This window comes from Podospora pseudopauciseta, chromosome 4 (genome assembly GCF_035222475.1).
Source record: "Podospora pseudopauciseta strain CBS 411.78 chromosome 4, whole genome shotgun sequence".
NCBI classification, from domain to species: Eukaryota; Fungi; Ascomycota; class Sordariomycetes; order Sordariales; family Podosporaceae; genus Podospora; species Podospora pseudopauciseta.
The window spans coordinates 2390864-3437820 of record NC_085894.1 but is presented as its reverse complement, the minus strand read 5'-3'; the positions used below and the strand labels follow the sequence as shown (position 1 = coordinate 3437820).

Genomic DNA, 1046957 nt, shown 5'->3' with positions numbered 1-1046957 from the left:
TCCAGTACTGGTTACCTCGAGCAGGCCCATACAACGGCTGTTGAGGCGCCGCCCGATTGTAGAAAGCTGCGAATCATATTCCTCCTGTGAGATTAGTTGATTGTCCATCTCGATGGCATGAGAAATATTTTCTGTGTCTGCGAGAAACAGGATTCGCGCTTCTAACACGCCTATGTGTGCCTTTTTCAATTCAAAATATTGAGCGGCATGTTTAAAGTAAAAGGTATACCATGTTTTGATGATTGCGTCATAGAGATCTTCCAAGTCAAGAGGCAGGGCATCCAGCCTTCCTTGGAGATCGCTGATTCGGTCGTCATTGTTCAGTCCGGTCAAAAGCCATTTCACAACAAGACACACCCATAAGAAGACACCATCAGCCTTGTCCACAATATTCCTCGCGAGTTGCTCCGCAAAGTCGGGCTCGCGCGCTCGAAGGCGCCTAAAACCACGGTTACCTCGTAGCGCGGACTGAGTGTTCTTTCCGGTCGAGGGAAATGTTTTGCCGTTTTCGGACTCACTTACAGGGAGGGTCGTTAAGGAACAAGCGGCACCCCCGCCTCCAACCGCCAATGCTCTCTTGACTTTCCAAGGTTATTTTCAGTTGTTTAAATTCCAAAGCTTTCGACGGTGAAGCCAGCGGTAATCGACCACAAAATCTTCAGTCGGGTCAGGGAGCATGCCTAGGCTTTTAATGTGTAGAGGGAACGAGTCCTTAATAAATCCATCTAGACTTAAAACCGGCACTTCTGTATCGCCATAATAACCTTACTATACGGCCTTTCTACTAAAAGCACCTTCATTCTAATAAAGTTGGTATATTACTGATAGGTAGAGATAATTAAAAGTAAGGCGATAAAGTCTCAGATCTATATTCAAATTCCGTACCTAAAATAAATACTATAAACTAACGTAAGTACTATTACCCTAGTTTACTATATAATCTTTTATATAATAAGTATTTAGGAATATAAAGTCTAAATATCTTTCCTTTGGTACCGCGCGCTAACGGCCGACCTTAATCTCTATTAATATCTCTATAAATACTAGTTTAATATTTTACTATAGCTGTTTAAATAAGCCGAGAAAGGTATTATAGTTTATTTGGACGAAGTTTTATATATATCTTTTATAGCGAAATATAGCTTTATAATAACCGTACTCTTTAAGATATTAGGGCTAATAAAGATGTAAAATAGAGATAATATAAAGAGCGTTAAGATTGTAACTGAGATATACTACCGATAGTAAAGTAGTAGCTTTATATTTCTTAAGGAAATTATAACTTTAATCTCAAATATTAATTTTTATAAAATTCTCTAAAAAAAAATTTAAGTGGAGGAGTTTAGATCTATATAAAGGGTAGAATTCTTTATGTAATAAGCGAGGTGGTATATTGTAAGTAATTAGGCTACTTTGTAAGTATATAAAATATAAAGAATAAAAAGACGAGAGATATAATACGTAATAAAATACTTTTTTGTGTACATATTTATATAAGTTTAACTAGAGAGGGGAAAAAATCCGAAACTTAATAAGCCTATTGTGATTTAGTTATAATCTGTGTTTATAACTTGACTTTATATTCGGGAAACTATTTTTCAACTCTTTGCAGGCTAAGGAAATATATCAGCTCTATTTATCAACGTCGAAAACGTTATATAACGTACTAAACAGTATTAAGTTATAGTAAGTAAGTATATTGCTTAACTATATCAATTGTATTTCGGCTATATATGCGTACTAGACGGCTGATATGGACTCCAGAAACCGTATAATATCGTCCAGCTCCTCTGGTTCCTTAAGCCAGTGTCCTTCCTGCTCTGCCCCTGAATACTCGCGCCATTCAACCCTTAGGCCAATTTTGCCCAGAACAACAGCTGCCCGCCGCCCCAAACTAACATCCACATAAGCATCGTCCGTCCCATGGCCCAGGAACACTGGAACTGACAACAAACTATGCTGGGAAGCATTCGGCTCCCGTAGCGTCCCCCGTGTCGCGCCAGCCATCTCCTCCACAAAAGCATCAGAGTCAACCTCTCCGGTGTCAGCAGCCCGGGTGGTGTCTTGCTGCGCCTGAGCCTCCCGGCCAAGGTGCCGCTCAAGCTCGTCAGCGAACGGGAGCCAAGTGCTCGCCCCGACAAATGCCCCCAGACGTCCGGCTGCGCCGTCGGCACCCGCACAGAGCAAAGACCACAGCCCGATAGCACCTCCCTGGCTGATTCCGCCCAGCACCACCTTGCCAGAGCCACCGCCCAGCCTGTCAACCTCTTGACCAAGCAGTCGGGTCAGGTAACGCACCGAGTCTCTGATCCCAGCCATCTGCAAGTCTTGTCTCGCCGTGGGGTCCGTCAAGGAGTGCGCCTCAAACCACGCCGGTATGTCTTCCTCAAACGCCGTGCTCCACAACTCAGCCGACGACGGGAAGACCCAGCGCCAGGATCCGAGGTGTTCTTGCAGTGTCTTGCCGGTAGAGAGCTTGGACTGAAAGAGCTCCTCGACGAATTCTTCGCCGGTACTACCACGGCCGTGAAGGAGAATGATGGTGTGGGTGTGCGGAACGCGAGGCTCTACGACATGGATGGGTCCAAAGTCGGTCATGGCTGGCTTCTAAATGATGTAGTTTGACGGACGGCGAGTTTCATATAGCCGTGTTACGTGTGGAATGCAAAGTTGAGTTTAATTAGGTTAAGAAAAAGGAGGACTAGAAGTTTACTAAGGCGAGAAGATTAGAAAAGCTAGCGGCCCAGGGACGTAGCGGACTTTACTTTAGCACCCTAAGAATAGAAGGCGTGTAAGAATAAAGAGAGGTAATGTGAAAGATAGTAAACCGTAAAGTGTCACAGTTAACCCAACGGCAGGCCGCGCAGTATGTGGGGCGCAGGACGTCCCCAGCTAATCATTAGGAAAGTCAGGAGACAGCTAATTAGGGCTGGCCAGAGAGTGCTATGGCGCCAAGGCCCGCGAGCACTCTGCAGGATGCAAGATGCTCGGGGTGATCGAAGGCATAGCACGACGAGCACTCTGCAGGATGCAATGTGCTAGGAGTGATCGAGGGCATAGCACGACGAGCACTTTAGGGTCTCAAGGTCTATATATACGGAGGAACTGGCTGGTGTAGATAGATAGTTCTGTAGTATGTAATTTAAGTTGTATTCACGGTATTTAGTATTTATATTGAGACAAGCTATTGTTGTACACTATTTAGCTATACCGAACCAGGATTGTTCAGAAATGCCTTTAACTAGTATCCCTTTCAGAAGTTCTAGATAGGAGTTCGTTACAAGTTGCCGTAGCACTAAAGGAAGGAGGATTATAGGGGCGGCGCCTTATAATATATAAAAGAAAATCACTGTAACATAGGCTTATGAGGCACTAATGAATGTGGTGAACCAGTATATTAATTGAACCTTATAGACCAAACAATACCACAGTGGATAGGGTGTAAGGCAGAGGTCTTATAGGCCATCGGTGCTTTACTCGCTCCCTGAGGGTAACTCCGTTCCCGGGCTTAAACGCGTGTTTCCGGGCCTAAACGCGCGTTTCCCGGGCCCGAACGCCCGCTAAATGCGCTAACTAAATATAAGGTTAGGGGCCACGTTACAGGCCACGTTGCCGCTACCGCTTAACCACTGCAGGGCACCGGCCTTAGCGCTCGGCTTTCCGGGACCTCGGATTGCTTCCGGAGGCCGGGCTTCTGCTCCGGTAACCGCAGTCCCTAAACACTGCTGATTTAAGCCATCGTATTGCTTTTGAGGCCCTGTAATATACAGGGTTCAGATACACTGTAAAATCCACAAACAAAAGCTGTATTTTAATATCTTTTAAGTTAGTAATATAAAAAATCGTTAAATTATACTTTAATCTTAATCGCGTACTTATTTAAGCGTTACTATCCCTTTATATCCTTATAGATAGTAAATATAAAGCTAAACCTTATTTTATTAAGCTTTATGTCTTTATTTATATAGTTTAAGCTCTTCCAAGCATATATATAAAATTTCTATGAGCTTTACTAAATAGAGCCTTCCTTTTCTTTTCCTGATTTAACTTATAATTTAGGTAATAAAAATAGTAATATAATAACTTTACCTACGATACTTGCTTTACTATAATAGTTTTAAATTAAAATCTTAAATATAACTCTTGTTTTTTAAGAAAGCTACGGACTCTATTTTAAAGAGCTATAGAGGGAAAGATAGTACGGACTTTTCTTTGATAGATAGTAAGGAAGTACGTTTTTTAAAGTATAAGTATATATTTTCTAAAGTGCTAAAGTATATATTTTTTTAAAAAAAATTTAACGATTTAATTGTTTACTTCCCTTTTTTTTTAAAAAAAAAACGTAAGTAATCCGGAAGTTGTAAACGAAATCCACGTCTAGTATTGAGGTAAGTATATTAGCCTCCCTCTAAAATTATTATTATTTACTTTAAACCTAACTCTATTACCAAACGCTATTTCGCCTCCTTATTTTTGTAAGAGCTAAATCTAATATAAACATATACAAATATATAAACGTAATCCAGTCTTTTGATTAAATCCTTACTAAGGCGTATTCTTTATGATAGGATATAGATAATTATAATTTCGGCTTTAAAAATCGGAATAGTAAATGTCTAGATATATAAGAAAGTTATATTTTATAAATATTCCGCTTAATAGCCTAAAAATAGAAAATCGATATACCGAAATACGTATATTTTTTACCGCCCGTTTTATTTTCCAATTTTGTTTTCTGTCGGCGCTTACATGCTTCAGGTTCATTGGAAGACTGAGGGGTGTAAATATAGAAGATAGGGAAAGGAATCTTCCTCAGTTTTTGGCAATATATCTTCCGAAATCTGCATCGGATTTCCCTGGAAATGACAGTCTGGATGTACTCCTCCATGTCCCGACGAGTCAAGTTTTGAAGTAGCAGTTGTGGCTTTTAATAGAATGACTCCTCAAAAGCCACCCAAGGACGGCTGGCAGCGCAAACCTTGATGGAATGCGAGGTGAAAGCCTCAATGGTGTCAGGGACATCATCTTTACCCCCCCGAACTCGTCCAAGCCATCAATGATAAGACAGATCCTCGAGGTTTTGCCCACTTCACGAACCGTAAAGCCCAGCATTCTTCGCAGGTCATCGGCCTGAATCATTGGCATTGGCGCTCCGAATAGATAGGTCCCCTCCCATGTCGGAGGCGCGAGTTTAGGAATGATGTGTTTGTGCTGGTCCAGCAATTGGTAGAGCAGGGGCCGAAACAGTCCTTCGGAAGATGCTTGCATCGCGGTTCCCGACGCCCAAAAATAAAACGAAGCAATGGCGACTGGCGCACCATTAGACCAGACCTGGAGGTGCTTCATGAGTTGGGGATGTTGAGAGGTGAATTTCATCAGTGTTGACTTCCCAGAGCCAGCCTTGCCTGGAATCCGGTACAGCAGGGAATCCTACTCGCACCATTCGACAAAATTGTCCCATGGATGAACTGCTTCACCGTTTTCGTCGAAAATCCACTCAAATGTGCGCTTGTGAGCTTCATAGATTTGAGACTGTCGTTGATTTTTGCTGTGTGTGCCAAGAAACGTAGACAAGAACTGCTGTTGAAGCTTGTGTTCTATCGCTGGGGGGATAACCATCTCTCCTTGACCTGTGGCGACACGATTGAGGGTAGAGCTATGCAGAGTTTTCCATCGGATAGAGTCTGTCGCGTAATTATTCAGTCCTCCTCTGTGGGCGAGATGCTGGAATAGCGCGTGGGCTGGAGCGCTTTGTTCTGGTCGTGGCACCTGAGTTGCGTCGTCAAGTCTTTGAAGAATGGCCTCCTGATGATGAAGTGACTGCATCGCAAAGTTTCTAGATCTGTCATCTCATTCCCAAAGGGACCTGGCACTGAGAGACAAAGTAGGTACACACCTGATGGTTACAAGATCATCAAGAACAAGCTGCTGACGAAAACTTTCGATTTGTTTCTCCAAGTCCTCAAGTTTGGAGCGATTCCACCGCGCCCTAAATGCGATCATGATGGACTCTCTTTTCCCCGGATTCTCTGGCATTTCCGACAGCATCTTATGGAGATCCTTGGAGATACCGCGAAGATCGTTGACCTTGCCCAGTGCGGCCGGGCCTGAACGGTAAATCTCATGGGCCTGGTTAATGAATGATCCTACCGCTTGGCAGAACTGAAGGATATTGGCTGCGAGGCCGAGGCTCTCGAGGGTCTCCATGTCGATGAGGTTGTAGTTTGGTGTCAAGCATCACAACACAAGACGTTGGGTTGAGAGTATCAGAAATCAGAAATGGCACTGGTTCCGTGGCTGTGTTTCGAGCCCGTAAGGCAACAATCCAGTCACATGATGATGAGGGGTCACAGCAGCTAGCAGGTGCTTGCTTGCATGAGCAACCTTGCGTCTGTGATCATAACTCTAGTGGGACCTTTGTCTGAAGCTTGACAAGCATTGATTGGTATCTTTGGCTGAATTCAGGGGCTCAGGGGCTCAAAGGCTAGTGGGTCAGAGCTAAAGTGGAGGCAGTTTCCTGTGGAGATTGCCCGAGGACATCACAGAAATACTGCTCTTGTAAGCACCAAATTTAGCTCGGTTAAATATCCAAACCTGGTTTAAGGCGCGATGGCAGAGTGGTCTAATGCGTGAGACTCGAAATCTCATCTCTTCGGAGGCGTCGGTTCAAATCCGGCTCGCGTCGTATGCTTTTGCCAAATTCCCAATTGTCCACACAAGATTGTGTGTGATGATCAAATTGCTTTTTAATTTTTTAACTTTAAGTTGCACAAGTGAATTTCCTTCTTCGTTGCTGCCTCTGTGAGGGACAATTAGAAAGCTTTAGTAGCCCGATGGCTGTATACCTATGCGCCGCCTTTAATTTATTCAGTGAATCGACACCTATATTTGTGATTCCTGCTGTGACATCCTGAAATAACAACTCTAAGTCCAGTGACGGTGAAAGGGCTAGACCGGTCTAAGGTAAGTATATAGCTGTGATCATCTCCTCGATTTTCACTATAGCTTACTAACGCCACCACATTCGGAGCATCATATAAAGTGACAGCCTAGGACTGGATGTTAGCATCCCTGCAGATAGATATGCGTGTTCGGATGCTTTCGGTGGCCTGGTATAGGTTATCTGCCTTGCCTATGACCCGTACCACGCCGCTCAAAGAGAGAACTGCTCGTATCGCAATTTAGGTGCAATCTAAGTATAGCGGTACCTGACGGTCAGTCCCTTCTGAACAGCATGGTTCATCTGCACGTATTTAGACGCAAATTCCCAAATGTGAGCATGACCCACGGAACTCCAGACAAGGATCATATTCTCCAACAACAAGAGCAACAAATCGAGAGATCATGATGAATCACGTCCAAGGCTTCAACATCGAGGACCTGGCTCCAGGAACACCGGCTTTCGAACTTTCTCGTGCACTGCCACAAAACGCTGCAAACCCAGTATCAGGCAACGTGACCCGACCCGCAATGGAATGTGCCGATCACGATGAGATGCGTGATCACGGGGAATGGCGCCCATACCTGCTTCAGAGACGAATGTTTCACGCCTTCATTGCTACATATTTGCTATTGGGTATCGGATTGGAAACAATTTTTGTCATCTCTGAGAGGCATCAAGGCCTGAAAATAGCGTCTGCTAATGGTACATTTCTCTACATATGGACCTATGGTCCCACACCCCTCCTGATACTTATCACTGGTGTCTGGTCTTATATCGACTTCCTCGCAAAATTTTTGTCTCCTTGGATCAGACTTCGCGGCACGAAAGCTGGGCTGGATGTCCAGGAGAGTCTTACATTAGACTATCTTCCCTCGCTCTGGATCCGCGCACCCTTTCAAGCGATGCGGAATCGGGATCGCCTTGTTGCCGGAACCACCGTTGTATCGTTGTTCCTCAAGATCATGACCATCTTTTCGTCTTCGATGATCAGAGTCAAGAGCATGGAAGTCGCCACCGCTGTCGAGCTACGCACTTCCTTTCTCGATGACCCCTCACGTCTGGCAAACCCAAAGGTTCTGTCACTCTTCAACACTATCGGCATACGCAAATACAGGATGAACTATCCTCGTGGGATCGTGCAAGACTTTGTATATCAATTAGTTGAGCCCGATCCCGACTCAGTCTTGCGATGCATGCGCAAATCGAAGGCATGACTTCGAATTTAGAATGCCAGGCGGCAGATCTCAGTGGATTCCACCCAGATAGCATGATTCGCCAGTCCAATTTGAGCGGCGTCTTTGACTTAGGTTTGAGTTTCAGGGCCTCAAATTGCTACATAAAGATACCAAGTCAAGCCTTTTCATTCCGGGTACCTATGGAAGCAGCCTCGCCGCAAGAGAACTTGCCATATGTCCTTTCTAGGGTCAGGGTTGTCGCGTGGGTATTGGCTGGCCGATGTGAGTCTTATCCCAGCGATAATAATAAGAAAGCGGACCAGGCTACACATCAGGTATACGCTGATTATCTACGGTTGGTGTGGGTTGTTTTGGAAATCGATATCATTTACAGCTACTCTCCTGAAAGCAACGACACGACTATTGTTCTTCGAAAAAGCCAACAAATTGTCTGTCAACCCAGTTATGCTGTATTCGATCTTCAGGTGCACCGTGGCCGTGGTACGGGCAGCCAAGAAAACGCCTTTTTGTCAACACAGTCCCAGATGAGGAGGCTTGGTCGTCTTCATGCCTGGGATATATGTCGGGCTTTTCGCGACGTTCACCCGCAAATAATTGACGAAACCTCGCCATTTGAGCCTCCCTCTATCACAAGAGTTTCTGGGTTGTCCGGGTTTGATGACATTGATCTGGGCGTTGACGGAGTCAGTCTGATCAACCTAGGGCTCGGCCAAGAAGCATTTCCAAAGTCTTCATGGATTTTTAACTACACCACACTAGCCTCTTATTTACAAGACTATTACCGCTTGCATACAACCTTTCTGATACACAGTACGCTTATAGAGTCGACTCAAACCCCCTCGGCCGCCATAACTTATGTCAAAGTTGATCGCATCATCGTTCAGCGTCTATCGTCCCAAATCATCGCTGGATTGTGCTTTGCCTCGGCGATCACTGGAGTCGAAGCTTTTAGCACAACTACCTGCACGCTCTACTTCAAAGCCTTGCCATACATACCAGCCTTTTACCTTACAGTGGTACTTGCGTATCCCGGCTTATCTTGTGGCTCTCAGTTTCATAGTGATCCTCGAGTTGCTGCTTCAGATCTCAACACGCAATCAAGGTATCCGTCCAGCAATTCAAGCTCAAGAATATCTCAACTACCTTTGGACAATATTACCGGTCTTTGCCACAAGCCTATTGAATATCTTTTTCGCTTCGTTGGACTTGGAAATACGCACCCTCCCACCTTACTATGGTATGCTCGAGAGACCCGCGTCGAAACGGTCATCTACGAATTTAAATCTCCGTGGGCTTCTAGGAATTCACACCTTGATAAAGGAACTGAAAATACGAAACTCAGCTTCGGCCGCATCAACCATAGCCGCGTTGCTGGCGAGCCTGCTAGCCTTGGCATCACTTACGCTATTCTTCGAAGCTGACAAACCGATGGTTTTGAAGAAACAACTTCGATTGGTCGGTTCCTTTTCATCTGCCATCTATCGCGATACAGACTATGGCAACTGGCACTCTGAGAAGTCATGGATCGGTTACGAGGAGCTTGGCATTATTATGACTTTGATGCTGCAAAGCAATCTATCATCACCACACTTGTCATACAATGAGCTAGTCTACCCAACCCTGGCCTTGGAGGGGCTGAACGCGGACGAGAAGCAACTAAACCAGTCTGAGTTGGAGATTGCGGCGGTGATACCTGTTTTGTCGGTTGTTTTCGAATGCCATTTGTATCGCCAAAACGAAATCGCAATCGATGTTCTGGTTGCAGACACTATCGGAGACATAGTCATCCATCACAGGATCGCTTCATCTGAGCTGTTCCCTCGTAAAGACACTATCAGAGTCAATGTCACCGGGGAATATTGTTCGAATAACAACATCACGCCGCCTGAGCTTACAGCGACAGCTCTCTTTACCATAGGCGATGCAGACACATCCGTCAACCTGTTTGCTGGCGCCGTCGGGCCAGCTGAGACATCGAATATACAGGTTCGCGTGTGCAGCAACTTCTTCTATGTTTGGGGCACCCACACCAGGCCTACTACTGGCGGTTCCCTTTGAATGAGCGTCTCAGCCCTACGCTGCAATAACTCGATAGATGTTGTCGAAGCTGAAAACCACCTTTCTTGGCATTGAACTTGCCATTCATCCTGATCTTCCCCCGCGAATAAGAGAAGAGTCCAGAAGAATGATGATACCTCCACTACAAGCGTCCAGACCTAAATTCCCGCCAGAGGTATACCCCAAGTACATGTCTTTGCCAGCAGCGCAGCCTGGACTATGCTTTGATCAGTTCTTTAACTATTTACGTCTATCTCAACCCACACTACCCATCTCGGTATTTTCTGATGCGTCACAAACATCAGAGGTCATAGGCGCTATCAGACGCCAACATATTATGTTCATGTCACAAACCATCAACATCAAAGCTCGCATCTCACGGGACGGGTCTGGAGAGCGAGCGCAGCATGACCGAGGCATCTTCTACGCCACGGGTTTGGGAAAACTGAACTTTACCACTTATGAGGCAACTGTCAAGATCACCTCTCGGCCGCCAACAAGTATCGCTAATGTACTCGCGTTACTCGTGGACAATATCTTTCATCTTTCCGAACTAGAGTCGAGAAAAGTCCCTGAATCACCCGATGACCAGAATGAGAGTAAGATACAGGCCACGAATCATGATAGTCTGTACAGGTTAAGCACGGGCAGTTTCAAGTGTCCAGACGGAAAGTTTCCTGGTAGCGATAGCGAAGATGGTGATGAGGGACGGTTCACAATATGGGTTGTGGATGGGGCAGATATAAAAGCGGCATGACGCTGCCTAACCCTTTGTGGTTGAGCTCTACCTAGGTCGGCACCTAGGCATGCAGTCACTAGGTACTATGTAGGTAGTTGATAATCCCCCCAAGAGAATCTGGAAACCGAAATACCTCATCTATTTTGGGCGTCTTGCTAAAGAACGGGAATGACCTGTTCCCATATTCCCGACTTCAAAACCTGGCTATTGTCAGGAGCCGACCAAAACAATGCCGCAACTAAGAGAGCCCTCCAGACAAGAAGATCATCCAATACTTCCTCGAACGTTCTTGTCTCGCTCTCACCGAATTGGATGTCTCTGTCTGGAGGTTGGTAGTTGAGACCTTCCCCATCAGTCTCTACTTCCGGCCCATCATTATGCTGTGCCTGGGAACCCTGAGCAGTCGTCGAACCACCACGACCAAGACGGGTTCCCGGGACCATGCCCTTCCTAGGCCCATGGTTGCGGTGACATTTATCCAAAAAGTTTTTCAAGGCTTTGACGACCGAGTTATCCCAGTCCCACGGGTGTATCTTTTCCATGGTTCGATTTACACCTGGGAACAGATGGTGGCTGTTGGGGTCACTTGTCGCTTCGAGCAACCTGTCAAGATTTTCCAAAGTGTTAAGGTGCTTTGCAGTAGGCGGCGGGTACGGTGACGAGTCCACAATGTCATGATTCCACTGTCGGTGTGGGTGTGATCCAACAACCACTCCCTCCTCTTCACCATGTTGAACCTGGGTTTCCACGTCCAGTAAAATTGCAGTAACAACAAGCAGCCGCAAAGTTCGTGCTATCGGGAGGTACTCGCCACAAACCGCAAGAAGCCAATAATCGAGCATCTTAATTTGCAGATAGATCAGAGCACGTAAGTACTGACGCTCGAGCGCGGACATGGCGTCAAGCCTTGCCTGAAACTTGTCCAACCCAAACACAAGGTCCTGGCAGACATCAAGAAGTGGAGTTCTAACCACTACGTGAGTGACAGGTCGGTCGCCTTGGGGTTCTTTTGATTTGTTTCCTAAATGTAAGCGAACATCTGACATGAGATTCATGGCTTGAATTTCGGTGAAGTGAAAGTTGAATTCGTCGCTCCATCGGAGCTGATCAATATCTTCTCCGTCAATGAATTTGTAGATACCAGCAATCATTTTTGCTGTGACATCCGTAGGGAGAACTGAGGTGTCCATAACAAGACGAATTCTCAACCTTGAAGATTCAGAGCCCCGCATGCTGACGGTGACCTCTTCTGGAAAGGCAACAAGGGTTGATCTGGAGCTCTGGGAGACCGAACTGTCCATTCTGATCCCGCCTGAATGACACCAGAAATTGTGGTGAAGTGCAAGGAGCGAAAGGAGGTTGGGGTTGCGTCTTGACAGCTTCCCAGGGAAGATTGATGGAATACCGTTCAACCTATTAAAGATTTAGCACAGTCGTTATAAGTATAACTAGACCCTTTTCATCATGAGGTACCTAGTTTATGGGACAAGTTGGATTGCCATACTCGATATCAGCCCCCAGTAACCATTGCAGTTCTCCGTAGCCATCAGCAAATCTGCGGCATAACTCCTGCCAATAAATGTCGTGCATCGATTGGGTGATACCGATAGGTAGCCATTTTCTCAGTGTTATGGTATTTAGCAATTGACACCCTCGAGAACGATGATTCCACTGAGGCCAGCAATACACCTCGCCCCGGGCGTGCAGTATAGCTACTATGGCTTTGGTGCTTTGGCGATAATCATGCCAGATAGGACGGCTTGCGAAAGGCTCATTCGTCTTTTTATCGTGCTCCTTCAAAGGTAGGCGAGAAAGCTGCCCGTGCTGAGAAAACACGCCCACGATCCCCAAGACGGGGTGTTGGCGAAAGTCGAGCTGAAAACTGTCTCCAATGATAACCGGATAGTGCGATGATTCGGACCCAGTGAATATCATTGAGTGGGCTCCGGATGCTGCTGCTGCTGCAATGAGAAAACCAATCTCGGCATATGCTGGCGCAGCCACGAGATCGGCTGGGAGGTAGTCCGCCATAGTCGTCTCGACAAGTGCCGTTCCGAATGTGATTCTATGGAGCTTGACGTGGCTCAGGAACCGTAGCCAGGTCGCGCTACACTGACCGGGTTTCTCGGTACCGAAGAATTTGTTGTACTCCTCACCAACCCGTTCAAGTCTTCTCAAGCACATCGTTCCATAAAGGGCCCGGGCGCCTTCTGTGCTGGAAAGCACTTTGTCTTGGGATTCGCGAGATTCCCGAAAGATATGCCACTCCCTCCGCCCTCCCATTGTTTGCAAAAAATCATCGGCGCGAAGGACGGGTGTCGAAGCAATGGACAAGCTGTTCAAGTCCCTCCAACTCCATTCTGTTTTGGTCTTCAGAGCCCAGGGACCAATCGCTCGACGATTGGATTTTCGACGTCCCGGTCCAGAAGACAGGACTGCTTGATAGATAGTAATGGCAGCGAATAGCGCGGCGAAAAGACCGATGGGTGCAGTGAAGAAGAAGGTGAGAGGGTCCCAGTTGAATTCTTCCGCTGTGTTGGCTGTCTGTTTATCAAGTGCAGCGAGGACAAGTCGCAACAGGCAGTCGGTTGAGTTTGCGTCTTCGGGACAAGTTGCACTGTCGACATTGACTTTGTCGGTCATGATGTATCCATGCCCTCTCGAGGGCCGTGTAGCGAAATGGGACGGATGGAGAGTTGGTGATGAGTGACAGGATCGAGAGGGCAGGTTTGGGCAGCCTCAGCATATCGCTTCCGATTGGCTGGATGCAACACCCTGGCACACTGAATAAGTAGGTAGGTAAGCAGACCAAACGCGTGCACAGATTCGGCTTACGGGTGGTAAAACATCCTAGAATTCACCTCAGGCAACTATGACCGGCAGAAAGTAAGGTAAGGAGAACCGGGAAGAGATAGCCTCGGCCCTGCTTTCTCTCAACCATAGGTCCAACCTCCCCCTTTCCTGTCCTTGATGATAACCCCTACCGCCCTCCAAATACGGGCCCCCATAAGCCCCCTAGCTGACCACCTTGTAGAGATATACATCACCTGGCTTACGCTATGGTGGGTAGGATGTCCTTTTGGTTCCACGCACCTTCAACCACCCTATCCCCTACTCCCTCATAACAACCACCACAACCCCTCTGCCCCCATAATAAACCCCCTATATCCACTCCACAACCCCCGTATCCCCCCAAACCTTTCCCCCCTTCCCCGACTCCGGCACCTACTCGCCCCTAACGACCGCCGCCCTTCCTCTCCTCCCCATGATAAACCCCATACCCCCACTCCACCCCCCTCATATCCTCCCTAATCTTATACCTCCTCTCCAACCCCCTCCCCCGCCCAAGATCAACCTCCACAACCCTCATCTCCTCCGTCTCAACCCCCATAACGCCCCCCTGATTCCCAACCCCCGGCAACCCAACCTGACTCAAACCCCCAGCATTAACAAACACAACCGCAGCCGTATTCTCAAACGCCCTCGTAACCACCACCCCCCGTAAAAACTCCTCCTCCCCCCTCCTCGCCCTCTCCCTTTCCCCTTCATCCCCCTCCCCAAAATCCTCCGTCACCAACCAAAAACTAGGTATAACAACCAGTTCCACCCCATCCCCAATCAACTCCCTAAACCCCTCCGGAAAAACCATATCCCAACAAATCAACATCCCTCCCCTCACCGGGGTTCCGTCAGGGAACATTAACCCAGGGATATCAAACCCCCTGTGACGACCCCCCTCCTTCCCCCAGGCAGTCAAATGCTCCCGTTCGGGGTGCCACAGATTCCGCTTTTGATACCGTCCCACTACCTCCCCTGTCAACCCCGAGATGAAGTAAGCCATGTTCCTCACCTCCACCCGACGTTCTTCATCTTTGCCGGTGCTAGAAGTAGCAGTGACCTCCTCAGCCGAAAGCGAAGGGTGGACCTCGCAGATGGTTCCAGGAACGATATCAATTTTGAGTTCCTTCGCCAATGATTGGTACTGAGAGAGGTAAGAGCAAGACTCGACGCAGGAGGAGAGAAAGTCTGGGTGGGAGGGGCACCAAGAGGTGAGGTGATACTCGGGCAGAACAGCCAGCTGGGCCCCTTGGGAGGCTGCCTTGCGGATGTACGAGGCCGAGAGGGAAAAGTTCTCCGAGGGGGACACATCCTATCAGGGGGTTGGTTAGTTTAGCCAACAAAGCTGAGCTGAATGGTTTGGGACGAATAGATCGGAATGATGACATCACCGGCTCAGAGAGGCTCATTCATACCTTTGGCTGGAACTGGATGAGGGCGATTTTGTAAATAGGTGCCATTTTAAACGATGGGTTTCTAATTGCGTGCTGCTGTAGAAAAGGTTGAGAGTCCTGGGTTGTTGAAGTAGTTCTTGGAGCATTGCAAATCGAGGTGTGTGTGAAAGCCGATGAGGCTCTGCGATGATCATCACCCCGCGTCTGTGGAGACCAAAACTGTCGTGACATAAGACGCCTCACAATCTGCCTTACCACTGGCCCAAATCAGAAGTATTATGCATCATCATTTCTCATTGGCTCTAACTGTGTGCGCCGCGATCTGTTCAAAATCCTCATACCCATCCGCCCAACGCCGTTTTCCCCCTTCTGGTCCCGTCCAAGTCCTTAAAGAATGGTGCCAAAACCAAAAGTCCTCTTGATGCTGCGGACGTAATACTCGAGCCAATTCTGCTTGGTGGGCTCCTCTTGGCCGATGGGCACGCCGGTCCACTCGACGCGCATGACCGTGACATGGTCAACGTCGTTCTGGTCAAACTCAATGCTGAGCTTAGAGTAATGGCCAGCGGGCCACTGGTCCAGACGCCAGCTCTGGACAATCTTCTTGGGCTCCTCCAACTCCAGGTACTCGCCAGACACGTTGCCACCAAACAACTCAAACCTGCCGCCCTTCTTGGCGCCCTCAAAAACCTTGGGAGGGGCGCGGGTGAATGCAGCTATCCGCTGGGGATCGGTGAAGGTCTTGTAAAGCTCCTCAGCTGTGGTACGGAACTCCTCGTTATCGGTCACGGTCGTGGTGTTTACGACGCTTCCGGCATTGGACTGGGTGGCTGTGGTAGTAGCCTTGGTGGCTTGGGCGCCGGTCGGGGGGTGGTACTTGGGGGTCGTGAAGCCGCTGGATGGGTTCGACCCAGCAGGGTGCTGTAAGTCCTTGCCGTGCTCAGCGATGAGGGCGGGAGCCAGCTTGACGAATTCGCTGCGAAGCTGAGGGACGATCTTGGACTTGACCAGATCTCTGACAGCCTGCTTCTCCTTGGACTCGGAGTGGACGTCGATGTCAAACTACAAGGGCGACACTTAGTCGACTGTTACAACACGTTGTGGCCGGGAAGAGTGCAACCTACCACAAATTCATCCTCATCAAGCTCGTGCGACACCTCGGGCACCGTGATGGTCCCCGAAACCTCGTCGCCATCGGCAGTGGAGCCTGCAGGACAGAGTTTTAGCCTACGAACACGACATGGGCAGGAGTCACAGGACGGAATGATTGGCAATGGGTTCTCAGGAAAAAGTGATATTATTCTATGGAAATACGTACCTGTGAACTCCAACGTTAACTTGACATCAAAAATGGTGATAACCTTGCCCTTGCGCTGCGCAACATCGCAGTCGCCGTCCATGCTGACGACCTTGCTAATCTTGGCCGATACATCGCCCTCCTTGGCCTCGATCTTGGTCAGGTTGTCATCAAACCATTTCTTGGACCACACCGACACGTCCTTGTTGACCCAGTGCCAGTTGTTGGGGTTGTGGAGGACCATTTTCGCGGTAAATTAAAAAAAAAAAAAGTATGGAATGGAAGTATGGAATGGAACGGGAACTAAAAAAAAAAAAGAATCAGATCTGTGTTCTCCAGTCAGCAATTTGCTCGGTACGAGAGAAGAATCGCGCAAAGGAAGAAGAGAGAGGTGGTGCTAGGTCAGAGTTGGTCCTGGTAGACCGCAGCTTCGTCATCAAGGGAAGGGAGTACAAGTCGCCCTATGACTGGTGCCAGCTGAACAATCATCATGCAAGCAAGCGATTGGGAGGTTGGTCGAGGGAAGAAGGGCGCGTCCTACCTTTGAAAGGTCGTGATGGTCTTCAGAAGTTGTTTGTTGATGTTTGAAGAGAAGGGGAAGGCTTTAAGAAGTGGGCGAGCGCCCATTGAAGAAAATGGGGAAGGGTCAGAAAGAGCAGTTTGGAAAGCTCTAGAAAACTTAACAGGCTCCAGTTGGGCGGGGAGCAGAGGCAGAACACTGACCGCCTTTAGTGGGGTAGCTCTCAGTATGGGGCTGGAGCTCGGTTTCTGCCGCCTGATCGAGATCTGACATGCCGCATCAAACACCACCAGAATCAGATCGACAGGGACAACCAGGAGCTTGATCTTTTTGCTATTGATGAATCAGATTTACAATGACCAATTGATCCTGCTGAACAGCCTTGCAGCCTTCCTTCTTGGACATCAAAATATGTGTCACTTGGCAACTCGATATTCCAGCTAGCCATGGGCAATTATTCAGGTACACAAGGGCCATGGCTGATGATCACACTGGACGCGATCCACAAACACAGCACAGCAGCTCAACGCGTCCGCGTAACCTCCGCCCGGTATCACGGATTTCCTGCCATGTTTTGATGTTGATAGCCATGGCCAAATTGGTTTGCCAGAGAGAACTTTCGACCCTCATGACACAGCAGCTGTTGACACCCGACCGGAGCTTTCGACCGGCACACATGCTCAACTCATGGTGGTTGGGAATCAGAAGTTTGTGTGTTACTAGACATTACACACAGGGCAGCGAGTCTTCGGCACCAACCGGATGGGGAGGTGACCTTGAGGCACATATCTGGTCTTCCCGAGACCGCACACACACCGAGTGATCATCCGTAACCACCGCTATCATCACCATTGCATTCCGTATGTATCATTGAGGCACCGGCAGGTTTGCAGACACGGGAAGTCTTGACCCGAATGCCCCGCGATGGCGCGAACCCGGCGCACCAAACTCGGACTTGAACACAGTCCGGATCTCTGTCTTCCCGGGCTAGGGTGCCGCATACTAACATCATCAACTTTCTCATGACGCCCTTCAACCTCGAATCCACATGGAAAACATTCACCAGTGAGAAACCACTGCTATTTATAGGGACCCGATCACATCCTGTTCCCAACGATCGGGCCCGATGTGGGGAAGCTACGGTTGCCCAGCTTGTTCGGTGTTGACCTTACAGGTCTCATTGGGCCATCACATCACCAACAATCCGAGCCCATGCAGAGCCGCAGAAGGGGGGCAAACACCACTGACATACAGGTCACGGCAGGAATTTCTGCTTGGGGGTGTCACTTGTTGTGCTGGATGCCATGCGGTTCTATCGTCAAATCATGTGGTTATATCTTGAAAGCTCGGCATCAAACCTTCAACTCACCTCACGACAGTGTGGGGGTGGAAGCGGTCACCCCACATTCAACACAGCTGATCCGCCCACCCTCATCTCACCAACAGCTTCCCTCTTAGCTAGTTGTCTACGATTGCTGAGAGAGAGGACGTCAACAGGACTGGCCCACGGCACCATGGAGAGGTTATCAATCCTATTCAAAACATATGAGATTCCAATTCTAAACACTCTGCTTTGCTCGATCCCAAGGGGAACAACGAAGGCTGCGTTTCCGTCCCAGCTGGAGAGAACGCAGCTGCAGCCAGGAAAGCGATCAAGACCTCATGTTGGGGTCTTCCGGGCTTGAGTTGGGTGCCTGGAGGCGGAACAAATCCCTTACGACAGCAGAGACAGAGACAAGGTGAATTGTCCAGAGTGGTGTGGTGATTGATGCTTGCAATGTGGACTGTTCATGGTGTTGTAACAATTATTATCAAGGTGTGAGTATAGGAGGCCCGAGCACTCGGACCCCAAGAGTCTGGGTCATCGGTACGGATAAAAAGCGGTGGAAAAGACAACGAGATCAAAACATACAGAAAAGTCACACAGCCTCAAGACGATATTTTGTCCAGAACTCATGAAGCCCAAGCCGGGAGACGGACACCATTCCAAGAATGGACTAACGCGTACTGCTGATGGAAGCATGTGCCATCCGCTAATGCGTCGACAGCAGCAGCCGAATCATATGGCGGAGAATCAGCAAGGGGGTTAAGCGCCGGCAGCACGCATCACCGACCATTTCACAGCGTCGAGCGAATCATCGCGGGGAATCTGAATTTTGCCCACAACCAAAGGCAACCAAGAATAGATTACCGGCAGACTACGACAGACGTGCCCAATCACCGTCGCACCTGTCTCGCAGTCAACAGACCCCTCCTTTCGCCCTTCTCGCTCTCGGCCATCCCATCGCCACTATGGTCCAGTTCACGCCTGTTAATCCGGAAGCCAAGAGATCAAAGATGGCACAGGTTAATGCCAGGCCGTGATTTGACCCGTTCCTGATAGTAGCAAATCGACGGTTCTCTGTAACCCCCCCGCTACCGCAGGAACCATCACCAGTTTTGAGGAGAGGGAGCAGAGCAGGCACCTGTAGGTGAAGCCGTGCGAGGATCCAGGAGGTGCCTCCTGCATGTCTGGTCTGTGTCTTGCAGGTCCAGGCACAGGGCAATCCGGGTTTGAACCCCGTCGAGGAACCCCCTCCCTCTCTGCCATCCTGCCTGGGAAACAAGCAGATCGAGAGCAGTTGCAAAGGACTGCTGCAGAATACAGACGGGGCATGATATTGTCCCAGCGGGTGCCTGCCTGAATGCTTACGTTTAGCACGCTCCAGGGTCACCAGCTGGCTGTACGCAATATATTGCAATTCTCGGAGTGAAGCCCCTCTGGAGAAGGCCCGTCTGGGAGAAGAGTTAAAGCGGGTGGCCGGCTCCCGCTCTTCTTCCATGCAGGAGGTTTGACTGTTAATATACGTACCGTAGTACCACTCCGGGGCTAGCACCGTGGTCCATAACAGCAGCAGTAGAAGTGGGAACACCACCAGCGGGCAGCATGCAGGGGTCTTGATAGGTTGGGCATGTTGGGGCATAGTCTGGTCTTGAGGAATCCCTCTTTTATCTCCTGCAACGCTCCCAACCCGCGCCGCGGAACCACACCACGTTCCATTTGCTGCTTGTTCAGCGCAGTTGCACCGTCCCTTCTTTCAGCCGCGCATTTTCTGATCACGACAACCTCAACTGCGACTGTGGGAATTCGAGGGCGGGCGTGAAGCATCACGATACAGATAACTCTCAGCAACACCTATTTGAGCTCTGACCATGATCGTGTAATCAACAGCCCCGCGAATCGACAAACGACCCACTTGTGTATGGCGAGGTGGCCAGCACCACAAAACCGCTGCGTGGTGTTGGGCTGTGAGTGTCTAGGAAAGATCACACTGGGTGTCTGCTGGAGATAGGGGCCCTCAAGAGACCCGAGGGACTGACTATTCGAGGCTCACATTGGGGTCCTTCTGAGGTTCAGTCCTCACTAGAGATCAGGACGACATCGAGATGCAACCTATGATGAGCTCTTCACGGGATCCGACCGCGCGCCTTCGTGCTGGACTGAATCCGCTCCTCACAGCATCGTTGGGTGTATACCACCCTCAGCACAACAACGGCACACCTCATTCGGCGCTGTCAGTCAGCTCTCATGGCGCCTTTTCATCCAACCAAACTCCATTGAGCGCCATCCAGCCATACAATCCGCAGCAATGGATCACTTCACCGACTGCGGGACCTGGCCAGGAACCGATGCAGACGACTGCCATCCAGGAGCCTCAAGGTGAGTGTTTTTGGGACGGTAATCTGAATACAAGACTGATGAGCTGGTAGGATCACCGCTGCCACCGCCGCCATATTCACCCCCCCGCAGTGCCAGACCGATGAGCATGAACTTCGATCAGGGTCCAGCTGGCAATATCTCAGTTGCTCGAGCACCACATCCCCCTTTGCAGAGAGCGGCTACCGAATCTCCAGTGGCCAACACATCGTTTCCGCCTCCGCCTGGAACGAGGGGCCCTTCCCGAGAAAGACGATTCGGCCTCCCCTCGCTGACAAGACGTCGTGAGCCCGAGCCAGCCATAGCACCACTTGATCCGAGTCCGCAACAATCATCCCGCTCGCTCAGCGGGCTGTTGTCTCGTCCGGCCGGTGGTCACCCAGGGCCTTTGACGCTGCAGATACCCCACCAAGTGCCACAACGAACAGATTCCGACTCCTCCCAGAACATGGCCCCGGGCGCTCGACGAGCTGTCTCGACACCCGCGGTGGCTACTCCCACATCAGCTAGATCACGCTCTTCGTCTCAGCATCGATGGGACCCATCGATGCCAGTCCCCCCACCACCACCTGGGCCACCACCCTCGTCAAGCAGATCTCAGAGCATGCAGCGGCTACAATCTGGAAGTGACCCTATTGTCTCACCGCCAACCCGCCGACCACCACCAACCGGAGTGGCTGCTCTGGGTCCTGTGCCCTTGACACCAGCCAACTGGAGAGAGGGCGACAACCTCCCTGGGCCACCAGGGCAACATCAGCAGCAGCAACAACAACATGCTGACTCACCAGCCACGGTCGGCGTTCAGCTTTCAGAGACGTCCAGTGTTGCAAGCTCAGGAACTGGAGCGCAGACCGAATCTGCTACATCTTCGGCGCCCAGTTCAGCAGGTGGGCTTGTCCGAAGGAGTCCTGTGGTCAGGGGAGACAAGACGCTGCTGGAGCGGCGGAGCGAAAGCCGGACCAGGCTAGCTACACGAGGGTCTATGGACACAACACACTCGCCTCATGGCCTGTCTGATATTGTGATTCCTGGTTCGTCCTCCGGTGGGCTGCAACGGCGCCTAACAATCGGAAGAGGCACGCCAAGGACCGGAAGGACGAGCGAGACGCCAAAAACCGGTGAATCGATTGACACGCCAGAATCTAGGACCCCCCGAGCTTCCGGTTCTCAAGGTGTGTCTGGCCAGGTGACACCAACAAGACTCTCGCCCAGTTCCCAAAAACATCCTGAAAGACATGCGGTTCCAAGGGCGTTGCCAACTCCGCCCACTGGCAGCAGGTCGTCCTCGACACACCGGGGCATGGGGCCGGACATGCCGATGTCGGCTCCTCTTTCGCCATCACACAATTTTCCCGTGTCCAAGCATATGGTGATCACGCAGAGCAGCGAGCAGTTTGCTCGTGGTACTGTTGACCGCTTTGCAGCCTTCGCCGACCGAGAAGCATCTGCCGCCAACGATGCCGAGCGAGTTAGATTGTTTGCCGAGTTCTTTGTCAACGAGTCAAGGATACGGAGGGAACGATACGGTGCTGCCATTGGGGCGATGGGTTCTGAGGTACTGGACTTGACCCGTGATCTGTTTAGGCCGATGCCAGTCCGGAGAGAGTCGATCAATTCGGCCACCAGCGGGACCGTGGAGTTGACACCACAATCGTCAGAACCGAGATCGCACCGTGGGTCGATTGGATCTGCGTTTGAAGGAAACCATGGGGCTTCGTCATCAGCGGTTCAAACACCGACGTCTGTGAGTCAGCAGCAGCAGCAGCAGCAGCAGTCACCATCACCCTCTGGGAACCAAAACTGGCCTTCAAACAACTACATGCCATCGTTGTCGCCGATTCTCAGCATGAGCGTCAGTGATGCTGTGGATGAGCAGGACTCGAGGGGACGGCCGGCTAGCAGGTGGTGGGAGGCCGACTCTACAGGTGCTCCGTCGTCCAGGATAGAGAGGTCAAAGCGGGAGTCAAAGTATATGGGTGTGCCTAAAGAGGCTCGAGAAGCACTGCAATGGATCGATGAGCCGCAATTGTCGCCTGCTGGTTCAAGCAAGCGGGCCTCCCACGGGTACCCCCCTGAAAAGACAGGATGGCACGATACAGACCAATCCATGACACCGCAGGCTCTTTCTCGCAACTCGGTTGCTTCATCTTCGACAGCCCCCAACACACCAAACCCAGATCACCTCGACGTATCCCGTCTAGTGACCCTCCCACCTCCTTATCCCCGACATCACCCAGCAGTCAACAACAACCACCCCGAGTTGACCGAAATCCGCACCTCGATCCGCACCGTCAGTGACCTCACCGAGGTAACCGCCATCCAAGAAGCCTACAAGCAATCCTCTTCCCAAAAACGCCTCGCCCTCGACGAAGCGCTAAAAAAAGACCGCGTCACCCTGCGCCAAAACCTCCACCAAGACATTTCCTCGGGCGCGCTCTCCTACGCAGACGCAGCCCGCATCGAAGCCGACGCCACAGCCGCCGAGCACACCAAACTCAAAGACCTCGAAAAGTCTGACTTTGACGAATTCCAAACCGTCGTCGTAATGCCCGTGAACGAGATCCTTCAAAGCAGGATCAACACCGCCACCGAACTCTTTGACAACCTCCGCTCCCGCCTCTTCGACGAAACCCACAGATCCAACCCCAACCTCCCCCAGGAAGAAGGCGACGAGCAGCCTGAACTCTTGGAGAAACTAACCCTCCTCAAATGGATCTTTGAAGCCCGCGAAACGTTACACCGGGCGTTGTACGACCTCCTCTCCTCCCGCAACGACCACTACCGCGACCTCGTCCTCGTCCCCTACAAACTCGCCCAGCAAGACGATAAAGTCGCCTCTGCCAAGGCCTTCTTCATCGAAGACGCGAATAAACGCCAGCTAGCCTTTGCAGAGGAAGTCCTCCATCGCACGCAAGAGTTTCGCGATGTAGTCGAGGAAACCGTCGTTAGGGGTGTGGAAGTGCAACTCAACGCCTTTTGGGACATTGCGCCCGACCTCAAGCGTCTCCTCGACAAGATCCCGACTGATATGGAAGGTTTCCACATCCAGATACCAGCGTTGGAGATGGCCGAGAACCCGAGCTACACCGAGCACCCTTTGCAGTATCTCTTCAGTTTGTTGCTGCATGCGGAGAAGAGCACGTATCAGTTTATCGAGAGTCAGACGAACTTGCTTTGCTTGCTGCATGAGGTTAAGGAGGCGGTGGTAGCTGCCAAGGGGAAGGTGATGGAGGCGGAGGGGAGGGATGGGGGGAGGGTGGAGGAGATGAGACGGGAGGAGGCGGGGAGGTTGACGGATGATTTGAAGGATAAGGTTAGGGTTGTGCAGGATCAGTGGAATAGTGCGCTGGGGGAGACGGTGGGCGGGGTGAAGGAACGGGTGGGGGGTTGGTTGTTGGAGACGGGGGGGTGGGATGAGAGTTTTGAGGAGGGAGGTGTCGGTGGTGTTTAGGGGCTGAAGATGACGATCGGTTGGAGTTCTTTGGATAATTATTTTGGAAGAGGGAGAAAGGGGGAGAAATGGGAGGAAGAACAAGAGCAGACGGACGATGTTGATACCCCCTGATTTTTACACGATTTTCTGCAAAAGAAAAGCACATGGAAGAAGCGAGCATAACGAGGATGGCTGACAGAAGACAAGAACTTTATTTGTACATGGTTCAAAATATTACGGTTTCATACGCGAGCAACAGCTGCCTTAAATACGCTGCCTTTACTATAGATAAACATCCCACTGGATGTAGAGCTCCATTTTTGCTTCGATGAATCCAACTGTCTTCGACCCAGAAAGCATCAATCTCCAGGCGTGGGCTGTCACCGGTCCGAGAACCAACTCTGCCTGATTTGGCTTTGAGTCTTGAATCCTGGCACAGATAAAAGATATCCGTTGATTGCGGAACCCAGCGTGTACGTACCACGCAACAGCGACATATCCTAGCCGGCCACCATAAGAGGATGGAGGATTGTTTGGAGAGAGACAACGACGTCAGCTAGAACAGGACTCCTTTGTCTTGGTCATCCTCTGGAAAGATGCCCGCAACACATCCCCTTCCACAAAGTGATCCGCCAATTGATTGACAGGAATTGCCAATGCCTCCCCCAGTCCTGTACAGTCCAGATATCTGCCAAGCAAGGCTACCTCTGTCGTGGCAGCACGAGCATTTCCCTATCGTACACTCCTCCACATCCTACACAATTGTACACCCCTCCAGCTTGTCCAAGACGCCCAAAGCATCCCAGCCAAATGATTCCAACACGCCAGTCTAGATTCCCAAAAACGCCATGTAAATGCCGCAACGCCATGTCCCAATAATCACTTCTGCCCCTTCTCAATCCCATACTCCTTGGGAAGATCCATCCCCACCCTTCTGGCGGTGAGGCGCACTCTTTCTTCTTCGTCCATGCCCATGCCGGGGTTGTACCGCTCGACCAGGGTGACGTATGTCCTTTGGGCTTTGAGGTAGGAGAGGTACTGCTCGGCGATGTCGGCTTTCTTTTCAGAGGAGGAGGCAAAGTTGTCGCGGAGGTGCTGGTGGAGGTCGGCGCGAGGGGAGGAGAGAACCGGTCGGGGGGGCAGCTCGCGGAGGAGGGAGCGGTAGAGGGTGCGGAGGTGGGACATTCTGAGCGGGCTATCGGGCGGGTTGTTGGTGGTTATAGGAAGCTGGAAGATGGAAAGCTGTTGGAGAGGAGCTCGGAAAATACCCCAGCTTGGCGGGGAGGTGCTTACATATCCCCAACCCTTATCGGATCAACAGCCAAAGATAAGCACTTCCGGCAGGCAGAGTTCCTGTTTTTGGAAGCGATTGACATTGAAATCGCATCCCGCTTTGCGACGGCAGCGACCGACAGCAGCACTCTCAACAACCATGCCGTCGCCGCCAAACCAATCCCCACCATGGCGACCCTCCGCGCAACCCCCAACCTCCTCGCCATGCCCCCCCCCCTCCGCTCCCTCCTCTTAACCCATCACATCCTCCTCCCAACCCGAACCTTTGCAACCCGCCCCGGGCCCCGCCGGCACTCCATCCCCCCCTTCCCCGGCTTCGACCCCGAACCACCCCTCTCACAAACAACAGAGGAGTACATCCCACCGCTGGAATCAACCTCCTACCTCCCCCCACCCTCCAACGACCCCAACGGCCTCCCCTTCCCGGCCCCCCCCCCCTCGAAATCCTCCCTCGCCAAGGCAACAGGAATCTTCACCTCCAAAGGCGGCCCCAAATTCCTCTATTCCGCGGGCAGATTTCTCGAATTGCCAGTCAACACCCACACGCCGGAAATCTGCCTCATCGGCCGCTCCAACGTCGGAAAATCAACTCTGATCAACGCCCTCTCTGGCCTTCTCGGCGCATCCGCCCGTAACAGCCATGGAGTGGTGGCGCGAAAACAAGGAAGCGCGATAACCTCCCGTAAAGCAGGCTGCACAGTCACCCTCAACGGCTACGGGTTTGGCACCCCACCCCCCGAACCCCCTTCCGCGCTTGAAGAGATCAAAGCCAAAAGAGAAGCCGTTGTGAAGGGAGCGACACGACAAGCGAGGAGGGAGGCGCAGAAGGAGTATATGCAACGGGAGAAGCCGAGGAGATACGCCCTGATAATGGTTGACATGCCTGGTTATGGCTTGGGGTCCAAAAAGGACTGGGGGGTGGAGATTCAGAAATATTTGGCGAAAAGGCAGATGCTCAAGGGGGCTGTGGTGCTGATTGATGCCGAGACCGGGGTTAAAGAGCAGGATAGGATGGTGTTGGGGAACTTGAGGGATCATGATGTTAGGACTGTGGTTGTGCTCACCAAGGGGGATAAGGTTGTTGATGCGGCGGTGGTGGAGCAGAGGAAACAAAATGGGGAGGGAAAAGGGGGGGCGGAGGAGAGGATAGGGGAGGTTTTGGTGGGGGTTTGGAAGGAACTGAGGAGAGCGGAGAGGAGGAGTTTGACTTGGTTGGAGGGAGGAGACAAGGGGTGGGAGAGGGAGGTTTGGGTTACGGGGGCGGGGGATCCGAGGAATGGGGGGTTGGGGGTTGAGACGGCTAGGTGGGCGATTTGCAGGTTGGCTGGGTTGGTGGAGGATAAGAGGAAGATTGTGGTGCCGGGGTTGGATGTTGCGGTCGGAAAGGGGAAGAAGGAGGTGGTGGAGGTGGAGCAGGAGGAGCCCGAGATTGTTTCGTTTGATGATATTGAGGCGTTGATGGAGAGGGAGAAGGCGAGGCCGAAGAAGAGGCTTCATCCGTCGTTTTGAGGGTGTATTTATTATGTACTGTAGTGTTATCATATATGGATGTGTGCATGAGAGTTCGGGATAGATGTAGATTTGATACCCAGGGAATTTTGGATCAAGAAATTTTAACTCCCAGGAGCTTAGCTACTCAACCGGCGCTATGCAAACCACCGCCAGCCCGTCTCAAGCCAAGTATATCCTCCTCGCCCTCCTCTTCTTCCTCTGCCTCAGCCCACCCCTCTGTCTCTTCCCACTCGGCTCATCGCGAAAATTATACCCCGGCACCAACACATCCACCAAATTATCCCCAAACCCGATGTCATACAAATTCTCCACATCCTTCAACCCCCAAACCGCCTCCCACGGCCCATACCCGGGCAGCGTCTGGTCATCCTCCGCCGGACACTGCCCGCTCTCGGTCCTGACCAAAACCTGCTCCGTCTCCGCCGGCCACCTCGTCCACGCCGGCTCGACCTTCAGGTCCTTCTGCCTCTGCCCGTGCATCTTCCTCTTGTACGCAAAGCCCTCCCTCATCTCATAACTCCAATCGCTCCACTTCATACTCTCGTTCGTGGTCGTCCCGCAATAGACAAGCCAGGCGTGATACCCCAACAGTCCCCAAACCAACGGTGACGTCAGCCCCGCCAGCAAGGTAACCGCCCCCATGCCGACCTGGTTCTGGAAACCCCACGACCAGATGACGAGCCAGTCTTTCAGCGGCATGCCCTCCCCTTTATTGGCGTTCCAAGGCAACAACGCCCAGTAGGGAAAGAAAAAGTTCATTCTTTTGGCCATGAGATAGACACCCAGAATACCGCCGTACGCCGTCAGCACGGCTGTGGAGAGAAGAAGCAAGATGAACCAGTGCTGGTTGTTGGCCCCGACGCAGTTGTTGATGAAGATGCAGTGGTGGTCGTTTTTGGCTATGCAGCGCTTGCAGACGGAGCAGTGCTTGCTTCGGGCTGGTTTGAGGAGGTGGCAGGTGTGGCATTCGTTGCCTGGGTGGAAGAGGGTGAAGTCGTAGGGGTAGCGGGACATCTCCTGGGGGTGGTTGGCTGGGGTGATGTACCCTGGGTCGGTGAAGGCGGCGAGGTACAGGAAGAGGTAAGGGAGGATGATGGAGACGGTGCCGGTGAGTTTGACGAGGGGGGTGAGTTGAGGCCAGGCGGTGGGGAGGTAGAGGATTTCGCCTATGGAGAGGAGGAGGAGGAAGAATATCTGTGGGGGGTTAGTGAGAAACCAGCACAAGAGGGGTGAAAAGGGGGGGGCGTACCAGGACGGATGGATGTCGGTCGTACATCATGTAATTCCCGAAGCGGACACAAGCTGGGGAGATTCGGCCGCCGGTGACACGGCGGTCGATGGATTTGAGGAGGTTCGGGAAGTGGACCCATATTACTTTGTGAAGCCATGATATTGGTGTGCCTCTGGGGTATGTATTAGAGATGGTCCTTGGTCAACAGTCTGGGGTGTCTTACCTGAGTGCTGGTAGTCGGCCAAAAAAGGTGACAAAGACCATGAATGAGATGGCCAACACCACAGTAGCCACCGTTGCGATGACGCCCATTTTGACGCCGAGTTTGAGCACCCCTCTTGACTATTATTACTGAATAATATAACAGGAGACTTTATTGCATTTTTCGGTGTTATGTGGATGGAATACAACCCATGGTGGTCAGCTTCAAACGGCGGACGTTGGTTGTGTCCCTTACGGATGAGTGAGCGAGTGGCGTTGTGTGGAGCTGAACTTGGCGGCGCAAAGAGGAATCTCGAAAAAGCTTAAACGAATAAGAGCTCGATAATATATATATGTGTATATATATATATATATATCTAAGATGTCAAGAAAAAGCCGCGATTCTTATTTTCCGTTCTCATTCTCAAGTCCACCGGTTCGAGTCGTGAGAACGAGTTGAAAACGAGGCCTCAATGAACTGAAGAAGCGGTGCTTACATCAGCAAACCCAAGAAACCCAGCTTGTTCGAGAAGCCCCGTTTTTCTTCGACCTTTTGACACCCCCACTTCCAACGTCTCGTGATTGCGCGACGCGTGCCGACAGATAGCATGAATAAACGGAAAAAAAGCAACTTCGTTCAATAACCCAACCATCGACAGCTTTTTGGCGACGTGATTCTACTGGATTACTTACAACTAATCACCCATTTCTCTACAACCGAAGCAGTGTCAATAATATTCAAGCCGTGGGACAGAAAGCGCAGACACTTGGCTTGCGAATCGCTCGGCGCCACAATTAACCCTGGTCACTTCCACATCGGGTCTTTGACGGCAACCAACTGCTCGCAACTCCTCACCCTCAAGACTGCTTGCTCGACTCTGCTACGCCACTTCGGCCATCATATGCAGTGGAATAGGGGATCTCCCATGATGCTCTGAGCGATCAGCGGCCCCTCCCATTGCATAGCTGCATCGAGCACCACAGTCTCGTAAGCGACAACCCTGAAGGGTTAGGGTTAGCCGCCACCCCGCTGCCATGCCACAACCAATTGTCTACGAGGGGGTCAATGGATGTTACGAGGGTACTCTGTTCAATGGTCTCAAGTTCTTCGTATCCAGGCGGTTGCCTCTTCGCAGTGAGGTTCTTGGAAAGATCAAGGTAGGTGTTTCCACCACCATCTGTGGTTGACAAAGACTAACAGATGACACAGAACAATGGCGGCAAAATCGTAGAAATGGAGAAGTTTGCCGATGTGCTGATCTGGGACTATCTCATTACACATGGTGCTCCGGCTGGTGCTGTATCTTCCAAATTTGTCGAGGATTGCGTTTCCAAGGGGGAAATTGTCAACAAGGAGGAGTATCTTGTTGCTGTTCCAACTGCGACTCCAGTCGGCTCTTCTGCTCCCGTCAAGAAGGGTACGAAAACCCCCTTCACACCGAAAGATGATCAGATGCTCCTGAGCTGGATCAGGCAGAAGGAAGAGGCCGGGGAGAGCATCAAGGGCAATGCCATCTATCGAGAACTGGCTGCAAAGGTACGACGGCTCGTTGACCACAAATAGCGGCTGTTTCTGACTATCCGTTTCTAGTACCCTCACCACACTTACCAGTCCTGGCGGTCACGATACGTTGAGAAACTTTTACACCTCCCACCACAACAGTCTGTCCACCCGCTTCCGCCTCCCATCCCGACGCTAGTCAAGTCTAAATCGTCAAGTGATGCACGAGCTGCACCGCCATCGACTGCATCGTCGACTATCGGAAAGAAGTTGGTTAAGAGGAGGGAATTCACAAAGCAAGATGATGAGATTCTCCTTCAGCATCTGGGTAGGTGGCAAGGGTCAGAGTCTGGGCAGAATGCATACAAAGAGCTGGAAGAACAGTACCCACATCATACCTGGCAGTCGTGGCGGAATCGATACGTCAAGACCTTGTCGAAACGAAGGGATTCTGGCTCCGGCGATGAGCTGCCGCCAGCAAAGCGACCGCGGAAGTCTACCGCCAGTGATACTGTTCCATCCCGCACGCCCACGGCACCGCCCACAACGCAACTGGAATTGAGCCAGAAAGACAAGGAAAAATATGAGGCACTCCGGGAAAAAAAGAGAAAGATGGCGGAGGCCAAAGCTGCAAAACAAGCCAAGTCAACCAGCCAAACGAGTACAGCAGACCAGGCCCAGGCCTCAAGCTGGGTGGAAGAGCGGGAGAAACAGCCCCGAGCTGCCAGTGCGGCATCGTCGCCACCATTGCCATCAGGCAGCCAGAAAGAGGAGCTGAAACGAAAGCTGAAGCGGATTCGAGCGGAAAAGGCACGGAAAGGGGCGTCTACCCCGCTAAAACCTACTCAGGGGGGGCAATCCGAGAGAACAGCGGGTGCTTCTAGCAGTACACCACTACCGCCGGCGACCAATGAGACCTCTTCTGGGTTCCTAACGCAAGTCTCTGCCCCCAATATCGACAGCCCTGCCTTTTCAACTCAGGTGTCCGCCGCAGTAGCGGAAACACCGCAGGCTCCGACGCCTGCGCAGCGGAAAGAGCTCGAGCAAGCTAGGATTCGATCACGGAAGAACATGAATGGGTTGATAACCTCGAGGGAGTCCTGGTTGGAGTTAAGGCGTATGTTTAGTGAGTTTAATGAACTACCTGAACCGAGCGAGACTGTGACGGTGTTTGGGCGGGAGGTGGACTGTTGGGATTTGTGGTCTGAGGTTGTGGAGGTTGGGTACCCGCCTTCGCCGGCCGCGTGGGTGCTTATTGCGGAGGGGTTGGGGTTTGTGGATGATCAGGAGTTGAGGGAGGAGGGGGAGAGGAGTGTGGTGCAGGCGCTGAAGGAGGGGTTTGAGGGGGTTTTGGAAGAGTTTTGGTTTGCGGTGGAGTGGTTTGCTGGTGAGAGGTTTCAGGGGTTGGAGGTGGAGGAGGAGTAGGAGGAGGAGCAGGAGTGACGTTGGGTGGAAGAAGGGCGATGTAGTTTTTGAGGAGGTTAGTTGCTGTGAGGATATCTGTGGAAGAGTAGGAATTAACATTGCTCACTGGAGACAATATGCCCGATAGTCCCCCCCGCTGAGTATGAGATATGTACTTGCTAGGTTTCACATCTAGTTCTTTCTCTGATGGCACTGGAAATTAGCCATTCAACTTTTTCGCCCTCCCGTCGCTCCGGTCTTGTTGGCGTCGCAGTGGGTCCGGAGCCGGCGACGTCGAGGCCGGGGGCACGGAACGGCTTCTGATTGGCCTGCTTTCGCCTTCTTTCACGCTAAAATTATTCCCAAAGCAGCAGCAAGCCATAGAATTTGGAGTTCGTCTACTCGAGGCAGACTGGGAAATCTTGTGCTACAACCGGACGTCGAGGGACCCATGAAAGCCGGTTCACGGTCACCCCTTTCATGTTACACCCACCAACAGTGCGGCGACAAGGCAGACTTTGTGCGAGAAAGTTTTGCTGAGGTGTTGATTTTCAAGAATCAAATCTCGTCCAAAAATGATGGATATTTGTGGGTGCGGTACATACACTCTTTTGAATAGCTCTGTCTTAGGCCAATATGGCCAACCTCAACATATGTGAATTTCACAGCAACTGGCTGCCTTGCCTTTCCTTTCCTTTCGTCTTTTCCATGTTGCCTCAACTACAACCACCTGTGTGTGTTTAAAAACCCTCAGTCTCTCCCTGTACATATCTCGTTATTCATACACCTGTTTCCAGTGTACTTTGCTCAAGATTCACTCCAGCCATGGTGGCTAATGAGATGGGACGGTCTCATCCTACCTATCTGATGGGATGGTACTGTGGGATAAGCCAAAATTGCTTTATTTTTCTGTGGGGTTGGTTACATTCAACGCCCGTTGTATCTTACGTTGTTTGGTATATTTCTATATTTCCTAAGGCTTTTTAAATCTCTAGAATACTGGTAGTGGCTAGGTTTGTGGTGTCGAAGTTGTCGTTAGGTCGACCCCTGAGCTTAACTTAGGGGATCCCGGACTGTCACACGTCAATGGACCAACCGGCCACACCACGGCCGAACTGCTATCTACCTGCATGTCGTGAGCCAGTGGTTGGAAGTGAGGCAGGCAATCAAGGGTGAGGGCACAGGGCACCGACCACTTGGTGATGGATAAATACGTGTCCTCTGGACCTGTTTGTATTCCTAGATCTTCTTCTTTTCTTCACCAAGGACTTCGAGGCTATTGAAGATTATTAGCTGAATTGAACTACTGTTCCAAACCCTGATATCCAGCCCTTGTCACACGGACTACAGTCTCTAGTTGGTGAGGGTGAGGGTGAGGGCGGCCGTGTGGTTAATAACCCTGCCAAGAAAGATGGTGGACTGGAAAACCGCCCGGAAGCTTCATGAACCGGTGAGATGAGCCAAACAGCGATGGTTGTGGGATGAGCCGAAGGTCCCAGAGCCGTGGGATGGGATAAATCGAGCATCATCCCATCTCAACTCAGTTTATTACCCTCCCTGAAGTCTGCAGCATCCGGGATTACTGAGTATCTCGAGGGGACAGTTTGGCCCTTTGTGTCAACTCATTGAGCAACCTATTCAGATAACTGTAGCCGCGATAGGCTGAGGTCACTGGTCAGCGCCAAGTGCCACGTCGCTACCTTTGGGACCCTTGAGGTTGTGGTGTATGTCAGTATATCAATGGCACGAGAGGAAGAAATGGCTATCACTGGTTGTTCAAGACACTGAATCTGCAGCCATCGTACAACCAAGAGATTTGGACTGCGTCCGCGATTGGTTGTGGTGACCAAAAGGGGGGTTGGCTGCATTTTTAGAGCCTTACATGCATTATTCTCTTTTCTCCCGGCCACGTCAACAAGGAAGGCACTTGTTCCCCACCTAGAGGTTCTGTTGTTGGGTTGCTGGGAGCTGATAAGATGTCCCGACTCCGGCCACTTGAGGATTTGTCTCCCAACAGCTCGGCTTTTGGCCCGTTGATCACTTTACACACCAACCGCGCAGGAGCAGCCCAACCTTCGTTATCATGACTGACATTCTGGGGGCCATTGACGCTTCTATCAGCCTGGCCGAAAGGCTTCGCAGTTTTGTCAACAGTTACACGGGGGCTGAAGAAGCGGCTGCCACAATGCGTCTTTTTGACGGCCAACTTGGAACCATGAGGCTGAAACTCTTGCGCCGCGGTTTGAACAGCTACCAAAACAACTTCGCCAGTAACGACATAACGACTATTCGAAGCGCCATAACAGAGCTCCACAGCAAGCTCGATAAGGCTATTGGATTGGTGTCGGATCTGCAACAGAAAAACAACACGACCCTGCGCGTGCAGTGGGCAACTGGGTTAGAAACCAAAGTCATGAACGAATTTGAGACCATAAATGGTGGGATCGACCACCTACAGAGCATCGTCAATCTCGCCATGCACACTCTCAAGCTGAAGCCGCTCAACCACGGACGCGAATTCAAACTTATTTTACACCAGGGTCATGAAGAGCAAGACTTGGGGCCAAGGGGGTATTCCACCCTGGCGGTGCTGCCCCCGAGTTATCGTTCCGATCATCCGGTGCGAGTCTTTGTGGAAACCTACAGAAACTCTTCAAAGGCAACAGCGCTCGCCAGACACGTTGCCACGAGACTGTGGTGGACGTCCGACAACTTGGAAAACACGGACTTTTTGCGGGGAGTTCTGCCCTGTATTGGTTTTGATGGGTACAGGGTGATCTATTTACTTCCTAAGGACTCAAAAGATCGACAAACCTTGAGGAAGCTGATCGACAGCAAGAAAGTGTCCCTCGAGGCGCGGGTCTCCCTGGCACTCCAGCTCGCGAAAGCGGTACTCAAGGCCCATTCCGATGGGTTGGCTGCGCACTGTTCTATCCGCAGCGACACCATTCTGTTCCTCACCTCTGGCGGAACGCGGGTTTCAGAGGTACCGGCGCCGCCCGAGCCGCCCGAGGCAGCTGCACCACCGGGGGGAGGACTTGCCAGACGCAACACCTTGAAGCAAGGCATCAACCGGGTTGGTACGGGTATCAAGGAAATTGGCACAACCATCAAAAGAACAATGAGCTTCAGTGCAAGAAAAAGGGACAGAGAGGATATCGAGGATAGGAGGTCAAGAGACAGAGGTGCGGGTAGCAGGGCGGCTACACGGAAGAGCAGTCAACAAAGCTTACGGAAACGCAACGTACCGCGGAAAGTGAAGAGAAAGGGGGCTATCTGGCCGGGAGCCCGGTCAAACGACAGCTCGGAGGACTTGCCTGACTCGGTTCGTGACGAACAGGATAAGATGGCAAGCAAGAAGGACTCGGTCGCTCTCAGCTGTGAGGTATCAAACGCCCACGCACCGCCCGGATTTGGCAGTCTGTATCTCACTCATTGGCAACACGTTGTGCACCGCGGCGCTCCCCTCGGCAACTTTCCCAAAGATTGGACGAGAGATGTCTATCGACACCCCGAACAACACGGTCAGACCGAAGCAACCGCCAAAATGGGCCACGATATCTACAGCATGGGCGTTTGCCTCCTTGAGATTGGGCTGTGGAGGTCATTTTCGGTGCTGAAAGATGGCAGCTTGGAACCGAGTGCGCTGGGGGAAGCTGCCGGCATGAACATAAAAGAAAACTACGAGGCGGTCGTCGTCAAGCAGAAGCTTGGGGAGATTGCGAGGAGGGAGCTACCAGTGCATATGGGGGAAAGGTACGCTCAAGTTGTGGCTGCGTGTTTGACCTGTCTAGATACAGACGAGATAGGTCCAAATCCAACGTGGGGAGAAGGCTTTGGAAGTGTCAATACTTCCGAGGGAGCAAAATGCAGCAGATTCAGGAAGGTTGTCGTGTCTCCCCTTGAGCACCTTGATAATGCATTGACCAAAAGGTCTGCGGACCATGAGTGAGCGCTGAAGGGTGCATATCTGTCACTGTAGGTTTTAAATAGAATCTTCAATGTTTTGGTAGATGCACGTATGTTTTCATTCTCTTCCCAGAGCCTCGAGATTGGACAGTTACATAAGAAGCTCCCTCGAATTTGCTGTGTAGTCTTGAAAAGTCCATCACCACCACACGAGAACATATATTTGAAACAAGACCCTGGCATCTCTCTCCTGTGCTTTTGACTTTGGCTTCGTTTCGCGAGGGGGAATACATGTGGCATGATTCCCACGCTCTCATCAACAACAAGCGATTCACCGCTGAATCCGGTATAGTGTAACGGTTAACATATCGCGTTTTCACCGCGAAGCTCGGGGTTCGATTCCCCGTACCGGAGTTCAATTCCATTGCCAACATCTTTTGCAGTGTGTGCTGGCGATGTTCATTTTTTGCGTTTTGCCCCCTTTCTCATAAAGTTTTGTGATCATGCACTTGTTCCTTCCACCTTTGCGAAAGACAAGGTGCGTTCGTTCCGTCCTCTTCTTTTCTGCGACAGACGGTCCCACTCCATGTGGGCTCCACTTCTCTGCATTCGATCGTTCTTCAACAGACTCAAGAATCAAGATGCAGGACTACTTCAATTTGACATGGAAAGATGCATTTCATCTTTTTTTTTTTCTGACAGCCTGTATATGACCATTCATTATCCTGGATTAAGCCACTCTATTCCAATCTCATCTTCTTGCGAGTTTCAAACAAGTATACCCGCAGTTAAAAACCCGCTTGGGTCAGTATTGGAAAGCCAAGAAAAAGTTGAGAGGTATGGTGCTGGGAATAGCCTCACTTTGAGCAGAGCAGACAGAATCCGCACCATCTGCAAAAAAACTGACCACCAACAGCCAAAAAGTTATGGTTTCCCCACCAGGTAACTTCAATCTTCATGTTGTCAGGTATGAGCAGGAGAAAAAGATATCAGAACTCCTCCGGGAAGGCTCGAACTTCCAACCTCCTGATTAACAGTCAGACGCGCTAGCCAATTGCGCCACAGAGGATATCTTGCGATATTGTTTACAGTCAGATGTAGCCCTTATATTATTGCTGCTCTTGTTGTCTGTTATGATATCACAATAGGGGTGGAAAGGGGGTGGTCCTGTGCGCTGTCCGACAAAGCCAGAGCAAAATTATTCTACTATTATTAGGCTACCTGAAGCACGAAAGATATGAACTAATATCTATTCGTCTTCGTCTCGTATAAACATTGAGGGTAATAATGAGTTGGGTTGCATGTGCTTAAAGCAGCAGACCAAACACACCTACCATCAAACCCATGACGCACCCTGCCAGGGATACCTCCACCGATCTGATACCGGCGCCAGTTCCTCCATTACCATTAACATTATCGTTACCGTTCCCGCCTCCGGGAAGAGCGTTGGTGATGGCAGGCGGGATCGGAAGGGTCCCTGTGGCTGTTGGGCTTGTGGTGGTGGTTGTGGTGGCATCGATCAGGTCATCAATTCCACCAAAACTAGCAGTTGGCTCCGGTGCTCCGCTGTCGACGTCGTCATCGCCATCGGGGGTTGGAAGAGCCCTTGGAGTCGACGTGGTAGTGGGCGTGGTGAACGTGATAGGGTCCTCTGTGAGAGACGTGTTTGGTCGGCACGTTCTTCCGTCTCTGCAGCAGCCACTTCCTGTGAGGCAGTAGTAGCCATCCTGACATCAAGGACTTAGTTAAACGTTCGACCAACTGGAAACTGGATAGGGGTTAGAAGAGAGCATACGTACCTCGCAGTAACGTCCAGTTCCTCTGTTGCAGCACGTCCCATCTTCAGGGATGCAGTAGCCAGTGTCACATCTCTTGCGTCCAGCACCGCAGGTTGTGGTGCTCCCTCCGCTAGAACCGCCACCACTGCTTCCTCCACCACCACTGCCAGCGCGTCGGCATGTGTTGGTTGTTGTGCATTCGTAACCGGCATCGCAATAGCCTCCGCCTGGGCAGCAGACACCACTGGAGGGCATGCATCTGTTGAAGAAAGGTTACATAAACATATCAAGTGTGAGATAAAGATAAGAACATACCCCCTATTGCACATCACTTCCCCCGGATCGCAAGTCCCGCCGACGCCGCTGCATGTCCGTCCCTCCTATGGTCTTCGTCAGTATCACTTCGTAAGTCATTGTACAACAAAAGTCAACATACCCGGCAGCACCCAGAAACAGCCATGCAGTAGTAACCAGCATCGCAATATGTGCCTCGTGATATGCAGCAGACACCGCTGAGCGGAATGCACCCATCCAAACACCACTTCTCTCCTGATCTGCATGTGCCGGTCTGTCTGGTCAACCTCAAGAATCTGAGACCGCCCGGGTTGGGAGACGTCTCGGGGACCATCTCGAGGTGGTTCATGGCAATGCCGCTGAGGAGGGCGCGAACGGTAGTCTGTCCGACGAGCATGTTGGCGGTTGTTGTCCTTGGAGTCTTCTATGCCGTGCCGGATAGAGATGTGGTAGCTATGAGATTCGCTGGCGGCTTGGAAAGCAGGAACCGCACCAGCGAAACAGAAGAACGAGAAGAGAACCACCCAGCTCAAGAACCCGAGGGCGCGTCTCTTTATCACTTCTTCCCCAAAGTTCCTACCTTCCATCACTCACCCAAATCACCCAGCCCCATGTGCCCTCTCCATATGCACAATCCCTGACCTTCCCATCCAAAAACAAGGGCCCAACTCCGCACATCCCCTCAAAGCTGAACTTTCCCATGGTTCCATTCTCCCAGAGCCTCGCCCTAGCCAGTCGTGTCGGTGTCCAGCCCAACCCATCGGTCAGTGGTCACTGCCTGCCGTGCTACCAGGAACCCAATCCTACATCTCCACCCACCATAAAAGCCTCTTACTTCATAGCTTAAGCGGAAATAAACCGCCCTCTGCAGTAGCGTCAACGCCTGCTGCCCAACGGCCAGCCACAGGCACACGTCCCCAGATTACAGGACCAAAAGAGGCTTATTCCCTGGTGCCAAGACCAGAGCTGACCCGCGTCCTTGTAAAGGTTTATCAACCTCGGACAAGAGTTGGGCCGTGGAATGAGAGGTATTACTGCTTGAGCCGCAATAACCCTGCATAGGACCCCTGCATGGTTCGCTGTAGCCTTCTCTTGGCGGTGCCAGCGTGTCGGGGGGCTGTGTCCTTTACCTCGAGCGTTTGATTGGTGACAGTGATGAGGGGAGAGTTGCTAGTTGTTGGGGAAAGGTTGTTGATCTGCATGTGTCTCGGTCATTGAATTTGTGATAGCAGGTATCGTGGCACGTCAGATTGTGGACAGGAAAAGTTGAGGCAGTGACATTGCGCGAAGGCTTGTGGAAGATGGCGAATACCTACCTTGCAATACGCATCATCTCAGCTCTTTGAAGAAGCCGCCAAGTTGATATTGATATTGTCAAAACCACGAACTGAACTGAACCAGCAATATTGGGCATGATAGACTTTCAGCCTCATAGGTACTAGGCTGTTCATGTTATTTGGTATAGGGTACACTAACATATACAGTCACCTATCCAGTCCCCCTATCCCATCCACCAACTACTTTTCTCCAACGCACTAACTACACCTGCACTCCGCAAAATCCAGTCCATCCATCCAGTCCACCACCGCCTCCCACCAATCCCGAAATAACCTTCCGGATACTTCGTTGATTATCGCCGCGTCGTCCATCTGGGATATGCCTCAGAATTCGCAGCATCTTCACCTGTTAGTGTTTTATTCCGCAATGCCAGTTGAAGGAACATCTTGAAATGAAGGAACATACAGGTCCTGCACTCTCGGTAAGTCCAGTGGGCGAAGTGCCCGCACTCGAAGTGATAGTTTGGGATTTGAAGCACGTTATAGATCTGACTGGGTTTAGCGATAGAACCGGTGCTTGTTGTGGTGTTGGGGTCTGTTGCTCGCAGTAGACTTGCCTGGGTGGTTTGTCTTTGAGCAGATGAACTTGCAGAAGAGAAGATTTCAAGGTCTAGTTCATCCAGAAGCTGTAAAGGTGTGCTTCAGATGTTCAAAAGTCCATGGTGATCAAAAGGCTAATCATTTGTGGCTTCAATATGTGTACGCTCTGGTAAATTTCTGCAGTGTAGATCCTTGTTTCTCCAAGTGATGGGAGTGGTTTTTTGTCTGGGCGTTGAAGCTTCAGTTGATCTGGGACAGTCGAGACATGTTTAGATCCTGGATGGCACGCACACAACTGGAGACCGTAGCTCAGTGGCGGAAATGCTGCGGATCTCAGGCTGTTGGACTGAGATGATAACTTCCTGATTGTTTAGCTGCAAAGACAGCAAGGCTTAGAACATCAAACATCAGTTCAACAGCAAAATAATTGCTCTCCAGATCAAGGTATGTGGCTACCTACCCAGGTACCTTGGTTTAAGCCTTGCTTTTTTCATACCCGTGACCTTCTAAGCCGACTCACTCAGAGCAGTGGCCGTTATCCAGGTCCCCGGTCCCCGGTCCCCACTTACAAGTAAGTCATCGAACACTCACACGGACACTTTCAAAGGCCAAAGGCATAACTTTATCGGTTTTAAGCGTAAAAAGATGGTTAAAATTGGGAAAGAAGCGCGTTTAGTATAAAAGTGCTCTTGAGTTTGCTATATATCGATTTATCTGCTTTGAAGAAGGCCATTGACTTTAGCATATTTTAAAGCTTTAAGAGGGCCCGTGTATTTTTATAAGATAATCGTAAACCACTTGGCGTGGACCTGGATAACCAACAGCCTCAGGGCAGACCATCAGACCTACACCACAAGCCCGCTCATCCCAAATCCATCCCTTGACCCCCCCATGATCGTCATAACAAAGAGGTTCAGGGGTCAGCAGCCGCCCTTATTAACCCTAACCCCACCCACCCCGAGACACCATTGCTCCTCCCCTTACATATGACCCCATCTAGTCGGTATCTCAATCACACAATGTCTCAGATCGGACCCCTGAGCTCTTTTCGTCCAAGAAGACGCGCAATCAACCACCCACTCATGATACCGTAAATAGCATCATGTTGTAAGAGCAACACACTGTGTTGTGCGCAACTCGGGAGCAGCTCCCTACCAAGTGGGGTCCACGTCTGATGCCAACGATCCCACTCGTTCTATTCGCTCCTCCCTCGCTCAGAAGACTTGGCTGAGGATTCCAAGTATAAACACCTACTTTGACGGGACTGTGTTTGCCTTGTGCTCTCCCCTCACAATCAAGAATAGGTATCTTGCCTGTCATAAACATCATGCCCGACGCAACCGACCCCGCTCCTGACACAAACATGACCCCCTCCGTCAACAACCCCAGCTCCGGTTCTAGTCCGGCCCCGATCATCCTCCGCTCTGCCACACCAGAGTCGGAGTTCAACTCTTTGATCTTCTCCCGCATCTTCAACCACCGCCGCCCCGATCTATCTTCCTCTACCATCCCCTGGCAGCACTCCCGTCACCCACACGCCTATTGCAAGCCGCTGACTGTCTCTGACGTTGTGGCGTGTGTTGATTTTGCCAGGAAAAAAGACAAGCGAATTGCCATCCGCAGCGGGGGCCACAGCTGGGCCTGTTGGTCGATTAGGTATGACTCGATCCTGCTGGACATGATCGACTTTGAGGGAGGGGTTGGGTCAATCAGATGGGAACGCGAGATGGGTGAGGGGGTGGTGAGCTGTGGTCCGGCTGTGACGTCGGGGGGGTTGAATGAGTTTTTGGCGGAGGGGGGCAGGATGTTTCCTGGGGGTCATTGTCCTGATGTCGGGTTGGGGGGTTTTTTGCTGCAGGGAGGGATGGGGTGGAATTGCAAGGTTTGTCACGGTGCCCGGCTTGTTCGAATGTTGTTTTTTGCTGATTCAAACGACAGAACTGGGGTTGGGCGTGTGAATATGTGGTGGGAGTTGATGTCGTGACGGCTGGGCTCGAAGTCTTGCACATAAACGAGACCAAAAACAGAGACTTGTTTCACGCTGCTCGGGGTGCGGGGCCAGCCTTTCCTGCTGTCGTGACGAGGTTTTATATGAAAACTCTGTCTCTGCTCCCGATGTGGCAGTCGCTTTATTTCTTTGATATCACCAAGTTTAAAGAGGTGCTGGAGTGGTTGATCGAGGTATCCTCTCTTCCCATCTTGTCGATCTTCCCCACACTAACACCCGCCACAGCTCTCCCCAACCGCCTCCCCAACCCTCGAAATCGTCCTCGTCTCGTCCTTTGTCCCCCAATCCTCCCCCACCCCAACCCTCACGGCAGTCTTCACCTCCTTTGCCCCCTCCCACACCGCTGCTCTTTCAGCCTTAACCCCCATCCACACCTCCCTCCCCTGCCCCCCCTCCGCCAGCCCAAACCACCCCAGCCGCTTCTGCGAACCTACCTCCCTTCCAGAAGAATACGCAGCCCAACTAGCCGGCAACGCCGCCCCCGGCTTCCGCACCCGCTCAGACAACGCCTACCTCTCCAACGACCTCTCCCCGGCACAAGTTGCTGCCGCGCTTGACCCAGCGTTTTCATCCCTTCCGACAAAGCAGAGCACCGCGCTGTGGTTCTCGATGAATCCTACTTCGAGGAGGGCACGGAAGGGGGACATGATGCTTAGCATGCAATCTGATCATTATTTTTCTGTGTATGCTGTTTGGGAGGAGGAGAAGGATGATGGGGTGTGTGATAGCTGGGTGAGGGATGTTTTTGCCAGATTGGAGGAGCAGGAGGGGACTCTTGCTGGGAGTTATCTTGGGGATGCCGACTTTCAGTTTAGGAAGGCGGGGGGGAAGTTTTGGGGGGAGGGGAGGGGTGATCCGGGGGATGTGAAGGCGAAGTGGGATGGGGAGGGGAGGATTTGTGGGCTCTTGGAGGGGCATGAGGCGTTGGGTGAGGGGGTGAGGGGGTGAGAGTTGGGATGAATATGAGTGATCTGGGGAGGTGGTGAGATCTTAGGGGGTATGGTTCGAGGGAGGGAGAGGTGGCGTGGGGGGTGGTGACGGGTGTCTTCTCGTCCTTGGTTACCTAGGTAGGTAGGCGGCATGTGGTTAGTCATGATGTGTCGACTAGAGAATTGGGAACAGAGAAAATGGACTTGAGACTATGCCTACCATTAGTTAGCCAGCCTGTGTTTCAAAGACCATCGCACGGTCTCGATCTACTCGTCCAATATGGATCGTGCCAGAATGAAACTTGATGGCCAGGCAGCCAAGTGTCAATGTGCAACCCAGAAACCAAGGTGACTTTGTCCTCTTTGGCAGAGAGACGCAACTTATGCCAACCACGTATGGGATCCCTTTGAATCTTCCCTATCTCCGCCTTTCCCAGCCAGCGTGTCTCGCTCACCACGGAAAACTCCAACCAACTCCAACAACCCAATCCAAAGACATTCCATCCACAATGTGCACAAAAATCGAGGTCGCACTCAAAGCGTGCGGACAACTTTCAGAAGCGGAAGATTGATAAAAAAGAAAAACAAATGCGGTAGGCCTCTTGTTTCCAGCCCTCAATCAAATCTGGCGTCGATATAGGTACTGACAGACAATGCGGATCGTCGACTACGGTGTCCCCGGTCCCCATAATTACACCATTGACCCTGCCAAAGTTGAGGTAAGCAACATTGGGAACCGGATGAAAGAGGGTTGTCCCTACGTTGAGAAGGATGCCGAGAGGAGAAACGAGGATTTGCTAGCGTATGGGGATACGTTCCAGCATTGATGGCAACATACTACTCGGTGACGGGGGCGGGGGGAGGATATAGGGTTTGCAAGGATAACACCTGGATGAACACACTTGTTTGAACTTCAGTGCCTAGGAGGAAAGAAATTCATGTACTGATTTTTGAATAAGTGGTATTTGTTTCATGATCATAACCATATACACCCCTCTTCCAAACCCAAGCCAACCCCCAAACCATCCAATCAACCCCAAACTCAAGCCTTCCCCTCGGGCTTCACCAACTCCCTCAACTTAAACCTAGTGATAAAATTATTCTGCTTCACAAACCAAGCATTCACAATCTCCCACTCCGAGTTCGGATCATCAAATCGAATCTGGTTTTTGTTTTCATGTCAGCATCACCACACTCGCTCCCCGTTCCTTTTGATTAGGAAAAACATACCTCAAACCTCCTCAACATACTCGGTACCAACTTGTAAATCTCCAACAAGCTGATGTTCTTCCCAATACACGTCCGACTCCCCATCCCAAACTGCAGCATGCACCCATTCATCCCCTTCAACCTCTCCCCATCCGTCTCATCCACCCACCTCTCCGGCCTGAACTCCTCCGCATCCTCCCCCCAGACTTTCTTATCTCTGTGCAAAACCCAAGCATTACACCCAACAATCGTCCCACCCCTCACCCAATGTCCTGCAATTTCAAGCCCCGGCTCGGGCACGATCCGCTCCATCGGCAACCCAGGCGCAGGATGAAGCCTAAAAGCCTCCTTGACGCACGCATCAAGGAAAGGCAGGGTCTGGCTCTCGTGCCAGGTCACCAGTCCAGTCTCGTAATCCGAAAACCTCCCCTCCCTCGCAGCGTCATCAATCTCCCCCAGCAACCGCGCCAACGCCCTCGGGGTCTTGTGCAAAAAGTAAAACACCGCCGACAGGGAAATGGCCGTCGTCTCCGAGCCCGCAAAAGCCATGCTCACCGCCATTGTCTGAACCAGCGTATCGGTCATGAAGTCAGGTCTGTTCTCCCTGGCGGCCAAGAACTTGGACAGGAGGTCAGGGGATTTCACTCCCAACGGCGGCTTCTCCGACGTGGGCAGCAGAGGTTTCGTTTCAGGTGACGCCGACTCCAGCTCGGGAAGCCGCTCCGCCATCCTTGCGCGGGCGAACTTGGCGACGGGAAAGGTGGTGTCGAGGATGCCCCATTCGCCCAGCTTGAGGTAGAGGGGGTTTTTGAGGAAGAGCTTGTCCAACAGGGGGATTTGGCCGATCTGCAGCATGTCAGAACCGAGTCTTGGTGGACAGAAAAGAAAAGGGGACACACAGGAGCGACATAAAGGAATAGCTTGGTGAGATACGCCACAATCCCATCCACATCCTCGTTCCTCTCAATGAACCCGTGCCTCTTGCTGTAGGTAATCTCCCCAATCACATCAAACGCGTAAAACTGCAGCCACTGCGTGAAGTCACAGGCCTTTGGGGTGTCAATGTACAGCTTCTCCGTCTGCTTCAGGAACAACCTTGTGGTGTTGTCGACAAAAGGCTCGTACTGCACCAGCTGGGACATGGCAAACGCCCCGTTGACACACCGGCGGAACTGCATGTGGAAGTCGTTGTCTGTGGTGCTGAACAAGGACGGGAGGCTATGCCCTTTGACGACTGATTGTTGAACGACATAGAAATCAGACTCGCCAAATTGTCAGCACATATTCCCCCCCTTCTTCGTCACGAAAAAAGACGAGGAGATAAAAACCTTGACAAATCCCTTATTCAACCCGTAAATCGTCTTCAACGCCTCCGGGTCCGCAAACGAGAGTGTGTTCGGCCCTAGCCTCACTACCGGCCCGTACTTTCTGTGCAGTTCAATTTGCGTCCTTTCTGGTCTCCGTCTGTAGACATCATAGAACCTCCACCAGTCCGTCAACGATGCCAGGAACGGCCCCGGGTATTTGTTCAGTCCATTGTGATACCTGTTCTTGACCAGCCAGGCGAGAACGACCGTGACAAGAACCGCAGGCCAGTGCTGGACCAGGAGGTGTATTATCTGATCTGTGATCATCCTTGTGTGTTATGTAGGCATGTGATGTCCTAACCTGCAATGATCGAAAAGAAAATGGTGTGCCCTGTTGAAGAGGGGTCTATCACAGTAGAGGGTGTTGAAGTTAAACGAAAGAAGAAATAAAAATGATGACAAAGTGAAAAGGTAAAAGACAAGAAGAAGAAAGATGTCGTGATGATGTATGTATGTATATAGCCACGCGGGAAAATCTCTAATTGAGCCCACATACCTACTACCTACCTGACCACCAAACACACACCTGCCGCCCATGCCGTTCAATGCCGAGAATGTCCAAGGTCAAGGCGAAGAAACAGGCAGGGGGGGCGGGGGGTTGGAAACCGAGTTGGAGTAAGGTTGTCCCCCCCCTCACCCGGGTAGCAAGACGAACGACCACTCTCAGTGATGAACTGGGCGTCTGTCCCTCGGGAAATTAATCTATTTTGGTCCTTGCCCGCCATCAGACAGTTTCCCTGGATGGCGGTCCTGCAAACAGACGATCCCCGACGGCCAGCAGATATACACGGGAGGATATTGCATGTAGGACAGACCGTGCCGAACTAGCGCAGTGTATATGGCTGAAGAGTGTCCCGGGAATCGTCAACTCGGGATGATGGGTAGGTAGCATCTACGATATCTCTCAAAAGATGTGCTCCATGACGACAGCACGAGGGGGAGGGGGGTTTTTCGAAGGATCGCGGAGCCGAACGGAACCAAAACTCGCCTTTTCCCTTCCCAACTCGGAAACAGTGGTCACGCTGAACTTGACACGACACACACCACCCCCAACTTTTTCGATCTGACCTGGGGAAAAGATACCGGGGGGGGTCCGAATCACCATAGGGCGATGCGGAGGAGGGGTGGCACAAAGGGTCAAGGTGAAAGAAAACCCCACGTCATGAGCTGAAGAGGCGTGTAAGTCAAGCGCCGCCAAAAACTTGGGGAACCGTCTGCCGGGAGACCTGACATTGGGTGGTGGGGCCGTGGAGCCGAGCGCATGGAGAGAGGGGAAGGGAGGCAAACCGACATTTCCCCTAATATAAATCGGCAGATGTAAGGTCCAATCGTCAATCTTGAGATATCAGCCAGACAAGAGAGAGAGAGACAGTCGATGGTTTCAGTGACCGGTGGTTGCTGCTGGAAATGTTCATTCGAATACTCACGATGGTTGCGTCCTCTATGGCGGGTTTTGTCTCGTCAGCTGCTAGAAAACGCCACAACTCTCTAAACTCGCTATTCTTTACTGTTTTGTGATATGACGACGAGCTGAAAAAGAGGGTCGTATTATGTCCTGTATGCACACACACACACACAGAGAGAGTGTGTGAGAGAGAGAATAAGATCCATGGTAGCTGCTCCCCCAGAAAGGGAGGGTTACTCTCAAGATTCCCAAACTTCTGCTTGATGGATGGTGCGTGCTCCATGGACAGATATGTCCTGTGTACGGCCCATGGTAGGTAAGCTATGCCGAACCGCCCTCCCATCTCGTGGTTCGATATATCGATAATACACATGCAGCCATCGGGAAGTACGCCATTCGCCAGCACCAACCTGCAATGCATGCACCCACCTCACCTCCTCCCTATGCCAGCCCGCCAGCCTCAGGATGGGGAACCGATGAATACATGGGCTAAAAACTGATCAGAAGCAAGGCAAGGCAAGGCAAGATCCGCTACCACCAGGTACCGCCATCACAAACACCAACCAACCTTGTTTTTGCGTTTCATGGGGGAGGAGGAGGCGATTAGTTCCGAAATTTGTTGGAGAAAGATGCCGGTGTCGTCAAAGGCGGAGCGATCAACCCAAAGCTGAGATTCCGCGGGAGAACACACACAAAAAAGAAAAAGGGCGGGCAGTAAAACATGTGCCGAAAAACCGTTGAGGCACATGGTCCACTAGCGCCGCCGCAGTCATGGCCACCAACTTCTTGGGCTGTTCGGCAGATGTTTTGGAGAGATACACGGCCGGGAACAAACGGACCGGAGTTGTTCTCTCTCTCTCAGCCGGGGGGCGATCTCACCTTGCTTAGTAACACTTCCATTTTGAACAACACCAACATCAAACATCACCACCAAGCCCAAAACATTGTCAAACACAAAATCACAAACCAAAAAACAAAAACAACCATGCAATTCCTGTTAACCCCAAAATATCTATCACGACCTCCCCAAATGAATCCCCCCCAACCCTCCGCCACTCCCCCCTGCCCCCGCCGCAAAAGCAGCCTTGACCTCCCCCCTGGGCCACTCAAACAGCACATCCCCCCCATACACATCCGTCGTCACCCTCCCAACCCTCATCTCCACCTCCCCATAAAACTTCTCACACTCCCTCAACACCTTCATCACCAACCCACTATTACTCTGACTCGAACCCCCACCACCAAACTTGACCCCATGATGCCCCGAAACGCCCGAACTAACACTCAGCGTGTCGCTGCTCCCCTTCTTCCCCTCCCCTCCCGCTGAAGAAGAGTCCTCATCCCCAAAGTGCTTCTCCACCCTCTTCCTCAAAGCCTCAATCCCCTTCCTCACCTCCTTCGCATCATACCCACCCAGCACCTTGTTAAACGTGCTCTTCGAGTTCGACGGCTGAGCCGCAATCCCGGCCGCCGACTTGCCCCCCGCGAGCTGAGCCTCGATGTTCTCCAAACACTCCAGCAGCTTACCCAACGGCCGTCTCATGACAGCATTCAGATACAACCCCATGTGCTCCTGCAGCTCCTGGTTCGCCTGCTCCTTCCAGTCATCCAGCACCTCCAACCCCCTTGAGTTCTCCACCTCCTCCAGGTAGTGGTTCATATTCTCAATAAGCAGGATGTGGAAGTTGAGCGCCTCCTTGTCTTCCGGATCCGCAGAGTTGGCAATCGCAGCAGCCGTGGCGGCTGCCCCGCCGCCGCCCATGGCCGGGTTCTCTCTCGCTATCACCTTGAGCGAGTCAAACATTGACTTGAGGATGCGGTCGTACTCCCTATCTACCATCCGCCTGACACCCAAGTTGGGATCAACATTCGTAAGCATGTTCTCGACTGCGGTGGAAAACTGGGGGAAGATGCGGATGAAGTGGATGACGCCCTTGCGCTTCTTGATCTTGACCTTTGTCTCTTCAATGGCGCGGATCTGATCGTCGACAAACTTTTTGAACTTGGCCTCGAGGTTGCCGTGGAGTTTTTGGAGCAAATTGTTGAGAAAGTCCTGGTTGGATTGTGACATTTCGGCCATCTTGCGTTCGAGCGTGGCCAAGATACCCACTCCCTGTCTGTAGACCTTGTTAGCACACACACCCATCCGTAAACCGAAAGAAGAAATCACATACAAGGGATCCATCCCCAAAACCCAATCCATCAACTGCTGCAACCCCATCTCCATAAACCCAAAAATACTCTCCATCGCCTTCGTCACCCGCCTCGCCAGCTCCCGATCCGGCTCCATCAACCGATGCCTCTTGAGGTCCCCCCCCCGTCTATTCACCGGCCTACACGCCGCCACCAAATCCGGAAAATCCGCCTGCTCCAACGTAGTAGCGTGGAAGAAATCCACGATGAAGTTCTGCTCCATCTCCACCAACGGCAGCAAATCATCCAGCACCCCGGCAAAAACCTCGTACGGCAACGCCCTCCCATCCGGCGTCTTCTCCGCCGCAGACGACCTGCTCCCCCCATCCCCCAACGGGCTCCTCAAGCTCCTCGCCAGCGTCTGGCTCCTCTTGACCGTCAACTTCCTCGCCGTCGTCGCCAGCCCCTCCTCCTTCTTCTCCTGCTGCGAAGTAAACAGCAGCTCCGCCTCATCCCCCGTCACCTTCCTCGCATTCTTCTTCCACGCGTCCATCGCCTCCTTGAACTCAGTCCTGTATATCGGGTGGCACTTGTCCTGGTAAACCTGCAGGATCCGGTTCCAGTTGTCCAGATCCACGTCCCTTGCGTACAGAATCAGCGGGCCGTACATCCAGAGGATGTCCCGTCCCACCTCGTGATTCCTCGGATCAACTTTCTTGCTCAGCGCCCCATCCAGCGCCGCCTTCGTCTCCCTGAACGCCTCGCTAAACTGCTTCTCCATGAAAATCACCAACCTCCTCATGAAAAGCGAGCTTTCGGCAAGGTACATCTCCTTCTTCTCCTGCACGATCCGCATCTGGCCGTAATTCTCGTCCAAGCCAAGTGACTGGTCCGCACTGCTCCCGTCTTCGCTCCTCCTCCCCTCGCTGTTGCCCATCGTGGGATCAATCTTGATCATGGCCTTGAACAGCGTGACCAACGAGGTCTCGATCTCCTCCACCCCGGCGGCATGCTCCAGCGGCGCCGACTTGAGCGCCTCCAGGTCGGCCTCGCTGATGGCGCAGGTCTCCAACAGCGACTCAAGTTCCTTTCTCAAAAGCTTCTGATTGGCAGCCTGCACCTGCAGACCTTGGCCTTGCGCCTCGATGTAGGCGATATCATCCGAGAGTGTCTACCACAAGTGTCAGCAACCAACCAACCAACCCTCTCCAAAACCACAGAAAAACTCACCGACAACTCAACGCTGTAAAGCGTCAACAAATTATCCAACTCATCACACTCCCCAATCGCAAGATCGATCCCCCTCTTGATCGCATCCACCCTCTCATCCTCCTCCTGAAACCTCGCCAGCCACCCCCCCGCCTGCGCCTTGCCCATCTCCCTGTCCAGATCCGCCCTCATCTCCTCAAAGTTCCTCTGCCTCATCTGCTCGCCCGGCACCCACCCAAAGTAATCCAGCCACTTGGCAAACTCGGACGTCTTGCCGTCCAGAATCGATGGATCAATCCCCAAAGTAGCCAGGTACTTGACATCGTTCCCCGCCACGACCGACCGCTGCGGTTCCTCTGGTACCTCCTCCTTCTTCTCCTTGAAGGCGACAATACTATCCGGTCGGCTGTTGGGGTCTGAGCCCGTGACTTTCAGCTCGGGAATGCCAGACGCAGTAGTGGCAGAGGATCCCCTGTCGGCCGCCGTGGGGGGTGGTTCGAGAACAATCGGCTCCGGAGTCTTCACCGGGATGGGCTTGGGAGGCGCCGGCACAACGCTCGTGATACCGTCTGGCCCGTCATTGCTCTTGTTCTGGTTTTGACGCAGTCGCTCTGCTGCACCGCCCGGTCTGGGCTTGAACGCACTGACGGCCGCGGCGGCCTTCCAGATCGCACCGGCGATTTCTCCTCTAGATTTCTTGGACTTGATTCCAAAAACACCAGGCTTCTCTTCGTCATCCACGGGGGTCTTGGGTGCCTCTGGCGTCGGTTCCTCGGCTGGCACAGGTGGAGGCGTGGGGACAGCAGCCGGCACGGCAGGAGCAGGAGCAGGAGCAGGAGCAGAAGCAGGAGCAGGAGCAGGAGCAGGTGCTGGGCTGGCAGTCTGCGGTGTTGGGACACGTGCCGGACTGGGCGCACTCACTGGCGTGCCTGCTCTCGAGATCTCTTTTGGTGTTACAGGTCTCTGGTCCATCCGAAGTGGTGTCGGGTCCCGTCTGCTCACCGAATTCTTGCGGGGGGACATGCGGTCTTGACTCCGAGGTGGAAGTGGAATACGCGCCGCAGGGCTGTTCAAAGGAGCCGGCACCAAATCTCTGTCGACCTGCGTCGGCCGCAACGGATCCATGGGAGGTCTTCTCCTCTCCGGCGGCCTCTCATCCAGAGACGGAGGTGCGGGTGACGCCTCAGGGGTGCCATAGCTAGAGCCCGGCCCATTTCTCGATCCTGGCCTGAAGCTGCTGGCCCCTTCGCTCCGCGCAACAGACGAGGCCACCACTGAGTCCTGGCTCTTATTGTTGGATGCTAGCCGTCGAAGGGTAGGCAGCTCTTGACTCGGCCGGCCCGAGTCGACGCTTTGCACTGGTGAAGCTCTTCCATTCGGCGCAAGCGCGCCACGCGAGGGCATCCGTTCTGGGTATGTGGGGGCAAGGGCTGGTGTGGCCTGGGCATTGAGCATTTCCCTTCCATTATAGCCAAGAGACGAGATCGAGTTGTTGGCGCTGCTGGGGGCAGAATCGGGGAGGCTCGGACGGGGAGGTGGTCGGTCTTGTCGTTCCTGTCTTCGGGGTGCCTGTGCGCCACCCAACACTTGATCAAGTTCGCGCTGATCAAAACCCGTCAAGGTCGGCATGCGACCACCCGTGTATTTGGCATAGATCTTGATTAGACTTGCAATAAAGAATTTCTTTTCCTTGTCCGTCTGGGCCTGCCAGTAGTACGGCTTTCCAAGCGTCACCACAAAGCCCACGTCTCCCGCCCATGCTTGGTAGTCGTTGTTGTATGTACAGTTGGTGAAGGATTCGATCGCCGAGAGGTCATCGAGAAACCACGTTTTGCCTATTGAGAATGTTCCGTTTGGGTTTTCCTTTGATTTGTGCACACGTACTCGGCCAGACTTGCGCACGCCGACGATGATGACGCGCGGCTTCTCGGCATTAGGGGTTCTCGCGTTGGGTGCTGGCGGTGCTGTGGGCGAAGTTTGGAACTCTGTGATCTTGATGTGTGTAATGTATGTTTCGAGCACTGATGCAGACAGATGGAGGGTCAGCAATGGTCACATGGCAAGTCCAGCACTGACTCGAAGCTATCAAGAGCTGCCGGTCTGGACGGCAACATAAGGGGAAGCTCACAGGAGCCGTCTTCGTCGCGTCTGCTGAAGCAACTTTCGACGATCCTCCTCTTCTCATCCTCAAACAACTCGGCCCGTGTCATCTCGCGACCGTTCATGGGCATGTCGTCGATGGCGGCGGGGTAGCGCTCCCGTCAAGCGTCGGACCAGGGGGGCAGCTCATCAACGAACGGGCGGCGACAGCGTTTGATGGCGAGATCGCCAGGTCATGGTTCGGGGGAGAGCGGTGTCGCGATGATGTGGTGCCCGGCGGGAGCTGGAAATAAAGCAATTCTATAAGCAGATACAGGCAGTTTCAATACGATAAAAAGCTTCCCTCCGCGAGTGTGTAGCAAGGAGCTTCGTCGAGGCTTGAGGCGGAACGGCAGTCCAGCGGAGTCGTCCAGTTGGAACACCGTCACAAGCTACGGTCCGTGCGCCACCAATGCGCCAGCACTCAACCCTATCAGGGTTATGTACGGAGTATAGGAGACCATACTGGAAACATATCAGCACAGAGAAACCCAACTTTGCAAGTCAAATTCCATAGAGCACATCTTCAAAAACGGTCAACCCCCTAATTACAATATACACCGTAAGTCCCGTGTCCCTCATCGTCTAATTGGTAAATGCCCTACCATGCCAGTGCAGCCAGACTGCTATCAGCCAATGTATCCCAATACCTCACCCACCCATTTCTACTCCCCATTATTATCCTTCTTCACTGAAAACCCCCACAAAAGATGACCCTAGCAATAACAGATCCCAATCCTACTCCTTATCCGAATCATAAATAACACTCGGCGGCCGTCTCACATTCTCCGCACCTATCCCCAAATCCAAACTATCCTGCGCCGTACCAAACACCTGCGAAGACGAAGCAATGATTCCCCTCGGCACGGGCAGCTGGGTCTCCCCATCATCGTCCATCTCGACACCCAAGTCCGGCAGCGACAGCTCGCTCGACCCAGGCATATGAGGTCGTGGCACAGATGCCCCCATAGACTTTTGAGGAGATGTAGCAGGGCTAGAGTAGTTACTCGCCGTTGTCGCCTGAGACAGACCGACGGTGTTTCTCGTCGTTTCAACCCGACGAACTGTGGACGGTGTGCTAGGCCGTCGCTGATTCCGGATCCTTTGGCTGGATCGCGGTGCACTTGGCCGGGCGAAATCAGTGACTGGCATCGGCGGGAGTGTCTGCTCTGGACTGGCGGGAATGACAGTATCATCGTTGAGATACTCCAAGTCATCGTCCTCCTCAAGAACACTGACGCTCTTTGTCTTGACCATCTGCGTCGACTGAATGATATCGCTTCTCAGCTGCTGCTCCAACTGCTGTGATACCGTCACCCCAGTTGTTCCCTGTGTCTCCTCTTCTTCGCCCCCCTCTTCCTCCTCCTCCTCCTCCTCCACCTCCTCCACCGCCTGATACCCATCCCTCAAAAACTGCTCCGCCTCCGGCACCTCCTGCCCCGGCTCCAAAAACAACGCATTCCTCAAGTTAGCCATCAGCTGCCCCACCGCCGTAGGCGGCAAATAATGCCACCTCACCGGCGCCCCCTTCCCCATCCCGTGCTCTTCCATATCCTCCAACGGCACCGGGTTGTTCAACCGATAAACCTGCACCAACTCATACGCCCACTTGAACTTGGTCTCCCCGGCATTAAACTCTGCGTTTCCGTTGTAGCCACTGTCCTCATCAATCTCTCCCGGCTGCTTCGGAGGTCCAAGCACAGCCATATACTTGACCTCCTCCACGGGATGAGTGGCAAACATCCATACCCGGAGGACGGTGGGAGGGAATTTATACTCCCTAAACTCGTGATCGCGACGGCCTTTGGTGATGTCCTCCAAGGTATCAGGACCGATGGAGATGACGATGTCGGTGCGGTCAGTCTGGGGACCCAGAGACCGAATTACGCTCATGGGCACACGTTGGCTTTCCCAGCCTTGTGACCAGAACTGGGATCTGGCTTGTGTCATCCGCTGGGCGGCTCGGTTGGGCGTGGGAGAGCATGTCTGAGGGTAGACCTTCTGTGGGGTCTCCTTGTAGACTTCCAGCTCTTCTTCCTCATCATCTTCCTGCAGTGGTTGCCCCTCCGAGCTCTGCCCTAGGCTGGCTGAAGGTGGCGGTGGGAGCTGAATCTGAACCATCTTGCGAATAGGGGTTGGAGTGGTGGGTCCTTGGTCAGTTGAGGACTCTGATGTCAGGAACTGAGGAGTCATGTTCCCTCCTTCACCCTTGGCCGGACTCGTGTGGGCAGCTCGCTCAGCAGTCTTCCGTAGAATAGACCGTAAAACATTGGGCTCCTTGTTATGCCTCGGGGTTGGTGTTTTCGCCCTTGGACTTGACGGCTTAGGTGGAGTGCAAGACAATTCTGACAACCCATCCTCACTAGCAGTCGAGTCGTCATCCTGCGCTTGCTCAACCGGCGCCGAAGCCTTGTTTTGTGGTATTGGTGTTTTGGATGCTGATCTCTGTGACATACGCCTCTGTGACGACCGTTGTGTGGTCGGTCTCTTTTGTGAAGACAATCTCGTGACCCTCTTATCTGGTGGTGTCGGTGTCCCTGGCGCTTCGTCATCACTTGTGGCGGAATCTCTCGAGTTCTTTTGCCCTGAACGGGGAGTCCGATTCTCCTTGTTCGATAAACCACTGCTGGGAACACCACCGGGGTATCGCAGCTTAGAACCAGATCCCGCCTCACCAACCGTCCCTTGATATTTCTGGGGAGTCTGGAACGGTGTTGAACTAATGCTCGCCAGCTCGTCGTCGGAGTCTGGTATTTCTCGGCAGCTCTTCTTCGTTGGGGTGGGCTCAGTAGTGGAATTGTCATCATGTCCAAGCTCCATACTAGGGAGCGATATTTCGGCCAGGGGCTGCCTCTTCCTCTTTTGGGACGACCTCGCCTGTTCAGGAGTTCCCTCCAGCATTGACGATGAGGAGGGGAGCCCTCCGCCTGGGCTGAAGCTGTCTTCGATAACCAGATCTCGAGGGCGTTTGGTCACCGACTCCACGGTAGGAGCTGGAGCATCAACATTGGTGGACTTATCCTGAAGCGGAGAGAGTACAGAGCCCAGTGTGTACTTTGCGAGCATGGGAGTGAATGGTGTTGGCTGGGACGAGGGAACTTCATCGAGATTGACTTTGATGCGCTTGGTTGAGGGGGTCTGCGGATCGGACAAAGCCGTCCTTGGTGCTTTCTTCTCCGGAGATCGTTCCTTTTTCATTATGCTAGCTGATGGCAGCTGTGGTAGCCCCAGCTCATCCTCATCACCTTCGTCTTGAGAGTTCTCGATACGCAGCTCGTTATCCTGCTCCTCCTTTGTCGTCATGGAATACATCTGGGTCATGGTTTGGGTATGCAAGGTCGAACTCGGTGCGTCGCCCAGTGTCTTTCTTCTCTTGCCACGAGTCTGCTTTTGTTTCTTCGGCTTTGGCGCTGCCCTGGGCACTGTTCTGGGTAATTCATCCTCCTCATCTTCCACTCGTAGGTCCGCCGGTGGTGGGGTTTGCTGTACATAATCGAGCTGGGTCAGTGTTTGCTGGCGCAAAAGGCGGGACATTCCCGTGGGAGTCGAGGTGCGACCATATGTTCGGACATTTCGCCTTCGAGGAGGAAACTGGACTTGACGAGCAGTGGGTGTTGATTCATAGACTCCTGATGCCGGCGCAGCGGGTGTTGCCCGCGCGCGAGTTTGAGCTGGCATTTGGCGAAATCTCAGTCAGATATAGGTTCAAAGTACGGTTGATTCAGTCGCTTGTATCCGTATTCATCTTCAACGGAATCGAGCTGGCAATGGTGGGTTCATAGGAAAGTGACTGACTGATACCCAATGTAGCTGGAGGTCTGGATGTTGGCCGCGCGTTAGCTTGGGCAGAGCGTGCCCCAAGACGCGTTTAGTGGGGCGTCGGCATACCCGCGACACCCCTGTGGCGCGGGGATCAATTAAACTCGCCGCTGGAACAACAGTGACATCAGAGGCAGCGAACCTCTAATCGTCTGACCGTGTCTTTGTCATACTGGACGGATGCATTCTTTTCACCGCAGACTTTTCTCTTCAAATATCCGTATCTCATGACCAAGGATAATGTGTCTTTCTTCGTCATGAATGGTATCATGCTTCGAGACACAGTTACGGTCGCGGTGCCAAAGATAGCCCTCGTCCGACCCAACATTGATCAAACACTCCTCTGGGAGCAATATCCCCACCCGTTGGACATCTTGGCTCAGAAAACTAGCCCGTAGTTTTCTGTCTTCAAGCCCGAGGATGACAAACATTGCAACACGAGCGTGTGTCTGTGTTGGAACCTTTTCTCATGTGGCACCAAACTATTTGCAAAACACGCGAGTAGTCGCCAGGCTCTTGTGACAAGCGGGCAAGATATACTGTCTCCGTGTGTTGGTGAGAGCAAGGATTTGAATCATGCTTTATACTAGCTTCATGATACGAAAACCTGTGCCTGGAGATCTTCTGTAGATGCCCAATGTGAATGCCCATTCCCAGAGATGCACCCAGCCTTCCGGTGCGGCGTTCGTTGGTCCGTGCTCTGGGTCGTCACGGGCCAAGAACGCGCTGACAAGGATCTAGATGGGCTAAAGAGCCGCTAAGGACGGGGTCCAGCACACACAATCGCCCTCTCACCTCCGTAAAGCATCATCTCCACCGGCCACCATCTCCGCCTCCTCCACCCAGCAAGAAGCGAAGAATCTCCTTCCACCTTCCGCCATCATCCGCTGCTGCTGTGGCTGGTGCCGACTATATTCACATAATAAGCTGATGACAATAACCCAAATCGCTCCCATCCGAACCGCCGCCTGCCAGCCTCCCCATGGCGTAATCCATGGCAGAACGACGCTCTGCAAATTCGCGGTCCAGATCGGCTCTCGATAACGATCCAGCACACCTGCCCACGGTGTCGTCGGTGTCATCTGTCTCGTCCCCGACCGTGACTGCCTCCTCTGCAACTCCTCCTGCCTCCCGCAAGCCATCCGCCGCTGCTCCCTCATCCTATCCGTCGTCAACTTCTTCCTCTTCCTCTTCTTCATTAGCCAGGTAAATCCAACAATTTACTTATTACAACCGTTGCAATCCACCACCACCACCACCAACACCTCCACCACCCATCCCCCGCCTCACACTGCACACCTTCCCCGCCTGTTTGTGACGTCTTGCTTTCTCTGTCTCTTGTCTTTCTATCTATCTCTGTCTCTCTCTTTCCCAGTCAGTGTCTGCCGGATTAAGGTATTCGTCTGTTGAGCTTCGACGACCTGCCTATCTGCCTCTCAGAATCAGTCTCCGGTTCCACGAATCCCAAGGGCCGAAACCGCGCAGTCAGTCGTCAGTCGTCAGTCAGTCAGTCAGTCAGTCAGTCAGTCAGTCAGTCAAGTCAAGTCAAGCTAGCCAGCCGAGCCAGTGCTGCAACCATCAAACACCAGGCTTCACTGCATTCCCGGCGCCTCCTCTGTCGACAGAGGCAGTGAATTCAGATACCACTGCTGCCGCCGGTCGCTTCTTGTCGTCGGAGATTGAGCAGCCTCTGGTCAGAGCGGCAAAGGCCCGCAATACACAGGCACCGGTTCTATCAGCCCTGCAGCAAGCTCCAAAGTTCTTACTGGCATTCACATCCTCGGGAACTGACTCTCAATCAAAAACTTTTCTGCTTTCTACTAAACCCTCTCTTCTTTTTTTGCCCCTCCACCTCACCTCTTCACCATTCCAGCATCGACCTGTCAGCAACCTCTCCCAGGGTTGTTAGATCTGGGCACATATTTACTCATGTCGTTCAGAGTCACTCGCTCGAGAGCCGCGACCCAGGCGGCTTCATCAAATCCGAACGCTTCGTCGCCCTCCGCCGGAGCGCCTTCACCTGTCGTCTCTACCCCCGTTACGGCCCGAGCCGCCAGAAAACGAAAGACTACTTCCGAAACCAGTCCGTCCCAGGCTGCCCCGGAGCCAGCCTCATCGGCACGCCGTTCCAAGAGACAACGCGTGGCACAGGCTGCTACCCAAGCACCTCCAGAGCCTCCAATCCCTGCTCCAACACCTGCCAGCTCCCGCCGGAAAAAAGCAAAGAACTCTGCCACCATGTCGAGCCCACGGTATGTCGAGCCAGCCAACACGGACACGGGCGGGGCAGAATCAGGGGTTTCGCTGACAATTCGATCCAGGGCGCCAGCAGGTTCTGCTAACCGTTCAGAGCATCCAGAGAATACTACCCCCTCGGCCTCGTCCAGCAGACGATCCAGCCGTCATAAAAAGAAGGTTCAAGGTAAGTCCAGACAAAGCCCCTGTTCTTTTCGGAAGGCCGTGTACTAATCTACGTTCTGTCTCTAAAGATGATGCTGCCCCTCCATCCGCCGGGCCTTCTCGCCGGTCCAAGCGCAGTGCTGCCGAGTCGCCAGATCAAGACGTCGTTATGGGTGGTACCGAAGAATCTGATCGAGGTGCAGCCGCTCCACCCCCACCCCCGCCTCCCCCGCCACCCGAAGACAAGTTCCCCGGAGATAGTGACGACAACGAGGATAATGACGAGGATGACCGGCTCAACCGATACGACGAAGACGACGACGATGACGATATGGACCCCTTTGGTGGCTTCCCAGGTGGTGGAATTCCGAGCAGCATTCACCATACACTCAGGGCGTTGACTGGTATGGTTTCTGGCATATCGTCCAGACTAAGAGAGATTTTGAACAATCTTCGCCAAAAAGACGATCCAACGATCCAGCTCATTGCGCTTCAAGAGCTCTCGGAGCTCCTCCTGGTGTCCAACGAGGATAACCTATCGGGCCATTTTTCACCCGACCAGTTTGTGAAAGAGTTGGTGACGTTGATGCAGCCTAACGAGTTGACAGGAGAGGAAAATCCCGAAGTCATGCTGTTGGCTTGTCGCTGCCTGGCCAACTTGATGGAAGCCCTTCCGGGCAGTGCCGGTAACGTGGTGTATGGGCAAGCTATTCCCATCCTATGCCAGAAATTGCTGGAAATCCAGTTTATCGACCTCGCGGAGCAGGCCTTGAGCACTCTGGAAAAGATCTCGGTCGAGTATCCCCACCATATCGTCAAGGAGGGAGGATTGAATGCGTGTCTCTCGTACCTTGACTTCTTCGCCACAGGCACCCAACGGGTTGCGGTGACAACAGCCGCGAACTGCTGCCGTGGCATTCACGAAGAGAACTTTCCCGTTGTGCGGGATGTCATGCCTATCCTGCTCAATGTATTGGGTAGCAACGATCAGCGGGTTGTTGAGCAAGCCTCCCTCTGCGTGACGCGAATTGTGGAAAGCTTCAGGAGGTATGCCGCAAAGTTGGAGGAATTGGTGAGCCCCGAGCTGCTCAAGGCCATCCTTCGTCTGCTGCTCCCTGGTACCACCAACCTGATCGGATCTCACATCCACACGCAATTCCTCCGTGTTCTTGCCATCACGGCAAAGGTGAGCCCAAGGCTGTCGGCTGAACTCTTCAAGATGAATGTGGTTGAGACGCTCTACCAAATCCTGACTGGCGTTTCGCCCCCGGCCGGGACCGAGGATATCGCCTCCAAGCTCGACAGTGTTTTGATCATGCAGGCTTTAATTCACCGACCCCGAGAACAGATCATCGAGACGCTCAATGTCATCTGTGAGCTTTTGCCAAGCCTGCCTCCCTCCAGCGATCCGTCCGGTCACGATTACGTCGACATGCACTCGCCAATGGATCCTATCACGCCCTCTTCACCTGGTTCTGACAAGAAAACACCCAACGAGAAACGGATCGAGCTGTTGGAAGGGTGCAAAGACGAGGTCCGGCGCTTCGCCATGATTCTTTTCCCCACCCTCACGGATGCGTACTCGAGCACGGTAAACCTGACGGTGCGTCAAAAGGTGTTGACTGCCCAGTTGAAGATGCTTTGCAACCTGGACGAAGACATTCTGGTGGAAGCCTTGAAGCCCGTTTCGTACGCCTCCTTCCTGGCATCTATCCTCTCGCAGCAAGACCACCCCTCTTTGGTCATGTTTGCTCTGCAGGCCACTGGAATCTTGACAAGCCGTTTGGGTTCGGTCTATCGGTACCAGCTGTATCGCGAGGGAGTTATTGCCGAGATCGAAAAATTGGCAACGCCCGAACCGGAACCCGAGGTCGAATCTCCTACGGCAGAGCCTACCGAGCCGCAGAACGAACCAGAGTCGGGAGCAGAGGCCGGTAGTGAGGAGCTTGTTGTGGACCAAACCGTATCTGATGGCGAAAATGACGAGGACCACGATGACGACGAGGACCGTTCGCACCAAGATTCGGATGAGGATCAGGAGGAAGACGACGAAGACGATGGTGACGAGCACGATCATGACCATGACCACCATCATGACGATTCAGGATCCCCAGTTAGTTCTGAGGGTTCCACCATGTCCCTCGATGGGCCCGGCCGCCGTCTGTCGGTCTCAGACTTTCCCTCTTCAAAGACCAGGATTGCGCAGTTGGCCAAGAAATTCCTCGAGACTCATGAGACCGAGAAGCAGGGCAAGGCTATGAAGAAGAAGGCGACTAAGATTCTTGCCAACCTCTCAGAGCTGGCCACGGAGCTCGAGGCCTTTTACTTGCACCGGACACCTGGAAGCTTGCCCGTTGGTGACGGTACAGAGCTGTTTACACGACTGGCCTCCTATTTTGACTCGGATGTGTTGGAGAGTGTGACCAGCGCCGAGCTTCTGGCCTCTGGCGTAGTCCGGGTGCTCGAGGAGATTTTTGCCAATCCCGATGAGGATCTTGCAGCTGCGGCGCAGTCGACGTTCCTCCAGGTCTTTATGGGATACACTGTGAAATCGAAACCCAAGACTGCGACTGCAGACTCCCCTGCGACACCCCTCAGCGTCCTGGTTCACAAGCTTCAGGACCTTTTGAGCAGATCAGAGCACTTTGAGGTTCTTACAGTTCATCACAACTCATACGATGGCAACCGCAGCAGTGCCGCGTCCATGCTCGCGAAGCAGATTCGCCTCAAGCTGGTCGCTGATGAGGATTCGGATATCCCTCGGAACTTTCGCAACATTATGGTTTCGATCCATGCCATCACGACCTTCAAGTCTCTGGATGACTACCTGCGGCCGCGGATCAGCATGTCTGACCGTCCTCGTCAGCATCGTAAGGATGCGGTTTCGCGTGCTCTCGCGGTCATGGCTAGCTCAGGCTTGCCCATGAGCGCTGCCGCCGCCCGCTTGATGGAGCGGTCATTCTCTCCTTCGACTCCTCCCGCCCCTCCGGCTGCTTCCTCGCAGCCTTCGGGTTCGCGGTCAGGCAGAAAGTCCAAGTCCAAGACGCAGCCCTCTGGAGACGTTCCAGCCACACCGGAGCCATCGTCGAGGGAAAAGGCTGCTCTCCGTAGGTCGGCACGCCGCCAACCAGCTAGTGAAACTGCTCCTCTCCCGCCACCAGAGGATGAGGACGATCTCGAAAATGCCCTTGAGTGCGCAGATGAGAAGCAATTGTCTGATGACGATGAGGACATGGAAGAGGAGAGCGCCTTGGATGTTGTGGGTGATCTAGAAGAAGACATGGGCGACTCCCCCACCCCCGACCCTTCCGCTGTCAATGTCGAAGTCGCCGCAGGCGGCAAGGTCATGGCTCGCAAGGAGGACGGGACTAGGGTTCCCACCCCTTCTCAAAGCCGGCAGACATCTTCGCTTCCCAGCAGAGCCAGCACGCTCGCCGCCGCTCTCCAGGGCTCACCCACTTCCTCATCCTCGAGGCCCATGTCATACGCCGCCGCCATTCAAGCTGTGCCCCAAGACTGGCACATCGAGTTCAGCATCAACGGCAAGGTGATTCCCAACGAGACAACTATTTACCGCGCGGTTCACAGCTCTGCCACTACGTCTGATGAATACCTCGGCCGAAATGTTTGGTCTGCTGTGCATCCCATCAAGTTCCGGCGCGTCCCTGGCCCCCCTTCTGCCGAGACCATCGCATTTGGAACATTAGCCGACACGGGGGCGGAGGTCGAGGAGGGTAGCATTCCCGGATCTCTTGCTAAGTCGCCCACCACAGCATCGATCTTGCGCCTGCTGAAGAAGCTCCATGACCTCAACGCCAACATTGATGACGTTCTGGTCGAGAACAAGGAAACACTCAAGGTCAATGTCGAGCCGCTCTCCCAGTTTGTCAACACCAAGCTTACAGCCAAGCTCAACCGGCAATTGGAAGAACCCCTCATTGTTGCGAGCAACTGCCTTCCAAGCTGGAGCGAGGACCTGGCGAGGCTCTATCCCTTCCTTTTCCCCTTCGAGACCCGGCATCTCTTCCTGCAGAGTACTTCGTTTGGCTATGCCAGGTCTATGAGTCGATGGCAGAACGCCCAGTCTCAGGAGGAAGCCCGGAGAGATCGCCGTGATGAAAGGCCGTTCCTGGGAAGACTGCAACGTCAAAAGGTACGCATCGCTCGGCCCAAGATTCTCGAGTCGGCCATGAAGGTGATGGAGCTCTACGGGGCGTCACAAAGCATTCTGGAGGTTGAGTACTTTGAAGAGGTCGGCACTGGCCTTGGACCCACGCTGGAGTTCTACTCGACGGTATCGAAAGAGTTCTGCAAGAAGAAGCTCAAGCTCTGGCGCGACCATGATCCCAGCGACAATGGAGAGTTTGTCTCTGGGCCAAATGGACTTTTCCCTCGACCCGTGAGCGAGGATTTCCTTGCAACTGAGGAAGGCGAGAAGACCCTCCAGCTCTTCAAGATCCTTGGCAAGTTTGTGGCACGGTCCATGATCGACTCTCGCATCATTGATATCAACTTCAACCCCATTTTTTTCCGCATCGGCAATGAGCACAATGCCGTCCGCCCCTCTCTGGGGGCTATCAAGTCTGTCGACCCTATGGTTGCGCGGTCGTTGATGGTGATTAAGAAGTTTGCCATGGCCAAGAAGGCCATCGAGGAGGATCCCAACCGCGACGCTGCGCAAAAGGTTCACGACTTGGAGAATATCGCGTTTGACAAGATCAGGCTCGACGACCTCTACCTCGACTTTACCCTGCCTGGGTACCCAGACATTGATCTAATTCCCAACGGGTCTCAGACTAGGCTGACGATATCCAACGTGGACCTCTACCTCGAGAGGGTTATTGACATGACTTTGGGAAGCGGTGTTCGCCGCCAGGTCGATGCCTTCCGGACCGGCTTCTCACAGGTCTTTCCGTACTCGGCCCTGAGCGCTTTTACTCCGGACGAGCTGTGCTCCCTGTTTGGTAGTGTGGAGGAGGATTGGTCCCTTGAGAGTAAGTTTGTCGCTCGGTGCGGGATGCAAAAGACAAATGGCTGACAGTTTTCTAGCACTTATGGATTCGATCAAGGCCGATCACGGGTACAACATGGACAGCAAGAGCGTTAGGAACTTGCTGCAGACGATGTCTCAGTTGACGCCGGCGCAGCGTCGTGACTTTCTGCAGTTTACCACTGGCAGTCCCAAGCTCCCCATTGGCGGTAGGTTTTTCTTTTCTTTTTCTTTTTTTTGCTCTAGTGAACTTGAGAGAGGTGATGCTAACAACGTGGCTGTAGGTTTCAAGAGCCTGACCCCCATGTTCACGGTGGTGTGCAAGCCAAGCGAAGCACCATATACATCGGATGACTACTTGCCTAGCGTCATGACTTGCGTCAACTACCTGAAGCTCCCCGACTACACAACTATCGATGTCTTGAAGAAGAGACTGTTTACTGCCATCAAGGAGGGCCAGGGGGCATTCCATTTATCGTAAAAGGCAAAAAGGGGGCGGAGTCCGGTTCTGTATTGTTTGGGGTTTTTGGGTTTTGGTGTTGCACTGACGGGATGGCTTGCATTGTTTTTCGTGTGGGCCGGTATCAAATTTATCGGTATTTCGGTTGTGTTCCGTCCCCAGAATAAAGTTCACTGCATGGACGGCGCGTGGGCATTGGGGAGGAGAAAGCAGGCAGAGAAGGGAAGGGCAAACTGAAGCGGTAATGCTCAGCGGAGCAGATATTATCATCGGGGAGGGAAGGGAGTAGCGGAGATTGTTCTTGTGGAAGTAGTTGTAGTCTTGTTGCGCTGATTCATTTTGGTTTTGCATCTCCTGGCAGCCATGTCAGCGGGTGTAATTTATAGCTAGCTGTGTACTTGTCTTGATGTTAACACTAGACTGGGAGGATGCCGGATGGCGGGGGGGTGAGTTAGACTTGCTAGTCTGGTTAATTGACGTTCTATTGACGTTCTGCATCAGCCTACGACATAAATGTGTGAATGTGAGATGGAGGTCTAACGTGGCATCCGGTCACAAAAAGGTCACAGGCCAACTATCAGGCAACAAGTACGATAGGTTTTGTCAGCAAAAGTTGATGTGTTTTGATGACGATTGAAGGAGAAGAAGCTGAAACTACGAGGAGGGATTGGCCGGACATTCACCGGAGCAGGTTAGGTATTAAACACAACACCTCCCACCCATTCGCTTTGCCTGGGCCCCAAACTGCTCCAACGCCGCAACACCAACGCTGGCCGGTTTTCTTTTTTCTTTCCCCACCCTTGAACGCCGACTTGAACCATGAACAAAACTCCCTTGCCCCGCGCCGGTCTAGTAATCGACAAGAGCATAACATCACCAAAATACCACTTCCGTACCTCTTGAGGTGGGTACTCAAGAAGAAGTCTCCTCCCACCCGTCCGCATCAAACAAGCTTCCCGTCCCTGAAGCGGACAGTGCGGTTGGTGTAGGGCAGGGTGTTAGGGTGGAGGGTGGAGGGGGAGGTAGTCCAACTGCTGTCGTTGTCGTCGTGGAAGTCGGAGTGGTGCTTGGATGTCTGGACAGAGAGGGTGGTGCCGAAGTGGGAGGCCAGTTCTCCTTCGGACATGTCGGCTGAGTAGTCGCAGAAGGCCTGGAGTTTGTCAGGGGTGGGGTCTCAAGTGGTGGCAAGGAAAAGACAAGGAAAAAAAGAAAAAAAAAAAAAACACCCACCTTGCAAACATAGGTACAATCAGACTTGAGACGCTAGCTCCGCCCAACACAATCATCATCATCATCATCATCAGCCTTCCGCATCAGCAGATTGAGGGGTGAAGGGGGGGACACACCGCTCTGTTGTGACTTTGCGACAAAACTATCGGCAGCAGCGGCCACGGATGGAGAAACAGCCTCCAAAACGTGGTAATCTTGTTCGTCCTGCACTTTGCCACGCAGGTGTCGCCGCAGCCGCGCTTGGAGTACCTCTTGCCCGCGCGGCCCCAGCGCCAGGGGCCGTCGCCGTCTTTCCAAGGGTAGACGGGGGTGATGGCGCCGTGGTTGTATTCGTAGGGGTTTTTGTACTCGTGTTTTTTGGGGGGTTTGCTGACTGCTGCTTCGGCGCGGGGAGTGAGGTTGTGGTCGGCGGTGGTCAGGTTGAGCGGGGGACGGCCGAGGGCGCCGCTGGCGAGTTTGATGGGGGAGTCTTCATCGAGGGAGGTGCTGGGGAGGGCGGTGGTGAGGGTGAGGAGGTGGATGAGGGGGAGGGTGAACCTCATTTTGGCGGTTGGTGGGGAGGCGAGGGTGGAAGGTGAGGAGGTGCCTTGGAACAAGTCAAAGGCCAGAGTGAGAGAGGATGGAGGGGAGGGGGAGTATGTAGGCAGGGAAATATCTCCATCTTGTTTTGTTCATGCGGGGCGCTGGGGAAAACCCGAGCATGGTTCGTATCAAAACAGAGGCAAAAGTCAGTGGGGGGTTTGTCCGGAAGGCTTGTAGCTTAGACGAGATGTGGAGGACATTGAGCGATGTGATTTGATGGACTGCCCGTGTCTAAATGATAAGCATCTGCAAGGCGTGAGTGAGCTAGCCCGAGCTTCCAATGGGCTGGAACCATGAACTGGTGTCTGACACTTTGGTTTGGGAACTGCGCTGCTGATACAGGTGTTGGCAGCGAAGCTGTAAGTTGGCCCTATCAATATCTCAATATCTGAGGAATCCTCCATGGCAATCTTTTGAGTTCCTAGCGGGTACAGCCTCCTTATTGAACGAACAATACAGCGGACCATGGCAACATCCTTAGACAACCTCAAAAGACATCCAGACAATGTTGACTTTATCAGTCTTAAACATTCACCTCCGAACACGACATGTCAACGACAGCACAACCAAGTTGAGCACAACGCTAGTCAGGTCCGGCCATGCGGAGTACGTTCTCTCGTTGGGGAACGTTGGTTGTGCTTATCTGGGCAGTGGTAAATAAGGAATCGACGACCTGTCACATCAACCATCTCCTTCTCAAGAGTCCTGAGGGCTGAGACTTGAACTTCTTCACCTCGGTCAAAGATCCATGCCAAGACCAAGACCGGCGCAAGGAACGCCAACCCCAACCCCGCGTTTACCCCTGACAGCCAAGACTTGGGGAAAGCCAGGTGCCGCCGGTTTGCGTCGGCACAAGTGACGTCTGTCCACTCTGCCGGGTGTTCCTCCCCGTCTCACCTCCTCTTGCTACCTCCCGCCGCCAGATTCCAGTGTCAACGGCAGCAATGTGATCTGTTTGCTCTTTTTTCCCGAACCTCACCTTCATCAACTCTCCTTCCCCCCATCCTAAACCAGCCAAAAATGAAGCGAATCCGCCCCTCCTCCCTCCTCCGACGCCCAGTAAGGGTATCACCAACAACCCTCCAACATGTCCACCGCCGAACAGCCGCCTCCCTCTCCCAGCGCCCAGATTCCACCCATCTAAAGTTCCCCGGCGCGCTCACCTCCCCCTTCAGCAATACCATGAAATACGAGGTCCCCTCCAACTATCCCGCCCTACCAACCTACCGCGCTATCGATCAGCATGGTGTGGTGGTGGATCCCAACTTCGAGCCTGACATGACAGAGGAGGATGTCATCAAGCACTACAAGGATATGCTGACGGTCAGCATCATGGACCTGATCATGTTTGACGCGCAGCGCCAAGGCCGACTCAGCTTTTATATGGTATCAGCTGGAGAAGAGGCCGTTAGCGTCGCTACCGCTTCGGCGCTGACAAAGGACGACGTGGTCTTCTGCCAGTACAGAGAGCAGGGAGTGTTCAAGCAGAGGGGTTTCGAGCTGAGCGACTTTATGAACCAGTTGTTTGCGAACGTGAAGGATCCCGGGAAGGGGAGGAATATGCCGGTGCATTATGGAAGTAGGGAGTTGAATATTGTAGGTTTACTTTTCCTGGGTGACGATGGATGAGCTCTGATGCTAACCATCGACGGCGAATAGCACACAATCTCCTCCCCACTGGCGACACAACTACCCCAGGCCTCTGGCGCGGCCTACGCGCTCAAGATCCAGAGGATGCAGAACCCCGAGATGCCCCCTCGGGTTGTGGCGGCTTACTTCGGCGAAGGGGCTGCTAGTGAGGGCGACTTCCACGCCGCGCTGAACATTGCCGCGACGAGGTCGTGCCCGGTCATCTTCATCTGCCGCAATAATGGTTATGCCATCTCGACGCCGTCGTTGGAACAATACCGGGGTGACGGCATCGCTAGTCGCGGGTTGGGCTACGGCATTGAGACCATTCGCGTGGATGGCAATGACTTTTGGGCTGTCAGAGAGGCCACCAAGAAGGCAAGAGAGCTTGCGCTGCAGGATGGCGGAAAGCCCGTGTTGATTGAGGCCATGACATACCGGGTCAGTCACCACAGCACTTCGGATGATTCTTTTGCGTACCGGGCCAGAGTGGAGGTCGAGGACTGGAAGAGAAGAGATAACCCCATTGCCCGGTTGCGCAAGTGGATGGAGTCCAAGGGGATCTGGGACGAGCAAAAGGAGAAGGAAGCGAGAGACAGCATCAGAAGGGATGTTCTCAAGGCTTTTGCGGAGGCAGAGAAGCTGAAGAAGCCGGCGATCAAGAACATGTTTGAGGATGTGTATGAGGAGATGACACCTGATTTGACGGCGCAGATGAGGGAGTTGAGCGAGCATCTTGATAGATACCCAGAGGAGTATGATTTTGGGGAGTTTGAGGGAGGCAAGGCCAGTTTGGAGCAATAGTGTCGCCAGGAAGCAAAGCCGGCGAAGTGAATTTACTGTGTTTACTGCGGGCCTTGTGGATCTGGCAGACCAAGTGAATGTGTTTTGGTCTTCTTCGACACCCGGGACATGTTGTCGACCATTTTGCCTACCTGTGTCTGTCTTTCTTTGATCAAGCTTCCGATCTTGTCAGCTTTCCTGCTATCCAACGCCTCGACACCCACTCTTGCCATTCCCTCTTCAGATCAGAGTATCGACCACACGGCAGGACAGCTGCAAAAATCGAAGAACACAACCCAAAAGATTAAAGGGTCAAAATGACTTCCGGAGCGAGCAAAGTCCTGATCGCAGTCTTGGTCTGCTTCTTCGTCACCATGTTTATCGCCCTGTTTTGTCTCAAGCTGCCCCAGAAGTGGGCTCAGAATATCGCGGAGCATCGGAATGCCAGGGCAATCGAGTTGGCCGAGTCCAGAGCAGCTGCTCGCAGACGGCCGAAGTCGACCATTACCGAGTCCTCAAAGTGTACAACCGCTACCAAGGCGACCACCAAGTGCACGACTTGCATCTCTTCAAAGCGCACGACTGTTCCTTCCACAGCTCCTTCGACCATAGCTCCTAGCTCCTCGGTCAGTCGACCCAAGACTGCCGATTCTTACTCGGCGGTTTAATCATGTAAGTTTCTTTCCATGATGATACTCTGCACCCCAGAGTGAAGTGGATGTCGATGTGAGGCGGAGGAACGCCAAGATACGGAACGGTGGGGCCGGCTGGGCGATCCCCCCACGATCCCCACAAGGCTGAAGAACCATGGTGGGGTTGGTTGGTTTTCTCAAGTGGTCTTCACAAGCCACTCGAACCAGCTCCACCAGCCACAATTCTCCGGCCCCGTCCGAAATTTCGCAGCATCTCCGTCCCGAAGTCCGCGACGCCCGCATCCGAGCTGTCTTTCTGTTTGATCTCGAAGCTTACCGTCCACCCTCTCCAGACCTCCTCCCTACGCCCTTCCGGTCAGCCATTCCTATTCGTCACAATGGCCGCCGCTGCCCGACCGGCTCTCAAAAGGGCACTCCCCTCCCTCCGCAGCAGCACATTTCTCCCCCACCAACAACAACCACATTGTCACCACCATGTACCAACATCACGACGATCTCTGTCCACCACCCCCTCCCACCGTAATGATGCCCAACCCACCAACCCCTCAGACAAAGAAACCCACTTCGGCTTCTCCACCGTGACCACCTCCCAAAAACGCGCCCTCGTCGCCTCCGTCTTCACGTCCGTGGCAGACTCGTACGACAAAATGAACGACCTCATGTCCTTCGGCTGGCACCGCATCTGGAAAGACCACTTCGTCTCGACCCTGAACCCGGGCTTCTCCCCCCTTTCTTCCACCTCCCCCACCTCCCCCCAGCACATCTTGGACATCGCCGGCGGCACAGGCGACATCGCCTTCCGCCTCCTCCACCACGCCCACACCGTCAACTCCAACCCCAACGTCAAGGTCACCATCTCAGACATCAACCGCGCCATGCTCTCGGTCGGAAAATCCCGATCTGCCGCCCTCCCAGCAAGCCAGCAAGCCGCGCTCAGCTTCGTCGAAGCCAACGCCGAGGACTTGCGCAAAACCCGGCCTTTGACCCCCATCCTCTCCCAGACCGAACAGACTTTTTTCGATCCCGCGACCGCCACGTCGGGGTTGGAAGATGATTCGGTTGACTTATACACCGTCGCGTTTGGGATCAGGAACTTTAGCGATATTCCCGCCGCGCTGGCGGAAGCGTACAGGGTGCTCAAGCCGGGGGGGGTGTTTGCCTGTCTTGAGTTCTCCAAGGCGGACAAGCACCCGTTGTTTAACAGTGTGTACAAGGAGTGGAGCTTCCGGGCGATTCCGTTGATTGGGCAGCTGGTGGCTGGGGATAGGGATAGCTACCAGTATCTGGTCGAGAGCATTGAGCGGTTTCCCAGGCAGGAGGAGTTTAGGGATCTGATAAAGGGGGCGGGGTTCAGGGTGAGTGGGGATGGTGGGTGGGAGGATTTGACGGGGGGGGTGGCGGCTATTCATAGGGGGATGAAGCCTAGGGAGTAAGGGGGGAAGGAAAAGGGGAAAAGGGGCTGTATTATATGTATAATAGTGTATATCGATTTGATGTTGAGGGGGGGGGGAATACATTTGGTCGTTCGGTCGGGATGGGGTAATAGAGAAAAGAGCACCCAGAAGAAAGAATTTGCGTAACTTGGTGTTGTTGGGTTCTACGGTGGACTCGAAACATCGAAATGAAGACCGCTGGTGTACACCAATGTGGGCATTAAACATCAGACACACCTACAGACATAAGCTCAAGGCAATCTGCACAAGCCACGACAGCTCTCTTGTTGACCTCACGGGCTATATCTCTTGACACAGACAAACTTAATTTCACGTTTTAACCTACCTTACTCACCATCATCATCATCGCCCACACCACCCCTACACATCATCTCACAACTCACACCACCCATCTCACACGCACATCAACAAACCCTCCCCCCCCCCAAAAAAAAAGAACGGACAAACAACTCGATTACCTCCATTTGTCCGTGACTCCATATCTACCTCAAGACAATTACATACAAAAAGAACAAAAAAAAACATTCATCAAATTATTTCTCATAAAGTGAAGAAAAGAAGACTCGAAAGACGCAAATCATTTTCTTTTTCCCATCCACCCATCCCCCTTCTGTGCCAAAGAAACAACTCAAATCAAATCTCAAGTACCATCTCCGTGTATTTCCCTCCCCTTCGTCATCGAAAAGAAAAGCAACAAGTCTAAAACCACTCACACTCAGGCAAGAGGTCATCGTGGTAATCGCAGCAAAAGCAAAACACGCAACGTGGCACATCACACAACACAAAGCACAACACTACTTCTTGAAAAAAAAAAAAAAAAAGGTTGGTTACAGCAAGCCAAAACTCGCTCCGTAAAATAACACCCACCCCCTTTTCTTCCGCTGTATTTTCCCACCACCCACCACCGAGAACCATGACACCACCCCCAAATCAACACCAAGATTACAAAAGTTCGTCTCTTAATCCTCGTACATTTACTGGGCCTCTCCCGCCCCACCGGCCCCCCCTTCCTTGGGGCCGCCCCGGCCACCCCTACCACGACCGCCCCGTTCACCACCTCTACCGCCACGGTTGCCACCACGTCCACGGCCGCGACCAGCACCCTCACTGTCACTGGCACCGCCGCCGGCACTTCTGTAGCCGCTCTGAACGTTGCCAGAATCTCTACCACCACGGCTGCTGCCCCAGTTGCCCGCACCACCACGGAAAGACCCTCGAGCAGCAGGGGCCTGGAAGATCTTGACCAAAGGCTTTGATCTATCTTCTTGACCGGGAGCACGGTTCTTGACATCGTCTGGGAGACGGTTCAGGGCGTCATCGCGATCCTCGGTCGTCTTGAAGTGAGCAACTTTGTTCTGGCCCCACTTCTCAATCCTGACAATCTTGGCCTTGTCCTCCTCGGAAAACAGATCACGAATCTGATCCTCGCTCTGGGCGTTCATGATGAACAAACCGATGGTGTTTTCGGCAGAACTGCGGGGCGCCGATGGCTCACCAGAAGCTCCGTTAGAAGCGGCGGCGGCAGGCTTCTCCTCTTTGGGTGCTGGGGAGGCCGAAGGAACCGGGGCTGGGGTGGCGGGCTTGGTAGGCACGGGGACAGGTGAAGGGACGACGGGCTTCACGGCTGGGACCGCCGGAGCAGCCGAGGGGGCGGGCTGAGAGGGAGCCGCAGGAGGAGGATTGACAGGGCTGTGGCCGGTGGCCGCGGCGGCTGGCTGAGCGCCGGGCTGCTGCTTGGCCCCACGGTGAGAGAAGTTAAATCCCTGAGCGCGCATCTCAGTTCCGATTCTGCCATCCTGAATCTCCAGTACGAGCCAGCCGAATGCCGCATCAGCTAGGTTGAAATTCCACATGTTTTTGAATGCGCTTTCGTCGACCTGACCGGCACCAGGAGCGTTGGCAGGAACACCACCGAAGGGGTTGCCACCGGCAGCCATGGTAGGCATCTTTTCCACTACGCTGAGCGCGTTCTTGAGCAAAGTCTGCTGGGCGTCGTTCTGCTGAATCGCGGGCTCGACCTCAGCCCTCACGGTATCCCAAACATCGTTGAACGAAGCCTTGGAAGCGGCAAGCTTGCCGCGGTAGTGGTCCAGACTCGGGTTGACGCTGAACTCGTTGTACGAACTACCATAGCGGAAATGCAGGCCAGCCGAGATGGAGAAATCTGCCTTGAGAACCACCGAGAGCTGGTTGAGAATCCCTTCACGGGCGGGCGAGGCGTGTGTGATGAACACGCGAGTTTCGGTAGGGTCATAGACACGGTTGGCCGTGTCTACCAACTCGCCCATTTGCAAAAGCGTGGTCCACATAGTACCCTGGCCGCCAGCGATGGTGGTGCGGCCCTCGCCGTTGTCGAAGAGTTTATGCATTACCACAGCTCCGCCAAGGCCGAGAAGACGGAGCTTGACGCCCGAGCACTCGAGCAGCATGGACTGAGCCTCATCAATAATGAAGAGATTGGGAACCTTGTACTCCTTGGACCGGAACTTTTCCAACACGCGGACATCTTCGCACGCGCCCCAGACGGTGTAGACCGGGACATCGAGCTTGAGCTCACCGGTGATGAGCTGAGGGAGTTCGGACAGGGGCAGTTCGGAAGCTTGGAATCGTGACTTGACAGGGCCGGCGCCACCTGCCGCAATCGCCTTCTTGACTGGCTCCGAAATGAGGGGGGAATACTGGGCGACATGCTTTAGGGTCCTAAGCGTGTCAAGGTCAGTACATGTCCAATCAACAAACCACCAAAGGCAACTGACTTATCCGCAATGCGCTCCAGAGATGTTTCGTCGTAGAAGCCAAAGTCACCAGTGTGAATGATAAAGTCGGCACGGGCAGAACGGGCAAGGTCGTTCAGGGACTGGAGGTTGCCTAAAAAGAGCCGTGGTCAGCATGCAACCCCACCTATGCTGGCAGGTTTGTGTTTCCCCGACATACCTCGCACATCAGCGATGCAAAGAATTCTGTTGGGGCCGGTCTGAACAATACGGCCCTGGTTGGGAAGGAGAGGTTGAGCTCCGGGGAGAGGAGCTGGGTGAGGTGGCACGGCGCCGTTTGGCAGGTAGCCGCCCTGACCATACGGACGCGGTTGCTGCTGGAGAGAACAGTCAGCATTCGCAGCAAGAGAAGCACACAATCATGGCAGCCAAGGCAGTCGTTCCAGCGGGAGCTCGACCAAGCGCAAGTCGATGCTCGCAATCGCGATGACGTTGGGTGGGGACCGAGTCGCAGCAGTCATCTCGATCGCAGGAAGAGGAGGAGGGCAGCTCACAGAAGCCATGGCTAGAGCGGAAGCCAGCGAGGGGACGTAAGAGTAGTGAGGGATACCGTCGTCGGGTGCTGGCGGTGTTGGATGGGGTTCCTGCCGTTGCTGGCTGATCAGCAGTCGGAGTCGGAAGCTGAAAGAAAACACAGCGTCGGGCGAATCGCAGCTGGAGCCGGGGTTGGGGAGCGAAGCAGGAGGTCAAATCGACGGGAGCTGGCGCGGCCAGGAATTGGGTATCAAAGAAGGGGAGAAGACCTCTGCAGCGACTTGCTGTTCAGTTGTGTTGCGGGAAGGCCGAGTGAGGTGTTGGAAATTTGGTCCAGCTCGCTCTCTCTGTCTGCACTGGCAGCTTCAACAGCCTGCCGCCTGCGCCAGGGGAAGGACCCCGTTTGGTTTGTGTCGCGTCCAATTGGGTACTAGCGCCATTGGGCCTCGGCGGGGTGACAGGGTTGCCAGGGTTGTTGCCAGGGTTGTTTCCAGGGTTGTTGCCAGGGTTGACTGACAGCCATCCATCACAGCGTCCATCCATCAAAGTCCAACTTACGTGGAGTGATCCTCTGAAGAGCCCACCAGGGCCATATCCACCGTTAGTCGGGTATGTCTTCCATCTTCCATTCTCGCCGTAGCCACCGCGGCCATTGTGTTCCATTCTCGGATGGTCTGCGTAGTTTCGCCCGAGTCCAACGTTGATTCGGGGGAGAGTTTCGGAAGTCGGTGGCGGCGAGGCCTGTCGTTGAGAACCTATGTAAGACTAGCCGATGTATGGGTAAAAAGAATTCTGTAATTGTCAGAGACGTGTTTTTCTCAACCGTGAGAAGTTGGCCGAGTTTTCCGCTCCGGGAAAATCAAAGAAAATGGGAGACAGGAGCCACCTGCCGTCGGGCCCAGCTCTTACTCACCTTACCTATCACCCCGTCTCCAATTTCGTGAATCGTGCCTTCTCTTTCTCGGGTCGTCGGTGCTCGGGGAAATCGCGACTTGTCTGCCGGTTGTTGCAACTATATACCTTAGGTACTTGATCTTACACCGTACTCCTAGCCTCCTGGTTATGTACATTAGGGGAAAAACCACACAGATAACTCGAGACATGACATGATGACCGTGCTGGAGAAGAAATCATCCGGTATCATCTTTGCCGGGTGACTCTTGTTTTAAAGGGGTGGGAGGAATTGACTTCCAGTTCCGAGTTCCGGGGGTGAAGGCCCGGGCCGGCCCTAAGCAGGCGTGGACCATTGTGGTGGCCGCTATATGGGGGCATGACGCAACATACCCAGTCCGGGATTTCCGCAGGCCGGAGAGCTCATCGTTACTTCTCATGGTTGTTGAAGAGAAACAGTTTTCGGGTTTGGGATGTCATAGGTTGCGAGACGATCAAGTTGAACCACGAGCGTTCTTGGCATGCCGGGAAAGAGATGACAACAGGTGCGGCGCTGTTCAACAGTGCAGTGCTCGAAAAGATGGACTTCGTCGATCGTGATCCATTTGAGGATATCGGGCATCTTGAGAGCGTCTGCAAGGTTACAGGGACAAAAAGAGAATACGAATGCAGATATGGAGCCCTTGTGAGAAGGCAACACGTTAGTTAGGGCTTTGTATGTTGCAGCTCTGCGCCATAGAACAAAATACCCATACCGGGCATCCACCAGAACCATCGGGAAAGGAATGGAATGCTTGCGGACTCTAGATTGTGGCGTTTCAAAAGACCCGCTGGATGGCTTGAAGGCTGCAGCTTAAAACCCATCTGACATAATTTGTCACCTTGTGAGCAAGATGATAGACTTCCACACCAGGCGGATGACGGAAGGCAGTGTGGGCTAACGGATGGGCCACTGAATCTCAACTGTGGTATCATCAGCCTTGACTGAGACTCCCCAATGCTTGATCAGGTAGCTAGTTAGCCACTTCCACGACGTGATACTCAGTCATCATGACCTCAGTAGCTCAGGTAATCCTCATTTCATAGTTGCTTATATTTCTCTCACAGAGCTATCATATCGTCCCACCCCCTCACTCCTCAACACCCTTCCCCCATATACCTCCCTTTCCCCCATCCCAAAATCCCAAAACCCAGGCTATGCTATGCTAGAGCATTCAAACTACCAAACACAGAAGGAAAAACAAAAATAAAGGACACTACCATTGTTCGAAACATACAAATATGATACGAGAAGAGAACCCCCCCTTCTCTCCCCAGAAAGAAAATAAGCCACCCTTTCCCGAACCACCACCCAAACCTCTCTTCTTTTTGAGACACTGGGAAGGAAAAACATGGAGCTTGAGTGGTGATAATACACATATTCTAACCCTTTCGACCCTCAAGGCGCCAGTATAAAGACAAAACCGCCTACTCATAAAAAGCAGGGCAGCAGCGATAGCAACAGTGTCGAGAAATGTGGCCATTCTTCTTGCCGATATCATTGTGGGGTGGCTTCTGTTGTAAAGGTACCGGTCTGGATACGGCGACATTCCATGGCCGTAGACGTTTATACAGCTGCAAGGAAGACCAGCCGTTGCCCTGGTCCACTCCCCCACCTTGGAGCTTCCTCCTGCTCCTCCTCTTCTTCAGACGTCTCATCGAAGCTTGGCGCCGGTAATGGTGGTCCTACCACATGTCGTTCCTCTCGTTCCCATTGCCATCACCCTGCGCGTAGTAGTAATTCTGGTCGTGCTGATGTGCATGGCCGTTGCCATTGGCGCCGTTTTGCTGGTATTGCTGCTGCTGGCCCCCGTGCTCGTACTCGTATATCTGAGAATCGTCCACATATTGGACGCTGTCATCGCCCTGCTGAACAGGAGAATCACCGTACTGACTGCCCGACTGTCGTTTGCTCGTTAGTGAGGTTCTAGTGTGTTGTTAACAAGGGATACATACCCGATGGTACTCAAAGTCAAAGTTCCCATCCTGGGCAGCCTGCTGAGCGGCCATCTGCTGCTCCAACGCCTGTTGCTCCGCTTCGCGACGTTTCCGCTCCTCTTCCTGCCTCTTTTGCTGCGGCGAAATCGGCACGTTAAGCTGCGGGTGCATAGCCTGCACCTTTGCGAGGTACGAATACATAAAGTTGCTGAGCAGAACCTGGCTGTGGAGGGGACGTCGAGGGTTTGCGAGCTTGATATGAGCCATGCGGTAAATGGCACGCTCTTCGATGATGGGGAACCGCGTCCAGTGGTAATCGATGTCGGGACGCAAAATACGTGCCGGTGGCTCTGGACTAAGTGCCCGCTGCTTCTCCTTCTTGTGCGCAGCCTCCTTCTCCGACTTCTTCTTTGAACCTCCGAACAGGCCGCCAAAAAAGCCGTCTCCTCGCTTGCTGTCGCTAGACTTGCGCATCGTCTCTTTCTTCTTGTCGTCCTGCGGTAAGCCCTCGATGCTTTCTCGGTCCAACCGGAGGCTCTCGCGGCCCTTGGGGTTGTCGATGGAGTTCTGCAAAACATCAAGACGAGCATTATCATGGCCCTTCTCATTAGCTTTGCTCTTGGCCTTCCTAGCCTGTTCTTCCCTCTCCCGCTCCCTCTCCCTCTCCCTCTCCCTCTCCCTCTCCCTTTCCTCTTCCTTCTCCTTCTCCTTCTTCTTCTTCTCCTTATCCCCGCTCTTGAACCACTTCCAACTCGAGGTCGACTTTGTCGATGCTATGCTCTCGGTTTCATCCTTATCTTTGCTCTTCCTATCCGCCTTCTTCTCGACGTTGTCAAATGTGGGGATAAATGTCAAGCTGCTCGTGGTAGAGTTGCTGTTATCAGGTAGCGCCTCTGGGTGGCTGATTTTCTCGAGAGGGTTAGCGCTCGAGCTCCCGGCCGACCCAGCAGCCGACTGGGCAGGTTTGCTGGGTGATGGCCGTTTGCTGGAGCGAGCCGGAGGGCCATCAGCAGGAGGCTGATGAGCCTGGTCTTTTTGCGTCTCCTTCTGGGACGTCGATCTCTCCGGTGATGAGCTGGCTTCTTCGACCGGCGGCGTCTCGACAATCTGAGGAATGGCTGGCGCGGTAGCAGTCCGTGCTGCTGCTGAGGCTGCCCTGACCGGTAATGACTCTTTGCGGGGGGGCGACGAGGGAGGCGAGGCGGCTGTCGTTTCACCCTCCTGAGCAGAACCGGCAATAGAGTCCAAGCCATCGCGCGAGAAGTTCTGTTGTCTTCTGACAGTCCGCGTTGGCCTCGAGTAATTCTCGGCGATTGGCTCCGACATGACCCGCGTCAAGGGCTTGCCAATGGATGGGTCCACCGGAGGAAGCGGTGGCGATTCCTCAGAAGACATCTTGCTGGCCACCTGTTTCTCCCCAAGCTTCTTTGCAAACCGCTGACTGCCGCCCTTTCTATAAGTCGTCTTGGTTGACCGCCGAAGCCCCATGCCTGGTGCCACAGGCAGGATCGGACTATCTGCCCCACCATCCTCCCCTCTGGTCTCGTGTGCCAGCTTCTGCACCACGCTTGTTGGGTCGTTGACGAGTTCGTTGAGACTAAGCTCGGGAGTTGAGTAGTCTGGGAGGGAGCCATTTCGTCGAAGCCGTTCGGCACCGTCGGTATAACTGTCTCCGTTTTCAGTATGAGTGTTGACCTGTCTCGATAGCATCGACTTCTTCCGTCTCAGGCTTCCCGAACCACCACCGACTTGTGCCCCATCAACCGAGAGAAACGAGTCTCCCGACCTCCGCTTCATCGTTTGCACCCGATTTTCAAGGAACGTCTTGAAAGCACCGGTGTCGAGTTCGGGGTGTACTCGTGCTGGCACCCATAGCAACCGGCTTGGATCTGCTTCGTCGTCATCGCCGGTGGGGGCTATTGACGGCATGGCCATCAAAGACACGCCAGAAAAGGGCAGGAGATCGGGGTCGTGTGTGTTGGACACATCCATAGACATGCGTCGCAGCGCCTGAAGGTTGCTGAGCTCCTGTGCAATGTCATTGGCATTATCGATGTTGGTCAGCGGAAATCCAGAGTCGTCGGCCTGGACATCGCGGAGGGAGGGCGTCGGGGACAATGGCGACAGGGGGGATCGAACGCCATCATGCGAGTTGCTTCGTTCTGTGGGGATGCGGGACGGGACTGTCTGGGTTTTTCGAAGGGGGTTGCCGTTGGGACTGGCATTACTCGGAGTGGTCACGGTGCTCGTCTGGTCCGAGGTGGTGCGCACCAGTCGTAGTCTGTCGTCGGCCGGGTCGTCCGGCCTGGGGGCCTTGCCCAACTGCTCGCTGGAACTCTTGGACGCGATAAAGCTAAGTGGCCGGTTGTCCTCGGCGCCAGAATCTTCGTCGTCGCCGTACATGGTGCCGATCGCTTCGGTGACGTGATGGCTCGGGTCTGAGATGGATAGTTGACTGGCGTGGCCTCGACGGTTGGCAAAGCTGCTGCCAACATCGCGGAGTCTGGAAGTCTGTTGAATCGTCCGAGGCGATTGTCAGCGATCGCTATTACTAGCCACACATCAGGAACAGCCCCTGGCCCACTGGGGCCCATATTTTTTTTCCCTCCATGCGCTTGCACGGCCGTTCGGGTCTCGCGACACGAGGGCTCCCATGCCCAGCATCCAGGAACTCGGCAGCGGTCAGCGGCCGAAGACCCCGAGCCTGACATCCGACTTCCCAGCACTCGGCGCCCGGAACCCGGAACGGAAGGTGTTCGGAAGCTTTCTTCTACGCACCATCATCCCGACTAGTATTGAGCCTCTAGGAGGGCCTGATCCCACCCACGAGCTGTGTGTGCTCTTCTTCGCTTCGTTGTACCGATCGACCGCTTGCAGTAGTGCTATCGTCTATCTATCATGGGCGGAGGATGCGGCTGTTGCTCGATGCACTTGAACTCAAAACAACCAAGTCTTTGATGCGGAGAATCCTGGGCGCAACGGTGCTTGGCAACTGAGGCAGATCGTCGGGACGTAAGATAAGAGGGCCGGTGCCTTGAGGAGGGGTTCGAGCTTGGGGGAGAGAATTCGAGGAAAAAAAGGAAGATGTTCGGCCGGTCGGATTTGCGCGTCAGTCAAGCACCTGGGCTGAGTATGTCTCTGGACTCTGGTGGGGAGTAGACAACGGATTCGACCGATCAAGGTTCCATGCGAGAAGGGTTTCGAGACACGGGGATACGCGGGCGTTTCAATGTCTTACAAGGCCTCCGATGACCGTGGAGAGGCTCTTGCGGTGCTGCTGGCGACGGGCAGTCCTCGCTCGGTCTGGAGGTGAAGCAGGTAGCAGAGTCTTGGGAAGGAGAGGGGAACAAATGGCGTAGGCAAAGGCAAATCAAAGGCACAGGCGGCTGTTCTCCTCTCTTCCCTCAATGGTATGGTAACGAGCGAACGGCGGGCAGGCCACTGGCTAGTAAATTGAAAGCGTTGCCCAGGTGGGTGCTAGGGGAGGCCGGGGCGATGGTCCAGATCAGGCGTAGATTTCCTTGGCCCACCGCTCTGAGAGCCTGCATTAGCGGCAAACAACAGTGGGTGCTGTCACGTGCAGCCACTGTTGACACGCTGAAGCCGTGCATTTTGGCGCCCAAATTTGTCTACTTGGGGGCTTTCACATTCTCACATCCACATTCCTCTCCCCTCCTCCTGTCAGGACCACCTCTCACAGCTGCAGGGACAATGCCGTCAGCTCCTGTGAGGGTCTTCCCAGCCTGATGGTTCAGGTACAATGCTCTCAGGGCAGCGGGCCCCCCCTTTGTGCGAGCTGAGCCTCAGAGATCGATACATACAACAATGTACAAAAGACCCGGCCAGTCGGATTCATCGTCATATCTAACAGGGGACAGAGAAAGACCTTGTATTGTCTGTTCCCCTCTCTCAGCTGAATAGGCAGGTGTCATTCATTCTTTTCCAGAACAGGTGTCCACTCCATTCCATCAACAATCTGTATAAGATAATATACGCATATACGAAGTAAAATCGACCCGAAATGACCGGCTGGATCCGGTCCACGCGCGCAAGAACGGGGGGTTTCACTGGAGTGGCGCTGACGATGTCATCGGCCAGATCTCCCTGATCCCTGGCCTTTCAAGGCTGTTTTCTGTTCCAACAACGCCAAAGAGAACCAGGACAATCCATCGAGAAAAACGGGCTGAGTCTGCTTGATCGTCACGGCTCGCTGGCCTGATGTTTCCAATCCCCCCTCATCCATAAACTTTCTCCAAAAAGAACAAATCTTGATACGGAGTATCAACCGGGGAAAAGAAAATCCCCGATTCATCCAACCCTCAAATGTGTGCCCCACACTGTTATCGGGTGCGAAGCTTGGTACTTTTTTTTGGAAGCCCAAAGAGAATAAAAAGAAGCCTCTCTCCCCCCTCTCCCTCCCTCTCCACTCCGCTTGTGACTGAAGCCCCATTGACAATGCAATCAATCAGATTCATTTTAAAAAAAGAATCACAAAATGAACCATTCACATCTTGGAAGCGGCGTGCGATGCATGCATGATATTGTCATCTCGGGCGGCCAATAAAGAGAGCGGGCGCTACCCAACCAACCACAGGGACTTGTGTATCCCGCTGCCGCCAGCAACGGCCGGTGGCAAGGGGTCACTATCACGTTTTCGCCAAAGTGAAGATAAGGGGGTTGTAAAGGGGCTGGCTTTTGCTCCAAAAAGCAAACAGTCGTCTTTTGGCTTTGAAACTGCCTCACAGCTGTGGACTTCTTAAGAGACTCCTCCAAAGTGGCAACTCATCACTCACACAACCTAGGCCCGACGGTCTCAGACCTGGCAGTTTTTTAGGGCCCGTTGCCTTGCCAAAGACACCACGACCTGTTCGTTGTCCAGTTGACTGCTGCAGAGTACGATGCGAAATAACGTTTGATAGCTCCGATCGGACGGAGAAATCCGATCTTTGCCTGTAAACGCGCGTTGACTGTCAGAGCGCAGGCACTTCGGATGTCCTCATGATAGCATGTTCATCCAAAGCCGCGTATGGTTTTGCCTTAAAGTCCCATGTCGCCGGAGCATCACGACCTGACCTGTCGGAATGCAAATCGAGAGACATCTAGAACTTTTCCCGAAGTGACACAAAATCGGGACGCACTCAACATGGCCTAACAGTACAAGGTAGCGTGGGTAGCAATGGATGTACTCTATTTCTACAGCACACCTACCATTGAATACCCCCACAATATCTACTCGCTATACACATTGCTCAACCCCCCCCCCTTCCCAACACCTCTCGACATCACAATACCCCCCCTACTCCCCCCCCACGAACCCTAACCCCCCTCGCCCTCCCCACAACATCAACCCACCCCCCCGGCCTCCTCCCCCTCCCCTCCCGATTCACCACCCCCTCCACCACCCCCCCAAACCCCATCAATTCCCTCTCCGAACACCACTCCCCCGTAGCCATAACCCCCACCGGTACCTCCCCCCCCTTCCCTTGCACAAACCCAACCGGACAGCTCAAGCTCGGCAACCCACAAAAATTCCCCAACCACACAAACTCCATACTCTGCATCGTCCTATCCCCATCATTCAACCCATAACTCAACTCCCCCGTCCCACCCCTAATCTCCCACCCCTCACACGCCGTCGTCGGAGTGACAATAATCATACCCGGGTGCTGTTCCCACAACCACGCCAAATGCTGCATCAGCAACCTTCGGAGTTTTTGCGCGAGCATGTAATCCGTTGCCGGGGTTGTTCGCCCAAGCGCCAAGAGGATCCTATTGGCGTAGGTGAGGTTTTTATACTCCGGTAACAAAGTAGCCGCGTCTGTTAGGACGGTCATGGCGTGTGCGATTTGCCCTTCTTGCAAAAATGGGATGGTGACGGGAACAGTGGTGTACCCGTGTTTGGCCACTAAAGTGCGGATGAGGGTGTTGACCAAGGTTTGGATCGCGGGTGTGGCTTGGGATATCCACGCCTGAGGGATTCCCAACACTTTTGCGTCATCGGGCGTCGGGAGTTGGATTTTCAACGGAGAGGGCAGAGGTGGGAAAGGGGAGGATGAATGCGGGGTTGAAATGACGGAAAACAAAGCGGCGAGGGAGGACATATCCGCTGCGATGGGGCCGAGACAAGCACAGGTGACGCAGTGGTTGGGGCCGGGGCGGAAGGAAAGACGGCCGTGGGTGGGTTTGAGGCCGTAGACACCGCAGAGGGAGGACGGGATGCGGATGGAGCCTCCGCCGTCGGAGCCGAGACCGATGGGGATGAGACCTGCGGCGACGGCGTAGGCTGTGCCGGAGGAGGAGCCGCCGGTGTAGTAATTGGAGTTGTGGGGATTTCGTGGAGTGCCGTAATGGGGGTTGTTGCCTGTGGTGTCGAGGCCGAATTCGTGCATGGAGAGTTTGCCGAGAATCAGAGCACCAGCAGCTTCGATTTGCTGGACGCACCAGGAGGTGGTCTTGTTGGTGGAAGAATCGGCGTAGACATTCGGGGAGCCGAGGGTGGTGGAGTAGCCTTCCATGTCGTACTCGTCCTTTACGGCTGTGGGAACACCGTCGAGGGGCCCGAGAGACCGGCCTTCTTGGTAGCGAAGAGTCGATTCCCGGGCTGAGGCGAGAACCCGTTCGGTTCGGACTTGGAAAAAGGCGATGGAGTGTTCCGAGGCGTTTTGAATGTCTCGGCGGATTAATGGCAGCAGAGCCTCGGCCACATCGAGAGGGGTGATGGCGCCGGAGAGATACAACTTGCGGTAGTCTTCAACGGAGTAGTACTTTGCTTCCGGATAGAATACGGCAGCATCGGGTTTGGTGTCTTCTTCTGCTGGCTCGTTCTGCAGTGGCTCCTTGTCGACTTCTTCTGGTAATGGTACAATCTGTGGTTCGAACCATGGCTCATACTCCTCAATGTATGGGATAATCTTTCTCAGTGAGCCGAATCCGGTGTTGTTCCATATCAGTTCTCTCAGCAACCGGAACCATTCCATACTGCGTTCTGTATCAGTAAGGCGTCCAAAGATGATCAACTGGGCCCGCAACACTCACAGATTTGCAGCTATCATAAGAAATACGCCGCTGATGGCTGGGTTGCTGCCTCTTTCATTTTTGTATGGTACCTCGGGACTGTCGTAATGTGGTCAGTTTGCCTGAACTGTCAAGAGTGATATGGCTTACTCACCCCTTCAAGGGCTCCGGATAGTTGAGGAATCGTTGACGGTGGGCCATCACTTTGTATGTCTTGGCATAGGACTTGTCCTAAAAGATGTCCTGGCAAAAGGTGTAAACAAAGTCCAGGCGGGGATAAGCAGCTATTTACAAGTTTTCCTCTCGTGTCCTCGTCCGGCGAATTTCCGGAAACGCGTGGTTGAGAACCTGGAATGGGTGCCGAGGGAGGTGCTGTCAAGCTGGAACAGGAACAGCGTGCCTGTAACCCCTGTCAAATTATCGGGCGGCGCGGGGCGTCCGATCTTCAGCGACCACGAGTCGGCCGATGACAGCTCATAGTTTCATGTCATTAGTTTTTCCGTCTCTTGGATATGTGGTGGCAGATGACAAATGTTCATGCTGTGAAGATGCGATGTGTCCAGAGAAACTTGTTGCTGAGACCGAGGTATGAACCTCTCTGTTTATTCAAGTCGCTTGGACAACGGTATTTGTGGACGTTGTGATGTTAAAACTGGACTGCTGCACAGTGACGCCACAGATAGATCGTCCCAGCGGTTCGTCCCATGGCCTTCGGTTCTGACTTGGCGCATGGCGGGTCATGTGATTCATATCTTCAGGGCTGAATAAAGGGAAGCTGGCAGCCAGAAGGTGTCCGAAAGGGAGCCACGAAGATGACCTCTTTGTTCTCCAGGAGCATTGGTCTACCTGACTTTCAGGTTGGAGAAAGCAGCCGTTGGACTGTGGGGATGGCACGCTGTTGGACATGCTCCGGTCCGTCACACAGCGTTGCGTTCGGCAGACACAAGGCGGTCCCAAAATCTCTAATGGCAGAGAAAAAAACATGTCCAGTTTAGCTCCATCATTAAGAAGCTATTTTGACCAGTTTAATTGTCTACATGATATCATATTAATACATTGCTCATAAAAAGCTTCTCTTCTTCATCATGGATGCTCATCAACCCTGGTCTGTGCGCTGTTACACAGGGTTGGGCTGGAACTGATAAGATAAGGATTCCGTTTGTCGTCGGCAACATCCACAAACCCCACAGCCCTCAATCACAGCTCCGTTCCACTCCACTGCAACATGTTGTTGTTTTTTTGGCAACGGGCAGCGCTATATAGCGGTTGAAGTTGTAAAGCTTATTTTGTTTCTTATTTGAACCTAGACACATTGTTCCGTGATGGGGGGAAATGGCCCGCTCGACGCGGGCACACAAACATGTGCAGAACGGAACCGCAAACAGCTGATTGTAAGTGCTTCTTCATTCCGCCTCTCCAATGCCATGTCTCACCGAGACACAACTCACCGGTGTAAATATAAATGCAAAAAACTTACCCTTCTGTTTGTTGTTAGGATGACTTTGGTTCAGTGTTGGAAGAATCCCTGATTATCCTTCTGACTCAGGACTATGACATTGAGAAAGATTATGATGAGATCACGAGAGTCTTGAGAGGACTGGCGGAGAGCGCAACCGCGGAAGCGGCCACCGGATTTGATCCATCAGGCCTCGGATTCAGTGTGCCGGACCTGGATGAGCCTCGTCTTGACGATGCGACAACGACAAGCGACAACCGCATCTCAGATGGTTCAGGCGGTGACTACACTGGCACATCGCCTTCTGACTTTTCATCTGACTCTCTTGAGAACCAGATCCTTGTCGACCCGGCAACTTTCACCGAGGACCACAAGATCGCAGAGCTTCGAGGGATCTTCATTGACCGGTTTACCGAGCACACTCTTAGGCGCATTCTCGGGGAGAATGGTGGCGACTTGAACCGTACATTTGACGATTTGCTCAACCGACAGTTTCTCGAGGACTCGGGCGATATCACGAAAGGCATCGATGCATTCTTTGTGGGCGACAATGCACAGTACCCTCCCAAAGGAAAAGGCAAACGTCGGAAAGGATTACCAAAGAAGAATGTGTTGGCAGTGAACTACAAAGCAACGTCGGTGGCAACCGACGGCGAAGAGCTTCACGGCGCAGGAGACTTCATTCAGCCATCCTCAGGCCGGGCAACACCAAAGCGCATACAACCATATTCATTACCGGCCATCAATACCAACTCATCACCAGCATCGAAGAAGACTGCGGCAACTCTATCACCTACACCTCAATTGGACTTCGGAACCTCTCACCTGCATTCAGCTGCCTCGCTTCGACGCCAAGGACCTCTTGCAAGGCAAGGCGCGGTGGTGTATGTGGAACGAGCGCGGGAACAGGCCAGTGTAGCGTTCAGACAAGCTTCGGAATACGCAGATGAACGTGCTCGACAGCAAAGCACAGCCATCATGGTTGATCTTCACGGGGTTCACGTTCTGGACGGTGTTCGCATCGCGAGGGAGCATGTCTGGAGGTGGTGGAACAATCTCGGAGAAAACCGGGCAGCAGAAGCAAGAGATCCGGGCTTTACTGTGGTCACTGGTCTTGGGAGGCACTCTGCCGGCGGGGTTTCACGCTTGCGCCAGGCTGTTGGAGCCATGCTGAGGAATGACGGATGGAGGGTTGAGACCTTGACAGGCTCATTCCATATTAGGGGAAGGGTATGATTGTTGGATTGTTACGGCGCTCTGTCGGGATATGTGTGCATACTGGTTTGTCTGGTTGATAATATGGGAGCGGCGTTTGTTGGGATATACGGTCATGATGGGATGAACGGGCATTGTCTGGGTAGTATAGCGAGGGAACTTTTTGGAGTGAGCTGACAATGTTGGTATTCTGGACAGTGTTTTGATGGCATGAGCGTCATGTAATTAGAGATACCATCATCAACGTTTGAAATGCAGTGTGCGAACCGACCATTTGGTCGGGCAGATGGCCCAACGACTGCAGACGAAACCCTCCATGAGGCCATGATGGTAGGTTAGTTCCAGGTCACAAGCATGGGCTAGCGGACATTTTCACTTTGTGCTCCTTTACCACAGCCCGGAAAATGCGTTTACAATCACACAAAGATATCTCAAGGCTGTCGACAATACAAACACCAGATAGATGGTTCTTGTATATCGTCAAACTGATATAGATGAATGTCTACTAATTCCAGAGTAACAGATGGCTGACTGCAGACAAGCCGTCTTGGCATCGCTCCAGCCACCCCATCACGGATCGATCCTCAGGCACAGACTTCCCAATGCGGTTTGGTGGCTTCCCCAGAACAACGCAGCCAATTGGCGTCGGCCATTCTGCGACGCATGACGGCATTGGATGCCAACGCAGCGAGGCACCAGCTGCATCCGCCGCTCCTTCGTCTCGGCCATCCCCAACTCCCCCAACATTCAACACAACACCCGATTCTTCATCATCACCGCTCGCTTTTCCCTGGGCAGTTCCACGACTGCTTTTGGGATTTGTGATACTTTGCAATACAGAGCACGAAATCCCGATATCCCCACCGTTTGTTGACGGCTCTCTCAGCCCCTCTGTCAGCCCGCCGCCGAGCGGCCTTATCGCGCACGATGACGAAGCTATCGCAGCTGTTCGCATCGGGCGGACTCTTACTCACCGCACTCAGCACGGCCGTCGACGCTGGCTACACCCCGAAACACGAAGCCGGTCGCTGCGCAATTCGCGGACATTGTGGTTCCAAGAGCTTCTTTGGCTCTCAACTACCTTGCCTCGACAATGGCCTTGCCGAGCAGCCTGACGATAAGCTGCGCAAACAGCTGGTAGACTTTTGCGGTCCAAAATGGAGCGAGGGCCCAGTATGTTGCGATGCCGAGCAGGTCGACGCTCTCAAGTCAAACCTCCAGACCGCCAACCAGATCATTTCGTCGTGCCCGGCATGCAAGGACAACTTCTTCAACATGTTCTGCACCTTTACCTGCTCCCCCGACCAGTCGTTGTTCATCAATGTGACGAAAACAATGGAAAAGGGAGGAAAGACGCTGGTGACAGAACTGGATCAGTTAATATCCAAGGAGTACGGGACAGGTTTCTACGAAAGTTGCAAGGATGTCAAGTTCGGTCCAACAAACTCGAGGGCGATGGACTTGATTGGAGGCGGTGCCAAAAACTACACACAACTGCTCAAGTTTCTTGGGCAAGAGAGACTGGGCGGTTCGCCATTCCAGATCAACTTCCCAGTCGACTACCCTGAACGTGATATGAAGCCACGGCCGATGGTACCGAAAAAGTGCAATGACGAGGACCCAAACTTCCGCTGCGCCTGTATCGATTGCCCTGCGGTTTGCCCCGAGCTTCCGGATGTCGAAGAGGCGGGATCATGCTACGTCGGTGCTCTGCCATGCTTGTCGTTTGCGTCTATCTTTACCTACACCGCTCTGCTCTTCTTGGCAGCTGTTCTGGTGGTTGGAAATGTTGCTTGGAGAAAGCATGCTAAGCGCAGGAGCGAAAGGCTTAGGTTATTGACAGATGCTGCGCCGAGTGATGATGAGGATGAAGGAGATTTGACACAGAACCCCGCCATGCTCGATCGCCCGCAAAAGACATACATCATCAACACCTGGTGCGATGCCGCCTTTAGCAGACTAGGACACGCCGCGGCTAGGTTCCCGGCGATTACCATCCTCACCAGTGTTATTGTCGTCATGATTCTCAGTGCTGGTTGGTTAAAGTTCGATATTGAACAAGACCCAGCTCGTTTGTGGGTGAGCCCAACTTCTGCTGCAGCTCAGGAGAAGGCCTTCTTCGACACTCAGTTCGGGCCTTTTTACCGGGCTGAGAAGGTCTTCCTCGTCAACGACACCAACCCCGAAGGACCTGGCCCAGTTCTCAGTTACGAGACGCTGCTCTGGTGGATGGAGGTAGAGGAGAGCGTCAGGAAGCTCAAGGGACCGCAGTTTGACAGCTCTTTCCAGAACCTGTGCCTCAAGCCTACTGGCAGCGCTTGTGTAGTTCAGTCTGTGGCTGCATACTTCCAGAACGATCCGGATCAGGTCAGCCCAGACGGCTGGAAAAAGACTCTGCGGCAGTGTGCTCAGTCGCCTGTCGAATGCCGCCCCGAGTATGGCCAGCCTCTCGAGCCTTCCATGATTTTGGGCGGTTACCCAAAGGGCTCCGCGGACCCGACAGAGGCGACTGCCATGACGGTCACATGGGTGCTCAACAATCACGCCGAAGGATCTTTTGACGCCGAGCTCGCCATGGACTGGGAAGAGGCACTCAAACAGCGTCTTTTGTTGCTTCAAGAGGAGGCCAAGGAGCGTGGCCTTCGCCTCTCTTTCTCTACTGAGATCAGCCTGGAACAGGAGCTCAACAAGTCTACCAACACCGACGCCAAGATCATTGTCATCAGCTACATTGCCATGTTCCTCTATGCGTCCGTTGCCCTCGGCTCGACAACCTTATCCTTTAGGGAGTTCATCAATAACCCCTCGTTGGCATTGGTGGAGTCCAAGTTCACTCTCGGTGTGGTCGGTATCCTCATCGTCCTGATGTCCATCACTGCGTCCATTGGTCTCTTTTCCTGGGCAGGGCTCAAGGCCACACTGATTATTGTCGATGTCATCCCCTTCATTGTGCTCGCCGTTGGTGTCGACAACATCTTTCTGATCGTTCACGAATTTGAGCGCGTCAACTTGAGCCACCCAGACGACATGGTCGAGCAGCGGGTGTCGCGGGCACTTGGGCGGATGGGCCCCTCGATTCTCTTTTCTGCCATCACCGAGACCATCTGCTTCGCTTTGGGCGCTTTCGTTGGCATGCCTGCCGTTCGGAACTTTGCCATTTACGCTGCCGGCGCCGTTTTCATCAACGCCATCCTCCAAGTCACCATGTTTATTTCGGTTCTGACGCTCAACCAGATCCGGGCTGAAGATTCTCGTGCCGATTGCTTCCCGTGCATTCAAGTCAAGTCTGCTCGAATTCATCTGAGCGGCAACAATGGGAGTCCTGGAGCCAGATATTACGAGTCGCCGCCAGAAAGCTTCCTGCAGCAGTTTATCAGGAAGACCTATGCACCAAGGCTGTTGGGTAAAAAGACCAAGGCCGCTGTCGTTGCCATCTTTCTTGGCATATTCGCTGCCGGTGTTGCCCTGCTCCCCGAAGTTGAGCTTGGGCTAGACCAGCGTGTGGCAATCCCCGATGACTCGTATCTTATCCCATACTTCAATGATCTCTATGCCTACATGGAAGCTGGGCCTCCTGTTTACTTTGTCACTCGAGAGTTCAACGGCACCAAGCGGTCTGAGCAGCAGAAGATTTGTGCTCGCTACACGACTTGCGAGCAACTGTCCTTGACCAACATCCTTGAGCAAGAGCGGAAGCGCTCCGAGGTCTCCTATGTCTCTACTCCCACTGCCAGCTGGATTGACGACTTCTTCCAGTGGTTGAACCCTGACAATGAAGCTTGCTGTGTCGACCGCCGGAAGCCCTGCTTTGCCAAGCGCAACCCTGCCTGGAACATCACCCTCTCTGGCATGCCCGAGGGCGAGGAGTTTACTTATTATCTCAAGAGATTTCTCAGCGCGCCCACCGACGAGGACTGCCCTCTCGGTGGACAAGCTTCCTACGGATCGGCCGTGGTGGTTGACTCGGCACGCAACACCATCCCAGCCAGTCACTTCCGCACCAGCCATCGCCCCCTCCGCAGCCAAGAAGACTTCATCAAAGCCATGGCCTCTGCCCGCCGGATCGCCTCCGACATCAGCGAGAGCACGGGCCTTGATGTCTTCCCTTATAGTCTCTTTTACATCTTCTTTGACCAATACGCCAGCATCGTCGGTCTCACCACTGCCCTGCTCGGTTCCGCCGTCGGCATCGTTTTCATCGTCTCCAGCATCCTCCTCGGCTCCGTCCTCACCGCCGCGGTGGTAACTCTGACGGTCATCATGGCCATCGTCGACATCATCGGCGCCATGGCCGTAATGGGCGTGTCCCTCAATGCAGTCTCCCTCGTCAATCTCATCATCTGCGTCGGCATAGCCGTTGAGTTTTGCGCCCACATCGCAAGGGCGTTCATGTTCCCCTCCCGAAGATACATGGAGCGTGCCAAGAACAGGTTCCGTGGTCGGGATGCGCGGGCGTGGACGGCGCTGGCGAACGTGGGGGGGAGTGTCTTTTCGGGGATCACGGTGACCAAGATTTTGGGGGTGACGGTGCTGGCTTTCACGAGGAGCAAGATTTTTGAGATTTATTACTTTAGGGTCTGGGTTGCGCTGGTTGTTTTTGCGGCGAGCCATGCGCTGGTTTTCTTGCCGGTGGCGTTGAGCTTGGGTGGGGGGGAGGGGTGGGTTGATCCGGAGAGTGAGGGAGGGTTGGAGGCTGATTTGACTAGTCGGAGGTATAGGGCTTTGATGCCGGAGGAGGAGTCGGATTCGGATGCTGATGCTTGAGAGGAGAGGAGTTTTCAAGGAACATGGGGAGAGGAAGGGTGGAGGGTAATAAATGCATGGCGGTGGTGTAGAAACATATTTATGTCTTTCTAGAGCGTTGAATATATATTTGAGGGATGTTGGGGTGGTTTTTGGAGATTTGGGGGGGGTTTGAAGAGGCTTTTCAAGGGATGGCTTTTGAAATATGAGAGGTGTATGTTGACAGAATTGTAAACATAGTAAATATGCTTTTGTACAGTTTTTGAGTGTCTTAAAGATCGATTTGGACGGCCTTGATTTTCTTCAGTTCTAGATGCTCCCTCGGAGACTTGATTTAACCACCCAGAGCCCCACTGATCATGTCCCATAAATATCCTCCAATCAATGCCCAGAGCCCAGGACCATCCTTCATGTCTTTGGTGATGGTGAAGAGGTTGGATAATTGAGATGAAGTGGGTGATGCCAAGGGGGTGATGGTGTCGTGAGTACTTGCTGAAAGGGGGTTGCTTTGATGTGTGCAAGTGGAGAGATATGCGTACAAGCCGAGGGATCCATTGCCGAGGACGCCTACCAACGTGCGCAGGCTGAGGGCATGCGCGCGTATTAACTGAAGGATGCGTGTACAAGATGATGGGTGCGCGTGTCAAGGGGAGATGCCCGTGAAAAGGGTCCTCTTGACTATTATCCTAAAGCTCTTGATCTCTGCTCAATAAATATGCTCCTCCCCTATCGAGAATCTGTCTGTGTCTATGTATACGGAACACCGACAACGAGATTCATAGGCAACCTTACAAACTTCCTCCAGATCCTCTGGGTTGATTTTGTTCCACCTCCATTCCACCACCCCGGAGGCTTTTTCCTCCATCAATTCAACCAACGACTTGCGCAGCTTCTCCTCGCGGTCTCGGATGTACTTTTGTTCTTTTGCGAACCAGTGAGCCGCGAGCTTGTCTGGCGTTATGTTCTCCACCCAGGTTGAGCCCGGGCCTGGGGGGGGGGAGGTCAGTGGGGGAAAAGCCGTCGTAACCGCCTAGTTCTCGCTTGAGGTCTTGAGCGAGGGTGAGGTATTCAGTTCGCCAGTCGGGAAGACGGCGAGGGTGTTGAGTCGCGAGGTAGGGGTCTGGCTGTTGGCCAAAGGCGGCGTTTTCGCGGGCGGAGAGCGAGAAGATAAACTTCAGGGCTCGGGAAAGTGTTGTGCGGATGGCGTGCTTGCCGATGGTGCAGAGGTTTGCTTCTGGTACTTGGGTTGCTTCTTCCTTGATCAGGCCGTCAAAGAGGATGGGTGTGCTTAGGTTGGCTTCTCCTTCTTCCCCTGTGCGCACAATCCAGACTGGGATGTTGGCGGCGGGGCAGGCGGCGAGACCTTTTGAGCTAAGGTCTTTTCTTCGAATGACGAGAGAGAGAGCGCCGAGGAGGGGGTGAGGGATGTAGCGGTCGACATCCTCATGGAGGTAGGCCGAGAAAAGTCCCTCTTCCAGATCCAGTTCGAGAGCCAGCTCGTTGTATGCGTATAGTAATCTATGGTATTCTTCACTGTTGTCATGTTGCTGACTGATCCCTTACAAAGTTTGACGATGATCCCATTCCCATGACCGTCGTGAAATCATGAGGGGTTAAAAGCTAAGATTACTGACATGCGCATAGGAAGTATCGTGTTCGTGTGAGAGATGGCCGTTACCGGCCCTCTGTGTTTTGTTTTCTATGAGCTAATACTGACCACTTCAGGACCGGCTTCAAACGATAGAATCTCCACGTGAGTTGCTTGGCTTAATTGCCGAGTTTGAATAGTTTTTTTTCTTTTTTCTTTTTTTCTTTTTTTCCTTCTTCTTTTTTTCGTTGTGATGGGTCTTCTATTCCTTGGAAAGAGGAAAAAATGAAGACAAGAGCCTCGTTCTAAAAACACCACATTTTTGGAACAGGCGCACTTTGAACACAGATCCCTTTCTGAACACAGACCCCTTTTGGAAACAGGCCCCTATGAACAGATTCATCTTGGAAGGACCTGCACTCTCTTGGGCGGAAAGCAATAATTCGGGTACTATCATCAAACATGATCCGGCACTTGAGGGATAGATGGGTGGCATGGAAGCTTTGATGGCGATTTGGGACCCTTCCTTGAACGTCTGAACTTTGGGCTACTGGCTACCAATTGTTTGTAATGACACATATGAGAAGGTTATTTTTTCATGGTCTTTCCAGGGGTATTTCAGGGGCTAATTTTCAGGAGTATTATACTACATGCAGCGGTTGTCCAAGGAACCAATAAAACCGCCAAAGGACGTTTCCCTAGCGGCTTGGCACGCTCGACCCCAAAAATAGAACCTTAATTCAACGACACTTCAACCGCAACCGCAGCCATTGAGATTTGCGAACAAAGCAACATACACATCACGGGACTTATTTTCCCGCTTAGACTCTCAGCTGTTGATTCGGCTCCTATGTATTTAATGCTGTTTTCTCGGTATAATGTCTAATTCTTGAGCGACTTTGGTTGCCAAGCTGCTGTTTAACCAAGGCCATCAAAGTGGCCTAAGCTGTGCCTCCCTCTGTGACATGACGTCGGCATCTCCCGCACAGCCTGCAGCTGATCTCTTCCACACGACCGGACGATCCGGCAGGATTTGCAATGGTTTTCACCTCACTTTCCGGCTCTTCTCACTAACCACCGTCCTCCATATTCCATCTCATAATCATGAATAATTGAACCCCGCAAAACCAACGCACCCGAAACCCCATAACGCAATCATACAATCACCAACCATGCTCCCCCCACTCCCCTCTCTCTCCCAAGCAGCCCTCGCCTTTTCCTTCCTAGCCTCAACAATAGGCACATACTTCGCCTGCCGACAACCCAACCCCAACCCCAACCCCCCAACCCGCTCCAAATCCGACTCCCTCACAACCTGCCACATAACAGACAAACACGCCACCAAAATCATGCTCTCCCCCCTCGGCCTCCTAACCCTCCTCTCCGCCCGCCTCGCCTACCTCTACCCTGCCCTCCCACCAAACCAATGCCGTCACCTTAACCCAGACCTGGTAACTTGGTCCCCCTCAACCGCCATCCCGTTAGCGCTCATCCTCTGCGTTGGAGTCCCCCTCCGCTTAGCATCATACGCCTCCCTAGGCAAAAACTTCACCTTTGCGCTTGCCGAGCCGGATAGGCTCAAAACAACAGGGCTGTACAGATATGTTCAGCACCCCAGTTACACCGGCGTGGTGGTTTTGATTTTTTGCAATATCGCGCTCATGGCGAGGGTGGACGGGGTGGTGAGCTGCTGGGCGTCGGAGAGGTGGTACAGGTGGTTGAGGGATTTGGGGTGGTCGTTGGCGCCGGTGGGGGTGTCGGTTGTGCTCGGGGCGGTTTGGACTAGGGTTAGGCAGGAGGAGGAGATGTTGAGAACAAAGTTTGGGGGGGAGTGGGAGGGGTGGCATTCGAGGACGGCGAGGTTTGTTCCGGGGGTGTTTTGAGGTGTGGACAAGCCGTGGGAGTTTATGCGGCCGGGGAATGAACTTGGTTGCATATGGCTTCGGACACCGAAGGGCGAATTACTATCTGCTACGTGGTGCTGCATGATATACCCAAGCCCCTATCCACACAGATAAACCGGCGTCTCGGTATTCCAGTACGCATACAAATTCTTGTTGCCCTTCCGATCAATCTTTGCCCGCTGTCTTCTTTCCTCAGTCTGCATCTTCTCCTGGTGTCTCTGCTGGGTTGCCAGTAAGGCCCGTTGCTGAGACACAGGCAGGTGCATCAAGCTTGTCCGATCATTCGCGCTCATCCGCGTCAATTGATATGCCTCCATGTCCCTTGCCCGCTTCCTTTCCCTCTTTGATAAAACCACTTGCGCGCCTGGTGTTGTCTCCGAGTTGCTTGGCTGGACCGGCTCCTCCTCGTTATCGCTAGACTCTTCTCCCATGGCGTATCTTATCTCCGCGGCAGCAGCTGATACCCGAGTCCGGTTGTGTCGCAACCGAGAAGCATTCGTCGCTGAAGGTGATGGTGGCATCACGGATGATTTCTTTGATATTATCCTCCCCGAGGGTAACCGAAGTGAATCTTCATCAACTTGAACTGCCCGAGCCTGATTCCAAGGATTGGAAGTGCTCTCTTGGTCATCTTTCTGGCCGTCTGTTTCTCGTCCCTCCAATAAACCGCGATAGAGTTCGGCAAACTCGGATTCTGGGTCCGAGATGTCAAATGTGCAGTGCCCTGGCTTGCCGGTCATGTGCTGCTGCATCGCTTGCACTGAGGATCTTGTTGTCCCGCATTTGATGCATTCGTGGTATTCGAAGATGATGAGATGGAGGTGTTCAAATAAAGCCTCGAGGTTTTCGGTAGAAAATAGTTGTCGATGTGGGATGAATAGCCCGTGGGACCTTTGCATGTGCTCTATGCCGTCGAGGAAGGATGATGATAGATGGAGACAAAAGAGACATTGGCCCGGGATGAATGGTGGTATGGTGGAATGGGAGAGATTACTCTCAGGGGTTGATGCCCGACTGTTCGGTGAGCTTGATAGAGCCATGTTGGTGGTAGTCGCTGTGGTGGTTGTGGCAGTTGCAGTGTCTGGCATGAGTATCAGGGAGGTGTTGGTGCTGGAGTGATTAGGGTGGTGTGGTCTGCTGGGTGCAGCTGCTGGTGATGGCAAAGTGGTGATGTCTTGTGAAGATGATAGTCCGAGTTTCTGCCTGAAGTGATCCTCTACTTGTTTTATACCCCTACACTTGCTTGAAAGATGGACCATGATCGTGTGAATCGGTTGTCCAAGCGGCTTACACCGGGATCGTGCTAGCCAAATGTGGTGAAGCGGCATACTGCATCGCCACCGAGTTGTGCTTCTGACCAATGAAAGGGCTGCACAATGGAAATGATTCATCATGAATTCGAAGCATCACCAGTTCACACCAGTTGAGGAGGATATCATCGCAAGGGAGCTCACCAGTGCTGAAATTGATAGTAGCAGTTGAATTAGCCAGTGATACCTTTTGCAAAGAAATTGAGTGTACAGTTATTGTGGGAAATTGCATTGGGCACAAGCAGATATCAACTCATTATACAACCCTAACCCTTGCCTACCCTGTGACCAGAGACGTAGCTCGAACTCTCCAGCATCATCTTAGACCATTGTATATTTGGCTTCCAATGAGGAAAACTCCTTCTTGAGCTATTATTTCTCCGTAACAAACGCCATTGACTTCCTGGACTGTTCTGTGCGTTCTGTGACTCACACTCGGGTTAAGGGTCGTGGCTGTGCAATCAGCGGCTCTCCCGCGCGGGTGTCGACAAGCTTCCTTCCCTCTGAGCCTGGGTCTAGATTGTCTACCCAAACACTGGCAGATCGCCGTCAGTTTAGAAGCCCCGAAATGTCACCACCACACCCAAAATTCTACCTCCTCCCTTTCTCCCCCGAATACAAATGCACCGACCGCTTCAGCCTCCACCCAACAGGTGATCAAGCCGAGGACGAGAATGGACAAGTCCCATTCTGGCCCGTCCTTGAGGCAATCCTCTGCCGGCCTGTCAACTCTACTACTGGATTAGTCGACATTCTGGACACAATATCTGTCATTCTGCGCGCAACATCACAGCCAGCGGGGGATTATGAGCTTCTAATAGATGCAATCGCCACGTCGTTCGACACTGCCGAGGTCTTCTTCGCAAAAGTATGGCCTCGTATCGTGGATATAGCGCTACAAATGCCAGGTCTGTTTCAGAACGGCCGAATCCCTGTGCTCAGCAGGGAGAATTACAGCTTGCCCTTCTCCCGCAGGCAAATAGCTTGCTTGGTTGTGCACCAATTTCTCCGCACACTGAGTTTACCACCATTTCGGGACGACGACGGGACGCACGACTTTGGGATATGGTATTCTTCTCAGCAGAGGCATCCTGTTGCCGTGAGGGGATATCTCCGGGCCTTGATGCTGTACTTTGGGGATGTTCTTTGTGACGAGAAGAAAATGGACGGTTGGGTTGTGGAATATTCTTTGCATTCCTTGCCAGAGAACTACGACGAGATATTTGCGCAAGATCGACCACTTAGTGAACTGAAGGTCGTGGTGGTGGAGACATATGACACTTTGCCGGGTAGCCTAGGAGTGGGTGATGGCGATAGACAAGCTGTGGTGATCTCGGCAAACAGGGTCGTTGGGTTTGGGCAGTCTGCTACTCAGGAGGAGGTTCATGTTGGGATATCGCCTGAAGCGTGTCCTATTGTCTTGTTTACCCCGCCACTTGGAGATGAACAGGTGCTAAAGGTGCGTGGGGCACAGGCTATGGTCAATATTGTTGGCAAGGGAAGAGATATCATTGTTGGAAGTATGTTGGATCCTCAACAGGGTGGTGATGCAGCTTGGAAGTTCCGTACGATGCTTTTTATGGATGCTCTAGAACTGGATCTGGTGAATGATGGGAGACTTGCCGATTTGGACCCGAGGAATATGGAACGGGAAATAGCAAAAGCGTATACGGCGTTTTCTTCAAGCTTGGACGGTACCATATCCGAGATCAAAACCGGTCCATGGGGCTGTGGAGCTTTTGGTGGCGACCCGGAAGTCAAGATGTTATTGCTGTGGCTCGCTTCAACGATGGTTGGGGTAAACCTTACGGTTGTTTGTGATTATGAGCTACAAGTATTCGCCCGGAAGCTGGAAGACGTAGGGCAGACGCTGAAGTTCACTATGCTGGGAACAGTGTCCATGAGGAAGCTTTTGATGGAGTTACCGCAAGCCCTCTCGCGAGGCCAAACTCTAGAGTGGTTAGAGAAGAGAAAGTAATTAAGTGATAATAGTATTTTAGTAATCCTTTATAGGAAGCCGTAAGTTATTTATTGATTTATTGATGTCACAGATCAACCATATAGCAAGACCGAGCGAAGACTGCAGTGGGCCGGGGTAGCCAACCAGGGAAGAAAGGCACAACGGCGGGGCTGCAGGGTAATGCGAGGCTCACCTCTTAGCAGAGGTGAGCCAGGTACGGAGGTACCTGGGGGATCAAGGTCTATATATACGGAGGAACTGGCTGGTGTAGATAGACAGTTCCGCAGTATGCAATACAAATCACAATCGTTGGTATCTAGACTGTTGTGATTGAGACAAGCTATTTGTTGTACACTGTTTAGCTGTACCGAACCAGGATTGTTCAGAAGTGCCTTCAACCAGTATCCCTTTAAGAGGTTCTGGATAGGAGTTTATCACAATTTGATTCCTTATATATATTTATTTAACTTACTTAACACTATCGGTTATTCGACTTTATAAAAAAAAGTTATAACTAATAATAATGTTCATTACTGGGGTTCATTATATAAGTTAGAGTTATCGAAAATTATAATATTATTTTAGTTTAGATTTATTAATAAATGATAAAGTTTAGTATTTCATTTTTATTCTTTAAGTTTTTTTTAAAATCCCTTAGTAAACTAGATACATATTACTTCCTTTCTTCTCGATATTTATATATTACCTAGCCAAAATAATAGTATTATATTTACTTTAGTAATAATATAGCTGTAAGGTAAAGCCGAAAAATGAAAAAATTCGGGTATACTTCATCTCTACCGGCCCGTTACTAAACCCTGATTTACCTTAGGTATAATCCGTATATTATCTTCGCGGAAATAACTAAAGTAAAACAGTACGATCTAATAAATAGCGTCGCGCATAGCAACACTCCTCCGGAGGCGTAACCGTCTATCCATATCGTCCAATATATTTCTAAGCACCTCCCCCCTACATAGGCATCGGTTAAGCCATCCCACATTACTCCAGTGGTTTATCTCTTCTATTAGACCATCCGTTTTCACACAGCGAGTCGATGCACTATCTTGACTTGGCAACCTTCTCAGGCAAAACGGACGTGGCTTGTGCCACGGTTGATGTTACTCTAGCCGCAAGTTCCATGCTGTCGCAGACGGCATGACAAAACACCATGGCATCCTCCTTAAGCTTATCGAGACTGTCATATCGGGGAGAGAATTCGGACAAGTACTCCTATCGGATATTATAGGTTTGAACAAGGACTTTCGTACCCATCTCATCGATGCAGAGTGCTATCTTCCTGAGCTTTTTGCTTTTCTTTTCGATGACATTGAGCTTTTGCTGTTCGGCGTCGAAGAGCTCTTGGAAATGAGGGAAAGGCAAACGTGAGGGTTCCATGCTGAGCTTCAAAACTTTGAAATGTTGGTGTAAATAGTGGACCTGTATTTTGGAAGTTTGTGGGAGAGAAAAGATACCTGACAGGTCGCATTTTGCAGGTGATTTAAACAAGCCGAAGCCGGCATGACTTGGCTTGGCACATCGACCACCTGGTTTTAACTGGAATAGCAAACGCTTAACTTGATTGAAGGCTTACCTAATCTTGAAAGTGTCTACAAGTTTGGCAGGACCCGTGCTCTACTGGCACGTCATGAAGCCACGGCGCAAAGATGTGAGCCCATCCTCCTAGAGTTACCTTATTTGAAACCCTCAGCCTTTGTTATTGGTTTCTGCGTGCTGACCAATCACACGCCTTCAAAGCAACCGGGGTTAGGGTACTTGAACCACCACCCATTTGCACGGCTCACCATCCGAAATTCAGCCAGACATGATTGCACACGATTGAGAGCCTTCGGATATATAATCCTCTATGTTAACTCCTTGTTGGTGACAATATTTGGAAATGCTGGAGTTTGCAATCGCTCCATCCGTAAATTTGGGATTAAAGAAATGTAGATCAATTCAGAATCAGGCATTTGGGTACCTCTTATTGACCTCGTGATCAAAATCCGTTCCTTTCTTTATCAATTTATATAAGTTTTTCTATGAAGATTTGTTGATAAGCGCGATTAGGCCAGAGGGAAAGAGAGATTCGGAGTCCGGGTTAGGAGTTTCAACTTGATTCTTTTCCACAAGGTAAACCAGGGTAATCTTAGGGGAAAGAGTCAATTCAACATCAAACTTTGGACGGAAGGAGCGAGTGATAGCATAGGCTCGCAATATATAGCGAAGTCGGCGTCAAGCTTTGCATTTAGAGCAACCACCCAAAGAGAGCCCCAAAGAACAACCGCGTCGAGGTGGCTATCTCGCGTCAGGACGCGCCAGGCTACTGGTCAACTCTCTGCCGGCCTCCATGAAGAAGTTGGCTTTTATCTCCTCTTCTGGCTTCATTTCTCCCGCCTCGCAAGCGCACACATCTCCAAATATCTGACACTCACATTACCACTAAATCAGACCTGTTAGGAACATCATCATCAAACCCGACACCTACATTGTCATCAGGCCTAAGGTACCATCTACAACTGAATTCCAAGCTGGCCACCCTCGCCTCTGCAGCCTGGCAACAAATCGCCACCTCCGCGAACCCCAACGCGCTCCTTCTCAAGCAACCCCATCCAATTCTTCGCTCCTACGGCTGAGGCTGCCTTCCGGCGCCGGTACGTACCCTTCACCTGAGCGCGTGGCCTCGCGATCTTTTCTACAAAGTCGTGTATCAATTCTAACCAGTAGTTGATTTCGATGTTCTAAGGATATTGGCCGTCAGTGCTCAATAAGGATCGTTGCGGTCGAAATCAATACCATGGAGCACTCACTGTTCAACCCCCTGATAATTGGAGAAGAGGATCCCTATGCCGACTCCTCTGACTCGGAGGCTGAGTCTGTGGTTTAGCGTCCCGCCAACAGTCGCAAGTACAGGCTGATTCCAGCGACTTCTTTTACATAGAGTCGCTAAGTTTCTTCTGAGCATGTGAAGTATAAAACCATGTGGAACAGGACAAGCATTTGTGGGAGAAAGTGCAGCTCGTAGTCGATGCCTACATGTATTGAGACGAAGAGCGGGGAGGTTTAGGTAACAGAATGACAAGATAATGCACCGCAAGTGATTTCAAGTAGGTCATGCTGGTATATCTAGATTAAAAAGTCGTGATTGGAACATTTCCTGGGTATCTTTCTGAATGACAACTGGTGAACCTATACTATCATGACGCACCGTACCTTGGCATCCCCTGCAAGTTACTTATACTAACTGTTCGCAGAATCCAGAGCAGACATAGCTCCATCGGGCTCGTCCTTCTCGAGAGTGAATTGATGAGTGGCGAATTGTTTGATTCCATCCTGGTTGGAGGGGAAGACAATTACGTCGACATCTCCGACTCGGAGGCGGAGTCAGTCTTTTAGAGCGCCATAAACAGGAGTTAGTCAAAGCCTGCCAACCATTATGTTCCATGTCGTCGCTAATTCTTCAACCTAGGCCGCGATCCATCTGTTTACTCCTGGAAATGTTTACGAGGCTGTGGTATCTTGGTCACTTGGATTCTCAAAAGGCGCGGAATACGGCTAGATTCAGGAGGGGCAAAAATGTATTTTGTGTTCTTATGGTGAGTTCCCCCCCAGAAACCGATCCTAATGGTCCGTTCCTTTTCTGATTTAATCGTTGTTTCTAGTCGTATGGCCGAAATGTCAAGACCTCCTCAGTTGCGGGCTCCATTGGACGTTCGCCGGGAGTCCAGTTCATATTGGACGATAGTGTCTTTTGCGCTTGTTGCTTGGTATCTGGAGTTTGAAACAGATGATGAGGAGCATGAAGTCTTGCGTCGAGTTTGGAGTTAAGACTTCCAGACGTATGCCGGAGTTTACTTGATAAATAGGCAAAGCCATTTGCTAATCGCTTCTTGGGGCTTTAGGAGGAGGGCACGAGCGATTTGATTCATGATAGAGCAATCTCACTATGTTGGGAAAGCGCCAAGGATTGGAGCGACATTAATAGAGTAATAGACATGGCTTTCGTGACAAAGTTTTCCAGCTCCGGAACTCTCTGCATGGAATTTGTTGTGGAAAGGAGTGTCTGTGAGCCTACCAAATAGCCACAAGCCCAATCGTCAGAAAGGTCAGAAAACTGGAGCACATCTTGGCCGGACCTTCAGATAATAAGGTTCAGAGGCTTGCAAAAACTTCGTCACAGACTCACAACCTAAATTCATGTCTAAGATTAAGAGAAATACCTGGAACAATGCTTCATTCCCTCTAAAAGTTCAAAAACGTTGACACCTCCAGTTCAGCATCCGGAACACCTCCATCGTTGTCTCCCACAAAAGGTCTTCAACATGTCTTCATCAACCGTCAACACCGTCGCGGGTTCGCCCACCACCAACCCTCTAAACCAAGCCACCGCACTCTCTGGTGGTGTCATTCCCCCACCACCATCTACCGTGACAGTCAGCACCGTCTCCCGCCATACATACTCACCTAACCGGGCAGACAACGCCCAGAATAGTCTCTCTCAGCAGCAGCAGCAGCAACAGCAGCATCGGCAGTCTTCATTCGCAGCCCCCCGACGCACTGTTACCAGAAGCACCCGACCAAGGACACAAATCCCTGGCCCAGCACCCCAACAAACCAGAAAACACACAGGTCGCTGGCCACGAAGGACAGACTGGGCCGAGTATGACGAGTACCTACGATCAGGCATCAGGCATGAGGCGCGCGCGTGGAGGGAACGAGCAGAAGCGTTCCCCAAAGAGAGAGAAGCGTGTTTACGACGTGTAAATGAGATCTGGGACCGCTGGACAGCTGTATTCGAGGACCAGGTCCGTAGGTCGGACATCAGATCGTCTATCGTGCGTGTCAGGGATGACACGGCGGATTTGACAGCTAGAAATTGGTTGAGGAAGTTTGACGAGATTATGGGTGCGGATGATGGGGAGGGGGGGTTTGTGGTTGATGCGGAGTCTGATGCTGATTCGGATGAGGAGAAGGGGGATTTCTGGGCTTGAGGGGCGGATGTCGGAGTCTACCTATGCTTATGGCGCTGGAAACATGATGAAGCGGGAGGAGCTGACGCATTTATTGGCAGTTGTAGTTAAGCCTAGATGTTGGGTGTGATCTTTAAGCTCTGCTTCGCGCTATGCCCATGCTGCCATGCAATGAAATAAGTGTCCGACCTATAAGCTGCTGATATTTCATATATAATTCAAATGTAAATCAGGGCTTTCGTCTCCAAATTTCACTGGCCGAGACTTTGCAAACATGGAAGTAGCTGTCTTAAAGATTTCGAAATCTCCTACATGTCCATTCCTGACACCTACCACTTGATCACAGTTCATCGTTCAAAGACTAGAATCAAACTTAAAACCTCCTTACGTCCCTAGCTCATACGCCCTATTTAACATCCCATCTATTCACATAACCAAGACTATTAACACGACAAGTACCATATAGACATCTGCCGTTATACAAAAGTCATAACCTTGATTCCCCCAAGACGCCAAACTTCCCATCACCCAGACTTTACACAGTTATATCAAATACCACCACCGTCCAACTCCACAACATTAACTCCCCATTGCCCAAACCCCATCTATCCCCATCAATTACAACCCCCATCCAGTTCATGGACACGTAAACCATCTCTCCCCCTCTCTCCCGACCCTACACACCTACTCTGGCTTTAAACCAACACAGCCAGAACGACAACATCACCCCCCCCCCGGCTCATCTCCCCCAGCACTGATTAATCCTCATCGAATCAAACTAAACCCTTCCTGCCTCCACCCCTTCAAAAAGGGTTCAACCCCCATTCGAGACCAGCCAAAAGTTATCGTGTTTCCAGTTTCTCCACCCTACACTCGCGCGTCGAATAATATATCAGCAGGTGAGCTATGAAGGAGAGGGAATACAGACAATGCGAGCGCAGACTTCTCCATGACTGATAGTAGTATTTCTCTCGCCTTGGGGAATCACCAAAGCAACGCAGTCGTTGCGGTCAGTGTTGAAATGGGCTGGGAGCCGTGCATTGTGCCTCCGGCATGGGCCTGTCTCGTCCTCCTTACCTAGGCTCGGCCAATCGCTTACGGAGCACAACAGAGGGATGGAGAGCAGCCGCTCCACACATATATAGACTGGGGGAAACAGATGCAGTTGTGCCCGGCCCATTCCAGGGAACAGCGCCATGCTGGGGCAGCAACAACTGACTGGTTGGACGCCTGCGAGCTGATGGTTCTTTCTGACCTCAGGTAGGCAACAAGTACCTAGGTAGTAAAAGGTCCTCGGGCTCGTCGCATGTTCTGGTCTGGTCTAGTCTTGCCCCGCGCCCGCTCCCGAGCGCTGTTAATTACCAACCGGAGCGCCTGTGTGGGTGAGACCGGTCGAAGGAGTTGGGTAGGCTGAGAGAGAGAGAGAAGAGAAAGTGGTCAAGCAGAGTGATGGCTGGGTTGTGTGCAATGTCTCTAGGCTTGTTGGGTATATTCTTCTGTACCTGCCTGAGGCTGTCTGGCTTTACGGTTAATGCACATACCCATATAGTCACACCCGACAAAATTTTTGGCTCAGTCCGTATTGGTCTCACGAGGTGAGCAGAAGGTAAGCGCAGTAAGCATCACCCAGAGCTAAAGTGGGTCCAAGGACCGTTCGGCTATACTTACCGCAACCAAAACTGATCATGACTTCCGTTTTCTCCTTGCGCGTGCTAATAGCCCGTTATTAAACCCATTAGAACTAACGTTAGATATAGTTCAGTTTTCAAGGGTTCATACCTCAGCCCTTACGCTAGTGCGGGAGGTGTCCTGGGATGTGTGGTTGTCCTCGCCGCTTTGATCAGGCCCTGATCAAGAAGGCTATCAAGAAAATATCAACTTTCGCGAGGGAACACGTTCCAAACACGGTGAGAGATCCGGCTTTCAAGTTCTTCCAAGCTCTAGATGCAGCCTCCCGCGCGTAGCAAACGGTGCTAGGCAGTGATATCTTTCATCCGCGCTGCGGGAAATTGAGAACTTGACATCATTGACATCGCAGTTCACTTCTATTGACTTTAATTCTTGAAGAAAGTTCTGTCGGTTTGTCGCCATTATGGCCGATACCTCTGATCCCCGCGAAATATTTAAGCCCTCCAAGTACCCAGAGCTCGCAGCCGATGCCCCGATTCGTATCAAACGAGGCGCAGAGAGTCTGTAGATCAGGGCCGAGGAAGAGCAGCAAACGGAGAGCGTTGGTCTAGATTGGTATTATTGGATCGAAATTGCTGGTTGGCTGAATCACTGCTCCGTGTTAAGGTCCAGAAGGCTCCCGAAGGCAGGGCACATTCAAGGTTCACCAACGGTGTCGTTGTCGAGGGATGCTGCCCATTCGCCGGGGGGGCAGACGGGTTGGCTTGCGGGCCGTCGCAGGCAAACTTGCGCCAAACAGCTGATACCGGATTGGATCGGCCGGGCTTCAGCAAGTTTCTTAATAATCTCTCCCTCTAACGCAGTGATTATGATGAGGCCCGTCGATTTGTTGGCTTATCTGTTTTCTTATAGCTTCCTGCTTAACCTGTTATCGTTGAAAATAGCCGGGACGCTGCAGTGACAAACGGACATGAGAGACACACCGGTGCTGCAAGACGTATTCCATGGGTTAGAGGATTAGGACTCCACGTCTCGAATCGAGGGGGATGCCGTTAATGAATATCCCGGCCGGCCTCTGTGATAACGGGCTTATAACTGGTGTAATGCCCTTCACTGGGGATCTCCGACACGTCTATCTTCGTGCTTTATTCAGTCAAGACTTACCTGCACTGACAACCTTACGGAGCATTCATTACACGTATGCCAGCCTTATCTACTCATTAGAATGATAACCCGTTACTAACATCTATATCTCTTGAGGCCGGGAAACATGTCGACTTCTACTTCTATTCAGAATCCGAACATCGGGGCAAACTTACCGATACCCACGGAGAACACGGGTACCCACAACCCGGATTCCGGCGGCCTCATCGACACCGCTACGGCTATGTCCGCCCTCGTGGATATCCTTAATGGCCAGCCCATCACGCCTCCCTCGCTGTACATCGACCTCGAGGGAGTTAACCTTTCCAGACATGGCACTATATCCATTCTTCAAATCTATGTCCTGCCCCTTCGCAGGGCCTACCTCATCGACATCCACATCCTCGGTGAAAAGGCGTTCTCCACCCTCAGTTCAACCACGGGCCGTACCTTCAAGGACATCCTGGAGTCAGAGACTATCCCTAAGGTCTTCTTCGACGTCCGTAACGACTCAGATGCGCTATTCAGCCACTTCCAGATCCGTCTCGCAGGCGTCCAGGACCTGCAGCTGATGGAGCTCGCCACGCGCACGTTTTCGCGGAGGGTCGTCTGCGGGCTGGCCCGGTGCATTGAGCACGATGCCTCTCTGAGCGCGTCGGAGCGGAGTTCCTGGATGGCCACCAAGGAGCGAGGCACCAGGCTTTTTGCGCCCGAACGTGGGGGCAGTTACCAGGTGTTTAATGAGCGGCCTCTCAATGAGGAAATCAGGCGCTACTGTGTTCAGGACGTCCATCTCCTCCCCCGGTTGTGGGCGCACTATTACAGTAAGCTTACGAAGGCTTGGGAAAGAAGGGTGTGTGAGGCCTCGCGGGACAGAGTAGCGCTGTCTCAGACGCCCGGGTTCAATGGCAAAGGACGGCATATGGCACTGGCACCGGCGGGTTGGTCTTGGCTGTAATCTGGTTGATTCTCAGATTGTGCGGCATTCTGGCAATCTCATGCGGCGCGGACGTGGAGACGGCACAAGTCGCGTTGTGGTCCAAATTTGACGGCAACTGATCGATGGCAGAGCAGATGTTTTTGAAGTGAGTGGGCATCCATGTGTCGTAGATATTTTCGTGAACCGGTAGTTTGGCGCAGTGGTCTGCCCTGCCGTGACACCTCCTGAGTGAATATCACATGAATTACACTTTATAAGTGAGCTAGAAGAGATTACAGTTAGGATATTGTTGAGATACGTCGCCTGCAGGCTAGTTGATTAAGCCCTGCCGGGCAGATCGGAAGCAATTACCTGGAGACTCTGGAGTCCTTGGACTGCGAGGTACGACGGTGTGAGGTGACACCGAAGGAAGGGAAGTATAGGGAACTTATGCCCTGCAAATAGAATGGTGGACACTGAAGCTGTGCCCTGGAAGAGAGTGTGGTAAACCAGTATATTGTCTTTGACTGTTTGACTTGACCTTAAGAGTGGAGAGAAAAGACCATTCCAAATTCACTGCGAGGGGAGCCTTTTATAGGCATCCAAGACCTCGTTTTTCTCCTTATCGTTCCCCACATCTACCATCGGTTCAGTTAGTCACAATGGCTTATACGAGAACTTTGTAGCTCCTCGTGACCGTTGTGGGCGTTGTGGACGTTGTGGGCGTTGTGGCTTGAAGCCTTTGAGTGCTGCGAGCCACGGGAAATAACATCTGTAAAATCCACAAATAACTGCTGTATTTCAACAATAATCAACAGAGGATAAGGGATATTGAACCTGTCAAGTAGATTCCTTATGCTATTGAAGATAAACTCAAATGCCTCTGTATTTTCGTTGTTAGCAAGGGCAAAGAACTGTGAGTAATTCGAGCCAACAGGTCATCGAGTTGGACTGAAAGAAGAGAAATTTGTACTTGTTGGTGTTGTATGTAACATCGAGATACATCACTTCCGGGAATCGCTCCATCATCTTGATCATTTCAGGGTGACAAAAGACAAGTGCCTGAAGTCTATCGGGCTCATCCTCTTCCCAGAGGGCCACATATAGAATTTCTTGATCGTCGGACTTTTTGATCAAACTGCCGGTAGCAGTATACCCCGCAAGGTCTTTGCGTCTGAGAGCAGCGCGTCTATTTTAGACATCCTAGCGAATAACGGCATCGGGATCTTGGTTCTCGGCCATGATCGCAACCTCTCGCGCTGGTATAGATGGTAGCTATCTTTAAGAGTTCGTATGCCTGTATCTATAGTAAACGCTGAAAGCAATATAATATCTATCAGGAGAACCCGGGCACAAGGATGCGCGAATGCCGCGATAATAGTCTTACTCCACTTATGACTATCAAGAAGACTTCCTCGACTCAAAAGCTAGCTTAACCAGCCTTAAGTTTACGAAATCTGGCTCTCAGCTTCTCCAAGACTTCGGCGCGGCTTTTTCGCCTCGGTTGATGAGTTTTAATAGATAAGCCTAGCGAAGACCATTAGTTAATGTTGCGACAGGAATATATATCGAAGGTACCTTGTGTTTGCTGTAAAGATTCTATACTCCGTATGGCACGTTGAGATTTTGAATGAGATGGCCCCAGAGTAGTCTGAAACCCGGATAGCGCCCGTCGGCACATCGCCTCGGCCTCCCCTAGTCGGTCCTGATTTACGTAAAGGTTGCCTAAGTTGTTGACTGTACTGAGAGTCGATGTGTGATCTGGCCCGAGCGCCTTCTCCCATCCTTCCAGCGCCCGCTGGTACATCGCCTCGGCTTCCCCTAGTCGGTCCTGATTTACGTAAAGGTTGCCTAAGTTGTTGACTGTACTGAGAGTCGATGTGTGATCCGGCCCGAGCGCCTTCTCCTTGCCTTCCAGCGCCCGCTGGTACATCGCTTCGGCTTCCCCTAGTCGGCCCTGATCTACGTAAAGGATGCCCAACATATGTGTTGCGCCGGTGGTATTAATGCCTTCGAAGTCGCTCTCGCCCCCCCGGAACCCCCCAGCCCACCATGAGCATCTCTCCGCATGCGGGAGAAGCCGCCGCTGGAGCACCCAATAATCCTCAGTCTTGCTGTCGGGTACTGAGAATCCAACCACCATCACCGCCAGCTGCAGAAACAGTCTTTTCTCGTTGTCATCCTGTATGTGCGACGTCCACCTGTGCACCACCGGGTGTATGCTGTAGCTGCTGCTGCCGCTGCCGCTGCCGCTATCCTGCACGGACTCTCGGGCCTCGATCATCGAGTAGCGGAGCAGCAGTCTCGCTGCGTCCAAGAACCTGACTTCGTTGCACGCTATATCGCAGAGCCATCCGGGCCATTGTTCCCCACCGTATGCCGCAGCTTGCAGTAGACCGAACCATAAGTCTTTGTTGTCAATAAAAGCCCAGAGCCGCAGCAGATTCGAGGCGTTCCCGTTCCTCGCCTCGATTGCCTTGAATGATATCGTCCACGTTGTCCCAATACTTCCCTGCTCGTAATCCACTAGCGGTAAGCTAGACTCGCTGTCAAGCCTCATCAAGTCGTCCCACTGCTGCTTGTAGAGCCGAACGTACGACGTAATGTCGAGCCCGGTCTCGCGGAGATATGACGCAGCCTGAGCCAGCGCAAGCGGCAGGCCATCGAGCAAACCGAACAGCTCGGTCGCAGTCTCGTCCATAACTGCCACCTATCAGCCTCAGCCTTGAAACTACGAAGTTAAAACCTACCCAATTGTTGCCCATACCACTGCGTAAATATAGTAGTACCCAATTCTTGGCCCACCTTGTTCAGTCGTTTCGAGTTACCGAGCTGTGCTAGCCTTGATAAACGTGTAGTAATCAGCACCAACCCGTGATCGCCCGGAAGGTACTGCCGAATATCGTATGTGCCTGTCGACCCGCCTTGCTCGTGGTCTTGGTCGACGTTGTCGAAGACTAGCAGCCAGTCGGTATTGTCCGGCCGCGCAAGCCACTCTAACACATCCATCACCACGAGATTAAGATCGTCCTCGGTATTTAAGGCGCGATTCTTGCTCCTGTCTGGAATCTGACCTTCTGGTATCCTGCTTACACAGCCAGCAAGACTCTGTCTCAGTCGGTCCTCCGACCTACCATCTAGCCAGAAGACCGAACTGAACGTAGCTTGATGGCGTCGAGCAAAGTCGGCAGCCAGCTGTGTCTTCCCGATGCCACCAAGTCCGTAGAGAACAAATATCTTGCGTCCGTGACTCCGCCGGGAATGCGGCAGGAGATATCGTTCGAGCTCGGCAGTGTCGGACGGTCTATCAACAAATTTACTCGATACCGGCACGCCCCGTAGTGTGAATATCGTCTGGTAGCGGCCATAATCTAGCACCGATCGGATTAATGGGGAATAGGAACTAGGAAACGATGGAGTAAAGCTAATAAAAACTAGACTAACACTTTCGTCCCGCAAGGTTATTTGCGCACGCTTTCATCTGCTTGACTACGCGCTGCGACGCAACGTAGCGCCTAGTCGCCGCCGCAATCTCTTTCTTCTTCTTCGACTCTTCCAAACCGACATCCTCGAGTCCGTGATCGACATTAAAGCGATAATAGCGTCCTTCGTCGTCGAGGTTCGAGTGGTCGCGGCGGAACTGCTCAGCTGTCTTTTCCGTCTCGGTCGCAAGTTCTTTTAGGGTAGCCCAGATCCCGAAGACGTCGTCGCGCACCGGCTTCAGCGCAGGTACTCCTGTGCCGATCGAAACCACGCATTTAAGCCGCCTGCCCGCAGCTGATCACCCCACACATCTCGGGCCTGGGTCCACAGCGCGTAGACAGGGTTGTTTGCTCCCAGCGCGCCGTCGACGAATTCCTCATCAAAAGGGCCGATGGCAATGGGGTCGAAGAAAGTTGTGGCGGCAGACGTAGCGCGGCACGCCTGCCATATTTTTGTAGAATTCAGGAGGTCGGTGCCGCCACGGGGGGATCGATAGCTCGTTAGGCAGACGGTGTCGTTAGTTTCTTTGCTTGTCGCGCAGACGAATCTAATAGGTTAGCAGCGTACAAGCCGAAAAGGCGATATAAAACATACACCTTGCAAGGCGCATCGGGAGCGTCCTTGAGTAGTGCGTTTTCGTCGAACCCGCGCTCTACCAGGATCTTCTTCACGGCTCGCTCGAGCTCGGCGGCGTCGAACCGACCCTGGAGCTTGCCTTTAATCGTAACCCGGCGGCTCTTTTTCTCGAAAACGCTATCGGACAGTGAAGCATAGGCGTGGATGCAGTTGTCGACGGTCATTTGCAGACGGCCTAGCATGATGGCAATAAGGCCGCCGGTGCTGGTGCCGCCGATCATGTCGAAGTAGTCGCAGGGCTTAGGTGGCGACTCAGCATCGATGGCGGTCATGAGCTGCTGGAGGATCAGGAGCGAAGACAGGCCGCGCACGCCGCCGCCGTCAAGGGCGAGCAGGCGGATGTCGCTGCCGGGCATGACGGCGCAGATGCAGCTGATGTAGCGGATGCAGTGGGTGCAATATGGTATTCGAGACGGCAGTGAGATAGGGCTAGGGTGTGGTTGGAAGAGGAATCCGAGCTATCTAGGAGCCCAGGCCGACAAGGCTGCGGGGGCTGAATTGCTGGCACCGCGGCTGAGTTGGCAGCGGCTGGAACAAGCAGATGTAAAGAGAGCATAGAGCTTTATTTATTTATTTATTTAGTCGTTTCTTAACGTTTCTTACCTTCACCCTAGCTTTATCTCGCCTATGCGAACGGCCTAGCAAGAGGTTCATCACTCGATATTCGAATCGCAAGGGAAACGCAGGTCGTCCCTACTACAAATGGCAGCCTTGCGGCAAGTTTCTTTGTTTCGCAGACCACCGAGGCAACGATCCCAACAGCCCGCCATGTTACTGCGGCGTTTCGAGTAACAGACAGTTGGCTGGTAGGGAGACGAGCGTTCCCCGCGGAGTACACTACGTGTGTAGGCTGGGAGTTTGCACGTTCTACCAGCCGCACATTGGCGGGAACGGGGGGAGCAGGTCACGGTGGATGATGACGATCTTGTACATTGCATGCCAAGCTTGGTATCCTGTAAGCTCATATAGCGCAGCCGTAAGGCCCTTCTCCCGACAACCTGCCCGTCATCTCCTTGAGCTGCGTGTCTGCGTCGAACCGCTATTCCCGAGGATATGCCGAGAGTGATTCAATTTGAATAGGGAAAGGGGGAAGGACATTGAGGACGGAGGCCTCCGAGCCCTAGGGAACAAACCACCAGACTCCTTCGCCGTTATGAGCCTGGCAGTCGAAGACGCTGCAGTAACGACGCCAAAAACCCGCCATCCTGCCCTTCGCACCCTCTGCTAGTACATTTACTGCTTCCTTTCTATTTACCCTAAGCGAGATTGAGATTGAGGAGGGTCAGAGATGAGCCCATATTGAGACAGCTCTGGGCCAAAAGGAGGAAGCAACGACAATAATTAACTGGCTCTTTCAACGGGAAGGCTGGAAGAATACTGGCTCGCGAAGGAATTAGAGGAGAAAAACTGGAATCTACCACAGGGACAGGCTGCAGAAGAAAACGCCCATCAACGCCCACGGCGCCGCGGCGCGAGAATCCCGGGGTTCTAGGACCGGGAAGAGCCTTAGCCAGGTCATGAGAGGCAGACTCACCCTAGGAGGGAAGGGGTGGACTCCGCAATCAAGCACACAAAAACTTTCCAAAGTGGCATCGGTTCTGGGAAGAGTCCAAGCTCCTTTGTCACCAAGCCGGGTAGAGGAGACTCGGACAAGTGGATTGTAGGAGACATAGAGTTGGCTGCTATCTCCACGCACCGGTCCATCGGTCCTCTTCTGATTGGTTAGCTACATAGATTGTCTCTTCTCGTGATACCTCTTCTGATTGGCCCATCTATTGTGTCTGCGTCTGTCCGTGTTCATGGTCGTAATATAATGGGACTGTAGGTTGGCAGCATCAGATAATGAGTTATACGCTCCTTGACATCCTCATGCTGCAGCGGATGATGTATCAAGAGAAGAAGAGAACCCATAAGAGAAATAACCGTAAGAATCCAGAAGCGTGGTTTCATCCACAATTGCCTATTGTACAGACTTGTTGTGTATTACCATTAGAAGCCATTTATGGCTTCAGTAGAGGCAGCGATTCCCTATGCTTGTTGCTTAAGTAAAACGTAGAAGCTGTTTCTGGCTCCAACATAGGCAGACCATCGCTGCCTAAACAGACAAAATAAAAGAAGCCGTTTCTGGCTTTAGCAGAGGCTGAGATTTCATATCATAATCCTAGCGCTGCCTTAGGCTCAATGGTTTGCATTATAATCATGTGGAAGCTATTATTGGCTCTGCAAAGGGCAGAAGTTCCTTTTTATAATATTTGTCAAGCTGACTGGCTATGCTCCAAAAATGGCTCTACTTCAAAAATGGCTCTGCTCCAAAAATAGCTGTGCTCCAAAAATAGCTCTGCTTCAAAAATGGTTTTTGGAATCAAACAGACCTATTTAAAAGGTAGTATTCGATGGCTGGCGGCTCCGTAAGGCAAGTATAAACTAACGTAAATATATAATCTTACATGCCTGATTAAATTAGAAACTATCTAAAGTTTCGGTAAACCGGGATAAATAATGTTTAGAGGGAGATAGTTTGCTCTATTTAGACGAATATAAAAACTGATCCTGGATTAGATATACTACGCTGCTTCTGACTCTAATGAAGGTAGAAGTTACTTATTATAATCCCTACCTGCTTATCTACGCTCCAGAAATAGCTCTGGAATAACTTAGTGTTACGTAAATTTACTTATTGCTTACCCTGCTCAGAGCCTTTCTTACTATACTTAGGGCTTCTCTACTTCCGCTCAGGTAAACGCAGTAAGTGCTTAGATCTAAGAACGGAAATAGAAACTGTTAATGTCGGGATTCCGATATTGTTTGTAACTCGACTGATGCTGGTTTGAGGCGTGTGCTACACCACTGCGTGGAAAGTGGAGTTAAGGTTTTGAGTTTTTCCGCGAGTGACCCTTATCCTAACTTAGACAAATAAACGACTTCTGTTTATACTACCGAAGTCCCTATTATAATCTAACAAAACTTAAGGGTAATATAGCTTGGTAGTGAAGGATAAGATTACTGTTATATTTAACCAACACTGTAAGATACTCGAGGGTGCTCGGCAGTATAGCAGGACGAGTACTCGGGAAGAATTCTAGTATAGAGTCGTTCGGTTAGGATGGACTCGGAAAAGTTTATCAGTATACAATCACAACACTAATATATAATTCCGTTTGAATAGGTGTAGAAGCGGTGAGTCTGAAAGCGGTGAGCCTGAAAGCATTAAAAGTGGTTTGAGGTGGCAGAATCCTTATCTAATCTACCTAAATAGGTAGATTAGATCCCAAGATCCGGCATAAATGAAATACAGCACGTATTTGTGGATTTTACACTTCTTCCGTGTGGTTTCCAGCACTTGCACCACTAGCAGCACTTACGGTTTGAAACCGCAGCTCTCACAGCGAGCCAGAGTTTTCTGCCACAGCTACCACAGCGAGCCACAGTGCTCTCTGTCAGAACTCTCAACAGATTGAAGCCACGGCAGCCACAGCGTTCTCAACGGCCCAGGACCCGGCAGCCACAGCGTTCTCACCCACTGGAATCAATCGAATACGAGGGACTCAACAGGGCTTATTAGCGATACAAGCCACTGTGGGCCACTGAACCGATAGAAGTTGTGGGAAGCGATAAGGAGGAAAACGAGGTCTTCAATGCCCATAAAGGGCTTGGGTGAGCGGTGGTGAGCTCAAGGTGAGCCGAGGGTGAGCCGAGGGTGAAGCGAGCCTGATTTTGGGCTAACCATGTTTGGACGAGACAGAAAAGTTTTTAGAGACCGACTACCCAGGTATGCAATCTCGGATAGATAACGAGACAAGCTGGGATTCATAGAAGAGACATTGGGCCTGATATTTCAAGACGCTTAGACTGATAGGAAGGGAAATTAAGTCGAATATATCGAGATCCGACCTTGTCAAGGAAAAGGTTAAGCCCAACAGACTCCAGATCTATACCACACGCAGCGCATTGTAACCCCCATTATCCATTCTGAACTGCCGAATACAATCCAAGTCCAATTTGCTACCAAGACCTACATCACCTGCAGAAATATTAAAAAACATCGCAATTTCACGCTATCCGGCTACAATCCGCTCGTTTAAAGCCTCCAAACCCCTTCCCAAACCCAGAACCTAGCCCATAAGAAATTAAAACTCTCCATTTGTACCAAGGGTATCATTCCACCTATGTGTAATTTTCTCTTTCTCTTCTCTATCTCCCCCCTTCTTACACCATTTCTCTACTCCCCAACAACAAACCTCCTCTCTCTAAACCCCAACCACCTCCACCTCAACGCCAAAGAACTCAACACGACACTAATACTACTCAACGCCATCGCCAACGCCGCCCACGCAGGGTCCAGACTAACATGCTTCCCCTGGCTCACAATCGGATAAAACACCCCCGCCGCCACCGGGATCATGACCGTGTTGTACACAATCGCCCACCCAAAATTGAACTTGATCCTCCTAAACACCACCCTCGACAGATCCAGCAGCGTCACCACCGTCTTGAGGTCCGACTTGACAAGCACAAAGTCGGCGCTGCTGATGGCTACGTCTGAGCCTGAGCCGATGGCGATGCCCACGTCGGCTGTGGCGAGGGCGGGGCTGTCGTTGATGCCATCTCCTACCATGGCGATCATGGCGCGTTCAGTGGAGGACTCGGAGTTTGTACCCCTGCGGGCCTTGACGGTGGACTGGAGGTACTTGATCTGGTCGGCTTTTCCCGCTGGGAGGACGCCGGCGATGACTTGGTCTGCGGGGATCCCGAGTTGTCGGGCGACGGCGGTGGCGGTGGTAGGATTGTCACCGGACAGCATCCAGACGCGTGTGCCAGACTCTTGAAGAGCGGCGATGACAACCTTGGCTTCCGGGCGAACGGGATCCGAGATGGAGAGAGCGGCAGCGAGTGTCCAACCGGAAGAGGGCAACTTGGTGGCAGCCAGAGCGATAGACTTGGCCTCCGTCTTCCACCTCTCAAGACTCTGTGAAGTTTCGGGTGAGATCACGACACCAAAGTCCTTCATCAGAGCCTCGTTGCCAACGATCAGCTCAAATGAAGTCTCAGGAGCAGCAGCCTGGCACATCGCTTTCATGCCCTTCCCAGGAAGCTCCTGTAAATTGTCGGCTGTGACCTGGGGCAGCTCCTTGTTGATGGTGCAGAATCTGATAATCGCCTTGGCAATCGGATGGCTGCTATTCTCCTCGACACCCTTCAAAGCAGCCAAAAAGGTACTCTCCTCCGGTGTTCCCTCACCGTGGATCTCAGCGTCGGTAATCCTGGGCTCCCCTCCCGTCGTCAAGGTTCCCGTCTTGTCAAAAACCACACAGTCGATCCGACTCGCCTTCTCAAAAGCCTCACCACCTCCCTTGGCCAAAATGCCATGGTTCGCCGCCAATCCACTCCCAACGAAAATTGCCGTCGGAGCCGCAAGCCCAAGACCACAAGGACAAGCCACCACAAACACGGCAATTGCAAACTGGAGGCTGAACGCAATCCACCCTCCTGTAGTCTTGCTCAGAAAGTGCTCCGGCAGCCTACCCCCATACCCCAACGAAAACCAGACAATCCACGTCAAAATCGCAAAAGCCGTAATGGCGGGCACGAAGTACGAAGTCAGATAATCCGCCACTCTCTCAATCTTGGCCTGCTTCGTCTGCCCCTCCCTCACCACATTGACAATCTGATCCAGCAACGACTTGCCCGCCACCCCTGTAATCCTCACCAGAATCGACGACCCCTTATTGACCGTCCCCGAAAAGACCCGATCCCCCGCCCCCTTCTTCACCAACCTCGACTCCCCCGTCAAACTCGACTCATCAAAGCTACTCTCCCCACCAATCACCACGCCATCGCTCGGCGGGGACGCCCCATGTGGCACCCTGACCACATCCCCAAAGTCAAGCAAATCCGCCTTGACAACCTCATCCCCTTCCTTCTCGGACCCAAACCCGCTGACTAATATCGCCGTGGTAGGCCTCAGCCTCCCCAGTAGCTCCACCGCGTCTCCCGTCCTCTTCTTGCTATAACTCTCAATGTACCTCCCCAGCAGCAAGAAGAAAGTCAAAAACACCACAGTATCATAGTAAAAGTTCCCATCATGCGTCTCGGTAGCACGGCTTGCTGCAGCAGCAATCATCTGAGCAACCGACGCAAAGTAGGCCACCGACGTGCCAAGCGACATGAGCGTATTCATGCTGCCAAATTTGTAGAAGCGCTTCAGAATCGGCACTCTGCTGCCGCGGCGCCATAGCGTGGCGATTTCCTTGACGGCGCTCCTGTGGAAGACATCGGCGGCGCCAAAGTAGACTGGGGTGGCGAGGATGAAGAGCGCGATTTGGGCCCGGTTGATACCAGAGGTCCAGGGTTTCATGAGAGTGTGCGCCTTTTCGTGGGGAATCAGCATCATGTAGACGATGCCAATGACAAAGGTGGGGATGCAGACGAGGCCGGTGAAGATCACCCGATATAAGATGGCCCTCTGGTGCTTTCGTAGGATGAGCTTGGATCTTTCTTCCAAGGAGGGAGGATGGTAAATGGATGCCCTGAAGCCGGGGTCGCTGGCGTCGATGGCCGCGAGGATTTGTCGGACTGTGAAAAAAGGGGCGTCAGGGACGTAGGTGACCCTAATGACAGGCCAAGAACGAGTGGGGGGGTTGTTGATCTCAAGCTGACGTCGAAATCCACCAAGACAGTTTACCACCCGTGCTGGACAAAGATCGCAATGTAAACCATCTATCCTGATCTCCACCGCTCTTTCGTTGTGTTCTGTCTCCTTCTCACCCAAGCTGATCACACTGTCGGCAACTGCGTCAAACCCTAGCTCTTCGATAGCCTCAACGATCCTCGACGCGTTGTGCTGACCATGGAACTTAACCGTGGCGCTGTTGGAGAGCAGGTTGACCGCAACATCATCGATCCAATCCAGCTTCTTCAAGCCCTCCGTGATCCCGTTGGTGCAGGATGCACAAGTCATCCCGCCGATGGCTACTGTAGCTTGCCATGTGTCCGACTTGTTTTTCCGCTTGTTTGGTTGGACAACAACTACTTGGCTGAGCGTGGCCTCGTATCCCAGTTCTTCGATAACTCGGACCAGGTTGTCTGTTCGATTTGGTTCTGTCAAATCAACAATGGCGCTGTTGTTGAGAAGATTGACAGTGGTCTTGGAGATCCAGTCGTATTGCTTCAGTCCTTCCGATATCATGTTGGCGCAAGCTCCACAGGTCATCCCTCCAACGGCAAGGGTGGCTCTCCATATTGGCTGTGGTGACAAGGCGTCGGCACTTTCGATCGCGACAAAGGTGTGTGGATCCTTTTCCTGGATGACAGACAAGCTGGTACGATTCGTGTTTGTCTGCACGGGAACAAGGCTCTCGATATGGTGCATTTCTTCCAGTTCATGCTCCTTCGAGTTTTGGCAGTGCGCGCAGTTTTGAAGATGGGCCTTTACTTTCTCGGGTTTCGAGGCAAGGGGTCGAAAAGGGTTCATCCATCGGGCCAGTGCGGAACCGGACGGCTCATTCTGAGAGGAGCTTCCCTCTCCGTAGGGGTTGAGGTCTCCCATTTCCATGCCCATGTCGAGATCCGAGATGCTACCAGACGATGTTGTGACACCGCATACCTCGAAGCCGTTCTCCTCGAGCAGCTTATGCATGTGCTGGAGGGAGGCGGCTGGACTGTGCTCAACAGTGACCACGGACGTAACGATGTTCGGTGAAACCCATTTGACGATGTTGCTGCCATACTCTTGTAAGACAGTCTTTATAGTCGAGACACAGGTGGGACAGTGCATGTTTGCGAGGAGGAATGAGGTCGTGGCAGTCTCAGTCGGCAAGGCGGGCGCAGGCGTGCCGCTGGTGGGTGCCATGGCGGATAGATTGGGCTTGTCTGCCGGGTACAACGACGGTGGGTGACACGATGATGTATCAACGGTAGGCTGTCGTCCGTCGGCTACCTGATGCCGAGCCTTGGGCAACGGCCAGTAGCGATGTGAGTGGTGATGGGCAACGGCGGTATATTAATACTTGCCGTTATAGGAAGTGCGGACCTCTGGCGAGCAGAAGCGCGATATAGCCTGAACTCGCCAAGGTTGTCAAAACCTGCACACAAGTGTCCTGTTCGGGCTGTGGCCGAGAAGATGCCGGAAACAGGTCGTCGTCAGGCTGGAATGTACCCAGTATAAGTAGTTCGGAGTGCTTGCGCCTGGTGGTGTACGCTGGGCGACGAGATGAGCTGTGAGAGGCAAGCTCAAGCAGATATAAGCAGATTGCAAAGATAAAAACCTGAGCAAAGGGGTCGAGTGGCGGGCGCTGATGCAGCCATCAGATTTGTCAACTGGCCGACTTTCCGCACAATTGACGCAGTCGATAGAGTCACCCTGCAACCTGTCGTTGTGGCGGCACGCTTTTGCGCAAGACTTTGGGGACTCGCGGGACTGCAGTCGACCACGCCTTCCATCTTCGATCTGATGCACCACCCAGCCAGCCAGCTCCACAGTAGCCATTGGCAACCGAGATACCTGTCCAACATGTTGAAGTTTATCTTTGTAGGCATCGGATCGAGGTCAGAGAGCATCACCGGAGACACGGCCCCTGTCCGGCACCTACCGACCGTGTCCATCATCATGGCTGTCTTTGTTCCCCATCTTCCGTCAGTCTGGGCCTCTCATTCTCGCGGCAGAATTAGTCATTGAATGGGACCCGGGCACATCTTCTCGGAAGAGTCTCGAAGTTGGAAGACATGTCGTCGGGTGCTGACAACGCCAAGGCCATCTACAATTGATGGGCGCTGTTTGTGGCTTGCATTTTGACAGAAACGTTCTTGCGGCAGCCGGGGCCTTATGCAGTTGATTGGCACAGCGCGCCGCACAAAAGTCGCAGGCTTTGCTGCCGAACCGGGAAGTGTGAAATCGGAATCAGTGACGCATGGGATTGTTTGCCGTCCCGATAAGCATATGGCTCACGGGACCTCGACGTCTTGAACTCATGTTTCCATTTCCAAGCCGGGTGCCATATCCGAAGCTGCGGTGGTGTGCTACCTTCCCGGTTCCGCAAGATACCTATTTCTGCATTCTTCCGAGCTATCTTTACAATTGCCATGTGGTGATGGGATGAGACATCAGGTTGGACGGAAATGTATCTGGAAGACGATGGTGTTCCCGGCGATGATTGTGGTGGAATATCAGACTGTTTCTATTTCACAGGCACAGCATCCAGGTAGATTGTTTCCATATTGTCTTACCATCACCATCATGCTGTGCTGCGAATAGTGAGGAGAGCAGATGATGCCCACTCCCCCGCAGAATGGCATTACCCCACATCAAAAACGTGCCCCGCCTGACAGTGGACAACCCACATGCCAAGAGATGGAGGGGCCAGGGACATCCTGTCTGGCACACCTTTCCTGTCAACGACACATCGCCATGAAGGCATCTCCGGCTGAAGCAGCAACAGATGGTTAAGGCCACAAAGGACAGAATTGAAACTCTCTTCGTCAAGATCAACGTGTCTCTTGGATTTCCACCCCAGTACAGTCACACGAGACCTCACATTCGCCGCCGAGATCACGTCATTGCCGCTAGAGTGCGACATCGCAAGGTCTCCAACCAGTTGAACATGGATCGTTTGATCTGTTCAAGACAGGCCGTTTTTAATCCTATCTCGTGGGTTCTTCCTACAAAGAAATCGTCCTAACAAAAGCAAATTATGCCTGGTCGGCTGTCGGTCAAAGAAGCCGAACAATCACCAGCACCGACAGCCGACATCGCCACGAGATACAGACATCTTGTCAGGCATAACCCCAACCCTGACCGTGCTGCATTACAAACCAACGTCCCCAAACCTCCAAGTCCCCCCACATTTCCACCAGATGCGGTTAGCTCACAATCACGCAATCGACATCCATCAACGCGAGCCTCGAATCGCAGCAAGGGTCCAACGCCCCAAAGACTGCTTTTACCAAAGATTTTGGCTGTGAGATGCGGCACTTATGGGGAAGTTGCTCCGGCCAAGGAGAACGGTAGGTTGTTATTTTTTGTTTTTAATTTTTTCCCAAGACTCATCTCCAATCTTTCTTCTTTTCGCCTTCTTCAAAACCAGCTGTTCCCGCTGGCGCCGTCTCTTCTTTCTATCTACTCAGTTCGTGAGCGCTTCGAGGCAACCCCTGGGCCCCTTACTACGCTATTGCCTCGATATTTCGCGAGCGGCCGAGTCTTTGCTCTTGAAGACGCCTTCAAGAGTACCCCTCCTTCTTCTCCCTCCCTTCTTGCCATTGAACCCCCCGAAACCGACATTAACATGCAGCTGAAGCACGAAGAGACCACCGGAGGCGTTGTCCCGGTCGTCGAGACTAGCACCGTCTCCTCCGGCTTCGAGAAGACCGTGCCCCTCAGCTCCATCTCCGGCCCAACCTACGTGACGAGCCAGCTCCTCGTCCAGCAGGCTGCTTACAAGCTTTCCGACAAGATCTTCTCCTTCTCCCCCGAGACCTTCGATCTCGATGCGGCCGTCAAGGACTGGTCGCAAGCCCAGGAGAAGAACATCCATGGCGAGACCACCACTGTTGTCCCTCTCCAGACCAGAGCCGGTGCCGGCACCTTTGCGCTTGGTTACATCTTCTCCAAGGACTTTGACCTCAGCAAGAGGCGCATTCCCCAGACCCTCCTTGCCCCCTCGCTGAGCCTCCGGCACTTGCGCGCGGCCTTGGACCAACTGTCTCTCCTCTATGGCGTCTCGAGCCCCTTCGTTGCCCACGTCGCCGCTGCCGACTACTCCAATAACGATGGCCTCATCACCGAGTACGAGAGCGCCCTTCAGCTGGCTGAGGACCTCGGTCTCGGTCTCGTCTCGACCTCCTCGGCTCAGGAGGTCCAGCACATGGCTCTCTTCGCCACTCTCCTGGCTTCCCTTCTGCCTACCCTCCACGTCTACGACGGTCTCCGCACCGCCAGGGAGACTTTGAGGGTGGTGGATGCGCTCAGCGAGTCGAGCATTGCCGAAGTCTACAAGTGCATCTCCCAGGAGGCTGGTGCCCTGAACAAGAGGTTGGACACCGCTGGCAAGGTTGTCGAGCTTTTGCGCCTGTTCAACAGCCAGCTCGGCACTTCGTATGCTCCTTTCGAGTACCACGGTCACGAGGCCGCTGAGACCGTCCTTGTTGTCTTTGGCAGCGCCGAGGCTCAGCTTGCCAAGCAGGTCGTTGATACTTTGGCTGCTCAGGGCCAGAAGGTTGGTGCTCTCAATGTCCGCATCTACCGCCCATTCATCGAGGAGGCTTTCCTCGAGGCCCTCCCGGATTCGGTTCGCCAGATTGCCGTTCTTGGCCAAGTCCGTGATGCTTCGGCTGTGGAGGATGCCTCTGTCCAGTCTGCCCTCTACTCTGATGTCCTGACTGCGGTCACCTTTGCCGATAGATGGTCGCAAGAGCCTGCTGTTGTTGATTTCAAGTACCCTGCCTCCGCCGTCCACACCCCCAGCTCCATCGCCACTGTTCTCAGCAAGATCACCAGCAAAGACGATCACGCCGAGGTCTCCTTGACCTTGAGCTCCCTTGAGCAGGCCCAGCAGTACATCTTCTGGGATGTCGACAACTCCGAGGCCGTTGCCTCGGCTTCCGTCCTTGGCAGGCTCCTCTCTCGCGAGTCGTTCAACAACATCTCGGTTCACGAGACTTACAACAGCCTCATCCAGGGTGGTGTTGTCCGCACTGAGATCAGGAGTTCCGAGAAGCCAGTCGATGCTCCTTTCGCTGTCGAGAAGGCGGATGTTGTTTTCGTTGGCGAGGAGAAGCTTCTCAAGGAGGTTGCTATCGTCAAGAGTGTAAAGGCTGGCGGCAAGTTGGCCGTTCGTCTGCCCAACTTCAAGGCTGAGGAGATCGAGAAGCGCATCCCTGCCTCCGTCAGAAAGGAGATCCAGGAGAAGAGTCTCCAGCTCTTTGCTCTTGACTCTTCCTTCTCCCCTGCTTTGGAGAACCGCGCCCAGCTTCTTGCCGAGCTTGCCTTCTTGCAGGTCGCTCGCCCTGACCTTGAGGCTGAGAAGCTCGTCAAGCTTGGTGGCCTCTCTGGCGACCAGGTCACTCTCGTTGAGGTTGCCGATGCCCTCGCCCAAGCCCTTCACAAGGTTGAGGTTCCCGCTACCTGGGCTGAGGAGGACGCCGCTGCCATCTCTCTTGTAGAGGAGCTCAAGCCCACCAGCTTTGTTGCCTTTGACAAGGGGGAGGCTGAGTCGGCTCTGCAGGTCAGCACCTGGCAGGAGATTGCCAAGGGTCTTGCTTTCCAGGAGGCTTACGGCCTCAAGACTGAGCTTCGCCCTGATCTCACCGTCAAGACTCACACCATCCACGTCAAGGAGAACCGCAGACTCACTCCCCTCACCTACGATCGCAACATCTTCCACATCGAGTTCGATCTCGGCACCTCTGGCCTCACCTACAACATCGGCGAAGCGCTCGGCATCCACGCCGATAACGACCCCAAGCAGGTCCAGGACTTCATTGAGTGGTACGGTCTCAACGGTGATGACCTTGTCCAGGTCCCCTCGCGCGAGAACCCGGCCGTCTTCGAGACTCGTACCATCTACCAGTCTCTCCTCCAGAACATCGACATTCTCGGCAAGCCTCCCAAGCGCTTCTTCGAGTCCCTCGCCGAGTTCGCCACCGATGAGGCTGAGAAGAAGAAGATCGAGTTCCTCGGCAGCAAGGAGGGTGCCGAAGAGTTCAAGAAGCTCTCCGAAGTTGACACCGCCACCTACGTTGATGTCTTCCAGACCTTCAAGTCGGCTCACCCATCCTTCCCTGACCTTGTCCGCATCGTGTCCCCTCTCAAGCGCAGAGAGTACTCCATCGCGTCTGCTCAGGCCGTCACTCCCACTTCCGTTGCTCTGATGATTGTCGTCGTCGACTGGGTTGACAGCCAGGGCCGCACCCGCCAGGGTCAAGCCACGCGCTACCTCTCTGGTCTCAAGCCGGGCACCCCCGTCATCGCCTCCGTCAAGCCCTCGGTCATGAAGCTGCCGCCCAAGGACACGGCTCCCTTGATCATGGCCGGTCTCGGTACCGGTCTTGCTCCCTTCCGTGCCTTTGTCCAGTACCGCGCTATGCAGAAGGCTCAGGGCAAGGAGATTGGTTCCATTCTCTTGTATCTCGGTTCCCGTCACCGCAGAGAGGAGTACCTCTATGGCGAGGAGTGGGAGGCGTACATGGACGCCGGCGTGCTCACCCTCCTCGGCGCTGCCTTCTCTCGTGACCAGCCTGAAAAGATCTACATTCAGGATCGCATGAGGCAGACGATGAGTGATATTGTCAAGGCTTATATTGAGGAGGAGGGATCTTTCTACCTGTGCGGTCCCACTTGGCCGGTGCCGGATGTTACTGCTGTGTTGGAGGAGGCGATTGCTACTGAGGCTAAGCAGAGCGGGCGGAAGGTTGATCCCAGGAAGGAGATTGAAAGGCTGAAAGAGGACGGAAGGTATGTGTTGGAGGTATACTAAGTTGCCGTTTTTGGACATGTCATTTTAGCGAGGGTAGTTTTGGTAGATACAAAAAGGCGTTGTTTATTTTTGGTTTGCTTCATCTTGGGATATCTTTCCCCCCTGAATTGATGATGGATGGTGTTGTTGCTGTTGAACGGTGCGGGGGAATCTCCACTCGGTGGGCCATGATCTGCAGCTACCCCAACCCCGGATAATTGGTGGCCAATGGTATTACACAAAGAAGACGCGGAAGACGCCAGCCGGAGTGTGGGGTAAACCGGGGTTGTTTGGAGGAGGGAGGGGGGGGGGGGCGGCCGGTGGAGGGGTGGACTTGGGACGACCTCGGGCCTCACCGGTTTGCATCGCATGCAGGAGCTGGAACCTACATCATCACTTACTTTGTCTCCCATTTAAATAGGTCTTGTCTTGGTTGTCCATTGGATGTATTTGTCGTCTTTTGTGACCGTTGACTCACGCGTGCCTTCGAATAGGTAAGCTTTTGGAACCATCACCATGTCCGGCGCTATCCGAGCCCTGCCCAACGTGAGTTCTTTATCGTCAAGGTCATGAATCATGGAAGGAGAACTGATGAGATGAACAGCGGGCAACCAAAGCCGCCTCCCTCCTCCGCACAATTCAATATACTCATCCCCCAAACTGCCCATGCCACTCCAACCCCGGCCATCACCACCACACCCAGCACCAACAAAGAACTCAGGTCACCCGCTTCGCGGATAGGGTTCAGAATGGCAGCAAGAGGGGATATGCCACCCCGTCTCAGGACCCTTCCAAGCTGAAGGAGTACGCCTTCGAAATGGCTGCCTCTTCCATCCGGTTCGGTCCCGGGGTGACGAGGGAAGTAGGCATGGATCTGAGCAACATGGGGGTCAGAAAGGTCGCCGTCGTGACAGACAAGACAGTGGACCAGCTGCAGGCGATGAGGGCGGTTCGGGAGGCACTCGACAGCCAGCCAGGGATCGAGTACAAAGTCTTTAACCAAGTCAAGATCGAGCCCAAAGATTATTCGCACGTCCCTCCCCTTTTCTCCCCGCCTTCCCTCACTAACCCCCTCCCAGCATCAAAGAAGCCATCGCCTGGACCCTCCCCTACAACCCCGACGCCTTCCTCGCCGTCGGCGGCGGCTCCGTAATCGACACCGCCAAGCTAATGAACCTCTACTCCTCCTACCCCGAAGCCGACTTCATGGACTTTGTCAACGCCCCGCTCGGCCTCGGCCGCCCGATAGACCGCAAGCTAAAACCCCTAATCGCCATCCCAACCACGGCCGGAACCGGCTCCGAAACAACCGGCACCGCCATCTTCGACCTCGCATCCCGCAAGGCGAAAACAGGCATCGCCCACAGAAACCTCAAACCCACGCTTGGGATCTGCGACCCCCTCAACACGGCAACCATGCCCTCGGCTGTTAAGGCCGCTTCCGGTCTGGACGTGTTATGTCACTCCCTAGAATCATGGACCGCAATCCCCTATTATGAACGCACACCCCGCCCTACAAACCCCATTTTACGGCCGGCATACCAAGGCTCGAACCCCATTTCCGATATTTTTAGTTTGTCCGCGCTGAGGTCAACGGTCAAGTACCTCCCCCGCGCGGTCAGAGATCCGGAAGACACGGAGGCACAGTCGGAGATGCTCCTCGCTGCCACCCTTGCCGGTGTCGGGTTTGGCAATGCAGGTGTTCACCTCTGTCATGGGATGTCGTACCCTATCTCGGGGCAGAACAAGGGGTATAAACACGCCGGTTATGACGTCAGCGATCCGATTATTCCCCATGGGGTCAGCGTGGCGGTGACTGCGCCTGCGGTGTTCAAGTTTACGGCGGCGAGTAACCCTGATCGACATCTCCAGGCGGCGGAGGCGTTTGGGGTTGATGTGAGCAATGTCAAGAGGGAGAGCGCGGGGGAGGTGTTGGGCGAGGCGATTAAAAAGTTTTTGGAGGAGCTGGGGGATCAGCCCAGGGGGTTGGGCGAGCTGGGGTTTGAGAGGAAGGATATTGAGGGGTTGGTCGAGGGGACGATACCACAGGCTAGGGTGCTGGTTTTGGCTCCCGGGTTGGCGAAAGAGTTGGAACAGGAGAGGGAGGAGTTGGGGCAGCTGTTTGAGGAGAGCTTGAAGCATTAGGGCAGGGGAAAATGGAAATGTGAATTGGGCAAGTAGGTGAAGCAAGTGGGATCTTGAGATGATTTATGCAATCGAATCATGGGACTTGAAGCAACATCATAGAGTCGCCGGTTTGATACCAACTACCGCATCTCTTCTTGACATTCTCCGTCCGACAGTATTTTCCACGTCATATATATATCACACTATGTAGCCCCCATCCACCGCGTCTCTAGTCAAGAATCCCTTCCCATCAACCGCTCCAAAATGGACCAAACACACTCTCCTTCTACCCAGTCTTCAGCGGCCAGCTCTTCCACTTCGTAGCCCACCCGTCACTCCCAACCGTCACGGCCTGCGGCCACAACTTTGCAAAAATCTTCCAAAACAAGTTGTCAGATTCGATCCCCCCCACCCGGTCCCGATTGAAAGCAATGTCCAACTCCCGGATGGTCGTGCCTCCCAGTCCCCTGTTGTCAAGAAAATACGTCCTCTGAAGTCCACGCCCCCATCGATCGAGCTCGAGATTGCTTCGAGAACCAGCTAGCCAGAACGACCCGTCCCACAGGAGATGGGGTATCCAGAACAATTCAAAGCCCCGGGTTCTCAGTAGCATTGTTTTCAGTTGGCAGGTGCTACCGCTGGCGCAGCTGGCTTGGATGATGGTGTGAAAGATGGCTTTGGCCAAATCAGAATCCACGGCGGCATTCACCATAGCTTCCATAATGTGGCCATTGGTGTAGTGGCGCCCCAACTTACCAGGCGCAAGCTTTCGGCCGAAACTGTTCTGAAAATGGGACGTGGCAAACGCAGGGCCCGATGTTGGTCTATTGCGAACCACGGATCTCGAGGGCGAGGCATCCAACTCCAACGACAGCCTCTTTAGCATCTTGAAGCTACCACCGATAGCTCTATATCGAACAACCTCATCCCTATCGCCCATCGACCGCTTCACCGAAATTGACAGGTCCTCAACAGCAGGGTAGCGGTTGCCCAGCTCGATGATCTGTTGCTTTGCTGGGGGCGGGCCCAAGTTATGTCCATCCGCGGCATATTCGTGCGATACAGGTGCAAACCACAACCTTTTGAGTCTGTGATTCGGAAGCCCCGAGATGTTGCCGTCATGCCCGGCTAGTGAGACGACCCCGTGGTTCCATCCAAGCAGATGCAACCTTTTCAGCTGCGCCAGGGTGCTTAGAAAATGTCTGGCCGCTTTGTAATAGTCGACTGCCTCCAAGTCTTCCTCCCTTAGTGCTCTAAGATGGAGGGATAGCGACGTCAGCAAAGGGAAGCTCAGTGCCGAGAGGCTCTCGATTGCGTCTTGGCGAAGAGGCGCCAACAACGTCAGGCTTTCAAGCGCAGACATATCGATGCGAGCTCGCCATTCGGCAACATGTCTCTTTTCAAAAGGTTCACCTCTTTTCATGTCACTTCTCGAACTGCAGGGCCGCGAAAGTTGAAGGTTTCGAAGGGGAAGAAGCCGAGTTTCCTTCCCAAGCGCATTCTCACAACTTTGTTCTGCCCTGAAAATGAAGGGATGGTCTCGTGGGACTGGTTCGGGATAGTGACACTTGCGAAGGTCGCGCAGGTTGGGTGCCAACCCTTTCGCCGTTAACATCTGATAAACTGCCTCAACCTGGGGGCATCGTTCAACTGGCCGTGCGTATGGTTCCAGGCACTCAGCGGGAGACAACCAGATGCTGTAAAGACTTGATGACCTGATGAGCGCGAGCTCGTGGGGGTCTTTCACCGTCCAATTGTCGAGACTTCGCAGATGCCAGGTTCGCAAATGGAGGCGTGCAATTCGCTTCTCGTGCACTACCAGCAAAAGGGAGGGTGGGAACTGGCTAAGACACTGGAACACGAGATCCGTTAGACCCGAGAGCCGTCGAACCAGCTCGACGACCGGTGTCCAAACGTGATCTGTTTGGTACATGTAGTCAAGAGAACTTGTGCTCGGGATGTCGCGAACGTCGTGTCCGAATTCGAAATCGGCACCCATAATCTTACTCTGCTCGAGCTCCCATTCGGTGTCGTTTCTCAACTTGGCAGGAAGTTGCCTTTCGAAGAGACTACAGATCTTAGGAAGGGCTTGGTCTGTTGCAAAATCGTGGGGTGCTTGAACAAGCGGCACAAGACTGTAACGACGCTTTGAATTTTGAATCAGGGAGATGTTGCGAACCTTACCCCAAGCCTCATGACGGAGGAGAAGGGCTTCGCATTCTGATACTTGTCGAGCGAGTCGAGATGGAGTTGAGACGTAAAATATGATGGTGTGAAATAGACTGTCCTTCGCGCCTGCATGGGAACTTCTGCTGGTCTGGGCCAAGTTCCGAAGGCTCTCCAAGTCGTCATCAGTTCGGAGGTGTTCACAAATGAGAGTCTTGAGCTCCACGGGAAGCCCATCAAACGTAGCGCTCCCCATGTTGAACCGTCGAGCTTGCTGTTTGAGATGAGATGTGGGAGAGTGAAAAGTTGAAAGTCGCAGCCGAGTTCGCAGCCACGCAGGAGGATATTTAACAGCTGAAAGTTTGGGATGGAGCGAGCTTTAAGGGCCCGCGTGATGCTCTCTGTGTGGCAACCGCTAATAACGTGATAGGCGGTGCCTAAAAGTTTAATCGATTGAAACCTACGTTATCGAAATCTCTGTCTCTCCGTCGCTGCCTCGTATCCCATTTGACTTCACGCCTCGCACGTCAATCAGAAAATAAACACTAACCCCAACATCACCCCATTACACCAGCGCAGGAAAGAAGGCCAGGGACCCCAAGGTGTTTCTCAACGGTGGCCCTTGGACTCACCTCTTGAGAGCACCCTGTTCAGCTAGTTTTTCTCCTTCCTCCTCAGGCTCCCGCAACATTCGAAATAGGCTTTTCGACACCGGTGATAGTAACAGCATCTCGCAGTCACACATACATCATTGAATAAACAACCATCCAAGAATTGGCTAAAAATACCACCACTTTTAACATCTCCTTCCCCCGCGCTAATCATGACCCTACGCAAACCCAAACCCCCTCGCATTCTCCAACGCCATCCCCAACCTCTCCCTCAACGTCTCCTTATCCTTATACTCGGGCAACAGCAACGTGCTATAACAAGTATAGCTCGTCGGCAACCTCCCTCTGTTCCCCGTCCCCCCCGGTCCCAGCTCATCATTCTCCACCCCGTTCTTCTGAATATTAAACACCACATACTTCATCCCCCCGACAGGAACCCGATCGCTCGCCGTCACAAATTCGAGCAACTTCCTCTTCATGTCCTCGTCATACCTCTTCACAATCGACCAAAAATCTTTGATTGTCCGGTGGTGTTCATCATAACCAGTGTATTTCGCGTAGCGTTTTAGTTCAGAGATGTCAATTTCCTGCACACCCTCGACGAGTGACTGAAGGAGCGAGGGCGTGAGGAGGGATAAGGATTTAGGCTGGAGACAAGTGCGAAACCCACGGGCGAAAGCTTCGAACTGAGGGCGGACAGAGACAGTAGTCAGGTAGCGAATGTAATCAGCAATGTACTCGTCCCTGTTGTGGATAGTGACTGGCTTGGACTCTTCTTCCGGGTTGTACTCATGGGGAGCCGGATTCCACGAGGCGTGGGAGGCAGTTTTGGAAAACTGAGGCCACTCCTCCTCCGAGGGGGTGTGGGTGTCCCAATCACCGCCTTCTTCGTCACCCCCCGAAGCAGACGGCCGCATCTCCCTGATGACGTGGTGGCCAAAGGCCGACGTGGAAAAGTCGTACGTGATGCAAAGGTCTTCGAGCTTTCCTTTCGAGCCATTGTCATCCCACTGCTCAACTTCCGTAAGCGAGCTTGCAATATCTGGCCAGCCGTCGGCGATATGGCGGAGCTTGTCTACCGGCTTGCCAAGTAGCTTGCGGTAGAGAGCCTTTGGAAACGTCACCGGCAACGTCAACCCGTTGTAGACCGCAAGAGAAACAAGCAGCCCAATCAGCTCAAACTTCCACTCGTCCTCCAGCGACCCGGGCACAAACCACGCCATCCGACTTCTCTCATCGACCGTAAACGCACCATAATCCGGGTTCAGCGCCTCAGCCAGCGCCAAGCGGAAAAACTCCTGCTGAACACCACCCAAATCAAACCCTTCCTCTCCCGTAGACTCCCCAAGACGGACCTTGAGCGGCCTCAACAACTCCCTCTCCTCCCTCCTCCACAGCTGGTTAAACGCGTCCTCGATAACAGCTTCCCTACGGATATCGAGAACCAAGTACTTTGTAGCCGCCGCACGCAACCGCTCCGTCAGCACCTCCTTGTGATGCCGCGTCAAGCTGGAGCGTGAAGCAATCACGTCAATCCTGTCCTGTAACGATGTCGACTCCTCGTACGACCTGCTCATGCGCGAAAAGTTGATGGACCGGAAATAGGTAACCAGAGTAGAAGGGTTGAACAGAAACGGATAGTCGAGAAGGTGGATCTTTTGTCTTGTTGACACGTGCGATAACCACGCGATGGGCATCTGGACTGTGTCGAGCCTCTCGGCAAAGTACTCGGAGCGGAACTGAGCATCGCCCAGCAAGAGCTCATGACGTTTGTTGTCTACAGGTCTGTCAGCATTTGACCAGGTCAATCTTCACAATAGAGGTGCTCACATATAGCCTGCATCAACGCCAGTGCGCCACCAAAAGGTCCATCCCCCTTGATCACAGGGGAGCCACTCCAGTCGCTAAGCATGACAGCCCTCGCCCAGTCCAGCAAAAGGATCGGAACACGGGTCTCATGCAGAGCCCGCTCATTGAAAGAAAAGTCTAAGACGTAATACACCGCACCGGCATGAAGAAAGTTTAGTTGAGAGAAGAGAGGCGCCAGCACATCTGGCTCTGGCTGCGAGTCATCACCGTCTAGGTCTCCATTGGATTCGCACAGGGCATCAAAATATCTCCTGGTGTTGATGGCGGTAAACAGCCGTCGAGCCAACCTCAGGGCCAAGTCGTCCGTGAAGGCGTCCTCGTACTGAAGACACAGCTCCGTGGGCTGGTCAGCAATGGCGCCGCTACGGGTGAGGCTCAGACCGTGCGACCGAATTCTCGACATATCATACAGCCGTTGGGTAGCCTTTTCTGGGTCAGATGGATCCGGAGTTATGAGTGGCGCAGCGGCAATCAAAGCGTGGAGGCATATCGACATGAGACGACCCGCCTCTGTGTTTGAAAGAGATTCCTTATCCCTAAATAGCTTCGCCGTCGGGGATCGGGGCGCCAATAGCGACTCTGGAGGCGCAAATAGGCTTCCCGCCGCCATCCAGAGACTGTGGAAAACCAGGCTTGGGGCAATCCGGGTCATCCTGAGCATACAGTACCATAGTGTGTGAGAATCATAGAGTTGTCCTTGTTTCGAGAACGATTGAACAGCGAGTTGTGGATCGCTGAGGACGTTGAAGAGAGTCTGTTCAATGAACAACTTCCACTCTAGTTTGAAGTTTGGGCACCCAGAGGCAAGCTTCTTGCGCTTGAGCATCTTGCCCCGGCCGGGGTGTCCGTTGTGAAACTTGGTGACTGATGGCGGCTCAAGCATGTGTTTCTCTGCTGTTCCATCGTCTTGCAGGACATCGCAGATGAAGTCGACAACGTCGGCATGTAGCGTCGATAGTGCCTGTGGAAGAACGCTTTCGTCGTCAGACTCTGGCTCTGGGTGAACCATCTCTCCGGATCCGCTGCTGCACGATCTGTCAGAGGACCCCCCTGAGGGAACGCCTAGCTGCTTTGGACCACTTGGATCAGAAGTCCTCGTCCCGTCTAACTGACTTCGCCCAAGATAGTTCTTCAAATCAAGGGTTTTCGGCGGCGGCATCTTCTCCAAAGCAACATGGTCAAAGTAGCCAGCCGATGAGAGCTGCGAGATTGGTCTGGAGAGTGTCGACCCTGTTGGCTTCGGCCCCCTTGGCCCCCTATCTGTGCTACCAGAGTTTCCGCGTGGCGATCTGAGTAGCCCAGGGTAGGGGTCATCGACCAAAGAGTCTTGTGTGTAAGGGTCAATGGAAAGCTGCCGCTTAGGCACAGGAGGATTTGATGTCCTCAACTTGGCGTTGGAGTTGCGGCGGGGGTGTGCAGAGCGAGAAACGGCCGGCGGGTCGCGAGAGTGGCGATCATCTTTTGAATCTGAGTCTTTCCCAAGTTGTCTGCCCTTTGGTAGCGGTCGACTGTTAGCCGACGCACCGTTGGGCTGGACCGACGACGCCCTGGTCCGTGGCTTCCCCCCGTTATCCCGGTTAGCCTCTGCTTTTACTGCTTCGGCATCACGCCGGTCTGGAGCCGACTCCTCCTGGAAAGCTTTTGTCCTTTGCGTCATGTCCTCTAGCGCAGCCGGCGTGAGCCACTCCAACATCTTGAAAGCCACAGTACCAAAGACGTTGGCCGCAAATGATCGGTGGTCTTTGCTCACTGGCTCCTCCACCACCTCAAACCCAGGTTGCCATTGTTGTTTCGGGCTTTCCACATCTTTCCCAATATTCATTGACCTGCTTTTTTCCCTCGCATCTCCCGTTGATGGCCTGCCGTTATATCCATTCCTCCGTGATGACACCGGGCGAGAATTGTTGAGCTGTGGTTTCGGAGACGTTCCCGTAACACGATCGGTGTGCAACCGCTGCTTGGGCACAAACAGGAGCGAGTTGAGCGCAGCCGGCGGGGCCTTTGGGGTTCGCAGGTTGGGACACAGGCCATTCTCAGGGTTATCTTGGCTAGCGAGGTAAGTAGCCAGCGTTCTCGCGCTCGTTGTGTTGTATCGTTTGATCGGGGCCTGGCCAGCGGCTCTCTTCCGGCAGGTGAAGCAAGTCGGCGTTACGCAATGTTCGGCGCCGCAACCTTCGCGGAGCTGGACGATATACCTGGGCAGCAACAATCGTCAGCCAAGACATCTAGGTCCATTACCCTATCATGACATACCTCTGAACTATTTGCTGAAAGTTGTGTCTTCGACTCGCTTTGTGGACGGCATAGACACGCTTCGGGTTGTCGATGTCCTCCACCAGGTCCTTCAGCTCGCTGGGCGCATCGCATGGTAGTCTCGCGAAGGGGGCCTCCTCCCAGAGCCCTGCCAAGACGTCGAGGTCATCGGTGCCGCTGTAGCTGTGGCTGCTTCCGGCCGCTGGCCGCATGGTATCTCGAGTCATGACATGGAAATCGATGGTTGTAGAGTTGGGTGGTAGGAAGTGGACGTCGGGTTGATATCGGGATGGAGGATGCAGAGGGCTGGCTGCTTGTGGTGCGGTGCGCGAAGCGACAGCGGGGAGGGCGAGATACAGGCGATGATGGGACACAGCAGGAAGTGCAAGGGTTGGCTCAAGTCCTGAGCGATCAGTTTGGCAGCGGATGTTCTCTGAGCAACGTGAACAGGTAGCTAGTTTGAATGCTGGGAACAGAAGACGTTAGAGGGTCTCTTCGATGGGTGATTCCAAGTTGGAGCGGGTTGAGGATGGTGAATGGCTCTCGGTCAGCGACTACGGTGCGGCATTCGCACTGGACCCTCGCTCAGCTCGCTCGCAGCGTTACGCTATGCGGCCTTGGCAACCTGGAACCCGTGCAGCGGTCCCACCTCTAAGCCAAGCCTGGAGCCTTGGCAACAACCGCACGGTTTGAGTAACAGCACTGAGAGCACGCTTGACTCGGTAAACGCCAGACTTGCTTGCCACCATCAGAGCTTTGAGAGAGTTCCAATCTGGGACTCATTTGAACGTTGTGTTTGGAGCGTTGTCGCTGCAAGGTTGAAAGCTGCAAAGATCAGGTCGGGTGGGGTTAGCTCAACCTTCTAGAGTTCCAAATCCATGGGTTCAAGGTTTGCTGGAAGTGCTTGCAGACTTCACCCGCTATTTTGACACTGCAAACAGCAACTAAACACGAGACCCTGGCCATCTGATTTCGATTCTTCCCAGAGCTCGACAACTTTTGGATTCTTCTCGTTGCATCCGTCTTTCCCATCCCACCACCATCACCATCTTATCTTCCTAACGCCTGTGGTGGGGGTTGAACAGTTGCCCTAGAAACAAGGTTACCCTGCGCCGCTATCAATTTCACACTGCCGAAGCTCAGCGCTCATCACTTTTCAGCCCGCGACAGCAGCCCACCAGACCTACCAAATCGAAGCGTGGGGAAGCACCGCGGCGCGCGCGACTTTGCAGGTTACCACACCAACTTTTTGCCCACCACTCCCGGAAAATCTACGCGCCCAGCCATTCCCCTCCATTCAACATGAACGCAACAGTCAAACGCAAGTTCAACGCCCTAGTCCAAGGCATAGGAAACACCTCCTCCCCTTCCTCCACTCCCACCGACAACACCAACAACAATCACAACAACCCTGATTCCCCTCTTTCAACACCCGGCCTGTCACTATCCCGAACAATGACAGCAGAAGACATCCTCTCCAAAAAGCGACGCGTCAACGGCGGGTCAACTCCCACACCCCCATCCCGATTCGCGACACCGCAACCCCAGCGCTCGACAATCCTGAATTCCAGCCCGGGAAGTTCGATTCGTTTGAGCAGTAGTAATAATGGAGGGCCAACAACGATATCAAACGTCATGCTCAGGAAATTCAGCCCAGCTCCACGAGGAAGGGCCTCAGCAAAAGGGGACACAACAAGAGAAAAGAATCAACCGCCTAAATACTGCCCCGCCGACAGAGGGGAGTTACTCAGGAGACTGGCCACGTTTCAGGAGCTGACTGATTGGACCCCAAAACCGGAGCGGATATCAGAGATTGAGTGGGCGAAGAGAGGGTGGGTTTGTCTCGGCAAGGAGAGGGTGAAGTGTACGCTCTGTGAGAGGGAGGTGACGGTCAAGATTGGGAGGGGGAGGGACGTCGAAGGGGAGGTGGGGAGGGAGATGGAGGCGGAGGTTGTCAAGAGGTATGAGAGCTTGATGCAGGGGGATGGGCACGGGGAGGGGTGTTTGTGGAGGGGAACGGGGTGTGACGATTCGCTGCTGAGGCTGCCGTTGCCGAACTCGAAGTGGGCGTTGACGGCTTTGCGGGAGAGGTATGATGAGTTGTGTCAGAGGAAGGACTTTTTGCCGTACGAGTTCAACTTGAGACTGCCGGAGGGGTTGGATTTGGAGGTGGTGGTTGGATATTTACCAAGGACGTTTTTTACGGAACCGGCACCAGCAGCAGAAGGGGAACAGCGGAGGGAGGGGAAGGTGAATAGGCCGGCGTTGGCGCTGGCGCTGATGGGCTGGCAGGGGTTGACGAACCCACGGTTGGGTAACGCGCCGATTCCTAACAGTGCGAGTTGCCATACTTGTTTGCGGAGGTTGGGGCTGTGGATGTTCAAGTCGCGGCAGATCAACCCTGAAACGAACGAGATATTGGAGCCGGCACCAATGGATCATTTGGATCCGGTAAGAGAGCACAGGTTCTTTTGCCCTTGGAAGAACGGGGAGGTGCAACGGAATCCAGGGGCCAAGTTACTACCAAAAGGAAGCAAGGAGAAGCCAGCTTGGGAAGTGCTTTTGGAGGTCCTGAAGAATGAGAGTTTTATCCGAGAAAGGGTGGAGGGAACGGCTGGAGGGCATCATGGGAGGAGTAAGAGCAGTGCTGCTGCTGTTGGGACGTCAAAAACACCCGAGAGACCACGGCCGACGACTGCGGGTGGCACACCGATGGCAGATGGGGAGGATGACCGGGATGTGCAGGAAGAGGATGAGGAGGCGAGAAAGAAGAAAGACCAGGATGTCATGAGCCGGTTGAGGCGGGTGAAAAGCTTGTTTAATACCAAGGGAGGGAAGTTGTCGAAGAGGCTGGGTAGTAGTAGGCCCGGGACTTCCGGATCAATCGCACCTGGGGAGTAACATGGAGGGCTGGCTATTTGCACGGACATGGAAGCGTTCTTGCTGATGAATCGTTTGGTATAGTTGCAGAAACAGTGTGAGGGCGTTATCGCGGTGTTTGTTGAGTTAATTGATGGCGGGACATCTCTGAAGTTATGCACAAAAGAATAGCTATACATACAGCTCCGGGTTGAAACTGCAGTAAGGAAAAGCCACGCGGTGATGTTGGGGTGATTTGAACTTGCTGCAAAATGTATCCAAGGCTCTCTTAGCCTCCGTCTAAGTACGTGTGATCATTTGGGTATCGCAGTTCGTAGCCGACATCCCATCAGCAACCTTGAACCTAGCCCTGAGAAGCCGGCATTGACACTCCCACTTGGTCAGTAAACCAAAACAAACCTCCTTCATATGTTGATCAGCTCATGCTAGGGCTGTGTGATCTGCGCGGCAGGAGGAGGAGGGGTGATGTTTGGTGTATTGCCGGAAGAGGTAGCAGGTGGCACAGTTTCCTTGGGTGTCATAGCCTGCGCGGGAGACAAGGCGGTTGATGTATGATTAAAACAGACGCATGAGGTTCCTGTGGCCTCGGCTCCGGCAAAGCCGCTGCCTTTCTATCGCGCTGGCTCTTGCGGTGAAGCCACAGTACCAGAGCGAGGCCGAGGACGAGAGCAGCTATCCCGCCGATGACGGTGCCGGCGATGGCGGCAGGGGATATCTATGATCCCATTTCGTTGCTGCCACCGCCGCCATCTCCAACACCAGTGGTACGGTGCACGCCGACATACTCAGGAGAGCAGCAGAAATACCCCCGATGGCCCAGGGCTGTCCTTGTAGAGAACCCAAGTCGAGTTGGCGCACGTTGTCAGGCTGTCCACGGCGTTTTTGCAGTCGCTCTCTAGGTACATGGTCGGTAAGTTTTCCATTACCCCGACTTGAGGATTCTAAACACATACCTCCTGGACAGCAGTAGTAGTTGAATCTGACGCCGAGGCTAGTTGTGCTGTAGCAGGTATCGCCCGAGGGACAGCATTGAGTGACACTTCGGGACCGATTCCTCTTGCACGCCACCGGAGCGTGGTCCGGGCAAGTTCCATCGTCTAAGGAAGGTATCATGCCATGGGGAATTCCCCCTCGATATTTTTGACGGGGCGTGATCCTCTGGGGGACAGGCTGAGTTTGTTGGCGCGACATGTTGACATTTGATAACAAAACTGGAATTGATGAACCCCTCGGCTTCTCGTGATGTTAGAGCCAACGGAATTTCAAAGAAGCAGAAAACTGAGGACTCTCCACGCTTTAACTTCCAGACTGGTGGGTGTCCAAGCCCAAAACTCGCGTGCACAGGCTCTGGCTGAGAATCGCTTCCCTCAACTGGAAGCAGAATGAATGACCAAGCCAATAGCGCTGCTTATTGCATTACTTATCCCCCAACACCGAACCAAACACCCTCGCCACAAAATAATTGAGACACTAAGGTAGGTTAACATGCCTTGAAGGATAGTTCATAGGCCTTTAAAGATAGGTAGTTTATACGCCCTTCAAGATAGTTGATAAACTTTCAAGGATAGTTAATAGGCCTTAGAAGATGGCTTAAAGGCCTATTCATTAACTTTTAAGGTATAAGGTAGTTCCCAGTATAGTATGGGTTAACCTACTTTTGTGTCTCGATTATTTTGTGGCAAGGGTGCCAAACTAAAGGTCAACCAGTGGAAGAATGAGACATGGTTACAGCTCTCGGCGCAGAGCGTGATACCTATTCATGATTAACAACGGCACCAGTGTGACGGGCCATAGCGACGGTAGGCGAGTTGTGATGATGGGTCTCGAAGAGGTTGAAGAGAGATTCAAGTCTTCTGCCAAAGATAGATTGTGGCACAGTGGCTAAAAAAAGTGCCGAACTCTTAAAACTGCGTCAGCGACAGCCTTGCTGAAGACATGCTCTTACACAAACAACAAAGGTATTGTCAACAGATGCCCAATCATGTGGAGACCAAAAAGACCAACTCATGCAACATACATGTAACCATTTCTCAGTTCTAAAACCCCAATGCACAAAGGAAGTGGCACACCCCCTCTATCAAGCGCTCTAACGCAAGTATGTAGCCGGATGAGGCGCCTTCTCCTTGATGCCCAGTCTCGCCTGAAGCATGCCTCTGTCCTTCTGGTCCTTCCACTCTTGCTTCTTACCCTTCACCACCACAGCCCTGTGCTTCTCCAGCTCGCCAGCAGACCTGACACCCAGACCGGCAACGTCTCTGCCCACCACCGCTCTCCCCCTGGCCTTGGGGTTGGGATCCCGCAGCGGGACAACCGTCTGCCCATTCCCATCCTCGTCCACGTCCATGACACCCTGACCTTGCTCGTTGGCCTTGAGCAACAACCTCTCGGCCCTCTCCTCTTGCGTGGGGTATTTATACAGATTTTGCCTGTAGTACTTGTTGAGCGATCTGTGACCAACAGCCTTCCCACTGCCGAGGTGTAACTCATAATCATCATAGAACACCGCGTGACTCTTCTTGCTGTGAGCATGGAACCCATCTGCCTGCTGGTGCGTCCTTGGTGTGCTTGACGAGTGGTGATGATTCTTTGACAGCCTCTCATACTGGTGAAGATGTAGCTCCGCGGGAACGGCGTGCAAATCATCAGAATTCAGAGACGACTCGTCAGAATCTGTCTCCCATCCTTCTCCATTCCCATCCTCCATGATCTCATCACCATTCTCGTCGACTGTAACTGTCCTGGTTGCGCGGTGACCACCAAGTTTGGCACCACCGTTCGTGTCAGCATCCTCCATCTCCTCATCCTCATCCTCCCACTCTCCCTCTTCGTCATCAGAATAAGTGGCGCGGAAGTCGTAAAATTCACCAATTTCGAGCTGTTCATCTTCGGTTGTGAAAGGAATTTGGACGTGGGCTTTGTCGCGCATGTGAGTCTGGACGGCGTAGGTGGTGTTTCTCATCTTGGAGCAGGTGATGCACTCGTTGAGGTCATACACGCGCTCTTGGAGGTAGTTTATCAAGCCCTCGAGATCAACGAGGTATTGCTTCTCCGGGATGAACATGCCGTGGGTCTTTTCCATGTGCTGGGCGTTGAGCTGAGGATTCTCGGACTCATGATTGCAGAAAATACAAGTATTGATTGTCCGGGCAGGACCAGCTTGTTGTTGTTGTGAAACCACTGGGGTAGCAGATGAAGGGGTAGCGGATTCCTCCTCCTCTTCACTGGGTGTCTCTGACACGGGGTGCTCAGTCTTGTGCTGGGCAGCGGCTGACAAGTGAGGGTTGGAGGGACGTCTAAGTGGGGAGACGTTCTCGTTCTCTTGCAGCTGGGTGTTCTTGATACCCTCAACCACCTCGTTAAACTCCTCCTCCGCGTCCGAATCAACCACAGAGTCTGTAGGGGCTGGCTCGCCAAGCGAGAAGGTCATGGAGCTGGCATCGTCAGGGATCTTGCCCTGTGGGCGAGCCGCCAGAGCAGCGACCTTGGCCTTGTGCTTGGAGCTGGTAAGATGGTTCTTGTATGCGCCCTCGCTGAAATAATTTTTCTGGCAAACTTCGCAGGCTTTCTCGAAGCCGGCCTTGTCCGCCTGCGCAGTGGTGGCAGCGCGGGCCTGGAGGACCTTTTCGGTGAAAATTTCCGAGGAGATGGGGGGCAGCGAGGCGACACGGCGCTTCAGGTTGTAGCGACTGTGGAAAGTAAATGTAAGCCTGTGAACTCTATGCGCCAACATGATTATGACAGGGAGACAACTTACTGCCAGTCACTGCGCATATGACCCCTCTGCAAATCGCCATTGCGGAAGGCGACCTGGCAGGTATTGCAAGTATAAGGATGCGAAGATCCAATATCTGCGCCAGGAGCAGCGCCTGGAGCAGCACGACTACCACTAATAGTCGCCATAGCTGAAATATATCTCGTTTCTCGAATCGGAGGTGATCGCAATTTGGTGGTGGTGATGTCGTGCTCGACGGATGGCGGGGTTTTGGTCGAGTCAGACTTTTGATGTCTCCTTTCTTCGGCCAAAACTGTCCGGGGAAAAAAAGAGCAATGGGCGCTTCGATTTGTAGATGCTGCGTGAGAGAAAGCAAAGATTCTCTCAGGATGTTTGAAGGTCGAGTGATGAATAATACACAACCACAGGCAAAAAGGGTATTAATAAAGAGGCGGCCCGTCAGAACAGTTCCTCGCAATTTTCTGGTGGCGGTCCCAATAGTGGGGGGTGGTCGTGTGGGCAACTGTGGACGTCACAACTCTTGGCAATGCGGGAAGCCCTGGGTCCAAGAGCCCCACTTTGTTTTCTAGAAGTGAACTGTGACCACCAGTTGCTCCGGTCAAGTCACTTGTTTACTCAAGATGAAGATGTCTTTTACGAGGCCCATACAAGTGGTTTCGACCTTTGGCTCAGTACTCGATTGAAACGGGCCTCGCCTAGTTGACCGGCTAGCTTTCTCCTCATGACAGAGCCAGTTGGTTACCTAATGTGGCCAACTGTGAGGAAGATGTGACACACCTCTCACCCACCAAGACAACGACCAAGACTGCGCAAACCATAATTGCATCCTTCTTACTAACATCATCACGTGTGAGTCAGACGCCGAGAACTATCGTCAATCAGTTGATATGAAACAGAATCATGGCTTCGCAAAGGATATTTCGTTCCCAACCCTAACCCCAACTTCAGTCTCCTATTCTAACATCAGGTCTGTCACAAGATGCTTTTTGCTCGCCAGATTCAAGTTCACTTGTGCAATGGAAACACACTTGCAGGCTACAATCACTATTCCAACCAGCCAACTCAGTTTCGTGCCGTGAATGAATATCCAATGTGACAGGCTTTGCCCAGTCTTTAGACCTGCTGATCTCAGCGTCATAATTCACTGGTTGAGCCTCCCAAGTCCCCGAGTCTCGTGTCTTGAGGTTTCCATGCTCAGCTCCTCAGCCTCACAAAGCTCACCAAGACCCCCGTAGTCCAACAATCACCTACCAACCATCAATCCATGCCGCAGCTTCCTCTCCCTCCTTCACACCATGCCAACTCCCCAAAGTCCCACCCCAGCCAAAAAGAAAGTGCTTGCTCAACCCAACAGCACCACCACAGCCAAAAACAACAAAAGGAACGGGCTCAATCGGGATTCGAACCCGAGACCTCGCACAAGGCTTGAACTGGTTTCCCAAGTTCTGGATTTGTAAAGAAAACCCGAAGCGCGAATCATACCACTAGACCATTGAGCCTGTGTTGTTTACTTTACACAAACATAGCCATCATGATTGATCCATCCCCAAACCACCTTGTCACATCAAACACTCCCAAGTCCCAACCCACCACACTCCAACCAACACATAGCCTCTATTTTGTGGCAAAATTGGCCCAAATCTTCAAGAGTTCACAATCAAATGAAGAAGTGAAGCAAGTGATGAGTGGATTAAGTGATAGATCAGCGATATGCCGGTGTTGGTGAGGATGCAACCAAAGACGCAGCGACAACGGTTGATATCTTCGAGGCTGTCACATCATCACCACGATGCTACCTGCATCAAAGCCATGGCCAACCACTGTTCTTTCCTGCAATTACGAATGTCAGACGTCCGGTTCCAAATAGCCTCCATCATGCTCTTTGATGACATCGTAGCACATCCCATCGAACATTGCCAACTTCTATTCAACCAAGATTCAGCAGACAACATTCACATCATCATCTTGGGACATTCGAATGTTTCAAGTAGGTTCTTTTGCTTTATACTTCATACATACTTTACAAAAGCCCGCGATGCGCCCGCCACCTACTACAACCGACACACACCAGACTATCACAGAATAATATGCCCATCCTTCCTTCCTATGACCATGATGAATATACCCATTTCACCCAACCCGAAAATCACAGAATACCACATCCACAAACATACGACACATCATCTCTGCGAGAACCTTCATTATGTGATGATGATTCTCTCTTTTTTCATCGAGCCATCAAAAAAACGCGAAAAAACATTGGGGGAATCTATGATGCTACGTTACTCCTTTAAAGCTCGTCATGGCCAGCGGGCTCGTCGTCCTCGCCACCGGCACCACCGGCGCTGTAAAGCTTGCTGGTGATGGGGTAAGCAACGCCAGACAGCTTCTCCTTCTGCTCCTCGAAATCCTCGGTGGAGGCAGTGGCGGCATTCTCCTCAAGCCAGTCCTGGGTCTCCTTGACGGCGTCGAGGATGGTCTCCTTGTCCTCCTCTGAGATCTTCTTGCCCATACCCTCCTCATCGTTGACCTGGTTCTTCAGGGAGAAGGCGTAATTCTCAAGACCGTTGCGAGCCTCAATGCGCTCACGGGTGGCCTTGTCCTCCTCGGCGTACTTCTCAGCCTCGGCAACCATGCGGTCAATCTCCTCCTGGGTAAGGCGGCCCTTGTCGTTGGTGATGGTGATGGACTCGGCCTTGCCAGTGCCCTTGTCGTGGGCGGAAACCTTGAGAATTCCGTTGGCGTCGAGCTCGAAAGAGACCTCGATTTGAGGAACGCCACGGGGAGCGGGGGGGATGCCAGTAAGCTCGAACTTGCCGAGGAGGTTGTTGTCCTTGGTCATGGAACGCTCACCCTCGTAAACCTGGATCAAGACCACGGGCTGGTTATCAGCGGCGGTGGAGAAGATCTGGCTCTTGCGGGTAGGGATAGGGGTGTTGCGGGTGATGAGCTTGGTCATGACACCACCAGTGGTCTCAATGCCGAGAGTAAGAGGGTTGACATCCATGAGAACGATTTCCTCAGTACCTTCCTCACCGGAAAGAACACCAGCCTGGACAGCAGCGCCGAAAGCGACGGCCTCATCGGGGTTGATGCCCTTGGAAGCCTTCTTTCCACCAAAGAACTCCTCAATGAGGGCCTGGACCTTGGGGATACGGGTAGAACCACCAACAAGAACGATGTCATCGACCTCGCCCTTGGCAACCTTGGCGTCCTTGAGAACCTGTTTCACAGGCTCGAGAGTCTTGCGGAAGAGGTCGTTGTTGAGCTCCTCGAACTTGGCGCGGGTAAGGGTCTCAGAGAAGTCCTTGCCGCCGAAAAGGGACTCGATTTCAATACGGGTGGACATCTGGCTGGAAAGGGTACGCTTGGCCTTCTCGGCCTCACGCTTGAGCTTACCCATGGCCTTGGCGTCAGTGGTGACATCAACACCGTGCTTCTTGTTGAAGGTCTTGGCGAAGTGGTTAATGACACGCTGGTCGAAATCCTCACCACCAAGATGAGTATCACCGGCAGTAGCCAAAACCTCAAAGACACCTTGGTCGATGGAGAGGAGGGAAACATCGAAAGTGCCACCACCCAAGTCGTAGACAATGATCTGGCGCTCGCCATCGGTCTTATCAAGACCGTAAGCGATGGCAGCGGCGGTGGGCTCGTTGACAATGCGAAGGACGTTGAGACCGGCAATCATACCGGCATCCTTGGTGGCCTGGCGCTGGTTGTCGTTGAAGTAGGCGGGAACGGTAACAACGGCGTGGGTGACCTTCTTGCCGAGATAGCTCTCAGCAGTCTCCTTCATCTTGCCAAGAACCATGGCGGAAATCTCCTCGGGGGTGAAGGTCTTGTCCTCACCATTGACCTTAACGGTGACGGCCGGCTTGTCATTCTTGGAGACGACCCTGCAAACGCAAGTTAGTGGTTGTCAGGAGCGACTCAAAAGTCATTGGGTACATACTTGAAGGGGAAGTGCTTGATATCAGTCTGGAGCTCCTTCTCAGAGAACTTGCGGCCGATGAGGCGCTTGATATCGTAGATAGTGTTGTGGGGGTTGGCGGGAGCCTGGTTCTTGGCGGCGTCTCCGACTAATCTCTCCTCATCGGTGAAGGCGACATAAGAGGGGGTAATACGGTTTCCTTGGTCGTTGACGAGAATCTCGACCTTGCCCTTCTGCATCACACCAACGCAACTAGGGTTTAGTTAGCTTCCTGCTTCCCAAGTCTGCTTTTGCTCCCGCACACCCCGCACTGCCGATCTGTCAAAGTTGACACCGTGTCACAAGTGCTCGCAGCTGCGCCAAAGACCAGAGCAGCAGCGGCGGGGTGGTTCGAGAAATCGACGACGCCGTCGTTTGTATAGAACTTACGAGTAGGTAGTTCCCAGATCCTGTAGAGAATGCTCGTTAGCAATTGTCCTGACCGCAAACCAAGGAGGGCTGTGGAGGGGTAGAACATACAATACCGATAACAGTGCCATATTCCGAGACATCGTCCGCTTTTACTTGCTGGACAAAGCCAGCAGAGAAGAGAAGGGCGAAAAACCCAATGATGCTGAGGCCGAGGGCCCAGCTCCGCGATCGACGTTCCATGCCGAAGGCTGTGTGTGTGACTGACGTGTAAAGAAAAGAAAACCTTTCACTCTCCTGCTAGCAGGTGTGATAAAGAGTATGGAAAAAGGATGAATGCCAACTATGGGCTTGTCGTCAAATACCAATCCTACCAGCTGACCAGTAAGAGAGGACGTTGATGTACCGGAGTGGTGGATCAATCGTTGGGATTGGGGAGAGGAAGAGGAAGAAGGAAGAGAGCAGAAGCTGACTTGTATCCTTAAATTTTCTGGTGGTGAATTGGGAAATCTGTCCTTATTCTGGGCTCTAGCCACCTCACACTTTAGCACTGGCCGCCAGCAGCCCGCGCCCGCCTTCCGAGCCTTGCAGGGCCTGCCCAATCGATTCACTTGGTTGGTTTGCCCCCGCTATTGCAACTTTCCATGGGAACAAAAGGTAGCGGTGACTTGCAGCCTTGAGCTGCTCCCACCAATTACCCCGCCGCTTGATATTCTCCCACGAGTCACTGTTACTTGAGCCTCCCCCGATTGTTCCTTTTTTGCCATCCATTCAACTGCACCTGAAGCGCGCCTAGAGCTCCGAAATGTACCGCCTAGATACAATGGATCGAGCTCTCATCAGCACTTGCAAGATCATCCAATACGCTAGCTGATTCCAGATCTGTCTCTCTGTCCTCAACTACTTCCCCTACTTGAATCATGTGCTCCTCCAATGCTGTCCATATCTCATGTTTGCCTCTGTTTAGTCACTTCACCCAAGTGTTGCTCCGACACTGCATTGCTCAACGTCCACCTGAAGCTTCTACACGATTCTGTCGTCCAACAGAAGCTTGGGGCATGGAACTGCAAGCTGTTCACTGGAGTTTCAATAACCCCACATATTGGCAACTCACGGACCACTCATCGGCACCAATCCCTGCCTGCTCAAGTGCCAGAGTGGCCTTTTCCCAAAGTTGCGGCTTGCGGCTATCCGCCTCCCGCTTTTGGTAGCGCCAAGACGCCCCACTTGTATCAACACCAAGCTGGATTGATTGATGAGGCGGCATGCCAATTCCAACGACATCTCTCTGTGCCCAGGAAATACAACGTTGCTCAGCTCGAAGCATAGGATAATTTTCTTGAAAAGCTGAGATAGTGTCTAATAATCTCCGCTCGTGGGGACTAATCTTTAAGGTGAACAAGTCTTTTGAGGTTGTAAGATGTCTTCCTGCCAATTTCTAGATACCTCCGGCAACCTCCGACGGGCGAATTGTTTCACCTTCTTTGCAGTAGGCAGGGCCACTGTTCAGCGTACCTATCTTGCGTTGGCTTCGGGTTTTTTTTTTAAAATCACTTACACTCACACTCATACTATCTAATGAAAACTGAGCTGCTGTCCAATGAAAGCTCAGATACTATCTAACATGAGTCCAAAGACTAGCTAGTAAAAGCTCAAAATCATTGTTACTAAACGCCTAGACATACAGTTTATAAAGTAGATAGTATTTAGAGAAAACTTGGATACTATCTGATAAAAACTCATATAGTGTCTAATTGGAACTAAGAGATTGTCTAGTAAAAGCTTAGAGACTATTTGATGGACAGAGACTTTGTTTTAGACGAAGCCAGTGTGGCACTCCAAATGATAGGTGCAAGATAATTGATTTGGGAGAAGGTTGTCAAGCGGACGGGCACTGGTGGAGGACTGGCATATCATTCTTCATACTAGCTCTCCTGGATATCTCTCTTTTTGATCCATCAGCTTTGCACCTCATATATGGAGTGCCACCTGGGTTTCTATCCATTAAACCTGGAAGATTGCGGTGTGTAGCGGAAGCTACCTTTTGTATTTAGTCTACATACGTCTATGGGCCTCTTCCACTCCCACTGCAAGGCCTTACCTTTCCTACCTCTATTTAATGCAATATACTTATGTAGTATAACGCACTCAGTATAAAGATGGCGAGATTGTAAGTATGGGATAACTTACAGGTTTCTTGAGAAGCTCAGATACCGTCTAACAAAAGCTCAGATACTAGCCACGAAAAGCTCGGAGATTGTTTCACAAAAGCTCAAAAAAAAGATTTACATGCCCCTCCTATCTAAGGATTCCCGAGAGATATCTGGTATAGCTTGCTTTGACATAAGAAAACTGATTAACCCCTGTAGCATCCCGATCTTGTCCCTCTATCGATATCTTGATAATCACTCCAGCAAACCAGCAGCAATAGTCTCCCCACCACTTCTCAAAACCACCCTCTGACCAGCCTCCAGCGGCACCTGATCGTCCAACTCCACTCGCACTCTGGCAACCTCCCCTGGCTTCACCAGCCTTGGATTCTTCTTCTTCACCCCACCGGTGGTCTTATCCAGCAGCGCAGGCATCGCGATAATCTTCCCTGCCGAGTGTAGTCGTCCCCGGTGGACATCCACTTGCATCGGCATCAAAAAGTCAAACGCCAGCGCCTTTAACGTGAACGTCTTATCTTTGGGGATTGGCTTGTTGGGGTCGCAGATAATGTCGCCGGATTTGACATGCATTGGGTCGATGTGGCTGAGATGTAATACCACGCTCTGTCCGGCGACAGCCCAGTCAGCCGGGGCCTCGTCCACAAGGATCGACTTGATGAAGGCCTTCTCCGTGGCCGGCTGGACCAGAACGGCGTCTCCCATTTGCAAAGATCCGGCGTCAACACGTCCAGAAACTGTGGCCTGACTTTGCTGTGTGCGGAAAACCTCGGAAATGTTGACTCTGAGAGGTTTCTTCGTAGCTCGAGCACTTGGTTCCGAACGCTCAAGTTCTTCGATGAGGGTGGGTCCAGTGTACCACCCAACAGCAGGGTTCTCGGATTTTTTGACCATGTTGTCACCGTGCAGGCCGGATACTGGTACGAAGGCGATATTCATTTTTTGAAAGCCGGTGGCCGACAAGAATCCGGAGACTTGGTTCTTGATCTCGTCAAATCTCTCCTGTGACCAATTCACCATGTCAAGCTTGTTGACGGCCACAATAATACGCGCCACGCCCATGCTTCGAAGCAGGAGAGAATGTTCCTTGGTTTGACCCTTGAGCCCGGACTCAAAGGCACCCGTGCTGGCGTCGATAACAAGAACGGCAAAATCAGCCTGGCTGGCCCCAGCTATCATGTTGGGGATGAAGTCTCTGTGTCCTGGGGCGTCAAGGATGGTGAAAGCTGTCGTCTCTGTCTCGAATCGGTTCGTGGCAATATCAATGGTGACACCGCGGGTCCGCTCTTCTGACCCCTGATCCAAAACCCAAGCAAGAGCAAATGATGATTTGCCTATCGTATGGGCTTCTTTTCGGAGTTTCTCGACAGTACGCTGGTCAACAACACCAAGGTCAAGTAGTAGCCGACCCATCATGGTGCTCTTGCCAGCATCGACATGGCCAACCACAACAAAACTGGCACTCTTCTTTTTGGTGCTCTTCTCGAACTCGGAGAGAACGTTGATGTTTCGACTTTTTGGAAGAGGGGTATCGTCGATCTTCAGCTCCGAGACCGAACTGGATAGTGAATCTGTATTGCTTGATTTTGACTTTTTGCTCTGACCGGCTGGGGGCTTCTTTCCGGCTGTATCAACTATCAGCATCAATGTTAGCACCCGCTCTTTGTCGAAAGCGAACCTTTCGCTTGAGCCGCGAGAACGATGTCATCCGGACTGGGCTTCGAAAATGCTTCAAGGACAGACGGCGCGAGTCCCAATGTAACCACATCCTGTCGGATGGTGATGGCGGGGGTATGGCTGCTAAAAAGCGTCTGGGCAAAGGCGGAAGGTTGAGCTTTCTTGACAGGCGGGGCCTGAGCAGGCTCTCCGACCGCCTCTGGTTCTCTTGTGATGGGATTGGCGCTCTGCTGCTCAGACTCTGATCTCGGCTCTGTAGGAATGATAGGCACACGCCCCTGTGCAGTTGACGAAGAGGTCTTGAGACGCTTGCTGAATGCACCTGACAAGGGCATGTTTTCCTTCTCTGTCGAACTGCTACTGACAGAAAGGCCCGTCATCTGAGCTCGAGTTTGTTCCACCTCTTGCTCCGACGATTTCTCCTGAGCCTTCTTCTTCCTCGCTGCAGCCAGTGCTTGGAGCTTGGTCATCTTTGGCGCCGCTCCTGTGCCTCCAAGAAGCCCACACCGCGATCGCGGTACCACGGGCGGAATCAAGACACTTTCTCTATCCTTTGGGATGTTTCCCCAAGGCATGTCGTGAAAGAGGGCAGGCAGGGATGCCTGGGGCAGGGGATATGAAGGGCATGATCCCGACACCCAGAAGCCCACATCGTCTTGTCGAGACCCCGTCTGTGGTGAACATCGGCCGCCCAGTCCGTGTCGGTTGTTCTCGGCCCAGTCTGACGAGTCTTCAAACTCGCAGGAAATTGTAGCTGTTGCAGGGGTTAGGTACTTACCAGTGGGCTTCTGAGTGGCGGGCTTCGGTGCCTTTGGTGCTGGGCGGTTGATGAATTTGTTGGTCAGATATGTCACCGATTTGTCAACGTCAAAATAGTAGTGCCAAAGAGCCTCCTCGATTTGCTCTTTGGTGACCTTTGACGCCTCCGTGTCGAGGGCACTGCGAACATCGACCACGCCCTGTTCCATAAGAAGTCGATTCTCCTCCTCTTCCTGTAGATCCACCTCGTACTCATCCAGCACCTCCTCATAGTCCAAGTTGCGGATAGCTCTGTGACGCGACATCTTGTCGGTTGGTGTAAATCAGTGTGTATCTGGCTAGTGTTGGTGGGAAGTGCGGTTCAGGTGTTGATGACTTGGTCTAGGGTGAAAGAAATCTGAGGCTGGAGCGAGGGAGTCCTCTGTTTAAGTAGTTGTTTGAGTGGCGAGTGTGAATTTCGAGTTGTGGTGTGAAAAACTCTGTTGCGGTGTGAAGTACTCTGAATTGACGCCAATACAGTCCCTGATCTTAAAGAAAGTGAACCTCTCAATTAAACTCTTTTGAGTTCTGCCCAGGCGCATTGATTTGGCGTTGACCTTGCTTGGAAGCTTCTCTGGACTGTGATGGGGACAAGTGATGTCGATGGCGGGGTTGTCCTGCCGTTTTGCCAGGTTAACCCCACCATCACAGGCACAGTGCCCAAAGGCGGTGAACACCCAAATCGCGGGGCTCCTAGGGGCCGGGCTGTTGACAGCCAACCACAGGGCTGAGTCGGACTTAGATTCTGCCGTGGCCGCCAACTGGAAGGGTCAATTTTTTGAGATTGCGTCTGAGCTCTGGCGATAGCGAAAGCTGCCTAGCGGTGGAGGAGCAAGCCCAGGAGCCCTGTTTATTGACCAACCTCTGGAAACCGTCTCGGAAGCCAGCACCACCACGACCCTGACCTTGGCGCATCTTCCTACAAGAGACAAACAAACAATCCTTCAAGATGGCGATGAGTATGTCCAGGAGCACCCTTACCGCTTTATTCCTAAGCAGACCCCAGCGTGCTAACTACCCGGCTTATAGATTTGGACTTGTCGAACGGTATGCGACGACACCTCCCCCAGGGTACGGTCACCGCGTTACTGACGGATGCATACCATAGCGGCGGTGATGAAAGATGAACAGGGACGGCCTTTCATTGTAGTCAGAGAGTCAGTACCGCCCTCGATTCTTTCAAGTCCAACACATCCTCCCCCACGTTGCCCCGCTAATACCCCTTTTCAGTCAGGGCAAGAAGAAGCGCCAGTATGGCAACGAAGCCGTCAAGTCCCACATCCTCGCCGCCCGCACCGTTGCGAACATCGTCAAGACCTCGTTAGGCCCCCGTGGTCTCGACAAGATCCTCATCTCCCCCGACGGCGATATCACAGTAACGAACGATGGCGCGACCATCCTGCAGCAGATGGAGATTACAAACCACGTAGCCAAGCTGCTTGTGGAGCTTTCCAAGTCCCAGGACGACGAAATCGGTGACGGCACCACTGGTGTTGTCGTCCTCGCCGGTGCTCTCCTCGAACAGGCCGCCGAGCTCATCGACAAGGGTATCCACCCCATCCGCATCGCCGATGGTTACGATCAGGCCTGCGACATTGCCGTAGCGGAACTCGACAGAATTTCCGATGTTATTGAGTTTGACAAGGAGAACACAGAGAACCTGACCAAGGTTGCGAGAACAAGTTTGGGCAGCAAGATTGTTTCCAAGGCTCACGATCAGTTTGCCAAGATCGCCGTAGATGCGGTCTTGTCTGTGGCAGATCTGGAACGGAAGGATGTCGACTTTGAGCTGATCAAGATGGACGGCAAGGTCGGCGGCTCTCTTGAGGACACACTCCTCGTCAAGGGTGTTATTGTCGACAAGGACTTCTCACACCCACAGATGCCCTCTGAGGTCCGGGACGCCAAGATCGCCATTCTGACGTGCGCGTTCGAGCCCCCCAAGCCCAAGACCAAGCACAAGTTGGAGATCAGCAGCGTCGAGGAGTTCAAGAAGCTGCAAAGCTACGAGCGCGAGAAGTTCGTCGAGATGATTCAACAAATAAAGGATGCCGGTGCCAATCTGGCCATTTGCCAGTGGGGTTTTGACGACGAGGCCAACCATCTCCTCCTCCAGAACGAGCTCCCCGCCGTAAGATGGGTTGGTGGCCCAGAGATTGAGCTGATTGCCATTGCGACAAACGGCCGTATTGTTCCCAGATTCGAGGACCTTAAGCCAGAGAAGCTTGGCACCGCTGGTATCGTCAGAGAAATGACCTTTGGCACTACAAGGGAAAAGATGCTTGTTATCGAGGAGTGTGCCAACACTCGTGCGGTAACAGTCTTTGTTAGGGGCAGCAACAAGATGGTATGTACATTCTCTAGAGATCTTCACCGAGAACCGGATTTCAACTAACACTCCCATAGATTATCGATGAGGCCAAGCGCTCCCTCCACGATGCCCTTTGTGTCGTAAGGAACCTTGTCCGTGACAACCGCGTTGTCTATGGTGGTGGTTCCGCCGAAATTGCATGCTCTCTGGCCGTTGAGGACGAGGCTGTCAAGACCCCCGGTCTCGAGCAATACGCCATGCGCGCCTTCGCCGAGGCTCTTGATGCCATCCCCATGGCCCTTGCCGAAAACAGCGGTCTCAACCCTATTGCCACTCTTGCCGAGGTCAAGTCTCAACAGGTCAAGGACCCATCTGGCCGTGGCCGTCTGGGTGTGGACTGCATGGGCCGCGGGTCCAACAACATGAAGGAGGCGTTTGTTATTGACCCATTGATTGGAAAGAAGCAGCAGCTCATGTTGGCGACACAGCTGTGCCGCATGGTGCTCAAGGTGAACAATGTCATCATCTCGGGCTCAGGGGAGGATGACTTTTAAGATGGGCGGAGTACATATAAAAGCTTAGACATGCTGAGATACCTACAATGCTGAGAGGGTTGTAATGACTATGTTGATTGCTCTTAATAAGTTTGTAGTACTGGATTAGGTCTGGGAAAAGCTTACCCTTGGGGCTCTTATGGTGTTGTGCGTTTCTACCAGGGCGTCCTTCCGGCAGGAATCTTGTGAGGGAGTGAGGTTGAGTGCATGGGGGCCTGTTAAAGTTCCCATGTGAGTTGAGCTACATCCTACCACCCTTACCGCAAAATAATGAGATGCTAAAGTAGGTTAACATGCCTTGAAGGGTAGTCTATAGGCCTTTAAAAGATAGCTTATAGGCTTTTAAAGATAATTTATAGGCCTTTAATGATAGTTAATAGGCTTTAAAAGATCGTTTAAAGGCCTATTAGTTTACTTTTAAAGTATAGTTCATAGTGTAATATGGGTTAACCTACCTTTGTGTGTCAACTATTTTGTGGTGAGGGTGCCTACAACGCCAGAGCTCAGTGACCGAGCTTCTGGACCATCTGATCCCAGCTTTATCTGAGTATCTACAAGTCCTATCCCATGATTCTAATTAAATCATCTATTAGATCATCTCAGCTTAAACTCACGACACCTTATACATCGTCATCCTCTCTCGGCCTGCCATCGCAACCCTAACCCTTGCTTACCTGCCATCAGCGCCAACGGCCAACAACACGCAAGCAAGTGGAAGTATTCGTACTTTTCTTTCTGCACAGCCCCTGGATTTGATAATGTTTGGTAGCGTATGGCACTTCCTCTAGTTCTACACAGCCCCAAACACGCGTCATTCGACCCCATCCCTTCAATGTGGTCGTGCTGACCAAACCCTTGAAGAGCGTCGAGTCCACGACAACCCCAGCCGCATCATCAAAAGGGGAGAATGTCCAAGGCCGACTTTTTATAACACTCTTTGCATGTAAAGAATTTGAGAATATACCCTTGATCAAGAGCCACTTGTGCATCGTCAAACAAGGATGGACAACCACCACCCATCACCAACCTCTGACCACTGGGTTCCCTGCTCGACATGTTCCCCTGGGGGTGTCCCCGAATCAGCAGAAGACTCATCCGGGCCAGAGACTGCACCGGTATCAACCCCACATACCGGCACACCCCACACTCAAGAACCAGGAACCCGAGCCCGCCGAAGGCCAATCCCGCGAAAGGGACACACAAAGTCCCGGCTGGGTTGCTTCCACTGCAAGAGGCGAAAGGTCAAATGCCAGGAGACGATCCCCTCCTGCTCGAACTGCGCGAGGGTCGGACTGGTGTGTGAGTACCCTGAGCGGCCGAGAATGGCGTCGGCGTTTTCGGCTTCGGTGATAACGGTGGTCCCAACGAACAGCTTGCAGTCATCGACGGCTACGGTGTTTACGCAGGAGGATATGAGGTACTTTCATCACTTTTTGGTGACTGCGTACCCGCCTTTGCCGATACAGGGGGATCAGATTTGGATGCAGACGGCGTGTTTGTCGCATAGCGTAAGCTCTCAAACTTGGAGAACCCTCGGGAGTATCTTACGCTGACTGGGCACCAGTATGATTATCTTATGCATGCCATGCTTGGGCTGGCGGCGTCACATCTTGATTTGCATGGGGGGAATTGCTCTTCGCAAGCGCTGGCTCACCGTGTCAAGGCGATACAGTCTCTTAACAACAGTTTGAGTAAGCCTTGCTCTTCACAGGCTGAGGGGGATGCGAGGTTTGCTGCTATGATGGCTTTGGCGTTTCAAGCGAGCTGTATGGCTGAGGGTATGCCTGAGTTTCTCGCCATGTCTAGGGGGTGTCATATTATTGCAAATACCGCTATGGGTAGCATGAAGAACTCGTTGTTCCGTGAGTTTACACAGGAAGGGTACTGTGATAGCGTCCGACGAGTCATTGGGATCGTTCCCTTGGATTTGAGCGAGGATGAGGAGATTCTCATTGGTGACTTTTTGAAGTCTCTGAGGGCACTCGGACCTCTGTGTAAGAGCCCGCTGGAGGTCAAGTTCTTGGCTTCAACAGAGGCGATTGCAAAAGCTGCCAGGACGTCGGCGTCAGAAGGTCAGTACCAGTCCAGTCTTTCTGGGAGAGATCAAATGCTGACTTGCTACCTATACAGCCTTTTCTCAGTTTGCCGCCCTGTATTCCTTATTCAACCACTCCAGCAATGAAGAGTTCGCCCCCTTTATCGACCCCAACAACCATCCAGCCCAACTGCTCTTCATCCACTTTGTTCTCATCGAGTTTGCCATTGGGCACATTGCTCTCACTACGTGCAACAAAGGTGGGCGTTTTGCCTATCGAAAAAGAACCTGCATTGCCTGGATGGAGAAGCTTGCTGCCGGGCTGCCTATCGAGTACGAAAAATACGCAGAGTGGCCGATGAATTATGTCAGGAGGCTAGCTGCTCGCTAGGTGAACGGCCATCTCTTGACAACAACCTCACGCCTGAGTGTCACTTCCCCCCTCACTCTTCTTCCCCTCTGTCACCTCCCCCCTCTTCAAGCAAGCCCCCGGATGCCAAACACAAAACATCCCTATCGCCAGTAGCATCCCCGTCCCCTCAAACACCCAAAACAACCACTCATTCCGAAAGGCATACCCGTCAATCCCCTCCACGAACTCGACCAGCCGGTAAATGCACCTCACCTAGGTATTATCCATCATTAGCACCCTCCCTCCCTTTCCCCAACCAACCATCTCCAGTCAATTGAAGTACTCACGAAAATCAACCCACTCGACACCCAAACCGCCACCAGCAACCCCCCCCAACCTCCCCCCTTGCTCCCCAGCTGTTTCACCAGATAATTAAACCTCCCCAGAACCAAAAGAAAAACCCCCACTCCCGCAACCTGCACCGCCAGCCCAGCAACAAGCACGTCAACTCCCGATAGTGCCTTCAGTCCAGTCCAGTTCGCCGACGCGGCGATGGAGGTCCCAGACCCCTGGATCGCAGCGGCGAGGATGTCGAACCCGACGAAGAGGCGGGTTATGAAGCGGGTGGGGATCTTGAGGAGGGTGTGCCGGGTGGGGAGGGAGTGAGAGATCAGCCGGCCGAGGAGGAGGTAGTTCCCTGCGGCAAAGAGGAGGGGGGCGAGGACGTGGAGGGTGAGGGTTGCTATGAAGGCGGCCTTTTTTTGGGTTAGAAATTAGAGACAAGAAGAAGGGATGAGTGGGGTTGAGAGGGAGGGTTGGGCTGTGTTCGGGGGTAGGAAGGGGGTCTATAGGAGGGGGGCGTACAATGTTTCCCTGGTTCTTGACCGAGTATATCCTCACCGCGTAGCCTGCCACTTCCAGCAAAGCACCAAGAGGGAAGACGGTCATGTGCCAGGTCTTGTACCGGCAAAAGGTGAGGTAGGTGATGTAGAGACAGGCGAAGAAATAGAGGATCAGAAAGAGGATGGCGGGTGGCAGGGAAGGGGAGTACATCCAGACGGAGCCCTTTTGGAAGACTTGGGTGGTGGGGATTTTGGCCATTTTGACGGCTCCCTACGAGAAAAGGGGGAGACTTGCGTTGATGGAAAGGATCAGGCAATGAATTGAGAGAAGAGGGCGCTATATACACGGACATGTGTGTTGACATATTGTTCTTTTGGTTGTATAAGACGATACAAGGAGATATAAACGTTGTCGTCGGATCCATCCCGAGCAGAATCGTCATCATTCTCACTCTAATCCCTCCTAGACTACCAGTATGTGGTGTTCAAGTCTCCCATACGCCTCTTTACATCCTTCCAGCCAGACTTCAACCACCAACTCAGTCTTGGCCACAGCCCAATCTCGGGTTCCCTTGGTTAATCCGATTGGTTTGGCGACACTCTCATCTTTAAGCTTATTGCCTTCAAGCCTTGGCGGCCTCGTTTTAATGGTTAACGTCAAACAATTGGAGCAGTAGAACATTGCTGGACGATCAGACCGGAGGTGGTTGGCTGACAGCTTGTGTGACCTCCCATGCGAACGGTTTGCGTGTCCCGGCTCTCCCAATGCGAGGAATGCGAGTCAACAACCACGGTATTGGTGCGGCGCAGGAGCCTCCAAGATACTAAGCATCTCTTAAGGTATTCCGCCCGATGACGGGAAAGAAGGTTAATAGAGCTCGTATATTCCGCATTCTTCAACCTGTCAGGTCTTTTGTTGTCCTTATTTCCCATTACAACTTGTGATGTCGGCCATCGTATGTATCCTGCCAAGACTTAGTCGAAAAGGGGGCATAAATAGGGGTAGCGGTATCTTCATAAGAGGCAAAAACAAATGCACCAGCGAATTATCTATCCACAACCTTTCAGATGAAATTTGCTTGGAACAAGTACACAATATTTTCCCCTCTTTGGTTGTATATATCTGTTCTCTTGCATAGAAGGTAAATTTTATAAGCTTGCGATCAGTCTCGGATAACATCTAGATCAAGCTGAGACGATGTTGAAGCAAGTCAGGACAACACTATGGCAAAGCTAGGGCGTAACGATTAGAAGCACCGAGACGTAACACTGGTTTGCAAAGATGGTGTGGTCGAGCGTAGATAACATAGTCTGTTACAACTCTCCCTCACTCTTTGCGCAACAGCTCTTAGGCCAGGTAGTCTCAAGCGAGGACAACATTCCCATTGGCATCAAGGTAAACCACATGCCAACCTCATCCAAGTCCGACGGCTTCTTTCACTCCCATTCTCCTAACACCAGCCAACCCAGAAAAAGCCGACTCCTTCCATCAAAGCAAGCCCGAGCACCACCCATCCAACGACACCCTCCGACTCTTCCCGTCCACCAGACCCTGCACGTCATTACGCTGGCCGTGCCTCTCCGATCTACCCCTCGACCCCCTGCCCCATGATTCTCCCCATCCGTGCGCTCATGCATAGCCAGCCAGGCGAGAGAAATGCATAGCTAATTCAGCGCCAGGTTTGACAGCTCAGGTACGTAAGCCGCCCCATGGAAGAACACAGCCTAGTTTGGCATGTGAAGATGGGCCACCACCACAAACTGAGTGAAGAAGAGCATGGCTTCATCATGGAGCAAAAGCCCAACTCCCGGTAACTCGGTGGTCAGCCACAAGAGTGTCTGGTACCGAAGAATGAACAGTCAGGAAACAACATGAATACACACCAACAAATGCTCCAGACTACCGGGCAATATGCTACCTACCTCAACATCGCGACCCTGGATGGCCCGTTTACCCGCAAACCTGAAGCACATGCTTCCGGTCTTGCACTCATGTCGACGCTTGCACGTGAGTTTTCGCATCATCAAGGGCCAGAAGCCTGAAGGAAGATAGATAGCCAGACCCCTTACGGCCCGCCGTGAGTCCCGTTGGCTTGCGTTGGTGTCTGTTTCCACGATTAAAAGACATAGTGCTCTGACCAAGAAAACAATAAAGTCAGAGATAAAGCGATAAGTTCATAAAACGAAAATTGAAAGTGAATTGATCTCGGGTGATGAAAATTACTAGCCGTCATGATATCATCTTATTTTCTCACACAGAATGTCAAAGTTATGAAGCGGAGAGCTTGAAACAGCTTTCCTCGGAGACTACCATTAGATCTCTCACTGGAGAGACGCTTCAAGTTCATTACCTGGTCTTTGTGAACCTCATCCAGTAACACCATGAGAATAAACAACAGATTGTAGGTGCCAGTGAGGCTAGCCCTGGCTGTCAGTTGGTCCAACACATAAATGTCTTATCAACCGCAGGGTCATTGGACCACATGCCAAATTTGGAGGCCACTCAACCCTTCCGAGGAAAGACATCAAAAGACAACAGATGCGAAGCCAGAGCCCACGAGCTTACCTTTTCCCTGCAAAAAGCCACGATCTTGCATACCTCTCCGACAACTTGACTTCAAGCACACCACGTGGTGACCCACCCCTTCACTCTGGAATCTGCAAAGACACACAGACTGGCACGGTGCTTTCCATCCCCGGTTTGTTCTCTCCATGTCCTAACACTCCCGGGTGTACAGCTTTACTGCTAAAATCATGATGTAAACCCAGGCCCTGTGCAGCCCTGGCTCCATCATCCGGCATTCGCCAAGCTTTGGCCGAGGCAGAAGAAAGGGTGTGTGTGCTGTCAGGTTGCCATCCTTTACAGTAATGGAGGCTGGAAGAGTCCAGACGAACGTCCACTGTGACAAGCACGTGGGCGATACTGGTGGTCTCAGAAGGGCTCTGAGCTCTCGCCACGTCGTGCTTTCGGTGGACCTGACCTCGCCATTAACCCGTCTGAGGGCCCCAAAGTACCGTGTACATCGCTAGATGTACACTCAATGCCCAGCGTCTCGTTTGCCCAGCAGCAAGAAGAACCGAGTCAGTCGCCATCCCAACTCTGGTCATCGACTCTAGGTGAAACGGCTTCTTCCTCAATACCAAACTCGTGCCCGTTGTGGCCCTGTCATCGAGTCAGTCTCCTCAGTGGCGGGCGGGTAGCGGAAGACGTTTCAGGGTCAAAATGAACGGTAGCCTCGGCGCTCGTGGCCAACTACTATTCATGTTCATGTGTCAAGAGTATCCCATCCAAGTCAGAAACGTGGTGTGGACGGCGAGTTCTTCTAGAAGCCTTCCTAACACGGAGTTGGTTACCGTTCCGATTCCAGGATGGATGCCGGAGACCTAACCGAGGTTTGAAACGCTGACCGGAGCGGGGAGAAGATCCAATCCTGACTACACCTTGATACGCCGATGACCGACAAAGGGCCGACCCATCAGACCGGCCGAGTTCAAGCCGTTAACTTTGACAAACAGAGCATATTGAATCCTTGTTGATTGCATCATCCATTTTAGACGATGCCCAATCTGTGTGTCGACGTTTTGGGACATTGATTTGAGACTCCCAACCTGCTCACCGTGCCCAATCTTGATGAACCAGTACGTAACGGTTATTCAGACCATGTGGAAGCGAATACCTATTATCGCTGTCTCTCGGCCGTAGGTTCGTTGTGTGTCGAGGTGAGAGTGGGAAGTTGACCAATGAGGTGTAAGAGAGGGTTTAGTTCGGACTCCCGACTAAACAGTGTGTATTCAAAACATCCGGGACCAGACCATGGAAGTAGGCGCGCCAAGTATACATATGTGCTGCAAGACGGCGTCGAAGAAGATGCTGCAAGCAAGATGTCGATCAATTCCTGTTGTCAGCAGTTTCTTTAGCTTCCTCTGCGAGAGAACCAGAGGACAGGATCCAAAACCGTGAAGCTTCTGTTGGCCGTGGATGTGTTCCGGATGGCGATGACAAATCCCCCACGCTGGCATCCGAGATGGCTCGCAGAGGACAGGCCAGCTGGATATCACCATGACCGTGGCAGTGAGCATTGTTTGGCTCGGAATGGCCTGGGGAGGAGAAGAGTTGGCCGAGCGGAGGGGCAAGACATGAAAAAAATGCAGCATTGCAGTCAGAAAAAAAGTCGGTGAGCGGGCAGGAAGAAACGGGCCACGATGATTTGTACACGATGGCTGGCGGGGACGGGCAGCAACAAGTCAACGGCAGGGTCGTTAAGGCTTATCAGCGGGAGTGATGCAACTCGACACCTCCTTCCCGCAAAGCTCCCCTCCTGCCTCCTCCTGCCTCCTGTATTGCTGCTGCAATGCTCCTGCCTCGATGCAGCTTCGTGCGGGGCTTGCTGCTGTCGTGCATGGAAGGCGTGCTTGCTGCGGAAGCTACGATCCAACCGAAGGCCTGATGCGTTGTTGCCGTCTCCATTCGCTCTTATGGTTATTTTGAATAAATCATTTTTCAAAAAAGAATATTCCGGTTTTCTGATTGCTGGGGATATCAATATGTACATACCGCCTCACTGCAAGCCTCCTGCAACAACCTGCCTGTTCCCTTTGGAGTCTCTCGCGGATCTCATCCCCGCCATCCACATGGAACCCGTTCTGAAACTGTTCAAGATGGACCGTTATCTATCCATCTCCGAGGACAACACCCGATCATGCGAAGTATTTCGACAATCTCGTCGAGGCGTCTTAGACGTGGGATGAGACCGAGACCAAGGCCGTCAGCGGCAGTCCCAGCTTGGTCGATATGACGGCGTGACGTTCATTCTCATTGGGGCTCTTTTTACGACACCTCATCTCAAGTCTCTTCCGATCACGGGGTTACAACACCAAACTCTCTTGGTCATGATAGTGTTGACGTGGTCCTCACGGAGCCGGGGACCCCCATCTTCCATCGAGATCTGTCTGATCTTGAGATCTGCGCCCTTTCCGAGAATAATGCAGGCAAGCGGTAGGTAAGCGCTGCTCGAAAAACGGGATGCTCACCGACTGTTCCAGTGTTCATGTGTTGAATGCAAGAGAAGCTCAGCTTCCCGGCTTCTCACCGAGTTTAGGGCTGTGTCATCCCCGCAAAGCTCCGTAGCGTCTCCCAGTTTCCCCGCGTCTCTTGGGTTTAGCGATTCCAGCACGAGAACATTGTGAAATTAGCGCAGCTTTGGGCGTCTATTTTAGTGCTCTGCCACAATTGGCATCGAAACGGACTAGCAGATAGCGTCACCTCCAGTGCCGTTAAATCAAAATCTCCAGTTGAGTCTAGCTAGGGAGCAAGGCATAGCGGCTTTTACGCAGCGTAGTCTAACTGTCTTAGGTAAAATATTTGAAAACATAAAAATATATTAAAACTATAGCTAAAAATACGTCCAATTCATATCTAGAAATACAGTAATCTTTTAACTTACTTATATATAAATTAACAGCGTAGAACTACTTGATTCTTATATTTTTTTGAGAACTATTAAAGGCTTTATAATTGCAAAGCTTTATCATTAACCTACTAGATAATCACTGTTGAAAATTTTGTTTGTTATAGATCAACTATATAGCAAGGCAGAGTAGAGACTGCAGCAGGCCGTAGAGACCAATCAAGTAAAATATAACGTCGAAGCTGCAAGACAACGGTGCGCTCGCCTCTTAGCAGAGCTGAGCTGGATCAGTAAGCTCAGCAGGTGAGCGTGGTAAGCTAGGTACGGAAGTACCTAGAGAATTAAGGTCTATATATACAGAGGAACTAGCTGATGTTGATAGATAGTTCCACAGTATGTAATACAAGTCACAATCGTTGGTATCTAGATTATTGTGATTGAGACAAGCCATTTGTTGTACACTGTTAAGATGTACTAAACCAGAATTGTTTAGAAGTGCTTTTAACCAGTATACCTTTCAGAAGTTCTAGATAGAAGTTTGTCACAATGTTTCATATATATATATAAGCTTAAAAATCCTGTAACGAAATGCACTTACAGTGTCTATAGTGCAGCAAAAATAGCTTATATAATATCTGTAGCTCACTACTAAGTGTATTAGGGCCACAGCATTATAGACGCGGTAATAATAAAGTAATAGAGGGTAACCTTCTATAATTTAGTAATAGATTGCTATATACTAACGTAAAACTCTATAGTAGGGTTCGTACTTAACTACTACCTTATATCTCTAAAGTCTTTGCACATTACAATAGGTAAATAAGCTAGAGTTCGACTTAGAAGACGATGATTTAGCTGTGTTTCGCTAAAAAACGTGCTCACGCCTATACAAAATAAAGAAAATTTAGCTACTAGCCTACTGTAAATGCGGGTAATCGTAAGCTTATTGAGACACATCTTCTACAGAGCACTTATAGGGCCTTTAATAGTGTAAATATAAAATCTAAGCTATTTTGGTTTATAGTAGCGCTGGATGCAAGGCCTTAAAAAGGCTTATAGCATTAGTAAATACTTTGTAGGGTTGCCGGGTAGGTGCTATACGAGATATCTTAGCTGCCAGCACTAATTTTATCTTAACTAACGCCACGTTATAATAAACCTTTATCCAGAACCTCTAAAAGAGATACTAGTTGAAGTCACTTCTAAATAATCCTAGTTCGTTATTAGTCTATTTTATTTACCTAGACTGTAAGCTCCGCTTAATCGCCTAGTCTAGTCCTAATTGGTTTTTTGCGATTACCTATTCCCAAAACCGTAACACGTAGTATTACAGCAGTAAACTCACTGTAAAATAGGCTTTACAACGACTAATTTTAATAATTATATTAAAATAGATGCTATTAAAGCCTGTAAAATATAGGCTTAAATAGCTATCGGTGTAGTATACTGAGGGCGAAAAAGACTTTGACTGCAGCATTCGATAGTTGCCGAGGTACGGAAAGAAGGTAGATTATAGGAACGGCGCCCTGTAATATACATAAGGTAATTACTATAATATAGGCTTGTGAAGCACTAATAAATATAGTAAACTAGTATATTAATTAAACTTATAAGCTAAGAAATATCACAATGAATAGAGTATGAAGCAAAGGACTTATAAGCCGTCGGTCCTCCTTTCGCTCCCCGAGGCTGACTCCGTTTCCGAGCTTAAAGGCCTGCTAAGTACGATAGTTAAAATAAGGTTACAGGCTACGTTATAAGCTACGTTGCACTACCGTTTGACCGTTGCAGGGAACTAGCCTTAGCGCTCGGCTTTCTAGGACTTTAGGTTGCTTCAAGGAGCCGAATTCCGATCCGGTAACCGTAGTTCTTAAGCACTGCTGACCTAAGCTATTATATTGCCTCTAAGGCCCTGCATTTTACAAAGCTCAGATATACTATAAATCTATAAATAAAAGCTGTATTTTAATAAATTACTTAGATATACGTACTTATGAAATCCCTTAACTTAATTAATATTATAACTTCAGTTATATTAGTTATTTTATGCCTAAATTTTTAAACTACGTTATAATTAATTAAGTAACGCTTAAGATATATATTAGTAGTATGTAGCCTAGGCATCTATAAATAAATTAAAAAAATATTAATTGAAAAATAAAAATTTGAAAATCGCAAATAGGCGCAGGCCTTAGGTATAGCAGGTCTAGCTAGGAGCTAGTCCAAATTATCAGTCATCTAAGAAAGTCCCATGTCAGCAAGTAACCAAACGGGTGAACAATGGGGCTTATTCAAAATGCTGTCTCCCATTGGCCCCACCTTTAGCTACTGCCTTCAACATCCGCCATCGACATCTCCGTCAATAGCTGCCTGTTTTCGTAACTCGTACCGTTTTCCCATACACACGATAACCGCCGCAAGCTCTACCGCTTCTAGGTCCGTTTTGTCAGCCTTTCACCATTGTACTTTGACTTTCCGGTTCAAAGTCTTTGAGCACCCTCGTGGCCTTGTCTGTTCACCCCGCAGCCGCCCGATGCGGGGCTCCGGAGACCCCGGATCGGTGGACCGATTGACCCCAGACTTCACTCGGACATCATCGCGCTGTGCTTACGCTGCCATCGTCAAAGTTGATATTCAGGGGTCCTACCTATATGGGTTGTGTAACAAAAATAATACACACTCACACTAACAGCCACGCAAAATCACCAACAAAGAAAGGCTGAGACGGTGTCTATCGACACCGGCAAACACCGGCAGCCGCGAGCTCTTGATCAAGGTGGATCTGACGGCGAGTATGTTGTGCAGGCAATAGAGGCGTCGCTTCAATGTGGGTCAAGCAAGCAATGTATGTCTCGGGATCGCGTTTGCTCTTGTGCCGCATATATCATATCCACCCTCACCTCTGCCCAACTGACAATTGGGCCTAGTCTCATCAGATTCCTGGCGAGCCTGCATGCATTGACATTCTTCAAAATCTCTCATAACCTCATGACCTCTTCTCAGCGCTACCCCGACCCCTCCCCTTTTTGACACCTTTGCAAACAACAATGGTTGAACTGGCGTTTCTTCCACTGACCTCCACGGCCCGGTGCCCCTGAAAGACAACGGCCGGGAGATGTTGCAAACCATGGATCAAAGACCGCCACATTCCGGGGTAAACAATAAGGACAGCCAGGCATGGACAATGACCGAAAACGTGGGCATGGCAAGGCACCCTCCGCCGCCGCCTCCGGGCTTCACTTCTTCACGCCGGCAACCCAGAATTCTAGACCCCGGGGAGATGCGCTCAAACGGTTGGTAGGGTACCACCCGCCCTCGCATTCAGGTAGTACCGCAGGGTTTTTCAATGCCTATTCTACTACCCTAAGGCTCTGGACAACTCAGCAATACACTCTCATCAGTTCTCATCATCTTGGGTTTCTCCCAAACCGAGCAATTGAGAGGGTATACTGCCCGGCAGTGGAGATGAATGCAACGCACCCCTTTGGACAACAAAGATATGCTTCTGGTCTGAAGTTTTCGAACGGGGGGTGTTCTGGACCCTTGGGAGGAGCAGCTGGCAGCCTCACCAACCGGCAAAATGGAGGGGATAAAGTCGTACCCGTTCGGTAGTGCGCGTAGCTTGAAAGCCACTGGATGGTGGAGGGAGGCAGGTACCGAAGTACCTGTCGTGGGAAGAATTAACGACGCCCCTGGTAAAGTGACATTTGCACACACCATGCCGGGGAAGGGTTGGGTAGGAGGGGGAGGTGTCCGAGTAATTTATTTGTATTCATGGTTTGTACCATTCGAGGTTGGTGTACGGATTTAGAGATTCATATCAAAGCAACGGCACATAATAATCCTCGCAAAATGGTCAAGATATTCCGAGGCCAAGATCCAGAGCATGGCCACTGGCTGTCCAGATCTCAGAAACTTGTCATTGGACAAGCCCAAAAGCCTAGGGCAATCAGATCTCAAGACCCTGATCGAGGCGGCATCCCCCATCCCAAGGCTTGATTCCTTTGTTCACCTAAAGTCCACCACAAATACACGTGGTCCTTGATATAGGTAAGCAACTGGTTTTGTGGAGGATCCGTGAAGAAACAAAGAAAAAGCTTCTTTTTCTTTCCCCGTGACAGGAAGGAAACGGTTACTAAGTTGCAGCAGACAGCCACCCCTTCGTGGGAGAGAGAAAGAAACAAGAGCTTCACATGTCAAAACTTTCACGAAACATGACGCAGCCTGCTTAGCAGCAGACCGACGACCATCTGAAGTTCGAAAAACACAATGAGAATATACCGGGATAAAACGGAGACCTACCTACCTGCCTACCTACGAGCCGTTAAACTAACTCACACGCTCCCCTATCTTCATCACAACTACGTGCCCATCACAAGATATGGAATCTCTTTATCACGAGTCCTCATCAATGCAAAAGGCAACCCTCTTTTGAAACTCACAAACAAAACATCGCCCATTTGTACACACTGTGACCACAGCAAAGAAACATCGTACCACTACACCCACCACCACGGGAGGCGTTCTCGAACACCCCCTTCTTTCCCCGTCGAAGCCTTCCCCCGCATCGTGCCAAATGTCAAATGTCAAGTTGTCAAAAGACATTAGGTACCAGAGACATGTTATGTGTAAAAGTCCATGTAAAATGGAATTTCACATGCTTTTCCCAGGCTTCAAGATTGGAAAAACGTGGATCATGGCGCCCCTCTCATCATGGAACAGACACTACACTTCCCCGCATTTTCATCATGCCATGCACCACCAAGACGTTGTTGACATTTGACAGTGCCGTATGTTCCCGGACCTAGGATAAGGTGACACACAATACCGCTTCTTAAAGGATCATCAAATCACAGCAGCAGTCACAATCAAGCAATAAGCACAACTAGTTGTCATAATAATTTTCATTTTGTTTTGTTCTGTTCTTTTTGAGTTAATTTTCTGTTTTTTTTGTTCCATTTTCCTTTTCATAATCAAGGAATTTAGTTTCCTATTCTTTCCCCCCCATCTCCCTCCATCCATTTAGCCCGCATTGTTTTGCAACACGCAATTCTTTTTTGTCACCATCACCCACCACCCCTTCCTCCTTGCTAGCTCTGCGTGCCCCACACAACTTTGCCAACCGCCACCACCACCACCACCAGGAGAAGGGTCCGATCCGGCTCAGCCATAACGTACATACACCCCCGCCCACCTAAAGTCCACCGCCAGTCCGTCCGACCCTTTTTCGTTGCTCCTCTTTTTTTTTTGATTTTTTTTTTGATGCGTGGTGTGTTGTGTGTGCATGTGAAGAAAGAAAAAACTTGCAATGGCCCAATCCCATGACCAATTGCTATGACAGAAGATAAAAACAGTCGATCAGGTTGGGAAAAAAACAATGCTGACTGATCGTGGTATCATGTGACCCCAAAACCAAAAATAAGAAAAAAAAAACGCCGGTTCAAATGTTTGCACAATGATGAAAAGCAGAAAAGCTCTCCCAACCAAAGAGAGCTCGAGGGCAGTGATGCCATCCATTGTAAACATCGGTCAAAAACCATAGCCACGCCAAGCCCAAGACCATTCGACCCCCAAATTAGTTTCCCCTTTCCCACCTCCCAGATATTAAGGGGTCGAATTGATGAATGCAATGCCGGAACGAAAAGATGCCCATTAAACTGCAAAACGCCTTCCGATTCATGCATGATGTGTCGTAAAACCGTAGCCGCTTTCGCAAATGCTCGAATCAAAAAATAATACACGACAGCATGACCGCTTGCCAGATGCCACGGTTGCTGCCTCCCTGGGTATCTTAAAAGTAAAGACGTGTGTGTTATGTGCGATGATGGGTTATATGTCGTGGTTGATGTGTTTGGCCGGTGGGTGTTTACCAGCCTTGAGCATGGTAGCCGGTGAAGGCGTTCTTGTCGAAGACTTGGTCGTCCCAGACCCGGTTGTTGGTCTCGTTGTCCTTCTTCATGTAAGGACGTTCTGGATATTGCTTGAGATTGGCAACATCGTGGGAAGTGTGGCGTCGCTTAAGGACGGCATTAGCAGTCGACGTTTTTTGCGACCGTTCGTGGAGAAGGTTTCTTCGGAGAGACTCTGTGAGCTCGGTAGCCAGCATGTTGCGCCGAGTGGTGCGCGGGGAGAAGGCGGCCTGATGGTGCATCCCCATGGCCATTGTGTTGATGGGCTGAGCTTGGGACCGAGGAATCTCGGTGATCGGGCGCATTGGGGGGGCGCGAGAAGGGCCCCTGTTCTTCATCATGAGTGGCGCGTCATCCGAGTCATTCGGGGAAGCGACGACGGATGGTCCGTTAAGTGCGGCTCGAGTGCGGGGGATGGCCGAGGTAGACTGCGAAGCAATATTGGAGTACTTTTGAGCACGGCTAAGACCGCTGTTGCCCGCCAAAGCGAGAGTGAGGAGAGATCGCCTTGAGGTAAGGTTGGCAGTTGAGTCAACGCGCTTGAAGTGGATCTTGTCCTCCATGCTTGACTTGCCACTCTCCTCGGCCGACTCGTCCTCCTCCCAGTCATCCTCATCATCATCAATTGCACTCTCGTCAAGATACTCGGACTCAGAGTCACTGATAGCAGAAGACTCGAATGTTTGGGTAACCACCTCGTTGTTGAAGGAAGCAGTCTTCTTGTGCGCGTTCATCACGGAGGGGGCTCTGTTGAGGACTTCGGGGACCTTGAGAGATCCATCCTCGTCTGACGAGGCAACTCCAAGCTGGAACATCTTGGACTTGGCCGGGACCTGCTTTCTGATCTCGACCTTTTCGGGGCTGTAGGAGTTATCTGAGCCCGATGAGCACGACCCAGAACCGCCAAGAGCAAACCTCGCAGCTTGCTTCTTGGGCTGGACAAACTTGGGCGCTGGGGCCTCAGTAGGAAGAGGGATGGCGTCATTGTGAGAAGCGGGAGAAGCGGCTGGCGAGGTAATACGGCACGCAGGCAACGGAGAGGTGGAAAAGCCACGGGTCACAATTGTCTGCATTGCCGGCTCCTCGGGAGTGTTTTCGGGCTCTGAGGGCAGGGAATGAGGAGTGTTCTGTTCGGAGGTCTGGGGGGATTCGTCGGTGGTGGAGCCGGAGTGTTCGCTGTCGGGTAGGCACGATGGCTTCTCTTCGATCGATGCAGGGAGCGTGTACTCAATGGGTTGAAGAGGGGCCTTTCCATCCATGATTTGAACGACCATCTTCTCCAACTCGTCCGAAGTGATGTGCCTTTCACGGCCTCGACTACGGCTGCTGGCGCAAGAATCCTGTCTGAGTATCCTTGGGCGTACAATGTCCAAGGGGGCTTGCTCGGATGAAAGGTCAACGGCCTCTTCGTCAGCGACCGAGTCGACGCTGGCGGAGAGCTGCGGAAGCTCCTCATCGCTCGCGCCGCGAGGATATTGAATATCTCGGGGTTGGCTTGTGGCGGAGGACGAGACGAGAACTTCACCGTTCTCGCAGCAAAAGGTTTCTCTGTTCCAGAGGCGCCAACTGAGGTTTTCTAGTCTTCTGCCGTGGGCAACTGAGTCACGGCATCTGGCGAAAACTGCGATAGTGTGTTAGCACGACTTGGGCCGCAGAGAGCCGAGTCGAGTCAGAAACTCACCTGTCCACATGCTGAATAGGTTCTCTGGTTTGGTGGTGTCCACCTTGTGAATGACATTGGCGTCCACTGTGAGGACGGGTATCTCTAAGGACTGCGGCATGATGACTGCTGTGGCTGCTCGGGTGCTCGAGCAGATTCTACAGTGCAGTCAGGATGAATCGTGGCAAATTATTCGCGACGGTTGATCGCGAAGGTCGGTCCCACGTATTTGAAGGAATCAAAGGTTTTCGAAGCGATCCGTACGTTTTTGGGGATCTGCTCTTCACCAACGGCGCACGTTCGAGACCTGGCGGATTGCTCGTATTGGCTCGGATGGACGTCTGGAAACTCTGGTTGTGGTGATTGTAGTCGAAGTCTGTTTCTCCTAGTCGATCTTCCAGCTCAAACTGTTGGTGGACCCGTCGACGTTTTCTCTTTTTCTGTGCGGCGACGACTGATGGAGTGAGTCGCAGCGAAAGTCTTGTTCGTCGGTAACACTGTAGCTTCGATTCGAAGAGCAGGTAGTTGTTACTGGTGATCGAATATCGAATGTCGACGATGTTGGTTCAAGGTCGGGTGGTAGACCAGAGATGGAGAGGGAAGGGAGGTGTGTGTGGTGGGGAGCGGATGTTCATGTAATAAAGACAATTGTAGGGACGCCGGGTGGTGGATCGGCCCTGGGTGCGTGGGAGTTGGGTGGGAAGTGGATTTCAATTGCGCGGTGAATAAAACCAATTGCCTTGGGCAGGTACCCACGACCTGAGAGAGCCCCCCTGTCAGCGTACCTTATCCCTGTCGCTCGCAGTCGCCGGTACATGTACAAGACAACAAGTTCCCGACGTACCGACAGGGACCTGAAAGCAGGGGGGGGGGGTAAAAGGCACCTGAAGGTTCCAGGTTCTCTTCCAAAAGTCACTCTTTCCCCGCAAAAACTGCCGTCGTTATTGTCAGCAAAAGCCCTCCTTTTCTTCCTTTTCTTTGATGCCCCTTGTGAAAACGGATGAGCTTGTGATCTATGAAGGGCACACGCGGCCACCTATTCTTGCTGGGACAGACAGGACGCTTGCTCTGACGAACTCTTGAGGGCAGTTCTGACACCTGGGCAGGGGGTTTTGGCTTCTCGGGACTCAGGGATAAGTGTGCAATTCGCACGCACGAACGGACCGAAAAGCCTTGAGCTAGAGTGGGTTGACACTTATCCTTATGGGGCAAGAGTATGAAGAAGATGGTGCCCCAGATAGCTTAGCGTTATGCAGTTCAAGCTAACCATTCTGGGCAGTTTGTCTTGCCGTGGGGTTCGGGCTCACTCTCGGCTTGTGTGGGATCATGCGCGTTTTCGCAAAACGGTGTTCTTCTGCCAGGGGAAGATGGTAACTTTCCCAAAAGGTTTAGCTAATACCCGGAAAGGAATGGAGGTCACGTTGAGATGGCGCCAAGCATCCAAAAGAGAAGCAATTCCCTGAAAAAGACAAGACAGAGAGCGCCCGGGGAAATCTGCCGGCTCAAGCCAGCAGCGTCTTGTTTTTGCTGTGCTCATGAGAAACGTTTTGCTTTGCCGTTGCTCACATTTGCGTCCATCTGAGCTCTTCCCAGGTCCTCAAAACGGCCATCTTCCTCCGAGAGTGTTCAGTCAGGAGGGAGCCTTGCGTCGGGTGCCCTGCTGTCTGTCGAGCCAGAAGTCAGGTGCTCTGGCTGGGGAAGCCTAGGCCTTTTTTCCCCACAAATCGCCACCAGCGCTCACCTGAAGCCGCCGTCTCAGCGGGTCGCTGGTCCGCCAGTCAATTCGGCCCACGGCTTTCTGAGGCGCGCCAGCGTGCCTGTTGTTGATCAACCCGTGATCACGAGCCGGCCTCGTGAATTGCCCATTCGCCGTCCCCAGCCTATGGCATTTCCCCAAATTACAGACACAAAGACGTCACCATCAGTCAGCAGCCCCAAGCTCACTTCTAGGCTCAATGCCAGTGGAAAATCAACACACGCCGTGACGCCTGTTGTTGAAAGCGCTCCAAGAGACCAGAATAGCGAGGCCAGAGGACCAATTCGCCGGTTAGGACAAGCCTTGACAGCATCACTCTCGTTTTGCTGACACGACCTGTGATGGCGACCGCTGAGTGGTCGGTCTGGCAGGTGATGTGTTTGGTCACCTCCAGAGTGTTTTTGCTCCAGGCTTGGCTCTCCTTTTGTGCCCCCTTCATCCCGCTGGGCCTCGTGATCCCGCTGGGCCCCATTCCGATTGTCGCAACCAATCCCTCACGCCAGCTGTTCAAGGCGATGAACGCATTTCGCGCGGGGCTCGATATCACGTCGCTTCTCAAAAACCATCAGGCAGACACTCATAATTCATATGCGCCCCGTCTCTCCTCCTATCGCAACACCAAGCACGGGATATCTGACGACCCCAGCCCCTCGGCACCACGATATCACATACTGACTGGACCCTGGAAGCATCTGCTACCAACAACAGCCCGAACATCGGCCTGAAGTCACAGTCTGGGCCTGACCTGGCACAGCGTATGATGATGGTGGACCGCCAGGCACAGATTGCGTCTTTTGTCTTGCATTGATTCGCAGTTCTCAGATTTGTTTTTGGGATATCTGACCTTTCTTCTGCCAGCTCTGAAATGGTTTCATGCTCCTCCCCTTCGCATGAGCCAACACGCGCACCACCCCACGCCGAGGATTGACAACAGCCTTCATCACTGCCAAAACTGAGTTAGAGATGCTGTGGCCAAGACCTCTTCTTGCTCACAGGCAGCTGTGCCGCCGCCACGGTCCCTGTCAGCGGAAGCGGCCCTGCTGTTCCGGTAGTTTGGGGGTGGTTCATCCACTCTCTCTTGCCAAAAACAGGTCGAATTTCCCCCTTGTTATCTCACAATCAGCACTCGTCGCTTTCCCCAGATTCTTCCAGCGCAGTGGTTGACGGAACCTGGTAATATCGACGTCGTGGGCTTGGGAACGGGGCGCATATGCTCCCTGAAAATAGGGTATTCTGATTTTCAGCCTCGTGACATGCGCAAGACAGGGGCTGGTTGATGCAAATGTTGAAGTGGCTTTGCAACCAATGATGGGGAAAGGGATGGGAACACGGCCATGGGATCTGTCCAACCAACCTTCTCGCCATGTTTGCGTGGCTGAGAACAAGAAATCTGCGCTGTACTTTCTATCAGGTAAATGTCCCTCTTCGATAGTCTTGTTACAGGTCTCTCAACGACTTCAGCCGGACTAGGAAAACCACCTGTCTCTACAAATTCCCTATCACAGAGGTACTGGTACCAAGGACCCTGATGGCCAATTCATGAAAACCGGGAGCGCTAGGTTCGCGGAGGCTAGGATGAAGCAGCCGGAGAGAGAAAAAAGCAACAATATCAAGACTCCAACAAGCTGCTGCCGGAGGCCACCGCAGGAACAAGTCCGGTTTTCCCTTTATTACAACGCGGGGGTCCGTCACCTGTGTGTCGGTTGCAGCTTCAATCTCCGGAGCTCTGGGACGCTAATCGGGTTAGACAAGCGAATCTGATCTCCCCATCAAACCCCAGCGTTGCACCAAAAACCCTCAGGCCATATTCATATCATATGGGACATGTCAGTTTCTGCCATGTTCTCCTTTGCAGAGCTTGGGTTTCTCAGCCGATGAGCCAAGATGAAGCAAACAGGCTTTGCTGTCTTTCTGGTCATCAAAAGAAACCGCGGCTCACGACAGTCGAATGTTGTGTCTTTGCATTCTCCCCTCTTGGTGGCGAATTGCAATTCGGGTGCACACGGACTGCTCCCGTTCGCTTGCGGCTCGCAGCGGTCACCTGCTCTGAGGAGAACTGCTGAAGTGTCAGCCTGCGTCCCCGGATGCGCCGGCCAATCAGAGCGAGCGTTTTCGTGCACATGGCTGCCCCTCGAACCCCCACGTTTTAATGAACTTCCCCCGCATTCAAAACACCCCGGTCCCGCAGGCGTCCTCTGTAACCACACCTGTTACCTGCCTCATGAGGGGACCTTGGACCGTGATGGCCATCAATCTCTCGACTTCTATCGCTCCCTACCAGGCTCGACAGGGAAGGTCCAGTCTCACGAGTTTCATCTGACCTTTTTATCTCCCCTTCGGTGTCCGAAATGATCCAAGAGAGGCAATTCCGTATCCCAATGCCACGGAACGGCGCACGTGGGTGGCAGGTTAGGATGACCCTATTCCCCTATCGAACCACGCCATCATTAGCTCTCTGAATTATTGACAAGTATCAAACAGGTTCAGTTCCTTGTTTTTCGATACCAGACACCACAATAGTTTGCAAGCCGCGCATGTCGACACCAACGGGACTCGGTATGCTCACAAGCATGCCGGCAGGGCATTGACTCGGGATTGCAACCATAGAGAGGGGCAAAAGGGCCGCAAAGCAGACATGTGAAGTGTGATGATTTGTGATGATGTGTGATGACCAACCCCTGGATTTGCTCGCTGCGGATCGTCCCAGAGATCTGTCCGCGCCGGAAAACTGGATTCTTCCCCGGCCGGTTGGTTTGATTCAAACATATCCCGCCTGTCAGCTGAAGTCAGATAAATGTGAGAACTGATATGGATTGGAAAATAAACCACAAACCGGAGCCGGAGTACGGATGTCACGACATGATGTAGCTTCTCGGGCGAGGAGTCGACAGGCAAACAGGCACAGGTTCCATGAGTTGCATTTTGTCGTAGGTGGCTGCAGTCATCTATCGCAAATCAATTTAATTGCTTGCAGCGCCGAGTCCTGCATCAGATAGATTGATCACCAAGCCGGCAGATTGGTTCAACTTTGCAGGACACACCCATCCAAGTTCCCGGAACACGATGGCACACGTTTCTTGCTTTTATGCACACCAAGCATTTTCTCGACTCAGCTTTGTTCCCGGTTTTGACAGCTATCATAAGAACACTCTCTTATAACCTGCGAACGCAGATCGTGTTTCGACCTCTGTTTCGAGATTCTAGACCCCTTGGGTAGTTCATGTCAGTCTCACAACACAGACTCTGATCTCTAAGAAACACGTTTTGGTAAATCGAAACGGTCTCCTATCACTACCAACATCTAGACCTCGTTTTCTCATGGCGCGATACAAGACAGTCTGTGGGCAACCGTTGCCCTCGTTTTTCATGTGCCCTCATCACACTCAAACAGACAGAGACAAAATAAAACCTACATTTTCTTTCTCGTGAGAGTAACCATGGGAGGGTGTGCCAATGCGGCTATATCAAGAACAGGGGATGAGACAACATGCGGACGCCGCAGTTGCCCTCCCTCTTATGCAGCCTCTCGAGGCTGCTAGTAAGTACTACTACGGCTAGTTGGTGATTGATTTGCTTGCTTGCTTGCTGACATACAGGTTAATTGCAGGACTATGCATTGGTAGTGTGTTGCACTCAATACGTACTTGGGAGAGATGCCAATGACCGAGTAGTTGGGTCTACATCAACCTCCTGTTCTCAAAATCGTCGAGGGCTGGCTGGAATGCACTCTAAATCCGGCCACCTACATCGGATAGATCACGCCGTTCGACGATCTGTAAGACCTGTCCTTTTTTTTTCTTTGTTTCTCGTCATGCAGCTACCCCCTCCGAGGTCATTAAATTTCCCACCGCAGCCCTCGATAAAAATGTAGGTACTGTTTGCTTTTCGCAACCATGACCCAAATTCGGAATAACTAGTAAATGGCTGCCGAGTAGTAGCGGCGTTGTATACCGAGCTTTTAAGCTCCCATCTAACCGAACTCCCGAGGAAAGAAAGCTGGCCCTGCCCATTCCGAGAACCCCGGAGCCGCCATCTTCCTTCCCCGCTCCCCGCAGCGGACTGTCAAATGGGACCCCGAAAACGATCGACTTACCCTCCCCGCATAATGATGAACGGTTGCCAGTCTCCCGTTGGTTGGAGTTTTGATGTCTATCAAAAACGCAGAAAAAGCAGGGGCGCGTCAAAAGGTGAATCATACAGATGGAGAGACACATACAGTGGACTGTCTTGGTCTCCCTTACATCATCATAGCGCGGGGATATATGATATCAGATTTTGCAAAAATCTGGGATGTTCAAAACAAAACCACGGGTAGCTCTTCCTTTTTTTTTTTTTTTTTTTTTTTTTGCGGAACATCTCCTCCCTGCGCTGATATTCACGATTAGCGAGACTTAGACATATGTTGGTGTATACGACCGAGACTCTCCCCGAGACCATCTCAATTGATAGTAGACGGTGACGGCATGGCAGTGAGTGAAGCCTGTCTCGTTCACTGCCACCAGGTCACCACGAGAGATCACCCCTTTGCCCAAACATCAACTCATAAACTTGGCAGTCTTTGCCGATCTTGCACTGTTCCTTAGACCTTTTCCAGTTTTCAATGACGATACAAAAAAAAGCGGTGATCAGAAAAGTCGACAAAATGTTGTGCATATCGCAAAGTGTATGTACCGTTTCGTTGATCAGTGACGTTACGTCTCCACCAAAAGCCGAACCACCTGTGTGGAGAAAACCGTTAATACTCACCCAAAAACGGTGAGCTGGTTAATCATTCACGCCAAGCAAAAAAATACCAACCCCCAATATCAACACTCATTCATCGTCAGGAGTCCCTCCCGCTCACCAAAGGCCACATCCACCACTTCCTTCCTTCCTCCCTCCGAAGGGTCTTCATCGGTTTTGACAGTGACATCGTCAAACCTCCTCTCAGCCCTGGGCAACGGTCGCTCGTGTCTGGATCGCTTGGAGGACCTACCAGGGAACGGATACCACCTTATCATAATAAAGCTCCGAAACCTACCCCCAAGGATGCACTGTAGGGAATTCAGTCTCAGGGTTACATTTGCGTTCGAGGTAAATTTTTGCATGAGCCTTATTTTCAGGTATATCGGTCCTTCCAGCCGAGGAAGAGCAAAAGAAAAAATCCCGAATCCGTGGGTGGCAGCAGCAGAAGCGAGCTGTCGTTTGCGCAGAACCGAAACCCGAGGTGGAGGGTAAGCGAGTGCGATTGACCATTCTGTTGGTGATGGGGGGATATAAGGTATTCAAGGTCAATGAGATGTTGGAACCTGTTGTTGGGAACTCCTCAGCCTTGCGAAATCGAGTGTCCTGGTGAGGCTCCATCCAGATAGGCGATACCTCGGTGCGTCTGTGAGATGGGCTTGGAAAGTTGAGTAAGTGAAAGAGCGGTCACCGTTTCACCATCAAAGTGCAAGAGACTTCAATAGCGGCCGTTGCATTGCAGCAACTGCAGGACTCACGACAGACTCGCATCCGCTACCTATCCGCAGCAGCTAAAATAAACGAGTGAGAAAAAAAATAACACTCCTCAACCGGCCGTATGATGTCGTACGTAGCTAGCCTCGCAGTGCCGTCCCGACGGTTATTTTCATCCATGTCATGTCTCTTGTTCATCAGCCTCGCATCGCAGCTGTCAGTCATTGCCGGAGGTTATAGCTTCAACGAGGTAAATTAACCGGCACGTGGTCGACCGGTTGAATTGCCTAGGTATACGATACTTTGTTAAAAATTGATGTTGATATTATCCTGATGAGCTAGGAAGAAGGGATTTGAAATCGGGTTTGGGTTTTCCAGAACAAGTGGAGTTGTACTTGATCCCGGGCAATGGGCATTATCGTAGTCGTCATCGCCGCGCCGTCGCCGTTATATTCCTTTTTACCGCCGTCGTCCCGTAATGAAGCCTCCGGCTCACCGTCTCTCTGTCCGGCACGGGTGGTCGTTGGTAAATTACGCCGTGGCATTTTCACCAATCCCCCGGGTGCAATTAGCATTCCTCACCTTTAGGATTTTGCTCTTCCCCATCTGGTGGACCTTTGTGCCCCCCGGGCTGGCGTGCGATGCAATGCTAAATGCTGTGCTTGCCTCTGTCTCTCCACCTGCCACGGCCCGACTGCCTAGTGCCGACCCATGTTCACGATGCAAGAAACGGCCCCGTTCGCGAGGCTAGCAGAGTTTTTTGAAGGGTTTTCTTCCCCCGGCCAGCAGAAATTGAGGCTTTTGTCAGCCTCGGAGGTTGAGGGAAGTCTGTGTCGAGCCTTCTGCTTTTGGTATAGGACTCAAACATGCCGCTGTCCTGAATTGTGATGGCCAGGTGGACATGAACGGAAGCTCCGAACGGCAGCCTGTTGAGTTGAGGTTCGAAAGGCATTGAACAGCATGAATGATCCACAGCGTCCACGTGCCTGTCTGTCGGTCATGTGGCTGGTGGGCCTTGGCGATAACTCGGGAGGAGTTCGGGCGATGCGGGTGTGGCGCTGCCGAGTGCTTGACTGCGCCGCATTTTACCCCAGATCTAGACCCCAGCTTGGCGAGTCACATGAACGAATAGCCACACACTCGACATGATTGATGCGATTCGCAGCACTCAAGCTTTTCGACTGGCGTTTCGCGCGCTGGCAATGTCGATTGGAAACCAGGCTTCTGACGCTCAAATAAATCCCCTAATGCCATGCCGCCGTCCCGCGCTCCTGCCTTACAATCTTACCTAACCGTCTCGTCCAAACTCCTCCTGCCAAAACCAGTCTTTCCTTGTCCGAGGGGTTTTCCTTGCACGTTGGGCCTTTGCCAGCTCACAAGTCGCAACCTTGTGACCACACGATCTCTGGTAACAAAAGCTTTTTCCCTGCTTCCCTCCTGATACAACGGGCCGACAGGGACAACCCTGAGGGACACAAACAAACCGAGAAATGGAATCCCACCGCAGCAGCGCCTTACCTCTACCTCTACCCCTCCCGCCCCGCCCGGCCGTCAACCCCGCCTTCGCCGGAACCCTCCCCCCCGCTCATTGAAGGCCTCTCACAGGCCCGGATGCCCGCTGATGAAAAGAGTTTCTCTGCGAGTCCGCCTGACTTCTTTTTTCATGAGCCCCCCTCCCCCCCACGACCTCCATGCTTGGATTATGTTTACGTGTTTCTAACTGCTGTCTTTATTATTATCAACACTATCCCGCGTGTAGGCAGGCATCGCGAGAGTTGCATATGTATTGCAGAGGAGCCTGACCGATATAAGCCGAGAGAGCCTGAAAGCGGAGCTGCCCTGCCCCTCTTTCTCTCAATGTTGTTTCTTTCAATTTGACGGGCAGAACCGGTTTATTTCAACAACTCCGTAGTCGATGTCGTGCTGTGGCGGCCATGGCGAGAATGGGAGGAGGGGGTGATCAAATGGGTGTCCTCCATCTAGCCCACGTGAGGCGAGGAGGAAACAGCACTTGCTGTTGTTGTTGTTGTTGTTGTTGTTGTTGTTGTTGTTGTTGTACATAGCCCCGTGAGAAGGTGTCATGCTACCGGGACGTGTTTTTTTCTAGGTCCGCATGTTGGACCCGTCTTGGTGTGGATGCCCTCACTTGTTCAACCACCTCTTGCCTGCAGACTAAGGTAGGAAACACCCTTACTGACGGGGCCGGTGGGGTTGGGATTGTTGATGCCATGACGATGTCTTGCCTGCTGGTGGTGGAGAGAATCCACGATGACGAACACAAACAAGAGGCTGAGATTTATTGTTTAATTTAGCTGATCAATTAGCAGCCTGTTGGAACGGAAGCAGAATTGGAATTCGTGATGGGTAAGTTTGGTGGAGTTGCCAAAACGGTCAGTAAGTCTCTCTCATTTCCGGTCTGAACAACAACTTTGTCAACTATCTCGACGATCATTCGTCGTGGATCAACAGTCCATCATCAGAAATATCTCGTCATCAACCCAACTGGCTCAATGCCACGCCGACAATCCTCTTACCTCCACAGTCATGTCAGCCCCTCTGTCTAAAACTATTCCTTTGAGTCTTTGATGTAAAGACTCAATTGGATTGGCCAAGCAACTTTGAGCCACAAAACCTGAGGTCAGCAGGCCAACGACACCAGGGGCTGAGTTTCACTGGTACCTGTGGCTTAACTCAGCTCAAACTCTTTTCCAACTCAGCTCCGAAACACAAAAAAAGATACCGTTTGCAGTTTTTACGGATGAGCGGTGCAGCCGCCGAGCTTCGCGTGAACAGTTCGGCTTTTTGTAATGCGTGGCCGTTGGGTAGCCGTTGAAGCTACGAATGGGTGAGAATAGCCGGCGCTTATGACAACGTGCTGTCACTGTCACTGGCGCCGGAGCAGTGAACCAAAACAGATGAAATTCAAGGCCTCGTGATGGAGAAATGATTCTATTCTGGGGGGGGGGGGGGAAGGGGGGGGTTTGGTTTGTTCACTGCAGCCCTGTCGTTTACGCTGTGTGATGCTACTCAGAACTACCTATTTACAAGTTCATCACAGCTCTCATGGCAGAGCTAGTTTCGGTAAAGTAGAGAGGAGGGTGTAAGCCATGCGTATCGGTGTCTCAGTCGCCCTCCTAGGAGACCACTGATGGAAAGTCTCGGTCTTGGCGGTAAAACTACATGAACTTGTGACCTTTTGACATTTCCTATCTAGCAGTTCAAAGGGTCCACACGACGGTATATTCAGGGTCTTCAGGGTCAACACTCACCCGAGCACCCGACAAAAGGGTGTGGGAACTGAGACAAGAAACGGATAGACTAGACTTCCCCGTTTACCGCTGGTGGATGGACCCTTTGGCAGACCCTTAAGGTACCGCCGCCGCGCAAAAGTCATCCAGGCAACGGCTGTGTAAGTCACGATGCCTACGGTAGGAAGGTCGGGAGTTAGTTCCGGCTTTTTTCTTCGGGGCTTGGAAGCTGGACCCTGATATCCGTAGACCCTGAGAAATACAAGTGTGTGGCAGCTGACAGCTTTTTGAAGAGTCTTGGCTATGGTTTGATGGTTTTAATTTTACCCCGGATTTTCCACCTTATTTTCTCTCGGCTGTTTTCCACAAGTGTGACTCTCTATCCGGCGATCACGTTGCTTGGGTTAGATCCGCAAACACAATATGGGAAAGTCGGGAGTCGAGTAATAAATGGCAGTTGCCCTCGCTTATACAACAGCACGTAATCTATATATATGCAGAGCCTGGGGCGGAATGGATCGCTGTAGGTGTAAAAAAGGAGAATGTGATGTTGCCGTTCCCGTGTTTTGTTGTACCTTAGGTCGTCTGTGTTCCATAGTCCGGGTGTCTCGCCTCCGAGTAGAGCGGTACAGGCCTTACCGAGGGGCAAAACGTCCTGCAAAAAAGGGGTCATGTGCACAATGCTGTGTCTATTGCATTGCTGTTTGAGGATGAGTAAAACCACCGATAGGCAAAGACTCGGATTCGGGGGAGAACCGGCCGATCTTGTTCATTTCTGGTGTGCTTTACGCCTCATTTGTGGTCGTCAAGTGACTTTTAAAAAGTTGCAGCCTTGGGGATATTTTGAGGGGGTGGGGGTGATGGTGCCTTGTGTGTAAGTGTATCACTGCAGGAAGAGCGGTGCGCCTTTCGTAGATCGTCGTCTTACACTGCTTTCCCGTAGGCTACCTACATTACATATAGACCAGACAGATTTGAGCGAGGTGAGTGGTCAGGTTTGACCAGAGGGGAACAGTCAACAGGGTAGATAGAGGTGAGATGTGAACCCCCACTGAAGGGAGGTTTGTGTTGGACGAATTCGGTAATGGTAATCATTTGCTGACTATAGTTGGAGATGTGTACGGATCTGTACCTGGACTGATAGGCTGGGTGGCTTCGGACATATAGTGCGGTGTTGTAGCTGCCGGTAGTAAATTCCCATGAAATGTTTATGCACTGCAGCTTATCATGAGAATGGTGTGCGTCAGCGCCGGCGGCATCTATAGTGTTTCCCCGGATGGCATTGCTGACAGGTTTGGCTACGAGGTATCCGGAGAAAGTATGAGTGACTGGGTCGAGTCAGCCACTGCGAACCATGGATGAATAGTGAATGGTGAGAGGATTTGCTATAGGCCTAGGATCGTGTGTAGGTTGGTTGCTGGCGTTGGCTGACGGAGTTGTTAGCAGTGATCCCGTGAAGAGTGCAACAGTGCCAGAAGAGGCAGGCGGGTTGTCTTTCATCCTCCCACGTGGTAGAGATAGGTTGTATACGGAAGTACGGGACTTTGACGATGTTGGTTCGGCGATGGCGGGAACGAAATATGCTGCAAGGAATGGGATGCTGCGAGGCCAAGGCTCAGCGGGGGTTTACAGCGCCATCCCATTCATCGCGAGGTTCCGTCTTTCCACGGAGGCGAGATTGACGTTGATTGTGCTTCGGACGGGCCGATTGCCATGGATAAGAAAGAAGTACCTGTGAACTGGCCCAGATGTATCTGGCATTCTGCGATGAAGTTCCTATGTGATGGTGACCATGCCGTTGATATTGCTGCTAGGGTTGTCGATAAATTGAAGAATCCGGGGAAGCTGGGTCACTGCTCCATGGGGACGGAGACGGAATTTCCAGGCCATGCCCACCTGAAAATCTGGGGAAGCTCCCCTGTAAATTGGTGAAAAGTGGAGCATCGGTCTTTAAAATCATCCACAGTATGTTTGTCTACAGCACTCTCAGTTCTAAAGGGCTCTGTATCACCAGCATCAGTCTTCTTTGCATCGTGCCTTGATTATAAGATAATTCAGGAATCAAGAACTGTATCATTATGGACCCGACGTCGAGTGCATCTAGATGTCTCTCCAGTTGGGCTGGCCTAAGCAGTAGTGATTTACCAAGACAAAGTGGGAAGTACGTCATATTTTCGGTTTGCTCTTTCTTGAGAACAAAACACACGGAAGACAGCGCTCCTTCCATCTCTTCGATTCGCCGCTCACACAAATATATAATTATCGATTATCTGTGAATTTATCAATTTTTTTTCTTTTTAATTTTGCCTGTCTTCGGAGGGCCATCTGGGACAAAACGTTGATTCACCGCCCCCTTGTGCCCATGGCACCGCATATTGCAACAGCACTTCACGGATCGTGGTGGTCAGCCCCCCAAGAGACTGGACGGTGACTGGCAGAGAAACGGAACGCAAGGAAGACAATTCAGGAGAAGATGGGCTGAGTCTCCTGCTCTGTAACCTTTGACACAGACAGCTAATTTCCAGTCGCACTTCTTGCCCGACCGTGCCGGTTTTCTCCTTGGGGGCTACAACGGCACTTGATATCGTGGCGTCCTCACCTCATGGCATGGCTCCTTCGGCTGCAAGTCATTGCATTCTCGGGCCCGTAGGATGTCTGCCCGCGCCGGTTTGACCACTTATCCTCCCAGCGAGGCATCACGGACACCGTTCGACCGACCCATCCATCTCAGCAATCCCTCGATCCTACCAACCCGTTGCTCCCGACGCGGACATACAACGGTCATAGATTTGACCCCGAATTAACGCATCGCCAAATCCCGGCAGTTTGGTGCCCAGGCAATCCTGGTTGGGTCGGCTCTCTTGACGATTGGTTCCAAGTGGCGTCCAGGAGACTTACAGTATATTGCTCTTACACCCTCTGTGCATGCTTCGATGCAGCAGTCTATTGTACATCCTGGGGCGCCGTGGTGTAGCCTAGGCCAAGGCTGTTGGTGCCATCAGCTCATCTCGAGGGCGACGAGGCCTATACGAAGTTGACTTTTCCATCTGACCCCTTATTCACCGCAACGGGATGGAAAATCCGAGAGGTTATGTGTCACCATCTCGAACCCGGGACCATGGGTTGCTGCACATCGGTATCACAGATTCTTCCTTTGAGCGGCCGGGATTTCAGCTTGCATTTATCGGTCCCAATGGTGGCGTCACTGCTGTCGATGTGAGACCAGCTCACCTTAACTCGAAGTCATGGGAACATTTTGTGCTCTTCTATGGCGAAGTTGTCTCGAAGTTTCAGAGAACTCAAGTCTTTGATCTTGGGCTGAACCGAGACACGATGCCTCCCGCCTTAACTTGCCTCCGCCGGTGCGCTTAAGGTTTCCTATTCTTCAGGGCCTTCTTCACCTTGCCAAACGTGTCAATGGAGATCGTGAAGGGGCATCAACCCTAGTCTGGTGGAAATATCAGTGGCACATGGCTCGGTTTAGTATCCGCGAGTATGACGACTGCTCGGTGCAATAACACGACCTTCTGGGGCAACACCGCGATGCCGGCCAATCTCCTGCGTTCTCTGTGCAACAGTAGCTGAGATGATTTGGAGCCAACGCAGACCTCCCATGACCTGTTGGTAGCTGCACATGGCCACCAGACTCCGGACGGTTGATGCCATTCGAGCCTGCTCTCGCAGGCCTTCCATTTGGAGGTCCAAACTGCGCCGTATTACAGTATGTGTACAGATGGTACATCTGATACCAACTGTCGAATTCCCGCGTGGGGTCAATGACTGGGGATAGTCATCAAGTCGTCTACGTGATGCAAGGCATAACTGCTTGTCACCGCCAAAATCTCAAAATCCGGAATGATAGACAGAATGGCTTCTGTCGTGGAACCCCTGTTCCAACCCCTCTCCAGCTCTGTTGCTCACGCGACGCTCTCACCGATACCGAGTACATGATCGATATTGATTCCAGAATCGTGCCGCAAGATCGACCAAGCCCAGCCCTACGATTTGACCAGATGACAAGTCACTACAACGTGTCTGGGCTTCTCTACATCGCGCGGGATAGAATGCTGACATCAAGGGCTCCTTTCACCGTAACACACTTGTCTCAACCAGCGGATCACATCTCAGATTATCATCATATCGCCAACACTCCGGCGAAGCTAGGGAGACAGGGTGTCTCTGCCTCGGACCGTTCCTTTTTGTTCCGGTAGTCGATTGTGATTTGTGAGTTCCCGGTGGGTGGTCAGACCAACAAGCCCACTATCCAGAGGCCTTCAGCTTACACAGGCGTAACAGGATAACATAGAGTGGGATTGAGACGTCCCATGGGGACATGTTTCCAGGAGGGTGAATGTGACTGTTGCCAGTCTCTGCCTCACCCTTACCTTCCATATGGACCAATTACAACCGACCACTGGCGACGAATCAGAATAAAGCTTCTATACGTGAAGCATTAACCCTTTCGCCAGGCCATGATTCTCGTACTCGACAGCCCTACGCAAGAGGGTTACAGTTTCCTGGCCCCGACACCAACAGTCAGTTCCAGACCGAGCTGAGGCACAGCCAAGTACCGTAACTGTCCCGTTATGGGACCTTCTTTTCATCTCTTTTATTTTTTTTTTATTTTATCTTCTCCGTTTTCATTCATCCCACCTTCCCTGACTCGGCATATCCATGCATTACGTGCCCGCAACCTCCTGGTCACTGGAAGATTCTCATTGCAAGGACCGGACATCCTGTACCAAGTGACCGGCTTAGCATAACCATCTGACGATTTTTTTTTCTCAGGAATATCGCGCCTATGCAAGACCTTGACCGCTTCTCGTTTCTTCTGTCATGACATGGGAATGCCATCTGATATGCAGATGGTGGTGGTGTAGTGCAGCAACCGAAGGCTGAGGCGCACCCATCTCCCGCAGGCTAAATGGCCGGTTAAATGTTATTAGGGGTCTCTGAGGCCATTTAGTGGGAGGGACTGCCGGCTTGTTAGGGGCTGGGCAAGCAGCTGGACAGCCTCAGGGGGGTCTTTACTGGACCCTAGATTACTGTTTGTTCATTTATCCGGCATACACAATATGGCGGTGCAAGTGATCCGGGGGATGTGTGATGCTTGCGAGTGGACTGGGGAAAGTCATGAAGAAGCGTCTGCGATGCAAGCCTCACTTACATGGCATGTATGTAAGTAAGCTATGTACGACAATGCCGGTATCATCCACTCGATGATCGCAATCCATTTCTGGTTGCCGCCAATATCAACTTTGTGGTCAGAAGAAGACACACGCAGTTTGTTGAAGACCTACACACGCCTCTTCCTTTGCGGAACAGGGACTTGGCTGGTGCGGTTGCGGATCTGGATACCTCGGACATGTCGTTGCTGATGAATCCTCTCGGCCCTTGCTGGTGGTCATGAATCCTCGCTGGGTCAGCCTGGTCGGGCGATTTACCAGCGAGGTCACGAGTTTCGTTTCCAATCATGCGCGTCCGCCTGTCGACTGTCGCGGACGCGCGTGGCAATAACTGAAGACGCGGGGAAGGAGATGATGCGAGGGCGGGGAACCATGGTTTTGGTGGCAGGGGTTGTTTGGACCTGGACCATGGGAGACTTTGATATCACGACCAGAACCGCGGAATGCGTTTCGCCTCCTCAGCGGTGAACCAACGAGAAGGTATTCGGCTTCATGATTGAGACTGCAAAGAGTAGGTACCAGGGCCTCCCAACCCCTTCCGTCAACTCACAAGCCGAGAAAGGCAGGGGACCAAAATGAGATGATGGCATCATCTGTTTCTCATCACAGTCAAAGAGAATAGATATCTGCAGGGAACTTCATCTTTTTCTCAGAGAGCGCTATCCCAACCAGCTGGTTCCTAGGCTCTATCCCGGACTTGTGAAGGGGGTTTACTATTGAACTTGTAATGAAGGGTGGTGAGAACTAGTCGACCGGCAAGACTCCCTATTTGCTAGAATGGCTGTTGTGTTACACAAGCCAGCCGTGCCCGCGCCTTGCCGCAAACCTCTCACACCACGCAACCGGTCACCCGTCACCTACCCGCACCTCGCTGCTGGCTTGAGAGGTGGTGAGAACAATGCGCCGGCGTGGGGTGGCAAGAGCCGAAGGTGAACGGCACTCATGAGGGGGAAGGGGGGATTGCGCCGCTTGATGTCGCCATTTTCTACCGTTTTGGGGGGCTGGGAACGGTTGGCAAATATCAAGGTTGAAGTGCCTCAATGAGTCCTTCACGTGGTCTGTGGAAGTGGAAGGGGAGATGGTGGGTGACTGAAACATGCATCTTTCAACAATGCCTATTGTTGAAGAACCACTCAGCACACCACTACGCTATGTACTACTACTGCTACTACTACACACCACACTCTCGGTGTGAGGATGGCCACCACCACCTATCGCCATGACCGACAAAGACATTGCAACCCACCTTTGGGGGGGTGTCAAGTCGGCTGGGCTTCCGTTTATGGGCCAAAAAGATGGGATAATCACCCTTTTACGGAAGAATTACACATACCAAATGGTCAAGTTGGTTTACCGAGCTTTAAATTCGGCAGTGAAGTGGGTGTGGTAGTCTTGTGAGATTTTGAGGGGGGAAAGAAAGGGGGAGGATGATGTTCAGGGCGCAGTTCCCGACTCTTTGGTTCGGCGCTTAGCTCTCCTCCCTTCCCCCATTTTTTGGCTGCACCCCTCATTGTATGACGAACAACAACCTCAATGGCATGACGATTTTCGGGCCCGAAACGGAAATGGTGGTGGTAATGTAAACGCCCTTATGCTACACAATCATCAACCCAGCAGCAAATGGTTCTTGTGATCAAGGCCTATAATCTGGCTGGCCTTGATATGATCTCCCGGTAACAATAGGGCCTTCATGACACAAACAAATTTGTGCTGGTATTTTTGGGCGGGCCAAAAAGTCAATCGTGAGGCGCAGAGGGGGGAGGAGGGGGCGGCAAGGCGGCGGGGCCTCACGTCAAAAGACATCACGAGGTGAGTTTTGAAACGGGGATTGGACGGCGGGGGGTTGAAGCCGTGCCCGATTGTACTGTAGGGAGCTGCTCCCTTTTTGGTAGCCGCTTGACGACGATTGACGCTTCTGCCGCGGGATCTGGTATGTGATGGGTTATTTACGGCTATTGATGCTGTTCTTGTGGTGTTGTTGATGTGAAATGTGATGACCACCGCCCTTTACTGAGCTCACAATGGGGGTTGCATGGGATGATTCAGGGTCGATGTTTATCCCTCACTGTCCTCGTGGGTTGGGTTGGATGGTGGTGTCTTGAATCGAGGATGTCTTAGTCTAGACTGAATGAAGGGTTTGGTGAGGTGAGGGTGGTAACCTGACTAAGAGGTCAGAGTTGTGGCGGCCTGGTTTACCGTGGCAGCCTGGCCTGATCTGACTGACCTACCACCTATCCTGTTGACGATGGGTTGGCTGACTGTTTGTGTATCGTGGCAGGAGGGGATCGTTGTTCCCTTTAGGCTGATCAACGCCCCGGTAGGCTCTGAGTGCTGACAGAGTGAGCATTAAGGAACAAGCAAACGGGGAGTCGGAGAAACGAGTCCAGAAAAAGATGCGAGTTCTGGGTTGCCGGAAGATGCCAGGTGAGATAATGATCCTCATGCGTACCTATGCAGGGAGGTATGTAGACTTACCACGTCGTGGACAAAATGATAGAGACTGCAGTATGGGATCAAGACCTAGAAAGACGACGGAAACACCACCGACCACCTCAGCGGCTCTCTTAACTATCTCCAAAGGCCTATTCATACATGCTTAAGCCTCATGAACTGTCTTTGAAGGCACACTGCCTAGCTTTAAAGGTCTTTATTCCCAGCAACAATCTTCATCTTTTTACTTGCAACGTGCTCGTCCATCAAAGTCCGAGAGATCAGAAATATGCATAGTTGTGGTGGTTGCAAAAGACTGAAGTCTGATGTCTTAGTGAGAACTACATGTCAACACCTCTCAAAGAGCTGGAAAGGGGTGAGTGGCTTAAGGAAAGGGGGGTCCTCATCGCTGTGACTACCAAGAGTGGTTAAAGCTAGACAGAAGAACGATGACATGGCGCATGCTATCCAGTCAAGCCTTTTATGTTCTTTGACAGTGCAAGTAAACAAAAACTGTGCCAGGTCGGAGATGGAGACATGAGCTATTGGGTACCCCATATAGAAGCAAGTGAGTTAGGTTGACGGGAGAACATCAAAGGAGATAGAGAGTATTATGGCTTGAAGATAACACAACTCATCCCATCTTCATTAATATACCTTGCCCACCACTACCCCCTGTGCCTAATGAGATTACCAAGTACCACAGAAAACTTGTCACAAACGTTCTATAGATCGGAAAAAGATAAGCACAGATGCCTTAATCAAGATAGGGATAAAATCATCCCCAAAAAGACACAGCAGGCACAGAATTGATGACAACAAAATCTGATGGAAAAGGGAATACCAGGTATGTCTCTTCACGTCGAAACACCCACTTAAGATCATCATGCCCAACTTCAACACAACTACCAGGATATTTTGGCCTTTACGGCTTTCAACCTGCAAAATTAGATTACCACCACTACCTAGATACAGAGCTACCTGCTTTTATCAAAAGAATAACCCTCCCATACACCCCTAAACTCTGTGGAGATTATCCTTTCCATAAATGCCAGTAACCCATCTCATAGATCGTAGGTAATCCTCGTAAATCCTCATCATAGTCATGTCCCCAAGACGTATACCTCCCACCACCACCCTGATCCCAACGCCAGACTCCTTCAAACCAAAGAAAGAAAACAGATTTCCATACCCATGCCCCCAATCAAACTCTCACCCAACAGCCTGCACCATCACCACCGGCAGCACCGTCGCCCCAAGCACACTAGCAACCAAGGGCCAACTAGCAACCACACCCCACGACCCAACCGCGCCCTCTCCCTTACCCCTCACAACCTCCTTCACAACCTCCCCCAACTTGTCCCCCTGTCCCACAGCCATCACCACCGGCTCCCCAGCCATACTACACCAACCCATATACTCCCCCAAAACCAACATCGCAACCAACGCCAACCCCGAACCAACGCTAACAACCTTCAAATCCCACCCCTTATTCTTCTTCTTCTTTTCCCCTTTGCCCTTCCCCTTCGCCCACAACCCCTCGAAAAACCTCACCACAACCGGCATCATAACCACCACAACCCCAAAGCAAACCAAATACACCCCCAAGACAAACATCCCCCCATTTTCCCCCTCAACAACAACACACCAAGCCTGATACCCAATCCCAACCCCAGCCTGAAGCATAGGAAACAACCTGTGCAAAAACCTCCGGTGCCTCCCCTCGCAACGATTCCCCAGCTCAACACCCGCCATCATCGCCAGAACAAAGCTCGAGAACCCCTTGACCGCCAGAAGCGAGGGCAGCGGGCTCACACAGAGCGCAGAAGCGACGCCGAGAAACAACACCCCATGGGCCGCAGCATTGACCATTTTGGGGGGGAACACTCCAGGCTCAGTCGCGATTCCCTCGTCGGCGACATCGACAAGCTTCTCATCCAGAGATGCATGATTCGTCTCGAGAGAAGCGGCGGCGGGTGTGGAAAACGCCTGACCGAAGCGAAAGATGGAAATCATCAACGGAAGACTCAACCCCATGCAGGCCAAAAACGCAGCACGGTCAACCGTCGGCTCGAGGGTGGGGGTGAACACAACCGTCGACCCAGCAGAGATGATGCCGCCAATAAGGGAAAGTCGAAGAGCAGCCTTTGGAGCAGTTGGTTCCTCACCTTCCTCCTGTGACGTAGCAGCCGAGGGGATGGTAAACCGAAAGATGGGAAAAGTAACATAAGACCCCAAAAGCCCAGCACCAGCAGCCTGGAGAGCAACCCAGGCAATGCTGTGCAGCTCCTCCTTGGAGCTCGTGTACCCAGAGCTGGACCCGTAGATCGCAAGCGCGGAAAGCTCCGTCAAGGCCAACCCAACACCCATGATCACGCCCAAAAGGTGGATGCTCCATTTGTCTGCAATGATGAACCTCGCCGGGCGGGTCATGTCAAGGTTGATAACCCTAAACCTTCCAAGCTCCCACGTTGTGAATTGGACCATGTACAAAATGTACACCAGTATCGAGCCAATCGTGACGAACAGGCACACTCCATAAGTGTTGCTCTGAAGGGTCCAAACAATTGACACAACAGCAGCTGTTATCCGTAAGGCCCATACGAGGAAGCAGTTGACAGCAGCCATCCACCACGCCAGACGAGGCGCCATGACATCATGGAGCTTGAACAACCGTCTGGCATTGCCGAGAAACTCATTCCAGAGACTGGCCCACATGAGGTAGAGCGGACGACGAGGAGCGCTGTAGGCCAGGATGGTACACATTGCAACGATACTAAGGATGTGATGGATAACCAACTCGGGCACAGAGCTCAGGTCTGGCAGCTCCTGGATGTAGAGGACGGCCCGGCAACCCCAGCACCATTGCTCCGCTGTGTTGAGTGGACGCACAAGCCCGTAGAGGTCCCCCTCGGCCGGGGTGCTCGCCAGGGCTGCTGTGCATGAGACAACCGAGATGACCTTGGCGATGGTACCCAGCCAAGTGCTGAAGTAGAAGTTGTACCTGCGACGGATGTCCTCTCGAAGAAATTTGTCGAACTTGGGGTTAAACCGCTTGACGATGCCTTCAAGAACGTATCTGACCACGGCCCAAGCCGTTAAGCCGGCGAGGAACGGTATGAACGGAACCTCTGGTCGGTTGTTTGTGCACGTGGCGTTTGGATCCATGGTAAAGGACGAGTCATGCACCGTTGGATCAAAGAGTATAAGAGAATAGAAGGGGAGAAGGTAATGAAGAGTAGGGAGATGGTTGATGAAGAGCGAGCTGTAGCGTTGATATCTTCGATGAAATCGGTTCGAGACACCCTAGACGTGGGATAAAAGAGCCCGGGTCGAAGAATTGCACTCTTTCCTTCAACGTGGAAAGATCGCAGTCAAGTGGGATGATCAAGTGTGGTCAAGTGTTGACCGGAGACTCATCAAGGTGTGGACAGGACGCAAGGTGAGAACCCTGGCGGTCAAGCAAGCGGCGGAAACACGAGGCTTTGGGCGACTCGGAAAGCAATACGACCTATTAGAGTTACGCCCGGAAACAAGAAGTCCGGTGCTGTGTGGGTTTGTTGTTGTCGTTGTAGTCCGGAGGTCCACTGAACGATGACAGTGATTCTCAAGATAGCTCTCTTGTACTGAATGGCGGCTCAGCTGTCAGTCTACTATCCCGTGGCAAAGCGCCCCGGATATAGCAGTATGCTGTCTCATGTGATTAGATCGGATCGAACTGATGGCTTCTTCAGATCAGGCTCAGTTGCTCTCAAGATCATAAGTAAACAATGAAATATCAGACGGACGTATTCTCGTGGAAGGGTACCCCCACCCAACAAAACCGGAACCTCTTGATTGGGCGTCACTGGCGTATCCATCCCACAGCCACGTGCAATTGTCCGGTGCTCAATAGTCCATGACCGGCCGGGTCTTGAAAGCCGCCCGAGTGGCTGTTGCTAGCCCAGATCCGCAGGCAATGGGAAGCATCGGATATCGCTGCTAGCTCCATCGATCTTCCGATTAGGTTCCAACTCCAAGTCAGCTTCAAAACCAGGTAATCCAGCAATTTCTCGTGTTGTTTGCAGTGTTGGGACCAGGTCGGCACAGGAGGAAGTAGCCTTCTTATACAAAGGCGTGTCTCTGTCAATACGAGAGTGAATTGAGTTTCTGGTTTCCATGGCACGCCTTCCGCCCTTGGTTGAGCCTCAAGAACCATATTTCGACCATCAAGGTAACAGGCAGGTAAGTCCGCCACTATGGATAAGGAATCTCCATCAAGTCAGACGGAGCCGTTCTCCGGCCGAGGTTCCATTGTCATGCTCAAAACAACAGCGGCCTCAATCATGGCTGCGACGCCTACGCAGGATGGGGAACCGGGGCACCACCGTGTTTCTCGCACACGGCGTGCGGCGATATTCCTGTTTCTTCTCCTGATACAGTTCGTTGTTCATCTTGACATGACCTCGGTAGCTGTGGCCGTGCCGGTAGGGACTCTTCCCTGTGTTGACTCCAGCACCGCAAGACTAACAGCAAAACATAGGATATTGCGAGAGACTTGAACGCGACGAGAACGGAAGTGTTTTCCATGGGCACCATATACTACCTGAGCGCCACCATCTTCCAACAGCCCGTTGCAGAAATCTCCCATGTCGTCGGAAGAAAGCCAGCGTTTCTGCTAGTATTGACTTTTGCAGCCGCCGGGACAGTCATCGCTGGAACGGCAAACAGTATCGCCGTCCTTCTTGCCGGCCGTGCTTTTCAGGGATTTGCCAACGCCGGCTCGGTTCTCTCTGCTATTATCCTGACCGACCTCGTGCCTATCCAAGATCGAGCCATCTGGCTGGCAACCCAAAATGCTGTCACCGCTGTCGGTCTTGCCTGCGGACCAATCATCGGAACGGCATACATCAGGCTCAAATCTTGGGTATGTATCGTGCGGGATGCGAACCTGTCGGTGGCTAACATATCAATAGAGAATGTTGTTCTTCATGAACCTCCCGCTGCTTGTCATCTCTGCTATCGGTCTGGCATTCCTGCTCGGGTTTGACAGACCTGAGCTAGGCATTCGAAAAAGTCTGAAAAGTGTCGACTGGATCGGTATCGGAATATTCATCCCGTCTGCCCTGTCATTCCTCTCGCCATTTGTCATGGCTCCGACGCTTTTCCCGTGGATATCCGTCCAGGCTTTGGTACCGTTAGCATCGGGCGTCATTGGGTTGGCGACACTGGCGGTGCATCAACGGTTCTTTGCGAGGCGCCCAATGTTCCGGCCCGAGATTTTCAGTAAGCATGTCACCGTCTCAGCCATCCTCGGCCTAACGGTCTGCGGCATCTGTCTGAACATACTCTTGTTCCATCTCGTCCTCTTCTGGGAAGGTGTGCGGGGCTATGGTAAGATGGAAACCAGCGTCGCAGTCCTTCCAGAAACAGTGAGCATACCCATTGCGGCCCTGGTGTGCGGCTTGGTGATGCGTCGGACGAATCGAATCCGGGAGGCTGTCTCGGTAGGCTGGCCATTAGCTGTTCTCTCACTCGGCCTTCTGTGGTTCATGGACGACAACACCCCTCTGCCATGGTTGGTCATCGTCAACTGCGGTGTTGGTTTGGCGGCAGGCATCTTGATGGCAGCGCTCAATGTTTCGCTTCTCGCAGCGACAAAGCGTGAACTTAACGGCCATGCAATTGCCATGGGCTTACAGGCCAGGTCGGCTGGAATGTGTCTTGGTATTGCCATTGGCACAACTGTCTTCAGCTACACCATGAACCAGAGGCTCCGGCAGGTAGGCGGGGAGATGAACTCTGAAGAAATCTTGAGAATGATTGAAGAGATCAAGCGGGATCCCAACTGCCGGAAAGCCATCATAGATGCTCTTCGCGTGCTTTGGGTCATTTGCTGTGCCCTGTCCGGGATAGTTGGTCTCTACAACTGCGTCTGCAAATTCCCTCTTCTGAGGGATCCCTCCGCCGAGGGCCCAGGCACAGAGAGAGTTGCAGCCAACGGACCGGAGAAGAGGGCAAACTCGAGCACCGTCGCTTCTCAGGACTCCAAAGTCTGATACCTAAGAGACGATAAAGGCATACCGAGAAACGAATTGACAACTGGGTGGCTATTTTGTTTACTTGGAGTTGATTGGTCCATCAGAAGCTTGTTGATACCCGGCATGACTGGCCAACTACATTGGGCGGCGTTCTGGAGCAACTTTGGGATAGACAGGTAGGTAATGATTTGATGCCCTATCAGATCACGATCTAGCATAAGCACATATGAATACATGGCGCAATGATCACGAATACAACACGATCAAGAACACATGCGTTTCAGCAGTATGGCGAGAGGACCACAGTCACCTTGGGACTAGTTTCGGCATACCGGTACTTCGTACTGGATGACTGTCGCCAGAAGAATTGACTCTTTCGAGTATCATCGTCGATGGGGAACATCTACGTCAGAGGGGTGGTCGCGTGCTTGAAGTTGGTTGACAGCTGACAGTTCCCAAAAGGCGGGGTGATTGGGCGGCCGAGCTGTGGCATCGGAGCAAGGGAAAGAGCCTCCCATTCAAGCGGTGCAACTCCGGGAAGGTGCACCGAGACACGTGAAGCATCAGTCATGGCCGATGAAGTCGCTCAGCAATGCTCAACACCACCTCAATTCATTAGCACACCACTTATTTCCTGTCTCTCATTCATTTGCTTGTCACCTGTATACACCGTCAAAGGTACCGTTATCATCAATGACCTCAGCATCCAAAATCCACGTGGTTCATGTGTGAGGCCCAAGGCAGTGGTTTGTGCCACCCCACTCCCCTTGACGTAGGGCTTGCCGGCAATCTGAGACGAAAGAAATGAGGGTGGAGTGATGGAGAAGCTTGTGATCTTGTGACAAAATGTTAAAAAAAAATCAAAAAATGAAATAAAAAATAAATAAAAAAAAAATCAAGAAAACGGTCCCAATAATGTCATTCGCCCTATTATTTCATTTTATCTCCCCCTGAAGATGTTTTGACACCAAACACCAAGGCGCCACAGAGCCTCGAGGAACCCCTGTCTTCCCTAGCTCGACAGCTTGGGACCAATAGGATGTAAAGGCTCACCTTCCGGAAACGGTGCAAGTGAAGCTAATGCCCCTGCTATCACCACTCTCGGGCCTTCCAGAAGGGCTTTGGAAGTCCAACCACTCGAGGCCTGAGCGGCGAACAGCAAGGGGTGTTGACGACGGCTTCATTTTAAGGCTTGGCTGTTGTGGTCACTCGGCGCTTTTTGCTTGTTAGGGCAGCTTTCGTTTCTGTTACGCTTCACCTAGTTCAACTCTTCGTGATCAGATGCGCCTAAGCGATGAATCTGAATCACTTCCATCCCTCTTCGAGAAGCATTTCCGTTCTTCGGGTTCATGGTGCCCGAGTGTGGCTTTCGGTGATGCCGCTTTGATGCCTTAAAAGACTCATGTGCCAGAATTCTTTACCCTGGCGAAGAAACTCGGCGACCGTTTTTTGAAGATCTTGATGCCTGTAAAACGGGCACAGCGGTGTCTGGACGGTCACGCGGAGCGAGTGTGGGAGTGAAGATCACTGCTCACTCAATCTCCGGTTGAGTTGCTTCAGCATCGAGATACTCAGAGTGACATTCGATATATGAGGCTCTTCCTTGCAGCCGATTCACTCACCTCTTGTGCTGTGTAACATTTGGTGGAGCTCACCATGGTGAGGAATGACAAGATGATGTCAATGCTGGTGGGTTTGGGCTGCTGCACCCCCCGTCCCGGATTTGACCGCGTGGTCGGGACGATCCCAAGTTACACATGAAGTAATTGGCGTTTCCGACTCCTTCGATGCCACTGATTGACGGGGTTGACGGCATAGACCATGATTTGCAGTGCATGGCCGTCAGAACTATATCCATCTACAAGCTGGTCGGCAGGAGAAAAACAGAAACTGCGTTGTTCAAAGCGGTCATTCGAACTCGATACCAGATAGCCAAGAGCACCTTCTATAAAGCGCTGGTCTCGGATATCTTATCTATTATCGCAGTGGCTTCCGGCGCCGGCACCGGCACGGAAGGTGGGGGCCTCGGCGTCCAGGCGGACAACGACAGCATAAGAACTCCACAACATATAATCACAACAACAACCTTTCATTCTACGAAATCATCGGCATCAAAACTCTCGGTTCCAAAACGGGCAAAAGAATCTCTCCATTATGTGATTATCTTGCAGAAATCCGGGTCCTGATTGCCGTGTACTCTGCACGCCTCTATCCTCAGCCTTTGTACTTCGACATTGACACTCGTACCTCGCAAGATCTACCACCCATCAATCCGTGCCTTTCCACCCCTCACAGCAGCCCTAGCCCCAAGAAAGCCATCCAAGAGCCCAAGACTTGCTCTTCAAAGCCAAACATGGAAAACTCGACGATCAATTTCCAATTTTGGGTAACCTGTCAAAACCCACCATGTACCCCCTCGCCAACCTTATTCCCAGTTTTTTTTTTTTTTTTTTTTTTTTTTTTTTTTTTTTTTTTGGAGATACAGAAACGCCAAGCCGTGATACAACATCACTACTGCGAGATTCGGCATCTCCCAATGAAATATCCAGTAAGACTGACGGCATTTTGACTTCCTTTTTCTTTTGTCTCTTCACATGTACCAAGATATCGAGAAAGAAACGGCATTCCCTGGCCGATGTTTTGTCGTGATCTCGATGACAAGTAAAGCACACCATCTTCGATTACAGGACTATTTGCTTGCCAACCAAAGTCTCAACTTCCAAGCCGGCAGCGTTGCATCCCGTTCACCCATTCACCAAGGTTTGGACATTCTCAATTCCCAGTTCGACTTCGTGATGGGACCTCAACATCCCCAATCTGGATTGTCAAGATTCCCAGACTGCATTTTGCCCGCCGCTGTCATCCTCCCCCAAAAACCTTCCCCACATTCCCTCCGCCTTGCCTTGACACAATATCGCAGCCAACCAACCGCCCGGAATTGGTCCCAGGCGTTCCCCGGATTTTGATTTCTCTGGTACCGGCAAACGTTGATTGTTGGTACATGGCACTAAAAATGAGGCGGAACGCAGGCCCAGCGAGCCGAAGCTTTGACCTTTCAGCTTTCCCAACCCTCAACTCTCACAGGTCAACTCACGAAGACATCCAAACACAGACAGGGTTTGGGAATGGTCACCGGTCAGCGGAAAGGAAAGGTAAGTAGGAGACACGGGAAAGAATGGGCACTCGGTCAGCCCCTCTCGGCCACCTTGGCTGTCATTGCCTGTTTTATCATCAAACAAATGAGGCGCAGACATCAAGACTTTCCAAGAAATTCCATTTTGTAACGTTGCGGGCCTGGTTTGAATGAAAATCAAGAAACAACAACGGACAGCGAGATATTTTATTTATTATTCTATTTTATCTCACTGGCAAAAGAATAAAATAAAAGAATCTGGATTTAATGATTCGTCCGTCCAAACCCATCACAGATCAACACCCCAACATTCCCCCATCCTTCTCCATCCCCTCTGCACCCTCATCACATCTCGATTCCTCCGCGATCGAGATACCTTTTCCCGTACCCATTCCCGTGATTAGCAACAAGCATCAGATCAATTCCCCTTTTCTCTTTTTAAACCCCTCCAGCGTGACTTGAACCTGACAACCATCAGTCTCCCAACCAATCAGATTTTTTGTACTTTTTATCCCACGCTAAAGCGGGTAGGTGGGGGAGGTGAGACATGATGACGCTGAGACTCTGGCCTTAACCGCCGGTAGTGGTGTGTTAGGCGCGGCGTTTTCAAAAGGTGAAAATGATAGTAAAAGAAAAAAAGGGGGTGATGTTGATGCAAGACATTGTACCAGTCGCCAGATAAATTATAACTTGCTTGCATATGCATACGTTTGACTGCCGCCAGCCGAGCGAGCGTGTGCCGAATCCAAGAGTGCGGTAAATGGTAGGCGAGAAGGGGGTTGCATATGGGGCTGCAGGTTGCTGGTGGTCATCAAGATAGTTGCAACTCTGTAACAGAGACTTATGAAGGCATCAGAATTTTGCTCTAAGTATAAGAAATATTTCCTTCTAGGATACCCCGATGACTTTCATCTCAATCCTTCCTCGTCTCCCCCCCTCCCACCCGTCTATACTTTCTCTTATCCCCCCTCCTCATCAACCTCTTATCCCTCGTCCCCTTCCCCCCCTCCCAATACCCACTGCCCCTCTTCCCAATCACGCTCCTTCCGCAAAACGCACAACTCTCCACACTGTAATTCTGCTCCCGTGAACACCACCCGCAAATCATCCTGTTCGCCCACTCATTGATGTGCTCCTCAGCCGCATCGTGGCACTTGTCACACGGATACACCTTTGAGCAGCACGAAAACCGGAACCATCTGTAGCTCTTCTTGTAGTGCTGGCAGGACCCCTTTTCCGGGAGAGGTTCACCAGCGTGAAGACCCAGTTTTTCTGTCTTGCGGCGAGGACCAGAGGTAGGCGGTAGCCTAGTGTGCATGCCGGGGGCGTAGTCGAGGAATTTGACGTCGGGGATCTTGAAGGCGAAGCGGGCGTGGCATTCCCGGCAGATGTTGGTCGTTGTCTCGCCGCGGACGGAGACGAGGCCGAGAGAGGGGTGGGAGCATTTGCCGCATGTTGGGACAAAGGTGCTGTGATTGTGTCAATCAATGTCTCACGAGAGACTAGAAAGCAGAATAAGACATACCTTGGTAACAAATCGGCAACTGTACACCCAGTAGCATCAATGAAGCCCGCCCTTGTGGAGTTCATGTGCACCAGCTCTTGCCGATACCCAACAGTAAAAGCAGTGGCACACTTTTTGCAGCTGCTCGCCTTATCCAGGTTATTCTTCAGCCCCGTGACTTCGTTCAGCGTCTTGCAACGATCGCACTTGACATTGAGGCTCAGAACCGACACCTGAAGCAGCTCAATCCCATGCAGTTCAATCGAAGGGAATAACATCGCTGTCCCCTTCTCAATCGTCCGAGTAGGCAGTGGCGACCCCCCCATTTCCTCGCTATCCTTCCCAAGCTCAGCACCACCCTCATCATCCTCATCCTCAGAGTCGTAGTTAGAAGATTCTGTCCCATCATCTCCAAACCCCCACTCCGGCGGCCTGGGAATAACATGCAAATGCCCCCTATCCACCTGCCCAACCCTCTCAACACTAGCAGCATGCTCCGCCTCCCTAACCTCAACCTCCTTCACCTTCCCCCTCCCCTCCTCCCCCTCCTTCCTCCTCTTCTCCCTCTCCCTCACCACCTCCCTAACCAACAAATGAATCCTCTGCGCCAACCAATTCACCATCGCCACCAACCCCATCTTCTCCCCCTGTTCACTCCCCTCCTTCTTGACCAACTCCCCCGCCTTCCTACTAAACAACTCCTCCACCCCCTCCGCCAGCTCCTCCCCTTCCTTCCCTCCCTCAACATCATTCAGCAGCACCCTCAAATTCTGCAACGGATACAACAACGGCACAACCAACTGCACCGACATGACCCCCTTCAACTCCCCCGGTAACTCGGCCCTCTTCTTCGGATCAAGAGGCAACGTGTAAATAATCCCATCACTCGACCGGTGATAATGCTGTAACCGCCCCATTCTTGCCTCGAGCTGTCTAACTTCCTGCGCGCGCCGGGCTTTCGCCTCTGCAATCTGGGCTTGCGTGAAGGTCTCCAAGGGGATATAAGCTCTCCTAACAGGAGGCACAACAACCGGTTCAGTTTTTGACACCTCCTCCTCCTCCTCCTCCACTCGCTGTCGATCCAGGTGTCTGGTGTCTTTAAAAATCGTCAATTTCACCGTCTCGGCCTTCTCCTCGCTCAGCAACCCCTCTAATCTCTTGTCAAGCCCATTTACCAGACTCAACAGCGTCCCGCCTCCCCCCTTCCGTTCCTCAACCAGCTTGTCCCATCCCTTTTCGATGTTAATCGCGAAGCCTCGGGGGATATCAGAGTTTTTGACGTGTAATTTGGCGGGTGACTTGGGGTATTTAGAAGGAATGTGGAGGTCGCATTCCAGCTGGGGGAGGTCAAAGGGGAAGTCGGGGTCTGACGGGACGAGGTTGAAGCTGAGGGAGGTGCCGGTGCCGCCTGGCAACGAGGTTTCCTTGTGGGAGGGATAGCGGCGTTTGAGCTGGTTGATTTGGTAGGTTCGAGTGTCGAGGGTTTGTTGAGGGGGAATGGGTTTTGGGACGACGCGGGAGGGGCGTGGGGGGGAGGTTACTGCTTGGGTGCTGTGGGTTGTGCTGGTGCCGGGTTTGGGGTGGTGGGGTATCATTATGTCGTCTTGTTGAACTGACGTCTCTAGATATTGTTTTTGACAATAACAAAATAAAAGGGATGGTGTTTTGTTCGTTGTTGATGAGGTATTGACCGTCAGTGGTGAAAATGAAAGATGGTCGTTAAGTGAGCAGTGGCAACAGCGCCAAGACCAGTTGTTGTTGAATAAGACCAAACTGGAAAGCGAAACCCCGAGAAAGAATAAATAAATAAAACCCTTCTACCCTTTTGAGTGGCAATCGAGCTTCTTACTCAAAATGAATCATACAGAAACGATTGCTGATGCGGCGATGTGAAGCTCTCGGCATGTGACTCAGATATCCGAATGTCTTTCGATTGTTCAAGGCCAAGAGCTCGCTGCTTCTGGAGTTCGTGAAGCTGCAGCACCACCCGGACGTCAACTGTGGGGCTGCCGAATGTGGGGCTCCGAGGTAAGACATCCACGCTAAGCTCATCTGAGACAAGGTGAGGCTCGGTGAGCTTCAACACCATCAAGACTTCTCCAGTGGTGACCCCCTGAGCCCCTTTCTTAAGTGTAACAAGGAATGTCTGGCGGATGAATGTTTATTCTTCAACGGTTGGGTGGTATTCTTGATGGTGTCTTCTTGGCGGACCAACAGCCAAAATCGGTTTCGGGCCTTTGCAGGCACACTAAACAAGGAGGTATGGTGCAAAATCCATACAAGCGTACCTATCCCCATGTTTCGGTACGTCAAGGTTGACCTCGAGCCATGTGAGCATAGCGACGGCCCGGTAGAAACCAAACTCATCTTGGCTTCGGGAGAGATTCCTCAACCGAGCGACAAACCCGGCTCCCGTGTACAGAGGTGTAAACCGTGGATGAACGGGAGGCATGGAGGTCTGGATATTCCGGATAAATCGTCTCAGTCGTCGGCACTTCCACGTGGAACGAGACAAGGTAATCTAGGTACCCGAGAAATTGGCGTTGATATATAGAACGAATTGTATTATTTGCAGCAACATGGGATGGGCAGCATATAGAGCTATCCGGCAGACTCGAGACAAGCTTATATTGCTCGGTGAGCCCTCCTGTCTCGCTTGTCGGATGGCTTCCGGTATTCCACCCCCGACGACTGAGCTTACCAGAACAACATCTTGTACTGGACTTTGGTTACAGGTCGTATCCTGAATAGTTATGGCAACAATCGCGATGGTTGCTAGAAGATGCTAGAAGTATCATTGATCTCTCTATTCTTCAATGTAGCAGGTCACTTTACTAGGTACGTATGATATCGGAGTCTCGATTGCTATTCCACCTACAGTATGAGGAAGGAAGCTTACGAAGTCAAGGTTCAATCTCGCTGCGTCCAGAATGCATTCACCTGTCGCATGCATTGCATGGCGGCCGCACTTGCAGAAGCAAATAGCTTTGAAGCCAAAGGTGCTGCCCCGGGGACAAGTAGGCATGTACTGGGCACTGATGGAATGTAACTCAGAGATCCCGGCTTTGTCCCTGGATATGTCTTTGGTACTTCTTCAAAAATCAATCCAACAATGGCCAGCCGTGCTTTGCCGAGTTCCAGCTGCATGGCCAAGCAGCCATCAATCCCAGGCCAGTCGATATTCTAAAAGTCCAGCATATAATAGCCGAGTATGGCAGATGACGAAGGCTCCAACCATGTAACGAAACTAATTGGCATGGTGCTCAATGGCTGGTTGTCTTGCGATCTGTAAAACTCGACGTGATCAGAGTCCTAAAAGCCTTGCTGTGTTGGAAGAGATAAACATTGGAGAATAGAAGAAATTGCCGAAAAGAGAGCCCAAATCAACCGCATATTCGTATGCCCAGGTGACAGCTGGCCAAGAGGATCAGCAATGGAATGGCGGTTGAATGCGGAAGTACCAATTGGCCTCTTCTGAATCCGCCTTCAGCCTCTGCATACGATACCAACATGATCGAAGATCACGATCCCTAGCGTCTCGTCGCAAAGAAGAAAAGAAAAATCCCGAAGTCTGTCAGCGGTGGCAAGTGCAGCATCAAGTGCTGAACGTGCAGACGCCATGCAGCTGCATCTGAGGCCTCAAATCGGACTCATCGACCTCACTGCCGGTTGCATGGCTCCAAAAGGTGCCAAAAGAAAGAAAATGCATGGTGAGAGATAAAACAGCAAGACATGTGGTCCAACTGCCACGTCAAGCCATCCATCTCCCATATTGGCCCGACCTACCTTGCCCACCTATCTTTACACCGAGGCGTGAGTGGTGACCTGCCAGTTAGACATCGTGTCCAAGTTCCAGCCCCGTCCGGGCCAGCACCAACTGATCGTGACGACAGCCCCGATTGACGCTTCAACGTTCTGACAGGTGATAAGGTGATGATGGCGGACGGGTGAGAGTGCGGCAGGTTTGGCGCCCAACCGCAACCGCGCGGCCGGGACAGCGTCATGTCATGTCATGTCTTAAGCGTTCCTATCAGCGTCTGTACCAGAGCCCTACTGACTTGACGCCTCCTTTTCGCAGCGCTGTTGTTCGCTAGTCATGTCAGATATCAACTTTGTGAGCGGGTTTTGGCAGCTTCGGCAGATAAGGGATAGGATGAAGGGCAAGGCTGCTTGCTGCTTGCTTCCTCGTGTTTGTTGCCCGGCTGGAGTGACCGAGTTTGTGTAGGTGAGGCATGCAATGATTGCTGCGAGCAAGGTGGTCGTGACTTGGGAGAGCGGGAATGTATGACGACGGTGGTTGTCAAACAAGAGGCACAATGATTTGACAGTGATAGCATTGGCATTTCCATTCGTCGGTGTTTGTCAAATTCCCTGCTTTCGGAAGAAAAGACGGTCAGTAACTTCAGCCTGGATTCGGGATGGCAGCCGGCGGAATGGAATTGGGAACTCCATTTCCATAGGATGGCTTGATATCATGGATGGATGGATGGATGGATGGGGGACGGGGCTGCGACTCACCTGGTAAAAGAGTTGATGAGTTGGCAACCAGATGACCAGCATTTTTTCAAGGTACCATGGCCCGAGGGGCTGTCGGCCACACACCAACTTATCCCGAAAGTAGAGCTTTTGGGGCCGAGTGCGGGGGGGCGTCAAGCTCTTGGGGAAGGGCGGGACGGAGGAGGGATAAACGGGACGGCGAAGCGCGTCCATGTGATGGTTAAATCGTCCTATCAATATGCTTCTAGAAGTCAGTTGTGAGTCCACCGCGGGATAAATCATTTTATTCCAGTATTTATTTCCAGTCTATCATTTGATTTGCCGTTAATTTTCAAGTGTGACTTTGCGATCAAGATTTGGAACGTCACCGTTGATGACAAAGAGCTTCTCGTGGCCGGTCTTGCTACCTATCGGAGCAGCGCCGGAAGCCACAACGAGGTGCTTACATGTCGTTGCATATACGGCGACACACATGATGAAGAGGTTGCTGAGAGTATTCTGAAGAAGAATGATGGCATTGACTATGGGTGTCCTGAGATATCTTTGGTGTCTTCAATAATGTCTGGCAAAGGCAAAGTCCAGCTATCTAATTTTGGCCATTTGCAGACCATTTCAGCTCGTCCATCACTTCCCCAGGAAACTAAAGTATGGCTGAGCATCCAGCACCGCCTCACTCTTGTTGGGCTGAGTGGCTTGGGGTGTTACAGATCGAAAGCTTCCGTTTTGCGCGGGGTAGCTATCGTCAGTATTCCCACCACCTGACAACTCCTCACCGTTATCTCCAAGCAAAATAATTCCCATAGAATTTATCTCATTTTATCCTGCCCACCATCAGTAAACTTCAGCAACACCAACAGTGACTTCGAGAAAGGTACCATTACGAAAGCCTTGGACCCGGGTGGCACCCCATCAGCATGACATGAACAACCTTCACCACCACCACCACCACCATCAAACTTGTTTGTTCCCGCATATCGTGGGAAAAAAGACAATGACCGCCCTAAAAAATGGTAGTCACATTCTTCCCTATCAGATTGGACCCTAATGTCTCACCCCCAGTGCTTGTTCCCATTGTCGGTTTCACCTGACAAACCCGCCAAGGGAGTCGAGATGCTCTCAACTCGAGGGCATGACTTCAGACTCAAACCCCAAGGTCTGGACCCCCATTGACGTGGACATCACCCAGACCCTACAGCAAATGCAAGCAGTCATCTCCCCCAAATGTCGTGCATTTTACCACGTCTCCACTGCATACTGCACTTTTCTTTTGCTCTGCAGCAACGGAGATCAAGTCACTCCTATCATTTATTCCCCATCCTGTTCTCCAAAAGTCTTGTCCCCCACCCATGACCATCACAAACTAGTTTACCCCTTTCCAGTGGAACAAACAGCTCATCACCACCCCCCCTTTTTGTTTACCCATTCCACAGCCACTCCCCGGCAGGCATCTGTTTTCTCCTCGAGACAAACACCAGCTAGATAGGTATTCTGATCCATCACACACACTCTCCCCTCTCTCAACATCGAAAGAACCATCGTCACACATCCACCATATCCCCTCCCGGTCTACCGTTCCCAGATTTTCGTGTCCCCAATCCCTCCAAAATGACAAGCACACGACATCAAGTGCGTATCCACAGCAGATAGATACCCACCCATAGTATCACCATCACACAAAAACACCTTTCAAGAACTTCTCCTGCCAAGAAGCGGGGTTGTTGTTGTTGTTGTTGTTGGACTCCCCTTATAGCTTCTGCTTTCCCATGGCACGAATACTATTTTATGAGATTTTACACAAATATTCGTCACGAGGTACACATCGTAACGTGGTTGTGTACGGGGGCATCACCCCACGTTGATATCATGTACACCAGTAGAGGCTCATGATGTTGGTTCATGGTAGTAGCCATTTGCACTGATATTCTTCCAAAAACCACTGAAATAGTAACGAAAGAGTACAACGATATAAGCAAAGCGAGCCCTTGAGGCAAGCCTGTGTCATGCTAAAATATATAACTTGTGTTTACTTGGATGGAAGTCCTGTTTTGTGTAGCCCATCTTCCATATATCAGCCTTTGTCCTACATAACAAATCTCAAAAGGGAGCGATATCGGCGCAAGATCAAGTGAGCATTAGTAATTCCGCAACAGTCAGGAATACCATATCAGGGGCTGCAATGCTAAGGCCATAATGTCCATTCTTCACCAAGATCAGTCACCCAACAAGGAAGGGATATGTCACGAAGCTGGGGTGACGACCTTTCTTGCCAAAGGTTTGCCCTTGAGATAAAAGTACCCAAATGATAGTAATCCGCTTCAAACAAGTCTTCCAAGATCGCTCACCCTACCAGCCATGACTTCCCCGTCACCAATCCTCATGCTCACTCCGCCTTAAGGACGGCATTCCGGTCAGCAAACGGGTTGTCATCTTCCTCTTCCTCCGAGTCTTCATCATCGGACGGCTCAACGCGGCGTTGAATAGACGGTTTGGGTGCGGATGGCCGTGGTGGAGCTGATGGTCGAGCAGGAGACGTAATGTTGAGACTAGCCATACCGGCAACTGGAGATCTGGGCCTCGATGGCGAACCTGGCTCTTTGCCTTTTGCCTTTTCTGTCGCCACTAAAGAATGGGTTAGCATTTGAATCAGACCATTGCAATGGAGAAAAAGTACATACTTCGGTACAGGTGCGCTTGCTCGGCAAGTTCATCGTCAGAATCACTGTCCGCATCAATGGAGCGGTCAAGCTGCTCAAACGTCATGAGTGCCGTGACGAGCGTGTCGTTTGCGTATAGAAGGCTGCCGAGCCATTCCTCGGATTCCACATAATGGATCTAGACTGCTGTTAGACAATAATCTGGCGAAACTGGATGTATCAGTGGACTCACATAACGCAGAATCTTCCTGCGAAGATTCTTACAAGCCTCAAATCGCTGCACCGCCGCCTGATTTTCCGAGATGCGCTCCTTTTCTCGGTTGATGGTCTGCAGTGTGTTGGTAAGATTGATCGAGGCAATGGAGGCTTCGGCGATATGGGCCTTCATCTGCTCCTTTTCAGCCTCGAGATTGAACGGCTGGCGTCTCTTGCCCTTCTTATCCTTCTTTTTCTTGTCGTCCTTGGAAGTATGGCTAAAAGATTGAACGGTACCGGCTGTCCTTGTTTCAAGGCCATGGCGAGGTCCAGACTGGGATGGACCTGCCGCCGGTGGGCTTCTGAGTTCATCGTCATCATCCCCAAAGGGGTTTGATGTTTCCTTGATCACCTTGGACCTCTCCTGAGTCACTACCTGCTTCCTCTTAGGAAGCTCGTTGTGAAGAGTAGCAATCTGTTCCAGTCCGCGGACGCCCTTGTATTGGACGGCCCAGCTGCGGAAGAGCTCTGTACACTTCTTCCTCACCTCCGGGTCAGACAGCTGAGCCTTGCCGCAAAACCGCAAACGCTCAAGCAGAGCCTCGTCAGCAAAGCTTCGCTGGAAGCGGGGACCGGCATTCTGAATGAGACCGTCCAGTAGGGTGAGGGCGCGGAGTTGCCGGTGGAGATTTCCGTACTTGAGCTTCTTTCTGATGGCGCGTGCGGCTTCTGAAGGACCTGAATCCTGGAGGTTGATGACTTCAACGAGTTCTGGGATTCCACTGAGATCATTTTCCGGTATCGCCTCACTCGTCAAATGTTCGATGGTGACGGTGACGGCCGTGTAGGGTTTCTTTTGGGAGAACATGATGGTGGAGAGTAGTTTATGTGTGCCGGATCACTAGCACATCAGTCAGCTATTGCTTTCACATGTTGAGTTGTTTCACATCACTTCACTCAGGGAGACGGAACACACCCTGCTGAGATGTCACCTCATCGAGATGCTAACCGAGGTTTAGAAACGGTATTAGATGGCCTTCAGAAAGAAGCAAAAGATGAAAAATCCCTTCAAGCGACGTAAATAGCAAAGTTTCGGCGAGACGATAATGAGGCTCCGGGCATGCGCAAGCGTCCTGTCAAGGCCAGCTTGGGCGCACCTTGTGGTTGTTGCGCGATAAGATAACACTGGAGATGGCGGGGTAGCTTGAGGGCAGTGAAGTGCTAAGCCCCCTCACACAACGTTCAGAACACCTGGAGGAGAAGAGGTTGACGCGAATATTGTACGCTCACAATACATTGGATATGACACGGTGGAAAGTTGGCCATCAACAGACGAAAAAGCCGTCTCAAGTGGCTGCAGCAGGCAAAGGTGTCACATTCCCGGGAAACTCGCATCATGGCAACTGCCCCGCAACTCCTCGGTGATCATCGTCAATGGCGCCGAAGCTTGGGCCATTCAACAGCTCCTGGTTGCGCCTGCCAAGCACAGTCAGCTGTTAGGCGGCTGCAGCTGCCAGCCAGCTGTCTAGTCGTCTCAGGGGCCTTGCCAGGGGGGAGTTGGACAAGATAGGAAGGAATGACTTACACGCAAAGGCAAGACCACCCCACGAATCGCACAAATCTGAAGAGAAAATGTGTGGGAGAATGGCGGAGACCAAATTTCACTTTCTTGAGGAATACTTTTCGGGTGTCTCTGAGGTCTGTCACAGCTGGCTCTCTTGGCCTTTGTCACAAACCTGCGTCGACAGAATACTCGCACTTTCTTAAAGCAGTGTACACCGGGACAGAGGCTGGTGACGATGGAGCAACGGCAGTCTCAGCTGGCTGGGAAGGTCACCAAAATGTGAGTCGTGTCCACCATTCCCACGCTTCTTTAATTCCACTAACTGACATTGCAAAGGCTACCGAAGTCAAGACATGCCCAGACTTCGGTCTCGCACCAGAACGGAGGCCTGTTTCGCCCAGAAGAGTTGGGTTCGGAATCGAAGGACCCCTACGACCTGTCCGAAGACTCTCAAGATGATCACGAAGAGCTCGGGCTCCGGCGGCCCGCGAAGAAAGCACGGCTAAGCTATGTTGATCTCCCTGCCCATTCGTCTGCACAGAATTACCCAAAGAATGCCTCCGTCGCCGTCGACTATCCGACGCCTAAGCCAACGAGTGAGCTAGCCAATGCCTCATCCACCGTCAACTTGTGGTCCTTTTCGACCACAGACGATGTGGATGCCGCAAACCCCAGGTCGTTGGCAGCGACGGTCTCCAAGTTGGACCAGTTCATCGATGAGACCTACCTTCAACAATGTCATCCCGCAACACCTGGGGCAACTCTCCAAACAGACGTCAATGGTGTGCTTCCTAGCGCAAGGCACACTATGAGTTTGTGTTCTCTTCCAGACTCAACTCGAACATGGGGACATAGCGAGAATGGCAACAAACAGGAGGATGGTCCTGCCAACCACAACGGGCCCCAACGCAACCAGGAAACCCAGGAACTACCCTACGCAGATTGCAACATGTTTGACCCTCGAGGTGTCGCTGTCAATCTTATGTCTTTTTCCAACATGCCGAAAGTTGAGGGCGAAGACGAAAGCTACTCGGTGGCGTCGCTCGATGAAGAGGATTTGGTGAAGTTGGCAGACTCGATCGACCGACCATCACGCCAATCACCACCGACCAGCGTGCTACGAGATATGAGCAGCATCTCTTCTGTGGGGACGTACGATCCGGACCTTAAAAGGTCTTCTCACGGCAAGCCTGCAGAGGGGCCAGAAGAGGATGAGGACCTCATGGACTCAGATATTGATTGGAGCCCGATCGTGGACCAACTAGCCTCACAAGCCAGGTCCCATTCCGCTGACCCGCCTAAATCTCAGCCAGTACCTGAAATTTTGTCAACTCATTCGCAGAAACCTGAGTTGGCTCCATCTCACCAGCTTGTGGTTCGGCCATTCAATCGACCGCCCTTCCCATCGACACTTCGGGACAAATCTCCCGTGTGCGGACTCTCAAATAACACCGTTTCACGCACTTGCTTCCGCCTCGGGCATCTCATCGCGGAGAACGTTCGGAATTCATCCCAAGACCGAGATGTCGTGTACGAGCTCTACGCGCGAGTGAACTACTCACACCGAAACCGACCCTCTGCCACTCAGATTCCACTCTTCAATGTCATCAAACATGACAACTCGTTTCGAACGCAGCACTTTCTGTTCATGGACCTGTGGAAAGATTTGAAGCCCCATGTCTGGGGTGTGTTGGAGAATTGGAGGCCCGACGGGGTTCTTGATAAACTGAGTAGCATCTTCCTTTCGGCTGGGCCACCTCCGTCGCAATTCTCGCAACAAAATGAGGTCGAGCGTGAGAGAAAGCTGTGCCGGTGTATCTGCCGCATCTCTAAAGCGCCCAAGGGAGCGTCTCAGGCTGGTGGGCGGAATAAGATCAACAATCCTGAAATCGGAGGTTGGTCTATGAAGGTGTTGTGGATAGAAGAGGTTGGGTGGGATACTATTGAGAAGATGAAAAGCATTATTTGTCAGGAATGAAGGATGATGTAAAGGAGGATGAGGAGATGCGGATCGACTTATCAGGGAAGGGTATGGGGTGATAATTTGCTGGACATGGAAATCTTTGCTTATTTGTGGGGAAATGATTAAGTGGTGATGGGTCAGTTTATGATGAGATTATAAGTCATCTCTTGTAATTCAGTTTTACCTGTTTTTGATCCTCGCTCTCCAAGTCTTAAGAGTCCTGGCCTTTCCAATCTGCATTCGTAACCTCTCTCCCTCTGGTCCTAGCTTTTCCTATCTCTGTTCCTAATAGCCTTTGTCCTTGATTCTATTTTGTTTGCAGGCTACTGGACTCGTGATTATGGTTGAAGGGCTGTTATGATCGAGATCTGGGGAGGTCGAATGGAAGTCGCGGGGCTGGCTAGGTAGATAGTCACTTGATTATCTTTAATAACAAGCACCATGCACAGGTATATCGTGATGTGGTACAAACTGGGAGCATATCGACTACCTGGATAACTTCTCGAGGTAAAGAAAATCAGCCCGATCTGCATTTTTGCACCTGTCCGATTGGAAGAGCAGGAGCCCATGCATGCAAGCCACCTGGCATTGCGTGCTATTACAGAAGCTAGGGTGAACTTGCGTTTCTGCTGAATGAGGTATGGCCATCATCATTTGACACCCACTATGAAGAACGCTCGTCCTAACCAGGTGTTAGCTGGAAACATTACGGGTGATCCTCGCAAAGATTGAAAGACTGTTAAAGAGATTCGACGCAGATTCCTCGTCCCCAGGTCCAAGCTCAGGTCAATCAGAGAACGGGACCTGGTCCGCAACTTCCGATGATTTTTCAGACCTGAAAAAAGCAACTCTGGAGCTTCAAGTCCTGGTCTCCGATCTCCAAAGCCTTCACGACAGCTGCTTTGGTGGGACAGATGTCAAGCATGCGAAATGGATGTGGAAAAAGAAAAAGGTGACACATCTCTGTGAGCGTGCCCAAACTATTCACCTACAACTTCAACTTGCCGCTTTGAATATATCGATGGAGGAACCTGAGTGAGCATTTTCCAGGCTCTCATTACTACTATCCTTTCAGCGAAACTGATTTTGAAGCTGCCAGGAAACAACACCATGAGATCATGCTCGAAATACGGGCAGTGACCATTCGTAATCATTCCGGGATAGCAAAGCTGTTACAGAGCCACGCTTCAAACCCAACTATCGTCCCAGAAGCGTCAGCAAATGGCGATGCAGACTCCGCATCTACCGAGATATTAGTTCATACACCCACGTCACAAAGCCTCCCGGAGAGGTGTGGTCAGAATGGCCTGATAACTGTCTTGTTGAGGGCTGCTGGCCAATGCACACAGGATTGCAGTTGCAGATGTCATACCTCGAGGAAGCAGGCGCGGTCTTCCTCATAGCTAAGGTCAGCTATCGGTTCTTTCATGCTCGAGTACGACATCAGCGCCATTAAAAAACCATGGAAATGCGATCGCCCGGGCTGTCAACCTTCACGTTCGTCAACAAGCTTTGAGTGCAACTTTCTATCATGGCTTTATCACTATTATCGTGGCTTCAGAATGTCAATTGGGAGCATGGGCGGCTATGGTGCACACTTACATCTTTTAATTTCACGCCAAGCTCCTTATTATGGGGAACTTGTGGATTTCTTGTATGGGGAAATGGACTTCCAGCGACTTGAAATACACTCAGAAGCTGGTGCTCTATATCACCCAAGTGACCATGTGCCTACGTTTGGCGAGCCTATGATGAATGTGAGTGCCTTTTTGTGGTGTTACTCTACATCGGAATGCTGTTAACCATTGCGTTACTTAATTCTAGGTGGCGTTGATATTTTTGGGAGATCTAGAATTGCAAACCTTGGTAAATTACTGGGAACGACTTTTTCCAACTACCGGACTTCCAAAGTGAGCGATGAACCTCCTTTCGGTTGCCATCCCTACCTTATGCTTCACCTCGCAATACGAACCGTTGTTTTGTTTTGGTAACTAATGCATGCAAAGATCCAGCATAAAAGTAATTCATCTTGTTCGAAGCGGTGGCTTCTATCCTCCCGCGACAGATTCTACTTCCACACGTATTACCTCCACCCGTGAAGCATTGTTCGAAGAATTCATGATTCTGTCGGGAGAAACAGATGATGTTGTTTCATGGCCGCCATTACACAATGCAATCCACACTACTGACGACGTTCATTCTCTTATAATAGCGCACCAGGATGCTATCAACATGCCAGACTCTTGTGGCTTAACGCCTTTGGACACAGCGGTAGGTGCACACGCACATGTCGCCATGAAAGCTTTGATCTGCCATGGGGCAAACATCAATTACATCAACGAAATTAGCGGCAATACTGCACTGCATAAAGCTATGCTTGTTTTGTGCAAAGAATGCATGGGGATCCTCCTCGATGCAAACTGCGATGTTGGTAATTACAACAACGGAGGTTTTCTTGCCATTCACTATTTATTTGTACGTATAGTCCGCCACGATTGGGATAGACGAGAAGAGATTCTTAAGATTACGGTGCTGCAGCATCCTTGGCTGGTGAATGCCTTGACAAGGGATCTTCACATATGCTCGCCTCTAATAATATTAGCTGGGAATCCTCAAGTCGAAGCACGGAGTCTCAGCTTGATCTTGGCCTTTCTTTCTCAGGGCCGCTTTGGAGTGGATCTCGAAGCTCGTGATGATTCTGGGAGGACAGCTGCACTCGTGGCTCTGCGACAAGGCAACCTCACATGTCTGCGACTTTTGGTTGAAGCTGGGGCTCGACTGGATGTAGTATACAAACAGGGGAACATCCTCCACATCGCCGCTGTCTATTCCAATGCCTGTACACTACAGTACTTACGAAGCCAGAGCGTGGAAGTCAGCTGGGTTCTTGGGGTGGGGAACCAATCCTGAACCGCGTGGCATTGCCTTCGAGATTGCATGACGTCCACCGACTCTGAGCTTTCCGATACGGGGTAGCGGCGGCCCTCAGTAGTCGAAGCTCATGAGTTTGCACTGTTGTACAGTGAGGTGAGAGACAGGTGCCTGCAAAAGGAGCTCGGGTTTTTGGAGGAAGTAATGGAGGCACTGGCTCGGAGGGATGGCGATGCGGCAACGAAATGCTTGAAGCCTCTGATGGAATACATGAGCGCAATGGGGTGGGATTGGCCATATTGAACTTATCGGGTCGTGGTTCTTCAAATCAAGGATCAGATGTGGGATGCTGCAACTGAAGCGATCGAAGAAACGAGTGGATGTTTGTCAGGTGGATATGCGGACTTCACCTTGGAGATATTGGCCTAGCTTTGATGACAAGCCAGATCAAGAGGACTTTTCAGAGGCTTTACAAGCAATTTGACGAGTTGCTTGTGAAAAAGTATGGCGACGAGGCGGTTTTGTTTTACGACAATGAGACAAACGAGGAGACTGACACCGCGGAGGAATGGCATGAGGCCCAAGAGGAGGTAGCCAGCACTGATGAGGAGTTGGAAAGCGACGAAGAATGAGTGGGCTCCTTTTGGGGTGAAGTACGATGTACGGCTCCCATGTACAAATATTTTTCGCATCTTATACCACAAAACCATGGAGCTGATTGAGGGCCAGACTGCACCTGGATCCTTATGAAATTCTCCACCTTGTCGACAGAGTAATGAGGTATATCACAGGACTTCAAATGGCCTGATGTTCGAAATCCTTGACAGTGCGCCCCTTTACTTTACCGGCATCTCGGCAGAAAATAGATACCACCCTGATTTTCCTTCTCTTTCATCTGTTCTATGAGTGCTTCTCTTATCTATTCGGTGAATGAGACTTTCCAGCTGACCTGATGTAAACTGCAACCTCATGAACCTTTCCCAGCAAACAATCGATGACATCGTGTGGTGGGGACATCGTTCGACCCTGTTCCTTACACCCCACATTGGCGTGCTCATAGGGCTGAAGCAATCAGGGTCATTTCAGCATTCTTCACCAGGCAAAACCTTTCCCATGAAGGTTATTAGATCGAGAAAAGCTTTTTGCATAGTATGCTGGGAATACCTTCAGTCAACATCAGAAACGGTTCAACCCGAGAGCCGCGCGGCTGAACTCGACTGACGTCATCTGTGGACATGGGGAGCTTGGACCAGGTGGGGTTCTAGCGCACCTTGGCAAGGCAAGTTCCGACACAGTGGGGGACCCCCCCTGAGTGGCCTGTCATGTGCCGTCATCACCCACCTCAGTTGCTTGGGGCCTTTATATAGAAGGAGCGCGCGGCTCAAAAATCGTTGAGGTCATTGTGTACGACCCTGTGGAAAACAACCGATCAAGGCATTGAAACAATAAAAATGGAGACGAGCTCGCTTGCGCTGGACACCTCAAAACAGCCAGCTCCCCGAGTTGAAACTGCTCCCATGACCCTGAACCGAGGCATCTCAACCCGGCAGCTTCTTTTCTTTGACACATCCTAAAAGCTTCACTTGTGCTCCTTCTCAACAAAATTCAAAACGCCTCCTTGGCATACCATACTTTTTTTGACGAACGTAACCAACCATCCAATACAAGCCGCTTGTCTTACACGGCCCCCCAGGTCACGCTACCAAAAGCAGCCTCGCCGTATATGCAAGCCACAGTTTGGCCGACTTACACAAGTCAACTTTATTGAAAGCCGAGGTATCGATATCACAAGCTTTGGAGATTGGGGCGTTTGGTAAGGACAAGAAACGAGCTTTTAGGTTCTCCGGATTCCGCCAGTTTGGCTAGTTAACCAACGGACTTGCAGAGGTGTTTTCGACCGACTTGGAGCAAACTAGCTCTGACAAGCTTCGACTCGCAAGTTTGACAGCTTGCCGGTTACACGACGCAGTTCAGACGACCGCTGTCTGCCTTCTTCGCCTACCTGCGAACCTATTACATCTCACCCTGTACCTCTCCCTACACAGGGTAACAACTCAAAATGCCCACCTCCTACAACACCTCCCCGATCCCCCTCAGGAAGGTCCAACATCCGCCTTACACAATCCCGGTGCCAAACCACCCTCAAGTTCCCAACGAGACCATCCCCCGTCGTCATCCCAAAGCCCGCGATGGCCTCCTTGAGCGCCCCGCCCCGGATGTTAATACTACCTTCGACCTGTTGAAGCGCTCGGCAAAGCTCTACCCAGACGAACCGGCCATCGGTAGCAGAAAGCTCATCAAAGTCCACAAAGAGAACAAGAAAATTCCCAAAGTGATCGACGGAAAAGAGGAGCTGGTGGACAAGGAATGGACCTTTTTTGAGCTGAGCGACTATGGGTATTTGACCTACGGGGAGTATTTTAAGCAAGCTCTCGAGGTGGGAGCAGGGTTGGTGAAGCTGGGTTTAAAGGAGAAGGAGAGGGTGCATATTTTTGCTGCCACCAGGTAGGTTCACTCCGTAATAACATGATACTGGAAGGTATTAACAGTGAAAATAGTCCCGAATGGCTAACTCTCTCCCACGCCTGCTCCTCCCAATCACTCACCATCGTCACCGCGTACGACACCTTGGGCCCGTCGGGAGTAGAGCACTCACTGCTGCAGTCAAAAGCCTCTGCTATCTTCATCGACCCTCACCTTCTCAAGACAGCGAAGAAACCGCTCGAAGCAGCTGGTGATCAGATTAAATTCTTGATCTACAACAACAACTCGCACCAACCAGTCCCCGACTCTGAGATTGACTCTTTCAAATCTGCCCATCCAAATCTCAAGGTATTGAGCTTTGAGGAACTGCGGCAGCTGGGGCAGGATAACCCCGTCGAGGCGAACCCGCCAAAGGATCCGGAAGAGGTTTACTGCATCATGTACACCTCTGGCAGCACCGGACCACCAAAGGGAGTACCTGTTAGTCATGGGGGGTTTGTTGCTGCGGTGGCGGGGTTGTTTTCTGTCATGGAGGAGAGTGTCTCACAAAAGGAGTATGTTCTTGCTTATCTCCCTCTGGCGCATATCTTTGAGTTGGTGTTGGAGAATCTTGCCATATTTGTTGGGGCTACTCTTGGGTACGGCAGCCCACGGACGCTGTCCGATCAAAGCATGAGGAACTGCTACGGAGACATGAGAGCTTTCCGACCGACGGTCATGGTTGGTGTCCCCCAAATCTGGGAGACCGTCCGGAAGGGAGTAGAAGGAAAGGTCAACAGTGGTGGGGCTATCATGAAGAACCTGTTTTGGGGGGCGTATGCGCTCAAGGACTTGATGGTTAGGACTGGGCTACCTGGTCAGGGCATTTTGGACAAGCTCGTCTTTGACCAAGTCCGGGTTATGACAGGAGGCAGACTGAGATTCATCGTCAATGGAGCGAGTGGGATAGCCACCGGTACGCAAAAGTTTATGAGTTTGGTTGTGGCGCCGATGATGAATGGGTATGGTCTCACCGAGACGTGCGGGAATGGAGCACTTGGGTGCCCGCTGCAGTGGACGACGGAGGCGATCGGGCCTGTTCCTGCTGCGGTGGAGATGAAGCTTGTGAGCTTGCCCGAGCTGGATTATGTGGTTGATCACCCTACCAATCCGCCCCAGGGAGAGATCTTGCTTAGGGGGAAGCCGGTTCTCAAGGAGTATTTTGAGAACCCGGAGGAAACCGCCAAGGCTGTCACAGAGGATGGGTGGTTTAGGACGGGAGATATCGGGCAGTTTGACCCGGATGGACATGTGAGGGTGATTGACCGGTTGAAAAACCTGGTCAAGCTGCAGGGAGGGGAGTACATTGCGCTGGAGAAGCTCGAGGCGGTGTATAGGGGTGCCGCGTATGTGCAGAACATCATGGTGCATGGGGACAGCGGGAGCCCGAGGCCGATTGCGGTTGTGCTGGCGAATGACAAGGCGCTGGCGGAGAAGGCGAAGGAGTTGGGGGTTGGTGAGGCGGATATGCACCGCGACAAGAAGGTGAGGGATGCGGTGCTCAAGAGCTTGCAGGGAGTGGCGAGGAAGAATGGGTTGAGCTCTATGGAGACGGTGGCGGGGGTTGTGGTTGTGGATGATGAGTGGACGCCGAATAATGTGAGTTTTTTCCTTTCGACAGAGTATGAAAAGAGAACGGATGGCTAATGATGAGGTGTAGGGTCTTGTGACGGCGACGCAAAAGGTCAACAGGCGGGCGGTTAGGGAGAGATACAAGAAGCAGATTGAGGAGGTTGTGGGGAACAAATGAGTGATGAACGGGGCGTTTTCATGTCTTTTGTTGGTTTTCAAGCCGATGTTCATGCTGGGAGGACATTGCTATGGAGTTTTGGAGTGCATGTTTATTTGATATTTGATGTTAGTTAGGATTAATCAATGGAATTACTTTACCTGAAGAATAATGCGTCATGGTTGGAAGCAATGGTTTTGAGGATATGGATATTGCCCTGATTCTATTGAGGGACTTTGTAAGTTTTGAACGTCTAGTTATAACTTGTGGACAATTTGTGTTGTCAAAAGCATTAAATGGAAGAAAGCCGTGGAAGTCAACTGTAACGTGGATCCATTGAATCAAGATGAAGAAACTTGAAGTGAAGTATGCTGTCGTTCATTATGGGAACAGAAACCATCAGATTTTCGATTGGTATCACTAGCAACTAAACAACAATCCTCCCACGCCTTTGCTACCAACAAACAAGCAACCCGCCAAGTAACCACCCATGCTCCACCCATCACCTATCTAGGTAAGCACCCTGATGCTTTCCAAAAACAGCACAAAACCCAAATACATCGCCATTTATCCTCCGCCACCATTCTCAAACCTGAGTACCCTGATCATCTAGTTCAGTCTTCCAACTTCTTCCAAGCTCCAGAATTAGAAAGGGGCCACTGCCACCTGCCCAAACTTCCTCTTCCTCTTCAAACATCTTGATTCCTTGTCCCCCTCCTCTCATAAAACACCAAATACGCCGTAGCATTCGCCGCCGAATCCCCATAAAGCTGCTCAAGATTCCTTGGGTTCTTCGGCCCGACCTTGAGCGGCGTGACATCCCGATCGTTGCACTTCCACCAGCTCTCCGGATCACTGCTCCGATCATCCCTGACGTACTCGATATAATGTCCCGAGGTAGTTGTCTCGCCAATGTGCACCGTCACAGCATAGAGGTCATACACCATGTCACCCTCGTAGTGTTCATCGCTGGGGTCGACGTGTTCGTTTGCCGCGCCGGCAAAATAAGGACGCACGTCAAGCCCTTGGGTCGGGAACTGTACTATGTTTTGCATCTTGTCGAATTGATTAATGCTGCGCTGAAAGGAAAAGACAAGCCGATCCGGTAGTCGGGCGAACTTGCGGGCTCGAGTGCGGTGCTTTGTCGAGTTGCACTTCTCACATCTGGCACCATCCATTTTCTCTGGCGCGGCGCTCTGTTCAAGCAGCTTCAGCATGCTGATGGGATCTGACGCGCCATCAGGGAAATTGAGGATTCGCATGTCGGAGACCTCAAACTTTTGGAACTGGTGGTTGCACTTGGAGCAGGTGTTGATGTACACATCCACACCACGGAAATATTTGGTCACCAAAGAGTTGTGACCTTCAACGTAGTTGTTCCAGAATTTTACTGCGTTTTGGACAGCGGTGCCTTCGTTAGGTGTGTATTCGTCTCGCACGTTTGTCACCCGATCTCGACGAGTGTTTGTCTCATCGTCAATGGTTGTGAGGATGAAGTTATAGAACTCTTGTGCGTCCTGTTGGCGATTCCCCCCGAAAAGATCCCCGTCGTTTTTTGATCTGGTTGATTTGGAGTGGATGTAACGGATGTATTGCTACATGCACTGTTAGTGACTGATGCGCTGAACACACTTGAACTGTTTTACGTACCATGAAGGTCTTGGCATGGATATACTTGAAAGATCCGGTGTTGATCCACTGGAAGAGATTTTCCAAACATTTCATCAAGAGTTGGGGGTTGTCAATGTTTTCGTCCAGCTTTTTCGGAGCTTTGTAGTTGTGCCTCCACGATCCATCGTATACCTCTTTGCAGAAACCAGGCGTGGCAAACAATGACTGAAGTGAGCTGTTGGCAAAGCAATGAACTCCTGGGTTGTAGAGACCGGTGCGATTCTTCCGCACTTCGGGCCTTGCGGCGCCGGGGGCGATTCCGACCGCCTTTGCTAGAACAGGTTCATCTGACAGTCCGCTATGACTACGGCGAGGAACCGCAGGGGCGGGACGAGCCGGTGGGGATGGTAGGGAGCTGTAGAAATTCTCATCGCGGGATATTCGATCATAGAGGGGACTTTCTAAACTTTGGCTAGGTGGCGACGGCGCAGACGAAGAAACCATGGACTCTTTCTGTCCTGATACCGGCGGGTAGCGACGAAGAAAGTCTTCGGTTGTTCGGATGGGTATTATGGATGCGGGATCGGAAATGTGCTTTTCCCAGCGTTTGGCTTCCTCGGGATTCTGGATGGGTCGTGCAGCATACTTCTGTTTTTGGTTCAAGAATGACCTGGTCATGGCAGTGGATGCCTGCTTCGCGGTCGGATCAATGGTTGATGATGTCTGCAAGCTGGCCTTTCCAACCATGCTCGTCCATGCGTCCAGCCCGCCTTCGAGCAGTTTAGGCCGTGATTTGGCAGCTCTTTCGCCGACAAAGTCATAAAAGCTGAGGGCGCCGAAAAAGTTGAATACGGTGTGCTCTATGCTGTTTGATGGTGTTGCGGGAACCGCGGTCGAGTCCTGATCATAAAAGACCACCAGATCAAAGTCGGCCCGTTTCTCAAAGAGAAGCTGTTCACTTGCAGGTGCCAGTACCATGCTATTGGCAATGTCCTCGCCCGAGATGTGCGGTCTCGATAGTACCTCGGGCTCCACGCATATGGTGGCCTGAGATAGAATGTGACCTTCGTCAAATTCTTCACGGCTCCTAATGTCCACTATTAATATTGATATCTCCTTGGAGCCTGCCTGCTGGTACTGGAGCAGATCCTTGACGGAAATTGTTTCATCGTAGAAGTTGGGTAATGAGAGTTTTGTTCTCTTGTTTGATGTCGGCCTGTCGAAGCTTTGAGCTGTCGAAAATATCTCTCCTGCCATGGACGGTCTTGGGGCTTTGGTAATGTTGATGGACGACACCGAACCTGTCCTAGAGAACATGGCACGGGGAGTACTGGAAGGCAGTGCGGCTGCCTCCTTCGAAACGGTGCCCCTGGGTGGATTGTAAATGGCATCTGGCATTCGCGGTAACCCGCCGAGAGATGTTTGCGAGAACAATGGAGGTGGACTGCCGGGTGCTACCGCCGTTGTTGGTGACACGATCGGCTGGGTTCGGACGCGGGGGTCTTGGGTCGTCTGTACTGTCGTTGTCCTCAGATTCGCAAACCGTTGGGCCAGGTCCTGCGCTTTGGCCGAGGGCTTGGAGATTGCATTGCCATGGAGGCCCTGTGGTTTAGGACCCACCACCGGCTTCGTTCTCGGAGGCGACAAGGGGGAGAAACTCTGGTCCGATGACGTGCCATTTGTTGCGCCGTTTGTCCTTTCGAAACCGTTCCCGCTGATATGTCCCCCATTCCGACTCTGCCTCTGGGCGGTTGGTTGGACACAAGTCCTAGCATTGTCTGCCTTGATTTCCATCTTGATCCTCTCGAACTCGGTATGCGTAGCATCAAGCTGCCTTAACACACGAGTGTACCGGTCATGAAGCGCCCTGGAATCCCTCTGCATCGACACCCAGCCTTTGTTCTTCTTGATCAGATCCAACACAATGATACTGGCCCGTATATAGTCTTTGAGGGCAAGGTCAGGACGACCAAACGTCTTTGATGATTCAGCCTGTCGAAGGTAGTTTTCGGCCATTTGCACCACTCGCTCAATCGGAGCATGAGGGTCGAGGTCGACTTCAACCGACGTGATGTCGTCAATGTGTGGAAGCGGCCTCCTCGTCCCATTTCCTCCTCCATTTGGAAGCCCACCATTTGTTGGCCCCGCGCGCGAGGATCCTGCATGGTCCATCATGGTGACAGCCCCTGTCATGGAGAGGACGTTGGAAGGTGGACCTTGTACCTTGGTCTTGCTTTGGAACACTCGAGAAGTCGAAAGACGGGAGAGAACCGTGTCGCGAAGAAGCAGATATGTGGGTGGGGGATCAAGTCGTCGTAAGCAGTCGTCGAGGGCATGAGGTCGTTAAGTAAGAGCGGCAAGTCTGGTCGAGGGCGAAAAGCGAGGAGTGAAGCTTGGGCGGAAAGCAGCGCATTCTTTGTCTCGAGATCAAAGGGTTGTCCATCCATCCATTGTTTGCGCGGTGGGGAATCCCGCCCGTGGCAGTTGTGTCGTGAAGTTGTGACGAATGCGGTCGTTGAGATGGTGGAAGCCCACTGTCGTTTAGACCCCGGTTCCCCGGTCGTCGAGGTACTTGCAGTGCTCTTGGCGCCCTGCCTGTTCTTGGGGGGGCATGATATGCCCCACACCAGCTACACGCACTCCCGTCAATCTTGAATTCTCAAATAAAGGAACGGGCTGTCTTGGGCTCCTCTGAGAATACATCGAATTCTTGATACCATAACACACCCATGTGTGCAATGGGAGTTAGAAACTTCAGAAGTACCTAGAACTATTTGTCTCCAAAGCCCGCCTGCCTGGCACAAGCCACACCTCAAGATGGCGGGGCGGCTGTCCTAAGCCACGGGCTGACAGGTGTAGGTAGTCCACTGTTTCGCTTGGCAAGGCGAGCTCCTGGGGCGGCCCATACGTAACCAACAGGCAGGCAGAGACATCCAGCAAATAACCCATGCATAATCCATCATCCACCCATCACGAACACACGTTCGCACCTCCTGTCTGGCCAGTGCGCAGATCTTGACTGGACACAAATACTTTTCTTGCCATCGTTCGACCCTTTGGACTATCTGCCAGGTTTATTGTCCTACTCCTACCGAAGACGCCGCCGACATCTCCCCGCCCCAGCCTCCCGAGAGAGAGCCCACTGCCCACGAATTCCAGGTTGTCGCGCCAGCTTCCCTACCTCAATTCCATAGAGAATCTCTCACGATGATGGGGTGGTGGTCTTCCGGGGCAAACACTGCCCTGGACGAGCAGGTAGAGAAGGCGACAAGCAGCAGTCTGTAGGTGTTGCGTCATGCTCCCCGCTGTCCCCGCTGTTGGTTGTGCGACAGAGCCATGTGCTAACAACAGTGTGTCCGCAGCGAGGATATCGCTCTAAACCTCGAAATCTCCGACGTGATTCGATCCAAGACGGTGCAGCCCAAGGAGGCGATGCGCTCGCTCAAGAAGCGCATCAGCAACAAGAACCCCAATACGCAACTCAGTGCGCTCAGTGTAAGGGCTGGTTTGGGCATCTGTTTGGTAAACGCATAGCTGACCAGACGTCTACGCGTAGCTCACCGATACGTGTGTTAAAAATGGAGGCGCCCATTTCCTGGCCGAGATTGCCTCGAGAGAGTTTATGGAAAGCATGGTTTCGCTGCTCAAGGCCGTTGGACCGGCTGCCGTCAATGCGGACGTGCGCGCAAAGATACTCGAGCTTATTCAGTCATGGGCCACGGCCACCGAGGGGCGCTACGATTTGTCATACATTGGAGAGGTCTATCGAAACCTTCAGAGAGAAGGGTTCCAGTTCCCCCCTCGCGTCACCGTCGCCAGCAGCATGATTGACAGCAGTGCGGTATGTCTCCTATGTGCGGGCAAGCTCTACTCTCTGCACCCCAAACTGACATCTGATACAGCCCCCCGAGTGGGTCGATTCCGATGTGTGCATGCGATGTCGAACCAACTTTACCTTTACCAACCGAAAACACCATTGTCGAAACTGCGGAAACTGCTTCGACCAGCAGTGCTCAAGCAAGACGCTCCCCCTACCCCATCTTGGCATCCTCCAAGCCGTCCGCGTCGATGATGGCTGCTACGCAAAACTCACAGACAAGTCAACCCCTTCGAAGGGGAGCGGCTCTGGTAACGACCGCTCCTCGTTGTACTCGTCGTTTCCCCACAAGAACAAGAGCTCGAGCATGCAACCGCGTAATGCTCGTGTTGACGATGGATTCGATGAGGATCTCAAAAAGGCCCTTGCCATGAGTTTGGAGGAGGTTCAGAACCACAACCGTGCCTATGTCCCTCCGACAAGCAACGGAACGCAAGCGAGCAAACCAAAGTCGGGTGAGCAAGTATCGGCAACCAAGGCGTTTGAGGATGATGATGAAGATCTCAAAGCAGCCATCGCCGCCTCGTTGGCAGATATGGAGGAGCAAAAGAAGAGGCACACCGCAGTCTTGAAAGAACAAACAACAAATGTCGGCGCGTCTTCATCAACAGCACCGCTGGCGCTCCCCAAGAATGACTACGAGCTCACGCCTGTGGAGGCGGAGAATATTAACTTGTTTGCCACGCTGGTTGACCGATTGCAGACGCAACCGCCGGGAACCATTCTCCGAGAACCACAGATTCAGGAGCTGTACGACAGCATCGGCACACTCCGGCCAAAGCTAGCCCGAACTTATGGAGAAACCATGAGCAAGCATGGTATGTCAAGTATCCCGACCCATCCCAAGTGTACCCTGCTAACCCACTACAGACACTCTGCTTGACTTACATGCCAAGCTTTCGACCGTGGTGCGGTACTACGACCGTATGCTTGAGGAGCGCCTATCCAAAACCTACAGCCAACACAGCATTGGTGGCTACAGTCTTCCCCCACCCCGTCAGCCCGCGGGACCATACCCGTCCCTTCCAGGGAGCGCCTCAGCCTCGGTTGGGCCAGCCGAGCACTTTTATACTGGCGAACAACAGCCGCAAGAGTACGGGAGGCCGGTGGGCCATCCCTCTTACCCACAGCCAACACCTCAACCTCCAACCCAGTATGCTCCTCCCTACGACAGACGAGAATCGGTAGCAATACCTCCCAATAGCCAATATGCCCCACAGCAAGTGCCGCAAAGGACGGGAAGCTGGGCAGCAGCACCGTCTGCGCCCCCGTCACAATATGCTCAGCAGCCTAGCTATCCCACCGAGGTTGCGCAGCAACAGGCACCTCAAGCTCAGCTCGCTGCACCCAGCACGGGAGACTCTGTTGGGACCACCCCTACGGCCGACCCACATGCTTCCTTCTATTTCAATTCACAGCAGCCACAACAACAAGGGCAACAGCCCGCTCCTTCTGCCCCTGATCCGGCAGCGTCGCCGTATCCCAACTTGGCCCAGCCGATGCATTCTTCATACCAGCCCTCACTCCCACAGACTCCCGCCTCGGCTCCTGCTCAGCCATCGCAGCCACAGCAGCAACATCAAGCTCCACCGCCCCAACCACAACAACCATACTGGCAGCATCCGGCTGCTCAGCAAACTGCGCTTCCGCCTGTTTGGCAACATCAGCCCAGTCAGACCTTTCCGGGCTACAACCAAGAGTCTTTCCCCGCCGCTCCTCAGCATGCGCCTAAGCAGCCAGTAGTAGAAGAGAGCTTGATTGATCTGTGAGACAGGATATGACTATGAGATGTAGCGGATCGGTTGGCAGGCGGGGAGACGGGACCATGATACATAGATAGTTTTAACTATGTGTAATGAGGTGTGAAAACCGACATTTGAGTACCTAGATGGTTTTGTTTCTCTGTTGCGAGTGCCTCTGAAGTGTCCCATGTCGGCTACATAGTTAAATGGGTGAAGCGCTGACGTAATAATGTGGATGAGAACCAGTTGCACCCTATCAAAGCTGTCCGTGGAACAGATCAGTCAGAGTCGAGGCACCATGCCACGTGTGAGCGCGGGTGTCATGGGTACTACACGTAGGTCGGATCCGACAATGGCGGGGGCTCCAGAAGCAGTGATTCCGTCACCGGTCCGGGGGATTGGCATAAAGCGGAGGTGGGGTTGTGAGTGGGTGAGAGATCCGGTTTCTGAGTCACCAAGGAAGCTGGCGCGGATATATAGCGGACAAAGTCTTGATTTATATTTTCCTTCCATCGTTTCAAAGTTTGGGTTCAATTTGTCTGCTTTTCTGAATAACATTGGCTGTAAGCTGAGTCGGTTTGTTCAGTCTGAGCTCACACCCACCGTATACGCTCATCTCATCTCAACTTTCATCCCCATCTCTTCACCTCGACTGTTCATCTCAACTTTTTTTTTCCCGAAGATTGGATAAAAAAGGGGAAGGGAAAATGCCAACCTACGTCCACCTTGTCCGCCACGCGCAGGGTTACCACAACCTCTGCCAGGAAAACCACGCGCTCCCCGACCCGGACTTGACAGACCTTGGCAAGCGGCAGTGTGAGGAATTGTATCAATCTTTTCCGTATCACGACAAGATTACGCATCTGGTGGCGTCCCCGTTACGTCGCACGATTTACACTTGTTTGTTGTCTTTCAACCCGGATATCGCGCCTGATAAACCGAGGGTTATTACCTTGCCTGATATACAGGAGGTCTCCCCCTTTCCATGCGACACAGGCTCCGAACCTGCAAAACTACTGGACGAGTTTCCTGATGATAAGGTGGTGGATTTGGGATTGGTAAAAGAGGGGTGGAATGATAAAGGCCCGGGGAGTGAGTACGCTCCTGAGCCGAGAAAGTTGTTTGAACGGGCGAGGAGGGCGAGGGAGTGGTTTAGGGATTTGGGGAGGGATCATGCGGGGGAAGGGGAGGTTAATATTGTTGCTGTGACGCATGGGGGTTTTCTGCACTTTTTGACCGAGGATTTTGAGGGGGTTGATTATGGGCGGGGGACGGGGTGGGGGAATACTGAGTGGAGGAGTTATGAAGTGGTGGAGGAGAATGGGGAGGTGAGGCTGAGGGAGACGGGGGAGAGCGCGAGGCGACGGAGGGGGAGTAAGGAGGGGTTGACGGAGACGGAGCAGATGGAGTTGAGGGCGGCGTTTGCGGGGGCGGTGGAGAGGGAGTTTGGGATGGGGGAGGCTATTGAGGAGGAGGAATAGGAGCTGGTTGGGATGGTGGTTGGGTTGCTGGATCGGTGGTGTGGTCTACCGTCCGGTTGGGTCTCTCGGGCTCGGACCGTGTGGAGGCGGGAACGGGCCGGAGAATGGGTGGATTCTCGGTGAGGATGTTCATGCTGGAGATCATGTGGGAATTCAAATGATAACGTTGGCTTCATTGGTTTCGTAGACCGAGGTGAGGCCTCTGGGAGTATGCCATTGTGTGGCTTAGAGTTCTGCTAGGAGGAGGTCAGATGTGTGGCTATACACAGTAGACACAAGCATTTTAAAAGACAATGATATTTTCCGACTGGTAGTGGAAGTACGACGTGGACATGGAATGACCCAGCTCTCTTGTTTGTGACTTGTTTGATGACTGAACCGGGCTGAAGTGGGCTGTTTTTGTGACTTGCGTGGATGTTTTACTTGTGGTCCCGGTGAAGCGCGCGGCTATGGCTTTAAAGGTTGGTAGTGAGGGCAGCTGTATGAGAGCCGAATGCTATACTGTATCAGCGCAGCATTGCATGCCGCTGGGAGAGGTGGCATTTAGCTGTCGTTTGTCTCTGTTTGAGGTCCATTGTATATGCGGAATCCATGGTTCATATGCAAGTCCCGGAGTGGTTCCGCCGTGCATTGCCGTGCTGGTGGAGTGTCATTAATGATGGGCAATCTGAATTTGATGAAGAGAACAAGCTCCCAGGTCGGAATAGCCTCACTGATGATGTTGACATCTGGTGGCTTGCTAAGCTAAGCGCCACCATGCTTCGCTCCCGCAATGGCGTGCATGCGTCTTTTCTTCGAAGCCCAAGAACTCCGTGTTTCATTCAGGACTTGGGTTTGAGTCCTCCCATCGGTGGTTGGTGAGCTGTTTCATGGCTGCACTCTCCCAGTGGAGGCGTGCAACGGCGGCGACATGATCCAATCAGGAAAGCGAGAATGCTCCTTCGGGGGCAAGGGGTTGGACAAGCGATAACCAACGGAGGGGTACCTGCATTAGCGCCAATCCTCGTCCAAAATATTCATCCCAACAGTGACTGACCAGCATCATTTCTTGTGTATTCCTTGTCGCGGCGTGGTGCTGTTCCCCTCCCCCGCGTCTGGCAACGGAGGCTAGCCAATCATCCGTCGAGATACAAGTCAGGGTCGGCCTGCGAAGCCCAAGTGGTAGACCCCCTGCATCTCGGTTCCTCCCTGCGAGCCAGGACGGCATCTTCTTCCGTTGGGGCCCCTTACCCTCCAGTCCTTTTTGTCGCGAGTTGACCTTGACGCTCATCCCCCCGGACTTCCACTGCGGAAAGGCGGCCTCTCCGGACAACTGTCGAAAGCTAACCACGAGCTATTCAGCCATTCATTCATTCATCAGTCGCCCACAGCGAACAATAGCATCACTCCCTCGAATCAGACACCGCGACAACTTTCCCTATTGTGCTTTTACAGGGCGACACCCCGCCCACGCCTGATCTTTTTCCCCATCGGTCAACTTGATACCCGCGACTGGAATTCTACCCAGCCGATCAAACTCGGGATCCATTACCAACCTGCCACCTTTCGGCATCACCACCGACCTGTGGACCGCGCGCCTATTCAAGGATACTACTGTTGGGTTTCTGGAAGTGGCAGGGAAAAGGACTGGAAGTTGGGCCATCAGGACTGTCGATCAACGAAACTACTTCCCACTCAGCAATCAGCAATGCAACGATAGCCTGCAAGGCGATTCTTGAGGCCATCCGTGGCCGAACTATCCTCCTCGATTTATCCGGCCCTACTTCCTGCCGGCTTCTGACCTCCCTTCTTTTCAGTCATTTTGTTTGCTGGCAGGCATCTCTTTGCTTTTACGGCCGTTGAATTCAGGAGAGGGAATTGAAGCTCCTTGGTCGACCTAAGCACAGTCGACTCTCGCAGGCGAGGAGCGACTTTGTGCGAACGGCGGACTGGAGCCTATGATCTTTCACCACACCCGAACGAGCGACGCATTAGGTTGTGTCGACGATATATTTCGCCATTCTTTGGGTTTATCGACGGTGTCGATACCCTCATACTCTTTGCCGGCCAGTCTGGATATTAGCGCCTGGTTTGCGCAATCGATATTATGGGATTTTTAAGTCATAAAAGGAGGGATGTTGTGATCCAGCCAACCGAGAAGTGGGACTTTATTGTGAGTTGAGTACTGAATGCAGCAGGGCTGGGTAATGCTAATGTCATGCAGAGCTTGAACGATTTCAAGTCGACCTCATGTTGGACGCCCTTCGCCTATGGAATCCTTATTGCTTCCATGTTCCTGTCGTTGTCTGTGTACGCCGTCGATGGTTTCACAGCGTACCAACTCATTGCGTTCGACAGATGGTCTTCCCAAATCGAACCGGCTCAGTTTATCCCATTCCAAGTCACGAAATGGGTATTCGCCGGCTGCATCATCCTCTCCGTGGCCAATCTCTGCTACGAGCACCTTCGCGCCAACCGAATTATGCGAAGAGGAAGTGTTGCTGAGTGTTTCCTCGATCATATTGCTCAGCGCATGGAGTGCCTTCGACCAACCAGCGGTTGGAGGAGGTTTCTCGTTTTCGCCGAACTAACCAAGAGCAAAAAGGGCGTCGACTACGTCGCCCTCTTCACTTTCTTCAGCTTCCAGTCATGGATTCGAGTGCTCCTCTGCTCCGGGCCCCGTCAGGTTCTCAACGCTCTTACGCTCTATTCTATTTTCAGGGCGAAGCTCAACATCAAGGGAGACAACTTTGATGCTTCACTCGCTGATTTCATCGACAAGATCCAGGCTCTTGCGACGGAAGACACGAGGCAATCTGTCATTCTCTGTGGTATGATCTTCACTGTGGTCGTTTGGATCTTCTCGTTTCTTTCGTTGGTAATCTCAGGGGTACTTTTCGTGCTGTTCTTGTGGAGTTACATCCCCCGCGAAGATGGAGGTTTGACGGGTTTCTGCGAGCGCAAGGTCAACAAGCGTCTCAAGCAGATTGTCTCGGTCAAGATCAACAAGGCGATGGAGGAAGATGAGAGACAACGGAAAAAGGCGGAACTCAGGGCGGCCAAGAAGAACGGGGAGAACAGACCAGTCACCATGAAGCCATCTCTGCCCGTTTTCGCCGACGATAATCTGGCTGAGATGCCGAGTCTGAAGAGAGCCGAGACCTTCATGTCTATTTCCGAGAAGACCGACCGTCCGAATACTCCTGGCAGCTTTGAGATGAATACTCTTGGGCAAAAGCGACCAGTTCCATCTCGGTCTGGAACTACGGCGACGTCGGTCAGCAAATACTCGGCCAGAGCATCTCTTCTCGGTGGGGCTGCCGCCATGGGTGTTAGCCGTTCAGATTCACCAGGACCGGCGATGCCAGCCGGTTTCCCTCCCCCTCCCAGGACTGCGACTGCTCAATCCAACCGAAGTTACGCATCAAGCCAGCAACTCAACAAGATGCCTTCGAACGGTTCGAATCTCAACGCGGGCTACACTGCTGGCCAGGCAATGTATTCTCAAGATGCTATGCCCAGCATGCCGCCCCCGGTTAGGCCACCAATGAGTGAAACGAGCAACTACAGAGGTCCAGGGTCAAATCAGCAGCAAAATAGATGGCCAGGGCCCAATCAAGGAAGACCAGGATATGATGACTATTCGAAAGGACGGGCCAGTCCTGCCCCATCGACCATGTCGTATCGCAATGGCCCAATGTCGCCCCCGAGAATGGGACCAGGAGGATATCCAATGCGCAGCGCCACCGGCCCAATGCCACCTCGGGGACACCAACCACCATTCCCACCCCAGAGGAATATGACTGCTCCCACTCAGCCTTTTCACCAACGGGCCGATAGCAACGGTTCGGGCGTGTCTATGGGTATGGGTGGGCCTCCTCGTCAGCCATATCATCACCAAAGTGCTAGCAACAGTTCGCTGAGAAATATGACCATGCCAGGCGCCTACCAACCGCAAGAGGTCGATGAATACCGACAACCGACGCTGCCAAATCTCGCTGGATTTGGTGGGCCCCTCCAACCACAGCAGAACGAGGATTACAGGCAACCGACTCTGCCAAACATAGAGGCGCCACAACAAGACAACGATTACCGGCAGCCGACTTTGCCAAACCTCGACGGTGTTGCGCCAAATTCTTCACAGAGCCATGACGAATACCAGTATACGAGTCGATCACTCACAGGGAGCAACAAAACGCCAGCCCCGTACCCGGCAGAAGACGATGCGATGAAGTATGAGGATCCATCAAATCCTGGGAGGAGCGATTCGCCTGGCCCATTCCAGGCACTGCCTGCGGAAGGTTCTGGGTACCTTGATAGATCTAATACTGGGAGGAGCAACTCGCCCGGACCTTTCCAGGCGCAGCCCATGGGCGGTTCTGGTCAGCTTGACAGGTCCAACTCCGGGACGAGCAACAATTCCTTTCAGGCGTATCAGCCTCGGGCTACGAATGGTTCCAACGAGAACCTCTCGAGATCTGCCACGATGTGGAGCGACTCACCGGGCCCATTCCCCGAGCAAAGCACCAGCCAATCTCAGTCCATGGATCAGCCGGCAACTGTCTCGCACGCCATAACAACCGAGTTGGCTTCCCCGGTGCCCATCCAGCCGTCGGCCACTAGCCAGTCTAGCTATGTAAGCAGGTTGGATCCTGGGCCATCATCTGGGTACGTCAGCAGACTGGAGCCCGACAGAAGTCCGTCACCAGAACTCGACATTTTTGCGGCCCCGGCTCGGGCAAATACCGTGTCAGGGGCGTTCTCCCTTGATGACTACGATTACGATCGTGGTCCCCAACGGGCCAATACAACCGTTGGCAACATGTCCGGTAGTAGTTCTCGGGATCCTGCCCCTCATAACAACAACAATGGCTGGAGCGACGACTTGGAGAGAGGCAACCAGTCGAGATACTGAGCCATTTAACGGGTTCTTGAGAAATTGCCCAACCAGTTTTTTTTCTCTTGCATTTTCATTCTCACGGTTGTGTAAAATTTCAACCAACGATATAAACGCGGAGATGATGGCTTTTCTTTTGATCTTTTTTTCTCCTGATTTCCTTTTGTCTTTCTTGATGATTTTGCTCGACCCAGCGCCAGCGAATTTTCTACTTGTAAATACTACATACCCACCCACTTGCATGCATATATCTTGTTTTTTTCTTTGCATCTTTCTACTTTCCCTCACACGTTTATACCCCGGGGAGAGTTTGGATTGAGGAGAGAAAAATAAGGGGAGGGAAGGAATGGAGTTGATGGGCTTTCTAGGGGGTGATAGAAAGGCGTTGAATGATGATGATTTACACTCTTTTACATGTTGTGTTGTTTCCCTTGCTGTGATTATTGTGCGAGGTGGTGTTGGTTGGGTGGAAGAAAGGTTGAAAGGGTGGTGTGGAAGGTTGGGCGGAGGTTGTTGATGTTAGTGGGTGATTTTGTAGAATCTGTCATCCAAAATCGGACCATTCACGATTTGTGCAAATCGGGTATGGTGTAGCGGTAACATCGTTGACTCTCACTTCTCAGAAGTGTCTTTCCTCTCAACAGCCCCGGGTTCGACTCCCGGTATCCGAGTCCATATTTTTGGTTTTGGTTTTTTTCACTACCCGCCTATACATTGCCAACCCTCTCTCTCTTTTTTTTTCTTTCTTTTTTTTGTCAATTGAGAGGCATTTTTCTTGTGGTTTGCGAGTGATAAAAATGGAGGGGAGCAACATATGAATCCCCCGCTCTTGTAGCTGACTCTCGGTTTCTCTCCCCGCCTTAGTCCCTTTCGGGGGTGATACCTTTCAGCTTTGCGGTCCGCGCGCCTTGAGATGTCCAGGGTCTGGCGAGGATGGCGAGGCTCAGTACGACGCTGTCTTTTCTCCTGCTTTTTCTTTACATTTTTGTTTTGTTTTACTTTTCATGCTGCTGTGTCCTTTTGCCTACCATCATCGTACAAGTGCGACCTGCCAAACGATCAAGAGAATGGCAGTGTATCTCGTGGCTGCGCCGCCTGTGGGTGGTGGTGGCGGGCGGTATTGGAAACGCCTCTTTTCGAAGTGTGCCAATAGTGTGACGGCTTGCAGAAGGCTTGCAGATGGGGTCTAACCTGAAGGGATGGAGGTGCTTTTGAGCTGAGGCGTTTTTTTATCGGGTTTGGGCAACTATCTCTGGTTGTGTTTTGGGGGCAAAAGGTAGGGTAGGTAGGGGGTAGAGCCTTGCGGTTGTGCCTGGGCTGTTCATCGATTCAAATGTCAATTTCAGCTGCAGGTTAGACAGATGCTGGGCGCTTGGGGGTTTTGGTAGGTAGGTACATAAGAACTTGGGGGCGCCGCCTTTTCGGGAGGAGGGGGGGAATCTTGGTGGTTTTCTTTTGGTTGCTTGCGATTTTCTTTTGGTAGTTTGTCACAATCTTTATACCTACCCTTAGGATCCGTTGTACCTCGCCCAGAGATTGATGCAGAAAGAAATAACAATGGCACCACCAATACGATCCATCACCGCTACTGCGGCCGCGCTTCTGCTTGTGATAGGAGCCCACGCGGCGGAAAACGCGCCCTGTTACTTCCCCGGTGAAGTACACGCTTTGGGGTACTACCCCTGCCAACCGTTCGGCGCCGAGATATCGCTCTGCTGTCCCCAGGGGTGGACGTGCTTCAGCAACGCGCTGTGTATCGCGACGACGGAGACGAAGAGTTTTCCGAATATTACTCTGGGGGAGGTGCAGAGGGGGGCTTGTACGAGTCCGGGGTGGAATAATGCCCTTTGCGGGGGCGTTTGCTTGAGTAAGTCTCGTCTCACAATGAACTGTTGATGGTGGATGCTGATGGGTGGTGTCATAGCGGGTGATAACATATACGGGAAGCTGGCTGCTTGTACTCAGGAGACGTTTTGTTGCGAGGATGATTACAAGAAGGGGAAATGTACCTGTGAGGAAGGGGGTGGGAGCTTTGAGATTAAGAGGGGAATGGGGAGCAAAATTATTGAGGTTGACAGTGAGACTTTTTTTGGGACGGCGACGGTAATAATTGCGGAGCCGGTGACGAGTTTTGTTTCGGATGCAACGACCACGACTGGGACGGCGACGAGTACGGGGGAGAGTTCGGTGAGTAACACTGCCGATGGGGCTACTACCACGCCGACTTCGACGGAGCCAGCCGAGGTTGTGGAGGGGGGTGGTGGGCTGTCTAAGGGGGCGACGATTGGGATTGGAGTTGGGGCTGGCGTTGCTGGGCTGTTGATCTTGGGAGCGTTGGCGTTTTTTGTGATGAGGTGGAGACGGAAGAATAGCCAGATGATTGGGACGAATAATGGTGGGAAGGTGACGGAGGATCCTATTGAGAGTCATCAGTATGGGGTTACTTATGGACGTGCTTATGGTGAGCAACCCTAGATGAGGGAGTAGGTGGTGAGGCAGGTGCGGGATCAAGTTGGCCCAAAGGATAGACGGAAAAGTGTGAGGTCGAATCCAGTTTCTGTTGTTGGAGGCTACTCATTCACTGCTGGATTTTCAGGAATAATGGTTTAATCGCGTTTAGCCTTCCTCTGTAATTGTTAGTTTGCTGATATATATACCTCCCACAAGTTCAAGACCTTGCTCTCTTGTCCTCCATCCAATCCTCATCCTCCCTGATGGCCCCCTTCAACCACTTCACCGCCAAAGCTTCCTCACTGCCCCTTAGTCCCCACTCTCCAATATCATCTTCCTCCTGCTCTTTAACTTGGGCACTAAGCTCCATGGTCTTTACTCTCCTTAGGGCTTCTCTGTCCCTTGCCTCCGGCTCCGCAAATTCCTCATCGCCCTCCTTAGCTAATGTCTGGCACTCGAACATGCTCACACTCCGTCTCATGAGCCCCGCTAGCTCTATGGCCTGGACTTTGAAGGAATTCCTGGGCGGTATCCTCTTCTCGTCCCCTGAAGCCGGGATATCGTCAGAATCGAATAAAAGTAGCGTCTCCGGAATTCGAAGGGTTGATTTCCGTGACGGGAAGACTAGATACCCTTTTCTCGGGCGCCTGGATGCCATAGCTTCGGCTGTCTTCTGGGCCAGAATCACATCAATTTCTTGGGATGTCAATTCTGCCAGCGGTTTCGAGCTTAGTGCCTGTGAAGAAGATGGGTCATCAGATTGAGGCGGTTGAGGCTCGGGGATGCCCATCGTGTCAGCCAGGAAATTGTCAACTGCCGAAGATAATGCCGGCGGTGCAGGTAGGTTGTTGAACCGGGATGGGTTGAAGAAATCTTCCGGTACGTGCAGAGGCGCGTTCTGAAAGAACAGAGTCGGGGAAGCGAAGGGGTCAAAAAGGTTTGATGGTGAGGGAAAGAGGTAGGGCATTTGGGAGTAGAGGAAACCAAAGGCCGTGTTTTCGTCGAATTCCTCGAGCTCAAAACGTTGTGACTGGACTTTGTTGGTGTAGAATGGGCGTATTCCGTGTTTAGGGGGCTTCAACTTGTAGCTGTGTATTGGGTGGTCGGGAAGGAACATGGGCCAGTTGTATATCCCGTTGTGAGCGATAAGACCACGGACGGTCATGCCGCCTTGGCCGAGGTTCAGAAAGGGGTGGTGAGCTTCTGTAAAGGCTAGGCCAGCACCTAGAGTGGCGCCTAGATAGGAGCCATAGACATAGGCTGGGCGACCAAAGACATGCTTTTTCTTCTCCGGACGAAGGCCGAGGTTGGCTGACAGCCAGGAGTACCCAAAGGTGAGGTCGTGAACTGGGCTTGGCCATCTGAGAGGTGTCTTGTCCTCTGGGTCTTTCACGTTGTTCCACCGGTAGTTGATGACTGCTGCCGGAAACTCCCGGAGCCATCTTGGGAGCGAGCTATGTGGTTCCCCTCCGGTATGGGGGATTGGAGGTATGACAATAACCAGAGGTTTTGTCGATGCATGCTTGGCGATGTTGTGAAGGCTGGCTCGGTCAGATGGTGGTTCCGGTTCATGAAGTGTAGCAGACATACCTCACAGTTATCTCACCAGCTGATGCGCATTGAACTTGAACATTCTCAACTGACTCATTAGTGCTATAGAAGCGAGATTTGCGAAGCACTCTGCAAGTGAGAGCTGCTGGACGCCAGCGCCTTGCTCCCAGTGGCCATCTCAACATCGATAACAGATTCTGAAAAGACAAAAATCTTAGCCTTCCCATCCCCACTTCATCACAGAGTTTCCATTCCTGGTTCGTCAAATGAGTTTGTCGCAATTCTAGTGATGTTTTGGTCGATCCAAAACAGTTAAAACTGTCGTTTGAAGTCGATTCTCAAAGCTATCAAACAAATTTGACCAATCGCAGCGCTGCATCCGATAAGATCGTGACCCCGGCTCTAGACGGGCAGGGCGGCACGACGTCATTGTCATCCCAACTTCGCATCGTGTAAGCCCTGGAATGCCATGCCCTTTGTCTCACCCCAACCCTCTCCTGATGCTCATGCATTCATTGTCTTTTATTTCAAGCACCGAGAACTTCGAGATCTTCCGGATATGAGTCTTGGCAATATCATCCAAACTCTCGGGTCTTGACAAGGCCTGGAGAGACTCAAGATGAACGATGCAGGCGGGGAAAAGATTGATGAACATCTCCGCGCAGCTGATCCTGACGGTAAGAAGCTGCCAAAACAACAGGAGCATGAGCAGATGCATCTGGACCCGAGGTCAGTTTCTCCGTAGACACGATATCACAGACCGTCACTGATATTACCTACCTCAGCCGATGGTGGTTCGCCTCTTCTGCCTTTCCCATGATAGCAGGCACACTGGGTCCAGTCGCGTCAGCATTCAGTATCTGCGCGCTGGCAAGACCATGGCGACAGAACTACCTCCCCGGCTCCGACCTGGATGCGGCCCCGTTCATCAGGGACCCAATATGGCTCACCATTATCAACGCCATCCAGCTGCTCATCGCGCTCATAGCCAACATGGCTCTGTTGCTGAACATGACGCAGCGACTGAGGTTCTCCATCGCCCAGCCAGTCACCATTGTGGGATGGTACATCTCCTCCATATGCCTAATTTCTCTCACCGCAACCGCCTCTGGCCCACTGATCATCGAGCCCACCAGCCAATACATCTGGTCCCAGGCCTTCTACTACGGCATCTACGGCGCCGCTCTTTACTTCCTCGTCGCTTCCCTCATGGTCATCACATTCCTCGGGGCTCAAACAGAGCACTACCCCAAAGACTTTGTGCTCACCCCTAGCCAAAGGACACTGATGATGCAGACTATCTTGCTGCTCTTCTACCTCCTCCTTGGCGCGTTGTTATTCGGTAGGATTGAAGGCTGGAACTATCTTGACGCGGTATACTGGGCGGCTGTCACCCTTTTTACCGTAGGGTTCGGGGACTTCTCCCCACAAACCGGTCTGGGGAAGGGACTGGTCATGCCGTTTGCTTTGGTGGGGATCATCAGCCTCGGTCTTGTCATTGGGTCGATTCGAAGCTTGGTACTTGATCGTGGCAGGCGTAGGCTTAGCGCCCGGATGGTGGAGAAGAGAAGGCGGAGGATGCTAAAGCAGATGACGAAGAAGGGCAAAGATGGTATTCTCGTGCCTATAAAAGAGGGCGAGGAGCTCAGGCAGACGCCTTCCGAGGTTGATCGCGGCCTGACCGAGTTTGAGAGGCGAGAAAAAGAGTTCAAGCTGATGAGGGATATCCAAAAGGAGACGTCAAAAAAGAGGAGGTGGTATGCCACTGCCATTTCAACGTGCACATGGGCTGCGTTGTGGTTAGGGGGGGCAAGGATCTTCCAGGCCTGTGAGGAACCATACCAGGGGTGGACGTATTTTGATGGGATATTCTTTTGCTTTGTGAGCTTGACGACTATCGGCTACGGGGACATTGTCCCGGTCTCTAACGCGGGGAAGTCCTTCTGGGTGTTTTGGGCGTTGTTGGCTTTGCCGACCATGACGGTGTTGATCTCCAACGCCGGTGACACAGTGGTTAAGGGTATCCGCGACGCCACCGACGCCATCGCTACCATCACCATCCTCCCTAGTGAACGCCCCTTCAAAAAGGACCTCAAACGGTTTCTCAAACATGTTTCGTTTGGGGTGCTCTTCAAAGAAGAAATCATTGAGGAAACACCCACTGGCATTTTAGGCGAGACTCAAGACCGCGACAACACCAGCTCAGACTCGGAAGAAGAAAACGACGCCGAGACAGCCCTTCAGCGGGGTCAAGCCGAGTCATCGAATTCATCACCTACCTCCCCCAGAGTTAGATTCAACCCGCCCTTTCGAAACGATGACGCTCATGACAAAAACATTGACGATAACACCGCCGATGAGAACCACCCCCACGGTCCTGGTCAACATCTCCGGGAAAGGAAGAAAAGAAGGAAATCTACCCCGTTTACTCTGCCAAATCGCCAGCAGGATTATTTGGTCATTTTGATCGATGAAGTTGCGAGGGTTACAGCGCATTTGAAGGAGCACCCTCCGAGAAAGTACTCGTTTAAGGAGTGGGCGTGGTATTTGAGGTTGATTGGGGAGGATGAGAGTGATGCTGGTCAGCATGGGAGGGCGAGCACGCATGTGAGGACGAAGAAGGATAAGTTTAGGGGGGGGAGGCCGAATGAGGGGTTGGATGATAGAGGGGAGGCGAGGGTCACGGAGAAGGTGGTACCGTGGAGTTGGGTGGGGAGTAAGAGTCCTTTGATGGGGGGGAAGGAGGAGGCGGAGTGGATTTTGGAGAGGTTGATTGAGCGGATGGGGGAGGAGTTGAGACGGGGGAGGAGAGAGGGGAATGAGGATCAGGAGGGGGAAGGGCAGCGTGATGAACACGAGGGAAGATGGGGGCGTGATGAACTGTAGTGGGAGAGTGATGTTTTGTGGAGTTCAAGGCAGGATGAGATGAAGAGCTGGTTGAGTGATACCCATCTTAAAGTTCGGCGTAATGGTAATTTCTGGTACAAGATAATGGCGATCCTACGGTACAAGTATATACTAGCAAGCCGGGCGATTCTAGAGAGCACTGATGCTCTCATCACTAGATCCTTGTGCTCTTAGAGCGCTCCCGATGAAGACGACCTCGATTGCTACAAACCTATCATGACCAAAGCGGTTAGCAACAGGGTATCAAAGATCACGGCAACAAAGGAAAAACCAACCTGTACTTACGTAGCTGTTGCTGCAATGATCTCTCAGACCTTTTGGCGGAGCCGAGGATCCCCATCAACATAGCGGAGGTGATGATGAAGCCAGCAGTGGCGCTGATACGTGCCTCGGTAGACGGAATCTCAGTCAATGCATAGATAGATAGCACCGGGAGAGCGGAAGCCATGATCGCAACAAAGACATTGCTGGCACGGTTGACCCGGTTGCTGCTGTAGGATTTGTCGCCCGTTTCCTCGTCTACCATCTCTCCGGACCCGATATATCAACCGACGGCACGGTCGTAGGCCTGTATGACGGAGTTGAGCAGCCGCCTGGTGAATGGGTCGCCTTTGGCGGTCGGTGTTTCGAGGCATAGACAGGAGCTGAGTTTGTCGTCACTCCACGTTTCGGTTTCGAAGTCTGCGAGGAAGGAATTCCCTCCTTGGGTGTCTCTGAGCCATGATTTGAGACTTTTGAGTTGTGATTTCATGGGTTTGTCTACTTGGTTGAGTGTGAATGTTTTCAGTTTGATAAAGGCCAAAGTCAGATAAGTTTCTTTTGTGTGATTGAGAAGGCAAAGAATAAGTTTGGTTGACGTTCACTCACCTTGCAAAAGAAGTTCATCTGGAGCTCATCAGATACCGCATCAGTCTATTGTGGTAAAGGGGGGGGGTGGTATTCAGGTAACTGACTATACTCTTTTATTAATCCCCTGATAGCCCCAAGCTTCATGTGTTGTGAACTTGATGCATCAGGCGAGATCTTGAAGCTTCTGCAATAATTTGCAGCCTGAGAACTCGCAGACACTACATCCGCAAGGCGCTCTGTTTTAAGCTCTTTCTCAAGCTGAATGATTTCAGCTTGAAGGGAGAGTAGGCAGTGAACTTCTTGGGCTGTAAATGCCATGTCATAGGCTCTTTGCAGCTGCTGTGACTTGCCCAGGCCAAAGCCAGGCAGCAATGTCTCAAGAGGGCGGCCACACAGCCTCGTCCCCTACAGCTAGCGGTGACTGGCTACAATTAGGTGCTATGTAGTAAGACTGGGGCGGTTGTTGAACGTAGCTGTATCCCATCGTCATTGAATCCACCAAGAAGGGAAAACTGTTCAACTAAAACCTTGACAATGGATGCCGCTTCGACAGTTCTCCTCGTCTTAGCGGGGCTTTCTCTTGCCACATCAATTAGCACTTTACTCTCCGGTGTAATCCGTTCAATCGGGACCTTTCCTCAGAAAGTCCACCTCTTCCACCAGGAGATAGGCACGATGCGGGGCATCATAGACGAATATTACGAAACACTTCACGGCGGAATAGTCCAAGCTCCCCATTCACGTCAAACAGATGCTAGTGGCGGATCATGAGCAACAGCGAAAAGTCGAGATGCTCATCTCTCAGGTGACCCGAGTCCATGAGAACGCAAACGAGGAGACGGGTGAAGTTGGTGATTTTTGCTGCAAGTAAGGAAAAGGAACTCGCCAGTGAGCTTGCAATCCTCCACGACAAAGTTGGTCTGTTGCGTGATGCCTATTCCGAGTGAGTAGAATTGCAACCCAGAAGAGTCAAGCTTGTTGTTTTTCTGACACTGAAATCTTCTCATACAATAAGTGTACGGAGTGAACTTGTGGAGTTGAGGTAAAAGCCTTTTTTCAGTCCCTCAAAGTCGTTGGGAGAATCCAACGGGGGTTCATTACCAGGTTGCGTTACTGACACTGATGAATTCATAGTGCGGCAAACAGCCAAGCTCACGGCACTGTCCGTTACAGCTTCTCTGAACACGAAAACAGGCTCATTCGAGTCTGAATCAGAAAGGGGTAAAAGCAGCCACCCTGAAGGCACTGGCTTCAGCCTATCAGACGAACAACAACTGCAAATAGCCAAGGCGATCCAGAAGTCCGCCTTGCAGCCGTTAAGAACACTGCCTTGCAGCCGTTAAGAACACTAGAGGCAAGACAACTTCTTCATCAACGGAACGGTACAGTTGATGGACCCTACACTCGAGCCAGGGATGGTTCTTGTCGAGGATCACACCCAAAGCGGGGGCAAGCGGTTTCGATACAAACCCGCTCGAATCAAGATCGATACCGGGTCAGCAGCCGATTTCGTCACTCTCGAGCACCTGAAGCAGATAAAATACAATCTCGGAGACATGGCGGAAATTCCGGAGAGCGAACGAGAAGCTGTTAAGGGCTTCAATAAAACAATGTACTGGCCATCTCACAGAGCGGATGTACAGTGGTATCCTCGAGGAGAAACACAAGTTCAGGTCACCTCTTGCCTGGTCGTGGACTCGGGCCCGTTCGACATGCTGTTATCCTCACGAAACTTCGTCCCACTGGTCTCCGCACTCACTCTTGTCAGAGGCTCCAGAGGGCCGCGTAAAACGAGGGGTAAGTATCCCACGGATATTGCGTGTATGAACTCGAAACTAACATTTTGGGCCCCAGAACAAATCGGAAAAGAGTGAGAAATCGAGAAGCGAAAGCTGGCGAAGGCAAAAGAGTTGGCGAGAAAGAACTTACTCGCAGCTGTGGCAATGAGAAACCAAGAACGTGGTCGAGCAACCACAATGCAGAGCTCGGCGGTCCCGGCCTCTGATGGGCAGGAACTATCTGACCTAGAGAACGGGCAAGGGGTGGTGGGTGGTGCTTCGGGGACGTCAGCTTAAAACCGTAGATTCGTTAAAAGGCGCGAGCGGAACATATCGACTGCGGGGTTCACGGTGGTGGCTATTTAAGTAAGGTAGTGATGTATAATGTACGTTCCGCATTACAAGGGAGCTGGACACTATCCAGCGACAGATCCCTGCATCTTTCTCTACCTTGGCTATACAAATGCTTCGCCATGTTTCTAGACTCGGTTCTTCCTCAAAACCATCCTGTCCATCCCACTCATATACATCCCCACAGTACCACAAAACAGCAAAACATCTGAGTATCCCCCAAAACAAATCATAGTCATATCATGAAATCCGTGTTTCTGAATCATCCCAACCAACATCCTTTACAGACCAGCAACAACCCCCACCGCCAAAGCAAGCGCCGCACCCAGGACACCAACCTTGAAGCCAGCAGTCTGGCCAGCCCCGGAAGGCTGATCCACATCCCCATCCTCATCCTCATCCTCGCCACCATCCCCAGCCTCATCATTCTCACCCGGAGGTTGCGTCCCAGAAGGGCTAGGAGAGGTACTCGTCTCCGTACCCGTAGGCGTATACTGCGACAGCCAGTCACTGACACTCTCATACAGCTGATTGCAGCCCTCAAAGCAAGTATGCTGCCCAGCAAAAACAGTGTACGAAGCAGTTTGAATCTCGGCAAAGATGGTGGCCCCAGACTCGAGGCTTGTCGTTCTCGTCGTCGTCTCAGTCCCGCCAGTAAGAGCGTCCGTCACAGTGACAACCTCGCCCGCGGTGAGCTTGGCCGTGCAGGCGGGCATGTTGATGGTCCAACCCCCATACGGCGTCCCAGAGATGGTAGTTTCGAAGAGGATGTCTTCCGTCCTGGTGCTGAACAGCCCAAAACTGAGACTGCCAGAAGGGCAGCACTCGAGATAATGCAGGTCGACGTTGTTTGTAGCGGTGGAGCCGTGGCTGGCCTCGCTGTATCCCACGGGACAGCTGGCAAAGTAGTGGGTGATGGTCTGGCTGCCGGTGGCTTTGGTCACGGCGCCTGAGGGGCCGTACTTGTTCTGGTAGCACTCGTCCTCGTAGCCGCGGGTGGTGGTGGTAATGGCGATGTTATTATCATCAGAGCGGGTGAAGTGAACGAGCGGGCGACCGGCGTTGACCACGGGACCACAGGTGAAGCCGGGTAATTTGCCAGTTACAACTGCGGGTGGCGCACTCGCAGTCGAGGCATAGGTTTGACGATTGAGGATTGCACAGTCGAGAGTGGCGAGCCAGAGGTCCTGGCCAAAGCCACAGGTAGCTGCGGGAGTGAACTGCGTCGGAGAGTAGTTGGAGGGCCATGTCGGCGAGGGGATCGCAGAGGTAGTTGTTGCCATTTTGAGGAAGGAAGCTGCAACGATGAGCAGAGAGTATTGCCGAGCGCGAACTACGACATTTCAACGAGAGAGGCGGCCGGACTTACATACTCATTAACGTTGTATTCTCAAGATATGCTGGTCCTGGCATTAGCCAATAATCACTATCACCATGGCTGAGCACACTTGGCGGTTGATGTTGGAACTTGTGTCGACTGGGTAGCCAGCTCGGCAAGGGCTCTGCCCATGCTCTCTTGATTGACTTTATCTGTAGGGCATATGCGACTGGCAGGTATCCGGTCTTCCTGTAATCCAGTACCAACATCACGAAGGCGATGAAATGGCTTTACTATTTTCTTAATGAGTGCCCATCCCAATCGTTAATACAGCTTGCACGAAAGATCGCGGGGAATAAAACGCCAAGGTTCTTCTTTATGCCCCCTCGCCCAACACACAACAGAAAGTCTTCGCATTGATCAGGCGTCATATTTATGGGCCGTCCAAGGCGGCTTCGAAGAGATTTGAAAGAAAAGAATTGGTTGACATGTGGTCCATGCCACGTCCACGTACGTGTTGCTGTATGTTGAAGGGAGAGAGAGCGGCTACGAGCTACTCGAACAGTCACGAGCTACTACCAAACTGGAAAACAACTAGCCAAGCCAGATCATGTAGCCGTCTCTGCCCCTTCGCAACTTCCACTCTTAGGTTCGCGCCTTCCCCAGCTTCTCAACCTCCTTCTCACAAGCCACACCTTCCAAAACTCACCCGCCTCATGCCCCCTCATAAACGAGGCTGGTGATCCGTCGTCGTCCCCAAGTGTGGAGCCATCATCGGTCCACCACGTCTCCAAAATGGCCCGTGCACCCGCTACCCCTGCATACCTAAACCAACCCAAGGTGGTTGGGCAGGCGCAGAGCCAGCCAGCCAGCAAAGCTACGACACCAGCCTCTTCTTTTCTGTTGACTTGGAATAATCAAGGTGGCGGGGCAACCAGCTCCTATTTGACCTGCATGCCCGCCCGCCGCGTGCGCATTCGCGCGCAAATGTGGTTCTCGCTTCTGCATCTACCGTATTTTGCATTCCGACGACCATCTTGCAATTGTCGCAACTGTTTGACGAAGAATCCGATTCCCACGTTTTCCTTTGAAAAGTCACGAGCGCCACCGAGGAATTGGGTCTAACGACGAAACCCCGCAATTTTTTGCAACGAACGAGAAGCTTGACAGCTTGAACTGGTAAGTCTGATCTCCTCAGCGGTCTTTCCGGCAGCCTGAAAACTAACAACCCAGAAGATTGCTCCAAATCAGCTTTTCGATCGGAATCATTCCTACCTAAAAAGCGATATTTTGATCCCCAGAAGCCGCCATCTCACGAACTTTGTCACCGCCCGCCAACCTTTGAATCCGAGGCTCCACCCCAAAAATACGTGGGACCAACTGACACAAGCGTCCCCTTCACCACCACCATCACACCAGTGTTGTTCCGTCCCAGGGTTCAGACCCAAAACCGCCAAAATGAAACAAAACGACGTCATCGCCGTAATCATCATCATCCTCTTCATCGTTCTCGCCCTCATCGCCTTTGGAATCTATCACCTCGTCTCCGTCGCGCGAGACAACGTGCGAGGGTCGGTAACGACCAGCTCGGACACCACGAGCAGTAGGGACTAAACCTGGAGTGCTACAAATAGTGCGTTGTTGCGCCGATTATTCAAGAGACGTTGGGAGTGAAGGGGCTGAAAAATGCCCTTGATCTCTTGGGTTGAGGAAAATATGAAGTGCACGCACCGCCGCTGGGAAACGACAATGTCAAAAGTGTGAAATGATAATGGATGATGGGAGGAACGGAAAGATGATGTCCGGGTGGCTACAATTTTTTTTTTTTTTTTTTGATTTTGCAGCATTTTGCATTACTATGGGCTTGAATTTTTTGAGGATGTGTATGGAGTTTGGCGTTTAAGGGAATCACTCCTGTTTCTGTGGGATGGGAGCTATGAGCGAGCTATTTTTTTCGACATGACAGCGAAGCGAAAGTCAATCTAGGGAACAACGACAGACAGAGCTTTTTGGATATAGCTGCCTGGGGGGTGGTTTGCATGTAAATGTGGCTTGGGGAAGGGGGGCGGGAGAAAGCTTTTGGAACGCCTGCACATAGAGATCTTCGTAGATTTATTGGTTATTTAGGCTCCTCCAATGGGGATGGGGAAGCTGGTGGTATAAAAATCTCAAAGCAACTAGAACCAAAAATCTGTTTGTTCCTTCCTGCCATTGTGCTCACCTGTGTTGACCTTCCTATCTTTCTTCCCCCCAAGCTTCATAATCTCGAGAGACTTATAAAAGGTGGTAACACCAGAAGCTTGACCCAAGCCATCGGTATTCAGCCACTTGCTCTTGCATACCTCCCGCTTACTTTCACCTACCGCCTTGCTGCAGCCACGAGAACCCCCAAGAGACACGAGCCCGGACCCTTGTTTTCACAAGATGACATCATATTTCCCTGCTCAAATACTTCTTCAAAATACTCATAATCCATGCAAAAATGGTTCCCCTCATCTAACTGCCCTCGCAAAGTTGCGCGAGAATCACACCATGCCATAAACTAAAAGCCAAAAAAAAAAAAAAAAAACCAAAAAAAAAAAGACCTCCCCCAATCTATCCAAAAGAGAAAATTAAAGAATAAAAAACCCTCCCCAACCCCTCTACACCTTTCTTAAAAGAATTTCTTGCCGCCTCCCCACCTCCCATTATAATCATAAACGCCGTAAAATGATATTGTCAAATATGTTGCCCACCAACACTCCCTTACTTTGATCTTTCCTTCGCTCTTCCTCTAAACCCCTGAACTGAACTCCCTCGCTAGTCGCTTGCTTGCTTGGTGTTTGTGTATCCCCTTTTCCTTCGCTACTGGGCAAGACAGTTCCCCACGCCAAATGTCATGAAAAACTCCCGGCGCCATTGTCCGTCATCATTCATTAGCTCTGCGCTGTACCTGTTCTTGCGGAGGAGCATGTGATGCAGTCTCTGCATCTGGCGTCTGTTGTTTGGTCGTCTCGTCGTGTGGTGACGCTTGTCTTTTTGTTCGGCCGTATACCATCATTTCCCGTCATGTCGATCTTGTCCAAGGCTTCACTTAGCCCTTGATGAGCTTGCCATTGGAGGATTCGGGCCCTGGGTCCTTTGACCCATTGATCTTCTCCTGCTTCTCCTTTGGCGGCCCTTCTTGGTACAAGTGGTGCTCGTTGATGTACTAGGAGCAAGTCAGCACATGGCCCCAAAAGCATCTGTTTTCAGGCAGCACAAACCTCTACAACCGGATCTGGAATCAGATACCGCACGCTGAGGTCCTTCTTCAAGAATAGACGGACTTTGGTCGAACTGTTCAGAGTTAGCAAACCAGTTCTGTCACGAGAGAAGGTGCCACAAACCTGATATCGTTCTGGATCACTTGACCAATAACCCAGATGTTATTCTCGTACTGCTTAAGGGTCGAAAGTGCCAACTCGATATCCGTCCCGGAGCGCTCCACAATGAAGGCACCATACTGCCCGAGAATCACGCCCAAGTCGATTGGCGACCAGAGACCAGGCTCGCCCATGGACATGACCAGATCGGCTCCGGCCAGAAGCGCAATCTTGGCCTTGTGCATCTTCCCGTCGGTGCCCTCGATGCCGCCCAGCACCGTGTTGATCTCGTGGTCAAAGTGTCGCAGCACCTTGGCAGTAGGCACATATTCCGGCTCACCCTTTTCGTTGCAGTTCACCGTCTCAAAAGGGTCGACCATCAGCCACGGCGAACTTTCAATCGCGCGCGAGCACATCTCGACTCGGTGACGGCCCGGCGCAAGACCCGCCTTCTTGTATGCGTCACTGACGGGCGACAGGTATCCGGCGCAAACTTCAAAGTCTGTGTTGAAGCGTACAAAGTCCGAGGCCATCTCGAACATGCGCATGTGGAGAAAGGTGATGGCTGTCCCATGCCCAGCGTTAGCAAAACCCTCAAACATTCCTTACAAGACTCTCAAAGGGTCCAACTGACGAGAAAACGACCCGCAGGCCACCAAGACCAATGGCGTCTTGCCTGGTCGGGTTTGTCGGCGCTTTAGCTTGTCGACTGGGAATGTGTAGGCCTCTGTCGGGACGCCCGAGACGGCCACGGGCGTCGCCGTGCCTGAAGCGGTGGTGTTGTGCGAAGTCAAGGTGTTGAACATTGTTTGCGCCTGGTTGGCGGCAGACGCTTCGAGCTCGAGTCGGAGAGCATGTTCGCGGGCCTCAAGGAGGTTCTCGCGGGCGGCCATGAGGATACATTCGGCCTCGCGCTCTGCAACCTCTGCGCGGATGACATTGTCGCGGGCGGCGATGATGGCGGGATCCATGCCGGCAGCGGAAAGTGTTCTCGGGGAAGGGCTCGGAGGGAGGCCAGGCAGATGGCAGATGGCAGAGGCTCTGCCGGTGGTGGATGAATGCGGGGCACTCGAGATCTCTTGTCGGCAAAGGGAAGCCGAACCGTAACCTCGGAATTGTTAGCGGGGAAGGGAGCGATCGAGATTCAGATTGTGTTCGGAATCGGGCGGGTGTGTTTTATACAGGATTCCTGGGGAATTCGCAGATCGGCGCAGGAATCGGAACTTTTTGACAGTGGGCGGGCGCAAAAGAGAGGAGTTGTAGAGGAGTCGATCGGGGGGCATGGGCGGAGTCCCTTCTTTTTACTTATTAAGAGGAGCTCTCACGCGGGGGGCCCCACGGGTACCTGGACGGAGATGGACAAAGTTTTGCCTGGGCGCTGTGTCTTGGCTGGCGAGTGCCGCTGTCGGGGGTGGGCACTGGAGGAGCAAAGCTAAAAGACGCAACCCACTTTTAAACTCGCGCAATGGTTGGTGTCAGTCTGTTCTTTTTCGTCTTGTTTTCCCGGTGTTTCGCGTCCAGCTCGGCTTGATGGCCTTGTCACTCGGGATTTGGCTGTTGGTTTTGGGATGACTGGCCGTCCTGCGGGGGACCCAGCCACATGCACGATGGTGTGTAAGAAGACAGCTGCCGCATGTGCTGTAACGCAGCTCCCGTGGGGGTAGGGGAAGAAGGGAACTCGAGCCAACGGCTAGCCCGAAAAATATATAGATTATCGTGAGGTAGGCTGATTTAGGTTCTAGGGGTTCTAAGTTGACGTTGTTTGTGTAAGGCAACAGTATCATGTCTTACCTAGAAGATACCGATCGAATGACCCTGACGGCTTGCCGCATTGTTCTTTCCCAGGCCTAGAGCCCTCCTCAGGCCGCCTGTAGCAGCAGAATGGACCACCCCGCAAATTTTGACGACTCCAATTCGCTTTACGGGTTGCATTGAGATATTGCTTTGTAAATCTATGTGTAACAAGTGCTGGGCTAGGGGATCTGAGCTTCAAAGAACTTTTACTTCCGGTTGCAACTCCGGTTCGTACCCATAGGTAGGCTGCCTGCTGCTGCTGCCTCAAAGCCTGGAAAACCAAAACCGAGACTCAAATCAATGAATGGTCGAGTGACTCAAAACACCTGGGTGGCTCGCACTCTCAACGAAAAAGTCCGAATAAGTCACAATTCAATTGGTGTTACTAGAAAATCACAGGCAGTCGGTTCATACCCCACGTAAGCTGTCTCGAAGACTCATCATCGTAGCTCTTCTTCAACGGCTGGCTGAGTGAGTCTCTTCAAAGCCCCGTCTTCGGAAGCACACCACTGGTTGGGGTAGTTTTGACGAGGTCTGAGCACCCCCAAAAATGCGGGGCGAAGCTGAGCCACCCCACCTGACGTCAAAGGCACCTGTCCGCTGGGGATCCGCTGGGACATCAGTGGCGATGGTATCGCAAAACGACGACGCCAAGCTGCCCGTGAAGATAAACTGCTGCTATTCATGCTCGTGATGCTCTATGTTTCATCACCCTCACCGTCGTGACACAGGTGTCTAGTTGGATTTCGCCCTCGATTACGTACTGTGCGACGGACAGTGCCCAGTCCCTGTGAGACATGGTTGCTGGGCCATGGCCGCGTGTCCCCATGTCGACTCGCCTGCCAAAACACTACCCCTGAACAACCCCTGAACAGCCTCAAAAAAATCAATACTCAAAACTCTCACTAACAACCTCCTCCCCCTCCAACCACCCCCTCAAAACCTTCATCATCCCCACCCCAGCACACAAGAAATACTTTTTCCTCTCCTTATCAAACCAGTCCCCCTGAACATCTTTCTTGGTCAGCCTCCTCATCTCAACCTTCACCCCCTCCAACCCCTTGATTTTCGCCATCTCCGCCTTCCCAGCTTCACCGCAGCCCCCAGAGAGGAAAAGTCTCACCTTCACTTTCTTGATACCCTCGTTCCTGCCCAGGACGTCCCTCGCAAATGGCAGGTCGTCGGCCCTCAAACTCCATATCAATTCCACCTCGTGATCAGTGGCAGCGATCTCACGAACCTGCCCCAAGAAAGGCGTGATCCCTACCCCGCCAGCTACAAACACCTTCTGTTTCTCCTTTCCCGTGCCTATCAGCCTGAAGTTCTCCTCACCACCAAACCCCAGCACCGGGATTTCTAAACGTGCTGCACTTGGGGAGATGTGATACCCCCACAGAAAACCCGTGACAGGTCCATGTTTTCTTGCCGTGATTTCGAATTTGATCTCCTGTTCCGCGTTGGACGGAGGGCTGTTAGAAATGGTGAAGGTCCGGACATAGTCATCGTTGAGTGACTGCGGATCAGAATTCTTCATATGCGCCCAGCCATTGTCCAGCTCGCCGCCAAAGTCGAGGGTGATGTGCTGCCCTGGGTTCCACAGCCTCTTTTCCTTAGGGTTGTTGAAGGCAAGAGAGAATGTAAAGCGGGATATGGTAGGTGACAATGACGTTTTGCCAACAAGAGTAGCTGTGGCGGCTGGTTTGGAGGCAGACAGAGGAGCAGGGGCCTCGGTGGTGAGTTTGCGAAGAGGTGGGTTATATGGGCTAAATTCACCGGGTGTACCTCGGAAAGGGAGGCCATCCTTGACGAAAATGGCAGAGCGGACTGTGATTTTGACTGCGAGTTTTGTGTGTGGTAGGTAGGCGGCTGCTGTGTCACCGACGAGAAGTTCCGTTGTGCCTGTTAGGTACAGGACATCCGATGTGTCGAAATCGGGGATGGCGAGACCGATCAGGGGGTTGGTGTGGAGGTTTCCGAGGGTCTGATAGAGGCGGTTGCCGGAGTATTCGGGGTAGATGAGCACTGCACCACTGACACCTCCCGGTGATGGATCGGTGTTGCTGATGACTCTCATGAAGCCAGGTGGACCGCCTCGGTGGTTTGTGTCCATCGTTTGGCCGTTGGTGGAAGACAGAAAGAATAGATCTGCTTTGGCAAGCAACGAAATAGCCTCCTTAGGTAACGGGAGTGATGATGAGACTAGCTGTGGGGAGGGAAGATGAGCCCAGATGACCTTTTTGTTGAGATATTTAGGGCAATTTCCAAGGCTCTCTTCGACTTGGAAAGCAAGCTGCACTTGGGAGACAGCCTTGTCATTCGGCCTTCCTACAAGTGCCCCAACAACCACCTTCCCAGCCAACTTGACCCGATCTCGAGACTCCAGATCAATACTCAAAGCACTGATAGCTTTGTCTCCAGATGTCTGGCCCACTTCACCATCCGCAAGACGATCTAAGCCGAGCGATTTGACGACGGGGTCGTGGCATTTGTCGACAAGACTTGCCATAGCAAGCCTGTCATGGCTGATCTGTCGTGCAAAGTTGCGCTCACCACCCCAGATGGAAGTCCACGGACGACCTTGCTCATCTACTGTCCCAATGGCAACAAGGGGTGAAGCGCTGACTCGGTCGCCATGAGACCAGGAAAGGCCGACATTGGTAGGATTCTCTCTGCTCGAGGTAGGCACCTTGAGCAGCGTATGGATTGCTCGCTCGCCTTCATGCCAACCCTTGACTTGTTCGTGGAGCGTCGCCATTCTGATGAGATATTCAAAACTCGAGGTACCTGCGACGATTCCAGCTTTGTTCAGGAAATCGACAGCTAAGGGTTCAGGGGAGAGTCCTAGTATGGTTGGCACGATGCAAGAGGAGGTGGTCAAGCAAAACAGCCTGAAAGAATAAAACAACATATATGTTGAATGATCACGAGATAGATATGAATCGAGTTCAATAATTTAGGCAGCTACCCGTCTGGTTTTGTATGAATCCTTCTGACTTTGTTGCATTTGGTAAGCTGCTATGGTACCATGCTGGAAGGCATGGCGCGGTCTGACAAATCGGGCCTTGTTAGTTCAAGGGCGTGCCTACCCCAACCCACGAGACAGCGGAACAAAGTCCGGCCAGGTCAACGTCACCCCTCATTTTGAACCCCCACCGCCGCCAAATTTCCAGGGTGACTTCCGGCGTTGCCTTTCGCCTTCGCTGTCGGTTATTTCCTGGACTCTGCTCTGGGCTCAGTGTTTTCTTTCGTAGCGTGTACATCAACCTCTTGTGGTGATGATGGCTGATGTGCAGGGTGATAAGTTAACCGGTCTGGTCTGGACCGAGACTTTTGCTGAGAGGTGGCTGATGGCCGCTTTGCATCCCAGAAATCATATCAGAAGCACAACAATGACATTTGGTCATATTCGAGCACATCTATTGTCGGTCTTCGGTCATACCTCATCTTTGACCTGGCAAGCCTGTAGATGAAACACTGGCCTTGGATCGATGGCTTAGAAACACCATTGGCTCAATACTTTCAAATCTAGACCACAAAACAAATATCCCACTTTTAGCCAGCCATTCATGGCAACAGTCTTCGCGGAGTCCTCGGATAGTAAGCCGCGAGGTGAACGCTCGGGAGGCCCAGGTACCACGCAACGATGCGGTCAAGGCCAATACCGCCACCGCCATGGGGCGGCACACCAACCTGGCGGAACACCTGAACATAACCATCGATACCAGGACTCGCGGGATCAATACCTTTAGCCCTGATGCGGGCCTCCAGCTCGTCCGGATGGTTGATGCGCTGCCCACCAGAGAGGATCTCCTGTCCTTGCAGAAACATGTCGAACGCATTCGTGACCTTGACAGCACCTTTAGCTGAGCCTGCCGCTGTCGTGTCGTCCAGCTTTGCGTAGAACGGCCTGGCAGTTTCGGGAAACTTGTCGACGACGTAAAAGTCCGTATTGAACTTCTGCCTCACCAAGGCGCCGAGTGCCTTCTCCTGTGGTGTAGTCATATCCTCGTCATCGCGCACATGACGGAACTCCGCCGGCCCTTCCTCGCGAAGAAGTTGTTGAGCCTGTGTAAACGTTAGGCGAACCTTCTGGCCAGGTTCGGGCAAAAGTATCTCGCTAGACGGGTAGAGGGAGCGGACGAGTTCAATCTCGTCCTTGAAAATCCGGTGGACTTGGCGGAATATATAAAGAAGAACCCCTTCCAGAAGATAGAGAACCTCACTGTAGTCGTGACGAATTTCCATTTCGAGATCGAGGCCCGTAAATTCAGTCATGTGACGGGGAGTGTTGGAATTCTCAGCGCGGAAAACTGGTGCGATGCTGAACACGCGTTTTCTCCCCCCAGCAATCTCGAATTGTTTGTAGAACTGCGGCGACTGAGCAAGGAAAGCCTCCTAGCAAAGTACGGCATACGGAAAACATTGCTGCCACCTTCAGATGCTGCGCCAACAGAGAGGGTGGTTCGAATTCCTTGAAGCCCCGAGCCTTGAGGTACGACCGAAACAGATGTTTCATTTCCATGCGGATGTCCTGGCAGAAAAAAGACTGGTTTAGTAACAAGAAGATCACTGTGTAGAGAACTGTTACGACCTTACCGCAATGGCCTGTTGAACCGGAGCTCGTTTGTGCATGGCGATATTGTCCAAATGCACAAGCATACTTGCGGCTGGGGGCCCCTCCTTATCGGTCTCTTCTTCCTCTCTGACACCAGCTTTGGCCCCGATAACTTCATCATTGAAGTCAACAACTGGTCGGTTGGCGGCGGCCAGTGTCATGCCCAGAATAACCGGTGCTGGTGCCAGCAAATAGCATCTTGTGATCCGAAGCTCAAAGTTCGACACCCGGCAGCGCTTGACAGGTTCGATCGGTCGCTGTACCCCGGCCTCAATCACCACGAAGCTCTCAGGGTTGATTCCAGCGATCCACCTCACCATCGGTCAGCTGATGATGGGTGACTCCTGCTCGGGGGGCTCCAATGTGGCCGTCACGACACCCTGGATCGTCCTGATTCAATGGAGGAAAGTTAGGTTATGGACACCCAAGAGAAGAATGGTGATCTGCCATCACATACCAGTTGCCTTCTTCCCGTAGTTCAACAAAGGCCATCTTGGCACTCTGAGTCCGGGAGGTTTGGAGCTATGCTCTGAGAATGATACTTTTGCCTTCTACATTTCCATCGCTAAAGTTCCGAAAACTGATGTCTTCGGCACTGGACGAAAAGACGATGGGCGTGGTAGGAGCTTGTCCATAAAAGCCCTTGGCAGGGTCATCAAGTTCGACAGCAGAGGAAGGTGCCTGGCGTGCTTCGGCGCGCTGTGCCTTCAATGCCTCCTTTCTGGCCTTGGCTTCGACCTTTTTCGCCGCCTTTTTGGATGGAGGCGCAGCTTCGTCCACATTGCGTTGTTGGTGCTGGCTGACTGTGTAGGTGAATTGGAACTGTCGTCTGAACAAAGGTACCAAGGTGCCGCGGGGTAGATATGTAGCAGATTCATGGTGCTTACCTGGCTCGACCAGACAGGTAGGGATAAGCGCTTGATTCCAGAGACAGACGGGCATGGTCCGCACGATATTATCACCCTGATATAGACTGCGCGGATGTAATCACCCTTCCGAAATTTGATACTCTCTTAAATCCGCGAGAAAAACAGACGCCTGCAATGCTTTTAACCCTTCCAACTCCGTCCGGCCCCAAAGTTCGTTTTCTATTTGCCGGTATAATCTATATCTGCCTTTTCAGACGGCTTCACATAAACTCCTCCTCCTCCACCTCCTCCTCCGTCTCATCCCCCTCCCCACCCCCCCCAGGCCGACTATTCATCGCCAACCTCGCCGCCTCATCCGCCAACGTAATAATATCCCTCAACAACTCCTCCGACCGATTCCTCGGATGAGTATTATTATTTCCCCCCATCACTCCACCTTCCACCACCCCCACCCCCGCCCCCGCCGCAACAGCAGCAGCAGCAGCCTGCTCATCCGCCAAAGTCATAATATTCCTCAACAACTCCTCTGACCTATTCCTCTCCCCTTGTTGACCACCACCCCCCCTGATCGGAGGCAGTATATGTTCCTTCAGCGTATCCCTATCAATCTCCCCATTCTCATCCACCTCCACCTCCAACACCGCCGTGACAGGTACATGTCCCGGTGGCGGCGGAGGAGGAGGGCCCCCTGGATTCCCCGGCCCAGCATTCGTCGCTACCAGGGGAGGCAGGGACCTGCTTGAAGGGGCGTGGACAGCGCTCAGGTTAGGTCTCGGAGGAGGAGCGGCTTCATCTTGCGTCCCACGGGTGCGAACTCTAACATCTGATGGCAGACCGTCTACCCTAAGACCCTGTTGAGCCGCCTGTTGCGCGAGTTGTTGTGGGCTAGGCTGGGGGTTCATGGCCACCAGATCCCTCAGGAATTTGTTAGCCGCGTTGGAGCCGTCCATCAACCACTTGAGACAGATCTGAACCCGCTCTCTCGCGAACCGGTTGTGGTCGTCATAGACGCAGCAGTTGAGTAGGGGGACGAGACCGTTGTGGCGGAGGATTTGGTCTTGGACCTCCGGGTTGCCGGGACCGTTTCGCCCGTTGGGTGGTTGGAGCAGACCGGCCAGAATATGGAGGATCTGGCCTTTTATGCCAGCCCAGGGGAACTTGTGTGCTGGCTCCTGAAGCGGGGGAGGGGGAGCGAGAGGGTGGTCCTCTGAGTCGTAACCGTGATCGTCATGGTCGGGGGTATCGTGCTGCTGGCGTTGGGCAGAACGGGCAGGCACTGGCTGAACCATGGTTGCCTTTTCTACACCGGCCTCAAGTCCCTTGAGCAATACGATCAGCTCGTAAGCCGCCTCCCACTCGATAAGATAATGCCTCGTCTCCTGCAGCTCATTGACCGTTGACAAGAGTTCCAAAAATTGCGTCAGCCCATCCTTTGCACGCTCCATATCCCAGCTGTCGACGGGGAAATCCGATGGATCACACAACTCGTTCCTAATCTGCGCCTGAAGATGCATCAAGGCAGCGCACTCGGGTACAATCCGACTACGGAACTGAATAAACAGGAAATGCAAAAGCTTGACATCTCGAAGATGCTCCTTCGACTCTGCCTTTGGTGGATCGGCATTCCGAGCCCGGAACATGTTGTTGACCAGCCGCAGCAAGACTGTCTGAGCGGGTGAGATTATATCCTTTGGTATTCTCAACGACTGCCAGGCGTAGGGGATCAGGGCACTATGGTGAATCGCCTCCACAATCTGCGTCGTGAGCTGGAAAATGAGTGATTGCTCCGACTTCTCCCACACGGCAATGAAGACGAGTATTTCCCGAAGCAAACTCCGTCCGCATTCCAGCGCAAGAAACATTCTGCACCTGGTCTTTTGCAGATTTTCCCCCGCGTTACTAAGCGCGAGACCGGCGTTGTCGAGAATACACGACTTGACAATCATGTGGAGGGCTTCGATCTGCTTGGGATCCAAAATGTTGGGCACCTCGGTGAGGAGGCCACTCATGGGACCTTCCCCGTAGGACTCGTCATCGTCAATGTCTTCCTCTTCGATCATGTCGTCATTATAGTCATGAGCGTAATGGCCACCCTCCTTGGTATCTTGCTCTCCCGATCCCTCGGGTGGTGGGATTCCTTCAGCAGAGTGCACCGAGTCCTCAACCTCGTGCTCTTCTGTCCTGTAGGCATGCGCGTACCGGTTGACGAGATTGGCCTTGCAGTTTTCTGTTCTCTGCTGGGCAAACTCGACCGTCGGCATCGGAACCACCCAGCTTTCGTAATTGGGATCGCGGATCTTGAGCCACCAGACATCCACCTCTCGTGACACGCGTCCATAACGCTGGTCTTGGGTGAACTTGTCGGGCTCGTCCTCTACCCATTGCGGCGTGATCTTGGTGTTGTCTGATGCCTTGTCCGCACGGGCCCTCACCGAGCCTTCTGGCAGCCAGTTCCAGGCCAGTGGTGAGATGCATGGTAAATGTCCTGGAGGAATGCCATGACGTGCTACCGTCTCCTCGTATTCAACGAGGAGTTGGCGAGCTTTGGGAGAAAACTCGGAATTGCGCTCATACCAGTTTTGCACCTCCGTTTTGGCGACATCAGGCCGGAACTCTCCCTCTCCATACAGGCTGCTATCTTCCATGGCGTCCTCATCGAAAAGAACAGTCGACCAGAACGACATTTTGTTTCTGTCATTTTTGGCAATCCAGTTGTGGGCTTGTTGAAGACACGTAACCAGCAGTTTCTTATCTGTCTTTGGAGTTAGTGATGGTATCCGTAGCTACAGGACTTGGGGTTAGAGGACTTACACAGCTCGGTGATCTCGCTCAACTTCAGCCTGGCACCCTCTTCCAGAATATCGCCGTCGTAAGCCTTACTTGTGACATTAACACAAAGAATGATGGTTTGGTAGAGCATCTGGTCGAACTGGGCCGCAGCACATAAATCTTGGGGGATCTCAGGCTCGGGCACAACCAGGAGATTTCTAGCAATGTGCATCAACTTGATCAACAGCTGAAGATCGTCCCTCAAAGATTGGTAATTTTTGGTGATCAAAGTTGTGCTCTCCTGAGCCGTGACGCCCTTGTCTGGATCATTCAAGCTGGCCAGAGGTCCAATGGAACGGGTTGTTAAACTGGGGATGGCAGCGGCAAAGTCTCTGGTTAACCATATCCAGACCTCGACGCTTTTTGACAGATTTTCCCTGACATCCTTGAGGGCATGTGTTTTTTCCAAAGTCCGTGAAATGAACTTGGTGACATAGAACATGGTTCTTGTGCCGATGGCGGGGTCCAGCTTTAGCAACCCCTCGAAGCAGGTCATGGCCGAGGTGAAGCATACCTCCTCGATGCTGAGTGGCCGGCGTCCATTACTGTTTCTAGGTAATGGTTCGAGCTCGAGAGGTGGTGGTGGTGGTGGTGGTGGTGAGTTTGCCGCAATGTTTGCGGCCTCGGCTCCTGTCATGGTTGATGGAGATGGATGGCCCAGTCGAGGCAACAGTTTTTTGAAGCTTGTGAAACTTGATTGAATCGATGGTTTGACCCTAGCCGTACACGTACAGTAGCACCACGTTGAACCGATGAAGGGAAAGAAAGGGAACAAGCTGACAAACTTTAATATGAGATCAAAGTTAAAGAGAGTCGATCAACCACCCAACCTTTGGCCGTTGCTCGAAATCGACCTTCTGCGCTAAACCCCTCCGAGTCTAGCGTCACATAATAACCCCTGCCGAATCCCCGTCGACCGCAACGTCTCTCCAACGGCGGGGTAAAATTCGCATCGAGAGCCCCGCCATAAATTGTCAGCCAGGCAGGGTGTCTTCGGCTCAGTGGTGGTCTTACAAATACCAGATATCTCGCGCGCATTCTTGTTTTGCACTTGGAAGCGTTGTGGTTCTGTTCCCTTAACTCTCTTCATTTTCCCAGATTGTCTACCCATCGCCCAATCGCCCCTATCCGCCCATCATGACCGTCTCGGCTCTCCCCACCACCTTTGACCGTATGCACCCTCCCTCCAATGCGACAGACGATGCGCCTCGTCCAATTCGCCCCCCTTATAGACCTCTTATGGCATGATAATCACTAACATAACCACCTCCCCCCAGGGCCCGTCCACATCGCCGTTATCGGCGGAACCGGCCTCTCCCAAATCCCAGGCTTCGTCCCCATCGCCTCCGTAACCCCCACTACCCCCTGGGGCGCCCCCTCCTCTCCCATCCTCATCATCGAGCACTCGGGCGTCCCCATCGCCTTCCTCGCCCGTCACGGCGCCCACCACCAAATCGCCCCCCACGAGGTCCCCGCCCGTGCCAACATCGCCGCCCTCCGCTCCCTCGGCGTCCGCTCCATCATCGCCTTCTCCGCCGTCGGCTCCCTCCAAGAGCATATCAAGCCCATGGATTTTGTCGTCCCCGACCAAATCATCGACCGCACCAAGGGCATCCGTCCCTTTACCTTTTTCGAAGGCGGCGTAGTCGGCCACGTCGGCTTCGCCGACCCCTTCGACGCGAAGCTCTCGGCAATCGTCCAGAAGTGCGCCGCGGCCATGAAGGGCGACGGAGTGGTTCTCCACAAGGAGGGGACGGTCGTCTGCATGGAGGGCCCCCAGTTCAGCACCAGGGCCGAGAGCAACATGTACCGCTCCTGGGGCGGTTCCGTCATCAACATGAGCGCGCTTCCCGAGGCCAAGCTCGCAAGGGAGGCCGAGCTGGCCTATCAGATGATCTGCATGGCTACTGATTACGACTGCTGGAGGAACACGGAGGGGGAGGATGTGGATGTGGCCATGGTGATGAAGTATATGGCTGCCAACAGCGAGAACGCCAAGCATCTTGTTGGTGCGGTGCTGGATGAGCTGTGCAAGCAAGAGAATAGCGCTTTGGTGCTGGCGAAGCACTGGGAGGGGAGCGCGCAGGGAGCGGTCAAGTTTATGACCAAGCCTGAGGGGAGGGATTCCGAGGCGATGAAGAGGGTCGAATTTTTGTTTCCGGGTTTTTGGGAGAATTAAGGGGTGATGTCAGTATTTGGGATAGATGGGTGGTCATTTTCTTGTTTCGAGATAGAAAGCAAGGGCGTTTGATAGATGGGTACCCGTAGAGGGTAGGGAATAGACACTCTGAACCAATGCTATCCACTTATTCATTGTTATAGACAAATTGTAGGCTATATATCCTACACATGGTATCCATTCATGCATTCCAACACATCTACCCCCCTCTTTCTCTCTCGCTAGACAAAAAAGACAAAACAAACAATGCACGCACACTTTGTCCCGTAACCCCTAGCATCTCATGAACAGAGAAAAACAAATTACAAAAACCCATATCCATACCCCCGCCATTTCAAAACATGAGGGAAAAAGTGTCCGCTCCATACAAAACATATCTACACTTTCATTCGATTCGTTCGCACCCCCCCCCCTCCCTCCAAAAATAAAAATAAAAAATAAAAAAATCACATCAACAACCCTAACACCCTACACCCCCGTTCAACAACACCCACATGCCAAGGCCTGAGATCCCTCTCCTCCGTCATACACCCCCTCGCCCTCGCCAACGTCCCCAACCCCCTAAACTCCCCCATCACCTCCCTCAGCACCCCCTCATACCCAACACCCCTGGCATTCACCTGTTCACACCACACCAACCCCACCTCCATCACCCCAGGCACATCCTCCCCCCTACTCGCATTCCTCCTCACCAAATACCCGCTCGCCCAAGCAGGATTAATCTCGGTCAAACCCAGACTATTGCTCAGCCTATGCGCGACAACAACAGAGTAAACACTATCCCAAACATCAACCACCGTCCTCTCGACCCCATTCCCTTCCCCCCCCTGCCCACCATCATTATTGGTATTATCATTCGGCGTCGCCGGGTTATTATGACTACTACTCACAACCGTCGGCGTAGGCGGGTTATTGTTTCCCTGTTCAGGCGACAGCACCGAAAACGGCTGCGGCGTCGACACAGGCGTGGTATAAAACGCGGCATGCACCCCAGCAGGCGGCATCCTCACCACCGGCGGCACAAGCTGCAAGCTCGGGTTCGCATCCACCACCACGAGCGTCAAGCTCGTCACAATCCTGTGCTCGTCCTGACTTTTTGCGATCCACAACTCCGCTTCCTGGGGTTCCATCACGCCTGACTTGGTGACGATGATTTTCCACGAGACTTTACACGACGAGATGAGGTCATAGGTCGTTTCCCAGATTTCAGATATCACCTCGCTAATGTGGCGGGTTAGCGGTTTGTTCCTTCGGCCTAGGCAGTACGAGGCCGTCATTTGCTTTTGGCCGCGGGGGTCGGTCCACGCTGCCGTCACCCAGCGCTCGTCTGTGCTTTGCGCGTAGGCGACATGCATGTGGCTGTTTTCGTGGAGGACGTCCGGGGACGGGGTGGGGGATATTCGAAAGGGGACTTCCCTGGGCAGGGCGCTCTCGAGGATGATTGCCGGGGCGGGCATAGGGCCACCGAATAGAGTGCAGCGGTCGTAGGTTTCGATGCAGAGGCGCATGCACTCTGGCGTTGGCAAGACAACCATCGAGGTATCCGACGCAATGAGGTCGAGCGGGATGAGTTGGAGGACGAGTTCGTTGAGGATCTGCTTTTTCCTCTCTAGCATGCAGCGTTTGTAATGTTCAAATAACTCCTGGAAGGCGCAGCAGGAATCCACGATGGACGTCGGGTTTTCCGGGTTGTATGCGAAATACACGACAAAGTTCTTCTCCGTCATTGGCACGTTGGCGAGTGATAGGGCCAAGTTGGCCATGTGGTCGGTGTAGATTGAGTGAGGCCTGGAAAGATGCATACCGGGAGAGACAAACCCCTGATCGATTGGGACAGAGACAAGCCCGTCCACAATACTCGCCGTCGTGGGCAGCTTGGCATGACTTCCAAAATTCATCAACTCGTACATGCTTCTCATCCTCTCCAAGAAGACGGTAGCATTGTCCCGCATGCCTTCTCCGTGTGGAAACACACACACAGCGACAACATCTTTGGCACCTTGCGCTGGACCAAGACCCAAGCTCTCCCAGAAGGTAAGTGCTGAAGGTAACAGCGCTAGCTGGCCATTATTGCGACGGACTTCAATATGGGGTACTGGCAGTATTTGAAATGTTGGCCTGCCTAGATCAGCCGGCCTCATTTGCACCCGACTCTGTGGCTGGACTGGCTGAACCAATAATGGCACATCCTGAACCTCAGCAAACGCCCGAAAATGGCACTCAGTCGCACCCATCAGTGCCCGTGGCAAAGCCCGTTGAAGTCCCTGAATAGAGTATCGAATGGCATCTACCAACCCCTGACGTGTGTCCCGGATCTCGGAGCATGGTCTTTCTGGCTGCAACCTCAAAGTCCCACCAGCCGCTTGCTCGGTAAGGACCTGCGCAACAGTAATAAAATCATCGTCCGAGACAGATATACGGAGCGGCACCGGCTCCGGGTCTGCAAACCACCTCGTCAGCGACAACTCTGGCACTTCCGAGTTGGAAAGGCGGATCATGTCATTCGGAGAATAACCGGGGGAGTCGGTGGCATAATTCTCCAGGTCCTTGAACGAAGCCGCCATGGAAATAACATCATCGTCAGGCCGCCTTCTCAGCACAATCGACTTTGCTGGAGAAGAGGCGCGTGCGCTGACATTGCTTGTCGTATCATCATCCGATTCCAAACTACTTTCGTCGTCATCCGACAGTCCTTCGTCTCTTTTGGCTGGACTGGCACCTGCACCGTTGATCCTCTTCTGTAAGCCAAGCAGATCAAACGACAACTCTTTGATGTTTCGCCGTTGTTTGGCAGATCCGAGCAGGCGACCGGTGGTTAGAGGGCCCTCGTTTGGCAGATAGGTGTTGAGTGTTGGTGGCTGGTACGTAAATGGTCCGCTCGCTTGATATTTGACGCTATCAAGTGAAAGGGCAGGGTTGAATTCCACCCTCTCAAACACGCTCCGGCGCCGCGGAGGACCGCCTTTGGGTGCCACCCGTGAGGGAGGTACTGGCTGAAGGGAGGCTTTGATTTTCTTGAAGACAGTTTCTGGGTTGAAGGGACTGGTCTGCCTCTTGATACCCACTGCCGAATTATGATTAAAATTTTGGGCGTTTATTTGCTGTCGACTCTCAGCGAGAATACTGCGAGCGTGTTTAAGTTCAGGTTTCGTAAACTGTGGTTGTGCATTTGTAGGGCCTGGTTGACGACTATTCGGTCCTTGGGTAGCTCGTCCGGGTTCTTGAGCCGCTGTGTTATTCGTTAACTGGAGGTCCATAGAAGGCCCGGTGCCGTCCACTTGATGAGAGTCTAGATCCAGTTTATCCGCTGGCTGATCAAAGAAGCTGAAGTCCGCATCCGTGAGTTCGTTTCCTCCAAACATATCCTCGTCCAAATCGCCATACATATGCTCGTCTGTGAACCCAGCCGTTGTTGGTTCAGGTTTCGACTCCTGACCATCCCATCCAACACCGAAGCCATCCGTCATTGAAACATCCTGTTGTATATTTACTTCCATATCGACCACCACATTTTGGGGGGGGAGATTCGCTGGGCTGACCGTTGTCCCATCGAACAAGGGCATAACTCCTGGCTGAAGAACTCCATCCGGCGGTGTCGGGTACATGACGCCTGCTGCTGTTAGAGCTGGTCCTGCGTTACTTGGTCGCCGGGGGTTCATTGGCGAGTGACCGTTAAGCTGGATATTTCTGCCGTCCACTTCGGCTTTATCACGAAGAAGCGCAGCTTCCCGTTCCTTTTTTCTTTGTGACATATCCTCCTCTCGCTTAGACAACCCTTGACACCAACTCTTCACCATGCTCAGAGGATCACCATGCTCTCCAGTATTCCCTGGCACCGCCTTGTCAAAGTTGACATCGCTCACTGGCTCCACCCTTGCTCTTCGAAAACACAAAACAGATGGCCATGGCGCATTTGGACCCGAGTTGACGAGCGGTGTATTCTTTCCGTCGCCCCGCTGTTCGTATGGTTTCCTTTGCGAAAAGTGGACATTTAACCACGAGCATCCATTCAAGATGCTGGATGACATGCCATGCATTTTCAAGACTTCGCAGACCAACGTCTTCCACTGAGAAAACCTTTCCCCTGACCCAGACCTTAACCGGCCAATCTGGGTATCTGGGGACTGAACGAACCCATTTTCAGTGCCCTGGTTATCCGTATCAAGAATGCCCTGCAAGGATCCAAAATGTCCAAATGGGGCGGCTAGAATTGGACTGGGAGGCATCATGCTACCTTGAAAAGGCCGTGAACATGCAACCAGGCTCTTGGAGAGGGAAACATTGAGCGAGATAACAAGTGTTCCAGTGGTGGTCAAATACACCCGAAAGGTCGCCAGGGCCGAGACATGGTCGGCATCGTCCGTATTGAGAGCCTCGGGTGGAAGCAGGACAGCACGGGGGTTCAGGGCGATGGCACCTATTTGTCGGCAGAAATAGGTCGTCAGGGACTCTAACGCAGCTTTCATGAAGTATCGGTGGATCTCGGGAATAGGCACCGAAGCATAGCCCTTGACGTCAGCCAGAACCACATTTCCAACCGTTGTTGGTGTCGGCATGTTGAAAGACTGGGCTCTTTGCAGCCCCATATCGGCGGCAAATCCGGCCGAAGACGAGCTGCTCGGCGTGTTGATGGGATCCCCGCCCGACATGCGACTCTTGAACAGATCAACGGGCCTAAAGTGCCCCTCTCCCACAAGACCCAACGTGTAGCCGCAGACCACCATCCTCGCAAAAAGGCCAATCGACTCCGGATTCACGGCAGGGTCGGCAGTGGAGAGGTAGAAGCACCAAATTCCATGGCGGACACTGTCCATATATACCAGGTGGCCATCGTTGCGCAGCGCATCGTGGACATCGGAGGCGTTAAAAGTGTAAGCGTGGGACGCAATGGGTTCATAGATACGATAAGAAACGGCAGAGAGGTTGTTCTAGGATAGGTCCGACATGTTAGCATAGGATCGAGGGGCCAAACGGGTATGCGCAGCGTTCTTACAATTAACAGAGTATTGGTGTCATAGTCCCCAGCCTCCATATCGGTGGTGTCGCGCAAGGCGTCGCGTCACAGGGGGAGCAGCGTCCACCCAAGGCTGACGTCGGAGAAGCGGTCGTGTGGTAAGCCGGGACATGCGCAGAAAGCACCATCCGGATCAAGCGACGAGTATGGGCGGCGCGAGGGTGTTGCCGGGCAGTATGGGACGGTGTGGTCTCCCGGGGGCAGCAGCGGGAGACAGTTTCGATGGATGACTTGGTGCTCTATGTGACGGAGTGCCGAGCTCCATGGCAGCAGCGGAGGAGCCCCGGGATGTTGAGGGCGTCTCCGCGAATCACGGGCTCCTCGTGGCCAGAGACATGAAAAGGTGCAGATTGCGCAAATGGGGTTTCGTGGTCTCGGTTCTCGAATCAGTCGACGGGCGGCGCGTGGCAACACGGGTCCTGTTGCGGGCCAATTCGGGGTGGTATTGCAGTATAGCTCGGGGCGGTATCCCAGAAGGGTGTTCGCGATGGAATCGATCGGCGCCTCGATGCGATGAGGTTGAGAGAGGGCGCTGGTGTCGGAGGGCCTGGTGCAACTTCAGGCTGTTCTTGCGTCGTTGTACAGATGCTGCACAGGTCCCCCCGTACCCGATATGGCGGAGAGGGACTAGCTGCGCCAAGCCCACTGCCCCACCGAGCCTGCATGGGTAGCACATGGGGGCATGACCAATCTGGGTCTCATCAATGCTCGCTCACTTCTACTATTTACCGTGTTCTTCTATGTTGAAAAGACTACGTTTTATCTGGAGTATTGAGTTTCGTAGCTATCTTTACAGCTATGGAGATACCAGCTGTTGTCAAACATACATGGCTCACGCTACAGCAAGCCACAGTCCAGGGTCTAGAGTAGCTGAGAGAGAGACACCAAAACATGAGCAGGTGATAGACTCATGATACACCGTGGGCATCCTCTCCCTCTCTAACAACAGAACCCATTACTGACAACAGAACCCATTACTGCGGCTCAACAAGGACCTATGTCCTCAAGTCTTCAAGACACTTAAAAACAGGCGGGGATAAAACAAGCTTCAAGATTCAAGACCCACCTTCAACTGTCACCGTTTTGACCCACCTTTGAACGCTGGGAACGGAGGTTTCCGGCGCTAGAGGAGTGCAAACTCCATGGACCGTGCAGCAGAAGAATTCTGTCCGCCTTCCGTTTCGGGCCCCAATGATTGAAACTTTTTGGTTTCTGCCCCCCCAGAGCCAACCAAGTCCATCCCAGAGCCTTTGCGACGAGATTTCTTTTCTTTACCTGCAGCATCACCACACACCATGAAGTTGACAAACCCGGGAGCGGTTCCTGTGTAAGTTTCAATCTCTCTTTCTATCTATCCCTCTTTTTCAGGGAATTACAAGCAGAACTAACCGAAATCAGCTACACCGTCGCAGGCCCCTCGACAGCTCGGCCGCTGCCAGACTGGCTTGCGCGCCGCAGGAAGAGATCCTCCAAATATGACCCCGAAAACCTCAATAATTTCGAGCTGCTTCAGGAATTCGAGTTCGAGGAGGCAAGCAACTGCGTACGGGTCAGCGAGGATGGCAACTGGATCATGAGCTCGGGCACGTACAAGCCCCAGTTCCACGTTCACTCGACCGCCGAGTTGTCTCTTTCCTTTGCGCGCCACACCAAATCCGAAAATACGACGTTCATGCTTCTCAGCTCCGATTATACGAAGAGTGTTCACCTGCAGAACGATCGATCACTCGAGTTCCACACACCTATGGGCTGCCACTACGATGTTCGCCTTCCAAGATTCGGTAGAGATCTGGCCTATCTCAGACAGAGCACTGAGGTGCTGGTACCAGCTGTTGGTGTGAGCTCTGATGGTTCGGGGTTCGGCGAGGTCTTCCGGTTAGATCTCGAGCGTGGCCAGTTCCTGCGCCCATGGCAGGTTGATGTAGGAGAGGATGATGCGGGTGTTGGTTTGCAGGGTGGAATCCATGCTGGTGCGGTCAATGTGGCGGCGGTAGCGGAAAGGACACACGGCCTCTGTGCTTTCGGTACTACAATTGGAACCGTTGAGTTTTTCGATCCACGCAGCAAGGGGCGCGTGGCTGTTTTGGGGAACCAAGACGGCGAGGTCACGGCACTCGATTACAGCAACGATGGGCTTTCGCTGGCTTTGGGAACGAGCACGGGCCAGATCAGAGTGTTTGACCTCAGAAACCCGCGTCCATTAATGAAGAAGGATCAGGGCATGGGTCTTCCGATCAAGAAGCTGATTCACATGAGGACACCCACAGAGGAGCGCAAGCTTCTCTCGGCCGACAAGAGAATTATCAAAATCTGGGATGAACACAGCGGCGATCTCTGGACCTCGATTGAGCCAATGGTTGACCTCAATGATGTAGTCCATGTGCCAGATTCCGGTATGCTCTTGACGGCTAATGAGGGCAAGCACATGCACAGCTTTTTTATTCCAAATCTCGGCCTCGCACCCAAGTGGTGCACGTTCCTCGACAACCTCGTCCACGAAATGGAGAACGAGACCCAGACGGAGACCTACGACAACTACAAGTTCCTCACCCTGCCAGAACTCAGAGAGCTCAGCCTCGACCATCTTATCGGCAAAACCAACCTTCTCCGGCCATACATGCACGGTTACTTTGCACATGCGAAGCTCTACGACCAAGCCCGTCTTATTGCCAACCCGTACATCTGGGAAGAGGAGCGTGCCAAGAGGGTCAAGGAGAAGCTCGAGAAGGAGCGCAGCAGCAGAATCAGAGGCACCAAGAAGGTCAAGGTCAACCAGAAACTTGCCGACAAGGTGCTCCAGAGACAGGAAAACAGAGGCAAGGTGGACCCCGAAGCTGGGATCCTGGGTGACGAACGTTTCGCGAAGCTGTTTGAGGATGAGGAGTTCAAGGTTGATGAGCTCAGTAGGGAGTTCAGGTCTCTTAACCCCAGCACTGTTGTTGGTGGCAAGCCTGGTCAACAACAAGATGTTGACATGGCGGATGCCAACTCGACGGACTTCAGTGGTAGCGAATCTGAGGAGGAGGAGGAAAAGCCCAAGAAGAAGAGCAAGGACGAGGTGGTTATGCAGGTTTCTTCGTCGACTGCTCCTCGCGGTGGGAAGATTAGGGATCTTGCGTTTGGGGATAGGACGCAGAAGGATACCAGGGAGTCGAGGTTGGCTGGGAAGAAGGAGATTGTGGGTGAGCAGGCGATCACGTTTGTGCCGGAGTCCAAGAAAAAGAAGCAGGAGCCGCCGCCGCCGAGGCCGGAGGGGAAGAGGAGGGATGATGGGAGGAGGAGTGCGAGCAGTAATGTGTTCCGGAAAATGTAGATGGTCAGATACCCTGAGGTTTTATAACTGTTGTTCATTATACAAGTGATATTGGTACATGTCATCTGTCTGTTGTTTGCATCGAGTGAGAGCCTCATGATGCAAAATTGTATCGAAATCCGTTCCTTGTCCAGCCATAACCCTTCCCCAAATCATCGTCTACCCGCCTCATAATTCCAGCTACCCCTTCTCTCACACATCGCCTCATCCCTCCCTACGCCTGACCTCTACTTCCGGCTAAAGTTTGACTTTTTATTCTTCTTCTTCCCCTCGAGCCCCTTTTCCAAATCTTCCAGGCGTTCAGGCGTAAGTCTAGGGGTAGGCGGGACGTCATCGAGCTTTACCCTTCCGTTCCTGCTCCCGCCGCCTTCTTTGACGCTGCGAGGGAACTCGGAGCGGCGTGGGGTGAGGGCGGTGACGACCTTTCTTGCGGAACGGCGAATCGTTTCCTTGACGGTCCACTCGCGCTTTTTGGCGACGTAGAAGAGGACTGAGGAGGCGACTGCGGGAGATGTTAGTGATGATCAGAAAAGGGGGGGTTGGGGTGAGGAAAGGGGAAACATGCTCCCTGCTAAAGCAACCACGACGACGACAACGATGATGGCTACGAGGGCACCCCGGGAGATGGTGATGCCGCCTGAGGAGGTGCCGCTCGCACCGGCGAGGGAGCCATCGTCTGGGGTGCCGTGGCCAGCGACGTCGTCTTCGGTTGGGGTTAGGGGGAAGGGGGAGTTGTCTGTTTGAGGGTGGGGTGCCATATTTGCTGTTGTGCTTTTGCTCCGCTATTGTTCGTGTCTTCTCAAAAGAACTACCTAGGTTTCGGAAGGGAAGTGTGAAATGCGCGACCAGCAGCGCGAGAGTTGGATAGATGAGGTTATTCACAGAACTGGATAGATTGGAAAAGAAAAGGCAGCAGCCGGGATTGTACAAACACCAAAATATGAGAAGGGGAAGAAAAGAAAAAAAGGCGGAAGCGCCGCAAGTGTGCGGCTTAGTGAGGGTAGGGGCCGGTATTTAGGACTGAGCAGCAACACACTGCCCGACGACGGCGGGAAGAGACATCAGGGGTGCTTGGGTGGAAGAGGGGGCCAAGCAGAGATCGACCTTCAATCACTTGTCCGGTATAGGATGGGGATTTTGGTATTATAGCATGAACACCACCACCCTTTTCTCGCTACCTATCACCTATCACCTATCACCTATCAGTTCTTCCTCACTACGCAAGGAGAGGAAGAGGTGACTGTGACGCCTGCTGCATAACTCCCCTGGTAGTGAACTGGAGTTTCCCCACATGGGAGGTGAACTCACTCGGCACTTGCGAAGCACAGAGGGCTTTGTATAGCAACTGGCATGCATATCAGAAGGTTTCAAAGTAAAGGTTGCATCTCATTGGACTTGCAAGCGCCCGGGCTTGTAGCCTGGACCCTGGTCTTTTGGATGTCTTGGCGGGCTGTAGGGCGGGAAGAGGTGACAGGGGCTCAGGGGGAGGTCGATGGGCCGACGAATGGGAGGAGGGAATGGGCAAGAGGGGTGGGCGGCTCGAGCGCTCGAGGGACTTCACCCTCGTGAAGAAAAGGAAAAGAAAACGAAGCGCCGTTTGGGCACATGTGCATGGTGGTGGCAATTGCAGGGCGAGATCTTGCATGGTGATGGTGATGGTACCTGAATATGAGGCCTGGTTGATGGATAACGTCAACTGAGACCGCAAGCCTGCGATGTTGAAGTGAGACCAAAGTCGATTTTGCTGAACGGTTCGCATAGATGGCTCTATGTACCTACCTTGTGCTAAATGTGAGCGATCAAACCATGCCATTCTCTGTGTAGAAAACCGCTCCAAATCACATCACACCTATCGAGATGCTGTCTTCTGACTGGATGTCACCAAGGCATGTGTGATGCTGTAAAGAGCCTTGGCATATCACACCAATAGCTCACTTGTAGAGGTGGTAGTGATGGCTGCTTGTCACAGTGTACCCCTCACTCTTATCCGAACCTCACACTCTGTTCAACTTTTTTTTCTTTTTGCTCTCATCACGAGAATCCAATGCTGACTGTGGTGTTGTTCTTGTCGCATTTTTGGAATAAGAAGGACTGGGTCTGTGGCTGGAGAGTGTGTCGTTTGCCGCTTTGCTTCAGAGTCGGGGCTGTCGGGCTTGGTAGGATTCCCGGCGGCAAGCAGTCTACTGGGCTTCCATGAGCGCTTCGACAGACCGTCAAAGAAACATGAAGTTTTAGGTTTTCCGGGCACTCTTCTTGCTGTTGCAGATGGCATGAAGGAAGAGGGTTGACAAGCATGGTTCTATTTTCGGCAACATTGTCGAACATGCCTTTTGGCGTTACCCCACTATCATTTCCCTGTCAACGCCGCCCGTTTGTTTTCTTTTCGAGAGGTGCAAAATCAAGGGGGGAGCATCATGGCTCAGGGGTAAACTGTCTATGAACTCCCTCATCCATAACCTCGTGAACAGAGAATAACTCTAACTATCGATCGTGGGAAATAACCAACTTGCCTCGGAGATGAGTTCTGATTGTATCTCGAGTCCTTACCTCACACCAGACAACTCATTCTGCCGCCTTTGACCTCACAGCGCAAATATGACATCGGACTTGGAAGTTTTTCTTGATTTATTTAATGCCACCGGAATACATATTCATGGCTTCCCGAAGTTTCAGGCAGAAAAAGGGTCCGATGGCGGGGGTCGCCCGAGCTCCGGTCTCCCTGCTGGGAAGGCACGACAACTTGAAGTGCAGGGACAGGCAAGAGGCTACTGAAGGAAGTCACGCTCTTGTTCAACTTTGCCTCTGCCAAATTCTTCCATGTCCCCCTTCCATTCGCTCATCCAGAGTGCAACTGTCAATCAACGGCGTCAACAATCCACAAGCCTGGGCGGTATCATCCATGCAGGAGACAATCGCCATTTGACCCCTTTCTCGCTCTTGAGTACACCATCTGTGTAACATACTCCCTACTAATTTCTGCGCTGGGCCTGGAGTCCTCCTCCTGACTGGCTGTATCAGGCCTTAGGACTTGCTGGCCAATCCAACACCCTTCTCGTTTCCCAGACACCATCAACACCATGGAGCAGCCTTTTCCCACCGAATTCGATACATCCCACGGGCGTGGTCAGATGACCCGGAAACCATTTGACAGCTCCCCGAACGACGGACAGTCCCCGAATACGGAGCCAACGCTATCGGCAGAGAAGCCAGCCAATCCCAAGAACATCGTTGATTTGACTGATATCGAGAACGGTAAGCTTCCGCAGGTCCCGGAAGACCCTTCCACCGAGCCAGATGCCACCAAGAGTTTCTCTTACGGCCCTCCTGTCACTGTCGTCCCCAACCGGTTTACAGCACGCTCTCCTGGAAAGCCAACCACGCCGACTGGCCTACGTGAACAGCATATCAAAGCCCCTCCGCAGGCTCATATACCCAAGTTCCCTACCATCGAAGGGAAGCCCGGACTAACGCGGTTCTCTGGCCGCAACCGACGGAATAGGGTCATTCCCAACCCATTGGACGCCCGAAGAGTATCCCCTATCCAGAGCTTTCGTCCCTTCCCTGATAACGGTGACTTTCGCAACAATGATCCAGCTGCCCACGGGCCCAAACAACCCTCGCCACACCCCCAATTTCAACCACACCCGTTTCCCGATCTGCCTTCTCCCAAGGTCGCAACTGCTCATGCGACGTATCCTCAGCCAGCATATGTTGAGGACGCAGTGAGCACTGGCCATGGTGCCGAACCTTCAATTATTGATGTCACCTCACCTGTCAAGCCCAACGCAATGGCTACCGACCCGGGATATGATGATGAAGACTACGGTTTCGATAACAATGCGGAGTACTACGCCGAGATGCCTGATCAATATGTTCCGCAACATCATCCGTTGCCGAGTGATTTCGCAATTTCATCGCCGCAGGTAACACCCCAAGTGAAGAAGACATCTATCCATCCTTCGGCTCCAAAGCACACCACAGGTGATTCTCGCAGCTCTCGAGGGTCTCGCAGCCACCGACACCCGGGTGATCGGCCGGCCCATCGACACCGAATGCAGCCAGCCATCAAACCATTTCGAAAGACGAACTCAGCAAGCAGGAAGGCAGAAACCATGCGAAAGGTGGATGAATCCATGCGGAATGTACGTGCTCAGTCGCATAGTTCAAACATATCAAGACGCAGAGATGCACCGGACACCAGAAAGGCCCAGCATCAACATTTCCTTAGGTCAGAGAAATCATCAGCCAAGTCCGTCACATCCAGCCCTGAGCTGAAGCAACAAACCGTTCGTGTACGCCACAAATTTGCCAGTAACATGGCTGAAGTGCTCAACGAGTTCAATATGGATCAGGAGACTGCCTTGCTGAAGCAACGGGAACGCTACCGCGAGAATATCAAGTCCCTGAAGCTGGAGCTGGAGAGGGCGGCGGAGGAGTCCTCCGCTCTTGTTGCACAAAGCATCGAGAAGTCCAAGGAGATACAAAATCTTCAAGCATCTGAAGCTGAAAAAGATGCTCGCATTGTGGAATTGCACACCAAGCTTGAGAACTTTGAGCAGCAAAACACAACGCTGGCAGAAAAGTTTGCTGCGTTCAAATCTCGATGCAACAGTATCATTGAAGAACAGCGAGCTCTGTACAATGACACCAAGTCACGGTGTGAGGAGACGATCACCGAAGTGCGCAACATTGCATCAGCCAGGATATCCGAAGCAGAGGCAGTTGCCCAGAAAGGCGAAAAAGTTCGCAAAGCGCTCATGGAACGAGTGCATCAGGACATTGCTCAGAACAAGAGAGAGTCTTCCGAGCGTGGGTCTCCAAACCATCTTACATCCATGATTACTGGCTGACTTTCTGTAGTGTACGAAAAAATACGTACTCTAACACAACAGGTTGAAGAGAAGGATCATCAGATTGCCCGCGATCAAGAGACCATTCGTGGCTTGTCTACCAGAATACAAGATATCCAAGCTTCATCGGAAAGGTTCGAGAAGCTTGCCGCCAAGAATGAGGAAGTTCTCTGCAACATTGGAGAACTGATTACGGAGGAGTCCTCTCGACGTGAGGAATCCGCGAAGGAAACTAATGAGTGGTTGGATTCCATCTCCTGTCAGCTGGAGAAGGTATCGCAGACAGTGGTCGACCAACCTGAACTGACGACTAGTCTGGGAGAAACACAAGCAAAAAGCCTCAACGAGTAGGTTCATTCATATTCGTGTATTTGTCCTTGCTGACTGGTCTCCTCCAGCATCAATGCCAAGCTCGAAGTGATGCTGGTATCTCGAGAGTGTGTGAGCGATGCCACCAGTCAGCTGTCAACTTGCATCGAGACACAGATATGGAAGGTCCTGCAGCGTCTTGATAGCCAATTCGACACAATGGGTCAACAACTGGCGCTCAAGGCGGAGGAGAAGGCCGTACTGTCCACCCTTCTTGAAGAGAAGAAGGCTCGTTGTGGAGCACTCGAGCAAGAGATTGTGACCTTGCAGCAAAAGTCCAGGGAGCAAATTGAGCGTATCGACGCACTCCAACAGAATATTTCTGCCATGGAAAGTCAGCATGGCAATGATCAAGAAGAGATTCAGCGTCTGAAGGATATTGGCTCCCGGCTGGAAGACGAGAATGAAAAGTTCAGCGATGAGGTCGAGTTAAAGACCGCCACGATCAGAGAGCTCGAAGACAAGCTTAGGTCTAAGGGAGAGACATACTCCGCTGAGGTACGAACATTTGGCATCGAAGTCTCCAAGCTCAACCAGGCCCTGCGGGAACAGGAGCACTCGAACCAAATCACCGTCAAGCAGGTTTCGGAAGCTGCGAGGAACCAGGTCAAAGTTGAGATGGAACGCATAATTGCAGACACCAGAAGGATGCTTCAGCAGACTGAAAGACAGAGAGATACCTTGGTTGGAGAAATCAAGATGTTGAAGGGGACGATTCAGGAGAATGAAAGCCGGCACCAGACTGCGATCAGAAATGCCACGGAAACTGCTCAGAGTGAAACTCGCATTGATATGGAGCGCACCATGTCGGCAGATCAGAGGCTATTGGCCGAGACACAAAAGCACAGGGACAAGCTGATCACCGAGGTCAAGAAGCTGGAGGAGGCGATTCAAGAAAGGCAACAATCGACTCTCGAGGCCGTTCAGAAGGCATCTGACACCGCGCGTCGCGAAGCCAAAGATGAAATGGAACGGGTCGTTGCCGACACGACAAAATTCTTGGAGCAAGCCCAGCAGCACTTGGAAAAGGTTGTTCAAGAGAAGGAGCAAGAAAGGGAGCGCAACTCGCATCTAGTGGATTCATTGAAAGGGATGCTGGCAGCTGAGGAAGCTACCAAGAACAAAGTCATTCAAGAGTCCACAGAGCGTTTGGCAGAGCGTAGTCAGCAGATTGAGGATCTGAAAGCTCGGGTAACTTCGCTGGAAGCTGAGAGAGATGCAGCGAGAAAGGCAGTCGCTGAGCTATCAAGCGAGCGTGATCATCAACGTGTTCGGTGCGAAGCTATGGCTTCAGGTTTGATGGATTGGGCCCGGCAATATGGGCACCCTACGGATGCAATTAGAGAACAGTTTGCGCATGGGAAGGTCGAGGAGATCAAAGCCTGCGTCTTGCATACACTGGCCCAGCTTGCACTCTCGCAGAGGCTAAAGGCGCTCAATACGGAACCTTCATCGGAGCATTCCCAATCACAGGACTCATCGGGGCAGGCTGCCATCTCTCGTCAAGAACGCCCGCGAGTGGAGGTAGAAACAGCCAACATGGACGACAGTACCACTTTGCTTGGGAGCCCCGGATCCCTGAGGGGAGAGAGCCCCGGCACGCTGCTGGGTGGTGCATCTGCCACTCCTCTCTCCAGCCCATCGAATGATCCTGGATCCCAAAGGCGGCGAGTTGTTATCCGAACCCCCATGAGCGAACCGGACCCGGTTCCGCCAACAGTAGACCAGGAGAAGATTCGAAGAAGGGAAGCTCTCCAACCCAAGTCAGTCTTGAGGCGCGTAACCCGAAGCGCTTCCTCTGGTAGGTTGAGCCAAGAGAACATTGCTGGCGTTACTGAGGCTGGCACCAGTCCGGCTCCTTTGGGTATCCAGCACATTGTTCCAAACATTCCGACACCAACTCGGCCAACACCGGTGGCCACCACTGTCAAGCCAGCGACAAAGCGTCTGACCAAGAGGAAGGCTCCAGCGAGCGGCGGTTCTCGAGCCACGCGAAGCAAGACGACTCCGTTAGCAGCGCCTGATGAGCACCCCATCTCTGCCCTAGGGGGCTCAAGAACCCTCAGTTTGGAACCAAACTCACCAGATCAGCCACCGAAGTCAACAGGTCCTCAGCAGGGGCAAAGTGCCTTACAGGCAGCTGGCCAAACTAACAGCTCAACCCTCGGAGGACCTCAGAGACCCAGCCCAGAAGAAAGGACCCCGCTGCCAAACAGCGCCGGTTCATGGACGTCAAGCCAGCCCCAGCCCGCAAACGCAGAAGACTATGGCATACGAAGGCGTCGTAGATCATTATCCCCTGCACTCGAGACAGACGCATCCGGTCTCCCTATCTTGAGATCGCAGCCACGATTCTGGTCTCGACCACAAGTGCCCTCAACAGCATCACAGCCACAAGAGCTGCAGACCTATCGGAATATAGGGGATTATCAGGACTCGATTATTGATTCGCAGGAAACGCACGAAGCCTAAAACGGTCGTGGTTGGCGATGAGTGGGATGTTGAGAGAATTGCTCGCTGAGATTTGCTCATGATTTGGTACTATCTGGAAGGACGTAGGAGAGTACATTGTTAGATCTCCATTTGGCATGTTCAAGAGCACCCCTGCTTTATCACACTATATGGAAAAGGAAAAGATCAAACTAGGAGTTTATATGACTTACTTTTATAGAGATATGTGACTGAGCTGACGGAGCTTCTGGGGGGAGTCAATAACTATCTTTAGCAAAGCGGTACAGAACTGCTGTTGAAATTCATCAATCTCTTGACCCTTTCTATTCTCGAAGAGCTCCAAATGATACTTTAACTATGGCATCATCAGGGAAGATGGGTAGATTGACTCGTTCCTCTATTTGACTTAGTCTCTCTCCCAAACCGATAAGCGCCGGTTATGCTATGTGGTGTCTTTTTTCTCCTTGTTTTTTGGATTGATAATGTACAATGGCGCAGAATTTCGGTGGTATCGTACACAAAAAGGCCCAGCTCTTTTCCCCAAACCTCCTTCTTCTATCATCATCTTTGAGCCGTCCATTTCCCCATTCTTGTTCTGCCGTATATGATGGTGTATTGGGTTCGGTCTTGATCCTCGTTCCCAGCCATTTTTTTCCCCAGGCCTTTTTTGCTTTTTTGCTCATTCGGTTTAGATGACTTGGTTTATTTCCCCTTTCGTTTTTGTTCTAGGAACAGGACCCTCCTCCTCACTGTGGTTAGAGCCCTGTTAGCATTTTGGGTACCGGTTTGGGGAGGTGTGGTGTCTCGTACCAATCGGATCGTACTTGATCATGCTCATTGGGATTCCGACACGGGGGCGGGTGAAGGTATAAAAGTAGCCCGTTTGTGCCATGGAGAGGAGGCGGACGATGATAACACGGGATTTTGCTGTTTTCGTGTCATGTCAGCAGCGTTTCTCCTCCTTGGGTTGGTGAGGAGAGAAAATGGAACGGACCCTTCTTGGCCATTTTAACTTATTTTTGACCAGTTCCCGGGTTATGGGACCTGGTGTATGGTTGGTCGGGAATGGGGGTGGTGGTGGTGGTGGTCGTCGTCGTCGTCGTCGGGGGACTCGGCAATGGATCACGAAGTTTGGAGCTTGGAGGATGGGTTTGGATTGGATCGGGGGTGCACGGGCCAGGGATTGTGGGCTGGATTTTGGAAGGGTTGGGGTTGGTATCGATAAGATAAGACACAGTGTGATACGGGGTACCTTTATGGACAGTTGGGCTGACCTTCAACCGAAGCTAGCCATCGGGTGGTCATCTCATGTTTTTGTTGAGGGTTTATCAGGTGAGAATGGGACATGCAATCAATTTAGGAGAGGGGGTGGGGGAGGGGGGGGGGCTTGTGCGAGTGAAAGGGTCGGGAATTGGGGGAGGAGGTCTGGAACGTGGTGATAGAGCTACATTAATACCCCGCGGTTACACTCACTGGATATGAGCGCTGGAGGTGAGGGTGTCGTGTGGTTATTGGTATAACGTAAACTTTCGGGCATTGGGTCTCGTGAGGTTATGAAGATGGATAGACATGAGGGAGCAGGGTCTAGGCTTGAATGTCTCAGGTTTTTGCCTGCGATAAGAGAAGTTCGCTGAGTTGTTGGTTGGGTCACACAATTCTGTCTTCTAACCCCCACCTTGGCCATATCGTGAAAGTTCGAGGGAAGGCGCAACGCAACGATGTCAAAGAGATATTCGGTTGCCATGCGGCCTTTTTCGAGACAGCCACATCTCTTCTTGCTGCTACTATTCTCATCTGGTCTTAAGCCGCACCCGCCGGCCAACCCGGTCCTAGTACGGAAACGAAGCGACCCAGACAATCGTGGCCTTCTCTTATTACACCGCCCGAGGGCTCCATTTTCGGAGCCGCGCCTCCCGCAGAAGAGAGACAATAAAGGTGTGACCACGAGGAGGAGAGGTTTCGGTTTTTTCTCTTTGCAAGAAAGAGGTTCTCACACCGGCAACCGGCGACAGACAGCAGACCACCAGACCAGACCGAATCAACTGATCGTTTGACCGACCCCCCGGAATCGAACGAAGGACGAAATTGCTTCTGGCGCCCAACGGGACGGATGCTGGTGACAGGTTTTGTGGGATAATTCGTTCAACCACGCCAGAAAAACCGCCCAGAACCGGGCGTCCGCTCCATCTCCGCTATCCCCGGGTCTTGTTGTTCGATATTCGATTCGAAGCGCAAACGTCATATCGGAAACATGGCGCCCTATCTGATGCGAGTCGCCCGCCGTGGGACAACGATAAATAACTCAGCGCTGAGCCACAGCGCCAGGTTCATCCCGGGCGCACTCCCGAGGGGAACCCCATCCACCCGCGCAGGTAAGGCACAAAAGACCGAACAATACAATTCGTCTTTCCATTTCCCCTTCTTTTTTCATGATGGCCATGCCCCTTCACCTCCTTGGCGGGCCATGCAGAGGTCATTTAATCCTTTGCTTGGCGTTTGCAATTCCTCCAACAAGAAAAGCTGGGGTGATCTGAATCTGGGGGATAAACACGGGGACCCGATGTCCCAGCCGGTTTCGGCCGGGCAGGGACCATTCTTGCATCCAACACCCGGGGGGGGCAAACATATGGAACTCGGATGACGGGGACGGAGAAGTGTGCTGATTCCCACATCTTTTCATGTGTGCCTGGGTCTTTTAGGGGCTCAGCAGCCAACCACCTACCTCTCTCTGCTCACCCGCCTTTTCCCATTTGTCAATTTGATTGTTGATACACTTCACCCCCCCCAAGTTTCCTTTCTTCGGGATTGTCCGCTTTCCCTTAGTCCAGTGACTTTTAAGCTGTGGGTGTGAGAGAAGGAAAAAGGAAGCCGTCTATCCTTTGGACCTATACTCTTGCTAGCCTTGCCTGGGTTTTACGAAAGTACATATACGAGACTAGGTTGACATCTTCCTCTCTGCTTGAAGGCCGGACCTCGCGTTCTTCTTTCTCACATTGTCCTCGAAAAGCCACGGTCGTTTGTGTGTTTTTACACCAAGGGAAAAGCACACAGGCGCGCTCTCTCTCTCTCTCTCTCTCTCTCTCTCTCTCTCTCTCTCTCTCTCTCTCTCTTATTGTCTTGTATCACACACTACATTCTTTTCTCTTACAAGAACTGTTTGATCTGATCCAACCAATCACTCTCTTACATTTTGTGCCCATTGCAGACGTCTCGGGACTCGCTCCAGCCCCGCCATTGACTGCTACTACCCCGCTATCGTCGGCTGCTGCTCGTTGCGCAGGTCGCTGCTTTTCGTCCATTACTTCTACCGGCAAAAGAGTCGGAGTCATCCCGGTCGCTGCCACTGCCGCCGTCGTTATGGGTCAACTCTCGAACCAATCTCAGTCGCAACAACAGCAACAAGTTCGCAACATGGCGTCTTCATCCACACCATCGTCGTCGGGTAGACGACTAAATATGAACAACATCAACCCCCACGTCAAGGCTGCCAAGTATGCCGTGCGTGGCGAGCTCGCCGTCAAGTCGGAGGAATATAGGGCGTACCTCCAGGGCGGGATGACGGACCTGCCGTTTTCAGAGGTTATTTCGGCCAACATTGGTAATCCTCAACAGCTGGATCAGAAGCCTATTACTTTTTTCAGACAGGTGCTCAGTTTGCTGGAGAACCCCGTGTTGCTGGAGAAGGAAGATGTGCTTATTGAGCATTTGGGGTACAAGAAGGATGTGATTGAGCGGGCGAAGAAGCTGCTCAAGGTGGTGGGATCGGTGGGTGCGTACAGCGCCAGTAACGGTGTGCCTGCCATTAGGCAGAGTATTGCCGATTTTCTAGAGAGTAAGTTCTTTTTCAGTACCTGTCAGGCCAATTTCATGCTGACTGTTTGTTGTAGGGAGAGATGGCTTCCCCGCCTCTCAATCCGACATTTACCTCTCGGCCGGTGCGTCTTCCGGTGTCAACACCCTCCTCCACGTCGTCTGCCAGGACTCCAACACGGGCATCCTCGTCCCTATCCCCCAGTACCCATTGTATACCGCCTCCCTCGCCGTCCTGGACGCCCACTGCGTCGAATACCACCTTGACGAGTCGAAGAACTGGGGAACCGACCTCGAGATCATCAAGTCTTCGTACGAAGCCGCCAAAGCCAAGGGCATCGACGTCCGTGCCATTGTCATTATCAACCCGGGCAACCCCACTGGCGCTTCCTTGTCAGAATCCGACATTCGCTCCGTGATTGAATTCGCCCGCCAGGAAAGACTAGTCATCCTCGCCGACGAGGTCTACCAAACCAACGTTTTCATCGGGGAGTTTGTCTCCTTCAAAAAGGTGCTGAGGACCCTCCAAAAGGAGCGTCCAAACGACGGGTTTGACCAGGTGGAGCTCGCGTCGCTGCACTCGGTGTCAAAGGGCATGGTGGGCGAGTGCGGGCACAGGGGGGGTTACTTTGAGCTGGTCAACTTTGACCCGGACGTGCAGCAGGAGATTTACAAGTTTGTGTCCATTATGCTCTGCGCCCCGGTCATTGGGCAGTGTCTGGTGGACCTGATGGTCAACCCGCCCCGGCCCGGGGAGGAGAGCTATGAGCTTTACAAGAAGGAGTATAACGCTATTTATGACGGGTTGAAGGAGAGGGCTACGGCGCTGCACAAGGCTTTTGAGCAGATGGAGGGGGTGGAATGCGGGAGTCCGCAGGGGAGCATGTATTTGTTTCCTACCATCAACCTCCCTGAAAAGGCGGCCGAGGCGGCGAAGAAGGAGGGGAGGACCCCGGATGAGTTTTACTGTTTGAGGCTGCTCGAGGCGACGGGGGTTTGTGTCGTTCCCGGGAGCGGGTTTGGGCAGAGGGAGGGGAGCCTGCATTTTAGGACGACGTTTTTGGCGCCGGGGACGGAGTGGGTGGGGAGTATTGTTAAGTTTCATAGGGAATTTATGGAGAAGTATCGTTAGGGAGAAGAGGGTATGGATGGGGCGGGGGCGTTTTATGCAGTTTTCAAAGTTTGAATAGCGAGCAAAAGCGTTATTTGTTTCTCTTTTTTTTTTTTTTGTTCAGTTAAAGAAATGGGTTATTCCTGTCTTGGTTGGGTCATGTGCTTGTATAACATCCTCCTCCCTTCTCTTTTCTTTACTCTCTGGATATCTCTCCTCTCTTGTCTTGAAAGGGTTATGGATGGAAATGTACAAAGAGGCGGGAGTGTGGTTGTATAACATACCTAGACAGCAGGGTAGGATGCCTCAAAATAAAACAAAACTCAAACAAAACTTGATCACTGATTGTGGATTTTGACCACAGATACACTTGCAACCGGATCAAGAATCAATATTGACGCTGCCATTGTCTTAACACAACTCTTTACTAACCCAGCCCAACATTAATTAGACCAGGCCCCTTCTACCACATCTACTACATAAACCAGTATTCACTTTCCTCATCCTACCACACCCCCTCGAGTTTCTAAGCTCTCTCACTCCCCCTCAGCCTAACCGCCTGCCCATACTTCTGCAGCTTGGTGATCAACTGATCACCCTGGCGCACCACATCCTGATACTGTTTATTCTTGTCATCTGGGCGGTTCGTCTCAATCACACCACGCCCACTGACACGGTCAATCGTGCAGGGAATGCGGCCAGCGGCAATGAACTTGGCGAGGTCACTACACAATTTCCATATTAGCACACATCTCCCAGACTAGTGCCTCCCGGAAAGAAAAACATACCGATCCAAAAAGTCCACCGTAATCCCAAAGTCATTCGCCATGCTGTCCAACCCCACAACCCTATAACTCTGCAGCAACTGCTGATACGCCCTCAGCCGCATCTCCCGCACAAACCAGTTCTTGTGCTCATGAAGGTAGCGATCTTGCGTAAGGAACTGCTCCTCCACCAGGGCCAGAGCCTGGAAGAAGAGCTTATACCGCCCGTTATACAAGGAACTAACCAGCTGGGCCAAGCTCCCGAAATCAACAGACATCTCCGCCTCGGCCTGCTCAGTGCTGGATCCCAAGGTGGTAAGATTGACGACGGTAGTCTTGGCCGCAGAGGGCGCACTGCTAGCATCTTGCATCTCCGCATCCACACCAGGACCGGCAGAGATAGCCCCCGACAGAGCAAGGAGCTTGTCCTCGCCATCGCCAAGAATAGCCTTGATCTCTGGGGCGTCGACAACCTTGGACTTGAAGTCCACACGCTTAAGAGAGACGGAGCCGGCCAAGACAGCGTAGACGACCAGGTTGGAGTAGGTGCAGAGTTCGTACGAGGTAAAAGTAGACAAGGAGTCGAGGAGGAGGGGAGCGGCGAGATTGTAGCTGCGAACCGTGAGATTGTGCAGACCTTCATACGCCTTAAGTCTGTTGCGTCTATCCCAATCACCACCCGTCTCGACCAGGGTCTTGGCCCGCGCGACTTGCTTCTTGACGAGCTGCTTGTCGCCGTAGAAGAGACCCATGCGGATTATCGCGAGGACGAGGTCGATCTTGGTGCCGAGGACGCCGATTTTCTCAAAGATGTCTTCGTGGGCGGCGATGGCTTTGTCCTGTTGAAAAAATACATGTTAGATATTGCTTGGCTAGTGCTGTGTTGAAGAGCAGACGCACCTTGTCACCAACCCGAGCCCAGAACTCGGCCCTCTTGCCCCGCGCAGCCTGAATCTCGGTATCGCCCGCCTTCTCAACCGCCTCATCCTCCTCCTTCTGAAACTCCTCCAACTCCTTCTCGTTATCGGCGTGCAGTTGTTGGTACAGGACCTCATCCCAGGGTAGGTTTATGCTCGAAGTGGGGTTCTTGGTGTTGATCATGCCGGCGGCGACGCTGTTCTTTCTGCTGGGGGCCTTTCCGGGCACATTTGAACTACCCTCCCCTACGGAATTCAAGATGCCTTCTGTGGGGTGTGCAAGGTACTTGTAGAAGGGGGCCATCTTGTGCTCAGTGATGGCATCCTGAAGGGCCTTGGCGGCGGATTGCTGGAGGGGCTTTGAGGCGTATGGGTTCGTGAGGGTGAAGACATGCTGGGCGAGGGGCAGAAGAGGCCATTTCGCGTATTGAGGATCTGAGCCCATGGCTGCGGTGGGTTTATGTGAAGTTGGGGTTGAACTTGGAGTTGTAGTTGTAAGTTTAGTGGTGACAGATGAAGCTGGATGGAATCGAGGCTCAGGTCCCAGAGTGGTTGCGTCAGCTTCAATGGGAAGCACGACAGGGCTGTATCGCTAGAAGTTCAAGTTCGAGACGATTCAAGTCGCTCGTAGTTCCGTCGTCGGCAACGGAAAATAAAAGGTCGTCGTTTGGATTAGAGTTGGAGGTTGAACAGATGGAAAGTGGGAGCTTCGTTGCTTGCCTGTCTGGGTGTCCGTCTTGCTGGGTTGGGTGGCTCGAGCGCGAACTCTCTCTCTGCAAGGCTGCCAAAAGCTCGCGTCAGTCAGCTCCCAGCCTACAGAGGTGCTGTCTTGGCATCTGCGACCGGACCCGGCAAGCATCCCCTTTCCCTTCCCTGTCTCGGCTTGCTCCAAAGTAAATTCCTGGACCTTCAACCTTTTAACAACGACAGAAAAACAACAAACGAAGAGATTTTTTGTCTCACTTCAAGTCTTCTCACGCTCGCTGATTTTGTTCAATTCATCTCGAGGGATCGAAACATCTAATCAACCAAACCATCAGCCGAAGCGACATCGCTTCACCCATCACCTCGCCCATCATGGCTGACAACGACCAATCCGACCTCCCCCAACCCTTCAACGCTCGCAACCTCGTCACCGCCAAAAAGCGCCAACGTTCTACATCCCCAGGCAACGGCTCCGGCTGCGGCGCCCCCTCCGGCGAAGCCCCCAAAAAACAACTCAAACGCCCCGGCCAACGCGCCCGCATTGACGATGCCGCCCGTGAACAAGCCCGCCAGCGCGCCCTAGAACGCCAGCGTCAACTCCAAGCCCAAGAAGCCGCCGGCGCCGCAGCGAACACTCCCACCTCCTATGGCCCCTCCGGCAGCAGCAGTGGCTCTTTCCCATCCAACCACAACTCCCGCGGCAACATCAACGACGTCGTCCGCGCCCACTACAACGCCGTCCCAGAGCGTGGTCGCGACTGGAGGAAAACCGACAGCAGGATCAAAGGCCTGAGATCGTTCAACAACTGGGTCAAGAGCTGCATCATTCAGAAATTTGCGCCAGACGAAGATCACTCCCCTGGCGCCAGGGAAAGAGGCCAGACCTCTAATAACCGGCTTTTGGTTCTTGACATTGGCTGCGGAAAGGGGGGTGATTTGGGGAAATGGCAGCAGGCTCCCCAGACGGTTGAACTCTACGTCGGTCTCGACCCGGCAGATGTCTCCATCGAGCAAGCCCGCGACCGCTACAGAAGCATGAACCGACCTGGTGGTGGTCACCGGGGAGGGAGAGGTGGTCATAGGGGTCGCCCTCCACCCCGGATCTTCGAGGCGAGGTTCCACGCGAAGGATTGTTTTGCCGAGACGATAGGAGATATTGACATTATTCGCCAGGTTGGGTTCAACAATAACAACGTCAGCGACAACAAAGGGTTTGATGTGGTGAGCATGATGTTCTGCATGCATTACGCGTTTGAGACGGAGCAAAAGGCGAGGCAGATGCTGAAGAATGTGGCGGGGGCGTTGAAGAAAGGGGGGAGGTTGATTGGGTGCATCCCAAACTCGGATGTCATTTCGGCAAAGGTGGTGGAGTTTAACAAAAAGCAGGAGGAGAAGAAGAGGCGAAAGGCTGAAAAGGAGGCGAAAAGGGCCAGGGCGAAGGAAGATGGCGAAGCGGACGACGAGGACCCTAGTAAGGAAGACGGGGAGCTGGATTCTGATGAGGGAGAGGCGGAGGAGACTGCTGCTTGGGGGAATGATATCTACCGAGTAAGATTCCCCGGTCCTACGCCAGCGGACGGGATCTTTAGACCGCCGTTTGGGTGGAAGTATAACTTTTTCTTGCATGAGGCAGTGGAGGAGGTGCCGGAGTATGTCGTTCCGTGGGAGGCCTTTCGCGCGTTGGCTGAGGATTACAACCTGGAGCTGCAGTATCACAAGCCGTTTGCGGATGTGTGGGAGATGGAGAAGGATGATAGGGAGTTGGGGCCGCTGAGCGAGAGGATGGGGGTTAGGGAGAGGCATGGGGGGAAATTGCTTGTTAGTCCGGAGGAGATGGAGGCGGCGAGCTTTTATGTGGCTTTTTGTTTTTATCGGGTTTAAGGGCGGTATACCGCTATGGATTGGGAGGAAAGTGTGGGATGCTCTATCAATGGAGCAGAGGGGGCCGAGGCTCTGTTATAGAGCAATGAGAAACCAAACATGCGCTGCTGGTTTAAAAATCATCTCTTGCCAATCATCACAGTGACGCTTCTGGTTGTAGAACAGCAAAATACTCTGGAATTCCGCTGAAGATACAAGGTAGAGTAGAAAAAGGGATTTAAAATGCTATATAGCGTGCGTATACCTCAAGGTGTAGGTGTGCATAGGACGGGTATCAATGTAAAACGCTCTCTTTTTCCTCTTGCCATTGAGAAAAAAAGGGGGGGCCAAACGATGGGGGAATGGAAAAAGAACTGACTACAAAACATATGTTTAAACAACCCCCCTATCAAACTCCCATCCATGCACCTAACCCTACTCCCGCTCCCAAAAGAAACCCCAATCTGATATACACATTTCCCTTCCCTCACATCGAACTTGTCGACCTCCTCCAAATCATAAACGCCGCCAACGCCGCGCAAGTCGTCGCGCCCAACGCCATATACAAGCTCGTCCGATCCGGCGCCTCCTCCGTCTTCGGAAACGCAGTACTCGGGTTCGTCGCCGCCTCGGCCAGCGCAACAAACAGCTCACTGATACTATGCCACGTAACACTCACATGCAGCGGCGCAGACATATTCAGCGCCGCGGTATACGCATCAGGCTGCAGCTCGCTCCTTTGCGTCGTCTTGTCGCAGTCGGCCTTGAGTGCCGTGTATATAGCAGGCAGTTCGTCAAGCTGCGGGTACCGTTTGCGCAACTCGACAATGTGAGAAAAAGATTCCGGGTCGGAAGAGTCATAAGCGTAGCAGATGAGATCGCACGCGTCGAGTTTGGCTTGGTTTTCCAAGATGGCGGGCTCGAGCTCGCCGAGTTCTTCGAGGATGAGGTAGCATTGCTTTCCACCTCCCAGTTCGACGCTGTTGACTGCGCGGCGGGGTTTTATGGTGGGATGGTAAAGGGCGTCAAAGGGGCGGTTGAGGAAGGCGTTGAGCAGGGTTGATTTCCCAGAGGCAGAGGAGCCTAGGATGTAGCAGAGGACGATGTTGCGGTCTACACGGCCTGGTCTGCGCCTTCGTTTGCGGGGTTTGGTGATTTTGAGGGCTGCTGTGGTTGAGTCCCGGGCGTTTGGACCCTCAAAACCTAGGTAGGCAAGATATTCGAGTGTTGTTTTTGGTTCTAGGAACGTGGTCATGCTCCATTGTGCCAGCCATCCCTGAAGCGTGATGTGCCCGGCCTCGTTCCGGACAGTGGAGGATGGGAACGATGTTTCCACCCATGATGGTGGTAATCCAGGGGTGGGAGCGAACAAGGCTGCCAGCTCCTGGTCGTTGAGACCTCCGTCGTTGTCCTTGTCAAAGATCAAGAAGAGATCCATGAAAAAGCGGTAGCCAGCTGGACTAAGCTCAGTCGAGGCATATTCTGGCACGTCCAGCTTCGGTTGTAAAAAGCCATCCTCCAAACTTAAACTGTCAGTGTAATGGTGTTTTCGGAGAATAATCCAAATGGTCTCATGGCGACCCTTCTCAGCGTAAAGCTTGTTCAGCTGCAAGAAGCATTGTAAATCTAGCCCCTTGCTTATGTCGCAAGTTGGTACGGCTTTGCTGACAACAGCCTTGATGTTCTCCAGCTCTCCTGGGAGCAGCGGCTTATCGAACGACTTTGCCTGGAAATCGTGCATCTCCTTATCGTTGAGATAACCGTCTTGATCCCTGTCGCACAGATAGAAGACCCTCCTCAAGGCGTCAACGCAGGCTGGTTTGAGTTGGCTTTCTTTGTGGTCGTACAGCGGGGCTATTGGATGTGTCACGGCCTTCTGACATAACCAAAAGACCTCAACTACGTTTCGTCCCTCCTTTGCGCTTGTACGTATGCAAGAATCGATCTCCCTAAACTCGGCCATGACTGGTAGCATTTCCTCCTCAAGCACCTGCGCTGTGTTCCCATCACCGGTAAGATCTGACTTGTTGGCGCATAAGACGACGGGGACGTTGACGCCGAGGGAGCGAAAGTAAGGCATCCAGAAGAGGGCAACACGTTCGTAGCTGTAGTGGTCCGAGTAGACCAGCATGATCACGGTGCATTTTCGGATCTCTCTCCGGAGTGTGGTTCGGTCTTGGGGTCGTGCTGAGGTATCGACGAGGGTGGTGGTGACATTCTCGTGGCCGGGCGTTGGAGGGATGGTAATCTGGGGCAGGACGGCTTGTATTTTGTTGGAGACGAAGGTATCCTTGACGAAGGTAGCGATAAGACTTGACTTGCCCGTCCCCTCGTCGCCGCAGATACAAATTCGAACTGCTGTAGACATATGGTCAGCTTCGTGGAAAATTGCATGTCCAGGAAAGGTGCGGTACCGGTCGCCATGTTTAAGGCTGTTACTGAAGCTTTGATGTAGCTCGTCTAGCGAAGGGCCATGATCTAGAGCCAGAGAGATGTGGATTCTCAGTAAAAGACCAGATGGCAGATAATAAAGCTACCGGGAAGCAACTGTAGTGGTAAAAGTGTCAGGCCATGCATGATATTGGACCATTGACGTCTGGTGGCTTTAAAGTTGAGCTGTCCCCCTTCCCGGCGGTCATTTGCGCTAGCTTTCCCACGAGCCCCGCCATTGACGTCCGCTGACAAGACCCAGCCAACCAATTGGCTAAAAAGTTAGCAGGGTTACATTCCTGAGCGGCTGCCCCACCTTCGAACGAATTGGTGAAGTCTTTCCAAGTTCTCACTTCAGCTTCCACTGGATCTCTTTGAACAGCTTGGACAGTTGAGGAGGTATTCAAGAGGCCTCTTTGTGGATGAGTAGACTGGTTGTTGATCCATACATTTCACAGGGCCCCAATCGCCTTTCAACTATTGAGATATAGATCCCAGCCAGGCATGTCGTTGTAATTTAGACAACCCCTTTACTAATTGCTACCTGTATTCGTCTGCTCTCAGCTCTATGTCTGCCAAGCTGAAGTAAGGGAGCACTGTATCCGGTTCCAAGAGATGCAGCACCGCCGCTCTGCTTCTCTGACATCGTGGAATCGCAGAAACTCGCTGATGTCCACCACCCGGATGATCGGGACGGCCCTCCAGTTCCCCACAGCAGCTTCGCTCCCGTCCCGAACATCCTGGTGGATGACACTTGTGCCTGTTTGCCGGGTCGTTAAACACAGACCCTGCTTGTTAGTAAGAGTTACAGTGCAGCGAGCTAAGTAGGCTAACTGGGAGCCTCTCATGCCTCGTCCCGGGAAGCCGACGCCGTGCGTTGCAAACCTCTTAAGACGGTGAAGTTCACATAGAACAGCAACTTGTCGACAGCTTCACTTTAGACTTGTCTCTACATACCAGCCTCCCAACACAATTCCTTGGTACAAGCAGGCAGCCCCCACAGTCCCCCCGAAGCACGTTTGTGTCCTAGCGACCTTGGCAAGAAGCTCCCCCGCATTGTTAAGCGCGTCACCACTAAAACGGGAAACTAGCCCGCCATGTTGTAAGATAAGCAAGAGCTCGGAGAGAGAGCCAATAACGAAGACATCGCGGTTCATGGCAATTGGCAAGCACCACAGGCCAGCGTCACGAATCACGTCGTTCTTATCACTTGCCCTGCCCAGCTGTCGTAGCTGCACAATGGCTGATGTTTTCCCTCAGTGTCCTCCCGCCCCCACCAAGATATCCCTCTCAGCCAGGAGGGGGATACAATGGCATCTCGGCAACTGGCGGCGTCTTACCAATGATTGAGACGAACAATATTCTCACCACCCCGACGGGGCCCGAATATCAGTTTCTCGTCGGCGAGGGTCTCTACGTCTTGAAAGAGGACCTGCATCTCGCGACACCGCCACCGCATCCATCCGAGGCTCCCATTCAGAACCCGAATCCCCTCTCGACGGCACCTCAGCCTGCCACAGCCGGGACCCAGCTCTCCCTCATCAACATCGACGTCGGCCCGCTACCGCCTTCCTTTTACCGGTCCAACTCCCGCTCCGACGGCGTCTCAGGCAGCATCCAAGAGCACCCCGACGAGCGAAGCCAGTCCTCCACCGAAGTCCGCGAGAGCACCAGCGACGGAGGCCGTCTCAACTCTAGCGATGGCGGAGGCGGTCACTTTGGCTCCCACGCTCCCGCCTTTGGCGAGGGCAACACCCTCCTCACCCCTACCCCAACTAAAGACTCCAACAAGCGCAGGAAACCAAAGAACAACATGACGAAAAGCAACTCGTCGTTCATCTCGAGGGTGATCAACCACGAGACCCTGAGCAAGAAGCTCCAGGAGAGAGCCAGGGATGGGATGTTTGCCTTTGCCAATGTGAATAGGGCTTTTCAGTGGCTGGACTTGTCGTCCCCGACCAAGGCGGAGTATCTGACCAAGATTTTGTTTACAAAGGCGCATTGCTTGTCTCATGATGTGAACAGGGTGACCAAGAGCGCGGCGCATGTTGATGTGGTGATGGGGTTTTCGACAGGGGAGATTATTTGGTGGGAGCCCATCTCTCAGCGGTATACGAGGTTAAACAAAAACGTACTTACTCCCCCCTTTTTCCTGTCCCCTTGTACTGATATGTTACTGTGATAGGGGATAATCAACTCGACCCCCGTCTCCTGCATAGCCTGGATTCCCAATTCGGAGAACTTGTTTCTGGCAGCTCACATGGACGGCACCCTCATCGTTTACGACAAGGAAAAAGAAGACGCCATCTTCTCCCCCGAAGATGAGGGCACCCCTCTCTCCTCACCTTCAACGGCCGTCCGATCAAGCAGCGATGCTCCTCCCTTGCCCCGGCCCACCTCCTCAACCTCGTCATCAAACAACAAGACCACCACCAGCAGCGCTATTCACAAAATCCACATCCAAAAGTCTGTGCATTCCAAAAACCAAAAAGTGAACCCGGTGAGCGTCTGGAAACTTTCCAACCAGCGCATCAACGCCTTTGCCTTCAGTCCAGACAACCGCCACCTGGCGGTAGTATCAGAAGATGGCACCCTCCGGATAATTGATTATCTGTCCGAAACACTGCTGGACCTGTTTTACTCGTACTATGGTGGTCTGACGTGTGTGACGTGGAGCCCGGACGGGAGGTATGTGCTCACGGGGGGGCAGGACGATTTGGTGAGCATCTGGTCTCCTGGTGTGGACGGGACGACGCAAGGGCATTTGGTGGCAAGGTGTCAGGGGCATCACAGCTGGGTGACGGGGGTGAAGTTTGATTTGTGGAGGTGCGATCTTGACGAGACGACGACGGGGCCGGGGAGGAATTACAGGTTTGGGAGTGTGGGGGAGGATGGGAGGGTTTGCTTGTGGGATTTTAGCTTGGGGATGTTGATTCGGCCTAGGGTGGGGAGCACGACGCATGGGGTTGTTGGGGGGAGGCCGCTGGGGGAGGGTAGTAGTAGGGGGAGGAGCAATTCGGGGTTGTCGGGGGGGGAGACGGTTAGGGAGGGGGGGGGGGTGAATGGAGATGGGGAGGGGGATAGGGGGAAGGGCGAGGGGTTGAGGAAGGGAGAGGTGAGGCCTAGGGCGGTTGAGCCGAGGGCTAGTACGGCGGTTTTGCCGCCTGTTTTGGTGAGTTTGCTGTGGGAGAAGGGGTGAGATTTCACAGTGGTGTGAAGATTAACTGACTGTGTGGGGGACAGAGCAAAATTATTGATGACGATCCGCTTTGCTGGTTGGAGTTTACGAGGGATGCGATTATCACCAGCTGCAAGTCCGGGCACATCAGGACCTGGAGTAGGCCGGCCGAGTTGACGCCTTTGGGGGAGCAGGAGAACAAGGTTGAGTGAGCGTGTGGTTGGGTGAATGTGCATTTGAGACTGTGGGATAAGAGGTGACGAGTATCGTTTACGTGCAGGTGACAGTTATGGTATTTTTTGGGGGTATTTTCTTTAGCGTTTTGTGAGAGCTTGTATATCTTTGACGATAAACTTGTTTGAGAGTGAGTCACAATTTGAAGGCCATTAGGCTTTCATATTTTTGTGTGTGGTTGTGTAATGTGGTTGTGTTTGGTTGTCATGTTATGAATATGATCATGGAAATTGGACCATGATATCGTTTGGAAGTGAGTCAGAATGTGAGGTTCGTGAGCTACCGTATTCTTGATGGTCGGTTGTCATATTATGAATATGATGGTTCTAGGGTGGTTTATTGACACACGATGTGGTAACACGATGGCACCCAGGAGGACGACTATGGACTGTGTGGGTCTGCATGTAAACCACCAATCAAGCCAAGAGACCGTCATGGAGTCATGGATATGGTAAACTTATTAAATGCTGTGTATGTGATTAATTGGTGATTATACATATCACCCACGTCATGTGATGGCTCAACTATCGTGGTTTACAGTCGGATTGGTTTATGACATCAAATGGTATCACAGTCTCGGAAGGTTTGAAGTTGAGGGTGGGGGACAATCATAAATTATACATATATGATCTCGGCCCTTTCCAAGCCTTGACACACATTGGCTCTGCCCTATCGGGCTCACTCCCGACACTATCTTTTGTGTGTGGATCGCGTTCCTGCAGCTTGATGGATGCAAGATTCGGCAAGAGACCGAATAATATCGAATACGATAACTACGAGAGAACCTCGCGTTTTGAAGTGGAACCCGAGTGGCCGAGGAAGGGGGGTATACTTTTCCTGTAAGTTATTCCTGTTGAGGCGTGTGAGTCTGCTATAACTACTGCGAAGGCGCGGCTCGTCTGCATGCAACATGCACAAGAGTATCATCGAGTGCCGTGATGTGGCGAAAAGTTTTCATGACAAAATGAAGAGTGGGTGCAAATCCCGTTGCCGGGGGACAAGAGTTATTCCCTCAGCCGTTTGTGGAGTTCTTGCAATGCTTGTTGAGTGGTATCCATCCGTCTAGTTTTTGGCTCTTTGCCAGGGAATTTTCAAACCAGTAGAAACGGATCTTTCATGCATGTGGTTGACGAAGCATGTGAAAAATGCACCTTCACCGTGCGGGACTGACACGGGATGAGGTTGGCATTGTCGGTATGATCCCAGTTACATGCCCATGCCCGGCTTGCCTCCAGAAAAGGTTCAGTGAGTTGGAGGGTGTGGCTTGAACGTGTGTCATCGAGATCGACGCAAGGATCAGTCGATGTATCGTTCTGTACAGAGCCATGACATGGACTTTGGTGAGGGGTATCGTCTGATGTTTTCCCTTATGGAGACAAGCTTCTAGAAGGAGAAACACATGAGAAAAATAAAATAAACGGTCGCTCAAACCTTGATACGCAGCAACCGGTTCTTTCCGCAAGACGTCCGCGGCCTCTGCTCACCGTTGGGGTTTGTGGGTTGATGTTGATATCTAAAGTCCGACCGTTTCGCCTTGCCTGGTTGATTTTGTTGATGGTGGACAGAGCCTGGGGGGCTTCGGGAGCTTCTTATGATGGCATTATTGACAGGTCCAGACCACACTCGCATTAGGACGCGCGCTATGCTACTAGACAGACACCAAGCAGACGGATGGGCTGTGTGTTCGCGATAAGGCTGATGGCGGGAGCGCCGAGAAAAGCCTCAGTCTGGGATACCCTTGGGCCCAATCGATCGTGGCGCGATAGCTTCATCGTTGGCGGAAACCCACTTTTGGCCCTAGGGATTTTGATATCAACAAGAAACTGGGCGACAACCCATGGTAGGACTTGCGGTGAGGGCTCAGGTTTGCGGGCCGAGGCAGCAGGCGGACGTAACAAGTTGGGTAATTTTGCAGATTTCCTCGGCCATTCTTTGATGGTGAAATTCTTTATCCGAAGGTGAGGGTCCAATGGTGTTCTCGAAGTCGATGAACCATCCTTCGTGTTGACAGTGTAGGGTGGGATCTGGCGGCAAACATGGAAATCTGTGACTTCATAACTACACTACGTCGTCAGAGCGCGAACATGGTGGGCAAAATGTCGTTATCAGTGATGATGACTCGACTGAGGTTTGGGGAAAACCGGATTTTACCAACCAATCAGATTGACTCAAGACCTCAAGCTCCGAAGCCTCTGTTGTTCTTATCGCCGTTATCGGTGGGGTCCGGATTCGGGAGTCTGGACGCTTGGCGTTCTTGATTCCCGGCATCCGAACGGAAGAGTCCACGCTATCCCTGCATCTGTGTGGCCTCATCATGAGCTTGTCCCTTCACGGCCAAGCAAGTCACAGAGGTGTCACATTTGACATCCTGCAGAGCAGCCAGTCAGCAGGTTCATGCCGTGGCCCTTCGCGCTGGGGTCCTTTGGGTGCCGACCTCCTGCATTGAGAAGGGAGCCCAGCCGATGCCGTCTCGAGGCTCAATCACAGTACTCCACGCCCGGTCGAGCAGGCAAGAGGTATCATGGTGGCCGCCAGCCCCAAATTCCATATTCACAAGGCTGTCAGGAAGTCACCTCGGCGAATTACCTGCCAATGTCTGGGAGAGCGCCTGCCCAAGGCGGCCAGGTTTGTCCACGTCAAAGTGAAAGTTGAAGATGTGATCCTGCCCAGTTAGGCAGTTTTCTAGACGCATTTTGGTGGGGGCCAATCAAACCTTGTCGAATCTCACTGTGGCTTGATTCACGCAGGGATTTGGTTTCTCTACGACCATCCATTTTTGGTCAATGAAACATTGGCAGCGTTGACGGCACAAAGCCAGCTGAGCAATTGGTGTCACATTGCGACAGCGTGGACAAAGAGAGATGAAAGCAGAGGCGTTTTGAAATGGCAACTTTACGTACTTGTAATTTTGAGAGCGGTCAAGCTTAGAGATGGCGTTTTGGCAGGCCACTTGGCACACCCCACGCTAGACCCCACCACTTTACAAACCTCACCCTCTGACGTGCCATGTTGAACAATGCGGCCTTTCGTGATCCGCTATCGCACGACTCACAGGCCCCCACTGGAAAACGTGGATGAGGAGTAAGTTTTGCTTTTTTATCAGTGGGATGGCAGGCCGTTGAGGTGACTGCCTGCCCCGGGCTGCCGGTAGCTCCGGCTTCGTTCTGAATCCAATGCCACAAGGCGGTGCCATAAACGTCCTCGTCAGCTTGCCCATTCTATGCTGCAAACAGCAGTAGGTAACATGAGATGGAAGTGAAGTGCTGGCATAATGCATACCTACGGAGACGGACACTACATTTCTTGGGGCTTACCTATTATTGGGATTCTGCTTCGGCGGTTCCCTATCGTGATTTGTCTGGATCAACGGAGCGTGCATGAGCTGGGTCTCGCTTGCTGTTGTCTGTGTGGGATGGTTGCGGTGGTGGTTGGTGGGTGCGCACCCTTTGTGGCTCAGCACTATTCAGGTACCTCCAAGTACCTCGCAAAGTGTCTCTTTGTTGTGGGACATGCAGGCTTGTACCTGACTCCCTGATCGCCGGCCCCCGGCCACGGTGCTCTCCAATCCCGTCCCAGTGGCCCGATGCTTCCCAGCTCATACTTTTGAACAATTGCGAAAATAATACGCCTCTGTATTCTTCCTGGTTGCTTTTCTTCTCAATTTCACTCCGTCCCTCCTACCTCGTACCTACAAACACGACCCGTAATCACGCCATTCGCTGCCATTCACCGTTCGCCTATCTAGTACCTAGACTTAACAGGCACCTTTCCAAATCTTACCAACTTCGAAGCGAGCCTTCGCCGCATCGTGCCGTAACACCGCCCCCGAACACCACTCCCCTACATACGACACGCCAGAAGCAGTCGGGGTAGATGACTGCTCTAGACCATATCTCTACCCGACCGGGCCTCTCCTCTTCCACTTAATTTTCTACTGCTCTCCCTCTCCTCGACAGTTTGGGTACATATCTGAGAGATGCCTCTATTCACCCTTTCCACATCCAAGAAGAATGCCTGTACGCTGTTCGACATCAGGTAAGCTATTTTTTATTTTAATTTGGAACACCCTCGGTTATTTGCATGACAACCACTGACCGGGTAATCTGGAACACAGGCTCGAGAACGACTTTATTGTCTTTCGCGGTAACGATCATGAGGCCTCTGGCCAACTGCTCAAAGGAACAGTCGTGCTTTGCTTGTCTGCGCCATTAAAGGTCGAGACGATCAACTTGAAATTGACCGGCACAATCCACTATGGGTATGGGATTTGGCCAGAGAAAGCACCAAAGTACAAGTCACTGACGCTGTTGAGTAGTTGGACCGATCCCAGAGTAACCGCGACAGGAATTAACCATCACAGAATCGATAAGACTGTGAACTTCTACGAGCACCGATGGCGACCATTTGCTGGAGTCGGCGCTTCCAACCATATTCCGACTGGCGACACACATCATTCGAGGGGCACCACGCTAGGCCCTGGCAATTACGAATGGCCCTTTCAAGTCATGCTCCCTGGTAATACCACGGAGAGTGTGGAGGGCTTGCGTGAGGCCAGCATCACTTACAGACTGAAGGCATCAGTAGTGCGGGGCAAGTTTGCATCCGATTTGAGCGCTTACAAACGGCTACGCATCATCCGAACCCTCGAATCCTCCGCCCTCGAGTTTCTACATGCGATGAGTGTGGAAAATATCTGGCCCAACAAGATAGATTACTCGATTCTGATCCCTCAGAAGGCGGTGGTCTTCGGCACATGCATCCCTCTAGAGACGAGATTTACCCCATTACTGAAGGGACTGGAGTTAGGCGACATGACCGTGAAGCTGGTCGAGGTCCATGACATTGTGCTTCACTCGACTAGGTCGTCGGGTGCCTCTTCGGTTAAGGAATACCGGAAAGAAAGAGAAATCGAGACATGGCGACTTCCCATCACGCGCGAGGAGCATTGGCAGGACATGATCAACGATAGCGGGCAGGAGGGCTGGGTTCTCAATACTTCGCTTAACCTGCCGAAGAAACTTTCGAAATGCTTGCAGGATGTCAACACCAAGGGCATTAAAGTCCGACACAAGCTGAAGTTGGTTGTGGCTTTGAAGAATCCCGACGGTCACATTTCGGAGCTTAGGGCGACGCTGCCGGTAACCATTTTCATATCGCCAAATATGCCACTGGACGAGGACGGGAATCTGGTGCGACAAGTACCGGTCGGAACACCGTCCCTGCAAGTAGCCGCGATAGCACCACCAGGCTACGGCGAGCATGTTCTTGACCAGCTGTACGAGGATATGGATCCAACCGGGCTACAAACACCAGCTGGTGGCCTGTCGGCTGTTAATAGCCCAATCTATGGAAGGTCGCGCGCCAGCTCCGTGGAGAATCTGAATGCACTCTATCATGGTGCCAGCAGTCCCGTTAATGGTGTGCCATTCAGTGCCAACCAGCTCACTGCTAGGTTGCAGACTCAGCTTAATCAGCACAATCGTAATCAGTCATGGCCCACGATGCGGGCTGCGGAATCGGCACGCCACATGCCCAGCTACGCATCAGAACTTGATACCGAGGATGCCCGTACCGATGAGCAGTCGGCGCCGCCGTCATTACCGCTTACTCGGCACAACAGTGACGACGACGAATCTGCATTGCAGCACCTCGACTATGCAGAGCTTGAGGAGCTCAGCAAGGTTCCTAGTTACCAGACAGCCGTCAAGACACCAGTCCGGCCGCTGGCGTACAATGTTCTCCCAGACTACGAAACGGCGACGAGCGTACCGAGCACACCTCAACCAGGTTCGCCGGAACGATCGCCGCCGTTGAGAGCTACTGAACTCACCCGGTCCGACAACTCGTTTCTGGGAAGCATCGCCGAGGTCCCTCAAGAGTCGTCGATTCAGGATGACGACATGAACCCGCAGAGTCGGCCTGGGACACGCAGAACATCACCCATCCGTTGGCGGCAATTGTCGGTGGGATTGTACCCACACCACTCGCTGCACGGGGAGGGCGATGAGCACCGACGGCTTCACCTTCTCCGTGCCCAACGCGGCTTGGCCTAGAGGTCCAATAGCTCGTCGGCACGCACACCCTGATGAAGCATAAGGGGCGTTCTGAATGGAGATGGAAATTGAGATTTCCTTTGTATTATAAATGTCTGTTCTGTTGCTTTTGCCTGGATTCCAGGGCTGGTGGACAGCAAAGGGCATTCGGCAGCTGCAAAGCGCAGCTTTTTTTTAGGCGTTTTAATGACCAATACATGGGGGGATATTGACACACATGGAGGGGGGTAATGGAGGCAACATGTCGTTGGCGTTTGGGATTGCCAAAGGCGGCTCATTTGCGATGGGAACTGACATCAAGAGGAGGTCTCCGGTTTGTTTCGGAGTTGACGGTCATTCTCTTCTCTTTTTTCCTTTTGGTGGTGGGCTGGGTTCGAGGGCTCGATCAAAGAGATTGAGGATCGGGCAGCGGTGGATTATTTGAGGCGCTCTGTGTTTTCGGTTTGGGGATTGATGAAGAGGACATTATCTGAACCAGTTGCTACTTTATACCTTCGATACCCCCTATAGTCAAAAGTCAGCAGATGAATCTAGACCAATGAATAGCCAGTAAATGGATTATTTGCTTGTGACTGGTGCTGGTTGTGAGATTGAGGCCGAAGAGATGAGATGGGAGGAGTATCTGGCGGTTTGTACGTAGTGAGATGTCGTGTAGGACAGTACATGTCTAGGGAGGAAAAGATCGACTGGGTTCTAGACATTTGGGATAGCATCTGGAACACAGATGTGTGGTGTATTGTGAGACAAGAAATGTGTTGTGGGCTTGAAACATGGGGGAAGTTGCCTAAAGAGGCCTCACACAAGAAGATATGCAATGGAGTCGGATAAGCCGAAAGCTGGTGCAGATTGGCATTTCATAAGCTCAGCTCAGCTGCGGACGTTTTCAAGACGGGACCATTGGCGATCGATCTACCACTCTTGAGAACAGAGATAGCTATTCCCACTTTGGGTGGTTTGCTTTGCAGTAGCATGGAGGCCCGATTGTTTGTTCACTTGATGAGGCTACGTCATGCAATTGGGCCCTTTTTTTATTGAAAGAAGATTGGAAAAAAAAAACCCAGCTGAGCTATAACTTCCATCTGCAACGGCCGGCCGAGCTATTCAACGGCGACCAAAGAGAAGGAGAAAAACCAAACCATGCGCATGATATTGTCTCCCATGGCGAGCTGATTTTTTTGTTTAAACGAGACATGGTCCACGATGCCTTCACGCATCTGCCAGCTGGACAAGGGTTTTGCTGTTGATGTGGGGCAGCTTCTTGGCTGGAAAGTGGAGTTACGTCATGGCATGATGGGATTTGATGGTTGCGTCTTGGCGGGACCAATTGAGATCGGCGTTGGTCGATAGACAGGATCCACTTTTGCTCGATCTCTTGGCAGGGAGGAGAGGAGAGGAGGGGTTGTTTGCTGCTGCTGCTGCTACGCAAGAGGCGCTGGTGTGTTGGTTGTTGTGTGGATTGGGTGAAGGGAATACAAATACCTACTGCTGCTGGCTGGCGCGGTAGGTGGTGTTGATCTTATGACCTGCGGTTTGGTTTCAATGACCTCATACTTTTTTGGTTAGTGTAAGAGCTTCTATATCTTTACTTCTAGCTGCTGCTGCACGGGCTTGTAGTTGGGAACGAACCTCTTGTTGGTTTTTTTTTTTTTTCATTTTAGGATCCTAGGAAAAAGGAAAGGGACCCTTACCACCAACAGCCAACCATCCAATCTTGTGTTTCTCCACACTTGTTAACTCGATCCCTCCCCTCCCGTCCCCCCGGCTCCAGGCCCAACAACCTACCCACCCCAACACCGCTTCCTTTTATTTTTATTTTACTTTATCTCTCGATGCATTTCAAGCGACTTTCGAGAGGACATTCTCTCCGCAAACCAGAGACGTCCGCCACTGCCTCTTCCGCCTCCGCTCAGCAGCAACCGGAGAAGTTACAGACTATCACAGCACCAGCAGAGAGTAGTGTTATTCGGGAAGAACCAGCGTCAATGTCTACTGTTACTTCGCCTGTTGAGCCCTCGAGGCAGAGCACGCTTGCGAGCAACCTTAGTGACGAGGCTGTTCCTGAGCACGATCCCAACACCGTGAGTGGCTCGTTTTAGGGCAGAAGGTATCAGGGGGAATATGCTGACATGTTTGCGATTTAGACGGCTGGCCTCCTTGCGCAGAGGTTGCAGGCATGGAAGCATGCTGTCGGTTACCTCGAGGAGTACGTCGAGGCGGTCGAGAAGGTGCACAAGAACTCGTCCAAGGAGTATGAGAGGGTTTTGAAGGTGCGGCGAATCCCCCTTTATTTCTACAGCTTTCCTAGACCGCAACTAACATGCCCTCCCCATCATCAGACCATCTCCAAACCCCTCCGCGAAGGCGAGCACTTTGATCAATCCCTCGGCGGCGTCGCCGGCTTCTTTGAAAACATGCGCGTCAACACCCAAGCCCTGATCAACACCAACGCCGAGACGGAGAAATCCATCAAGGGCTCTGTCCTGCCCGTGCTCGAGCGCCTCCACAAGGAAATCAAGCACAAGGCCAAGGAGCTCGCCCACGGCGCGGAAAAGGGCGCCAAGGAAGTCGAAAAGGCGCGCAACACGACTCAGAAGCACATTGAGCTCCTGGGCCAGCACACGGCTGCTTTTGAGTCTAGCGGGGCCAAGCACCACCCTAACGACGACCCATATGTCATCCAGCGGGGCGTGCTGCACAGACTGAACAAGCAGGTCCAGGAGGAGAACAATCAGCGTAACGATCTGATTGCTGTGCAGGCGAACTTTCAGGAGTTTGAGGCGCACGTCATCGGGACGGTGCAGCAGGCCATGGAGGCGTTTAACAGCTTTGTTGGGGGCCAGGCGCTGAAGGTGCAGGCGTTGTATGCGGACATGCTTGGTTCTGCCCAGAGGATCCCGCCCGATTTTGAGTGGAAGGGATTTGTCAAGAGGTCGGGGGATAAGCTGGTTGATCCGGCGGAGGGGCCTAGGACAGTGGAGGCGATTCAGTTCCCGAATCAGAATCATGCTTCGACCAAGGCGCTGATTGAGGGGAGCTTGGAGAGGAAGAGTAGGAATAAGCTCAGCTGGGGGTATTCCACGGGTTACTATGTGGTTACCCCGGCCAAGTTCTTGCACGAGTTCAAGGATGATGATAACTACAGGAAGGACCCGACGCCGGAGTTGAGTATTTACTTGCCGGATGCGATTATTGGTTTGCCGGCCGGGGAGAAATTTAACGTCAAGGGGAAGGACAAGAGTGGTGGGTTGGGGAGCAAGTTGTCGGGGAGTAGCGAGTTGAGCTTCAAGGCGCACAGTCCGGCCGAGGCGATGAAGTGGTTTGAGGTTATCAAGAAGGTGGCGGGGGCTACGCCTGGGAGCCCGACGGTGCCGAGTCCGGCGGAAGAGGTGAAGGTCAATCCGGTCGAGGCGGCGGCTGCGCCCGCGACGCAGGGGGTTACTGGTGCGGAGGAGAAGCCGAAACCGGTTGTGGCTGTTCCCGAGGCGAGCACCTCGGCGGCGGCGGATGCTAAGGCTCAGGAGGCGGGGGTTGCGCCTGCTGCTGTTGCTCCTGCTGCCGCACCTGCGGCGGCGGATGAGAAGGCTGCCGTGAAGGCTTAGGGGGATCTTCAGGGTGGTGGTTCTGTTGAGAGGAGGGTGGCTGGGAGTTGGGTTGATGGAGTTGGGGAGGAGGGAGTTTGGAGCGTGGAGGGGTATGAGGATGAGGAGGGGTATACCATGTTCTCGAGGGAGTGATGTTTGTTCCTGGGCGGGAGATTGTCATTGTTGCTTGCTGTTTTTGTTTCATGAGTTGAGAGAAGCCTAATAATACCCTGAGTTTTGTTGTTGTTGCATGTTTGTCTGCATTAATTATGATACTTCGTGCATGGGCCATGAATTCGATAAAGATCAACGCATATGACATGTCCAGCAAAAAATACGGCATCTCCCTTCTTACACCCCTTCTCTAACGCCAACCTCCGGTGCTATATCGCCCCCATTTTGACCATCATTACCCCGTGGTGACCTCGCACCGCTCATCGCCCACTTCAAGCTCCTATTCAAACTCCTCAGTGAGCGTGCATCGAGCTCATACCACACCCTCGGCACGTCCAGTTCGTCATAATCATGGTGTTCGCCCATCTCTTGAAGCGAGCCCTGGGGATTCAGGAAGAGGACTGGCCTTCCTCCTAGTAACTCTAACTGCTGCTGCTGACGAGGGGGATTGAGTAGTGCTGTCCTTTTGACTCGACGGCTCCAGTATGCCATCCCCAGTAAGAACAAGAGTAGGACGCCGACTATTATGCTGATCATTGTGGTTATTGTGATGGTGTTGTTGTTGTTGTTGTTGTTGCTGATGGGAGTGTTTTTTTCGGGGGTTGGTATATCTGTTTTTGTTTTGTTTTTCATTAGCAAAATTGCAAGATGGTTGCGATGAGCAGATTCACTTGTTGTTATTGGAGTCGTTGGTGCCGGGCTTAAGGTGGGAGACAGGCAGGATGTTGTGGTGATGGGAGTTGGGATAGAAATGGGTTGGCTGATGTCGGATGGTTCAGAACCTTGGGATGTCGTCTGGGGAAGCGTGCTTGTGGATGTTATGACAGCCAAAGTTGTAGGTGAATGTTCTAGGTAAGTCGTTGCTGGCGATGGTCTGGTTGTGGTAGAACTGGTGTTTATCGAAGGGAAAGGGGGGAGTGGAGGAAGACCGACAAGTGCTGTGCAACAGTCGATGTAGTGCTGGAATTTGGGTAGGATGATCGTGTCTGGCTGTGATTTTCCTTGGAAATACACAACGCAAAGCCTGCAGGCTTCATATAAGTCCCGGAATGCCGAACCTGCCGTGCAAAGTTCTGGCTTGGTCCCAGTGCGTTGGGCCTCGGTACGAGCGTCGCCTGTCAATTCACCAGTCAAAATCTCCGTGTGCTTTGACGAGAATGAGGTTTATCAACCATACCACACACATCGAAGCAAGATGCTGGCACGATAATTTCGCTGTCTTCTCGTTTATCATGAAACAGACCCATAGCGGTTCGATCTTTGCCAACTGCCGTACCGTAAAGATGGCTAAGAGGGACTTTTAGGTGATTGAAGAAGAAGTCATCATCTAAATACTAACACAGGTAAGGCCGGAGGTCCACTGGAGTTCACACATCAGTGCGTAAGTATTTGAAGCTGATGATGAGGCTAAAGACTCCGAAGGTGTCGTTGACCAGAGATGACCAAGCCTAAGGCCCAAGTAACGTTGTGGGTTGTGCTCTGCCTCTGTCGACGGTGTCGGGAATGGACTGCCCCGGGAAGTTTGGGGTGCCATGGTGCCTGCGACCTGGGTGGTTAAATGAACGATTGTATCTTGGCATCCAGTAGAGCCTGCTAACTCTTCTCAATAATCGTGTCTGCTACTGTCCTTGTATCCAGGTTAGTCTTCATATGAAGTTGGAAGTGAGGAATAGCATCATGGCAGCCTCTCAACGTTTTCCTGTAAGCTCACCAAAGATCAGATAGTCTACAATACTGACTAAGATCGCATCTTTCCAAAGCTCTGGCCCCCAAACTAAACAATACCAGTTGACCAAATGCTAGAGTCCTTTGCTTAGAGGATGGACGAAGCTCTGAATGGGTTTCGCCGTAGGCCCATCACGATCGGGTCACCATGCCCAGCCGCACCAAGAGCTCCCCCGACGCTCAACTGTATCCGAATCTTTGGGGTGATATTGTTCTGGGAGGTAGTTTGCTTGTGAGTTTTGTCATGATGGGTAGAAAGCTTGCGTAAGTTTTCCGTGCTGGCTAGATTGTTTGCTTGAGCATTAACCCCCAACTCATTACTTGCAATGTGTGGCGTCGATTGAGCCTCAATAGAGGCGTGGCACAGATAAAATTAGTCTTTCCCATTGAAGTTTGGCCTTGTGTCAAGTTGAAGTAACATGGTCGCATCTCAACGGCCCTCAGTACAGGGTTGCCAAGCCGGCGCCGATGTCAACACCAAGCCGGCGTGGAAGATGCCAAGCACGGCGCTCTCGCAGCAATGGGGCCGAGTGGGGCCGTGTATGACATGCAACGTCAACTCGGAGGACTCATCCTTTCTGAAGGCGGGTGATGAACCTTAGCTAGCCATAGATAATTACGTTCTTTTCAGGGGCCGGATTGCCATCGGGGAGAGTGTAGATCCAGACCGTTAAAGAGGATTTGGTGAGGATGGTGAGGGGTCAGTGGGGGTTTTGTGTGTTCGGAGATGTCAAGGAAAAGCCGTTGCAAAAGACAGCCCAGATCAATTATTAGTTCCGGCAAGTCAAACACAGGCAGAAACTCTAATCTCTTGGTCCACCCCGAATCATCCCCGTGCCTGCCTCTATCTCCGCGGGTGTCTTCCTTCCACATTGGATACAAGTTGGAATCTGCGGCACCTGATTGGTCCGATAAGTGTTATCATTGCACTGATATCCGCTATCAAAGATCACCATCTCCCGCGCTGCAACGTCTACCTAGGAATCCGCAAAAGCAGAGGAGTCCCACGGTCGCTGAACGAAGTGGCTGCTGCTTCTCCGGTGCCTTTCATGCGTCATTACATATTGCACTATGCTCATTGGTACACCAAATGGTCATGAATCGCCCCTGGGGCCTGTCCGCGGCCGTCTTCACACACCAACCTGCACGGCTCCGGAGATGTGCATTTCCTTGATTGCCTCTGAATGCCTACCTTGATGAGAGATTAGATATCGTTCGCTGTGTGTCCGGCCAGATGCTCTGACGATGGCAGTGCCACCATGATAGACCATGTCTACCATCCCCTCTTTCTTGTTCCTCTCCTTTTTGTCACTTCTCTGTCCTCTGATGTTCTCCTGGTTAGCTTTTTGACGACATTGATCCAGCCTCGCCAGCCTTGATTGACTCGGGTTGGCTTCTCTACGACTCCCGTCTTATCTGGTCATTGCTCAACTGGCTTGTTTCTCTTTCGATAACCCCCATTCTGGACGATCCTCCTCACAGCCTGCCCACAATGGCAGTCGGGCGCAAGAAGATTGTTGTTGTTGGTCTGGGGATGGTGGGCATCAGCTTCATGTGAGCAATGAGCCAGTTCAAGTCCCCGGAATGCGGATATCTCTAACCTCCCAACAGAGAAAAACTCCTCAAACTCGATGCCAGATCGCGCGAGTACAACGTTGTAGTAGTTGGCGAAGAGCCACATTTGGCATACAACAGAGTTGGCTTGACCAGCTTCTTTGAGCATCGCAAGATTGAGAACTTGTACCTGAATCCACTAGAATGGGTATGTCTCTGCTCTTGACGTCCATGAGCAACACTGACGCCAATGCTGCAGTACACAGCTGTACCTGACGGAGCTCTCAGCTACCACCTGAACACCAAAGTCACCAAAATCCACCCAAACAAAAAGAGCATAACCTGCGCAAATGGTGACGAAGTCAGTTACGACATCTTGGTTCTGGCTACTGGCTCGGATGCCGTGCTGCCAAAACACACGCCCGGTCATGATGCCAAGGGCGTCTTTGTTTACAGGACTGTCGAGGACCTGGAGAAGCTCATTGCTTTCTCAGCGAACCAAAAGGGCACAGTTGGTGCCGTAGTAGGAGGTGGCTTGTTGGGACTCGAAGCTGCTAAGGCTATGATGGACTTGGGATGCTTCGAGAAGGTCAAAGTCATTGAGCGCAATCGATGGGTTCTCAGCCGGCAACTGGACGCTGACGCAGGCGGCATGGTTGTGGAACAAGTGCGAAGCCTCGGTGCTGATGTTTTGCTCAGCAAGAGAGTGGGCAGGATTGAGGTGACGGAGGACAACAGCGTCAAGGGTGTTCACTTTGAAGATGGCGAGTACATGGAGTGCTCGACCATTTGCTTCGCTATCGGTGTCCGACCAAGAGACGAGCTGGCCAGACAATCAGGCATTCTGTGTGCTGACCGTGGCGGCGGCATCGTCGTTGATGACAGCCTTCAAACCAGCCATCCAGACATCTACGCCATTGGAGAGTGCGCAAGCTGGCAAGGTCAGACGTTTGGTCTAATTGCCCCGGGAGTGGAAATGGCTGACGTTCTCACATTCAACCTCACACAATCACAACATCATCAGCCACGATTATACAAACGCCCTGACCTGAGCACAAAGCTGAAGCTGCTAGGCGTCGAGGTTGCCAGCTTTGGAGACTTCTTTGCTGACCGTGACGGGCCAAAGTACCTTCCCGCAAAGGCAAAGAAGAAACCCGCCTCGCCGTTATCAGCAGTCAAGGTGCTCACCAATGGCGCCCCTCCGGCCCCAGTCAAGGCCTTGACCTACAAGGACCCGTTTCTCAACATCTACAAGAAGTACATTTTCTCGGTGGACGGCAAATACCTCCTTGGTGGCATGATGATCGGTGACACATCCGACTACGTCAAGCTTGTCCCCTTAGTCAAGAACCAGAAAGAGCTCGACGTCCCACCGTCACAGCTTATCCTTGGTGCCAAGAAGGATGGTGCTGACGATGGTGATGATCTCGACGATGACACCCAGATTTGCAGTTGCCACAATGTCACCAAAGCAGATGTTGTCAACACTGTCAAGGACGGTACCTGCAAGTCCATCGGGGAGGTCAAGTCTTGCACAAAAGCTGGCACAGGCTGCGGAGGTTGCATGCCTCTTGTGACCTCCATCTTCAACAAGACTATGAAGGACATGGGCAATGAGGTCAAGAACACCATCTGCCCTCACTTCAACTACAGCCGTGCTGATCTCTACAACATCATCATGGTCAAGCGGTTGACCACATTCCAGGAAGTGATGAAGGAAGCCGGCGTCGACCCAGAGAGCATAGGGTGCGAAGCCTGCAAGCCCACGCTGGCCAGCATCTTTGCAAGCTTATGGAACAAGCACGTCATGGATAAGCCTCACCATGGTCTGCAGGAAACCAACGACAGATATCTGGGCAACATCCAGCGGAACGGCACATACTCGGTTGTACCTCGAGTATCGGCTGGAGAGATTACCCCTGAAAAGCTTGTGGTTATTGGAGAGGTGGCGAGAGACTATAAGCTGTACACCAAAATCACTGGCGGTCAAAGAATCGACATGTTTGGTGCCAAGAAACAGGATCTTATTGACATCTGGAAGAGGTTGGTGGATGCTGGCATGGAGTCTGGGCACGCCTATGCCAAGTCCCTCAGGACAGTCAAGAGTTGCGTAGGTACCACTTGGTGTCGCTATGGCATCGGTGACAGTGTCGGCATGGCTGTCCGCCTGGAGGAGCGATACAAGTCTCTTCGCGCTCCTCACAAGATCAAGGGTGGGGTGAGTGGTTGTGTGCGCGAGTGCGCCGAAGCTCAAAACAAAGAGTATGTCTTTTCACTTCTCCGTTAAATATCCCATTTCTGACATTGTCTCCCAGCTTCGGCCTCATCGCCACCGAGAAAGGCTTCAACATCTTCGTGGGCGGTAATGGCGGTGCCAAGCCCAGACATTCTGAGCTCCTCGCCAAAGACGTGCCGCCCACTGAAGTCATCCCCATTCTGGACCGCTACCTGATGTTCTACATCCGCACAGCCGACAAGCTCCAGCGCACAGCTCGCTGGCTCGAAGCCCTCCCAGGCGGTCTGGCCTACCTCAGGTCTGTGATCCTCGACGACAGCCTCGGTCTCAACGCCTCCCTCGAAGCCCAGATGCAAGAACTGGTCGACAGCTTCTTTGACGAGTGGGCCGAAGCGATCAACAACCCCGAGATTGCCGCGCAGTTCAAGCAGTTCGCCAACACGACAGAGACAGTCGAGACAATGGAGCTCGACACGGATCGCGGCCAGCTCCGCCCGACTTTCTGGCCGAGCGACGCCTCGGCCAAGGAAGATTTCGCCGGGCTGTCCAAGACGTGGTCATCGTTGACCTGGCAGCCGATGCTCGAGTCGTCGTACTTCAAGGGCGCGGATGACATCCCCAACGGCATCTCGGCCGCTGTCAAGCGAGGTGACACCCAGCTCGCGCTGTTTAGAGTCAAGGGGAAGTACTACTGCACTCAGCAGATGTGCCCTCACAAGCGGGCGTTTATCCTGTCTGATGGTCTGGTTGGGACCAGCTCGTCTTCTCCCAGCACGGGTGAGGCGCCGTATGTTTCTTGTCCGCACCACAAGAGGAACTATGACTTGTCCAATGGTGCTTGCAAGAATGATTCGGAGCTGTCGATTGCTACCTTCGAGGTGGAGGAGAGAGACGATGGGATGGTTTATGTTAAGCTGCCACCGGTTGAGGAGCTTGATGAGAAGTTGGGGACGAAGAAGTGGATGGTTAAGAGTGGAGAGGCGGGAGAGGGGCAGTTGAAGGAGTTGGATAGGAAGCTGGGGTTGGAAACGCCGGCGGGTGGGAACTGGAAGGGACATAGGGCGAAGAAGCCTGGGGTGAAGCCGCATGCGGAGAATAGGATGAGGAGGCCGGTGGAGGTTATGGCTGGGGGAGGGGGGTGTGGGAGTGCACCGGATTGGTGAGGGAAATGGGTGGTTTTTTTGGATATTGATGAGATGGTAAAATGCAACGACGGCGGATATGGTGCTGGGAGTAACATGATCTGGGATTGCTTTGGTTATGTTGATGAAGCACATCTGGCTTTCAATGGAGAACACCTTGAACATAGAACGAGTATATTCTTGTGTTTTGAGAATGACGATGTTTGCTGCCATAGTAGTCAACTGTACCGGGCACGCAACCCTAACCCTCTCCTTGGCTTACATCTCTCGCTCCAACCCTTCAACCTTTCAACCTCTTGCAAACGCAGTGAATGCGTTTTCATCATCTTGCCCAAGATCCGGCAACATTTCCTGTATTTCTCGACTCGCCTTTCTCAAGGTCAGAGGGTTTTGGAAACCAAGATCATCTCGCACTGGTACCTCAGATTCTACGGCTACCTAGGTAGCTAATTGCTCGGACGCCGCCATGCAGGACCCCCTGTCACCATGGAACACTGGTACCGCGTGCGGCTGAGGTCTCGTTCCTCGCTTGCCGATGAATATGAAGATCAACCGGTTGAAGGCTTTTTAACTTCTTGTCATCAACATTTATACATAACCCCACCTGTTGTCACTCCTTTTCATCTATCATATGTTGATGTTTCACACTCTCTAGTATAATAATCTCCAAGCAGATCATCTTCAATCCCATCTTCACACTCACTTATTACTTTGACCTCAATTTCACGCGTTCTTTCACTCTGCGCAATGTCCGGCTTCCATGAATCCGACAACGGCGGCGGCAGTCACTCAGCAACAGATATAATAACCTACATCGGCGTCCCCCTCGCCGTCCTGGGCGTCCTCCCCATCCTCTACAACACAGCCGTCACCCTCGCCGCCCTCTCCCGCATCAAGCGCATGCTCCGGCACTCCCGCCTCCCGGCCCTCACCCGCTCCGACGTCGTGAATAGGATCATCGAAGTAGAGCTCCCCCGCTACGCCGTCCGCCCGATGGACCGCTTCACCGATCGCCAGGAGTACTGGAGCGTGTCCTCGCACCGCTCCTCCATCCCGGGGGGTTCGTGGACGACGTTCAACTGGAGGACTAACGTCATTGGGTTGAACACTCAACGGGTGGAATATGCCGACCAGCTGAGGCAGCCGCAGGTGGAGGTGGAGTTTGACCAGCTGGTTTGTTACTTGTTGGATCTGGGGGCTGTGCCGGATGGGTATGGGTGGAGGATGTTGAGGGGGAGTGGGTTGTGGACGCCGGTGGGGTGTACCTTGATGACGGGGCCGGGCGGGAAGAAGGCGTTGAGTGTTGGGCCTTTGGATGGGAGTGATGGGCATTTGAGTTTGGTGGTGAATTGGGAGGGGGGGTGGACGAGGAGGAGTTGGGGGGATTTGCCTCCTTATTGGGTGCGGTTGCCGCCTCCGCCGCCGCCGCGGGTTGTGGAAGGGGAGGAAGAACGGGGGGAGAGCATGGAGGAGGTTGTTACTGGAGGGGAACATGCTTCTTGTGAGAGTCTTCACAAGACGGAGACGGAGATGTCGAGGCCGAGGACGCAACAGAAAAAGTCGGGGGAGTCGAGTGTACCGATTACGTGCCAGATTTCTACGGAGGGGATTGTTACTGCGCTGAGGCAGGAGGCGCAGTTGACTAGCACGATTAACTTGGACTCGTTGCCTGTTGATCATATTAGGGTGCGGTCATCTTCTTCGTCGGGGGCATGGTTTGCCTCTGCGGCGACAGCTTATGGGACCACCTCACAGACGATCCTCTGGTCGTACAAAATCCCGGATGATATTCTTACTTTCTCGAGGAAGGAAACTGTACCATGTGGTGTTTTGGTCTTGCTCAATGTGGTCGAGCAATCTGCCACACCAGAATGGGCGACGACATACAACGATGGCGCTGCTGACTTGGACAAGTTTAGCGCGAGGATGAGGGACCAACGGGCTGCCATGGCAGCCGAGGCAAAATTACCACCTGCCCAGAGAGCGCAAGCAGCAATGGAGAGAGTAAGAAGGGAGAACGAAATGCGGATGCAAGACAGTATGTCGCCCTTTTCACCTCACCTACCTGACAAAGCTAACACAGCCCCCCAGTGAAAGATCAGCAACGTCTCCGAACCGCTCGTCAAGAGGCCCGACTCCTCGAGGCGCTCCAATCCCCCAAATGGGACACCAAGCTCGTCGCTGAGCACAACCTGACCTGGCTCAAGAACCAATCCAACAGCAACCCGAAAGAAAAAGTAGCGCCCAACATGGAAATGAAAGAAGTGGTTGGGACGCTGCTGTACCGAATGGTGCTGGACAGCCAGTTTACGGCGAAGCTGTGCTCGATGCTGGAACTGTGGAAGAACTGGGCCGAGAATGGGGGGATGAGAAAGAGTGATTTGGAGAGGTTAAGGGAGGAGCAGGTGGTGTGGGCGTATGCTACATTGCTGGTGGCCATGATTAAGGATTGTACTGGTTTGGCCGAGGGGACGCTGGCGTTGGACTTGCAGGAGTGTCTGAGGGTTTGGAGGAATGTTAGGTTGGGTTAGGGGAGTTTTTTCTCCGTGGATGGGTTCATGGCCACGTGGAGGTTGGTCACCCGGGTGGTGAGGGGGTTTGTGATCAGTATTCTCTCCGTCTGATGGTGATGGTTGGGGAAGCGTTTCACAATGGGGTCATGTTTGGTGGTTTTTTGGGTAACCGGCGACAAGGCTGGAGTGGTGTGAGAGGCGACCATCCCATTCTGTGGGAGGTCGTGCTTGCTGGTTTGGTCACACACTTAAAGCCTTGCGCACGATGTTTTGGTCAAAAGTGCCAGCAGAGCCTTGCTTCGATTTTTTGTCTATTTGGCTGTTGTCTAAGTGCATCGATAGCACCGAGCTTACCATGCTCTTATCACGCAGCGTCAGGTTGTTTTGCGCGTGCTTCTCAGTTACTGCGCTTGCTCAGTTTGTCCCCTTACAAGATGCCAACTTGACAACACTAAACGCCGCACACGACCCAAATATCACCATTTCCTACAAAGTTCCGAAGGGTGCCTGCAAGACGGCGCTCGACGCACAGAAGCAGTTCTCTGGCTGGGTCAACATCCCAGTTGAGGGTCGGTCGACCAGCTTGTTCTTTTGGTTTATCGAAGCACGGGAGCCGACTTCGGCACTCACAATATGGCTGAATGGCGGGACTGGAGGGAGCTCCATGTCAGGCTTTTGGCAAGAGAATGGTCCTTGTGAGGTGGTAGAAAAAGATAAAGATCACCTCGAGGTCAAGGCAAGGGAATGGGGATGGGACAGGGCATCAAACATGCTGTATATCGATCTTGTAAAGTTTATTCTCTCCGCGCCAGAGTTCGTGATATTAACCAAGAACGACAGCCCTCAGTAGGCTTCTCCTACACCACCCCCATCACCAACGGCAGCTACGATTTCTACAATGCAACAACCATCTTCCCTCCTGAACCCGTCCCCAAATGGAGCAGCCCTTGGGCCTTCATGAACGGCACATTCTCTTCCCCTTACCCGCTGAACTCATCAGCCAACACCACAGCGACAGCCCGACTAGTCTGGCATCTCCTCCAGACCTTCCTATCAACTTTTCCCCAATACAACACCCCCTCCAACTCTTCCACAGGGATATCCCTCTTCGCAAAAGGCACCACCGCCCCCCTCGCCGCCCTCCTCGCATCCTACTTCCACTCCCAAAATCCCAGCACCTCATCCACCACCCTATCCACCACCCTCCCCATCAAAATCACCTCCCTCGGCCTCCTCTCCCCCTGCGGCCTCGACCCTTTGTCCCAAGCCCAATCCTACGTAACCATGGCCCTCAACAACACCTTCCACCTCCCGCTACTAACCCAAGATCAAACCACCCCAATCATGTCAGCCTACCACCGCCGCCGCGGCTGCTCCGACCTCCTCCTCCCCTGCCGCCACCCCTCCTCCTCGACAAACTCCGAAACCCTCCTCGTCTGCCTCCAAGCCTGGGAGTGCATCTACGGCCTCACAATACCATACCAGCAACACACCTCAAGGTCGTTATACGACATCTCCTCCCCCTCCTTCGACCCCTTGCCAAACCAGACTTACCTTACCTTTCTCAACTCACCCAAGTTTCTATCCGCTATTGGCTCACCAATAAACTTCACCGATCTCCCTCCCCCCCTCCCCGCCCTTCGGGACGACCCGCTGGTAGCCATCAAAGAGCTACTATCCCAAGGGGTTCGGATCGCCCTGCTGTCCGGCGACAGAGACTACCTCTGCAACTGGTACAGCGGGCAATCAACCTCTCTCTCTATCGCCGGATCCTTCTCGCGGTATAATGCTTTTCATACAACCGGCTACGCCCCCCTCCTCACCAACAAAACCTACACCGGCGGCTCAACCCGCCAGCTCTCCAACCTCTCCTTCACCCGCGTCTACGACGCAGGTCACTTCCCCTCTCACTCCCAGGCCGAAACCACTTTCGAAATCTTTTCCCGGATCATCCTCGGATCCTCAATCAGCACAGGCGAAAAAGTCAATCTTGCCTCCTTTGCCACAAAGGGCACCCCCGAAGCGGACAAGACAGGGCCGGAGCTGCTCGCGACAAATGTCCCCAATGCGAGGTGCTACATCCGAAAGGTGGCAGATACATGCGATGATGAGTCTGTGAGGGCCGTGTTGAGGGGAGAAGGGGTCGTGATCAACGGGGTTTGGTATAATTCTGCCGGTGATTGGCAGTTGCCGGGGCAGAGGAGTGATGGTGAGGCTGCTGGGGAGGAGGCCGCGCCGACCTCAACGATCATGACGGGAATATTTACCACGTCACTTTCCGCGGCGAAGCCAACGTCTAGCAGTGGAGGCTCCTCTGCTTGGGACAACCCCGCGCGTGGGCTATTGATGGTGAGCGTGTTGGCTGGGTTGCTGCTGTTGTAAATCGCGTTGCCGGGGACGCGATACAGCTGGCGACAACGGGAGACGGCCGAGCACAGGACAGAGGGAATCAAGAATACTTTAAACTCGACAATTTTCATATGGTACTGTAGAGCAGAATATTAAGCTCAATACAAAAACCAGTATTCTTCCCCATCTCACGACGACAGAGTCATGATTATAGTGAAAAATGAGCCCCAGTAAAGCAACAACACTGAACACTTGGACGAGTTAGCCCATGAACATTCACAAGACAAACATCAAGAAGGTGATGATGGATGACTTTATCAGAAATCTTGCCATGTCACTGGCCATTTCATCAAAGCGATTGCTATGTAGACCGTCGTGATAATATTTTAAATCATCATAAAAGTCGGGGGTGGTGGTAATCAAGAAGGAAAGTGGGTGCTTACGTTGAGGATCGGGTCAAAAGGACAACAGACCATCGTGCTCATCATCATGATCAAAACAATCTGCGACAGTTAGCCAATGATCACTGCAAGTGGTCAAAAGGTGATGTGGCATGGGAACATTCAGACATAGACCTTATCATCAACGCTTGAAGGGCTCCGACATATGCTTGTCAATTTTTTTGTCATGTCATCATAATGTGCAGTGGTGCTTGGGTGAGGAGTGGTCACATCGACAACGTACCAGAAAATGAGAAGAGGTCGAATGGGTGTCGAGCAATCGTCAGATGAAATGTCTTAAAATCTTGAAGTTGGTCAGCGAAAGCTCACTCCTGCGACTTTCAAAAGGTGATGGAAGTGTGTAATTTTCAGATAGGCATGAATGGTATAAAAAATAGGTTGTCCGCATCGGGAATCCCGTATAGGACTCGTCATCTAGAGTCATCATAAAAGTGTGATGGGGAAAAAAAAAAGTCGATAAAACTTACCCTAAAGACAACCCCAATGATGCAGGTGCATCAAACAATCCGATCAACTTCCAGGAGAGTTAGCCCGTACTCTCTGCCATGCGGCGTGTGCAAAAGACAGAGATGGATGTGCTGATCAGTGGACGAGGTTTTCTAGGCCTGTCGCAAAAGTGGCGTGTCTTGCTCATGGAATTTCGGAGCCCAGTGCCGTTTCATCATAAAGCACAGCGAGTGCTGGTGAAAGAAGCTGTCTACTTACTCAGTGACAGGTATGGATGATCTGCTTGATGGATGTTAGCGTCTGAAAGCCGCACAACCAATGGAGAAGTGAAGAGGTAAGAAGTGTTGGATTCAATCAGAAACAGCCATTTGTGTCTTCATTAAAAGATATTTCAGTCGGTAATTCCAACTTGCCGAAGCAAAGTAAGAACATCATGAAATCCGAGGATGGGAAGAGGTGAGGGTGACGAAGGGCACTGACCTGATAGCGTTGACGCCTCAACCGGTGGTGAGAGTTGTTCAAGGTCGGTTGGTCGGTCGTGGTGCTGTGTCCCCATCGACCTCCACCAGGCAAATGATGCCCATCAATCAGGTGTTATGATTCTCACCCGCGACTGTGGCTCGTAGGAGGCCAGAGTACTGTTTGCTGGTTAGTCTTGTCTGGATTGCAAAGGTCGGGTGGTTTGCAGCGCGGCGACAACAGCAACAAAGTTCAGACTGACGTGACAATGCTAGTTTCATACCCGAAGGTCAAAGACTCTAGTTTGCGGTATTGGTTGTGTCATCATAGAAATGTTGCTGTTGTCAAGCGCGTCTGCGGAAGCAAATGCGACTTACCAGAAGCAGATTGGTTGTGATGGTTGTGGTCTGATGTTGGAGAGGAAGAAAGAGAAAAAGTTGCAGTCGCAGAGTTTTTGAAGCTGCCCAGTTTGTGTGGGGCAGTGGAAAAACCCGCTGCGGCAGAGTGGGGCTGTCGAAAGCTTGAAAGCTTGGCCAGTTGCCGGGAGCATGGGCGCTTTGACCACATCACGTGAAGTCGCAGAGCACTCGTGTTTTGCCTTTGATTCCTCGTCCATAAGAGCACGACGCGCCGACGAAGAGCCAACGCTTCAGGGGCGCAACCACCTGTTGGAGCATCTGCAGCAGCGTACCTGTGAAAGATATGTGTACATTTGGTTCCGCCGCAAAGCTGTCCCTCCCATGTATATACACCCCCCAATATTTCCTGGAGCGTCTCTCCCAAAATTTCCTTTCCCATAACATGCAACTCTCACCTTCGTGATCGATCAACTTTCTGTCACCTCCACATCAAAAGAAGTCTTCCATCTTTGTAAGTCTGCTTCCAACAACTTTTGGTATCTCTATCTTTGGTATCTCTATCTGGTCTTATCTGACATCTTTGATGCCTCAGCTGCTTTCAAGTAGTTGGACTCGCACTCGCTGGTCTCCAAATCACCAAACCACGCGAGTCACATCTCGCACTTTGACTTCTAGACAGAGATCATCACATCTCACAAACATGCCTGAGATAGCTGAAGGTAAGTTTTCATGATTTCTGTTCTGTATCATTATGATAACTAACCCCAAACCCAGTCGCGCGCATCGTGCACTTTCTGCGCCTACATCTCGTCGGCAAGACCATCAGAACCGCGTCCGCTGTCGACGACCAAATTGTCTTTGGCAAGGCGGGCACGACCGGCGATGCAGTTTCGGCTGCCTTGACCGGGAGGAAGGTCATCTCCTCCGGGTCGCAAGGCAAGCTATTCTGGCTTGTCCTTGATAAGGCTCCGCATGTGGTGATGCATTTTGGCATGACGGGTTGGCTTCAGATTAGGGGCGTCCAAACATCCTACTCGTCCCTTTACCGGGACACGGACACACGCGTCGAAACCTGGCCTCCCAAATACACAAAATTCCACCTCACGACCACCTGCAACCCCGCGGTGGAAGTGGCTTTCACCGACTATCGGCGCCTGGCTAGAGTTCGTCTCGTGGACTGCCCCGGCGCTGACATTCGCAGCCATACTCCTCTCAAAGAAAACGGCCCCGACCCTGTGCAAGACACGGACAGGTTTACGCTTGCGTACTTCCAGTCCAAGTGTTGCGCCAGTCGCGCCGCGGTCAAAGCTATGCTTCTCAACCAGAAGTTCATCAGCGGGATCGGAAACTGGGTCGGTGACGAGGTGCTGTTTCAGTCCCGGATCCACCCAGAGCAGAAATGCAACCATCTCACCGACGCGCAGACTAAGACTCTGTACGAGGTGATCCGATACGTTTGTCAGACAGCTGTTGGCGTGCTCGGTGACTCTCACCAGTTCCCCTCTGATTGGCTTTTCAAGTATCGATGGAGCAAGGGCTCGGAGAACCCTACACTCCCTGGGGGAGAACCGTTGGCTCACGTCACAGTTGGTAACCGGACAAGCTGCTATGCTACTCGCTTGCAGAAGATTACTCTTGACGGTGTTCCTGTGGTCGTTGAGGAGGAAAAGAACAAGGAGGAGGTGGTGGAGGAGGAGGATGGGGGGAGGCAGGAGGAGAAGAAGCCATCGCCGAAGGGGAGGAAGCGCAAAGCCGAGTGGGGGTCTACGGACATGCCAAAACCCAAGGCTAGACGTGGCCGGCGCGCCGCTGTCAAAAAAACCGAGGAGGAGGAGGAGGAGGAGGAGGAGGAGGAGGAGGGTGTCAAACCTTCCAAGCCAGTTGCCAAGCGGGGAAGAAAGGCGCTGATGAGGTGATTGTGATTCAGGATTAGGGGGAAATGGTGTCCTCAAATAAGAAACCTAGTACCATTGATGATTCCATCGAACTGCATCCTCTTCCGACACTTTTGAGGCGTTGGACGAAGTTGTTGGGTATGCATTGAGCGGGTCTGTTGGATTTATTTTTGGGGATATTGGATGGGATTTATTTTGGGCGTTCGGGAGTTGTTGGACTATGGGTCAATGTATTGATCGGGTGGTTCACTCTTTTCCTGACTGAGGGTACCCAGTAAGGGGGGGGCTCGGCAGGTTTTTAACGAGGGCCACCAGCACGATCGGGAATTGAGGGGGTTTTTGTTTGGGCGGCGAGCATGGAATTATGGATTTTGATTGTGATACCCCGAATAACAAGGAGTGATTATGGTGTGTGTGTGTATCTCGTGTCCCTTTGAATTGTAAAGTGATTGTGAAGTGACTTAGTGCGTATCTACATGCTGCCTAGTGGTATCGAAAGCCTTTCAACTATGTGACCCTGTGTGTTGAAGGCAATGCTCTGGGAAATTCGTCCTGGCCATCTGAGTGGCATTTGTTTCCCCCCCCCCCCGAGCTTGCTACACTTGAGTATGAAGCTGTCGGCCAGTATGCGCGCGCAGTCCAGTCGTAGCACAACAGTTCCAACAGGACATTGTATCATGATCATTTTACTTTTTGTTATTCTTCAAATATGTACGTATACACAACAACAAAGCTATGGGTATATAACTTCTCCAGCCAGTACCACCACCACCAACCACCCCATCAACACCCTTGCACGCATTCCGTCATCCTATCATGTTGCCCCAGGACAGAGAAGACAGAACGAACGCTTGCTCACCAGGCCAGACATACAATCAACAACAACAACAACAACCCGCAACGAAAACCCTAAATAAACAACCGCACACGCAATCAAAGAACACAACACACGCACATTCAGTATCCACACACAAACCCTGTATTTCTCTTCCCCCATCCATTCTCATTCCCACTCAACCACACCAACTAGCAAATATAAAAGGAGATGACCCCCCCATGCAAAAAAATATACCACCCTATTTGCCCCACCTACCACCCACCATAAGAGAACAAAAGCAAAAACAAAAAAAAAAAAAAATAACAGACTCCTTTTCTTATCCCATAAGGATAGAATATGCAACAACCACTACCTCTTCCCTCCCCACCCCCATCCCCTTCTCCAGTCAACAGTGTATGTGAAAACAAATTAAGAACGATAGTGTAGATGTGTGTGCAAAAATGTACCACGACGACGACAGAAAAAAAAAAGATGTTCAACAAAGAAAAGATGATAACGATAGAAAAGCAATCACCCAATCACCACTCTCGCACCCTCCTTGCCCAATACACCCCTTTCTTTAGGCTTCGGACTATTCCCCCTCCCCTTCTTCCTGCTCAAAAACCCAAAGACACCCCCACCGCCGCTTTCCTTTCCATCCAGTTCGTTATTCGCCCCAGAGGCGTCCGCTGGGAGTGTCGCGTCCTGTCTGGCAAGGTCGCTCCAGCTGCCGCCCCCGTCGAGAGTAACCTGTACGCCGCCTGTTGGGGACTCGACAATCATTCCTGGTCCCGAACGGTTTCCAGCGCGGGGGTTGTAAGACTGGGGGTATGGCGGCAGCGGGGGAGGGCGGCCTGGGGCGCTGCGTCGCGAGTGGTTTGACGGGGGGCGGGTGAGTTTGTTGCTGTCGGTTGGGGAGTTGCCGTTTGTCGTGGCGGGCGCGGCTGTGGCCGTGTCGGTTGTTTGGGCGGTGCCGGGCTGGAGGTTCTCTTTGCCGGCAGCGGCTGCTGGTGCTGCTGGTTGCCCGTTTGGTTGGGTGGTTTGTGATGCGATTCTGGGAACGGTTGTTAGCCTGAGCACCCGCAGGGAAATGGTGGAGAAACATACTTCTTATAAGCGGCCACAGTGTAGTCAAAGTTGCGGAAATCCGTCTCTATCATCCTGTAGAGCTCGTCCTCACGAATCTCCTTGTCTGTCGCGTCGTCCTTTAACCTTTCCCTAGGTTTCTGTCTCCGCGCACGAGCCTCAAGCGGCGCCTCCTCCAAAAGCAGCTCTTCCAAGTCGTAAGTAGCGTCAAAGTTGGTCTTTTCGGATGATGGGATAAACACTGGCTCAATCTCCTTCCTTTCCAGGGCCATGAAATCGATCATGGAGAAAAAGTCATTGTGAATGAAGCTCTCCCATGTGTGGCCCATACGTTTGCTCGGATTGGGTTCCAGGGCGGCCTGGATGGCGTACATGCATGTAAGCGACACCGGAGGATTTGTTACGGGAAACCTGGGCTTTGCAGCTTGAATAACGGCGCTCAATGATGATTCGGAATTTCCCTCGAACGGCCTCTGCAACGGGTGTTAGTCTTACTCATGCGGCTTCCCGGTGAACTCCGCGATGTGGGGCCAGCGTTGAAGAGAACAAAGACATGGAACGGCTGTGGGCTTTCTCGTACCTTGTTGTAAATGCATTCGTAGAATAAGACACCCAATGACCACCAATCAGCGCGTACGTCATAGCCGTTTCCTGCGTAGACTTCGGGGGCAAGATATGCCAAGGTGCCGGACTTGCTTGTCAGGTTTTTGCCTGGCATGATATCGGAGGCGACGTTCTGTGAGTAGGTTAGCAGACGCTCGTAGCTAGCCCTGTCATATGGCTCATGAAACCTACAAAATCTGTCAAATGGACGTGACCTTCTCCGTCCAAAAGGACGTTGTCGGGCTTCACATCGCGATGGACAATGCCTTGCCTGTGCACATACCTCAGAGCACAGCCCAGCTCGGCAATCCAAAACCTGACGGCATCTTCTGTGAATGTTTTTCTTGAAATGTGGAACCGCAAATCACCGCCGCTCATCAGATCCACCACCAGGTACATATACTCGATGTCCTGAAAGCTGTAACGCAGGTTGCAGATGAACGGGTGGTTCACGTGCTCCAGCATTCGCCTTTCCCGAATAATGTTGCGTACACTTTCAGATCGCACAACTGTATACACGCATGTCAGTCGTCGTGTCCTTGATCTGTGGTGTCAGGACCTTGAGGGATCCCAACGGTGCACCAACCTTCATCTTTCCGAATGTACTTGAGCGCAAACGACAGCCCAGTGTCCTTTCTCTCGACGATCCGTACTTTTCCAAACGCTCCTCGTCCGACAACTCGCAATAGGCGGAAGTGGTTCAAGTTCACTGTTCGTTGTTAGTATGACCGCTCCTGATATGCGCCGATTCCTTGTTGCAACCCACCTTCGCCATCGAGGTCAACGGGCTTGCCCTGGCTGTTGCCCATGGCTACCGCTTCTTTGCTCCCTTTTCCGTGTTCTTTTTGATAATGCTCCTACTCAAACGACCATGCAAAAACCTGAGGATATGCACTTTGACGGCGCTCAAAACGGCTTTGGTGATTCTGGGACACTAGAACACCAAACCTGATCGTCATTCGGCTCCGGTCTTGGCGTGGGAGAGCGGAACCGGGAAAGCTGGCGGGAGAACCGGCCGCTCGTCGTCGAGGTGATAATACAGTAGAGAGCGTCGTCAAAATCGGCGTCGCTAAGTTCGTCGGATCTATCAGGCGCACTCAGTTTTGCGTTGTTCGGCGGCGGTGGTGTTGTTGTAGAGGTGGAGGAGGGGAGAGGCGAGTGTTGGGGAAGAACGGCAGGATGCGGTACGCATGCAGGTCGGGCAGTCGGCCAGAGGCTGAGGGGTATCGACAACAAAGAAAGCCAATTGCTTGCTTGCTCTGTTCTCTTGGGGGGAGAAGACGAAAAGATGGAATTCGAGATCGATGGCACAGGCGCACACAAACAAGGGACCAAGCTAGATGCAGTTACACAGCACTGGGAAAGGGCATCAGCAGCTGTTTCGCATTTAAGGGGAGGGGGAGGGAGGAGTGCTTGTTGCTTGTCGTCGGTCCCTGTTTATTAGAAGGGGAAAGGCTTCGACGAGAATGGTGCTGGCCCGCCCAGTGGTGGAGGAAAGCCAGCGCTGGTCGCTGGAGGCGTGGTAGCGGCACCCCTGGTCGGATGGACAAGCGGCTTGGGATGCACAGGGATCACTGGGATCACTACCCTTGAGGGGGTGGAGCTGCCGTCGCGATAAAGAGAGGGAACTGGTGACCATTCCTCTGATTAACTACCACCATATACGACGGGAGGCTCCCTGGCGAACAATGCTTTGAGGTCTGTCGTTATCATGTATGAGATATGATACTTGATGTCTAGGGGCCGTTTGTCTCCAACTAGCGCCACTAGGGGTGAGTGAGACCTTTTTTTTTTTTTTTTTTTTTTTTTTTTTTTTTGGATTCTGGAATTGAGTGCGCTTCCGATTCACTCATCAGCGCGCAGATCTCGCCCGGAAACAAGCTGTGGCTTTTTCCTCGCAGTGGGCACAAGTTTTTCGGACGAGAGCTATTCGGTGTCAGTGTCTCTGTCTTACCTCCATGAGGTGTAGCGGGCTCCAGCAGGCAATCAAAGGCCACATGGCGACCCGTCGACTTTACGTACATTATGGCCCCCCCTGGCCTGCGGTGTCTGCGGTGGAATATTCGCACAAAGATGGGACGCATCGTGGCCCTCACGCAGCCCAGCGCTGAACAGCCAGCCAGCCCTGGCCCGGCAGGCTAGCGCCAGAGTCATAAAATGGCGTCTTCTCAGCCGGTGGAGGCACCCGCGATAAGACTCCTCGGGAAAATTCCATTCATTTGATCCGTCCAGCTCGAGCCAGCCGTCCCAGCTTGTCCCAGCTCGTCCCAGCCCGTCCCAATGTCTCCCCTCCAGGCATGTTGCTTCCATCGCCGATATTGCAACGCGCTGGGTCGCTGGGTCGCTGGGTCCCGCTGTGCGGTGAGCCCGGACCCTGACCATCTCTTTTATGACGAGTGCCGTATCGTTGGATCGCTCCCTCTCTTTCCCACATGCCATATGCCACATGCCACATGCCACATGTTCGGAACTTTACGGCCCTTGTCCTCACTCTGGCGAAGGGTACGGTGCGAGGTCACTCCACCACACAATGGGGGCGGGCGGGGGGGTGAGGGCTGTTTTGGCAGAGACCAGAGGGAAAAGAGGTTAGCTGATCTGTGCGTGCGCAGCAATTCCAAGCCATCTCCTGGCCTAGCATCTGGCGTTGCTAGCCGAACGGTGAGATTCCTCCCTCACGGCATCACAGGTTGTGCGTGTCTTCACATGCGGGGGAGGACCACGGGAAGAGGCCATGTACATCTGCCCGCATCTATACACGACAGCGGCAAGGCGGCGTGGATATCAGGCAGAGGTGCAGTTGTGCGGCGGCCTGTTCTTGACCTGTATCACGGGACACGAATAACACTGAATATCAACAGCAGCGGCACCAAACACCACCTCAAGCCGCACGCCGAAACATCACGGGCGAGAGACACACACACTGCGTATCCGTACACCTACCTTCTGTCAATTCCCGCGACACCGCACACTAAAGCACGCAAGTTATCCTGGGTTTTCCACGTGCGGTTTGCGGTGAAACGGGCTTGGTGTCGCTGCTATTAGCTACAAGCGGTGTACTAAATGTGCGTGAGGCGCGCTGAGGACCAATGCGGAAAAGCAGTGTGGAATCAACTAAGACTTAGGTTTGGGGCTGGTCCAAGCATCACGACCACACGACCCCGCTACAAAAAGCTCAGGTTCGCAATCGCGGGTGGTTGTCTCGGGTGAAAATGTCTTGTCGTTCCTGATGTGGCTATCGCCAGGACACACTGATCAACATTCCCGTCAGCGACCCCGCGGCGCACTCAGGTCTACTAACGGCACTTCACCACCAAACGTTTGTCTTCGTGTCATTATCCCCCGAGGCTTCATCCACATCACTGGACCTTCCGTCTACCCGCCCGAGGCCCTACCATTTCGCCACGCCGCCTGAGAGCTCGAATCCACCAAGCCAACCGAACTTCGGCCATGTCCGCCCTCTCAGGTCCCGAAGATGTGTTGTGCATGACGCTACTGGCTTCCTGCGGCACAACCTGAAACCAGATGATCGAATCCGGACAAGGGAAAAGAGCTTCTGGAAGCCTTCTATTGCATGCCGAACCAGAGTCTTGTTTCCTTTGCCTGCCATCCGCCAGCCCGGTTTTTCTTTTTCTTTTCTGCTGATTGATGGATGGATGGTCTGCTGCGGCTGCGGCCTTGCGGCGTCTTATTCGTCCCCCCTTTTCGGTGTTGACTACATACATTATACATTTTCCACTCCTACCACACACCCAACACCCGGGCCAACGCACGGCACGGAGCGACGAATAGGATATCGGCCGCGTTATCTATCGCAACCAATCGAGCGATGAAGGAACCGAGGGGGGGGGAAGGGGAAGGGGGTGGTAGATCTTCTAGAACTTCCAGCAGAGAAGAAGCGAATGAATCCTTCCCATGGGATTGGGACGGTGCGACGTTGCGGTATTCCCGTGTTGGGTGTTGTTTGACCGCCCAAGGGCGGCGTATTCAGGGCAGAACACATTGGCTCATTCTCTCTCGCCACCAATTATGTACTTGGGGCAAGAGGTATACAGCGGTGGAAATTTATTGACTGATAGACACCGGAGCACGTTTCGCGAGCCAAGCTGAATTGGAGAGATTTCAGGGACGCGCGAATAGGCAGGGTTCGGAGCCGGAGGACCGTACAATTGGAAGGGCGATCTGAGGTGTGGTCGATGTCGGAGGGTTGGCATTTGGCATACGCAAGCTGCGTATGGGTAAGCCGGCACTGACTGGTGGATCAAGATGCGGGGACCATTGCAAATGGTTGGTTATTCACAAGGACTGACGACCAGCAGATCCCAACGGCTTGGGAATGTGGCTTGTTTAACAATAGGTGAGGAAGGCAGGTGATGAATGTTGATGCTGGACATCTGAGCTGATGTTCGATGGATGAACTTTGATGATGCTGCCAGGCTAAGACACACCAGATCTTCCAGCCAGAACTTTCATTCCACGGTTGACCTGATTGATTTTCAGCTCTAAAACAGAGAGAAGCCTCTCTTTCCATCATTTTCCTTGAAAACCCCAACAGTAATAAACAGTCTCGCATCACTTGTGGTCGAAACAAAATGTCACCCTCCAATACCATCCACCCCAACAACCGCTGTCACAATTTCTTCTTCCCCAGAAAACAAACCCAAACATGGCAATTCCACAATCCGCTAAAAATAACCACCTTCATTTTCTTTTTACGATCCAAGTCGCATGCCGCACTCCCACACTCAAAGAAAAAAAACAGATCTCCATCCAACTTTAACCTCCAGCCCTGAGCCCTGTTGTTGGTGTGGTATTGCTTACATACGAACCCGAGAGAAAGCCCCTGAACCTGAACCGCCTACGGAATAAAAAAGAAACGACAATTGAACAAGGCTGCCCCACTGCGGGGAAACCACGATTCTCTAGCCCTTTTCAGATTGATGAGGCGAGTTGATGAAAGGGGGGGATAAAAGTGTAACTGTAATTTTAGGCGGGAATGTTCAAATGTGCGGTCGTCGTCATGACGTCAGAGGGGGATCATTTGTTTTGGTTTGGGGGGCACCACCACTTAGACGTGGTGGTTCGATTATCTCTGTGCAACACCATCAATTCATCATCCCTACTGCACGATACTTGATCAAATTGAATCCTTTCCCCAGGCGGGAAACACCTGTTGACCCCCGCTCCAAGAATAACATATATTCCAGCACACCAGGCATCATGTCCCTCCTCCGCACCACCCTCCGCCGGCCCCTGCCTCCCCTTCCCATTTCCTCTTCCCTTTCCCTAACCCGCCAATACAACCCCTCTCTCCCCCGTCAAGCCTACAAGGACGACCAAGACCGCACCTCCCTCAAACCCCGACCCAACGATTCCACCAAATCTGGTTCGGACGACGAAGCCGCCGAGTGCGCCACAGCCTTCGACCCAACCGTCACAGACCCCGACTTGGAATTCCAATCCTGCTGGAAGGGGCCGTACGACAACCCCTTGGAAGCCTCGGGAGCCAACCGGGAAATATCAAAGGAAACAAACGAGAGGGCAGAGGAGAAACAAGCACCGCGGGATGGTAAGACGAGGGAGAGCCACTCTAGTAAGGAGGGGAAGAAGGCGGGGAGGATGACGAGTTCTTTTCCAAAATGAGAACCGCAACAAACAGAAGAAGGAGGATGGATGGGTTGTTTATTGGCTGAGCATCAGGTGTGCATACTTTCGTCTCAGCAAACAGGAGAGTGAAGGGAGTATAAAAGCTCAGGTTGTTGAATAAGGGCATGTTGCCTTGTCTCGCCGAATGCCATTTCACATCTTTGCATCGGGTTATTGGGAATTGCAAGCATTTTATACAGACCACAGAGACAGATATCGCATTGTTAACTTCCCATATTCTTTCCCAGCGCTCTTTGTGCATGTGCCACCCACATTAAGCATACAACCCATCCATATCGTCCTCCTCTTCCTCCTCTTCCACCTCTTGTTTCTTGCCCTTCTGCTTCTCCCTCTCTTCCGCCTCCTTCCTCTTTTTTCGCTCTCCCAAGTCAGCCCTACAGCAAGGGCACGTCCCCTTTGTTCTCAACCATGGGCCGACACATTCCAGATCCAACCTGTGCCTCCCCCCGCAAGGAAGCTCAGCCACCAAGCAGTAGGGGTCGTCGAGGAAGTTCTCCATGCAGATGGGACATTTGTCATCGGGGGAGAGGGACTTGCGCGGGATGCGATCGAGGGAGTCGACGAACTCCTGGGAGGTGCCCTCGAGGGAGGTCGGGGGGTGGAGCGTGTCCTCCTCGAGAGACTGGGCGAGGGAGAGGAGGAAGGACTGGTTTTCTTGGGAGGGGGCCGAGGAGGCAAGGGTGAGAAACTGGTCTTGGACTAGGCGGAAGGCGGCGGAGAGGTCGACTGGGTTTGGGATGGAGTGGGGGTTTGTGATGTGGTCGGGGGTGATGGTGGAGGTGAGGTGGGAGGTGAAGGTGGACATGTCTATTTGGCGGCGGCGGGTGGGGGGAGGGGGGGTTTTGATGTTGTGTTCGACTGTTGGGGGAGGTTAGCATATGTAGAGGGGTGGATGGAATGGTTGGTGGTGACGGTGGGGGAGCTTGCCTTCGTATTGGGAGGCCATTATTGTGACTGATTTTTGGGTGTGGTTGTGGGGGATTGGAGGTTGGATTGGGTTGGGGGGATGGAGGTGAGGATGTTAAATGGGTTGAATTAGCTAGTGTCGAGGCAGAGAAGTTGTGTCGTCGTCGGGTGGTAGTTGCTACCAGGCAGAGCTCAAGTGACGCGGTGCTCCCTTCCTCTCTGCATCGCGGGGCCCGGATGCTGAAGCTGTCGTCCGAGGTGGGGGTGGTCAGTGCGCCCCCAAAAGCTGGGGTACGCATCGCAGCTGTCAAACAGCGGTGGGGCCGCTGTAATTGGACCCCTTCTCAGGGCTGCCCCCTACTAACAAATCTCATTGTTCCAGGGGTGTATCAAAGATGCGACAAGGCGGAAAACCAGTAGAAATTGGAGTGTTTGGTTTTACAATTCGAATGATAAGTTTCTCTCTTCGTGCCATCATTATTAGAATTCCAATCATATCGACCCCTCGGTTCAAATCCAAGAAGCGGCACGTTGCCAACTAGTCAGAGGCGTCCAGTTTGTGAAACACAAGGCAGCCAACAATAACTTGCGATTGTGTCGGTTTCACTTTTCAGGGCGGATCTAGCCAGCTTTACGAATCACCAATTACCCACGATTGGTCCCTGAGAGAGTGTTGCTACACGCCTGAAAAGCTCGTGGTTGATCTGGGTGACTGCCACGATTTTCCCGTTGGGTGGTGCTGCAGGTTGGGTGGCATATGACATCATGCAACAGAAGATAAATACCGGGTATTAGATCGACTGCTGTGAAGATCTAGACGCGCCGACCGTGTTCACCTTTTGCATAATTTTTCATTTTTTTTAATTTTGATTTTTTTTTTACCATTCAGCTGTTACATATTTTCTTTTCACAAGTCGTCGAGGGATGAAGGAGGAGTAACGCAGAGTTAGCAAACACAAGCAGCAGCAACATGAACACTGCGACAGTGGGTTTGGCGGTTACGCCAACGGTCATATCCACTCTTTTATCGCATGTAAGTGATCCCGTTCAGGAGATAAAAAGGACCAACAGCTAGCTGACTTCACAAAAGTACCTCAGTCGGAAACCACGGGCCAAAAAGCCCACGGCTCACCTGTCGTATGACGAGGGCCTTCATCTTATTCGCTCGTTTCTTCAGTATGCCTCGCGTCACACAGTCGAGGATCTCCAAGCCTTCACCAGCCAATGGGTCCCTCACCCTCAATGGGTCAAAGTCGACGTGGTCGATATTCCAGAGCGCGATCTCTCGAGGTCGGCCGATCTGCTGGCTGAACAACTCGGCCCGGAAGGTCTTCGTCAAGTAGGCGGAAAGCAATGGTGGCAGTGGCGCAAGGAGAAGCATGCGCTCAGGGCGGAGTGGATCGAGATGAAGGCTGATTACCAGGAGCGGTTGAAGGCAAATGACCCAGGAAACCGCGTCATGCTTTATGTTCATGGGGGAGCGTATTATTTTGGCAGTGTGGACGAGCATCGGTATCAGATTCAACGACATGCGCGAAAATTGAAGGCGAGGGCTCTCGCGCCGCGGTACAGACTTGCGCCGCAGTATCCTTTTCCTTGCGGTCTGCAGGACTGTTTGGCGACGTATCTCTATCTTTTGACGCAGCAGGAGTCCAGCACTATTATTCTCGCGGGCGACTCGGCTGGCGCGGGTATGATTTTGTCGGTGATGGTTATCCTCAGAGATGGGGGGCTGCCTCTGCCAGCAGGCGCGGTTCTGATCAGTCCCTGGGCTGATTTGACGCACTCCTTTCCGAGTGTTGCGGGTGATTGTCCGATGGATTATATTCCACCTTCCGGTTTCCACCACAAGCCATCGCCTGCGTGGCCTCCGCCGGATGAGGATGAGCTGAACGAGCTCAAGAAGGTTGCAATGCAGCAGAAGCAGGAGATCGCCGAGGAGAAAGAGATGGACGAGAAGGAGGGCGGGTCGGATGAGGCTCATGTTCCTAGTCAGAAGGATGTCAAGGAGACTACGCATAAGCTGATGTTTGATATTGACGGGGAGCAGATCACGGTCAGGGAGCAGATTCAGGTATATTTTTCAACCTCTTGAATATCTAAACAACACACTAACCATGACACCAGATCTACACCACAAACGACCTCCTAGCCCACCCTCTGGTCAGCCCGATCATGCAACCCACTCTCGGCGGCCTACCGCCTCTCCTCATCATGGTCGGCGGCGGTGAAGTCCTCCGCGACGAGCAAATCTACCTCGCCCACAAGTGCGCCAATCCCTCGCAGTACCTCCCACCAGAAGCCCTGATGGACGACCACGCCAGAGCCCAGGTGGAAAGATACAAGCCCACCGACGTGTATCTCCAAGTCTGGGACGACATGTGCCACGTCGGCCCTACACTGAGCTTCACCAGGCCGGCAAAATACATGTACCGCAGCGTGGCCCAGTTCTCGGCCTGGGCGCTGGCGAGGGCACAAGGGACCGAGATTGCGATTTTGGATGATGATGTCATCTCCGTCATTTCGAATGATAGTTCTTCGAGTGATGGTGAGGAGGATAAGACAAAGCCCGAGGTGGTAAGTGCTTTCCCATCTTCCTATTCCTATCAGATCCACTAATGTTTCCCCTCAAGAAGACCGAAACCACTGAGCAAAAAACGACTGACCAGGAGAAGAATACCCCTACCCCGACAAGCCCCCTCTCCATCGGCACCGCCTCCTCCCCCTTGCCCCCGTTCAAAAACAACATGATCCGCCACCGCGTCACCCGCCACGGGGACATCTTCCCCCTTGACCCACCCTCCGCTCTGCCAGGGTGCACCATGTCCCGGGATCTGGTTGGGGTAGTCAAAGTAGGCACTGTCAGGAAGTGGTACGAGCACAAAAAGAGGTGGGATGTGAAATTTGCAAAGACAAAGGCGCGTGTGCATAAGCAGCGGATCAAGGACATGAAGGTGGGGTATGAGGTGTTTGGGGAGGGGGAGGTGCCGCCCCCCACGGCGCTGGCGGGGAGGAGGAAGATTGATGATGGGGGTGCGGTGGAGAGGAAGAAGAAGGGGAAGGGGAGGAGTTATGGGCTTAGTCTTTGGGGGAGCTGGGGGAGCAAGCATGACGAGAGGACGAGGGGAAATATGGCGTTGGCGGAGGGCGGGCTTGGGAAGTCGGTGGGGAGGGAGTACAAGGCGGGGAATAAGGCTGAGGGGGAGGGGGCGAGGGAGTGGGAGGATATCAGGTTGCAGGGGGTTGAGCAGGAAAAGGAGAACAGAAAGGTTGGGGGGAGTCCGGTGAGGAGCAAGATTAAGAGTTGGAAGAAGCTGGTGAAGGATGAGAAGGAGGATGAGAAGTTGCCCGAGGTGAAGGGGGGGGAGGAGAAGAAGGAGGCGGATTTGAAGCCTGCTGGGCCGATGGTGCCGGAGGAGGAAAGGAGGGGTGATGATGATGATGATGCAAAGGGGACTGAGGCCGATGCTCAAGACACTGACGAAGGGAATTCTGGTCTTTTGTCTCCGGAGGACAACAGCACAGGCGTGACTGGCAAACGGCTCTTTCTCGGCGGGGTGGCCATGCCATTCTCTATGCGCAAAGAAGCGGAGACGGCCTCCATGATCACACTTGCGCCTGCCTCGCCTATGGAACAGAGTTCCGTCCGGTTGTCGACAGCTGATTCCGTCAGTTTGACACCCGCGAGAACTGCGCCGCTCGAGGCGCCGGCTATCAGTGTCCAGGGGGTGTCGGATGATGACACCATGTCTACTCCGAAGAGAGCAGCTGAAAGAGCGTCGAATATTACTGTTGCGACTGAGTGGACGACGTTGGATGAGCCGGGAGTGAGTGATCCGAAGGCGTCCAAGAGTGAGGTCGGCACGGTGTGGACAGAAGAGGATGAGGGGGAGGATAAGGCTACGCCGTTGCCGACGCCGAGTGTGCTGACTGGGAGCATGTACACTACTACTCCTGGGCAGAGCAGGCCGGAGCTGGATCGGTTTGTAACTGCTGATGAGGTGCCTAGGGCATCGTACTGAGACTGGATTTTTCTTTTGTTTCTGTTTTGCTGGATACCCTTTCGATTAGTGTTAGCAAAGATTGTTTGGTTAGGGGGTTTAGTTTTAATGGTAATTGAAAGTTTCGAAATTCTTGATATAGTTTTGATAAGTTTGGTGTGATTTTGTTTTGTACAGTAGATAGATATACAGCAGCATGATGGATGGATGCTCCTTGGAAGTCAGTTGTAAAACAACGCCCTGAACGCCAGTCCGAAAAATTCCACGCCATATATGTACAACACTTCCCATCCCAGATCTTCTTCTTCTTCTTCTTCTTCTTCTTCTTCTTCTCCCACACCATTTAATCAAGACCGTTCTCCGACTTCCACCTCGCGAGATACTCCTGGGGGTCCCTCGGCCCGAGCTTGGTGTCGTACTGTCCGTATGTTCTCTTGACGGCGTTGGTGACAAAGGGGGTGAGCTAATTAGATCTTCGTCAGCATTTATTCATCTAATTTTGGCGGAGGGGAGAGGAAAGAAGTAGTAGGAGAGCGAGTGAGTTACCTTGAACCCAGTCAAATCGGGACAGACATAGGTCCGCACCTTGTTCCACTCGATGATGTAGCCGCCGCGGGAGGTGTGACGGCCCATGGAGCCGGAGCCGGTGCCCTTGTAGAAGCCCTTGTTGACGTCCTTGGTTGTGAGGCGGAGCTTGCGGTAGCGCATGCCCAGGAGGGCGCGGGTGGGTTGCATTTTGGCAGCTGGGTGAGGTTTACTGCTTGGATAGGTGGTGATGTCGTCGTCGTCGTCGTCGGCGTCGGCGTCGGCGTGGGGCAGGTCAGTGGGAAATAATTTTGGCACTGAGGTGGGCTTCCCCCGGCCGGCAAGGAAATGCCAAGACTTTTGATGGGACGCTCTGACCTCGCAGAAATTGTGGGGTAGAAGCTCTCACCGCCCAAAAGTTCGAGATTTTGGGAGGTGGGCAGAAAATAATCTTTGAGTGTCTGGAGAGAAAGAGAGCACGGCTGGTTGATGTGGTTTGCGCAACCGTTTTACAACACCCGTCACAGCAAATTTACGACTCGCCCACGCGACGGGCAATTCTTGATCGCGCGACACCCATTCCTCCCTCAGTATCGCCTCCCCAGAGTACAGCGGCACCACGACGACCATAAAACATGCCAGGCCGCCAATCCCACGGCCGCCCCGTCCTCGCCGGAGGTGGCAGCGGCAAAAACAAGGGCAGCAGACATCAACCAAGCAGCAGCAACAAACCATCATCGTTTCCCAAATCCCGCTCCAAATCCCAATCCAAAGCCCTCGACGCCTTCGCCCTAGCCGAGGAATCCCTCGGCCCAGAACGCCGCCAAAAAGGCGTGCGCTACCGAGATCTAGAGGAAAAGGTAGAGAAGCCCTCCAAAAAGCGGGCTCACGAGGAAGACGAGGACCAAGATTTTGACGACGAGGATGAGGAGGAGGAGGAGGAGGAGGGAGCGCCGCCGCAAAGGAAAAAGGCCAAAAAGGACGAGTTTGAAGGGTTTTCGGATGATGCCGCGGGGAGTGAGGACAGTGAGGAGTGGCATGTGGGTGTGGGGAGTCAGGATGAGGACTCGGAGCTGGATTCGGACGAGGCGTTTGGGGAGAGTGATGAGGAGAGGTTTGAGGGGTATAGTTTTGGGAAGGGGGGGAAGGATAAGAAAAAGAAAAGGGGGGAGGAGAGTGAGGAGGAGGATAGTGATTTGGAGAGCTTGGGATCGGATGCGATTGATTTGGCGACGGCGTTGGATCAGTATTCTTCTAGTGAGGAGGAGGGTGGGGAGGGGGGGAAGGGGAGTGATAGTGAGGAGGACGAGGACGAGGACGAGGACGAGGACGAGGATGACGAGTCAACGGATGGGGATGATGAGAGTAGTGAGGATGATGAGGTGGATGAGGAGAGGTTGAGTGAGCTGAGGAGAAAGATTTCTGCTTTTGGCGGGGAGGACAGTGAAGAAGAGGAGGATAATCAGGGGTCGGGGAACGCAAAGCTCAGTTTGGCCGATCTTGGGTTGGCGGGGATCAACGACGAGCATATCAAGAAGTCGATCAAGTTGATGAACAAGGAGGACAGGGGCGAGAAGAAGACGAGGCTTGATGTTCCTCTTGCGAAGACATTGCAGGATCGCAATCTGCGAAGCGCGGCTTATTCCGAGACAAACAAGACGCTTGATCGCTGGATTGATACCGTCAAGTCGAACCGTCGAGCGGATCACCTTATTTTTCCACTTGCGCAGAATGCCCATGATAAGGGCCTTGCTAGCGAAGAGCTCATGCCGGTAAATCAGAAGACATCTGGGACGGAGCTTGAGAGCGCTATTTTGAGCATCATGGAGGAAAGCGGTCTCGGCCCTAGCGCTTCCAAGGAAAAGAAGAACGAGGGTGGTCTCATTGATGAGTCAGAGAGGCTGTCAAAGGCCGAGCAAAAGGAGATCACACGGCAGAAGCGTCGGGAGAGAGAATTGCACGATCGCGAGATGGCCCGCCAGAAGCGCATCAAGAAAATCAAGAGTAAGGCTTATCGACGCATTCACCGCAAGGAGGGTCTCAAGGACGAGCAGGCCGCTTACGATGCTCTTGTCGAGGCTGGTGAGATTGACTCAGAGGCCGAGCGGGAAATGCAAGACCGGAGACGTGCGGAGGAGCGCATGGGTACCAGGCACAGAGAGAGCAAGTGGGCCAAGCTGGGCAAGAAGGCTGGTCGTGCTGTCTGGGACGAGGACTTCCGCGCTGGTCTTACGGATATGGCACGGAGAAAAGAGGAGCTTAGGCGCCGTGTCGAGGGCCGCAAAAACTCCGATGATGACTCTGATGTTTCAATGGGATCTGGCGACGAGAAGGATGAGAAGCAGAAGCTGTTGTCTGAGCTCGACCGGGCGGCTCAATACAGCGATGACGATGAACCAAAGTCTGGGCTGATGAGCATGAAGTTTATGCAGAGAGGCGAGGAGATCCGGAGGAAAGAGAACGATGATCTTGTGGCACAAATACGTCGTGAACTCGACTCTGAGGCGGAGGAGTCTGGCGAGGAGATGGATATTGGCCGTCGCCAGTATGGCATGGGCAGGGCGGACGCTAAGCTCCCAGCCAACTCACCCAAGTCAAAGAAGAAGGCGGCGAAGTCCTCTGAACCAGTCGTCTTCAAGGACGACGTGGAAATGACTGAAGCACCATCTCGGAACCAAAAGAAGGCTGTCGAAGCTGAGCCAGTAGTATCAGCACCCAGCGCGCCTGGAGCCTGGTCTCGCGTGCCGCAAGAGGGTCGCAAGAGCAAGAAAGCGGCCGGCAAGGCCCCGGCACCGGAGCTCGATCTGTCCAACTCCGTTGCGCTTGCTACCAAGTCATCCAAGCCAAAGTCCAAGACTGCCGAGGCGGATGATGGCAATGACACTGACGGCTCTGACGCCATCCACCTTCCCATGGCCATCCGCGATCAAGAGCTTATCAAGCGCGCCTTCGCCGGCGAGGACGTCGTAGGTGACTTCCGCAGGGAAAAGGCCGAGATCATGGACGAAGACGACGACAAGGAAATCGACAACACTCTTCCTGGCTGGGGCAGCTGGGTGGGCGAGGGTGTCAGTGCTCGCGAACAGAGGCGGCACAAGGGGCGGTTCGTGACCAAGGTGGAGGGTGTCAAGAAGACGAGCAGAAAGGATTACAAGCTGAAGGATGCTATTATCAGCGAGAGGAGGGTGAAGAAGGTATGTTTGCTGGCTCGGTTTTCAATATTTCAAGGGACGACGATGCTAACAGACATGATAGAACGATGCCTACCTCGCTACCTCGCTACCATTCCCATTCGAGTCTCAACAGCAATACGAGCGCTCGTTGCGTCTGCCTGTTGGGCCGGAATGGCAGACCAAGGAGACGTTCCAGAGCGCTACCAAGCCGAGGGTTATCGTCAAGCAGGGTCTTATTGCTCCCATGTCGAAGCCTATCGTTTAGGGTGGTGGTGATGTTGCTGTTCTGGTTGTTCATAACACTAGAGGGTCACTTAAAATGGGTTCAGTGTTGGATAGGGTACATGATCATTTGCTTTTTTCTTCTGTCTAAGAATGACATCTCTGCGGAGAACAGAAACCCGCAACCATGTGCTATCATCTGATTTTGCGCCTCTGCTTTCAACATTTTATTTCCCCCTACAATAGTGATGCGGCATTTCTTGCTTTTTATCCACCCCCGTCCCGCCCAGGTCATAATCATACACAACTTCCCTCTCTCAATTCTGAGGTAACCCCCCCTGGCCTAAACCAACCTCTGCACACCAAAGAAATAATTCCCAAGCTTCTCACTTCCCTTGACCTCCTTCCACCCACACCCCGGCACAAACACCACCCCCATCACCCTCGCGTCTCCCCAAACCTTTTTCCCTTCCCGTGAGTTTTCCTTGCTAAACCACTCCCGCAGCTCATACTCATGAAGGTATTTGTCCCAGTCGTGCGTCCCCTTTGGCACCATCTTCAAGATATCCTCCGCCACAAGATTGGTAGTCACCCAGCTCGTCCACGTCCTCGCAATGGTGCTCATGACGACCCACCCGCCCGGCCTGACAAACTTTATCAGTTCCCCCAAAAACTGAGAGGGGTAATCGACGTGCTCGATTACTTCAAAGCAAGTGACGATGTCGACTGGGGGGAGGACGAGGGACTCGATTGGGGAGTTGAGGTAGCTTAGCTTTTGGGCGAGGGAGGGGTCTCGTCTGGCGTGGGATTTGGCGACGGAGATTATGACGGGGGAGGCGTCGATTCCGGTTATGGAGAGGGTGGCGGGGAGGCGGGCGGCGGATTCGGCGAAGATGCCTCCTCCGCAGCCGATGTCGAGGTAGGTTAGGGAGGAGTAAGGGGGTGAGGTTGGGGAGGAGGAGAGGCAGGAGCGGATGAAGTCGTGGCGGTGGGGGTTCATGAGGTGGAGGGGGCGGGAGGGGCCGTGGGGGTCCCACCAGGAGGAGGCTAGGGAGGAGAAGTGGGAGATTTCGGTTTCGTTGACGCTGGAGGTGGTGGTAGTGCTGTGGGGGCGACATGGTGGGGGGTTTGGTTGTTGTGATGGGTGGGCGAGGAGGGGGAGGAGACGGCGGGGTATTTGTGACGGTCTTCGGAGAAGAGCCCGGGGAGTGGCTGGGCGGAGGAGGGAGGGCCGCATGGTGATGATGTTGGCTGGCGGGCACCTTGCAGGATGCTGAGGTTTTTGAGAGAAGAGCTGGAATTGGCTTGCGCGCGCGCAACGTCAGATGCAGATTCCCAGCGACATGGGTCTTACTGCCAAGGACTTGCAGGGTTCCAGAACAATTCTAGCGTTGGCTCGGCGTTTGTGCCCCGCAGCCGTCCATCCATCAGCCGCGGGGAATCTGTTCCTGTGAAAGCCGAGCCGCCGCCCGCAGCGAGGAGCAGATGAGAAATTCCATGTGGGCATGCGGTCAATGGCATGGCGGTTGTTTGTCAGCGAACCGTCATCTTGTAGGGGACAATGTTATGTAAAGGGACCTGGATAGTTGGTAATTGGTGACATATTCATTCTCTCTCACTATCCCTCCCTTGAATTTGTAGATTTGTAAAAGCCATAGCAAATAGTGATCACGTCAAACAGACCAACTCTTCGGCATCGTCAGTGTGGTGTAAGTAACCCCACAATCGGGATACCCTGCCGCCCGCTGCCGAATAAAGACGTCCTCGTGTGACTTGTACCGAGCGACTGGGTTCACCGTCATAAATTGGCAGGTGATCACCGAGCTGTATATACATATATACCACTGTCTCGTCCCAATCCAGACGCCTCCTAAGGAAGCCGAGTAATGAAAGTCGCCGCCGCTATACAATAAGACCCTTGGTGCATTCGCCCCGAAGTCGCTCTCCAACTTTATAATTTTTCGGGGACCCCTCACAAGTCGCAATTGAGCCGACTGAACCCCCACTGCAACCGAACGACGTACCGAGCGCCAGCCAGACAGCTAACTCGGTCCCAGCACCACCATCATTGCGCGCGCGCATCCTGCTTGACCGTTGTCGCCGCAAACCAAACAAAATAATCTGAACGTTTATACCCTTTCAACTCTTGTGCCGTAGCGACTTCCAGTTGGAAGCGCACATAACAAAGCCCCAACAATGCCCTCCACCACCACCGCAGTCGACAACATCGACTCCTCACAGTTCGACTCCATCCCCGACACAATCGAGGCCTTCCGTATGCTCCCCCTTTCCCTCCCCTACCCAAACCCCCTATGCTAACTCCCCGCCCCCCGCCCCCCAGGCAACGGCGAATTCGTCGTCATCCTCGACGACCCCTCCCGCGAAAACGAAGCCGACCTCATCATCGCCGCCGAGTCAATCACGACCCAACAAATGGCCTTCATGATCCGGCACTCCAGCGGGCTCATCTGCGCCCCCATCCTCCCCGACCGCTGCTCGTCCCTCGACCTCCCTCAGATGGTCACCCACAACCAGGACCTCCGCACGACCGCCTACACCATCTCGGTCGACTCGGCCGACCCGTCCGTCACGACGGGCATCTCGGCCCACGACCGCGCGCTGGTGTGCAGGCAGCTTGCTGATCCTGCCTCCACCCCCGAGACGTTCAGGAGGCCGGGACATGTTTTTCCGCTTAGGGCGAGGGAGGGGGGTGTGAGGGATCGACGGGGGCATACCGAGGCTGCTATCGACTTGTGTAGGTTGGCGGGGAAGAAGCCTGCGGGAGTGATTAGCGAGTTGGTGGAGGATGGGATTGAGGTTGAGGGACGGGCGGTGAGGGAGGAGCCGGGGATGATGAGGGGGCAGGCGTGCGTGGATTTTGCGAGGAGGTGGGGGTTGAGGGTGGCGACGATTGCGGATATGGTTGAGTATCTTGAGAAGACGGAGGGGAAGTTGGTGAAGGAGGGGGTGAATGGGACGCAATAAGTTTGCGGGGAGACAAGAGTGTTGTACAAAGTTGGAGAGACGGCTCCCCCAGGGTGTGGTATATTGCTACGCTTGTGCTTCCGATATGGCTTTTGTCTCGTCTTTCTCTCCTACTTTTGCTTCACTGCAAGGTTGGATAGTCCCTCTGGCTTCTTGGCATAGAACACACATCACCACGAGGAGGCTGCTTTCTGCTGTCTTTGAAATCATGTAAATGCAAATTCTGTGGTATTTTAAGGTCTGGGGCGCATTGCGGGCATTTGGAGAGGTTAGGTGCTTTGCGGTAGATAAAAAAAAAAGAAGAGAAAGTGTTTTCCTTTTCGTGTGTTTCAGCAGGCGTGTGTGAAGTCGTTGGCGGAATCTTAAAAGTGGTATGGTCGGCGATTTGACTAGGTCTTCATCAGTCACTGCAAACAGGATTGCATGGAAGCTTGGGAGAGGAGCATCCCGATTACCTGCTCCGGGAACAGCTATAACAAATCAGAGGATACAAAACAACCACTCGTTATGTATGCAAACTAGATCGCTACCCATAAACCATGACCTATATACCTAACATAATCCCAAAAACGAAAGAGGGGGTATCACGCTCCTATTCCCATATTACCATCAGTTGTAGTGTCCGAGAGCATGACCCCGTGACCTATAACCATTCATCCTTACACATATAATCATTCCCAAACATCCATCACACAATCATTAACCTCAACATCCATCATCACCATCATCAAGACTCATCAAGCCTGCCCCCGCCCCCCAGCCTGAATAACCAACAAACTAGCCTTGATCCCCGTGGTGATCAACCTCTCCGCCACCTCCCCAACGGTATTCTTCAGGTCCGGCACCCCGCCACCAGCAGCGCTACTGCTGCTCCCACCGACCTCAGCAAACCCCTTCTTGGCATTGCGTCGGCCCAAAACGACAACATCACCGGCATTGTCCCTCGTGTTGCCCACCGCTTGTTGAGCAAGCAGGATAATCTCCTTGAGTTCCTCTTTCCCAGCGGGGACATCCGCCTCAGAGAAATTCACTCTAGTAGCTAGGTCTTCCGGGAGAGAACTCTTGAGCGTGGCGTAAAGCGCACCATCCTCAACGTCAGTTCCAGAGACGGGAGAAGAAGAGACAGCAGTCTTGTTGGTCTCGCTGTTGTCTTCCGTCGTGGTGGTCGATGCAGCAGCGGATTTGGCAGTGGAGGACAGTTTTTCTTTTTCGCTGCTGTTGATCCGGACGATGGTGGCCGAGACGTGGGGGTTCTTGGCTAGTTGAAGAACGATGCGCAGCGCGACGCGGTCGTCGGCGCCGCCGAAGAAGGGGAAGAAGACGTGGTGGGACTTGTTGGCGACGGGGAGGACGGCGACGTCGGCTTGGTTGCGGATGGAGATGGCGGATTTGGTGCGTTGGAGCTCGGGGCGGTCGACGGGCTTGGTGATGCCGCCGAAGCCGTTGTCGATGAAGATGCCTGCGTTGCAGATGGCGGAGGCTTTCTCGAGGGTCTGGCTGATGAAATCGAGATGGGTGAAGGATTTGAAGCGCTCGTTGGTGTCGGCTGTGACGGGAAAGGACTGGTCTTCGGACATGGAGCCGCTTTCGCCCCAGGGGATCAGGGCGAAGTCGGAGGAGACTTCGTGGGCTTGGGTCATGAGAGTTTCGGCGTAGGAGTCGGCGGGGACGACGGCGACGCGGCCCGAGACGGCGACGTCGTGGAGCTGGGAGAAGGTGCGGAAGGCGTTGACCACGGGGTCGCGGAGAGAGTAAAAGTCTTCGCCTTCGGTGAGGTGCATGACGGATGAGGTACGGTCGGTGAGCTCGAGAATGCGCATACCGTGGACTTCCAGGGGGCGTTTCTTGATGATGACCTCGGCGGACTCGGCATTAGGGGTTTCGGGCTCGACCTGCTTCTTGGTGACGCTTTCAGGGCTGAGGATGGTGATGAAGGTGAAGAGGCTGGGGAGACTGTCGAGACGGAGATGAACCATGAGACGGCGGATCTGAGAGTCGACGCCCTTCTTGAGACCGCCCTGCAGGCTCTCAGAGGGGTTCAACTCGTTGCCGTCCCAGTCGATCTCACCCTTTCTCCATCGCTCAACCTTGGTTTGGTACCACTTGGGATACAGCAGCTTTGTCATGGGGGTCGTGGCTACGGTTGTGACCAAAGCCATAACAACGAACATGCTGAAGGTGGTTTCGGACAGGATACCTGCCTGGTAACCAATGTTCTGCATTATTGTCAGTATGCCCGTTACCAAAAGTTCCAGATCGTCACGCGACACTCACAAGCACGATCAACTCGACCAGACCCTTGCAAGACATCAGGGCGCCAATAGTGAAACTCTCACGCCAGAGCAGCTTGTTGGCGCGAGCTGCGAGGGTGCCACCAATGATCTTACCAGCAAAGGCGCAGGCAATGACCCCGATGCAGTAACCCCATGTGATACCATCGTTGAGAAGACCTAGGTTGGTCTTCAGCCCAGACAGGGCAAAGTACAAAGGCAGAAAGAGGACCGAGATTAGATCCTCAATCTTCTCAGTAAGCTTGATAGCGAAACCGCCATCGTGGGGACAGATCAGTCCCACCAGGAAGGCTCCAAAAATGGGATGAACACCAATGATTCCTGGTCCAGTTAGCGTATGTATGGGATCCTCGGGATATGATACCAACCCACCAGTAAACCAAGAGGAGGCCAGAACCATGAGCAAGGTCAGCGCAACCATTCCCTGGGTAGGGCCATTATGCAAGCTTCCGGTCCGCTTGAGGATCCAAATGAAGGGTGGCCGGATGGCGAAGATGAGGAACAGAGTCCAGCCAATGCAGCAGAGCAAGGCCCAGAGCGCGGCCAAGCCACTGCTGTTGTTGGTCAAGGCGACGCAGAGCGCGAGAAGCACCCAGCCTGTCACGTCATTTCCAATGCCGGCAGCCAGAACGGTGACACCGACACCCGAGCGGAGGAGGTTCAGCTCGGAGAGAATGCGGCAGAGGACGGGGAAGGCAGTGATCGCAAGGGCTGTACCGATGAACAATCCGAAGACGCCAAAGCCAATAGCTTCGTCGACGTGAAACTCCTTGTACAGACCCCAGGCAATGGCAAAGCCAAGGCCAAAGGGCAAGATCATGCCGGCCATGCCTACACTTAGGGCGGCCTTCCAATTTTGCGTGAAGAGACGGATGTCTACTTCCAACGCAACGAGAAACAAGAAAATGATGAGACCGAGGTTGGCGACATTGTTGAAGACTGGCATAGACGCAGGCGGGAAGATTGCTGTTGAATATGGTCAGTAACACCAAACACATCATCTTCACTCTAGGAAACATGCCGGCCTCAAACCCGGGTATCCTCATCATCACCGTGGGGCCCAACAGAATGCCGCCGAGAACCTCGGCGATAACACGAGGTTGGTGAAGCCATCGTAGCGGATCTGAACGGTTGGTTAGTCAGCATAAACTAGCTTCGTGAGATGACTAGGTAACTTACAAGCTAGTAGTTGACAGAAGATGATGACAATGATGGCCTGTGTGTTGTTGCACGCGTCTATTGTTAGTCAGGCCGAGAAACACGACGGCCCGGTCACCGCGTGGGCCGTGAAACGAAACACGGCCCGCGGCTCTGGACCTGGGAGTTGGTGAGGTCGGACGGCGGAGGTGTCAACGACATACCTGTACGATGAAAAGAGTGATGGGGTTGGAAGGCGTATACACAATCGGGTTGACGCCCTCGAGGACACCAGCTTGCGGAGGGGCTCCGGTGCTGTTGCCCGTAAGCTCACCGCCTGCCATCGTGTGTGTGGTACGTCCGTTTTGTGTTGATGGACGTGTCAGACGACGAGCGAGCACAACAAGAACAAAGTCACCGAAAAGAGAAGAAAAAGGTCGAGGGAAAGAGGGCCGGTCTCGTCTCCAGATGTGGTCGAAACAAAATGACCTGGGGCACGGGGACCTGACCTGGAGGAGTCGGGGAGATGGAGATGACTATATATCACTTCTGACAGAATATGCCCCCGGACCGGGCTGTTTGCTGCATGTCCATGGGTAGCTATCTTGGGCAGGTAGCTCTGCTTGGTATCGCCATTTCCACGTGACGGCGCACCGGGCTGAGTCGAGAAACAAGCTTCATTAGCCTTTCTTGTGTGGTTGATGAAACAGGATTGATGAGGCACCCACAGCTGCCTGAGTGATCCATCAGTACTTGGCGGGCAATTGACGGGCAACGAGGGAGCGGGCGCTGTGTCTCGCTCAGTTCGCTCTGTTCCCGCCGCCCTGGCCGCTTTCGCCTTTGTTCAGCTGATGCTTTTCTCTGGTAACCCTCCTCTCCTCTTCCCATCCCTCCAACAAGGGGTCAGCAGAGCAACCGGGGGGCAGCGCCGGGACATCGTCAGGCATCACAAGCAAGTCGCTGTCGGGTCAGATATCAAGAGTCTCGATCTCTGAATGGCTGCTCCGTTTGGCGTTCCATCCGACACCCCTCCCCGGGTTCTGCGCAAGCGGGAGCCAAGATCCGCGCTAACGGTGGTGCCAATTAATGCCAAGGAGGTCCGGACCGGCTCCAACCTCTCTGCTCCTGGGCGAACCGTTTTGCCATCATCGCCGCCTCCTCTTTTGTCGCCAATTGCGCTTCCCCCACAAGTGACACGGAACTTTTGATGGGGAAGCACAGCAGAGAGCCTCTGAGATATTTATTGTCATCTAGAGGCCTGTCAAACACGGCAAACACCCGACCACGGAGCTCTGATTCCACCTGAGCATATGCTGTGAACCCTAACCCTCATGCATCTCTCCCAGAAGAGCATCTCTTGAGTGGTTAGTTCGTGCTCTGCAGCCTGCCATTATCGCCCATCGTTCATCTTAACCAACAGGTGTACAGCTTCCGCCCTGCATCGACCTGCATCATCACCACCCACTACCAACAAGACCCGATATCAGAAATCAGTCAGAAATCAGCATGCTGCGGAACGTCGTATAGTGTGAATGATTCTCGCCCATCTCAGCGTCTTCCAAAAACAATGGCCTCCACTTCAGCACGTGCCCATAGAATTAGTTTGGCGGACTGTTGAATTTAAGGCCTGAGAAATAAGGTAGTATTGCATGGCGCTAGGCCGCCAGGTCTGTGGAGGACTAACGGAATTACGTGAGGTGAGCTATATAAGAAAAGGAGGTTTTGGGGTTTATAGGGTATTTAAATACTTCAGTATTACTCTTTTATTAGTTTTTGATTGCTTTAGTTAATTAGTATTATAATCAATATTATATTTACAAACATAATTTAATTAATTTATAAACTGTAGTTTTAATAGTTATAATTTCCAATAATAATGTTTTATAAATAAGCTCTAACTTTATTATTATTAAATTAATGTCAATTAACTTTATTAATAATAACTTTATCATTATTATAGCTATCTTCAATTTAAAATGTAGTATATTTATTAAGGTTGCTAATTAGAATAAAGAGAATTAATAATTTATAGTAAATATGTTCGACTATGAAGTTCTAGCGTAAGTATGATAAAAATAAATTTGAAAAACTAATAAATATTTAAATGATAAACTGAAAAAGGAAATTTATACATTAAATATTATTGTGTCACAGCACTAAAGCGAGGCTTATGGGAAAATAGGGTGTGAAGCTTGGGAAGAGCAGCGCCGCTTCGGCAGTATTTAGACATTGCTTTGTAAAGAGCTTTGCCTCCTTTTTCCTTTCGCTTGCGCAATAACAAGACATTTACTTTAGTCTTTAGTCGGCACTGTAACATATTATTATATTAACAATTAAAATAAAACTATTAATATTTCTATAAGCTAAAAAAAACACTTTTTTAAAAATAGAAAGTTTGAAAACTAAAAATATTATTAATAATTATAGAATTTAATGACTTAAAAATAGACTCTTAATATATAAATATTTATAACTAGCAATTATATTAAAATTTATAAACTAAATAATGTTAAGGAATATTATTAATTTAGTTAGTATGAAAAAAAGTTAGTTTATTATAAAAACTAAAACAAAAATTAAAAATATAAAAGATATAAAATAAGTTATAAAATAGATGAAACTTTTGTTAAAAATAATTTTATGAAATTTACCAGAAAAGGTTTATTTAAATGGATATACTAAATTTAAAGCCTAAAGATAAAGTAATATTATATAACTTTAAATCGCTAGGTTTATAAAAAACAAACGGGATTACGCAAGGTAAATTTTAAGAATAAGAAATCTTAGCTTTTATAAAATATACCAACACTCCTAATACTACCGTTTCACTAAATTTCGGCTTTTTGGGCTAACTAATATTATAACTAATAAGATACCTATAATTATAACTAATAAGATACCTATAATTATAACTTGTTCAAGTTGTAAGTCCTAGTTTTAATAGGAATAGCTCTCAATCGACGAGCATCAACATTGTTATTTGTTTATTCCAAGACTTTTGCACTACAAGGAAACCACCCTCCCAAAACACTTGGCCGTTATTGGAACGCCATGTTTCTATCTTGAGCTGGAACAAACCGAGAAGCCCAGAAAACAAAACCGAGGCCTTGACCTGCAACCAGAGAAATCCAGAGCTTGGCGTTTCCAAACATATCCGAAACGACCTCCTCCGGCCATGGACTTTGGAACATGGGAAAGCCGTACTCCTTCCCAGTCTTTTCTTCTCCCAGAGAGGCTAAAGGTGACATGCCAAGGTAAGCCGACACCTCGGTGCCGCACGGCGCAGTCCTCCAACCGCCGCAGATGATCTGTGCCGCTCTCCCGCGAGGCCAGCCAGGCCAAACCGCTTCCAAGAACGTCTTCCGCAAATTTATGATGGCAGGCGGGAAGGGGAGATCTCAGATCTTAGCTTGCCACAGCCCCCAGCTCCCGTCTCCAACCGGCACTTTAGACTTGCACTTGGACACTGCCATGCTTGTCTCATTTGGGGTCTGTTTGTCCAGACCTCTCTTAGTCATTATATCCAACCAACACGACTCACATCTCAAGTGAAGCCAACTAGTACAGATCTCTCATCGTGAATGTTCATCTGGTCCTAGACCTAGCCCAGTCCGGAGCCCGGGCCGGCCGGTAATCCAAGTCCAAACAGATCAGGCCCGACCGGCCTTGGAAGCCCGGACACAGCGCACATTAGTGGTTGGCCTGCCATACACAGAGCTACTGAAACCGGCTAGCAGCACATCCCACAGCCATACTTTGGAGAAGTCTCCAACGGAAACTCGTTCTCCCTGTTATCCATCATCTACACAGCACAAATGCCAGCAAGTGCTGTTAGTCCCCATCACAGGACGGCCGGGCCGGGGTCCCCATCTGGTCCCCAGTACCAAACTTGTGGTCCTTTGCCCTTCTCATCTAACCTGTTCCGTCTCTACTGAAAGCAAGATAGAGTTGCTCAGACGAGGGTCAACTTCAAGCCGACCGCCACTTTATCTTCACATTATGCAAGGAACGTTATGTAAGTTCTATGCTAGGAATGGGCTCTCAACCGTTGACCAGGTTGATTGTATCAAGACCTTGTGCTTGTTCCATTTCGTCCGCGTAGTGGTCCGTCACGACAGGTCGACCTTGGCTTGGTATCCAGGTTAAGTGAGGTGATATTCAAGGCGGCCTATCCCCAGGACTTTCTTTCTCCTTTCATCCCATCATTCAGAGTTTTCTTCTCTCTTCGCATTTTTGAATTCGCGATTGACCAAGTATCACAAGAAGGAATTTAGTTACGTTTCTCTTCTCCCTATGCTTGGTAACACACCTTCATCTTTTTTTATGGATATACTTTTCTCTTTTGTCTCTTTATCTACTTGACATTACACGACATCGTCTTATCTCTGCTTTGGTAACAGAGGGATAGCGGCCCAAAATGAAACTGCTGCCCGTTTTTGCCGTCTTCCTCTTGGGCTCTACAGCCCAAGCAGGGCTTTTCTCTCGTGCCCCGGGAGGTGGGTTCTTTGGTGGGAGCTTTGGGTTTGGGTTTGGAAGTGGCAACAATGGCAACAATAACAATAATGTCGACGGCCCTGGTTCAGATGGCGAATTCAACACAGCTGTTGACGGCCCTGGTCGAAACGGGGAGAACTTTGACCCTACCGCTGCCGGTCCTGGGTTTAATGGTGGTGGCGGTGGTTATGGGGGTGGATATGGAGGAGGGTACAGCGGCAGTGGAAGAGGTCAAAGCTGGAGGAGTAGATGGAGAGGGAGATTCCGTGGCGGATCCAGCAATGGAAATGGCAACGGCAACGGTCAAGGACAAGCCGGCAACGGACAAGGTGGTGAAAATGGCGCTGGCGATGCCCAGCAGCCGCCCCAACCAAAGAATGTCCTCATGAAAATCGGGAATACTATCCTCCCGCCCGGAGGGCAATGCACCTTTGACGGTATAACCCCCTTCCTCCACTCCTTTTGTTTCTTCCTCTGATAACTAACCCCCCCTGTAGATCTCACTCAAGAACCAATCCTCCTTTTTCCTCAGGGAGCCCTCAACAGAACTTACCTCGCCGTTGGTCTCTCCATGTCTCTTAATATCTCCTCCTTTGCAGCCTTCGATCCCACTTCGCTCGTTGCAGCAGCACAGTTGTCCTTGACGTACCTCCAGTCGGGGCTGAGACTGCGGGATTTTGAGAACCCGGTGTTGACGTCGGAGACGAACCCACTGGTGCCGTTTATGATGGTCAATGGGGGGAATGGGACGGGGCAGGTGATGATGATTACTATGCTGTATACCCAGCCTCAGCCGTTGGTTATTGAGGAGGGGGTTCAGATTGGTTTGGCGGAGATTGCGGGGAGTGAGACGGGGGAGGGGAGGGGGGGATTTGACTTGCAGGGCTTTTTGGAGGGGTGTGGTGTTACGAGTGGGGTTGTGGGGAGTGGGTTGGTGATGGTTAATGAGACGATTAATGGGAATGCTGGAGCGGGAGCAGGGGGTGAGGCTGGTGCTGGTGCCAGTGCTGGTGCTGATGCTTCTGCCACTGCTGGGGCTACGGCTACAGCTACAGCTGGGGCTGATGCTTCTGCCACTGCTGGAGCCGGGGCCGGTGCTGCTGGTAACGCAACTGCTGGGGCTGGGGCCGAGGCTGGAGCAGCTGGCAATGCTACTGCTGGTGCTGGTGCCGATGCGAATGCCGGGGCTGGCGCTGCTGCCGGAGGAGAACAAGTCACCACAATCATCACCACCGGTGGCGACGGTCAGGTGGCTACTCTCACATCTACCATCGCTGCTGCCGGAGCGGGTGCCACTGCTGGAGCTGATGCCTCTGCCAATGCTACAGCTGGTGCAGGTGCAGGTGCTGATGCCAACGCTGGTGCCAGTGCCGGTGCCAGCGCAGGAGCTGGGACAGATGCCGCGGTGACAGTCATCACCACCACTGATGCCGCCGGCTCGGTAGCAACCCTCACTTCCACCTTGGCTGGTGGTGCTGCTGGAGCCGGAGCAGGAGCTGTCACAGTCATCACAGCAACTGATGCTGCTGGAGCCGTCGCAACTGTCACTTCTACTCTCGCTGGGGGTGACGCCGATGTTGCCGCCAATGCTACTGCCGGAGCAGGAGCCGGGGCTGATGCCAATGCCGGAGCTGGGACAGACGCAGCAGCAACTGTCAGCGCCGGAGCCGGTGCCAACGCAGGAGCTGATGCTAACACCAGTGCTGGTGCTAATGTCGGAGCGGCAGCCAGTGCAAATGCTAGTGCTGGGGCTTCTGCGGGTGCGAGTGCGGGCGCTGACGCGAATGCTGGTGCTGGTGCTGGTGCTACTGCCACTGCTGGAGCAGATGCTGCCGCTACCGCTACTACAGGTGCTGGTGCCGGAGCGGAAGCCGGGGCCGGGGCCGGAGCCGATGCAAATGCCGGGGCCGGAGCAGCAGCAAACGCCACCGCTACCGCCGATGCTGGCGCCGGTGCAGGAGCAGCAGCAACAATCGCCACCATCAGCACAACCGACGCCGCCGGGCAACCTACCGTCATCACCACTACCGTTGCCCCTGGTGTCCTCCCTAACCCGGGGGTTGTTGGCACTGGAGATGCTGGTGCTGGTGCTGGTGCTGGGGCAGGTGCTAACGCTACGGCGGGGGCATCAAGGGCTCTTACGACGCTCACGCAGGAGGTTACCATCACTGTTACTGACGAGGCGAACGTGGCGGTTACGTCTACGATTACGTTTGTGTCGACGATTATGGTCGCTGATACTACGGGAGCAGGAGCAGGATGTGAGGCTACTCCTGAGCCGGTTACGGTGACGGTTACTGTTACTGCTGGGGCGGAGGCGGGGGCGAGTGCTACTGCTGGTGCTGGAGCTGATTCTGGGTCGGAGTCGGGATCTGGGTCTGGATCTGGTAGTGGCTCTGGATCAGGATCTGGCAACGGGTCGGGGTCAGGGTCAGGATCGGACCCTGGCTGTGATGTTTGTGACCAGATCAACGGTGGTGATAATAAAGACAACAACGGCAATGGTAACGGAAATGACAATGGAAACGGTAGAGGAAACGACAACGGAAATGATAACGGTAACGGCAATGGGAATGGAAACGGTGATGATGAGCCCTGCGATATTTGCGACAGCGTGAATGGCGGTGGGGATAATGACAACAAGGATAACAAGGATAACAAGGATAACAAGGATAACAAGGATAACAAGGATAACAAGGATAACAAGGATAACAAGGACAACAACGAGAACAACGACAACAAGGGCGGTTCTAACGGCTCCGGCTCCGGCAACGCCGGCTCTGACGATAACAGAGACGGTGGGCGCAATGGTGGTGACTCGGGATCTGACAACAAGGAGCCATGCGATATCTGCGAGAGCATCCACGGTGGTGACAACAAGGACGGAAAGGACAGGGGCGACTCTGGTTCTGGTTCAGATCGTGGCAGCACCGATGATGGTCGTGAGAATAAGGATGATAAGGACCGAGATGGCAACAACCGTGACTATGGATCTGGTGGCTCTCGAGGGGGCTTTGGTGATGATGACCAGAACGACCGTGATAACAAGGACAATAAGGATGGCATGGACGGTATGGACAAGGGCAATAAGGATAACAAAGACAATAAGGATAACAAGGACAAGAATAACAAGGACAATGATAACGGCAACGGCGACGATAGAGGCAGCTCTGGGTCCGGCTCTGATAGCCCGTGCCAGCGCCCGGGAGGCGACTGTAACAACATGGGCGGTGGCCGCGGAAACAGCACATCCACTGGCGGCACTGACTCCAAAGACAACAAGGACAACAAGGACAACAAGGACAACAAGGACAACAAGGACAATATGGGCAACGGAGGCAATCGCGACGGCCAAAACGGAGAGAACAACAACGGCGAGGGCAAAGACGCCAACAGCCCATGCAGCACCTGCAGCGAAGGCGGCTCGAAGACCACAACAGACGCCGGATCCAACGGCGACGACGACAACAACAGGCGTCCTGCGCCCACGTCAACGGCATCTGGTGGGGGTGAGGGAAAAGACGGTAAAGGTAGCAACGGCGGAACAGGTCCGATAACCTCCTCCATGACTGATAACACTCCTTCCCCGACGAATGCTGACACGGCTGGCAGCGCACCAACATCAGTATTCAAACTGACGGTAATATACCCGATCGATGCCACGACGTCGGCTGGGAACGGAACGATACCTGCTGGTGCTGCGGCTCAGGCAGGGATGAACGACTCGCCCAGCGTTGAAACGGCTGCCGCCACCGCTTTGGGGGCCGAGAGCACCGATTTAGCTTCTTCTAGTAGCTCTGGGCCGGCGATTGTGGTTGTTGGGAGTGGAGCGATGAAGGAGGCTCATCCTGGGGCTGTTTCGGCGTTGCTTCTTGGGGGGGTTGCGGTTGTTTTCTTTGTATTTTTGTAGTTTTGGGAAAGGAAAAGGGGATTGGACTGGGAGGATGCATTGCATTGGGATGGTGTCATGGTTGATTGTTTTGTTTTGGTATTGGGAGTTATACTAGGGCTGGTTGCTATAGATAGATATCCCTTGGGTAGACTAGAGGTCTGATAGTCTCTGCGGTCCAGAGCACCGGGTTTGGCGGGATTTGATTTGGGCGTTTTAAAAGGTTACTATATTGAGGCCTGGTTCAGCTCTCAGTATTTCTCTTCTTCCTATTAGCTATCTATTCTGGAGTGATATTTTAAACTAGATGCTTTTTACAATGACACTAGATCGGATGCAAGTGATTAGAGAGCAAGTGAATAGGGAGCAAGTAGATAGGACGACAGAAACCCTGGCCACATGATGCAATGCAAGTGAGGAAGATGACCAGCTGCTGCAGACGGACACAGGAAGGAATTCTCCGGACGATACACAAAGAGCAGACGGACGAGCTTTACAAACGGCCAGTCCCATCTTGGCTGCCAAGATAAAGGAGCAGCCCAACCCAATAGGCCCAAGCCAAGGAGCAAGAGAGAATCCCCCACAGTGGCCCGTGCTCAACAGCCGAAAACCGCCGTCAAAGTGCGGCTCTGAACTCTGGACGCTTCGATGCATCCTCCACCCAGCAGCAACCCTGCCCGACAAGAAACTCCCATCTTTAACCACCCCTCCAACCACACTTCCACTCAACCACACAAACCACCGACCGACAAGCACCCAGCTCATGACGTCCGCGCCCACTCTCGATACTGTCCCACCTTCTTCTCAGCAAACTGGCCATACTAGATAACAGAAAAGAAACCATCATACCCATCTTTGTCTGCTATCTCCACAATTTCACATCGCGCAACCGCTACCTGCTACCTACCCCCGTCTTCATCTGCCTCTCTCGCTACGCCAGCACAATCACGCGCTTCCACCGCCGACAAGATGATGCCCAACCCGCACGTATATGGCCACCACCAGTATCCCCAGGCAGACTCGGCCTGGATGCACCAGCAGACATCGCACCAGCACCACGTCCAGGCCGCTGCTCAGGGTGCTGTGAATGTGGCCCAGCAGCAATATCACAACCGCCTGGCTGGCGCTCACAATGGCGTCAATGCCCTGGCGCAGAGCCACGCGCAGGAGAGCTCGTTGGATGCGTCCGTCTCGGAGGACAATAGACGGACACTGCAGTACATCGCCGATCTGCTTGATGAGAACACGCGCGAGGCGGCCTTGTTGGAGCTCAGCAAGAAGCGGGAACAGGTACCCGAGTTGGCACTTATCTTGTGGCACTCGTTTGGTAGGATATCTTCGCCTCTCTTTTCTCTGGCATACTTTAGGCTAACAAGTGACATTAGGCGTCATGACCTCGCTCCTTCAGGAGATCATCAGCGTGTACAGCTTGTTGAACCCATCGCAACTCACTGCGGCGGCTTCCAACAGAGTGTGCAACGCGCTGGCTCTCCTCCAGTGTGTTGCGTCGCACAACGAGACACGCACATTGTTCTTAAGCGGTAAGGCGCGCCGGCTATAGTTTATTGTTTTTTGATATGTTTGCTGACATACCCTCCAGCTCATATTCCTCTTTTCCTGTATCCGTTCCTCAACACAACCTCCAAGTCTAGGCCGTTCGAATACTTGCGGCTCACGTCGTTGGGAGTGATCGGTGCGCTGGTTAAGAATGACTCGACTGAGGTGATCAACTTCCTGTTGACCACCGAGATCATTCCTCTCTGTCTTCGCATCATGGAGACGGGGTCCGAGCTCAGCAAGACGGTGGCGATTTTCATTGTCCAGAAGATTCTGCTCGACGACAACGGCCTCAACTATATTTGCGCCACATACGAGCGATTCTATGCGGTCGGGACAGTGTTGAGCAACATGGTGGGCCAGCTTGTCGAACAGCAAACGGCTAGGCTCCTGAAGCATGTTGTGCGGTGCTTCCTTAGGTGAGTACCCCTTGGTCGCTGTCTACCAGCGTCACGCTGACTAGGTGCGCAACAGGTTGAGCGATAATGCGAGAGCCCGTGAGGCGTTGCGTCAGTGCCTCCCAGAGCCTCTGCGAGACAACACTTTTGCCGCCGTCCTTCGGGATGACGCCGCAACAAAGCGTTGTCTGCACCAGCTCGTTGTCAACCTTCAGGAAAATGTAGTCGAACCCAGCGGCCAACTTGGAATCTGAACCAGCATGTGCTTTCAGCAACACCGGAGCTAACTGAGAATAAGTAACAGGGAAAGGACATGATGCTCGACCGCCTCTATAAATAAGCGGGGATTTCTTTCTTGTCTCTAGAACTAAGCGACAGTCCTACATGGGACAGCACGACGACGCGGCACTGTTTTTTATTCGATACCACAACGATACCAACCACCGCCACCATAAACACTCATGCACACACACGCAAACACACCAATGTATATCCACCTAAACAGCACACATTGCCGATTCAACGGTTTTTCACAGGTTTCATCGATCACGAAGGGAAAGATTCTTGGGAGGGGGGGACTGGAAAAGTGTCTTTTTTCTTCTTCTCTTTCTCGCTTTTCAACAGCGACGGTAGGCCAGCGGGGAAGGGGAGTATAAGAGAAGGGTAATCGGGGTTTGGCTCCTTTTTGGGTTTCTCTTTGTTTTCGGGAAAGATGACGACAACGGGGCACGTGTGTTTTTTCAAAAGCATACCAGCGAGTATATGAAACGGGAGGGCTGCTTCATCCCGAGTGATGAGGCAAATGGCGGCGGGGAAACAAGGGATTATGGGAAGCGACAACACATATTCATTGCACAAGGCGAGACAAGGAGGCGTTTATGGGAGTTTTTTTTCTTTTTTCTGGGGGGTCAAGGGCTTCATTCTCATTCATAACACCATGTATATTTCCTAAGCGGGACATGTTTATCATTCTTTACATAGTCTTCGTATTTTTTTTTCGTGGCTTTCTTTTCTTCTCTTTTCTTCTCTTATCGGAGTGAAAAGGACGGGGGTGGCAACGGCTTTTAGCATAGCAAGGGGCTGGGAAATCTTTTTAGTAGCTTTTTTTTATTATTTCCTGTGGTTTTATTCTCGTTTTGTTTTGATAATTGTGAGATGAGTTGGAGTTTGATGTGAAAAGTGGTTTTGGAGGATAAAAGGTGGAGGGGGGGTGTGGTGAGTGGGATGGATGGATGTTACAAGGTTGGAAGGTTTGGTGAGCGACTGACTGAGGAGAAGGAGATTTACCTGCGCGGTTACTTATTTTTGCTATAACATATACCATATATCTTATACCGCTGTGGAAGGAGGGAGAAGGTGGGGAACGGATCAAGAGGAGGAGGATGCTGACTTAGTGCGAAGATGGGACTGTCCAAGTGAGAAGAGGTGGGTGGGTGGATTGTGGGAAAGTTGGCGGTTGTTGTGGTGCTGCTGTGTATGATCTGTAGAAGGAAGAGAGGTGCTGTATCGGTAGCGTATATGCTGATTGAACGCCTGAAGATGGGAGGGAATTGAATAGCTGTGATACCCTCACTATTTTTCTGGCCATCGAATGCAGACCACGTGAGCAAGTGAGTGTGATGGTATTGTGAGCGGGGTTGGTTTGCACCTCCTCCTCCCCGCCGCTGGCCCGTCGCGCAAGCGAGACTTCAGGGACGGTGTCATCGGAGAGACTTGGCTTTCTTTGCAGTCGAAGCAAGGGTTGGAGCTGGGGTAGGGAGGGATATAGGCCAGGGTTGTTGTTGGTAGTCGCACGACCACCAACTGAAGATCAGAAGTTGGGGGGACATTTCGAGGATGATTCTAATTTTACTCTGTGAAAAAAAATGTCATTCTCGACGAGATGCTCAATACCGATAGGTTGCGCTTTTTCAAAAGTTATTTCACCCCTTGCCACTGCCATGGTGACAAAACCGTGACAAGAGCATCTGGTTGGCTTGGGCAGAAAGACGTTGAAGATTAGCACCCACACGACACCACCACAACCAGCCTGCTGGCGTACAGAGTGCATACACGGGGCTGGTCGCTAGAAATGGGAAAACCAGCGAGTGGCACCCAGATAACTACCTATCTACCAAATCTGTTTATCGAAAGGGGACAAGAGGTAACAGCATGGGTTCGGATGGTCAACCACCAATTCGGATTCGGGTTATATATCCGCATGACCACTTCCAGAGGGTAGGTAACAAGCCGCCTACGGCTAGATGCGGATTTTCGTTACGACATCACTTTGAAGAAAGCCGCTGTGCAAAAGAAGGGAGAAGGGTGTCCCCGCAGTTAAGAGAGTGTAACGGTTCTTTGTTCTTCAGCTGCCAACCTGGAAAAAGAACAATGGATTTGTTGAAGACGGGAAGGAGGCAGGTACACCCAATGGGATGTGGTTCCTGAACTGCGAGATTGCATCACCGGACATGCCACTTCCACACCACGAAGACGGGAAAAGCAATAAAAATCAAGGTGTTGATCGATGCTGCAGGCGGTATTGTTCATTGGACGGGAGGGGGGGGGGGCGGGAAGCGAATGCGCTAAGGTGATAGGTTTATGCTGTCAGGGGTGCAGGAGCAGCTGCCGCTGTAGTTGCTTCCTTGTGGTTGAGCAAGTGGTGTCTTGGGAAGGGACTAAAAGTGCAAGAACTCTCGGCGGGAGAAGGAGCGAAGGCATCACGCGGATGGAAATAGGAGGCAGGAGTAAAAAGAGAAGGAAAGAACGAACGAGTGACTGACTGTGGGGTTGGCTGCTGAAGAGCAGAGGGGAGGATGGAACCAAGTGCAACGTTTGTCCATATGATGTCTCGATAGGTATGTGTGTGTGTGCACTTACAGATAACCGCTGCAAGCAGAGTTACATTCTCGACTCACTAGTGTCCTGTCAAGGCTGTCATAAGTGGAAAACACGTCCGATCGACATGCCTTTTTACTGAGCAGGGCTTAACATGGTGATGATTTTGCTGCCCACTTCCCGGAATATCTTTTTGTGGGGAAGGCACATTACCACGTCGTGGAACCAATAATGCATCGACAACCTTTTAGCTTTTTTTTGAAGATACCCGAACTTGTTGGACCGGGAATAGCTGAACAATGGGGAGGGGGAGGTTACACTCAACTTGGCCTTTTGTTAGCTCCAAGCAGCGTGTGCAAGTGGCTACTGAGACAGGTTGTATGAGCTACCTTACCTATGGTTACTGTCACGGAACTTTGTGGACCAATCTCGTTGGGGAAGCGGCCCGGGTAAGGTAGGTGGTGGTCGAGATTGGGGAATCATGGGAGATCGGTTGGATTAAAAGGTGGACGGCTTCCCCCCAACCACACTATCGCAGGATACCACCTCTTCCCTTCCTCCTCTCTTTCTGTCTTTCTCCAAGTCGGTCGTTTGCTCGATCGGTCTGGTCAAGTCAGTCAGTTGCAATGTCGCCAACCAGAGGACAGACTATTGTGTCCACGTTTGCCAGCATTTTCCTGTTCGCTCTTCTTGCCTTCACGCAGCTAGTTACCGCCCTCCCCAGCAGCAGTCATGGCTCCCAAAAACGAGAAGTCGGCGACAAGTATCTTATTGGTGTGGGCAAAGCAGATATCACCGGTCCGGTGGTAGAGATCAACTTTGCTGGTTACGCCGACACAGCTCAAACTGGTACTGGTCTCCGCCAACGATTGTACGCTCGCGCGTTCATCATCGGGGAGGTGTCCAACCCCGCCAACCGGTTTGTTTACCTTGTTCTGGATACCATGTCTGGCGACACCGCCGTCCGCCGTGGGATTTTGGAGGGCATCACTGCCCAAGGGACGGGGTACAGCATGTACAAAGCCGGCAATGTGGCTGTTACCGGCACACATTCACATTCTGGTCCCGGAGCCTGGTTCAACTACTTGCTCCCCCAAATCACGAGCTTGGGTTTCGACAAGCAGAGTTACAAGGCTATCGTCGACGGCGCCATTTTGGCTGTCAAGCGGGCGCACGAGGGCCTTCAGGAGGGTTACCTCGACTTTGGCACCACCAGAATCGAAGACGCAAACATCAACCGGAGTTTGTACTCGTACTTGGCCAACCCTGCCGCGGAACGGGCTCAGTATGGGGATGACAGTGTGGAAAAGATTATGACGTTGTTGAGGTTCCAGAGGGCGTCGGATGGGAAGAATATCGGGGTGTTGACTTGGTTTCCGGTCCATCCTACTTCAATGCAGGGGAATAATACCCATGTGACGGGGGATAACAAGGGGTTGGCGGCTTATTATTTTGAGAGGAGCGTGAGGGGTGACAGTGCGGTTGCCGAAGGGTTTGTGGCTGGGTTTTCGCAGGCAAATATGGGGGATTCGTCGCCGAATGTGTTGGGCGCTTGGTGTGATGATGGGTCCGGGCAGATGTGCGATTTTGAGACGAGTACGTGTGCGGATGGGAAGAGCCAGGCTTGTCGGGCGAGGGGACCGGCGTTTGAGAAGTTGGATTTGGGGGTGGCGAGCTGTGAGATTATTGCGCAGAGGCAGTTTGATGGGGCTAAGAGTCTCTATGTGAGTTTTCTTTTGGCGACGTCAGCAGGTTCTTTGAACTGACAGCTCTAGACTTCTCTTGCTTCTTCATCGACTCCTGTCACAGGCGCCTCTGTCCGCTCGTTCCACTACTTCCAGGATATGCGCTACTACACCTTTCCCCTTGCCAACGGCACTCTCGTGCAAACCTGCCCTGCTGCGTTGGGACACTCCTTTGCTGCCGGCACGTCTGACTGGCCCGGCGCATTTGACTTCACCCAGGGCGACTCCGGTGCGCCCAACAACCCGTTCTGGTCTGTTGTCGGTGGTTTGCTCAAGGCGCCTTCTCCCCAACAGAAGGCCTGCCAACAGCCCAAGCCTGTCCTCCTCAACGTAGGCGAGATGGATGTCCCCTATGCCTGGAGCCCCAACATTATGGATATTCAATCTTTCCGTGTGGGGCAGTTCATCATCGTTGTCTCCCCTGTCGAAGTCACCACCATGGCTGGCAGAAGGTGGAAGGCTGCTGTGAAGAACGCGGCTGCTTCTGAGCTGTCCTTGGGAACCGAACCCTACGTCGTATTGGGAGGTCCAGCAAACACTTACTCCCACTACTTGACAACCCCAGAGGAGTACCAGATCCAGCGATACGAAGGAGCTTCGACTCTCTTTGGTCAGTGGGCGCTCCCCGCATTTGTCAACCTCACCCTCCGCGGCCTGCCGTATCTCTCATCGTCTTCCAGCTCCCAGCCGACTTTCGGCTCTCCAGCACCCCCAGACAACCGCGAAAACTCGCTCAGCTTCATCACTGGCGTCGCGTTTGACGCCGAGCCCATCGGGAAGAAGTTCGGGGCCGTCCTCACTCAGCCTGCTGCGTCGTACACCCGCGGTCAGGCAGTGAGTGTTCGATTCCAGGGTGCGAACCCGAGGAACAACTTGAGACTTGAGGGGACGTATGCCGCGGTCGAGAAGCAGGTCAATGGGCAGTGGACGAGGGTGCTGAGTGATGAGGATTGGAAGCTGGTGTATACTTGGAAGAGGACGAACTGGGCTTTGGGGCACAGCGAGGTGACGATTACCTGGGAGACGAGCGCGACAGAGGACAGTGCGGGGACGTATAGGGTGAGGTATCATGGTGATTCGAAGCCGTTGATTGGGAGTATTAAGGCTTTTGAGGGGGTGTCGAATAGTTTTACGCTGAGTTGAGGGGGATAAAGAGGGGTTGATGGGTAGATGAGATGATGACTAGAATGAACAAGACAATAAATAGCCGTTAAACAGAACACTCGCTGCGACTTTGTGGTGTGAAGGATGTGGAGGAGGGTAATGAGGGTATATGGAGCTTTAGTAAATAGCAGTGTGCGACCTACAATCATCAAAGATGAACTATAAAGTAAATTGAATCGACGATTAACTCGGTAACCTAGGTACTTAGTAGACTACGGTACTTTAAGATAAGTCTCAACTGGTGAGATGATGGGGACTTGGCCGCTGAAGCAACCGACAACATTAGTTCAAAGAATTATTAGCTATCTTGTCGAGATATTTGATCAATCGCTAAAGTAATCGACAGCTCTATCGCCAAAAGGACCCAGCACCGGATCGACGACATCCTCCGCAGTTTAACTAGCCATTGTAAAACACTTCGATCGAACAAAATAAGTAACTGTAGTGTTGATGAAGGAATAAAATGCGACCTAGGTATCTAGCTGGCAGTGCTAAAGTAGCCGATGGTCCTTTATTAAGCTGATAAGTCCAGCAAGCCCTGAATAATAGGCTGGTTAATGGAGAGAATAAGAAAGCGGTAAGGGCTGCTCAGAATAACTACCTCAACCGACTGACTGAGTTGACAGGCAGCTCAATCGATAGACATCTCAATCAATAGACATCTCAATCAATAGACAGCTCAATCGACAGACAGCTTAATCGACAGACAGCTCAACCGACAGACAGCTCAATCGACAGCAAATCACTTGGCAGACAGCTTAATCGGCAGACCGCTTAATCGATGGCAGCTCAATCGATAGACTACCTTAGGTATCTAATCCAATTGATTGAAGCTAATCGATAGACACCACAGCCAACAGGCAGCCTGACAACCGCAGGCTTACTTGACTAGTAATTACAGCTCAACCAAAGAGCTCAATCGACAGCCTGATCGTCAGTCTCCATGTTATCTCTATTAGAAGTTCATTCGATGACTTAATCGAGTGATTTATCGATAAGTTTAGCGACAATCACCTCTCGACCTTGATTCCAGCTCTATAGGTAGACAGCTCAGTCGATAGTCTAGCCAAATATGCCTCTTAACTATCGAAGGACCTACCCTAAGTCTGCCTAGCAAACCGAATCGAATTTATACGGATTGGAGTACCCCAGGTTAACCAATTCCAGAGCAAGAGAGCTAACCACGAGAGCAAAACAGACCTATGAAGGACCGATCGCAGCTTGTTGCCTGCCTGACATCATCCCCATTCGCGCCTACACTCCAGTCCTGCCGCACAAACAAATCTTTCTTTCTTCTTACCTGCCTTACCTATCTAACCTACCTACCTATTCTCACCACTGTGTAATCTCCAATAAGGTAAAACAGCAGTGGCCAAAATCTCATCCGTTCTTGTTCGTGCCTGCCAACTGGGAATGGCCTGGTAATCGATCATCTCCTGTTACCTTACGAAAAGTGCTACCGACTCTTTGTCAGTGTGCGAGAATATGATTACTAACCGCACATCGTCGATTGTCAGTCGTTGGTAGGTAGCTGACAGTCGCTTTCTTGTAGTCGAGAGGCTGTAGCTGCTTGAGCAGATGATGGTGTGATCATACAGTCAGTCTTGTCACATTTATGCGATCGACAGCAGTCAAGTAAGTTGGGTAGGTTGGAGAGGATATCTGGCAACGGAGGTTTTTGTAGATCGGCAGAGGTATGCGATCGACCTAGTTGCTTTGCTGGACAGGCTTGGTAGGATAGATAGGATGGGTCTGATGGGTCTCTTGGAGGGAGGGAGGTGAAACGGGTCGACGAGTGTGGCGTGGGTGGGAATTTTTGTCGCTCAGGTGCTTAGGAGAAGATTCCTTCGGCTTGGCTGTCGATGTGATGTCTTTGAATGAGATGCGGGCGAGGAGATGTCGAGGGAGAGGTATCGGTTCTTCTCTCTTTTCGTTGCGGTAAAGGAGTGTGAAGGAGCGATGGATGGCATCGGATGATCAACTGTGTGTAGCTGTGTTGGTGAGAGACGAGGAGACCTGTAGGTGGAAAGATCGATCGCTCGCTTGCCGTTTGCAAGTGCGAGCTGTAGGTGGGACAGAACAGTCAGTGTGAGGCGAGGAAAATGGCCTTCGATGGCTCGCATTTGCGTTGTGGTATCTCGGATCTTTCTGCGACTGTACAGGATTAAAGAGCCCGCCAGAATGAGAAGAAAGGGCTGTCAGTTTCAAGGTGGAAGCCGACCCGTCAAGATTAGCTGGGGTAACTTGAAGATGTTCTCAAAGACGTGAGTGGTGCGGCTATGGTAACCATTACGTTTCAGCAGTGGAGGTGCTGAAAACAACACGAAAAGAAGGAGAAAGCAAGACCAAGGGAATACGAGAGAGAAAGCGGGGACACCCGCCGAAGGAGGTGAGGTAAGCGGAAGTCTCGGCATGGGAAAAGGGGCAAAAGGGGGTAAACCAAGGGTTGGGGTTATAGCCTACAAGTGTAAACAAAACATTTGACGTCAGCCTCCCCAAGCACACCCTTATCAAACTACCACAATAGGTCTACCCCTATCAGTTTTGCTCCTTTTTATCAACTTCAATATCCAGACACTTGTAGCTGAAACGTCACTGTCCTGCGTGAACAGCTCCCCTATCAACCTTGCCTTTCACCCCCCTGCTCGCCAGTGCAGTGCGATTGACGTACGTACTTCCCCCCTATGATCAGTCATCAGACCATTATGCCTAACGTACCTAGCCGTCACTGTCACCCCATCACCCGGCAAACAGCGAGGGCTGCTACAGTAATTCCCTCAATTTTCTGCCAGCAGATACAGGTTGTGCTTATCCATTCAAGTGCCGACCCGTGTTTGCCATCTCTTCTGCGCTGGCCTAACAGTTTCCTTGATCATCGCAGCTGGTATCAACTTCCATGATCGCCAAGCCTGATTTTGGTTATTTCTCATGTTTCCCGCGTCATGCTTTTTCCACTCGATGGTAAGTCGTATCGGCTGCTCCCGCTTCTGGACACCGAAAGATGTAAGGGAGAAGGGTGGAATAATAACCACAGAAAACGTGTGTCGGGGACCCCGGGAAGTGACTTGTCCGGCTTAGTTCTCCGTGATGTGTTTTTTCTCTTGGGAAAAGAGGAATTACGTCTTGCATAACCTGAGATCAGAAAAAGAAAGTCAAAAGCGAGATGTAAACGGTTTTGCTGAGCTTGGCTTTTTGCTTGGGATGTGAGTGATCGCAAGAGGGAATGTTGAGGGTGCGATCATGACTGAGCTGGGGTGGATACATGATCAGGGGGGTTGGTCAGGGGAGCAAGACTGAGAGCGGACGGTTTCGTCCGCCGATGGCGTCGGAGAGGGGCTTTCGGCAGTTGATTGTTCTTGCTTCTTTTTACCAGCATTTTTGAGCCATTGTCCAGGCCACATGACGGGATATCCAAAAGCTACACCTTTAGGAGAGTAAGGTCTGGCGGTCAGCGACAGAGATCTACTGGCACATTTCATTCTGGCAGCATTGTTCCGGGACAAGGTTCTATCACTGGCGATAATGCCAGTAACGACAGCTCGATTTTGCCTAGTTGTACATGTATCCCGTATCCCGAGTAGCAACGACCCCTCCCATCATATCGGTGAGAATACAAAGGCCTATCATCCATATTCCGCCCATCCAGCTGTCTGTTTCTGCCATTGAACGTATTTCCCATTCCAATGCTAAAAAAGTCCCCTGACCATTTCCAAAATCGGCCATGTACGGCTTCCATATTCTAGGAGTCGTACCAATCCATTCAAGCCGTAACGCCTTCCCATGTTTGTGTGTCTGGTTCGTTTGTACCCTTAACGTCTTTGCTCCCAAGGAAAAACACCAGTAATGTGTACATGTCGAATAAAAATGTAGTAAATAAGAACCAGACGCCCGTCCCTACTTGCAGTAAAAACCCTGCAAATCAATAGAAGCTGGAGAGAAAGGGTCGTGTGTAGACCCTGTCAATGGGGTATCATAATGCCTAAAAGCACCTTGTTTTAACAGAGAAGAAAAGCAAAGACAAAAATCAGATTGTCGCTCGATGCATCCGGAACGCCGATCCCTGCTGTGTGACACAATTTGAATAAGAAAACAATGATCCTGAGCGAATCTCGATGATGTGGTTGCTGGTGAATGTCTCATCGTGGCATCGCTCTATTTCGAAAGCTCGATTCATCCGTCCATCTCGCACTGAAACCCGACCGAGATGTTGAACTGGTGGCTGTTGAACTGTAGCGGAATCATGGTCAGGTAGTTGGTGAATCTTTGACCATCTTTCTTGAAATTGATGACTGGGATCTGCAGCTCAGAGTTCCGGTCGACCGATTTCCGCATCTTCTTGATTGTCTTTTCGTCGACATATTTTCGTGCCGATTTGGGCTTGACTTGCCCACCAGGGGCCTGCATGAACCGGCAGTTTCTCTCCAGTACCTCTGGTCGGTTGTATCCTGTCAGTTCCAGGAAGGAGTCTGATGCGTAGATGATGGGCTGATCGGGTCGCAAGAGGTCGCAGACGATGATGGGGCACGACATGTCGACAGCTCCAATGTCCACCTGGGGGTTTGGTCTTGAGTGGAGAGAGATCTGTTACACATTGTTAATGATCTGAGACCGAGCTAGGCAGATGGTCAGGGAATACGAACCAGCACCGACATGATGTCAAGACCGCTGTTGGAATACAACCCAGGAAAGATGATGGGATCGTAGATTTGCGTGTCCAACTGCCGGCCACCATAGTGCTAGAATAACCTGGTAAGCAGGGGCGGACAATCAGGATCTAGAATGCTGTCTACCTCGATAGCACGACCCTCCCACGAGTTGCCTTCCCATGTATTGACCTGGTTGCTCATGCTGGGCGTCACAGTGGATTTGAAAGCTAGTGGCACTGTGGTGTACGAGGCTGGTTCTGGAACGAGTAAAAGTCCCCTTCACTAACAAGACATCCAGGTAAAGGTGGGTGACTGGGTATATGTCCGAGGACTCGCTGTTCGTGTGCTGGATGATGGCTTGACAAATGGGTTAGGGAACCCGCTGTGTAACCTGTGCCGTCACTTGTTCTTGTTGACTTGTAAGCAGGGCGCTGGGCTCTTGGTCTGGGTGATGATGATGTTGATTGTGGGCTGGCGAACAAAGGAGAAGGGGATGATGGATTGAGGAACGGAGCATGAAGATATTTAATCAAGAGGTCAATACGGTGGTGCTCCGACACAAAAGCATGGTCCAGTGGTCTGGGTAAGGCGACCACAAAATCTGCGTGGAATCGAGATCCACGGAGGTTTGTTGGCAGGGACGGGGGCCGTGTGAAATCGGACGGGATGACGGAAGGTTTGTGACAAGGCGGCCAAAGCTTCCCGAGCTTCAGATGAGCAGATGGGCAAGGAAACTAAGAACCAAAACTATATCGCCAGGCACAGGCCCGGAGAACAACAGGCCATGGGCCAATTGCCGCGGGGGACGAGGGAAAGAGGGACTGTCCCAGGGCCGACACCGTTGGATGAATCACGATCCCAAAAACCCATACTGAGCTGACCGAGTCGCTGTGTCCCCTACGTGGCCCAGGGTGGCATTTTGGCCCATATTGGAGGGGCCAGCAGGCCAGGGGAGCGAATTTGGTGCTTTCGATGCATGTCCCTGATCGCTGAATGCATCGGCAGCTGTTGTGATCGGAGTGATCTCAAAGGACGGTCTAAGAGCCCCAGCCATGCGGGTGCTTGACGATCTGGACCCAATGGACCCTCCACCCTAGACCCCTGCCCTGAGGAGTGAACGCCGTGAGAGCGAGAAAGTATTGGGTCCCGATGGGGACTAGGGGAGCTTGGAGTTATCCATTACCGGTGTTTCCCACCAGGATTTCCCACCAGGGGAAGATAGGGAAAACAGAACAACAGCATCTGCACCTCAGGCCATGCTTTCTTCTGTCCGTCGGCCCCCCGGAAGCGCGCGAAGCGACAGCCAAGGAGCGGGAAATCGCACCTCTGCACGACTGACAGAGTGTCCTGCTGCGTGATGAGCAAAACAGGTCATTGGCAGGGGTGGAATGTGAGGGCGCTGCGGGAATGACGACGAGGGTTGCGCTGATGGGCTCGGCGATCGCTGCAGCAAAACGGTTCTCATCCAGATCTGGGGCCATCGAGCTTTAGCCTTGGATCGGCCCAAGGAATTGGTTCCACGCTTCGTCAAAGGCAACGCTCACAAACGGCGCCAGCGCTCCACCACCGCAAACCATCCGTATGGCCTATGGCTGCTGGATAGAAGTCCGGCATCGACCCACATTGTTCACCGCATATGGCACTTTCACTCTGAGCTGCTGAAAAGAGCTCTCGATTGACCCTTGGGGGGAGCTCGTGCCAACCCAGCCATAGCTGACCATGGTATTGGCACTGAATACGAGCCTGAGCAATTCAGGCAGGTCAGCCATCACAGATCTTCTTCTCTAGCAGGACAGCATGGCGGAACAAGCCGCATGACAGACGGGGAATGTAGACCGCCATCCTCCACGAAGGCTTGGATCTTCTGCCTTGTTTCCTAGATATGAGATGCATAAAGGCAGGCGCCGTGCATCACAATGTCACATGGCCCAGCCCAGGAGTGAGAGGTGAGCGGGTGACAAGCTGACTTTGACTACACTCGGCGCTGGCAGTTCTGTCTGATGGAATCGGCGATATCAACAACAAGAGGTTGGCCGCCCTTTTCGACAGCGCAGCTAGGGTATCACGACGCACGGGACATGGCTGTTGCACATCTGGGCATCTATCAAACGACACGACCACAATAGAACTGGTCGGACCGACGCTTCGATCAGGCGGGGACGGGTGGTGAGCGCACAAAGAGATGACGGTAAACTGTCAGTGTGCCGTCGGTCGCGCGACAGGCGAGCGGATCGCAGTTCTCGATAGATGAAGCGACGGGGGAAACGGCGGGAACGGAAGCGAAAGAAATCGAAGAATCGACCGACCTTCGCCGCGCCCTTGCTTTTTGGTGATGGCGGCGGCGTTGTGGGATGAGTGTCTCGGGCCTCTCATATGGGCAGGCTGAGACAGGTGCCGGAAGAGGCAGCCTTCACGTTTTTCATCAGTACCTTGCCTTATTCCGTACACCTGGTTCGTGGTACAATTCAGGATGGTGAAGCAGCGCGATGTCGTCAGAAGCAGCTCCGAGGTCTCGGCTTTCCATCGACATGAGGCTGAAGATGACATGGGATTCTGGCAGTTGCTTCACCTTCGGCCAATTGAGGTTGACAGCGGTGCAACTCAACCAACGGGGAGGGCCCAGGCTCTCGGTCAGTTCCGACAGCCGACCATCCCTGCCAATGACACTGCCCGATGGAGGGGATTTAAGCCACATCTGGTAAGGTGGCTTGCGGGGTCCATCCCTCTTGGCAGCCAAACCTTATCTGGGCCAAGAAATCACTTTGGCAGGGGCGGGGCATACGCGCCTGAGAGTATCGTTGCACACGCGTTTTCAGCTTCCCAGTTCCTCAATCAATCAATCGACGAACGAAAAAGTACCGATTTTTCCAGAAGCCGTCAAATATCTGATTTGTTCCGATCTCCAGTCCTCGGCGAACCCCCCGTCTATCTTGTTTCTTGAACCGATAAACGCAGTCAGCCGCGCTCGGGTTCTACCCGACAGAATAAGGCCAAACAATTTCGGGATACACGACAGTGATTGAACTCGAGTCCGTCGACTTACTTTACCACGATTCAGCGCTCTAGGAAACCATAACTCGGTGATCTTGTCTATCGGACCCCACAACTTCCAAGGTGACCATGCCACGTCTACTGCAACGCTCGCGGCCCTCTGAGCCAGCACCAGCTACGTCGGTCGGGTCCGACGACGTCTCCCTGCCCGAGTATGAGCCACCGGCATTTCCGATGAACGATGAAAACAAATCGAAATTGGAAAGGCTGGTCGCCGCTCAGCGAAATGACAGCGATGCGAGGCAGTACGAAAAACACCTCAACGAATGTTCAAAGAACCTGATCAAGGCTGTCGGCAGTATCAACGATCTGCTCTTTCAACGGCGAAGGCAACTCGCTCGGCATGTGGAGAAGCGTCGATCAGAAGGTGTCGACGACAAGAGCGAGGCTGAAAGAGAGCTCGAAGAATATGTCGCTGAGCTGGAGGCAACCATCAGCACACTGACAGACAAATCCGAACAAGCCTTGCGGCGTGTAATAGACTGTCGTGCCGAATTCGAAGATACCAAAACAGTTCTTGAGTCCGTGGTAGTGACAGTCAAGGCTCAGCAGCCTCGACCTGAACCGAAACCTAAAAAAGAGAGACGGCAGCAACGGCGCCCTGCCAACGATGACGACGACGACGACGACGGCGACGACGAAGAGGTGGACGAGGCTGAGGATGTGCCCCCAGTCGTTGGTGTCATCGATGCTCTAAGGACAGCTCGAAAGGTCAAGATGATAGAGTACTCCAGATTATCTGCTTACGATAAGTATGCTGTCCACAACGACTACATTCCTTTCAAGAGGACGTGGCATGATGCCATGCACCCCGACAACGAGATCCCGCTGCCGGATCCCTCCACTTGGTTTGACGAGGATGGCAACCCAGTCAAGAATGTCGCCGACATTCAGGAGGATGACGATCTTGTTGTCGAGCGTGAAATTGTTGACCTCAAGTGCCCCTTGTCATTGCAGGCCTTCAAAACGCCATTTAGCAATCACAAGTGCAAGCACACCTTTGAGAAAGATGCCATCATGTCTTTCATCCGATCTTCCGGTGGCAAGGCACAATGCCCTGTTCCGGGCTGCTCAAAGGTACGGGTCCATGTCCACGTTATGTGTTGAGTTTCCTACCCATACTAATTTTTGCTCTTTAGGACTTGACAATCACCGACTTGTATCCAGACGAAGTCATGCTTCGGAAAATGAAGCGAGTGGCAGAGGCTTCGAGACGTAATGCCGACGCAACCTCAGATGTTGAAGAGGAGGAGGAAGAAGATGACGACCCCGATGCGAGCATAGTCATTGGACGCACAAACAACATCAAGAGGGAGAGGAACAACCGCCGTGTGGAAGACATCGAAGAGGACTAAGAACGACGATTGAATCTATGACTATCACTCTACTATGGAAAAAATCACACCAGCCCCGATTTGCTCCAGAAACAGCTCAATGCCGCCACAAACGTCAAAGAATGAAACAAGTTTTGTCCCCTGGACTCCGAGTAGCTCACAACTTGCTGTCGCTTCTGTCGAATTATTCTGCGCGTCCTGTTTCCGCGGATCACCTGCCCCGAGCCGCCTGGCTGCGAAACCACCAGTTTAATAATACAAAAGGTTTTGACACCGAAATCAGAGACATGACTTATGCAAAGGAAGTTGGAAGTGTTGTGGGAAAACATGTAGAAACCGGAAGCGATCAGGGTTCAGTGCCTGGAGTAGTCGAATGAGTACCCATAGGTCATGTGGGCGGCAGACGGCTCCTGGTAGCTCTGGGGATCTGGCGAGGCTTGGGCCGAGACAAGAGCATTGCCCGCTCGGTGATGATAGGTGGACATCTGGTCAGATGGGTAACCAATGGCCTGGTGATGCGAATATGTATTGTATGAGATGGGTGACAGGTGGGTATTTGCCTCGGCACTCGGATGGATGGGCATCATGCTGTATTGGCTGTACTGGACTGTGGGTTCTGGCTTGATGAAAGGGCTAACGGGATGAGATTAGCTATCCAAATATGGGCAAAATGGTCGGGAATTTCTGGAGCATGGAGCTTCCAGTAACCAAAAGACTCACTCTCTGTACTCGTTCGAATGTGTCGTCGCGCTGGATCCTGGGTGGTACAGGTCGCCTGGGGTCATGGCTGGCGAGCTTGCCTGGTATCTGTTGTCTTCGAGTTCTGGGCTTTGATGAGGCGAAAGATATCGGGTGTCGTCTCCTTCCCCGTCCTCACCCATGGAATTCCCACGCCTGCGACGAGAATACTTCTGGATGCCCCATTTGTCGAACCGCGATCGATAGGCCCGGGTACTGTTAAGAATGGTCAGAATATCATATTCATCTAACGTATGTGACGCCATGAACACAAGATCAGATGATGATCCGTAGGGACGGACAATCACCACATCTCAAAGGACCGAGGGAGGGCAACATACGACGCCTTGAACCGGTACTGCTGCTCCATAAGCTTCTTGACCTCATGGAGTGGCTTCCTGTTGTCCCGGTACTCCGCTATGATGATCTCACGGTATTGTTCCCACGGCTTCGTCATGATGGGCAGCAAGTGGCGAGTCTGATTGAAAATGGGATGGTTGCTGATTTGACACGATTGTCTTTCAGAACTTCTAGGTTTGAACAAACCACACGTACGAGGCTGTCGAAGGAATGATGTGTTGTTTCTGTTGGATGAGAAGACGACGATCTTGAACTGGTTGTCTTCTTCATCGTCCACTTGGTCAATGGCGGCCATACACGAAGTGATATAGACGGACCGGCGGCTGTCTTTCTGCAGATCAAAGACGATTGACGTGGTCCGTCTATCTCCAGGCCGATACATCGACCTGGGCTGAGCAGGAAGTCGTGCAGCTGCGTTGGGGGTTCTCATACAGGTCAAGGCAGCCAATAGCGGAAGACAGGAGAGCCTCGCAGTGGCCACTTGGCGGCACTGTCGAGGAATCAAATGCTCGCGGGGCTCAGATAAACAAGGCTGTGGTGGTGTGTAAAACGCCGGTAGGACGGCGGCGACATCCAGCAAAATCCAGAAAAGGCACATCGGCTTCGATGCTGTTAGTTGACCTCCACCAAGTTCCATCATTTCCCAATGTCATTGACAATGATGAGGCTCAGGCAGAGAGCCTCTCAAAAAACACTTGCAAAGGGCATATCGAGGCATTTCGGGGTGGCTGCAAGCAATTTTGCTAGCTTGTCTACCAAGACTGGTCTTGGCCAGGGAGATGACGCCGGACCTGGGGAAGGAGGGTCGGAAAGGTGCCAAACGCGGGCCGTGAGGGCCAGCGGCAGACGGAAGCCAAAAGACTTGACAAGGCTGTATGAGCCTCCCCCTCACAGTCGAATGCCCATCTGGGATTTGGCTCGATTTGAGTGTTTCGTCCCGTCACAGCTTGAGTGGCATGCTCCCGCAGTGACAGCAACACCCCCCTTTTCGATCTAGCGGCGAATCAGCTTCAGGGCCTCGGAGTCCCGGTGTACACGTCCACAGCCAGCCTCAATTGGGGAACCCCTCATATACTGGATTGGCTGCTAGATATTGATACGTGACACCGGTACCAGTATTTACTACTACCATTTTCGCCTCAATTCAACGAATCGATGAGAACGGTCATGCTCCCTCGGGACTCACATGCGGGAACCCGCGATACAACTCATTCTTCGGTGAGCTGCAAGTCTTCGCAAGAAGTTTCGGACCGGTGAATTGGGACGTCGTCAAAAGGGGCGCGTATGCCGTTGTACCTGATTGATACCCAACCCATAGAAGACTTGTTCCCTTAAATGCAGGGCACATATATGACAACGCACAGGGAAACCGTAGTCATCGTCACTGGGAGTTAGAAAGCTTAGCTAAAGCAACGACATCATCCCACCTTGAATAGGTCTCTTCACCTCAGAGTCACACGAACACACACACCACTTCCTGTTCCGTCAAGGTCGCCAGCAGGATCTACAGGAGCAAGCCGATCCCCTTGGCTTTTCGTACCTTGAATTTTCAGAGTATCGACCGTCACTGGCCAGCTGTTGAATACACCCGAAACTGTCATCTAGGCTCGATACAGTCAAATGAGATGTGGCTTTGAATCTTCAGACAACGTCATGATGCCTTCTTCGCTTTCCGCACCTAACAACGAACCTGCATTCCAAGTAGCCCAAAAGTTAACCTTGGCGGGCGTAGTTTCGGCAGAACCAACCAACTACCGAACAACCTCGCCCTTCTTTTTTCTTCAACTCACCACCATATTTTCGCCTTTTGCCGTCATTTTCACGCTCTCATCCCCTCTTACAGCCACATCCAGACAACAGGCAACGCATCTTGGGTCGTATCACCTTCTAGAAAGAGGCAGTCAAAATGCATCCCTATCACGATTGCTTTGCAGCGGCCTGAAACGCATTCTCTCTCGACTAAGCTGTGCCCTGGACGTGCGGGAATAGCTGCACTTTTCTCGTACGACGACTGCCTGAGATGCCCAGCTATGGGTAGATTCCAGAAGTCATTTTATGAGCTGAGAGAGGCCGGACCCCATGAATTGGGTATCCCGGCGCAATTCGCGCTGTATTTGTTTCGAATATCCCGACGCCCCCAACGCCGAGAGTTTAAGCATATCTGTTGCGCCGCTGATCCGCACGCTGCCTTATGGGAAGAGGACGAGACCGCACGAGGTGGGATGGGCGCCGCGGGGAAGTCGGTCCTGCAGGAGTCCTTGGGCCTGCCGCTTGGTGTTGAGCTGGCTGCCTTCTCCGAATGCCTTCTCTTGGTGGTTCTTGCCCTGCGCTGCCTCTTTAGGTAGGTATCCAGATATCGGGTGCACCCTTCTTGCCAGTTCATAATTCTGAGGCTTGCAAGAGGATGGAATGGCATTCTTGCCAAGATCTCACTAAATGAAGGACAGTACACCGATTTAGAAGAAGACTGAGGAGACACCAATCAATCTCACACATGATCAAACGACGAAAAGAAGGCAGTTTCCAAGACTGACTAGGCTCAGGGCAACCGGCCAGATCAAGATCTTGTTTCTAGACGGCAGTCAAAATGCACAATCGCCCAGGCCCGATGCCTGCCGCGGTTGCCCTGCCGTATCTCATGCTAGGTTTAGGGGGCTCCTTTTCTCAAGTAAACAGAGCATCTACCATTTGCCAGATCGTAAATCTTGGACACTCACATCAGATCTCACCGAATGTCTCTTTCCGGACTTTTTTTGATGGCAAACCATGAGCCTTCTTCAACTCCTTCCTCGACAAGAGCCTCCCCACCACAACCGCCAAAAGCGCTTAATTTCCACCAAGACTCTCATCTCCTCTCGGATACTGACCGCTCCTTTTCCCTCATGACGAGTACAATCTCTCGCAGTTTTGAGCCTCCATTCACTAACCCAAAAGCAACACCGAACAGCCAAGATTGAGGTTTGTCAACGAGCAAATGATAGCATCATCCGCTCGCCGTTTCATTAACACTAGGCCTGCTCACGGGCGGCCACCCACCCCGCAAACAAGCATTCCGGTCTCTAAGTCAGCACAGATTAGGTAGTCCATTTTTGGGCCTGTCTTTTTACTGCCATCTACTTGAAATCAGCGGTGAGAAACAGGGTGTGGCCGCCTATGTAGGTCGCACACCCACACTCATATCACGAGACTTGCAAGGCCACCAATGAGAAGGACTTACGTATAATGTCAGGCTGAGAGAAAAGAGATTTGTTACCTCCGTCATTGATCGACAATCTACAGGCTGTTGAACACACGTTCGCACCGGACATTAGGTATTAACCTGTAACTCGCTTGCCTGATGATGAAAGTAGGTGAGCTTATGCAAACACTCAGCCATGATTCCAGCGTCGAACCTGCATCTGGATGGCATACCGAACTACCCTACTCACCAGGCTGAGAAGGGGGATTTCCCAAGCTATGAGACCGACAGCTGGATGGGACATCGAACACGTCGTACAACAACCGCTGGCTCGTCAGCTTATAGGTTAGGCAAGCGAGGTAAGGTGGGTTTATGCAAACATGTAGCTCAGCCATGATAGCCATGCATCACGATGGGTGAATACCCTCAACGGGGAGGCGGTCACTTACTTATTTCAGGTCATTGACCAATGAAACATACCGTCCCGTAGCTAATAGGGACGGATAAGAGATCAGATATTTTCGATCATAACCCCAGAAGGTGAAATGACTGGAGCAAAGAGGAAACACAGCCATGATTGACGATACGTACGTGTCTGACACAGCAGTCAAAAGGGGGGCCAGAACAGTAGCACAGTAGCCCGACAGGCTACATCAGGCCCTCCCAGGATCTGAGTTTCACGGAGATGTATCTCCACAAACTGACAATTTTTTACTATGGAGGGAAGAGCAGGGCATAGGGCTGGCATAGCCATTGTCTATATGCAGGAGGACATGTACGTAAGCAGGCAGAAGTTACACAAGCTCACTCTAGACTATCAAATCATTCCTCATACAATTCCAGGTCGACCACACACATCCCATCTTGAGATGTAAGAGACTAACCTTGGTGAACAGTTTGCCCTATGCAAGTCTCTTACATATGCAAACACAGCCCTCCTTCTTGCTTCCAATACCAGCCTAAGGCAGACGTAGATCCTCATCATAAGATATCACCAATTGAACGAGATACCTAACCAGGGAGATCTGCCGGGCAAAGACCACATACTCTCTTACCTCTCAGACTACCTACGGCACCGGCCACGTATCAAGCCCAGTCATTTTATCCTATAGCACAGCCATGAAGCCCCCTGCGGGCAAACCTGAGGTACCTACGCCCCAGCACTCATCTCCACGCATCATCAACGACAAAAGACTTCATCTTCAAGACACCTACCTGAGGCTGACCAAAGATTTCACGCCTCTTCATGGTCAGCCACACACTCATACAAAGCCTAGACAGCTACCTACCTAGAAGCACAGCCACAGGAGAGAAACCTCGTATGAACATGAGCTCATCTCCGCTAGACCAGAGGGGGGAGGTAGACATCTCAAGCGAGATGATCGGGCCCCTCGTCTATCAGCCTGTAAGGCTTCATACGCCTAGGTGATTCAAGCCACCACAATTATCACGAAGTGATCCACTGTATACAGCACATTCGGAATCTTCTCTTCCAACCAAGCCCCAAGAAGGGCGGCAAAAAACACCTACCCACCCCATCATCATCCAAACCACCTCCGGACGCATATCAACAGCACAGCCATAGGTAAGGTGTTCCCCTCCGAAACAGCAAGACAAGGCAACCAGCGTTCATTAACCTCAACCATATTCTTCCCACCAAGCAGCCCCAGACAACAAGAAACTCGACCTCAACTCTCAACAAATTATCATCTCTCAGAGTTCTGAACAAAAGAGCCCAACACTGATCTCGAGAAATAACAAGATAGGGTAGAGGTTGGATGCTCATCATCAAAGACATACTCAATATTCTGGCCATTGAACCAAACATACATAATCATCAGAAACAAAAGCCAGAATCAAATTTTTGTTTACCTAGAATGTGAAAAGCGAATCGCAAGTTAACTGATTGAACACGAGACAAACAGACAAGAAACCTAGCACATAACCTCATACCAAACTACTGATATTGCGGCCCAGTTCACACGCTGACAGAAAACGAGGACAAGCGTAAATCCAGAAAGGCCATTCTCGTTACGGATAATCATCATGTAGGAACTGACTATGTTGAGATTTTCTGATCCCTATGTAGCTAAATATACCAGAACAGATGGAAAGTTTGGAGATATCAGCACACAAAATTGAACGTGGAAACGACATAAGCAGAAGAGTATGGATTCCTAAATGATATACACAACCTCATCCACCCTATCATACCAGCCAACCCCAATTTTCTTCTTTAAACATACAAAAACAATATTCATGACATAGCTAAAAATATTTATACGACACATCAACCCCCCTCCGGAATAGCATCAGGCAAACCATCCGCCCAAGTGCCGTAATTTATCAACATGATAAAGAAAAAAAAGGCAAACACATCAAGATATTATCGAGCGAATATTCACCATTTTTGCCTTCTTCAGCCTTCCTTAATAGACCCCTTCGCCCCCACGCCCCCAGTTCAGCAACTTTTCGTAACTACCGTTTGCCTCCCAAATCATTAGTGACCATCAAAGAAAACAATTTACTGCTCCCTAGGCGCAGATCTGCTGGCAATACCTTCCTTAACGGCAGCCAGAATCAAATCCTTGGCCTTCTCAACACCCTCCTTGCTGCCAACAACCTCGATGGCCTCACCCTTAGCTTGGTCACGGGGAACGGTGATCTTGCAACCGCTCTGCTTGCGGATGGAGTTGACCTTGCTGCCGCCCTGACCAATAACGAAGCGGTACGTGCGGGGATCAGGCAGGATCAAGTAGCCTGTGGCATCCTGCTTCTTGGCCTGTTCCAGCGCAGCCTCGATGGCCTTCTTGGCCTTCTCGATGCTTTCAGGGGAGCCGCGAAGGACCCATGGAATCTCACCCTCCTCGGACGACGATCCGCTTTCGACAACCTTCCAGGAGTGAGCATCGGCAGTGGTTTCCTCGTCGTCAGTGATCAAAGGAAGGGCACCGTTGGAGCGGGCATCTGGAGCCGCAGGTCTGGGTGGGACGGCCTGGCCAGCATGGTCGACAGTAACACCGAAATCGTTTCTGAACTTGCGGAAGATTTGACCATTGTTTGAGACGGCGTGGTGGAGAGCACGAGGAACCTGTACAGTCTCGCCCTGCTGCTCCTTGACCAGAGACTCGATGTGAGCCTTGGCCTTCTCAACATCGGGAGCCTGGCCGGCAATCTTGACACCAGTCTGACCGCTTCCCTGGCGAGGAATATCAATCGAGACCTTGAATTGGTTCTCAAGGCCACGCTTGATGTCACCGCCGCGGCCAATCAAAGATCTGTGCTTCTCAACAGGCACCTCGAGAACCTCGGTAACCTGGCTCTCGCGCTCCGACACAATAGCCTGGATCTGCGCAATGATCTTGTCGACAACCTCGGTGCGGCCCTCGACCTTGATAGTGTTTCCGTCAGCATCCTGCTTGGGGAATTGAATGGCGCGGGCAAGCTCGCGGCGGTCATCGGAACCGCCAGCCTTGACGACGATGTCCCGCAGATTGGCACCTGTAACCGTCAGTAAACATTTTTCAAAGGGCATACTCATGTATCAATACTTACCGCCAGTCCCGATAAGAGCTTTGTGGTACTTGCGATCAACATCGATGGTCTTGACTACAGTGTCATCAAACACGGCCTTCTTCTCCTGAAGAGCCTTCTTGGCAGCAGCAACCTGGGCCTTGGTACCCTTGATCTGGATCTCAACCTCAGCGTCAGCATCTTCCTTGGCGCCGGGGATGTCAATCCTGGCACCACTGGACTGGCGAAGCTGCTCCAACACAGCACCTCCAGATCCAATCAAGGAAGGAAGCTGCTTCTGCTGGAAAGTGATAGAGTCGGTGAAGGAGGTATCCTTGAGATACTGCAACAGCGAGAGAATCTCATCACGGGCCTCATCAGCTCCGCGCTTGGGACCTCTAACGATGACCTCATCAGGGGCCTGTTGACGACGGTGCTTCCCGGCATCGCTCGAATCCGCAACGGATTCGTCGTCCTTGGCAGGCTTAGCAGTGCGAGGGAAGTTAATGATGACCTTGTAGCGGGTCTGGAGACGGTTGATCTGGGCGCCCTGGGCGCCGATAAGCTCACGGTGGAACTTGGGCTCGATCTTCAAAACGTGAGTAGCCTCATCCTGGAGCTGACGGCCGAGAGCAGAGATATGAGCTCTGGCGGCCTCGGCCTTGGCCTTGGGACCCTTGAGCTGAACCTTCCCGTCATTGACCTGGATATCAACGTCGAACTTGTCGCGGAGTTCCCGAATGTTGCTTCCACCCTTGCCAATGAGGTGGTTGGCAAACTTCTGGGGGAATTCAAACTCCAAGATGAACCCGCGCTCCTTCTCGTCCTCCTTCTCCTGCTCAATGAAGGCCTGGCACTTAGCCACAAGCGACCCCACGGCAGAGCTAGGACCTCGGAAGTTGATGATCGACCCAGTGTTCGACACGCGCACAGGGATCTGGTTCTCGGGGCGATTCTCCTGCTCCTTCTTGATGAATCTGCGCAACTTCTCATGGAACTTGGTGGGAACTTCCATGGTAGCGGCAGTCAAGGGATCCTGCTTGGCGATCAAGCCAGTGATATAGGCTTGGGCCTCGCTGAGCCACTTTTGCATTTCGAGCAGATCGGCCTGGCTGGGCTGAGCGCGAGGAATCTCGTAGGAATCAGGGCTTGTGCGGCCCTCGTAGACAAGAAGAAGAGGGGAGTCGGCCTCAGAGCCTTGGGGAATCACAAGGTGGACACCATAATCTTGTCTAACCTTGGGTCTAGCCTCCTTCTGCAGGTAAGAGTGAAAGAAGGGGTCGACCGCAGCCGTCGCAATGCGGGCTGGAGGGTGGCCCTCGACGATGCCCTTGACTTCGTTGGAAGCCCGGATAGCATTCTTGCCATCACGGGCATAGAGCTCCCAAGGAAGAGCGCCGTTGGCATTGAAAGGAGTGTTGAAGTGCACATGGTGCAACTTCTCCAGACGCTCAATCTCTTTTCTCTCGCGGAGATAGCGGGTGACGTTGCGGGCATGGGCAGCAGCAGAAGGAACCTGGCGGAAGTAACGAGTGATATCAAGGTTGGAGCTCTGCATGTTCATAGCGAGATCCATAGCCACGTCGGAGGCGGGAGTGATCTTGTCAGAAGGCCCGATAATGGTGACGGTCTCGTCCTCATCGTCGGCGGGCAAGACAACAATGCATCCGGTCTGGTCGAAGAACTGATCCTGAGGAATGCCCTTATCGCCAACAATGAACTGATGACGTCCCTTGTTGAGAGAGAACTGGTCGACGGCGAGTTGCTGGCGGAGCTCCTCGGCACGTCTTTCGATCTGCTCCTTGGCAGCCCTGACAGCATCGCGCTCACCAGTGAGCTGGATGAAGTTGTCAACAGCGGGATAGAAGACGGGAGGCTGTCCACCCTGAGGCGCCTCTGGCGGGTGAGGCACCCGGACGGGGTGCGAAGGCACCTGGACCTGAAGATCTCTACCCTGTTCCAGGCTGCTGATCAGACCGTTCTTGGCAATGAAGGGAAAGAACTCGGCAGGGATGCCCTTCAGGCGTGTGTTGACGTTGGCAGCCCGTTCACCAGCAATCTTCAAAATGGCGTTACGGGCAGCAGCAGCCTGCTGGGAGTTGCCCTCGATCAAAACATCGATCGTGCTGTCATCGTCCTCATCCTCAGCGGCTGCAGGAGCGTCCTCTACCCTAGGCATCTGGATCCGGGCGCCAGTCTTCTCCTGCAGGGCCTTGATGGTGGAACCGCCCTTGCCGATGACATGGGCCCTGGTAGACCGGGGAATCGACACCTTGATGGAGAGCTTAGTGCCGATCTGGTTGATGAAGTCCTTCAGAGCCTGGGTCGCAATATCCTGGGCGCCAGTAGCCTCAACCCTGACCTTGCCATCCGCCATGGTGCTGACCTTGATAGGTGCCCGCGACCTACGGTTAAAGTCCTTGGCGATGTCTGGCAGGGGTTTCTTCAGCTGGGCACGAGGAAGCACGTGTTGAGGTTCCAAAAGTGTGTACTCAACATTGCGGCCTGGGATCGAGATATTCGCAGGACCCCTGACAGCCGGGGGAGTAGGAGTCGTTGCACCGGAGGGAGGTGCGGATGTTGTAGGAGTGCCATTGCTTTCGCTTGTGCCATTGGCACCGGTTCTCTTGGCCCAGATACCGGTGGGACGGGCAACAGGAGCGGGTGCAGTCCCGAGTTCTGGGAAAAGCTCACGGGACTGGGTAGCAATGTTGGTCATCGCAGGATTTGGTGCGGCTGCTGGGGGGGCAGACTCCATGGTGGTAGCCTCGGTGCTGGTAGCAGACTTGGGTGGGAGCTCTTCGTCTACAACATCCTCGACCGTTACGTGGTGCGTGGCATGCTGTTGCAAGAGCTGGCTAGCAGCTGAGGGCTCAGCGGGAACGTTATCGGCCATGGTTGGGGGATAGATATCGAGATGTGTAACGTAAGACGGGAGAAGCTTGTCGTGAAGACAAGTGAAGAGCCTGGCGGAGTCTGGCAAAGGTTAGATAAAGTTGACTCCATCAGATACGACGTCCACCCAGCACCCAAAGGCTTGTGTGGCGAGGGCGTGGGAGAGCGGGGACATCACAACGCCATGTTACTCACGCCTGGATTAACGGACAGATCGTTGGAGAAAAGAGCTATTAAAAAAACTGTAGCCAGCGAGGGTCGACAAGCCCAATCAGTGACAGCCGGTCTCACGGAGAAAGACTGTAGTAGAAAGAGGTCGTGATGACGGTGTGTGTTGGTCTGCGGCAGGCAGGGGAAACCAGCGGAAACGAATATTAAAACGGCGGGCGATGATGATGATGGGGATTTAGAGCATCATGCGCAGGGAATTGACGCAATTGCTGTTCAGCGGCTATATAGGAGGGCGGGAGGGAACGAGCAGTGCGACGGCCGTGTGGAGGGCAGTACAGAGAAAAGGCCAGACAAGCAATCGATGAAGTTGCTCACAAATGGGGTCTCGCGGTCTGGAGCAAGCTGGAGCCAGGTGGACATTCAACACTTTCTCCAATCGAGCTTCACCAAAAAAATGTTTGAGCAAGGGGATTGGCTTGGTAGCGCCATCGAACCCCCCGGCGCCGAGGTGGGCCAATCTTCCAGGTTGCTCTCAAGCCACACCATCCGCCGCCCCATGCCCCGCACCACTTGCGGCTGCCACGGCTGCCACGTCCGCCAACCGGCCTTGAATCGCATCTTTTGCAGCTGTCAAACCCCATCTGCCAAGCCAACATTCGAGAACAATCCAACCATGCATCATCTTTGCTTGATCTGGTTGCTGTGTTACAGCTAGGCAAGGACATGCCTTTCCATCTTGTCAAAGAGACAGAATATTCTCCGAATCTCGAGTGCTTTCTGAAATCTGGTGTTTGGGATGAGGATGAGTGTGGGTGAGTAACAGATTGGCAAGGTCTGAAAGATATCGAGATGATGAGAGAGGAATGAACACAGAAGGACGGTTCGGAAGGAAACTGGACGGGTCTCAGGCAATATATAGTGCCAGCTATCAGAGTGCAACTGGGAGTCGATGTCCATTTATGTCCTACATGGATCTAGCCAGCTGAGAGCCAGATCATCTCGTATGGCTTGTGGCATCTATAGCTGAAACTAATAGAGTGTGTTGAAGGCTTTGGTCCTCGACAGGCGATTTTCGGATACGACTCTATACCAACCTATAAAGGACCAATATGAGAACAAATTTCGGGTCCGCGATGCGCCGTCCTAGTCACGATACACAAAAAGACCGAGCTGATGTGCTTTTTTACCTGTTATCAACGGCCTCCAGATCCTACCCCCAAGCCTTGCAACACTGGCATCGGCTCGATCCAGTCGGCCCCCAAACCACGCCGACCTGTGCACTCCCGTTTTGCGCGCCGAAATGTTGTGTGAAGTAGAGTGCCCGACTCTGTTCCTCGCCTGAGGGCCCGTCTCATCACTCTCCAGAGGGCAGGTGGACGAAGGTGGCGTCTGCCGTGTGCCGAGCAGCTAATAAGGAGACGTGGATGTGAACACAGCGTTGCTAACCCCGGTATCGTCATCTCCCCTCATCGCATAACGGCGTATATCTGTCCAGTCAGGTCATTCCGGGGAAGGCCTCTCCTCATGAGGCCAGGTCCGTGTCCATAATCCATTGGTCTCATTCAGATAGCTTGTCAGTAACTGAGACTCGGAACATGCGTTTCATGATGGTCTGGATGGCCGCGTGTGAGTTGAACTCGTGATTATTTACCTAAATGAAAGAGACATATGGGTTAGTTAAAAGAGAAGCATATTGGCAAGTCCATCAACGTATGAAGGCAGTTTTTCACGGGCCAGAAACAGTGACATAGACTGCTGTTGAACACCAAAGAACAGAGGATGGAAATGAAGCGTGCCAAGTCAGCTCAGATCTTGGTGTTTCGTAGTGAAGTCTATGTCTCGGGTTCTCGAAGCCTATCTCCGGGGAGAGCGATTCATCGTTTTCTTCCGTGGTGCAGCTGCCCGTTATTCCCATATGCTGCCCAATCTCGCTGGCTTCCGTTGATGTTCTGGAAGGTCTGTCCACTGTAGGCTTGCTCCAACAACACAGTGTACAAACTGGTACAGTACGAAAATGTGCCGGCTCTCTTCCTCCACGGTTCCAAAAACAGACACGGAGTGACGAGGGCTGGTGCATTGGCTGCATACCTGCTGCAGCAGCCGTTCCGTTGACAGGCGATTGGGGAATTGGGGCTCATGGCCATGGTAGCAGGTGGATGTAGGTGACAGCAGGTAGTCACTGTTGCTGTTGTATTATGGGCGGTAGCAGTGCGACCTATAACAGATCCTAGTTAATACCGACAGAATACAGAAGTTTTGGCCGCGTGTCTGACTAGGAATGGCTACCAGGAGTTGATCAAAATAGAGATGCCATTATACTGATATCGAGCCCAATGATATCTAACGTTCATTGATAGGATCTTCAGACAATCACCACCTTTGCAGAGACAGTTGTGATGAAGGATGAGGAATATTCTTCTAGACAAAGCCAAGTGTAAAGCGTCAAATAGTAACGGAAGGGTTAGGGTTTCATACATCTTCCTACTTCCTAACAGAGCTGTCTCCTTGATAATTGATGTCGTAATATGCCATTGCGCCCCCCTAAGATTTTAAATCAGCCGTTTATGATCGACAGCTTGCTGCGGGGTCTATCACCCGTCGATGTGATGCATTTTAGGATGGTTACTGGCATCTGTCTGGTCTGACACCAAGCATCCTAACATCTAGCCTGTCATGTCACTACCTATTCTCTTCTCTATCGTAGCGGTGCCCAAATGCTTCCCGAGCCCCGGTCAGCATGTTGAGAAAACAATGAAAACTATGCGGTTGACCCAGATATCTCGGAGACTTCGGTGTTCGCTGACATGCAACGGAATAATCGAGAAAGTGTGGCAAGACGAGGTACGGGGTCGATGTATGTACAGCGCCCCATGTGCAGGTTTCTGCACGAGAGAGGAAGGGTTCCTCGGGAGCAACCTTAGATATGATGCCCTGCCGGCGGAACCGCCATGGCATCGTGATTCCATGCAGCTTTGATGGGCAGCTGGACGTTGCTGGGTAGTTTGAAACGGAGAGCAAAAGCACGGGCGAACCCTGATGGTCGGGTAGGCTGGTGTGGGGTCAAAATGGGACCCTCTTAGGCGACCCTTGTCGATCGGCGGTCATTTCCAACGGTTTTCCTGCCACTTTGCTGGGCACAATTCAAGGAAACCTCGTCGGCGGTTCCAACCACCACACAAACCTGATAATCCTATCTCTACACCACTACCTTTATCTCTTTGTGTATCGCCCTCCGTGAAATTAAGCTGAACTGTGGGTGTTGAACTCAACTGGCTCGCATGCTTCTTCTCCATCCCCCCCCCACCTCTCCACAATCCCATCATCAGGGTTATCGATCAGTCGAATTCCCACTGTGCCCCTTCAAAGCCGATCTCCCCACTCTCGTGTCCCGCTCAGACCCAGAAGCAGGACATGTTTGCTCCAAACCCATCATCCTGCCATTTTAAACTCATGCAAGCACGGTCCGAATCGACAAGGCTTTGTCACAAGCCTTGAGAGCTTGGTGGCTGGTTACGAGGCATTAAGGCCCCCTAGGAAACAGGAGCTGTGACTGAGGGGTAACCTGACTTTGGATAAGGGTCACGCCAGACCTCACAAGTTGAGCAATGATTTGACTAGAGGAGAGCAACAACCGATAGTGCGGCAGCCTCTCGCGCCTGATTGCTGCTTGGTGGTTCATGCGCTGCTCATAGTAACCTGCCTGCCATCCCATCTTTTTCAATTTTATTTAACGCGCGGGAGCTTGTGACTGCTGTCGTCCTGTCACCACCTTGTCGTCCGCCTGAGTTCTAGAAAACGGTGGCCCGGGAGGGTTAGTCCGGTGTCCGTTCTGACAAGGCCCCCTGTTCCTTGGCTGGGTCTCGTCGTCTTGCCCGCTGCCCCTCCTCTCCGTTCGTTCCCTTTGCCGCCGACGTTGCGTCTGGCTCGCACTGTGTCCGGCAGTCTCAATCGCGCTGCGTCTCCGCCAAATGCCACCATGATGGCCCGGGGGAAGCCAAGGTCTTCTCTGTAGCAGCATGTACAAGGACTGAACTGAAGCACAGCCAAGCAGAAGGCGAGGAGGACGACAACGAAAAACGAGAGGCCAAACCGCAATTTTGCACTCTGCTACCCTCGCTCCGTACCTCAATTACTGTGACTGCCCCCCCTCCCCCTGGAGTCACCTCACATAGAATTCGTACGTTTCCATGGTTTCTTCTCTCCCTATTATTGCTAAGTATTATTATTATCTGATTGTTTAATGCTGCCACCCCATCCGCCCGTGTCCCAGTCCCAGCCCTCCTTTGTGCCGTGAGCCTGTCTTGAGACGGGAGACCGGGAGCAACTGGAAGAGAGAGATGGACAGTCCCAAGACTTCTTCTTTCAACGGCAACGGCAGTTCACACCGTCGCAGGCTCACCAAGAAGCCCCCGCCGAACCACCATCATCCCTCCAGCGTCTACAGTAGTGTCAGTGTCAGTGTCGATGGTCGTGGAGTTGACGCCCAATCTTTAGGGAGCAAACGAAGCTCGACGAGCTTGAAGCGGGCCCCAAGCGCCCCCCTAGCCAGAAGTAGTCCCGCCGCCCCAAAGCACCTCCAGCATCGAAACGCGTCCGACAAGCAGAAGCAGGCCTACAACAAGACCACCTCGCCACGCATCCCCGCCGCACCACCGGCACCCTCGTCGGCCCTCTCCCCAGCAAACCGATCGCATACCGCGCCCATCCTTCCCGCCCGCGACTCTACGGCACCTGCACCTAAGCCGCCAAAGCTGTCGCTGTCCAAATCATCGTCCACTGCCCCCCGCGCTCAACATCGACCCCTCAGCACCAAGACCTCGGACGAGCTAATTGGCGCTCCCTTTGACGGCACTGCCATTCTCAATCGCATTGAAGCGACGAAGTCACCCACGCACCACACCACACCCGTCGCAACAAGCACAACCACCTCGCACCACCTCCACTTCCACAATAACACCGCCAAGCGTAACACATCCCCGCCGCGATCAACTCCTCACGCCTTGTCGCAAGCCAATTCGGACGCCCGAGTCATGGGCAACTCACCTCCGCCCCTCCGCCAATCGGCGAGCTTCTCCGCCACAGAGGCATCGTCTCTAAATGAGAAGGCCAGCGGCTCGTCAAAGACGGAGAGCTCGACCGGGCCGAAGAGGTATTCAGACGAGACGAAGGAGACCAAGATGCCCAGTGTCTTGAGGAAAAAGTCGGGCTTCTCAGGCTTCATGAACAGTCTGGTCGGCTCGCCAAAGAAGCCATTGATCTCGGCGCCAGAAAACCCAGTGCATGTCACCCATGTTGGTTATGACAGCACGACGGGCCAGTTTACTGTTCGTAGCCTCCTTTTTAGCTTTCTCGGTAGCTTTCAAACGGCTGGGCTAACCCTTATTTACTGACAGGGCTTGCCAAAAGAGTGGCAGCGATTAATCAACGAGAGCGGCATCACGGAGAAGGACACACGAGAACACCCCCAGATACTTGTCGATGTTTTGACATTTTACAAGGAGACTACAGAAAAGCCCCAGGAAGACGTACAACTAGAGAAGTTTCACGATGCGCGAGCAAACGATTACCGAGGACTATCTGGGAGCACACCCTCTTCGGCGGCCTCGACCCTTCCCTCCCCAAGTGTGCTCACTTCTGGGTACACATCGATGTCGCCTTTGATAAGCCCTCCTGCAAGTCCGAGATTCCCAACTGTCACCCACGAAGGCAGTTTCGAGAACCCTCGCGCACCCCCTCCGGTCCCCAAGGGGCCTGCTCCTCCAGTCAAAGATGCCAACCTTATGCCTAGCCGACCGGCGCCAAAACCACCAACCAGTCTCCCCTCGAGGACGCAGCAGCAGCCTGGATATCCAGCAAAGGACTCCGGAATTGGCATGCCACATTCAGGAGAAGATGGTGCCACACCATATCTCCCACCAAAGGACAACATCCCAATGTTGCCGGAGGAGCTCCGGTCCAGATCAAACTCGCGAGCGAACGGCACCTCCCCTTACCTGCCGTCGTCATCACAGGCTACAACGGCTGTCACCACCCCCAGCCAAGCAGCTATCTACCAGCAGCAGCTGATGCAGCAACAACAGGAGCAAGCCATGGCACAAGCCCAAGCGGCCATGACGGGCCAGCTGGGTCGGGCGACCAGCAAGCGACAACAACACCAACAGCCCACCCCGCCATCCTCCCAACACCCCCATCTCCGACAAGCCGAGCAAGCGGGTCGGGTACCACAATCCCAACAGCAAGTCGCACAAGCCAACTCAACCCGCCCACGACACCGACCACGACAGTCTAACGGAGTTGACGTGGTCGCCGCCCTCAAGAGGATATGCTCCGAGGGCGACCCGCGGGAAGTCTACCGCGGGTTTACCAAGATCGGCCAGGGTGCCTCCGGCGGAGTGTTTACTGGACATGAGCGAGGGTCTAACAGGCTGGTGGCGATCAAGCAGATGAACCTGGAGCAACAACCCAAGAAGGACTTGATCATCAACGAAATCCTGGTCATGAAGGAATCCTCGCACCCAAATATCGTCAACTTTATCGACAGTTATCTCTGTGCTGGCGAGTTGTGGGTGGTGATGGAGTTTATGGAAGGCGGCAGCTTGACGGACGTGGTGACGTTCAACATTATGACCGAGGGGCAGATTGCGAGCGTGTGCAGGGAGACGCTCAGGGGATTGCAGCATTTGCATTCCAAGGGTGTGATTCATCGGGACATCAAGAGCGACAACATTTTGTTGAGCATGGAGGGTAATATCAAACTCAGTATGTAACCTCACAATTACCTGGGTACTCTTGGGTTCTTGGGCTAACCAAAATCAACAGCCGACTTTGGCTTCTGCGCCACCATCAACGAGGCGCAAAACAAGCGTACGACCATGGTGGGAACCCCCTATTGGATGGCGCCAGAGGTGGTTACGCGAAAGGAGTACGGACGCAAAGTCGACATTTGGAGCTTGGGCATCATGGCCATCGAGATGATTGAGGGGGAGCCGCCGTACCTGACCGAGTCGCCGCTGAGGGCGCTGTGGCTGATCGCTACCAACGGGACGCCCACCATCAAGAACGAGCAGGATCTGTCACCCGTGTTTAGGGATTTCTTGTACTTTGCGCTCAAGGTGGATCCGGAGAAGAGGGCGAGCGCGCATGATTTGTTGAGGGTGAGTCTTTTATTTCTTCCCCGCTTGTTTCTTTTGTAATTTTGATGGGGGTGGTTGTTTTCCGACTGTTTTGGGAGACCGACGCTGATACTTTGTGATGATAGCACGACTTCATGAAGACATGCGTTGAGTTATCTTCCCTGGCGCCGTTGGTGAGGGCGGCGAGGGAAGCGAGGGCTCAGGAGAAGGCCCGGAAGGGGCAATGAATGATTCATCTCTGATGTGGGATTTTCTTTTTACCGGATCACACAGACATCATCACATGGCCAAGCGGAGCCAGACAGACACTTTTTTTCACCGAGCGAGTTGTTTGTTTGTTTTTTCCCTTACTATTACTTACTACCATGTTGTACTGAAATGTACTTGTGATGTTTTGGTTGGATCTAAACAGGGTGGATGGGGGGTTGGGGCGTAGGGGAAGCGGTGAGAGTTATTTACTTACTATGATATTTTGTGTCTTGAGGAAAAAGACATCATACTATTCAAATTTAGCGGTTTTTTTTTTTTTTTTTTTTTTTTTTTTTTTTTTTTTGGCTTTCTACTTGGGCTGTTGTTTAGTGGGGCTTTTGCAAGGGAGTTTGGTTGGTAGTTTTGGTTGGGGGAGATAGTGCTATAGCTGGTTTTTGGACGAAGGATGAAAGGCAAAGCAGAGGGATATGTTTTGCTTAAATTTTACAAAAGGCCAGTTTTCTCAGATTCTTTTTACTTTTTGACTTTGATCGTGAGGGGTTTTGGTGAGAGGTTAAGGGGAGTTGGCGAGGTCTTTTCGATGGTGTTTTGTAAGAAGGGAATGGGGGCCCATGCTTGGGGTCCGGGCGGGGGAAGGACGGTGTTACACCAATCGCCAAATTATGATCATGCTTGAGGCACCTACAGTGCTTGCGTTTCTTATGTCGGTGGGCGTTTTTGTGTATATATATCTATGGCATGGAATGGATGATTGGGACTTGTTGAAGCAAGAGCTGATTGAGCTGTATGAAATGCACGTTAAGGCTTCCTCTCCTGTTTGGTATGAAATTGAGTAGGGGAGAGAACTGAATCTCTTTCTAACTTTTAACTATAAGATTTTTTCTATCCCTGCGGTTGTAAAAGGTATCAATTGATGAAACTAAATACGGTGGTAGGTAGCAAAATGGTATAACTACCTAGTGATGAGGCGGTGATGCCCAACAGCAACGAGTGAGGAGCGGACGTGGGGGGCTCGAAGCCACCCTGTGAATCGGCCTACCAACCAACGATCATTCACATAAAAGGCGCAAACAGCAACAAATGGAGTTTTGTGCTACCTGATTTTGGCATGAGCATGTGATTTGCTGTGGTGGGTGGGTGGGTAGTTTGGATGAGATGGAGATATATGCCTATATGCCTTGGCTATGGATTCTATTCAGGGGGTGGAATACCGATAAAGAAGGAGCAAAGCCAAGCCATCAATTCGACAAGACCAAACAATCGTCTGTTCCAGTCGTCACAAAGGGCTACTGTGAATAATCAGATCAAGTCTAGCAAATCTCTCGTATTTGCGAAATGTTGTTACACACACACAACACATTTCAGACCCTCCACCACCCTTCCTCCACGGTCTGTCTCCCAGTCTAGAACCTCTTGCTAAATCGACTAAGAAGCATATATCATTGATAATGAAGAAGAACCTCGGCAACTCCCGAATCTAGCTCCCATTCTTTGTCAAGCTTTTCGGAGATCTTCTAGACTCATACACGCGTGCATCCCTCCCTCCCATCAGTCTCGAAGCTCGCTAGAACAAACCAAGACAAAGACCTACCACACCAACCACCACATGGGAAATATAAGCCAGCACATTGGCCAGAACAAAAACCTCGACACCACATCACGAGCAAACCCAAAAAATTCTGGAAATAAATCCATATTCATATTAATTAGTCCTTTGTTTGCGATATCCGATTTTGCCAGGTAACGAGCCTAAAACCTTAAGTCGTTATTGAGGATTCCCCATACCTCGGAACTTAAAAAAAAAAGAGACGAATCCAGTGAAAAATGAGCCCCCGATTCTTTTTAATGTTTGCACCCATATCGTGAGAAAGAGAAAAAAAGACCCCCATGAAAAAAATCAAAATATCATCGCTGTACGCCCCCAAAGTAAACAAAATCCCATCGCTCATGAAGATAAAAACCCCATAATCACTATCCATCCGTCCACCCATGCCATTGTCAGAATCCACTAATTTTTGCTGCTGCTGCCCATGAGGAACACATAAAAAAGCCAAAACCGTCTATAGGGTATCCCGAAGCCGATAAAAGCAGCAAATTATTTCTCGTCGTATCATAAACTTAGTAGAGACTGTAGCCACCGTCAATGATGACGTTGGACCCGGTCATGAAACCGGAGGCGTCAGAGGCGAGGAACACGCAGAGACCGTTGAGGTCATCCACGTTCCCGAGGCGGTCCTGGGGAGTCAACGACTTCCAGATCTTCTTTTGGGCGTCGAGAGCGGGAACCTTGTTGAGGGCCGTGTCCATGTAGCCAGGGGAGATGCAGTTGACGCGGATCTGGTACTTGGCCCACTCAGCAGCGAGGGACTTGCCGAGCTGGATGACACCAGCCTTGGAGGCGTTGTAGCAGGACTGCTCCTGTGGGTAGTTGACGATGGAGCCGGACATAGAGGCGACGAGGATGATGGAACCGGGCTTGCCAGCGGCCATCATGGCACGGCCGACCGACTGGGACATGAGGAAAGAACCAGTCAGGTTGATGTCGATAAGACGGCGGAACATGGCTGGGTCGTATGTCTCGGCGGGAATGTTGGAATCGGCGATACCAGCAGAGTTGACTAAGACGTCAGGGGTTCCGTAGAGATCGACGACGTTCTTGACGGCGGCATCAATGGCATGTCCGTCACGGACATCAACCTTGAAGAAGGAGACGGGCAGGCCGGTCTTCTGGTGAAGCTCGGCAGCAGACTCGTCACCTAGCTCTTGGTTGGCATCGAAGATGGCAATGGCTTTGGCACCAGCTTCAGCGCAGGCACGGGCCATATAGTTTCCAAGACCACGAGCACCACTAATTTCTTGTTAGCAATTTATGACTTCCATCGTTCGAAGTTGTGCAAGTTGAACATACCCAGTGATGATGATGACCTTGCCGTGGACGCTCATCTTCTGCAGCGTCTTTGGGAGCTGAGAGTAGACCTTCTCCTCAAGGGGAACAACCTCCTCATCCTCCTCAACGACGGGCTCAGGAGCACGCTGACGAGGCTTGACGGGGATGCTGAAATGGTCGGCATTGCCAGAAGCGACGCCCTTAGCGTCGGGGTTGTAGACAGAAACGGGAACCTCAGTCTCCTTGATCACCTCGGACTTGAAGCGGCCGGCCGAGACGGAGAAGGCGGCGCGCTGGCAGACCGAAGGGGTTGTGCGAGCGACAGCGGGCCGAACGAGGACCGAAAAGCGCGGGGCCATGCGGGCGGCACGAACAGCAGAAGCCATTTTTGCTGATTTGTGGTGTTGTTGCTGATTTTGGTGGTTGTATGGTAGACTTTGTGAAAAAGTCAAAAAATGCTCAAGAGCAAGAAGTGGCTTGAGCGAACGTGAGTAGCGAAGGTTCAGCGAAATAAACGAAGGTACGAACGAACTGAGTGTTCGGCCAGAAGCACTTGACACGAAGACAAAGGGGTCGTTGGGTGTAAGTGAATGAAGAGGCTGGGGGAAGGAGATTCGGCTGATGGGTTCAAGGTACGTTAAATGTACCTGGGCTCCTCAATAGCGACCACAAAACTGCTCGTTGGTGAATCAAAGACCTGACAGCGTGAACGGGGCCGCCAGGCTCTTGTTATTTATAGGATGAATGGGATGGGATAAGATGGAGCAGGGGAAAAGTCTTTCTGCTAGGAGCGTGACGTGCTGGCTGAAGCTAGGGAAGGCCGGAGGGCGGATGAGGCAAAGGACCAGTCAGGGGAGCGGGGCCAAGATGGTGGCGGAGGGGCGAGTCGAGATCGTTCTTCTGAGAGGGTTGTTTGCGGATCAGCAACAAATTCTCCACGCAAAGTCGCAACCGCGAGTGCCGATTATGCGCCTGTTCCAAGTATATGCTGCAACGCTGGAAAATAAGCTTCCGGTCTCGACGTTTCCGTGCGTCTTTCCGCAGCGAAACGACCGGCCAGCAGCCCTCTCGCAGGATTCAGAGATGGATGGTTGATATCGACATGCCACCACACCACCACTCCCACCTCCCACAGACAGGGACAAGCGGCACAGCATTGTCTTTTTGCGGGGAGCGGCAGAGAGCGGCATGCTGCGGACGTTCGTCTAGACCCTCTAGACCAGCAACCATCTCATCTATTGTTCCCAGGAGAAGCGTGATGCCAGGTTATTGTTGATGAGGCCTTAGCCTGACGTGATGGGTCTCCACTTGGAAGCCCCGCCAGTGCACCGGTTGGTTGGACGAAGTCTTCAACAACGGCAAAACTTAGAGTAGCAGATCCACTGGACGTACCTGGGTTGGAGACGTTCACCGGTTGAGGCTGATGATTTGGTGGACAATGGACGAAAGCTAGAGATTGGCGTCTGTGTTCCCCTCCAACTCTGGTGGTTCAGTGCTCTGGTATTTATCTGCCCACCATCTAACTGATAATCAGCAACCACCCACCCCCTCGAGGCCGAGCATTTGCTGAGCGGGATCCTCGAGCGGTGAGAGCACATTTGGTGGGCCCAAAGATTGGGATTCAGTCACAAGACCAGCAGTAATTTCTCGGGAAACATGCAGTGCTCCAGAGTGCGGAATCGCTGGTGTCAGGGTCGCGGATGATGGTCACAGGTCGCCTGTCCTGACACTTTTCCAAAAGGGCAAGTGATTGCGACAGCATCTGTTGTTTCAACCACGCTTGCTGCGACCGCTAACTGGAATAGGTAAGTGGAGGTTAAATAGACGACAGGGCTGGCAAGGGCTGCGTGCCAGGGCCAGCCTGGGAGCTCTTGGACGATCAAAACCCACCCTCAACAGCATCAAAACATCCGGCACTCTCCAAACGCACCTCGCTGTGCTCGTCCAGACGTGTCACACACCCAGCAGGTATTTTACACCCGCCTTGGCTTTGAACTGATCAGCAACACGTTATCTTGAGATACGAGACATGCGGCACACGCCGGACCTCTGGTACGGCTTCATCTTCTTGTCTCCATTCTCTCGGTGGCCGTCGTTGCCGGAGATGGAGCTGCAGCACCCATCGTGTGGGGTTACATGCAGAAAAAAAGTGCGGTCGGAAACCCCGGTCAATTGGCGTCGTGGCAAACCACACCATCAACTTTCTGGCGGTGCGTGGGGGCCCAATTTCTGAAAACCCATCCTCTAGTCCAGGGGCTTCCTAAACCCAGATATCACCAACTAAAACATTCACAAAAGATAATTGACCCCCGAAACACTTCACACCACTCAACATTCCGCAGAGCGGTGACCTACCCCTCAGAAGCCCCGCAGACCCCGCACTCAACAGAGACACAATCGGAGCTTGGGCTTGGACCTGCATGGCTGCATGGGACTGAACCGGTGGTTGGGCTTTTTCAGGGTGAGTTGGACATGACAGTCGATATCTCGACATCTACCAGTAGGAGATGCAGCCTCTCTAGAGCAGTAGCACATACCGCTTACCTTGCATCAAGAGCCGTCTCACCGAACTTTGGAGCCCGAGCTTTTGGTTGGTGGTAAGGTCCATGTTGCTCGATCGATTCGAGGAACACAACACCATCGCCGATGATGAACTCATGCCGCACACGCCATTGGCAAAAAGAAACCAAAGGTGCGGGATGCATCAGCAAAATATCTCGACATTAGGTCATGTGGTTGCCTATGAAACTCGACTTGCCGGCTCAATCGGCAAGGATAGTAGTGTTTGATGAAAAGACATCTACACCATCAACTACCTAATTCACATGGCCAAGACACCGAGCGGGGAGGACCGTTGGGCTATCAATTCGGGAGGACCTGCAACGTAACCTGCGGTGCACAGCCTTTCGGATTTAGGAGGCAGCATCCACGATCTGAGGCTGTCTAGGGGAGCACCCTTGCCACAAAATAATTGAGACACTAAAGTAGGTTAACATGCCTTAAAGATAGTTTATAGGCCTATAAACTATCTTTAAGGCATGTTAACCTACTTTAGTGTGTCAGCTATTTCGTGGTGAGGGAGGGGAGCTCCAGCTCCTATCTCGACCGGTACATTGTCGATCTTCTGCCTTTATGATGGTCCGCTATTCGGAGCAGTATCTCAAGAAACCAATGAAGCCTACCCTCCATCAGGTACCGTCGACCCAACCGCAGGCAAGAATCAACCAAGCAGCACAGTCGTTGCATGAGCGTCTGCATGCCCCGCCCAGCCGCCATGCAGCACGGCTGTACGAAGCCCCCTCAAGCAACCCAACCCAACCCATACCTCTGCATATATTTTCGCAGCTTCCGAGTGACGCGTCAAAAATGGTTATCAACGCCTGCACCACGCAAAGGCACGCTAGGTAAGGGAGGGGGAACGGTAATGCATAGTCAAATCCTTCGGTCGAGACTACTGAAGTCGAGAACGTCAACGACCTGGTGCCCCTTGTTTGCTGTGGCCTATCGGAGTTGCTGAATGCATCATCTTGATAGGGACTTTTTTTCCTGCTCTGTTGGCCTGAGACGAACTCCATCAAGAAGCCCTTCCAGAACCTTTCGGATACCCCACCTGAGTCGGGACTCATCCACGGGTGCGGGGATTTGGCTTGTTGGCCATCCCGCGGCCGTCTGCCCATCGGTCGTTTGGGTTCATCAATCACCTCATCACCAGCAACGACAAGAACGCCCACCTGTCAGACAGGGTAAATCAAGGCCCCCCATGGTTTGGCAACATGTTCTCCCCGTCTCCCCCTTCATCTCATCCCCTCACTGTCTTTTTCTCCGTAGTTGGTGGTGTTAACACCAACCGCCAACAAAAATCCACCACCCAAAAACTCACGATCCAAGGCATGTCGTTCAAAAAAAGGTACGGGGTAACCTCCGCCAGCTCGAGCCAGCTCCGTGGGACACGCCAACGCCAAGCGAGCCCCATCCAACGGCTCACGATAATCTTCCCGCAGGGTCGAAGCGAGCCGCCGCCAGTCAGCCACAGCATCGTATTTTTATTTCCCGGCCATTTGGGTCGGCAAGGGCCTAGCCCGCCGCCTTTTTACCCCAGATCAGATCTCACGATGGCCTCAAACTCGCCACCATTGGACCCCTGAATCCGGGGCGCCCTGTGGCCCCAGAACGCTTGGACCACAGACAGTCTCGGTCGCAGCAACCCTTACCCTCACGATCGATCACGCAGGTCACAGCAGCAGGCATGACATTGACGTTCACGATGTTCCCGCTTTCCCGGTTTTCTCTTCGTCGCCACAGCACAGATTGCATAAAATTGCTGTCGCAGCGGGAGAGCCCGTTGACAGCGGGTCGTGGCCGCATGGCACACAGAAAATCCGACAATCTAACGTTCCTCTCTTGGCCCAAGGAGTCGAGACCGCTGTCGCCCGGAGCCAAGCGGACCATTTTAACTGCTCTTCAGCGTAAGTTACATTTGGTGTGCGTCTGATGTACAATATCGAGTTCTCCAACCTCTGGAGTCGTTGCTTTATGAATATCACATCTGGCAGCCAAATGGCGCTCATCCACATTAACCTCGAGAAACACATCGACCTCCCCCTTTTTCGATTTCCCCTTCCAGCTTGCTTGCTCATGGAAGATCGCATACATATCTGGCTTTCAGGGCTTTCTCATTCACATAAAATACAGCAGTTCACTTTCTTCAGCGACTGCTCTCAATCTTACAAGACTGGATATCACTCAATCCGAGTCGACCTCATTCCCCAGTTGCTCCTGTTTGATCATCACAAGGTATATAGCAATTCATCTTTCAGGAAATCACTCCGCATTTTTTAGACTGATTTAATTCGCATTCCATACTATGAAAAACGCTAGTACACACTCTCACATGAAGCTTGGATGAGAAATAAAGGGTATTATCGTACAGTATTCAGCCACAAGCGATACATCCTAAATTTAGGACAAGAAAGAAAGAACAATCACCACCCTGAAGCCCTTCCAGTGATCCAGCCATCCACCATATCCTTCCCATCCTCGCCTCAAGAGGAAGAAATGTCTCCGTCGAACAACCCAAACCATTGTTTCTCCCAAATTCATCTTTCTTTTCCATGAAGAAACGCCCAAACACAGTCTCTCTCTCTCTCTCTCTCTCTCTCTCTCTCTCTCTCTCTCTCTCTCTCTCTCTCTCTCTCACACACACACACACACACACAAAAAAAAAAAAAAATCATCTCCATCTTACTCCTCCACCACAAACCTCCTAACCTGCTGCCTCTCCTCCAAAAGCCCAAACAACCCCGCCAAATGCGGCGTCAGCAGCCTATTCTCGGTAAAAACCTCCCACAACCTCCCCATCACAGGCCTAAACAAAATCTCGTTCCAACCTTCACCCTCCTCCCCCTCATTCTTCCTCCTCCTCAACTCCGCCTCCGCCTCCGTCCTCGGGACATACTGCGCAATATTCCTCAGAATCAAAACCGCGCTAAGCGGCACTCCTGCCGCCTGCGCCGGCGCGTTCGGGTTCCGTTCATCCCTCGCGCTCGCCGTCTCCTCAATCGTGATCGTTACCGTCTTCGCCGGCCTGACAACCCTCGACTTTGAGGAAGACGAAGAGAAACTCCCACTCCTGGATCTGTTAGTGGTCGAGGTCGGGGATGGAGGGGGGGGCGGTAGGGGGGCCAGAGGAGAAATCTCCGATGGCTTGGCCGCGTGTCGGATCTCCTCGCTGCGGAGGTGGGTTTTGAGGTGAGCCATGTACTGAACGAGGAACATCTCTGTGGGGCGGGGGAATTTCTGGCAGTTGTTCCAAGCGCAGGAAAACATCCCTTCCTTGTTGACCAACTTCCCATCTTCAGTGCGGGAGACGCTGTCACCTAAATGTTCGGCAACAATGTGATCCCACATCTTCTCTGCTGTGAGATTCCATGCGCCGCATTTGGCTCCCCCGGGGGGTTTGCCATGAGGAGCAGGAAGTTGACACTGGAAATACCCCCTCCCGTCTGGGCTGATGGGGTACCGTCTTGGCCTGATGCCCCTAATCAGGTACTTCTGCTGAGACTGCCCTCCCGGCCCCTGCTCGTGCACAATCTGGGCCCCGGCCGATTCATAAACGCTCGTGATGCTCTTGATAAATTCTGGCGCGCTGATCATACTACGGCCCTTCCGCTTGAGGGGTTCGAGGAATTCCGTGTTGTACGCCTGCCAGATCGCAAGCTGGGTGATGTTGGAGTCGGGGTCTTCCTCAAAGAAACACCGGATCCAGGCGTAGCAACGCTCCGGTTCTTCAATGGCAAGAAGCTTCTCCAACAGGTCCTTCGGTGTAGGAACGACCGTCTCGTTGGGGGGGTCGTAGGCAAGACGCGCCTCACTGACAATCAGCTCCCGCATTGATCGCTTGGCGCCGTGGGAGAGCAGTCGGACGAGGTGCGTGACGAGATGCTCTATCTTGATGTGCTTGAGCATCGTGTCAAGGTTCTCGACTACGGCTGTGTACTGGTAGAGGAAATCGGTGGTAATGTCCAGCAGGTCCTCGTCGTTGAGGAGAAGCCAGTCCATGATACGCTGGAGGACCGAAGGAGGGACATTGCCGAGTCTGTTCGTCTCGATTGGGTGATTTAGTGCGATTTTGTTGAGCGCCTTCAGGGCAGTCAATATCACACCCCGATCGTCCGACTCGAGTTTCGCAAGTAGTGACTGATACAGAGGGTCGTCTGATCTAAGGACAAGGTAAGGGAGAATCGATTCGGCGATTTCGAGAGCGAGATGCTTCAACTCCACGACGCACTCCAGTTCTGGCAAATTGAGAATGACGCAGAGGAGGTCCTTGACTGGAGGGTACTCGGACATAAAGTAGGCATTGTCCGGCATGTTGACCATGTTGCGGATGGTCTGTGTCGCCTCCAAAACCAGCGTGAGCTGGTCGCGGAATTCGGCGGGAAGAATGTTGTCGTCGACATCCTTCCGACGCTTGAGCTGGGCAATTCGTTCCAGGATATCTGGGGTGCCCTCGAGACCATCCAGCTCACCAATGTCGGTGTTGTCGGAATCGGGGTCGTAGGAAACTGTCCAGTTGACATGGTAAATCATGCCACCAATACTAAGAGCAAGCTCCGTCAAGCCCTCAGCGAGGCCACAGAACTGAGAGAACTTGTATTTATCACCACGCTCGTGTGAGATTTTGAGGAGATGATGACAGCCAAACGCCTGTTCTGACCGGATGCCTGACCGAAGCGACAAGAGACAACGCTCGTAGATGTTGGGCCCATCCAAAGCTCCTGGAAACCAATGTTAGAGTCGAAAAATACCATGAACAATCCTAACAAGTGCTTACCAGGTGGTAGACAAGCTCTTACAAGCATCCCCGGATTAGGGGCAGCGACTGGCGGCTGCTTCAGGAGTCGTTGTTTCCTGGCAAACAGCTCCGGGTTGCTGGAGGGGGTGTCGACAATACGCAACGGCATCTGCTGAACAGGCTGGGGCACAAAGCCCTGAACGATGGGATTGTTCATGTCGGGCCCTGGAGGGTTGAAAACATATGCGCCACGGTGGGAGTTTCCAGGATTTTGAGCAATCGCAGAGTTGTTGTGAGAGTGGGAGTTGGACGAGGGGGTACCTATTTGCTGCGCTCCAGATGCGTGACGGGTCTGGCGTGAGGAATTGGTGTCGGGATGGAAAATAACCCTCGGTGCAGGAGCTTCCCTGAGGCCCCGGGAGGCGCGGCCTGATGCAGGAGTCTCGGCGACAGGACGCTCTCTGCCCGGCGTACTTCCATCCTCAGAGTCCTCCCTATCGTTTCTCCCCTTTGCGACAAAGTTCTCCAATGTGCGTGTCAGTAGCGATCCTCCCTTGGCGGTCGTAAATTCGAGGATCTCTGGCGGAGGAGGCTCCTTGTTGTGGATTTTCTTGATCTCGAAGGCGGCAAGGTTCTTGTAGAATATTTGTTTCAACGTATACGCGTCGGCCGGGGCGTTGTGTCGCATGAGTCCCAACCCTTCGCACATCTTCCGCCACATCAGCTTCTCATCCGAGACCTTGTCATAGCCACCATTTTGCACGATGTAGTTGAACAGCTTGTACAGGTCGACACTCAGGTTTCCCATCTTAGGCTCGGGGTCAAGATGGGTCCCACGCTTCTCATGGAAGTCGCGAAGCTCCTCGAGGAACTTTTCATATTCGGGGGTTCGGTCGACAGTATGCTCAACGATGGGTTTGGTCGGGGCCATCTTGGCGCATCGAGACGCAGCTCAGCGTCCAGATGCTGTCGAGTGTGCTGGGGAATTGACAGTGATAGGGTTCTAGTGTTATAAGTCGCTATACCATGCGGTAATCAGTTCCGCTACCTGGGATCGGAAACGTGACTGCTGTGAAGAATGTGGAAATGTTGGTCGAGAAAACAGGTGGTGTTTTGTCTCCAGCCAGCTGCCGTGATGCGACGCGGGTTGCTGACTTCAATTGACGTGCACTGGGATTTTTTGACGAGCAACGATGGCTGGAGATATATGCCAAGAGACGCACAGACCATCACCGTCGTGTTACATGCACAGACCATACAGAGGAGCATCTCTCCCCTTAATGCTCTCAACCTCTCACACCTGCTCTCTTGACCATTTTGAGGCCTAAGGGTGAGATGAATGAAATGGGGTTCCAAGGGGGATTGTTCTTTTATTTCCCATGTAATTGGCATCGAATGGCTGCATACGTATTTGGTAATTTACCTACTCCAGTTGCTAAGCTAAGGGCTTACCATCAACCCCCCTTCCTCAGACCTTCGCTCCACATGAAACTCAGTCGTGCCTTCCAAGATGACGAGATGGCCTTCATCGTACCTTCCCATAAAACCTGCTGTGTGGGGTAATAAAGTCCGGCTGTTCAGTTTGAAGCGCATAATTGGGGGGCCAGCAATGAACTGAGACCTTGTCTTTTGAACATGTCATGAATGTTCTTCGACTTGCATCAACCCTCTCTCCCAATGTTCCTCGCGCTCCAAATATCCGGCCATGCCTGCTGCGAAGCCCACGCCACAGCCTAGAAGACCAATACGCAGATTCGAATTGCAGGATGTCCGCTTTAATGGCAGATCAAGCTTCTATAAAGACCCGCAGCTGGTGCTGAAGCCGCAACTCGATCTTGTTCCTCGTAGACCAGTCGATGGCTCGCGACTTCGGATGCCTCTATGGCGAAATTACTTGATGGTCCATGTTAAAGACAGGGCTGAGGAACTGGTCAAGCTCGACCTTGCAGACTTTCGTCCGTCGGAGGAGCCTACAGACAACGGTGCACCAGAGCAATTCATACGCCGCGCCCAACATGAACCTGTTCTTTATGTTCGATATCCTTCCAACACTCAAGATGTAAGTATTGGTGGCATGTCGTATATTCAGATACTGATACTCAGTGCCCCAGGGATCCTCAATACTCAGAGCCACTCTCAAAGTTGCTTCGGACTTTGAGACTGTCTTGAAGGAATTTGATGATTTAGGGATAAATGTCGACTGTTATCAAGAGGAATTGCCGCAGGATCAGAGTTATTCTTGGAGCCAGCCTTACAGCCAATCACAAAACGTCTACTACCACCCGACTCCAAACGCCATGTCTCCCCCACTGCCACCACGCAGCTCGCCATACAGCTCATCAAATCACTCACATCCTTACAGCTCAAGCCCACCATATTCAATTGCACCAAATCCACCATATCACTATCCCAACGCAGCACCAGATCAACTCACCTATGAGCGATCTGCAAGTCAACCGGTGGGATATCCTGGTGGTTATCAATCTCAAGGACAGTGGTCGCCTCCAGTGATGCCATCCCCGGCAGCAACAACCATTGGAGTCCCTGGAGTACTCGGAGCGGGCATATACAAGGTTAGCAAACTCGGGTCATTTTCGTCTTCTCGGTCAAGGTCACGGAAAAGCCAAGCCTCTCGAGGAGGGCACGGCTCTGCTCCTGGGAAACATCTCGACGATAACCACCAAACAACCCAATCGCCTAGCAGTGGAATATCCAGCCCACATCCTCTTCCGGACTCTTCCTATTCTGTATCCGTGCCCAGGAGGCTTCTCCAGCGAGTGCAGACAATTATTAGTGAATCAGAGAGCCAAGAGAACATTTCGCAAGCGTCGACTCTTACGTCAGACTATGAAGACCCTTCGTCACGGCCGTTTGGGGGTTTGAGAATACCAGAGGAGGAAGAAGCTGGAGAGGCATCTAGCCAACAGACCGCGATCACCACGGTGGCATCGACTAGGTCAGCCACGAGTACTGCAATGGTGCCTGCACATCCAAATACCTCGACAGAAATAGTTCCCTATAGGCAAGCACAACAAAAGCATACCCCTCCGGACTCGGGGAAAATCAACATGCAGGCACTGCTGCGCATCTCGCAGATACAACAGGAAGGGCTGGTTGATGCGACGAGGTTATGGGAGGATATGATGGAGAAGGGGAGGAATGCGATTGCTGGGGTTGATGATCCGGAAGAGGCATTTAGAGTGTTGTCGGGCTTCCAGGAGGAGTTCATCAGAAGATGGACTAGGGTGGTTGCTTCGACAGTGAGGGAGATGAGGGATGTGGAGAATAAGAGCGCAATGTAATTGTAAATGAGTGTGTATCTGGCTCGAATTTCTTGAGTTTCATTTGAGGAGAGACAGCTGGAAAAATCACGGCTGGACACATAAGCAGACAAAAACAAAAGTAACTATTAATATCAACCCTTATTACACCTTACTCTTGTCCTCCCTTTCTTTTGTCTCCTCCTGCTCCTTCTTCTTGACAGGCTCATCATCCGGACTAAAACTCAGACTAACACTGTTCACACAGTGACGCTCGTCAGTAGGGGTGGGGAAGCCTTCCCCCTTGAAGACGTGGCCGAGGTGGCCGCCGCAGTTGCTGCAGACAATCTCGGTGCGGAGCATGCCGAAGGCGCGGTCCTCATGGCGGGTGACGGCTCCAGGGATGGAGTCAAAGTAGGCGGGCCATCCGCAGCCCGAGGAGAACTTGTGCGAGGCCTTGTAGAGGGGGGCGTGGCAGCCAGCGCAGGTGTAGACTCCGGTTGTGGGGTAGTGCTTGTCGAACTTGCCGGAGCCGGGGGGTTCGGTGCCCTTTTCGCGGAGGATGCGGAATTGTTCCTTGTTTAGGACTGCGCGCCACTGGTCTGGTGTTCGTTGGTCTGGGTAGGATGATGATGACGACATGTTGGAGGCGGCGGTTGTTCCGAAGAGGCTGGCGAGGAAGGAGGGGATGACGGGCATGGAGGATCTCAGTGGTGGAGGGCCGGAGCGGAGGGAGCAAGTGTTACGAAGGGGTGCAGAGGTGCGGGTTAGGTGGGAGAGGGTGAAGAATAGACGGGTGAGTGTTGAGCGCATGAGAATGAGTTTAAAGAATGTGTGAGAGGGGTTGGGGTTATGAGATGCGGTTTATATGGATGGGCTGGGGGGCCTCAGATCGGAAGATTTAGAAGCTGTGAGTGAGAATCGGTTGAAATACAGCGGGGCTGATCACTGACAAATCGGTGGTTTTTAGGGGCGATGAGACAAAGCCGGTTTGGCTGTGAGTTTGGAATCAACGGGTATTTGGATTTGGAGAGGGTCTAATGTGGCAGTGAGAGTGAACGTTGGAGGGTGCCATTTATCAATATTCTTTGAAGGTCACTATTTGGAATCTCGAACTGGTTGCGTCACTGCTCGCCCCTCGGGAGGAGCAGTGTTGTCTGTTTAAGCTTTTTGAACATACATGGGTAGGTCTACAGTGACTTTGTTGTTGTACAAACTGTCCGCGTCTGTGGCACCTTGTTGAGAATGATTCGAAATTGAATCGCAGGACTACTGAGATCCCAAAGAGAGTATAAGAGCCGTGATACGGATTTATACTGTCCATGTTGGGTGGTGGAAACTGGGCGAAGCTTGAAGGTGGTGGGGAATATGCGGCTACCTAAATATCGTTGTATCCATCTTATAGCGGTCTATTCAAAATCCACTTAGCGGGTTATCAATAAGGGGCGTTGGGCGGCCCCTCTTCAGCCGGTGACCTTGTCGCATTGTTTCCAGCGCCATCTGGCTTCAGGCACCTGAAAGGCACGCCCGCGATTTTGAATCTGCCCACGAAATTATCTACCTGTTTCGAGATTCTTCGGTTTCCTATTCTACATTGCCAAAACAAAACAGCCCGCCATGTCTCGACGGCCGGCAAATCCTGGAGCCGATCGGGCACTCCAAAACCAGCAAACCATCAAGAGCCTTCTGAAATTGGAGGCCAATAAGGTGTGCGCTGACTGCAAGCGCAACAAGCGTAGGTTTCCCACCCACCATTCCTCTATGGTTGTCAAGCCATATTGACCCCTTAAATCAACAGATCCAAGATGGGCCAGTTGGAATCTGGGCGTCTTCGTATGCATCCGATGCTCGGGCATCCACCGTGGCATGGGTACGCACATCAGCCGTGTCAAGTCTGTCGACCTCGACTCCTGGACCGATGAACAACTACAGAGTGTATTGAACTGGGGAAATGCCCGCGCGAACAAATATTGGGAAGCAAAGTTGGCCCCTGGCCATGTGCCCAGCGAAGCGAAGATCGAGAACTTCATCCGCACCAAATACGAACTGAAGAGATGGGTAATGGACGGACCGATGCCGGACCCTGCTACGTTGGATGCCGATGGCGATGACGATGTTCCCCTGAGCGTGGTCAAGGAGAAGCAAAATATTGAGCGGAGGGAATCGACTCGAAAGAGCTCTATCGGTCAGTCGTCGGCCCCAAGACGTGCCGCCCCACCACAAGAGGACTTGATCGGTGGTGGCCTTGCCTCTGTACCACCACCGAGAGCTAGTACCGCCGGACCAACAGCGTCCAAGGTGCCTCCCAAAGCCGACCCTGCTCCTCCGAAGGCGACAAACACCAAGGATTCGCTGCTGGGTTTGGATTTCTTGGGCTCGGAAACTGCGGCGCCCCCTCGACCAGCCAGCACGACTGGCACACCAAGCGCTGGAGGCCAATCCCGACCAGACCTCAAGCAGTCGATTCTTTCACTGTACGCAGCCGCGCCACGACCTCAACCACAGGCTCCTCAACAACCAGTATCTCATGCCTCTTCGGGATCATTGAGCGGTCTGGGATCCCCGACAGGGATGTCACAGACCCAGGGTTCTTTTGGTGGGCTCAACGATGCCTTCAGCAACTTGAGCTTTGGAAACTCTGCTGCTCCCAAGCCCGCCCAAGTCGATGCGTTCTCTAGTCTTGGAAGTTTCAGCTCCCCTCGCCCTGCGGCTCAGACAACCAGCAGCTCTTCGGCCTTCTCTGGTTTGAGCGGCGGCAGCTTCTTCAACTCCAAGCCAGCCGCATCAACTCATCAATCCAAGTCGTCCATCGGCGGGCTTTCTGGGTGGGGCTCGGTCTCCTCCCCCGCGGCTGCTCCTAAACCGGCCGCCGCACCGGCCTCTGCTACCCTTGGGGACCTCTTCGACTTTTCCTCGCCAGCACCTTCTCAGCCAGCCCCCGCCCCTAAGCCTGCGGTGTCATCTCCCCCAATGACCTCTTCCTCCGTATTCAATCTCAGCCAGCCAAAGCCCGCCCCAGCTCCCGCCCCCGCGCCAGTAACCACCTCTAACACCCTTGGCTCTATTGGCGGCAGCGGCTTCTCTGGTGCTGATGTCTGGGGTGGAAACGCCTGGGCTTCTGACGAGCCCGCCAAGCCAGAGCCCCCAAAGGCGACGACCTCGACCTCGAATGACTTTGGCTGGGGCTCCTTCTCCAGCCAACCCATCGTGCCCAGTGCATCAGGTGGTTTTGCCCCTGCTCCGAAGGTCACTGCGGACGAGGAGTTTGGCGGTTGGACAAGCGGCACCACTTCTACCAGCACATCCAAGCCGGCTGTGCCCGGTGGCGACAGTGACTTGTTCAACAATGTCTGGCAGTGAATGGATTCCAGGGGGCTGGGAAGACTACCCCTGAATCTACATCTCAAGCCAGGATAATCCCTATAGCCAACTTTTAATCATGACGTTCGTTTATACAATGGGGCCCTTGCATAGTAATTTTTTTGGTGCGACTTGGTTGGGAGAAGAGGAGGGCAGACAAATCAAAAAGCGTGGCATCGTGTTTGTAATCTTATTTGCATGTGTAGTTGTAGGGCGGGTAGACTGGGTTCAGGATGTACGAGATATCACAATGTTACTGACATGCACCACTATTAGAAATGAAACCAAAAAGTATTGGTTGATATAAATGAGTTTACTGTAACCAACCGCCCCGACCCAAACCCCAAACGCCATGTGCTATGCCCTGCGCTCTCTGTTATCAGGAGCGCGATCCCATAGAAACAAATACAAACGATATAATCTCGAGTGGTATATCCCCGTGTCAACGTCGTCCTGCACTCCTCGCCTTCATCCCGGCTTCGCTTTCGATATTATCCACCCTGCGTCCTCGCCTTTCCTTCCTGATAAAGCCCAGTGTTTTATTGCCGATGTATGCCCTCATTCGACGACTCTGCTTCCCCTCCATCACACCATCTCATCGTATTTGCATGCTCAGAACATCAACCTCCAGAGGTAATACAGCACCAGAAACGCGCCGATCAATATCCCTGACAGTTTGAGAATGGCGACTTTGTTCCCGCTGGCGGCCATGCGGCCTAGTCTGCCGGCTGAGCCCTTGAGTTGGGTGCCCATTGAGGAGAAGGTTTCGGTCTATGAATGGGAGAATGAGTGTTAGTTTGCTTGGTTGTTTGGGTTGTGCTGGGAGGAGGAAAAGGGACGTACGCTGGAGTCGATGAGCTCATGGTTGCGGGCGTGGTCATAGATGTCGATTGTTACGCCGCGGAGGGCGGAGACTTTGGCGGAGAGCTCGTCGAGGCGGGCGTTGTTTTGGCGTTCGCGTTCGTAGGATTCGGACATTTTGACTGAAGGTGTGGATGGGAGGTGTGGTGGTGAGGGTGGTGCCTGGGGGCTTTGTTCTTGCGGCTTGTCGGGAGGGGAGAGGCAGGATGTTTCACAGTTGGGCCGTTCGTGGGCGCGGGCCAGGGACTCGGGGCAGGATGATCGCGGGGTCTGGGCGGAAGACGGGTTCGTGTTAAAATCTCGCGATAGTGTTGCGCGCAGTGGGTGTCGTCGTGGGTTCGTCTGGAGTTGTGGCAAATGCGTCTACGCAGCATGCATGAACGGGGAGAAAGGGGGCTGAAAGCGCTGGCGCCAGTGACTTGCCAGCCGGAGACGGGATGAAATGTTGGGGTCCCTGCTTGAAGCCGCTTTTCTGTGGGGCCCGGAGCAGGCCACAGTGTGGCGCGTTGCCTTGCGTACTGTCGGCGGCGGCGGGCGGCTGTGGGTGGGGACTGCGCCTATGATGTCAACTACGGACGGGCCAGGTGTTGAATATTTTTGGGGTTGAAGAATGTCGTACATGAACGGGGCTTTGCACGGGGGTTGTGTTCAGGACATGCTGGTTTCAGAAGAGCTGGGATACTGTAGAGGCTCTCAGTAGAGTATCTACACATGTCAAGATATCAACCTGTTATCTCCGCCGACAAGGGATCCGGAAGCGCATTCCGTCTTCCAAGCCAAAATGGAGGCCGTCGCTCTAGCTTGGCATGTGCGCGAGGGAACAATTGCGGGGAAGCTTCCAGCTGCCACTCAGCAACCACGAGCGGGAGAGAGAGTCGATCACAAGGCAGAGTAACCGGAACATCCACCACAAACTCCAAACTGTCACCTTTCATACACAGCCCACTTACTGGACGCGCGGCAATGGCAATTGCTGCTTTGCATTCTTAGAAAGGCCTTCGACATCGTTTATCACCCTTGAAATATCTTTGAGATCCGCTGACAAGGACACGCCTGCTGGGAGCTTTTTTGATAGTTGATCAATCCACCAAGCATTGGCTACTTTTCTGCCTAGACTGCAGCACCCCCCCGCGCAAGCCGGATTGCCGTAACGAGACCACAAAGCAAAAAAGCCTCTTCTTTCACCACTCGAAATATTTGTTGTTTTCTTCGTCTTCTACCCTTTGGTCATTGAGGATCACCTGCGCCCGACACAGCAGCAGCCATGGGAATCAACAATCCGCTCCCTTCGAGCTTATCCTGTGCGTACTTACATCCCGAGCATCCCGCAACTCAAAGATGATGGCGCAATCTCTGCTTCGACAGATGGCTGACACTTTCCTCCTCCCACAGCCGAATGCAAAAAGTGCGGCAAGATCCTCTCCTCGTTCATCGACCCTAGACAAGCCTTTGGACCCGAGAAGGTCATCCCGCCATCTGTCCTCGCCAACGCCAAGGTAAGCAACCAACTGCCATGCCCTTGTCGGGCTCCGTCAACTCCCCGGCTAACAATTCTTACACAACAGGGCCTCGCTATCCTTACTGTGATCAAAGCAGGCTTTCTCGGATCCGCCCGTTTCGGCTCCGGCCTCGTCGTCGCCCGCCTCCCCGATGGCTCCTGGAGCGCCCCATCCGCAATCGCAACCGGCGGTGCTGGCTTTGGTGGCCAGATCGGCTTCGAGCTGACAGATTTCGTCTTTATTCTCAATGACGCCAGCGCTGTCAAGACCTTCTCCCAGGCTGGCTCCCTCACACTCGGCGGCAATGTGTCAATAGCTGCTGGTCCTGTAGGCAGAAACGCAGAAGCTGCCGGCGCTGCCTCGCTGAGAAGTGTGGCCGGTATCTTCAGCTACTCCAAGACAAAGGGATTATTCGCCGGTGTCTCCCTCGAAGGCTCAGCCATTATCGAGCGCAAGGACGCCAATGCTAAGCTCTACGGCCGACAGATCTCGGCGAGGGAACTCCTGTCTGGAGCCGAGCGCCCACCGTCGCAGGCTTATCCCCTGATGAGCATCCTCAACACTCGAGTTTTCAACGGTATGGCGGCCGGTGGATCGATGGACAACAGAATGTACAACGATGTACCGGTGTATGACGACCACGAAGACCCGGTTGTCTGGGGTAACAAGACTGGCCAAGCTTATGGGGAGGGGCAGTCGAGGAACCGGGACAGTGTGCCTGCGGGGAGCAGTGGACAGGGAGATTACTATGCGCCACCCAAGAGATCTTCCACGTGGCAGGATCCGGTTTATGATCAGGAGCCCAGATCGTTTGGGCAGGGGTCGAGGTCGAGCACGTATGCGGATAATTCTTTTGGTGGGGCCGCGACAGGAGAGAAGAAGGCTCCGCCTGGACGGCCGGCGGCGCCGAAGCCGAACTACGCGGGTAAGGAAGCCATGTTGAAGAAGAATGAGGCTATTGCACTGTTTACCTTTGAGGCGGTGGAGCCGGGCGATTTGGGATTCAAGAAGGGGGATGTAATTACTGTCTTGAAGAAGACGGATAATGCTACGGATTGGTGGTAAGGTTTGACATTTGATGAGATGGTTTGGAGGTTGAGGCTGACACGATGATTTAGGACGGGCATGATTGGAACGAAACACGGTATTTTCCCCAGTAATTATGTCAAGATGAAGGAGTGATTAGGGACAATTGTTTGGAGGGAGGTGTGTGCAGTGGCAAGATACCCTTGAAAGGTGAGGATGGGGATGGGGACGCGTTTCGGTTCGTTTCAACGTTTGAGAATCCTCGCTCAACGATGACCTTTTTTTCTTCCCTTGTGCATGGTAGCATTTGAGTCGAGTTTTGGTTGTGGCGTTTGGTGGGAAATGGGACTACAAATGGATTTTCTTGTTGTGTTTGATGATTCTCTTCTTTGTTGGTTTTCGTGTTTGTTTTTTTGATGGAGGGTTGGATGCATACGTTTTTTTCTTGTGTGGTTTGAAGTCGAAGGAGATCGTTGACGGAGATGAGGAGAGGGTTGCGATGAAGCACATCTGACGTGGGGAGATGGAGGAGATGGAGACAGATTGGTGATGATGTACGCAGTTTGTGTAGTGCTTCTGGGTAGATAGGATGAAGTAGTGAACTTTGAGATTTGCAACAAGGGTGGTTGATGTCTGAGTTAGGTGTGGTGTGATGTGGTGAGTAGTGGGAGAGGGTGATGATGGCAGTGGTGATGGCTAACGATGGCAGGTGATGTTGAGTGTGGATGTGGTGAGGGAGATCAGAGTGAAGATGGATGATGGTGATCGTGATGGTGGACGACGACGACGCTTGATGATGGGGAGATTGGACGACGATGGCAGCTGTTGATGGTGGCAGTGGGTAAGTAATGATGCTGCTCAACCTACTCATGGAAGAGATGGGACACCGGAGGAGGGGTTTTAGGTGTCGGGTTTGCACCAAATCAAGGCAGCACCACAACGACTGTATCGTTGCGTACGGCACAACCTGTCGAGACGGCCTGGGCTCCTCAAGGAGGTTCGCTAGTCGGAAACCAAGGTCGCAGGTTCGAGTCACATTTTTGTTCTACGATCTTGGGACCGCAGCCTCGCCCGGCCTCGTCGCCCCCTTCAAGGGGGTGCGGCAGTGATTGAAGAACCTATGCTCCGCGAGGTCCCCGGTTGGGGTGCAGTTCATTGATCCTCGTTTGTTGTGGATGGCATGGAGAGTGGGTATGGATAGAGGGTATGGATACTGGACATGGGCGAATTTTTTTTTTCCGCGTGGATAGAGAGACGATGGGTATGGATGGAGGAGATTGGAGCTGGGATTGATGATTTTGAGTTAAGGTGAGATTTTGTTGCTGGAGTTGTGCTATTTCCTTTCTGGGTTTGAATGTTTGATGATGGTGGTGATGGTGGTAATGGTGCGGATGTAGCTGACTCTCGCTGGTGGGTAGCTGTCTCTTACTGGTAGGGCAGATAGACATGTCCATCCGGTTGTGTATTTTGACACAGCAGTCGCGAGGGTTGGTTGCTATAGTAGCAGGAGCAACTTAACGTCACGACCTGGCAAGCAGCAACGTCGAAGAGCAACTGACGGGGGTTTACAGGTGTTCTTTCCGCACCAGGGGATATTAAATTCAGACACAACTGAAATGGACATGTGGTGTAATGCGCAACATAGCCAGTATAGCGCTCTCACCCGTAGCGACGGTTCGATTCCCACCTGGGTAAATGGGCTTTGCCTGGGTGTGCCTATTGCACTCAGTGCATTCTTGGAATCGGCTTAAAGGGTTGACTTAGTCGCCAATTCGACGCTTGACGTTCTTCTTCTGTTCTCTTTCTCTTTGATATCAACAATTCAGCAAATATGTCGCCACGAGCAGGCAGACCGGTCCCCGGTGGGTGGAGTTGCGTGCTGGAAGATTCTCTCCGAGGCGGGTCATTGTGTCTTCTTTTTTTCTTCCCCCATCTCACATGTAAATGCAAGGTGCAGCTGTAACTCTTTTTAACCTTCTATCCAAGAAGGTTGTTTATTCTTAAGTATCTCTATTCAAGAGGGCGCTTGTGGATTTGTTGATGCTTATATTCTAGATACCATCGTTAAGGTCGGGATGTCTCTCTGGGCAAAGAGGCCGCGAATTGGTAGCTAAGATACATACAGTCACCTATTTGTATTTTATTCTTCGACATTTTTTTTCACCCTTGATTGTCATCAAGTGGACTTAAAAACATCACTTAACCAACTACAAGATTTTCGACTATCACTGCCTTTATTTTGGGATTGCTTGCATCGAAGTTCCTTCTTCGAGTCGTACCCTCATTTTTCCTTTGGTAAACTCTTGATGTCGACAACCGGTATTGTTTGCGCATTGAGCTACGACTCCCTTTTTGGCATGACGTCGTCATCTACGTTTCGGCCAGACTGACAGTATATTCCTGCTTTCCTTTCCCATTCTTTTCGATATACTTGTACTTCTTGTTTCCAGTCGACAAGGAAACGCTGCCTTTTTGTCTTTCTTGAATTTACCATTAGGAAGCGCCATGAGAAGAATGATCTTGTGCTGTCTCAACTGTCTAGATCATTCGGGCAGACGTTCGTCTGTAATGCTTGTGAGGGTTGGAAGTCTGCTTCTCAGTGTTTTCCTTAAACAGATGTTACGTGCGTGCCGTGGAATGCCCTCATAATCGCAGCGTCAGCCTTTCATTTTTTGTCTTCAGGCCATAATAAACAACTACCCATTGTTTTATCAGGAATTATGAGAGCAATCGGAGTCATAACATGTAATTGAGCCGGTTGATTTCTGTTTTATCCTCCATTTTCTTGTCCCCCAAGCGATGAATGGAGGGTTAGGGTTTCTAAGCGCCTCCCCCTATTCCGTGGTGGAATCACGCTCATCATGCCGTCGACCAATCGTTTCTCCAAATTTAACTTCACTTCGATTTGAGGTGCAAACCCGCAACCACACCAGTCATCACTGCCTGACCGAGGCATCTCAAGTTCTACCTTTGCTTTGCCTCTGCGGCCTCGTATTTCCCACGCATAATGGTCGCGACCGCAAGCGACCCAGGTCGGTTTTCGGTCTGCCTTCATTGCGACCGACGAGGGGCACAAAAACACCAAACAACACGAATTGGTCAAGCATCACGAGAGGTTCAATAGCGACAGACTGATAGGTCGCCACCCTTGGTAGGGCTACCAACTGAAAGATTGTTCAAATCCATATCACAACCTCTCGAAGATGAGATGGTCAATTGAGCACTCCGATTGGCGCATTATGGGCACAGAAGTTGTTAAGGTGAGGCACTAATTCCGGTACCTTGCAGCTACGGCGCGATCTCATCGAGATAATTTCCCTTTGGAGAAGATTCTATCTTATACAAGACTTGAGGACAGCTTCTCTGGCTGCTTATTTGCCCGGTGAGGATAGAGGTGATAGCCGGCCGGGCGGCCCGGAGAGATCGATCAAGGCGTTTTTCGGGTGTTACCTGGGGTGGTGGCCACTATATATGGGTGATGCCACTCTTGTTTGATGGCCTTGGCCTTTTCTTTGCGAGTTCTTGTCAAACTTGTGGGTTCGGTGGCGTGTAGTGCTGCTCACCGTCCGCTCGAGATGGCGGTCCCTTATACACTCCTTTACTTCTTTGCATCTTTCTTCTCCTTTGTTACTTGCATTCCTTTGAAGCCTGGTGTTAGCTTTCAATCGCAGTCCTCGCTACCGGTACTCACTTTACCATATGGATCGTATAGAGCCTCAAGTTATCGGTCATCAAGCGATTTGTAAGTTCTTGCGTCTTGGAGATTGAGTCGTCTCACAAGCTAACGACATCATAGGTACATCTTCAAGAACATCAGATATGCGGCCCCACCTGTCGGTGAGCTGAGATGGGCCAAACCAGCGCCCCCAGCACAGAATAGCACTCATCAGGATGGCAGTTATGGGCCAAGATGCATTCAGTCGGCTCCGAATGGTATCAATGTGGTCGGACCAGGCAACAAGGCGCCTGTCGGAGCTGTCATAAACCAGTTGTAGGTGCTGTTCTTGATGGGAAACCCCAAATGTTTCTGGTATCTGACTCCTCTTCAGCCTTGGTGGAATCCCATTGCCACTCTTCTCAGGTGGAAGCGAAGATTGTCTATTCCTCGACGTTTATGTGCCTGGAAAGGCGCTCAAAAACCCGACCATCAAGTTACCCGTCGTTGTATGGATCTACGGAGGTGGCTTTCTTTTTGGCAGCAAGGACACGATGACGCCCGACTTACCGTTCTACGATGGAGGAGGAATGATTGGGCAGTCAAATAACAACATGATCTTTGTCGCCATCAACTACCGCGTCGGTGCCTTCGGATTCTTGGCAGGGGAATCCATGGAAAGAGACGGGCTCCCAAACGCTGGATTGCACGATCAAAGGGCTGCTTTGCAGTGGGTGAGGGATCATATTCACTTGGTTGGTGGTGATCCTACCCAAGTCACTGCAATGGGCGAATCGGCGGGTGCGTCGTCGATATTTCACCACATTGTCGCGGAAGGGGGTCGCCTTGATCCTCTCTTCTCAAGGGCAATTCTGCAATCTCCAGCCTTCCAGCCGATATGGGACCGTGTTGGCAAAGTTGAAGATACATTTCAGGATTTTGCAACACTCGCTGGATGTCAAGGCAAAGGGCTGGCCTGTCTGCGAGCTGCTGACCCGACGGCGTTGATCAAGGCAAATAACGCGCTGAACTTGAAGCAGGCACCGGGTACCTTTGCAATTGGCCCAACACCGGATGGCAAGTTTATTCGGCAGTTGCCAGTGCTGGAGCTCGCCCTGGGAAAGTTTTGGAAGCTCGAGTCCCTGATCCTGTCCCATGTCGCGGACGAGGCAAGTTTGTTTGTGGGCGGTTCCATTCAGACAGATGCGCAGTTCTCAGGCTTTTTGGGCCAGCTGTTTCCCAACGATACTCTGACGGCAGGTGTGAACGACAAGATTGAAGAAGCATACCCTCCTGTCAAAGGGACGAAGAAGTCAAAGTATGCCACACAGACAGCTAGGATGACGGAGTTTACAAGAGATAGTTGCTTTACGTGCCACATTAGGCGTAAGTCCAGGCGTTCCCGTTGCTTCTTGGGTCATGGTTGCTAACGTCCACTCTATCTCTACAGATCTGACAGAGTCCTTCGGCGATAGCAAAGTCTGGAACATGCAATACAGCGTCTTCCCTGGCCAGCACGCCACTGACCTGATACCCACCTTCTTCAGCACAGCCTACACATCCGACACCTTCCTCGACGACCTCGCCATGTTCTTTGTACCTGTCCTCGGCACCTTGGTGGCAGGCATCAGCACAGCGATGCAGAGTTATTTTGCGTCGTACATCACCACAGGGAATCCAAACATGAACAGAAAGATACTGAATCTTCCACCGGCTATACGTTGGAACCATCCTGTCAGCGGACAAGGCGAGCAAATCTCCGGCGTGCTGGATGTGGGTGGCTGGGGGATAACGACTGTCAGTGACGATAAGCATCAGAAAACGCCTTGTGATTTTTGGAGAGGATTTGCGGCGGCTGTGACGGCTTTGGGGGGGTACTCTCCTCCTGGGGAGGTTGTGCCGCAGAACCTTGTGAGGGTGGAGGGCGATGTGAGCCGGAACTATGTTGGTGGCAATGAGGCGAGCGAATAGATACGGCAAGGCGTATACGGGATTTTACGGATCATTGTCACATCGGGTTAAACAAACCAAAAGCGTCCTGTCCACGGGCGGATGATTTGGGCCGGAACGGTACGGATGTTGGTATGGGAGTTGATTCTCTGCGCCCTGACTTTTCAGGGCTGATCACGATGCCGTGTTGTACACCAATGAGCACGACAACGCGCTCGCTTCGGAACACTGAACGGGGATCTCCAGCAGCCGAGCATGCAACACCTACATGAGGTTGATGGGCAGGGCATGTACAAACGGCATTGATCGAGCGAGGTACATCCTAGCAAACTCGTCGCTTCGGTATTCAAATCATCTCATCGGTTTCATTGAGACCTGGCGGTTGGGGGGAAGAGAACCTGCAAAGCCTGGTTGGCTGTTTGGAGCTGACTTGGTACATAGGGAGTCGTCTTGTTACTTTCTGTCACCACAAGAAAACTCCCACAGTTGGGCTGACACCCAGTTGAGATCAATTAGCGGCAACAGGATTGGCCGATGAGCTTCTGGTTCTATCTGTCGCCTCCCTCTTAGACTTTCTTTGGCCAATGTCAAAGTCCAACTTCTTGGAACCTGAGGTCCCGAACTGCACAGCTCCATAGCTCCAGGCAGCGTCGTGATCACGGTCAACCATGTTAGCTCGAGGCTACCAGGCAGCAGAATACATTTGTTCCCTCATAGAATTGCTCATTTGGAATCACGAACTCCGTACCGTCTCGGTTCATCAGAGACAACATATCTGGATATGATTTTGCAAGTAGGCGATCATTCACTTGGTATGGGATGAGCTGGGCTCGGTGAGCATACTAGACCGAAATATTCAGGCGTCCGTCAGGAGAATGCATCGTGTGTTTGCCACTCGAACACAAGTACTCCGGACGAGATATTGCCTTCGCCGGTCAGCTTTCTGTTGGCCGATCTGAGTATTTAGTCATGACGGCATTCCATCAGGTCAACTAGGGTACAGCCCCTGCCTAAATCACAAGTCCACGGCACTTGCCATGTGGCAGGACAAGGTGCCAAGGTTGACGGATCAACCATGACAATTGGCTGCTGTTTCACCGAAAGTCCACCATAAACGCCGAGGGAATTGGACAGGTCTGCTCCTGATAGAAGATGGTGTACACCGATCCGTTCCGCCGTGACTAGTACGACGGTGATACGTTGAGTGATTTTGTTTGCAGGATGGGGGGGGTTTCTCTGTCTGGAGGTGGCGGAAGCAGCGGGCGTCGTCATCAGCGCTGTGTATTGGGGATTTTCTGGAAAACGGGCGCTTGGGGCTTGCAGCCGTGAGCCGGGGCCGTGCTCCATCATCAGCCAGCCAGCCACAGAACGCCATCTACCAGGTTCTTAGGGTGTTGATTAGCTGAAAAGGTGTTAGGCTTCGCGGGAATCACCTCATTGTGGGTGCATTTGACTCGCTTCTGGTGACTTTTTACAGTGTGTCGCGATCGCCCCAGAGGAAGCCACGCCGTTGACGCCTTGCGGATGGCGGAGGGGGTGTAGCGCCATCGCCGGTACATCCGGGACCCCGAGGGCTACAATTGGCAAGGCGACAACATAGTTATTATCACATCGCTAGCATCGCATGATACGATGTGATAGATGGTGTATGGTGTTTCAATTGGCAGAGTTGTCAGAAACGTGGCTCCTCTTATGACAAGTAGAGAGGGATATCATGAGTTGCAGCGAGCCAGGGATTCGCCAATCAACGGCGTTTCCAACCAATCCGTGTTTCTTCTGAAGAGCAAAGCAAGGGAGAGAGAAAAAGTTTGGGTACCTACCTACGTTAAGAACCACATGGAGCCGGCACATCACAGCCAACCACTACCCAGAAACATGTTCTCCGCGAGACTGGAAATTCGGTATTTGGGTCAGGCATCGACATTTCACTTGGACATCTCCTGGCATGTGCACCCACAGCGGCCCAGGTCGACAGCATGCAGCCATCTGCGATGCAAATGCAAAACGCAGAACAGATGGGTACAGCGTGGCATGCAGGAGGAGCGGTTATCCGCACAACGTGTACTCGCACAGCATACAATGCACTCTGCTCTGCGTGATTGCCTCGATTTTGCATTTTTCTGACAGGTCCTCCCGACAAACAAGACAAGCCATCAGATAGATGTCAAAGCGCTACATCTTCACAAACGAGAATAAGGTGACCACCACAAATTCTCAGGCAACCAGTTTTCCTTGACATGCATCCCCACCAACCCCAGAGATCCAATCTCAAATCCTGACTGATAAGATTTTCGTGTGGCTACGTCTGCCGGGTAGCTCCCCCGGTTGGATGAGGACCCACCTTTTCCCAAAACGGAAGTTATTGCTGTGTAAGTCCAGTATGTGGCACAACTCCACGAAGCCCATGATTTGACCACACCATGGGGTATATACTGTAGACCGCCGCCGCGACTGTGCATCCTCGTGGGCTCCCTCCTTTGTTTTCGGTGCTATCCGGCTTTCAGATTCCCCCAGAGGTGGTTGGGCTTCGATTGGATTTGTTGACACTTAAACACCGAACTTTGTGGTGAACGACTAGGCTGCCTTGGCTGCTCAAACATCACGCAGTCAACAAAAGAACCCCGTAACACCATCATCCCCTTTCTCATCATCGGAGGCACCTTCTGCGTTGGGTGATTGATCCCTCATGGCCAGATGCCTCAATGGCGGTGAAGTCAGAAAAAAAAAAAAGGCTAATGATCCTTCCGGCGCGAGAACCACGAATCTAGGTCTGTTGGGCCTAGGTAGACACGTCAGGTCCATGTGCCTCCCCTACACTTGGTGCCAATCGGTCCTTCCCGCCTCCATAGCTCGGGATAGGTAACTATGTCAGGTTCTTTTTCAGATCAGATGGAACACGCCCCCAAGGGCTGTGAGCCTGTGGCGGAGATCCGGGCCCGAGAAGCTTGTTGGGTCCGACGATCAAGAAACTCGCCGACTTTTCTGGAGGTATTTCACGAAAAAGAAATGGGCTTTCCGGATGTGATGTTGGTTGTGTTTGCTTAGAGTAGGGTAGAGCAGAAGACCGCTTGGGATAGTCTGTGGATGATGTGGGTGTCGATAGTGCGATTTTCTTAGTGACGATAGTATTGCACAACAATGGGACAGAGCCGTCAATTTCTCTTGAGCCCCAACAATTTAAGTGCCATTCTTGCTGCTTTAGTGTATATGATATCTAGATATAAACGACCGACGAAAGGATCACACCGGAATAACAACAACACCGAAACCAAAAAGGCGAACAGAAAAGAAAAGAATGATAGCTGAGAGCTCTGCGCTATTGTGCCAGCGCTACATGATCATGTACCGACCTTAGTCGCCCGAAAAATAGGAAAGATATTGAGAACGTAAACAAAGGAATATATTGAGTCTTCAGTCATCACCGGCCCTCCCCAGTTGAGTAGGAGAAGGCTCGTTACAAAGTGCGAGTACAGAGGTAGCTATCGTGGCTTTGGTTATAAGTCATGTCGAGAAATGAGGGACGAAAACAAGAGACATCAGGAAATGAATAAAAGCCCAGGGAGCCGAAGCGAGCGTGCAAAAGAAATTCCCAGTTTCATTCCCTCATGTTTCTTGTGGGGGTCAACTGTAAAGGGTTAGGGTACTGTGACTGGCCTTATGGAGGGGGGTGCATCATACCTGGTGATTGTGACCTGAAGATATCTCGAGCCTCGCTCTAGTCCATCTCCATGTCCTCTTCATAGTACTCCTGCTCACCCTCAGCCCACTCCATCTGCTGTTGATGCGCCTGCCACGCTTCATGCCGAAAGCCCAGCCATTCTTGTTCTTCTGCCTTGACTTCCTGAGAACCCGACTCCGGTAGCTGCTGTTGCCATTGCTGCTCCCACTGCTGCGGCATATGTTGTTCCTGTTGCTGCGGCCAAACATTCTCCTGCCACTGCTGCTGCTGCTGCTGCTGCTGCTGCTGCAACTCGTATAATAGTTCCCTCTGGGCGTTCTCGTTGAACTGGGTGAAGTTGAAGCCATCGCCGAGAACCGGATTGCAACCTGATTCGCCGATCACGAGATCAAGGCCGTCTTGGCTCGGTGATCCCTCGAGCACGTGGAAGGTGATAAGCTTGAAGGGGGCGGCAGCGTTGTCAGAAGGCTGTCGCACATAGAGTTCAACGTACCCGATAGGCTTGAAGACACCACCCCATGGGTTAAGGCGACGTTTGGGGAGCGAATCAGTCCGGTAACCCAAGCCAAACAAGTCAAGAGTGTCTTTGGAGATGTAGGAGTCGCCGAGAATCTTCGAAAAGTACGCATTCAGAGTCACGGTGGCACCCTGGGGCTGGACTTGGTAGCCATCCCGAGGGACCCTGACGACAATCTCAATACCAGTCAGGCACTCTTTCGAGCTGTTGAAGAGTCTGCGTCTGTCTACGGTCCGGGGCCTCCAGCGACGTTTTGCCGAAGGTCGAGGGTCGGCCATGTTATCTCTACTTCCGAAAGCGAACTTCCAAACTGTGAGAGCGTGTTAGTTTGCTGCAAATCCCAGAAGAGGGGGAGCAACTACCTTAACCTTGACACCAGATTTATGCCCAGCCCAAACGCAGTTTTTGTATCTGTGTTAGGCAAGCGATACCAAGCGCGGTCTATTTGATGATTGTCTTCCGACCGGTCTCGTGCTTTCTGAAGTAGAAAAGATGCCGTGAAATGGGGAATAGACGAACAGTTGATGTCCGATATAAAAGCACCTGTCTTGACGGTTGAAGCAAACCCGGCAACTCTTTGGTCCTCGAAAATGTGCTGGCCCTGGTCGAAATTATAGACAAAGAAGGGGGAACCGTAGAAAGACTTGAGAAGGAACTAAAAGGAAAAATCCAAAAATCTGGAAAACTAGGGAGATCGTTGGGGCTCACGGGCTGCTTCACGCAGTTGTATATCTCAAATTTCCAGAATGTGTGCAACTGTATGTGGTGACATTTCGAGAGGAGATATACTGCAGCACCCTCACCCTTCAATTTGTAAAACAGTATGAAGCGGGAAACCTCTGTTTGAAGAGCCCAAAAACCCGTGCAGGCAAAGTTTGGCAAAATCAAAAACCCAAAAAAAAAGGTCTCGGCTGGGCATGGCACTGCCATGTGCAGGATTGATACACACGGCGAGTAGCCGTCCGCAAGTGGCATTACCACCGACGTATATCACTGTAAACCCTTACAGTCTGAGTAGACAAGGTACCGATCGGAGGATATTCAGTCAGCAAAACGTATGGATGGAATTGTTCTCCTTGGTATTGAACAATGTGGAAAACATCGTGAGGCTTCGTCCAGCTCACAGCCACAACACGATGGAAATGGAATTCCCATGTCCGCCTCATGTGCAATTTCCCGCTCTCGAGCATCAATCATCTGAAAGGCAGACTTGATGCTGGGTGTCCGTGGATAACGGCCCATTGTATTAGGGATAGGGTCGGGGAGGGCAGCGCGGTGACTCGGTCTGTGAGAAATGAAAAAGTGGTCAGCTCTTTGAGGTGGCCAAGCTTCGAAGTTCGACTGAAGCAGACCTAGGACGGAAGGGGTTGTTAGCATCTGCAAAGGAAGGGGTGATCAACTACCCGTACAACAGCATGCCTCAGAACGACGGCCGTAAGGCAGGAAGGCAGGAAGGCTGCAAAAAGGAAAAGGAAAAGGAAAAGGAAAATGAAAAGGTCCCAATGGAGGTTCTGGCTCACCGAGGAGAGCAGGTGGTTCGTTGGTTTTCAATTCCACTTGGGCCTGGAACTGGAGGGTGGGAAGGCGCGTATCCTGGTCCACCGTCCGCATTGATTGGCCAGTTCATGGAGCAGCTGAGCACCACTTGCATCAATAATCATTTCGCATTTTTCCAATGCCAGAAGGCACAATCGATTATCGATTGTGAAGTGTGCCAAACGATCAGATCTTCTTTCCGCTTCCTCCATGGTAGCATGATGAAAGCCTCTCGCCCAAATGCGCTTATGGGCGATTCGCGAACCATCTCACCGAAGACAAAGACTGTGATGACCATATTTTCGTCAGGCAACCAGTACTCGCCACGACAACGAGACACTTTATTGGAGGAACTCAAGCCTCATGCCCTCACTAAAGAGCCGCCCAATGTCTAGCCATATTTCCAACATGTCTGACTCTTTACTCGAAGCCTTATGACCGTAGATGGGCATATAATAAGGTGAGCCTACTTCAGGACAGGAGAAACAATAATTGATCAATATCAAAACTCAAACGCCCTGAAGCGCCATCGATCATCATGTCACCCATCAGAGCCACTGCTGCGATCAAGAAAGAAGATCCCAAAGACAAGGTGAGTACCCAACTCTTCCTTAGGCCTGAACCTGTTTCCTAATGCGTAAGAAGCCAGCCCGCATATACCTCCACTCCGTTGCCGTGATCGGCGCCCCATCAATATTCCAGAGACCGTGCAAAGCCCGCAGCTTTCAGTACACAACGAGTGAGACGTGCGAGCAAGACAACACAATGCCTTTCGATGTTTTATGCTCCATATTTCCGACGTCTGACCACGGGGAGCTACAGCGTCGTCTCTCGCTCGGGCGCCTATACGCAATGGTGGAATGGAGACTTACCAACAATACCGCGAGCCGGTATCCAACCTTCAAGACACCTCACCGAATTACGAGAGCCTCAGCCGTGGCCAACCAGAACAGCTATAAACTGGGCTTTACCCGAAGCCTTGACTGGGCGCAGGCAATAGCGGCCAGATATGTTAAGATTGACGAAGCACAACGAAGAAGGCTTTTGTCTGTTCATCCACTACTGAGGGCAGAGAATCTCATGCAATCTCGTCCGTCCAGCTGTCACAGACGAAGGAGGGGGGATAGTCTCCGTATCACCCAGCCGAGGGCCGATGACATCGCCGAAAAGCGTCGGTGTGCTGAGCAGCTCCAGCAGCAAACAGGAGACATGTCAGGCTTGCTTGAAGTCATGCAACTCCAGATATGCTGTGTCAGTGGAGTGGAGAATACTTCCGGTTGCCAGTATCAACGACTGAGAATGCTTTCATCGTCTCCTCCGAGCAGCATGTTCTCTGAACGTTCGAGTAGTGTCTGCTCAGGCTCATGTTAAGCAATTCGAAATAGACACCCCCTACATCTCCTTTGTCGATTAAACGCCGGTTTACCTCCGTGTGGGTTTGTTTATCATACCGAATGGGATAGATTTGTGTGCTGTGTGGTGTAATCTTCATACGCCGTACTGTGGTTTCCTTGTTGGTGGATCAGCATTGAGAATAGTGTTAGAAAGAATGGCTTCAAAGCTGGGTTAGATAGGATACGGAGAACCAAAAGCGAATTGTTCTGTATCGTACTTATTGAAGCGCCCATGTGTACCCAGAAAGAAATGAACAACCCAGGTTGAAAGTGGATTCATCATGGGCAAAGCGTCTGTGGGGCTGAGAAGTGGAGACGGTTGTGGATGGGATTTTGTGGGCTTTGCTGGGCTTGGGTAACTACACACACCTTTTCCTCCTCTAGTTCAAGAAACAAACACATAACCGTAACCCGCTAGCCATTCAACGACGTAACCCGCCAAGGTTTCGACTACGAACGCTTTCACACTGCAAGTCTTGTCAAGCTTATAGGGGTCCGATCGTTATGCCGAATATCGTTAACAAAACTACACCCTTTTCCCCCAAAATTTCCCAATAGGGGCCAAAATCAAAGGATTGGACTGCCTAAAAATGCCAAAAACCTCTATTTATCCTACTTCATGTAGCGCTTTAATAGTGACTAAGCAAGAAACCCTAACGTTTATCTCAATGTGGAAAATGTCGCTCTGGCCCATGTAAAACAGCTCCGTTTGGCCACTTGTATTGTTAGGTATTTAAGAGACTATCGCTATATCTCATTTCGCTGTGTGGAGACGAAATTGTTGCTGCAAGCAGAAAACTGTCGTTTTGACAAAGGGATACGAAAAGCCATGTGGATTTGCGTTCCTCTCAGCTGATGCAGATTCTCCATTTCCGAAACTCTTCTTCTCACCAAAACATTTCCCTCGCTTGAACGAATCTTGCGGCCTTGGTTCTACCAAAACGGGCCCTTCATCATCGAATAATGGACCAACGGCCCGTGTCCCGCAGAAATCCGAAACGGTTGACCCAAGGAGCCAAATCCTGGAGGTTGATCCATGTCGAGACTGGGCTCAACCAGAAAACAGACGCGAATTGAGACGTGAACTGAGTCAACTCCGGCTAACCAATTGCCACGCGGACACAAGCGGAGTAGCCAGCCAACCACAAGTGAAAATGCGCGACAGTATCAGGTAACGTCACAGTGTCATCCAATGTGAGAAGGTTCTGTAGCATCCAATCACCCCCGGCCCCAGCACAGCAGCAGTACCACAACGCCGCGACAGTAGCATGGTGGGTAGTGATCCTGGCAGAGCCAAACAGACAAGGTGATCCCTACCACAAGAGTTAGCTCTTGCTTAAGCCTCATTGCTTATTTCAACGACATACCTCATGGTCCAGCCTCGCGGCCAGATGGTACGTGATGCTGTCCAGCATTAAAGCCAACGTTAACACCACCATCTAGAGCAATTCCCTCGGGGTTGACAACCGAAAGTACACGCTCCTTATCTCAGTCTGACCATTCAGATCAAACCCTCCCTGTTCGACAACTGAAGGCGTGCGTTCCATCCGAACTTGGTTGTCCGAATCCACCCCTCCATGGGTGAAAACCGAAGGCATGCGCCCCATGCCACTCTGGATATCGGCATTCTGTCCCTGATCACCCATTGCCGCCGTATTGCTCCCGTCAAAAACGTATGGTGTTCGTGGTGTTAGGAGCCTGGAAAGGAACTGGCTGCGCCAAATGATAAACGGACGCCCCGGGATGGTGCTCACCCCCTTCTGGCGACACAATTCACGGTCTAGAATGGGAAACCGCATTATAGTCCATTGTGGCGACATTTGCGGAATTTTGTACTACGTACGCGGTGAGCGATTGCTGGAAAGCAGCCCCATGGGAGAGTAGCGCACTGTCGAAAAGGAGGCTTCTTCAGCAGTCAGTTGCTGGGTTGCACCGTCCCATATCTCTTCAGTTGCCGCAGGTATGTATGATTGTTGGTAGCAAGGACTGATGAGTGCTCTTGGTAGCATCACTACGTGTCCATGCCTTGTCAGCAGGGCAACCTCGGTGAGGAACTCGCCAGGAAGGAGATCGTGTCTGGTGATGAAATTCTGGTGTTGCCGGCGGGCCCGATTCGCTCGCGGCCTCTGATGACTCATCCTTCTTGATTGTTGTCAGTCCATCACTCTCGATTATTGATGTTATGCGCTGGGTGGCTGCTCGAGTGGCGCGGTTGTCAGTGGTGGATGCCGCAGTTGGCTGGAGAGTTGGGTTTGCGGCTTATTTTTCCCTGGACCTTGGTCACGAATAAGACCCAGGGGCGAAAAAGTCATCTGATGGCTTGTCAGGTATGGCTTTGCGTCGGCCCCAACCTGCCAAGAGCGATTTGAAGAAATAAATCTGTACGGACCTTTGCTCTTCGGCCTGCGCAGATCAAGACGTCCACCAAGAACGTCGAGATGCTGCCACCTGCCACCTTCCACCGCCTCCCTCCTCAAACTCTCACTCAACCTTGGATGGTGGTGGAGCTTGGCTAGCAAAGTCGAGTATGTATTGCCTCGATCAAGGTTTCAGGCATGGTAAAAATGGAAAATGTCAAGCTAGCAGCCAGATCTAAGATCCAGGTATGGTGTCGCGCTACATCAGTGCTCGATGCTGTTGCCGGAAGGAAGTGGCCTGCGGTGGTTAACAATGGCCTTCAGCTGCCACAGCTGTGTTGGCGGGCGGGTTCTGGTGCCGTTTGGAAAAGTGATCAGATTGAAGTCAAGCCGATGTTCAGCTTCCCGACAGAATCCGCCAAGGACGGGGACGCGATCACGCCCTGAACTGTTAGGTCTCTCGAGCGTTGCCCTTTATTTACTGGACCGCCATTTACCGCCATCCAATGCTTCCTTTGCGGTCTTCATGGAAGCTCAAGCGGCGGGGGTTGGTGAGTTTGTGCATAAGCGGCTGCACACCCCCCTGTCATGATGCACCGCACACTGTGCCTTGCCGATCTCTCACTGGCCGCATGCGCTGGGGTGTGCCTTACTCACTTCAAGGTTACCCCTCATGTGGCCCCCTTTGGGCCTTGCAGTTGCAGACTCCCAAAATTCCAAGTGCCTTTTCAAGAAAAGCAGCTTTCAGCTTTTCTTTTATGTCTTGCGTCAGTGATGTTTCTCCTGACAGCTTAGTCGGGCATGGCAGCCTCGGTATATGACAGCTACCTACCTGTTTAATGCGCAATGTGTATAGATTTATGTAACGGTTAGATGCCAGAGCCTGGTGAGCCTGTAGGGAAGGCACGTTGCCCAGCGGATCACACAGTGGCCGCACCTTCTATTGTTTTGCGGCACGTCTGGCGAGTAATCGGAATTAATCTTTCAGCTCCAATTCCTTCTTAACTATCTTCTGGCCCTTTTCCCCGTTCTCATATCCTTCAATAACTTCTGTTCGATTTTGATACTGTCAAAATGGCGTACCTACCTTCCGCTGAAGTTGAGACTGTGAAAAATGCGGTATGCCTGATTGTTGCTAAGAAGATTTCTCTCAGTCTTGTTCTAACCACTCGGCAGGATATCATCTTCATCACTAGAATCTACGAGCATGACCCGAATGGCCTGTCGACAGGGCAGTTGGAGCTCTCCATTAACCCTTTGGCTAGCAACCCCGGAGGACTTCATACTATCAGCACATACGTGCTTTCAAGGACACTCGGCGTCGATATGAAGACTTTGGACGACAAGGCAAACAACGATGAGTGGTTTATACACATGGATTGGAAGTACGAGACTGTCTACCCAAAATTCACCACAAGACATCGTGTTATCTCTGGATCGTCTCTGTCAATCCATTTTGCAGGTGGAACTGCATGGGCAGAGAATATTGCGAGCAATCCGGCCTTTCAGACATCTCATCAATATATGCCAGTACCGGATTATCTGCGGTGTCCAACGTGGGATGTGGGCCCGGAATCTCGAGAGCCATACTTTGACGCCGGAAGTACTGATTCGGGCATGTCACCGGAACTACCATCTTGGAGGCCTTTGCTTGGGTTTCCAGAAACCCCGCGTTCAATGTCACCGAGCTCTGGAGACGACGAGTTCTCCGTCTGTTCAGACCCTACAACGGTTGGGAGCACTATCTGGGAACATACCACACCAAGATTCTTCACTCCTCCTCCCTCGAGGCAAAACTCGTCGATTGTGCAGAGTATCAACAATTACTGGATCGGTCAGCAGATTCAGCTGCAGTTTCGGGACGAGGCATTTCTGAGGCAGAAGCAGGATGCTGAGGATCTCTTTGCTAGGACAGGGGATGTGAGTGGTTTGATTGCTGTGATGGAAGCAGCAAATAGTTTCTCGGTGTCTTGATAGTATTTACGAACGGCCTAGTTTTGCGATAGGAGGAGCTCGAGTTCTTGCAGGTAGCTAGTCTAACCGTTGGATCTTTTTTACACTATGCTGTTAGGATTAGAAATCTCGTTATGCTCTCCACATTATGCAAAGTTGTTCTACTTCTTCGCACTGCTTCTCCAAGCTGCTCCTGCATTACAATTGAAACCAAGGCTTGAAGGAAGATCTCCCGGAGTATAAGCCTGAATCGTCACCGGGGTCGGGGTTGCCGTGTGCTCTGGAGCATGTAGGGCCGAGGCAAAGCGATGCAGCCTTCAGGCAAAGGTCAGAAGATCTTTTCCAAGAAAGAAATTGGCAAATGTAGTTGGACCTTTTACCAAACCGCGCTTCTCTTGGGGTGGACTCATGATGCGCCGGGCAACTGTTGCCCGCCAGTCGTGTGGTGCTTTGGATGCAGGGACGGAGAGGGCAGCGATGTAGCTCGGCCCGCTTCTGCGATTAAGAACGGCTGTTTTGACGCGGCTCTGCACACCGAACTCAGCTTCTGGATAAATATCCATTCTCGGCGGATATTTCCAACTGCGTTGATGATGAGATTCAGCTCGTAGGAAGGGGTTTGCAGAGATTGGACGTGTTTGTGGCGTTGAACCTGATTTTGGTAGATTAAAGAGGCACGACTGGCACTGACACGAGTTGTCAACCAATTCCTCAGTTTCGTCCAGCCGCATGGTGGCAGCTTGGGCTCCAGCTGAGGATGGAATAAGGGGGCACGGCTCGGGTTAGGGTTAAGCCGGGGTGTTGGGCCTCAATGCCAGGCCTTGACCTGGGTGCTTGCAAGGCTTCTGTTGAACTATAAGTGGGATGCCTTCCTCCGATATTGTTAAGACAAACCAGCCCCATCTGATACGGTCTGACAATTACACGGAAAGCGGCGAGATTTAAGGCCCCGTTCGACCGAAGTGGCCTCATAAGCACATGTCTTCGGCAAGTCCAATACGCATGCCCAACACTTGCTCAGCCTACCTACCTTACGACAGCTCGGTACAATTGGAAGACTCTTTCAACATATCCATTGTTTTGGATGCCGGTGTGGGTGGTATCGGTGCTTTAACTGACTATTTAGGATACAGAAGCCGATGCAGCTGCGAAGAGGCGATTTCTCCAAATCAATGGGCACCAGGTGCAGAATTTTCGCAATGCCCCTGAGCACCTTGCCACCTATCAGGTCTATAACTAGTACACTTGCATCTTATATCCCTCATTTCCATTTACTCTTTCTTTGGTTCACTCTCTCCTCCACCTACAGCACTGGACAGCAAAGAGCAAAGCCCAATCAATTTTGTCTTACTGAAGCCGACTCTATCTAACATAGCAAATATCCAACATCGAACAACAACCAGTCCACACACATCCCAGCAACATCCAAAGGATTCTTTGATGGAAGGAGTTCCTACTCCCGCAGTAATTGCGGTTGGCATCTCAAGTACTCCCACCAAAGTCGAACACCAATCCTCCTGACGGCCACCAAAAGCTGTGTGTACCCGCTGCACAAAGTCACCAAATGCAAAAAACAGCAACCTCAACCAGCCCATTCAACACAGGAAAAACCATCTGGCGGGGGACCAAAGATGTGTTGGCTCTGGTACCCTTGGTCTCCCTTAGAGCTCAATTCCACACCGCCAATCCCGCACCGACATTCGAAGAAGCAGAACAGAAAACCCTGTGACCTATCCTCACTCCCAGAACAGAACCGCCCTTTCTAGGCCTGAAGAACAACACAAAGACCAAGCACCCACCGTTTTGGCATTGAAACTAGCCTTTTCCACCTTTCTGTCTTTCAAGCTGATGTGAGGGAGGTTCCGGTCCGAAAGCGGTGGCAGATCCCCAAAAAAAAAAGCAAAAAAAGGAAGCAAAAGAAAAGAAGGGTTTGTGGTGTTTGTGAGTGTTTCTTTTGCTCGGTGCGATCTGTCACATTCTGTTTTGAGCAAAAGAAACAAGCACCGTGGAGGGTAAGTTTCTTCTGGTTATTGTTTGTTTATCCCCAATATCCGGTTTCCTTTTCTCTGGCAGCGCAAATGGCATATGTCAGCGGGAAAAGTGTCTCATGGATGCCTCCGGAAAGTGAATTTCTGCCCAAACCATATGCGCAAGTAGGCACCACCGTAGGCAGTGAGTTGGTTCCTCTAGCGATGAGTGACCAATAACGAGCTGCCAAGATGGGTAGCTGCCAATAGGTGCTGGGATTCAGTCAAGCTAAAACTAAGCCTGACTGCCGCCGGTTGGGTCGAATCCTGACGAGTTCCAGTCGTTGAAGAAGTAGCCCAAATTGCTGTTGATTTCGTACTCTTCGAGGGTGCCTTCGAGTGCTGGAACAGCCGGCTCCTCTGAAGTTCCAAACTGCGGAACAGCGTCAGGAAACCCCTCCTGCGGGTTCACCTGTTGAACGTATTGATCCCTAAAATGGCCTGGGTCGTTGGCCTGAAGGTAGCCGTCGTCGCCAGTGTGGGGGATGTACGTTCCCCGATGGGCTGACTGGGGCTGAGGCGGTGTGTAGGTGGGTTCTGGACGCCCCGGGGCTTGTTGTGGGGGATAATAATACGGAGCTGCAGGTGGCATTGGAGGAGCTGGCGTGGGCATGGTGAACGAGCCGTCGCCGTGAACGGTGGGGAAGGGCGTATTCCGTGCATACTGTGCTGCCACCAAGGGATGATGATCTGGAGTACCGACAGGCTGGTCAGCAAGGGAGTTTTGATCCAAAACAGCGGGCCGTGCCTTCCCGTCAATGCTTAACCTGCCAGAGCAGCAAAGCGGAACGTGAGGCTCCGCTTTTGACGACATCTCAACGACCTAAGAATAAAGCTGGCGCAGCCACAACTTCTCCCCGCGATGATATGCAAGAGTTAGATGAAGAAGGGGATACATACTTTCATTTCTCCAGGGAACAGCTGGACCTGTTGGTGCTGCTGGCATGCGCGTGCGGTTGCCGTAAGGAGATTGGGGGGGCAGGCCGATGATGCGTTGGTTCTGATTGACCCAATCAGTGTTGGGCATCTGAGCTGGCTGTTGAAAAGCTGCTGCATTTGTAGTTCTCGATCTCTTTTTGGAAGATTGGCCATCCTCGACATGTTTTTGACCCCCTGGGATGGCTTGCTGCGGGCTTCTTTCCCTCTTTTTTGGCTGCCTTGGCTTCTTAGCTGTGCCCTTACGCCCGGAACCACCAGAGTTGTCTTGAGTGACGTGTCGAGAAGAGGCCTGCGGTTCAGCATGCCGAGGAACCTTTGCCGGGAGCGCGTTACAGCAATGCTTCCGCAGGAAAGGTTGACCTAGGAAGACGTCTCCCGGAAGGCGAGGGAAGTCGTCAGCCACGACAAGAAGGTTCTCCCAGCTGGTGCCCTTGATCCCATACAGCTCCTGCTTCAGCGCAACTTCCACATAATGTGTCGCCGTCAACTCTCCCCAGATTGTCTCCACGACCGGGTTGAGAGATTTGAACTTGAGAGGCGTCAAGCATAGATCTTTGACGGCAGATGTTTTTATAAGTCCTAGCACCGGAAGCCTTCGAGTGAAGACGGCTACGCAGGGCTGGAAGCATAAGAGATCATCCAGGCTTGTTCTCGCAGATATATTCACACCGATCAATGCATCTTCACCCTTCCTCAACAATTGCTCAACTAGGATCCGACTTTTCCACCTCGGCGGTTTTGTCAGAGAGGGGTAAAGGGTGCCGTCCAGGTTTCCGTGATCCGTAATCTGCTCTTCTCTTGACTGCTGGGTAGACATCGTTGAGTCTGTCTATATAGATGGAACGTGGGCGAAAGCTGAGTGGAGGGGGGACTACCCAACGTAGGGTGCCTGCTTAAGGAGGCCTGTTGTGGTGTATTTCGTGCAGAAGAAGCCCTTCAGGAGACTCCAACTCCAATATAGACGTGTTATGTCGTAAACTTGAGATATATTGTCGTACAGGTTTCTTGATGATGCTCGGCTGTCCAAGTTGCCGAGGTGCGATGGAGTTGTATAGAGGGAGGACGAAACACTGAAGGATCCCTTTGACCTGCGGTTCGAGTTGGCGGCGAGATTGGCAAGATGATTTTGTATAGTTGGTGATAACTTGAAGCCATGAAGTCCCTCGACGATGAGGTTGTTTACACCTGATGGCCGAGGACGACACCGATGAGGCTGGAAACCCGGCTCACACCGTACCGTGGCCTGCTTGGCCGTCCGTTTCCCGCTCAGCTAATCAAACAAATCTGCTTGAATTGCTGGGGCCTGTTCAAACCAACAAATGACTGTTACAGGTCAGCAAAAAGCATTTTCTTGATGTCCTAGAGTGGGAACAAGGCAACCTACATTTCTTGACGATGAGCAGCCTCTTATTTGTGTTGGAAAGAAAGAGGCTTCGTACTTGAGTAGGCCGACAACGAAAGAATGTGGAGGTGGGTGGTAGATAACGTAGAACGAATGGTAAAGTAAAGCAAGTGGACCGTCCAGTGGCTGTGAATTTCCAGTCAGTCGCTTTTCCACAATGATGGAAATGCCATCGGCAAAAACACGAGAAGAATGTCCGAGCGAGTTTGATGGGGTCACCCAGCAAAAGGACAAGATCCAGGGTTCAAAACGGCTCAGTGAGAGGGCAACACCAAATACCAGTCAATCGTCGAGATCTCAGTGGTGAGTGGTGCGCGAGCCATGGCTCTCAGGGAGTTGTGGTTCCGCTCAAGAAGTACACTCCACGGGCAGGGTGAGCAAGGCATATTCAGACAGATGGGGAATTCGGGGAGGACCCGCTGCTGAATGACATGCTGCTGCGGACGGCTGGGCTTCCTGTTCGAGTGGCTTCAGTGGTAAAGAACTGCTCGGCCACCAGCGGCTCGACCGACACTACCCAACTCACCGAGCTTTCCAACCATGAAAGGTGAACTGGGTGGGTCGAAGTTCGCGTCATGCACAAGTGTTGAACAAAAGTAACGCGCAGCAGATTTAGCCATAAGAAGTGGAATTTAGTTCCACTGCGAGAGAGAGAGTGTGTGTGTATGTTGACAAACTGACAAATGACGACACAGAATGGAAATCTTGAGCCAGTAAGAGATTGAAAGGTTAGAAGCGGGTGGAGCTCGGTATACATTTTGTTTTGGTGGGACTTTTGGACAGTACGCGCCGCGTTTCTGCTTCACTCCGAGGGAGTGCTTAGCCTATTCAAGAAAATGACATTCTGAGTGCTGGATACAACTCAGCCCAGATCGTGAACACGAGTATGAAAACCGGTTTAATCTAAATGATGGCGACGGCTCAAGCTCCGTAATCGACCGGACAGCTGCCGCTCTTCATGACCGTGTCAGTGTGGCTGGTCAAATGTGGTGTCGAGATGCCCATTCAAGCGGCCCTTCGGAAGGGAGTGAAGCTAACACTGGCGAGGTACATGTAATCCAGAAAAGTGTGGTCGAAATTGCTGGCCTTAGGTAGGTGGGTACCTGAGATAAAAGAAATAAAAGATCGAGGCATTGCACTAGAGGATCCTGAACCTCTATGTTGAGTCTGAGGGATACAACACTGCCTACCGACACCGCCTATCTAGGGACATCCAGGCTAGCAAATTTATCACACAACATATTATCTCTTGGACTGCTCGATTGTCAATTGTCATGATCCGCCACATACGAAACGTGCCTACCTTACTTATAAACGAGGCTTGCTGGATGTTTTTGCCCCTCCGTTCGCTTCGCCTTCCTCGACGCCCAACGTCACAGGCAACAAGTACCTAGGTACCTCACCTTACCTCACCAGATCACATCCACACACACCTCTTTTTAGCACCTTTCCCAATTTGTAGGCCAAATCCAGCTTCTGCGGAGGGAATATTGGCACACTCTCGCTTCAGCTGTGTGGCAGCCTTCTTTAGCCCACCAATGGATAGCCGCCAAGGTTCCAGGCCGCTTTAGCGGTCTCTCTTTCGAACAAGTTAACACCCACCTCACAGATGTCATCAAGTGACAGAACCAGACTGGAAAGGATTCTCAAGAGAACCACCATGGCATCGTGAACAAAAACCGGCAGGTGATATTCTTTGTAACATGCCTTCGTATTGCTCTTTGCCCAGTTTACTTCTGGTCCATATATCGTTATGACTCTCGCTTCAAAGAGGCAATTGTCGGCAAAGAGATGCTTTACTATCATCTACAAAACTCGACATATTTCAGTCGCCAATAGCGCTTGATGCTTTCGAGGCAGGTCTTCAAATCAGGCTGAGCTGCAAATCAGGCTCGCTGAACACGGATCTCGGCCGTATGCGTCAAACAGCTTCTCAACGGGTAGGGCCCTAATTAGTAGCCCGTCCCCGTGGATGTGCAAGATCTTATTCATACTCTTTCCGTTCAACTGATCTGTATCGCAACTCTTTTTGCCATTCTTTTCACTCAATCACCGAGGGCGTGTGGCAATCCAACCCGTCAAGCCCAAACCAACAGCATTTACCCTTTCTAATGGTCCTCTCAGCAAACCCTCGACGCACCCTGTCTGACATCCCTTGCTCCAACTCGCCCAACCTGTCCGCGCACCATGCCCAGAAGGCAAAGGGCCCGCCACGCCCGTGAACATTGGGATGCCCGCCGACAGCCCAAGAAGCGCAAGTCCGTCGCCAATAAGCCAGCTCCAATCTCTTGGGCAACCTCGGATGCCGTAAAAGCTGGCTTCAGAGGAGGTCCCTCGTCACCCCGGAAACTCACGAGTACCACCAGCGATGGTGGCAACACGCTAGAGCCAAGCAGTGGTTACAGTCTCAGACGGCGGACGAGGGGCAAAGACCAGCGTTTACTTGGCACATCAGCAGAGAAACAACAAGATGAAGGTCATCTATGTACTAGCCAGGATGGTGTCAACAGTGATGGTGGTACCATGAATAGGTAGGTCTCGTCCAAAGTGGCAAATAGGCATAGCGGCGCTAACACTCCCCAGTTGGATGCACGAAAATGCCTCCAACATTACGACTCTCCAGGATCGAATTATCGAAGAGAATATCGAGGCTGAGACTACGCCCAAAACTCGAATCGATGCAGCCACGGTCCAAGAAAACCGCCGACGGCTACGCGAGAGCGAAGAGATGGCACGGCGCAAGGCAATTGCAAAGTATCAGCTCACCAACGACCCCGAGGTCTTCAGGCCGTTCCTGGCGCCCTTTATCGCGAGTGGGGAACACGAACGGGAGCTGGGCGAGTGGCAATGGGACGCTGAGGTGGAGCGCTATTGGAGGATGAACAAAACGACGGGGACAAAGGTCTGGGAACCTCTGTGGGAGTCGTTTATTTGAACCCATGCTTTTGGGGTTGTTGATAATGCTCAACGGAAGAGCTCGTTGGTGCAATGTAGTTTTGTAGGACTAGGACTTGGAGCAATTTCTCTTGGTGTGTCTATGATGTTCGGTTTGCGGAAGGATAAAGAAAGATGAGCCTTGGGGCGCGAAGAACTTGCTCTGAGAGAGGTTTGCTCATTCTTATTGTGGGTATACCAAGAACCATGACTTACTTATTCAGTTGCTGTCCTTGCTTTCATTCCTCAGCAACTGTTGACTTGAAGTTAGCTGTAATGCACAGTGCTCTTCTTCCCGTTGTTTAGTTGGCGGTGCTCTGCGGTAGCTGCATGGTTAGGTGTGCTGGCTGTGGAGCAGAAGACGAATGTTTCCTTTCGCATCTTCGATATTTCCTCTAGTTCCGGCCCTCTATTAACCCGATCAGCTGCAGGCTAATGAAATCCTGATTCCTGCTTGGCCTCCAAGCCCCGGAACCAAGGCCGATAAAACAGTGCTCTACTATGGTGTGTATCAGTCGCCTGTTTTCTCACAGTCCTGGATTGGAGAGAAATCTCCCCACATGCTCAAGCCGCTCTCATTTTCCAGTCTTGGTGGGCGGCATCTATACCAAGCATTTTTCTACAAGCTACCGACACCAGTATGTACCTTAAACACATCAACAGCTTAGAAGGGTCATGCTTTTCAGCGTGTACCAACCAACGTCGTGCGGCCGTGTATAGCAGATTTCATCTAAAAGCGTGGGACAGGGTCATTGGCACCGAAAGTGAGGCAAAAGGTTGATGACAAAAGTAGTATATCTAAAAGAACGAACAGCTACAGAAACATAAGTGCGTGTGAAATACCAACATGCCCCAAAGAGTGTAAGTCTGACAAAAGGTGGTCCCAGGGAGCACCACAGAATGGTTCCAAACCGCCCTCATTCAGATTAGGTACAGTCCTCATGTGGTAGAACATCCTGTCACACCGCTATGGCATTTGCAGCCGCCACTATGAAGTCCTGTCTGTGGTCACTGCAGAGAGGCGCTTAGCCATTCAACCTTCACAACAGAGATCCCTCCTCATCAGAGTACAGCCTCTTTCAGCTTGCCAACCCAGGATCGTGGCATCATGGACTCTGGTCTTTGCTGCGGAGCGCTTTCACTTTCTTACAGCAAACCTAGATAGTTCTACCTCACACTATACTTTAGTACCCTAGCCTTCAGACCGCTTGAATAGTAGAAACAACGCGCTTTGTATTGAGAGCGGCATTCGCTGCAAAAAGAGTTGCTTTTTGAGGGTGGGAACTTGTTGCTCAACAACCACTTTGTCCAATTTTGGTACCTAGCGGCCATCTGCCCAATCATATGCATGGTAAAAATTTGAGTAGTGGGGCAGCTTTCTCTACATTTGGGGGCCTCTGAAAGCCCGCTGTAACTCTGCTACAACCCCGAAATTACTTGTACCAGCTGATAGTCCAGGGTGCCAAAGGCGAAGCCACTGACCGGCCAAGGAGTTGATCCAATCATATCTTGGACACATCCAAAAAAGGAAATTCCCACACATTGATGCATGTGTTGAAGAACTAATGGTTTGTTGGCTCCCTCCCCGCTTCTTGCTGTCTCAATAACTTTTCTTGAAGTCATCATCATTGTTAGGTAGGTAGACCAAGAAAGGGTGTTGAGCGAAATCACGGGGTCTCGGGAACCCACTCTACATACCTCCGCAAAACTGATTCGTGGTCCATGTCAATTACTGCGTCTAGTAGTTTGTGATTCTTTCAGCTTGGGAGTTAAGACGAAATTCACCTCCTTTGCCGAGGTGATGTAGCGCGGTGATTATGGCACGGCGATGATGGTACTGTGAGCTCGTCCATATGAAGTCTCTTTTCCCAGCCAAAGTTTGGATATTCCCTTTGTGTCCTCTTTAAGATAGATTAGTTTGAGGAGACCTCACATCATCGATTCGTTCAATAAACCACTGTAAGCCCTCATTGTCAATCTATTTTCTATCTGTAACGACAGTATACCGTACAACCAGTCTAGGAGGAGGAGCTTGACAGTAGCTTGACAAAGGGTATTTTTGGGGTTTTAAAATTTTTTTGTTGTTTTGTTTGTTTGCGTATTTTTTGTGCTTTGGTGTAGAAGTGCGAGAAAGGTGCACTCAAATCAGCAACGTAAGGAAAAACCAGACCTTTCCATAGCGCGCAGCCAAAACATAACAGGATCGGAAAAAAAGAAGAAAGTGATGAAACCAAGGTAAATGGAATCCTTCTTGGACCCTGCTGGTCCCTCAGACTCCAAATTTCCGTCCTGATCTCATGCTGCTATGCTCTAGGCAAACATGCCTGTCTGCATCTCCGATAACTGGTCTTCCTCAGTGAAGTCGAAGCTAGGATCACCGTGTTCTTCGTAGCCCGCCTCTGCCCATGCGCCTACTTCAGAAAACATCGATGTTTGGTCCGATACCTGCAGTCCCAACTCAGAGCTCAAGTTGTTGTCCCAAGGTTGATGCCTGTAATTGCCAGCGTTATCTATCATCCATTCTTGCTGAGGAAGTGGACCGCGATCGGGGCTGGGATGCTGCGATCGCTGCTGGAGCTCTGCCTCCATTCCCACCACCCCCTGTTGATAGAGCTCTAGATCTGGATCGGGGTTGAGATGCTCCAGGGGCTCCTGGAACTCTGTCTCCGTCACCATCCCTCCTTGGGGAGAGAGCTGTGGGTCTGGCTCAAAATTGAGTCTTTGACATAGATACTGGAGCTCCGCCTCATCCATCATCTCTTCAAATTCTCCCGGATCTTTGTTGTATATATCAAAGCAGAAATGTTCGCCCAGAAGCTGTTTTGTCGTCTTCTCGCCGATTATGATGTCATTTGAACGGTAACCCTGCAGAGGCTCCTGGAGCACATAGAAGGGAACAGCAATCCATTCAAAAGGAGCGGTCCGTTGTTGAACCATGAGGTTCACAGAGCCGATGGGCTTGATCACCCTGTCTCCGGGGCTTGTCGGCCAGCGATTGAGTGCTCTGAACGGATGTGGGAGGAGGAAGAAGTCGCATCCGAGCGCACGCACATGGGCCTGGCTGATCCAGTTGTGGATTTCGGACTTCGAGTAAAAGGCCTTGTATACAACCCTCAGTCCTAAATCCGGGTCGTTGTAAACGAACTTGGCACCTGCGCTGCACTCCCTATCGACTATGGGTCTCATCCCCAGGGAAACATGCCTCCGTCTCCACCCAGAGCTGCCTTCATCTCCAGTCACCATAATGTCGTAATGGTCCTCGCCAGGAAAGAGTTGTATCGTCAAGGGAAGGAGGCGATCACTGAGGCTACCGCCTGTGACTAGGTAGTCACACGCTCTCGGTTGCGACTCCCTGCAATAGAGGGTCTCTTTAACCTCCAGGTGGCGTGATGGCTCCAGAGCAGAAACACTCTGCTCAGCAGGAAGCAAGTAGGCTCCTTATATAGTGAGATTAGCGGCTGACAAAACTCAAATCAGGACGGAGATTAAACCTACCTAGGATAGGAGACCCCAATGAACCAGAGCTATTCTCAAGGCGGATCTTTGGCTGGATTTGTCGAGGTGGTCCTGATACCCTCGGTGATGTTTTCCGAGTGCGAGGGCGACCTCTCTTCCTTGGGGGTTGGCTTTCTTGGTGTTGACTTCTCTGGCGCTGTCCTCTCTGATGTCTCTCTTCTTGGGGGTCCAGGAGTCTGGGCCCTAAGGATTTGCGGACGGTGAGAGAAGGACTGGTGGTGTTAGACGGGCTGCTTGCAGAAGGATGTGCTCTCGACATGTCGATCACTTTGGAAACCTAGACCCAAACAGTCATGGGGACAATCCCGAACATAGAAGGAAGAAGAAAAGAAAACGTTCAATGGATGATACTCAGGTTGTGAGGGAAATGGCTTTGTAACAACACATAATCTGGAGGGCAAGGCCTGGCTGTCGTTTGGGATTGGTCGAAACTCCTCTGTTTCCTTTTTGACGAATCGCGGGTTGTCGAGCAGACTCAACCCCCTCCCTTCCCCCCTGTGCATAGGAATAGCGGGACAATTGACTGGCCTTGGTTCAGTTGTGTGGAATCGTATTCCGATTCAAAATGGCCCAAAACCTCTGGCGTATGTTCCTCCTCTTGTAACCACCTCCTAATTCGGACGATGATGGCCATGATTATGGCGGTGTGGTGGTTGGGCAGATTGTCAGGACGAAGGGACTCAGACACGGGCGTGATTTGGCCATGTTCAATCGGCGTTATCTTGACACAGCTGATGGGTGCCGGGTAGATGTTCGACAAGTTGGTGACCGAAAGAATGAGCATTGGAATCGGTTTGGGGTCTATTCGCGGCTGGAAAGAAGTACAGCAAGACAAAAGGCAATCTGGGGTCGTTTGGTAAGAAAGTTGGAAAGAATCTGGAACAGACTCCCTCGGAGATTCTGGGTACTGGACGATGTTATGAACCTCCAATTTAGCGCTGAGATCAGCTCAGCCTTGCCCACAGTGGTTGCCAACCAGGCCGCCACCATGCATATATTGGCATTTGAACCAGCGATTTTTGGTGTGTCTCGTGAGGCTAACACACCAAAGTTTCTCTGGAAGCGTCGAATTTTCACGCTTGTGGCTGCAGTAGCATCGTCCTTTCCCCTGTGTATCGTAAATAGTGTGGTAGGATGATCATATGATTGTTTTGCGGAAGTCTAGCTCTTAACAGAACATAGGCATTACGAATAAGCTGGTACCAAGGTATGATAAACCTGCCTAAACTATATAGGTGTCTACCTTGGTAAGGTAAATAAGGTGTGTTTCCAGTAAGGGCGCAAGCATGTCGGTTGATGCACGATGAGTGTAGCAAGATTACATCATCTATTTTATAATATTAAGTTGCTGAACGAGCTTTCAATACCATATTTTTGTAAAGGTTTTTTTGTATAGGAAGAGCTTTATATTACAGTGGAAGCTCGCTATTATACCTACAAAAGGTCCCCGAGTTCAAGTTCTCAGGGGTCATGGCCAACAGTACCATAGCATCTCTTATCGCTAATACATCTTTGCAACATACCAGGTACCTACTTCACGTTTAAAGCAAGTCTTGACAGGGTCGATACCAGCATGACCATTGTATCCTCGGCCTTTGGACCGAATGAGATTGGTAATTATCACGTCTCTTACAAAAGCATCATCCGATGAAGCTCGCCCTTAACTCAACTTACATATACACTGCTATGAGTTAGGTAAATCCAGGGTTGGCTATTGACCGATTTCCTCAACGAAAGCTCCTGCCAACTGAACCAGAATCTACTTCCTCTCAACTGTTATCACATATTGCCACACTCGAGGTATACCGAGATTTTGTATCTCATTTCGTCAAAAGGGCCAGGGTCATATTGTATGGGCGCCTTCTTGAGTACTAGTATAGCAGGCAGTGTCACGGTTAACATAACCCAAGGTAAGCTAATTCGGTACGCAGTGTCTGTAGCAATCCTTGCAACCTAGCCCTTCAGCCAGACTGTCGGGCACCAGAGTGGAAGATATGCAGACAATCTGCACATAGGTGTACAATGAAGCCTGCATCTTTAGTTGAAAAGCATCTCCAACATCTGTAGAAGCAACTGGCCGCAAGAGTCACTTTGCAACGAGCCTTATTGCTGCCTATAATAACTTGACAGTTTATTCTGATCAACATAGCTGAGTAGGGAGGTTCGGGCCAGTGTGCATCATCATCAAGTCCTAATACACCAGGCAGGCAGAATATTTTAGTCCTGGCTATTGCGTATGCTGATTTTGTTCTATAAAACCATGCAATACTCTTACCTCATAATGCATTACCGATGTACATAGGTAGTACATATCTGATGACTTGACGAGCTCAAGAGTATTCCTGTAGGATCTGAACGAGAAAACAGAATTTTCTCAAGGTTCAGAAATTACAGTACCAGGTAGTTCCCATTGCGACCTCGCGTAAATACTCGCTCGCCATGTTGCCATAAAGTCAAAGAGTCTAGATAGGTATGTTTGGGACCACGTTGGAGAAGGCATCCACATTAGCTCAGAATGGAGGCCTGGAAGTGCCCATATCTACCTACCTTTCCAATAAAGAAACCATCAAAAGACTGCTGAGTACCTTATACATGCGGCATTGTTTCATGAACCACCTGCCGAAGAACAACCACGACAGTCATATTCCTGCTCTGTGGGTTAAAACCTACCTGAATTCGGACCCTCGGAGCTGCCATCTCGGGACCCAGTGAACCGGATCTTCATTGGATAAGGTAACGCGAAACCAGAGCATTCTTTTGGGAACGTTACTTGAGCCAGTTATCTAGACCGCTGGAGATTACGTCCATTGGCTATACACAAATGGATTATGTCAGTGGTCAGCTGAAGCGGAGATAAATCCTCTCCTTCCAAGCAGAGTTCATGCAGAAGCCCTAGGAGCAACCTGGAGCAACCTGAAGCAACCTGACTGATATCCACCGGGAGCAATACCTCCCACATATTCCATGACGTACAAGCTGAGTCTCTTCTCATTAACACAGCACCCTAAGGGGTGATACGATTGACAGTCGCAACATCACAAATGAGAGAGATCATAATCGCCAGGACTAGTGGTTGTCCTTACAAACCAAGGATTGCGAATGTAGCTGGTAACTAGGTAGGTAAGGTATGCGAGCTTCACTTGCATTCAGCTCTTGAGAAAAAGGGAGGGAGGGGCTCTTCGAATACACACCGTATTAGAACGGTGATGATAGGTAGCGTACTTTGAGCATGTAGGGCAGCTAGCACCGGGATATTTTGAGGCACCGAGATACTTTGTAACTGTAAGGTTGCCTCTCATTTGAGGACCCCCCTTCAGTACCTATCTGGGCAGGGACTAAGATGCAACGGGGATATCGGCGTGTCGTTTCATCATAAAACTACAGTCTATTGGCATTCTGCGCAAAGTTAAAGGGCCTGGCTACCTACCCAAGTATCTGGATAGGTAAGGCAAGGTAGAGTTAAGTCATCAGCATCGTCTGTTGATCCATAGATTTATGGTAAAGACAAAAAGCCTCTAACCTTGGTAAGGTATCAGAACATCATTCCAAGACACACCGCAGGGGCACTTTGAAACGCACCTTCAATTGTACAGAACTTTCCACCATCAAGCTAGCTCATCGAGCACCAGATATCATTTACATGGTTGGCTTGCGCACATCGGAACCCCTCTGTCCGTAGTCCGGACCCGATATGGCAATTGGAAATTTGAGAAGGGAGGCACCAGGGTGGCGCAGCTCTGAAAGTGATTGGACATTAATACACGTCGTAGCCACCAAACATCAGTACAAGAAATTGATCAGGACATCTTAATGTTGTGCTGCTGATCTGCCATTGGAAATTTCTCCCCGTCGTAGGTAGATACTTGCCTGCAAATCTTTTTGGCTGTCTGCAGAGACTCGTGGCGCCCCCGCCAGGTTGTAAATGACAAAATTCCACGAAGCTGAGACGACGAAATTCCACTCTACCTACATCACCAATGAGCATCTCGCGAACCCTTAATTTCCCAAGCAAGCTACATGCTGAGCGATATGCTCTGGAAGCCAAGGGGTATCCATCTTAGTTTGGTAGGTGCATTGGCTGCCTTCTTTTTCGGCTTTGTTCGGAGATATTTAGATACATATCAGGTATTTAATCCATGAGATCCCCCATTATTCCAGTTAACCTTCCAACTTGCTAATACCGTGGCACCCAATTCACGTACTTCACCATGTTTTCTACTCACATTCTTCAACCGACAGAGACGGTATGACCTCCCTCCTACGAACATCTATGCTTCAGTAACGCTGACTGCGCCATGAATGAGAAGCCAATTCGAATCACTGCTGTAAATGGGTATGTCACCGGTCTCGCAGCCAGACGACTGAATTTCTCAGTGGTCCCTCACGCGGTTGGCTTTGGTGGATACAACAATACCATCACCACTTCATTGGCAGCTATCTTGTGCAAGGCGAATCAAGATTCTTTAGATGCCCAGGTGGCAACAGGAACCAAAATATACCTTCACGTCGAGTGGAGGTACGACACCCCGTTCCCGAAGTTTAACACCACACACCTACTTGTTGTCGGATCATCACCATCTTTCGCTTTACTGGATGGGTCTGCCTCGGCAATGAATATCGCCAACATTGCGAATTTTGCAGAAGCGCAGGAAACCACGCCGATTCTCTCCTGTCCACAGTGGAACCCGGAATGGGTTGTGGAACAAGCAACCCAACAGCCGCCTTTTATGTCCACAACAAGAAACATGATTCCCGAAGTTTCTTGGGATGCATTTTGGCTGGACGGAAGCTCAATGTCCTCTTCTTCTCTAGGAGCTTCCGTGACATATGCCGGCGCTTCATTGCCAATCCTTCCGGACGATCAGCTTCCTGCCTGTTCGGATTGGGCCTCGACAGCAAGCACAGTTTCAGAAGCCACTACTCCCAGCCCCTCCATCGACGGTTCATTTGGACAGTGCTCATCCAGTCTTGCTCACATCGATGTCGATGATTACTGGATGAACTCGAGAATTGAACGCCAACTCCAGGATCCTGCTTTCCAAATGCAAAAGCGGCAGGCAAACGAGCTTTACAGCCAGATAGGGGATGTCAGTGGTCTGATTGCTGTGATGAGAGCTGCTAATAAGCTCTGTCAGGGCAATCACCCGCATGAAGTCCCCGAACTCCCGGATCTCAGTGATTTTAACAGATTGTCGATTTCAGATGGTCCAATGACATCAGATACAACCTAGAAAGCCTTGACGAAGTTTGGATTTCTTCATTTAGTCCGAAAGCTTTTCTCCTCGTTGCTTTTCCTACCCATATAGCTCAGGCTTCGCAACGAAGTTACGGAATGGTCCATGTTTGAAGAACGTTGGAACAAGGCGGTGACAGACCACAGGTGATGGCTTGGGTACTTGGTCTTTCTTTAGCTCAGAATAGTATACGTTTATTTTAGTGGAGTACCTACGCTTAAACCATGGATGTTCACTACCTTAATTTGTAGAACCATTCCCACTTACACGGCCTCATCCTCCTGTTCAAGATGCTGCTTAGTGACGTCCAACCACATTGACCGAAAGGCCAAAACCACTCATTATCCTCTGCACCAAACTCTTAAGACAATGACATCACAAATCAGGCCAACCGCAGTACAACTGGTTACCCACCCTCAAATATAACTTGGACTCGAACCACCAATATCAAGGGGGTGACTAAATTCCAAATGCCTGTGTACCTCAGCCATCCCACCCCGCATGCACCTGCGCCAAGCCCGGCCGCCCGGGTGACACCTCCAACATTCCATCTCAAACTACAAATGCATGATGCGCATACCTCCCGGCCTTCATCCTCAAGCCCCGTCATGCATATCGATCTCTCACCAAACATCAACCAAGCGGGTCTGCACCCTCAGACCGGAACTTTTGGAACCCTGGGCGAGACTGAGTGACGCGTCGCGGAGTAGGGACCTATACCATACCGAACCTCCCGCACTTCCATTCGCCGAGACTTCATTTTCCAAAGTTAAATATCAGTCCATGAGGCACAGCGAGGAGCTGAAAGTAAAAGGAATAATCCCCACAGCAAATAAACACTGTAAGTGCAACCTCCTCCATATTGGCACAAGTAAGACAGTTTATTTCTGTGTCTTGGACAGGTCCCCAACGGTCCATTTATTTCAGTGGTCTTACCCCGCCGCACAAACGCCCCTCGGTGAACCAAACAGCCAGCCCTCATGGGGCTTGCAGAGCTGGATAATCCAGGGTTCGGGTTAACCGTGGCAAAAGCCGGACTTTGCCGTCCGGATCCCCATGGAGACCCGACAAATTCCACAATGAACACTGGCTAGATATTTGGACACAGAGTGTCTTTTGTGTACCGCCATGGCTTCATACACCACGCAACAATAAGCAGGAATCTCACGACTCTGATAAGGCCGCAGGCTGTCTACCCTCAAGGGAATCATGCTGCGCCATTGATGGGGCGTCATCGGTGACGAGTGCAGCCAGAATTCACATGTTAGGCAGTGATGGATGTGAGGACAACATAGCACATCAATCTCCGAGTCACACTCATAATAGGCAAGCCACCCCCCTCTTGAGGACTCATCACCCCCTGCAGGCGAATAAATGAGGACTTTGTACGAGCAAAACTACCTCTCCATCAATGGCATCAAGAAAGCCAAATGATGAAGCAAGGCGCAGAATGCCGCGACCCGAAACCGAAACACCCCACGAGCAAACAACCAGAGACATATAATACCGATGTCTTCGTACCCCCTTTCATCCTTTCACTCTTTCACTCTTCTTCCATCTCCTGTCTTTTGAGCTCCCAGGTTGGAACTTCCTTTGGTTTCCCTCGACCTCGCTTCATGCCCCATCAACAACCACCAGACGTGCTTCTTCAAGACCCGGGAAAGGAGGGAGCAGAAACCGCGACCAACCTCACAGTATTTGCGTCGGTCAGTTCATTACGTTGGTTTCTTCACTCAACCTTCTTGAACCTTCCCGTGTTTTGCGCTGTTGATCACAACACATCGATATGCCTTCCTTCTCCAATTTTTTCCTCCACTTCCTCCATCGTCAGCCACCTTCTCTTCCCCTCAAAGCGGTGATAATCGTATTACTGTTTCTTCATGTTGACACTACAAGCTGTGCAAGGACAATCTCCTCTTTCCCCTTACAAGCCGATTTCTTTCCATGCTCAGTTCCCCCACAGAACCTCATCTTCAAAGAACCTGCCTCAAGGCCTGTATCCTCGTCGCCTTGGCATTGAATCCCTTCCCTAGAGCAGGTCTTGCCAAGTGGAGAGTCCTATCTTGGGAGCGTGAAAAGGAGGAGAGTGGCTGCCCAGGTGCTGCCGGCAATTCCACACTGCCAGTCAGGCATCTCGGAAGGTTGGGGATGATGCAGTGATGATGGCTAGGCCGTATCGGTTGCTGGTTGGTGGTTCTCATGACGTTATCTGTTGGTTGGTTGGCTGGCGGCCTATCCTATGCAGATAGGCACCGATGAGTCAATGGAAGCTCGTTGGGCTGCATAAGTGGCAATCCATGGACGAAACTGATCTTTGTTGGAATCGGTGACCGACAAATTTCATCTAGTGATGTCCCGGGTAGTTTCCCTGTGGCCCACGCCGCCACCCAAGAAGTCCGGGCCGGGTGAGCTGTCTAAAGGCGTCCATGGAAGCTCTTGCGTCAAGTTCATTCGGATTGGGCTATAAGATGGCGCAGAATGACTGTACAGGCTTTGGGTGCCTGTAGCCGACGGCGTAGCGAGGTAGCCACCATTGGCATACATAAAGGTGTCTGGCTGCCGCTGTTGCCGCTGCTCATTGAGTTGTTGAGGGTGACGGTTGGGGTACCTTCGAATTTGGTGGTGTTGTCGTGCGCTGAGTTGAGAATGCGCCTGTTGGTTCCAATGCTCGAGCTGGACATGGGGAGTGTGCAGTTGCGATTGGGCCTGGAAGGCGCCTGCATGCTGAGTTTGGGTTTGTTGCTGATCGACAGTTTGGTGCCTCGTATCGTCCGCGGGAGCTACCGATTTCCCCATGATTAGTACTAATCTTTACGCTGATTATTACAGATGATGCGGCCGAACCCATATCGAGGTAGCCGTGTGTTCCACTCGGGACACAGCTCGTGGGCGGCACTTCACTGATGGGGCCGTACAACCCGGACATCGCGCTGCCAGACATGACTTCTTCCAGAAAAGACCAACTTACATGAAGTCGCAAAATGAACCGAGGTTGCCGGAGTGTGCAGCACCGACGCCGTGACGCCACCCGTTCCTGAACTCACTCGAGACGAGCTGGGCGGCGTAAGCCTGAATTGGGGGTGCTGTCGAGGATATAGTCGGGATGGGTTCGTTTGAGGAGCTTGGCCTGAGCCCTTATCCAGCCCCGGCTGATCCGCACTGAAGATATCTGCACGCAGGATCATGGCTGCTCCAAAACCATCATTCTCGTCGTTCTCGTCGTCAAGGTTCTTCTCATCATCCAACACCCAGATCTTACCAACGCATACCTCGGCCTTACCTCGGTTCAGGCTCTCGATTACCACTTGAACGAACTTTGCTGAGTTGACAACACCCCATCTTGAACAAATCACAGCCCCTCCGGTTCCTTTTGGCGCTTTCATGGGTCGAAACCCCAACACTTCGACTGCGGATGATCTTATGACTGAGCACGAGATGTCGGGATCAAAAAAGGCAAGGAAGGGCAACTTGTCGTTGCTGGCGGAAAGAGCGGTCACGGCTTTCGGGCGTTCGTCCCGGATGAGGGAGTTTCCAAGCAACCTTCTTTCGCTCCACGCCGCCCATCTTCGTTTCGGAACGGCAGGGTGTATGTGGAGATTGAGCGCTGCCGACTGAGGCCCAATAGAAGCGGCGGTATCCACGTTGGATTGTTGGACGATGTGTCTGTAAGGGGAGAAAGGCGCGCCCGGAGTTGACACACGGAAACGTTGTTCTGGTGCATATGGATGTGCTCTGGAGTTATTGAGCCTGGATCGTGCAATTCTTTCACTGTATTGACTCATGGCTAATCCCCCGTGTCCACGGAATTGACGGTTCGATCCCCGAGGTTCAGATCGACCTAATGCGTTGTTACCAGGGGGGCGATAAGTTGAAGGATTGACGGGGTCCTCGCTTCCTTCTGGAACCACGAAGTCGCCGTTTGAACCGCAGATCTCGAACATCGTTCAGTCAACGGATGTTACCGATTTGTTGTGTGTTGGAACCAGCAATGTGACCTTCGGTATTGCGATGTGGTTTGTTGGAGGGGTGGTGATGTGGTCTGCCCACGATGATAGAGTGGGTGGATGGGGTAGGAATGGACAAAGGGGTATCGTTGGCGCGGGAAACAGGCTTATTTCTCGTCACCGTCTTGCTACTGTTGATCACCAGTTCGTCAGTCTGTGTCCCTCGGGTCTGCTTCGGCACGCTTACACCAGGAGGAGCTCTTATTAACTTACAGACGCACTGCAGGGTCTATGGCCCAATCAGAGTGGTCGAGTTGGGATGGGAGATCAAAGTTGATGGAAGACGCAGAGGTCAAGGTTTCCTAGGACCAAGAAAGGTTGTCGTGGCTGGGTGTCCCGATGGTGGTATAAGCAAGCGGACCTAGCAGCATGGGTCAATAAGAGTAGGATGTTCACTCACGGTGCAGGAACTGCGCCATCGAGACATATAGTCCGGGGCTAATGGCGGAAGTTGAGGGGAGGGGCGGGGAACGACTCCGGGAATGGCAGACCCCAGGGCAGACAGGGCCTTCGGAGATGTATGGAAATCACAGCGTCCGCGCCCCATCAAGGCGACGATGGCTCAGTTTCTCCCCGTGGACCTCAGCTGAGCGTCCATATACTCGCAGAACGAGTCCCATCCGGTCCAACTCCATCCACCGACACAGGTCAGGTCTGAGGCGAAATGTAAATTCCCTAATCCCTGAAACTTGAGTCGTGTCAAGCAAGGTTGGTCCAGAAGGGATTTCTCTGTTGGCAAGGCGAGTGAGGCTCACCAGGCTCCCAACTATGGAGGGGCCAAGCTGAGTGCAGAACGGGACAAGGCGGGCGGGCAAAAAGATCGGATCATGCGTTAAGGAGGGGCGTCCTTATAGGTTTGGAAATTCCAAAGAGGTGAATAGTAACGGTTGAGATGACGCGGCCTCTTAATGAAAGTTGGAATTCCTTTTGCTTGAGGACCTCTGGTGGTGATGGTCAAGAAATCGGTCTCGTTGATCGAGAAAAATGAAGAGGGGAAGTTTGGGACGCAGCTGAAGGCGCGGGAGGGGGAGCTTACCACCGACTGATCGACCATGAACGAACGGCAAGAGCGTGCCCAGCCTGGTTTCACTATTGAAAGGCTGTAGCCTCTGAGCCAGCATCAGTCGATCGTGCCGCATCACATCATTGAGCCTCCATCACTTGGAAACACGAAGCAACTTTGGAAGATAGCTCTAGGCGCTCAGTTACAAGCCCCTCGAGCCGCACCTACCCCACCCCTCCATCACCTGGATTGGGACGATATATTGGATTTAGTTGAAGCCACCACCTACCTTCCAGCTCAAAGGATCACCTTTAGGAGGTCGGCCTGGGCCGCAATTGTAGGGGGCTTTAAACCTTTCGGCACATTATTGTCACTGTTTCGGGGCACGGCCCAGAGGACTATGACTTACTGCTGGAGTTGCCTTGATCATCTTCCAGTATCGTCATGGCTACATTCGGATCGGAAATCATCGGTTAAGATGGCCTCTGAACTTAGCACGAATATGGGGTCAAAAATAATACAACGTCAACATAGACGTAGAGAGCGTCTTGATGATTTAGATGGCTGATTGCCCTGATCGGATCCGGTTTTCACCCGTCGACACCAACGTCTCTCTCGCACCCGACCCTCCCGACAAGGCTCCCAGCCTGATGTAGCATTACTGCGCTCTTACGCACTTTCCAGTCACCAAACGCGCTTTTCACTTAGCTCATGCACTTGACCCCAATCATTTTCTAGAGCGTCCTTCTCTGAAACCTTGCGGCGGTGGGCTACCTGAGCTGCCAACCTGCAGTTGGACGGCACGTGGATTCTGGTCAACCCATAACTCTCAATTCTTCCCCCGCTCCTCAACAGAGAAATCTGGGTTCTGTTTTGCTAGAGGTCTCTTCGAGCTGTTCTAGCATGCTCAGCGGGCCGAATAAGCTCTTCGTCTTCAATTGACTGCCTATACACCCATTGTCACAGTATGCCTAGTTCTAGCAACACCCGAGCCCGGAAAACCCCTCGCTATTTGAGATCGCGAGTGCTGAATACACCGTTCAAAAGGCGCCCCAAACACAATGGCCAAGGGACCGGGAAGTCGACTGTGCACTCCTTAACCACCAATTCGGATATATGCGCATTCTCATGGCTGGACTCGGCCACTGATGAGGAACCAGTATCATACCCACTTCATACACGAAGTTCTCGTGCTGAGAACGGGCCAACCTTCCTAACACCGAACCGTTACGAACTTCGATCTCGTACGACACAACAACACCGTGATATTCTGAGTGCTCGAAACAGAGCAACATCACCGTCCAACACGAATACCAACACCAACACGTGTAGCGATACGTCCAACTCCAATGCTAGATCCAGCATACCAGCTGATACTTCACCTACTTCTGGGGCCTCATCTAGACCACCATCATCGGCTTCAATCTGTTCAACTTCTAATTTTCGTCTGGCTTCAGATTTCTCTTTAGCCCACACCAGTCTAGCTACCTCTCAGAAACGCCCACGAGAAACGTCTCCCGAGCCATTGAGCACCGCAATTATACGCGAACGACAGCGGAAGCTTCTCCAAGAACAAGCAGAGCTGAAGCACAAGGCCATCGAAGAATACCACCGAACCGGTGACACCCGAGTCTTTGCTCCTTTTCTTGTCCCCTTCGTCAAAGAAGACGAGAATGGGAAAAGGAGAAAACTGGGTGAATGGAAGTGGGATCGCGACGTGGAACGTCATTATAAAGAGGATGAGACGACGAAGACGAGGATCTGGGCTCCTGTTGAAGACTCCTTTCTCTAAAAGGGTGAGGAGCAGAAAGTGATGAAATAATTGCTGCGTAGGAGCTGTGAAGGATAGATATTCGTAGAACGAACTAAGTGCGTCTTGTCGGATGAGCTCGGTTATACTTTCGGGCTATGTCGTGTTGGCTATGGGGTATCTGTTGGATCTTCTATTGTATTCTTGCGTCCATTGGTGCTTTAGTCGGTCAAAGGTTGCTGGTTTTCATCATCTCATTTGTTAGCGGTCTTATGACGGCTGCCATTCTCTTTATTTTGCCACTCCGTCACCCAAAACAATGCTCGCTCATACACAGGGGGGAAAAGCAATAAAAAACAGGGAAGGAGAGGAGATTGGATGGCGATGAGGATGTTTCGCTGTCTGTCTTTCATCCAACTTACCACCCTCTGCACCTACTTGCCTCGTTTAGCTCAACTTCCCATCTCGTACCTACCTACCTAGTTCAGCTGCGTTCTGATTGCGTTACTAGTACCTTCAACTGAATAGTATATCTGTCGCTTGGAAAATGTTGTTCTGCTTCGATTAGCAAGCGATGGTTACATCTGAAAGAAAGGAAGGTATGGTATCTCTGATTAGGTATGTGGGTGATGGATAAAAGGTTTTGGAAAGGTTGGAGGCAAATCGTGAAACTGGCTTATGAACAGCCACCTCTCAGGTATAAAGCTAGTGACATGACACACTAGCAAACGTTGGGGCGACGGGAGGGTCGGGGAAATCGGAGAATAAACAGTGATCTGAGCCATTGCCTGGCTGGTGTGATGGTGCTCCCTTGGGCCTACCAGGGTCCAAGACGTTGAGCAAGGACCCTTGCTGGTACATTTTCTTTTGCTTTATCGGGCTTAAGCTGAGCACTTTATACGTAACAGTAAAAGAGCCAGATTATCTCCATGCCTTATTTTTGCGCGCGTACTTGTTGCGTTAGCTGTGTTGGTTCACGATGGTTCGTTGGTTCACGATGGTGCGTTGGGAGATTGTTCCGAGAGTGTTCGGTGAGCTCAGTATCAACATAGTATCATCCCACGAACACCACACGACGCGACGAAGTCGGAACAGCTACTTGAAGCAGGAAAGATCATCCTCATGGCACACGGCTAAGTAAAGAGATTATTGTTCGGTCTGGACCTGGCCATGTGACCCCCGTTCTTTTGAGTTCAGATGCCGCGATGGGTGTTACACCGGTGGGTAAGGTTTGAAGGCGGCCCAGGTCTCGAGGCGTGGGTAATGATGTTGGAGACAAGAGTTGACGATTTGATGAGACACGACTACCACCTAGCAAGGCAATACCAAAGGCGTCTTTGTTTTCCCGTTCCCGCAAGCGGATGATGATGGCGAAGAAGGAGAGATGGTGATATTGTCCATGCTTGCCGCCCAACCGAGGAGTCGCTGTACCAAGGTTTCCCAACTTTTGTTTCAACTTGACCTACATGACACATCATACTTTTGGGGCCTTCATTGCAACTTCTAGTCGGGCGTTCTCTTCAGTGCCATCCCGCAAGGCAGTTCGGTGTTATTGCTTCTCCTGCCACGGCATGTTGCCGATAACCGTGACAGGCAGTTCCAAGACAAGAATCCAACGAATCTGAGTTCTTCGGACTGTTCAGATTCTTTTCTCTCGCCCCGCTTACTCTGTAGGTGAAATACCATATGAAGTCTCGTATCGCCTCTTCTTCATGTTGTATGCAGATGAGACATGCATAGCAGTAGTGTTTTCCATGCTCATCTCAATCTCCAACTCCCACTCTTTAGTGCGCAAAGTTTCTCTGTCGTTTTCAGTAATCGTGGAATATACTTGCCTATGTGCAACGATTACTTGGCAGGCCTTGGGGGTTGTCGAACTGTATGGAGAAGATGCCTACGCCCGGCAACAAGCGCGCTGTAACGTACCTGTAAGGACTCAGCGATTGTGATTTTGCACGATTTATGGCACGGTGAAAGGCGACGTGTCTTCAGGTGCGGTGGGAGAACATGTTAGCGCGAGGCGTTCTAGACAAAAATAGGTGAGGTCTGGAGAAGGAGAGACGCTGTCACAAGGTGCCATGCTCTGGGAAAGAGGAGAGCGTGTGGCGATGTTGGTTCCAATGGGACTCAGTGTTGGAGGACAAGCACAGAAGATGAGATAATGTGATACATGATGGGAAGGCATATTCTAGGCTTGACTTGCAATAGGTGGGTGTTCCTGAGTTACTCGACTAAGGCTTCCATGCAGCTCATCAACCGTTGCTGTACTCCCGGTGGCGGTGGCCAACAGTGCTGATGCTTGAGACATAAGCTACCTTGCGTACCATCTCCTGGGGAGTATTTTGTCTCTTGGGGTGTAGGAAGGGAGGATAATCCTGTTTCTGTTCCTGGTTCTTGCCAGCTATGCCGGCTGTGATCTACCCGATCTCGAAATGCTTATCAAGAAATCTACTTCGAACGGGACTACTAACAGTGAGGGGAAACCTCTATGGTGGGTGGGGATACTGAAAGTTCGGATGGCATGCTGCTCGATCTGCCAGAGGGTGGTCTGGCTTTGGGCCGACTGGACGCCTTGGCCTCCCGCCATTACTGTCGGGAAGCCGGTGGAGAATCCATCTCTTGCAAGCCTTCTTATTTTCCGTTATTGAAAGCTATTGATCGGGGAAATCCATGTTACTGTTTGCCATACAGATTCGAATTATTCCGACCGTGGAACAACATGTAGCATGCCTGAAGGTATACTCAAAATCGGTGGTTAGGTATTCTTCTGCTCCCATACATCCAGTCTGCTACACCACCTTGGTTGGAGCGCTAGTAATGTTCTTGCTTCAGAAGGTCAAAGCAATTTTTCCTCCGCGATTTATAAGGGCGAGGATGATATAGCTCCTGTGTACACAATGACAGGTTCTCTTGGACCATCTGACAGCTCATATCTTGATGTCATGTGAACGGAGTAATCATCTGTCCTGACCGCTGTCATCGGAAGTAGAATAGGTAAGTTATCATTATTCTTGGGACTCGAACCCAGTCTCCGCACTCTTTGTCAACAAACTCTCTGGTCAGGCACCGGTTGCTTCTGTGCCACCCCGACGTTATAATACCATGCCTCATCATGTTTTACTGCGGTCGCAACCTGTGTCTGCTTTGTCACTCGTGAGACAACACGCGCGTTTGAGACATGCATACCTTATTCGGCAACTTGTTGACGATTGAGATGCAAATGGAAATAAATTGCAATCCAGGGGGGGTTTATACTTGGCGGAGAGTGGAGCCAACCTCTTCCTTGCACACTCATATGGAAGGGGGCGGTCGAGACCGGTTGGAGGAGATGGAAGGACCCCCCTCTGACAGCAGTGCCCATCGTGCAAGTTCCAGGCTACGGGACAGCACGAGCACAAGGTTTCGCGCGAGTTTGGTGCGGAAGGCAAGAACAGGTCAGGTGCTGACGCGAGGGTACTCATGGCATGAGTGGCACCCATCCGTCGGGAAGGTCTGACTTCCCAAGGTCTCCCTCAGATGGGGGAAGGCAGAGCAGAACGAAGCTACTCAGTACACTGCGTGGTATTGTTTGTGCCATCAACGAAATTGGAAGGCCTGGCAGACTTGTAGGCCTCGTGTGGGCCGGGGGTCGGAAGGTCAAAGGAAGGGTTGAAGCGCAGAGTGACGGGAGTGTGGAGAGGTGCGAGAACGGGGATGGTGGCAGGTCAAATGAGGGAAGGCTCGGCCGGGCACTGTCACAGCTGCGGACGGCAAGGAAGTTGGCTCTCCACAACACCGCATCAACCCATCCGACTGCCACTGCCACAGTTGGACCTAGGTCAAGTGGCATCTCTCCATTTTTTTTCGAGCTACCTACCTTAGCTCGGGAGCTGACCTCGGCCGGGAAGGCGCTTGCTGTTGTGAGACAGACGTCATAAGCACCCGACCCAATGCCGAAGGGTGGTGCAGAGTTAATCTGACTTTGTGGATTCCCGTCGTCTAAACTCAGTCTCTCGAGTTTCGTCTGCCTACCATGGGCGATCCAGAGGCAGAGAAGGAACGTCCCGTGGCAGCCCTTCGATATAGATACCCACCCGCTGGTGATAACTGCCGCAAATGATGCTGGCTTGGCAATTCTTGTGAGATGGTGATGGCTAACGTTGAAGCAAGAAGCACCCCGCCAAAGAGGAACAGTCCGCTAGGCGCGTAGATGACGTTCGAGTTGCTCGTTACCCTGTGGCGCCCTTGGCCAGGCGTTGGAGGGCGCTGCTTTGCCCCCGCGCCCCCCCCTCCCTCATGGACCCCTTGAGATGGGTACGCCAACAGCAATGTTAGTGGCACCTTACAACTTTGGGCAGCAGTTCTCACCCATACGTTCGCTGATTCTCGGTTGGTGGGGTTCCGAGGTTGTCAAGTTTGGAGGCACAAGATGCGTGGTAGAACGGTGGAAAACAAGAGAAGTCACATTTACAAAACTAAAATACCTAGCTAAGTTCTATCTTATCGACCTCCGCTCGGAGAACGTATCGGAAAAGTGACAGCAAAACTATGGCTCAAACGCAGGTTCAACCGTTCTTTGTGGCCTTGTCTGCGGAAACGTGAGGGGCATGGTAACAATCTGGGTGCTTGAATAACACAAGAAAATTTCATGAAATTTCATTACAGTCATCTCATCAAAAGAAATCCCAAGTAACGCGCCCCTTCTTGCCCATCCACCCTGTCCCACAACTTACATGTTTGCTTCCTCATCACAGCACGAGATACCAGAAGAGCGCTCATAGTGAGCGTCGACCGAAGCGGAAGAAGTCCCTTCAAGGTCAAATAGATCCGACGCACCAAAGCTGGTACCAGGAGTTGGACCGGCGATGTTTGTCGAGAACACGCCAGAGCTGACTGTGGTAGGGGTGCCGGCGAAGCCTAACGAACCCCCTCCGAGCGGAAAGTTGGGAACAGGCAAATGCATGTTCCTCAGGTCGACAGTTGCTTGCGCTTGTGGTGCTGCGGCCTGGAATACCATGGGGCGGGGGACACCAGCCGGGAAACCTGCATAGCTGGGAGAGGCGGCTAACTCGCTTCGACGGCGCCTGTGATAGTGATGAACCGCATGCAATCGGCCTGGTTCGCAGGGCGACTGCACGCGCAGACTGTCGAGAAACTTTGCGCTGAGATGCAGGTATGCGAAGAGTTTGGGATCATCTGATTCGACGAGCGACACATGCAATTCCCGGCCCTCGACACGCAAACCCTCGATATCGCAACGGAAAGAACAATAATGAGTCGGCGTCACGAGTCCAATCAGAGTGAACATTGGCTTTTGCATCTTTGATGGAATTGGAAAAAATCCAAGTTGAAGGGATCGAGCCATAGCGGCGCTCATGTAGCAGAGACCCGGACGGCTTGCACATGCTGTGATGTGGTGTCTCTTGTCACCGCTGATGATGGTGGCGGCATGGAACTCATGTGGCTGGTGTGAGATAGGCTGGCCACTGTGCTGGTTTGTCTCGAATGGGGATGGAATCTCAGCGCTGAATTGAGACTGCAGGATCCGCTGACTACCATGAGGGTGGCTGTGGCTGTGGTCGCGGAGGGCAAGTGTGATACCACTGACATGGAGATCTGGGTAGACGGGACAGCGACCGCCAAGGACCATTGGCGATGGGTGTGAAAGGCCTGGTGCAGCAGGTGTCGTGATGAAGGTGTCGAATTGCTGCTGTCCGCCATAGCCGGTGTTCCCCTGATTCCCTTGGCTGTTCGGAGCAGCTGGAAACCCACTGTAGAGACCCCCTTTATAGTTGAGTGCGCCCCATAATTCGAGCCAAGGTTGTTCCCATCGACCATTTGAACATCATCCCTCTCTTCCTCTCCGTCAGGTTCAGCTTGCCAACAGCCTAGCTGGTGGGATAGTGTCATGTCAGCGTTGAGTTTGTGGCGTATGCTGGGCAATTGAAACGGCCTGGCTTGGGCACCAAGTGCAGAGAGGCGTTGCTACCCGAGGAGGTGCCGTGGGGTAACGGGATGGTGGGTGATGCGAGTGGGTTGGGGGTGGTTGAATAGAAGGTTGCAAACTCGGGGGAAACTGAGCTTATATGAACAGCCGATCAATTAAGACTCGGCTTGACAGCCAGGAATATCTCGACGGTTAGCATGAGAGAACCGATAGATAATGGAAAGAGGCCTCATAAGTACTGAGGCATAGTCTGGCGACTGCCTACATGGCGACAGGAGTTTAAATGGAAAAGAACCGGCTGGTGGGTGCTAATGCATACGGATTCCGTACATCGGATGGGCTGAGCCCACCTGTTATTGTCCGTCTCATGCTTCATGGTGTAATCACAGGATTTCCAGGACAGGGGCCGAATTGACATTAACTTTCCAAACCTCAATGTACCCAGATAGCTCCCTCGTCATTCTCTACCTTTCTGGTTTGATCTTGATGGGGTATCTAGAGCAATAATGGTTAAGGTCCGTAGAAGTCTTTCTTTAGTTTTATTTTTGCAGTTAACTGGGGACATTGGGCATCATCATCACTAGAGTGTAGGAGATGGTTGTGTTCAACATCGACACTAATGATATTGGTCTATATCAGCATGGATGTTCGGTTATTCCCCTAACTCCTATGGTTTAGGTAGGTAACCAAGTACCTGTCTTTCCAAGTCACGAGCATTGTCATTTGCCTAGGAAAAGAGGCCATTTCACCACACGAAACCCGACATATACAACTCGAGGAGCACCTATCAAAGCTCAATCTTTCACCGGAAAACCGCACCGAATACATTTAAGTTAAGTGCGAATATTGGGAGTTGGAGAACCTGATCATCCTGCCAACATTTTGCAGTTTTACAATTGCCACCCTTGGTAGATGGAGATGGCAAGTGGAGGAGCTCAGAACAGGCATACTTAGCCCCACCCAGCCATTGGCACCCATTACGTCTTGATCAGTACGCCGAAAGAAGAGAAAGCCTTGCTGCGAGCTAACTCGAAGAGATCATGGATAATCTTTTGGAACAAAATTGTTTGGGGACTTATGAGATTGGCAAAATCACGATGTCCTGAAGGAGGGGGACCTGGTCGTGCGATTGGGCGACGTAGCTTTTCCCGAGCTCAAGCATACCTGACAGTCGTTCTCGTCTCGAGTTTTTTTCTCACCGAACCGATGTGACAGTTTTCCTTATTCATCAATGATGCTTCCAGTTGCGTGGTCAGTGTTGGAAAAAGTGCTTTTCTCCAATCTATACTTTACCTAGCTATTTAAACTAATGCTTGCCCTGAGAATACCTAGGGGAACAGCTCGGCAGAACCTCATCCATCTCAAACCTTCTAGAGTATCGAACACATACCTACGTTTCACAGTTCAGGTAAGCTACCAGTTCTCTTTTGCAGGTCCCAGGACTATTTCTTCCGAGAACAGCACCTCTTATCCATTCCCACCTTTTTCAAGTTGCTACCTCACCAACACTCCTATTCTACCTCTGGACAGTAATCCTCATATGTGTTGGTACTGAGACTAACAGTTACTGCACCTAGGCTGTCAGGAACTGCAATGTCCCAACACGAAGTGAAGGCACTACATAGCCATCAGTCGCAGGGTACGCCGCCTTCAGATGATATTGTCAAGTCTAGCTCAGACCCAAAGAGATCATGGCCCCGACTGCTACGCAGTTTCCCGATACCCCCCTGCAGCAGTTCTTCTACAATTGCCACCGAGTCTTTTTGGTCCAATCGTGGTGACGACACAAACTCATCTCGGGCCTCCAGTCCAGAGTTTCTTTTCAGTCCCAGAGTTCAGCCTATTGATATTTTGAGGAACAAGACTCCCTTCGCTCAACACTGCACCGACTCAATGCCGACCACCCGTAAGGTAGCAGCTTTTGGAAGAGGTTCTTGTGTTTGGACCTCTGATATGGTCAAGCCTGACGAGAAACAATTCCTTTCGGAACTTGGCCCTGTCGAAGTTAATCTTCCGTCCAGGCTCTCAGCCGCTTGTGAAGATTCCAGGGTCCGAGGAGAAGACACCAGTAATCACGATCGATTACCTCAGAAGCTCTCGGAGACCTCTGTTGTTGATGAGCCTAGGCTTGAAGGCTGCGACATGGAATACAGAGGCACATATGACACCTCGACCTTGAACTCGGGGAATTCCTCAGACTGCGATTGCTCCGAGACAGATGACGGCTTCTGGAAATGGAACGAGTCTCGGGAGCGTTTTATTCACACTGATGAAAGCACTGGTCGAGAGATTGTTTGCCCCCAGTGGTTCGATTAGGGGTTACGGTGAGCTCGGAGATGGGTTGGCTTCAGATACATGATTACGCCTCGCCTTAATACCTAGTATAGATACACTACACAAACTTCCTTCAGTCTCAGAATGATACGGTCGCATTTCTATCAACATCAACGACAGTAATTATAACCTGCCGCTGTATTCTCGCCGATGGTAACTAGAAGTGAAGAGCTTTGTAAGTTTGGCAATGTTGTCGCCTTCAACGGATTCAGGGGTTGAGAAAAGGGCTATGCTCCAACCCGTTGACTAGGCAACGGTGACACAGCCCCATGACAGCATGCTGCCATTCTGCACCAACCAAGATGTATGGTATCTGTAGGTTATCCTAAGTGACACAATATTCACACATTGTGTCACATCATTCGCACAGACCTCTTAAAGGAGGGACTCACATGGCAAGTACCTAGATAAGGTACCTAGCTCTAGACCGCGCGAATAAATGTGTTGGCTTCAGTGTGAAACAGCCATATACTATTCTAAACTTCTTGGGGTATTATTCCCACATTATCCAGATGTTACTTAGTCACCTTCTTGCTTAGGCATCCAATGCTAAAGCAAGGGATGGGATCAAAGTAACTAGGTACCCTGGATTACAAACCATGTGTGTTGGTATCGGCATATTTAAGGTACACATATAAACATCAAAACAGTGATGGAAGTCCCCTGCATCAGCTTCCCAAGCTATCCACCTATTCAATGTGGAATGTTAGAATTTGTCCCTCTGTGCCTCTTTTTCCGTCCATTCTCTTCCAAGATCCCAACTCTGCCAATGTCGAAAAAAGGCCTATAATCTGAGAGACATATAAATAAAAACACAAAAGAAGAACGCCTATTAGCAAGCCAGAATGTCGTAGAAATGTAAGTCTTTTTCTTTCTTTTTTCTTTTGTTGTGTTTTATGTAGCTTTTGCTGGGGTTTTCAGAGTTGGGTAGCCTTTGACAGATGCATTGGTACCAGCCTCAGAGGAGCAACTTTGTTCGGGCGGCGATATTGTGGTGATCTTACCAACGAGAATGTGCGATGGTAGATGATGCGACTGAATAACTTGACTGGTAATGCCAATTCCGGGCGCCGTAGGAACACTGCTGTCATTGGCTTTGGCCATGACAGGCCAAGTTTGAGCGGTAAGTTTGCCCATAAGGCGTTGACCAAGGAACATAATTGGCAAAGAGGTGTCCCACTCCGCTAGCTGGACATTCACGACTTCTCCAAATACACCAAGCTCCGGTATGTCGATAGTAATCTCAACCCATTTCTTCGGCTCGATCAAGCCGACCCCTGACAACATGACACTGCGTTGTCGCGCCTGCGGGATGGGCCAGATGAGCGTGCTCAACTGGCCTGCGATGCTGGCTCTAAGAAAGGATACTTCAGTTTTGCTGTCGATGTAAGCGTCGACGTGCTCTGAGCCAAGGTTGGAGACGATTTTAACTTAAAGTTTTGTGGCAACCATTGAAGACATGATGATGTAAGGTATGCGAAATTTATGTTAGGCTTAATTTGAGATAATCAAATTGGGATAAGCAGTGCAAAAGGAATCTCTTGAGAAAGGGGCAGTGGTAAATCCTTTAAATTAGGGATCCGTAGTCATGTATACTTTATAACTTGTGTCCTGAATACTTCAATGTATGACCAGCTTGTGGTACGGATTTTCCAAAGCCAGAAAGTTAGTTTCCAGGCGGCCTTTTAGCACTCTCTGCAATACTGCCTTACCGAACTAACATAAACATGAAGAAAGCCTTACATTACCATAGGTAGTTGCAAAAGAAATGTCGTTTAATACATAAGGTAAGTAGGTGCCTTGATTTACAATTCCAACATGGGACCAAGGTGGTGTAAATGTATGTGTTTCGTCAGTGCCGCTGCCAGTGGCTTTGCCGTGGAGCACACCGAAATGCCATTTACAGGGGGGTTACAAGCCCACCTGTCATCCGCCTGCTCCAAGAGGCTCCAAATTTCTTTCTTTCAACAACCTCCACGGGTCTCACTGACTAATGTGATTTGTTCTGACGAGCCTGATCGCATCTTGTAGTTTTCTTATGTTCTCTCCTAGCCAAACTGTGCTTCCTATAATAGATATTCGATATCTGTGTGTTGGATCGTGGGGCGCGGTCAATCGCAGAGGTGTCGGGTGCCTTGTCTTGCCTTAGATTCCTGTCGCCCTTAGCTATGTCGACGGCAGGCTCTCAATCTTATCGACGTGGTGAGGTGGGCTTACCTCAATCAAGGCTACTCTTTCTCATAACAGTAGCAACAGTCTGGCTGGTAATTCACTATAAAATAGGTACCTATCGGTCACCAATCCCCCACTCTGCAAGCACGAATTGTCCTCACACGGCATCAACCCCAAACAGCACCCAGACACTACCTTCTCTGCTGTCAACACGAAAGCTCCATTTTCGGGCTCTAAAAGACTTGTTTTCTAAACGACCTATTTTCCGAACACCTGATCCCTCGAATACCCCTACTTTCTGTCACCATATTTACCAGCTCTCACACCACAAACTATAACCTATGCTGTCAATCAGTGGTTTTCCTAATATTTCTACTAGCGCAGTCACCCGAGCAGGAGCACTATAGCATCATGAAAGATTCCAAGATCTTGGATCATAGAGAGGCTTATTGTCACACGGCAAAAGTCAACCACCCACAACCACCACCAACAACACTGTCGATACCACCGCAAGGAGGGGTAACTGCACGTTGTGAGCCAGTCGTCAAAGTGAGGCAGACAATCAGAAGTCATGGCGGTTATCAAAGGAAGCCCACTGGCCCTGTATAATATTGAAGGACTTGGCAGCGGCCTGAGGCCAACAAGGGCACGGGCCAGGCAAGGGAGGATAAAATACGCGTTCAGGATCACTAAGACTGTATTGCTTCTTTATCTTTTCAGTATCACGCTCTTCGAGGCCATTAAAGATTATTAGCCTGAATTGAACCATGAGTTCCAAGCCCTGATATTGCAGCCCTTGTCACACTTATTCTCCTTTTACCACTCTCTGCATTGACCTCACCTCTGGGTTTGTCGAGCGGATGAACTTTATCTTTAGACTATCTAAAGACTTCTGGTCTTTAATTCCAGCCAGTCGCTTTTTCGTCACCGGCAAACAACTCGATGGCTCCATGTCTCTGGTCACAGACCTCTCCTCAAGCACGGTTCCAAAGATCCAGGACATTGTCACCTTGTTTCTTCAGAACACTGAGAAGTCAACAATTCCCGGTGAAACCATGAAGGAGAAATCAGTCACGGTCCTGCAACTCAGCAGCAGCCAAGATACACGAGAGTCTATGCAACCAGAGGTTGAAATTTCAACCACGGAGAACCTTATCTCACAGGAAGATCAGTTAGAAGATGTTTTCTGGACATGGGATCTCGAAAGGGAGCGCTTTGTTCACTTTGACGAAGCAACAGGGAAAGCAATAGTGTGTCCGCAATGGTTCGACTAAGGTACGCTTTTACTCTGCAAGTTCATATCTGAGTTTTATGGCAGCCTTCAGCATTGCTTCTACAAGTTAGATGATTAGGAGCAAGGAGGCGGGATACGTTAGTTGTATAGTTATTTATAGCTGGCTATGTGTCAGTGGCTGTTGTAAATGGAGATATCATGAGTTTGTTTTTTCACTGCTCCTTTGGAGCACTAGATACTTCAATAATTAGCTGTATACAGCAAGATTATACGGTACTTTATAAGGTAGTGTCTTCACTGCACAGATAGATGTTCCTGACTCGTAAGTTTACCAACATCCATGTTTTCAGGTCATATAGCAGGGTTTGTACTGGCGCTTTGTTTACTACCTACTTATCTAGGTGCGGCTCCAAACCTATCAAAACAAATCCCCTATCTTAGGTATACAACTTGAATTTTAAATACCACACACTGAACTAACTAGCGTATTTTTTTGACTGACTTCTTCCTTTCTGTGTTCCGGCTTCTGATTACAATCTGACAAAGATCTGCGTACATTACGTTCGACCAGTAGGACAGAAACATATCTGTAATCCAAGCACTTCATTTGGGTCAGTGCGAGTATGCAAACATAAATGGAAGCCTTCGAAAATTCTGAAATTAGTCTACAGCAAATATTAAGATCACTTGCGAGGTTTCAGGGGCAGAATTGCTTTTGTCAGTATGGCCCCCATCGCTTGGTCAACGGGCCAGGTTTGCGCCGACCTCCCCACCCACAGCAGTCAGCCCACGATATCTACGCATATTTCGGCTCAGGCACCTCTTTCGGATCATAGGGCTACCTAAACCTTGATCTCAGCAATTATGACCGCTGTTCAGCCTCTGAATACGTTAAGATAAGGTCTCCTTTTTCCTCTCATGTCTGTAGAGAGCTGCACGTCAAAATGGTTCTATCAAACATAAAGAGGCAAAATCTAGCCAGTGTCCCAGATATATGCTACCCAGGCTGTGGTATGGTAATTCCATCTTGATTCGCTTCCAGTGTGCTGACAGGAAAGCAGAAAACGCCCGCATCGAAACACTGAGGGTGGCCGAGTCCCCAGAACTCTGTGAGACTGGGTCAGCATTCCGAACCACATATTCCGACTGTAAAGAATGTGTCCCGACGACAACCAGAGAGCCAATGAACAGCTGGACGCGGTGTTCGGGAGGTACCTGGCCTACTGCAACGGAACCCCACCGGCATCCAACTCTCCTCTAGCGCCTAATACATCTACACGGAAAGAAAACCTCGCAGCTACTACAGAGTCGAAGGCTGGCACAATCACTTTCATTCCTCGGCCAACGCGAACGTCTTCGTCCACAGATAGAGCTTCTCCTTCTCCAAATAAAACCCAAACGTCTATAGCGTAGTCATGATTGTCACTGCCAGAGACCGAAACAAAGTCCACCACACAATCGACAACAAATGTTGACTCCCAAACGCCTTCAAAAACCTCCAGTCCCACATTACCGGGAGCCAGCAACGCTCCATCTGCCTCGCTCACCAGCACTGAGATAACGACGTCCACTCAACCTCCCTCGCCCAGCAACGACCCTCCTCCAACTTCACCTCCTCCAAGCCCAACACTGGTAGTAGGCGGAATCCTCTTTTCGCTCTTCTTGTTCTTATCGCTCTGGCTATCTATTTCTACCGACGGCGGCATCGTCCGCATAGAAAGTCTCAGAGGAACTCCCAGTAACACAAAAGGATTGAAAAGATAGAGATACAGCATGATGACACAACAGAGATGGGCAGCAGGTCAATAAGTCTGCCACCGCAGGAAATCGATGGACGGTCTGCCCCGAGGGTTGAGATGGATTTGATGGAGGGTATGTCGAGATAGATGTGGATTTGGGGTGTTGTGAGATGGAGGTACCAGAAGCAATCTCGAGGATTGGGAGTAGCGATGGTGGGAAATAGGGAGATGATTTTTAAAGATAAAAGGAAAACAACGGGGGCGAAATAGGGGTAAAAAGGGGGTGAGTAGAAATCAGGGTCAGGGTTTAGATGACACTGGCCTAGCACATGAGAAACCTCAGAAAGACACATGCCTGCCCTTGAAGCTGATACATACATTTTCCAAAGTGATTGAGTCGATATAGGCGCCCAAAAGAGCGTCAGAATGTAACCTCCTTCTCCTTCCGGTCATGCGATGAGGTTGAAAGAGAGCTGGCTGAGGAGCTTGGGCCCTCGGAAGTTGAGTGGGTCAAGGGTCTTCCGTCATCGGGGAGCTCCTGCCAAAAGACACTGGGATGTCTGCGGTCGAAAATTTCAGGATAAGAAAGGGGTCCAAAATCCCAATCCCCTTGAAACTCATTAGCTTCACTTATTTCAGGCTCTCTCATATGTTTAGATCCCAACTTTGCAGCCAAAGTGTGGGGTAGCAGCTCAGGAACGACGTCAATATCAACATAATGCGGGGCAACCTACCCACTGAAAGCGTGCTCACCTCCAAGCTCCCACCACCCACCCATCTTACCTAACGCGATCACCAAGAGCGTGGGCAAACTTCTCTGAGCCTTCACTCTGTTTAATGCCTCGTGATCCCTCTCATAAATTCCGTCTTCCTCCCTTGTTACTCACCTCTCTCCTAATCCTCATCCTGGCGGCCTTCATCCCCTCCATAACCCCCCGCCTCACCCTCATCCTCTCCCACCTCCGCTCCCAATCCACCACCCCAAACCTCGCCAAAATGACGTCCCTCTACTCCCGCGAGCTCGAAATCGCCCAGCTAGCCGTCCAACGCGCCTCCATCCTCACCAAACGCGTCTTCCACGAGACCTCCAAAGGAACCGTCTCCAAAGACGACGCCTCCCCCGTCACCATCGGCGACTTCGGCGCCCAAGCCCTGATCATCTCCGCCCTCAAGCACAACTTCCCCCACGACGAAATCGTCGCCGAGGAAGAGGCCACCGAGCTCCGCGCCAACCCTCCCCTCCGCGATCAAATCTGGGAGCTTGTCCGCACTACCAGCTTGGATGACGTCGCTGCTGAGGGGCTTTTGGGAGGCGGGATCAAGGATGCGGATGCAATGCTTGATATCATCGACCAAGGAAACAGCAAAGGTGGAAAAGTCGGGAGGGTCTGGACTATTGATCCAATTGATGGCACCAAGGGTTTTTTGAGAGGGGGGCAATACGCCGTTTGCCTTGCCCTGCTAGAGGACGGGGATGTCAAAGTGGGAGCGATTGGGTGTCCTAACTTGCCGGTTGACGATGCGGCACCTTTGACGGCCGATATCGGGGCTAATGCTACCGACGACGAAGGGAGGGGTGTGCTTTTTTCTGCGGTTATTGGACAGGGCGCAACGAGCAGACCTCTCAAGGCCGGTGCCCTGGCTGAGGGGAGGAGCATCTCTATGAAGCCTCTTACCGACATGTCCAACGCAAGCTTTTGCGAGAGCGTCGAGGCGGGGCACTCGAATCAGAGCGAGTCGGCGCAGATTGCGCAGAAGCTGGGGATTACCAAGCAGAGTGTGAGAATGGACTCGCAGGCCAAGTACGGGTCTATTGCCAGAGGCGCGGGAGATATCTACCTGCGTTTGCCGACTTCTAAGACATACCAGGAGAAGATCTGGGATCACGCTGCTGGTGATTTGATTGTGAGGGAAGCTGGCGGCCAGGTAACCGATATCAAGGGTAACCGTCTGAATTTTGGCGTGGGGAGGACGTTGGCCACCAACAGCGGTGTCATTGCTGCGCCAAAGGCGGTTCACAGCCAAGTCCTGAGCGTCGTTCAGGAGGTCCTGGGTGTAAAATAAAGCATGGCAAGGGAAAAAGCAGAAAAAAACGTCTGAAGTAAATGTACAAGTTCTTATGGCACAGATACAGGCCACACGGTCATACAACTCACCAAGAATCCAATGGTGAATACTACTGCTAGATGTACACAGATGCCCCTTTTCTTCTCCTGATGGCGCATCATTTATTTGATCTTCTTTGCCTTGAGCTTGATCGTTTCATCATTAATGAAAATGCCCTTCCCCTTGTACGGCTCCGGCACTCTCCACCTCCTGATTTTGGCGGCAAAGGACATGATTTGCTCCTTGTCGATACCCTCGAGGAGGACGCGGGTTGGTTGGGGCGCACTGGCCTTCATGCCGAGGGGGAGGCCCATCTCGACGGGGTGGGAGAAACCGAGCTTGAGGCAGACGAACTGCTGGCCGGGGTACTCTTCGAGGGCGGGGCGGGGCTCGACTGTGGCTCTGTAACCGATACCGACGAGGCGGAGGACAGCAGTGTGGCCTTCTGATACGCCCATGATGTAGTTGTTGAGGTAGGACCAGGTAGTACCTGTGGATTTTTCGTCCCAAGTCAGCGTTTCTTTTCCCTTTTGAATGGGTAATGGGGGGAAAGCATACCCCACATCTCCATTTGCTTCTTTTGCTCCTTGTCTTCCACGGTCAAGACTGCTTTCCTGCCCTCGGCGTCGTGGTCGAGTTTGACGAAGGAGGGGATGTCGAGCTCCAGTTGGCCTGTTGATTCCCCCACAGATTGACATGTCAGCCCCTCTCCTCCCACTTTGCAAATCCCAATTTCTCTCAATCATTCTTTTTCCAGGTAAATCTCACCCAATGGCCCCTTCACGACCACCTTCCTCTTCTTGGTTTGCAGGTAGGTGGTCACATCCTTCTTGACGAACAGATCCCCCACTTGAAGCTCTACTCCGGGAGGGATAGAGATTGGATTCCTCCCCAACTTTGACGGCCGGTTCGCTGTGGCCGAGAATGTTCGTCGGGGCGCACTGGTCTGGAGGGCTGGTACGAGGAAGCTGGGGAGGACTGCGGTGGCTGTCGAGGAGGAGGAGCACGAGGCGAGTGCTCGTCTGGTGGTGTTGGAGGCGAGCATCTTGGGCGATTGGGAGACCTCGCCGTGGGGGTTCAGGGGGAGGAGGGATGGAAGGAGTGAATGCGCGCGCAAAGTGTCGCGGAGCTCGGAAGCTGGGGGCGGCGTCGGGGAGTGGGCTGGCTGCCGGCGCTGGGAGGTGGAAATCGCTTTTGATAAAAAGATTGGAGCACGGACCGCGGGAGCTTTGGACAGGTGTGGTGGGGCGGCTGGCAGGTACGGTTGATGAGTCAGCAAGCCAACGACAGGTCAACCTCAGGGGCATCAAAAGTGTAAGCCTTTTATGGAAGAACGAGTAAATTGTTGATGTTTCTTCTCGTTGGAACTCTCCCAATGTCATATGGTCATGATTACTTTAAACCCGGCTTGACTTCATTGTTTTGGTGTCAACTTGGCGTTCTTTTCACCCCGTCTCGGATGAGGACTCACATCGCGTGCTGGCACTCCAACCCTTACAAATGCTGCACCGGGGAAATTATCGGGTCTTTTGGGGGATGTTCTCAATTGAAGGGAGATAAGAAAAATGATATGTCTGGGATAGTCGCTTGCTATCAGATAATGGCATGTTGGAGAATGTAGCCCCCTCTGGAACGCCATGGGCATCCGCATACAGGAGAAACAACAAGAGCACTGCCTGTGGCCCCGTCATAATATCATTTGACATGATATATGTTAGGTATCTTGAATAATACTGGAGGCGGGTTGACCAGAAAGTACGGAGCATGTTCGCAAGGCATGTTTCCCATCATGGGCCCTTCCACAAGAGCATATATTTTCATGGTTTGAGGACAAAGAGGATTTCAATCTGATATTCTTACCCAGCTGGCTACCAGTGAGGCAAACGGCCCTATTATTTGGAGAATACCCTAGAATCTTGCTGATAATGCTGGTAAGACTGCCATAGACAGACCATCCAAGCAGCCTCTGCTCTTGACTCACGAGACAATGGAATTTTACTTGCTCTCAGGAAAATCGGGACCTTTCCGCTTATCTGAATTATCTATAATTACTTAATTACAATCATTACATCATTGCCACTGGAGCAGGAAGGAGGTTGTCTGAAATTATTTCCAGCCTCCCTCGCACCTTCCACTCTTCACTCCTAACATTCAGAATTTCACCCATAACCTCCAACACTTGATGACCATCCTCTTTTCTTTCTCCCGTCAAGCCCGCAGCAGGTAACAGTCTCTGCGCCATTTCTCACGTTCCGTCAATTTGACAACCGATATTCTTTCGCGCATCCCTCAACGCTTTCGATACCATGCTAAAAATGAAGACCGGTCTGGTCATACTTATGGTGCTCTTACCGTGGGTCGATGGATTTGGATGGAGGGCCGAGAGAAGGCCGAGTGCTCGTAAGTTTACTTTTGGAGACTCGCCTCCATACGGAGGGCCAACAGTGATACAGCAGCAGTTGATACAAATGAACGCCGCTCTGCGCTTTTGCAGCAAGACTCGAGACACTCAGACATTTACACGAGGGCGCTGAACGAGCTCCAAGAGATGGAATCGGAACCGCTATGCCATCGCGTGGCAGCCCGCCTACTCGTCAACAACTGCGAATTGGTGGATGGGAAGAATGAAGCTACAATGCTGACTGACAGTGGCCGGCAACTGCGAGATTTCGTCGATTCTTACGCGGCTAGCTTGGCGATTTGCGATCTAGAGAGGGGCAGCTTCAAGATACCAAACGAATGCGCCAAGTTTCGTGAGCCATCCTTGACCCAAATTGCGATGCGGAGCGAACCTCAGCTTCATGTCACGCCTTCGGAGATTGGACTGTGTTTGTCGGCGCTGGCAGCTTCGGATGCAGCTTGGAGCACGTGGGTGAGCTATCGTCATAAAGCATTGAGGTTCTGCGAGGCGGCAAGGGCGGATAATGAGAAGGGTAAGAAGATATGGAGCAAGTTTGGAGAGTTTTGGCAGCTAACCTCTGGCAGACCAAAACATCTTGCTGTACCAGCGTCTTACCCAGGTCATTGCCAAACTTACCGACGGCGTCGAAGCCGAGCTGCAGAAACGGATGGACGACCTCGATAACCGTGCCCGGCAATCTATGGAGAATCTTGACCGACTCGTGCCCAAGGTAGATGAGTTAGGAGAAGGCCTGTCGAGGCTTGAGAGTTACCTCTCGGGTGATCTCGACTTTGCGATGCGAAAGGCCACCGAATCTATGCAGGACAGTCTCGAGAATGCGGAAGGTCTTCAGAAGCTACTGGGTCTTCTCTTCGCAAATGTTCTCGATGGTAGTTCCCGAGCGGCCCATGCTCATGAGACCTCGCTCCAACAGACCAAAAGGGTCAATGACGGCATGGGTGCCTTGATAGACATCGTCTCAACTGCGATGGCCTCATCCGCCTCACTGAGCCAGCAAATTGTGAGGGACCTCCCATCGTGCTACGTTGACTGGATCGCTAACTTTAATAGCAATTCCAAAATCAACAAGCCGCTGCATTGGCCCAGCGTCAGGATGCCCTTGAACAAGGAGTTGATCGCATCCTTGCCACCACTGAGAAGCTGTCCGACGAGGTTGAGGACCATACATCCATACTCAAGCAAGCAAAAAACATTACGAACGAAATCTTGGATGCCCTCGAAGAAACCGCCGCTGCCGCCTTGACCGTTAACGAATCAATGTTCAAGACCGCAACGACAAAAAGCTGGTGGCCGTTTCTTGTCTGTCCCTCGGCCTCGCTGGTACTGGGATCATACGGAATGCCACCTTCGATGCTCCGAAACTTTGGGCTGTTGGCTTTTGGTGAGGCCATCGGCTTTTTGGTGTCCTCATATGGCGATTTGACAACGCAGTTCTCTATCACTGTTGATGCCTTCGGGGATTATGTCATGCCGTCAGAGTTGGCATCAAAGTTCGACGCCAACAACACGGATTCCACGGATTTGACAAACCTCACGGACACAGCAACGGAGGCATCCTCACTCTAATGTACATGATGCACATGATTCGTTTCATGATCTCTATTTTTATTTTTGGGTCTCATCGCTGGCGCAGTGGGATGATGATTTTGACGAAGGAAGGAGGATATGGGACACAATGACTGGGGGCTTTGATGATATAAGCCGGGATATGGGACACGTCCGTTTCTTTTCACGTAGATATGAGGAAAGACGATCATGATGATGAATGGAGATGGATCATTAATACAGAGTTATATGGAATGGTTATGTGCAGCCTCCTTCCGGGTGAGAATATTTTGGGTGAGTTCCTGTCATCAAAGTGGTCGGGTCAGCTTCAAAACGCCTGAATGTTCAGTTCAGCTTTAACTTCCTTGAAGTAGTCGGGTCAACTCTTGACACACTTATGTCGAGATGTTCCCCCCAACTCTGCATGTGCACATACAGACTCGATCCTGACTATGATCATTCCCACCATTGATGTCCATTTTGGAGTATCACAAATGGAAGCTTTTGCTGATCATGTTGACATATGACTGTGGTTGTGTTAACAGCCAGGGGGTGGTCAGGTAATGTTGAGTGGAGTGGTCGGGTCAGTTGGAAGGGATCGACCAGGTGACTCTCAAAGCTCCCATTTGGTAAGTAACATGGTCAGGAGAGTATTTGAGAAGGTCAACAGGATTATCACGGATATTGTATTGCGCCTCCCGGTCTCGGACTCTTACATGATGGCTGTTGGTAGTAGGGGGCCGGTGAGGTCAGGTTTTGGGGGGTGGTCAGGTCAACTTTGACATTCCCGAATTGTCATTGTGTGTCATGGCAGGATTTTACTGCCGGGGAGTGGTCGCGGGCATGGGGAAGGAGGTGAGGTTGAGGTCGGAGGTTTGCATTGGGGGTCAATGGATAGATGATAGCTTGATTTGACGTCTGATGTTGTGTATGGGGTTTTGTTGCTGAGTGGTGATATCTTGTAAGTGGCCAAGTCAACTTCATCCCCCCTGAATGGTCAGCTCGACTCTTTGCAAGTGGTCAGCTCAGCTCATCATCCCTGAGCGGTCGATTCGACATGCCATGAGGTGCATCATCACAACTTTTCGCTAAAGGCAATGGTCGCAGATGGTGTGTCAAAGGTTCCTTTTGGTTGTGTCAATATTTGACTGTGACATGGTCATGTCGTCTATTGCCTTGTGAGCGGTCGGGTCAACATCTTGTAAGTGGTCAGCTCAACTATTTGCAAGTGGGTCAGCTCAACTTTGGGTCCCCTGAGTGATCGATTCAACTCTGTGTAAGTGGTCAGGTTGCATTGATGGTTGAGCACTCCCTGTCTCAAGGGTTGGCTTGATGGTCAAACCTAAATGTCAAAGAAGTTTTGTGTCAAGATATCATAGTCGCATCAGCAAGGCATTCACACCATTCACTTGATTCACAGCAGCAAGAAAGGCACAGTTTGTTTGTTTCATTTCTTTTCATTTTAACCGAAAGAGGAAGAAAAAAAAAGGCTACCAAACCATAACGATAACCGAATGCATGTCCTCCCTTTTTATGCCGCTCGCCTCAACCAGCTGGCCGGCAAGGCTCAAGATACAGGGTATAAATATACGATGTGACATGTGTGTGTGGTGAAAAACATAAAGAAAAAACTATGTACAGGTTGAAAGTGTTTCTCATCTCATCTTATAATCATCTCATCAGTACCAAACGAGGCATCGACCATTTAGATCTTGCCCTTGTAGCCCTTGGGAGCAAGGTTGACGTTGTACTCGAGCTCGAGGACGGCCTTGGGGTCCTTCTCCTTGATGGGCTTGAAGTCGACAACGAGGTCGTCCTTGACGGCGAAGACGGTGTCGGACTTGACCCAGGGGTCGTCGTTGGGGTAGAGCTGGGTGGTGCAGCCCTGGTAGTCGGGGTGGGTGACCATGATGTGGATGTGGGCGGGGCGCATGGGGTGGCGGTCCATGAGGGAGAGGAGCTGCCACGAGGGGCCGTCGCGGGGGAGGGAGTAGGCGGTGGGGTGGAGGCAGTAGAACCAGTACTCGCCCTTCTCGTTGGCGCGGAACTTGCCACGGAGGTTGTTGGGGGTCTGGTTCTCGGGGTCCTGGAAGTCGTACTTGCCGTTGGCGGAGGCTTGCCAGATGTCGAAGACGGCGCCGGGGATGGGCTGGCCGGTAATGATGTCGCGGATCACACCGTGCATCTTGGTGACGCGGCCGTTGGGGGGAACGCCGTCCTGGAAGATCTCACCACCGAGCTCACGGAAGGGAGCGTTGGGGGACCAGAAGGGGCCGAGAATGGAGGAGGAGGTAGGGTCGAGCTCGCCCTCGGAGATGATCTTGTGGGCGATCTCATCGACGAGGGACTCGAGGCCGAGAACGTCGCAGATGCGGTGGGTCTCGTTGCGGGTCTTGTTGGAGGTGTAGTAGATCTCGCCAAGGGCGTTGACGAACTTGACACCCTCCATCCACTCGTCGACGGTGAGCTCGACCTCACGAGCAAAGTCGTGGATGTGGCGGATCAGAGCACCGAGAACCTCGCGGTTGCGGGGGGTAGTGGCGGGACCCATGCCCTCAATGACATTCTTGGTGAAGTTGGGGTCGAAACGGTGAGCGGGCTTGTCGGAGGCCATTGTGAAGGTTGTGGTTGGTTGGTTGGTTGGTTGGTTGGTTGTGGTTGGTGAATTAGATGAAGATCTGGGGATGAGATGTGTGGATGTGATGAGGATGAGGATGGGGAAGAGGAAGTGGCAGAGAGGGAGAGACGGGATGAGGTTAATATACAAATGATCTGGGAAATCTCGCCTCTATGTCAAGCATCCTTTGCCATATTGCATATCCAGGCAATGTGATAGGATGTGAAGCCCCTTGTGGTGTCATTTTCCCCGCCGCTCCTGATCGGACAGCCGTCGCGGCAGCTTCAGCATCTCCAAGTTCCCCCAATTCGGGAGTGGGGTGAAGGAGGACTAAGGTTGTCCCGCAGTCGCTTTCTCCCACGAAGATCCGACAAGCGCCACGGCAGGGCCAGGGGCCCAGGAACGCCCACTCAAAACCCACCGAACCCACCCCCGGTCCGCCCACCAAACCCCAGAGCATCCCGGCCCATGGCAACGGCTTGCCAGTCAAACTGACGGCCGAGAGCTTGGCATCGCGGCTTTCTGGGGGCCGGTCTGGGGCGACATGGAACCGACATGGAACCGACACTGAATCGCGCTCCGTTGTCCAGCCCGAGACCCTTTGACGAAGACAAAGCTCGACAAAGACATGGCGTGAGCTATGGGGAAGCGCAGCTGCGAGCTGGGGCGCATGTGGTCTCGAAAGCGTCGAAAGAGGCCAGGATGAGCCTTCATCCGAGTGCTCCGGCTGACAAGATGTATCGTGCTCCCGAAATCTGGGGGTTTTTGGGGGTACAAGTTGGGGAAACAAGCTTGTTTCGGATCAGGGTCTTCGTATCTCAGTCCCATCACGGCGCGTGCCGTCTGTCTGTGCTTAGTTCAACCTCACACATTGACCTCACATTTCCAACTGCATTCTGCGGTGAGAGCGCAGTACAATCTTCAGCCATCGGCTGTCGTCCACTGGCTGGAATCAAAACTGAAAACCCGGCGCTGTGTGGGCCAAACGTCCAGCCGTCCCCCAGTCCATCCATCTCCCGGTAGCGGCATCCGACCCCTGCCGTTTTGGCACCCCCCCACATCGCTAAATCCCGAGCTTGAGGGCAACGAGGGGTAAAACAATTGTCCTGCACACCATTTGCTCATGGGAGGGGCCGGCAAGCAATCGAGGAGCTGGGAAAAAGTTGATGGTCAAAACATTTTAAGCCAGATGCGCAAAATGAGCCTAGTTTTCCGTAGTTGCTTGAGTTTCATTCCGGCCTGAGCGAACTATTCCGTCATCGTACGATTGAACAGTGCATCGTCGGTTTGAAACTTTTTTTTCGTCGTCGAGGTTTCACTCTCGAGCTGTTTGTTTCTCCCCAAGCTCCCGTTTTGCTCAGAAAAAAAAGTCCCGGCATCTGTAGCCGACGTCATTTTCAGCCATGCCCCTCCACCACTTGATGTGCGGCACCTGGACCCCTCCAGGGGCCATCTTCACCGTTGAGTTTGACGATGAGGCTTTGACTCTGAAGCTCATCAAGCGCACCGAGATTCCTCACGATGAGCCCATCTCGTGGATGACCTTTGACGTACGATTGACCGATAAGCTCAGCTCCAATTACACCAATTGCTCACCATGAAAAACAGCATGCCAAGAAGAACCTCTACGGCGCTGCCATGAAGAAATGGTCCAGCTTCGCCGTCAAGAGCCCGACCGAGATAGTCCACGAGGCGTCCCACCCCATGGGTGGTGATCGTGCGTATTTTCTTGTTCGACATCCTCAGAATCATCCTGAACCCATCACTAACAGACACCCTCTATCCCAGCCCGCGCCAACGACGCAGACACCAACACCCGCGCCATCTTCCTCCTGGCCGCCAAGCAGCCCCCTTACAACGTCTACTGCAATCCCTTCTACAAGCACGCCGGCTACGGTAACGTCTTCAATGTCTCCGACACGGGTGCCCTCAAGGACAATGTCCAGAACTACCCCTACCAAGAAAACACCGGCATCCACGGCATGGTCTTTGACCCAACCGAGACCTACCTGTACTCGGCCGACTTGACCGCCAACAAGCTGTGGACTCACCGCAAGCTCCCCTCGGGAGAGGTCGAGCTTGTCGGCAGCGTCGATGCCCCTGACGCTGGTGACCACCCTAGATGGGTAGCTATGGTATGTCAGCCCCTTTCCTCACTGTCCCAACAGGTAAACTAACAGAAGCTGTGAAAAGCACCCCTCAGGCAACTACCTCTACGCCCTCATGGAAGCCGGCAACCGCCTCTGCGAATACGTCATTGACCCCGCCACCCACCTCCCCGTCTACACCCACCACTCCTTCCCCTTGATCCCCCCCGGAATCCCCCAAAAGGACAAGGAAACCGGCAAGGGCCTCTACCGCGCCGACGTTGTCGCGCTGACCTTTTCCGGCAAGTACATGTTTGCGTCGTCTCGGGCAAACAAGTTTGACCTTCAGGGGTACTGGTCTGCGTTCAAGCTGAGGGACTGCGGCTCGATTGAGAAGCAGCTTGCGCTGAACCCCACGCCGACGAGCGGCGGTCATTCCAACGCGGTGAGCCCGTGTGATTTTAGCGATGAGTGGGTTGCCATCACGGATGATCAGGAGGGGTGGTTGGAGATGTACAGGTGGCAGGATGAGTATTTGCATAGGGTGGCGAGGGTGAGGATTCCGGAGCCGGGGTTTGGGATGAATGCTATTTGGTATGATTAGGCAGGCTGCCTGGGATATGGGGCCTGATTGGATTTGTCGTGGTATATACGCTAGGTAGAAACGCTGGGTATATTGGAGGTTTAAGGATTGGATATGGAAAAGTCAAGTGTATATCAAGTGTATATCAAGTCAAATATGGAAGAGGATTCTTTCACTTTGATTTAACTGGCTCTCTTTAGTGCTGTTTGTCACGGGTGCATGTTTGAAGCTGAGATCGTGAGCCTCGAAGACAGTCTGAATTCATCTAATGCTCGCTTGACCATCTCAGTGCTGACCTGGCCACCTAGTTAGGTGGCGTAGTCACAAGCATTCCAGGGATAAGACTGGTCATGGACAGACCCATATATTCAATATTTGGTCATAGAACCTGATTCAGTGCAACACGTGGTGTCACATGGTGTGACATTATGTGAGGGTAATGGGTGAGGTTGGGAGGAGGGCAGTGTGAAAGAGGTCAGTTTAAAAGAGAACAGTTGAAGAGAGGTCAGCACATGAGAGACCAGCTTTAGAGATATCGGTTGGAGACAGTCCAGTTTACATGGAAATGAGATGACAGTGAAGGAGAGGTCTGGTGATGACAATGTCAGCCTCTTTACAAAACTATTCAATTTATGGGCATGACTATCATCAAATACCTCATGCCGAAGTACATAGATATTGGTACTGAGCTATACCACGGGCAATTCAGAAAGTAATTGGACCATTTATGGAATATTTAGGGCAAGAGGTGATGAGACAATACAATGACGATATCGATCCTTGATGAACATTGATTCCCGAGTCATCTGCAATGCAGTGTGAGATAATTTAAAAAAAAAAAAAAAAAAAAAAAAAAAAAAAAAACCACAGGAAACCGCCTGTCCACTGTGAAGAGACCGAAAAAAATAAGCTTAGTGTAGTGTGAGATATTTCATAGTTGATCTGGCGTTATAGATTTTAAAATTTGATATCTGCACATGAACTGGAGCTTGGTGTTCTTGTCTGTATTTTAAATCATAAAACCTTGAATGCCGACCTAACATCGGCCGTTTGATGATGTGGTGTACAAGTGAGCTAAATCCCAACCACATGCTGCTCCGAAAGCTGTAGGCTGAGGTTAAGGCAGCTATTTAAGACAGCTGGAAGGTTTATGTTGGCTTCTGGCTTGCAGCCAGGCAAACAAGGGACCGTAGTGATTTTTTCCTGGTTTTCAGCATTCCTTGTCATGTAAATGGCTTACGCCTCCTCCTCATATGGCCCCTTGAACGAAGGATACATACGAATATAATCATGCAGCATGGACGGGCAACACCAGATTGACACCTCACACATTGCATTTGGCACCCCACAGAACTCTTAACAAGACTGCTGTATGAACGCCTTGGTAACACAAAATATTTACAAAGCCCCCCTCCCCCTCGTCTCCATCTATTTCTTCTCCTCTTTAGGAGGCTCTGGCTTTGGTGTCGGCAGCTTGAAGGTCTCGGGCGTAACATCCACGCCAGATCCAACCTGCTCCCAGGCACTGGAGCCTCCCTCAAAGTTGCGGAACGCCTGCGTGAGCTCCAAGGGCTCTGTGACAATGCGCTTCTTCTCCTCGTCATACCTAATCTCAGTGTAGCCGGTAAGGGGAAAGTCCTTGCGCAGGGGGTGACCCTCGAAGCCATAATCTGTCATGATGCGGCGGAGATCGGGGTGGTTGACGAAGAACACACCAAACATGTCATACACCTCGCGCTCATACCAGTTGGCGCCATCATAGAGGGGGGTAAGACTGGGAACGGGAGAGGCCTCGTCGGCGTAGGTCTTGACACGGATGCGGGAGTTGTGGCGGATGCTGAGGAGGTTGTAGACGATCTCGAAGCGCTGGTCACGGGTGGGGAAGTCGACGGCGGTGATGTCGCTGACCATGGTGAACTCGGCAGAGGTGTTGTCTATGATGAATCGAGGTTAGAGACGGTGGATATCACCCAGGGGGCGTAACGGGCTGCGGCTTACACTTGAGGAAAGAGAAGACAGGGATGACGCCAGAGGGGCAGATATAGATGGTCAATTCGTCCTTCCACACAGAGAACTGCTGGATGTATTTGGGAAGACAGCCCATAAGCCAGGCGCCATACTTGTGCATAGCATCCGCCTTGGCCTGGTACTTGTCGGCAGGATTCACGGGGGCGGCCTTGAGGGTACCGATCTGGTCGCGGGGAAGCTCGCGGGGGTTCGGGGCGTCCTTGGGAACGGCGACATTGCTACGGGCAGTGTTGGCAAAACACCGCACCATGGGCGCCGCAATGGAGGAGGTTGTTGGTCGGAAAGCCGAGGCCAAAGCCCTGCTTCTGCAGAGCTTGCTGGCCATGGTTGGAGTCGAGGGGCTGAAGCCAATTGCTGGGAATCAACCAGTGCCCTCAGTCGAATATGGGTGCTTGACGAGGTCGATTTGCAATTGACGTCGAAAGCTTGGAGCTCGAATCCATGGCTGAGTCAGGTGACCCATCACGTGCCTTGAAGCCGAGAGTGAAACAACAGACAAAAGTTGCTCGAGGCGAGCTACCCCACAATTTCTTTCGTACAAATACATTTTTGAACGTGGCTTTCGGTTTTACTCTACCCTACCTGACTGATCTCAACTACTCTTCCTGGTAAAACACCCAATCAAACGACACCAGCTATCCCCCGGTTTGCTGAGACAAATAGTCATTGACGCTTCATCTGTAAAGTGGTGTCGTTGCTTTCGCGGAGAACCGAGCACAACGCGACACGTGCCAGACGAGACTAACCAAAAGCGGATTAGCGACTCCGTGACGCTTTCGAAGGCTCTGCTCGCCGCTGGACAATCGTCTCTTGTTCTTTTCATTCACCTCCACCAGCGAGTTGGTCCAGCATAAATCAATAAATACAGTACCAGGCGCACCCAGTGGTCTCTCCAACCTTGTTCCGAGTATTTTTTTTTCGACTTGTTACCTCGACTCTTCTAATCTCAAGAAACCGAGTGCAACCCCAGCACCAAGTTTAATTCGCCTTGGCCGTTTACATCCAGCACATTGCCCAAAAGCACACCACCACCTCGTCGTTTCGATCTTGCCACTCGAAACCACATCTCGAGTATCGGAACAAACCCCATCTCGACGATACCACCTCCACATAATTCACAATGACGCACCAAGACACATTCATCGACGATGATGAGGACACTTGGTATGTGGTTTCCCTCCTCAGGGGGCTTTCTGTCCCCACCAGCAGTACCGGCATCCGCAGCTCGGCGCCCCCTCTTCTCGCACCTCCAGCGCAAGTTCCATGCTAACCATGCTACTAGCCCCCTCTGCATCGAGGAGTTCGATCTCTCAGACCGAAACTTCCGTCCATGCCCCTGTGGTTATCAGGTATGCTGCCGTCAACACCCTGCGCGATTTGCTCATCAGATTACTGACCGCCCACTCGCTACAGATATGTCAGTTCTGTTTCAACAACATTAGGAACAATATGAACGGGCTATGTCCTGCGTGTCGTCGTCCCTACAACGAAGCCACGATCGAGTACAAAGTTGTCACACCTGAGGAGTAAGTGGAGTTCATAAGATGATGCCTGGCTTTGGATATTGACAGCAGCCCAGATACGCAGCATTCCGAGCCAATGTGGCCAAGAGCCAAAAGAAGCGTGCCGCTGAGCAACGACAAAAGGAAGCCCAGAAAAGAGAGGCCGAAAACCACAGTCGCAAGAACCTTGTCGGCGTCCGAGTTGTCCAAAAGAACCTGGTTTATGTGACCGGGTTGCAGCCGACAGTTCGTGAAGACGAGTTGCTCAAAACCCTTCGAAAGCCCGAATTCTTTGGCCAGTACGGCAACATCCAGAAAATATCGATTAGTAATCGACGTGGCACTGACGGCCACAACCAATCTCTGGGTGTTTACGTCACCTTTGAAAAACAGGAGGATGCAACCAAGTGCATTCAGGCAGTCAATGGGTCCATGAATGGGGACAGAGTCCTCAGGGCGCAACTAGGAACGACGAAATACTGTTCTGCTTGGTTGCGGCACGAAACATGTACCAACCGCCAGTGCATGTTCTTGCATGAGCTGGCTGAGGAGGAGGACAGCTACACGCGGCAGGATCTATCGTCCATCAACGGCATCAATGCTCAGAAACCGATACCCCACGCCGCTGGTTCTTCCCGCTCTGCATCAAGACAGCAGAGCCATCCTTCGCCTGCACCGGTAGCCGCCCAGCCCATGATTCGCAGTTCTAGCAAAGATGGATCAGACCACGGCGATGGCCCGGCGCTGCCTGCCACCGCGAACTGGGCACGTAACCCACAGGTTCGTAGCAGAAGGGGCAGCCATGCCACTAGTGGTGCCGCACCAAGCCCTGCCATCTCGAATGCGCTGCCAGTTACGACCGAGTCTGCTGTGGAGGACGAGCCAGTTGCCGATGTACCGGCTCCCACGCCAGGGCCTTCCACCGCAGCTCTGGCATCTGCCCCAGTACCTCCCTCGGCGCCAACCCCAACCCCCGCAGCGGCATCGCCGGCTACGCGAACCAAGTCGGCCAAAACTCCTGCTGAAAGAGCCAAGCGCACCACTCAGGACACCCTCAAGTCTCTGCTCAAGTCGCTCGAAGGCTGCGCTCTGGCGTGGCCGAAACCGAGTGCTGAGCAGGATGATCCTTCCAAGTACCCTCCTCTTTTCGATTCTCGTGGAGGCGAGCGTCGCCGGGCGATGAGGGAGTCCGAGGCCGCGAGTACCACTGGTGACCAACTTACTGCGAGTGTTCGTGAGCCCTCAGAGGGCGAGCCTGAAAGCAGTGGCAGTCTCGCACTGGGTGGCGAACCAGAGGACCGGGATCATGTTCGTGACACCCACGGCTTTGACCCACGGCGCACCGCTCAACCACCCATTCAGAGAGGCAGTGCCGATGGCTTCTTTGGTCAAGCTGTGGGCTCTGGCATGACCCAATCGACATCGAATCTTGGGTCTATCGGTACTGCCAGTCGGACAATGACGCCTCAACAGCGAAGCTTCATGCGCCCCCCAACTGGGTTTGTCGAACACTTGACAGCCCAGACCAACACCCTCTTCCAGGGACAGGGCCACAACCGCCAGGGCTCCCGCTTCAGCTTCGCCAACGATAACAGAGACGCTGCATCCTCTACGTCGGTGAAGCTCACGGGCAACCCCCGCATCATGGCTCAGCAGTCGTCCATGATGCCTTCAACGTTCCACAACCAGGCTGGCAACCAGTACTATGGTTCCTCCATGCCGCCGCCGCCTCCGGGTCTCAAGTCGACTGGCACACCTCCCGGCATGTTTGGGCAGCACGGATTTGGCTTGACGGCGGCGTTCGGCGGGGCGTCAAAGGATAACGAGATTATGCAACAGCTTATCAACCGCAACAGGGGCGGAGGTGCCCAGGCTCATGATTCTGGTAAGCGTGAGTACACGTTCTCTTTCAACCCTAACCAGTACCCACCTTCCAACTCCTCGACCCCGGCTCCTGCCTCGAACCACCTCGGTTCGCTCTTTGCCTCGCAGCCTGGAGCATTCCAAGACATGGGTTCAAAGCAGAAGAAGAAGGGGAAGAAGCACAGAAACGCTAACACTTCCTCCTCTGGGGGGAGTGGCATAGTTGATCTTGCAGACCCGAGCATACTTCAGGCGCGAATGCAGTCGCATCAGCAGAGCTTGCAACACCAGCAGCAAACCCTGCAGCAACAGAGCAATGGTGGACTCGGGCCGGGTGTGTTCGGCGGTCAGTCGCAAGGTGGGTACACCAACCAGGGCATGATGTATAACCAGCCATACCGGCAATGGTGATGACGACTCTGATCCGGAAGTGCCGGCCGCGATTTCACGAAAAATTGGCTTTTGCATCGCATTACACACATATCACCATCATTTTTTTTGGAGGGAAGGAGGAGCACATGCGTTTTGTTTGGCTTTTTATGTCACTATATATCATGACAGCGTTGGTTTAGGTGGCTCAGCCAGGGGATTGTTTGTTTTCTGTTTTCTTTTCTTATGGGAGCGGGCTTAAATCACGGTTCTCGAGCATCGCAGGCATTGGTTCCACGAGGGAGGGACCCGCCTAGCACTGGCGTCACTTGCATTTTGTTGGTGGATTAATGGCCTTGGGATACATCCCAAGGGTTGGGGCGGGCGGTCATGGAAAGACAAAAAACAACATCAGACTTTTTGTGGTCACGTCAGGCAAGCTCTCATCGTCTTCCTTTGGGGTTCTCCTTCATGTACGTTAACTTGGGCCCCAGGTTTTAAACACAGCTGGGGCTGAGGTGGCATCGGTGGATAAAATAAAGCGTTTTTTCTCGCACCATTCCGATAGTACACTTTACCAACCGGAAGACGATGATGGTAGTCTTGATGTGACTTAATTCTCCTGTATATAATGGCGCTGCTTGCTTGTGCTCCTTCTTCTTCCTCCTTCCTCCATCCTCTCTGCCCCACAGGCCCAGCGGTCTCTCTCCTGGATGTATCTTTCATCTGAAGCTTTGCACTTTGAGCCATTCAAAAGATATGGAAGCTAACTTGGTTTATAGAGGACGACTTACTCTCACTCGAAGAGTTTAGACCCAGCATCGATGCGCTTGTGGCGGATGAGCCTATCGATGTCAACATTCGACACCCCCCTGGGGGCTTTGAGATTTTTGGTAGGACTGGAACGCCTTCGGCGCCACCCGGACTTCCAATTCCAAGCGTCCAACATTCACCTGCTATCTCACATGCGTCACTCCACACCATGAACTTTGGGCGACAAACCCCGTCAGTGGCGTCGCCCAAGGTTTCGTCTAAATCTGCCCCATCAGCTGCCCCAAGCCCGCTGATAGGCAAACGCACAATTACTCCATCAGCCTCTGAAGCGAAAAATATCATCAAGGCACTGGCCGCTGAAAGTGGTTTATCCAAGGAGATTGCCAAAGCCAAGGCCCCAAAGATAGTCACCTTACAGGACGAAGATTTCCCAGCTCTCAACTCACCAAAGGCTTCAGCTGTAGCCACACCTGTTGCTACACCAAAGCCAGCACCAAGTAAGGCAAGCTCTAGCAAGAAGTTGATAGGTGAGGCCGCACCTGAGAAGAGCGCCAAGAAGACCAAGAAGGAGGAGAAGAAGGAGAGGAAGGAAAGGGAGAAGGCCGAGAGAGCGGAAAGGCTTGAAAGAGAGAAGGCCGAGAAGGCGGAAAAGGAGAGGTTGAAGGCCGAAGAGAAGGAAAAGGAGAAAGAAAAGGCTGCTGCTGCTGCTGCGGCTGCGGCTGCGGCACCTGTCAAGGTTTTGGAGGCGTCTTCAACTGTTACCACATCCAAGGCCGCAGAAAAGTCTACTGCTGCTCCTGCTGATAAGAAGAACGACAAGCGTCCTGTGCCTGGCATTCTCAATATCGCGGCTGCCACCAAGGTCTCCCAGATTCGGAATCTGGAAGCTCCCTCGGCATCGACAAAGTCGACTACCGCAGAGAAGGACTCGGCGTTCCCTGCGCTGCCTGCTCCGACACCGGTTTCCGTTTCGTCACCACTTTCACGGGCTGCACCTAAAACTCTAAGACTGGTGGCCACGCCCAAGACGGAGACGCCATCGACGCCTATCATGGGTGCGGGTCCGTCTCTCACCGCGCCCTCGGCGCGCTCATCTGCCGCGGCATCTGCCCATCGGCCTGAGACACCTGCCAGCGAACTGATCTCTGACAGCGCTTCCATTATTTCCGCTTCCATCTCAGCCTCGCGGACCAACTCGCCTCCTCCGTCTTCCAGGATTGGGTCCGCCCCAACCCGGACCACAACCAAGAGCCAACAGCGAAAGCAGCGCAAGGAATTGACCAAGAAGGAATCGGCCGTCCTCGCTGCGCAGCCTATCAAGCCAGAGCCCGAGGTCGAGATTGGGCCCATCATCGGCCGCAAAAAGAAGCAAAAGAAGGAAAAAGAGAAGCCAGCTGCTACCCCGACCACGGCGAAGAGCAGCTCCGAGCCACCGGCTGCTTCCCCTGCTCCCTCAACAAAGGAGACCAAGGAGTCCAAGGAGGTCAAGGAAGTGAAGGAAGAGTCTTCAACCTACCGCTCTACCGCCAATGAAACTACTACTTTGACTGGTGAGCCTACTCACAAGAACAGATATGACTCCAACACCCCCGATGGTGGCAACCAGCAGAACGCCGCCATCCCTCGCGAGGGGCCCTTGCCTCATGAGATCCTTCAAAGCCTCCACGAGGCCGGCCTAGTTCCCGAGAACCTCGAGAAGCTCGCCTTCTTCCAGCCCACCACCATCCCCCTCGACCGGTGGAAAAATGACATCAACGCTGCGGGTCTCTGGGAGCTGGCAGCCAAGAACACCATGACTCCCACCAAGAACATGGTTACCGAAGAGGACCAGGCCATTCTGTTGTCTGGCAAGCCCGTCAGGAAGGTCGTCGACGGTGTCCGGATCCTCATCACCCCCAACGGTGATTGCGTCCGCAACCTCACCGCCGACGAGGAAGACAGATTTTTGGAGCTCCAAAATGCAATCGCGGAGGAGGCAGCCTCCCCGGCGTCATTCATCTCTTCCCGTCACGACACGGGTTCTGGGTTCTCGCTCGTTAAAGGGAGAGCTGTCCCCAATGGACCACCGAGTTACTTCCCCCAGGGCAAGGGAGCTTTTCCTAGCGATCCGGTGAACAAGATCCAGAGGGAAGAGGCGATCTACTACATCAATCAGTATGTCCTCCCGAGACTGAACCTCAACTCTAGGGATATGAGTTTTCCTAAGGCGATTTCCAACTGGACTGGGGGGAGTGGACAAGGAGGGGGACAGCAGCAGCAGCAGCAGCAGCAGCAACAACAACAACAACAGGCGCAAGCTAATGCTGCTGCGGCGGCGAATTTGGGGGCGATGGCGCCGTGGTTGTATGGAGCTGGGGGACCGGGGATGGTTGGGCATGGGGGGGGTGATATGGCTGATGCTGTTGCTCCTGAGCTGAATTATCCTGGTCCGGTCGGGGCGTTTGCTGAAGCTGGGGGTAGTAGTCCGGGTGGGTTTGCGAGTTATCTTGAGGGAGGGGTGGATGGTAGTGGTGGTGGTGGTGGTGGTGCGGAGGGGACAGGGACAGGAACAGGGCAGAGACATGTTCCCCCGGGCGCTGGGGGGCCGGCGGGGCCGTTTGGGAATGTGCCGCTTATGAGTTTGGAGGATGCAGAGCAGGCGCTTTCGGCGGCGAGGAAGGAGGCGGAGAAGCTGGAGAGGAGCTTTGTTAGTTTGGTGAAGAAGAATAGGAAGTTGTTGTTGAGCACTAGTGGGACGGGGTTGGGGGGACATCATTGACTCGTTGGTGAGGAGCAAGAGAAGGAGGAGGAGGATATGGGTGTGGTGGTTCATGATGGGGTTGTTTTGATTGGGATGGCGGTTGGGTTGGCGAGGGCGTTGAGGGGGTTGGGGAGGGTGCATGAGGTTGCTTTTGCGGCGGTTTGGATGGCTGTTGTTTTGATGGAGGGGTTGGTGAGTGCTGTTGTTGGGTGGGGGGTGGGAGTGGTGGAGGGGGTTTGTGGGGTTCTGGATTGGATGGGGGCTGATTATTAATGGGAATGGGAGTTGTTATAGCGTGTTAGTGATATCTTGTCAGCGTTGTTTGTATGGATTAGGGGGTTGAGCGCCAGGGGGGGGAGAATTGATTGCGGGTATGATACCCCGTATTGTACAAGTCAGAATTAAAAATAAATTACAAGATTATTTTTGACCATGCTGCTATCATAAAGCTGTGAATTCATCATCTATCACCCCAACCAGCCAAAGTTATATACCTACCTAACCTTACACACCTTCCCCGCTCACATACAAATCATGATCGCTGCCTCTGTTCATTCCCCAAATCAAGGCTCACTCTCAACATCAGGCGGGAAAGTTCCAAACAGTGCCATCTGCCATCATCAGCTAACCATCCCCATCACATATGAGGTAATCATCAAGAGTAAGGGAACTCACTAAATGCTCCGTCTCCTCCTTGCCCAACTTCCCCCCCACCAACCCAGCAGTAGCCTTGGACAACATTCTGAAATCTGTCACCACCACCTGTTAGGATCCTTTTTCCCTCTAGGCAAGGCAAGAAAACCCAGGTGGGAAGTTCAGGTGAGCTTACAATCAACATAATGCCCCGGCGTAGCCGTCATGTAGCACTCCCCTTCCTCGCTCTCACTCCCATTCCTGAACGTGTGGATCGCACCCGGGGGCACAGTCATGCAGTCGCCCGCTTTGGTGACGACGTCCCCTTCCGGGGTAGAAAAGACGACTGTGCCCTTGGTGACGAAGAAGAGCTCGTCGTGAAACCGATGCCAGTGCATTGGCGGCCCTGACGTTCCCGGGGGGAGGGTGATGGTCACGGCCGAGACTCTGTTCTGGGTGTTTGACCCGTCTTCAAAAACTCTAACAGTCAAGGGGCCGACTTTGAGGGTTTCTGCTTGGGAGGAGGGGACTAGAGAGAGGGGGACGGGGCCGCGGGTTGGCATGGTGATTGAAAGGGTGGGGAATGGGGTAAGTTGGGTAAGGTGAGACAGCGATGGCGAGTTAATAGGTTGGCAAATGTGGGAGCTCTAATACAATGTGTTCATCTCGCACAACACCAACGTAGGTGACAAAGGGCAGGAGCTAGACAGCTGAGGATGACGGTGTTGCTGGTGGCGGTTCTCCGGTGGACGGTTGAATGATTATATAAGCCCGAGCTCTAAAAGTGCCGTGACAGACGAACAGGGGTTGGACCAAAATATACACAAACCGAGGATGGAGGAGTCAGTCCGATTCTAATTGGGTTTGATTACAGCGAGCATGCTTTGGGTGCAGTCAATATGTTTTCTATGACGGACTATCTACCTAGAGAAGAGCGAGTAGCCAAAATGATAGCAGCGCCAACTTCCAACTGTGTGCCATTGACTGAAAATGTGTGTTGATTTGCGAGGGCAGCTCCATCCGATGTCAATATCTCAAAAGTACTAAACACACAAAGTATCAAATTCCGCAATCGTCAGCTAAACAAAATGTCCCCCTGGCAATCATCTGCGCCATCCCTCTGCTCGAAAAGACCCCCTGAACGCCTGTCCTGGCCTGTCAGAGCCTTGGAGAATTAAAAAACAAATTCGACAAGAGTGCTGTTACAACATGGTTTACAGTGAAGAGTCAAAATACAAAGGACTCAGGAGTTGGCAGGGGGTGAGTCGACCGGTGTCTCTTCCCTCTTGATGATGCGTACATGACGCTCGTAAAACTGCAGCATCTAGACGGAAAACGTCAGCACTTCAATACGGCCATGTGCGGGGCTCTAGAACCTACTTTTTGAGGGCATCTCGAGTAGATGACGCTAGTCTCGTGTTGAGTCTTGTGCCCGTTCTTCCATGTTAGGTACACCATGAGCTTGTGGGTCTCCTCGTCCTCGCATGCGTCAAGGTGCGCAATATGATCTTCCCAGCTTCCTGCTGGTGGCTTCCAGACCGCTTGCTTAGCGCTGGCTGGGGGCTCGGAGTCTGCAGGATGGCTGCCATTTCTCTTGGATCGTTTGCTGGTGGTAGATGCTTGCGGGGTTGACGAATCCTTGCGGCCGCGCTTCTTGCTCTGGACGGCGGTGTGGGTTTCGTTAAGGAGCGCTTCTCTGCCACCAATGCTCTTCAGGTATTCGTTGAGAGCCTCGGAGGCGTTCTCACTATGTTTAAGCCTGTTAGCCCTATTGTTGCAGTCCCAAGACAGAACCACAGTTCCTTACGTCAAATTTTCCTCCGGTTCCCACGTGCGGTCCGACTTCTTTTCGTATCCCTCCCATTTGACCTCATATAGTAATTCGCCGCCCTAAAAGCAGTCAGATGAAAGCCAAGTTGCGATCTCATGTTGCGCTCAACCCACCTTTCCAATCATGTGCGAGAGAATCTTCTCAACAACATAACTATTCGCCCTGTCAGCGACTGTCCAATCCACGCATCATCGTCTCTGGCGGTTCCATACACTTCGGCTTCCCCGTCTCCATCCTCTTCTTCAGTATCCTCATCGTCCTCGGCAACATCCCCATTTACAATCTCGGGCTCCTCTTCGTCGACGGGTTCGGAGTAGCGCTGTGCTTTCTTGCCGCTGCGCTTTGGCGGGGGGCTGAGCTCTCGATCCGAGGGCTCGCTATCGCTCATTGCTAAATTCGAGGGTTAGACATGGCTGGTCGCACGACAAAGAACATGACAAGATGCAGCTCAGAAAGCGGGCGGCGACAGGTCGATTTGCGACGACGCGACGCGACGCGCCACCCCGTCGCGCAACCGTAAATGCATCGAGGGGCTTTGCAGCTGGGATGAAGCATACCTGGTGGCATTGTGACGTTGGAATCAGACGAAAAAACGAGGGGTGGTTTGTTTGGGTGATTATGTGAAGCTATTCACAGCAGGGGGGTTAGCACGGCGCAGGTGTGCGGTTTCAGCGGTTCCAGTCTCGTCTAGCAAACACGCAGCGTTGGTGATGGCTTCTGCGGAAAAAATGGCGGATGGCTTGCCAACGGCAAAATGGCAGGAGGTCAGGTGATCTGGCGATGTTAAGAACGCATTGACCAATCGCTTTATGGAGAGCTTGGTCTCTAGCTGAAGAAACGATGACAGGCAAGCCAAGATCATCTATTCAATACCGCCTGTTTGGGGTTGTGGCCACGGAAATGAAGACAAACCTGATGAACTTCATAATAACCTCCCCTTCGCACGTCGGTTCCTCGGAGAACATGGGACCAACACGAACATTCGGATGGCTTCGAGTCGAGATGCCCACTGGAGCCATGTGCCATGCTGTCATGTGGAGTCACTGCAACGCTCAAATTAAGAGTTGGAGGGACGGACAAGCATCTCCAAATTTCTAATGGAAGATGAGGCGAGGAGTGCCTCCCGCTTTGTACAGTAGTAGTCAATGCCAATTGGGAACCAAGATAGTCATCAGTCGTGATACTAGCCAGTCGGGTACAGTTCCAGGACATCCATCAGGTAGGTAGGTAGTGGTATTGTAAAAGTGTCACCAGAAAGCTTCCTGTTGATTGATTGATCTCAGGGGAATTCCAGAAGCTTGCCCCAGGCGTGACAGCGCAACCTACAGGCACGACCCCGGTCCCGGCTAGGCATCCCTGCAGTCCCAGCCGATGATCAGCGCCAAGCAAGCGGCGGAACAAACAGCAACGTTTGCCGGTTGTTGCGCTTGTCCCGAGAGGGAAATGACCTTGGGTGAACTGCCAGATGTCACCGACCTCCGGCACAACCTGAGAAAAAAAGAATTGACCTTGATGGATCAAACCTCGACTGGAACTGGCTGATCGGGAGAAGGAAGGTTGTTGCTGTTCCTGCCTCTGGATAATGTCAGTTGGGTGCAGATACGACATGCACATGCAACTTTAAATTTCACATCGCACCCATCTTTTCCGCCCGCCGACGCCTTCAGGTCTTGGATGGAACCTGCATCTCCCTGTCTGCAAGCCAACACCGACTGTCTCTGGCTCTTGCTGAGGTGTCGATGTCCCAACCCCTGCCGCGTTACCTGTACTGTACAATAACCCGGGAAAGGAGATCCAAAAAAGAAATGTGTCTGGGCCTCCTCGCTGGCGAGACGAGGCGATCCATTCACCACTCAAAAAGAGGCGGAACATTCCCCATCTGTCATTTTTAAACCCCGAACATCCCAAGCCTCGTTTGCGATCCTTCCCGCCGCTTCTTCTTTTCTGATCTCTTTTGTTTGCTGTTATAAAACACCGACCCCGTCTTCAAACGCCCGTCGCCCAACACCCGTCACCCGTCACCCGTCACCCGTCAATGGTCTTGTGTCTGCACCAGTCCGGCCGAAGGAGCAACAGACGTTGACCAACTAAAGAAGCTTCCGGGTCTTTACCCCCTGGGGCCCCTCCTTGGATCGCCACGGCCCGCCCTTCTCCAGGTTGCTCTAGAGCTCCCGTTGCTCCCCACCGTCTGTGACCGTTCCGCCGAGCGAGTACGAGCAGCCACCCGTCCCTGCGGCTCACCGACAGCTGCCCGAGGTCAGCAAAAAGCCCGCCATGTCCGACGAAGCCCCGGTCCAGTCGGCCGAGACCGGTACAACCAAGGCGGTCAAGGACAAGACCTGTACCTATTGCCACCAAGCCTTCACATCGTCTTCGCTCGGCCGCCATCTAGATGTATTCATTAAGGAGAACAACCCCAAGGCCCCCGATGGGATTCACGATGTGGAAGAAATCAGACGAAATCGATCCAATATCACCCGCCGTCGTCCCAAAGCTTCGACCGGAACCCCCGGTGCTCCTGGGGTTAGAAGACGAGACACGTCAGTGTCAGTCGGAACGCCAACGGCTGCGTCGAGAAGGAGTCAGGGGTCTGTTTCGGTAGAGGTTGACTCTGCATCCATCACACCAGTATCACAAACCAAAGGCAAAGGGACTGCTGATAGGAAATATCCGTTCAATACACCATGGGAAGCCACGGGTGTCATCAACGACCTTGGTGGGCGGGATGCCACGGCATACGAGGGTGGGTTCAGGCAACATCAGCGATCAGCCAGTCGCCAGCGTATGAAGCAACAACTGGACGCCAGACACGTATTGCAAGATGCCGAGGATACGAAAAGAGCCGCTGAACTCGCATTGCGGGAAATCATGGGTTCTTGGAGGGCTGCAAAGTAAGCCAGGCTTTCTCGTCGTGCCAAACAGACTTGTATACTGACGCTCTTTGACAGACAACAAATCGACATGCACTCGATGCCTTTTGACTTTGATCCTCTTGCATTGGACTTTCCGGCACTGACGTTGCAGTGTCTCGAGAAACCACCCACGTTATTTGCTTCTACCCAGCACTCGACGTCCACTTCGTGGTCGATAACACCACCCGGCCCAGTTCAGCTGCAAGCCTTGCGAAATTATTTTGGAGAAGAGTTCAGGAGATGGAAGCTGGCTTGCACCGCGGCGACAACGGCGGTGAACGAAGATCTAACATATCCTCCCTCCCTAGTGCCAGTCAAGCCAGATGTTCGAGAAGCAGTGCGTAAGGCTGAAAAGGCAGCCGACAAGATGGAACAGCAAATATCCGATCACATAACAGCGACGTATTCAGTTTGGTGTTCACTTCCAGGGCCTGAGCGTGCCAAGCTGTGGACCCTCGAGCTGGCAAGAGGCTTGGGGCGGAAGCAAGACGAGGGTGCCAAACTCAAGCAGACCCAAAGCCTTCTTAGGCAAGAAAACAATCATCTCAAGTCTCAGATCGAACACTTGAGCCGGCTACAGCAACCTAAAGAGTACAAGATTGTGCAGCCGACAACAGTGTACATGGATGAGAAGCTGGTCAACCACATGCTGGAGCTCGGTTTCAGCGCAGCGAAGGATGGCGGCGGCGTAGGCTTCAACATGGCCGATAGGCATGCGGATCTCGACACGATTGTGGCAAGGGCGATTAATCGCTGGAAGGATGTGATCGTGTCGTCTAGGTCCGCGGCGGCCGGTCTCTCAGCGCAGCGCACCTTGGAAGCTGCGAGTGCCGGAGTGTCGCCAACAACTACTGGTTCTGGGCAGGGTATGCGACAGTTGCAGCCTCAGAGGCACCAATCACAACATTCGGTGCCGAATAACGACGCCCGGGCGTCTCTTCACCCTTCTCCGGCAGCAAGCAATAACGCTGCGAATTATGCACCATCGACGGCATCTACCACTAAAGCCGGTTCGCCCTCGACTGCCGTCGGTACACCCAGCATCATCACGGCGCCGGCCAGTGTTGGTGCCGGGCAAGATTCGGACGAGGAAATGGGCGGGCAGGACGTGCCGGAAATCTCAGAAACTAACACAGCTGAGGAAGACGGTGATGTTGATGCGGACGCGGATGCTGACGCGGATGGGGACGTTGATGCCGACGCCGATGTCGATGCCGATGCCGATACCGATGCCGATATGGACGCTGACGCTGACCCTTAGTAGCTGGTTGAAGGATTTTTGCATTGTGTCAGTCTATCATTGCTTCGTATTATTCGAGTCAGAGCACAGCGGGCGACATCTTTATTTGTACCATCATCGGGAAGGGGGGCGCATTGCACTGGAAGGGAAAACAAGGACAGTCCTCAGCACAAGGTCTTATAGATACTGTTTCTTAGCTTTAGTCATATTAATACCCGTATAGAATTTCTCTTCTTGGCACTTATTTGGAGCCAGAAACCAACAGTTGTTCCCATGCTTGAGCGTGCACAGTACAAGTACTTCATGAAGCGTGAGAAGAGTGAAACCCACAAAGGTGGCAGGGTTAGGGTCACCCCTGAGTCACTTCGACTGATAACAACCCTGACGGTTGCGATTGAGTCACCCCGCCAAAAGCTTTCAAAAAAATTACCCCGCTGTGGATAATTTCCAGCATCTGGGCCGACAGCGGGCAACTTGAACCCCCGAACCAGAAAACCTCCCCCCTTCTTCAACGTTGTTGAATCTAGTGGTCCCTGGTACGAGACAGCACCACTTTCAAAATGGCCGACTCAGCTCCTGCCCCTGCGCCCCCCACCGAGGAGGTTGCCAACCTCCATCTCGACGAAGTGACGGGCGAGAAGGTCTCCAAGACGGAGCTCAAGAAGCGCCAGAAGCAGCGCCAGAAGGAGGCCGAGAAGGCCAAAAAGGCTGCTGCTGCTCCCCCCAAGGCGTCGTCCGGCAAGCCCAAGAACGCCGCCGGTCAGGAGGAGGCCGACCTCAATCCCAACCAGTACTATGAGATCCGGACGCGCCATGTCAATGAGCGTATGTGATGTGTTTATGTGGTGGCTGTAGAAGCTATGGACTCGGTGCTGACCCAATGCGTCACTGTGTGCAGTCCTCAAGAATCCCGAGACGAACCCTTACCCCCACAAGTTCCAGGTCACCTATGACGACTACAAGTTCCACGACGAGTTCAAGCACCTCAAGTCTGGCGAGGACGACAAGAACACCGAGATTCGCATCGCTGCCCGCATTTACAACAAGCGTGCTAGCGGTTCCAAGCTCATCTTCTACGGTAACTTCCACTCCAACATGTTTCACCGGCTGGGGACGCCTTGCTCATTTAGCTCCTAGATGTTCGCACCTCTGCCGATACCAAGAGCATCGGCACCCAGATCCAAATTGTGTGCCAGGCCCAGCTCGTCGCCGAGGGAGCCCCTTCGTTTGAGCAGCAACACGAGAACATCCGCCGTGGTGATGTGATTGGTATCATTGGTTATGCTGGCCGTACCAACCCCAAGAACAGGCTCGCCGAGGGCAAGGAGGGCGAGCTGTCCATCTTTGCGACCGAGATCAAGCTTCTCAGCCCTTGCTTGCACATGCTTCCCAGCGTGCGCTTCCCCTTCGCCGACGCTGAGCAGCGCGCGCGTATGAGATATCTCGATATGCTGTGGAACGACAGGAGCCGTGAGACCCTCTGGCAGCGCAGCCGGATGGTCAGGTATATCCGTGACTGTAAGTTTGTTTGAGTCAATCCGGAGAAGAGTAGAACTGACAAGTGGTCAAGTCTTCCATGAGCGTCGCTTCATCGAGGTTGAGACGCCCATGATGCACGCCATTGCTGGCGGTGCTACCGCTCTGCCATTCATCACTCATCACAACGATCTCGATATCGACATGTACATGAGAGTCGCCCCTGAGCTGTTCCTCAAGAAGATGATTGTCGGTCAGTTTGGCAAGGTCTTCGAGATGGGCAAGAACTTCCGCAACGAGGGCGTCGATCTCACACACAACCCCGAGTTCACCTCGATTGAGTTCTACTGGGCGTACGCCGATATGTACGACCTCATGAACATCACCGAGGAGCTTGTTTCCTCTCTCGTCAAGCACCTTACCGGCGGTTACGTCACCAAGTTCACCAACCAGCACGGCGAGGAGTACACGGTCAACTGGGAGGCCCCATGGCGCAGGGTCGAGATGATTCCGGCCCTCGAGGAAGCCACCGGCGAGAAGTTCCCTCCCAGCGAGGAGCTCCACACCGACGAGACGAACGCGTTCCTCCAGAGAGTGTGCAAGAAGATGGGTGTTGAGTGCCCACCACCTCTCACCAACGCTCGCATGATTGACAAGCTCACGGGCGAGTTCATCGAGGAGACCTGCGTCAACCCTACCTTCATCTTGGAGCACCCCCAGATGATGAGCCCTCTTGCCAAGTACCATCGTTCCAAGAAGGGTCTCTGCGAGCGTTTTGAGGCTTTCGTGTGCAAGAAGGAGATTGCCAACGCCTACACCGAGTTGAACAACCCCTTCGACCAAAGACTTCGCTTCGAGGAGCAAGCTCGCCAGAAGGACCAGGGTGATGACGAGGCGTAGGTTTCCCGCCAATGTGATGAACGATTCGTATACAAGGCTAACTTTCCTGCAGTCAACTTGTTGATGAGTCCTTCTTAAACGCCCTCGAGTATGGTCTTCCCCCAACCGGTGGCTGGGGTCTCGGTATCGACCGTCTTGCTATGTTCTTGACCAACAACTACTCTATTCGTGAGGTGTTGGCTTTCCCCTTCTTGCGTGAGGAGAAGAACGGTCCCAAGCAGCCTTTTGCGGCTGAGCTCGCAAATGTCGAGCCCATGCCCGAGGAGGGCATCCGTAAGTCTATCCAATCAAGAGTTGCTGACGCGTACATACCCAATGCTAATATAACTACAGCCCACAAATAAACGTATACTACCAAAAAACAACAGAGATAAGTAAAAAGGCCTGGCGGAGCTGTGTAGCCACCAGTTTCTAGATATTTCTCGGTGAAAAGGAAGAAGTGTACTAGGTATGTAGTGAACAGGACAACGCAATGTTGAGCTGAGGTACTGCAAAAGGACTGTTTGATTACCTGATGATCATATAAACATTATGTGGTGTGAAGATGACGACTGAAGTTTTGCCATTCAAGATGATGATGGGCTGTGCATGTGGAATCAGAGACTCGGCGAACGTGGAGGAATTGTCGGTGTTTGTTGTTGTTGGCCAAGGGCTTATCGAAGTCTTGGGTCTTGGAGATGACAAAAAAGGGAGATGCGATCGGGGTGTGTGGCTTGGCGCGCACAGAGATCGTGTAACGATGAAAGTTCTTGGTTGAGATAACCCTTCAGGAGCACTCATTTCCAGCAAGCTGTTTCGAAGCTGTCGAGGGCATTTCAGCTCATGAAGTGTTTCCTGCTGGCATTCTACTGTCTAATCTATTGATGACGCAAACAAAGCCGTTTTATGGTTAAATCAATGTCACCGAGAGATCTTTCCAAATCCCGATCGGGAGAGAGAATTAAAAAACGTGGGGTTCAGCCAAGGCTGTTTAGCGTGGCTCGTAAGGTGCCAGCCAAGGAGTCTAAGCCCCAAGTGGTTTACAAGGCTTCCAGCTTTCAGGGATGGGAATGGGACGTCAGTCGGGTTCGGATTCCAAAGGTGTTTGCTTGCGTATTCCGCTCGTACATATTCGAGATGATGCCCCCCCCCCCTTCTTTGTTAAAGGGTGGGCGATGCGCCGAGGCTTGTTGTTGGAATTTTTATCTCTTTCGTTCTATTAATTTGATCGAGATCGACGTTCTTTTATTTGTTTTCTTCAGGTGACAGTTTTGATAGACAGAACCGGCGGGATTGTCAAGTCAACGTTTCACTTTTCCCCGCGCGCGCAATTCTTCAATTGAGTTTAACGCGCGACCAGACTCCCGGGACGTGTGCATGCTGTAGCGCGCGGCGCAAGCCGAGACAGTTCGACAGTAGTAAACGGTTCACGACAATCACCGACCGAACTGGCCGACCGTTGAACACAAGTTCTTCTCTTTTTAGAGGGCGTGTCCATCGCCGCCGCCGCAATGGCGCTCCTCCGCCAAACCTGGACCCTCACCCGCAAAAACTGGCTCATCCTCCTCGGCCGCCATCCGTTGGCTACCGTCGTCCAGGCGTTTGTTCTCCCCATCATTTTGGTGTCCTTCCTCTCGTTCGCACGGAATTTATTCGTCCCCAGCGCAGTCTTTGGCATCTCCCCTGCGCGCCCGATCCGATCTTTCCAGAATGCTCTCGAGGCCTCGACGGGGAGGCCGAATGTTATTTTTGTTAATAACGGCCACACGGGGGGAGAAATTGAGCGTGTGATTGATGAGCTGGCTGGGGTTGCTAAACGAGCGGGGAAGAATATTACCATTTTGGAGAGGGACGAAGATGTCGACGGGATATGCCGGAGCAGTTTGAGGGGCGTGACGGAGTGTTTCGCGGCTGTGAGCTTCAAGGGGAGTCCGGAGGAGGGGGATGGGAACGGGCTGTGGAATTACACCATCAGTCTCGACAGTGCGCTGGGGCAATTTAGGATCAATGCTGAGAGTGATAGGAATGATGGGCAGATTTACATGCTGCCGCTTCAGCGGGCGGTGGATGAGGTTATTTCTAGGGGGAACTCTGGTCGGGGGAATGAGTTGCCTGAGGATGTGGAGGAGTATCAGTTTACCAGCCAGACGACGGAGGAGAGGGCGGAGAGGATTAGGGTGTTTTACCAGAGCGCGATTATCAACTTTTTGGGGGTGACGTTTATTGCTGCGTTGATCGGGGTGGTGTATCAGATGACGGGTTTTATTGCGACGGAGAGGGAGACGGGGATGAGTACGCTTGTGGAGGCGATGATGGCTACCCCCAGAAGGTGGCAGGCGCAGGCGGCGAGGATCTTCTCGTACCATATTGCGTTTTCGCTGCTGTATTTGCCGGGGTGGGTCATCAGTTGTATCATTTTAGGGAGGGGGGTGTTTAGCAACACGAGCATTTTGGTTGTGTTGTTCTTCTTCATCCTGTCGGGGTTGGCACTGGCGTCGTTTTCGGTGCTGGGGGCGAGTTTCTTCAAGAAGTCGCAGTTGAGCGGAGTGTCGGTGACGATTATGGCGATTTTGCTGGCAGTTATTGCTCAGGTTATCACCAGGCCGGGGACGGGGCCGGTGGTTGCCTTGAGCTTGCTGTTTGCGCCTTGCAACTTTACTTACTTTATCACGCTGATGGCGAGGTTTCAGGAGAAGCAGATTTCGACGGATTTGTTGAAGACGGCGCCGGATAGTCCCTGGAATGTTCCCGGTATTGTGCTGTTTATCTTTCTCGCGGTTCAGATCATCGTTTACCCTTTTCTGGGCGCCATGGTGGAAAGATGGCTTCATGGTACCTCTTCGAGTGGGAGGAACATCGTCATTGGAGACAAGAACAGGGGCGATCTCGGTCCCGACTGCGCGGTTCAGCTGGAAGAGTTCACCAAGGTCTACAACCCCGGCCCTCTGCGACGCCTGTTCTCGTTCATCTCCAAGCCCAAGCCGCCAGTCGTCGCAGTCAACAAGCTCTCCCTCTCGGTCAGTCGCGGCCAGATCGTCGCCCTTCTCGGCGCCAACGGCAGTGGCAAGTCTACAACTCTCGACACCATCGCTGGTATCAACAAGGCCACCAGCGGAAAGATCACCATTGACGGCACCGGCGGTCTCGGTATCGCTCCTCAGAAGAACGTGCTCTGGGACGAGCTCACTGTTGAGGAACACATCCGCATCTTCAACCGGCTCAAGTCGCCCAAGAACCACGCCTCAAAGGAAGAAATTCGCCAGCTTGTCATCGGAGTCGATCTCGAACAAAAGATCAAGGCCCAGTCAAAAACTCTGTCCGGTGGTCAGAAACGCAAGTTGCAACTCGGAATGATGCTTACTGGTGGCAGCGCCGTCTGCTGCGTGGATGAAGTCTCTTCCGGTTTGGACCCTCTGTCTCGCAGGAAAATATGGGATATTCTCCTTGCCGAGCGTGGAAGGCGCACCATGATTCTGACGACGCACTTCTTGGATGAAGCTGATTTGCTGGCTGATTACATCGCTGTCATGTCCAAGGGCAACCTCCGCGCAAGTGGCACATCGGTTGAGCTCAAGGATCGCAAGGGTGGCGGCTACAGGATTCATATCAACAACAACAAGCTCATCCCGCTGCTTCCGGAGGTGGAGGGTGTTACCAAGAAGGCCACCCAGGAAGAGGCGGCTTATGTCGCGGCTACTTCGGCTTTGGCGGCCAAGACGATCAAGGAGCTCGAAGCGGCAGGGATTACGGATTATCGGTTTTCTGGGCCCACGATTGAGGATGTGTTTTTGCAGCTTGCGGAGGAGGTTCAGGCTGAGGGCGGTGGGGTGCCGATTGAGAATAGGGGTGTCTTGAGCTCGACGGAAGATGAGAAGTCGGAGACTGTGCCGGTTGGTGATGTCAAGACACCTGTGAAGGGTAACGGGCTGGAGTTGATGGATGGGAAGCCGATTGGGTTCTTGAAGCAGACTTGGGTGTTGTTTTTGAAGAGGTGCACGGTTTTCAAAGGGAATTGGTTCCCTTCGATTGCTGCTTTTATCATTCCGGTTGCTGCGGCTGGGTTAGTTATGTTGTTTGTGAAGGGTCAAGAGCCTGCTGGGTGCAGCGCGGACGAGCTGTCGTCTCGCCAGGAGGCTGTGAATATCTTTGGCAGTGACTTTGACTTTTGGATGGTTGCTGGGCCTTCGGACAAGTTCTCGCAGTCTACGTTGATCAATCTGTTGGCCCCAATCTTCATGGCGTCACAGGGCTTGGAAGGTAATGGCAGCACTGGAAGCAGCGATGGTATCATTGTCAAGAGACAAAACAACCCGATGGATCTTTTCAACAACATTACCTTGGTTGACACTCTTGATGAGTTCAACAATGCGGTGCTTCAGTTCCGCAAGAATATCACGCCTACCGCTATCTGGCTTGGTGACGACAACACTCCTCCAACTCTCGCGTACAAGGGTAACGGTCCTGAGGTGATCAACGCCTGGTTTGGCCAATGGATCATGAACATGCTCCTGACCAACTCGAGCATTGCCTCTTCCTACACCGTCTTCGACCGCCCTTTCACTCCCAGCACCGGAAACTCTCTTCAGGTCTTGGTGTATGTCGGCTTGGCTTTATGCGCCTACCCTGGCTTCTTTGCCCTTTATCCGAATCTTGAGAGACGAAGAAACGTCCGCGGCCTTCAGTACTCCAACGGTGTTAGACCTCTTCCCTTGTGGCTCGCCTACACCGGTTTCGACTTTATCATCGTCATCGCTGGCGCCGTCCTGAGCATCATCTTGTGGGCAGCTCTCGCCAATAGCCTTTGGTATCACCTTGGCTATGTGTTCCTGATCTTCGTTCTGTATGGTCTGGCTTCGATTCTGTTGGCATACAATATCTCGCTCTTCAGCGCCAACCAGCTGTCAGCCTACGCCTTTACCGCCGCTGGCCAGCTCGTGATGTTCATTGTCTACCTGTTTGGTTACATGTCGGTTATCACTTATGCACCGGTTCAACAGGTCGACAAGCTGTTGATCATTGTCCACTTTGCTCTGGCAGTATTGGCACCGATCATATCGCTCACTCGTGCGCTGTTCCTCGCCATGAACCTGTTCTCTACAGCCTGCGATGGTGATGCCCTGGCCTCTTACCCCGGCGGTATCCTTCAATACGGCGGTCCTATCCTCTACCTCGTCATCCAGATTATTGTCCTCTTCCTCATCCTCGTCTGGGCAGACGGTGGCAGCGCTGGGTTCAGCCTCCGCAAGCTCCTCTTCCGTTCCAAGCCCAAGGCCGCCAACCCCGATGAAGCAGCCGCCATGTCGGATGAAGAAGTCGCCAACGAACTCGTCCGTGTCAAGTCCTCGGCCACCGGTGGTAACACCAAGATCACCGACGGCCTCCGTGTCATCAACCTCACCAAGTCCTTCGGCTCCAACACCGCGGTCGACAATGTCACCTTTGGTGTCCCCCACGGCGAAGTCTTTGCTCTCCTTGGCCCCAACGGAGCAGGTAAATCCACCACCATCTCCGTCATCCGCGGTGACATCAAACCCTCCGGCGGTGCTTCCGGCGGCGACGTCTTTGTCGAAGACGCCTCGGTAACGCAGCAACTCTCCGCCGCCCGCCGCCACCTCGGCGTCTGCCCTCAATTCGACGCCATCGACCAAATGACGGTAGCCGAGCACCTCCGCTTCTACGCTCGCGTCCGTGGCATCAGCGACATCGACGCTCAAGTCTCTGCCGTCATCGACGCAGTAGGCCTGCAACTCTTCCGCGACCGCCAAGCCCACGCTTTGTCAGGTGGTAACAAGCGCAAGCTGTCTCTTGGTATTGCTCTCATGGGTAACCCCTCTGTCATCCTCCTCGATGAGCCCTCCTCCGGTCTTGACGCCGCCGCGAAGAGAATCATGTGGCGCACCCTTGCTGCCACCGTCCCGGGCCGTTCGATTTTGTTGACGACCCACTCGATGGAGGAAGCGGACGCTCTAGCCGGGAGGGCGGGGATCCTCGCCAAGAGGATGCTCGCCATGGGAAGCATTGAACATCTCCGGAACAAGTTTGGGGATCTCATCCATGTGCACCTTGTCTGCAAGGGGGCGCCTCACACGCCTGAGTCTCAGATTCTGAAGATTAGACAATGGGTCGTTGAGCAGTTTGGCGAGGGGGCGGAGGTGGAAGAGAAGACATACCACGGACAGATGAGGTTCAAGGTTCCCGCCTCGGCGGTTGTGTCCGGAGAGAAGGACCCCAGGACGGGAGGGGATCTGAGTCAGAACTCGGCCGTGGGGAGGCTGGTGGTGTTGCTGGAGGAGAATAGGGATCTGTTGGGGGTGGAGCACTACAGTGTCAGCCCCACGACGCTGGATCAGGTTTTCTTGACGGTGGTGGGGAGGCATAATGTTAGGGAGGAGGGGTATGAGAATAAGAAGGTGAAGAAGTGGTGGCAGGTGGGGGGGTGGAGGTGGCCGAAGATACGATATTCTTAGAGAGGTTAAAGAGGTGGGGTAGATGAAGGTGGGGAGTTATTGGACATATGGGCAGGGGGGATTTCTTTTCAATTGTTGTTATATTGTGCTGCAGCCAGATACCATCACGTTTTGGTTTTCTTTTTTCTTTTTCAGTTATATACATTTTCTTTATTTGTTAATATAGGGGCTGGAGTATGAGGGCATAGAAAGCCAGGAAGAGCTTTTTAGAGCTAGCTTTGGATTTTGATGGCTATGAGTGTGTAGTGTCTCTACGGCATCAGAAGATAAATATTCATGAAAGGTATTTCACTCACAAATACTACACGTTTTTGTTCCCAAAGGTTGCAAGCTAGGGTACATCAGACCACTACACCCCTGCCTACCTCAACCTACATGCCCGGATATAGGTAAGGGACTCATGACTTCTAGCCCTTCGACCAGGCAGTACCCCACAATCCTCTGAAGCCCAAAACAAGCCAACTCCTCAAACCAACGCCGTGGCCGGCTCACTAACTGACGTCGCCGTGCTTCTTACACACGGTAGGCTGTACTTTGGCCGCCGAACCAAAAGAGCACCAGCAACAGCGCGTTCGAGGGTGTCACTGGCAACTTTCTTACCAACCCCGCGCTGTTCACGCCGGGAGATGGATCAGGCTCATAGCTAGAAGGAGACCCGCGTGTCGAGGGTGTGTGGTATGAGTCTGATGCTCGGTCAGTCGGCACACTGGGTATTTGTGGCAAGGGGATACGATAGTCAGACACATTCTACTGAGACAGAGAGGGTGTAAAAAGAGGGAGAGGATGTCATCTTAATGTGTGGCGGAGGGGTGTTGGGTGGGGAGACAACAGTACAATGTTGCTATATAGTTGAGGAATCTGATGAGCACAAGCACATACGACCATAGACAGCTGAAAATACGGCATCCCGTCCGCTCTGCCCGAGTCAAGCAGCTGATCGCCAGATTAGTACTCAGGTGGGTGACCACTGGGGAATCCCTGGTGTTGTATGTGTTCCAGTCTCTTTTGGTGGCTTTTTTTGGGCCGGGCCCACTGTGGGCCTAGGACTCCACCAGAACCTGACTTACACCCAGGCTTTTTCTTTTTTTCCCTGATTGGGACTGCCTCGACTGGTGCACCCGTTGAAATGGAGGTCAGCAGGCATTTGAAGTGTGACTTGATGTGGCTGAAAGGTTAAGATATCTTGTTGAGCTGGTGGTTTGGGGGGGAAAGGAGAGGTGGAAAAGGGGGAGAGGAGAGTGGGAAAGGGGGTATTCCTGTTTTATGGTGCGGTCAGCATCAGGGCACAAAGGACCTCTTCTAGTGTGAGTTTTGGATCAGGTAGGGCCTTAAGAATTGCGTTCAGAGGCTTCATTGGCTTGAACTTACTCAAACAGTCAAGACTCGGCCTCTGCAAATCTAGGTAGAGACGTTGGCCTATCTACAACATTCAGTGGTGGATATGCCAGCCCTTGGTCGCCAGGTTGGTTGTTACCTACCTTACGTACTTGCATGAACTAACTTTTTGAGACAGTATCTGTTCCCAGATGTCTAAACGGTTCGTGGTCGTTGGTTTGGCCCCCATCTGTCCCGCTTGACGTGCAGTATCACCCTCGCTGTTTTAGTGGCAGCCTGGGAGCCTTGCTACGAAGACGCTGCCTTATTCAGCTGCAAAGTACTTATACATGAACTCACTACCTACTCTAGATTCTCAGCTTCTTCCATGTCAAGCTATAAAATCCCCATTAGATTCTTCTAAGGACATCTCGGCGGTTGAAAATTGAGTGGTACACCTCTGTGTCGCCCTCAAAATGAGTCGCGGACTCGACCCTGATATCCACGCGATATTCCCTACATCTTGCTGGAAAGAATGCGGTACGTATTTGGTTACCTCTCTGTATCATTCTCTTCAATGTATTTATCCGACTGAAATCAACCAGACACTGCCCATGAGCTCGTTCGAAAAAACAGAAACACTCCTGAACTGTGCAACTCAACCACTCAGTTTGAGTTCCATTACAAACAATGTCATATTTGTGTTTTGGGCCAAGACAGAATATACTGTAACGTCGGAGCCTGCACATATTGTTCAGCCGATGGTTGCTGGGCTGGAACAGCTTTCCAATACAACCTAAATAATCCCGATCCGGGACTGAAGGCAATCTTTGATGAATCATTGAAGTACTGCAATCTTTCCCAGCCACTACTCGACTCGCCCCCATTCATTGTTCAATTACCGACCGAGACAGCTTTGAGCACCATCACGTACCCTGCTACATCAACAACAGCAACGACCTCTGACTGGAAAACAACAAGTGAAGACAACCCCCCTACTCACGCTGTTGATAATGAACAGATCGACAACCATCAAGGGAGAGACAACCAAGATCTTGGTAGCGGTCATCTTTCCTCCCTGCAACTCATAGGAATAATATCTGGTGCCGGAACCGTTTTTGTTCTGTTGCTGGCTGCACTGGCGTGTTGGAAGCTGGCAGGCTACCGTCGACGAGCATCACAGCTCAGCAAGAAAGAACAGGCTTTGAACGAAATAGAATCACAAGGGACACAGAAACTGAATGGAATCTCTATCAACGAATTAGACGACCCCCCGGCACCTAGAATCGAGATGGATATTGAACCGGGGGTTTGCGAGATGGAGGTGATGTTTCCACGCGCCGAACTGAGTGAAAGGTCTGGATATGAAGAGTTAGAGGTGATTTATGGACAAGATCGAAGACAAGAAAACCCCAAGCCAGCCAGGGGGAAGAGGCGAGCTCCTGATAAAAGCGAAAGCAAGTTCGTTGAGATGAGCGGGGACCCGGTTATAGGCAGCTAAAGAATTCATCTAGCTAGGCTGGTTCGAAACGAAGCTGCGCAAAGTTTAGAGAGATGGTACGGGAGATAGCGAGGCAGAAGAGACGTGATATTTCCCACCACCACAATGTTAATATAAAGAGTACATGCTGAGCGTCGTTGCTATTGCGATTGTGACCTCAAACTTCCCTAAATAGGTGCCTAACCAGACCACATCAGATGACAGTGTATGACAAATCCCAGACTCAATGGCATTATTATGTTGGGATCAAAAATCTGTTCCCATCATCTCAGTTGTCTCTGCAGTCCTTGCACTTTGCTAAATACTCCAGTAAGGAAGCTATGGCCAAGAGTGCACCCCCTGACAAAGATCATTGCCCATCATGAAGGCCGCGGGAGAAAATGATTTCACCACACATCAACTCAGAGATTCCGAATCTACTCTCACCGGAATGCTGGGCAGTTTGTGGTATGCAAAGACTCGGCCTCTAAGTATCTCCATCGAGTATTATCTAACATTCACGCTTCATAGAAACCGCATTCCAGCACTTAACATTGGGGGAGATCGATTGTGCACTTCCGATTTGAGCACTCTCTATCAACTTTACTATTCCAAATGCGACTCGTGCACCTTTGAGTTCGATCCCGGAACCACAGAGAAATCTTTGCAGCATATATTCAGAGACTACTTCCGATACTGTCAATCGACCCCATCCACACAGCCCTGGCCAGCCACAGCTTACAGCTGTTGCATCCGTTTCGTGACAGCCACCTCAAGGCCAGCAAATACAGCCACCGCACCCATTACCACTGCAGCTAGCCCGGATTCTACCAACAAAGAGAGCACCGGCCCACCTGACCTGACTGTTGAGCCTGCGGGCTCAAGTTTAAACACATCACAATTGACAAGCGCCATTCTGGGTTCCGCAGCCGGGGTACTTCTCATCCCCTTCCTAGTCTCACTTCAAATCTTCAAATCGTCACGACAGCAAACAAGAGCATATCTCAAAACTCAAGCGCTAGCAAATTTGGGATATGGACCTAGATGAATAACCCGAACTAGACTGGAGATCAGCGCGGGCAACTGACGGAAGCTCGATATAGGAGATATCTGGTCAGGCTTCGCCTAGAATTAAGCTCGATACCGAAGCGCAGGCTAAGGAAATGGATGTGGTTCCAACACACTCAGAAGTGAGTGAAGATTCTGAGTATAGGGAATTGGAGGTATCATCTAGGCTTGACATTATTGAGGAAGATATTAAACCGGGAGTTGGAGGACAACATCATGCTCGCGAGGTTGAGAACAAATATGTGGAAATGAGTGTAGGTTCTGGATATAGGGAACTGGATAGTGTTAAAGGGGGGACTGACACAAAATGGGAGCTAGGTGAAGCTCCAGATGATAGGATCGAGTGAGCATGGTACTGAAGTCCACTATCACTTCTGAGCTCAAATGATCGTAAGTCTCGCAAGCGGTAGAAAGAGCAATATTCACAAACACAGAGAATGGATCATGGAGAGATTAAAGAATAGATACATAACTGAGATACATTACTTCCAACCACTCGACTTAACTTAGGGAAGTATGCCATGTCTTCAACTTGATGACGCGCTCCTCAGAGCCAGGTGCCATATCAGGGGCTCAGGGGCTCAGAACGCTTGTCGTAAGCTTACGGCACCGACTTCATACATCAACATCATTCAAGACGTGATGACTTATGAAAGTGCGAGCTAGAGCGTAGAATACAAGGTCGCCTGAATATAATATAATGGTTCCTCCGGCACCTTACCTGCTCGTCAATCTTGTGTCGTGGGATAAAACGGTCTTTGTCTTCTTGCTTTCTTGATAGAATTCATACCACAAGCTTGTGTGGCCTCACCGAACTTGGCCCCCTTATGCACTTTCTTAACAGAGCAACTATACTCCCAACAGCAGCCTTACTCAAATTAACTCCCTATTTTCAGCACCATCCCCACAAGCAAGTAACGTTTCCTCCTGCAAAGCACCCTCCAACCAGTCCGAGACCCTGCGTTGCTTAACCTTCCTTGCCCGAATCTCTAAAGCAATGCCGTTGTCATCTCGAGCCTGGTCACGGACTCATTCCGCCAATCTAGTTACACAACCCCAACCCCGCGTCAAAACACCACAGCCATCTAGCATTCCCGACCTTTACGACACTCCCCAAATGCCAACTTACCAAGCCTTCCCAAACTGCTTCGTAAGAACCTCATCACGCGGCTCTCCTCGCTTCTCCACACAGCCTCATCCAGTCCCCAAACCCCATCGCCAAAACGCCCGCCTCACCGCAACTTGACATTTGCCCATTCCTCCACAAGGGACGCCGTGACTCAACTCGAACCGAACCGTCTCTGTCTGCCCATCAAGCTGGGTTGGTTACATCCCCCACTGAGCCTGTCACAAGACTATAATCACCCACTCCCGGGAAACCAAAGAGCAACAAAACGGTGGGCAGTAACACCGCATATATTAACCTGCAGGCTCCTTACTGCCAGCACTTTTATCTCTCTTTCTCCGTAAACCCATGCGGGATCAAAAACTCCCTACCTACCACAACAGCGACTCAGCCCTGTGTCGTGCCCTCCAGCGGGCCAGTTCTCAGTTCTCGTGGCCTGGGTCACTGCAGATTGAAGCTGAGAGAGCAAGTTGTGATGTAATGCTGTTGATGTACCCGAAAACTTGGTCATAACTTCCGAGACTGTCATGGAAAACAACATCTTGACAGCGAGCGGACGAACGAGACAGCCCTGGGAGAACAAGTTGCGAGCCAGCGAACAGGATGCTTGGGAGCTCAGAGTAGGTGCACGGAAGGACGTTGTGTCCATTTGGTTACACTGTTACGGTTGGGGGGCTGCGAACCTGCGATCCATCGGCGAATTTGGGGGCTTCTCCTCCTCTTCCTTCAGCCGCTTTTCCGACCGAACTACACCGTTGCACACCTTACCTTACCCCCATTCCGACTTTGACGTTCTGCCCCCAAATCATTTCTGCTTTGCCTTCTCCAGCTGAGCTGAGGGGGAGATCAAGATAAGATTGGGTTCTGACTGTGAGAAAACTTGGGGTTGGCGTTCCACTGCGTTGGGTCTTACGTTATCATCAGATAGATAGATAGATATATGGGATTCTTACCTCATTTTTGTTAAAAGTCCATCTCTGAGGATATATAAAATGTTGTTCTCCTCGTGATGTCCAGCCTCATGTTTCCAGCTCGCGCTGCCAGATCAAGTCATAAAGCACGAATCCAGCGGAATCCGACAAGTCTCCGTGTCAACTTACTCCGAGGTGGGAGCGGAGCTTCTATTCCAGTTGTTCAAGTCCGAGTAGTCCGCACGTGGCGTCACCACCATACCCAAGGGGAGCAATGGGAGCGTGAAGGACCAAGAAGGGAGAAGAGGTGTAGGACAAGTGTTCGGAGAAAGGTCCGCTTCGGATCACAAAGCCGTAGCACATGGGCCCTTGGAGCGAGAGTGCCAGTCAATCTGGAGATAACGGTTGCAAAACTCCATGCCGCGTGTGCGCCCTTGGGACCCAACAGCCTGATTCTGTGAGACCGGGCTGCTCATGTGCATGTGTAACACCAGCCTCGACGCCAACTTGTACTTTTGGAACATTGGTCGAAATGTTGTTTTGGGGGAGGGGCATCATGATAATCATCGGCAAAGGGGCCCTGACATCGGAAACTAGTCGCCTGCTTCCGTCCCTCCCTGATGGAAACATCTGGCGGTCTAGGAGCAATTCATCACCAACATCATCATGGTGATGGTGGTGATGGCGGTGATGGTGATAACAACTGGCGGGGGAATACGGCGAAGATGGCATGGATGGGCTCGGAGGGGGTTACACAGAGGTTCCGGTAGCTGCGGGGTGCTCGAATATCAGATTGGTGGCTGTGACTTTGATATCACATCTTTCTCGGCAAACGGGACAGAGCGGGCGCCGCGGGGCCGGGCGAGGGGCAGCAGCCATGTGCACGTAATTCCCGCCAGCCATGTTGACGTGAGGGTGCGTGATCAGCGGGGATAGGACTCCGAAATGGTGGTGGTGGTCGTCGTCGTCAGGATTGCGCATTCGGAGATGGCTTGGATTGTTGCTTGGTTGTTCGGAGGGTACGGGCTGTGATCCCTGGTGGTCTTCAAAGCGCCCTTGCAGACAGTCCGTTATGGCAACTCTGAACAAGACCCTTTTTGGTGACCGAGGGGTCAAACCGCACTTTGCCTGATTCGAATATGTTTTCCTGATTGGGAAGTTTCAAAAAGACCTCAGGAGATTCCAAGAACACCCAAGAAAGGTGTCGAGGGCCAAGACATTGGGACGCGGGAAGCAGCGGGCCCTTGGCGTGCCCCACCCCGCTGGCGCTGGCACTGGGCGTGCCGCATTCTGCAGCGATGGACAAGGGGGCCTTGGACCCCTGTCTCTCCGCCCCTTCTGCTGGAATCCCGCTCTTTCTTGGTGGACGTTGGTGCTGGTGCACCCAGAACAGGCGGGAATTGCAAAAGATGCTGCGCCCCTCTGGGGAAACGCCAATGCAGACTGCAACCTGCACTGCGACATGCGACGCCCGCTTCTCTGTCTGCGATCTCCCCTCGACATCAACAGAGCCAGAGCTGTGCAGCTCCAGCCCCGTGGTCCGCCTGAGCCTCGCTGTTGCCAAGCAGCCGCCTAACCCTCGGCCTTTGATACAGCTCTGCCCTGTCTCTGTCACAGGTTCAACATCCTCACGAGTACCACCGAGATATTCGCTTGCTAATTTACCCACGAACGACCCTGGACAGCTGTTCGGCCCTACGACTCGTCGAGATACGGGACTACCCTGACTGTCCATCAACACCCCCTTTGGCACGGAAAGCACTCTGCCCTAGGTGCTCGGCCGACTTTCTGCCGGGTGCGTGGCCATCGGGGATTCGGACAAGTTCACCAGCGGCGGGGTAGACGCGGTCCCTCACGGCGCTTGCCTTCAACGAAGGTCACACAAAAACGCCCGCTTGTGCGATGTGTTCAGGCGCTCCAGAATATTGCCAGTTGCCACAGCCAAGGCTCGCATTATTCCGTCCAGAACCATGGCCCATCAAGAACTGCCGACGACACCCTCTCCTGGTATCACGTTTCACAAGCTGTTGCACAGGCACTTCATATCCTGTCCCACGCAATAGACGCCGCGCTCCCCTCTCGTGGCGTTTGAGTTATTGATGCAGCTCTTTGCTTTCTGGGACTCAAAACAAGAACACCGGTCTCCAGTCACCGCAATACCCGGCTCTGGATGGCCAGTCTGTTGCTCTATCACACTACGAAATGCGCTCAAAACCAACGCAACCAGGAGGGTTCTTGGTCCATGGCTTGGAATTAGTGATAACTGCGTCCTGGTGTGCTGCTTCACGGGGAGGTGCGAGGGCCTGACGCCGCCCTTCCGAGGGATCGGGTACGAGAGCTGTGAGGACGGGAAAGCGGGAGAGGCACAGAAGTCGTTCTTTCTCGCCATATGATTGGCCCCAGCGCTCCGGTTCCTCGGTGGTGGAAGCCTCTTAGCATGGTGTTGCGCGCCGGATATGCTCCCAGAGGTCAGTTCAACTGCACCATCACAACCGCCCGACGGTAGACAGGCACACCCACCTTCTAATGACGCTGCCGATGCCATTGACCGCCTCGGGCGTTACTGGATATTTGGGCCTGCATCCAGGCATCAATTCACCAGCTGCACGGGTCTCGAGAAGGTCCCATTGCAGCCCATTTCAAATTCCATCACCAAGTTTGATATGGCCTCTTCATGATAGTAAGCATGAACGTGATGATACTAATGATATACGACTGGCTTGCGCTAACAGCCTTACGCAGGAGGATTTCCATTTGAAATGGCAACAAGATACGCTAGAACACGGGATTAAACAGGAGGCAGTCAGGTACGTCTTGGCATCCATCCTCAGCGTATGTGTAAATTGTCTGGAGGTCAGCCCGTTGGCAAGGTCCTCTTGCATCCAGTTCCTGTAATGCGGTACTGGTTACTTCATCTCAACCCTCTCATGCAACTCATGCACGGTTCTTCATGTAACACCACCCTCCATCATGAATATCCGAGTCGTTTGAGGAACACGGTATTCTTCCACACCGCCAAACCATTATCAAGCATGCCAGATCAAGTTGGAAACTCCGCTGTCCAAACGAGATCTGCACCTCGCTGTCTGTAAATTACTGAGCGCTCGACGCCTCCGTCGTTGTTATCGCCAGCCGTTCGCCAATACAGCCCAAACTGGGCATCAACCCTGGGAGCCTTCTGGGTCGGCGGAGCAGGCGAGCAATGTAACGCCGAAGAACGGTTGTCCTGGCGAGTCAAACCGCACTCGGCCGCCAGAACTCAGTCACCTTGGAGTATCAACAGCCACGGAGTGGATTTCAAATACTGATACTGCTGCCAGACACTTGTTGCGGAAGTGCATCCGCGTCGTGGGGGAGTGCAGAGCTTACACGTCAAGCTTCGTTTTGTGGAGAAGGAAGCAAAGCCACCCAGCCCTATGAAGGTGTGAGCATGGGCATGATGAGCAACCGCTGTCAGTTCCCAGTCGAGGTACCGCTACATTCTCGGTTTTGGGGGTGGGGTGTTGATTGCACGGATGGTGTGTGCCCATCCCCAACCCAATGCTCCCCTCCGTTATTCATACTTGCCATCAAAGTCCTCGGTATGAGGCCATCATTCTCATGTGCTGAGACATCTGCGTTTCCTGTGGGAGGTTCCAACATTTTGTGTTTGTCAAATCTTTTCGAAGCCTTTTAGCAATTCGGAGCCTCCAGTAGGTATTGTTATCTCCCAAAACGGTGGGGCTATCTTTGTTATTGCGGCGTTTCTGCATGTTTGGCTGTGGTTCAAAAGCGGTGAGGTTACCGAAAGCGGCTATTTTGCCCTCTTTTGCTTGACCAAACGGACATGGGACTGGATTCTGGCCCTGGCTCATTCACACGAGCGAGAGGTTCTGATTGGTGGTATCTTTTGATGCGGACGACCCCATCAAACAAAGTCTATCAGACGACAATCCGAGTTGAGGACTCTAGTTATTGTCGTCTTGCTGACCGATCCCATTACCGATACACCCTTCTAACTAAAACTCTCGACGGTTACTCGTGGATGGCAAGGGAGTGGCGCCTTTGAGTCTGGCTTGATTTCCTTCCGTCAACGCAGGCAGCCGGGTGTCCCCGTGAAGGGTTGCTGCAGTATCATATCACGTCTTCCCCAACTTCAACGGCTTCCTCCAGTCACATGAATAATGAATTGTAGGGTAACTAGCGTCAAGTGACGGCCTTTGGAGGACCACAGTCACTGGGTAGTAGACGAAGAGACGATGCGGGTGCCTGGACAGCGGTGGGTCCCAACATGATGAGGCTCAAGAATAGCAGCGTCGGCGGCCGCAACATCCATCACGGGCTTCGTTGGGTGCTATGTATGGAAATGTATCAGTAATACATAATTCAACTCGATTCACTCATCGGATGACTCGTGGGCCGACCAACTTTGAGCTGTTACTCTGGCACAGCCGGCCCGCGACGGAAATCTTGCCTGACAAGTAGTCAGAGGTTGTTTTCGAGATGGGTTATGACTTCTAGACCTGACAACAAGGCGTTGGAGCTGGCATGAAGCAATGGCCTTGCGGTCAAGTCGATGTCTTGTCCACCCGACAGGATGGTTGTGGCGTTTTCCCGCCAACCATATATCAGAGCAAGGCATAGCCTCTCACATGTAAACAACAGTTCGGCCCAAGATGAACTGGAGCGGCCGCCCAAAGCTGGGACGACAGAAACTTCGGGTCATCCTCTTGTCTTGTCCTGTGTGGTTCGGCCTTGTTACGGTAACGTTCACCGCCGGGACTATGAACTTCCTCTTCTTTCCTCTTCGTATTGTCTATTTCCCCCATGAACCCCAAGGCTGAAAACTGTGCTTCTTTCTTGGGGTTCAATTAAATCTGCATGAGGTCGAGTCCCTGCAGATGCTGACTGATGCCGTCACCAAGCAGCAGGTTCCGGCTGACACGCACTCACCCACCCCTCCCACCCCCCGAGAGAGCCTTAACCGCTGCAGGCAATAAGCATATCCTTTCGGGAACAAGACCTTTGCAGATCTGGGACCTGGAGATGGTTGTGGTGGCGCAACCCCCTTTTTCATTGAGCGGGAAACGGGGTGTTGTTACCCCTGACTGCCAGAACCAGTCTGTTGAACAATCCGAAACCGGTCGAGGGCGCCAACATCTATCCACAATGGGGAGGAGGGACGCGTCGAGTGTCAAGTCTTTGGTTGTTGCAGATCATCAGCCGATGCGCCGTGCCTCGGCCGGTCGAGACCCCTATTTCACCGTCAACGAGAGACAAACCCAACTATCCGAACCACCCACCACGGCCTCCTTGAACCCCTGAATAGCTGGCACGTCACCCATCTAGAGGTTTGCCTTACCGCCTATCACGGGAGTTGGTTCTAGCAAAATGCATGCTCCGTGGTTCCCAGTAAGATATCAACACTTTGTGTGTTTTCCATGCATGAGCGGGCAGATTTCATATCACATCTCTCTAGGCATCAACAATCCGGGGATGGCAGCGGCACAGCTGTTATTTTTCTGCAGAAAGTTTCACCACTTGGAAAGCAGATGGAAAGTCGCTATGGTCCCCGAGGGGGTGGTTGAAGATCTTTACCTGAAACTTGGGGGCAAGAAAACACCATTCGATAAATGATGGTCAAGATCCGGTGACCTTACACACTAGCCTGATCTAAAGACCGCAGGATACACCCCTAATGAATTCACCTACCCAGTGGTTAACAAAAAACAAAAAAAATCCACCCTCTCCAAAACCCAACGTGACCAGTAGCCTTCCATGAATACTAAGACATTTAGCTACCGAACATAGCCGCATTTTTATATCGCTCTCTCATTGTCTCTGCATAAAGGCGGGATACTACCCTTCTCCATGCCAAACCAGACCTTCCCTCCCGCATTCTGATTTGTCGCAATAAGAGAGCTGCGGAGGGTTTGTCGCCAAGATTTTTGCACTGCTACCAATCCAAGGTGGGACCTAGGTGATCCACAGTTAACGGTCGGCGCACGAACCACCGGTTTGAACCTGGCGGCCGTTTCCCGTTTTTTTTTTTCTCCACATGATTAGTGAACAAACTTGAGTGGGGTCCAGAGTCCAGGAGGTGAAGTGGGCTAATTTCGGGGAGCGACCCTTACCCAAGAACAAGAGCGCCTCGTTTGAGTGGGTGATTCCAGTTGATGATAGGCAACGAAATTTCTTGTTTTAGGACGGCGGTGTTTGAGGGGTTTTTATGTTAGCGAGTCATAATGCCCCTTTTTTCTTCGGAGAGATATCAGGAAGTTGATTGAAGCCTGTAGTGTATGTTCAAGTTGATGTTGGTGGTGGTAGCTAACTAGGTATCTATGTGGAAGTTGCCGGCAATGATGGGGGGGTGAGGGGGGAGATAGTGCCAGCGGTTCCAATTACCTTAAGCATGCTTAGCTACCTATTATTATTTTCCCATCTAAGAAACTGATCGGCACTCCTCTATCTTTAACAGAAGCAATGACAGTTAACCTATGCGCGGGCATTTGCTGCCATTGATAGTTTCAAGACATGCCACCTCCATCAGTAACAACCATACTTCCATCAAGAAGAAGCGCCCACGGCGCTACTGCGAGTTTCCGTTCCACCAACCCAACCAACACCCCCCCCCGGCCCTAGCGAAAAATGTCAGCTCCCTCCCCATTCCAAATCTAGCCCACATCCCAAGGTTCAAACATGCCGATATGGCTTAGTACTTTTGTCTGTACGAACTCTGGACGCGTCATCCGGCGTTCTTTTGTACACTTTTCCTGATTTGGTGCTTCGAGGTATCCTTTGTCGTTTCGATGGTTGGTAGCAGGTAGGAAGTCGTGTCAACATACGAGGTCAATGATACCATGGCGTGGGGATTGATGAACAAAACGGTTAGTCCAACTCGTTTCTACCGACCATATATGTCTCCGATATCAGCACTCGTAAAACAACCCCTCCAAACTGCAACCCTAACAATTCAGGTGCCTATCATCAGTGATGCGATCGCCAAAACACCCCCTACCCACAGACCTCCGGCAAATATGGTTCGTCCGTTCGTAAGATTTTCTTGTCCCCTACTAGTGTTTGTTGGAGCCGCAAAACCACTTACTACGTTTCCCCATTGCTCCGTACCCCTCCGGACCCAGCAAAGTAGATTCTGACATAAGCACTTCAACAATCAACCCAACGGCAGCTAGCCCCCTCCCCGCGCAAAGTGCTACTTTGTGCGACAGCCAATTGTTGTGCCTGTCCCTCGAAGACATCGCTCTCGGTCCTTCTTTAGGAACAGTTCACATTTCGGGGGCTACGGAGTCCAAGATTTGGAGATTGGGGGCTACCTAGTGGTTGATGTTACACCCGCTCTTGTCCGCTCGCTAATAGTCGCCTAGTGCAACAAAGGGTGTATGTAACCCTTCCCTGGTGGTCGTTCGACCTCGTGAATCTCTTGCGGGGGGCGGTTGAACCGTCCCCGTTTGTTGTGACGTGCGTGTTCGCTTGTAACCGTGATATCGCCCGAGAAAAAAAAGTCCGCCTCGTTTTGTCAGGCTGGTTTACGAGGCTGTCCGGTCGAGATGGTGGGAATGCCCAGGTTTTATACGATCCAAGTGAAGGCATTGGCTGCTCGTTGACATGATGTGCGAAGGTCCCCATCGTGGTGAGAAAGAAAATAGTCCAAGGCAACGAGTTAGTAAGTCGCCTAGGAGAATAAGAAGATGGCCACGTAACTGGGCTAATTCTCAAACCTGGGATCGCTTTGCGAGAATGCCAAGAATGCCAGTGACTCTTGCCCGCAGCCGCAACTCGAGATATATCAACCGATCTGAGGTTGTGACTGGCCGAAAAAGGACTCGACCGTTGCTCCTGCTTCATCCCAAACAGACGTCCGCAACAAATAGGTTTGCCTCAGACAGATTGATGCCCCTGTGGCTTTCGAGACGAATGGAGGTATTGGTGGGCAGGTGAGAAGGTGCCTGATGCGGTCAGCACTTTATATATCGAGCTGAAACGTGGGAAGGTATCTTCTTAGTATTAAACGGCAGAAAAGCGGTCAAAATGATACACGGACGATACTTTCTCTACTAGCCCTACGAGCTTCCATTCCAAGCCGGTGGAGAGACCTAACCGCGCCCTTGCACCGCCGTACGGCTACACCCTGAGTGAGATCTGTAACCTGTCAGCACAGAATTACCCCGTGCATGTGTCGTGCCTGCCAATTTTCTTGAGCTCATTAGGAGACAGAGAGCCTCTTCATCACTAGCTGGAGATGTTACGACAGCATCGCTGAAGCATTTGCCATAGATCTTGGGAACTTTCGGAAGCTATCTGCTAAAATCATTGAAGCTGCAGTGTCATATGTTGCAGATGGATGTGTTCAAGATTGTCTGAGTTTAGTCATGTCTCGCTGAATGGCTTGATATCTGTTTGCTGTCGCTGAGAATAGGTAGGTAGCTTCGATACCGCCCTCGCATTGGACGGCATCTCCGCAGAACCATACTTCAGGCAAAAGAGATACTACTCGCTAGAGGAGACCCTGCGTAATCCCCGACTGAGGCACAATCATAGTCAAGTCCCCGGAGAAATTAGCGATAGGAATCGGCCGAGTGGATGAGGGTTGCTACCTCTCCCGCGTGGCCCAGCTTCAGCATGAGGTTCGAGCGCCCTCCAATCATATCCATCTGTGGCATGCGTTCTGTACGTTCCCGGCCTGCATTTTCCCCTCAGGAAACAGGGCCGCATGAAGCTGTAACCATCTCATGAACTGTTGAAACAAGCATCCTGTGGCGTTGGAGGGTATCTTGCGGGGACGGCTAGTAACAATTGAAATGCAACGATCGGCAAGCCGGAATGGTCGGCGGCCGACCTGTGATACTTCAACGGGGCTGATCCGAATTCCTAACGTCTGGACTCGAGTTCCCTTTCTGGAAAGTGTTCCACATCTGGACTGAGCAGGATGTCTAGACACTCGGAGCCGGCCAAGAAGCAGTCGAGTCGGTGATCGGCTTGACTTGTCACTCGGGCGTTGGTAAAGGAACCATGTGATGCTATATCGGGAGAGACGAGTTCCTCCCGGAGGGAAATATGGGTGCCTGTGATCTCTAGCGTCAAGGATGAAGCAAAGTCGTCAACCTCGAGGCCCGTCAGCAAGCTGAAGCGAGAGTTGCCGAATCCTATTGTGAATAACATCACATTGAAAATCGTCGCCTTGCAAACAATTGGCCAGCCACTACTCCAAACTGCATAGGGGTTCGGCGACCACAAGGCTGAGGGCCCTGGTTTAAGGTTAGGCATCGAGACAGATGCCAAGATGAAGGTGAAGCCAAGGCTCTGGGAAAAGCGGGAGATTGCGCCGCTAGGGGATGCTCCCGATTTTACGAGCCATTTAACCTGATTGGATAATGGCACAGAAAATAGCGGGTCTCTTCAACGACCTCCCACGCTTAATTTTCCGTAAAGGCGGTTTGATGGAAAACTGCAGGTGAAAGGAGCACCGAACTTGACCCAGACAGCCTTCCAAGTTGTGATGGCGTGTCCAAAACGAAGGATCAAAAGAGTTGTGGACTCGCCGGCCAGCGTAGTGGCCAAGCAGTATGATCGGACGATGGACACGATCTCAAACAAATGGCTGTGAGGACGAAGGTTGAAAGGGCGATGACTGACTGATCATGACCGCACGCGCGGGGGCCGAAGAGGAAAATCACTAATGTACAGTACTTTGTAGCGGGGGTCGATGCGGGTCCTGGTTAGTTCTCTTTAGGAAAATCAATCGTCGACGATGATTGAATGCGGGGCGACGGGAGAGAGCTTGGTGATGGAGCCAGGGCAAGATTGAAACGATGATACCCGTCTGCCGTCGAGACCATCGACACTTCAAAACCAGGCAGCAGAATTCGGCCGATCAGGACTGGCTGCACGGACGCCACATCCACTAACCTGGATGTGCCAAGAGGCCACCAGACACAAAACCTTAATCCAATTACCCCCAGTCCTCTCAGCCAATCACTGATCGACAAGGTGCTTTGTCAGGACTCTATTTCTGGGCCTGCCTCTTATCAAGCACAGGGAAGCACGTGAGTCCCGCTGAGGCCATCAACCTCACCCTCCGAATGTAAAATGTAAAACAAGCAGTTGCAACACTGCGATACCGGCCACCTCACCTAGCCCGATGCTCCTCAGATCCTGCGAATTCATTACTGAATGCCATTTCTTGGAAGCTTGTAGAGTCGAGAAACAAGGAAATCGACTAAACCACCCTTCGACACTGGCCCAGAGAATCGGTTCCAATCACGCAACCACCGGGCCCGACATATGCACAGACGGGCCAAGATTTGTTCTCGAAGCTGGCCTGTGTCACCGAGGGTTTGCGCCGCAAAACGACAGTGTGATCTCCAGCTGCACCATGAGGCTGCAAGCCGCCCCCAGAGATGAGTTCGAGAGGAAGCTCCGGGTTGTCGGCGAGGGACTCATGAGAGAACCACCGAGTCTGCGAGCCTAGTTACAAGGCTAGATAGATTTGAATCATCCTCACTTGACATTTCTGTCACTGCCACATCTGAAGTCTCCGGGGAAGGACTGGTGGATGTTGACTGAGATGGCTGTTTCTCTTTAGGATTGCCCTAAAAGAGACTAGCGCATAGCAACCCAGCCCTACGGTGGTGGAGAGATCCGGGGACGTGAGCTTGGGCCAACCGGCGACGGGATCTTGACCAATAGGAACGCGAGTTTGAGGGGAAGCATTTTCGGAAGACAAGGGACAGGGCACTTGGCTTGTCATTGGTGGCCCACTCACCGCCAGGCCCCCGAAAATAACCCTGGACGCTGCTTTTGTGGTCCTTTGCAGCCACCACCCACCACAACTGGGCTAAATGCGCTATCAGGGCTAATTTTACCCACGCCAACCCACGACATAGAGATTCATGGCTGCCTGAAAACGGGGGGGGGGGTGATTGCTCAAACTCCACCGTTTCTTCTCTTTTGGTGCCCGTTGCATTCCACCCAGCTGTTGAGGTGCCTCGTAAACTGGAGCGGGCATGCGGACGACCCCGCTGAACCTCTTCTTTCTCCCTTCCAGGTTCTCTTTTCTCTACATGTGAATGTGTTTCTTCAGGTATCGAGTTTGGCCCAGGATCCTTAGGTTGCAAGATGAGCATCAGGCTAGGAACAAACCGCGCTTCTCTGCCCCATGAAGCCTTTACTCTCCTCAACCTCAGAGCTCAGTACCAGCCCAGTGGACGGAATGGAGGGAAGGGGAGAGGAGGGGGTGTGCAACACCACACCAGGCTTTGGGTACGTACCTCCACGGTCATGAAATGCTCGAAGTACCCAGGTACATCTTCAACAACCAACACGCCCAGTTCCATGCATGGCCCCATATTCACCCTCGGTCCAAGACACGACGACCCATGAACCCAAGAATCCTTGCGGGTGGGTCTGTAGCGGGTACCTCACAACCAGGCTGCAGAATAACCAGCAAGAGTGTCCAAGGATACTTACCAGCCAATTTGCCGTAGACCATCCATGTAATCCCTGCATGTGGGCTTGTGAGTACCTCGACTTGGTGAATCTTCTTGGGCCAGCTCTTAAAGACTGATCTCCCCCTCCCTCCGACGTAGAGATAGACGTTTGACGCCGCACCCACCAACTTGGATATATAGTTCGTCCCATCCTCTCGGATCTGGCACACAGTTCTCATCTCACCTCACCTCACCACCTTACTTCTTCTCATCCCAAACCTTACCTGGCTTTACAAGACGCCGTCCACCATGGCCAGCATGTTCCAGCTCAACCCCCACACATATACCCATTACCAGCAGGCCCCAATGGCGCCCGCAAGACAATTCTCGCACGGCACCAGCAGCGCCTTCAGCCCCTCAGCCAACCCCGACGAGGACTGGACCAAGATCTCAGACCTTGCCGAGAGGAGGAGGATACAGAACCGCATTGCCCAGCGCAACTATCGTACGTAGCCTCATGGGACGACACTCCAAGTGCAAACACTAAACAGCTGGGTACAGGCAAGAAGTTGAAGAAGCGCATGGAAGAGCTGGAGCGCAAGGCCGGAGTATCAGACGAATCCCCCTCTCCCGGCAGTGAGAAGACAAGCCCAGCACCCAAGCCTGCGAAGCGCGCCCCAGCGACCAAGGCACGGAAGCAATCGCCACCTGCCACCGGCAGACAGGTTGTCGCTCCTCACTTCACAACTCCATCCTATGGACAGCACGATCAGTACCTCTTCAGCCACAGCTACGAGGATGACAGAGATCGATCCACCAGCCCAGTGGGCCCCTACTACCAGACTGGCTACTCTGCTCCTCCCAGCGACGAGATGTTCACTCCCTACAACTTCCACCAAATGCCTCAAGATCCAGTCGTAACACTCGCCGAGTACTCAAACACCATTTCTCTGCCATCCATGCAAGCCCTGGATAGCTACAACAACGGCTTCTTCCCAGGGATGCCCATGCACGGAGGCCACCCTCCTCCCTTTGAGCATCTGACCCCGAATGTGAGTGCCTCTCGGAACCAAGCTACTGCACCTCCTCCACATCTTCCTCCTCTTCAAAACCTTCATCGTGGCCCGTAAAAACTCTCAAGAAGATCACCGTTGCTGATGGGTGCCTGACACAGACTCCGCCTCTGTCACACTCTCTCGAACACTCGGCGGCCTGCTCGGACTCTGGTAGCTACACCGAGTACCCGAAGACGCCACTGTCCATGCCTGGCTCGCCTGGTTATGGTCCACAGCAATAAGCATGGATTTTTTGTTTCGCTTGGAGATTGTTTGGACACCAAGGGCAAGGGAAAATAGGGGTACAAGAGAGGGACGCCTCAAGGCAAAGGATATACACAACACATATATACGCAACCGCCAACATAAAAAACAACAATCACCACACAACAACAGATTATCGGTACAACTATGCCAGTACTGGCGTGGTGGGAAAAGGCCACCACTCTCAGGAGGGGTCGGCATCCCATACGCAACGAATTGATCGGCATTTTCACGGGGTTCAGGGACTTGGGGATATCAGGGACAGCATTCGTCAGGGCCAGGCTGGTTGGGAGGGACTCTCTGCTTTTTGAGGTGTTTTCTGGGAGGAAAGCAGGTGCTTGCCCGCAGCGTTTTTGTAGCAGCGACTTCTACGTTGCTCTTTTCTTGTAGCCTCTTATCAGGATTTTGGATTGCAAGTCCAAGTCTTCTCACATTTTGAAGAATCAACAAAATTGTTAAAATACCACACTTTCCCCCCCCCCAATGAGTGATGATGGATCTTGGCGGAGGAGCTAGAAGTCCAAGTTAAACTGCTGACTGTGTCAGCATTCTCTGCATCAGTGCTTACCTCTTTGCCTTGTCGTTGGGGAGCTCAACGGCTACCCGCCCGCGCGGAAAGCGGACACTAGTGTTAAGACGATGACATTTAATGAGACTAGAGTCCGAATTTCTGCCGGATTGACAAATGGTAGATATCGTGATCATGGACGATGGTGTTGTGTTGATGACAATTCAGTTTCTGACAAATCTAACACTCACCGTTTCTATCCCACATTCGCAATCATTCATCTTTTTCCACCTCGCAAAAGTTTTCGTTCTCCCAACCATGATGCCGACGCCAAAAAACCTACCAAAACGGCCAACTGTACCAAACAACCCACCGCCCCGGACACCCCAAACTCGTGCTCCCCGCGGCGCACAAACGTCCACTTGGAGAATGCCTCCAAATCCAGTTATATCCCGTCTCTCTCTCTCTCTCAAGCCCCACAACTCAGAACTCCAGGTAGGTACTCGGCTATGCTACGCCTCTCGCACCAGGCCTTCGCCTGATCTCGCAAAGCTACCACCCTCCAGCTCTCCTGCGAAAATCACAACGAACGTGCGTAAACACCTGGTGCAGAATACCACCCTCAAGTTGTGGGGCGAATGCCCCAACCAGCCTTACGAACATTTGCCCATCCAAGCCTAGCCTCGGCCGGCGCCGGCGGCAACGAAAAAGAAGCTGCGGCGCAGGCTTCACCAGTGTAGACAACCCTCAAAAGTGGGGATGGACGTCAAATTCCGAGTTTGATCGGAGAGAGAGTGGGGAGGAATCTGGGTATCTCGTCTCTGCCAGCCAGCCTGCTGCCCGAAGAAGAGAATACCGAGATACACCGGCTCCCTTCTCATCCCCTCCCAATCTCGCAAATATTTCAAAAGCAGCACGACGACCATCTTCGATTCTTGCGGCCCAAAAATACAGGCCAGGGGCTCGCCTCTCTGAGCAGAAACCCATTTGGGAAAGGTATCAAAAAGCACCACCACCCTACGGAGAAAACTCCACACGGAACAGCGAGGCTCGGCCTTCCGCTTAAATAACCCAACGGCACAGCGAGAACGGACGAAGCGGAGCGGTTTTAGGTGAGCGAGTGTGGGGGCCGACGGCGCCGAACCAGAGCTGAAGCCTTGCCGCCCGGCGTACGATTCCAGGGATATTCTATCGGGTCTTCCATTTTCGCCTGTGCCACGCCTGTGCAGTAAGTGGGTGAAAACAGGCCGATCCTGGTTTGGATTAAAAAAGGGCGTGAAGGAAGCTAAGAAAACGGTTCAGTGTTGGGATGGTTTCCTGCTCCTGGAAACGGTGCCTGATAAATGAGATCTAATAGACATCAAGATACTCGTTGGGTAGAAAAGGGCCTTAACACAGTCTGCTATGCTGTGCGACTTGTCAAGTATAGATAATAATATACCTGGGAAAATACCAACAGAATGCAGTTGGTCGAGTCCCAAATGGTTGTTGGTCGCAAAAAGAGGTGGAACTGGGCGTTGGGACAGTTGGAGGAGACGTTACCAGGTTCTGGAACACAAGGGACTCACAAGACCCAGAACCACTGCACGATATCTCTGTCCCCTGTGTTCCTCGGAAGTTTGCGGTTAAATTTGAAGGGGGGGAGGGAGGGGTCGGTCCTTTGAACGAGAACTTCTCGGCCTGAATGATACGTTGTCGTCGTCCTTCACCGTGGATTCGGCCGAGTCGAAGTTGATGTGATGTTCAAACATGGAACTTGCTCTCTCTCGCACTGAAGACCCTTGAAGTGAAGATGAACCCTCGGACCTAACAGACACTGGGGGCTCTGATTGGTCAAAGTTTATTCCCGTTTTGACCATCGTTTTTCCGTCGCACCTCCACTCACCAATTACATGCAGCTTCGTGACCTCGAACAAACCACAAGTTGGGAATGGGATTCTGGTCCTTGAGGATATGGAGATTCCCGGTTGAACCACGTCTTTTCCTGCGCCCCTCTCTTCCATGGCCAACAACACAGCACATGAACAACACACGGTCCTGATCGCATGGTTAAGTCCGCTCGCATATCCACAGTCCACGGTCCTATCTTTCCGAGTTGATTGGCTGCGTCGTCACCCCCAAACTCCGTGTGTTGCTCCCCGTCTCTGGTGCTCCCAACAACCAACACAACCATGCCCAGAATGTACCCTCTTTCTGCCAACGTGCAGGTGATCCGGCACATGTACTCGCCGTAGGTATGTATGTACCGTCGTTGCAGCTTCTGAGTTGCTGGGCGGTAGCGGCACCCGAAAAAGAGTCTCGAATGTTTCAGCCAAAATCCCAACGGCGTTTTCCACTCTGGCTTGATCCACACCGCCAAACACCGTCGGGAATGTCCTCAAACACTTCATTTGAGCAGACCTGGAAATACTCGAATCTTGTATCTGTAACAGGACACCGTCGGCACCTCGTGCCATCCTTCCGACGGCTTGGAGAAGGATTGGCCGCGAGGCCACAGCCAGGGCCAAAGTCCGAGCGAGGTTCTTCTTCGTTCCCCGGAAAGATCTCTGCATCGCCATTTTCACCCCCTGGTATCCCCCGGGTATCCCCCTACTTGCGAAATAAATCCACTTCAGATGGCCCGAATGTGGGGACATGGCCTTCCTTCCGCGGGTCCCCAGCCGCCATTGGTCAAGGGCCTTTTCAGAGTTCTGTGATCATCACTTTATTCCGACCGTCTATGTGTGTCAAGGAGACCAGGGGGTGGTTGTCGTTGGGGGATGAAAGTCTCAATAACAAAAACAACAACAACAACAACGATTGTCACATTACACAGCCTGAGGACGACGCGTATAGTACTGTGCAACTCGTGGGGTGAGTGGCATTGACGAAAGGGCAATGCAGATAACCAGATGTTGTCATTTGCCTTGTTTAGGAAGGACTGCCATCGTTCGAAGCGGTGTGTCTACCAATTTTTTTTTTCGTGGCCTGTTCCCTTTCGGTTTCGGTTTCCAAGGTCTGAAGCTGCTTTGGCACAACATCTGCACTCCTATTCAGCAGCAATGCTTCGTCAGTCAAAGTCTTGCTACCAGTGGCTCGCTCGTATTGTGCGATCACCTCCATACCTTCCTATTACGGCCAGCTGGATGGCCTCAAATCCCAGCGGAAATCATCGCGAGGGCGGTGTTTCGTGCCCCATCTGATCAGGCACACCTCGAGGTTGTGAGCATTGTTCGGTCCCAATCCTTCATTCACCCAATACCGTAGGAGTCCTCCGATAAGCCACTGCCACAGATCTTATCGACAGTGAGATGTCAGGCCCCACATTTTGCCTGCCAAGTGCTGACATGGAGAAGCCGTTCAACGGTGCAGTCTGACATCTTGGAACATGAGACTCAGCCCTATGAGAAGGAGAATGAGGAAATGATCCAATAGGAGAACGTAGCTGGTCGACATCAGTCAAACTGACAGACGGCAAGCCCCCTGTCCTGCTGAAAGACATGCTGCGGGAAGGTAATGGGGAGACGCATGTCAGACTTTTACAGCCTTGTCACATGACTTTGGCTCTTTCCTGTCTCTGACGTCGGTTACTCTTCTGTTTTGCTCTCCTTGTATGCCCTACCCAATGAAGGCATTTCGCATTTTGGCCTGTAATATCGAGCATCAGTAGAGACCTTGAGACGCTTGCCGTGAAATGACTCGGAGGGAGCTCAAGTAGCAGATACTTCACCGTTCTGGCACCATCATGGAAGGGTTCGGTCGACAAGGCGGATGCTTACCAATGCTGAGTACGCAAAGACACGGATGGAATGGTGGGCAAGTGGAAAGGTAGACCTGGATGGGTGTGAGTGGCCTGGTATGAATGAGGCTCACTATCAACGGGTGGGTGAACAAGCTGGACAAATCATGAACGCGGGCAAATTACATCTGACACGGCATCAGCATCGTCAAGGAATGGAGGTGGGTTCAGCGGATCGAGTGGAAACGGGCGGAAATGGCAAGTCCATGTCACTGAGTCACTCACAAGTCAACCTCATCAGCCCTTCAGGGGTCAAATAAGTTGGACACGGTGACGTGACGTCGGGCGGGTGGGTGGAAATCGTTTATTCGGCCGTGGGATTTGGATGGTCAGTCATGTCCGCAATCTCGGCATCGTCGAATCAGAGCAACCAAAAGAACTATGAAGCAATGCCAGTCGAACAATCTCCACATGTTGATGTAGGCAGAAATATATCCGGTCGATGGTCATTCGATCTCAAGTCACCGAAACAGAAAGGAAGGTTGTGGGGGCGTTTATGAGATGGGCCGGCAGACAATGGTTCCGGGCTGGATATAGCACGAGAGCTGTTAAGTTGACATACAACTGGGTTTGACCGGTGTCGATCGGATTGAGCATTGTCAGGGCAGGACTGGGCTGGCAAAAATCGTGTTAGGTCTCAATGGTAGGCACCGGCTGGCCTGGAGAACCTGTGGTAAACGCTCGTCGGGGTGGTTGGGATGTTCAAGTTGGGCTTTGGACCGGACTCGTTAGGTCGTGCGTTGACAGTTGAATCTCGATGGGTGGACTCTCGGGATGGGGGCCTTAAAGATTGCAATCTGGGTGAACTTGTTGAGTCGATTCCTGGTCAAATGTTCTTTTGAACGAATGGATCCCTCGGGGTTAGTGGACTCTTTGGAAGGCCTTGGTTTTGGTTCTCATGACTTGGGTATACGCTTGACCCTGACGAATACCTGACTTTCTGTGAGACGTGTCGATAGATGGTCGCAGGCGTAGTCACTGGTATCCATCTCGACACATCGTGGGGTGCCAATAGAATCCGGCTGGGCATCCGCGTGGGTGCAGAAATGGACGGCAAAAAAGCGGGAAACTCGCATCTGTCGCTGTATGTCTCGTGGGGGGAACAAAATAACCTGGAATTCAGTTGGAAGTTGCTTTGGGCTGTCCGTGACAAGGGAAAGCTGCTCTGAATGTTGCAGGGCATTCAGGGATTGCAATGAATGGAAACACTACAGGTAAGTGCCGCAAGGCTGAAGAATGAAGCTGGCGGGACCCTGTCGTTGAGAGAATCCAGGGCTGGAGAAAGTGTGGTTCCTGGTAGGGAGCAGAAGACTTCTTATACACACGCTCCCCCAATCGAGACCGGAGGTCCATGAAGGCATCATCGATCAGGAGTGCCGAGGTCCGGAGTCCGTGATTGATACGGGTGGAGTTTCAGTGAACATTTGCGCAATCCTCATGCAACATATCGTCAAGGTGGCGCCAGAGGAGATCACGCATACCATGGATGAGCCCTTACCTGTGGAAAGATTAGATAACGAATGACGATGTCAGATGGAATGCGATCTGTTTTGCTTTGGTGGCTGAGAATTAATGGAGCTGAGAGGATGAGGATTGTTAAGATATCAACTCCGTTCTGATACATCCAGCACATGACACGCATCCCAAGGACCCCATTTCTTTGGGAATGGTTCGTTGACATACCCTCTTCCATCAGCATTCTCTCAACATGTCGACCCCCTTGCAGTGGGCCAGCTTCTCATGAACCCCTTTTGATAGACTCTCATGATGAATTGCTCTGAGGAAAGCTTCCTAATGACAGTAGTTGCGTGTGAGGTCACATAGAATGCCCGAGTCCATCATATCCTCAACGATCTTGAGCCGTCATTTGTTTGTTCTTAGAGAATTGGACCGCCCATCCAACTCATGCACCGAGCCCAAAGCTGACTACCCCTCAACTTCTCTTTGCCCTAGCTCCACCACCCTCTCCCTTGTTTGTAACTCGTTGACTTGCGATCTATTCTCGGGTGACAAAATGGCACCCTCTTTTTGTTTCCGGCGTCGGTAGAACCAAACCGCGGAAGTGATTGACAGTAAGAGCATGGCACCAAGGATTGAACCCGCTAAACGGCCTGGGTTGGGGATTGGGAGTATGACGTTGCATTTCTCACATAAAACCAGTCAGCAATCGCTCATGATAGGGAATAATGGGGGTTTCTAAGCAAATCTGACTTGCCTGGAAGGGACGCTGTCGTACTTGTTGGGATCTGTGTGGCCATTGTGAAGTAGGTTAACTGTCGAGAGGTAGTAAATACTGGGGACGATTCCCAAGTCGATGTTGGTGTGATGATGCTGCTGCGGCTGAGAGTAAGAACAGACTGTTTCAGCAATGGAGTACCTGTCCCACGAGCCTCGGTGTTCTGGGCTTGGAGAAGCTGGTCTAGGCATGGTTCAAGGAAAGCCCTAAACTCAACATCAACGATCTCAACGTTTGGGAGAGGATACAGTTTTTGAACGCAGTCCTTGCATGTGAGGTATCCAGGCTGCCAATCCAGGGCTTTCTCACACAACTCTGTCTGGTTGTCTCGAACCATGGAGGCAGTCCTCCATGGCACCCTTGATAGTCGTTTAGCAGCAAAAGCATATCTGCAGAGGGGAAACCAAAGCTATAGAAGTCAAGGGATGGCCAATTCTGACAGAAAAAGGTAGCGGCGCGGTGTCTCTTTCAGCAGAAATACCATTCTTGGTGACCACAAGTCTATAAGGATATAAGAAACATGAGCCCAGAAAAGAAACATGGATCCATCTATCACCTGAGATCAGTTTGATCTACAGGCGTAGCATTAGTTGTCGAAGATTGACTGATGTGGAGACTATCACAAGTCCCTGAGGTCACATGGGCAGCCTTCTTTAACGTTCACACTGGTTGGAGAAATTGAAAGAGACAAGGCATCCAGTCTAAGCGACGTAAACTGGTCCTCTAAGTCTACCCGATTCCCATTGATACTGCGCCCCCAATACTGGCTTTTGCGGTTACACATAGTGCTTTGAGGCAACCTTGCGCTACTCGACGCGCCTCTCAAGATTCTGTTGAAGCTCAGCAAATTTCATCTGTATCTAATTCTGTTTGTGGTCCTAGAGGAAGCGGGTACTCCTCTGGAACAGTATGATGGCTGACAAATGCGGGCTGAAGTGCAAGGAGCTTAACGGCAAAGTAGGCACCTATGCAAAGATCATGCGTCCTTCTCCTTGTTATTATCTTTTCCTCTTCCAAAAGTCTCAGGGTTTCTAGACCCAAAGCCCTGACTCAACTCCACGTACCCAAACATCACATCCATTTCACTGGCCCCATGTCCAAGATCCATCTCTACCCTAGACCCCGGTTTCCCATCTACCTCACGTATCGGCGTTCCATCCAGCTCATGGATGGCTAGCGAATCTCCACCCATCGTTGTTTCCAGTTTCTTTTCCACGTCTAATCCTATACCGCCTTTCTGTTTTGCTTCAGCATGGTGTGACGATACCGATCGTCTACGCCTGCATTTGCACCACCACACTGCAACCAGACACTGGTTTATGATGACCGCAGCTGACGAGCCAATAATGACACTTATGAGTTGAGAGTTGGAGAGCGCCCCCAAACCGACCGCTTCGTTTTGGGTGTTAGCATGGGGACTGAGAGTCGTCGAATTTATGTCATAGTTTGGGTGTGTTGTTCGGACTTGACTGAATTCAGAGTTCATTTTAGGCAGGGAACAAGCTTTACTTTTTTTTTGCTTTGGGTTTATCAAAGAAGAAAACCAGAAGGCGATTTTAAGGTCGGGGATGTGTACAGAACCCCACGAAACCGACAATACTAGGGGCATGCTTGAGTAGAAGGTTTGAGAAGAAGGTCAGAAACTCAGCGAAAGCTATTCCGATATATCAGGCTGTAGTTGACAGCCTGCAGGATATATTACACACCAGGCGCCCCGCATCTACAAACACCAATGCTATCCCTTTCATCACTACGGAAACTTAATGATTTAGTGGTAAAATCTCGGTGACTTGATCTGTTCCGCACTTGCCACACTCACGGCAGTTACCTCCGCGTGCTTGATCTAGGTGCAGCGTGTTGTCCTAGCCCCACGCCACATTCCTAACTGTTTAACCATCGAAGCTTCAAACCTACGTATCATCTAGCTCAGCTTTACTAGATATCTAATACAAAGCTTGCAAGCTACAAACATCAGCGGCAGCAGGCACTTGGCGGAGAAAGGTCTCCACTCACCAGTACAATGTGGAGCTCTAACCCCTGACCGCCCCTAAAGTGGAGCACAAACACCAAAAAAATTGCAAAAACATACAACACCAGGGATTCCCCAGTGGTCACCCACCTGAGTACTAGTCTGGCGATCAGTAGCTTATCTAGGGGAGAGCGGACGGGATCCCGAGTTTTCTACTGTCTGTGGTCGTATGTGATAGAGTTTGTTAGAGTTCATGACTATTACTTGATCAGAGAACAAACGGCTACGAGATACAGTCAGACCACCGATATTGAGCAGGAAGGAATCAACATCCACCTGCCTGAATAATACCACCTCGCCATGAAAACTCTCGGGTATCCCCAGCCTCTTTGTCTGGAAAAGGGACGTGAGGTTTCTCTGTCTCGGTCACTAACCAAGGGTGTAGAGCTGTCTAAGGTATCTCGAAGCTGAACAGATGCATCTGAAGTAACGAGAATTTGGAAGAGAGAAAAGCTGCAGAATCCTCATAGACTCAGTGCTAGATTAATGTATCCAAACTTCCATATACATCGTCATTCCTTTCCTCGTCTGTAGAGTACTCCTGGCTTTTCTCACCCAGTTAACAGTCTTGCAACCAGCAAGTACAATGAAGCACCGGGCACTAAACCCCTGAGAGATTCTACAGCAGCCACAATTGTATATTTCAGTCGGGTACTGACGTCAGCTGCCCTTCGCCCGGCTAAGCACTACCTACCTACTATATATCATTCGCGATGGTGAACTTGGCCCCCAACTCTTAGATTGCAACGCAACGTCGTGCTGTTATCACTGCAACTTACCTTATCATATCTTTCCCACATGTGGCATCTAGCCTTGTCGATGTGTCTTCGGTGAATGCTTCGGGGCTGAGCTTCCTCTGAAGACCGATAGAGGTTGGCTGATTCATGTGAGCTCCATGGTCCATCTGTATCCGTATGTTCAGGATTGTCCACTCGGCTTCCTAACGCCCACTCCCCATCAAATCTTCTTCCTCACTCTATCTCCAAAAGCCTTTCGATATCATGAGTGATCCTAACGGTATAACATTGGAGTTCCGAGATTTGCCGCCCCCATGCTGGGAGGTCTGCAGTATGTCTTTATCCGGCAGTCGTGTTCCTCAACCCCAATTGACCAGAAAACCTACAGACAAAGCCTACCAGCAAGTCCGACTCTTCGAGACATTTCCAGAATACTGCAAACCCGAATCTTCCTACCAGATCAATTACTCGAATTGTCTGGTCTGTTGCTCAACAACTCAGACGAACGATATCCATAAAACAGCCAACAGCATAAACGCAACGCTGGTTTCCATATTTGGAGAGTACACCAATCGTTGCAATGACTTCAATGGTGTCTCTGGGACCAATGCCAACAGACCTGAACCACAATCCAGCTCCGGTTTTACTCTCGCACATATTATTGGCACAGTTCTCGGCGTGGTGGGAGGGATACTGCTTCTCGCTTGCATCGTAACTGCGTATCGAAACCGCTCTGGAGATAAGGTCGAGCGCACCCGCTTGTTGGAGCAAGAGGCCAAGGGCAAACGGCGGGAGTTGAGGAAGAAAGACCTCGAATCGCACTCTACCACTGCAGAGGTTGATAGGCCCTCAGAAATAAAGGCAGAGGTCTCACCTATGATACGGGAAATAGAGGGAAATCCTAGAACTGAGATGGAGGTTGAGGAAAGGGCTTGCGAGTTGGACTTGGGAAGTGGCTACAGCGAGATGGATGTTCAGCCTCCCAATGAGTATTCGAAACTGAACGCGGGAAACCGATGAATCTACCCTACTTTACACTGTTTTTCCTCTTTACTCCGAAAGTCTTTGCCTGTGCTTTCCTCCATTTCCGTGCCAGTCACCCCTGGTTCCACGCCGCCGGCCTCGTTCCATTCAAAGAGCCCTCCAGCTCTCCATACCCACTCTCTGTACTCAATTCTACCCGTAAACTCATCTCAACGATCACCTCACCATGACCATTATCCAAGTCCAATTCACAGGCCCCAGAGTCAATATCCATTTCTACTCTTGGCGGCGGACTGCCATTTTTCTCCATCCAAGAGCTACCGTCTAACCCAGCCAAGGTGATTGTATCCCTGATGGAACTGTCATTGACATCTACAATGATAAACTGACATTTAAGAGAGCTCTCTAGATCCTTTTATTTTCGTTTTGCTTGGTGCTCCGAGTGTTGCCCTTGGCTTCTTCTCCGACGGCGCTGCCAGTATACCAGACAACCTACAAGAAGCGCTGCTGCTTCAGAACAGAAACCAGTGACGATCATGTGATGTAAACCAAAGCCAGAACTGTTGGCTGGACTATCGCTGCTGTTGAAATCGGTGCCGTTGGATGAAAGATCGGAGTTGGTTGTCTCGGGGAAAATGGAGCTGTCAGAAACTGAAACAGAGACCTAGGCCGTGGTAGAAAATTGACCGGGAAGAACTGGCTCAGTAGATTTGGATGTCGCAGTAGTAATTGTTCTGGAAATTTTCTCGGTGACTGTAACGCCGCTCTGGTAGTCAAGGCAGTGTCTGTTGTAGCAACCGAAAATTTCTTCCAAATACACTTCCACATCCTTCGACTCGGCGATGTCATGGTACCGTTGGTTCATAGCGCAGCAGAGATCGCAGCTTTTGTAGGTGATTTGATATGCTCATTCTGGGTTGCATATGCTGGGAAAGTTGTCGTCGATTGGGCTTCTTTGTATGCGCTTTCTGGAAATCCTGTTATTCAGTATCTTGCTGAAAACCAATGCAATATGGCCATGAACATACCCCAAATTGCCCAACAGCCATACGGTAATTGCTGGAGATAATACCGTGGTATTGTATCTTTTTTCTCTTGCGACAGAGTCATAGTATTAGTGAAGTGTCTCTCAAAAAAATATCTAGTTGGGTTATTTGAGCTATCTTGTTCAGCAATGGAGTTCGGGCGCCGGTCTCTTAAAAGACCGAGCGGAGAGTCAAACACAATATGCCTGAAGCCCATAGTTTGGTAGACCTCGGACTCTACAAAAACAGAACCAATCGACAGACATCTCCAAAATATAGCCTCACAGGCTATGTAAAGTTTAGGAGTAAAAAGAGTGCAGCCATAGCGATAGAACACTAGGATTTAATCCATAGGGTGGGGTCCAGGTGCCCGCGGCAAATGAAATCCAAGTCTATGTAGTTAGTCTACCTCGTTTCAGTTGTAGGATTGGTTGGAAGGCCAGGCAGATTTATGCCTGCGGTGTTCGGACTCGATCATAGGTCCTGTAAGGTCCGATGTCAAAAGCCTTCTTTGCTTTCTAGATTATTCCCTTTCCTCGATATTCCTTTCTAAGTGCTGATTTCTCTCAGGATGTCTCCTCCAATATAAATGTAAATTTCATGGGGTATATCTGTCTAATGCTACCAGGTACACAACAGTCTCATTTTCACACTGAACCATCACATACGACCATACCTAGCTGAAAATACGGGATCCCGTCCGCTCTCCCCTCATCAAGCAGTTAAGGGTCAGATCAGTACTCAGGTCGGTGACGATTGGGGAATCCCTGATGTTGTATGTCTTCGTCTTTTGCCAAAATAGATGAAATCATATCTATTTCTTTTTGCTACTCACTTAGGCAGCCTCCCTCCCAGATTATGCTGATTTTGTGTGTTTCTTGGAGGACAGTAAGCCTTATAAATCTCCTTGTCGCCTTTTATCTAATATTGACCTTCATTTTGTCATCTCTCGTGAATAGTCTGATATGTTATTTCTTCCATTTGTGCGATGTCAGCTGATGTCCTTTTGCTCTTCGTTGTTTGTCCTCCATTCTGATCCATCCGCTCTTCTTTCCCAACCATACCGCCCGCATCATCGGCGTTTTCCTCATCTTCCCTTTCAGCTCTCTCTTTGTTACTGCTTTGTTTAATCTCTTCTTTATCCACGCCGTACCTCTCCCCTTTCTCTGACAATCTCTTCTCCATCACGTCCAACTCCCCATACCCAAACTCCACATCCAGCTCCTTATAACCCCCCTCAACATCCATCTCCGCCCTCTTCGCCACCGGCGTCCCATCCAGCTCTGCAATCACCATCTCCTTGTTCTCCACCTCAACAACCCCAACATCATTCCCAATAGTAGTACTACTCCCCCCACTGCTACTCCCGCCCCTATCCTTCCCCAGAGCCTTCACCCGCCGTTTATACCTCCCCCTCAAAAACAGCACCCCCATCACCGCAACCACAATCACCGCTATCACCGCCCCAACAACCACCCCAACAATAACCCCCGTATTAACCTTCTGCCCCCCATCACCCCCCCCTTCAACCACCAACCCCACCCCCGTAGCCCTAACTCCCACAGTCTGAGTAGTAACCGTAAAAGTAGCCGTCACGACCGCCAACTCAGTGGCCGCATACACCCTTCCCGTCGTAGCAGCACTCCCCACCGCCGCCGGATCAGGGGTAAACACCGCAAAGGCGTCCAACGCCTCGCAATAGTCAAGATACGTCCCAAACTTTTCGTACAGCGCTTTATTCGCCCGTTCGAGCGAGTCAACGTTGGACACGTAGCGGGCGCAGCACGTTTTGCAGTTGGAGTGCAGGGCTCTAAAGTCTGAGCCGGGGCTTTGGCAGAGGAGAGGTTGTTTGCCTGTTTGTTGTGTTTTGGTGTAGGCTTGGACTGGGGACAGGGTTAGCGGGGAATGGGGAGGAAGGTCGGGGGTTGACGTTACGGCATGTGTCTTGACAGAGGGAGGGGATGTCTGATGCTGAAAATACTGGTTCTTGTCTTGTGGTGATGTGAGGGGGTTGCTGCTTTGATAGTCTAATAATCCCTTTGCCCAGCCCATGGTGTTGATATATCATAGTGAGCGACAAGAAGTGAGACGCAAGCGAGAGTGAGTGAGAAAAAAACAACAACAACAACAACAACGATAAACATGCCCACAATGGAATCCAACACTGGATATATTCCCCTCTTAAGTCAGTCATTCCCCCAAGGTTGCCTCATTAAACCTCGTGTCCAAACCCCCCAAGCCAAGCCTCATGCTGACACCAAGCTTATGTGACCTTCTTACTCAACCCCTGGCATTCATCACAACGTTACGCTGACATTCACCCGCTCGTAAACTTCTTACTTGACCCAATCATCTCACAAAGCTAATCACTAGCATGAATGAGCGCATCATATCTGGATTTACCTAATCTTCATCAAAACACTGTTGCACAGCCTACCTACGATCCCAATCAGGAAGGCGACTTACATGATGGACTGACTCAGTCGCGGGTTAGGGTTGACATGCTACCCCTGACTCCTTCAACACAACAGAAAAACAAAACCATCACTACAGTCATCCAAGTTAAACAATATGCAACTAAAAAAAAAGTTGCTCTTTTCCCTATCCTCATCAATATCACAACATCCCATTTCACAACAAAACATGCATTAAACCATCATCACACCCCTCCACTCCTCATTCTCCCAAAATTTTCCCTGTGACCCCATTCCCATGTTAAAAAAAAAAAGTGCAAAGAAAATAATACAGGTTTCCTCCCCCTCCCTTTCCCAACCCCCAACACAAGTTCCCCAAACCCCTTCGAAGGACTCAATAATACCCCAGCCGCCCACCGCAATAATACTATTGTTGCTGGCCACCAGCGCCAGCACCACCACCAACATTCCCCCCTCCCCTAGGCCTCTTCCCCCCCCGCTCCCCACTCCCAACCTCGCTATCATTCCTCGGTCTCTTGTTACCAGCCGATGGGTTCGGGTTGAACTCTCCCGCAGCAGGGTTCAAGTGGCCAGCATTGCCAGCAGCCGCTGCGCCTCCCCTACCCTGAAACCCACCCCTTCCGCGATGACCACCTGGTCCACCACGTCCCGGAGCCTGGTAAACACCTCCCCTTCCTCCGCGGCCAGCGGCAGCGCCACCTCTGGGCAATGGGATACCAGTTCTAACTGCTGGCTGTGGGATTTGTTGTTGTTGTTGCTGTTGAGGTTGAACAGGCTGGGCTTGCGCAGCTGGAGCTGGCTGACCGAAGGGGTTGACCACAGGCAAATTGCTCGGCGCTGGGGTGGTGGTAGTTGCTTTTTGGGCAAGGGCGGGACCTGTCGATGGAGCTGGGATTGCTGAGCCAGGTGCTGGGATGCCTGTGGATGCTGGCTTGGGAATCTGAGGAGCCGGAGGTTTAGGTTTCTCCTCCGTTGGGGTGGCTACTGTGGTGTTAGCATCTTGTCTTCGCAAAACGTCGACGGCATCGATAAGAAACATACCAGCAGGAGCAGCTTGTGCCGTCGCAGATGCAGCCGCAGCGGGAGCCGCAGGGGCCGGAGTAGGCGTAGGAGCTGGCGCCGGAGGCTTCGCGTCCTTTGCAATCTCCCAGACTTCCACAACAGGACGCTGAGGTGTCTCCTTCGCAGCCGTCTCAACAATCTGAACCTTGGCCTGCGCAGTCTTGTGTTGCCTGTCGAGCATGTTAAGACGCAGAGCTGATTTCTTCTCGGTCAGCGCAGACGCCTGTTCCTTGGCGGTGGCAATCTTTTGCTCATATTCAGCCTTGAGCGAGGCCTCAGTAGCCTCCTTTGCCTTCTCCACCAATTTCTTCACATTGGACTTGACAATGTTGGCCACAACAGTATTGTTAGCAATAAAGCTGCGGACTTGGCTCTCACTAATGTTCGCAATGTCGAAGCCAGGAGTACCAACGACTGGTGTTGCTGGTGGTAGCTCACCAGCCGGCTTGACCGGTGTAGACGGAACGCCGTTTTGGGGCGGTGCCGAGGTAACCTGTTCAGCCTTGACAATAGCGATTTCCTGCTGCAACTTCAATTGGTACTCGGCCTCTAGTTTGGCTTTCTCCTCCTGAGCCTGCTTTTCCAGGTTCTCCTTGGACTCCTGCAGTTTCTTGTTAAGGGCTGTCTTCATCTTTTCGGACCGGGTGCGAACGATGGCGTCGGATTGCTCCTCTAACTCCTTGGCCTTCTGCTCGAATTCAGCAGCCTTGGCCTCGGCGGCAGCGATCTTCTCCTCCAAAGCCTTGCGCTCCTCATCAGTGAGGCTGCCAACAGGGGCCGCAGAAGGGCCGTCTTCCATTGTGACATCACCACCAGAGGCAGCAGCCCTAGCCTGATCGCGCTCAGATACAGCAGTCGCGAGCTCCATCTGCAGTTGTTGAATTTGAGCATCGGTGGCAGCCTTGTCGGCCTTGACAGCCTCCAGTTCTGACTTGAGGCTCTCGAGCTGCTGATTGAGTTGTGCAACCAGTTCGGAATTGTCGCCGTTTTCGGTTGGCTGCGAGAATACTGAAACCGGGGCAGCAGCCACTGGTGCTGGAGCCACAGCCTTTTGCTCAAGCTCCTTCTTCTTCTCTGTCACGCTGGCCAACTCTTGTTTCGTCGTAGTAAGCTCCTGCTCGACGCCCGCCAAGCGTGCGTTGAGGCCGTCAATCGTCTCCTGCAGCACAGCCTTGTCGTTAATAGCCTCATCGCGCGCCGTCTTCATGGCCTTATAGCGTCCCTTGAAGTCCTCTGCAAACTTCTCTCTGAGGGCCTTCCACTCGTTCGACTTGGTTTCCAACGTTTGCTCGGCCTCCTTGAGCCTCTCCTGCAAAGCCTGCCCCGAAGCCTTGAGAGCGTCACGCTCCGTCTCAAGCTCCATGATCGTGGCCTTGAGCTGCTCAACCTCCTGAGGATCAGACTGGCCATACTTGCTGAGAATAGACTCAATTCTCTTCTGCAGGCTATCCCGGGCTTCCTGGAGTTGCTTGATTTCTTGCTCCTTGAAGTTGCGGTCAAAGTCAAGCTCCGAGATGCGAGCCTCAAGAGGCTGGATCTTGGCCTCCAGCTCCTCAATCTTTTGTGTCTTGCGTTCAAGCTGAGCCTGGGTACGTTGGTTCTCGTTGCGCAGGGTGACATTGCTTTCGCGGATCATGTTGAGCTCAGTGAGTTTATCCATAATCTCCTTGTGCGTAGCCGAGTTGCGTGAGCTATCCGAGTTGGATCTACGCTCCTGGTCAAGCTTGAGACGTGTCTCATCGAGTTGCGATTGCGAGTAATCCAGCTGTTGCTGTAAACGTTTGGCCTCCTGCAGCTTAATGTCGTACTGCACTTCCAGAATCTCCTTTTCGCGGCGCAGGTAGTTGTTGAGCTCTCTGAGGCCTTCGGTAGCGGTGTCGGCGATCGCGCCAGCGGAGATATCACCAGCACTGTCCGCGCGGTTCTGCTGAAGGGCGGCAATCTGGGCAGTGACACTGTCGAGTTGCTGGTGTAAAAGCTTGTTCTGCGCCGCGGCGTCTTCTTTTCTAGCCTTGATCTCAGTGATCTCCTGCTCAAGTTGTACCTTGCGTTCCTCCCAGGATTGTTCGCTCTGGCGCAGGGCCAGTTTAGCCGACTCAGCTTCAGCCTTCCACTTGCCAGACTCGATCTTGAGCTCGTTGAACTTTGTCCGAATATCTTGCAGGGCCTTGGCGGCCTCAGCGTGCTTGACCAACTCGTACTCGTACTCTTGTTGAGCCTTGACGGTGATCTCTTGTTGAGTGCGCAGATCCTGTTGATGATACTTGGCGATTTCCCTGTATTTCTCCTCCTCGCTCTTGAGCCGGGCAATCTCACTGTTGAGAATGCGCTCCTTCTCCTCCGATTTCCGCGCGACATCGGCTTGCGAATCGCGAAGCTTGTTAAGCTCGTTATTCGAAGCACCGAGCTCCAACGTGAGAGCCTCCACGCGCTGCTCCAACTCGGTGATTGTGCTCACCTTAGCATTCGTGTCCTTCTCCCACTCCGCCGTGAATTCCTGTTGAGTCTCGAGCAGAGTGTTCAGCTCGTCCTCAAGGGATTGGCCATGTGTCTTGTATCGCTCGGCCTCCTCCTTGGCATTCTCCAACTGCATATTGACCAAATCCAACTGGTTCTTGAGATCCTGAACCTCGTTGTCCAGCTCATCAATGCGCTCCTGAGCCTCGGCACTGATACCGCCCTGGTCGTGTATCGTCCCTGGTCGGGGAGTCGGCAGAGGACGAAGCCTCTCGGCACGCTCTTGGGCGTTCCTGACCTCAATCTCCAGCTCGCTCACACGAGCCTGAAGATGGTCGCGACTTGTCTTGAGTTGGGCATTGTCCTGCTTGACTTGTGAAATGGCGCTTAGGAGTTCGTCGATGCGCTTCTGGGCTTGTTGGGCGTCGTATTCCTTCCGCTGTTGAAGCCTGCGTCCTTCATCTGTCTCTTCTGAAAGCTTTCGCTTGGTTGTGGTAAGTTCGGCATCCAAGGCATCGATTTGGCCCTGAAGCCTGCGCTTGGTTTCCGACTCGCTAAGCTCCCGTTCATTAAGTAGCGATTGCTGGTTTGACAAAAGATTGTTAAGTCTGGTCTTCTCCTGCGCAAGGCTTTCGTTGTCGCCGCTAAGCCTTTCCTGAATTGTCTTCCACAATGTCTTTTCAGCCTTCAGATTGGCGTTCTCGCTCCTCAAGCTTTCGACAAGCCCGCGAGCCTCAACGAGATCCTCAGCCACCTGCTGCGTCCGCAAGTCTTGCTTGGCAGCAGACTCCGACAAAGATTGATTCCTCTTCTGGATCTCCTGCTTCTCGGTTTGAAGGGCCTTGAAATTAGACTCAAGAATGCTATAGCGTTCGGCAGCAAGAGTAAGCTGGCTGGAGACGCGTGAAATCTCGCTCTGAAGAGAGGCCTTCTCGGAGGAGAGCTTCTGGATCTGATCTTTGAGGGCGTTTCTGTCAGCAGACTGGTCGGCCCGGTATGCGTCGTACTGAGCTTGCAGATCCCTAAAGGCCTGCACAAGATTGTCGTCGGTTTGAGCAGGTTGCTCAATGCTAGCAAGCACCTCACGCCCACCGTCCCCGGCGATACCAAGGGCTTGTCTGATTTCAGCAGAGTCGGCCTTTTGCTGCAGCATCCGACGGAACATGTCACGTTCTTGAACGTAGCTCCTGGACTTGACCAAAAGAGTCTGGATCTCTTCTTGAAGTTGGCGAATGGTATTGTGCAGTTCCTGCGGGTTCTCCAGCTCCAAGGCCTCTTCTCGTGCCTTGGTGTTTGCTTCCTCATCCTCCATCTTGTTGGCGAGCTCGCGAGTAATTCTGAGAAGCTCCTCGTTCTTTTGCTGGAGCTCAGCAATGTTCTTGAAGACCACAAACCTTTCTGTGATAAAGCGGTGAGTGTCGGACATATCCTCAAGTGCGTTCTCGCTGATCTCTCCACGCTGCATCCGTTCAAACTGTTCTTGTTCGTCCGGAGTCAACATATCCATGCCCTTCTCCTGGGCATGGGCGTTGAAGACAAGGACGTGAACCTGGGTGCCGAGGTCACGGACCTGAGCACGGAAGATCTTGTTCTCTGCTTGGATGGATGCGACAGTAGCCTCAGCTTTACGCTGGGCCTTCTTGGCCGCCTCGGCTGTTTCCCATGCTTGTTGCGACAGTTCGGTGTACTTGTCCAAATCGGCCTTGAGCTCCTCATTTTGAGCCAAGGTCTCCTCCAACTCTGGCGCCTTAGCCTCCAGCATACCAAGCACGTCGTCGAGATCCTGCTGAAGCTTTTGGTTCTTGCGCTGTTCAGTCGTGAGTTGAGCCTTGACCTTGAGAAGTTCCTCCAGAGTATCCGTAGCACGCTTGCCGCGAACCGAGAGTGGCGTGCCGAATGGAGATCCAGGACGAACCATAAAAGAACCATTGGCCCTTGGAGTTTGCGGCGCTTCGCCATGAGACTGTTCGGATTCGACGACGGACACGCGCAAACGATCGATCTCGGCCTGCAGGTTCTGTGTTTGCTGCTCTGCTTGGGTGAGATCTTGTTTCGCCTGCTCAAGTTCCCGGCGCACACGGCGCATCTCCTCGGCATGGTCGTCCTTGACCTGCTCCAGACGATCCGTTACCTCCTTTAGCCTTTCGCGGTGAGTCTCTGATTGTTGATCCTTGAGGTCGACGAGACGCTTCTGGGACTCAAGCTCCTGCCTGAAGCTCTCTTCGGCACGGGAATTGGACTCTTGAAGCTGCTGGACCTTGCTCAAAGCCTCCTCCGCCTTTGATTGAGCTTCATCCAACCTCTTCCGCAGCTGTTGTTCAGACCGAGTGAGCGATTCGATGGTCGAGTTCGCATCCTCGTTCATTCGTTGGAGCTCGGCAATACGAGCGCCTTTCTCCTTTCGGAACTTGAGGCTCTCGGCGGCCTTTGTCTTGAGTTCGGCATCATACCACTCGTTGTTCTTCTTAGCAAGTTCAAGCTCCTGTTTGAGTGCCTCTTCCCGGTATTTGGCCGAGTTCGCGGCTGTCTGAGCCGATTGGACAGACTGATTTAGCGAAGAGATCTCCGAGTTAAGCTTCAGAATCTTCTGATGCTGCTTCTGGAGCTCTTCAGCAAGGGTGGCATTGGCGGTTGTCTTGGAGTCGACGATGGCCAGTGTCTCGCGGTTCGATGTCTCGAGGGAAGCAATACGAGCGCGCAATGTGTCAATTTCGGACTGCGATGCTGATCCGGATGATTTCAGGGCCTGGAGCTCATTTTCGATTGATCGTCTCGAAGATTCTGGTGTTTCAAATTGTCAGCCAAGCTCAGCCTATCTGGCAGCTGAACAGCGCGCAAACAAACCTTCACTCTGCAGCTTCTGTCGAAGCTCTTCCACCTCCTTCAGTGCCTTCTCGGAGGTCGCCTTGAATTGCTCGCAGCGCGATTCCGAACCCCGGATAGCGCCTTCCAGTTCAATCTCGAGCTGGAATTTCTCTTGCTCCAAGTCGCGTAGCTTGGTGAGGACAGCTTGGAGGATGGAGGTGACAAGCTCTGGGGTCGGCGCGGTGACGACTGTGTTGAGGTCGAGCTCTGGGATGCCGGCGTTGGCCGACAAGTACCCTAAGTCCACCTCGGCCGCGGCCATGGTGTTTCCTGCTCGCGTGTTTGCCCTGGTTCTCAGCGCATAGAAGGAGCTTTGTTGGTTTAAATCCGCCCGTGGTTAAGACCGGTCGAGAAAGAGGGGCCAATCGAAGGCGGCGAGTCGTAGTCGATGAAGGTCGCCGGCGGGAGATGGAGTACTCCGTAAACGAGATGGGTGTTGTTGATTCAGATTCCCCGGATATGCAAATGGAAAGGTCGCGGGTTGTGGTTGGTGACTTCTTTTTCGACTGTTTTCGGAGGAAGGCTGCTGCTGCCAGGAACCAGTCGCGCTTTAAAGTGGGGACCTAGTGGAGTGTGTGACAGCACAGCGTTTGGTATGAGTGGTCTGTGCATCGCCCGTTCGACCACAGCCAGCCTCGCCAATTCTTTGTTCAAAAACAGCGCCAAGAGCTCGATAAAAGTAGGCCGTCTTTGAATGGTTTCTCAGCAGCACTCACTTTAAAATTCAACAACCACAGTGAACCATCCCAAAATTCATTATAGAATGGAATTCAACTTATCAATCCAGTTCGCTAAATATCACACATTGAAATAGTCAAAGTCTAACCTCGCCTTCCTCGCATAATAACTTATACCTTATACCTGGTAGCCCAGATCACCTCCCCCGATGATAAGCCTCCCCATCCATCTCATACGTCCCCGGCACAGGGCCCGCTTGCCACGACGCCTGCCCAGTCGGCGCCGGCGGTTGCTGTGACTGTGGCGGCACGTACCCAGTCTGATACGGCTGGAACCCTCCTCCTTGCTGCCCTTGAGGCTGCCCATATTGTCCCCCCTGCCCATGCAGCTCCTGCGTCCCCGGCGCCGCAGGAGGAGCAAACATCATCCCCTGACCCTGGAGCTCCGGCCTGTTCATATTCGCATTATGCAAATGTGACCCCTGCCCCTGAAGCTCCGACATGTTCTGTGAGTGAGGTTGCCCCGGGTACATCGCCCCTTGGCCTGCAAGTTCAGGTCTATTAGCCATCGGTGCTCCTTGACCATACAGTTCCGGAGCATGTGGTGGAGGCGGCACCATGGCTCCTTGCCCTTGGAGTTCTGGTCTGTTGACTTGGGGGGCTCCCTGGCCGTACAGTTCTGGGGCTCTTGGCTGTGCTGGGGAGTGATATGGGTTTGGCGAAGCGAGAACTGGTTGGGTGTTCTGCGATTGAAGCTCGGATGTGCCCGGCATGGGTGGGTAGAGAGAGGAAGCAGCTGCTTGGCCGTGGAGTTCGGGTGCGTTTGGTGGTGAAATTGAATTGTATGGGCTCGGTGTTTGAGCGTGAAGTTCTGAGGTGCCTGGCGTTGGCGGGAAGAGCGCGCTGTGGACCGCAGATTGGTTCTGCGGGGGTGAGTATGGCCCTGTGGTCGAGATTGGTGATACGTTGTCTGTTCTTCCAGGTGAATTTACTCGCAGTGTCGAGCTCGGAGCTGGTGAGTCCACTGGGGGAGGAGCAGCAACGACGTCAGACGCAAATGTTGGCTTGTTGACGGCGGCAATGGGACTCGCAAAAGGCCGGTATGTTGGGGGAGCAAGCTTGGGTTCGACCGACGGTTGGGGTGGTGGAGCAGCCAGCGCGGCCAAACGCTCTTGTTCTCGACGGTTCCGGGAGGACTTGCAGAGACGCCAGATCAGAGCACCCAGGAGAACTATGCCTCCGATGGCACCTGCCGCAATGCCGATGATCATGCCGAGATTAGTCCTGGAGGAGTTGTTATCTGTGTTCGAATCGCCACCATTACTCCCGCCTCCTGAGCTACCCGGGCCACCTGTTGCTCTGGGGACGCCGCCAGAAACCCCAGTTGCATATGTTTGGTCAACCGAATTCGTGACCCCGGCGGCCGTCACTTTGTTCTCGGCAGCACTGCAATAGTAGTTGTAAACCTACAAATATGTTAGCGGGCTTGTCGTCTATAAGGACTTTGAAAACCTACCGAGATAGCAGAGCTAACATCCTCCGTTGCTGTCGACCTGCAATATGCCTTCACGCTTGAAGTAATCTCCCTTGAGAGCTCCAGTGTCATCCCCTCCTTTAAGCAAGCGCACGAGGCCAATGCTTTGGGGCCAGCAGGACACAGCCCTCGCGTTTGCTACCAGCCATGGTCAGCACCTGTTCTGTCTCGTCCTATCCGATCTACCTACCCCTTGGAGAGCATAGCTTAGTCCTGAGGCGGCACAGGGAGCGAGCGTCTGGAATTGCGGCAAGTCGGTGACATAATATGTCATAGCACCAGGCGGGTCTGTCGGCTTGGGGAAGTTCGAGGTTCCGTTGTTCAGGCCGCAGTAGCCAGCAAACATGGCCTGGGCAGACGACACATCGGCCGCGTTGGAGGAGCACGCTCGCCTGACTGAGGTGTTGATTTCCTGGCTCACCAAGAGTGAGTTCTGGTTCTTGAAGCACGCGCAACTCGCATAGCCTGCGTTATCTGTTGGGCATTTCCCTCTCTATTCACCGGTTATCGTTAGTATCCAACTGCGTTAGAAAGACTGTGCATTTGGCCTACCAGGTCTCTGTTCACAACGACATCAGCAAAGCGTCCTCAAGCAGCACGAGGAAAGTTGAACGTGCGATGAGACTTACCGAACAGCATAGCTTAAGGCCGTCCTTGCGCATGGGGCCAAAAGATCCATCTCAGCGATATCAGTGATTGCCACAGATACGGCAGTTGGAGAAGGGAACGAAACAGGTGTTGCCTGGTTGCAGTAGGCACTCAGGACAGTCGCCGCAGAGGACTGGTCCTCGGTCGCTGTTGATCCGCATGTTAACCTGACACTAGAGGATATATCCGACGCTATAGAGGCGAAGTTGTTGTTCTTGCTGCAAACACACGATTGAAGCTCTGTCACGGCTTGGGGGCAGGCGTTTCGCGTTAGACCCTGGATGTTGTAGCTCACAGCCCATGATGCGCATGGTGCCTGTCGTGAGTCGCAGTTAATCAGATATGGTCCCTATTCATTGGGAGCTGAGATAAGATGCGCATACAAGAGAGTTGAAGATGGTCAAGTCTGTCACGTAGACAACCGACTGTGACACCACGAGCGTGATTGTCTGAGAGAGCAAAAGGGCGAGCAGCATCGAGGCCGGGGGATATCGGCGGCCCATCTTGATAGTCGACAACAAGATAAGACAGTATATTCAAAAAGATGGAAGCTGGAGTCGCTAATGCTCTCCCAACAGAGTGCCACCAAATCCCCTCACATGCAGATGTGACTTCTGCTATGTGTGAACAGCCGAATGGGTACCACGGTTGGTCAGGTCGAAAGAAACAGAGAAAAGGAGACCGTCCAGATTAGAGAACTTTTGCCCCATCCATGTTCATGTCACGAGGGAAGCGAGCAAATGCTACAGGAAGGGGGCCGCGTGGGGACCAGGCTGCTCCCCATCTTTTCTCAAAAGGACTGGACTGGCTTCGCACTGCAGACAACGCAGGTACCGTGAACCGCGGAGAGGGGGCGGTTTGGTGTTGAGACCCCTGCAAGCTGAAAAGCCCAAACCGAACTTCAAGCTCATGCTCTTGAACGAAGCCACCAATGGGAGACGAGGTCCGAAAAGGCGGCAGCCCAATGGGGGATCGGGCGGGAAGCGATAAGACATGGGAAAATGTGTGGCTTGAGCTTTGGGCTCAACTTTTCGATTGCAGATGAAAATAGTCTGTGTTCCAAGAGAAGACATCATGACATCTGGTCTTGGTGATTATTCTGTTCGAAATGAGGTTTCCACTGAGCTGTTGGGAAGGCTGCTGCTGTGTGAGTTGAGATGCCCAAAAGACCCCAGTTTCCCCATGCATGAGCGTGTCGATCTTTGCCTGTCAGCTGCGGGGGAAATTGACGCCGATAGAAGGAATCTTTGAGAAGCCAAAGCTGGTGCAACATCGAGCGGATGGGAACTCTTCAGCAGCTGAAGAGATCGGATTTCTGCAAGAGCACAGTCGGAAATACCCGCGCTTAGAGAAATGGCAGGAGCACCGTATCTGCAAGCCCTCAACCTGCAAGCCATGGTTATTTTTGTCCCATTCCCTAAAACCTAACCCAAGATCATCATAACATAACCAACAGTCGTTCAGTTCGTCAAAATATCCAACCGCGCTCCTTACAACACCGCTTACTCCTCCTTATTACTTTCTGCGCTTACTCCCCCTTATTACTTTCTGCTCTCTTGAATGCCGCCACCAAACTCTTGAACCTTCCCACGTCAAGCGGAATCCTCTCCCCCAGCCAAATCGCCCTCTCGGTATGATTCTTCAGCTCCCTCTCCAACTCATGTGGTACGTCATCCTCGTGAGTAGTGTTGGGGTGCACCAACACGGATAGAGGCCCTCTCCAAATCGCTAGCCACGGAATGAAGGCTCCAAACTGTGCAGGAGTGAACAAGTTCACCTCAAACATAGCGACCGGATGCGGTCCCACGGGGCGGTCCCAGAAGGTATAGATACGTAGTTCTGGGAATTCATGCCGGATTCTCTGCCAGAGCTCTCTCGCATATTGGGTTTGTTGAGGGTTGTTTTGGAAGTAATAGACATGAATGTCGCTGGGGATAGTGAGTGATGAGGTGGGTCATGGTGAGGGAACAGAAAGAGAACTTACAAACCACCCCGTCGACCGTTATCCAACGGCTCAATGAACCTTTCGTATGCCACGCTCTTCACACCCGTCTGGTTGTTGACATAGCTCTTGCCGTCATCGGTGCGCTCATCGGGAAGATGAGGGGCGTTCTCATACCCCGCCAAGGGTGATGTGTAGTTCCATTCGAGTGCGTCTGCCATTTTCTGTTCTGATGTCTCTGACATTTGCAATTGAGTGTAGAGAACACGATCGATATTCTAGAAGGTCGGCAGAAGGCGGTTTTATACTGGATTTGTAAGTCGACGGTGAAGCTGAGTGAGGATAATGCGTGGACAATTGTGGAGCCCTTCCCCGTGGGATCCTAGCGAATAATGAAAGTCTGCCATGACGCAATCCGTCCAGATGTTGTGCAACAGCGTGGAGAAGGACAGTTATTTGATGTCAAGGATGCAAATTCTGGTGAGATATGCGTTGGGACCTGATTTTGTTTCTGTTGCAAAAGCCTGATGGTTTGTTTTGTTCTGCGTAGCTGTTTTGATATCTCACAGAAAAGTACCCGATGGTCGGACCGGTCCTCCGTTGCGGAGCGGGAGCAAGCGGAACCGATCCGCCCCGCCGGGTTGGGACCGCCAAGATGCCGGGCCGAGACACTTGTTCTACACTTCACTACCTATAGAGGTATCTCAAAATACCCATCTTCCCTCTGGTACTGTTTTATGCCGTACCTTGGGCTCTGGACCGAAAATTCCAGTATAGCCGTCACAACCGCTTCGTAGGCCTCGATGGTCTTCTCGACCATCTCCATAACCTCATCTCCATGCTCTTCTTTCGCTCTTGCTCGGAAACGAGTAGCAAGATCCCGAAACTCACAGCCCCAATGCCCATAGTCTCCCAAAATCCCCCCCACAGCACCCGCGAGATCACGGTTCCGGTCGTGCATAGCTATCGATACCAAATTCATAGCCGCACCATCTTTCTGCTCAACATTTCATATCAGCAACCTTTTCTCGACCCATCCAAGCACCCTCTCCACTCACCAATTCCTTCTTCAACGAAAACAGCTCATTCACCCTAGCCCCAATCATTAGCCTTCCCACTCTTGATCCATCCCACATCTCAAAACTCACACAACAAAAGACTTGATAACCATCATCTCCATCCCCCTAACCTCCTCCCACCTCCAAACCTCCCCCGATAACCCCTCACCCCCATTCATCACCCGCCCCATCAAACAAAAAGCCCCCACCCCACTCGTCCCCGTCCTCCAAGCCCAAAACTCCTGCTCCCCTACTTCATCCCCCAATAACCTCAACTCGGCAACCGTTGTTCCCGACATCCTAACACGATATTCCACCAAACAACCATCCATATAACACTCCAACACCCCCCACAGCCTCCTCACATCCCCCTCCCCCCACCCATTCACCCCCCTCAACCTCCCCCCAGCACTCTTCATCAACTCACAAACCTTCGTCGGCGCGTCCGGTTCCTCCTCCCCCTCCCGAAGTAAACACCACCTCACATACCGCTTCGACACTTCCACATACTCCCTCGCGTTTATACCCCCAGAAGAATCAGAATCAATAGCATCATCCCAAAGCACAATCCACACCACCCACACGGCCACAGTTTTCAGCTTTTCAAAATCTTCGGATCCGGCCGCAAGAGAAGGGTACAGGCCACAGACCAACAAAGCGGTGTCATACTCGATAGCCTTTTGCAGCGCTTTTGGCTGGGGGATGAGGGAGGAAAGGATGGGGTTTATGACTTCCTCTGTCAGGCGGTTATGCAAGGGGTGAGGGGCGGAAGGAGGGAATTGGGGAGGTGATGATGATTTCCAGGTGCGGAGGAAGTGGGTTGTGGGAGGCAGGAGGAGTGTTTGACCTGATAGAGATTCCATCTTTGGTAGGTAGTGAGTGGTGGTGAGGTGAGACGGGAGCAAGTGTTGATGGAAAGGGGAGAGGGTCTCCACCACAGAGATGTTGGGCTGCAGGTGGGGCCTCAAACAAAAGAGCAGTGGTGAATCCCATTCTCTGTCATTGTTTTCACGGCACATGGGATATAAGGTTTCGAGAACTGTTATATTCAGTCGGCGATGAAGCCTATCATCTATCCCTTTATCCTGTAAGTAGTCCAGGTTCACAATCCACCCTCATTTCTTCCCCTCTTGAGAACAAAACGCCAAAATCCATGCGCCCTCCCCCCCCACCCATGCCATTTCGTCTACAACACAATGCGCGCGCGCGAGAGAGAGAAAGAAACCCAGGAATCAAGAGAGTCGACAACAATAACAACGACATTTATCCTACCGCCATCAGCAACAACCAAACCACCATGACCCTAAAACCACCACCACACCCACGACCATAACAATGCTCCCCATGCTAATGCATACACTTATCAAACCACACCACCACCGCCACCGCCACCTCAAATGCAATATCTAGTACAATACGATGCTAATGCTCTTCTGTAATGATGCTTGCTTGGCTGCTCATCATCATCATCATGATTCCCCATCGTCATCAACAACACATGCTCATCCTCTCATCTCCCCATCGTAACGAATACAATAAACAGGAAGAAAAAAATACAAATGTTTGATTTGAAGAACGAAAAAAAGTATCAGGAAACAAACTATGAAAAAAGAAAAAAAGAAGAAGCCAAAAGCATGAACTCGCCTAGAGATAAAAAAAAAACAAAAAAACCATAGGCAAAAACGTAAAATAACACTGCTGTAAGAACTATTGTCGTCAAAAGGTCGTGGGTTGTCGTGGCGGTGGTTGGTCATGGGGTCATGTCGACAGGACGTTGTTGTATGTTGTCAGTAGATCATCAAAGTTGTTGTCGAAAATAAAAAGGAAATCAGGCGCTCGCCGGAGCAGTCGGCGGCGGCGGCGCATCACCACCACCACCCACCGCACCACTCTCCCCCTTCACAGGATTGCCGCCACCGCTGCTGCCGCCGCCATTCACCGGCCCCTCAGCAACCAAATCCCCCGTCTCAATCTTCTCCCCCGTATCCGCATCGATGAAATTCTCCTCATTCACCACAATCTCACTCGCCGCAATCCGTCTCATCAACTCCAAGAAATTCGAGTGCTTGAACTTGTCCGAGTTGTTGCCACTAACAGCCCTCAGGATGTCTTCGGCCGCCCGAGCCAGGTCCGCATTTTCCCTCCGACGGGCGTGTTCCTCCTGCTCGTCGGCAATCCGCTCCATCTCCGAGTTGATCGCCGCCATCTCGGCATCGGTAGGCGGAAGGGCTTTGGGTCCATGCTCGGCCATCCACTTGGCTTGCTCCTGCTCGAATTCCTGCTCCTGACGCTGGTAGTCGGTCAGCTGGTCGGCTTGCTGCTCGTACTGGTCAAATAGATCGGCAAAGGCGTCCTTGACCTCGGCGCTTTCGACTTGTACAGCGGCGGCGGCGGTGGCTTCTTGACCTGGGAGTTGGCTGTGGGTCATGGGGGCGGAGAGAGCAGGTAGGTAGCTCTGAAAGGTCATGCCAGTTTGGTAAGGGGCGAAACTGTTGACACCTGTGGTGGGGAGCATCATAGGCTGCTGAACAACAGGCACACCAGGGTGGCTCATCGCCATGCCTGGGGTTTGACCAGCTTGGACCGAACTGCCGTTCGCAATCTTCATGCTGGCAAACTCGTTGATCCAGGCTTGGTTCCCGACTCCACCGGTGGCGGGCGACTCGAGGCGCATAGCTGCATGATGCTCTGCGGCCAGGCGGGCAGCCATCGGAGCAGGAGACATGGCCATAGGAGGGCGATGAAGGGCAGCCGGGTTCATATCAGGGAGCAGAGGGCCGTTCTCAAAGCCAGCGTTGACCGGACCACCCTGCTGGAAACCCTCAAAGGCTCTCTGGGCAGCGTTGCTCGGACCGGCATTCTGCGACCGGAATGACTGTCGAATGGTTAGTAAAATGTCGATAGCCGTTGATGGAGACACTCACAGCTCCGGGACCAGCCTGAGGAGCATTCACGAGCCGATCTTGGTGCAGGGTGCGATCGCGGTCGGTATGCGCGAGCAGGTTCTTAGCCCCGTTGGATGGGCCGCACATGGAGTCAGCCATCTTGACGACTAGAGGGAATAGTCGCTGAGTTGAACGGTCCGGAACTCGGATTTGTTCTGGAGAAGAGCGACAGGCTTGGAGAGAGAGAGAAGGAGAATTGACGATGTGATATGGGAACCCGGGGGGCGAAAAGCAGTGGTGAGGATATTCGCAAGTTACAAAAAGAAGCCGAGGTCCCTGGATGTCTTAGGCAAAAAGGGAACCTCTATTTGAGAGGCGGTTATTACTATTGATGCTGGGATGAATAGGAAAAGAAAAATAAGGCATTATTCTATTGTTGTGGTTGACCAAACCGCCATTGAAAGGGACCCACTTGGTCACGAGACTCCCCTGGGGCTCTGGGAGGATGAGAACAGTGTTTTGGTCCTTCCAAAGTCGGTGTTTCGTGGTGTTGCGAACTCTTCGAAGAGAAAGGTCGGTGGCTCAGTCAGCTTGTGAACGCATGCGGGGAGTGGAGGGCGAATTCCCGGGCCGGGATGTGTGTGGGGTATTTCGGGTGGGGCAAGGCTGCGGTGAGACCAACGCTGCGTCAAGGTCAACAAGGCCATACCGAGCTCACCTTGATTTTCTTTGCCAGCTGGACAGTGGGACACAGGGGTAAGTTCGAGCATTACGCTATACGCAGGGCACCAGCTCCTGGGCCTCCAGCGACCGACCTGTCCTCTCGATCCCATCTGCGACCCCAAAACAACCACAACACCTCCCGCATTCCTCTCATTTAAACAATACCTGATTGGAGAACAATAAATACCCCGACAAACAATAATAAACCTACAAAATGGTTCGCCCGCCCTCTCCTCCGCCCACCGCCCCTCTGCTGTTCGCTTCGCCAGCCAAGGGAGAGACCCCAACCCAGTGGACACATGCTAACCATGGCCGGAGCTATTCAGACAGCGGGCGCCCAACTTATCACCAACACCGGTCACGATGACATGATCGTACGTACCCCGCGATTCCTCGATTAGCTCTACCGACTACCCTAAATTCTGGAATTTGACACGCAAGGCAGCACGATGCAGTCCTGGATTACTACGGCCGGAGGTTAGCGACCTGCTCGTCGGATCGCACCATCAAGATCTTCGAGATTGAGGGCGAGTCACAGCGGTTGATCGAGACACTCAAGGGGTATGTTTCGCGTCACGAGCACGGGCAGTTTCCAATTCCCGATGCTGACAGGTGGTGGTTAGGCACGAGGGCGCAGTGTGGTGCGTGTCCTGGGCGCATCCCAAGTACGGCAACATCCTCGCGAGCGCGGGCTACGACGGCAAGGTGCTCATCTGGCGTGAGCAAAACGGCTCGTGGCAGCGCATCTTCGACTTTGCCCTCCACAAGGCCAGCGTGAACATTGTGTCTTGGTCCCCCCACGAGGCCGGCTGCCTCCTCGCATGCGCTTCCTCCGATGGCAACGTCAGCGTTCTCGAATTCAAGGACAACAGCTGGGAGCACAGCAGCTTCCACGCGCACGGTCTGGGTGTCAACTCGGTTTCTTGGGCGCCTGCCATCACACCCGGCAGCATCGTCAGCAGCAACCCCGGCCCAGGGTCGGCCGGCAACAGACGCTTTGTAACTGGCGGTTCCGACAACCAGCTCATGATCTGGGCGTACGACCCGGCTACGAACAGCTATAAGCAAGAGAGGGAGCCCTTGGTGGGTCATACCGATTGGGTCAGGGATGTGGCATGGAGCCCAACGGTGCTTCAGAAGAGCTATATTGCCTCTGCGTCACAGGACAGGACAGTGCGGATCTGGATGAGTGACTCTGCCAGCCCCGGGCAGTGGAATGTCAAGGTCCTGAACTTTGATGCTGCTGTCTGGCGCGTGAGCTGGTCCCTGAGCGGGAACGTTCTTGCGGCCAGCGGGGCGGATAACAAGGTTACCTTGTGGAAGGAGAACCTTAAGGGCGAGTGGGAGTGCGTCAAGACCATTGAGGAGTAATTTTGCGTGAGATGTAATGATTATGGCGGGCGTTGTGGTGCGTGGTTTAGAAATATTATTATTTACTGGCAGTGCGTTTGAGATGACAGCAAAAGTCAGGCTTGGAACGTCGTGTCGTGTATGTCAACCATCAACAACAGAGAAAAAAGGGGGGTGTCACCCCTCTAAGCAACAATCACAAAGATCCCCCCCACAAGCGACAACACAATTGTCATTCCCATCACCACCCACCCCTCTGTCCTTACTGTTCCAGCCCCCTTCACTGCAGGATTAGAAGTCTCAGCCGGCTCCTCATCATCTGTTCCTGTTCCACCATTCCCACCACCATTCCCCTCTCCATCATCATTGCCATCATCCCCCCCATAATTCACCTCCTCCCAACTTTCCTCCTCCACATCCCCCGTCTGCTCCAAAACCCAAACCTCCCCTCCATAATCATTGCTAACAAACACCCTCCCTCGACCATCCACCTGCAACCCAACAGGCCTCAGACAAATCCCATCCGGCCTGCACCGGTGTATATCCCCCGTATTCAACAAATCCCTCGCGGCGTTCAAACTCTTTGCGCTATGAACTGGCTGCCCCGTCCCGGCATCCCACTCCACCTCTGCGACTTTATACCCCTCCGGCTCATCCCTATTCCAGCTCCCATGAAACGAGACGTAAGCCCTCGTCCCCTCACGGTTGAACTTGATATCCAGCGGTGCCATGTGCGCCTTGAATGTCAGCCGCGGGGGGACATACTCCCGTGCGCAAGTCTCATCGTTCAACTCGGCGGTTTGATTCAGGGAGAATTGATCCCCCGTGGTCAGGGTGTTGAGGTCGGGAAAGTCGGTTCTGTTGTACAACGGGAAACAGAACGGGTAGCCGTGGTGTCGGTTTTCTGGTAGGGACCCGTTGAGGAAGCCGTGAAAGTTGAGTTCTTCGCCTGGGTTTTCGTTGTGGATGTCGGTGCCGAGGCGGGTGGTTTGGTCGATGTTGTTTTCCACGCTGAATACACCCCCGGTGATGGGGTGCTCGGCTATTCCGACTGAGTTGCGCAGGCCGGAGCCGATTAGGAGGCCCTGGGAGGGGTAGCTGTAGGGTGGGCTCGTGGAGGTGAGGTTGGAGATGTTGAAGGCGCGGATTTGGGAGATGCCGTTTTCCAAGGGGATGGATAAGGGGTCGATGTTGGAGGCGCTGCCGCGGGAGACTAAGAGGAGGTCGGGGTGGGAGGGGGAGAGGAAGAGGGTGCGGGAGACGTGGTCGGTGTTGGTCATGTTGGTGATTATCTCGCGGCGGTTGGACACCGAGGCGGTGGAGGGGTCGTAGTCCCATGCCCAGACGCTTTCGCGGGAGGAGGCGTAAAGGGTGCGGCCTGAGGGGGAGAGTTCAATGCCATGGTTGAGCTGGAGGGGCTGTTAGTGATTGTGAGGATGGAATGGGAAAGATAAGGGGGCTTACTCGTTCGTCTTCGATGACGGTGGTGTTGTTGATCACGTAGGGGCAGGTGCTTGCTCTGTCGGTGACGTTGAGGTGGACGATGCCGCTTTGGGCAGAAACAACGAGGAGACCGCCTCTGCCATCAAGCTTGATGCTACGGGCGAAGCCGAGGTTTCGAGCAAGCAGATGCGCTGTCCAGCCCTTTGCTATGGTAACATCATAACTCGGCGTCAAGCTGATGGCGCATGTCTCCGACGATGACGTTTCAGTCGGCGGAGGTGGCAGCGTAGTTTGCGCTTGAACACCGCCCAGCAGCAACAAGGCTGCGGTGGTGGATTGGAAACGCATTGCAAGTGAGTGAGGCTATCACTTGAGGCTCGATTGCAGAAAAGCAAGAGCGTGGGGGAGCAACAAAGATACAAGATCCATAGTTCCAGCCTTGTTCAGCTAGTGCTTATTATACTTATTCCAGGTAGCAATACAAACACAAAGGCAGTGCAAGCCAAGCTGTGTTTGTCTTGGTGGGTGTATGCTGTCGTCGTCAGCCACCTTGCCCATAAAGATATGGATTACCTGCCAAGGACAACATTGTTGGTTGAAACCTCATGGCGCCTTACGCTCCCCTCTTTTCTCGTGCATGATGAAAGGATGTGACTGGAAAGGATCCCGTCTGCCACGACTGCCCAGAGTCTTGGGATCTTATAAACGTTTGTTGTTGCCCAGAGTGTCTTTCCACGTCTTGCCTCTCATGTCATCGAGTGAAGCTGCCGCATAGCCGAGGTGGCCACAACTTGTCCTCACGGCCTCCGACAGCTATTTCTTCAGCTTCTCCTTTATGCCACAAGCCAGTATGTGATTCTTTACAAAAGCTCAGTTCTAGAATAGCTGATACGACCTCTAGTCGGCCCATGCTAGTAGTGGAATTAGTGTGAGTTCCTGGGGTAGCTAGATATTCTTCAGACGGCAAGACAATTGAACAAGAAGTCGGTTTATAGCTCTGATGTCATCGGGTGCTTGGTGGTTGCTCAGCTGCTGGAGTGGAATCTGTCCCGCCTGTACCTTTTTTTTTATCTCCTAGCCTCCAAGATCCATTCCTGCTAGGCTCATGATAACCTCATTTCCTAGGGGGCCCTGCAACCTCCGATACTCGACACATCATCTCGATTTGATTCTACCAGAGTTGCGGTCAGCACTACATGCCCAACTGGAGCATGTGACGTTGAATAGTGAAACATGATTAGAACATAGATGAGATGAATAAAATCAGGACTTGGAGTCGCAAGAGATCAAAGACAACAGAGGAAGGGACTGCCCGGGCTGTCAAACTCGGTGTTAAGCCAATGCCGCGGGGTAGCATGCGGGGGAGTTTGGGCTGGCCCACCAAAAATTGGATTTCATTGTCTTGGCATCAAACAGGGGTGTGCTTCCTTTTGACCTTCCGAGAACTGTGCCAGTGTCTGCAGAATCCATCACACTATGTCGACAGCTAGGCGACTCAATTCTTATCTTCCAATTGTAAAGCTAATTTGACCGTTTATCTATATTTCTTCTGGGCATTAAATTCCCACCACGTACTGGTCATTTCCCATCACAAACTCCACCCACCCTCAACACCACCCCGAAATCTCTCGATGTCTCACAACCCCTTCTCAATCTCATCCAACCCCTTCAACCCCTCCCAAATCCTCTCCCTCTCCCCCTTTCCCAAAGCCTCATACGGCGCCCTCATCTTAAACCTCTCCTCCACCCCCTCCATACCCTCCTGCACAACCCCAGCCCTCACCCCCGTAAACATCCCCGCCGCCAGCTTCGTCCCCGCAACCCCTAGACTCTTCAACACCTGCTCCCCCAACGCCGCCCTCCTATGCAACACCAACGCCTCCTCTCCCCTCCCCTCCTTCCACAACCTATAAACCCGTCCAATAACTTTGGGAAAAACATTCCCAAACGCAGCAACGCACCCCGCACTTCCCACACTGAGCCCCCCAATCAAAAAATCACTCTGCCCCCCAAAAACACTAAACCTCTCCCTCCCAAACTCCGCCGCCAACCTCGTCACCTTAGCCACACTCCCACAAGTCAACTTAACCCCTACCACATTCCCACTCTCCCTCACAACCCGTGATATCATCCCAGAATCCATATCAACCCCATTCGTCACCCCGGGAAAGTTGTACACCACAACCCCCATCTCCCTCCCCCTTCCCCTTCCTAGTGTCCTCACATACTCCCCCACCTCTTTGAAAAACCCTTCCACAACAGCTGGCTTCGCCCCAAAATACGCACACGGCAAGACCAGCACGTAATCTGCCCCTGCGTCCTGAGCGTCGGAGATATACTCCTTTACCTGAGCTAGACTGTGGCCGGAAACGCCAGCCATGATGGGGAATCCCGGGGGGCAGACACTCTTTGCGAGGTGCAACAGCTGGGAGCGTTCCTCCCGGGTGAGGAGGAACGGCTCGGCGTTTGTGCCGAGGACTAAAAGGCCTGTGAGGCCGACGTGGGAAGAGGTGAGGTATTGGAAATAAAGGGATTGGGACTCTAGGTCGAGGGTGTCGTCGTTGGTGAAGATTGTTATCGAGGGGACCCAGAGGCCGGGTGGCGGTGGTGGTGGGACGGTTGCTTCCGCCATCGTGGTCTTGGACAACACACAGGAGATGAGTTGGAAAACGGAACTTGCTGTTGCGGAGGTGCAGAATGACAGTGACATGAAAGAAGGGTCAAGGTTGGTGAGAGACAGTGTAGGTTGGAAAGATGTGATGGGTTATCTGTCAATATCAAGAAGTAAGTCAAACGTGTAAGTGAGTGGAGCACAAGCAACTCCAAGTGTCACCCTATCCCATACAGGAAGGTGCCCAATCCTATCAACAAGTTCCCCTCTTCTTGACAGAGAAATTCTATAGCGAGAATACCGACGACACAGGAACAAGTTTGAGCCGTTGGGTTATTAGGCAACCCGAACAAACAGCACCGTCCCGATGCCGCATGCCGAGGGTTGTTGTATCACCGGAAACAACTCGGACATCCTCTGTCCTTCCATCCGGGTGCTTCATCCGCTTACCTACCCTTCACCACTCACCATAATCCCCAAAAGCATTGCGCCATCATAGATATTATTACCAAAAAATACACTATCTTTTTCTCGCTTTATAGGACTCACCCCATCCTCCCCCCAAACTACCTAGGTATACCTCCCATTTTCGCATTCGGGATATAAAAAGGAAAAGGAAAAAAAAAAAAACAATTGTGTGTGTGTGCTGTTTCGAATCTGGGGAAAAAGAACGAAGAAAAAGTAAAATAAAAAACCAACAGCAAACTTCATTACAAAAAAAAGAGAAAGAAAACAGAAAACACCACACAGCAACCCGCAACCTACACTCCTCAAGAGACTAACCAAACCCAACCCATGTGTCAGCAAGTTTTTAACAGAATCATCTCCTCATCCCTCCCTGCCTCTCATCAGTTTACTGGGCGAAACACCCTCCTCATACACCCAGGCCTCAACGCAACCCAATCACACTCATCTCCAAAGTCCAAACCCTCCGAATCCAAACCTTCAACTTCTGCCCCTGCGGCACACCCTCCACCCCCTCCAGCTCAACCCCCTCCCACCAACACCTCCTCGCCGGCTTCCGCCAGAAAAGCAGCAGCTTCTGCGCCATCCCCACAGCGTTATTCCCCATCTCGTTCCCCCTGATATCCGACCTCAGCCTCGCAAGCGCCAAGCTGCAGATGACCGCCTTGTTGGGCTCGCCAGCCCGATGACCCCAGTGATCATCATGGTTAAAACCACTGTACCTCATCATTAGCATAATTTCTTGATCGCATATCAAGGGGAAACACACCCGGCAGTCAACATCTCAATCAAATGCGCCTCCGTCGTCCCCGGCTCATCACTCTTCTTCAACCCGCTAAAGATCCCCCCCTGCTCCAGCAACTTCTTCGCCGCCGCCCTCTTGACATCCATCATCTCTTCCTGGCCGATGTCCTGCTTGTGCGGGATCGCATAAAAGTCAAGATCCTCCCTCAAGACAATAATGCCCGCGCGCCTGCTGCTGTCGTCCCTCTGCTCTCGCGCAGCAGGATCAACACCCACCACATCGCTGCCGTCTTCGCTGGTGGTGGCAGGAATCGAAGAAGCGACACCCCGGAAAAAGTCAAGCATGTACTGCAGGGAAGCCGGGTCGTACTGTGTGTGAGTGTAATGGTCAGCTATGTATATTTCTAGATTGCGGAGGACACTGCGGATGTGAGAGGCATTCTGGCTGGTGGGGGTTGCGACGACTGTGACTGCGGCACAGGGAGCGGATGCGCCTATGTGATCGTCGTCCTCGTCGTATGCATTTCCTTGACCCGGCGGTGGTGGCTGTTGATATATCGGAATGGAGAGAGCGCCATCCCCATCACCGCCATCATCACCAACAACACCAGCACCGTTGCCATAATAGCCCTCGTCGTTCCCGTAGTAATAATTGGAATCGGTGGTACCCACATCAACTTGAACGGCGTCGCCGTCTTGGAAGCCGCCGCCCATGTGCCCTTCCGGGAAGAGGCCATTGGGGAAAAGCGAGAGCAGGACGAATTCAGGTAACGTCAAGAGCTCATCTCGGGACAGCGTGAAGCGGGTGCCCCTTCGCAAAAGTTAGTATTCGATGCCCATCACCCCCAATGACCGTGATCAATCTCACCGCAGGTCCATCGTTATCGTCTCATCGGCATTGATGTCTACAATCCCATGTCAGCCTTCATGTTCCATCTCATTTTCTAAACCACCAAAACACCAACCTGACAGGGTATTAATCGGCGGCCCCCCTTGCTGGACCTGAGTAATAATACTCGACTCTCCTCCTGCGGCAGCCATGAGGTAGGTAAAAGAGTGGAGAGGACTGTATCCCTCCGAATAGGCTGGTGGCGGTTCTGCTTCTTCCTCCTTGCTGCGCGAAGATTCGCCTTTGCTGTCCCGTGGGAGCGCGCGTTTGGTTTCGTCTTGGAAGCGAGAGGCAGCGGACGCGCTGCTGTGGGATGATTGAGCTACCTGGTTGTCGGGCGGCGCATACGCTGGGGCGGCGGCAGTGTTGGGATTGGCTTCCTCTTCGTCGCTGTCGGGGGCGGACTCCTTGTGGTTTGCCGCCTCGGGGTTGGGAAGCGCAAAGAGAGACTGGAACGAAGGTGGCGGTCGAAAGTTGGAGCCGCTGGCCGAAGCCTCTGAAGCTGGGTACTGGGGTGGCGGCGACCGTTGGCCTGATGCTAAAGCTTCGTCGGGTGCCTGTCGGTGGTGGAGGATTTCAACGTTGACTTCGTCGGTGAAGCAAACCAAGTCTGGGTCAGCCACGGCGTCGGATAGCTTGTCAATTTCTGGCGACGGTTGGGTGGGTGAGCGGCTGGACGGCCGTGAGTCGGACGAGGTGGTGCTAGTGTTGGTGTTGACGGGGCGATCTCGTGTCACTGCCGTGGTGTTTGCTGGCCTCTTGGATATGACTGTGGGGTATTTGTGCTGCGCTCGCGCGGCTCTATGTCTCGACACGGTGCAAGGTGAGGTCCCTGGGGATGTGTGGGCGCGACCTTGATGGAGTTCTGTCGTCGGGAGGTAGCAGTGGTTCGGTTGGGGTACCTGGTCGCCTTGCTCAGGAGAGATGGGCGGATGAATGCTGGAAATTGAATGGATGGTATGCCCAGATTGGTGGCCCGCAACTGTGTAGCTTAACAAACCAGCCGAAAGTCTTATCTAACAAGCAGACGAGAAGGACGACTCATAGGAGAGATCAATACAATGGATCAGCAGAATAATTGTTTCTCTTCGAAGTATAGAACAAAGTAAAAAAGGTCGTTTGGTAGCTGAAGGTCCCCCGTTCCATGTCAGGGATTCCCAACATTAGGCCGCTGGGGCCCCTAAATTGCTGCTAACAAATTTCCTGGCGACTGCATTGAGCATTCACGCTGCAGGTGGGGCCCATAGCCGCCCACCAGCACTGACCAATCAATTTGCATATCTGATCACCTCAACACAGGCGACGTTCCATATTGGACCAGGATCACTGTGAATGCTGGATAGCTTCAGTCCGTAGTGGAACATATAACGTACAAGATTAATAGTAATAGGTCTATCTAGTCATCGTCTTCATCACTGTCACCAAAGATGGCTTTGAACACATCCTCTCCTGCCCTTTTCCCTTCCAGCGCTTCATTTCTGCTGGGATCTATTACCATCGCTGGCTCAGGAGCAGGAGTTGACTTGCCAGAGCCCTCGCCATTGGAACTCTCTCGACTTATCCCCACATCACCACCTGTTGTCAAAATCTCAGGCCTAAAGACCGGTTGATAGGGATATACATCAAACCTTGACCAGCCTCCAGGAGCCTGTTTGGTGGAATGCTCCTCATCTGGCTGGACATGCTCCGGTGGTCTGACGTTGAATCTCTTACACAGAAGGCGTGTAGGATAAAAGTCGGTAACAGACCTCGTCATGGGTCCAAACATACCAAGCTTCGCTGCTTCCTCGGCAGGGTCCTGGGGCTTTGGCGGAGGCTTGGAGAGGATATCCTTCTGACCAGCCTCACCTCTGCTGCCTGGTTTCGTTGTTGAAGATGTGGTAAATCTGCTGGCCATGAAGCCAGTCATCGGCTTGAAGATTCGAGCGCAGTTATAAAACTCGGTCAGCTCTCTCAGCCAGTCCTCGCTGTTCATTTTTGGAGGCTGGGTTCCTGGGGTGGGTTTGAATCCAGCCTGATACTCGAGGAAAGCAATGTATCTCGCTCGTTTCTTCTCGTCGTCCGCATATGGCGCTCCACTGCTGACTCCCCTGGAAATAGCAGCGACAGCTGTCTCCTTGTCGAGTTTCGGAACACGACTCAGCAACTCGTTCATACGCTCCTCTTCATTCAGCGCATATTCCGCTGGGACTTCGCCCTTGGCTTGAGGGAGATCGGCTCGGCCAGTAGCAGCAACCAGCCGTTCTCGAGCGGCAGGAGACAAGAAGTCGAAAACTGACTTTCCAGGTAGTTGTTTCTCTCCGAGAATGGCTGCGCGGGACTTTGGATCAAGCGTCGAGGCCTTTGCGGCATCTGCTGCTGATACAAATTCCGCCGGACCGCCCGCTGGGGATTTGGGTTTCTTCGAAGAGACCCAGCCTGGCGGAACCTGAGGAGGCGGGTACTTGCCTTCGCTGCTGATAGCCGAGGTCAGCGCATCTGGCTCCTTGCCAAACACAAAGCCATCGAGGGGCAGTCGTCCATCGTGACATTTTCGCACACCTAGAGCGATTTTCTCTAAGGCTGTCTTTTTCGACGGCCTAAACAGGGGCGCTTTGACAGCAGGATTGATCGTGGTCGTCGCCTTTTTCTTCTTTTTATCACCCCCTACCACTCGGTTGTAGGATATCTTGGGCCCAATCTCGTAGGGATCCTCATCATCAGAGCCCGTGTCGTTCAGGATGCCTATGCCAATGCCACCTCGCGGCTTGTTGTCCTTCTTCTTCTTGCGGTCTGTCGGCAGTGTAAATCGAGGCTTTCCAAAGCCACCCATAGTTTCGTCGTCATCCTCGTCATCTGAATGACTGGCGCCATTGTTTTTGTTGGAAGATTCAATAGGTGTCAGTCTAGCATGGCCTCCATAACCTAATCCCTTGTGGTCTGTTTTGCGCACAAAGGAGATCATCGGCACATTCTCAGGAGCAAACAAATATGTCTCTCCAGGGCCGCTAGAATCGCTACGAAGCTCGAGGCGAGCTTTCCTTCTGATCTTGGGACCTATGCCTTGCCCTTCTTTCCAACCCATTCTCTTCAGTAGCTTTTCGCCCATTGTCTCCCCGGTAGCTCGGAACAGGCCCATAAGCCCTGTGGCTCTTGACGCGTCATTTTCGGTGGAGCCCAGGCCAGCAAAGGCTGCTTTGGTTTGTATTCTCCGATCCTCTTCGGCATCGGCAAGATCTTCTTCGTCCATGAAGTCCTCGGGACGTTGTTGAGCGGATTTCGGGTCATCTTTCCGGCGGTTCGTACGTGAAGATACAAATGTCGAGGGCGTCCACCCTTCTTTGGAGCCAACTGTATTGAAATATCTGAGAAGATGGTCGGTGCCTGTTGGGCATAAGGGAACTGGGTAAAGGCTGGACGCTTACCCTGCACTGAAGCCTCCGGTGAAGGCGCCATGGAGCCTCTTGCGCCCGCGCTCATCCCTCACCTCCTGCTTCCATATTGGCACGTATGAGCCGTCGTCTCGCACATCGGGATCAAGTGGTGGGAGCGGAGTCCCAAAGAAGACGTATGGGGATTGCTGGGTGGTGAGGTCGGCTTCGTAAGCGGCGCGCGAACGCTTGTAGGACATGGGGATGGTGATCCTCGATTATCGTTAAATGGGGTTGACTGTCGCAATGCTGTGTGTTGTGATGGTCAATGGCTGCCGAATGTTGAATGCTGAAGGATTCGATGGTGCTTGGAGACTGGCAATAATTCGATTGCGAATGAGCACATGCTGGCCGCCGATGCTCTAGGCTGACTCCAAAATGACAGAGGGCCAAATATGGAAGGCGGTGAGAGCTCTCGAATAGAGATTGTGGGGCATTTACCAACTCCAGAACGCGGGGGTTTAGCGCATCCGATCTCTTGGATTCCAGTGGAACACTGATCTCCTTTATTTTTTGGTTTTCTGGAAGCCAAATCACCAAGTTCTTTTGAGTCTTTCGGTGGGGATAATGGCCCGGCCGTCTTACAGTACTTGTGAGAAGTCTTTGAGAATCTCTGACACCAGCCACAGCATGAGCCATCGAGCACTGCTGTACCATTATCTGCATAGCGTGACATCGGCAGATCGCTCTAACTCATATCGAGGGTTCAATATGGGACTTTTTGAACAACGTCACCGCGACAGACTGAAACATCGAACATATTATCGTGACCCCCACAGACTTTGATTGATAACAGGTGGTTCGCTTGAAATGATCGGCCTCATGATATCATCTCAAGCGGGCGTCCTGCTGTGCTCAGGGCCTTCGAGGACTCCTTGCAAGGCCCCGTGTCACCTTGTGCTATCCACACGAAAATTGAAGAATCCCCGACGGAGGACCTGCATCTTATTAGACCCGGGTGATTTCTAGGTTTCACCTGTAGGCCTTGCTGCTCAATAAAAAGCCCAACCGGCCGATTCGGGTCGCCGAACACGTGCAGAAGAAGCTGACGACGGACCCGATAGGACAGGAGAAGAATTGCGTCCCCCGCATATTGGTTTTGGTCTGCTGGCGCCACCGCAGCTGGTGTGCATACGCATAACCAGTTAGAAAGGCTCCCCCCGGCCTTGTGCTCCTGACCAGCGATGGCCCGCAAAGGCTTCGAGAACAACGACTCGAGTGGTACCACCGTTGGCATACGTTCCTTGAGCAGGCCGACGGGGTCTCGCTTTTGCTGGGTGACCCGTTGGAGACAGACTACTGGACAAGAGCCGGTCGGCGGAAGGCTGCTTGCTATGAGAATTCCCAAGCGAGCTGTTGGTGCAGCACACACACCATCCCATCTTTGACCTCGCCAATCAGGGCCGGTCGGGCAACCTGAAAGTCAGCCCTGCAAACCAAACTGCTGAGGTGAATTAGGTTGACAGTGAGCAAGCAACCAGTACCATCAGGCTGAGCCGTTTGTTAATACCACTCGCGAGGGTTGCTTTTCGAGGTGAGGGTGGGTTGATGAACATGGAAGTGCTGAGTGGGTCGCCGCTGTCTGCCCAGACATCGCCCAGCCCCCCTCCCCCCCGGAATTGACATTGGCCAGAGCGGGGACCAACAGCAAAAAGCTACCATCCATCTTGACTGTCACGGACGCTGATATCACGGGTGAGGCGAGGATAGTTACCTAGACAGTAATAGAGTAGTCGGGGGATGAGTAAAAGAAAGAAAGGAGCAAACAGAGTAACCCGGATTGTGCATAAACCGGGCTGGAGACGCAATGCAATGCCATCATGGAAATGCCAGTTCACACCTCAGCTAGGTACCCGCTAGAGAAGGGCAGCCAGCCAGTCCAGCCAGTCCAGTCGAGCCCCTGGCTCCAGCCCAAACACCGACTTGTTCCCCTCAACTCACTAAAAAAGCTGCGTCGACTGCCCAACCTTGGAACGACACGCTGCAGGCTGGACACCACGCAGCCCACGCTTCTCCAACCAAATCCCGACCCCCAATTCCCGTCTTTGTCCACCCTCGCCCTCGCCCTCCCACCGCATCTCACGATCAATCCTGTCTGTTGTCTTTTTTTGTGTTGTTTATCTATTTTGCACCGCAACAGCAGACAAGAACCTCCACCGCCCCGCTGCCTGTCTGCCTCCTGACCGATTAATCGACTGACCGAAACCGTTGCCAAATCAACCAACCAAGCAAGGCACCTGAAAGCCAACCACCCACCCTGGACGACTCGACTCGACTGCTTCTCTCTGTGAAATTGTCTTTGCATCATCATCACCGCCTCCACCAGCGCGCCTCCCTTCTACCGACGCCCTTCCTCTTGCAAGACTCTTACTCACCGTGTTCAATTGTCCGGGCTCCGGGAGTCCGACCATGACAACCACAATGCCAGCCGCTGGCACCGAAATGCCAATCCGGTCGCAGTCTGTCCGGACACGGCGCCCGCCCACAGGCACCCGCCCCGACCCTCTGCCACGGTCCGAATCATCTACGAGAGCCGAGGCGTCGCGCCCGTCACGCACGAGAAGCCAGCGCTCGACAAATGCCCCGTCTCCTCGTCACCCCCAGCAGCCTGACTCCTCGGCTGCTCCCCCAAGCCACCACGCCGAAGAGCACCGCGGCGATGGCACTTCAACCGACCCCCGGAGGCACCACACCTCCAAGCACAAATACCGTACCATGATTCCCGCCCCTTCGGGCAATTACACCTTTATCAAGACCATTGGCCAGGGGAGCATGGGCAAAGTCAAGCTGGCCAAAAAGGAGGTCACAGGCGAACTGGTCAGTTATCATGGTTTCCCCACCGCCATCCTCGGCTACATTGTGGGTCAGCCTATCTAACCTTGGATCTTTTACTTGTCAATAGGTTGCTTGCAAGATTATCGAAAGAGTGTCACCCGACGATGGTCGCCAGAGCAGGGAGGAGAGAGAGAAGGCGGATGCTGCCAGGGAAGACCGAAATGCGCGCGAGGCTGCCATCGTCAGCCTGCTCAACCACCAGTACATCTGCGGACTCCGGGACAACCTGCGAACGAGATGGCACTGGTACATGCTGTTTGAATACGTTAATGGCGGTCAAATGCTGGACTACATCATTTCTCATGGAAAGCTCAAAGAAAAGCAGGCTCGGAAATTCGCCCGCCAGATTGCAAGCGCCGTCGACTACTGCCACCGAAACAGCATTGTCCACCGGGACCTGAAGATTGAAAACATCCTCATCAGCAAGACGGGCGACATTAAGATTATTGACTTCGGCCTCAGCAACCTTTTCTCGCCGGACGAGGACAGGAAATTGAAGACCTACTGTGGCAGTCTGTACTTTGCCGCCCCCGAGCTGCTCCAGGCGAAACCCTACACTGGCCCAGAGGTTGATGTCTGGAGTTTCGGTGTCGTGCTTTTCGTGTTGGTGTGCGGAAAGGTGCCCTTTGATGACCAGTACATGCCCGCCCTCCACCAAAAGATCAAGAAGGGTGCTGTTGACTACCCAAGCTGGCTGTCTAGTGGTGAGTTGACCTCTGTGTCTACCATGTTTCACTTATCATGCTGATATTGTTTCTAGAATGCAAGCATCTGATCTCGCGGATGCTGGTGACGGATCCAAGACAACGTGCTACCATGCATGAGGTCATGAACCACCCCTGGATGCTCAAGGGTTACAACGGGCCACCCGAGAATTATCTCCCGCAGCGCGAACCCCTGTCGCTCCCGCTCGACAACGAAGTTATTGCAAACATGACAGGCTTTAAATTTGGCCCTCCAGAATACATTAGGGAGGAGTTGACCAAGAGAATCAAGTCTCCAAAATACCAAGCGGCTGTCAGACGACTCGAAAGGGAGAGGGAGCAACCGCAGCCCACACCCAAGGACGTCGAGAAGAGACGTGGCTTTGGGTTTGACTTTTACAAGAGGAGGAACTCAGTCACCAGCCGGGACACACTAACCACCGCCAGCTCCGAGGGTCTTCCGATTGGTGATGACCCGCTGAACGCGTTTGACCCTCTAATTTCCATCTATTATCTCGTGCGGGAGAAGCTAGAACGCGAGCGTGAGGGCCAGGCCGCCCAGGCTGGTCCACTAGCGGCGCCACCCAAGGTTCAAGTCCCGCCATCACCACAGCAGGCCCAGCCCCCACCGGTGCCCCCATCTCCAATTGTACGACCCAAGGAGAAGCACTCTCTTGCCGAGATCGTACCCCCAGCACCAGCTCACACCGACGGCGGACGTGGAACCCGAACCAGGGCTAGGTCCCACAGCGAGGAGCAAACCAGAGAACCCGTCAAGAATGGGCTCTTGTCGCCTGACATGATCCCCCAAAAGAAGGAGAGCACTGCTGCTGGCATCTTCCGACGACTCAGCACCCGCGACAGAAAGAAGGACGTCGGCGATCCTACTGGCAAGTCTATTCAAAAGTCGGTCTCTATGCGCGCCAAATCGCTCGGCCACGCCCGCAGGGAAAGCATCCAAGCGCGGCGGGCGAAGCGGGAGGCCGAGGCAGCCCGAGGCGATGCGGCGCCTGCCACCGCGCTACCTGTGCGGGAGGAAACCGACGCTGAACTGGGCGAGCTCGACAATGACAACGGCGGCGAGACAAGCGGCGGTTCCCACGAGCGTCTTGAGCCAGAGGATCCCGACCTTGCCAAGCCTGTCTTCCTCAAGGGCATTTTTAGCGTGTCGACTACCTCGACAAAGCCACTGGTGGAGATTAGGGCGGATATCAAGAGGGTCCTGAGGGCGCTTGGGGTGGATTACAAGGAGATCAAGGGTGGGTTTAGATGTGCGCATAGTCCTAGCATTGCCGAGCGTCAGCCTCAGTATGACCGGTCAAGGTACAGCCATCAGAGCAGTGATGAGAGGAGAGGTGGTGGAAGCAGGGGCATGGACGATGGGGAGATTAAGTTTGAGATTTTGATTGTCAAGGTCCCTATCGTGAGCTTGCATGGTGTGCAGTTCAAGAGGGTGGGCGGTGATACTTGGCAGTATAAGGCGATGGCGGAGCATATTGTGAGGGAGCTGAGGTTGTAGATGGGGGAAAACATAAAACGGGGTTAGGATAGAGTAGTTTTGGGGGTATACATGGACGCGGGTGGTTTGAATGGTATAGGAGGAACGAAACAAAGAGGAAGGAGGGGGAAATTGTGTTTGGCTTTTGTTCTCTTCTTTGGCATGGCATACGGTGGCTTGGGGGGAAAGCGGCGGGTAGGGACTTTTTTTCTTGGTGGCTTTTGAGAGAAAGAGAGAGAGAGAGATCCATTTGCAAGTTTTCATGATTTGAGAATTTTTATTATTCTAATTACTTTTTATTAATACGAGACTTTTTTTCTTGCGCCTGTATGGGATGTATAGGCATGCATGTAAGGTTTCTGCCCTCACTACACTCTCTTGCCCTGGCCGTCCTACCAGAACGTCACCGCCCTGACCGACGTTTCTACTTCTTTCATCAGTGATCTACCATGTGAGGACAGCCATCCGGCTGATGGGATATGCTGATAGTTACCGATGACATTCCCATCAACAACCTCAACCACAACCACCCCTCTCCTCCACGCTTCACCCAATCCCCAATCCCACTCGCGTGCAACCTCCCTCAGGCATTCCCCCTTCATTTCTGCCAGCTTGAACTCCTTCAGGTGTTTTCACCGCCCGTCCCCCATCCCGCTGATCCGGTCTGTTTGCTTCTTGAGGTTTTTGATCCCTTTTTGCAGTTTGAGGTGTTTGCAGGCACGGGTGTATAAAAGATCGCTGGATTGTTGTTGTTGGGTATATTCTATAGCGTAGAGGAAAAGGCCGAGGGGGGTTGGGACCGATTGGGAGGGAGACGTCGTTGTTGGTGTTGTAGTTATGGAGGGCTTTGGTGAGGAAGGGGGTGTCTTTAGGGGAGGATGGGAGGGGGGTTTTGGTTTGGGTTTGGGCGGTGAAACTTCGGCAAAGGATGGCTGGATGTTGTTGTTGTTGTTGTTGTTGTTGTTGTTGTTGTTGTTGTTGTTGTTGTTGTCTGGTAAGGGATGGTGGTGGTGATGGTTGGAGGGTGGTTGGGCGTGGGAGAAGGCGTTGTGAATACCTGGTGATGAGATGGTTGCAGCGGAGCACTGGGGGTGGGAAGACGGGGAGGCATTATGCTGTGATTTATCAAGGTGGTGGAAATAGATGTGCTGGGTAGGTAGGTAGGTAGGTAGGTGGTGAGGAAGAAGTGGAAGAAGTTGGAGGTAAAGTGGTAGATGAGTCTGAGACATCAGGGCGGGTGAGTAAAGGCAATCGATAAAGCTGCGGATGTGGGCTGGTGTCTGCACTGTTTAAAGTACCTTATGTTCCCAATCGTCTCATTAGCGGTGAATATCAAGTATTAAATTGTCATAGAATCTTTGTTCATGTTCTGGTTCGTCTGGCAGATCGTTTTAAATTACGCAGCCACAGCAGGTTTTACATTATCCCACTTCTCTTCTACCTTCACACCAGTCCCACCCAGCGGCCGCCCCTCCAGCTCCCGCCGCCGTTCCAACTCACGATCCCCTTCAGTCTCAACCAGCAACTTCCTCTCCTTCATCTGCCTCTTCATCCGCTTCTCCCGCCTCTGTCTCCGGGGTATTTGACAAGCGCGGGCGTAAGTTGGGTCGTAAGAGCGGATGAACTAACGGTATAAGGCGAGGACGAGCAAGAAGGCTAAGATGACGACCAAGTCGAAAATGCTGGGACGCCGTCGTTTGTAGGGCCGGAGGTGGTCATCATTATATTTGGGCGAATTTCCGTGGTTCCGGTCCTCTGCATTTCGGCGGTGATTTTATTGCCCAGCATTGCTTGGTCTTGAAGGCTCTTGGTAATGGGAATGCTGGTCGAAGGGAAGAGGTGGACAAGATGGGGATTTCGAAGCGGTGGGTGAGCCGGTGTAGCATGATTGTCCTTGGAGAAAGTCAAAAGGGAAAATATCCGGGATGATGATGGGGAATCCTGGGTCAGAGCTCTTATCATCAGTCCTTTTTTCTCTTCTCCTTTTCGTTCGACTTGTTGTTGGACTTGTTGTTGCTGGAGGTAGATGAGTCGCCGCCGTTCTTCCGTTGCTCTTGTTGTCGCAGAGTTTGGTAGATAAAGTGTGATTTTGTTTGAGAACGCTGCTTCAGATACGCCCCTCTCTGTGACCCATGCTGTCTTTTCGACGAATATGCCCGTGACAGTGAGAGCGATAGAGCGTTGGATGGTGGTGAGGATACCTGGTAGGAGGAAGTAGAGGGTAGAATGTGGCGAGGATAGAGACGGTGAGGCATGCTCAATGTTGGTCTATTTTGGTAATGTATGAGTCGATTGATGTTGAGATGATGTATGCCCTGAGAATTTTGGGTCAATGTTAAAAGTCGAAGTGAGGGGAACTATGAGCAATCAACACTCATGTCTCAACTTCCTATCAGGCCCGAAGATAGTTGCTTGTGATAGGCTGATGAAACCTCGAGCGGTGGGCTGGTCTGCAGGATGCCGTATCCGGATGCTCCTTCACACAGTGTCAACTATTAGCGATCACATAAAAAGAAGTTTTACAGATAATGAATGATAGATGGATGCTGGCGACGTGCTTTTCCAGATCTCAGAATATCTACTGTAATGCCAATTCAGACCTGCCAGCAGAGCCCCCTCTTACCCAAACAACATCCAATACAGAAAGCTCAAGACTCCAGCCACCACTTCATAAACAAAGTTCCAAAGCATCTCGAACCTAAAGTTAACAACCTACCAAAGCACTAGGTCCAGAACGACCAAAAAGATTCCTGGGAGCAAAACTCCAACTCCCAAAACGACCCATAAGCAGAGCTCCTTGAATCCCTCCTAGGGTCTCTTTTCTGGCTCTTGCGTTTTCGGATCATTCCTGCGGTAGAGACCCAATTTGATGGCATCCTTGAGTTCTTGGGACTCCTCTGCATCTTCAGTCCTCTTCTTTGGCTTTGGCTCTGGCGTTTTGATTTAGTAGAGACTCTCATCCGCCCTGATTTGAGAGAGTAGGAATCATATGCTTCTTTTTGCTTTCGAGATGGAGGATGCTGCGGTTTCTGCCAGCGGGAACCATATGGCTTGGAGTGCTGACTTGAAAGGTATGACCGTGGTGGTGGTGGTGATGGTGGTGGCGGTGGTGATGATGGGAATGGGACGCAACAGCGGATATTGTATGCGAGCAACCGGTATAAGAGGGGGCGGGCAAGGATAAACCGTGGGATTGGTTGGTAAGGCATGGTGCGCTTTACTGTTTGCTGTGTTCAGTTGCTCGGTAGGTCATGAGACTGGAATGACCATCCATGAAAAGTTTTGCCAGGTTGCAATCCCCTCTTTGGAATTTCTGCGTATCAGAGGTGGTTTTGGTCGGCACAGTGTTTGAAACAGCGTCGTATGCGAGTGCGGTGGCGGGTAGCTCTGCTATTTTTCTTTCCAAGTTGGCTTCAACCTCCATCCGCTTTTTGCTGCCACTTCTCGTTGTTTCAGCTGCCTAATCACCTCCTCGATTTGCTTCTGTAAATGAACGGTATGAACCACTTCGAAACCGCATAACGGGATTCCCAGCATGAGCGCGATTGTAGTGAGCTTTGGATCGAGGGTCTACCTCACGCCCCGGGTCCATTTCGAAGAAGAATAGGCCCATATCGGCGAGGGACTACTTGTGAATAGCGGTGGAAAATCCATGAGGTAACTGGGAAGACATTTTGGGTCACAAGCCTGGTTGGAAATAACCGAGTTGCGGAGGAAATGAGTTGAGAGTGGGAGATGAAACGACGAGCCATGCGTGTTGGGTTTGATGGTAGAGTTGTCTTTCGAAATGGGCCCCGTTCACAGAAAAAAGATGAATTATTTTCAAGAGCGAAAATTCTCTTCTTAGGGCAGAGCATAAAGGGAGCATGCATGTTTCACCTGCCTGATGGAAGCGAACAAATCATGGCAACTTGCAGTGTCCAGAAACTTCAAGCCAAATTGTGAGCTCAGATCATAAGTCATAATTCATCATTATGTACATGCCCTCAAGGCCGCTTAATCGTCAATGGCTTGAACGGTTTGCGCAGTCTGTCTATCGGTGCAATAGGCGTTCTTCCCACTTTACCCACCGGACTCGGTCTTGTCAGACCTCCTGATCCTCTCCCTGCCGTCAGTAGAGTTGGTCTCGTGAAGGTTGTGCTGTGAAGGCAAGCAGCCACTCTGGTGGGCTCTGGTAGGGGCTCATCATCTTCATCTGGACCCGGTTGGATGGCGTCGGGCTTGACAGGAGAGCTGGAGAAACAGGGATAGGCCGCTCCTTTGGGATTTTCATCAGGGGCTGGAGCAGGCCGGGCAGGACGAGAAAGCAGCGTCCCTTTGGCAGGTTTGTGTGTGGCCAGGCTGGGAGGAATCGCCTGCTGGCCTGGGTTGGCCGTCACTTGCGGAGGAGCAAGACTGGCTTGAGTTAGAAGGCCATTATGAGACGTTGGCGCTGGACTGGGGTCGATACTCGGTTTAGTTGTAGACTTCACGAAACTTAGAATGCTCTTCTGGTCTGGAGGACGTCGGTTGGCAAGTCTCTTCTCCTGTTCAGCCTTTTGCCTAGTCTCGGCCGCGGCGTTTGCCGCTGTGATAGCGGCCTGGTGCATGCCAGCACTGACGAACCCAGGTAGCGATGAGACTGTAAAAGAAGAAGCCCCCTCCATAGTGGTTGTGTAGTCTCTGTGCCACTGCGCGTCTTCGCCTGAGTTCTTCTGGCCAGACATATTAGAGAGCCTGGGCCGCTTTGCTCGTGGCGCATCATCAGAAGTACGAGCCTCAGTACCGGCAGCTGGGACCTCTTGGGATTCTTCTGGGTCCACGGGAAATATGTTGTCTTCCGGGTTGAACATGGACGGCAAGGCTTTGAAGACAGCATTCTCTGGTGGTAATGTGCGACCGAGCACCTTGGCTATCTCCAGCATGACCGGTCGATCGAAACACGGCCCCTTGGGTGCAAATACTCTGTGCAGAGGCTCCACAAAAGACGATAACTGGTTGCGCTCCCCATTGCCGTTGGTGCTAAACAGGGAGCAACTCAGATAGAGTAGACTTTGGGCTCTTGTCATGGCGACATACAAGAGTCTTCGCTCCTCATCGTTGTCGTCGGACCTCATATGCGGGATCGAGCCGTTATAGACGGCAGGGATAAACACGACGGGCCACTCGAGGCCCTTGGCTGCGTGGATGGTGGATATGGTGACAAGCGGCTTGTTTTCCCCGTCGTCCCCAGTCTGGACATCGGATGCCAAAGAAACATTGGCCAAGAAACGTGGCAGAACCTCGTCCTCTTTTGCCTGCTCGAGCCCCTCGAGTTCTGGAAGGAGCTCCTCATCACTGGACTCCTTCAGATCCCGCACGAAGTCGCCCGCAAGAGTTATGAACTCTTCTACATTGGCCCATCTCCCCTCGTGCTCGTTGGGGTGCGTATCCTTCAGATACTTTTGAAAATTGAGGGCTGCCAGAAGTTGCTCAATCATTTCCACCAGTCCAAAGACCGCACCACCAGGCTTAGCAGCCTTATCCATTTTTCGACGGATATTATCCAGAGGACGAATGAGACCGGCTGCTATTCTTTGCTCCATGGGTTTCGGAATCTTTGTCTTTGCGATACGATCTCCTCGGCAGTGCTTAGTCAATACCGCCCAGACACTCAACGACGAGCTCTCTGCTTCCTCTAGCAAACTCTTTATGGTCACATCTCCGACTCCTCGTTTCGGTACGTTGATGATTCTGGCCAAGGCATCGTTGTTTTCCGGCTGGTAGATGACGCGCAAATAATCCAGGATGGCTTTGATCTCCAGACGCTCGTAAAACTTCTTGCCGCCCACCATCCTGTAAGCGATTCCCGATTTGCCAAGAGCAGTCTCAACATGTCTTGATAGTGAAGCTGAGCGGAGCAAGATGGCAACATCATTGAAGGTCAGCATAGATCCAGACATCATGATGACTCTCCTGATCTCGGAGACGATCCAATCTGCCTCGGCGGAAGCACTTTTCAGCCTCCGCAAAACCGGACGAGGACCTCGGCCATGGACAGGCTTCAGAGCCTTCTGATATCGCTTCTTGTCCTGCTGTATCACCAACAGGGACAATCTGAGGATGGCGTCAAACGATCGATAGTTCTGCTCCAGTGAGATCTCGTCTGTGCCGGGGAAATCCTTCAGCATTCGCCATAGATTCTGAATCTCGGCAGAACGCCATTTGTAAATGCTCTGATCCGGATCCCCCACAATGGTAATTCTCTTGTGTTGTTGAGCGAACAACTTCATGAGCTCGTACTGAACCCCGTTGGTGTCCTGATACTCATCGATAAGGACGGTCTGGATGTTGGAGACGCATGACGGAAACTCGCGGAGAAGTTCAACACAACGAACAAGCAAGTCGTCGAAATCCAGCAGGTTTGACTTCTTCAGGTGAGCCTGATACTCCTCATAGCATTCGTCGAGGTCCTTCTCTCCTGACGTTTTTGTGGCCTTCTGACCAAGTGGCTTTGTCACCACTTCATCTCCCTTGGCCTTCTTTTTGCTGATCCAGGAGCGAACGGCCACAGGATCGAGATTGACTTCTCTTCGCTTGCATATCCGAGCAATGATGGAGCGCGAGTCGCCGTCGTCGGCAATGCCAAATTTCTGATTGATTCCGATTTTCCGGCCGTAGGCAGCAAGATAGCGCCGAGCTATGCTGTGGAAGTTGCCCAGAACAATCTTCTTCTCCCTACCATCTCCGAGAGCCTTTCCGATACGCTCCTTCATTTCCCGTGCAGCCTTGACGGTAAAGGTAGCGACGACGACATCCTCGGGTCGGTATCCGACTTGATCAATGAGCCATACCACTCGAGAGGTCAGAGTGTGCGTCTTGCCGCTGCCGGGTCCAGCAAGGATGGCGACAGTAGCGGCATCTGAACTTACGGCTCGGCGTTGGGCATCATTGAGGCTGTTGAGGATGGGGTGGTTTGCTAATGGTGGAGGCATGTGCTGCAGTGGATTTTTGGATGACAAGGAAGGCAATGAAATGTCCTCCAATTGGTGCAATTGATGAGATTTTACAGTTTGGCCATTTGAGGAAAGAAAGTTGGTGCAATTATTAGGCTTTGAGATACAGAAGACGCGTTGATACAAAACAGAGAGCGTGTGTCGAGGTGGGGCAGTCGCGGAAGCACGTGAAGGCAGTCCACCAATCTCTTGCTTACCTAAGGGTGATTGCCCAAAGGGTTAGGGTTAACAGAGCAGGAGTGAAACCTCTCCTCGGAAAGCATTTGGCAGCTGCTAACACGGACAGACTCGTGGCAAGCAATCAATCTGTCGGAAGCGTGGTCGATCCGTTCATGCGCCGAGAGGTGCCCACCGGCGGGCGGCACACTTAGTGACACCTGTTCTGTCACTTTATGCCCCGTGCGTGACGGGATGTGATGTTTATTCAGAGAACGGACCGAATCCACTGCTTTTCAGTGATCAGAGGCTGATCACCGATATCAGAGGTTAATATCACAGCGAGCTAACACAGGCGCAACTTGGCTATCAAGGGGGAAATGTGAAAGTTGACGCTGCAAGTGGTGGCCCATCCTGCATTTTGGGAAACGCTACTGCAGCACCAGTTGAGGTGAACTCGCTCTCGCATGAGAATCACCAAAAAAAACCTCCTATTCTAGCACACACCAGCACTCTCATGGCCTGTGAGGTCTCTCATCACAACCCAATGGCAGTGGGAGGGTGATGGGAGATGCGGGGTGGATCCCTTGACAGCCAATCAGCAGGCCAGACTTAGCGCGAGCGTCGGCTCGCTCATGCAAGTGGTTGGGCAAGACATCAACGGGAATTGAAAACAGCAACCAATCGATGGCCTCACCGTGAGATGGATCCAATGCAGGTCCAGAGTCGGCATGGGCTGCCCCCCCGCCTCCCCATGTCGGTTCCGTCGACTCTCGTCGCAACAGGCGCTGCTATATACCGTGATTGCTGCCATTTGCACCTCCTCTTTGTCCATCTCAATCACAAAGTGTTTCGGCATGGCGGATACTACGAGGCAGCCGTAAGTAAGACAGACCCTTTGGACGACACCACCAACTGTCTATCGCCACCCGTGGCCTCGGATTGGACCTCCCCCGACCCTCCCCCGACCCTCTCCCACCCCCATCATCATGCTGTCAGCTGGTGTGTCTTCATATAACAAAGCTGCCTTCGCTCTTCTCTTTGCGACGACATCTTGGCCTTCTTTTTGCGCTGCCTTGCCTTCTATTCAACAATTGCTTCGTCGAGGTGACCTGTGGCTCGACTATTCCTCTCCCACCCCTTCCCCCGAAGACGGACCTCCGCTATCCGCCAACGCCGTCCGGGACCCGGCCTACCTCCCAATCCATATAGGTGCCATTGTGGGAGCGTATGGTTTTTCGTTGGTGATTGTAGCTATCCTGTTGCTGGCTCTCCTCAAGACCAGACGAACACATATCAGGAACGGTGAATTACCCGAGGAGGAGAGGGGACTACTGGCTTTCAACCCGTTCACACAACAATTCCTGTCCGAAGAGGAATACAAGAAACAACTCGAGCAATACCAACTTCAGGCCGAACAATACCAGGCCGGGCAACAACATCCTCAGCAGTTCCAGCAAGAACAATTCCAGCCAGAGCAGCAACAGCAGTACCTTGGTCACAACCTAGGGCAGAAGCTCTCTCTCCAGACAGACCTCCCGGCGCACACAAGAAACTATTCTCTTCCTTCGGCTTCGCCCTTGACAGCAAGAGACAGACTCGGCGGCCCACTCAGCCCAGCCAAGTCACAATTCTCCATCGCAACAGCGCACTCGCCGACTTCGACGATCCTTGCTTGCGGCATCGACCTCTCGGTTGACCAGACAGTCGTCGGTCGGGACAGAGCCATGGCGCAAAATCAGCTAGAAGAGATGTACAGGCATGTGATGGAGCAGGAAAGAGCCAAAGCGGAGGGTAGGGCATATGAGCCTCCTCCAATGCTCACCTCGCCATCCACCAAGTCCGTCAACACCATGCCGCCCACCCCCGGAAGCACCAAAAGAGAGAGGAACAAACCTTCCAACCTCAACCTTGCCCAGGACACCAAGAAGGAATCCCGAAGCTCATCACTTCTCAACTTTCTCAAGTCCCCAAGGAAGAACAAAGTCCAAGGTTCAGGAATGGTTATCTCCTCCCCCATCTTGACCCCAATGTCAGGCACCTTCCCTCGCCAAGAGGAGCAAGAATTGAACACCATCCCACCCCGTCACTACGCTCCCCTAGCCCCTCCCCCATTGCCACAAGGAAGCTCCTCCGACCTCCCCTTCCGCCGCAACAACCACGCCGGCTCTTCTAGCCCACATCTCCCCACCCCAGACATCTCCCCCGTCTCCACCCAATCAATCGACTCTCGCATCGACGCCGCCGTCGCCGCCCCCCGTCATCATCAACGCGACAACTCCAACGAAGAACCCCCCTCGGCCACCTCCTCCACCTCGGGCCTGGTTGGCCTCCCCACCTCCCCCAAACCAGGCGTCAACCGCTTCCCCTCAATGGACTCCCTCCCTGCCTCTCCCCGTCCAGGACAAACATCCTTTAACCGACCCAACCCGCCTTCTGCCGTTCGCGCGGGTGGTGCCCTGCCTTTTAGAGCCTACGAGCCAGCAGTGACTAGTCCTTCTGCTGCGTCGTTTGGCACGACGAAGCAGACTGTTTTCACGAGGCCGGACAGGGATAATGGGTTGCCGACGGGGCAGAGGACGCCATGGACGGGGGCGCCGGTGCCTTATACGCCTTATCAGCCGTTTAGCCCGGTGATTCCGGTTACGCCGAGTTTGTTGAGTAAGAAGGAGAGGAAGATGATGAGGAAGTTGGAGCCGAAGACACCGACGCTGGAGATGGTTCGGGATACGGATGATGTTTGGTAAATAGTTGAGGTGACGGTATGATGTTGCGTGATGTGTTGGGTGTTGTTCAATCTTCTTCGTAGATATCCCGTGTTTTGTCTTTTTTTATATTTTTTTTTTCAGCTTTGATTGGTGTGTGTACCTGGCTGTTTTCTTTTGTTGCATTGATGGAGTGGATGGGGCGGTTGGCTATAATGGGAGGACGGGTTAGTTAGCCTGGAAAACTCATTTTCTCTTTCTTTTACCGTTGGGTTTGTGTAGGAAGTGATCAGTATTGATATCCATGACGAGCGAGCGAGAATGAATTCAGTTCGTTGGCTTGGGCCCGTCTAGAAACGTTGGACGGCAATTTCTTGTATTGGGAACACCAAATAGCTTCATGCGAGTATCTGGGAAATATGTATGACAGATATGATGAAACCTATCGGCTCCTTGGTGAGTGATGCCTGCGGGCATTGTGTGGTGATGTTTCAGAATGCGGTGAAACTGAAAGGGTTGTGCTGGGCTGCTTCAGATGCTTCGCCGGCAGGCCCCTCGCTCGTTCACGTGCTTCTCCAGTGGATAACAGGGGTCCTTCTCGTCATCAGAAATCCCATCGTTCAAAGGCAGGCTGGAAGGAGGTAGGGATTCCATATCAAAAAGGCTCAAAGTGCCATCGATCAGACGCAACAGAATTCTGGCGGCAAACCCGACCTTCGGCCGATGCGTTCGGCAATGGTCCTGAGCCTACGGTCACCATTCGCCAGACCCCGCATCCGCCTGCATCTGCATCCGATGAAGACCTTGGGTTGGAAGCTTGGAACCAAGAAAACGGAAAGCTATTGCTATAAGGCCCTCTCCACTTAATCCAAAAAAAATTGGAAGAAAAACAGGATTCCCGACTCTTTTCTATCCACTCAGGCCAAGTCGATTGAGTGGGATAAGTTACTAAGAGTTACGGTTAAGTCTGTGTGCCTCGTCAGTCCCACAGCTGGTGGTCGCACTGATTCAGATAGCGAGAGGCAGATGAGAGATGGCAATCGGGCTGCCTCTTTGTCTCGTGTTCGTGATGTCGGTTGAGTCGACTGTGGCTCTTTCTTTGGCCGCCCGAAAGAAACGACGCCTTCCTCTGCATGCTCGTCGAAATAAACTTTTCTTCTAGACGGGTCCGTACAGATATCTGAAAACTACTGTGCCCGACGAAGAAGTGGTTGAAGATGGCAAATTCAGCTTTCTGACGCTAGCGAGGTGGGGTGGTTAGTAACGTGGCCCGTGCTTCTGTGCTGAAAGGGGGCCGCTGAGTTCCGGGCGGGAATCATTCGATTCTCTCAATCGCATCGTATGTTTTTTAAACCCACATTCCCTTCCCATCGACAATCGAGAACAGCCTCCGCAGCCATCAGCAGGCCAGGAACGCGGTCAGCACTCCCCCGATACCGAATTACTCACTCTACGCCGCGCGACACCTCCGCGCGCAATTGGTTGTCGGCATCTGCCCCGGCCGCCCAGTCTCGCCAGTCGGCCCTCGACCCAGACTCGCTGTCACTGACCTGCGGCACACGCACACTGCTGGCCAGAGAGAGAGAGAGGTCCCGCATGCAACACCTGATCGCAAGCCCAGGGAGTTTAGGGCTCTGAACTCGCAAAAAAGGAATAATGGCCGACCCCGACGCCGACTCACCCGTGCTCTTTGCCGACCTGGACACCTTCGACCTCGATGGCAGCCTTACCGGCAACTTGGTGAATAGTGGCCTCGGCACTCCGGATCCCAACAACACCACCGCCGCAACCGTTGCCTCCTCCCAACCAGGTGACACGCTCGCTGCCACGCCTGGGTCCGGCCCCAGTGGGACTCCTGTATCAGTCTCGCCTTCCATTACCAACACCCACGCCCACCCACACGCCCACCCACACCACCTCCAAACCACCCAACCCGAACAGCAGCAATTTTTCAACCCAGTGCCCTCCTGGAACTTCCAGGATACACCCCCCTACGACCTCAACGCCGGTGACAATCAGTTTACTGTTCCTCCTGTACCCCATACCTGGGATCTCCCGGTCCACGTCAACCTGGGCCAACCAGTGCTGCATCAGCAGCAGCAGCAGCAGCCACAGCATCAGCCCTTGTATCTCCAGTCTCCCGCTGCCTCCAGCATCGATCCAGCCTTTGATCACACTACCGCCGCCGCCGATCCGGCCAACATCTCGCTATCACAGGCTCAGGCCCACTCCTTCTCGAACGACCAATTTCGACCTGACAATCGCAACATCCAGAATACGTTGACCCCTGCTCAGCAGGAGCGGCTCAAGAGCATCGCCATGCCGCCTCACCTTCAGTATCACTCCCCCAATAGTGCCGGGAGCCCCGACTCGAGCGTCAGCGCCGATAAGGGTGCTGGCTCGTCCCCAGATGCCCAAGGCAACTCCAAGTCCAACAGTAGAAAGAGGAAGTCGTCGGCCGAGGTCGACGACGATGACGATGATGATGAACTCGACGGACAGCACCCCGTCAAGAAGACGGCACACAACATGATCGAAAAGCGGTACCGGACCAATCTCAATGACAAGATAGCAGCTCTGCGAGATAGTGTCCCATCACTGAGGATCATGTCGAAAAGTGCTCGTGGTGAAGACACCACTGAAGATAGGGAGGAGCTACACGGCTTGACTCCTGCCCATAAGCTCAACAAGGCCACTGTATGTCCAACCTATGTCGTCGTCCAGAACAAATCTAGACTTTATACTGACTATCAATCTAGGTCCTTGCCAAGGCTACCGAGTATATCAGACACTTGGAAAAGCGGAACAATCGCCTCATTGACGAGAACAGTAGTATGCAGGCGAGGATCGCTGCTTTCGAAAAGTTGTTCATGGCTGGCGCCATGACTGGTCAATTACCCAATCCTCTCCAACAACCGCCCACACCGGTACAGTATCCTCAAGATGCTATGCCCTACATGAATACGCCAGTAGCAACCACAAGAGGACCAGACCCAGCCGGTATGATTCCGATCCCCGACGACATCAAACGCATCTTGGCTTCACAGCAGATGAATGCAGGACGCCCTTATCCAGTGCCAGGTCAACAGTTCCAGCAAAACCCTGCCATGATCCGCCAGCAACAGCTTCAGCAGCAGCAACAGCAAACTCAATCCAGCAGATGGAACCCATATCTTGGAAAGCTGATGGTGGGATCACTGGCTGGCTTGATGTTGGTCGAAGCCTACGTTGAAAAGGAACAAAACCCCGAGACCACCGAGGGTCGTGGCTTGATGGGCGTTCCAGTGCATCTCTTGGCATCCTTCATCCGATCAACTCACTTCAGCATTGGGGGCTACTACGTCTCTGCAAGCCAGATTCTATCCCAGCTCAGATTTTTCGGATTGCTGGCGGCTTTCCTCTGGGCTACCTGCGCTTCCTTATTCAATATTGATATCTTCAAGCCATCCGAGAAGCCCAAGCATGCTACCTCGGCTCCTCAAGCGGTGCCATCTCTTGCATCGCCTATTCACGTCAGGAGGCAAGCCTGGCTCACCGCTATCCAGACCGTCTGGGTACCCCAGCACAACTTTGTCCTGGAAGCCGCCGCGCTGGTCCTAAAGTCGTCCAAGTACGCCCTCAGGAATGTGATCGGACCTCGTGGTTATCTCATGCTTGTCGGCCTCAGCGAAGAGCAAGAAGCTGCGCGGGTCAAAGCATGGTCAATTGCGTTGGATGCCCAGCTCGCCGGTGGTGACGTCGAGATTAATAAGAGCCGTCTCACGCTCACCTTGATCGCTTCGGGCACTTTGCCGGATACTCCGCTTCGTCTCATGATGAAGGCGCTGCACATTCGGGTATTGCTTTGGAGACTCAATGGGGCTTCTTGGATCACCAACTTAATGGCTGCCAAACTTGCCAGGGCGCGTTGGAACGACGCACGGGAACTCAACCGCATTCTCAACTCACTCGGCGAGAACAACAAGTCTGCTGACGAAATGCTCCCTGAGCATCTGGCAGTGCTTCTCGAACAGGACTGTGATGAGGTGCTCAATGACGATATTATCCAGAGAGCCCACAACCTGGCCTGGAACCAGCCCACCACACACAACGTTGATGAAATCATTGATGGTATGGACGCCGTGGTTGAGGATGCTGCCGTTAGGTCGCCCATGGATGCCGTTGCGGCCTGGTACTCCAGCCTGCAGCTTCACCATGTTCTGTGCAACAATCTGCCCAAGACCCGTGATGAGTCCGGAAGACTGGCTCTCGAGACTGAAGACAAGCTTAACCTGGCGACCAAGGTTGCCCCCATTGGTTCCAACGCGCACGTTCGCGTCTTGGTCGCTCGTGCGGTCCTCGGTGAGCAGAAGCGCGGTGCTGCCATCGTCACTGCTATGAATGCCCTCGGCCCGTCTCTGAACCCTGACAAGCACCCCAACTACAGCAGGGGTGTGCCGCCTCTTATCGACTCTCCTGTCACCCCTATCACTCCTGACCCCGACGCCCAGATGGCTCTTCGCTGCGCCATGGGTATTGCTCAGCTGCAAAGGTTCTCCGATCCTCCTCCAGCCGCTTTTACCGTCATCGACTCCATCCTTCCCGCTGGTGCCGACATTGAGGGCATGTCTCTGTTGGGTTACACCGCTGCTTACCACCTGATGGAGCGCCTCCACAGACACGCCGTCGGCCGGGAGACTTGCTCGCGTTCTCTTGAGAGGCTTGCTGGCAGTTTGAGAATATGGATTGGCAGCGAGGCGGGCAACGAGGTGGGCTTTGATGGGCCGATGAGACAAAAGATGATTGATAGGTGCTTGGCTATTACGAAGAGCGTGGTGGGTATGGAGGCTGACCCTGGGTACGCAAGCATGGAAGAAGAGTGCACTGAGGATACGGCGGGTGGTGGATGCTGAATTTTTTGCAAGTGATTGTTTTGGAGTTTTTAGTTTTTGCGACAAAGGTTTTGAGCGATGGGTTGTTTTTTACATGGTCTGTTTTTTGCTATATCATCTCTGACCAGAGGCTCTCAGTTGCCGTATATTCTTCTTTATCTCGATGCGATTGCGTTTGGCGCATGATACCTCTACTCCTTGCTTTTTTCCTTTTCCTTTTATAGGTTTATATAGTGTACGTTGGAAGGGGGTTGGGATGATGGAATGAGTGGAAGTGAAGCGATGATAGCATGGGAAGAGGAGGAATGAATGAATGGATGGGGTGTTTAATGGGGATGGCGTATTAGTGGGGAAGTTATTTTCTTTTGGTTTTTGTTATAGTTTACCGTGGGTGGAGGGAAAAGAATCGGTTATGATTTATATAGTGGCTTTTTTTCATGTCTGTTAGAGACGATTAGCCAAGGGGTAGGGGGTTAAGGGGGGGATTTCGAAGAGAAGAAAGAGAGAGAGGGGTAATATTGATTTGCTCTGATTTTGTCTTGAACTGATGGAAAACTAAGAATTGCTTGCGTGTGATATCCTGATTTTCTTTGATGTGCAAGGTGGTATGTTGCATGGAATATACACTGGTACACCAAAATCTCTCACTGATGCATTTAGTTCATGCCTTGGACCCCTCGTGCTGTGATACAACGGATATTGCATGAGAAGAATGCCCTGGGTGATGTGCCACGGGGGGTAGAATCGATAAGATGGTTTTATCGTTGCAGTTTGTTCATATAAAAGTTCGGTGAAGGCGGTGATCAGTGGGATGGGCAGCCTTGCCCGAGGCCAAACACTAGCCCTGCGATTCGCCTGTTGTCTTCACTGTCGGCTGGCCGCATATTCCTGAGACCTCTATGATGGCTTCAAAGGCAGTGGTTGGCTTCAGAACGACACTGCCAGGGGCGCAGTACCTGAGCCTTTTTTTTTCTTTATTTTTATTGACGGGCTTGAATACCTAGGTAGGTAGGTAATATATCAAGTATCAAACATGCGGGAGGGAGGACGAAGCTGGGGGTTAGGGGGCCATGAGGTTATCAACGAAAACTGATCAAACATGTGTTTTAACGCAGCCAGATGAGCATACATGGCATCGATCAGAGTATGCTTTCAGATATATATATGTTCCTTGAGACAAGGTCCTAAGCATAAGCCGCCTTGATCCTGCTATTCTTTAACCATCACTACCTTGAGCTTTGAAGACTTTGATTGTTCATCGGCCCTTGGACAGCGATCCGGCTGTCATGGCACATCAACAGAGGGCAGAGGTTGCGGTTCATGCGATTACGGGCACCCCTGGAACCTTCCCTGACGATACACCTGATCGAAGCTCCACCGACAGACCGAGAATTCCCGCCGATGACCTCTCACGATTACCAGATATCCTCAGAACTCCTTCATGTCCCGGCAGTCTTCTTCAGCCTCGAGTAAGCTCTTGACCCGAGAGGCCGATCCGAGTTTGAGTCCTAACTTGGCGCAAGCTGCTAACCCAACCGAACTGTTGGGTGAAGACGACTCCGGCGATCAGACTTCTGTCCCGGGTCCTGAAAGTAGCGAGACGCTGAGCCCCAGGTCAAGCAGCATTGAAATCGATATTTCCCTTGACGAACCGCCACCGACTGGTCAACATACAAATAGGACCCTTTGGAAAGTCTGGGCCGTTGAGATCGTGTGTATGATTGTCGGCTTTCCGTCATTCATTGGCATGTTGAAGTTCCATATTTATGTGTACCAAGGCAAATGCTAACATGTTAATTCTCTTAGCAATCGTGATTGTCCTTGCCACTTTCGACCAACAACAGCTTCCAAACTGGCCCCTTAAAATCTTACTCAATACGTTCCTCGCATTCCTGACTATTGTCGCGAAAGCAGCCTTTATGTTCCCGGTCTCGGTAGCTATCAGCCAAACCTCATGGAGCTGGTTCTCACACAGTCGACCACTTTACGACTTTCACCTCATTGACCAAGCAAGTAAGGGACCCCTGGGGTCCGCTCAACTTGCCTTTCGAATGCGCCACAAGCATTTCATCACTCTAGGCGCTCTTCTCAGTACAGTCAGCGTCATTACGTCCCCCATTACATAACTTGCCATTAGCTATCCCTTACGAACGGTTGTAGGTACAGAAGAGTCTTTGGTCTCAGCGTTACAAAGTCTGAACCACCTGACGGATGACCCGGGCCACGCAACAAGCAATGCAGTGGTGGAAGCTTCAAATGGATGCCAATACCGTACGGAGGACTTTGCCCGACAAGAAATTGCACCTTTGATCTTTACTCTTCTCTTGTTGTCTGTATGAAAATGGCAGATGTCACTCCACATCTCATCATCCGTGAATTCCAGGCACCAGGACCTGACCAAGCTCCGATGGTGATAGTCAACAGGACGATCGGTTTGGGAATGGGGACTGAAGCGTTTGCGGGAGCTACACTTTGGAATGTATCAATTCCGGACAATCCTACCTCTTTGGTACATCAAAGCCGTTTCGCAGCCGCCGTGGGGTTATTGAACGGCCAATACAGCCTCGCTTTCCGAGATGATAAAAGCCTCATGCAAACCAGAATCGCCAGTTTCGTGCTCATACACACTGCCCCGGTTATTGAGGACGAAAGCCACCGATTAGAAATTCTCCAGGCAACAGATGGCGAGCCGGAGCTTGCAAATACCTTCCGGGACATCGAGCACGAAGCTTTCGAGGTCATATTCCACCTCTGCGTTCAAACATACAACACCGCTGTCCAACACGGTGCGGCAAGCACAGCATTGGTTAATGCACTGGCTAAGCCTGTCCCCAATCAAGATCCGGATTTCTCTGTGCAAATGAACTGCACTACCCCCCTCGAATATATAATTTTCTGTCACCATGGAGATAAAACAAAATGGAATAAAACGATAACCCTTCAACACCCGACAGAAAGACAACGGCTTTACAGCTCAGACCTTGGTTTAATGGAGCGTATTGCAGCGCCATAGTCAGATACTCAACATGTACCACAACCATTGCCTCGGCCATCTCGTACAGGTAAAGGCCAAAGACCTCCCTATATGTCTCCTATCATTGGTTTTTCTCAAGCTAATGCCTTCGACATACGGGCTCCGCGACGCAACTCCTGACCTCAAAGCCGCCCGAAGTGCCTTCAATATAACGGGCAAGGCCTTCAAGGATGAGTCCTACGTCGACATCACCTGGGGCTGGATCAGCTTTCTCGCCATTGAACCCCTACTAGCCACAATATTGCTTCTTTTGACAATCTACACTCAATTCAGAGAGCGCAGACGGCATGCAAAGGATGATACAGCTACGCCCATGTTCCACGACTACAAGGATGGCAGGCTAATAACCTAGCCTCGGGGTTGGACATTTGTAGTTTCCGCATAATTTAGTTTTGGTGCCTAGAAAAGTGGATCCCACTCGTTTGCTTGTGCTACCTTCTTTTTATAAAAACCTTAAGCCAATTCCACCTCGCTTAATTTTCCTGCGACCATTCTCCTCTATTACTCTACCCTGTCAGTTACTTCAAGATGGAAGACGATGAAGACTGCGGAACTAAGGTATATACTTTAACTTCTAAATACTAAAATTTACTATTATTAATCGTAGTTCTATAGGATATACAGTTTGGCTTCCGACGTTTTCGAGCACCTGCAAAACGAATCTACGGAAATCGGAATGTCTTTCTCTTAGATGTCCCGCCGAATCCAATTGCTAGCTGGCTATTATTTTGGATGCCGCAGCTCGTCCGCTGGCTACAGCGATTACTACCAGAGTGGTTCTTGCCGACAACTGTCATTCTAAAGGAGCGAAACCCCACTAAGGCTGATAGCTACGAAAACGAAATCGATACATACCTGCATCTTTCGATCCCTCCAGGGTACCCACATCCCGCGTTTGTTTGGTGAAGTAACCGTTAGCGACCCCCACACGCAGAAATACCAGATCAGTAAGCGACCCACTCCTGCTATCCTCCTGGAAAACATCGAAGGAGTGTCGCTATACAATCCTCAAACCCTCAGGCCTATGGCCGCACCCCAAACCACTACGTCCGCCTATTTTAACTTCTATTTATATTTATTATCCGGGTCATTATCGTGCTTCCTTTAGAATAATTATGTCGGCTATATAAATGATATTCCTTTAAAAAGTAAGAGCCGACTTCGTCGCGGATATAGGCTGTATTACTTATATTTCGGATTTATTAATGGCCGGGCGCTTTTGTTATGACCGTAGAACGTGCTTATAGAAAAATACCTAAATTAGGCTTTTAGGTTTATCTTTATTTTTATAAAAGTCTATCTAAATAATCGTTATATTATAATCCTAATAGAAAATAGTATAATACTACCTACGAAACTATTAATAGCCTACTTTCTTAAATTATTTAAAGTACTAACTATTTAAACTTTTACTAATCTCTTTAAGCAGCTTTTTAAGCTTTTTTACTAACGGGTATAAACTCGAGGATCGGATTTAACTTAAACCGCTAGATAAGTTATGCAACGTTTACGAGCCTAGCGTCCTTATTATCTAAGTCGAGTGAAATTTAGAGAACTCGAGGTATGGTTATTAGAAGGCGTAAACGAAGATATGTTTAACGTGATGCTGGTGGATAATAGTTGATGGATGATGATTAATGAATAGTGGGTTAAGTTGGCTAGTTAATGTTAACCCGTAACGAAATGATGGCGGGAATCCATATAGATATTATGGATTAAAATTATTTATTTAAAGTAGTGGCGCTGGCATAACGGTGTTTTGGACGTTATGATTACGCCATGTAAAACGCGCACAGCTGTTAATTGCTTAATATGAAGATCTGTCGCGGCTATTTTCAGCCCTCGTTCTGTCACAAACTTAGGTAGTAGATATCTCAAAAGATAAAACTAGTATCGCCAGACTAGTACTCAGGTGGGTAACCACTGGAAAATCCCTAGTGTTATATGTTTTTTTGGTGCCTTTTTCCCAGGGGATCCACTGCGAGACTCCAAGCTTGCGACTGGCACCGGCTTTTTTTTCCCGATTAAGGTTGCTTATATTCCCTGATAAGGTTGATGGATATTTGGAAGAGTCGATTTGATCAATATCGGCAGCCTGTTTGCGATCTTTGCTTGTCTTCACGGCTCGAGGGCTTTTCATTTTAGGAAAGTAAGATAACAAGCTGACAACCATCATGCAGCAGAACTTGTTCATTAAAGACCCTCGCGAGGCCCTCTGTGCCCCGCTTTATGTGGCTTTGAGATTTGTTTATTGCTAGGGGGGGAGAAAAAAACCCAAGAGTTTCTCCAGCTTGGCATTTCGGCTTTCTGCAGCGGAGTTTTTGTGCTGCTTGGTTCACCTTAAAAAACTCTCAAATAACTACCTTGCTGGTTCTGCTGCAGGTCTAGGGACCCAGGGGTTATAAAAACATCAACGTCAGTATCTCTCTCCTACATCCCTGCAAGTAACCCGCGAAATCGGGTGATATTGGCAAAAGATAGTTCTTTGTTTACATTAACCCCTGAACCCATGAACAAAGGCCCCGCATAGCAACCGTCACGGAGTCAACAGTGGAACCCAAAAAAAAGCATAAAAACATACAACACCGAGGATTCCCCAGTGGTCACCCACCTGAGTACTAATTCGGCCCTCAGCTGCTTGACTCGGGCAGAGCGGACGGGATGCCGTATTTTCAGCTGGGTATGGTCGTATGTGATAGTTGAGCTTGAATTTCTGGCATATGTTTGAAGCACAGTTGAAGTTCCAGAGCGTCTTGACCAGAGACAGATATTCAGAAGAGCACAGTAGCGCATTTGGGAAATACCCTTTCGTGGAGCTTTACGCCTGTGATGTTGATGGGCAGATACTGTGGTTAATGTCCATGGGTACAGTATGATTGTTTCTTGTGACTGGCAGGTTAGATACCCGGGAGGCTTGATGGAAAGTATGGGTTTCTGAGAAACTTTGCAACTTTTGTGGAGGAAAACACCGGTAATCTTTTACAATGTGAGAAGGCTTTGTGGGCACTGCAATCCGTTCCCTTTTCTTTTCTTGTGTGCGCGAAAGATTCCTTATTTTTCGAACAATGCTACTTACCTTATACCCTACACCTGGACAACTGTGAACCATCTCCATCCCAGACTTTACGATATTCCTCTAGAGCCTCAGACTCCACTGATATTGATTTGCATCAATCTGTTGGTAATGCAAATCTCGCTGCCCTTGACTGTGTTGTCCGCTCGGAAGCAGCTGTCAAAGATCAACCCGCCCGTGCGAGCGACATCCTGGCTAGATCACACACCATATCAGCCAGCGTCCCAGAAAACAAGGAAACGAAACATCGATAAAAACAGCATGGACATACCAATTGACACTTTGCGCCGCCAAACCGCCCCTGCTGGCAACAATCTGCGCACCACCAATTCGACACATCTCAATTTCGAAGACACGCGTCCCCATAGCACAGTGTTGACCATTAGCGCCCTTGCGAGCGAGATCATTAAGGCAGGCTGCTGCGTCGGGTGCCTATATATGCAGCCAGATCCGTTAGATATCTTGGTTCTTGTGCAAACTAAGTCAAGAAATAGGAGAAGGGAGGGGTATCATACAGGCGCATCTGGAAATGTCGGCTGACAGTTGGCTCTCTTTTGGAGACCGCCTGCCGTGCTGACAACCTCAGTAGCATTCGCTGCCGCGATTGCTTCGGCGGGTGAGAGGGCTGTGTCCGGGTTGGCGATAATATCTTCAACCCATCGAGCAAAGGAGAAGGTGGTTGAAGAAGCGTCAGCTGTGGCTGGGGCCGCTGCCACTGAGGCCACCAGAGCCAAGACGGCGACGTTAAGGGTGAAGTTGACCATTGTTACTGATAAATCGATGCTGAGGTAAATGATGATGATGATGAGATGTGAAGTCAGCCCCCCAAGCTGGTTGACGACCGAGTTTGTAGAGATGTATTGCGATAGCCCTGGACCTTGAATCTGCGAAAGACGGCAAATGAAAGCAAAGAGGCAAAGTAAATCGATCTGCAAGCCGAATTTCAAAGGCGTTGCTCTGAATTGCAACAGCGATTCTGCCATGATGACGTTGTGGCCTTTCCAAGATACCTACCTGCCCTTCCCCAATCCTCTGACCCCGACTTGCCCCAGTATGGCAACCACGATAGATGATTTCCACTCTCATGTAATGTCGTACCGTCTTGAATCTGGTTTGGGGGTGAAGAAAGAGCCTATGGTAGATGCCACGCCTACCTCATTTGGTTGTCGTTGATGGAAGCAGCCGACTGCTGTAGAATGGACAATCGTCCATTCCATTGCAGCCAAGCGGAAAAGGTGCCTCGGTAGGTAGTTTATGCAGTTAAAAAGTTCGAATCAACCAAGACGAGGGTCGGAATGCACTCGAGACTCTCAAATTACGTACATTTGGAGTTTGTCTGGCACCGGGGACTCTCAAAACCGTGATTGAGAGTGACTTCCCTGTATTATTTCTGTTAGTCTGGACTGTCTTTGAAATCCCACAAGTCGCCGATACTCCAAGATGCTAATAGGTCTAAACAGTCTCACCCTCTCTTAGAGTCTACTTCATTAGGTCGGTGCCAACACTACTGAATATTGGTTCACGAAATAGATTTGAACATGGCAAGCAGACCTTAGTTAACATTCAACACAGCACCCATATACCCACCCTAAATTTACCCCTCCAGCTCCTCCTCCTCCCCCTTCACCTCCCCAATCACCGGCCTCAACAGTTCCGGCAACAACAAACTCGCATCCCCCTCAAACCCAAAATCCCCCTTCCTCATCCTCCCCCAGTCCTCCTCCGTAATCTCCAAATTAACAGTCACCACACTCGTCCGCCCCTTTGTCCTCGCCCGCTCAGCATACCCCGCCGCAGGATACACCGCCGAGCTCGTCCCCACGACCAAAACCATATCCACCGGCTCTTTCTCAATCCACTCCTCAATATCATCCAACATATCCTCATCTAGCATCTCCCCAAACCACACCACCCCCGGCCTCTGCAGTTCAGTCTTACAATCCGGACAATGCGGTAATTCACTCTCCCTAATCTCGGCCAACGGCTGGGCCGGATCTAGCAAAGGAAGCGGCTTTGTCGGGTCAGGATTGGACTCTGCCGCCGGGGCAAGGGCAGGACATAATGGATCGGCGATATTATAAGGGTCTTTCCAGGAGCAAGTGGTGCACTTGAGCGTGAAAAGCGAGCCGTGAAGCAGAGAGAGCTGATCGCTTGGGTGGTTGGCTCTGACGTGGAGGTCTTGATTGGGGTTAGGAACAGGGGACGGAAAGGGGGGAGATGGCTGACATACTATCTACATTCTGAGAAAGACATTTAAAACCAGGTCTCTTTCTCGCCAGCTCGGCCAGAGAGTAATGAGCCGGGTTGGGCTTGGCTGTCAAGGCCATGTGTCGGCGCTGTTGATAAATATCAGACCTGTACATCAAAGGAAAATGGGGATGGAAATGGAGTACGTAGGCGTAAAACAGCCAGACCAAACCGGGATCGGCGTCAAAGGCTTCGGGGGTGGCGAGGTCGACGGCGTTGTGGTTCCTCCATAGACCCCCGGCACCGCGGAAGGTGGGAAGGCCGGAGGCTGCGCTGAGGCCGGCGCCACAGACGGCGAGGATGCGGTTGGATTTGAGAAGTTTTTCGTGAAAGAGGGGGATGGAGCTAAGGGCTGCTCGCGAGGCGGAGGAGGCCATGGTTCTTGGTTTGGGGTTTGTGTGCTTGAGACTGGTGAATTTGTTAGCTGGCTGGTCTTTTTCACGTAAGGAGAAAGTATGAGATGGGCAATGTTGGGTAAAGGCTTTGTGTTATAGACGTGTAAGTATGTGAAAAAGCGGCCCTTTTCCATCAAAGGTTTAGACAAAATAGGAGATCTATTAAACAGTTCTCTACATACCTCTTACAAGCACAACTGGTTTCCGGCTTTCGTGTCTTTGTTTCCAGGAGATGACTCCGATCCAAGCCTCTCGGCTCTGGAGTCACAGTAAAAGGTCGTACACTCCAGTTACTGATATAAACCAACGCCTGACAAGGCAGCCTGTTGCCTTGCTTCCTGGCTCCCAGCCTTCTTTGTCCTGTGTCTGAGCTGAAGGGCTAAGGGGGTTCAGGTTCGGTGAGAGGTTCCCCGCATTTTGGAGCCTCACACCCCCCTTCAATCTGAATGGAGAATAGCTGCACAAGGCCCCCCAAATCGGAAGCGGGATGACCTCATGCATCTCACCGTTTTGCCAGGCATCTCGGATGCATGCAACGCTGATTGGAGATCTTGCATTGCCCCTTTGACCCCTGAAAATATTTTCCGATGAGGAACCCGGAATAGAGCCACCACTTTTACCCATGCCGTCTTGGGATCATCAACACAAAACACTTGAAAAAGAGCCTCGTCAACTTCAATCCAATATGTCGTCTTTCCAATCGAATACATACGTTGAAGTCTCGGTATCTATTTACAACAAAAACGCTTCCAAGCTATCAAATAACAAGCAGTCATGCCACAACTTCTAAACACGCCAAAAAAAACCATAACAACATGCTCGCTCAGTATACAGACGTGCCCCCAAAAATCTTCATCTAAAAAACATTGCCTTGTCTCATCTAACAGATGCCATGACTGTTTCCTATCCGTGTCGACATATATATCTCCCGGGGACCACCGGTATTAAACTCGTATAAACATTGGGCATCGGTATTTGCTCAGCCAGCAACAAGATCCGTCAGGGCGACCGTTCTCATCACAATGTCGTGCGCACATCTCGGGGGACCACTGCTCCGCAAGGACCCAAGAGAAAGCGCGCAATGGGGGGATTGCGGAAGCGTACCCCTGCTCTTATTGCCAGACGCAAATGTAAGGAGTGTGGCGAAGACGCAAAATAGCTCCGGTGATGGGAGACAAAACTTGAAACAACCTTCTATCCTCTTATCGTGTCCAAATGGCGTGTGCGTTTAGAGAACAAGGTAGCCGAGAACAGCGGCGGCACCCATGGCGGCCATGTTGCTGAGGGCAACCTTGCCGGCGGCACCGGTGGGGATGGCAGTCTCGGTCTCGGTGACCTCCTCGGTGGTGCTGGTGGGGGTGGTGGTGACATCAGTAGTGAGGGTACCATTAGTAGCGCCGAGAGCAGTGCTAGAGGTCACGGTCTGAAGAGTGGTGGCAGAAGTGGCAGTCTTGGTGGTGGCCTTGGAGGTGACGCTGCTGCTGCTGGAAACAACACCGCTGCTCCCAATAACCTTGATGCTCTGCCAGGTGCCAGACTTGTCGCCATACTGGTACTCGGTAGCCTCCTTGTGGCCACCCATGTAGTCGATGATCTTGAGGCTCTGGTAGTACCCGTCAGAGGGTCCGTTAGAGAAGTCGGCAAGACCACCAGCCCACTCGATAGTGCCCTGGGGAGCATCCTTACGACCGGCAACCCAGGTACCGAGCTTGATCTGCATGGGGGACTGAGGATAACCGGCGCAGCCCTCAATGCCGGTGTTCTTGAGCGTGCGGACGACCTGGCCGTCAATGATCCAGTCGAGCTGCTCCGAGGTCCACTTGATGGTGTAGGTGTGGAAAGCGCCAATGGGGTCGGCGACGGGGGAGAATCCACCGCGGTCGTACGTCTCGGTGCAGCCCTTGCTGAAGTAGTTGTGTTGGACCTGGGCATTATCCCCGCCGAGCCACTCCCAGTCGATCTCATCAAGGTCGTCAGACTGGAGCACGAAGCTGGTGACGACACCGGGACCTGGGGCAGCCCTCAGAACAACATCGACCTGGCCGAAGAAGATGTAGGCGTCGCTGCCGACCGTGGGGGCCTGGTTCTCATTGGCAATGGAGAAAACAGCACCGAGATCCTTATCGTAGGTGAGCTTGGTACCCTCGGCCTCCTTAAAGAACTTGTTCTTGCCCTGACGGAAGTCAATGTTGACGGGCTTGGACCCAACGGCCTTGCGGGCAGGGCAGTCGGCTAGATCGGGGGTGTCAGCGACACGTTCATGGCGAGATGTGGAATGTTGTCTTGAGACAGGAACTACTCACATCTCTTGGTGGGGTCACAGTCAGTGTAAGTCTGGGCAGAGACCATGGAGGCGGCGAGCGCCAGAGCGAGAAACTTGGAAAGCATGGTGTGAGAGTGTTGTGAGTGTAGGTACAGTTGAATATTCCAAGAAAGATGAGTGTGTGTTGTTGTTGTTGTTGTTGTTGTTGTTGCTTAGTAGTTGGTGGTGATGTATGCGCTGATGCGGGTCAAGTGATGGCTGATGATTGAAAAAGAGCACGAGGCAAGTGGTGATGATGAGCGAGTGTATAAAAGAGAAAAGTGCCAGTGAGGCTGTGAACGAGAGACTGAAGAAGCGTGGGCAACACGAGCCTTGGTGTTGGCAGTTCGTGTATGCGTGAGTTTGTCTGCTGACGATGGGGGATGGGGATGGGGAAAAACGAGAGAGGTTGACAAACGGGGACCCATCATCGCTTTCAATGTTCCTTCCAGCAGCGCCGAGCCCCTTTCCCACCGGGGTCCCAACCTCTCACGCCTTTGTTGGCCGCTGGGGGCATCTGAGCCGCCGACGGCCGAAATTCAGCAATGTCACCTGCCCACCCTGCCAAGGGAGCGCATGTTGTCTCCGTTGACAGGCCAATCAGGCCAATCAGAGGCGCGTATGCAGGGAAGACCCCTAGATGCTGCCCAGCCAGTGGCACTGCTGAGGCACACGTCCCAGGAAGGAAAGCTAGCCTTGGCATTCAAGGGGTGTCGGACGCTACTAACCCCATGTTTTGGGATTTTGAAGTGATGGCGAGTGGCCTGCCTGGGCTAGCCCAGTCTGGGCAAGATGATAATACGAGAGAGTTAGTCACCACCATGATCTAGAGGTATTGAGATAAAATAAGGTGAGGACTGAGGATGGCCCAGAAGAAGTGGACAAAATGTCGTGTCCCAGAGATATTGCTCTGCGTTGTGTAACCATTTTTGTGCTCACATCAGATCGTGTGCAACGTGGGCGTGCTTCCCGTGGAAAAAGTCTTGGAGCCAAGCACTCCAAGATGAGGCGGCAGCGTTGCTTATGAAAATTGAAATGAGAAGGAGTTGTTGCCTACCGAATTTCCCAAAACACGAGACTCGGACCCCGACGGCGGGTGAAAAACTACCGGCCACGTACCGGCGCTATCGAATCGCCTTTTCCCAGCTGATGGGAAAGCTGAAAGCAAAAGAAGCACTTGGCCGTGTCATATCAAAACTCGATATTGTTCTTGTTGTCATTATTTCAGAGGCCGTGGGCCGCACTGGCGCAAACAAACATCAACGCCGCATGGTCGATCCGGCCCCCGTGCAATGCCCGTGCTCGAAATGTTGTCTGTCGACCAATCTAGTGGCAGTTCGTGATCGATCTCCCAGCGCTTGGTGGTGGAGGACGGTTGGGTTGACGAGGTTGGTCGCTGCCGCCCCACGTTGCCCGCATCCAGGCCCGCTCTCCGGAGACCGACGCCCACCGGCGTCTTCCTGCACGCCATGCAAACAACCTCAAGTCAAAGGCCAGCGGTGAGACCAACAGGAAAAGCGTTGATCCCGCCCATTGCCACTGTACCAGTCACCGAAACAACATCTCGCCCTTGTACGAAACGGTGAGCGAATCTGCGGTGGTTCTATGGTGTTCGCATCCTGGCCGCTGAAACAGGAGAACAGCAAGGGGCATCTTCCTTCTTGTAATTTTTCCTCGCATTTTCCCCCCCGCGGCCGAACGGTTCGTACGACGTTAGCGCGCCACCTATGGCAACGGAGCCGTTATTCTGGATGTCGGATCACATCCGCCCAGTCTCCGGTTTCATGGTTTCATGGACTTTCTCTTCTTCTTTGGTGCCCGCCGAGGAAATATGATTTATTTCAGAGGCCATTTCCGTCATAGCGAAGAGGGTCAGATGGCGAGGAAGGAGGCCACTTACAACGTTGCATATCCCTTTTTTGGCATATGACAAGAAACATGTCTCGCTCGCAGCATGTCACTTGGTGGCTCTAGAAGGGTTGACTGAGACACCGACTTTTGTGCTCACTCAGTCAGCAACAAATTGTCTACCGACTAGCTGTCACTCATCACGCGTTTAAAGTGTGGCAGTGCGCTTGGGTTCGCATTGAAAACCTTATTGGACTTCTCGGCCCAACCAAAATACGATGTCGCATTCAACGCACAAGATCTCGGCAGTTCCCAGGTCTGTTTTCGACTGCGCCTGTTGCTAACACGATGCTAGCTCGGAGCATGCTTTTTGCTATGATTATCGACAAAGGTTTTTTCGAGAGCTCAGCCCTACGAGACGGCAAGAAATGAAGTCTAGACGAGAATATGGAGACAAGAGCTCTCCCGGTTTTCTGGGCCACTACGGGACGGCCGTTGCAGCGGGTGGATAACTGCCTCGGCGGGACGTTGTGAAACCCGGCCTACGAGTGAACAATAGTCTCTATTTTTGGGTTGCTTATAACAGGTTGAGTGCGGGCTGATATAGATGCCTCAGTATCATATGGTCCCAATATTTTCTATTTACCCGGTGCGGCCTCCACGCCTTCTTGTGACTGGAAAGAAGAAGATCCTGAGACGCATGCCAAGATGGCAGGCGGTAGGAAGTTCTCCATGAGCCAACCGCCGTTACTTTTGCAGCGAGCAGTACATTCGCAAATTTGGATGGATATGGGTTGTGAATTCTGCAATGGCAAAAAGACAGAGCAAGCTAGTAAAAAGACAAAAGGTTGTGGTTAACTCTCCCGCCGGGAATTGAACCCGGGTCTCGAGCGTTGTTGGATGACAAGCTCACATACTGACCACTATACTACGGAAGATTTACAGATGTGATCATCTGTCGTAGCTGGTTTGCTGAGGATTGATCGAGGATTTGGCCTCTATATCAGGAGTCACCCCAACAACACTAGGTAGTTCACATGCATAAACTTCGGTCCCTGCCCAGACTGACATCATCGTCAACGACTTCAAACTCAGGTCGTTCTCACTCACACAATGAGCTCGGCAAGCATCAACCACCCGACTTCTCTCTCACGGGTGCAACAACACTATCCAAATATCTCTCGGTACAGCCCGAAAAACCACCTGTCACATCACCACCACACCTTTTCCAGACCAACCACAGGTGCGCGTCAGGTTGCCGTGATGTCACAGATATTTAAACCAAACGACTCTGGGTGCTGCAGAACTTCAGAGATGTTACGCAACGCAAGACATGCATGGAGCCTGCTGATCGATGTACTGCAGGATCACGACCGCCGCATGCAGTCTGTCGTGACCGTTTGTGTGTCACAACGCCTTGCCTGATTCTCTCTGAGGAAAAAGGCGGGGATTTGAGGGTTTGAGCATAAGACATAGCTGGTGATATCGCTATCTTTGCTCCCTTGGGTAGGATGAAATCATTGAAGGTCGTATCGCGAAAGTTCCCCCATTCTCACCTCACGGACCGATTCGGCCGGGTCAGGAACTTGGGATCAGGTATCACAGATTCAGTGACGGATTGACATTGGCATGATTGAGCCATCTATGACCGCAGCAGTTCAAACCGTCGAAACCTTGTCTTCGCCTGTCCTTTCGCCCTTGGCGGCAAGATCTGGCAGCTTGGATGATACCACAGCATCAATCTCTGTTCTCCAAGCCAGCGCACAGCTGTCAGAAGAACCAGAGATGGCAGGTGAGGCCGATTGCCTGGACGATCACCACCATCACTATGTTTGTGTCGGTCGCACACATGCAGCGGAACGCTGGGTGAGCTTGTCTTTGGATGCCAATGTGTTTGCCCGCACACTCCGACTTTCCCCTCTCTAAGGTATCTCGCTGTTGTCTGGCTGGTGGTCGTTGGTAGTTCAACGTTGGAAGACAAGCTGCTCAACCACACTGTTGACAGCTAACCCCCCACCGGCTCTTCTCTTTCATGCCTCCCTTTTTCTGCTCGCCCGTCGAATTACCCGGGTTTCACCGTCGGAGCAACTCTGTTGAGTTGAGGGAAACCAGCCACAACACGGCCATCTCCACCAGAAAGTACCAGGACGATATCAACATGTCCGTCGACAGAATAAGAGCAATTAACAAGATTGAAAAGCTCCCACCGCCTGTAGACGACGACGAGGATAAGCATGGGCTCGGTGTTTCTCTCCAACCTTATACTTCTAGCCAACATGGACCCAGAAACCAGGATAGACGAGGCAGCACCTTACTGGGCGACGTCATTGTCGAGATCGACCCTGTTGTTGAGAAGCGGGTCAGGAGGAAGTTTGACAAGACGCTGGTCGTGCTGGTGTTTCTGGCTTATATGCTTGCCTTTCTTGATCGGTCCAATATTGGGAATGCGCAGAATGCGGGAATGGGCAATGATCTTGGGTTTGACGATGAGCACTATCAGTGGCTGCTCACCATATTCTACATACCGTATAGTAAGTGCCTTATGCTCGTTTCTTGGACTTGGTGCTGACAGCTTCTCAGTCTTGTTTGAAGGCTTTGCCCTCATGTGGAAGATCATGCCTCCTCGTATGCCTGCCTCCTATTTTCTCCTAACACATCAGATCCTAACCCAACCCAGATATCTGGGCCACCATAACAGTAGCAACCTGGTACTCCCCCCTCACCTCCCCCCTTTTCCACCCGCTAACCGTCTCCCCAGGGGCCTCGCCTCAACCCTCCAATCCGCCGCCCCCAACTGGCAATCCCTCATGGTCTGCCGCTGGTTCCTCGCCATGGCCGAAGCCGGCTTCGCCCCTGGCGTTCCCTACCTCCTATCCTTCTTCTACCGCCGCCGCGAACTCGGCCTCCGCTGCGGCATCTTCCTCTCCGCCGCCCCCCTCGCAACAACCTTCGCCGGCGCCCTCGCTTACGCCATAACCAGCACCCCTTCGCCCCCTCTCCCGCCCTGGCGCCTCCTCTTCCTAATCGAAGGCCTCCCCACCCTCATCTTAGCCATCATCCTCTACTTCCACCTCCCCTCCTCCCCCACCACCGCCCCGGTCCTAACCCCAACCGAACTTTCCGTCGCCAAAGCCCGTTTATCCCTCCACACCCCCCAGCAAGGTCAAACCCCCACCGGCTGGCGAAGCATCTCCCCCCGCGAAATCCTCTCCACCTTTGAAAGTCTGCAAACCCTCCTCCCCTCTCTAATGTACTTCTCCCTCAACGTCTCCTTCTCCTCTTTACCTGTATTCCTCCCCTCCATCCTCTCCTCCATGTCCCTTTCCCCAAACACCTCCACCGCACAGGGTCTCACCGCCCCGCCTTACTTCCTCTCCTTTCTCATCTGCATCCTGTCCACTTACCTCGCCGACAAAACCCAGCAACGCGGCCTGACAATCATTTGTCTTTCCCTCGTCGGCGGGGCGGGGTACGTGCTACTAGCAACCCTGCCAGAACACCTCGTTTCGGTCCGGTATTTTTCTGTTTTTTTGGCTGCCGGGGGTGTCTTTCCTAGTATAGCCAATGTCCTTCCGTGGACGTTGAATAACCAGGGGAGCGACACCAAACGGGGGGTGGGCATTGCGGTGCTGAATATGGTCGGGCAGTGCGGGCCGCTGTTGGGGACGAGGCTGTTCCCCGAGGGGGACAGGCCTGGGTATACAAAGGGGATGGTGGTCTGTGCGATGTTTATGTTTGTTAATGCCGGGCTGGCGGCGGGGTTGAGGTGGCATTTTGCGAGGAAAAATAAGAGGCTGGAGGAGAGGGAGAGGGCTCAGGTGGTGTTGAGGGTGGGGGATGGAGGGAGGAGGGAGAATGGGGAGAGGGAGGGGATGGTTGGGTTTAGGTATGTTTTGTGATGAGGGGCTTGTTGGAATACCCCAAAAGGCAGTGATTGGGGTATACTGACTTGCAAGGGAAATAATGAGATGTGATGAGTTTTCATGACGGTAGGGATGGTATTGTTTCTTTGTTTATCCAATGTTTATCTGTTTGATGACAGTGCCTATGCTTGGGAGCCCAACCCTTAGTCTCTGAACTGCCCCTGAGGCAGATACTGCCAGTTCGAGACATATGCCGGTGTCGTCCCATTTCTCCCGTTATTCGTGGCATATACGCCAAGGAGCACCCCTATTTCAGCGAGTTAGCAACACAATGATATCCCCTAATCTTCCATGGAGAACCTACCAGTAAAACCCCAACTAACAGGCTCATTACTCGCATACAACAACGTCTGCATCAAGCTCTGTCTCCCCGCTGGCCCAACACTGAAGCTGTAATGAGTCCTATTCGCAGCCTTGATCTCCAACCTCAGTTTTCCATCTCTCCAAGCCTTGGGCACAGGGGCAATGATGGGCTTCGGAACAGGCACGTAGGATTCCCCCCTGAACCTGATCTGCGGAATCAGAGCCTCCTCTTCTTGTCCCGCGGGCTGTCCCGGCAAGAGAGTCGCAGTGCTGGCACTTGGAGGCAGCAGCACGATCCCAATGTCGAGATGGTGGTTCTGTGTCAAGAAAGCAGATACACCGGCTTCTTCTTCGATGGCTGTGGGAGAAAAGTCAAGGTCGACGGAGAAAGTAAAAAGTGTGTCTTGCTGTCGGCGCGAGATGAAGCTCTGACCACCTGGGCCGGCGTAATTTCCATTCAGAGCGGTCAGGTTGATGTTCGAAGGGTTGATTCGCAGAGTGTTTGGCTTCTCAGGCGGCGAGATGGTAAAGGAGGATGGATTGGGGTAACGCCAGTGCGTGATGTGGGCTGGGAGAGCGGTATCGTTGGAGAAGGTGAGAATCTCGGGTGTCGGATGGTTGACAAATGGCCTAAAGCATGAGGAAAATCGAGATTAGCTAGGCGCATGACGAGCAGAAGTTGCGAATTCACAACTTACCCCACCCCTTTGATATCCCGTGCCGCAGGCGGCAGAGGCCAACCGCTCACTTCACCGCTGATGGGTGTCCAAACTGGGTACTCTCCCTCAGGCCAGGATACAGCCGTCATGATGGTTTCCCGTCCCATGGGATAGTGTATGTATTCAGGACCTGAGCGAGTGGACAAAGCAACACCCCACCAGTTTCCATTGCCATCATGAAAGAGATCCGCATGGCCTACGGTTTGGACTGTTGACGGGGGTGTAAGTCAATCGAACCACTGCTGTTATGGGTTATTCGGCGCTTACAAAGACTTGAGGTATTGGCATTGGACAAGACCGGGTTGTTCACATATGACTCGTAGGGTCCAGAAACATTCTTTGAGCGAGCCATCGTGACCATGTGGTTAACACCAGTTCCACCTAGAAGAGGGTCAGCTTAGTTCACTTGGACAGAATATATGGGTTGCCGTATTTTTACCCTCTGCAGCCAGGAGATAATACCATCCATCCTTGTGGTAGATATGCGGTCCTTCAGGGGCAAGGCCGCCGGTTCCGTTCCATATGACGTTCCATTCGCCAACTTCTCCCGTGTCAAGGTTGACTTCCGCTTGTTCAATGTAAGGTCTTTAACAGCCATGGTCAGCCCACACCATTTCAAAGTTCAAATAGTTAAAGTAGTACATACCCAACTTGCCATGCGTGGGCGGCGTTGATGTAAGCCTTTCCATCTACATCCCAAAAAGGCTCAGGATCGTAACCAGTAAGATTGAAGTGGATGGCATTCGACCACGAGGCTGGGTCGTACGGATCCTTGCCCTTGAAGATAATCTGCCAAGCAGAAAAAGATAAGCATCCTCTTCGAAGAACAGGTGGTGGGGAAGACATACGTTATCCCATCTGGTAAAATCTGCCTGAGGGCGGTCATCATCTACCAGTGTCGTGACAAGCCAAAAAGTGTCATCGTGAAATCTGATGGTCGGTGCCCAAATGCCACTTCAGGCTGTCAGCCATGATACTGTCCTCAGTTAGATCGATTCAATTCCTACCTGGTTGATCTATTCGTCTCCGCCAGCCTGGGGAGTTGCTCCTTGCGGTTCAGCACATGCCCAATCAGCTTCCAGTTCTGCAGGTCCTTGCTCGCGTGAATAGGAATTCCTGGAAAGGCATTGAAGCTCGACGAAGCACAAAAAAAGGTATCATCCCACTCAGGGACAAAGATACAACTTGGATCCGGATAGAAGCCCGGGAATATCGGGTTGTAGATGGTGGAGTTGGCCGCGTGCCCCAACGAAGCTGAGAGACAGGCTGACAAGCCCAGTAATAAGAGTGACTTCATGGTAACCAACTTCAACGTTGTCCATCTCTCTGAGAAATGTCTCATGCCAAAGACCATACATGGCCAATATGTACCCGAGTCGTCACCAGCAACCTGGTAGTTGGGCCCCGCACGTGGAGGAGATCAACGTGGGGTTGCCGGATAAAGGGGGTAAACAGCGGGATGGCCCATCACCGGGTATAAAATAGGTACCGAACGTTTAGGCAGCTGGTTAAGCATAAGGACTGTTACCATGCCAATCTGTGGTGTTTTGGTACATCTCGTCGATGTATAGAGATTGCTGGTTGTTGAATGAGGGTACGGTTTCCAAGATGCTGCCATGGTCGGTGAAAGCTGCCAGGCATCAATAGCTCTGCCATACTACAGAAAAAAAGAATTGAAGTTTCAGATACTCCACAACTAATTCTAGTACATGTGATGGGGTTGCCCATGGGAATGCAGGAACGTGAGAAGTCGCAGGGCCGCTGCGGGGAAGGAGCCATGCAAGGTACATCAATATGGAAAGGGAACGCCCGTCTTGGCTATGCGTCATGAACTACAGCAGATCCGGATGAAAGCTCAAATCATTGTTTTAAGAGCTTAACGTGATCCTACTGGCTGTGTCATCCGGTTAGCTTAAGTCGCGTGGTGTGTGTGGGTTGAGGTCTCACAGAAGCTCAAGCATGGAAGCTCATGACAGTGCCCAGTGCAGACGAACTCAACCATCCCATGTCAGCAAGAGATACCTCATTCAAAACTTGATGGCACATGTTCCAGGGCAGGAAATACAATGATAAGGGGGCCTTCACTTGCCAGAGAACCTGTTGGTTTTGGCCAAGCTCGCCTCACTTCTATCAAACCTCTTGCACAATACTAACGTCACCTTCGAGACCTAACATGGGTAAAATCCTGTCAAAGTTGTCCCGGTCGGTATCCGAAATGAGCTTTGGCAAGGAAAACAAAATCTCAAACAGCAACGCCAACCACCACTCCGACTCGGACAACACCTTCGCCATCCACCCTTCCGTTCCTGGCAATCTCGAGGTCAAGTACCAGAAAGTCAAATTCCGTGGTTCATGGCCTGATGGAGGATTCGGTTGGGGTGGAGGATATAGTGGGGGTGGAGGAGACGAAGAGGGTGGTGACTGAGAAACAAGCTGGACACCCGACGTTATATAGCAACTCAGGAAATTCAAATTTGGTCGAGACACCAATGTTGAAGATGTCGAATACACTACAGACAAAGGGTTAGGGAAAGTAAACATAAGTATTCCATGCCAAGATATAATCTACGCTAGAAGCCCACTAAGAACGCCACCTTTGCACCCCGGCCGGCAACTGGGTGTCAGGGGTCTGTTAGCTGCGTCACTCGCTAAACTTCCGCGCTCCTCAACATGGACGAAACCTCAACCTTTGATCACGGCGCGATCGCCCACCGTCGAGCGCGCTGACCATCTTGAGTATTCAACCGTCAAGTAACACAATCATCGAGCCTATCCATCCATCGCGCCTTCAAATAACCCACCAGAATCCCTTTACGCACCTACTCCCTCCCATCAACCCCCCGCCCACCTTCAAAATGCAAGGCTTCAACATGGGCCGCTACGTCCCCCCAGACCTCGAAGGCCTCCTCACCTCAGGCAACCCCCTCCACAAAAAACATCCCCTCGGCCCCCGCGCCTCCAAACCCGGCCTCCTCACCGTCCGCTTCGAGATGCCTTTCCCCATCTGGTGCGCCACCTGCCCCCAACCAACCCTCATCCCCCAAGGCGTCCGCTTCAACGCCTCCAAATCTCGCTCCGGTTCCTACCACACCACCCCAATCTACACCTTCACCCTCCGCCACCCCCCTTGCTCCGGCACCATCACCATCCAGACCGACCCCAAAAACACAGACTATGTCGTCCTCTCGGGCGCCCGGAGACAAAACGTCGCTACCTCGACTGATGATTTAGTCACGACGAGCATCAAGACGCAGAGGGAAAAGGAAGAGGAGAGGGAGACGGCGTTTGGGAAGCTGGAAAAGACGATTGCGGATAGGGAGCAGGCGAGGGATGCGACGGTTAGGATAGATGAGTTGCGGGATAGTAATGAGAGGCTGTGGGAGGACCCGTTTACTGCCAACAGGAGGCTGAGGGCGGGGTTCAGGGAGGGGAGGAAGAGGCGGGAACGGGAGGAGGAGAGGGATGAGGGGATAAGGGAGAGGATGGGGTTGAGGATCAAGTTGCTTCCTGAAAGGGAGGAGGATGGGTTGAGGGCGGGATTGGTTGATTTTGGGGGTGTGTCCGAGGGGAACGAGGGGATGGGGGTGGAGAGGGTTTTGGCGAGGCCGTTGTTTGAGGATGGGAAAAAGAAAGAGGGGCTTAAAAAGGAGGGAAAGGGGAGGTTGAAGAGGGATATTAAAGCTGACAGGATGAGGGAGAGTTTGGTGGAGGAGATTAGGACAAATACCAGGGCGATGAAAGACCCGTTCTTGGTTGCTTTTGGGGATAACAAAAGCAGCAGGGACAAGGGGGGTGGTTTGCTTCCTGGGTTAAAGAAAAGGAAGCGGGGGGCAGAGGACGAGGGTGAGAAACCGATACCGGCACTGGCACCGACGCAGCCAGAAGATACCCTCGCTGGAGGTGGCAAAGGGGAGCTTAAGCCGACAGCGCCTGCAGGGCAGCGTGCTCTACTCGTGAGTTACGACTCTGACTCGGCTTAACTCCCGGAGGGACACGGAAAAGGTTTGCGTTTTGTTTTATCTGCATAGCATAGCGATGATACCTCATACTCATGAAAAGATTGATTGTTTTTCGCTTTCCCCATTTGTCGGTACCTAGCGGCTTTGACTACAACTGCAACTACAACTACAACTTGGGATACTATTAGTCAAGTCATACTCTGTCTTATCGGCGCTGATTGGCTGGCTGCAGCTTGCTCCAGATCTGTAGCTGCTGCCTCACTCTACAACCCTAGCAGTCGTTGTAAAAGTCGCTCTATAACTTGATCCTGAACATATATAGTGAAGTCGCCTAAACTGTGTGCAGTCAGGTTCACAGTCTGACTGTTTCTCACACAAGCCAACCTCAGACTCTTTGTTGCCGGAAGTCCGGAGCCAAGCAAACCAAACAACACATTCATAGCCTCCGAGTGTGCATCAACCTCCAAGAAAAGAAAAACAATGGATATCAAAACCAGGAACCAGAACCGTTAGAAAACCCTTAGTACCGTACCAAGCCATTGCAACTCCCTTATCCACCCATACCTGTAGTCCATCCATGATTTGGTCAAGACGAAAAAGCATTCAACACACCGCTGGAGTACCCCTCGGAAACAAACGACAAATCCAACCCTATACATCATCCATCTTACCAGCTGGCTGCTGTTCCTCATCGTCGTCGTCGAAACTCGCCACCGAGGACAGATCGTCGTCGTCTTCGCTTTCGGCGCCGGCATCGTCGGCTGCTTCTTTGCTGGCGTACTTCTGGACGTACTCTGTCATTGGGATATCGTCAGCAATTTCGTACTTGTCCATTTACGACCCGAGGATTCCGGTAAAAGCGAGTGACCGTAAAAAGAGAGCAGAAAGGCTACTCACCCTTGACCTTGATATCATAGCTTTTCGGCTCCCTCATCAACAGCGCTGCCGCCTCCCCATTCAGCGGATCCGTCGGGTTCGGGTAGCGCAGCAGCTGCGGAAGGAAGACTTCGAAAATATTGATCATGTCGAACATGGGCGACCAGGTTTGGTTGATGACGTCGAGGCAGACCGATCCAGACCTATAATCCCCCAGTCATTAGCCTCTCATTCCAATCTTGCCTATATGCTTCCGTGTGGTCAAACTTACAGCTCATCAATATTAGGGTGAAAAATCCTGTTCACGAACCCAATACTCGGCGACTTATACGGGTACTGATCAGGGAGCTCGACATGAACCTTCCAGACACCACCTTCGAAGGGAGCTGCACCGGGTTAGCTATCCCACCTCTTTTATCGAGCAGATATAACATACTCTCAGTAGGTCCCTTGAACCGAACGTAAAACTCCTGCCTATCGTTCCCACCACTCGCATCAGTCATCAAGGTTCCCATCTTGCAAACCATCGCACCGTGTAGAGTATCGGGCCGCTGTAGCCATCGTCGTGGCGTCGAGCTTGACTTACACTGCAAATTAAAGCATAACCTGTTAGCATCCCACCGCATCAAGCCCCTTGCCCCACGCTGTCGGGTATATGTATGTATACGTACTATTATCATTGACCAAGGTGACCTCATAATCGCTCATGAACCTATCGACCCATTTCCCATCAGTCCTGGTTTTTTATGACCCTCCCTCGCAGGTAGACGTACAGCTTCATGACATCTGTCTCGATGCGGCGACGCGGGGAAGCCATCTTTGCCGACTTGGATCGCTACGTTACCAGTCGTTTGGGATGGTGTGGCTTTCAAAGGGACACGCCCGCGTGGAGTTTTTGGCGTCGGTCTTGTCAAAATCGAGGAGTTTGAGTTAGCGGGTGGCAACTGGCAGGGCGTTCGAGGTTTGAGGGATCGGTGTTAGGAAAGGAAGAGAGGATGTAGTATACTAGTAGCAAGCAGAGCCACAGCAGGATAGGTATAGCGTAAAAGGAGGAGATCAATCCCAAAGGTGTTTTTTTTCTCGCTGGCCTACCTTAATGGTTTTCTTTTTGGAGTTGGCAGGCGCGCACTTGCGAAAGAGGCGAGCGAGGGCTGCTGCTATTAGGGGTCGACGATCGGATCGGTTGACTCAGCTGGGTGGTGGTGGTGGTGGTCTTATGGTGTACTAGCAGCGGTGGGTGTGGCACGTAGTGTTAATGCGGGATGCGGGGAATGGGGGGTCTTTTATCTGTAGTTGTTTGATGTGTTGTACCTGAATGGCGGCTTCTTGTTTCTGCCTTATTAGGTGCCGTTTTATGCAGTTACAGAGAGAGGCGTTGAAGGGCTTGCGATTTTATTGGAAAGGGGGCAAAAGGGGAAGGGAAATGATTGCTTCATGAGGTGGTGGTTCCTTTCAAAGGTCACGACGTCAGACAGTGGAAGTCACCCGCCTGCAGCAGCCTCAAGGTGGATGCGTTGCCCGCCCGCTCTGGGCCTCTTCCAGCCGCTCGGACAATTGCCAGTTGCTCCGAGAGAGAGAGAGATTCGATGAGGCCACCCAAGTACAGGAGAAGCCAAAACCAAGAGTATCTCGCAATGGTTGGCTTTTAGGCCATCACACCAATTTTGCAATCAACAACCCAACTGCCCGATATTGCCGATCTCTCTTGTTCCTGGATTCCATTTGGATGTATGAATGGACATTCATGAGTGTTCGATGAGGTGTCAGTGATCGGTGGAGACAGATGACGCCATGCGATTGGAGGGCCCAAGCATTTGGGAAGAGTTGATGTTGGCCCGATGGCGGTCAGGTCTCAGGCACGCCTTTGTCTTCTTTCAACGGGCCCCTTAGTCCGGACTGACAGTCAAGTCTCCAACATACAGAATATCCAGGCTTTGATCTCATGTATACCGATATCTTGTCAAAGAGACCACTTTAAAGCAACCCGGGCCTGCCGGGTAGTCCACTCGGAGTTAAACAGACAAGTACGGCGAAGCGGGGTAGGGAACAGCCATCTCTTCACCTTTTGTAGATGGGCATACGACACCATAACCCAATGGGCGGTAGCTGAGGGCGAACGGCAATGGCACAGGCGGAGTAGTCACGCGTGCCTGGCCGGTAACATTTGATCCTCAGAGCTGACCCGGAATCGGGCATGCAAATCGACGGCTTGGCTCCGGTTTTCTGGCTTTTGCTGTTGCAAGTCCAAAATGTTGGAGGGGTAAGAAATCTTTGAACTCCGCTCACAACATAGTCTTATTAAAAGACTCAATATCAAAAGTACATCTGACACCAAAACAACCACAATGGCCCCAAGGCTGAGAGTAGATAACACAATCAATAACAAGGCTGCCACTTCAGCTGATCGATGCATGGAAGTGTTGAAAGATGTCTGATGGAAAAGCACTCGGCGAAACCACTGCCTCGGCTCCAGCGGCCCCAGTTCCAGCTCACCGTTCATGACCAATCATGTTCCACCCCGATCGCCCGAACCGCTTGCAAAGAGCCGGCCTCAACCTTTTTTTCGGGGTAAGAAACCCGCCCTGTAGTTTTACTGGGCCTCTGGGTGGAGGGCGCCGCAACAAACAAAACTCCAGCGGATTCAAGAGAGATACTCAATTGTACGCAGCAAAAACCATCATGACCCTGCTGATTAAAAACTGCGCGAATTCGCCCCAACCATGCTGATTTTCAGATTCCCAAAAACTCTTCTCTTTCTGTTCTTTGCAGAGGAAAAAAGAGAGCTGAGAAACAACCACCACTTTTTTCCACTTTGAAACAAGACGTCACCGTGCAGCAAGACGCACACGCACACACACACCTCTTCAGTGACAACAAGTACACCCTATGTACCTATCATCACTGTCCTCAGTTGCTCGGAGGTCGTGCGCTACCCTTTCCAGGGGCACACGACCACCACCAACAACACTATTAACAACATCAACACTCAACACCACAACACCCCTGGCCTCTGTATTCCGCCAAAAACATGCATCAAATCAACAAACCAGAAGCAGCTCCCACTCCCCCATGGGCACGCCACCCACCAACCCCCGCAAAAAGGTCACCATCGGTACCCTCCGAGCCATGCACAAGAGGCGTGAGCCTATTACCATGATCACTGCCCATGACTTCCCCAGCGCCCATGTGGCAGATGCCGCCGGCATGGACATGGTCCTCGTTGGCGACAGCCTTGCCATGGTGGCCCTCGGCATGGAAGATACATCAGAGGTTCTTTTGGAAGAGATGCTGTTACACTGTCGATCCGTTGCACGTGCCACCCGAGCTGCCTTTACTGTATGTGTTCTATTCTGGTCCCCTCTACTCTGCAATAGACTGGCTGACATTCCTCCTAGATTGGTGACCTTCCCATGGGCTCATACGAGATCGCCCCAGAACAGGCTCTCGAGACAGCCATCCGGTTTGTCAAAGAGGGCCGCATGCAAGGTATCAAGCTTGAAGGCGGCAAAGAGATGGCTCCCACCATTGCCAAAATCACCAGAGCCGGCATTCCAGTACTTGGCCATGTAGGCCTCACTCCTCAACGGCAGAATGCCCTGGGTGGTTTCAGAGTCCAAGGCAAGACGTCTGACGGTGCTATGAAGGTGCTGGAAGATGCACTCGCCATTCAAGAAGCCGGGTGCTTTGCCATGGTCCTGGAGGCAGTCCCTGCCGAGGTGGCATCCATTATCACTGAGAAGCTCTCTGTTCCAACTATTGGCATTGGTGCTGGAAACGGCTGCTCTGGTCAGGTGCTTGTACAGGTCGACATGACGGGCAACTTTCCCCCTGGAAGGTTTCTCCCCAAGTTTGTCAAGAAGTATGGCGATGTCTGGTCAGAGAGTCTCCGGGCCATTGAGACTTATCGAGACGAGGTCAAGAGTCGGCAATATCCAGCCCCTGAGCACACGTACCCGATTCCAAAGGACGAGCTCGAGGCGTTCGCGGAGACGGTCAAGGATGTGTAAAGAACATTGGGATTTGGGGGTGTTGGATGCTTCGCATGGCGTGGTTGTCCCTTTTGCACTTGGGTTCAGCGTTGTGGTTTATTGTATGCATTGGTGGTAACTGGTTTTCTGTTTGGCCATTTGATTGCATTTTGGCGGATACCATGTTGTGTTGATAGGTAGTTAGGATGCCTTTGGTGCGTTTCATCAGAGGACTCTTCAAATAATACTCAAGGATAATAGCTTCATGCTTTTGACTGGGACACATAGCTCTGTCGCGGTTTCGGTAATGCCAGCATGATAGACTTACTATCCAAACGCAGGAGTAATCGAGTAGGACACATTCAGTCTGTTTTCCGAGTCTTTGAAGCACTGCAGCCCGTAGTGTTAGCAAAGTGTCATGTCGGTGCAAGTCGAGTATCGCTTACCCTCCATAGGTTGCCCACTACCTCGTCTAGTGACGGGGCAAAGGTGCTGTTAATGTAGAGAAACACACTGTCTGTATCCCTGACCTTGAGAGATCTCCTCAGATGGGCTACAACATTCTCAAACTTGTAGCTGCTGGAAACCTTGACCTGCTCTCGAGGTACGACCGGGGCTGCTCCGACAGGCCGGAAACGCACGATGACTTTCTCCTGAGGGAAGGCTCCGGCAGCGGCGAGGGCAGTTGTGGCATCACGGGGCAGGGTCATTAAAACTGTGGATGCTGTCATGGTGAGGGGCAGATCCGGAGAGTCACGACCTTCCAAAACAGGGGATGCTGGTGGTGATGTATTGGTGTCGTCCGTTGTCGGGCGGGAGGGTGAAGGTGAGGATGCCATGTTGGCTAAGATATCGGTTGCTGTTCTCCGCCCTTTGGCTATTTGTTGTCAGAGATGATGGACAAAGCGGAGTGGCGGCTGAGTAACGAGCAAACGGATGAGTATCTGTGTTTTTTGTGAAAGGTTTCCCAAAAGAGGAGTCGTAAGCTTTGAGGTTGTCCAGTGCATCAGGGCAACAAGGCAGCCCCACGATCGATCATCAATCTTGGGATGTGCCTCTTGTGGGGGACCCCACCCCACCATGTGCTATTCTCAGGGTTAGGGTATAGGTGAAGCTGTCAACAACCACACGCTTTGCCGTCCATTTTGACGACAATGGCTTTGGAAATGTCAGCGGGCCGGGCCGACCTTACCAGGTTGGCCGGTTTTGATGTATAAATATCAAATCCACGCTGCAATAGCTCCGCGACGCAAATGGAACGAAATGGCACGGCAATTGCGGCTCCCTGTTTCCATCAGGCTGCCGAATCGCCCGACTTTACTTACCTAGCTAAGAGGTCTTTGCTTTTCTTCTTCTTGCCGCTGAGTAACAAACATGCAACGCAACCTTGACCGCTTCAACACCTCAGACAAATATATATATATATATATCAAGTGGCATCCGATGCTTCCATGACTTCGAGAATATCGTTATTCGTGATGCGGCAGCCCTTGCATTTAGAGCAGGAAAATCCATAGCCCGGCGCAGGTCCAGGCGGGACCAGAACATCCAGCCATGTTCCTTGGAGTTGTCAATATCAGGGTCCAGACCCCGTCAGAACCTTTTGTCGTAGGTAAGGCTGACACCCAGCAGAGGGGTTGCAGCCAATCACAGCACGGCGCCGATCGAGCTACTGCCGGCTTGGCTGGTGGAGAAGCACGCACCCGCAGCCTTCTCCAAGACAAAAAGTGGCATGATTCTGCTCTCAAATCAGCCCAAATCAAAAGAGTCTGCGTCAGAGCTCCAATCCCCCGATTGGCCTCTGGCCGCCTTCCCAAAGCACCCCAGAGAATCCGTAAAGTGTCTGAGTGAATTTCCCAAGCCCAAAAGTCAGGCCATCTCGACAGCAACAGAGATCCAGCAGCCCAATCGGCTTCTAGCAGCAACTCCTAGCGACCTCCTGGAATACCAGGGTGCCACACCCATCGAGATCTTCAACGATCCCAGGCCCCAAGAAGCCATTTGCAGTCTCACTCACTTCACGAGGAGTGTTTGTTGCTTGTGATCACTGATTTTACCCACCTCCCACACGTTATCCCGCCGCCACGCTACCAGCAAAAAAAAGTTACAGCCTCCCTCTGGTGTCCATCTGTCTGTGTGTATCTTCGGCCCGGTTCAACAACACCACCATCCATTTTCACCCTCTCTGGCGTTGCTGCCAGTTGCCGAGACCGAGATCGTCTTCCTGCAAAGTCGTCCGTTACTGTCAGCCCGCCCCTGTCTGGCTCTAATAGGAAAGGAGATTCTGCCACTGGACCGACATTCAGGCTTCCTGATGCTGCTCTTCGACATTACTCGACAAGGGCCCTAGGTACCTCCCATATTCTCCTCGAGCCCATTTCCGACTTCCCGCGCTCTCTCTGTCTGTTTCTTGTACACTTCCTGTACATAGCTCTCTCACACATAGAACCCGACAACATCACCTCCCTCTCGTCAGCTACCGGCCTCCATAAACCGCATCTGGAGCGATACCTTCCGGGCCAGGTACACAGAGGCACTACGCTCGAATACGGATCTCGAAGGACTCGACGCCATAGGCGCAACAGCCCCCCTTTTCACTCGTTATCGCCGCTAAAGTAATACTAGACCTAGCTGGTGTCGACTCGACCGTCACCTTCGTTGTGTATTTTTTTTTTCCCTGTCTTCTTTATCACTCCTATTCCCCTGTTGGAAACCCTTTCCGGACTGCTCGCAACACGGCTACTTGCATTGCAGCATTTGTCCCACGATAATAATTCGCTGTTCGCCACCCTGCATTTCCCTAGAACCCCCGACTGGGACCTCTTAATTCAACCTACCTGTATTTGCCATCTTGTGGTAGCTCCAACAGCCCTTGGCTAGGTGCTGCCATATCCGTCAGTGTTCGTGGTCTTACTACATCTCGTGACTATCGGCACCCGACCCCGACCCTCACCGTCGTCCGCTGCTGTGTTCAACCGCCAGCTCATGAACATCTACCCACTGCTGCGTCTCTGTGGCTGCTGATCTTCTCCTCGGAAACCAACCGCCGCGCCTCAAGCATCCAAGCCAGCCCCCGCGCTCGATTACACAACACACTCACACTCACATTCACACTCAGTCACTCAGTCACTTACCTCACCGGTGATTTCAACCAACTCATTCTGTCGGCGCCTGCGCACCCTTCTTGAACTCCTCCGAAGCAAAGCAACCTTTTCAACCCAATCCAGCAACTTTGCCACTCACTTCGGTCTTGGCACAGATCGCCAAAGTCTGAACTGCGCACCTGCAAGCATCCCGTTGTTCGTCTGGAGGCCAGACAATACCAAGACCGAAACGAGGCTTGGAGTAAGACGCCTCTCGTCTCTCGATTTGGGTAGACCTTTCGGCCTTGCCATCACTTGACGGACAAGACCCCATTTCTGCTGAACAAATTCCCACCAAAAAAAACCGTTGAACTTCTGGACGAAAAGTTTCAACACCAACTGGATCCCGTCCCGGCGACTTCACCCCTTTTCTCTCATCGGCCACGCCAAACGGCATGCACACGCAACCATGGACTCGGACCCGCTAAGACACCTCGAGTTCTTCTCGATGCCCAATAACCAGGTATGACTTTATGAGCACACAAGACACTTTGCTCATCACTCCTTCTGGACCTGACCTGGTGGGCCCTTGGCTCTCTCTTGCTGACACATGGATTCAGACGGTCAACCCGGTCGACCAGCCATTCATGACCAGCACCTCGTCTCAGGCACCACCAATATGGGACACCACCGGTATGGGCCTGGATGGTGGCATTTCTATGTCACCTTCCACAGCACCAACCCCTCTGTCACTGGATTCCATCGCCCAGCCCTCCTCGCTCACCGGCTTCAACAGTATCTCGCCAGGCATTTCTTCCGCATCCCAAGCTTCAGCTCACAGCAGGCAGCCGCGGCCAGTATTACCAGCACGAGGCGTGCGGAGGGACGCCCACGAGCGGAAACGGTCAAGGCTCAGTATGGACGCAACGCCGCTAGATTCTGTGGATTACTGGCTGGATTTCGACAAGGATGAGGGGCTGGCCAGTATTCCCGAGGGCGTTGAGGCTTCTAGACGTGAGGGAGAACTAAGACCACCTGTAAAGCGGAGGTGAGTGTCGGTTGGATGGGCGTAATAGCAGGCAGGGTACAGTGACTGACACGAATAGTTCCAGAAACACTGCGCATGCGGGGGGTAGGCTAAAACACGAGGAGACGATGGACGACAGCGCGTTGGACAATGCTCTCTCGGATGACGACGACGACGATGACGGGTTTTCTTCGATTAATCTTGCCGACCACATGTCCAAGATCGAATCTGCGCCACCACCCGAGGTTCCGCCGCGGGAAGGGCTCTACTCGACGCCGCTTAGCTGGGAACGACCGCAGCCGGGCCTGCGCATGGACTCTTTGATTGGTCTTAACAATCAGGCTTTGAACGAGGCGGAACAGAGGAGGCTAATAGCGATTGCCATGAATCCGGGGTCGAGTATGGGAGGGTTAGGGTCGAATCTGAACTTGAATTTTACGGGATTGAACCCGGGGATGAGCACACCTTTTACGGCAGGGGGTTCGGGTAGTGGAAGTATGGGAATGGGAATGGGCATGGGAATGGGAATGGGGATGGGTGGCGGTACAGGTGGTCCAAAACCAGTGTCACCGCCCCATTCGACGACACCTCACCCGAAACCAGGATCTTTGCACCAGCTAAAACGACAGGGCAGTGTCAGTGACAGCAAGGCCAAGGAGAAGGTCAAGGCAGCAGGAGGGGACCGGACGGCGCATAACGATATCGAGAGGAAATACCGGACGAATTTGAAGGATAAGATCTCGGAGTTGAGAGATGCTGTTCCATCGCTGAGGACGATACCTGAAAATGAGGAAGGGGAGGACCCGAATCAGCCATCGAGGGCGCCTAAAGTCAGCAAGGTGGGTTTAATATCGACCATGATCAGGCTCCTACCAATAAAACTAACCACTACTGCTTGTAGGGTGCGGTCCTGACTAAAGCAACCGAGTACATACACTGGCTCGAGCGTCGAAACAAACAGATCGTGCAGGAACACCGCGAGCTCTCAAGACGGTTGCAGGCCTTTGAACAACTTTTGAACGCGACGGCAAGACCGCAGTACATGATGCCGACGTATAGTAGGACGCTTTTCGATCCGAGAGGGTTCTGTTGACATACAAAAACTATCACCCTCAACATCATCACCAATTAAGCTTTCTTTTATTTCTTCAAGAAACACATTTCTTGTATATACCACTTTTTTTTTGTTCTTTTGTTACTTAATTCCTACTCCCATCAAAAAATTGGCGGCAAAGCGGCTTTCTTTCGTCATCTGTGTGTTTGTTGATTGAAAGGGATGTGGCGTTTTGGGGTGGGAGCATTTACATTTTTTGGAGGAGGGTTCATTTTGGAAGCATGCTTAAAAATAGGGGTTAGGGGGTTGGATGGGTTGAGAAAATTACATGTTGATGTTGGGGTTTTTGGGTCGATTTTCTTTTGGGTTGGACAGGCCAGGTCTTATGCTCGGGCTATCATTGTCTTGGGAACTTCGGTCCCATTTTTCATGATACCGATGATAGTTTACTTGGGATGAATCGCCATGAAGAGAATGGAGAATCGTATCTCACATTGGTTTCTTGGTGTCGTTGAGTCGAGTGGTATGAAAATTGTGTATGTATGCCTTGTTAATGACGGCTCATGATCGGCAAGAGCAAGAGATAGCAGTAATTGGCAAACCGTCAAACTAGGCAGAGCAAGTAAAAGGGGGAGGTCCTTTCTCTGGCTCTGGTGGAGCAGCACCTTGACTTAGAATACCTACCCATGAATCAAATGTTAATATCAAACATGGCCTCTTTGTTTCTACAGCTTAATGCATGTGTCACCTTGCTTTTATTTACCCCCTTTTACATACCCTCATCACCTATCGTACAACAACTACACCACCCTACCTCAGCGCTTCAATATCCTCCACCTCCTTAACCGCCTCAGTCGTCAGCACATGCGGCCCCTCCTCATCCACCGCAACGCTATCCTCAATTCTGACCGCCAACCCCCTAAAATGCTTGGGAAACCTATCATCATCCGGTACATACACCCCCGGCTCCACCGTCACGCAGTGTCCCTTCTTCAACGCCACCGACCGTCCATACCCGGGAACATCATGAACATCCAACCCGACATAATGCCCGACATGATGAGGAAACAGCACATCCATCAGATCCTCCCCTCCCTTCCCCGTCCACCTCTTCGTCCCCGCTGTCAACCCCTCAAACCCCAACAACGCCAGCTGCTCCCTCAACCCATTCTCCGCCGCGCGGTGAATCTCATCTAGACTAACCCCCGCGTTCTCCCTGCACAGCGCCACGCACTGCCTCTGAACGGTAAGCACAGCATTGTAGAGGTCTTTTTGAGCAGGGGAGAATTTTCCAGACACCGGCCAGGTCCGCGTGATGTCAGTGACGTAGTACCCGTACTCACCCCCCGCATCGACCAGCACGGTGGAGTTGGCGGGCAGGTCGGACGTGTTATGCACGTAGTGGATCATGCAACCTCTGCTTGCGCCAGCAACAACAGGGACATAGGCTGGCCCGCTGAGGCCGTGCTGCGTGAAGCCGTAGTCGAGGTAGGCGTGGAGGTCTTTTTCTAGGGTCCAGGGGCGGCGCATGGCCGAGGTAATCACCCTGCCCGAGACCTGGCCGGCGTGGCGCATGGCGGCGACTTCGGCGGGGGATTTTATCGCGCGGAGGGTGTTGACTAGGGTTTGTAAGGGGGAGGTGGGCAGGGAGAGGGATTTGAGGAGGGGCCCGATGTTGGAGGGGGTGGTGAGCGAGGGGGGGATGTCGGTGAAGATTTTGGAGGCGCCGCGGAGGAGGGAGGGGAGGGTGGTGGAGGCGCGGGAGATGTCGTAGCTGTTGTCTGCGTTGAAGACGTCTTCTGCTGCCGAGAGGCCGGACCAGGGGCCGGACCATTGTTCTGCGCGGGGGTCTTTGGGGCGGCAGAAGAGGGAAAACAGATAGTCGTCGGGGCCGGGGCCGGTTTTGCGGATTACGGCGAGGGATTCGGGCTCGAGGAAGCCGGTGAGGTAGAGGAAGTTGGAGTCTTGACGGTAGGGGTAGAAGACGGCGCCGGAGCGGTATTTGAGGTCGGCGGCGGCGAGGAGAGCCACGCCGTCGGGAGGGAGGGAGAGGGCTAGGCGGGAGCGGCGGGAGGCGTATTCGCGGGCGGTGATGCCTTGGGTTACTGAGAGAAAAAAGTTAGTGTATATGTTTGTGAGCGTGTGAGGTTGGTTACATACTTTCGCCTGGTTTGAGAATGTGAGGGTGTGTCTCATAGACGGGTTGGCCGAATTCTAGATCGGCTGCTGAGACTGAGGTGGCATAGTTGCGAAAAGGTTTTAATCTTGCACCGGTAAGGGTGAGGGATTGTTGGAGTGGTCGGTATATTTGCTGTCTATTTGGGGATGAGACCAGATTCAGTTGCCGCAAGGCAGCTCTGCCTCTTGATAATCTCATGATGTCTCTTTTTTTTAAGTGGTCTTGTGAGCTTTGGTGGATGAGATGAGGCTTTGATAGGCGAGAGAGAATTTAGTACATCTCAGCAAAATGAAATCCACACAAAGAACGTGGGCAAATCTCAAAATTCCACACCCAATGCCTTCTCACAACACACTATTCCTCGCAACTCAAGAAATTCTCAAGAATATCTCACAGCCCAGATAGGAAAGCTGGATCTTGAACAATGTCGTCAGATGGGCTGTGCCAAGCTTGAAGATGTCGAGGTTGGCAGTGCCGACAAGTGGCAGTGGATATGCAACTGGGGGGCGTTGCCGTGCGCGACAGAGAGGGACAGCTGGCAGCCGCGTCGGTGGACCCAAGTTTGTTGTGCTGAACTCAAAGTGGGCTTAGTCGCGGGAAAAGCTTGGACACTGATGTTGACTTGCCGCTGCTTTTGAGATTGCGCAACCTTTTCCACACACACCGAGAAACGCCCCAGTTGCCGACACACCTTCACTTTGATAGACCTTGGTTTGAAGACTGCTGCCGGGCAATCTTTGAGCCATTGAAGGTCTGTGGTGTTTCCTCATCCATCCCTCCAGCTCCAGGGCTTTTCTCAAGTCCTCAACTCCCAACGCGTCGCCATTTTCCGGCTCCATCAGTCGACGCGTCCATTTTTGGTGTGCACGCACGTCCACACTCCAGCCCGCGTTGGACGGTCGTTGCTGCCAGCACCCAGCCCCTCCACATCCGGCTCGCACTCGCACAAGACCGCGACCACGACCGCCCTTTTCCTTCCCATACCTCCCCTAACATCAGACAGACTGCCCCTTAGCATGTTGAGTGGGCTTTCGTATGGCCGCAGTATCTCTATCGCCTGCCCCCTTCCACCAGCTCTCTGCCATGTCGACCGCCAGGAGAGTTCCTCTTTCGAATAATCCCAATGTCGCCAATTCGCCTATGCGTACCTCGGCCGCCCTCAATGGTGCCAAAAAGGTTCGCTCCCATGCCGAGCTCCTTAGGGAGGAGCCTTATGGCCAACCTCCACCAGCAAAGCGCCAGATGATCGAGCGCGGTGTCGCATCCCCCAGCCGAACGAAACCATCCCGAACTATCGTCCACAGAGGAACCACCACCCGCGCTGCTGTCACCACCTCGCAAAAGACTTCACAGGGAGCCGTTGAAAAGGCTTCTCAATTGGAGCTCGCCGAGTGGAGGGCCACCTACAGCGCTCGCTTCCCAACCTGGGTCTTTTACTTTGAGAGTGTTCCTGATGAGCAGCGGTCCAGATTGGCCAAGCGGGTCACTAACCTTGGTGCTGTAAGTGATGGTGTTTGAGCCTCGGATCAGTTGAGCCTGAGAGACTAACGTGCCACTTGGAACAGCGCGAGGAAAAGTTCTTCTCGATCGATGTGACTCACGTTATCACCACCCGGCCGATCCCCCGTGCCGAAAAAAACTCGGCCCACGATCAGGAAAATGCCGCCGAATCCCATGGCTCCGAGCAGCCAAAGACGATAGACCCATCGCTGTTAAATCGTGTTGCGGAGGCACCTCCTGTGAGGAGGAAGCTTGTGTTTGATACGAGTCGGAGGATGCCAGTCCCAGGGCAGGATGCCAAACCACAAAAGTCACGCAGCACAGACATCTTGCTCCGCGCTCAGGACATGAAAATGAAGTTATGGTCGGTCGACAAGCTCACGAGATTTCTTGAAGCATTGGAGGCGGAGCCGCACAAGAGCACCAACCATGGCCGCACAGGGACCGGCAAGACGACGGATCGATCTAACCTTCGTCAACTTCTTCAGCAGGAGCGGGTACATGGCCCGTCAGATCGTGATCCGACGGTTGCTACCAAGGAGATGCATCACTTCAAGGGCCCGTATATCTACATTTACGATATGGAAGAGAAGACGAAACCGGTCATGGCCCGCGAATATGCCAAGGTTGCCGATAAGAAGGATGGAGAGTGGCCGCAGTTCCGTGTAGCTTCTGCTGGCCGGTGCCCATTTGTGCAGGATTATGAGGTCCCAGAAAAGGAGAACCGTGAAAAGACGAAAGCAAAGGAGCGCGCCGCCAAGGCAGCTGCCGCCGAAAATGCTGCCAAACTTCAGCCTCCAGAAGTGCCAGCACCCAAGCCCGCTACAGGAAAGCGGACTCTCGCCGTGATGGAAGACGGGCAAAACAGAGGCACCCCGCCAGTCGCCGCGGCTGATGCGTTGGATCGATCTAGGGTTTCCAACCCTCCCCAGATGGAGTTCCGTACCCAGAACGCCTTTATGAGCCATGCAAAGGCAGGCCGTCTCCTTGCTGGCGAGCCCGTTGCGTCTGGTCTCCAGCAATCTGCCGTAACATCGGCCATCCGCTCCCAGATGATCTCCTCCACTAGTGGTGTGCTAGGTGCCAAGGCGGGCACCAGTAAGGAGATCCACGGGTTGCAACGTAAGGTGCTGGCGAAGGCCGGTCCCCCTGCTGTGTCCCAGGACTTGAGCTCGCGCCGCATGGCTGAGATGAGCCACGATAGCACCACGTTTGTCCGGTCTGCGAGTGCTAGCAGAGCTACACACCGCAAGCTCGAAACTGTCGATGAAGAGGAGGCGGCGAAACAGAGAGAGAAGTTGCGTAGAACAGTCAGTTTGCCCGTTGCACAAAGACAGAAGCGTGATCCCAAGCCAGGGTATTGCGAGAACTGCATGGATAAGTTTGATGATTTTGACGAGGTAAGTATTTTATTATGATGTTGTTTTGCTGTGAAGCAATGCTGACGCAACCTAGCATATTCTTACCCGCAAGCATCGCAAGTTTGCAGAAAATGACGATAACTGGGTTCAGCTCGATGCCCTCCTCGCGCTTCTCAAACGCCGTCCCCGTCACAGACACGAAGTTGACAACGACGAGTGGTAATTTGGTTCACACTCTCATTTCGTTCCGCGCTCCTCCTCCGCGTGATACCCATTTCTGTCTCGATCCTCTTCTTCGCATATGGCACATCTTGGGCCTTTCTTTATGGGTCTTGGGTTGGGTTTCTCTTATCTCCTTTCTTTCGACGGGCTTGTGATCGACGACTCTAACATTTGCATGGGGCGCGCTGTCTATCTCATCCGCAAGAGACACCATTGGTAGGAGGCAACAATAACGTTACGAGCATATCTTTCAAGAGGGGGGGTGGGGGGGTATAGCAAGCCAGGGTGGGAAGGAGTGAGCGGGTGTTATGTGGAATTTTTTTGGCTTGTGATGTTTGACTTATCTGTAGTTGGTGTTTGGGTTGGTTGGCTGTCCCCCCTTTTTTTCGTTTTTTGTTATCCAACTGGTCAATTTGGTTTGATCGGTTCGCGCGGTTCGTGTCCAGCAGTTGACGGGACAGAAAAGGGGGCAATCATTATCACGGGAAGAGGAGAGGGGCGCATGAGACCAGACGACGGGATTACTATGGCAGGCCTTTTGCTCTGCTCATTGGGCTTGGCTTGCCGGTTGTTGGATGTATTGGGAATGAGCTTGCCCATTGTTGTTGAGCGGACAAAACAAAAAGGCAGAGGGATAGGACGGTGACGGAATAGTAAGGAAGCCAGATGATGCTGTCGATTGATGATGGGTTGACAGCGAGGAGACGAGAAAGACTTTTGGAGGCTGCGGTGGTTGCGCGGCTTGGAAAAAGGAGGTCTCGTCGAAGATGGGTTCCGCAACTTACTATCTATATATTATGCTTTGGGCATGTGTATAACTGTATGCTAGGATTATGACAAGGAATTAAAGGGATTACTGTATGTTTGGATCGTCTGAGTGCTTTGTGTGATGTGTTGGAGGTTGCGCCACGTTGTCATGAATCTTTCCAACTCTGAGGTAGGCATCCCTTTAGATTCAAGCTATGCCATCATGGTCTAGAGACAGGCCCGAGGTCAACCAACGTTCAGTATCAACCGTCGTGTTTCGCCATCCCAAGATAGGTAGTTCGCTGCATTTTGTGATACCCGTCTTCGGCGGTTGGGAAAATGGGTTGCCCCTTACAAGTGTCATCTAGTTGCGGTAGTTGGAAAAGTCTTTTCCACAATAAAATGATTCACCATGAAGTCTGCCGTTTTGTCCATCCAGCATGCCTTGGTTCTAGCCATCGATAGAGAACACATAGGAAGGTAAGATTGATCATCTTGTTCTCCAAAGCCCCTGGGCTTCCCATTCGATGCTCTTTCAGCTTCCTCCTGCTTGTTGGCTATGGAGTAGGTAAGAGTCATGCGTCACCTCCCTCTTCCCGGTCGGTCCAGTTTTATGGCATTGCTGAACGCAAAAGTAAAAGTTCTCACTGATGTGAAAACAAAAACGGAGAGAGAGAGAAAAAAAAAAAAAAGGCTAATGTGAGGCAGAATTGCCAAAAGATATTGGGCGACCCCGGAATCGAACCGGGGTTTCTTCGGATCGTATGTGATGTTCTTGCGAACAACCACAACGAAGCGTCCTGACCACTAGACTAGTCACCCGGTGAGGTATTACTGGTTGATGGTAGGAATAATGGAAGATGGGTATATGTAAGGGTCCGGCTAAGGACAGGCGCATTGTTTCCCTGATGATAGGCAGCTAGCCACATCTGGGAATAAGGCTCCACAAATGACCTTTAAACTCTCATAAAAGTCTCTAAGCATTACTATAGCCGCAAAACGTGGATAAAAACAAGTGTGTATCATGCAATCTATTCCTTTTCTACATCTCTTTATATTTTATCACTTACTTATGCGCTTTAAAGTAGGTAGCTTATGGTAAAGGTTGTGGCAAAAGTTGTGGTGAGGGTTGTAATGAGATAAAAGTAGTGGTAAGAGTGGTAGTATAAGGGTTATTAGTAGATGCATTATTTTAAAATTATAGTTTAAGTAAGCTTGCATTTTTGAGGCTAGTTTTACAATGTTTTTAGTTGATTTGATATTTAAGAGCTTTTGCAAGAAAGCCTTTTATTTTAGTAAGCATGCCTGTCTTCAGGAAAAAATAATGCCTGCTCCTAGCAAGGCCCCATATGTAAGGTAAAGTTGTGTGTGTAGGTTGAGTGGGGTTTGGGGTTGAAGGTTGTGTATGAAGTAAGGTTAAGTGTGGTGATGCAAAGTTAACGCCTCTTCATCTGCAAAAAAAAACATTTGACTAGTTGAATGTAATAGAAGGACTTGAGGCCTCTAAAAAACTTGTAAGAATAATTGCAATTTGGAGGGGTTGTTAGCATCGTGTTGTAGTGATAGGAGATGTGCTCTTCCAGGTGGTTTCCGAAGTCGACTAGGTAGGTTCGCATATGAGAACTCAAGATTGTTTGGCTGACTCGAAGAAAAAATCAAGGATAAACTTTGGATGGGTCCGTCCATGGTAGAATTCAGATATGAAACAATCTGCCTGTTGTTTGCTGCCGTCTTTCTTAAAACTTGTGGACATGATGACTGACTTAAAGGTCGGCAAGCTCACAGCGGTGGCAGTGGCTACGGCAAGGAACACTGAGAACTTCCAAGTGGGAACTCATTACAAAAAATAAAAGAGTAGTAAATATGATAAAGAATAATGATAAACAGATCTGTTGTACATTCACTAGTAATTTGGGCACACCCGTAAAGTTAGTGTGCTTTGCTTTTAAAGCGATTCACCACTCACCACCTCCCACACTCCACAACTACTTTAACCCCTTTTCACCCCTGATTCCCTTATTTATTTTGCTCTCTCCCCTCTGTTGCCACAGCAAGCCTCCCCAACCAATCCCAACCTCCCCCCTCCCACTAAGCTTGGTACCCACCTAAATAATTCCTTGCTCTGACCTGTCTACTTCTCTGACACTTCCTTATCCCGACCTGTCATGTCCTCACAATGTAAGACCGGACAGAAGCAACACCCATCAGCAGATCCCCCATCCCCAACAGCACAATAATGCCGTGTCACAATTTCTCCCTTTCAAGATCGGCACTTCCCACACTTGGCCCAAACCTGGTTCCGGCAGGCTGAGTACCAAGGAAGATGCCCTAGTCACAGGGGACCCAGCCAGTCATGATGACGGGACTAGACAAGAAATTGGGGGTCACCGGACCTGCAGAAATGGTTACGAGCTTATTCTCTTCAGGGGCCGGTTTTCTGGGGGAGGTACTTGGAGAGACTTGTCGGCTACGGTAGGTACCTGGGCAGTACTAGATGTAAGTAGTGCGGTCGTCCCACGCAAGGCTGAGGGAAGTTGTCGTCCCAACAAATGAGCCCAACTACGCTCTCGATGTAAATAGGTAGTGTGTACATCCAACCTACCACAAAGTGATGATGAAAGCCATCATCGGCGATTGACTCCCAAACCCCCTTGTCTGATGAGGTGATCATCATTCTCACCGGTGAAGAAAACTTGCTTCCCCCTTCTGCACGCTCCCATGTGTGATTAGATTGACAGGAACCCGCAGCCTCATGATAATTCTGACAATGGGTATCTCATAGCTAAATGTCAATGTCAAGTCCATATCCCTGTCCCATGCCCGGCCCTTTCTGCATTCTTGCCCGACGAGAATATTTCGAAAGAAAAAAAAAATAAGCACCAACCCACGCCCCATGACGTCGGCTCCCGTCGGGCATTCCTGTCGTGACCGTGGGGGCGGTTGTCCTAGTAGCACTTCCTTGGCTGAAAACATCTGAGATTAAAAGAGCAGCAAAAAAAGACCAACTTCCTCATTAGGAATATCCCACAGACTGACTGCCTTGTCTTGCTTACCCCTGAGTAAGAAAAGCGGCTACGCAAGGGGGGGTTGAAGAAAGAAAAAGTCTAGATGCCGATGTTCACTTGCATGATGCACTCTTTCACTAAAGAAAAGAAAAGAAAGAAATTTACGTTTGCCGCCGCCGCCAGTCTCAACTTTGACGACGGCGTTGATGAATGAATGTGCTGTAAGAAAACCCCCACACTCTGCCCAGAGAAAACTGCCGCCCCGATGCCGGTGGGCAACAAACCCGTCATTCACAGGGGTCCGGAAGACTCGGGTCCAGCCCGGGCCTGCCGTGTCCTGTCATCAAAATTTTTCTTCCTTCTCCCTCTACAGTGCAAACAACTTTTCCCTCTAGCCCGTAAACATTGAAAATAGGATCGGGTATTACCTAACTATTCCCCGTCATCAAATATCCCCGGCCGTCATCACGTTAATCTTAGTCATTACCCGTCAAACTTGCGGAGGGGAAAAGCTGGGTACACTTTCGGCCCCGATTCAGCGGAGCCCCCGAGTTTATTGTCTATCCACATTCTGTGCGAAACCCGAAGCTTTTGTCAACGTCAGCCGGCCTGTGGGACATTAGACGCCGAAGCGGGGCGCGGTGGGATATAGTGTACATAGACAAAGCGGGGAGCAGTTGTTCGTGACAAATTGCCTGCCGGTGGAAGGAAATTACCGTATAAACTCGAGAAATCCATCTTTTCTCCTCAGCTAAACCTGCTTTTATATATGGGACCTATATCAGCTGAGCCAATTGAACTGCCTTCCGGACTTTTTATAGTTACGCATTGGTAAAAGTTCGGCTAGTTACGCTAAAAACTCTATAAATACTAGCTGTAAGTAAACCTATAAGTAAAAAAATAAATAAACTAAATCTATTTATTTTAAAATATACAACGCTATTAATAAATGTTTAAAAATAAATTTTATATTTAATAATACTACATACTCCATAAATTATAGATTAATAATAAATAAAATTTAACTATTAGCTTACAATAAAAAAAACCTAATAAAGAAATTTAACTATGTATCAATTTTTTTTAAAAAAAATATAACTAGATAAATTTACATATTATTTTCTAAAAGTAATTATATTTTTAAACCATTTTTCTAAAATTGTCATAATATTACTTACTAATAATCTTACGAGAATAACTTAACTTTTACTTATAATTATCAACATTATAACTGTCTAATTAAAAAGTCCAGTTAAAAAGCTCTTCGAAAAGTTTCTTAAAAGGCTTTATAAAGATAATCTCAGAGAAAAATTCTTTAAAAAGCTTTTCATAATAATTTATAGTGTAAATACCAGAGGCGTACAAAAGTAATGTTTTTAAGAAAGTCTTTAGTAAAAGAAAATATAGTATGACGAACCCCTATCCAGAACCTCTGAAAGGGATATCGGTTGAAGGCACTTCTGAATAATCCTGGTTCGGTGCAGCTAAACAGTGCACAACAAGATGTCTCAATGTAAACACTAGATGCCGTGAATACAACTTGAATTGCATACTGCCGGACTGTCTATCTACACCAGCTAGTTCCTCCGTATATATAGACCTCTATCTTTCAGGTACCTCCGTACCTAGCTTACCACGCTCACCAGTGAGCCTGGTGAGCCGGCTCACTTCTGCCAAGAGTGAGCGCCCCACTGTCCTGCAGGTCCGTCGTTTCCTTCCACCCGATTGGCCATCACGACCGGCTGCAGTCTCCATCCTGCCTTACTATACGGTTGGTCTGTGACATATAGAGTTATCTAAAAGAGTTAATTTTTTTATAGAAATAATAATTAAGGTATGTTATTAAACATTTTCCATTATTGTAAAAGTAAAAAACTCAATAAACAAAATTATAATATAATATAAAAAGCAATACAAATTAAAGTGTAAAGTAATTAAAAAAAATAAGAAGCTCTAAAAATATTATTAAAGTAAGGCTTTTTAAACTATAATTAGTGAAAGTTTTAAACTTAGTTTGATTCCCTTAACTATAGCTTAAAAATTTATAATATTTAGCTTCAGTACTTTAGTCGTTATATATTATACTTTTAAATATACAAAACTTAATATTTAAATTAATTAAGAGGTATTTTATTAATACAATTCTATATAAATAACCTAATTAATAAATTTAGGTAAATCCACTTATTTTAAAGCTATGTATAACTCTACGTAGTAGTATTAAAATAATAAAAACAAATTATAGTAGCAGTAAGCTAAAGCATCAAGTGGGTAGCTGTAGTAGTTTAATACTAAAAAAGAGTGAAATATTAGTCTATAAAATAGTAGCTTGAAAGGTAGTTTGATTGACTCGGTTGACACAGGTCCCATATATAAAAACGGGTTTGGCTAGGGAAAAAAGACATATTTCTCAAGTTTATACGGTACTACAACTAGGTAGATTTGTTGGCAGCTGGTGATACTATGACCCCCAAGAGAGACAAAACCTACGCATAGTGGTATGGTCCTCCGCGGAAATGCATAGTGCTCTGATCGATCAGGGGTAAGATTCAGCAAGTTTTCCTGCCCAGCTATACGAATAGCAACAAACTACTATTGCTGGGAAAACGCAGCCGTTCCCCCGCTGAGGTGGCCAACGACATTGTATTGGAGGGTGGGAAAAAAAGAGCCGGGACTCATCGAGCGAGACAGAAGCTCCTCCCCCGCTTCTTCCCCCTCTCCTCCCTCTCCTGCAGGCCATGACAAAGTGCTTCCGGATTGTGTTTAGCTCCCGCTTTCCCGCCCTCGTGAAAATGTGCGTATTAGCAGACACTACTGCGATGTATCGAATAGTTGAGACGGGTTGTCCTGACAGCGTTTTGCTGCATCGCCCTGCAAACTGCACGCCGGTGGAGCCTCCCATGCGAATGGCAAAATTTCTGCGCGACCCGTGACAGCAAGCTGCAGATTCCTTTTGCAGATGCATTTTGGGCTGGCTGAAAAAAAAGGTCCTTGCTCTTCCCCGACTCGATGACTTCCATGAGAGGGCGTTGTAAAGAGTGGCGGTGTATCCTCGATTGTTGGCACCACATACCTAGGCACCCGCTGCTCTGTGAATCCTGCCGATTCTCTATGTCCGGACCGGTGTGTGTGTATACAATAACCTTGGCCAAAGGGAGCTAGTGGTGTGATGCATTTGCATCAATGACCCTTGGGGAGCACCATGGGTGCGTGGCCATGGTGGACTTTCCTTGGAAAGCTGATCTGATCAAGGTCAACCGTACACATGCACTGTGCAGCTCTGTAGCAGTACCCCAGAATCGCGGCATGGTTGGCAATAGTGATCAACAGGACTTGCAGCTGTCAGACATGGGAAGACTTGTGAGGTCTGTCAAGAGGGATTGGTGAACTTGCAATTTTGCTGGCTTTACGGTGAAACCTCACGTCGCCGAACGACGTGTCACTGGCCTCCCGCTCGGTGTGCAGCCGCGTCCCAGGTTAGGCAACCCTTACATAAGTCCGGCCTGACGACCTGTCATCCATAAATGTATTCTCTGACCGGCGTGGGTAGCTGTTGGGTAATGTGCAGAAATCGAATTGACAAAGTGAATTGGGTTCAAGTGCAGTCAACCGAAGAGATCAGCCTGGATGTGACAGACCAGAGGTGTTTCTGAAAATCTTAGAGCAACAACCAGCACGCAACAGATGCCCAGCGTCAATAACGACGTACCTGGAATAGATGCCAAGACGTAAAGAATTCAAGAAAAAGCTGAGCCATGCTTCTTCAGGCGAGGCCCAACCGGGCAAAGGAAACCCAGCGTACTCCGTGCCTGATACATTACTCTCCTGAGAGGCAACTGGCCTAGGTCTCGACCATGACTGCTCCCATGACAGAATGTTCGCTCGGTCTAAAAGAACAATGTGTTTCCCGAGTCCGCTGGTAGCCCGAGATTACGATATATCAGCTGATACTTATGTTGGCGGTGGTACAAGGTCCAAATTCTTTCCGAGTGAAGTCTTGTACAACATCTGATGGTGGGTTGGGTTAGGGCTCAGAGTAAGAGGCGTCCTGTCTCGGTGGTCGTCGGATACTGGCGTTCCCGATGTTCGTCGTTCTGTGATCCGGTTCGTGTAAAAACTGAGCCATCGGATGAGGGAGGCGGGCCGCCCTGGTCAAATACTTTTTGGCCACACCAGATGTCAGCCCGGACCCAGACTGCCACGTGGAATCGAGTCTTGGTTGCAGAGGAGAGGCGGCCAAGAGGTTGAGGAATCCTACCCTGCATCACATGGGCCTCAACCTACTCTAGTCATTTTGGACATCTTTGACTGGAGGACGTCCAAGCCTAGAGCATTCCCCGCGTCAGCGTAGCCAATAAAGGTGAAGAAATGGCCCGTCAAGGTGTGGGTGATGCCTCCTTTGCCCCAGGGGCGTCCTCCATCCTAGCGGTGCTGCGGTACATGGCTCGTGCCTCTTTCTAACCTTGTGACCGAACGACTGATTCCCAGTCAGCCAATTCCATCCCTTCTAGCAACCCAAGATCGAAAAAGCTGCATACGGCTAAGCAGAGCGGGAGGTCTGTCTCGGCCGGGAAGACCGATCATATTGTGTGCCCGAGGCAACAAGGTGGACAGACAAGCCATCACCAAAGTATGTATGACATTGCTCTTTTCTCCCATTGGCCTGCCGAAGACTAGTGATGCTTTGACTCCGCAAGTGAGGGTATACGCTATGAGTTGACGGCCAACGAGGGATTGGAAGCCTTTGTCGATAGGCGAAGACCAATCTCTAGTCTCTTGGAATGGACCCAAGGTCGATCCATCTCGGCAGCTTGAACTTGGTGGTTCTGGGCCACCATCGAAACAACCTAAGAAACTGATTAGCTCGTCTAACTCTTGCAATCTGATTTCTAGTTGGCGAAGGGTCGCCACAGGCAGTGTATGACGAGCCTTGCATGGCAAGGTGAGATCGGTGAGATCGTGGGGAAACCCTGACAGCCCCAGAGTTGGAAACGCCACGTCCAAAAAAAGGGCTGATGCATGTTCCATCGGAGGAATTTTCCTAATGTATTTGCGAACAAGAACGATTCATCTAGGAGTGCTCGAAGGGCTGCGTAACAAAAACGTAACAAAAAGAGAGCGAGGCCAACCCGCTCTTTTTCCTTGATTTCTCCTGTCGGCATGAACAAGATAGAAACAGACATACAAAACGACACGGCGTTTTGCTCCAGGTACTCGGTTCTTGGTACATCACCGGGTACTGCTCCAGAATTCTGACTACCATCAGCGTAAAAGCCAGTCTGGTTAATCGGATGCTAACACATCAGAAGAATTCTGCAGCTCAAAATGGGCACAACCTGTGAGACAGGTGACCATCCAGTCTCAGGCACTCCGTTATCCCAGACCGCCGGATCAACCGTCAACAATGGTGGCTTGCATCTCGAGGTGTTGGTGATGATGGTTGCCTGTCTTGGAAGGCCGCTGGATGACAGGACTTCGCGGTTGCACGACCTTGAATTGGAAGGAAGTTGGAAGTTGGTGTGAGTGACGCACTGTATGGATCCATCCCACGGCACAGTGGGTCATTGCTTCGGTCTGAGGGAGTGTTTAGGCGAACGTGGGGGGTCAGAACCTCCGGTCCGGGAATTTCACCCTCACGGCAATTGAACGTCAACTCATCAAGAGCCAACGCCACCACAAGCTCAATATCAGATCTCAATCGTACCTCGATCTTCTGTGCCTATATCTCAATCTTCAGATATCAAATTGTACATTCAGCGGAACAAACACTCCCACCTGGCAACCCGTTCTGCAAAGCTTCGGCTTAGAAACCGATCCAACCCTAGTCACGCGATCTTCGTACCCTCGTACCCCGGCTGTGTGTGGGTCCTGTCTGGCTGCATGAAATACCTCCACAGTGCAAGCTGATATTGACTTCCACACTGGCCTGGTACGTTGTCTTGATGAAGGGAGGAATAGAATAATTTGCTCCGCGAGTTTCGAATTGAAAAAGTATGTTTGAGCTAGCCAACATCTAGACAGCAATTGGACAGACAGACAACCGCCGGGACTCCCCACGCCGCGATTTCGGAGCGACCCCCACCAAACCGATGGCCCTTGCAAAGTGCCAAAGATTCAGAACCGAGCTGTTGGAACGTGGAGTTTCAGCCCAGAGTGCGGGAGGGCGAGTTGGGGGTCTTCTTTTCCGAAAAAAAAACCACCCGACCACTTCCCCCACATCTTCCCCATCGACAACATCCCATCACAGTGGATATCCTGATACGTCCTCTTCCTGTCCCCCGCTTACGGCAGGTCGTTTATTCCTACTACGATCCATTGCGATTATTTGAGGATGACACCAACCAAGACCTTGCAAGACCAAAGGCAACGTCAGCCACCTGCCCTCACAGCTCTAATGCAGACCGAAGGCCCACCTCGCTGTCGAAAAAGTGTCAGGTGCCCCTCCAAGAACCCCTCACTGCCCCTCCATGGGCGCGTCGTTGCACCCCAATTGATCCAAAAACAGCCAGACGCAGCACCCGCCATTTGCTATGGACGTCGTCTGGCCGTGCCTCATTGGCGCCAGCAACGAGTCCAAGGGTTGGCCAGACCGAATGGGTCTCCCAGTGCAGACGGGCCGCTGAGTTGTCGATTGCTCTGCTCCTCAGCCAAAGGGCTACAGTTGCACCCCAGCGTGCCACCGGTGTTTATATCGCTGAGCACTCGAAAGACAGATCGCATGATTAGCCTCTTGTTGCATCCCTTGCTGCTGCTGCAAGGCTGTCCTGATGACCTCGAGCTGGACTGCCAGCCGTGATGCTGCTAACCAGTCGACATTCGCCAGCATCGTCGTCTCGCCATTTCCCAATCAGGCTTTCCGAGCGGCGCACATCCGGGAATGGCGCATCGCAAGCTTGGACCTGGCAGTTGCTGTGCACCAGTTCCGTGGTTGAGCCTCTTTGGACCGCCGCCGCTGTCGTCGACAGACGCCGGTAGGTACAGTGCCGTGGGGAGGTCGAAAGGGCCGGCCCATGATGTAACACCAACTACAAGGCCAATTACTGGGTCAACGAGCCAATAGGAACCGCACCACCAAGCTTTTGCCCGGTGCTCCACGATACTGTAGATGAAGGACCTCGAAGGGCAACGGGACCGCGGCAAAAGATATTGGGAAACACTTAGTCGATATCTATTCGGCAGAATTTCTGACCCATGCAGCAGACGCCGTGCTCCCAACATAACGTAGTAGATGCAATTAGCAACAGCTGGAACCTCTTCTCTATCTGGGACAGCGAGAAGTCCGCACTGCAACCTGTTGCCGCCAATGCCACACAGCAAGTGTGCACGAGGACACGGCTGTCCCCGCGTGAAATGCTACCGTGGTGCCCGTTGAAATATGGTCTCAATTGAAAGGATGATTTACATCTCGGAGCAGGTCTCGTTGTCAAGCAGCATACGTGGAATTTCACCACACGGCCACATAACTAATCAATTCGCGTTGGCAGGACAAGAATCGATCTTGCAGTGGACACCTGATCAGCCTAGAGATATCGTGTAAATGTCGTCGACAGGGCACTTTGGGATAGGATCTTACCTGGCTTTTGGCTCTTCATACTGACCTTGCTTGCTCGCCCTCGGGACCCGAGGCAACAAAAGACACCGGACGAGGCTTAAAGGCGTCTGGCGCCACCCGATGTCATAGGTGCTGACCAAAGGTGTGGTTGCCCGGCAGATGCACCTCGTCCAAGTAGGAAAAGGGGTTTCTCTCTCTCTCTTCTCTTTCATCAAGTTCGGCGGTAGAGGCTCCTTTGCATAACTGCCTGTCATACACTGGCACACAGATGGATGTTCTGGAAACTAATTCTCCGCATCGATACCGGCCAGAGGTCTGTCTATCCCAAGGCCCAAGGGAAGTATTTCCCGCCTGGGACTAGCGCCTTGACCATGCCCTGACCATTTCCCTGCCGAGACTCTAGTGGTACCCGGTCAGGTTTGGCAAGCTAACCCCCACACAACACCCGCAAATCATTCGCTTCTCCAGATCCTGGGACCGCTGGGCTCCAGAAACACCCCAGGTTTTGCTCCTGGGGGCAGCCCGTCAGTCCGCACTGTGCTCAGGTACATGGTCGGGCGAGCCAAGAAAAGTGACCATTGACGAGCCCATCATCCTTGTCGACGACGCCGAGTGGGCGTGCCATATGGTCTTGCGCAACAAATCATAGCCCGCCAATTCGAAGTCACTTCATGGCTCAGCTTGCTCACATCCAGCGCGGTTTGGTCAACGATCAGTACCTCGGGGTTGGTGCCCTCGCAAGTAGCTAGTATCCTGGGCGTTTTCTGCAGCAGGCGTCCGAGACGACAGTCAGAGGAAAAGGAAAGCCCATAATCATCACCGCCCTGGGACATCGACCCATCCATGAGCCATCCGTCACTGGGCCCCCATTCCCTGCCTCATCTCTCTTGGCCTTGACCAACTCTCCACCAAGCGGATCCCATTACGATCAGCCTCTACATACATATATCAGCCTCCTCCCCAAGAACCACCATCTTCCCTTTTCCATCATCCTCCCAGACCTCACCCAACCACTACCAACCAACCCTTACACACAATCATATCAAGATCTTCCCCTCATCTCTTCTCTTCTACCCTCGCTCACCATCACAACCATATCACCCCGTCATACCATCATCATATTACAGCCCCCACAATGGCTCCTCACAATGACGCACCTTCGCCCAGTGGCAGCTTCACTGCCGGCTTCAACAGAATCCCTTTCCGCCCTGTCGGGTCCTCATCCCTCATGGCAGGCCACGAGTCGCCCCTCAGTAGCTCGTACAGCACAACTTCGGAAGCATCCGACCTCCATATGACCCGACCACTTGTGCCAGGCGTCTATGTCCCAACCATGTGCTTCTTTGAGGAAGGCTCGGAAGATGTAGACACGGACACCATCGCACGCCATGCAGTGCGACTCGCCCGCGCGGGCGTCACAGGACTGGCCACTCAAGGCTCCAACGGCGAAGCGGTCCATCTCACACACGCTGAGAGACAGCTGGTTACGTCGACCACACGGAAGGCCTTGAACGACTCGGGATTCTCCCACATGCCCATCATTGTTGGCTGCGGCTCACAAAGCACACGGGAGACCATCCAGTACTGCCGGGAGGCGTGGGAAGCTGGCGGCGATTATGCTCTTGTGCTCCCGCCCTCGTACTATGCCAGCCTCTTTGCTCCGGCATCCGAGACCATCATCAAGTACTTCACTGCCGTGGCAGATGCCTCGCCCATTCCTATCATCATCTACAACTTCCCCGGCGCCGTGGGTGGGCTTGATCTCTCTTCGGACATCATCGTACAGCTTGCCGAGCACCACAACATCGTGGGCGTGAAGCTCACGTGTGGCAACACTGGCAAGCTGAACCGCGTGGCTGCGGCCACCCGGAAGAGGTCCAAGACCCATGACCCCAAGAACCCGGAGTTCCTAGTCCTCGCTGGTTCTGCCGACTTTTCCATCCAGGCCTTGGTGGCTGGTGGCCACGGCATCTTGGCCGGCCTTGCCAACATCGCTCCCAAGGCCTGCACCCGCACGATCGAGCTCTTCAACCAAGGCAAGCATGCCGAGGCTCAGGAAATGCAAGAGATCGTTGCCCAGGGAGACTGGACAGCCATTCAAGGCGGAGTCGTCGGAGTCAAATCCGGTCTTCAAAGCTGGCTAGGCTATGGTGGCTACGCCAGAAGCCCTCTCCCCAAGCCAACGGCTGCCCAGGAGAAGAAGTGGAAAGAGGGATACAGAGACCTGGTCATGTTGGAGAAGTCGCTGTAAGGTACACGGCACTACCCACACAACACAGCGTCAGGGATGCGGGCATCCGCCGAGTTCAACCGGGCCAAGGCGCCCGCAGTTTCTCCCGTCTCTTTCTGTCAGACGGAGCACAGCATGTTTCTTTTTTATCGCTATTTTGAGGGGCTATGAACAGGGATATACCATTACTACTGCCTCTGTTGGATACTTTTGTTGTTGGGACACAAGTTGGCGCAGAGGAAGCCTCCTGGTATGGGATAAAGAGGCATACGCGGGCACATCAAGGCAGCTGGCGTTTTCGGGGCGAGATATTCACTTGGGACAATTGGCTACCGGAAAGAGCTGGGGAAAAAGCAAGATAGAGATCATCATCTCTCGGCGTCATAAATGCACAGGGCACTTTGCAGGGGTTACTTTATGGGAACTTTTCCTTGGATATCATATTTCTTTTCATTTCTCATCACCACGATTTGGTATTTTCTGCTATGGAAGCCAGCAAAAAGTTAATTGATTGCTTTACTTGTTTCTTGATCCATCATTCTTTGCTCTTGCTTACGCTCATTGGATTGTCCCTTTTACCCTTGTACCAACTATGAGGGCTGCAGCATGAAGAGGACAGACTCTGCCTACTCAACTTCAATCCTGTCAACTTACTCCTCTCATTCCGACTTTCGAAATATTGTTGCCGCGTTGTTCCTGATGCCAACTTATTATTAACAGGATGCCCTTTGGTCACATCACACAGCATGTGGTGGGCAGGAAGACGCCAAGATCCGTGTCACGGGATTAGCAATCTATCTTGCACCGAGAGTGTCAGTTCATACCAAGGCGATACAATATAACAGCACGATAAAAAAGCTGCAGGTCCCGCTGCTTTCGACCTGGTTGGACAACGGCATCCATGCTCAACACTCGCCTTCACGACATGAAAAGTGGGCAGTCGGTTTTGGACTCGGATGGTCGGCACCGAACACGGCGAGGGAGGGCTATGGGCTCATGCTTAGCAGAGGAGTCTTTTTGACACCGGACACGCCCATGAGCCCCTCATTCAATATCAATCACATGGGAATTGTATGGCAGCCCGATCTCTTTCTTGACCCCGCATGGCAAGTCACTCCAGTTCAAAGGTGACAAACACCCTTCTTGCTCCCCCTCAAAAGTACCACGCCTTGGGACGACTCGGTGCTGCGCAAACTTGTAGGATCTGGGGAATTTGTCCGAGTCCCGGAAGTCAACAACAGATTAACTTGGTCGGTAGATAGATACAGGAGATATCCAGGTGTCACAGACCACGTATCTGTATACCTTGAGGCGAGCCCCCTCCCTCTCTGGCCACCCCCGGTAGGCATCAACACTCCGAATGTTGCATTCACCATAAGCAGCTAAACCCACGCGTTTTCGGCCCAAAAATCACAAGTACATTTGCAAGTGCATTGGGCAATTAAAGGCACAGGGGTAGGTATATTTTTTCCCTGACATTGAACCCCCGAGCTAGGCGCGGATGCCAAAGCGGGAGAGCTAGGACTTCCCCGCGTTGCGGGAAGGGAGGGGCAGATGGGGGGAAGGGGGGGGAGCTGCTGCTCGACGACAACCAAATGGCGGGGCAACTTTGGGGCCCCTTTTTTTGTTTCTTGGCCTTGGGTTTGAGGCGGCTAACTAGGATTTTGACTTCGGTTCTTCATGAGGAAGGAAAGTTCAGTGCCAAGGTGAGGTAGATACAGGTCCCACAGAGACACACAGCGAGTATTGTGTCACTATGTTCGCATAATGAGCGGTGTCGTTGCTGAGAGAAGACCGAGGTGCTGTGTAAAACATTTCAGACATAGGTAGCGAACTGGAGAGGATGGACTGTTCGGTCTCTGCGGGTTTCGCCGTTGGTGACTGACTCTCATGAGAGGCTGATGAGAGAGCTGATGTGCTCCTTCCATTCCCGACTCCGCTTCAGCCTAGACTGTTGAAGAACTTGGGAAGGAGCAAGCCACACTCACGCTTCCCTGGCATTGTCGGGGAGTTGGGCTAGCACACGGCATCTGCAAAGGCCTTCGTTGGGCCCCGTGTCTTCTCTTATTTTTCTTGTTCTTAACTTTAGTCATTCCCTTACCCATCATGGCGTGGCTTTCCACCGATACAGACGTACAATGACGACGGGCCGAGCCCGGACCTATGGCCTGGCACAGGAAGCAAACTTTGTCGCCGTCACCCCCACGCTGTCAGCATGGTCCATCCAGCCTAAGGAGCTATCACGGCAGATGACGCCCGACGACAAGATACCAAGACGCCGGAAACACGACGGGGGAGAGCAAGGAAGTCATGGGATGTGATAACCCGTCTTCCATGTCGCCATGCCGCAGGTCCCGCCCGCCTTCTATCCAAACACCACCTCGACAGGAGAAACGGTCGGCCTGCTTTTGTGTTGTGCCCTCGTGGGTCAGCCGTGGCCTTATCCTGTCGGCAACCAGCAGAAGGAGTGTGATGACAGCGCCGTGCTTGTTCTTTTTGAAGCGCACAAGACATAGAAAGCGATACGAGATGCCTGCAGCCTCTGGATCAATTATCCTCTACGAAAACCCCATTGCCGCGGGACGCAGACGCCCGTCCTCCCGGGGCCTGGTTACACTACACACCCCATAAACAACAACAAACAGAGACGACAGCGGCGAAACATCGACACAGCCTTTCTATTCTCAGACATGCTTCCCTTTATCGGACATCCCCCACTACTGCTGCTCGTGGCTACCCACCTGAAGTTCGGACACCGGAAGAGTCACTCATCCGTATGGCATGTATGATTCAGCGAGAAGGTCCTGTGCCCAAGACCACAAAGTTGGTGATATTGTTACAGTTTTCCCTGCAGAAGCGGACCCGACAAGAACTGGCGTCGTCCAGGAGGGCGGGTTCTTCGCCACTATGATAAAGCGGAAGAGGCAGCCCGCTTTCTCTCCTGAAAGGGCTTGGCGGTATAGTTGCCGACTCCCCGCCTTCTTCTCTTTTCACTCCCTTTTGCAGTATTTTCATGCCTGACTGAGTCATCGGTGTGGTTGTATCTCTCTTGGAAGCAATGCGGAGGACCGCTTCACTCTGCATGGTGGCCGTGGCCCTCCCATGGGCTGCGGCTCAGTCGACAACCCCCGCGTCCTCGCCCCCATCATCACCCTCATCGTCACCTGCGCTAGCCTCCGCGACCCCTATTCCTGTGATCGGCGTCAGGACGGGCATTGACAAGGTTACAGGGAAACCTCCAGCCAGACTCAATATCAATGGGCTATGGGCAAAGGGAGGGGCACAATGGTATCACCATGACACAGAAATTTTGACAGCCGGGAGTCTGGGGATCTGATTTGTCAATGTGTAGGCATCTCTACATTCTGGCCCTATCAGAATTACAGGCGCTCAACGAGACGAACGAGTTATCGTACTTCGCGGTAGCAGGTGGGTAATACATGACACCGTCTCGGCATCACAACCTCCCAAATTCGGCAATAGCTTGCTGACGGCTTTTGCCCAGGTATTCATGGTTATCCCCACAGTGCGTGGAACGGAGTAGGGCATGTAGATGGGGCGCCTTCTAATAGGGGGTTTTGTCCTCATGGTGTATGTATGCCCAACGAGGCTTTTGGTTTAGGATTGTGGGGGGTACTGAGAGTGGTTTGCTGATCTGTGACATAAAAGGAACTTCTTTTTCAAACTTGGCATAGGCCATATGTAGCTCTGTTTGAGGTACGTTGGTGGCATTGCATTTGCCCTGCTTGATTCCTTGACCCCCACGAAACTCACATGTTTTCTCTCGGTAGCAAATATTGGTGGCTCGCGCGGTTGACATCGCGTCTAGATACCCCCCAGATCTGCTTCCCGAGTACATGGCAGCGGCAGAGTCGTTGCGGCAGCCATACTGGGACTGGGCGATGAATCCAGCGTTGCCTGTAGCAGCTACAAGGCTCAACATGACGGTGCAGGCACCAGAGGGACGAAGAGTCATACCGAACCCGCTATACACTTACAAGTTTCAACGATTAAAGGTTGAAGAGGGATTTGGTGATAGCGCCCTGACGCACTACCCGCAGACAATACGATGTTCTCGATCTGGGGGTGTGCTAAATGATGCCAACGAGTCCAACGAGGGGTTACTTTTGGCGGCGAGGGATTTGACAGGGAGTGTGGTAAGGCACCTAGCTTCAGATGGCTTGATGAGCATGGTTGGGCCGGCGGCTAATGGGGAAGTTGTCGTAGTATGATGTCTTTACTCGGGTCAACACCTATGACGGGATGAGCAGCTCGAGCTTTGAGAATGCCCACAACTTGATTCATCTTCGTGCAGGGTGCAATAACGGGACCATGGCCGATATTAACTGGTCGGCCTTTGAGCCGCTGTTGTGTGTTACACCCTTTTCCCTTTTTCTTTTGTTGTCGTTGGCTAACAAGTCTCTAGTATGCTACACCACTGCAACGTCGACAGGCTGGTGGCCATGTGGCAAACAATTTACTACAACAACTCGATGTTTACAAGCAGCGCTTTGTCTGGCGGGCAGTTTGGAACTCCTGCCAACACGGTGATCACGGCTGACAGCCCACTCAAGCCCTTTTTCCGGGCTCCATCTGCCGCCACCACCAATGGCAACAGCACGCTACTAGAGTTCCACACGAGTAACACTGTCGCTAATGTCAGCGTGTTTGGGTACACGTATCCGGAACTGCCCGATTGGAGTCTCCCGGCTGAGACGAGGGCGGAGCAGGTCAGGGCAAAGGTGAATGCGCTTTACGGGGACATGGCTGGGGATGACGGGGCGACGACGCTGGAGACGGGACCTTTGAACCGGATGGGCAAGGGAACGACGAGGGATTATTGGGTGGTGGAGATGAGCGTGGAGAGGGGGGAGCTGGCGGGGAGGTTGCCGGCGACGGTGAGTTTGTTTATCAGGGGGGAGAGCATTGGACGGATGACGCTGCTGGGGATGCCGTGTGAGGGGGTGGCGAGGGAGAGCGTGCCGGTGCAGGACATTAGGGTTGGGAATGGAACTTTGAAGGATTTGGACAGGGAGAGTGTGGTTGGGTATTTGAAGAGGGAGGTGGGAATTGGGATTAAGGGGGTGAGTCACTACCCTATACTTTTTGAGACTTGTGAGGGAAGAAGAGAAAGATGCTAACTGATGATGATGGGGGGAATAGGCGGATGGGGAGGAGGTATCGGTGGGGAATGTGCCTAGTTTGGGGGTTGTGGTGTTGGACATGGAGTATGCGCCGCGGACGAATTTGTCGAGTTTTCCGGTGTTTAATGGGAAGGTGACGAGGTGGCCTGTGGAGGTGAGGCAGGAGTTGGGGGTGAATGAGACCAGAAGTTTGAGGCGAGGTGTGGTGCGGTGGAAGTGACGATGGTGGTGGTGTTGGGCTTCAACGATGAGTGGGATGAGGCGAGAATGTTGTGTTACCGGGTCGGTCTGGAAGTTTTTTGTTCTTTTTTTTTTTTTTTTGCGGGGAGGGGAGGGCTTGGTATCACAGACTGAGAAAGAAGGTGTGGTTACGCAGGCTGTCACCCTGGTGGTGGTGGTGGTGGTGGTGGGTGTGGAAAGGTAGTTGCTGTTACTCATTCTTTTTTTTATTTGCCGTTGGGGGCGGGCAAGGAAATAGGAAGAGATGAGGGTGCGAGCAGATTACCTAGTTTGGAGGGTGATGGTTGTTGTTGTTGTTGTGTTACAAGGTACCTAGAATTTGACGGAAGGTTTGGGGCTCTGGGTAGCATTGATGCTACTGCCATTCATTTGAACTCTGATGAGAGAGTAAGTAAGAGGGAGGAACTGGGTCAACCAAGGGATATGATCAGTGATTTAGTAGGTTGGGTGTTCTGAATTGAAGTTGTGCTTCTTCTTTTTTTGAAATGCTATAGTTTGGTGAGGTTTTAAGGCTGTTGTGGTCTTTCAACTTACTGTAGATATTTTGAACTTGTTGCAGTCTTTTAGGCTTTCTGTAGCCTTTCAAGACTGATCAGCAAGTCAAAAATCATTTCACGTAATTCGGGCGGAAGATCCATCAAGTATCTCCTTTGACCTTGGGGTGCAGGAGGATTATTTGGTCCTTTGACTCCCAAGATAATCTGGAGCCATGGGGGCCCTTTTTGGCTATTGACGTCCGGTGTTGTGAAAGATGTCCCGTCCTGAGCTCTAAAGGGAATGAATAAGGGTGCATGGTCAAAAAGACTAGACTGAAAGGACCCTCGATTTCGGCGATGCTCTAGACAAACAACGGGATATGGTATGTGGCCTTGTACCTTACAATATACTGTTCCGCCTCATTGCCCTCCACTCTCTCCGTTCCCTTGTGCATCACCGCCATGGTGCCGAAACTCCCCAAACACTATCATACCAAGGGTGAAATTGTATATATATATTGACCTTGTTGCTGTAGTTCAAGTCGTTGGTTGTGATGCTGTAAAGCTTGTATCATAATAAATATCGGTCGTTGCGGAAAACCTCATCCCTGAATATCCTAAATCAATCTAGATATCCAACCCAACGCTGCGCTCATCTTGAAAAGTGAAAGTCGTGAAAGTCGTCCTGTATATACCCAAAGATAACCTCCAAGTATTCAATGTAGAAGCCGCAATCAAATCTTCCTCCTCTTGACCTCTAACGTGGCTGCCATTGGCGGAATAACAGTGGCGCCCACCCAGTCGTTCTGCGGCCTTTTCTCTATATGCTTGATGTCGTAATTATTTAGTAAATACGCCAGGATCATCTTCAACTCATGCGCGACAAAGAACCTCCCAGGGCTATTCTGAATGTTAGTGCATGCCGATACATAATTGCCACAGGATAGAAAGCATACCATGCGTGCCTCCCATGGCTGAAGGTCAAGTGTTCCGGGCTCGTAGTTACCATCCCCAGTCTCTTGATCTTCATTGCCTCCTCAGGATTCTTCGGATCGAGCTGCTCTCTCAACTTCACAAACCGGAAGGCATCATACTTCTCGGGCTCAGGAAACGCTTCTGGATCAAGATGTACTCCAGCAAGGTCCAGGGTGAGAAATGACCCCTCGGGCGCGTGCCATCCCTCTGTTGGATTCGTCACTCCTTCAGGTGCAATCACCTTCCTGTGGGTCAAGCACCTGGCGAAATAACTAACGCGCATGCTTTCCTTGATAGCGCTGTCTGTAAGATGGAGATTTGCTAGGCTGTCCTTCGTCCAGTGACCATTTCCTTCCCTCAAGGCCTGGGAGGTCTCTTTGCGAATGGCGTCGATGTAGCCCAGAGATGGGTCTGATGATGCGAGGTCGAGAAGAACATTCGAAGCTGTTAGCACCGTTGTATGAATAGCGGCAAACTCGACGGGTAGCAGGCGCTTGGAGAGCATGACCGGGCTGAGTTCTTCTGCTGCGCCTTCGGCTTTGGCCTGTCGGATGAGCCAGGTGAGCATATCTTCTGGCACTTGCACGTCAGCGCCAGAGTCTATGCGTCCCATGTCCCGGAGACGTTGCTCTATGACAGGCTTCCCGATTTCGTAGGTCTTGCGCCATGCTCGGCGGTTTGTAATGGTGACAAGAGGGCCGACAATGGGGTGGAACACCTTCGGGAAGAAGTTCATGATCAAGCCATTGCGAACGATAGCGTCAGCGAAGGCCACCTGGTTCTTGAGGAACTCTTCATTATGGCAAAGCGGATCGCCGACCAGCATTCGGTTTGTAACTCTGGAGACGATGCCAATCAAAGAGTTCCAGATATTCAGCGTCCTCCAGTTCTCCGTATCTGTCCCATAGACATCGTCGATGGAGGCATGAACCTCTTTCTCGATTCCAGGTAGCAAATTGACAATATTGCGGGCAAGGTGCTTGTGTATCGTGCGAATCGGAAACTGATCATCAACTCCAAACTGGTAGTCGTTAAATAGAGAGTCGCGATGAGCTTCTTTTGTAGAGAGCACTCGGTCTGGCTGTTCGAGCATCCACGCTGTTTGGGACTTGGGAACCACAATCTCTAGAGGGCGGCTCGGGGAATTAGGAGCCACAAAGGCACGACCCTTCTTGTTGTACTACCGCACGTCTATGTCAGTAGGACGCCACGCAGACGCCTCGCAGTAGGGATAAGAGTACGGTGCGCACCTTCTCATAACCATCGGCAATCCAATCATTATAGCGCGAAACATAATACACCCAGTTCTTGACAGACGCGACCAGGCCTCGACCAAATCCCACGCGAGGGAGAGAGTCTGGACAGCTGGGTAACCGGGAAATGTCGACGATGAATGAGACCACCACAAACAGGACGGAAAGAAGAACCAGGCGCCCCGGGGTTAGCAGCGACTCCAGGACCTGGGAGCTAAGAGCGACAGCCATGACTTGGGGGATCAAGCGACGCGGAAGCCCAGCGATGGAGGGGCAAAAGATGCAGTGATTGGGACGGGAGTTTGGATGAAATGTAGCATGGCGATGATGGATGGGCGGGCGGGCTGCTGTTCCTTAACAGCGCCGGATATGAAACGGATCGGTGCCGCCAGAGAGCCGCCAGCGATAGCCCAGGGGTTGAAGATGACGCTGATGCACCGTTGGCTGCCATCCTGGGAATAGCGGGGGCGCTTGGGCCAATGTCTGCTGGCCGTTTCTCCAATATTTCATCGGACATGCGTCATGAGTGCAACGCAGTGCAATGCGAGGAGATAGGGAAATATCCTGATCTAGCAGTGTGTCTCTGGAGTAGGAAATCGTGGCAGTCCAACAGATCATCTTAGCCACTCGGTGGCTTGACAGAGCACAGATGCCAAGTTGAAGACGAGGAACTTTGGAAGGCCAAGACTGCATTGGCAGGCGACACCAACGCGGGGGCGGGGCACGAGCCGTTTTTGGCGTCGATAGCTTGTGTGGGGCTGGAGCTTCAACGACAAGCATCATCCTTTCCTGTCTCGCCTGGAACTGCCAGGGGACACTCAGACGGCCACTTTGGAGTAGCAAAACAATCATGAGGCAGTTCACTTCTTCAGCAAGACACAGCAGTCATGTCGACCTTCAATGGATTAGTAGCCGAATTTCCGGACATCAGGGTCGACTTCTTTCGCCCCCGCCCAGATCTCCGCCCTCCACTCGCCTGCTTTCTTAGCCATATCCACAGCGACCACCTCGCTGGTCTGGAGACTTTACGGTCACCATTGTATGTTTCCCTATGATTGCGCTCTCTTGGATAATTCTAACTTGGAGATGTCCAGTGTTTATTGTTCCGCGGCCACTAAAGAGATGCTCCTTCGACTTGAACGATTTCCATGTCGCATCAACTACGCCAAGGGCATCTTAGAGGCCCGAGTCCAAACATACCGTCACCTCAAGACCCTATTGGTATGAGTCTCGAGTTTGTCCACTGGGCGGCACGATTACTGAGTGAACTGTAGAAGCCGCTACCTTTAGAAACACCCACTGTGTTGGAGCTCGAGCCAGGCAACCGCATTCAAGTTACCTTGTTCAATGCGAACCACTGCCCCGGCGCTGTTATGTTTCGTACGTCTGGCAGAATGCTCCGCCATCTTATTCATAATACTGACAGTCGTAGTGTTCGAAGGTGGAGGCAAGGCAGCGCTTTACACCGGTGATATCAGAAGCGAGCCGTGGTTCGTGAGTGCCATAGCAAGATCACCACCGCTAATTGAGTATTCTTGTGGGCTCAAGACATTGGATACAATTTATATTGATACGTCTTTTGTCGATGACGTCGACTTTCCTCCAAAGTCTGAGGGCATTCGCGAACTGCTGGAGAAGGTGTCAAAGTACCCTACAGACACCATCTTCCACTTTCAAGCCTGGACATACGGGTACATCTTTTGACAGGAGCCACTGTAATACCTTGCTGACTCAAGCACAGTTACGAAGACGTCTGGATCGTATTGTCCAAAGCCCTTAAAACCAAGGTACGAGCTTCTCATTGTCAGCAAAAGGCTCTTGCTGATGCTAGGACAGATTCATGTGGATGACTACAAGATGTCAATTTATCAATCTCTCGTGGCCAAGGATACCGACAACAGATTCGGGACACAGTTTCACCTCTCCCATGAAGCCCCTGCCCTTGTCGGATTCATGTGTGGAAATACCTACCACTCAGGTTGTCTCACACTCGATCAGAACGTCCGACTGCATAGCTGCGAGAAGGGAAATTACTGCCCAACTGTGCAGAAAAACCTCTCTTCTGTGGTCTGGATCCAGCCCATAATTACGCGTCTCTCCAATGGACAAGATATTGCAGAGCTCGGTGTCGGTGGCGGCGGAGAGGACCTGCAGAGGGAGGCAGAACTAGATTACCTATTTCTGGAAGATATAGGATCTCTTCTGGAAATGTGAGTCGTTCTCTTGTGCTGAGAGCCGAGTCTTGACTGACATTTGAAGACTTTGTGATACAGAGGAGGTGTCGAATTCGATGCAAGAGCACATACGTCATTTTCTCCTGGGTGCCGTTGCGAGTGGGCGAAAAGTACCTCTTGATCTTGAACGGTCAGCTCTCGATGACAAGGACGAAATCAAACTTGCCGATGGGCTTCATGCGATCACGAAGAAACTGAAGCCACAAAACAAACAGCATTCACTGAATGAATCGAATGCAGTGGCGCTTCCAAGAACCATAACATTCCCATACTCTCGCCACTCATCATTCCCTGAGCTCTGCGAGCTGACAGATGCCTTCAAGCCCAGAGATATTTGGCCTTGTACTGTCGATTTACGCCGGTGGATCGAGGAAGACATCACCATCGAGGGTCTCTTTGGGGCACAGTGTTCTGACAGTGTGTTTCGACACGACAAGGTTATCCTCGGAAAACGTGCGAAGCTAGGATGTGCCAGTCAAGATATGCTGGATACACAGGCCACGACCGCTTCCACGGAAAGTTCGCAACGACATATACTGGAAGTGCCTGCTGGAGAAACAGAATTGTCAGCAGTTCATCAACAGCTTCCAGTTATGGATGCCAACGGACATTCAACTTCAGCGCTTGATACCCAACCCTCTCCTTCTGGATCAAACTCGGACGATGATGTTGCAATGGACGACGATATCATAATCAGGGAACATGCGAGCTTCGAGGATTTCGATGGAATATACCCCCACAGCTCCCAACAGTCAATAACATCTGAAAATGCACTCGAAGCTCGTATCAATGCCTTCCAGGCGATGCTGACTAACACCCGAAAACCCGGGGGCAAGAGGATTGAACTGATATCAACGACAGACCATCATACAGTCTTGGACGAGGAACTTGGATTTAATCAAACATGAATTAGCGGCTGTCTTTTATGAGGAGTTGGTGTCGGAAACTCAATCACATGGAAAATGTCGAAAAATACAAAAGCAAGAACAACTATTGGAGCGCTTGTAAGTGGTCTTGAGACTTCGTCAACACGATGATCTCCAACTGCCGACCCCCGCATTGCCCCCAGCCATAGTCAAAACCGACCCTCAAATACAACTCGACAAACCCATCGGAAAATTATTCCACGAATCCATGCGGTCCACAGTACCAAATCTGCCAAGGAATCTTTCGATACATGACGAACCGTCCATTCAACTGTGGTTCAGCGCGCAAAAAAAAGTAATTCCAGCAATCGCAAGAGGGGAGATTCGTCAGATGGGCACGCAGTCATACCAAAGCGGGAAAAGCCGAAACAATATGGAGAGACTTTAGCCATAAGGATCGAGTCGTCCTCCTCCTCAGTAGATTATGGCTAAATGTTACCCCATCTTTTCCCCGGACCACAGATTGTGGGGAACATGCTCTATACCGCTGACGGGAGCGGTTCCAGAACCACATGATGGGAAGACATGGATGGGAGCGCTTGCCTTGAGCCCCATATAAAGACCGTGGTCCAGTCGCGGCCGGGTTCCTGCAGGTCTACATCTGATCTCACCCGGGTATCTGGGACTCTTTATGTACGCCGGTCGTTGGGTACTTGTTTCGTGGTAACACTGTATCCGCCCCACGATTACCATGGTGCAGGCAACGCCCAAGGCTCTTTGGGCACTCGCTGCTCTCCTCTTTACTTGGTCATCTCTTGCGGCAAGCATCAAAAGCCACGGTTCTGGGGGGCTGTTTCTCGACCTTGCCGACCTTGGAGTGGATGTAACAAAGCGACAAACCAACAACCTGGCTGGATATCTGGGCGCCTTCTTCCTTGGGGCCGACCCCTATGTCTACTTTTACCTCAGCAACGGCAACGATGCTCTCTCCTTCAGAGCGTTGAATAGAGGACAGCCAGTTATCAGGCCGACCAAGGGGACTACTGGTGTTCGAGACCCTACAATTGTTCCTGGCGGCGGGAGCGAATTAGGGAAGAAGTGGTATATCATCGGCACTGACCTTCACATTGGGAGAGTATGTTCCAGCAAATAGGACACCAATATGCAAGTGCCTCAACAGACTGATAACAAACCAGACAACCTGGGATGCGGCCCAACGAACCGGCTCCCGAGGCATTTTCGTCTGGGAAAGCACCGACCTGATCAACTGGACCAACGAGCGACTCGTCACCGTTGAAGACGCCACAGCGGGTATGGTCTGGGCCCCAGAAGCAATCTGGGATCCTGCCAAGGGGCAATACCTCGTTCATTGGGCTTCCAAATTTGTACCTTTCCCCCTTTTCCCCCAACAAAATAAACTTCATCCTCACCACTCATAGTACCCCACGTCGGACCCCCGCCACACCGGCAACCCAACCAACATTCGCATGCGCTACGCCTACACCTCCGACTTTAAAACTTTCTCGGCTCCACAAACCCTCATCGACAAGAACCCCACCAACATCATCGACCTCAACTACCTCCCCTTATCCCCCACCTCCTTCCTCCGATTCATGAAAGACGAGACACGAAAGACGGTCTTTGTGGAGGTGTCCAACAATGGGTTATTCGGCACGTGGACCAGACCGGGGGGTGACGGGGCGATTATTCAGTCGGGGGTGGAAGGGCCGGCGAGTTATCTGGACAATGTCGACCCGAGGAAGGTGCACTTGCTGTTGGACTTTTACGGGAGCGATGGGTACAGGCCGTTTGAGAGTACGAACCCGGGGAGTAATTCGGGGTGGGTGGGGAGCAACAGGAATAACTTTCCGAAGAATTTGAGACACGGGAGTGTTTTGCCGATTAATGGGACGGTTTATGAGGCGTTGAGGCAGAGGTGGGGGGTTTGAGTTGGGCGATGGATCAAAGTAATGACTTGGGGAAGAAAAGGCAGAATACGAGCAGAAGATGACGGGGGCGTTGATATACGTGAAACTCTACCAATATTTGAGACTAGATGAGATATTTCCTGATGAAAATACATACAAGCCCAATGATAACGTATGTACTATCACTAGAGCAACTACTAATTCCTACTTCCAAATCCATCCCACCATATTCACATGCCAACCTGGAAACCATCAGCCATCATCCCAACCCCGCCGCCGCCGCCGCCGCCGCCCCGCACCCCCACACCTAGGTTTGACAACCCGTCGTCAAAAACTTTAATTCAGCCTCCAAAAGCCCGGGCGCCCTCTCGTGAAATGGCTTTCTACCATGTGGGGAAAAAGGACCGAGTCCATCCAAAGCAGAAAGTTCCAGCCCTCGTGACTCAGCAAAGATAGGAAAGGCTCGTACAGTATCGGTCTCGGTCGATGAGTTGGATCCCCATCTACATATCTATCTATCGCCGTTGATAGAAGAGAAAAGCCCCATCCTAGCCGTCCAATCAGAGCTAGCTAAATTACATCCAGCCAATCACATAACACGGTTTTCTTTTTTGGGGTGGGGGTCATCCTGTGCCAAACACATCTGCATTAAGCACATATTCCGCCTTTAAAAACGTCACATCACCAGGGCACCAAGCTGCGATTTTATCATATATAAGCCCCATGCATGCGGTACCATATTTCTTACGGTGATTCCACCAGGTACTATTCTCTAATACCTACCAACGCTGACTAGGTATAACCCAACATGCACAGGACAACTTCCTCAAAACAAGAAACCTCAGCCTCGGAAGCATCACCATCTTCCTTCCCCCTACCCACTAATTACCTCCCCCTGATAGCTCTCCCTCTCTGGTAAGCATAATCCTTTTTCCCTTTCCCTTTTCGCTTTCCCTTGCCACCAGAAATAACCATAACCAAATTCGCGGAGGGGTATCACTCAAAAGCCAACGACCAACCCAAACTCGCAGCTTACTCGTTTGCTTCGCTAACATGACCATGCTCCCTCCGTTCTCGGGAAACAGTGATCTCTCATGACTTCGTAAAAGCGGTGGGCGGAGAAAGAGTGGGAGAAAGAGGCAGAAGCGATGGTTCCTTGGCGGAAGAAGTCGAAGAATGCTATGAACAAAGTGAAGGTGTGCGATGTTGGCAGTGGTGTTGAGTAAAAGTGTAACAAGAGAAGATGAAATATGAACCCTGCAAGAAAATTACACCGTACCCCGGGGAATCGTGCTTTCTTTCCTTTGCTCTCTCCAATGCCCATTTGCTTGACCGAACCCAAGACCCAACAACCGACAAAAGAAACCGATAGAGAGGATATCGTTTGCCTTTATAACACCGAGAATTCCAGACAGCCATTCAGTAAAATAAAATAAAAGAATAAAAAAGAAAGGGAAAGTCCCAGCTCAAAAGCTACCCTTGCACTTTTCCCACTTCCAATCTCATATGTGGTAGAACCGTGCACTCAATTTTCTTTTCCATCCAATGCAAAGAGTCAGGGAATACGGACGCAGCGAAAGGGGGATTAGTGGGCGATATGCTCGCTGCTCAGCTCCGCAGGAGCAAAAGGAAAAACCAGGCGGGTGAGCCCTTATTTCTCAATGTCGCCAAGGTCAATACCTGGGAGTGGAAGTGACAACCCCATGTCACCATGCTGAGCCATTGGCTGCTGTGCTGAAGTCGTCTGGTAATTCATATGAGTGGGCGAGCCATAGATGTTGTGATGTGTGTTCGGGTATTGGTATGCTGAGAGGGGAGACCTTCTCGTGCCTGGAGAGAAGCTCGTGCCTGGAGAGAAGGTTGACGATGCTGAATTCGGGCCGGCAGAGTGTGGCGAGATCTGCGTGTCAAGCGGATGCAGAGGCGGGAAAGCTGCCATACTAGGGCGCATAGAGATTCCAGAGATGGCAGGCTGTGTATGCACTGGGTAGCTGGTAGTCATGGGGATGCCGTTGGAAAAGGCAGCCGACACCATGGGCTCTGGTATCGTCCTAGGGTTTGGGTTATGATGGGTGTAATAGCCGCTGTCGTAGCCGGGGTGATTGCCGGCCGAGCTGTTGTGTCGTATGCGCTTGCCGCCTCGGGGGTCATATCCAAAGTCGTAGCTTCCATTGTCGAACTCCAGAGCGCTAGTCCTTCTGCCGTGGTGCTGCTGGCCATTGGGACTCAAGTCGTGGTTTCCGCCATGCATGTAACCAATCGACTGCGGCTTCATGTCAACCTGGGGCGCACCGCTGGCACCGCGCTTTCTGCTCTGAACAACCGTCCTCGAGTCCTTTCGTAACCGTAGCCGGACACCCTGGTCGCTGAAGGTCCTGGTCAGAAATGTCGATTCCTGCAATCCAGGGAAGGCCTTGTTGGCATAAACCTGGAAAGTGTCCGAAATGCAGCTGGAGAGCTGCCAGCAGTCTTTGGTCTGTGATCTGAGCTCGAAGAGCGTGAACTCGAGTCGAAAAGAGCCCTCTCTTTTCACTGACAAATCCCCAAACACAAAAAATCCACCCTGGGTATTATCGGTATCCTTGAGGTTGTAGAGAGAGGAGACGACTGTCCCGGCCAAGTCGCCCCCTTTGGTTTCGGTTCGCCGTTGGTGCTCATCATTTTCGCCATCCTTGGGAACCAGTTTAGCGATGAGGATAAGGTAAGGATTCTGGAGAAACCTCTGGGTAGGATCCAACCTCGGCGAGACCTTGAGCTGGACGATTGGAGGAGGATCCAGTGGTCGGCGATCTGTCACAACGAGTGTAAGCTGCGTGTTCAGAGCAGCGCGCAATTTTCCATACCTTTTCCTTTCGTGAGAGCCACGCAGCCTGCCTTGGGCTGTTGTCTTATTTCCAGCTGATAATCCTGGGCTGCGAGTCCTGCCATCATCTTGTCGGTGGCCGGCCTGGCTACGCTCCAGTGCGGTGCAGAGACGGGGCGGGAAACTAATTGAGAGTGGTAACAACGTCGTCCCAAGGATGGGTTGTTTCTGGTCGAAACTTGGTGGTTGAGTTTGGACGGAACCACAGTCAACCCGTGTGTGCGCGAGAAAAGTGTAAGGAGCGCTACGGTTCGGTGGAGTAGGGCAAGCTATCGCAATTGTTTGAGCTTGTGATGTGGAGGGAGTGGTCACGAGGGGGTTGTTTTTTAGAGTTGGTAGTGGCTGATATTGTCGACGATGCGGTGTTTGAGAAACTGCTGCTACACTGTGTAAGTCGGGGCAGGAAAAAGAACAGAAGAACCACGGAAACGAAGCCACAGCTCTGTGATAACGGTTTTGAGCCTCCGACACAGCCCAGACTGGATCAGAAAGCAGCGGTACTGTCTACAAACTGGAAGGCGGGGGTTGGCAGGAGAAAAGGAAGGAGGAGAGGGGGGGCGAGGGGAGGGGAGGAGGTATAGGTATAGGTATGGTATAAAAGACACATACGATACGTGAAGCCAACCTGAATGCTGGGATGCTTCAGGTGTATGCAGGTGGGCTGCAGAAGGTGCAGATGGGGGGGTACTTGAACGGTTGAGAAGGTAAGGTAGGTGGTAGGTGTGAATGGGTGAGTGGATGCAACCAGACGGAGTCTCGTTCAGTGTGTGTGTCGTTCAGTGTATCGCTCAGTGTCGTAGCTGGCCAGGCCCTTCCGGGTTCCTTCCCTCGTTTCTTCACGCCTGCACCCCTTCCGTCCCGTCTTGGTGGTCTCAGGCTGGGAAGTCCCTCCTGGCCTAATTCCCCGATATCCGCCTCTCCAGAGTTGTCCTGTTTTCGGATTCTGGGGCCCGTAGTCTTTATCACCTCTAGGAAGTGTCCCACATGCAAGCCAGATCAAGACAGACAATCTCTTGACAATCTTTTGACTGGCGTATATGCCCCGAGACCTGGACCGGCCGAAGTTAGTATCGCTTGTGGCGGCGGCGAGGGATGTCGATGTCGTCAAGGCTGGTTTGGAGAAAACCCAAGATGGAAACACACACACCAGGTCGGGGTTCCTGGGGAGGGTGGGAGGGGGGCGGGGGTGAATAAACTTTGAGTGTTCAACCTAGCCGAGTCGTGGATGGTCCAGCGATGCAAGTGAACAGCGGACACTTTTGAACAGATGGCAGAGTGAAAATCCGGAGAACGGGACAGGCGAAGCCAAGGTGACAATGCCGTGTGTCTGATGTGGGCTGGCATATAAGGTGAGTCCAGTGGGCAGGGGACGGTCCGGTCGAGATGGGGAATGATTTTCTGGAACCGGTCACACGATGGAGAATGATGCGATGGGACAAGATGGGAAGATGGGACGGGGGAAGGGACCGGGAGGCAGATGAATTACATATAGCTACATATCTCAGCATGCTAAGTCGTAGCGGAGGCACGACAAGAAAATACAGGGCCGAAATGCCACCCACTTAGAGAAGAGCAAGACGAACAAGGCCCTTGAAGCAGGCAAAGCGAGGTGGTGGTGGATGTATAGCCGGGCATCAGTGGTATTGCCCATCACTGACAGCGTGGATGACCTGGGATGCCCGTCTGGGAACATTGCTTCAGGGGGGTACCCCAGCAATTCGTTCCCGGCTTGATCGCGGCCGTTCGAAGAACTCCCAGGCGTGCCCTGTCGCTGCCCTGTCCTGCTTGGCTGTCACCCTGGCCTGTTCGTTAGCAGGGTCTCATGGGTCTCACCACCCCAACGTAAATCGAACCTGCCATTTCTTCATCTGCCATCAACCGCTCGCCAGTCAGGCAAGCATCCAGGATCGAGTAGTTCGGCGCACGGGAACGGGAGACCGAGCAGCGAGATAGAGCTGGACACTAAGGAAGCGACATGGCCCGGTCCCAGACAGCCATTCTAACCTCCCGTCGCGAACGAACAAGACTGCCCTGCCGATTTGTCATAATTGACCTCTGCCTGTGAATCGAACGCAGGGCCAGGGTCACAGCTTTAACCTTGGCTACCTTGCCAAAACCACCTCTAAATACCAACCTTGCCCTACCTAGGAGGAGGGCGGGAGGAGGGAGGTGGGAGGTGGGAGGTGCAACAGTGTGTGTGTATCCACGATCCGTAGCGTAGACCGGGGTGTCTGATGGGCGGACGGGTCAAGATGCCAACGCCGCAGTGGTGGTTGATTGACGATGGATGGAGTGCCATCTTGGCGCCGTTTGCGGTCCTGAATCTCGTTCCCCTCTGAGATGAGCTTTTTTCCATATTTTTATTTTTTCATGTCGGTTCCTGTTTACCCCCTCCCAACTCACCACAGTCCCGGGTTCAGGTGAGCTGGCTTGCCCTCCCGTGGACGCATTGAATGTGCAGCCGCTAGTGGCTGGCAAGAAAGTAAAATATATTTTTACTTTTCCTCTTTTTTGAAGTGATGCTGTGAATGAGTCCAGGGCATGGAGCTCTGAATGCAACCTTGGCATATCTGCGGCCACCGTGGTGGCAGAGGTGCGAAGTACCTGGTACCGCCAAGAGTCCAACGACATCTGGATAAATGTGCCGAAAGTGGTCTGCGTCTGCTGGTCAGAACCCTTGGCTTGCGGTTAGAGCAAGCATTCGACATGGGGGGAGGTACAGCTTCAAAGTCTCTTCTACCTCGCCTGTCTCTTTCATCAAACCCCGTCAAAATCTTGCAACGGCACAGCTCCCAAGCATCATCCTGTGGATTACATTCGCTTTTCTCCCTACTCTCTTGCCGGTCTGCTGCCGGTGCTGGGAACAGAATGTGACCCAAACCCCTTTGATTATTACTTGCTTTCCTTTTCTTTCATCATTGATTCATCGTGGCATTGATATATAAGCCTCGACAAAATTCCGAGGAGACGGTCAGCCGCAAGAGGAGAGGTCTGTGTGTGCTGTGCTGTGCTTTGCTTTGCTTTGCTTTGCTTTGCTTTACTTTGCTTTGCTTTGCTGTGAGCTGCTTCTCGAACAACGGCCTGTCCCGGCATTGAAAACTGCAGGATGCCCGACAGTTCCGTTCTGATCTCTGCTGTCGTCTGTGCGTTGCAGGTTGGCATAAACACGGAGTGGGTGCTAGACTTGTTCGGGCCCCCGCAACTGGCTTCCCGCCTCTTTTTAGACAGGAACAGGTTCACCAGAGTCTTGTCACCCTGATGATCGTTTTCGTCTGTATGTAACAATGCCGAACTCGAAGGCTGCAGTTTCGACACATGGGGTTACTGAGATGGCAGGTGAACACTGGCAATTACGGAAGGCTTTGTCGCCGGCATCACGGAATCGGGGCTCCGGACACGTTGGAGCTCTCAGCCTGTAACTCATCGCATCAGCAGCATCTTCGCTCTCGCACAACGCCAAAGTAGGTAGTGTGATCGGCCGAGCTGTTAGTGCAGTTTATGGTGGTATTCCCCAGACGACGCGCCTCTTCATTCGCTGTAGCCAGACAGAGGCCAGAGCTGCCAGGCCCTTCGACATGCCTCCAGCCCAGGACCGGAACATACACTATGTATGTAGTGTAGCAATCCTACAACACCCCCTCACCTTAACCGGGCATCATCATGTCATCTGAACTTGGTGAACAGCGCCAGTGAAGAGCAGGCATCGAGTTCCACGTCAACCATGTGGGTGGCTCGATCGAAAAGTCGTTGGCAAGATCGTCGCTTCTTTGCTTGGGTTGGAAAGTTAGCACAAGTCAAAGTTTCATGCCCAGCCTTCGAGAATCATCACAGAATCCTTCCTTTGCTCCCTCTCGCTCAGACTGTCTGTCAAAGCGTCTGCATCATCGCACCGGCCTCCATAAAACACATGGCAGATTTTCAGGAACAGGCAGAGGCAGTCCGCTAATGCAGGAGCGGCACTGTTGAGGAGCGGAGGTCCAGTGTTTCGTCTCGCCTTCTGCTCCTTTTGCGGTTGTGTTGTGGTTGTGCAGTCGTCCTGTTGGACATGGCAGCAGCCGTGTCTGTTCCTTGCACACCACCTCTCGGCGATGGCTTGGAGGGGGTTGATGCAACATCAACAGCAGCCTTCCAGCCTGTAAATGGAACCAATACAAGCTCTCCGCAGGAGCTGTTATATTAATTGGTTCCGGGGCGTATCAGCGTGCATGCGACAGCTGGAGGAGGTGTTCTCGCGTCCAGCTATCAGGCTTTGAACAAGCTCAGAGGCACAGAGCATCTGCTGACTCTCGGTGAGCCAAGAGGGATCTTGGAGTTCCGCGGTGGCTTGATGATGGAATGATATGTCATCAATGCCGCCGCCGGTCCATGATTGGCGTTTTCGAATATCTCGAGGAAGCTTCGACAAGAGGGGGTCAAAGCGACGACCGTCCAGATGACATATTGCAGGGGTCGGGGACAGGTTGACAATGGCCCTGCTGGAGATGCATACGCACGCACTCGATCCTGCCGCGTCGACCGGTGTGTTCCTCGTTCTCGTTCTCCAAACGAAGCTGGTTTGCTGTTGCTATCGCAAACGGAGACGTTGTTGATGTATATCTTCTGATTGCTGCGGGTGCCGTTCAAATGTCAACCAAGGAACATCTCTGGCCGTTTTCTGGAGAAGGTTGCTGCTGCTCACAGGTTCGACCCTTCAATGCAAATCTTGGTACCCATGTGCCAGGTCCGTCCGACTAGGGGAGTTCAAGGTGGCATCCTCCACAACACCAACAGACGCGCGCCGTTCAGCCCGCACTGCACCAAGCCACGCTGACGGCGGCAGTCAGCTGTAGCACCTCAACCGCCGGCTGCAGTCACCCGTCCGAGTGCCGACGACAGTGCTTGATTTCCTGACAACTTTGGCAGCGCCGTTTTGCTCTCTTGGCATAAGCTAAAAGTCCCTTCGTTTTCGTGAAGACAGGCGCGAGGTGTGAAGTGATTTGATAGATAGGCACGATACGGATAGGAGATAGGTATCTGTCAACTTCATCCATCGCCCTAAGCTGTCGTCATAGACAGGGGAAGCTTTGACCAGTTGTGGGGAGACATCTCAGACACACGCTTGCCACTTTGGGAATCTTTGAGCGGATTCAGACCTACACCTCAAGCAAAGATGAGATGAGATGGCATGTCAGTGCATGTCAACTTGGAATTTCAATGGAGGACAAGGCGTCAACACCAATGCAGTCATCGGCAACTCTCCGGGACCTCTTCCTGCCGTTCGGCATCGAAGTGAGCTTTTCGGTGGGATCTAACCGAGCACCCCTCTCCGAGGCTTGCAGCCCTTCCAATCGGCAGCCTCCCGCTCCCTCCATGCACGCACACCTCTATCGGACAACACACAAAAGCAACGAGGTGTAAATATTGTCTTCCAACAAGAGTCTTGCGATCTGCAGAGCTTCATGCTCATCACTCCTCCCTCCTTGAGAGCGAGGAGAGGTAGCTTGTCCTCTTGCTCGCCTCTTCCCGTCCGCTACCACCAATGGAATCATACCGAGTCCATCATACATCTTGGGCGGCCCGGCTACCTGAGCCGTCCTTCTGGCCGACATCTATCGGGTTCTCATGGCAGCGACACACCACCGATATGCACGTTGGATTCGTCAGCATACGTTCGCAGAGTACAGGAATGAAGGATGAAAATCGACAACACAGCTACCCCTCCTTCCATCGTCTCCGAAATCCACCATGTTGCATTCTCTGCTCAATACAGTTGTGTGCGACGTCTTACCATGCCAAATTCGGCCTTGGGTGTGGGCTGCAGGAACCAATGGGAACGAGGGTCCTTATCCCTTGGGACCTATATCACAGCTATTAAGACCACATCAAACTTTCGAACCCGCCTCAGTCAACCCCTCCATTTGCTGGACTTAGCCGTGCCGCCCTTTCAAGCTTCCCCGGTTCATGCCTGCTCGTCTCTGTGCCCATTCCCAAGGCATACAGGCTGACAATCGAGAGGGGGGGCGGATCCGCCGATTCCGTCGTCGAATGAAACCGCATTTGCGAGCTCCCTTCCGGTCGACAGATGTCAGTCTGCTTTTACGTCGGGAGTAGATCGCTGAGTTTGGTGATCGTCGGCTTCCCAGGCCATTGCGGTTCCAGATGGCTGATCTGATCGCTGGAAGGCATCTAGAAGACCCGTACTGGCTACGCTGAGAGCCTCAACTCTTGGCTGGGTTGTCCCCTTCATGGCATCAGTTTTGAGCCCTAGACCACGCACACGATGGCCAGGAACTTGTCTGCCGGTGTAAATTTGTCAAGTGTGGAGTGTAAACACACACGCTCGAGTCCTTCATCAAACTCGCCCCCCGGAACCACAACCTCCCGTGACATGTACCTTGTACATGCATTGCATATAGGGTCTTTCTTCCAAGGATGAGATGAAAACCACCGCCTCGAAATGACTTTATATCGCAAGAATTTATGGGCATTGACTAATAGTGCTGGAGAAACCGCGCTCTGTATTCTATCCCTGAACGGGGCTTATGCCGGGCTTGCAACACATTACAACAGTCAGCTGATCTGGCAATGGAGCTAACAAAAAACAGTTGGATCCATTCTGAAAGAGTCAGCAATCCTTATTCGAACCAGGGTATCCATTCCGTGGGACATACGATATACTACTGGGCACCATAGCCACGGAACGGCCTGGGATGGTGGCCATGGCAAAGACAGTCCGAATGCCTCTCCCCCAGCTTGCCTACGGAGGTGGTATCGCTCCGCACTCTAGGACTTGCTGCTGGCCGGCCTTATACTGGCCACACTCAGAGCCAAGACCCTTCCCGCCTATCTCGAGGTCACTAAGCTGTGATTCAGCAGAGCCTGGGGAAAAGAACAAAGAGTCCATCAACCATTCCGGTACTGACTTTCCTCAAAGCCGAGGCCTCTTCTCTCGCCTACGGCACAACCTTCATGCTGGGCAATCTCGTCTACCCAAGAGGTCGTCGTCCTTCGGTTGCCCACTCGACTTGCCGCTCATCTTATTGCTGGGCATTTCAAAGTCATCGAGGGTGCGTCCGTCTGCCTCGTTGACTGTTCGTCTTGGCCTTGCTGATTCTGCTTGTGCGAGTTAATTTGCGTCCCGCGGTTCACTACCCGCCTCGCGTCCAAAATACCGCTCATCTAGGGAGCCAAAAATATCGCCATGTATAGGGGTGACGGGGCGGTCCTGCATTGCAACATCGATATATTCTTGAGGCTCTTGTGGGTATAGGTGTAAGACGACACCTTGCTTGCGTGGTGGACTTAGCAAGTGAGATACGGTGGTGGCGATTATCAGAGAGGCGAATGAGTTTTCTGGACATGGTGGCCGCACCGCTGGATGTTGCGTGTGGCCTGCCATGCTTATTTTTGAGCGCAGGGTTCCGGGCTCCATCAAAGGCCCATCTCCATCACTATCTCGTTCTCCGGGTTGTGAATATGATGGCATATTCCAACCATGCCGCCGAAGGTGCGCCCTTCACCGCATTCCCAGCACCCCTGAACTTGGCAGAGAAGGCCGCGAAGCTGATGAGGCGAAGATGCTCACTGGATCCGGGCTGGTCTTCATGCCAGTCGGTCTCATTTGGCCCGATTGTGTCATCCCAACAGCACCACAAAAGCTTCGGCGGAGCAATCTTGCACCGAAATAGCTCATCATTGGTGCCAGTTCGACACCAATGGTCCTTCAGCAGCTTGGCCAGGCCCTCGATATATCGGTCGACAATGGTGAACTCATCACCAGCAGCCTGACTATCATCATCTCGGACATCTCCCCGAACCCAAGTTGGCGAAGAGCTTGGGTTCTCTCGTCCATGGTCCACCACTCCTCTCAGGCCCCTCACCCACATGGCTCGATCTCATCTGACAGTCGGCTATCTCTGCCGATATGTCCACTATCTTGAGTTTCTTGTGATCAATCAGGGCGGCCTCCTCGTGCAAAGCCGGCCAGATCGCGCCGGTTATGTTGGTGGCGTTGTCTAGACCCGTGAAAGTCAGGCACAGCAGGCAAGTCGTCTATGCATTGCAGCAAAAGAGGAGGTGAAAAACACAGACCATGGGATACAGAATTTATCTCAACGTCGGTGGCAGTGCCGGATGACGGATTTGTTTACTTTTACCATTGGCCATCATCGCCCTGGAGGGGGGGTCCTGCTCAGACGCCTTCCCTTACCCCCCTTATTCCCACTGTTGGGTTTGATCTTTGTTTGAGTTACTTGCTGTTGCACGGCACTTCTTCTTCGCTCCGTCTTCACGCTGCTCCTTTGACTCCTTTGTGCCGGTAGTAGTTTGGACCTGAGCATGGGCTCTTCAGGGGAGACCAACCACCCACTACTCTTCTCTCCCCCAAACACTCTTGCTCCCTCACCAGGCAACCCAGAATCTTTACACACATCAACGATTTTGTGTGAAAGAGGTGTCAAAATCTGATCAGCCAAGCCAAGCTTTTTTTTAGTGCTTCTTCCATCAGGGTAACATCGGAGCGATGAAGGCTTGGGGTGGGACGGTGGTGGGAAGATGTGTGTGCGCACGTCCTTATCAGATGGATGTTATAGACTTGTCTGGACCAGTCGAATCCAGCATTCTCCAACAAAAGCAGGAAGGCGTTGCGTTTTTCCCACTCTCACACCACCCAAAACCAAGAAGAAGATTGGTCTGGTTGCGGTTCCCGCTTTTCCGGCCGGCCCTTTCGGCTGGCAGTGCCGCCTCCGCAACAGATGTCCCTTCCTTCCCCAGAGATTACCCCCAGCAGTTACAACCATGGGAGAAGAAAAGCAGGATGCGATGACTGGGGGGCGATGAATTGCAGCGCAGCAGTTGGAGAAGCAAATATCTGGGGAATGCCTGGCCATTTGCAATCTGAACAGGCATGGCAGTCTGAATGATATGATGGAGGGTGTTTTTCAATGGTACGCATATATCAGAGTCGAATATGATGGATGTCTGCACGTCCATAGCGGATGATGACAACGTGAATGTTTGTCATTAGGTACCATGGCAGCAAATCCTCCAGCAAAGAAAAGGATTGTCAATATCATCATAACTTAGTAGTTCTAAGATATACCTACACTACACTATAGCCTCGTATCAGTCCTTGTGCATATTCTGCCTGTTTTGCTTTACCTTCCCATCAAGCCTGCATGTTTCAGGTATCGCTCGCTGCACGAGAAGACCCGATGCAGCCACACGCCAACGGCAACGTCAACGGCTCATCAGAGATACACACGTGGTTTTTTCCTTGCTCGGGCGGCACACGCACTACACTACACCAAGTTGAGAGAGAGTATTGGAGAACAACCATCCGTGTATGTGTGTGTGTGTGTGCTTTCCGATCTTGCTGGTTTCTAGCCGCAGAATGCATGCAGATTAGACAGATGTGTGTTGAAACGCATTAAGTGGTTGTAGTAAGCAACCCCATCGCCACTTTTCTCACAGGAGAGTGGCAGCGCTGACAAAGGCAGGTCGGTCGTTGAGAAAGGTTGCTTGCTTGCTTGCTCTGCTTCCCTACCTGTCCGGCAGCAGCAGGTTGGGCTTCGCTACCAAGTTTTTTTATATCCTCCCCCCCCCACGATGCACGCGCACAGACACACACTCTCTTTTCTGTCTCTTTACAGCTAATGGTGGTGGTGATGATGTAGGGCGTTTTGTTATTGTACTCAGTGCCAAAGAGACAAGTCGATGATGTCTGCAAGATAGGAGGTCCGATTTAGGAATAAGGGACAGGAGTAAACGTCTAGACAGACACGCCACATGTGCAGGCCTGCATACCTACCTACGCTCGGACCCCGCCTTACTACGTCTTTTGGCTGTTTACGCTTCGTTACGACACGCCTTCTTTGGGGATAGCAGGAAGGATTCTGGACACTGCTAAAAAGACGTTGAAGATAGTTGGCCAGAACGCACCTCCTCTACTCAGTTCACCCCTGGCCGTACAAAAACACCTCGATCAGGGCCCCCCTGACCCTGGCAGCAGCAGGCCAGACAAAACTCAGATCCCAGCCCAGCCTCATACCTAGTGCAGGATAGAGAAACGTTATCACCGGTGAGAAGGAGATCCGGGGCTACAGTGCCGGGCCAAAACTGGACCAGTTCCCAAGCTGTGATTGGCAAGAAATGACAACGGGGAGCTCACCGGTCTATGACTGCAAGTTCTCCAGGGGAGGGCATCCTTCTTGCTCGGTGCCTACACTAACAATTGTATACTACCTGTGGTGAACCTGCTGCTACAACTCGCTGACCCTTGAACAGACATTCAACCCCCCACCCTTGTCCATGAGGCTACTGCAGGATAATGGCAACGTCTGGCAATGAACGAATGGTACAGCGGTAGTGCGTGCATTTCCCGTTAAAACAAAACATTCCCCAACAAAGGGTGATCTCTACACTCGGAGTTGAGAGGTACCGAAGGGGGCCGAATTGGGGGGATATACCGCCCTTATGGTCCCCTTTTTGGAATATTCTTGACATCTATGATTATCTCCCTCCCTCTGGACTCGGAGTTGACAGGTACCGAGCGGCATTTGCCTTTTTCTCATTTTTCGGTCTTCTTGCTGAGCATGAAACTTTTTTGCCAATTAATTTATCTAGCGCCGCTTGTCGCTTGTCCCTTCCCGTTGCCGCCCATATGAATCCTGCCAGGAATAGACGCGCACCCCCTTCCCCTCCCTTGCCCATTAGTAAAAAGTGGCGAAACGGTATTTTTGGGTTCAAGGGAGGCAGCCCAGCAGGGCTTTTTGGTGTTCAATTCATAAAAAGGATCTTGAACACATGCACACAACAAAAAAAAAGTTATGCGGTGCAATGACAGGTGAGATAGATGTTTGAATCTGGAAATTGCGGAGGTGCGGTTGGCGCTATACCGGTGTTGATATACCTTCCCATTCTGGGGTGGCCTGCCTCGCTGGTTAGGAAATGTGTCTGTCAGTCAGAGCGGTTGTCAAAAGTGCCAACTGAGGTGTCAAGAGGTGTCAGATGTCGTAAGTGTTTACGAGTTCCTTGAAGAGAAAGTTCTTTGGGGACAACGGTGTCTTCTCAGACATCGATCGAAGAAAGATACTCAATACTCTTCGAACATGAAAGCATTCTGAGTCTATTGATGACGTTTATTTAAGAATTGTCTCACCTTCTACTGATCTAGAGATGTGACACATGATAGAACTCGGAGCAAGCGAGCTGTGCGTATTGTTACCGAGTCAGCCAGCACAGGCATGCCTACTGACATACGAGCTCCTTTGAAAACACTGAAGAGAGGCTACTCACTGAAGACTTTCATGACACAACAGAGACAATTACTTGTTTTCACCCTTAGGTGTGCCACCCAATCAAACCCCAAGAGCCCTGAGCCGCCCGCGGAGAGCAACGGAATGTGGGAGCCAAAAAGAGATCTTCAAAGATTCTCAAGACAACCAAACATTACACTTCACTGTAAACTCTCCAAATATCAATCCACGTCTATCCCTTTCTCCCGACCCTGAAGACGATCAGTCGCACAAAATCTGCTTTTCAGGCTTTCCAAGGAGAAATCATACCCCAGACCATTTTGATCCCCAACTTCGCCACCTCCCATATTAAAAAAATCCCCAAAACCACATCCATCAGGATTCAGGTCCCTCCTCTGTTTTCCCCCTTCCTCCTCCCAAACCAGAAAATAGACGATCCCAGTGCCACGTCTCGCCTCCTATTTCTGGTTTTCGACTCCTCATTTTCAATATAAAAACCACGTGGTAATCATCACACTCTCCCATTCAAAGTAACCTGAAATCCACTGATTTGCTGGTTAATTTGGAGAGACGCACCCTTTCCACGCAGCAGAAGGCAACCAAAAGCGAGCGGATAAGAAAGCCAAAGGGGAAGGGAAAGAAGAAAAACACCGCCCAGGCTGACATCATCACTGGATTGATGCTACACTAGAGGTGTACCTAAGCCCTTTTCTCCGCCCGTCGCGGCCCGCCGTGCTCCTGTATCTCCTTGGAGTTCGACTCTTCGTTTTCATGCCAACGGTGGAGAAAGCTAAGCCGGCATGGCTTGCATGGCCGTCACAGCGAGCCAGCAGAAATGAGGCCGAATGCCGTAAACACCGACCGAAGCACAACAGGAAGGGAAAGGACACAGGTGAAAACCTTGATGCCAAGTAAACGTCAATCGATAAATCCGTCTAGGCATGCAAAATCGGACCCTAAATATGTTGAATCTTGGGCGAGAGGTTTCGTTCCAAGCCCAATTGTTGTTGATGTGTCTCGGACCATATCACACCTGATGACGGGTGAAGTGTGGGGAGTGATCACTTCTGGTACCGAACATGGGGCAGTTGATGGTTGATGGCTGGCTTGCTGACTAGTATCGACACCAACCTGGAAAAGGCTTGGTAGACAGACGAATCAAAAAAGCCGTTGCAACACAACGGTCAAGACAAGGGGCCAGAAAACTAGCATCTTACCCGACCGGACCAGTTCTGGACAGGGGCCGGTACTTGGATGACGGATCGGGCTGCCTAGCTGTCAAGAAACCTGTTGGTTTTCACCAGACCAGACCGGACCAACGAATGAACTCGCAGACTGTGAAAAATAGAAACAACAAGACACCAAGAAAGAAACAGCTTACCCCCCACATCATTGCTTGCCCGTGACCTTATCACCCACTCGTCATCAAGTGCAAACACGGAACTTCCCTTGTCCTCACCCTCTCGGTCGCAGTGAAATAGGTCAGATGAACAAGAGACAAGCCTGCCGGCTCTGCCTTACTGGTTCCTCTGGGCACGGTGGAAGGCGAGGGGTTGAGGGGGCCTAGTTCGGCAGCCGTGATTGGGTTTTTTCTGCGGTCATGACGCGATGTAACAGCGGCACACGGAGCTCGTTGAAGGTGGAGAGTTCAACCCCTGGCCGCTTTGGCGGGAGAGGAGATTGGACCCGATGTTAACGGCACACCACACACCCCTTGCCAATCTGCCAGGTGGTGAACATCGTCTCTCCACTCTTCACTATCGGCTGTGCAGGGACCGCATGTTGAATCAGGTAAATTTAGCATCACCGTGTCCGATTGCTAACATTCGAGATGAGTGCTTGGAGCTGTATATGAAGGGATTGGAGGACATTGAGTCATGTGGCTAGCCGAAATGGGATGTCCATAGATAACGTTCCTGCACATCTTCAACGGTGGAGGGCGAGCGGTGGGTGAGGAGAAGACAAGAGGGCTTGTTGGATGATGAATGAGGGGAAATACTGATGTCGTCGTGCGGAGAAAGTTGACCGGACCTGTCGGGGGGCTTTACGCAGCGGCGTGGGTGAGCAGGAACATGGCGAGGACGCTGTGAGGCTCCTCGATGGCCCAACACCGACCGTCTTCTTCACACCCTCTCGTGATGGGTCCTTCCTCTAGTGGCCGATGTCAGCAAGCACTCACTGACTTGATAACTGGAAGTGGGTGTAGTAGGTGTGCGGATGAATGCCGGTCGGCAGCCGTATGTCAGCGAAAGGATCCGGGTTTGCGCGTATCATCCCGTATCGAACCCACCAACATCGGAACTCAATATAAAAAACCCTGGTCATCTTTCACCAGCTGAGTTCAAGTAGCGAAACTCGTTCAATAAAGGTCCTAGAGAGATAACAAGCCTGGGTGTCGGAACCGAGCTGGCATCCGACATTGGCCCTGACTGAGGAACCGAATGTGAACATTCTTCAAAGGGCCGTGTACTCGATGGTTGACATCTGTCGTCTCTGGTCTTTTCCCCCTCGATGGGGTCGCATTCAAGGTCGCATAGACACGAGGATGTGGTAGCCTTGTGAGACGGAGGGCCGTATGCGTGTCTTCCCCGTTCCCTGCCTTGGGTAGTCTAAGCTGTTGCGTGCCGCAGTGACATCGTGGGCGATGGCGAAGGCGAGCGTTACGGCGAAGGACTATCGTCTTGCCACCTCAACTATGATTTGGCGTGAGATGGGCCGAGCTCGCAGGCCTGGTGTCCCGATCTGGCTTTGGCACGCAGCCCTCGCCAGCATAAGTCCGAATTAGGACTGCTTCGAGGTCCTGAACGATGCCGAGAGTCCAAGTTGGCTACGCTCGCGTATGCAGGCACTTGAACAAGCTGCAGGCCAAACCCCGTTCAGTCTTTTGCAGCCAGTAACCAAACGTCTTCATTTGTGGTTCCTTTGTAACGGGCCAGTATTGTTTGCATCTGTCAGACTGTCAGAGTCGAGGGAGTCGAGGAAAGACAAGGGTCGTTAGGTCAGTGGCAGCCAAGACAGGGCTCGCAAGCAATCGCTATGTTTGGAGCCCGAGTGTAGGTAGCTTGGGTGAGGGCTCTGGTTCCCTTCTCCCGAGGAGGGCCTTGCAGAGACAGACTAGGAGCTGTTGACATGGTCTCTGATGTGGTAACTGGCAGTGTCGTAGTACTGTAGTAGTGTATAACCGGACGAGGGGAGGGTGTGAAGGGGTGGCACGGAAACAGTTGAGGTGTCAAGAAACAACAAATCGGCCAAGGGCCTGCCCCGCAGATCGGATTCGGGTGGTGTCTTCCCTTTCCAGACAGCTTCGTTCACCGTGCAACTCTTTTGGTCGGTGACGAGACTCTGAAGAGTCGTTGCCAAGCGTCGCAGTGGGAGCTTGTCTCTTGACACCTGCTGGCCAGTGTCATCTCGCACAGACCGGGTGTTCATTGGTCCTCATTTCACACCCTGTCTTGGGTTGCTTCCACGTCCCCTCGAGGACACAACCCGCGCGCTTTCAGCCCTGAACCCTGCCCTATGTTGCGCCAGTTTCAAGAAAGTGCCGTCTTGATGGGTAGTGAGAACTGGTGATTGGCGATAAGAACCGATCGATATCGTCTCGGAAATTTGTTTCAAGGAATTTGCCCGCCACTAGGGAGCTTGAAAGAGCCGTTTGCAACACTGACCACCAGTTCGCGATGGTCAACATTTGCAACCGTGACGTGGTGACTACTGATCCACATAGAGAGTGGATGACGGGAGCATGAACCGGGTAGCATCGGAAGTCAAGCTTCAAAAAGACCACAAGCGAGTGCGAGCAGCTTTGGGGGCCAAGAGCGAGCGTTGTACTGCGGAGTGCGACATGTCAATATGTGGATGAAATCTCAAAGAGGATGTCATGATCGAAGCATCAGGATCATGGCTGTGTACCTAGGGGACCACCATCACATGGTCGACGCATTCTATCTGGATGCCATGTCGATGAAAAGAGAGAGGGTAGATGTAGGAAAGCAATCTGACATGTGAGCTACTCATCTCATGGTTTCCTATCTCCAAAGTAAGTTGAGAGTTCTTTGATGGGTTCTGAATCCAGGTCGAGAAATATACATGTCTGCTAGTCCAGATCTCTAAGCCAAATGGTCGACTTAGTTCATTCAAACCTGCTCGTCCATGGCAATGACCGCGACGAAGTATCTAAGTTAACTATAGCCGGAATTAAAACAATGAAACATGAACTATACTTCCATCATCAAATGAAAGTGTCTGTTCAAGACTATCTCTTTACGGCATTTCAAGTCCAAAATATCGACGACTGGTGAGCTTTACCACTCATGGTGTAAAGACAACAATCGTCCCTATTATATCTAGGGTTCCTATGGCCAGACACCGACTTTCCATTCCGCTTGAGCCAGATACAAGTTAAAATCAAAATCAAGCTCGTTGGAAGTGCTAAACCAAAGACAGGAGTCACTACATGAAGCTCATCGACAACTCGACTTTGCAGAGTTCAAGTTATTTCATATGATAAGTGGGTAAAAGAAGTGATATCCGGAGCAAAGCAACTATCAGGACGATCCTTTCTAAAGTCTGCTGCAAGTATATACCAGACGCCTTCTGGTGAAGGGCGAAACCTCACCTGCTTAGTCATGATTGCTTTTAGACATACAAGACTAAATCAATCAAAAGAGTATAGGCTGCATGATCTCTCGCATCAAAATATTTCTCGCACTTGAGCCGCAGTGTGGTGTGTTGTTGTTCTTCCTTTTTCCTGTAATCATTCAAAACAGCCCCTGAAAATATAGCTTTCAAACCCAACCTTTTCTACATCGACTTCAAAGACAGCAAGGAGTGTATAGTGAGAGACAAGAGAACACAAATTAGAAAATATAGACTGAGGAAAAAAGGCAAAAGCTCACCTGCCCCTCGAGGGCAAGTGCCGAAAACCCAGTCGTATAGGGTTTTGCGAGGAATCGAACGGTCAGCCCTAATACCTGTACCATTTAACCACAAGGATCTTTTGATGAAGGTGCCGGGGTTGGTTGCAATCTATCATGGTTGATCTAATACATTAACCATCAAACAGCTTTGCAGGCCAACCCGGTGTGTTCCCGACTCGAGCGGTACCATGTCACCATGCAACCGTACTCGGTGTTGATAAACTCGCCCCCTCTTTCAGTTTTGCGGCATTTAGAGACTCACATTTTAGACTTGTCTTGACATACTCTTGGTTATTAAAGTCTTCTGGTCGTAGGTCGTGTACGCGTGGGTCGGGTCAATGATGAGGCTTTTCATGCTTGGTACCTAATAGATTTCTGGCATCTTTCCATCATTTTTCATGACATATCATTCTACAAGTTGAGAGACCATTAAAGGATATGCAGTCACGTACCTTAGGGCTCAGATGTCAAAAAAGAAGGACGAGAGAAAAGCTGAAGATTATTCTTGGCCAGGTTTAACCCGACAGTCTGTCTTACCGTGACCAGGCCACCACTGCAGTAATCAAAGTATATCTAGTTCTCCCGTACGCCTGATGATCTTCTTGAAATCGTACGATTGATACACTCTCAAGATATCACAATCGTTGAGGCAGACTCCAGGCCTCGCTTTTTCCTTGGCCACTGTAATCACACCATTTCCTCTCATTAGCTTGCTGATGAACTACACTTAATGGAACAGGAGATGATGGAACACGTCAGAGAAACAAAAGTCTCCAACTTGATCATTTTACAGGGAGGGCAGTTGTGGCACTTTAGAAGGGTTTTTTGATATCCCGATAAACACAATGTTCTGCCTCACATAAACCAACACCTTGTATAAATCAACGCTGTTGTTTCCCCCACACTATGTGTACAAGCTTTTCCACACCTCTACCGCATCCGGATTTGCCCCTCTTTCTCTAAGTGGACGACTCACGCTTCACCATAGTCCCATGGTGATAATCCTCATCCCTCTGGTAGTCCGATACCCACCTACCGCGGTGATCTTCGTCCCACCTCCGCTCTCGCTCCAAATCCATCTCATTCAACAGCTCGTGTCCAACGCTGGTCTCAATTTCCTGTCCGTCTTTGCCCACAAAAACCGGCAAGCCCTCATTGAGCGGGTTTGTAACTCGACGGACTCTTCGAAACTCGAGGGGTGTGGTGCTCAACCATTCCAGTCTGAACGGCTCGCTGGTGCCCCAGGGCAGGCTCTTCATCCAGCAGGGGCGTGGGATCTTCGACGACGGTGCGGTTGTCATCCGGGCGTAGCCTTGAAAGTGGCCAGACTGGTTGATCGAAAAGAACAGGATAACGTTCCTACACTGGTTGAAGGCCTCGGTAAATGTCGAGCTGTTTTTGGCCTGCGTGGTCCAAATATTCTGCATTTTGTATGGTCAGCATGGCCTTCTGAAGCCATTGGATTGGGATGGGGACCTACATCTTCCATACACTGTTCGACATTCTGCTCATTAAAAGACTTGACGATGAAGAATCGAGTATCTGTACAACACAACACCAGGTTAATCAGTCCCATGGATCAATGACCGCCAGACAAAGACCTTGCTACGATGGGGACCAGGGAATGGATGAGACATCTTCTACTAACCACCTCGACGTCCAAAGTCCAGACGTCGCGATCTTCCGTTCTCTCTGTCATGATGAGCCGAATCCCAACGTCCTTTGTAGCTATCGTACCTCGACTGAGGCCGGTCATCACCATATTCCCGACGGATTGAAGGACCTCTCGGCGGGGTCCGAGAACGCTGGAAGTTGGACGGCTCCTTGTAGTTATGCCAGCAGGGGGGCGGGCGCCCAAAATCATGCCGAGGGTGGCTAGGACGACTGTCCACAAACTCTAGGCGTCTGCTCTCATCCACTGGGTTGTTGTCTTCTCTCTGGACATCTTGGTGGTTAGTTCGAGGAAGCTTATCTCTTCCTTGCGTGTCAGCCCCTTCCTCAGGGTGCGCTCTCTTTGTCGCCGTGTGCATGATGCCTGAAGTCAGAAACATTGCGCTAGTGGTTTCTTTGCCCTCAGGCTCGGGTTTTTTGGGGGTGATGGGAGTAGGTAAGCTTTGTCTCGTCTCTGAGACACTGTGTACGCGAGTAACCAAAGGCGCGGGTGTGGCCTTGTTCTGAGGTTGCCGTGGCCAGGAATCATTCTCAGCTTCTTCCAAAAGCTTTCGTTCCTCCTCCTCGAGTCTCTTTTTCTTGGCCGCGAGGTCTCTTAAGCGCCGAAAACGGTCCAACTTTACTGTGCGAACCTCTGTGTTGTGGTACTCGGTCATTTCAAGCCAGTCTTTGATGTCGGGAGCAAGCTCGAGTAGCTCTTGTATCGCGTGGGAAGCTGACGATGAGACTTCTACATTGCCTGTGTGTGGCTGTAAGCCGGTGGAAGACGTTGTCCGGGTGACCAGTGTCTCTTGACAGTTTGGTAACCCATGATGGTTGCTCGTCATGGCATTCATGAATGAAAGGGGCTGTGAAGTGTTCGTATAGACCTCATCTTGTGAGGTGTACTTGGTTGAGTTAGCAGCATGGGCCTGATGGTTTCTTGACAAGGCATCAGACGACGACGATGAGGGCTGTGGGTTATCATCGTTGGCTCCAGATGTAACCCGTATCGAGGTGATCAAGTCCTGAATATCGTCATCAGTCGCACCTAACGACACCTTGCTCGACTCTTTAGAAATGGTCGTGCTGTTCTGCCGGCGACTTCGACTGAGTTTCTCTCTCAGCGCAGCGGAGCGAGCATCCAGGCTGCTCAGATCAGCCAGTTGGCCTGGCATTTCGACTGAATATCGATTTCCTTCATTCGATATGTTATATGTCGAAATAGGGGCAGCTACTACTGCGCAAGATCAGCACGTGAAGATGGGACCGTGATATTGAGATGACTGAGGATTACCGACGATATGGTACCCAAGTCTGTGTTTTGCTGCTTTCGCCGACCAGCGCTGTTGAATACGGTTAGAGCTGTAGACGATGTGCTGTAAAACTGCTGAGATATCAGGAGACCGCGAGTTGGCGTCGGATGCGAGTCAAGCGTGGGCAGAGAGTGTTCAGGGAACCCAACTCGAGGTTCAAATTCTTCAACCTTCGCAGAGTGGGGCGCTACTTCCAGTCATTGGCAAAACCAAGCACTGGTTATGACAGGTTGGGTTCAACTGGGAGGAGCAATCCAGGACGCAGACGGGAGCTCTGTCTGCTTTCCTTTTCCGCCACAATAAAAGTGAAGTTTGGATGGAAGCTGAGTGGAAGGCACAGAGAGAGGCGGGGAAACTTCATCAGGTAGGTAAGGTGTTGTGATGGATACCTATGCTGCTGTACAAGTCCGATGAGCTGCAGCTCGGGACAGCAACTGAGTCAGTGTCCAATAGATCATTCCCATCTTTTCTGATTTCGAGTACAAAACAAATGGAAACCCAAAGCTTTCACAACATGGGCAGGTCCTCCTCGTTTTGTGGTCTTCAGCATCGATATATCAATTCGATGGATCTAACCCATCTCTGAACCCTAACCCCTCACTAGAGATCAGATAATGGAGCCGCCCCGCCCCGCACTTCAGCAAGGCAGTGGCACGATGTCCCCTTCTCATCTCCGTTGCTCCACACACGAAACCTCAGCAGTTCCTCCACTTCGGCCGGCGGCTTGCGGTGGTGATGCTTGAACATGGATGGATGATTTCGGACGACAGATTCTTGGAGAACCTGTACAATATCACGCTAGGCTATGCTGCGTAACGCACCACCTCGCCCATAGGATCGCTCGCTGCGCCCAGCACGACCGCTCCAGTCCTTTGTTGCCTGGCGATGCGCGTTGATGAAGTCAGCTACGGTGCCTTCACATGGACCACTACCGGTAAGGCGGCGCCGATCGTCATGGCCGTGTCCTGGGAAGCTGGTACCGAATATCCGTCGAACCCCGCTTGACCGTTGAAACCAGGACGGCGGATATTGGGCATTGGCAGCCGCAGACAAGAGGCGCTTGAGTGTTTCATGTGACAGGCCAATACAGAGAGATTGCAAGCGCTGGCTGCTGAATGGCATCATCTCGCCCTGTTTGCTCTCTGTACAAACATCACGACCCTCTGCAGCAGTTCTTGATCCGAATCCCTCGCGGGCCGGCTTCCCGCAATCTGGGTCATGTCGCCGTGGCGGTCAGACAACATCTCGGTCTGTCAACGGCGGCTACTTTTGCGCCTCCATCACAATCCCTGCCACCGTTGACCAAGAGCGTCTGGAAGGGCTGTCGAATCTCGCAAGCTACGGTGACGAAGTGGTCTTCATGGGTTGTGGTGGGGTTTTCGGCTCGAGGAGACACAAGCGAGACACTGTGCCTGCATAAGCGTTCCCCTAATTCAACAAACCGTTGCCCGCCGCCGCCCACAACCCGTATCTAGCTTTCGACGACGTCGACGGCGGCATCACAACCGCCCCAACTCCCCGCTTTCGTCCCATAACCAACCTTCCCCCTTGTTTCATGCCTTGACTGCGGGATCCCAGCCGAGCCCGCCAGTGGTCCCTTGAGGTCAGATCATGCGCTGCCAACCACCACTTCTTTGGATCTACACACATCCATGCCTCACATCACTTCCCAGCTGCATGGGCACACACATGGGCTGACCCCACCACTCCCTCGAACGCCCACACCAGAGACGACGTTGACGGTGAGCATCCGCTTGAACTTACCTGAAAGTGTGAATGCCTGGGTTGTCAATGCTCCTTAAACTCCACCATGGGAGATCAGCTCCAGTCGGGATGTCTCGTTGTCAAGGGCGTCAATCCTGTTTGCTTGCCATGCCGCCCTTGGCCGTCGCTTCACATGCCGCGGGCTGGTACACAGCGCCTTCTGGACCTGGACAAGAGATGATTCTCTGGATCTTGGGCGTCGATCTGACCTTGACGATAACTGAGGTCGTAAGAGTCAAGAGAACGGAAAGAGGGGAGATCCCGCCAGGGTGGGTTGGCTAGGTAGCTAATTTTGCTGAAACAGTATGAAGACTCCTTTCTCAAGTCCATGGGTGAAGCACTCTGTTTGCCTTCGTCATCACCGTTTGACACCGGACGCACGATGCGTCCACCATTGTGGGCTCATCCTGGTCCCGGCGCCCACCCCCTAAAGTAGGCAAGCCACCGTTCAGGGGTCTGACATCCATCTTCGAGCAGGGAAGCTCATATACAGTCATGGGATAATCTTAGGATTGATCAAGTATATAACATCTCGACTGCTTCCCTCCAGCACTCACCTTTTCTCCTCACCAGGCGCAACGCGACCTTTCTAGCAAAGCCATTCATTTTTTGAGCCATTCCTTCGTTTTCTTTCGAACTACATTCATTGTATACCTACACTCACTTCATTGACTGAAGACATTTCTTCCGATCTCTTATCATCACCAACCAACACCAAGTTACAATCCACATATCCCCGCTAGACGGACCTGCTCAACGCTTTTAGCACCACCATCCTTACGATTCGAAATCAACCCTTCAAGATGCCTTCCTTCACCTCCAAGACTCTCCTCGCCGCTTTGGCCGGTGCCGCTGCTGTCAACGCCCATGGCCACGTTAAGAACGTTGTCGTGAATGGTGCCTCCTTCCAGGGCTACGACATCAACAGCTTCCCTTACACTCAGAACCCTCCCAAGGTTGCCGCCTGGACCGCTTCCAACACCGACAATGGCTTCGTTGGCCCCGAGTCTTTCGCCTCTAGCGACATCATCTGCCACAAGAACTCGGCCAACGCTCAGGGCCGCATCGTTGTTGCCGCGGGTGACAGCGTCTTTGTTCAGTGGGACACCTGGCCCGAGTCTCACCACGGCCCCGTCATTGACTACCTTGCCTCGTGCGGTAACACTGGCTGCGACAAGATTGAGAAGACTGCTCTCGAGTTCTTCAAGATCGCCGAGGCTGGTCTTGTCAACGGTGCCCAGGCCCCTGGCCGGTGGGCTTCCGATGTCCTCATTGACAACAACAACAGCTGGATGATCAAGATTCCCGCCAACATCCGCCCCGGCCAGTACGTCCTTCGCCACGAGATCATCGCCCTTCACTCCGGCGGCGACCTCAACGGCGCCCAGAACTACCCTCAGTGCTTCAACATTGAGGTCACTGGTTCCGGCACTGTCCTTCCCCAGGGTGTCAAGGGTACTTCCCTCTACACTCCCACCGACGCTGGTATCCGCTTCAACATCTACCGCTCCCTCGACAGCTACCCCATCCCCGGTCCCGCTCTCCCCGCCGGCTTCGCTCCCGTTGCTCAGGGCTCCTCCGCCATCGTTTCCTCTGCCACCGCTATCACCGGCGCTGCCACCAACGCCCCTGCTCCCATTGCCACCACCACCGCTGTCAACGTTGTCCCCAGCCCTACCACTATCGTCACCTCTGTTGTCCAGACCTCTGCTGCTCAGACCTCTGCTGTTCAGACTGCCGTGCCTGTCCAGACCAGCACTCGTCCTATCAGCACCCGCCCCCAGCCTACCCGCTGCCCCGGTCTCGGTCGCCGCCACCTCCGCAAGGTCGCCCGCGCTTAAGCGGTCAACCTCTTTTCGAGAGAAGGAACTTTTTCGATTCTTTGATGTGCATACGAAGCAAACATTTTTAAGCCTGGTGCACCACAAATTTATGGGCCCCCGGCTGATGGCTTGCTCCCATTCTTGAGGGATCAGAGGCTGGGGATCCCAAAACAAAACTACAAGTTTTATTCTCATGTATATATGGCTTTGCTACTTTCTTCTTCTTTTCGTACACTATTTGGTTTCCTCCCGGGGACTTTTATCTGGGAGTAGACGGCATATGTAGTCAACGACTGGCTCACATGGATGACCCTGGGTTAGACAAACATGACTTTTTGTTCAAAGTCTTTTTCCTTGATGCATGGTGATTGTTTCTGTGACCTCGACGACGTTTGACTCCGTCCGTGATATCATCGAAATGTCTAAAACATGTTTACTAAATATATCCACGATGGCAGACCAATCCAAAATGCCGGGAGTCATCGCCAGATTCACCCGCAAATGAACCCGCATTGCTTCTGTCAAGATGTCAGGTACCGAACCCATACCAAGAGATCCCAAATGTCCGGATGGCTATGTACTGCATAGACGTAGATGCGCACCAGTCGTCTTCCGGCTAAACAGCCGCTTCTGACGCCATTACTTTGGCAGCAGATGGCTTTGGATAGATGTTAGCAAAGAGGGGGCATTCCGTGATTGATTTGACAAAAGTCACGCTCAACAGACAGATCCTTCAAAATTAAGAGTGAAAGTAACTAAGAGAAAACAACAAAAAAGAACAGAAGAGTACACGGAACAAAGTGGAACAGCCCTATGATGCGACTAGAAGGGGGATTGTAAATGTCCACCAATCACCTCCCCCGAATCTTCCCAATTCGGCATTTCTCCGACTCGACGACCTCCCTTCACCCATCTTCCGCATGCAATTCTCCAGCAAGGTGTTCGGCGGCGGTAGCATTTGATGGCCCATCCGCCAAGATAGGTAAGATTCACGATTTTCCGCGCCTTCACAAGATCTATCTCGCATATGATCTACGGAGTACCGGCTTGTGTCTCTATAATACCACCCCATGAACCCTCCCGTGCAAATCCCCCTCCTCTTCACCACCTCCCCTTTCCCACCTTACCCAACCGCCAAAATGCACCTCCTCCCCCTCCTCCTCCCCGTTCTCGGGCTGATCCCCTCAACGGCAGCCCAATCTCGCACCACCCCCCCATCCTCCTCCTGCATCCGCGTATCCAAGACCCCCTCAGCCCACTCGGCCCAATTCTCAACCCTCTCCTCCGCCATCACCTCCCTCTCCACAACCTCCACTTCCCCCGTCTGCATCTTCCTCTACCCCGGCACCTACCAAGAACAAGTCCTCATCCCCGCCGCCATCAAATCCCCCATCTCCATCTACGGCTCAACCACCAACTCAGCCTCCTACACCTCAAACTCCGTAACAATAACCCAGTCCAAATCCCAAGCCAACACCGGCGCCTCCAACGACGAGACGGGCACCGTCCGTGTAAAAGCCAACAACGTCAAGATCTACAACCTCAACATCGTAAACTCCTACGGCAAGGGGTCGCAAGCCGTAGCCCTGTCCGCATACGCCGACAGCGGCTACTACGGCTGCTCCTTCCAAGGGTATCAAGACACCGTCCTCGCCAACCGGGGGAAGCAGTATTATTCCCGCTGCGAGATCGTCGGGGTGACGGACTTTATCTTTGGACAGGAAAGCCCGGCTTGGTTTGAGAGGTGCGATATTAGAGTGCTGTCGTCTTCGGTAGGATATATTACTGGTAAGTCCCCTCCCTCACCTCCCTTGAACAGGGCTGACATCGGGGGTAGCGTCTGGGAGATCAAACTCCGCCTCGCCAAACTTCTATGTCTTCAACAACTGCAACATCGCAGCCAAGTCAGGGCAGAGCGTGAACAACGGGGCGTTTTACCTGGGTAGGCCGTGGAGGGAGTACGCCAGGGTTGTGTTTCAGAGTACGGCCATGAGTGGTGTTGTCAATGGGGCGGGATGGAGGATTTGGAATGCGGGGGATGAGAGGACGTCGAATGTTTACTTTGGGGAGTATGCCAACTCGGGCCCGGGGGCGGGCGGGACGAGGGCGAGCTTTGCGAGGAGGTTGGGGGGTCCGGTGGCAATCGAGACGGTGCTGGGGGGGGACTATAAGGGGCAGGGCTGGTTTGATGGGAATTATGGAATGTGAGAGAGTCATAAAGACGTGTTGCTGGGACCTGGTTATAAAAATGTTTTCGAGTTGGGGGGTGCAGGTTTAAACGCTTCTGTATCGTTGAAAGGCAAAGCAAGCTCGATAAATATCATGTCATCATGTTGTGACAGAACGGCAAGGGACTTTGACGACTCTATCACCTATGAATTTATTAAAGAGAAGAGATAGGAGAGAATTTGTTCCCGAGGGGGGGTCTATAGTCGTCGCCAGAAAGAGGAAGGAACACGATATGGCAAAGTAGCTGCTATTACGCAAACATCATATGCCTCCGCAGCAAGCAGTGTTTCGCCTGACCGACAGCCTACGGAAACGGCAGTGGAAAGGCATGGTGCGGTCGCACCTATTCTGTAAGGGGCTGCAACCTCTAATGACCAGGAAAGAACGGGCAAGCAGTTGAGGAAGGATGGGTGATGGTTGCGGGCTTACAGTAGAGGAAGTAGCCTCACAGCAAGCTTCTCTCCTCAAGTCAGGAGGCAAGAAGACGGCCGCCCCAAAAAGAGATCGAACCCTCAACCTGTGGCATTCCAGCCTCAGGAATCACTGGGATGGGGGGTGGGTTTCCGAGAGATCAGAGCGACCGGGCAGCAGGTGTAAAGGAATCCACGTTGCGTCGCGGTTGGACCGATAGGCCATACTGCCTGTCCACCCACTCCTTTGCTCTCAGATATCAGGGTGCGCGAAAACCTTGGTTATGAAGGGAGGGAAGGAGCGACGTCGCATGTGGCATGATTGGCAGGCACAACCGCTGGCTCTTTCCTACATTGATGTTGTTACTAGCCGATGCCTGTCTTTCCACAATTGCTTGTTTGGGTTACTCAAACTCTCAAGGATATCTGCATATTTCCGACACGCAAGACTTTTCGAGAAGGTGATATGATCTCTTATCATTGTTAGCTGCTACAGTCCATATTTATATCTCCCTTGGAGGATGCAGCGTGTGGGTTGGATGAGCTCCAAGATGTACTTTCTATATCCTCACATCATCTGGTTTTGCCTGTGTGGTCTAACATAACTCTATTCAGAACGATATTCATGACAACCCTCGAGATGGCCAAGAAACGGCACGTCCAAGACCCCTGGCGCTATCCCCAAAATAAACAGCAATGTGGATCGCTTGTCTTCATTCCAACCAATCGGCCGCCGAGCGCATGAACTGGACCCTGATCAGCAACGCCCCACCGCCCAACCTTGGCGTAGCGTCGCCAACGAATGCGCAACGGCTGAACCATTCAAACTGCTCAAACGGCGCATTCATCTCAGACAGGTTTTATGTTGTAGGGTTGGGCATTGGGTGGCCTAGGCCCCTAGTGGCTAGGAGAAATTTCGATCGAGAAAGGGATGGGTTTGGTTTCGTGGATGGGAGAGAAAGAAAGACGCGTTTGTCATTTGGCATCACTCAGTCGACCTGTTCACGGGTCTCACATCATCGCATGACGGAGATTTTGGGACACACACCGCTCTTCATTCCTCGCTTTTCAGTTGTCTGGTAGACAACCATCTTCAAGTATCTTTCACGATTTAAAATTTTAGTGATATGATCTAGATCTTGTTTTTATCTTTCAGTTTTCCTCCTCAACCTCACTCACCATCGCGACTTTGACGAACTCTTTCCATCACCAACAATCACAATGACACTTCCGAACCCCTTCTCCCGCAGCTCACCACCACCACCACCACCAATAACAACAACATCCAACATCACCACTCCCAAACCCGACATTGAAACTGCCATCCGCCCCATCTCCCCTCCCGACAACGCCAGCCTCCCACCAAGCACAACCATCACCCTCTCCCCTCCTGCCCTTCCCCTCCCCCCAACAAACAAGCTCACAACCCCCCAGTTCATCTACCTCTTCCTCCTCGACGGCCTCGGCGCCCTGATCCTATCAGGCGGCATCAACTTTGCAATCGCCTACGCAATGTACACCGCCCCTCAGTACACCACCAGCCCTGGCACCAACCCAGACGGAACCCCCCAGCCCCCAGACAAGATCACGTTATGGTCCTTCCCCTCGACGCTGGCGGGCGACGCGGCGGTAACCATCATCCTCCAATGTCTCGTCACCTGGCTCATTGAGCTGTTCCTTGTGAACCGTGACCTCAAGACCGGGGGTGTGCCTCCCATAGGAATGTTCGGCTCTTCTTCTCTGCTCAGTAACAACAGATTGGTCAGGTGGCTTTGCTCGTTACCGACGACGGTGCCGGTGGTGTCATCTGGGGGTGATGAGAAGGGGGGTAGGGGCCGTCCGGAAGAGGTTGTCGTCTCTGTGTCGCCTTACCCATCATCGGGGGCCGGAATTCTTGGATGGGGAGGGTTCCTCTTGGGCCAGGCGGCGAGGAGCATGCTTGTGGCGGTGGTCAGTTTTTTGATCTTTTGGGGGCCGACGGTGGGGTTGTTGATTGCTGCCGGGAAGGCAAACGGAAAGGGGGACTGGGAGTATGATGCTACTTGGACGCCGCAGGTGTTTAAGCTTGTTTTGGGAGGAGTGTTGGGGTTGGTGACTACGCCGGTCATGGCCGGGGTTTGGCTTGTTAGGGCTGGGTTGGTTATGGGGGAGGGCGATAATGAGGAGGAGGAGGGCGGAGAGCAGTGAACGGGTTGATAATTCGGATATTGGGATATGTGAATACATGGGACTATTGGGTATGATAAACAAGAGATGGAAGTAATGAGGGAAGAGAGAGAACGGCATCCAGCTTAAAGGACATGTGAACAGAAGAGATGGAAATAATGAAGGAAGAAACGAAAACCAGGCTTGGAACTGGCCGGGTACGACAACAACGGCAACAGGATATAGCTTTCGAACGAAACGCAAATATATAGACGTAGGATCAAACACTACTGGATACGAGACTGGATATGGACGGTATATATCAACTAGGTAGATACATAATATAATACTGATAACTCCCCACACACAGCACGCTCATGCAGGGGGCAAAAACGAAGTAAACAACACCCCCTGAATCAAGGCATACAAAACCATAAACTTGACAATATATCCACCCACCTTCTCGCCCCGAATCAAGCTCCCGGCCACCCACCAATACCACAGCGGATACCCAGACGATATCCTCGTGATAATCTGCACATGGTACATGGCAATAGCAAGCACAGCAAGCACTACTTGAGCCGCCGCTGCAGACTGAATAAGCGATGTCAGTTGGGCCGACTCGACGGGTTTGGCGGCAATCACAGGCTGCCGAGCCGATGTGGGTTGCTCCACTCCCGATCGAACTAGGATCGCCAGCATCGGGGTGGCGAGCAAAAATAATGGGAGATTAGAAATCGTCCAGTAGCGGAGGAAGCCGACATTCCTGAACGTCAAAGGAAAAATTTGAGTAAGCAGGTGATGTTGGCGGAAAATACCGGGAGGCAAGAAAACTTACCAATAGTGCTCCTGGACAAAGGTGAAGATGCTCGGTAAGTAAGCCTCACACCATGGCCGAGGATCTACCCCGGAAGCACCGGAGCAAAACTGCCCATAAGCGATGGCCTGAGGGATTATGGACCCTAGAGCTACGCAGATACCCCCGATGCCCAATGCAACAAGGCGGCGGATGGTGTCGAAAGGCTTATGCGGCAGATTCGGGAGGTGCCGCAGAACTTCCCAGGCAAATGGGATACCATTCAGAATGCCGTTGCTTCGGAAGGCTGTGGCCAGACCAAAGAAAATCCCTGCGAGCACCAAATATACATCACGAGTAAGTGCACGACTCTCAGCTTGGCTACTCAGTGCAAAGAGAAGATATCCGGTAAAGGCCAGAAAGGCGTAGGAGCTTTCCATGTAAGGCGCCGTGAGAAACATGCCAGCAGGCGAGACGATGTGCAGCAGAGCCGCAACCAAAGATAGAGTGCGGTCCCGCCACACAACCTGTCCGAGGCGGAAGAGCACAATCACCGAGAGAAAATGTGCCGTATTGGCGACAGTGACGCCAATGACAGCTTCAGGGAGAACACCCCCTTCTGCTGGGGGAGCGATGCCAACATGTCTTGCACCTACCAGATTGTGAACACCATGTGTCAGCATTCCATATTGATGGAGATATATATGAATGTAACCAACAAAGATCACCAAACGCTTCATGGCCTCTGCATCGCGGTCCCGTTGACAAGTGTCCCATCAACTTACCTTGAAGAATCCCTCTGACCACGATGGGCAGGCCAGCACCAAAGGCCCATTCCTGTTCATATATATATCCTCGTTTTGCAGAACTGAGAAAGTAAATGGCATCCCAGCTGGCAAACCGCGAGACCAGACCACCAGAAAGACCTAATGGCTGCTGAGCCCGTTGTTGGCCCGTCGTTGCCGCTTCCACGCCACCGTGCACCAAGAGGTCGGCGGACGTGTCATAGGCGTCGCCCACGAGGGTGCTTCCCAGGGCAATGGCAAACAAGACAGCTTTCCATATCAGAAATGCGGTCACCAGCGTTCTGTATGGTTGGGCACTACTGATGATGCGGGTGCTGGGCGTCGTGGTGGTGGGGGCATGAGCACGGGGGCTCTTGAAGCTGGGGGATGAGGCTGTCATGGTCGGGTGAACTAGAATGCCGGGTTCAACGTCCAAACCCACATGTCTCCGAAGATGCAAGTCTAAAAACGAAAATTAATTTCTCCAAAGACAACGCCACAGCAAAGCAGAATGCGAGATGCTGTGCCGGTTTCTGCTCGTTGTTGTAACGGCCGGCCTTTGGTTCATGAAGGACGTTTTGGCAACTCAGGTTTCGGTTGGCAGCACTGGATGTGGGGCATGCAATTGAAACAAGGTGAGGCTGGTGGGTCCCACTCTGATGTTCAAAGGGTGGCTTGGAGAGGTGGCTTTCCACGTTTTTCTCGAAACTTGCCAGTTGAAGATGAGTGGCCCTGAGCGCCGATCATTCGTCAGCCGTTCGGATCATGACGGCGGCCGTATTCTTCGGGTTCAATAATTCACGTCAGGCCTTCCTTGGGATATCAGTCCTCCCAACAGAATCGCAAAAATGTGGTTGGTGTCTCCCACCTCAACGTCATAATCATATCATAGTCTTGGAATTCCAAAGAATCCATCTTGAATTAATCATGATTCGTGTGATCATGGGTGTTCGAGGCTTTTTCGTCGAATATCTCGGCAACATTACAAGACTGCGAACGGGTATCGGTGTCGTGAAAGCTCCGGGTCCCGGGCGGGGCGGGTGGGGCTCCCGAGCCCGTGCCAAGCATTCTCGGCACAGGAACCCGATGAATGACTTTGCAGGTTCATCCGATGACAATTATGAGCTGGCCGGGAAAGCTCGATGTCAATAGAGTGCGAAATACTTTTGACAGGCTGTGGCAGTGTGGGTGACTTCTACTTCGTAGGAAGTCCTTAATGCTTCGGTTGTCATTCCCCAGGGGAGGGAAAGGTACTCCCGCTTCCAGATGTCACCACACCATGCCGACTTGCCAAGCCAATGCAGCAGAACAACCTCCTGTGTAACCTGGAGTAACCTTGCTTCCCACGCTGCCATCAACTTGTTCCTGGTCTCGAAACAAAGCTCAGCTTCTTGTGATCGCTTCTTCCAACGTCTTACCTGCCCAGAAACATCGACATGTTTGATTGGAAGCCAAAAAAAAACGCATTGGTTCATCCGATGCTGCGAGAACAACACACCTCGCCGAAGGAACCCACTTTCATCCCTAGACTGAGACCCGGCCTCTCTGGGTACTGCCCGGTCTCCCTTGGTCGAGCAGGCTGACCGCCTCGCAACCTCTTCCCAAATGTGCTTCTATTTTTCTCATTGTCGCGCAGTTGATCAAGTCTTTGTCGAGGGTATTTGAAGTCTAAAGATCGGCGCCTCCCGGACTGTTCAACATCAGTCAATATCGAAATCGACCCGGCCGCATGGTACCGTGGCCCTTTCACACTTCCCAAATCATCGGCACCTTTTGATTGCCCCAAACCCGTTCCAGCAACCAGAATCTCCCGCGCTGTGCCCCTCCACCCGCTGATTTTCATGGTCCCCACGAGCTGCAAAGAGCCCACAACGGAGCCGGGAAGCACGAGGTTTTCCGCTCCTCCCACAGCTTTAGCTTCGGCCTTATTGGCCACGCGCCAAATACACTGGCAGCCGCGCCGACTGGGCGTTGGACGGCGTTCAGCTAATTAAAACCAACGCCAGCTCCTCTTGCAGCGGCTTCGTGGTTCATCAATTCGGCCTCCCTCCTCTGAGGTGAACCATTGACCGCTCAACTGCTTAACACCTTCTCCAGCTTTCTCTATTCTCAACATTCTTTCGCTACTTATTAACAAGCAGCAACCACGCCATCCCGAACCCACAAACAGCATTACGCTCGCTCTCTTTCAACCACCAGGCTCCCACAGACCCATAGGCGCAAGATCAATTGCGAAGCCGGCATTGACTTGTGATACTGTCAGACAGACACGACAGTGGCACCAAAAACGACGGGCAGCACGCTACATCTCGCACCGCTCGATCGATCGATGGCAGCTGCTGTAGCTTGCCGGCTACTGTTGTGACTTGCAGATTCGCTTGCCTCGGCAGCTTGGCTTGCCGCTCGTCACTCCTCCGTCACAACCGGTTGATCCTCCAAGAAGAGGAGGCAACTTCAACCAGTGGAGTTGCCCACTCCTGACGTCGACGCCCGGTGGAGGTGCTATCGCGAGCACCGCCCCAGGGTAGCTGGAGCTGTTGGATCACAACAGCTGGAACAGCCTCCAAACCACCAACCCCACACCATCTAACGCAGGGCCGGTCCTTTGCAGCTTCCAATCCCAACTCCACGTTAATTTTCTGTTTTTGTACTTTGCGCCGTCTTTTATCCTTTTCCATGCGTGTAGGAAGTAACGTATAATAATGTTTCTTCACTCGGGCGCGAGCCTCCATGGCCATGAATATTCGAATCGCCCTTCACCATCTACACCTCCAGCCGCCACCCACAACCTACGAAGCCCATTATTACGCTCCGCCTTTGCGCCACCAAAACAACGGGTGAACGTGGATGGCGCCTCCGCCCCCATCCGCCAACGTCCGGCGTCTGATTACATCCCCCGCGCCCTTTCACCCGTTGTGCGCTTTCGCGTGGACCCCGAGGAGGACGCCCCTCCTCAAACGCCCGCCATGCCAGAACCACCATCGGATTCGGAGCTTAGTGATGTAACGAATCCGAATGCTAGTACACTAACAACCCGGTCCACACCACGGCGGCATCGCCATAGAGTCCAGCGCAAGAGCACCACTTACGGCCTTGGATATCCCACCCCGAAGCTCCTTGACAAGACCAAATATGTGCGCAAGGTGTTGCCGAGGCTTCTTCTCCAGCTTCAGTTGGTATCGGCTGATGGACGGTCAAGACCAGTGCTTGAAGTGTTTCCTTCGAGTCGAATCGCCGGTCCGGTTATAGCTCCCCGGTTGGCAAAGAGGTTTCCAGGAATATTTGGGGTCAAGCACTCATTGGCTTACGATGACATTGTTTTGGTGAGGAGGGACGACGATCATGTGGAAAGCGACAGCACCGAAGGTGACAGCGACGAGGCGCTCGAGAAAAGGAGACTCGTTGCCGTCTATAGCCCCTTGCGCCATTCGGACGAGGCTGAAATCGTGTTGGATGACGGGACGGTGTGGGTTGCCAGGCCACTGCCAAATGGCTCTTGGGACTTTGCGCACACCGATGATAATGGCAACACCACCACAGCCCGATGGGCTCGCAGGCACAAATCGGCACCAACATCGCATCCGACAGAGCCGAGTACACCATCGTCTACAACAACGCCGCAAACCCGCTTCACATTCAGCATGATCAACCCCCTCACTCGCAGGCATCCAGTCATGGCATCTCTTACGCCTTCATCTCTAGACATCCGCGACTCCTATGCTTCTGTTTCGAACCCATCCAATCGATATCAACCCCCGCGGCACGGCCGCGGCCGCTCTCTCTCCAACGTAACCTGCAGCACTGTTCCAAATTCTCCATCTCAGCAATCATCATTGTGTTTCTCCACTGACGGTGAAAGCGACTCCGGTCTTGGGATGCCGGTTTCTCTCACCCAGGAAATGGCCGAGGGACCAGTTCACCTAATCGATGAAGCGACCAAGAATCTCATTTCCGTGACAGCTCTCTGGGTGGCTCTTTCTTCAGGCTGGTCACCAGCCCACACACCCACTAACAGCGGCCCAGAATCCGCAGCGGCCACGCCATGTACAGCGGTCACACGTGTTGGGCGCAGCCGCAGGAATACCTGGGGCAGCAGAGCCTCCAACGCATCTGACGCCGGGCAGCGATCCGAATGCGCAGACCTCGTTATGGGGATCACCAAGCGGAACTCGCTTCCCGCGCAATGTCTGATTGAAGAATCGGACCACAACAAGCGATCGGCTACACCTACCAGTACCCCGGTTATCTCCCGCTCGTCAACGCCCGTATCGAACATGTCCACCAACAACCCCAAAGCAGCCCCCCGCAGAGCGACAAGCACAGGCGCGGCTTACATGCAGAGGCGGCTTCAAGCGAACTCCACCTCTGAAGCTACAGTAGCTGAAGTAGCAGAGATGAACGCGGCCAAGAAGACTGCGGTTTTGTCCCAGGCCCAAGCCCACCCCGAAGCACCAGTTTCCGCGCCCCAGCCAATTGCTCCGATCCGTCCTTCACTCAAGGCTGAGGGGAGCAACATTCATAGGAACAGCAGTATCACCATCAAAGTTGTCTCCTCGCCAGATAGGGAGACGCATGGAGTGATGGTGAAGAGGAGCAGGAGCTTGTTTGGCTCTTCCAAGAGAGCGAGCAAGTGCACTGTGACGGAAAGGAACCTGGGGGAGGGGTTGGATTCTCCTGGGAAGGAGAAGAAGAGGTTGAGGGAGAGGCTGTCGAGGTGGATGTGTAGACTCGGGGGATCTTCTTCGCGCTAGAGGATTGCGAAGAGGAGGGCAAGGAGGGTGTTTAGGGGGGTTGTTGCTGGGGTTCATGCTTGTGATGTGTTGTTCTGAGAGTGGATGTCAGGATGGCGGTTGTCAGTGTGAGTGACAGTGTGTATGTCTTGTGTCTGCATGTGTACTGCAAAATACCCACCTTATTTTGGCTCGTGCAGAAGGGATAGAAATGAAGGAAAGGAAATTAGTGAGATACCCCCATACAGTATAAGACTGTTGAGTAGAAAATCCAATTGACTCAGGATACCTATTCATTACTGTTCTGTGGATACCGGTGTTGCTGTGCGTGTGTGTTGTTGCCCTGTAAAGACAACCAAAAATGGAAAGAAAGTAAACAAATAAAGTGGTGGGATAAGGGGGGTTAGTGCCAAGACTTGACCTGGTCAGCTTTGGCAACCACTGTCAAAACAACAACTCTTGAAACTTGAATCAAGAAAAGGACCATGTCCGACTCTGTCAACCATACGAGCTTTTTATAGTCTCGATCGCCCTCTTCCCACTATAGTGCCAGGCAAACCTCACAATCGCCGGTAAAAGACACTTGTGATACAGTGCCGTGCCTGATAAACAGCACAGCACAAAGAGAACTTATCAAGACCGTCCTGCCCGGACATTGTGAGGATCTGACCGGGCAACACAGACTGTAACTTCCTGTTTTGTTTCCTTTACTATCACAGCATAAACCATACCTGAGAGGCATATGAGAAATCTACCCGAATGCTTTTTAGACAGACTTTTTCAACTCACTTTTTGACTATTTGACCAAGCCCTCTGCATGTAAACGTTCTTCACAAAGCCAGTGGGCATCAAGTAGGCAAATATAACTGCTTGACCACCACCTTGCTGAAGTGGGTAGGTATCCCATCCAAAAGCCCCAGCTCCGCTCGGCAGTACGTACCTGAGCCCAAAACCTCGTATCTTGGACACCTCCCGTCAAGGCTTTCTCCTCCTCCAGAGACTCACCTATTCCTTCTACTCCTTTTCTTTCTGCTGCTCTTATTCTTTCTATTCCGTCTGCTGCCCCTTTTCGACCCCCCCTTGCTCGTTTCCTATCCAACGCAGCAAATCGACGAAGCATCTCATCAATCTTATCCAGCTCTGCCTCGTCGAGGTGATCAGGTACCTCGGCTCCGTGCTCCGCAAGCGCCTTCACCGGCCCCGGTCAAATGCCAGGACCAATGCCCCTCCACAGCCCTCGCCGATGCATCGCTCATCGCTTCCCTTCTTCCTGCCCCGCCAGTTCTTCTCCGTCGCCTCCTCCAGCAACACCTTCGCAAAGAACCCTTCAGGATCCCATGATGCCATTATGGAATCCACTGCAGACGCCAGCAGAAAGCCCGTCTCCGTCTCGCTGCTATCCGGGGGCGTAAGCGGCGCGTCCAGCTTGATCCCGTCCCCATAATCAAGCAGGACTTTCAAAATGTCGCCAAACATTCGGAATGCCATGTTGTAATAGGTGATATCGGCAGCGGCGCAATTGCCAACAAAAGTCCATCTCGTGTCGTGTTTCCGTCGTGGTCGTTGTCTTCCTTGCGGGGGAGGGTCCTAGGTCTTAATCGCACAGGGTGCACGACACCATTCTCACCTGCGATTGGGTTAATCCGTGCTGGGACAAGCTTCCATATGTGGTTATTCAAGTTCAGTTATCTCACCAAGTACGCCTTCATCCCCGTCCCTGGTTGTGGAGCTGTGGCTTTTAAAATGTTTGCTCATGTGGCCTTGGAAGGCTTAAGGTTTTGACGGCTGGGAGGAGACAACCCCTCTCACTGATAAGCATCAGGCATCGAACCCCAAAGTTGATTTATCGAAGCAGTACTCTTCGTTGGAACTATCTCCCAAACACCCAGTTCCCTTCAAACCCACCACTCCCGCAAGGTTATGTACGTACAAGCCACCTCCCCACCGCATAAAAATACACACCAAGCCAAAGGGTATCCACACAATCGTGATCAGTATATCCCTTTCTCTCCCTTTCCATTCCATTTCGAGTCGAAAACATCGACCCAAACCCAAACAAACCATGATGCCGTGCCGCTTAGATTCACCAACCCAGAATGCCGCCCAAATTGAAAGAAACAACGAGACCTCCGAACCCCAACTCCTGCAATAACACCTTTTGAAACATCATATCCTTCCACTCACTCCTCCTCACCATCGGCAACCTCATTAACCCACCCTCTGCTCATCTCAACAGCTTGCTCCCACTTCTTGAACAGCTTCTCTGCTTGTTTCCTCTCCATATTCGGCTTGAACACCTTCCTACCGGCCTGATTCACATCCTTCAGGTCATTCAACTCCTTCCAGACACCTGTTGCCAGCCCAGCAGCAATGGCTGCACCCAAGGCTGTCGTCTCTCTCATGCCTGGACGATCAACCGGGATGCCCGTGATATCGGCCTGCGTTTGCATGCAGAGGTCAGAGTTTGACAGGCCACCATCAACCGCAAGAGACTCGAGTTTGGCATTGGAGTCCTTTTCCATGGCGTCCAAGATGGCCTTCGTCTGGAAACACGTGGCTTCCAGTGTGGCCCGAGCAATGTGACCTTTTTGTGTGTGTTGCGTGATGCCAACTAGACGCATACGTTAGCAATTAAGGGGCAATGCAGAGCGGGGAGAGAGGTGTGCTTACAAATTGTGCCCTTGGCATCATCAATCCAATAGGGGGCAAACAGACCACTGAAAGCGGTGACAAAAACAACACCGCCGTTATCCTCGACTGATTCGGCCAGCTCAGTGATGGCGCTTGACTTGTCAACAAATCCCAAGTTGTTCATGAGGAACTTGACACCGGATCCGGCGACGGCTATGCTTCCCTCCAAGGCGTAGACGGGCTTGCGGCCACCGCCAAAGTCGTAGGCGACTGTTGCCAAAAGACCATATTTTGAAATGACCGGCTTGGTACCAACGTTGTAGAGTAAGAAGCAACCGGTGCCGTAGGTGTTTTTGGCTTGACCCGGACTGAAACCACACTGGCCGACCAACGCACTAGACTGGTCTCCCAGGCACCCAGCAATCTGCACTCCCGACAATGCGCCCTTGGCAATTTTTCCAAAGCAACATGGATCTGATGATGGAACGATCTTGGGAAGGTGGATCTTGCTTCTGTCGATACCAAAGAACTTGAGCAGATTGTCGTCGTACTGGAGAGTGTGCAGGTTCATAAACATGGTTCTGCTAGCATTTGTGCTATCGGTGACATGGATGGGCTTTGCCGCCTTCGCCCCGCCGTTGAGCTTATATATCAGCCATGAGTCGACTGTTCCAAAGGCGAGGCGACCCTCCTCATAGGCTTGTTTTACGGCCTCGACATTTTCGATGAGCCACATGAGCTTGACACTGCTGGGGTATGTTGATAGCGGCAGACCACAAAGGTCTGTCAATGTGTCGGCCTGGTCACGGGACTTGAGGTCCCTCACCAAATCTTTGGTTCTGGTATCGGGCCAGACAATGGCGTTGTAAAGGGGCTCGCCGGTGTTGTTGTCCCATACTACTGTCGTTTCTCTTTGATTGGTGATGCCAATGGACCGAATGTCTGATTTTCGGTACCCCTGATCGACAAACTTGCGCATCGCCTCATCGATGCATTCCTCCACGGAGGCGAGAAGCTCCAACGGTTCGTGCTCGTGCCATCTGTAGATCAATACTGTGTTAGCAGAGGGGTCTCCGCAATGAGCGACACATGCGGAGGTGGAGGCGGATGAGGCAGGGAAGCGGAGACCAAAGCAACGGGATGCGGGTCAGGTGGCGGGCTCTTCTACATACCCGGATTTAGGATACAGGTTCTCGAACTCGAGTTGGTGACTGGCAACTGGGTCGCCTTCTCCGTTGAATATTAGGAACCGAGATGACGTTGTTCCCTGGTCGATACTGCCCACAAACCAGTGGCGCCGCTGTTCCTCAGGTGTCTCCTCAATGCCCCGCGGCAGGTGTTTATCATGGTGCGGATGTAAGTTGGGCGTCTCGAGGGTGGGAATGTGGTCGGGGTACAGAGGGGTGATGGTTGCTTCGGGCTTCTTCAGGGAGTCGAGGTTCAGCGTGGGTATGTCTATCACCATGCCGCCTTCTTCGAAGCGAATGGGGTTGAAGTCGCCAAGGTCACCCATGCTGTGTGCTGTTGTTGTTGTTGTTGATGATGATGATGTGTTGTTGTTCTTCCGGGGCGACCAGGCAGTAGAGTGAAAAGGTCGAAGGCGCTTCTGCTGCAGAGGATTGAGTCGAGGGGGGGCGATAACAGGATATGGCGGATGAATAGGATATGAATGCGGTACCGAACGGGGCACTGTAGGGGGTGGTACTGCCGGGACTGATAAAGGAGAGACGGCGCGGGGTTGGAGGGACGGAATGCGGGCAGGCTGACAGACCAGGAGGGGTACGTCATCTAAGGCCTGGCCCTAGCTATTCTCACAACTCTGTTTAAGCCGAGCGCGGGAGTAGTAGACGGACAGCGCCCCAATGGGAACAATACTTCGATTGGCTTTGTTGCTGTTGCTACTACAGCTACGGCTGGTATGGCTGATACAGCTGGGACGGCCGGTCCATGACCACGACCACGACCGCGAGATTTGCTGCTGCCACATTAGGGGCGTGTGTTGTGTAGACCTGGTCAGGTAGGTAGTAGTTTTAGTCCCCGTAACGGCGTTCCAGGGGCGGTCGCAATGCAATGCGCAATGTTCGTTTCGGCTCACCCTTTTTTTCCCCTCGTTGGACAACCTGGAACTGTCGTCGCACTTTTTTCCCATGTGTGTTCTGTGTGCTCTGTGCATTTTGCAAAAGCATGTGAGCACCTCACACAGGGGTCGGCAAAGGGCTAGACCATTGGTGGAACATCTTTGCGGGGTTGACCCCTCTGTCACGGGGATCCTGGTCGGCCCTGGCAAGCGAGAGAGGCAGCGAAAGTTGGTGATAGCTCCCCCGCAAGTCACAAATATCTTTTTCACTGATGAAGGTATGCACGATGCAGAGCCAATACGAAAAGGCCCGAGTTTCGAACCTGCCCAAGTGGCTCTCTCCTTTCCTCCGGCCTGCATATCGGACACAATCTCCGCCCTGGACGCACATCAGTGAAATGCAACTTTCGGAGCCGTGTCCAGCCTACATACAGCTCACCAGGAGCATGTCCGTCGCCAGGCGTTTCCTGCCACTGCATTCCACCAGAAAGTTAAATCCGAGCAAGTAGAGCGAAATAATAGATAAAAATCCGAGAGGCCAGGGGATAACTCGGGGCTCCTTGTTTGGACTCGCACACTCGGTCTGCTATTCTTGCTTCTCTCGGAATGCCCGGTTGCCTTCGTCGAAGCCAACTCCACGTGTTTGCGGGTTTGATCAACAACTATGATGAAAGAGATATTGTAGCCGCCAGTCTCCCTGCGATATGACTGCTCTTGTTCGATGTCAACCTTGGAGCAGTGTGGCAGTGTGCCACGCGTGTTTTATGAATCTCGATCCTGAACTCTACAAGGAGACAGGAAAAGGTCACCTGATGCTCCTGGCTAGATGATCGTCGACGTTTTTGTGGAGTTTGTGTCATCGAACTAGAGAGCCGGTTTCCACGTTAAGAAGGTGTCTATGGTGTAAGAGAGCATACGGGAGTGGATAGCCTTCCTGTCAGACGCAAGGGATTGATCATATGTATGGTCCAACACAACCCTGGACGGATATCTCCGAGCGTTGTGTTGTGAAATAATACACACAAGCAAGAAAAAAGAAGCGAAAGATGAATCTAGCAAAAATAGTCGTCTGAGACGGGAATTGAGCCCGACGTGGGGGTCGAACCCACAACCTTGAGATTTCGGAGTACTCCTTAAGAGTCTCACGCTCTACCGATTGAGCTAGCCGGGCGGCTAGTTCCAATTGATGCTACAGCTGATGAGATTTTGCTTTTCCATAGGAATATTTGCAGGCCCAAACATCCAAACTATCCTTACATAAATCCGCTTATTTTCCAGCGGCATAACCCTCCAAGGCCCTTATGACGGCATGAACCAGTAGTGTCTCAGGCAAACTTACCTCAAGCAGAACCGAGCAGACGGCAGGCTCGTCAGAGCCGAATCTGACAGACTGGAACCCTGCACGCCACCACAACGAGAACACTGTGTGGTGTGCAAGAGCCCTTCACTGACTTCACAACATTCTCACATCTCATGAAAGTCTGAGGCTAATGAAATAATGTATAGTCGTATCTATTCTTGACAGGCTCACATTCCATCATATCTCTCATTGCTCGTATTTACCAACAGTTCTGGGAACCACTTGCCCGGCTCACAGACAGCACCCATACTGTGATCGAAAGCCTCGGCCAACACGTATAGCGTAGGTACTTAGTTTGGATATCTGACTTCGGGTTTAAGTTTATGAGCCTCGTCATTTCTCGTGATAAAGAACCCGCAAGAGTCATGATGCTCAAAATCTCAACATCTCAAAGCAATCGGGGTGGAACGCCTCCGGTCAGTGGAATGGGAAAGCCAAGATATACGTTCTTTCCAACATTGTACGAGCGTTCACAGCTGCAAAATTTCAAACCAACTATATACGTGGTCATATGTCAAAGTTTTGGGTCACCTGCCTTCTCGGTGTGTATTTCGGCAGCGAGCAGAGCCCGTGTAAGTCGAACCACATTATCTCGCACCCTAACCCTCTACCCTTTCACCGTCGTCATCCAGGCCGGAGGAAGGTGCACTCTACTCAGCACCCCTCCGATTCTGGGGCATGGCTCATTTTAAAGTTTAAGGTGTGATTCACAGAGCTTATTTACTTTCCACGTGTGACTGTTTACTACCCCGAACTTCCAAATCGATGGCGACTACCACATCAGGACATCGGTCAGGGTAAGCGTCAGATGGACCCCACCATCAGGCACCCATGAACAGCTTCAACTGCCGCTGCCACGCATGCATTGCGGGGCGTGCCACAGGGCGACAGACTTAGGCTGCGCCCGGCCCGTTCCTTTTGAGAAGACAGTCAGATTCCAACCCGGTACCGCGCTGGACTTCCTCACGCATCTTCCATCCGGCACCTCACTCCCTGTAGGACAACCCAGGTACGCTCCAACACTTTTCATTGGTCCCCCAGGGCGGCCCTACGACCCAAGCCGCATTGCGCAGCATGCTGAATCACGGCGTCGATTGGATTGGTGACATTGGCTAAGGCTGTGTGTCCTCTCCAAAAACAGTGCCAAGCGCGTGTTTAGCTGACCACTGTTGTACACACATCGGTGAGAGCGAACAGACTACTACACAAAATCTGCCCAGCGAATTCTTGTCCGCCTCCCTCCAACCCGCCTTTTCGACTTCATTCGCCAGTCCTCCCTGTTTCCTTACCAATTCTAACCGTTCAGTTTTGCCAAACCGGCCACTCCTCCTCCTGTTCGTGCACCCTCACACAAATACTGAGCGCGGCTGTCACTGCATCCCCATTTCAAATCTTTTCTCCTCCTCCTGCTGCTACTACTACTACTACTACTACTACTACTACTACTACTACTACTGCATTTCGTCACTCAACAGACACCCACCGGACACAGGACCTGGTTGTGTCCTGCGTTGCGGAGCCTGTCACACAGGCACTTCCCATGTCGTTCGATTCGGCCAACAGTAGCCAGTCTATCACCCAGTCACAGCCTATTACGCTTGATGAGTTCCTAGACTGGCGAGACGACGAGCACTTCATCTGGGACGAGGACGGCCGTGAGACGGGCGAAGCTTGGATCCGGCCAGTGGAAAGAGCAGGGCTTGATGATAGCAAGCACAAGGTCTTCCACCATGCCAATAAGGAATATATCAGGGCCCCCCATCCGTTCATTCAGATCGGCGAGCAGCTTGGAGAATCTGGAACCACGGTCGTATACAAAGTCAATGTCCCTGAAGGATATCCATATCGGCGGCCACTTGCCTTGAAGATTATCACTTGCAAGGATAATTTACGGCCACCCGGGCCTGACAGCCACGTCAGGATGCTGGCCTTGGAGGAAGTAAGGAACATGGCCTCGATCAAACACCCCCATATCGTCGTTTACGTGGCCAGCTTTGAAGATTACTGCATCTCAACTGGGGTGAGGAGGCAGCAGAGAGCGAAGGTCAAAGCTATCAGAGTTGATCAACAAATCAAGAAGCACATACTGGGCATCGCCATGTACCCTCCAGCACAATGCAACCTCCGCTTCTTCATGAACCACATCATCAACAGTCGCGAGCCGGAAAACGAGGCCGCCCTGCACACGTATTTCGGATGCTTGTCACAAGCCGTGGCATTCCTCCACAGAAGTAACATTCGAATCCGGCACAAAGATATCAAGCCCGAAAATATTGTCATTGACGATTTTCTTCTTCCCGTATTAACAGATTTTGGCTTATCAAAGCACTTTGAGACCGGTCAGCACTCGGAAGGACCCACGCCCAAGACACTCAAGTACGCCGACCCCGAGGCCATCAACGAAACCCAGCGAGACGAGCGGTCCGATGTCTTTTCCCTTGGATGTGTGTTCCTAGAAATGGCCACCACATTGCTGGGGCGACCGCCTGATTTCGCCGAGCAACAATTGAGGACGGACAACCTGGGGGAGTTCAAGTACTCGGAGTCCCTCGAACGTCTTGATGCCTACCTCTTCCACCTGTGCCAGATTGCGGACCGGCTCATCGACAGCAACCCCAAGAAGGCCGAGTCGGCGGCTGCGATCAAGGAGATATTGCCTGTGATCCGAGCCATGATGGATGCGGATTTTACTAAAAGGCCCATGGCTCATGACTTGTATCCGTTGTTTAGACGGTTGGCGATTGCAGGGGGCGCGGGCGCGTGTGGGAATTGTGAGGCGGAGCGTGAGACTGGGAGGGCCGTACCGAGGCTGCGACGGACTCGCACGGGGAGCCCGGTTATGACGAGGACGGCGACGATGAACACGACTATTTCTCTGGTTAGGAGAGGAAGCACGATGAATGGGTTGACTGGGATGGTGGTGCATGATAGTCCTACTGATGTCCAACACCAACATCACGGGTATGAGAATGTTCCACCGCAGAGTCAGGCGAATGGGAACGGGGTGAATGGCCAGGCCAACGGGAATGGGACGTATGTAAATGGAAGCCAGGCTCGTTGACGGGTCCGGCAAATGGTTTCATGGCGTTTGGTTTTTGTTTCTGGGTCGAGATAGTGGAAGGAAGGAAAACGGTGCGCGCATTTTGGCTTCTTATAAACAGTTGTGCATAGGGGCAAGGCAAATCACTTTGGAGTTTGAAGGGGGAAGGGGATTAGGGGGGCGAATTGCATGGTGGACAACCCAAAACATGAGGATATGTACCGGGATGGAAAGTAATAGCATAGGTAGCCTGGGATGGGCTATGAAGGGAAAGGGGGGTGGAGGGCATGGAAAGGTGGCCAAGAAAATGTCCATGTAAATATCTTCTTAGACAGGGGGTGTATATGTATGTATTGAATAGTACCACAGAAGGATGTTGATGATCATGGGTCTCTCACGCAAGATGGTATCCAGAAACCGCGCCTTGATAGATAGTTGATAGACCTTGAAAAGTACCGAGTAAATAGGCTTTGTAAGATAGCTGAGAAGTGTTTTAGAGAGAATTAGTTTGACCATCTTTTAAGCCCCCAAGCTTTTCTCCCAGCATCTTTCCCCCTCTCCAAAAAAGCGCGGCCATCAACCCAAGTGAACTGCCACCCCGTATCTTGCACACCTACCTGAACCTCACCGCAAAAACTAATGATCTCCAGTGACCCCCTTTCCCCGAACACCATAATAACCGCCCTTTTCCAAGCCACACACCCTACCGCTTTCAAGCTCCTCCCTCCTCTGGCCAGAAAACTCACAGCCGCTCATACTCTCTCCTACCTCCAAGTCTGTCCCATTCCCGAAATGATACCATAAACAAGTACCACACATCCTAAGGAGGCGGTCAGAACCCATCTCGTTGGCCACCAGATGAATAACTGTAGATCTTGACTCAAAAATATACATACACCTAGCCCTCATGCTAAGGTATGTCCACGTTAGAGACCACACCCAGCAGATCCCTAGTAATCACAAACATCACACAGCAAGATCACACGAGTAACGCAACAGGCTAAGCAAGCAAAAAAACTCCAATAGTAATTACCACCATGCGTGCGCATATATTTTCTAATGTACTATGTTTGAAAAAAAGGAGGCTATCCCAGACGGACCCTGCCTCCATGTCAAGTATTTTGACCGGATCAACCCCCCACCGACGAAACTCCGGCTCCATCGCAACAAAGAACTGAAGGCACGGGGCAAAAAGAAAGATGTCACAAAAGCAGCTTTTTCAACGGCGGACCCAACTGATATAATCAATAATCCATTATCCACCAACAAAAAAGGGCTACACGTCAAGAACGCTTCCAAACAGGGTTAGTCATCCTTAAGCCAACAAACGATCCGTCGACAAGCCGCCTAGTGGATGATGCTCAATATCAACGCCAGCATGATCCTGTGGGCCAGCCGCCGGCAGTAGAGGGGACACGTCGTTGGTGTTCTACTCCTCCTCAGCGGGGGCCTCCTCCTCGTACTCCTCCTCCTCCTCATCAACACCAGCATCCTGGTATTGCTGGTACTCCGAAACGAGATCGTTCATGTTGGACTCAGCCTCAGTGAACTCCATCTCGTCCATACCCTCACCAGTGTACCAATGCAAGAAAGCCTTGCGACGGAACATGGCAGTAAACTGCTCGCCAATGCGCTTGAAGAGCTCCTGGATAGCAGTAGAGTTACCGACGAAGGTTGACGACATCTTGAGGCCACGGGGAGGGATGGAGCAGAGAGCGGTCTGGACGTTGTTGGGAATCCACTCAACGAAGTAAGACGAGTTCTTGTTCTGCACGTTGCGCATCTGATCCTCAACCTCCTTCATAGAGACCTTGCCACGGCTAGAAACAGAGTCAGTATACTTTGGAACTTGCTGGTTAATCAATGAAGCCTGGCAAAACTTACAAGATGGCAGAGCAAGTGAGGTAACGACCGTTGCGGAAGTCGGAAGCAGCCATCATGTTCTTGGGGTCGAACATCTGCTGGGTCAACTCGGGAACGGACACGGCGCGGAAAGAGTGGGCGCCACGGCTGGTCAGGGGAGCGAAGCCGACCATGAAGAAGTGGAGACGAGGGAAAGGAACCATGTTGACAGCCAACTTGCGGAGATCAGAGTTGAGCTGGCCGGGAAAACGGAGAGAAACGGTCACACCGGACATGACGGCGGAGACGAGGTGGTTGAGATCACCATACGAGGGGTTAGGGAGCTTGAGGGTGCGCATGCAGATGTCGTAGAGAGCCTCGTTGTCAATGCAGAAGGTCTCGTCGGAGTTCTCAACAAGCTGATGGACGGAGAGGGTGGCGTTGTAGGGCTCAACAACGGTGTCGGAAACCTTGGGCGATGGCACGACGGAGAAGGTGGCCATCATACGGTCGGGGAACTCCTCGCGGATCTTGGAGATCAAAAGGGTACCCATACCGGCACCGGTACCACCACCAAGGGAGTGGGTGATCTGGAAACCCTGGAGGCAGTCGCAGCCTTCGGCCTCACGACGGACAACGTCGAGGACCTGGTCAACGAGCTCAGCACCCTCAGTGTAATGACCCTTGGCCCAGTTGTTGCCAGCACCGGACTGGCCGAAGACGAAGTTGTCGGGGCGGAAGAGCTGGCCGAAGGGACCGGCACGGACAGCGTCCATGGTGCCGGGCTCGAGATCGACGAGGACAGCGCGGGGAACATACTTGTTGCCGGAAGCCTGAAGGAAGAAAGGTGTTAGCCATGATATGGTGATGTGACAGCGGTGAAGGCATCGTGTTGGGTATGTACCTCGTTGAAGTAGACATTCATGCGCTCGAGCTGGAGCTCAGAAGTGCCGTTGTACCTATGGGAGCGGTGAGTGGTTATTCGAATGATGCGAGGCCCGACGATAACACATACACGCCATTGCTGTCCAAGCCGTGCTCGCCGGAGATAATCTGCCTGTAGAAGGTGTCAGTTTCAATCACTTGTGATATTATCAACTCCCAAGTCGCAAGCGTGGTTTGACATACCAGAAGGCGGCACCAATTTGGTTACCCTGAGAGGGCAGTGTCAGTACGGTCAAGCTGTGGTGGTAGACGGATTCGAGTCGACCGGTTACTTACGCACTGACCGGTCTGAAGATGGACCTGTTGAAGAGAAGACAACGGTTAGCTATCGTCGTCATGATATTGTTTACTGCACCATCGCCATGGCAGCCCTCGGTCGACCTGAGGTCGTCCCAGGAAGCTCTGCTGCGGCGTGATCCCGAGGGTGGGGTTTTGGGTCAGGGACCAAAAAAGCCACAGGGACGTGTCTTTTGGGTTCTCGGGCATGGAGCTGGTGATAACTTACAATCTCACGCATTTTGGCGGTTTGACTGGGATGGTGGTTTACGACTTTGACGATAAAGAAGTGAAGAAGGCCGAAGGTGGACAGCAGACGACGTCGGGTCTGAAAAGCAGCCGGTGGAGATTTTGGTAGGGGAAAGGAGAGATTTGTTGATTTTTGGGGGCAAGGAAATGAAAGGCGACGACTGTTCACCGCTGCTGCCACTGCTGCCAAGTGGGGATCAGGCACCACCAATGGAACGAAGAATCGGGGAAAGCCCCAGCTGCCGGGTGGTCCCTGCGTGGTCCATTGTTTACTCTCATTCGCCAGATTCGGGAGGGGGAACCACGACGCGCTAGTCGCGTTTGGCCCAAACTAACCTCACACACCAAGCCTTTGAGAACATCTTTGACAACACATCACCAGACTGGTTTTGAGGGATATGTTATTATTGATATCAGATGCTGGCTATGGGGATAGGAATTCACCGTCATGCATGGATATGGCCTTTATAATCCGTATCACAAGTTAAGCAGCGGAAGATGTCCCGGCCAGGAACGACTCAGTTCTTTCGCCCGAGAGCAACATGGCAAATGATTGGATCTGATAATTGTTCACCCATCTCAATATCATTCATCATTATCCGTATCAAACAAACTGCCCGATATAAGGCACACAATGCTTCAAAAAAAAACTTCTGATGTTCATATCATTTATGCTATATAATCAAACTTAAAGGAGTTGCTTCGCAACACCAGCTGCATCGGCTTGTGCAGTAATCCTCTTCTTGTAAGCCTGGACATCACCAGGGAACTTCTCCACCGTGCCATTATCACACACCCACAACGACGTGCACACTGTCTGCAACATCGTAACGTCGTGAGAAACCATCAGCACACCGCCCTGGAACTGCTGTAGAGCCTCGGACAAGGCATCCATGGCCTCAATATCCAAGTGATTGGAAGGTTCATCCAGAACCAAGATGTGAGGGTTGGTAAGCGCCAAACAAGCAAAAGCAACACGAGACTTTTGACCACCAGAAAGAAGTTCCATCTTTTGCAGACCAGTTGTGCCAGTGATGCCAAAGGCACCCAGCTGGCGACGGTACTCTTCATCCGTCCTGCCAGGGTAGGTCTTGGCCATGAAGGTGACGGCACTGGCATTGAGATCAAGAGCATCGACGTGATGCTGGGCAAAGAAGCCAATACGAAGACGAGGGTTCTGAGTGATGGTGCCGGATGTGGGCTGTAGCTTTCCGATGAGAAGCTTGAGAATTGTTGTCTTACCAGCACCGTTGGGTCCAACAATACCAATTCTGGAGTCGAGCTGAACATCCAAATCAACATTTCTGAGAAGAATCTTGTCTGGTGTGTAGCCAAAGGTGACCTCGGACATTTGGACGATTGGTGGGGTCATCTTTTCGACATCTGGGAACTTGAAGTGCACGCTGTACTCAGCCTCAGGAGGCTCGAGAACAGGCATCTTCTCCAACTTCTTGATACGGGATTGAGCTTCCGATGACTTGGCGGCATTGTAACGGAACTTGTCGATGAAGGCCTGGAGATGGGCACGCTGTGCCATCTGGTTCTCGTACTCTCTCTTGGCCACCTTTCTCCGCTCCTCCTTGGTGGCATAGAAGGACTCGAAGTTGGCACCACGGTAGTAGTCAAGACGCATGGAGTGTTGATGAATGATGTCGGTTGCCACCTCGTTGAGGAAGGCTCTGTCGTGAGATACGACAAGAACAGTGCTGGGGTAGCCTTGAAGGTAGTTGGAAAGGAAGGTGATAGACGGGACGTCCAACATGTTGGACGGTTCGTCGAGAAGCAAAAGATCAGGCTCGCAGAAAAGAGCTCTAGCAAGAGCCAGACGCATACGCCAACCACCAGAGAATGTCTTGGTGGCAAACTGCTGTCTTTCAGGTGAGAAACCAAGACCAGCCAGAATACTGGCAGCCCTGGATTCCGCTTTATCGGACTCCATTTCGGCAAGCTTGCCCTGGATATCACCAAGCCGGCTGTCAAGGGCTTCACGGTCCTTGTCTAGTCTCGCGGCATCCGTTGCAGTGTCTGCCATACCAGAACGCTGGGCTTCGATGTCTGCCAGTTTCGTTGTGATTTCCTGTTTATCTTGTTAGCAACTGCCCTAATAGGTTGGGAAAATTAAACATACGGCCTGTTCCTTCAACAACACCTTGCGCCAAACATCGGCATCCAACACGGCCTGCAAGGCTGGGGTATCATCACCCATAATCTCTTGCTCGACGTGCAGAATAGAGATATGAGTCGGGATAGGAACCTCTCTTCGAGACAGAGCTCTCAGAAGAGTAGATTTACCCACACCGTTGTTACCAACGAGACCGTAGCGGTGGCCATAGGCAAGAGTCAAAGTGGTATCGGTCAAGATTCTGCTGCCACCAATCGAGACATCGATGTTGTCGATCTTGATATCCTTTGACTTGCCGCTCTGGGCACCACCCAGCTGCAGCGGGTTGACAGCCATGTAGAAATCCTCATACGACTGAGTGTTATCTGGTTGGTTAAGGAGGCGCGAAGCCTCATACTCGACCGTCTTGTAGGTCTTCTTGCTCTGCTTGGCGGCAATCTTCCTCTCGGCCTTCTCGAGCTTCTTCTTATCGACCTTGGACTCGACCTTCCTGACATTGGCCGACTCCAGATCAACACCACCAGTGGCGACGGCAAGAGTCGACGACATGTTCCTTTGCGAGCTCACTTGAATGGTCTGGTCCAGACGCCGGACGGCAGGGCCTCTCCTATCGAGCTTGTCGGTGGCGGCAGCATACTTGTCCACCCACTTCTGAACGAGACCTTGGATCTTCTCTCGCTGAGCAGGGCTGGGGTTGCCAGAGGCAGAGACGAGCAGGTCGGTGATAGCAATGGCAGCCTCGTCGAGCGGAGACGGGCCGGTGGCCTCCTCGTCCCCGGACCCGGACCAAGCTGTGGAGGCATGGGTCAGGTAGCCGGCCGAGTACTCGGAAATCACGGGGTCGATGTTCGGCACGACCGATCTGATTTCGGCGTCCATGACGGGCGGTAAATCTGGGGTGATGCAAATGTGATTGTGGCGTTGCTTATCAGATAGGGTAAAATCACCACTTGGCCAGCTTCTGATTGATATCCTTCAGTCTCGTTTGAATCGTATGCCACTTGTGCAATCGGGTGCTGTTGCATGCTGAGAATTCTCTGGAGCGGAGATTGTCGTTGTGCTGCAGCCGCCGGTCAGCTGGCGGTCTTGGCCGCTGATTGGTCCATGTTCGACAACGAAGAGCTGTCAGCTCGAGTTCAATCTTCCAAACTTCCAGAATGAGAGGCATCTCCGACATGATCTCACTTTCTCAGTCTTCCGTGTGTTCTCTGCAAACGAGGTTCTCTCGGTGTTCACCTCATCAAAACCACCATCATCCCCCTAAGCGCCGCCGTTTGTTAACGTCGCAGACAGGGAATCTTCATCACAGCTCCAACCCCAGCTCCAACTCTAGCACAGTACATCTTACTCCCTTGTCGACACTGTCCAACCTGCCCTGTGCCCAGCAAGGCGAGCCTTGGCTTTTCCAGAAGTGGAATGACGCGATCGGAAACGCGGCTCAGGCCGCTTCTCTTCTTTTGCGCGACTGAGCGTGTTGCACCAATCGCTGCGTGTCGTTCCAACCCAAGACCACTCTCTCTATCTACAACGACGGCCCCTCTCCATCAATAGATTCTGCCTCTCTCGCATCTCGCATTTTGACTGGCAGGATCTGAATTAGGATTTCTCCCCATGTTTTCATGTTGGGTTTGTTGGCCCGTGAACCCCCCAGAGCCTCCTTTTCGACAAAGCAACACAACTCGGCTACTTGTTCTTCCAAGCTCCTTGATGACTGCAGCAAAGACCCTCTCTCAAACAAGGAAACATCATACGAATGCTACTACAGTCCTCGGTGAATACCCGGCGCAGGCGGACAACCGAGCCCATATATCAGAGAACAATTAATGTTTCTTTTTCCAACCCGTAAGGCCGGGAAGCAAGCTGTGGTGGCCCGGTTTCACAACTGTCTTTCCTTCCTTTTAGCCATGATCTTTACGAGGGAGGTTTTTTTGACAACAGGAATAGGTATCTCCACCACAACGTTGAACTTCCTCTCCTCCAACAAAGCATTGCTCAAGCAGCATCAGGTGTTTCGTCTCCCCTTGTCCTGCCTTGCCTGCTGGCATGCCCTGGCTTGTCAATTGTTGGATGTTGGCAAGCTCCGGGGAGGGGTTTTCTCCACAGGGCAATCTCTTGGAAGTGTCTGGGGTTGTGACTACAACAACGTCATCGGGTTTTGGGGGTTGTATCCGTAACCTTACCTATACTCACGGATTGATGCCGACAATGTGTGGAAAACCGATGAACTCGATGCCCGCTCCCGCTCCGAGATAGCGGCGGAAGTAAAACAAATCGTACGTAAGGACAATGGACGGGGCTGATGATCCGAGAAGGACGGTAAGCACTGGCTGGCGGTGGAGCCCGACCAGGCATCACATCAAGTCAAAGATCCCACAAACATCGAAAAACGGTCAAAACACACTAAAATCAACTGTAATTTCGTGCGGGGCTATCCAAACAACGAATATTTTAATCACCTTCCACCGAAGTAGTTAATACTACCTATAACTATCTCTAACCACTACTGTTTCCACCCTGCCCGGCCTGTGTAGTAGATGAAGGCTTTAAGGCTCGTATTACTAGGCTAGCTGTAATTGCAAGACTAGTAGCTGTAGAATTGGCTGTTGAATTGGCTGTTGAATTGGGTGGTAGTTTTGAATTAGATAGTGTGGTGATGCCGCTTAAGTTGTAACCCTGCCTACGTATGCGTTTTAATATTTCTCGAAGCTGCGATGTATATTGAAGTATTTCTTATATTGAATCTCCAGGTTTTTCCCTTCATTTTGCACTTATTTTGGCTTATTTTGACCGACTTTTGGCCTTGCAAATGTGTGTGGTTGTGCATGTGAGCTGCCACTGGTGATTTTGATGTTTTTCGACGGAAATGCCAAAGTAGGTTAGGCCCGTGACCAACAAGAGGCTACGCCGTGATGCCTAGCCGGGCTCCTGGCGGTGGGTGTCCCGGCGGTAAGCCGTAGTGCTGATTAAACCCCACCTTTCACCGGACAAGGGGGATTTTACGAGAGAGAGAGAAAGAGAGAGAGAGCCGTTGCTTGTTTCAGATTTTGTCCACAACGGCCGCGTTTTTGCTTTTTCCCTTTCTTGTTGATCTTCAAGGGAGTCTGAGCGTTAACCGTAATAAGAAATTCTAGAAAATGCTCGGCGGTGGTTTGGCATTGACAGATGTTGGATCAACCTGCTGTCTGAGGCAGGTGAACACTGAGATCGGTTGTCGAGGTGATGGGGTTGTGTTTTGTATCATGTATGTGTGTGCGTGTGCTACGCCTTACAGAAGGAGGGGGGTTCTAACAATAGCCCGGGGGAAATAAAGCCTCAATGGTACTCTGAGCTGATGATGGGTGAGGGACCCTGACCCTTGCAGTTGGGTGCTTGCATTTACCTGCCTACCTCACCTGCCGAAAGCCTACACAAGATACCCCGTACATACATATTCGTCGGGCTGAAAAAGGCTGCCGCGTAGTTGCAGTTCCAAGAGGCGAGGATGAGCCTTGCCCCAGTCGACTTGATGGAGGGCAACCACCACAGGCGCCGGAAGTCAGGAGATATCTCCGGGGTGGGTGGATTGGGTACTTCCATTGGGTTTCGAGAGAGAACGAGGGTTGCACCAAAGGAGATATCCGATGGAAATGGGGGGATGGGATGTATCTCTGGGGCACAGAGGAAAACCAAAACAAAAGTGGTCAAGTTAAATAACTTATGTATGTACGGAGCGAAACGGGGCAATAATAGCTACATATTGAACCCCCCGGGACAAGGGAACAAATGCGTGGGAAGGAAGTGATCTTGTCTGCCGCCCACACCTCTCTCCCGGGCCGAGACGGGGAGGTCAGGGAGGCGGGATCGTCGCTCACTTTGCTCGCATGGCTGGGATGTCATGTCAGCCATGAGGGTAAGATAAGAGTGAGACTAGTACTTGCTGCGTAGCACGACCACATATCACGACCGACAAGGCAAGCACTGTGCACTGTCTGATGCAAGACATATCTCACTCGAGGGAACTTTTCTTGTCTGCCTTCTTCTTTTTTTTTCTTATTCGATCGACAAAAAAGCACTGACAAGGTCTGAGGTTAAAAAAGTCCCTTAAGGCCCCAGCCCACGTTGATCTACGTCGGTGGCGGGGAAAGGGCAGCATAGGGCTCAGATCTCTTTTGTCTCAACGGGTGATCATCTGTCTGTCTCATACAGAGGAAAAAAATTCGAGATGGCATCGACTTGTTGTTGTGCGTGATACCAATACACAACCTCCAAACAGAAGGGTATCACGGAAGAAGAAGCGTACCGCCGTAACCTGCTAGCGTGGTGTTGTGCACTTCGATGCTGTGATGCCTTGTGTATTGGTCAAACCTGTGTAATAGTTTGGTGTTGTGTAAGGGCAACTTGACGGGTTCATCAACTGGCATCCACTGATTTTTCAGACACTAGACGAAGGTTGAAAAGTTCTGGGCGGACAAGAACGGAAAACGGATGGGATGACGCCCTTGTGTCATCTGTCGTTTTCAGACTTGAGATAGTACTGCATGGTTGGGACATTACTGTCCTGCACGGTATTTGGGATGGCGTCTAGTGGTTTGTGTCAATTAATCAAGTTGGTTATGCATTGGAAGATAGTCTCTTTCGGGTGTAGGATTTTGCGGGGTATCACGAACATTTCCAGAACCTCCTTTGCCAATCCATTCTTGTTCCATGTGGATGGTCCTACGTGTCAGGAGCCCGCCAGTCTGGGAACTGGGAACTTGATAAACCTAGCAGAGAGCAAAAAACGGAGTAGTGTGGAGTGTGGGAAGGAGGGGAAAGAAAGCAGATCATCCGCATGCCTGTTTTCTCATGCAAGCAATGCAGGTTTGTCTGGCTGTCGTTGGCTGGTAGTCTGATCCTTCTTGTCAAGTGGGCTGGCTCATAGATGCAGCTATTCGCTGCAGGTCGCCTGGGCGGAAGCATCATGAAATCAGTATTTGAATACAAGTAGATAATTGTTGCAGAGGTATTAAATAAAAAAGAAAGGTGACGAGAGAGTGTTTGGTACGGCTCAATACTGGCGCACAGATAGTTGAAACCCTGCAGACGGGCGAATGGCTCTCCCGTGCATGTGTTTGGCTGGCTGAGGTCTGGTATTATATATTGGCTGGGTTTGATATACAGCAGGTCAGCACCAGCGGCAAGAAGGCGGCAGTCTCGGCTTCTGGCTCGTGTTTAGTTTCGAGGCAAAGTACCCGGGTTTTCTGCTCTGTGGTGGCGGGTAGATTGGCCAACCGGCTGTTAGATGTCGGGGTCGGGTGGGCAGTTGTCGTTATGAACAAGAGATATGTCCAAACGTCATACAAAGTAAAAGTGGGAAAAGGAGCGCTAAACGGACGAGCCTCAGGCGAACCAAGCAGCAGCTGGGCTGGATTTGCATCGGATCTTGGATCGCCTTGCCTCGGGGCCAGTGCTGTTTTGGGAGCCGTTGCTCCTCAAGTAAGCTTAGCAACGTCGTTGCGTGTGGGGGGCGTTTTATCTGTATATGATAATATGGATTTGATGCGCGTGCCTGTGCCTGACAGTGCCTGTATGTACCTGTAAATGAGTCTGCAACTGCATGATGTTCAGGCGGTCCCGTCCCAGGTGGTCCCAGCTCTCGAGTCCCAGCATCCTCCCTGCGGCCGGTTGTGAGGCCGGACGGCGTTTCTCTGTCTCCGGTGCTGTGTCTCTGCTTCAGAGGAGGTGTTCTCGTTCGTCCGTGGTGGTCGGATGGCGTACATATAAACCTGGGAGTCTCGGCCAGTTCCGCAGGTGGTCGGATGGCCAGAAGAGGGGAAGACAGACAGACGAGAGCCATGAACCAGGTTTCCCCAGTTTCAGATGTGAGGGGATCTCTTATCCATAAGCCCCTTTGACTGGCGGTATTTGTTGTTGCATGAGGTTGGCTGGCAGTCGGCCAGTGGCTGACTGAACTGCGCAATGGCGTGCGTCTAGGGGGAGTTGGAGGATGCGCGTACCCCAAGCAACCAGAGGCCAGTAAAAAGAGAGTGTGCACATCGCTAGGCCTCTCTGAGTCGCTCGTGCCGTACGGTACCCGAGAATGCTTGAGGTAGCGTGTTGCAGCAAGGACCTGGAGCAAGCCCCCCCAGGAAGCGACAGAAACGCCCGCACTGTCCGAGGGCCCCACAGTCGCAGCCCGCCCCAGTCCCAGTCCCAGTTCCTGGGCATCGCAGCAACAACCTACCGTCTATTTTCTCCCTTCCAAGGTTCTCTGCTGGCTCGGCGTTCGTTGCTGCCGTCCCCAGTACCGTCGTCGGTTGCTTGTTTTGACACGACCTTTAATCTCTCCTTACTCTCTCTCTCTACCTCTACCCTATTCTTTCCTTTTCGTCTTTTGTTTTCCCTTTTCCCTGAAGGAGGAGGAATTGCGCCTGCAGCTGCGCGTGTTTGGGACGAGAGAGAAGCTAAAGGCGGTGTTGTTTTGGCAAACGGGCCCTCCACTCACAGTCCTCCCTTACCCTCACTCGGGTTGCGATAGTCTCCTCTCGACGACCACAGCAACGGCCACAATCACGACCCGGTCACGGCCCATTGCGACCCCATCCTGACGAATTCAAAGGCTGAAAGCCCTTGTCACGCTGTGCTGTGGATCTCCTCATTGTCAGCTGCAGCCCGCCCGCGTTGACTCCACGACAAACGGAGTTGTCCTCGCTCTCCCCGTGCCGGGCTCCGCAATAAGTGAAAGCGACTTCGCGTTAGTTAGGAGGAGCAGCTTTCTGCGCGCCGGCTGCCTTCCTACAGGCTCGGTATTGTTTCCCCAGGTGAACAACGGCGAAGCTGTTGACGGCAAGGACGCGACAGTGCCATACCGGGCCCGCATTCCACATTCCGCATTGCTTCAGCTCAATTTCTCCGACCCCGACAATCTACTCCCGCCCTCTAATGCCCTGACGATGCGAACCACGACCCGAACTAAAGCCGACACCCTCCCCGTCCTTTTCTTCTCTCGCCACGCTTCGCCGTCGAGATAACAGTCCGTCCGCAGCCAGGATGCAGGCTGTGCCGAGTGTAAGTAATCTGAACGACGAGGAGCTCTGGCGGAAGGAAACACAAGCACATGGATGGGACTACAAACAGCTCTTGAGATGGACTTGGCAACTGACAAAATTGTGTTATAGCTTGTGGGAACCGGCACTGCCATCGCGGCCGCCGCTGCTGGTCTGGTATTTGGTCAGCCGTCAGAGTCGGAAGTGCCGCCATGGTCCAGCCCGAACCCAGGAGTATTTTCTGCCGACTACGATGCCTTCGGCTCTCAAGCCTCGAGTGCGAGGCCTAACACGAGTGCCACAGCTTTGCAGCAACGATGCTCTTTACCAGTCCAGGAGTTTGCCTACGGCTCGTTTCGCCAGCTTGTCGACCCAACTCCAAGTCCTCTGATGTCCCCTACCACGGAAGCGGCTCAACCTCAGCGACCCGGCAGCGCTGTACCGGTCACATCACCGAGAACCACCAGCGGGAGACAGTCCTTTCTTCGCCAAGATACCAAAGAATCAGTGCCGCGGCAGGATGTAGAAAGTGCTCGCGACTCCGTGTCTTCTAGGGAATCGTGGATTCGGCGCTTCTCATTGCGCCCGATATCACAACACGGGAGCCCAAGGTCAAGCATGGGACCCGACTCGTCATCCTTGACATTCTCACATGGCTCAGGTGTCCCGATGCTTGGGCAACAATCACTTGCCAGCTCGGCCCCCAACAAGTTGGTAAAGAGGAATGCCCCTGGTTTCGGTGAGCCACACGGATCTCACCAACGGCGGGGCTCTAAGTCGCAGGTGTTGACCCTCCGGAGACCGGCTACTAGCCACCAACGGACAGCAACCATGCAGCAACAATCACAACTGCAAGGTAACTCGGTTGACCCTCCGCCTTCCGCTGGAGCTGGGGCCGGGCCCAAGTTTTCATATGAGCCTTCGAGTGTCCCAGAGACAGAAACACCAACGTCTTCATCATTTGGCGGCTCTAAGCGTTCCTCCAGCAGATGGACGTCGTTTTTTCATGCTCGGCGGGCGGCGGGCCTTGGTCGTGACGCTTCAGGACTTACGAGTGGACAGAGCGCTAAGCTCGCTTCCCTGTTCCCCAAAAGACGAGTGTCTCTAACCCCAGGCCATGTTTCTCGAGCATACCTCACCAAGGCAGATTGCATAACAGACATTCCTGTGTTTGTGGATGAAGCTGAGCAGCAGGAAGAAGATTTCGGGCACATCGAGGACCTAGAGGTTCTGCAGAGTCCAGTCAACCCCACCGACTCGCCCGAAACATCTTCCGAGAAGCGACCGAAGAGGTCAATGTCGATGCATTTTAGTTCAGCCCAAAACTGGATCGCGAGAACCTCGAGCGTTCGGCGTCCTAGAAGGAGTACCGTTGACGCCAAGGGCGGAAATGATAATCGATATGCGACCGCCGACCTGGCCGGCATGCTTCGCGACCCAATGCAGTCTCCGGGCAGCCCAACCACACATGAAATTGTTGTGCCACCCAACTACCAGCCGCAAGCACCACAGCTTGAGCCTGCACCAACCCTCTCGGATGCTCCACGGAACCGCAAGAGAAATTCACCCTCTCCTCTTCCGCCATTAAACCGTCTATCCAGCTTCAACATCGACGTTTCACGACTTGGGCTGTCAAGTTCTTCCTCTTCCACACCGCCTCCAAGATCATTCCATACCCCGATAAACTACATGAACGGCTCCCAAAACCCTCCTGCTCCCACACATAGCCGAGGTCCTTCGGGGGAACGATCAATCACGCTGGCAGGCTCCGACTTTGAGGTCCACGATGCAGATGACGAAGACACAGATGTCCGGAGTGATGCCTACGATTCCTTCCGCACCATCGCCTCTTCCAGTCGGGTTCGGTCTGTTGAGACACCGCTAGACTCGATGTTTGATGAATCGCCACCGAGCACTGCCAGCAACGGCAAAACCAAGAGGTTATCGATTCAAGAGATGCTGGGACGTGGATGGGATGGCGAAACCAAGATCACTGAAGAGGAAGACAGTGCAGCCACGCCTGTTCGGAGCACTCACCTGGATGGCACAACAAAGCCGATCAAGTTGGACGGGTTTGGCTATGGTGGTCAGGGAGGTCTGATGCTGGTACACCGAGAGTTTGCGGCCAGGTTATCTTTTGATGATGACGACGACGATGACTGGGCACGAGACGACGATAACACTTTGAGCAATCATCTTTCGCCACCGAGCTCGACGAATTCAAGACGTGTCAGTCCGACACTTCGGCATGCGCTCAAAAATTTGGGTGGGAATGGGAGCCCCGATCTGTCTCGTGATAGTATGAGCGACCGGCCGAGGAGCAGCATATTTGACTGGTCAGAACCATCGATCCATGACAAGCTCGATTCCGATACAACCCGACCCAAAACGGTTCATGGGAAGCAGGAGATGGATTTGAGGATTGGTCGTTCGACAAGTCGGAAAGCCCCGAAAGCCGGGCATGTACGGAGCCAGAGCGTTCCTGTTGTTCCAGAACCTACTGATGAATCCAAACCGCCTCCAAAGTTTGGTACATGGGGGCTGAGTACAAAGAATGCCAGCGAGGACTGGGATGATGATTTCGATTTTGACGAAACCCCGCTTGATACGACCGGAGGAAAGGACTCTAGCACGAGTTTTATGGTCGTTCCCCCGTCGATTCAAGCCAGTCAGCCGAGTGTAAAAGCCCATTCGGGTCAAATACGGGAGCTTTCCTTGCTCGTCAATGACTTGAAACGACTATGCCGCCATGGCAAAGACCTCAACATTATTCACGGGGCCATACAACCAAAATGGGTCGAGGCGGAAAATATTATTGCCTTGGCATCGCCCGATGAGGACGAAGCTGATGAGTTTGGTTCAGTCAAGTTGTCACTGGACTTTGATCGAGATGATCTTGATGAGATTGATGAACGTTTTATCGACGAGGGGTTTGATGGCTCCATTCTTGATGACATTAACGATCCTTTCGAGATTCCCGAGCCGCAGATGATGACCCGGACAACAGTGGTACGAGAACGAGCGACTGTCCGAAGACGGTCGGTGTTTTCACCTGACGACGATATTTTCGGCGGTCAGTGGCCACTGCCCGACGAACCGCTTAAGCCTCCACGACCACGAACACCAGACGGTTCGGTAAGCCCCAATGGGAGCTCTGCTGTTCTGGCCACCGTGATCCAAGCAATGCAGCAACAGCGGTCTACTTCCGATCCCATCGCCGCCACCGCCACCAAGACCCAAGACACCAAGCTGTTCTTTGACACAAACAGTCTCCAAGAGCTGGTGAAGAGGGCTGGTCACCTGCGAGACTCGCTATCGGATGCAGTACGCAAAGCTGAACTGCTTACCCAAAGCCCGGCCGCCACTCCTCGTCGTGAGCGACTTTCGCATCTCAATCTGGATGGCAGCCCAGCCTTTACGCGAGTGTTTTCGGATCCTGCTGCGTCTAGTCCACCCAGGAGGCTTCCAAAGAGTCACAGCAGCAACTCTGTCTTGGGCAGGGGGTCTGCTGACTCGCCTCGGATGCAGATGATGATCGTAAGCTAGATGGATGGGAAGTTTAGCATGGTCGGGACCCACAAACACAAACACCCACCCACCCACTCACTCACCCACCCACCCACACACACACACACACACACACACACACACACACACACACACACAACACACACACACACAACATTGTTCACTACGATACCAAAACACGATACCACAATTCTAAACCCGCGGAACTCTTTTTTTTCATCCCCATCAACATCAACATACCCACGAACCTTTTGTGTATATGTACGAGTATTATTGGAGACGCCATCCATTCATCCGTCGATCCATCCGTCTTGGTTGCTTAAGGGGAGATGATGGAGATGGTTTACATATTGAGTTGGGGGAAGAGGGGGGAACAGAGAGAAGGAGTAGGCACATTAGGGGGGTACAACAAGAAGAGAAAGAAGAGCAGAAGAGAGAGCGAGTGGCTTCCCTTTATTTTTTTCTTCTATTAAACAAAACGGTTTTATTTTATTTTACTATTTTACTACTAACTTTTTTTTCTTCTACCATTCTCTTCGTTAAAGGGGGGTGGTTCTTCTTTCTGGGGTTGGGTGTTTTTCTCTCGTTGTGGTTCGGCGGCTTTTGGTCTTCGGGGGCATTTGATTCTGCCCATTTTTTTGGGCACTCAAGACAGAGCAATGATTGGGTGTGTGGGAGGGGAGGTATACAAAAGGGGGGTTTTACGTTTTCGTGGTAGAGGGGAAGGAAAGAAAGAAAGTAGTTTCATGTAGTAGAGCATACTGTGAATCGGGAGCTTTATTGTTATGTGGCTATGTCCTTTTCTTGTGTTGGTTTTTTTTCTTATGCGTGGTTGTTGGTTTGTTGTGCTTTTTGTGTATGAGTGATGGTGCAGGGGGATGATGGGTTATGATTGGTGTGCTGGTTGGATGGAATGAGAAGAAAGATGATGAGGGGATGGATGGGGTGGTGAAGAAGGGGGAAGAGGGGGGTGATATTATTACTTTTTTCTTGAACTGGGATACGATATTGATAAAAACTATTTGTGATTAATGCTGGCGGTTGATGATGGGGATGGGAGGGGACGGGGAGAGAAGGGGAAGGGGTTGTATGGTAGTTTGAAGATAGGGGGTTAAGATAGGAAAGGGGGGCCAGTTGGAGAATACAAAATGACATGAGGCTATGCGCTACTTTTCGGGACTAATGATATGCCTGACTTTTGAATGTGACTGGTGATATACATACAGGAACTGACGGATGGATTGGCAACTACTGGATGGTTATGGCTCGTTGCTCGTTGCTGTTGATATGTTGACGTTGGCTGACTGGATATTGATGATGACTCGGTTGTGAGTCTGCTGCGTGTATGCTGGCCGGTTATGTCTTATGAAAAAATATGATGATTATGGGCGAGTAGTAAGTTGAAAACGAGTCAATTTGAAGGAGACAGCTTGGACAAAACAAGTGAACAGCAGCAACTGGAAGATGGACGACCAGGCACCCTCACCACAAAATAATTAGCACTCAAAAGTAGGTTAAATCCACATTATACTATAAACCATACCTCGAAAGATAGGCGTTAGTCTTTTAAAGATAGTTAATACGCTGTGAAAGATAGTTAATAGTCTTTAAAGACAGTTAACAAGCCTTTAAAGATAGTAAAAATAAAAATAAAAAACCTATTACTTTAGGTATGGTTCACAGTATAATAAGGGGTTAGCTAACTTGCTGTGCTAATCATTTCGTGGGGAGGGTGCCAGGTAACAAACAGCACCTTGGGAGGGGAAAATGGAGATGGAATAGCCAGAAATCGCTAATGGGGAGGCGGTTGGAGCAGGTAACGAATAAGGGGGCTGTTTGAAAAGAGAGTACTCGGAAGAAGGACCATGTAGGAAAGAACAGCCACAAGAAGCAAGCAGAGTGTAGCAGATCAGAGCAAGGACGAGTCAATACCCGGAACAGCAGATAACACAAGGCTGCAACAAGAGCAAGGTATGCATAAGTAGGCAAACATACACATTGCCTTACCACCACCTCTCATAATGCTCACTCAACCCACCATTGCATTTCGGAGCAACTCAGCATACATCTACCTGCCATGAAGCCTACTTTTATCGTATCATTTTCGTTTACTTTAACTACTCGTGAGACTAACCTTCCCCAACCGTCTAGAATTTCCCTCATACCTTCTACGCTACCAACATCCCAATACACACACAAAGTCTACCCTTCAATTTTGTTCATGGTCCTTCTGCTATGAGCTATTTCAACTCACCGAACAAGTCCACATGGAGCTTACCAACCTGGGTCATTTTCTGAACAAACGAGATGACCTAGGCAACCATCTGTCCAAATTGGAGACATCACACCACACCATAGTTGCCTTGCGCAAAGTCCATCAGAGAAGCTACCTGGTCTGGTGGAAGAATGAGTCTCATCAGGCATCTGTTTTACAGTGGAAATAGTTGGAAGCGAATGCATCAGCAACATATTCTTGAAAGCTTGTCCCGTGTCACGGAGCAGTCAGGAGACACAAGGTTTGAGAGTATCACTTACGAGAGCAGTCACCAACAGTACCACATACCATCTCAGTCACAAACACTTCTGTCAAAGATAGTCACGCCAGAGAAATCAGGAGCACAAGTTCATAGGGTTTAATTGAGTCTATAAGAACACAATGAACCGGAAAGGTCAAGGGGAATGGTCAAAAAACAACTAGTTATTTCCTTCCAAGGAGACCAGATACTGAACGACAAATAACATTGCCTGGTCCGCTGACAAAGCTGACGACCGGCTTCCCAAGTAAAAAAACCATAGAAAAGACAGAAAAAGAAAAATGAGAATCCGATGAAATCCCCTCCCCAATGTCCATTACAATGGGGGATAATGTGCCGTACGACGAAGCCGATTGCCTATTATTTTTTTTTGGTTGGTTTACTCCTGAGCACCAATTTACTCCTTTGCACCTAGTTGCAAAGCCAGCTGCTTCCAATGATCACGCTCAGCAGAGAGCTTCTCAATCTTCTCCTCAAGCTCATCCAAGCGAGCGGCCTTGCGCTCCCGAGACTTGCGAGCCGCAAGAGTGTTGCGAGCACGCTTCATCGCGACAGTATCCGTGGGATCGTCGACAATAATGGGAGGAAGGGGCTTGTCGCGGCGGCGAGAGTTGACACCGGCGATGGACGAGTGGCGGGTTGGTGGAGAAGTGCTTGACTTGCGACGATGTCCCGATGCCGGCGACTTGACTTCGAGCTCCTCGGCGGTAATTACTGGGGACTCTTCAGGCTTAGGCCCAACAAGCGCCTCCTTGGGGGCTTCTGGTTCCGTGTTGGTTGTTGGGAAAAGGGGGAACCAGTTGTCCGGGTTGGAGTCGAAATCACCTCCTCCTCCAAAGTGAGGAGAGGTCTCATAGCTGTCGCAGAAATCGGGGGAGCCGTTATACAGCGATGGCGAAGTCAAAGCGGTGAAAGCAGTGGAGTTGGGTGCTGACATGAAGGGCTCGTTCATCATGAGCTCTTGAGGAGAGACGGTGGCCAGGTTTTGCCCCGTGCTCGAGACGCTGGAGCTCAGATCGAAGACAGTCGGGAGAGCTGGCGACGAGTACGTGGTAGACGCACCGCCCTCAAAGGCGGTGAAGTCGTCCAAATCCAGGTCTGATCTCATGTGTGAGCCTCTGTGGCGAGCAAGGTGGTGTTGCGGAGTGAAATTACCTTGAATGTTCATCTTGCCTGGTGGCACGCCGCCGGGACCTTGTGGGAACAGGGGAACGGGTGGGCGGTGCTGGCGGTGCTGGCGTTGCTTGGTAATGTTCAGAGCAACAGACGAAGATGGAGCGGACGAGGCGTAGAACTGTTGCGGCGATGGGCGCGAGTTCTGTGTAGTAAACCGATTGGTGAATGCCGATGAAGTCGTGGAGTGGCCGGTTGCCTGGATGATGTTCGCAACTCGCTGATTCTGCAGTGATGGCGATGGGATCTGCTGCGGGAAGAGCGGCTGATTACGATATTGCTGTGGTTGATTTACACCTCCGTGGGCGGAAGGTTGCGATGTAGTACGGCTACTATGTGGACGATGATTGATCGGCGAATCGAACAAGACGAAGTCCTGTTGGGGCAAGCTGAGATTCTGTGGGGGCTGTTGATGCGCGGAATGTGCCGGCAGGCTCGAGGTACTGGAGGGAGTCCATGATGACTGATGTGAATCCGTGGTGAAGACTGAAAAGTCTGGGCCGGGAATGGCGGTGGTGGGATGTGAACCGGAGCGCGAGCTGGAGAGCTGGGTGCTGTAGTTCAGTTCAACCTGTGAAGGTAGAGCTGAAGGAGGGGGTTGAGAGGGGAGATTGTTAAAATTCTTAAAAGAAGAAATGTTGACGAGGCTCAAAGAGCAGTTCCGACGAGGGGAGGGGGTGATTTAACGCATCTTGGTAGATGCCTTGGGTTGTTCTGAAAATTGGTTGTTGTGAGTGGTTTGGTGAGAGAAAGAGAAAGCAGGACGGAAAAGTGGGCGCAGAGGACGTTTTAATCAGGCAGCGAACTGCCTGGGCAAGCAGAGCGGACGCCCCACCCCGACGCCTGCCCCAGGCCGCAGAGGCTTCCAAGGCGGCAGCGCGGTGGGATCTGCCATCTGATTGGCTGCGCCGACGGTCAGCCGAAAAGGGCAAGTGTGAGTCACAAACTTGAGGACCGACCGGCTCCAAAAAAAACCGCAGCCTTGACAACGTTGCAGACTGCGGGGCTCCAAACCGCGTAGCGTCGCTGCTAGTTTTGAAGCCCAGCTTTGGCTTCAACACATTCGCGAAAGCTGATCTCCCATTGGGTTTGTGTCGGATTCGTTAGCTGACACAAATTTCATAAGAGCCAGTCTTCCTCGCACCTTCTTCAGCTTCTCCCGACACATAGACTCCAATCGGCCCCAAGATGGTCCATTTGAATATTCTGTACCGTGGTACACTCTGGTGTAGCACTGCCCCACCGTGGATCTCATCACAAGGCTCCCATCCAATAACACGGGACCAGTGGGATTTGGGCCCACTCTGCCTTTCCGGTTGAACTGCAGCAAAAGAGCGACGCTCGGACGGGCTTACGCCGGCGGCACGGTTCAGGGTGTCTGCCAGGCCTCCCAAGGGCGCGGTGGGCTTGACATGTCAAAAAGTTGACATAGAACCCGAAAGCAACAAGGAGATTCGTAGAGCACACCGACAACTAGACACATATGAGCTGTGAGAAAAGAGCCGCATGGAACTGCAATGAATTATTGCAAATCGTCCATGTGGACATGTGGGTAATTTCCATGGGGGCGCACAAGGCAGGGCTGCGTAACCGTCAAGGGACCGACTGCCCGGACGCGCAACGCCTTGCGAAGTGCTTGCATGTGTAACATCGTCCAATTGTCGAAGAGCCGCTAGGACCGCGCAGCTACGGTGGTAGTCCTATCAACTTGCGGTCCTTTCTCCCGGCTGAAGAAGAAAAGGAAACGTTTCCAGACAGATGTCCTCGAGGGCTGTGAAGATTGGGCAACAACAGCGAGGCGGTCGGTCGCACAGCATCGAGGATGGAAAAACAGCAGCCATACACTACATACGAGGCACAAGACACGACTCCGCCTCAAAGCCCACCCACATCTGGATATATTGATGATAGCACACACAAGACCTCTGCAGTTCCCTTTCTCTTACAACAAGCTCACCTCTTCTTTTTGCGCCGTCGAATCAAAACCCCCAATTGCTTTGCTGACCACTTGCAACCGTTGTGTTGAACAGCAATTGAGTTTTGTGAGTCACTCGCTTCGGCTAATTCCACCTTAGCCCTGCCTGCCCTTGCAGGGTTTCGTATTCAAAATCCACCTTATCCACTTCAACCAGCCAACCCCACCTTCAAAACTTTTTTGTTCAGAATCCAGATCCAGGAAAATGGAGATGCGGGACGATGGCGCCATCGGCTGAAACTTGAGAAACTTTGCAGAGATCCCACTGTGATATCCTCAATTGTGGAGGATGGGACTGTGATTTGAGTGGAATACTCCATAAATCCCGGTGGCATTGAGGAGGCCACATGAAGGAAAGGAAAAAAAAAAAAAAAAACTTAAAAAAAAACTTTGGGGAAATATCCGGTTTCTCTAACCGCAACAAGCGGATGTGGGATGGGATGGATGGATTCAAAACTGCACGTCAGCACTTATCAGCCATCATCAAAAAGTGATCGACAACATGGAACCTTGCAGTGAAAAAAATGACGCTTCTGGGTTTCCAGGCATGTTCCCTAACAGCTGGAAAATCCCAAGGGAAACAAACCTGTGGAGTTTCTTGGCCAGCGCCGAGGTGAAGATGAGGTTCTTAGCCGGCCGAGACCCGGCCGAGATCCGGTCCCACCTCCGATGTCTCTGGGTTTTGGAGGTACGGCACGGCATGCCGCGGCACGTTTTCTGCTTCCTTTGTATTCCGAGGCTGGGCTACTTTGTAAATGGTGACAAGACAATGCCGGGGAGATTCCGGGGAAGAAATGTGCTCCTGCAGGTTAGTAGGTACATCTGCCATGTGAAGAAACGGGAGCCTAGTCAGTCTTTGAAGTAGATGAGGTTCATGAAAGCTCGAGCCAACTTATAGAAAGCTTGTCGCGGGGTCCCAAGCTCTCGGGATTCAAGGGCCAGGCCCGGGTTGTGCTATGGGGTTCGGATGGAACCAAACGTTAACTCCAGCGTCGACGAAAGATTGTTTCACGTTTTTTGAAGGCTAGTGCTCGTGTTCGCGATCCACGTTTGACGACATCTCATGAGAGTCCTAGTATTTTGACCCTACCCAACCTTTTTCTATGATGATGGTCATTATCCTAGATCCAAACCAATGCTACGCCCGAGGCATCATGATATTCATACAACCCAACACCCACCACACAACTTCCCTCACTCCCCCCTCACAGTCCCCCTCCTCTGCACCTCCTGCGCAGGCGCCATCTGTTCCGCATCATCTTCGGCCCCCTCCTCCCTCATAATCTCCCCCTTCCTCCTCACCGCCTTCCACCCTCTCTCTCCCTTCTCAGCCATCTTCTGCGCTTCCTCCAACCACCTCTTCCACTGCTTCGTCTTCGGCATCGCCCCGCTCCTCTTCACCCACGCCACCTGCCCCTTCGTCTCCCTGATCGCATACCACATCGTCCTCGTAAAACTAGGAATCTCATCATCCTCCAACCGATCCTTCTCCCACTTATCCTTCCCCTCCGGAAAAGCATGCGCGCCCTTTGAATCCTCCTTGGTCACATCCCGAACGGTATACCTCCTATCCACATCCCAAAACCTCTTCTCCTCCACCAACCCCATCATCCAATACAGCCCGTTCAAACAGATATAACCCCCCCCAATCAGCACCTGACTGTTCCACCCGCAGTTCCCCAGCAACACCACGCTCACCATCAGCAGCACCATCCCCAACCCCATGTACAGCCTGTACAGATCGCTCTCCACCACATACTTGCACTCCTCCGTCCCGGAATACAGCTCCCGCGCCACCTCCTCGGTGCATTTAATCAGCAGAAACGCCCCCTCCCTCGTCCTGATCACGACATCCCCCTCGGGCACTTTTCCCGAAGTGGTCCTGTTCATGAGAACGGGCTTCCACAGCGAGGCGTAGCAAACCACCGACGAGGCCAGCGACATCAATACTATGGCCAGAATGGCCGTGCCGTCTTCCCAGAGGGCGGAGAGGATGATGATTACCAGTGTGAGGGCAAATGAAAAAATCGAAAGTAGGTGCACGGGGGAGCATAACGTTGCCGGGACGGAGGGTCTGATGGTTGATGTTCGGTGGTGGGGGAGGTGGGGGTGGTTATTATCAGAGGTTGTGAGCGTGGTGGTGGAGGAGCCGCCTCGTTCGAGGTCATCGTCTGCCGCTGCTGTGGCGAACCGAACAGTGGGTTTACGGGTGGGTGGTTTTTCGGTTGGGTTGGCGTTGGTTGGGCCGAAGAAGCTTGGTTGGGAGGGGGTGAGGACTGTGGTGGTATCAGTGGTAGGTTTGATATGCAGTGCTGTTGGTTTTTGCTGCCCTCTCCAGCCTCTTCTCCACCAGTTGCTGCCCTTAGTGGAGGTGGTAAGTCTCCCCTTTTCCTCTCTTGTTTTGCCCGCTTTGATGGCTTCCAAAGCTTCCTTCGTGTGCTTGATCTCGAGGACTTTGAAGGAGAAGGGCTTCATCTCGTCGAGGGGTTGTAGGATGTTTGCGAAGAAACCTACCGTGTCGAGTACCACCCCGCTGTGTACGCCTGTCATTTTGGCGTTGGCTTCTGGGAGTCGTTGAGGCCGCACTGGTTTGAGGAGGGCTTGAGGGGCGGGGATGATACGTGGGAGGAGGCAGAGACGGGATGCTGTGAGGGTTTGGGCGTGTTCAGCGACGCTGGACTCGCCGATGATGGCGAGGAGGGTGATGACGTCGAAGCGCCAACCTGGAAGATCCTGACGGCCGTATGGGAACCTTTGTTGAAAGTTAGTTACTCTGTTAAGGTAAGTTCTGAAGGGATTCGAGGGAAATACATACCAAGCAAGCGCTCCCGTGGGAGCATCCTCATCCAGAGGCAGCGGAAGGCTGGTCATGGCGACGATGCTGTCCAGAATAACGTATAATACAGGCGCTCAAAGTCTCCTAGATACGACTCTGAAGAACAAGAGTAAAAGAGAACCTTGACGAGACCAACACTGTATTGTTTACAACTATTCAGAGAGAAGAAAAAAGTTCGTCGCGCGGCCACGTCGTCGACGCTCGAAACGCCCAGTCAGGGATGATTGAAGGCTCAGCTCTAGTTCAGCTTGGCGCAAACAATCTAGGTGCACCATATGATAGCTGTGTGTTACACCTGTCTCGTCAATCGGTGGGGTGAAAACAGGCAATAGAAGCGATGATTGGAAAATGCGTGTGTGAGAGAAACGCCCGACGAGTAAGGCAAACTTTGAGGTTGTTCGCTGGCGGTTTCACCGGCACCTAGACATAAGACAAAAAGAAAAACGCTGCTGACTTCAGTCTATGTGCTAAATGAAGAAGATGAAATGGAGGTGAGCTGTAGTGGGTTTAATACCACATCTTCAACCAGGGGTTTCATATTCCTTCGTCCCTGAACATCTCAGCCTGATCCAGCTCCACGGCAGCGGTACCCAGTGATAGTAAGATCTCAGAAGGCCAAAAACGAGAGCGGAGCGGGTGGAAAAGGCCCCTGCATAGAATGCATTCTCTAACCATCCTCCCCGAGAATGATCTTTCATGTCCTGGAAACAAAGTCGATTGTTTACCGTAGAGCCTCTGCGGCGCGCTTACAAGCCTTGATTTGGGCCCAGTCTATCGCCGACCTTGTCCAATTACGCTGACACACATACCTCAGGTGGAACGATAGTGTAGGCTTCTTGTTGTAGGAAAGGGAAATTCCCCCCCGGTCGTTCCCCCTTCACTTTCCTGAGGGATGGTGGGATGGGAACTATGTAATGCGAGCGATGTTGCCTGAGTGGTTGAAGTCGTGACCGCGCGCACGTCTCAGCCCCCCCTCAGCCTGATGGGTGATGGATAGGTGGATGGCTTGGTCCGCAAATCCGAGCGAAGGTGCAAACATGATGCAACCAACAGTTGTATGGCAATGTAAATGCGGGGCGGCCCAAAATGGAGACGTACCTGATTTGACGGACTGCTCATGAGGCTGTGGCAGCCTGATCGCTTTGTCGATAACAGGCGTGAGAGATCAGGTGGGAATTGAGTAAAGGTTGACAGTGACAAAGGGAAGAGGGCCGAAGAAAGGAGAAAAGTTTGATCTGTCATCTCAGTCATCCGGGAATCGCCTTGAAACTGGTTGCTGGCTGTGAGAGATGACCAAGGTGAAGTTAGGTGATTAAACGCCATGAACTCCAAATCCATTGCCATTGTCCCCGTCAACCGTTGTTTTGCCCGTCTAACAACCCAGTGTGTAACTCGCCCAGTAAACCAGCCCAGTAAACCCATGAACCAACCCTGCCTCCTAAGAAGGACTCACGAATGTGACATGTATCGCTTCTTCCATCCCGACCCCCAAACATGGCCTCGCGGCCCGTGAGCAGAGCCTGTCATACTCAAACAAAGAAGGCCCAGAAAATCTTAATCCGTTCCCAAACATGGTATCATCATCGTCATATACCCCCTGTGCCCTGTCCTACCGTTTAAAATCCCGTTTATAACCGTGAACCATGACATGATTGCAAAACAAACCCCAGCCAGACACATTGCTGTCTTTGTCATGTACCTGTCATATTCTACCGCCCGAAACCTTTCTTCCTGTTTCTCCATGTCTCTACTGGCCCTGGGAGAGGCCAAGAATCATGGGCCGGGCATAACAGCTGTCTTTTTCTCGTTTCCAGCCACCCCCAAGGTAGCCTCGCCGTCTCTTCGCTGTTGCGGTTGGTCAAATTCACCCTTGACAATCCTCAGACAAAACTTCTCCCACATGTGGAGCCAAGCGGTATGCACCTTTTCCCTCTCCTTTGCATCCATGCACGAGTGCTCAAGACTCCACTCAATCAGCTGCCGAAGTCCATGGAGCGTCATGTCTGCCTTTCCTGCCAGTACTTGGTAAAAGTCGTGTGATAATCGCGATCTAGAGCACGTCAGCATACCTGGCGAGAGACAATATCAAAGGAAACCTACCTAAATAGTGTCCCGTTGTCGGTGCTCACAGTGCAGTGGACATTATTAGCCAGCAGGTTGTACACAGAGTGCCCGCTTATTCTCGGCGTGAGTCCCAGTATCTCGTTCGATATTGGGCACACTTCCACACAGATGTTGTGCTGTTTCATCTGCTCCATAATAAAAGGATGCCGCGGCAGGGCAAACCCGTGGCCGATCCGCTTGGAGCCGAGCAGGAGAGCATCGAGCAGGTTTCTGTCCGTCTCATCGCCATGATCCAGAGTCTCACCGCAGTGCAACAAAAGCGGTATGGAGGTTCCTGCTAGCCGACAGGCCTTCTGGAATCGAAGCAGCTGCTTTGTGAAATAATGTAAGGGGTGACCTTTGCCTTCTTCGCCAACCAAGTCAAAACCGGCAATGTAGTTTGAGTACTTCTCTTTGAGCTTGAACTCGAGACACTCGTGAAGCGACTCTTCCACCTGCTCGGTGTCGAATGACCGTGGCGTGCAATAGATGATCTTGAGCCCCTGAACCACTTTTCCTTGATGCTGGCGTTGGAATTTCTCGTATTGATCGATAATCAGATCTGTGATTCCTTCGTTGTCAAGTTTTTTGGACCCGTCATCTTCCCATACTTGGTTTGTCGACATGAAATTCACACGGATCTCGGCGTACTGGATGTTGTCATCGGCGAACTCCTCTAAGCAATGGCGTGTATATCTTGCGTATGCACTTTTATAGTTGAAGAGGCCCTTCATCATTTGCGTTCTCGCGTTGAACTTTTCCCATGCCCTGTACTGCTGATTAGCAATGGTTTCACAAGGAAACGGAGTCTACGTACCCTTTTGCTGTTTGAAGCAAACCGTGGGCCTCCTCTTCTTCAAAGACCAGCTTGTTTTGTAGCCATTTATCAACTCTGTCAATGTCCTCCTGGGCGTACCTCCGACGGAATTCTTCCCGAAACCTAGAGAACTGCATCACAGTCCTGTTTTGGTAAGCGGCATCAAAAATATTGCCCTCGCCTCGCTCCTTCACTGCCGCTTCGTTCATAATACTGAACTGTACCCGGCACCGATCCAAAGCGGTCCGGTCTACCTGCCCCCTGTCATTCACCAGTGGCATGTTGCACCAAATATACATGCGGGTCATCTCCTTCGCAATATCAAGTAAAAAGTTTGGTAATAGGTTAGCGTTGAAGTGAATATGAAGATGAGCGCCTTTGGGCATGGCGCGGAAGAGACTGAAAAGTTGGGTTTGTTGAATTAAGTCGATGTTGGAAAGGAAATGATCTCCGTAGAAACGAGGATGCTCCTGGCCCTGAAACCCCTGCCTGGGCGGAGCTGGCGTGTAATAGCGTTCGATGTCGTCCTTTTTGAGAGCCTGAAGCTTAGCGTTGGCCTTGATCTCGAGCACCGAAGCGTTGATCGTGCAGGTATTCTCAAACGAAAGTGCATCTTCGTGGTCCTTGAGTGCCTTCCGTAGCTCGTCATACGTCGTGATAGTTCCCTCAATGTCCTTATCTGCTGCGTCAAAGAATTCTCTCGGAGCTGAGAGCGTCACATTTCTTGAAGAACTCCGTAACGACCATGGTTTTGGTTTCTTTGTTTCTTCAGACGTCCGTCCAGTGAAAGCATGAAGCTGATCTGTGAGACAGGGGCTTGATGAATCGATTTCTGGATTCCGTCTTCTTGCAGCAGCCTCCAGTGGCCCAACGCAGTCATACTGAGCCATCCAGCCTTCACCTCGAGTTCCATTACCATTAGACACCCCGTTGAGCCGAGTACAGGACTCAGCGCCAGAGCCTTGAGCCTTTCTTACAGCCATGCTTCTTGCGCTAGCTTCACTCACAACGTCGGGCCTGTGGACGAACAGGTCAGCCATCGATCTTGTAAACCAGCGCCGTGTGGGTGATATTGACTGAGTGCGGGTGCGTTTCCTCGGGGACTTGCGTATTATTTTTTTCAGCATCGCTGTCAGACTCGACCGTGTCTATGCTGCAAGTTATACCCATGTGGACCTCGCTTGCCACCATGAATCGCCTTGATGAGCGTCTTGATGAGCGTTGATGAAAGAAAAGACAGTTGGTTGTGTGAATGAGGTGAGTGAGATGGCGGGGTGAGATTTGGAGAGCGAGCTGAATGAACTCACAGCCGCCAGGCGGGCACGAGGAGAATGGATGCCTTTTGGCTGATGGCGGGGGGGACCTGAGCGTGCAGGCGGTGATGTCACGCGGGGACGGCCAGACCAGGCCGGAGGGAACTGATGAAGGTATTCACAGTCACCGGGTCGGTCACCGGCATGGTGAGGGAGTTGGACGGTTTTAGCAAAGAAGCGAAATGTTAACACCATCCGCCATCCGAGTAAATCGCCAACGGCCAACGGAATGACCAGGCTCCAACAGCCCAGAGGCGCGGGGAAGTTCGCGACAGTGAGCGCGCCCTGGGTGAGAGCCCTACGGCGGCACAACCGACAAGGGTACTTTGGGTACTTGCAGTGCCACTGTCGACCCACTGTTTTCTGAAATGGACAGTCCCCATTGGCTACCGACGATAAGGCTGACTGATTGGCTCTCTCTCATGACAGAGCCAAGAGTTGTGGCCCTGTCCCTGTCCCTTTTCGTCCTTCATCCAACACATCTCAAAGCTTACCACGTGGAGAGACGCTCGTGGTCTTACAACACATGGTTGCTTCGGTTTGATCATACACTATCATTTCAGTGCCTCAATCTACCATAAAATGATGCTCTCACCCAAGATGAACCGCTCTGGGAGGACGCCGTCCCATACCAGCATCAACACGAGACCCGAATCTCCAGCCCAGTGCTAAATTCCGAAGGGCGGTATCTAATTCCTCCGCATTGCCTCATCGCCCTCATAACTACGGATTAGGCATTTCCACCCCATCGAGTTTGAGGAAATGGATCTTGGCAGGCTTTTCGCTAAAGCCCCTCCGTGAACCGGTGCCCTCTCCTCGGGTGCATATCCCGTTTGTCATAGGACCAGGCCTCACATCTACCGCACTACGGTCAAGGAGTCATGGCCATCCCATCAGCCACACTCGGGTCTTTTTTTCGTTCATTCGTGCTAGCATCAAACTGAACTGCCGGTTCTAGGACATTTCCCCTGGTTCCAGTTCCTTGGGATATCGCCCGTGCCCATGTTCCATTTGGAACCGTTTAACATCGGACCAGGCCAGGAACAGCCAAGCCACCACGACATCCATCTGAACCGGGATCTTAGTCTGATCTCTATTCCACAAAAGGTATGTCTGGTCAATGCTTGACTGAACTTCAATTTTTTTTTTTTGGAAGTTCAGGGCCTCCGATATCAACTTGCCTACACCCTAGTGACCCTCATCTCCGGAATCATGCAAGCCGGCACCGAACCAGAGTTTCAATATCGAACTCCATAAAGTCTCCGTAGCGTTCGTACCGTCACCTTAAGATCTTTCTAGGCCCACATTTCGAACATGGACATCCAAACCTCATCAATCTGCCTCGCCAGCTCCAAGCATAGCAGTTCTCCGTTCGGCCTCCGCTACCTTGATTCAGGGCCCAAGTCCCTCGGTGGTTCTCAAATCTCGCCCAGATATGGCGAACCTGTGGAGTACACCATTCGCCGCATTTCTGTTATCGAGTCTAGTCTGATGGCTTGACTGAAGGTGGCAAGACGACCAGACAGCCATATCACCCCTACCTCGACTAACGTCCTCAACACTCGGCAGACCTTGGTGGCTGTTCCAATCCGGTCACCTTATGGGGTGCCTCGCCTTTTCCAACTATATTCTAGAAAATCGTCGTCTTCTCACCGCCTCAAGAGCTGGCAGATGTGTTGCTACACGGGAGATGTTCCAGGCTTCGCCTTTGATCAGATGAGCAGCCTTCACCTCCCCAGTTCCACAAAATCAAACACTTCCTCTCTAACACCGTGTCAACAGCTAACATCAGTAGTTTCGATCAATAGACGTCTTCTAGTGCAACTTTCAGCCCTTCAGCTGAAAAAAATAGCACAGGGACCTCAGGTCTCACCGCCAGATATCTGATGACCGAGGAGAGACCAGCATCACACCAGCATTCCCGGTTTTCCCTCGTAAAGAGCAGCCATGTCCCGTCAAGAGATTTCCGCCCAAGGCACAACTGCTCATGCCTAAACCCGAGATTGGTGACATTTTTCATTCCTAGCTTTTCAGACACTCCACCTACAACCCCAACCCTTAACCCGGCGAACCACTTACACACGTTCAAACTCCCTTGTTTGAAAGTTCGCGGACAGGTGCCCCGCAAAAATGGACCCCTCTTGATGTGTCCCATTGCACTGTTGTAAGTCTGTCTCTTGCTTACCGCTTTTTTGACGTGTCATTTGAGGTGACCTCGGTCGGAAAAGGCACACACCTCAAGGTGAGATAAGGTCGAGTGCTGTTGAAACGAGCCTCACCGAGGGAAAGTGTGGCTGGTTAGTTTTGCTTGTGAAACTGTGGGGAATGAGACTGAGCTGCGGGAGCATGAAATTATGAATGTGTAGCAGTCCCCAATATGGAGGTGACAGGCCGCTTTGTGTAACCGTGGGCTCTGAGTATGAACACAGATAGGATGGGAAGTTCAATTAGCCGCCTCAGCCACGATTGCTCACCTGGGGGGGTCACCTTACATACCTCACCTGCCCTTTTTCCATTTCAAGGTAGATGCTAGGATATCGGACTGTCTAGTGTACAATACAGGCTGTTTTGAGAGGCACTTCTGCCGCATTTTCTGTCTTAAATTCTTGAGAGGTTGAGCACTGCCCACCTCCCTTACTCATTCAACTTCTGATATCTTATTTCGTCCACTATTAGAAGCAGCTTTCTGTCTGTCACGAAGCCCAGCATCCCGTTTGTCCGGATTGCTTGACACAGGTTCACTGGAGAACAGGGCTTTCAAGCATTAGAGAATGATCCTCCCGAAATTGGGCACCCTCCTTTCGATTTCAAGTCCCATCGAGAGAACTGTTTATGAAACAAACTATCATAGTACTCGTCACCACACAACGTCGATGATTCTCTCTCTTCATCCACTTGACCTAAGAAACTCTTCATATGTGGAATTGCTTATCACGTCAGTCGCCATCTATCTCTTTCTCACCCTCGGCTTTTTCCATCTCTGCCAGCAAAGCAGTGAGCTCCAGTCACCTGTGACCCCATGATCCAAGCTTCCGGAAGCATGGTCTGCTTGAACATCACGTATTCAATGTGTGTGCTGCCATATCTTACATCCCCTACCTCTTTTTCTGTCAATGGAAAAAGTTGGGCTACCCATTTGATTCCAAGCTACACAGCTCGATGTACATGCCTTGGCCTGGTTTGAAAAAGCAACACGAAACCGAAACAGACAGTCGCCATTAAATGCAGACACATCAACGCCTCATCAAAGCTCAATATGTGTACACAAAATAAAAACAAATGATTTCCCAACTCCTCAAAGTATGTGCCCCTAATGGATATTGAGAAAACAACACCTTTTTCTCTAGGTAACTGATAGAAAAAGACAACATAAAGTGATACACTAAAACCAACATCTACCGCAAAAACACCACGCCTTATTTTGCTGGCTCGCTTGCCAAACACCCAAAGCTCTATAATATCGTTTCTTTATCCATCCATTTCTCTTGATAGAATTATCTGGTGGGTTTCCCATACACCTTGCCTTCTGACCACTCGACCTATACTCTGTGCCTAATTATCAACTCCTGAAATCTTTCTGCGTCTATCCATGTACGCCCCATTGCTGCCCTTAGTTTCCGTCATCGTCGAACTTGATGCCCAATTGCAGGCCAGTGTCGATCCTGCCACCCCTGTAGCTGCCCTTCTTCTTCTTGTTCTTCTCCTTTGTAAAGCCCTTGCCCCTCGTGACAATGAGGTCCTCGTGCGCCTTTCTTCCCCAGTCCTCACCCGCAAACGAGTTGTCGGCAAACTTAGGGTCAACCTTGATGTTCCGGTTTACACGGGAAAAGGGAACCTTCTCCTCTTTTACTGCAGCGCCCTTGCCGCGGTTGTTGGTCTTCACAAACGGGTCGGGAGGAAGAGGGGCGAAGGTGCTGACGGGGAAAACCTTAGGCGAGGTGCTCCCGTTGAGAGTTGCAGAGCTATTGGAGGAACCGCTCGCGGAGGTGTCACTGTTCGCCTTGGTCTTGGTGGACTTCTTTGTCTTAGTCTTGCTCTTGTTGTCGGAGTCGCTGTCCGAGTCACTATCGGAGGAGGAATCGGATGATGAATCGTCGCTGGAGTCGGGAAGGGGGACCTTAGCAGCCTCCTCGGCTACGTCTTCGGAATCGGAAGAGTCGGAGTCAGATGAATCAGAATCGGACGAGTCAGAGTCTGAAGAAGAGTCGGAGGACGATGAGTCGGAATCGGAAGAAGAATCAGAAGAGCTGCTATCGGAGCTCGAAGAAGAATCCGAAGAAGAGTCGGATGAAGACTCAGAGGAGGATGACTCGGCCTTAGCGGCGGCAGTCTTCTGCTTCTTGGCAGCTGGCTTCTCCTTCTCGGAATCAGAGCCGGAGGAATCCTCAGACGACGAGTCGCTGCTCTCGGACGTGGCCTTGCGCTTCAAAGGATTGGTAGCGGCAGGCTTCTTCTCCTCCTCACTTTCGCTCTCACTTTCACTGTCGGAGCTGTCACTGTCGGAGCTCTCAGAGCTACTGCTAGAGTCAGAGCTCTCAGAGTCGGCCGGGGCGTCGGCCATCTCGACATCATCACTGTCGCTCTCGGAGTCCGAGTCCGAGTCCGAATCACTGTCGCTGCTGGAAGAGGAATCGGACTCGTTGCTGCTGCTGGAATCGTCGTCACTAGAAGCCTTGGCCTTGGAAGTCTCCCAAGCCTGGAAGACGGACTCCAGAGTGCTGTCGGTTGCCTCTCCCTTGGCCTTCTTCAAACCCTTGGCCTTGCGAGCCTTGGTGAATTCGGTGTGGGCCTCGGTGAAATCATGCTCAGAGAGAAACTTCTCTACAAGGTCGAGGAGCTGGGCAGGCAGCTGGGTAGCGGCAGGGGTCGACTTGGTGACTTTGTCGGCCTTGACCTTCTTGTCTTTGGCCATTGTGGTCTTGTCGTTCGACTCGGGAGACTGAGTTGTTGTGGTTGCCGCGGAGTTGTTAGAGAAGAGCCAGAATGGAGCTGACATGGGCAGTATTTGGTGAAAAGATGGCCCAATTGGTGAGGATTGGTGAATTGGGTGTCAAAACCTTGAACAATCCGAAAGAAGGCGTCGCGGGGTCAGAGTGGCTGTCGCAAGAAAAAAATATGGCTACGTTCCAGGCGCGATTCACTTCACCGCCCTTTTTCTGCCGCTCTTGTTCCACAAAATTTTTCAATCCCTGCAGTAGCTACCGCACTGACCACTCCTCCACAAGCACCTGTCAAGGGAATAGCACCAGGACATCCCCGCCATTCACGTGGATAAGATGAACCGCCTTCCATTGAGCTTCGGTTTCAACCATCCCGTTCCAATGTTCTTCGATATATCTATAACATGGCCAGCCTTTACTTTAATGAAGAGAATTTCTCACTGATTTGCTGTGCAAGTGCATGCTGCCAGAGGGCTGTACCCCAAGATTCATGCAAGAGATGATGCCATGGTCATTGAACGATTGCTTTCCAAACAGATTGCACATTCAATATCTCTATATTCAATCATCTTAGGTATCTCACTTTCAAATCATTGATGCTCTTCCTTTGCTCCTGCCCTCATCTCATGGGCAATCATCACCAGCATCATACTCTTCACTTCTCGTTCTGTTGCCTAACACACGTTGCCTAGTTACATAACACATTCTCCATATTCATTATACGTGTAGTCTTCCCCCATCTTCCTCAAAGCCTTTGTTTTCCAACAAGTGCTGAAGCTCTGTGTTTCCTCTAGAGCCCATCCACAAATCCCTGGCAGATGTTGCATGCATGGGCTTGGCCCAAGCAAGACCAGCATTACCGCTGCAAACCTGTAGGTGACGCGTCCGCCCCCCCCCTTTCTCACCTTTTGAGACGATATCTTTCCTCATGTTCGCCAACCGCCCACTTTTCGTCCAATCAATGAGTGTTTTGCACGTCCAGGCATCAGAATAAACAGCATTGGCATGTCGTCAGGACCATAGGAAACGGTCGACCACTCATGCTTTGGTCTGGATTTGAATGCTGTGTGTAACGGTGGGGGCTCAAGGGCTGGGTTCTTGTGTTGTTGGTTGTGAGCTCTCTCAGCGAACGTGACCGAGGGTGCCGGGTTGATAAAAAGAGGATATCCCCCTCGCTGCATGGGTAGAAGAATAGTTTGAGTAAACACGTTCCAACTTATCAATCTTCTCTGTCCGTCATGACCACCAAACCTGGGACCGAGCCTCTAATGTCATCCCCCACCCTCTCCCCCGGATCCTCACGACCTACCTCCCCCTTCATAACCTCCTCCCCTCCCACCATCACCACCGCAGGTCTCAACCCGGCAATGGCAAGCCCTCCCCCCCTTTATCCCTTCATCACTGCGCCCCAAGCTAACCCCCCCAGGTCTACCCACCCCCCTCCTCCTCCCACGCCGCCTCCCTCACCAGTTCCTCCCCCGATGACACAACCTCCAAACATTACAAACTCTCCACCCCCCTCACCACCCTCCTCAGAATAATCCTCATCATCCTCACCATAGCCTCCATCGCCGTCTGGCTCGCCGCCGGGTACTTCTCCGACGGCCTCCTCGTCTTCAACCACATCTGGCTCTGGTTCCTCCTCCTCTCCAACCTCCTCCACCTTCTCTTCCCCTCCCATCCCCCACACAACCATCATCACAAAATCCCCTGTCTACCAACAATCCTCCTCCAAATAGGAGACTGCAGTTGCGTATTTAACGGCTCTGACAATGAAAAGAAGCCAAGATACGGCGTGGCCTGGGTGATGGATATCATCCTGGGCATCCCCCCCATCGTCATTGCGAGCATTGATCTGGCCGGCCCGTCTTATTATTATAGATACTCGGAGGTAGAGTTGTCGGTTCTGAGTGAAACTATTGGGTATGTCCCCGTCCCCGCAAACAACTGATGATGAATTTTGGCTAACATGGTCGGAAACAGAGCTCTGAGCATCTTGGTTGGTCTCTTCTCCCTCCTGGCGACCAGGAAGCCAGTCATTTTCGAGATGGGGCTTCTGATCAAGGACGCTGATGAGGAAAGAGGGGGGAGGTACAGCAGGATTAGACTTCCTGTTGATGCTGATCATAGAAGGACTGCTGGGGCTGTCTCTGTTTCGGCTTAATCGGGATGATCGCATAGAACGGAAGAACCTGTCGTGAACAGAGAGAGCTGAAACCTTTGGATAGTGGACCTAGCCCGACACGAGCCAGACGTGCCAGGGAATGAATGAGACTACACAGGGACGAAACAATAGGCAGGAATACAAACTCTGGGGTATCATCAGCTGGGTGTTATGAGTTAATTGTCATTATTCATCATTTCTACATTAGAAGAACAGCCTTGAAGCATGTCACCCAACTCTTCATTACAAGCGTGATTCAGCATAATCATCACACAACCATCACCAGAATGAAAAACCACCAAAAAAGTAAATACAAATACACATCAATATAAACAACTAGAACCATCTCAGATTCAAACCGCAACCACAAAAAAAAAAGACTAACCCATACCAGATATTTTCCTTTCTCTTCCCCCTTAACACCACCAAAGAGCGGCCACCGGCTTGCCAGCCATCCGCCTTCCTGGGGGTATCTTACTCCCAGTTACAAAGTCTCCTGAGTAACGAATAAAGACCAAAAAAAATAGACAAAAGAAAACTTAACCAACCCAACCTCTCGCCCCCTGCCCCCCTCTTTCTCACTGCCCCTTCCTCCGATCACCAAACTCAACCCCATCACTCCCATCCTCCTCACTAGTCCCCTCATCCCCCATCATAAACTGCCTCGCCTGGCTCTTTCGCCGTCTCATCTCCCCCCTCTCCTTCATCGCAGCCCTAATCTTTTTGCTCGCCTCGTCAAATCCCTCGGCGCTATCCAACGTCGTGAACCCAGCCACCGGGAAACCAGCCGATCCCGGCCTGCCCCCCGAACTGCTTGCCCGACTGTGATTAGAAGGCGTCGTCGGCCTGGTAGCAAAAATCTGCGCTTGCGCGATGTTGCTGAATGATTCGTTGTAGGGGATGTTGCGGCTGGAGGAGGTGGTGTTCCTTCTTGTGGGTGCCTGGAATGGCGGGCTGTCGCTTCCGTTGACTGAGACGCCATAGCTGGAACGGCGGTCGTAGGAAGGCCGGTTGGGTGAGATGGGCGGGCTGTTGACACCGGCTTCCCTGCGAGCTGCTGCCCGGGCGGCGGAATCAGCTGGAGCCAACAAGCGACTGTGCTCAAAGTCGGGGAACATCTCGGGGCCAATCGTGTTGATGATGTCCGTCACCTGCGCCTTCAGCTCGGCGCGTCTCTCCCGCAACTTGGCCACATTGTAGCTGGACGCAGGGTTGATGCAGAGGGCAAGTGGCCGCAGCGACTTCAGAATATCCATCCCAACTTCTCCAAAGCGCAATGCGGCAAAGGTGAGTAGGATGAAAAAGATGCAGCAGGCGATGTACACAGCCCAGAAGGGTACCCATTCAGGGACCCAGCCATAATACCGGTGCTTGTGCACCATGTATAGCGTGATGATGGCATAGGTGTTGTAGCAGAGAGGAGCCAAAGCCAAGGCGACCAGCAGTTTCCAAGTAGCAATGACGTCCTTGCCCTGGACTTTGACCACAGAGCCAGCGAGGGCTTCCTTGGCCTTTTTGTGACTGATGACCTTGCAGGCGATGAACACGGGCGCAAAAAGCAGCAGACCCGGAATCACACCCGCAGACAAAAGAAACAATATCACAACGCGCTGGAGGAACGTTGCGACAACGGTAAACCACGAAAGCTTCGCCTTTTCAACCTGGTGGTCCCGGATGTCGAGGTACCGGAGCTGCTTATTGTACTCGGTGACCGCCTCTTTGAGCTCCTTGACGCGCGGATCTTCCTTATACTTCTCGTAGCCCAAGGCCAGCCGCCTGTTAAGTTCGACGACCACAGGAAGCGGCAGTGGCTTGCCGGTCGGGTTGTAAAGCCGTCTCGCAGCCTGAATAACCATCAAGGTGTCATAGTCGGGCACCGAAACGGTGACAGCGCTCAGGGCTTCGTGTACCATGTCCAAGACCTGACCCACTGCCTCACGTCTCCCCTCCGTCCCGCCGTTCGAATACGCGTCAACCAGGTTCCGCGGAATATCCAAAGGAGCCCCAAACTCCACAACGGCTCTCGAGCGGAACTTGTGAGCGTGGAAGTAATTCATGCCCACAGGCACAATCTTGAGGCCGCAATCAGGATGATCCGCCAGTGTTCCCAGCGCCATCAGCGCCACACCCGCCTTCAAAGGCAACAGCTCAGTCCGATCATGACTGCCTCCCTCAGGGAAGATACCAACGCAACCCCCAGACGCCAAACGATCAAACACGGCCTGGAACACTTTGGACTGGTCCACATGCGGCGCGATCTTGTATTTGATGCCCTGATACCCCTCCCTGGGCCTCTTGTCCTCCTTGTTGAGAAGCTTGCCATTCGCATCCACATCATCACGGCCAGTAAGCTGTGACATGGCCAGCTTCCCCTTGGGCGGCCGCTTGATGCGAACCTCCTCGGGTCCAATAACTTCGCTGATATCCAAACTTTCTCCGCTCTGACCCTTAGCCGAAGGGAGGAAGATGATACCGCCCACCTCTCCAAATTCAGTGAAATTGGTACCGATCCCACGAACAAGCGTAGGGTCATCCACTGGATTGGGAAGGTAAACAGTGCCCTGACCGGGCTTCGCCGAGTCCTGCGGTCGTCCTACTGGCACGCAGCCCACCTGGCGAGATGCCCATCCGATGAAGCCAGACACTGACTTTTGCGCGATAAGCAGCGAAACTCGCCTTTTGGCTTCCTTCTGTAGTGTTCTCAGCAAAACGAGAGCATCGACGAACTGCACCACATAACTTGTCAGCTATTGCGATTAGCCACTTCAAGAGAATAGGGAGAAGCTCACCTGGTTGGCATGCGGGGCAGCCACGAACAGAACAGGGCCATGTTTGGGCACTCTCCAAGCACTACGCGGATGCACCTCTCGAAAGAACGTGTCCTCCAGCAGCGACATTATCCAGAGGAAGCTGTCATACTTCCAGCCCACCATCGGATAGAGCTCCTTCGCGGGCTTTGGGTTGGCGGCACTCTGGGGTGCCGCCGCTTGCTGCGTCTGCAGCTGTGTTGTTTCGGACATGCTCACTCAAGCAATCCTGTTGTTGTTGTTGTCCCTGCGCCAGGACAATGAGTTTTTATTTCGGGTCGCCCGGGGGAGAGCACGGAGGTGGGGTTGGGTTGGACTCGAGATTGCGCGCCAGTCGGTGGGTGGGATGTCGGTGCAAGTTACTCGGACAAGAAACGTTTCACCTCCCCCCCGAGGTAGGTTATGAAGTTGCCTCGTGGCTTTTGCTCGTCTGCCTTTGTGAAAAATGGCGTTTAGCCGTTGGGCCTGGTAGAGCTGCCCGCGGGGTACAAGATAAAATGGAGGTTACCCCAAGATCAATCGCTTGCTGCTCGCCCTGTTCGAAAATAAAGTGCGCGCTTCTGTTTTCTTATCTAAATGCCAGCGCGGGGTACAGGCATTTATGACGGGAATTGTTGGGTGTCGTTGAGCAAATGTCGATGAAGCTCGGGATCGCAATTCGGGGTCCCGCAGATTAGGCCGGTCGGACGGATGGGTCCCTCTCGGTGTACGGGGTAGGGAAGGGGGAACAACAGGAAAGAGATGTAGTCGTGTCTTGGGGTATAGGGTATCAGAAGATCAAGATATGTTGTGTGAGATTTCAGAGAGTCAACGCTACATAGGAAGAGAGGAAATGAAGAAAAACAAGGGAACCGAGGGATGGCAAGATCAGGTTCGAGCGAGGGAGAGGTTCTCGAAGGTGCCCGTAGGTACACACAGGGCACACGACAGGGTGACAGCACCAGTCCGGAAGCATGTGCGAAAAAAAAGAGAAAATCAGCGACCCCCCTTCAAAACGGTGGGGCAAAAAGCCGATGTCATCCTCTTTCTGGAACAGCGTCGACAGGGGTCAGGTTGATGCCCGCTGCTGCTTTGCAGTGACATTTCAACACTAAAAAGACCCCTCTTATTGGCTGATCGGCAGCTAGAAGCTGTCAGGATTGATAAGAGCTACCTATCCGTGGCCACATTTCCAACCTGCAGCGCAGCACGCCCGCATGCAGCCACCGAAAGCAAGAAGCCAGCTTTTTTATCTTTGCAGTGACATATCCGTCGTCGCAGTGGCATGCAGAAGATACAGATACAGTAGCAATCAAGAATATGTACACACGAGATGAGATTGACCAGGGGCATCAACACTGCCCTCGCTTCCGATCTTTTCTTATCACCTTTGAACCCCTCCATGACGATTGCGGGGGTGTGAAACCTCCAAAAACACGTGCTTGCTGATCTTGTCCTACCCCAAATCTGTGTTTTGCTACCGCAGTGCGTAACATTCCTTTAATTCCAACCTTCCCACTCTGGAAGCCTCATCAAGCCACCGAGCCACCCAACTGCCCTAAACCATTTGTTTTAACAAAAATAGCTTTGACGACCGGAGATCGAGCGGCCATACGATCGAGCAACATGTCCGAGTCGGCATGCAACCTCGCCATCTCCCCTCGGCTCTCGGCGTTACCGCCAAGCTGAGAAGCACCAAGCCAGCGGGATCTGGACCTGGTTTGGGGCCTAGGCGCTGACCGTGTAAGCCGTCCAGAGGCCAATCAACATCCCAAGCAGACGATAGTCTTTGAAGAGTCTTGCGGATGGTAATATCTTCAGAATGGGTTGCATGTGAAGACGCACGATGTCTTGCATTACCTGTTGCTTGACAGCCAAGACATGCATCATGCTCTGCATCACCTCAGACCGGGGTCGAGACACGGCTGTCATATGGTAATTAATTGTAGAGTCAACACTGTATTCATATTTTCTCTGATCATGCAAGATGCTGGCGCCGTCTCACACCTGGTCATGCCTCGTTGCTGCTACAGGGCTGAAAGTACGACAAACGTCCAACTATGTCTACCAATCGTTGAGAAGCCCCTGAGACCCTACTTCTTATTCTTCCCCTTCTTCTTCTTCTTACTCCCCCCAGCAACTCCCACCGTCCCCTCTTCCAACTCGCCCTCCTGTAGCTGCCCCTCCTTCTCCATTTCCTTTAGCTTTTCCTGCCCACTGATAAACATGGTCAAATCGTGATTCATCTCTTTCAGGCCCTCGTTCTCCCGTCTCAACTCCTGCACCAACGCCGCATTCTTCTCCCCCTCTTTCTTCAAATGTTCAATCCTCTCCATCAACCCCTTGGTGACCTGCTTCTCCTCCTGCAAAGCCTTGCCCAAACTCCTCGCCAACTCCGCACTCTTCTGCCCCCTAGCATTCTCCCTCGCCAAATCCTTCTCCAAACCCGGCACCGTCTCCTCCCTCAAAAACCTACACTCCTCCCTCAGCTCCCCCAACTCCCTCAACGCCTCCTTCGCCTGTCCCGCAGCCTTCTCCGCCGCCGCCGCCGCCTTGGTCGCCTTATCCGCAGCCTTATTCACCATCTCCTCAAAATACACCCTCTGACTCTCTAACTGACTAGTCAGCAAATGCGTGTACTCCAACCCGATATTCTCCAACTTCGCCCTTGGCACAACATCCATATCCTCCCCCCTCCCACTCCCAGCAGTATTGGTATTACCACTAGGCAGCTCAACCACCTTCCCATCCCCCTTATCCCTAATCAACCTGTGCACCCACATGTCACCCGCATAATCCCACACGTGCTGCGTCACCAACTCCAGACTAAAACTGTGCGCCGTCTCCTTCCAATGCTCCTTCGCATGCCCCCTCTGGTACCTCCCGCACCCAACATTGCCGCATATCAGGCAGATCCAGAGGTTGTCGGGCGCGTCGCACACACTGCACAAATTACTAACCCCGTGCCCAAACGGCTTCGCGTAGGGGTTCCCTTCATCATCAAGCTCCTGCTGCTGCTTCGTGAGCGGGTTCGTCGCCCTGCAGATAGGGCAGCCCCTCGTCTTCCATGTCTGGAGACACGTGCAGTGAAACACGTGTTGGCACAAAATCGTCATCAACCCGGCCGTGTCGTCCATTCTCTCGAGACAAACCGCGCAGGTAGGCAGCTCGACTAGACTTGGTGTTGGTGGTGGGAAAGGGCGAAGGGAATTGATCATGCCCGTCTCTCCCTTTCCCCCCCCGGCGCCTTCGCTCCCTTTTCTTCCTGGTGTCTCGACAGTGATGCTCTTGATAAACGTGACATGACATATCTCGCTCTCTGCCAAGGTATCAAATGGCCGCCCGTCAAACTCTTTTCTCCATTCCGTGGCCGTCTTTTTGTCTTTGAACTTCATGAGGACCATGTACCGGTTCATCCTGCTTGTCGAGACCATTCGGTAATGGCTTACGCTTCCCCTCCAGGGCTCACCAATGAACCCCAAGAAATCCGATGGTGACATGTAGGATGGCACCGCTGGGATACACAAAACTGTTCCCTCCTCGCCAACCCCGCTGTCTTGTAGTCCTGGTGGGGGTGGTATTGGGGGTGGTGAGTTCAGCGCCGAGAACTCGTTGGCTTCCCGGTATAGATGCACGATTCCCCAACCAGCTTCCGTGTTCTTTGTGTTTACTGCTGGGATGTAACGGCCTTTGGTGTTTTGTCCCATGCCGCCTAGGTTAGGACCTAGGCTGGCCGCCGGCTGCCTGCCGTGTCCCTCCATGATGACTTCTTTCGCCTTTCCGTTGTTTGATGGGACAGACGCGGGATCGAAGCTCTCAATGTTGATGCGCCCGAATCGCCAGTCTTTGGTTGCCTTGTTGGGCCCTATCCCTTGAATTTCGGGTTTGAGAGGGATGTCGGCTGAGGTCTCCCTCTCGCGCCACTGACGCTCACTTACGTGAACGATGTTGCGTCGCTTGGTGGCGGGGTTCGGGGTGATATCTTGGTTGGGCTCTACGTTTGTTGTTCCTCGGTGGCGGCCGCAGTCGATTACCTTGCCTGACGCGTAGGAAAAGTCTGGTGGAGGAACGGAGCTTGGTCCGGCTTCGTAGAGATGGTGACTCTGATGATTCGGTCGAAATGGAAGATGTCGAGGAGAAGGCGGGCGAGCGCTGCGTGGAGTGTGAGAGGGGAGATCGTCAAAGATTGTCGGGCAGGTTGGGGTGGGGACCCAGATGTCGTTGATGGTATCGGCGACGGCAGAGGTGGTGGGATCGGGCGTCGCATAAAGCTCGAAGATTAAATGATAGGAATAGGACGGCATAGTAGCCACTCGCTAGGTGATGGCTGTGCTTCGTTTGAGCCCAGCCTGGAGTGGATGGTATGATGTGCCAGCCAGGTCCAGGAACCCAAGGGGTAAGGGCTTGGGAATGAGAGAGAATGTCGCAAGCGGTCTTTTGTCCGGATGGCAGGTGAAAGAATGACGATGTAGGATGGTGGGCCATCAAGGTGCTGTGACAAGGGAGGGTGAGGGGTGATGGCCGCTGCACCCCACGTTAAAAATAAATTTAGCAGCAGCTCAAAGGCGCTAGCCCGTTTTGGACCAAGGTTTTGGAATTCCAAGCTGTTGGAACTTGGAACGAAATCAGCATCAGGGATTCATGTGAATTGAATAGCGGTTAATGAATACACCGTCAGACTGGAAATGTATCCTTTGTCGAACCCCACCAGGAGTTAACCTGATCAAAGTCCTACGGATGCGGAAATCCGAGAAGCTTATGGCCTACACGAGACGGGTCTTGCAGCTCCAAATCATGTACCCATCTTGACGGTGATGCAAATGTCCGATTAGCCGAGATCTCGATAAGAAAAAAACAGGCCCAGCACTCCCCTCCGCTGGGCGCGCGCCTTACGGCCTTCTAATTAGACTTGGCTAGCGGACGCGGTCCGGCGCGCGCACGCGTGCTTCTTTCAACCATCACTATCCATATCGCCAAAACTTCGTCATAAGTACATACGTCCATCCTTAGTTACTGGCACACCCAACACAACATGTACATCATCAAGCCTTCGTGGCTTCGCCATAGTGGTGAGTTTTCTCTCTTGAATTCCCTCTTCACTTGAAACACCTCGGAATTGCTGACCATCGCTGCGCGCGGCTGCCTACAGGCGAACAGAAGGACTTTGAGGTTTACAGTTGCCACGTCTCCCAGGATGGAAAGAGACTGGCCACCGCTGGCGGAGATGGCCATGTTCGCATCTGGTCGACCGATTCAATCTACAATGGTCATGTCGAAGGCTACTCGGCCCCGCGACAGCTCTGCCACATGAGCCACCACCTGGGCACCATCCATTCCGTCCGATTCTCCCCAAATAATCGCTACCTCGCTTCCGGCGCCGACGACCGTGTCATCTGCATCTACCAGCTCGACAGCAACCCTCCATCACACGCCACCACATTTGGCACCAACGAGCCACCGCCCATCGAGAATTGGAAAACCCACAAACGCCTCGTAGGCCACGACAGCGACGTCCAGGACCTCGCCTGGTCTTACGACAACTCGATTCTCGTCTCAGTTGGTCTCGATTCGAAAGTGGTGGTATGGTCAGGACACACATTCGAAAAGCTAAAGACACTTGCTGTTCACCAAAGCCATGTCAAGGGGATCACCTTTGACCCGGCCAATAAGTTCTTCGCTACCGCCGGTGATGACCGGACCATCAAGATTTTCCGGTTTACCCCTCCGGCTCCGAATGCCACCGCCCACGATATGGTCAACAACTTTGTTCTCGAGACTACCATCAGTGCGCCGTTCAAGAGCTCCCCGCTCACCACGTACTTTCGGAGGTGTAGTTGGTCGCCAGATGGCAATCACATCGCGGCCGCGAATGCAGTAAACGGCCCAGTCAGCAGTGTGGCCATCATTGAGCGTTCAAGATGGGACAGCCAGATCAACCTGATTGGTCACGAAGGCCCAACTGAGGCGTGTATGTTCTCGCCTCGTTTGTTCCATACCCAAAACCCGGCCGAGAAGGGCGCATCCGGATCACTGGTGACAGTCATTGCCTCTGCTGGTCAGGACAAGACGTTGAGTATATGGAACACAAACACCTCTCGGCCAGTTGTGATTGTGCAGGATGTAGCATCCAAGTCCATTTCAGACTTGGCATGGGCCCCAGATGGCCAGACCTTGTTTGCCTGCAGCTTAGATGGAAACATCGTTGTGGTCCAGTTTGAAGTTGGCGAGCTGGGGTGGGTAGCAACGGCAGAGGAGAACGACAAGGCTCTCGAGAAGTACGGGGTTGCCAGAAAGGGAATGGGAACTGCAGAAGATGTTGATGGGCTACACCTCGAGAATCACAGCAAGGCTGGCGAGTTGCGAGGGGCCGAGTCCCGGATGGGGGCTCTGATGGGAGATCTGCCTGCTGCTTCTGCTGCTGCTGCTGCTGCTGCTGCTGCTGCTGCTTCGAAGAGTGACACGGCTGCCACAACAAATGGCACCAAGTCAACAAAGAACGGCGAGGCAAAGAACGGTGACGCGGTCAAGAATGGAGAGACAAATGGCACTTCTGAGCCCAAGTCAGGCAAGGAGACACCGGCCGCAGAGAGTGCCGACAAGGCTGCAGAGCGCATCAACGAACTGAAGTCCCGGGTGCAGGTAACGAAGGATGGAAGGAAGAGGGTTGCACCTCTGCTAGTCTCGTCATCCGGCACTGGCTTACTGTCATTACCACAATCGCAGCTAGTGGGCGCGAAGTCCAAGACTGCGATACAAAGCGAGACACCTCAGACGGTGATTGATCTTTCAAAACCCTCCCATGGGCTACCAAAAGGCGGTATCGCCGCCTTGTTGCTAGGCACCAAGAGAAAAGCTGTTGTGCTTGACGGGGAGGAAGAGGATGAACCCAACAAGCGGCTGGCAACAGGTCCTGTACCAATCATGGCTGACACAGTCGACGGCCTTGAGCCAGCAACCCTCACATCACCCCCTCAAGGCCTCGTCCCAACGCCAGAGTTCCTCCGCTCAGCCGTCGTGAGCCCCTCGGTATCCTTCTCCCAAGTACGACTAGCAGTTCCCAAAATCCGCTCTCACATTGTCCGTGCCCTCGAAAAGGGAGTCCTTCAAGGGGAATCCACCCTCGAAGAAGCCTCCAAAATCCCAGAAAACACCATCCTCGAGGCCAAAAACCCCGCCCGCCCCCGCGAACCCTCCCATATTACTGCCACCAAGCGCGGTGCCCTCCTCTGGCAAGACTACCTCCCCCGCGCCATCATCCTCCTAACAGGCAACAAGCACTTCTGGGCAGCCGCCTGCGAAGACGGCACCCTCCACACCTGGACGCCCGCCGGCCGCCGCCTCTTGAACGGCATTATACTCGAGTCCCAACCCATAATCCTCGAGTCAAGAGACCACTGGCTCCTATGCGTAACATCAGTAGGCATGTGCCACGTCTTCAACATAAAAACCATGTCCGCTGCCCACCCACCCGTATCCCTCGCCCCCATCCTCGACATTGCCATCACTTCTTTATCTCCAGACGGACCAACAGCTGCCCCGGGAGTAACCTCCGCCCACCTCAACAGTCTCGGCACAATCGTGGTAACCCTCTCCAACGGCGACGGATTCTACTACTCGCCCACATTATACACCTGGCAACGCCTCTCCGAGTCCTGGTGGGCGCTAGGATCCCAATACTGGAACAGCAACGACTCGTCGCTTACCGCCCTCTCCTCAACAGCAGTCGGCCCCTCGGCGCCGGCGAAGAAACCTAAGTCAGGTGGTGATGATAAACCCGACATTTCGGCGGGTATAATCCCCCACTTGGAGCGGCACACGACAACAGAATTCCTCGTCAAGGGACGGGCGTACACCTTGCAGCGACTGATCAAGCAACTCGTAGCCAAGGACGGGTTTGAAGGGTTCGAATCGGTTGTTTCTGTCGCCCACTTGGAGAACCGCATGGCGGGGGCTCTGGCCTTGGGGGCAAAGGAGGAGTTTAGGTTGTATCTATTCATGTACGCCAAACGGATCGGTGCCGAAGGATTGCGGTCAAAGGTGGAGGAATTACTCAACACGTTGGTAGGAGGCGTGTTGCAAGACAATAAGGATGGGGTGGAAAAGGGAAGGGGCTGGTTTGATAAGGGGGAGGTGATTTGTGGTTGGGAGAGGAAGGAGTTGCTGAAAGGGGTGGTGTTGATTCTTGGTAAGTTTTTCATCGCCTTGCTCTTTTTTATGAGAACAGGGACTGATATGACAAAATAGGCAAATTCAGGGATTTGCAGAGGACGACGGTGCAATACGCTAGGATACTGGGGTTGACGGCCGGGAATGAGGAGGATGAGGAGGATGGGGAAAAGACGAATGGGGTGGTGGACCAGATGGAGGAGTAATCACTACCTACCATCACAAGCATCAACACGACGACGTGGCTTCGCAAAGGAGTTGGGGATAAATGCCTAGGACACCTATAGCAAGGGCTTTTTTTTTGTAGAATTATTCAGCAATTATTTATGGGCTTTTATCAGCACGGGAAAGGACGGGTGGATGGGTGGGTTTGGAGAATTGGCGCAACAAGGGCGGGGTTTTGCTATCATGGGCTTTTGACATAAAAAGGGGCTGGTTGCTGGTAGTGGTGGTGGTGATATATTACCATACTATTCTTTGCTAATCCTTGCCCTCCTATTTTCACCGTCTGTATACATTGGTTCTTCAACACCCAATCACCCATCACCAAATAGCTTGAATATATCTCAACATCAAATGTGTGTGGAGTGTTTCCATTTCTCTCTCTCTCTCTCTCTCTCTCTCTCTCTTTTTTTTTTTTTTTTTATAAAAAAAAAAATCTTATAACATCTCAAACAAAAAAAACAATTCTTCTTTTCACAAGAAAAAAAATAACCTGGGCCCCTTCCCCACCCAACTGCTCCCAGCCTTCCCAGAATATCATGAATTACAATCCCATATAAATCCCCCATTTCTGTCCCCTCAAAACCCCGCCCTTACATAATAATAGCCGGCACATCCACATTCGCCTTGATCGTCTTGTGAGGCAGCACACTCCCCCCATTAACATAAACCTCATCACTAATCGTCACATCATCCCCCAACACCGTCACATTCTCCAACCTCGCCCACCTCCCCACCACACTGTTCCACCCCACAATCGTGCTCTTCACCCAAGCGTGATCCTTCACCTTGGCCCCCGAGAGCAGCACACACCTCTGCAGCCTCACCCCATCCCCCACCACCACATCCGGCCCAATCGTCACGTTGGGCCCTATTCTGCAGTTCTTCCCAATCTTGGCGCTCGGGTCAATCAGCACGTTCCCCCCGTACACAAACGGCTCCGTCGTCGGGGTCAGCAGCTTGCTCTGCTTCTTCGCCAGGCTCGACAGGTACAGGCACGTCCCCGTCAAGAAATCCTTTGGCTGCCCGACGTCCATCCAGAAGCCCTCCAGGTCAAAAGAGTGCAGCTGCCCGTCCTTCACCATGGCGGGGAAGGTCTCCTGCTCGATCGAGGTGGGCCTCAGCTCGATGCGGTCAAGGACCGACGTGTTGAGGATGTACATGCCCGCGTTGATCCTGTTGCCCACAAACTCGACCGGCTTCTCGACGAAGCGGTCAATCTTGGTCGGGTGCCCCGGCTTGTGAACCACGACGCCGTACTTGGAGGGCTCCTCCACCTTGGTCACGACAATGGTCCCCTCATCGCCGTGCGACTTGTGGAAGGCGGCGAGCTCCTTGAAGGGGTAATCGCACGTCACGTCCGAGTTGAGCACGAAAAAGGGGGTGTCGTCCTTACGGAGCACCTCCTCGGCGAGCTTGAGCGGGCCGGCCGTGCCGAGGGGCTCGGATTCGATCGAGATGGTGATGTTGATGCCGAATTCTTTTTCGTACTGTGTTTTGAGAAAGAAGATGCATCTTAGTGGGCTTGTCACTTTGGTGTGTAGTGGTGTGGGACTGGACAAACCTCGGCCAGGTACTTCTCCATAATCTCGGGGCGGTAGTTGACAGCCAATACAATGTCGGTAACACCAGCAGCTGCAAGGGCCTCGATCTGGTGCAGGATCATCCGCTTATTGCCGAACTCGACCAGAGGCTTGGGGAGGGTCAGAGTCTGATGAGCGATACAAAGGTTAGCTACTCGAGGTTTCCTGAACGGTGAAGTCGCAACGGTCTCTCGTAATCAATGGTGAAGGCCCGCCGGTGTGGGAAGGGAGGGGGAATAGATCGCCGGTGTTGGTTCGTGATGTGTTGGGCACCATCGAAAGGGAGCGTGGAATGGAGGGAGGGGAGGGCAGCAGAACGTACGAGAGGGCGAAGGCGAGTGCCAAAGCCGCCGACGAGAATTAGGGCTGTGAAGAAGGACAAAGTCAGCTTTCCCGTCCATCTTGAATAAGTCCGTCTAGAGGAGGCACTTACCCTTCATGATTGCTTGTTGAGGGGGATAACTCGGTGTAGGTTTGCTAAACCGTGAACGATGGACTCGACGTCTGACGATTGCGCGCGCGCTCTCGGGTAGTGCGTAAAGCGGGTAGTTGCGGTGTATTAAAAAAAAAATGGTTCGACTTTTACAACGAGCGTAAGAAAGGAAGTTGGTGAACGAGAAAAGCAAGCTGGCCCCTTCGAAGTTCTTGTTGCTCCTCTCAAGAAAGCAGGTTATAATTGGGAATGACACGCTCCAAGTTGGGTAGGTAGGTCACGAAGCTAAGGTCCGAGAAGAGTGGGGGTGGTGAGTTAGGCCCAGACTGCAACTTGAGAATGAATATAATACGCGCGGATCACGAGAGACACGCACACGACCGCACAATGAAAAATTAAGGCCGAAGGAAGTTCGTGATGAAGATGTCGAAGATGATGAAGAGAGGACAGGAAGCACAAAAAAAAAAAACTAAGGACACCTACTACTACTGACTGACCATGCCACAGCTGCTGCCACAACACAACACATGGCGCCCCTCCCCCTGGCGGGCAAGCAGCTAAGACAACACAAAATGGGGCCTTTGCTGAAGATTGGTCCGTGCTTTTCTCCTCAGCTCTGCAACCAATTGTCTGGGGTACTCCTTGGCCACATGCCAGCTGAGCAGCCAATCAAGCCGTATAATTTCCCCTGGCGAAATTGGGGGCAACATTCATCAGCTCAACCCTGTGGGAGAGATGGGGAATTCAGGGGAAGGGGGTTGAGCTCTTTTCTTCAGAGCAAGCTGGAGCTATCAATGAGACTCTGCCTGCTCTTCGAATGTTGCTCTCCTCTAGCTACTCCTTGCTCTCCCACATGTTATATACTCCGCTACTATGGGCGTCTTCAACACCTATCCCTCAAAAACCCATAAACCTCCCTCCCCAGCCCTGCCCTGATCTACATCAAACACCCAAAAACCTGGTTCATACCTTCCCAGATCCCTCAAATCATGCACATCCCAATTCTGCACAGCCACCTTTTGTTGGGGGACCTCGTCGCGTACCTATGAAACAAAACGAAAGCCCATGTTTGACATAAGCTTCACCACGAGGTCACCTGCTGCTCCCCAAGACCTTGTGACCTTGTGCAACCAACAACATAACGTGACTTTCCGTCCCAACAACATAAAAAGCCCCCATAGCGTGCTCCGTATTCTCATTCGTCGGCCGGCTCCGGTTCCCGGTCCGACACGGCGTATATACAGCTAGTAACACTGTTGCGCGGCGCCGGGTTCGGACCCCGTTCCGGACCGGTCGGATTGGAAAGGGGTTAAAATTTTGGCATCCGCCACATCACCATCACCATCATCACCATCACCATCACCATCATCACCATCACCATCATCACCATCACCATCATCACCATCACCATCATCATCATCATCACCATCACATACTGAAAACATGCAAAGAAAATCAGGAGAGTCAGCCATGTGCTCAAATCCGTGTATTCATTTCTCCCGTGATATATCTTTCTTCTCAAGTCATCAAAATTGTCTCTCTGCTTTCTCTGATCAATCCACCTCTTTTTGTCGTCATAAACGGTGTCGTTAAAAGGGTCATCATATTCATCATCATGTCGTAAACGTAAAAAGAAAAAAAAGGAACAGACTAAACCACCACCACCACCATCATCATCATCATCACCACCACCACCACACTCATCCAAAAAGGGGGCATAGAAAAGGCGGTCCTTAACGGTGCCTCCCGCTGATGCCAGAACGTGAATTCCTCCACCTTTTTCTTTCCAGTCTTTGAAAAAACTCCTCGCGACTCCAACAGCGTCCAATGCCCCCCTCCGCTACATAATAACGGCCCTCTCCAGAACATGCGGCCTAAAAAAGCGCCCAGTGAAATGGTTGTGAACAGGTTAGACGTTCAAAAAAAATCCTGTCCTCCTCCTTGTGTGAAATAGGAATCCGGCATTGACAGAGAGAGGCTGAGCCCAGGGTGTGAACAAGGAAACCGAGTGTGCACCAAAAAAAAAAGAAAAAGTAGAAAACTCCAGGCCAAATCGCAAGCCAGGTCCCTGGTCCAAGAGTAATAGTCCATCCAGAGGCGAGAAAACTCGATATGTTTGCTGCCCAGTGAGGTGTTTGCGGCCACCCAGAGTTGCCCCCAAGTGTCCGGTTAGCTCAGACCTTCTCCCACAAACCCAACCGGCTGGTCCTGTCATACCCAGCTGGAAAAGTGTGTGAAGAAAAAAGTGTCTCCGTGTCTTTTGTAAATGAAGCGAAAGTCATCAAAACAGAAATCCAAAATATGCACCGTGGATATGATCAGGGAAGCCAAGGCCGGAACCAGGCAGGCTCTGGATGGGGTAAAAAAAGGTCGCTAAAGCTCGAGCTTGTCTATGTCGTCGTAAATATCGTTTCGTCATTTCGTGAGAATGCAAGAATGGTTTTTTTTTGTGGAAAATTCCATCAAGTCCGCTGTGCCGCTGACCAATTCAACGATCCCGGATGAAAACTGGACAGTACCATCCAGGTATCATCTGCGGGGTCTCGCTCACTGTGTTTCGCTGTGAAGCCTTCTCCGATTTTAATTGGGGGAATAACAATCCAATGTCCAGGTGGTAGGGGTCGCCCGGGATCTGTTCCACAAGCTGGGCAATGGTTCGGTCCAAAAGGGGGCAGGCAGACATGGCGATTCAGCGAATCCCAACATCCACCCTGCTCCCGCCACGCAGAAACGCGGCTCCTCTGGCAATCACTCCAAAGAGGTGGTCGAACTGCTGCTGGAGTGGTGTCCAGACCTGCGGTGGCTTGTAGACGGGTGGTGCCGGCTGCTCTTCCGAGACTTGCGAACGCTGCTGTCGTCGGCAGGCAGCCCCTGGACGATCCCGTTGCGGGCAAGCATGCCGCCATTGACTGAAAAGTTCCGGCAAACCATAAAAGCACGCATGGCTGCGTTTTCCTGGGCCAGGTTCCCGGATTCGTATGCAAGGTCCGTCTGGTACTCACGGCCATTCACCAGAACCAGGCAAGTGTAGCCGCTGCTGTCGCGGTAGCACTCGTAGCTGGGGTCGTGCCATCCACGCCGGCGGCAAAGACCTGCAAGTCATCCTCGATTAGCACGGCCCTGGAACGATCCCATACTCAGCCGTTGGGCATTGTCGTTTCCTACAGGAGGGAGAGTATTGGAGGAGGGGGAGTGGTAGCAAGAACGGCCTGACATGAAGTGATCTGCATGACAGCCCAACCTGAACCCCCTCAGCCCTATGGGGTGCAGCAGGTATACATGGTGTGCCGGATCGAGGGATGAATGACCAGGGGGTGGATGGATGCTGTGCCAGGGGATCTGAAGTCTGAAGCAGGAACATAGGTAAGGTGTGTGTATGTTGTGGGAAGATGTCGTGCAGGGGGGGTGGTCAACAACGACATGCCACCACAACAGAAACAATGCGGGAACGGTGTTTAGACGGCAAGGCCAGAAAGAGAGCTTCCAGAAAGTCAAGGAAGAACTTACTCTCCAGGTACTGCATGTAGAAGCCAACCATGGTGACAAATTTCCTCGTAATGAGACCCCAATGTGACAAGCACGGCAGGTTCAAGACGTGGAACAGACGTCTGGCAGGTCCCGGGAAGCCAAAAAGAAAATATGGACGATGCAATAAAGCAAGAACGGACGGCAAGGCTGGATCCGGGACTCGGTGCGATATGCGATGCAGTCGAGCCCAACCTGGCTGGGGGTGGAAGTGGTATAGAGAGAGGTAGAGAGTAAGAGGCCGGAGGTGGAAGCTTGTCCTACAGACGAGAGGGTGGTATGAGTTTGGGTGGTGAGAGAAGTCAGGGCTGATAGATATGCTACGTATCAAGGCTCGGACGCAGGAAGGGAAGTCGTGGACCAGAAACGGCGAGACATGTGTGCTTTATTGCAGTGACGGGCGGTGGTGGTGCGGGGCACGGGGGGGATGGCAAAAGTCCAGATACAGACACCAGACGCAGCAGGGAAAGGACGGAAAGCTAGACGGACAGAGTGGAAGGGTTGTCGAATGCATGTCGACAAAAGATGCGGCTCAAAGTGTGACCCTCTTGATGTGTTGGCGTGTGTCGTTGCCAGTTGATACAACCGCTGAGACCGGACCAACTCCACCCCATCAACATGGGGGGATGCATCGACTTGGAGGGGAAGATCTCCTCTGATAAGTCCGACCAGTATGGTATGGGGAAAGGATATGGGTCCTGTTGGCCCATGATGCACTTGCTCATGCTCGATGTTGCTATTCTTCTCTCAGGCTTGGCCCTGCTCCGGCCTCCACTCCCGCACCTGTCCAACCCCCCTCCGCTCTTCCCTTTTGTTTTGGTCCGATCTGGGCGGGCCCGCGGGCTTTTTCTGGGTAAAAGGCGCGTTTGTATGCAGACATGGCCTTCTCAGAAGGTGGCAAAAATGGAACCGCCGAAGGCCAATGTCTCTGCTTCTGCAGGTAGACCGGAAGGGGAAACGGACAGGACGACTCGTCCACCTCGGCGGCACTCTGGGGGATATCGCCGCTGGGCTGGTGCCGCCGGGGCATCCAGACAGACAACGGTGCCCTGTAGCTTCTGGAGGGAAATGCCGGCTCATCAGAGCACCGCAGTGACGGACGGGGACACAAGGAGGGACGAAGGGAGACTTCTCTGAGATCCATATGCGCGGCCACTAATGCAGCTGCAGTCGAATCGACCAAGTAGCGGTTGGTAGTGTACACAGGAACAGCGTTGGCCGTGGACAAGCTCTCCGAAGAGTACCTACAGATAGATACATTGCAGGGGGTTAAGCATTTGTGACGATATCTCGATGTGATGATGCCAGGTATCCGTAGCCGTCGCTGGCCGTCACCCGGGCCATGGCGATTCGCCCACGGCAGGTTTCCGTCATCGTCAGCAGAGAAAACAAAGTTTTTTTTGTTTTTTTTTTTGATATTTGATGCGGCGCCGAAGAGTGGTGGTTCGAGAAACAGTTTCTGTGGGGCCGCGTGTTAGTGCACGGTAGGACGGACGAATCAGGGACGGGCAATTGGATCTTCGGGACGACAGTTGACAAACAAGGTCGGTAAGAAACGAACGGCGGCGCTTCGAAGAAGAGAAGAGGACATTGGAAGTCGGTGAGGGAGGGAATGTGGTGCATGAACAGTGGCTGGGGGGGCCGGCAAACCCTTGCATCGCCTGCGTCTGTCGGCGTCTGGCCCTAACGACAACTCGGCCTTTTGAGTGGTCAGCGACGTCGCAAGGCAACTAGGCACTGGCCGACCTTGACACTCATGCAATGATGAGTTGGCAATGCTTCTTGATATTAAACAAGAAGCCAAGTATGGGTCGGGGCGCCGAGGGGGCAACTGACGAACGAATCGATACCGGCGACAGCAACAGCGTGCAGCATGTACATGGCTCGTACAGAAGCGGGGGGGTTCGTGAGAAGGGAATGGAAGGTAAGTGTTTTTTTTATGAGTTATTCTAGGGAAAAGCTGTACCTGTCTGACAGGATAGGCAAGAGAGCATTAATAGGTAACCACAGCCTTATCCTTATCGTACCTTCCATTAGCCACGGGCAGCCAGATGAGGAAGGCAGGACAGGACTTGTTCGACTGCCCGCCATATTCAAGGCAAGAACTCAAGAGCCTGGAGCAACCAATTGGGAAGGCTGGATGGGTACCCATTCAATGACATGAAATGAATCCAATGTCTTCACCACAAACCCAACCCCAATCCGGACAACCGAGTCCCATGTGCGGGATGAAACTGAATGGTGTGCATCTCCAAGCCGAACGAGACGGATGGCCAATTGGGATAATTCTGGAACCTCCAGCCTTCGGCACAGAAGGCAACGGCCACACATCCAACATCCAGCACCGTGGTCCTTGTATTGTGCCGGCGGAATCACCACGGCCGGGTCCGTGTTTGACAAATTGGGAGACAAGACCTGAGCAGGAGGAGGAGGGGTCCTTTCACACCCTGCAGTAATCAAGGGAAAAAAAAAAAGATGTTGGTGAGGGGGAGGGGCAAAGCTAACCCCTCATCCTTCATGGAATGTCCAAGCAAACGTCATCTCGCAACAGTGCAGCCTTTGCCGGCTCTATGTACCAGACGGCGTATTGACAGCCCCTCCTTTGTTCGGTCTTTTTCTCATGGCGATATCTGGGCTGGGCCTTCATTCGGGCTGCATACTGGGTCTGGGTCCGGCTCGACGTGACAGCGAAGGTGAGTCTTTCTGTTTTTCTCTGCTCACATAATAACCAAAACAGATTACACAACAGAATCTGAACGTCCGAATGCATGAGAGAGGCCCTGCCATGCAACCTTTTTTTTTTCGTTGTTCTTGTTCCCCCTCGGGCGACTGGTAGCCATCAACTGATATCGTCCGGGACCCATCTGGGGGAGGGCCCATTATCGAGGCCCATGGACAGATCCAGCAAATCGACAGGTCTGGGACGCCGGGAGAAAGAAATGTCAGCAAGGACAATCCTCCTCTCTTTCTCCTGCTTCCCCCGGAAGAGCTGATGTTAGACACCGCTAAACGTTGGGCTCTCAGCTGGATTCCAAACGGGCATCCATCTGTCCACGCCCAGCATCCAACTTGGGTCTGCAGATGAGGGGAGTCACGATGAGCGACCACTCACTTCAACTCTCAACTAAACCATTGACCCACAACCTGAACATCCTTCTCTTCGTTTCCAATGCCGAGCTTCCGCGTCAGGCGTCGTCAAAACATGGGCGATGGAACCAACCAACCATCTGATTCCAGAAACCGAATCACGATGAGATCTTAGACATCCAAGCCGGTGTGGATGCTTCAGTCCCAGCTTTTCTCACTTCCCCAGGCTTCGCTGACCATCCCTCTGAGCCGATCCCATGGGAACATCAAAAGAGGGGGAGGTACTACCAGTACCAGTCGGGCGCGGAGAGGGTGGTAAGACACATTCCTTCTGTTCCCATTTGCTTGACACGGCTGGACGAGGAAAGAAGCAAGAAGCCCATATGTCTGTCCAGGGCGTCGTGCATGAGATAGACATGCAATGGTAGTATTGGGTGCGCCTCAGGATTGCCACGTCTGTCCATCGCTCGCTCATCTTGACCGTTTCTTGCTCTTTCTAGGTTTCAGATTTGCCGGCATCGATGGGATAATGAGAAGGCTAGAGATAGATGGGCCTGCAGTGGCGATGTCTATCTATCTTGCTATCTCATGATTCCTAACATCGTCCATCAGCCTCTGGATCTGGACACAGAGTAGGACAGATAGCATGAGCACGTGTGACAATTCTGTAGGCTTCACCGTCAGTTCCAGATCCAGAGTCGGGGGCAGATTGGTAGATGCAGGTCATCCAACAGGCAATACACGGCTACCATGGCTCGGGATCTTTACAAAGTAAAGCATTGGGGGAACACCAGTAACACCATCACCTCCTCCGCTGCCGGCAGAAGAAAGAAGCAGAAACATGAGTAAACCTCCGAGGCCTCCTTTTTGCCTCTGATAGCTAGCTGCAAAATGCACCACCTATGTCATACGTGCATTGTGCATGTCCCCCGGCCCTAGATGGGAAGGCACGAGAAGTCAGGAAATACCTGCATGTTATTTTTATTCTAGACTTGAAGTAAGATCGTAACTACTCATTTCTCATCTGACCATCATGGCGACAGGTTGCTGTTGCCATTCGTATTCGTCCAGCGAGCTAACGATTCTCACATGTACAGAGAGGCCATGAAACAGCCAATCAAGTACCCTTGTTTCACCGGATTTGGACATCTCTCTCTTGCTTTGAGAGCGGTTGGTTTGGGGTGGTCACGGCGGAATAGATGTGATTAGACACGTGATATCTGCTCTGCTCTTCTCTTCTCTTCCTCGCCAGACTGAAGGTCAGCTGCAAGCAACTTTAGATTTCACTGCACTTGACAAACTCTTTGACTTCCTTCCACATTCTCTTGGAATTTTGACGTCCCCTACTTTGCAGCATATCATCAACCTTGTTTGCAACAGGTTGCCGATAGACAATCCAAAGAACGTTTCCACTCCGAAGCCAACAACAAGCAATCCACAATTTTATCTGCCCTCGCCATGGCAACATGCGCGTTGTTTCTCGACAGCATTTTACTCTCATTCCTCTGTTCAGTGACCACAAGCAAAAAGCAACTAAAATAACTTTTTGACACCGTGTTATACTTTTGCCAACGTATATCCCAGTGGCCCAACGACCTACACCAAACATGCACATATCCTATTTTATTCCTGTACAAACCCTTCCAGACTCAACACACATATATCTTCCAACCACACCATCATCAAACACAAGACTCAGTTAAACCCCCCCTTCCCCCTAAAATACCCCCTCATCGCCCTCACCGCCCCTTGCGGGATCACATAAACAGGATGCACCGGCCTCACCCGATCCGCATTCTCAAAAACCTGTTCCCCTTCCAAATAAGGCAGCACCATCCACTCCTCGTCTTCCAACACCCACTGATGCATCCCCGCGCTCAAACCACTCAGCACATAACAGCTATGATACGCGTCACTCATCTTGCCCGGCTTATCCCTCAGCCCCCCCCTTTTAGTCTCATCCTGACAGCAGTTCAGAATATAACGTATCAACCCCTCCCGACTGAACAAACTGTCATTCACCGGAGTTGGGGAATTGGCCAGAGCGGCCTCAATCAAGGGGAAGCACGCCCCGACCCAGTGGGAATAACACCCGTCAACGAGCTTGTTGGTCCGCCCCGAGAAGCCTCCTTCGGGGGCGTACTGCCGGCTAGAGAGCCATGACAGCAGGGAGGGGAGGTTGAGGGTTTCGGGGATGGTGATACTCGGGGGGCCGAGGAGGGAGAGGCACCCCAATGCGCAAAAGGCGTAGGCGCCGTGGGCTTCGGCGGAGGGGGAGGAGGATATCCCGCCTTCGTAGGTTTGGCCTAGCATAATGATGTTGGTAAAATTCATGTGGGAGAGTGGGGGAGGCTAGAAGAAAAGAACACTCACATCGTCGAACGTAGTCAGCTACTCCAGACAGGAGGTTAAAACTCGGGTCGTCGGGTTTATATGCGGGCGATTCGGGAGTTAGATCGAGCGGCAGATCGAGCAGCGTGATGATAACAGCTGCACAGTACGCCCCTCTGTATCCATCATCAGCCCTTTACCCCTAATCCATTCCCAGCATAGCAACAACGTACCTAATGTCCTCCTCCCCCCCCCTACAGACCTCAAACCCACCATCCCTCTGCTTCAACCCCCCCAGCCACCTCCACATCTGCCTCCTATCAATAACCTCAAAGCCTTCCTCTGCCTATTTTTTTTTTAAAAAAAAAAGTTTTTTCATCATCAGCAAACAAAACCCTCTTTGATTTTCTATCCAGTAAAACTCACCCCAACAATCGCCAACGCCAGCACCACCGCATACGACGTAGCAAGATGACTCAGCTGCCCACCCCCACCACCAAACCCCCCACTCCCATTCTGCATCGACCTCGCCGTCTCTTTTACACTATCCCTATACCGGCTCACGTCCTCCCCCAACATGGCCAACCCACTAAGACACCAGTACAAAAACCAGGGCCTGCTCGCGTCCGCGGCGACAAACTTCCCTGGCAACCTACCAAGCGAGGCATGAAGAAAGGCAATGTGAGCCTCCCGGCGGAGGGAGGGGACGTTGTAGGCGTTGTAGGTGAAGAGATCGGGGGGGAGGGGGGAGGAGGAGAGGAAGGGGAGGATGTCGGATAGGGTCTCGTCTTGGAGGGTGGAGGTTGGGGTGATGAGGGGGTCGTGGAGGGGGGGTGGGGTTGTGAAGAGGCTGTCTATCATCATTGTAGTCATGGAAGGGGGGAGATTGGGGGTTGAAAAGGGGATTTCAGAGTCGATGGAGGAGTAGTCGCTGTCGTTGTCGTCGGTTACGACTTCGAGGTCGTCAGGTTGTGATGAGGTGGTAGCTTGGGGTGGTGGTTGTTGGGAAGGGCCCGGTGGTGGTGATTGTGAGGTTGGCATTGTGGTCGAGGTAGTCTTCTTTTCCTTGTTCTTCCAGCTGAATAATACTCTTTTTTGTTGCGATGGGGGGCTCATTTGTGAGTGAGAGCCCGGGTGTTGTGAGTGAGAAGAGTCTTTGTTGTTGAAAGCGTGGTTTTCAGGGGTGTGCTCAAGTCGAATAGCGGGGTGAGCGAGGTGATGAACAATCGTCTGTGCCGGTAATATTGTTCACCAAAAAAAAACTACACCGCTTTTGAACTCATCACCGGCCGCATAACGAAAAGCCACTGATCGTTTGCGGCGTTCTCGCACAACGGTCGATTGGGTATGTAGGTTCAATGTGTGTGAGGTTTTGCCTTGTGGCTGCCAGATGCCAAGAACGTCAAAGTTGGGGATGGAGAAAAGCGGGTCATTCTTGTCACTTGATTCACTTGGAGAGCTTGGTATCTGTGAACGGCGGAGAATAAACGTCTTCGCCTTCGTCTGGTAGATCTTCTGATTGTTTGAGTGATGTTTAAGCCAACTGACTGAACATATCCAATGCTGTTTGGACCTTATTTTCTCTCTTGGATCTTGGGGCTGTCCCACCGGCCGAGGCGTGCCAAGACCACCGAGCCGAACAAGCCGGTAGTCCCGGCCCAAGGCCGGCCGGAGCGGAGGGGAGCTCCGGTGCTTAGTCAACTCCGCCAAACGCCGGCCGCAAGCTCCGGGTAGCTTCTCTCTCATCTTCGATCTCTACACTTGATTCAACGTGGCCTGGTATTCTGCCCATCTCTTATAAGATAAACATCCAATGGTAGTTACAGTACAAACCGTCCAAATATCACATCAAGTTAATCTTTTACAGCACCTAATCTTTTGGTGGAGACTGAAAACAATCTCTACCACCGTCTTCTTAACCCAAGCCATCGTGGTTGTTGCTAGCAGCAGATCATCAACTGAGGAGCTGAACACATCGGGGTTATCTTGTGTGATCGCCAACCTCTCCAGAGTTTGTCCGGCTACGAAAGCCAACTAGCGGGTAGTTCCGCCACCATAGACCAACTGTCGGCGTTGTCAGTCAGTCAGTCAGTCTTCTTCCCATCACCCGTACCATCAACCGACGAACGACACGAATTCCCGCCAGCAAAGCATGCGAACAACACCACGAAAGTGGCGAGGAAAACCCCGGCATGCCCGGACGACTTCAGACGCAAAGAAAAAGTCTTCATCGAGTACGAACAAGCTAGGACGAAAACGACAACGTCTTGGCCTTCAGTGGAGTCACGTCGCGTTCTTGACTTCAACCGTCCTTGGAAGACATCCCGGCAGGGTTAGCAAAACAAGCATCGCGTCCGGCCGATGGCACAGATCCGGATAGATCGGTCAGGGGTGGCCCGGGTATCCCTCCGGTAGACAGTTGCCGGCCGTCAAACACCCACACCTTTGCTGCAACCCCTCCTTTTGGAAGCACAAGAAACAATAGGGGGATTTCCTGATTTGGCTCAAAATGCACCATTAGCATCGACTTCGTCCCTCGAAAAGATATTGGGTGCTTGTGGGACAGAACAAGCGCTTGCTCGGCGTCTCGCGGTCGGAGTCGTGTGGGAGTGTGGCTGATCCTCTTCCTATCGCTTGTCCAAAACCGGCGGGCCATGTGGCCAGGGTGCGGTTTCCCCTTTCTAGACGCATATGTATGTGTTGGACAGGAGTTGTGGCGGATATGGCACAAGAATCCCATGAGCACTGATCCCAAGCCTCAGCGGTCAAAGGATGTCCATTGTCTCCTGTGTCAGAGTTGACTTCAGCGCAACTCTACAGGAGAGCACGGAGCAGGTCACTGGAGATCAGTGGAAAGAATTCCGAACCAGAACCCCCTTCCGGAGTTTTTCGGTTCGTGGGGGCTGGTGTGGAGTTCAGAAAGAGGAGGAGGTTCTCGACCGAGCATGGGTTTTATTTTCTTTTTGAAGACAAAGCATGGGCGATCGTCAGAAACGTGGCTTGAACTTATCGTTTCTGCTGCCTTTGTATGGAGTGATGAGGTCGCGAGCCGGCCTCGTTCAACGCCTCTTCCGATAACCCTGGGCCGGATGCTGATCCCCGGCGTCGAGGTGAGGACGTTTGGCGAGAGGGGCCCATGTCGCTGACCAGGATAGCAAAGGGGTCGACGAGGGTTCTGGCGAGAAGGAACTGTTATCCCCTGTATGGAATGTTTGTTGAATATTCCCAAAGTCCATGTTGGCACAGGATTGTTCGGGGTATCACGATCCAATCCCTTTTGAACTTTGATATCAAAGCCCCCAACGGCCTTGAAGTCAATTCAGGGTCCAAGGTGTTTGAGAGAAGAGCTGGGGGCCCCGCGCCCGCACTGGGCAGATCAGATAAGCGTGGGGAAACGGCGTGGATCAACGATTGGCCCCTGCAAGGACTTCGCTGTGCCCTGACCAGCAACCCTCATGACCGTCCACCATCCATCATCAATTCAACACTCGCCATCAGAGCCGAATGCTACCATTGGGCCCGAATCGCGCCGCAGTGCTGCATACGACACGGGACCGACTTCTCACTGTGTCTGTACTTCCTGTGGGATATCTCTGGCAGCTGGCAATTGGCATGGCCGCGGACTTGTGCTTGTGCCTGTCCTCATGCCACGAGATGTTGTACAGAACTATTAGGAGCCACGCACCACCTTGGACATGACGAGGCGCATGCCAACGATAAGTAATCGCCCACTGCCTGCTGTAATCCCCTCTTCCCTTGCGTCCGTGGGCTCACCGGACTCGCTTCGCCCGAAAATCCAGCAGTTTTATGCCAGTCCAGTGAACTGACATGGAAGCCTGAGAATGTCTCAATGGGCCAGCGGCGGGCGCGGGGTCTCACCGATGACATGAAACAACCATGCTGGGAAGACGAGCAAGAGAATTCAGCCAAAGCCGGGCGAAGGGTATGACGAGGCGGATGGCAGCATGAAAGCCATCTGGAATGCTCTCATATCGCAGCACAGCGCCGGGGAGAAAGAGAGTAGCCGCCAGTCCGGGCCATCAAGGAGAGAATTGATTCGGTAGAAGCCGAGATAGCACGTTTGTATCGTTACTTGCCACCACTGCTTGTTGCAGTGCATAGGAGTCGTGATGCTGTGCTGGAGCCCTGCCTTGCTGATGAGCGTCCGAAGGCTGTCTGTCAGTGACAGGTTGTTCGACGTCCATGGCAGATGGCTCAACGGGCCAAGCCGCCGGGCCCACAAGACCATATGGGCGACACCTGATGCTGGAAAGCCGGTCTTGTCGATAGCGCAAGCACCAAAAGAAAACTCCGACCTGGATATCGACTGGTTCGGCTGGGCACCTGGGCAGCCAGCCTCTTGGGATCTGCGAGAGCAAACTGATCATCAATATCAATGGCTGTGCTGGCGTACGGGATATGTATGTCTTGCTTTCCTCTCGATATCGTGAGCGTCATCTCCTAGGCATAGGGTGGTCAGCATGGTCCATACGCTTAGCTATCCCGTCCCGTTCCCCGTCCCTTCGATCCCTTCAGGGTTCTGTGGACCTCGCACCATCTTGGACAAACTCTGAGATGTCTGGAGCTGGCAGCTGGGTGAGGGGTTGGGGATCCAGGCTCTTGGCAAGGCGAGGAGGTCCCTGTACAGTGCGGGAGGGGGTTGACAGGACGGAGTGGTGCTGGCAGCAGCCCACTGTCAACCAGGTTTAGCGCCTCAATGATTGGCCGGCACTTGAACTTGTGCCCACCTTATCCGTGCACGACCCACCCAATTAGCATCGCCGACGGGACCGGGGGTCGATGCATGCTCACCGCCTCTTCAACGGACTGCTGTGGAGCGGGTTGCGTGAGAAGAGAAGTGAGAAGAGGGAGAACGAGCCACTGGTCTTGTCTTGGTGGTGGTCCCTCCTCTTCCTGCAACTCCCCAAAGACAACCATCGACAAACACCCTCTGGCTCCCAAGGACAGGACAGGACTGGACCCAAAGGACGATAAGGCCGTGCAGCACTCATACTCGGCCTTCACAAGCTTCTCGTCCTCTACCAGCCTCACCTCTCCTCTTTGTCACGACGTTACGACTGGGAGTCTTCGAGAGACCACGAGTACAGCAGAGGAACGACAAGCCGCGCTTGATGCTTGTTATGACATGAACCTTTCCTGACCGACAAATATTGATACGCCCAAAAAGAAAGAGCGGTGGCGGTCTGTCCACGCCCGCCCCTGGCACTCACGCTACAATTCCATCCGAACAACCTCCAATCCCCTCTTTGCCAACCTCTCCTTTACAATTTCTGGTTCCTGGTTCCGCTTCTGATTAGCCACCATGAACTTCGAGTTCAACAACACTGTTGGGGGGGACCCTTTGCTGGAGCAGCTCAGATATGATCATCGCGACCGCTACTCCTATACCACTGCCGTCTCCTCCTCCGCTCCTCTCCAGAACATCACCTCCACCGCCTTGACAACCATGTCCCAGTCAAGTCGTCAAAGCCTGAGCCCAGTTACGAGCTGGCTTCCACTTGACCTCACCGGCACCATGAGCGCGCCTGTGTCGGTTCACTCTCCCAACTCTGCCAGTGGAGCAGCTTCATCGCCCGATGACCACAGTGCCCATTCACCGACTCACCAGAGCGCCATGTCGAGCCCTCTTCAACAGCAGCACTCCCCATACCACACAGCTGCCCACCAGAACCCAACAGGTCTCATCTCGGACTGGCCTCTTCCCACCCAGCAAGCGACTACTGATCTTTCTCAGTTTATCCAGGACTCGGCTTTGATGCACTTCAACCCTTTCATGACCGGCTTTCAGCAGGGCGCCATCGAGTATCTTCCAGCGACCACTCAGGGCTTGGAGAATCAAGGGTTACAGTTGGAGCCCGCGTTTTCCATTTCACCAGTCGACGACGGCTCCCAGGCATTGCAGTGGGGGACCTCTGGCATGGCAAACTGGCAGGATTTTGAGCCCATTGGTTTCCACCCCGACGGTCTTCCACGGGGCGTGACAAGCAGTCTGGGAAGCCATTCGCCCACGGGGACATACTTGGAGGTTTTGTCGCTTGGTGGCAGCAGCGACAACGGGTGGACAACAGTTGACCCGATGTTTCCGAACTACACCCAAAACGCTGCAATTTTCAACCCAAGTCAAACCCTGCACTTGCGCAGCGAGTCGGGGTCATCTACATCTGACAGAAACTCTCTCGAGTTTGGCAGCTACGAAGAGGTCTCCTTCCCACCATATTCCCCTTACTCGCCTGGTTCCGACAGCTATGTAGACCCATCATCGAACCACCGAAACTGTCCCCCTGGTGACCACCACCATCATCACCAGCACAACCACCAGCACAGCCACCAGCAACATCACCCTCATCAGCCCACATCAACCGAACTGATCAGTCCAGCCGCTGCTGTTGCCCCCATGTCTATCAAGACCGTCGCCGCCACCAGCAGACCAGTTGCCAGCGGTAGCGGAGCTGGGTCCGTCTCACCTCCCGCCAGAAGAAACTCTGGGACAAGAAAGAGCCCCATTGCCAAGGCCACCAAGTCGGTAATTCGGAGGACGTCAACCGGCAAGAAGGATGGGACAGGCGAGAAGAAGGTTGGCAGGCGTCGTGGGCCTTTGCTTCCTGAGCAACGCAAGCAGGCCAGTGAAATTAGGAAGCTTCGCGCTTGCCTTCGCTGCAAGTTCCTCAAGAAGACCTGTGACAAGGGCGAACCTTGTGCTGGTTGCCAGCCATCTCACGCGCGTCTCTGGCAAGTTCCTTGCACTCGTATTGACATCAAGGATATCGGCTATTTCATGAAGGACTGGAAGGCTGATTACGAGCGTCATCTTGGCCGTGGAATGTCGGTTTTCAACGTCAAGGGTTTCGCTCAAAAGGAGACCCTCATGTGGATCACCCATGGCTATGGCTTTGCTCTTCCAGTTATGGTCCGCGAGGTGTATGTGGCTGATGACAGCTGCTTCCAGGTTGACTGGGTTGAGTCGACTTTGACCGATCAAGAACCTATTGAGTTTGACATCCGCACGGAGCACCTTGATGTTGGCCAGGAGGGTATCTCGTCTGAGGCTCTCTCTGAATACCTTGACAAGCACATTGACGAGGGCTTCGAAAGATTCATTGACGACCACTTTGAGGGCACTCCTTTCATCACCGACATCTTCAAGACCGCATACCGCTACTACGCCAAGGAAAGATCGCCCGTCATTCGCAAGGCTCTCAAGCTTGTTGTGGCTTACAACCTCACCCTTCACATCACCATGATCGAGCAACCACAAACCGAGGCTGCTATGGAGGGTCAGATTGATGACGAGGACTCAAAGTACTATGGAAAGGTTGTGGCCCCTGTCATGATCAACTTCCAGATCAAGTGCGCCATGGCCGATTTGTGGCGTGAGCTTCAGAAAGATGTTCTGGAGGAACTCTCTGCGCTTTACTCTAGCGTGTACAGTGGTGAGCGCTTGAAGAACTGGCCAACCATCTTCATGCTCGCTTCCATCCTTCTTGCCGTCTGGGAGGAGATCCAGTTTGACTGCCACTACCGCGTGCCGGATCCAGTTGCCGTTGAGAAGTTCTGCACCGACATGGAGACTGTCCCAGTGGGTGTCATTGTTGGTCTTTTCCACGCCATCTCCCAGAAGCTTCCATCATTCACTGAGTGGGACACCCGGAGACACGGTCAGCTCTTGAATAACAACCCTGCGGTCTGTGACGCCATGACCGAAGTCAGACAGCACGTCATCAAGCATGGTGAGAATACCCCTATCTTTTATATCCGTGACACAGAAGACTAACTTGATTCCACAGAGTCTTACCTCCGGACGCGTGCGGACTCCAAGTTTGACCGTTATGACTTTGATTCATTATCAAACAAGCTCCTCTCAAAGCTCGTCATCCGTGCCAACTAAGTGACGTTCTGCCTTTTGAACACGCACAAAAAACGTTCCAGCATCGTCTCAGCATGGAAAAAAGCGTCCCATCATGCCATCACGATACCAACATCTGCGGTGGTTGATCCGGATCTTGCATGTGGTTTTTTGCTTTTGGTGTTGTTTTTCCTGTTTTTTCATCTGATGATTTTCTTTGGGGGTTCTTCTCAAGCTAAGCGACGGCGTTTATTGCTTTTTTTGTACTGGTTTTCTGTTAACTCATGTCAACAACACCCTTACGCTTCCAACTATTTTTTTCACGACGGCACGGGCAAAACGACGTTACTCTCATTCTCACGAACGAAACTTTCTTCACAAAACTTCTTTACTGTCTTTTAGAGAAAGGCCCTGCGGATGCGGAAACGAACACAACGCAATGCGATTATGACTCTACATCTTTTTTTTTTTTCATTCGATTTTTTTATAACGGAAATGACTCCTCCTCAATGCGATCGAATTAAGTTAATCACAACAACAACATTCAATACGACGGGGCGCACATCATGAACCAATTGCGATGAGTTTCCCCCCCTCCCCTCCCCAACAATGACATGCTTGCAAGCGAGCACAAGAGCGAACTGCTATTACTGGGAGGAAGAGAAGAAGAAAATGGGCAGGTGTGGGAGGGAGTTTGGGAGTTTCAAGGGGGTTTCCAAAGGGGGCGGTTGAATAGTTGATGGAAGTGTGGCAGGACGAGGGTGAAGATATGTAGCTGATGTTTTTTCAAAAGAGGAGATGATGAATGGAAAGATAAGAGGTTTAAATTTTTGGTACCAAGATCTGCTTCGCGCAAGTGAGGTAGATGGGGGGAGATGTGCTGCTGGGGATGATAAGCCATATAGAGATGAAGATGTGATGTGATGTGATGTGGTATGTGAAATGGGACAATGGGACAATGTGAATTTTGGTATTGATCAAACTATTTCCATGCGCTCTTGGTGATGATGGTGACTTGAAGGCGGTGTTCAGCATAAGAGGGCCTGAAGCCAACGCTGCCCCCGATTTTACTCATTGGGGGGGTGGTCGAGGGGGAGGAATAGGTAAGAGCGAGGCACACTCATTCACTGACTGAGCAGTGACAAGGTGTCGTATCTACCTCACCCCTCCGAACCTTTTTAGCCTCGCCGTCCATCCCGCCTTACTGTACAACATACACTAGCAGGATCCCACCGCCGCATCCACGCCTGCAAAATGACGGGTGCGGCTTGAAGTATTGGCAAACGTTAGTAATCGCCCGATCATGCTGCAGAAACTGGGCTTGACTAGAATTTATCTCGGTCATTGTGTGTTTCCGATTCTGGAGACCGAGAATGAGGGTCTTGATGGGTGTGGTTGAGGTTGAACCAAAGGGGGGTCAAGGGGGGGTGTTTAATGAAGGGTTAGGGTTCGTGGGCAGGTAAGGTAGCTGATATTAAGGCATAGTTGCGTGATATGCATAGACATGATCAGGTTCACACTAACTGTAAACAAACAATGTCGAGAGGGTAAAGGAGCGTGTTATTCAGCCTATCCAGCTATCCAGTACTGGGTACCAGCCCTAGTACGGTTCATACCAATCCCCCAATTCACCCTTTACTTCAACCCCCACCTCAACTCTCAACCACATTAACTTAAAGCTTAAGCATTCGTCCCCCGTCCTCTCCCAGCTCCCTGCCCCTGCGCACCGCCCCTGCCCTGCCCTCCATCCCCCCTTCCAGCACCACCAGAGGGAGCGACATAATTCGAATCCGGGCTCCCGATAGCGTCCGCCTCGGAATCAGTCTCGCCGATAGCGTCCGCCTCTGAATCTGTCTCGCCGATGGCATCTGCCTCGGAATCTGTCTCACCAATGGCATCCGCCTCAGAATCTGTCTCGCCAATGGCGTCGGCTTCGGAATCCGTCTCGCCCTCGGCGTCGGCTTCGGAATCATGTTGCGGCTGCTGAGGGGAGGGAGAGCGGTCGCTCTCCGAGTCGACCTGCATGGGTGAAGAACGGGGGGAAGACCCATCAGAAAGGGGCCCGGCCGGTTGTTGATATGTGGGATCGGCGGCTTCCGAGGAGCCGCGTTGGGCGCGCTTGGAGAGGGAAGGGGTGATGTGCCTGGGATGAGCAGGGGCGCCGGAGCGGCGGTTGATACTGGAGTGGGAAGACGGGACGGGGGTGGCGACCGAAAAGGAAGCGAGGGAGAGGGCGAGGGTGAGGAGGAGGGGGGTGTTGGTCTTCATTTTGTTGGGTTGGATAAGGGAGGTGTTGGTTATGGTGGGCTGGGTAACCTGTTACCGGAAGATGGATAGTGTGCTGATATTGTTTTTGCTTGAAGGAGTGCGTGATGATGAAGTGGTTTGCCAGAAACCCAAAGAGAAATTAAGATGAAGGAATGCTGAATTGAAAGACACTTGACCGGCAAGTGGATGAGTTGAGAAGGAATGTTGTGATGATGAGAGAAAATCTTCCACTTGAAAGGGGGTGCTGGATGCCCTTTATAGAGATTTCGAGACTGTTCGGGAGTCTTCATCTTGCCTTGTTCTCAAGGGCTTCAGAATTTGCTAACGGAACTCAAGATCCGAAACAGCATGGCACGCCGAATACTGGCCGCTACGGAAGCTATCAACATGGTTGAATCGGAGATGATTGTCTCGAGAGCTGGTTAGTGGGAGCAGGGCGCTGATAGATGTGTATCAATTTTGAAGCTGTCCTAGCCCGTTATCTACCGAACATCTGGTGGTCATCATGGTTGCGACTGGCTTCTGAAATCTGGGGTATCGGAGATAAAAGCGACCTAAACCTGACTTTGGTAGCTATCCCGAGAGGACTACGGCAACGGTCTTGTCAAGGCTGTAGGAGGCTTGGGCCACAGAGCCGCCCAAAGGCAGTAAGTGACCGGGATCACTAGGAACTGGCTTTGCTTTCTACAAAACGTTACTACTTGAAATCGTCAACATCAGTTTGGTTGAGAGAATGGTGTATCACAGCAAACCATGTCGAAACACCGAAAGCTCTTGAAACAAGATCTGGTTTACCGGAATAAACAATTAGTCTCGAGTAATAAGTTATTCGGAGGTCTGGTAAAAATAGTGTTTCATGTGGCCTTGTGGCCAGCTCCTTTGACGTTTTTGGTCATGTTGGCGAAGGAAGTGTTGTTAGCTGACCCCTGTCGATCTGGCGTTGTGGGTCGAGGCACTTGTGGAGCGGAAAGAGGGTCCCGGCTGATGACGTCGTTGGAGACAACTGATGATGGTGACATTTCGCTCTCTCATTGCAAGTTGATGATGCTATTTTTCGAAGGTTTTTTGGGAAGGACTTTTCGGCATGAAATTCGGGTACTGGAAACTACACCTGTCACTTGGAGTATGCCTTAAAGTTCACAAGGCGTCGGGCGTTCTGGTAGCCTCTCTGTGTCAGGAGTTGGAGCGGCTGTTGTGTTGGAGTTGGTGGAGCAGGACGGCCGATCGCCAGTGGATATGCATAAGAAGGCTGAGGTTGTGTGTCGACTTACAAGAAGTCGAAAGCCTTCTCATCTGCTCATATTCCGCACCATGCGAAGCAAAAAGCTGCAGGGAGTAGGCGATGTTCGATACGACGGGTACTGTATCTCTCCAGATCCGGCAGAGGGCCGAACCTCTTGTGATCTGGCCATCAAGCACGGCAAGGCCCGGGTTGCACGCTCACCGCCTGCCCCGCTTTTCGGGAAGGTCGGGGGTTGGCCTCAGCTGACCGATATTCAGTGATGGGAAGTTTACAGATATTCCTCAAGAGGCTTTAGATGATTCTACTTACTCAAAATCTGGAGGAATAGCTGATTTCGACAGTTCGATAGCCATAACAGCAGTAATCCTCAAAGGCATCTGTTTGTCCTGTCTGTTGCAGGTCAGTCGTCATGATGCCATGCCAGTTGGATGCACCAACTCGTCCACGTCACAAGGACCCTGGTCTTATCGATAAATGCGGGGGAGGGCCCAGCTGCAAGGTTGGAAGGGCTTGGCAAAACTGAGGACGAAGAGTGTCGGTCACGAAGGGCAAAGACCCAAAGGCTTCAACCATGTGGAATTGAGACAAACAAAGGCGAAACATAAAACCGTGACCATCACGGACTCATTTGTTGCACAAGTCCGCAAAAGTCGAACTGGAACTTCCAGTGCTTATTCATCAACTCCGGTTGTGGCAAGAGCTGCGCGGCGAGGCTGGTGTTATCAGACGGACCTGATTGCCCTTGTTCGCCCCACAGCAACAAACCACCGAACTGGCTCTGACTGGCCCGTTCTGGCGCCTTCCCTGCACTTCCCTGCCTCTGCCTGGGCCAGAAGGTGGCTCCTGCCCCGGCCTGACACATGAGCTCAGCCACCCCGCGCCCGCCTGCCTTGAACCGGCAGCCCGACTCTCTCTATCCTGTTTGCTCATTGACCGACCGACCGACCTATTTAACTTCCGCCCGCTCCCATCCTCCATATCTTTTCTCTTTTCCTAAAACCACTACACAACTCACCCTCTTGAGCCAGCCATCAAGAAAGGCCATCTCCCTCCATCAACGATATCAACTCTCATCACACAAGAAGCGAACCATCAGTCGCCACGATGCAGATCTTCGTCAAGACTCGTAAGTTGCCTTCCCCGCCCTGTCTTTGACGACCCCGCGGTCGCTAACTCATCTCCCACAGTCACTGGCAAGACCATCACCCTCGAGGTCGAGTCGTCGGATACCATCGACAATGTAAAGGCCAAGATCCAGGATAAGGAGGGCATTCCCCCTGACCAGCAGCGCTTGATCTTTGCCGGCAAGCAGCTCGAGGATGGCCGCACCCTCTCCGATTACAATATCCAGAAGGAGTCTACGCTCCACCTCGTCCTCCGTCTCCGTGGCGGTATGCAAATCTTCGTCAAGACCCTGACCGGCAAGACCATCACCCTTGAGGTGGAATCTTCCGACACCATCGACAACGTCAAGGCGAAAATCCAGGACAAAGAGGGTATCCCACCCGACCAGCAACGTCTTATCTTTGCCGGCAAGCAACTTGAGGATGGTCGCACCCTCTCTGACTACAACATTCAGAAGGAGTCCACCCTTCACCTTGTCCTTCGCCTCCGCGGTGGTATGCAGATCTTTGTCAAGACTTTGACCGGAAAGACCATTACCTTGGAAGTGGAGTCGTCAGACACCATTGACAACGTGAAGGCAAAGATCCAAGACAAGGAGGGCATCCCGCCTGACCAGCAGCGCCTCATTTTCGCTGGCAAGCAGTTGGAGGACGGCCGGACTCTGTCCGACTACAACATTCAAAAGGAGAGCACCCTGCACTTGGTGTTGAGACTTCGTGGTGGCATGCAGATTTTCGTCAAAACCCTCACCGGAAAGACGATCACATTGGAGGTCGAGTCTTCGGATACGATTGATAATGTGAAGGCCAAGATTCAGGACAAGGAGGGTATTCCTCCTGACCAGCAGCGCCTGATTTTTGCTGGCAAGCAGTTGGAGGACGGCCGGACTCTGTCCGATTACAACATCCAGAAGGAGAGCACACTCCATCTGGTGCTCCGTCTCCGTGGTGGACAGTAAGCGGGTTATGGTTATGCATCTGGGATATGAATGAGGCGTTCAGCGTTATGGGTGGTTGACCGACATGGCAGCCAATGGTTTTTTTGGGTTCATCTAAGCACATGACCATCATAATCCATGCCTCAAAAGAAGGCTGTGTTGCAATAAATTATCACGTTTTGGTTTATTACCTTTTGGCCCGATTGCAAGTGAGAATGCCTATGCATAATTGAAATTGTGTCCAGACTTGTCCTTTGATCCCTTCGCGACGATTGCTGTTGGGCAACATGTTTGTTCTTGGAGTCGCTACGTGTCTCTCAGCTGATCCATTTTGCCACCGATGACTGACGACAACCTCCCCCTAATCTCCACACCACTGACCTCCATCATTGTTCCATGATGCTATGATGCTATGATGCTTCGATGCTTCAGTCGAGAAGTTGCTTCCAATGGGCCCCGGTCGTGAAGCGAGCTTGGAGAGATTACCCTTAATAACACCCATCACGGCGAAAGGCAAGTAAAAAGAATGGCGATAACAAGCGACGCAGGAGCGGTCGATGGGTGCTGGCCATGATGGTGAACAACATTGGGGCAAGGGCTCCATAGATTGGATCAAAGGCTGACCTAGATGATAACATCGAGCACATCAGCATCTCAGAGCCTCGTAAGAAGCATCAAACCAGACATTTCGACACACATGTACCTAAAAGGACTTTGGTAAGACTAAACAAGGAATGAATCTACATCTCCCCGATCAAATACCTTCGCCCCCCCTTCATCTTGAACCATAAACACTAAGGATAATCACCCTTCACCAGCACATATCCCTCCAACCACCTCAGTACAGCAAAACCTCCATCTCATATTCCTTCCCAGCCTCAAGGGTATACTCCCTCAACGTCTCGGGCCCACAACTCCCAGTCCCCAACCCGTGATGCCACCAATCCAAATGCACCACCGTCTCCCCTTCCTTCCCCTTATCCTCCAACTCAAAAGGATGCTTCGCCTCGTCCAGCTCCCTTGTCGAATACCTCAGCGCGCTAAAATCCCCCATCTCCCTTCCTCCCTTCTGGGCCTGCCAATTCTGCCAATCCACACTCAATAAACTCTTGTTCTCCTTGTTCCTAAACCTGACCCATCTCACATCCGTCCTGTTCCCCGTCTCCTGCGGGAATTCATAATCCGTCATCAGCTCCCCCACCTTCGCACCCCACCACCCAACCAGCTGGCTCATCTTCTTGTCTCTGTACCCCTCCCCTGGGCCCCGTCCAAACCACTCCACACTCTCAACCCCCTTGAGCTTCGTCACCAGTCCCAGTCGCCCCCATGCTCTGGGGAGCAGGGCCCCTGTAGGCTTCGCCTCCACCTTGATAGCAACATCATGCCCGCCCAACATGTACGTAATCTTCAACTCCAAAGCCCAGTTCAACACCGGAGGCGCCATCCGTCCCTTGACTACAATCTCCGTCGCTGCTCCCTCATGCAACTCCTTCCACGTCGCCTCCACTAAATGAAACTTTGCCTGGTGCAACCGTCTGTTAAACCAGTTCCTGCCGAAGTCGCATCCCCGATCATTGTCCGTCATGGCGCGATAAATCTCAAACCCCAGCGGCTCGGCCAAGATATTCTCATCAGACTGCTTCGGATTTTTCCAGCTCACCAGTTGACCGATAGTAAGGTCAAAATCCCACGAGATCCCCCCCGACCCAACGATGGAGAGCAGTGACGGGTTGATCAAACTAGTCTTGACAGCCCCAATCCGCTTCATTTTCAGGGGCAGCGTCTGCAACTGCTTTGGAGGGTGAACCGCAACTTGACCTGTGGCAACAAGATGACCGGCATCTCCCCACATGCCCGTTGGCGCGGCCAGTCGAAACTCCAGTGTCAAATGAGATAATGGTCGTGTAGAGGAGGGGAGTTCAATGCGAATGATGCCTTCAGAATGGGGTTTGATGCCTGATGACAGTCAGCTTGATTCGCCACCATACAACCAGAACTACTCACCTTTTGGAACTTCTACCATGCCGAGGTTATAGGAGCCCGAGCCGTCTACCCACGACAAATGGCATATCAAATGATCAAGGGTAAGAAAATCGTATCGGTTGACAATTCGGACGAGACCACCCTTCTCAATGCCCAATGTTTGGACAGGTTCGATGGCTTTCTTGTACTCAATGAGACCGGGGGTCGGAGTATGGTTAGAGAAACAGAGTCCGTCAAGAACAAAGTTGTAATCGTTGGGGTCGTCACCAAAGTCACCGCCGTATCCCATGTACTCCTTGCCGTCCTTGGTCTTGGTTCTCAGACCCTGCGTGGATGTTAGGTGTTTGTGAAGAAACATATTAAACCAGGACTGCACTCACATGGTTAGCCCACTCCCACACAAAACCACCCATGAGTCTCGGGTACTTGTAGAACAAGTCAATGTACTCCTTGATAGCACCTGGCCCATTTCCCATCGCATGAATGTACTCGCACAGAACAACAGGCTTGTCCCACGAGCGGTCTTTTGCATACTTCTCCGTGTCTTGTATGGAGTGATACATTCTGCTGATAACATCTGCGGACTCGGCTCTCCAATCACCCTCGTAGTGGATAAGCCTACTCTTGTCAAGGCTCTTGATGAACTTGTACATGGCCTTGTGGTTGCGGCCATAGCCAGACTCGTTGCCCAGAGACCAGAGGATGATGCTTGGGCGGTTGAAGTCCCGCATGACCATCTGGCGAGCACGATCAATGTAGGCTTCCTCCCAATCCGGATTGTCGGATGTGAGCTTGTTACCATCCACACCCACGACAAACAAGCCATGACACTCGAGGTCGCACTCGTCCAAGATCCACAAGCCAAGCTCATCTGCCAGTTCGTACAGCCGGGGGTCATTGATGTAATGAGAAGTTCGGATGGCGTTGATGTTGTGCCTCTTCATGAGCATGAGGTCCTCCTTCAAAAAGTCAAAGGGAACTGCCCGTCCATGGTCAGGATGATGTTCATGTCTGTTGACACCGCGGAGCTTGATAGGTTGTCCGTTGACACAAAAGACTCCATCAATGAGTTCAACTTTGCGGAAGCCAACCCGTTCAGCAAGGGAACAACCAGGCATCGAAAGAACGAGCTGGTACAAATAGGGGGTTTCGGCCGTCCATTTGTGGGGATTCTTGACATGGACATCAAAGTGTATCGTTCCCTCGCCGGCCTTTGTCTTTCTCACAACCTCGACATTGTCCGCATCCAAGAGACTCAGGGTGACATTAGCGTCGGAGTTAAGTTTGACCCCCACATGGAGTGTTGCATCTTTGTACTTGTTGTGTAACTCAGTCTGGATTTGAACGTCCTCAAAGTGCGTCTTGGGAAATTTGTGCAGCCAAACATCTCGAAAGATGCCACTGAGCCACCACTGATCCTGTGGAGGGGTTAGATCACAGATTTGGGAGAGATATAGGGACGACTGACTTGGTCTTCGATGTAGCTCCCGTCACACCGTTGGTAAACCTCGACCGAGAGAACATTGATGTCTTCAAAACGGACAAATTGTGTGATATCAAATTCACTTGGATTCCTGGAGCCCTGGGAGTAGCCAACCTGTTGATGGTTGACCCAGACGGTAAAGGCAGCATCGACACCTTCGAAACGTAGCCTAAGCTGATGGCCCTTATCATGTTGGTCAAGCGAGAATTGGGTTACATAACGGCCACATTCATTGTCATCAATTGGTACGTGAGGAACATTGACAGGCCAGGGAAAGTTCAGGTTGGTGTACTGTGGCCCTTTGCCGTGGCCTTGGAGCTGCCACATTCCGGGTACAGCGACGGGCACCCATTCGGGTGTGTCTGCCAGCTGCACGGGAGACTGCTTGTGGAAGTCGACAGGACCCTGTAGTGGTGACCTGGCAAGATTGAAGAGCCATTTTCCGGACAGGAGCTGTGCTTTGGAGAGAGAGACATCGCGAGATAAGGCATCCCAGGCGTTTTGGTACAGGAAGAAGTGGGCTCTGGGCGGCAGGGTGTTCCGGTGGATGATCCTGAGGTTATTCCAGTCCGGAGTAGACGGCGGGAGTTTGCGGTCTTGGTTTGGCCCCAGACCGGAGGAGGGTGCCTCTCCCAGGGGCGCGGAGGGGACGTTTCCATGAGACATCGGAGCAATTGCCTCGTCAAGATGCACCGGGCATTCGATGTGGGGGATGGAAGCCAAGGAACAGTGGACGTTGAGTATCTTATGGAGTCATGCAAAAGGAGAACAAAGAGACAATGGCAAAGGACTCAGTTGAATGACGACAGAGGGGAACGGAGGTCACATCTCGAGCTTGTCACTGGAAGAAGCTGTTGTCCTCCAACGGGTTTGTCCGAGGAAGGAAGCACGATTCAGGTCACCTGGCACCTGCAACCATTGCCCCACACCTTGATCAATCTGGGGAAGCAGCAAATGCGGGGGATGCTTCATGTGAACCACAGTCTTGGCGGCCATGGCCTGCGGGTTAGGGTTGTGCGTTTCTCCCTCATTCAACCATCATCACCACCACTCGCCAACTTCCGTCATCTTACATGTACTCTGTCATCTCAAAGTGTCCTTAATTCTGGGCCTATTTTACATGTGTACTGCGGCTTGATAATTCGATCTGTTTCATACAAACTGCTCGCCGATATTGCCTCCCATCCATCGCATGTGTTGTCGAAAACCGTACATTTTGCAACACCAGACCTCTCTTATTTCACGCTCCCCCGGATCTAGATCCAGCTGCTTGTCCGCTCACCGTCTCTCGGCCAGATGATCTCGATCAGGCACCGTCCGCCACCGTTGTACCGCAGATTCTCGCCGCTGCACCAGGGCACCCTGGAAACACGGAGGGAGATGCTCCTGGTGCGCCTAAAGCAGCGTCGTATCGACGGCAACTCGGGAGTGGTAGACGACAACGTCCATTTCCAGGTTCGATCATGACTGGCGAGCGGGACTAGCTGGGGTTGGTTGGTATTTTTGGCCTCTCCACCACAAACCATGGTCCTGGACCACAGCTTCAATTTGCACCAAGTGGTACGTCCTGTCGGAATGTCGACGGGAAGACGGCCAGAGCCCTCGGATGGTCCTCGATGGACCGCCAAGTGGCCCCATATCCCTCGGATGGAGGGCAAGAAAGTGTTGATATATTAGCTGCCATGCATCCCGCCTCTGTTGACGTGCTTGGGGCTCTGCTCGGTGCGCGCCTGCAACACTTCTTCAACCGACGTCCTCTCTGCGGCCATGAAGGTCTCGTCGCTCGTCCACCTGCTTGTGGCTGCTGTGGCTGCTCCTGCTGCCGCCGAGTTCTCGTGGAAGAATGTCAACATTGGTGGCGGTGGTGGCTTCGTCCCCGGAATCGTCTTTCACCCGACTACTCCTGGGGTGGCTTATGCCAGGACCGACATTGGTGGTCTTTACAGGCTGAACCCCGACGACTCCTGGACTCCCATCACCGATAGCCTTGGCACTGATGAAAGATGGTAGGTTGTCTTCCGGGACTGAGTGTTTTTAGAGTCGGAAATATCTGACATCTCGTGAGATAGGGGCCATTGGGGCATCGATGCTGTCGCCCTGGACCCTCAGGAGCCAAACAGAGTCTATGCGGCGGTGGGCATGTACACCACAAACTGGGATCCCAACCCGGGCGCCATAATCCGCAGTGACGACAAGGGAGCCACGTGGGTGTCTACCGACCTGCCTTTCAAGGTGGGCGGCAACATGCCTGGCCGTGGTATGGGCGAGAGGTTGGCTGTCGATCCCGCCAACTCCAACATCATCTACTTTGGTGCTCGCAGTGGAAATGGTCTGTGGAAGAGTACCGACGGTGGTGCCACCTTCTCCAAGGTGACCTCTTTCACCAACGCGGGATCATACATCGTGGACCCCAGCGACCTCTATGGTTACAACGGAGACAAGATCGGTCTCACCTTTGTCACCTTCGATTCGACCTCGAGCGTCAGAAATGGCGCCACCTCGCGCATCTTCGTCGGTACTGCTGACAACATCACTGCTTCCGTCTATGTTTCCGACGATGCTGGTGCCACCTGGGCCCCGGTCGCCGGCCAGCCTACGAAGTACTTCCCTCACAAGTGCAAGCTTCAGCCAACCGAGAAGGCTTTGTACTTCACTTACAGCGACGGAGCTGGTCCGTATGATGGTACTTCTGGCGGTGTGTACCGCTACGACCTCACCACTAGCACCTGGAAGGACATCACCCCCGTCTCTGGCGGTGATCTCTTCTACGGCTTTGGCGGCTTGGGTCTTGACATGAAGAAGCCCGGCACGCTTGTCGTGGCTAGCTTGAACTCCTGGTGGCCGGACGCCCAACTTTTCCGTTCTACCGACTCTGGTGAGACCTGGTCTCCTCTCTGGGAGTGGGCTGGGTATCCCGACATGAACCTGTACTATAGCATTCATGTGAGCTTATGCGTCTTTTTTTAACCCATTCGCCTCGGACTAATAATCCTCCAGACTGATAAAGCACCCTGGATCAACACCGGCTTTCTCTCTCAGGACAGCAAGCGCCTGGGATGGATGATTGAGGCCCTCGAGATCAACCCCCATGACAGCGACCACTGGCTGTACGGCACTGGTTTGACCCTTTTCGGTGGCCACGATTTGACCAAGTGGGATACCACCCGCAACATCACCATCCACTCTCTTGCTGCCGGTATCGAGGAGATGGCTGTCCTTGGCCTTGCATCTGCCCCCGGCGGTTCCGAGCTTCTCGCCGCTGTTGGTGACAACAACGGTTTTACCTTTAAGGAGGCCGCTGATCTCTTGACTTCTCCTCAGACCCCCTGGATGAACCCCATGTGGACCAGTGCCACTGACGTTGGTAAGTGGCAGAGACCATCCATACAGGGGCTTCACTAACAAGTAAACAGACTACGCCGGCAACAAGCCCAACCAAGTCGTCCGTGTGGGCAACTCCCCTGGCTCTCCCCAGATCGCCATCTCTACCGACGGCGGCCTCACCTGGTCTCCCCACTACGGCGCCAGCAACACCGACCACAGCGGCACCCTCGCCTACTCGGCCGATGCCTCCACCGTCCTCTGGTCCTCTGGCAACGCCGGCGTCCTCCGCTTCCACACCTCCACCGCAACCACCTACAACCCCGGCTCTGTCGTCCCCTCGGCTGACTCGGCCGAGGGCGTCTTCACGCCCGTCGACTCCCTCCCCTCGGGCGCCGTCATCGCAGCCGACAAGCGGAACAACTCCATCTTCTACGCCGGCTTCGAAGGGACCCTCTACCGCAGCTTGGACGGCGGCGCCACGTTCTTGACAGTAGCCGTCGACCCCAGAAGCAGCACCACATCCATGACTGTCGTGGCCATCAAGGATATGGTCGCCCACCCCGTCGTCGCTGGTGAAGTCTGGGTTTCCACCAACATCGGTCTCCTCCGCAGCACTGACTACGGCCTCAACTACGCCCAGGTTGGAGAGGGCAGCATCACCAACACGGAGCAGTTCGCCTTCGGTCTCGGTGAGGGAGGGTCGAAGTGGAATATTTATGCTTTCGGCTATGGCTTGAATGGACCGAGGTTGTATGCCAGCTCAGATAATGGAGAGTCGTGGGTCGATATCCAGGGGCTGCAAGGATTTGGGGCTATCAGTGCGAATAGGGTTGTGGGAAGTGCCAGTGTGGAGGGGCAGGTTTATGTGGGCACCAATGGGAGGGGTGTGATGTTTGCAAAGGGGGTTGTGGAGGGTGGTGACCCGGGTAACGGAGGTGGGGAGGATAGCGACGATGATGAGGAGGAGTGGTGTGATGCTACTACGACGAGTGCTGTGCCGACGACTTCGTCCGTGGTGATCCCTACGACTACAAGCACGACGTTGGTTACTAGTGTCAGGCCTACGACTGTCTCTACCTCTTCGAGGGTTACCACTGCCAGTACGTCTTCCACCTCGACCAGAAGCAGCACCACCAGCACTTCCACCAGATTCACCACCACCAGCTCGGCGCCCATCACTCAACCGACTGAGCGTGCGAAGAGGTGGGGACAGTGCGGCGGGATCAACTGGACTGGACCGAAGGAGTGCGAGGCCCCATGGACGTGCCAGAAGCTTAATGATTGGTACTTTCAGTGCTTGTAAACACTGCGTCGTTGTCATCATGAGGGAGGTTTTCCGCATTTAGCAGTAAAAAGAGTGAGTAGCAATGGTGAGATGCAATGAAATATAACATCTCAGTTGCAGTATTTTGGGAGTCTGATCTGATGAATGACGTGAGCGGGGTGGATGAAAGATAAGTCAAAGATGGGATGGCAGCTGCACGCCAAGGCCCGGCCCGATCTGCAACAGGGGTTCCCCAGATTGGTGCCAAGAATGACGTTCGGGGGGGAGGGGGGGAGAGAAGAGTAGATTGAAGGCACATCAAGTGCAGGAAACTAGACATGTAGGAGACAGTAGCGTGCAGATGGATGTCAGCTAAGGGGATATATATATACATGATCGAAGGGAGTAGAAGGCTCGATTAAAAATATAGAAGATGAATTGTAGGTAAGGAGCTGTGCTCCATGATAAGCTCTGTGTTGAGGTCACCAAGGGACTTTTGTTCCATATCACACTTCACGAGATTCCCGCCGCAAAGTAACACATCTTCAACCTAGAAGTGGTTTCTCATTACTGTTATTTACCATCCAAAAACCAAGCCAACAGGATATCCAGCGACATAAAGTCGTTAATCCCCCACTATCCTCCGCTGTATGCTGTGATGTACCTAAGGCATATGAACTATAGTACTCTATAATATGCAAGTTATTCGTCCAATGTTACTTCCCTCTCCGTGTATATATATCCAAAAATGCTGCTGCTCTCGTGTGATCTTGCACACAATCAATCACATCACGGCGGGTGACCGGCCACGTGTATGTATGTACACGTGTGTGACACCCTATCATTTATCCCAAGAATACAACTTGTAAAAAAACTCGTCTTTTTCCTCCTCAGGGGTATCCTCATAATCCTTTCTCCAGCTCTCGGGCAAGATCTCCCCCCACCACGTCGCAAATTCCATCCTCTGCCCCGGCGGCATTCTTGTATTCGCCCAGTTATTCCCACTCTTCCCCGCCCTCTTCCCCCCAACGCGCAGGACTTGCATCTCCCTCACACCGCAAAACAACCCCGGCCTCCCAACGCGAGTAACAACCTCCCAGTCCTTTCCGTTCCAAATCTCCTCCTCGAAGGTCTCCCCTGGCTGCACCGTCCTCCAAGGGTTCTGCGCCACCGGCTCAAACAGCCTGGTCTGAAGGTCATAAATGACCCTGATCAGCTTCTCCCACACCCTCACGACATGAATCATCTTAAACACCCCCTCCTCATACGCCACACGAATATAAGGATTGACATAAATCCCGCTCTCACTCCCCTTCATCGCCCCAGCCGGTAAATCCCCCTGCCTCTTCGCCGCCTCGGTCAAATCCGCCGAAAACAAACAACACTCACACGCATCATAATACGCCCCGGGCTCATGCCTGAACCTCACCGGTCCCGTCACAGCAGCATCAGCATCAGCATCAGCACGAGTATAATTCCCCGGATCAATCGCATGTCCCGCCACCACCCCCTCCTCCCACGCTTTCCCTCTTGGTTTTTCCTCCTCCACATTCTGAACATACCTCCCCTGCATAGCCATCATCCCCCCCCAGCAACTCTTCACTCGCACCGCATCCTTACTCTCGAGAACATCCTTCCGGGACAGCCCCCTCCCCCTCTCCCCAAAAAAGGGATAGATGGCCTGGTAGCTCGCGTACCCGTCCGCGTCGCGCATGGCGTAGATGTCGTACATTCTATGTCCGAACCAGAAATCCATCGCGCACGCGGCGACATAGGCCGCCCGTCCAGTTTGCTTGTCTACATTCGTCCCGAACAGCAAATTCGCGGCGTCAATGGGGTCAAAAACGATGTCGTTCAAAAACAGAACCTTGTCAAACTTTCTGACCCCGTTGATCCTATCCTCCTTTGTCCTCTGATCCAGCGGTCTCAGGGCCCGGTTTCGAAGTTCGGCTAGGTAGGCGACCCGCTTTACTCGGGGTGTGCCGTCGGGGAGGAGGACGGTGGGGAAGTTATCCAGGGAAACGTGGTCGTCGGATGTGACGGCGTGTTTGCAGGGTACACGGGATTTGAGCTCCTCGAGCGCGGCTTTGCCCTTTGGGCCGGAGTCGTTTTCGTAGATTGACAGGAACACGTTGTCGGGGCCGAGGATGCGGATGAGGCGGAGGAGGCGGTCGGAGAAGGGGCCTGAGGCGAGCTTGCCGTTTTTGTCGTAGAGGATTGTGGCGATGAAGACTTGCTCGTTGAAGAGGTTTGCGCAGCCTTCGCGGGGGGAGGTGCCGCGGCAGGCGTGGAGGGTTTGGGAGTAGTGTATTGGGGGGTTGTTGTAGGACGGCAGAAAGATGGGGGTGAGGATGAGGATCGAGGTGAGGAAGAGGAGGAGGGATTTGAGGAGGAGGATGAGGGGTCGGGGGGTCGCGCGCCAGGCTGTTCGGCGGAGGAGGCGGAGGCGGGAGAGGAAGCGTTGGGCTTTGAGGAGGTAGGGTTTGGTGGGGGGGTGATGTATTTGGTGTGGAGGTGGGTTAGGTTGCGGTGGTGGTTGTCCCAGCTGGAGCGGCGGAGGAATTCGTGGGTTTCATGGTCGTCTGAGTCGGTGTCGTAGAGACAGTGGTCGTAGTTGATGGGGTCTTTCATTTTTTTTTTTGCTTTTGTGTCTACTGGGTGAGGGAGAGTAACGAGGGCATGTCGTTGGACATGGGAGGCGGGGGGGCGGGGGGGGGGGGGCCCAAAAATATTTACGGAACAAAAAAAAGAGACTCTTATAAAATCGAGTCGAGGTAAGGGAGAAAGAGGAAATGCGGCGGTGGAAAAGGGAACGGGTCTTTTTTCAGCGGCTGTATAACGGGGATAGCCTTGTCCAGTTGATCGCCAGCTGAGTCGGTTTTGAAGGTGAGGGGAGTACAAGGCGGACGAGATGGACTATATAGTAACTTGGGCGCATCACACCGCTTGGCCACCACCACCCAGCCAGGTTTGCCCAGTGGAGGATCTCGTAAGAAGAATTGGCATCACTTTCCGACATCCGATCATCCCCCCAGTTGTGGTTACACGTTGGGCACGACGCGTAGCCGTTGTTCTTTCTCCACAAAGAACCAACATCTGGAAAACCGGCACTCTCTTCTTTTCAACATTGGCAATTGGAGCATTTTCCTGCACTGCCGCCGGGTACGCCACTCTCTTCCTTGGGCTGGTGTCTTGGCATCAGCCGAAACATCCAACAGTTTGCAGCAGCGGATCCCCTTGTCGGGGAGAGACAGCGCTATCCCCTTCTGGAACTAGCCGAGAGAATGCTAAGCTCATGCGGAAGCACGGGCCACAGAAGCTTTGGATGGACCCTTGTGGCTGGTCTGGACTGGCCTATGCTAGATGGGTAAATTATGAAGTGGCTCCAGAGGGTGAACGACGGGGACCAGGTACAACATTTGTTTTCTTTTCCAGTTGAGCAATCACAAAGGCGCGCGGCCATGGAGCGCCAGATGAGCATCTCGCGATAGCTTTCTAGAGCTGGTCCTCAGTCTTTTTTTCTGTCTTGTCGTCCCCTCTCTCTGTCATTCTCCGCCAGTTCTCGGCAGATCGATATATACCCCTTCGCTACCGGGTGACCGCCAATTACGATTATATACCACTCCTCCCGACGACGACGACGACGACGACAACTACAACGACGACAGTTCCCTCACAACAAAACCAGAAAAAAAAAATCCCCCCCCCAAAAAATCCTCAAATCCCAACCTCCTGACCCATCAAAATGCTCTTCCCCCCATTAACACGCCCCCGCGGCCCCCTCCGCACCCTCCTAACCCGCCTCCACCCCTACCGCATCCCCCTCACCCTCCTCCTCCTCGCCCTCCTCACCGAAGTCTACCTCCACAACTCCTACTACACCATCCACCACCCCGCCCGCGACCTCGACGTCCCCTTTTACACCTCATGCCAAGAGCCCGACCTCTCCCCCTCAGCGCCCCGCGAAGCCGCAGCAATAGTAATGCTCGCCCGCAACCACGAAGTCGAGAAAGCCCTTCGCACCGTAATCTCGATAGAAAAACACTTCAACCGCTGGTTCCACTACCCCATCGTCTTCCTCAACGACGAGGACTGGGACCCGGAATTTGTCTCAACCATGAACGAGACCGTCTCGGGCGGCGCAAAGTTCGAGGTCATACCCAAGGAAGAATGGGGCTTCCCCGCGAATATAAACCAAGACCGCGCTCGAGAGGCGATCAACAGGCAGGGTCAACAGGGGGTGTTGTACGGTGGGCTGGAATCATACCACCACATGTGCAGGTTTTATTCGGGCAAGTTTTACACGCTAAAGGCGCTGAAGGAGTACAAATGGTACTGGCGGATTGAACCGGACGTGGAATTCTACTGCGCGCTGACGTACGACCCGTTTGTGGAGATGGCCAAGCATGAAAAGGTGTACGGGTTTACCGTCGCGCTGCCTAAGGAGCCGGCGACGTGCCCGGGGTTGTTTCGGGCGGTGGCTGACTGGAAGGAGGAGCAGGATTATCGGACCACCGAGCTGTGGAAGGCGATGGTGAGCCCGAGCTGGCTGCCTTGGCCGATCAGGAAAATGATGAGCGGGTTGGGGCATAGGGACGGGCGTGGGGACGGGTGGAATTTGTGCCATTACTGGAGCAATTTCGAGATTGCGAGTTTGGACTTTTTCAGGAGTAATGCTTATCAGGATTTGTTTGAGAGGTTGGACGAGAGGGGGGGTTTTTATGAGGAGAGGGTGAGTACCCTAACCCCCTTTTTCCGACTTGGAAAGAATTTGATGCTGATCATGAGAAAACAGTGGGGAGATGCACCGGTGCATTCGCTCGCGCTGGCGATGCTGCTTGATTCGCACAAGGTTCACCACTTTGAGGATATTGGGTATAGGCATGATTGGTACTTCCAATGTCCTGCCAACGCTCCGGGAGGACAGTTACTGCAGAGCGAAGTCCTGGGGGCCGCGGCGTTTGAAGTTCGAGAAGAGAGGGAGGATGGGATTGGGTGTCGGTGTGAGTGCGATGGCAGCCGGACGAGGAACCATGCGAGTTATTGCCTGAACCGGTTGACGCAGCCAAACAAGAGCAGGAGGTTGGGGACGTTGGGGTGGGTGAGGAGTTGGTGGGCTTAGGGCAGGGGGGGTTGAGAGGTAAATATTGTGTTAATGTTTGATGTACATGAGAGAGAGCATGGTGGTTTCTTTTTCTCGTTGAAAAGCGATGGCGAGGAGTTTCTGGTGTTGAAGCAGGGGATGGGGGGCATGGATGAGGAGATGTAATATAAAGGAGGCCAAGATCTCATATAAAAAGATCAAATCCTGTAATTAGATAATACCCAGAAAGAAACCGCCAATCGCCCGTACCTTCGGCCGATTTGATGATGCGGATATTTTCTCGGACTTATACCCTACCTACCCATCAGCCCACACAAGTACCATGCTGAACCAAACCTCAAGCCTACCCAAGTTTTCCCATCACTCCAATAGGGGTCAGGAACAAGAAACATTCCCATCTTGGCACAGGCCTCGACCTACTTGTTCCTTCTTCGTCAGAATATTATATCATTATCATTTGTGTATATGTGCTCTGTCTTCCAAAATGTACCAAAAAAAAAAAAAAAAAAGGCCAAATAAACGAACGAAACAGTTCAATGCCATACTGTATATAAAATCTTCGGAGGGTTTATAGACGCGCGACATAAACCTGGGGTATCTTTATCAAGATTCAAAAAGAGAAAAGAAACGGAAGAAGAAACCAACCGCTACCATGCTCCTTTGTCCCAATGTCCAACACCGCCGCTTCCCATCGTCATCAGCCATTAACAATACTCTTCTTCCTCCTTTGCCAAATCGCTCACCTCCCAAAAAAGACCAAAAACGCCGTTTCATGATATACACAAACACCTCCTCAACCCCATCATAAATCATCCTCCAAAAACTTCCTCATCAACAAATTAAACCTCGTATCCCTGCCCCGCACCACCTCGGGCGTCAACTCCCTCAAATACCTCTCCCAGGCCATCTGACTCCAGGCATGATACGCCAGCTGGTTCGTAAACAAGCTGCCGCCATGCCTCTCAATCTCGCCCTCCCAGTACTTTGCCTTTTCCTTGTCCAACCTCTCATGCATCCAGTCAATATGCCTCCACGTCCATGTCGGCCAGAAAAACGCATCGGGCGCCAGGGCGCAAACCTCGCTTGGGTGCTCCTCGGCGAGCTCCTTTGGCAGAATCACAGAGTGGTAATTCCATTCCTTGGAGAGGTCGGTGTTGTTATAGGATTCTAGCCACCTGGTGAGGAAAGTCGAGTTGGGCCGGGCGGCGATGACGGCGTTGCAGAGACCCCAGCGGTTTCCGCCTTCTGCGCCGAGGATTACATCGTGAGGCGAGGGGTTGGCGAGGATGTGGTCAAAGGGACGGAGGGCAAAGGCGTCGATGTCGAGGTAGATGCCTCCGTCTGTCAGGAGGGCTTTGAGGCGCAATGTGTCCGAGACGTGAGCGTAGTGGTCGGATGAGGAGGTGGGTGGGTGGTGGATTAACGTGATGTCTTTTGACAACCGACGAATCCAAGGATTGGTTAATGGGTCGGCGTTGGGGTCCGGCGAGGGTGGTTCGGAGAGGTAGGTATAGTGAAGATATACAGCGTCCGGTTTGAGAGATACGATGGCTGACCTGACTGCGAGGTAGCTGAGGAAATCAAAGTGACCTGCGCCTGGGTTGTACAGTGGGTTCTTCAGCCCGTAGTTGAAGTGGACAATGTTTGGTATTGGCTCAGAATCGTCGGTGGTATGGTGGTTGTGACGGTGTTCAAACGAGGAAGACTGGCCGTTGAGGCATGCCAGCTCGGCTTCGGTCGGGACGAAGGCTTGCTCGATCCATTTCTGACCCGAAAATGGGTTCGTCTGTCTCACATGGTCCCCGAATCGGTAGAGGTAGGGCGCGGATATGTAGATGACTATGCAGCCGTAGACGATAGCGACGAGACGGTAGGCATTGCGCGACACGATCATCTTCTCGGTTTTTGGATCGCGTCGTCGATGTCAAAGGTCGTCGAGTGAGGAATTGGGTCGGAGCCGCAAAAACGTTATGTTGGCGGCGGCGGCAGCTTTTGCAACCCCGACGTTCGAATGGTTGGGAAGGTCAAAGCCGAGACCGAAGAAAATATTAGGTATGAGGAATACAGGGGGGGGGGAAGCTGAGGTGTCAGGCAAGGCTAAAAGGGGCTAGGTCATGTCTCGTGGTGGGCTGTTTGTTGCAACCGCATGTGCCGAAGTGAAGAGCAGGAGGAGTCGATGATGTTGTAGGTTGAAAGTTTGGATGTTGACGGGACTTGGTTGGGTGGGAATAGTGGAGGCCTGGAGGGGCAAGGTTTTATTGATTTTGGCCATTCGCCAATTCTTCGCGGAAGCACTTCTTCTTCAGACAGCCAGGAGGTGGTCGAGTTTCTGGGCAAGGCATGGCATCGCAAGGCACAAAGCAAAGGTCCCATCATCTGTGACAACAAGAGCTGGGGCCAAGTACTCTGGTACCCAGTCCGAGCTTGAGCCAGGAACCAATGCAAGCCCAAGCAAGCCCCCGGTAGGCTGGACCCACCAACGCCCTCCCCCGCCAATCCCGTCAAAAGAACAAGGCTTGGCGCTGTGCGGTGTAAGGCGCGGGCGGCGGCCCACTCCTCGAGCCTGCATCTCGATGCCCAAAACAGCAACACAAGAATGCGGTGCTGTCATCCAAACTGTTTCATCGCCCAGGATTTCTTCTAGATCTTTTTTTCTTAGAGTCATTGGCGTCTCAAAACAAAATACCGCGGCAGCCAGCCTGGGCTGTCGACACTCCACCGTCACTCCAAGCCCCATGTGGCATCGAGTACAACCTGGAACTAAATATCGCACGAGTGCGAGTGTCGTTTGGTCCGTGGCTCGGAGATATTGGACCGGCTGTAACTATTATGCTGCAATACCTACCTTTGTCCTAGCGCTGACGAGGCTCAGAAACAGGAAATAGACCATAGCCAAGAGCGGCTGGAAATCGGCATACTACAGCACGTCGGACAGTGACATTCTGCCTCGGTAGTACAACGACACCACCAGAACTGGGACTATGCAGTGCGTGCTGCGCAGTTGGGTCACTGAGAGCGTGGCTATGCTCTTGTGCTGTTCTGATGCAGCAACTCGTATGGCTGAAGCCAGTATAGCCTCCTAGCGTAGCAATAGTGCAATGTAACTCGCGCATTACAAAAGGACCTCGAGAGTCGTGTGATGTCTGAAGATCTCTTGTCGGATTGGGATTGGGATTGGGATGTGTGTGATGCGAGTGTGCAGAGTATCGATAGGTAGAGCCCAGAGATGTGACGTGCCGGGATGCCGAACCCCGCCTCCAACACCACCTTGGGAGAAATATTGAGTGTTGGGCGAAGAACAAAAAGAAAATTGGATAGAATGTTGGTGGGTTTTCCTGTTGCCTGCTGTCTTATAGCTCGAGGTTACGCGGCAGGCTACGTAACGCAGACTTGTGTTTGCTGACACACATTTTCACATCTCACGGCCGTTGAAACACTGACACGCTTGGTGATCGAAATCTGCACCCAGGCCATCTGCACGGAAAGCTGCCACCCTCGAATTGGCGTGGGGGATATGACTGAAACAGACATTCGGCAGTTTTGAATTTGATATCAATCAGAGTTGTGATCAAAACATGCATCTCCTCCGCATCATGCCAAGCTCGGACACTGGAGCTCTGATCGAGCTCTGAATAGCTTCAACCGCCAAGTCCCACCCTAAATGCGGGGTGACCAAACGGCGTTGTGGCTGGCCGCTCCCGAAGGTGGGTGGTGGGTCCGATCTCCACAGCGGTTGACCCACGCGTTATGGCGTGCATTCCCAACTCACAAGTTGACAGACGCAGGGAAAGTCAAAGTTGGAAAAAACAAACAACTCAATCTCCTTCTTCCTACGATTTTTGGAAATTTTGGGCCACCCGCCGTCGAGTTTCGTCTTGACAACCTCAAGATGCTCATGAACGTCACCACTTCAGTTTAGGCGGCCTCAACGTCCTGTACCACCAAGCCAGTCCACCATGGTCGATTGAACGCCCGCCCGGAATGCTGCAACTGGCAGAGAGAGTCGGGCAGAGCCTGGACTCTTGATCCTGTCTCTCTCTCGGCGGGAGCGCTGTCTCGTCGATCGCCACGTGTTTCTGCTCCTTGGAACAATATCGTCAGCAGACCTCTCTCCATCTTCCTCTTCAGCAGGCGCGCGGCAATGCCGAGCAGCACTTGAGCAGCAGCACAGCATCCGGCAGGCGGGCGAGATCCACTGGTTTGGACAGCTTAACCTAGGACGGCTCTCTTGTTTATGCCCTAATCAGCAAAGCCAGCGCTCTAAACACACGATGGAAGCCCAGTGGTACTGTCTGGCCCCTGGACGCTGGAGATTGGAGGTTGGAGAGATTGCTGGGTCGGTACGGAGTAGCGGTTGCGGCAGAAAACACAAAAAAATGATAATGGAGGTGTGAGTGGTGTGTGGTGTTCTGCTTGCTCACCCACCGCACCCCAACCCCGTTGTTTTTGTGCCGCCCACCTTTTGTTTTCCTTGCGACATTTCGACTTTTGGCCCTTCCTATCGTTTGCCCTAGACAAGTCTCTTATCTCCTCTTTTACGCCATTTTGCTTCATTCGCTGCGCTGCGCAAGTTCGTCGCGTTTTTGCTGTCCAATTTTCCACGTAAGTTGGGCTGTCCGAACAGTTTGCGCCGCGAGAAAAGCTGAGAGCTGCTGCCCGCGCATGTGGTCTGCCGAGCGCATCGTGCAATTTTTGCTGCTTTCGCGTCGCATACACACAGTTGAAGCTCTCGCGGGATCGCGCTTCACTTGTGTATCCATACTGACTTTTTTGGAGCAGATAATCACAGGTTAATTCCACATTATCAGCCATGGCTCGTGAAGGAACCCGTTCGTCCACCGGCAACTCCAAGCCGCGTGTCTTTCAGACTGTCGACACCGCTCCTGCCGTGAAGAGGACCACCAAGCCCAAGGCTGCGAAGGGGGAGACCAAGGGCGCCAAACCCACCGGTGTAACCAAGAAGAAGGCCGCCCCCAAGAAGGAGACTGTTGCGAAGAAGGTATGTCGGCTGCGCCTCAGGTTGTGTGGAGGACATATCAGGCACAATCGGGCTAACTTTCTGACTTTCAGGCCAAGGCTGCTGTCAAGAAGGCCGCGCCCAAGAAGGCCGCCGAGAAGGCCGAGAAGACGGAGAAGGCCGACAAGCCCGAGAAGGCTGAGAAGGCTGAGAAGGCTGAAAAGGCCGAGAAGGTTGAGAAGGTCGAGAAAGCTGAGAAGGTGAGACAACTCTCTCTCCTCCTGGCATAACCCAAGACACAACTAACCATATCTTCCTGATAGCCCAAGACAACAACCAAGAAGAAGGAGGCTGCTGCTGCCAAATAAACGGTAAACCGGCGTGTCCCATCTCTCTTCCTCTTCCCTGTGCAAAGTTACATCAACACACGGGGAACTCTTCAGTGCACATTCTTTGGATGTCAGGGTCTCTTATCTTTCCCGAGTATTTAATCCCCTTGGCTATATATATAGTAACTGGCTTTTCTCTGTGTCTAAGGAGCGTCTTGGTTATATATTTCGGTTCTTTTTCATCTGGTTTCTTATTTTGTAGTGTAAAGGAGTGTGGTTTGAAGAATAGGCAACAGAGCTGTCTTTGCTTTATCTTAAACTTGGGATCCTGTGCTGATGTTATGGTTGACAATTGTTCCTAGAGCTTGCTCATGTCAGATATTGACGATTATGAGAAGACCTCCATCGAGAAGCAGCCAGGTGGGGATTGAATCCATCACGATAGCTGAACTTGGCTTGGCCCAGGCTTCAGAGACGAGCTGTCATGGGAGCTATCTCGGCACAGACGAGATTATCACCCATCGAAAGAAGTATTTCGTCAAGATACAGACCCCCCCGGATCTACAACCGATGACAGCATTAGTTAACCTACCACCGCCCAATTTTCTCCTCAGTTAGTAGGCCTGGTCTATTTTCTATCGAGAAGTGTTTCTTTCCCTTGATAGGTAAAATGGTCAGTCAGGAGCTCTGCACGAACGGCACTCTGTTGACCACATTCAAGCCATGTCTCGATAGGTAAGTTATACGAAGGAGATAAGCCTTGCGGCGTCTGGAACGTCATGGAATTTTCAAAAGGTTTGGTATGTGGCTTGAAGCATGTCTAATCATCACGTCAGTTGGAGTGTGGGGTGAAATAGGAGGCAAAAGCCATGGCTCGAGACTCGGAGAGGAATGAATGTGAATAACCTATCCCCAGAAAGCCAATAACCCGGTTGCTGGAAACCTAGTTTTGCGACATGTCACTGCGTCTGACCCAGTGTGCAGAGAGAGGTGAAATCACGGCGTTGATGATACTAAGAAGGATCATGGTATGCGGGGCACTTTCAGATGGGGTCTAGAGTTCGGGAAGGGCAGAGAGGTGATATGAGAGGGCTGAACAGAATTATGCCTACTTGCGTTACGGAGCGAGCTGTTGAGTGTTTTGTGGTAAACCCTCGAACCTGCGGAAAGTTTGAAAAGATGGGTCATCGATTATCTGACCTTTGTGGTGGAGGGCAAGCTCAAAAAGCAGCTGGTCAGCCCCCTCTGTTGATTTCTGCCCCTCCTCTCCATGTGAAAGTCGGATGGATGTGGCATGGAGCACGACAGAAATAAGCGGGCAGCGGACCGTGACAACCACATAAAATTGCTACCCTCCCCTCTTTTCTTTGCTTCTTCTCTGCCCTACCGTCTGACACTCGATCCGATCTCTTCTGGACGGGGGTCTGGAACAGGGTCGTGACATGGCAGCTGCAAGCTTTCCCCGCCTTGGTGTGGCTCGCGTGGTTTGCTGGGTAGGGTTGCAGGGCAGAATTGTGAGGTTGCAGTTCCTGTTTACCCATGATTATGTGATCGAACCTGTGAGAGAGATGGATGTCAACGTCGAAAATAGACACTGCGTGGGATGTTGAACAGCGTGGGCAAAAAGGACAAGCCACCTTCTCAGGCCGGTCAAGATGAGCCAGTCATGGAGAAGGCTCTTGATCGGGTGGAGTTGGAATTTGCCATACATTATACATATGCAAGGGAAGCACGACCTGTGCACCTATAGCATATCTCTTCTTGAGGCAGCGGAGGAGGTGTGATCCCGTGGGCATCCCGTGTCCATCCCTTCCGAAGGATCAGATCAGCCGGCAACATACAGACCGAGTCTCGGATAGTGTGCACCCAAGCGTTTAAAGATGTAGAAAACAGAAAGAACTTGGACCAATCCAATAACACGATAGCCGAGAGCATGACTCTTTTATTATCCAGATGAAGAAAGTTACACACAAGTCTAGGTGGTAGACGACTCGAGGGTTGCTATCAGGGACGGCGAGCAGGTGCATGATGGTTACACAGGAGGCTCCGTGTGTGTGTGCGTGTGTGCGTGCGTGCTGCCGTCGACGCTGCTGCCCATTGCCTTGCCGGTGGGCGAGTGGGTGAGTGCATCGTGTTTGCTGTCGAGGGGAGCCTATCATGTTGGAGATAGTGAGACGTCATGTGGTGGTGATGCCGTTCCACCATGTCGCCCCTCCCCCATCCGACTCACTCGCGCCGGCCTCTAAAAGATAAAACGGCGGCCTTTCATCCTTGGGGAACCGGAGGTGTTGGGGGGAGAAGCTGGACATGTCAAGCCTCACATCATCACATGCTTTCTCGTGCCTGCGGCCTGCCTGGCGCCATCTCGTGCCAACCTAAAAAGAGGACCCCGGGGCGTCTCGTGTATACCGGTCGTGGCTTCCTTATCTTGGTCGCCAGCGTCACACATCGCCATCATTAAGGTTTCTTGTGTGGGGAGGCCCACCACAAAAAGCTACCATTGCTCTTTCCCCCCTCCTCCCACTCTCTGCTCTGCTCTGCTCTCGGTGTCCTCTGTCATCTGGAAACATCGGACAGCAGCCATGGAGCGCTCTGATTGCCTGATCCCCAGATGGGACGAGAACAGAACTGAATTTGACAAGTTCGAGCTCATGTTCAAAGGATGGTGCTACCTTAGGCCCGACAAGGTTTACTCGGCCACGACAATTCTCGCCGACTACTTCATAGATACAACCTGGACTCCGAGTGTCGGCTGGGAGATCACCGTTCAGGAACCCACCCCCGAGACCCCAATTTCGCCCCTGCCTGGTCGAGAAGGCCTGGCCTATGTGGCCCTCAACGTAAGTACCAAACCCCTCAAACTCTGTCGAGCAAAACGCAGACCTGATGTCCTGTCAGCTTCTCTTTACAACCACCGACGGCGGCTCCGAAAAGCTCGCAAGCGAGAGCAATTGCCGCTCATACTTCAACGAGCTATCGAAACAGCTTTTATGGCCCTGTCTTGATGCATCTCGCAACAAGATTCAGATTGACTTTGTGACGTGGAAGTTGGAACCCAGTTGGGGCTATTCCACTGCCTTCTCACGGTACTGGCTCAAGGGTTGGTCGCATAAGCCCACCCAGCAGCAGATGGAGCTCCCAGCTTACAACATCAGTTACGTTCTGCGCGATGTAAGTCGATCTTCTTATGCTCTATACTAGTTCTGTATGCTATGCTGATATTCGATCCTCACCCCAGCTCACCAACCTCGAGGGCCTTCGTAAAGGGGATACTTGTCACGATTCTTGTCCCAAGGGGGCCGTGGTGGAGTGCACCAAGCACCTCTTGCGCCAGGCTCAGCAGGAGTTCGCCGAGGTCCGCAAAACTGCCAGCGGCGCATTGAGGCAGCCGTTTGGTGCAGAGGAAGAGGAGAACGTGGAGGCTCTGATTGAGGAGAGCATCCGTCATGCACTTGCCACCAACAACTCAATTAGAGCCATCCTCAACATTCTGAATGGGAATGTTGGCCTGGGCCGCAGCCGCTTTTTCTTCATGCGGATCCTCCGTCGAATCCTCAACCGGCCCAAGTACTTGAACATGGTCATAACCGACAAGACCTTCGGGAGCAAGAAAGAGTCCAGTAAGTCCGCCTCCAAAAGGAGCATTTGAAGCTGTACTGACTCGTATCACCCAGTGTCTGGTGATGTTAATTTCTTCGAATGCATAGCCAGGACTATGGCTGGCCACATTCGTTTGAGGAGTGCCGCTACTCGTCACAAGCTCCGAGGCCATGTTCAAGAGGCCGTCTCGGGAACCCTCGAGGAAACACAACTTGTCGGCTACTTTGGCCTGGTGGCTGCGAAGGTCGGTCAGCAGGCTCATCATGATGCCGCTCTCGACAAAGTCGGCCAGCATTACTTTGACGCATTTTGGGATGTTGAAGCGGATATCGAGGCCCTTATTCAGATTCTGGACAATGAGTATGCCGCGAATGGCGAGAAAATGTTCAGAAAGAAGAGAAAGGCTGTCCCGAAGGGCACACCCAGGTGTCTGTTGGAAAAGGCTGCTCTGAATGAGAAGCTGGACAAGCTGGAGAACGACTCGGACTCGGAGCTGGAGATGGACGAGGAGTACGATGAGAAGTACTGATTTTGGGGTGGCGATCTCTGGTGACATGGAACGGAGTTTATTTACCGGGCTAGCTTTGCGTTGATATGCTGCCGAGCGGCCAAGGGGCAGCTTGAGGAAGCCTGGTGCTCGTGCTGAAGATATTGGGCGAGGTCATGTTGGTTGCTATTGATCTCAATTTAAGATGGGCGGCCACGCTGGCAATGTTGTTCGTTATTTGACAAGTAAGTTTGCAAATTCGAGACAGGTAACATTTTGTTTACTCATCAAGCTCACGCGAGATTACTGATTGTTTTTGGTGTACTATCATCTCAGTGATCTGGTGCCTGGAAGGTGTTTCCGCCACCGACCCTCTCCATGCAGATTAGCTTTCCTGTGCCGGTCTCCCTCACGTCTTGTGCCCCGAGGGTGTGTTTGTAGAGCTTGGCAGCTTCCTCGTCTCGGGTAAAGAGGAGTAAGCGTCTCAGGTGCTCGTCCCATTCGGAGACTATCTCGTCCAGACAGGACATCATGAATCTGGCCAGTCCTTTGCCTTGGTGGGAGGGGAGGACGTAGACGTCTGTGAGGTAGGCGAAGGTGAGTCGGTCAGTTATCAGGCGGCCGAAGCCAATTAGTTCTTTTTCTTCTATATAGATACAAATGGTGTCAGTTTGTGTAAGTCTCTTTTTCTTTCTTTTTTTATTATTTAAGTTTTACTTTTTTATAAAAAGAAAACTTGGGATTGTGAGGTGATTTTGGGGTACTACCATCATAGAGACCGAGGCAAAGTGAGTTTTGGACTAGAGTCTGGAGATGGGCGTGGGTGAGGGGTTTGGACCAGTAGATGAAGTCTGAGTTGAAGGCTGCGGAGAGGGCATCGAGGGAGATGAGGGTGGGATCGGTGGAGACTGTGCATGTGAGGCTCTTGCTGCTTGTGGTGCCGACAGTCTTTGTCCATGATTTGTGCTCAGTTGGTTGAGACATCTTGGAGGTCGGTGAAGCTGATGAGACGGGATGAACAATAAGATGGGATGAGTGGGGATGGCAAGTTCAGAGTGATGAGAGAGTCAACTGTTGAAATGAGATAAGACCAAAAGTCTTTGTTAGTTGAAATTCCAAAGCTTTTATAGTTGCAGATATCAAGCTGGAAGGAGTCATATATCCATCACGCCCTAACATTGACAAGGAAGGTGGGAGGGTAGCGAATCTACAAAGTATGGACCTGCATTCATGCATGATAAAGCCTTGGTTGTTCTAGAAGTATTCCACATTCCCGTTAACCCGCCGGGACGGGCCTTGGTGACTCACCCTGAACACCGGCATCGGGCCGGGGTCTTGGCAGGATTTGCCGGAGACAGTGAGGTTGATGAGGCTTGACTTGAGGTAAGTGGCAACTCTTGGGAAAATATCCACAATTTTCAAAATTAATTCCAGAACCACTTTGCTATTTGATTAAAGGACACATTGTCTTTCAACCCCCCCAAAAAAAAAAAAAATATCAAAGCCCCAACCCCTCCACCTGCCCCAAAAACTCACTCCTCACCCCCCTCAGCAACCCCTCCACATCAACCCCATTCAGATACTTCTCACTAACCCCCGTGTTCACCCGTCTCTTCAGCAACTCGTTCAACTCCCACCTCCACTTCTGCACCTCCTGCTTCCCCACCGCCCTCGCCTGCTTCTCCTGCTGCTTCTTCCCGCTCCCCTTCCCCTTCCAGCTGCCCACCTTCTCAAACTCATCCTCGTCCAGCTCGATCCCCAGCTCCTCCGCCGCGTTCTTCAGCCAGTCATCCTCCTTTGCGCCCTTCTCCTTGGCAATCGTCGTCTCGGTGATCTTCTTGGAGAGCGTCACGCGGGGTTTGAGGTGGGATACCAGCCGCCTGTCGATGTCAATGGTCTGGACGCCCAAGAGGTCCTTCTTGGGCTTGCCGCTGGAGGCAGCAGTGGAGGCGTGGACCTTGGTGATGAGGCGCTGGGTGGGGATGTCCTCCTTGGGGCCGCAGAGCATGATCGACACGCCGGATTGAGTCGCACGAGCGGTACGACCGGAGCGATGGACGTAGTCGTCTGCGCTGCGGGGGACGTGGTAATGGATTACGAGGTCGACGTTGGGGATGTCGAGACCGCGGGCGGCGACGTCGGTTGCTACCAGGATGGGAGCCTGAACGGAGGAGCCGGGGTTGGCGTTCTTGGGTGGGTCGGCCTTGAACTTTTCGAGGGAGCGGAGACGGGCTTTTTGCTCCATGTCGGAGTGGAGAGAGATGGCGGGGAGACCGAGGTTTTGGAGGAAGGGGGTGAGGCGGCGGACGGTGTTGATCGCATTGGTGAAGACGAGGGCACGGCGGGTGGGTTGGAGGAGGAGGACGGCGTAGAGGTAGAGGTCCTTCTCGAGATCACCGCAGTGGATGAGACCTTCTTTCAGCTTGTCGGCCATCTGGGAGACGGGGTTCGCATCGATGAACTTGGGCTTGGCCTCCCGGAAGTTGAGCTTCTTGAGCAAGTGCTCGAGGGACTCAGCTTCTCCCATGAGGTTGTAGCGGGCCTTGCCGGCGAGCTTCTGCTGGAGGGCCTTGTTGAAGGTGGCAGAAAAGACCAGGGTCTGGCGGTTGTGTTTGGGCGTAGGCTCTTCGTCGGAATCCGAATCTTCCTCAGCCTCCTCACCGGGACGCGTCCGGTCCAAGGCCTTGATGATGTCCTCTGCTTCCTTAAACTGGCCATCCTTGAGCAGGCGGTCAGCCTCATCCACCACGAGGAAGTCGATCTGCCTGATCGAGTTCATTACGGCAATTTCTGTGCTGATGACCTCCCACAGACGACCAGGTGTTCCGATGATGATATCTGCCTTCTCCAACTGCCTCAGCTGCTTCTGAATAGCCAAACCACCAGTGACTGAGCAGATATAAGGCGACTCGGTAAGACCATCGCAAAGCTTCTTCAAATGATCCGAAATCTGATGAGCCAATTCTCTTGTTGGTGAAAGGATCATGGCGATTGGGTGTTTCTTCTCGTCCTCCTTTCCCTCTGCCTGCTTCGCAAGCCACTTTTCCACAATGGGAATCCCAAAGGCCAAGGTCTTGCCGGAACCCGTGGACGCTTTACCAATAACATCGTGACCGTTGATTATTTCTGGAATAGCGCGTGCCTGAATCGGTGTTGGCTTGCCGAATCTGAGGTTTCCAATCGCTGCTACCAGGTCAGGCGACAACTCAACTGGCGCCCATTCGGATGTATCAACGTCTTCCTCTGGTTCGATATCAGGTAAGGTGTCGAGGCTGGTGAACAGATTCGACTCCAATTCGGGATCTTCCGTAGGTTGTGGCGCTGGTTTCTTTTGCTTCTTGGCGTCTTTCTTTCCATCTTTCTTTGCCTCCTTTGGCTCCTTCTTTTGGTCCTTGGCGTCCTTCTTGGTCTTGGGTTCCTTCTTTTGGTCACCGGCCTTGGTCTCTACTGGAGTTGACTCCTCCTCAGGTGTGTCGTCAAAGCCTTCGAATTCATCTTCATTGTCCTCCATTTTTTGGTCCTCAGCCTTCTTGTCATCCTTCTTCTTGCCAGCTTTGCCTTTAGGCACAGCAGCCACCTAAATGAGCGTGAGTAAGACTTCTTATGAGCCTCAAGATGAACCAGGCCATTGAAACTCACAAATTTGACAACATCGCCCTCTCTGACGACATCAACACCCTGGATTTCTTCCAGGCCGTAAAACCCTTCGGCGTCATCAAACATCTCAGGAACTTCAACAGTCTGCCATGGCAACTCATCGACGGGGACAAAGTGTTTCTCCGTATTTTGCGTCTTTTGGCGTTTTGGGCCGCCTTTTGATTGCGAGCGCTTGGCCTGCGCCTGCTCGCCGGAGTGCTTTCTCTTCTTGTCGAACGCCATTGTATGAGACTGGCAGAATCGGTAGCGCGGGAGTCAGGCAAAGTTGAGAGAGGGCCTCGATAAAGGTTGGAGCTGCTGTGCGATGTTTTGCTTACATCAACAGAACAAGACCGCCTTGATGATATGTGAGCGACCGTAAGGTACCTATCGATGTGTTTTGAGATGTGATGTCGAAGGTGAAGTAAATATCCCTGCGAGAAAAGTGAAAAATCGATGATGGGAAACTTACAATTGGCGGACCCACTTTTTAGGAAGTTCAGTTCAGCTACCGAACAGAAGGATGGCTCTCAGCCCGGCAGCGCAAAATGGTCCTCAGTGGAGAGCATTGCATTCTCATCCCAACTCCTGGAAGATTCTCTTATAAGATCTTTCAGTCTCGACATGAGCATTTATATGCCGTGGCTGACAACTTGCAACTGCCATGCTAGAACCCTAACCCTTATATTACCTCACCGCCTGCCGGAAACAGCTAGCTAGAATTTCAGTTACACGACTACCTGCCCCGCGATGCACTGAATTTGGCATCAAAAAAGTTCAAGCTTCATGTAAGCCTGCATTAAACACTCACATCCCAACCGGCTACTTCGTGAGGTCCCAAATCGAATCTCACTCGACTCTCCAATTCTTCTCACAAGATATTTTTATTCTGGATCTATCTCCAATTTCCTGGATTCTATTACCTTACTTAAACTAAAACTCACCTTCGGTGACACACACATTGCGGGGTTCATATTTCTGCCAGAATGGGAAAATCGTCAAAAGACAAGCGCGACGCCTATTACCGGCTCGCCAAAGAACAAGGCTGGCGTGCCAGAAGTGCTTTCAAGCTCCTCCAGTTGGATGAGGGTATGTTCAACGACTTGGTACCCAAACTCATAACTAACTTGTGTCTCAGAATTCAACCTCTTCGAAAATGTCACCAGAGTTGTAGACCTGTGTGCTGCCCCGGGCAGTTGGTCTCAAGTTCTCTCCAGAGTCCTGATCAAAAATGAAAAATTCGGCCGCTGTGCCTGGGAAGACCGTGAAGCCCAGTTCCGTCAGAGGATGCTCAACTTAATCCCATCAGCGTCCTCCCAAGAGGACAGCCAGCAAGAAACGAAGCAAGACGTTGAAATGGCCAACACACAAGATGAAACCACCGCCAGGCCAGACGTCAAGATCGTCTCCATCGATCTCCAGCCCATCAGCCCCCTCCCGGGCGTCATCACCCTCCGAGCCGACATCACCCACCCCGCCACCGTCCCCCTTCTCCTCAAAGCGCTGGACCCATCTTACGACCCCGAAACATCCACCAACCAACAAGCCCAACACCCAGTCGACCTCGTCATCAGCGACGGTGCTCCTGATGTCACCGGTCTACACGACCTCGACATCTACGTTCAATCCCAGCTCCTCTTCGCCGCCCTCAACCTCGCCCTCTGCGTGTTGAAACCAGGCGGAAAGTTTGTCGCCAAAATTTTCCGGGGCCGCAACGTGGACCTCCTCTACGCCCAGCTCAAGGTCTTCTTCGAGAAAGTCCACGTGGCCAAGCCAAGGTCTTCCCGTGCGAGCAGTGTGGAAGCGTTCATCGTCTGCATCAACTTTCAGCCGCCAGAGGGTTTCAAGGCCAGCCTGGAGGAGCCCTTGGGCGTGGGTAGCCGGCTGGCTGAGTTGCAAGAGCAACAGCAAGACCCCATCTCGCAGTCTGAGCCATCAAAAGCGGATGATGATGGTATCACTGAGGTTATCCTCGAGGACCTTTCCGGAAGCGATAACAAGAACAGATGGATAGCCCCTTTCATCGCCTGCGGTGACCTTTCGGCTTTCGATTCTGATGCCTCTTATAAGCTCGCAGCCGGTCACGTTTCTCTGCCTCCTGTGCAACCACCTACTGCGCCGCCTTACAAACGGGCTATTGAGTTGAGGAGGCAGAATGGAGGTGCCTATGGGAAGCCGGTAGTTGCCAAATAGACAGCCACAAAAGCATCACATGCCAAGACCAACTCATGAGCTTCGAATGACTTGTCCTGCCTATTCTTTTACTTCAAAGAGCCTTGATCTTCATCCACTCCGTAGTACCCAGGCCCAAGTTCAACCCGTTCTCCGCCCACCATCTCCTGACCTTTGTCTGGTCGCCAAGAGAATCTTCCAGCGCCTCTTCCACATCCATGGTCTTGTATTCCACCCTCCTGCCCTTCTTCCCATTCATCCCCGGCAGCTCCCCATGAGCATACTTCCTCCACCACTCCAGCACATGAATATGCGCATGATACGTCGCCTCCATCAAGATCTGATTATCAAACTCCAGCTTGTCATCCCCCCTCAGCCGCCTCCAACACTCCAGCACCTCCACCTGCCCCCACCGACTCGCCATCTTGCAAACCGCCTCGTGATATCCCGCCGGTATACCGCTCTCCTCCCACCACCTAATCACCTCCACCATCCCCCACTGCGCCGCCCCCAGCAACGCCTTCCCCGGCTTCAGCGCCACGGCCGAGTTCTGCAAGCTCGCCTCCCTCCACCACTCCAAAACATGAATGTGCCCCTTCGAACTCGCCCCCTCAAACGCAGCCTCGCTGTACTTGAGCGGCAGTCCGCTCCTCCTCCACCACTCTAGCACGTGCACGAACCCCCTCATCGACGCCTTATCCACCGCCTCACAATCATACTGCTTCTCCAAAAAGCTCGGGCTCTTCCTCCACCACTCCAAAATATCCGTCCTCCCATAGTAAGCCGACGCCTTTGTCGGTATCGTCTTTCCGTCAAAACACTTGAACAAATGAGGTGAATTCCCCTCGATCCAAGTCAAGACCCCCGTCAAGGAAAACTTGAAGATGAGGTGCACAGCCAACGCGCTCAAATCACAAAACCCCGCCGGAGCCTTTGCCAGCTTCTTACAGATCTCCTCCGTATCCGCGCCCAGAAGCGTCCACTCTAACTCATGCATAAAAACGCCCACCAGATCCCCCTTATCCCTCGGCTCCGTCCTCCACCCCTCCCCCGTGGGCACCTCGAGGGTAGTATAAACCCCCAAACTCGTCGCCAACTCCCAATCCCCCAAAAACTCAAAAATCATACTCCACAGCTCCGGAGGAAGCTGGCTCCTTGCCTTCTTCTGTTTCCCCTTCTTCACCACCACCACCGGCAAACTACCACCCCCAACGTCAACATTAAACCCCACCTTCAACAAATCCGCCTGGTTCTTGATGATCCCAAGCAGCTCGTTAAACCCCTCCCACTCCACCATCCTCTTCCCACTTCCATCCCCGGCATACGACCACAACACCGGCGGCAGCACCCTCACCCACCCCCACTTCCGATGCAGCTTCCCCATCTGCCGCCTCGTAACCGGGCTCTCCCACATCTGCTTCGTCATCCCGGGCACCATCAGCACCCTCTTGCTCGCGTCCCACCCCCTCAGCACCTGCAACAATAAATTGTCCGCAATCCCGACCATCATCTTCGCCAGTGTATCAGCATCTATCGGTGCCAACACCAGCAAATCCGCCCATTCGATCAGTTCCGAAGCTTGCTGCTCATTCGTGGCAAGGGAGGCGGGTTTGTTTTGATGAACCATGATCTCCTGCGCCAACCGATGCGTCAAATCGTCGACGATGGCGCGGGTGGTGATTTGTGTTTCTTTGGAGAGCCGGACGGCGATGGTCTGGGCGTAGGCCACGTCGCGGGGGCCGTTGGAGGCGACGAGCAGGTGAAGGGAGCGGGGGCGGGGGTTGAGGTCTGCGATGATGGGGGTGTCGTCGAGGTGGTGGTGATGTCCCAAGCGGCGGGAGGTGTAGTAAGGGGACGGGGAGGGGGTGGAGGGGTAGGCTTCGGACATTTTAACCGTCTGTCTCTGTTCGTTGACTGTGATCAATTCCCCTTCTGATGTCCCAATCCCAAATCGAGTAAATAAGCCTCCTCCTCCTCCTTCTCCTGTGGGAAGTTGAATTTGTTCTTGGCGAACTGATCCCCAGGCCTGGGTTCTGTCGTTCTGCGCTTTCCGTTCGAATACAATTTCCTCTCTCTCTCTCTGTCTCTCTCTCTCTCTCTCTCAGGTCCCAAGTTGGAAATAACTTTGTCGGCTGCAGTTGATCAAACGCAATAATCGCCGGCCTGAACAAACATCCTCTGGTTCAACACAACAACCTCTTGTCAATAAACAAACAAATCTTTCAAAAAGTCGAAAAAGTGAAACCAGCGCTGGGATGGGATGGAATTCTTAAGCCTGACGTCTATCTTACCCCATCACCACTCAACAGGGATCTCACAAAAAACCAATCGTATTCATCCAAGTGGGGTCTACCCCAGATAAATAAGTGGGGTCAATGAGGCGAAAACCCCAATCGGGACGGCTTGGCTGTTTCTTTCCAGGTGGTGACATAACCAACCCCCACCTAGCCTACAAAGTAATCGAAGACACCAGACAAATCAAAAAGCGGCACTAACACAGAAACCATCAATTTAACCTACAATATATCATCTATATCACCACCAAACCCCCTGAAGATTTTCAAGAGATGTCCTTCCAAAAGCCTTTGATAATTGATATTATTTTGGACTTCATAATGCTAGTATTTGGTGAGAAAGTTGTGTATTAAAGGTGCTCTGTAGTTATTTGCAAGTCTCGATTAACTTGTGGGCCGGTTGTCCCCCACCTGCCTACACTTCCCCAGCTGGTGTCTTTGCTCCGGGACGCAGGGGCCCTACCAAACAATACATGTCAAACTTTAGGGCCTGCCTCAAGACTCTTCATAAAGCTCAAACCTTCATGAAATTAATGATCCCATGAAACCCTCGCAGCAAAGTATATTTCTACCTTCCCCGCTCCAGCCATGGCCTCATCAATATGCTCAACCATTGCCCGATCCTGAAGCCTGACCATAGCTGCCTAGTCTACCACAAGAACCCCCCAATCTCGGACCTCCTCCCATTATCAATTGGCCCTCCGTCCGTCTAACCGCCCACACAATTTTTTCCCTCTTTCCCGCTCATTCACGTGCTCCCACATTGATTACCTCCCCTACTCCATGTCAACACATCACCCATCACAGCCCTCACAATCACTGGCCAAAAGCTGCAACCTCAAACATAAAAAACAAATCAAAACTTTTTTTTCATCAACCCACGCTGATGAATACTCTCTCAAACCGCTATTTTCCTTCCCCCACAAACCCTCCAACCCACGCTTCCAACAACCTCCCCAAACAAACCATATTCACACCACACCTCACTTACAAAACTCCCTTGCCGTTAATCTCTCCAACCTTCAGATAGACTTCTTCCTACTCCTATCATCCTTCGGACCCTTAGACCCAGCAAGCCCTGCAACCCCCAACCCATAAGAAACCTTCTCCCCCATGCTAGCTATCTTCCCAATCCAGCTCTTGCTCTTAGTAAGCTTTGGCCGACAAGACCTGCTCCCCTCCTTCGCCTCGGCCGCCTTCCGCTTATTTTTATCCTCAGCGTTCTTGACAGCCTCTTCCTCCTCGTCCCCCCCAACAGTTTCCTCAATCTCCCGGTTCAGCACCCCTACCCTCCCATGATAGGCAGCCTGATCCCATCTGGCCATCTCATCATCGTCCCCCTCCAACAAACCCAACAACCCAGGCGGACAAGGCGTGTCCTTCGCCTCCATCTCGGGCGGCGCAATCCTTGGTGTATACGTTTCAGGAGCCTGCCAAAAACCCTCCTCTCCCTCCTGCTCTCCACCCCCCTCCCCTTCATCCCGCTCCCCGCTCCCGCTCCCCTCCTTATCCTTCCTCCTCGGGCTCAGCTTCAACGAATCCAACAACCCCTCCACCCCCTTCCTTCCCTCCCTCTCCCTCCTTCTCTCCTCCTTCTCCCTCTTCTTCTCCTCCCGCCTCGCCTTGCCCTCCACCACCAAATTCTTCCTCATCGCCTCAAAACCAGACGCCTCATTCGTGTACCCCCCCTTCCTCGAAATCGCCGCCAGCCTCTTCCACAACTTGTGACAAATCCCCTCCCCAATCACCGGCGCGCGCACCAACTTCTGACACTCCTCTGTCCCCTCCTTCTCGTCCAAATTCCCCAGCTTCAGCAGGTCCGTCCATGTCTTTTCGCACTTGATGGTGATGTGCTCCCTCTCTTCCTCGGACAGCTCCTCGTCTTCTTCAAACACGACAGAGTGGATGAATGCTCGTGCGCGCTCGACGGGGAGAAGTTTCTGGAAGGCGGGTGTCTGTTCAATGGGCATGGAACCCGAGGGGGTTGGGGGAAGGGACGAGGATCTGCTGCCAGACATGGTGGTGACGTAGAAGTGGTTGTTGGTGTGGGAATGCTCGGTGGAGTAGTAGTAGTAGTGGTGGTGGTGAGGTGTGGAGAAGGGGCTTGGGTGGCTGTCGTTGGAGGGCGTGATGATATTCTGTTGTTCTTGGTAAAGGTAAGGCGAGAGTGGAATGGTGCAAGAGTCGGATAGCTGGGTGGTTGTGTTGAAATGTGCTGCTAGCTGTAGGCTAGAACAAGAGAGGGTGTCGTCAGAGAGTCTCCAGATAAGTTGGCTGCTGGTGGTGGTGGTGATGGTGGTGGTGGTGGAGGAAGATCGTCGGCTGGTGGGTCGAGAGTGAGGCGACGACCGAGGGGGAGGAGGAGGAGTCGGATCTCGGTGTTGGTGGGAGGATGAAGATGCAAAAGATGTGCTCGGTGGTGGTGATGGTGGTGGTTGCTGCTGGGTAAACGCAGATAACAAAATTGACTTTATGAATATTTTCTTGAAAGGCTTCTTGATGAGCTGTCTGGTTCGTGCTCTTCTGTGGCCTGACAGAAAAGCCGAGCTTTGGTTTGGAGTAGAAGCCATCGTTTTCAAAGCGTGCGGTGGTCTGAGCCGGCGGCTAGACGAGGGGAGACAGCAGTGGTTTCCGCTGGGCCTGTTCCGCTCTTGCCAGTGTCCCGACCGAGGGTGAGGGGACTGATGGATGAGAAAGGTGTGTGGTGGTGGGCTGGTACCTATGAAAGCAACGGCGGCCGAGAACATGCCGGTATTATAGCAACAGTCCCGCAGTCTCATACGAGTACTGGGCTGCCCCGTCCCTGTTTGCTTCCAATGCCCTTTCATGCTGACTTCTTCTGTTTTCCGACATTTCCATGCTCTCTATGTCGTGGTTTGCATCCATGGTGAGTGTCTGGAGGTGAGGTCAAAAGAGCCGATTAGATCGGGGTCTGAAGAGATGATGTGCATGAGCAGGGCGGTAGGGCTGACGGTGCCTTTACGCTTACTTGGGCTCTGGCCCCCCTGCTAGGGAATCGCACCCGAATGGTTGAGGATTGTGCATGATGGGCCAGATTGCATGCCCTGGTGCCTTTCGAGACGGCTCCCAGCAGCTGCGAGCTTCAATGTCTCTTGCGGAAGCTTGTTCCGATGGAAGTCGGCCGGGGAAGGCAGCTGTCCTTCCGGGACCAGCCACAGATGCCAAAGGCCGAGACTGACTGGTTTTTCCTTCCACAGCGACTGAGAAGTGAAGAAACCCACAATAACAAAGACTGTCCGGATGGAAACTTGCACGATTTGTGAAAACTGACACAATTCCAGCTCTGGTCCCAGACTCTAATCAAACATGTGATGTAAGTGGGTGCAGGCATGATTTCTGTTATGGAGACAAGTACAACCTGGGGGAGAGAGCAATCGGGCTGTTGCCAAAGTCGATTTGCTTCCTGGTCCCACCTGCCAACCCAGATACCTACCTAGGTCGTGAACGGTAAGAGATATATGCCTTCACCAGTCTGTTCTAAGACACGTGGACAATGTGAAACGTTGCAAGCTACACCTAACCCTGATGAAGGCATGATGAAGCCCTGATCCTGTTGCCGGAACGAGGCCGGCAAGTAGACCGTACTAAAATAAAATAATCAGTCAAGGCTTTTCTTGGGCTCCAAAAAACCATGGGATTGTGGGATGAGAAAGTTGATTTTCCCCTGACACCCCTCGCCATAGAGTTATAGCAGGCTCCAGCTGAAGTAGAGACCAAAGTTACTCGTTCATTTTTCATCACACCAAACAACATCAACAAGAGGCTATGATCTCCAAGTGACCGAGGTCGTGTCGTGCCCTATACACCTTATCCATTCCACTTCCGGACCTCTGTGATAAGTAGCCGAGTCAAAACACTGCTCGTTTCAATAAAAAGGCAATTCCATCGCACTCAGGGCTGCCTTGTCTTCTCTTCTCTTGGGTGGCCTTCTTTTTGGTTTCTTTCAAGGTCGTGAAAATAATGCGCCCAAAGACAGAAGCTGAATGCGAACGGGCATTCTCCATTTCCATGATCATCACAACGGGTATTGTACCCTAGCAAAAAAAAAAAAAAAAAAAAAAAAAAAAAAAAAAAAAAAAAACCTCATCATGTATAACAACAAAAAAAAAGAAGTAATCAGGCAAACTTGGCCGGATTAGTGGGTATCATCCTCCTCAGCACATCAATCTGCCTCGCCTGCCCCTTGTTCTTCAGGTCTGCCACCCCTCGCTTGTCTATCCTCCTCATTCCGTTGGAATAGATGACTGTGAAATCGGGGATGACCTCGCCGGCTGGGACTTCGGTGTGGGGGGTTAGGGTGCAATGCTGGTTTGCCTGTCAGCATCTCCTCTGTGTCTACCTGTGGGAAGATGAAACAGACCTTTCCTATTACCGCGCCCGCCCCAACTTTTGAGCCAACTCCAACTGTGGTTCCCTCCCCGATGATGGTATTACCAGCTTCGATGGAGGCGGCCACTTCGACGGTCGCGTAGTCTCCGAGGGTCACGGCTTGTTCGGTTACTTTGCCCGATGTTCCAATGGCACCGATCATGGTGCGCTCGTGAACCACACAGCGACGGCCAATGGTGATGCGCCCGGCGAGGGAGTCGAGTTTGGCGCGGGGGTGGATGACGGACTCGGAAGAGATGGTGATGAGGTTTGTACCGGTGAGGAGGGCCGATTCGGCGATGGTGATGGAGGAGGAGAAGTGGACTGGTGGTTTAGGGCCTGCTGAGACGGCGGGGAGGATGGAGTGGCGTTTGGAAGACATCTTTGCTAAAAGTCGAGAGTTTTGTTTTGTGGTGATGTTTGGTGGTGTTGATCACTGGCCAAGGCTGACACTGCTAGATTGTCGAGAGCTTGGGCGCATGGCACAGTATACGTAGGTGCAAGGAAGGGAGTGGTAGCTGGACCAAAACAATAGAGCATTGACTGATAACTAGAGCCACACGCAGCTCCTCGTCCGGAGGGCGTTGTGGGCGGACGGTCGAGGCTGGAGCGCAAGGCTGACGATGGTTTGTCGAGACAAAGAGATGGTGTTGTTCAGGGAACTTTTTGTTGAAGCTCTCGGAGCTCTTCAGCGAACAGCTTCCCCCACACTGCGTCAGCGATCTTGGCAGCTCTCGCCACAGGCGGCCCAAGTGCCTGCCCGCCACATCCCGGTAAATTTCAGCCAATCATCGACGTTGCGAAACCAAATCTCAAAGAAGCCGCTCACAATCGCTCAATTGAGCCACAGGCCAACCTCAACCTCCCTCGTCGTGGTCGTCCCCAGGAACGAACGAACCCCTCGACGACCTCTTCTCCCTCTTCTCAACCCACCACCCCCCCCGGCCCCGGCCCACTGGCATTCCGCCTCCCTCTGTCTCTGCCGAGCAGAGACACGAATCTATACCAACATGTTGTCCCGCACTGCTGCGCCCACCAAGGCGTCGGCCAAGACCCTCACAAACGCTGTCGCGGCCGCCACGACGCAACAACAATGCCGTTCGTTCGCTACCGTCCAGGACGGCGCTGCCCCTAGCCGTACCTATGGTGGCCTTCGCGACCAGGACCGCATCTTCCAGAACCTCTACGGCCGCTTCCCCCCCGACCTCAAGAGCGCCAAGAAGATGGGCGACTGGCACAAGACCAAGGAGATCCTCCTCAAGGGCCACGACTGGATCATTGGCGAGATCAAGGCCTCCGGCCTCCGCGGACGTGGTGGTGCTGGTTTCCCCTCGGGTCTGAAATGGGTGCGTTTGGAGCTTTGGACGACAGAAGAAGTAAGCTTACTAACGCTGTTATGCAGTCGTTCATGAACTTCAAGGACTGGGACAAGGACAACAAACCGAGATACCTGGTTGTCAACGCCGATGAGGGTGAGCCGGGAACCTGCAAGGATCGCGAGATTATGCGCAAGGACCCCCACAAGCTGGTGGAGGGCTGCTTGGTCGCTGGCCGTGCCATGAACGCTTCGGCTGCTTACATCTACATTCGTGGAGAGTTTATCCACGAGGCTGCCGTTCTCCAAAACGCCATCAACGAGGCTTATGCCGACGGTCTTATTGGCAAGAACGCCTGCGGTTCCGGTTATGACTTTGATGTCTACGTTCACCGTGGTGGCGGTGCCTACGTCTGCGGTGAGGAGACCAGCTTGATCGAGTCTCTTGAGGGCAAGCCTGGCAAGCCCCGGTTGAAGCCTCCTTTCCCTGCCGCTGTCGGTCTTTTCGGTTGCCCTTCCACTGTTGCCAACGTCGAGACTGTTGCTGTTGCCCCTACCATCTGCCGTCGTGGTGGCAGCTGGTTCGCCGGCTTCGGCCGTGAGCGCAACCAGGGCACCAAGCTCTTTTGCATCAGCGGTCACGTCAACAACCCCTGCACAGTCGAGGAGGAGATGAGCATTCCTCTCCGGGAGCTTATCGACAAGCACTGCGGCGGTGTCCGTGGCGGCTGGGACAACCTCCTGGCTGTCATCCCCGGTGGTTCTTCCACCCCTATCCTGCCCAAGCACGTCTGCGACGACCAGCTCATGGATTTCGATGCCCTGAAGGACAGCCAGTCCGGTCTCGGCACCGCTGCTGTCATCGTCATGGACAAGAGCACCGATGTTGTCCGCGCCATCTCCCGTCTCAGCCACTTCTACCGCCACGAGTCTTGCGGCCAGTGCACTCCTTGCCGTGAAGGCAGCAAGTGGACCGAGCAGATCATGCAAAGATTCGAGAAGGGCCAGGGTCGCGAGCGTGAGATTGACATGTTGCAGGAGCTGACCAAGCAGGTGGAGGGTCACACCATTTGCGGTATGTTTCTTCCCTTCTCCTGATTGATAAATAACTACTTTTTGCTGACCCAATTCCTAGCTTTGGGTGAGGCTTTTGCCTGGCCTATCCAGGGTCTTATCCGCCACTTCAGGCCAGAGCTTGAGGCGCGCATGCAAAAGTTTGCTCAGGAGAACGGTGGCGAGGCACTTGCTGGGGGGTGGAAGCGTGACTCTAGGGAGAAGGGTGTGCTTGTCTCTCCTGGTATGTAAGGGTATAGAGTGTACAGCTGGTGGGAGGCCTTAGATAAAAGGAGGCATGAAGTTTGGAATTGAGAGAGAATTTGTTGCAGCCATTGTGTACATGTGCATCATTCTTTCGCTGGGCGGTGTTGTATTTACTTGAAGATTAGGGGGCATATGGAAGGCAACGAATACATGTGGTGTTTGAACATTTGCGTGTGTTTATCCCTTGCCACAGGAGTCAGGGGCTGATTCGAGGGAGCTGAACGGATGCGCGCTAGGAAATGCACCAACCATAAACAGCAAAAACCAGCCACCCAATGGAGCGACATTTGTGCCTGAAACCTGACAGCTCATCTCACGATTTGTCGATTTTGTTTTTCACCGACGCGATTCTTCTTGAGACCCGAGCATTTTTTCATCTCAACTTTACTTTTGATACCGACTTTAGGACGACCGTTTAGTTCTTGCCAAGGACACGCATACTTTTCATGAGTGAACAGCTTGCCCGGCCCATCTCGCTCTCGTAAAAAGATACACCGCCAAGACATTGAATCACCCACACTTCACGTCTCACTCTCACCACCATCAGAACAACATCTCACAACAACCACGTCCAAAACAAGCCATCACAATAATTACACGACACAACACAACCGATTCTTACCGCCCACCCCCGTGACGATCCCCTTCCTTCCCTCAAAATGTCACAAAACACCTTCCACCAATTCATCAAATTCTCCACCGACGCCTACGGCCTCGAACGCACCCTCCGCTTCCTCCAATCCCTCACCCAGCTTTTACTTTCTTACCCCTCCCTCCCCCTGGCCCTCCTCCCCTTCCTCGGCTTCCCCGCCGAGAAAATCCCCCGCACCCTCTCCCCTCGAAAGAAACTCACCCTTACCGAACTCAAATCCCGGCTCTCCCTGGGGCGGCGCTACTTCCGCCTCTTCCGCTTCCTAGAGTCCTTCTCCCAAGCCTTTGATAAATACATCGAGGCCTCGGCAAAGTCGAAAGCGGAAGGGAAGCCACCATCCTCGGGCGCAGCAAAGGCCAAAGCCGGGCTGGCAGTCGGCCTCCTCCTAGGCGGCGTCGGCATCGAGAAATGGTTAGAGATACTGAGCAAATCCTTCAACGGGGTCTATTACTGTGCTGAGACGGCCACGTTCGTTGACGAGCTCAAGGTCGACGGGCTGGGGGTCTGGGGCAGGGAGCTTGCAAGGAAGGTGATGAAGGAAGGGAACAGGATGTGGTTTTTTGCGTTGATTCTGGCTGTTCTCGCCGGGGGTTGGAAGGTCGGCAGGTTGGGGGCCGAGATTGCGCAGACGAGGAGGGAGGTGAGGCACCTTGAGAAGGAGGTGAGGAGGGAGAGAGGTGCCGCAGGGCCGACGCTGGTGAAGCCCCCTCCTCCCCAGACGAGTAGCAGGTCGAAGGGGGGGCACGGGGGGTGGGAGGAGCAGCAGCAGCAGTGGAGGGAGCAGGAGACGAGGTTGGGGCGGGTGAGGGTTGGGGAGGAAAAGTTGGAGGAGTTACGGACAAAGTTGGACAAGTTGTTGGACACGAGGTATAAGGCGGGGAGACGGGCGGTGGCGGATGTGTTGGATATGGCTGTGCCGGGGAAGGCGGTGGGGTGGGTGCCGTTTTCGACGGGGGTGGTGTCGGCGTTGATGTTGGCGAGTACGTGGTTGACGGGGTTGGAGGTTTGGGAGAAGTGCGGGGAGAGTGTTGCCAAGTCGGAGGCGAAGGGGGAGGCGAAGGCTAAGCCGAAGAGTGAGTGAGTGAGAGGAGGTGGTGGAAGGGATGGTGTATATATATACGTGGACAGCGTAATCACAGGGAGGTCACAAGGGGGTGGTAGAATAAGGCAGCAGGATATAGACATCATGGTCGAACATGATCAAGCACCAAAACTTTCAAACAGCCATCATCACCCTCAACCCAATATTTCTTTGTAAAGATACCACAACCCAACCACAACCGCCACCCCCACCCCCACATTCCTCAACGCCCCCAGTATATACCTCCTCGCCAACCTCCTCTCATGCCCAACCCACCCCTTGGCAGCATTAACATGAGGAAACTCCTCCTTCGGAACCTCCTTTTCCAAAAACTCGCAAAGCCGCCCCCACCCATCCTCCACGCTCCACTCCAGCAGCCTCTCCTTGGGTACCAACCCCCGAACCATGGCGTAATGTTCCCTAGCCACCCACCTCCCATTTCCTTTGACACCCCTTTCCACATTCCCGTCCAAACACCTAAACAAACCGGGCCACATGAAACGGAGATAGACGTGCCAGCTCCAGAAACAGGGTCCCGAAGTCCAGGACATGAGCCAGAGGTGCCAGAGGGACTCGCCGCGGGCGATGGTGGTGGAGATGCTGTTGTGCCAGGCGTCTTCGTCCGGGCGGTGGTTGAGGATTACTTTTGCGGAGGGGTAGGCTTGGATGAGCTCGGCGGCGAAAACGGAGGCGGCGGCGTCGGTGAGGGCGGTGGAGTGGCCGATGAGGGGGTCAAAGTCGAGGGGGGTGAAGGTTGTGCGGCCGGAAGGGGGGCCGAACCATTTCTTGCGGCAGAGCTTGACCCATTCTTGGGCGTAGTTCGGTTCTTCGTAGATGATGTCCCAGCCGTGGTAGGTGTGGTCGTAGCCGAGGGTGAGGAGGGCGTGCTGGAGGGATTCGGTGCCGCTTCTGGGGAGGCCGACGCAGATTACTTCAAGGGGTTTTGTGCGGATGCGAGGGGGGGGAGTGGGGAGGGCGTAGATGTAGTTTTCGAGGATGTACCAGATTGGGTTGCTTAGGGGTATCATGTTGGTGGTGGTAATGAACTGGGAGATGGTGGGATTTGAGAACAATGGGTAGGAGGAGCGGGGTGCTCAGGATATATGAGAGAGGAAATGTGGCTGTGAGGATCATGAGGCGTGAGAATGTGGTTGGACGAGTCGGTCTTGAGTTTCTGGCTGGCCAATCGTTTCTCGCGGATATGGTACTTTTGATGATGGTTGTATCATTGTATTGTGTTGGTGCTGACTGCCTGCCAAGTTGGTTGTGTAGATCAGTCACAATCAAATATGTAAGCAGGAACATGTTCCTTGCATAGGTACCTTATGGTATCTCGATGCTTTTGGGAATCTAGAACTCGAAACTCACTGCCCATCTTCTACAACATACATCAGACTTATCCCCATCACCGGCGCCAACCCTCCCCCGTGTACCATCGGCGCGTGCTTCGTAAAGTCATAGTTCGCCTCAACAGTCCACTCGTCTCCCTTCTCCATCCGGCCTGGGAGGGTGCAAGTGCTGATACTGGAGATGTGAAGACCCTGTCTCGGAGGAGTGGAAAGCTCCTCGTCACCATCATCATAATCAGGCACTGTCCCCTTGCCTTTTCCCTTTTTCTTCTCCCTGCTCTTCCCTTTCCCTAGAGCTCTCCACTGCCTTCTATCAACATGACCATCATCTCCATACCCGTAGCCTCCTGAATGACCTTCGTCAGAGATATACCCCTCCGTCTCCCCATACTTCGCCCTCCCATCACAAACAACCCCCCCATTCCTCCTCACCTCCACCCCCGTCCCCCCATCGTGGACATGCCCCACGACATACACAATATCCCCACTTATATCACTCCTCCAAGCCGGCTCCATCTCCAGACTAAACCTCTCCCCTACCCCCCTCGGCACCGTGACAGCTCCCGCATCAGGCGAGCAAGTCCCATCTACATCCAGCCATACCGGCGTGACCTTCTTCATCCCAGCCTCAACAGACAGATCAGACAAAGGAACAAACTCATAATCAACTGCAATGACCGCCTCCTGTGTGATGTGGGCTGTGTTCATCAGTTCAGGCAAGAGGAACAACAGATCGTGGGGGTTGATGTAATACCCCGCGGATACCGTCCCATCAAGCGAGATCTTTGCCTCGGTTCTCTCATTCCCGCTCGCGAATATGATCTCTGCTCCGTCTGGGCAGGTGGTGGAGGACTTGACTAGGTTCATGATCGCTACGTGGTGCAGCCAGAGGGAGGTGTTTGTGTTGGCGGTTGTGCCGTTGGGGTACTGGAGGGTAGCTTTGACGGCGGTGAGGTAGCAGTCGTAGCATGGGGGGTTGGTGCGGAAGTAGGTTTTGAAATGGCCGTTGTTCTCGTGAGATGGGGGGGTGGTGAAGGGGCCGTAGGAGATTCGGAGGCGTTCAGACTCCAGCTCAGGGAAGAATCGTGGTTCGAGAGAAGAGACGTCGTAGCAGTAATCCCCAGCTGAGGTGTGGAGATTAGCGGTTGTTTGAAATTTGTGAAGTGAGGGCACTTACTGCATGGTTGATAATGATATGGCTCAGGATCACGGGCTACCAGGGCTGTGGTGGTTGCCGCCCATAGCAGTGTTTGCGTATGCCACGATGCCTTCATTCTGACGATAACCACACATCAGAAAACAACAGCATTGCAGGAATAGACAAAAAGGTGGTGAAACGCGGTTTATATATAGTATCGTTCCTCTCTGATCTCGACGTGGTGGGTGGGTATCATCAAAAGTGAGACTGGTATGCAGCCGTGGTGATATTGCTTCCCCCATGCCAACACCGAGGCGTGAGACTGAGACCTGTCTCGTCATTGTTTGTTTGAAATGCGGGACAGTTCCTGGTCCATTGTTTATGATTCCCATGCTAGGAAGAAGAAATAGCCCGCAAGTCTGATTGGTGAGATAGCTGGTCTGAGTATAAGTCCTTGTTGGCCCGGTCAGCTTTTGATATGTCCGGCCGTGGCAACCTCGAGGATATCTTTCTCAAAGCCCTCAACGGCAACAACTTGAATGCCTGCATCTTGGAGACTCTTCTTGCCCGTATTCTCGGCGACAAAGGTCTCGGGCTCCAAAATACCGACATGGACTGTCTTGATACAACCCGCCAGCCTCTTGACTCTTTCCACACAGGGGAGGTTCCCGCTCAGCCGCTTGGAGCATGGCTCGACTGTGGTGTACAAGGCCAGGTTTGTCGGCAAGACATCTCCCAGATTCTCTTCAGAGACACCATGTTTCTCGGCCAGCTTCAAGAGACAGCACTGTTCGGCATGGGTGTTACCCGGAAGCTCCAAGGTGTAACCAGTTGCGAGGATCTCGTTGGAGGCTGTATCCACGATGACAGCACCAACCCGGTAGTTTGTGGGTTTTGGTGGTGATTTCTTGGCTTGCTCCAGCGCGAGCTGCATGTAGCCTTTGTGGTCAGCGGGCTGGATGTCGGTCATGTTGAGGCTATTGCATTAATTATTGTTTTTTCTGGCTGGCAAGAGAGGCTGGGAGGAGGAGATGCTCCGTGATAGCTTCCAGCTTGTCAGTGTAAGAGTGGGGAAGATACCAGGTAGCTTGGAGGGGCACCTGAGATCTAGCTTGGCAGCAGCAGATGTTACAGTGCAGATAGCATGTGCGACACCGTGTACGTCCCACCACCGACAGCTGACGCGACGCGACGTGTGCTGGAAATCCATTAAACATTCCACCATCAGGAGCAGACAACCGAATTCAAGACATCACAATAGTTCTTTGTCTCCCATCACAATTCAAAATGCCCCGCCCAAAACGCCCAGTCCTCCCCTCCGACTTCGAGTCCGACGACGACAGAGTCGACGACCTCACCACCGACGAGCCCCCAACCATTGACCCCTACGAGGTCCTCTCCCTCGAGCGCACTGCCACCCTCGATCAAATAAAGTCTGCCTATCGAAAATCAGCCCTAAAGCACCACCCCGACAAAGCCACTCCCGAGAATCAATCCTCTGCCAAGGAAAAGTTCCACGAAATCGCATTTGCCTACGCCATCCTCTCCGATCCCGTCCGTCGGAAGCGCTATGATGAAACCGGCTCGACCTCTGAAGCAGTCGTAGACTCGGAAGGCTTCAGCTGGACAGAGTTCTACGCCGCACAATACCAAGATGCCATCTCCGAAGAGGCCATCGAGGCGTTCCGCGAGAAATACAAGGGGAGCGAAGAGGAGAAGGAGGATTTACTAGCGGCATACGAGGAGTTTGAGGGTGATATGGACGGGGTGTATGAGAGTGTGATGCTGAGCGATGTTATCGAGGATGATGAGAGGTTCAGAAAGATAATTGACGAGGCGATCGAACAAGGGGAGGTGGAGGCTTATAAGAACTATACCAGGGAGACAAAAAAGTCACGACAGCAAAGGCAGAAGAATGCGAAGAAGGAAGAAAAGGAGGCGGATGAACTGGCGAAGGAATTGGGCGTGTATGATAAACTGAGGGGGACTGGGAAGGGGAAGAAGGGCGGGAAGAAGGAGGATGATCAGGCAGGGCTGGCAGCGCTGATTCAGAGGAATCAGAAGAATAGGATGAACATGTTTGATCAGTTGGCGGAGAAGTATGGGGCGAAGCCAGAGAAGAAAGGGAAGAAGAGGGTGGTGGAGGAGCCGGATGTCGATGAGGAGGCGTTTCAGAAGCTGCAGGCGGATATGATGAAGAAGGCCAAGAAGAGGAAGGCTTAGTTGCTTGATGCGGTTCGCCAGGAAGGATGGAACATGGGAGCTGGGCGTCTAATGATCATCGGGTATGGGTATGCTATTCAGGACATAAGCAAGGCGTTCACATGTAGGTTATTGTACGGGAACAATCAACATCAGCCGCAGAACACTGCGATGCCTTTTTTCTTTCAACGCGGTCCTGCACACGAGACCACTTCCCCAGACTTCGGGCCGATCTCGCCAGTCCCATGACGTTGGATCTCTCATGTATGTATGTCTTGAATTTCTTTAATCAAGGAGGGCATCGTCAGTCAGTCATCTGGTAGATATGCTGCGCCAGGGCAAGTGGTGGGCTGTGATTGGCCAGGTGGCGTCACCTGGCCAACCAATCTGGGCTTGGCAAATGTTGGTTTCTGGCCTGCGGCGCGCTCTTGGAAAATGGCACGCGTCTTGCCGGCATTGAACAGTGACGTTGGGCGTGCCGCATCGACCTCCTTTTGATCAGGCACCGGGTCAAGGGATAGTGCCAGACTGGGTGAAGCCATCTACATCTTTTACCACATTGACCATGGCCGACTCGGGCAGCGCGTCACCAGAGTTGGAGTTCTACCCGCAGTTCTGCTTCCACCTGTCGCCAACAGCAGGTCGTTGGTGTCACTTGCAGGCAGCAGACATTGCAGCCTTGACATTTAACCCGGGTTTCGAAGGTGTGTACCAATTGTCGCAAACAATTGCAGTCAGCAGCCTCCTCGTACAGTCGCTTACCCAACTTCCCCTCCAGGCCAAGATGTCTACTTCTACCTCAACCATCCCATAAAATGGGCGCGCATTGCCGGCGTCGTGGTCGCCATACAAGAATTTGCCCACAGGATAATCTACACCATTGACGACAGCAGCGGTGCGACCATTGAATGTGTTGTCGCAACCCCGCCCCAGTACCCAGCCGTTACCAACTACAAAAACCCTAGAGACCCCGATACCTCAGCCGATGGGAAGCCTCTTCCTAAAACCGATGGGCCAATTGATATCGGCCACGTAATCGACATCAAAGGTGGCATATCCGTCTTCCGCGATGTGAGGCAAATTCGCGCCGAGAAGATCACCCATCTACGCACGACAGAGCAGGAGGCAGTATTTTGGCAGAAGATTGCCTTGCTAAGGAAGGAGGTCTTGTGCCGACCATGGGTGGTTGATCCGAAGGAGGTCAGGAAGCTCAGGAGGGAAGAAGAAGGAAGAGTCAAGAAATCGAAGCTGACGGGGCTCGAGCGGGAAAGCAAGAGGAGGAAGCTCGAGGAAGACACAGTGGTGGAGGGAGAGGGTAGGCCATCACGGGTCTCTCGCAAGACCGGTTTGGAAAAGGGCACGAAGAGCGGTGGTGTGCTGGTGGCGGAGGTGGCGACGGATGGCCGCCACTCTCACCATCACCGGACAGGACTCGAGCGGCGAGCAACGACGAGAGCGGAAGTGCTGTATCACGAGTCCGGCAGCCCTGACCGTTATCGGCGGAAGACGGGATTGGAACCGCGGCGTCCGTCGGTTGGTGATGGAGGACGGCCGGCAGCCCGGCTTAGGCAACCGCTGGAGCGACCAGATCTTGATGAGACGATGTCGGGAAGTCACAGTCAGCTTAGAACTGGACTGGAACGACGAAGCACTCGGTCAAAAGCACAGGATCCGATACCTAGCAGTCTTCGATCCCGCCAGACTGGCCCGGAGAAGACAAGCATCTTGGAGGTTGCTGACCATGATACAGTTCTGAGCACAAGCCGGTTGACTGGTCTCGAAAGACGCACCTTATTGAGGAAAGCAGAGCTCGGGCCAGCAGTCCGTGAAATCAAACACCGAAAGACTGGGCTGGAGAAATCAAGCATATTGGAGGCCACAGACGACACGACGCTGAGCACAACACGGCCAACTGGTCTTGAAAAGAGGAGCTCCCGAACGATCGAACAGGCGCCTGCATCTGCTTGTCGGTCCCAAAAAACCGGCCTGGAAAGGACGAGCAGGCCAAAGAGGCAAGACATGACAGAAGACGCCACTGTGATATCAACCGGCAGCCGCCCTTATAAAACTGGCCTCGAGAGAGCAGCAAGTCAACGTACAGGAGACCTTGGTCACAAGACTGGTCTTGAAAGGCAACGTAGCAGAGACCTTGAGAAACAACCAAATACCCATTATCGCGCCGCTGGGCTAGAACCACGGAAACAGGGCCAGCACAGCTCTGATCCCAGTCAGGCCCGGATCACAGGTTTGGAAAGGCAGGGTTCTAGGAGAGCTCTCGTGGAGAAAAACTCCCAAAATTCCCAAAATTCCCAGTCTGATCAGCAGCTGCAAGAAGACAAGTGTGAGCCTGGGACTACCACACTGCGCTCGAGCAGCATTAAAAGGCCCGAGAGCCCGGTTTTGGTGAGGGGAAAGATGAGGTTAACTGGGTTGGAGAGGGTGACAAAGCCTATCACAAGGAGCTCTCCTGTGACAAGCAAATACAACTCTATGGGTCGGTAAAAGAGTGAGAGCTCACAATGTACAACAAGACACTGCAACAATAGTATTGCATCGTTACAGACAGCTCGACTGCACTGTTGGTATCCCTTACCCCATAACTCGGGAGATATTACTGCTAGAGGAAGCTTCCACCACCAACCTGACCCCTCGTTGATCCTATGAATGTCACCAGCAACACGCACATGTTTTTTGCACCCTTCTTCTTCTTCCATCTCATCAACATCAACACTCGAGATGGAGGTGACCATCCAGCATTCCGGCCCCAACCTTTTTCTTCTTTTCTTTTTTCCTTGGGAGGTGATCACTTGAAATGTTCTCTCTCTCTCTCTCTCGGAATCCTGGGCATTGCAGGCTTGGCGTCTGGGCTGGGCCTTAGTCATTATGTTTTCCGAAGGAGTGATCTGGTGAAGAGTCTGATTTTTCTTATTCATTTCGCCGTCTGAAGTCGTGATACCAACCTCCCACATGGCAGCTGTTGCAGCTTGAATCCCTGACGTATCCGCATCCCCACCAGCTCGGGAATCGCCTGACAGGGACGTCCTTCCTCGCGAATCTACAAATAGTAGCTCCACTCCAGGCCCGATGAGAGAGAAGGCACCAAGAGCACGCAAAGAAGAAGTTCCACTCCCGCTCGGGAGACGAGTGGAATGTTACCTTTCATCTGCAAATCATCATTGACTGCCGCAACTCTATTTTGTTGACCGTGTTAACAATAATCTAGCTCTGGACGACCGTCATCCTTCAGCATCACTACACGCCGCCACCTCCCACAGCGCCACCTAAAACCCTCGAAATACCTGGATCACTCGAATTTCATCATCTACAACCGCCCACGACGCCCTCATCCTTCTGAATCGAGTCATTCTCGCCCTTCTAGAGCTGTCTCGCTGGCCAGCTGAAACCCAGGACCTTGCCTCCAGCCATTCCGTTGACTCTCGGTTCCACCGCGAAGCATTCCAGCCTCACAGTTCAACGACAACACGCAAACATAGAGACTCCATATATATATATATATATATATATATATAACGAATAGGTATGAGGTCCAATGTCTCATTTTTTTTCTGGGTCCTCCTCCACAAAGACAGCACACTCACTATCCCGCACCATCACCACATCATCTCGCTTGTATCATATCTGTCTCTCTCTACACATACCAGTGACGGAGAGACCGCTTGTTACTATTTCTTGTTTTGGGTCTTCCAGCCCAAGTGACGCACATGGAAGACATCTTTTCCAGACGGGAAAGCACCCTTGTTATTATTATCACTGCTACTTTTTGTTTTCTCCATCATTTATAGCCAGGTTGGGACTCTGCTGTCAACCACCACTGGCTTTTTCGAGGACTATTTCCTTTTCTTTCCCTCTCTCTTTTTTCCAACATATCCGACATCTCCATTCTTTCACAACCGATGGTGGAGCGGATGGATACCACCAAGATGAGGTTTTTCTTGTTCGCGTGGCTGACCTTACTTCAGGTCGTCCTAGCTGTCCCACCACCAGACGGCCGGAAGTACCCACGACCTTGGTTCCCGATCTGGAGGACGGTTACCGTCACTGCTCAGGGTCAACCGGCAGCTGCTACTAGTGCTTGCGTGGCGGTGACAGGAGATTCGAGCTCTTCTACCGCCAGCAAGAGGAGCCACTCTATCCCCTTTGGATCGCCTGGGTGGACAACGGAACGTCCTTCGGTCATCATCAGCACACGTTCTGATACGGGGGCGGAGGCGGAGCAGACTATCCAGGCCGTTTCCGAGGAGAGTCCTGACGGGGACACGACTCTCTTTTCAGACGAGACGAGTCCCGCTTCTGGTCAACAACCTGCCAGCAGCACCGGCTCGGGCGAGGTCGCCTCTGAAGTGACACCAACCCCTGAGATTGTCACACAGCCAGCTTCTCCTACCAGCAGCACGCAACCAACATCGACAACTGGCCTCGGTGACACCACCACTGTCAGTGTCATCACCAGTGTCAACCCCTCGGGAACGCTTCAGATCCTGCCCACGGACGTTCCTATCGAGTCGACCAACACGGGCACCATTCCTACCGACGCTCCGTCGAGCGGGTATCCTACCTCTCAACCGCTTATTACTTCCCCTATCCCGTCTCCGACAGAGCTCATCTCTGCCACGGCGTCGGTTCCGACCGATCAGCCGTCCGCGCCCTCGGAAACGGTCAGCATGATTGTCCCCAACATTTTCGCGGCGCCGATTTCTACGGACCCGCCCCCGTCTCAGATCCCCCAGAGGAAGGACCACCCCGCCCCTAGGATCGGCATCAAGTCGGCTGGCCCCATTGGGACGAACAAGTTTTACAATAATTTCTTCTTGGGGAATCAGACCTCGCCTAGTTACCTGTTTCCCTACAGTGTCACCTGGGCGAGGGGAGGTGGTGCCTCGGGGACGTGGGGCATGGCCATTTCGCATGTCGATGCTAGCCAGAGGGTGTACGGGCAGAACGACCCTGGTTCGGGAGCGGCGAGGTATTACATCAATCCTATTGGGATCCACTCGGTGTGCTTGAGCGCGAAGGAGCTCGGGCCGGGGACGGTGTTGACTAGTGACAACCTGACGGACTTTTCGAGCCTGGTGAGCTTGAGGGCGCGAGAGGGGGGCCAGGCGGTGATCCAGTTCCCGCTGGTTCAGGGGGCGGGGTTCGTGACGGCGGTGTACAACGGGGGCCAGCCGGTGGTTCAGACGGGGATCTTCTTCAAGACCGTGACGAGGGCGTCCAAGGAGGCGAAGGAGGGGGTGGTCAAGTATAGACTGCATTTGGAGGACGGGACGACGTGGTTGGTGTATGCTTATCACACGAAAGGGGAGGCCTTGAACTTGCAGGTTGTGAACAATGGAAGGGCGGAGTCGACGGGGCCGTTTTATGGCATCGTTCAGGTTGCCAAGACGAGCGATGGGGAGTCGGAAAAGGTTTACGACCAGGCTTGTGGGACGTATGCGGTGGGGGTTGACCTGAGCGGGGGGGTGAATGGGAAGACGGGGACGTATCGGTTTGGGTTTAGGAAGCAGGGGATGTATCAGAGTCCTGTCGCGCAGTTTGCGCTGCCGCATCATCTGAGTTCTTTTGATGATGGGACGAGGGGGAAGGTGACGGGGGTGAAGCTGCAGACACCGACGAAGGGGGTAGCGTATCTGGTGCTGGCGGACAGCTGGACCATGGTGGAGACGGAGCTGCCGACGGGGATTGGGTTTTTGCCATGGAGCCCCGAGGCGGGGGAGGTGAAGGGGTTGAGCGAGGGGGTGAGGAGTTTTGTGAAGGGGGTTGCGTTGCAGGAGGTGAGCCAGGATATGCTGCAGCAGAGCGATCAGAATTCGATGTATTTCAGTGGGAAGGTGAGTTTTTTTTTCTTTTTTTTTTCCCCTTTTTCTTCTTTCCGATACTGGCTGGTGAAGAGGAAGGGGTGCTAACGGGTGAAATAGGCGTTGGCCAAGTTTGCTAGCATCATCTTGGTTATTCGGGACATGCTTGGTGACGAGGCGCTGGCGTTGACGGCGCTGAACCAGCTCAAGCAGGCGTTCGCACGGTTCGCCGAGAACAGGCAGCAGTTCCCGCTTGTGTACGAGGGCGGTTGGGGAGGCGTTGTCTCTTCGGCGAGCTACGTCACGGGCAACTCTGGCGCCGACTTTGGCAACTCCTACTACAACGACCACCACTTCCACTACGGGTACTTCATCCTCACCGCCGCGATCATCGGACATCTCGATCCTTCCTGGATCCCGGCCAACAAGGCCTACGTCAACATGCTGGTCCGGGACGTGGCCAACCCGAGCGCGGCGGACCAGTACTTCCCCGTGTGGAGGAATTTTGACTGGTACCACGGCCACAGCTGGGCCCATGGGCTGTTCGACACGCTCGACGGCAAGGACCAGGAGTCGAGCTCGGAGGACACGATGGCGTCGTACGCGCTCAAGATGTGGGGGACGGTGAGCGGCGACCAGAACCTGGCGGCGAGGGGGAATCTGATGCTGGCTGTGCAGGCGAGGTCGCTGAACTCGTATTACCTGTACACCGAGAGCAACACGGTGCAGCCGAAGAATTTTATTGGGAACAAGGTTGCGGGGATTTTGTTTGAGAACAAGGTGGACCACACGACGTATTTTGGGACGAATATTGAGTATGTGCAGGGGATTCACATGCTGCCTCTGTTGCCGCACACGCCCATGGTGAGGAGGAAGGAGTTTGTGAGGGAGGAGTGGGATGCGTACTTTTCGGGAGGGAGGGCGGAGCAGGTCACTGGGGGGTGGAAGGGGATTTTGATGGGGAATTATGGGACGATTGATCCGAGGGGGGGGTATGACTTTTTTAGCGGGGGAGGAAGGGGAGGGGAGTTTAAGGGGGAGTGGTTGGACGGGGGGGCGAGTTTGACTTGGTATCTGGCTTATTGTGCGGCGCTTGGGGGGTTGTGAGTGATGGGATGGAAGAGAATGTGAGATGTGAGGGATGAGGGATGAGAGATGAAGAGTTGAGGCGAAGGGAGTTTAGTTTTGTTGCTACTTTTTTTTCGCTTGGTGGTTTGAAGGATACACACACATCATTGTTGGATTGGGATGGGAGTTTGGGTTTTGCTTTTGTGTTTTGGACAAAGTATATATTACTTATTCTCATGTATTTTATTTTGTTGGGGGGATATGGACAGAAGTATATACAATATGAATATGTCGAATATTATTATCGAGTTGGATTAGTGGCTGTGAAGTGGGTATCATAGATACATGTTCATCATGGTAGACAAGCCATAATGCTTGTCTTTTGTCTATGTGGTGGGTGGTTCTAGTGAGCAGGAACAACCACGGCGCTCTTTTCTCCTCCTCCCTCTGAATCATCCGCTGCCTTGGCTTTATGCCGTTGAATCTTTTTCCAACTCAGACCGCACGCCGCCACAAAGGCACCACAGGCGCAACCAACGGCGATGTAATACGTGTTTCTCAACCCCTGGAGGTAGGCGTTCAAGACGATATTCACATCATCTGGTCTCCCCAGCCCAGCGGGGGGAGGGGCGGAGACCACTTGGCTGACCTGAGAGGCGCCAATATTGAGAAACAGTTCCGCTGGCAGGCCAGGCGCGTCTTTAGCCAAGGTGTCAATGAGGCCGTTCTGGAAGACTGCCTGCGCAACGGCGATGAAGATGGCGCCGCCGATGGACTGGAAGAACTGGATGCAGGCCGTGGCGACGGGGATCCACTCGAGGGGCATGACGTTTTGGACTACCAGAACCCCGGTCTGGAAGCCGACGCCGATCCCGAGGCCGGCGAGGACCTGGTAGCCGAACCAGGCGCTGAAGGGGGTGGTGAGGGAGAAGGTGGTGATCATGCCCGCGCCGGTGGCGAAGAGGACCATGCAGGGGAGGATGAAGGGGTTATAGTAGCCGACGACGGTGACGAGGCCGCCGGTTGCGACGGAGGTGATGACGACTGAGATGAGGAGGGGGAGGAGTTTGATGCCGGCTGTTACGGCGGTGTCGCCTTGGACAGCTTGGAAGTAGAGAGCTTGGTTGAAATGGAGAGTTAGCCCCCTGAGCCCCTGAATAGGTGTAGATACTGTCACAACAACAACAACACAAGATAAAAAAATAACAATAAAAAAAAATACATAAAAAAAAACATACAAAAAAAATAAAAATATAACAAAAAATAAAAGTAAATAACAAAAGGTTTTTTTTAAAGAATACAAAAATTTAAAAAAATATCCAAAAAATAAAAAAAAAATAATCAAAAAAACGCCCAAAAACAAGATAAAGAAAAAATAAAATAAAAGAAAATTTAAAAATAAAAAATAAAAAAGGAAACTTACCAAGATAATAAACCAAAGGAAAAAACCCCGCCCCAAAGAAAAACGCAAACAACATCGCGCAGACAACATCCCTATTCTTGAACAACCTCGGCGGCAACGTCCCCCTATCTCCCTTCCAAACCTGAATCACAGCAAAAGCCCCAATCATCAGCGCAAACCCGACAAACAGCCCAATAATCACCGAGCTGTTCCAGGCGTGCTCGGTCCCGCCCCACTGCAGGGCGAGCAACAAGCAGATAACAGCCGGGATGAGCATCGCCGTCCCCGCCAGATCAAGCCTCAAGATCCTTTCCAGAAACGTGAGCCCCTCAGGGTTATCAACCCGGTTGATCTTGAGGAAGAAGAATATCGCCGCCATGGCGAACGCTCCGATGGGGAGGTTGATGTAGAAACACCACCTCCACCCCGGGTTGGGCGCATCACTGAACGCCCCCCCCAGCAACGGACCGGCGACGGAGCTGATCCCCCACATCCCTCCTATCAACCCGAACGCGGCCGGCCGTTTCCTCAGTGGCAAGGTGTAGCTCAAAATCACAATCGATCCCGAAAACAGACCCGCGGTGCCCATACCGGCAACGGCCCTCCCAGCGATAAAGGCGTTGGAGGTGGGGGCGATGGCGCAGATGAGCGAGCCGATTTCAAAGATGAAGACGGCGACGAGGTAGGTGTACTTGACGGAGAACATGCGGTAGAGGGAGCCGTAGCAGGGCTGGAGGGCGGTGGTGGTGAGGAGGTAGCCGGCGCCGTACCAGCCAATGTCCCTCACGGAGGAGAACTCGGTCGTGATGGCGCCGAGGGCTGGGGCGATGATTGTTTGGTCGAGGGCTACCAGGAAGACGGAGAGGCAGAGGGAGGAGATGATGAGGTAGAGTTTTGGGCCGGTGGGGTAGATCATGTTGGAGTCGTCTCGGGGTGGTGTTGGGGGCTTTTCGGCATCTGAGGGGAGGGCGGCGGCGGTGTCTTGGATAGGGGGTGGGGAGGGGGCTCGGTCAGGGGATTTCGAGGAGGTGGAGGGTGGCTGGGTGGAGGATGTGGTGATGGCGTCTTTTTCTTTGTCTTTGTCGGCCATTTTGAGGTTTGATGGAAGATATCGAGAGGGTATGGTGATGTTGAAGTCAAAAGTGAAGACGAGCCTGGCAAGGCTGTCAGTTGGGTTGAGATGAGAGTTCAGCTGTTGCTGTGTCGGCACGCTTGCATACGCAATTCTCGAGTATCGTCAATATGATTCCTTGTCGTAAAGCAAACCGAGTAACTCAAATCGAAGTCTCAAGTCCAATCGTCTCAAGTCGTGCCAAGGATCGTGATGCTCACACCACCATCAACCAATGGTGTTTTGCTGGTCTCGCGTCTATAAACTCTCTAATCAGAGTTGACAGGAAAAAACACTCGCATTTCAAAAACGTCACAATCTTTTCGTCAAAGACGGGAGTATATTCTATGACTTGTTCCCAAGCAGAAAATAAAAAAAAACCCAAAAAAAACCCGGGCGTGTCAAGCTCTTTATTCTTTATCCCTTCCCCCTGTCAACCGTGACCTGACGTGCACGTCAGATGTCCAGGCGGGCGGCAAACGCCAAGGCCAATTACGGTAGGCACTTCGCCGGCCTAGCGCAGTAGCAACAGCAGCAGTGTTGTATTCGGGTGTCCTCCCTGTCGGGTTCTAGATCTGTGCCGAGAGATCAGATGAGATTTCCGGGAAAGGGAAATCATAGCCGTCAAGGTCGAGGAGATACTGGAGTGCTGATGTCCCTTGATCTGAAGCCCAAAGCTCTGAGCTTTTCGTCCCTCCCCGAGTCCATGACGAACAGAGTCGAGAGAGAAATAAATCGGCACAAAACGACCTCCGAGTGCCGAATGCTGCAGCCACTCAGCAGTCACTCAACTCATTCAGCCGTCCCAAGTCGGAGTGGTGCATCGTGCAGTACTAATTCGGATGCGGCTCGAGCGAGGGCGGGTGGACCAGGGTGGCCACGAGCCCCCGTCAGCCAATGACATGATTTCTCGATCGTGGTGACAGCTGCGTGGAGACGTGAATCAGTGTTCCTGTGTCTCCCTTCCAGAAGTTCCCAGCGTCGTGGTGATCCAAAAATAAAATAAAACGCTCCATTCGACCGCTCTGTTCAAATATTTCCCTCCTGGTATCGTACCTAGTCAGCCATGATATAAAACCCACCATTCCCATCAATCCAGATGTTCTGTATGTACACCAACCAAACAACCTGACCAAAATATCAAACAAACAACAGACAAGTCTACTTCCTGTTCCTCGTCTTCTTTTGTGTCGTGCCCACATCCTCTTCCACTTCGTCCTCTCCCTTCTTCAAGTCTTCTGTCAGGCCCCACTCCTCCTTGTCGTACCAGTCTTCCCCGTCCGACATGTGGTTGTTTGGTCCGCAGTGCGCCTCTGCCTTGGCCCACATCAACACCTGTTTCCGCAGCCTGTCTGCACGAAGGAGCTGTTCATAAAGCTTCTTTGCACCCCGACACACTTCTTCCTGTTTTTGCACATATGCTTGTAACCATCGCCGCAGCTCTTCTGCCTCGTGCTCGGCCAGTCCCATGTTGCGATCCTGGCGAACTTCTCGAGGAGCGATAAACATGGGATGTATAAAAGGGGCGTCTGGGCCGAACGGGTCGCTTGTGGGCGCCACGGCTGGTGTACCATTGCTGCGCGGCGGTTCTAGTCGAATATCTGGTCGGTTCAGAATATCTCGTCTTTTTGGCGCCTCGGCCATGACCACGTCTTCGTCGTCTTCTTCATCCTTGGTCGTGTCGCCCGAATGCGCCTCCTCCGCTTGCCTTTCATCTGTTTTGCTGTCGCCATTCACTAGTGGAGGCTCTTTCGGGCACTCTGCTGGCTTCGACGCCTCTGCATTTGTCTCGCCGTTTGTAACAACTGGGGCATCTGGTAATGTTTCTCCATCGACTGTGTCTTCCGAAGCTGGAGCACTTGGCCCCGAAAGAACGCCCTCGATCCTTTCACGTACAGCCGACTCGGCAAATGTGCCTTCATGAGCCGACATTACCCCATTCGTAAGGGCCGCAACAGGGGGCGCTGCTGGGCGAAGACGCTGCCGGTCGGGGCGATTGAAGAACCTTGTAGGATCTGTAAAGAGGGAAGCGTCGCTGGGACCGCTCATAAGTCCACATGGAACCCAAGTATTATCCCCAACCAGCTTGGTCAACAGAGGCTTGACCTTCCAAAGCGCCTTATTTTCGCTCTGCATGATGATGCGCGCCTGGTCAACCAATTCGGTAAGGGCTTTCGAAGTGAAGGGTTTCGACATGGCCGGATGTGTAGGCAGGTCGGTAACCGAGGTTAAGGGGGCAAAGATCTGTTCGAGGTGAACATCAGAGTACGGGTTGTCATCCATGGCGCTCGCGATGGCCTCCTGCACCTCCTGTTCATCGTCGTCGCTCGTGATATCGTAGCCGTCCTCGTCAATCAGCGGCGGGTTGTGGTTAATGATGGCTCTTTGGTAGCCTGCGTGCTCGGCGGTCTGTATCCAGTTAGCCTTGGGTTGCGAGGGCTTCGTCTCGTGGTGTGCACCTCTTTATATGCAGCGGGGCCCGCGGAGCCAGTAAGCCTCCCTCGCGCGACGAATCTCGACCTCTTTTTGAGTTTGTTTCCGCGGTTAGTGGGTTGGTCAATCGAGGAGTCGGAGTCGGAGTCTATCGACATGATGGTGTTAGCACATTGTCACAGCAGCAGAGGGAGTGTCACTCGGAGGGGGGGGGGTACCGTAGGATTTCCTCTTAAGCTTTTTCCGGATGCCTATTATGGTCTCCATGACCAAAGCTTGCTGCTGGTTTGACATTTTGGCGGTTTCTGGCCCTGGGGCGCCCTCCTTTGCGGATTTCCGGTTTCTGTTGGCCGAAGCTCCCTGGGACCTGGGTGCAAGCAGTGTATGGGGAGAAGATGTTGGTAGTAAATGAGATATTGTCGTGCGGTTTCAATTTCTTTTGTTTCTTTCCAGAAAAGGGCTCTGGGTGTGGTAACGAGCGTGGCTGGCGAAGCTCAAATGCTGTCGCGAAAATGATGGCGACAGGCGACGACGGGAACGGGGATGCCCAGAACCCCAGCTTTGGCGCTTGTTCCTGGAACTGACGGCGGGCAGCCACGGCAGAAAGTGGGGAAAGACCTGTGCCGAGCTCACCGCCTTTGGTTGGGAATTTAGGGTTAGGGTACTCAGCTTTTGTACTCATTTATCCACCAACCCTGAGCCTTCACCAACACTGACAACCCTGACGAGTATCAACCGCACCATACAAGGGAGATCGAGAGACATCACAGGAACCGCGGGCGGTTTTGTTCGCCTCTTGTACATATATATCACCATCAATTTTATTTCCCGTTCATATTTTCTTTCCAAGAGATCCGTGCCGTTGACCAACCAGAAACTCCAAACACGCAACGTCACAGCCTCTCACGTCTTTGCCGTGCCTTCAATATTCAAGCCGGGTAATTGACCACCACCACCACCACCGCCACGTCTACAATTTTCGAAAAGGCCACTTGTTTTGTTTGACCATTCGGTCATCTCTACCATCACATATATTCATCTTTCATCATCCCAATTGATGACACTCAGCCCTCATCCTCAGTCTCACCAATGCCAACCCCCGCAAAATGTCCTCCATCTACACCCTGAACCTAACCGCCCTCCTCGCCCTCAACGCCGCCCTCTTCTACACCCGCCAAAAAGCCCACCCCACCCCACCAACATCAACACCCTCCCCCAAACCCAACCCCAAACCCCAAAATGCCTCGCCCCTCCAATCCCTCCTCACCTCCCCTCTAACCCCCTTCCTAACAGTCTACACCCTCACCATGACCTCCGACTGGCTCCAAGGACCCTACCTCTACCCCCTCTACACCTCAACCCACCTCCTCTCCCCCTCCTCCCTCCCCCCCCTCTTCACAACCGGCTTCCTCTCGGGCGCCATCTCGGGCTCCTTCATCGGCTCCCTAGCCGACACCCACGGCCGCAAGAAAGCCTGCCTCGCCTTCTGCGCCATCTACGCCCTTTCCTGTCTCTTAACAACCATCTCCCCTTCTTTACCAGTCCTCTTTCTCGGGAGGATACTAGGAGGGCTAGGAACAAGTCTCTTGTTCACCGTCTTTGAAAGTTTCTTGGTTTCGGATTTTAAAAACAGGGGGTTGGAGGGGCGGTTAGGCGAGACGTTTGGGGTGATGAGCACGTTGAATAGTATGGTGGCGATAGCGAGCGGGATCGGGGGGGAGTGGCTTGTGGCGGGGACGGGGACGAATAAAGCGCCGTTTTGGTTGGCGGCGGGGGTGTTGATGGTTGCGGGAGGGGTGATGAAGATGACTTGGGTAAGCTGCCTGTTTTTGTGGTTGTGGCATGGATTGTGCTGACCTGATAACAGAAGGAGAACTATGCCCTGAACGGGGGGCCAGATAAAAAGAGTGATGAAGAAGCCAAGGAAGAGAAGTCGTTGTTCAAGACGCTGTCTGACCCGAAGATACTGGCTCTGGGGCTGTCGACTACCGTGTTTGAAGGGTCGATGTATCTGTTTGTCTTCTTCTGGGCTCCCGCGTTGCAGTCCTCCTCCTCCTCCTCCTCCTCGTCCTCCGCATCAGGGACGTCACTGCCTTATGGTGTCATTTTCGCGGCGTTTATGGCTTCGACGCTGGCGTCTTCATTGATCTTTGGCAAGATCACAGAGAGACTGCCGTTTGGCTCGCTGTTGCTCTCCCTTTTAGGGGTGTCATCGCTTTGCTTTTTCTTAGCGGCGTCGAACACGTCCTCTTCGCAGTTCACCTTCTGGGTGTTTTGTCTGTTTGAAGCTTGTGTGGGGATGTATTTCCCTACTATGGGGTTTTTAAAGGGGAAGTTGATCGATGATGGGGTCAGGAGCCAGGTGTACGGGTTTCTGAGGATACCGCTCAACGTTTTTGTGGTGGTAGCTTTGCTGGTTACGGGGAGGATGGAGAGCGACAAGGCGTTTGTGGGGGTGTTTAGGGTGTGCTCTGGCTTGCTTTTGCTGGCGGCGGGAGGGTTTTGGGGGTTGGTGGTGAGGAAAAGCGGAGTTGATGTGCAGGTAGAGTGACTGATAAGGGGGGTTGAACAAGCCGTTAACATGAAGACTTTCTCAACTCAAGTCTCCAGGGACGAGTATGTCTCACTCCTCGATATCTGCCTCCAGCTTGATGACCTCTGACGATCTCAACGACTGAGCTTCCTCCGGGGTGATAGTCAAAAACTTGACAAAATCTCCCCGTCCCGCCCATCCCCAGAGGTATCAAGAACACTGCAAAGGGAATCAAGCGTCCAGCCCCCATTGAGCAGTTTCGTCCACGTCTCCAAGGCAGCCAAAGTTGCTTCGGGGCTGTCAAAACGGCTTCGTACCATCGAGAAAAATCTTGAAAAAGCGCAAGCAGTCACTCGGCGCTATGGAAAGCATTTGGCAAATTACGGTATGCCGGTACAGAGCCGAAAGACTGTCTGAGGTAAGTAAGGCGGTTTCATCTCCCAGGCCTGCTGCCTTCCTAAGTGCTGAAAAGTGCTGCTGCGGCCATTTAAAGACCTGACAAACGCGCATTTCTACCTCGTCGATGGTAAAGGGTTTACCCTCACGCTCCAGAGGGCTTATGCTCGCCGTTCTTTGGCTGGTGGAAAGCCGTGGAGAGTCGCTCAGGTGCGGCCGGAGGGAGGAGTTTGGTGTGCAGAAATGACCTTTCACCGAAGAAGTCCATGGGGTCCCCAGAGAGGTGGCAGCGCAGCGCGGGCAATATCATACTGAGCGTCTAGCTTGGCAATAGCAGACAGGCTCTTGATCACAAAGGGGGTGGTTGCGGAGAGTTCAGGGGTTCGTAGTGGCGCTGAAGACTTCCCGGTGGCGGTTTGTTGAAGCTCAAGATTTCTCAAGCAATATACTGCAGCATCCAATTCCTTGATCGAACGCCCGAGCTTGGATTTGAGACGGATGGAAGCTGCAATCTCCAGCACCAAATCATCGGTCAGTGGGTTTGGTCCGCTAGCCAGCAGACGCAAGTCTTCGATAGAGCCGGTAAGCTTCGCAGAACCATCTTTGCTGACAACGGCAAGGTCCTGGGAGAAAATCTGTGTCTTGACGAGGTCTCCATCGCCAAAAGTCTCGACAAGCCTGGGAGATAAAAGTCCGAAGCTGCGGAAGATCTACAGAGCTTCGTGGTGGGACTTGTTGAAAGGGAACACTGAGAAGGGTACAGTTGCTGAGATATCACCTTGTCATACACAAACTCGTCGGTGTTGCCCGTGTCACGGTAGGCTGGAACTGCCTGTGCATCACCATGGCACACGATGTCTGTAGGGATTGAGGGCTGCCAGCTAACGACCTGGAATTTGGTCGGAGAGTCCTTGTCGGCTTGGTAGCGGATATGTGATTCCAGAACCTCGTTGACGAGACTGATGTGGGGTATCTTTGTCCGAGAATCGGCACATGTAAGTTCGAGAGATATCACATCTCGTCTTCTGTTGCATAATATGTCGAACATAGTGGGCACCTGCTTCAGATTGCCCATCATGTCTGCAAAGTACGCTGACAGGCTATTTTCGTGGTGGCAAATCTCACACGCCCCGCCCTCCATGAGGAAGAGATCTGTGAGATTCTGCCGAGCATGGAGGCCCCCTTCCATTGTCATTCTGGGTTCAAATATGTCGTTCCCAACACCCAACCCAAAGGCTGGACGGTGCGGAAACTGGGGGCGAGCCTCCATTGTGTCCATCCACAAGTGCTGGTTCTGGCTGCTTATTTGCTGTGCTGAATCATGTATTTTCCCGATCCAGCAATCATCGTCTCTGGAGGAACTGTTTCCTTTCCATTTTGACGGCTCAAGCAGCGAAGCTTTGAACACTTTGAGCGATGTCATTGCTATGCTGGGCATTGTATAGAATTTCTTGTCGCACAGCAGGAGTATGTCTTCCGGCTCTTGAACAAGGAAAGAAAGGTCCCGGAGTTGATGAACAAGCTGTACAGCGCAGGTAAAGTCGAGTCTGAGGTTTATTGAAGCCGGTGCTGTCTGTTTGTGTTCGGCAGCCACAGCTCTTGAGAACAGATCGGGATCCCCAAAGTGAATAGCCCAACCTGGTGGGATGCAAAGCTCGCCGAGAAGCCAAGCGGCAAACTTAGCACAGGCAACGGTCACGCCAGATGGTGTAAGTTCTTCGTCGGCGTTCCATCTCATCAGCGCTTGGAGAGAAAAGAAGGGTTCTGCTTCGAAATTCTTCTGAGAGAGCCTTGCCCTCCCGAAGAATCGAGTCTACCAGTCTGACGGCAGTATCGAGTGTGCCGTCTTTGTCAACCTGGCGAGATGACGGTCATAAACGGCATGAAGGTTGTTGGTTGCCATGAAGCCTGTTGGCGTGTGTCTCCAACAGACTTGGGGGGTTACAAAGATGGTAGAAAGAGGGTATGAAACGGAAATGTTTGTTCATGCTTGTTCAAAGAACTTGGGTTTGAAGGAGTGTGGATATCAGGCAGGCAGAAGTACACTCACCCCACACATACATAGCACCCATCTCAGCTGAAAACATGTTCGTGAGGTCGGAGCATGCCACATCGAGCATTGGGAAATCGATAGTGCTTATGAGAATGTCAGGATGGGACTAGCACCTTCCTCCCGCCTAGGTACACTGCCCAAAGTGCAAGAAGGTGAGGTGTACCAAAACACTGTATGGACATGAATAACCGCGCTGTATATTTTCTGGCTGGTGGTTGCTTGGCAATCAACCTCGTCCAGTTGAGAGCAATGAAAAGAGGACAGCGACAATGCCCGAGCATCAAAGAGTCGATTTTAACGAATGTGTGGGGTAGTCTGGGCTGCAGTTCCCGAGACCACACCTTGACCTAAGTGAAAAAAGGTACATGAGGTACCTAGGTGGTTATTCCACCAATCTCCCCCCATCGGCGACTCGACAACAAGGTTCCCGATGGCCCCCAAAGCCGTACGAAACCAAGCACCACAGCTACTTGATCGAAGCACCCCTTCCTCTCATTCCACTTCCGTCACCAACTAGCATGTGACTCTGAAACTCCAAAACTCCCATCCGGCCCAGCAAAGAAGGCCAGTGGTGGTGGTGGAAACGACAGTGCCGGGATTGCAGTTGGTCGACGAATAGAAGGTAACAGTGGCCGAGGAACCACTCCACAAAGCACGTCTGAAAAGTTGGGCGGCGCCAGAACCGTGGGTGTAGCACTGGCCGCTGTTCGGGTTGGTGATGACTTGACCGGCAGTTCCTGTGCATGTTGTAGAGGATGAGGTCCAGGTACTGAGGGAGCCGGAACAGGTGGCCCGCTTACTGTGCGTGCCGGATATCTGGTCAGTTACGTGTATTCTTCGGGGGGGAATCTGGGAGGAGGGAGGGCGGAATCCTACGCAAGCAACTCGTCAACCACGGTGGTGTTGCTGATGGTAGGGTACTCGGGTTCAGGAGTCGGGGAGGCGATGCTGGGCCCGCTCAAGACCAAGAGGACCGGGGTGATAACGCTGAGAAACTTCATGATGGCGGAGCTTTGGGTGTCTGTGTTGTCGTTGTTGTATCTGGTGTGTGCTGATGATGGAAATGAGACATGTTGAGGAGGACCATTTCTTCTATTTATGCTTCTCCTAGCACAGCAAAATGCTCAAAGACAACCCCGAAGTAGCTATTTGGCTCAACTAGGTATTAGAACCAATTCTGCACTTCCCTTTTGACTGCAAGACGCTGAATCATTGAGATGTTTGTTTAGTCAACATATAAACACGCACACGATGCCGACATAGGTACCTAGATGGTTCATGAACCTCGCTGCCCTTGAAGGCAAGTAGGCTTGCAAGAGCAATGTCTTCCCTAAGTTACTATCCATTGATCAGTATTCATGCTCTAGCTTGGATTAATGACGCTGCAGTGCCATGTCCTTAGTATCACCCAACTTATGCGGGCACCGTATATTAGAGCGATGCATGTCATCAACACATGCAATATTAACACCAAGGCGAAACGCTTGAAGTCATAACTAGGCTGAGGATGGTACTCCGATGAGTACTAGTGCAAGGTACACTTACTCAGCGTATGACTTCCGAGACAAGGGGTCCACACACAAGACAGATCATTTTCATCCAACACATCTCCTGAAGAGACAAAAAGGAGATCTTTCTGGTGGTTCTATATCCAGACACAAGTATATATATATTTAAAGAAGATGCAAAAGTGATAGCTGATACCAGCTGGAACCAGTTTGCACCCGACGTGGGACTCGAACCCACAGCCTTAAGATTAGAAGTCTTACGCGCTACCATTGCGCTAGCCGGGCTGAACAATTGCTCCTTATTGGAAGTTAGTATGCTGGAGATAGCATACTTAGTGGAATCAAATAGGTGATGATCGGCTAGATCTCAGAAGCTTGGGCCACTTTACCGACGTCAGACCAGATCTCGGTGGGGCTGGAGGCTTGGAGCTCTCAAGAGCTCTCCCTTGCATCATCAAATTGATTCAAGCAACTTCACTCAAATTTGCTCACCGAAACTACAAAATGCCTCTACCAGACGACTCCGTGGCCGACATGGGCTCTTCAGACGATAACAACCAATTCGATATGGGCGATGGCACCCCAACCAAGCCGTTGCTCGACAAGAATGGCATGCCAAGGATAGTCATGACACCCGAGGAAAGGCATCGCATCCTCCGACAGCTTAGCTTCCCCGTCGAGAACCTCACGGCCCCGTTCTGGGTGAAGAGCGGCGGCGACAACTCTCTTTTGGCCAAGCAGATCTCCGTCTCACTCAACATTGCTCACATCATGGCAAAACGCCCTCTGAGAACCGATGAGGCCAACGCTGTTGCCAACTTCAGGACCACATATGTCAACACCATGGAGCTCGAGACACCTGTATGGATTGCCACCACCATTGCCCTTGAACGCCGGGGCCGTGACAAGCTTCGTTTCCCTCATTACACCCCAAGCCCGGAAAAGTACAACATCAATGCCTTCCCATCTCTGGCCAATCCCAAGTGGACAGGTGAGGCTGCCGTTCGAGCTTGGCGCCTGGCCCGTCTGGCTGCGTATGGTTTTGTGGTCAACATCTGGACCACTGTTTTGTTCGCAAGCTTCGCCAATACCTCCTACAGCGTCAAGCTGTTGAGGATGTTCAAGGAGTCAGACGAGCAGCAGAAGCACCGCCCGGAGATGGGTGATGTTTACGGGCAGGACCGTGCACCACAGCAAGACTATCAACGAGGGCAACAGCAAGAAGAGACACCACAGCAGCCGGCCCAGTATCAACGACCAAAGTGGGCACAACAGGCGGCCCAGGCAGCGTTGAAGCCTGAGCCCCCAAAGAGCTGGGAGGACGACGATGGCTTCCTCTTTGACGACGCCTCACCTGTTGCACCTGTTCAAAGAGATGGCGCTCGTACATCAACGGGTGGAAAGACTGGCCATTCCCCTCCGAAGCTGACCAACTCGTGGGACAAGATCAGAGAGGCGGCAAAGTCGGGTGAGAATCCTGCCTCGTGGGGCAAGGACAATCAAGCAGCGCCGGTGCGCAAGTCAGAGTCGTATACTTATACGGAGAATGAGAAGGACTATGCGAAGAATCAGGCGCAGAAGGAGTTTGATGCCATGTTGGAGCGTGAGAGGACAGGTAAGGCAGACGCTGGGAATCGGAGGTACTGAGGGGCGCTGAGGGCGGTCGAGTAAGGGAGGTTGTACGATATCATGGTCAACAGTTATTTGGGCAGTTGCTTTTCTTGATGTCGGCTGGCATCCACATAGCACTCTGAACAAAACGTAGAAGCATTTCTTGGAGAAATCTCAAAGCGATCAAAACGAAGTTTCTGCTCAACCCTTATAACTGTCAAAAAAGTCATTTGATGTGATAGGTCAGACTGGTATGAAACAACGCATGGCACTTCACCTCTACACTTTGAGCACTGATTAGATCTGCTGATGTTTGCCGAGAGATTGAAGAGTAAGGGAGATGCGCCAGGTGCTCACCTAGACAAAGGTGACGGCTGCAAGCCCCCCTTTCAGGAGCATTGGGCTCAAGCTTGAAGAACAAAGAATGCTGCGAATAATGTTGTTATTGAGCATAACAATGCGGTTGTGTTTGACTAGTTGTGGTTGAGAAACTCTTGGGGATGCTTTTGAATCAGCTGTAGACTGTATCCTCGATGTATCAACATAAGGTGAAAACAAGAAGTAGACTCGGTGTATAGCACAGGCTGGTTATAGAAGAGATGTATTGTCAGGTTAATCTGATTTAGATGAGTTCAAACCACTACTACAATCAGTGAAGACCGGCATGGATCAGGTGCTGGCTCTACACTTGAGGTATTGTGATCCAACAGAGCCAGTGTATATCAACATAAACCAGTTGTGGTCAACACACACTCGCCTTGTTCCGCTCATGAGAACCTCATCATCATGGTCTGTTTAATCAGGCTTCATCCTCAACAGCCTCAAGAAGACCTTTCCTTTCCTCATCGGACTACCATCATCCACACTCACACATCACCAAAACAACACTCACCACCACCACCATCACCACCATTCACCAAAATGGCTTCCACAACCCCCAACAACACCCGTGAGATTCTCACCCTATTCTCCCAGCTCGTGGCTCACACCCACGACCCCAAGGTCACCATCAACCCCCCGATCGTCAACTGCCACCTCTGCCTCGAAGACCCCGAGATCCTCACCCCCCTCACCCCCGCTCACCTCGGAGCTACCACATTCCCGGGCGTGGTTCTCCTCTGCGGCCACATGGTCTGCAAGCCCTGCTTCAAGGGCTGGCACGACTCCATCCGCAACCGCCAAACAAACGCCACCCCCGCCAACTTCACCCCCTCCCCTGGGGCCGCCCTCCCACAGATCCCCGCACCCCACGTGGTGCCCTGCCCCATCTGCCGTGGTTCCCTCTCCTTCCTCAACTCCTCCCACTGCAGGCACCTCCTCCCAATCTCCGCCGTGCCGCGCACGCTGCCGGACTGGGGGCGGGCCCCGAAAATCTGCTCCGACTGCAGGTTGCTCCGGGGGAGGAAGCTAGGGGAGCTGGTCCGCACTTTCAAGGAGTTGAACGTTCAGGCCGACGAAATCGAGACGGAGGTCAGGTCTTGGAGGTTGGTGGGTGGACTCCGGTTTACCGAGGAGGAGATCAGGCTTTGTTTTCCACACGTGGTCAACAGCCGGGATCCGGCGGGTCATGCGATGAGGGTTATTAGAGGGAGGATGGTACAAGAGGAGCTAGCAAGAAAGACTTGGGCTGTGAGCAGTTGGCAGGCGATGGGGAGGGATTTCGGGGAGGCGAGGGAGGAGTATATGAAGTAAGGAGGTAATCGTGTAAATAATGTACATCTTCGCTTGTCATTTGTGATGGCGGAGGAAACAACATGCATGATGATGACTCTCTCATCATATTCTCATTGGGATAGGGAGGAGGAAGTAGGTTGGATTGGAAAGAATGGCAATGTTCGGTAGATGATAATTGGAAATGGTTTTATGATCACCAAAAAAAGAAGGAAAAAAAGAAAGAAAAAAAAGGAAAAAAACACGAAAATAAAACCATTCACAATCTCAAAGATGTTTTTTTGTACCCCTTGGGAGGTTTTGTTTTGGTTTCGGGGTTCGTGTTGTTCAGTGAACAATAGGACAACGGGACAGCAGAACAATGGCTTTGTGTGAGACTGAAGCTGATTGCATCGCTCACTTACCCCCTGAGCTCTCGACAAGACTTACCCAGTCTCTTCCTACTACCTCTCGCTACTCACCACCACCTTCCTTAGTTGCCTCAAAGCTTCAAAGTATGAACGACCATCAGGGTAGCACTGGGTCCCTAGGTATATATATCCATCGGGTAGGTGCCAAACAAAACCATGTCTCCAGTGAGATCGATCCCCTACCCCCATTCCAAGTGCCCACTACCTACCTATCCAAATACATCCTCCTGTTTCCTTCTTCTTTATCAACTTAACCCTCATCCTCCAGGTCTCAGAACTAACACTGCATCTCTGGCAAAAGCAAAGTGCGCATGCCAGGACGGACCCAAATACTCAAAATCAATCGTTGTCTCACGTAATACCGAAAACTACTATCAACAATCACATACTATAAACTTTTAAAATTATAATATTTATTGTTTATAAATTATTTCATGGTATTTATATTAATTTTTAAATATTGTTTACTAAATACGATTTTTTTATACGAAGTTATTATCTTTAATAACCCCTATAGTAATTTCTTCAAAAATCTATTTTCATTTATTTTATAATTTTTATATTTAAAAATCTCTTTTTTAATACTCCGCTTGTAGGTTTTCTATTACTTTCTATAAATTTTAAAACTTTACTTTCTTTTATTTAATATATAATTAAAACTTTTTACGAAACTTCAAACTTTACTTTTCTAATACCTAAAAATTATTGGTTAAGGATGCGGCCACAGGCCTGAGGGTATAAGTGAGGAAGTAAGGCTCTCGGAGAATTCGGGGGGTTCAGGAGTCATATATATAAGCTGTCGGCTTCTGACATTTGATTTTAGACAGGACATCGACTTCTATTTTCTTCGTATTTTGCCTTGCATGCGTACAAACAATTCTGGCCCTCTGATCAGGCTAATCCGGTGCTTATTATGTGGCTTGGGAGCCCATAGTGTCTTTTTTTTGTCCTGCGGGAAGTGCGGCCTGCGAGCAAGTCACTGTCACGGAGGTATGTTCATCTAGGGACCTGTTGAGGGTACATTTGTGGTGTTGTAGTTGTTTTTGTATGTTTTCTCACGATTTTATTATAAATTTTATTACCCTCAGACTTTTTAATATAATGATTATTATAATTCTTTTTCTCTAACTAAATTATTTAATATTTTATAATCCTTTTAAAAACTTTTACTTTACTGGAATTAAAATACTTAAAATTACTTTTACCTTAACCCTAATTTTATAACTTTTATTATTATATAATATTAATTTCCTTCGGTTTTATATATATAACATCAGAGTAGTTACGCCGGAGGTAAAACTAACGCTAAAGATATAACTAATACTAACTATATTTAATTATAAACTGGCTAAGAGCTATTAGCGCGATTTACATATCTAGAACACCTTTCACCTACTTTAACACCGCGGTATAGGCGTATCTATATTCTCTAATCTATAACGGTTAAGACGGGCTAAGCCTATCCGTTTACGAACCGTTTAGCAGTACGCTTTCTTCCACATTTTAAAGTAAACAATATACCCTTTTTAAAGTTACCTATCCTCGTAGTTATACTGCATGACCGCTAAACTAGTACTTAGGTGGGTGACCACTAGGTAATTTTTAGTGTTGTATGTTTTTGGTGGGATGTTTTTACTTTAGGTTCCACAGCTGATTCCCGCTGTGACGAACCCCTATCCAGAACCTCTGAAAGGGATATCGGTTAAAGGCACTTCTAAATAATCCTAGTTCGGTATAGCTAAACAATATATAATAATAGCTTATTTTAATTATAATAGTTTAATACTAACGATTATAACTTATATTATATATTGCGGAACTATCTATTTACGCTAGTTAGTTCCTCCGTATATATAGTCCTCGCGCTAAGCCTGGCACCGTTTTAGATCGATTAACTCGACCCTCGATCCTATCGATACTATTACCTTTAGAGTTAGCTTTTCTAAATCGATCCTCGATCCTATTAATCCTATTTTAATTAGTCCTTATTTATATATTAACGATTAATCCGTAATACATTTTCCGCCCTACTAAATATTAAGCCGTAATACGACGCTCCCCCTTCTAGGCCGAAGTCCCGTCGGCCTAACCTACTCTCCTACGTTTATTAATACTTATAAATTCCTTCCTTTTTCCTTTATTTCCCTACACTTTATAATATCTAACCGTATAAGTAAGGCGCGACTTAATACTAAACCTCCGTACCCGAAGATAGCGGATTACGATAAGTTATTTACTTTAGTATTACGATTTACTATTATTATAAAGCGTGCCTATTCCTTTTATAAAAAACGTAGTTTCTTTTATAAAATCTCTCCCTCCGTTTCCGAGCGTTACGCTACCTATATATAATATAACTAATCCCTTTATAATACTTATAGATTATTTATCTAATAGCTTCGTAAAGTTATTACTTAATATAATTAAATAGAGACGGAGATAGTAGAAACTAAGTCCTAGCACGTTACTTTAAATTAAAAAATTAACCGTTTACATTTATAGAAACGAATATAATTTAAGCGAATAGCTACGGCCGTTTCCCGTAGCTTTAATAGTATAGAAAAGCTAAAGCGTATTAAGTAGGAGGAAGCCGCGCTAGCTATATAATTTACTTTACTACTTAGCGACGCTCCCTTACTTTCTCCGGCCCCCGCCTTTCCGGATCCCCGGAGCTGTTTTCCGGCAAAATTTTCTGCCTTTATCCTACTTAACTTTTCCTTTTTAAATCTTACTTTAAACTTCGATTAGCCGCTTAATTTTTTTTTAGATTTGGGCGTAGCCGGTCCTTCCTTCCTAGCCGTATTAAATACTATTAGTAGTACGCCTTCCACTTTCCGAGGTACCTAAAGCGCGTAATATTATTTATATTTAGTCCCTTTTATACCTTTTAACTTCGTAGTATAATATATAGTACGTCGATTATTATATCGAAGGCGCAGGTTCGATTCCTATCGAGGTTTTAGCTCCGTTTTATAGTATTTAGTTATAGGCCGGGGCCGAGTTTTTTTTATTTACTTAAGTTTTAGTCGGTCCGAATATCGTTAATAAAATTCTTTTTACTTATTTAAATAATTAAAGTATATTTATAGTTCTTACGAGTTATCTATAACTGGATATCCTAACTAATTAACTAAATACTTTAATTAGCCTTTATTAAACCGTAAATCTAATATTTTTTTTATATTATACTCCTCTTTTTCGTCCTTTACTACTACCTATATATTAACCTTTTTTACGTATAATACAGGTTTTAAAAGTAAGATATAAAAGGTATATAATTATAGACATATCGTACTAAGTAGCTCCAATTCGAATACCGTCTTTAATATTTTCCTTTTAACTTTAAATAGTCTTACTTTCCTATAGTCTAGCTTTTTATTAAGTCTTTTAGTATATAAATTACGTATAGAAAGGAATATTATATTTTTCCCTTTAAAGTAAGGTCCCTCGAGCCTTTTAATATTATAGTATTTCCGTATCCTTTCCCTTATAAACTCTAGTTTTTACTTAAGCTTACCGTAAAATATATATATTTTATTTACTTTAACTTTAGCCCTAGGTACCTTAACCGTAGGTCCTTACCGTAAGTCTGCCTCGTAACCGAAATTCGTAAAAAACGGTATAGCTTTAATTATCTCGGTTAGCGATATATTATATACTAATTATACCGTAAGTAATAGTTTAACTTAATTATCCTACTCGAAATTAATATAATTCTGTAAATATTATTTTACGATTTAATTAAGCTATTCCGTTTAACTATTCGTTTAAAGGTAATAGGCCGAAAACGCTTTACTTATTACCTTTAGCTTTATTATTAACGCTTTTTAAAACTTTAATATAAATTTAGTATCGCGGTCCGTAATAAATTTCTTTAGCTATATATATATTATTATAATATACCGTAATACTATATCCGCTAATTATTTTACTAACTAGGTCTTTTTATAAGGTAAAAAGTATATTTATTTAGTAAGCCTATTAACTACCGTTAATATATTATCGTACTTAACGCCGGTTACTATATCTTTAAACTTTAATAATTTAATAATAAAATTTATTATAATTAAACTTTATAGCCGTTTTATTATTAATAGTAACTTTAGAAATCTATAGGGCTTATATCTCGTAACTTTCGTTCTCTCGCACGTATAGTATAATTAAATAGCTTCTTTAACGTCGTTCTTAATCCTTAGCTAGTTAAAGTACTATTTAATTTTTTTTATAGTCTTAGCGATATCTATATATCCTCCGAGCTTCGATACGTAAATCTTTATTACTAATGCTATCCTATTATTTAGCCTTACGTACGCTCGATTCCTATATTATAGTCTTCCTTAACTATCTTTCTAGATACTTTATAACTTTAGCTCTTTCTATTAGTATTACTTTATAATATTATTACTTAACTTCCTTTAATACTTATTAGAAATAGCCTTTTTATAATATATTACGTAATACTTTATTTACGGCTATAGTAAATACTTAAAAGTATTATCCGGCGCTTCTTTAAGTAATGGTAGTAACTCTTTAGATATATCTTTATAGTAGTCGGCTCGCCGGCTAAGTACGTTTGCTTTAGCGTTCTCCGAGCCTTTTTTATAATTAATTTAGAAATTAAATTTTAAAAGAAACTTTAACTATTATATTTACTATACGTTAAGGACCTTTATAGTAGTAAAGTACCGTAGGTTCTTATAATCTATATAGACCTATATTTTATACTTAGTACCGTTAAAGTATAGCCTCTATTCCTTAAACGCTTTAATAATAGCGAATAGCTTCTTATTATAAATTAAGTAGTTTTAATATACTTTCTCGAGCTTTTTCGAAAAGAAAGTTACCGGATATAGCTTACCGTTATTATTTTACTACTTTAATTATCTACCGATCATATAGTTTAATATATTTACTTTAACCTTAAATAGTCGACTAGAGTTTAATAATTTAAATATTAAGTCCTTTAAAATAGTTTTTTTTAGTTTTTAGAAAGCCTACTCCTTTTTTTATCCCTACCGGAACTTTACGTCCTTTTTAATTAAGTAGTTAAGTAGTTTCGCGATATTTGCGTAGCCTCGGATAAATATCCGATAGAAGTTTATAAACTTTAAAAATTCTTTAACGTATATTTATAATTATAGTATAGGTTAGTCTTTAATTACCGTAATTTTCCTTAGTTTTATATATACCTTACCTAGCGATATTAAATATCTTAGGTATACTGTTTTTTATATATAAAACTCGTTTTTTTCCTTATTAATTAAAAGTCTAGCTCCGTATAACGCGTTAAATATCTTTCGTACGTATTATTTATACTTTTCTAAAGTATATAAATAAATAAGAATGTCGTCGAGATAGTATATTATTGTTTTATTAAGGTACTTCCGTATCGTATAATTAATAAAAGATTAAAACGTTATAGGTATATTAGTTAGCTTAAATAATATTACGAGATACTTAAAATAATTATAAAGTATACGAAATATTATTTTTTATTTATTTCCTTTTTTAATTTATATATAGGCGTACCTAATAAATATATTTAAATATATAAAGTATCGCGCCTTTATTAATTAATTCCGTAACCTAAATATTAACGGTAGCGGATAATTGTTTTTTACCGTTTCGTTATTTAATTAGTAATAATCTATATATAGTCGTAAGCTACCGTCCTTCTTTAGTACGAAAAATACGGAATATCCTACTAGCGATATAAACTCCTTAATATACTTTCTTTTTAGATTTTTATTTAAATATTTTTATAGTTCCTTACTTTACTTATCGTTAGTATAATAAACTTTAAATAGCTATAGCTTAACTCCTTTTTTTAATTTAATCTTATAGTCCTACGGTCCTTACTTTAGAAGCCCCTTTAAGTACTTAACCGTAAAGGCTAAATATCCTTAATATTCCACCGGTATTACCTTTTTCTTACCTTTCTTTACGTTATTATAATAGGCGTACTTATTAACCTCCGATATTTTTACTAATATTATTAACTTTATTTCTTCGATTTTACCGTCTATATCGATAAAATATATTATTATTTCCTATATTTTTTATAGTAGTACCGTAGAGGGTATTTATTTTATACTTTACTCCGTACGTACTTTTAATTTTCTATCGTTAATTAAATACTTTTAAGGCTTTTTTAGTCGTAAATAATTACTATCCCTCTAATCGATATTTAAATTATAGTTTTTATATTATAGTTATTTTAGGATTATATCCTTCGAGGATCCTATATTTATAATATTAAATATAATTAATATTATTTTTTTTTCGATTATAATATTTAGGGGTAGTGTTTTCCTATAGACCTTTTACGTAGGAAATGGTCTTTATATAACGATCTATTCCTTCTTTTTCTTTTATAGTATACGGGCCTAATATACGAACTATAGTAAAATTAAGTTCGTTTCTATACTACTATTTATTAATACTACTATTTAGAAATTCCTTTATTATATAATAACCTAAAGGTATTTATTTTTTTTATTTCCTTTTTATATAGTAGCGACTTTATTAACGAGCGCCGGGTTATTATTTTATACCTTTACTTTACGCTAATACTTTCGAAAATACTATTTATAGTCCGTTAAAGGTTAACGGTTCCCGCGAAGGGCCGCGAGTCGTTTCTTAAGCGGTTATATCGTTTAAAAACGTTTTTTTACTCCGGATTAATTAGTAATATAAAGTTTTTTAATTATACTTGCTTAGCTTCCTTTTATTTTCTGTCTTTAGTATTTACTTGTATTTACGTTCGATAGCGGTTTTTTTATTTAATTTTAAGCGTTTTAGCTTAATAATATTATTTAACTTTTTTTCGTAAATATATAGCGTAGTTTAGGTTTTAATATTATTTTAATACTACTTTTTCCTACGAGTATATACTATCGTCTATATTTTAACCGTTTATATATTTAATGTAATACCTTATATACTTTAGTGCGATTTATATTATTTAAAGGCTATTTTTTAATTTAATTAGGTTTTAAACCTTTTATAAAACGTAGTCGTTTAGGTCCTCCTATTAGGCTTTTTCTTACCGGGCTATAGTCCTTTTAACTAATTATAACTTACTTTCCTTACTTATTTTATATACCGGTTAATGGCCGTATAGCGACTTACTTTAGTAGTACTTTATATATCTATATATAATATACTAAAACTAAAGTATTTTCTAATATTCTAAATATTTAGAATAAAGCTATACCGTATCCTCTTTATAAGGTATATATTATATAGATATTAATATATTTTTTAATAACTTCGCGATCCCGATATTAGCGACTTTTTTACCTTTCTAATACTCTTTTTAACTTTTATATAAGAGTTTTATAGGCTATAATATATCCTATAAAATAATAATTCCGTACTTATTATATTATTTCTTTAATATCGTTTATTTAGTAGGTCCTAGCGCGAGACCCTCGTTTTTAATAACCTCTGTAATAACTTCTATAATAATTTATACTATTTAATTTTATAAGGCCTATATTTAAAGATTTCCTTCCTTATATTTTGCCTTTAGCCTTTTTAGTACTTCCTTTACTTCCTAGAACTTTATATTTTTTTATTCGGTATATTAATTAGAGTTTTCTTCGGAGTTTACCGCTTTACTTTATTAATACTTAATAGTTACTACCTTTATAACTTTTAATCCCTTCGATATAATAGTTAATACGATTTCCTTTTTCTATCCGAGCCGTTTAGGTGCCCTATAGTCTTTCTTAAAGTATTTTACTTTACCGTAATTAAAATATTTAAGGTTATTTCTACTTTAATTTTAACCTTACGGCCTTTATTACTATATAATATCGACGTCTATCGGTCCTAAATATATAATACTAAAGTAGTTAGTACTAAGGTATTTCCGCTTACGCTTATCGTTAGAGCGGTTACCGTTAAAGTATTTCCTATAGTTATTACCGTAACTTCCTTTACCGTTACTTTCTTTTTTTTTTATACGATACTCGAACTACCGATCGTCGATCCGTATAGCTATAATAATATACTTATCGATAATATCGGGCTTTATTTCCTTATATAATTTATCCTTTACTTTATCCTTAAGGCTATAATAAAAAAGCTATATTAACCTTTTATCGTTAATAGCGCTATATAGATTATTAATTTTAAATTAAGCCGCGTAGTTAATTGCCAAGCGCGTTTAATATAGACTTAAGAGTCTATCCTACGCGCGCTTTACCTTATTATATTCCCTAAATACCTCTTTAAGCTTAGCCTTAAAGGTATAATAGCTCTCGAAGTATTTTACGGTAATTTTCTTTTAATCCTCCGGTTCCTACTTATAATAGTCGTCGAGGATAGGCTCGAACTATACGAAAGCCCTATCTTTAAGCTTAATAGCCGCGAAAATTACTTTCGACTCTTCGTTAGTAAATTAGTTTAGGTACTAACGAAAATAGGTCTTAAGCTAGATTAAGAACCCTTTAAGCTTTACTTTTTTTCCTTTATAGCGTTTCGGTACCGGAAGCTTAATAATCGACTTAGACGTAGCCGAGATAGCGAAAATCTGCTCCCGGGTCTATTAAGCCTCGTCCTCGAGCTCTTTAAGACGCTTAATAACCTGCTCTGCGGTAAAGGGTATAGGTCTAGCGGAAGGTCCCTCGGCGCTTGGGCTAGGCGGGACGCCTTCTATCTAAACGTTTTTAGGTCCGGCTATAGTAGTAAAAAGACGTTTTTAACTTATCCGTAATAGAGTTAAAGTAAGTATATAACGTGTAACGAACCCCTATCTAGAACCTCTGAAAGGGATATCGGTTAAAGGCACTTTTAAATAATCTTAGTTCGGTATAGCTAAATAATATATAACAATAGCTTATCTTAATTATAATAGTCTAATACTAACGATTGTGACTTATATTGCATACTGCGGAACTGTCTATCTACGCCAGCCAGTTCCTCCGTATATATAGTCCTCGCGCCAAGCCTGGCACCGTTCTGGATCGATTGACTCGACCCTCGATCCTATCGATACTGTCACCTCTGGAGTTGGCTCTTCTGGATCGATCCTCGATCCCACTAATCCTGTCCTGATTGGTCCTTGCTTATGCATTAACGATTGGTCCGTGGTGCGCTCTCCGCCCCACTAGGTGTCAAGCCGTGACACCCGCCCATGTTGACTGACGTCTTGGCATTGCCCCCCTTTTTGCCCCTATTCTCACCACTCATGCTGTGACTAAGAAACGGGAACTCAAAAGATGACCAACAGGCCCTCAAAAGAGTACAGAGGTATTCGGAAGAGCTAACTAATTACGAAAGCCATTCTTAGAAACCTCAACCCGCAGTCTCCGTTTCCTTAGTTTGACAGCTACCGTTGGGCGTTCGACGAGATGCCGTCATTACCACAGTTCCGTGGTTCAGTCCTCTATGCGTGAAACATTTTTTCTAGTGTACCATGCAGTAAGATGGCGATCGGAGACATAGGTTGGCTATCATCTGAATGGTGAAGCTCGGGTGAAGCTGACTGGCTGGCTGGCTCGATACCTACCTGGTCGTTTCTTCTTTAATGTTGTTGAATTGTTGTTGCGGGAGTGAGGGTGATACAATGAAAGCAGTTTTGTATTGTATACCAATTTCTCTGACGTGCCTGTTCCTGCATATTTCCATACCTCCTGATCAGCATAGTTCAGGAATGCTGGACAGAAAGTCGGGCCGCAGCTCACCTGCTGAACAGTCGGCAAGATCTGCAGGGATGAAAAGTTGGAAGAGTGGAAAGTGATGTTGGTCACCGAATTCCACGGCATATTATACGGTCCGTTGGTCCACCCCTGAACCGATTCTCCATCGTGAGCTCGATGGCCCGGTAACCACGAGGGATATGGGATTCTGGATAGTGGCTGGTCGCTAGCTTGAGTGAGGTTGGCTGTATCGTGTACTCTGCGGTCGTGATGGCAACCATTCCGTACCCGTGATAAAATAGTCAGAGAATAAAACCCATACCTTCTTTCCTTCCCCCTCGTTGATGCAATTTTCCTCTCCTGTGTTGTCATCGGTCATCCTTTTCTCTTCCAGACCGAGCCCCGGGCTCTCACTCTTCACAATGAAGTCCCTCACTCTCCTTTCCCTCCTCTCCTCCCTCACCGGCGCCCACGCCGCCGTAGCCTCGGAAGCCAACACGGCAGAGGTCGCCGCCGACGCCATCGCCCTCAACACCTTCAAAGACGCCATCTGGTCGGCCGAATCCCTCCCCACCCCCCTCCAAGGACCAGGCTACAGACCCCTCATCCCTCCCTCGTACGAACGCTGCGCCGTCGACCCAAACGGGCCTCGCGACTTCACCTACCTCACCCCCAACGGCCTCGCCGTCACCCGCGACCGGCGCACCAGCCGCGCCATCGAGGAGACCGATCCCGACGACCAATTCCAAGGTCTCGTCTTCGAACCCCCCAACAACGTCTTCTCCCCCAGAGGCGTCTTTGACGTCCGCCTCCCCGGCCGGGGCGACAGACCATCCCGCTACCTCGCCATCTTCAAAAACGGGGAAGTAGGCTGGGTCCTCCGCAGCACAAACGGGCAGACCGCCCTCCGCGATGAACGGGGCCAGCCCTACGTCACCACAGTCTTCTCCGTCCAGTGCGACGGTCTTTCCACTGCGGGTGTGATCAACGGGCTAGAGTTTGAGTTTGCCGTCAAGGACGGCAAGCTTTACGCTCGGGGTATCCCCCCTACCAAGAAGCACTCCCACGTCTTTTCCAAGAGGCAGGAGAACGGTGGTGTCCAGGTTTCCGAGAGCAGCGGAGGTCGGCTGAGCATCACGGTGGGATTGTACGTCCTCCCACGACTCCCAGACGTCATCGCCGACCCCCCCGTCACCAAGACTTGCCCCAAAGGCGCAGACTACACCACCCACGACCCCGCCCCCCCGATGACGTCCAACGGATGCGGCCCGACAGATTGGTGGAGGTGGTATTTCGCGCCAAAGCTGCACGAGACGTTTGAAGATGCCTGCAACTGGGTGGATGTCTGCTGGAGTGAGTCTTTTTCACCCCTTTTCTCTTCCCTTGCCTCCCCCCCTCCCCTTTGTGTTCGAGATATTAACCCACCCACCCGACAGCCGACTGCACCCAAACCTTCACCACCTGCAACTCGGGCTTCGCCGCCCGCCTCCTCGACCGCTGCAACGAGCGCTTCCGCACCGAGTCCTCCCTCTCCTCCTGCCGCAACCTAGCCTCCGCCTACGTGGCCCACTACAGTATGGCCAACGCCGCCCTCACCTACGAGGGCGTCAAGGACAAGTACTGCGGCTGCCAGTGCGCCGATCCCGAGCAGCACCTCTGCGGTGACGTCTGCATCTACAAGAACGACCCCAACAACTGCGGTCGCTGCAATAAAGTAGTACGTCTTACCCCCTTCCCCTTCCCAATCCCCTTACCAACCCTATATAGTGCCCCTCCGGCTGCATAAACGGCGTCTGCGCCTCCACCTGCCAAAACCCCTGGTCCTGCAACACCCCAGGCGACCTCTGCTCCGCCGACGGCGCAACCCCCAACCCGGAAACCATCGACGACTACACCGACCTCTGCCTCTGCGCCGAGGCCGCCGAGTCGGCAGGCACCGTCTGCGCCTGGGCCGGCGACGTCTGCGGCGCAAAGGGCTGCGCCGTCAACTCCGACTGCGAGTACGGCTCCGCCTGCATCCTGCTGTCCTGCTGCCGCGGCACGCCCGGTGTCTGCATCAGCGTGAGGGACGACTACTGCAACAACCCTGCGCTGCCCAGGAACGGGCTGTTGAGGAGTCAGCCTGAGGGGAACAGGCTTTTTGAGGGTGCGTTCGCGAAAAAGGTTGTGGGTTGAGAGAAAAGAAGGGGAAGAAGCTATGGATGGGTAGGTAGGTAGGTAGGTAGTAAGTTAGTTAGTCTAGCACGTCAGCAAACATCTTTGTTTTCCTTCGGAGCAGGAAAATAAATCAACATTGTAACAATAACACGACTGACTCTCTATTCTATTCCAATCTCTCATAAAAATCTAAACATCGTTGCCATAACATCATGCCAGTCAGTCTATCCCAATCCTTCCTACCTATCATATCAAGTTATATCAATCTTTACCATCCCCTCCCTTGCCATGATACCCTTCGCAAAAAAAAAAAAAAAAAAAAAAAAAAACCCAAAGAAAATTCCTACCCGCAACCTTCTATAAAAACATATAGAACTCGGGTATCAAAAAGAGAATCATAACTTGTGTTTCATCAAATCATCCAAGAAAAGAAAAAAAAAAAAAGCCCTCCCTTACTCTCTCATGTGGTGACAGTTCCCCTCACACCTGATGCACCTAGGGTCCTCCCTCCCCTTACCGCCCCCCAAAAAAAAAAAAGAAAAATGACGCCATTACCCGCTGGCACATGACATTCCCCACAAACTGCCCTGTTGGTACAGAAAAAGTAGAACACGTAGAAAGCGGGTAGACCGTGTGCTCCCCATCGCGCAATCTTTGCATCTCCGCGGAAGTTTGAGGGGATCAAATAAAGGCAGTTTCCAGCTCTCTGACTGCATCGTCAAGCTGAAAATCTGCCAATATTGTGTGTTCCCAAATGGGAAGTCGTGGCGACTGCCACCTCTGCACCACCACCCTCCACTTCCTTCTTCCCCGTATGGCAGGAAATTCCCGTCTTGAACCCGAGCTCCCCCATATAAAGCAGAGCGCAACTCAAAAATCCACACACGAAACCCCCGTCTGACCTCTCCCCCCAGAGTTCAAAACCGTCAAGCAGGCTCAGTTCCCAACCGAAAAACTCCCATAACTCCCCTCCCCCTCCCCATCATCCTCACTGTCCATCTCCTCCCCCTCCTCCTCCCCAATATCACTCCTGGGACTCTGCATCCCCAAACAGAACCCCCCTCCCGGCCCCCCCCTCCCACCACCCCCAGCCATGCTGTTCAAACTCGCCGAACTCCCCCCCGCATGCCCCAAGGCAAACAAGCTGCTCCTCCTCACCTGATCCACCCCTCCTGACCCTCCAAACCCAACCTCACTCCCGCTCCGACTCAACAACGGCTTCTCCGGCAGCTTCTTCAACAACCCCGTGCTGATATCCAGCATCCCCATCGCAAACTCGGTCAACCCCTTGCTCGTCCCCTCCCCCGGCTTGCTTGACACGCTCAGCGTCCACCTGTACTCGCCCAGCCGCCGTCTATACCACTCCGCCTCCTCCCTCCCCGGGCTCGTCCCCCACAGCAGGCTCCCAAACGTCCCGATCAGCGCAAAGTTTGTCTTGGAGGCAAAGTACCAAAACGCCCTCAGGTGGGACGGAGTGAGCCGGTTGACAAAATCCATTGCGGAGATGAGTCTGGCCTTGGCGGCCGAGCGGCAAATGTGCTGGATGTAAGGGTCGATGGACGGCGTGTTGGGGTTGTTGTCCTCCGGAAGGGCGGACATGGACCTGATGATGCGGCGGTGGAGCGTGATCTCGGTTGCAAAGTAGGCCAGGTGCAGATAGCCGATCGGGGAGAACCTGCTCCCCGAAGAGGACGAGGGTGTGGTCTGAAAGGTCGAGTCCATCCTGACGAGAGCCGGGAGAGCGGAATACCACTCCTTGAGCTTGAGCTGGATGGGCTTGGCGAGGGACAAGACGAGCTGAGTGCCCTGCGGGCCGGCGTTGGCGATCTGAGAGGTTGCCTGCAAAGTGTAAAACGTGTCCAGGATTTCGGCCAGGATTTGGGAAAGCTGGACCATTTGCCTGAAAAGGACCCGACCCCTCTCAAGCTCGAGCCGTTCCTCGGCGTCGGTCTCGTCGCATTCAATGTCGGGAAAGTCGTTGGGGTTGAGCGGCTGGACGGCCCAGTTGGACGCAAAGATGTGGGAAGGTCGGCCGTGGACGAGGGCGCCCCATTTATCCTGGACACCAGAAGTCAATATCATACAAGTCATACACTACGAGAATGAAAAAAAAAATGAAAAAGAAGAAGAAAATGAAAGAAAAAAAAGACAAAAAAATGAATAAAAAAAGAAGAAGAAAAGAAGAAAATGAAAAAAGGAAGGAAGAAAAAGGAAAGTAAAAACACTAACCTGCAAATACAGAGCCCAAGCCAGCCTCTTCCTCAACCCCCTCTCCCAAGGCGGAATCTTCCAGTTCGTGCAATCCAAATGCAACCCCAGCTCCTGTCCCACCGCCACAAGCTGCGCAGTCGGCGCCCACTGATCCCCCTCCGGCCTCTGGCTCAACAGCAACCCCGCCTGTATCGTCGACAGCTTCGGCCTGTACATGGCATCCGCCAACGTGGTCCTCACCAACCTCTCCAGCTCCCTCACATTCGGCTTCGGCAACCCCGCTAGCTCCTCCTCGTGCTCCCACCAGTTGATGGCCAGGATGTACACGGCCGCCAGCAGCGGCGGCGAAAACTCGCGGTGGCTCCTCTCGTACTTTTCATAAAACACGCTCCGTTGAATGATGGGAAAGCCCGGGTGCACTACCCGAAAGTAGAGGTCGATCAGCCTCCTCCCGTGCGGCGCCACAATGTTCTCAATCTCGTCCGCGTCCTCGATGATGTGATCATACCCCGGCGTGTTGTTGTCCGGCAGCAACAAGAACGTGTCGTTGTCGCTCACCCTCCTCAACGTCCCCCTCGCGAGCAGACTCTCATCTTGCGGGTCGAATGATGACAGGTTGATGAGCGAGGGCTCAAAGTCAGTGGTGGGCCCAATGTACTGGCAGTACCGATCCGCCTGCAGCCCCAACGTGCGCTTGAGCAGCGTGGGCCCGCCAAAGTTGGCCATGTCTTCGATTAGGGAGCTGCTGGTAGTGGTGCACGAGACGCTGGGTTGCTGGTGGTGCTGGTTTTGCCGCCGACGCTGCGATCTGTTATCAGACCGTCCTGGGGAACTATTGACCAATCAACATGTCAGGTAAGTCCTGGTAGAGACACAAGATCTCGATGGCCTATCTTGGCCTTTGGTGGGGGTGGGCATAGATAGGTAAGAAGTAGAAAGAAACAGAAAGGAATGTGATGTAGAAGAAGAAAAGAAGAGGAAGAAGAAGAAGAGAGCCATTCACATAAAACGTGGCCCCCCACCCCTCCCATCCTGTCATCAGCAAAAAGAAAAAAAAAGAAATTTTTTTTTTAAAAAAAATTGTTCTGTCTCACCTCCTCTTACTCCTCCCTTCCTCCGCCCCATCCCCTCCATTCAACTTCCTCTTCCTCGCACCCAAAGGGCTGCTACTCCCACTGCTCTCCACCAACGAGCACTCGGTCCCAGTATACTGACAAGCCACGCAGTGCTCCTCGGTATCCTCACCCATAACGCACTCACTCCTCCTGTTCCGGCAAGCCTCACACGGCGGCGTGTTCAAGCTCAGCACCGACCCCGAATCAGGCGAGTTGAACCCGCTCCCGTAAGAGTCAAAGTTGTGGCCGTGGTGGTGCACACTGCCCTGTCGACTCGGTGGGAAGCGTGCCGTGGGGGGTTTTGGCGCGATAGCTATGGGGGCCGTCCTTGGGACGGCGATCGAGGTGGACATGGCTGCTTGTTAATAAGGGACGTCTATGTTCGGGAACTCCCGAATGTTCAAAAAAAAAAAAAAAGTAAGTCCGGGCAGCCCCCAAAATCAAAAACTGCGTGTTCCAACAGTTCCGAGGAAAAAAGACGGACGGGAGGGGGTGGTGGTATCGCAAGCCGTGTCTGGTTGGAATATGCACGAAAATGACCTCTCCTTCCGCTGTCAGCCTCTCAGAGAGATGGATGGACAAGAAGACAGTACTTTCCCCCGCGGAATATCCAGTCAATGACGGCGGCCCAGAGAAAAGACCACACTACTCACAACTCCACTTTCCTATCCTCAAATCCTTCAGCCCAGAAAAGGATGATCAGACGGTATGTCACCACCCCGCGTGGAGAACCAAACAGATCGATCGAGCTTTGACCGAATTCCTTAAGCCGAGAGAGAGAGAGAGAGAACAGGGTCCGCGCCTGTGGTCGTCACGAGATGGAATCACACACACGCCAACGAGGAAAACCGTTATGTCAGCAGTTTCTCAAAGAGGCAGGCTGGTAAAAGGTGTTGCTGGTTGGTGGTTGGGCCGAAGTCGATAACTGATAAGAGATGTGTAATGAACAACAGGGCCTTTGTAGATAAGGTTGCCTTGCCTTGCCTGCTGCTCGGTTTTGGCACAGTTATCGCAGGGGGGCTATAGGTACTCGGAAAGTTTCCCTATCTCTCTATCAAGAAAGAAGCACTTGGGTGGGTTGGTTGAGCTGTTGCCACTGCTGTTGATGACACAACACAGGGGCGTACCGTAAACACAGAGGGGGGGCGTGTTGATGACCGAAAATAGTCGTCCCGATGTAAGAAAAAAGCCGTTGAATATGTGAGCTTATCTCTCGCCAGTCGATTCCAAGGTTTTCCGTGTTCCCGTCCGTCCCTAGACGACGTTCACCTCGGTATGGGGGTGGTTGGTGGTGTAGTAGTACTTCCGTCCGTATGTATGCGGTGGTGAATGATGATGTCTCGGGAAAGATAAAGAAAGAAAGCACGGCCACCTAGCCCTGTAGATGAGGCAGGAATATCAGAGATGTGGTGTTGTCTTCAAATTGATGTGGGGGATAAGGATAAGAAAAGGGGGGGGGGGTAAGGGGAGGATCTAGGTGATGATCGAGACTAGGGCGAGATAAGCCAGGCTTATCTGCGTCATTTGCGTAGTCGTCGAAGAATGGTTCAAACGTACACACACGCGTGGGAATCCGTTTTGAAAGTGATGTGGGCAGGGGTCCCAGTTTGAACGTCGTAATTAATAAAACGTTGTGGTTTTCTCGTTGTTGTTGTTGTTATTGTTGTTGATTGTTGCTGTTTGTTTTTCCCGAGCTGGTGGTGATAGTAGTGATGGTGGTGGTGGTGGCTGCTTGTGACGTTGGAGTCTTCCCCACCGATGGAGAATGTAAGGAACAACGAACGGGCGGTCTGTTCTGGAGCCAGGCCAATGGGTAATAAGGAATGGCTCAGACAGCAGCAAGATGGAAGCTCGAGATGTCCCAGAATGTGTGAGGTAACGAAACGCAGAAAGTGGACTGTCAGAACTGGTGCCCAGACATTCAGAGACGATCAAGGCGGAATTAGCGATGGACCTCTGTGGACCAGGATCCGCTGCGGCGGTTCTTGGTGATGGAAACGTCATTCACTAACACCTACACTACAGCGTACGACGGGAAGAGCACCCACCCCCTCCTTTGAAGACTGGACTTCCCGTGAGATAGGTAGATGCCGCCTGTAATAGGTGGTAGATAGGTAGGTAGGTAGGGTGATAGTGTAGGTGTGTCCGTCACCCATCTATTCCCGTTTCTGTGCTCGCTTGTGCTTGTGTTCTCTGGCTGTTTGATGATATGCATGTCCAAGCGATAGCGAAACGAAACAAACAGCCTTATCACAGGGCCCCTCTCCGAGATTCAATTGCGAGAAACATAATTGTAAGCCGGCGATAACGGTCGCGTGTGTACGTACCCCTGGGGAAAAACACTCGCTGCAGCCCGCTGTGGGGCGGCCAACGGTAAGCCCAGATCGAAAAAGAGCCGGGCCTGATGACTGCCCGGCGCCGGAACCTGGAATGTCTTCCGCATGTAGCTGCGGGGCCCCCTGCTGCTGTCCGCCCGTTTGGGAATACTTGTAACGTAATGGTTCGAGTCAGTCACTCGCTCTCTCCTCCAGAAAGACAAGGACAAAATAAAAATGCCGACTTATGCTGCTGTCGCAGCCAAATGCACGACACACACGACACCGACACCACACCAGTTTTGAATCGGAAAAGGCGGTCATGAAACCAACTTGGCAAACGCTTGGGGATTTCTTGGATGGCATGGCCCTCTGCCGATTATTGCTGATTTGACGAGGCTGGTGTTACCATCCGACTCTTTTTCGTTGTGGTGTTCCATTTGTTGTCTGCGTAGTTCTGTTCGTCAAACATTTGCTGTCAGTCCCGTCTCTATCATCATCATCATCATCATCATCATCATCAGTCTTCCCCCACAGAACATCATGTTACAACCCCCTCCAAAAACTTTGACACCGCCATGTTGCCTGCCGGAATCTCTAAAAAACAATTGGATGAACAACAATCCGATGTGGTGTGAAAGAAAATTGACGAGCATTCGATATGCCATGTGCCACCCTTCCCTTCCCACTCATCATCATCATTCCGCTGAACCCCTCCATCCATCCATCCATCCATCCTGCCCCCCCACCCCGCAATGCGGAGAGGAGACATCCACAGGGTCCCCCCCCCGGCTGCTTTGTGCGGTTGCACGCACACGGCAGGGCCGCGGGGGTTCTAATTCTGGGGTTGAACAGGAGGTCTTGTTCTACCCCAAGGCTGAAGCTCAAAAGAGGTCAAGTGATGCAGAACATATAACCCGTCCTGATCCTCTACTGTCGTGCGACACATGTGTCGGGTGGAACCTTGTTTCTCTTTTGTTGAAGGAACAGACCCTATATTGGAGAACTTGTTGTTGGAGTCCCAAAAGCACGTGTCGAGGGTGGAAATCTGGGGTTGTTTTCCCCAGGATGAAGCCCGTCATCAAAGTGTGTGTGTGTGGGGGGGAGGAGGGGTTAGTTAGCAGCCAGCAGCCAGCAACCGTTGCCTTGATCCAGATCTAGTGTAAATGTATCAGTTGGAATCTTCTTTTTGTTCAACGCTTTCTGAAATTGGCCAATCTGAGGCCGGATAATACTTTTGCTACTATCGACTGTAATGTATGATTGACATTGGGAAAGGACCGATTCATTGTGTGTTAGTCGGCCGGGAATTGCTATCTTTGGCCAGAAGGGTACCATATCATGCACACCTCCTTGTAAACCACCCTCTCTGTCTCTTGTCGGCCCGGAATTTGCATTTCGAAACTGTCAATAGCACGGAATCCAAGTCGTTGATAAATAGAGACAGCCACATCGGTGCTCTCCAGGTAGACCGCCAGGTTGTCCTCCTCGGCCAGCTCCAACACCTTCCGAGTCAACTGCGTACCTATCCCTCTACCCTGATATTCAGGATCCGCACAGACAAAACTCAATCCTAACCCATACAGTCGATTAGCTTTGCCTGAAAACATCGGAGGAGGCGGCCCGGCCCGGGTGACGATTATCATGAAAACGGACGTAAACAAGGCTCCCCTCGGAGATTCTCGGAGCCAGATATTGATGACGGCATTGCAACTTCCCCAGACTTTGCATATCTGTCTAGGATACACCCGCGCCGCCAAGCAACGCCAGCACGGGATAAGCTGGTGGGAGCACACTTACGGTAGCAAGGCGGCTCATCTCGCACCGATCTCTCCTTGGCTTGCTCGGCGAGCGAAGCGTATTCATCCAAAAACCGACGGCAGCATCCCTCCAGGTGAACAATATCGCCCCTTTCAAGCTTGACATCCTGGGGATGGGATGGGGAGGTCCATTTCACGAACCCAGTCACCGGTCCATCTGGGCCATCCCGCGAGACCAAAACACCAGACACTGCGTCGCGAATCTCGTCGAGCGTCTCGGCCTCGAGAAAGCGGCGAAGCGCCTGGAGACCTTCTGGCGTGGGAAACTGTGCATGCAGGAGTGGGTTCGAACCCATGGCGGAGATGTGGATTTCTGCGATGCGCCCGGCATCAGCCTCGGAGGGCCGGGAGATGACGATATCGTGACCCATTGCGGCGGTACACACACACGCACACACACACACACACAACGCTGGTCGTTGAGGTTGTGGTGGAGCGGTGGGTGACCGACTGGTCTCAGGCTGAGATGGTCCAGTTTGCCCAGAGAAATCATGTGACATAGGGCACTGTGTAGCCACTCATGGATCGTCGAGTCCTGAATGGCTCCAGGTTGGCAGGGGTGAAGCCGAGGCGATGCTGGTGGCAGAGGACCGGGTGTTGAGTTTGTCCTCCTCCAAAGACTCCCGCAGCATTTGACATGGCTTCTCCAACCAGGCCGACCACTCTGGGCCGAGCTGGTTGAGGTGAGTGGCGACCGACGTCAACAGAAACTGGCCCGAGTTTCCAATCAGCCAGATGTCACGACAGAAATGCAGGGCGACATAAAAGTAGGCGAGTATGGCCAGCGCTTCAGGCTTGCCTACCTCGACAGCGTCGACAAAGGGTCTAGGAATCATCACACTGCTAAAGTCAGTCATTGTCTCACGATTCGTGCGAAGTCAACTTACGCAAAACTGCACAACATATGAGCTCGGCTGCGATAGTTGGGCGTGGCATCAAACACCCACTGGAGATACTTGAGGACCTTGAAAAACGCCTCCCGCTGCCCGTCATCCAGATTTGGGGATTCCCGAACTCGTTGTTTGATGTCGTCGCAATCCGAGCCCCCGTCATCATCACTGATCTCATACCAACGAGGGACGATGTGGTCAAAGAGGATGCTAAGCTCCGTCTTCTTGAGATCTTCCCAGTGGCCTTCCATGACGGAAAGAATGCCTCGATGGAGACGAAAGTATCCTGTAAGCCTGGCCAGGTTGGAGGGATAGGTGTCGTCTTGGTACGCCAGCATGTCGCACAAGGCATGGAAGCCTAGGATCGCAGAGAACAGGAAGACGGGCACTCGTCGCTCGATCGACTGGGCAAAATGCTCGACATCGAAGCTGTTGAATAGAGACAAGGCTTGCGTCTGAAGCTCAATGGCAAGGTCGTGGTAGTAGGCCGTGTTGCCGGTTCCGGTCATGCTCAGATGCCGGCTTGCCATTGCGAGGATCGAGTGCAAAAGAAACGGCTCTCGGAGGGCAACTTCGATAATGATGCGTTTCAGTCCACCATCGTAATCGACAAACGGATAGATGACCGAGTGGTTGGTCACGTAGTGATAAAACAGCTGCATGTGCACGATGTCGACTTTGCCGTTCATGTCCCCAGTGTGAGGAAAAGTTCGCACGTCCAGCATAGGTGGTGCTGGTGCCTCCGGCGAGAGAGCCGGAGCGGGCATGCTGTGGTCCGAGGCCGCCACCGAGGCAGGGGTCGAGACGGAGCCTGGGAAGGGCGTCTGTTGAGATACCGGCGCGGGGCTCCCTGAGGTCTCGGAAGGTGATTGATATCCAGGGGTCGAGTACTGGCACTCCCTCTCCACAGTCGTGCAGTTGATGCACCGTGGCCGGGTTTCATCGCACTGCAAACCGTTGTCGGCGGTTGAACATGTTTCTGTATAGTGACCGAGCACAACTCACCTTGATATGCCGCTTCTTGCACTCCAGACATCCCCGGCGTGATTTCTTGTGGCGTCTGCGCATCATTTTGAATGCTTTCTGCCAAGGTAGACCTTGTAGGCGGGATTAAGGTGGTCAAGACTTGGCTGTGTTTGTTTGCGGCGATTGAGCTTCGTCATGAATGCTTCTATCGTTATATGTCAACGGCAGCCAATCCCTGTGGACCAAAGCCGCGTAGTCGTAATTTCCCCTCTGACGCGGAGGCCACGCAAAGCATGTTCGAAGAATCCATTCATAGCCACGGGAGGGTCTCAGCAGCTGGACCGTGCCGCCAAGACCGGCGTTGACAGGGGTATGCGCGCCCAGCAAATGGAACCACCTCCGGCGGCCGTCGATATCGTCAAGAGCTTTCGATGACAACACCGCACAGACAGGAAATGCCTTACTGTATTCCAGGGTAGAAGCCTAAGGCAGCTGGGTATCGTCGTCTGGTGGTCGTTCCCAACGACGCTTGGGGTTGGCCGGCTTGTTCTTGGACTTGCCCTGGTGCCGGGCACCACCACCGACAAAGTTCAGAACCCAATCTCGAACCCGGCGTGTCTTGTCCAGCTGGGGATGCCGGTTGGTCGTGGACGCTAGATCCGATGCTGCGTAGTGGCCGCCGCTCTCTTGGGAGTCGAGTTTCACGCGGTAGAGAAGGTGGACCTTGGAGAGATCCTTGCGGAGACTGGACCCATAGACATTTTTCAGAAACACATTCAGCCCAATGTTCTGCATTAGGACAATGTCTCCGGGCCGCAGTCCGGCAAGGCAGCTTTTCTCAACATCATCTGATGGTAGCCAGTAGGTAACGGTGAAACCAGCTCTGGTCTCGTCACCAACCAAAATCTCCACCAGATGCTTTGAGCCCCATCGGGTGTTGACAACTCGAGGCCGGGCAACCGAGATGATACCTACAATCAAGTTGACGCTCGCGGTCTGCGGCATGATCTTGGTAAGACACGAGGCTGGTGGGATATCTTTCAGGTCGGTGAGGTGAGAATCTCCCCGAAAAGGCAACGGCCCCCTCGCGGGCTCGTGTTGGCTGGGGCCATCAGACAGAAAAGAGGTAGTCTCGTTGCTGATACAAGAGTCTGACTGGTCGCTTTGGCTGTGGTGATTGACAAGGTGGGAAGAGGGCATCTCCTGATGGATTGCTATTGAGTGCTCGTAGAGCTGTGACAACGCATGGTTCTGGGACTCGGCCCGAGACTGAAACTGAGATTGAGATTCTCCGTTTCTGGTCGATGCGAAAGAGGCAGTATATACTGTTGTGAAGAAGTCGGGTCCCGTCCCTGGAAGAAAGTCTGCTGATTCATCGTAGCAGGGGTCAAGAGCGACCTGCTTCTGGCGGTCGTGTGGGATATCAGTCATCTCCAGTGTCAACGATCTCCAGGCAGCGTGACCCTCGATTGCTGGACGAGGCTGTTGGCTGTCTGTTGTGATTCCTGCAAACCGGGCAATCGGATCGGAAAAGGCTGACAGCAGCCCGGATTCCCAATCAAGCGTGCTACTCTCGGGAGCGCCAGTAAAGATCAGGACTTTTGACGGCATCATGTCGATTGGATGTTGTTGTCAAGATGTCAGATGTCAGATATCAGTCTTCAGTCTTGTTAGATTGGGGGCACAAAGTTAAAGTGGGGATGGCACGGGTGGTGCCGCTGAGGTAACAGGGTGTGATGGGAAAGCGGGGACAACAAAAGTCCAGCTACACCAGATGCCGATTATCGAGGAATTGTCGAGTAATTGTCAAGGAGTTGTCGAGGAGTTGTCAATGCGGCCGGTCAGACAAAACCTGACTGTCTGCTCAGATGGTCTCGGGCGGTCTCAAAGCTCTTTGACTGTCTTGATCAGGGAACGTTGCTCGGTTGCTTGATCCATCGAGTGATCCGTGCTCTAAGCTGAAAAGTCCGAACTAAAGAGAACACTCTGGGTTAGACTGATGATGTCCGCCTTACCTTGCTCCAGCTGCTGATCGATCCACCGGGAAATTTGGCAGTTTGGATATCAACAGCTCCACCGATTCGCCCAGCAAACTGAACTTGTTGTGTACTGCACCACCACCACTGCTGACCTGACGACGTATCACCAAGGCAAAAAGAAGCCATAGCTTTGCTGTCACGGCGGCATAATATTAATACATCATTCTGAACCAGTGGTTTTCAGCCACCAACCCACTCCAAATACCGGATTCTCTCCACCTTGTACCGGATCCAAAAAGGCAACCCGACCAGCTCTTATAGCTCAGCGGGCCCCCCGATACTTCTTCGACCACGCTTCAAACACTGTTCATCTTTAATCGACACCATGGTACCACCACCTTGGGACCGAGCTCCTGAAAAGGACACCTTATTTGTCCTGGTGACAGGTGCCAACAGGTAAGTCTCAATCCATCCCATCTCGAACGTTTAAGCTCCCAGCGGCCCCTGACATCTGCCCCAACAGCGGCATCGGCTTCGGCATCTGTCAACGCCTCATCGACGATTACCTCTCCACCCGCTCCCTGACCTCCCACCTCATCCTCATTCCCACCACCCGCTCGGCCAAAAAGTCCCAAGAAACCGTCACCGCCCTCCGCGCCCACGCCCAACAGTTCGCCGAATCCTCCCCCGCCCTCCGCTCCCGCACCGGCCAAAACTACGACCCCCACCAAGCCACCCGCCGCATTCACATCCTCTCGGTCCAACTCGACCTCTGCAACCTCCCCACCATCACCGCCGCCGCCGACCAGCTCCTCCATGGCACCCTCTCCTCCTCCCCCTCCACGTCCCCCGACTTTGAATCCCTGGAAGACGTCAAGATCCCCCGGTTGGACTCCATAATCTTCAACGCCGGCATCGGCGGCTGGTACGGTCTCAACTGGGGAAAGGTCGCCCACAACATCCTCACCAAGGGCATCGTCTCAGCAACAACATGGCCGACCTTCAAGGGGGGCAACTCGGGCCAAACCATCGCCCCCGTCCCGGGGAGCAAGGAGACAATGGGAGAAGTCTTTTGCGCAAACGTCTTTGGCCACTACCTCTTTGCGCAGAAACTGGTCCCCTTGCTCTCCCGCCCCAAGCCATCCGCCCTGCCCCCCGGAAGAATCATCTGGGAGAGCAGCATCGACGCAGACTGGGACACCTTTTCCCTGGACGATTTTCAAGCCCTCAAAACCGACGCCGCCTACGAGGCGACCAAACGACTGACTGACGTTTTGGCGCTGACGTCGTCCCTCCCGACGTCGAAACCGTACGTGGATCAATATTTTTCTGTGGCGGAAGACGAGACGCCACCCAAGATGTACCTAGCGCATCCGGGCATCGTCCAGACGACGCTTTTCCCGCTCAACGCGTTCATGTTTTTTTGGTATCAGGTTGTGCTTTATCTGGTGAGGTGGCTGGGTTCGCCGTGGCATCCGATCACGGGGTACAACGGGAGTATGGCGCCTGCTTGGCTGGCGCTGCAGGAGCAGGAGGCGTTGGATAGTGAGCGGGCCGAGAGGGTCAAGTGGGGGAGTGCGGCGGATCGGTGGGGGAATGTGTATGTCAGGAAGACGGAGGTGGATGGGTGGGGGTGGGAGGGGAGGGTGGAAGATGTTGAAGAGTTGAAGGAGAAGGGGTTGTTGAGTGGACGGAAGGGGGGGATGGAGATGGTCAAAGAGGAGAGGTTGGTAGAATTCAAGGAGTTGGGTGGAAGGGTGTGGAAGAGGTTGGAGGAGTTGAGGGGGGAGTGGGAGAGGAAGGTTTGATAGTTGATGAGTGATGGGTGCAGGGGAGGGAGGGAGGGTTATTTTTCTTGGATATTTACTTTGTAATGGTAATGATGAGCCGGTTCTTGGTGGTTGCCGAGCAAGTCTTTCCGGTCAAGACACGCTCCAATATTGTGCTTTTGACGAGGTATGATGTGCCTTTGATGAGGTGTGCTTTCAGAGCGCGTCTTGACCGAAAAGACTTGCTCGGCAATCATTGGTAACCGGTGTTTTGGAGGTGATGGTGGTATTTTCTCTTCTGATAATTATGAGAAGGAAGGGGGTTGTTGGAATATATGAATGACTATCAAGATGGATGAAAGACAGCGGCATCCTCACTGCAAAACTGTTGATACACACAAGTAGGTTGACCCCACGTCATGTTGTAAAACTATGCCTTCAACGATGGTCATTGCGCCTTTTCAAGATAGTGGTAGTAGGGGGGGATGGATATATGCCCGGTATGGGACATTGTACCGACTAGGTAAGGTATGCCAATGACTGGTGTAACCTAATGAAAGAAATGCGGCCAAGATGGATGGAAAACTGAGTTGGGGAAATGTTGCTGAAGAGAAGAATGGGAGAGAAAAGTTTTTAAATGGGTGAAGGGGGGTTTTGTTATCAAGTAGAGCAAACCCTGAAACGCCTTTACTTTATTATTTAGAACGGCACCGGAATTGTCTACCTAGAACGGGACCGGTGCCTCCTCTTGTAAACTTAATACTCCACCATCTCGGCCGCACTCACTCACACTCACCACCCCCCCCACGATCCAGCATCACCCCTTCTTTCCTATCTATATATCCCTTGTTGCCATGACAGCCTCATTCAATCCAATCTATACCTCCCCCCCCCCACCGAGACCCGTCCTCAGCCCAACCCTACCTATCACTCCCCCCTCTTCTCCCTCCCCTTACCCCCTCCACCCCCCATACTTCTCCCTCCCGCCCGCGACCCTGATCGGATGCGCCTCGGTATTAAACACAAACCGATTCTCAAGCCCGGCCTTCACCTGCCACGGCGCCTCCTCCGCAAAGACCAAATAAGCATACTTCATCACCTCCGCAAACCAAAAACTCTCCTGAAAATCCGTCCACCCACCCCCCTCCGGCAAGTTGACATCCATCAAACTACTATACCCGCTCCCAACCCTGCACGTGGCATTCACAGCCAAAAACGCCTCCCAAACCCACTCCTGATATTTCTGATTGCCAGTCGCCCGGTAGGCGTAGTAATAGCTCTCAATCACCTCAGGACGCAGCTGATACCCCCCGTTCGTAACCCAGAACCCAGCCCGGCTGTACATGAGTTTCTGATGGGTCGGGGGAGGCGAGTTGTTGCTTGCGTTCAGGGGGGCGGTGTTATCCTGCCATTGGAAGATTTCCGGTCCTATTCCCGTGAGGGTGCCGGTGTAGGTTGCTCTGCACCCGGCGACGAGGTCGAGGCCGAGGCCGAGGTAGGCTGGGGAGTCGAGGGTCAGGCCGCCGAGGATGAAGTTTCCCCCGCTGAAGCAGGCGAGGTGCTCGGAGAAGTAGTGCAGGGTGCGGTTGCGCCACATGGCGAGGAAGGTTAGGTCGGGCCGGGTGGTGGGGTGGGATGTCAGATACCGGATGGAGCTGTCGGCCGCCAACACCCAGCGGTCGCGATAGACGGAAAAGCGGGAGGGGTCGTAGAGGTACATCTTGATGAGATATTCGTAGAAGCTATCTGTGCCGCCGCCCCAGCCGCCGGCGCCGTCTTCAAAGAGGCCGGTGTCGAGGTTGAGGGAGGAGCCGAGGAGGCCGGGGAAGGGTTCCCCCATGGCTGGGTTTTTGGGGTGGAGGAGGTACTTTTCTGCCTTTTGGGCCAGGCGGGCGTATTGAGGGTCGCCGGTGAGGTCCGAGAGGCGGGTCCATTCGAGGACCAGGGTTCCGGCTGTGGCGAGGCCGTTGGAGGTTGAGCCCTTTTTGCGAGGGGGGGAAAAGAAGAGGTCGTTGTCGGGGATTCCGGTCGGGGTGTCGAAGGCGACTTTGAGGTTGTCCGCCAGGCGGACAGCCTGGTGGAGGATGAGGGAGGTTTGGTGGGTGCTGTAGTCGAAACGGGGTTTCAGGGGGCCGGTGAGGAGGTCGTAGGCAGATAACAGCCCACCTAGATATCGAATCGTCGTCTCAAACAACGACACCTCACTGTCGGTGTGGTTGAAGTTGATGTCGGGGATGTAGCGCAAGATCTGGTCAATGATCTTGTGTTCCCCCATGATCAACGCCGTGCTGAAGGCGTCGACAGCACTGGCTCCCCATCCATTCCTGTCATCCTCGAACGAATTCGACACAGGCCTCAGCGAATCATGAGGAAACGCATGCTTGTAGTAACCATCCCACGAAATCCTGAAAGCCTGCTTGACAGCATTCGCCCTCTTGCGGTCAGGGCGGTACTTTGGTTGCCGATGAGATGGGAGCTTCTGGTTTGCTGATGCTGGCTCCGCTGAGGGCCAGGCCATATGTTGTCGTTGTTGTGGTGCTTCTGCTGCAGCCACCACCACCACCACAACGGAGTGGCTTGCCGCCAGAAAGGTGGCCACTCCACAGAGGATACGCATGGCTGTTTATGCTTATTCCTCTCTGGGTTCTGTGAAAGGAAAGGTGACAGTTCAAAAGGGAGGGAGGGATGTCCGTCTGACCAAGGGCGAGAAGGCGAAGGTAGGTATAAATCGCCAATATAGCCTCATGAAGCACTGTGGTAACAAGAAACAAAACGACGAGGCTCAATCAGCAAAACCAAAACCTAAAGGGAGAGGAGTGCAGTATGATATAATAACCCACCACCGCAAGAAACACACCCATCCAAAATCCCCCGTTGGCAATGATGAGACAAGAGAACAAGACCCAAATTGTGCGAAGGGAAAGGAAAAGATGGTGGTCAGGAATGCCACCCCGGGGCAAGACATCATTAAAACCAGAATCAAACCACTCACTCCCCCCTCCTGCCCCTACCTTACTCAAGGCAGGCAGACACATGGCTATCTACCTCCCCTACTCATGGTAGTAAGCAACCTGACAAAAAGTAGATTGCCCATCCCATCCCATCTCACCCACCCAACCTCCTCCTCCTCCTCCAAAGCACCCACGCACACACACACATGCTGGCGAGTCGGACGACATATGTGGACCAAACACCGTCCTGCAATGCAAGAATGGTTGACCCATTGCTCGCATGCAGCAGGTAGGAGGCCGTTGCACACTCCACCACACCAAGAGCCAAGGTGAAGTGTCGAAGTTAAAAACAAAAAAAAAAAAAAAAAAAAAAATGCTGTCCGGAAAATGCCATGTGTGTGTTTCGGTAGAATCTTTTGGCGGCTCGTCGATGTTGTCGTTGACGATGATGATCTGGCTCTGTGTAAGTCAAAATAAATGCCGAAGGGTGTAAGAGTATAGCTCAATGGAAATAGATCATGATTGGTCAATCCTTCTCAGACCTGCCTAATCCAGCAGGAGCTCAAAGAGTGAGTGAGACACAAGCAAGCATACACGATAGAATTCGAATGGTAGCACTGAGTGGTAAATGATGATGATGATGATGAGACAGTCTTCTGACCTAGCCCATATGACGAGATTGCGCCGTCCGATCTACCAGACGAACTCGATGAGATGACCAAAACTTGAATCCCCCGGTGCCTGACTAGACAGCTAGGTCCCATCCCCTTCGGATGGTGGTTTTTTTCTTCTTTTTTTTATTTTCTTTTTTTCGCGGATCGATTTGACATGACCTTGCTGAGATCCAGGTACCGCAGCAAAACAAGCATTTCAGGTATCAAACTCGCCTTGGATAGAACATGTGAACAACCCCCATCCAGCCGTGTCACCCTGCGTGATACATTGCTGATCAGTACCCCCCCCAAAAAACGTGCTTATATTCCAGAGTTGTATGACTGACAACATCACCCTGCACCTTTCCTCCTTTAAACCCGCCTCCCCGCAGCAGGAATCCGACGTGAGCTTCATGCATGAACAGCGTCACAGGGCGTCAACCATGTGGACCACCCTCTCGATACTACTGCAGCCACCCGCAAGCCCTTCCCGTCCAAACTGCTACTGGGCAGATGATCAAAGTCTCTTTTCCAAGACTCATGAACTCTCCCGAGGCAAACCCAAATCCGTTCAAAAAAAAAAAAACCGATGTTTGCCGTCTAAACCTGATGCTGTCCATTCCTTGAGCAACACCAAAAACCCCATATGTATCCCAACATAGTTCCCAATCTCACATATCCACGTAGCTGGTCTCAGCTGTGGGACATGATTACTCCAAGATGGGCAAACCGCCGATACGGGACCTCTCACGGCAGGTCCGACCTGAAGAATAACCCAACCTACTTTGGTTGTTCAACAGGCACCGCACCAAAGCAGAGAAACCTGAAAAGCACTACCATGCCCCTGACTAGCAAAAATGCCGAACAACACATTTCGGTGCTAGCAGCATGCAGTGTCGAGGTGTACAAACCCAGGGTTCCGCCTGGTGCTGTGACGTGTAGTGCTGTTGTCACCGAGGATGTTCCAACCCGAAGCCACCTGAAGCTCGCCCATCTAACCATTGTTCCTGAGCTTTGCCAACGCAGCAGCAATCCCCTCACTGAGCTCAGGCTCCTTCCTCTTCGCAGCGGGAGCGGGAGCCGGAGCCGGAGCAGAACTCGAACTCGCCGCAGCCTGACTCACCCCTTGCTGCCCCCGTCCCCCCCCCTCAACCACCCTCATGGCCTCCTCCCCCTCCTCATCCTCATCCTCATCATCATCACTCCCAAACCTCACCTCTCCCACCACTTCCAAGCTCTTCCCCACCCTCCTCACCGCCCCCCCACTCGTCTTCCTCACCCCTCCCCCCCTCCCCCCCCTCACCCCTTGCGTCCCCCTTCCAGCACCACCACCACTCGGCACCCCCCCGATAGAAACCGCCCCCCTCAACACCCCCTTTCCCCCCTCCCTTTTCCTCCCCTTGAACGGAGCCTCCACTGCCCTCCTCCAAGCCTTAACCTTCCTCTCCCCCCACCCCCCCACAGTCCCCAGCGTCTCCACATCAGCATTAACCGCTCCCCTCAAACTCCCAAACGTCCCCACCAGCGCCACCGCATCCGCCTTGTTCACCACCCTCGGCACAGTCACAAACTCAACCAACCTCTCCGCATACCCCGTCGCCTGCTGCCCCTTTATCCCCGCCGCGCTCGCATGCTCATAGCTTTTATACAGCTCGAGATACCGCCCTGCCTCGGCCGCCGACCAACATAAAATTACAGTGACGTTATTCACAAGGGAAGTCTTGGAGAGCTCGCGGAGGGAATCCTCGTGGTTGGGAATGTCGACAAGCACCAACAAGATCCGGAGGAGGAACCTTTGTTGGAGGAGGCGGATGCGGGTGTAGATGTATTCTGGGTGGAGGCGGTGGTATTTAAGGCTCAGGAAAAGGGCGCAGGTGGTCGCCCCGAGGGCATAGTCGGCTGGTATGTCTGAGTACTCCCACGGTATGGACTTTATGCAGGCTAGCACTGGGTTCCCTTTTTGCCGCGGGGATACGAGGATTGAAGACCCCGAGCCGCTGGCTCGGGAGGGGAGAAGTTGGGGGGTTGGTTGGACTATTTTTGGGGGACCTGACGCGGTGGAGGCGTGCCGTTGCGGTGGTGGTGGTTTTTCTACTCGCTGGGGGGTGGGTTGTTGGATTTTGAGTGGGAGAAAGGCGGGCGGGCCCGGGGGTCGCTGTTGTTGCGGTGGCGGTGGTAGTGGTGGTGGTGGTGGTAGTGGTTGTTTGTTGGTTTTGTTGCTATTCAAAGAAGTGATGGCATCGGCTGAGGAAGCCAGGGCATCCAAAAACTCGGCGTCGGCGCCAAAATCGTCGTCCATTTTTGTGGTGGTGGTGGTTGGTGGTGTTCTCTCTGTCTGGCGATGGACGATGGCTTCGTTCGTTCAGTGACGCGCCGGGTGGGGCTTGGAAAGCCGCGCTGACACGTGCCAAGGATCGGGGCTTCGGCAGTTGGCCAAGCGAGAGTGGAGACGACGTCACAGCAGTCGCTAAAAGCGGGGGGTTGAAGGTGCGGGGGCCATGAGAATCATCACCAGTGTCACTCTCGAGATATTGAAGGGCAGTTGATATCCTAGCAGAATATTTGTGCTTGTGATGTGATAAAACATGCCCAAAACGCCTCGATATCCAACCGTTCTCAGGGCATCACTTTCCAGTTCTAATCCAGGTCCTCCGTCTCAAAGCTCCTCCCCATAATCGCTCTCGCTATTTCGATCAACCCCCGTCAAATTATCATGTATCGAATACAACGCCCTCAACCAAAAGTTCAACATGCCCTCCAACGCACCATACTCCTCACACCCCAGCCCAGCACTCCCCAACTGATCCCTCAGCCGTTCATAAGCCTCAATCATAACCCAAACCTGCAGCGCCGACGTCTCCGAATTCGTCCTGCTAGGCCGACTAGCCAGCGCAGAAGCCAGATCCCTCGTAAGCAAATCCAGACATATCTGCAGACTCAGATTATCAGTCGCCGGCGCATTTGCGATGCTGCCGGGCGGTGGTCGGGGTGATGGTTCCGGGGAGAAGGACACAGGCTTAAAGTACACCGTCTCCTCCTCGAAGCTCACCAGCGTCCCATCGTCTGATATCGGTGAGCCAGAAGCCGTATCCACCGGGCGGGGGGCTCTCAATTCATCCCGCAAATGGTCTGAACTTTGTTGGCGTCGGATGGATAACCGCCTTTCTTGGTGAGATGGAGGCGGTTCTGAATGGGATTCGGAATGTGACGCCTCACGAGCTGCGTTGTCTGATTCCAAAAGGGCCCGGTATTGTTCTGCGATGAGTTCAACGGTTGATGCCCTGGCCAGCGCGTTGCTTGGTCTGGGAATGCCCTCCAGCTGTCCTATTGAGAATATGGGTGTCTTGGCTCGCCGTCTCATGGCCGTCATGGGACTTGCTGGGGCTTCCGAGTTGGAGCACATTGACATTCGCTTCTGGGCGTCGCTGTCGCTAATGACGAGGTGCGAAAGTTCGGGAACAATCTGGCCTTCGTGTAGGGTATCTCGTGATTCTGCTGGCTGCAAGGCCTTCGAGGGCTCTGAGAGCGAGGGTTTTGAAGCCTCCGGGGACTGTGAGGGCTTCGAAGACTCCAAAGACACCGAAGTCTGCGATGTCTGCGCGGGTGTCACGGATTCATCCTGTGGATAAAAGCATCCCCCATTCTTGAAGAACTCTGACCATTTTGGATCGCTCAGGTCGGGAGATGGCAACGACAAGACAGGCGGCTTGTCTGCGGTTTCGCATTGATCATTCTTGGTGGATGCTGAGCTCGAGAAGCCGAGCCGCCAGGAAACGGCGCTTCGTTGTTTTGACACGGTCTTTCTGAGCTTCTTTCTGAGTTTCGGCCCGGCATGTCCTCCGGCGGGTGAGGCGACCAACAAACCGCCCTTGAGTTGCTCCATTGCTGATCAAAAGGAATTTCCAGTTTTAGGCAGTAGAAAACGTGAACAATGCGGGTTGATATCAAGGTAAGTGTGTAAGAGACACGGGTAGAACTTCCAGAATGACGGGTCAAGATGAAGGCTCATCTATGACTTATAAACTTGGACGGGAGTGTGGTGGGATTCGCATATGACGTCCGCACCAGCCCGGGGTCCAGCCCACTGACCCACCCATCAAGTGGTCTACTCGGGACTTGGGGCCCGATTTGGATTCTTGGAACACTGGACGAGCAGCCAACACCAAAACAGGATGCAGGCATAGTCCGTGCAAATCATCATGAGATTGAATCGTGGAATTATTCCTGTTGGACCCCCAGAGCGTCTGAGAAAAAGCCAAGACCCGCATCATGGGCAGGTGGCCCTGCCGCTGGGGGAGCGATCATGGTAGAAGAGTAGCCTGCACACAAAGTCCAGCCTGTCTCGAGTGTGTTGATGGTGGCGGGACTCCATCATCCGTCAGCGGGAGGGGTGTGCTCTGCACAAGAGCGTCCACTTGACTGCTGCAGACTGTCGGCCGAGATCTTAATAAAGTTTCCGTTCTGAGCCTTATAGGGCGGGACGCGACCTTCAACCCGTAGTGGAAGGGGGGATGCATAGATGGATGGTGGCAGGAAACATTAGAGCCATCCATATATGGTCTCGCGAGAAGCTAGGGATCTGAGTCAAGAAAAATGGCACCGCCGATGTTTTCTGCCGTCCACGAGACACTTTCTGAAAAAGGGGACGAAGGCCGGGGAACCCATCGGAATATGTCGTTAGATCTTTGAAGAGGAATGTCTTTTCTGGAAGCCTTCAGTTCTTCTTCGGGTCTCAGGGTTCTATTCGCTTTAACACTACAGGGCTCAAAATGCGGGGAAAGAGAAACCTCTTGATGGAAAACAATGGTTGGAGCCAATGCCGGCCATTTGCTGAAACGCGGAGTGCATGCATGCATTTTACCAAACTTGGGATCTCAAGGGCTGGTGATGGATAGCTTGTTGTTCACCCTAACCCTACGACTACACTTGTGCAATGTCGCTCAAGGGGCTGACGAAGGAAGAAAGAGACCGATTCGGTGCCGGGCATCCCGTAACCACAAGGAATATTCCGATGTCTCGCCCGGCGGTGACGTCTTGTACCGCTTGTGGATTTCTGTCAGCACCTTACTGACCGCAAATCTCAAGACCGACCCCGGAGTTCCCGGTAATCAACTTTACGCTTGAACATCTGACTCGAATTCCTAGACATCAGACTGTTTTCAACACCAACCCAAGGAAAACACATAACTCCGCCCCCGCCAAAAGCCTGGCCACTGGGACCAGCTGAAGGCCAGCCGCATACCGGGCACCCTTACCTCCGAAAGTCCGACCCGCCGCCGCCGCCGGGAGCTCACACCCTTTGGCGCCTGTCACCCTTAGCTCATGCTTGACAAGCTTCTTTATTCGTTATTCCAACAGCTTCGCAACAGTCAACAGACACGATGGCGAGCGGCATCAAATCACTCATCAACAGCGCCAAGGCCCTCTACATAGGCAACTCGGGCAGCAAGGCCGAGCTCCCGGACCTTTTTCCCGTCGTGGACAAGGAGATCGACGGCGAGGATTGCGACCGCGACTGCAACAGTTGCGTTGTCCAGTACCCAAAATCATTCAAGATTGACGAAACCGATGCGCTCTACGGCTTTGTGAAAGGATGGAGCACGCATGTTCTGGTTGCGACGGGCAAATCAGACTGGGTGCGCGATGTTGCGGATGAAAAGGGGAGCATCATGCAGGCCATCTCGCATGCCAAAGCTCCCAGCAATGGTGTACGCTCCCAATGGCTTCCGTCAGTTGATGGACAAACTTACTGACACGCATGTGACCATCTTCCAGCGCCTCATGATCTCTGCCTCCAACATTCCCACACCGCATCGGACCACCTCGTACTCTGAACCGACGACCGTCCTCGTACTGCCTGCCTTCGCCGTCGTCGAAAACGTCACACCTGCTACTGTGCCTACATTGGTGTCCATAATCAACGATTCACCTACCAACACCTCGCCACTCGAGCCAATTTCCATCCCCCCATCCATAACAGCCCATCTTCCAGAACCAACGCCTGCCATGCTGAAGGACATCACAACACGGCCGTCACCACATCGCGCTCTTATCCTGCTCTGCTCTCAAAAGACCCGCGATGCACGCTGCGGCCAGAGCGCGCCTCTTCTCCGAAAAGAATTCCAGAGGCACCTAGCACCACTAGGTCTCTACCGAGATTTAGACGATGAACGACCAGGGGGCGTGGGCATCTACTTTATCAGTCACGTCGGAGGACACAAGTACAGCGCCAATGTGATGATTTATCGGAGACCAGACGCATTCGGTTTGGACGAGGTGGAGCTGGGCAAGCTGACCGAGGAGGAGAGGCAGCGCGTGGTGCCAATCAAGCCACAGGAGGGCGAGGACGACTTGGGCGCAGCGCAATGCATCTGGCTGGCGAGAGTGAAGCCAGAAGACTGCGAAGGCATCGTCAAGTTTACGGTTTTGCAGGGCAAGGTGGTGAAACCACAAAGCCAGTTGCGAGGAGGGTTCGATAGAGGAAGAGGGTTGATGAGTTGGTAGTAGAGCTTGTAGATGGATGGATGTTGTTTGTTTACTTTTGGTGCTTGTCTAGAGCGGTGGGCCCTTGTCTGCTAAATCCAAGTTTTGTTGTTGATTTGCTTTGAAGTCAAAGGGTACAAGGGAACAAAACCATGGTGGGGTCAAATCGCGGGGCATGTACTCTGTATCTATCTTATCAAACGGCCTCGGCACGTCCAAGTGGTTCCGGTGTTTCGGGCCTTGATTTCGAGGCGCAATCACCCTGGCAACGGGGCGACCCCCGGTAAACAAGCACACAACCACCCTCATTGGGCCTACCAAAAGCCAGAACTGGGAAACTTCCAGCCAACCTAAGCGCAGGAAACATCCCTACTTTGTCCGCACCCACTTCACCCACTCACTCTCCACGCGCGCGTTCGACGTCACCCGAAGCAACACGCAGCAGCAGCAGCAGCAGCAGCAGCAGCAGCAGAAGCGCAAAGCATGGCATAACTTATGACCACGACCAGCACCGACACACCACACGACACGACGAGAGTGTTTTTTGTTTTTTCTTTTTGTGGGCATTTTTTCTAGTTGTCGTCGTCGCCGGAGAGAGAAATTGGCATTTTTGCATCGCAAGCGACCTAAACCGGGTGTGTTTTCAAGTCAAGCCCAGTTCAAGTCGAGTCGGTATTTCACTACCTACCAAGCATTTCTTTTCCATCTCAACGAAACGCGGGCTTTCAGGGAGAAGGATACAGCATTCCGAGGAACGACCTTGAGTTGATTGAGAGAGACAATTGGGCATCTCCATACCATGGTGCCCCCGCCGCTGGACAACAACAACAACAACAACAACAACAGCAGCAGCAGGGGAGAGGCATATGATGCTGCTGCTTACCCTTCCTCCCAACACCACCACCATCACCAGCGCAACAAATCCTCCGTCTTCCGCTCCTTCATCAGTGGCAACAGCAACAGCAACAGCAACAGCCACAGCCACAGCACTCCTACCCCCCCCGTCCACGGCCACCACCATCACAAGCGCAACAACTCCGACGGCACAACCACCCTCCCCCCACCAAACATAGCCACCAACCCAGGCTTTTACGCCTCGGAGCAAAACCTCGCCGCCATCAACCGCGCCGGAGTGTACCACGTAGGCTGGGAACCGCCCACCTCCCCGGTCATGCCCCCGACAAACCCAATCAGCACAAGCCGCTACCCCCCCATAACCCGGCACGGGTACGCCCTGGAGGAATTGGTTCAGAACCGTCAGGATAACACCCGCTCGCCCGCTGCTGAACGTCCACCCCCCGTCCCGAGAGGGCGGTTCGACCCGCAATACACCTCCAACAACCCCCCGCCATCCTCCCCGACAAAACTCTCTTCTTTTTCTACCCTCAAGGCGCTGGGGACTTCCAAACCGCCCAAATCATCATCCTCGCCGGTTAAGCCGAAAAAGGCGAAATCGGCCACCAATCTGGGGGGGTTGCTCCTCCGGCCGAAGAGTTATAAGAACCTCAAGAACGGGGAGGATGAGAGCGGGCAGGGGAAGGACAAAGAGAACCGCTCACCGGGGGGAGTGGAGAGTCCGCCCCCGATCTACGCCCAGTTTGCGAGCGGGGGGTTGAGCACCAGTCCGCCGGTGGAGTTGCCTATCAGGAACAGCAGCTCGGGGACTCATTCTGTGATTCCAGGTGGTGGGGACAAAGGAGGAGGGAAAGGGGAAAGGGGGGGGGATGGGGTCTCGAGACCGCCGATCACGACGAGGCCGGGGGGAATGGGGGTTAGGCCTCGGCCGAAGAGCTTCACGAGTTATGTTACGGGGAGTGGGCTGAGGGATAAGAGTAGGGAACGGGGGGAGGAAGAGCGGGGGAGGGAGAGGGAGAGGGAGAGGGAGAAAGGGGTGGGGATCAGTTTCAAGAGGTTGACTTGGGGACGGGGGGGGGATAAGAACAAGGATTCTGGGGGGGGGGTGGTGGTGGGGGAGAGGCCGCCGGCTGGTTTGAATAACCATTTGGGTGGAGGGTCGGGGAGTTCAAACAGGAGCAAGAGCACCACGCGGGTTCCCAACGGCGGGAGCGGCGGGAGACCCAGGGGACGAGCGGGGAGCAATACTGCCGACTTACCGGCTATTGAGCCGCAAGATATTGACAGGCATCTGGAGGCTATGCTTGACAGGAGGAACATCCCTGAGAATCAGCGGTACAAGATGAGGAATTTGTCCGACACGGTGAAGATGGAGTTTATTCGTCAGGATTGGGCCGAGATGGTGGCCAAGAAGAATGAGGAGGTGGGGATGGAGGGGAGGCAGAGTGTGAATCTCGCGCGGGGGTCGATGGATGTTGGAGCGAGGGGACGGCCGACGGAGAGGGAACTGGATGAGGCAGCGGCCGGGGATAAGTCGACAAAGAAGAAGAAGCACGGGAGGGGGTTGTCTTTGACGCTTGGGAGGGGGGGAGGTGGGAAAGGGGATGGCAGTGGTGGTGGTGGTGGTGGGGAGAAGAGCCCGACAAAGAAGAAGGGGGATAGTAGTCTCGGGAGGCATTTTAGGGGGAAGAGCAGCAGTGAGAGTTTGGTTGGGGGTGGGGAGAGTGGGGGGGAGGGACAGCAGGGGGGAGGGGGGGATGGACAGCAGCTGACGGGCGGGGGGCTGTATACTGGCTTCATAGCCAAGGTGAAGGGCCAGCAGCTGCCGGGGGACTTTGTGAGTTATTTGCGCAAGGTTCAGAAGCCGGAGCTGGTGGAGGTGGGGAAGCTGCACAAGTTGAGGTTGTTGTTGAGGAATGAGACGGTGGCGTGGATCGAGGAGTTTATCAGGCAGTGCGGGATGGAGGAGATTGTGGATTTGCTGAAAAGGACCATGGCGTTGGAGTGGAGGTTTGTTTTCCCCTTATTTCCCGCCCCTCTCGGTCATGTTACTAACACTTTTTTGACTCGCAAGAGAGGAACACGAAGACGCGCTCCTCCACGAAGTCCTCCTCTGCCTCAAGGCGCTCTGCACCACCTCGCTGGCGCTGAAATACCTCCACACCATCCACGCGACTCTCTTCCCCTCTTTGTTGCATCTCATCTTTGACCCCGAAAAGAAGGGGCCGTCCGAGTTCACCACGAGGAATATTATCACTTCCATCCTGTTCACTTACATCCAGCACGCGCCCTCTCCCGGCGAGAAAATCACCCGCGCCAGCACCGTTTTGTCTTTTCTCCGCGACCCTGACCCGATAAAAACAAGCCAGACAATCGAGTTCATCGCCCAGATGCAGAAACCGCGACCTTACCGGGTCTGGAACAAGGAGGTGGTCAACGTCACCAAGGAAGTCTTTTGGATCTTTCTGCACAACCTCAACATTGTGGCCTTGCCCCCTCCACGGGATGAGACCTCGCCTGAGATTGTGTTTACTCACGAGGGGTACATGGAGCGGCATTTCCCACAGGAACGACCTCCCGTTCCGGCGGCGCCCTATGTCGGGGGTGTGGAGTGGGACGCGACGAACTATTTGGCTTCTCATTTGGACCTGCTGAACGCGATTATTGCGTGTACGGGGCCGACGAGGGAGGAGAGGAATCAACTGAGGGAAGAGCTGAGGGTTAGCGGGTGGGAGAAGGCGATGGGGGGCACGATGAGGATGTGCAAGGAAAAGTTTTATGGGGGCGTTCACGATGGGCTGAGGACGTGGGTCAAGGCGGCGGTGGAGGACGGGTGGGATGTGAGGGATGTCAGGTTTGGTCCGCCGGTGGAGGCCAAGTCGAGGGGGGCGAGCCCGGCCAAGAAGCAGCAGCCGCCTGTCCAGCCGCCGAGGTTGGAGATGCCGAAGTTTGACTTTGGGCCGTTGCCGCAGGTTGTTCCGGCTGTTGTTGGGGATGGTGGTAGTGGGAGTCAAGGGGTTGGGTTGGGGATTAATACTTCTGTTGCGCATGTTGGTAACGGTGGTGGTGGTGGTGGTGGAGGTGGAGGGATGACGCCAAAGATTGGGACGCCCAGGGTGGGGGGGGTGGTGAAGGCGGATGATTTTTGGTTGTCTTGAGGGGGCGTTTGTACAAAAAGTTGTATGAAACCGAGGGTTAGGGGTGTGAGATCAAGAAAGGGTCAGGGTGGGATGACCTAGTGTTGGAACAGCAAGGAGGAGGGTTAGGGGTTGGGCATGAAGGACCAGGAGATGGACAGAGACGAGGAGGAACAGCACCACACACACATCCGCATCTCACATCACGAAACGACATGTACATGAACTGGAGTAAGGCTAGGGAACTTTTGTTTTTTTTTGCTAGGATTAATGCAAACCGGTTTATTGCCAACCTTAGGCTGACTTGGTATGGACTTGTCTGTAGAACTGGGCTCCATGTGTTGGCCAGCATGTGAATGGGCAGGTTTGCTCGTCCTCTTACTGTCACTGCTATTGTTGTTATTGCTGCAGTCGTGGTTGTGGTTGTTGTTGTTGCAGCTGTGGCAGCGGTGCTGAGTTGTCTCGACCTCGCCTACAATTTCATGATTTCTTTTTTTTAACCTTCTCGCCCCTCTCTACCCCCTTCGGCAAACATTCGCCTCCCAAGACGTGCGTCTCAAGGCATTTCCCGTATGCTCGCCACGGAAAAAGAGACACGGCTCCTGTCTGATCTAGACATCAAGGCCCATCATATCATACATGATCCCAAAACGGGAAGGGGTATCGAGCCGTTCGCGTACCGGATTTGTGTCGTCTGGGTGGTTGGTGGCTGACACAGACCGCTGCTTGTCTCCGCCACAATCGATGTCCTTGTGTATTTTTGAAAAAGTCCTAGAGGAGTGGCGAGATGGCAAGGACGGCAGACCTCCCCGCTGCTAGGCTCCCAAGTCAGCAGTATTGTCCGCTCTATGGGGTTGCTTCCGGGTATGGGGCACGAAGGCTGGAAGGTGTGGGCCACAATAGGCTCTGGGGTGAGAAGATAAAAAGGAGATTGCACATTCATCGGGGATGACTATGACTGGATTGACCTTGTTTCCTTCCCCACACACCCCCTCCCTGATCTCCAGATGCCGGGGATGTTTCTCTGTGTCATCGATATGATCATGGTTGGGAGTTCGGAGAGGCGTGTTTGGCTAATGAAGCTCTCGTCATGACTGTATGGTTGATGAAAATTTCATCATGTATTTACCACAAGAACCATTTTACCGAGACTCATCAGTACAACGCGCTCACCTGCGTCTTTCGATGCTCTTTGATCCGCTTTCCAGGAGGATGGGCCCAAGAAGCTGACCTGCCCGTCGAGGAATCCACATATTATGCTCTTGAGCTGGTGTCCGGGATAGCCGATATTCGAGTGTCCATAGGTCGCTAACGGCCTCGTCGGGGAGCAGGGACAACCGCCACATGCGTTGACAGGGAGGTCGGTGGGGAGGAGATTCTGTAGGTGCCCAAAGACCCAGCCGGATGTTTTGACCCCCTTCTGAGAGTCAGCTGAGCCGACAACAGACTGCTCTTGCTGGCCCGCAGGTGCTCCCTTCACCATGATGCCCAATCACACCGGCAGGTCGTGTGGACGGGAGTAGAGAGGGTGTGCTTGCGATTCCAATCAGTGTCTGCCTGGGGTGAGTTCGGTATCACCAACTCGAACCACCATCCCCCTGTTGCCCATGTCTGCCCGATGCTATAGGCTGTCTTGACCCTTGGCAGCCGGGAGAAGGGCCGGAGAAAAGGCAGGCCTTCTGGGGATAGAAGTGACTGATCACCCCCTCCTGTGGGAAGCCGAGCTGGCTTGCAGCTGTCGGAGAAAGATGTCCTGACTGAGGCGAGTTCTTGACAACGGCAATGCCTCCCGAGAGTCCCCTATACTTTCAGGCAGCATCGATCCCAGGCACAAGCATGCCCCAGCTTCTCTTTGTGCTGCTCCCTCTGACAGCGGCAGGTACGGAAACCACTTGACGCCCGATGACTCGAGACAGACAGGATCTCCGCGACTATCTTTTGTCGAATGCGTGCCAGCTCAGTAAATCTGTTCAGCCGCCGCCTATCAATCTCGGAGAGTGTTGTCCTTGAAAATCCTCTGGACGCAGTAGATTGTTCTCGGCCGTCTTGGGGGACCACGCACCCTCTTATAAGGAGAGGGATCCCGAAGCGAGGCGTCTCTTTTGATGATCAATACATCCCGATGGGGAAACACACCAGGCGAAACGGCTGTCGGGCTGCGCGGTCCTGTGTAGCGGATGTGTAGTGTGCAGGCACAGTTACGCAAGGATCCGCCTCCCGACAGCCCCAGAGCTAAGAGGCGATGTGCTGAAGATCAGGTCTGTGTTACTGTCAGGAACGGTCAACATCACGCTCTACTACTGCCGTATAACACTTAGCCACGAGTCTTACCGCCCGAACAACAAGATCGTTCCAGGGGGGTGTCGACAAGCAGTCCGGACGACCGCAGCCCGGCTTTCCACATTTGGGGGGGTGAGCTGGTGAGTCCGACGATGAACGAACGTGACCAAACCATCAAGATGCAGCCATGTACAGCACGGTCTTTCTCGAAGCACCGAGGCAGGTTCTCGCAAAAGCGGTAGGAAGACGTTGGTGCATGAGCTTGGCAGCGGGTCTCCCCCTGAATATGATGAGGATGTGGAAAACCTGACGAACAGCGTCTAGGGCACACGGAGACGTCGCGCTGGCGGCCATCATTGGAGTACAGAGGATGCAGGTTGGGTGATCCTGCGCATATCTCAGGAACCATGTCAGACTGGAGAGGCCGAGCTTGCGAGGCGGATGAGCAGTGATGAGGTGTGTCGTCGAGCGATGCGACATGAGGCGCCGGCTGATTGCATCTTCTAGCCGTACCCGGGGATAAAAGTGGCTCGAGTCTGGTACGAAAAAGAAAAACAATGACAAAATCATGCCCGGAGAAGCACTAGAAAGTTTTGCATCTTGGACCCTGAGACGATCACTGACAGCAGGGCTGAGATCTCCAGACACCTCAACACACATTGTCGTCAAAAGCGTGGAAAGAAGAACATGATCGGCCGGAAGGCTGCTGTCGTCCTGCTGCAGGAGAAGAGGAGAGAAAACCTGTACGTGTGTGCAAGTGGCACGGTGTTAGAACCGCGGTAGTTCATTGACCCGGGCCAAGCGCCCCAGACTAGGTATCTATTGGTCCGAGCTATGCTCAGTTGTTGTAACGGCGGTGGGCAGGACGTGGGCGAGACCGGACGGGTTCCCGGTTGGAAGACAAAAAGACGTCATGCTTCAATGGGCAGGCAGGCAGTCGGCATGAATGATGAAGAAGAGGTGATCGGGAAACGCCCTGGAGAGCCCCACCAAAGGTACCGACATCGTCGTCGGAGCTGGGCCCCTTGCGGGCCTCATGGCAACCGTTTCACAGGCTGGTGATTCGGGCGGTGAGCCTTCCATTGGGTTGGAGAAGGCCGGGCCCTTCGGGAAAGCGCCCTGCGGCCCCTGATACTCGGTGAGAGATCCGCAGTCTTGATAGGTGGCAAGGCGAGGCAAGCAGGGACACCAGCGAGCCCAGCTAGTTGGTACTTACTTGGCAATGCTAGCCCTAACGCAATGTCTGCCAGGTCTGCCCTTGGCGGTGGCATGGTATGTACTCCGTACTGCAGAATGTACTCCGTACCGGGACAACAGAACAGCCGGGGGCAGCGACGCTGGATATTTGACGAGAGGGTGCAGAGGTCACAGCAGAGCAGAGCATTGACAAGTGGCTCCCCTCCCGCGGACTTGCAGATTGGGGGTTCTGGTTCAGATATGGGACAAGACGGAAAGGGGGGTGCCCACCATTCCCGTCACCCCCGCGGCGCACCGAGAGGCTGGCCCGTGTGGGCGTCCCGGCAGCCAGGGACAGGGGTACCTGTGCAGCTCTATCAGAGATCTGTTTCGGTACAGTATTTTTGAACGACCACCACCTCTCTTCTTGGGGCTTGGCCCTGGATTGTTTGTAGTAGCTGTCCAACTGACCACTTGACCACTGCCTGGAGAAAGAAACGACAAGAGGCTCAAACAGCAGTGGATTCCCAACGGTCGCCGGGGACAGGACGGGAAACGGGAGAGATGATGGAGGCTCCATTACGAAACTCAATTGACGATAAGCAGGGGGACGACTGGGAGTGAGGTTACATTCCAACAGCAGAGAGGCGGCGTGTACGAATAACGACGGGCGAAGTGTCGTCGAGCGCGGGGAGCATGAGCAGGGCACCTCCAGTCTGACTTGCTTCTCCTGTCCCTAGCAGCCGGTACTCTATTAGCTGGGAATTGGCTGGGACCCCCAAAGAGGGGAGTTGACCTGCACGTCGCGCGTCGCCGGCTGTCCGTACATACGTAGATGGGCAGGTAGTAGTGTAGTAGTAGTTCGCTGGCCGGCAGATGGCGTTCTTGCTTGGGTTCGTGGCCATCGTGCGACGAGAAAAAAGCATGGAACTTGCAGGTCTGAGATTGGACTGACCAAAGAGAGCATTGTCTACTCTAAGGCAGATACCGTAGGTAGATATCAGATCAGCAGCCTGGATGGAATAGGTGCCCGTGGTGATGGGAAGGTGGGTTGAGAGAATGACGTGGGCAATGCAAGGTTGACTATATCCCGCCTTCCTTCCATTTTTATCACCGATTGTCAAATCAGAGAGGGACCTGATGGCTTGAGCCTGAAACAATATCGTGAAATTCAAGCCGGGCCTCTGACAGGTTGATAAATGGCTGTAGTGCTGTGGTGTACTGTAGGTACTGTATCATCGGTTTTGTTGCGGTCAGGCTGAAGGTGAGAGGTCCCACTGGTTCCCGCCGCATTGGCCAGCGCGGGGTTCTAATGTACCCAGCGGGCGGACGGTTTTTGTCTTTTCCATGCCGCGCCTCACATGAGACCCTACTACTACCAGGCATTGTAGGTAGTTGTGTAGGAAAGCTCCGTTGTATCATCGCCGTCCGCCTTCTCGGGAAGATTTATCAAATACCGCCCCCTACCTTTTTTAGCTCCCGCCTCCTGAAGCCGATCTGATCTGGCAGCATTTTTGCCATCACTGGGCCGACTGACTGCCTCTGACCTCTCCCGTCTTCCCGTCTGGCGACAGCTCACCTCACCTTGACCACCCACCTACATACACCCATCCATCTGCCAGGTTGGCTTGCCGAGGTGCATCGCAGCATCAAGTCGAGGAAAGAAAGCATAGGCTAGCAGCACCTACAACAGGCTGGGCCCGGTCCACTCAAAAATACCACGGCAGCCGTACAGTAATATTCTTTGACACCATCCATATAGGTAGCTTACCAGATCGAAGCCGCTAGTTACCATTAACTGTGTAAACCCTGCTGCCTGCTAGCGACCCAAAGCAACGAATCGAGACCGAGCCCCATCGAGCTCTCTGCCCCCCCCCCTACCTTGGACCTGGTGTGGGACGCACCCAAGACCACCATCTCTGCGGGTAGCGGGCCATCTGCAGCCGACTAACCACACCCGCCTCCTCATCATGTCAATAAAGTAAGTGTGCTTTGCCCTTCTGACCCGAATCAAGCCCTCCTCGTGTCTTCTACTCTTCACCTACCCTCCCCCCTGCCGCGCCCCCTTACCACCTCCCTCTCACCCATCCATGACACCGCTGCCGTCTCCTTCCCACCTGTCGTGAACAGTTCTAAGCCTGTTCCTCGCCAACCCCACATCCAATACACATTCTTTTCTTCTCGCCTAATGGATCAGGCCTTGGCCGAGCAGCACCAATGGACCATCTTGCGATATTCTCGGTCTAACGATGAGGACAGCTGGGTCATGCTGACCCGTGACGGCGAGATTGTGCCTATCCCCGGGGAGAAAATCCTGCACACCTCACGGCCACGAGTCTCGTTGGAGATCACGACGCCGAAAGAGCTCAATATTGCCAACCCATACACTCTCAAAGTCGATAATGGCATTGCCTACATTACCAACGAGCGGGTAAGACCATCCATCCCACCGCCCCCTCTCCTTGTTAGGAAGTTGCTCAGAGCTCACCGGTCCCCCCTCTCACAGGTGATATATCTCCCTATTAGACCTAGCGAGAATTTCAAGTCGTTCTTTGCACCCGCCTTGAACTTTACCGACACCCATGTACAGTCGTCATGGATTGGCCCCTGGAGTTGGGGTGGCACCGTCAGGCCTGTCCCCGGCGGCGGCATCCCCATGCACATCCCCCGGATCGAGGTCAAGTTTGTCTTCAGGGATGGGGGTCACAGCGACTTCCAGAACAAGTACGAGTGGCTCAAGGAACGTCTTCACCATGCCCGGGAAATGGGGCTGAACCCCGGTTCGAACTTGGAGCCTCCTCCGCCCTACGAGGACAACGCGCCCGGACCTTCCTCCGGCCCGGCCGGCAGTGCCCCGGCCGGCACTTCTGATCAGCCTCAGCCGCCTCCACCCGTTCCCGACGAGCCGCCCCCGGACTATGTCGAGGCGCAGACTCAGGCTATTTCGACGCAGTATGAGGAGAGAGTGAGGCAGGATGCAGAGCGGCAATGAATTTCGAGCTAGGGAGTAGCAAAGGGACAGGTGGGAAAACGTGGTGAGAATGGGACAACTTCTTTGGACCGCATTCATGCTTTCTTTTTTCTTCTTGTATTTTTTCTTCTTGTTCTTCTTCTTGTTCTTCTTCTTGTTCTTCTTCTTGTTCTTCACCTGCGTCTTTTTTTTTTGGTCAAGCCCTGCTGAAAAACGCAATCCCTCTTCAACCTTTTCTCGATACCAACAGTTTACGGATACTCAGATTCTTTTGTGGTCTTGTAGGGTTTTTATTCTAATGTGTGATTGCTTTGTTTTGGTGCTTGATGATTGGGGGAGTGAGTGGGTATAGGAGTGTGGAACAGAAACAACCCGGAAGGTTTTTTTTTAATCTGCATTGCGTTGGGCGTGTTATCCTGTGTTTTTGTCTTTTTTAGTTTGATGATTTTTCATCTACTTTTCTTTTCCCCTAAAACAAAGAGGCCTCTGGTGGATGGAGGGGGGACGTGGAGGATTTGGTATGTAAGCTGGAGTCGGAAGAAGAAAACATTGCTTTTCCCAATCATCTCAGAGATCCGGGAAACCTGCGGCTTACTCGCTTGGAGATTGCGTCGTGTGACTTGAGAGAAACTGGGTTATTCCCGTTTGGTATTTGTACATAGTCTTCGGTACAGCAAAGGTATGAATAAGGTAAGAGAGGGCTGTGTAAGGTAGGCTGTGCCTTTTGCAGTCACGGAGTCACAGTTACAATTACGAGATCCTTCAGGCTTCCCCTGGGTTGGTTGCCTTGCTGATGATGGATCTGATCAGGAGGGCCTCTCTGCTGTGCTCTCTCTTGTCAGTAAAGGTCACAAATAATTACCTCAGCATCTCACGTGATCGGGCGGAAGTAGCCGGGTGCAGCTCGTCACTCCTCCTCGGGCGGGCGGCCAATCAAAATCCCGCAATTGCAAGCCCGGCCGGTTTTCGATGCGGCCGATTTTTGCGAGCTTCCAACGTCGCGCGATACCTTGGAGGAGGCACTTGACTGCTCACGCCCATTCTTGCCATTGACTATCCACCAAAGGCCCCGGCTTGCAACAATGGGTTTCTGGGATACCATCACTGACCTCGTCGAGGCTGCCACCCCTTGGTCGGTGGCCGAGGCCGAGGCTCCCGCTCACGAAACGGTATGCGCCCTTTCTCCTTGAGCCCTGAAGGTTAGCTGTTTGCCGGCTGCCCACCACCTCCGGGGGGTTGCTGGCTAACCCCGGGTGATATGGACCGACAACAACACTTTCATGTCATGCTAGAGAGGATCGAAAGCTATGGAAGCTATATATTTTTATTGTTGCTTGTTTGAAACAGCTGACTGACTAGCGGGGTCATTCGACGACGTATACAGACCGAGGAGACCACCGCCGAGACCACCCAGGAGGACACCAAGACCAAGGCCGAGGCTGCTGCCGCTGAGGAGGAGCCCGCTGCTGAGGAGGCTGCTGAGGAGGAGGATGAAGAGGAAGAGGAGGAGGAGGAGGAGGAGGAGGAGGAGCTCCAAGATCCCAAGGATGTTTTCGAGGAAGGTGGGTACATCGCTGCTGCTACCCCCGTCGCCGTCGCCGCCTATGCCGTCACCAACAAATCACCACACACCACCACCACCACCACCACTACCACCACCACCACCACCCAAACATGCACACCACGGAGCCGCCAGCAGCAGCGAGCTATGGTTGTCGAGGAGGAGGAGCAAGAGATGTGGCGTGCTGCCATGTCGCTCTGCGAGCTGAGCGGGCAGGCGTGGGCCCGCAGTGGCCGACCGACTCGATGACACATCTGCCGCTTCTGCTGGCATGCTGTTGTGCCCTTGCTTTTTTGTGAGAACAACTGCTGACGCTGGGGGTTGTTTGATGTATACAGAGTGCCGGAACTCCAAGGAGTGCGCCCCTGCCAAGCACCACTTTGACGAGTGCGTCGAGCGTGTCACCGCTGCCCAGTCCGAGGAGGGCGGCGCCAAGGAGGACTGCGTCGAGGAGTGTAAGTTATATGTCTTGATTGTCCATGAGTTCTACATGTCCACGGCACTGACTTGGCTGGTTACACAAAACAGTCTTCCACCTTGCCCACTGCGCTACCGCCTGCGCCGCGCCCAAGCTCTGGTCCGTCCTCAAATAAATTCACGCAAATTTATCAACCCTTCTCGATGGTCCCCCTCTCTGTTTACCAACCACCAATCACGGACCCGGCTTTCTTCTTCTAGACTCTTAGGATACGGATGGGGCGCCCTTTTTTTCTCGGCACATTGCATGCATGGCTTTGATAGAATGGGTTACGGTGTTCCGATAGACAAATGTGAGAGAGAGGAAGGGAGAGGGGGTGAGGGGGGGGGAAGGGGGGAGGCACGAGAAGGGGGGGGGGAATTTGGGCCTGGAAAAAATGGCTGGGTGGAGGGGAGGGAATTATCTCTCTCTCTCTCTCTCTCTTCCCTGTATAATCGAATGATGTGTGTGTACCTTTGGGGGATAGGTGGAAACTGCTCCAGCTGTTTGTTTGTATCATAACTCTCTCTCTCTCTCTCCCTCCCGACATTGTCACTTTACCATGACTCACACCTTGTAACGAAAAACGGAAAACACATTAGATTTTTGGGGGTAAATGATTGTTTTATAAGTGTTTTTGCAGGTATTGGCAGTGTTGATGGTCTTTACTGAACCGCTTACATAGCGCATACGACAGCCAAAATTGGCCAAGCAGCCCAAGTTTAGGATACAGGCAGAGAGCACACCTGCCGTCATCGATTGGGAAGAGCAATGCCGACTACCTAAAAGAGAACTACCACTATCATGGCCCGAAGGACCGGACCAAAAAAAACCCATCAGGGAACATATGCAGTGTCACACACATATTTGTCCGGTTTGTGCTGTTGACCGGGTCTGACGTGCTCTGTGAGATGAGATGAGGGGACCCCCACGGTTTTGGGATGTATCTACGCGCATGTGTTTGCTGGTACCACAAGGCTTTGAACAATTGAGTAATGGACGAGGCCACTGTTGACGCAGTCAGCACCTGGGCTGTCACTATCACTTGAAGTGAGACGTAGATGGTCCCGGACATGTACATTCGACCACATGACTTTTACATCGACTCTGGGGTTTACCCTGATGGGGTTTTGCGAGGTGGGTATGATCTGCTTGTGGTTACACGGGTGTGGTTACACGGGGGCTAGACATGGTGATGGTTGCACGGTTACGGTGTTTGGGTGAGCATGACGGGATCGTGGAGGTTGTTTGTGCAGCGGTGGCGGAGTGGGTGAGTTAACCAACACCCTGGGAAAGCTGGGAGTTGGGATGAGAGCCATCGCTCTGTTCAGTTGGGGTTTTTCCATCTCATCTCAACTCGGATCCGGATCGAACAGGGAGCAAGCTGCTTTAAAATCAGAGAGCTTTTCGTCTCATGATGGTAGGGAGCAGCACTGACTTTGTATGTAAGATCTCGTTGTGTGCTTTCGTCAATTGATTTGAGAACTTTACTTTTATTATCATCAATTAATAACTGAGCAGTGAAGCGAGAGAGGGACACTGCCACATGAAGCGTACTTTGCCTCCTCTCTTGCCCCTTGCAGCATCTCAAAGTCTACGGCACCTGGTTTCACATTTTACATTTTGAAGGCTTTTGGGGTCCCATTGATGGATATCTTGGAGGTGGAATCTCAAGACCATACATATACACACTTGTACCACAAACCATATGAATTACCCGCAGTTCACTCATGCACAAAACATCCCAGCCAATCACCACCCCCTTATAGAACCACCTACATACTTGATAAATAAACCGTGATTTCTGTTACTATTGAGGATATCACCCCGTCTTCAGGTGGTGACCACCCCCCTCCTTTGACCTCCTAGGTCGAACAAAGAAGGTTAGACACTCCCCTCCGTCTCCAATGTCACCCTTCCTTCTTTCCACACAATCCCTCAGCTCAACCTGGTTTAGTCGCCAAGACATTTATCCCAGAGAGAGGTTTCCCCCCCTCCCCTTTCATCACCTGCGCACCTTTCCCATGTGCAAGGAAGCGACGTCGAGGAGGGGGAAAACAGCCGTCTCATCTCTCCTCCGATCCGTATCTATTTCCCTTCTCCTTCTCCAACCTCCTCTCGCGCCTTTTTTTTGACCAGACTGAAACCCCACGCACCCCGCGGACAGCGACTGAGCCCAAACACATTCGCAAATTTACCGACCCCAGCCAGTCAGAGCGCAGGAACACGGTCGTGTGCCGCGGCCGCCGCTTCCATCCTGCTGTGCCTTGCATACCGTACACTACCTACCAACTTATTGTTGGGCCATAACATTTGGCGATATAAGGGTCGCGCGTGCCCTTCTTTTTCGTAATGGCGAGGAAGGAGGATGGATTGACGTCGCCGACCACACAATCGACGGCGGATGAGAAAGAGGTTTTGACACCAAACAACGACGCGATGAACACCACTGGGACTGGGTGGCGAAAGCTATCAGAGGGGGATGAACGACGAGGGGCTGCATCAGGGGAGGAGATGCAGATTGAACTAAACGAAACTGTCGCGACAACAAGGGACACAGCAAAAAAGGTGGATGCCGGGTCGGGGGGCGCGAGTGTGAGCGCGGCGGAGATGGTCGAGTACAAAGTCTACAGGAGGAGGTGGTTTGGGCTGGTGCAGTTGACGTTGTTGAATGTGATTGTTAGTTGGGATGTAAGCCTATCTACCTCGTCGGGGCCAGATCTGACCGTGTCGTGACCTTGAATTGAATCCCGCCGTTGGGTTGGACCAAGCATGTCCTGAGCTGGGTAGAGTGGGTTGCTAACATGTCACCAGTGGCTCACCTTCTCCCCCGTCGCCAGCCACGCAGCTCGGTATTTTTCCACAGACGAGAACACCATCAACTGGCTCAGCACGGCGTTTTTGTTTGCTTTTACGGCCATCACCCCGCTGGTGATTTATGTGTTGCATCTCGGGCCGAAGCCGTCGATTGTCACCTCGGCGGCCTTGATTCTTGTGGGCAACTGGATCCGCTATGCAGGGTGTCACTCTGGTGAAAAGGGGTTGTTTGGGGTGGTGATGTTTGGCCAGATCCTTACCGGTCTTGCTCAGCCTTTTGTCCTTGCGGCTCCGGCGCGGTATTCGGACTTGTGGTTCACCAACCGGGGGCGGGTGGCGGCTACGGCCTTGACCTCGCTTGCGAACCCGTTTGGGGCTGCGCTGGGGCAGCTGATTATTCCGTTTTGGGTTGAGGGTCCGGGGGATGTTTCGAGGATGGTGTTGTATGTTTCTGTGATTGTGAGTTCCACCTTTGTATCCTCCCTCCCCTCCGCCGCCGTTTGCCTGTTTATATCTCTAACCCTGAGGTGGCACAGTCGACGGTCTGCGCGCTCCCCGCCTTTTTTATTCCTGCCCGCCCCCCTACACCGGTGGCACCTTCTTCACAAACACCGAAACTGTCGTTGATATCGTCGGTCAAGTTCCTGCTTCGCCAAACGGAATTTTATCTCTTGTTCGTCCCCTTTGCGATTTATGTCGGTTTGTTTAATAGTATCTCGTCCCTCCTCAACCAAGTCTTGTTGCCACACGGTTACAACGATGAGGAAGCCGGTATTGCTGGGGCACTGCTCATCGTCGTCGGCCTTGTTGCTTCGGCCATCACGTCGCCTTTGATCGATAAGTATAAATCATACCTCTTGGCCATCCGGTTCGCGGTCCCCATTGTTGGACTTTGTTACTTGGTTTTCATCTGGATGCCTGGGACTAGGGACAGCGGGGGGGTGGCAGGGCCGTATGTGGTCATGGCTACGATGGGGGCGGCGAGCTTCAGTCTCGTGCCGGTGGTGGTGGAGTTTTTGGTTGAGCTAACGCATCCGATCAGTCCCGAGGTTACGAGCACGTTAGCCTGGAGCGGGGGACAGGTGTTGGGGGGTATATTCATTGTTGTGAGTGGTGCGCTGAAGGGAGAAGGAGGAAAGATGGAGAGGGCGTTGGTTTTTCATGCGGTTTTGGCCATGGTTGCGGTGCCGTTGCCGCTTTGTCTGGGGTGCTTTGGACGGGGGGAGAAGTTGGTTTTGAGGAGGGTGAGGAGTGATGAGGCTGAGGGGAGAAGAGGGGCTGAGGCGTAGAGTGAGTGGGTGTGGGTGTGGGTGTGGGTGTGGGTGTGGGTGTGGGTGTGGGTGTGGGTGTGGGTGTTGTGGTTTGTGAAGTTGAGCGTGTACTTGTTAATGATGATACCCCCTATCTTATGATATCTCTTATTCTTTTATGCTTCAATTCATGTTTGGTTTCGCGGAGTATATAAGATGCGGGATGATGATGATGATGATGATGATGATGCAAAAGAGACGTAAACATTCATGATGAAACATAACCTCTTATCTATATCCCCTTTCACTGCCCCCTGCCCACTGTTCTCCTCTCTTTTTTCCTCCCCTCTTTTTCACTGAGCACCCTGCACCGAAATCATTGACAACACACACGAAATCGGTTGGCCCATATTTTATTGCGAACCATACCTTGAAGGATGACTACCAGACTTTCAATGATAGTTAATAGGCCTTTAAAGAAAATTCAAAGGCTTATTGACTTTCTTTAAAGGTCTTTTACTACATTATTATAGTAAAGGTATGCTCGGTATGGGCGGGATATTGTACCCGACTATGTGAATGACTGTAAGCTGAAGGAAGTGTGGCCACAGCTGATGGAGATTGGATTGGCGAAATGTTGCCGGAGAGAAGAAAAGAATGGGAGAGAAAATCTTCAAAAGGGTGAAGAGGGGCTTTCATCAAGAGAGAACCTTTACAGAGCCCCTTACATGTCTTACCAGCGCCCCCCAGCCCCCCCCCCCAACTACCTATTTACCTACCCATCCTCCTCTCGGTGGCACTCCAAGGGCACAAGCATCGGTACCAATTCAATGCCCAGTACACCCGCCACTCAGCCTACCTCTCAGCCTGTCTCGACTTGCATTAATGGCCAAGCCATCTCCGCCCTTACCGTGACTCTCAACACGGATAACGGTTTGCAGAAAGTGCATGACGGGGTCGTGATAAAAGGCAATCAATGAGACCTGTTAGCTCCTGTGGAATGAACTGAAGCCGTCTTCACGTGTTCCGAGGTTGGCCTTGTTGTTGGGACATCCCCCGTCTGGAGGTGTTGATCAATGGAAGGCTGGTGGTTGGTTTGGGTCGGGTGACCATGGAAATGATGGTGGTGGTGGTGGTGGATTGAGGAGTGGGGGGTAGTGGGATTGGTAGGCTCGTTGAGGGGGGTCATGGTATTCTTGGTTTGATGATGGTGGCATTGTGTTGAGTGGTGAGAGCGAACTTTCTGATTTGGTTTGATGTGTTTGTTCTGGCCCCGAGTCAACTCAGATGAGATTGTGATTGATGGTTTGATCCGATCCATCCATGAGATGAAAGAGTATCAAGTTCAAGTCCAAGCAAAAAGAAATGATTCAAAGAACAGACGTCTTATACGCCCCCTCGGACTTCTGTGCCAAACCTACCATACCCCTCAAAGCCGAATGAAACCTGTCACAAAATCTGTCTTGATCCTGTCAGAAAACAAGAGAAATTCCCATTATACACAGAACCCAACAAAATGCCACATGGTATAAACTCATCTCTTTTTTAACCACATAGCCCTCAGCCTCACCCACTCGCTCGTGTCCTCGTGCTCATCACTTTTTCCTCCTGACCTTGAACGTCTTCAACGGATCCCCCTTCCTCCCCCCACCAACCTTGAACGACCTCCCCTTCCCCTTCGCCCCAAACTTGCCCCTGTGCTTCTTGTCCTTATCCACCTTCTTAAACGGCACAAACCCGACCGACCCCTTCGTGATCTCTTTCTTTGCCTCCTTGGGCAAAAGATAATCAGGGACGTGCTTCAGATGGGCCTGCTGTCTTGCCTTGTGGCCCAGCTCGCCGTCGTGACGGAGGTGGGAGAGCTCGGCGGGGTTTTCCTCAAAGTATCTATCAACAGAAAATTAGCAATTGCTACTGATTGGGGGAGCAAAGGGGCAATACATACCTCTTCAAAGTCTCACTCCTCAACAGCTCCTGCCTCAGTTCCCTCGTCCTCGCTTCTCTGATCGCCACCTTTGTTACCGCGCGGAGGGCTAGATAATGTCAGTGTGATGACTTTAGTTAGAGCAGAAAGAGGGCAAACACACCATCGTTCATCCGATACCTAAACGCCTCCATCTGCTCCTTGCTGAAATTATACGGCTCCAACTTCCGATTCATCTTCCCCTGCGCCCTCACAATCTTGGCCAGCACTTTCTCATCCTTCTCGCAGCTCTTTATCGACGTCGGCTTGTGCTTCCCAAACAGCTCCTTCGGCACCACGAACGACATCGCAATCCCCGTCCTCCCCGCTCTCGCCGTCCTCCCAATCCTGTGGGTATATGATGACGCAGACGTGGGCAGGTCAAAGTTGACAACTGCAGCCACATTTTTGAAGTCGATGCCTCTCGAAACACCATACTCCTCATCCCTCTTCCCCTTCCTCCCCCCCTTCTTCTTTCCCTTCTTCTCCTCCCCTTCCCCCTCTTCCTTCGTCTCCTCCTCCTTCTCATCCCCAAAAACCTCACTCCTCTCATCGCTAGCAATAATAATATCATAAATTCCCTTGTTAAACTCCTCAATCACCTTGATCCTCGTGTTGACCGGCAGCTCCGAGTTGAGGATACAGCTCCTGATAGAAAACTGCTCAAAAAACAGCTTCAGCCGATAACTCCTGTCAATATCCGCCACAAAAATCAAGCAAGGTCCCTTGATCAGCTGCAGCTTAAAGATCAAGTAGCTAATCAGCCACTTGTCATCCTCCCCGGTCCTGACATAATACTGCGTCAACTTTTCATCCTCCTCCCCAAACTCCTCCTTCAAATCCAGCAGCGTCGGGTTCCTGCAGAAAATCCCCTTCAGCGTGTCCAGCTCCGCCGACAAAAGCGTCGCAGACATCATGGTAGTCTGCACCCCCTTCGGCATCGACCTCGCCAGATTCTCCATGTCCTCATCATACCCATAAGACAAGACAAGATCCGCCTCGTCAAGCACAAGGTACTGAAGATTCGCGACCGAAAGCGCGCCCGAGTCGACACTCTTCCACGCCCGGGCAGGCGTGGAAACAACCACATCCGGCACGTTGGCCAACAAGCTCCTCTGAACAGCATCAGAAACATTCTCCGTCAACTTCGCCGCCGTCACATCCTTTGCGCAAAAGGCCGAAAACTCCTCGATCGCCTTGTGGACTTGGTCGGCGAGTTCGCGCGTCGGTACGAGGATCAGGCCCGCCGTGGTGGGTGTGTTGTCGGTCTATCATCCCCCCCACCCCCCCCAAGATTAGCATTCCCTTCCAATCCCTCCTCCCCTTTCCCCCGAGAAAACGTACCTTCTTCCTCCCCAAAATCCCCTGCAACACAGGCAGCACATACGCCGCCGTCTTCCCACTCCCCGTCTTGGCCTTGCAGAGAACATCCTCCCCCTTGAGCGCAAGCGGGATCGCTCTCCTCTGCACCAAGGTCGGCTTCTCAAACCCGAGCTTCGCAACCGCCTGGACCAATCTGGGATCTAGTCCCAGCTCGGAAAAGCTCAGCTCTTTTTCTTTCTCGACCGCATTCTTCTCTTTCTTTTCCTTTTTTTCCTTTTTCTTTTCTGGTTCGGCAACGGCGGCCGCATCGGCCGCTGGTGGCTCGTCGTCTTGGTTGAGTTTGCGCTTCATGGTTGCGTTGTGAGAGAGTTGGTGTTGATGGATGGGACTGGTTTGCGATGCACGGCAAAGAACGTTTTTTTGGGGGAGGGAGGAAGTGTTCCAGCAGCAGCGCGCAGGCATTCGCCAACCAGAGGGGCCCCGAAAATTTTGGAGCTGTCAGTCCTCTGAATTTCTCTTATCGCGCCTGGCCGATAAGATAAGATTACACAGTTGACCCACTAAAGTGCATGCGGTCCAAGCCTGTTCCCCGCAAAGCTTAATTAACCCCCTGTCAGCTGGCCACCAGGGTCCTCACTTGATATGCACTGCACGGCTGATGATGGTCTCATCGACTACTGAACATATATATAGATATACATGATGATATCGAATCACTGACGATCACTACTGTCACTACTATCACAGCGCAAAAGTGAAAACTACAAAATCAATTGAAAACTACCGAAACCCATCGCCTAAGCGTACATGAAAGACCAGGACGAATCCCATCAAAACTATCATTACCACACGTTGCCGCGTTGCGTTTCCGATAACTCCATCGTCGTCCAGCCGGTCCCGATCCAGGCCAAGGAAAGTCGAGGGTAACACGAACAGTGTGTGACCACGAGAGAAGCCATCGCCGATAATACTTTTCAAAGACCGACCAAGAGAAAGACTCCCACAATAACAAACTGATCCAGAGCTCAACCGTGCAACGCCTTCCGAATAACAACAGAGAGCTTCTGAGCCGAAACTCGCCCAATTGTGCCGTCTCTGACCCAAGCCAAAACCATCCAATCCAATCATGACTGCTTGCCGAAAGGGCTGCACACCACTGACCAAAACAACATGCTCCATACAATTGCTCAAGAAGACTTCAAGGAGAGATATCACCGGGAGGAGTTCCGACTTTTGGAAACTCAGATCTGATTGTCAAAGATTCAGATCCAGATGACCGAGGACTGCGTCGAGGGCTATGTCGAGACGAGACAGGCGACACAGGCTTCTTCAGAGGCGCCTTGGGCTTATCCCGAGGTGGGCTATATTGAGGGTTCAGGGGACCTATATCCATGCTGGGAAGAACCTACATCGAGCTGTTTAGACCTATCGCGAGGTGATGTAGGGTCCATGGAAGTTGGTGTGACGGCGTCGCCTAATAACGCCGATCATACTCCCGAGGGTAGGGCTCCCGGACATAGGGGTCCCGCGGAGCAAAGTCCCGAGGAGGAGGAGGACGATCATAGGGCCGTCCGCCGCCATTCATGTACGGGTCAGGAGGAGGGTAGTCCCGGGGCGGCCCACGATAGGGGTCATCGTAGCGGCGCGCCGGTGGGTAGTCATCCATTGGGGGTCCACGGCGGGGAGGGGAGCGGTAGGGCCTGGCACGGTCCTCGTAGTAATCGCGCCGAGGAACAGGGGACCGGTCGCGGTAATCAGGCCTGTAGTCCCCGTTGCGGTGGGGACTGTATGCGCGAGGCGGACCCCGGCGGTCGTAGTCATTCATGCGGCCCGGCCCGCGACGAGGTGACATGGATCGCCCGCGGTCTCCACGGGGAATGTCAGCCTGAGTCTGTGTTTGTTAGCAACCAGCGCAAACTCGGCCAGCGGCAAGGCTACATACGTTGGCAGTGCAAGTGACGCGAACACCTTTGAAGTCGCGCTCGTTCAGCTTCTCAACAGCTGTGCGGAGGTCGGCAGCCGTCTCGAACTCGACAAATCTGCACGTCGCGTTAGTCACTTGCATTTTGCGTGATGTGTGCGGCGCATCGGAATGACATACCCTTCGCTACTGCCGTTGCGCCCCGTTTCGCTGTAGACGACATCAAGGCCGGGTGTGCGAGCAAAGTCTTTGAGATCCTATAGAGCCAGTCCCATGTAAGTGGAAGTCCAGGTAGGTGCATGCCGGGATTTGTCAGGTTCGACGCGGAAAGACGAAGTCCAGAAAGCCCGGTGCCGCCAGCCCCGGTTTGATCGTAGCTTTGGAGCTCTATGCCATCCCCAACCGCAAAACAGACATTGCAAACAAAAACAAGAGTGCTCGGGCAGTGAGTGCATATCCTTATTATGCAAGGACGGGGGGCTGGCCGAATGGGAACATCACCATCCAGGAGACGGAACCATGCCAGGGGGAAGGACCAAGCGGGGGAGGAGGGGCAGAAAATGCACTTCGAGTCCAATGCTGACCAAACCGGTAAACTGAGGGGCAGAGGAGTCCTTCATGGCCAGAATTTTCGGCCCGGTCCAAATGTGTCCAAAGGGGGAGCAGGAGAGAGGTAACAGACCTGCCAGCTGGTGTCTGGGGGAAGTCCCGAAATCTGCAAGCGGTGCGGTGTGCGGCGCGGCCGGGGGGCACTGCTGCGGTCGTTGTTGAATCCGCCGCCGCCGCCGCCGCCATTGTTTTCGCGGTGTCGGTTACCACGGGCGAACTGGACAGTCAAGCGCTCGCCAAGGAAGGTCGAACCATCTTGCACATTATCGTCGTTAGCCACAGCAGTACGAGGGTCAGTGGGGGGTGATGGTGAACATACGGAATGCTAGAAGCACGCGCAAGACGTCAGCATGATGTTTACGACTATGTCAATCACCTTGGGCGAGGGTGTGGGTAGCTTACCTGGAACAACATCGCGTGCATCCATGGGATCCTTGTACTCGATGAAGCCGAAGCCGTTCATGAGCTTGATCTCAGCAATGTCACCGGTGCCATGGGTGGAGAAGTGAGCTTCGATATCGGCTTTGGTAGCTGTCATGGGCAAAAGTGTCAGCAAAGCACGCCCAGGTGGCCACCTCGCGAGCAGCTCGCTGCGCCGCTCGAGTTTGTCGAGGAGGAGCGCGACGCGAAAGCAAACTTACCATTCCGAGGCAGATTGCCCAGGTAAAGACGAGTAGCCGATACCTCAGTCATTGTCGCTGATGAACGACCGGTCGCGTGCCAAGGTGAAAGCTATTCAGACGGAGAGAGAAAGAGAGAGTTGAGATGAACGAGCAAGAGGAGGGAGGAAGCTCTCGGAGCGTGGAGTGATACGGAGGTCTTGTGCCTGTGTGTCAAAGGGAAGGCTCCGTCCAGCGGGTGGGGTTGACTTGGCCTGGTGCCCGGTGGTGTCCTTCTGGCCGGCTGAAGTGTAAATAAATGCGCCCAGGACCAATTCCTCCCAGCACCTGGTAGCTTTCGGGGTGACTGGGTGGGCGGGCGATGCGGGCAGGCTACAAACAAAAAAACGAGGCGCGCGTGGGGAGAGACGCGATGAAAAGGTAAGTACGGGCACGATGGATTGGAGGGGTGGTGAACGATGATGCGCAAATGTGGAGGGGAGAGAGTGGCGATGACAGGCCTGGGGAAAAAGAGATGGAGAAAAGCTCCAGCTGATGGAGAGGAGATGGGTGGATGGAGGGCGGAGATGGAGCGAAGTGGAAAAGAAGAAAAATTGGCTCGAGCACGAGCATGAATCGCTTGAGAATGACGGGGGGTTTCTGGGGGGGCTACGCAAGACCTCACATGCCCCCCCCCCCAACTTCCAAACGCACACCACTCGACACACTGTGTGGGAGCCAATCACATGGCCGAATCCCTCCAGAGCCTGCGCCAAGTCCTTCGCTCACCCAACGGGAGGCTCGCCGCGAAAGATCCCTGACACAAAGCTCCCGTCTGGATGGATGGTCCAAGCGATACAGAAGACTCCTTTCCCTTCTTTCTGCTTTTTTGCCCATAAGGTGCTGTTTTTGTTATTGAAGGGTGCCACGGCATAATCTGGTCCGTACAACAGTTTCTAGAGAAGCAGCCTTTGTGGCACGATCAACACTCGGCTGTATCACTTCTCACACGGTACAAAAAACACTGGCTGGTATGCATCTCACTCAGGACACAGTTTCCCCAGCCTCGAGTCTCAGATCTGCATCTTACCTGAATTTTGTCTGATAAAGTCTTTGTACAGTTCTGTCTGCCGCGTTGCCCGTGGCGTGTGTTATGGAGATAGATATCTACCCTCTACTATGAAGCAATCGACAACATCATAGCCGCCAAAATAGTAAAACGCCATTGGCTATGCAACTAAGCCGGAAATTCCCAATGCCGCATGACCTCTCCTGACCTGACCAGTCCATTACTACTAGTGTAATAAATCATATGCAGGACATAAACCATGTTCTCAAGTCCTAGGCTCCTTCGAAAAGGATGTCGATGATCTCGTCCAGAAAGGTAAATGCCAGATGCGCGCTACAAGAAGCAGAATGCATGTTAGCATAGGGTACTCATTCCTCAGCCTCGTCCATGCATGGGCTGCAGCCTTCCACCCAAAAACACTAGAAAAAGAAACTTACTTCAACCTCCCATTATTCAACGTAGCAAAAACCCTCCTGCTTGCCGCCTGCGCATTCAATCTGCCCACCACACTCCCCGCCAAATCCGGCACCAGCGTCGCCAGCATCAAGCTCGCCTCCGTCCTCGTCTTCAACTTCTCCTGCTTCGTCCTCGGAACCTTGTCCCTCACCATCTCCCCTCCAGGCCACATCACCCCCTTGACCATATCCACATACCGCAGTATCTGCTCCTCCCCCACCAGCATCTTGACATTGTCCCTCAGCTTCCTCTCAATCGTGCCGCCCAGCAACTGATGCAGCACCACCACCACCGCTCTCCCCCTCAGCCAGTTGTTCCCCTTGTTCAACTCAAACACCTCCAAAAAGATGTCGCAGATGGGCTTGACGAACGGTTCCAGTTCCTTCCCTGCCCCAGTGCCATTCTCAAAAGCGTTCAGTTCCGCCTCCGCTTCTGCAGCATTGAGCACCACCCCTGTGCCCGAAACCGTCTCGTCGTTCAGAGGCAGCTGTGACAGTTGACTCGTAGCAGCAGCAATGAGGTTCTGTCCCGCAAGACTGAGCTGGTCCAGAACCGGAATACTCCCCAAAATATCCTCCATCCCATCCGCCACACTGTCATACAACCTACTGATCATATCCTTCCTGCTCCCCTCCCCATTACTCCCCCCATCAATCACCCTCTGGCTCAGAAACGCCCTCAAGTCCCTGCTCCTGCAAACATCCGGCAGCAACAACAACTCGCTCAGATACCTCTCCAACCCCGCCCTCCTCTTCTGCAAAAACCCCTGCTCCAGCTTCATCACCATCCTCCGCCTCGGAAACTCCAACCCCCTCACGCTCGGGTAACCCCCCCTCAGCTTCTGATGCAGCTCCAAAAACTCGCTATACCTCCTCTTCACCACCCACCTCGCCGCCGGCATCTTCTCCCCCGCGTTCCTCGACACCTCCACCGCATAAACCGCAAACTCCTTCCCCTCCTCGTCCCTCCCCACCTCAATCTCCCTCAGGATCCTCACCGTCGACCTCCCATACAAGCTATTATCGCTCTCCTGAATCACATACTGCCTCCTCTGCAGCTCTTTTCGTCTCAGCTCCCTCTGCAGCGACGCCTTGCTCTTTCTCAAGATCCTCAGCTCCGCCGTATTATTCGTCAACTCCGCCTTCCTCAGCAACGAATCCACCACCGCCTCCTGCGTGACCAGCTTGTCAATCTCATTCGTCAGACTGGTGATCGCCTCCGCCAGGCCCAAATCCCCCGGAGCGGCCAGGTGAACAGCAGCAACGTCATCCTCCGAGTCTTTAGCTTCGTCAACGTCCGAGGGCTCGTCCGACAAGAACCTGTTCTCGTCACCAAACAAGTCGTCATCCACAAACACCCCTATCCTTGACGCTGCCGACACCAGACCCAACGATGCGAGTGACGGTTTCTCCATCTTGTTGTTGTTGTTGTTGTTGTTTGTAGTAATAGTAGTAGGAGTAATAGTAGCAGCAGTAGTAGTAGTTGTCGTGTCCAACGACCCACGTGATGATCGGGTAGCCAAGTCCATACTCCCACGCTTGTTGGCGGCAGACCTATCGTCTGACGGAGCCCGCTGTTTCCCTGCTGCGGTGGTAGAAGTTGTCCCGAATAAACCCCCGTCCATGTTGCCGTTGTCGGCGTCTTCGTCCCCAAATAAACCGCCGTGTAGGTCCTCCACCTTTAGTGGTGTCTGCTGGCTGTCCTCAAGAATATTATTCAGCGCCCTCTCCATCGCTTGCACGACTTTTGTGTCTGGCACATTGTTGTTACTGCCGCTGTCTTGGTCCAGGCTCGCGATCGAGTCCGCCATGGGGTCGTTATCCCCTGTTCCTCCTACTTCGTCGTCAAATAAGGGGTTGGGTGAATAAGACCCCCGACCCTCGTCCAATGAACCTGACCGGCGGATGTCGCGGAGGTCAGGGACCGAGCTCATCAAAGGGCCGAGGTCGCTCCCTCCGTTAGAGTTGAAGGAAATGGCCCGGAGATCGGTTGCCGAGCCCGCTCGTCGGTTGTTGTTTTGGGGGTTATTGTTGGTTTGTAGCCTAGGGGCTAGGCGAGACACGGGGTGTAGTTTTGATGATGATGATGATGATGGGGCGGCATATGAGGCCGCTCGGGGAAGTGCTGTGGTGGGAACAGAGGCGGTAGTGCGTCTTGAGGCCTCCTCTGCAGCGAGGGCCTTGTAAAAGATCTCGGACTTGCGGAAGTTTTGAAAGTGTTTGACGCGCATCTCTTCCAGAACCGCGCTCTGAGCCCGTAGAATCTCACGACGAGCGCGGTAGTATTGCTCCGGCGTGGCCCGCTTCCCAGCCTTGAGGAAGTCGGAAATGATCCTCTTGCTAGAGTCGGGGACCTTGAGCTCAGGCCGGCTGAGGTAGGCAGCATCAATCTGTGCAAGATCAAGGCGATCCGACTCTGTCCATGGCGGTAGCTGCAGCGGCAGCTGTTCCCCCTCAAGCCCATCATCCTCGAGCGGATTCCGAAACCCATCCACCACGAGCCAGAACTGGACCAGCGGCATCAACCGCTGCCTATCCATATACTCCATGAAATAAGACAACCCCGATGGGTCCCTCAACAAATCCGTCAGAGAAGCCTTCTCCAGCTTGGAATCACTAGGCACGACATTGCTCCCCCCCTGCTGCGGCTGGAACCCCCTCCTATCCCCAGGAGTAGCCAAATGCTGCACCTTCTGATCCAACAACCTCTTCCCCATTTCCAGCCGTCTCATATAAACCTGATCCACCCCCTCCTGTTGTGAATCCCTCTTCAACTGACTAGCAACCTCGCTCCTAAACCTCCTCGCATCCGAAAGGTTATTCACCTTCCTGATCGCCCTCACAAACTTCTCAAACCGTCTCTCGCTATCCCCCACCCCCAGCCTCGGAAACGCAATCACCTGCTTCCCCCCCGTCTTCGGCGCAGGAGAAGCATGCTGATCCAACGCCGCCCTCAGCTTCCTCACAGTCGACCTATCCTGCAGCATACTCCTCCCATACCCCTCCATCAACTGATTCCACGTATCCGGCTCCGCCAACAACCCCATCACCGGCCCCAACACCGCACAAGCCACAATCTCCCTAACCACAATCCCCACCGCCCTCGACCCCAACACCTCCCTCCCCAGCACCTTTGGCAAAACCCGTCCCATCAACCCCCTCAAATAATCCTGCTGCGCCGTCTTGACATCACTAAACCCCAACCCCACCGCCGGATGTAGCCTCCCCTCCCGGTACTTACTCGCAATCGCCAAATCCAACTCCTCCGTCTCCGTCACACTCCTGTTCAGCTTCCTCCCCCTCACCGACTTCTCCGCCTCCCCAAAGTCCCTCAAATGCGCCGTCAAAATCGGCACCAACCTCATCGTCACCACCCCCGCCAAATCAACCTCTGCCAAACGATCCCTAACCCTCAGCAGCGCCCCCCTGATCGCCCTGTCAACCTCATTCTCAAACACCGGGTTCGAACTGATACCCCCGTACCAAACCCGGATGAAATCCCTAATCACAAACCCCAGCACCTCATCCACCGCCGCCGCCACCTTGGGACTGTCAGGGCAAAGCGAGGTTTTCTCATAGCCCTGTCGTTGTCTCAGAGCCGCAACTTCCCTCCTCCAGTTCTCTCGTCCAGTGAATAAAGCGCCATTCGGTCGGCTGGTGATACTCCGCAGTTTTCGCAACTGGTACCCGCTCCGGGATGTCAGCACCGTCAGGGCGAGCAGTGCCGCGAGTGATAGTGTGACGCCAGCGATGAAGGCGTACCCGGCCCATCGCAAGGCAGGGAGGAGGTCGACTGCGTACCCCCAGGCGACGAAGCTCGCTGTGGCGGCGAGGGCTAGCTGTTTCTTCTTGCCGATGCCGTAGTAAAGGGCTGCCATGGCCGATGTGAAGACTCGAGAGGGACAGAACCAGGCATGTGTATTGCGGTGGTGTTATCGTCGTCGGCGCATCGTATGTTGTTTTTCGTTGGATGCTTGTTCGAGGGGTGGTGGTGGGAGAGAGACAGAGAGGGGAGGGAGCTATCGATAGCAGCGGGCAGGAATGCGGGTATCGCGTCAGTGGTTGTCAGTAGCTCCATGCAGGGTAGCAGTGACAGGGGTTACCTTGCACCACGGGTCGTTGTGGCTGCTCTGACATCAGATGTTAACCCTAACCCCTGGATCATGCTAGACGATCGGGAAAAGGGACATACGACCAAGTTATTGATGGCCTATATGTCCTGGTCCAGGGCAGTATGATCCATGAAATGATGAATTGCCTGTCCACAATGTACAACCATCCAATCAACACCCACAAGTCACTCATCATTGGTTATCAAAACAAGCCTTCTTCTGTTCTATCCCTTCCTAAAACACAGGATCCTCCAACCTCCTAAACAACGCCACAAACTTCTCCCCCTTGTTCCTCTCCACCTTCTTCCCCTCCTCCGTCGCATTCCTCATAATCTCCACACATGGATCCCCCTCCTGCTCCTCCACCCCAACCCTCTCAAACATCGGATGCGCCTCAAAATGCTGCACCATCCACCCATGCAAATCCGGCACGTCCGTAATCGTGTACACAACCCCCCCCGGCCTCACCGCATAAGCATACTCCGAATTCAGCGTCGTGCTCACAATCCTCTGCTTGTGCTTCCTCGCCTTGAAGTGCGGGTCGGGAAAACAGATGAAAATCTTGGACAGCTGCCCCTGCCTGAAAAAGTTGGGCAAGAACTTCATCGTGTTGGCGCGGAGAACAGACACGTTTTGGTAGGCTTTGCTTTCTTCGTTTTGCCGACGGAGGACCTTGATTCTGTCCTCGACGAACTGGGTGACGCTCACGCGGATCTCGAGGCCGAGGACGAGGGTTTGGGGCATGACGGGGGCGAGGGCGATGAGGAGGCCGCCGAAGCCGCAGCCTATGTCGGCTACTTCGACGTCTTGGGTGAGCTTTTTTACTTTGACTGGTGCCGAGAGGTCTTCTGTTGTTGATGATGGGGTGGCTTCTGGCTGTGACTCTTCTTGGGCGACATAGGCTGGATAGAGGGTGGACCAGTCCATTTGGTCAGGGTGTGGTGGGCTGGTTGTGTGTTAGTATTGAAAATCTCAATTTTTTTTTAATTTTTTTTACAAGGTAGGAATGGCTCACTAGACTAATTGATGGTCGGAGAAGGGGTTGGCGTGGGCTCTTTGGCGGTAAAACTTCTTGCGAGGCATGGTGAGGACATCGTCCTGCTTCATGGCGGCGCGATAGTCCTCGCGCTTTTGCTTCTTGTTCTTTTTGGCGGCCATTTTGACTAATTTTTTGAGTCTGGTTGAGTTTGGGGATTCGTTTAATAACAGATCACAAGGGTGCTGTGTCTTGTTGTCGGCGATATCTTGACTTGATAGTGTCGCTGTATGAGTTTGATGTAGAGCGCAAACTTGTGAAGCCAATGACCAGGAACTAGCACCTAAAAGTTCAACAGTGGGGCGCCATCCTACCTCCAGGGCTCCACCCGGCGCCATGCAAGGATCACGCCCCGCGAGTCCGCTATCGGGCCAGAGCTGCATGGCGACATTTTAAAGTACCCCGCGATGCAGTGTGAGCAATTGTTGTCGTATTTTGGGTCCCGGCCTGTAGAATTCCATCTTTAATCCCAAGAACCATCCCGTTCCTCGCTCAATTCACAATGGCTGCCGCGAAACAGGTCAACATTGCCATCATTGGTATGTGTACTCTCTGTCCAGTGTTACTCCTGACCTGATGCTTACAGCTGGGACCCTTCAGGCGCTGGCGGGGTAGGAAAGTGCTTCCTCGGCCAGCTCGAGACGCTCGCCCAGCGCAGACCCAGCCCCAAGCTCGTCCTCACCTACATCAGCACCAGCAAGAAGGCTATCTACAACTCGGACTATGCCGCTATCGCCATCAACGATGTCTCCTCCAAGCTCGCCTCCTCCTCCCAGGTTCCCCTCGCCCCTCCCAAGTTGATCGAGTACCTCAAGTCCTCCGGCTCCAAGACCGTCCTCGTCGACAACACCAGCTCCCAAGACGTCGCCGACGCCTACCCACTCTTCCTTGGCAATGGCATCAGCATCGTCACTCCCAACAAAAAGGCCTTCTCTGGCTCCTACAAGCTTTGGCAGGATATCTTCAGCGCTGCCGAGCAGTCTGGCGCCAAGGTCTACCACGAGTCCTCCGTCGGTGCCGGTCTCCCCGTCATCTCGACCCTCAACGACCTTGTCAACACCGGTGACGAGGTCACCAAGATCGAGGGTGTCTTCAGCGGCACCATGTCCTTCCTCTTCAACTCTTTCGCCCCCACCTCCGGCAAGGGCGGCCAATGGTCCGCCGAGGTCAGGAAGGCCAAGGAGCTCGGTTACACTGAGCCCGACCCGCGTGACGATCTCAACGGCTTGGACGTTGCCCGGAAGCTCACCATCCTCGCCCGCCTTGCCGGTCTCGAGGTTGAGTCTCCCACGTCGTTCCCCGTCCAGAGCTTGATCCCCAAGGAGCTCGAGTCTGTTGCCACCGGTGATGAGTTCCTCGAGAAGCTCCCCGCCTTTGACTCTCAGATGGAGGAGACAAAGGCGGCGGCTGAGAAGGAGGGCAAGGTGGTTCGGTTTGTGGGCAGCATCGACGTCGCCTCAAAGCAGGTCAAGGTTGGACTCGAGAAGTTCGATCTCTCCCACCCCATTGCGGCGCTGAAGGGCAGCGATAACATCATTAGCTTCTATACTAAGCGGTACGGAAGCAACCCCTTGATCATCCAGGGCGCGGGCGCCGGTGGTGAAGTCACGGCCATGGGCGTCACCAGCGACCTCATCAAGGTGCTCTCTCAGGTCGCTTGAGCAAAATTCCAGCAAAATATTTCAAGCCACATGGCTGTCAAAAAACAAGGTTGTTTTGTGCTTTCTCTGGCTATGCTGTGTCTCCTCCTCTGCTCCCTTATCCCGCCCTATCCAACTACTTGGGCCCTTGTTACTGTGTCTTTTCGGACGGTGCATGACCATTGGGAGTCGATCCATTCCCGTTTATAGGTAGTTTCGATTGTTGTGGTTGGGTAGCTTGGCGAGCTCGCAGCGCATTCGTAAATGTTTCGCAGGCAGAACCGGTGAGTCTGAATATGTAGAGGGTGATGTCGTAGATGACGAGGCAGATGATTGGTACGATGAAGAGAGAACCAAGGGTCATCTGGAACAGGTTAGTATGGTACGAAGGTCCAGCGGTCCCTGTACTTACAAAGAAGCCAGAAATGCCATGCAAGAAAGGATGAAACTGCGACGGGATCCAGCTCGGCTCCGTCATGGCGTAGTAGATCCAAGCTATTACGTCCAAAAGGCCAGCCATCGCGGATGTGTTCCTAAGACTGGTGATGGAGATGAGGTAGATAACACGGAGGTCCGAGTAGGTAAGAGGCTAAGCAATGGGGTATCGTAGTAACAATGGACGCTCGAATGCCGGTCGCGTTGTCAAGAGGATGAGCTATGCAGCAGGGGTATATCTAGTGTATTATATCGTAAAAGGAGCGTAATCGTATCGAGATTGAGGAGGAGCAATGCGTAGGTAGGGAACTAGCTGTTGGGATATGTGCCGATGGTGTTCTTTCCTCGGTCGCGATACACTTCCATCAGGGCCACCTATGTCAAGCTTATAAAAGAGAAAGGGAAGAATGAAAAAAGGAGTGGGCAGCGCGTGGGGGTTAACGAAGGGAGGCCACGAGGCACCAAGGTTTATGCGGGTTAGATACCGTGCCGTTCTCTTGGGTCTAGTCTGCGCAGTTGCTAGGGATGAAAGATGGCGTGCCGGTGCCAAAGTCAAGTCCGCACGACGGTGGAAGAAGAGCTCCGAGCCGAAGCATGGTTGTGCGAGGTGGCCGAGATGCATGACGACGGAATGTCAGGCGCACGCTGGGTGAAAGGTGCCAAGATGCGCCAGCAGTGCTAGCACCCCTGTTTTAGTGCCAGGCCCACTGTCTGGGGAAGCTGACGGGAGCTGGGCGCGCACTGTGCGATCTCACTTCATCTGAAGATTTACTTTGACATAGCTCACCTCATCAACTCATCAACATCTTTCTGCTCCGACAGGTGACGATTCAACTCATACAGTTACTCACCAAATAAATACCCACCTCTCACACCGTTCTCACCACTACCAGTCACGTTCTTACACCACCACAACCATGCCCCGTCCCCAAGACCCTCACTTATACGGCCAACCACCCCCCAAAAAACAAAAGACATCCTCCCCCACCGACCTCTCCGGCTCCCTCGCCTTCACCTCTCAACTCACCTCCCTCCTCGCCTCGTCCTCATCCACCCCGTCCACCGGCCGCCCCCGCCCCTCCAAATCCAAAACCGAAGACCTCTTCAAATCAGTCAAAATCAAACGCAAAAACCGCCCAAAAGACCAAGATGAAAAACTCACCCTCAAATCCCCCACCACCACCACCTCCTCCTCCTCCGCCGAACTCGAAGACTTAGCCCGCTCCCGTCAACGCCTAGAATCCAAATCCCGCCTCTACGCCGCCATGCAAAGAGGCGACTACATAGGTAAAGAATACGGCCTCGTAGATTTCGACCGTAAATGGGCACAATCCAACCCCGGCCCCCCAGAAGACCTTTCCTCCTCTTCCGAACCAGAAGAAGAAGAAGAAGAAGCCACAATCGAATACACCGACACCTACGGCCGAACCCGCCTCCTAACCCCCTCCCAAAAAGCAGCCCTCGACCGGGCGGCCGCCTCGGAAATCGACCTGGAGAAAATGGCCGGCCGCCCTGTCGCTGTGCCCTCTGATCTTATCTTTGGGGATACCATCCAGGCTCGGGCGTTTGAGGAGACGAATCAGATGGAGGAGTTGGCGAGGAAGAGGGATAGGAGCGCTACGCCGCCGCCGGAGACGCATTATGATGCTAATTGGGAGATACGGACCAAGGGGGTAGGGTTCTACAAGTTTAGTCAGGATGGGGAGACGAGGCAGAAGGAGATGGAGGGGTTGGAGGAGGAAAGGAAACGGACGGAGAGGGAGAGGGAGGGGAGGGAAAGGGAGAAGCTGAGGAGGAGGGAGGAGATGGAAAGGAGGAGGAGGGAGATTGAGGGGAGGAGGAGGGAGATGGGGGTGAAGAAGGCGGAGAGGGAGGCCAGCAGGTTTTTGGAGGAGTTGGGGGATGTTCTTGGGGGAGGGGGTGGTGATGATGGGAGTAGTAGTGTGACGGAGAAGAAGAAGGAGGCGGAAAAGGAGGGGCAGGTTTAAGCAAGAGGCTTGATTCAAGGCTTGGGAAAAAAGAGTTGTGCAGTCTAGGCTGTTTAAGCGAGTAAATGAACAAGCAAGCAATTATCATGTCAACGATGTGAGTGTTGATACTTATTTGAACAATTGGAGACTTTTGTATGTGGCTTTTCCTGTCGACAAATGGATCAAACAAGAGTGAGTTTGAAAGCACCACACATGGACATTGCAAGTCAGTAGAACAACAACACAAGAACTGTAAACTACTACAGCAAGAGAGGTGACTCTCTAATAACCAGGTTGGGATAGCGTAATATTTTATTATGAAAAGCAGGTGCATGCAATTCTTCTCCTCTCTCCCTGTGCCTTCAACATCTCGACATTCAACTTCACATACAACTTCACGAGCAATAACTACCTACAGACACCAACCCAATCTTCCTCATGGCCCAACAAAGTCACGTCCATAACGAAAAAAAAACAAAAAAAATAAAAAAAAAAAATAATAAAAAAAAAATTTCATCTCTCCTCAAAGGAGAAAAAAGCCAACAGAAATTGTAGCCTTGAAATACACCCTCCCCAAAGGTCAGAGCAATTCAATAACGACCCCCCATTTGAAAGGAAAAAGGACAGAAAGAGCAGATGGGGGTACAAAAAAAAGAAGAAAAAAAGAAACCAGTATCATCATGCAACGCCCAAGAAAGTTGATCTCCTTGGGTTGCCGGCCAGTAAATCTGGTACAGGATACTCCTGGTATATGAGGATAAAAGGAAAAAAGAGAACGGTGTGGGAGGAACTTATAGGAAGGGGGGTGGGTGGCCCTTGCACGGTTGCTAATTTGGAGGAGGTGTGTAGAGGGGCCGTGCGTGAGGAGGGGAGGGTGGTGAAGAGGAAGGTGGGAGGGTGTTGAAGAGGAAGGAGCGAGAGGGTTGAAGAGGAAGGCGTGAGGGTGTCACAGAGGAAGGCGTGAGGACGTTAAAGAGGAAGGAGCGGGGGAGGGGGAGGAGCCAAGGTATAGGTGGAACAACTACAGTTTGGAAGGAATAGCAAAATCGAGAGTCAGAATCATCTCACGCTGGCTGGCTGGCAAAAAGACAAGACTGGTCTCCCATGTAGAGAGGAGGCAAAAGAAATGTGGTTTGATTCCGTCCAGGCTCGAACTGGAGACCTTCAGTGTGTTAGACTGACGTGATAACCAACTACACCACGGAACCTCATAATTCGTTGGAGACCAGCGACGGTTTTTCAATCCAAGTCTGTGCTATCCTTGCTGTGCACTGCTCTCAAAACTTTGAGGAACAAAACACCCCCAACTGACAAAGCAAACCCATCGGCTTCACAAGTCAAGTCCCTTATGCCCGTTTTCCGGCCCCGGTCCCGTTGCCGAACGGAATTCAAATCCGGGGAAGCGGCCGTGGGTCTTGGTTTTCCCGTGGGGAGTTGCATGCCTCGGCACTTTCCCAATCTGGGGTCTCCCCAAGCGAACCTCACTGTTGGCCGGCACCTATAACAGCCTGCCTTGCATTGATGCATCTCAACCTCACATGAGCTTCATATGAGAGAGAGATACGGAATTCGCGTGTCGATTGAATCATATCTCAATTGAATCTCTCTTGTGATTTTACGACTGCCAACCAGTACATAAAACCACCCTCTCTCACTCGCGTAGACTGCCGTCCACCTTGACCAAGCCACATAACCGAACTAAACTGAACGGGTAAACTGATCCTTGACTTACATATGCAACCTCACATCTCACAAACTCACCCTTCACTTCTTCTCATTGTTCACTTCCAACCCAGCCAACCGCCAAAATGGCCTCTTCATTCCTGATCAAGAACCACACCATCGAATCCCAACACATCCGCGAATACCCCCACGCCACCGCCCACTCCCAAGAAGAACCCCTCCTCCTCGCCGTCAAACAATACATCCCCCTCAACAACCTCACCCCCTCCCCCGGCGACGTCTCCATCATCGCCGCCCACGCAAATGGCTTCCCCAAAGAACTCTACGAGCCCCTCTGGGAAGACCTCCTATCCCTCCTCAACAGCCGCGGCGTCCAAATCCGCGGCATCTGGATAGCAGACGTAACCCACCAAGGCCAATCCGGCATCCTCAACGAAGCCAACCTAGGCAACGACCGTATGCTTACACCTCCACCCAATCCATTGTTCATGGTGCTAACAATCGCATAGCCTCGTGGATAGACCACACCCGCGACCTCCTCCACCTGACCAATCACTTCCGCCACTCCCTCCCCCGCCCCCTCATCGGTGTCGGGCACTCCTTCGGCGCAAACATCATAGTCAACCTCTCCCTCCTCCATCCCCGCCTCCTCTCCTCCCTCATCCTTTTGGACCCGGTCCTCTCCAGGTTCCAATCCAAAGGCCCCAAATACGGCTTCGCCCCCATGAAAGCCTCCGCCTTCCGCCGCGACATCTGGCCCTCCCTCGCCGCCGCCAAATCAGCCTTCCAATCCAACCCCTTCTACCGCACTTGGGACCCCCGCGTGTTCAACTCCTGGCTCGAACACGGCCTCCGACCAACCCCCACAAGAATCTACCCCGACGCCCCTGCTGGCTCAGTCACACTGTTGACAACCAAACACATGGAGAGTTTCACCTACTACCGCCCCATCCGTCAGAAGTTGATGGGGGGGGGCAAACACGAACTTGACTGGGATCTCATCCCCGACGCAGACGAAGTCGTGCATAAAAACCCCGACTTCCCCTTCTACCGCCCCGAAGGCGGCCCAGCAACGGCGAACAAGCTCCCCCATCTCCGGCCGGGCTGCATCTGGATTTTCGGCTCAGAGTCAAACGTCAACCCGCCCGACGTCCGGCAGGAGAAGCTCGACCTGACCGGAGTCGGTCCGGGCGGTTCTGGAGGCGCGAAGAACGGAAGGGTGAAAGCTGTCACCATCGAGGGGTACGGCCACCTTGTCCCAATGGAGAGGACGACCGAGGTCGCCACCTATGCCGCTGACTTCCTCGTCGAGGACCTCAAGCACTGGAGGAGGGAGCAGGAAGAGTTTGAGCGGTGGGCCAAGAAGAGAGACGAGGAAAAGTGGGTGATTAGTGAGGAGTTTGAGGGGTGGATGGGGGGACGGCCGGTGAGGAAGCCCAAGAAGGAAGGGGGAGACAAGTCAAAGTTGTAGTAGATATCAGAGGACAAAGAGGTTTAATGTTCCCATTTCCATAGAACAACTCACAATAGATATCAGGACACTTCAAACATACAACCGTTCCATCCCATCGTCCATCAACACAACATCCGATCCTGACCGTACATTCAACAATATCCAGCAACACCAAACGTCCAGCCGCCCCACCACCACCCCCTGAACGCCGGCTCAAACCTCAGGCAACAAAACACTCATGATACACCAACAACCGCAAGAATGAAACCATGGTATTAAACGCTCTATTACGTCCTCCCACCCCACCTTTCCTATCCCGTCCCGTCCCGTCCAACCCGTATCCCAGTACCATTCCCAATATAATATCCGACTACCGGCATCCGGCCGGTCCTCCAGTCGTCGTCTATGGGTATGTAATGCCGCCTCCCGTCTTTTGTCTTTGAACACAAAATATTACTTCCTCCTCTCTTGGTATATATTCATCATCCATGCTTTTTGTTTCGTTTTACTCCTTCTTGGTTTACTCCTTGACGGCATAGAACCTCTTGAACATGTCGTCGACCTTCTCAAGGTAGTAGGTGCCGGGGGCAATGGTGGACACCTCGCCGGTGGGGACGTAGTCCTTCTGGAGATGGGCCTTCTTGCGGAGGTCGCACATCTGAAACAAGTTAGCAATGGTTACCTGACAGTCAAAAGGTGAGGAGACATACCGAGTCGTAGGTCTCTGGGGGGACGGCGCGGCGAGCGACAAGTCTCTGGGGAATGTCAAGAGTCTTGGAAATGGTCTCGGTGCTGCCGTTGATGCGGAAAGAGAAGAAGGAGGCGGCAAGACCGGAGCCGTAGGAGAAGAGGGCGATGCGCTTGCCCTGGAGGTTGGCGCTGTCGACGTGGCCGATCAAGCTGGCAAGACCGCCCCAGACGCTGGCGCAGTACATGTTACCGCAAAGAGTAGCAACCTGGATAGCGGGGTTGACGCGCTCCTGGAAGCGCTTCTTGGTGAGGGTCATGAAGGTCTTCTCGACAACCTTGTCGGTCAGAGACTTCTTGTAGTCCATGTCGCGGATGTCGGCGGGAACCTCGGCGAAGGCCTTGTGCTCAGGGTCGGCAAGGTAGTCGTGGTAGAGGAGGCGGGCATACGACTTTTGCACGAGCTTGCAGGTAGGGGCGTGGAAAGCCATGTAGTCGAAGCGGTCAAGGGGAGTCTTGAGGATGTCGTCTGTTACGCCGTTGGCGTTGCCGTTGGCATGGCCGTTGACGCCCTTGGTGAGCTGGGCCTCGCGCTTGCAGTAGGCGCGGTAAGCACCGTCGAGGGCCTCGGAGTAGCAGTTGATGGAGTAGTGGCCATCAACATAGGGGTACTCGGAGGTGAGGTCGGGCTTGTAGAAATCATAGGCGTGCTGCATGTAGCTGCCACGCATGCCGGGCTCGAAAACGATTGGCGCATCAGGACCAATCAAGAGCGCAACGGCACCGGCACCACCAGTCGGGCGGGCATTGCCCTTGGCGTAGAGGGCAATATCACCGGCAACAACAATGGCATCGCGGCCATCCCAGGCAGAAGACTCGATCCAGTTGACAGAGTTGAAAACGGCGTTGGTGCCGCCGTAGCAGGCGTTTACTGTGTCGACACCCTCAATGTTGGTGTTGTCGCCAAACAGCTGCATCAACACCGACTTGACCGACTTGGACTTGTCGAGGATGGTCTCGGTACCGACCTCGAGACGGCCGATCGAGTTGGTGTCGATGTTGTACTTCTTGAGGAGGTTGGACACGACGGTCAAGCTGAACGAGTAGATATCTAGAAAGGCGGGGCCCGCATGTCAGCCCCTGAATACCACCACCACAACACAACGAGCCCCCCACTGCCATGGATACCCCACTGTCCGACGCCTGCCGCCCAGGGGCTGGGGAACAGGAACCCGGTGGTGGCGCAACGCAATAAAGACAAGGCACCACACACCACAGCAGGGGGTAAAATTCTCTGTGTAACGATGGGGTGTTGTTGAATTTTGTTGGGGAGGCAAAAGCGAAGTGAAGTGTTGTGTTGCTAGAGATGGAGATAATAAAAACATACCCTCACGGTCGTCGCAGAAGCTCATCTTAGTCTGGCCGAGACCAATTGTATACTTGCCCGTGCTAACGCCATCGAACTTTTCAAGCTCGGTTTGCTCCACATACTATGCCCGTGACAGCTGTCAGCGATGTTGGGTCCAAAGCCAGAGCCAGAACCAGAACCAGAACAGTTTGTTGACTCGTCGTCTCTCAGTAGCGTAAACTGACCTGGCTGGGGAAGTAGATTTCGATGGCCTTGATGCCAATGTTCTGGGGACGGGAGGCCATGGTGCTGAGAGGAGGTGCTGGGAGGTAACTGGAAGGTGTTGGAGGGTGCTGGAGGGTGCAATTGGGTTCGGCGAGCGTTTGTTTGTTTGGGGGAGTCGTGTCGTAAAAAAAAGGGACGAGGAGATGGGACGTGAGGCGGGAGACGGAGGGTCTTTAGACTTTTGGAGGGGTAGTCAGCTAGCGCTCAAAGTGGGCTCATCTAATTGTTTTGCTGGAGCTGTCCTGGTCACCGCCTTTTGTTGCCCATTGAGGAACGAGGAACCACCTAAGCAGACCCCACTATCTCTTGCCCCAGCAGTCTTCCCAATATCTGTCCAATATTGGCTATCGATTTTTTAGGAATGGAACAACAGATGGCGGTGATGTGGTAGATCTGCATATTCGACAAACCAGAGTGTCACGAATGTCTGTGGCTGTCTGAGGTGACAGGAAACAAAAAAAAAAAAAAAAGAGTGGGGGCAACTGTACCTGTCTCTCGTCTTATCTCTATTTTTCCTCTGTTGGGGTTGGGGATGTTGGAGAAGGGTATGTATACAACAACACAGCACCAGCAACTAGGATTTCGAGAAAGAATAAAAATGATAGGGAACACAAGAGACAAGGCACAACACCGACAGAAAGAGGATGCGGGAGGTTCAAATACTTTGACCACAGCGGGGACGGCGACGGGGACAACGGGGGGTGGACAACGGGAGGTGGACAACGGGAGGTGGACAACGGACAGGGAACAATACCTCCTGCCGGGTTCCAACACAATACTAGCAAGGACGTACGTGGGCGTCTCCCCGCCAGACACGCCATACGATATTTCTTGGGGACGATGTCGGACGCGCAACCAGCACACACATGTCGTCTCGAGTGCCTCACCAGTCACCACCAACCCTCGACTCTCTCGTGGTCCCTCTCTCGTGGTCCCTCTCTCGGCCTTCTCCCCCCGCTGTGGGTTTCCCTCGTCGCCCTTGCGCGGATCTAATCTCTGAAGTGGAGGTTTCATGCAAGATTGATAAAGAAAAATCCCCACCAGCCAGCCCAGTTTGACGGAGTTGAACCCACTGCCCAGTCCGACGACGTTGGAGCTTGCGGTCGTTTTTCGATGTTGGAGAGGCTTGTGACTGACAAGCCTCGCCGGTGACTACTAAAAGAGTCTCTAATTACTAGATACCCGTCTTTGCTCTGGTGGTACACTGACCAGACAGGTCGAAGAGCACAGCAGCTGATCCGGTGTCGTACTCCAAAACCATCGACAGCCGTTGAGGTTCACACCGTCGATATTCCTCTCTGGAAATCCCTCCTTCGGGAACTGCAACGGAGAAAATAACCGGAGACAACCCAGAACGGGCCCACCATCACCATGTCCCAGTCGTCCGGCCTTGAGTTTTCGTGCTGGAGCATCAAAGAGGGAAAAAAAAAAAAAAAAAAATCTCATTGTACGTACGTATGTACAAGGTCCCTCGGGTCGTGGCAACGGTAACCGCGACAAGAGCCCCTTGTGCCCGCCCCTCGACCAACTTTTCCTTGTGATTCAGGGTCTTACCAAAAATACTACAAAACCCTCCCATTCGCCAGATCGACACGACCAACCCCCATCGTGTCGTTCGCCTCTGCAGGAACAACCCAGCCCGCCTCCCCCGATGCATCCCACCATCCCCTCCCCTTCAGGTGGCTGAGTTGGAACCGAACCGGTCGGTCAAGTTCCCATTTGGGAGAATACCCGCCGTCTCGATCACCATCATCAGAGAGATATTCACCGAGCATTTCGAGATTCCATGATGATGATGATGATGATGATGCGTCTCTCCTACGTCCTCACTGTGGCTTGGCAAGGTCAACCTTCACCAACCCCACTATTTATCGTATCGATCTTGAGGCAGCTCAGGCGAGCACGAGCCTTTTCTTATTGCAACCACCCTCGTGAGGCGGTGGAGCTGATTGCGTGACATGATAATGGTTCCCTGGCAGAGATAATCTTATCAATCTACAGGGGGGGCACCGATCACGGAGGGTCTTCCAGGTAGCCCTCATTTTCATTTTCGTCAGAGACTGTCACACGCAGTGTCACTTGGTCATTCACACTCACTATACACTCTTGACATTTACAACCCTCTCTCTCACACTCATCATCTCTCATTCCACTGATCCTCTTACACACTCACACACTTTTCATCCTCTCACTGCCCTCTCACAACCTCTTACACGCTCAGCACACTTTTCTACACTCATGCTCACAAAAACATATCACTCACTCACGATTGATCTCCACTATCCATTGAATCATTTTCATTTTTGTTCGTAATCTTCCAGCTCTTCTAATAGAATGCTCAACACTCGACGCACTTAAACGTAGTATGTATGTAGTATGCTAAGAAACGCCCCCTAGATGCACATAAAAAGCCCAAGGCAAAATAAAGCCTTCCTTCCTTACCCATCCCATATCACAACCCATATTATATCATACATCATCCTCCCTCACCTTTCTCAAGCAACCACCTCAACGGGAGCAGCAGCATCCCTCTCAGCAGCAGTAGCACCATACCCCGAATCCCCCGACACCTGCGCCCTTTCCACCTCCTCCTCATTAGCCTTTTTTGTATCAATCGTCATCGCCTTCGCCGGAGGAGCAGCAACAACAACAGCAGCAGCGGGCTTCTCATCCAGCTTGAGTTCAGGCACGGCCGCCTTGTCGGCTTCAGAGCCGCTCGGAGGGGGTGTATCAACCCTAACCTCCACCGCCAGCTTCTTCTCCTTTTCCTTCCCCTTCTTCTTCTTCTCAGTCCTCTTCCCCTCCTTATTCTTCTTTTTCGTCTTCTCCTCCTCACTCTCGCTCCCCTCACTATCACTCTCCTCCGCCTCACTCCCGCTCTCACTGTCCGTCCCGTCCTCACTCTCAGTGGTATCATCCCCCCTCCTCTTCTTCCCCCTCGCCTTCCTCTTCGCAGCCTTCTTCTTTGCCTTTTTCGCAGCCTTCTTCGCCGCCTTCTTCGCCTCCTCCTCCTTCTTCTTGGCTTGTTCCACCTCTCTTTCTTTCTGCTCCTTCCTCGCAACAACAAGCCACTCCTCCACCCCCTCGACGGCCTTTTCAGGGTTGCGTTTATTTTTCAGGAGAAAACCCTGGATCTCGGCAGGGGAGAACTCCATGGTGGGGATTTTGGAGGCGAATTCTTTTGCCAGGGCGTCGACTTTGTTCAAGACCTCTTGTTTTTTCTCGTCCTTTTCTTTCCGGGAGGCGTCGGAACGGGGGTTGAGTCTTTTCTCGAGCGCGGCAAGAGCAGGGGATTGAGATGAAGATAACGGGGCGGGGGCGGTGTCTTCTTCAAGGGGGGCGTAGATGGCACGGAAGATGGCGGCAACCATGGAGGTGTCCGCCTTGTCGAATTTGACTTGCATGTCTACCCTGCCGGGGCGGATGAGGGCCTTGTCGAGTTTCTCGAGGTGGTTGGTCGTCATTATCAACACGCGGCCTTCCTGGCTGGCGACGCCGTCGAGGATGTTGAGGAGGCCTGAGAGGGAGAGGCGGCCGGGGAGGGAGGTGGGTTTACCTTTCGGGTCTGGGACTGGGGGGGCGGCGAGGAGGAGGGGGGATTCGCCGCCGGGGGAGGAGGAATCAGGTTGGGAAGCAGGGTCGCGGGTGTGGGTCAAACCGGCCGTGTCAATGTCCTCCAGCAGCACGACGCACCGCCGGGGGAGTTCAGCGAAGAGGGAGGCGAGGTTTTCTTCTGTGGCGGTCATGGACGACAAAGAGACGATGTAGATTCTCATTTTGAAGAAGCCTGCCAACGCGAGGGAGAGGGATGACTTCCCTGTGCCTGGGGGGCCCCAGAGGAGATACCCGCGGCGGTAGGGGATGCCTCGGTTGGCGTACCACCTCCTCGTGGCAGGGTTGAGGTAATCAGTCACATCGTCGATGAGCTTCTTCTTTACGTCCTCATTGAGGATGACAGTGGAGAAGGGGCGGGAGGTGCGCGCCATGCAACGTTGCCAGGTGGGCTCCAACCCGGTCCCCTTAAGTGCGCCGCGGTAAATGAGAGTTTTGGCCTCGTCGCGCTTGAGGTACATGCTTCTCGCTTCGTTGAGCAACTCCTTCAACACCCACGGGTTTCTCCCAAAGCAAGAAATGGAGATCTCCTCCCTCTCGCTGGTGGTGTAAAAAGGGCTTTGTGTCGTGGGCTGCTGGCGCTTGAAGATGAGCAGGCGGCGCTTGTAAATAAACCAGTGACTCCCAAACGTGGGCGTGTAAGCTAGAGCCTTTTTCTTCTTCTTGGTGACCACACAGCCGGATTCGTCAATCTCGGCTCCGTCATCTTCGTCGTCGTCGTCGTTGGACCCCCACATCCACCAGTACATCCTCGAGTTGAGGTTGGTGTTTGCCACGAACCGCCGGGCCCCTTGGGAGAAGGTCTGCTGTGCGACCCAGCCCATGAGCATGTTGTAGATTTCGTCGTCGGTGCGGACGTCGACGACGGACATGAGGTAGGATTCCATCAGGTCGTTGAGGTATGATGACAGATAGCGCCATGCGGCGGCGACGAAGGAAAAGGACATAATAACGGGGATGTAGAGGTTGAGGTTGATGCCGAGGTGGGATTGCAGAAAGTTGGCGAGGAGGGTGAAGCCGGGGAAGAGGTAGTCCAACATGGCGATGGGGCTTAGGGCGGCGGACTCGCCGCCGATCCCCGGCGGGATGAGAGTTTCGTTCATGGTGGTTACAATGTTGAGTGGGAAGATGGGTGTGGTGACAACAAAGATGAAGGGAGGAGAAAAAAGGAGGGAAACAACGGTAAGATATAGACAATCAATTCGACACCAAAAGGGGGAACGTTTGATAAGGTGTGTGTGCGTGTGGTGTGTCAAAACAGAACAACGTGAAGACTTGAATCTTGCAGACGAAAGAAAACAAGACTTGTCCTGTAGAACTCAAGAACTTGTGTGATGTGAAAAGAAGATGAAAAGCACCATCTTATATATAGCTAACCAACCCCCCCCTCATGCCCCCCTGTCCTGTCTAGACCAGAGCCTCATCATTGTAGATCCCCGGTCGACTCACAAGGCAGCACAGCCAGGCCGGCAAGGCACGCCTACTTACGTTGAGCATGCATATGATACCTCTCCAAAGGTGCAACTTTAATCCCTGCCCCGTTCAATGCTTGTCAAAAGAGGCATCCGCCATGTGCATCGTCAACCCTCCCATTGGCTCACCACCTCCATGCAGCTTACTTTTCTCTCGGTACAGGTCCCAGGAAGGTGAACTAAGTAGGTAGCCAGGCTGGCGGCCTTGCGAGGAGAGAGAGAGGGAGCGAGGGGCGCAGGCGGGGTAGTCCAAACCCGTAGGATTGGGAGGCCACAACCAACAACAAGTGAGGACAAAAAAGACTACCTAGCATCCATCACGGTCTGTCTGTCTGTCTGTCTCTGTCCTACGGCCCGCGCCCTGTAGGGAGATCCACTCATGGTTTCAACACTTCGAATTGAGACTAAGAACCAGTTGCCAAGATAGGTACCTTGAGTTCGACGCCACCAACAACAAACTTCTTGTTGATAACGCCGTTGACATGTTCCACTCCCTCGCACTTGAACACATTTCCTTGGAGCTTTCTCTCATCCTGTGTCTCCCTTCCCTGTCTTGTGGCAAAGCGTTCGTTGGCTGTCTTACCAAATCCCTGGAATGGAGTTGTCCTCAGATCTAAACAAAGCCACCTACCCGGCCAGATGTGTAACACGCCGGGATATACATAGACTGGTAGTATCCACAAGGCATCAGTGCTATTCACGGCGTCAGTCACCGGCAAGAAGAGTATAGCACAAAGAGTTTGGGCTATAATACCTACAAACAGCATTTGAACAACCATTGGTCGTTTGCGAGGACAAATGCTTCGTATGCTTGGTATGCTTGGGTTAGCGAGAGGTAGCTGAGTGTTAGTGAGAATTATAACTCAGCCTCCTCCCCCACGTACTTAGTTACGCTGGTTGCAAATCAAAGAAGACGTCACTTCCAACCAAGAGGACTGGAAAACAACGCCCTCGAAATCGCCTTGCCGCAATGCGCAAGAAGTCAAATAAATGTTGGGAAAAAAAGAAGAAAAAGTTCCATTTCAACCCATGTCGCGCTGGGAATCTTGTCAGATCCGGCCATTGCTGTAGTTACAGTCTTTCTGGTAAGTCTGGCTTTTGCGCAGCTGTCAGGCATCAACGGTGCTGACGGTTGAATTGGGCAGGTTTTCTGGTTGCAGAGAGAAGACGAGTTAGTTGATAATCTCGGGGAATACCTACTGCTTACCTGTTCACCCACAGAAGCTGCCATCAAGGTATCCCACCCAGAGCGGGTGTAACAACATCACAATGTCTCGCACACGCCAGCCCAGAACGTGGAGCCGGCCGCCCCTGCTGCTGTGCAACAACTCACTCTTCCACATCCAGTTCGGTGCCTGCTTGTGAATGAAGAACAGTGAAAAGCCTCGTGCAAGTGCGGGAAGGATATGAAACCATAGCTTTACCCCGCCATAGAAGATCGATGCCTGTGAAAGATGGTAGTAGACTTATCTTGAAATGCAGGCACTTTCATCTGCCTGCCTAGAGAATCGAGACCGTGGTGTACCTCAACGGCGGTTGCGGGGTAGCAGCTAGTCTTGGTCCGCGAACTGCGGACGAATGCGGGGCACACCACTTCCTGTGAGGGCGGTGGTGAATGAATTGGTGTGTGGCTTGCTGCCGCAGCATCTCCAGATGGTTGGCTACCTACCCGGATGAACCGGTCGGTGGCCGTCGCAAAAGTTCAGATCATCAGCAGCTGCCGGCTACGCCGACAGTGCCCCTCCTGCATAGTCATTGACTCTCGGGATGCACTCTGAAGCAGTGCCTCAATGGCTGCCTCATCACTTTGAGTGAAGTGAATGATTCCGTGACGCAAAGTCCCTCAATTGGAACTGTGGTGATGCTACAGCGTAAGCGCTGTGATGATTGGCCACATGTGTGTACCCCTTGAAGCCTTGGATGGCGCTTATGAGATGCTTAAATGTGATATCGAAAAACTGCAGAACCCTGGTGTCGCGTTGGTATCCTGAGAGATTAGGTGAGCTGTCAGGGTTAGGGCTCAGTGATGAGAGCATCAGGATGTCATACAAGACAATGAGCAACGGCAATGGAGCGCAAAAGAAGTAACTTCATAGTGCATCAGAGACCATAATCGTTAACCATAAATAGGTATGCTTCAAATGTCCAACCGTCGTCGGCCCCCCCCTTCAACTCCAGAAACGCCATGAAAACAGCACCCGGCCTTTTTTTTCTGAATGCAATTCCGAGATTTGGTCTTCGAAACCAAGTACGTCCGTCCTGTTGTCCAGACCAACCTGTGATATGATGTTACCAGACACCTAAACGCCGTTTCATAACTCATATTCCATGCTTGTAAATGCCTTTCCTGTCACGTTGATCACCACCTCCCGAAAAGGTAAGAGATCCTTAGTGACCGCCTGGGAAAGGTCCAGGATGACCAGCTCCTGGAGGTGGAGGGGCCATCCCCATTCCCATCGGGGGTCTGAATCCTTGCGGAGGCGGCATACCATTTCCTGGGGGAGGCATCTGCGGATGAGGTGAAGGTCGCGGCATTCCGGCAAAGCCTGGTGGAAATCCTCCAGGTGGAGGACCCGGAGGACCGCCCATCGGAGGGGGGCCGCCCATCATGGGAGGGCGACCCATTGGAGGAGGACCGCCATTGGGCATTCCCATCCTCATTGGACCTGGAGGTTGGGCAAAGGGGCCGGGTTGCTGATGCCCATACTCAGACTCACTGCTGTCGCTGCTGCTCCCGTCGTCTGAATCGGAATCATCACCCCCGTTGGCATCCCGAACACTGGCGTTTCTGGCCCAGGCAGCTGTGGCACTCGGCTGGGAGACTCTGCCACTTGGCCTTGACTTGGTGTTTTTGCTTTGCTCTGGGTACTCAGCGTAGTAGAGCCCCTTGGACTCGATGAGATAGTATTCGACATTGCTGCGGTTGCTGGTCCACGAGGACCACATGGAACTGTATGAGCCGTTGCTTCGAGTCTCAAAATCATCGTCGTAATAGTAGGCCCGGACGCCCTTGACTTTCCTGGGGTCCCGCCCAGTGAACCATATCAGAGTGTTGACAGCTGGGGTTTTCGGAAGCATCCGCTGCTTCATCCGCCGCGAGCTCGAGCTCGAGCCGGCGCTGGAGCCAGAGCTGGAGCTGGATCGAGGCATAGCGAGGGGGCGAACTAAAATATATGTGACCGAAACGTAGAGAGGGGGGGGGGCAGCTAGGAGCCTTGCTGCCTAGATTTGATGTGTGGAGAGTAGGACAACAACTGTCCTACACCGAATAGATGAGCCAAGCAGTAAGACAGGCAAACTTGGGCAGCCTAGAGTGAGGGCATCACCGCCAATGGGGAGCGTCAAGAGAGTTCGAGGTGGAAGAGAGTTTGAAGTTGGGAATTGGAATTTCCAAGAGAACGGGAGATCGACGGAAGAGACGGGCGTAGAAGTAAATAGGAGACGCTCGGGGAGCTTACTCCCCTGAGAGCATAGGCGCGTGTCTAGGGGTGAGAGAGAGACTATGGGTGACACTCACATACGAGGTGGTGCTGCACATTCCTCTCTCTTGGAGTCTCTCCTGCAGCTGAGTTGGGCAAAGCGTGTGCTCGAGGCTGCAGAAGTGCATGGTCTCACACATAGAAACCGGGCCCAGGTGAGAGGATGCTGAGCTACTCAGCGCTGGACCAACAGGTAACCAACCCTGTGGGAGGCCGGATCCGACTGGTCTGATCTGTCCCAAAGCCATGGAGCCTCAGAGTCGTCCAGCTGTGATAGGCTGTGGCAGATCGGAAAGCTACAGCTGGCGCACAAGCCGGGCAACGATGAAGTGGCGATCCATCTGTAGAGTGGCATGCTCGGTGTGTCTCGTGCATGTTGGATTCCAGCAGGCGGGTGCCCCGGTTTGCAGGCGAAGTGTTGTGACAGGCTGGGTGCGGGCATAGAGTGCTGTGGTTGGTGTTCACACTGCATCACAGCTTGGCGGTCAGGCTGCGGCTATCCGTCGAACTTGCTTCTCTCACCTCAGTCAGCTTGGGCGAGGTCGTGAGGGGCAGGAGAGTGAGGGGCAGGAGAGTGAGGGGCAGGAGAGTGAGGGACAGGTCATGTCGTGTTCGGTTTCGAAAGTAGAGGAGAGCACTTTGGGCATCAAGGAGCCTCTCGGAGCCTCTCGTCTTATTAGAAGCCAGCAAACATGTTGACCAATTTTGAGCCGCACCAGACACAGGCTAAGAGGTTAAGAGTGACGCTTTGGTTGAGGTTATGGTGATGGTGCAAAGCCGGGCGTATCCAACGACGGGAGCGGGGCAAGATGGGTTGCTGACAACCACCAACCATCCAATGCCAGTTCTGGACACAGAGTCGGAAGGGTGCAGATGATCCTCTCGGCCATAATTGCCCTCAATGGACCTGGCGGGCCCAGGGTTTCGCTTCCTTGATCAGAAATTCTGCCATCTGCCTTTCTAAACAACTGTACCACGACGATGTGTTTCGTAGAGAGCTCCTGCATTCGCCCGAGATGTGGATGAAGTACAGCAGATGCAGCAAGACAGAATGGTTCGATTTTGACACTCGTAGAGGAGATGTAGGTCGGGATTGTTGATAAGGCTGTCAGACCAAGGCCAGCACCGTCCCAGAGATCGAGGCCATTCCGTGTCACGATGACTCGGGGATGAGAACCCGGCGATAAAATTGTGCGGTTAACATCCAAGGCTGTTTTGAATCCGACTACCCCGCATTTCCGCTGGTCGTGGAATAACAAACCACTGTGTAGTGTAGAACGATTCGCAATTGAGGGCGGAAGTTTGTCGAGATTGTCGTGATGACCGATCAATGCTAATGAGACTCTCCCCCCATGGCCGCCACTGCTCTCTCATGAGGGTAGTCTTCAAATATCAACAATATACTGGCTGTCAAGATGCAATATCTGATGCTGTTGGCGGGGACAAGACACTAGAAGCAACCGGCAATCGTGGCACCCCTGCCAGCCGACAGGGGAGTGGTAACTGCCGCGGGCTCTGTACCATAACCGTGCAACGGCCCGGCAAGCCCACACTACCACACGATCGAGCTTGGCCGCAAAGAGGCAAGCTTCCAACGTTGATAATTGACCTTCCCGTCTGGATATCTCTCCGTTTATTTACAAGAGAACGCTCCAGACCCCTTTCCCCCCCATTTAATTATAGCAGCCACCTGCCACCTCCTGCCTTCTCTCCTGCGGCCTGCGCATATCAACCGAACGAACGCTCTGCATCAGATGCTCCGCTCCGGCAGCACGAACCACTGCGTACACAGGTACCTAGCTCCTAACACTAGCATCGTCTCGGATCCGGAGTGGCCTCCCCATTGGGCATGGATAGCCAGGAACAAGCTCACGATGTCATCTCTCCTGATCTCTTCTCGTGGCTTTGCGCAATGCCAAACGTTTCCTTCACACTTCATTTCGCCATAGCACAAATCTGACCAGCCGCCTCGCTTGTCCCACACTGTCCGGTGTTGCGTCCAGCTTGGGAATACTACCCACAGGCTCAAATCATCCAGGCGAATCCCGATGCTGCGAGATATTGCCCTCTCTGCGGCCTGTAGATTGCAATGTCTACCCCAGATTTTTTCCATTTCTCTTGCGAAAATGGCGGTTATTCACTGACATGACCACAGTCAGTCCCAGGAATGGATGGGATGATGCCCCAGGGATACCCAGGACTGACATCAGGAATTGGATGACTGTCTTCGGGAAAGCGGCAAGCTTTGGCCTTTTGGATGCTCCAGACGAACTGAGAGTTCGCTCGAGTTCGTCCGACGACCGGTTTTTGCTTGGGCACTCGAGACGAAAACGGCTCTGCCAGGACGCTTGTTATAGCTGCAGCCAGACACTGCCGGACCGTGAGGTTCCTTGGTTTGTCCGATGAAGTGATGAGGAACGGGTGAGATCCAAAGTCCCAGCCAATGGCCATGGTCCACTCTGCACATCCCTGCCGCACACAGTAGCTTGCCAAGCGCCTTGATGCTCCCGCCAGCGCAAATCCGCCCCGGAAGGCCCTGGGGTGGTGCCAGGGCATGTCCCCCGTGAACAGCCGACCAATGACAACATGCGCCTACGTGCCCCCCATATTGAGTCCGAAACGGTGCCAGTCTGTCTTGTTCCTGGCCAGTCCGACAACCTTTGGATTCTTGCGCGCTGTGATTCCGGCTGTTGACCAAGAAGTGGCTGGACCTCTTGCTGCAGAAGCGCACCTCTGATCCAGCTTGTCCCTTTTCAGCCGGAGGACTGGAACCTCACCTGCCAATCACCCTTGCAACTATCAAACAACCAACATCACCTCTGTCTACAAACCTTGAACGCCACATCCTAGGACGATCCGAGAACCAAAGGAGTCGATGACTCCGCTGGTCACCCTCGCCAGTCAATGAATAGTTGACGGTGCTGGCAAGCGGTTCATCTAACTCTTAGACCCGGAACAGCGCCAGTCATCGAGATACAGAACCCGAAACCATGGATCTTCCACCAAACAAGACTGACGAGCTGGAGAGGAGGTTATCGACGAGGAACTCGCTGAGGATATCAGTCATTAGTGCGGATGAGGACCCAGAGTTGGCCGCCATGGGAATGGTGGCAGATGGGTTCAGACCAGTCAACTCCGGCCCCGAGATCCAACCACCATCGACGCCATCACTCGCCTCCGGATCCAGCACACTTCTTGGCGATGGAAGTCCAGAGTCGGCACGAATAGGTCGCTCTCCCAGCATATCGAAGCCACCCAGGCCAAGAGATGCCTCGTCGACACGGCAAGATGGGGGGCCAGAACAGGCTGACGAGTCCTCGAGTTTGAGCAGGCAATTGAGCGGGTCTACCGAATCCACAGCCTATCTAGCACCCGAGAGCCCGTACAGGGGACCGTCTGGACCATCGCATCCCTACCAGATGTATCCGCAGAACGTAAGGATGGCAAGGACAATGAGCACAACGACGACCTCGTCGACGCTACCGGCGTCGGAATTGTCGTACACTGGGCCTCGTGGACCAAGTCATCCGTATGGCCTCTATCCTCAGAGCGACGGGGTCGAAACGGGCGCTATGCCAGACACCGTTCCACTAGGTTTTCACGGTCTTCCCGATCAGTACCGGCGACGAGTTGGCGCAGACGGGGAGGAAGCTGGCGACATCATCGGCCCAGACGGCCATACCGAACAGCTTCCGCCATACACGCGATATCCGGATGAGGCATATGCTCGCAAGGTAGCGGCTGCCGATGCCTCGACCCCAACTGGAGTAGCACAAACAACGACGAATACGCCAAATACAGCGGCAGCCGCGGTAACCGCACCACCATCCATCACAACGTCCGGTTCCACCATTGTCGGTGCGGGAGGGCTTGGGTTAGCCACACGAAATCCCGAATTTGATTCAACAGACGATCTCGGGTCTCCCCAGTCCCGCCACTCGTCGCGAAGTTTCACCTCGGACAGCACCAATCGGGTCATTAAGCCGTATGAAGAGGTTGTCAACGAAAAGGGGCAATTGCCAAAGGGGTGGAAACTGTGGATGAGGCGGAAGCTATGTGGTATCGTCCCATATTGGGTTATATGCCTGACGTTTCTGATATTATTGGTGGTGGGAGCAATTTTGGGCTCAGTTATCGGCACATTCTTGTCCAAACAAAAGCGGCCAATGCGCAAGGATGGCACATGGTGAGCATCTCAACAAGATGTGAGTAATCGTGGTTTGGTTTGTTAACTCGGTCTATAGGTCACCATTCAACTCGCCAGCCCCTGTACCAACGTTTGGTGCCGTTCCAATACCAAAACCAACCGATCTTCAGCCACTACCGGTGGGCACCTTCAGCATGCCACTTACAACGAACCGCGTGTCCAATACTTGCTTTCAAGACCCGACTCTCTCGCAAGCATGGAACTGTTTTCTCGTCATCGCCGGCTTGCATCTAACAATAGCTGAGAATCACGGCGAACACAGCATGATGCTCAACTTTAACCATTCGTTCACGTTGATGAATAACGTATACTCGTATGGTGAACAGCCACCACTGGTAGAAAAACCGGTTACTCTGATACTGGTCAACGACACCTTTGAGCCAACACGGGGCCCGGCATTCTACAACATGCTGACCTACGACAAGACGGTCATTCTCCCCGAAGCTGCCCTCTCACCGACGACTCCTTCTGTGACAAGAAGAAACATTCGCAACCTGGCCGGCATGACCGACTTTAAGCGCAAAAATATCGCCAAGGTCGGGGACAAGCCGTGGGTGTGCAGATGGCCAGATACGTACCTCGAGATGTTCATCTATCCCCACCAAAACTCAAGCTGGTCTGGGATCCCGCCACTGTCAGCAGGGGGCCCCGGCGGTGGCCCGGGAAGTCCAGGGCGAGGGCCATATCAGTCCTTTCTCACCTCGACAACAACATCAACATTGATCGAATCATCTTCCGCCACACTACTGACACAGACATCACCGCCAGGTGAAACCCCACCACCACAGACATCGACACTACCAGCCCCCATCGGTGGTGAGAATCCCAACAACCAACCTCCTGCCCCTGAGGGAAACCAATCACCACCACCACCACCACCATCACCACCACCACCAAGCGAAGGCCCCCTCCCAACAAACACCAACAAACCAAAGGGTTACTGGCCTGAACCACGAGACTCGAAGACGCTTGAGTTCCCCCCTTTTCCCACATCAACAGGGGGGTTCGGGTTAGGGTCAGGATGGGGACCGATAGATGAGAATTTTACGCCGCCACCACCGGGGTATCCAAGAGTTATCAAACTAGCAGAGAGGAGAGTTCCAACCATAACCACAGGGACGACGGCGGCGAGAGTGCCGGAGTGCACCCAGATGGAGATTACGGGTTATGCGCAAGAGGCGAAGGTGGTGGTGGATGGGAAGGGGAAGGCGGTGACGATTAGGATTGTGGAGAATGAGCAGACTGTTGTGGGGCCTTTTGGCGGCGCTGGCCGGCCGGGGGGGCAGAAGAGGAGGAGGAAGAGGGAGGGAGAGGAGCGAGCGGGGCGTGAGGGCGGCGGGACGGAGGAGGGGGCTTTTACTCAGCAGGGAGGAGGACCGCCGGCTGCGGATATGAGTCCTTGTGGGTGTATGTGGTTTGTCACCTAAACAAGTCGGCTTTGGATATTTTTGGCGGACGGGGCACCCCCTATCGTTTTCATGAGGCATTGTGGCCTAATGGCGGTTTATTATTTCAACTGTCGTTTTTTTTTGTACTTTTGTATCGGCATCAAAAAACGGCATTTTCTTTCCCACCAAGGTGGTTGGGTTGGTTTGGGTTGGGTTGATGGCGTTTTATATCGGGGAAATTCCGTGGTGGATATCTGGGACAAGTATATAAAGGATATCATGGACATTTATGGGGAAGATATGGGACAAGTCGGTGGGAAGGAAAGGGAGGGGGGGAGTCAAAGACAACTCTCAACTGTCGCTTTTGGATCTGTTGATTATACAAGATTTTTGGCATGTGCTCTATTTCTCTCTCTCTCTCTCTCTCTCTTAGTTAGAGAAGCTCTTATGGCAATGTTTTCTTTTTGCTATTTGAAAGTAGTTTTTTCAACTCGTGGATACCAAATTACTTTTTCATCTTTTCTCTTGATACGAAAGACATTTTACCAGAGAGCAAAATTATTTACACATACACGCAAGCACTATCTCATTCCGCAACCTGTGACTTGAGCGTGGTGATTGAAACGGAACATTTCACTTCAGCCCTCTTCTGGTTGACGAGTTTATTGACAAGAGAACCTTTACGGAGCCCCCTGTTTATCTTGCAAACACCCCCCCCCCCTTGATATAGAATTGACTATATTTCAAAGGGTGATTATTAAGGGTTAAAAGATATTTAATAGGCTTAAAAGACAGTTAAAGGGCGTGAATGGATAGTTAAAAGGCTTTAGAAAACGATTCACAAGGCTTGAAAGATAGTTCAAGGGTCTTAGAAGATAGGTTAAAGGTCTCTTATGATAGTATAGGAAGGGTAAATAAATCGGTGGGTAGGGAGGGGGGCGGGCGCTGGTCAGGCAAATAGGGGGCACCGTAAGGGTTCTCTCTTATTTACCTACCCACCCACGTTCACAGTTGTTACATGTTGAAATGTATTCAGTTTCTTCTATCCTTCACTTGATCAACACCTATCAGCATACACCAACCCCCAAAAAACACTAATGACCCCCCCCCCCAAAAAAAAAGCTTTTGTAAAGGCCATGCCCGCCAATGAAAAAAAACATATAATACATCATTCCAACCCTTCAATCTAGATATAACCTTTTTATATTCAAGTAACAGACCTCCCCCTCCACCTCCTCGCACCCCTCCCCTCAACCCCTCCTCTCAACCCCAAGAGCAACCCCTAAGTCATATAATACTTCGGCCCCTCCCCCCCCTGCGGCACCTGCCAATTGATATCCTGCCTCGGCGCCTTAATATCACAGGTCTTGCAGTGAATGCAATTCTGCGCATTGATCTGAAACCTCACCCCCTCCTCCTTCCCCTCGTCCTCCACATACTCGTACACCCCCGCCGGGCAGAACCTATTCTCCAACCCCTTCCACCTCGGCCACGTCTCCCTCGTGTGCTTCTCCCAGTCCTTGACCTGCAGATGCACTGGCTGGTCCTCCTCATGGTTTGTCCCCGTCCTGCTCACACTGGTCAAGATGTCAAACGTAATCTCCCCGTCGGGCTTGGGGTACTCAATCTTGCTACAGTCCTTCGCGTCCTTTGTCGCGGTGTGGTCCTGCGTCTTGTGCTTCAGCGTCCAGGGGACACGTCCCTTCAGAACAAACGCCTCGAGGCCGGAATACAGAATCCCGCCGTAGATTCCCAGAGGAGAATGAAAACTAGGGCGCATGTTCCTCACTTCTTTCAGCTCCTTCCAGATGCTCGACTTCCTCAGGGCATCCTCGTAGTCATAGAGGAAAATGGAGTTGTTATCCGGAACCTGCAGCGCGTTCCACGCCGCTTCGGCAGCCAACATACCGCTCTTCATGGCATTATGCGTCCCCTTCACCTTGGGCACGTTAACAAACCCAGCCGTATCCCCAATCAGCGCCCCTCCTGGAAAAGCCACCTTGGGAATCGACTGAAACCCCCCCTCCACCAACGCCCTAGCACCATAAGAGATACACTTCCCCCCCTCCAGCACACTCCTGTAAAGCGGGTGCTGCTTCAGCTTCTGAAACTCCCCATACGGCGACAGCCACGGGTTGTTATAATCCAACGCAACCACCTGCCCAACCGAAACAAGATTATCCCCAAAATGATACATCCACGCACCCCCATACGTATCCATCGGCAGCGGATACCCCATACTATGCACAATTTTCCCCTTCTCAAACTTCTCCGGCTTCACCTCCCACACCTCCTTAATCCCCAGCCCATAAGTCTGCGGCTGCGACTCGGACCTCAAATCAAACTTCTTAATCACCTGCTTGGTCAACGACCCATGACACCCCTCCCCAAAAAGCGTAACCCTAGCATGAAACTCCATCCCCCTCTCAAAACTATCCTTTGGCTTCCCATTCCTCCCAATCCCCAGATCATTCGTCGCGACACCCTTGACCGACCCATCAGCCTTGTAAAGAACCTCGCTAGCCGCAAAACCGGGATAAACCTCCACCCCGACCTCCTCCGCCCGCTCCCCTAGCCACTTGGTGAATTCGTTAAGGGAAACGATGTAATTCCCGTCGTTATGCATCTGAGGCGGAGTAGGGCAGGGGATGGCCCATTTTTTGGTCAGGAAGCTCATCGAGTCCTTCCCCGCGGGTGTGGCGCCGGTGAAGCGGTTTTCATTGTCTTCAGAAAGCCAATCGGGGATGAGCTCGTCAATGGCGGTGGGTTGGATGACGGCTCCGGAAAGGATGTGGGCGCCGATCTCGCCGGCTTTTTCGAGGAGGAGGACGCGGAAGTCGTCGTTGCCGGCGGCGTTGGCTAGTTGCTTGAGGCGGATTGCGGCGGAGAGGCCTGCAGGACCGCCGCCGATGATACAGACGTCTACTTCGTCGGATTCGCGGTCGATGGAGGCTGGGTCGAAGGAGTCTTCTTCTGCGGAGGTGGAAGAGTATAGACGGGTTGAGGGGAGCGTAGGGAGAGTGGCGGCTGTCCTTTGGAGAGGATAGGTTGGGCGGGAGAGGGTGGTAGGTCGTAACCTGCTGGGGGTTGTGGATGATATGCCCCTAATCCCGCGCGCGAGCTGTGGTGTCTGTACCCTTGTCGTCGAGGTAGCTGTGAGAGAGGGGGGGGTTGCAGTTGCGGCTGCCCGCCGGCAGAGGGTCGAGGTGAGTCTTGAAGAGGCCGACATGATGACTGTGTCTTTTGGTCTATCCTATTCAAATACAGTGTCTGTCTCGGTCGTCGAAGCGGGGGGGCAAGGGAGCAATTTCGGTCGAGAGAGTATAGGTCTATGACCACATACGGCGTTCTTTCAGTCAGTCTCCCCAAGAAAAATTCCACAGCCGCGGGCAAACAAGAAACAAACAAGACAGCAGCAGAAAAGACGAGGGAAAGGATTGCACAGTCAGGGGAGGAGAAAAGAATCGGACTTGATCACTCCAGCTTCCTCTCACACACAATTCAACCCGCTTGTCTTGTTCCAGCACTCACTCCACTCTCCACTTCGTCTCGAGGGCCGGCTCCGAGTTCATTTTTCGGCCAAGAAAGCAGCCGTTCAAATGACGTCCCGCCCGAGGTGCAGCCACTCAAGCCTCTGACATTTGAAAACAGGGTGGGGCATCATTTTCGTGGGGTAAGGGACCCGCCCTAACCCCGCTCAGCCGAGGAAAGCCGCACATGGGAACTGAGGGTATTTGACGGCCAGGTCAAAAAGCTGAAAAGCAAAAATATACAACAGCAGGGGTCCCCAGTGGTCACCCACCTGAGCACTAATCTGCCGATCATGTAGTATGGTTGCGAGGATAGGCGACTCTAAGAATGATATATCATTTACTTCAGCATGTGGAAAAAAGCATGCCGCTAAACGGTTCGTTAACTATGGCGAACCCTGATCCGGAACCTCTGAAAGTGATACTCAGTTAAAGGTACTTTTAGACAGTGATTTAATGGTAGCTAATCAGTGCACAATAATAGCTTATCTTATTTATAATAGTCTTTAATATTAACGAATATAATTTATATTATATATCACGAAACATTTTTCTGTATATATAAACAATTACTTTTTTAAATTATTATCTTTCCTTAATAATTGTTAAAGCTAGATCGCTAGATGATTGTACTAGACTCTATGGGCTCGCAGACTATATAATAAGCACCTGATCGGCCTGATCAGAGGGCCAGAATTGCCTGCACGCGTGCAAAGCACAAAAATATGAAGAAATAAAAGTCGATGATCTGTCTAAAATAGAATGCCCAAAGCAGACCGCTTATATACATGACCCCTGAACCCCCGAATCCTCCGAGAGCCCCACTTCCTTACTCAAACCCTTAGGCCTGTGGCTGCACCCCAAACCAATAGTGTCTTTTCATTGTCTTGCATAAAGTGCGGCCTGCGAACGAGCCACTGTCACGCAGGTATATTTATTCAGGGATCTGTTGAGGATATATTTGTAGTGTCTTGGTTGTATTTGTGTGTTTTCTTACCATTTTAATAAAGACGACGAGCAGGCGGAAGCGGGAAAGTATAGCATTAATTAGGGCGTATAAAGACGACGATAGGCAAGAGCGGAAAAAATAAGTAATGCTAGGCAAATAATAGGTAAAAATACTATACTACTCTATATCGGGCCTAAATTATATTAGCTATATGTAACGAACCCCTATCCAGAACCTCTAAAAGGAATATCGGTTAAAGGTACTTCTAAATAATCCTAGTTCAGTACAGCTAAATAGTATATAATAAAATATTTCGATATAAATACTAGATACTATAAATATAATTTAAATTATATACTACGGAACTATTTATTTACGTTAGTTAGTTCCTCCGTATATATAGTCTTTACGCTAAGCCTAGTACTATTTTAAATCGATTAACTCGACCCTCGATCCTATCGATATTATTACCTTTAGAGTTAGCTCTTTTAGATCGATCCTCGATTTTATTAATCCTATTTTAATTAATCTTTACTTATATATTAACGATTAGTCCGTAATACGCTTTGCGCCCTATTAGGTATTAAGCTATAACACGACGCTCCCTCTCCTAGGCCGAAGTCCCGTCAGCCTAGCCTACTCTCCTACGTCTACTAATACTTATAAGTTCTTTCCTTTTTCCCTTATTTCCTTATACTCTATAATATTTAACTATATAAGTAAAGCGCGATCCGGTATTAAACCTTCGTATCCGAAAATAGTAAATCGCGACGAGTTACTTACTTTAGTACTACGATTTACTACTATTATAAAGCGTGCCTATTCTTTTTACGAAAAACGTAATTTTTTTTATAAGATCTCTTTCTCCGTTTCCGAGCGTTACGCTACCTATATATAGTATAACTAGTCCCTTTATAACGCTTATAGATTATCCGTTTAATAACTCCGTAAGGTTATTATTTAATATAATTAAATAGAGACGGAAATAATAAAGGCTAAATCTTAATATATTACCCTAAATTAGAAAATTAACTATTTACGTTTATAGAAACGAATATAGTTTAAACAAATAGTTACAGCCGTTTCCCGTAGCTTTAATAATATAAAAAAGCTAAAGCGTATTAAGTAAAAGGAAGCCGCGCTAACTATATAGTTTGCCTTACCGCCTAGCAACGCTCTCTTACCTCCTCCGGCCCCCGCTTCCCCGGATCCTTAAAGCCGTTTTCCGGTAAAGTCTTCCACTTTTATCCCGCCTAACTTCTCCTTCCTAAATCCTACTTTAAGCTTCGATTAGCCGCCTAACTTTTCTCTAGATCCGGGCGTAGCCGGTCCTTCCTTCTTAGCCGCGTTAAATACTATTAGTGGTACGCTTTTTATTTCCCGAGGTACTTAAAGCGCGTAATACTATTTATATTTAATCCCTTTTATACTTTTTAACCTTGTAATATAGTATATAGTACGTTAATTACTATATCGAAAGTATAGGTTTAATTCCTATCGAGGTTCTAGCTTTATTTTATAGTATTTAGCTATTAGCCGGGGCCGAATCTTTTTTATTTATTTAGGTTTTAGTCGGTCCGGATATCGTTAATAGAATTCTTTTTATTTATTTAAGTAATTAAAGTATATTTATAGTTCCTACGAGTTATTTATAGTTAAATATTTTAATTAATTAATTAAATACTTTAATTAGCCTTTATTAAACCGTAAATTTAATATTTCTTCTATATCGTACTTCTCTTCTTTATTTTCCGTTACTATTTATATATTAGCCTTTTTTATATATAATACGGGTTTTAAAAGTAAGATATAAAAGATATATAACCGTAAACGTATCGTATTAGGTAGCTTTAATTCGAATACCGTTTCCGATATTTTCCTTTTAATTTTAAATAGTTTTACTCTCCTATAGTCTAGCTTCTTACTAGGTCTTTTAGTACGTAAATTATATATAGAAAGAAATATTATATTTCTCCCTTTAAAGCGAAGTTCTTTAAGCCTTTTAGTATTATAATATTTCTATATCCTTTCCCTTATAAACTCTAGTTCTTACTTAAACTTATTATAAAATATATATATTTTATTTATTTTAACTCTAGCCTTAGATATTTTAACCGTAAGTCCCTACCGTAAATTTACCTTATAGCCGAAATTCGCGAAAAATAATATAGCTTTAATCGTCTCGGTTAACGATATATTATATATTAGTTATACCGTAAGTAATAATTTAATTTAATTGTTTTACTCGAAATTAATATAATTCCGTAAGTATTATTTTATAATTTAATTAAACCGTTTTATTTAACCGTTCGTTTAAAGGTAATAGGCTAAAAACGCTTTACTTATTACCTTTAGCCTCGTTATTAACGCTCTTTAAAACTTCGATATAAATTTAGTATCGCGGTCCGTAATAAATTCCTTTAACTATATATATATTACTATAATATACTATAGTACTATATTCGTTAATTATTTTGCCGACTAGGTTTCCTTATAAGGTAGGAAGTATACTTATTTAATAAGTTTATTAACTACCGTTAATATATTATTATATTTAATACCGGTTACTATATTTTTAAACTTTAGTAATTTAATAATAAAATTTATCGTAATTAAACTCTATAGCCGTTTTACTATTAATAGTAACTTTAGAAATCTATAGGGCTTATACTTTATAACCTTTGTTTTCTTATATATATAATATAATTAAATAGCTTCTTTAATATTATTTTTAATCCCTAATTAGTTAAAGTACTACTTAATCTTTTTTATAGTTTTAACGATACTTATATATCTTCCGAACTTTAATATATAAATCTTTATTATTAATACTATCCTATTATCTAGCCTTACGTACGCTCGATTCTTATATTATAGTCTTCCCTAATTATTTTTCTAAATACCTTATAGCTCTAGCTCTTTCTACTAATATTACTCTATAATATCGTTATTTAATTTCCTTTAGTATTTACTAAAAATAGTTTTTTTATAATATATTACGTAATACTTTATTTACGGTTATAATAAATATTTAAAAGTACTATCCGGCGCTTCCTTAAATAATAGTAGTAACTTCTTAGATATATTTTTATAGTAATCGGCTTACCGGCTAAATATATTTACCCTAACGTTCTCCGAGCCTTTTTTATAGTTAATTTAGAAATTAAATTCCGAGAGAAACTCTAACTATCGTATTTACTATACGTTAAGGACCTTCGTAATAATAAAGTACTATAGATTCTTATAATCCGTATAGACCTATATTTTATATTTAATATCGCTAAAGTATAGCCTTTATTCCTCGAACGCTTCGATAATAGCGAGTAGCTTTTTATTATAAATTAAATAGTTTTAACGTATTTCCTTAAGCTTCTTTAAAAAGAAAGTTACCGGATATAGCTTACCGTTATTATTTTACTACCCTAATTATTTACCGATCGTATAGTCTAATATATCTACCTCGACCTTAAATAATCGACTAGGGTCTAGTAATTTAAGTACTAGGTCCTTTAAAATAGCCTTTTTTAGCTCCCGGAAGGCCTACTCCTTTTTCTACTTTTACCGAAATTCTATATCCTTTTTAATTAAGTAGTTAAGTAGCCTCGTAATACTTACGTAGCCCTAAATAAATATCTAATAGAAATTTATAAACCTTAAAAATTCTCTAACGTATATTTATAATTATAGCGTAAGCCAGTCTTTAACTACCGTAATTTTCCCCGGTTCTATACGTACCTTACCTAGTAATATTAAATATCCTAGGTATATTATTTTCTATACGTAAAACTTACTTTTTTCTTTATTAATTAAAAGTCCGGCTCCGTATAGCACGTTAAGTATCTCTCGTACGTACTATTTATACTCCTTTAAAATACATAAGTAAATAAGAATATCGTCGAGATAATATATTACTATTTTATCGAAATACTTTTATATTATATAATTAACGAGAAATTAGAACGTTATAAGTATATTAATTAACCTAAATAGTATTATAAGATACTCGAAATAACTATAGGGTATACGAAACGTTATTTTCTATTTATCTTTTTCTTTAATCTATATATAGGCGTACCCGATAAATATATCTAAACGTATAAAGTATCGCGCCCCTACTAGTTAACTCCGTAACCTAAATATTAACGGTAGCGGATAATTATTTTTTACCGTCTCGTTATTTAACTAACGATAATTTATATATAGTTATAAGCTACTATCTTTCTTCGGCACAAAGAATATAAGATATTCTACTAGCAATATAGATTCCCTAATATACCCTCTTTTTAAATTCTCGTTTAAGTACTTCCGTAGCTCTTTACTCTATTTATCGTTAGTATAATAAACCTTAAATAGCTATAGCTTAGCTCTTTCTTTTAATTTAATTTTGTAGTCCTACGGTCCTCGCTTTAAAAGCCTCTCTAAGTACTTAGTGAAATAGTGAGAAAACATATAAACTAACTACAACATTACAAATATACCCTCAACAGGGTATATAAATAAGCGTACCTCCGTAATAGTAGCTCGCTCGCAAGCCGCACTCTACGTAGGATAAAGAAAAGACTTTATAGGCTCGTAGACTATATAATAAGTACCTAATTAGCCTAATTAGAGGGCTAGAATTACCTGCACGCGTATAAAATATAAAAATATAAAGAAATAAAAGTCGATAATCTATCTAAAATAAAATGTCCGAAGTAAACCGCTTATATATATAACCCCTAAACCTCCGAATTCTCCGAGAGCCCCACTTCCTTATTTAAACCCTTAGGCCTATGGCCGTACCCTAAACTAAACCTCTCTTCGCATTTAATTACTATAAACTAGTGGGTAAATATATATATAAGAAAAAAAAATATTTTTTTAAGTAAAAAGAAAATATTATTTAATAAAAAAAAAAGAAAATAATTTAATTTTATTACTCCTTTATTTATTTTCCTTTAATTAAAGAGAAAAGTACTTTTACTTCTTGGATCTTAAAGTATACTTCCGTCCCTATCGAGCTATTATAACTAGCGACTTAATAATTTCTTTTTTTTGTCTTTAAGGAACTCCAGGAGCCTACTCCTATTTTATAAAATAAAGTATATAATTAAGCGAAAAGTATATTATTAGCGACCCTAAATAGTTATAAGTAAAGGGCCGGGTAATTATTAATTTAAAAAGAAGCGGCGAGTCTATCGTTATAGAAGTACGGAGTCTAAAAAAAGTTATTACTTTACTTAATTATTAAAAATCGTTTAATACGCTATATAGTTTAAACTTTTTATAATTAAAGGGAAGACCTACGATATATTTATTTCCCTTAATAATAGTAATTAAAGCTAACGGAGAATTAAAAAGTAAAGTAAATCGGAAAAATAGTAAGGATTTAAATAGTAATAAAAAGATATTTAATAAGTAAAATCCTTCCGTATTTATTAAATCTTTTAAGCCCCTCCTCCTCTATTTTTTATTACGTACCCTTTAATTAAGTTTATACCTTAAAGACCTCTTTATATAAACTATTTATAACCTTATTATTTTTTTCCTTACTACGCCTATAGTTTTATAATCTTTATAGTAACGATTTCCTTTCTAAGCCTTTATTACCGTTAAATCCTTTTCTTTACTATACGAAGTACCTCCTTAAAAGTAAATACGGTAATACTCTAAGACTTAAAAACTATATTCTTATGCCCTGCCCTATTTACCGTAGGCTAGTTTCCTTACTTTTACGTTAAGGTTATATTAAAAAGTATAACGGATATAAGATACTAAATAAGAAATAGCGTCCGCTTAATACTCCTTTTAATCCTTCGACGAATCTATATAAACTAAAATACTAATAATAACGTCGTAGATACTTATTGCCTAGTGGCTTCCGGTATTAATATAAATAGGGAGGACTTAATATCGTCGGTTAAAGGCGTTATAGTTATCGTTAGGTAAAAAAAAGCGTATCGACGACTTTATTATAATAGGGTTTAAAAGTTCTCTAAAGATCTATATATAACGTTTAAAGATTTTTTAAAAAGAATACCGAAGAACGTAAGTAAAGACTAAATTAGTAAGCTACTATTTAACTTTTAATTAACCTTTAAGGTTATATATTACGTAAGTAAGGGAGGCTATATAAATACCGTAAATATAAGTCCGATTAGGAGGTATTATTATTCTTAAATTAGGAAAAAGATATTTAATAATATTAATCGAAAATTACTTTACGAAAGTAATATTAATTTAGTTAGGCCGTCTTTCTATAATATAATTTTTTAGGTTAGTAATTAAATTAAGGCCGAAGCAAATAGGTTAAAAAGTATTATCGCTTTAAAGAAGGAAAATACCGCGCGGAGGACTAGAGCTATAAACTTTATTAATACTTTAAAGACGCGCTTTCCGTATAATCTTTTTAACGAGATTATTAAAAGGGCCGAATTTTTTATTAATAGTAAATTCTTCCTACGATATATCGTAAATAGACTTCGGAAAAAGCGTTAATAATATTATTCTATAAGAAATTAAGAGAGAGTAGCGTATAGTGCGATTTATAATTAGAGGGTTATCGAGAGGGAAGAAAAGCTGGCGTTCTTTTTTTTACTTTAAGCTACGTAAATAGTAAATCTTTATTCTTCGCTATTTATTTAGTTTATAAGGTACGATTATTTAATATTTACGTAAGCCGTTTAAAAAGGAAAGAGTATTTTATTAAGTCTCCCTCCTATTAAGGTTTATAAAATAGGTTATATAGTTCTATCCTTTAGTTATAAATACCTATATTAGTTCTCCTTACTCCTACTTACTCCTTATTTTTTTTAATACTTATTAATTACTTCCTTATAATAGCCTTTTCTTTCGGGGAACCTACTGCTCCGTTTAATTAAATAGTCGACGATTTTACTATTTAAATATCTATAACCTTTTTTATTAAAAAACTTTTTAATTAGGTCGAGGGAGTCCTCGACCTTATAATATACGACTAATCCGAGATTATTATTAACTTTATTTAAAAGCTTTTACTTATTACCCTTACTTATCGTTCTATTAACTTTACCCGCGCTCCTAATAATTAAAGCGTTGCCTATAAAAGGTACGTTTAGGTCCGACGTCCTACTTATATTTACGACTTTATTATATTTAAAAGAGTTAATACTTATTATAATATCTTTTTTTCCTATTAGGCTACTCTTTAGTACCTTAAGATTTTCCCTTTAGATCCTAGCTACGTAGCGGTTCCCCTTTACTTTAAATAATTTTTTTTTAATCTAACGAAAAAAGGAAGTAAGAAAGAGTAGTAAATGTTTTTTAAGGATATTAGTACGGATAGAACTATTATTAATTATATTTTTAAAGTATTATTAAGTAATTTAGTTAGACGGGTTTTTATTAAACGGTTTAACGGGTAATTTTTCGGGCGTTAGCTCTTCGAAATCGTTAAACGGGCTTATTACTTTAAAGGCTTATTTATTTAAGCTACCGGGTTATTATAAATACTGCCTTTCTAATTAGGCTTTAACCGACATTAATATACGAGATTTAGTTATACTAATCCTTATAATAAATACAATTAAAGCTATTATTAGTTTTTCGTAACGTTTTTCGATAAAATTAAAACTAAAGTAATATAGCTATACTTTAGCTACGTAAAAAGAAAAGACTTTAATTAAAAATATAGGAATTACTAATATAAAAGTATTTATTATTTATAGTTTAGTATTAATAAAGATAGCTATTTATAACGAATCCCTATCTAGAACCTCTAAAAGGGATATCGGTTAAAGGCATTTCTAAATAATTTTAATTCGGTGTAGCTAAATAGTATATAATAAAATATCTCGATATAAATACTAAATACTATAAATATAACTTAAATTATATACTACGGAACTATCTATTTACGCTAGCTAATTCCTCTGTATATATAGTCCTCGCGCTAAACCTAATACTATTCTAAATCGATTAACTCGACCCTCGATTTTATCGATATTATTACCTCTAAAGTTAGCTTTTCTAAATCGATCCTCGATCCTACTAATTCTATCCTAATTAATCTTTACTTATATATTAACGATTAGTCCGTAATACGTTTTTTACTTTACTAAATATTAAGCCGTAATATAACGCTCCTTTTCCTAAGCCGAAGTCCCGTCGGCTTAGCCTACTCTCTTACGTTTATTAATATTTATAAATTTTTTTCTTTTTCCCCTATTTCCTTACATTCTATAATATTTAACCGTATAAGTAAGGCGCGACCCGGTATTAAACCTCTATACTTAAAGATAGCGGATCGCGACGAGCTACTTATTTTAATATTATAATTTATTACTATTATAAAGCGTATTTATTCCTTTTATGAGAAACGTAGTTTCTCTTATAAAATTTCTCCCTCCGTTTCCGAGCGTTACGCTACTTATATATAGTATAACTAATCCCTTTATAACGCTTATAAATTATTCGTTTAATAACTTCGTAAAGTTATTATTTAATATAATTAAATAGAGACGGAAATAGTAAAGGCTAAATCTTAGCGCGCTACTTTAAATTAAAAAATTAACCGTTTACGCTTATAAAAACGAATATAGTTTAAATAAATAGTTACGGCTATTTTCCGTAGCCTTAATAGTATAGAAAAGCTAGAGTGTATTAAGTAAGAGGAAGCCGCGCTAACTATATAGTTTGCTTTACTACCTAGCGACGCTCCTTTACCTTCTCCGGCCTCCGCCTTCCCGGATTTCCAGAGCCGTTCTCCGGCAGAGTCTTCTGCCCCTATCCTACTTAACTTCTCTTTCTTAGATCCTATTTTAGGCTTCGACTAGCCGCCTAACTTTTTCCTAGATCCGGGCGTAGCCGGTCCTTCCTTTTTAGCCGCGTTAGATATTATTAGTAGTGCGCCTTTTACTTCCCGAAATACCTAAAGCGCGTAGCATTATTTATATTTAATTCTTTTTATATTTTCTAACCTCGTAATATAGTATATAGTATATCGATTATTACGTTAAAGGTATAGGTTTAATTCCTATTAAGGTTCTAGCTTTATTTTATAGTATTTAGTTATAGGTTAGGGCCGAGTCTTTTTTATTTATTTAGGTTTTAGTCGGTCTGGATATCGTTAATAAAATTCTTTTTACTTATTTAGGTAGTTAAAGTATATCTATAGTTCCTATAAATTATTTATAACCGGATATTCTAATTAGCTAACTAAATACTTTAATTAGCCTTTATTAAACTATAAATTTAATATCTCTTCTATATTATATTTCTTTTCTTCGTCCTCCGCTATTATTTATATATTAGTTTTTTTTACGTATAGTGTAGGTTCTAAAAGTAAGATATAAAAGGTATATAACCGTAAATATATTATATTAAGTAGCTTTAATTCGAATATTATTTCCGATATTTTTTTTTTAACTTTAAATAATTTTACTCTCTTATAGTTTAGCTTCTTATTAGGTTTTTTAGTATATAAATTACGTATAGAAAGGAATATTATATTTCTCCCTTTAAAGCGAGGTTTCTCGAGCCTTTTAGTATTATAGTATTTCCGTATTTTTTCCTTTATAAACTTTAGTTTTTATTTAAGCTTATTATAAAATATATATATTTTATTTACTTTAACTTTAGCCTTAGGTACCTTAACTGTAGGTCCTTATCGTAAGTTTATTTTATAATCGAAATTTACGAAGAATAGTATAGCTTTAATTATTTCGGTTAACGATATATTATATACTAGTTATACCGTAAGTAATAATTTAACTTAATTATTTTATTCGAAATTAATATAATTCTATAAATATTATTTTATAATTTAATTAAACTATTCCGTCTAACCGTTTATTTAAGGGTAATAAGCCGAAAACGCTTTATTTACTACTTCTAGCCTTATTATTAACGCTCTTTAAAACTTTAATACGAACTTAATATTACGGTCCGTAATAAATTCTTTTAACTATATATATATTATTATAATATATTATAGTATTATATCCGTTAATTATTTTACCGATTAAGTTTCTTTATAAAGTAGGAAGTATACTTATTTAATAAGCCTATCGATTATTATTAATATACTATTATACTTAACGCCGGTTACCGTATCTTTAAACTTTAGTAATTTAGTAATAAAGTTTATTGTAATTAAACTTTATAGCCGTTTTACTACTAATAGTAGCTTTAAAAATCTATAAGGCTTATACTTTATAACCTTTATTCTCTCGTACGTATAATATAATTAAATAGCTTCTTTAACGTCGTCTTTAATCCCTAGCTAATTAAAGTACTATTTAATCTTTTTTATAGTCTTAGTAATACCTATATATTTTCCGAGCTTCGATATATAAATTTCTATTATTAATACTATTTTATTACTTAGTTTTACATATACTCGATTCCTATACTATAGTCTTCCTTAACTGTCTTTCTAGATACCTTATAGCTCTAGCTCTTCCTACTAGTATTGCTTTGTAATATCGTTATTTAACTTCCTTTAATATTTATTAAAAGTAACTTTTTTATAATATATTGCGTAATACTTTATTTACGGCTATAGTAAATATTTAAAAATATTATCCGGCGCCTCCTTAAATAATAGTAGTAATTCCTTAGGTATATCTTTATAGTAGTCGGCTTGTCGGCTAAATGCGTTTGCTTTAGTGTTTTCCGAGCCTTTCTTATAGTTAATTTAAAAATTAAATTCCGAAAGAAACTTTAATTATTATATTTACTGTACGTTAAGGACCTTCGTAGTAGTAAAGTACTGTAGATTTTTATAATCCGTATAGACCTATACTTTATATTTAATACTATTAAAGTATAGCCTTTACTCCTCGAATACTTCGATAATAGTAAATAATTTTTTATTATAGATCGGGTAATTTTAACGTATTCTTTTAAATTTCTTCGAAAAGAAAGTTACCGGGTATAGTTTACCGTCGTCGTTTCGCTACTCTAGTTATCTACCAATTATATAATTTAATATATCCGCCTCGACTTTAAATAGTCGACTAAAGTTTAGTAATTTAAATACCGGGTCCTTTAAAATAGCTTCTTTTAGCTTTTAAAAGGCTTACTTCTTTTCTTACCCCTACCGGAATTCTATATTCTTCTTAATTAAGTAGTTAAATAGCTTTATAATACCTATATAGCCCCGGATAAATATCCGATAAAAATTTATAAACTTTAAAAATTCCCTAACGTATATTTATAATTACGGCGTAGGCTAGTCTTTAATTACCGTAATTTTCCCCGGTTTTATACGTACCTTACTTAATAATATTAAATATCCTAGGTATATTATTTTCTATACGTAGAACTCGCTTTTTTCCTTATTAATTAAAAGTCCGGTTCCGTATAGCGCGTCGAGTATCTTTTATACGTATTACTTATATTCCTTTAAAGTACGTAAATAAATAAGAACGTCGTCGAGATAATATATTATTATTTTATCGAGGTACTTCTATATCGTATAGTTAACGAGAAATTAAAACGTCGCGGGTATATTAGTTAGCCTAAATAATATTACGAAATACTCGAAATAACTATAGGGTATACGAAACGCTATTTTCCATTTATCTTTTTCTTTAATCCGTATATAAGCGTACCCGATAAATATATTTAAGTATATAAAATATCGTACCTTTATTAATTAACTCTATAATTTAAATATTAACGGTAGCGGGTAACTATTTTTTACCGTTTCGTTATTTAGTTAGCGGTAATTTATATATAGTCGTAAGCTACCGTCCTTTTTCGGTACGAAGAATATAGGATATTTTATTAGCGATATAAACTTCTTAATATATCCTTTCTTTAAATTTTTATTTAAGTACTTCCGTAATTCTTTACTTTACTTATCGTTAGTATAATAGACCTTAAATAGCCGTAGCTTAGTTCCTTTTTTTAACTTAATTTCATAATCCTACGGTCCTCGCTTTAAAAGCCCCTTTAAGTACTTAGCTATAAAAGCTAAGTGTCCTTAATATTCTATTAGTACCGCCTTTTTTTCGCTTTTTTCTATATTATTATAGTAGGCGTATTTATTAACCTCCGATATCTCTACTAACGTCGTTAACCCTACTTCTTCGATCTTACCGCCTATATCGATAGAATATATTATTACTTTCTATACTCCTTACGGTAGTACCGTAGAGGGTATTTATCTTGCACTTTACTCCGTACGTATTCCTAATCTTTTATCGTTAATTAAATACTTTTAAGGCTCTTTTAGTCGTAAGTAATTACCGTCCCTTTAATCGATATTTAGGTTATAGTCTTTATACTATAATTACCTTAAGATTATATCCTTCGAGGGTCTTATATTTATAATATCGAATATAATTAATATTATTTTTCCTTTAATTATAATATCTAAAGGTAATATCTCTCTATAAACCTTTTACGTAAAAAATAATCCTTATATAACGATCTATTCCTTCTTTTTTTTCTATAATATATAGGTTTAATATACGAACTATAGCGAAATTAAGTTCGTTTTTATATTACCGTCTATTAATACTATTACTTAAAGATCTTTTTAATACGTAATAACCTAAAAATATTTATTTTTTTTACTTCCTTTTTATATAGTAGCGACCTCGCTAACGAACGCCGGATCGTTATCCTATACCTTCGCCTTATACTAATACTTTCGAAAATATCGTTCGTAATTTATTAAAGGTTAACGGCTCCCGCGAAGGGCCGTAAATCGTTTTTTAAGCGGTTATATTATTTAAAAGCGTTCTTTTACTCTGGGTTAATTAGTAATATAAAGTTTTTTAACTATACTCGCCTAGTTTCCTCCTATTTTCCGTCTTTAATATTTTCTCGTATCTACGCTTAATAACGGTTCTTCTACTTAGTCTTAAACGTCTTAGCTTAATAATATCGTTTAACTTTTTTTTATAAATATATAGTATAATTTAAGCTTAAATATTACCTTAGTATTACTTTTTTCCACGAACGTATATTATCGTCTATATTTTAACCGTTTATATATTCGACGTAGTACTTTATATACTTTAGTACGATCTATATAACCTAAAGGTTATCCTTTAGTTTAACTAGGTCCTAAACTTTCTATAAAACATAGTCGTTTAGGTCCTTCTATTAGGTTTTTTCCTACCGGGCTATAGTCCTTTTAATTAGTTATAGTTTACCCTCCTTACTTACCTTACGTACCGGCTAATAACCGTATAGCGACTTACTTTAATAATACTCTATATATCTATATATAATATACTAAAACTAAAGTACTTTCCGATATTCCGGATACTTAAGGTAAAGCTATATTATATCCCTTTTATAAAGTATATATTATATAGGTATTAATATATTTTTTAATAATTTCGCGATCCCGATATTAATAACTTTCTTACCTTTTTAATACTTTTTTTAACTTTTATATAAAAGCTTTATAAGCTATAATATATCCTATAAAATAGTAATTCCGTACTTATTATATTATTTCTTTAATATCGTTTATTTAATAGGTCTTTACGCGAAACCTTTATCCTTAGCGATCTCCGTAATAACTTTTATAGTAATCTATATTATTTAATCCTATAAGGCTTATATTTAGAGATTTCTTTTTTCGTATTTTACCTTTAGCCTTTTTAATACTTCCTTTATTTCCTAAAACTCTATATTTTCCTATTTAACGTACTAATTAAAGTTTTCTTTAAAGCTTACCGCTCCGCTTTATTAATACCCGATAGTTATTACCTTTATAACCTTTGGTCTCTTCGATATAATAATTAATGCGATCTCCTTTTTCTATCCGAGCCGTTTAAGTACCCTATAATCCTTTTTAAAATATCCTACCTTACCGTAATTAAAATACTTAAAGTTATTTTTACTTTAGCTTCGGCCTTACGGCTTTTACTATTATATAGTATTAACGTTTATTAGTCTCGAGTATATAGTACCGGAGTAGCTAATATTAGGGTATTTCCGTTTACGCTTATTATTAAAGCGGTTACTATTAAAATATTTTTTATAGTTATTACCGTAGTTACTTCTACCGTTACTTCCTTTCTTTTTTATACGATATTCGAACTACCGATCGTTAATCCGTATAGCTATAACGATATATTTATTAATAATATCGGGCTTTATTTCCTTATATAATTTATCCTTTACTTTATTTTTAAGGTTATAGTAAAAAAACTATATTAACCCTTTATCGTTAATAGCGTTATATAAGTTATCGATTTTAAATTAAGCCGCGTAATCGGCTATTAAGCGCGTTTAATATAAACTTAAAAGTCTACCTTACGCGCGCTTTACTTTATTATATTCCTTAAATACTTCCTTAAGCTTAGCCTTAAAGGTATAATAGCTTTCGAAATATTTTACGGTAATCTTTTTTTAATCCTCCGGCTTTTATTTATAATAGTCGTTAAGGATAGGCTCGAACTATACGAAAGCCCTATCCTTAAGCCTAATAACCGCGAAAATTATTTTCGATTCTTTATTAGTAAATTAATTTAGGTATTAATGAAAATAGGTTTTAAATTAAATTAAAAACCCTTTAAATTTTACTTTTTCTTCTTTATAGCGCTCCGGTACCGGAAGCTTAATAGTCGACTTAAACGTAGCCGAGATAGTAAAAACCTGCTCCTAGGTCTATTAAGCTTCGTCCTCGAGCTTTTTAAAACGCTTAATAACCTATTTTACGGTAGAGGGTATAGGTTTAGCGGAAAGTCTTTTAGCGCTTAAGTTAAGCGGGACGCCTTTTATTTAAACGTTTTTAGGTCCGGCTATAATAATAAAAAAACGCCTTTAACTTATCTATAATAGAGTTAAAGTAAGTATATAACGTGTAACGAACCTCTATTTAGAATCTCTAAAAGGGATATCGATTAAAGGTACTTCTAAATAATCTTAATTCGGTATAACTAAATAGTATATAATAAAATATCTCGATATAAATATTAAATACTATAAATATAATTTAAATTATATATTGCGGAATTATCTATTTACGCTAGCTAGTTCCTCCGTATATATAGTCCTTACGCTAAGCCTAGCACCGTTCTAAATCGATTAACTCGACCCTCGATCCTATCGATACTATCACCTTTAGAGTTAGCTCTTCTAGATCGATCCTCGATCCTACTAATCCTGTCCTAATTAGTCCTTACTTATACATTAACGATTGGTCCGTGGTGCGCTCTCCGCCCCACTAGGTATTAAGCCGTAACACTATTACTTTGAGGATTTCGGTAATAGTAAATTATCGAAATTAAATCGTAATATAGTAAACTTAATTCCTAATAATAAGAAAGTTAATTAGGATTAAAAGTAGGAAGAATAGCGGGTTAAGTATAAAGCGCTTAGGAAATAATAGCTAAATAAGAAAAAGGAAAGAAAAGAAAAGGAATAATTTTTCTTTACCTTTAATTAAAGGGAAAAGTATAAAGAAAAAAGGAAATAAGAAAAAAGAAATAATAAAAAAAGAAAAAATAAAAACTAAAAAAATATAATATAATAATCTTTACTTTAAATAGTTACCTTCCTTAATATCTTTCCTTCCTTTAAAAATAAATAGCTTTAATAACTTTATTTTTATAATATAAACTTTAGTACCTTCTTAAAGAATAATAACTATAACGTCCTCGTTATCGTCTCCCCCTAATTACTAATATTCTTTCCTCCCTTACTTTTAACATTCCTCTTTTCTTTATTTTTATAGGAAATAATATTAGACGCTAAATAATAATTTAATAATAGTAAACTTAACTTTCTTAAAATAAAATTAAATAAAGAACGCTTAACTCCCTTATCTAGTCCTCTAATTATTTTATCCCTTTCTTTTAGCTCCTCCGTTACTTACTTAGGGATAAGTACTTTATTATTAATTAGTTCCTTAAATACTTATAAGGATTAACTAGCAGGAGAAGTATTACCTCGATCCTTACCGTTATATTTTACTTTTATTTTATTAATTACCTTTTTCTTTACTATATAGGCCTTAATTAGCTTTCCCTTATATAATATATTTACGTTAATTATACGGCCCTTTATAAAATTAAAGGTAAGGCTTATATTTATAAAGAACGGGATCCCTAATAATAGGTTATAGAAACTTAAAGCCTTAGTATTATTAATAATAAAAAAATAATATAAAATTAGAACCCTAATTAGTATTATTAAAGCTTAAGTTTTACTTATAAACGTAACCGGATCCCTATAAAGGCCTTTAGACTATAGGTTAATTAATATTATCGGTAAATAAAACCTTTTAACTATAGCCTTATTAATTAGGTTATATTCGGAGCTTATATTTAATATTATTAATACCTTTTTTAAAGTTAGTAAAACGAAGTTATAGTATAGTAATAAAACGTTATAGGTACGAATAACGGCTTTTAAAAAAGTTCGTTTATTACTAAAAAGCCGGTTAATAAACGTAAATAGTAAAGTCCGTAATCGCTTTTTTAAGTTATTATCCGGTTAAACCTTACCTTCGATAATTCTTTCCTAGATACTTCCTTTAACTATACTATACTTACTATTTATTATAATACTATATAAAGTAGGAACTATTTTCCTTTAATTAAATAAAGGAGTTTCGCTATATTTAATTATTTAAAAATTCGTTTAGATCGTTAACGGTAAAGCCTCTCTCTTCTATAGGACTTCTTTCTTTTTATCTAAGGTACTTTTAGAAAATCCACGCTATTCGATTACCTTAGTATCCTCGGCTATACTTTTTATATAGTTTATTAATTAGTAAGTAAATATAGGTAAAACCTTATAATACTTTTTTAGTATAAACTTAATTTAATCGTAAATATATTTTTTAGCTTTTTCGGTAATATAATCTTTAGGGTCCTCTACTTTACTATTAAATAACTTTAAGTTACTTCGGACTTTATCCCTTTAATCGAACGAAATTCTTTCCTTAATTATTTTCGGTTTTTTTTACGCGGGGGTAAATATTATTTTCGGATTTTTAATTAAAGCTAGGTTATTTATATTTTTTTCCGGTATATCTTTAATCTTTACTTTCTTCGCTCTTTACGTATTTACTTTTATTTTTACTTTTTAATTATAAATAACTATTAAGACCTTATCGGAGTGCTTTAGAATACTTTTAAGTAACTATTTTTCTTTTAAATAACATTATAAAGTATTTTTAATAATATAGTTACTAATTAAATTCTTATTAAATAATCCGTAAGGTTTAAAGTATTTATAAATCCTATTTAACCGGATATCTATAGCTTTAATTATTTAAATAGTTATTTATTCCTTTCCTTTAATTAAAAAAACTTTAGGCCTATATCCTTTACCCTTACGAACTTCCTAATATTTAGCTTATTTCGTATAAGCTTTATAGGCCTTATTTAATTTTAGTTTTAGCGAAATTATTGCGCGAACTAAATCGCTAACTTTCCCTTTACGCTACGCCTTCCTTATATCCTCTTAATTAAACTACGTTTTTTTATTATCCGGCTATTCTTTTTTACCGATATATATTTTACTTTCTTTAGTATAGTATAATCCTTATACCTTATTATACTCCTTCTTTAAATACTCCGTTAACTTAACGTAATAGCTAAACTTACTATATTAAAAGTATTTTCTTAATAGCGGAGGATTATCGCAGTATTACTTCTTTAATCTTCCGAATTAAGTCCTAATATTAATTATAGAAAAGGTATTAAAGGATAAATCTATTTCCCTATTAAAGCTAATACCGAAATTTAAAGAGTAAGGTATTTAGTTTTTTAAATATTAAATACGGGTCTTTATTACTTTAAATTTATTATTTTTCGGTATAGAAAAGCCGCTATAAATATTTACCTTTAAATACTATAGTACTATTTTTTTATTTATTATAGCGTTAACCGCTATATATTAATCGAGTACTTTCGTTACTTAATTAAAGGTAATAAAGGAGGGTATAATAATTAATTTATTTTCTTTATAGATTTTTCCTCTTACGTTATACCTATCTTCGATTATATTATTAATTTAATTACTTTAAATAATAAAATTTATAGATTTTAAGCGACGTTCGGATCCTCTTCGGTTAATAAAAGTTATTTTTATAAACTCGGAAAATTTTATTTAAAAGCGGTTAGTAACCTTAGCTTTTATTACCTCCTTCTCCCTAATCGGTATTCGAGAAAGTAGTTTAAAGTAATTAAAAATAACCTTTTTTAACTCGCTTACCCCCTTAGGGATAACTTTAACGTAAAAGTTATTTAGCTTTCTATAAATATTTTTATTTTACCGAGGGTCGTATATTTTAAAAAAGCGTTTAAGGTAAGTAATTAAAATAAATTAAGTATTAATAGGTATAGGTAGGTCTATATATTTATTAATTTATTTTCCTACGTTAAAGTTATATTAAGATTTAAACTTATAAACGTAAAAAATAAATTCTATAACTTAATATTTTTTATAAGTATTTTTAAAACGCTTTAGATATTCCGTAAAATATTTACTTTTAAAATTATTTTTAAAACCGACTTTCTTCGGATTAAAGAATTTATATTAAAAAAAGTATATAGATATTATAGGATAAAGGGTCGGCCGATTAAATATAGGGAACTTTTAAAAATAACGGTAGTCGGAGTAAGCTCCTATAGGATAAAGGTATCTAGGTTATTAAAATTAATACGCGAATTTAAAAAAAAAAATAGGATATTTAATATACCGAGTAAGAGCTACTATATAGTTCCTAATAATAGGATTTAGGTTAGTACGAGGTTTATTTAATATATTAGGAGCGTTAAAATTTATAATTAAGTTACTTTAATTAAAAAAAAGGCGAGGGGTTTTAATATTTTTATAGTAAGTATAGTCCGTAGTTAAGGAGAGGACGAATAGTAATAATTCCGAGAATTTAATTACTAGGCTAACCGTTTTTATTACGGAACGAGCCGTAGGAGCTTAATATATTTAGTTATTATTAGAAAGGTTAGTTAAGGCGATAAGCAAGATATTATTAGATATATCGATAATTAATAATTATTATTACGTTTACGTTAATAATATAATTTTTTTTTTATATATATTATTAGAAATAAAAAGACGGTTATCCTTTATAATTTTAGTAAATAGGAATAAATTATTTTTATTTAGATTAAAAGGAAAGTATTTTTCTTTTTTTATTTTTAAATTTTTATTATTTTAAGTTAGGTTAACCCGGAAACCCTTTCGATTATTTATTACCGTTAAATAATATATTAGGAGGATTTTTTTTAACTAAAAATAAGAAAAAACTTTAATAATTACCGCCGAAATAAAATCCGTTAATAAGCTAATCTCGATTAATACTTTTAATTTACTATTAGGTTTTACCCGGATTATATACTTAACTTTCTATACGTAAGTAGAAAGCTCGGTGTTTAACCTATAATAAAAGATATACGTTTAATTAAACGGATATAAATTATTTTTATCGAACTTCGCGGGGTTTAATAAAGTTATTAGTACTTATTATCGTTCGTAGTTTTATACTTCTTTTAGTACCTAAGACTTTTAAATCTAGTTTAGACCCTAAACTTTATTTAACCTAGGCACGACCTCTATTTAAAATAGTAAAAAAATATATAAACTAACTATAATACTATAAATATACCTTTAATAGGGTATATAAATAAGCGTACCTCCGTAATAGTAGCTCGCTCGCAGGCCGCACTCCACGTAGGATAAAAAAAAGACTTTATAGGCTCGCAGACTATATAATAAGCACCTGATCGGCTTAATTAGAGGGCTAGAATTACCTGCACGCGTATAAGGCATAAAAATATAAAGAAATAAAAGTCGATAATCTATCTAAAATAGAATATCCGAAGTAAACTGCTTATATATATAACCCCTAAACCTCCGAATTCTCCGAGAGCCCCACTTCCTTATTTAAACCCTTAGGCCTATAGCCGCACCTTAAACCATTAGCCGTAAAGGCTAAGTATCCTTAATATTTTACCGGTACCGCCTTTTTCTTACCCCTCTTTACATTATTATAATAAGTATATTTATTAACCTCCGATATCTCTACTAACGTTATTAACCCTACTTCTTTAATTTTACTATTTATATCGATAGAATATACTATTACTTCCTATATTCCTTACGGTAGTGCTATAGAGGGTACTTATCCTACACTCTACTCTATACGTACTCCTAATTTTCTATCGTTAGTTAAATACTTTTAAGGCTCTTTTAGTTATAGGTAGTTACTATCCCTCTAATCGATATCTAGGTTATAATTTTTATATTATAATTGCTTTAGGATTATATCCTTCGAGGGTCTTATATCTATAATATCGAATATAATTAATATTATTTTTCCTTCGACTATAATATTTAGAGGTAGTATTTCCCTATAGACCTTTTACGTAGGAAATAGTCCTTATATAACGATTTATTTTTTCTTTTTCTTTTATAGTATACGGGCTTAATATATAAACTATAATAAAATTAAATTCGTTTTTATATTACCGTTTATTAATACTATTACCTAAAGATTCCTCTATCGTATAGTAACTTAAAGGTATTTATTTTTCTTATTTCCTCCCTATATAGCAGCGACCTCGCTAATAAATGCCGGATCGTTATTTTATATTTTTACTTTACGCCGATACTTTCGAAAATATTATTCGTAGTCCGTTAAAGGTTAACGGCCCCCGCGAAAAGCCGTAAATCGTTTTTTAAGCAGTTATATCGTTTAAGAGCGTCCTCTTACTCCGGATTAACCAATAATATAAAGTTTTTTAACTATACCCGCCTAGCTTCCTTCTATTTTCCGTCTTTAATATTCTTTTATATTTACGTTCGATAATAATTCTTTTACTTAATTTTAAGCGTCTTAGCTTAATAATATCGTTTAACCTTTTTTTATAAATATATAGTATAATTTAAGCTTAAATACTACTTTAATATTACCTTTTTCCACGAACGTATATTATCGTCTATATTTTAACCGTTTATATATTCGACGTAGTACCTTATATACTTTAGTACGATCTATATAACCTAAAGGCTATCCTTTAGTTTAATCGGGTCTTAAACCTTTTATAAAATATAGTCGTTTAAGTCTTTTTATTAGGCCTTTTCTTACCGGGCTATAATCCTTTTAATTAACTATAACTTACTTTCTTTACTTACTTTACGTACCGGCTAGTAGTCGTATAGCGATTTACTTTAATAGTACTTTATATATCTATATATAATATACTAGAACTAAAGTACTCTCCGATATTCCAGATACTTAAGATAAAGCTATATTATATTTCCTTTATAAGGTATATATTATATAGGTATTAGTATATCCCTTAGTAATTTCGTAATCCTAATATTAATAACCTTTTTACTTTTCTAATACTCTTTTTAGCTTTTATATAAAAGCTTTATAGGCTATAATATATTTTATAAAATAATAATTCTATACTTATTATATTACCTTTTTAGTATTATTTACTTAATAGGTCTTTACGCGAGACTTTTACTTTTAATAACTTCCGTAGTAACTTCTATAATAATTTATATTATTTAATCCTATAAAGTTTATATTTAAAGATTCCCTTCCTTATATTTTACCTTTAGCCTTTTTAATATTTCTTTTACTTTTTAGAACTTTATATTTTTTTATCCGGTATATTAATTAAAGTTTTCTTCGGAGCTTACCGCTCCGCTTTATTAATACCCGATAGTTATTATTTTTATAACCTTTAGTTCTTTCGATATAGTAATAGATACGATCTCCTTTTTTTATCCGAGCCGTTTAAATACCCTATAGTCCTTTTTAAAATATCTTACCTTACCGTAATTAAAATATTTAAAGTTATTTCTGCTTTAGCTTCGGCCTTACGGCCTTTATTACTATATAGTATCGACGTTTATCGGTCCCGAGTATATAATGCCGAAGTAGCTAGTATTAAAGTATCTCCGCTTACGTTTATCGTTAAAGCGGTTACTATTAAAGTATTTCCTATAGTTATTACCGTAGTTACCCCTACCGTTACTTCCTTTTTTCTCTATATAATATTCGAATTACTAATCGTCGATCTATATAATTATAGTAATATATTTATCGATAATATCGGGCCTTATCTCTTTATATAACTTATTTTTTACTTTATTTTTAAAGCTATAGTAAAAAAGCTATATTAATCCTTTATCGTTAATAACGTTATATAAGCTATCGATTTTAAATTAAGCCGCGTAATCGGTTACCGAACGTATTTAATATAGACTTAAAAGTCTACCCTACGCGCGCTTTACCTTATCGTACTCCCTAAATACCTCTTTAAGCTTAGCCTTAAAGGTATAATAGTTTTTAAAATATTCTATAATAATTTTCTTTTAATTTTCCGGCTTTTACTTATAATAATTATCGAGGATAAGCTCGAATTATATAAAAGCCTTATCCTTAAGTTTAATAGCCGCGAAAATTACTTTCGACTTTTCGTTAGTAAATTAGTTTAAATATTAACGAAAATAGGTTTTAAGCTAAATTAAGAACCCTCTAAACTCTACCTTTTCTCTTTTATAGCGTTCCGGTACCGGAAACTTAATAGTTAATTTAGATATAGCCGAGATAGCGAAAATTTACTTTTAGGTCTATTAAGCTTTATCCTCGAGCTTTTTAAGACGCTTAATAACCTATTTTACGGTAAAGGGTATAGGTCTAGCGGAAGGTCCCTCGGCGCTTGGGCTAAACGGGACGCCTCCTATTTAAACGTTTTTAGGTCCGGCTATAATAGTGAAAAAAACGCCTTTAATTTATCCGTAATAAAGTTAAAGTAAGTATATAACGTGTAACGAACCTCTATCTAGAACCTTTAAAAGGGATATCGGTTAAAGGTATTTCTAAATAATCTTAGTTCGGTATAGTTAAATAATATATAATAAGATATTTCGATGTAAATACTAAATACTATAAATATAATTTAAATTATATATTACGGAATTATCTATTTACGCTAGCTAGTTCCTCCGTATATATAGTCCTCGCGCTAAGCCTGGCACTGTTCTGGATTGATTAACTCGACCCTCGATCCTATCGATACTATTACCTTTAGAGTTAGCTCTTCTGGATCGATCCTCGATCCTATTAATTCTGTCTTAATTGGTCCTTGCTTATGTACTAACGATTAGTCCGTAGTGCGCTCTGCGCCCCACTAGGTGTTAAGCCGTGACACTATAATAGGCAGCTGCGGCATAAAAATAAAAAAAAAGTAAAGCTAATAAGACCGTGAGATCCGTTATAATTATAGAAGATAATACTGTAAAGTTTTTTGCGGAAATTAATACGTTTAGATACTAACTTAGCGAAAAAGTAAAACTAAAGTTATCCTAAAAAATAATATTAGGATTAAATATTTGACTAGGGGAGAGCGGACGGGATCCCGTATTTTCGGTTGTCTATAGTCGTATGTAATAGTGCGGTGCTGAAAATGGCCCTATATGAGGCGTTGGTATTACCTTCTGTCAAGACCCTAGTCGCACAGGCCTTAAAGATTTGTTGAAGACATTTCTGTGAATGTATTATTTTGGATTACCATTACCTATCTCTATCCATCTCTTCATAATCATCATACATATCACCCCCTCAACGTCCTCCTATTCTGCTCCGGAATCTGATACCTAATCTTCCTCTGGTTCTCCTTCACCTTGTCCCAAAAATCATACATCCCATCCTTATCCCACGCGGTCTGCTTCTCCACATACTTCCTCTTCTTCTCCTGTCTCCTCCTCCGTTTCTTCTCCTTCCTCCACATCGGCTCCAGCTTCTGGGTATACCCCTTTTTAACCTTCTTATAGCCCCCCCTTATAATCTTGTATATCCCCTTGAATCCTCTCTGGACTCTCCAGCTGAATGCTGCAACCAGCGAAAAAATGATTAGGAGGATCGAGGTAGGCAGGGAGATCCAGCCGACTTGCTCGAGGTCGGGCATGTGTTCTTCTTGCCAGTTGGTAACGTTCATACCGAATAGTCCGGTAAAAAAGGTGAGCGGGAGGAAGATGACGGTGAAGGTGGTGAAGATCATGACCGAGAGGTTTTGGGACGAGGCGAGCTCGGCTTGGAGGCGTGACCAGCGGACCTCGTCGACTTGGGCTTGGCGTTGGACCATTTCGAGCATTTTTTCATACTTCACATCATCCGTCAGCTTACTGTTTGGTCACGGTGTTTGAGTAGGGGAGAACTCACATCATTCCTCGTCGTATTAACCCTTTCAATCATCTCATTCACCGTCCCCTTAAAATCATCCAAATACTCTAACGCATCATCCAGCGGCTCCTGCCAATTCTTCCTTGTCTCCTTGCAATGGATCTCGTAGAAATCCTTCATTTGCTTGACGGTTGACTCCTGGTTCTTAAACAGGGTCTGCAGTACCGTTAATTCATCTTTGAGATCTGCCAGTTCGAGTAGAGCAGACGTGTTCTCTCTGTTTTCCCTCTCGGACCTTTCAAGCTCTTTTCTGTGTCGTTTTTTTATCGAGGCTGGGCTCTCCCCTTCCCAGTCAGAGTAGTCGGTGTCCTCGTCGTCTTCGTCATCGTCCATGCTGAGAGATTGGAGCCGGAATTGTTTCATATTAAGCGTCATCCTTTCGGCCAACATGCCAATGGCTTCGTCAAAGAGACGGAAGATCTCCAGGTCTGGGTGGGTGGAACGGTCGAGGAAGACGATGACAGCGTGGTAGACTATCAAAGCAGCCAGGTCGAGAGCGTTTTCGGTACGGCCGGTGAGGTCACCGTTGAGCTCGTTGTATACGCTGTTCCGTAGGTCGGCCTGGTGAAACAGGGTGCCCTCTGTTGGGGTCGAGTACCGGCGAGGGAAGAAGGTGGTGAGGGTGGTCTTGTCAATGGACCAGAGCCAGAGCTGGTCAACCATCAGTACGTAACCGTCTCGAAGCTCGGCTTCGGTTTCTTCCTCGTATTCATCGTCGTCATTGTGGGAGCCGGCGTTGCTCCCATTGGAACCTTTGTTTGAATACATCGAGCTTCCAACCGGCCCAGCCTGGGACTTGGTGGCAACACCATTGAGCTGTTTCGTCAGGGAGAAGGCATCCTTTTTGGTGAGCTTGTACAGCATTTGGTCATCATCGCGGGAGTTGGTGTCTCTGAGGGAATGGTGGCCGAACTGGTCCAAGGTCCTACGACAATTGAGAGGAGGATCGAAGCCAATGTACTCCCAGATCATCTTGAGCTCAAGGGAGTCCTCATCAGCCACATGCTTCGGAACAGGTTTCGCCCTGCCACGCTCCCGGCGCTCTCTGATGATCTTCCGGCGCCTGATCATGCTTCGGTAGGTGTCAAAATGAAGGTATGGCATGTAGACAAACAGGCAGTTCGGTGTCAAGAACGATGAAGATGGTCCAACAAGAGGGGTAGGGCGTGGCGAGGTTATGCCTGTATTGGTCAGGTACTTGCAGGTTGGTTTGAGGAATGCTGGCTGAGATTCGGAATGGCGGTTCTGAATGTGCTTCGATTGCCAGTTGTCATAGTCAAAAAGCTTGGAAAAATCGTGCCCTTGGATGTCGGAAAGAACATTAAAGATCTCCTTAACCCAGACCGGGTTGTTGAAAGGCATATGAATCCACGTGAACTTTTTGAGTTGGGGATTCGGCCGAGAAAAGCCAGCAGACGCCCCGAGTTCATGCTCCTTGAGCATAATTTCTGCTTGTTGCCTGGCCAGCAAATCCACGGTCAAGGGCCCGTCTCCTGCAAAGTCCTTCCCTTGAATGAACAACGGGTCCGACGCCGTGGTTGATACACTGGCCAAGCTCTCGGGGCTTGGAGGCCGTAGCTCAGGCATAGTTTGAGCTGGAACCCTCAACAGAGCCGGTCTTTCGAGAGCGACAGGTGAACCTCCACTGATGATGATTTCTGGGCCGATCCCAGCACCACCCTGATGTCCAACATCGAGCTGGCCCTGCGTGATACCGAGGACGTTGGCATCAGCTGTAGTTTCCTGAGGCAACTGAGGTGGCCGCAAGTCTGTCCGCCCGCCAGCCCGATTCGGGCTTCGTACTCTTCTCCTCTTCCTTTGCGATCGATCATGTAACCGTTCAGACAGGCACTTCTCTGGGCCTTTCTTCAAGAAGTCCTTGTAGGGGTATTTGGTGGCATACAAGCGTATGATAGAGCCCGATTCGGCACTCGCGTCCGACCCTTGACCAGCATACTGCTGTGTGGCAGCCATCCAGCCATCTGGATCCTCATAGAACCCAATGACTTCGACTTGGACATGGCTCTTGAGGTATAGTGGATGGTGAACATGATCCCGGCTAAGCTCTGCCGCTTTCAGGACGGCGCCTGCCAAGTCCCCAAGATATGAATGCAAAATCTCCTCATTATCAGGACCAAAAGCGGCGAGATGCGCGTGATCACTTTCGACGCCAAAGATATCTTCTTGCCAGATTTCGAGTATAGCAGATTTCACCGAAACCAAAGGGGCAGTAAACTGTACTTCGTTTGTGAACTGGGCACCAGATCCGGAAAGCAAACACTCCCGAGTCTCGTAGAAGGACCAAAGACGGAGCTCGCTGGCAATGTCCACGAATTGCTCGTGCAACTGTTTTAGCTTCGGATTATTGACGAGGATTTCATCTGTAAGGGACCTGGGGAGTGGCGATTCAAGCTGGAGAAGGTCTTGAATAGAGTCCTTGAGGTTGGGCATCGACATGTAGCTTGAGCCGCGATGTGGTGTTCCTGTTGCTTTGTCAGCCTGGTTTTACCAAACGCCACAATATCGACATCAATCACAAGAAGCCTACCAAAGAATGTGACACCATGACAGTCGTCCATTATATCCTGGTACTTTGTTTTCTGGCTAGCTCTCACCAAGGCACTCTTGACGACCAGCCCGCCAATGCTATGCGCAATGAAAAACAGGGGCCGAGACTATGAGATATTCATAATCAGCATCTGATTTTTGGGAAATACACACACGGCAGAAACGAGACAGAAAGATGCATGCACTTACAGATCCCTTGCGAATGTCCTGCACTTGCTCAAGGAGATCATTCGCCAACGACTTCAAATTCATTCCCTCCTCAAGATGCCGGTGCCTATACAAGAATACCCGAGCAATGTTGACGCGCTCCCGCAGCCTCAAAGTGACCCATGGGCTTGACCTGCGAAGAGAACTCTGGGAGCTGCGGGTGCTCTGGTTGCTGCGGGTGATATGCGATCCAACCTCGACATGATAGTGGGATTCGGCACTGCTGGAATCGCTGTCGTAGATCCATGTCTGGATCGGATCCGCTCCAGGACAGGGGACGGCAATGATATCTACCTCGGTCTCATCGTAGCCATGGCCGCCCACATCACCCCTATACTCTGCAAATCCAGCGCCAAGGTTGATACGGGGCGGGCTGGGGCTGCGTCCTTTGCTGATGCTTCGGCCGCGTTCCGTAAACTCTCTGGAAGACCGACTGGGAAGGGAATCTTTGAACTGAATCCGTGTTGGTAGCACTTCGAGGGCTATGACCTCTTCGGCCTCGTCTTTCTCCTGACGTTTCTCCGCCCCCCTGTCGATGTCAGCCTTGTCTGTGGGGTTGTTTGCACCAGTGTTTCCGTCCATCGCTCTGTGGACCCTGAAAGATGCCGAGATGGGCTCAAGACGCGAGAGGGAGCTGGTCCAGCGTCCAGTCGGGGTGGTGAAAGTCACTAAACCATGGATCACCAGAAAGATGAAAAGAACAAGAGCATGGGAGAAGCGAGAAGTGATTAAAAGCCTGCCAAGGGCTCCGCCAAGCACGGGCAGGCTGATGAGGGGACAACGGCCAACGACGCTACATATTTGAAATGGACCTTGCCATCCATGAACATCGAGACCGAGCCTGGAAGTCTGTGCCGGACAAAACAGACGAGGGATCTCCCGCTTCTAACTATTGGGCCTGGCTGGCCATTGTTGCTACGCAGCGAGGGCAATGCCATTGGTTGCTGTACCACACCATGCAGCCGGGGGGTGACAGAATTCTGGGGGCGCTAGGAACAAAAGAAGCAGCTCGTGAGCCGCCTGTAGGTGGGTTATGCTGCAACACTGGACCAACAACCATGTCGCAATTATGGTAGACTGGGTCGGATATAGCGGCGTGTGGCAGTGCGAGATGGATAGGATCATGCGTGTAACTGTGCTGTGCTGTGTATTGTGAACCAAAGACAAGCATTCTGATCAAATCAACTGGCGTAAAAACAAAAGAAAGCTTGACTGGACGACTGGATGTCCTGTGGAAACCAAGAAACGAGGAAGAAAGCTTGACCTGTCAGGGGGCATAGTCGGAGGACCCACTAAAGTTGGGTATCAGCACAGTATGATGCGGTGAGCACAGGAACTTTGCAGGTTGCAGATATGAGTGAAGCCGTCTGCCATAAAATCCAAATAGACCATACAATTTGAGATGGTGATTGAGGAGGGATGAGGTGGACGGGTATTGGTCAGCAACTTTTATGCAATGCCTTTCTCAACCGGGCACACACCCTCACCACAAAATAGTTGACTCAGAAAAGTAAGTTAACCTATGTTACGCTGTAAACTATGTCTCGAAAGTAAATTGATAGGCCTTTAAACGATCTTTCAAGGCCTATTAACTATCTTTAAGGGCCTACAGACTATCCTTCAAGGCATATCAAAAACCTACTTTAGTGTCACAATTACTGATTCAAGTGGCCCTACCTTTGCAAATGAACTCTCACTATACGATTTACACCTCACGCAAATGCGTCTCTTCCAAGAGATGTGTCATGTCGAATTAGCATCTGCCACAACTGTATATCAGGCTTGCCCAAGTGTAAACAAGGCCATTGGACATTAGTCGTGGCCTATCTACCTTGGCATTAGAACATACCTTTGACTGTCTTGCAAATGCCCTTTTAACACAATCTTATTCCTCACACTATGGACAGGCCTCTTGAACGGACCGACATACCATTGTAGGCCTCGGGTGAATCCGATGCGTGCAGCCGCCTAATTCCTCAGGCACCCAACGGTCGGAGCCGTGTCACCCCACATTTTGCTCAGTGTCTCCAGGTACACTCTCACGTGATCACGCCGGTTCCGTCGCTACGATTGGCCGTGGGTGCCAAGCATCTCAGCGCCCCAAACTCAAAGGGATACCTAGCTCGGCAAGCAACACTTGCCATTCAACAACGTCGTAAAAAAGCGACTTTCGATCTTCCATCACCATCCCTATCTCACCCACCACCGTCCCTGGCCCCCTGCCGAGAGCCTGCTGTCAATACCATCCACGATATTACCAGCCCGCGACCACCGTCACAGGCCTTACAAGCAGCGGCCCTCGTTACTTCGTTACCCCAGCAGAGATCCGCAAAGAGACGGGAGAGAGACAGACCCCTCTGCCGTACCACACACGTCTACAGAATACCTAGTGGCGCCTCGCGCTCCCCCCCTTCACCACCAAAAAAAGAGTCGCTCTGTCCCGCCTTGCCCTGGATAGCAGCACCGGCGATTCCACACATAATTCTTACCTGGTAATCCATGGTCCCCCACTCCAAGAAGGGAACCTTCACACCCAATCCCAATTCTGCCTCCCAGCCCCTCCACACTGGCCTCGCCCACTCGCAGAGTTCCTCCCATCATCACGGTGCGCTGAGTTCGGGTGCCAACCCCAGTACCAGCAGCCCCACTGGCTCCAGCTCCCTGGCCAAGATTGCAGTTGCCCAGGTTCTCCTGCTCCTGAGCACCATCAAAGAGGACAAGGGCGATCCGAGAAGGTGGAAGTCACAGACTGACGCTTTGCAAAAGGTGCGGTGCCAATCGCCCTTTATGCTGCTGTCAGCCTTCTGTCCTCCGCTGCCCCTTCTGCCCCACTGTCAACTGCCATATCCCATACCTACTCCTGCACCCTATTGACCGACTGCTAACCTGCTGTTATGGCTTCTCCCCAGCTTATCCATGAGCACGGCATGGATGTCTATTCGAGATACTTCACGCGCCTGGTGGCCTCCAATGCCTCTCAGATCTTCCCCGGCGCGGGGCGGCCAGTAGCGAATTCCAACAATAACAACATGCAACTCCTCGTTGCCGAAATGGAGCTGCTTGCCAGAGACTTCAGCCAAGCGAGGAAGATCGCCGAGTCGATCGAGACCGGCACCGAAGATATATTCCACAATTTCGACTTGTCGACTTTTATGGAACACTTCCAACTCGATGCCCTCGAAAAGACACTGTTGGCCCTGGCCTTCAAACTAGGTAGCAGGACTGACCTGAAGACCAAAGGTAAGACGCCCTTGCCCAGCGTGCCTACTCCCTCTGTTACTGACATGGTTTCACTGTCGCAGCGGATGCCATTTTGTCTACCAACTACCCAACCTTTGTGAATATCTTGAGTCGACCGACTGGGGAACACATGGACATGCCCGCCGAATTCGTTGCCGAACTGCTCGACCGATTCATACAACTTCACCCGCCAAACTTCAATGCTGCCGCCAAGAAGGAGTTGGAGTACAAGGTGTCGATGCGGTATTCACAAGGAGGAGACGGAAAGCCGCCCCCCTCTCAGGTTCTGGCGGCCCTGGACCTGATTCGCCTCCTCGCCGACAGGCCACCGAATGCACTGGCCCTCTACATATACCGTGTCGGGTCAGCCTTCACCAAGGACGAGGAGACATGCGTGAGCTACCTCCAGAACCGACCTTCCAACATCCAACTGTCCGAAGAACAAGTATCTGCCGCGCTTCTGTACACCACCATCAGCCAGACCCCGCCACACAAACCCTCGATTCTCGTTGCGGCCCTGAGGCGGATACTGCCCGACAGCTTCCAGTGGCAGGATGTTGTTTCGTATTTCGACCATGCGAATGCACGCGTAACTTCGGCGCAGTTTCTGCGGTTATACAATGCATTATTACCCATCGCGCTCGAGCATCTCGACAGGTTCAACATTCAACGGCTGTGGGGCGAAGAATGGGAGAATCCCGAAACCCAGCTGTCCTTCATTTGCGCCTATGCCTCACTCACCCCGGAGCAACTGGATGCCACAACCATCCCAGGCCTCAAGCCGACGTTTACGGTGGACGAATACGTACAATCCGACCGGGCAATTCAGGAAATAGCTGCCCTCGCTGTTAGACACCCACTGGTCTCCGAGGCTGCTTTGTCTGCTGTCTTCAATGTGGCTCTGCACTCGATGCATGCCTCACAGAGCACAGAGGCGAAGCGCCTGTTTCAAGACGTCGTTGTGCCTAATCTACATGTCTTTGTCACCTCAGCCTTTGGGGTTCCTAAGCCGTGGCCCACAATGGCCGAAGAGACGCTGGCGTCGCTATTCGAAGGGTTTCTGATCAACAAGACACCGACCTCCGACTTTGTGATGGAAAGCCTCTGGAGACGGGACAAGGTGTGGGTCATGCAGCGGCTGGAAGAACAGCATGCTCTCAAGCCTATTGTCTTGCCAACCATCTTCGAGTTTGCGGTGAGGCACAAGTGGCTCCAGGAGCTGGTTTTCCTTCCCACTGGCTTCGGGCTTGATCTCGTTGCCTATGCGCATGCGCAAGGTTTTCTGAACTTGGAGCAATGGGCAAGCCAGAACGCTGAGCGACCCGGCGAGATGGCCAGGGCCATAAATCAGTTTCTGTTGATAAAAACGAACCTGGAGCAGACGTATCAGCGGAGCGGAGACAATGGACAAGCCCACACACCCTTGCAGGTCAAAACAGTCTATATGATGCTCGACATTTTGGACAGGTTCAACCTGAAAGCCCCTGTTGTGGATCTGATTAATGTTCAGAGACACTGCATAACAGCTTACCCCCGCCTGATTAACTATGGGGAAGGTTACGACGACATCATTGATGACAATGGGCGGGGCGGGAATATGCTTGCACCAGCAGCCACAACCAGGATGGAAGAACACTACAAGAAAATGTACGGTGATGAATTGCAGGTTCGCAGTGTGGTCGAGGTTCTCGAACACTACAAACATTCGCGTGTGCCGCTGGAGCAGGACATTTTCGCGTGCATGATTCACGGTCTGTTTGACGAATACGCCCATTATGTCGACTATCCTCTCGAGGCCCTCGCCACTACAGCAGTGCTCTTCGGTGGGATAATCTCTCACAAGTTGATATCGAGACTCCCCCTCAAAATTGGTTTGGGTATGATCTTGCAGGCCGTCAAGGAGAATCGTCCCGAGGAGCCCATGTACAAGTTCGGTCTTCAGGCGCTCATGCAGCTCTTTGGCCGGCTGCGGGAATGGCCTGCGTTCTGCAAGGACTTGATCCTGATACCTGGACTACAGGGAACGGAGGCGTACAGGAAGGCGGAAGAGGTGGTTCGCGAGCATGATGAGGAGTTGGCCCGAACCCTTCGCAACGGTCTTCCAGCCATCGCCGGCAGTGACAAGCAACTGACCAATGGCGGTCTGGAGGACAGTCTCAGTTCGGAACAGCACCCTCCCCCGTTCCTGTCCATTAATGTTGGCCCACCTCCCGCCGGGATCAACTACGAAGACCCCACGCCCGATGCCCAGGGCAAAATCCAGTTTGCTCTCAATAACGCCACCGACACGACCCTGCAGTCGATATTCAAGGAGCTCCAGAAGATGCTGGATGTCAAGCACCAGCAGTGGTTTGCCAGTCACCTGGTGGAGGAGCGCGCCAAGATGCAGCCGAACTACCACCATGTCTACCTCGAGCTGGTGAAGCAGTTTGAGGATAGGCTGCTGTGGACCGAAGTTCTGAGGGAGACCTATGTCAGCGTCCAGCGCATGCTCAACTCGGAGCAGACGCAGTCGAATTCGACCGAGAGGACTCACCTCAAGAATCTGGGTGGCTGGCTTGGCCTGTTGACCCTTGCTCGTGACAAGCCTATCAAGCACAGCAACATCGCCTTCAGGCAACTCCTGATCGAAGCCCTCGATACCAAGCGTCTCATTGTCGTCATCCCCTTTGTCTGCAAGGTCTTGACCCAGGCAGCCAACTCGAACGTGTTCAAACCGCCGAACCCCTGGCTCATGGACATTATCCACCTCCTTATTGAACTCTATCACAACGCCGAGCTCAAACTCAATCTCAAGTTTGAGATCGAGGTGCTCTGTAAGTGCCTCGATCTCGATCATGAGGCGATCGAGCCATCTGGTGAGATCTTGAACCGGCCTCCTCTCGAGGACGTGGGTGACTTGGTTGGGCCAGATAATCTCGACAGTTTTGAGAGCCTATCCCTCAACGGCATGACGGGAGTGAACAGCTCACTTGTCTCGCACCCGGCTCTTGCCATCCCCGACTTGGGGCCCAACCTGAGCGTCCCGTCCACCGAGGTTGTCAGCGCCGCGAAGCTGCACGACATTGTCCGTCAAGCTCTCACGCGCGCGCTGCAAGAGATCATCCAGCCTGTTGTGGATAGGTCTGTGACCATCGCCGCCATCTCTACGCAGCAAATGATCCGCAAGGACTTCGCAACCGAGGGCGACCCGGACAGGGTTCGGATGGCTGCCGTCAACATGGTCAAGTCTACTGCTGGGAGCTTGGCACTTGTGACCTCCAAGGAGCCATTACGCGCCAACTTCACCAACTATCTCCGCCAGCTCGCCTCGGAGCTTCCTCAGGGTCTCCCAGAAGGTATCATCATGCTGTGTGTCAACTCCAACATGGAGCTGGCTTCCAGCATCATCGAAAAGTCGGCCGAGGAGCGCGGTGTCCCCGAGATTGAGGACTTGCTCGCAGAAGATCTCGAGGCGCGCCGCCATCACCGCATCAACCGACCCAACGAACCATTCATGGATCCCCGCCTGAACCGCTGGGCCTGGACTATCCCCGCTCCTTTCAAGCTGCAGCCCAGCTTGAGCGGCCTCAATGATGAGCAAATGGCCATCTACGATGATTTTGCTCGACAATCAAGGGTGACTGCTGCTGCGGCTGCTGCCGCCGCTGCCGCCGCCGCCGCCTCTGCTACGCCTTCGCACGTTCCTTCATCGTCGGATGCGAGATCAATTGCAAACGAAGTCCTCGGTGACCAGTACAACTCGGTGTCTACCATTCCTACCCCTGCTGAAACCCCATCGCTTCCCCACATGGGCGTCCAACCTCAGCATTACCCTCCTGTTCATGCTGGCATGGTCAATGGCCGACAGCCTGGCATCAGCCCTGTCGACGCTCGGAACGTGGCGGAACGGGTGAACAGCTTGTTGGAAAAGCTGGCGACTGCCGTCAGCAACACGGCCGAGGAGCACTTTGAGGACCTCCCTCGGACCCATGAAGTTATCAACATTCATGACGCCGTCGTCCAGCTTACAATCAAGACTCAACAGACATCTGATGAATTTGCAGTCTATGTGGCGACCCAAATCTCCGGGCTTCTCTTCCGCCCGCAGCCCGAACCTACTTCCCTCCTCTTGGAGACTCTGGTCCACGTGCTGGAGACGCTGCGAAAGGTTGCGGGCCCGGCGACGAGTCAACAGATCCGCTGGCTGTTTTACCAGCAGTCAGGTAGTACTTTTTTGAATCTGCCCCTGATCTCGGCGCTGCTCAGAACGGACCTCATTGATTGGCACAGCATCGATGCAGCCATGGCCAAGGCGTTGAATGAACGGAGCAGCGGTTCCATTGAGTTTCTGGAGTCCTTGATGGATCTTACGCTGTTCAGCGAGGCCCCTGTCAATCTCTATACCGATTTCGTTCAGAGCTTGGAGGAAGCCTGGGCGTGGATAACTGAAGAGCCCGAAGTGCCAGGTGGCCAGCGGTTCAAGGCCAAGGTGCTGGGGCCTTCGCCCGAGATTCATCCTGACCGAACCCCCGAGGCTCAGTTCGAGCAGTTTGACTACATCTTTGAGGAATGGGTGCAGCTATGCAACAACGACTGCGCCTCGGAAAAGGCTGCTACAAAGTTTGTGCAACAGTTGAACTGGCGGCGGCACATTGTCACCAAGGAGGACTTTTTCGTCTTTGCGAGGCAAGCAATCGACAAATCCGTCGACCGTGCTGAGCAAAGTGGCCACCTTGGTGAAGGCTTCAGCAACGAGAGCTTCCAGGCAGTTGACGCTCTCGTCAAGATGATCCTCATCTTCACTCAGTCCCACGACGCTCCTGGCACCAGCGAATCATCGCGTGTCGCCTTCCTGGACTCTGTCCTTGCTCTTGGTGTGCTTGTGTTGAACAACCACCACGTTAGACGCGGGGACGCTTTCAACCCACGCGTGTTCTTCCGCTTCTTCTCCAATCTCTTCCACCAGATCATGAACCTGACGGAGAGATTCTCAGACAGTGAGAGCGAAAAGATAGTGCTCAACTTTGCGGCACGTCTATGGGACCTTCGGCCGGTTGTGTACCCTGGCTTCTTGTTTCAATGGATGGGTCTCTTGGCTCACCGCGCCTTTCTCCCAGCGATCATGCGCATGCCCAACCAGGCAGGCTGGGAGCCCTTCACCAAACTCCTTACCCATCTCTTCTCTTATCTCGGCAACATGCTGAAAGCTTTCGAAGTGTCCCTTGCCGCTAAGGACCTGTACTCGGGCACGGTGAAGCTTGTGGCTGTGCTTTTCCACGACTTCCCGGAGTATCTTTCTGCCAACCATGTGCAGCTATGCCAGTGCCTGCCCTCGCATGCCACACAGCTCATCAACATGATCTTGTCGGCGTCCACGACGCCGTTCGACAAGGTGCCCGATCCCTTTCGGCCGGGACTCAAGATTGATCGGATCCCCGAGATGAAGGACCCGGTGGTGAGCCTTTATGACTGCGCCGGCCAGCTCAAGGAACTAGGGCTCTATGACATCCTGGAGCAGTCATTGCAAAACGGACCCTCGGAGGACGCCATCGCCCAAATTACGCACGCGATGCACCACGCCGATACCGACCTGACCACGTTTGGCTTTGTGCCTGTCAATGTCGACCGCCGAGTTGTCGACGCCGTGGTTTCCCACATCGCCAACGCGGCCTCCCAACGCGCTGTTAACAACAGTGACGCGCCCGTGTTCGTGTCCGGGGCTCCCGACGTCAAGACTCTGCACATGCTGGTCACCGAGGTGCCGGCCGAGACACGGTACTATCTTCTCAGCAGCATGGTCAACGAACTCCGGTTCGCCAACGCGTCGACAAACTATTTCAGCCATGCCATCGTCGAAATTTTTGGTCACGATCTTGACGACCCGGAGGAGACAGAGATTCGGCAGCAGATTGTGCGAGTTCTCTTGGAGCGCATGGTTGGGTACTGGCCCCAGCCATGGGGTCTCGTGGTCACGATCCTCGAGTTGCTCAAGAATGAAAAGTTTCATTTCTTTGAGCTGCCGTTTATCAAGGCGGCTCCTGAGGTACGTCATCCTTCTTCCTCCACTCTTGAATCCCTTCTAACATGGGTTTTCTAGGTTGCCGCCCGCTTCGAGGCTATCCTCCGCCCCGTTGTGGCGTAGAACGTTGTAATGTAGTACACAACTCCGGCTTTTCAAACCTTGACGAAGGAGGAACCTCGTGCTTCTGCACGGCCAAGGCAGAGTTGCATTGCACGGCTGGGAGGGATATTTTCCAAGAAACACCCAGGCGGGTACCGGAGGGAGTTGTCACTTGCATAATGACATGGCGTAATATTTTTTTTCATCACGGATGCGCGCGTTTATGGTCATTTTGGGGCGTGTCTTAGACGAGGTATACGTGAATCATGGATTGGGGCGTCTGGGCTGGGAAGAAATGTTTAAGGGCGGGGAGTTTGTTGTGGCTGTGTAGTATTAGGCTTTAGGGTTGAGCGCTCATATAAGCGGGGTTTTTGCGTTGAGGTTTTGAGGGGTTGTGCCTGTAGAATTATGTCAGGAGAGGAAAAAGCGAGTGAGAATAAATAGGCTTGTGCTGTGCTGGAGTGTCGGGTGGTGTGACTGATGATGTGAGGACATGATGGCTGTGATGAGATACTCTATATTCAAGTAAGTGGTGTAGGTAGTCTTTTGAATCTTCCTTGAAGGGGTTTGAAGGTGAGGTTGAGATTCGACGAACAAAACCAAGCCCACCACCCACCATCTTGATTCCCATCTCCGCGAAAAAAGAGACGACACTCGAGTGTTCTTGGATATAGCCTCTACCCAAGTGAGGTACTTGACATGACAAACAGTTCTACCCAACAACCTGCTGTGGATTTCTGGTTTTGGTCCCTGAAAATGCGGGATCACCCGCTATAACCCACCCCCTCGGAGTCATCTTCAGCGCTCCGTCCCAATGCTCAGTTGGGCAATTACGCACGCTGTACGCCACCTTTTGCCACCAGCTCTCCCTCACAAAGAGCTATAAGAAGACTTCACAACTCACCACGGCTTTCACAACACATCATCCATCCATCACACAATACACAAACTATCTGCTACCTCTTTTCTCAAAACATTACAAACAACCAAAGAAAGAAACATCATGTCCGACAAAATTACCTCCTCCACCTCCTCGGCCCCCTCCAACAACCCCTCCTCCCCCAACATCAACCCCCAGCAAACCTCCAACGTCCCCACCGGCGCTGGCGTCGACACTGGCGCCGGTGTCACCCGCCCCAAGACCGAAGCCGAAAAGGAGGCAGACAGGAAGTACGAAGAGGCCATGGAGGAGGAGTACGCCAAGCGGGAGGGTGGTGCCTAAGCTTTCCCTCGTCACCATATCACAACCCTGGAGAGAGGTCACACATGTGTAGGATATGCAGGTGTAAATGAAATTCACACAAACACCTTGATAACAAGAATACCCCCTTTTTAAAACCCACTTTATATCTCTGTACTAACTGTCTATATGAGCTCCGATTTTTTTTTCTCTCGTACATCATGGCCCAAACGTCCCAACCCCTTCAAACACTTTAACTAAACCCATAGCAGCCCCCGCCGCCATCCCCCCTACAATCACCATCTGCACACCCCCTAGCACACTCTTCTTTGCGTGCTGCCTTCCAAACCCAACCACCACAGCCGTCTTGACATAGCCAAACGTGAACAACGCTACCCCCATGACTCCGATCGAGATGTACAGCCCCGCCATCAACTTTCCGATATGTCCGGCCACGAAAAAGTACGGTATAAGCGGTAGGAGCCCACCGAGGAAATACCCGGCCGCTATTGTGACGGCCGATTGCATTGCTCTCGTCCTGCTGTCATCTCTCTGTCTCCTTCTCCTCCGTTTCTCCTCGGCCTTTTGGTCATGACTTTTCGTACAGTCGTCGTCGGTACATGTTGAAGGAAGGGAAATGCCTTGTAACCTCAACAGTAACCCCACCCATGCTTCACTCTCGCCCTCGATAAGCTGGTGTTTCAGGTCCAGTCTGTGTACCTGCAGAGGAAACAAGGCTTGCTGCAACGCCTCAATGATAGCGTCTTGGCCGGCGGTGATGGCGGACTTGGTAGGCGGCCCAGGTTCTTGCAGGAGCGTCATCAGCCTAGAGTGTGACTCTTCGTATGCTGCCAATTCTCCCCTTGCTCCAAGATAACCTCCGAGTCCCATTGAGATGGCGCCTGCTATCAGTTCTGCCAGACCACCATAGATGACTGTGCGGGTGTCTCCTAGCGCGGTTAGTCCTGCTGTGAGAGCGAAGGGGACAGTGAGGCCGTCTGAGAGACCGATTGTAGCGTCGGATATTAGACGGGGGTTGATCAATGGCTTGTGAGCGTCGGGCCCCTGGGCATCATCTATAATCGAAGAAGCGGGAAGCTGAAGCTCTATATCCGCCGAGACATTGTCGAGACTCGGTGGTGGTGGTGGTGTTGATGACTTGGTCGATGTTGCCAGCTTACGCCTATTTTCCCTTATCTTTCTGAATTCCTCTATCGGCACGGCGAACATTTTGGTCTGAGGTCTCGAAAAATATCAAACCGAGAACGGGAGGACAATCTTTCACTTTGGGGACTTTGGAGGCATACTTGAATACCGATCTGACATGGCCAGCGTCGACGGCTAACCCATGGAGTCTTGGGTTATGGGGAGTGTGCAACTTGCGTACTTTCGAACAGGACAACGGGATTGCCAGAGCTGAACAAACGACGTGAAGATATTGAGGCTTCCCGAACTGTGGGGGTTACTGTTGAGCAGCGTAAAACAGAGCACGGTATATGGCAATCTCTGTGGCTCGGTAGATGGGGTGGACGTGTGTACGGCAAGACGAAGTACGTGTCCTGGTGGTTCAGGTGGAACCTGTCAGTTCTGAGTAGATGAGGAGTGGCCAATCCTGCTCGAGATCGGTGTCTGGAATCGATCAACCGCTTGCTGGTGAGAGCGTAAAAAGGGACATGCCAGGTTTGAAGTGTGATGAAATTTCTCGTTCGGACGACGTACCGTTGTACGTGGACGACTGTCATGGCTTCCATGATATGACGCGAAGATGGGATAGCCGAGTGCACCGTTCAACGAACATGGTGATAAATGTTGGATTCGTTCAACGAACATAGTGATAAATGTTGGATTCGTTCAACAAACATGGTGATAAATGTTGGATTGTGGTGAAGGGGCATGCGGCAGCCTTGGATGTGGGAAGGGAGAAAGGTTTTGAGAGAGTGTGATCCGATCAGTCGTGACTATTTGAGCGAGTGGAACGTGACATCAGCCCTCAGCTGCTCCTTCTCCCATTGCCTATCTATCGTCATGTGATACCTCCACAGCAAAGCACGGAAGCTAACACAAATTTCTGAAGCAAACAAGCCCAAAACGTCCAGAAGATCACAGCTTCCAATCCACATCCTTGTAATCAACGTCTCTCACGGGAACGCCTCCCACCCTGGCCATGAACTCAACCAAGGAATCCTCCTCTGTAAGCGACTTCCCACCCCAAACCTCCCTCTGAAAGGCCGCCACCATATCCGTCCCGTTCAGCAGAGCTCCACTCGTCCACAACTTGCCATCGCTCGCCCAGCGTTTCTCAATCCAGTTTGTTCCTGGTGCCAGCTGTCTCAGAATATCCAACATAAATCTCGGTCCCGTGGCAGTCTTGCCCTCCAAGATGCCAGCTCTCAAGGGGACCTCAATGCCGCCGCAGATGGTCATAAAGGCAGAGCAGTTGTCGTACGCCTTGCGGACATAAGCCAACTCTGTCTCAGTCGGGTTATACCCAGCGTGGTAGGCTCCGATGAGGACAATGTCCAAGACAGGACAGGTTGCAAAGGAGTCGGTCGGCACGATGGTTGTGCGCGCGGTAAGGTTGCTGACTGAAGGGGTTTTGCCTGTCTCAGTCACCCAATGAAATTCCATGTCTATGGCTTGTTGCAAGAGATGGGCCGGAAGGAAAGCGCTTGACAAGGTTTGAAGAAACATGGGCGTGAGGCTGTTGAAGAGGTCGACAGGTGCCACGTCGAGGAATTCGGTGAGACTGATACGATCTTGTCAGTGTCAGATTCTAGAACTGTTACAAGGGACGTACCCGCCGAGAAGGATCACACCGACTTGCACAGTTCGGTCTGGCTTGGAGAGGTTGAAGGTCTTGGAAGACATCTTGAAGTAGGTTTGTGCAGTGAGTAGTGTGATCTTGGTGCGGTAATGAGGTAAGTGACGGCATTCTTAGAAAGGAGATGATGGGGCTATTTAATCTTACTCTCGTCGAAATATCACTGCCTACATTGTCATCTGGCCAAATATCGTCGGAACTCGACCAGCATTGTCTCTGACCAGGACGCTCCGATCTGAACACGGCTTATACACAAAGTCCGAGGGTCCACGCGTCCACCCTCGCAATATTTTCTACCACCAGCAAAAGAAGCTGTGGTTCATCTCAGAGAAGTTTGCTTTCCTTGCCCTTGTAGGAGCTCAAGTTTTCCACTCTGTTTGTCCCGAGTCGCCTTCGGAACTTAGCCTACTGGTGTTGCATCCGCAGCAGCAGCCCCTTTTGACCAAAATAAACTCCGTAAATATGTCGGACTCTACTTTTGCTCACTTGGGGTAGAAGCAGCCGTCTATCCATGTGCTATTCGGTAGGATACCGAGATCACGCTTGGGACTTACTACCCCTGAATTGAAAAGGGGCAATCCACAATCACAACCTCGTAATCAATTGACCCGACCCCCAGTCAACGGTTATGTCATGGAGCAGAGTACCACCCCCCCACGATTTATCCGTCAATCAAACGGCGCTCCTTCAACTGGTATTTCCCCAGTTCACCCCACTGTTCCCCTCACAAACCCGAGCTATCCCCAAGCTGCCCCGCGTTCCTGGATCGGAGCTGTATTATGATGAGTTTCTGGATATGTTTACTTGGCTTTCTTCTTTAACTCTTCAAGAATACGCTCTTTTAGACCTTACATCCTAGCCACCATCTCACAGCCTGGTACACAGCTCAAAACCGCACACTCAAAGAGCCGGATATAGGATACAATCTACACACCCCCAAGATGGCCCCAAAAGAAATAACCATAACCTCCTTCTCAACCCGCGATGTCCGCTTCCCCACCTCCCTAGACAAAACCGGCTCCGACGCCATGAACGCGGCAGGAGACTACTCAGCCGCCTACTGCATCCTCGAGACCAACTCTGACCTCACCGGCCATGGCATGGTCCGCTCCCCCCCCCCCTTCCCCTTTATAAGCCACCCTTATTGCTAACCCCCATCACAGACCTTCACCATCGGCCGCGGAAACGACCTCGTCTGCGCCGCCATCTCCCACCTCGCCCCCCGCATCCTCCACACCCCCCTCTCCTCCCTCGTCGGCACAAACTTTGGCGCCACCTGGCGGCACCTAGTCAACGACTCCCAGCTCCGCTGGATAGGCCCAGAAAAAGGAGTCATCCACCTCGCCCTAGGCGCGGTAGTCAACGCGTTGTGGGATCTATGGGCCAAAACCCTCAACAAACCCGTCTGGAGGGTAGTAGCAGACATGACCCCAGAAGAATTCGTCGCCTGCATCGACTTCCGCTACATCACCGACGCCATCACCCCCGAGGAAGCCCTCTCCCTCCTGCAGTCAATGCAAGAGGGTAAGCCCGAACGAATCGCCCAGGCGGAAAGAAACGAAGCTGTACCCGCGTACACCACCTCCGCGGGCTGGCTTGGTTACGACGAATCCAAAATGAGGAGATTGCTCCAGGAAACAGTCGCACAGGGGTACAGGCACTTCAAGCTCAAAGTAGGCGGGTCACTACAGGAAGACATCAAACGGTTGACCATCGCCCGTCAAGTCCTCGACTCATCACCCACCCCGGGAGAGAAAATCCTCATGGTGGACGCCAACCAGATCTGGAGCGTGCCCGAGGCGATCGAGTACATGAAATCCCTTGCGGGTTTCAAACCTTGGTTTATTGAAGAGCCGACTTCTCCTGATGATGTCCTGGGGCATCTGGCTATAAGAACTGCGCTGAAACCCTACGGCATCAAGGTCGCCACGGGGGAGATGTGCCAGAACAGAGTCATGTTCAAGCAGTTCCTCATGTCGGGCGCCATAGACGTTTGCCAGATTGACGCCTGTCGGCTGGGTGGTGTCAATGAGGTTCTTGCGGTGATGCTGATGGCGAAGAAGTTTGGGGTTCCGATCGTGCCGCATAGTGGTGGGGTCGGGTTGCCGGAGTATACGCAGCACTTGTCTACGATTGACTATGTGGTGGTGAGCGGGCAGAAGTCGGTGTTGGAGTATGTGGATCATTTGCATGAGCATTTTGTCTGGCCGAGTGTCATTGAAAAGGGGTATTATGTCACGCCTACGCAGCCGGGGTATTCGGTTCAGATGAGGGGGGAGAGTATGGAGCGGTTTGGGTATCCGGGGGAGGAGGGGAAGAGTTGGTGGAGGGGGGGGGAGGCGAGGGGGATTTTGGAGGGGGAGAAGATTTGACGGGGAGGTTTTGTGGTCAAGAGGGATCAAGGGTGGGGTTTGTGGTGTGGTTGAAATAAAAGAAAAAGAAGGTGAGGAAATAAATGCCCCTGAAGGAGCGTAGATGAGAGAGAGGTAGAAAAAAATGCAAAAGAGAAGTTGAGTTGCATCAGCCGTGAATCGAACACGGGGCCCATCGATGGCAACGATGGATTTTACCACTAAACCACTGATGCTGTTACTTGATTTGTTGGAGAAATTGCTCGGAAGGTGGGTTCATGTGTGAAGGTATGCGGAACACACCCTCCTCGCACCAAGAAAAGGGGCAAGGTACGGGGGATAATTGAAGTTCACCTGGGGGAAGATTTGACATAAGGTATAAAGGCCTTGAAAGATGTTGGAAGAAGCCCAACTAGTAGTAATAGTCCTGTTGAATTATACATGCCGAGCTCTCTTGGAGGGCCTCTCGTCCGGATCATGATCTTCCAACCACTTGCGCACCTTTTCGCCTTGTCCCTTATAGGCTCTCTCTCCCAGAACCACTCGTCTTTGATCGGCTCATACTTTTTCTAACTCCTTCTCCGAGCCGAACGTGTCAATCAACCACTCGTTTGCCAACTCCTCGTTCTTTTCCCAGGCCTCTGGGAGCCAACGACCGAAAGGTTCGAGGAAGCATTTAGACCAGTATCTCTCAATCGGAGACTTCATCAGCCTCATCTCCGCCGCTGGCACGCCTGCGTTCCACCGCCCATCATAGATCTGGTTTGGGTGATCCTCCGTCTCGTCAAGATAGCGGCACACCTTTGCCTCTCTAAAAGTGATGAACTTGACGGATCCGTTGTTGCAGATAAAGATATTCTCCGTCTTGAGCCTCGCATTGCAAGGTGTAATGCTAATTTCGACGTTCCACATCATCCTGATTTCGGTTTCGATGATTTGTTTCATGATGGAGAGACGGTCTGCTTCGGGGGGGAAGTTTGCCGTAGTCGAAGGTGTATTTATTGTTTGGTTCGCTGTAGTCGTTGTCGTCGTCGTCGTCCTTGGGTATGACTTGTTTGCCCATGATTTTATCCATCACTTCCCCTTCACAATGCTCCACCAGCACCATCCTCACCCACCGAGGCTTGCCAGCCTGATGCGTCGGCAGGGCAAACGTCCAACTGCCATGGTACGTCGGGACGATGTGCTTGAATTTCTCGTTCCCAGGCGCAGAAAAACCCTCATAAACAGCTGCTTCCATCGCGTAGTCCAGATCTGCGCGCGCTGTGCAATCCATACACTCGACGCAGGTTTCCCGGGGGTGGAGGTCACAGTTTGGATCACCCATCAAAGGGTGATCCAAAGCGTCGAATATTTTGGCCATGCGCTTGATTGTTGGGTCGTCATCCGAGTAGCTGATGACTACACGGGGGCCTCCTTTACGCTCGACATCCTTGAAGTCGCGGGTGCTCAAGTCGCCGGTGATGGTCATGACGGCCTCACCAGGAGCCTCGGGGGGGTTCGGTTACCAACGGGGAATTGTGAAGGGCAAAGTTGACACGGCCCTTAAGAGTAAATTCGTCATCGTCTGGACGGCCAGAGCCTCGACATTTCGCGCCTGGGGCGTGGTCCCCTGTAATTCGAGCAAAACGGCTCAGGGGCGCGATGTTTGTGGAGCTTGAGTCTGGTTCCCGCAGCGTAACGCTCATGCGAACCAAGGTTCGCAGTTGGGGTTGAACTCATGGCGATGGATTGATCTCGGAGGATGCTGTGTTAGGCGCGCCCTATTTATTGTGTGTGCGTGTAGGTTCGAAAAGCTTGATCAAATATCGGTTCCCTTGTGGGATGTGGAGCAGGAGACGATTCGATAGAGAGAGAACGGCAAGGTCGAGGTTTATATAAAGGAAGTGACTGTTTAGAAAGTTGTTGTTTCAAAGTTTACAGACTCTGCAATCCCAACTTTCCACATCCGAATCGTGAACAAAACTTAATGTAGAAGCCATCCAGAAGAAACTTTGAGTCTTTCCCGGCACGTGCAGGCAGACGGGATTTGTTCAGTCAGCCCAGCTCAGAAAAGATGACGTATAAACCTGGAACCCAGAGTTCATGACAACCTCAACATGACAGTTCAATGGCTGTAAGTCAGAACGACGCTGGCGTCACCTAATTCTCATGAGTACTTGGGTGTCACATTTCCCAAATGTTTTCCTGTCATCATGGGTTTCCCTTTGGGGGACTTTTGCCTGGCATTTTGTGCTTCAAGTGTGCTAATAACTTCCAGAGCGAGGCTTCAGACATGAGAACTGCTGTTCCAAGGTTGTGGCCCTACGCGGGATGTCTGGTGTTATCTCGACCACAAGTCTGACACACAGGCGCTTCTGAAGTGTAAGTTGTTAAGACTTGCATAGACAACCTTACTTGAATGTATAAGTCAAGTGCCGTGTGAGCCGTTGGCTGGAGAGAAGATGCAGCAAAGCCAAGACCACACCATGAGCCTCAGGCTTTCCCTCTCCATACACTTGCCAAAATGAACCATCGCTTGCAAACTATCATGATATTATCTCTGCCGCCACAAGCGACTCAAGTATCTTGTCCTGTTTTGTTTTACTTCCTCGCTGTCCTCTCCCCGATCACATGAATCCAGACCGTTGGAGTTCATATTGCCACGACTACCTACATGCGCATACTACTTTAACCGACCCTTATTTAGCTAAAGATACTTAACCCTAGCATTAGCGCTTAAACAAGGAAAAAAAAGACCGGATTGTTGTCATGCACCAACTAGCCCAATCGTCTTGTAAGGCGGTGAGCGAAGGTGGTGTGAAACTTGATCGATGTGTGGAAGCGGGATGGATGGTGAGGGGAAACCCAAAAAAAAAAAAAAAGATGGATGAGGAGGGGAAAAAGGTCCAGTTCCCAAAGGCGGTGAGTTTCCGAGAAAACCCCAAATTTGTTTCGAGCTCGGTGTAATGTAAATTCCTACCCAATATTTGGCCTGGTTGATTGGTTCCCCGAAGCCGGGACGGGCTGCGAAGAAGAATTTGGGGTGCAGTGTCGCGTGTGGTTTGCTGCTGTCACTGGCTGGGTAAAAAAAAAAAAGTTGGGGTTGCCATGCTCTCCGTTTGTAGGTGTAAGTGAGTGAGCGGCACACTACTCCCAGCCATCTCTTTTCTCTCTCAGCTAAAGTGATCAGTTTATGAGATCATTCGTGTAGGGGATTGGAATGGGCTAATTGGGCTCGAGAGATGAGCGAGAGACAAACTTGATTCTCGGGTCTTGAGAGACAGTGTTTGATGTGGGTATCCTTGAAGGTGGGTTACAGCTGGGACGCTCTGGGTCAGACTTGCATCTGTTGCCTCTGATTGCTCAATCTTGTCTATCGGCAACAGACATATTCACATTGATCAACTGGTCGAGACTCTGACTTGGAGTTTAGGGATCTTGGGGTCTCTCCTCTTTCTGAATCAGGGTCGAACATCTGGAACGGCAGTGGGAAATGTCTCATAATGGACGTAAGGGTGGTGGTCGGGTCTCACGTAACGACATCGGCGGTGGTCGGTGCGTTGAAAATCTGAGCGGGGTATGATTGGTGCCCCGCGGCCAAAAGAGGAAATCCAGTCCAATAGACGTGCCGTGATTGGCCAGATCTAATTTTCTCGCCGTTCTCTAGCCGGGCCCACTTACCGCAAGAAGCGCCATGGCGGAGGTGGGGGTCTGTGTGTGTGTAAAAGTGGGGGGAAGCTGTTAATAAACTGTGGTCCGTGGCAACCAGGCAAACGAACGGTTGACTGGGGGAAGAGGGTTGGTTACAAAAAACTTTGGCGCGGCTGGCGCAGTATATGCCACCAAGTTCATCAAAAATATATATATATAAAATTAAAAAAGAGTCATCCGGGGAAGGCTGGTGGTGCTTGTTGCCTGCTGGTGTGACCGAGTACGGCGTTGAAACCGGTGCTGTGTTGCGGACAAATCGTCGTGGCAGAATAATGGAGCGCCGTTGAAGAGGCTCGGTGACGGGATGGAATTGTTTGCGCTTCGCGTGGTCACGACAACCAGAGTGAGCGAGCCCGGTCTAGTCGGCTTCTGGGACGTTCGTTTTGTGGAGAAAGTCTGGGATATTGCATCAGGGGCGAAGGGAACACTGACAAGGACAAAATCCACCTGCCATCCACTCCGATGCGGCCTTTTCGTCAGTTTTTGGACCCCGAAAAGTCTTATCATTATCAATCATTCATCTGTCCACCCGGGTCCCGGACGCGAAACACACGACAGCACGTGAGACTCTCGCGAGATTTTGGTCGAGGCTGCTTGTTGTTTGGTCTGTCGAGATGGTTCTGCCGGTGCTCTTTGTTGATGGCAGGGTCTTGATGTCACAGATCAACGCCAACAACAGGCTATGTATGTAATATGTCCACTGATGCTCTGATGACGGAGCAATTCTGCCTGCCATCGTTCGCCGTGCCTCGGATGAGCGAGAACAGGGTCCTTTTTTGTTTCGACGGGGGGCGATCAGAACTGCCTTTCCTGGTTAACTGCTTCATCTTATTGGCGGATGTCCATTTTCGGCGTGACTGCCCCTCGGAGGCCATGCGATTTCCCCGCGATAACCAACAAACCCAGTCGACCTGAGTTGGTGGTGGTGAGCTCTGACATCGCGAGGGAACACAGGATTCGTGACAGTCAGAAAAATTATGTGGGCCCGCGCAGCTGGATGATGAGGAAGAGCGCAGTCGAGCGCAGCATTGGAGGCAAGAAAGTGCATGCGACTGCAGGTTTTTGCGCACGTCGGGGAGCTTCTTCTTTTTTTTACCCCACCTCTAGCGCCGATTCCCTAGCCCCATACCGCCTTTTTAGACGGATTGTGATACCATCCCTGCCGTATCCTGCTGTGGCCCCCCTGTCGCAGCGGTCGTCTAGGGACTTGGCTGCCACTCGCTGGGGTCGCATCGACTGCCGTTGCCCCTTCCATCATCCAAACAGAGCCGGGGAGTCCCACCAACTTTTTTTTTTCTGCCGTTTTCAATGAAGGGTTCATCCACCACATCCACCACCTCCACCAGCTTCCGAACCCTCCGCCTCTCTCCGCCCGCCCATTTTGTTGTCTATTGTCTTCCCTTGCTCTTGTCTTGTTCCAACAAGTGACGGAACGGGTATTTCGTGCTTCCTGCAGGTAACGAAGTGTGAAGCGCGGTTGCAACAAAAAAAGAAAAAAGAAAAAGAAGGTTTGGTCTGGAGATAGCCTAGTATCTACTACCTACCCACTTCAAACCCTCTCGTTATCTTTTTTAAAGTCTCGCTGTTGCCCCCGATGGCCCCAACCACAATCATGCGCCCCGAGCGTTCGGAGCGTCCATACAACACTCGTCGCAAGTCGTTGTCGTTGCACTCGTTGGGAATCCACGTTCCTGTAACTCACGCTGCCCGCGCCGCCGCTGCTGCCAGCCGAGCTTCTTCCTCCAACAACAACAACTCTTCTACTCAGTCAAGTATGGCTTCATCAAACACAAAGGAAGCCCCCTCCAGGAGGCTAAAACGCGCGCACACTCAGGATGACGATGATGCGCTCACCTCAGAGCCGCTGCCCAAGAGGCGCGATAGCCAGACAGTCAAGTTCGAAGACACTCCCCCGCCATCCCCTCCTGCTGCCCAACAGTCCATCGAGATGGACGAGGAGGACTCGAAACCAATCGACATGGACGCCGTCAACGATGAGATCGTCGAGGCTGTCATCGTTCAGCTCCAAAACACGGGCAACAGACCACACTTAGTGAAGGAGCTCGCTGCTGTCCTCATGCAGCAGCTCAAGATCGTTCAACAGTATGTTTCCCCCCTCTTTCTTTCTCTGAACCGTTTAGAGTTTCGGTCTCCCCCACCTCAGAGTCCCTCTTGCTCACCATTTTCCTCTCAGGTCCGCCAACCCGTGCGCCATCATTTCATCAAGGTTAGCCACCTACTTGAAGCGCAGCGGCTGGTCAGCTCAGTCGCCTTGCCCGCTGGCCAAGGAGCTCGAGTCTGTCCACCCAAGGCGCACATACTTTTACCTCACCACCTGCCCGCACCAGCCGCTCCCGGACCCGGCGCAAGCGGCCACCTTGAGCCACCTTGCGCACAGTCGCACCATCATCTCTCCCTCTCTGTCCAGTGGAGCTTCCAACTCTGAAGACGCCGACTCCGACGCCATTCGGCGCCGCGAGCTGTCGCCCAGCCCGGAGGTGGATCTCTCAAGCCCAGAGTTTGATGATATGGATGACGAAATGCCGAGCACGCCTATCGGCTCTTATTCGCTTCCCGGCTTCTGCCTGCCCCCAACCTCTCGCTTCATTGCCCACCACAGCAATGGCCGCAGCAGCAGCCGTCGTGCGGCCTCGCCTCCTCTCGAAAAGGACGAGAAGGAGTTCACTCAGACGGCTACTGGCCTGCAAAAGAGGAAACTCAATGGCGATCTGCTCAGGGCCAACCCGCCTACCATTGTCGAGCCATTGCCCGTCTTGGATCTTGAAAAAGAAGAGGGATCGCTCTTTGGCGGGAACAACACAACCAGCAATAACAATGCGACCAATCTGTCGTTTGTTTCAAGTCCCGCGATCCGGTCTACAATGTACTTCCCCGTCAGCAGGAAAGACCTCGAGACCGAAAGCTGGAATAAATGGGACAGCATGCTGGAGTGGGACCGCAGCCCTGAAAATATCGAGCTTGACGAGCTTGATGGGCTATTGAGCGATTACTGAGCGCGAAGACGCGCAAGGCTCCGGTTTGGTGTACGTATGACAGGATGGGAGCATGCATGACGTTGTGTACGATCTGGGGGTTGGCAGTATTGGCTGTATCCGGGTGATTGCCGGCAGCATTTCCTTTGGGTCACATGTGGCCTGTTACGACTTGTCCGCGATGCTTTTACGTTTTTTACCTTTTCATTATTTCTTTCTTGTTTTGTCTCTCTTGGGCGGTTGGTCGGGAACGGACGGCAAAAATGGGCCAGGTCTCCCCATAGACGAAGCTATGTCGTTTGGAACGGTACCATCATGGCGATATTGCATGGCATGGCGTTTTATGACTACTTAGCTGATGTGGGTTGCATATGGCGTTACAGGGGATTTTTATTATCTTGGCTTTTAGTTGGGGGTAGCTTTGCGATCGGTTTCTTTATATCCGGCGTTTATTGTTGGCTTTTTGACGTGTGCTTATGCAGTTTCGACTCTACTCTTTCTGCTCAATCTGGTACCACAAAAGGGGGCGATGGGATCAAAAAAGGAGGGTTTTGTTACGGAGCAGGAAAGGGAGATGGAAGAAGCTCTTGATCTCGAACTCAGCTCTCTCCGTTATTTTGTATTATTATTCAGCCCTCCGAGCAGGACGATGAGGATGGAGTCGTTTTTGGGAGGCAGTTGCTAGATACCACCTACTGGCTATAGACGACAGAGGACGGGAGTGCACGGATCCTTTCTACTCATTAGAGTGATGATGATAGAAAGGAGAAGAAGTGAGACCTAGATGTTCGGCTTGGCTGGAGGCCGTTGGTGCCAAGGGAATGAGGGCGTTAGAAATACAATATAGTCTCCTATCACTTTATCGTTCTCTCAATGACGTCTTTTAGTCGGAAGCAGTACTGCTACCTATCGTTGGGGAGTCTCCTTCCAATTTCCGACAGGCCTTATTCTTGCTGCCCATTTTGTTATAGGTCTCTTTAACATGAGGCCCATCAACTGTACGCTTTCTTTTCCAACTTTATAACAGGGTATGGAGCACCCAAGCAAGGCTTGGAAAAACAAATTTGGTTGCATTCTTAAATTAGACGGGCATCTTTAGAGTCGGAGTTGATGATTGGGCACGTCAATGATATTACCCACAAGCATGTTGACCAGAATTCTTTGGATCATTAACAACTAAAGCATAACCAACCCACCGCCTTTGCAGATTACAAACGGCTTGTTTGATGACTCGAAAACTATGTCCCATCTGAGAAACCCATACATGACAGCGCCAGCGGGGACGAAACTCCCGCGCGCCTGCGAACGCTGATCGAACAGGAGCTGTTTGTGAGCGTTCTGTGGCCTCCGGATCCAGATTGACGCAAGTAGCTACAACGGGACCAACTCACCCAGCTCAATTGGGCTCTATTATCTGAGGATCCTACCGTGATGCAACGAAAGATAACTACCGCGTTCGCTCTCCAACCAGCACTGCCCTAGACTACGAGTTGACGGCTTTTACAACTATGGCAGATTCACTGTCCGGGACGTAGTAACAGGAATAACCATGCACATCCTGAGAGGATTCTTGATGATGTGTGCTTCGTCCATTACATGGAGGCCAAACTTGAAAGGGTGGTGCGGCGCAGTAACCAAGATGAGGCGGAGGCGTGGACCTAGAGAGTGTCATGTGGGGGTCAGAGATGCCTGATCCCCTTTCACGACGACAGTTGCTTGGTAGCTCGGATGGTGGAAAAGCATCGCTGAGATGGGGGATCTTGGGCTGCTGTTTGGTGGATGGTGCGGGTTTGCGGGTGGTTTTGGTGGATGACTTTGGTTGGAATGAGATGGTGATATATAGGGGATTTTATCCGGTTTTTTTGATTTTGTCTAGCTCAAAAAGCTTTGGATCGTTTGTCTATTTGCCAGTGATACAAATACACGAGAGTACTCCATCACACATATCTGCCTTTTGTTATTCAGATCGTACACATTTGCTCATCACTCCCAATCCTACACATCACTTCCCCTCCCCCTCCTCCTTCACCCTCAACTCCAACACCACCGTCGTACCCGCATGATACCACGGCCTATCCATCCTCACCACCTCCAACCTCCCCCCCAGCTCCTCACTCGCACCCTTCACCAACCCCTCAATATCCCTATTCCACCAACACCCAAACTTCTGAAAATGCCCTGGCGCGTACTTGTCTAGCAGTCCATTAATCCACCCAAACCAACCCCTCCCATGCTCCAGCAACAAAATCCTCCCCGTCCCGGGCACCACCCTCCCCGCCATCTTCACCAGCAACCCCTGTGGATCCTTCACCGAACAAAGCCCGAAACTCTGAATAACCGTATCATACCTCTCCCTCCCCCTTGGCAGTCCCGCCTCTGCATCCCCAAGCAGTAATTGAACCCTCCCATCCAGCGCAGCAACCACCGGCACGACCTCCTCAGGGTTCGTCAGTTTTGGGTAGGGCTCAGCCCTCTTCTTAGCCATCACCTGCCTCAACCCCGGCACCGACTCCCTTAGTCGATTGCGTGCAACAGACAACATCTCAGGCGAGACATCCACCGCCGTATATGACAAAACCTCACCCTCCATTCCCCCCACCCTCCTCTCACCAGCCGTAACCTTGGACTTTGTCCCATACCCCCACGAACTCCCCCTTTTAATATCCAATATCTTCGCCATCCTACTCTTCGCCTTGGCGAGCTGCTCCTCGGGGGAGTATTCCTCGAACGGGTGAACTACATACTCCCAGCTGTAATACGGCAGATTTCTCCCCGTGCCACAAGCTACTTCCAAGACGTGGCCTTTGGCGCGGCTGGCGAGGTAGGTTCTGTTGGCGGTGATACGGGAGAGACTTTCGGAGGTGTTGAGTGAGGTGTCGAATTCGAGGGCGGAGACGGGGGTTAATGAGGGGGGTAGGCCAGTTGGGGGGCAGCAGGAAGGGTGGGGTTGGGGGAGGGATGGGTCGAGGGGGACGAGGTCGGAGACGGGGGGGGTTTTGAAGGTGTTTGTTACTACTGCCGAGATGTACAAGGAGGCGAGGAAGGCGACTGCGAGGGCGCCGTAGAGGGGTATTTTGCGGTGGCGTTGGATGTTTTCTTCTAGGGTGAAGGGGGGTTTTGAGGTGGGGGTGTCGTCGCGGTAGAGGGAGAGTTTTGGTTTTGGGGGGACGAAGTTGTTGGGTGGGGGGAGGGGGGACTTTTTGGAGCGGAGGGGGCTTTGGGGTAGCGAGGATGGTGAGGATGGGGATGGTTTTCGTTTGGCGTATTGGAGGGCTGAAGAGAGGCTTAATTGGCGGGAGTAGCTGGGCAGGTTGGAAGGTGAATAGAGGTGAGGGTGTAATGAGAAGGGTGTCCTTGAGGACAGCCTTAGTCGGGAGGCCATGGTTGTGGTGTGAGAGAGGGGTGATGGGTGTTGCCCAGCTCTCATATAAGTCCGGGTACGGGATCCGGTGGTGGCCTGGGCGGGTGTGGTGTGAGCTCTCACTCACCCTTGATGGACATTTGTGAAGCTTGAGTGAGCCAGAGCTTTCCAGCCAATCAGACTCTTGTTGACTGTCGAATGTGGAGATTACATAATCAACGCTCACCACGGTGAAGGCCCCACCTTGTCAGGTCATGGACAAAATAATTAATGCCTTGAAAGATAATCAACAGACCTTAGAAGATGGTTAGCGTGCCTCTTGACTCTATTGAAATGCCTGTTAATATCTTCGAAAGCCTATTAATATGTTTTGAAGGCCTTTTTAATATATTTTCAAGGCCTTCTGATACGTGTTCAGGGCCTATCAACTATCCCTAAAGGCCTTGCTATCTTGTTGCAGTCTTTCTCTGTCAACGATGCCACCCCCCCACCTTCCCGCACACGGCTCCACAGGTGCCTAGATTCCCCACACAAAGCTAGCCAGGGGTATCCTGATTCGCCCTTTCTCCTGGCACTCACACACGACCATCACTTCGTCTTCACGACATTTCTCACGAAGACGTCTACCGGCCTCATCATTTTCCAGGCAGTCAGTCACATTGCAAAGATGGCTACCCAACAGGATCTCCAAGACCTCATACGGCTCATGACCGTCACAAGAAAAATGCCCATGCTCCAAGCTATGACATCAATCAAAGCCCTCCAGGCAGTTGATCTCAGGAGGTGAGCTATCGGCTTGATTTTGAGCCTCGACCTCATATTCTTTTGGGAATATACGACTTTATCGACATCTATACCAATTCAATATCAACTAACAAGTCAAAACAGCATCAAACAAATATCCGAAGCGTCCCTCCCCACCGTTCAGGAAGCTCTCAAAGACGATAAAGTCGCACGCGCTCTCCAAAACGCCTGCAAGGCCGTCATCAGGAGAAATGCCACACAGTCATCATCACCACCCTCTGGCGGCGGTGTTCTCAAGCGTGGATCATCAATATCATCCACATCACCGGTATCCAAACGCGCCAAAAGCGACGTTTTCATGACTGGCCCTGTTGAAATGACCCCCCAGGAATTGGAGGCTTCCCTGGAGCTGCCAATATGCACAGACGAGGATACTATAAAGAAGACGGTCATCGAAACTAACCGGGCGCCACTCGTACTTGCCTTTGCGGTGGAGATGCTTAGATATACCATGCCTGAGCAGCCGTTATCGAGTAGACTCAGCCTCGGTCAGGCGGTGGTGAGCGCCAACTCTCGGTCCAAGGCTGTGAGTTTGGGACTGGACAAAGGTCCTAGTGCGGATCAGGAGGGGTATGGGGAAGGTCAGCCGAGGGTGAAGGTAATGGGTAGAGAGGTTGCGGTTCTCAAAAGGAGTGGGTATGAGTGGAAAGGTGAGGAAAGGTCCGGCGACGAAAAAAAGGATGGAGCGGGAGGGTCACAGGCGACGAGTGCGACGACGGCCTCGACGCTGGACCCGGCGCCTACACCTACGGCTACTTGGTCTACGAGCCCGCCGATTATTATGAAGGACTCCAAGTTTGTGGCGAGGGCCATTCATTTAACGTCACCGTCACAGAGGAAGTACTTGATGGAGAGCTTGATGCATAATCACCCTGAGTTGAAGAGTGCAACGCATAATGCCTGGGCTTTCCGGCTGAAGCCGCCAGAGAATGCGAATTGGCTCACTCAGAGGACCATGAGGGAGGAGTCGTTTGATGATGGGGAGACTGGGTGTGGGGATCTCATGCTGAAGGTTATGCGGGAGGCTGGGGCGGTCGATACACTCGTCGTTCTCACCCGTTGGTTCGGAGGGACGATGTTAGGGCCGGACAGGTGGAGGTTGATGAGAAATGCGGTTACGTCTGCGCTCGGTGAACGAATGCGAAAGACGGGAGGAAGTATTTCACTCGGAGGCGAGGCTCTTTGGGGCCTGGATCTCGAGGCCATGAGAAAAGCCCAGCTTGGGACCACAGTTGGAGGTTACGGGTCAGGCAAGCAGCTGCAGCCGCTAACCCATGTGGTGGGGATGCATATTCACCGGCCCGAGGCGGCCAGATCGTATCTGCTGAGGAGTTTTGGGAAGCCATCACCACCGCCAGCCGACGAAACAGCGACGAGCCCTTCAAAGAAAAAAGCGGTGCATAAAACGGCCAAAGTACTGGAGGCGGAGAGAGAGGAGAATTTGGGGTTGTTGCTTGGGGCGTTGAGATTGCTTTTTGATAGCTGGGCGGATCATCTTGATGTGGCAGAACTCGATAGGAGGACGTGGGCTTGGTACTGCGCCATTCGTCCAGAGGTGGATAGTGGCCCAAATGGCTGGGGTGGGAAGGGGTCGGTGAAGTTGGTGGATCTTCTAAAGCTGAGACGAGGGGATCAGTCATGAATTTTAAGATCAGGAAAGAGAATCCCAACTTGAGGTTTGACCATACTGTGTAATTGTATTGGGTTTTGGCAGAGCCCCCACCTCATATCCTGAAGATTTCATGATCTGATCGACCATACACATACCAAATCAATGTCCAAGGCGCCTCTCTCTATAGTCCAAACATCTCTTAAACTAAACTGGACAAGTCCTCCCGAGCCCTTCAAAGCCATACTATACTAAGTCTTAAGCTTTCTTCATATAAGTAGTAAACAAGGCTGAATGGGAGAGTACGGTTTTTTACGGCCTTGACCAGGATGATTTGGGGGAAAGAACGAACGAAGGGCCACTCTGGGAAAGGAACGAACAAGGTCGTATTTAAAGGAAGGAGCGCACTGTGAAAGCCAAAAGCAAACAAAGAAATGCAGTCGTATTCTTCCCTCTTTTCGTATTCTGCAGCTATCACGATTAACAATCGCCCGCAAGCCCGAAATTCCTCGCCTGCAAGCCCAAGATGATGCTGTTGGGGGTTGCGTTGACCCGATTGTTAAAGGCCTGGGCGACTGCAGTTAGAGACGATATAGTGGGCTTGCGGGCGAGAGATCTTGAGCTTGCAGGCGAGGGATCTTTTGCCATCCGCCCAAGCACCCATAAGCCGAGCGACTTGGTTGCTGCGACTCAACTACCAGTGATGTTAATTGAGCTGGAACCCGAGCGATAGACGCTTAGGACCCGTCAATACCTAAAGAAGCACAATTTTGACCTTGGATAATGTGCCCCTTTCCGAAGAGAAGGCGGATCTGAGCACCACGTTGTTAGCGCAGGACAACCAACGAATAGGGAGCAATCGAGCAAGGCTTTCCCAGCCCCTCCTTAACACATCATCAGCTTGTGAGGGTCTTCCCACTTTTCTTTCTGACCCACGACGACAATTCCCTCTCGAGAAACCATCCTCAATCTTGACAAAAGGCCTTGAGTTTGGTTTACCGTCGCCAAAACACCACAAAAGCAAGAAAGTGAGTAAAAGTCCCCCGCTAACCATCATTTCTTCAATGGTGGGGGAGGGCTGATCATGCAAGTCAGAGCGGCTCGGCGCTTGTGCAGTGTGGTTGCCCCTCGCGACCAATCCATCCAACCCGGCGTCAGCGGCAAAGGAAGTCAACACTTGTGCAGCAGGAAACCAAGAACTGTTGCTCTCTTTCCTTTTCTTCAACACCCATTATACATTCCAGATCCAACCCCCCCTTCTTAACTCACCCGGCATATTGAAACTGTCTTTACCAGCCCTTTTACCGCAGCGGCAATCTTCCTTTTGTGTGTCTTGTCTCGCTGGCCGACTTGGCGCGCGGGTTTTCCATATCGATTTTGCAACACTATATCAGATTGAAGAGCACATTGCCCGCGACGCTGCGGCGGCAAAGCAAAATTTCCTAGTGTTTTCCGGGGATTTTACTTGAAGCAGAAAGGAGAAAAAACTAGGTCAATCTCAGTTTCGCTTCTCCGTCAGGCGCCATGACGGCCGATTACAACGATGGGCCGGCCGTCGCCCTTTCTTGTAAGTTTGATGGAGCTGGACGGCTTCGGAAGGGGGATTCAACGACTGACTTTTTCCGATAATAATAGTCGCCAACAACTTCTGGGGTAAAGACGATGCCGGTGTCGGACCCCTGCTCGAGCGCATGGCAAACGCCAAGCTCACATGCGATGAACTCAAGAACTTCTACAGCGGTGAGTTTCTCTCCTTTTCAGGCCAGGTGAGAATCGACTGACAGTCGGGGGGGGAAAAAACAGCCCGCGCATCTATCGAAGACGATTACGCCCGAAAACTACTCTCGCTATGCCGCAAGAACCTGGGTTCGCAGGAGACGGGGACTTTGAGACAGTCGCTGGATATTGTCCGGGCTGAAGTCGAGTCGATGGGCAAACAGCATCAGCATATCGCGCAGCAAATGAAGAGCGAACTCGAGGAACCCCTGGCTGCGTTTGCTGGTGGGATGAAGGAGCGACGAAAGATTGTGCAGAACACGGTGGAGAAGCTGCTCAAGACCAAGGTGCAGCAGACGCAGATGGTCAACAAGACGAGAGACAAGTACGAGCAGGAGTGTCTCAAGATCAAGGGCTACCTCGCACAAGGGCACATGGTCATGGGCCAAGAGGAGAGAAAGAATAAGGCGAAGTTGGAGAAGACACAGATCAGCTTGGCTGCCTCCAACGCCGAGTACGAGGCTGCGGTCAGGGCGCTGGAGGAGACAACGGCGAGGTGGAACAGGGAGTGGAAGGCGGCGGCTGACAAGTTCCAGGATTTAGAGGAGGAGCGCTTGGATTTCACCAAGAGCAGCCTCTGGCAGTTTGCGAATATTGCGTCGACTGTCTGCGTTAGTGACGACTCTTCCTGTGAAAAGATCAGGCTGTCCCTGGAACATATGGAGGTGGAGAAGGACATAATAACGTTCATCACCGAGAAGGGGACTGGTCAGGAGATTCCGGATGCGCCAAAGTACATCAACTTTTGCCGGGGGGATATGGATTCCCAGTCGGATGTGTCGGACGATGATAATTATTCGGTCGCGCAGTTTTCGAGGAGTATAAACCCGGCTTTCCGCTCTTCGTCGCCACAACCTTCGACTTTTGAGTCTCATCACGATCCGAACTCGGCATTGGCACGGAAGCTTCATGGTGATCCTGAGCCGGCACGAGGCCCAGCGGCGGCGTTGCCTCAGAAGGCGATTGCTGCTGCGGTCCCGGTTATTCCCCAGCAAGACTTGAAACAAGATCAACGGAGGGTAGCGCCTAGAGGCTATCAGTCTCCTCAAGCCAGCAACATGGACTACGATCCCAACGAGTTCGCGCCTGTTCCTCACGATCCCTACCCAATGGATGGCATGACCATGCTCTGTCGGCCCACAGCTTCCGACCTCAGCACGGCGCCATCTGCCACATCAGCCCGACCCTCTAGCAGAGGCTCCCACAGCGAGACGTCCTTCTCTAGTCAAGAACCGCCCCAGCAAGCCATGGCGCCCGTCAAACAGCAGCAGCAGCAGCAGCAGCAGCAGCCACCAGCCCAACAGCGCCAACCCCCTGTCCAACAACAACAACAGCAACCACCTCAACAACTCCAACAACAGCAACAGCCCCAACAAGGCAGTGAGTCCCCCGACAAAAAGGTCCTCAAGAAGAAGAGCGGGTTCTTTGGAAACAACAGTCCCTTCCGCAGAAAGAGCACCAAGGAAGTCGCCCCCAACAGCAGAAACACCTGGCACCCCACCAACAACCAGCGTCCCCAGCTCACGGGGGCTTTCAACAAGAGCAACGACCAGGTCATCACCCCCGACCGAAGCGTCAGTCCCGATCCCATTGCTGCCAATGCTAGCCTCGCACTCAACGTGGGAGGAAACGTCTTCCAGGTTGACGACACTGCTCGTCAAAAACAGCAAGCTTCGCCGGCTACACCAGAAGACGACCCAATTGCTATGGCGCTTGCGGAGCTGAAGGGGGTGACGTCGGGGAGTAACAAGATGAATGGTAGCGGGGGCGGGGGAAGGGTGTCGGCAGATCACTATCATGGTATTGCCACGCCCGCTCCTGGAGGGAGGCCGGGAGCGATGAGTGTAAGCGGGAACAGCGCTGTTGTTGCTGCCATGAGGGGGACGCCGCCGCCAAGTTATGATCAGCAGGTTCAGGTTCAGCGGTTGGGGGTGCCGCCGCCGGCGGTCACCTCCAAGGCGATGAAGGCGGCTTCGGAGAAGTTTCAGACGCAGACGAGGAGCTTGTTTGATGGGGGACGGCCGGGGTCTGGTGGGGGTGGTGGGGGGGATTATGCTAGGAGTATGTCGAGGCCGGGGACGAGGGGGAATGATACGGTCAGGGCGGCGAGTCCGGCGCCGACGAGGAGTGCTAGTCCTAGACCGGGGTCGAGGGCTAGTCCCAGTGTCGGGTATGGGAATGGGAGTGCGAGTCCGAATATGTTTTCGAGTTCGACGGGGAGTCAGCATCAGAGTCAGCAGCATCGGGGGTCTGTGTCGTCGCAGCAGCAGCATAGGGGGAGTTATTCTGGTCGGTATGAGCAGCCCGGGAGGGGTTCGCCGAGCGTGATGGGTGATGGGAGGAGTGCGAGCCCGGCGCCGTATAGTCAGAGGCCGGCGAGTAGTATGTCGGGACACCAGAATCATTCGATGGCGCTTTCGGTGGCGGGGTCGATCCCGACGGGTGGTGGTGGGGATGAGGGGAGTTTGTATGGGGGGAGTCAGAGGGGGAGGCATGGGAGGAGCAATACGGCCGGGAACGTCAGGGCGGGGAGCAGTGGGAATGTGGTGGCGAGCAATATGAGTTTGTATGAGGGAAGTGGTGGGAATGGAGGGGCGAGCAGGGCGAGGAGCAAGAGTGTTGCTGCTGGGGGGGCTGGGGGGAGGGATAGGCAGGTGGGGGATCCGGGGACGTATACTAGGGATGGGAGGGCTATTATGCATTTTGGTGAGTTTAACGGTGACAAGTTCATTTGGGGGATGTTGGCTAACGTTGGTTGTAGCTCGAGCACTGTATATGTACCAAGCGGCGATTCCGGAGGAGCTGGGGTTTGCAAAGGGGGATGTTTTGGCTGTGTTGAGGCATCAGGATGACGGGTGGTGGGAGGCGACGGTGCAGGGTGGGAATGGGCAGGTTGGGTTGGTGCCCAGCAACTATTTGCAGCCTCTGAGTTAGGGGAGTTGCAACAGGGCAAAGGGGATATGATGGGGAAAGAAGAAGATGGCGAGAGGAGGATAGTAGGAGGTTATGGGATGGAGGTGGAAAAGAAGATGTGGGAAAGGGGTGAATCCCTCCGACTTTTTCACGGCGGTATGGTTGGGGTCGGGTTGGTTTGGTGGATCTGTCATGGTTTGTTTTATAATGATGGGGGATACCAAGGGCTTGGGTTGGACTTAGGAAGGTGATGGTGACGATTTGGGATGTCTGAAATGTGTACATGGAACGATGGGGTTTGTATTGGGGATTTTTGCTCGAGCGAGCTTGTTCTGATTTTGATTGATGGATTCTTTTTTACTTTTTTTCTTTTCAGCTTGTTTTTTTCTGCTTGGGATCATTTTCCGGTTACTGCTACTACGACTACCCCATTGCTATGTTGTTGTTTAGTTTTAAGACAGAGATGGAAATAAACGTTGTCTACCAAGTTGCATGTGCGTCGGGAGAGATATTTATGTTTCCTGCTGCCAGGCCGGTAGTAGTTCGTACCATCGGAGTCATCAGTTGCTGACAGATGGGCGTTTACGCCATCTGCTCGTGTTCTTTGTACACACTCAGACGACCATGTTCCAGTTACGCCTTCATTCAGCCACAACAAAAGGTTACCGCAAAGACGTGAAGTTATTCGCAAGACCCAAGTAGTGGATATCGGATATCGGATGCCAAGACCCATGTGAAGCGCCAAGTTGGGATGACATCAGGCGCTGCAGGGATGCCAAAAAGTGGGTTGGGGGGGTGAAGGGGTGAAAGCTCCTGGTCCCTAGCTCTTCCCCCAAACAGCCAACTGCAATTTCGCACTTCACATGCCAATGAGAATGCGCCTGACATTTTTCGTGTGTGAGTGAAGTTACCTCAGTTGGGCAGGAACCACGGAACGGACACGGTATGTGGTAATAAAGAGAGGGCAGCGAATTCCTCCAGACGATTTCAGCATCACATCTTAATATTACATCCGGAGAATGAACCACGTTTGGTAGAGAGAGCGACAAACACCACAAGCTGGAGATACACTAGGTTTTTTTTTTGGATCCACGCGAGGCCATTGGATCCAGGTAATTGTGACAAGATGGTACGCGTCGCCCTCCCTTGAGTTTCATAAGTTCTCTTATCTGGATCGCTAACCTTTTGATGTGGCCAGGCCCAACATAACACTGTTGCCGCCGGCGAAGACGACGAATTTGCCCTCCTATCCCACCAATGGAGCCAGATCACGACCGGGCTCCGCGCGTTGTTGAGGGAGACGAAGAAGGGGGTTGTTTACCTGTTGACGTCTAGGACTGTTCAGAGGAGTTTGATATGGTCGATTTTGCTACTCACCGCGGCGGTCATACTATATCTTGTTGCTGCGGTGGTCTACGTGGCCTCTTACTATGTTTACCTGCCCAAACAGGTGCATGAGCAGGAGGTTTATCTGCATTATGGGTGTGCTCTCCCGCCTCTCCCTTCTCCCCTGTTTTTCTTAAAAGTCTGTGGCTGACTGTTGATGGCAGATACGGCCAAAACCCGGTCGCGTTAACAAGCCTGAAGCTCCTCCCTGACCAACCGTACGATATATCGGTTTCGTTGACGCTGCCTCTGACGCCGGAGAATATAAAGAGGGGGAATTTCATGGTGCTGATCCACTTGCTGGATACGGACCTGACGGAGCACACACCTGCTGGGGGGGCGGGGATGTACAATCCTGTTGTGTTGATGGATAAGACGACCGGGCAGACGGATTTGGTGACGAGTCTCAGTTTGGGGCCATTGATGAAGTCCTCGACGGTGTTATTGACAAGTGCGAGGCCGGCAATTATTCCTTATACTGATCCGTTGGTTTCGTTGGCGAAGAGGATATTGTTTTTGCCGTATCACATGTTGTTTACGCAACGGGCGGATGCGACGATGTTGAAGGTGAAGATGGTGGAGGCGATGGCTTTTGGGAGTGGGAGGGGTGACTCTTGGTTGAGAAAGGGGCAGGGACAGGGGGAGAAGATGCCAAGGAGTATGGTGGTGGAGGTGCAGGCTGGGCAGGGATTGGGGGTATATGAATGCCGGGTCGAAATTGTGGCCAGGTTGAGGGGATTGAGGTGGGTGATGTATGAATGGCGTATCCTGTCGTTTTTTGGAATTACGGGGCTGTTTTGGGCGGTGGAGATGGGGTGTTTGGCGTTGGGGATTCTACTTCTCGGGGGTATTCGTGGTAGCGATCAGCAAAAGCAGATTGAAGACTGGGAACCGAGGCAGGAACCGACGCTGGAACAGAGTCTGATTAAGGAGGAAGATGAGATGTCGGATACAGAAAGAACATTTCCTACTGGGACGGGAGAACCGCCGTTGAGGTATGAGAGTTCGTCGGGGCTGGAGGGGAAGATTAAGAAGGAGGAAGGCGAGGGGGGATTGGACCTTTTAATGACCAAATTGCCAGATTTTGGTGAACAGGGGGATGATGAGGAGGATGGGGAGGGGAGCGATTGGAAGGACTCGGGCATTGGGACGAGTACGAATTATAGTGATGCTGCAAAGGGGGAGGCAGGGCCGAGGAGGAGAAGGGTGAGTAAGTCATAATGGGGGCTTATCATCTTCATTCATGGAAGATTAGGGGAGGTTGGAGCTTTACGGTCAGACCTATACACAGCCATACGAAGTATAGCGATACTCTTCACATAGCGATATGATCGGCCAGACGGTAGTTCAATATGTGGCCAGAGCGATATTCTAGGCATTCAGAGAGTCGTTAGTTTTTAGTGCCAAGCCCCCATAATGATTTATCTTGGTTTAATTGAAGAGGTTAGGAACCAGGTGGCCTGCCGAAGTGTCTGCCGCTTATTTATACACTGGGATACTAAATGGCAAACGAAATGATACCCATAAAGTTACAGGTGTTTGCAAAATCATGTAGGTTTATCAGTCTAATTCTAACATATTCTAGCATCTAAGCTCAAGACAACAGTGCGGCAAACCAAGCCATCTTTTCCACCACTGAAGGTTTCCTCTCTTCCTTAGACTTTGATTCTGTGTTGAACTTTCTCTCATGTGCTGAACTTTCCATAGTGGCTTGAAGTCTTTTGCTCTCTGTAGAGTTTAGCAAATCTATAAAGCCACCCTTCCTCACACCCAGCCCACACTTTTCCTTCTTACCCGACACACCACACTCAGCTGCCTCTCTCAACTGCCAATCTTTTTCATACCTGACATCTTCCCACACTATCTATCAACAAGACAAAACCCGTTCGTCACCATGAGCACAGACAACACCATCACCACCACCTCGCCCGACCGCCTTGGTCCACATGGACGCTACCGCCCCGGTCGCGCCCTCACCCTCTTCAAACATCGAGCACCTGGGCCATGAGGTACACACTACGACGGGGAACCTCCCCGTCGTTACTCCCACGTCGGCCACAACCACCAGCAGCACCCCGGCCCCAAAAGCAGCTCCCTCACCGACCGTATCGACTTTGCGCTTGACAACTCCCCCCATGGAGACAAAACCTATCGACTTTGGGGATATCTACGAGATCACCATCCCTTAAGACATCGCCACCCGCAACTTTAACGATTTGGAAAACGAAGGGAGACCGCACGTGGTGATTTGCTACATGGACAACAAACCCAACAACACGTTCGTCGCGAAGATATACGACGGGGTGGATTACCCACCCCACGGCAACCCAGGGTGTGATCTTCGGATGGAGGGGAAGGCGTGCTACGAGTATCTGGACTGCATGGCGAGGGTGAAGCTTGATTACGCTACCGAGACGCACGCGTACAAGTGTTTTCCGTCTTTTTTGGGGGGGTGGGGAGGGGGAAGGGTCTGAAGGTTATCGTCCCCCAGTTTAATGGGAGTTTTACTTTTGAGGTGGAGACGCACGTCCCGGAGAGGACGGCGAGGTGGGTGAGGATGGTGTTGATGGATCATTACAAGGGGGTGGAGACGATGGAGGAGAAGATTGGGAGGGCTCGTACCATTGATAGGACGGTGGATCATGGTAGGCTTCCTGATGAGAAGACTCGGTTGGATATCCTACGGAAGGTGTCGGAGGCGAGTCATAAAATGTGGTGGAATGTTGAGATTGGGATCAATGCTCCTGGCCCGGGCAAGGTGTTGATTCTGAGTGATGGGAGTGTCAAGCTGTTTGGCTTTACTTGTGCGTTTGTGTACAGATGGGTGGACCAGAATGTTTTTGCTCATCCTAATCACGGTGGAGATAAGGCGATGATGGGCCTACCCGCGGAGAAGTTGAAGCCTGAGTCGCCGATTATTCGGTGCTGGCCTGATAGAGGGACAGGTGCCCTCGGTCCGGAAGGTGCACTTCGGCGGTGGGTTCCCGAGAGGTAGCTTGGGAATGTGAATTTGGCTGCCGGATGGTTGTTGAATACGTTTGCTGACTTGAAGGGAGAGGTTTTTATACCGCTGCCTCCTTGGCTTTTCTCTGCGGAAGTCTTACAACGTGGGATTGGCGAGGTGGTGAGGAAGCGGGTGGAGGGGATAAAAAGGAAGCAAGTGCCAGGGGCTAGTTCCCCTTCTCCTAGCCCCAGGGACGTTGACGAGTCTGCTGAACGGCTGGCACGGCTGGAACGGCTGGCGGAGGAGGATGGGCAGTACGAGGAGCGTATGGCTCATGAGTGTGGATATGGGGGTAGCTAGGAGGGCGGCTCTGACTAGGGATTATAAAGAGGACTGGTATTTGGGGAAGGGGCACGCCCCGGATAATATCAGCAGTGCTGCAAGTTAGCAAATGTACTTAGATGGGCGATCGACTTACGCCTCCTAACGATGCAGATAGGCCTGTTCACTATCATTTAATGGTTATTATTTATTATTGAATGCATCCTCAAGACACGGATAGGCATGTACACTATCTTGAAAAAGCTATACACTATATCTGGAGGAGTTTTGGCCAACCTTTGTCACGCAATCTAGAGGACGATGACATGTCAACTTACTTTGCCACCCCAGTCTTTACATCCAGAGTATTGCAGGCCAAGTTTGACATGTTGACGATCTCCCTTCTTTTTCTCATGCTGCCCAGAACGTATAAACAATCGGCATTCCCGTGAACTCACAAGGCAGACTTGGCCCATAACACACATTCAAGTGCACATCCTCTCCACCCCCAGAATACGAGCTACCCTTTCTGACTCCATCACCACCACAAAATTACCAGTCGGTATTCCCCGACAGCAACCGGAGTTTACCAAAACAGCGTATTCCCTCCATACACCTTCTTCTCTTCGCTTCTTAAAAGCATCGAGATCAACCCATTCATTGCTCCCCTTCTCCGCAACGTTGCGGCCTCAGCTCGAAAGATATACCCCAAATCGGGCTGTAGAAGCCAAGGCCAGGCTACAATACAACCTTCGTGTGATGCTGTCAGCCAATTCCACGCCAACCGCCGTAGAGATGAGTAAGCTCGCGGGCAGATAAATGTAAGGATGAATCATATCTGCATTTCAAACACCCATGTCCTGTAGAGAGTTTCTAAATCGCGTTGAAAAAGTTCGTGTATATTGTTGTTGATGACTTGGTTGTTGGCTTCCTGTTTGCTCGCCGCCTTGTTCCTTGTTTCCAGTCTTGCCCACCCCCCCAAGTGATATCAAGTCCTGACCGTATACCTCGCCGCCTTCGGGCTTCGCCCCCCTAACTAACCAAATACCCCAAGAAACACCACCCAGGAATAAGAAATACGCCTCTTGATCCTCCCGTCAACCCAATCAAACGGGCCATGCATGTCTGCTACCACCACACTTTCCAGGAGGAACCGGACCACCGGTGACGGTGATTATACCCGTCTCCGCCGCAGAAGCGTCCTATAGTCTCCCTCCCATCTTTTGCTTCTAGAAGTAGTTAGAGTTTACCAACCCCCGCCCCCCCCCAACACACACACACACTCCGCCCTTCCCTTTGCCGCCGCTCAACCCCACCGGAATTGGTCTTTCCCGTGATGATTCTTGCTCCATCCGGCCTCGAGATTCGAAGAGTTTCGGCGAGAAATGTGTGTGATTGTGGTGAGCTTCGTGATGGTGATATCCAAACCATTGGACCCTCCCCCCAACTCGGATTAGGCCCTGTCCCAAAATAAAAGAAACAATTCCAACTGGAGAGTAACTCCCACCCTGAAACCAATAACCAAGTGCCAAAAAATCGCCCCATAAACACCCAAAAAAGAACTTTGCCTAAGCGAATGAATTAGTCCCAGTACATCACTACTGCTGACTTCTACCCGATTCAAAACGCAGCAGAGACACAAAGCGTAGGGCTCAATTGATGACATGCAGCAAAAGATAGACTTTCTCTGCAGTGTAGGCCGCATCGAGTGGTCACGTCTCTGGCAGTCATGATTGGGTTCTGCCACGCACCGGAAAGAAAATGAGATTCGATTAGGTACTGCCAAGTATGCCGTCATCTGTCCACACCCGCTGGTGCTATAGCCCTACGGACGAGAAGAGGATGTCACTTGTGAGGAGGAACCCGGTGGGCTGGATGACCCCGGTGGCGTCGAATAGAAGCTTCGGGCGTAGTTACTCAGATGGTTCTGCAGATAAGTCTCTTGAGATGTAGGGGCTTCATTGCAGGCGGAGAGAAACACGATGCCGAGTGGTGAAGCTGGTGAGGATACCCATTGCTGCTGTGAGAGTGATGGCCGAGATGAACCAGAGGAGTTTGTGGTTTGGTCAGTACTGCCGCTCATTGTGGTGTCGCGACGAGTGGGTGGCTCCCGGGTAGTAGCGGGCGTGGTGGTATGATGATGCTGATGATGCTGGCTGCGTTCGATGTGATGCCTCTCGATGTTCTATTATCAGAAACTTGCAATTCGATTTCCAAACAAGGGAACAAGTCAGCAAAGTATCTCGTTACTCATCCCATCAGATCCCAGGAGCAACGCCCTTTTAGTACTACTGCCCTTGTCACCCATTCTCAAAATGCTCCATTTGAGACTAACATCTCGGACTTTGGTAGTGTCCACAGCTCGGATTATAAGCCAGCTGCAGGCTAGTGAAGGGTGCTGCGGTAATGCGAGGTTGCTTAGGTGCGAACGAGACCAACCAATGTGACCCTTTTCCGCTGGCGGCCAAGCGTCCAATCAGATGTCATTTCCGCGGTACTTGAAGCTCAAGGCGTAGTCCTAGAAGCTTTCCCCATCTTCGATATCAGGGGTTCAAGGTCAACAGAGAAGTAGATATATATGCAGAATGCTTCCAAAGCTGCCCAAGACGCATAGCCTGTCAGGGAATCAGCTTCTCTTTTCCTATTTGAATCGAGCGTCCCTCGCCCTATCAGCAAACTCGTCGGCGTATTAGTCACTTACACCGAACCCGAAATCATGACAGGACCGAGTCAAAGAATGCATTGTTTGGTACTTGACCGGAAAAAAGAACTATCCGAAGTGCGTTGATGCTGATGTTTCCGACTCCAAATTGCTGCCTGGGCTAACACTGAATTGATGACAGGCTCTCGAGATCACAGATGACTGGACTGGAGTAACTGATCCGGCAGAGCGTAGACGTCGTCAGAATCGGCTTCATCAGCGGGCATGGCGTAAGTCTTCAGAGTGGTGGTCCTGGCTCGAGGACAACCCATATGCTTTGAGTGACTGACACAAGGCTTTTGATATGTTGTGCAGGCAAGCGGAAGGCAGCCGCAAAACAAAAAGACCAGGACCAGACAGGGGTACCACGTGAGGAGACGGCTGCAGAATACCCATTGCCGGCAGATGCGTCCGATTTCTTCGTTGCACCAAAGGCCCCGATGACTAGTCCAACCGCATTCTCCGACTTCAACCCATCCTCTATCGCCGAATTCATGCCATTTCCGGCCACCTGCATCCCGTCAAGCAGCAGAGCCCCAGTTCAGGCGGCACCAACAGACATCTACAATGCGTCGTTCCCTTGGTCTTCGCCGGTCTCTCCTGATTCCTTCCCGCTTGTAGACTCTGGTTTGGCGGACCGTTCCTGGATACCGCTGGATCAATATAACTCGTCGAGGGCGTATATGACCGACGTGGTCGTGAGCGTCTTTCTCATACCCCTAAATATGGACCGAAGCTCTCTGCGGCCGACATCATTGCAGAAAAGTGTTCAACACGAGAGTTGGATCGACTCGGTGCCTTTTCCCAAGCTTCGAGATAACTTGATCATGTACCAAGACGTGTATAACACGACTGAATTTTACAATGACATCGCGAACGGCGGGTCTCAGGGGTATCAGGATGACGAGGTGGACATGGTGCTGTGTGATCCGTGGGGCGAGGAGGGATGGGAGATGAGTGAAGGCTTTGTAAGAAAATGGGGCCCCCTACTTGAAGGCTGTGAAATGTTGGTGAGGGTAACACAAGTATAGACTGTCAGATGAGGTGGGATGCAATGGATGGTATCTGATTTCAAAACGCAGAAAAGATGGAGATGCACTTGCATCCTCTGAGGTGACCCTGCAATATCTGATAACTAATCAAGCCTTGATCTTAGTTGCTGTAAGTGGTGATGCTCCTTGAGCGTGTAAGTGAGATGGTCCGTGCGTTCCTTCTAGAAGGATAGAAATAAATCCTGGGCAGGTGCAAGGATGGTGGTTGGTGGTTGAATGAATCGCTCCCTGTGTGACATCAGGAGGACATCCCACTCGGGCTGCTGCTGTTGTGTTCCCCAAGGTCCTGCAGGATATCAACAATGTGTCGTTTCTGTTGCTAATTGTGTTGCCACAGAGTACAGTATACGGCGTGGGCAACAGCTGCCACGAACACAACGAAGATTGCGTCATGAGCTGCTTGGATGGACGGGTGCGGTATTTCTTGGCACGTTAGACTGCAGTTCTCCGCAGGGACTCGAAGGAGCACGAAGGAACAGGAGAGAGAAGACCGGTCGGCCCTACGAATATTGTCGTCAGTTCGATGAGATCTGGGTGGAGTTTCGATTTTTTCGACCTGCTGAAAACGCCCAGGCTGGATAGGAACGCCAAGCGGACTGGCTTGGATGCCGGCCGGTTTGTGAAGGCCTAAAAATGATGCTGGAAAAAAATGGTGTTGTATCGTGGAAAAGGCGGTCACCGGGAGACGAGGCCGGTGGGGTTGCCGTGATTGGCAGGAGTTGGAAGAATTCTATGATTTTGCATTAGCAGACTGCAATATTATCAAAATAGTAGGCAACAATGCAATATGCCACAAAGATGATGGATGGATGGCCCGGAGTCTTCGTGTCTTCGTCTCGAGGGAGGCATCATCACACGTGGATCTCAGAGCGGGCCAATCACATCACGTGAATATCCAAGCTCGATCGCCCAGCGGGCCCCGCACGTCAGTGAAAGATTCAGATACCCCGCCATTCTGGAGAAGCGGTCCTCTACAGGCTTTTTTCCAACGGTGTATCTGCTACGCTAGAGGGAACAGCTCATCGATCAATCGAGCAGGTCTCGTCGGTGAGAGGAAATCTCTTCTGGTCATTTGCATATTTGGGCAATTCCAGAACTTCTGTCAGCCATCTTGGCCAGCACGCCAGGTGGATGCCCATCGCGAGGTGGGGAAATGGTGGGGAAGAAATGACAGACCTCAGCCCAGATGCCAGGGGAAAAGGGCACCTGGGTCCGTGCTGCTAGACTGTGTACCTTGATGACTTTTGGCAATCTGGATTATTATTCGATGTTCGTTGTGTTCAAGGCGCGATTGTAATCTGTTATGCTGTGTCTCGAAAGCAAGCAAAGGAAACAAGCCAGCTCACCATCCAGATTTAAACTTGCGGGATCAAAGACGTTGGCGGGACGAGAGACTATGATCGGGCGAGGAGAGCTGAACTCTAACATCGCCTCAAAACGACGTGGCTGCTTCAAGGTACGAGGTGGTACGTACAGGTACATACATGTCTCTGCTGTTGACTCCTGAGGAGAAACAGGAGTAGTCACTGGGTCGAATCAATTGCGGACGTGCTAGCCGGTTGAAGCGGACAAAACAGACCACGAGATCCCGGTGGTGCAAGCGTCTGCCGCTTTGGAATTTGGAGAGCTTCTCTCGTAACACAGTACGAACTCGAGTCCCGCACCCCACAGCTGGAGACCGGATTTGTACCAAATGACGAAGAAGGCATCCAAATAGCGATATAAGTGGCCCGCCAGCGCCGCCCAGTTTGAGAACACAACAAGTTTCACGTTCTCATCCAACACCGCTGTGATTCTGATAAATCATTCAATCACATTTTCTGTTCTCTTTTTAATCAACGGCAACCTCACCGCCGACCTCCTCCAAAGTAAGTTTTGACTCGCGGCCTTTCCCCACCACCTATGAGGCAGCTCCTTGCCCCTCCATCAGCCCCTTTTCTCCCAGTCAGATAGATGCAAGCGGTCTGCCAAACCACCATGCGCCCAGTTGGGGATGGACGAGTCGTTGATCTCCCATTGTGCGACATCGTGGGCCATTCCGGCTGTTTCCTTGGTTGCAGCAGGTCTGAGGCACACTTATATCCGCGATAGCAGCATGCCGCTTCTCCAGCTCGCTCTGTAACGCGGAGCCACATCTTCCTGCCATGTAACCGCATTAGCTAGAAGCTGTTTTTTTCTCTCCTCACTATCTCTACCTGTCTCGCTTCTTATCGACCCGCCATTCGCCTCGGTCTGGCGGTGACTCGTTATCTGCAGGCACAAGGCTGCGCGGCTCATGTACCGTGTTATCACGGCTGTCTGGGGGGCGGTCGAACATCTTGGGTCGGATTGTCGAGAGCTTCAACCGTTGGGCGCGCTTATCTCGCATCAGCTCCAAGCCTTCTCTCTACACACTCACCGATCCTCCTGCTGCATGTGCTAACCTAGTCTCTGCCGTTGTTCCAGACGAGCTACCCTAGTGTACTTCCCCAGACACCACACACAGGACTGTCTTCGTGGTACCGCACTCCGCACGAACCCGATCCTACCCATCCTCTCCGTCTTACCTGCTCGTTCTCCCTCTTTCCGCTATCGCAACCGAGCCACCAACGACACCTCCCTTGACACCACCGCACAACATATCTACCAGCCCGACCCTCCGCCGAGCTTGCCCACCATGTCCGCTACAACGGCTCAGCAACCTCCTGTCATACCCCCGAGACCCTCGAGGAGTCAAGAGAGAGCACCCCTTCCAATGGTCCCTCCACGCCCTGCCAACCGGCGCTTCCAGCGCTCAATAAGTCCCAACCCGGACCGATTTGCTCCCTCGCCGCTCAACGAGAGCCCCCTCGTCAAGTCCAAGACCCTCCATCCTGGCGGCCGCACCCATGGCGATCCCATTCCCCGTTCCACCTCCGTCGACCTCCCCTCTCTCGGCGAAGAGGGTGCCGAGTATGCCAACCTGGCCCAAGAATCGAGCCCTTCCAATGAGGAGAACACCAGTCCCGAGCACACCCGCACCGTCGGCGAGGATGTCAAGCTTCATGCGCCCAAGCCATCTCTGCCTGCCGCCAGCGCCAAGCAGCGCGTGATGGCGGTTACCCGTACCGACAGCGACCGTGCTGCCGCCTTTGGCATTGGCAGACCCAGCAGCAACGACGATTCCGCCGGCGCCTTGCCCTCGAACCGCAGCCTCAAGAAGAAGGCCAGCACAACCAGTCAGCTGTCCGCCAAGAGTGATATCGATGACGAGCATGGCATTCCCGAGATTGGTATTCAGGTTCCCATGCTCAAGCATGCCGGTGATGTCCAGGCTCCTTCACCTGCTCCTTCCACCGTCGAGAAGAAGCACCACAGTCGTCGGTCGTCCAGTCGTGGCAACCTGCCCCCTGGTAGCTACGGCTTGCACGGCCATGGTGTTGGTCCCCAGGACAAACTCGACAAGGCCTACTTCGAGAAGCACCCCGAGCTTCTCAAGAAGGAGCATGTACTACACCACTATGATCGTGTCAAGGACTTTTCCATGAGCAGTGAGGAGCTGAACAAGATCGTCCGTGAGACCATCACTCGTGGTTCTGGTCTTGGCGTCAAGAACTACTCTGGCACCCCCACCGATCAGGTCGCCTGGCAAGCCCTGGAAGAGTCGACCTCCCGTGTCGCCTCGCCTGGTCCTGCTTCTCCCAAGAAGCCCTCTTCAGTGATCTCCGACTCAGACAAGGACAAGGAAGCCCGTCGCACTTCTTCCATCGGTGACGTCATTCACGTCGAGGAGCCCAACCGCCGGAGGTCTGTGATGTTCAGCGACAACGAGTCGCCCGCCGTTGAGGAGGAGGCTTACGAGGCGCCCATCCTGGCCGAGGACGAGGTTGCCAAGGACCCGTCACCCTATGTTCACCAGCCTGCTGTTGAGCTTCCCAATGAAGATCAGCCTACTAGCCGCCCCACCAGCAGGCCTGCCAGCATCTACAAGGAGCATTCCTTTGAGCACCGCTCCACTCCCCTTGAGGATGTTGAGGAGTACGAGCCCCTTTTTGAGGACGATGACAAGGTTGTCAAGAAGGAGCCCGTCAAGGAGGAGAAGCCCAAGAGCGTCAAGAAGCAGCGTTTCCCTAGCGCGGATATCTGGGAGGACGCACCCAGCTCCGTCTACTACACGGCTGAAGTGTCTACCCCGGATCTCTTTGAAGGCGAAGACAAGTCAGAAAATGCCGCCAGCATTGTTCCTCCCACCAGAGATGGAGAGACTCCCGCTCAGGCATTTGCCCGCCACCAGGAGGAACTGGCCGAGAAGGAGGTCAGGGAACGTGGAGCCGATGGCTTCATCCCCGGCCGGAGCGCGAAGCCGCTCTGGGTCAAGCACCAACCCCATCTTGCCAGCGAAACCAAGGCTGCGGGCCGTCCCGGTATGCACAACCGCTTCCCTAGTCGGGACGTTTGGGAGGATACCCCAGAGTCCCTCCAGCTCGAGACCACCGTCTCCACTCCCCAGCAAGACGACTCTGTTCCTTCGCCAGTTGAAACCTCTTCTCCTACCACTACCGCCAAGAAGCCCGAGATCCCCGCTCGTCCCAAGCCCAAGATCTCCGGTGACGACAACAAGCCCGCCATCCCCGAGCGTCCCAAACCCGCGATTCCTGTCCGCCCCGTCAAGGCCGGCCCTACCTCTGGCGGGCTAGAACCTGCTGAGGCGGCTGCCGCCCCAAAGCAAAAGCCTGCTGTCCCGGCTAGACCAGTTGGTGGCAAGATCGCGGCGTTGCAGGCCGGGTTTATGAATGATCTTAATAGACGTCTGCAGCTCGGCCCTCAGGCGCCGGTGAAGAAGGAGGAGCCGGCGGAGGAGAAGGAGGAGGAAGAGAAGAAGGAGAAGGCGCCGCTTGTTGATGCGAGAAAGGGGAGGGCTAGGGGTCCGCAGAGACGGGCACCCAGTGCCAAGCAGGAGCCTCCCAAGGAAGCGCCTAAACCTACTGTCATATTTGGTGTGTCATCGGCGTTTACTTTCTTTGAGATTGATCCTGAAGAGGGTGAGCTCAGTGTTGGTGGTGGGCATCCCAGTCTTGGAGAGCCTGAGTCGCCGGTTGAGAAGACGGTGGAGGAGCAGGTTCTTGTTGAGGAGAAGAGGGAGGAGACTCCTGTTGTAGAGGAGAAGAAGGAGCCAGAACCGGTGCCAGAAGCCAAGGTTGAGGAGACCAAGGCCGAGGAACCTAAGGCTGAGGAGCCCAAGGAGGAGCCCAAGGTTGAAGAATCCAAGGAAGAACTGGAGGAGAAACCAAAACCCGAGGCGGAGCCTGAAAAGGAAGAAGAACCCGCCTCGAAACCGGGCATCATCGAGACGGTCAAGTCCCTGGTCACCAACATGGCCGGGGAGACGATTGTCCAGGAGAAGGTGGACCAGGATGAGAAGAAGAAGACGGTTGAGTCTGCTACTGCTGCGGAGAAGTGATTTCTTCTGGCAGATGATTTGTGATGACTTTGTGATTTTTGAAAGCTGTTGAAATCCACTCCTTTGATTGCTTTTGTTTTATTGTTTTACTCTGAGCTTTAGCGTCGAGTGGTATTTGGTTGTTTTGGGGAGGGGATTTTGAGAGAAAAGAAAGGCTTCGGTCGCTGATTTGTGTGTGTGTGGGGGGTGGTATAAAAAGTTGATATAATGAAGATTATTCGTTCTTTTGTGAGACATCAGCTCTTGTTTGTTCTGCGTGTTATATGTGTGATGTGTGAGTTGCTTATGATGGGGCTGGGGGTGTAGGATGGGACTGGATAAGCTGTTAGGCTAGCAATGAAATGTCGAAGGAGTATTTGGATCGATGAGATTTGGTCTTGAATCTTGGAACAAGCCTTGCTTGCTGCGCCCGGTATTAAAACGTTGATATTGCTGAAAAGTATATGTATTGCCCACACAGTAAGGTAGAGACGTCTGAATCTCTTTCACCCCTGGCCTTCAACATTGCCACTGATGAACCCACTCTCCATCTCAAAGCAACATCGAGCTACCCACCGTACCGTCTTCCCTCACATCTGTGATCGTTTTGCCATTTCGCAGATTTCTTTAGCAGTCTTCTCCCCTCCCAAATGGCCCAAACTCGCCGGTAATGGCTCCCAACACCCCTCACCCAGGGAAGAACCCCCCCCTTCCTTCCTTCCCTTCCTTCTCCCCCCCACCCAGGCAGCCAGCTTTCTCTTCCTTCCCTCTCTCCCTCAACAACCCCATATTATCCAATCCTCCTCACCTCCTTCCATCCCAAAACCAAGAAGAAGGCCGCAGAGTCCCACATGGTGTAGTGGTCAGCATATCAGGCTTTCAGTCCTCCTTGAGATTATCTCAGGATCTGATACTCCCTGAAGTCCCGGGTTCAATTCCCGGTGTGGGAAGTTCAATTTTTATTTTTTATTTTTTATTGCTTTTCTTTTCTCCCCCCATCGTTTATGCTTTGCGGGGTTGAGGGATAGGTTATGAAATCTGCCAAGATAGATAGATATACTCACTATATAAGCCGTGACCAAATGATTCCCAGACACAGATAGATCGATATATACGCCTGAAAACTGGCTGGATTGGCAAGTCCCTTGCTAGGTATTATTGGGTGGGCATTGAACTCTGATAGACTCGTTGAACAGATCCAGCTGAAATATCACATCTCCAAACACAGTACCTGGCAGAAGGTAATGGGAAAAAATGCTTCCCCATTACCCTAAACAAAAAAGCGAAGGTATTACCCTAACCGTACAAAAAACAACTCAACTCAAAACAACAAACAAAAACACGAAAACAAAAAGCCGGCGCCAAAAACACCAATATTCGTTGGTTCCCTCTTTCTTTTTTCCTTGCCTAGCGAAAAAGTAATCCATATTTGAGGTTCTGTCTCTGCTTCTTCTTCGTCTTCTTCTCCATCTTCTTCTTCTTCTTCTTCCCTCACAACTAAGCATCTCGATAGTAGTAGCAATAACAATAAAAGACAAGGAGCGGCTCCTTCATCAACATCACTTTACCATCCCCGTCCCCTCTTCTCATCCAACTCCCCTTTAGTAATCATATTGAACTTTCCGGCCCAGCCAGCTTCTTCCCCTCCCCCATCATCCTTCAACAACCTCACACAATCATCTGCGCCACCCCCTGCCCGCCAAGCGTCTTACTCCCAACAAAAGCCTGCCCCTTCGCCCCCGCCAACCCATAACACGCCCCCGTCAAGGTCAAGAACACCGCCGCAGCGATCAAGCTCGTCCGGGTGCTGATGCAACTCAGCCAGATCACCAGCGCCATGACCCCGTACGCGCCCGCACGCATGTAGTTTGTCGAGATCTTGCGGATTGCCGCGTCAAAGGAGGAGGAAGTAGGACAGATGCGGAGGAGGAGGGGGACTTCGACAAAGAGGATAACAAAGGAGAAAACCATGGCGAGGATGGAGAAGGCGATGATGACGATGTTGAGGGAGAAGATGGAGGAGATCATGTTGGAGAGGCCGAGGGCGAAGCAGAGGATCATGGAGAGTATTCCTAGCCATTGGCCGTAGATGCCTACACGGGGGGGGGAGGGTCAGTAAATTGGGGAAAGAGGGGATAAGGCGGAGGGGAAAGGGACGGACTGAAGTTGCGGGTTTGGAATTCTTCTTTTAGGGTCATTTTGACGGCTGTTGGATCACCGGGTGGTGATGTTGAGGATTGTGGTGGTGGATAGTGGTGCTTCTTCGCGGTTCGAAGCTCGGTAGCTTGCTTGCTTTGGCGGGTAGTTGCAGTAGCTATTCACGAACTATTCTTGTCCTGTCTTTTTTAATGCGCCTATCCCTTTTCCTGTCGATACAAATCGTGCAGTTGGTTATCCCTCCTGAGAAGGTATCTATGCCCTTCGTCGCTGCTGGTGGTGGTAGTGGATTCGTGTTGCGACGGGCGACGGCAACAATTGACGACTCGTTCGATTGCGCCTCAATCCAGAAGAAAGATCGATGGGATAATTAAAACGTGGCTTCGTTGATCGCGTTTGTTCGGTCGTTGAGGGGGGGGAAAACTGCTCTCCTTTGTCTGTCTAGCAGAGGGAGTGAGCCAGTGTTCTAATGGTAGGTAGGTAGTAGAGCTAGAAAGAGAGAGAGAGAGAGCTATTGTCGTACGTAACAAACTCCTTCACACTTTCTGAAGCGAAAGCACTGACACACACACACCGTTGGTCTTTTCGGATTCCCGGTACGCAAGAAGAGGTCCAAAGTGGGGCTAATGGTGAGGTTCCGCAAGCGCTGATTGGATAATCTGTGGCTGTAACACTGGTTACAGCAGGCCTGACAGGGATCGGTGCAATGCTGCCGCTTCTTCTTCTTTTTCTGTTGAGAACGGAGACGGAGGGAGCTTCTATTCTTCAGAGGTATTGATGAAATAGTGGTGTGCTGTTTAGTTTGGGTGTTGGTATTTACTCCACAGCGTTCTCTGTGAGGAATGCTAGCCCTGACAGCGAGCCAACTGACAAAATCCTTTTCGCAGACCAGACCAAATGGCCAGCTTTTAATAAGTGGCCGCCAAACAGGCACCCGATTTCCGAGGTCCCCTGCTGACGTACCTACCTGGCCATGAGGCTCAAGAGGTTGCGCGGCATAGCTCCATCAATGCGAATTCACCTCTTGACGTTTAAAAGGTTTAATTAACCCCAAGGTGTAGCTACTGCTGCTTAATGCTGGCGAAAAAATCAAAGTCCCCTCCCTCTTTCCCGTCAGTCCATCTCCAGACGCCGCCCACAGCAAACGTTCAGATGCCGCCGCTTCAATTTCTGGTATCTTCACGTGTTTTTGGTGTATTTGGCTATGATATGCTCACGGCTCCGTCTAAGTGGTGTAAATATCGCTCCATTATACTCGTCGCAACCGCTTAACCGAAAACGAGCTTGAAGATATCGTTGAAAACGAACCACTGGCCCTGAGGATCCTGAACGAGCTGGAAAGCCTGGGAGAACTTGAGAGGGTTGGCCTCCTCGTCAACCTGTGTGAGAAATTCGTATCAGTATTCAGCCTCGCTTCTACATATCATGTTTGAAGCATACCAAGAGCTGGCCGGTGACCAAGATCACAATACCACCAGTGGCGGTGGGCTGGGCATCAGCAGTGTCGAAGTGGTGCTTAACCTTCTGGAATGGGAGGTTCTGTAACAAATTGAGTCAACGACCGTCCTCATCGTGTCGCGTAATCAGAGCATCTCTTACGGTGAGCTTCTCAGCAATGTTGGCGGTACCGAGGGCTTGCGAAGACTCAAAGGTCAACATGGAGTTCTCTCTCTGTTTACTCCATTAGTCACCAATTCCCCCAACAGCTCGCTCGATCGAGAACATACGTAGAGACCAGCCAGGGCCTTGCGGTCGGTATCAAAGGTGGTGTAGTAGTGGGTGACGAACTGCGCTGTTGCGGGGGAAACACAAAAACAGCGCGCGTTAGCTTCTCTTCTCGCGATCGTATGTAACAGGCTTCATTGGAGCTCTGGTGGTAGTGGAAACTCACTAGCAATTCCCTGGAAATCGACTGTTTACCATTTTGTTAGCTTTTGCTTCATTTAAATCCGTAAACAAGTTTGCGCGCGCAAAGAGGAGGGCATCGCAAACACATCCGCCCTCTCCTCCTCGATAGCGCGATGGCGGGGTAACCCGAACATCTTCGATTTCCCAACCCCTCCTCCAGCTCTCCTTTTGCGCGCGCACACAACACAGCCTTGTCATATTTCCAGAGGGGAAGTCGGTATAAAACTTACAAGCCATCTTGCCGGTATTAGATTGCTTCGCAGCAGGCTTCAACCTTGTGATTTTTTTGTGATAATGTAGTTGGCGAGTAAAAGAAAAAAAAAAGGGCGGCAAGTTCCTCACGAAGGGGGAAGGAGATATCAGATCACTTTCGAACCAGGCACCCAGCCAGCAGCAGGAGCCCAGTCCCACCACCCGCCGCAGCCCAAGTTCAAAAGTGGGGTTTCCTGTGTCACTCACAAAGTGAATCTAACAGCCTTATCGATCAGGCACCGACCGAGGAAAAAAAAAGAGGATTAAGCTTGGTCACCCCTCCTCCCCGGTCCCCCCGTCTGCACTTTTCCATTGGATATAAATTTCCACTCCAATTTTTTTGGAGACACTTTCTTCCTCTCTCTTTCCTTTCTTTTCACGCACCCGCATCTTGAATGGTAAGACAGCACCCTGTTTCCTTTGCCTTTGCAACAAACAAACACCATTTACCATGATGACAAAAACTGCTCTTAAGAACGGCCAACAGAATAAATCATGTTGATTAAAAAAAATCATCAAACTCAACAGTCTGACATTATACCCAACACACACTACACACTTCACTGTTTTCACATTCAAAACAGGAGCGCTAACAATTGGATCATTAGATCGCATATACTTCGGCATCTTGACACCGCCGGTTTGGATTGGGACTTTGAGCGAGGCAGGAGTTGGGTTTTGGAGGAAAGAGGCAATCGAACCAGCCCAACAACCAACCGCCGCATTGGGCCGGCCCATTCATCAGCTTGTGAAACCCTTCACTCACGTGGGGTGGACATCCAAGTCAGCCTTGGTTTTTCAAGGCGGAAGGGGGTGTCCATTTGCTTGTTTTCTTGGGCTTCATCCCTGCGGGTTGGAATTTTTCACTTGCTGGTGGTGGGCTGGATTGGCGTGTAGGTGTTGGGCAAGTTCGATGCTCTCCCGCTCGTGTGCTACACCATGGGTAATAATATACCAAATCTTTCCACACTTCCATGTCTTGTTCGCTTTGCCTGGCCGTGACATTGTTCTCTTGTGCAGCCCAACGGCCAGAGCCATACCTGTATTGCTGATTTTGGAATCGTCCTGGATGAGGTGTTCAGGCCCATGGTACATCGGCCTGGTCAAGCTCAAGCACCCATCAAGGCCCTCGTAAAACTAATTACAGCACTCTTGATCATGCTTCAGGAATCTCACTCGCTTCCTTCCCTTCCTAGTCTCCGGTCCTCAACCTTTCTCGATACAAGAGGTTGAAACACCTCTCCCGGATAGCAAGCCTCTGTGCTTACAAGATGGTGTCGAGTTCCAAATTAATCAAAGTTTCTAGTCATGAGAGCCAGCATATCTTTCACACATCACGAGTAGCTACATCACCAATGACATTCAACCCCCCCTTGATATTCTCTTTTACACACACAACAAACTACTCTACATAAACCCAATTCCCTCCCCATTTATCAGCCCAACCCCTTCCCAAATCCCCAAACCGCAAGAAAAGAAAAAACCGCTATGCCTTCCCCCCCAAAACATACACACCTCGACCAACCAACCACCACCACCATCAAAGCAATTTCCCAGCATAGCATAGCAACCCTCCCAAACTCCTGTCCTTGCAATATCCGCTTATTCTTATCTCAAGATAATATCTCCTAATCAGTTTGTGATATAACGTCAACCTCCCCCCCACCTCCTCTCCCCCTTCCCCCACCCCCCCTCATGTATTTTCAATTTCCTTCCACTTCATCACACACACCCAACTGTCGTAATATATGCTCTCAAGAACAAACTGAGATTCGCTGGGTCGTCTTCTTTTATATCTTGTTTTCCCTTTCCTAGTTTGTCCCCACCCCCCACGCAGACAGAACGTACACACACTCGCTTACAACCACAAACGCTCATATCCACTCAAAGCTCCTCCTCCTCCTCCATCAACATCGGCGGCGGCTGCGCTACCTGCCCCGCCACAACCCCCGTTTGACCCTTGCTTGCCTGAGCAGCCTCAGCCTTGGCGAGTATATCACCGAGCGCAGACGTGAACCCTGCTCCGCTTGTCGTCCCTGGGCTTCCACTCCCCCCCAGCCCCCCTTTTAACTCCCCGATATCCCCCAGACTAGGCCTCGCCTTCTTCATCGGGCTCCCAATAATATTCGTGTCATCCGGCAGACTCTTCCCAAACATGGCCGCCAACCCCGTAGGCATGCTACCAGCGGCAGCAGAACCAACACCAGTTCCGTCCGGAGGGGTTGCGGCTCCCGTGTTGGGTGATTTGCTGGGGCTTGAGGCGGCGTCTGGTTCGGCCGAGTGGGCTCTCTTGAGCTATTTTGCGGAGAATAAGTCAGTATAGTTCAAGAAAGGAAAATGCAACAGAGTGGGAAAAACATACCCTGATCCTGTTTACACCATCCGCCAGCTCGCCCGTAAACTTGGCGTCCTCCGGGCCCAACTTTGACTTGTCATACTTGGTGTCAACATCCTCCATCTTGCCCAGGATCTGCTCGCTCAAGTCCTCGTCGTCGTCATCGTCATCGCTGTCGGCATCTATGCTCATACCCCCGTTGCTCTTCGTCCTCGACTTCTTCCGTCTTGCTGATTGAGAGTCCCTGTCCCGGAACGCGGAAAAGCCCACAGTGCCGCTTGTCTTCAAGGGCCCAAGGCCAGAGAAATCGAGCTGGCCAGAGCGTCTCTTGAGGTTGGGCGAAGTGACTTGGGGCTTTGGAGGGGCGAGGACTCCCATCTTTTGTAGTTGACCTGTTTCAGCGTCAGCGCCACGACCATACAAGTCAGAACAGCCAAATACTCACGTTCGCCTCTGTAAAAGAAAGTGAAGACCGCAAAAGGCTTATCCGGCCCGTCGATACCGGTCACGGTCTGAGTACTAATAGTCTTCGGATCAAGTGTCTTGGGCTTCGCGAAACTAGTCGTGTGCTCAACATCGGCATCGACCCCATTGTTATTTCCCTTGCCCTCCTCTTCCGAGTCGTCGTGAGCATCAAACTGAGGAGAATACTCCCCCTTCTTGATCTCGCCCGACGCAATCACCCTAAACATGGCCACCTTGATCTGGCCAGTAGCCTCGGGCGGCTCATCATCCGAATCACTAGACGAAAGAGAGTCGTCGACAGCCTCTAGCGGGGCCTTGTCATCAGCGCCATACCTAAGGGCAGCACCACGAGACCCATGGTGGGAAGAACCCGCCTCCTCCTCGAGCTTCTTTTGGCGTCTTCTGCGCTTCTCAAACTTCTGCCTTCTGCGCTCCAGCTTCTCGGCAGCATCATGTCCCTGAAGATCAAGACCATTCAGCCAGCGCTCAAGGCCAACCTCGCGGAACAAAAACTCCCGTTCAGCCAGCCCGCCGCCTTCCGACTCAGGAACTTGGACCCATCTGCTGTTCACCCACGTTTCCTCACCGGGGCGAAGAAGCGTAGCGACCTCCTCCTTGGCACGACCATCAAAGTATATATAGGCGGCAATTGTCTCATTCTCGCTCTGAGTCATAGGAATGTAGGGAGCCACGATGCCGTGGAACTTGCCCCGCTCCCCAGTGCTCGAGGGGAGAGCGCCGACATATTGCGGCTTCGGGTACGGGTTACTTTCGGTGGCTTTGGGGGCAGAGTAGGGTATCGCGAGGCCGGGGGTCAGGAGGGTAATGGAAATGGCGAACTTGGCCGGCTCAGGCTTGTTATTCTCTGGGTTGACCTGGGGCTGCGGGACCGGGATGTAAGTGTTGATACGTGACAGCCGAGACTGTTTTTGGATGCCGTATTCGGGCACCGGGGCACCATTTGCATGGATGCTCACCGCGATGCCCTTGTAGCAGGGCATGTTTGCGGTGGTAAAGGTGGCGACTCTTGTAGAAGAAGACGAATGAGGCCCCGAAATCCGGAGTTGGTTACTTTGGTAGTAAGTAGGTAGGTATTGGCTACGAACCCCGCACACGATCTGGTGGTCGGAATGGTCGGGAGAGAGTCGCCCTGGTATTCTATGGTCCGACTCTTGCTAAATTGGTTATGTCCTGTCTATAATTTCCTCTAATTTGTGTGCTTGCCCGTGTGAAAGCGGTGACGCTATCGTCCAGTCTGGGCGTAGCGAGGGGTAAGGGGAAGCGGTTGGTCGGTCGTCGATCGAGGGGTAGGCTGGATCTGTTCTGTTGTCTGTAGTAGTCGGTCGCCGAGAAAAAGTGGCTCTGTCGTCGACTAATCAAAGTGGTTCGCCGAGAGAGAGAGAGAGAGAGACGGTGTAGGAAGTAGAAGAGGGGGGGATATGCTCAAGCTGAACCAAAAGTCGGCCGAACGAGATCAAATTTCGGAAGAATGGTCGCCAGCAGAAGAAAATAGGACCTGGCAGGTGCACGGTGCCGAAACTGGATCTGGCGGGGGTCTGCGTTGGCAGTAATCGAGGGCGGTTGGGCTTGCTGCTGCAGGCAAGGCGAGCTGGATGTGCTGACCTGGAGGGGATGGCGGATGGTACCTGAGCAAGCCGAGGAATTGATACGACGGTGTTTCTGATATCTTGTCGATCCAGAAACTAACCACACCTCCGATGTCGCGATTCAGTTGGCAATTTTTCTCTTCCTGTCGTTGCCAGGTTGAGGGGTGTCCAGATGAGGCTGACTACTCAAGCAGCGGAAAATAAGAGCCCGGAGTGGTGACGCCTACGGCTTGGGTTGCGCTGTGTTTCTCGCTGGCCGTGCGTTGGCTCTCACACAGGTAGCAGTCGCGGCTGTTAGCGGCAACGCACGGCCCACCAGTGAATGTCTGGCCCTGTGTTTGTTGGCATTCAGGCACTGTCAATCACCTACCTGTTAAGGTGTTATTGTCATTCGCATTTGGGCAATATCTCAAGTCCACAAATTGCTATTGTGGAAAAGTGAATGGAAATTGCCATCGGATGACTCCCTTTGAGGTGGTGGAATTGGAATGTGGTTCGAGGACTCCATGTTTAATTACGGTTGAAAGAACGATGAGCATGTGGCAGTGTGGATAGCATCTTGTTGTCTCTCACCTGCAAACAGCAACAATTTGTGAGAACTGATTCCTGAAGAAAAAGATACTGGTCTGGTGTGCCAGCTGCACATCCAAAGTACTAAGGGGTTATTCAGGGGTATAATTTTGGCTGGTGTGGATAGATATGCATAGAAGTTTCTAAACTCACAGGGCATGATGAATTACGTCTACAATTATATATCGCGTAGAGGACTAAATAAAAGAGACCTTGACCTAATCTGAAGACCTCAAGATCTCATAAACATGCCTCCTGATTGTCCTAAAACACCTGTCAGTTATGTTGTAAGGCCTATTAATTACTTTGAATGGCCTATTAACTATCTTTTGAAGCCTATTAATCATGTCTAGAGGCCTCTTGATGATTTTTAAAGGTCTATCACTTATTTATATCGAAAGGCGTGTTGACCATGTTGAAAGGCATATCAATCACGTTAAAAGGCCATATTATACATATTGAAAGGCCTCTTAACTACACTTCAGGCATCCATTCCACATAGCAGTTTCACTTCCGTGACCACAACCTGCTACGCAATATCTACATCTACAAATCTCACTAACATGTCATTCATAGGTATCTCAAACTAACACAAAACCAAACATCTACACCATCACTCTCTCTAACCCCCTTACTCCCCCTTCCCATCCCCCCCCTCCACCTCCCCCCGTCCTGGAATCCAAACCTCCACCCCCCCCTCCTTCGTCCCCCTAACCCCCTCACCCCCGGGCACAACCCTCAGCACCTTCTGATAATACTTATCCCTAACCACCAACCCAACACCCACCCACCTCCCCACCTCCCCCAAATCATCAAACGGCACCAACCTATACTCCACCCCCCTCCTCTGCACAGGCAACAAGCTCAGACTAGTCTGCTTCGGCCCCGAAAACGCAAACGCGTCACTCGGCTCCATCGTCAGCCCAAACGTCAACAGATGATTCGACGCATTCTCAATATACACCGTCAAGACCACCAACGGGTGCGGTGTAAACATATGCGAGACCGTCGCCAAAACCCGCGGTTCCGTACCAAACAGATTGAACCGTGGCACTGGTAAAGTAGTGCTGTTGAGTTGATCCGAGACCTCCGGACGAGACCATTTGATGACGAGGGAGACGTCCAATGGTGATGGACCTCGCTCGTCGAGGGAGGCCTTTTGGGCTTTGAGCTCAAATGCTGCTTCCTCGATGGTTTTGGGGGCGACTAGTCGGCCTTCGCCCGAGGAGGGGAGATTGTTGTGCTTGATTGCGTGGCATCTGACTGATGGGAGGGAAGACAGCACCACGTCGATGTCTACCACCCGTAGTGGCTCTGATGCAAAGGAGGCATAGCGAGTCAACAGACACCAGGACTGAGATAGACCCTTGAAGGCTAAAGGAACGTCATCGTCTGGAGCGGCACTCCGGACACCATCCGCATCAAACAAGCTTGGCCATGGATCCGGGTGAACCCGCGGCAGGAGATCATAGTTTGCTTCAAACGGGTTGACAATGTTGAGTTGAAACGCCGTAGTTTGGGTGATCGGCGTACCAGGGTTGGTAGGGAGAAAGTAAGTGACCTTCAAGGTGAGGTCGTACTGACTGGAGCGATCAACTGGTGGAAGTCGAAGTTGAACTGATGAGGTCTTGGAGCTTTCAATGGTGCCCAGGGGTGCCCCTATCAGTTTGCTCTCTTCGCTGCGGGAACTGGATGATGTCTGAGACTCATGGCCTGCAATATCAACAGTGAACGCTGGGGGATTCTCGCCAAAGAGTGTAGCATCAAGTTTGGCCAGCGCCTCGATATCTTCGCCATTGGTGAGCTCAAATTCGAGGACGATGGCCTCATCCGTGTAGTACTGATCCTTCCAGACCGGGCACTTGATCTCCAGCTTCGGTGGCCTAGGCTGCACCTTGATCGCGAGTGGATTCGGACGCGCAATGCGTTTCGTGGCAGAGCCAGAAAGATACCAAAAGTTGGTTTTTGGCGTCTGATGAAACTTCAACTCATGGTGCAAGTCGAACTCCTCAGTGTCCAGGTTCACCACCAATGACTGAGCTTCCGTCTCGCCTGGTTCCCGTAATGGAATTTCAAGGTTGAATACCAAAGTCTGGCCAGGGGCAAGCGTCAGGTCAGCAGCGCCTTGAAGTATGACGCTTTTGTTGGTTGCGCCCAGGTCTGTGACTTCGGCCTCGGCATCATCGCGCGTTAGCGGGACCGCAGATATTGATGTGTTGCCCCTCTTTTCCTGTACCGCAGCAGCATCATCATGCTCTATAACTACCCGGTCCAAGCTGCCGCTGAAGTTGAGGTAGAGACTGGTCAGAGAGACAGGAGTGGACCCCTGATGCGCATTGGATTTGATCGTGAGCTGACTTCGCACGTTCTGGCCCGCTTTGCCTTCCTCTTCTCGGAAAAGAAAAGACGTCCAGATGAAGGGGAGTATTTGACCGTCGGCTAGAGACACTATTGGCTTGGACTCGGTATCGATTTGGTCAAGAGCTTTGGTAATGTCATACTCCCAGTTGGGACGTTTTTGGAAAGCTGCAACAAAGTCAGCACAACGTAAATGTGAACCTGCCATAAGAACGTACTCTGGTTCAACAGCTCCCAATCAATAGTCACCACCAACTCAGCATCGTCAAGTTCCACTGCGGCAGCCCGGAGATTCCAGCTCAACAATTCCGCAATTGTGGTCCAGCCCTCACTTCTGAATGGCAAGTCTTTCCACAACGGACGCAGCAGCTTGACAATGCCGGACCACTCCTCAGTCAGGCCGAGTTCTCGGGCACATTCCAGGGACACTTCTGCGGCCAGACGTACTTGTTCCCGCATGAGAAACTCCGAACGTGCCTTCATCAACCTCTCCACCACAAACCGGCCGTGATCAAAGCCACCACGATGTAGAGGATACTCTTCAAAAGGATCCGGACACATGTAAGTGTCATAAGCAAACGCTGATTTGGCCACAAAAGACGCCGGCGACATGCTGGGAGACCTCCTATCGTCTTCGGGTATCGCATGTGCAAAGTCCCTCCTAGCTTGCATGTGCTTTGCCGACAGACGATACCAATATCCCGTGTGATGCAGAAATTCCCATGGCTGCAACCGCTCTCCCATCACATTCTTCTCCGGCTGGAGGTACAGCTTGTGGGTCACCGGAGCCAACTCGGGGATGCTGGCCTTTTCCATCAGATTGGCCATGAGAAGCGCCCATCGAGATTCCCAAGCTTCCCATCCATAGTTTCCGGTGCCCCGACCTCGACGGTCGAGAAAGTCGGCTATCCTCTCCCGGTGGGACTGCCATCGTCGAGCAGCCGCGCTGTGCTGACCGTTCCACAACAGACATCGAAGACAGCGCACAGCCAAGACATCGGCGAGAAACCTAGCCTCGTTCCACCGTGGACTCCAACTTGGAATCACTTCCATCAGCTCCGAGCTGAGCAGGTTCTCGTAGGCCTGCTCATATGATCTTAGGGCAACATCCATCTCCTGCCGATATTCCGCGAATACGGCGCTTTTAAAGTCATAGCGCACATTCCATCCCGCCAGCGAGAGTGTTTGTGATGTGCCCGAGGTCGGTGGTACCGTCGGCTGCGGTGCCACTCCCCTGCCCCGTTTCTTCCGTGAATGCCTCCCAAGGTCCCGGTAGTAGTCCAGTGAGGCTGTGTAGAGCGTTGTCAGCATGTTCTCAGCCATGCGCTCAAGCTCCTCCTTCGAATCACCGGGCGGTACAAGAAACAAAGATTTTGCATCTATGCCACATCCTCTTCGGAGACTCTCCAATCGGTCCTGCACATGATCACCTGAGGCAGATGTCTTGTCACTCAAGAGCACAACAGCCAAGCGCGTTTTATAGCCGGACTGGCTGAGAAGGGCCCTGATGTTGTTCACATCCGTCTTGATTTTGTTGTCATTAAGCGTCGCAAGTGTTGGGTCGGAAGTAAGGGTATAGAAGCACAGTAACACACTGGGGACGAGGTCCTGGTGTTTGCGAATCCACTGCGTACCGATCAGACCGTCGGGGTATAATGGTGAGATGGGACTCAGGGGAGAGTAGGGAGAGTGTAGCACAGCAGTCGGTGAGGGCATGTCGATGCCATCTGGGAGGCGCGCGCGGCGAGGCGGTAGGAGTATTGACTAGGTATGCACATAAACATCAGGTCCCTATCTTGGACAAGATAGACATTTGCGTGGAATCGTCCACCTACCCTCTCGGCCGTCTTGACGTGGAATCGGTGCTTCTTTGGCGCATCTCGGCCATTACAGGGCAGGTTTGACGCATCGCGGTTCTGGATATATCGCAAGAGGGCATGCGCCTGGTCTGAATCGAGAGGTGGGAGCTCGGAACGGATCAGGATGGCCTGTTCCTTGAGCACTGCACTCAGGCCTGACTGGTAAGTTGGATCGCCAGATGTGCCGAGTGTGAGCAGAAACGGAACACTATGGTCCAGACTGCCAGCTGGGTATTCGTCCATGGTGTAGTGCTGTCGTTTGGTGCGCGAAACGAGGTTGACTAGAGTGGAGGTTTGGTATTTCCCCTCAACATGGAACCCCTCAAATTCGCCCACGAGAAATGACCCTAGAAGCTCGGCGATGCAAGTCTGGTGGGTTTCATCGGTAGCGTTTGATGTTTGCAATGTGTCCCAGATTTTCTGGTAACCTTCAGCAGCCACTGTCTTCAGCCATCTTCAAAATAGAGGAACCTTGAGGGGTTGGTGGTGCACACGGGGCAGCTGTCCCTGCCAGCTTCTGTGGAGTTTCCAGGGACCCCTGGTATTTGCTTATCTTATCAGTGGCATTATACCTGGCCAAATGTTAGAGGGGCAGCATGGCAGCACGTCAACACACGCGACCCCGACGCGTACCGTCTAAGTGCGTCGTCGAAAAAGGCACTTCCTTCCCCCGGTCTCCAGGCCACCAGGACAAGACACAGACAGGTCCTGTCGACTCAATTGCTAGATACTTTGAACCTGGCTTTGCTCCATACACTTTTGCATCTCCAATTTGGTCCTCCATTCGTTTTGTCTTGCCCACTTCCGCACTGTGCTTTTTTCTGGTCTTTATTTATATCATCCATGTGGTGACGCCCCTACCACACGATACCATGCCTCCACTACAGAAATCCTATTCGGACAGCAACAAGTTACCCTCCAAGGTTGGTCTTCCATCCCAACCGCACATGATTGCAGATGGTAACTAACAGGTGAATAGCGATCGCAATGGCAAAGATCGAAGACGCACCCCAACCCTGCTCCACCCAGACCTGCCCTCCGGGTCTCCTCCAAAACAAAGACCAAGCTCAAGGCATTTCAGTTTGATGCCAAAGACTGCGAGTCAGCCGCCGAGTCCGATTCTACCGTCGACTTCCTCAAAAAAGAACAGATCGTCGACTCGATTCCACAAGTAGCTCCTCAGTCCTCGCCTTCCCTGGATGACGTCCCAAAAGCCGCCCCAAAAGCCGACCAAGAGGACTCCCCTAGCGAACGGCTGATGTGGGCAAACGATATTAACCCCCACGAATCTGGAATATCGACTATACTGCTCTATCAAAATCGGAAAAGGCGTGCTAGAAGCTCGTCACCAGTCTCTTCGCCCATCACCAAGGGTACCACACCCGCTGCTGGTGTCAGGAAGACCTACCAAGGCCACGGACCTCTTCGTGACGACCCAACATCAGCGCTCTGGGGTTCCTACAACATTATTGGGACAGACGCTAGTCCATCTCGCCTTGCGAATCCATCACCTGCCGATCTGATGGTGTCTTCGTCTCCTCGCCCCGCCCGGGATGGCATGGCACCTGGCAGCCAACGGTCTTTGAGGAAAACACTCAGTCTGGGTCGGAACTGGCCCAAGAGACGGAAGCTTGGGGGACTGGACGAAACAGAGCTTGGCACCCGAACGAACGCCTCACAGTCCAAATCGGTCATGGTTGAAGAAATGTTGAAAACCGTTGGTGGTGAGCTTAGTAGATCATTCGAGGTCCAAGCCCGAAAGTCGTCCTCACAAGGATCGCAAACTGTCGACACCAGCAGAAGCCGATCTCCTTCACGAGAACCTCCTGCAAGTTCTCCACTCGCCCAGAAGCTCTCCAGAGTCGCCCCGGACGCCGCCCCCGCCAGAAGTAAGACTTCCTCGGACTACGGCGATGACGATTTCGACGATGATACTCTCATGGAGCTTGACGCTACAATACTTCCTACGAAAGAGGTCGACCCTCCAAAGGAGGAAGTCCCAAGCGCCAAACCACAGCCAAAATCCGCAGCTGACGGATTCGACGACGACGAGTTTGATGATTTTGATGTGGATTTTTTGGAGGGCGCAGAAAATCTCATTACACAAATAGAAGCACAACATGCTTCCCAAAGTCAAGCCCCAGCGCAGCAGCAAGCCCAGCCCATTCTTGATGACGGTGGGGGGGATGATGATGATGATGCTTATGGGGGTGGCTTTGATGACGATGATTTTGATGATGCCGACTTTGATGCGATGGAGCTAGCCGCCACACAAGGGGCATCTGCCCGCGCCCTGCCAACACATGTACGTATCATACGGTAGCCAATATCAAAACACCGCGACGAGGTATGCTAAGACTTTCTTTGGTGTAGCCAAGCCAAAAGCCCAAAGCTATCCAGAGGTATTTGATTACAAATGTGCTGGAGAGCTCCTATGTCGATGACCGTGGACGTGAATCCGAGGAAAAGGTATGCCATGTGCTCAGAAAAGGTGATTATATGCCGCTAAGACAACAATAGGTCCTTTGGGTAGAGCATGAGGGCACCAAGACGACGTACATGGTCCATCTCAGGGGTGACTGGGTTGATACGCAGGCTAACCCCAAAGCCTATGTTCATATCATTGGTGATTTTGAGCCTTCTCGCCGATGCATCATCGACAACAACCACAACATCATCATTTTGCACCCAGACCAGCTCATTTCCTCGACAGTGATTGCGGATTCTTTCACGTGCATGCGACGTGCTGTCCTCCAGGATCGCGTCAAGGCAACCAGCGAAGCGACGCCTGCTCTGGTCTATGGTACCATTCTCCACGAGGTGTTTCAGGCGGCTCTGATGGCCAACGAATGGACTATGGACTATCTGCGGGATGTCATCGACAAGACGCTCCAGAAGCACATGGAGGATATCTACGTCATCAAGGTCAGCATGGACGATGCCCGCAATCATCTTGTTTCGAAGATGCCGGAGCTCAGGTCCTGGGCCCAGGCATTTGTTTCTGCGGCACCCCAGGCGAATGCCAACGTTCAAGGACGAAACGGCGAAAAGATCAACATGTGTGTCAGCAAGCTTTTGGATGTTGAGGAGCATGTCTGGTCTCCCATGTATGGCCTCAAAGGCAACATTGATGCGACAGTGCAGGTCACAATGCGCGAAGGCAATGTCTCACAGACGTTGACTGTACCTTTTGAGGTCAAGACCGGAAAGAACGCCACCGCCAACCATCAGGCTCAAACTGTCTTGTACAATCTGTTGCTGTCGGATCGATACGATATTGAAATCGCCTACGGTATTCTGTACTATATGGAGACGTCGCAGACTCTCCGAATTCCCGCCATCAGACATGAGCTTCGGCATATGATTATGCAGCGCAACGCGCTGGCCTGTTATATCCGCGAAAGAAGTGTTCAGCTACCGCCCATGAAGAGAAGCAAGAATGCTTGCGAAAGATGTTATGCTCAGACGTCCTGTTTCATCTACCATAAGCTTGCTGATGGTGGAAATGGCGACACGAGTGGACTGAACGAGAAATTCGAGGCTGCCGTTCAACATCTTTCTCCGAGGCATCAAGAGTTCTTCTTGAAGTGGGAGGATCTCTTGACCAAGGAAGAAAAGGAAAGTCAGAAACTCCGCCGCGAGCTTTGGACTATGGTCAGCACCGAACGCGAGAAGGTCGGTCGATGTTTTGCTAATGTCATCATCGAGGAGGGCTCGGCGTTTGAGGATGAGAACCAGGCCAAGATTAACCGGTTCACGTACACGTTTATCAAGGAGAGTCCGGCGGCTGGGTTTTCTTTCATGGACTCGCAGCTTCAGGTTGGAGAGCCGATTGTTGTGTCTGACGAGCAGGGGCATTTCGCGCTTGCGTTGGGGTACGTTACGGCTGTGAGGAAGCAAAGGATTAGCGTGGCGGTTGACAGGAGATTACATAATGCCCGCATTCGACAGCCTGGGTTCGACGAGGTGGATAATCAGGTGTTTGCGAGTATCATGGAGGTGGCGCCCGAGGGGGCAGCTCCGGCACAAAGTCAGGGGAAGATCAAAGAGCCCCCTATTCGGTACAGACTCGACAAGGACGAGTTCAGCAACGGAATGGCGACGGTGCGGAATAATCTTGTTCAGATCATGACGAATGGTCCTCAGGGCTTTCAGCGAATACGTCAGCTTGTGGTAGATTTGATACCCCCCAGCTTCAAGTCTGCTCCCACTCAGTATTCCGTTCCGGGCAAGAACAGCTTGAACGTCGACCAAAAGGCAGCCGTGGAGAAGGTGATGAGTGCCAAAGACTACGCTTTGGTTCTGGGCATGCCCGGTACGGGCAAAACCACTACCATCGCGCACATCATCCGGGCTCTCATCGGTCAAGGCAAGACGCTTCTTCTGACGTCGTACACCCACACCGCTGTGGACAATATTCTCCTCAAGCTGAAAGACGACAAAATCCCCATTCTGCGTCTGGGAGCGCCAGCCAAGGTTCACCCCGAGGTTCGCGACTTTGTTACCCTCGCCAGTCAACCCATGTCCTCGTTTGACGAGATCCGCAGAGCCTGGCATGGCACCCCTGTGGTGGCCACCACCTGTCTAGGCGTCAACCATCCCGTCTTCAATGAGCGGGTATTCGACTATTGTATTGTGGACGAAGCATCTCAGATCACCCTGCCCATCTGCCTTGGCCCGATCAGAATGGCCCGCACTTTTGTTCTCGTCGGTGATCACAACCAACTCCCGCCTCTGGTCCAAAACAACGAGGCCCGGATTGGTGGTCTTGATGTCTCCCTCTTCAAACTCCTCTCCGACGCCCACCCATCCTCAGTGGTCAATCTCGAGCATCAATACCGCATGTCAGAAGACATCATGACCCTTTCCAACACGCTCATCTACAAAGGCAGACTCAAATGCGGGACTGAATCCCTCCGCAACGCGGAACTTCACGTTCCTCATATCGAAACCTTGAAGCAGCGGCATCATGACGCGGAGACCTTCTTTCAGAACCCCCCCGCCGGCACCCACTGCTGCCCTGCGCCGAAACCAAACAGCTGCTGGCTACACGATCTCATCACACCCTCCACCCGGGTCAAGTTTATCAACACTGATCTCCTCCCCGATAGCCAGGAGCAAGCAAAAGGCAACCGCATCGTCAACCCCACCGAAGCCAAAATCATCACCCAGCTGGTCGATTCCCTTGTTTTGTGCGGTGTGCCCGCGGAAGAAATCGGAGTCATGACTCACTACCGCTCTCAGCTCGCGCTGCTGAAGTACCACCTGAGGGGAAGCACCGGGGGGAGAGATGTCGAGATGCACACCGCCGATCGTTTTCAAGGTCGGGACAAGTCTGTTATTTTACTTTCTCTCGTCCGCAGCAATGACTCTGGCTCCATTGGCGAGTTGTTGAAGGATTGGAGGAGGATCAATGTTGCGTTTACCAGGGCGAAGGTCAAGTTGTTGGTGGTAGGGAGTAAGAAGACGCTTTTGGGAGAGGGGTCAGAGCAACAACAGGGACAAGAAGGGGAGAAGGACATGATCAAGCGGTTTGTGGAGTTGATGGTGCAGAAGCAGTGGGTGTATGATTTGGGGAGGGAGCAGTTTGAGGGGCATTATTTTTCGTTTGTGGAGGATTATTTGAGTCCGGCGAAGGGGAAAACGCCGGTGAGGAGGTCGGCGGTGGTGAAGAAGATGGTGGAGGAGAGTCCGTTGAAGGGGAGGAAGTTGATGGAGAGGTTTGTTGCTGGGGGGCTGGGGGTGAATAGGGCCGGGGATAGGAATAAGGAGAATGTTAGGGGGGGGGTGTCGAAGCAGCCGACGATGGGGAGGAAGAGGATTGGGGAGAGGATGTTGACTAAGGGGGGGCCGGTAGTGAGGGATATTTTGAATGAGTTGATGGGTTAGGATTATGGGTATGGTTTGGGAGGGGGTTTGTTAGGGTATACTGTTGTTCAGGGTTTGGTAATCATTATTGGGGATACAGTCTAGGATGGAGGTTATCAGGTTAGAGTTTTGTATTATATAGGGGTGTTTGGGTGTCATTGGCAACAAGGCAAGGGAAACAGGTATAGCAAGCGGTCTCATGGGATATACTAGAGCATGACAGCATGACAGCATGGCATGAGCGTGGAGGAAGCATATACTGGCATGAGAATACCCTCATATATCGGAAGCATTGTGGTGTATAGTGAGCATACCTTAGGAAATGCATCATCAGCTTTCGACAGCCCACGTATGTCTTTGTTCGATGTCTATACCTACTAGGTATTTTCCTTTACAGATACTTTTTCAACAAATGAATACAGCCTTGGTTTTACAGGCACCCCGCAGAAAGTCAACATCGTCATCACCATACAGAGAGCTTGGAAGAACCGCGAGTCTTACTTACCCCAACTTCTCCAAGTAGGTACATCATGGCACAGTGCGATGAAGTAACCAATCATTACACTGAATTGAGGAGGAGGAAAAATCCAACTGACCTTGTGACCACTCTCACATGATGTTGAGAGGGGAGTTCAATGCTGTGGGAGAGGACTGTGAGCTGGATAGAAATGCAGATTAGACCCCCACGGATGACGTTGGTGCCCGAACGTATACCTGGCGAAGTATAGAGAAGTCAACAGGTTGTCACTTTTCCTGAGTAAGTCACCATGCTGCGGATAGAAAACAAATAGAGCTTTACTGATAGCCAGTATGCCTGAAAAAGATCGTCAACAGGACTTGAAGACAACATAATAGGTATTCAGTAATAGTTAATACACCTTTACAGATTGTCGAAAGGCATTGAAAAGAGAGCCCAAAGGCCTTGAAAAGATAGTAGAATATGTTTTCTATCATCTTTTAAGCCCTTCATTATGCGTTGCAGTCTGTATTATTTTGTCCACGACGTGGAGTCACCAAGCAAACCTCAAATCACAGAAGTCATAGTTGAGCACTCAAGTAAACAGTCCACAGAAAACATCATCAACGCTTCCACACTCTGCTTTATACTTCAAAGCTCTACCAAACAATGCTTGGACCATGCAAATCCCCAACATCAAAAAGCTCAAACGCCATGCCAACCACATGCAAAGTCGTAGTATACAAACAAATGTACCCAACCCCCAAACCCAGAATAACGGCCCACGGATGCGCTGTGTATCTACTGTGTGTGTGCTGCATCATAAACATCTTTTCCTACCCCCCTTCCTCTCTTTCACTTGACAATAATCAAATCATCGTCATCATCATCATCCAACATGACCCGCCTCCTGCTCCTGCTCAACACACTCGCCGCTGGCAAAGCCGTCCCACTGCCAACCGAAACCCCCAACCCTTCTCCTAAACTATCCCTCCCCGCCTCTCGTATCCCCTTCTCCGTTACAAATCTTGTCTTCTTTCTGACTGGGGATTTGTCGTCTCTCGCTGCCCTGGAAGCAGCAATCAACGTTTCCACTTCCATTTTTCTCCCATCTAGGCGTTCCCCCTCCCTCATCCTTCCCAACTTCGTCGTCAACCCTGATCCCCATCCCAACGCCACCTTTGGCTGTGCCTTCTCCGCCAACCCCTGAACACTCGCACTCATAGTACTAACCGTCGAGCTACTGGCCGAAGACACCGGTCTCTTCCTCTTGACAGGACCCAGCTCCACCTTCGGCGCGTCCTGCCCTCTCCTCCCCGTCAACCCCAACGCGGCAGCATCATACCTCCTCTCCCTCTGCTGACTCCCCATCACAGCGCCCCCATCCAAACTCCCAAAACTCGTCCCCACCGTCGACCCAAAGCTCCCACTCCCATTCACCGAGCTCCCCGTCTGCGGTTGTGTTTGTGAAGATTCAACAGTCGAACTAGTAAAACTCCCCCCTCCTTGGGCCCCCTTTCCAGCGGCCCTACTCATGTAATCCTTCCCCGCCCCACCCCCCCAACTCCCCAACTGCCTCGCAATATCCCTCTCCTTCTCCCTCTTCAACAACCTCCTCTTCAGCGCCTCCTGCCTCTCCACCCGATCCGCCATCCCCATCTCATCCCCATCATCCCCATCCGCCGTCCCCCTACTGACAAAATACTTCGTCCCCGTAAACCTATCATACCCCTGGTTCACATCCTTTTCCTTCTTCCCATACCACTCCCTCGAATTAGCCTTCTTCGCCCCATCCATCCCGCTCCCAACAGTATTGTTCAACTCCATCCTCCCCCCCCTAGCCTTCCTAACCGCCTCGTTCGTATGAAACTCACAATACTCCGTCCTCCTCCCATTTACCCACCCATTACAAAGCTGCCCATCCTTCTTCACCGACTTGCAGTACCCCAAATCCCTCGCCTTCCCCACCTCCAAGATCGTATCCTCATCACTATTAATCACCAGCCCAAACCTCCCCGTATCCTCCCTCCCCTTCGGCGGCGGCAAAACACTTGGGTTCAGAATCGCCACGACCGTCCCGGGCGTCAGTCTGTAGAACCGGTCAAACCCACTGTTGAAGAGAAACAGCTCGACCTCAAACTGCAAATCAACCAGCGTGAGCACCATGTACTTCCCCCTATCAGACTGCGTCCCGCTCGGTCCGGGCCGGTGAGACCTCGGGTCGGATTTCGATGCCAAAATCGCAAACACGACAATATCCGATTCTACATCCGGCAGACTCCAATCAGGGGCCTTGACGTGCTTGAGTAGGTCTTTAAGCTGGTATATCTTCTTTGACGAAACCGCCCTCGCCAAAACAGGGTGAGGTAATATCCGTTTAGAGAGGTGAAAGCTAGAAAAGATCTCGAAAGACGAGTCACTCGCGTTGTTGTTGTTGTTGTTCGCCGGGGCAGAAAACGACGAGCTGACTGATGACGGGCCAAGAAACAAGTCTGACGAGTCCGCATTTGGGTTCTTCGTGGTGATGGTGTTGCGCAAGTCAGAAGCAGTCCGACTTCTCCTCAGGTATCCCGTCGGTGCACCGGTAGGCGCAGTGGCAGTGCTGTTTGTTCTCCCAAGCGCAGACAATAGCTGATCTCGCGAGAGCTCATCCGGCTTATACGGCACCTCTGGCAAGTCCTCCGCTTTGGCTTTATACTCCTCCATTTCCTGCCTGCCAATGCTGAACGCTGTGCTCCTCGCTTTTTGGACTCTCTTCGCTTGTTCGTGACGGGCGGCTTCCTCTGTCCTGGCTGAAGCAAGACGCTCGTTGAAACTGAGAGGGCGGGCGGTTTCTGGTGATTTCGCGCGCCGGGGAAAGTTGGACATGCCGCTCCCGCTCTGGCTCTGCTGGTGGTTGTTGGTTCCCAACTGCCTCTGACTTGCCGGTCGCCTCAGTGACATCTCGGTTGCTTTTCGTCCCTTGTCAATGCCTAGCAGAACTCGTTTCGGAGAGGCGTCCAGATTCGACATTGTCGCCGACTTCCGGACTGGCGAGGCTGGAACTTCAACAGGGGCTTGTGTTGGTGGTCTTTCTATCCTTTCCCGGGCCAATGCCAGTCTTGACTGAAAGGGAATCTCTCTCGTAACGCCTGCTCCAACTGCTCCTCCATTTTGTGGCCCAGGTTCTGACAGGGAAGACGCTTTTTTGTGTGCCCTTGCCGCCTGGAGCTTCTTCAGCTTCAGCTTTGCTTGGATCGCCTGAAGCTTGAGCTGCAACATCTCCTCATCCTCCTCCTCCTCGTCCAGGTCCATTGCGCCGTCGTACATTGGTTGTTCGCCCATTCCCAGGGATGGTTGCGATCGCGAGGTTCGGAGTTTGGAGGGTGATGGTGAGGGAGAGGAGCGGTCAGCCAAGCGACGCAGTTTTTCTCGTCCGCCGGGAGTGCTGAGGAGGGCTTCGCGGGGCGATCTCGGGGGCCACTGGGCGGCCATAACTTTGGGGGGGGGATAGTCGCACGCCGGACTGCGTCAAGGGCTGCCTTGGTGTGGATTTCGATGTGCGCAAATAACCAACTATTCCTTGGGACTTGGTCGGGAGAGGGTGGGTGAGGTGAACTTGGGCTTGTTTATTCGGGACAGATGTATGTATGTAGTAGGTAGTATGCAGGAGCAAGCGCATATGCAGGAAGAGTTGTTCTCTGCCAGCTCCTGCTGTGCCAGGGTTACTGCCCACTATATCGACCAATTACTGTGGGACATGAACGACATGGCCGGCGGGCTGCAGAAGATCATGTACCCAGGCGATAATCTGTTTTCAGGATTGAGTTATGTTGTTTACTTTCCAATAGAGGTATCGAAAAAGCCGCTGTAGAAACCCGATAAGCCCAATGGCTGGGTCGATAAGGTGTGTGTTCTGGGTACGTTGTGTGGTGTGGGATGTCCAGCGGGTGTGATGCCAGTGGGAGGAATTCGCGAAAAGCTGGCTTAGCTTTAGTGCGCCCGCTTGACAGGGGGTGGAAGCACTATAGCGCGACGCGTCTTAAAACGGCCGAGACGCGTCTTCTCTTTTAATTGCAGGGATTGCGTTTAAGCAGCTCCTCTTCTCCATACACCATATTACAAGAAATCTACCTGCGGCATCTATCTTGGACCAATGCGATAGGTATAGAAGGGCGATTTGGATTTTGGACTTCACATTCATTCAACCATACTATGGCGCGAACACGATCAAAAGGCGGCCCTGCCTCGACGAGCGCCGATAAAACCGTTTCGACAACAACCAAAGCCGCCTCAACATCTACATATACTCTGTCCGCCGAGTCAACCAACCCACCGAAGCTCTTCGTCCTCCCCAAGAACACCTCCTCCTCAGTACGCATCATCACCCTCGAGAACCCTCGATATGGCAATCCAACCCGATATCTCGTCTGCCCAGAAACCGGCTCCTTCTACGAGTTCACCAAAGCCGCACCCCCAAACAAATCCACCCCCCGAAGCTGGCTGCTCTCAAGCGAGAAATCCGAAAAGGAGCCCGCTCTGGAATCTCAAACCATTCAATCTCCCGACCTCTACCTCGCAACCCCCTACGACCCCTTATTTCTCCTCCTCCCAGTCCTCTTCAAGTCCTCCTCCAACTCCAAATCCGACAACCTACAACGTCAATACCTCTCCCTAGACGACTACCTAGACCTAATCCCTAACACAGACCGGCACTTCTCCGAGATCCTCACCCTCCCCAACAGCCACGTCGAAAAAGTCCTCGAAGCCCGTCTAGCCAGCGTATGCGACCTTGTCGAAATGGGCGACGACAAAATGTACCGCCCCAACGAATCCAAACTCTCCACCATCATCCTCTCCAAAGCCAGCAAAATGGCCGAGCACCTCCCCCCAAGCATGGAAGAGAAGTTTATCAAAAAGGCGTTGGAGGCGCCAGTCATGGGGGTAGTCAAAGACCAACCACCACCACCACCACCACCAACCACCTCCACCTCTTCCCCAGAAGAAACCGCTTCCCCATCCGCCTCAGAGTCCCAATCTACCGTCACCACCAGCAGTGGTACAACCCCCTCAACAGCCGTCACAACCCCAGCCACCGAAGAAGCCCCCGAACCAACTTTTGCCCCAGCAATAACCGCCTCCCCAGCCACCATCTCCCTCCAACGACTGCGCACATCCCTCAACTTTATCCTTTCGTCCTACCTCCCCCCTTTTCTCTCCAAAACCGTGCTATCATCCCTTCCATCTGAAACGTTCACAGAATTGGAGGAGTATCTGACAAAATTGTCCAAACTCCGGACTGAAGCGGCTGCTTCGAGAAATCTTGACATTAATGGAGGGAAACGCGCCAGGGACGAGGACGATGATGAGAGGCTGGAGAAGAAGCGCAAGATGGAGCAGGAGGAAAAAGTGAAGAAGGCGAATACGAGCAGGGGGGTGAAGCAGCTGGCCAAGGTTAATACCGCGGGGATGATGAAATTGTCTGCGTTTTTTAAGAAGGCTTAGGTTGTATGATGTGTATAGAGGATCAGGTGTATATGTTCGGTAACTGTACTGGATAAGGCGTTTTGACAGGATTTTATTTATTTTATTTTATTTTTTATTTTTTTGGAGGGGGGGCGAAGGGGTAAAATCCGGCGTTGAAATTTATCAGCCTGATCAAAATAATATTATTCCAATTTTATTTTCTTCTTCAATATTTAGGTGTGATATGACCTCGATCAAGTCTCCTTCTTAGCCCCCCTCGTCCCGGGCGCCCCAACCCGCCCATACCCAAAACCCCCCCTCCCAATCCCGCTCGTCCCTCTCGAGGAGGTACTAGTCCCCCCCCTGGCAATCCCAGTTCCGGTTGTAGTCCTCCCAGCAGAAGAGGTGCTCCTAACCAACCCGGCCCCCCTCCCTCTTCCCGTCGTGGTCCCCCTAGCCAACCCCCTCCCCCTTGTCGTCCCACTACCTGCTGACACCGTCCCAGCAGCGCGCTTTCTTTCCTCCTCCTCAGCCTTCCTCCTCGCCTCCTCCCTCCTCCTCTCTGCCTCTCTTGCTCTGCGCTCCTCTTCTTGCTGTTTGAGGAGGGCTTCGTGCTCCATGTCGGCTATGTCGCCTGATGCGCCTTTCCAGTTTGGGTTGAGGATCAGGCGTTGGTTGTGTTCGGTTTGGGAGAGGATGCGGGTCCAGGTGTTGAGGAGGGTGGAGGCGTTGGTGACGGTTTGGGAGACGGTCTGTAGGAAGTTAGCCTTGTGGGTTTGACCTAGGTAAGGGGTACATACAACCATGTTGCCTTTTGCTCGTTCGAGGGTTGAGATTATGGATTCGATGGCTGTGTTGATTGCACGGACGCCTTGGAGTTCGCGTTGGAGGGTTGCTTCTTTTGTTTCCGGGTCGTCCGGGGATGAGGGGGCGGCATTGTGGGTGATGGGGGTTTTTGGTTTGGAGGGGGGGTATTGGACCTGGGATTGCTGGCGGGAAGAAGGGGGTGGACGGGAGGGGGTGGTGGATTGGACTTCGGAGAAGGAGAATTCATCGTCTGAGGAGGGGGGTAGTTTGGGGGAGGAGGGATAGTGGTGGTGGGAGGGCATGGTGATGTTTGGTTTGTGTGGGGTTGTATGTTCTTGTGGTGGTTGTGGTGGTGGACAAGGCTGAGACTGTCAATTGAATGTCTCTATTTCAGCGTGTGGCATCCGTAAGGCTGGATTGTGTCTCGGTTTTGATAATGATTGACGGCGGGTAGGTCTGATTCTGGTAAGGCTCATGGGATGACGTTGATGTTTTTGCTGCAGGTCCAGTTCGACCACCCCCCCCACAAATGCGCTGTTACAGCGGTATTGGCTAGCCAAATTGGTGGGGCTGGCCGCTGGGGTTCCATTGGGCAGGCAGGGCTGCAAAAAACGCGAGACTGACACGTCGAGAGCGCGTCTTGAGAGAGAGGACAGGGATGGGATGGAGATTATTGTCCAATCAATCCTCATCAAGGGCTCCCAGTCCCACTTGTCCCAGCCCCTTCTTCGCATCCGCCCGTTTTCCTGCTCCAACCTCTCCATCCAGCATCACAATTTTCCAATCGTGTCAAACCCTGAGACTTGCCAAACGCTTCAGTCCTCCTCCATAACCCTCCCATATCTTATTTTACTAGGGAATCCTAGGAGTTGCTGTGTTTGTTGCCCCGGTGCAAGTCACTTGTTTGACCTGTCAACATCAACACGATCACCTGCTACCTTGCGCGATTTGTTGATTTGAACATCGCTGTCGCTGTCACGCAACCTCACCTCGCCGTCCAACCTCTCACCTTGCGACTCTTGGGCTCTTGCGACTCTCTTTGATCCGTACCACCACCCGCCGCCGACCACGCATTTTCATCCCGCCTGGGAGCACCCTCACTTCGCGCCCACTCCATTCTGCGCCCTCACAATAACAACAACAACAACAACGACAATAGTCACCTGCTCCCCACTGCCAATTCAATTGACGTTTGTCTCTCTATTCAAAGCAATCGAACAATGGCGGAAATCATGGAGCCACCCTACCCGGCGACTCCTTCTCCCAGCTCCAGAGTCAGAACTCCTCCTGCCCCTCACCTGGGCTACTCCGACTCCTACGAGCCTTACACTCCTCGCAAGTCATCCCGTATTGCCAACCGCGCTGCCAACCGAACTCCCTCTCCCAGAGTTCCATCATCGCGTCGCCAACACCAGCAACATTCCGACCAGCCCGAGGAAACTTCAGACGGTTCTCCCAAGTCAATCAACCAAAAGAAGAAGTCGACCATGGGCACACCAAGCCTTTCCCCTCAAAAGAAGCGCATCGCCGCCATGGATTCTCCTCGTCGCACCCTCACCGCCGCCAGTGTTTCCGATGCCGCCTCTGCCCTTGGCTTCACCAAGAAGTCAGCCGGCCTTCTTGCGCCTCGCACCACCGTCGCCAGCAGCAGCACCGGGATGCTAATCACCCCCGCCAAGACACCCCAGAAGCCTCCTACCGAGGAGTCCAAGGCCAAGGTGGAAGCGTTTGCCCGCACCCTGTTCCGCGCCGAGGATGAGGTCATGCCCTCCCCTAGAAGGGTCCGCACCCAGGCCCACACGTTGGACAGCTTCACTGAGCAAGGCTCGGATGAGTCGTTCCATATCCACGTCGACTCGCATGAGCGCATTCCCGAGGTCGACCGCAGCATTGACAACCCCTTCTATGTCGAGCCCTCAAGGGCCCCTGCCCCCTCGGCTCCTCGCCGCAGCCAGCGCCAGATGGTCAGTGTTCCCGGCGAAGGCCAGATCACAATTGAAGAGGCCATTCAGCGCGAGGATGGTTTGGTCACCGTATTGTAAGTCGTCGCTCCCTGTTTGTGTTCTCATCAGTGCACTCGGCTAACACAAGAAACAGCCGTGGCAAGAAGCAATTCCACCTCTTCAAGAAGCGCGCCTCAGAGAATATCGAGGGTGGTTTGGAAAGTGCTGTCGAGGCGCCCGTGAGAAGACTCACCCGCGCCAGTGTCAAGCCCAGACTCCTCTTCCCTGTTGCCAAGCCCGATGTGCCCGCCATCTCGATTGAAGATGAAGAGGCGGAGACTGACATCGAGGACCACGTGGTTGAGGAAGCCGCCCAAACTCTCCCAATCACCCCAGCCGAAGCAGTCGAGAAGGTTCCCGGTACGCCCGAGGCCCCGCGTTTTGCTCCAGCCTCGCCGCCCACCACAGTGCGTGCCACTCGCAAGAAGGCCACGCCAACAGCGGCGTCGAGGGGCAAGCAAGCCAGCAAGCAAGCCACCATTAAGGGCTGGCGCCAAACCAAGGCTGGCGTTTCCCCCACGACCACCAGCCAGAAACGGTCTGCAGAGCCTCTGCCTGTGGCCGGCCCATCAAAGCGTGCTAGGATTTGATTTGGCTTAGGTGTTGTTGGCGCAGGTTTTCGGCAGAAAAAACTCCCATCTGAATATTCGACGACAAAGTTTGGCGACATTGGTTCGGAGTTTGGCAAATGCAATTACGGGTTATCTTGTTTTGGGTTCTTTCTTTTCGGCACAGGTTAACAGCATGCATTCTACATTCTCGTTATTATTCTTCAGCTGGGTTGTGAAGCCATATTGAGCTCACGACATAAGAGTTTTATTGCCCTTTTTTTCGTTTCTTTTTTTTTCCTGTCCTTTCTTCACGACGACGACGGGGATAACCTTGATGACACTAGTACGCAAGGGTGTCGAAAGGGATGGGGGGGAGTCCTTGAACACACTTGGTTGCTATCACACTTGAGGGTTTTGGGCTTGTCTAATCGTGGGACATGGGGAGTCTATGAAGGGATGGATGGGATTGAATGATTGTTGGGTCATGTCAGAATTAGGAAGAATCGGGTAGCTGGGAATGCGCTACGTCAATATTTGTAGATTAGTTGAAGCACAACAACAGAAGCACAGGCAAGCCAATCAAGAACATTTTTGTTGTTGTCACTTGAACTCACTTGACTTGACTTTGATCCCCACTCGGGCGTAATTGATTATGAGTGACCCCACCCCCGCACTTCTCCTTGGGCTTGTCAACGAACAACGCTGCCCAGTCAACCCGACATGACTGGGCTAAAAAAAAACGTCAATGGAGGGGCAGCTTTCGTGTTGCTGTTAAGTAAACCTGACAAACCATTAGATAAAAGGCCGAGTTTCTTTCTTCTCTTTGTTCACTTTTTTTTTTTTTTTTTACTGGGCTTTTCTTATCAAAAGAACTATATACTGCTTGTTATCTCTCTGCCCCTCTTGCTCGTTTCCCGTTTGTAACCCCTCAACACCCATCTCAAGTTTCGACGATAGCAAACCAGCAAGCAAAGAAAAATGCATATCCTAGTCACCAACGACGACGGGCCTCCCTCCCCTCACTCGTCCCCCTACGTCCACTCCCTTGTCCGAACCCTCCAGGACTACGGACACACTGTCAGCGTCTGCCTCCCGCACACGCAACGCTCATGGATAGGCAAAGCGCACATGATTGGCCAGACGGTCAAGCCGCTCTACTACCGGCCCCCCCCCCTCTCCGAGCCGGCCGCGGGGTTGGTCCACGAGGACGAACGGAAAGACAGCCACGGCACCACGCACACGAGACCGTCGTCCGTCCCTGGGACGGAGGAGTGGATCCTCGTCGACGGGACGCCTGCGTCGTGCGTCCAGATTGGGCTGTACCACTTTTTTCAAGACCGCGGTCCGGTGGATTTGGTGGTTTCGGGACCGAACTACGGGAGGAACTCCACGGCTGTTTTTGCGTTAAGCAGTGGGACGTTGGGGGGAGCGTTGGAGGCGGCGGTTTGTAAGCGCAGGGCGGTGGCGTTGAGTTATGCCTTTTTCACGAGGAATCATGATACGGAGATTATTTTGAAGGCGTCGAGGCAGAGTGTGAGGGTGATTGAGGCGCTTTGGAAGCAGTGGCCGGAGGATGGGAGTGTGGATTTGTATAGTGTTAATGTGCCGTTGGTGGAGGGGTTGGAGGGGGGGAGGGTGCTCTGGACGGGGATGTTGCAGAATTATTGGGGGGAGGGGAGTTGTTTTACCGAGGTGGATGGGAGTGTGGATGGGGAGGTGGAGGATGAGGAGAGGATTAGGGAGGCGGAGAAGAGTCCTGAGAAGGAGGGGGAGGAAGGGGGGATGTTGGTGAAGGGGGGGGTGCATACGCATAAGCATTTCAAGTGGAGTCCGAGGTTTACGGATGTTTACAAGAGTGTGGATGAGGCGGGGCCGGGGAATGATGGGTGGGCTGTTAAGGAGGGGCATACGAGGTATGGTTTTTTTCTTCTTTTTTTTTTTTTTTTTTTTTTTTTTTTTTTGGAGATGATGGGTTATGATGGGTGTGTATGGAAAGCTAACTTTGATGATGATAGTATTACGCCCCTGAAAGCCAACTTCTTCCAGGCTGCTACCCACCTTCATGGCGGAGAGTTGCAACTGTAAGTGAACATACCCTGGTTTGTTGAAGCACGCAAAAGAAAGAGACAGAGCAAAGAGAAAGAGACAGGACAGATGAAGAGTCGGATATAAACAGTACGGCAGCAAATGAGGGATGATTACACGCCAAACACAACACCATAATGATGATCAGATAGAGCATAGAGGCATTCTATCCAAAATAGAAAAGACCCAAACCAACCGCTCTGTCCTTTGCTTTGCTTTGGAGTTCTCGTAAAAGACTATATTCTTACCATTTCTTTTGTTCAGGGGTCCATCTAGAAGCTCAATTTTTGGTGTCACCGCCGCCAATGAGCAGGAGTCAACCAACAACACCAAGACTGAGGCAGAGTCGACCAAAACCGAGGATGCCCCCGCCACGACGACGACGACAACTCTCCCGATCCACCCCCCCGAGGACGCCAAACCACCAGTCTACGCCCTCGTCAACTACGGCGACACCTACGTCCAACCACTCATCACCTCGGCCCTCTCCTCCCTCCTCCCGGAGGGGTCACTGACATACCTTCCCACCCCGTCCACCTGGGACGCCAACACCAACCCGGACATCTCCCTCCCTTCACTGCTTCCTTTTCCCGAGGCCAAAGTCCTGCAGATTATGCCATATGAATCTCTTGATTTTGACTACATCTCCTCCCACCCTGCCACTTCTCTTGTTAATAGTTACATGATCCGCAAGGCGCTCATCAGGAAGCATTACCTGGCCAAGACAGTGGAGAACTATCTCGTCAAGAACCCGGACTCGGTGCTAAAGGATCATGTCAGGAGATCTGAGGCGTTTGAGGTTGATTTTGCCGAGTTTTTGGACGATGCCTTGGTTGAAGCGTGGGATTTGAACGAGAGTATGGAGAGGAACGCGGAGAAGGAGGAAGAAGAGGAGAGGGAGTGGTGGATTTTGAAGCCGGGGATGAGTGATAGGGGGCAGGGGATCAGGCTGTTTAGCACGATGGAGGAGCTGCAGGGGATTTTTGATGGGTGGGAGCCCGAGTCTGATGATGAGGGGGAGGAAGGGGGTGGTGAGGGTGGGGAAGAGGAGGGGGATGGGATCATGACGAGCCATCTGAGGCACTTCATCGCCCAGCCGTACATCCACCCCCCTTTGCTCCTCCCTAGCATGGGAAACAGGAAGTTTCACCTCCGGGTGTATGCTCTGACCGTCGGGGCGATGAGGGTTTATGTTTACAGGGATGTGCTGGCGCTTTTTGCGAGCAAGGGGTATTCTTTTCCTCCTGAGATGGGGGTGGAGGGTCTGGAGGGGCATTTGACGAATACGTGTTTGCAGGGCGAGCCGGAGTATAATGATTCTGTGCGTCGGTTTTGGGATTTGAGTGCTGATGATTTGCCGGATGGGCAGAAGGAGAGGATTTGGGAGCAGGTTAGGAGTGTGACGGGGGAGGTGTTTGAGGCGGCAGCGAGGGAGATGATGGTTCACTTTCAGCCGCTGGAGCAGGGTTTCGAGGTTTGGGGGGTTGATTTTTTGGTGGATGGGAAGGAAAATGTGTGGTTGTTGGAGGTGAATAGTTTTCCGGATTTCAAGCAGACGGGGAGGTTGACGGGGGTGGTGGAGGGGTTTTGGAGGGGGGTGGTTGATAGGGCTGTTAGGCCGTTTGTGACGGGGAAGGAGGGGGAGGAGGTGAAGGGGATGGAGTTGGTTAGGGAGGTGGATTTGGGGAGGAGGTTTTAGAGTTGGGGGGCAAGGTGAGGGTGAAAACGAGGTCATAAGGGGTTTTAACGGTCAGGTAAAAGTTTGCTTTTTTTGGGTGGGAAGCTACGGCTCTTTGGTCTTGGGGAAAATATAAGTAGTGAAGGTTATCCGAGTTGGAAGGCATGTTAAAAGTATAAGGTATCAACAGAGAGGCCTGAGAAGGCACTGTTCTCATGCACTCACATGCCCGCGAGATTGTGGTTACCGTGTTGTTGCGACGAAGATGTGGAGAGATGTGACGTTCCAAGAGAAAGACGATCAGAGAAGAGAAGAAAGTCAGGTGAGATGATCATTTCGAAGCGATTTATGTACAGAATGAGAAAAAGTATATTCACGATATTTCAGCCACCAGAACTCTCTGCGTCTCAGGTTCTATCTGCGGTATAACAGATTACAAGACACTCTGTTGTTGCAGAGTGGTAGATGGAAATGATTTCAACTCACAATCCAGTGGTACCTGCAGCCCAGTCAAAATAGCAAAAAGGCTAAAACTGACGCCTCAAAAGATGGAAATATATGTACGTCTTTGAAGATGGCCCGAAAAGATAATAAGTAGGCCTTACAAAATAACAACTAGGTCGTAAATGATGAAGGCCTTAAACTACAATCTTTAGACCCCAAAAGATAATAGGGGTGCCTCTCAGGCATAATATCATTCTTTGATGCTTCCACGCTTCTCCTTCAGCACAGGCTGATCATCATTGGATAGCCCAAAGCATTACTTGCAGAGTGTCACGACGATGTCCACAACAGTTCCAATCCTACGGACACCAACCAAGGTCTTTGTGGCCAGTATACCTCAGACTCCCTCTTCTGCTGCTAGGAGGCCCAGTTGCCGATACTCATCCATCACGCCGTCTCTTCCAAACGCCATGAGATATTTGGTTAACCCAAACGCCTCACGAATATGGATGTTCTCCTAACACGAGGGTCGCGATTGCACAGACATTGAGTTCAATTAGATGCACCCCTTTTGGCCTATTTTGTATAATCCAAACGCCACAAAGAAACTTCACATGTATTTCTTCCCAAAAGAGCAAACTTTTCCCTGACCGTTAAACCCTTAGATATATGCCTACCCAAAAAGCACATCCCTCAAAATAACCGACAGTACATGAAAAGGATAGGTATCTAGGTATCCAGCTCAAAGCTCATCATCATGACCCGGCGGCAAACTCACAAGTAGAGACAATTCATGTACCAGGTTTGTGGGACGCATGCCAGGCAATCCAGGTATTGTGTTGCAAGAATGGGTTGCTTGAGATAGTGGCTGGGATATCTCTTCCCAGTCTGCCTGTCAACATCCATGATCGAAATGTCTGCCCGTCAACCGATGCACTCAGAGGCTGTGCCATTAACCGCGCCGGTCTCCAAGGAGTTTCGACAGGCAGACTGAGAATTTCCATACAGTCAAGACCTGTCACGCTATGACAGGAAAATAGAGACTGCGGCGAAATATCAAGGGTGTAGGAGATAGTCCATACACCTTTCGAGTATCTTTCATGGCCTGTCGATTATGTTCGAGGGCCTTAGCTTCACGTTACCATCTCCACTACCCCGTCCACAACATGCGTGTGTATTCAACATTCCTCAAGCCTACACCACGACAGTGATCTCCAGAAAAGACGGCTCGGCCAACACCTCAAACCACTGCTACCTACCCTCTCCTACCATCTATCTCCAAGCCAGACCACGCAAACCCAAGCTGTGCAAAACCCATCTTCGCATCCTCCTCATCATATGCCAGTCACACCTTCCCATCTTCTCTTGGCCCAGTGGAGAGATCCCCGGATGTTAGCACCACCCCGAAGCGCCCATCACAATCCAGCAGCCAGGGACCCCTCTTCTTCCCCGACAGCAAACAATTGACATTCCATTCAGGTACCTCTTGAACGAGGCAATTTCCATCACCAAAACGGCAGTGCCAACTACATCCCCCCCTCATCCCAGCCACATTGCTCCATTCCATCACCCCTTCGCCAAGGTAGAGTTGAGCTCGTCACCGGGCATCGAGGCGGGTACGCAAGAACACCCACCCTACCCAAGGCCAAGGTAGACTACCACCAAAAGGAAGAGGCAGTGCAAGAGATGATCTCCGAGCTCTTGCATAAAAAAAAATACCAAGCCAGTAAGGCAGTGGGATATTTGCTAAGTTTGAGCTTTCTCTTGGCTACGGTGACAGTGACCGGCGGGCGGCGTGGTGGTTTGTGTTATCACCCCACCCTGGTTGTCAGGAAGAATGTGAAGTCTGCTATCAGCTGCCTTTTGAGTAGGTAACGCATTGTCTTTGAGGTGGCAGCACTCTCTAATACAATAGAGATATCAAGATTTGACCGTTCAAGGGTTGGGTGAGTTGTGCTTGAGGTAACTGCGTTCTGATATCGACATGGTGTGTGTTTGACAGGGTGCCCTTCAACAAGTGTCTCAACCTCCGCTTCCCATAACCTACCATCAAGCGGTCGGAACCGAGAGAGAGAGAGAGAGAGAGAGAGAGGGGGGGCAAGAGGGTAGTGCAAGTTAGACATAGTTCATCATGAACCAAAGGAGTTGTCGCACACAGGTCAGGTTGTCAAGTCCGCCCGGCAAAGAACGAACGCGTAGCGTCTTACTTTCTCCTCCTTCTCCTCCTCCCCAACCAGCCCAAACTTGCGCCGACCTCGACACGTGGAAGATGGCAAAAGTGAACAAGAGAAACAGCATTGGCATCGTGGCTTAGACTTTTTCTCTCCCCCCTCATCTCATCCCCAACCGGTTGTCCGGGACTTCCGGTTTTGGAAGTCCAGTCCAGAGCACTTACAAAGAAGCCGGAGGATTAAGTTGGGTGATCCGAGACGGTGGAGGTTGATAGCCGGGATCGGGTCCGAGATACTGATTGTTTGGACATTGACAGTTGTAACATGCAACGCTGGTTTTGGTCTAGACTTCCCTTCCCAAGAACTTGAGCGCAGTTGTCCTGGTCAGGAACCACGTTACACAAAACCCACTCTGTGGGACAGTTCTGCATGAGGACTAGATTGCCTGCCGCCGCTGGTTGATGTTATGTGATCTTGAGTTGATATTCTCATCTTCTTGTTGGTTCTCTACTCTCCCCAATCCCCACGTGTCTCTCCCTAGCTAGCTCCCGAGTACGAACACCACCATCTTCGTTGTCAGCCAACATCACGACGAACAACACCCCATCCATCTTTTCCACATCTCATCATCATCAGACATGCCGCCATCAACCTCTCCAGATTTCCACCCATCATGCCATGCTTTCACAGTTCCATGCCAGCGGCTGTTGGCATTCGTGTGCCAAGAAATTCCCTTTCAAGTTGTTTGGTAGTGAGCGGAGCTCGAAACTCTTGTCTGCATTTGCACAGCCCCCTTCGGTTGCGAGCACGGCGTTTGTCTTTTGCCTCTTCTGGCCAAAACTCAGAGAGAGAAAATTCGCCGTTCCCGCTGAGGGAATTTTGAAGTTGCAAAGTCCGAGAGGGCTGGTGAAATGGAGTCCCCCCGTTTTCTCCATCGCGCCGGGCGGTGAGTGAGTGTATGTGATAGCTTTAGGAGACGATGGTGAGAAAGTTAAAGTCCGATATTTGATATGTATACATGCGTGAGGGTCTCCTTACACCTGAAGTGGCGATCGCCTGACTGACTGCCGATGTCTATCCCATCGGATGGCTGTGCCAATCAGGAAGCTAGTGTGGATTTGTATGCCTCGCCTTGGGAGAGACTGACGTCCACTGGTAAAGTGATAAACCTTGCATCGCAAACGCTGCGCTCTCCGTTTGACCGGGAGATTCCCCGAGAATGCACATGTAATAAAAATGGTCGGTACGTTCCGGACATTGAGCTTATCGCTGTTGTTGGAACATCTCGATCGTCTAAGCCTCAGGCGGCGACTTGCCTGTTGAGGCAGCTCGTCTTCGTTGTTGTTGTCGGAATCAAAGAATAAATGCGTGCCTGCAACCTTCTAGAAGGAGCATGGGTCAAGCTTGTTCTAGACCACACGTGCCTGGATGGCCAAAAACCATTGTTCAGCAGAGTTGCATCATATGCCTTGGAGACTGTCTCGGCAGATGTGCCTCAGTCATTCAAGCTTTTCCCGGTTTCCCAGCCTCGCCTGCCTGAGGAAGTGCCTTGATGATGCCTTGGGTGGTTCAAAACTTCTTTGTCAGTGCCAACGGGCGGGATGCTCCTTTATAGTCAATTGGGGATGCCTGGTGCCTTCACCAGCAAGGCGGACCTGGGTTGAGGCTTGGATTTCGAGCACGCGCATTATTGTAAGATATCTTGAAGATGCTCCGCAGTGCCGTCCCATAGCTGTCTTGCCTATGGAGTATCTGGACGGTTTGGAATTTGAGACGGCTCAGCCATCAGAGCCGCTTGGATTACCGTTTCGCCCATCTCGGAACGGTCGAGAGCCGGTAAACTCGATGGTCTGGATGGGACCGAGCCTGGCGCTAGAGTTCCAATCGAATATCCAACCCGTCTCGGTCTGGGAGGGAGGTGTTGGATGTTGACGGTATGAGGCTGTCAATGGTGATCGAGAAGCCGTGCCGTCATCTTGCTTTGAAGCCTTGCGTTGTGCCCCGCGTTTCATTCTCAGGCTTTGGAAAAGTGATGCTATTGGGCGATGGTTGATAGCCAGATATCGACATCTAAAGTTTGGAAATGCCGACGACACACATATTGATAGGCCTGGCAATATCGGGCCACCTACATTTGCTGGCAGCGCAGACAAATTGGGTGGGGGTGGGCTGTCGGGTTGGCCCACGAGGCCAAGCGGCCGTCATTGTGCATAATGGAGGGCACCCATATGATGGTTGGCTTTGTTGTTTGTTGTCAAAGCCAAAGGTGTAGTCTGTCATGGGATAGCTCCTGTCTATGATCAGCTGTCAGTTGATGGGGAGTAGGATGTTTGTCGAGGCGTCAGGTGCTGGCCAATCGGTAGTGAGAAAGGGGAAGTCTTGTTTCATGCTCTCCTCGAGAGCAAGTCGAGCCGATTCTGCATGGTCAAGTTCAGACGAACCCCTCACTCAGCCAAGAAGATCGGATGCCCCGTCTGTGCAAGATGTAACAATTCGGAACATGGTGAGACGGGCATCGATGGTTTTGCAGAAAAAGCCGGCGGTTGTGCTGGTCGAGTGTTGCTTGGACCGAGCGCATGCATGTGTGCATGTTTCTGTGACGATCACCCCCGGACTGTGGGGTTGGTACCAGACTTGGGAGCTTGTTTCTGCTGGCTGTGTCTCTGGAAGGTAGAACCCACAGTATGGCTGAGGGCGTGACAGGAGTGCTTGGTTGTTAGGAAATAGTAGTAGTTAGTATTCAAATTATGTTTCAACTCTTGTTGCTATGATCGAGCTATGATCAAGCTGTGATGTTGCACCACCGATACAAAGGGGAAATGTTCAAGGACGATGCAGCGGGCACGCTAGCATCGGGTCCACTGGCCAAATTACACGTCAGGAAACATAACTGACAACACACCGTTTTGTTGGAGATGTTGAGATTCGCGAGACGGGACTTCTCTCATGATGCAACCTGATGAGCCTGATCGTGGCTAGTGTAGGAGGTGACAACCGTCCAAATTCCAAGTCGATTTCGATGCTGGTACCCCATGCATGGGTGGTGGCAGGTGCAACGGAGCTTCTTTTGTATAATTGATGGAAAGCACTGTGCGAAACGGCGGCCTCGGCAGATTCGCGCACGGGGCAACTGTCCAAAGGGTGGCATCTCAGAGCGGCTGATGCATAACGGCGGCACAGTTTTACTTTTTAACTTAGTGACTGGGGTTTTGGATATCACCCTCCCTGGGCTCAGGAGCACAGGAGTTGGGAAGTGCTCGCCCTGCTGTCGTGGTAAGTACATACTGTGGTACTCCCCGAGGGTCAAGCACTGCCCGGTAGTGGTGGTGACACAGACGGAGGCAGGTAACCTCCCACCAACATGATCCCTCCGAACAAGGTGATCTCCCAGGGAGAGTAGCAGCATGCCCTTCTGCCGCAACGCATTGGAATGAGTCGCCGTGGTGAAATGGCCCATTGAGCTTGTCGTGCTTGGCATTCTGTTTTCACCCCACACTGTAGGGAATGGGGAAAATTGTACGCAGGTGCTAAAGTGACATGGCAAATCCACGCTGTCTCTGATTCGTCTGGCGCTGCACAGCCTCTCTTGGCACCTTTTGGGTCCCAACAACAGGGGAAAACACAGCTCCCATCTCATCCCAGGCCATCCCGTCTCCAGGTCAGGTCAGGTCCAATTTCGTAGCCGCTGTGTCGTCAGTGGTTCTGCGCGGCTTCACTTTCCCTGCTGCTTCCTGCTTTGTTTCGTCCCATTTTCCATTCATCACGCTCCTTTGCTCTTTTGTTGGAGTACGACCTTGGTAACTGCACGCGCCAGACATCTTGGACCTCGAAACAAGTGTTATAGCGTTGCTTGCACCGCCTCACCCTCAAAAAAACTCCATAACAACCGTCCAACTACCGCTCTGGACCCCAGGGGACCTCCCCGATTGCCTCACCGACTCTGCCTTATCAACCCAATTCCAATTCTTAATTCTTTTACCTTTTCCCCAAGGGAGGCCTGCAGATAGCACCCCGCAGATCGAGACCCGGCGACCTCAACTCACCTCACACTTCATGAGTCTCTGTTCCTGAGACCCGTTTGTGTTTGCCGACCCAAGTGTGGCAGTACACACAAGGCAGAGAGCTCAGAGCTGACGACCTCAACTGTACATCTGCGCAACACCACCCCTTCGCGTCTCCCATCGCCACTACGAGAGGCTTTCTAGACCTCGTGTCACCGTAGGCGCAGCTCACATCCGTCGCCTTCGCTGACGACTGTGACCCGCACCATCAGCTGGACATGGCGGAACCACAGGATGGTCCCAAGGAGGGAGACTTCGCCTCTGGACGCCGAAGAGCGTATGTATTCCCCTTCCTGTCTGCTCACAACGTCGTGGGAGCCGCAACTGCTCTCTCACAACCACCCACCTAACAATGTCATACAGACCAACAATTAATATCGACACGACGGCTGTGAGCCCGAGTCCTGTCACGAACGAGCCAGAGGTGGACGCCAACTCACCAATATCACCTGGCACCACGCCAGAACCATCAACAAATTCTCACAAGAGGAGTCTCTCTGGAGAGAGCAGGCCGACAAGTCCTCACAATGTGTCAAACCCCTTTGCTTCCTTCCGCGGTCCAAATCCGGGACTGCTCACCGTTCCTGGCGCCCCAAGACCTCGCCAGGACTCTGTCAACTCTGACGATGACCGCTCCATCACCTCGTCCATTGGCGACACCACGGTAGCAGGGGGTTCTACGTTGGGGGAGAAGGCCAGCCGAGGTGCTGCCGACAACGACAGCATCAAGAACGATCCGGATGCTTTGAAGCCCGACCAGGGCAAGGAGGCCGATTTCCAGGTTAACGACAACCCCTTCGCCTTTGCGCCTGGCCAACTGAACAAGATGTTCGACCCCAAGAGCTTGTCTGCCTTCTACAAGCTGGGTGGCCTCGCCGGTATCGAGAAGGGATTGAGATCCAACCGGTCGACTGGTCTTGGCGCCGACGAGGCTACTCTTCCTGGGCGCGTCACGTTTGAGGAGGCTACCGCTCACGTCGGCTCGGCCGACACCAAGCTTGCCCAGACTGATAGCCATGCGACGGCTTCCGGCAGGCAGGACTCGGGGGCCTTCTCCTCGAGAAAGCGCGTCTTCAGCGACAACCGGCTTCCTGCCAAGAAGGGCAAGAATCTTCTCCAGCTCATGTGGATCACGTATAATGACAAGGTCCTGATCCTGCTGTCCGTTGCCGCCGTCATTTCTCTGGCCATTGGCTTGTATCAAACATTCGGCCAGGAGCACGACGCCACAAACCCCGGTGTAGAATGGATCGAGGGTGTTGCCATTATTGCCGCCATCACCATCGTGGTTATTGTTGGATCTTTGAACGACTTCCAGAAGGAACGCCAATTCGCCAAGCTGAACAAGAAGAAGCAGGATCGTGTGGTTCGCGTTGTTCGATCTGGAAAGACTGTGGAAATCTCGGTTTTTGACGTTCTGGTTGGCGATGTCATGCACTTGGAGCCCGGCGATTTGATCCCCGTTGATGGTGTTCTCATTGAGGGTTTCAACGTCAAGTGCGACGAGTCTCAGGCCACTGGTGAATCCGACATTATCAAGAAGCGTGCCTCCGACGAGGTCTTTGCGGCAATCGAGAATGGCGAGAACCTGAAGAAGATGGACCCCTTTATCCAGTCGGGCGCCCGCGTCATGGAGGGTGTCGGTACATTCATGGTTACCTCGACCGGTGTCTACTCCAGCTATGGCAAGACGCTCATGTCGCTCAATGAAGACCCCGAGATCACCCCCTTACAGTCGAAGCTCAATGTCATTGCCGAGTCCATCGCCAAGCTCGGCGGTGCCATCGCCCTCCTCCTCTTCCTGATTCTGTTCATCATCTTCCTGGTCAAGCTTCCCCGTCAATTCGCTCCGCTCACCCCCGCGCAAAAGGGCCAGCAGTTTATCGATATCTTCATCATGGTCGTCACAATCGTGGTCGTCGCTATTCCTGAAGGCCTTCCCTTGGCTGTCACTTTGGCCCTCGCTTTTGCCACGACTCGCATGCTCAAGGACAACAACCTGGTCCGCCACCTCAAGGCTTGCGAAGTCATGGGCAATGCCACCACCATCTGTTCTGACAAGACGGGCACTTTGACTCAGAACAAGATGCAAGTTGTTGCTGGCACCATCGGCACAAGCCACCGCTTTGGTACTTCCACCATCCCGGGCGAGAGCCCTCGGAGCGAGAAGGATGTGGAGGCCCAGGAAGTGGTGAGGATGCTCAGCCCCGAGGCTAAGGATCTGCTGCTCAAGTCTATCGCGCTCAACTCGACTGCCTTCGAGGGGGATGTCGATGGCGAGCACACCTTCATCGGCTCCAAGACGGAGACCGCCATGCTTATTCTGGCTCGCGAGCACCTTGCCATGGGCCCCGTTGCTGAACTGCGCTCCGGCAGCAAGACCCTTCACCTCATTCCCTTCGACTCTGGACGCAAGTGCATGGGTGTCGTGGTTCAGCTGGAGAATGGCAAGGCTCGTCTTTATGTCAAGGGTGCGTCCGAAATCATGTTGGAGAAGTGCACCCAGATCCTCCGCGATCCTTCTCAGGGCTTGGCCTCGGCTACTCTCCACGAGGAAAACCGCGAGACCATCAAGCATCTGATTGAGACTTACGCCCGCAACTCGCTCCGTACCATCGGCCTGATCTACCGCGACTTTGACAAGTGGCCCCCCAAGCCAGCCCGCCGCGTCGATGCCGAGAAGGATGAGATTGTCTTTGAGGATATCTGCCGCAACATGGTCTTTGTCGGTATGGTTGGCATCAAGGATCCTCTTCGCCCTGGTGTGCCCGAGGCTGTGAGAGACTGCCAGCGGGCCGGTGTCGTTGTGCGCATGGTTACTGGTGATAACAGGTTGACTGCCGAGGCTATTGCCCGCGATTGCGGCATTCTCCAGCCCAACAGCGTGGTTCTCGAAGGCCCCGAGTTCCGCAACATGACCAAGGCTCAGCAAGATGAGATCATTCCCCGCCTCCACGTTCTCGCACGGTCCAGCCCCGAAGACAAGCGCATCTTGGTTAAGCGGTTGAAGGACAAGGGCGAAACCGTTGCCGTGACCGGTGACGGCACCAACGACGCCCCGGCGCTCAAGACGGCTGATATTGGCTTTTCGATGGGCATCGCCGGCACCGAGGTGGCCAAGGAGGCTTCCGCCATTATCCTCATGGACGACAACTTCAACTCGATCGTCAAGGCTTTGAAATGGGGTCGTGCCGTTAACGATGCCGTCAAGCGTTTCCTCCAGTTCCAGCTCACCGTCAACGTCACGGCTGTCGTTTTGACCTTTGTCTCCGCCATCTACTCTGCCGTTACCCAGTCGCATCCCGAGGAAAAGGCTACCGCTGTGCTCACCGCCGTCCAGCTTCTTTGGGTCAACCTCATCATGGACACTCTTGCTGCCTTGGCTCTGGCTACCGACCCCCCTCAGGACAGTGTGCTGAACCGCAAGCCGGAGCGCAAGGGTTCCTCGATCATCTCACCTACTATGTGGAAGATGATCCTCGGACAGGCCGTGTTCCAGCTTCTCATCTGCTTCCTGCTCTATTTCGGAAAGTCTTCCGTGTACCCTGGACCCGAGATCATTCCCGACAGCCAGATCAACACCTTGGTCTTCAACACTTTTGTGTGGATGCAGATCTTCAACCAGTGGAAGTAAGTCGTGCCCTTCCACAAATTGCCCGTTGGCGGATCGTTTACTAACAGCAACTAGCAACCGGCGTCTTGACAACCAGTTCAACATCTTTGAGGGTCTCACCAAGAACTGGCTGTTCATTGCAATCAGCGCCGTCATGTGCGGCGGTCAAGTCCTCATTGTCATGGTTGGCGGTACAGCTTTCCGCATTGCCGATGAGGGCCAGTCACCAACCATGTGGGCGACTGCCATCGTTCTTGGTCTCCTTTCCATCCCCGTTGGCGTCATCATCCGCCTCATCCCCGACGAGATCATCGTCGCCTTGGTCCCCGGCGTTCTCAAGCGCAAGCACAGCTCCAAGGTTCCCGGCATCAACGTCTCCGACGACGAAGAGCGCTTCACCGCCTACCCCGCGCCCCTCGCTGACATTCACGAGGAGCTCGCCTGGCTCAAGCGCGTCAAGGGCGGCCGTCTCAACAACCTCAAATTCGCCATGAAGCACCCCCGCGAAACCTTCCTCAACCGCAGCCCCGTCCCGAGCAGGGAGCATTCCCGATCCAACTCGATCCACCGCCTCCCCCAGACCCCTGTCCGCGAGGACAGCTATGGGTCTACCGCTCCTACTCCTGAGTCCCGCCGCCGCAGCAGAAGCAACCGCTCCCGCTCCAACAGCGTGTTGGGCGCGGCGACCGTCATGACTGGTATTGTTGCTGGTTCTATTGCGGCGGGGTGGTCACCGATTGAGAAGAGGGGCGAGCCGGATTTTGGCCAGTTCCCGCCCAAGCCGTCGCCTCTCGGTCAGGAGATTGGCGAGGATGACCAGGCGGGGAGGGTGTCGACGGATGAGAGGAGGGAGGTTGAGGGGTCGTCTTCATCCAGTGCCCAGGATGTTCCGATTATTAATGTGCCCAAGCCGAAGTCGCCTTCTACCCCTACTCCTTGAGTAGGTAGAGAGGAAAACAGATAAAATGTATTATTAATGCCTGTGGAAGTGTGTATAACAATATCACAGTGTCAGCCCTGCTGCTGTAGGGCGTTTTCATTTCTTTTTTCTATCGTTAATATTTCCTCTTTTGAGTCAACATGTCTGTTTTTCTTTTCAAGGCGTTTTTGGTTTGGTGGTGGTGGTGGTATTGCTGTCATGTATCTCTCTTTTTTCTTAATCATGGGGGCGTTTGAGCGAAGAAAGTGATAGATGAAATTTGGGCGTTTTTTTAATCTTTTCCGCTGTCGTTCGTTACAAATCTTAGATTACAGTATCATCATCATCATAGCGCGCGCGCACGAGTGTTATATATATATATATATATATGTATATCTGCGCCAAAAAAGTTGGGAGTGTGGTTGGTGGATGGGGGATAAGAATACAAAAGATGTTTTGTGTGTGGACTTGTGCTATTTACTGTGCGCCTTGGTGTTTGAGTATTTTGATTGAAATCGGTCGTTATGTTCCCGCTAGTTTGTTCACCACGAACCATCACGCAAAGTTAAAAGGATTTACAGAAAATGGGTAGTCCAACATTATCTAAAATATCTCTTCTTCCCGGAATGAAAACAGGAGAAGAGAGAGAGGTAAACCGAAAAAAACCTTAAAAAAAAAAACAAAAATAAAAAAATAAAAAAAAAATTAAAACAGCAAAAACCTAAGACTAAACGATGTAGTAGGTGAAAAAAAAAAACCCGGGTATCATGTCTGTCCCCTCTCTGCTTTTTTTGTCTGGAAAAGAAGAAATAAGACACCTTCGCCCAAAATGTTGTCAAGCTTCCTCCCAGTCAATTCGTAGCATGTTTGCCTTACCAACCCAACCCAACCATCCAGACAGACAGTCCCAACCGTCCATTCACCCACTTCCACCCTATGCATTTCTTCTACCGGACCATAATAAACCTGCCATACCCTATCTCAACTCCCACCCACCCCAATTTACTTCTTTCCCCCGCCGCCATTCTTCCCCCTCTTCCCCTTCCCACTCTCCCCATTCTTCTCCTTCATCTCATCCTTCACCCCATCCTTCACCCCATCCTCCTTATCCCCGTCCTTCACCTCCTTAAAAACCCACCTGCTCCCCCACCCCTCCACAGCCTTAACCTCAACCACCTGCCCCTCCGGCACCATCTCATGCCCCAACTCCCACCCCGCCCTCCTGCACAGCTCCGCCACAACAACATCACAATCCCCCAACAAGTCAATGTCAAAATTATTGTGCCCAATCGCCTCCCGACTGATGTAAATCTGCGGTATGTGGCTCGGCAGGTACGGAACCACCTCGCTCACCGGCGCAACCTTCAAGCTCGTCCCGATGACAATCACCAAGTCCACCCTGTCGACATCGTGCTGCGTCAGCCTCTGACTAAACTCATCCGGGAGCGGCTCCCCGAAAAAAATAATATCCGGCTTCATCACCCCCGCTGATGAAGAGACAAGATCAAATTCCGAGTCGGAATTGCTGTCCCGGTCGAAATCCCGGCGACGTTTCGAGTTGGAAGAGTTGGCCGTCTTTCTCTTTCGTGACTGAGATCGAGACTGCCCAGAAGGACACTTCCTGCACCGAGGAATCTTCCCCGCCTTGATCTCCGCAAAAATACTGTCGCCCACAACCTTCCCCCCACACTTGACACAACTCGCCGTGGCAAAACTCCCATGACACTGAACCAGCTTCTCGGGCAAAATCCCCGCCTTGGACTCCAAGTTGTCAATGTTCTGCGTGTAATTCGTCAACAGCTTCCCCCGCTCCTGAAGCATCCTGATAAACTGATGTGTCGGCGTGTACCGGTCCTCGCTCGGCAAGATATCCTTCGCCACCGAGTAAAAAATCGTCGGGTCTTGCCTAAAGACCGACAGGTCAAACACCTCCTGCGGATCGTTCAGTCCCAAATGGGCGAGTTTGCTGTAGAGGCCCGTGCCGGCCGAGCGGAAGTCGGGGATGCCGAGCGAGGTGGAGATGCCCGCGCCCGTGAGGACGATGATGTTCTTCTTTTCTTTGAGGAGGGTGACGGCGTCGTCGACTGTGTTGTACCGTGTCAGTTTGGCGCGCTTTTTGAGCTCCCTCGTGAACGCATAGCTCAGGAGAGAAAAGTAGGCGTCGTCGTCTTGGCCTTCCAAAAAGTCCGGTGGGCGGACGCCAAAAGCTGTGAGAAGCTTCTTGGCTGTGATGCGGCCGGCGTCGACGGTGCGCTGGACAAAGATCTCAGGACCCAAAGCGCGGAGCATTTGGCGGTATTGGATTGCCTCTTCTGGGGTGCAGGCATCGGCGTCTGGAGGGGAGTTAGCATCTTGATCGTCACCATCGGTAGAGTTTTCCTCATCATCTTCATCCTCCCCGGCCCTGGGAGAGGAGGGCCTCGGGAGAGGATAGTATTTCCTGGAGTGAAGCAGCCGGGGTAGTAGGCAGGGGTTGACAAACCATCGGTGAAGAACCTATCCTCGTGAACATCGCCAAGAATGTCGTTCAGCAGAGACTCCGTCTCCCACGAGTCGCCTAAATCCTGGACGCGCTCCTCGAGCTCAGTGAGGCCACTGCCGTTGCCAGAGTTGTGAGCAGTCTTCTTGACAGCAGCGCTGCCGTTGCTGCCATTCTGGTGAGCAGAGGGGGGGGACTGCCGGCGGGGAGGAGGAGGGGGGACAACAGGATCGCTGTCCAAGCCGACAAAAGCCCTCTTTTCGTCGTAGTCGACAACATTCCTGACACGAGTGCTCGATTTTCTGGCGATTTCAGATGATGCGCCGTTGGAAGTGGTGGTGGTGGTGGTGGGCGACTTGGGCGACTTGCTGCGACCCTCGACCTTCTTTTTCTGACCGCCGCCATCAGGGAGGGCGGTGCGACTTGTGGCCTCCATTCTGGGCGCGATAAAAGTCGCTGACGGGTGCGTTGTTCTGATGGCAAAGAACAGAAAAAAAAGTTGGAAAGTGAGTGGAAGCTAAGTGAGAAAAGGCAAAAGCGGAAATGCGAGTTAAAAGACAAATAATGACAACAACATATGCAGCCAGTCAACCGTGGCGACGTTAAGTCGCAAAAAGTTGTAAGGTGTTCAAAGAAAAAAGACGGGGGTCGGCAAAAAAGACAGGTGATTTGTTGTTGTTGAAGTGCGTCCCAAACGCGGCTGATGTTGTTGTTACAGAGTGAGATTTGCCAGAGTTGACGAGAGTGAGAGAGAGAAAGAAAGAAGGAGAGAAAGAGAGAAAGAGAGAAAGAGAGAAAGAGAGAGAAAAAGAGAGAGAGGGAGAGAGAGAGAGAGAGAGAGAGCAAGAGGAAGTGAGAGACAAGAAAGTCGAGGAGGAAGCTAGGGAGTTCCAAGGTGGGTCTTGGCAAAAAAGACCCCAAGATGGATGGTTGTTCAAAGTGAAGTGAAGTGAGTTGCGTGGCAATCGATTTGACAAGTATGCGAGGGTCCCAATTTGCAAAGTTGCGCACACGCACAAGGTTGTCGGTCGGGCAGCCGGTTCCGGGTTGTGTCAGAAGAAAAAGCTCGAGTTTCGGGAAGAGAGTGGGTTGTTGACGGCAATGCCGGATTTCGAGGGTGGCCTGACTGGGCGTGCGCGAGAGAGAGCGAACAAAAAAGAGTCGATCTACCTTATTCCTATGCGCAAGCAAACTCGAACAAAACGTTGCAGCAGCGCCGCTGCCCCGGATGTACGTGGGTTGCGGAGGCGACAAGAAACGGCAGGCACCGGAAGTGAGTGTTTCGGGCTCTTAAAAGGTCCGCCAGAACCGGTAGCTATAGCTGGGTTGCAGCTCTTCGAAATCACTCAAAAATTTAAAAGGCAGTGTGAGACAAGAAAGGGGAAAAAGGATCACCGGCAAGGAGAGCTTCACAGAGTAACGCACGAGCCAAGCGACACAGGGGGCCCATACTTTGTTGATGTCACTCACACCACGCAAATCTCTACTAAGACGCCAGCTGATGACGTTTAGCCAGGCCAACATGTCTGTTAGTTATTAGAAGATCAACGCCTTTCGAGGTTGATAAATGCTTTCAGGGAACCCCGACAGACAAGGTTCAATGATTCGCTATGGGTATATATATAATGGCTACACCCCTGGAAAAACAACTACAATAGGCTTTCATACTTATCCAAACCCCCTTTTGGCTGCTGTTGAGGCGGTTTCTGCTGCTGGCTCATGCCTCCCATCATGCTGTTCATGCTCATTCCCATGCCTGTGCCGGTCCTGTTGGCAGCCCCAAGTGATGCCAGACTATTCATATTGCTCGTTCCGCCCAGTCCTGAAGTCGTGAAGGATGTTCCTGGTGGCCGGGACAGACTGAAGCCCGAATTTCCCGAGCTAGCGCTAGGCGCGCCAGGTGGCGGAGGCAGGGCGAAAGAAGAGGATGTTGTCGGCTGCGGACGCTGTTGCTGCTGCTGATTCAAGCTTAGAGAACTAAAGGCCGATGTGGATGGTTGAGAGGCCCAGGCATTCGGACTGGGCTGGGTTGTAGATGATGCCCATACATTGGAAGCAGGTTGGGCACTGGCGGAGGGGGTCGCCCAGATATTACTGGGCGTGGTTGCGCTGCTGGCACTGGACCAGTTGAAGGACGCCGGCTGCGGCTGCGGCTGCGGCGATGTTGTGTTCGATTGTGGTTGCAAGGGCTGTGAGAACTGGGTGATTGTTGGGGCCATGGGCTGGATGGCCGCTAGGTCTGGGGTCACCGTTCTGAAGCCTCCGGTCTGGGCTTTGAGGTGCGAAGTGGCTACCGGTGAGGATACCGGTGGTGTAGACCAAGAAAACGTGGGCGTGGGTGTGGAATTTCTCACACTGGAGGAGGAAGACGCCGCTGATGGCTTCGTGTCCCAGCTGTCCAGTGGGTTGGTGTTGGTCGTACTTGCCCTGCCTTTGACCAGCGCCTCAAAATCCGTCTCCGATGTCCCGTTCGCCTCGAGAGAAGACCCCGCGATCGCCCCAAACGACAGAAAATCGTCCTTGAGGCCGGGCGATGTGACAGCGCCGCCGGTGAGCTCTTGTAGTTTCTTTGTCTGTTCGTCCTCCACTCTGCTTGATAGTGATTTGATAAGCTCCATGAAGGCCTGGAATTCCCGCAGGTTCAACTGAGGGTTCAACGACATGCTCCAAAGCAGTGGAAGCATCTCCAGTGCCACAAAATCCCCATCAGCCACCCTTCCGACGACCTTCAGAACGTTCAGAGCAGCCATCATGACGGCTGGTTCCCTGGTTTTAATGGCCTTGATTAGAGGAATGATTTTTTCTTGCATGGTGAACTTGTCGAGGGCCGTGGAGGATGTGGCCTTCTTCTGTTCTGTAGCGAGCCCGTCCAAGCCATCGTCACCGCTGCCGGCACCTCCACAAAGTGTGACAAAGGCTTCCAAACCACGGACCTTGATGGCCAGACTGTTGGTTTTACTGAAAATTGTAGCAATGACTGGAAAAAGCTCTCCCTTGATGGTGCTGAAGTCCAACACAGGCAGGACCACTGGTAAACTGGTCAGGGCGGCGTTGATCAGGGACGGGGTGGGTGATTCGAGGGCCGTGTAAAATATGGGTAGGATATCTAAAAAAGACATAAGTTAGCACATATAGGGGGTCAGAAGATAGTTACAAGGCATCTGTAGACAGTGAGAAGGTGTAAAAGATAGTGATAAGGCGACTAAATGAAAACACAAGGCCTATCACTATCCGAATCAGGGGTAAAAAGATGGTAACAAGAGGTAGAAAGATAGTAATAAGGAGGTTGAGAGAAAGAAAAAGGCCTTTAACTATCCAATCAAGGGGTATGAGGATGGTAATGAAGCGTCCAAAGCAATTGGTCGTATATCTCAAATATCTCAAAAGAGGTATAACAATCACCAAGGCCTTTAAAATAGGGATAAGGCATCTAATGATGATAGTTATGCGCCTCAGCCATGTTGGAAGGCCTTCACAGATAATGGCAAGGCACATAAGGTAGTGATGAGGCGTTTGGGGTGCCAAATAGGGCCTTACAATGATAAAATAAGAGGTACTTACCATCCTTGAACTCCTTCCCATTGCAGTTGCCAGCTATAACAGACAGCTGCTCGATGACAATCATCAAACCGGCATCACGATTGGCATCCTTTTCCTGAGGTTGTTTGGCGTTGGTAACAAAAATTTCCTTCAATTTGGGTCTGACTTTTTCGTTGAAAGCCCTCCTCCCCGCTGGAAGAAGACCGATAATCTTGAAGGCGTTGTGGAGGATCAACGATATCAGCTCCTTATCCTTCAGCTCCTCCAGGAGGGCCGGTAGAAGCTTCTTTTCCATGACAGACTTTGGAAAGTTCGGAAGGACTTTGATCAGCCCTCTCAGGAATTGCTGCTTCTCATTGGGCGTCTTGGCGGGGAAGCCCTCGAGGAAGCGGATGGTAGAGATGAGGACGTTGTTGAAGTATTCGCTCTCTTGGAACTCCTTCGCTGTCATGCGTTGGGCCGGCCGGCGTGTAAGCAGTCTGGGTAGCACATGTTGACCGAGTTCCTTGGGTAATGGCCGGGAGGACAGGTAGTTGTTGGTAGCGGTTGGGACGCTTTGTGACGATTGGAACACCCGCTTATAAGCTGAGATACTGGTATTGCACTCGATTGGCGACCGGTGTGGGGAGTTGTACAAGGCGATACAGAGCAGGCCCAGAGAAAACATATCGGCAAAGGTCGTCAGGTTGTTATCCAGGACGAAATCTGGCGATGCGTAATCCAGATTCAGCTGTACAGTCCTTGGTATTCTAGGATCTGGATTCAAGACCTCGCCCAGGATAATCGGTTGAATAGTCGTGGGGATCGTTGATGGCTCGGGGGGGCTGCAGAACGCCAGGCCGCTCAGCTTCCAATCCGATTTTGCATTGACTAAAATGGCATCCGGCGTCAGATTTCCATGTACTAGCCCGGCGTTGTCGTGCAAGAACTCCAGTGCCTTACTGACTTGCAGCAGACCCTTTTGGATTTCTAGTTCGTCAATCTCGAGCTCTCGCCGTCGCCGTGTGCCGTTTGCGTCCTCGGTAACATATCGGCTCGACCTGCCTCCAAACCCTCCGCCCCGTTCCTGGTCATCCTTTTCTTGCAAAAGACCCGAGAGCGAGGCCGTCACAGGCTCGGCGACAAATTGCAGTCCTCCTCCCCTCGTTTCTTCGACCGGTTCGACCAATTCTAGCACTCCTGGATGTCGTAGCCTCGCCAGAGATGATGCCTCCTTCTTCAGCCTTTCCACCACCTCCTCCACCACTCTCTTTTGCGACGAAGCCGACTGTCTCCCTCCCAAACCATTGTTTCCTGCATCGAGGGTCTTTTTATCGAACACAAAGACAGAATATTCTTTGCCCGTGGCCTTTCGTTTCGCCGAATAGATCTTCCATGGCCCAGCGGTGGCTGTCAAGGTGGAGGAAATCGAATAGTTGGTGTTGATATTGCTGGAGGCGCCTATCGATTTCAAGGCGTTGGCGAACATGGTTGCACGGCTCTAACTGTCATCGCGGGGCTATTCGGTGGACGTGGGAGGTGTAATATGCTCAATTTAAGGCGTACTATTGTCAAACAGACACCTATCTTTTGCAATTCAAGGGCTGAGGAGATGCGCGCAAGGCGTAACTGTCGATCATGGATGCGTTGGGTGGGCGCAACAAGGTGTCAGCTTCGGCATGTCTGCCAAGCACTGACGCAGCTTGAATAAGGCTGGCTGATTAGATAAGATTTTGATATCTAATTATGCCAAGCCTTACAATCGCAACGGACGTGGCTCAAAGGTTGTTTGCCATTGGACTTAAGAAGATCATAAGATGGCATCTTCAACTCGAACCATAACTGAATGATGCTGTCAAATTGTCAGTATCTCTGCAGCATTGGTCCAGTCTCTCGGGCTGGTCCAACTTCCCACGTCGATGCCAGACATGCAGCAGCAAATTGTTAAGAGATACCTGCCCCCACAGCATACCCGCACTGATCTCGACGAACTCGTTATCTGCCGGGTCCACCCGCGATGCCGTTGCAAGCCGCTCCTTGATCAACGACCAGGGTCCAGAGCTGGCTCAACAGGGGCGCCCTGATTGGTCAACTGCTGTCCAGCGACCATGCAACCTCCGATCCAACTCCGAGAAGAGAGAGCATCCAGGGCTCCAGCTGCAATTACTCGCCAGCGTGGTGTGCCCGTTGTATGAGTCTTTGCGCCTTGCTCTCTGTTTAAAACCTGGGGTTTGCCATTCGCCATTGCGCGCCTTCGCGTCCAGGAGTCCGTCTGTGCCCGTTGCCGTGGCTTACAAAAGCCAATTGCTGCTTTTCGTTGTTTCCTCAGTCATTATCAGATTTCATCTTTTTAGTACACCGGCACTCACATAAAACCTCCAAAATGATGCGCCGTCTTCTCCCAAGATGCGCTCCCAGGGCAGCCTTCAACGCCCAGCGCTCCGCAGGCCTGGGTGCTGCTATCCAAGCCCAGTCTGCTGTCCAGCGTCGTCAATATAGCATCACCCCCCAGTCCTCCACCTCCCAGCTCCTTGACATCGACCCCTCCAAGCTCGTCGTTGAGAAGACCTCCAAGCCCAAGGACCTCCTCCCCTCCAAAGACCTCGTCTTTGGCCGCAACTTCACCGGTCCGTCTCCCTCCCCTTTCCTCCTCATCTTATCCCCAGTCCCCCCCAGCTAACCTGCCCCCTAGACCACATGCTCACCATAGAATGGACCCAAGAATCCGGCTGGTCCGCCCCCAAAATCCTCCCCTACCAAAACCTCTCCCTCGACCCTGCCACCTGCGTCTTCCACTACGCCTTCGAATGCTTCGAAGGCATGAAAGCCTACAAAGACACCAAAGGCCAAATCCGCCTCTTCCGCCCAGACAAAAATATGGCCCGCTTCAACAAATCCGCCGCCCGCATCGCCCTCCCAACCTTCTCCCCCGAAGCCCTCACCTCCCTCATCGCCCAGTTTGCTAAGCTCGAATCAAGGTTCATCCCCTCGGAACGCGGCTACTCCCTCTACCTCAGACCAACCATGATCGGCACCCAAAAAACCCTCGGCGTCGGCCCCCCTGGCTCCGCCTTGCTCTACGTCATCGCCTCCCCCGTTGGCCCTTATTACCCAACCGGCTTCAAGGCCGTCAGTCTCGAAGCAACCGATTACGCCGTCCGCGCCTGGCCAGGAGGTGTAGGCGACAAGAAGCTCGGCGCCAACTACGCGCCTTGCATCGTGCCGCAGAAGGAGGCCATGTCCCGGGGCTTTCAGCAGAATCTCTGGTTGTTTGGGGAGGAGGAGTACGTCACCGAGGTCGGCACGATGAACTTTTTCGTCGCGATCAAGAACAAGCAGACCGGTCAGAAGGAGCTCATCACCGCTCCGCTGGACGGTACTATTCTCGAGGGCGTGACAAGAGATAGTGTTCTTGCGCTGGCGAGGGAGAGACTGGCGCCGGAAGGGTGGAAGATTGAGGAGAGAAAGTACACCATGGGCGAGCTTGCTGAGGCGTCTGCTGAAGGGAGATTGATTGAGGCTTTTGGCGCGGGAACTGCGGCGATTGTGTCTCCTGTCAGGGCGATCAGCTGGAAGGGACAGCTGGTCAACTGTGGGTTGAAGGATAGTGAGGAGAGCGGGGAGATTGCCATGAAGATGAAGGAGTGGATGGAGGCGAGGCAGTATGGTGATGAGGAGAGTGATTGGAGCTATATCTGCTAGTTTTTTGTTTCTAATGGGTTTGTGGGGACAGACAGACAGACACACACACACACACACACACACAGAGAGAGAGAGAGAGAGAGAGAGAGAGAGATGTGTGTGTGTCTTTTGGGTTGGGTATATAGGATATAGGTGGGAAGCAAGGCGAATGGTAAAAGCAAAAAGTTTATACCCACTGAATTTCTATGTCAGCGTTCATCCTGTGAATATAGATCTTGCGAACAAAACACATCATTACACCTTGGGCTCTCTCTCTCTGTCCAAATTACGTCATATCTCCAAAACACCGAAAAAAGAATAGAATTTCCCACCCCCGTCTAGTTCTTGGTTGGTTGGTTGGTTGGTTGGTCTGTGAATTGATCCTCCTCTATCGATCGCCCTGTTCTCTCCCGTCTGCCCCTCTGTATTTACATATATCCCACGCCCATCTCCCAGCTTTTTTTTTTGGTTCAAGTTGCTGTCCCTTGTTGCTATGCCCTCTTGTTGCTGCCAAGTCGTAGTCGTTGTTTGCTTGGAGTTTCGAGTTGACCGATCAGAAAAACATCTTAGTTCTTCTTGTTGTCGGGATCCTCAAGGATGCCCTCGGCTTCTAATCGCCTCCTCGCCTCTTCGAGAGCCCAGGTTTGGATGCTGTGTGAGCGTTAGCGAATCTTTCGTGTCTTTGTTTATCCCCCACTAGTTCTTTTCCACCATTACCCCTCTCGTGCTCATTCCGCCCCCCCCCCCCCCCAACCACCCCTTCCGCTCTGATCTTCCCTTGCCTATTCCTTTCCCCCCTCCCCCTTCCCCCCACCCCATCCAGCAGAGTTTGCCAAAAAAATAGCAGGATTCAAAGAGATAGATGATGACCTACGAGGTATCGGGCTTCCAAGCATAAGCAACCCCAAAAACAACAAAACTCCCCAAAAACCCATAAAAGTACAGATTCTCCCACCCCTCGTTGACATACTTCTCCCCAGGCTTCACACCGAAAAGCCACCCCGTCGGCGGGTCGTACTGGGGACTGTGGCCCCCCTTCTTTGCCGCCGTCGCGGAGAACGCCCTCTTGCTTGTAGTCGTCGCCAATCCCGCCGCCCTGCGGGTCAGGGGGAGGAGGGTGGTGCGAAGAGATGACATTGTAAATCGCTCGAGGTTGTCGTGTTAATTGGTGGTGGTGGTGGAAAAGAGTCAGAGTTGACCACCGCAAGCAAGGTAGGTAGATAGGTAGGTGAGGTTCGTCGTCGGTCGTTCGTCACACGTAGTAGTGGAGTCCGAGAGAAGGCCAAAAACGCCCGCAAAGCGGCGACAGGGCAAAATGCCAAGAGAGAGTGACTGCTCCTTGGCGGGGTGTGGTGGTCAAAGCTCGGCTTTTGGGGAAGGTCACGTGATGCCCTTTTGGCACACTCAGACAGCACAGGGGGGATGGGATTGATGTCAAGAGAGTGGGTTTACGTTTGATCGGAGGTCAAAATGTCTGGTTATATGACCCCTGATTTCAGACCAGAGGGGAAATGATAATGTGTATCGAGTTGGGCAATTGGAGACATCAACATCACACCACCACCAAACATCACCATCAAGCGACGAGTATACCAGCATAAAGTCAATTCATGATAAAATAAGACTACATCCCATCCCTATCCGCTACCACGCTGCCCACCCGCAAAGCCACCAAAAGCACCACCCTCGTACCTTGCCAAGAAATGCTAGCAAGCCAGAGGACAGCGATTTCAAAGACTATGTGAATAACCAGCTTGGTCTACATCCAACCCACAAACCCCACTAAAGGGAAAAGATGGAAAAAAAAGAAGTGACATGTTGCACGCAAATGTCCCAGATATCCCCTGCCTCATCCCCCTCTTCAACATGCACGTCAAATGTAGTACATAGAATTCTCCAAGCTCGGGTGCACCTTCCTGCTTCCAACCGTGTCTTGTGCCCCAGAGGCAATGATGCTGGAGTCATCGAAAAGCTCGTGCTTATGGATCCGAGCCCGATCACAGACCAAGTCTGCGTAGAACGCCGGGGGGCAGATACTAACTGCCTTCGTGGCCCGACCATACAGGTAACACATATCATGCGTTACTTGCTCGAGGTTGTTCGCCGCCTGAGCACCATATGAAGACCGGAAAATCTCATCGATCAACACCGTGTAATGGGCCGGACGAGCGGTGCCCTGCAGCGAGGCGTGGGCTTGGAGGAAGAAGTCCCAGTATCGCACGTTGGTCACTCCGCGGTCAACAACGGTGCCCTCCTTGGGGCTCTTCGACCTGAGGTGCGTTTGCTGGGGATCAGTCGGGTAGAATCGAGTCTGGTGGCGCTTGACTGACACGATTAGGGTGATGCGTGGTTGCTGCTTGCCATACATCTGGCTACAAGCCGTCCGGATGTGCGGCAGCTCTGACGTCAGAACCATGTTGAACTGCCCTTCACTTACACCATCGCGGTAAATGAGGATATTTTCAGGTAGTTTGGCACCGTTGTGCTTCTGCCACAGACGCAGCCGAGACTTGAAGTTCTCAACCAGCTTGACGTCAAGCTGCTCCACACGAGCCGGGTTCTGCCAAGCGATAGCAGGCCACTGTCCGAGATCCGAGTCGATGCTGGCTACAAGACCGACCAGACTGGGCGCGTTCTCTCCAGCACCTGTTGGAAGATTGGTAGGATGCGTCACATCGTAACCCACCACCATGGTCTTGCCACCCTTCAGCAGAGGATGAGCGTTCTGCAGTTTGTGGTTGACGCCGCCAAACTTGAGGTTGACCTTGAGCGCGACGTTGGTAAAGTATCCCTTATTGTTCGTTATCTTGTTCCTCACCACGCACACCGTCTGAATGCCGAACTCGACATCGCCTAGCTTCTTCACCGTGTTGTATACGTTGGTGTCCTGGTCGCCAAGCACAACGATCACCAGATCGGGCTTGGGCTTCATCCCCTGAAAAGCGGCTCTCAAGTCTTGCTCACCCATAGAAGCGACCTCATAGCCACTTGCCGGTGTGGCATTCTTATTGATAGCCATGCCCATGTCCTGCGCCATGAATACCGCTAACTGGCCCATGGTGGCCTTGACATGCTGATCAGCCTGACCTTGTACTTCCAAGAGCGTCCAGTTCTTGATCATCCTACCAGGCTTTGAAACCCTGACATCCTTGAGCAGCCAGCCGCCATCTTTGGGCCTGATTAGCTTCACCGAATTACTCGTGGGGTAAGCCATGGCCGGGGGTGGAAGCATACGACCCTTGACTGTGATGAGCTGCTTATCGACACTCACTCCGAACTTATCCAGGAGTTTGTTGTTGTCCAGTGCAAGAACAGCTCTGGCATTGGTGGTAACGGACACAGCATTCAAGGATGGCTTTCGGCATGCAAACTGTATCATGCTCTGAGCCTCGCCGGCACTGAGCTTAGCCTTGATAGGCTGTCCCGGCAAAAGGGAGCACCACTCAGCCAGCAGGTAAATGGGCCTAGCTGGACTGCCCGCGTTGATCAGTGGGAAAGTCTCGACCTTGCGCACCCCGTGGGAGTCGCTGTATTTGGCAATGTGATAGTCAGACACCAATACCATGGTGTCATACTTGAGCCCCTTGGGTGCCGGTCTCGGCTCTTTGGGCGATCGAAGAAAAAACTTGACGTTGGTAGGCTTGCCGAAGTACTCGTTGGGTTTCAAAAACTCGGGCCTCCGTTCCTCGCCGCTGCCATCTCTAACCCCGCCGAATCCTGCCATAGAGCGCTCAACCTTCACCCACTCACCAGGTTTCTCGGTGGGAACCCGGCACTGGATTCTCGATTTGGCCAAGAACCCATGCAAGCGCTTGAGTGTATTCGTGTTGAGGTTACCAACCCTCTGAAACAGGTCAGGCAAGGGCATGGGCGGCCGGAAGACACCGTGGGTAACGTTGACGTTCAAAAGCAGACGACCGGTGGCCAACCGCACACTCTGAACATAACCGCGAAGGATATCGATCATACTGCCTGGCGATACGGGGCCGACTTCGGAACGATTGGCGTCGAAAGCAAAAAAACGACTCTTGCCAACGGCAGTGGTGTTGGGGTTGCTTCGTGCGGTGTGGCCGAGCACAACGCCCAGCGCATCAGCTTCGGCCGCGAACTTGGGAAAGACAGACTCGGTACCCTTGTCTTCAAAGTTCTGAATGTACTGCTTGAGGCGTCCAATATCTAGCGAGACAGGGTTGTTGAACTTAACATCCCAGCGCTCCTCACCACCATTGGACCTGGGGATGCCCACAGTAATAACTGAGTTGGGGGGCAGAGGAAGCTTCGCCTTGGAGACGACGCTCATCTTCAGCTCGGTTGCAACAATGACGGTAGGCGGGAGTGTGTCGAGCGCAGCCTTGATGATCTTGGCGAGTTTGGTACCCTTGGCTTCTTTGGTCTTGGACTCCTTGGGCTTTCCCGTGCCCTTGCCCTTAGCAGAGTTCGGTTCGGCCTCTTTCTTCTCGCTAGAGTCCTCCGGGGCCACCAGCACATTGTAACTGAATAGCGAGGCTGTGTTGACGTTCAGTTCAAAGTAGTTGGCCCACAGTACAACCGGAACACCACCAGTGCCGAAGCCAGGCCGGTGTGGGAAAAAGCTGGACTCATCACTGCCGGAAAGCTTGCTCAACTGCCCCAATGCAGAGTTTTGTTGCTGGACGACGCGGTCTTCCAGAGCTGTGATGTCGGGATTTGGCGGGGGGATGACGTTGTTCGGTCCTCTTGATTTGATGTTAGCGCCTGTCATTCATCATGACAATGTACGGTGCCGTGATACTTACGTGTAAACATCTGGACCACCAGCATAACCACCACCACCACCTCCTCCTCCTCTTCCTCCTCCTCCTCGACCTCCACCATAGCCACCTCCACCTCTGCGCCCACGATCATTGAAGCCGCCACGACCACCTCGGAAGCCGCCGCGGGGGTCACCACGACCGCCTTGATCACCGTAGCCACCGCGGCCTCCACCACCGTCTCCTCCACCACCGCCTCCTCCACCGCCACGGCCGCCTCTATCCCCAAAACCACCTCCGCCTCGGCCGTCTCTATCTTCAAACCCACCGCGGCCATGTCCCCCGCGGCCACGTCCCCCGCGGCCACGTCCCCCGCGGCCTATGCCACGACCCTGAACGTCGGACATCAATACGCCGGTAGGTGTTGGAAGGTGAGTCCTCAGCAATACTGCTGCGGACCACTTCTCAATCCCTTCCAAACACCACTTGATGGGTTGGCAGAGAAACAGAAGCTCAAACGAGAGTTCCGGGATACAAGGAGGAAGGAGTGAGGTGGTTGTGGATTCGGTGGATACTGGGCTGAAGGGTACCACGCATTAGTTTAAATGGCGGGGTGGGCTGTTGGGCTGGTTGCTTTGTTGTCTTGAGGGGTGAGAACAGCAGATGGCAACGTGAAGAAACAACAGGACAAAAGAGTGGGGAGTATATATAGTAGAAATTAAATGAGTGATTGCCCAACATCAGGCAGCGACAAGAGCTGCATGCCAGATGCTGTGTTCTTGTAGGCCTCAATGCAGTAAGTGGGCAACAAATATCATTGACGTCGCAATAAACGATAAACGGTGTGTGGTCTGTGCGTCAACGTAGGAACGTACCTTGTGTACCGGCTTATTACTGAATTGAGCTTAACGGTTGAAAATGCCCCCAATCTTGGCACACTCAAGTGGTGGATTCGGGAGTTACCACAAGGTCGGTAACACAGCTGCCTCACCGCGGCATCGCTGCCCGAGGCGATTGTCTTCATAGATGTTTGTGGTTTTCTGGTGATGGCTCAAATTTGGACAAAACGGAAGGAAGCATTAAGTCACCAATCAGGAGAAGGAAATGACGTGGCCGAGGCAACTGGCTGGTGTGTGGCACACAGTCGTCCTGTCTTACACACCGCTATTGCAGGTATTGAGGTTGACCTTTCTTTTGCAGCCCTGCGTTATTGGATGGATGGGTGTCTCGGATACGTCTTCCAGGAACACCAGAATATTCCGGGCTTCTCTTTATAGGTAACATCATCCGTTGTCATTCACAAGCTGTTATCAGAGAAGAGTCATCCCGCCGAGATGATCTTTGACGGGCAGCCACATAACCGACGTCCTGCCCCAGCTCCGAGAGTTGCTGTGACCACTCACAGTTTAGGTCAGCCTTGTCCGTTTGTGAGCAAACGATATCAGTCAATACTGCACATAAAACACTATTCACAGCCCAAACCCGGAGTTCCGCGTCTGTGGCGTTCGTATCTTTACCATGATGTAGCCACCCTCTTTGCTTTTCCGCTGAGGAATCAAAACTACAAACTTGTCAGATGCTCACTTGTCAGATGCTCTCGCCCACATGACTCTTGGCCCTGACGTTTGCACCATCATCTCTTACCGGCCCAGCTCTAGCTGGCCTTATTGTACATGATCCAACATTATTTCGTGCTCACAGCATGCATTTGCTTTATCACTTTCACAGGCAAAGTGCTTTCAAGCAAATATGTACACACACTGAAGTGTGACAAGAGTACTGCGTTATAGTATCATTTCATCTTCACCGTCCTTCCTCAGAAATCGCAAGCACCCATCTCAGAGCAACTTCACGACCCAAATTGTGTGGAAAAAATTCCATTAAGCCTCCACCTTTTTGACACGATCTTATCCCCTCCGCTTCAGATCAGCTTCGAATCATGACTGGAGGTTTATCTCCTTCCGCTTTGCAGATACTGATTCTCAGTAGGGTCCAGTAGAGCTCTTCTTCATGATGTCGTCGGCTCAAAGACAGGTTGAAATCGGGGTCGATATACTCAATCAAGAAACTGCTTTGTACACTGTCAGTCTTTGGTCATGCCCCAGCTGTAAAGAACGATCGAGATCCAACTGACCTGATCCAAGCCCATTTTGCAAGTATCCCATTCAAGATACTTAGCAATATATCTCTTCCGGCTCACCAAACTCGTTTGTCGTATAGCCTGTAATAGAGCAAACATTTGCCGAGATCGAAGCAGTGATAAACTTTCGTCTTGTACTTGAGCAGAATCCGCTGCGCATTGCCCGGAGGGCTTTCCCTGATCTCTGGCCCCAGATTGTACGAGACAAGAGAGTAAACCACGGGGCTTGGGCTGGCAGGAACCTGAATCTCGCGATTAAGAGTCGGACATCTGGGTAGTTGTGAGAGCTTGAGTCGCATCCGGGGTGTCATTGTGAGCGGGTGTAGATGACACAGGCAAAGGACGCCTTGGAACGAGCTGAGAGGACACATTCCGTCACGCGTTGTTGCTTGATTGGAGGCTTGGCTGTATGAAAGTTCCCTTGGTCGTTGTCCAAGTCCTCGGTGTTGCGACGCTTGTATCTGGTGGGTGAAAGCGGTGATGAGTTGATACTCCTTTTGGTGCCCTTGGGAGCAGGACGGGCCTCCGTTTCCTCGCGGGTACGGCCGGACGGAAGTAGTTCGGAAGACGGCGGTAAAGGATGCGGTGGTACGAGGCTTGAAATCCTGGTTAAGGGATTCTGAGGACACTTTTATGTGTCTCTTTGTGCCCTGGCGAGGAGTTCGAGGTGTGGCCTCAAGGCCGAAGCTGGACGGAAGTATGTGAGGAGACGGCATCAACGCTGGGGCGGCGATGTTGGGCAACTTCATGATGATGCAAACCTTACCATGCGAGATACCTGTAATGAGTTGGTCGCATTCAACTGTGTCTAGTTGGGGTTTTCTGGAGCAAAAGGCCGATGAAAGCGAAGGCAGTTGCTGATTTAGAGACGGAAGGCTGGAACAAGCCATCCTTCGACAGAGGACTGAAGCCGCTATTCTTGGTACCCACTCGTTAGTATTATAGATCTTTGGATGAATGCCAAGTAAATCAAGCTGAGATAACCTTAAAGGCTCCTGCATAAGCACTTAATGAGAGCCTGAAGTTCTAAAAGCGCAATGTGAACATGAGATTTGATCCATGACCCCGTCCCTTGGGTATCCTATAGGAAACATCCTCCAGTTCAGCCCTTTGCCCTTTTCCTTCGTATGGTCTTTCCATGCAAGGACTCTCGCCCGGTGACGGACAAAACGCCGTACCTCTGTCATTCCAATGTGAGCCTGAGCTTCTGGGAGTCCAGTCCTGCTTCCACATCAAAGGCCGCCTCGACAACTTGTGAGTCCTCTTATCGAGCTTAGGGGGCGCGATGCTATAGTTCCATTGGGTTTATGGCTTGATGTGCCATGACAGTGATAGCAAGGGACCGAAGTCGTTCCTCGCAGATTGGACCACAACCACAGTCACCCTCTCCTGTCGCGAACTTCCAACGCTGTAAGGTTCTTCCCCTCGATAGGGTTTTGGAAAGTCCAAGTCACCTATTTCCAACATGTTAAGATTTTCGTCTGTCATAAGTGAAATTGAGAAGGAACGATTGGTCATGTATCGTACCCTAAGATATCAAATTGAAATCGCCATGGAATCTCGCGGCCTGGCTTCATTTCTCATATATGTCGTCCATTTTGTTGCGGGAACTGATCTTCCCCGACTTCCAGTCTCTCTTCCAAATCAGTAGCCGCCGAGGGAAATCATGAGTCATCACTGTGATCGCTAATGCTCGTAGTCTTCCCTCATAGATCACGCCACAGACACAGCCGATCACATGCTCAAACTCAGGAAAGCTCTCCGCCAAATCTGAGGCTTTCTCCTCATCATCGGTCTTCTGGTGACCGGGGTTCTGCGCATTTGAGGTCTGCCCCTGGCTGGTATTTATGTCAGAAGGATGACAGGAGATTCAAGTTCTGGGAATCCGACACATACATCTTGCCATTTCTTTTGAATTTTGGATATGTTTGTTTTCTTTTTGCGAGGCTGGGACGGATTCGCGGACCGCGCGGCAACGCTTCGGACCGCTGGTGGGGGGGGGACGCAATTCTGGTAGCGTGAGCCCAACTCCGTGTTGTACCAGCGCGCGTCAGTATCAGACAAAAGAGAGGGGAACAAACTAGAGGTCTGGGGTTCAAGATCGGCACCAGAGATGGGATCGTCAACCATGCCAAGGATGTGGACTATTGATTCTGCTCGTCAGACTTTCAATTGTGGTCCAATTTCCAACCACGCGGGGGACTGATTTATAATGTCTTGATGAGTTTTGAATGTGTCAAAAGGAATCATTGCTCCAGGGCTGGTCATATTCATAAATACTTCATACCACCACCTTAAACCATTAGCAAAGTCGCTCGTTGCGTCAAGAAATCCCTATTTTCTACCGTGGAGGGACGAGTCCCAGCAGGGCCTTGCATTCTGTAGAGATGGCTGTCTCCTGATGCTGGTATGGGTGGAATGAATAAATATATCACAAAACTTACTAATTGCATACAAATCAATACAAGCTGAATGTTGACCTCCATATGATTCCAGGGCGGTCTTGAGCGAGTGTAAAGCCAGTTCCCTGTGAAGCATCTTACAGCTACCTAGGTGACTGTTGGCTGAAGAAGTAGACGCAAGAAAAAGGGGTAGATGTCTGAAGAGATGAAGAGCTGAAGGGGTGACGTTGAAATGGGATCTTACTCATCCAGACTGTATAGGCAGGCAAAAAAGTTCTTATCGTGAATCCCTAAACTTAATTCCTTCCACAATCTTTTTTCTACTCTGGCCGGGTGTATTCGAGTTTCTGTGATCGCAATATGCGTCATCATCAGCCCTCCTTCTTTTGAATGCTATCCAATTGGCATCAAGCTCCACACAGGGTGGGCAGTAAGTCAAGTCAAGTCAAACCAAGTAAGACTCCAAACTTGGCTTGACTTGACTTACTGCCCACCCTGGCTCCACATGACCTTCGATGGGTGTCGGCAGCGGCGGCTCAGTTGGTTTTCATTATTCTGCCACTTCGTCACGTTCAGGAGAGGTCGGACAACGAGGGTGAAATATCTTGGCGGTGATCATCTTCCAGACCCACTTCGGGCCCGACGACCGGTCATCCGCCGGTTCTCTTTGGTGTTCAACATTAGAGTGTCGTTTGTTGCGGTGGATGCTAGGGGTCGCCATGGTGAGAGCTTTGTGGCTGTGACATTCTAGGGATGGGTTGAGAGATATGATATGTATGGTTCCCCGAAGATCTGGAGTCATATCAAGACAAGCTGGGATTGTCGTTTTGTAGTACTGTGCTGTGGAAGCAAAGGAAAGAAAGAAGAGGAAAGAAGGGGAAAGAAGGGAAGAATCTCAAAATCTTAAGTCTAACTGTTTTTCTCGAGTGGCTTGGCGAGTATTGTAGGATATAAAAGTGTAGTGGGGAAGGGGGTTAAAGATTCCCACTTGTCTAAGTTTGACAGGGTTTAACTTGTTAAAGGTATAGACCCAAGTTTCTGAGTGTCTAGGTTCAAAAGTAAGGGCACTCGAGAGAGAATTGAAAGATAGGCATATCGTTACACTCTCCTATTTCCTATCCTACCTACACTGTCCCACTCAAACCGTACATTCACTCAACCTTTCCACCTAGTGCCCTATCGTACTGGCTCTTCCGGTGATTACGATCAACTTGTAGTTGGTTGCCATGATCTGAGGATATATACCAAGAACCGTTAATGAAATCTGTGCTGTGATTTTACTCAAAAATCAGAACCGAGTCTCTTTTGCCACTCACCAGGTTCTGACCACAGACTGGATCTTCGTGACCAACAGCAACTCAACGATCTTCATGATTTGGTGGTTTTCTATGACAGAGTCAGATGTAATTCCTTCTTCGCGAAGAATCAAGACATTAATTCTGCACCTACCTATCCTTCTCGCGGAAGTCGTCCATGAGACAGCGTGGTCGAACAACGCCCGTATCCCAATCCTTCTTCCAAAGCAGCGGACGTCCGGTGTTTCGCCAGTTACGCTGGTAAAAGGTCGGGGGATTGACGGTGCTGCCGTTCGGAAGCGAAGCTGACGCGATGGCCATCGTGACCGTGGCCATGCGTTTATTAATTGCTTCGCATCCATCCCTGCCACACTGGCAGCGTGGCTGATGATCTTCTGAGACGGACATGGATATTTGATCATGGAGATCATCCATCAAGTTGCGGGGTCGGACAACACCGGTTTCCCAGTCCTTCTTCTAGCGGACCGGGCGACCGGTGTGTTTCCAGTCGTGGGCGTAGAAGCCGGGAGGGACCAGCGTCGCGCCGTTGGGTAGGAAGGCCGAGGCAACGGCCATCGCGATCTTGGCCATTCTCCGGTTTCGTTCTTCACACTCGCTTCTGCCGCATTGGCAGCGGAGCTTGTGGTCCTCGGTGGTGTTTGCGGTCATTTTTGTGGCTACCTTATGTGGGTGAAGCAACTGAAGTTGCGTCAGGAAGTGTGGTTGCAAGTACCAGTGTGATTGCCGATGGGAATAGTTCTTTTGCACTAACAAGTGGAGGTATTAATAAAAAAAGGAAGAGTGCTCAGATGAAATATTGACCGGAAGCAAAAACCGAGCAATCCAGATGCAACGATGCACGTGCTGACAGACCAACAGCAATTCCTACGTGGATGTTAGCAGTCCGGTACAGGTCTTTGGAGACCTGGCCCCCAGCATAACAGTAGAATGATAAACAAATGCTCAGTCACAGTTATGAATGATGACTCGACAAACCACATAAGACGTCTAGTCAAGCTCTCAAATCTGAAGAATCCCGATGTCTCTATCCTTTCAGTCACAGCTAGTTTCACGCTGTTAATGTATGAATAAACAAATTGAAGTCATTGTTTACTTTGGACTCTCGAGGTCCTCGTCATTGAAGTTATCTAAAGTCAAAGTCTTCTACCTGTCTTCTCCAAGTAATCCAGCGAACAGGACGTTCAATGCCTATGCTGCCAATCATGTCTCGAAAAGCCAAGGTGAGGCGGGCAGGCCCCCTCGGAACTTGTGAAAGTGAGTATGGCGTCCGACGATAAGCGCTGCCCAAAGACACATTTTCAGTCTCTTCTTCTATGTCCCAGGTTTTCGTGGTCCTGGACTCCTTCGGCATCTCCTTGATTTTGTCGATATTGACGACTTTGCTCGTAAGAGAAACCGAAGGTACCTTAGGCGGGCTGAAGCTGGGTTGCATCCATCTCTTATAGCTGCGCGGTAATGGTGGCCGTGGTGAACAGGGCTCGAGATGATGCATGCGATTGTCTGTTCTGGACATGTCGAGCAGACCGCACTTTTAGGATTGTGCGTACCTTACGTAGAGGGTAAAATAGAAGAAACAGGGGACTGTTTGCGGGTTGATGTATTTATGAAATGCAAGGCCAGTGTAAGGTAGGTAGGCAATGTCGAACACTCATTCTACAATACAAATTTCGCAAAATGGAAAATACAACATGCTGCGTGCTGTTATCAAATGCTCTCTTGCTCTCAACTCCCAGACTCCTCCTCGAGCTCCTTTTTGAAAACAACCTGAAGCTCATGCCTCTATGCAGTTGATTCAGCGTGGTAGTTCAATTCTACATATTATGGTTAGGAAATATGCTCAATGAAAGTTTAATTGCTTATTAAATTGAGGCTATACGTACGTAGAGAATGATTTGGTGACACTTTTGGTGGCTTCATATCCGCAACTTCGCATTGCCGCCGCTCCGAATAACCCAAATGGAAAATGATCTGATCATTCGTCACTAGCCTCTGATACTTGGCCCTAAACCGATAGTTTCTGATGATGTTGACTTACCTGAGGTCCGAATTCACTCCTGCTTATCCCACAGAGGTCGTCCATCAGACATTGTCTGCGAATCACACCAGTGTCCCAGTCCTTGATCCAACGGACGGGTCATCCGAAGTGTAGCCAGTCGCGCATGGAAAAACTACGGGGAGTGACGGTAGCGCCATTAGGCTTATGAAGTGATGAAATCGTCATCATTAGTATCGCAAGGCGTCGCAGATTTCTTTCACACTCATCACGGTCACACTGGCAGCGGCGCAGGTGCGTGGAGTTGTCGGTAGTTGAGGCCATTTTGTGATGAAATCTGTATTTTTGTGTAGTCGAATTGGAGTTTTCTTTGCGTGGTTGGAGGTCTTGGTGACAGTCGCGAGGAAACGGACAGAAGAAGGGGATAAGAGCTGCTCAAGAGCGCTGCTGGACGGAGGGAATTGTGGGGACAGGAGCAAGCCCGCAGGACAAAATTCACTTGACGCCGGACCCAAAATAGGATCCATTCCCTTGAATACCTATTTATATGCCTGTTGGGATTACAACCAGTTCAGACTAGATACATTGGATGCGAGTTGACACCAAAGCCAAGAACGCCGCCAAAACTAATATCAGATGGCAGTGGTTCGTGGGTATCTTCAAAAGAGAGGTGATGTACTTGCTGTTCTGATGTTAAGTCTCTCTTCCTTTGATATTACTGTCAGTTTACTTCACAATCCGCTGCATCAATAGCTTGCTTACCTTGTGGTTATTGTACTTTGGTGGTAGTTTTGAAGGAACAGAGATATAAACTCTCGCTGGCAGCAAGTTTGCTTTGCACTAACAAGACTTCGTCCGAAAGTCTCACGACTGAGATACAGGTACCTTCCCAAGTAAGAAGGATCTAGTATTTTTGAGAAAGGAGCTCATAGACATATACCTATACCTCCCCATCCTATTTCTACCTGGAGTATGTTTCTCTGTGTCAACACATTGATAGAGGGTGCTCAAGATCTAATTCCATAGACCAGAGTTAAGACGCCACACGAATGCAGCAGACAGCCCTCCACCAAGGCTCAGACTTATTCTAGAAGTTAGCTTTAAGCCGCAAATATACTATGCATAATTGAAGGTCCGAGGACTTGTGCAACACATGCCTATCTGGATACTCAAGGCTACTATCAAGCAGCTTACCTCCGTTGCAGTCATCCTTTTGTATATGTCCTTCCTCATTGTCAAAGTGACATCCTCGACCACTCTTGGTTTCTCAATGACCTTGTCTAGTAGGATCGCTCTATCAACTACGTCGGTTCTCATGTCCAAGCAATCGGCCAGTTAAAAACAAAAGCACCCAAGCTTACCGGTACCTTCACACCTTGTGAGAATCGTCTAACGACCTCCTCGGCCTGTCTCCCGGTTCTTGATCCACGCTATGGGGCGCGAGTGTCGATTGAACCTCGTCGTGCACCAGGGAGGAGAGAGGATACAACGATTTTCGTCCCGCCTTGGCCCCTTGGCGAATCCAAGCGTCGTCATGGTTGCCGTGACGCTCGCTGCCGGGGGTCTTTTGTTCTTGATTACCACGGCGGTTCTAAAAGCTCCCCTTGGGTTTCCCATCTGGAGTCGAATACGACAATCTTCCTTAGACACGATTCAGTGTGAGAAGAGGATGAGATATGCGGTTTGGATCATGACCATAGAGTGGCGTAGGGAGGTGCCGTGGGGTAAGGGAACGGCAATCGAACTTGGGACTGAGGCCAGAAACAGTTGTCAGGTTACATAGAGGTAAGCCAGGTAGGTATGGAGCACAATCGCCTCTATAACGAGCTGCTTCACTGTGTTAATATACCCCATTATTATGCGCGTAGATAGTATATAAGGTCAATAAGAACTGTAAGGACTAGACCTTTAGAGGTGCAGCGAAAAAAAAGGCGACGAAATGCAAATTTTCAAATTGCTTGCTGGGATGAAAAGAAAAGCCGTCGGGCTGCCCGTACTGTGAAACCTGGTTGCGTGGCCTTTAGATTTCGCGCCCTGCAGCCATTTCTTTTGAAATCTAGTCTTTTGAGCAGGCCGGAATCCCTGAGGCCACTTCGGCTAGCATTTGGCCCAACGGAGTTCCCATTGCATGCCTTCCCAAGGCATTCAAGAGACTACTGAGACTGTTTATTTAGGATCGTAATGTCCATCGGGATAACCAGATTATATACATGCACACCCTGAAATTCAACATCCCCAAGTCACCCGACTCAAATTCGTCTCGTTTCGCTGCTCCGTTGGCCTCCAGCGTGGGTAGGTGCAGAAGATTTGTTACTCCTTCCTTCTCGCACCTATTGAGCCCCGAGGTAGGTTCAGACGAAATATTGATTCTTCTGGCGACGAGCTCTGAACGATATGTGCCATTGGACATCCTGTCCACAATGCTGGGATCTTTATGAAAAGGAAGAGAATGATAGTTGATGGCAACAATCCCATTGATAACGGCCGGATCTTAATGCTGACGAGGGCGATGACGAAGAGAGCTTGGATGCTCACCTTGAAGGTCTTAAACTTCCTTCCAAAGAAACAAAAATTATCTAAATCCTTCTCTTGGTTTAAAGAGTAACCTGACTCGAAATATTCTACTTCCTTCCTCTTAACCTTTCGCTTAATAGATAAAACCCTGATCCCAATGATTTCAAAACATTTCTTCCATCACCCTCGCTGTCTCGTACAGTAACCCTAACCCAACCACTAACGCCTTCGCACTCAGGGGAAATAAGGGGCAATGTCAACATTGACTTGGCACAGCCAACAGAAAACCTACAAGTGTTAAAAACAAACCCAAAATGCGACATTCAGCGGGAATCGTGGCATCTCAGGTAGCATACCAAGCAGTAAAATGTGTCCAAATATCTGTAATCAATCCATGTTGC

The 1046957-nt window shown here is 51.7% G+C and overlaps 291 protein-coding genes and 12 non-coding genes across 303 annotated transcripts; 135 read left to right on the top strand and 168 right to left on the bottom strand.

Annotated features, from left to right (window-relative positions):
* Window positions 1–1740: 1740 nt before the first annotated feature.
* QC763_001640 (uncharacterized protein) lies at window positions 1741–2598 on the bottom strand (the record flags this gene model as incomplete). Its single annotated transcript, XM_062905322.1, has 1 exon — window positions 1741–2598. The coding sequence occupies one exon, from the start codon at window positions 2596–2598 to the stop codon at window positions 1741–1743; it is 858 nt and encodes a 285-aa protein (XP_062766157.1).
* Window positions 2599–5850: 3252 nt separating this feature from the next.
* Window positions 5851–6207, bottom strand: QC763_406095 (uncharacterized protein; the record flags this gene model as incomplete). Its single annotated transcript, XM_062912248.1, has 1 exon — window positions 5851–6207. The coding sequence occupies one exon, from the start codon at window positions 6205–6207 to the stop codon at window positions 5851–5853; it is 357 nt and encodes a 118-aa protein (XP_062766156.1).
* Window positions 6208–6603: 396 nt separating this feature from the next.
* On the bottom strand, window positions 6604–6685 carry QC763_0070260. Its single transcript has one exon. It is a non-coding gene; the product is annotated as a tRNA-Ser (tRNA).
* Window positions 6686–7347: 662 nt separating this feature from the next.
* On the top strand, window positions 7348–8157 carry QC763_406100 (uncharacterized protein; the record flags this gene model as incomplete). The annotated part of the gene is made up of 1 exon (XM_062912249.1): window positions 7348–8157. One exon carries the CDS (start codon window positions 7348–7350, stop codon window positions 8155–8157), a length of 810 nt encoding a protein of 269 aa, XP_062766155.1.
* Window positions 8158–10934: 2777 nt separating this feature from the next.
* Window positions 10935–14114, bottom strand: QC763_406105 (uncharacterized protein). Its single transcript, XM_062912250.1, has 2 exons — window positions 12441–14114; window positions 10935–12349 (listed from the first exon to the last, which is right to left on the bottom strand). Exons 1-2 carry the CDS (start codon window positions 13577–13579, stop codon window positions 11092–11094), a joined length of 2397 nt encoding a protein of 798 aa, XP_062766154.1. The 5' UTR covers window positions 13580–14114; the 3' UTR covers window positions 10935–11091.
* Window positions 14115–14171: 57 nt separating this feature from the next.
* On the bottom strand, window positions 14172–15399 carry QC763_406110 (uncharacterized protein; the record flags this gene model as incomplete). Its single annotated transcript, XM_062912251.1, has 2 exons — window positions 14172–15086; window positions 15190–15399. The coding sequence occupies 2 exons, from the start codon at window positions 15397–15399 to the stop codon at window positions 14172–14174; spliced, it is 1125 nt and encodes a 374-aa protein (XP_062766153.1).
* Window positions 15400–15447: 48 nt separating this feature from the next.
* Window positions 15448–24133, top strand: QC763_406130 (uncharacterized protein; the record flags this gene model as incomplete). Its single annotated transcript, XM_062912253.1, has 5 exons — window positions 15448–17434; window positions 17468–17696; window positions 17756–18050; window positions 19037–20685; window positions 20736–24133. Exons 4-5 carry the CDS (start codon window positions 20412–20414, stop codon window positions 24131–24133), a joined length of 3672 nt encoding a protein of 1223 aa, XP_062766150.1. The 5' UTR covers window positions 15448–17434; window positions 17468–17696; window positions 17756–18050; window positions 19037–20411.
* Window positions 15556–16709, bottom strand: AHA1 (Co-chaperone; the record flags this gene model as incomplete). Its single annotated transcript, XM_062912252.1, has 3 exons — window positions 15556–16230; window positions 16293–16375; window positions 16487–16709. 3 exons carry the CDS (start codon window positions 16707–16709, stop codon window positions 15556–15558), a joined length of 981 nt encoding a protein of 326 aa, XP_062766152.1.
* Window positions 16786–17390, bottom strand: QC763_0070210 (uncharacterized protein; the record flags this gene model as incomplete). The annotated part of the gene is made up of 3 exons (XM_062905972.1): window positions 16786–16791; window positions 17189–17311; window positions 17340–17390. 3 exons carry the CDS (start codon window positions 17388–17390, stop codon window positions 16786–16788), a joined length of 180 nt encoding a protein of 59 aa, XP_062766151.1.
* A 49-nt stretch (window positions 24134–24182) lies between the features above and the next one.
* Window positions 24183–25300, bottom strand: QC763_406140 (uncharacterized protein; the record flags this gene model as incomplete). Its single annotated transcript, XM_062912254.1, has 1 exon — window positions 24183–25300. The coding sequence occupies one exon, from the start codon at window positions 25298–25300 to the stop codon at window positions 24995–24997; it is 306 nt and encodes a 101-aa protein (XP_062766149.1). The 3' UTR covers window positions 24183–24994.
* Window positions 25301–25576: 276 nt separating this feature from the next.
* Window positions 25577–26917, top strand: QC763_406150 (uncharacterized protein; the record flags this gene model as incomplete). The annotated part of the gene is made up of 1 exon (XM_062912255.1): window positions 25577–26917. One exon carries the CDS (start codon window positions 25577–25579, stop codon window positions 26915–26917), a length of 1341 nt encoding a protein of 446 aa, XP_062766148.1.
* A 6-nt stretch (window positions 26918–26923) lies between these two features.
* SWF1 (palmitoyltransferase swf1) lies at window positions 26924–28836 on the bottom strand. The gene is made up of 3 exons (XM_062912256.1): window positions 28375–28836; window positions 28170–28323; window positions 26924–28114 (listed from the first exon to the last, which is right to left on the bottom strand). Exons 1-3 carry the CDS (start codon window positions 28461–28463, stop codon window positions 27080–27082), a joined length of 1278 nt encoding a protein of 425 aa, XP_062766147.1. The 5' UTR covers window positions 28464–28836; the 3' UTR covers window positions 26924–27079.
* A 104-nt stretch (window positions 28837–28940) lies between these two features.
* On the top strand, window positions 28941–31278 carry QC763_406170 (uncharacterized protein; the record flags this gene model as incomplete). Its single annotated transcript, XM_062912257.1, has 3 exons — window positions 28941–29510; window positions 29563–29889; window positions 29944–31278. Exons 1-3 carry the CDS (start codon window positions 29388–29390, stop codon window positions 31276–31278), a joined length of 1785 nt encoding a protein of 594 aa, XP_062766146.1. The 5' UTR covers window positions 28941–29387.
* Window positions 31279–33340: 2062 nt separating this feature from the next.
* Window positions 33341–35209, top strand: QC763_406180 (uncharacterized protein; the record flags this gene model as incomplete). Its single annotated transcript, XM_062912258.1, has 1 exon — window positions 33341–35209. The coding sequence occupies one exon, from the start codon at window positions 33341–33343 to the stop codon at window positions 35207–35209; it is 1869 nt and encodes a 622-aa protein (XP_062766145.1).
* Window positions 35210–35508: 299 nt separating this feature from the next.
* On the bottom strand, window positions 35509–35580 carry QC763_0070140. Its single transcript has one exon. It is a non-coding gene; the product is annotated as a tRNA-Glu (tRNA).
* A 581-nt stretch (window positions 35581–36161) lies between these two features.
* QC763_0070130 lies at window positions 36162–36235 on the bottom strand. Its single transcript has one exon. It is a non-coding gene; the product is annotated as a tRNA-Asn (tRNA).
* A 90-nt stretch (window positions 36236–36325) lies between these two features.
* Window positions 36326–38459, bottom strand: QC763_406190 (uncharacterized protein). Its single transcript, XM_062912259.1, has 4 exons — window positions 37381–38459; window positions 37260–37324; window positions 36966–37203; window positions 36326–36893 (listed from the first exon to the last, which is right to left on the bottom strand). Exons 1-4 carry the CDS (start codon window positions 37633–37635, stop codon window positions 36474–36476), a joined length of 978 nt encoding a protein of 325 aa, XP_062766144.1. The 5' UTR covers window positions 37636–38459; the 3' UTR covers window positions 36326–36473.
* Window positions 38460–40442: 1983 nt separating this feature from the next.
* QC763_406200 (uncharacterized protein) lies at window positions 40443–42071 on the top strand (the record flags this gene model as incomplete). Its single annotated transcript, XM_062912260.1, has 3 exons — window positions 40443–40997; window positions 41054–41296; window positions 41349–42071. The coding sequence occupies 3 exons, from the start codon at window positions 40443–40445 to the stop codon at window positions 42069–42071; spliced, it is 1521 nt and encodes a 506-aa protein (XP_062766143.1).
* Window positions 42072–42996: 925 nt separating this feature from the next.
* On the bottom strand, window positions 42997–45603 carry QC763_406210 (uncharacterized protein). The gene is made up of 4 exons (XM_062912261.1): window positions 44590–45603; window positions 44161–44523; window positions 43283–44107; window positions 42997–43214 (listed from the first exon to the last, which is right to left on the bottom strand). Exons 1-4 carry the CDS (start codon window positions 44893–44895, stop codon window positions 43095–43097), a joined length of 1614 nt encoding a protein of 537 aa, XP_062766142.1. The 5' UTR covers window positions 44896–45603; the 3' UTR covers window positions 42997–43094.
* Window positions 45604–45712: 109 nt separating this feature from the next.
* On the bottom strand, window positions 45713–51859 carry QC763_406220 (uncharacterized protein). The gene is made up of 5 exons (XM_062912262.1): window positions 51504–51859; window positions 49397–51396; window positions 48208–49337; window positions 45860–48150; window positions 45713–45795 (listed from the first exon to the last, which is right to left on the bottom strand). The coding sequence occupies exons 1-4, from the start codon at window positions 51604–51606 to the stop codon at window positions 47049–47051; spliced, it is 4335 nt and encodes a 1444-aa protein (XP_062766141.1). The 5' UTR covers window positions 51607–51859; the 3' UTR covers window positions 45713–45795; window positions 45860–47048.
* A 393-nt stretch (window positions 51860–52252) lies between these two features.
* Window positions 52253–55192, bottom strand: QC763_406230 (uncharacterized protein; the record flags this gene model as incomplete). The annotated part of the gene is made up of 1 exon (XM_062912263.1): window positions 52253–55192. The coding sequence occupies one exon, from the start codon at window positions 55190–55192 to the stop codon at window positions 52253–52255; it is 2940 nt and encodes a 979-aa protein (XP_062766140.1).
* Window positions 55193–55989: 797 nt separating this feature from the next.
* Window positions 55990–63204, top strand: UFD4 (Ubiquitin fusion degradation protein 4; the record flags this gene model as incomplete). Its single annotated transcript, XM_062912264.1, has 6 exons — window positions 55990–56024; window positions 56075–56539; window positions 57274–57755; window positions 57823–62727; window positions 62783–62932; window positions 63008–63204. Exons 2-6 carry the CDS (start codon window positions 56328–56330, stop codon window positions 63202–63204), a joined length of 5946 nt encoding a protein of 1981 aa, XP_062766139.1. The 5' UTR covers window positions 55990–56024; window positions 56075–56327.
* A 922-nt stretch (window positions 63205–64126) lies between these two features.
* On the bottom strand, window positions 64127–64955 carry QC763_406245 (uncharacterized protein; the record flags this gene model as incomplete). The annotated part of the gene is made up of 3 exons (XM_062912265.1): window positions 64127–64333; window positions 64414–64446; window positions 64530–64955. The coding sequence occupies 3 exons, from the start codon at window positions 64953–64955 to the stop codon at window positions 64127–64129; spliced, it is 666 nt and encodes a 221-aa protein (XP_062766138.1).
* Window positions 64956–66015: 1060 nt separating this feature from the next.
* Window positions 66016–67428, top strand: QC763_406250 (uncharacterized protein; the record flags this gene model as incomplete). Its single annotated transcript, XM_062912266.1, has 2 exons — window positions 66016–66591; window positions 66655–67428. The coding sequence occupies 2 exons, from the start codon at window positions 66016–66018 to the stop codon at window positions 67426–67428; spliced, it is 1350 nt and encodes a 449-aa protein (XP_062766137.1).
* Window positions 67429–68437: 1009 nt separating this feature from the next.
* Window positions 68438–69493, top strand: COQ5 (2-hexaprenyl-6-methoxy-1,4-benzoquinone methyltransferase; the record flags this gene model as incomplete). The annotated part of the gene is made up of 1 exon (XM_062912267.1): window positions 68438–69493. The coding sequence occupies one exon, from the start codon at window positions 68438–68440 to the stop codon at window positions 69491–69493; it is 1056 nt and encodes a 351-aa protein (XP_062766136.1).
* A 399-nt stretch (window positions 69494–69892) lies between these two features.
* QC763_406270 (uncharacterized protein) lies at window positions 69893–74301 on the bottom strand. The gene is made up of 6 exons (XM_062912268.1): window positions 73681–74301; window positions 73321–73554; window positions 72783–72909; window positions 72449–72605; window positions 72271–72382; window positions 69893–72214 (listed from the first exon to the last, which is right to left on the bottom strand). Exons 2-6 carry the CDS (start codon window positions 73413–73415, stop codon window positions 70489–70491), a joined length of 2217 nt encoding a protein of 738 aa, XP_062766135.1. The 5' UTR covers window positions 73416–73554; window positions 73681–74301; the 3' UTR covers window positions 69893–70488.
* Window positions 74302–74831: 530 nt separating this feature from the next.
* QC763_0070020 (uncharacterized protein) lies at window positions 74832–83646 on the bottom strand. The gene is made up of 5 exons (XM_062905971.1): window positions 82799–83646; window positions 82666–82743; window positions 80946–82608; window positions 75649–78141; window positions 74832–75594 (listed from the first exon to the last, which is right to left on the bottom strand). The coding sequence occupies exons 1-5, from the start codon at window positions 82843–82845 to the stop codon at window positions 75379–75381; spliced, it is 4497 nt and encodes a 1498-aa protein (XP_062766134.1). The 5' UTR covers window positions 82846–83646; the 3' UTR covers window positions 74832–75378.
* QC763_406300 (uncharacterized protein) lies at window positions 83173–85496 on the top strand. The gene is made up of 3 exons (XM_062912269.1): window positions 83173–83230; window positions 83313–84035; window positions 84140–85496. Exons 2-3 carry the CDS (start codon window positions 83967–83969, stop codon window positions 85334–85336), a joined length of 1266 nt encoding a protein of 421 aa, XP_062766133.1. The 5' UTR covers window positions 83173–83230; window positions 83313–83966; the 3' UTR covers window positions 85337–85496.
* Window positions 85497–86242: 746 nt separating this feature from the next.
* On the top strand, window positions 86243–90079 carry NCR1 (niemann-Pick type C-related protein 1; the record flags this gene model as incomplete). Its single annotated transcript, XM_062912270.1, has 1 exon — window positions 86243–90079. The coding sequence occupies one exon, from the start codon at window positions 86243–86245 to the stop codon at window positions 90077–90079; it is 3837 nt and encodes a 1278-aa protein (XP_062766132.1).
* Window positions 90080–90764: 685 nt separating this feature from the next.
* Window positions 90765–91665, bottom strand: QC763_406315 (uncharacterized protein; the record flags this gene model as incomplete). The annotated part of the gene is made up of 4 exons (XM_062912271.1): window positions 90765–90799; window positions 90851–91045; window positions 91086–91576; window positions 91622–91665. The coding sequence occupies 4 exons, from the start codon at window positions 91663–91665 to the stop codon at window positions 90765–90767; spliced, it is 765 nt and encodes a 254-aa protein (XP_062766131.1).
* Window positions 91666–92818: 1153 nt separating this feature from the next.
* On the top strand, window positions 92819–94775 carry QC763_0069980 (uncharacterized protein; the record flags this gene model as incomplete). The annotated part of the gene is made up of 2 exons (XM_062905970.1): window positions 92819–93507; window positions 93811–94775. 2 exons carry the CDS (start codon window positions 92819–92821, stop codon window positions 93854–93856), a joined length of 735 nt encoding a protein of 244 aa, XP_062766130.1. The 3' UTR covers window positions 93857–94775.
* On the bottom strand, window positions 93649–94941 carry QC763_0069970 (uncharacterized protein; the record flags this gene model as incomplete). Its single annotated transcript, XM_062905969.1, has 1 exon — window positions 93649–94941. The coding sequence occupies one exon, from the start codon at window positions 94939–94941 to the stop codon at window positions 93649–93651; it is 1293 nt and encodes a 430-aa protein (XP_062766129.1).
* Window positions 94942–95428: 487 nt separating this feature from the next.
* Window positions 95429–96838, top strand: QC763_406340 (uncharacterized protein; the record flags this gene model as incomplete). Its single annotated transcript, XM_062912272.1, has 1 exon — window positions 95429–96838. The coding sequence occupies one exon, from the start codon at window positions 95429–95431 to the stop codon at window positions 96836–96838; it is 1410 nt and encodes a 469-aa protein (XP_062766128.1).
* Window positions 96839–104271: 7433 nt separating this feature from the next.
* QC763_608330 (uncharacterized protein) lies at window positions 104272–105689 on the top strand. Its single transcript, XM_062914659.1, has 2 exons — window positions 104272–104617; window positions 104680–105689. The coding sequence occupies exons 1-2, from the start codon at window positions 104466–104468 to the stop codon at window positions 105518–105520; spliced, it is 993 nt and encodes a 330-aa protein (XP_062766127.1). The 5' UTR covers window positions 104272–104465; the 3' UTR covers window positions 105521–105689.
* Window positions 105690–107021: 1332 nt separating this feature from the next.
* QC763_503240 (uncharacterized protein) lies at window positions 107022–110225 on the bottom strand (the record flags this gene model as incomplete). The annotated part of the gene is made up of 4 exons (XM_062912916.1): window positions 109559–110225; window positions 108926–109511; window positions 108232–108852; window positions 107022–108184 (listed from the first exon to the last, which is right to left on the bottom strand). The coding sequence occupies exons 2-4, from the start codon at window positions 108960–108962 to the stop codon at window positions 107022–107024; spliced, it is 1821 nt and encodes a 606-aa protein (XP_062766126.1). The 5' UTR covers window positions 108963–109511; window positions 109559–110225.
* Window positions 110226–113819: 3594 nt separating this feature from the next.
* QC763_406350 (uncharacterized protein) lies at window positions 113820–117449 on the bottom strand (the record flags this gene model as incomplete). Its single annotated transcript, XM_062912273.1, has 1 exon — window positions 113820–117449. The coding sequence occupies one exon, from the start codon at window positions 117447–117449 to the stop codon at window positions 113820–113822; it is 3630 nt and encodes a 1209-aa protein (XP_062766125.1).
* A 12-nt stretch (window positions 117450–117461) lies between these two features.
* On the top strand, window positions 117462–123330 carry MET10 (sulfite reductase [NADPH] flavoprotein component). The gene is made up of 2 exons (XM_062912274.1): window positions 117462–119599; window positions 119890–123330. Exons 1-2 carry the CDS (start codon window positions 119570–119572, stop codon window positions 123064–123066), a joined length of 3207 nt encoding a protein of 1068 aa, XP_062766124.1. The 5' UTR covers window positions 117462–119569; the 3' UTR covers window positions 123067–123330.
* Window positions 123331–123561: 231 nt separating this feature from the next.
* On the top strand, window positions 123562–125190 carry QC763_406370 (uncharacterized protein; the record flags this gene model as incomplete). The annotated part of the gene is made up of 3 exons (XM_062912275.1): window positions 123562–123591; window positions 123650–124074; window positions 124125–125190. 3 exons carry the CDS (start codon window positions 123562–123564, stop codon window positions 125188–125190), a joined length of 1521 nt encoding a protein of 506 aa, XP_062766123.1.
* Window positions 125191–125458: 268 nt separating this feature from the next.
* On the bottom strand, window positions 125459–127171 carry QC763_406380 (uncharacterized protein; the record flags this gene model as incomplete). Its single annotated transcript, XM_062912276.1, has 1 exon — window positions 125459–127171. The coding sequence occupies one exon, from the start codon at window positions 127169–127171 to the stop codon at window positions 125459–125461; it is 1713 nt and encodes a 570-aa protein (XP_062766122.1).
* A 996-nt stretch (window positions 127172–128167) lies between these two features.
* QC763_406390 (uncharacterized protein) lies at window positions 128168–132858 on the bottom strand (the record flags this gene model as incomplete). Its single annotated transcript, XM_062912277.1, is given in 5 exon segments — window positions 128168–129726; window positions 129780–132013; window positions 132072–132390; window positions 132403–132537; window positions 132775–132858. The coding sequence occupies 5 exon segments, from the start codon at window positions 132818–132820 to the stop codon at window positions 128168–128170; spliced, it is 4293 nt and encodes a 1430-aa protein (XP_062766121.1). The 5' UTR covers window positions 132821–132858.
* A 515-nt stretch (window positions 132859–133373) lies between these two features.
* QC763_406400 (uncharacterized protein) lies at window positions 133374–134972 on the top strand (the record flags this gene model as incomplete). Its single annotated transcript, XM_062912278.1, has 1 exon — window positions 133374–134972. The coding sequence occupies one exon, from the start codon at window positions 133374–133376 to the stop codon at window positions 134970–134972; it is 1599 nt and encodes a 532-aa protein (XP_062766120.1).
* Window positions 134973–136982: 2010 nt separating this feature from the next.
* REI1 (pre-60S factor rei1) lies at window positions 136983–139323 on the bottom strand. Its single transcript, XM_062912279.1, has 2 exons — window positions 138706–139323; window positions 136983–138637 (listed from the first exon to the last, which is right to left on the bottom strand). Exons 1-2 carry the CDS (start codon window positions 138849–138851, stop codon window positions 137038–137040), a joined length of 1746 nt encoding a protein of 581 aa, XP_062766119.1. The 5' UTR covers window positions 138852–139323; the 3' UTR covers window positions 136983–137037.
* Window positions 139324–140069: 746 nt separating this feature from the next.
* Window positions 140070–140183, bottom strand: QC763_0069860. Its single transcript has one exon. It is a non-coding gene; the product is annotated as a tRNA-Pro (tRNA).
* Window positions 140184–140651: 468 nt separating this feature from the next.
* Window positions 140652–142857, bottom strand: KAR2_2 (ATPase with role in protein import into the ER; the record flags this gene model as incomplete). Its single annotated transcript, XM_062905968.1, has 2 exons — window positions 140652–142583; window positions 142640–142857. 2 exons carry the CDS (start codon window positions 142855–142857, stop codon window positions 140975–140977), a joined length of 1827 nt encoding a protein of 608 aa, XP_062766118.1. The 3' UTR covers window positions 140652–140974.
* Window positions 142858–142877: 20 nt separating this feature from the next.
* On the bottom strand, window positions 142878–143269 carry KAR2_1 (ATPase with role in protein import into the ER; the record flags this gene model as incomplete). Its single annotated transcript, XM_062905967.1, has 2 exons — window positions 142878–143042; window positions 143138–143269. The coding sequence occupies 2 exons, from the start codon at window positions 143267–143269 to the stop codon at window positions 142878–142880; spliced, it is 297 nt and encodes a 98-aa protein (XP_062766117.1).
* A 1934-nt stretch (window positions 143270–145203) lies between these two features.
* Window positions 145204–148450, bottom strand: QC763_406430 (uncharacterized protein). Its single transcript, XM_062912280.1, has 3 exons — window positions 147650–148450; window positions 146873–147625; window positions 145204–146819 (listed from the first exon to the last, which is right to left on the bottom strand). Exons 1-3 carry the CDS (start codon window positions 147933–147935, stop codon window positions 145432–145434), a joined length of 2427 nt encoding a protein of 808 aa, XP_062766116.1. The 5' UTR covers window positions 147936–148450; the 3' UTR covers window positions 145204–145431.
* On the top strand, window positions 148433–150599 carry CCT5 (T-complex protein 1 subunit epsilon). Its single transcript, XM_062912281.1, has 5 exons — window positions 148433–148628; window positions 148699–148716; window positions 148778–148826; window positions 148900–150016; window positions 150076–150599. The coding sequence occupies exons 1-5, from the start codon at window positions 148619–148621 to the stop codon at window positions 150532–150534; spliced, it is 1653 nt and encodes a 550-aa protein (XP_062766115.1). The 5' UTR covers window positions 148433–148618; the 3' UTR covers window positions 150535–150599.
* Window positions 150600–151091: 492 nt separating this feature from the next.
* QC763_406450 (uncharacterized protein) lies at window positions 151092–154194 on the top strand. The gene is made up of 3 exons (XM_062912282.1): window positions 151092–152042; window positions 152099–152606; window positions 152665–154194. The coding sequence occupies exons 1-3, from the start codon at window positions 151536–151538 to the stop codon at window positions 152958–152960; spliced, it is 1311 nt and encodes a 436-aa protein (XP_062766113.1). The 5' UTR covers window positions 151092–151535; the 3' UTR covers window positions 152961–154194.
* On the bottom strand, window positions 153212–154022 carry QC763_406460 (uncharacterized protein; the record flags this gene model as incomplete). Its single annotated transcript, XM_062912283.1, has 2 exons — window positions 153212–153676; window positions 153786–154022. 2 exons carry the CDS (start codon window positions 154020–154022, stop codon window positions 153212–153214), a joined length of 702 nt encoding a protein of 233 aa, XP_062766114.1.
* A 9862-nt stretch (window positions 154195–164056) lies between the features above and the next one.
* QC763_406470 (uncharacterized protein) lies at window positions 164057–167880 on the bottom strand. The gene is made up of 3 exons (XM_062912284.1): window positions 167625–167880; window positions 166762–167499; window positions 164057–166701 (listed from the first exon to the last, which is right to left on the bottom strand). The coding sequence occupies exons 2-3, from the start codon at window positions 166859–166861 to the stop codon at window positions 165038–165040; spliced, it is 1764 nt and encodes a 587-aa protein (XP_062766112.1). The 5' UTR covers window positions 166862–167499; window positions 167625–167880; the 3' UTR covers window positions 164057–165037.
* Window positions 167881–186008: 18128 nt separating this feature from the next.
* On the bottom strand, window positions 186009–187964 carry QC763_406480 (uncharacterized protein; the record flags this gene model as incomplete). The annotated part of the gene is made up of 1 exon (XM_062912285.1): window positions 186009–187964. The coding sequence occupies one exon, from the start codon at window positions 187962–187964 to the stop codon at window positions 186009–186011; it is 1956 nt and encodes a 651-aa protein (XP_062766111.1).
* Window positions 187965–188682: 718 nt separating this feature from the next.
* On the top strand, window positions 188683–191477 carry QC763_406490 (uncharacterized protein). The gene is made up of 3 exons (XM_062912286.1): window positions 188683–189262; window positions 189319–189702; window positions 189752–191477. Exons 1-3 carry the CDS (start codon window positions 189035–189037, stop codon window positions 190832–190834), a joined length of 1695 nt encoding a protein of 564 aa, XP_062766110.1. The 5' UTR covers window positions 188683–189034; the 3' UTR covers window positions 190835–191477.
* A 3385-nt stretch (window positions 191478–194862) lies between these two features.
* Window positions 194863–197724, bottom strand: QC763_406500 (uncharacterized protein; the record flags this gene model as incomplete). The annotated part of the gene is made up of 3 exons (XM_062912287.1): window positions 196161–197724; window positions 195475–195977; window positions 194863–195418 (listed from the first exon to the last, which is right to left on the bottom strand). Exons 1-3 carry the CDS (start codon window positions 197046–197048, stop codon window positions 194863–194865), a joined length of 1947 nt encoding a protein of 648 aa, XP_062766109.1. The 5' UTR covers window positions 197049–197724.
* Window positions 197725–201839: 4115 nt separating this feature from the next.
* QC763_406510 (uncharacterized protein) lies at window positions 201840–204198 on the bottom strand. The gene is made up of 3 exons (XM_062912288.1): window positions 202837–204198; window positions 202626–202782; window positions 201840–202569 (listed from the first exon to the last, which is right to left on the bottom strand). The coding sequence occupies exons 1-3, from the start codon at window positions 203665–203667 to the stop codon at window positions 202331–202333; spliced, it is 1227 nt and encodes a 408-aa protein (XP_062766108.1). The 5' UTR covers window positions 203668–204198; the 3' UTR covers window positions 201840–202330.
* On the top strand, window positions 204171–206594 carry QC763_406520 (uncharacterized protein). The gene is made up of 2 exons (XM_062912289.1): window positions 204171–204642; window positions 204700–206594. The coding sequence occupies exons 1-2, from the start codon at window positions 204599–204601 to the stop codon at window positions 206339–206341; spliced, it is 1686 nt and encodes a 561-aa protein (XP_062766107.1). The 5' UTR covers window positions 204171–204598; the 3' UTR covers window positions 206342–206594.
* A 4004-nt stretch (window positions 206595–210598) lies between these two features.
* Window positions 210599–213616, top strand: FAA4_2 (long-chain fatty acid-CoA ligase). The gene is made up of 3 exons (XM_062912290.1): window positions 210599–211702; window positions 211756–213319; window positions 213381–213616. The coding sequence occupies exons 1-3, from the start codon at window positions 211257–211259 to the stop codon at window positions 213468–213470; spliced, it is 2100 nt and encodes a 699-aa protein (XP_062766106.1). The 5' UTR covers window positions 210599–211256; the 3' UTR covers window positions 213471–213616.
* Window positions 213617–213821: 205 nt separating this feature from the next.
* On the bottom strand, window positions 213822–218091 carry DOA4 (ubiquitin-specific protease doa4). The gene is made up of 2 exons (XM_062912291.1): window positions 215100–218091; window positions 213822–215044 (listed from the first exon to the last, which is right to left on the bottom strand). Exons 1-2 carry the CDS (start codon window positions 217251–217253, stop codon window positions 214139–214141), a joined length of 3060 nt encoding a protein of 1019 aa, XP_062766105.1. The 5' UTR covers window positions 217254–218091; the 3' UTR covers window positions 213822–214138.
* On the top strand, window positions 217736–220706 carry VPS27 (Vacuolar protein-sorting-associated protein 27; the record flags this gene model as incomplete). Its single annotated transcript, XM_062912292.1, has 5 exons — window positions 217736–218341; window positions 218423–218555; window positions 218617–218901; window positions 218963–219755; window positions 219808–220706. The coding sequence occupies exons 1-5, from the start codon at window positions 218268–218270 to the stop codon at window positions 220704–220706; spliced, it is 2184 nt and encodes a 727-aa protein (XP_062766104.1). The 5' UTR covers window positions 217736–218267.
* A 680-nt stretch (window positions 220707–221386) lies between these two features.
* Window positions 221387–222160, top strand: QC763_406570 (uncharacterized protein; the record flags this gene model as incomplete). Its single annotated transcript, XM_062912293.1, has 1 exon — window positions 221387–222160. The coding sequence occupies one exon, from the start codon at window positions 221387–221389 to the stop codon at window positions 222158–222160; it is 774 nt and encodes a 257-aa protein (XP_062766103.1).
* Window positions 222161–223179: 1019 nt separating this feature from the next.
* On the top strand, window positions 223180–227054 carry KCH1 (Potassium transporter; the record flags this gene model as incomplete). Its single annotated transcript, XM_062912294.1, has 2 exons — window positions 223180–224312; window positions 224364–227054. Exons 1-2 carry the CDS (start codon window positions 224247–224249, stop codon window positions 227052–227054), a joined length of 2757 nt encoding a protein of 918 aa, XP_062766102.1. The 5' UTR covers window positions 223180–224246.
* A 561-nt stretch (window positions 227055–227615) lies between these two features.
* Window positions 227616–227707, bottom strand: QC763_0069680. Its single transcript has one exon. It is a non-coding gene; the product is annotated as a tRNA-Glu (tRNA).
* An 868-nt stretch (window positions 227708–228575) lies between these two features.
* On the top strand, window positions 228576–229745 carry QC763_406590 (uncharacterized protein; the record flags this gene model as incomplete). Its single annotated transcript, XM_062912295.1, has 2 exons — window positions 228576–228903; window positions 228961–229745. The coding sequence occupies 2 exons, from the start codon at window positions 228576–228578 to the stop codon at window positions 229509–229511; spliced, it is 879 nt and encodes a 292-aa protein (XP_062766101.1). The 3' UTR covers window positions 229512–229745.
* On the bottom strand, window positions 229646–231369 carry QC763_406600 (uncharacterized protein). The gene is made up of 2 exons (XM_062912296.1): window positions 231078–231369; window positions 229646–231028 (listed from the first exon to the last, which is right to left on the bottom strand). Exons 1-2 carry the CDS (start codon window positions 231263–231265, stop codon window positions 229705–229707), a joined length of 1512 nt encoding a protein of 503 aa, XP_062766100.1. The 5' UTR covers window positions 231266–231369; the 3' UTR covers window positions 229646–229704.
* Window positions 231370–231487: 118 nt separating this feature from the next.
* On the top strand, window positions 231488–234386 carry QC763_406610 (uncharacterized protein). The gene is made up of 2 exons (XM_062912297.1): window positions 231488–231767; window positions 231824–234386. The coding sequence occupies exons 1-2, from the start codon at window positions 231658–231660 to the stop codon at window positions 233922–233924; spliced, it is 2211 nt and encodes a 736-aa protein (XP_062766099.1). The 5' UTR covers window positions 231488–231657; the 3' UTR covers window positions 233925–234386.
* QC763_406612 (uncharacterized protein) lies at window positions 233920–234843 on the bottom strand. The gene is made up of 2 exons (XM_062912298.1): window positions 234231–234843; window positions 233920–234156 (listed from the first exon to the last, which is right to left on the bottom strand). Exons 1-2 carry the CDS (start codon window positions 234469–234471, stop codon window positions 234149–234151), a joined length of 249 nt encoding a protein of 82 aa, XP_062766098.1. The 5' UTR covers window positions 234472–234843; the 3' UTR covers window positions 233920–234148.
* Window positions 234844–237204: 2361 nt separating this feature from the next.
* QC763_406616 (uncharacterized protein) lies at window positions 237205–238914 on the bottom strand (the record flags this gene model as incomplete). The annotated part of the gene is made up of 2 exons (XM_062912299.1): window positions 238372–238914; window positions 237205–238220 (listed from the first exon to the last, which is right to left on the bottom strand). The coding sequence occupies exons 1-2, from the start codon at window positions 238508–238510 to the stop codon at window positions 237205–237207; spliced, it is 1155 nt and encodes a 384-aa protein (XP_062766097.1). The 5' UTR covers window positions 238511–238914.
* A 1757-nt stretch (window positions 238915–240671) lies between these two features.
* On the bottom strand, window positions 240672–242556 carry NMA1 (Nicotinamide/nicotinic acid mononucleotide adenylyltransferase 1; the record flags this gene model as incomplete). The annotated part of the gene is made up of 4 exons (XM_062912300.1): window positions 240672–241431; window positions 241487–241559; window positions 241610–242150; window positions 242220–242556. 4 exons carry the CDS (start codon window positions 242554–242556, stop codon window positions 241315–241317), a joined length of 1068 nt encoding a protein of 355 aa, XP_062766096.1. The 3' UTR covers window positions 240672–241314.
* A 1709-nt stretch (window positions 242557–244265) lies between these two features.
* Window positions 244266–246134, bottom strand: QC763_406630 (uncharacterized protein; the record flags this gene model as incomplete). The annotated part of the gene is made up of 1 exon (XM_062912301.1): window positions 244266–246134. The coding sequence occupies one exon, from the start codon at window positions 246132–246134 to the stop codon at window positions 244266–244268; it is 1869 nt and encodes a 622-aa protein (XP_062766095.1).
* Window positions 246135–246943: 809 nt separating this feature from the next.
* On the bottom strand, window positions 246944–248314 carry QC763_406640 (uncharacterized protein; the record flags this gene model as incomplete). The annotated part of the gene is given in 3 exon segments (XM_062912302.1): window positions 246944–247774; window positions 247794–247910; window positions 247976–248314. 3 exon segments carry the CDS (start codon window positions 248312–248314, stop codon window positions 246944–246946), a joined length of 1287 nt encoding a protein of 428 aa, XP_062766094.1.
* Window positions 248315–248516: 202 nt separating this feature from the next.
* Window positions 248517–248936, bottom strand: QC763_0069590 (uncharacterized protein; the record flags this gene model as incomplete). Its single annotated transcript, XM_062905966.1, has 2 exons — window positions 248517–248797; window positions 248882–248936. The coding sequence occupies 2 exons, from the start codon at window positions 248934–248936 to the stop codon at window positions 248517–248519; spliced, it is 336 nt and encodes a 111-aa protein (XP_062766093.1).
* A 187-nt stretch (window positions 248937–249123) lies between these two features.
* QC763_406650 (uncharacterized protein) lies at window positions 249124–252679 on the bottom strand (the record flags this gene model as incomplete). Its single annotated transcript, XM_062912303.1, has 2 exons — window positions 251675–252679; window positions 249124–251615 (listed from the first exon to the last, which is right to left on the bottom strand). Exons 1-2 carry the CDS (start codon window positions 252327–252329, stop codon window positions 249124–249126), a joined length of 3147 nt encoding a protein of 1048 aa, XP_062766092.1. The 5' UTR covers window positions 252330–252679.
* On the top strand, window positions 252491–253948 carry MEU1 (S-methyl-5-thioadenosine phosphorylase). Its single transcript, XM_062912304.1, has 2 exons — window positions 252491–252863; window positions 252970–253948. The coding sequence occupies exons 1-2, from the start codon at window positions 252830–252832 to the stop codon at window positions 253869–253871; spliced, it is 936 nt and encodes a 311-aa protein (XP_062766091.1). The 5' UTR covers window positions 252491–252829; the 3' UTR covers window positions 253872–253948.
* A 369-nt stretch (window positions 253949–254317) lies between these two features.
* On the bottom strand, window positions 254318–259462 carry SSN2 (mediator of RNA polymerase II transcription subunit 13; the record flags this gene model as incomplete). The annotated part of the gene is made up of 2 exons (XM_062912305.1): window positions 258865–259462; window positions 254318–258799 (listed from the first exon to the last, which is right to left on the bottom strand). Exons 1-2 carry the CDS (start codon window positions 258901–258903, stop codon window positions 254318–254320), a joined length of 4521 nt encoding a protein of 1506 aa, XP_062766090.1. The 5' UTR covers window positions 258904–259462.
* A 179-nt stretch (window positions 259463–259641) lies between these two features.
* Window positions 259642–263190, top strand: ENP2 (Small ribosomal subunit biogenesis). Its single transcript, XM_062912306.1, has 2 exons — window positions 259642–260212; window positions 260284–263190. Exons 1-2 carry the CDS (start codon window positions 260181–260183, stop codon window positions 262196–262198), a joined length of 1947 nt encoding a protein of 648 aa, XP_062766088.1. The 5' UTR covers window positions 259642–260180; the 3' UTR covers window positions 262199–263190.
* Window positions 262426–262956, bottom strand: QC763_406690 (uncharacterized protein; the record flags this gene model as incomplete). The annotated part of the gene is made up of 2 exons (XM_062912307.1): window positions 262426–262700; window positions 262764–262956. The coding sequence occupies 2 exons, from the start codon at window positions 262954–262956 to the stop codon at window positions 262426–262428; spliced, it is 468 nt and encodes a 155-aa protein (XP_062766089.1).
* A 1500-nt stretch (window positions 263191–264690) lies between the features above and the next one.
* On the top strand, window positions 264691–270184 carry PaME4 (Coiled-coil putative protein). Its single transcript, XM_062912308.1, has 3 exons — window positions 264691–267007; window positions 267059–267395; window positions 267447–270184. The coding sequence occupies exons 1-3, from the start codon at window positions 265276–265278 to the stop codon at window positions 269887–269889; spliced, it is 4512 nt and encodes a 1503-aa protein (XP_062766087.1). The 5' UTR covers window positions 264691–265275; the 3' UTR covers window positions 269890–270184.
* Window positions 270185–270207: 23 nt separating this feature from the next.
* Window positions 270208–271185, bottom strand: QC763_406710 (uncharacterized protein). Its single transcript, XM_062912309.1, has 3 exons — window positions 270863–271185; window positions 270679–270795; window positions 270208–270617 (listed from the first exon to the last, which is right to left on the bottom strand). The coding sequence occupies exons 1-3, from the start codon at window positions 270873–270875 to the stop codon at window positions 270571–270573; spliced, it is 177 nt and encodes a 58-aa protein (XP_062766086.1). The 5' UTR covers window positions 270876–271185; the 3' UTR covers window positions 270208–270570.
* A 369-nt stretch (window positions 271186–271554) lies between these two features.
* On the top strand, window positions 271555–272005 carry QC763_0069510 (uncharacterized protein; the record flags this gene model as incomplete). Its single annotated transcript, XM_062905965.1, has 2 exons — window positions 271555–271803; window positions 271881–272005. The coding sequence occupies exons 1-2, from the start codon at window positions 271587–271589 to the stop codon at window positions 272003–272005; spliced, it is 342 nt and encodes a 113-aa protein (XP_062766085.1). The 5' UTR covers window positions 271555–271586.
* Window positions 272006–272119: 114 nt separating this feature from the next.
* Window positions 272120–275122, top strand: ALT1 (alanine transaminase; the record flags this gene model as incomplete). Its single annotated transcript, XM_062912310.1, has 3 exons — window positions 272120–272240; window positions 273074–273700; window positions 273756–275122. The coding sequence occupies 3 exons, from the start codon at window positions 272120–272122 to the stop codon at window positions 274808–274810; spliced, it is 1803 nt and encodes a 600-aa protein (XP_062766084.1). The 3' UTR covers window positions 274811–275122.
* Window positions 275123–275168: 46 nt separating this feature from the next.
* Window positions 275169–277231, bottom strand: RPN7 (proteasome regulatory particle subunit). Its single transcript, XM_062912311.1, has 3 exons — window positions 276454–277231; window positions 275578–276392; window positions 275169–275514 (listed from the first exon to the last, which is right to left on the bottom strand). The coding sequence occupies exons 1-3, from the start codon at window positions 276913–276915 to the stop codon at window positions 275316–275318; spliced, it is 1476 nt and encodes a 491-aa protein (XP_062766083.1). The 5' UTR covers window positions 276916–277231; the 3' UTR covers window positions 275169–275315.
* Window positions 277232–277547: 316 nt separating this feature from the next.
* Window positions 277548–279056, top strand: ABD1 (mRNA cap guanine-N7 methyltransferase; the record flags this gene model as incomplete). The annotated part of the gene is made up of 1 exon (XM_062912312.1): window positions 277548–279056. The coding sequence occupies one exon, from the start codon at window positions 277548–277550 to the stop codon at window positions 279054–279056; it is 1509 nt and encodes a 502-aa protein (XP_062766082.1).
* Window positions 279057–279202: 146 nt separating this feature from the next.
* Window positions 279203–281701, bottom strand: GEM1 (ERMES complex Ca(2+)-binding regulatory GTPase gem1). Its single transcript, XM_062912313.1, has 2 exons — window positions 281450–281701; window positions 279203–281393 (listed from the first exon to the last, which is right to left on the bottom strand). Exons 1-2 carry the CDS (start codon window positions 281457–281459, stop codon window positions 279523–279525), a joined length of 1881 nt encoding a protein of 626 aa, XP_062766081.1. The 5' UTR covers window positions 281460–281701; the 3' UTR covers window positions 279203–279522.
* Window positions 281702–281855: 154 nt separating this feature from the next.
* QC763_406760 (uncharacterized protein) lies at window positions 281856–284855 on the top strand (the record flags this gene model as incomplete). The annotated part of the gene is made up of 3 exons (XM_062912314.1): window positions 281856–283596; window positions 283651–284637; window positions 284709–284855. Exons 1-3 carry the CDS (start codon window positions 282712–282714, stop codon window positions 284853–284855), a joined length of 2019 nt encoding a protein of 672 aa, XP_062766080.1. The 5' UTR covers window positions 281856–282711.
* Window positions 284856–288440: 3585 nt separating this feature from the next.
* Window positions 288441–291503, top strand: QC763_406770 (uncharacterized protein). Its single transcript, XM_062912315.1, has 3 exons — window positions 288441–288912; window positions 288992–289135; window positions 289193–291503. The coding sequence occupies exons 1-3, from the start codon at window positions 288854–288856 to the stop codon at window positions 290928–290930; spliced, it is 1941 nt and encodes a 646-aa protein (XP_062766079.1). The 5' UTR covers window positions 288441–288853; the 3' UTR covers window positions 290931–291503.
* Window positions 291504–291677: 174 nt separating this feature from the next.
* On the top strand, window positions 291678–294879 carry QC763_406780 (uncharacterized protein). Its single transcript, XM_062912316.1, has 3 exons — window positions 291678–293008; window positions 293072–293197; window positions 293267–294879. Exons 1-3 carry the CDS (start codon window positions 292760–292762, stop codon window positions 294527–294529), a joined length of 1638 nt encoding a protein of 545 aa, XP_062766078.1. The 5' UTR covers window positions 291678–292759; the 3' UTR covers window positions 294530–294879.
* On the bottom strand, window positions 294757–297223 carry QC763_406790 (uncharacterized protein). The gene is made up of 3 exons (XM_062912317.1): window positions 295863–297223; window positions 295357–295800; window positions 294757–295296 (listed from the first exon to the last, which is right to left on the bottom strand). The coding sequence occupies exons 1-3, from the start codon at window positions 295930–295932 to the stop codon at window positions 294863–294865; spliced, it is 948 nt and encodes a 315-aa protein (XP_062766077.1). The 5' UTR covers window positions 295933–297223; the 3' UTR covers window positions 294757–294862.
* A 72-nt stretch (window positions 297224–297295) lies between these two features.
* NIT6 (Nitrite reductase [NAD(P)H]) lies at window positions 297296–301363 on the top strand (the record flags this gene model as incomplete). The annotated part of the gene is made up of 4 exons (XM_062912318.1): window positions 297296–297964; window positions 298022–298172; window positions 298224–300226; window positions 300280–301363. The coding sequence occupies exons 1-4, from the start codon at window positions 297903–297905 to the stop codon at window positions 301361–301363; spliced, it is 3300 nt and encodes a 1099-aa protein (XP_062766076.1). The 5' UTR covers window positions 297296–297902.
* Window positions 301364–302089: 726 nt separating this feature from the next.
* QC763_406810 (uncharacterized protein) lies at window positions 302090–303873 on the top strand (the record flags this gene model as incomplete). Its single annotated transcript, XM_062912319.1, has 2 exons — window positions 302090–303380; window positions 303434–303873. 2 exons carry the CDS (start codon window positions 302090–302092, stop codon window positions 303871–303873), a joined length of 1731 nt encoding a protein of 576 aa, XP_062766075.1.
* Window positions 303874–304120: 247 nt separating this feature from the next.
* QC763_406820 (uncharacterized protein) lies at window positions 304121–306350 on the top strand (the record flags this gene model as incomplete). The annotated part of the gene is made up of 2 exons (XM_062912320.1): window positions 304121–304642; window positions 304696–306350. The coding sequence occupies 2 exons, from the start codon at window positions 304121–304123 to the stop codon at window positions 306235–306237; spliced, it is 2064 nt and encodes a 687-aa protein (XP_062766074.1). The 3' UTR covers window positions 306238–306350.
* Window positions 306351–308205: 1855 nt separating this feature from the next.
* QC763_406840 (uncharacterized protein) lies at window positions 308206–309846 on the top strand (the record flags this gene model as incomplete). The annotated part of the gene is made up of 3 exons (XM_062912321.1): window positions 308206–308441; window positions 308523–308649; window positions 308705–309846. Exons 2-3 carry the CDS (start codon window positions 308631–308633, stop codon window positions 309844–309846), a joined length of 1161 nt encoding a protein of 386 aa, XP_062766073.1. The 5' UTR covers window positions 308206–308441; window positions 308523–308630.
* Window positions 309847–311173: 1327 nt separating this feature from the next.
* Window positions 311174–312446, bottom strand: PKC1_1 (Serine/threonine kinase; the record flags this gene model as incomplete). The annotated part of the gene is made up of 3 exons (XM_062912322.1): window positions 311174–311696; window positions 311750–312201; window positions 312309–312446. The coding sequence occupies 3 exons, from the start codon at window positions 312444–312446 to the stop codon at window positions 311174–311176; spliced, it is 1113 nt and encodes a 370-aa protein (XP_062766072.1).
* A 5102-nt stretch (window positions 312447–317548) lies between these two features.
* Window positions 317549–317971, top strand: QC763_406858 (uncharacterized protein; the record flags this gene model as incomplete). The annotated part of the gene is made up of 1 exon (XM_062912323.1): window positions 317549–317971. The coding sequence occupies one exon, from the start codon at window positions 317549–317551 to the stop codon at window positions 317969–317971; it is 423 nt and encodes a 140-aa protein (XP_062766071.1).
* Window positions 317972–318248: 277 nt separating this feature from the next.
* Window positions 318249–318941, bottom strand: QC763_406860 (uncharacterized protein; the record flags this gene model as incomplete). Its single annotated transcript, XM_062912324.1, has 2 exons — window positions 318249–318853; window positions 318908–318941. 2 exons carry the CDS (start codon window positions 318939–318941, stop codon window positions 318249–318251), a joined length of 639 nt encoding a protein of 212 aa, XP_062766070.1.
* Window positions 318942–319688: 747 nt separating this feature from the next.
* On the top strand, window positions 319689–322923 carry QC763_406870 (uncharacterized protein; the record flags this gene model as incomplete). The annotated part of the gene is made up of 4 exons (XM_062912325.1): window positions 319689–319934; window positions 319992–320975; window positions 321029–321478; window positions 321535–322923. Exons 1-4 carry the CDS (start codon window positions 319872–319874, stop codon window positions 322921–322923), a joined length of 2886 nt encoding a protein of 961 aa, XP_062766069.1. The 5' UTR covers window positions 319689–319871.
* A 193-nt stretch (window positions 322924–323116) lies between these two features.
* MRPL27 (60S ribosomal protein L27, mitochondrial) lies at window positions 323117–323754 on the bottom strand. Its single transcript, XM_062912326.1, has 2 exons — window positions 323449–323754; window positions 323117–323365 (listed from the first exon to the last, which is right to left on the bottom strand). Exons 1-2 carry the CDS (start codon window positions 323635–323637, stop codon window positions 323246–323248), a joined length of 309 nt encoding a protein of 102 aa, XP_062766068.1. The 5' UTR covers window positions 323638–323754; the 3' UTR covers window positions 323117–323245.
* A 99-nt stretch (window positions 323755–323853) lies between these two features.
* QC763_406890 (uncharacterized protein) lies at window positions 323854–327033 on the top strand. Its single transcript, XM_062912327.1, has 2 exons — window positions 323854–326621; window positions 326683–327033. Exons 1-2 carry the CDS (start codon window positions 324063–324065, stop codon window positions 326863–326865), a joined length of 2742 nt encoding a protein of 913 aa, XP_062766067.1. The 5' UTR covers window positions 323854–324062; the 3' UTR covers window positions 326866–327033.
* Window positions 327034–327165: 132 nt separating this feature from the next.
* On the bottom strand, window positions 327166–328059 carry COQ3 (Hexaprenyldihydroxybenzoate methyltransferase, mitochondrial; the record flags this gene model as incomplete). The annotated part of the gene is made up of 1 exon (XM_062912328.1): window positions 327166–328059. One exon carries the CDS (start codon window positions 328057–328059, stop codon window positions 327166–327168), a length of 894 nt encoding a protein of 297 aa, XP_062766066.1.
* Window positions 328060–328395: 336 nt separating this feature from the next.
* On the top strand, window positions 328396–330222 carry RIB3 (3,4-dihydroxy 2-butanone 4-phosphate synthase). The gene is made up of 2 exons (XM_062912329.1): window positions 328396–329097; window positions 329164–330222. The coding sequence occupies exons 1-2, from the start codon at window positions 329019–329021 to the stop codon at window positions 329805–329807; spliced, it is 723 nt and encodes a 240-aa protein (XP_062766065.1). The 5' UTR covers window positions 328396–329018; the 3' UTR covers window positions 329808–330222.
* Window positions 330100–334260, bottom strand: QC763_406920 (uncharacterized protein). Its single transcript, XM_062912330.1, has 8 exons — window positions 333964–334260; window positions 333460–333893; window positions 333278–333314; window positions 333120–333221; window positions 332471–333064; window positions 332082–332419; window positions 330263–332023; window positions 330100–330196 (listed from the first exon to the last, which is right to left on the bottom strand). Exons 2-7 carry the CDS (start codon window positions 333577–333579, stop codon window positions 330545–330547), a joined length of 2670 nt encoding a protein of 889 aa, XP_062766064.1. The 5' UTR covers window positions 333580–333893; window positions 333964–334260; the 3' UTR covers window positions 330100–330196; window positions 330263–330544.
* A 3191-nt stretch (window positions 334261–337451) lies between these two features.
* Window positions 337452–341639, top strand: QC763_406930 (uncharacterized protein; the record flags this gene model as incomplete). Its single annotated transcript, XM_062912331.1, has 4 exons — window positions 337452–338166; window positions 338227–338574; window positions 339805–340147; window positions 340523–341639. Exons 1-4 carry the CDS (start codon window positions 337653–337655, stop codon window positions 341637–341639), a joined length of 2322 nt encoding a protein of 773 aa, XP_062766063.1. The 5' UTR covers window positions 337452–337652.
* A 520-nt stretch (window positions 341640–342159) lies between these two features.
* Window positions 342160–344107, top strand: rcd1 (RNA-binding protein, CCR4-NOT complex subunit Rcd1). Its single transcript, XM_062912332.1, has 4 exons — window positions 342160–342945; window positions 343004–343159; window positions 343219–343594; window positions 343650–344107. Exons 1-4 carry the CDS (start codon window positions 342588–342590, stop codon window positions 343825–343827), a joined length of 1068 nt encoding a protein of 355 aa, XP_062766062.1. The 5' UTR covers window positions 342160–342587; the 3' UTR covers window positions 343828–344107.
* A 2219-nt stretch (window positions 344108–346326) lies between these two features.
* On the top strand, window positions 346327–349682 carry QC763_406950 (uncharacterized protein). The gene is made up of 3 exons (XM_062912333.1): window positions 346327–346410; window positions 346486–348114; window positions 348166–349682. Exons 2-3 carry the CDS (start codon window positions 347017–347019, stop codon window positions 349276–349278), a joined length of 2211 nt encoding a protein of 736 aa, XP_062766061.1. The 5' UTR covers window positions 346327–346410; window positions 346486–347016; the 3' UTR covers window positions 349279–349682.
* Window positions 349660–356250, bottom strand: VVD (Vivid protein light receptor). The gene is given in 6 exon segments (XM_062912334.1): window positions 349660–349837; window positions 349901–351554; window positions 351763–353883; window positions 353940–354035; window positions 354090–355074; window positions 355093–356250. 3 exon segments carry the CDS (start codon window positions 354144–354146, stop codon window positions 353470–353472), a joined length of 567 nt encoding a protein of 188 aa, XP_062766060.1. The 5' UTR covers window positions 354147–355074; window positions 355093–356250; the 3' UTR covers window positions 349660–349837; window positions 349901–351554; window positions 351763–353469.
* QC763_406970 (uncharacterized protein) lies at window positions 355891–359887 on the top strand. Its single transcript, XM_062912335.1, has 3 exons — window positions 355891–358073; window positions 358136–359501; window positions 359594–359887. Exons 1-2 carry the CDS (start codon window positions 357066–357068, stop codon window positions 358349–358351), a joined length of 1224 nt encoding a protein of 407 aa, XP_062766059.1. The 5' UTR covers window positions 355891–357065; the 3' UTR covers window positions 358352–359501; window positions 359594–359887.
* On the bottom strand, window positions 358498–360325 carry QC763_406980 (uncharacterized protein). The gene is made up of 3 exons (XM_062912336.1): window positions 359410–360325; window positions 359051–359284; window positions 358498–358963 (listed from the first exon to the last, which is right to left on the bottom strand). Exons 1-3 carry the CDS (start codon window positions 360066–360068, stop codon window positions 358684–358686), a joined length of 1173 nt encoding a protein of 390 aa, XP_062766058.1. The 5' UTR covers window positions 360069–360325; the 3' UTR covers window positions 358498–358683.
* A 4328-nt stretch (window positions 360326–364653) lies between these two features.
* On the bottom strand, window positions 364654–371525 carry QC763_406990 (uncharacterized protein). Its single transcript, XM_062912337.1, has 5 exons — window positions 371472–371525; window positions 370373–371400; window positions 369210–370279; window positions 366162–369095; window positions 364654–366107 (listed from the first exon to the last, which is right to left on the bottom strand). The coding sequence occupies exons 4-5, from the start codon at window positions 369013–369015 to the stop codon at window positions 365131–365133; spliced, it is 3831 nt and encodes a 1276-aa protein (XP_062766057.1). The 5' UTR covers window positions 369016–369095; window positions 369210–370279; window positions 370373–371400; window positions 371472–371525; the 3' UTR covers window positions 364654–365130.
* Window positions 371526–372897: 1372 nt separating this feature from the next.
* On the top strand, window positions 372898–376643 carry STE20 (signal transducing kinase of the PAK). The gene is made up of 4 exons (XM_062912338.1): window positions 372898–374509; window positions 374579–375944; window positions 376005–376339; window positions 376444–376643. The coding sequence occupies exons 1-4, from the start codon at window positions 373523–373525 to the stop codon at window positions 376543–376545; spliced, it is 2790 nt and encodes a 929-aa protein (XP_062766056.1). The 5' UTR covers window positions 372898–373522; the 3' UTR covers window positions 376546–376643.
* A 1735-nt stretch (window positions 376644–378378) lies between these two features.
* QC763_407010 (uncharacterized protein) lies at window positions 378379–379801 on the bottom strand (the record flags this gene model as incomplete). The annotated part of the gene is made up of 2 exons (XM_062912339.1): window positions 378379–379376; window positions 379437–379801. The coding sequence occupies 2 exons, from the start codon at window positions 379799–379801 to the stop codon at window positions 378647–378649; spliced, it is 1095 nt and encodes a 364-aa protein (XP_062766055.1). The 3' UTR covers window positions 378379–378646.
* Window positions 379802–380225: 424 nt separating this feature from the next.
* On the bottom strand, window positions 380226–381479 carry QC763_0069200 (uncharacterized protein; the record flags this gene model as incomplete). The annotated part of the gene is made up of 3 exons (XM_062905964.1): window positions 380226–380315; window positions 380961–381097; window positions 381440–381479. The coding sequence occupies 3 exons, from the start codon at window positions 381477–381479 to the stop codon at window positions 380226–380228; spliced, it is 267 nt and encodes an 88-aa protein (XP_062766054.1).
* Window positions 381480–384656: 3177 nt separating this feature from the next.
* RSC9 (Chromatin structure-remodeling complex protein rsc9) lies at window positions 384657–387870 on the bottom strand (the record flags this gene model as incomplete). The annotated part of the gene is made up of 2 exons (XM_062912340.1): window positions 386749–387870; window positions 384657–386692 (listed from the first exon to the last, which is right to left on the bottom strand). Exons 1-2 carry the CDS (start codon window positions 387638–387640, stop codon window positions 384657–384659), a joined length of 2928 nt encoding a protein of 975 aa, XP_062766053.1. The 5' UTR covers window positions 387641–387870.
* A 163-nt stretch (window positions 387871–388033) lies between these two features.
* Window positions 388034–391019, top strand: QC763_407030 (uncharacterized protein). The gene is made up of 2 exons (XM_062912341.1): window positions 388034–388768; window positions 388821–391019. Exons 1-2 carry the CDS (start codon window positions 388415–388417, stop codon window positions 390009–390011), a joined length of 1545 nt encoding a protein of 514 aa, XP_062766051.1. The 5' UTR covers window positions 388034–388414; the 3' UTR covers window positions 390012–391019.
* Window positions 390135–390782, bottom strand: QC763_407040 (uncharacterized protein; the record flags this gene model as incomplete). The annotated part of the gene is made up of 1 exon (XM_062912342.1): window positions 390135–390782. The coding sequence occupies one exon, from the start codon at window positions 390780–390782 to the stop codon at window positions 390135–390137; it is 648 nt and encodes a 215-aa protein (XP_062766052.1).
* Window positions 391020–391447: 428 nt separating the features above from the next.
* On the top strand, window positions 391448–393642 carry AGE2 (ARF GAP with effector function(s)). The gene is made up of 2 exons (XM_062912343.1): window positions 391448–391704; window positions 391768–393642. The coding sequence occupies exons 1-2, from the start codon at window positions 391587–391589 to the stop codon at window positions 393327–393329; spliced, it is 1680 nt and encodes a 559-aa protein (XP_062766050.1). The 5' UTR covers window positions 391448–391586; the 3' UTR covers window positions 393330–393642.
* Window positions 393622–394874, bottom strand: QC763_407060 (uncharacterized protein). The gene is made up of 2 exons (XM_062912344.1): window positions 394173–394874; window positions 393622–394100 (listed from the first exon to the last, which is right to left on the bottom strand). Exons 1-2 carry the CDS (start codon window positions 394305–394307, stop codon window positions 393942–393944), a joined length of 294 nt encoding a protein of 97 aa, XP_062766049.1. The 5' UTR covers window positions 394308–394874; the 3' UTR covers window positions 393622–393941.
* QC763_407070 (uncharacterized protein) lies at window positions 394862–398908 on the top strand. The gene is made up of 4 exons (XM_062912345.1): window positions 394862–395491; window positions 395583–395686; window positions 395756–398023; window positions 398287–398908. The coding sequence occupies exons 1-3, from the start codon at window positions 395455–395457 to the stop codon at window positions 396752–396754; spliced, it is 1140 nt and encodes a 379-aa protein (XP_062766048.1). The 5' UTR covers window positions 394862–395454; the 3' UTR covers window positions 396755–398023; window positions 398287–398908.
* Window positions 398909–399248: 340 nt separating this feature from the next.
* QC763_407080 (uncharacterized protein) lies at window positions 399249–402803 on the top strand. The gene is made up of 5 exons (XM_062912346.1): window positions 399249–399338; window positions 399431–400457; window positions 400512–400706; window positions 400765–401756; window positions 401821–402803. Exons 2-5 carry the CDS (start codon window positions 400210–400212, stop codon window positions 402339–402341), a joined length of 1956 nt encoding a protein of 651 aa, XP_062766047.1. The 5' UTR covers window positions 399249–399338; window positions 399431–400209; the 3' UTR covers window positions 402342–402803.
* A 2684-nt stretch (window positions 402804–405487) lies between these two features.
* Window positions 405488–406794, bottom strand: QC763_0069120 (uncharacterized protein; the record flags this gene model as incomplete). Its single annotated transcript, XM_062905963.1, is given in 4 exon segments — window positions 405488–405945; window positions 405999–406068; window positions 406077–406107; window positions 406292–406794. Coding segments are annotated over 3 exon segments (567 nt in total). The 3' UTR covers window positions 405488–405945; window positions 405999–406035.
* Window positions 406795–408215: 1421 nt separating this feature from the next.
* Window positions 408216–409423, top strand: QC763_0069110 (uncharacterized protein; the record flags this gene model as incomplete). The annotated part of the gene is made up of 2 exons (XM_062905962.1): window positions 408216–408644; window positions 408698–409423. The coding sequence occupies exons 1-2, from the start codon at window positions 408591–408593 to the stop codon at window positions 409421–409423; spliced, it is 780 nt and encodes a 259-aa protein (XP_062766045.1). The 5' UTR covers window positions 408216–408590.
* Window positions 409424–410196: 773 nt separating this feature from the next.
* Window positions 410197–412257, bottom strand: QC763_0069100 (uncharacterized protein). Its single transcript, XM_062905961.1, has 3 exons — window positions 411836–412257; window positions 410814–411758; window positions 410197–410759 (listed from the first exon to the last, which is right to left on the bottom strand). Exons 2-3 carry the CDS (start codon window positions 410883–410885, stop codon window positions 410547–410549), a joined length of 285 nt encoding a protein of 94 aa, XP_062766044.1. The 5' UTR covers window positions 410886–411758; window positions 411836–412257; the 3' UTR covers window positions 410197–410546.
* A 340-nt stretch (window positions 412258–412597) lies between these two features.
* Window positions 412598–413803, top strand: QC763_0069090 (uncharacterized protein). Its single transcript, XM_062905960.1, has 2 exons — window positions 412598–412922; window positions 412980–413803. Exons 1-2 carry the CDS (start codon window positions 412878–412880, stop codon window positions 413775–413777), a joined length of 843 nt encoding a protein of 280 aa, XP_062766043.1. The 5' UTR covers window positions 412598–412877; the 3' UTR covers window positions 413778–413803.
* Window positions 413804–415016: 1213 nt separating this feature from the next.
* QC763_0069080 (uncharacterized protein) lies at window positions 415017–418798 on the bottom strand. The gene is made up of 4 exons (XM_062905959.1): window positions 418637–418798; window positions 418107–418580; window positions 416684–418045; window positions 415017–416473 (listed from the first exon to the last, which is right to left on the bottom strand). Exons 3-4 carry the CDS (start codon window positions 417537–417539, stop codon window positions 416019–416021), a joined length of 1311 nt encoding a protein of 436 aa, XP_062766042.1. The 5' UTR covers window positions 417540–418045; window positions 418107–418580; window positions 418637–418798; the 3' UTR covers window positions 415017–416018.
* Window positions 418799–419771: 973 nt separating this feature from the next.
* QC763_0069070 (uncharacterized protein) lies at window positions 419772–421631 on the top strand. Its single transcript, XM_062905958.1, has 3 exons — window positions 419772–420655; window positions 420708–421247; window positions 421330–421631. The coding sequence occupies exons 1-2, from the start codon at window positions 420312–420314 to the stop codon at window positions 421057–421059; spliced, it is 696 nt and encodes a 231-aa protein (XP_062766041.1). The 5' UTR covers window positions 419772–420311; the 3' UTR covers window positions 421060–421247; window positions 421330–421631.
* Window positions 421632–423368: 1737 nt separating this feature from the next.
* QC763_0069060 (uncharacterized protein) lies at window positions 423369–424301 on the bottom strand (the record flags this gene model as incomplete). The annotated part of the gene is made up of 1 exon (XM_062905957.1): window positions 423369–424301. The coding sequence occupies one exon, from the start codon at window positions 424299–424301 to the stop codon at window positions 423369–423371; it is 933 nt and encodes a 310-aa protein (XP_062766040.1).
* Window positions 424302–428782: 4481 nt separating this feature from the next.
* Window positions 428783–429805, top strand: QC763_0069050 (uncharacterized protein; the record flags this gene model as incomplete). Its single annotated transcript, XM_062905956.1, has 2 exons — window positions 428783–428818; window positions 428879–429805. 2 exons carry the CDS (start codon window positions 428783–428785, stop codon window positions 429803–429805), a joined length of 963 nt encoding a protein of 320 aa, XP_062766039.1.
* A 1874-nt stretch (window positions 429806–431679) lies between these two features.
* On the bottom strand, window positions 431680–435160 carry QC763_0069040 (uncharacterized protein). Its single transcript, XM_062905955.1, has 4 exons — window positions 435105–435160; window positions 434026–435039; window positions 432777–433943; window positions 431680–432588 (listed from the first exon to the last, which is right to left on the bottom strand). The coding sequence occupies exons 3-4, from the start codon at window positions 433747–433749 to the stop codon at window positions 432149–432151; spliced, it is 1413 nt and encodes a 470-aa protein (XP_062766038.1). The 5' UTR covers window positions 433750–433943; window positions 434026–435039; window positions 435105–435160; the 3' UTR covers window positions 431680–432148.
* A 622-nt stretch (window positions 435161–435782) lies between these two features.
* Window positions 435783–436607, top strand: QC763_0069030 (uncharacterized protein; the record flags this gene model as incomplete). The annotated part of the gene is made up of 1 exon (XM_062905954.1): window positions 435783–436607. One exon carries the CDS (start codon window positions 435783–435785, stop codon window positions 436605–436607), a length of 825 nt encoding a protein of 274 aa, XP_062766037.1.
* A 4666-nt stretch (window positions 436608–441273) lies between these two features.
* On the bottom strand, window positions 441274–442194 carry QC763_0069020 (uncharacterized protein; the record flags this gene model as incomplete). Its single annotated transcript, XM_062905953.1, has 1 exon — window positions 441274–442194. One exon carries the CDS (start codon window positions 442192–442194, stop codon window positions 441274–441276), a length of 921 nt encoding a protein of 306 aa, XP_062766036.1.
* A 1531-nt stretch (window positions 442195–443725) lies between these two features.
* QC763_0069010 (uncharacterized protein) lies at window positions 443726–444960 on the top strand (the record flags this gene model as incomplete). Its single annotated transcript, XM_062905952.1, has 2 exons — window positions 443726–443742; window positions 444069–444960. The coding sequence occupies 2 exons, from the start codon at window positions 443726–443728 to the stop codon at window positions 444805–444807; spliced, it is 756 nt and encodes a 251-aa protein (XP_062766035.1). The 3' UTR covers window positions 444808–444960.
* Window positions 444961–445719: 759 nt separating this feature from the next.
* Window positions 445720–446112, bottom strand: QC763_0069000 (uncharacterized protein; the record flags this gene model as incomplete). The annotated part of the gene is made up of 1 exon (XM_062905951.1): window positions 445720–446112. One exon carries the CDS (start codon window positions 446110–446112, stop codon window positions 445720–445722), a length of 393 nt encoding a protein of 130 aa, XP_062766034.1.
* A 4279-nt stretch (window positions 446113–450391) lies between these two features.
* Window positions 450392–450619, bottom strand: QC763_407110 (uncharacterized protein; the record flags this gene model as incomplete). The annotated part of the gene is made up of 1 exon (XM_062912347.1): window positions 450392–450619. One exon carries the CDS (start codon window positions 450617–450619, stop codon window positions 450392–450394), a length of 228 nt encoding a protein of 75 aa, XP_062766033.1.
* A 110-nt stretch (window positions 450620–450729) lies between these two features.
* Window positions 450730–453255, bottom strand: MRPL6 (54S ribosomal protein L6 mitochondrial). Its single transcript, XM_062912349.1, has 3 exons — window positions 452845–453255; window positions 452635–452748; window positions 450730–452566 (listed from the first exon to the last, which is right to left on the bottom strand). Exons 1-3 carry the CDS (start codon window positions 453119–453121, stop codon window positions 452199–452201), a joined length of 759 nt encoding a protein of 252 aa, XP_062766031.1. The 5' UTR covers window positions 453122–453255; the 3' UTR covers window positions 450730–452198.
* MET22 (3'(2'),5'-bisphosphate nucleotidase) lies at window positions 450808–452034 on the top strand (the record flags this gene model as incomplete). The annotated part of the gene is made up of 1 exon (XM_062912348.1): window positions 450808–452034. The coding sequence occupies one exon, from the start codon at window positions 450808–450810 to the stop codon at window positions 452032–452034; it is 1227 nt and encodes a 408-aa protein (XP_062766032.1).
* A 976-nt stretch (window positions 453256–454231) lies between the features above and the next one.
* Window positions 454232–456323, top strand: QC763_407140 (uncharacterized protein). Its single transcript, XM_062912350.1, has 4 exons — window positions 454232–454476; window positions 454530–455009; window positions 455062–455498; window positions 455549–456323. The coding sequence occupies exons 1-4, from the start codon at window positions 454383–454385 to the stop codon at window positions 456062–456064; spliced, it is 1527 nt and encodes a 508-aa protein (XP_062766030.1). The 5' UTR covers window positions 454232–454382; the 3' UTR covers window positions 456065–456323.
* Window positions 456324–457583: 1260 nt separating this feature from the next.
* On the top strand, window positions 457584–461498 carry QC763_407150 (uncharacterized protein). Its single transcript, XM_062912352.1, is given in 5 exon segments — window positions 457584–458670; window positions 458683–460210; window positions 460269–460377; window positions 460449–460795; window positions 460854–461498. The coding sequence occupies 4 exon segments, from the start codon at window positions 460064–460066 to the stop codon at window positions 461349–461351; spliced, it is 1101 nt and encodes a 366-aa protein (XP_062766028.1). The 5' UTR covers window positions 457584–458670; window positions 458683–460063; the 3' UTR covers window positions 461352–461498.
* QC763_407145 (uncharacterized protein) lies at window positions 457749–458657 on the bottom strand (the record flags this gene model as incomplete). Its single annotated transcript, XM_062912351.1, has 1 exon — window positions 457749–458657. One exon carries the CDS (start codon window positions 458655–458657, stop codon window positions 457749–457751), a length of 909 nt encoding a protein of 302 aa, XP_062766029.1.
* A 1169-nt stretch (window positions 461499–462667) lies between the features above and the next one.
* On the bottom strand, window positions 462668–463813 carry ALI1 (putative NADH-ubiquinone oxidoreductase 30.4 kDa subunit, mitochondrial). Its single transcript, XM_062912353.1, has 2 exons — window positions 463329–463813; window positions 462668–463264 (listed from the first exon to the last, which is right to left on the bottom strand). The coding sequence occupies exons 1-2, from the start codon at window positions 463681–463683 to the stop codon at window positions 462759–462761; spliced, it is 861 nt and encodes a 286-aa protein (XP_062766027.1). The 5' UTR covers window positions 463684–463813; the 3' UTR covers window positions 462668–462758.
* Window positions 463814–463904: 91 nt separating this feature from the next.
* Window positions 463905–470879, top strand: NOT4 (General negative regulator of transcription subunit 4; the record flags this gene model as incomplete). The annotated part of the gene is made up of 6 exons (XM_062912354.1): window positions 463905–464522; window positions 464641–464707; window positions 464772–464884; window positions 464938–467081; window positions 467875–470552; window positions 470637–470879. The coding sequence occupies exons 1-6, from the start codon at window positions 464479–464481 to the stop codon at window positions 470877–470879; spliced, it is 5289 nt and encodes a 1762-aa protein (XP_062766026.1). The 5' UTR covers window positions 463905–464478.
* A 100-nt stretch (window positions 470880–470979) lies between these two features.
* Window positions 470980–471802, bottom strand: QC763_407190 (uncharacterized protein; the record flags this gene model as incomplete). Its single annotated transcript, XM_062912355.1, has 3 exons — window positions 470980–471217; window positions 471282–471355; window positions 471436–471802. The coding sequence occupies 3 exons, from the start codon at window positions 471800–471802 to the stop codon at window positions 471170–471172; spliced, it is 489 nt and encodes a 162-aa protein (XP_062766025.1). The 3' UTR covers window positions 470980–471169.
* A 680-nt stretch (window positions 471803–472482) lies between these two features.
* On the bottom strand, window positions 472483–473730 carry QC763_407200 (uncharacterized protein; the record flags this gene model as incomplete). Its single annotated transcript, XM_062912356.1, has 5 exons — window positions 473628–473730; window positions 473184–473460; window positions 473047–473129; window positions 472620–472986; window positions 472483–472563 (listed from the first exon to the last, which is right to left on the bottom strand). The coding sequence occupies exons 2-5, from the start codon at window positions 473193–473195 to the stop codon at window positions 472483–472485; spliced, it is 543 nt and encodes a 180-aa protein (XP_062766024.1). The 5' UTR covers window positions 473196–473460; window positions 473628–473730.
* A 703-nt stretch (window positions 473731–474433) lies between these two features.
* QC763_407210 (uncharacterized protein) lies at window positions 474434–477243 on the top strand (the record flags this gene model as incomplete). The annotated part of the gene is made up of 2 exons (XM_062912357.1): window positions 474434–475961; window positions 476019–477243. Exons 1-2 carry the CDS (start codon window positions 475345–475347, stop codon window positions 477241–477243), a joined length of 1842 nt encoding a protein of 613 aa, XP_062766023.1. The 5' UTR covers window positions 474434–475344.
* Window positions 477244–477782: 539 nt separating this feature from the next.
* On the top strand, window positions 477783–479942 carry KRS1 (lysyl-tRNA synthetase; the record flags this gene model as incomplete). The annotated part of the gene is made up of 6 exons (XM_062912358.1): window positions 477783–478047; window positions 478121–478300; window positions 478360–478740; window positions 478793–479594; window positions 479651–479871; window positions 479932–479942. 6 exons carry the CDS (start codon window positions 477783–477785, stop codon window positions 479940–479942), a joined length of 1860 nt encoding a protein of 619 aa, XP_062766022.1.
* A 1146-nt stretch (window positions 479943–481088) lies between these two features.
* Window positions 481089–486044, top strand: QC763_407230 (uncharacterized protein; the record flags this gene model as incomplete). Its single annotated transcript, XM_062912359.1, has 1 exon — window positions 481089–486044. The coding sequence occupies one exon, from the start codon at window positions 481089–481091 to the stop codon at window positions 486042–486044; it is 4956 nt and encodes a 1651-aa protein (XP_062766021.1).
* Window positions 486045–487533: 1489 nt separating this feature from the next.
* Window positions 487534–488989, top strand: QC763_407241 (uncharacterized protein). The gene is made up of 2 exons (XM_062912360.1): window positions 487534–487898; window positions 487964–488989. The coding sequence occupies exons 1-2, from the start codon at window positions 487835–487837 to the stop codon at window positions 488857–488859; spliced, it is 960 nt and encodes a 319-aa protein (XP_062766020.1). The 5' UTR covers window positions 487534–487834; the 3' UTR covers window positions 488860–488989.
* A 14033-nt stretch (window positions 488990–503022) lies between these two features.
* QC763_0068850 (uncharacterized protein) lies at window positions 503023–503570 on the top strand (the record flags this gene model as incomplete). Its single annotated transcript, XM_062905950.1, has 2 exons — window positions 503023–503202; window positions 503535–503570. Exons 1-2 carry the CDS (start codon window positions 503059–503061, stop codon window positions 503568–503570), a joined length of 180 nt encoding a protein of 59 aa, XP_062766019.1. The 5' UTR covers window positions 503023–503058.
* A 108-nt stretch (window positions 503571–503678) lies between these two features.
* On the top strand, window positions 503679–505186 carry QC763_407250 (uncharacterized protein; the record flags this gene model as incomplete). The annotated part of the gene is made up of 3 exons (XM_062912361.1): window positions 503679–503874; window positions 503931–504421; window positions 504544–505186. 3 exons carry the CDS (start codon window positions 503679–503681, stop codon window positions 504664–504666), a joined length of 810 nt encoding a protein of 269 aa, XP_062766018.1. The 3' UTR covers window positions 504667–505186.
* Window positions 505187–514157: 8971 nt separating this feature from the next.
* On the top strand, window positions 514158–515000 carry QC763_407253 (uncharacterized protein). The gene is made up of 2 exons (XM_062912362.1): window positions 514158–514307; window positions 514365–515000. Exons 1-2 carry the CDS (start codon window positions 514241–514243, stop codon window positions 514994–514996), a joined length of 699 nt encoding a protein of 232 aa, XP_062766017.1. The 5' UTR covers window positions 514158–514240; the 3' UTR covers window positions 514997–515000.
* Window positions 515001–516927: 1927 nt separating this feature from the next.
* On the bottom strand, window positions 516928–517419 carry QC763_407255 (uncharacterized protein; the record flags this gene model as incomplete). The annotated part of the gene is made up of 1 exon (XM_062912363.1): window positions 516928–517419. The coding sequence occupies one exon, from the start codon at window positions 517417–517419 to the stop codon at window positions 516928–516930; it is 492 nt and encodes a 163-aa protein (XP_062766016.1).
* Window positions 517420–518826: 1407 nt separating this feature from the next.
* Window positions 518827–525321, bottom strand: MLP1 (the record flags this gene model as incomplete). Its single annotated transcript, XM_062912364.1, has 3 exons — window positions 524784–525321; window positions 519462–524720; window positions 518827–519401 (listed from the first exon to the last, which is right to left on the bottom strand). Exons 1-3 carry the CDS (start codon window positions 525064–525066, stop codon window positions 518827–518829), a joined length of 6117 nt encoding a protein of 2038 aa, XP_062766015.1. The 5' UTR covers window positions 525067–525321.
* Window positions 525322–525531: 210 nt separating this feature from the next.
* QC763_407270 (uncharacterized protein) lies at window positions 525532–527361 on the bottom strand (the record flags this gene model as incomplete). Its single annotated transcript, XM_062912365.1, is given in 4 exon segments — window positions 525532–525658; window positions 525666–526947; window positions 526998–527153; window positions 527206–527361. Coding segments are annotated over 3 exon segments (1581 nt in total). The 3' UTR covers window positions 525532–525658; window positions 525666–525678.
* A 1830-nt stretch (window positions 527362–529191) lies between these two features.
* On the bottom strand, window positions 529192–529850 carry QC763_407280 (uncharacterized protein; the record flags this gene model as incomplete). The annotated part of the gene is made up of 2 exons (XM_062912366.1): window positions 529192–529591; window positions 529648–529850. 2 exons carry the CDS (start codon window positions 529848–529850, stop codon window positions 529192–529194), a joined length of 603 nt encoding a protein of 200 aa, XP_062766013.1.
* A 446-nt stretch (window positions 529851–530296) lies between these two features.
* Window positions 530297–530741, bottom strand: QC763_0068780 (uncharacterized protein; the record flags this gene model as incomplete). Its single annotated transcript, XM_062905949.1, has 2 exons — window positions 530297–530602; window positions 530664–530741. 2 exons carry the CDS (start codon window positions 530739–530741, stop codon window positions 530297–530299), a joined length of 384 nt encoding a protein of 127 aa, XP_062766012.1.
* Window positions 530742–530749: 8 nt separating this feature from the next.
* On the bottom strand, window positions 530750–531682 carry QC763_407285 (uncharacterized protein; the record flags this gene model as incomplete). Its single annotated transcript, XM_062912367.1, has 1 exon — window positions 530750–531682. One exon carries the CDS (start codon window positions 531680–531682, stop codon window positions 530750–530752), a length of 933 nt encoding a protein of 310 aa, XP_062766011.1.
* Window positions 531683–532491: 809 nt separating this feature from the next.
* Window positions 532492–534450, bottom strand: QC763_407290 (uncharacterized protein; the record flags this gene model as incomplete). Its single annotated transcript, XM_062912368.1, has 2 exons — window positions 533588–534450; window positions 532492–533538 (listed from the first exon to the last, which is right to left on the bottom strand). The coding sequence occupies exons 1-2, from the start codon at window positions 533705–533707 to the stop codon at window positions 532492–532494; spliced, it is 1167 nt and encodes a 388-aa protein (XP_062766010.1). The 5' UTR covers window positions 533708–534450.
* On the top strand, window positions 534304–535717 carry SEC13 (GTPase-activating protein S13). Its single transcript, XM_062912369.1, has 4 exons — window positions 534304–534488; window positions 534598–534645; window positions 534717–534832; window positions 534895–535717. The coding sequence occupies exons 1-4, from the start codon at window positions 534486–534488 to the stop codon at window positions 535640–535642; spliced, it is 915 nt and encodes a 304-aa protein (XP_062766009.1). The 5' UTR covers window positions 534304–534485; the 3' UTR covers window positions 535643–535717.
* Window positions 535718–535806: 89 nt separating this feature from the next.
* QC763_407310 (uncharacterized protein) lies at window positions 535807–538324 on the bottom strand (the record flags this gene model as incomplete). Its single annotated transcript, XM_062912370.1, has 2 exons — window positions 537086–538324; window positions 535807–537030 (listed from the first exon to the last, which is right to left on the bottom strand). Exons 1-2 carry the CDS (start codon window positions 537410–537412, stop codon window positions 535807–535809), a joined length of 1551 nt encoding a protein of 516 aa, XP_062766008.1. The 5' UTR covers window positions 537413–538324.
* Window positions 538325–538700: 376 nt separating this feature from the next.
* On the bottom strand, window positions 538701–539696 carry QC763_407320 (uncharacterized protein; the record flags this gene model as incomplete). The annotated part of the gene is made up of 1 exon (XM_062912371.1): window positions 538701–539696. One exon carries the CDS (start codon window positions 539694–539696, stop codon window positions 538701–538703), a length of 996 nt encoding a protein of 331 aa, XP_062766007.1.
* Window positions 539697–540128: 432 nt separating this feature from the next.
* Window positions 540129–545853, bottom strand: QC763_0068720 (uncharacterized protein). Its single transcript, XM_062905948.1, has 6 exons — window positions 545178–545853; window positions 543196–545117; window positions 541850–542509; window positions 541753–541789; window positions 540910–541695; window positions 540129–540856 (listed from the first exon to the last, which is right to left on the bottom strand). Exons 1-6 carry the CDS (start codon window positions 545381–545383, stop codon window positions 540565–540567), a joined length of 3903 nt encoding a protein of 1300 aa, XP_062766006.1. The 5' UTR covers window positions 545384–545853; the 3' UTR covers window positions 540129–540564.
* A 463-nt stretch (window positions 545854–546316) lies between these two features.
* KIN2 (Serine/threonine-protein kinase) lies at window positions 546317–550593 on the top strand. Its single transcript, XM_062912372.1, has 3 exons — window positions 546317–548000; window positions 548086–548722; window positions 548779–550593. The coding sequence occupies exons 1-3, from the start codon at window positions 547593–547595 to the stop codon at window positions 550239–550241; spliced, it is 2508 nt and encodes an 835-aa protein (XP_062766005.1). The 5' UTR covers window positions 546317–547592; the 3' UTR covers window positions 550242–550593.
* Window positions 550594–554206: 3613 nt separating this feature from the next.
* srs2 (ATP-dependent DNA helicase srs2) lies at window positions 554207–557173 on the bottom strand (the record flags this gene model as incomplete). The annotated part of the gene is made up of 1 exon (XM_062912373.1): window positions 554207–557173. One exon carries the CDS (start codon window positions 557171–557173, stop codon window positions 554207–554209), a length of 2967 nt encoding a protein of 988 aa, XP_062766004.1.
* A 1166-nt stretch (window positions 557174–558339) lies between these two features.
* Window positions 558340–560097, top strand: QC763_407370 (uncharacterized protein; the record flags this gene model as incomplete). The annotated part of the gene is made up of 1 exon (XM_062912374.1): window positions 558340–560097. The coding sequence occupies one exon, from the start codon at window positions 558340–558342 to the stop codon at window positions 560095–560097; it is 1758 nt and encodes a 585-aa protein (XP_062766003.1).
* Window positions 560098–561026: 929 nt separating this feature from the next.
* On the top strand, window positions 561027–565125 carry CPH2 (Clr6 histone deacetylase associated PHD protein-2 Cph2). The gene is made up of 2 exons (XM_062912375.1): window positions 561027–562752; window positions 562815–565125. The coding sequence occupies exons 1-2, from the start codon at window positions 561712–561714 to the stop codon at window positions 564945–564947; spliced, it is 3174 nt and encodes a 1057-aa protein (XP_062766002.1). The 5' UTR covers window positions 561027–561711; the 3' UTR covers window positions 564948–565125.
* Window positions 565126–571104: 5979 nt separating this feature from the next.
* On the bottom strand, window positions 571105–572016 carry QC763_407388 (uncharacterized protein; the record flags this gene model as incomplete). The annotated part of the gene is made up of 3 exons (XM_062912376.1): window positions 571105–571228; window positions 571305–571465; window positions 571549–572016. 3 exons carry the CDS (start codon window positions 572014–572016, stop codon window positions 571105–571107), a joined length of 753 nt encoding a protein of 250 aa, XP_062766001.1.
* Window positions 572017–572627: 611 nt separating this feature from the next.
* Window positions 572628–573657, bottom strand: QC763_407390 (uncharacterized protein; the record flags this gene model as incomplete). The annotated part of the gene is made up of 3 exons (XM_062912377.1): window positions 572628–573211; window positions 573264–573369; window positions 573427–573657. 3 exons carry the CDS (start codon window positions 573655–573657, stop codon window positions 572628–572630), a joined length of 921 nt encoding a protein of 306 aa, XP_062766000.1.
* A 1246-nt stretch (window positions 573658–574903) lies between these two features.
* QC763_407400 (uncharacterized protein) lies at window positions 574904–576063 on the bottom strand (the record flags this gene model as incomplete). Its single annotated transcript, XM_062912378.1, has 2 exons — window positions 574904–575907; window positions 575979–576063. 2 exons carry the CDS (start codon window positions 576061–576063, stop codon window positions 574904–574906), a joined length of 1089 nt encoding a protein of 362 aa, XP_062765999.1.
* Window positions 576064–576700: 637 nt separating this feature from the next.
* On the bottom strand, window positions 576701–577448 carry QC763_0068640 (uncharacterized protein; the record flags this gene model as incomplete). The annotated part of the gene is made up of 2 exons (XM_062905947.1): window positions 576701–576760; window positions 577236–577448. 2 exons carry the CDS (start codon window positions 577446–577448, stop codon window positions 576701–576703), a joined length of 273 nt encoding a protein of 90 aa, XP_062765998.1.
* A 1235-nt stretch (window positions 577449–578683) lies between these two features.
* On the bottom strand, window positions 578684–578763 carry QC763_0068630. The gene has a single exon. It is a non-coding gene; the product is annotated as a tRNA-Asp (tRNA).
* A 152-nt stretch (window positions 578764–578915) lies between these two features.
* QC763_0068610 (uncharacterized protein) lies at window positions 578916–582039 on the top strand. The gene is made up of 4 exons (XM_062905945.1): window positions 578916–580356; window positions 580406–580450; window positions 580503–580533; window positions 580584–582039. Exons 1-4 carry the CDS (start codon window positions 579858–579860, stop codon window positions 581722–581724), a joined length of 1716 nt encoding a protein of 571 aa, XP_062765996.1. The 5' UTR covers window positions 578916–579857; the 3' UTR covers window positions 581725–582039.
* QC763_0068620 (uncharacterized protein) lies at window positions 581305–581810 on the bottom strand (the record flags this gene model as incomplete). The annotated part of the gene is made up of 2 exons (XM_062905946.1): window positions 581305–581481; window positions 581775–581810. 2 exons carry the CDS (start codon window positions 581808–581810, stop codon window positions 581305–581307), a joined length of 213 nt encoding a protein of 70 aa, XP_062765997.1.
* On the bottom strand, window positions 581892–584984 carry QC763_407420 (uncharacterized protein; the record flags this gene model as incomplete). The annotated part of the gene is made up of 9 exons (XM_062912379.1): window positions 584860–584984; window positions 583778–584763; window positions 583619–583724; window positions 583417–583559; window positions 583210–583355; window positions 583038–583151; window positions 582750–582978; window positions 582053–582681; window positions 581892–581995 (listed from the first exon to the last, which is right to left on the bottom strand). The coding sequence occupies exons 2-9, from the start codon at window positions 584122–584124 to the stop codon at window positions 581892–581894; spliced, it is 1818 nt and encodes a 605-aa protein (XP_062765995.1). The 5' UTR covers window positions 584125–584763; window positions 584860–584984.
* A 641-nt stretch (window positions 584985–585625) lies between these two features.
* saf4 lies at window positions 585626–586750 on the top strand (the record flags this gene model as incomplete). The annotated part of the gene is made up of 1 exon (XM_062912380.1): window positions 585626–586750. The coding sequence occupies one exon, from the start codon at window positions 585626–585628 to the stop codon at window positions 586748–586750; it is 1125 nt and encodes a 374-aa protein (XP_062765994.1).
* A 171-nt stretch (window positions 586751–586921) lies between these two features.
* Window positions 586922–590008, bottom strand: QC763_407440 (uncharacterized protein). The gene is made up of 7 exons (XM_062912381.1): window positions 589668–590008; window positions 588698–589595; window positions 588379–588511; window positions 588277–588317; window positions 587877–588192; window positions 587627–587808; window positions 586922–587523 (listed from the first exon to the last, which is right to left on the bottom strand). The coding sequence occupies exons 4-5, from the start codon at window positions 588301–588303 to the stop codon at window positions 587908–587910; spliced, it is 312 nt and encodes a 103-aa protein (XP_062765993.1). The 5' UTR covers window positions 588304–588317; window positions 588379–588511; window positions 588698–589595; window positions 589668–590008; the 3' UTR covers window positions 586922–587523; window positions 587627–587808; window positions 587877–587907.
* Window positions 590009–590228: 220 nt separating this feature from the next.
* ECM31 (cell wall biogenesis and architecture protein) lies at window positions 590229–591870 on the top strand. Its single transcript, XM_062912382.1, has 2 exons — window positions 590229–590941; window positions 591001–591870. Exons 1-2 carry the CDS (start codon window positions 590492–590494, stop codon window positions 591610–591612), a joined length of 1062 nt encoding a protein of 353 aa, XP_062765992.1. The 5' UTR covers window positions 590229–590491; the 3' UTR covers window positions 591613–591870.
* On the bottom strand, window positions 590289–593060 carry atg12 (Ubiquitin-like protein). Its single transcript, XM_062912383.1, has 2 exons — window positions 592020–593060; window positions 590289–591963 (listed from the first exon to the last, which is right to left on the bottom strand). The coding sequence occupies exons 1-2, from the start codon at window positions 592410–592412 to the stop codon at window positions 591901–591903; spliced, it is 456 nt and encodes a 151-aa protein (XP_062765991.1). The 5' UTR covers window positions 592413–593060; the 3' UTR covers window positions 590289–591900.
* A 266-nt stretch (window positions 593061–593326) lies between these two features.
* QC763_407470 (uncharacterized protein) lies at window positions 593327–597460 on the top strand. The gene is made up of 4 exons (XM_062912384.1): window positions 593327–595179; window positions 595277–595704; window positions 595763–596522; window positions 596585–597460. Exons 1-4 carry the CDS (start codon window positions 595126–595128, stop codon window positions 596774–596776), a joined length of 1434 nt encoding a protein of 477 aa, XP_062765990.1. The 5' UTR covers window positions 593327–595125; the 3' UTR covers window positions 596777–597460.
* Window positions 597436–599393, bottom strand: ICP55 (aminopeptidase). The gene is made up of 2 exons (XM_062912385.1): window positions 598898–599393; window positions 597436–598842 (listed from the first exon to the last, which is right to left on the bottom strand). The coding sequence occupies exons 1-2, from the start codon at window positions 599112–599114 to the stop codon at window positions 597548–597550; spliced, it is 1512 nt and encodes a 503-aa protein (XP_062765989.1). The 5' UTR covers window positions 599115–599393; the 3' UTR covers window positions 597436–597547.
* Window positions 599394–599410: 17 nt separating this feature from the next.
* Window positions 599411–602860, top strand: DBF4 (Cdc7p-Dbf4p kinase complex regulatory subunit). The gene is made up of 3 exons (XM_062912386.1): window positions 599411–600416; window positions 600482–601816; window positions 601872–602860. The coding sequence occupies exons 1-3, from the start codon at window positions 599952–599954 to the stop codon at window positions 601998–602000; spliced, it is 1929 nt and encodes a 642-aa protein (XP_062765988.1). The 5' UTR covers window positions 599411–599951; the 3' UTR covers window positions 602001–602860.
* Window positions 602861–603470: 610 nt separating this feature from the next.
* On the bottom strand, window positions 603471–603568 carry QC763_0068520. The gene has a single exon. It is a non-coding gene; the product is annotated as a tRNA-His (tRNA).
* Window positions 603569–614438: 10870 nt separating this feature from the next.
* QC763_407500 (uncharacterized protein) lies at window positions 614439–615554 on the top strand (the record flags this gene model as incomplete). Its single annotated transcript, XM_062912387.1, has 1 exon — window positions 614439–615554. The coding sequence occupies one exon, from the start codon at window positions 614439–614441 to the stop codon at window positions 615552–615554; it is 1116 nt and encodes a 371-aa protein (XP_062765987.1).
* A 3037-nt stretch (window positions 615555–618591) lies between these two features.
* Window positions 618592–621391, top strand: QC763_407510 (uncharacterized protein; the record flags this gene model as incomplete). The annotated part of the gene is made up of 7 exons (XM_062912388.1): window positions 618592–618821; window positions 618886–618962; window positions 619039–619124; window positions 619325–619690; window positions 619761–619903; window positions 619960–620617; window positions 620697–621391. 7 exons carry the CDS (start codon window positions 618592–618594, stop codon window positions 620895–620897), a joined length of 1761 nt encoding a protein of 586 aa, XP_062765986.1. The 3' UTR covers window positions 620898–621391.
* Window positions 621392–621892: 501 nt separating this feature from the next.
* On the bottom strand, window positions 621893–624266 carry QC763_407520 (uncharacterized protein). Its single transcript, XM_062912389.1, has 3 exons — window positions 623619–624266; window positions 622350–623548; window positions 621893–622293 (listed from the first exon to the last, which is right to left on the bottom strand). Exons 1-3 carry the CDS (start codon window positions 623850–623852, stop codon window positions 622128–622130), a joined length of 1599 nt encoding a protein of 532 aa, XP_062765985.1. The 5' UTR covers window positions 623853–624266; the 3' UTR covers window positions 621893–622127.
* QC763_407530 (uncharacterized protein) lies at window positions 623623–626763 on the top strand (the record flags this gene model as incomplete). Its single annotated transcript, XM_062912390.1, has 7 exons — window positions 623623–624660; window positions 624716–624842; window positions 624896–625001; window positions 625054–625312; window positions 625363–625408; window positions 625458–625831; window positions 625881–626763. Exons 1-7 carry the CDS (start codon window positions 624509–624511, stop codon window positions 626761–626763), a joined length of 1947 nt encoding a protein of 648 aa, XP_062765984.1. The 5' UTR covers window positions 623623–624508.
* Window positions 626764–627472: 709 nt separating this feature from the next.
* On the top strand, window positions 627473–628869 carry QC763_407540 (uncharacterized protein; the record flags this gene model as incomplete). The annotated part of the gene is made up of 3 exons (XM_062912391.1): window positions 627473–627856; window positions 627918–628106; window positions 628161–628869. 3 exons carry the CDS (start codon window positions 627473–627475, stop codon window positions 628668–628670), a joined length of 1083 nt encoding a protein of 360 aa, XP_062765983.1. The 3' UTR covers window positions 628671–628869.
* Window positions 628870–629121: 252 nt separating this feature from the next.
* Window positions 629122–632570, bottom strand: QC763_407550 (uncharacterized protein). The gene is made up of 3 exons (XM_062912392.1): window positions 632122–632570; window positions 631493–631889; window positions 629122–631439 (listed from the first exon to the last, which is right to left on the bottom strand). Exons 2-3 carry the CDS (start codon window positions 631578–631580, stop codon window positions 630301–630303), a joined length of 1227 nt encoding a protein of 408 aa, XP_062765982.1. The 5' UTR covers window positions 631581–631889; window positions 632122–632570; the 3' UTR covers window positions 629122–630300.
* A 15856-nt stretch (window positions 632571–648426) lies between these two features.
* Window positions 648427–651085, bottom strand: QC763_407560 (uncharacterized protein). Its single transcript, XM_062912393.1, has 3 exons — window positions 649311–651085; window positions 649143–649204; window positions 648427–649083 (listed from the first exon to the last, which is right to left on the bottom strand). Exons 1-3 carry the CDS (start codon window positions 650488–650490, stop codon window positions 648622–648624), a joined length of 1704 nt encoding a protein of 567 aa, XP_062765981.1. The 5' UTR covers window positions 650491–651085; the 3' UTR covers window positions 648427–648621.
* A 2110-nt stretch (window positions 651086–653195) lies between these two features.
* Window positions 653196–654233, top strand: QC763_407570 (uncharacterized protein; the record flags this gene model as incomplete). Its single annotated transcript, XM_062912394.1, has 1 exon — window positions 653196–654233. One exon carries the CDS (start codon window positions 653196–653198, stop codon window positions 654231–654233), a length of 1038 nt encoding a protein of 345 aa, XP_062765980.1.
* A 724-nt stretch (window positions 654234–654957) lies between these two features.
* On the top strand, window positions 654958–656802 carry QC763_407580 (uncharacterized protein). Its single transcript, XM_062912395.1, has 2 exons — window positions 654958–656003; window positions 656053–656802. The coding sequence occupies exons 1-2, from the start codon at window positions 655286–655288 to the stop codon at window positions 656421–656423; spliced, it is 1089 nt and encodes a 362-aa protein (XP_062765979.1). The 5' UTR covers window positions 654958–655285; the 3' UTR covers window positions 656424–656802.
* A 1273-nt stretch (window positions 656803–658075) lies between these two features.
* QC763_407585 (uncharacterized protein) lies at window positions 658076–659041 on the top strand (the record flags this gene model as incomplete). The annotated part of the gene is made up of 1 exon (XM_062912396.1): window positions 658076–659041. The coding sequence occupies one exon, from the start codon at window positions 658076–658078 to the stop codon at window positions 659039–659041; it is 966 nt and encodes a 321-aa protein (XP_062765978.1).
* GPI18 (ER membrane glycoprotein subunit of the GPI transamidase complex-like protein) lies at window positions 658424–661911 on the bottom strand. The gene is made up of 3 exons (XM_062912397.1): window positions 660581–661911; window positions 659838–660447; window positions 658424–659765 (listed from the first exon to the last, which is right to left on the bottom strand). The coding sequence occupies exons 1-3, from the start codon at window positions 660978–660980 to the stop codon at window positions 659375–659377; spliced, it is 1401 nt and encodes a 466-aa protein (XP_062765977.1). The 5' UTR covers window positions 660981–661911; the 3' UTR covers window positions 658424–659374.
* A 1371-nt stretch (window positions 661912–663282) lies between these two features.
* QC763_407600 (uncharacterized protein) lies at window positions 663283–665331 on the top strand (the record flags this gene model as incomplete). Its single annotated transcript, XM_062912398.1, has 1 exon — window positions 663283–665331. The coding sequence occupies one exon, from the start codon at window positions 663283–663285 to the stop codon at window positions 665329–665331; it is 2049 nt and encodes a 682-aa protein (XP_062765976.1).
* A 1738-nt stretch (window positions 665332–667069) lies between these two features.
* Window positions 667070–671055, bottom strand: GUT1 (Glycerol kinase). The gene is made up of 3 exons (XM_062912399.1): window positions 669114–671055; window positions 667981–668981; window positions 667070–667921 (listed from the first exon to the last, which is right to left on the bottom strand). The coding sequence occupies exons 1-3, from the start codon at window positions 669452–669454 to the stop codon at window positions 667491–667493; spliced, it is 1773 nt and encodes a 590-aa protein (XP_062765975.1). The 5' UTR covers window positions 669455–671055; the 3' UTR covers window positions 667070–667490.
* A 47-nt stretch (window positions 671056–671102) lies between these two features.
* QC763_0068380 lies at window positions 671103–671189 on the bottom strand. Its single transcript has one exon. It is a non-coding gene; the product is annotated as a tRNA-Lys (tRNA).
* A 1729-nt stretch (window positions 671190–672918) lies between these two features.
* On the top strand, window positions 672919–674439 carry QC763_407620 (uncharacterized protein; the record flags this gene model as incomplete). The annotated part of the gene is made up of 1 exon (XM_062912400.1): window positions 672919–674439. The coding sequence occupies one exon, from the start codon at window positions 672919–672921 to the stop codon at window positions 674437–674439; it is 1521 nt and encodes a 506-aa protein (XP_062765974.1).
* Window positions 674440–675435: 996 nt separating this feature from the next.
* TUB2 (beta-tubulin) lies at window positions 675436–677904 on the bottom strand. The gene is made up of 7 exons (XM_062912401.1): window positions 677711–677904; window positions 677482–677505; window positions 677389–677414; window positions 677276–677317; window positions 677165–677219; window positions 676303–677093; window positions 675436–676238 (listed from the first exon to the last, which is right to left on the bottom strand). The coding sequence occupies exons 1-7, from the start codon at window positions 677720–677722 to the stop codon at window positions 675848–675850; spliced, it is 1341 nt and encodes a 446-aa protein (XP_062765973.1). The 5' UTR covers window positions 677723–677904; the 3' UTR covers window positions 675436–675847.
* Window positions 677905–678367: 463 nt separating this feature from the next.
* GCN20 (ATP-binding cassette, regulator of translational elongation) lies at window positions 678368–681135 on the bottom strand. The gene is made up of 2 exons (XM_062912402.1): window positions 679859–681135; window positions 678368–679807 (listed from the first exon to the last, which is right to left on the bottom strand). The coding sequence occupies exons 1-2, from the start codon at window positions 680729–680731 to the stop codon at window positions 678419–678421; spliced, it is 2262 nt and encodes a 753-aa protein (XP_062765972.1). The 5' UTR covers window positions 680732–681135; the 3' UTR covers window positions 678368–678418.
* Window positions 681136–686061: 4926 nt separating this feature from the next.
* QC763_407650 (uncharacterized protein) lies at window positions 686062–690779 on the top strand. The gene is made up of 2 exons (XM_062912403.1): window positions 686062–686878; window positions 686989–690779. Exons 1-2 carry the CDS (start codon window positions 686861–686863, stop codon window positions 690400–690402), a joined length of 3432 nt encoding a protein of 1143 aa, XP_062765971.1. The 5' UTR covers window positions 686062–686860; the 3' UTR covers window positions 690403–690779.
* Window positions 690780–693315: 2536 nt separating this feature from the next.
* GCN4 (General control protein) lies at window positions 693316–695639 on the bottom strand (the record flags this gene model as incomplete). The annotated part of the gene is made up of 2 exons (XM_062912404.1): window positions 693316–694423; window positions 695566–695639. 2 exons carry the CDS (start codon window positions 695637–695639, stop codon window positions 693316–693318), a joined length of 1182 nt encoding a protein of 393 aa, XP_062765970.1.
* Window positions 695640–697260: 1621 nt separating this feature from the next.
* Window positions 697261–698937, bottom strand: QC763_407670 (uncharacterized protein; the record flags this gene model as incomplete). Its single annotated transcript, XM_062912405.1, has 2 exons — window positions 697261–698818; window positions 698882–698937. 2 exons carry the CDS (start codon window positions 698935–698937, stop codon window positions 697261–697263), a joined length of 1614 nt encoding a protein of 537 aa, XP_062765969.1.
* Window positions 698938–700675: 1738 nt separating this feature from the next.
* Window positions 700676–703410, bottom strand: QC763_407680 (uncharacterized protein; the record flags this gene model as incomplete). Its single annotated transcript, XM_062912406.1, is given in 4 exon segments — window positions 700676–700952; window positions 701003–701773; window positions 701823–703020; window positions 703033–703410. 3 exon segments carry the CDS (start codon window positions 702947–702949, stop codon window positions 700676–700678), a joined length of 2175 nt encoding a protein of 724 aa, XP_062765968.1. The 5' UTR covers window positions 702950–703020; window positions 703033–703410.
* Window positions 703411–703615: 205 nt separating this feature from the next.
* Window positions 703616–705607, top strand: QC763_0068300 (uncharacterized protein). Its single transcript, XM_062905944.1, has 2 exons — window positions 703616–704242; window positions 704435–705607. The coding sequence occupies exons 1-2, from the start codon at window positions 704138–704140 to the stop codon at window positions 704633–704635; spliced, it is 306 nt and encodes a 101-aa protein (XP_062765967.1). The 5' UTR covers window positions 703616–704137; the 3' UTR covers window positions 704636–705607.
* Window positions 705608–706745: 1138 nt separating this feature from the next.
* Window positions 706746–708047, bottom strand: SRP40 (jun-like transcription factor; the record flags this gene model as incomplete). The annotated part of the gene is made up of 1 exon (XM_062912407.1): window positions 706746–708047. One exon carries the CDS (start codon window positions 708045–708047, stop codon window positions 706746–706748), a length of 1302 nt encoding a protein of 433 aa, XP_062765966.1.
* Window positions 708048–708151: 104 nt separating this feature from the next.
* QC763_407695 (uncharacterized protein) lies at window positions 708152–710239 on the top strand (the record flags this gene model as incomplete). The annotated part of the gene is made up of 3 exons (XM_062912408.1): window positions 708152–708163; window positions 709502–709998; window positions 710059–710239. 3 exons carry the CDS (start codon window positions 708152–708154, stop codon window positions 710237–710239), a joined length of 690 nt encoding a protein of 229 aa, XP_062765965.1.
* Window positions 710240–710556: 317 nt separating this feature from the next.
* On the bottom strand, window positions 710557–714043 carry SCT1 (Glycerol-3-phosphate/dihydroxyacetone phosphate acyltransferase). The gene is made up of 2 exons (XM_062912409.1): window positions 713029–714043; window positions 710557–712965 (listed from the first exon to the last, which is right to left on the bottom strand). Exons 1-2 carry the CDS (start codon window positions 713257–713259, stop codon window positions 710818–710820), a joined length of 2379 nt encoding a protein of 792 aa, XP_062765964.1. The 5' UTR covers window positions 713260–714043; the 3' UTR covers window positions 710557–710817.
* Window positions 714044–715118: 1075 nt separating this feature from the next.
* Window positions 715119–717329, bottom strand: QC763_407710 (uncharacterized protein; the record flags this gene model as incomplete). Its single annotated transcript, XM_062912410.1, has 1 exon — window positions 715119–717329. One exon carries the CDS (start codon window positions 717327–717329, stop codon window positions 715119–715121), a length of 2211 nt encoding a protein of 736 aa, XP_062765963.1.
* Window positions 717330–718057: 728 nt separating this feature from the next.
* On the top strand, window positions 718058–721397 carry HIR1 (HIR complex subunit; the record flags this gene model as incomplete). Its single annotated transcript, XM_062912411.1, is given in 5 exon segments — window positions 718058–718094; window positions 718175–719431; window positions 719447–719524; window positions 719540–721210; window positions 721270–721397. 5 exon segments carry the CDS (start codon window positions 718058–718060, stop codon window positions 721395–721397), a joined length of 3171 nt encoding a protein of 1056 aa, XP_062765962.1.
* Window positions 721398–721624: 227 nt separating this feature from the next.
* MPG1 (mannose-1-phosphate guanyltransferase) lies at window positions 721625–723877 on the bottom strand. Its single transcript, XM_062912412.1, has 4 exons — window positions 723430–723877; window positions 723319–723362; window positions 722978–723124; window positions 721625–722903 (listed from the first exon to the last, which is right to left on the bottom strand). Exons 1-4 carry the CDS (start codon window positions 723434–723436, stop codon window positions 722007–722009), a joined length of 1095 nt encoding a protein of 364 aa, XP_062765961.1. The 5' UTR covers window positions 723437–723877; the 3' UTR covers window positions 721625–722006.
* A 1006-nt stretch (window positions 723878–724883) lies between these two features.
* Window positions 724884–726967, bottom strand: QC763_407740 (uncharacterized protein; the record flags this gene model as incomplete). Its single annotated transcript, XM_062912413.1, has 2 exons — window positions 724884–726521; window positions 726937–726967. The coding sequence occupies 2 exons, from the start codon at window positions 726965–726967 to the stop codon at window positions 726178–726180; spliced, it is 375 nt and encodes a 124-aa protein (XP_062765960.1). The 3' UTR covers window positions 724884–726177.
* A 466-nt stretch (window positions 726968–727433) lies between these two features.
* QC763_407750 (uncharacterized protein) lies at window positions 727434–727679 on the bottom strand (the record flags this gene model as incomplete). Its single annotated transcript, XM_062912414.1, has 1 exon — window positions 727434–727679. One exon carries the CDS (start codon window positions 727677–727679, stop codon window positions 727434–727436), a length of 246 nt encoding a protein of 81 aa, XP_062765959.1.
* Window positions 727680–727690: 11 nt separating this feature from the next.
* Window positions 727691–728597, bottom strand: QC763_0068210 (uncharacterized protein; the record flags this gene model as incomplete). Its single annotated transcript, XM_062905943.1, has 2 exons — window positions 727691–728413; window positions 728496–728597. Coding segments are annotated over 2 exons (825 nt in total), but the record flags the coding sequence as incomplete, so codon positions are not given.
* Window positions 728598–731432: 2835 nt separating this feature from the next.
* On the bottom strand, window positions 731433–733756 carry RAM1 (CAAX farnesyltransferase (FTase) subunit beta). The gene is made up of 4 exons (XM_062912415.1): window positions 732799–733756; window positions 732631–732718; window positions 732415–732531; window positions 731433–732347 (listed from the first exon to the last, which is right to left on the bottom strand). The coding sequence occupies exons 1-4, from the start codon at window positions 733486–733488 to the stop codon at window positions 731737–731739; spliced, it is 1506 nt and encodes a 501-aa protein (XP_062765957.1). The 5' UTR covers window positions 733489–733756; the 3' UTR covers window positions 731433–731736.
* A 2170-nt stretch (window positions 733757–735926) lies between these two features.
* On the top strand, window positions 735927–741231 carry QC763_0068190 (uncharacterized protein). Its single transcript, XM_062905942.1, has 2 exons — window positions 735927–740120; window positions 740178–741231. Exons 1-2 carry the CDS (start codon window positions 737696–737698, stop codon window positions 740276–740278), a joined length of 2526 nt encoding a protein of 841 aa, XP_062765956.1. The 5' UTR covers window positions 735927–737695; the 3' UTR covers window positions 740279–741231.
* A 685-nt stretch (window positions 741232–741916) lies between these two features.
* On the bottom strand, window positions 741917–742504 carry QC763_407780 (uncharacterized protein; the record flags this gene model as incomplete). The annotated part of the gene is made up of 1 exon (XM_062912416.1): window positions 741917–742504. One exon carries the CDS (start codon window positions 742502–742504, stop codon window positions 741917–741919), a length of 588 nt encoding a protein of 195 aa, XP_062765955.1.
* Window positions 742505–744320: 1816 nt separating this feature from the next.
* On the top strand, window positions 744321–745933 carry UBI4 (Ubiquitin). Its single transcript, XM_062905941.1, has 2 exons — window positions 744321–744873; window positions 744935–745933. Exons 1-2 carry the CDS (start codon window positions 744852–744854, stop codon window positions 745828–745830), a joined length of 918 nt encoding a protein of 305 aa, XP_062765954.1. The 5' UTR covers window positions 744321–744851; the 3' UTR covers window positions 745831–745933.
* Window positions 745934–746415: 482 nt separating this feature from the next.
* Window positions 746416–750204, bottom strand: QC763_407810 (uncharacterized protein). The gene is made up of 4 exons (XM_062912417.1): window positions 749261–750204; window positions 748173–749210; window positions 747814–748117; window positions 746416–747765 (listed from the first exon to the last, which is right to left on the bottom strand). Exons 1-4 carry the CDS (start codon window positions 749939–749941, stop codon window positions 746648–746650), a joined length of 3141 nt encoding a protein of 1046 aa, XP_062765953.1. The 5' UTR covers window positions 749942–750204; the 3' UTR covers window positions 746416–746647.
* On the top strand, window positions 750184–754280 carry CEL74A (Xyloglucanase). Its single transcript, XM_062912418.1, has 4 exons — window positions 750184–751281; window positions 751345–752218; window positions 752273–752639; window positions 752689–754280. Exons 1-4 carry the CDS (start codon window positions 751043–751045, stop codon window positions 753900–753902), a joined length of 2694 nt encoding a protein of 897 aa, XP_062765952.1. The 5' UTR covers window positions 750184–751042; the 3' UTR covers window positions 753903–754280.
* A 424-nt stretch (window positions 754281–754704) lies between these two features.
* On the bottom strand, window positions 754705–755619 carry QC763_407830 (uncharacterized protein; the record flags this gene model as incomplete). The annotated part of the gene is made up of 1 exon (XM_062912419.1): window positions 754705–755619. One exon carries the CDS (start codon window positions 755617–755619, stop codon window positions 754705–754707), a length of 915 nt encoding a protein of 304 aa, XP_062765951.1.
* A 1989-nt stretch (window positions 755620–757608) lies between these two features.
* On the top strand, window positions 757609–758985 carry QC763_407840 (uncharacterized protein; the record flags this gene model as incomplete). Its single annotated transcript, XM_062912420.1, has 1 exon — window positions 757609–758985. The coding sequence occupies one exon, from the start codon at window positions 757609–757611 to the stop codon at window positions 758983–758985; it is 1377 nt and encodes a 458-aa protein (XP_062765950.1).
* Window positions 758986–759505: 520 nt separating this feature from the next.
* QC763_0068110 (uncharacterized protein) lies at window positions 759506–760909 on the top strand (the record flags this gene model as incomplete). The annotated part of the gene is made up of 2 exons (XM_062905939.1): window positions 759506–760471; window positions 760627–760909. The coding sequence occupies exons 1-2, from the start codon at window positions 760395–760397 to the stop codon at window positions 760907–760909; spliced, it is 360 nt and encodes a 119-aa protein (XP_062765948.1). The 5' UTR covers window positions 759506–760394.
* On the bottom strand, window positions 759770–760861 carry QC763_0068120 (uncharacterized protein; the record flags this gene model as incomplete). The annotated part of the gene is made up of 1 exon (XM_062905940.1): window positions 759770–760861. The coding sequence occupies one exon, from the start codon at window positions 760859–760861 to the stop codon at window positions 759770–759772; it is 1092 nt and encodes a 363-aa protein (XP_062765949.1).
* Window positions 760910–761168: 259 nt separating the features above from the next.
* Window positions 761169–761841, top strand: QC763_0068100 (uncharacterized protein; the record flags this gene model as incomplete). The annotated part of the gene is made up of 2 exons (XM_062905938.1): window positions 761169–761787; window positions 761840–761841. Coding segments are annotated over 2 exons (621 nt in total).
* A 1936-nt stretch (window positions 761842–763777) lies between these two features.
* QC763_407860 (uncharacterized protein) lies at window positions 763778–764494 on the top strand (the record flags this gene model as incomplete). The annotated part of the gene is made up of 3 exons (XM_062912421.1): window positions 763778–763966; window positions 764038–764184; window positions 764248–764494. 3 exons carry the CDS (start codon window positions 763778–763780, stop codon window positions 764290–764292), a joined length of 381 nt encoding a protein of 126 aa, XP_062765946.1. The 3' UTR covers window positions 764293–764494.
* Window positions 764495–766493: 1999 nt separating this feature from the next.
* Window positions 766494–769431, top strand: QC763_407880 (uncharacterized protein). The gene is made up of 5 exons (XM_062912422.1): window positions 766494–767093; window positions 767152–767424; window positions 767492–767873; window positions 767928–768585; window positions 768677–769431. Exons 1-4 carry the CDS (start codon window positions 766836–766838, stop codon window positions 768380–768382), a joined length of 1368 nt encoding a protein of 455 aa, XP_062765945.1. The 5' UTR covers window positions 766494–766835; the 3' UTR covers window positions 768383–768585; window positions 768677–769431.
* On the bottom strand, window positions 768242–769555 carry QC763_407890 (uncharacterized protein). Its single transcript, XM_062912423.1, has 2 exons — window positions 769108–769555; window positions 768242–768986 (listed from the first exon to the last, which is right to left on the bottom strand). Exons 1-2 carry the CDS (start codon window positions 769322–769324, stop codon window positions 768673–768675), a joined length of 531 nt encoding a protein of 176 aa, XP_062765944.1. The 5' UTR covers window positions 769325–769555; the 3' UTR covers window positions 768242–768672.
* Window positions 769556–769838: 283 nt separating this feature from the next.
* Window positions 769839–772567, bottom strand: MAK5 (ATP-dependent RNA helicase; the record flags this gene model as incomplete). Its single annotated transcript, XM_062912424.1, has 2 exons — window positions 771980–772567; window positions 769839–771917 (listed from the first exon to the last, which is right to left on the bottom strand). Exons 1-2 carry the CDS (start codon window positions 772217–772219, stop codon window positions 769839–769841), a joined length of 2319 nt encoding a protein of 772 aa, XP_062765943.1. The 5' UTR covers window positions 772220–772567.
* On the top strand, window positions 772125–774196 carry TRM7 (tRNA (uridine-2'-O-)-methyltransferase trm7). The gene is made up of 2 exons (XM_062912425.1): window positions 772125–773065; window positions 773115–774196. Exons 1-2 carry the CDS (start codon window positions 772963–772965, stop codon window positions 774167–774169), a joined length of 1158 nt encoding a protein of 385 aa, XP_062765942.1. The 5' UTR covers window positions 772125–772962; the 3' UTR covers window positions 774170–774196.
* A 46-nt stretch (window positions 774197–774242) lies between these two features.
* QC763_407920 (uncharacterized protein) lies at window positions 774243–776036 on the bottom strand (the record flags this gene model as incomplete). The annotated part of the gene is made up of 1 exon (XM_062912426.1): window positions 774243–776036. The coding sequence occupies one exon, from the start codon at window positions 776034–776036 to the stop codon at window positions 774243–774245; it is 1794 nt and encodes a 597-aa protein (XP_062765941.1).
* Window positions 776037–777464: 1428 nt separating this feature from the next.
* Window positions 777465–779520, bottom strand: QC763_407930 (uncharacterized protein; the record flags this gene model as incomplete). The annotated part of the gene is made up of 2 exons (XM_062912427.1): window positions 779432–779520; window positions 777465–779271 (listed from the first exon to the last, which is right to left on the bottom strand). The coding sequence occupies exons 1-2, from the start codon at window positions 779485–779487 to the stop codon at window positions 777465–777467; spliced, it is 1863 nt and encodes a 620-aa protein (XP_062765940.1). The 5' UTR covers window positions 779488–779520.
* A 1059-nt stretch (window positions 779521–780579) lies between these two features.
* Window positions 780580–781213, bottom strand: QC763_407940 (uncharacterized protein; the record flags this gene model as incomplete). Its single annotated transcript, XM_062912428.1, has 2 exons — window positions 780580–780768; window positions 780824–781213. The coding sequence occupies 2 exons, from the start codon at window positions 781211–781213 to the stop codon at window positions 780580–780582; spliced, it is 579 nt and encodes a 192-aa protein (XP_062765939.1).
* A 317-nt stretch (window positions 781214–781530) lies between these two features.
* NDH51 (NADH dehydrogenase [ubiquinone] flavoprotein 1, mitochondrial) lies at window positions 781531–783451 on the top strand (the record flags this gene model as incomplete). Its single annotated transcript, XM_062912429.1, has 3 exons — window positions 781531–782177; window positions 782234–783221; window positions 783282–783451. The coding sequence occupies exons 1-3, from the start codon at window positions 781842–781844 to the stop codon at window positions 783449–783451; spliced, it is 1494 nt and encodes a 497-aa protein (XP_062765938.1). The 5' UTR covers window positions 781531–781841.
* A 674-nt stretch (window positions 783452–784125) lies between these two features.
* QC763_407960 (uncharacterized protein) lies at window positions 784126–785199 on the top strand (the record flags this gene model as incomplete). The annotated part of the gene is made up of 1 exon (XM_062912430.1): window positions 784126–785199. The coding sequence occupies one exon, from the start codon at window positions 784126–784128 to the stop codon at window positions 785197–785199; it is 1074 nt and encodes a 357-aa protein (XP_062765937.1).
* Window positions 785200–785354: 155 nt separating this feature from the next.
* On the bottom strand, window positions 785355–786227 carry QC763_407970 (uncharacterized protein; the record flags this gene model as incomplete). Its single annotated transcript, XM_062912431.1, has 1 exon — window positions 785355–786227. The coding sequence occupies one exon, from the start codon at window positions 786225–786227 to the stop codon at window positions 785355–785357; it is 873 nt and encodes a 290-aa protein (XP_062765936.1).
* A 336-nt stretch (window positions 786228–786563) lies between these two features.
* QC763_407975 (uncharacterized protein) lies at window positions 786564–787822 on the bottom strand (the record flags this gene model as incomplete). Its single annotated transcript, XM_062912432.1, has 2 exons — window positions 786564–787672; window positions 787726–787822. The coding sequence occupies 2 exons, from the start codon at window positions 787820–787822 to the stop codon at window positions 786564–786566; spliced, it is 1206 nt and encodes a 401-aa protein (XP_062765935.1).
* Window positions 787823–788152: 330 nt separating this feature from the next.
* Window positions 788153–788656, bottom strand: QC763_407980 (uncharacterized protein; the record flags this gene model as incomplete). Its single annotated transcript, XM_062912433.1, has 1 exon — window positions 788153–788656. One exon carries the CDS (start codon window positions 788654–788656, stop codon window positions 788153–788155), a length of 504 nt encoding a protein of 167 aa, XP_062765934.1.
* Window positions 788657–788973: 317 nt separating this feature from the next.
* On the top strand, window positions 788974–789909 carry QC763_407990 (uncharacterized protein; the record flags this gene model as incomplete). The annotated part of the gene is made up of 1 exon (XM_062912434.1): window positions 788974–789909. The coding sequence occupies one exon, from the start codon at window positions 788974–788976 to the stop codon at window positions 789907–789909; it is 936 nt and encodes a 311-aa protein (XP_062765933.1).
* A 419-nt stretch (window positions 789910–790328) lies between these two features.
* On the top strand, window positions 790329–796811 carry ACF2 (endo-1,3-beta glucanase; the record flags this gene model as incomplete). Its single annotated transcript, XM_062905937.1, has 4 exons — window positions 790329–790592; window positions 790667–791925; window positions 793869–795737; window positions 795825–796811. Exons 1-4 carry the CDS (start codon window positions 790454–790456, stop codon window positions 796809–796811), a joined length of 4254 nt encoding a protein of 1417 aa, XP_062765932.1. The 5' UTR covers window positions 790329–790453.
* A 167-nt stretch (window positions 796812–796978) lies between these two features.
* Window positions 796979–799264, bottom strand: QC763_0067940 (uncharacterized protein; the record flags this gene model as incomplete). Its single annotated transcript, XM_062905936.1, has 2 exons — window positions 796979–797891; window positions 798196–799264. The coding sequence occupies 2 exons, from the start codon at window positions 799262–799264 to the stop codon at window positions 797176–797178; spliced, it is 1785 nt and encodes a 594-aa protein (XP_062765931.1). The 3' UTR covers window positions 796979–797175.
* Window positions 799265–800373: 1109 nt separating this feature from the next.
* On the top strand, window positions 800374–805721 carry QC763_408040 (uncharacterized protein). The gene is made up of 2 exons (XM_062912436.1): window positions 800374–803532; window positions 803586–805721. The coding sequence occupies exons 1-2, from the start codon at window positions 802825–802827 to the stop codon at window positions 804267–804269; spliced, it is 1392 nt and encodes a 463-aa protein (XP_062765929.1). The 5' UTR covers window positions 800374–802824; the 3' UTR covers window positions 804270–805721.
* Window positions 800447–802293, bottom strand: QC763_408030 (uncharacterized protein; the record flags this gene model as incomplete). The annotated part of the gene is made up of 3 exons (XM_062912435.1): window positions 801937–802293; window positions 801745–801866; window positions 800447–801694 (listed from the first exon to the last, which is right to left on the bottom strand). Exons 1-3 carry the CDS (start codon window positions 802010–802012, stop codon window positions 800447–800449), a joined length of 1446 nt encoding a protein of 481 aa, XP_062765930.1. The 5' UTR covers window positions 802013–802293.
* Window positions 805180–806385, bottom strand: QC763_408050 (uncharacterized protein; the record flags this gene model as incomplete). The annotated part of the gene is made up of 1 exon (XM_062912437.1): window positions 805180–806385. One exon carries the CDS (start codon window positions 806383–806385, stop codon window positions 805180–805182), a length of 1206 nt encoding a protein of 401 aa, XP_062765928.1.
* Window positions 806386–806874: 489 nt separating this feature from the next.
* Window positions 806875–808417, bottom strand: QC763_408055 (uncharacterized protein). Its single transcript, XM_062912438.1, has 3 exons — window positions 808246–808417; window positions 807577–808038; window positions 806875–807499 (listed from the first exon to the last, which is right to left on the bottom strand). The coding sequence occupies exons 2-3, from the start codon at window positions 807699–807701 to the stop codon at window positions 807214–807216; spliced, it is 411 nt and encodes a 136-aa protein (XP_062765927.1). The 5' UTR covers window positions 807702–808038; window positions 808246–808417; the 3' UTR covers window positions 806875–807213.
* A 4-nt stretch (window positions 808418–808421) lies between these two features.
* QC763_0067890 lies at window positions 808422–808493 on the bottom strand. Its single transcript has one exon. It is a non-coding gene; the product is annotated as a tRNA-Arg (tRNA).
* A 219-nt stretch (window positions 808494–808712) lies between these two features.
* On the top strand, window positions 808713–809855 carry QC763_408060 (uncharacterized protein; the record flags this gene model as incomplete). The annotated part of the gene is made up of 1 exon (XM_062912439.1): window positions 808713–809855. One exon carries the CDS (start codon window positions 808713–808715, stop codon window positions 809853–809855), a length of 1143 nt encoding a protein of 380 aa, XP_062765926.1.
* A 750-nt stretch (window positions 809856–810605) lies between these two features.
* On the top strand, window positions 810606–811511 carry QC763_408064 (uncharacterized protein; the record flags this gene model as incomplete). The annotated part of the gene is made up of 1 exon (XM_062912440.1): window positions 810606–811511. The coding sequence occupies one exon, from the start codon at window positions 810606–810608 to the stop codon at window positions 811509–811511; it is 906 nt and encodes a 301-aa protein (XP_062765925.1).
* Window positions 811512–821457: 9946 nt separating this feature from the next.
* On the top strand, window positions 821458–823785 carry QC763_408067 (uncharacterized protein). Its single transcript, XM_062912441.1, has 3 exons — window positions 821458–822900; window positions 822984–823264; window positions 823315–823785. The coding sequence occupies exons 1-3, from the start codon at window positions 821892–821894 to the stop codon at window positions 823720–823722; spliced, it is 1698 nt and encodes a 565-aa protein (XP_062765924.1). The 5' UTR covers window positions 821458–821891; the 3' UTR covers window positions 823723–823785.
* Window positions 823786–824640: 855 nt separating this feature from the next.
* Window positions 824641–827383, bottom strand: DAL81_1 (Fungal specific transcription factor; the record flags this gene model as incomplete). Its single annotated transcript, XM_062905935.1, has 3 exons — window positions 824641–825762; window positions 825934–826747; window positions 827010–827383. The coding sequence occupies 3 exons, from the start codon at window positions 827381–827383 to the stop codon at window positions 824641–824643; spliced, it is 2310 nt and encodes a 769-aa protein (XP_062765923.1).
* Window positions 827384–830508: 3125 nt separating this feature from the next.
* Window positions 830509–833380, bottom strand: QC763_408090 (uncharacterized protein). The gene is given in 6 exon segments (XM_062912442.1): window positions 830509–830918; window positions 831146–831553; window positions 831566–831615; window positions 831787–832005; window positions 832053–833002; window positions 833061–833380. The coding sequence occupies 6 exon segments, from the start codon at window positions 833124–833126 to the stop codon at window positions 830659–830661; spliced, it is 1953 nt and encodes a 650-aa protein (XP_062765922.1). The 5' UTR covers window positions 833127–833380; the 3' UTR covers window positions 830509–830658.
* Window positions 833381–833504: 124 nt separating this feature from the next.
* QC763_408100 (uncharacterized protein) lies at window positions 833505–834635 on the bottom strand (the record flags this gene model as incomplete). The annotated part of the gene is made up of 1 exon (XM_062912443.1): window positions 833505–834635. One exon carries the CDS (start codon window positions 834633–834635, stop codon window positions 833505–833507), a length of 1131 nt encoding a protein of 376 aa, XP_062765921.1.
* Window positions 834636–834818: 183 nt separating this feature from the next.
* On the top strand, window positions 834819–836822 carry ERG27 (3-keto-steroid reductase). Its single transcript, XM_062912444.1, has 2 exons — window positions 834819–835456; window positions 835524–836822. The coding sequence occupies exons 1-2, from the start codon at window positions 835386–835388 to the stop codon at window positions 836806–836808; spliced, it is 1356 nt and encodes a 451-aa protein (XP_062765920.1). The 5' UTR covers window positions 834819–835385; the 3' UTR covers window positions 836809–836822.
* An 899-nt stretch (window positions 836823–837721) lies between these two features.
* Window positions 837722–839386, bottom strand: mns1B_1 (Mannosyl-oligosaccharide alpha-1,2-mannosidase 1B; the record flags this gene model as incomplete). The annotated part of the gene is made up of 1 exon (XM_062912445.1): window positions 837722–839386. One exon carries the CDS (start codon window positions 839384–839386, stop codon window positions 837722–837724), a length of 1665 nt encoding a protein of 554 aa, XP_062765919.1.
* Window positions 839387–841367: 1981 nt separating this feature from the next.
* On the bottom strand, window positions 841368–842672 carry RAD10 (ssDNA endonuclease and repair protein rad10; the record flags this gene model as incomplete). The annotated part of the gene is made up of 1 exon (XM_062912446.1): window positions 841368–842672. The coding sequence occupies one exon, from the start codon at window positions 842670–842672 to the stop codon at window positions 841368–841370; it is 1305 nt and encodes a 434-aa protein (XP_062765918.1).
* A 357-nt stretch (window positions 842673–843029) lies between these two features.
* Window positions 843030–844256, bottom strand: QC763_408140 (uncharacterized protein; the record flags this gene model as incomplete). The annotated part of the gene is made up of 1 exon (XM_062912447.1): window positions 843030–844256. One exon carries the CDS (start codon window positions 844254–844256, stop codon window positions 843030–843032), a length of 1227 nt encoding a protein of 408 aa, XP_062765917.1.
* Window positions 844257–845743: 1487 nt separating this feature from the next.
* QC763_408150 (uncharacterized protein) lies at window positions 845744–846941 on the top strand. The gene is made up of 2 exons (XM_062912448.1): window positions 845744–846081; window positions 846149–846941. The coding sequence occupies exons 1-2, from the start codon at window positions 845755–845757 to the stop codon at window positions 846875–846877; spliced, it is 1056 nt and encodes a 351-aa protein (XP_062765916.1). The 5' UTR covers window positions 845744–845754; the 3' UTR covers window positions 846878–846941.
* Window positions 846942–847655: 714 nt separating this feature from the next.
* On the top strand, window positions 847656–852420 carry QC763_408160 (uncharacterized protein; the record flags this gene model as incomplete). Its single annotated transcript, XM_062912449.1, is given in 3 exon segments — window positions 847656–847819; window positions 847838–849721; window positions 849786–852420. 3 exon segments carry the CDS (start codon window positions 847656–847658, stop codon window positions 850867–850869), a joined length of 3132 nt encoding a protein of 1043 aa, XP_062765915.1. The 3' UTR covers window positions 850870–852420.
* A 3240-nt stretch (window positions 852421–855660) lies between these two features.
* QC763_408170 (uncharacterized protein) lies at window positions 855661–857296 on the top strand (the record flags this gene model as incomplete). Its single annotated transcript, XM_062912450.1, is given in 4 exon segments — window positions 855661–855695; window positions 855708–856285; window positions 856435–856735; window positions 856811–857296. 3 exon segments carry the CDS (start codon window positions 856275–856277, stop codon window positions 857294–857296), a joined length of 798 nt encoding a protein of 265 aa, XP_062765914.1. The 5' UTR covers window positions 855661–855695; window positions 855708–856274.
* A 1061-nt stretch (window positions 857297–858357) lies between these two features.
* QCR6_2 (Cytochrome b-c1 complex subunit 6, mitochondrial) lies at window positions 858358–859085 on the top strand (the record flags this gene model as incomplete). The annotated part of the gene is made up of 2 exons (XM_062905934.1): window positions 858358–858444; window positions 858660–859085. The coding sequence occupies 2 exons, from the start codon at window positions 858358–858360 to the stop codon at window positions 859083–859085; spliced, it is 513 nt and encodes a 170-aa protein (XP_062765913.1).
* Window positions 859086–859107: 22 nt separating this feature from the next.
* QCR6_1 (Cytochrome b-c1 complex subunit 6, mitochondrial) lies at window positions 859108–859568 on the top strand (the record flags this gene model as incomplete). The annotated part of the gene is made up of 2 exons (XM_062905933.1): window positions 859108–859291; window positions 859365–859568. 2 exons carry the CDS (start codon window positions 859108–859110, stop codon window positions 859427–859429), a joined length of 249 nt encoding a protein of 82 aa, XP_062765912.1. The 3' UTR covers window positions 859430–859568.
* Window positions 859569–861130: 1562 nt separating this feature from the next.
* On the top strand, window positions 861131–863399 carry QC763_408180 (uncharacterized protein; the record flags this gene model as incomplete). The annotated part of the gene is given in 5 exon segments (XM_062912451.1): window positions 861131–861176; window positions 861236–861258; window positions 861276–861984; window positions 862108–862569; window positions 862647–863399. 3 exon segments carry the CDS (start codon window positions 861646–861648, stop codon window positions 863397–863399), a joined length of 1554 nt encoding a protein of 517 aa, XP_062765911.1. The 5' UTR covers window positions 861131–861176; window positions 861236–861258; window positions 861276–861645.
* A 1332-nt stretch (window positions 863400–864731) lies between these two features.
* DBP9 (ATP-dependent DNA/RNA helicase) lies at window positions 864732–867119 on the bottom strand. Its single transcript, XM_062912452.1, has 4 exons — window positions 866668–867119; window positions 865448–866591; window positions 865306–865393; window positions 864732–865247 (listed from the first exon to the last, which is right to left on the bottom strand). Exons 1-4 carry the CDS (start codon window positions 867106–867108, stop codon window positions 864956–864958), a joined length of 1965 nt encoding a protein of 654 aa, XP_062765910.1. The 5' UTR covers window positions 867109–867119; the 3' UTR covers window positions 864732–864955.
* A 229-nt stretch (window positions 867120–867348) lies between these two features.
* Window positions 867349–870612, bottom strand: QC763_408210 (uncharacterized protein). Its single transcript, XM_062912453.1, has 7 exons — window positions 869818–870612; window positions 869579–869707; window positions 869496–869501; window positions 869250–869431; window positions 868748–868824; window positions 868589–868685; window positions 867349–868537 (listed from the first exon to the last, which is right to left on the bottom strand). Exons 1-7 carry the CDS (start codon window positions 869867–869869, stop codon window positions 868121–868123), a joined length of 960 nt encoding a protein of 319 aa, XP_062765909.1. The 5' UTR covers window positions 869870–870612; the 3' UTR covers window positions 867349–868120.
* Window positions 870613–870714: 102 nt separating this feature from the next.
* TRM8_1 (tRNA (guanine-N(7)-)-methyltransferase (tRNA(m7G46)-methyltransferase)) lies at window positions 870715–875177 on the bottom strand (the record flags this gene model as incomplete). The annotated part of the gene is made up of 2 exons (XM_062912454.1): window positions 870715–871177; window positions 871282–875177. The coding sequence occupies 2 exons, from the start codon at window positions 875175–875177 to the stop codon at window positions 871117–871119; spliced, it is 3957 nt and encodes a 1318-aa protein (XP_062765908.1). The 3' UTR covers window positions 870715–871116.
* A 468-nt stretch (window positions 875178–875645) lies between these two features.
* TRM8_2 (tRNA (guanine-N(7)-)-methyltransferase (tRNA(m7G46)-methyltransferase)) lies at window positions 875646–876830 on the bottom strand (the record flags this gene model as incomplete). The annotated part of the gene is made up of 2 exons (XM_062912455.1): window positions 875646–876357; window positions 876427–876830. 2 exons carry the CDS (start codon window positions 876828–876830, stop codon window positions 875646–875648), a joined length of 1116 nt encoding a protein of 371 aa, XP_062765907.1.
* HOM6 (Homoserine dehydrogenase) lies at window positions 876786–878262 on the top strand. Its single transcript, XM_062912456.1, has 2 exons — window positions 876786–876986; window positions 877048–878262. Exons 1-2 carry the CDS (start codon window positions 876950–876952, stop codon window positions 878106–878108), a joined length of 1098 nt encoding a protein of 365 aa, XP_062765906.1. The 5' UTR covers window positions 876786–876949; the 3' UTR covers window positions 878109–878262.
* QC763_0067670 (uncharacterized protein) lies at window positions 878239–879143 on the bottom strand (the record flags this gene model as incomplete). The annotated part of the gene is made up of 2 exons (XM_062905932.1): window positions 878500–879143; window positions 878239–878451 (listed from the first exon to the last, which is right to left on the bottom strand). The coding sequence occupies exons 1-2, from the start codon at window positions 878605–878607 to the stop codon at window positions 878239–878241; spliced, it is 321 nt and encodes a 106-aa protein (XP_062765905.1). The 5' UTR covers window positions 878608–879143.
* Window positions 879144–879439: 296 nt separating this feature from the next.
* Window positions 879440–880510, top strand: QC763_408270 (uncharacterized protein; the record flags this gene model as incomplete). Its single annotated transcript, XM_062912457.1, has 1 exon — window positions 879440–880510. The coding sequence occupies one exon, from the start codon at window positions 879440–879442 to the stop codon at window positions 880508–880510; it is 1071 nt and encodes a 356-aa protein (XP_062765904.1).
* A 1116-nt stretch (window positions 880511–881626) lies between these two features.
* Window positions 881627–881700, bottom strand: QC763_0067650. Its single transcript has one exon. It is a non-coding gene; the product is annotated as a tRNA-Val (tRNA).
* Window positions 881701–881908: 208 nt separating this feature from the next.
* Window positions 881909–883743, top strand: QC763_408280 (uncharacterized protein). The gene is made up of 2 exons (XM_062912458.1): window positions 881909–882631; window positions 882685–883743. Exons 1-2 carry the CDS (start codon window positions 882301–882303, stop codon window positions 883644–883646), a joined length of 1293 nt encoding a protein of 430 aa, XP_062765903.1. The 5' UTR covers window positions 881909–882300; the 3' UTR covers window positions 883647–883743.
* A 219-nt stretch (window positions 883744–883962) lies between these two features.
* ERG13 (3-hydroxy-3-methylglutaryl coenzyme A synthase) lies at window positions 883963–887954 on the bottom strand. The gene is made up of 5 exons (XM_062912459.1): window positions 886437–887954; window positions 885909–886126; window positions 885703–885805; window positions 884339–885426; window positions 883963–884286 (listed from the first exon to the last, which is right to left on the bottom strand). The coding sequence occupies exons 2-5, from the start codon at window positions 885966–885968 to the stop codon at window positions 884149–884151; spliced, it is 1389 nt and encodes a 462-aa protein (XP_062765902.1). The 5' UTR covers window positions 885969–886126; window positions 886437–887954; the 3' UTR covers window positions 883963–884148.
* A 489-nt stretch (window positions 887955–888443) lies between these two features.
* Window positions 888444–890663, bottom strand: QC763_408300 (uncharacterized protein; the record flags this gene model as incomplete). Its single annotated transcript, XM_062912460.1, has 1 exon — window positions 888444–890663. The coding sequence occupies one exon, from the start codon at window positions 890661–890663 to the stop codon at window positions 888444–888446; it is 2220 nt and encodes a 739-aa protein (XP_062765901.1).
* A 2757-nt stretch (window positions 890664–893420) lies between these two features.
* QC763_408320 (uncharacterized protein) lies at window positions 893421–894182 on the bottom strand (the record flags this gene model as incomplete). Its single annotated transcript, XM_062912461.1, has 1 exon — window positions 893421–894182. The coding sequence occupies one exon, from the start codon at window positions 894180–894182 to the stop codon at window positions 893421–893423; it is 762 nt and encodes a 253-aa protein (XP_062765900.1).
* A 1424-nt stretch (window positions 894183–895606) lies between these two features.
* On the top strand, window positions 895607–900366 carry QC763_408330 (uncharacterized protein). The gene is made up of 2 exons (XM_062912462.1): window positions 895607–898697; window positions 898756–900366. Exons 1-2 carry the CDS (start codon window positions 897502–897504, stop codon window positions 900143–900145), a joined length of 2586 nt encoding a protein of 861 aa, XP_062765899.1. The 5' UTR covers window positions 895607–897501; the 3' UTR covers window positions 900146–900366.
* Window positions 900367–901388: 1022 nt separating this feature from the next.
* Window positions 901389–903335, bottom strand: QC763_408340 (uncharacterized protein; the record flags this gene model as incomplete). The annotated part of the gene is made up of 1 exon (XM_062912463.1): window positions 901389–903335. The coding sequence occupies one exon, from the start codon at window positions 903333–903335 to the stop codon at window positions 901389–901391; it is 1947 nt and encodes a 648-aa protein (XP_062765898.1).
* Window positions 903336–928041: 24706 nt separating this feature from the next.
* On the bottom strand, window positions 928042–932914 carry QC763_408350 (uncharacterized protein). Its single transcript, XM_062912464.1, has 5 exons — window positions 932509–932914; window positions 931506–932487; window positions 931297–931423; window positions 928728–931231; window positions 928042–928668 (listed from the first exon to the last, which is right to left on the bottom strand). Exons 2-5 carry the CDS (start codon window positions 932103–932105, stop codon window positions 928120–928122), a joined length of 3780 nt encoding a protein of 1259 aa, XP_062765897.1. The 5' UTR covers window positions 932106–932487; window positions 932509–932914; the 3' UTR covers window positions 928042–928119.
* A 514-nt stretch (window positions 932915–933428) lies between these two features.
* CDC39 (CCR4-NOT core subunit cdc39) lies at window positions 933429–941437 on the top strand. Its single transcript, XM_062912465.1, has 3 exons — window positions 933429–934763; window positions 934826–940788; window positions 940843–941437. Exons 1-3 carry the CDS (start codon window positions 934418–934420, stop codon window positions 940885–940887), a joined length of 6354 nt encoding a protein of 2117 aa, XP_062765896.1. The 5' UTR covers window positions 933429–934417; the 3' UTR covers window positions 940888–941437.
* A 432-nt stretch (window positions 941438–941869) lies between these two features.
* Window positions 941870–942088, top strand: QC763_0067560 (uncharacterized protein; the record flags this gene model as incomplete). Its single annotated transcript, XM_062905931.1, has 1 exon — window positions 941870–942088. One exon carries the CDS (start codon window positions 941870–941872, stop codon window positions 942086–942088), a length of 219 nt encoding a protein of 72 aa, XP_062765895.1.
* Window positions 942089–942265: 177 nt separating this feature from the next.
* Window positions 942266–943276, bottom strand: CCC1 (the record flags this gene model as incomplete). The annotated part of the gene is made up of 1 exon (XM_062912466.1): window positions 942266–943276. One exon carries the CDS (start codon window positions 943274–943276, stop codon window positions 942266–942268), a length of 1011 nt encoding a protein of 336 aa, XP_062765894.1.
* Window positions 943277–944146: 870 nt separating this feature from the next.
* Window positions 944147–944914, bottom strand: QC763_408380 (uncharacterized protein; the record flags this gene model as incomplete). The annotated part of the gene is made up of 2 exons (XM_062912467.1): window positions 944147–944792; window positions 944844–944914. 2 exons carry the CDS (start codon window positions 944912–944914, stop codon window positions 944147–944149), a joined length of 717 nt encoding a protein of 238 aa, XP_062765893.1.
* A 450-nt stretch (window positions 944915–945364) lies between these two features.
* On the top strand, window positions 945365–947537 carry LGD1 (L-galactonate dehydratase). Its single transcript, XM_062912468.1, has 3 exons — window positions 945365–945970; window positions 946031–947163; window positions 947212–947537. The coding sequence occupies exons 1-3, from the start codon at window positions 945809–945811 to the stop codon at window positions 947237–947239; spliced, it is 1323 nt and encodes a 440-aa protein (XP_062765892.1). The 5' UTR covers window positions 945365–945808; the 3' UTR covers window positions 947240–947537.
* QC763_0067530 lies at window positions 947384–947454 on the bottom strand. Its single transcript has one exon. It is a non-coding gene; the product is annotated as a tRNA-Gly (tRNA).
* Window positions 947538–947776: 239 nt separating the features above from the next.
* QC763_408400 (uncharacterized protein) lies at window positions 947777–948689 on the bottom strand (the record flags this gene model as incomplete). The annotated part of the gene is made up of 2 exons (XM_062912469.1): window positions 947777–948134; window positions 948175–948689. 2 exons carry the CDS (start codon window positions 948687–948689, stop codon window positions 947777–947779), a joined length of 873 nt encoding a protein of 290 aa, XP_062765891.1.
* A 2331-nt stretch (window positions 948690–951020) lies between these two features.
* On the top strand, window positions 951021–954754 carry QC763_408410 (uncharacterized protein). The gene is made up of 2 exons (XM_062912470.1): window positions 951021–953014; window positions 953106–954754. The coding sequence occupies exons 1-2, from the start codon at window positions 952506–952508 to the stop codon at window positions 953923–953925; spliced, it is 1329 nt and encodes a 442-aa protein (XP_062765890.1). The 5' UTR covers window positions 951021–952505; the 3' UTR covers window positions 953926–954754.
* A 1152-nt stretch (window positions 954755–955906) lies between these two features.
* QC763_408420 (uncharacterized protein) lies at window positions 955907–957286 on the bottom strand (the record flags this gene model as incomplete). The annotated part of the gene is made up of 1 exon (XM_062912471.1): window positions 955907–957286. One exon carries the CDS (start codon window positions 957284–957286, stop codon window positions 955907–955909), a length of 1380 nt encoding a protein of 459 aa, XP_062765889.1.
* Window positions 957287–957732: 446 nt separating this feature from the next.
* Window positions 957733–959739, top strand: QC763_408430 (uncharacterized protein; the record flags this gene model as incomplete). Its single annotated transcript, XM_062912472.1, has 2 exons — window positions 957733–958048; window positions 958154–959739. Coding segments are annotated over 2 exons (1872 nt in total), but the record flags the coding sequence as incomplete, so codon positions are not given.
* Window positions 959740–960156: 417 nt separating this feature from the next.
* HOF1 (formin-binding protein) lies at window positions 960157–965011 on the top strand. The gene is made up of 5 exons (XM_062912473.1): window positions 960157–960706; window positions 960774–961245; window positions 961314–961418; window positions 961482–964160; window positions 964216–965011. Exons 2-5 carry the CDS (start codon window positions 961203–961205, stop codon window positions 964386–964388), a joined length of 3000 nt encoding a protein of 999 aa, XP_062765887.1. The 5' UTR covers window positions 960157–960706; window positions 960774–961202; the 3' UTR covers window positions 964389–965011.
* Window positions 965012–965211: 200 nt separating this feature from the next.
* Window positions 965212–968748, top strand: QC763_0067460 (uncharacterized protein; the record flags this gene model as incomplete). Its single annotated transcript, XM_062905930.1, has 4 exons — window positions 965212–965496; window positions 965566–965849; window positions 965918–966963; window positions 968183–968748. Exons 1-4 carry the CDS (start codon window positions 965494–965496, stop codon window positions 968746–968748), a joined length of 1899 nt encoding a protein of 632 aa, XP_062765886.1. The 5' UTR covers window positions 965212–965493.
* Window positions 968749–972159: 3411 nt separating this feature from the next.
* QC763_408458 (uncharacterized protein) lies at window positions 972160–972750 on the top strand (the record flags this gene model as incomplete). The annotated part of the gene is made up of 1 exon (XM_062912474.1): window positions 972160–972750. The coding sequence occupies one exon, from the start codon at window positions 972160–972162 to the stop codon at window positions 972748–972750; it is 591 nt and encodes a 196-aa protein (XP_062765885.1).
* Window positions 972751–975427: 2677 nt separating this feature from the next.
* On the top strand, window positions 975428–978190 carry QC763_408460 (uncharacterized protein; the record flags this gene model as incomplete). The annotated part of the gene is made up of 1 exon (XM_062912475.1): window positions 975428–978190. The coding sequence occupies one exon, from the start codon at window positions 975428–975430 to the stop codon at window positions 978188–978190; it is 2763 nt and encodes a 920-aa protein (XP_062765884.1).
* An 824-nt stretch (window positions 978191–979014) lies between these two features.
* On the bottom strand, window positions 979015–979119 carry QC763_0067430. The gene has a single exon. It is a non-coding gene; the product is annotated as a tRNA-Glu (tRNA).
* A 718-nt stretch (window positions 979120–979837) lies between these two features.
* Window positions 979838–980367, bottom strand: TVP18 (Golgi apparatus membrane protein tvp18; the record flags this gene model as incomplete). Its single annotated transcript, XM_062912476.1, has 2 exons — window positions 979838–980262; window positions 980331–980367. 2 exons carry the CDS (start codon window positions 980365–980367, stop codon window positions 979838–979840), a joined length of 462 nt encoding a protein of 153 aa, XP_062765883.1.
* A 1227-nt stretch (window positions 980368–981594) lies between these two features.
* NTF2 (Nuclear transport factor 2) lies at window positions 981595–982707 on the bottom strand (the record flags this gene model as incomplete). Its single annotated transcript, XM_062912477.1, has 6 exons — window positions 982465–982707; window positions 982218–982238; window positions 982054–982118; window positions 981926–981997; window positions 981767–981865; window positions 981595–981705 (listed from the first exon to the last, which is right to left on the bottom strand). The coding sequence occupies exons 1-6, from the start codon at window positions 982469–982471 to the stop codon at window positions 981595–981597; spliced, it is 375 nt and encodes a 124-aa protein (XP_062765882.1). The 5' UTR covers window positions 982472–982707.
* Window positions 982708–984370: 1663 nt separating this feature from the next.
* QC763_408490 (uncharacterized protein) lies at window positions 984371–986287 on the bottom strand (the record flags this gene model as incomplete). Its single annotated transcript, XM_062912478.1, has 3 exons — window positions 984371–984775; window positions 984849–985213; window positions 985267–986287. The coding sequence occupies 3 exons, from the start codon at window positions 986285–986287 to the stop codon at window positions 984371–984373; spliced, it is 1791 nt and encodes a 596-aa protein (XP_062765881.1).
* Window positions 986288–988094: 1807 nt separating this feature from the next.
* Window positions 988095–992177, bottom strand: QC763_408500 (uncharacterized protein; the record flags this gene model as incomplete). Its single annotated transcript, XM_062912479.1, has 3 exons — window positions 991657–992177; window positions 990040–991585; window positions 988095–989989 (listed from the first exon to the last, which is right to left on the bottom strand). The coding sequence occupies exons 1-3, from the start codon at window positions 991921–991923 to the stop codon at window positions 988095–988097; spliced, it is 3708 nt and encodes a 1235-aa protein (XP_062765880.1). The 5' UTR covers window positions 991924–992177.
* Window positions 992109–997569, top strand: dna2 (DNA replication endonuclease-helicase Dna2; the record flags this gene model as incomplete). The annotated part of the gene is made up of 4 exons (XM_062912480.1): window positions 992109–992603; window positions 992660–993999; window positions 994059–994149; window positions 994201–997569. Exons 1-4 carry the CDS (start codon window positions 992277–992279, stop codon window positions 997567–997569), a joined length of 5127 nt encoding a protein of 1708 aa, XP_062765879.1. The 5' UTR covers window positions 992109–992276.
* Window positions 997570–998860: 1291 nt separating this feature from the next.
* QC763_408520 (uncharacterized protein) lies at window positions 998861–1001479 on the bottom strand (the record flags this gene model as incomplete). Its single annotated transcript, XM_062912481.1, has 1 exon — window positions 998861–1001479. The coding sequence occupies one exon, from the start codon at window positions 1001477–1001479 to the stop codon at window positions 998861–998863; it is 2619 nt and encodes an 872-aa protein (XP_062765878.1).
* Window positions 1001480–1002199: 720 nt separating this feature from the next.
* QC763_408523 (uncharacterized protein) lies at window positions 1002200–1003489 on the top strand (the record flags this gene model as incomplete). Its single annotated transcript, XM_062912482.1, has 1 exon — window positions 1002200–1003489. The coding sequence occupies one exon, from the start codon at window positions 1002200–1002202 to the stop codon at window positions 1003487–1003489; it is 1290 nt and encodes a 429-aa protein (XP_062765877.1).
* A 215-nt stretch (window positions 1003490–1003704) lies between these two features.
* On the bottom strand, window positions 1003705–1007460 carry QC763_408525 (uncharacterized protein; the record flags this gene model as incomplete). Its single annotated transcript, XM_062912483.1, has 2 exons — window positions 1004251–1007460; window positions 1003705–1004202 (listed from the first exon to the last, which is right to left on the bottom strand). The coding sequence occupies exons 1-2, from the start codon at window positions 1004557–1004559 to the stop codon at window positions 1003705–1003707; spliced, it is 807 nt and encodes a 268-aa protein (XP_062765875.1). The 5' UTR covers window positions 1004560–1007460.
* QC763_408530 (uncharacterized protein) lies at window positions 1004958–1007414 on the top strand. Its single transcript, XM_062912484.1, has 2 exons — window positions 1004958–1006295; window positions 1006355–1007414. Exons 1-2 carry the CDS (start codon window positions 1005478–1005480, stop codon window positions 1006848–1006850), a joined length of 1314 nt encoding a protein of 437 aa, XP_062765876.1. The 5' UTR covers window positions 1004958–1005477; the 3' UTR covers window positions 1006851–1007414.
* Window positions 1007461–1007789: 329 nt separating the features above from the next.
* On the top strand, window positions 1007790–1010927 carry QC763_0067330 (uncharacterized protein; the record flags this gene model as incomplete). Its single annotated transcript, XM_062905929.1, has 3 exons — window positions 1007790–1008724; window positions 1008827–1008892; window positions 1009161–1010927. The coding sequence occupies 3 exons, from the start codon at window positions 1007790–1007792 to the stop codon at window positions 1010593–1010595; spliced, it is 2436 nt and encodes an 811-aa protein (XP_062765874.1). The 3' UTR covers window positions 1010596–1010927.
* A 5604-nt stretch (window positions 1010928–1016531) lies between these two features.
* PMC1_1 (plasma membrane calcium) lies at window positions 1016532–1022316 on the top strand. The gene is made up of 3 exons (XM_062905928.1): window positions 1016532–1017527; window positions 1017614–1020880; window positions 1020939–1022316. Exons 1-3 carry the CDS (start codon window positions 1017469–1017471, stop codon window positions 1021801–1021803), a joined length of 4191 nt encoding a protein of 1396 aa, XP_062765873.1. The 5' UTR covers window positions 1016532–1017468; the 3' UTR covers window positions 1021804–1022316.
* A 468-nt stretch (window positions 1022317–1022784) lies between these two features.
* SIR2 (NAD-dependent histone deacetylase sir2) lies at window positions 1022785–1025547 on the bottom strand (the record flags this gene model as incomplete). Its single annotated transcript, XM_062912485.1, has 2 exons — window positions 1024265–1025547; window positions 1022785–1024115 (listed from the first exon to the last, which is right to left on the bottom strand). The coding sequence occupies exons 1-2, from the start codon at window positions 1024695–1024697 to the stop codon at window positions 1022785–1022787; spliced, it is 1764 nt and encodes a 587-aa protein (XP_062765872.1). The 5' UTR covers window positions 1024698–1025547.
* A 248-nt stretch (window positions 1025548–1025795) lies between these two features.
* Window positions 1025796–1029645, bottom strand: ppk32 (Protein kinase domain-containing protein ppk32). The gene is made up of 2 exons (XM_062912486.1): window positions 1027823–1029645; window positions 1025796–1027367 (listed from the first exon to the last, which is right to left on the bottom strand). Exons 1-2 carry the CDS (start codon window positions 1029267–1029269, stop codon window positions 1025911–1025913), a joined length of 2904 nt encoding a protein of 967 aa, XP_062765871.1. The 5' UTR covers window positions 1029270–1029645; the 3' UTR covers window positions 1025796–1025910.
* On the top strand, window positions 1029635–1031565 carry BAT2 (branched-chain-amino-acid transaminase bat2). Its single transcript, XM_062912487.1, has 2 exons — window positions 1029635–1030407; window positions 1030473–1031565. Exons 1-2 carry the CDS (start codon window positions 1030164–1030166, stop codon window positions 1031480–1031482), a joined length of 1254 nt encoding a protein of 417 aa, XP_062765870.1. The 5' UTR covers window positions 1029635–1030163; the 3' UTR covers window positions 1031483–1031565.
* A 175-nt stretch (window positions 1031566–1031740) lies between these two features.
* Window positions 1031741–1032766, bottom strand: QC763_408610 (uncharacterized protein). The gene is made up of 2 exons (XM_062912488.1): window positions 1032336–1032766; window positions 1031741–1032112 (listed from the first exon to the last, which is right to left on the bottom strand). Exons 1-2 carry the CDS (start codon window positions 1032596–1032598, stop codon window positions 1032028–1032030), a joined length of 348 nt encoding a protein of 115 aa, XP_062765869.1. The 5' UTR covers window positions 1032599–1032766; the 3' UTR covers window positions 1031741–1032027.
* A 568-nt stretch (window positions 1032767–1033334) lies between these two features.
* QC763_408620 (uncharacterized protein) lies at window positions 1033335–1036598 on the bottom strand (the record flags this gene model as incomplete). Its single annotated transcript, XM_062912489.1, is given in 3 exon segments — window positions 1033335–1036176; window positions 1036237–1036420; window positions 1036436–1036598. The coding sequence occupies 3 exon segments, from the start codon at window positions 1036596–1036598 to the stop codon at window positions 1033335–1033337; spliced, it is 3189 nt and encodes a 1062-aa protein (XP_062765868.1).
* Window positions 1036599–1041822: 5224 nt separating this feature from the next.
* QC763_0067260 (uncharacterized protein) lies at window positions 1041823–1042738 on the bottom strand. Its single transcript, XM_062905927.1, has 3 exons — window positions 1042183–1042738; window positions 1042050–1042119; window positions 1041823–1041964 (listed from the first exon to the last, which is right to left on the bottom strand). Exons 1-2 carry the CDS (start codon window positions 1042461–1042463, stop codon window positions 1042092–1042094), a joined length of 309 nt encoding a protein of 102 aa, XP_062765867.1. The 5' UTR covers window positions 1042464–1042738; the 3' UTR covers window positions 1041823–1041964; window positions 1042050–1042091.
* Window positions 1042739–1046957: the final 4219 nt, after the last annotated feature.

Bases quoted from the DNA above. Each gene is read 5' to 3' on its own strand.
- ECM31 (XM_062912382.1), top strand. From the start codon at position 590,492: ATGTACCTATCATCACTGTCCTCAGTTGCTCGGAGGTCGTGCGCTACC. The intron at 590,942-591,000 runs GTATGTGTTCTA...CATTCCTCCTAG, and splicing joins CCACCCGAGCTGCCTTTACT to ATTGGTGACCTTCCCATGGG.
- QC763_407060 (XM_062912344.1), bottom strand. From the start codon at position 394,307: ATGTCCGAATCCTACGAACGCGAACGCCAAAACAACGCCCGCCTCGAC. The intron at 394,101-394,172 runs GTACGTCCCTTT...TCCCATTCATAG, and splicing joins ATGAGCTCATCGACTCCAGC to ACCGAAACCTTCTCCTCAAT.
- QC763_408090 (XM_062912442.1), bottom strand. From the start codon at position 833,126: ATGATGCGCAGACGCCACAAGAAATCACGCCGGGGATGTCTGGAGTGC. The intron at 831,616-831,786 runs GTCTTTGGAGGA...GCCTGAGACCAG, and splicing joins CCATGTCAAATGCTGCGGGA to TCGGTCACCCACCGCTCCAC. The intron at 830,919-831,145 runs GTAAGTGTGCTC...TGTATGGGTTAG, and splicing joins AGATGAGCCGCCTTGCTACC to GATTGAGTTTTGTCTGTGCG.
- QC763_407890 (XM_062912423.1), bottom strand. From the start codon at position 769,324: ATGTCTCAACCAACTGAGCACAAATCATGGACAAAGACTGTCGGCACC. The intron at 768,987-769,107 runs GTAGTACCCCAA...GTATCTATATAG, and splicing joins TTGCCTCGGTCTCTATGATG to AAGAAAAAGAACTAATTGGC.
- ALI1 (XM_062912353.1), bottom strand. From the start codon at position 463,683: ATGGCCAGCAAGCTCTGCAGAAGCAGGGCTTTGGCCTCGGCTTTCCGA. The intron at 463,265-463,328 runs GTAAGCCGCAGC...GATTCATCATAG, and splicing joins TGTCTTCTCTTTCCTCAAGT to ACAACACCTCTGCCGAGTTC.
- QC763_407150 (XM_062912352.1), top strand. From the start codon at position 460,064: ATGCCCCTCCACCACTTGATGTGCGGCACCTGGACCCCTCCAGGGGCC. The intron at 460,211-460,268 runs GTACGATTGACC...CATGAAAAACAG, and splicing joins TCTCGTGGATGACCTTTGAC to CATGCCAAGAAGAACCTCTA. The intron at 460,796-460,853 runs GTATGTCAGCCC...AGCTGTGAAAAG, and splicing joins ACCCTAGATGGGTAGCTATG to CACCCCTCAGGCAACTACCT.
- QC763_406770 (XM_062912315.1), top strand. From the start codon at position 288,854: ATGCCTCTATTCACCCTTTCCACATCCAAGAAGAATGCCTGTACGCTG. The intron at 288,913-288,991 runs GTAAGCTATTTT...TCTGGAACACAG, and splicing joins TGTACGCTGTTCGACATCAG to GCTCGAGAACGACTTTATTG. The intron at 289,136-289,192 runs GTATGGGATTTG...GCTGTTGAGTAG, and splicing joins ACCGGCACAATCCACTATGG to TTGGACCGATCCCAGAGTAA.
- QC763_406190 (XM_062912259.1), bottom strand. From the start codon at position 37,635: ATGCTCGTCGGACAGACTACCGTTCGCGCCCTCCTCAGCGGCATTGCC. The intron at 37,325-37,380 runs GTATGTTGACTT...CGAAGACCATAG, and splicing joins CTGTTTCTGGGTGCTGCCGG to GAGGGACGGACATGCAGCGG. The intron at 37,204-37,259 runs GTATGTTCTTAT...TTTCTTCAACAG, and splicing joins GAAGTGATGTGCAATAGGGG to ATGCATGCCCTCCAGTGGTG.
- PMC1_1 (XM_062905928.1), top strand. From the start codon at position 1,017,469: ATGGCGGAACCACAGGATGGTCCCAAGGAGGGAGACTTCGCCTCTGGA. The intron at 1,017,528-1,017,613 runs GTATGTATTCCC...AATGTCATACAG, and splicing joins GCCTCTGGACGCCGAAGAGC to ACCAACAATTAATATCGACA. The intron at 1,020,881-1,020,938 runs GTAAGTCGTGCC...AACAGCAACTAG, and splicing joins CAGATCTTCAACCAGTGGAA to CAACCGGCGTCTTGACAACC.
- QC763_406990 (XM_062912337.1), bottom strand. From the start codon at position 369,015: ATGGCCGATAACGTTCCCGCTGAGCCCTCAGCTGCTAGCCAGCTCTTG. The intron at 366,108-366,161 runs GTAAGTATTGAT...TGACGGTTACAG, and splicing joins AGCTCTTATCGGGACTGGCG to GTGCCAATCTGCGGGACATC.
- ERG27 (XM_062912444.1), top strand. From the start codon at position 835,386: ATGGTACCACCACCTTGGGACCGAGCTCCTGAAAAGGACACCTTATTT. The intron at 835,457-835,523 runs GTAAGTCTCAAT...CTGCCCCAACAG, and splicing joins CTGGTGACAGGTGCCAACAG to CGGCATCGGCTTCGGCATCT.
- QC763_406300 (XM_062912269.1), top strand. From the start codon at position 83,967: ATGGGGGGAAATGGCCCGCTCGACGCGGGCACACAAACATGTGCAGAA. The intron at 84,036-84,139 runs GTAAGTGCTTCT...GTTTGTTGTTAG, and splicing joins GGAACCGCAAACAGCTGATT to GATGACTTTGGTTCAGTGTT.
- QC763_408410 (XM_062912470.1), top strand. From the start codon at position 952,506: ATGGCCCCAACCACAATCATGCGCCCCGAGCGTTCGGAGCGTCCATAC. The intron at 953,015-953,105 runs GTATGTTTCCCC...TTTTCCTCTCAG, and splicing joins CAGCTCAAGATCGTTCAACA to GTCCGCCAACCCGTGCGCCA.
- QC763_406430 (XM_062912280.1), bottom strand. From the start codon at position 147,935: ATGTCGCGTCACAGAGCTATCCGCAACTTGGACTATGAGGAGGTGCTG. The intron at 147,626-147,649 runs GTAAGTACCTAA...CCCCTGCAACAG, and splicing joins CGCCACTCAGAAGCCCACTG to CTACAATTTCCTGCGAGTTT. The intron at 146,820-146,872 runs GTTCGCTTTCGA...TAGTTGATACAG, and splicing joins TCTCGCGGCTCAAGCGAAAG to CCGGAAAGAAGCCCCCAGCC.
- MPG1 (XM_062912412.1), bottom strand. The intron at 723,125-723,318 runs GTACGTTCTGCT...ATCGCTCATCAG, and splicing joins GCACTCGCCTTCGCCCTCTC to ACTCTGACCCTCCCCAAGCC. The intron at 722,904-722,977 runs GTTTGTCCAGTC...CTCAAAACACAG, and splicing joins TGGAGAAGTACCTGGCCGAG to TACGAAAAAGAATTCGGCAT.
- QC763_0068610 (XM_062905945.1), top strand. From the start codon at position 579,858: ATGCCTCCCTTTTTCTGCTCGCCCGTCGAATTACCCGGGTTTCACCGT. The intron at 580,357-580,405 runs GTAAGTGCCTTA...ACAGCTTCTCAG, and splicing joins CATATTCTACATACCGTATA to TCTTGTTTGAAGGCTTTGCC. The intron at 580,534-580,583 runs GTACTCCCCCCT...CCGTCTCCCCAG, and splicing joins ACCATAACAGTAGCAACCTG to GGGCCTCGCCTCAACCCTCC.
- QC763_407080 (XM_062912346.1), top strand. From the start codon at position 400,210: ATGGCCTTGGCCTTTTCTTTGCGAGTTCTTGTCAAACTTGTGGGTTCG. The intron at 400,458-400,511 runs GTAAGTTCTTGC...ACGACATCATAG, and splicing joins TATCGGTCATCAAGCGATTT to GTACATCTTCAAGAACATCA. The intron at 400,707-400,764 runs GTAGGTGCTGTT...ACTCCTCTTCAG, and splicing joins GGAGCTGTCATAAACCAGTT to CCTTGGTGGAATCCCATTGC.
- QC763_408280 (XM_062912458.1), top strand. From the start codon at position 882,301: ATGGCCTCTTCATTCCTGATCAAGAACCACACCATCGAATCCCAACAC. The intron at 882,632-882,684 runs GTATGCTTACAC...ACAATCGCATAG, and splicing joins AGCCAACCTAGGCAACGACC to CCTCGTGGATAGACCACACC.
- QC763_407140 (XM_062912350.1), top strand. From the start codon at position 454,383: ATGCTAAAAATGAAGACCGGTCTGGTCATACTTATGGTGCTCTTACCG. The intron at 454,477-454,529 runs GTAAGTTTACTT...ACAGTGATACAG, and splicing joins CGAGAGAAGGCCGAGTGCTC to CAGCAGTTGATACAAATGAA. The intron at 455,499-455,548 runs GTGAGGGACCTC...TAACTTTAATAG, and splicing joins CCTCACTGAGCCAGCAAATT to CAATTCCAAAATCAACAAGC.
- QC763_408067 (XM_062912441.1), top strand. From the start codon at position 821,892: ATGCAATTTTCCTCTCCTGTGTTGTCATCGGTCATCCTTTTCTCTTCC. The intron at 822,901-822,983 runs GTGAGTCTTTTT...CCCACCCGACAG, and splicing joins CTGGGTGGATGTCTGCTGGA to CCGACTGCACCCAAACCTTC. The intron at 823,265-823,314 runs GTACGTCTTACC...AACCCTATATAG, and splicing joins GCGGTCGCTGCAATAAAGTA to TGCCCCTCCGGCTGCATAAA.
- ENP2 (XM_062912306.1), top strand. From the start codon at position 260,181: ATGAAGTTGACAAACCCGGGAGCGGTTCCTGT. The intron at 260,213-260,283 runs GTAAGTTTCAAT...AACCGAAATCAG, and splicing joins AACCCGGGAGCGGTTCCTGT to CTACACCGTCGCAGGCCCCT.
- QC763_0069090 (XM_062905960.1), top strand. From the start codon at position 412,878: ATGGCGTACCTACCTTCCGCTGAAGTTGAGACTGTGAAAAATGCG. The intron at 412,923-412,979 runs GTATGCCTGATT...ACCACTCGGCAG, and splicing joins TTGAGACTGTGAAAAATGCG to GATATCATCTTCATCACTAG.
- QC763_406490 (XM_062912286.1), top strand. From the start codon at position 189,035: ATGGATAAGGAATCTCCATCAAGTCAGACGGAGCCGTTCTCCGGCCGA. The intron at 189,263-189,318 runs GTAGGGACTCTT...AGCAAAACATAG, and splicing joins CGGTAGCTGTGGCCGTGCCG to GATATTGCGAGAGACTTGAA. The intron at 189,703-189,751 runs GTATGTATCGTG...ACATATCAATAG, and splicing joins ACATCAGGCTCAAATCTTGG to AGAATGTTGTTCTTCATGAA.
- DBF4 (XM_062912386.1), top strand. From the start codon at position 599,952: ATGGCCGCAGTATCTCTATCGCCTGCCCCCTTCCACCAGCTCTCTGCC. The intron at 600,417-600,481 runs GTAAGTGATGGT...CACTTGGAACAG, and splicing joins GGGTCACTAACCTTGGTGCT to CGCGAGGAAAAGTTCTTCTC. The intron at 601,817-601,871 runs GTAAGTATTTTA...GACGCAACCTAG, and splicing joins AGTTTGATGATTTTGACGAG to CATATTCTTACCCGCAAGCA.
- QC763_0069070 (XM_062905958.1), top strand. From the start codon at position 420,312: ATGCCCAGAAGGCAAAGGGCCCGCCACGCCCGTGAACATTGGGATGCC. The intron at 420,656-420,707 runs GTAGGTCTCGTC...AACACTCCCCAG, and splicing joins GATGGTGGTACCATGAATAG to TTGGATGCACGAAAATGCCT.
- VVD (XM_062912334.1), bottom strand. From the start codon at position 354,146: ATGAGCAACCAGGTCAATACATGGGAAGGCAACTCGTGGGAGGGTCGT. The intron at 354,036-354,089 runs GTAGACAGCATT...AGGTTATTCTAG, and splicing joins GGGAGGGTCGTGCTATCGAG to CACTATGGTGGCCGGCAGTT. The intron at 353,884-353,939 runs GTTCGTATTCCC...AACAATGTGTAA, and splicing joins TTGACATCATGTCGGTGCTG to CAGATCTCTCTCCACTCAAG.
- QC763_407580 (XM_062912395.1), top strand. From the start codon at position 655,286: ATGAACCCTCCCGTGCAAATCCCCCTCCTCTTCACCACCTCCCCTTTC. The intron at 656,004-656,052 runs GTAAGTCCCCTC...CATCGGGGGTAG, and splicing joins TTCGGTAGGATATATTACTG to CGTCTGGGAGATCAAACTCC.
- QC763_406105 (XM_062912250.1), bottom strand. From the start codon at position 13,579: ATGACCGACAAAGTCAATGTCGACAGTGCAACTTGTCCCGAAGACGCA. The intron at 12,350-12,440 runs GTATGGCAATCC...AATCTTTAATAG, and splicing joins TTACTGGGGGCTGATATCGA to GTTGAACGGTATTCCATCAA.
- STE20 (XM_062912338.1), top strand. From the start codon at position 373,523: ATGGACAGTCCCAAGACTTCTTCTTTCAACGGCAACGGCAGTTCACAC. The intron at 374,510-374,578 runs GTTCGTAGCCTC...ATTTACTGACAG, and splicing joins GCACGACGGGCCAGTTTACT to GGCTTGCCAAAAGAGTGGCA. The intron at 375,945-376,004 runs GTATGTAACCTC...CAAAATCAACAG, and splicing joins GGAGGGTAATATCAAACTCA to CCGACTTTGGCTTCTGCGCC.
- QC763_408040 (XM_062912436.1), top strand. From the start codon at position 802,825: ATGTCCTCCATCTACACCCTGAACCTAACCGCCCTCCTCGCCCTCAAC. The intron at 803,533-803,585 runs GTAAGCTGCCTG...ACCTGATAACAG, and splicing joins GGGTGATGAAGATGACTTGG to AAGGAGAACTATGCCCTGAA.
- RPN7 (XM_062912311.1), bottom strand. From the start codon at position 276,915: ATGGGCTCAGATCCTCAATACGCGAAATGGCCTCTTCTGCCCCTCGCC. The intron at 276,393-276,453 runs GTGCGTCTGCTC...TTTTTTCAACAG, and splicing joins GGGCTCGGGTTGGTGACAAG to GACAAAGCCATCGCCGCCCA. The intron at 275,515-275,577 runs GTATGTTTTTCT...GAAATTGTGTAG, and splicing joins ACGGTGGACTTTTTGGATCG to TGACCTCGCCAAGTTCATTG.
- RIB3 (XM_062912329.1), top strand. From the start codon at position 329,019: ATGCCCTCCACCACCACCGCAGTCGACAACATCGACTCCTCACAGTTC. The intron at 329,098-329,163 runs GTATGCTCCCCC...CCCGCCCCCCAG, and splicing joins CGACACAATCGAGGCCTTCC to GCAACGGCGAATTCGTCGTC.
- QC763_406270 (XM_062912268.1), bottom strand. From the start codon at position 73,415: ATGGCCGCGGTGGCTACGGCGAGAATGGAAGATGGAAGACATACCCGA. The intron at 72,606-72,782 runs GTGAGCTGCCCT...TGTTCTCTCCAG, and splicing joins CCGCTCTAGCCATGGCTTCT to CAGCAACCGCGTCCGTATGG. The intron at 72,383-72,448 runs GTATGTCGGGGA...GGCTCTTTTTAG, and splicing joins TTGCATCGCTGATGTGCGAG to GCAACCTCCAGTCCCTGAAC.
- GPI18 (XM_062912397.1), bottom strand. From the start codon at position 660,980: ATGACAGCCTCATCCCCCAGCTTCAAGAGCCCCCGTGCTCATGCCCCC. The intron at 660,448-660,580 runs GTAAGTTGATGG...ACAATCTGGTAG, and splicing joins GGTCAGAGGGATTCTTCAAG to GTGCAAGACATGTTGGCATC. The intron at 659,766-659,837 runs GTAAGTTTTCTT...TTTGACGTTCAG, and splicing joins TTTGTCCAGGAGCACTATTG to GAATGTCGGCTTCCTCCGCT.
- QC763_0067260 (XM_062905927.1), bottom strand. From the start codon at position 1,042,463: ATGGATGATCTCCATGATCAAATATCCATGTCCGTCTCAGAAGATCAT. The intron at 1,042,120-1,042,182 runs GTAGGTGCAGAA...ACTCTGTCATAG, and splicing joins GACTTCCGCGAGAAGGATAG to AAAACCACCAAATCATGAAG.
- KIN2 (XM_062912372.1), top strand. From the start codon at position 547,593: ATGACAACCACAATGCCAGCCGCTGGCACCGAAATGCCAATCCGGTCG. The intron at 548,001-548,085 runs GTCAGTTATCAT...ACTTGTCAATAG, and splicing joins AGGAGGTCACAGGCGAACTG to GTTGCTTGCAAGATTATCGA. The intron at 548,723-548,778 runs GTGAGTTGACCT...TATTGTTTCTAG, and splicing joins CCCAAGCTGGCTGTCTAGTG to AATGCAAGCATCTGATCTCG.
- QC763_406980 (XM_062912336.1), bottom strand. From the start codon at position 360,068: ATGATGGAACTTGGTGGAGGTCAACTAACAGCATCGAAGCCGATGTGC. The intron at 359,285-359,409 runs GTATGTTGCCCT...CATTCTTAACAG, and splicing joins CAGTACCGGTTCAAGGCGTC to TACCCGGGCCTATCGATCGC. The intron at 358,964-359,050 runs GTGAGTCTTTTG...TCATCCCGTTAG, and splicing joins CATTCGAACGAGTACAGAGA to CCCTTTCATCAAGCCAGAAC.
- MRPL27 (XM_062912326.1), bottom strand. From the start codon at position 323,637: ATGCAACCCACCCGCGCCCTCCTGGGCATGCGCTACCGCAAGCTCCGC. The intron at 323,366-323,448 runs GTAACTCACTCG...AGATCTAATTAG, and splicing joins CCGATTTGACTGGGTTCAAG to CTCACCCCCTTTGTCACCAA.
- QC763_407810 (XM_062912417.1), bottom strand. From the start codon at position 749,941: ATGTCTCATGGAAACGTCCCCTCCGCGCCCCTGGGAGAGGCACCCTCC. The intron at 749,211-749,260 runs GTCAGTCGTCCC...ACCCCTCCACAG, and splicing joins GGAGCTACATCGAAGACCAA to GATCAGTGGTGGCTCAGTGG. The intron at 748,118-748,172 runs GTGAGTGCAGTC...ACATCCACGCAG, and splicing joins TGTGGGAGTGGGCTAACCAT to GGTCTGAGAACCAAGACCAA.
- QC763_407880 (XM_062912422.1), top strand. From the start codon at position 766,836: ATGGAGCGCTCTGATTGCCTGATCCCCAGATGGGACGAGAACAGAACT. The intron at 767,094-767,151 runs GTAAGTACCAAA...ATGTCCTGTCAG, and splicing joins TGGCCTATGTGGCCCTCAAC to CTTCTCTTTACAACCACCGA. The intron at 767,425-767,491 runs GTAAGTCGATCT...TCCTCACCCCAG, and splicing joins TCAGTTACGTTCTGCGCGAT to CTCACCAACCTCGAGGGCCT.
- QC763_0068190 (XM_062905942.1), top strand. From the start codon at position 737,696: ATGAACTTCGAGTTCAACAACACTGTTGGGGGGGACCCTTTGCTGGAG. The intron at 740,121-740,177 runs GTGAGAATACCC...TTGATTCCACAG, and splicing joins ACAGCACGTCATCAAGCATG to AGTCTTACCTCCGGACGCGT.
- RAM1 (XM_062912415.1), bottom strand. From the start codon at position 733,488: ATGAGCCCCCCATCGCAACAAAAAAGAGTATTATTCAGCTGGAAGAAC. The intron at 732,719-732,798 runs GTGAGTTTTACT...AAAAAAAAATAG, and splicing joins TGGCGTTGGCGATTGTTGGG to GCAGAGGAAGGCTTTGAGGT. The intron at 732,348-732,414 runs GTGAGTGTTCTT...TCATTATGCTAG, and splicing joins AGCTGACTACGTTCGACGAT to GCCAAACCTACGAAGGCGGG.
- QC763_406890 (XM_062912327.1), top strand. From the start codon at position 324,063: ATGCCAGGCCGCCAATCCCACGGCCGCCCCGTCCTCGCCGGAGGTGGC. The intron at 326,622-326,682 runs GTATGTTTGCTG...CAGACATGATAG, and splicing joins GCGAGAGGAGGGTGAAGAAG to AACGATGCCTACCTCGCTAC.
- TUB2 (XM_062912401.1), bottom strand. The intron at 677,094-677,164 runs GTACATACCCAA...TTCTTCCTTCAG, and splicing joins TGAATGTCTACTTCAACGAG to GCTTCCGGCAACAAGTATGT. The intron at 676,239-676,302 runs GTAAGTTTTGCC...CTCTGTTTCTAG, and splicing joins CTCACTTGCTCTGCCATCTT to CCGTGGCAAGGTCTCTATGA.
- LGD1 (XM_062912468.1), top strand. From the start codon at position 945,809: ATGGCCCCAAAAGAAATAACCATAACCTCCTTCTCAACCCGCGATGTC. The intron at 945,971-946,030 runs GTCCGCTCCCCC...CCCCCATCACAG, and splicing joins ACCTCACCGGCCATGGCATG to ACCTTCACCATCGGCCGCGG. The intron at 947,164-947,211 runs GTATCCGGGGGA...GGGGGAGGCGAG, and splicing joins GAGAGTATGGAGCGGTTTGG to GGGGATTTTGGAGGGGGAGA.
- QC763_408530 (XM_062912484.1), top strand. From the start codon at position 1,005,478: ATGGCGGAAATCATGGAGCCACCCTACCCGGCGACTCCTTCTCCCAGC. The intron at 1,006,296-1,006,354 runs GTAAGTCGTCGC...CACAAGAAACAG, and splicing joins GATGGTTTGGTCACCGTATT to CCGTGGCAAGAAGCAATTCC.
- QC763_406610 (XM_062912297.1), top strand. From the start codon at position 231,658: ATGAACGATGCAGGCGGGGAAAAGATTGATGAACATCTCCGCGCAGCT. The intron at 231,768-231,823 runs GTCAGTTTCTCC...TACCTACCTCAG, and splicing joins CAGATGCATCTGGACCCGAG to CCGATGGTGGTTCGCCTCTT.
- CEL74A (XM_062912418.1), top strand. From the start codon at position 751,043: ATGAAGGTCTCGTCGCTCGTCCACCTGCTTGTGGCTGCTGTGGCTGCT. The intron at 752,219-752,272 runs GTGAGCTTATGC...ATAATCCTCCAG, and splicing joins ACCTGTACTATAGCATTCAT to ACTGATAAAGCACCCTGGAT. The intron at 752,640-752,688 runs GTAAGTGGCAGA...ACAAGTAAACAG, and splicing joins GACCAGTGCCACTGACGTTG to ACTACGCCGGCAACAAGCCC.
- QC763_406210 (XM_062912261.1), bottom strand. From the start codon at position 44,895: ATGATCACAGATCAGATAATACACCTCCTGGTCCAGCACTGGCCTGCG. The intron at 44,108-44,160 runs GTGTGTCCCCTT...GACATGCTGCAG, and splicing joins TATTCCTTTATGTCGCTCCT to ATCGGCCAAATCCCCCTGTT. The intron at 43,215-43,282 runs GTATGTTTTTCC...AACAAAAACCAG, and splicing joins GTATGTTGAGGAGGTTTGAG to ATTCGATTTGATGATCCGAA.
- SEC13 (XM_062912369.1), top strand. The intron at 534,646-534,716 runs GTACGTACCCCG...CACGCAAGGCAG, and splicing joins CCGGTCACGATGACATGATC to CACGATGCAGTCCTGGATTA. The intron at 534,833-534,894 runs GTATGTTTCGCG...GGTGGTGGTTAG, and splicing joins TTGATCGAGACACTCAAGGG to GCACGAGGGCGCAGTGTGGT.
- DOA4 (XM_062912291.1), bottom strand. From the start codon at position 217,253: ATGACAGGGGCTGTCACCATGATGGACCATGCAGGATCCTCGCGCGCG. The intron at 215,045-215,099 runs GTACGTAAAACA...CAGTGCATGTAG, and splicing joins TCCATGCCAAGACCTTCATG to CAATACATCCGTTACATCCA.
- MRPL6 (XM_062912349.1), bottom strand. From the start codon at position 453,121: ATGCTCGCCTCCAACACCACCAGACGAGCACTCGCCTCGTGCTCCTCC. The intron at 452,749-452,844 runs GTGAGATTTACC...GGGAATCAACAG, and splicing joins GGTCGTGAAGGGGCCATTGG to GCCAACTGGAGCTCGACATC. The intron at 452,567-452,634 runs GTATGCTTTCCC...AAAAATCCACAG, and splicing joins GAAGCAAATGGAGATGTGGG to GTACTACCTGGTCCTACCTC.
- QC763_406520 (XM_062912289.1), top strand. From the start codon at position 204,599: ATGGAGCAACGGCAGTCTCAGCTGGCTGGGAAGGTCACCAAAAT. The intron at 204,643-204,699 runs GTGAGTCGTGTC...GACATTGCAAAG, and splicing joins GCTGGGAAGGTCACCAAAAT to GCTACCGAAGTCAAGACATG.
- QC763_0069040 (XM_062905955.1), bottom strand. From the start codon at position 433,749: ATGTTCGAGATCTGCGGTTCAAACGGCGACTTCGTGGTTCCAGAAGGA. The intron at 432,589-432,776 runs GTAAGTTGGTCT...GGAAATCGGTAG, and splicing joins GGTTCATTTTGCGACTTCAT to CTCCCGCGGACGATACGAGG.
- QC763_406790 (XM_062912317.1), bottom strand. From the start codon at position 295,932: ATGGGTCTGTTTCATGATAAACGAGAAGACAGCGAAATTATCGTGCCA. The intron at 295,801-295,862 runs GTATGGTTGATA...GTGAATTGACAG, and splicing joins ATCTTGCTTCGATGTGTGTG to GCGACGCTCGTACCGAGGCC. The intron at 295,297-295,356 runs GTGAATCTGCTC...AAACAAAAACAG, and splicing joins AACGACTCCAATAACAACAA to ATATACCAACCCCCGAAAAA.
- QC763_0069080 (XM_062905959.1), bottom strand. From the start codon at position 417,539: ATGTCTACCCAGCAGTCAAGAGAAGAGCAGATTACGGATCACGGAAAC. The intron at 416,474-416,683 runs GTATGTATCCCC...TCGGTACTCCAG, and splicing joins TGTTCCCTGGAGAAATGAAA to ATCATCATCCCTTGGTGGCA.
- QC763_407253 (XM_062912362.1), top strand. From the start codon at position 514,241: ATGAGTGATCCTAACGGTATAACATTGGAGTTCCGAGATTTGCCGCCC. The intron at 514,308-514,364 runs GTATGTCTTTAT...GAAAACCTACAG, and splicing joins CCCATGCTGGGAGGTCTGCA to ACAAAGCCTACCAGCAAGTC.
- ICP55 (XM_062912385.1), bottom strand. From the start codon at position 599,114: ATGAGATTATCAAGAGGCAGAGCTGCCTTGCGGCAACTGAATCTGGTC. The intron at 598,843-598,897 runs GTATGTAACCAA...TTTTTCTCTCAG, and splicing joins CATTCTCAAACCAGGCGAAA to TAACCCAAGGCATCACCGCC.
- QC763_406710 (XM_062912309.1), bottom strand. The intron at 270,618-270,678 runs GTACGAGACACC...CTCTAACCACAG, and splicing joins GATCAAGTACGATCCGATTG to TGAGGAGGAGGGTCCTGTTC.
- MET10 (XM_062912274.1), top strand. From the start codon at position 119,570: ATGGGGAAGTTGCTCCGGCCAAGGAGAACG. The intron at 119,600-119,889 runs GTAGGTTGTTAT...ATGCAGCTGAAG, and splicing joins TGCTCCGGCCAAGGAGAACG to CACGAAGAGACCACCGGAGG.
- QC763_0068300 (XM_062905944.1), top strand. From the start codon at position 704,138: ATGTTCCATTTGGAACCGTTTAACATCGGACCAGGCCAGGAACAGCCA. The intron at 704,243-704,434 runs GTATGTCTGGTC...AGATCTTTCTAG, and splicing joins TGATCTCTATTCCACAAAAG to GCCCACATTTCGAACATGGA.
- SCT1 (XM_062912409.1), bottom strand. From the start codon at position 713,259: ATGTCCGAAACAACACAGCTGCAGACGCAGCAAGCGGCGGCACCCCAG. The intron at 712,966-713,028 runs GTGAGCTTCTCC...TATGTGGTGCAG, and splicing joins CTGCCCCGCATGCCAACCAG to TTCGTCGATGCTCTCGTTTT.
- QC763_406950 (XM_062912333.1), top strand. From the start codon at position 347,017: ATGTCGCCAACCAGAGGACAGACTATTGTGTCCACGTTTGCCAGCATT. The intron at 348,115-348,165 runs GTGAGTTTTCTT...TGACAGCTCTAG, and splicing joins ATGGGGCTAAGAGTCTCTAT to ACTTCTCTTGCTTCTTCATC.
- QC763_407520 (XM_062912389.1), bottom strand. From the start codon at position 623,852: ATGGCTGTCGCTCTTAGCTCCCAGGTCCTGGAGTCGCTGCTAACCCCG. The intron at 623,549-623,618 runs GTGCGCACCGTA...GACGTGCGGTAG, and splicing joins TTGCCGATGGTTATGAGAAG to TACAACAAGAAGGGTCGTGC. The intron at 622,294-622,349 runs GTATGCTTTCTA...CATTCAGAATAG, and splicing joins AGCCATGGGAGGCACGCATG to CCCTGGGAGGTTCTTTGTCG.
- DBP9 (XM_062912452.1), bottom strand. From the start codon at position 867,108: ATGCCTGCGCGCTGCTGCTGGAACACTTCCTCCCTCCCCCAAAAAAAC. The intron at 866,592-866,667 runs GTACGTTTTCTC...GGGGGATGATAG, and splicing joins GGATTTTGGGGAGGAAGAAG to ACCGACAACACACCCACCAC. The intron at 865,394-865,447 runs GTGTGTTTGCCC...GACATTATCTAG, and splicing joins TAGGTATCGGATGAACGATG to CCCTCCGCGCGGTAACAAAG.
- QC763_0068720 (XM_062905948.1), bottom strand. From the start codon at position 545,383: ATGTCCTACAAGCGTTCGCGCGCCGCTTACGAAGCCGACCTCACCACC. The intron at 545,118-545,177 runs GTAAGCGTCCAG...CCATCTTCTCAG, and splicing joins ACCGGAGGCTTCAGTGCAGG to ATATTTCAATACAGTTGGCT. The intron at 540,857-540,909 runs GTGTGTTTCCCC...GATGAGGTACAG, and splicing joins ATTGAGATGTTGACTGCCGG to TGGTTTTAACCATGATGATC.
- ERG13 (XM_062912459.1), bottom strand. From the start codon at position 885,968: ATGGCCTCCCGTCCCCAGAACATTGGCATCAAGGCCATCGAAATCTAC. The intron at 885,806-885,908 runs GTCAGTTTACGC...TCACGGGCATAG, and splicing joins AAATCTACTTCCCCAGCCAG to TATGTGGAGCAAACCGAGCT. The intron at 884,287-884,338 runs GTATGTCTCCTC...AACTTGTTTCAG, and splicing joins CCCCAGAGACCTACGACTCG to ATGTGCGACCTCCGCAAGAA.
- rcd1 (XM_062912332.1), top strand. From the start codon at position 342,588: ATGATGCCCAACCCGCACGTATATGGCCACCACCAGTATCCCCAGGCA. The intron at 342,946-343,003 runs GTAGGATATCTT...AAGTGACATTAG, and splicing joins TATCTTGTGGCACTCGTTTG to GCGTCATGACCTCGCTCCTT. The intron at 343,595-343,649 runs GTGAGTACCCCT...GGTGCGCAACAG, and splicing joins GTTGTGCGGTGCTTCCTTAG to GTTGAGCGATAATGCGAGAG.
- QC763_407241 (XM_062912360.1), top strand. From the start codon at position 487,835: ATGAGTCGCGGACTCGACCCTGATATCCACGCGATATTCCCTACATCT. The intron at 487,899-487,963 runs GTACGTATTTGG...GAAATCAACCAG, and splicing joins ATCTTGCTGGAAAGAATGCG to ACACTGCCCATGAGCTCGTT.
- QC763_407470 (XM_062912384.1), top strand. From the start codon at position 595,126: ATGGACTCGGACCCGCTAAGACACCTCGAGTTCTTCTCGATGCCCAAT. The intron at 595,180-595,276 runs GTATGACTTTAT...ACATGGATTCAG, and splicing joins TCTCGATGCCCAATAACCAG to ACGGTCAACCCGGTCGACCA. The intron at 595,705-595,762 runs GTGAGTGTCGGT...TGACACGAATAG, and splicing joins AGACCACCTGTAAAGCGGAG to TTCCAGAAACACTGCGCATG.
- CDC39 (XM_062912465.1), top strand. From the start codon at position 934,418: ATGGCTTCTCCCCAGCTTATCCATGAGCACGGCATGGATGTCTATTCG. The intron at 934,764-934,825 runs GTAAGACGCCCT...TCACTGTCGCAG, and splicing joins GACTGACCTGAAGACCAAAG to CGGATGCCATTTTGTCTACC. The intron at 940,789-940,842 runs GTACGTCATCCT...TGGGTTTTCTAG, and splicing joins TTATCAAGGCGGCTCCTGAG to GTTGCCGCCCGCTTCGAGGC.
- MEU1 (XM_062912304.1), top strand. From the start codon at position 252,830: ATGACCGTCTCGGCTCTCCCCACCACCTTTGACC. The intron at 252,864-252,969 runs GTATGCACCCTC...ACCTCCCCCCAG, and splicing joins TCTCCCCACCACCTTTGACC to GGCCCGTCCACATCGCCGTT.
- QC763_408350 (XM_062912464.1), bottom strand. From the start codon at position 932,105: ATGGACGGAAACACTGGTGCAAACAACCCCACAGACAAGGCTGACATC. The intron at 931,424-931,505 runs GTAAGTGCATGC...AATATCTCATAG, and splicing joins AGGACATTCGCAAGGGATCT to TCTCGGCCCCTGTTTTTCAT. The intron at 931,232-931,296 runs GTAGGCTTCTTG...ACAAAGCAACAG, and splicing joins TCATGGTGTCACATTCTTTG to GAACACCACATCGCGGCTCA.
- REI1 (XM_062912279.1), bottom strand. From the start codon at position 138,851: ATGGCGACTATTAGTGGTAGTCGTGCTGCTCCAGGCGCTGCTCCTGGC. The intron at 138,638-138,705 runs GTAAGTTGTCTC...TACTTTCCACAG, and splicing joins CATATGCGCAGTGACTGGCA to TCGCTACAACCTGAAGCGCC.
- UBI4 (XM_062905941.1), top strand. From the start codon at position 744,852: ATGCAGATCTTCGTCAAGACTC. The intron at 744,874-744,934 runs GTAAGTTGCCTT...CATCTCCCACAG, and splicing joins GCAGATCTTCGTCAAGACTC to TCACTGGCAAGACCATCACC.
- CPH2 (XM_062912375.1), top strand. From the start codon at position 561,712: ATGGCCGACCCCGACGCCGACTCACCCGTGCTCTTTGCCGACCTGGAC. The intron at 562,753-562,814 runs GTATGTCCAACC...CTATCAATCTAG, and splicing joins ATAAGCTCAACAAGGCCACT to GTCCTTGCCAAGGCTACCGA.
- QC763_608330 (XM_062914659.1), top strand. From the start codon at position 104,466: ATGCCGTTAATGAATATCCCGGCCGGCCTCTGTGATAACGGGCTTATA. The intron at 104,618-104,679 runs GTATGCCAGCCT...ATATCTCTTGAG, and splicing joins TTACGGAGCATTCATTACAC to GCCGGGAAACATGTCGACTT.
- HOF1 (XM_062912473.1), top strand. From the start codon at position 961,203: ATGACGGCCGATTACAACGATGGGCCGGCCGTCGCCCTTTCTT. The intron at 961,246-961,313 runs GTAAGTTTGATG...CGATAATAATAG, and splicing joins GCCGGCCGTCGCCCTTTCTT to TCGCCAACAACTTCTGGGGT. The intron at 964,161-964,215 runs GTGAGTTTAACG...CGTTGGTTGTAG, and splicing joins GAGGGCTATTATGCATTTTG to CTCGAGCACTGTATATGTAC.
- QC763_408610 (XM_062912488.1), bottom strand. From the start codon at position 1,032,598: ATGTCATCTCTTCGCACCACCCTCCTCCCCCTGACCCGCAGGGCGGCG. The intron at 1,032,113-1,032,335 runs GTAGGTCATCAT...ACGCTCACACAG, and splicing joins GCTTGGAAGCCCGATACCTC to CATCCAAACCTGGGCTCTCG.
- FAA4_2 (XM_062912290.1), top strand. From the start codon at position 211,257: ATGCCCACCTCCTACAACACCTCCCCGATCCCCCTCAGGAAGGTCCAA. The intron at 211,703-211,755 runs GTAGGTTCACTC...CAGTGAAAATAG, and splicing joins CATATTTTTGCTGCCACCAG to TCCCGAATGGCTAACTCTCT. The intron at 213,320-213,380 runs GTGAGTTTTTTC...GATGAGGTGTAG, and splicing joins ATGAGTGGACGCCGAATAAT to GGTCTTGTGACGGCGACGCA.
- QC763_407030 (XM_062912341.1), top strand. From the start codon at position 388,415: ATGCCTGCTGCGAAGCCCACGCCACAGCCTAGAAGACCAATACGCAGA. The intron at 388,769-388,820 runs GTAAGTATTGGT...TCAGTGCCCCAG, and splicing joins ATCCTTCCAACACTCAAGAT to GGATCCTCAATACTCAGAGC.
- QC763_408330 (XM_062912462.1), top strand. From the start codon at position 897,502: ATGGATCTTCCACCAAACAAGACTGACGAGCTGGAGAGGAGGTTATCG. The intron at 898,698-898,755 runs GTGAGCATCTCA...CTCGGTCTATAG, and splicing joins ATGCGCAAGGATGGCACATG to GTCACCATTCAACTCGCCAG.
- QC763_406920 (XM_062912330.1), bottom strand. From the start codon at position 333,579: ATGGCAGGCGGTGAGCTTACGGGCAACAGCACCGGAGCCCCTCCGCAA. The intron at 333,315-333,459 runs GTATGTCGTTGA...AACAACACACAG, and splicing joins TCACTCTTTTCATCGTACAG to GCCATCATTGTCATCATCTT. The intron at 333,222-333,277 runs GTAAGTTACCTA...CCAACCGTTCAG, and splicing joins CTTCTGTCAACTACTAGCTT to ATCCGCTACGATGGCTTCAC.
- QC763_407560 (XM_062912393.1), bottom strand. From the start codon at position 650,490: ATGCCAGGCCAACTGGCTGATCTGAGCAGCCTGGATGCTCGCTCCGCT. The intron at 649,205-649,310 runs GTTAGTAGAAGA...TGTGTTGTACAG, and splicing joins GGACTTTGGACGTCGAGGTG to ATACTCGATTCTTCATCGTC. The intron at 649,084-649,142 runs GTAGGTCCCCAT...TACAAAATGCAG, and splicing joins TCGAACAGTGTATGGAAGAT to AATATTTGGACCACGCAGGC.
- QC763_406450 (XM_062912282.1), top strand. From the start codon at position 151,536: ATGGACAACCACCACCCATCACCAACCTCTGACCACTGGGTTCCCTGC. The intron at 152,043-152,098 runs GTAAGCTCTCAA...ACTGGGCACCAG, and splicing joins CGGCGTGTTTGTCGCATAGC to TATGATTATCTTATGCATGC. The intron at 152,607-152,664 runs GTCAGTACCAGT...CTACCTATACAG, and splicing joins CAGGACGTCGGCGTCAGAAG to CCTTTTCTCAGTTTGCCGCC.
- ppk32 (XM_062912486.1), bottom strand. From the start codon at position 1,029,269: ATGTTCGCCAACGCCTTGAAATCGATAGGCGCCTCCAGCAATATCAAC. The intron at 1,027,368-1,027,822 runs GTAAGTACCTCT...TGTCTTTTTTAG, and splicing joins TGGGAAGGAGTTCAAGGATG to ATATCCTACCCATATTTTAC.
- QC763_406970 (XM_062912335.1), top strand. From the start codon at position 357,066: ATGCCACGTCTACTGCAACGCTCGCGGCCCTCTGAGCCAGCACCAGCT. The intron at 358,074-358,135 runs GTACGGGTCCAT...TTTGCTCTTTAG, and splicing joins CTGTTCCGGGCTGCTCAAAG to GACTTGACAATCACCGACTT.
- AGE2 (XM_062912343.1), top strand. From the start codon at position 391,587: ATGTCTCGACGGCCGGCAAATCCTGGAGCCGATCGGGCACTCCAAAAC. The intron at 391,705-391,767 runs GTAGGTTTCCCA...TTAAATCAACAG, and splicing joins TGACTGCAAGCGCAACAAGC to ATCCAAGATGGGCCAGTTGG.
- QC763_407070 (XM_062912345.1), top strand. From the start codon at position 395,455: ATGGGAATCAACAATCCGCTCCCTTCGAGCTTATCCT. The intron at 395,492-395,582 runs GTGCGTACTTAC...CTCCTCCCACAG, and splicing joins GCTCCCTTCGAGCTTATCCT to CCGAATGCAAAAAGTGCGGC. The intron at 395,687-395,755 runs GTAAGCAACCAA...CTTACACAACAG, and splicing joins CTGTCCTCGCCAACGCCAAG to GGCCTCGCTATCCTTACTGT.
- SWF1 (XM_062912256.1), bottom strand. From the start codon at position 28,463: ATGGGCGTCATCGCAACGGTGGCTACTGTGGTGTTGGCCATCTCATTC. The intron at 28,324-28,374 runs GTAAGACACCCC...TACATACCCCAG, and splicing joins GGCCGACTACCAGCACTCAG to AGGCACACCAATATCATGGC. The intron at 28,115-28,169 runs GTACGCCCCCCC...AACCCCCCACAG, and splicing joins ACCGACATCCATCCGTCCTG to ATATTCTTCCTCCTCCTCCT.
- QC763_0070020 (XM_062905971.1), bottom strand. From the start codon at position 82,845: ATGGCCCACCGTCAACGATTCCTCAACTATCCGGAGCCCTTGAAGGG. The intron at 82,744-82,798 runs GTGAGTAAGCCA...ACATTACGACAG, and splicing joins TATCCGGAGCCCTTGAAGGG to TCCCGAGGTACCATACAAAA. The intron at 82,609-82,665 runs GTGAGTGTTGCG...TACAGAACGCAG, and splicing joins CTTATGATAGCTGCAAATCT to TATGGAATGGTTCCGGTTGC.
- QC763_406510 (XM_062912288.1), bottom strand. From the start codon at position 203,667: ATGTTCTCCCAAAAGAAACCCTACACGGCCGTCACCGTCACCATCGAA. The intron at 202,783-202,836 runs GTGAGTCCACTG...ACAGCAGTCTAG, and splicing joins GCAGGAAGATTCTGCGTTAT to ATCCATTATGTGGAATCCGA. The intron at 202,570-202,625 runs GTATGTACTTTT...CCCATTCTTTAG, and splicing joins GCAAGCGCACCTGTACCGAA to TGGCGACAGAAAAGGCAAAA.
- QC763_406600 (XM_062912296.1), bottom strand. From the start codon at position 231,265: ATGGGAAGGCTAAGATTTTTGTCTTTTCAGAATCTGTTATCGATGTTG. The intron at 231,029-231,077 runs GTATGTCTGCTA...TGACCGAGCCAG, and splicing joins GCTGGTGAGATAACTGTGAG to CCTTCACAACATCGCCAAGC.
- GCN20 (XM_062912402.1), bottom strand. From the start codon at position 680,731: ATGGACGCCGAAATCAGATCGGTCGTGCCGAACATCGACCCCGTGATT. The intron at 679,808-679,858 runs GTATGTTTAATT...CAAGATAAACAG, and splicing joins TGTTGTTGAAGGAACAGGCC to GAAATCACAACGAAACTGGC.
- TRM7 (XM_062912425.1), top strand. From the start codon at position 772,963: ATGGGAAAATCGTCAAAAGACAAGCGCGACGCCTATTACCGGCTCGCC. The intron at 773,066-773,114 runs GTATGTTCAACG...CTTGTGTCTCAG, and splicing joins GCTCCTCCAGTTGGATGAGG to AATTCAACCTCTTCGAAAAT.
- QC763_406220 (XM_062912262.1), bottom strand. From the start codon at position 51,606: ATGCCCATGAACGGTCGCGAGATGACACGGGCCGAGTTGTTTGAGGAT. The intron at 51,397-51,503 runs GTGAGCTTCCCC...TGTCTGCATCAG, and splicing joins ACGCGACGAAGACGGCTCCT to TGCTCGAAACATACATTACA. The intron at 49,338-49,396 runs GTGAGTTTTTCT...CACTTGTGGTAG, and splicing joins TTTACAGCGTTGAGTTGTCG to ACACTCTCGGATGATATCGC.
- PaME4 (XM_062912308.1), top strand. From the start codon at position 265,276: ATGGAGCAGCCTTTTCCCACCGAATTCGATACATCCCACGGGCGTGGT. The intron at 267,008-267,058 runs GTGGGTCTCCAA...GACTTTCTGTAG, and splicing joins CAAGAGAGAGTCTTCCGAGC to TGTACGAAAAAATACGTACT. The intron at 267,396-267,446 runs GTAGGTTCATTC...GGTCTCCTCCAG, and splicing joins CAAGCAAAAAGCCTCAACGA to CATCAATGCCAAGCTCGAAG.
- QC763_408210 (XM_062912453.1), bottom strand. From the start codon at position 869,869: ATGACTGAGGTATCGGCTACTCGTCTTTACCTGGGCAATCTGCCTCGG. The intron at 868,825-869,249 runs GTCTGTTACCTC...CTGGCTCTATAG, and splicing joins CCCCAGACACCAGCTGGCAG to GATCTCAAAGACTTTGCTCG. The intron at 868,538-868,588 runs GTATGTAGCCTT...TAACAAACACAG, and splicing joins GCGTCACTTGCACTGCCAAC to ACTCAGGCTGACATTCCCCG.
- QC763_406612 (XM_062912298.1), bottom strand. From the start codon at position 234,471: ATGGTAGACGAGGAAACGGGCGACAAATCCTACAGCAGCAACCGGGTC.
- QC763_406780 (XM_062912316.1), top strand. From the start codon at position 292,760: ATGCATTTCAAGCGACTTTCGAGAGGACATTCTCTCCGCAAACCAGAG. The intron at 293,009-293,071 runs GTGAGTGGCTCG...TTTGCGATTTAG, and splicing joins CTGAGCACGATCCCAACACC to ACGGCTGGCCTCCTTGCGCA. The intron at 293,198-293,266 runs GTGCGGCGAATC...CCCCATCATCAG, and splicing joins AGTATGAGAGGGTTTTGAAG to ACCATCTCCAAACCCCTCCG.
- BAT2 (XM_062912487.1), top strand. From the start codon at position 1,030,164: ATGATGCGCCGTCTTCTCCCAAGATGCGCTCCCAGGGCAGCCTTCAAC. The intron at 1,030,408-1,030,472 runs GTCCGTCTCCCT...CCTGCCCCCTAG, and splicing joins CTTTGGCCGCAACTTCACCG to ACCACATGCTCACCATAGAA.
- GUT1 (XM_062912399.1), bottom strand. From the start codon at position 669,454: ATGGGTGACCTTGGCGACTTCAACCCCATTCGCTTCGAAGAAGGCGGC. The intron at 668,982-669,113 runs GTATGTAGAAGA...ATTGATCTACAG, and splicing joins AACCTGTATCCTAAATCCGG to ATGGCACGAGCACGAACCGT. The intron at 667,922-667,980 runs GTAAGCACACCT...GTATGCGTCTAG, and splicing joins TGATGCCAAGGGCACAATTT to TTGGCATCACGCAACACACA.
- QC763_408150 (XM_062912448.1), top strand. From the start codon at position 845,755: ATGGCGAGCGGCATCAAATCACTCATCAACAGCGCCAAGGCCCTCTAC. The intron at 846,082-846,148 runs GTACGCTCCCAA...ACCATCTTCCAG, and splicing joins CCAAAGCTCCCAGCAATGGT to CGCCTCATGATCTCTGCCTC.
- QC763_408055 (XM_062912438.1), bottom strand. From the start codon at position 807,701: ATGAAGTTTCTCAGCGTTATCACCCCGGTCCTCTTGGTCTTGAGCGGG. The intron at 807,500-807,576 runs GTAGGATTCCGC...CGGCACGCACAG, and splicing joins GTGGTTGACGAGTTGCTTGC to TAAGCGGGCCACCTGTTCCG.
- CCT5 (XM_062912281.1), top strand. The intron at 148,827-148,899 runs GTCAGTACCGCC...ACCCCTTTTCAG, and splicing joins CCTTTCATTGTAGTCAGAGA to TCAGGGCAAGAAGAAGCGCC. The intron at 150,017-150,075 runs GTATGTACATTC...ACACTCCCATAG, and splicing joins TTAGGGGCAGCAACAAGATG to ATTATCGATGAGGCCAAGCG.
- HOM6 (XM_062912456.1), top strand. From the start codon at position 876,950: ATGGCTGCCGCGAAACAGGTCAACATTGCCATCATTG. The intron at 876,987-877,047 runs GTATGTGTACTC...GGGACCCTTCAG, and splicing joins GGTCAACATTGCCATCATTG to GCGCTGGCGGGGTAGGAAAG.
- QC763_406470 (XM_062912284.1), bottom strand. From the start codon at position 166,861: ATGCCGCAGTCCTTAGAGATACCCGTCCTCACAGTGGACGCCAATGTC. The intron at 166,702-166,761 runs GTGAGTTTCTGA...ACACTATCGCAG, and splicing joins CCTATTCAGCATGTGGACAG to TTTTCGCCAGATGCCGTGAC.
- atg12 (XM_062912383.1), bottom strand. From the start codon at position 592,412: ATGGCATCCTCACCTTCACCCTCCCGCCCGACAACGGACGACACCAAT. The intron at 591,964-592,019 runs GTAAGCGATACT...TACGGGCTGCAG, and splicing joins TAGTGGGCAACCTATGGAGG to TGCTTCAAAGACTCGGAAAA.
- QC763_0069100 (XM_062905961.1), bottom strand. From the start codon at position 410,885: ATGGTGGTGTTAACGTTGGCTTTAATGCTGGACAGCATCACGTACCAT. The intron at 410,760-410,813 runs GTATGTCGTTGA...CTCTTGTGGTAG, and splicing joins CCGCGAGGCTGGACCATGAG to GGATCACCTTGTCTGTTTGG.
- QC763_407550 (XM_062912392.1), bottom strand. From the start codon at position 631,580: ATGATGGCAGGACTCGCAGCCCAGGATTATCAGCTGGAAATAAGACAA. The intron at 631,440-631,492 runs GTATGGAAAATT...TCGTTGTGACAG, and splicing joins GGCTCTCACGAAAGGAAAAG to ATCGCCGACCACTGGATCCT.
- QC763_407440 (XM_062912381.1), bottom strand. From the start codon at position 588,303: ATGAGGTCACCTTGGTCAATGATAATA. The intron at 588,193-588,276 runs GTACGTATACAT...TTTAATTTGCAG, and splicing joins CACCTTGGTCAATGATAATA to TGTAAGTCAAGCTCGACGCC.